The 1,153,433-nt window shown below is 45.2% G+C and overlaps 3 protein-coding genes, 2 long non-coding RNA genes and 1 other non-coding gene across 8 annotated transcripts in view; 3 read left to right on the top strand and 3 right to left on the bottom strand.

Annotated features, from left to right (window-relative positions):
• The window catches only part of NINL (ninein like), a 331,277-nt gene extending 152,379 nt beyond the window's left edge, over nt 1-178,898 (bottom strand). The window contains 9 exon segments of the mRNA XM_029594490.1: nt 7,566-7,702; nt 9,795-9,962; nt 28,055-28,207; nt 42,097-42,287; nt 45,180-45,246; nt 50,604-50,779; nt 51,472-51,568; nt 79,541-79,745; nt 178,637-178,898. Of these exon segments, the coding sequence (XP_029450350.1) occupies nt 7,566-7,702; nt 9,795-9,962; nt 28,055-28,207; nt 42,097-42,287; nt 45,180-45,246; nt 50,604-50,779; nt 51,472-51,568; nt 79,541-79,723 (1,172 nt within the window). The 5' untranslated portion in view covers nt 79,724-79,745; nt 178,637-178,898.
• A 38,312-nt stretch (nt 178,899-217,210) lies between these two features.
• On the top strand, nt 217,211-336,905 carry EIF4A3 (eukaryotic translation initiation factor 4A3). The gene is made up of 12 exons (XM_029594489.1): nt 217,211-217,537; nt 218,910-218,982; nt 243,661-243,727; nt 244,225-244,287; nt 254,020-254,152; nt 265,476-265,556; nt 287,760-287,901; nt 289,001-289,139; nt 298,952-299,067; nt 302,777-302,884; nt 319,015-319,142; nt 336,642-336,905. The coding sequence occupies exons 1-12, from the start codon at nt 217,375-217,377 to the stop codon at nt 336,656-336,658; spliced, it is 1,230 nt and encodes a 409-aa protein (XP_029450349.1). The 5' UTR covers nt 217,211-217,374; the 3' UTR covers nt 336,659-336,905.
• A 63,621-nt stretch (nt 336,906-400,526) lies between these two features.
• ATL2 (atlastin GTPase 2) lies at nt 400,527-877,471 on the bottom strand. The gene is given in 15 exon segments (XM_029594487.1): nt 400,527-401,827; nt 416,695-416,784; nt 432,454-432,885; nt 457,148-457,219; nt 457,908-457,964; nt 493,117-493,244; nt 527,657-527,729; nt 527,731-527,796; nt 550,699-550,791; nt 557,056-557,112; nt 558,546-558,596; nt 610,358-610,462; nt 619,849-619,983; nt 771,100-771,344; nt 877,350-877,471. Coding segments are annotated over 15 exon segments (1,800 nt in total). The 5' UTR covers nt 877,426-877,471; the 3' UTR covers nt 400,527-401,707.
• A 66-nt stretch (nt 877,472-877,537) lies between these two features.
• On the top strand, nt 877,538-982,060 carry LOC115087372. 2 transcript variants are annotated; one of them, XR_003855504.1, is made up of 3 exons: nt 877,538-877,616; nt 980,170-980,551; nt 981,849-982,060. It is a non-coding gene; the product is annotated as an uncharacterized LOC115087372 (long non-coding RNA). The 2 variants fall into 2 exon arrangements; XR_003855503.1 differs by lacking the exon at nt 877,538-877,616 and adding an exon at nt 936,954-937,019 and having other exon boundaries at nt 981,849-982,059.
• LOC115087373 lies at nt 973,350-1,028,895 on the bottom strand. 2 transcript variants are annotated; one of them, XR_003855506.1, is made up of 3 exons: nt 1,028,755-1,028,895; nt 1,004,709-1,004,849; nt 973,350-973,500 (listed from the first exon to the last, which is right to left on the bottom strand). It is a non-coding gene; the product is annotated as an uncharacterized LOC115087373 (long non-coding RNA). The 2 variants fall into 2 exon arrangements; XR_003855505.1 differs by lacking the exon at nt 973,350-973,500 and adding an exon at nt 1,004,556-1,004,629.
• Nucleotides 1,006,105-1,006,233, top strand: LOC115088907. Its single transcript, XR_003855981.1, has one exon. It is a non-coding gene; the product is annotated as a U6atac minor spliceosomal RNA (small nuclear RNA).
• Nucleotides 1,028,896-1,153,433: the final 124,538 nt, after the last annotated feature.

The raw sequence follows: 1,153,433 nt of genomic DNA, 5'->3' as shown, positions 1-1,153,433 counted from the left end.
TCTTATAATTTTTATCATCCGGCCTGATTGGTTTTTTGTTTATCAGCTGCGCCCAATCCGATAAACAAAAAACCCACCCTGACCCTTTAAAACTGACCCCTTAGCCTCCCCCACCCTTCCGACCCTCCCAAAAACATTTTAAAATTACCTGGTGGTCCAGTGGGGGCATGGGGAGCGATCTCCCGCTCTCGGGCCGTCGGCTGTGCTAATAAAAATGGCGCCGATGGCCCTTTGCCCTTACCATGTGACAGGGTATCCGTGCCATTGGCCGGCCCCTGTCACATGGTAGGAGCAAGTGGGGGTCGGGAGGGTGGGGGAGGCTAAGGGGTCAGTTTTAAAGGGTCGGGGGTGGGTTTATTTTTTATCGGGCCATCGGCACCATTTTTATTAGTGGCAGCCGACGGCCCGAGAGCGGGCGATCGGTCCCGGGGCTTCCACTGGACCACCAGGTGATTTTAAAATGTTTTGGGAGGGTTGGGGAGGGTTGGGGAAGGTAAGGGATTAGTTTTAAAGGGTTGGGGTGGGTTTAGGGGTTGTTTTGGTGTGCCGGTTTTCTCGCCCTCCCCCCAAATAACTCCCGTTAGTGGACACAAACCCGATTAACGATTTTTCACGATAAATCAGGGGAATTTCTATTGTATCGCACTCTTTAACGATTTTTGACGATTTAAAAAAATATCGGACGATATTTTAAATCGTCAAAAAACGATTCACATCCCTACTGAATATCCCTTGTAAGTTATCTGGATAGTCTTATCCAGCTAGCTTACTTAACTGGATATTTTTAAATATCTAGTTATCAAATTTAAAAACTGTAGGTATTCTAAGGGACCAATATTCAGCTGCAGAGTAACTAGTTAAGTTAGCCGGATATAGCTATCAAGTTAACTTAACAGTGGCATGGCTGAACCGCTGAATATACCCAGCTATCTTAAAGTTAGCCAGATAAGTATCTGGCTAACTTTAGGACTGCCCTATAGTACGACCAGAGTTAGCTGCATGAGTTAAGCAGCTAACTCCAAATAGCTTATGTGGCTAACTCTGGCCCACCCCAAAATGCCTCCTGCCCACCCTTCGATCACCCTTGATTTAGTCACATATGGCTTCTAATATTGCTGCTTTGCCATTTAGATGGATAACTTTTCTGTTATCCGTCTAAATGGCTTCAGAATATCGGCCCCCTAATAATTAAATTTAAAAACCCTAATCACATTTAACAACCCTTAAAATGAGATATATCTACTCCTTAAATCAGATTTTAGGACTTTTTCAAATCAACAAATTAAGATGCAGACAAAAGCTCAATAGCTAGATGTCTTTTGAAGCGAGGACTACACGTAAGATTTGGAGCAGCAAGGTCATTTGGCAGGAGACCATCACTTTAGCTAGGACCTGCCCTCCAGGTGATACTTTATCCTCTTGCACAGAGGATGTGTCTCCAGGGGTCCGTGACCAGGAGGGAAAGGATAGAATAGCCATTGTAATGGGTGATTCGATCACTGCGAAAGTAGACAGCTGGGTGGATGGTGGGCATGAAGATTTCTTAGTAACTTGCCTGCCTGGTGCGAAGGTGGTGGACCTCATGCACCACCTAGATAAGATTTTATAGAGTGCTGGGGAGAAGCCAGCTGTCATGGTATGAGTACCAAGTACATAGGAAGGTATAGCAGGGAGGTTCTGGAGACTAAATTTAGGCTTTTAGGGAAAAGACTGAAATCCAGCACCTCCAGGGTTGCATTCTCAGAAATGCTCCCTGTTCCATGCATAGGACCCCATAGGCATGCTGAGCTCCAGAATCTCAATATATAGATGAGACAATGGTGTAAGGAAGATGGTTTTAGGTTTGTTAGGAACTAGGGAACATTCTGGGGAAGGTTGCGCCTATTCCGAATGGAATGGGCTCTGCCTTAATCAGAGTGGAATCCAACTGCTGGCGTTAATTTTTAGAAAGGAGAGAAGCAATTTTTACTCTAGATCATGGGGGAAAGCTGACAGTCATTCAGCAGTGCATGGTTTGGAAGGAGGCATTTTTTCAAAGGATACTGGCAAACCAGGTAAGTTAGAGTATTTAAATACAGAGCATGCAGATAAAAATGACTCCAAACTGCCTGTAACATCTTGTAATAAGCAGGTTGTAGGTACGTATAAAAATAGAAATACAAATAAATCTACTTTAAAATGTCTATATGCAAAAACCGAAGTCTGAAAAATAAGACTGCAGAGTTAGAATGTATGGAAATAAAATAAGATAGTGTTACGTAAGGGGTGTTTTAGTGTGCCCATGGGCCTCAGCCCGACCCCAGACGGATCCAGGGCCGGACCGAGGGTTGACGGTGTGTTCCACCATGGCTGATGGTCTAACCCTCTGCCAGGCCGGCAAGCTCCCAAGGCCAACAACATGATGTTGGAATGTGAATGGTCCTCCGACCATTCCGAGCCCTTTCGGACCTGCTGCATGGAACAGCATGGAGCAGCAGGCCTGGCCTGAGGTCGAGGGCAGACGGGCCTTGACACGAAGACATGACAACAGGATCAATGCAACGGCATCGCGGACGAAGACTTGACACCAAAGCTGATGCGAAGACATTACGGACCAGTGGTCAATGCAATGGCAACCCAGACTAGGGTCGATGCGACGACATCAGGAACAAAACATGATACCAAGATGATGGAACGGCATCCAGGATGAGATGAGGAACTGACGAAGTCCAGACGAGACGAGAAGCTGGGCAGAAGGACATTGGCACTGTCTCTCAGGGCGCCCTACTCAGCCCACCCACGGGACTGAGTCGCGGACCACCCTGTCCCACTGCGCGCCCTACACAGCCTGAGGAGGCTGGTCACGGACCACGCTGGAAGCGGGACGAGCGCAGGGAAGGATCCAGTCGAAGCAGAACTCCAATGACGAAGCCGGTGTCGTCCGAAGCTCCACCAACGGCTGGCAGGACATGACGGCTCAGGAGCACAGGACACCAGTCTACCTGTAGGCTAGTCCACTCGGGCACAACATCATCCGAGGGACCCCCGGCCTACAGGTACCAGAAGGCTCAGGAGCGTTGACGAAACAGCAAAGGGCAGAACATCAAGGAACCTGGGACATCAGGAAGTAGAAGACCAAGACGAGACACCAGGACACCTGGACAGGGACCTCAGGCATGAACATGACTTGGCATGACAAGACGAAACAAGAACTCCATGGAGAAGACTAAGAAGACCTGATGGAGCTCTGGCAGGCAGGAGCCTCCAGAGTGAAGCAACTCCGATGCAAGGCCAAGATTGAATGACGGAGCAGCTCTTTTATAGGGCTGGGCAGGAAGTCCACTCCCTAGGTGGGGTCAGCCACACTTCCTGTGGCTGGCCCTTTAAATCTTGCAGAGAGGCACGCACCAGCACCTAAGGAGCAGGAAGTAGGGCTGTGCAGGACCGTGGACAGCGGCCTGCACAGCGTACAGCATCAGAAGCGCAGGGCTGGCCTGAGGAGCAGGCCCGATGACGGCAGCGGCTCCAGCCGCTGCAGGAGGCCCCGGAGGCGGCTCCAGCCGCTACTCGAGCCCAGGACTTGCGGCCTCCATGCCGCGAAGATCAGATGGCATCGGCGGCTGTCCTGGCCGCGCTGAAGAGGCAGAAAGTCCGCAACTCCGGCCGCGGTGAAGAGGATGAGTCCGGGCGGCCTCCGGGCCGCGTGAGCAAGGCGAGACCGCAGCTCCAGCCGTGTTGAGGGCCCGACGTCGGCGTCCATGCCGCGTCGGGTGAAGAAGCAGCGTGGGGTGAGTGAGCCTGCTCGCAGGGAAACCCGCAGGCAGAGGGATTCATAACAGATAGATCCAATATAGGCTTTTCAGATAGCTGGAGGAAGGGGGATAATCAATGGGACACTGTGATGCCAGGGTAAAAATTATATCAACATGATAGGGCAGATAAAATTAGTGGAGGGATGGCCCTATATGTTAAGGATGGCATAGTGTCAAACAGAACAAAAGTTTGGCAGTAAACAAACTGCACTCTGGAATACTTATGGATAGAAATTCCAAGGGTAAAAAGGAAGAGTATAGTAGTGGAGATATATTACCATCTGCCTGACTGGGATGATGAAACAGATTACAAAGTACTAACAGACATTAGAATGGCTTGAAAAACAAGCAACAGAATAATAATGGGAGATCACAATTACCTGAATTTTGCTTGAGAAAATGTCACATCAGTACATGAAAGGGACGTAAAGTTCTTGGATGCCATTAATTACTGCTTCATGCAGCATTTGGTCATGGAACCAACAAGAGAGGAAACTAAATTAGATCTAGTGATCAGTGGAAAGTGATAAAGGTGGTGGTGCCACTTGCCAACAGTGATCATAATGTAATAAAATTTGACATAATCACTGAAGATGAAAAACTACTGCAGTAGCAATTAACTATAGAAAGGAAGACTGGTAAAATGAGGAAATTTGTTAGTAGAAAATTGAAAGGAGCAATCCACAAGATTAAAAACTTACAGTAGGTATGAAGAGTGTTCAAAATTACCATCCATGAGGCCCAGACAAAATGTATGCCATGCATTTAAAATGGTCGAAAGAAAACCAAACAACTGCTGGTGTGGTTTAATAGTGAGGTGAAAGAGGTAATTGAAGCCAAAAAGGGCATCATTCAAAAAAATAGAAAGCAGACCCAAATAAGGAAAATAGGGAAGAGTATAAGCACTGAAAGTTGGATGTGAAAAAGTAATTAAGCAGGCTAAGAGAATTTGAAAAGAAGCTTGCCATAGAGGTAAAAACAAGTAAGAAAATATTTTCAAGTACATTTGAAGCAAAAAACCTGTGAGAGGGTAAGCTGGGCCACTAATAACAAAGAGGTAAAAGGGGTAGTCAGAGAGGACAAGGAAATAGCAGAAAAACTAAATGAATTATTTGCCTCTGTCTTTACTGAGAAGGATATTGGGGGTCATACCCACACCAAAACATTTTTTGATGGTGATGACTGAGTGACTACATGGAATCACTTTGAAACTGGAATATGTAATAACTCAGACTGACAGACTAAAGAATAACAAATCTCTGGGACTGGACAGTATTCACCCAAGCATTCTGAAGGAACTCAAAAATAAAATTTCAGACCTGTTTCTGCTAATTTGCAACCTATTATTTAAAACAGCCATGGTTTCAGAAGATTGGAGGGTGACCAGTTTTTAAAAAGGGCTCCGGGGTGATCCAGGAAAATACAGACCATGAGCCTGAGTTCAGTGCCAGGTAAAATGGTTGAAACCATTCTTAAACAAAATTATTGGCCACATAAATAGACATGGTTCAATGAGGGAGAGTCAACATGGGTTTTGTAAAGGGAAGTCTTGCCTTGCCAATTTACTAGAATTTTTTTGTGGGTGTAAATAAGCATGTGGACAAAGGAGAGCCGACTGATATAGCATATTTGGATTTTCAGAAGGCATTTAACAAAGTCCCTCAGGAGAGATGCCGCAGGAAACTGGGAGGTCAAAGGATCAGAGGTAGTGTCCTATTGTGGATTGGTAACTGGATAAAAGTCAGGAAATCGAGGGTAGGACTACATGGTCAGTTTTCCAAATGGGGAAAGGTTGTTGGTGGAGTATCCTCGGGGTCTGTATTGGGACCTGTGCTATTTAGCATATTTATAAATGATCTGGAGAGAGGAACGATAAAGTGAGGTAACCACATTTGCAAATGAAATAAAATGATACATTCTTTCAAATACCTGAAAGGAATTAATGATGCACAAAAATGAAATATTTTCCAATGGAAAGGAAGCTGTAAAACTAGGCATCATGACATGAAACTCCAAGGGGAAAACTCAGGAACAATGTCAGTAAACATTTCTTCGTGTAAAGGGTAAAGGATGCATGACATGCCTTCCCAGAAGAGGTGGTGAAGAGCAGTAATGAAATTCAAAACAGTGTGGGACAATCACAGATGATCCTTACTGGCTAGAAATTAGAAACGAAGAAATGAGGTAGCTTTTATATTACACCTGTAGTTTACATTACTCTTTATGGGTAGTCTGCATTGAGCAGTAGCTGTTACTAACCAAATAAATAAAAAAATATATATAAAACTTACTGGGCAGACTGGATGGACCTTTTTGGTCTTTATCATGAGTGGGGTGGTATGGGTAAATTGGGAATGGTTAATTTACCCTTTCAAATAACACTAGGACTAGGGGACACTCCATGAAACTAGCAACTGGCAGACTTAAAACAAATTGAAAGAAATATTTTTTCACTCAGTGCACAATCAAGCTATGGAATCTGTTTCCGGAGGATGTGGTCAAGGCAACTAACAGAGGGGTTCAAAAGTTTCTGAAGGAAAAGTCCATAAACAGTTATTAGCCAGACAGACTCGGGAAAGCCAATGCTTATCCCTGGGAGTGAGATACAAGAAACAGATCAACTGTTGGGGATCTGATGAGTACTCGTGATCTGGATTAGCCACTGTTGGAGACAGAATGCTAGGCTTAATGGACCTTGGTCTGAGCCAACATGATACTTCTTATCTTCTTATGGTGAATTTGTACCTAGTGAAACAGTTTGAATATTTTTGGTGCATTTTTGCTTTTCAGTTTCAGGAGGAAATTTGCCCATCCAGGAGGAGCTTTTTCTTCCCTGCTGTTGTTCTTGGAGCTTTCAGTCTGAAAGATCCCACTATACCATTTGCTTTTTCATTTGAGACCCCCCCATTTGGAGACTCTGGCCCTCTAGAAGAAGAGAGGACTATGAGAGTTGGGAAAAACATGAAGACCTCCGATATATTTGGGAAGTGAGAGCTAGCACACCTAGGAGACCCCCCCTGCCCATCCTGTGATCCGTACTTTCCATGCCTTGGAGGATGGGATACTGAGGGATGCATGCACAGGTAATAAGAAGCCTGTAGAATACACCTGGATATGGATGGAACAAAAAAACAAGTGTGTCTGGTGCCAGTTGATTACAGCTGAAGATCTGTTATAGTAAACTTTGAGTTTGTAACACCCATCCAGAGTGTCTAGCCTCCTCATTTGGCACTCACTAAACATCCATTCTGATCAACTGAGGTTTTCACCTATGCATTTTGGGCCCTGCAGGTCCACTTCCCCCCTTTCAGAGAATCCACCCCCAGGGCTGCAGAGACTATCAGGATTTAGCACCAGGACCAAGCATGACCCCTGCCTTCTCAAACAATTACCAGAAGAGGGGCTAAATGGGCAAGTTAATACTCACATGTTACGTCCTCCGAACAGCAGGTGTAGGTTTGTATATGTACCTAGGCACTTATGCACACAAGTTCACTATAAAAATCTGGGATAAAATCTGCCTGTTAAAAGCATGCACAGACTTTATCCCACTGCACAGTTATAAAATTACTCTCAAAATGTATTGTTAGTCCAATAAAAAGGTATCATTTTTAATATGTTTGTATTTCCCCACTCTCGCAATAAGGAGCAAACTGGCAGAGAAGTCAGCGAAAGTCCTGACATCAAGCTGCTTATCTGGTTTCTGGAATACATTTCATTTTCGAAAGTGGCAACCAACTAAACCAACCAAGAAAATGAAGATAAAATCCTTACTGCAGGTAGAGTAGTTCATGTCGGTAAGATGCTAAGGTGGCCTGGTGGATTGCATTTTTGGTAACTATCAGTTCGTTATCCAAGACCATAGTCAGCTCTGCTAGGTTCACGTGCTCTTCTGAACAGAAATCTAAAGTCTGCAGACAATGACAAACAAAAGTTATCACCGGTGAATAAAGTATTTTCAAAGTTTTACAGACAAGTATTCCACTTGTCTCACTTTTAAAACAAGCAGGGTGATGCAATATAGTGCGCTCGGCTGAATGCACGACTTTATACGTAAATTCATGTTGATGAGGCTATTAGCTATTACTCACCCCCCATCCCCACGATGCAGAAAAAACAATGTATTCCTGATGCGCACATTTTTACTCTCAAAAATTACGCCTGCCCCGGAGCAGGTTTTAATTCTTGAGGAACCCCAAAAGTTAACGGCAAAGCAGAAAATACTGCTTTTCTGTAGTTCCTCTGACATAATATTGTGACAATATTAAGTTGGAGGAAACAAAAATAAGGAGAACTGGAAAAAAAATAAATAAAGGAGGTTCCACTTTCCTAACTCGTAGCTCTGCACAAGTTAGGAAAATGGACACTTGTAAAATTGAGCATCCGTTTTCCTAGCCTGCACTGACAGTCACCTCTCCTGGGCACTCGATGCCGAGGAGGCACTAGGGATGCACAATTTTCCCTAGCGCCTCCTTTTTTTTTACTGAGGCACCCCATTTAAATATTAAATTGGGCACCCAGGAGAGGTGGATCAGCATGCGTTAAGAGAGCGGGCGCTCAATTATGAGTGGCCATTTTACGTGCACCAATATTGCAATCGGCCTGAAAGTCTAGCTCTACCCCTTTAAGAAAGCTGCTCTCCCTTTTCTTGAATGTCACAGAACCAAGCAGTGGAGCTAACAGAGCAGCAAAGGCGCTTTCACTGTTGCCTTTGTTTGCAAGACACCCTACTCCTGTCCACAGCAGCATTCCTAGTTGATGGCATTTTCCTACAGCCTAAGGCTGGTCCATGTCTTAATAATTTTTCTGTTTAATGCAAGTGTTCAGCAACTATCCCTGCAGTTTGCCTATATATATATTTTTTTTTTTGGTGGGATACCATGTCAAAGAAAATTTGGGACTACCCTGCCTGTTTCTTGATAAGTTCACGGCTGCCTCAGGAGTTGAATTCTGGAGCACTCATGAGGATAGAATTGATGGGGTGGTGTTCTATCACTTCTAAGAAGACTGTGAAGGTTAAAATGAAAGTTGTTTTTATGAATTTTTTAGGAGAATGAAGTAGGCCTCTTGCATGCTTCACTAGTGCTTAGGTGGTACATAGTTATTGTTACAGGCCTAAAAATCTCATATAGATGCTGCTCTCATCTACATCAATTCTCGACTGCAATGGCTTTTATAAAGGAAAAAAAAGTTATTCCATGGTAAAGTATGGATCCCTCAATGACACTTTCCCAAGGGGAGAAAATTAGTCATGTTATGAAACACCAGTGGGGCTCTTCTGCTTTCATCTAGACAGACTATTTGAAGCTTCTTTATAGAAGAAGCGATAAATATCATCTCTATCACAAGGACAGCTAAATCTTTTTTGTGCATCAGTTTAGATATCCTAACAATATCAGTCCCTGCTCTTTTGGGTACAGATCCAGCTCTCTTATCAGTTGTTCTCTGGCCTTTCCCATCTACTATATTTTCCTTTGTCAAGTAACTAAATCCATTCAACTGGCAGCAATAGGGAGTTTGCTGGTCAAATCTAGCTTCTGCTTTCTTGCCATAGGCTGTTTGAGACCTAGATTCATCATTTCACTATAAATTTCGCAAGAATAGCGCCTGTGATATACAAAGGGGTGTGGTTTAGGGTAATTTTCCAGATATCACAACGCATGCTGTTTTACTGCATCGCATAGGAATTTTAGCGCAACACACATTAAATTTATCGCACCCACAATAACACCCTAATGAGATTTGATAAATGACCCTGTTAGTTTTTAATATTATATTCCACTTTTTAGCACTTCAAAGTGGATTCCATTCAGGTACTGTAGATATCTCCCTATCCCCAGAGGGTTCACAATCTAAGTTTGTACCTGAGGCAATGGAGGGTGACGTGACTTGCCTAAGATCAAAAGGAGCAGCCGTGGGATTTGCACCCTGACTTCTCTGGCTAGATGAGAGGACTATTATTGAAGTGTGAAGTTACTTAAATAGGATAATGTTCTTCCAAACCTTCAAAATGTCTTTGCTGTCCTCAACTCCTTCTTCTTCCCATAAGGTAATTATTTTCTCAGGGTTCACGATGCCAGTACCATCATCAATACTTGAGAAGATGTGCCACCCTCCAGAGCTGGACAGCAATGATGGAGTGGCTGTTCTGCGCCCCGACTCATCAAATGCCTGCAGAGTTCAGATAGGGCACTACAGTAAGCCATGAATGCAACCATTAATTCTAAGCTTTGAATAGACCTAGAGATGAACCATATAAAGAAAGATGAAGTATTCAAATACAAAGGGCTGGGATTCTTTACAGCTACCTCACACCATCCAACAATCATGGGAGTGACTTAATATAATAAAAATGATACCCAGATAACGTAGTAGTGTATTAGGAACTGCTGGGTCAGTGCAGAGACCTTTCCAGGCATGCACAAGCTGATTTTAGCCATTCATGTCAAGTCTGTAGTAGCAGGTCAAATGTTAATATTTTTATTTTATATATTTATCTATCTTTCCCAGTTATAAAAAAAAAATTAACACACCCAAAACATTGTACAAAATTGCACAAAACTACAAAGATATTATTAAGGAAATAAAACAAATCCAAAACAGACAAAAATGAGTACATAAATAAGCAACAATAATATCCCAGTACCAATTGTCCTTTTAAGGTCCAGTTGGATGCTGTGAAATATATAAAGTAGGAAAATAGGAATTTGAAACACTGCTTTAGAAGTTAACTTATACTAAGTTCATTGTCGTGCCAGTGACATCAGCCTTAACAAATGTTATAGTTTATGGAATGGCCTAACGTCAAGGTTTCAAGGGTAAAAAAAAAAAAGGATACATGCAGTAGAAGCAGCATTTCTGTCTAACTCAGGCAATCTCTTCTTCTAGATCATAACAGAGAAAAGATTTGGAGGAGGGCGAAGAAAATGATCTAGTTATCTTAGAACAGAAAAACATCTTAGCTCCATTGTTACCAATTAGGGAAACTCAATTCTGAGACTCAGTAAAGGAACAGTAAAGGTAGGTCTCTTTGGCCGCAAGCCTCCTCTGCCTTTAAGTCACATACCCTTGAGGAGGTGCTTAAATGTAGCCAATTCAAGAGTCAAACTGATATGCTCCTTCCTCTCTGGATGTAGAGTGCTATAGTCAGGGCCGATGCAAAGGTCTGTAGCACCCTAGGCAGACCAATGTAACATCGCCCCTACACAACCCCACCGTGACTTGAATGTGCCCCTCTTACAGTGGTAGATATATAGAGTTATGATCTCCCTCCTACAGCTCTTTCTCTCATTCCTTGCAGAAACCTAGCGAGTGCTCCACGACTGCTGTTACCCTTCACATTTGAAAATGGTGCCCTCGTGTACCCAGCGTGGCACCCTACCCACTGACTCCTCCCTAGACGGCTGCCCAGTCCCGCCAAATGGTTTCACCGGTCCTGGCTATAATATAGGGACATATGACATCAAAAAGAAAAAAAAATTAAATGAAAAGCATTTCCTGCATTTCAATAATTCCATTTAGATGTGTGACAAAGGAATAAAAGGATTGTATCCAGATGCCCTCCAACCTATCTCCTTGCTGACCCCATCATGGAGCTGCTGCAGGGGCCTGCAGCCCTCCATGATGCTCAGTAGAGTGCTGGCACTGGATAGCAAACACATGCCAACCCCCAAATCACAGAATATTGTATTGAGGATTTTTAGCAGAGATAAAGGATGTTATATGTATTAAAGACTCCAGCAGAGTTAATAGGATTTTATTGTCTATGGTTTTATTGGGTTTTTTAAGAGCCAATGTTTGATTTTATATTGCTATGTTTTAACTATTTTGGATGTTTTATTGTAAATCACTTAGGAATTATGATAAGTGGTCTATACATTTTTAAATACATATATAATTTTCCTTTTTGGGAGTGTATAATGCCATACATCTGTTCGGGAAGGTCAAATTTAAACTCGGTTGACAGCCATTCTTGTAAGAGCTAAACTATAAACAGGTAATATTTCTGGCTTAAATTCAACTGCAGAGGGAGCGGCAGGAAGGAGAGAGAGGAGGATTCCTGAGCTCTGCAGGCGGCGGTAATTGTGATCTTACCCAGCTGGTGACCGCATGACATCACTGCCTGACCCGGGGCCTCAAAACCCCGCAAGACTGCGGCGTTATTCGGAGCGGCAGGAAGGAGAAAGAGGAGGATTCCTGAGCTCTGCAGGCGGCGGTAATTGTGATCTTACCCAGCTGGTGACCGCGTGACATCACTGCCTGACCCGGGGCCTCAAAACCCCGCGAGACTGCGGCGTTATTCGGAGCGGCAGGAAGGAGAAAGAGGAGGATTCCTGAGCTCTGCAGGCGGCGGTAATTGTGATCTTACCCAGCTGGTGACCGCATGACATCACTGCTGACCCGGGGCCTCAAAACCCCGTGAGACTGCGGCGCGGAGTCACCTAAGGCGCGCACGGCTTAGACCGGCTTTGACCACCTTTGCTGCCTGTTTGCCTGAAGTTTGTTGTTGATTTATGGGGCGTAAAAGGAAGGCTAAGGCCTATACATCCTCCCCGAATACTCCTATAACCGGACCGATGGACACCCATCTGAACAGGTTAAATATGCCACAAGTGGACAGTAACAGAGACTTGTTTTAAGTCTCGTTAAGTCCAGGCACGAGACCCACACCTACGCAGCCCCCAGGAGCAGCAACCGTGGACAATACCACTGGAAATGAGTCTGCAGATGTAAGTAGAGGGGAGGCACTACCGGAAGTGGTAGGTTCCAAGCGTCTACATCCTTTGTCTTTGATACATCTAGGAGGTGAGATTGGTATAATAAATCCATCTCATGAGAGCATACAATCAGTAGGATTGGATGCTTCCAAAGTGACAATGCGGGATCTGTGGAGGATGCTAGTTAAATTAGACACTAATGTTACCCAAATGAACTCTTCCCTTACATTGATGGTGAATAATAATAAAGCAATGTTAGCTGAACAATGGAAAAAGATGGTAGATATAGAAACTAGAGTGAATAAATTAACAACAGATGTTCAGAATATTCAAAGCATTGAGAGTATACGTGTGTCAGATAATGTGATCTTACATAATGATATAGAAAATTTGGAAAACATATTTCGAATTAAGAATTTGCGTTTTGTTAACTTTCCGTATACAAGATTAATGTCGCCGTTGGAAATGTTTGTTAAATACTTGAAGGAGATATTAGCTTATAAGGATGAGGAAATTCCTCTTATTTCAAAAATCTATTATTTTCCCCTAAGATTGGTTGATGGACCTGGTGGAATGAATGATATTCAATCCCCAGGGATATCAACATTTTTGGAAGATTCCCTGGATGTAATAAATAAGCGAACAACTTTATTTGTTTCATTTGTTCAAGAGAGGGATAAAGAGTCCATATTTGAGAAAGCCTTAAAAAACCGTGAATTTTTATTTTGTGGGCAGAAAGTATATATTTTCCCTGACGTATCTAAAACTACGCAGGGTCGTAGAAAGCAATTTCTTAAATTGAAAGACAAAACATTGGAATTAGGAGCAACCTTTTTCTTAAGGTTCCCTTGCAAATGTTTTGTGAACTATCAAGGAAATAAGTTTATTTTCACTATTCCTTCTCATATGGAGAATTTTTTAAGGGATAAAGAATTAGAAAAGTCTAATCAAGTAGCATTAATAACAAATGTGGGTAATGAATTATTTATTTATTTATTTAAAGGCTTTTATATACCGGAGTTCATGCACTAGTGCATACCACTTCGGTTTACACAGAACAAGGAACAGAAAATTACATCAAACAGATTGAACAATTAAACAAATATACAATTACATCCAACGATTGGGTATAAATAACATGGCTAACTTAGTAGGAACTTAGAGTTTGAGGTAAAGGAGAGAAATAGTACCAAGTGGTAACAGAACAATGTTAATAGCTAAATAATAAATATAAATAGTAAATACAAATTCTTATAATAAATACAGGTGCTTACAGATTACAGTCTTCATGAAAAGTTTACGTCTACAGAATAGGGTTAAGTAAATAAGAACTGGCGGTTATTTCTATAGGAGTGAAGACTTCAAAAACTGAGGTTACATCTGGATTAAGAGGTATTGGTGTAGCATGCTCAAATATTTAATGATTTGGAATTGTGAGACCAAGGATAAAAATTAGGAGTTGTTTGATATGATTATAAAAGCGAGAATGATTTCATAATAGAAATTAAATCCTCCCTCTTTCGAAAAAATTTATAATAAGGTTATGTTTAGACTGCTCCCTTTATTTGATAAAGGTGCTATAATTGGTTTATTATGTATTTTATGATTTCAATATGTTAGTACACTTTAATTGCCTTATATTGATTGTTTGAATAACATGATATCACTTGAATGTGAATTGGAAATTAATAAAGTATAAATTATAAAAAATTCAACTGCAGAGACCTTATTTTGAAAAGGATTTTTTAAAATAAATTGCTTTAGTTCTTTTTATTTTTTGAAAAAGGGAGTTTTTGCATTGCTTTTTTGTTTCATGGGCAAATTTTCTATTTAGGCTTAGAAAGAAAGAGTAGAAGGGATTCACTGCTTAAACAAACAATGGTGCAGTTTCTGGAATCCAATGGACTCCATATTCCAAGGCAGCATGGTTTTACTAGAGGTAAATCTTATCAGATGAATATGATAATTTCTTTGATTGGGTGACCAAAGAGATGGATCAAGAGACAATGCTAGACATAATGGGGCCGATGGAATAAACTCACTTAGAAAGTGGGTGCTGAACAGTCAGCGCCCGCTCTCTTAACGCGCCCCAGGCACCCCCAAGGTGGGCACCAAGCAATATTTAAATGAGGGGGTCGTGTTAGCAAGGATGTGCTAGGGTCGCACAAGTGACCCTTGCGCCTCCTTGCTAACACAAACCCAATCAATTTTCGTGACTGCCGTATGCCAGTCACGAAAATTGACACCAAGTTTATCAGCGTTGGCTTACCTTACCGGCAGACAGCCACGAAAACAGGCGCCAATAAACCTGGCGTTGGTTTTCGTGACTACCGTTCACCGCTAAAAACCAACACCAAGTTTATCGGTGTCGGTTTTAGTGGCTGTCCGCCGGTAAGGTAAACCGACGCCGATAAACTTGGCATCAGTTTTCATGATGGGTCCGACTGTCAAATTTTTTTTAGTTTTATTTCTTTTCTTTTTCATCTTTTTTTGATGTGCACAACTATTAACGCCTGCTCCAGGCAGGCGTTAATAGATGACAGTTAAATGTGTGTCCAAGACGCACATTTTTCTTTTTGTATTGGGAGTGAATGCCTAATAGCCTCATTCACGTGCATTTGCATGGGATGAGCGCTATTAGATTCACTCTGCATTGGACGCGTGTTGAATATGTGCTAATCCCCTTATTTCATTAGGGGATTGATTAGCACCTATTCTACTCGCATCCGACTGCAGGTTAACAGTGCACTCGGTTCAGAGCACCATATTGCATTGGCTCTAATGTACTTGGATTTCAGTAAAGCCTTTGACACGGTTCCGCACAGGAGACTTATAAATAAGTTGAGCGCCCTTTGTTTGAAACCTACAGTAACTGACTGGGTTAGAAACTGGTTAAGTGAGAAGCAACAAAGTGTAGTGGTAAATGGAGTTTATTCTGAGAAGTGGGAGGGCGCATTTCTAGTGGTGTGCCTCAGGCATCAGTCCTGGGATCGATGGATAAAGCAAAAGCTAAAGTCAGAAAGATGCTTGGCTGCATAGGGAGAGGAATGGTCAGTAGAAAAAGGGAGGTGATATTGCCACTGTAAGGTCCCTGGTGAGACTTCACTGAGAATACTGTGTACAATTCTGGAGACCACACCTTCAAAAGAATATAAACCAATTGAAGTCAGTCCAGAGGGTGGTTGCTACAATGATCAGTGGTTTTCGTTCTAAAGCATATGGGGATAGACAAAAATCTAAACATGTATATCCTAGAGGAAAGGCAAGATAAGGGATATAACAGAAATATTTAAATATCTCAAAGGTTTCCATGCACAGGAGACTAGACTCTTTCAATAGAAAAGAGGCTCCAGACGGGGGTCATTGGATGAGGGTGAAAGGAAGGATGTGCAATCACTGAGACCTGGCTAAAAAGCACAGATACCGCTATAATAAATCAGCTCCCTACAGATTCTTACAATATCTTCTCTGTCCCGAGACCTAAAAAGAAGGGAGGTGGTCTTCTTCTGGCGGCAAAAAAGAAATTCAATTTTACTCTACAACCCACTTTACCTCCTCATAAAATTGAGATTAGTCTCTTCAAATCAAAAGACTTACAAATTTGTTTAATCTATGCCCCCCTGGGCATATTGGAAAAAAAATCCATCACCACTTTCTGAATACATCACCAAACACATCAATATCAACATACCTGCCATCATACTTGGCGATCTTAACCTTCATTTTGATCGCTCACCTCTTACACCAGCATGTGATGCCACACTCTCTACGCTAAACGCACTTGGTTTTAAACAAATAGTCTCGGAACCCACACACAAGGCAGGACACATTCTGGATGTTATATTCACGAACTCACTAATATGCTCTGACCACCCCCAATGCACTCCTATACCTTGGTCAGACCACTATCGAGTTGATGCATGCTGCACTTTCAACTACAACCCCCACACGCCACTTCCTAAGAAAAGAACCATAAATTTCAGAAAAAAATGTAAAACTGAAGATATTATTGAGGCCCTTGCAGAGGATATCCACAAACTAGACCTCTCTGATGCTAACTCTGCCTGTTCTTCTTGGCATCAACTTACCAGTAACATTGCAAATTGACTCTGCCCTATTCTAACAAAAGAGATCTGCTCTGAGAAGAAAAACAAAAAACCCTGGTACACCACAGACCTGAGAACAATGAAACTCGATCTTCGTAAACTAGAAAAGAAATGGCGCAGAAACAAAGATCCAACACTACTTCAAAAGTACAAATCCCTACTCCACCAATACCGTAAAACCACCAATGAATCCAAGAAAAACTATTATACAGCAAGAATACACCAATACCAGTTCAACCCGCGTGCCCTCTTCCAATATGTATCTAGCATAATCACTCCTACCATACATACCTACCAAACCAATGAAAATGAAAACAAATGTGAGAAATTAGCTACCTACTTCTATGACAAAGTGGCTAATATCATGGCTCGCTTCTCTAATCCAGCTCCGCCAACAACCCTACTAACCTCCAACACCATGTGCACCTCTACTACGCTGTCAAATTTCGAAACGATAACTGTATCAGAAATTGAGGGGATCCTTAAAAAAATCAAACCTGCCATGCACCCAATCGATATCATGCCAACCAAAACACTCCTCTCTATTCCCACAAGGATTGCCACCCCCATCGCTAACATTATCAACAAATCAATTGCGACTGGAGTTTTTCCAATGCAACTCAAACATGATATAATAAAGCCTACACTCAAAAAAACTGATTTGGATCCGTCGGAACCGGCTAACTATCGTCCAGTATCCAACCTCCCATTCTTGTCTAAAATCTTAGAGAAAGTCATCAATAAACAACTCACTGACTTTCTTGATGATAATCTATTACTCTTCCCTTCACAATATGGGTTCCATAAGAACCATAGTACAGAAACTCTTCTGGTATCACTCTCAGACTCAATACTCAAAACCATTGATTCTGGTCATTCTTACTTACTGGCTCTCCTTGATATTTCTTCTGCATTTGACACGGTCAACCACAATACCCTCCTTTCCCGACTCGCACAAATTGGTATTACTGGCACTGCCCTATGCTGGCTCCAATCGTTTCTGAAGGACAGGACATACAGTGTAAAAGTTGACTGCTATGTTTCGAAACCTAGAAATCTAGCACAAGGTGTTCCACAAGGATCCTCGCTTTCATCTACCCTCTTTAATATATACCTAGCTCCACTCTGTCGTCTTCTGGTCAAACTAGGCCTTCCTCATTTCATATACGCAGATGATGTACAGATCCTCATCCCTATCAACGATTCATTATCTAATGCCCTTAAAACTTGGGATTCGGCCCTGATGGAAATAAAGAAATTTCTTACTGAAAACTTCCTAGCAATAAACACTTCCAAAACAGAGCTCCTCATCATTTCATCACACAATAATACCTCCTTCAACCCATCACTCATCTCACCCTCGGACTCACTCCATTTACAACAAGTCCGCAGCCTTGGCGTTATCGTCGATAATCATTTCTCCTTGAAGAAATTCATCACGGATACAATCAAAAATGGATTCTTCAAATTACATACACTAAAAAGAATTAAACCTCTGCTACATCCTTATGACTTCAGGACAGTGCTTCAAGCCACAATATTACCAAAACTGGACTACTGTAATGCTATACTTCTAGGTCTCCCTAAAAACACACTACAACCACTACAGATGTTACAAAACGCCGCTGCTCGCCTACTCACTAATACACACCGCCATGATCACATTACTCCAGCTCTCATGTTCCTTCATTGGCTTCCTGTAGCATCTAGGATTCTTTTCAAAGTTCTCACACTCATCCATAAGTCGATCTACAACCAAGATATGCAATGGTTCCACGACCACTTTACTTTCCACACTTCAAAGAGACCAATTAGAAAAATGCACCAAGCCAAACTTTCGTTATTTCCAATTAAACACATCAAACATGCAGCCACTAGAGAACGCTCATTCACGATAGCCGGCATTAACATTTGGAACAAAATGCCCACTGATCTACGCCTAGAACCCTGCCACAGGAAATTTAAGCAGAACCTCAAAACCTGGCTGTTTGAGCAAGCTTACACTCACTGACCATGTTTACTCCTGACTTTCCGATTTATCTATCCTGTATAACCCTTCTCCTACGATCCTCCACTGCTGACCCGTATAGATGTTCCTCGCTGCTATAAATTGACTTTACTGTCTCTGATCACATGGTTAACACTCGACTTACTATTTAACATTGAACTGTTCTTTGCATTCGTTCATTGGTTTATTGTACTTGTTTTAAATTCTTGTTAATAATTGAACCATTTTGTACACTGTATTTCCTGTTGAATGTAAAGCTTATTGCTGTGTTATTTTTATTGTAAACCGAGGTGATGTTTTTAACGTGCCGCGGTATATAAAAAAATCACTAAATAAATAAATAATCTTAGGAAATATTTATTTATGGAGAAAGTGAGCAGCAGCATGGGCTTGTCCCTTGCTGCTAGCTGTAACAAAGGGAAAGGCGCGCATAGGCACAGTTCCATGGAGGGGGGGAGGGTGGAACGAGCAGTAAAGCATTGGCCAATGGTAAGTTGCCAGCGATTTAAAATCCTTGCGTTTCTATTGGTCAATGCTGCTAACGGTCCTAGGTTCAGTCAGCGCAAGCATCGAGCGAGGGAAGGAGCACAATTTGAGCGGGGCTTTTTGGTTTCCCTCCCACCCTCCCCTATTGTGATTAAAACTGTACTGTTGTTCAATGCATGGTTTGATGTGGAATTTTGTCGCAGTTGATGCGGAAACCCGAGCCCAAAGCTTAATCTGTATATAAATTGTTTGTTAATTGGCATGGGGGGGGGGGGGGGGGGAGTCTCGTGCAGTTGGGGGGGCTGCTGCACGAGACGGTCAAAAGACCTAGGAGCTAAAGCTCATTGACCACGGCTTACCATCGCTGGGACGAGGCGTGGTAAGTAAAGGGGTGAATTGCTTACCACTGGGGCGTAGTGGTATGTAGCAAAAATGGAACTGGGAAAAGGGTGGGGGGGCAAGTTGGGCCGACATGTTGTTGGTTACATGTTTACTGTACGGGCTCGGGTTGTTGAAATAAACTGCGGCCTTTTTATAACGCCAACACTTGTCTGTATTTATTGAGGGGAGGAGGGAGCCTATGAGCGAAGCGCAGATCTGGATTCCTTTGTTAGTAGTGAATGCATGGAACAGTCTCCCAGCAGAGGTGGTGGAGACAAAAAAAGTATCTGAATTCAAGAAAGCATAGGATAAACACAGGATGTCAATATTCAAAAGCCAGTAGTTATCCATCTAAATGGTTTACACATCTAAATTTAGCCTTTATCTGACTAGAATTTAGCTGGATAAAAAAGGGGCGTTCCAGGGGTGGCCTTGAGGTGTTTTTGGGCTTTACTTATTTGGCTATCTCTGGTCGGTCCTTAGAGCTGTTCTAAAGTTAGCCAGATAGACATATACCCTGCTAGTTAGCTGGATATGTTTATCTGGCTAACTAGCCGAGCCACATAGCAACTGATCTCTGAGGGAGCAATAGGAATTGTAAGGCTAAATAAATTGAATGAATGTGCAGGCTAGATGGGCCATGGGTCTCTTTCTGCTGTCATGTTTCTATGACTGCATAGCACTTCTTGCTGGGATCAGAATGCATCTCTATCTAAAAGGTGTGGAGAGATGAGACACACATAGACTGGCACTACCATATATGCTGACAATGTGATGTTTGTCTCCTCCCCTCTCACGTTAGTTTCCCGCATCATTTATTTCTTTATTAAATTTTCTATACCTCCTAAATTAATCAACCATGAGGTGGTGCACAATTAAAATAATTATAAAAGGAAAAAAAGTCCCAACCATGCAGGGGCTTGAAGATTCGGGAGTATACTTTGCTTGTAAGACAACATTTGGAAAATCCTAAAAATTCTAGGCCAGTGGTTCTCAACCTTTCTAATGCCGTGACCCCGCAATACAGTTCCTCATGTTGCGGTGACCCCTCGCCCCGCCCTCGCCCTGTGAGGGTGGGGTGAGGGCGGGGCTTTGGTCATATGGGGGCGGGGTTATGGATGGGGTTGGATTTTAGTGCACAATTATCATTTAATTATGACATTTATAATGTGAATGTAACTCAACTCACCATAGGTTCTCACATGCATGGCACACTGACCCATGATCGTCACGGGGCTAGATGTAAAAGTACAGTTTGTATCCACAGGAACCCCCCTGACCCACAATAATGGATGTAAAGCAGAATTATGACATTCCCCATACAACTCACCCTACAAAAAAGATATTCTGGTTCTAGTGACATCTCAGTAACAGCAACTCAAACTCCTTCCATTTCCAGGCTCAATAGCCCTACTTATGAAAAGACAGCAGTTTACCACCAATGCATGTCCTCTGAGAAAACACAACAAATAAGACCGATACAAACGCTTACATGCTAGCAAAATATCTCATCTCGGTAACAGACACAGAACCGACCTAACATACTCCCAGGATCTGTAGTAATGCACATAAACTAATCCGCACACAGTTACACCTGTATTATGGAATACACTCAAACAGGAGCAACCCTATCTATGAAAAGGCAACACTACAAATATTAAATCAGGTCCTAAAAACCAATACACCTCTTATTAGGAAAACAGAACTAGCAAGCAGCTATAGATTCCCACACAGAAATAATTGTAAAACTATACTAATAAGCAGAATAAATGTTTCAAAACAGCTATGAACATCCAACAATTAAAAACTCATAAAAACTATTAAACATTCTCCAAACACCAATAAAATATTTCAAAAAAGCAGACATCACACAATTAAAATGGCAGTCAAGAAAATAAACTTAAAAAGCCACCTTTACTTACCCCCTCCAGCAGCTCTCCTACTCCCCTTCCCTGCAGGCCGTGGCACTCACCAGAAGCAGCAGTAGAAGCTAAGCTCTATACTTATGGTCCTTTTCCTTAGTGCCCATGTCTCTCACACACACACACCATACCAGTCATGCCCCCATGACCAGTTTCTGTCGTTCACACACCAATCATCTCCCAAACAGTCTTTGGCACACACACACCAGTCACCTTCCTGAACAGTTTCTCTCATGCCATACACACACACACACACACAGGCTTCCCACTCCCGTGTTCTACTTACATATACGGGCTTCTCACTCTCATAATCACTCTCACACACACACACACCAGTCACCTTCCTGAACAGTTTCTCTCATGCCATACACACACAGGCTTCCCACTCCCGTGTTCTACTTACATATATGGGCTTCTCACTCTCATAATCACTTTCTCTGTCTCTCTCTCTCTCTCTCACACACACACACTCACTCACTCACCAGTCTCTCACTCCCATGCTTGTTCTCTCCACATGCACAGGCTTTTCATTCCCATAATCACTTTCTCTCTGTTACACACACACCAGTCTCTCTCTCATTTCCATGCTCACTCTCCACGTGCACAGGCTTCTCATTCCCTGAATCACATTCTCTCATATTCACCCACACACACCAGTCTTTTTCTCTCACACGCACCATCACCTTACCAAGCAGTCTCTCTCTCTCATGCATGCACACTCACCCAGGTTTCTCACTCCCATGCTTTCTTTCACCCCCACAACACCAGGCTTCTTCCGCCCATGCTTTCTCACATACCCAGACTTCTCACTTCCATGCTTTTTCTCTCTCTCACACACACACATCAGTCACCTCCCTGACTAATGTCTCACACTCTCACATACACATCAGTCATCTCCCTGAGCAATCACTTTCATTGTCTCTCACATACACACACACACATCAGCTCTCTGACCAGTCAATCACACACAGGCTGGCTGGCTGCTTCTCTCTCTTTCTCTCACTCACTTCCTCTTCTCCCCCGAGCACAAATGGGAGCTGCAGCAGCCTCCGCTGGCCAAGAAAGAAGAATCCCATCGGCCGCGGGAGGCTCATGCTGCTGTCTCCTTTCTCCATTACCGGCTACTTCTATTGCTCGAGGACCGATGCTGCAGCCGCTGCTGCTACTTTTTCGCGCGGCTCTCTCTCCTTCCCGCGCACCGCGATTCACTTCCTGTTCCGGGTCACGGGAGGTGGGGGCAGGCGCAGGAAGAAGAAAAGGCCCAGCCACGGGTGCACAGCTTCTTCTAGCGCCGCTGCCGTTCCCGCTGGGTTTGAACGTGCTGACAGCCCGGCGGCAACAGCAGCGGGAGAGACCGGGAGCGCGCGACACACCTGCCGGTGCTTGGCGGCACCGCGGACCGGCAAAAAACTCCCACGGCCCAGTCCCGGTCCGCGGACCGGTGGTTGGGGACCCCTGCTTTAGGCGACCCCTGTGTTTTGGGCGTTCGACCCCCGCCGGGGTCGCAACCCACAGGTTGAGAACCGCTGGTCTAGGCGGTGCCGCTGGACTCTCTAAATACAAGTCTCCTTTTAAAGTTGTCAAACATTTAGCTCTGAATGTCAGAGCTCTAACAGAATTACCAGGCTAGCTAACCTCAAACACTATTATCAAACTACTCATGACTTAAATGGGATAATCCGGCCCATAGTTGGAGAAGGAGGCTGGTCATAATAATGTACTTCTGTGAATACTTTACTTGTTTATGAGGCTGCATGCCACAGTTATTAGAAAGCTTTTTCAAACAACTGAAGTGCTATGATATATGGCAGGGGAGGTGACTGCAAGTGGCATATAAATTGTTAACTATGCATAAGGCAGGGCTAACATTTTCCAGATTCTCATCTCTAGGATTGATGTGCTGGAATAAAATTGCCAATTTCAGGCTGTTGGAACGATATCAAAAGTGCTTGCGAGCAGGTCAAAGCTTTGCAAACAGTTTTTTTCAGGCACCCAAGTTTGTGCAGGGTTGCCACCGCTTCCATTTACTGAAATAATGTAGGGAAAATGATGAAAAACAAACTAAAGGGTCCCTTTTTCCATTGTTTTTGGTTATGTCCCATTATTCAAAAATTTGGGGTAGATGTTTTTGAGCACATTTCAATTTGGGTGGAGCGTCCAGTAACGGTGGATGTCAAACTATGTTTATTGGATGCTTTGGACGATTGCGAAATATCAGAGTCAAATTTGCTAGCATTTGTACGAAAAGCAAGTTGCATGATAAAAAAAAATGTATCTTGATACAATGGATATGAGGTGAGTCTCCTACCTTAGAAATGTGGCGTAACTGTATGCACAGTTTACTGCTTATGGAAAGATTAATTGTGCTTAAAAGTAATAGAAAACGACAAAAGAAGTTTCTAAAAATTTGGGATCCATACCTAAAATCACTCTCCTAGAATTTGTAGTATGATTGTAAGTGCATTTACGGCCGAATTTTAAAACGGCCTTGCGTGTAAAAATCGGCACTTACGCGTGTGGCCGGGCCCTGCGCGCGCCGTGCACATTTTCAAAAGTGCCTGGCCACGCACACAAGTGCAGGGCCCTGAAAAAGGGGCGGGCGGAGGCCGGCTGGGATAGCGGCCATTAGCCGCTGTCCTGGGGAAGCACGCACCGGCAGTCACCAATGAGCAAACTACTTTCACTCTGGGGGGGGGTAGTAAGTATTAAAACAAAAAAACCATAATAAGTAGTAAAATAAAATAACTATGCCGGTGTGCGCATGTTATAAAATCCGCACGCGCACCTTTTAAAATCTACCCCTAAGTATATAATGGCCATCTGGGGAGAGGAGGGAGGCTAGGGTGGGAAGCAGGGGGGGGTGAAAAGGGCTGAAGGTAACTTGAAATGTTCATTGGATGAAGTCTAGTTATGTTTAGTTGTTGTAGCTCTCGCTCTGTATTATAACAGAAATGTTTATAATTGGAGAGTTGTATTTGTTCATATGGTTTAAACTTTATAAAACCTTCTGCTCAATAAAACAGAATTTTCTTAAAAACAAATTAGATTTTGCTAATGGTATTTCCCTGTATATTGAAATTAAAAAGGTTCCACCCTTTAATAATCCCGAGAACTCCATGTCCATAACAGCTGCTGAGGGAAAGTATGTGTAAATTATGGGATTTCTCCCTCGGAGATAATTTTATAAGTATTCCCAGAAAGGTGGCCATGTTAGTCTGTAAAGAACAACAAGACAGACTGGTAGCATCTTGTAGGCCAATAGATTTACCGAGGCATGAGTTTTCGAGGACAACAGTACTTAAATGAATGATGGGCTCTTGTCCTAAAAAGCTTATGTATCACGCTGATAGTCCTTAAGATGCCACCAGCCTCTGTGTCATTTCAGAAGCTGCAATATTTTTATTCTCTGATAGGCTGCCTCCCAAAGAAGAAAAAAAAAAAAAAAGAATCCAGGGGCAGGATTCCAGTGTTGAAAAGATAATCCATTACCTTTTCCAAAGCAACTGTCTTTAATTTGGTTGTGGACTATACAAAATCATCCTGGGGATAAAATGGGCACTGGATGTATATGAGTGGCTGCAATCAGGAAGACTACATTTAAATTGCTATATAGAACTTATACCACCCCAGCTAAATTACATCTATTAAACCCACAATACATGGGTACTTGCTAAAAGGACTGCTGGCATACACGTACAGCGCAGATGCCCAAAGATTACTAATGCTACAATTTAAGATATAGATTATATTAAATGTTCAAATGCCCTTTATACCAGAGACATTGCTCTTAAAATTTATGGCCAGATGAACTTCAAAACAAATTCTCTGAAGGAATTGGCAATAAATTGTCTAGCATTGGCTTCAATGGGTTTGGTAAAATATTTGAAAAAGTCATTTATCTTCAGTGATTAAAAGGGCTCAAAGTAAGATCTGGGAGATTAGCAGCCGTAGAACTGCTGAGTGAAGTGTTTCATCAGTCTTATGATTAATATAGCAACGTCTGGGCAGCCTTTCTGGAATATATGGAATACAAAGATAACAAAGGGCATTCAGGACTTTATTCTTCTTTTTACTGACAGTTCATAAAGCAGAAAAGCGGAATCCGAGTAGTGCACACAGTAACAAGGCTTAACTGGTAAACAGATGCTTCCTACTGTCATGATGCCAATACAATTCAATGGCTCAGGGCGGTGTTTCCCAACCTTTGCAAGCTCAAGGCACACCTACATTGACAAAAACGTTGTGTAGTACAGCAGCCTGCACAGAGCAGGCAGTGTGGACATAGAGATGACTCATGGCAAAAAAAAAAAAAAAAAGCACTGAAAGCCCCACCAATGGACCAGTTTCTTTTATATACAAGAACAGGAGAAGGGAAAAACCAGTGTGGTGTGGGAAGCCAGATTAGTTAGATATCTTGGCTGCTGTACGTGACTGCCAGAGTTCCTCCATTGCTGCCATTCCCAACACTCACAGGCCGATACAGTAAAGTTCGCTGGCACAGGCCACTCTCCTGTGCGTGCGATTCACTAAAACAAATTATTCAAATTAGAGCCTGCTGTAAAAAGAGGCGCTAGGGACACTAGCGCGTCCCTAGCGCCTCTTTTGGGACAGGAGCGGCGGCTGTCAGCAAGTTTGACAGCCAACGCTCTATTTTGCCGGCGTTGGTTCTCAAACCCGCTGACAGCCACGGGTTCGGAAACCAGACGCTGGCAAAATTGAGCGTCCGGTTTTCAACCCGCGAGCCAATTTTAAATTTTTTTTAATTATTTTTAATTAATTTTTAACTTTTGAAACCTCCGACTTCATATCGCCATGATATGAAGTCGGAGGGTGTACAGAAAGGCAGTTTTTACTGCTTTTCTGTGCACTTTCCCAATGCTGGCAGACATTAACGCTTACCTTTGGGTAGGCGCTAATTTCTGAATGTAAAATGTATGGCTTGGCTGCACATTTTACTTAGTGAATCGTGCGGGAATAACTAATAGGGCCATCAACATGCATCTGCATGTTGCGGGCGCTATTTGTTTCAGAGGGGTTGGACATGCGTTTTCAACGCGCTATTACCCCTTACTGAATAAGGGGTAAAGCTAGCGTGTCGTAAACGCGCATGCAAACGCGGGTTAACAGTGCGCTCCGCCGGAGCACACTGTACTGTATTGGCCTGTCAGTGAGTCACATCCCGTGCTCTTTGCATACCTTCCCCATCTTACTCAGCCTGGGGATACAAAGACCCAAAGGAGGCAGCTCAAGAAGTGGAGGAAGAGGAGGTGCCGTGTGCAATATGTGGCTTGCTCACCATGGGGCATGACTATCCAAAGCCCTGCATGCTGCCCATTAATTCCTATGCTGTAGCTATTGAGCTGAGGCATGTGTGACTACACATGTTCTCAGAAAGGAGCTCCTGCAGGTTTAAGAGCCACCACTGGTTGGATCCTCTTGTTGCTGTGAGATGCTGAGGACAGAACCTAGATTCTGTTCTGATTTAAGCATCGGGCAGTGGTGACGTTTCTGTGGCACATCTGATCATATCTGATGGCACTCCAGCATAGTGTGGTATACTGGTTGGGAAACACCGGCATAGAGCTGGCTCATACACTGCATACTAGTGAAGGTGCTCATGCTTGTCCCTGGGGTCAGCAGGGTGATGAATGGTACCTGGGTCTCATCCACACCGTATGTTAAGAAGTACAACAACCAGTTTGGTCCTGACTTTTCTTCCCGTTGATGGGGGGTTTTTTTCTGTTTGTAATTATAAAATGTATGTAGACATGCTGGGCATTGTTTATTTATAGTTTGTTTATATTTCGGGTGCTGGCGATATCTTAAAGTTTCAAAAGAACAACTTAGGTCCAAAGTCAAGTTGAACGGTGATTTGAATGCTGATCTCGTGCAAAAGGAGTACTCACTGCGCACCATTCTCCTTCTTACAAGTACTTTAATTAATCAGTGCTACAATCCCAAGACTTCACTGCATTAAAATCTTTTACACACAATGGAAAACCCTAGGCTCCTATCCTGCACAACTACTGGAAAAGGGTAAATTTTGTCATGACACCAATCCAGAATGGATGCTCCCACTTTCCTGTGAAATTCTATCTCCAGCAACTGCACTTTTCTGATCTGATTTACAATTGTTAGATTGAAAGCTCTTAAGTAGTTTTGAAGTTCAGAATCACTCTTTTTTTTTTTTTTTCCAGTTTGGATACTAATCCCTTTTTCATTTTCTTGGAGACTGAGATCACATTCCTCAGTGTAAACACAAAACCTGCTGGACTAGAATCCTCTCCTTTAAAAAAAACAAAAGAAAGGTCACTACCGTGGAATTAAAAAGACCAATAATTTATTAAACAGAAATGGCATGGAGTTACGGAATTAAAAAACAGTAGCTCAATTTTAATTTTAAATTCAGGATATGGTTAAATGGAAATTATAATACTTTAATAGTAAGCTGTAAAAACAATGTAAAGATATTTTAAAATAATCTAAATGAATAAAAAAAGGCTGGCAATCGTCTAACATCTTTAATTCTAACTACATTTCTTGTAGAAAATTCTTGGCATAGTCTAAATGTTTTAAGTAACAACATTTTTGCAGCGTAAGACACAATGACAACAAAAACAAGGAAATATCTTACCAGACTCACCTGAAAAAATGCCCACTGCCTTTTCTGTTTGAGAGGAGTAGAAGAGATGGGCAAAGAAAAAGGGCCATGGCTGAACAGCCCAAACTGGAACTCTTTAAAACTTACTTTGCCATCTCCATCTTGATCGAGTTTCTTAAATAAATCTTCAAGCTCCTGAGGAAAGTTATTGGCACTCACCATTAAGAATATTCAACATCCGGACCATGTCATCATATATATTATCTAAAATGCCAATTTGACCGCTGGATTTATTAGGAATCTTGCATGCAAACCTTGAGAGTCGTACTAGCACATCAATAGTAAGTCAATCAATAGATGCAAAAGATCACATAGGACCTTCGGATATTTTGATACGTATGGGGGCCTCTAAATCAGCAAGTTTATTTCCTTTTCCCATTAGAAAGATAAAGTGATTGGCTAAAATAGGGATGCTAACTTCCAAAGCAGCTCATGGGCACACATTGACACATGTGCATCAGCGTGTGCTCAGGGATGCAGAAATTTTATATCGTGCATGCACATATGCGCACGTTATAAAATACATTGGATGCATGTACATATGCACCCAATTTTAAATGGGCATGTGACTAGGCAGCTAAATCCAAATTCTACCATGTAAGGGTATTTTATAACGGTCGCGTGGCCACACCATTGCCTGTTTCACCAGTTCACCCGGTTAAGAGCTAGAACCTCCAAACCCTCTTGGTTTAATGCCCTGTACAACCCCCAGTTACTCCAGACCCTTTACACCTGTTATAAATAGCTGGGATTTTTTTTTTTTTTTTTTTTAGCTACATCTCCTCCATAGCAGAAGTAAAGTTACATGGCACTGGACCTGGGTGTGTGCCGGGGCGCATAAGCATTTTTTTTGAAGGGGTTAATAAACATGTGGATAAAGGTGAACCGGTAGATGCAGTGTATTTGGATTTTCAGAAGGCGTTTGACCAAGTCCCTCTTGAGAGGCTTCTACGAAAACTAAAAAGGTCATGGGATAGGAGGCGATGTCCTTTCGTGGATTACAAACTGGTTAAAAGACAGGAAACAGAGAGTAGGATTAAATGGTTAATTTTCTCACTGGAAAAGGGTATACAGTGGAGTGCCTCAGGGATCTGTACTTGGACCGGTGCTTTTCAATATATATATAAATGATCTGGAAAGGAATACGACGAGTGAGGTTATCAAATTTGCGGATGATACAAAATTATTCAGAGTAGTTAAATCACAAGCAGACTGTGATACATTGCAGGAGGACCTTGCAAGACTGGAAGATTGGGCATCCAAATGGCAGATGAAATTTAATGTGGACAAGTGCAAGGTGTTGCATATAGGCAAAAATAACCTTTGCTGTAGTTACACGATGTTAGGTTCTATATTAGGAGCTACCATCCAGGAAAAAGATCTAGGCATCATAGTGGATAATACTTTAAAATCGTCGTCTCAGTGTGCTGCAGCAGTCAAACAAGCAAACAGAATGTTAGGAATTATTAGGAAGGGAATGGTTAATAAAACGGAAAATGTCATAATGCCTCTATATCGCTCCATTGTGAGACCGCACCTTGAATACTGTGTACAATTCTGGTCGCCGCATCTCAAAAAAAATATAGTTGCGATGGAGAAGGTACAGAGAAGGGCAACCAAAATGATAAAGGGGATGGAACAGCTCCCCTATGAGGAAAGGCTGAAGAGGTTGGGGCTGTTCAGCTTGGAGAAGAGACGGCTGGGGGGATATGATAGAGGTCTTTAAGATCATGAGAGGTCTTGAACAAGTAGATGTGACTCAGTTATTTACACTTTCGAATAATAGAAGGACTGGGGGACATTCCATGAAGTTAGCAAGTAGCACATTTAAGACTAATTGGAGAAAGTTCTTTTTCACTCAATGCACAATAAAGCTCTGGAATTTGTTGCCAGAGGATGTGGTTAGTGCAGTTAGTGTAGCTGGGTTCAAAAAAGGTTTGGATAAGTTCTTGGAGGAGAAGTCCATTAACGGCTATTAATCAAGTTTACTAGGGGGCGGATTTTAAAACAATCCGCGTGCTGGCGGATTTTAAAACAATACGTGGATTTTAAAACAATACACCAGATTTTATAAGATACGCGCGTATCTTATAAAATCCGGGGTCGGCGCGCGCATTGGGTGCACATTTGTGCAACCTGAGCGCGACGAGCCCAGTACGGCCTGCCTGTTCCCTCCGAGACCGCTCCAATTTAGGAGTGGCCTCGGAGGGAACTTTTCTTCGCCCTCCCCACACCTTCCCCTCCCTTCCCCTACCTAACCCACCCCCCCCCATGGCCCTATCTAAACCCCCCCCCTTACCTTTGTCGGCAAAGTTACGCCTGCTGAAAGTTACGCCCCCGAAACGCCACATCGTTTCGGGAACGCCCCGGACACGCCCCCTCCCTCCCCGTTTCGAAAGCCCCGGGACTTACGCACGTCCCGGGGCTTTACGCTCGCCGGCGGCCTTTGCAAATTAGGCACGCAGGGGTTTTAAAATCCGCCCCTTAGGGAATAGCCACTGCTATTAATTGCATCAGTAGCATGGGATCTTTTTAGTGTTTGGGTAATTGCCAGGTTCTTGTGGCCTGGTTTGGCCTCTGTTGGAAACTGGATGCTGGGCTTGATGGACCCTTGGTCTGACCCAGCATGGCAATTTCTTATGTATGTGCACATCTCTAGGTCCATGCCCCACCCAGACCATGCCCCATTTTGAAATATAGAGTGAGATATGCACACAGCAGGAGATAAGCTGTATCAGGTTGTTATAATTGTAAACCGGAGTGAAGGCTACTCTGCTCTACCTCGGTATATAAAAAATGCTAAATAAAATAAATAAATAAATAAGCGTGCATCTGGGCGACTTTTAAAATTTGATTCCACGGCACAACAGAATGGAGAACTACACAAGGTCCCAAATGCAAAAAACAACATCAATGAGCAGGTTAAAAATGCTCAGCTCGTTATACAAATTCATCCATCTGCACGAGGCAGCTTGATCAAACAATCACTGCTGGCAAAAAAGCACCTACTACTCATAAACAAACTTCAAAAATGATGTGAAAAGCCAAGTGAGAATTCTTTAACCTTTTTTATAAACATCAAAATGATCAAAATGAATGCTGCAAGTGACTTCAAATAATTATATGTTGAATATTAAATTAAATTCTCCCAAGTGTCTTTAAATATGTGCCTTTTTAATCATGAGTGGTCTCAGATGAAAGTTCTGACCTAGATTAAAAAGACTGTCATATTTGACATTTCATCTAATGAGCCATCTGATGAGAATGTGAACAGGGGAATTATTTTTTAAGGCAGGCTTCCCAAAGAACTGTCCATCAAACGATTATGAGATCTCGTCAGGTGCAAGATCAATCGCAGATGCAGAAACGAGACGCCCGATCAGGACGCTATCAATGGGGCAGAAGAATAATCCTGTGACAACAAAAGTAGGAATTAAAATGGGCTTCATTTTTCATTTGTCATTTCAGGTATTGTCTCAGGATGAAATAAATGTATTATAGAAAGAACTTTTGTTTGCACCCACAAGTCACTATGATTCATTCAAGATTAGTGCAGACATACATAAGTTTTTCAGGCAGTTAAAGCTTAAGCTGGTTCTATTTTTTGCTCATCAGCCTTCTATGCAAGGTACTAATGCAGAGGTAGATTTTAAAAGCCATTCGTGCGCAAAAATGGCCACCTACGCGTGTAAATGGGCCGCACGGGAGCTACATGAATTTTAAATAGCTGGGAAGGTGTACATCAATACATCAATATACGAGCACCCAGAAAATGGAGGCAGAAAAAGGGCAGGGCATGGGCATTCCAGAGATAGGGCCAACACTCACACGCATGACCCCTAATTTTCCTCAGCAGGTGCGCATATGTTAGGCGCACCACTTTGCTACAGCTCTTCAGTAGGCATAAGAGAGGAGAGAGCGAGCCTCTTTATAAGGCTCAGCCTAATGCTCTATATATAGACCATTGTAAGGGGGCTAGCTGCATTGTACAAACCAACTCCTTTTCATCACTTATAAGGTCTAAAATTCGTTAATGATGTCAATTTTACAATGGATACCTCTGAATGTGTCTGTAACACCACCCCCCCAAACCCCAACCCACCTCCCAAAAACTCACCCCGAATCAAAGTGCCCCCTTACAACGTTCCATATATAGAGGATCAGACTAAGCCTTATAAAAAGTCTCTCTCTCCTTCCCCTGCCCCCGGTGCGCTTAAGATATGTGCGCAGTTGTGTGTGGAGTATTTTATAACCTATGCGTATATCTTTGTGCACGGCAAGATATGCACGTTTATGGGCGCACGCGCAGACCTTTCAAAATCTTCCCAATGGTGAGTAAATTATCGAGATGGATATTTCCCAATGCAGGGCTCGAAAAGTTGGTTCTTAAGGACCTGGCCATACTGGAATCCTGTTAACATTGTCATTTCAGCAATCTCTCTAAAAGGGAGAGAATGGCCTGTACACAATTACAAGATTTGTCCATAATCATCTGCCCAGCAGATAAGGGTGGGAGAATAGTTGTGTAGGACAAGGGTAAATATATTTCAGAGACACTTCGACAATTATGTGTTAGTAATTTTTCTAAGGTATTGGAGGAGGACCCTACAATTATTATACAAGACATAATCTGCAAGATGGTGGATAAGGGATTGGTGCAGTGTTTCATTCAGATTAAAGAGTATGAATATCTCATGGAGAAACGTTGATTACATCTCTTTTTTTTTTTTATATTGTACCAAAATTACATAAGTTACTTAAAGATCCACCTGGCAGACCAATAGTGCCAAGCACTGGAACAGTCTTGGGGCTTCTTTCTAAATAGATAGACAAGTTTTTACAATTGTTGGTACCAAGAAGTCCCTTCTACATAATAGGATTCAGCACATTTCATTACTCTTTTAGATCAAAATGGTGGAGTCTGACCCATCTGGGTTTTAGTGGCACCAGACATAGCGGTCCTCTACACCAATAATCCACAAAAAGAAGCTATCCAGATAATTGTGTGACGGGGCACCAATCTCGTCACCAGTAAGACCTGGGAGAACCCTAAGTTTAGCTATAGAGAAAAGGTTAGAGTACTGGGAGGTAATATTCAAATACAGCTCCTCCTCTTGTAGAATCTGGAATGGCCATCACCCAAAGAGTCTATTTAGGAGCTCTCCAAACTGTGCTCAGGAGACAGTTCCTTTAGGTTTTCAGAGAGCGTAGAAGTGCTGAGAAGTTTAACTTTCTTTGTTTTGCCGGTCCCAGTCAGGTAAAGCAGGTTAACCCAGTCTGTGGATCCTGAGCAGGGTCGGGAGGGTATTCTCCTTCCAGCACACAACCTATCTGGTGGAGTTTTCCCTCTGGGGCTACTTTAAGGGATTTTTGAGATTTTTATTAGGAGCCTCACTGGACACCTGGACCTGTCTTGCACACAGGGATTGTGGAACCCCATGTATAGGCATCTCAGGGATAGGGAAGATACACCCCTGAAGTGGTAGTGACCTGCTATGCGGAAGGGACTCCCCTATTTTGATTCTGTTCCTTTTAGGGGAAAGAGGTTTTGTTAGAAGATCCAGGAGGAAGTTTGGCTTCCCCTTCTTTCCTATTTGAAGCAAGAGAACATCTGGTTTCCAAAAGGATCCTCATCAACGATCCTGCGTGAGAGTACTAAAGAGACTGTGTAAAAATTCAAGAAGATCCAAAGGTCTTCTAACTGTGAGTAAAGAAACATTTCACCAACTGGAAAGTCCCATCTGGTGCTTCACACCCTGCGGAGAGAAAGAGGATTCAACTCTCTGTGCCATAGACTGTTTTTGCAAGTTATTGGTTTAGAAAGGTGTTTTGCCCAGCTTAAAAGTCCCTGCCCATCTGGTTGCTCCACTTAATGCAAGAGAAATTAACATTTTTTCCTGGTTCCTTATACAAGTGAGTCCTGCACAGCTAGAGGGAAGAGATTGTACAGAAATTGAGAAGATTATTCTGTCGTGTTGCAGTTTGAGTTTTGTGCCTGATTCCATTCTGACTTTTCCACAAAGAGAAGTCCTCAGACATATCAACTAAGGATGAAAGAACAAGATCGGGAGACCACAATCAAATCTCCACCCATGGGACCGTGACTATTAAAACATTAATAAAATGTGGCATAATCCTAAAACAAATCAAGACAACAAATAGTAAAAACAAAGAAAAAAAATCCTCTTAACTCAGCTCACAATAAAATAGTGACTTAAGACAACTTAAACAGCTCTTTAATCAAAGGCTAATGTAAATAAATGAGCCTTTAGCTTTTTCCTGGACTGTAACAATTCAGACTCTGCTTTTAGCACATCAGGCAGCTCATTCCATAGTACTGGGCCTGCAACCTAAAACATGCGCTTTCTAAATTAGACTAATCGCACCTGTCACGAGGTCCCTGTACAAAACTTTAATATCATGAGCTATCCACGCCCTGCTCCCTGCAGTCGTTCCCACCTGGAGGGCTGTGGTTGGATGCCTCAATCCTATTTAGCCCAGCCATTTTATAACTCTTTGGCCTCAGTTTGAGGAAGCTTTGGAATAGTAAGGATGTTTAAGCTTGACACGCTGGTGAGGCCTGCCAGCTTCACCCAGAAGGAGTTTCAGCTAGAAGTGATTCCTCACCGTGCACTGCCTGCCAGAAGGTCCTTCTTTCACTAATTTACAGAAGAGACAGATTTTTACGCCAGATACTCTCTTGGGGCCAGAGAGCTCTGATCCAGGGTACTGATGACCTGTAAGTCCACTGTAAAACCTAGGTGGACAAGCATCAGTGACAGATCCTGCTGAGAGAGACAGTGATGGCTGAAGGTATATCCAGTTTTCCATTAGAAGAATTGTTTTGAATTTAAACAGTGTAGGGAGGTTTTTGGATTTCACCTCCCCCTCCCTAGGGATTGCAGTCACCCTGATATTGTCGAGGATTAGGAGGTTATCCTCTCTCTCTCACAAATACTCACATGTCCATTCTCTCTCACACATACACTGTCACATACATACACATTCATGCTCTTATACCCACCATAACTTCTCACTCTCACTGACACTGACACACTCTCAGGCTCTAAGACACTCCCCCTCCACACACACACACACCCCACACACAAACTCTTACTCCCTTGGATTTTCTCATAGACACTCATGCTCTCTCACACACACACACACACACACACACACACACTGACCCCCAGGCAGGCTCCCATTCATTTTCACACCACTCCCTCCCCATCCCCCAGGCATGCACACATTCATTCTCACACACACAGACCCCGAAGCAGGCACCTATGCATTCACACACATATATCCCCAGGCAAAGTCCCATTCATACACATGCACACACTAAAGGCAGACCCCCCCTCTCTTTCTTTTGCCAACAACCTCGGAACCTCTCTCATTCCTCTGCTGCCACTGTCACTGCTGCCACATGGCTATTGGGGAGGCGCCGATTGCTGCTACTGACACTGAAGCCCATTCTGCTGCCTCCTCTGTGCAGGCCCCGTGGGCTTCCACTTTCTCCATGCTGATCTCGTACATTGTGAGATCCGCATAGAGAAAGTGCTATTCTTGCATATTCCCAAAGATTACATGTGCCAATCACTAAAAAGTAATTTATTTTTTTTTACACCTTTGCTGGCTGATCTTAGTTTTCTAATCGGTTGGTCACAGGCTTTTTTTTTCCACCTTCCCTTTCCTATTTTCCTTTTATATTGTCTTTTTTTCTATTTTTTTTCTCTCCTTCTTCTTCCCTCACACACACACACTCAGGTTCTCATTCTCACATGCTTTCTCTCTCTCACTCTCACACACACACACACAGCCTCTCATTGTCACATGCTGTGTCTCATACAATCATTCATACACACAGGCTCTCACTCTCACATGCTCTCTCTCATACAATCATTCATACACACAGGCTCTCACATGCTCTCTCTCATATAATCATTCATACACACAGGCTCTCACTCTCACATGCTCTCTCTCATATAATCATTCATACACACAGGCTCTCACTCTCACATGCTCTCTCTCATATAATCATTCATACCCACAGTCTCTCACTCTCACATGCTCTCTCTCATATAATCATTCATACCCACAGTCTCTCACTGGCACATGCTGTCTGACTCTCACACACACAGGCTCTCTCTCACTCCCACATGCTGTCTTACACAAGCACAGGCTCTCACTGTCACATGCTCTCTCTCATGCAATCATTCATATACACACACAGGCTCTCACTCTCACATGCTGTCTCTCTCACACACACAGAGGCTCTCACATGCTGTCTCTGCAAACATTCAGATCCTCACTCCCACACACAATCTCTCAACTCATCTCATGCACGCACACACACACACTCTACAGACCCTCACAGCCTCTCTCTCACCTCTGTGCCTCCTCTTCGCGGGTCGCCACAGGATGGGCTCTGCAGCGGCCTTGATCTTCTCGGGCCGCGGCGACCCTGCTACCGGGCTTCTTCCTCTTCTCAGGCCACGGCGGCCCTGCTACCGGGCCTCTTCCTCTTCTCAGGCCGCTGCGACTTGGGATTCGCGGCGGCCCATAAGTGCTGCTCCTCTTCTGCACGCGCTGATGCTCCTCCTCCTTCCTGTCCACGCGGCTCCGACAACATTTACTTCTGGGGCCGCACAGGCAGGAAGGAGGAGGAGCATCAGCGCGTTTAAACGCAATCTTTTTCTTTGAGCCGTGGTGACGTGAGCCTCACCACGGCCCTGCCGATCTGCCTGTTATATATGTGTCGCTGCTCAGCAGCCGCATGAGCCTCCTTGCGCCCGGGGGCATTGGCTCCCTTCGGGATACCACTGCTCACGGCGCCCCTAATACTTTGGTTGGAATCTTTATAATACAAAAGAAAATCATGTGACAGGAGTGGCCGGCCCACCGGGGGAAGCCCGATCCCCCGATAGGTCAATCCGCCCCTGGCTGCATGTCCAGAAAGGTGATGGATTAAGGCAGGACTATTTTGCTGTGAAGTGGGGAACCCTCAAATAGGCTTCCCGGGAAGCCACTAGGTAAGCTTTGACCAGTAAAATCACCATGAGAGCTCCACCCAGATGTCTGAAGTGAAAGGACACCTACCTATAGAGAAATCATTCATGTATCACAGGCAGATGTAATTTCACTATTTATGACTAAATGGCTTTCATTTAATTATCAAATCAGTAAATCTTAAACACCCAAACCTGGCCTGTTGATTTGTTCAAGGGCGGACTGGCCCACTGGGGGATTGGGCATCACTCCAATCACATTTTTTTTTTCAGCTTCCTGACCTGAAGACAAGCCTGTGGGGCCACAGCAGAGCCCATCCTGCTGCAACCTGAAGAGAGGCTTTGAAATATTTATTCTTTTAATGAGTATGGTTTTACAATTATGATTGAAGGTTTGTATATTTGATTTTATCGTCTGATATTTAATGAGGAATGTTGATGTTTCTATTTTTCCATCGTTGCACTGCATACAGAATGTGTCTTGTTATGGTTTCCAATTCAGTTTTTGTTTGCATGTTTCAAACTTTGTCTCTTTATTCTGTATTTGGTGAGGGATTACATGTTCTGCATGTGTGACTGAGGTGAGGTATTCTGCTAGTGTGTATTTTCTGTGTAGGGATCTAACAGCTTGACTTGTTCTGTTAATTTCCGACCCATCGCCAACTTACCTTTCATAGCCAAGCTAATGGAAAAACTAGTAAACACTCGACTCACAGACTACCTCGACACCCACGACATTCTTTATCCTTCCCAATTCGGATTCAGAAAACGACGAAACACGGAATCCCTCCTACTCTCGTTAACCGACAACATCCTGATGGGACTTGACAAAGGAAAATCATACCTGCTAGCTCTGCTCGACATCTCCGCGGCCTTCGACACAGTTAACCACACTATCCTCATCAAACGCCTGATGGAAATAGGCATCTCAGGCTCTGCACTCCTCTGGCTAAAATCCTTCCTAAGCAACAGGCACTACAAAGTAAAAATATCGAATAAAGAATCCCCCCCCATACCATCTAAACAAGGAGTACCCCAAGGTTCCTCACTTTCCCCAACCATCTATCTACTCCCCCTTTGCCATTAACTCAATAACCTCAACCTTACCCACTTTATGTATGCCGACGATGTGCAGATCCTAATCCCCATCAAGGACTCCATCTCCAACAACCTAAATTTTTGGAACAGCTGCCTTCACGCTATCAATCTCCTTCTCACCAGTCTCGATCTGGTTCTCAATACGTCCAAAACCGAACTCCTGGTCTTATCCCCTAACGATTATAACCCCGTCGCCAGCACAGCTACTATACCACTAACAAACCAGGTGAGAGACCTAGAGACCACTCTGGACTCTAGATTGAACTTCAAAAAATTCATCAACGCCACCACTAAAGAAGGCTTCTTCAAGCTACAGGTTCTAAAACAGATCAGACCTGTCCTACACTTTCATGATTACCTCGCAGTCCTTCAAGCCATATTGTTCTCAAAGATCGATTACTGTAACGCGCTACTACTCGGTCTTCCTGCCTCCCACACTAAACCACTTCAGATGCTGCAAAACGCGGCAGCCAGGATCCTCACAAATACCCGTCGCAGAGACCACATCACTCCAATTTTAAAATCTCTACAGTGGCTACCCATCCACTGTAGAATTCTCTTCAAGACACTGATCATCATTCACAAAAACATTTATCAGCAATCATCTTTACAACTTACCATTCCTTTCGTTCTCCACTCTTCATCAAGGCCAATCAGATCCGCTTACAGAGACTCCCTCCAGATGCCCCCGAGCAAATCCTCTATACACAACTCAATTAAAAAACGAGCACTCTCCACAGCTGGACCGCATCACTGGAACTCACTCCCCCTTGATCTACGCCAGGAAAAATGCCAGCTCTCCTTCAGAAAAAAACTGAAAACATGGCTATTCACTCAAGCATATCGCTGAAGATAGCCTCTTCTTCCTGCCCCGCCCATCTCCCCCCCCCCCTAGTACCTCCCTCCCTGTCCCCCCCTCCCCCCCCCAACTTGACTTCCCAGTTTACCCCTGTCCCCCCCTCTATGGAACTGCCTTGCCAGAATCTGCTCATTCAACTATCCTCTTTGCCAGTAACTGATCATTTTGATATCTGAACCATGAAATGAATGTACATACGCTGTTATCTAATCAACGGCTCTCTGCTCTCTGTCACTGTTTTTACCTATCCCTCTTTTCCAATGACCAAGTTCTTCATTCCCTGTTTTATTGTAACTTTTTTTTTTTCGCCTGCTGTGTTAATTGGTTCTCCCCTAGTTCATTGTAAACCGGTACGATAAGACCTGTCTTGAGCATCGGTATATTAAAAGAAATTAAATAAATAAATAAATCCTAATATCGGGTATACTGGTGTTTTAGGGCCTAGTGTAATACTTGCAATGTTGCCTTTTCATAGGTAGGGTTGTTACTGTTTGAATGCTGGCAGTTAGTGCTGTTTTGTATGGAAGGTTTACTATATTGTAATTCAGTTTACTCAAAGTTTCTCAAGGTCAACATGCTTTACAATAATAATAATAATAATACCATATGGTTGCAGGTGTCTTTTTTGCAAAGTTGTGATATTTTTACCTTAGAACACTGAATGTTCTTTTTCATGTACAATGTTACTATAAATGCATAATTTTTAATTGTTTGTGGGAAGGAGGAGCCAGGAGTGTGTGCAAGGCTATAAGGTTTGCCTATGACACCTAATACCCTTGCATCAGGGCTGCTCTACAAGAGAAAGCAGAATTCCATGTGAAGCTGTAGTACTTTGGGTTAGTGGCTCTCCCCAGTCTCGGACAGGGCTTAATTTTCTCTTTTTATAAACCCAGGGAACAATATGGGTCACTTCTGTCGTTCCCCCCCTCCCCCCCAGAGTAGGTAGGCAAAGCAGAGCCTGAGGAACCATAAAAGTAGCAAACTGTATAGTATGTAGTTAATGGGAATGTACTACAGTGGTGGGAGGGTTGCAGAGAAGTGGAGGCAAGCTACAGGCAAGCCAGGAGGAGGTGCCTATGCAGGGTTGGGGAGTCTTCTGCCTGTACTGAGCTCTAAGAGAAGCAGCTGTCTGTGGAACCAGCGAGTCTCCTAGGGAACTGGATTGGGAAAGGAAGGGGGGCTCCTGAAAATAGGTAAGGGCTGGCAGCAAGCAAGAACGTTACATCATGATGCAGCAGTGCTGGAATGGGGGCACTGACTATGTGAGCACATAAGCAGCAGTACAATAGTAGCTTGCCAGCTCTGCACACTGCACTACAGGTACTGGCATGGGGGGCGGGTGGGGGGAACGTGGCTATGCGCTGTAGACAGGAGAGTTGATTTTGGAGACATTATACCATGAATGAGGTGAGGAGGGGACTATGTAAGCAGTTTGGAATATATATGACATATGGGCATAACGTTTGCTGGGTGTTTTGTTCTAAACTATGTTTGGGCTGTTTTCTTGACACATTCCAATGACTCCTAAAACACCATTCCTCTTGTATATAACATTTATTTTGTATACTATATTTAAATTGTATATTGTTTAACCATCTCTTTTCTCTCCTCTCTTCTTCCTTCTCCTAGTTCGGCTACCCTTGTTAAATGTAACTGTACCTTCGGACACCACAGTTCTAGTTTTTATATATAATGCACTCCTGTTCGATGTAAACCAGCAAGATATGTTTTTCATGATTGCCGGTATATAAAAACTCTAAATAAAATAAATAAATAAAATAAAATCTGTTCTAGCTAAACAGCTTACCTAGTTATAAATTAATTTAACTACAGTTTAATGTGTATGTATTAGTACATGCAACCACTTATAATCCTCTAGATGCATACATGCAGGCTCTGTGAAATGAGGGCTTCCATTGGGGTGGAGAGGAAATATTATTTTGAAGAATCTCTAATGGGGGAACAAAATACTTTAAAGCATGTGTCCTACAAATGAAAATGATACATACTTCTTTGTTGTTCCCAAGATCCTTTTTATTTACGCAGAGGTACATCGGTTATTTAAATGAACAAGCTTATTCGCAAGTTAGGTGGCATTTATAAGCACACTTCATTCTTTTCCTTCTGCATCTCTATATTAGAGGGGCCAACACTTATTAAAGTTTCAGTCCCTTGTTTCACCTCTGGCTCCAAAGCAACAGGAATACACCTCACTGCTGGAGGGAACACCGTCCATTTACTTCCAGCCCAAGTATTTAGATCTAATACATTGTCAATACCTGACCGCCACCCAAATACTTGAGCTTTCTCGTTCTCATCCCATAGCAGCAAGTAAACCAGTTACTCAAAGAAGCTGGTTTCCCACTGGAAGTTACTCACAGATCCCATGGCTTAGTGATCTAGAATTTTTGTGAGATTTATCCACACCCAGACTCCTCTTGTATATATCTAATAGGGCAGGGCTCCTTTACTCCTCTCTCCTAACCAGGGGAAAAGCTCTCAGGATCCTCTCTCATTTAGCCTGGAGAAAAAAAATACTCTAGTTCCTGTTCACATCATTCTGGATGGGCTCAGGAGCATTAGACTACACTCCCTGTTTATTTTATTTTGCTTTTTGGCACTTCCATGCAGATTACATTTAAGTACTGTAAGTATTTCCCTATCTATAGAGGGCTTTTAGGGGAATGCCTGTGTCTTATGGGTTACATGTACCTCGCTGAATCCTGGCGACCAGAAGAGATGGAAACTTCATGAGGATTACAATTATTTCCTTTACAGTCAGTATCCCAGGCATTAACATTGCACCCTGTAGGTTTCCCGAAACTCTGCTCTTGTCTATTTGGGACTGTGTCTCACCTTTTACTTACCATCACATTTGCATTTACCCAGCAAGACTGAATTATCATAATTTTAAGGTACTTCATGGGGTGCAGGTAGCTGCATTATTCAAGCTCCCTTGCGGTGCATTTTATCTTGAAATATTTAATGCAAGGCCAAAGGTTGTAAATAAGTAATTAGCCATACTTGTCATCATGCTATGTCAGTTAAGTTCACTTTACCTCGTTGTTGAGATCCTGGAGTCCGATGTTCTTACAGACTGTAGCAAGATCCTGCTTATTGAGGTAGTCATTGTTCCCTACACCTAATTCATCCCAGAAGTCCCTCAGTTGGTTATCAGTCACATCAGACTGAGGGCTAGAAGTCCTTCTTGGACTATCAAATATCTCGCCATTCCATATTCGCATTTGGCCTAAAAGTATGAAAGAATACACATCACCAGCAACAAATTAAAAACACACCATTTACAAATAAATGTTTATCTGGCTGTTTCAAAGAGTAGCACCAGTATGAACACACTACATTTGTAAATGTGAAGACTATTAAATTTACAGCTTTACAGCAATTCCAGTTAGAATGGTGTAGGTCACCTTTTAACAATCTATATCCTTTTCATAAGACTACCGTGCGTAGCACCTCAGTACAATGCACACTGTTAGGAAATTTTGAGGGTTAGGATATCTTTAATTGGATCAACAAAACACACTTGATTCCACATTTTTATTTAGTTTACAATTTTATACATGCAAAACAAAATCCTAAAAGGAAATGTCATTGAATACAAATTAAGCCATTAGAGAGAATAAGACAACAATAGAGGGACAAAAAAAAGAAGAAAAAGAGAAAATATTTAAATCGAAATTACCATATGGTGAATTCCAAAGAGTCTTTTATACATCCGGACCTACACTGGAGCTAGTTCTACCTTGAAGAAAACTATTAAGCTAATATGGCTCACAAAACACATATTTAGTACCATGCAATTTAATTTCACATTTACAGGGAAATCAAAGCAAAAAGGTGACCCATAAGACAACCACATCGTGCTTCTTGTTCAAAAAATGCTTTTGCCTCTGTTGAGTAATTTTAGAGAAGTCAGGAAACAGTGCTACTCTATGATCCAGAAACATACTCTGCTTAGCATGAAAAAACCTTGTTAGTCCAATTCTCAGCCAGCTCCAGAGCAAAAGCAACAGCACTTCTTCTGAAGTCACATCTCACTGAGAATCTTGCAGAAAGCCTGTTAGGTCCAGGCTATCAAGAAATTGCTCACATCTCCCAAGCCTATCCACACCATTCCCTTCTCTGGAGGTAGTAGGCAGGTAAAACACTTTAGCAATAGGTCTAAAGGGACTTTTCACAGTTTCTTGATACAATTTCTTTAACATATCTACAGATGACACCAAAGGAGATTTACAAAATGTAAAATTTGAAGACTGAACCTTATTTTGGTTCTCAGGATTCTCTAATTTATTAGAGAATCATGAGAATCTTGTTCATTGTAAGACATATGTTGTCATTGTTTTCTACTTGTTATAATGTAAACCAGAGTGATAAGTAATTCTGTTACCTGAACTTCGGTATAAAAAAAGTTATAAATAAATAAATAAAATAATTTACAATAAACTATATTCTTATCTTTGATTAGAGCAACCCTACAGTTCTTGAACTTGCTTCTCCAAATGACCTAACCTAGTCCCATATTCCCAAATTACCTGAGCCTGTCTATTCACCTGATTAGATAACATAAGAGATGTAGCCAATATATTGTCCATTCTAAGAGACAGGGCCATCTCCAATCTGACAATGCACATCACAGAGTCTAGTGTAACTACCAGGGGTTTTTGAGGGAAAGCTGGAGTCTTGAATACCCTGGTGTAAAAATACCAGAGTCTCCCCACCAAGGGAGGTAGAAGCAGCCACCCCCACATTAGAAGCTACACATGAGACCAGAGACTCTGTTAATGGTGGTCTCCCATCCAGCCTTGAATGAAAAGTAATGATTGTTGGGCCTTAGTGATACTTTGGTCCCACTAAAAGCAGCTGTTCCATTGCCAAGCTCAGTCCCTCCCAGGATTTCTCATTGGCTTAAAGGAATCACAAATTTGTCGAGGTCAATTGTACCAGATGAGGCGATATAGTGGACTCTGGTGGGCCAAGGCAAAGATACACTTTCCTCTTCTTACTCATAGCCAGAAACTAGCATACAACTTTCACAAGAATACTGCTACATAGTCCTCAGTGAAAGTTAAAGGGATTACAACCTACAAAAATGAGTCTTACAACTACTTCCTTGCTCCCTCAGTTCTCAAAGGGCATGGGCCCCTTTCACTTGCACAACCATAGCTTTTGTATACGGGATTTCCAGCTCGATGACACTGGCCGAAAGCCAGACCTAAAGACCCTCAGCCGCTGGAACGCGAATCAGCTGTAAGAAACCCAAACCAAATTGTAGGTTGCAGTACCAGTGGTCTTTCCTCAATGCCATATTTTACGCTGGAGTCCCCAAAGTCCTCTGTTGTAAACCACAGCCCATGTAGACGGGAATCCCAGCTCAATGACATCAGCCGGGGAGGGGGAGGGGTATGCACAGAGCCACAGCCCCCCTTGCCTGCCAACTGATGGAACATGAAGCTGTAAAGGGCCTGGATCAGAAGGAAGATTGCAACACTCTTAGTCTTTCCTCCTTGCTGCCCTTCACGCTACAGTCCCCAAACCCTCTTGCTACAAACCACTGACCCTGTAGAGGGACGTCCCAGTTCAATGATGACAGCCATGACGGCGGAGCCACAGCCCCCCAGACAGTCTCCTCTCTCTGCTGCCCTCCACACTGGAGTCCCAACAAAAAACAATTTTGATACATTTATTGTACAAGAGCTTATGGGACCTCATGTAACTTTTCTTCAGCTATCTAAGAGATCTATAAAGCACTAAAACACGTCCAATTATCTGCATGCGCAAAAATCATTTTGTTGGTCCAATAAGAGAACACAAAGTTCTTGTTCTCTAATGTAAGAGGACACTGAAGTCTTCCAAGGAATGTTTATAAACTGCCTCTCTTGTGCTTGGGAAGCAGTTATCTGTAAATTAAAGCTCACTAAGTTCATATTTAATAGTAAAAGGTTCAGTGTTAACCAGGTTCCCTATGGGGGGGGGGGGGGGGGGTTCTTGTCGTGTGTCTATTTAACCCACATCTGGTTCAGTCTGTCTACCCATGGTGCTTGTGAAATAGTATTTAATTATTATATGTAATGATCATTTTTAACACAAAAATGAAATAAAGTATCAAAAAGTTGTGTTTTACCTTGTGCCTCAAAAATTTCATTCTGAGGTTTTTTGGCATTCTCAGCTTCTTCATCAGACTTAAGACTCTGCAACACCAAAAAATGATGAAAAAAATATAAAAGGATTATAGAAAGTCCAGGGCTCTATAGACCTCATACTGGGCAAACTGGTTGTCTGTGACTGAAAGGACCATGCTCAAAGCAAAGAGGTAGCAGGGAAGCAGATAAAATATTAGTAAAATTTAGGAATACACATTAACCTTTCAAAATCTCTTGTGTTCCTCTATAGAAAATCCAGTCTATAAACTGTTATTAACCAAGTAAACTTGGGGAATAGCTAGCCACTGCTTATCACTGCGTGACAGTATAATGGGATCTATTTATTGTTTGGGATCCTGCCAGGTATTTGAGACCTGGATTGGCCACTGTTGGAAATAGGAAACTGGGCTTAATGGACCCTTGGTCTGACCCAGTATGGCAAGTTTTATGTTTATTTATTTATTTGTTAAAGTTTTATACTGCTATTCAGTCAAGCCGTCATAGCTGTTTACATCTTTTTAAAATAACAGAGTACATAAATAAATATAGCCTAAATGAAACAAGTAGAATAAAATACAGTGTCTTACATAAAAAATAGGGTAAAATATAGTATACTAAAATTATTCAAGGAAATTACAACAAATAAAATATAGTAAAAGGATAGAAGAAAAGAGTTCTCTGCCTATTTTCCTTCCAGATTCTTAAACGCAATACCAAACAGCCATGTTTTAAGGTTTTTTCTAAACAATTTTACATCTGCTTTTCATCGCAATTCCACTGGGAGTGAGTTCCAGAGTCTCGGGCCTGCTATCGAAACAGCTCTGTCCCTCACTTGACTTGAGTGAGCTGAATTTACAGATGGCACTGGAAGCAAACCCTTATGTTCTTAAGTTCTTTCTTCCCCCTCTCCTTTCCAGGCACCTCATTCTAATATCATGTACTCGTGTGCAAGGTCCTCTTAAGGACATATATGACAGTCTCACTGCAAAATGATGGATTCCAGTTGGTTAATACCTTCATCATGATCCACTTCTCATCTGTTAGGAAAGTGAGGAACAGAAGGAAAAGAGAAGGAAGGGCTAACACAAAATGGAGGGAAGGTGCATGGCTAGCCAAAGAGATTCTAATCATGTCTACAGTTTATATACAGGCCCAGGTAACTCCTGCCCTGAAGAGCTACAAACAGACCTTACATACACTTGACCCCAAACCTGATTAATTTGCACACTCTGATTATCCAGACCTGCTTGAGATTCTAAAGGTCTGCATGCGCCTAGCCCTGCAGGCATAGGATAAGCCATATGGCTAATTGTCCCAAAGAGCTTACAATCAGAATTTTAGCACAGGGAGGTTATTCAGTGAATGGTGAATAAGAAATTCATGGATTCCAGGTTTTGCCCTATGTAGTATGAGCTTCTGCTAGTCCTGAATTGTGAGCAGCGGGACTCCAGTATCTCCCCATGGCCATGTCTGTGGATGCCAGCCTTGTTTTGCAGTTGAATGTTTCCTCTGTCACTCGATTTGTGGCTGTCCTATCTTAAACCCTGGTGTGATCCCCTGGGAAAGAAATGGCTAGCATATCACCAATCAACCAGAGAGGACAATTTCCCAAAGCCATTTCTGCAGGTAGTAATTTCTGCACAAAGATTAACTATCTGACAACTGCCCACCCTCTATACGGCCGAAAGCATACATGTTCCCCAATGAACCACGTTTGGGGCAGGCGGTCTGAGCGGTGTGTTTGGGCAGGATCAAAAAACAACATGCATAGATTGTATTTTTAGTTCCTTGGGCATTCATTTCCCATGGAAAAAAAAATAGTCACACAAAAAGCAAGTATAAAAGTCTGCGAGTACTTGGCATCCATGGCGAGTTTCGAAGGCAAAGCAAGCTCATTCCTCTCTATTTAAAGCTTGGTGCAAAGTTAGTAGGTAAGAAAGACCTGCGGACTTTTTCCCAATGCAGACAGATGGAAAACTGCCACATCCAGCACTATAGGAAAACTTAGCCAAGAACGTTAATGGCCTGAGAAATAATACTAAGGAAACTATATCCTACTAAGATAAAATGAGGCTGGATTCTTCAGAAGAGAGCCATTTCAATCAGGTCACTAGAGGTCTGTGCAATTGATTTTTAAGTAACAAGTGTGCAAAACATCAATATTCATTTACGGTGTGCTACAAGAGGAGAACCTACAGGCATTGTGATCGGATGTCCTAGTACCTCTCGCCTCAGGATAGCAGAGTTTAATCTTTAAAACAGCAGCACAAAGTAGTTGACAGGAATGTGCTTGGCACACGATGGTACCTCACACTTTTCTAAGGGGTCGGGGCAAAGGAATATTTACGTATTCTCTTTTTTTACTGTGAGCTTTGCATGTGCCAAAACTCACAATTATTTTTCCAAAGAAACTCTCTGCCCTTTCCCCATCCACCTGAAGACCCTTACTCCCAGGACTATCAGTGGAGCTGCAAAGAAGATTCATGGGACAGCCAAGGGTGGATACACACGGAAGAAAAGGCACAATTTTGTAAGTTTATTTTCAGCATTGTTGTTTTTCCTCCTGCAAAGCATGGACAGCACTGTCTGGCAGTGATCTCCTGTACCTGATGCACAGCAGCAAAGCACAGAAGGCATCTTTGTTTCACTTTAAATTAGAGTTTTTTGGACTGACTGGCTAATTATTATCCAGCGCTTCCTGGAAAGACAGCCTTAGAAACATAGAAGATATTGATGGAAAACGACTATTTGGTCTATACACAGTTTGCTGTCATAGGTTTTCCTCGATCTGGGGTCTTCTCCCTCTCTCTGACACTACGATCCCTTTGTGTCTATCCCATGCATGCTTGATTCCTGCCACTATTTTCACTCCTATAACGTCTGCTGGATGTCCACCCTCTCTATGAGAGAGTTTTTTTCTCACAGATCTTTTGGCTTTCCTTCTCTTCAGTTTCACATGATGACCCTTTGTCCTTGAGCTTTTCGTTCTCTGGAAAATGCTACTTTTTGGTACTTTATTGAAGCTTGCTAGATATTTGAATGTTTGTATCTTATCTTCCATTTCTCTTCTTTCTTCTTTAGCTCCTTCAGTCTGTCTGTGTATGGCTTATAATGCACTTAGGGTATTTTTCAATAAGCAGGTTATAAATCTACTAATTGAATACATCCTTCATTAGTCATCCAAGCCACTTTGACAACTCTCAGACACTCTTAATTTTTTACCAGTTTGAAGCATTTCAGAGCCAGATTCCAGGCAAATAGCATCTTTTTTTTTTAATGGAAACTGAACAGCAAAAGACACATTTAAGATGCCCCTAATCATAATCTCTGTGACTTCATGTTTGGGGTTTTCTTTTTTTTTTTTTTTTTTTGCCAATCTCTTGAGTCAAGGGCTACAGAGTTTCATTTACAAAAGGGCAAAACAAGGCTGACAGGAGTTTTGCTATCCGAGCCATAAAACTTGCCAGTTTTTCTCCTCCTCTGGGTATTAGCTTGAAACTGGAAGAAATCCTCTCCCATTGCATGACTCAGTTTTGCACCACAAAAGGTGCGTATGTAAGGGGAAAGGTTATTCCCAAAAGGATTTTCTTGTATCTCTATTATAACCACTTGCATGTTTTTTGTATCAAGTTGATCAAATTTAAATAGAATATTCCAATAATTTATCCATTTTAAAGCAGCGCTACCAGAGAGGACTTGGCAGAATTGTTCATCACTGAAACGGCTCTGGATAACGTGGGCACCGATTTGAATACTGTGGCACCCAAGCTTCTATCTCTGCTGCTTCTTGCTGGCCTGCTGCCCCTCTGCTGAATCTCTGCACCAGCTCCAAGAGCATTTTCAAAACTTGCTGGCTGGCAGAAACTGATGAGCTCGTGCGCCGCGAGATTAGCATAGCCAAAAAGAACTAACCTGTGAGTTTTGAAAAACGTTCATTATGGCAGCACAGAGATCCAGCAGACCAGCAACATGGCAGCAAGAATGCTTGCAGCACCCCTAAATTCCCACGTATCTGGAGATATGACCTTATAAAAAAAAAAAGGGGGGGCACACCTTTTATTTAAAAAACGTTAATTCTATACAGGGCCCCACTCCATCTGCGCCACCACACACCTATGTGAGGCTGCTGAAATGGTTGTTTCCTATATCCACATAAACAGAGACCCGCAGAGGTACTGTGGATTTTTAAGTTGAAAGTTTAAGGGAGAAGTGTGTTTTCCTAGGCCCAATTCAGTGAGACATAGATAATATTCAGATTTCAGAGATTTTCTGATTGATTTTACCTTTTGAGGTTAAAGAAGATTCTCTATTTTAAGTCTTCAGTTTAAAGGAAGTTTGGAAAAATGTCCTCTCTCGGTTTTTTTTGTCTGGGAACTTGTTTCTTTTCCATCTGATTCTCTCAGCCCTGAAAAAGTCAGTGCCCACATGGCAGAAATCTTGGATAAGATAAGGATAGTCATTCAGAATCCAGAGGAAGTAGAAGAAAGGAAGAGATGGGGCACTCAGGTGCTGGCTCGTAGCTTATATCAATCCAGTATATGAAAGAGAGTCAAGGAAGTGCCTACCCGGTACACAATGAGAAACAGAGGTGGAAGTAAAGAAAAGGATCCAACTAGACTGTCAGCATTATTCTGGTGCCACTGCAAATTGGAGGATAAGCCTGTTATACAGTCCCTAAAGTCCAGCTGGAATAGTTGGTGGAGGCCTTAAATTTCAGAAAGGAATAAGGGGGACCCCACTAAGAGAAAGGAAAGACCATACAGTTGCTGACTGGGTTGTGGATTTATGAAAGGAAAAGCGTATTCTGTGTCAGATTCCTGTTACCTCATAAGTGCTTCTTAAAAAAATTTATGTTGGAACAGCAATCACATGTCTCTGTTTTGGTTTTTTTTTTAAATGCACTTGGTGATTGACACAACATACATCTTGGGCCCTGAGGATATCCTCTTACCCCTCGATCTGGTGGATCGTGACTGTGTATGTGACTTAGCCTCAATATCTTTTCTGTGACTGGCCTTGTGTGAATATTAAAAGTGTTCCACAGGTTCAGGGTTACATCTCTAAGCAACAAAATGAGAAAGGAGAACTCTGAAGAAGATTAATATACAAGGCACGAAAGCTAAAATCCACCTCAGGTTGCTTCTTTAAGTTCTTTGGTTCAAGGTGCACTTTTGCTGCAATCATTGGGAAGAAAATGTGTTACACACCATGAAAAATCCCATCTCTATGGGGTATAAAAGGAAATGCTGTACAAGGGTCCGAAGAAGAAATCCAAAATGTATCTAACCCATTAGCCCTTTATACCGTGAACAATGTCTTGGATTAAGTTCAGCTCCCAGCCTTACAGAAAGGCCCAGTTAAACAGAGTTGGCTGTTGAGAATAATGGGGAGATGACCACACCTACCTCCACGCTCTCCAGGGATGCTGAGCGTCTCAGCTGACTCTTCCTCGTGCCCTTAGCTTGGTGCTCTTGTAAAAACTTGGGGCTTTCCACTTCTGTGACCTGAAACTCGGGCCGGGAACGGCGGCCATAACGTTTAGCGCCTTTCACAAACTTGGGTTTCACTTCTTCTGGAACCACTGCATGAGCCAAAAAAACCCCAACAAAGATTAAAACAGGACTGCCCAGACCAGTGATTCTCAAAGTGAGGAGGCTTCATCCTTCTACGAGCGTTCGGCAAGCACCTCTCGCTCTCCCACATGGTCAGACTCTCTAAGGGAAGTGGAGCCAAGACGACACCACTGTAAGGAGGAAAATCACCCAAAGAGGCAGGAGGAGAAAAGTCCATAAAACTTTGGGGCTTTTTTTTTTTTTTTTTAATGACCCCAGCAGTTTTCTCCTGCTTCTTTGGATTTCTGGCTCAGAGCCAGCCTCGTTTGGGCTATGGTACCAAAAACATGTATAGGCCTGGCTGGGAACTTGAATCCAGGCTCTCCACACAGCAATGCAATGCCTTGGGCCAGCTCAATTTCGTTATTTTTAGTGATGCAGCAGCAGCAGTAATCTGAGCAATGCCAGAAAATCAGAACTGGGGAGATTTCGGTGGATTCCTAATGGACTGGAACTGGAAACAGAACAAAGCAGGATAACAACCTTAGGAAAAGGTAATTTGGAGCAACTCTCTAAATGCAGTCTGGAAAGCTCAGCTACATCACCCCCCTCAAATGATAATTGTATTGGACCAATAAAAGATATTGCAAATGGCAAAGAGTCCAACTAAAAAGGACTTTAAAGTTTTACAGGAGAAAAAATTAGACAAGAAGCTTCTCACCTGGTTCCAGATAGCTACTCTCCTCTTCGGATAGGCCAAATTCAATAGTAGTTGACAGTACTGCTACAAAACCTTCTTTGAACTCTTCGAAATTGACCTAGTGAAAACACAAAAAGCTCAAGTTCAGTGTCCCAGCCAAGTAACTGAATTTCCTGGTGTGGTAATCAGTGTTCATATTTGGCCGCCATTATAGAAATTGTATATCTGCATTCCCAAGCTCCCTGGTGATCCTCACACCACTTTCCTTTCCCCCTTCTTCAACAAAGAGAAACAAATTTACTCTGGATATACAGTAGTTAGATGTGTTTCAGCAAGAAACTCACAGCATCCTCATGCAATGTTAACACTTTAATGCTTAGGTACTGTTTTCCCCATTTATTAACATTTTTTAATAGTAAACACATCACCATTCCCATCCATCTTGACCTTATGACTGGGGAAAAAAAACCAGAAGAATTAGTAGACAGAAATCTATACAGACAGTAAACTCTGGCCAGATGGGCAAAACATGAGGTAGCCCATGCAATGGAAGCCACTGCTTTATGCTCCCTTCTTCCAGTCTGCCAGCAGAGTTCACCCTAAGAGGATTTGGGGTAGCCGAGGAGGAGGAGGAGGAGGAAGCAGCCTGAAGCGCTGCAATGCCTCGACCCTCTGACTCTTTAGGAACATGGAGGGTTGGTGAGGGGATCGCAGTAATGTTGAGGAGGGGGGCTACGTAAAAGGAGATAATCTGCTGTCCCACCTGCCACCAATGAGGCTTCTTTTCTTCCGTTGCTGTCAGAGATTTGGGGTCGAGCATGGCCCCAGCACTGCTCCCCCCCCCCCCCCCCCCCAGTCCATGACCTACAGTTGTACTGGGGTTAGAGTAAGTTTACCAGATGTCTGGTGGGTGAATATGGGACACTTGTTCACTGCAGTGCCAATTGTGATCAAGCAGTTCACGCGGCGGTGAATGTAGGGGTGGTTGTCTGGTGGACTCTCCCTATGAAAAGCTGTAGTATTATTCTCAAAATGCACCTAAGAACATAAGAAATTGCCATGCTGGGTCAGACCAAGGGTCCATCAAACCCAGCATCCTGTTTCCAACAGAGACCAAACCAGGCCACAAGAACCTGGCAATTACCCAAACACTAAGAAGATCCCATGCTACTGATGCAATTAATAGCAGTGGCTAGTCCCTAAGTAAACTTGATTAATAGCCATTAATGGACTTCTCCTCCAAGAACTTATCCAAACCTTTTTTTTAACCCAGCTACACTAACTGCACTCTGGTAACAAATTCCAGAGCTTTATTGTGCGTTGAGTGAAAAAGAATTTTCTCCGATTAGTCTTAAATGTGCTACTTGCTAACTTCATGGAATGCCCCCTAGTCCTTCTATTATTCAGACCTCTGCTATGCCTAACTACTCTAGGCTAAGAGAGGCGTCAATGACAGGCTTGGATCAGGGCCGGCGGCAGGCAATGTAGAATTCTGAACATGGAGAAGTCTATAGCGTAGTTAATCAAGGCAATGGTCTGATCACGGAGAAGTCAGGCGTAGTCAGGCGTAGCAGAGGTCCGGGTCTGGAGATAGACTGAAGCGTAGTCAAACAAAGCAAAGTCGATATCCATAGAGTGAGTCCAAAAGATAGACAGGGCAGGAACAATGAAGACAGAAACCGGGAACAACGAAGGTCAGGAACAAGGAATAGAGAGTATTCTCTATCAGCAACGAGTACTTGGAGTATGAGGAGACTTGTTGCAAAGGCAACGCTAGAGAGCGAGGCCTGAGCTTAAATACCCTGGAGAGTCTGACATCATCATCTGGGGCTGCAGCCAGGTTCCCGCCGCGGGCCTTTGGAAAGGATTAGCGATGCGTGCGCACGCGCCTAGGGTGGGGCACGGCGCGGGTGGCGGTGTCTCTCCGCGGACCACATGGAGCGGCCGGACGAGCAATGGCATCTTGACTGGCAACACTGGGGACCATGGCAGAGCCGGAGGCACCGGGGGCAGAGCCAGAGGCCCGAGGTCGGAACCGGTGGTCCACCGCCACTAGCAAGAAGGAACCAGGAGCTGGAGTCCGAGTAAGAAGGTGAGGGGGCTGCACTGCGGTCTGCTGCAGATGGCACACGTAACATTTAGGGGGGGAGATGCATTAATATTTAGGTATGTAATGTGGCTCTCAGAACATTTTGGTCAAAGAAAATTTAAAAATGACTCTTTGTTGAAAGGTTGCAGGCCTGTGTTCTAACCAATAGGCCACCCACTCTCTCCTTAAGTGGCTATAAATATTGTTTTAAAAAAAATAAACACATGTAAAGATCCTACCAGATCTCTACCAGAAACCATGGGGAATATTCCATCGTTATAGGGGAAAATAAGAAAAGTAGTGTGGGTGAAGGCTTCCCCCATGTGGAGCTCATAATGGTGTACACTTAAAAGGTGAATTTTAAAAGTCTAGCACGCGCCAAAACCGGGAGATACGTGCACAAGTTGGGCCGGCACTCACTGAGTGGATTTTAAAGGCCACAAATGAAAAGTTTAAAAAAAAAAAAAAAAAAGGGGCAGGACATGGACGTTCCTGGATTTTAACTTGAAATTTGCGGGTAAATACTTGTGTACAGACCCGCACCGGCATCCCCTGCTGTATAACTTTACTTCTGCTATTGATGAAGTATAGGTTATAAAAACAAAACATTCTAGGTAGATCAGCGAGGTTTTAAAGATCAGGGCTAACAGGGAAGCTATTAAACTGGGGGGGGGGGGGTTTGGAAGTCCTATCCCTTACCTGGGCAAAAAGTAACAAACTGGCGTCAGCACACATGTCTATTAAAAGCCCCCCCACTTATTCGGTAGAAGCGGCATTTCGTGCATAGGCGCACGTCTACTTAAAACTGCACGCGCATGTGCATGGGGACAGGAGCGTATGTTATAAAATGGCCATGTCCCTGGATGCAGGCCGACGAACGTGTGCATATGTGCACCCGCACGCCTGTTTGAAAGTTACCGTCTTGGAGTGTATAAACCCCTACCGCCATTTTAGGGAGTGGAGTCTTACGTTTACCCTTCCAGGGACAGCACGGCCATGGCTGCTCCCTGGTTTTGTTTATTTCTACGGAGGAAGGCTTCTGAGGTATCTAGAAATGAGACTTGGGATAAGAGAGGAAACCGAGAGCCTTTGCTCAGTTAAGGATCATGTTTTGGAACCCTTTTTGTTCCGTGCTAAGAGGAGGTTTTTTCCCACCCTCCTCGTCTCATGTTTCGGTTTCTCCTTTTTGAATCTTTCATTTTATAACATGCACGAGTACTCAACCAGAGAGAGGCTCAGTGTATGTATAACAAAGGAGCGGTGTTTCTCAGCTAGCGAACCCAGGAGGACTGTGAGCAGTTCTGAATAGGAGTTGGGTTTTCATCCAGTTCCGGATGAAGAAGAGAAGGGAGCAGATTCCTCATCATCTCAAGGAGATTCAAAGAGAAGAGGAGAAAGAGGTGATTTCAAGTACCGTGACATAGTAGGCTGGAGAAGGAAGAACTTCCAGAAAGGTAGGAGTTTTCTGGATTATGTCTATATCATCAATTTAACTAAAAGGACTCTCCCTTATTAACTGGGAGGGACAAATTGCCATAATATTGATTGGAGAGGAAACGGATTTATTAATTGGACTTTAAATTGAACCATCAATATAAATGTATGAAAAAGAAATCTGCTTAAAGAACTAAATTTGTAACATACATGGAAACAACTAAAGCTGTAAAAAAAAAACCTTTCAGAAATGTCATCATTCATCAGTAAAAGTTATGTTGGAACATCCCTGCTTCCAGTGTGATTACTGCTACTGTGATTGCCAGTGCTGTTTAACTACCGTTAACTCAGGACTTACTAAATGTAATGCACAGGGCCTAGAAGAAAATTCTTCCCCGCATCGCCCAGGGAATTACGAAAACTCCAAAAACATCATAGCTTGGGAAGACTTTAACTGAAAGAAAGACTTATGCTTGAGGTGTGGTTCCTGGGACCTTTATCCAGCACTGTCAGCCCCGGGATTACATACACACCAGTCAACTCCTTTGTTCAATGAGATTAAGGCAGAATTCACTTTGTTCAATTTAGCATGTCTTTAACATTAAAGACCAGGGTTCAAGTCCCACTGTCGCTCCTTGTGACCTTGGTCAAGTCGCTTTACCCTCCATTGCCTCAGGTACAAACTTACGGGCTGATATAGTAAAGTCCGCAGGAGAGAAGGCGAACACCCGTTCTCCCGGCGTGCTCACAGGCCACTCTCCTCTGCGCGCGATTCAGTATTCAAATTAGGGTCGGCAGTAAAAATAGGTAAAAAAAGGCGCTAGGGACACTAGCACATCCCTAGCTCCTCTTTTAGGACAGGAGCTGCATCTGTCAGCGGGTTTGACAGCCGACGCTCAATTTTGCCGGCATTGGTTCTCAAACCCGTTGACAGCCACGGGTTCGGAAACCGGACGCCGGCAAAATTGAGCGTCCGATTTTTAACCCGCGAGCCGCAGGCCGACTTCAATTTTTTTTTTTTTTTTTGTAACTTTCGGGATCTCCGACTTAATATCTCCATGATATTAAGTCGGAGGGTGCACAGAAATGCAGTTTTTACTGCTTTTCTGTGCACTTTCCCGGTGCCCGGAGAAATTAGCGCCTACCTTTGGGTAGGCGCTAATTTCTGAAAGTAAAATGTACAGCTTGGCTGCACATTTTCCTTTCTGAATCATGCGGGAATACCTAATAGGGCCATCAACATGCATTTGCATGTTGCGGGTGCTATTAGGTTCGGGGGGATTGGATGCGCGTTTTCGACCCCTTACTGAATAAGGGGGTAACGCTAGCGCTTCGAAAACACGCGTCCAATCGCGGGTTAACAGTGCACTGTACTGTATCGGCCTGTTAGATTGTAAGCCCTCTGGGGATAGGGAAATACCTACAGTACCTCAATGTAATCCGCTTTGACGTGCTGAAAAAAAAAAGTGTGAAAAACGGAATATAAATCTAAATAAATAAATAAATTGCAGAAATGAATTTTAAGTAATTAAAAAAATGTAGCAAGTTAAAATGATTCTACTCAGAAGGAGAAACAATTCATTGTACAGACAGAAAGCAAACACAGAACGTAAACTGCCTATTTGGAAATGTTTATCCTACTAAAGCAGTGTAATACCCTTTCAATTAGCAATATGCAATCTGTAGATTAAAGAGACGAACAAAAAGGGTTTGTTCTCTTAAACCAAGCACTTGTCAATAAAAAAAAAAAAGGAAAGCAGAAAGTTCTGCAGTCATATTTAGTCTATATTGTTCTCTGCTGCCAACTGAAAACTACTTCTATCCATAGATTTTATTTGCAGTGCATGCAGAGCTGTCCTAGTGGGGAGGGAGGGCAAATCAAGACAACCACTTCAGGGACCTGCATGGTGGATGCCCTGTCCCCTGGCACAATCATTTTCAATTGGCAGCGCCTGACATCACTTCCTTCCAGTGGCATCCCTAGACAGAAGTAGTTGGGGAGGCAATGGAGAGGGGCCGGCAGAAATCAGACATTTCCATACCACACCTACCCCCACACTCCCACAGCATGGCCCCCTGCCTTTAAACTGGCTAAAAAAAAGACACAAGAAGAGAAAGTCCCAGGGTCCTTTGGTGCAATTTTTTAAAAACTTGGCCAGTCTCAACCTCTCAGTATAACTATCATTACAGCTGTTTGAAAGAATCATTCAACCAACTTCTACCAAGTACTAGTCTGAAGGAGATGAATACTTATGCAAGCAGCATTTTTCAGTTTTTAATTTTATTTTACAAAAAGCGCAGAGAAATAATGAATTGTGACTTTGAAAATTTAAGAGAATACTGGTTTGCAATAAACATACTTTCTGGGGCAATCTGTGTAAGGGTCAATTGTAATCCACACAAATCTGACTTTTTAGGGAGTCGAATACTATTGCAAGCCACTGTATATTCAAATTGTGTTGTCACCTCAGTAACAGCAACACAAACACTTTCCACTACCAGGCACTTTGTGAAGTAACTCAATACTCTGCAAAAAAAAAAAAAAAAAAAACATTCAGAACCTATATAGCAAACCTATCATATCATAACAGCGCTATCTCCAAGGACTCAAATAACAAATCTGCCCTAAAATACCAATACACCATCTTCTGGGAGAAACAAAACAAGATGGATAGCTACAGATCCCTACCCAGGAACTACACATTAGCAGAATCCCTCACCTTGGTCAGACATGCAGAACATGGATAGGCCCACAAATTAGAATCTGAGACAAGCAGGCAAAAATTGAAATGGAAAACCCAAGAACTCTGTGAGCCAAGCAATGCTGAAGAAAGAGAAATAGAAATACATTTTGTCCTGTACTTTACAAAATAGGGAGGATATGATAGAAGTGTTTAAAATCATGAGAGGTCTAGAACGGGTAGATGTGAATCGGTTATTTACTCTTTCGGATAATAGAAACACTAGGGGGCACTCCATGAAGTTAGCAAGTAGCACATTTAAAACTAATCGGAGAAAGTTCTTTTTCACTCAACGTACAATTAAACTCTGGAATTTGTTGCCAGGGGATGTGGTTAGTGCAGTTAGTGTAGCTGGGTTTAAAAAAGGATTGGATACATTCTTGGAGGAGAATTCCATTATCTACTATTAATTAAGTTGACTTAGAAAATAGCCACTGCTATTACTAGCAACAGTAGAATGGAATAGACTTAGTTTTTGGAACTTGCCAGGTTCTTATGGCTTGGATTGGCCACTGTTGGAAACAGGATGCTGGGCTTGGTCTGATCCAGTATGGCATGTTCTTAATATGCCCATTTCTCAAAACAGATATATTCCAACCTCTAAAAAATTGAAAATGGGAATTTTTTCTAATTGGGTTGGTCATGGTCTCTCTTTTCAACCTGATAGATTTCCCCTGTTCTTTTTTTATAGGATTTCCTATCCATTTAATTTTAATTCTTCCCTTCTTTCTCTACATCTGTCTCTCAGATTGATCCTTCCCTTTATCGTTTTCTCCTTTTCACTCTTCCCTGCCTCTCTATCCACTCATAGCTAGATTTTATCCCTTTCTCCCCTTCTCTCATCCTCCAATCTGTAGTGTCTATCTCCCACTCTCACCTCCTCTGTCTCTCCTTCCCCCGCCTGCTATACCCCCCCTCTGTCTCTCACCTACTCTATTTCCACTCTCTTTACTCACCCATCCTCATCCCTCATCTACTTTCCACTGACTCATTTCCTCACAGCGTCATCTCCTTTACTGTCACTTATCCCCTCCTGATATCTAGCCTCTATTCTTCTCTCTTACTCCCTATCTCCTCCTTTCACCTCCATCCCAGTCCCATTTCCACACCCTTACCCTCCTTCACAGGCTTGTCCTGTTTCTCTCTCTCACCACCTCCACAGTTCTGTCTCTTTACACTGCCTCTCAATCCCTTCCCAGCCCCTCCAGGTCCTTTACACCATCTCTCCATCCCTCCAGACGCTCTTCCCCTCTCACTCACTCCTTCCCTCCTGCCAGATGCTCTTCTCTCCTTCTCATGTCCTGTCTCCAAAGGTTCTACCCCCTTCTCGCTCCCTCCAGAACCTCCTCTACATTTCTCTCTCACCCCAGATGCGCTTATCCTCTTCCCTCCCTCCATAGGTTCTTCCCTCCTTCCCCCTCTCCATTCTCACCTCCTTTTCACCCCTTCCCTCCCAATGTTTTTTCCTTGCCTCATCCCTCTCTCCTGATCCTTTTCCTCCCCAGCCCCATCAGTCCCCCCAGTTTCTCTCATCTCCCTCCACCATTCACATGAATCTGCCACCAGATTTTCTCCTTCCCCCTCCACACTCCCCCACCAGTTTTTCTCATCACCTTTCTCCAGGCCCAGCAATCTCCCACCAGTTTCTCTTATTTCTTCCTCTCCCAATCCCCCACCTACCCTATCAGTTTCTCTCTTCCTCACCTTACTGCTAAATTCCTCTAACTGGACTTCCGCTCTTCCGCCAGACTGTGTGGCTGTCCCCACTACTCCTCTCAGTCTGTGCCAGCCAGACGAATGTGTTCCAAACTTGTTCAAAACTGTAGGCTGATCTCATTCATCGCCAGAACAGCTTACAGGTCATTCCTACCAGCGATTTTTTAACAAACTTGCACAGCCAGCACAGACCGAAAATGGGTAGTGGGGACAGCAGTACAGGTTCCCACTGCTTCTCTTGCTGGGTCCTGGATACACAGCTGTGCACTTTAGAAGGAACAGCTGCTGGCAGCGTTTAAGTGCTTTGCATGTGGGCTTGCCACCCTCAACTCTCAGGCCTTCGCAGCTTCTACAAAACACCAACACTAGGTGAACTGAAGGCAAGAAACGCAGTGATCACAGCACCCCTGTGTTGTGCAAGCTTCAGTGGTTACCGGTTCAATTCAGGATCCATTTCAGAGTCCTTCTAACTGTTAAAGGCAATGTTGTTTCCCTGGATCAATGCACTACTTCAAATTTACCAACTCACAAGATTTTTAAGATCCTCTTAGCATGGTCTGCTCGATGTCCCCTCCATAAAACAGACTCTGTTAGCCGAGACCAGGGACTGTGCATTCTTGGTGGCGGCCCCTCAACTTTGGAACACTCTCCCTTTAATTCTACAGCAGACTGAATGCTTTAAAACCATAAAATCTGTGTTGAAGGCTTTCTTTTAAAACAGGCATTTGAATGAACTTATATGCTTTCAGGTAGTAATGTCCTCCTGTTGCTGCTCTGGCTGAGCTACCAGTAACCACAGACGTTTGTTTTTGTTATTGTTTCTGTTTTGAATTTTTTTTATACTTTTATTAGGAATGTATGTATATGTTTTGTAAAATCATCTTGGGCTCAGACAGTCAATACTTTTTAACAAATCAAAAATCACCTCATCTCCTGCTGCCATGGGAGCAGTGCAGCCTTGCAGCTCCTAAAGCAAAATTAGCCCCACAGCTGCAGGAGATTGACGTTTGCTTACACGTTATTCTTGCTCGGGGTGTGGGGTAATGATATCACAATTCCACCGTGCACAGTAGCACATGGCACGGGGTGGGGGTTTGGGTTACCCATGCCTGATTTCAATGTCTGAAACCTAGCTTGCCACCCCTTTGCCAGCCATCTTTTGAGGTGGCACTTGCCACCCGTGAAGCGGCGCCCAGGCTTCCTTCCTCCTGCTGACCTGCAACTGCTGTTGGTGTCCGTGAGCACTGGCAGGTCAGGAGCTGCCGCACGCTGCGCAACAGCGGCAGAGGTTAGCAGGCTGCCTCCCCCTCCCCTTGCCCCTTCCACTCCTCAGCTCTTCAGTCTCAGGGGGACCCCTTGCCCTCAGCTCTTCAGTCTCTGCAGGAGGGCCCCCATTCCTGCCGATTCACCCGATGCTCCCCTAGGGTCGGCCCTGAGCGCACGCTCCCTCCCATTGCTTACCAGAACAAAAAAAATGGCTGCCAAACCTCGACATGAAAACTAAGGGGGTAATTTTCAAAGGAGTTTCATGCGTAAATGTTGCACACTATCGTAGCAATTTTCAAAAGCCATTTTACTCAAATAAAGTGCATTTACTCGAGTAACACCTAGTTTTCCTTCAGTAAATGCTTTTTAAAATCAAGCCCTTAAGTGTTTTTAATGTCAAGTGCAGTGCTGATTTTCTGAAAGTCACTGATCCTAAACCTCGCTGAACTGCAGAAAATTACTTCTTTTCCTCTACTGCAGCTGGTGGAGCCCGCCATGACAGCATCCATGTCATTTCTCAGTCTGCTACAATCCATACACATCAAGCTTGGCTCTGATCCAGTACCTTATTTTTTTTTTTTTTATAACATCACCACTGGTCATATAAATGAAGGCACAAATTAGTTTGCAGTATGATGTTGTGACATCATAGTGTGTCATGATTGGATCACTATCGGGCCGATACAGTAAAGTCCACAGGAGAGCGGGCGAACACCCGCTCTCCTGTGCACGCGATTCAGTATGCAAATTAGGCCCGGCGGTAAAAGACAGGTAAAAGGAGGCACTAGGGACCCTAGCGCATCCCTAGCACCTCCTTTTGGACCGGAGTGGCGGCTGTCAGCGGGTTTGACAGCCGATGCTCAATTTTGCCGGCATCGGTTCTCAAGCCCGCTGACAGCCACAGGTTCGGAAACCGGATGCCGGCAAAATTGAGCGTCCGGTTTTCGACCCACCAGCCACGGGCCCATTTTAAATTTTATTTTTTTAAATTTTAAATTTTTACTTTTGGTAACTTTCAGGACCTCCAACTTAATGTTGCCATGATTTACTGCTTTTCTGTGCACTTTCCCGGTGCCCGAAGAAATTAGCGCCTACCTTTGGGTAGGCGCTAATTTCTGAAAGTAAAATGCGCCGCTTGGCTGCACATTTTCCTTTCTGAATAGCACGGGAATACCTAATAGGGCCATCAACATGCATCTGCAGGCGCTATTAGATTCGGGGGGGTGGGACACGCGTTTTCGGCCCCTTACTGAATAAGAGGTAACGCTAGCGTGTCGAAAACGCGCGTCCAATCAAGGGTTAACAGTGCGCTCCTTCGAAGCACACTGTACTGTATCAGCCCGTATATATGCAGCACTGTCTACGAAAGCACGATGCATGGTGTGATACATCTCTTTGCAGACCGGGTAAAACAGGTTGCTTCAGTATCCCAAAAAGCAGTGCAGCAAGGCCTGTTAGCATAAGTAGAGCCAGGCCTGAGGAACGGTTCAGAGATCATTTCTGAGATGTGGCAATTATAACATTTCTGAGATGTGGCAATTATATACCAATTATATACCACATATAACTGACCCTGGACAACTGTAGCAGAAAACGATAAGCTTCATTTCCAGCTGCTCTGCGGCTCAGCTAATTAGCCGGATAAACTTATCTGGCTAACTAGCAGGGTATATTCAGCGGCACAGTTGTACCACTGAATTAACCCAGCTAACTTTAAGACATGTCAGCGATATGACCTGCCACCCACCCCCGGATCACCCCTAACTTATCCAGCTAAATGTAACTTATCCAGTTGAATATAAGATGTTTATTTGAGAATAAAAACACTGCTCACTAGAAGAAAGCATATTTGGCTCAGTTAATGAACAAGCATAGATAAGGTGCTAAAAATGACCATGAATATTGTTGGCTAGCAAGGCACACACTTTGCAGGCTGACTGTAAGTATAGATGCTTTGCCATCTGTAATCAAGACTCTTTCCTCTCCATCAAGAAGATAAATGTGTCAGATTGTGCATCTGATAAACCCACTATATCAAGCAAGAGTGGCTACCTCCAGTCCTCAAGAGCCAAAAACAAGCCTGGTGTTTAGCATATCCACAATGAATATAAATGAGATAGATCTGCATACAATGGAGGCAGATCTATCTCATGCATATCCATTATGAGTATCCTGAAAACCAGTCCTGGTTTGTGGCTCTTAAATACTAGAGTTGGCTACCCCCTACACTATATGAAAGCTTGTCTGGCTGCCTCTGGGAGCTGAATCCAGGACCAGACACTGAAACCCTGATTCACATTTGAGCCAGAGACAGGGAAGTCTGACTATTTCCAGGGGCCGGGATTCTGACAGCTGCTTTGCCTCCCACTTAGGGTACTCAGGTGGATTCCTTATGGTATCGGCAGTGGGGAAATTGCACTGGCCAGCTGTTGGCTAGTACCTAGCACCCACATGGCCATCCAGAGGCACTGCCCCAGCAGGATTGGCCTCAGTAGTACAGTGAGGCTGTATGTTGCTTGACATGGTCCGCTGGCTCGTTTGTGCTGAGCACAGCATGCTTTGTGACCTTGTGCTGCTGCCTGACGTCCTCTGGCACACTATGCTGTAGTCCATGCACTCTCGATATCTGGCTCTTTAAGGATGTGAGCTTGTGTGTGAGAGCCGGGGTTTGCGTGATGGTTCCAGAGCATGAGACACAGTAAGACTGGAAAAAGGATTTATTTTATTTTGGCTGCAGTTTACTCCCCTCCATGCCAATTAATTTAGCTTGGCTTATGATTGTCTTTTAAAACCAAGTCAAACTCTTTGGCTCAACTCTGAAGGTTTGTGGCTTGCCCATATTCTGGTAGCCCACAGAGGAAAGCGAAAGCTCCCCAAAAGTTCATTATTAACCGATGCCAATAATTCAGAGGTTTGGGAGCACAGTGGAGGTTTATAATTATACAGTCCAAGTTATCCCAAATGAACACTGGATTAAACCACAACTGGACTGCAACTGTTTCTCTCCTAATGGGTATTTTTCTCAGTCCTAGCTGTTTTATGTTACACTTGGTTCTCTAGCCTAGCCAGCCCTACACTCATTCAGCTGTTGTGTACTCTGTTTGATAACATTCAGCAGTATGCACACAGCATCTCTGCACTAAATGCACTAACAGATGGTTCCTCTCTGAATATACACGATTATTCCTGACAGAGCGCTAAGCGAGCTTGGCCACCACCATTCTGTTTGTTTACATTTTACTTTCCAGCTATAAATGTCTCCGTTAGCATGAACCAGGTCTGCATGCTCTTTAGCATCAATCATGCAGGGAAAATCTAACAGCAACAAAGCAAAATGTACTACTTCAGGAGAACTGCAAATACAGGAAACAAATATATTCCAAACATCTCATAACTGGACAATTTGATTGAAAACCTGTGATTGTAGTAGAGATCATTCTGCTGGGAGAATATTCTTGTGGCTCAGCCATTCTGCAGTAGCATTCACATTTCCTACATTGTGAATAGCCTTAAGGGACAAAACATGAAATGTCACCCCTTATAAAGGAACTTCTTGCATTAGGGGATCTTTCTGCGTCTCTCAGGTGATTTATGTGTAGGGTCCTATTGGGGTCCCTCCTAAGGAGTGTGTGGCCTAATGGCAGATCCACAAGGTTTCAATCGGTAGCCCTAAAAGGCAGGAAACTGCAGAGGAGCCACAAGAGATACAAAGGCAAGGGACATTTACCCTCTGGTTGCCAAGTAGTTACACATGCCCTCGGAAGGTCTATAAAAACAGGTCTATAAAAAGGGTCACAGAGGCACACCTTTGTTGGGACAATAGACTCCTGGGATGTATCCTCTGGAAGCTCTGCTCATCGGGCCTACTTTCTGCGCTTCATCCAGCTCTGCAGTACCGCTCCAGAGATACAGCTACATACCTACAGCCTTCCAAGTTAGGCCTGATTCTTCACTAAACCTTCATCCAAGTCTTCCAGCCTCTTCAGGTATGCTTTTTCCTAATATATCATTTGCTAACGAATGGACATACCCCAACACCTAGTAGCAAGGCCATGCTGGATGGTGTAGATTAGAGTAGTGTTTCCCAACTCTCTCCTGGAGGCACACCTATCCAGTTGGGTTTTCAGGATATCTGTAATGAATATGTATGCGATATATTAGCATACATTCGATTTGCATATGCTGGGTCTCTATCTCATAAATATTCATTGTGGCAATCCTGAAAACCCGATTGGATAGGCGTGCCTCCAGGAGAGGGTGAGGAAACACTAGATCAGAGGAATGAACTGTCTTTGCCGCAGCACCCACATTGGAGGCTGCTGCAGTGGTCCACTCTAGATTCCATATTATTGAGTGAACCCTAGTGGCTAGCATGGAATTCTGTGTGTCAGAGTTGAAAGAACAGAAGCTTTCTTATCTTCTGTACCACTGCAAGAAATCTTCAAGCCCAAAGCCTTGGTAAGGAGCCTTTGCACTGAAAAAACAGATTTGCTACTAGTTCATACTTACAAGTAAATTTAGAAAGACCCGCGTGTGCAAATACCGCGTGTGCGTAAACTCCGGTATGCGCACAAGTGCCGGGCCTCTCCAAAGGGGCTGGCTGGGGAGGGCCGGGCCAGCATGCTGCCGGTGCATGCAGATTACTTCTGCTCCAGAGGAGCACTAAGTATTGAAATAAAGATCTTGGGATTAGTTAGGATAGGTTTAGGGGGTGGGGAGGAAGAGGGAGGAAGGGTAGGTAGTGGGGTAGGGAACTGGAAAAGGCTCGATTGCGTCACCATGCATATTTACCAAAAATTCCCTCCCCCCACCCTGCGCACTGCCTGCCCAGGCACGTGCGGATTTTAAAATCTGGCGCATGGCCATGGATTTTATAACATGCGCGCACTGGGAACCACACACACATGAACAGCCGCGCGCTGCTTTTAAAATCGATCCCTTAGTGATCAGTCAGCCATTTCATTGTTTTGTGATTTTAATGGGAAGGAAATTTTTCAACTGCGTCTCTTGCCCAGGAGGGAGGTTGCCCAAGTCTTGGATGAAAACTTCTGGCCCTCTGGGGCTCTAGTCCATTGCAGTACAAAGGAGTTTTATTTTTATGGCTCGAGGCTCTCTCTTTGATTTTTGGTAACTTTAAGGATACCCATCTGGTACCATACTGGAGTGGAGAATTAAAGAAGCACTACCAATCTGGTGCTCGCCTAGAGAGGAGGTGCCAGCCTGGTACAAAGAGGAGAGGAGAGAGGAAGAAAAAATAAGATCAAACAGAGAATCCCAGGGATTCTTTAGAAGATTAGGAGGAAGCTATTCACAGTTCCCAGAGATAGCCCTAAAGGTCTAAAAGGGAACAGAGGGGACTTTAGGAAATAATTCAAGGAACTACAGACACAGATTGAAGAATTATATATCTGTAAAATAAATATGGCAAGAAGAAAATGTACATGGTGCCAAATATTTATCATCTAACCAGTCATTCAGTAAGATTTATGTTGGAACACCATTCTGGAGTTCCGACTGCTATAGGCATTTAAAAAACTAAAGCATATATAATGCCATGGGCCTTGGAGATTTATAGTCTCTCTCCTCCCCCCCCCCCCCTACACCCCAAACAGAGGATCTACATTTGAGAGGCAGATATAGTGAGAATGACAAGGACTTAGTCCCAGTATCAAGTGTGAACCCCATTCACCTAAAAGATAACCTGAGTAGGGATTTTAAAAGTCCTTTCTACTATTAACCACTGTTGGACAGAGGACTTGGAAGCCAAATTGCTTGAAATTGGGGATTAGAACTTTAGAACATCAACCTGAGCTGGCCTAGTTGCTCTGTTAGTAAATACTGTGCACTGCCATGCAGAAGATTTGCGGTTCAATCCCCAGGTTGGGTCTTCCACTCCCTGAGTTGGTTGGGGAGGCAGTGTTTACAGCTCCTGGGAGAGGGGGAGATGGTCATGTTTATTGCCCAAAGGAGACACCTAATGGCCAGATTCAGTGTCCATGATTGCAGATCCTGCAAGGAGCCCTGGTGCATGGCCCCTGGCCTGAGACCATCACTGCAACAACTGAGCTAAAGTTTGGGGGTAGTTAGAAAATAGAGAAAAAAAATCCATGTGTAGTTCTGAATGAAGGATCATATTTGCCAGATCCCAGTCCTGGTTCTGATGGAGCTAGAAATACTAAAGGAGCAGAAGAAATGACTGGGTCAAAAAACCCCAAAGAAACCACCACCTGAAGTGGTCTTAGACAAAAAGAACTAGACAGATTCAAGAAGAAATGAGTACTATTGGGCTCGTTACCTCGTAGGAGGTTGATCTTGCCATGTACTTTTTATTAACCATTAAATCCAACTCTACAAAGAAAAGAAGAGAACTAGACCGCACCTGAATGGATTCTACATAAAAAGAAAAAAGAGAACAAAACTAAACTGATATCAATTAGTAATACTTCTTGATATACGGTAGAATCTGGCTACCAGCACCCAGAAATCAGGATGAAAAAAGTAGAAACACACATGCACAAAAAAAAAAGACCCATTCCCAACTCTCGCACCAATATAGTAACATAGAAAAAGATGACAGAAGACGACCCAAGTAGTCTATCCAATCTGACCAGCAAGTTGCTATACTGCCGCTCTGTGCAGGTTACTCCTGGGCCTTCTGTTAAGAGTAATAAATGCAGCTCAGAGGAGACAACTCCATGTAGAAAATGTCACACCTAAAAACTCTGATTACCCTGTTTCTTCATTTCTATCCTTTAACCACTAGGTATCCACTATGATTATCACATGCTCTTTTGAATTCCATTACCATTCTAGTCTTCACTACCTCTTCCTGGAGGGCATTCCATGCATCCACCACCCTTTCTGCGAAAAAATATTTCCTTGCATTGTTCCTGTGTCTGCTTACTTTGAGTTTCATATCATGATCTCTAGTTGTAAAGTTTTCTTTCCAATGGAAAAGGTTCAATTATTGTTTATCACCAATACCTTTCAAGTATTTTAAAGTCTATATCATATCTCTCTGCTGTCTTCTCCTCTAGGGTATACATATTTAGGCCCTTTAGTCACAGTAAATCTTTTGGTGCAGATCCAACACCATTTTGGTTGCTTTTTTTTGGACTACTTCCATCCGGTCTCCATCGTTTTTGAGATACGGTCTCCAGAACTGAACACGGTACAGCAACTTAAGCAATAATACATTAACGAGCTTATTCAGAAACACCAACGCCACAAGTCAAAGGGGTATAGCTAAATTTCTCTCTCCAATAAATCCCTTGACAAGGAAACTCAAGAAAAAAAACATGAAATATACTAGGAGTCTAGGAAAGGAGCCAGCTCACTGATCAATGTGATTTAGAAAGGGATCCCAAATACCGAAACATTTGTCTCTTAATTCCCAAGTCAGTTTTTCCATATTCACTATTTCCCATACATTCTGTATCCATTCCAGTTTGATAGGGGTGGGGGTGGAGATCTTTTTTATTATCTAGCTATGACACTTCTAGCAGTTAACTAAAAGCCCTTCACTAAACCTCTAGCTGTGTATTAACCAAGTTAACAGGATAGAGCACTTAAAAGTATGTTGCCACATTGATGGTCAAAAAAGTTAGAAATTTGTCTCTTAAATCCTTTCAAAGCCTGGAAAAGTAGCACCCGATGTTTATTATTGGTCATAAGTGAATAATTCACTGTGTTGGGAGCAGATCACTTTTCTCACAAAACACTGCCCATGACTAAGACTATAGACAGCTACTTTTAAAGTGATTTACACCAATACAAAGCATTTGTGATGAGGGAGAGGTACAATCCTCCTCCCCAAAACTGAAATAGGGCTCATGCAAAGCCCAGATACACTGCAGCACAGAAATAAAGCACACTGGACTACATTTGCCAGTTTCCCTAGTGAGAACCAGGAACCATGGGGCTCTGAGGGGGAAGCTCGTGAGATGAAGGTGGGAAGAGGTTCCTAACTCACCAAGCACACAGGTGTCTTTGCCCAAGGGAATGAAAATAGAGGAAGCTGTACAGAGAACATGGAGGTAGTGATGAAGAGATAGGAATCACAGGTCCATATGGACATGGAGATGGAGTGAAGGTAACACTAATGTCACTGTTGGTTAGAGACCGCCCTCTCTTAATATTTGAAAGACTTTATGGTTACAGAACACTGATGCAGCTAGTAAAACTTAGCATCTATGTCACTGTGGGGAGGAGAGATGAGAAAAGCAGAGCAACTGCAAAGGTTTGCCGATTGAACTGTTACTGCTACCTTATTGACACAGAATGCCGCAATCGTTCATTAGACTTGGTGTCTGAGTCACTGCAGGCCACCGTGAGGGTAGGGTTTACCTATGGCACATCTCTGTTCAACCCTTCAAGGGGCAAGAAAGTAGTAGTTGTGTTGCAGTGGATTAAACTTTATTGTTGAGAAACCCTACAGGGACTGGGTGCAAGAGAGGGAAGAGATTGCTTGACTAATGGACCCTCCGCCAGGAGCTGCTTCTGGGCCTCCACACATTGCAGCTGTCTGAGTGCTGCCCTCCCTCAATATGGTTAAACGTCCACGCACTGTTCCAGGGCACAGGTATCTTTGCCATACTGAGAGGAATTGTTCCAAGGGAATGTTTAGGTTGGGAGAGGAATAGTAAACACACAGACTGCATTTTCCAATCTTCACAACATACGTTTCCACAAAAATCTACCTGCAGAAAAAGTTGGGGGCCATGACCACATGTACTTTTGACCCTGTGGCAACTTTCACAGAGAAAGTACATACATGTATTTCCTTGAAAAACTGGTGCAACATCATCTGAAGAAATTTTAATTTTAATTTCCTTAAAACAGTGGCTCCCAAACCTGTCCTCAGGACCCTGCAGTCCACTGAATTTTCAGAATCTTTATATGCATAAGACATATCTGCATATTCTAGAGACCCCAGTGTACTCTATACAAATCTTTCTCATACATATGCATGAAAAATATTCCGACTGGATGTGAGGTCCCCAGGACAGGTTTGGGAACCACTGCTTTAGAATTTGATTTGAGAAGCTAGTTCTTTAAATATTGCTTTGGAAATATCTTTATTTTGTCTTAGACATGTGGCCACAACTTCGGAAAATGTTATTGGGCTATAGCCAACTACATATTGAAAATATTGACCTGAAACCAACACCAGAGAAACTGCTATGAATTGGAAATTGAAGTGGTGCCTCTTAACTCTGTAACCCCTTGGTCTCTTTATAGGATTGTCCAACTCCAGTCCTCTCCTCAAGGGCCACAAACTGGTCTGGTTTTCAGAATATCCCTAATGAATATGTATGTGATCCATTTTCATGTACTGCCTTGGTATCAAAAACACAGCCTTGAAATGATTTCAGTCATTCCTAATAAACCAAACAAAACAAGACTCCTCCTGCTCAGTTTAAACCCCTGTCCTGCTGCGTACCACAGGGATCAAATCTTTCTCCAATTATGTTTAACATCTCTCTCAGGTCACAGACTGTTATGATTTGTGGGTTTGTGGACCCTTGGCCCGAGGCGCGAGTTGTTACAGCCTGTGGGGAGGAGCCCCACAGGTCCATGACGTTAGGAAGCAGGTTATCGGCACAGCGATAGAGAGATCCCAGGAACCAGTAGCTAACCCCCGCAGGATGGTAGACGGAAGAAGGTTCTCCGGGAGGTTAATTCCAAGGGGGCGCAGCTGCAACATGGTGGACATAGGAGGAAATGCAGACCACCTACAGGTGGAGAGTCCGGTCTCGGTCTCAGCTGCTTGGTGTAGATAGGAACCTGGAGAGTGGAGGTGATGCCAGAGACAAAGCAGTAGCTGACCCGAGGAGCGGGACAGTTGCCAGACAAGGACAAGCTGGGATCCAGCCCCGAGGAGCGGGGCAGGACAAGGTAGATCTCTGGAGTAACGGTGCGGCCCGAGGAGCAGGCAAGCTTTGTCAGTCTCAGACAAGGATACAGGCACAGCCTCGAGGAGCGAGGAGGCCAGGGGAAGAATTCACTGATACTGCGATGATCCAGAAGAGACAAGTAGCTGGAGCCAAGGTAGAGTTGGACCCAAGAGGCGCAGAGCCAGCCCAAGGAGCGGGGTAGGCCAGGGAAGCAAGTCCGCAACAAAACGCACACTGACCCCCTCGAGGAGCAGGTGCCAGACAAGGTCCAAGGAGGGGCAGCAGGCGAGGTCTCAGGGATCCACAGGAGCTCAGTGCAGGATGGAATTTGTTGCCAAGTCAGTTTGCTGGGGGCGACGGTGGAGCTTATGAATGAGAGGCCGATGACATCATCACAGCGGGACGCCCCCGAGGTTCCCGCCGAAGAGGCTTCAAAGACGGGGCCTGTGACACGCGTGCCTAGGAAGGCCCAGCGTCGGAGCAGGGAGCAGCGGCATCCATGCCGCCGAGGAGAGTCCCATGGAATGCAGCGATGCAGAGAAGCCCGCACAGCGAGCAGCCCCAGGGAGAGCAGAGAAGTGCAGGAAGTGAGTACTCGAGGTCGCAGCCATCTGCGACAGACAGGCATAAAACCAACTGATGTGATTGAAATCCAAGCTCCGATGCTTCTTCTAATATGTCTACAGTCAGCGCAGAATGCTGCAGCATGGATGCTGTCTGACTGCAGCTACCAAAACCACATTAGCCCAAGTCTTCCAGAACCAAGTCTACAAGGCTCAGTTTAAAGCCCTCTCCCATTGCCTTCAAATAACTAAATGTCCAGGGCCCAATTTATCTGAAGGCTCACCCATCTGCCTATAAACTCTCCTGTAGTCTAAAGAGCCAAAAGAGAGGCACTCCTACAACTGCCTGTCCCTAAAAGCTCCAGGCAGGCCCGGACCAGTAAGTACACCTTCTCATCTCTCATCCCCGGGATCTCGAATTCTCTCTGACAGCCGCCAGCAGGGTTGGCAATGCTCCAGGTTTGCCATCTCTGGCTCCAACTCCAGGCTGGTTCCAGAGCATAGAGACCCCTCCGCTCCAGGAACTCCTGCCTCCCCAGCCATGGTGGAAAGAATGTAAAAGAAAACTATGATACTGTATCAAGCTTAATAACATTTCCTTCAAACAGAGAAGAAAAAGGGACAGAGGGAATCAGGTCCAAAAGAGTGACTGTCCCTCCAAAAGAGAAACAGTAGGGAGTTATGCAATAGTATATATTGAGAAATTAGAGTAGATAGAAAAAAAATTAAAATGACTGAGACATGTCACATACCAATGTAGTTACCTGAATGCAGGTGATCAAGATGCAATTCCAAAAAAATCTTTCAGCTGAAGCTATTTTTTTTTTTGGTTGTTCTTCATCCTTTAGTATTTTTTTTGGTAAATTTTTGAGTGATGTTTCTCTAGATATGTCTTCTAATTGAATGACTGCATTGTGCTTTACCAGGACGTAAACTTTCAAAACAGCTAGCAACATCTGTATAACTTTCTTCATTTTGCTTTTGCCATTCCTGTGCCTCAGCCATAATGTCGTAAGGCAGATAAATAAATAAATGTTGTGGTGAAATGTCAAACTAAAGATGAGCACTGGTTCAACCACACTAAGCAGTGTCTACTCCAGACAAAGAGAAACTAACCTTTTGCCTCTGGTGCTTTTTTCCCCCATACATCCTTTGACCTGACCTTCTCCCAATCCTCCACACATGCTTAGGAATTCAAACAGATTACATAATCAACTCTAGAACCAAGAAAACAAAGGCATTAAAAGATTACATTAATAAAAATGTTCTTTTCCAAATAGTTGGAATGAGATGTGATTGTTTTACTCTTATGAAATGAGTTACATACTACACTTGTTTCTTTCCCTATACTTTATCAGTATTTTAAGGTAGCAGAGAGGGAAGTAATTCAAGATCCTCAGCTCCAGTTCCAAACTCTGGAACCCAGCTTCAGCAATCCTAGCTCCAACTCCACAAAATAGCTAAAAAAAACTGACAGCTTAGCTCCGTCTTCAGGTCTTAGAGCTGCTTTGAGCTCCAGAGTCAGAGCCCTGGCCATTCTTAGAAGCCAGACTGGCCAGGAACATACTGAGTCAGTCAGTCAATGAAGACCTGTCTCTTCTGCCAAACTTACCCACCTTAGTCAGCAGCATCCATTTGGTGGCTCTAGTATGCAAAAACACTATCTCATACATCTTACCCCTCACCCCAACACTCTGGCCTTCAACTCTACTGTTTCTTTACCACCCATCTTTGTGTGGTATGTATTTGTTATGTTTATGTATTTTTATCTACTTTTATTATTACGTATGTAATGTATTATGTAATCTTGTACCTCACGCTGAATACTCCATAGGAGAGCAAGTAACAATCCTTGTAATAAACAAAAAACTATATCTCAAATTATTTATTTATTTTATTTATTTATATTTATTTATTTTTATTTTTTCTATACCGATGTTCCTGTATACAATACATATCGCACCAGTTTACATGGAACTGAACTGTCGCCTCAGGGGCGGAATACATTATAACATTATAACATGTTGACATAGAACTTAAGGGAGAACGTTCATGAACAAGGTAAACTGAGGCAGGGTGTAAAAAACTATGTACATTATACCTTTTTTTATACCGAAGTTCAGGTAACAGAATTACTTATCACTCCAGTTTACATTATAACAAGTAGAAAACAATGACAACATATGTCTTACAATGAACAAGGGAGTGAACAACTTGGATAATATAACATAACATAACTAGGAACAGTAGCAGTATGCACTATTAGAGCGAAACTAGCGCATGGGGAGGGAGGTTTGCTAATGGGGGGGAGGGGGAAGGAAGGTTGTTCGTGGAGGGGGGGAGGAGGGGGAAATTTCTTATTCATGAGTAAAAACATGAGCATAGGTTCTGGACGTCAACAGTATGAAAACAGTCTATGGGAGCTCTGGAAGACTAAGTAAGTTAAGGGAATGCTTGACCGAATAGCCATGTCTTGAGTCTTTTTTTGAACGTGTTGGGGCAATGTATCAGCCTTAGCTCTGGAGGAAGCAGATTCCACTGTTTGGGGCCTGCTGTGGATAGAGCTCTTTTACTTAAAGATGTTTTCATGGGAGGTGCATGTAGAGTTCCTCTTTGTGCTAATCTTAGCGGTCGGGAAGAGGTGTGAAGCTGAAGAGGGATTCTGAGGTCCAGTGGAGTGTTGTTGAATATGGCTTTGTGGGTGATTGATAGAAGTTTAAACAGGCTTCGAGATTTGACTGGGAGCCAGTAGAGCTTCTTTAGAATTGGTGTTATATGATCTCTTTTGTTGGATTTAGTGAGACACCTTGCTGTAGCGTTCTGTAACAGTTGAAGAGGCTTTAGGGTGTAGACTGAGAGACCGTGAAGCAGTGAATTACAGTAGTCCATTTTCGAGAAGATGATGGATTGTAACACTGACCTGAAATCGTGAAAATGAAGGAGGGGTCGAAGCCTTTTTAGAACTTGGAGTTTGTAGTAGCACTCTTTAACCGTAGTGTTGATGAAATCAGAAAAGCTCAGATGGTTATCCATGACCACCCCAATGTTTCTGACCCGTGGGGAGAGAACTGGGAGCGGCGTAAGGTGAGAGCTATTCAATGGAAGGTGAGAGCTATTCAATGGAAGGGTGCCATCTTGAGTGATCAGGAGGAATTCTGTCTTGTCAGTGTTTAGTATCAGGTTAAGGATAGACAGGAGTTTGTTAATGGAGAGGAGGCAGGAGTTCCAAAAATGTACGGTCTTTTGAAGTGATTCGGTGATAGGAATAAGGATTTGGACGTCATCTGCATATAAGTAATGGGTTAACTTTAGATTGGAAAGGAGATGACAAAGCGGGAGAAGATAGATATTGAATAACGTAGGGGATAGCGAAGAGCCTTGAGGGACCCCTAATGTGGAACTGAACGGTGGTGACTCTTTGCTATTGATGTTAACTTTGTAGTATCTGTTCTGGAGGAAAGATTTGAACCAGTTTAGAGCTTTGTTTTTGATGCCGATCTTGGATAGTCTTTCGATGAGATAATCATGGCTGACCATGTCAAAGGCGGCCAAAAGATCAAGGAGGATGAGCAAGCAGGGATGTTTGTTTTCTAGATTCATGAGAATGTTGTCTGACAGAGATAAAAAAAGAGTTTCGGTACTGCGGGATTTGCGAAAGCCTAATTGAGCTGGGGAGACAAAAACCAGACCAGTTTGCAATCCTCAAGGACTGGAGCTGGATACCCTCGGTTTCAGGGCAGGTACAAGAGTATTAGGCACCCTAGGTGAACCTTAGAGCCTTGTGCCCCCCTCCCCATAGACATCCCAACACACAATTAAAACGTATGCATTTATAGTAGATTTTACATGAAGGATGCTCAGGTAAAAGTAATTGTAACATATATAATATATTTATCTGCACTACTGCAGTGCCAACCAGAAAACCCTAGAAAAGAGACGTTTGGAACTCATATGGTAATAGGGCTATTATAACATGCATTGGATATGTGTTTGATCCTTAGAAATCCATAAATAAACTGAATTATAATATACCAAAAGAGCATTAACTGCCGGCACTCAAACATAACAACTCTACTTATGAAAAGGCAATACTGCAAATATTATACCAGGCCCTAAATCACCAATATACCTCCTATTAGGAAAACAGAAAAAGCCAGGATGTTATAGATCTCTACCCAGGAAGTAAACACTAGCAGAATACTCATCTTGGTCACATGTGCAAAACACAGTCAGACCCTCACCAGATACAGAATAAAGAAACCATAAAACATAAATAGAAACATATAGACAAAATCTGAACTAGAAACAGCAACAAGCCAGACTCTGTATGCAGTGAAACAATGGAAAAACAGAATCACCGTCATGCCGCAAACATCAAAAAATATAAAAAATTCATAACAATAAAACCATACCAGTAAAAAAATATTTCAAAACAGCTAATGAACAGAAAAAGAAGAAAGGCGGGATAAATAAAATTTCAAAATAGCAGATACAATAAGCAACCACCAATAAATTAAGGATTTTTAAAAATCCCCTGCATTCCATACCTGAGAACTTTTGATTTCTAGTCACTTTCAGATTGTTGTTCATTGGTGAAGCGTGAGAGCTGGTCACAAACTTTCTTTCTCTCTCTCATACACACTCACATTCATGCTCTACTCTCTCTCTCTCTCTCTCTCCCTCCTCTCTCCCGGAACACATAAACAAGAGCAGCAGCAGTAGCAGCCTCCTTGGGCAGGCCCCACGGTTCTGTTGTCTCCTCTCTCCTGTTTGCAGCTGCACAGGCCCAGCCAAACTACTCCTGCTCAGTGCTCCTCTCTTCCCGCTGCTGCCACATGGGCCCAGCCAGTGCCAATCCTCTCTTGGGGCTGCACGGTCAGCCTATGTTGTTCCAGCTCAGTGCTCCTCTTTCCTCACTGCTCTTTTTGGTTGTGCAGGCTGGTTGACACTGCTCTGCCTCCAGAGTTCTTTCTTCCGGACTGCGGGGCCAATGTGCTTCCTGCTCCTTAGTGCCACTGATTGGCCTTCCTTCTTCCTATCCACACAGCCCAAACACAGCTTCCTTTTCCAGCCACAGGAGTAGGGAGGGCAGGAAAAAGGAGATCCAATTACCAAAGTCCTGCCAGCAGCCAAGAGTCCCAAGGTTCGATGCTGCTTAAAGGTGACATCACAGTAGGTGTCAGTAGAACTTAAGTACTAAGTGGCTGCCCTCAAATTTGTGGTGCTCTAGGCGGCCGTTTAATTTGCCTAGTGCTTCCATGGCCCTGCTTGATTTATCTCATCACCCATCTTGCCAAGCTTTTCTATTGGGCGCTCTGATTGAGGTAAATTCCTGTGATTAGGTGGTAATACAGAGTTCTGAGAGACAACCAGTCCAGCAGCAATTTATGGCCTGCCTGACTCCCCACAATCTCTATTTTTCTTGTACTTTTTTGTCCTGGCTCTGACTCTTTTGATACCCAACTCTGTCATGGCAACTGCTGCCCCCAAGGTTCATTGCTCAAAAATGGAGAAACTGTTCATATCAGGGAGCTCAGGAGTGTCTTCCTGGAGTATGCTGTGATAGTGACGACTAGTGCTACACCTGCACCCATCAGACCATGGGATTTAATCATCCTAAGTCACTCAGGGTGCTTGTTTGTATACCAGTGAATTTACTGCCTGTGGAAAAGTGGACCCATGATCACAGGATTCCACGAGGCATCTCTGGTGCTCGGCCACTGGCAGAGGACTGCCGCTCCAATAAATGGGCTAAGTGAATTAGGAAGTTGATATGAAACAGGGGGCAAACCCAACAGAGGCAGGATCCCATTAAGCTGAAAGTCCAAAGGAGTAGGCGGAAACTGTGAGGCAAAAACAAAACATAAACAGCTGCTGTAGTTTCAATAGTCTAAGAATATTTAAATTTTAAGAGCCAAGGACTCTTAGAACCACAAAGCAAGGGAAGACACTTTTTAAGGCAGGCAGAATTAGCTGTCAAACGTTCTCAGGAAGCTGGCACAGAATCAACAACAACTTCGCTCTGGGGACTGCCAATTATTTTTAATCAGTTCTATTATATCTAGATGCATTTGACGGGTGTGAGCATGGTTCACTGAAAACAATCTCTTGATTTCTTGATCGTATTTTTATTTTTTGGAAAGAGCATATTTAGGGTTGTATGTACCAGTTGAGTAATAAAACTACTATATTCATATGGCAGAACTGTTTTCAACCCTGCCCCCATCTTGCTCCTGTTTAGAATAATTAGAAATGCCACCCTCCTTGGAAGGGCAGTAATCAATCACAGAAGAGCATGCATCTGTCATAAAAGGTAACTAAGAAAATATTGAAATATGTCAACAGCTCTCTTGAAATGAATTTATCCAGATTCTCAAACATCACAGATTGTGGAAGATCAAGTTTGTTGGACTTTCTAGAATAAATGGAACAATTCCACCAGCACTGATGATGGGGAGGGGGTACACGGGGGAGCCTCTGTCTAGGGAACATGATCTAGTGATTAGAGCTAAGGATTGAGAACCAGCAGCTCATGAATTCAAACCCCTCTCTCCTGCTGACTATTTGACCATGAGCAAGTTACCTTACATGCCTGAGTCTCAGTTTAGCCATCTATAGTCAAGTAACAACAACACAGTTCTGTTTTCCCCTTGCTTTTCAAAGCTCCTGTACAGTGTCCATGTGAAGAAGAAGTTATGTTTCATGAGAGGTTCTTATAATCTAAAGGTGGTTTAAAGCTAAGAGCTTTGAAGGAACACTTCTGGCTGAAGTGGCCCTTTTCACAGATACAGCTGTTTCACATCTTTGGATGTTGCTACCCCGTAATAAATTTAGAAAGAGCTCTCGCACCAAAGTACTGTATCTATGAAGAGGGATGCTTACATGTAAAGTGCCCCTTTAATATTTCTACAATTTCCCATGGGAAAACTTAACATCCTACTTACACATCAACAGCCAGATGAACTAAAGGTTTGTTTTCCCATATTGTGTCTATGGGAAAACGTTTAGTACATCAGGTCCTAAATTTCAGTCTTAAATTTGATAATTCTGCTGCAGTTCTATTGGCTCTCTTAAAATTTATTTTCTTTATCCCAACCTTTGGTCACATTGGAAGGTGAGCAGCTCATCTTTACCATTCCAGAATAAGGCGACAAGCTTGAAATCATCCCCACTAGTGTGTAGTGATCAAATATAGCACTATATGCCCTAATGTAAAGAATCAGTTCAGGCTGAAAGGCTCTTTAAAGAGTATACATTCACTTATATTCATATTAAAATTTTTCTTCTAACTGGTCTACTTCCATCTATTTCTGTTATGGTAATAACCATTACAATTTTAGAACCAAAATGCTTTACAACAAATCCAGCACAATATGATCCAGTTGACATTAGGTAAATAAGACAAAAGTCAATCTTGGAAAACTAGGGTGAAGCAGTGAGCTTTTTGTAGTGGTTTTAAATTCCCAAGGGAAGCAGCAAAATTTTATTCCAGAGGCAGGGATCCAGATGGGAGTAGGAGGAGAAGTGGGAGGAAGCATAGAAAATTCATGAAGGAAGAAAAGCAAGGAGAAAAAGACACTGGGAACCCAGTCGTCTAACAGAAACATAAAGATATGAAGGTGCAAAATGAGACAGCTCAGTTTGGCTGGGGTCCATGAAGGTGGGACTAATAGCCCCAACATTAAAACTGAAAGTGATAATGGCTAGTAGCCAGTCAAGAAGCGCCAGCTGAGATGGATACAGGCTTCCAAGAAGGCTGGGATGACCTACATGGGGGAGAGGGACAATGATTAATACCCAAATTTTAATGAACATGGTGATGCTGGATCTTTCCTATTTTTAACCAGAGCATCACTAACTTTGATGGCTGTGAGATTTATTACAGACATGGTAATAAGGCAGAAAGGGGTCTTGGTATTGGCTCAAGTTTGGTTTTGTAAAAAGCAAAGTTGATGACAAGACCTGAAAGGGCCTACTAGCAGATATGGTAGAGGCCATCAGTGTGGTGGAATTTGGGTTTGCTTGGGGCAAATGTGGAGGGCAGTGGTAGGAAAAGGTTAAGAGGACAGTGAAGACAGGATTGAGCTGGAGCTGGTGTGGGGTTGTATATGGGAATTTATATTTTAATATACACAAAGAGGATGAGCCTCAACTGGGCAGTCTAAATGGTTCAATTTGGTCTTTATCTACCTTCGTTTACTATGTTGCTATGTAAAACAGGGAAAGATAGAAAAGCAGAGCTTGAACTGAATGGGAAAGAGAAAGGAAGTCAACATAGAAAATAGAGAAGATGAGAACTATCTGAGTCAGATTCAGGACGAGATGAGTGGCTACAATTTGTAAGACTTTCACATGCATAGTGCACTGCCTCGTGGAGTCACTTACCCTAGCGAAGTGGTCACTCCCCAGCAGGGTCTGTAAAAGCATGGGCAATTGTGCGTCCAGATGAAGCTTGTGGCATAGCTCTGTCAGCTCTTCTTTGTCCAGATATCCAGTGCCAGTGGTGTCACAGCTACTGAAAACTTCTTTGAGCTGGGACACATACTTGTTCTCATCCACTTTATCCATCCCATAGCATACTGCAGCTGACCTGTGTTGGAGCAATCGGGAAAACATCATCAGACTTGAAAATGGTTACATGCCTAAAATGAAAGAAAACTATTAGGTATTAACAAGTAATAATTGCATTGTTAGAAATTTTGCACCATAGGCCCTTCAATGCTACATCCAGGCCAGTCTTTTTATTTACAATGTTTTTATGTTTTTGTAATCTTTGAGTTTTTATTTATCATGCATGTATTTCTATTGTAAACCACCTTGAATCTCTGACTAGTCAGTATAAAAATTATTTTAAATAAATTATAAAACTTTAGGTCTAAATATATACCAATACCAAGAGGGATAATTTTAGTGTTAGATTAGAACTCATTGTCAAATTAAAAAAAAAAAACCCCACACAACTGCCATACACTCTACAAAGAGAGAAACCACTGAGCAAAAACCTTCTGCAACAGTGGTATCGTAGAACTCCCCTCAATCAAAAATATATATTTAATGGGGTAGTTTTTCAGTAAGCCACTTAGCAGAGAGATTACTTGTGTAATTTTAGGTTAACTTTATACGTACACCTGCTATTTCTGTGGATGGACTTGTATAAGAAAATCTACAGATGTATATTTGGAATTTCAAACATGCTCTCAAAAATGACTGCTTTTTATATGGCAAAAACTACACATGGAGTAGAACACACATATAGGGGTGTCCATATTCAGTAGCATTTAGCTGGATAACTTGTGAAATATCCAGTTAAATTCTGACTTTTGAATACTTGCACCACAAATCTGGCTAAAGTTTAGCTGGATAACTCATTATTTGGCTAATATTTAACCGGATAATGGAGGGGTGTCCATGGGTTTTCTGGGGCAGAGTTAACTGGTGAACTCCAATATGCAGCCATAGAGTTAAAGTTAACTAGATAAACTTGTCCGGCTAACTTTAAGATGGTCGGGTATATTCAGTAGTGCGGCTGCATTGTTGAATATATCTGGCTAAATTCTGAAAGCTGGCTGAATATTACCCTCATATTTTTCAGCCTCCCTGTGGGGGATACATATTCAGGAGGTTGGGTCTAGCCACCTAACTCCACAAGCTGGGCGATTAGAACCATTTGAAATTCACCCCAATATCAGTAACTATATATAAGCAAAAGAAAAAAAGACCATATTGGGCCTCTAAAGGTTTTTAGGACCTGCAAAATAATTTGGGGACAGTATGAGATCCAGAGTGGCGATATTAAATGTGGTAATGATGTTCAGTCTTTTTGAATGAGGAGTTCTATGAGACTTATGCTGAACATAAGAACATAAGAAATTGCCATGCTGGGACAGACCAAGGGTCCATCAAGCCCAGCATCCTGTTTCCAACAGAGGCCAAAAACCAGGCCACAAGAACCTGGCAATTACCCAAACACTAAGAAGAACCCATGCTACTGATGCAATTAATAGCAGGGGCTATTCCCTAAGTATAATTCATTAATAGCCATTAATGGACTACTGCTCCAAGAACTTATCCAAATCTTTTTTGAACCCAGCTACACTAACTGCACTAACTACCTTCTCTGGCAACAAATTCCAGAGCTTAATTGTGCTGAAATGTTTTCGCTGAATCAGAAGGTTTCTGCGGCATATCCTTGCTCACTGCTGCTGACCCAGGAGATTTTTCCATGTGTATACTCTACCATTAATGATTAAAGACTGACTTCTACAATATGGGCCGGATTTTAAAAGCTTTACGCGCGTAGGAGGGGTTACGCGCACCGGGCCTATTTTAAAAAGGCCCGGCGACGAGTGTAAGTCCCAGGGCTTGCAAAAAGGGGTGGTCCGGGGGTGGAGTGTGGGCAGGGCAGGGCCATTTGCTGCTGGGTCGAAGGATCGCGTGCCGGCAAAGTAAAAGGCAGGTGCAAAAGATAAGACAAAGGTCAGGGGGGGTTAGAGTAGGCTGGGGGGGGGAAGGTTAGGGGAAGGGGTGGGAAGGTCAGGCTAGGGGGGAAGGAACGGGGGAAGGCAACTGTGCAACCCCTTGCGCACGCCAACCCCCGATTTTATAACATGAGCGCGCATGTTATAAAATCGGGTGTACATGTGTGCACGCCGGGTGATTGAATTCTCCTGTTTTGGTTGTGGCTATAATATATTGGTGTTCCCAATAGGATTGAGTGGCAGGGTGTTAGCCCCTCATATTGATAAGGTTCTCAGTCTTTGTCAAAATGCCAAGAAGGAACTATCCTCAGTTCATGGCTCAGGCCTTGTGTTTATTCTTAGCCAAAAAGCGTCTGAGAAGTCATCACTGGAAAGTGCTACCAGGTCTAGAGGTATACAAGCACTTCTAAATCTCTCCCAACACATACACACAGCATTATCCATATTACAATTGTCCTGCATTTGCACCAAGAACATATTATTGAGAATACATTTTATGAGTACAGGTGAGAACATGCAGAGGATTTACAATTGTTCATCACTGTTCCATAATTCTACTTTTGTGAAAAAGCAGGACAAGCTTGAAAGCTGTTGGATTAACATATCCACTACAAGACTTGGTATAAGTTTTAAAGGATGATTGAAGGATGATTTTTCTACAAAATTCCTTTGGAGACAGTTTTATATGAAACAGAATGGGTTGAGGGTGATATTTTCATATATGAACATAAAAGTGAAGAGTGCAATATTTAACTCTGCACTTTTGAAAATAAAATTTGCTGTAGGTTTGAATGATGAAATGTATGCAAGCACAGCTCTTTTCACTCTCTTTTATATACTCTATTTTTTGTGAATCTTTTTTACTTTTACTTTGTGCTAATCAGTAGTTTGTATTATTTTTATCTTATTTATTTTGCAATAGGGTAACCTGAAGCATTCCTTATACTGTTTGTAAGTGTGAGGAAAGGAACATGTCTTTCGATCAAGATGTGGACAATCACAACCCCCTACAAACCTGTTTACCAACTGAAATGTAAATATCCTCAGAAACTCCTTAAGAGTTGCAGCTAAAAAACCCAGCTCATTCTAATCCAAGAAAGCTTTAAGTGACTGTAAAATTCACTCTCACTCTAAAGAAACTTATTTTTAGCATGTCTTATAAAATAAAATACACTTAGGGGCGGATCTTCAAAACTCCGCGAATAGCTTACTTTTGTTTGCGCTCCAGGCGCAAACAAAAGTAAGCTGGATTTTAGTAGATACGCGCGGAGCCGCGCGTATCTACTAAAAAACCTGGGTCGGCGCGTGCAAGGCTATCAATTTTGTATAGCCGGCGCGCGCCGAGCCGCGCGGCCTACCCCCATTCCCTCCGAGGCCGCTCCGAAATCGGAGCGGCCTCGGAGGGAATCCTCTAACACCCTCCCCTAACCTTCCCCTCCCTTCCTCTACCTAATCCCCCCCCTTACCTTTGTTGGGGGATTTACGCCTCCCTCCGGGAGGCGTAAATCCCCGCGCGCCAGCGGGCCTCCTCCGCGCCGGGCCGTGACCTGGGGGCGGGTACGGAGGGTGCGGCCACGCCCCCGGACCGCCCAGGGCCGTAGCCACGCCCCCCGTACCCGCCCCCAAAACGCTGCCGACACGCCCCCAAAACGGCGCGCTGACAGGGACCGCCCCCCGACACGCCCCCCTCTGCGCGCGCCGCTGGGCCTATGTAAAATAGGCGCACCGGCGCGCAGGGCCCTGCTCGCGTAAATCCGGGCGGATTTACGCGAGCAGGGCTCTGAAAATCCGCCCCTTATAGTTTTGCTCTGTCTGGTCAACCTTGACACTGATATTGTTACCTCCTCCACTGGCGTTGGTGTTTCTTCCTGATGCTGGTAGCGTGGTTCCGTGCGAATCGGGGCTTGGCCACGCCCCCTGTGACGTCAGACGCCGACGGGATTCAGGTTTGCGCGGGAGATTCGCCTTTTTATTGAGAGTCTTGTCGCTTGTTTCCTGTTTCGGCCACAAGTGCGTTTGGGAGTCTTTCTGCTGGTTTATTTCTCTGCTGCTTGCTGCCTGCTTGACCTGGACTGCCCCTGGATTACCCTGCCTGCCGTCTGCCTTTGGATTATCGCTTTGGTTCCTGTTGTCTGCTGCCTGCCCTGACCTGGACTGTCTCTGGATTACCCTGCCTGCCGTCTGCCTTTGGATTATCGCTTTGGTTCCTGTTGTCTGCTGCCTGCCCTGACCTGGACTGTCTCTGGATTACCCTGTCTGCCGCCTGCCACTGCTACTGGTTCTCTGCATAACCTGGACATCCTACCTGGCGTCCCACTGCAAGTTTCCAGTCCTTTTGGTGCCTCATCTACTCAAGGTAAGCGGTCACTGACATTGGTTCCACTCACCCGGTATAACAGATATCACAAGATATCACTGCAGGGGTTCCGGGGCAGAGGTTACTGTGACTGGTGGAATGAGGAGACAGGACAATGCCAGTGCCAATGGTACTTGCCTACGGGGACGTCATAATTCCAGAGCCCGCTGCTGAAGATGGCAATCAATCCTTCTGGCGAGGTCAATAAGGGCATCAAGGGACTCGGGGAGTCCCCTTGCCGCAAGTTCATCTTTTATCCATGAGGACAGTCCTTAAAGAAAAATACTGCGCAGGCTGTCCTCCCACCAGTTCAGCTCAGTGGCCATGGTGTGGAATTCAATGGCATAATCAGTCAATGGTCATGAGCCCCGTCGAAGGTGCAGCAGATCAGAGCCAAGGGTGGCCACCCAGCCGGATTCATCAAATACTTGCTTAAAAGCCTGGATGAATTGTTGTACATCTTGGAGCAGCACGTCTCCACTTTCCCAAAGAGGGGTAGCCCAGTCCAGGGTTTTGCCAACCAATAAAGAGATAATGAATGTGGTTTTAATGGCACTAGTCAGGAACTGTGCAGGTTGAAGCGAGAAGTGCATCAAGCACTGGTTCAGGAATCCTTGACAGCTTTTATGGTCCCCTGCATACAGAGGTGATACTGGCAGGTGTGCTGTGGAAGCGGGTGCTGCGGGAGTTGGAACAATTGATGTTGGGGTGCTAATCATGGTGGCGAGGGCATCAAGACGGGCACTAAGTCGATCCAGGGTGCCTGCTACTACTTCCAAACATTGCTGTTGCTGCTGAATCTTCTGTGCTAGGCCAGGTATAGCCTGAAGGCTGGAGAGATCTGCCGGGTCCATGGCCTCAGCAAACTGTTACACTAGTGGACCCTTAAGCCGAGAGAGGTTGACCCCACCTGGAGGGTGGATCTGGCTGGAGCAGAGATCCAATGGGACCTTCACCAATACCAGCCCTCGATCCCTGCAGGCTGGACTTAGGTGTGGATCTGTGGATGGCAAAGAATCTGAAGAAGGCTAGAGGTCATCAGGAAAAGCAGTCGGCACAGGCTAAAGGTTCAGTAGATGGCAGGCAGTGTCAAGACGCACCAGAAGTTGGGGCAGGCAACAAGCTGCAAGGTAGAAGACAGGCCAGAGGTCAGGGCAGGCAGAAGACGGGCGAAGTCCATAAGAGGTCCAGCCAGGAGTCGATCCAAGAGGAGGGTGAGAAGTCAGGAGCCGCACGAGTCAGGAGCCCAGAAGAATGACCTGTTGCTGAGGCATCTGCTGTTGGCCAGGTCCAGGTTTAAATACCCATTCCCCGCTGATGTCATCGGAGGGCGCCAGAGGTTTTCCCACCGCAGGCCCTTTAAATCAGCCTGAGATGCGTGTGCACCTAAGACCACACCCTGCTTGAAGTGGTGTCTTCAGTGTGACTTGGCTCGCACAGCAATTTGCTGGGTCTTCACCATGGTGTCAGGAAACCCAGCCAGGAGAGGTAAGGCCGGCCGTCCATGGGGCAAGCCCGCAGCCAGCCGAATGCAACACCAATGCAAGCACATAATCATGAACAGGCATCACCTGCCCTCCTCCTCCTCCTTCCCTTCCCATGCCCCGGTTTCAGATTTTAAAATTGTATATTTATATAGGCATTGAGAACATTGTGTGTGGGGGGAGGAGAAATGGGCGTAAGAATGGGAGGACAGCAGCACATACAATGCTTTACAACCCCATCTAACCTCTTTTACAGTGCATCTGTGTGGTTCCCAGTCTCAAGTCATGGTATGAACCCTGCAGTGCCCTATCAGGCATCTGCCAGCATCGTGCAGTTCATACAGCATGCAAGACAGCAATCATGTGGACATGCAATGGAGGAGACTACACAGGTAACACAGCACAGCTGACCTCCTGTCAGCGTTCAGCGGGGAAAAAAAAACAGTAAGGCCCAGTCCAGGGACCAAGCTGGGCAGGGAAGGAGGAAAAAGGACCAGGGATCAAGCTGGGAAGCGGGAAGAAGGGAGAAGGGAGAGAGAAAGGTCAGGGGATTAAGTTGAGGTCTGGAGACTGCTCTGGGCAGGGGGAGGAAGGATTGGAGATCAATCTACGGGGACATGGAGAGATGACTATGGATCAAGCTGGTGAGAGAAGACCAGGTATCAACCAACTAAGTGGATGCCCTCTGTAGCATACATGCTGCAGCCCAGCCTAGTCTAGCATGCATCTGCAGGCCTAAGAGGAACCGCAACACCTTCATGTGTTTATATTTATTTTGCAACAAGCTAATCACCATTTCAAAACTACATAAAAGGACAAACAATATTAGAAAAAAATTTCATTTCCCTTTCATATTAGTAAACAAGGGGTTACCACTAACCCTGTGCATCAGTCAAGAATTCAGTCAATAAAAACAGTACAAAGACTCTTCCATAGAGCAAACAAAAACTCAGGTTTTAACTTGCCCTGCAATTTATAGAGCTGAACATTCCAGGCATCCTAGCCAGACACTCCTCTCCCATTTCTGAAGGGCCATGAAGGAGGAAACATTTCCAGCTGTCAAAGAAGTGATGAAAATTAGACAGTGTCCTTTGCACTAGCACACAATAGAGTTGTTCGTAAGGGATCCATACTTCCATTCCTAGCTTTCTAGAACTGAATATATGGGTAAAACACAGCAGTGATACTAAACCACAAGAATGGCCTGCATTCAAAATCTCATCCATTAAAAAGGAAGATTCCACACACATCCCTCTCTCATGGGTTGAACAAGCTATGCCCAGTGTATTTAGTCGTGCTTAAATGTCTCACTCCTTGCATCATGCTAGCCCAGCCTCAGTTAAGGCACTATTTATTATGCATTTTTCCCCCAAAGACAAATGGGAGAAAATATTTGGTAATTAGGTCCACTTAATCTTTCCCCCTATTCTCAGCATGGTGGCCACCAACACATCCCAAGAATGCTGGATATTCTCTTGGTTAAAGTCTTACCAAACAGTACCATGTTTAAAAGGCTGACCTCCCTTCACTTCCCCTCCTCTCTGGCAGTCAGATCAGCAGCAGTGACAGTAGGCAAGCAGGGTGGGGTCAAAGCACACAATCCAATCTTAGTGACTGCCTCATGGAATGCCCTCCTGGAAAAAGTGAATACAAGACTGGTACTGGAATTCAAAAGAGCACAGGACAAACACAGAAGATCTCTGCTGGCTTGAGAATGGAAATGAAGAAATAGGGTAACTTTTCTATTACACTTATAGTTTACATTTAGACTTGGGTGGCCTGCACAGAGCAGCAGTTGCTACTATTTTTAACAGAAGGTTTGGGTGAATTGTCAGAGCAACAGTTGCTACTACCCTAAAATTAAACTAAAAAAAAAAACCAAACAAAAAAAACAAAACCCCGAGATAGATAAATAAATAAAAATTTACTGGGTTGACTGGATAGACCACTTTGGTCCCTATCTGCTGTCATTCACTATGTTTCTATTATAACAAAAGCACGCACCATACGGAAAGAGAAGTCAAAGGGACAGGGAGCACACATTCACTGTGTCCTCATCCTTCTGGCAGGACACCATACTGTCCCATAGTACTGAAACCGCGAGGAACCTGAAAGAAAGGGAGGAGTATTGTGAGGTTCTATGGAGCAGATCTTGCCTTCCACCAGCAGAGGTCCTTGGTAGTCCTTTTGGACTGTCTGTTTAGTCCTACAAGCTCTCCGGCCCACACTTCCTGCTGGTGGCCATCTTATTCTATTTGGACACAATTATATTACATTCCAGACTTACAGTCTGCACTTTGTCAGAGCTTGGTCCTTGACATGGTCCCTCGTTTTGTGGTCCTGTTTCCTCCTAGATTGCTTCATATATCCAGGGTCCATTTGGTCCTAGTTTTTTGTGTTTTGTTGTTTTTTTCGTGTATCCAGTCCTCCCTACAGTGATCCTACATTGCTTCTGTGAATGTCTTCATGTCTCCAGGATTTTCCTGCAGTGATCCTATCCTGCTTGTGTGGGCACCTCCATGATTCTAGGTTCAGGTTCTACCTCATCTTAGTGTGTGCCTTGTGTTTCCTGTTGTTTTTGCCAAAGTTCTGCTGTCCACCAGCACCTGAGAGCTCAACTCAAGGGTAGAGTGGCCGCCACAGACAGAAAGTATCCTGCCCCTGCTCCACTTAGAATTCGCCAGTCTTGCTGCCTGTATGTGCACTGCACACTCTTAGCTTTGGTGGGGGTCACACCTCCAGCTAATTATGCCATCACAGGTAGGGGATGGTGAGAGAAGGAATCTGAGAAAAAAAGAGGATATGGAGAGGAGCCCAAGGGAAAGGAGGTAAGCGTTAAAGCAATCCAAGTGTAGGAGGAAATGATGACGACCTTGGCAGGGAGAGGAAAAGATGCAGATGTTCTAAGGCAGCACTGGGGTAACTTGCATGGAGCAGCAGCTATGGACCTTAACAGACATACCAAGACTATAGCTAGTTTCCAAGAACAAAATGGAGTATCCTGCATGGAACGGCAATTACGACCCTAACAACGGTGGTGTAGCTGCATTATGCTTCGAAGAAGGCTGGGATAATCTGCATGAATTCTTGTAAGAATCCAAAGGATGAGGGTAAGGACTGAAACCGCCTACCAGTGGAGATAGTGAAAGCCAGTATATTAACAGATTCTGTGCATGTTAAGGACTGATAGGGAGGCCAGTGGTAGCATCGTGTAAAAGGCATGGAGGTGGGGAGGAACTGATATTTGGTTGGCTGTAAGTGTTGCATGCTTATCCAACCAATCTGTAGCAATCTCAACTGGGCAAATTGGATGGGCCAATTTGGTCCTTTTCTTTCAATCACAAGGTTACTGCTCCAGAGAGAACTGAAGCATATGACCCCGGCAAAGGATTGTTACCACAATAGTTGGAATAAACAGGAGAGGTATTAAAAATGGGGTAAAAAAAATCCCAGGGAGCAGTGAATGAAGGCTGATGGTGTTGTAGCCCCCAAATAGGTCATTTCTGATTGAACTGGAAGCCCAAAGAAGCATGAGGAAAATGCTACATCTCATTTCCTTCTCTGTACTCTACCAGCCTCTTAAATTAGGATTTCTGATGTTATCTTGTTGTTTGCAGTAATTTATGGCACTTAAGTCTGTATTTATTGTTTTTTATGTTGCTATTTAAGTTATTGCATACTGTTGTGTTTTATTATATATTATGTTTTTGAGTGCTTATGGTTTTATCCTGTTGTAATCTGCTTTGATAAGGTGAGAAAGGCAGCATAAAGAGAAAGTACTTATCTCGTACTACTACCACAGAAGGAGAGGCGCATCAAGCATCTGGATTCATGGATTTCAGGTATAAAAGGGTTGTTGCCCCCTCAAGAGTTAAGGAATCATTAGAGCTAGAACCCACTACCTGTGTTAAAAGCATGGGATCCTAAGAAAGCGTAGAGTAACCCTGAACGTTTGAGAATATATGGATCCATCTGTGCATCGTGTCACCTCAGCATCACACAACAAGTTCTGCTTCAGCGCACTTATTTGCTGGAATACCAGCTCATGTGAAGGCTGATTTTCAGGTGGCTTCAGTCCTGTCCTTAAGGGCTTCCCTCTCCATAGTGAGGACGCGGGGAGGGGGTTACATCATAATCTAAGCTTTAGCAAACCACTCAGCCCTCAACTCTGCTGCTCAGATGGCAACAGTTTATCCTGCTCCACAGAGCTGCTTTCAGATGAGTACCTCTCAGCTGTCTTAATTGTTCCAAAGTTAAGAAAAAGCTTTCTTCATATTAAGCCTCCCCCATAAGAGTCAATATTATAACATAAGAAAAATCGACTGCAAATCAAGCAGATTTCCCCATAATGCAACAGGGCTGCTGCATTTCACCTGCCAGCCCAGCCATACATTTTATAAGCAAACCTTTCAAATGGGCCGTGAGCACTGATCAGCACTATAAAGAAAACAAGCTCGGAAAAGTGCATTCCACGGAGTACGCAAACATTTCTAGAAGAGTTCTTTATCTCCAGAATTTACTGACCAGAGACAAAAAGCACTCACCATGCATTTCCACTGGCCCTTCTCCCCCAATAATTTCTTTTGAGGAAGGTGAATGGCAGACGGGCATGTGATGCATTTATATCCTGGTGTGTGTGCACAAACCCCACCCTACTCCCATTCTGCTCTCTCCTCCTCTACTTATCCCACAACCCTGGGGCAGGTCTCTCTCCCATTCTTCCCTCACATACTTGGCCCTCCCACTCTGATCCTGGACTCCAGCCCCTTACTGCCGTGCTTTTTCTCCTCTGGCCCTGTATGGGAAGGAAAGAGGGGGACTGGGGCAGGGAATAGCAATTGTCTTTGGCAGGCGGGGACAACAAACCCTGCTGCTTTAGCCACCAGTTCCTACCTTCAGTCTTTGCCTGGCAGACCCTGGGGAACCATGCCACTGGCTTCTCCTGCTGTCCTCCGTTTGCATAAGCACAAATGAAAAATGGCACAGATGGAGAATAGTCAAGCACATAAAAGCCATTCCATGGTATACATATTATAAAGAACACCTTTAGTTAACCGGCTCCCCAGGACACCATTATCTTAAAAGGAAATAAAAGCCAAGGTCAATGTTAAAGGAGGCAACCATTGCAAATAACTAGGACCCTAATGCCACAAGAAGCCACATCAGTTTCATTGCTGGTCCAGAGATGGAGGCACAGCCTTCTCTAGGGCCATATAAAAGTCAGGAAGCAGCTGTCCCAGGTCAAATATTCAGGTAGGAGAAGTCATACATAGAAACAAAAGGCCAATGAGCCAGTGTGCCCATACAGGCCCTATGGCAGAACCTCCTTGCATAGAGGTTTCCTTAGTAGCAAGAAGCTTGGACAAGAGAGTGTGGGCCACCAAAAGGCAGTGAATGCAGACCGGATCATAGGCCTTGCCTTGATTTTGTGTCTTGACTGTACCACCTGCCATCCTCCCCAAAGTCAGCTACTGGGTCCAGTACTGGCAAGATGAGGTGAGGGGGAGGAAGTTAAAATAAAATTGGAGGATCACCAGGAGAAGAAGAGACAAAAGGTTTTTAATGTGCCTCGGGGCACAAAAATTATTGGTCCAGATCTGGTCCTCTCTCTCTTTTTCCTTACCTCCTGACCCCGTATAGAGGGGTAGAAATAGGAGAGGAAGGACATGCATTGGATGGTAAGGATCCCAAGGAAGAGGTATGGGGGGAAGGGACAGGAGGAAGAGGAGGGATAGTAGGGTGGAGGTGAAAAGGTAGGATTGCAAGGAGGCAGCAAGAGATGCTCAGATGGAAACAGTCTATCCTGCTCCACTGAGCTGCTTTCATACGAGTACCCCTCAGCTGTCTTAATTGGGATGGTTAAGTGGATGGAGAGGGAGAGGCAGGTAAAGGAGAGGTACCCAAGAACGTAGAGGGAGGGGGGAATAAGACCCAGGATCAGGGAGAGAGCAAGGGAAAGGAAAGGATCTGGGATCAATGGGGGGGGGGGGGGGGCTAATGCCTTAAGTTTCTGCCCTGGGCATAAGCAAGTCCTTGATAAAAGCCCCAACAGATGAGAGCCACTAAGACACTCGATTCACAAAGGCTTTTCTCCCATTCCATGTCTATGGGAAAAGACCTCGACAAATCAGAATGAGTGCCAATCGGTGACCATTTTACTGCAGGCCATGTAACAAGTCACATTAACATGGTTACATTGTGCTTACAAGTCACGTCCACAACCATTTAAAAGGAAGAGTATCCCCCATGGAGCTATTTTGTTGGTGTAACTTGCAGAATGAATAGAGTTGATACACCTTTTCTGGCAGGTTACAGTTTTATTTTGCTTCCTATACTTTATTAGGAATTCTTTATGCAAAACACATACGGAATGCATTTGGAGAGGTCAAGTCCATCTTTCTGGGGGCACGCAAATCGGTTCACATATGTCTGTTGGCACAGTGAAGGAATGGCTCGGGCAGACAGACAAAGGAGAGTGTGGGCCACATAAGTGAGAGTTCTGGCAGATAAAGAAGAGCACAGATGCATGGGGGATGGGACGGATGAACAGAGTCGTGCATGTAGGTACATCAAGCACTTGCAGGCAAAGGATGTGATGTTCCAAGGACAAAGGTCTCAGATGATAGAATAGGCCAATCTCAAAAAAATAAAATAAAATAAAATGAAAAAAACAATTGCATTTGGATCTTCAGGGTACTTGTAAAATGTAGTATGCCTCTCCAAACTTGTTAAAAATATATACTGCATATGCATCATTATTTGTATGATTTTTTATTGACATTTCCCGCTGTGTGCGGTCCACTGGAGACGAGGGTCTATAAAACTGAGATAATAAATAAAAAGATATTCGTATACTGAGCATATCTCCAGTTTACAGGAATAATTTATTCTGTTGTATGCCAGTCTCCCACAGTGGCTTCCCAGTTACCTTGTTAATTGACAAAACTGTGTGCATTTTATGGCAGGCATTTCAAGATATGAATAACTGTCTTCAGACTATAGTACAAAAAACAGCTCTGTTTTCCTCCCACACACTGTACCAGTTACATATTGTCCTAACAGTAACTGCTGTGGTCTGTCCTGAGAAGCCTCCCCTTCCCTGTCCCGACCCAGGAGAATTGCTCAGAGCATCTCAGCAGGACGTGGCGGCCCACGGCTTACCGGCACAGCCACGGTGATTTCATCTTTGTGACTGAAAGATGTAAGTCTTCATGCCTTCTGCTTTTACTTTTCATTTGATGGAATTGGGCCGTGCAGCTTCTGTTCACTCTCTGCCTCCAGCTGTTTCCAAGGGCTACCATCAGGTGTTCCCACTCAAAACCTCCATCAGCAAGGTGAATGAGGTCCCCCTAATCTCATCTCTGCTTCAGCCCATAACTGGGGGCAAGCTTGGTCCTACTGCAGGATTTAACTACAAAAATGCTAATTTATCAATCTAGTGCAAATTATCTAAACCAGCATGCATGTGCCTTACAGAGGTGCAAGGGGGGTTTTTTTGGGTGTAGCTTCAGCCAAAAAAAATGTTTAATGTCTGGATTCAATATTAATGGCAGACTTTTTGAAACCATCATTTTATGTCTGGCAGTAAATTTCCACACTGGACTCTTGGAGATGTGCCACACAAAATATAACAGCTGGTGAACAGTCGGGGCCTACAAAGTCTTGTTGCACTCTGGGAAGGAAATCCAAGCCAAAAGGGCCTCAGCAGCCACAGGCGAGGACGATGCTAGTCCTCTTAACTTCTCTGGGGAGGATTATTATAATAATGATTGGTACAGTGCATACCAAATGTATGCTGCACAGTACAATAACACATAATAGACAGTTCCTACTCACTTGGGCTTACAATCTAGTCTAGGCAGACAAACAAGAAACACAACCATGAAAAAAAAAATAATAATAAGAGAGGCCACAATTTGGAAAAAAATAAACTGGGTGGGATTATAGGTGCAATTAATTGAGGAAGGAGCAGATTTGGTTGAGTAAAACTGTAAAGAATTAGGCCTTTTAGGAGTTTATATAAGAAAAGCAATCTGCGGGGAGGCTAGGAGGAACACTAAATCGCACCCTAAATTTGCATAATAGAGGCAGGATTCCTGCACCTAGCATAAAGACCAATACCCCAAAAAGCAGATAAGTGGAACCAACAGTAACAAAGAAAACCAGTGAACTCCACCATTAAACCAGTTAGCAAGATGTTAACTAGACAAATTCAACTGTGGCAGTTCCTTCATCTGCTGTACTGCCACCCTCTGCTGGCAGATTTGGAGATTTGTGGTCCTTGTACTAAAGAGTGTTAAAATTGTCCATTAACAGAACGATTTTAATGCACGTGTTAGTAGTGCAGATCTTCCCAATGTGCTAAAAAGGAGTAACAATTTTTTATAGAAAGACGTTTGTCATTCATTGGGGATTCTCACTGAAACATGAAAGTAAAAAAAAGACAGTATGACACATCCAGTTGCCCATCCGTCCAATTAATTTAGCATGATAATTCTCATCACTTCCTTAGAGATCTCCTGGACGTATCCCATGCTTTCTTGAATTCAGATAATAGTTTTTGTCTCCACCACCTCCACTGGGAGGCTGTTCCATGCATCCACCACCCTTCTCTGTAAAGAAATATTTCCTAATATTACTCCTGAATCTACCCCTTGTTATGTTTTTCTATGGATGTGAACCCTGGGTCGAGATGAGAGATGTCTCTGCCCTCAGGGAGGAGCCCTATGGGCCTCACCGTCGATGGGCGTAGTCTCAGCAGTGTGTGTGTGTGTGAGAGAGAGAGAGAGAGAGAGACTGGGCAGGAAGGTAACTGGGGTGCGTGTGAGAGACAGAGACTGGGCAGGGAGATGACTGGGGTGCGTGTGAGAGAGAAACTGGACCACAGAAGTGACTGGGGTGTGTGTGAGACACAGAGACTGGTTAGGGAGGTCACTGGGGTGTGTGTGTGTGAGAGAGAGAGGGAGATAAGACTAGGCAGGGAGGTGACTGGTGTCTTTGTATGAGACAGAGACTGGTCGTAGGGTTTAATTGGGGTATGTGTGTGTGTGTGTGTGTGTGTGTGTGTGTGTGTGTGTGTGTGACTTGTGGGCCCTAAAGACTAGGACCGTGAGGACAGAGCTTCAGCAGCCGCTGCTGCTCCTGGTATGTGCTTTCAAGGGAAAGGAGTAGGAAAGTTGCTGGAGATGGTAAGTAAAGGTGGCATTTTAAGTTTATTTTTCTTGATTGACTGCCATTTTAATTATTGAGTATTATGTGATGTGTCTGCTGTTTTAAAATATTTTATTGATATTTGGACAATTTTTAATAATTTTTATGAGTTTTAATTGTTTGACCTTATTCTGTTCATCAGCTGTTTTTAAACATTTATTAATATAGTTTTACAATTATTTCTGTGTGGGGATCTATAGCAGCTTGGCTTGTTCTGTTTTCCTAATAGGAGGTGAATTAGTGTTTCGGACCTGATTTAATATTTGCAGTGTTGCCTTTTCATAGATAGTGTTGTTATGTGTTCCATAATGCAAGTGTAACTTTGTGCAGATTAGTTTGTGTGCATTATTGCAGATCCTGGGACTGTGTTAGGTGCTATATTTCTCTTTCCATTTCTCCAGGTTTGCACTGCATGCAGAGTGGCTTTTTTTGGTTTTCCATTCCAGTTTCTGTCTCTATATTTATAATTTGTGGTCTTTCTGTCCTTGGTGAAGGTCAGCTTTGTGTGTGACCGAGGTGAGGTATTTTACTAGCATGTAGGCATTTGTATCAATCTTATTTGTTGTGTTTTCACAATAGGATATGCATTAGTGGTAAATTATTGCCTTTTCATAAGGAAGGCTATTGTGCCTGGTAGAAAAGGGAGTTTGTTTTGCTTTTACTGAGATGTCATCAGAACCAGAATATCTTTTTTTCTATGGTGAGTTGTACAGGTAATGCCCTAGTTCTGCTCTGCACCCATTGTTGGGGGTCGAGGAGGTTCCTGAGGATGCAGAATGTATAGTTACATTTAGCCCCGTGATGGTCACATGTGATGAACCACTGCTCTAGAGAATACATGTTTAGAACTTTAAGTCTGTCCCCCTGTGTTTTAGAACACAGACTGCTGACCATTTTAGTAGCCATCCTCTGGACCAACTTCATCCTGTTTATATCCTTTTGAAGGTGCGGTCTCCAGACTTGTACACAATATTCTAAATCAGGGCTCACTAGGGACCTTTACAGGAGCAATATTACCTCCCTTTTCCTGCTGACCATCCCTCTCCCTATTCAGCCAAGCTTCTTTCTGGCTTTTACTGTCACTTTATCCACTTGTTTGGCCACCTTAAGATCATCAGATACAATTACCCCTAGATCCCGCTCTTTGTGCTTAGAAGAATTTTGCCTCTAATACTGTACTTTTCACTTGGGATTTTGCATCCTAAAAGCATTACTCTGTATTTTATGTTTAAATCTTTTTATTGTGAAAGTAAAAACAGTCTGACAAGCAGAGGCAGAGGGGTGTGGACTCTGCAACATGTCGGCTATCTATAACAAAAGATACAGTTCAATTGCGGTACAATACAAATTTTTCCCCCCAGTGTTCTCTATCCCTCCCCATCCTCCCTCCCCCGCACCCTCGGCATACATTAAGATAATCCTTGAGGTCGAATCACTAACTTAGCTGATAGTGTCTACCGATTGTGGTTGCGTAATATCATTTAGAATTAAACTATGTGCTCTAACAGATATATGTTGCATATAAAGGTCCCAGATTTGCAGGAACATCCGATGTTTGAGACATTTCCAAACGCTCTATACATTTTTCCATAAGGCAGATTTGAAATAACATGTTCTTTAAGTGTCCAATGGTTGGAGGGTCTTCACTTGTCCAGTGTTAGAGAATACATTTCTTAGCTAGCAAAAGAGCTTTACGACACCATAATTTGATATATCGATTACAAAATGTACAAGAATGCAGGTCATCAAATAGGAACACTTGTACTTCTAAAGGTGTGTACACATATTCCTGTACCCCTTTCCAAAATAATTGGAGAGCAGTACATGTCCAAAAACTATGTCCTAGTGTCCTCAGTATCCTCTTTGCATTTCAAGCAGATTACAGAGGACGTTAAATGACTCTTGAATGCCTGGGACTGAGAGCAAAAAGCCCGAAGCAAAAATTTGAATTGAGTCTCTCGAAGGGCAGCATGAGTAGTTGTAGTGCGTCCTCTGGACAAACACATACATAGAGACTTCTCCGTGAGATCTGTATGTAATTCTCTATTCCAGGCATTCACCGCCACCCCAGGACCAGGTCCTCTGTAAGGATTCCCTAACATTTTGCACTAGAAAGAAATGGAAGTAGCGCGCCGGATCCTCCCCATCAAAAAGCTCTAACATTATTTCCCGCTGATCGCCACCCAGGGCGGTAAGATCCAACGAGCACAGATAGTGGGGTAGCTGGATATATGCAAACTGATGCTTATCTGATAGCGCATACATAGTGCAAAGCTCTGTGAAGGGCCTTAATGAGCCCTCGTCCGTAAGCACCTACTGTATAGTATGGATACCCTTCCGTGTCCATTCGCGAAAGGACTGGGAAGAAGAATCTGGGCTGAAATCCGCATTCCCCAGGATGGGTACAAAAATGGGATATACTATAGTCAGTTTTAACCAGTCTGCAATACCAATGCCATGTTCTATAATGGGGATTATAAAAACATTGCCCTGTATATGAGATGGCAGGCTACTCTGCATTTTTTAACATTAAATCTTAGCTGCCAGACCTTAGACCATTCCCCGAGCTTTGCTAGTACCCTCTTCATTTTTCCCATTCCATCCTGGCTGTCCATCCACCCTGTTACAGATTTTGGTATCATCGGCAAAAAGACAAAACTTTCCCAACAACCCTTCTATTATGTCACTCACAAAAATGTTGAAAAGAACTGGTCCAGGTACCAATCCCTGAGGCACACCACTAGTAACACCCTTCTCACAGAAAACACCATTTACTACTACCCTTTGTCACTCCCCACTGAGCCAGTTTTTAACCTAGTCTAAGATCCATACCAAGGGTGCACAATTTATTTATAAGTCTTCTGTGTGAAACTATGTCAAAGGTCTTGCTGAAATCAAAGTACACTACATCTAGCCCTCTCCCTTGATCCAACTCTGGTCACCCAAAGAAATTGATCAAATTCATCTGACAAGATTTACATCTGGTAAAACCATGCTGCCTCGAATCTTGCAATCCATTGGATTCCAAAAATTGCACTATCCTCTGTTTTAGCAGTGATTCCATTAGTTTTCTCACTTTAGAGGTCAAAGTAACTGGTCTGTGGTTCCCAGTCTCCTCCTTACTTCCACTTTTATAAATAGGAACCATATCCACCTTTTTCCAGTCCTTCATAACTACTCCAGACTCTAAGGAAGCATTGAAAAGATCAGCCTGCGGAGCTGCCAGGACATCACTAAGTTGCCTTAGTACCCTGGACATATCCCATCTGGCCAATTCGCCTTATCTACTTTAAATTTAGTTAGCTCCTCATGAACACACCGTTCTGAAAATTGATTGAGGTTTACCTCTTCCAATTTTATTTGTGTTTGTTTTATGTGGTCCTATTCCAGGCACTTCCACAGTGAACAAAGAACAGAAATATTTGTTAAACAATTGTGCTTTCTCCTCAGCCTCTACATATTCCTCCCCTTCACTTTTGAGTTTCACAATGCCACTTTTGCATTTCCTTCTATCACAAACATATCTAAAAAATGTCTTGTTCCTCTGTTTTACAGTATTTGCTATTTTTTCTTCTATTTGAATTTTTGCATTCCTGACTATTTTCCCAACTTCTCTTAATTTTTCCAGATTATTGCCGCCTGTCTTCCTCTTTCTGCGATCTCTTGTAGTTTCTGAATGGTAACCTTTTCTCCCTTATCTTTACAGCTACTTCTTTAGAAAACCATACTGGCCTCTCTTTCTTCTTCCCTTTATTTACATTCCTAACAAAAAGATTAGTTGTCCTTACGATATCTCCTTTTATTTTTGCCTTTGCCCTTCTATTTCCCCTAGATTTTCCCATCCAGCTAACTACTCCTTCCCCAGCTGCTTGTGACAGTATCCTGCTTAGTTCAACAAGCCATTTATGCCCTGAGATGCAGAGAATGAAGCAGCCTGAGGAACCACCAGTTAGTTCACTGCCTCCTTTTGCCATCCCAGACAAATAGTGGTGAGAGAGAAGGTATCAGCAGAGGACTGGGAAGAATGGCCAATCTATAGTCTTAGGCTCTAGTGGACCACATTAGGGGGTAGTGGGTGTGTCCACAGGTGATTGCACTCTTCAGTCCCCCACATGCACATCCCCCTGAGCTCCCAATATGAATGATTTCCCATACACAAGCTATTCCCCAGTTCCTCCCCCCAAATACATATTATTCCTCACATTTAACACTTTCCCAATACAGTATACACACACACTCTACAGTGTGCAATGCGTGCATAGAAACATCACCCACAGCCCTCTTACCTCCCCCCTCAGTTGCTTATGTCAACCAAATAGGCTGATCGAGTTCTGGTTTTGCCACATTGGTGTCATGGCTTTGCGGCTCTAAAATCTATGGGACAATCAAAAACAGAACACCATGCATCTGAATCAGCAACTTTGGTCAACCTGGGATGGGCTGGAAACCCTATGCTTCCCCAGCCCCTCTGCACAATACAATCCCCTCCAGTGGTCCTTGAGGCCCCCCCCCCCCCCCCAAACCCCAGTAGTCACCAGTAGAGAATTAGGAGTCATCTATACTTACCTTCCAGCAACTTTCTTCTTGGGGACGCAACTTGCCTGCTGCAACTGTGCACTCCTGGCAGTAGAGGGGCCAAGGGGAAAGTGGCGGAGAATCAATCCAAATTACCAGTTCTCTGCTAGGCTGCCCCATTCCAGTTCAGTAGTGGCTAGCCTTAGTCTTAGAGGGCCCAGACAGATCATCCCGCCCTGCGCTCCTCTTCTCTGGAATGGGCCTGCAGGGTAAATTGATGCAGCTGCTCTCTCTGTGGCCTGGAATCTGGCTCTGCCTGTGTGGCTCCTCTCTCCTGTGGTCCAGGATCAACCTGGGAGAGTTCTTTTCCTGATCCATGGTAATGGATATTGAACTGACCCACACCCATTGTTCCTGTGGGGCCCAGATCAGACTGGCCTGTCTGTAGGGGAGGGGTGAAAAGATTCAGCCCAGATTGGCCTTTAGGGTAGTGCTGTCTTCTGACCGTGGAAGTGGGGGTGTGGGGTGGGTGGGAGGGAATGGCTTGCTTAGACTCCTCCTGAGTTGAGTCCCTCTGACAGCAGCCAAATGGAGCATTTGCAGCTCCTGCAAGGCCCCCAGTCTAGTGCAGCAGCAGCCTGCGGCATACAAGATGAACCTCTGGTTGGGGGACACATGGCTGCAGACAGCATAGAAACATAGAAAATCACAACAAAGACCATATTGCTCATCCAGTCAGCCCATCCATAGCCCACCCTTGAAAAATAGATCAGCCCATCCATAGCTCCTGTTCAGCTCATAGCCCCTTTCTCTCTCTGAGCTCCTCTGTATTTGTCCCATGTTGTCTTCAATTCTTATATCATCCTTGTTTCCACCACATCCAAAGGAAGCTGTTCCTTTCATCCACCATGCTTTCCTAGGGGCACTGGGTGCCCATTGGTTGCTTGTTGCCCAGGCTGGGTGAGGAAGTGAAAAGCTGGTCTTTGTTCTGCAGGAGGCTGCCTGCTGTAGGCCAGGTGTGTTTTTGTTTAGGACTTTGTTCTAAGGCTTTTCCCTGTGGCAGGAGCAGAGGCAGAATCAGGCCAACAGAAGAGGAGGGCAGGGGGCATTTAAAAGAGCCTCCACAGTCATTGGAGAACTGTAGAAGCCCTGTTAAGAACATAAGAAATTGCCATGCTGGGTCAGACCAAGAGTCCATCAAGCCCAGCATCCTGTATCCAACAGAGGCCAAAACCAGCCACAAGAACCTGGCAATTACCCAAACACTAAGAAGATCCCATGCTACTGATGCAATTAATAGCAGTGGCTATTCCCTAAGTAAAATTGATTAATAGCCATTAATGGACTTCTCCTCCAAGAACTTATCCAAACCTTTTTTGAACCCAGCTACACTAACTGCACTAACCACATCCTCTGGCAACAAATTCCAGAGCTTTATTGTGCGTTGAGTGAAAAAGAATTTTCTCCAATTAGTCTTAAATGTGTTACTTGCTAACTTCATGGAATGCCCCCTAGTCCTTCTATTATTCGAAAGTGTAAATAACAGAGTCACATCTACTTGTTCAAGACCTCTCATGATCTTAAAGACCTCTATCATATCCCCCCTCAGCCGTCTCTTCTCCAAGCTGAACAGCCCTAACCTCTTAAGGGAGCTGTTCCATCCCCTTTATCATTTTGGTAGCCCTTCTCCATCGCAACTATCTCTTTCTTGAGATGCGGCGACCTGAATTGTACACAGTATTCAAGGAGCGGTCTCACCATGGAGCAATACAGAGCTTAGCTCTTAGCTTGATCCCGCACCTGTGCCAAGTGCTGGGAAATCAACTTCAAGGTGGTAGGGTCAAAGAAGGAGTCAGCATGGGCTTCTCTTCCAGGGTCTGATCCTGCCAACCAGGATGGGGACCATCAGAGGGCCTGGAAGAAGCATGAGCATGCCCTACTGCCTTGAGAAGTGATTTTGCTGCAGCCGCTGACACGGTCGGTCTTGGAACAGTTCCTCGATTAAAAGATTTAAAAAGTATGCTGCGGGTGCTCAGGAAAAAGAGAGGTAGTGGGGGGTCCTGGCCAGTCTGGAGGACAACAGTTAGCAGAAAACCGGCTTTCTGGTCTGCCAGCCGGCAATCTCCCTTTAAGAAAGCTAGCCAGGCTAGCCAAATACCGGCCAGTTGGCAACCCTAGCCCAACCTGGCATGTGCTGCCCTACCTCCCATGCATCAGCACCAATTACTCTCACATGCACCAGTCCCTTCAAATGGCAAAACCTCTCCAGTGTCTCTCCCCCACACTGCAAACTCACACAGCTGTCTTGGCCGGTTTATAACTCAGTTGTCTTAACTTCTCTCATCTCATGTTAAGTCCTTCGGACTCCGCAGTCTCAGTATTACTTCCCTTAAGCAAATCTTCCATGGCCTTACCTTAGTGTTGCCCCCACTTCTGGAAGTCTCAGGTTGCAGCTAGTTACATACTCTCCTTCAGCTTCTCCTCTGCAGTCAAGGGAGGAAACCACACTTCCTTCCTCCCTTTTATTACAGCACCTGTGTTTGTGAGGTTCGGATCTAGGCCCGCCTATCTCTCTGAGTTCCCACCCCAAGCTCCCTTGGCTTCCCAGTCGCTAGGTATGATGGGAATTGTAGTTCCTTCCACCTCCATTTCCACTGATTTGAGGGTTTCTTATCCTCGCCTGCTCCAGTTTGGTGTCCTCTTTAGCTCACCTGGGGTAAGCATGGTGATATGTCCAACACCCATACACAGAAAAATATAGAATATGATGGCAGATAAGGATTTTCGGGCCCATTTAATCAACCTATTTTCATTCTTGGTGCACAGCTAGAGACCCCAAGTTGATCTCTGGCTTTATCTTCATTTCCTTGCCAAAAGCAAAAAAGGATTAGAGAAAGGAGAAGTGAAAATTTGATGTCCCAGTGCCAGCAAAAGAAGAAAAAAATACTTTATATAATTTAGTTGGCAGTTAAATAAATGACTGAAAAATCATTTTTCATTCAGATTTTTATTACATTCTGTTAACTTTTAGAAACTCCTCCTGCATGCCTACTCTCACCAATCTGAGTATAGTGGGGTAGTGCTGGGCCAAACCTCATCAGAAGCACCATGCATGGACACAGACTATGAATATTCCACATTAAAAAGGATCATTTTTAAAAACAGGAGTGGACACAATAGAAAAATACATTCCCTTTAATTACTAAAAAGTGTAAACACATGAGAAATTAGATACATATATGGGAAGAAAAAGGAAGGGAGACCTAGGAATAAAACTAAAAAAGCAACAAAGCCAAGAAAGAGGCAGATTGCTGTTTTAAAGAATTTGGCAAGTGCTATTAATGTAAAAGAACCGCCATGGATTTTTTTTTAAACAATATTACTAGAAATTAAAACTGCAATCACAACTTGAGATTGTGATTTTGGATGCAGCATCTGTTTTGAAAACCAGCCTTCCACTACAGTTTTAATTTAGTATGCTTATTGGGGACTAGCTGTTAATATTACTGCAGGCCAGCAATCACTGCAGTAACCCCCAGTGCAGCTCTATATACAGAGCCAGAGCTGCATTCCTTCCATGACCATCAGCGCAGTTCTGTACACTCAGCCGCATTCCCACAATGTCGTTAACAGACCAGGTCTAAATAATATCACAGTACCACTGGAATCAATTACAAGAATCAAGTTAAAAATACCAATGCTGTTTCCAAAATGACAGTCTCTTAGGGTGAGTAATTACCAGGTTAATTTATAGGAATACCTGGAGCAAAATAAAGTGTACCGTAAGTCCCCCATTAAGAGAGGTGAAAAGCTGGAGATCCATGAACCCTGGTGGATAAACCTCAGCCCTTCCAGCTCACACAGGGGGATTAACCTGAGGAAAGAGGCTTATATCCCCTAATATCTCTTACAGCAGATGCAAGCAGCTAGGAAAGGCCAATGGCTGGATAAGCAGAGGAACAGAAAGTAAACACACCATAAAAATGTGTCCTGACCTGGAAATCGGATCCTAAAATAATATAGATTCTTTGTAAGTAGACAGAACTGTGTTTTACTCTGAGCCAGCAGATTTAAAAAACACGCAGCTACACCCCCTAGGAAAAATAATTTAAAATGAAGGGACCACCCACAACTACCAACCCTGTGCTTTGCGGCGCCAGCCTGACCAGAAATGAGTTGAGGCATGCGATACAGCTCCTCCTCTATCCTATCCCTGGCATTATTCAAAATAATCCACTCTGGATGTGCATGTAGAAAACTGCTCAGGAAATCTTCTTTTTTTTTTTTTGTATTAAACATTTTTATTGGATAATGTATAATATACAGGCTAAATAAGACATCATACAGCTTAGTCTAAGTAAGACCATCCCATCATCCAACAGTTTCCCGTTTATTCCCCAAACTGTAAGTCCCTATCCCTCCCCCCTCCCCCCGCAATACAATCCAATACAACAATTCTGTAGCAGGTGAACAACCAGTACAAAAATAGGCAAAGACCTTAGCCATAACAGTATGTAAAGGAATATCAGCATTCTTATTATCAACAGTGTTCATACTAGAACAACAGTCAGTTCTATAAACTCCCAGAAGAGGGATATCCTGGGAGGGACCGAAAATACAGCTATTATCCACAGCATCCCAGCGTCCCCAAGGATATTATCTACAGCCCTATACCATAGAATTGCAATTGGAATCCCGATCCTGGAACCATTTAGCTACCGGGTTCCAAATCTTCTCAAAAGCAATTAGTTGATCTCGGCGAGAAGCAGAGATCTTTTCCATAGTCCTGATGCTCAACAACTTAGTTAACACCAAACTTTGAGGAGGTACCGCCGGCTTTTTCCACCATTGAGCCACCACCATTCAGGCTGCGATGATAATATAGCGTAATAAACGCCTGTGAGGGACACTATAATCCTCAATACCTACCCCTAACAACCACAGCCCTGGTAGTAATGGCGGCGTAATTCCCGTCATCTCCTTGTAGACCTCCTGAATTTGTAGCCAAAAAGTGCTGATATGCGGACAGGTCCACCACATGTGTATAAATGAACCCCCACTCTGAGCACACCTCCAACAAGTATCCTTCAATTGGGGGTACCAGCGAGCCAGTTTATCTGGGCTAAGGTACCACCGATAAAGCATTTTATATTCATTTTCCATCATAGCAGTAGACATCGAGTGTCTCCCCAGACAGTGAAAACACCCGTCCCATTTCTCCTCATCCCACCGTCCCCCTATATCCTGTTCCCAATGTTTAAGGTGGGCCGCATTATAAATTCCTCTCCCATCTAAAAGTTTATAAATTTTCGACATTAATTTTGGTGGTCTCTTAGCCGCCAAACAAAAGCCTTCCATTAAGGATATGCCTTTCTGGAGATCTTGACGGACCATCCCCTTAAGTAAGAGGTGATGTAATTGAGCGAATGCTAAAAAATCTGTCCGGTGAACTGCATATTCTTCTAGCAAAGTAGAGAAGGGTTTCATAGCCCCCGCCATCCAGACATGATGTACCTGGGTAATCCCTCTGTCCGCCCAGTCCCTAAAGACTCTCGAATCCTTGCCCACTGGGAAGTCTGATAACGCTCTCAGACGTGCCGGGAAGAAGTAATTTTGTTTCCCCGTCAAACCCTCTCTCCATTTGTACCATAGTACTACTGTACATCGCAGGGAAGGTAATATATGCCCTCCTTTCAGGTCTGGCTGTTTCTTTTCCCAAAATATTGTATCCAGAGACCCTTTGCCAAAGCACGTTTGTTCTATCACCATCCACTGCTTAGGATTACTAGGGAGATGACTATCTACCACCGCCTGCAACTGAGAGGCTATATAATATTTCTTCAGATTTGGGACGCCCGACCCTCCTTTATTCCTATGGCGATATAACACCTGTCTATTTACCCGCGGAGGGCGTCTCCTCCAAATATAGGAGAAAAACCTCCGCTCCAATAAGCGGAACCACTCATCCGAAATCAGGCATGGTAAAACTTGAAACAAATAGCTAAGTCTGGGAAACAGATTCATTTTCACTATAGAAATTCTGCCTATCCAGGATATATTATAACGGTCCCATTTCTGCATATCCCGATATAAGCATTGAAGCAGAGGATCATAATTTACTTTAAATAGATCATTTTGTTTGATAGTTAAATTGACCCCCAAATATCGAATCGGACCCTTAGTCCATCTATAGGGATATAATTGTTGCAATGTAGATTGGTGCTCCATAGGAAGGTTAAGGGGCAGAATCTCAGATTTATCCATATTAACCCGAAAGCCTGACACCCCCCCATAGCGCTCTAGCACCCCCGACATAGCCTTCAGCGAAATATCAGGTCTGGTAAGAGTAAAGATAATATCGTCCGCATATAAAGAGATCTTATACTGATCTTTATTTACCTGCACCCCATGCATATCTCTCGCTCTCCGCACCATTTCAGCTAATGGTTCAACACTGAGTGCAAAAAGCAAGGGGGAGAGGGGACATCCTTGTCTTGTGCCCCGGTGTATAGGAAAGGTATCAGTGTACCCCCCATTAATCTTGATACATGCCTGTGGATCTCGGTATAATTCCTTCACCCACCCCAGAAAGTGTCCACCTACCCCCATCCTTTCCATAACAGCAAACAGGAATGGCCAGTGAACCCTGTCAAAAGCCTTTTCGGCATCTATAGTCACAAGAACTGATGGGGTGGCCGTCCTCTGAACCACTGATATAAGATCCAATATCTTACGGACATTATCCAAAGTAGATCTCCCCGGCATGAATCCAGCTTGATCCGCTTTAACCAGGTCCAGAATTACTGATCGCAAGCGATTGGCCAATATCTTAGCCAATAGCTTAAGATCTATATTGATCAGAGAGATGGGGCGATATGACCCGCATAAGGTATTATCTTTCCCAGGTTTTGGCAGGACTGTGATCCCTGCTGTATTACCATTTGGAAGCAAATGGTCACCCTCACGAAGAGCATTAAACATGTCCCTTAAGGGGTTCACCAAGACATCCAGGAACTTTTTATAAAATAAAGGAGTATATCCGTCCAGTCCTGGTGCCTTTCCTACTTTTAGGGACTTGATGGCCTCTTGGACTTCCATAGCTGTTATTGGCAATCCCAATGCATCTTGCCGGTCCTGCGTGAGAGAAGGTAACTCTATAGTACGAAGAAAGGTTTGAATATCATCTGGTCCCACCACATGATCTGTAGAATATAGATCTTCATAAAACCTAGCAAAACAGGTTTTTATCGTAGAAGTCCTGAGACACAGGTGTCCCGTAGAATCTTTTATTTGATGAATATAAGATTGTACCCGCTGCCCTTTTAATTTATGAGCCAATAGTTTACTAGGTTTATCCCCGTGTTCATAATATTCTTGCTTAACTAAATCGAGCTGATGCGCTATTTGATCAGTGTCTAAGTCTTTCAGTCTATGTCTAGCCGCATCTAGCTCTTGAAGTTTAATTCTGCTCTGATCACATTTATGTGCCCGCTCTAACTCAGCGATTTGCTGAAGCAGCTGATTTCTCTGTGCCGCTTTCTGTTTTTTGTGATAGGTGCCTAAACTGATCAAATGACCCCTCATGGTGGCTTTTAAACCTTCCCAGATAGATACGGGGGATACTTCTGGTACAGCATTAAATAGGAGATATTCTTCTAATTGAGCTTTTAACTTAGGAATATACTCTTTACATTTTAATAGGCTATCATTCATTTTCCACCTTCTACGCCCCAAGTCTGGATTAGGACACTGCATTTCCCACCATACAGGCGAGTGATCGGACCAGGTGATGCATTCTATGTCTGTACTTTTAGTATGGTCAACTAATGTTTTATCAATTAGAAAATAATCTATTCTGGAATACGTGTTATGAGGTCTGGAATAAAAAGAATAATTCCTACTATGAGGATAAAACATTCGCCATACGTCCACTAATTGCCAGTCCGAGATAAGTCTGTTAAGAGACCTCCTATCTCTTTGTGTAGTGCCTCCCTTCCCAGAGGATGTATCCTTACCCACCATAGGAGCCATATTAAAATCGCCACCTATGACCAAATGTCCCCCCTCCACCTGATGCAGTTTCTGATTAACTTCGTCTAATAGCACTCTCTGATCAGTATTCGGACAATAGACATTGACCAATATATATTTGCAATTATTGATCTCAACCACTAAAATTATATATCTGCCATGAGATCCTGTAACACTGTCAACAACCTTCGCTCCCAAAGAATTAGCAAGTAAAATACCCACTCCGCTGTACTTATGTTTAGGGCTACAGGCAGAAAAATATTTTTGGCTGAATAATTGTGGTCTTAATAAATGTTCATGCTTTCTCTTAAGGTGTGTTTCCTGAATGAAAACCACTGTAGCTTGCAAGCGGGATATCTCATTACATAACTGTTTCCTCTTCAGAGGGGTATTTAGGCCCTTTACATTAAGGGACATAAATTTAATAGTAGACATCTTACATTTTGAGTTCCCCCTCTCCCAAACAACTTAAACTGGTTAGGTAACAGCACAACATGAAAAACAGCGCTACAGATGGACTTTCCCTTCCCCCCCTCCCCCTTTCGCCCTCCCCCACTACCCCGCATACCAAACTGGTCGCCTCCCATGAGGTCGACTCCTAACGGAGGAAGAACCTCTTTGCCTCCTCTCTCCCCCACAGCAATTGCAAAATGAAAACAATATTAATACTCCCCGTGCACAGGCTTTTGAGAATAACAAGTAAAAGCGCCTCTCATGTCCAGAAGAGCTCTGCCTCCATTACCTGCATCGGCATATCAGCTAACCCGAGCCGAGCAAGATAAGGCAGACACAGAAGAAATAAAACAAAAATATGGAACCAACTACTCAAGTTGCTATACTGTCCGTTTTCTCGTTCAGGGATTTCGATGGGCCCTCTCCGCCGTGTCCCGATGTTCGCTTCAGACGTCGATCGCCTTTCCCTGCCCTCTGCCATCTTGCCGGCTCCACGATCGGTACAGCTGGCGTTAGAGTGGGTGCTGTATAGTCAACATCCACTCCTTGTGCTTTTAAGAGATCCACCGCTTCCGCTACCGACTTGGCGCGCGAGGACACTCCTTTAATAGTGAAGGCTATGCCACTTGGGTAGAGCCATCTGTAACGATGTTGATCCCTTCGGAGGGCTGCAGTAACCGGTTGGAAATCTCGTCGACGTTTTAACGTGGCTGGAGAAAGATCATTATAGATTGTAAGCACATGTCCCTCCCAAGAAAAAGCATCCATCTTTCTCGCAGCTGACATTACCGCTTCCTTAGTTGAGAAATCATGCATACACAAAATAATGTCTCTAGGCACGTTTCTAGGTGCCATTCCCAAAGCTCTATGAGCCCGATCAATCCTGATATCGTCGGAGGAAGAGATATCAGCCACTTCTACCTCAGCTGTAGTGAGTAGCGCGCTACAAATCCGCCGGACCGTTGCTTTACAGTCTGAATACTCCGGCTCTTCCGGGAGCCCCCTAATTCGAATATTATTTCGGCGCGTGCGATTTTCTAAATCTTCAAGTTTTAACTCTAAATCCTCTTGAGCAGTATGCATACCCGCGACCTCCGTCTTGAGAGCGGTTATCCGAGAGCTATGTGTGTCCAGCTGCGTTTCACTTTCCGCCACTCGATGACCCAAAGCGCTGACATCCGTTCGGATAGAAGCCATCGCCTCTCGAAACTCGTCCGAAAATTGTTTAATATCATTTTTCAGGTCAGTGAACCAGTTTTGAAGCTCAGCTTTATTAATTGTCCCGTCGCCACTATCAGCCATCGGCACTGCTGAGCCGCGGGTACCTTCTAAATCCAGTGCGTCAGCGTCCCCCGTGGCCCCACTCAGGGCCGCAAATCTGGATCCACCAGCATCAAATGAGAATTGTTGCAGGTCCACGGTTTTTTTGCGGTTCGCCATATTCCTGGATAGTTAAGCTACACAAAGGGATAAAGTTGACACGGTTTGTGCGCTGCGATCGGGAGATTTTAACTTTGCTGAGTGAGAGATTGTCGGAGGAAAGATTTAGGCAGCCATCTTATTCAGATGACGTCACTTCCCCCTCAGGAAATCTTCTATAGTAAGTTTCAATTTACTTGCACTTTTGCATATGTCAGAGCAAACAAGGAATTGGTAACATTTTGTTTCCTTTATTTTACTGTTGAAAATTTGCTAATAATTCATTTGTACCAGGTCCTGAGTAGTTTGGGTTGTTTTGGTTTTTTTTTTGGGGGGGGGGGGGGTTGCAGTTCAATCCAATGAAAACAGTATCACCAACAAGCTGCCAAAATCACTGTCCCCGGAACCAAAAGCTTGATCCAAGAGAAACAGTCTTATAGTACATGGCCCAGCACAATCAGGGGCCTAGAATGGAACTTCATCTTTGAAGGAGGAGAACGTACTCAGCTCTTTGCAGGCTGTGATACCTAATCTTGCACTGACCTACATAATACAGATGATGAGGATGCCCATGAGATTTTGGAGATCATGCTGACACCCTTCTTCAGATAACGGTCTCAAAAGTTCACGTGCAACACCATTCTTATGGATCCTGTAAAAGTTATCACAACCTGCAGAGACTCAAGTTCTCTTCAAGACCTATACAGCTGGTAGAGCTCTGTTCTGGTTTCAGATACAGAACACAAGGATTGCAGAGATCTATTTGTAACCCAGTTTTCTTTAAAAGATTCTCCCCCACGCAATACATATGGATGTACCTTCTACTGAAGTGCAAATGGCAAATAGGTGCACGTAGGTATCTTCTGAGAGGGGACTCTAACAATATTTTCTATACATCTTTCAAACTTCAAAAAATAAAATATAGGTGTACACTTCATTCCAGGTACATGATAGGAGAATATATTTTTATGGTATTATCCCAGCCCTGTTAACTCCTATTTTAGTCACTTTTCTTTCTACATTTTTGTCTACCTAGTATGTAGTTCCCTCACTATGATGCTTTGTGGCCTGAATGGCAAAGCTGGGCCACCCCAGAGTTTCAAATCAACATGACTTTCTGAACACCTCAGAAAGAGCAGTGCCAATCTATTACAAATGAAGAGATAATGCTGCCAGCTGGTGCGTCTTACTGGTTCATACTATCACTGTGTGCTGATCTAACCTGTGCTCAGTTACCATATTATACCACAAGCCCAGGGGATGCGTTTTGGGTGCCCTCAGGTTCAAAGAAAGCAGGGCTGGTTATTCTGGTCCACAAAACCTTGACATTTCAAATTCAGGAGCAAATCAAGGATCCAAGAGGCAGATATTTAATTATTCGGAGTTCTTTGAATGGGGAGTCTATAGTGCTATGTAATGTTTAAGCTCCAAATGTTTATGATAAAAACTTCTTCACTGGAGATTTTCAAAAAATTACAGGCTCTGAGTGGGGGCCCTATATTGTTGGAAGGTGATTTGCATATGGTTTGCGATCCTAACCTAGATAAGTCTCATTGCTCTATTGGGGAACATTTGGTAAAACACAAAGGGATCTTGTGGCAATATGAATGTTTAGACCTCTTAGAATCATGGAGGACTTTACATCCTACCAAACAAGATTACACGCACGTTTCTTGTGCGCATGCTAAGCAATCTTGGATCGATTATCTACTGACTTTGACGTCAATGTTTTCCCGGGTCACGCAGGCGGTCATTGGGCCAGTCATTGGGCCTCTCGAAATCTCTGACCACACCATTATTTGGGTGGACTTACATTAGGGGAAACATTTGAGAGGAACAGGGAGATGGCAGTTTCCCACTCAGCTACATGGGGATCAAGGTTTTCAAATGTTCTTGCGACAGAAATGGAAAGACTTTCATAAACACAATAAGGGACATGTTAATGACCCTGTTTTCTACTGGGAAACAGCGAAGGTTGTGTTGCGGGGGGATATCATTGCTTACCTGAGCTGGCAATGTAAAATGAAAGATAAAAGAATTCTTACATTGGAGAAGTTGACAAAGCGAGATAAATTGTTTGCTGCTTCTCCCACCCTTAAATTAGCCTATGTATCTTCCCAAACAGCTTTCAATTCTCTACTACATCAAAGGGCTCAAAAATTGATGTTTTATTATAAGTATCTACTGTTTAAGTTTGGCAATAAGTCTGGCAAAATGTTAGCATCTTTAGACAAGAGTAGAGAGGGGACCAGACATATTGCGGCAATTAAGGATAAAAGGGATAAGGTGGTAAATTCTACTGAGGGACACTGCAAACATTTTTGGGAGTTCTTTAGCTCTCTGTATGCTAAAGATAAAGTAGAGGTAAGGAAGAGAGCAGATATCTTTGCAAACCTTTTTTTACCCTAGTTAACAACTGCTCGACTAGAGGCCTTAAACACGCCGATATCTGTTATAGAAATACAAGTGCAAATAGACCAAACTTCTCTTTATAAAGCTCCAGGGCCAGACGGGAATACTATAAGAACTTGAAAGATATGATCACACGACCTCTGCAAGCTATGTTTTCTCAGCTGATTGTGGGAAAACAGTTTCCTTTTAACTTAAATATGGCATTGATTATGATTCTTCCTAAAAAGAGGAAGGATATAATGGTCACAGAATCCTATCGCCCAATTTCATTACTTAATTACAACCTCAAATTATTGACCAAGATCTTTGCAGATCGTTTAGCTATTCATTTGCCTGCTCTTATAGAATATCAGGTAGACTTTGTATGGGGGCATTATTCAGCTCATAATGTTTGGAAAGTGCTGGTATCCATATCCCAGGGAATATAGTCAAATGTCCTGTCTCTCCTTGTCAGCTTTGATGCTGAAAAAGCATTCGATAAGGTGGCTTGGGAAAATTTATTTTTTGTGTCAGAGAAATTTGAGTTCTTAGGGCTTTTCTGTGATGTGGTGAAGCTGATATATTCTACTCTGAGAGCGCAAATTTTGGTTAATGGACACCTGATGTAGAAATTTGAGATACAATGTGGAACACATCAGGGTTGCCTTTGTCCCCACTACTTTTTCTCTTGACTTTGGAACCTCTTTTGAGATCAATTCAGATGAATGAGAGGATAATAGGAGTCCTTGTTGGAGAGCAAGTATTTAAAATTATAGCTTTTGCAGATGATTTGTTGGTCCATGTCTCTGAGCTGCAAGGGTCTTTGACTGAGCTACTTAGAGTGATTTCTGTCTATGACTCTTTTTTGGGTTTTAAGCTTAATATGGGTAAGTCGGACGCCTTGCATCATCCCAGCAAGTAAAGTCTATGTGAGGGGCAGATTTCCCTTTGGGGTGAGCAGATGGTTCTTTTCGGTACTTGGGTATAATGCTTTCTTTGAATTTGTCTCAATTCTATGACCTTAATGTTATACTCCTGCTGAAAAATATGAAAGACAAATTTATATTACAAAATTATTTGTCATTGTCATTAAGTAGTCATATTAACCTTTTTCAAATGATGTTATGGCTGAAATGGCTCTACATGTTGTAGGTATTACCAATTTATTTACAAAGAATGGACCTGTGATTGAGGTATGCCATGCTTCAAAGTTCCTTTGGCAAGGAAGACTGGCTTGAATCCTCATCAGTCATTTAATGAAGGGCTGGCGGGAAGATGGTCTGGAGGTTCCTAGAATTGAACAATATAATGTGGCTTGCATATTACAGCATGTGAAGGATTGGATTTTTGAGATCTGTATATACACCCCTCCGCACGTGGGAAGAGAGCTAGATATCACCTTTAGCATTTTGATTTGTCTTGCATGCAGACAACTCAGCCTTACCAGCTTACTTTAAGAAACATTCAGGCCAATGGAGTATCGGCACATAGAAAGTAGGTGCTCAACGCTGAGCGCCTGTTTTCTTAACACATGCCCAACCACCTCTCCCGGGGACCTGCCGCACTAAAAAGGACGTGCTAGGGAAAAATGTGTGACCCTAGAGCCTCGGGTGCCTAGGAGATATGGCGGGGTGCCTCTGTCTGACCTGCCCTAAGCTCCCTTCCCCCAAGATCTGGCCTTCGATTGGTCTTTTTCACTGACATTTGTTAATGAAAGGACCAATCCATTTCAGGACAACCTTTAATATTGATTTATTCACTCCTTCACTTATTGCTGATTGGTCCCTTCACTGTCACATGTCAGTGAAAGGACCAATCACCTTTCAGAAGGCAGTCCTGAAAGGGGATTGGTCCTTTCACTAACAAATGTCCATGGAAAGGATCAATTGGGAACAGCCCTGGAAGTACAGAAAAGCAGTATTTACTGCTTTTCTGTACACTTTTTTTGGCCACTCAGAAATTAATGCCAGCGCTGGGATGGCATTAATTTCTGAGTGTACAAATGTGCGGATTGGGCGCACATTTCTTTTCTGCATTGAGGGGGATACATAATAGCATGCATATAATGAATTTACATGTGATGAGCGCTATTATCTACATGAGCGGTTGAGTGCGCGTTTTGGACACGCTGCTATAATCCCCGATGCAAAATGGGGGTTAGAGCATCCAAAACGCGCACTCAACTAGCAGGGACGTTTACTCATTCTATTTCTGATGTTATTTTCTTTTCCTTTTCTTCTTTGCCTTATTGATTGGCTTCTGTGGGGTGTGTGGGTTGGGGATTTTGGGTGTTATGAACCTGTCCGCGGACCCCATCCCATGGACAGGCTCTCACCTTCCTCTTCCCAGCTGGCGGACGCGGCCGCTTTCCTTCATGGCCTTGTTGCCGCTGCCAGTGCTCCTCCAAGTGGCCCGATGCCGCTCTCCTCTTCGTGGCTGGAAGCCACCAGCCTGCCTCATTTCCTCTTCGCGGCAGGAACCTCGGAGGCCTCGACTCTGCTCACCAGGCCTCCGAGGTTCCCCTAAGTGTGGGCGCGCACCTCTCTTCAGGTTTTAAAGGGCCAGAAGCAGGAAGAACCCTTTGGCCCTCCTCCTGACATCCTTAGGGCACTTCCTGGACCTGCCTTCATTCCTTCAGGGCCTTCGGATCGGATGTCATCTCCGATTCACATCTCTCTTGGGTCTGCTCCAGCTTCCAAGGATTCCATCTTCTGTTCCTGTCCAGATAACATTTTGTTCTTCGCATTCTTAATGTCTCCATCCGATGTCCTGGGTCTCGTCCCTCGTCAAATCTCTTTCGTGGTATATTCCGGTTCCTGGCTTCCCTTCCTGAAGCCTTGGAGTTCCTTGTCCATGTCCAGATGTTCCTCGTCACGTCCAGACATCCCTCCATCTCTAGATGTCCAGATGCTTTAGATGTTCAGATGTCCTGATGTCCCGAGGTACCGGTGTCCCTTTGTATCTGATGTCCCATGTTTCAGTCCTGAGGCTCCGAGTCCTATCCTGAAGCACTGCTAGTCCTCTAGCTCCGGGTTCAGCCTGCTCGCTCTGATCCTCATCTCCAGCTGACCTTCCTTGGGAGTAAATCTGTCCTATCCGGTGTCTATTCCTGGTGGCTGGAATTCTCTTCTGGCAGGATTGTCTTCGAGCACTGCCCGGACTCTTCCCAGTTCCTGAGCCTCTGTCTTCATCTGCTTATCCTGAGTCCTTGTCTTTGTTCCTTCCAAGTTCCAAGAGGTCCTATCCAAGTTACAAGAATCCTTGTCTCGTCCCATCCGAGTTCCAAGTTCCAAGTCTTCGTGTGAGCCTTTCCAAGCCCTCGTCCAAGTCTTTCCAAGTGTCCTTGTCTGAATAATCGGAATCCTCTCCTCAGTTTATGTTTGATTTCCATCCACGTCAAAGCATCTTCCATCCAAGCGTCCTCATCTGTCTGAGTTCCACGATCCAAGTTCCCAGCATCTTCATCTCATCTGAATTCCAAGTCACCTCATGTCCTCATCTTATCTGAGTTCCAAGCTATCCCATGTCTTCATCATGTCTGAGTTCCGAGTTTCAAGCTCCAAGTTTCCTTATGTCCTTGTCTAGCCTGAGTTTCAAGTTCCCTCAAGTCTCCAAGAGTCTCCAAGAGTCTCGTCTCGTCCAAGTCTCCAAGAGTCTCATCTTGTCTATGTACTCTGACTCTTTTCTTGTTCCAGGATCCAGAGTCTCCAGTTCCAGTTCCTGGTCTCATTTCCAGCCCTCTTCCTCTGTCTGATTTCACTGGGATGTGTAGCTCACCAGGGGGCTGATCCTCTTCGTCTCAGTTCCAAAACGTGCTCCACTCCTCTCTGCACTCACTCACCTCCCTTGGGGCATGCCTCGGGGCTCCTCCCTGAGTTGCCTCATGGGCCAAGGGCTCACTCTCTCCTGGAGTAGACGACCGCGCCTTTGTGTCCCTCCTCAGGGCCCGCAGGGTGCAATCGCAACATTGGGTGCATACAGGAGGGGGTAAAAAAAAACATGCAAATGTAAGCTGTATTTATTCTTTACTGTTGTCAGATTCCCATATACACCAGTCTGTTTGTTTATGCTTACAATAAAATTATTTCAAGCCCCACTAGGCACAGTACCTAGTCACTTATTATAAGGCACCTACAAATTATTCCTGTGGTCTGAGTGGAACCCAATTGCCATTCTCCTACATGTGACAAAACTGTGCCAGAAATTCATGGTGGGGGGGAGGGGGGAGGTTTGGAGTTATCAGCCAATTATATTATCTGATTGGCTGATACCTCCTTCTGCTTTATAATGTTTCATGACAACTGTCAAACCCAAACCTGAGAACAGTATTGTTACAATAAATTTGTACATAAAACTTTTCCTATAATTTCTTATGTCTGTTGTCAGCTTTTGTCAAATGCAATGGGGCTAATTCACTGTATTTGTTGGTTGGCACATATAATGTCCATTGCTTTATCATCAGGATGTGCAGCTTGTTTGATTTGTCTCTGTCTTGACTCAACTGTGCTGAATACACCTTATAGCAGTGTATGTATATATGTATATATATATACATATATATATATATATATATATATATACACACACTGCTATAAGGTATATTCACCTTATAGCAGTATATATATGTATATATATATATGTATATATATATATATATACATATATATATATATATATGCAAATATAGAACACACACGAAATGCTTATATAGGTCAAGATATTAAAACATTTATTTTAATCAAATGCACAAATAAGTACAAACAACTATTTTAGGTGACTTAGGGGTCATTTTCTAAAGCTAGCGCATGCGTGCGATAGCTAGCTCGGGGCGGAGTCGGCCCCAGAAGAGGAGGAGTCATAGCAGCACCGGGGCCGACTCTGCGTAGATTTCCCTGACAGCGAAAGGTACGCATGCCTTTCGCTGTCATTTTCGCACCAAATAACTACACCTTTTAAGGTGTAGTTATTTGGGGTGATGCCAGTAACGATCGCACTGCCACAGTGCGATCGCTGCCAGCTAGCGCAGGATCGCCCCCCGTCTCGCGCCCCCCGTAACCGCGGGATTCACTATGCCTTGCAGCATTAGTGAATCCAGCCCTTAGTAAATAAAGGAATATATTATTCCTCATTGTTTAAAATACAGACATCAAATCCCAAATTGACAATAACAGGTTTTTTTGTATAACTCTCAATTGTCAAACAGATGTAGATTCTAGAGTAATATTTAGCTAATTGGGCCAGATGCCTCAAAGAACTAAACATCAAGTCTAAATGTATATTTGAGCTACAACTGAGTTCTAAGTGTGTCAAAATAACTTGACCGATGCAGAAGGTGGGAAGAGTGCCTCGTTCCCCTGACAAAGGGCCATCCCTTTCGCCAATAATGGCTTCCTCAGGGAGAGAGACTGTAGACGTGTCAAGGACTAGTACATTTATAAATGCATTTTCAACTTGAACTCTGACAGATGATTGTGTCGTTATCTGAGATAATAGCTGGTGCGAGCACCACAGAAAAGTTCTCCAAACAAAGCCTTCCTTCATTCGTTTTTACCGGCGAGAAACCCAGAATGTTTAGTTGTATATATTACCCCTCTGGGACTGAGTGCAACTACAAAATTACACAGAACCTCTGAAACAGGCCATGCACTATATATTCTCAGTTTAACACTAGAACAAATCTATTTTTCTTTGCTAGAATAAATGTTCTGTAGTCATATTATCTCACGTAACCAAGCTCTTTTCCTGCCACAACTATGCATAAAATGCATAGCAGTGGTTTCTCTGCCCGGCTCCAAAAAAGAGACACACCATGGATTCACTTTACTTCAGATTCTGATCTGAATATACATTCCCTGCAACAAGGAGCTTTACATGGCAGAAGAGCCAGGTCAACCACCTAGATTAGCCACTTCATTCTTTCCTAGCAATTAAATCTCCCTAAATGGGCTAGGGCAAAGGCCATTTATGATTTTGCCTGTAGCCTAGAACAGGAGAGAGATGTTCTCACTAAGTACGTTTTCCACAATCATCAGGTTAGGGAACAGCTAATTCCTGACTCTTAATGTTCCGTGATATCTAGCCATCATGCGCCTGGGCTCTGCCCATAATACCATTCCCCGAGTTCGCTTGGTTATACAGTTCCTGCATCCTCTCATTAACTGTGTCAAGCTCAAGGCATGAGCATGCAAAAACCCAGTGAACCAGAGAGGAAGGCTCATCCCACAGAGAAACACCAGAAGGAGACAGATAAGCTTGTTCTTTGGAGAGTGTTTGAGAAGGATAATCTCCTCATAGTGCAATGTATTCTTCTCGGCATTACCTGAGTGTCCCAATTTATTGCTCATACTGCCCAATGACATGGCAATACCACCTCGATTTAATGCCTAAAGAACAGGGGAGGCAGTCCTGGATTTCAGCTGCTGCTTCATAGCCCTATAGGAGCACCTCAGGAAGAAAAACTTAGAAAGGGTGTCAGCTTAAATGTTCTTTAGGTGTTTGTTAGAAAGTAGAAACATGAGATCCCCTTAGCTTGGCATTCATTTCACATTTAGGGTATCACAAAAAAACTATGGTGACGTAATTTCATTTAATAAATTTATATTCTGCTGTGGACAATGCTGCCCAAGACAAAGTACAATCACAAAAGTTACATAAATCACAGCATAAAATACTTGAAACAGGCAGAACAATGAAAACAATATGTCAAACCAAACAGTATCTAAACCCAACATGCAACAGACCATAAACAAATCACCAGTAAATCAAAATAAGCATAAAGTCAGCAGAGCAACCTAAATATCAAAAGAATTCATAAAACACCTGAAGAGAGAGTCAAACAAGAAAGTTGTTGCTAAAATTATAAAAAACTGGATTACAACATAGTTCAAGCATGCTGTCTAACACAAATTTATTTGCTTTTTTTTTTTTTAACATATTGCCGCCCAAGAATGGGAACAGCAGGGCCAGGAAACTGAATTCTATGCTCCTGGGCTGGCCAAAATCTGATATGCAACAGGACCACACAAAAGGTATACAGAATATAACTAACTTAGGGCTGGATTCACTAATGCCGCAAGGCATAGTGAATCCCGCAGCAAAGAGGGGCAGTCCTGCGATAGCCGGCAGCGATTGCACCGCAGCAGTGCGATTGCTGCTGGCGTCGCGCTAAATAACTACACTATAAAAGGTGTAGTTATTCGGCGCGAAAATGACAGCGAAAAGGATGCGTACCTTTCACTGTCTGAAAGGTCTTCGCAGAGTCAGCCCCGGTGCCGCTCCGACTCCTCCTCTTCCAAGGCCGACTCTGCCCCGAGCTAGCTATCGCACGCGTGCGATAGTTTTAGAAAATAACCCCCTTAGGGATTTTCTTTTTACTGCATCATATTCCCTGCTGAATCCACTGCTTTGTGCAGAATTGTTTAAGCATGGCCTAACATGAAATAATATCAAATATTAATATACTGTGCCTTGTAAAAGGAGTCTTCACACCCATGTACATTTTTCACATTCTAAAAAATATAAATCAAAATGCATTACAGTAGGTTTGTTTCATTGATCTACACAACACACTCTACACTTCCATTGTGAAAGAACAATTATCAAAATGTTCCAAAAATAATGAAGAATACATTTTAGAAAAACCATGATTGCATACGTCTTCATACACCTTGCATCAATGCTTGGTGGAAGCTCTTTTTGCAGCAGTTGTTTTGGATGTTATGTTATATTACAGTTATATACCGCCTTCTTGAACAAAGTTCACCCCAAAGCATTTTTGAACAAAGTATCAAAATTTAAGGGTCTACCAACTTTGCACAGCAAGATGGTTCATGGCCATACAGCAGCCAGTTGCGATAATGCTAACTTAAAGCAAAGGACTAAGCAGCAACCTTGCAGTCAGACCCCCTTGTTGTTGTGCTCCGCAGCCGCACCCGAAGCGGCGGGCCGCCACGGCAGCATCAGGGAGGTCACGGGAGGCTGGGGCCTGTCGTTCCCGCACGCCGGCGCGGGTCTCTGCGAAGGACACCGGGCTTGGGAGCCATCCCTGCTCCTCCCTCACGGCATCTGGTGGTTTCCTCCGCGGCCGGGAATCCAAGATGGCCACCGTCATCTTAGGCGCGAGGCCGCGCCCCCTTTCTGAATTTAAAGGGACCTCGTCCCTTTAATTGCCTACACCTGTTTCCTATGACCCAGACCTGGGGAAGTATATAAGGGAACTTCCATGCTCATTCCTTGTCCTGGCAACGTCTGTGGTTGTTAGAGTCTGCTTGCTTCAGTGAGTCTTCTTGTACCTTGGACCTTTGCTTCCTGTCTCGTCTTAGTGTTTCCTGGTATCTGACTTCGGATTGTCAAGCGGTGATTCCCGGTGTGTGACTTCGGACTGGCAAGTGGCGATCCCTCAGTGTGCGACTTCGGACTGGTAAGTGACGACCCTCTGGCACTCGACCTTGGACTTCCTCCGGACCATCGTCTCCAAGGGCCCACCTAAGTCCCAGCAGCCCAGGTCCCTATGGGCCCCTCCCGGCGGGACCCCGGGCTTCCAGTGGCGAAGCTCCAGTTGGCCCTTGCACCGACCTCACGACTCCTCGACCTCTCAAAGGTCCACCTAAGTTCCAGTGGCCCGGGACCCTATGGGCTCCTCCCAGGGGGACCGTGGGCTTCCAGTGGTAAAGAACCAGTTGACTTCTCCAACGTCTCGACTCTTCGCTTTCTCCACGGTCGCCTCAGTCTTCAGTGCCGAGGGTCAGCCGGTCACATCTTCTGTTCCGCCCCGCCATCCGACGGGGGAACCTAAGGATCCACCTCCAAAGGTATACCATCCCCCTGTCAGTCCAAGGGTTCACAAGCCTGATCATAACACTTGTTTCCTAAATATTTTCACCTCCCTTCTCCCTTGTCTTTTAATTTGTGTTAAAAACCTTTTTATTATTTAACTTATTTTTGAAAATCTTTTTATTATTTTACTTAGTTTTCTACAGAACGTTAGTTTAAATCTAATTTGTATTCATTTTATTAATTTTAATATGTCTGTATTTACTATATTTTAAATATAAGTACCTTTAATTTAATTTTATTTATATTTTGGAATGGAGGGATCTAAATTGCTTTTGCACTTGTTTTTTAATTATATTGTATTTTGAATTTTGTATTTATTTACTGTACACCATCTAGATTGTTCACAGACTGACGGTATATAAAACATATAAATAAATAAATAAATAAAATTTTGCCCATTCTTTTTGGGAGACAAGCTCAAGCTCTTTCAAGTTGGCTAGGGATCGCCTGTGGACTGCAAGCTTCCAAGTCTTGCCACAGATTTTCTAGCAGATTCAGGTCTGGGCTTAAACTGGGCCACTCGAGGGCATGCACTTTCTTCTTGCTAAGCCACTCTGTCATCGCTTGTGCTTCATGCTTAGCCTTATTGTCCTACAAAAAAGGCAAATCTTCTCTCAGTCCCAGGTCTATGGCACACTGGAATAGGTTTTCTTCCAAGATCTGCCTTTACTTTGTACCATCCACCTTTCCCTCGCTGCACAACATAATGCTGCCCTCACCATATTTTCTTGGAGGAATGGTGTTAGCAGGGTGATATTCTGTGTTTGTGCAGAGCTGATCTTAGGGGGGTGCGGAGCGTGAGGGAAAATTAACAGAAGCGGGGCCCTGGAACACTGAATTTATAGTGTTGGAGATGCAGCTACTATGGCAGAGCAGGGCTCCTCCCCCGCCCAAAATGCAGGACGCAGGGCCCTGGTTTTATGCCATACGTATTGCTTAGCAATAAAACCAAAAAGTACCTCAAACCTTTCTCCCATGTGTGTGCTGTGTCCCCTGTTTATTTGTAAATACTATGTGGCACAGGACACGATTTTCCTTCAGCATAGGCTTCCTTCTTGCCACCCTTCCATAGAGACCATGTTTGTGAAGTAATCTTGAAATTGAAACTGAACAGTCAATATTTTCCTCAGTCTCAGCCAGAGACCTCTGTAGTTCTTTTAAAGTAATCTTAGGCTCACAGGGATCTTCTGCAGCAGTTTCCTTAACCCAGAGATACTGACTTTGGCGGGTCAGCCTGATAGTGGCAGTATCTTCATGGAGCCAGTCTGTTTCCACTTTACATTGACTCCAGCACACACCCTCACCCACACACACAAGCTCATCTCCCCTACGCAAGCCCTTTCATGAAACTTTTATCCCCTCCTATAACCTGTTTATCTCCACAGTTACAAAAATTATAGTTACATGTTCCTTTTTTGTGTTTTCTTGTGTTCCTGCCACCTTTCGCACTTTAAACTCTACAGTTGTTCAAATTGTTAAGATGTAATTTTCTTTCATATTTCAATTTGTTTTACTGTAAACAGATGTGATGTGCAAACGAATGGCGGTATATAAAAGCGTTAAATAATAATAAATAAATTGATGGACAGACAGTACCCCAAGGGATATTAAAACACATTGAAAATTTCTTATAGCTTTCCCCCCTGTGTTAATGATAAGGAAGACATTTGTGAAAGACATTTCAATGTAGTATGGGAAAAGCTTAATTTAGCCATTTATGAGCGAGAAATACAATTATGTTGATTCACAGTTAAAGGATGCAGCCGCATGGGAGTTCTCTGTGAAAACTTACTGTCGGGCCGATTCAGTAAAGTCCGTGGGAGAGCGGACGAACGCCAGCTCTCCCGGCGCACGCACAGGCCACTTGCCTGTGCATGCGATACAGTATTTAAATTAGGTGGTGAGGTAGAAACGGGCAAAAGGAGGCGCTAGGGACACTAGCGCGTCCCTAGCGCCTCCTTTTAGCCCAGAGCAGCGGCTGTCAGTGGGTTTGACAGCCGACGCTCAATTTTACCGGCGTCGGTTCTCGAGCCCGCTGACAGCCACGGGCTTGGAAACCGGATGCCGGCAAAATTGAGCGTCCGGTTTTCGGCCCTACAGCTGCCTGCCCATTTTAAATTCTTTTTTTTAACTTTTTTTACTCTTCGGGACCTCCGACTTAATATCGCCATGATATTAAGTCGGAGGGTGCACAGAAAAGCAGTTTTTACTGCTTTTCTGTGCACTTTCCCGGTGCCGGCAGAAACTAGCACCTACCTTTGGGTAGGCGCTAATTTCTTATAATAAAATGTGCGGCTTGGCTGAACATTTTACTTTATCGCGCGTGCATACCTAATAGGGCCATCAACATGCATTTGCATGTTGAGGGCGCTACTAGGTGCTGCGGGTTGGACGCGCATTTTCCTCCCCTTAGGGGCGGATTTTAAAAGGAGCGCGAATAGCCTACTTTTGTTTGCGCTCCAGGCGCAAACAAAAGTACGCTGGATTTTAGTAGATACACGCAAAAGCCGCGCGTATCTGCTAAAAACCTGGATCGGCGCGCGCAAGGCTATCGATTTTGTATAGCCAGCGCGCGCCGAGCCGCACAATCTACCCCCGTTCCCTCCGAGGCCGCTCCGAAATCGGAGCGGCCTCGGAGGGAACTTCCTTTTGCCCTCCCCTCACCTTCCCCTCCCTTCCCCTACCTAACCCACCCACCCGGCACTGTCTAAGCCCCCCCTTACCTTTGTCGGGGGATTTACGCCTCCCGGAGGGAGGCATAAATCCCCGCGCGTCAGCGGGCCTCCTGCGCGCCGGGACGTGACCTGGGGGCGGGTCCGGAGGGCGCGGCCACGCCCCCGGGCCCGCTCCCGACACGCCCCGAAAACGCCGCGCGGTTCGGGCCTGCTCCCGACACGCCCCCCCGACACGCCCCCTCCAAAAACCCCGGGACTTACGCGAGTCCCGGGGCTCTGCGCGCGCCGGTAGGCCTATGTAAAATAGGCTTACCGGCGCGCAGGGCCCTGCTCGCCTAAATCCGCCCGGTTTTGGGCAGATTTAGGCGAGCAGGGCTCTGAAAATCCGCCCCACACTGAATAAGGGGTAAGGGAAAACACGCGTCCAAGGGCAGGTTATCAGCCTGTGTGTTAGGGAGCCCTCCCTTCCTCCTAGTCTGATAAGAAAGCAGCTTGAAAAACTTCAAGGACAAAGACAAAGAAATACAAAATACGAGATGGAAGCATGGCCTAATCAGAGAATAGAACACCTCTTAGATGTGAAAGCAAACAAGCTAGCAGTTAGGGAGTTAAAATTTTGTGCTCAGTGACGTAAAGCAACAGCAGCATCTCTTGTGATAAGGGGGAGGTGAGGGCTGGAAAACACCTGTCTGCCCAGATTTAGTTTGCAGACAAAGTATAAGACTAAAAAGAACCAAGAAAACTATACAGAACCAACCAAAAGAAATAAGACCCTAAGAGCCGGCAGGAGACATGGACTTTTGCTGAGCTCTGACACAAGACAAGCTTGCATGACTTGGGGTCCCTAGCCGTCCAGTCCTCACAGAGATTACCACTTGCTGTCATTGCTCAGAAAGTTAGAGGATGCTAACTGAAGGAAGTGACTTGCAATTAGCACCTGCTTGCATTATAGCTGATGTGTTCATTATTATCACTGCTATTTTCTCTCTGTCCTGTGTATGTTACATGTACTCATTCTCATAAGTGAGCACTAGGGTTTTAAATTTGTTTTAGAAAGTTGTTTGTAGCACAGTATAAATTTGCACACATATATTTCTTAGTAAAATATATTTTGCATATATAGTGTATATATATTTCACAATACTTGTATATCAGATTATTCACATCAGTCATTGGCTCCCGTGGTTTGTTTGTCTGCTCTGTTTTCTCAGAGACTTCTCACCCGCAGGAACCCACAATACATTGTCTTTGGGAAGGAGAAATAAACTCCTTCTGCCTTAACCTGATAATCCCACTTTTCGTTTCCATCTATCACATCCCCAATTTGTACCTTTGCATGATGATATCCTGGAGTTCTTTTAGCAGCTTCTTGTTTGGCATGTTATGACCTTTGCTTCAAATTTACTTCATACAACAGAAACAGTTTGTTTCTTTATCCAGGAGTATTCAAATCAGATCAACTACTGTGAGTGGACACAGGTAGCAGAGCCGTAGCATGCCTATGGCCAATATGGCCACGGCCACAGGCACCACTACCAAAAGGCGCCGCTACCACTGCTATGTGCCAAGGAGAGCAGTGCGGCCGGCGGGTTCACAGCAAAAGAAAAGGCAGCGCAGCTCTGTCAAAATTGACGGCGTGGTAAGCACGGCCTTAGTAAGTGAAAAAGCAGCGTGGCCCCACTGGCAACGCTGCTGATTGTGGTGAGGCCACGCTGCTTTTCCACTTACTAAAGCCATGCTAACCATGCCGTTGATTTCGGCGGGGCAGTGCCGCTGAGGAAAAGGAGGAGGAGGAGTGCACCCTGCTGGAAGTAATCCAATGCAGCGCTTCTCAACCGGTGTGTCGCGTGCTCCCAGTCTCTCCCGCTGCTCTTCTTTCCCTGCTGCCGTTGCCACTGAGCTATCAGTATGTTCAAGCCCAGTGGGAACGGCAGCGGTGGTAAAAGCAGTGTGGCACCAGCGACTGGCCTTTCCTTCTTCCCGCGCCCCCCACCCCCATGACCCGGAACAGGAAGTGATACGCGGTGCGCGGGGAAGGAGAAAGAGCCTTGCCGTGTGGAAAAATAGCAGCGGCAGCAGCAGCAGCGGCCCCCAAGCAATCCAAGCAGCCGGTAATCGGGAAAGGAGACAGCAGCATGAGCCTCCCGCGGCCGATGGGATTCTTCTTTCTTGGCCTGCGGGGGCTGGAGGAGGAGGCTGCTGCAGCTAACATTTGTGCTCAGCAGGGGGGGGGAGGAAGTGAGTGAGAGAGAGAGAAGCAGCCAGCCAGCCTGTGTGTGATTGAGAGCATGTGTGTGATTGAGGGAAACTGGTCAGAGAGCTGATGTGTGTGTATATGTGAGAGACAATGAAAGTGACTGCTCAGGGACATGACTGATGTGTATGTGAGTGTGTGAGACATTAGTCAGGGAGGTGACTGATGTGTGTGTGTGAGAGAGAAAAAGCATGGAAGTGAGAAGTCTGGGGTATGTGAGAAAGCATGGGCGTAAGAAGCCTGGTGTTTGGGTGGGGGGGTGTGAAAGAAAGCATGGGAGTGAGAAGCCTGATTATGTGAGAGAGAGCATGGAGTGGGAAGCCTGTGTGTGTGTGTATGCATGAGAGAGGCCAGGTGACTGGTGTGTGTGTGAGAGAGAAAGAAAGTGATTATGGGAATGAGAAGCCTGTGCATGTGGAGAGAACAAGCATGGGAGTGAGAGACTGGTGAGTGTGTGTGTGAGACAGAGAAAGTGATTATGAGAGTGAGAAGCCCATATATGTAAGTAGAATACGGGAGTGGGAAGCCTGTGTGTGTGTGTATGGTATGAGAGAAACTGTTCAGGAAGGTGACTGGTGTGTGTGTGTGACAAAGACTTTGGGAGATGATTGGTGTGTGAGAGACAGAAACTGGCCATGGCGGTATGACTGGTATGGTGTGTGTGTGTGAGAGACATGGGCACTAAGGAAGAGGACCATGAGTATAGAGCTTAGCTTCTACTGCTGCTTCTGGTGTGTGCCACGGCCTGCATGGAAGGGGAATAGGGAGAGCTGCTGGAGGGGGTAAGTAAAGGTGGCGTTTTAAGTTTATTTTTCTTGATTGATTGCCATTTTAATTATTTAATATTATGTGATGTCTGCTTTTTTGAAATATTTTATTGGTGTTTGGAGAATGTTTAATAGTTTTATGAGTTTTTAATTGTTGGATATTATTCTGTTCATAGCTGTTGTGAAACGTTTATTCTGCTTATTAGTATAGTTTTACATTTATTTCTGTGTGGGGGATCTATAGCTGTGTGAGGATCTATTTCTGTGTGGGGATCTATAAGAGATGTATTGGTTTTTTAGGGCCTGATTTAATATTTGTAGTGTTGCCTTTTCATAGATAGGGTTTGCTTCTGTTTGTGTATTCCATAATACAGGTGTAACTGTGTGCAGATTAGTTTATGTGCATTACTACAGATCCTGGGAGTATGTTAGGTCGGTTCTGTGTCTGTTACCGAGATGAGATATTTTACTAGCATGTAAGTGTTTGTATCAGTCTTATTTGTTGTGTTTTCTCAAGAGGACATGCATTGGTGATAAACTGCTGTCTTTTCATAAGGAGGGCTATTGAGCCTGGAAGTAGAAGGAGTTTGAGTTGCTGTTACTGAGATGACTCCAGAACCAGAATATCTTTTTTGTAGGGTGAGTTGTATGGGGAATGTCATAATTTTGCTTTACATCAATTATTGTGGGTCAGGGGGGTTCCCGTGGATGCAAACTGCACTTTTACATCTAGCCCCGTGACGATCATGGGTCAGTGTGTCATGCATGTGAGAACCATCTGTCAGGTGTGTCCCGACAGAAAAAAGGTTGAGAACCACTGGTCCAATGCACCGTGGCCAGAAGTCGTTCCCTTGGCCACAAGGGGTGAAGAAGGAGACTGCTGCTACCTGCTAACTCAAGGAGGAAGTGAGTGAGAGAGAGAGAGTGAGAGAGCATGTGTGTGTATGAGAGGGAGCTTGTATGTGCACAACTACCCCAGTTACACTCTGCCTGCAAAATTCATGACAATTTCAGGGCATCTGGAAATCAGAAGTTCCAAGGTATGGATAACAGGGAATTTTTTAAAATCCTTATTTTAATTGTTGGGTGTTATTTGATGTGTCTTTTGAAAAATTTTATTGATGTTAAGAAGATTTTTACATGAGTTTTTAATTATTGAATGTTATTCTATTCATTAATTGTTTTGAAGTATTCTTTTTATTGGTATGGTTTTATTAATTTTGTTTTAAGAGGAAGGGTAATGTTTCTGTTTTTACATTGTTGCAGTGCATATAGAATTTGGCTTGTTGCGGTTTCCAGTTCAGTTTTTGTCTATATATTTCTATTTATACTGTAGAGTCTCTTTATTCTGAATTTGAGAGTCTATCTGTGTTTTACATGTGTGACTGAAGTGAGGTATTCCAATAGTGTGTAGTTTCTATGTAGGAATCTATAGCAGCTTGGATTGTTGTGTTTTCCTAATAGGGGGTTTATTACTATTTTAGGCCTGGTGTAATTTTTATAGTATTAACTTTCACAGGTAGGGTTGTTGCTGTTTGAATGGCTCTCCGATGGTCATGCCCATGCCCAAGATGCATTACATTAGGTCTAATACCATACAGGTTCCAAGTATCTCTTGCATTTTTACAGGGTTTTCTGGTTGGCACCTCGGCAGTGCATGTAAATATAATATACATAACAGAAGTGATTTTTTTACCTCAGAAAACTGTGCTTTGAATGTTCTCTCTCATGTAAAATCTATTATTATAAATGCATAATTTTTAATTGAGTGTTAGGAAGGTGTGATGGGGTGGGGGTATAAGGCTGTAAAGTTTTCCTAGGGCACCTTGAATTGGCCATGGGCATTGCTGTACAAACACTGAACAGAATTTCCCAACTCGTGGTCTCATGTATTGTGTAATGGATGAGGGCACAGTTTTTCACTTGGCCCTAGACACCAAATTGCCTGGCTACAGCTCTGACAAGTGGGTTCTAGTTAACGTATTATGGGCCTTGTTAAGGACATTTTTGAAACTGGAGCTAATTTTGGACAAGGATGTGAAGACTTATTCCATTTTTTTTATTTACAGTAATTACTTTTGGAATATTTCTATAATTGCTTTTTCATGATGAACATGTAGAGTATGTTGTGTAGATCAGTGAAACAAGCTGAGTTTGATTTTTTAGACCAGTACTTCCAACCCTCTCCTGGAGGCACACCTAACCATTCAGGTTTTCAGGATATCCAAAATTAATATATATGAGACAGATTTGTATATATTGGAGATCTAGCGCATGCAAATCTGTCTCATGCACATTTATTGTGGCACGCCTGAAAATCCATGTGGCTAGGTGTACCTCCAGGAGAGGGTTGGGAGACACAGTTTTAGACAGCACACTATATCAAGACATTGCAGACCCCATTTTCAACTGCTTTGCTCCCACTCAGCACCTACAAGAAAACACTTCAGAAAATTTGGCCCAGTACCTCTTCCTGGACCATGGGATGATGTTTCAAGGACTGAAGAGTACAGATGGGCTGCAGCATCTTCCAACATAGTCTGGCAAACCTACTGAGAAGGGCTTTCAACTAGAATAATTGGGGATTTGTGACAAAACCCTAAAGTAAGTAAAAATTGAAATACTTGTAAAGAAATGGGAAAAAAGGGCAATATAGGAAAGCTATGTACAGTAATACTCATAGTATGGAAAATAAAACCCTGGATCTAGAGACAGTCATAGAAGAAGCTGATTTAGATGTAATGGCATTTATGGAGACCTAGTACACAGAAAACCGTGACTGGGAAACAGATATACCAGACTATAATTTATTCAGGAAGGACGGGAGGAAGCATGGCATTAAATATAAAAATAATATTACAGCAAAAGAAATGCAGGGCTTGTGAGATAAGGAAGAAGCACTGTGGGTTAATGTGGAAAGAGAGAATGGAACATCTATTTATATTGGTGTAATATACAGACCTCCATACAGACAGAGGAAATGGACAGAGATTTAACGCAGGATCTTAACACAATTGCAATGAAAGGGGAGGTGCTATTGTTAGGGGATTTTAATCTGCCAGATATTGTTTGGGACATCCCAGCTGCGGTGTCTTCTAGAAACAAAGAGATCCTGGCTTCTCTGCAAAGAGAACTGTTCTGTCAACTGGTAATGGAACCTACAGCGGAGGGGACGATACTGGACCTGGTGCTTACCAATGGGGATAGTATCTCTGAAGCTGTAGTTGGGATCTAGTGATTACCGGATGGCGTGGTTCAGTATTAGAGCACAAGAGATGAACTTTCATTCAAAGACAAAGTTCCTGGACTTAAGGAAAACTAATTTTGTTAAAATGGGGGAGCACCTCAAGGAGTTGTTAGCTGGTAGGAAAAATCTGGGGGAAGCAGAAGAGCAGTGGGTACAACTAAAAGGAGATATTATATGGGCAACCAGGGCTTAATTTATAGACAAAAAGGAAGTGTAGCTATAGAAGGAGGGTGAGATGGGTGGGGCCAGAACAGGTGTGATCTGTGCAAAGGAGCGGGGCCAGGGCCAAGTGTGCTCGCTCTCTCTCTCACTCACACACACACAGAGAAATCAAAGCTGTGTAACTGCCCTTGTTTTGGGGTAAGCAACCCCAAAATTCTTTTATCTTCTCTGCTTCCCCCAAGGGCTGGGGGGCCACGAAGGATCCATTCAACTACTGGCTCTGTTCTGTTTCCTCAAGGCAGCCAAAACTGATACACATTGCCAGCTCTGCTCTACTTTCTTGGGTCCTAGAAAAACAGTGGCAGAACGCTGTTCTGAGTTGCTCTACCAAAACTTAAGCCCTCGGTAATGGACACAAAAAGGGGTTGAATTAGCACAAGTTTAAAAGTTATGAGTAAATGTGGACTTGATAAGAATTTCTTGTGTTATGGGATCTTTAATGTGTATTTTGTTTTCTTATATTCCTTGGTTTTGATTCATGTAAATGATTTAAAACTCAATAAAAAATAAATTAAAAAAAATGTTGTGAGCAGTAGTGCCATTCATCAAGGCTAGGGTTGAAGCCTTGACAACTGGAACTACTGCTCACAAGCTTCAGACTTGTGCTAATTCAAGCCCTTTTTGTGTCTGTTTGCTCTGCAGTGCCTTCAGTATAACCCTTTCACCTTCTGTTCCCTGCAATATATGAGGAGAGGTTGGGGGAAGGGGAAACAAGAGGGGAGGGGCTGGATTAGGGAGCAGAATAGAGATATGCTTCGGGTTTCCATATTGTCGGACTTTGTTTCAGGCCCCCGCCCCGCGGAAATTTCGTTTTTCCCGTGGTTTGGGGATTTTTTTTTTCAGGGGCCCAAAATGAATTTTTTTCCGAAATTTCGGAAAAAATTCAGTCGTTTTTTGGTTCTCCTGAACCATTCCGAATTAGGCAATTTCATCGGGAAAAATGATTGCACATCCCTAGAGCAGAGTGCCTGTTCTCATCTGTGAGCTGCAGGTTCATCTCTTCCCTGCACATCTGCTTGGAGGGGAGAGGTTGAAGCAGAATACCCTTTCTGCTCTGCTTCTTAACTCTGGAAAGAAGTGCTGGAATGGTGTTCCAGGTCATTCCTCCACAAATTAAGCCCTGAGGACAACTAACATTTTTGTTAGGAAATTAAATAAAGGAAAGAGGAAAGAGAGGCCAGTATGGTTTTCTAAAGAAGTAGCTGTAAAGGTACAGGAGAAAAGGTTAGCATTCATAAACTGTAAGAGATTGCAGAAAGAGGAAGTCAGGCAACATTATCTAGAAAAGCTAAGAGAAGCTGGGAAAGTAGTCAGGAATGCAAACATTCAAATGGAAGAAAAAAAGGCAAATATGATATAATGGAGGGAAAATACTTTTTTAGATATGTTAGTGATAGAAGGAAGTGCAAAAGTGGCATTCTGAGGTGAAGAGGAGGAATATGTAGAAGCTGATGAGGAAAAGTAAAATTGCTTAACAAATATTTCTGTTTGGTGTAGAAGGGCCTGGAACAGGACCACATAAAACAAACACAAATAAGATGAGAAGTGAAGTGAAGTAAAACGTAATCGATTTTCAGAGTAGTGTTCATGAGGAGCTAACTAAACTTAAAGTAGAAAGGTAATGGGGCCAGATGAGATACATCCAAGGATATTGAGGGAACTTAGAAAAGTCCTGGCAGCTCCACCAGCTAACTTTTTCAATACTTCTTTAGAGTTGTGAGTAGTTCCGGAGGACTGGAGAAGGGCAGATGTGGTTCTTATTTATAAAAGAAGAAGTAAGGAGAAGACTGGAAACCACAGGCCAGTTAGTCTGACCTCTGTGGTGAGAAAACTAACAGAATCGCTACTAAAACGAAGGATGGTGCAGTTTCTGGCGTCTAATGGATTGCATGATCCGAGGCAGCATGGTTTTATAAGAGGTAAATCTTGTCAGACAAATCTAATCAATTATTTGATGGGTGACCAGAGACAGTGCCAGTGCAAGAGTATTTGGCACTCTAGGCAAAACTTTAGTCATGCATCCCCCCTCCCCAACTTATTTCATTTTATTTTCAATATTTCTATACCGCCTATCGAAATGTCTAGGCAGTCTACAATTAAAAAATACATCTATAAATACAATAAATATTCAATAAAACAAACAAAAATAGATAAACATTCTAATACCAGTACTACAAAATCATCAGGAAGGCTGCTCACCTCATAGAAGTGGTACTAGCAGTAATTTTGGTATGGGTTTGAGAGTTGCTTGGTTTTGAATGTAAATATTACTTCCCTTAAGGCTTGGGGGTAACCTTCATGGAGCGGCAGCTACTACCATAAGAAACTTTCTGAACAGACTGGATGGACCTTACCACAACTACTAACGCCCCCCCTCCTCAGAGTAAACTCCATTTACCACTACTCTTTATGTCCCACTCAGCCAGTTTCTCACTCAGTCTAGGATCCATACCAAGGGTGCTCAATGTATTTCTAAGACTTCTATGCAGATCCATGTCAAAGGCACAGCACTCCCTCCTACTGGCAGCAGTGGCTCCAGAACAGTGCTTCCTTTTTGGCTGTATTAGCTCTGGCACAGTATCCCTCTGGGCCTCGTGCTGGAAGAAGTTTGCTGCACCCAAAACTTTGGTGCTCTAGACAACCGCCTAGTTTACCTAACAGAAGCAGTAGCCCTGACCAGAGAGTTGGATCAGGGGAGAACACTAGATGTAGTGTACTTGCATTTCAGTAAGGCCTTTGACATGGATCTGCATAGAAGTCTTAGAAATACATTGAGCGCCCTTGGTATGGATCCTAGACTGAGTTAGAAACTGGCTGAGTGGGACATAAAGAGTAGTGGTTAATGGAGTTTACTCTGAGGAGGGGGGGGGCGTTAGTAGTTGTGTGCCTCAGAGATTAGTCCTGAGACAGGTTCTTTTCAACATTTTCATTTTTGAACTTTCTATACCGACATTCATGTGGCAAGATACATATCATATCGGTTTACAGTGTAACACAAAATTGCAACAGGCATTACATGGAACCGGGTTGCATAGAACTGGGAAAAACAGAAATACAACTGGGGGAAGAATTGGCAACTGTTAACAAGTGAGGCATTTAGAGAACGAAGAATCGATTAGGCAGAGGACTGTAGATCTCATAAGCAATATAAGAACATGCCGTACTGGGTCAGACCAAGGGTCCATCAAGCCCAGCATCCTGTTTCCAACAGTGGCCAATCCAGGCCATAAGAACCTGGCAAGTACCCAAAAACTAAGTCTATTCCATGTTACTGTTGCTAGTAATAGCAGTGGCTATTTTCTATGTCAACTCAATTAATAACAGATAATGGACTTCTCCTCCAAGAACTTATCCAATCCTTTTTTAAACACAGCTATACTAACTGCACTAACCACATCCTCTGGCAACAAATTCCAGAGTTTAATTGTGCGTTGAGTGAAAAAGAACTTTCTCCGATTAGTTTTAAATGTGCCCCATGCTAACTTCATGGAGTGCCCCCTAGTCTTTCTATTATCCGAAAGAGTAAATAACTGATTCACATCTACCCATTCTACACCTCTATCATATCCCCCCTCAGCCGTCTCTTCTCCAAGCAGAACAGTCCTAACCTCTTTAGTTTTTCCTCATAGGGGAGCAGTTCCATTCCCCTTATCATTTTGGTTGCCCTTCTCTGTACCTTCTCCATCACAATTATATCTTTTTTGAGATTCGGCGACCAGAATTGTACACAGTATTCAAGGTGCGGTCTCACCATGGAGCGATACAGAGGCATTATGACATTTTCCGTTTTATTCACCATTCCCTTTCTAATAATTTGTTGGGAAAGGTCTGTCTTTTTGCTGATGATACCAAAATATGCAACAGGGTAGACAGCCAGGAAGGTGCGGGCCCCCCATAGGGTCTTGAATAATCTTCAAGAGGGGCACATTGGCCGCCAAATCGGGGAAGGAAAATATGGCCATGATGTCAAGTCTTGGTGCTGTGCAGGTGCTGTAAGCTCAGGAAGGAAGGAACTCCCAGAGCCCAGTGACCATTGTAAGCAAGCCACAGCTTCACCAAGAATCTTTGGATGGGCCAGGGAGAGGAGCAGCTTCAGCTGGGGCAGGTCCAGGTTGGGAGCTGTAAAACTGGACATGGGAACAGCCACTGCAGTGTTCCACAGTACAGAAAGAGCTGCCACCCCGAGGCCTGGGAAGAGGTCCTGCTGATGCTGGATCCCTACACAGAGAGAGAGATCATGGCTATTACCCGCCAGGGGAAAAGATGTGGTACGGTTAGGGAGGGGAATGGACAAAGAGGCCAGACAGAATAAGGAAGTGGAGGGGAGAGGAGGAGGAGGTGGGGAAGGGAGAATAAAGGAAAAAAAGTGTAAAATCAATACGCAAATGAAAATACGAGACAATAAAGATGAGCCAACTAAGAATAATACAAAAATAGAGAGAAAATAGGAAAAGGAGTGAAAGCAGTAAAAAAACAGTCATCAAAACGTTGGGCAGAGTGGGATGGAGTTTTCTCATCTCATACAAAAATATGACTGGTCGTTAAGATTGTGTGAAACATTTTCCAGCACTTATCATTGTGGAGGTTGTGTAGAATGTGTCTGTGTTTGTCAGGTGTACTGGGGTCTGTATGTGTGGTCTATGACTCTGTCTGTCTGCGTCTCTTTCTGTTCTGCCTGCGTTTGTCTGTCTGGGTGTGATGCCACTCTCTATGTCTGTCTGTGGTGTATCTGTATGTCTTCTGTCTGTGGGTGGTGTGCTTGTGAGGTTTTTTTGTCTCTGTGCCTGTCTGGATGAGCTGCTGTCTCTTTGTGGGTGTATGTCTGTGTGTCGGGTTTGTCTCTTTTTCTGTCCGGGTATGGGGTAACTCTGTCTGTCTGTGGGTGTGGCCTCTGTGTCTCTATTTCTTTCTGGGTATCTGTTTCACTTTGTGTCAGTGTACGAGGTATCTATTTCTCTCTGTGTCTGTCTGGTACTGGGTGTCTGCCTCTCTCTGCCTGTATGTGTGAGATTCCTCCTTTCAGCAACTTGAAGATAAAAGGGGGCTTTTAGCTTTTTGTTGGCAGTGTGGTTGCCTGGTGAATACCCTTCACATATGTGTATGCATATATACCACACAGGAGTACATGATGAAGGCCGAACAGATGGAGAAGATGTTTTTGGATCGAGGGTATCCCCGGAGAATTGTTCTCCGTGCTTATAAAAAAAAAAGAGGTCTTTTTGCTAATCGGGAGTTATTATTGACTAAGCAGACCCGTTGTGAAACTCAAACAATTGGTATGCACATTACCTTTTTCAAATTTTCTGATCAAATACAAAATATTATTAGAGATCATTGGCATATTCTACAAATATATGAAGGTTTTGAATCATATCCGATTTTTGCAAAACTCAGGGAGCGAATCTACGGGATAAACTTATAATGACAATGCCATGGAAAGAATGACTGATGAACAGAATCCAGGACAGTTTAAATGCGGCCACTGTATAGTATGTCAGAATGCATTACAAATAAAAGTTTTTTACCATTCACAATTAAGAATAAAAGATTTTCTGAGAGCACATTATGATTGCAACAGTACTCATGTGGCGTACGCGATTATGTCCTTGTTTGAAGATTTATATTAGACAAACTAGACTTGCAATCAGAACTAGATTATCCAGCATAAAAGTTGTATTCAGACTAAACGTTTAGAATCACCATTAGTGAAACACTGGCTTGCTCACAATCATGCTGTTGAAGATGTATGGTTTTTTATTATTCAGCGGATTACTTTACCAAGAGGGGGGAACATCTCCTTAATGCTCCGACGGATGGAACAAAGATTTATATATAACTGATGTACAGCTAGTCCAGCAGGCTTGAATTTATCAATAGAATGGGACGCTTTTTTCTAGAAATTAGAAATGTATTAGGGGAAGAGAGTTTTTAACATGCTTAGAAGAAAATGATTCTATGAGGGGTTTAGGGATATATGAGGTTTGAAAAAGATTTTTGAATATTTGAAAAAGATCCCTGCCCCCCAGTAACACTCCCTCCGTTAATTTTCTCTATGTAAATGAACTTTCTTTTGTCAAGTTATCTTATAAGTTAATAACTATTACACCAGACCCCTTGACTCCTTATATCATCGATCGTTATTCTCCTAGTTGATTTTATACTTTGTTTATCGTTTTATCAGATTATCTGTTGTACTGTAAAGCGCTTTGCTGAGTTATTGTTATCTGTAAACCGAGGTGATGTGCCACACGTATATAAAAATCTTTAAATAAATAAATATTGAGAATATGGGAACATTAGCATGAGGGATGAGGTTTGACCAGTAGTAGAGAAGTAGAGAACAGCAGAAAAAGTATCATAACTTGTTAAAACATTAGAAAAGGAGGTGAAGATCATGAAATGAAAGGAGGTAGAATTTAAGCTGTAGGGAATGTTGCTACTTTGTGCAGTACTTAGAGGCTTAGAGAAGAAGGATCTTTTATGGGGTTGGGAAATATGATGTTTAAACGGGCCAGCAGTTTAGAAGAAGAATATGGGAATAGCATTGTGGAAAGATGCACTTGACCCAACAGTGAGATAGTATGATCAAATATTTAAATATCGAGAAATGATTGGGAGGGATGGTATAATTATTTGAAATGTATCGTGGATGGAGGTGTGCACTGATGTGTGGGGAGTTTTTTTTTTTATCCCGGGTTAGATATACGATGGATCATGACGTTTAGGACCCGGGTGTTTTTGGGAGTGGTCACGTTTAAGGATGCACGAGGACGTGCACCACCCGAATGATTTTGGGAGGGGTTATAATACAAGGCGCAGCCGCAACGTCTGTGCCTTCTTTTTGAACAATTGAAGCAGCCAGTAATGGCATTTGTAGCTTGAGTGAAGGCGAGTCTTTTGGGGAAAGCAAAGGTAAGCTCTGTGCAAAATTGATCTCTTTCTCTTTGATAAATTGCTGTAAGATAGGACAGGATTAAGGTATCTATGCTATATGTTTTCTGAACTCTTAGAGTCATTGAATCACACCTGGAATATGAAAATGGAAGGTAAAACTGAACAGAGCCAAAAGTTTAAATGAGATACTTTTTATGTGAGTATGAGATTTTATTTTTAGGAATACATGGGAGATGTGGGAAAATGTAACATGGTTCTGAATATATGTACGTTTCTGTTTTCAAGATGAGATGAAAATTGTTAAAATTCCCCCTGATGAAGCCGTTTGGTTTTGTAAAACAATCGAGGGCCTTTATGTTGGGGTATGTGAACCTATGGAAATACGATTGTGAAGTACCATCTGTGAATACTTCTTGTGTGTCCGAACCTTTGAAACACGCCTGTGAACACATCTGTGAATATGGTACATCTGTGAAAATGGTGCAATCATAAAGAAAAAGAAAACAAGGATGATACAATTTGATTAAGCTTGATTGGGTGTGAAAGATAAATACAGTTTCCAGAATGGTGGGCTCTTTTGAGAAACAATAATGTTTGTAATGATTTTAGAGTGGATTTATATGTTTTAGCAAAAAGTTATTCTGCTACTCGGATGTTTTTGATAAAACTTTGTGTGGAAAAATATGAAGAAATAAAAAGGTTAAAAATAGAATGGGATGTGTTTGATGTATCCTCATATATGATTATATAGTTAATTAAGGTGAGGATTTGCTAATGAATAAGTGATCTGTCTTTTTGATTATACTATATATACACACACACACACACACATGTATATATATATATATATTTATTTTTTTTATTTATTTAATAGTTTTTATATACCAACATTCATCAATGATATCACATCAGTTAACAGTAAAACAATAAACTACGCTTAAGATGCATTTGACAAGAAACAGGAGAACAAAAAAATATTAATGCAAAGAACAATATATATGTCAAAAAGATTATCTATAGATGTATACTAAGGGGAAGATTATCAATTACTTGCAAGGTTGCTTACGATCTGCTTACAATATGCTGAGGGGTTAGGACTATTGAACGGGTATAAATGAAAAGGTATCAAGGATATGTATGGGAGAATTGAATATGTATCAAGGAAATAGTATGAAGGAGATGAATCAGGGAAATAGGGATGCCTCAAAAAGATTAGACATCAGAGGAAGGGAGGAACAGAGGTGGAAACGGGAGCATAAGGTGTAGTGTGACTAGACTGGTTAGTGTTAGGTGTAGGCTCGTGCAAACAGCCACGTCTTTAGTTTTTGCTTGAACATTTTATGGCAGTCCTCCTCTCGTAGACCTATTGGCATTGTGTTCCATAAGGTGGGGCCGGCTATGGAGAGCGCACGTGCTCTTGTGGAAGCCACGTTGGTGTTTTTGGGGGAGGGTGTACGAATGGTAGCGAGGTATTGGTTTCTGGTTGGTTTAGTTGACTCATGGAGTATCAATGAGTCGCTGAACCAATTCATCTCAGGATTGTGAAGGGCCTTTTGTATGATAGAGAGGGTCTTATATTGGATTCAGGATGCAATTGGGAGCCAGTGTAATTCCTTTAGTACGGGTGTTATATGTTCATTTCTGCGAGTGTTAGTAAGGATCCGGGCAGCTGTGTTTTGTAATATTTGGAGTGGGTGGATGGAGTTTTTTGGGTAAGCCTAGGAGCAGTGAATTACAATAATCAATTTAGAAAATAATGTAGTTTGAAGTACTGTACGAAAATCAGAAAGGTGTAGTAAAGGTTTTAATTTCTTAAGGGTGTGCAATTTATGGAAACACTCTTTTCAATGTGGTGTTAATAAATTTCTTTAGGTTGATTGATTATCAAGGATGACCCCTAGATCTCGTACCTGTTGAGAGAATGAGATTGGTGGTCATAGGGAGTGAAGCAGGGGAAGGGTGTTAGGGTGACTCTGAGGTGAAATAAGCATGATTTCAGTTTTTGTCGTGTTAAGTGCCAGGTGAATGTTGGTTAAGATATATATATATATATATATATATATAGTAAACTATCGGGAGGACCCCAACCAATTGCATGAATGAAGGTGGGGACCACGGCTCAAAATGTTTGCTCACCCCTGGTCTAGAGCAGGGGTTCCCAATCTTTTTGGCAGCGTGAACTCCTTTTTAAGTTCCAAAGTGTTCACAGACCCTCACATGCTTCACTTTCATTTTTACCTGCAGTTATGTGCCATATATAGAAAAGTTATTAATATAAAAACAAAGAAATAATTATATGCATACCAGACATTCATAATATAAGAACATAAGAAATTGCCATGCTGGGTCAAACCAAGGGTCCATCAAGCCCAGCATCCTGCTTCCAACAGAGGCCAAACCAGGCCACAGGAACCTGGCAATTACCCAAACACCAAGAAGATCCCATGCTACTGATGCAATTAGTAGCAGTGGCTATTCCCTAAGTAAACTTGATTAATAGCACTTAATGGACTTCTCCTCCAAGAAATTATCCAAACCTTTTTTGAACCCAGCTACACTAACTGCCCTAACCACATCCTCTGGCAACAAATTCCAGAGCTTTATTGTGCGTTGAGCGAAAAAGAATTTTCTCCGATTAGTCTTAAATGTGCTACTTGCTAACTTCATGGAATGCCCCCTAGTCCTTCTATTATTCGAAAGTGTAAATAACCGATTCACATCTACTCGTTCAAGACCTCTCATGATCTTAAAGACCTCTATCATATCCCCCCTCAGCCGTCTCTTCTACAAGCTGAACAGCCCTAACCTCTTCAGCCTTTCCTCATAGGGGGAGCTGTTCCATCCCCTTTATCATTTTGGTTGCCCTTCTCTGTACCTTCACCATCGCAACTATATCTTTTTTGAGATGCGGCGACCAGAATTGTACACAGAATTCAAGGTGTGGTCTCACCATGGAGCGATATAGAGGCATTATGACATTTTCTGTTTTATTAACCATTCCCTTCCTAATAATTCCTAACATTCTGTTTGCTTTTTTGATTGCTGCAGCACACTGAGCCGACGATTTTAAAGTATTATCCACTATGATGCCCAGATCATTTTCTTGGGTGGTAGCTCCTAATATGGAACCTAACATCGTGTAACTACAGCAAGGATTATTTTTCCTTGCACTTGGCCACATTAAATTTCATCTGCCATTTGGATGCCCAATCTTCCAGTCTTGCAAGGTCCTCCTGTAATGTATCACAATCCACTTGTGATTTAACTACTCTGAATAATTTTGTATCGTCCGCAAATCTGATAACCTCACTCATCATATTCCTTTCTAGATCATAATAAATGAAGCTTGACCGACGTGCCACAAATGCGCAGTAGAGAGCAGCTCTACTGCGCATGTGCGGGCGAGCACGTCGGTCAAGCGGAGCGTCAGCTGTTAAAAAACATGACAGCGGTGAGGAGCACTATCGGCGGTGAGGAGCGGCGGTGGCGACAGCGAGGAGCGGCGGCGAACTCGGTGGTGAGGGGAGGGGGGCGGCGAGGAGCAGCAAACTCAGTGGTGAGGGAGGGAGGGTGAGAGTGAGGGGGGCGGGGGGGGGAGGAGCTGTGAACTCGGTGGTGAGAGTTAGGGAGGGTGAGGGGGAGGGAGGTGAGGAGGAGAGGGACGGTGAGAGTGGGAGAGGGAGGTGAGTGAGGAGAGAGGAGGGAGGGGAGAGGAGGTGGGGGGGGGGGGGGGGGAGGGGAGAGGGGCTGTGTTTGAAACTGGACTGAAAAAAATGTAATGTAGCCCGTTTTAACGGGCTTAACGGCTTGTATATATATATATATTGAAAAGCACCGGTCTAAGTACAGATCCCTGAGGTACTCCACTGTTTCCCCTTTTTCCACTGAAAAATTGACCATTTAATCCTACTCTGTTTCCTGTCTTTTAACCCAGTTTGTAACTCAACGTAAGGCAATTGCCTCCTATCCAATGACTTTTTAGTTTTCTTAGAAGCCTATCATGAGGAACTTTGTCAAACGCCTTCTGCTGAAAATCCAAATACACTACATCTACCAGTTCACCTTTATCCACATGTTTATTAACCCCTTCATAAAAATGAAGTAGATTTGTTAGGCAAGACTTCCCTTGTGCAAATCCATGTTGACTATGTTCCATTAAACCATGTCTTTCTATATGCTCTATGATTTTGATCTTGAGAATAGTTTTCACTATTTTTCCAAGCACTGAAGTCAAGCTCACTGGTCTATAGTTACCCAGATCACCCTGGAGCCTTTTTTAAATATTGGGGTTACATTGGCCACCCTCCAGTCTTCAGGTACAATGGATGATTTTAATGATAGGTTACAAATTTTAACTAATAGATCAGAAATTTCATTTTTGAGTTCAGTACCCTAGGATGCATACTATCAGGTCCAGGTAATTTGCTACTTTTTAGTTTGTCAATCTGGCCTACTACATCTTCCAGGTTGACAGTGATTTTGTTCAGTTCGTCTGACTCATCACCCCTGAAAACCATCTCCGGAACTTGTATCTCCCCCAACATCCTCATTAGTAAACACGGAAGCAAAGAATTCATTTAGTTTTTCTGCAATGGCCTTATCTTTCCTAAGAGCCCCTTTAACCCCTCGGTCATCTAATGGTCCAACCGACTCCCTCACAGGTTTCTTGCTTCGGATATATTTTTAAAAGTTTTTATTATGAGTTTTTGCCTCTATGGCCAACTTCATTTCAAATTCCCTCTTCACCTGTCTTATCAATGTTTTACACTTAACTTGACAATGCTTATGTTTTATCCTATTTTCTTCAGATGGATCATTCTTCCAATTTTTGAAGGATTTTTTTTTGGCTAAAATAGCCTCTTTTCACCTCACCTTTTAACCATGAAGGTAATTGTTTTGCCTTCCTTCCACCTTTCTTAATTTGTGGAATACATATGGACTGCGCCTCTTGGATTGTATTTTTAAACAATGTCCATGCCTATTGAACACTTTTAATCTTTGCAGCTGCACCTTTCAGTTTTTTCTATTTTCCTCATTTTATCAAAGTTTCCTTTTGAAAGTTAGTGTTAGAGCTGCAGATTTACTTATTGTCCCCCTTCCAGTTATTAGTTTAAATTTGATCATGTTATGATCACTGTTGCCAAGTGGCCCCACCACCATTACCTCTGTCACCAAATCCTGCGTTCCACTAAGAATTAAATCTAAAATAGCTCCCTCTCTTGTTGGTTCCTGAACCAATTGCTCCATGAAGCAGTCATTTATTACATTCAGGAACTTTATGTCTCTAGCAAGTCCTGATGTTACATTTATCCAGTCAATATTGGGGTAATTGAAATCTCCCATTATTATTGCACTTCCAAATTGGTTAGCTTCCCTGATTTCTCTTAGCATTTCATCATCTGTCTGACCATTTTGTCCAGGTGGACGGTAGTATACTCCTATCACTATACTCTTACCCAACACAAATGAGATTTCCTACCTAAATAGATTCTACTGAGGCCTTTAGTCTCTTGTATGATCTTTATCCTGTTGGACTCTATACCCTCCCGACATAAAGTGCCACAGCCCCACCAAGTTGATCCTCCCTATCATTGCGATATAATTTGTACCCTGATATAGCACTGTCCCATTGGTTATCCTCCTTCCACCATGTCTCTGTGATGCCAATTATCCTTTGCTGCTATACACTAACTCTCCCATCTTACTTCTTAGACTTCTGGCATAGGCATACAGACATCTCAAAGTGTGTTTTTTGTTTGTATTAACAACCTGCTTTTCAGTTGTTAGGGATAATTCGGAAATCATTAGCTTCTTGATTTTTTTATATATAGGCACATGGACTATGTTTGCTTTTATTGGAACCTCTCTGTTGGGATGCCCTAACTCTCCTGTTTCATTAGGATACATTTCTCAGAACCATGCACTGCTGAGCGACTGTCTGCTTTCCCCCTTGTTCTAGTTTAAAAGCTGCTCCATCTCCTTTTTGAAAGTTAGTGCCAGCAGCTTGGTTCCACTCTGGTTAAGGTGGAGCCCATCCTTTCGGAAAAGTCTCCCTCTTCCCCAAAAGTTTCCCCAGTTCCTTACAAAATTGAATCCCTCTTCCCTGCACCATCGTCTCATCCACACATTGAAACTCTGGAGCTCTGCCTGCCTCTGGGGACCTGCACGTGGAACAGGAAGCATTTCAAAGAATGCCACCCTGGAGGATACTGGATTTCAGCTTCCTACCTAAAGTCCTAAATTTGGCTTCCAGAACCTCTCTCCCACATTTCCCTATGTCGTTGGTGCCCACATGTACCACGACAGCTAGCTCCTCCCCAGCACTGTCTATAATCTATAAAACTTATTAAATAATGCTTATCTGATATAAATGGAATACAAATAATTATAATCAGCAGTAAATGTGGAAGAATGTACTCATATTCAGTAGCTTATGTAATAATTACAGGTACCCATCGAGTTGGATTTGGAGCAACTGGGGGGAATGGACTGGTGGAGGAGGATAGAGAGAGAGATAGTAATTGGCAGGGTGGAAGAGACAGACTGGCTGAGATGGACTAGTGGAGGGAGAGAGAGGTAGACTGGTAAGGGAGAGAGTGTGGAGGGAAGGAGAGACAGATTGGAGGGGAATGAACTGGTGGGAGAGAAACAGAGCAACTAGCAGGGGCTGGACTGTTGGAAAGAGAGAGAGACAGAGCACCTGGCAGGGCTGGACTTGTGGTGAGAAAGAGAGTGAAATGTGGAGATGGACTAGTGGAGGGGCGAGAGGGGGCCTGGTTGGGATGGGACTGTGGATTAAAGACAGAGAGTGAGAGACTGATTGGGAAGGGCAATGGAGGGATGTTTCAGACAGGCCCACATACTAAAGGGGGATGTGGAGAGAGGTTGGGTGTACATATTTCCCTCCCAGCTTCCAACATAGTATTTTTTGAAAATTATTATTGCTATTTTTAAAGAAAATCACTTGTGACAGGGAAATCACCCTGTTAGTTTGATCTTGACAGGCGTCCAATGACTCTCTCCACACCTGCCTGTTACCAAATTCCATATATGCAGAGACAGGACACCCAGGGCTGGTGCAAGGGTATTAGGTACCCTAGGCTCCCTGAGCTTCCCACACACAATTAAAAATTATGCATTTATAATAAAAGTTTTTACATAGAAAAGGACATTGAGATAAAAATATCACAACATGCGTGTTATATTTACATGCACTACTATGGTGCCAAGAAGAAAACCCTTTCAAAACAAGACACTTGGAACCATATGGATTTAGATCTATTGTAACACATATTGGGTGTGGTCTTGACCCCCAGAAAGCATAAGTAAACTGAATTACAATTACAATATAGTAAACTCCCAAAACAGCACCAATTACCAGCACTCAAACAGTAACAACCCAACCTATGAAAAGAAAACACTGCAACTATTACACCAGGCTCTAAAACACCAATACACCTCCTATCAGAAAAACAGAACAAGTCAGGCTGCTATTGATCCTTACACAGAAATTACATGCTAACAGAATACTTCACCTCGGTCACACATGCGGAACACAGACTGACCCTCACACAATACAGAATAAAGAGACCATAATAAAGTATAAACAGAAACTTGTAGACAAAACCTCAACTCAGAACAACAAGCTAGACTCTGATGCAGTGCAACATTGGAAAACAGAGCCACCATGCCTCATAAAACCTCAATCATAACAGTAACACCATAAAATAATAAATAAAAATTTCAAAACAGCTAACAAAAAGAATAAAATCCAATAATTAAACTCAAATACAAATATTGTAAAATATTTCAAAACAGCAGACATCAAATAACACTCAATAATTAAAACAAATAAGGATTTAAAGACTCCATATCTGGGAACTTTGATTTCCAGTCATGCTGAGATTGTCATGGATTAGTTAGCAGCGGCAGGATGGGGGTACACAATCTTTCTCCTCTCTTTACCTCACATATTCTCTGTTCCCTCCCCACACACATATACACATGTTCTCATACAAACACATGCTCTCTATACTCCTCACACAGACATATACTGTCTGTCCCCATGTCCCCCCTACATATGCGCTGCCTGTCCCCCATGCCATTCCTTCCACACTCTGTGTCCCCATCTCCACCCCAACACACCCTCTGTCCCCTGGCCCCCAACACACCTGCTCTCAAATACACACATACAGATGGTCTTACCCCCAGTACATACATATGTTCTTACATCCATGTTCTCTGTCCTCCCCCGACCCCACACACAGACATGCATTCTGTTCCCCTCACACAAACATACACGATCTGAAGCACCACATATGCATTATTTCCTCGGATATTGCAAGCAGCAGCCTCCTCTCTCTATTATTTGTGGAATAGACAATTTTTTTCAGTCGCATAGGCCCTGCTGCTTCCCGATCCTCTCTTCAGCCGCGCGGGGCCCTACCACACCCAATCCCTTCTTCAGCCACACGGGCCCGGCTACAGCCACTCCCGATCCTCTCCTCTGATACTAGTACTTTCTTCTAGCCCCATAGAGCCCCTGCTTCCACTCTCAGATTGAGCCTCCTTCTTCTCGCCTGCACAGGCCTACTTCCTCTTCCAGACCACGTGCGGAAAGGAAGCCCAATCCCACAATCCTGCTCTAAAGTCCAAGCTGAAGAGAGTCGGTGACTGACTGGCTTTTGTGCATTGTGAAGGGTTCAGTTTCCTTTCTTCAGTGTTTGGCAGTATTGGCGCATACTGGGGCAGATTTTCAAAGGATTACATGCGTAACCCCGAAAACCTGCTCCTGCGCGCGCCGAGCCTATTTTGCATAGGCTTGGCGGCACGCAAGCCTATGCAAATGTACACCTGATTATAAAATCAGGTGTACATTTGTGCATGCCAGGTAGCGTGCACAGGTTAGAAAATCTGCCCCACTATGCGTGTATATGATTCTTTTGGTGGTGCGAATTGAAGTTGTGTTTGTTTTATGCCATTCTTCGGCAGGAATAAGTTTCATTATTGAGTGTTTGAATTTATGCGCGATGTAGTGATAATACAAGTTCGCAATTGTAGAGCATGGCTGTCAGTTCTCCCTGATGAAGCTCTGTAGAGCGAAACAAGGGTCCCTTGTTGGAGTCTTGGTAGTATGAAGGAAAGGAGTTCTACCAGTGTGGTGGTATCACCCCAGTTTGGATATACCTTCAGCATTGAATTTTTGTAAAGTAGAAGTCTTCTATGACTGAATATATTTTTCAACGTGGAGAAGTTATCTATAGTCATCTATAGTCACCTATAGAGCCATTTTTTGTAATTTGTAGGAGTTGAGCTCCTTTTGTATAAAGTAGTTATCATCAGGATTGTTTCCACGGGTAGGGTATTTTTAGAGATGAATATGTATGGTGAGCGTGCGTGTGTGAGTTTTTCGAGTGGTGAATGATTTGGAGTATGATTTTATGGATTATGGGTTGTTATGTGTAGTATTTTTTAATTCATTAGCTTAATGATATTGTATACAAATAATTTATGTATGAATTTTTGTACTAAGGATGTATATTGTATATGAGTCATAGCACATATTATATTTCTATTGTAATAAATATATTCATGTAATACATTTTTTCATTTTGTATATAGAGTTTTCACTTGTTATATAGACTCTCTCAGCTTATACACATTTAATAACATATAAATTATTTTTAAATTTCCCAAACAACAATAAAATATTTCAAAACATCAGACACATAGATTACATTCTCATTCTCTTAGATATATCCGCGCCTTTGATACCCTAGATCACAACATCCTCTGCAACAATCTTAAAAACATAGGTATCAATGGCAAGGTACTTGTCTGGTTCACATCCTATTTACATCATCATCCGCAACAAATTCATTTTAAACATTACTGCTCTGATTGGTATTTCATCATTTCTAGAGTTCCTCAGGGATCTGCCCTCTCCGCAATTCTATCTTCTTCCGCTATGTCACCTATCTAGCCTCAATATAAAGTACAAAATATAGGCAGGCGATATCCAATTCATCCTCCCATAAAGCAAATCTTGGAATCAAACCTTTTCCCTAGCAACCTTCTACTTACAGACTACTAATACATGGTTAACCCATAACTGTGTTGCGCCCGGTCGCAGGCAGCTGCGACCTCTGTTGCTAACCTCTTTTCTCTCCATTGCTTCTAGTCTGGGGAAGAAAGCCGTCTCCGCTTCTCTACACCAACCCTCATCGCGTTCCCGGGATGGCGTGGGCGCTCCTGGCAGCCATCTTACTTGCGGGGTAACCTAGGGCACGCGCGCACGTGCCTGGCCCCTTCTTGAGCATGTCATGGCGGGAACCTCGGGGGCGTCCTCACCACATGACATCACCTGCTTCTACTACTTAAGCTCAGCTGACCTTCAGTACGACGAGTTAGCAAGGATTCCATTCCTGCTTATTCCGCCATTCTGCGACTCTGGTTGCTGTTCCTGTCTGAGTATTCTCGGTACCCGCTCCTCGGGAGCCTCGCTCACACTCAGAGCTATCCGCTCCTCGGAGGGCCTCTCTCACTGCCTCTGCTCTTTTTCAGTGGGTCCTGCATCGTTCCTTGGACGAACTGACCCTGCTCCTGTTCCAGGTCTTCTTGGTGTCTACGCTTCAATCTACTTCTTCAGTGCCGGGTGAGTACAGTGCCTGCTCTCCACCTGCCTCTACCTTCACTGTGTGGATTCTCAGGTTACCCCGCTCTGCGGACCACTACCGGATCCATACCATCTTGTGCAACTTGCCATCGGCGTCCGGCCTACTCCGCATTGCGGACCACTACCGGATATCGCCTGCACAGACACCAGCAAGAGAAGGTATTCTTCAGGGCACCCCGCGCTGCGGGTTACCACCGGCTATCTTCTACCTTGTGCATATCCATCTAGTATCTCCGGCCTATCCTGCTCTATGGGCCTCTACCAGAGTTATCCTACACAAGCACTACTGAGAGGAAGTATTTCCAGGACCATCCCGCGCTGCGGGCTATCATCGGAAAAGACCTGCTTGCGGGTCCTACATCTTGGACTAAGTTCATACCTGTTCCTTGGGTTACCATTGCAGTATAATAAAGTTATTTCTCTGTTGTCCATCATCACTGAGACTCCGCCAGTCGTGGTGAGTCACCACAGGGTTCCTCCCTGTGGGTGGAGTCTACACTTACCACGACCCAGGAGCACACTGTCGAACTCTAGGCACACCGAACATAACTATCTCACCTTAAATGCAGCTAAAACTGAAATCGTACATCTATCTACCATACCAAACTCTGTGTGCCCCACCCCCAGTATTCATTTTTGACAATCATATCATACTGTTACACAACTATGCTTGCAATGTAGGTATTATTATTGATTCAAAACTCTCCATGTCATCTCACATCTCAGCTGTCACAAAATCTGCATTCTATAAAATTTGTCTATTAAAAAATCTCAACCCTTACTTTTCCCCAATGATTTCCGTTCAGTACTACAGTCATTAATTCTGACATGCATCGATTACTGTAACTTACTATATATCGGTCTCCCAGAATATTCAATTCAACCCCTTCAATTAATTCAAAACTGTGCCGGCAGATTCCTTACGAATACTGCTCGCAAGGCCCATATCACTCCCGTTCTTAAACAACTTCACTGGCTACCAATTCGACAGTATTGACAATAATCCATTCTCTACTTCATAATACTTCTTCCATATGTTTATGCTCCACTCTCCATCTATACCAACCTCCACACCACCTCCATTCATCCGAAAAAAATTACCTCAAAGTACCCACTGTGAAAACAGTTCATTTAGACCTTACTAGAAACCGTGCCTTCTTTGTCGCCAGTCCTAAATTATGGAACTCCATACCAAACTGTGTTCGTCAACTTACTGCCAAGCATGATTTAAAAAAAGCAATAAAAATATACCTATTCTCTATGGCATTTCCAAATTCCCAGAGTTAATTTCTCATATTTTACCTTTAAGTTATTTTGTATTTTTGTTATTCTTTCCTTTGTTTTATTTTTTATCTATTTTAATTGATTTTATGTGTGTTCATTGCAAACCGCCTAGATCCACCTCTGTATGTATATGCAGTATATAAGAATCTTTTAAATAAATAAATAAATCAAATAACAGCCAATAATTAAAACTAATAAAGATTTAAAATGTTCCCATTCTCCATACCTGGGAACTTTTGATTTCCAGTTACCCTGAGATTAATAGGGATGGGAGGGAAGGTTCACAAACTTTCTCCTCTCTCTCATTCACACACACACACACATACACACATGCTCCCTCTCTCTTATATACACATGCTCTCAGTCTCTCATACACACATTTTTTCATTTACATGCTCCCTCTCACACCCACACATACACTCCCTCTCACACAAATATGCTTACACACACACAAATGCTCTCTTTCTCTCAAACTCATGCTCCCTCTCTCTTATACACACATGTTCTCTCTCTCATTCACATACTCCCTCTCTCATACACAACTGTTCTCATACATACACACTCTCTATCATACATACATGCTCTCACACACAGACATGCTTCCTTTATCATGCACATATGCTCACACACAAATACTCCCTCTCTCTCAAACATACATGATCTCTCTCTCATTCACACACATACAAGCTCCCACTCTCTCATTCACAATAGGCTCTCTCTCACACCCTCTATGTCACCAGTCCTCTCCATATATTTTTCCTAGAGTCTGTGGGAGGATAAAGGGTCCTGTGGCCTGCTCCTCACTCAGGCTGCTAGGAGCCCGGCGACCTCCTTCACACTTCGGCTGTCGGCGATATGGGGTGTGCCTGCAGCCCCACAGCCTTCTTCATGCTTCAGCTGCCAGTGAGATGGGTATGCCGGCAGCTCTGCGGCCTCATTCACTCTTCAGCCACCAGCGGGAGAGTGCGCCAGCAACTTTTCAGGCATCCTCTTTCACAGCTGCCACAGCAACCTGTTGGGCCTCTTCTTTGTGCAGGCTTTTTTTCTTCTTCCACACTCGCAGATCCCTTATTTTGGTCTGGTGGACTGTAGGGGTCCACGGACCACAGGTTGGGAACCACTGATTTAGCAGTTCTTTTTAGTTATTCGTCACAAGGGTACTACCATCAGTTAAGCCAGTTCTGGATTGAGCTAAAGGATGGAGCCAAGGTTTGGTAAACGTTTAGGGGTACAATGGGCATTGACAGAGAAAAGAAACCTGTATGGGGTGATGGTTTCCACCTAGATGTGTTGGCTCTATAGTAAAAAATGGGGGCATAACAGTTTAGTAGGTACATTTCAATTCTGGTTTGTGCAAACATTTTCAGCTTTATGGCCTTTGAAACTAAAAACAATGATATAGAGTTCCACGCTCCAGCACATGTCACAGCTCTTTAGAGATGGGATATTTTGTTCATGGGGTGAGTTCAATGAGAAATTTGCCCTTCTAAATTTTTCGTATGTTTTTTTTTTTCCAGTTGCGGGTGTTTGTTCTGACAAGAGAGAATAAAGGGAGAATACTGAAGCCGCCCACTTGGGCAAATGGTATATGGTGAAGGCACTTCAAAGGAGCAGATAAGCTGCATTTATAAGGCTATTAAAGGAACGTTTGTAGTCTTCCAGTTATTTGGGAAATGGAAATGGATATAGATTGGGGAGAAATATTTGAATGGGTGTGAAAATGCTCCATTTCTGTGACAATCATAGATCAGCAGTACAGGATCCTTCAGAGAGCTCATCTAACTCCCACCAGGCTACAAGCGATAAAGTATAGCTATTCCGAGCGCTGTTGGCGAGAATGTGAAGGAGTCTGACATCTTACCCACATTTTATACAAATGCTCTGTTTTATCTGCTTTTTGGAGTGATGTACAGGGGTCGCTGACGTTATGAAGATTCAAATTCCTGAGGACCCACGAAGTTATATTTTTGTATTTGTTCCAGACACGATTCAGGATGGTAATATCAGAAATCTTATTTAAAAATTGTTTATGGTGGGTAGAAGAGTTATTTTGAGTAAGTTGAAATGTAAGATACCTCTGTCTATTAGGGAATGGTATGCAGCAGCAATAGGAGTAATGCTGGAACTGGAAATATTGATGGAAAAAGTTTGGGGAAAATCTGAAAAAGAAGTTAAGGGAGCCTGTTATGACTTTTAGATAATATCTCTTTTTGCTATGCACAGTGTGTTAGATTTGTGCTTCTCGTTTCCCTGTTATGCTAAAGGGATTGGGGTACAGCTGAGGAAGGGGAGAAGAGAAACTGGGGAATTGGGTCAATAGAAGAGGGATAGTTGGAGGGTGGGAGTAGAATCGGGAGGAGTTGTGTTTGTGTCGCATTGTTGTAAGCAAAAGTTGATGTATGGCTATGTCTGAATGGAACAAGTTAGGTTTTAAAGTTATCCAGCTTTGTGTGGCCAATAACTTGCCACTTACCCAGATATCTTCAAAAGAACAGTCAGTTCAACCCAAGAAACACAGAGAGTAGGTAAGAAAATATTTCGCCTCTGACAGGGTATCTAAAAATCTGGGAAAGCAGTGCCAAGGTCCAGGGCGGGGGAGGCAGCAGGGGGCCATTGGCTTCAAAGAGGCTGAGTGTATTTAGAGGGTGGGAAAGGGGGCAGGAGAAAGCCAGATTAAAAAATAAACACAAGCAAAAAAGAAAGGCCTGACCTGCGGCCCCACAACACTGATTTTAGGTACATAGAAAGGAGGGAGGGGTTGTGAATGGGGGAGGGCCTTGGTCCAACAGGGCTATTTATTTAATATTTGAGGAGAGGAGAAAAATCAGTCTTCAAGCCCACACAAACTTTTTTTTTCTTTTTTTTAACAATGCCTTTTAACTAGATATCTTTTGAAGATAGCCAGTTAAGTGACACTTTATCCAGCCACACAAGAGCACAAGACCTGCTCCAGAGCATGGATACAGTTAGCCAAAAAACTTATCTGGCTAACTCTTAATACTGCAGTTAGCTGGATAAGTTATCCAACTAGCTCATCCCCACTGTAGAATGCCCATTACTTATCTGGCTAACTCTTAGCCAGATAACAACTTGTCAGGCTATAAGTTAGCGAGAAAAGTGCCCCAATATTTAAAAGTTTGCCCTTTCGTCACATAAATTGTGCATTATCCAGCTAAATGGCTTTCAATATTGACCTCAAAATGTATTTATTTTATTTATTTAAGAACTTATAGCCTGTCAATCCACAGTTCTCAGTGAGTTATACCCACATATCCATAATCTACAAAAAATATAAGCATAAAACAAATAAAAAACTAATGCATACACAATAAAATTATGACTCACATAAAAACCACTTTAGTCATTCTAACACTGTCCTATGCTCCTTGGTACCATAAACAATGCCACCTGCTCAATAGTGGCCCAACCTTAACATGGATGGCTAATGCATAAGTAATACAATTATATAAACTCCATACAACATAACAGCATCTACTTCATTGTAAAAAGCCAACAGCCTAAAACCTAGATAGGACAGTCATTAAAAGTAAAAGAACTAAAAAGGTGTTTTAAATAACTTCTTAAACTGAGGAAGTCATTCCAAAACACTGAGCCAGGCACTCTGAACATTCACTCATGGGATTCACCTAGTCCCTTCAAAGAAGGAACATTCAGCAGATTCTGAAAAGAAGATCAGAGAGAACACGTGGGCTGGTACATTTTTTTAAAACCACGTTAAAACAGCAAGGCCATTAACAGCTTTGAAAATCAAAGTTAAAATCTTATATAATTGTATTATTTATGCATTAGCCATCCATGTTAAGGTTGGGCCACTATTGAGCAGGTGGCATTGATCATTTCACCAAGGAGCGTAAGATAGTGTTAGAATGACTGAAGTGGTTTTTATGTGATTCATAATTTTATTGTGTATGCATTCGTTTTTTGTTTTATGCTTATACTTTTTGTAGATTATGGATATGTGGGAGTTTGATCCTTACTCTCCAAGCCACTAGGAGCCAGTACAAGCTAATTAAAACTGGTGGAACGTGTTCACATAAAGTGGATCCAGTCACTAAATGAATGAAAGAATTCTGGATTAGTTGTAATGCCCTAATGGATGACATGAACAATGCATGAATAACTGTATGAAAGTCTTGAGCAGACAGAAACGGTTTTAAAGTACATAAAAGATGCAGCTTAAAGAAGGAACTTTTGACTACAGATTTAATGTGAGGATGCAATGATAGTGATGAATCAAGCAAAACACCTAAATTCTGAACTTGATAGCTAATAGGAATCAAGAGACCATTGAACAAGAGACTAGATGGGGCATGAGGAACAGGAAAACAAGAAAGTAGAATAAATATCAATCTTTTTACATTCAGGACAAGTTTATTGTTAATTTGTCCTTAATGAGTGCTAGACACCAAGAAATCTTAACTACTGCATCACTGATGGCAGAAGAGATAGGAAAAAAGAAATGAATACCATCAGCATACAACTTGTAGCTGACTTCTAGATTAACTAGTACTTGGCAAAGTGGAAATATATATTATGTACCTTGAAAGACATAGCAGACCATGAAGATCCTTGAGGAATTTCCGAGTGCAAAAGGAAAAGAAGAGAACAAGAGTCACCCTGTGAAAAATGGTTGTGAAAAAAAAGAAGTGAACCATGCCAGCACAAAAAGAAATACCTAGAGCTTCAAGGTAACCTTATAAGACGGTATGATTTAGTGTATCAAATGCAAAGGAAATATCAAGAAGAACTAAGAAAAAGATGGTGTCTGAATCAAAACCACAACAGATGCCATCAAAACTGGATAGAAGTAGAGTTTCTGTGTTATGTGACAGGCAGAAACTGATTTGAGAATCATCCAAGAAATTGTTGTCTTCAATATATTGTAAATTGATTCAATACTATCTTCAACAACTTTGGCTAGTAAAGGTAATGAGGAAATTGGACAATATCTGGAAAATTCAGATTTCTTTAATAGTGGGCGAACAGAAGCTATTTGAAATGGATTGGGTAAATGACCTTTGCATGGTGAAGCATTCACTATCTTAGCAATGGCATCATACATCAGTTCAGATAGCTTTCAGCACAGAGCAGGAATTATATAAGCAGAAGTTATCCTTCATCTTGCTCACTATGGTGTTAATGTCTAAAGTAGATGTAAGTTCAAATATTTCCCAGTTAGCACCATTGTGCAGATGGTGAAAGGGAAAGGTTGGTGAGGTGAAAGAAAAAAAAATTTACTAATTGGAGAATCTTTTCATGAAAAACTTGAGCAAACCTATTACAGGTATGCATGCCACATTAGCTGAAGGTAGTCTCTGAAATTGCTGGCTGTGCCAAACTAATTGCTACTGGAACCTCAGTAACAGTGACACAAACTCTCTCCATTACCAGGCAAATTGTGATGTAACATAAAACTCTGCAAAAAAAAAAAAAAGTAGTTCACAATCCATACAGCAACCTTACCATACTAACAGGCCGATTCAGTACAGTGCGCTCCAGTGGAGCTCCAGTGGAGCGCACTGTAAACCTGCGTTTGGACGCGCGTTTTCGACGGCTAGCTTTACCCCTTATTCAGTAAGGGGTAATAGCGCATCAAAAACGTGCGGCCAACCCCCCCCCCCCCCCCGAAACTAATAGCGCCCACAACATGCAAATGCATGTTGATGGTCCTATTAGTTATTCCCAGGCGATTCAGTAAGTAAACTGTGCAGCCAAGCCGCACATTTTACTTTCAGAAATTAGCACCTACCCAAAGGTAGGCGTTAATTTCTGCCAGCACCAGGAACTGCTTTTCTGTACACCCTCCAACTGCAGGCACCGGGAACTGCTTTTCTGTACACCCTCCAACTTAATATCATGGCGATATTAAGTCGGAGGACCCAAATGTAAAAAATAATTAAAAATTTAAAAAAAAATAATTTTAAATCAGCCCGTGGCTTGCAGGTTAAAACCGTACGCTCAATTTTGCCGGGGTCCAGTTTCCGAAACCGTGGCTGTCAGTGGGTTTGAGAACCGACGCCGGCAAAATTGAGCATCAGCTGTCAAACTCGCTGACAGCCGCCGCTCCTGTCAAAAAAGAGGCGCTAGGAACGCGCTAGTGTCCTTAGCACCTCTTTTTACCGCGGGCCCTCATTTGAATACTGAATCGCGCGCACAGGAGTGGCCTCTGTGCGCGCCGGGAGAGCAGGCACTCGCCCGCTCTCCTGCTACTTTTACTGTATCGGCCTGTTAAACAGCAAAAACCCACATGAAAAGGTACTAATGCAAATATTACACTAGGATGTAGAATTACTATGCTTCTCAGCAGGGAAAGAGAAGCAGCCTAGTAGTTAGAGCAATGGGCTAAGAATAAGGGAAACCACTTCCCCTACATCTTGTGACCTTGAGCAAGCTGCTTTATCTTCTGTTGCCTCGGGTACCCACAGAGTTTATAAACTATTTTTGGCAGGGACTTATTGTACCTGAATTCTAAAAATGCTGAAAGCCACCTTGCACATTATTTGGAAAGCCCAACTAAAAATCTAAAATTATTATTAGCAATACAACTCCTGTGGGGAAAACAAAACAAGCTAGAGTACACTAAAACTATAGGTTCTACAGGTTAGCAGAATACCTATTGCTGGTCACACACATACACCATAGAAAAATCCTCACCAAACAGAGAATAAGCAACCACAAAATTATAAATAGAAATATAAGACAAAAACTTAACTTATTTATTTATTCACTTTTTTATACTGGTATTTAAAGGATATCATATCAGTGTACATGGTAAAAACATTCACATCCAACATAAAACAATATAATAACATTTCTAAAAACCTATAAAAACAAATACAAATAAAAAGTCAATAAAATACCTAAAAAAATGATCAATATATTGCTACAATAAAACTTCCTATTAGCAACTACAACTAGGCGGAAAGGAAAGGGAAATGCTCTTAATTAGCAAAGGCCTGCTCAAACAGCCAGGTTTTCAGGTTTTTCTTTAAAGTATTAGGCTGGGATTCCTGTCTTAACTCCGTTGGTAAAGCATTCCAAATTTTTGGACCTGCCAGTGACAGTGCTCGGTCCGAACTGAATTTAAGTGTGCCAAGTTTGGGTGATGGTATAGATAATAAGGCTTTACCTGCCGGGCGTAAATTGAGCTGTGGTGTATGGATGTGTAGAATTGAATTTAACCATTCTATTTTTTCTCAGTTATAAAGATTTGTGAATGATGGATAAACATTTAAACTGGATTCTGTAGAAGATTGGGAGCCAATGAAGTTCTTTTAGAATGGGCGTGATATGGTCTTGTTTCTTACGTCTGGTTAAAAGATGAGCCGCAGCATTTTGCAAAAGCTACAAAGCACGGTGTATCCTCACCCTCTCCCTTGTTGGTCCCTTGGGGCAGGAGGGAAGGGGGAAACAGGAAGGGAGGGGGCTTGATTAAGGAGCAAAGTGGCTATTCTTTGCTCCAGGCTCATCCCCGCCCCTCCTGTTACTGAATATTAATAGTAGAGGGGCTGGATTAAGCAGATTAGCTCTACTTTGCTCTACTCCAGGGCTTCCCATGATCTCCATGATATGCAAATTTATCTCATGCACCTTCATTGTGGATTTACTAAAAAACTGATTGGCTGTGGGATCCCCAGGACAGGTTTGGGAAGCCCTGCTCTACTCTGTGTTCTGTCTGCTCCAGAATCACCCCTCCTTTTCTATTTCCTTCATATTGCCTGGGAAGGGAGAGGCTGGAGCAGAAAGCGGATGGCTGTCATCTGCTACCTGAGATTGGGGCACTGGCCAATAGAGTCATTAGGGCAGAGCCTTCAGTGCTCATGCACAGCAAAGCCCCTAGTATTGGCCACCAAACTGCTGCACTCTAGGCAATTGCCCCGGATGCATCCCACCAAATAGGGCAAAACCCCCACAACGTCAACGTGAAAGGACGCTCAGAAACATAGCCCCGCCTCCACCCCCCTGCCTGTGGTAGTTGAGCCAGGCTGAGCAGAACCTCAAGACAGTGTCCATGTTGGTGGCGGGGGGGGGGGGATCGGAATCAGGAAGCAATAAAGCACTGGCAGGTACAGAGAGGGGTCTGAGCCAGGTCTCGCAGATGAGTGCACAAAATGTGCCAATGGAGAGGTTTGTTCCTCACTCGATGGCAGAGACATGTAGGTAGCTGGCGAATTGTCTCAGGAGGGGCTGTTAGCCAACCCCCTCCATCAGTGAATAATGCTTAGCTAGCAATTTAAGATCGTGGTCTCTCAGAGTTTCTGGGGAAATGATGGACAACCGGGTGAGGGTAACGAAGACAGGTCTGATTTGAAATCAGCTGTATCATGGCCTATATTATTAGTGTTGCAACCAGTTATTCCTTTGAATGGGGAGCAGGTGAAATGAGAATATAACCAATCACCGTCTGGAGATTGTCCTACCATAAGAGAAAAAATAAATTTAAGGACCTAGTCTTTTGCTGTCTAAAGTCCGGAGGCAAAATAGAGATAAAAGATCGATGATGCAGAAAAAGAAAAATGTGGAAGCAGTGGAAAATAATGAAAAAGAAATCAAAGGGGGTAATTTTCAAAAGGATTTACACATGTAAATGTAACCACTATTGTAGCAATTTTCATAAGTTATTTACTCGCGTAAAGTGCACTTACGCGAGCAAATCCTAAGGACAATTCAATGGCATATATTGTAGCAATTTTCAAAGCCCATTTACATGGGTCAAGTGCATTAACTCGTGTAAAACCTATTTTTAAGTGGGTAAATGCTTTTGAAAATCAGGCCCAATATGTGTAAAAGGGATTTAGAGAGGATAAAGCAGACCAATTAATTGAAGAAACAGGTGGTGGTCTTTTGGAGTTTAAAAAAGATCTTTTACAAAGTCAGGATAAACCTCTTCTTAATAAGCCTAGAGCAAAAAATGTTTACAATATTGGGCTACCGGAAAAAGCCGAGATGGAATTTATGTACTTAACATAGGAAAGGATTTCTATTTATTTGTGTTTATATACCGCTTTTACAACACACATTAGTCAAAACAGTTTTCAACTGTTAATATACATAATAAAATAACGTAAAAAAGATACACCATAAAACATTAAGAACAAATTATAGGGGATAAAGGGATTGTAATCACAATCTAGAGCCTTGTGAAGCTTGATGGTGTAGACATGTGAGTAAATCTGTGAGCAGAGTGCTAAAGGTGAGCAATGAAACCTAACAGGAAATGGAAAGTGATCTAAAGGCTAGAGAAAATAAATATGTCTTTAGATTCTTTTTGAATTCCTGGTGTGATGTTATCTGCCTTAAGTGTTCGGGGATGGAATTCCAGAGTGAAGGACTGGTAACTGAGAAGATGCATCTTCTGGTGATGTCAAGCCTAGCAAGATGAACAGCAGGTATTTCTAAAAGGGTTTTATGTAAAGAACGTAGTTGCCTGATGAGTTGGTAAATGCAAAGTAGTGTACAAAACCAAGTAGAAGAATCTTTGTTGTTGTGTATGATGGAAAGAACTTTGTATTATATTCTGTAGTGAACAGGAAGCCAATGTAACAATATAAAAATTGGAATAATGGGCCGGATTTTAAAAGCCCTGCATGCGTAAATCCAGCCGGATTTATGCGTGCTGGCGTGCCTATTTTGCATAGGCCGCCGGCGTGCGCATAGCCCCGGGATGCGCGTAAGTCCCGGGGCTTCGTAAAAGGGGCGGGAGGGGGCGGTTCGGGGTGGGACCGGGGCGTGGCGCCGGCCCGGGGCGTGGTTGAGGCCTCCGGACCAGCTCCCGGGTTGTGTGATGGTGCGCCAGCAGCCCGCTGGCGTGCACAGATTTACACCTGCTTTCGGCAGGCGTAAATCTGCCAACAAAGGTGGGGGGGGGGTTTAGATAGGGCCAGGGGGGTGGGTTAGGTAGGGGAAGGGAGGGGAAGGTGAGGGGAGGTGGAAGGAAAGTTCCCTCCGAGGCCGCTCCGATCTCAGAGCGGCCTTGGAGGGAATAGGCAGCGTGCGCCGGGCTTGGCGCATGCAGGTTGCACAAATGTGCACCCCCTTGCGCGCGCCAACCCCGGATTTTATAAGATACGCGCGTATCTTATAAAATCCAGCGTACTTTTGTTCGCGCCTGGTGCACGAACAAAAGTACGCGCGCGCGTAAATTTATAAAATCTACCCCAATATTATCCTGCCGAGAAATACCAGTTATGATACGTGCTGCAGAATTTGAATTAGTTGTAGACGGTGAAGAGCATTATCATGAAGACCAAGGTAGAGAGCATTACAATAGTTTATACTTGTGAAAATGAGGGATTGTAATACAGTGTGGAAATCGTCAGCAAATAGCAGGGGGCGAAGGCGTTTTAACATGTGGAGTTTAAAGAAAGAGTTTCTAGCAATAGTAGAGATGTGATGAGACATGGATAGGCTTGAGTATAGGATTACCCCAAGATTTCATGCCTTATAGACAATAAGAATGGATAGTTCATCTAGAAACAGATGGGAAGGAGGGCTACAAGCAGAATGGCGAATAATGGAAGGTGAAGAATTTCTGTTTTGGATGTGTTTAGACTGAGGCGGTTATGAGATAGCCATGTGTTGATGGTTTTAATATATAAACATACAGTAGAGAGTGTAGTGGAACAGAATGAAGAATAAGCTATGAAAAACTGGATGTCGTCAGCGTAAATCTTAAATTGAATACTGAGGCTGATGAGTGGATGGCATAGTGGTATTAAGTAGATGTTAAACAAAATGGCAGAGAGTGAGGACCCTTGAGGGATACCGGAAGAAGGGGTGTACCAATCTGAAGAGTAGGGACCGATATTGATCTGATGAGGACGGTTGGATAAGTATGAGCAAAACCAGTTTAAAATGGTGTCTGCCAAGCCAATAGACTGTAGCTGAGAAAGAAGAATTTGGTGGTCTAATGTAACAAAAGCAGCTAAAATATCTAGTAGCACTAGAATGTAGATAGACAGTGTTGGCATCGAAACCTCTAATTAACGTGTCAAAGGAGGATAGTAGTAAGGTTGCTGTGCTGTGGCCTTTACAAAATCCATGTTGATTTGGGTGAAGGAGAGCGTTTTCAGATAGTCAGTGAGTTGATATAGGACTGCTAGCCAAGATTCTGGGAGAAGCATTTTACAATGTCAACCCTTCTAGGCTGAAGAGTGGGAACCTGACAGGTCTACACAGAAGGAGAGAGATGTTCCCTCAGGCCACCAATCTTCGGAGTCACAGCAATCCCTAACTCTCCTTAGCAACATTTTCTTATTCCATTGGCTTCTATGCATTTAACTTGGGTATTTGTTTTTTTTAGTTATTATCCATTTATATACTGTTACATTATATTGTATATTTATTGCAAGCTGCCCTGCACTGTGTGCGATATCAAAGCCAAATAATTATTGCAGGTTCTATTGCCCAGAGCTTGGGCAAAAACGAGGCTGAAATTCAGCATGCTTTGATAAAGAGGAAGGGGGGAATTTTATAATGTAATTCTATGCTGAATCTAGTTAAAAAAATAAAAACCTTTAATGCCTAATAGTCACAGGCACATAGAGCTTTCCAAATGGATCCAGGATGACCTGAGGTAGAAAAGATTTACTTTTTTTTTTTTTAATCATTTATTAATTTTCATAATACAAATATATTTGGCATTAACCATTAACATCCTTACAGGCTGTATAAAATTACACCATATCCAAATATGCCAATATCAAATATACAAATTCTCTCTCCTTCCCCTCCCTACCCTTCCCATCCCAAAGCTCTACACATCCTCTCTCAGATTATTATCTATACATTATAGATTTTAGAAGACTAAACTCCGAGGTAGTGCTATTCTACCCTGCAAAGTTCAGAGTCATTTTAGATGGTTTAAACAGAAATTTTCTATGATTTTTGACGAAGCAGCATCTTTGCTGGAGAAAGAAGAAATACAATTTAACAATGGAAACTAACTCGGTTACTCTTAGTGAGCCTGTTTCTGATAAGTTAGTGCCAGGAAAAGTGATGAGAATACTTTGCTTCCCTAACTCCTGGTGCATGTTCGTCAATAGTTAGTTCAGTGGGAAGTTTGTGGATTTGCCTTTTCCCTGGTGCTGCTTAAAAGGCTAAAATTGGCTAAAACTACTTTTCATTCTGGTCTAGATACAGTTCCACTCCTCAGGTGTATTATACAGTAATTCTCATTCACTGTTCTACCCACAAACTTAAGTGTAATTGTTCTTTTTTAATCTAAATTACTCTGAACAATATTTTAATATGAACATGTATACATTGCCCTTTATAAATTTTGATATTAATTTGTAACCCATCAATAAAAAAAAGAAAAGCAGTAAAATGGATGCATTGTTTATTAGGGCCACACACCCGTGATGAAACCTTCTTTCTATGGGTCACTAAAGCTGTTTATGCTGTGTTCATTCTTGATTTTTTTTTTTTTTGTGGAGGGGAAGGGGAGAAGGTGGCAATTTCTGCCTGCTCCTATGGGCTTCTTGCTCAATCACCATGCAGGCTGGGATCTGCAAGTACGAGCCTTCTCTTGCAACTACCTAGTGCTACTTCCCCTGCCCACTTGGCACTGCAGCAACAGTCCATGGTTGGGGACCAGGCCCCAGGGCTCTTTCTGGAATCCTGCCATCGTGGGCCCTAAATCCAGCCTCTACCGGTAGCTGTCACACTTGCACAATGACCATGACTCCTTCCCCTCTCCCAGAGGCTGTGAGCGCTGCCTCTGCAGCATTCCCAGTGGAAGCTCGCCTGGGGAGCGGAAGACTGACCACCCTCCTTTTTTGTGAATATCAGAGTGACTTTGGCCCAAGTTTCTGCTGGCCAAATACAAAGACATTTTTGATTGTCTTAGTTCAGAAACATGATAGCTGCTAGAGCCATTTTCAAAGACTTCAAGCACTTATTTTACCTCCTGAATTAAATCAGCATCTCACCCACAGATGAAGTACAGGCAGCGTGTTGCTGTTGAATCGAACCCTCCCTCTCTCCAATCTTCTCTACTCCTTCCCCCTCCCCCAAATTAACCAGGCTCAAGGCAGAGGAGGAAGAGGCTGAACTGAGGGGTGCCGGAGGGTTTTTAATTGCCTGCTGGCTGTCCCTCCCCTGTTGGCGGTGTTGGGCGCTCCCCCTGGGCCAATCAGGTGGCCTGGCATCAGGGCGTGTCTTGATGACATCACCGCTCCCGACAATCTGGGGGAATCGACATCATCAGCGGTGCCATCGCGCTGAGGAACCCCGCAGCACCAGCAGGATGAAGCCGGCGCCATTATGGACCCATACAGTGGAGGGAGTCTGACCCCCCTAAAGCAGAGTTAAGACACCGGCATGGTGGGGGTAGCCACCCACACGGGTGCATCAGGCGCCCGGTTGTTCCCGGCGCCCACACATCCATGCTGGAGGGCCACCCATAAGCAGGCAAACCCCTGTCCATGATCTTGCCTTAGCCTTGGACAGACTGTATTTATTTATTTATAATTTGCTCACACTTTTTCATTGGTAGCTCAAGGCAGGTTACATTCAAGTAGGAAGACACAAGCCTGTCAGCTTGCTCAAACAACTTGGGTACCAGAATCACTGCCTTCCTTTCCTGTGAGCCTGCTTTTAATCAGACTACACAAAACACATCTAGCTCACCTGTTAATTAACAGGCAGCAAGAAGCTAAAATTAACCCTTTATGATTCCTGAGGGCACATCACTTCCTTATACAATCACCCAGCAGTGTCAGTCAGGCACTGAGAGTACATAAGAAATAGAATTTGGCAAGTACCTGCTTTTTTGCCTGGAAGTGTGAGTGCGAGTGCTGTGTCTATCTAATCTGATCCTGAATTGCATGTTTCAAATTCCAGATTTAAGATAACAGCTTTGTGGCTATGTAAAGAAGCAACAGAAACTTTCAGTCTTACAAATCAAGTTCACTATCTAAAATGGCTCTCACCATTCTCCACCTTATCCCCCTCCCCTCCCCCAGTGCTAGTCTGTTTTACAGTCTCCTAAACCACCTCCTCCTTTAGGGCAGATTGTGTATTGTCCCTCAAGGTAATTAGGACTGTCTCTGATGAAATGATCTGCTCCAATTCATCCTGGGATTTCTTCCACTCTGTACCTATGGAAACATACTCTAAGGCAGGCAGAAGCAGTCATCACTGTCACCACCAGCGGCAGACAGGAGCTTTGTACAGTACCACAATATTTATCAATTTTGCATATTGCACACATCCATTGCCATGGTACTGTATCAGATACCGCACCAAAACTATCAGTTTCTCCAAAACTCTCTCCTCTCGTGCCGGACATTCAAAATATACCGCACCACACTCTGTGCAGTGACATCATCGGAGTTTCGGGGTCTTCTTCTCTTCTCCCCTTGCATAACTTTTCATATTTTACGCTGATTAACAAAATCCATGTTGATTTGGGTGAAGGAGAGCGTTTTCAGATAGTCGGTAAGTTGATGTAGGACTGCTAGCCAAGATTCTGGGAGAAGCATTTAGCAATGTCAACCCTTCTAGGCTGAAGAGTGGGAACCTGACAGGTCTACACAGAAGGAGAGAGGTGCTCCCTCAGGCCACCAATAGCCTGAGGGAGCACCTACAACAGAGACTAAGGAATTTTGTTGTTAAACTGTGAAGTATGTGTGATGACCTCTTATGAAAACAAGGATTAGATATTAAACAGTTCCCCTGTCTTCCAGCTCCAAGTCAGGGCATTCGAATATGAGTTAATACAGGTTAGTTATTCTAACCAGCAAAACCAATGGAGAATGAAATGTTCAGGAATGTGCTGATGTTGACTATCCATGCTGAGATCAGAACCTGGTTATTTCATCTGGAAACCAGTGAAAATTTCCAGCTCAGCCAAGTCATGCAAAAACAATCCATGCTATGCAGGACCAAACACAGGAATTCCATTTGGCTCAGCTAAATTGAGATGTAACCAAATACAATGCAGAGGTGATGGGCTTAGCCCTCGGGGGTGGAAAGGAATGGCAGTTAATCAGGATTTCTCCTCACAGGGCCATATGAAACAAACTGAAAAAAACTGTAAGACCTTAATTCCTCTATTTGAAAACTGTATAACCCGCAACTCTATGGCATTCTAGGCAGAGCACAACCATAATCTAAAAACAAAAAAAAAATCATACTTACTATTTTTGACTCTTAGCCCAATGATGTTTACATAAGGGACAATCCAAGATTTATCCAAATTATATTCCAAACTGAGAAACTCTCACTTTGCAGGGATCAGATTACAAAATTCTATTTTATCTTCTAAATTCCAACTAGCGCCTTAACTCATTTTTCTGAAAATGTGATCAAAGAAAAAAAGCCTTTCCTGCATAGCGATATGGAGACCTCGAATTTCAATGCACCCGCAAGAGAATGCCATAACTAGCTGGGGACCAGCAGCCATAAAAGCTCTGACTCAAGATTCAGCCAGCCGAAATCTGTCGTACAGAAAGAATATCTAACATTTTGGCTAGCAGACCTGCGTAAATGAGATGGTCTGCGGATTTTTAAAGCTGCACCGAGATGTATGGGGGAATCACCATTCAAAGCATTGTGAATCAATACCAAGATCTTGAATTCAATGTGTCATGGAGTGCTGGAGAAGGATACTGGGGATAAGTTCTTAAGAACAATGAACACTCCAAACAAAAACAAGTCACTAGGCCAGAGATAACTAGGGTACTGAAACCAATAAGTGGAGACCCACCTCCACTTAGTTCAACTGGGGCGCCCCTCACCCCTTGTTCTAATTAGAGGGGATATTACTTTTCTAAAGTTTCTGAAAGCTCACAACCTCATTATGCATACAAGTGAATCCGGATGATGCTGGTCCTTATTAGACCCCCATGGCAGCATCAACACCGATAACATGCAAAGTTAGACTTCAGCACAAAGAGCTGAAGAGCAAGCTCAGGGATGGAGATTTTTTAAAATGGGACATGACTACAATAAAATGTGTATACATTTAGCACTAAAAGGAGCCCTGTAATGTATAATTCATTGTGTGGACTAAAAGAAAGAAGCCTAGGAATCAGATCAAAAGAGGAAAGAAAAACAGAGCCAAGGAAATAGACAAGTAGTTGGTATTTTGAAGAATCTAGCTAGTAGGTACTGCTGCCTTAAATTATGGAAAACCCAAAATAAATTGTACATTTTGATTACATCAAAACAAAAGGGAATAAATGTAACCATAGCCATCAGACAAGAAAAATAAATCACTAGATAATAAACCAGAAGTAGATAGAACCAGTGATTGCTAAGATTTTGGCTACTAAAAGGACAACATACTAGGGGCTTCATGAAGAAAGTATAATAAATTAAATCCCTCCCCCCTCACCAAAAAGCTTAACTACTTCATAATTCTTTTTTTATATTCCACTCTTTTGGCACTTCAAAGTAAATTGTATTCAGATACTGTAGGGGTTTCCTTATCCCCAAAGGGCTTACAATCTCATTTTGTACCTGAGGCAATGGAGGATAAAGTAATTTGTGCAAGGTCACAAGGAGTGATAGTGGGATTTGAATCCAGATTTCCCTGGTTCGTAGCCCACCACTCTAACCATTAGGCTACTCCTCCACTCCGTTCTTAACACATTACAAAATTAATATGCTGAATAGCTTTGTAATAGATTTTCTCAAACATGCCTAAAGCACACAGGGCTTTAGACATGCCCAAAAATTATGTCTATTTCACGGGGAAGTTATTTATCATTAACACCAAATTTATTCACTTTTTTCCCTACAGGAAAAAATCTCCATTCTTCATCCAGGACTATAATAGCTCCAACTCTGGCACAGGAAGACACCAAAGACAAAAATCCATGATTTTTGCACCCCACAACACCATCAACTACCATTTTGGTTACAAATGAAATGGACTATAATCACCAAATTTGAAAAATCACTTCAAAATGAAATAAAAATGCAGTGTAAACAAAATGTTTTTCATAGTTCATTTTCTTATTTTGCTACAGAAAACAAAAACATCCCAAGGTGGTGTATTATTAGATAGTGATAAACAGAAAATGGCATTAAAAAATGTTGCCACTTGATCTCAAGCAACCAAAGTTTGAAGGTGAGTTAGCACCCAGAAGAACGTGATTGGAATTATCATATGACGCAAAACAACCAATGGCTGTAAGATTTGTTACAAAATCCAATCAGATCCAGTTTTGTGAGTATCAAAGAACATAACATCGCATACCAATTACAACCTGCCTTTATGACAGGGCCAGTGTTTCCATTAGGAACATAGACTGTCGCCTAGAGTGCCAAAAGTTTGGGGGTGGCAAAAATACCACTAGCATGGGGTCCAGAGGGGAGCTGTGCCAGAGTCAATGCCACCAAAGGAGGCAGCATTGCGCTGAAGGTAAGTTGAAGGAAAGGGGTTCATGACCAAAGGTTCATCTAGGATACCAAATACTCTTGCACCTGCCCTGATTTTTAAACATGTATCTCAAGCCTGAAATAAAAACAAAAAACCAGGCAAGTCTAAATCTCCAGCAAGGCCATCTGATTTCTCAGTATTAAGATGATGTGTCATGTATCAAAAAAACACCCAGCTCACCAACTACCTGTCCAAATCATGCCCATTCACCCACACTGACACATCCAGTCTCTTTTCAAAACTGGAAAACATCTATCATCTAGTGTAGGCCTAGCATGAAGGAAATTCTCAGCCAAAGATATTGCCACTCAATACTTTACACTACTCTTGCATTCCAAAATTCTAATCCTCAAAATACATTTCCTTTATTCCCCCAGCAGTGGCAATAATCAAATAGATAGCAATTGGAGTACAACTACAATTGGTAAAAAAAAAAGTCTTCAAAATGATGTTGGGTATTTAATGTTGAATGAGTAAAAAAAAGGTCATTCCCATATCTAATGAATTAATGGCAAATCTGCACGGATGATGTCAAACAAATGGGAAGGGAGGGGCAGCGGAAGGGAGATTTCATTGATGGATAAAATCTAAGACAAAGTAGATCTCATAACAGTATCCCTAATTTCTACTCATGAAAACACTATTTATGGCTTGTCTTTTAACATTGCATATTAAGAAAACACCTCCCAGGGTTGTGATGTATTCTATCTGATCTGATTACTCCATGGTGAATAAAGGAGACAAACAAACATGTTGAGTGCACTGGGTCTATGTAAGCAATGCCTCACAGTATGCACGGCTTTCCCTTTCATATTTTTGCTTAAGACACTTCATTGCATAACCCATTCTCTAAATCTATTCACTGGTTCCTTTCTTTGGATATTTTCTTATCACTACATGCATGCTTAACCCTCATTATCTGGCCAACAGGAAGTTTCTGCCATAGAGACCTAGAATAGAATGAATCAGATCTCACAACAGGCTCTCTGTGTGGGTTTTCTATCAAATATGTAATTTCTTCTCTGTAATAAGTGATTTTAAACTGCAAATGGAAATCACAGCTATTCAGCTAGGCTCCCTGTCACGAAATAAAAACATGAGGCCAAATATTTCTTATACAAAAAAAATAAAAATACCAAATCAGTACTTTAACATCCAGAACACAAAAATCCAAAAACAATTTTTCAAAAGTTCTCTTTACCAAATATTCTAAAAATAAATGCCCTCAAATGCTAAATGCATCATAACCAATTTTGAATCAATTTATTATATTTAACATACCTGATACCAAAATATCAGCTACTATTCTACTCCAGTTGCCTAAACTATAGGATACATTTAAAAATATAGAATTCTTATTCACACAAATCCATACCAATTGTACAAAAACATTCATACCATTCATTCAATCACTAAAAGGCTATTTCTAATCTACAGTGTGTGTAAAAAATTATAAGCATATTACAGACTGCATGTATTTCTTGTCCAAAAAAGTGTTTTTTTTAAATATTGTACACATTTCAACAATGACACCAAATATTCAATACAGATTAACAAATCTGATCAAACATTTTAACAACTGCAATAACAATTTCTCTTAAATAGAAAAACCCCGATAAGGTCTTTGTTTCACCAACTGGTGGCTTCTTCGGGGGTGGGATCTTCACTCTGATGTATCATTAATCTTTAAACCAGGGATGGCAAACTCCAGTCCTCGAGTGCCACAAACAGGCCAGGTTTTCAGGATATCCACAAGGAATATGCATGAGACAGATTTGCATACAATGGAGGCAGTAGAGTTCGCCATCCCTGCTTTAAACCATGTTGAATAAAGGGGACCTTAGTCAAAAGATGCCATAAAAATTATCTGTAATCAGTAGATTAGACAATGAGAATATGGACAAAAACATCTTTCTCGCAATTATTTATTTGAATTGCAATTCTGTTGGTTCACATATAGTCATTATTCAAATGAATACTCCTTTAAATAAAACCAAAATATATTTTACTCAAACTATAATCCTAGCTTTCGCTGGAGCAGACATTCTTTTAAAACTACAACACAACTTTCAACATTTCTAATCCATAAAACTTAATATAAAAATTTACAGAAATCACTGTCGCACAGACTTGCTTACCAACCAGCCAAAATGATGTTTCATAAATTGAAATGTTCATTTCTCAAAAGTCTACAAAAAAAAAAAAAGGGAGAGGAACATTAAAGTTTTATCGCTATCATTATAGAATTTAACATGAACTTCCAAACCAGAAAATTCAAGCTCTTAAACACCTAATCTCCTTACCAAGCCGAGAGCCTCTCTGAACCACATGACAAGGCATTGACTGAGAAACCTTCAAGAAGAAATGGCAGTTCTTTATCTTTAATTCAAAAGGAGGGGGAACCTCCCACTCAGTTTAAACTAAACTACCAAATCACACTCAGGAGGGTTATAGACTATCTTTATATTATAGCATTGAGGCCACCAGGCAATCATTATATGCTACTCAGAAAAATGTATCCCACTTGATTGCTTCATTCAATCCACGTAGGTTAAAGTATTCCAATTAAAAATATACTCTTGCTCCCTCTGTTGTAATGTATAATATTTTATTAAACACATCCTCAGATGGTCAAAATAATCACATCGAACATATCTTTGTTCAAAGATGGACAGCCTCAAATTTTGACCATCCAAAACAGAACTGGATATAAATAGTGTGGTAGCTATGTTAGTCCACTCAGAACCTTATTCTTGCTCCTCCTCGAATGTATATTATTGAATGCAGAAAACATGAAGAGGGATGCTACAGTGGTGAAACAGGCCAGAAGCTAAAGACAAGATGAAACTTTCACAGACCCGGCCAGTGCTTCCATTAGCTGAACTAGGCGGTTGCCTAGAGTGCCAACCCTTAGGGGGCAGAAAATCACCAGTGCAAGCCCCTGGCTGTTGGCTGAAGACACAGAGGAGAAAAGGTGAGTGTGGGCTGTGGGTAAAGCCCATCCTGCTAAAGCTGAAGATTAGTGAAAGACCTGGTGGGCCGGCGAGTGAAGCCCATCCTACTTGCAGCCGAAGACTAGAGAGTGTGTGGACCTCATTCTGCCCGTGGACCAAGAAAAAAAAAAGAGATCCATGCGGCACAGAGAACCATAGGAGGAGACCATCCCATCCGCACCAAAGACACAAGAGAGAGAGGCCTGGGAAAGCCACAGGTGGAGCTCATTCTACCTGCAGAAGACAGGGAGACCCAGGATCAGGAGCAAGAGAGCGCCTGTAAGCCAGAGAGAGGACGTGTTTGTGGTTGTGAGTGAGAGTGAGAGACAGATTATGTGTGTGCGAATGAGAAAGTGGCCTATGTTAGGGTAAGGCTGCATGTGTGAGTGAGAGAGAGCGAGCAGCCTGATTGGGAGCCTGTGAGGGTGTGTGAGGGAGACAGTGAGAGAGAGTGAAAGAGCATATGTGTATGGTCTGTAACAGAACATGCATGTGTGGGAGAGAGGGGAATAGTTTGTAAGCATCAACCCCCCCTCCCCCTAATTTGCTAATACAGAAGCAAATCCAGTTGGATGCAATTTTCTCTTCAGCACACAAATTCTGCCAAAAGCTTTCCACAGCATTTGGGAGAGTGCTAGGCACTTTGGGGGTGGAGTGGGGCGGGGATAAAATAATAAGAACAGACAATTTGACTGCAGCCAGTATAGACCAACTTGGTTCTGGATCAGCGCTGCCAAATCAGTGACCAACCATGGACAGATGTGGTTCTTCCTTTTCTGAACGCCATCCAGCAGAGTGCTCGGGGAGGGATTCATGAGGTTTTCACCAGTGCTCCTTGTATAAGCAAGAAATCCTTTGGTGGGGTTGGTATACGGCAAGAGAAGAGTCAACCACAGGTACTGAGGAAGATGATTAGAGAGAAATATCAGGGCTTAGACTCCTGATGCTTCTTCAGTCAGTGCCTCAGTTTCTGACAACACTTCCTTCTCTATCAGCAGCAATACAGCAGAGGAGCAGCAGAAGTGGGAAGCAGAGAACACAATGATATATAAGCTGGCCCAGCTCAGGGGTTGTTTAAGTTCCCCCCAATATCAGATGGCTATCTGACCTGCCTCCTACATCACCTCAATTTCTCCTCTCAAATGTCACAGAGTCCTGGACACCGAAGAGATAAAGTGGGAGGCAGATCTTTTTTTTTTTTTTTTTTTAATTCTTTATTTTAATTTTCTCCATTAATTATAACAAGCAAAATACTTCTTAATACAAAGTATCCAATATTAACAAGTTAAATCTTAAATTTTACCCTTATAATCAAGTACAGTTGGATACAGAATCAATATGAGCGAAGAAAAAAGGTAAATATGATAAATCATTTAAACTAGGCAACTAGAGATAACAACCTTATCTATTTCACAGCTCTCAAACATTTTCTGCACTTTGGGGGTGTGAGTCGAGGAATGCCTGTAGTGCCACAACTTCAAAAAAACACATACTTTTGATCTTTATACCACACTTCACATTTGCATGGATATCTCAAAAGAAATCTGGCTCCCCTAGATGGTACCAGATCTCAACTTGAGAAACTCCTGTCTCCTTATTTGTGTAGCCCTAGACAGATCGGGATAAATCCAGATCTGTTGGCCATGGTAATTTAACAATCTATTGCGTAAAAATAAACGCAAGATTGTGTCTCTTTCTTGAGGAAACATAAAGGAGACAAACAGAGTTTCTCTCGATGTTATCACTGTATCCAAAGTTGTTTCCAAAACATCAGATAAATCAATAGATTGCCCCGGCTGCTCTGCTCTTACAGTAGATTTTTTCAAAATGTAATAAGTCTTTACCAGAGCAGGGAAAGCCTGTTCTGGTAATTTTAATATATGTAGAAGATATTCTTTAAACATATCCTTAGGACGGTGAAATCATTCTCAAATATGGGAAATTCAATATTCTTATATTTGAGTATCTTAAATTATTTTCCATTAATTCCAATTTCCTCATGTTTAGGTCTCACTTTTTACCAAATTATATTGAACAGTTTCTATCTTATTCAATCGTTGTTCTTGCAATTCCAATTTATCCTGATGTACTATAGTTATTCTTTCTACTTCTACTATTTTTTTCTGAACTTCTACATGAGTATTGGTCAACTTTAATATTGCCACTTCTAGTGACTTAATTGCAGCCCAGATCATATCCATTGTTATCACTGAAGTAGGTGGGATTAAACTTATACTCTCTTCAGGTTTTCCCCTCTCTCCTCCCCCTGCATCAATGTTTCCCATCCCCAGTCCTTCTTCAAGTGGTTTCATTTTAGAAGATTCTGCAACGCCAGATTCCTGTAGGACTAATGGAGGGGTAGGGACATTGGGAGCTCCGGGGCTTAACGAGATGGCTTCAGCCAAAGAAGCAGACTCTCGCTCCAAGTCCACCTCTAATGCGGCTCTGTCCACCGGATTATCAGTTGTTGTAGACAGAAAGAAGGATGGAATATTGGATTGAACTTGGCCCGGTACAGGAGAGGATATTAAAACCTCCCTTATACGAGCCTTCCTTTTAGTATGCGGCATTCCAATTGTATATCCAGAAACAACCCACTTCTCCTGTATATTATCTCTATTTAATTCCTTAAGTCCAACAGTTTGCTGGTGGGGGCCAAGAGAGAGAGATTAATCCAAATTTACTCACGTTTGTTGACTTCCAGGGATAAATACAGTTCAAGCAAAAGTTAATCAAACGTGTACTTGGAAAAAACTAAGCCGTGCGCACCCCTTTGGCGCGCGTGGCTTCGGCAACGCGCCGCAGGGGGGGCCGGTTTTAGCCTTACCGGTCCCTCCCCTTGATGACGTCAGCGGCGCGACAGCGGGAGGAAATAGAGGTGACCATGCTAGCAGGCCTCCGAAGGTAATTGTCAGCAAATGTCCAAAGTAAGAGCCGAGGTGCCTTCTCCCCTCTCAACCAGCTCCGCTCTCTCTCTCACCCCGTCTGCGCGCCGCAGGGGGGGCCGGTTTTAGCCTTACCGGTCCCTCTCCTTGATGACGTCAGCAGCGCGACAGCGGGAGGAAATAGAGGTGACCATGCTAGCAGGCCTCCGAAGGTAATTGTCAGCAAATGTCCAAGGTAAGAGCCAAGGTGCCTTCTCCCCTCTCAACCAGCTCCGCTCTCTCTCTCACCCCCCCGTGGGAGGCAGATCTGATACTGAGGATGCTCTAATACCTACTGTACCCATAGAGCTGGCACCCGATATCATGCTAGAGAGGAGGAAGCAAAGAGTAATGGCATGGATCTTGTCAGGGATTAAATCTGGCCCAGCTGTAGGAAGAAAGTGAGAAAAAACCTAATTGTGAAGATAAATCGTTGTATAATGTGTGTTTGTATTTGCTTTTATCATGTTTTGTGTAAAACCTTAGCAAGCATGTGTAATTATGCATTTCTGGTGTACCAGTAATTGCATGGTTTCATAATGCACCTAACAATCCACCAATATGCTGGCATAACAATCCACCAAGCAGCATTAATTAGGGTTTTAGAATTCACCAAAACACATACGTTCGGTGTTTGACATTTTTGTGTGGCATGTCACCAGAGCTGTCTCAGTACCCTGGCGTGTTCCTGAGTCCTTGCTCCACAAGTGGGAGGAGGAAGCTATTTGAACTTCATGCATCAGACCATCTTGCAACTTCCTACCCTTAAACTGAGCACTTCTTCAAGAAAAAGAATACCAAGTAAGGTTTTCCATTAATGGCAAATGCAGGTCAGATGAACATACCCACCAGTCACATCGTAGATGATGAGAGAATAGCATTTACCACAGCTATTCCCTATATTAGGGACCTATTTATTAAAAGTTTTCTCCCATTTTGTGTCTATGGAGTACAATGCTTTGGTTGCTTTTGATTTTTTTTTTTTTTTTGTGAATAGCTAAGATATGTACCATGGTGGGATCCAAGAAGAGGACGAAGATGCTGACAATGTATGATTCTTGCAACATTGTGATTTTAGCTCCAATCCGTACGACTGCATCCCAGCTACTTAAAAAAAACCATCCCTCCCCTCCCCCCAGTACTCCTGGCAATCACATCCATCTAATCCTCTATTAGGCGGAATATCAAATGTTTGCAAATAAATATTTTAACTGCCCAATTCCTTAAGGGTTTGCATTCTTCCTCCCCAGCCTTTTTCAGATCCAAGCATGAGGTAAGTGCACGCCGTACCCTCCGCCAGGAGGTGCACCAAGGGTCCCCGGCGCCTGGGGCAGCCAATGCATCTGTGTTGTCTTCCCAGTCATCCTCCTTTTAGAAATGCTGAAGGTCACAGAAAGTCAGACCAATTCCAACCCCAGAAAAGAAATGAACTGACAAGACGGTTGTGAACTGCCTATGGGGGCAAAAGCTTCCCCTGCCTGCAGCCAGGCCGCTAATAAGAGTTTCCTTTGCCCTCCTTCCCTCTATAGAACTGCAAGCAAACAAAAACGGCCTCTGATAAAGAATGAATGAACATTTTCCAGTTTTTTCCACTTCTAACCATCGGGGGGGGGGGGAAGAAAAAAACATTTCAAATGTGTCCTTTTTTTCCCCAGAGCTGTGCACATATCACTGGAGCCTCATTACAACCCACCGTTGAGAAAGATATATACTGATGTAGGGGAGCAGTGAATCCACACAGTGCAACAGCTCAGAGTAGTGAAAAGTTTCCCAGAAGACATCAGGATTATATTCAGCCCGGATCAATGCGCCAAGGCAACTTTCTGAAAAGGAGAATTAAGCAAAACTGCACATCGGAAGATTGTAGAATAAGAGCTCGAGCAGGAAAGCATATACAATTATGTAGGAGTCGATGAAGGTGCACAAAAGAGAAAAGACCAGTAGAGAATACTGAAAGAGAGAGTGAAACTGATTTTGAAAAGTACTTTAAACAACATGAAATAAATGGTTAGTGCAGCAGGCTGAGAACCAGAGAAGCCAAGGTTCAAATGCTGCTTATGACCTTGGACAAGTCACTTCACCCTCCATTGCCTCAGGTACAAACTTAGGGCCGGATTTACTAAGGCTTTTCTCCCATTCTGTATCTATCGGAAAAATACTTAGTAAATGAGGCCCTTAAGATTGTGAGACCTCCGGAGACAGGGGAGTATCTGCAGTACCTGAATATAATCCCCTCTGAATTGCCAAAAAGCAGAATATAAAGCAAATAAATACATAATTCGCTAAATCAATCAACTCGCAATTTCCACACTCTCCTATAGCTTTGGGAAAAGCCGACCGGCCCAATAAAGATCTTAAACAGGTGCATGTAAGAACAAGAAATCTTCTCCATGCCCATCAAGAAATCTTAAATAAAATTTAAGCAAAAACTCAAAACATGGCTATTCCTTAAAGCTTATACATAATGTACACACTTTCTTCTTACCAGCATGCCCGCAACTGTTTCTCTATGGAATATTCATAAGATCCCCACTGCTCTAGAAACTCTCTCACATTTATTCATTCGAGTTCCACTGTATGGCAATTTGCTTTGTATCTCTATTTGCCTTTGTATTATTCAATTATTTATCACAGTTCCACTATATGGCATTTTGCTTTGTATCGCTATTCACTTAAAGTATTTTACAACTATTTATCTATGTCCCTCTATATAGCATTATTCCTTGTATCTCTATTCACTTATTGTATCTGTTTGCACCTTCCCCCCCCCCCCCTTTACTTGGTTTATTCATTATTTGTAATGCACTAGTGCTAACCTCCTGTTATTTAGCACTGCTGCAATTTTTTGTTGACTGTAAACCGATGTGAGGTTACTAAACAAATGTCGGTATATAAAAACTGCAAATAAAATAAAATAAAAATAAATCTATAAGAAACCATGTTTACCAAGCTTGTGCATTCCAGGAGCTGAAGGCAGTATGGGCTTTGTACATATGGCACTGCTGGTGTAGGCCTTCATGCATATCCAATAGCACCAATAGATCCCAATATTCAAAAAGCATTTAAGTACAAAAACAGCCAAAACTGATCTCCATCCTTAAGCTTGGAGAGTAAGTGGAAGGAATAAATGAGAACTTATCACACGCATGATGGGAAAGAGTTCAGGCAACGGAGTTTGCAAAACAAGTGGAAAAAAACACTCTTTAAAAGAATCTGACCAGCAGGCAAGCAAAATCAATTGGAAAAAGCATAAATAATAGTGGGAAATACAGGAAGTTACTTCAGAAACCCCAGCTGGAATGACAGGAATGATTAAGAAGTGAGCTTAAACTGCTGCAGAGCCGGATACAGAAACTATATGCTACCAGAACTCCTCACCTCGGTCCCACGTGCAAAACACAAACAGAACCTCACCAAATATAGAATTATTGATCCCAAATTAGAAGAAGAAACATGGAGCCGAAAGCTGAACTGGAAACCCCCAAAACCCAGATTTTGCCTGCAGTAAAACACCAGATAAATAAACAAATAGCATTTTCTCTATACTATAAAAAAAATAGAAATATTCGGACGCACATTTTCCAAAAATAACTCAGAAAAAATCAAATTCTTCCTGCATCCCATCTCAGAGAAACAAAAGCAACAGCAGTCTCACTCTGCTCCCTGCCTGGTCTGCAGCAGTCTTGCTCCTCATCCCTCTCTCCCCTCCCCAAGTCTTGCACCCCAGTCTCTTTTCCCTCCCAGCCTGACCCCTATGCAGCGCAATAATGCAAAAACAGAAATATCACCTGTCCCATAAAACAAAAGTAAGAAAAATCCATCTTAATTGTAAACTATATTAATAAAAACAGATGATGAATGGAGCATCTAATATATAAGGAGAATAAGAATTAAAACGTGTAAACATTTCCCAAAATATTTCAAAAAAGCAGACCTCTCAAACAACATCCAATAATGAGTACAATGAGTACAATGCTTTGGTTGCTTTTGCTTTTTTTTTGTAACAGAAGATTGTGAATAGCTAAGATATGTACCATGGTGGTATCCAAGAAGAGGACGAAGAATTAAAACTAGTAAGGATAAAATCCCCCCCTCACCATTCATGAGAAGTCTCAGGGTGATTTTCAGTCAACCTGAGATTGTCATGGATTAGTGAAGGGGAAAGGGGGGGGAGAGAGAGAATACACAAACTTTCTCCTCTCTCTCATACACATGCATGTTTATTTACACACATGCACACACACTCGCACACTTCTCACTCCCGTCTTCAACTTCCTCACTCCCCTTTCACCCTTTCCTTCCCTCTCACAAAGTCACTCTCTCTCCTTCCCTCACTCTCCCTCCCTTACCTCCTCACTCCCACTCATCTTCTTCCCTGCCCTCTCAGTCACTCCCCACCCTTACCCCCTTCCCTCTCCCACTTCTCTTTCTTTCTCTCACTCATACCCTTTCCCTTCCCTCTCAGTCATCCCTCTCCCCACCCCCCGGCCTGGTGGTTCTCTTCTTTTTCTTCCTGCCAGCATGTTACCATCTGGCCCATTACTAAGCATCAAGTGCCACTGCACGGGGTCTCTTCTCAGTGGCGGGGGAGGGGGGAACCCCACCAGCACATCACCATAGAGCGCTGCCATGTGTAACCTCTTCTTGCTTACTACCCGCAGCTGAAAAAATATTTTAAAAAATAAAGTTTGAGGCCCTGACCGCATGCCACTGTTCCATTCAGCAGCCAGCCTGTCCCTTAGTCCTGTCCTGGTTATGTGCAGTGCTGATCAGCCATCAGCACGTCCCTATAGCCTGGCACCCAGGGGCCTTGCCTCCCTTGCTGCACCACTGCTCTCCACTTTATAGATTTTTTAGACGACTGAATTATGAATATATAAAAAGATGCAACCATGTATAGCAGCTATAGTTGAAATCTTAATAACTGATGCTATTGCTCCCAAGTTTCAAACTTGTGCTGATTCCTTGATTTGCCTGGACACAAAAAAAAGGGGTTGAACATTACAACACTAAAAGTACTTCCACATACATTTATCTGGTCTGTGAACAACACTGATCTGATTTGCAACACTGCAATTCCAAAAAGTTCATGTCTTCAGTTAAAAAAAAAAAGTACTTTGCGAGCTGTATCCTCAGTGCATGAAGAGTGGTATAGATCCAGATGCATAATTTCAAAGCCAGTGATTTCCGTCCATAGATTTGCCTTTAATACTAAGCACGGATAACCATACCTGGGAACTATCAGGATTTCCCTTTGCATCAATTGCCGGGTCTTAGGGGAAACATTAAAAAGCTCCAGGCTTCTCTGTTTACTGCTCCAGCCACTCCCCTTCAGTAAACCTGTAGGTAGAGGAGGAGTAAGTCTGGAGCACACACACTGCAGGCAGCAGGTGGGGAGAAACTGCAGCTCTGATTCCAGGACTCTGGACTCAGCTGATGGTACAGTAAGCGTGTACATGTTTGTGAGCTGCAACTTATAAGGGGATGGGTTCAAGGCCAGTGCTGGGGTAGGGAGTGAAAGAGTGCTGGGGTCATCCTTGAAGGGGAGAAAAAGTGGTAGTGGTGATGGCAGAGAGAGAGAGTGTGGATTAGCAGGGAAGGGATGAAACCGAGAAAGTTGATGGGATGAGCATGAAAGGGGATAGACTCAGGCGTAATCTTAGGAAAAATTTCTTTTACAAAAAGGGTAGTGATGCATGGAATGGCTCCCAGTTGAGATGGTAGAGACAAGGACAGTATCTGAATTTAAGAACGCACTGGATAAGCACAGAGGAACTGTGAGAGAATGGGTAGGGACTATAAAGTGAGCAGCTGGTGTGGATGGCCAGATTTGATAAGCCATCACATTTGTATGTTACACATTATTCCCCCCCCCCAACCCCCACTCTGGTTAATCAATAGCAATCTCAGGGTGACCGCAACTGAAAATTTCCCCAGGTATGCTGATAACATAACAGCTTCACAACTGGGGAGTTTATTTACTTTTACAGGGGATTTCCTCAGCCACATGTTAAGCACCATTGAGCAAAACAAGACAAATAATAATCCCAAGAAAGGTAATTTTTAAAAAAACAAGCAAACATCAAATAAAGCGATTTAGCTTGTGAACGGCCGGGCTCTCTGCAAGCCTCATCAGCCTTCTGTCAAAACATTACAAGAAACATAAATAACCCAGGGCTTTGCTCTGCACTGGCTATATGTACATAGGTGTACTCTTCTCACTGCTCTCTCTTGTGTTTTGTCAGCAGAATTTAATAAAGAATTCCAAAGCATTTCCTATGAGCTGGTTCCTCGTTCCCCCGTCCCTCCCCCCCCCCCCCCCAAAAGATTTTGGGCTACAGCCATAGGTTTTATGGAAAACCGTTATTACGGCTTTTAGACTTGTATAATGATCTACTTCTTATCCTGAAAAATGTTCTGTAGGTAGAATGATTCGGGAGATAATGATCACACACAAAAAAACAGAAGCAACTTTTTTTTTTTTTTTGCCAAAAGCACTAAAACCCCCCCCCCCCCCACTTCAAATTGCAGACTGCAAGCTAATACGTCTCTGTAGTTAACTTGCTTGAAAGCTGCCCTTAGAGGCGATGCTGCGAAGGGGGCTCCTGGAGACGGGAACGGAACAGAGGACCTGAGCCTTCTGCCCCCAAAATCGCGCCGCCTCCCAGAGTTTTAAGGCACTCTTCAAAAAAAAAACCCAAAACAAAAAGAAACTGGCGAAGCGATCGTCCCAAGCCTCGTGCGACATTGCCCAGACCTCACCACCGGCTTCAGCAGAGAAAGGAGGGCGAACAAGAGCTAGAAACCTGCCCATAAATCACCGGGCGCGAGAGAAACGAGGAGCCTCGCGCCCCCCAGCAGAGAGAGAGAGGGCGCGCGCAGCCCCTGGAAAGAAGCTCCTTCTCGAAAGCCTCCCCGCGCCCCCAGAGCCCGGACACAGCGCGAGTCCCCCCTCCATCACCTTCGCTCCTCAGTCGCTGGCCGCCGCCGGGGCGCTGCACACGGGGCTCTCCATGGACGCGGGCGGCCGCTCTCCCGGGCCCGCTCCCTGCCTGCTGCTCCTTCTCGCGGACGGACAGTGAAAGCCGCTGTTGCGAGGAGGCGCGGCCGGAGCCCGGCTTTGTTCCCGTCCCTCCTAATCCGAACTCCCCGCCTCCAAACCTCCCCGAAGCCGCTTCTGCCCTCGCCGGCACCGCGTGATGCGCTGGCATCCTCTGCCGGCTGGAAGGAGGCAGGGCTGGCTCAGGTGAAGCCCGGGCGCCGGCCTGCTCAGCAGGGGACTCCCAGCCCTGGTCCTAATCAGCTTTTCCGGACGTGCACGGGGCTTAGGGGAGGCTTTTTGGTAGGGCTGGGTTGGGGGAAGCCACGAGCAACCCAATTAAACTTCACCCCCTGCTTTCATGTATTTAATTTGTATTCCGCTGTATTTCCAAAATATCGTTCAAGGCAGCCTACATAATTAATAATCATAAAATACATCAATTCACAATCAAAATATTTATTTATTTAGATTTTTTTTTATATACCGATAATCGTTTGGAACATCTAATCGGTTTACAGAAAATGTAATGTAGCCAGTGGCTTTACAATAAAATCGAAACTTGGATAATAATATGAATGAGGGAAGCAAAAGCACAGGGGGAGGAATTAACTACAGGATGAAATCAACATTAACTATAGGATGGGATCAAAATCAATAATAACCAGTGGGATAACATCAAAATTAACTATAGGGTAGGGCCAATTCAACATGATATGTACAGAGGCTATAGGTCGAAGTAAAATATACATGACATGACATATGTACAGAGGCTATAGACGACTTTTTCAATATAATCAAATGGAGGGTGCAATAAGAGAGGAGGGGGAGAAAGGAAGGAGGGAGCTGGAGGGGGGGAAGGAGTAGTGGGACAAGGGCAAAGTGGGTCAGATGGGAAGGAGTGGTGGGACAAGGGCTAGGGGGGGTCAGAATTGGGAGGGGGAGAGTTGGCAGGGGTTTATTTAAAACATTTAAAAGGTGTAAACAGACAGTAAAACATATAAAACAGTCATCCAAATTTAAATTACTAAAAGCTTCAGTGAAAAACAGTTTTTAGCCCTTCCTAAAAGTTTTCACTAAGAATTTCTTACTTTACCTTTACAATTAGGAATTTTTTACATATTCTTCATGTAAAGCATATAGGGATGATGTAATAAAACTCATGTCAAAACCAGAGCAAATTTTTAGCGCCAGTGATCAACACCATGCATGCTCAAAACACCTGACTCTCCGCTCGATTCGGTATTCAAATTAGATGCAAATCCAAGTGGCGTCCAAAGCGCATCAATGAAACGGTAGGCGTGCGCAATCCATCTTACTGTATACAGTGGTATACAGCACCTATACAGTATCCTGGGTGCGCTGGTACCTGTCATTTGAAATGTCATTCCACCAGGTAAGTGGATGGTTCTTTCCTACAGACCCCGCTGCCTTGAGCGCCCGGCTGGACATCCAAGCTGGACGTCTGAGATCGCGGCTTGGACGTCCAGCCGGGCGCTCAAGGCAGGGGGAAGGCCCATGAATGTCTGTCCGCACTGAAGCAATTACCACATACTAGTTACTCACCAAAATACTCTTTCTTCATGTGCAGCTCCAGCTCCTTCTCCAGTTCCAGGGACTGGCCACGCAGGCTGGAGCGTGGACTGGCCCGCGGCGGGCCGGCGCCATCAGCCTTAGGGTTGCCCGGGGCCCCGTAGTGTGAGTCCGAGTAACTGGAGCGGGGGCTGACGTGCCGCTGATCGTAGCCCATGCTGATGCCGCTGTTCCGGTTGCTGCTGGGCTTGCTGTCGTAGTCGGTCGGTCGCGGCATGCATTCATGGACCTTCCCGCTGCCTTGAGCGCCCAGCTGGACGTCCAAGCCGGATGTCCGAGGTCGCGGCTTGGACGTCCAGCTGGGCGCTCAAGGCAGCGGGAAGGTCCATGAACGCACGCCGCAACCTCGGACTTCCAGCTGGGCGCTCAGGGGAAAACAGCGCAAGACATGTCTGCAGGGGCTTCTGCTCAGGTAGGAGTTTGCAGGAAGTGAGCCTGGGAACAGGAAACGTACTGAAGAGCTTCCCCTGACAATCAGTTTTGCTTGGCAGTTTCTGAGTTGTTTCACAGAAATGTTTCATAAGTGATTGTTAGCTAATAACAGCATTAAAAACAATGATCAAACGTATCTCTGAGCAGCGGGAAGGTCCATGAACGCACGCCGCAACCTGAGCGCCTGGCTGGACGTCCGAGGTCACGGCGTAGGGTGTGTAGGGGTAGGGCCTGATACAGGAGCTCGTGCCCACTGCAAGTCAGCGGCGACAAGGAGCCCAGACCCACGAGAAGGCCAGAGGAGTCCCCGGAAATGGTGTCCGTTCTTCCGTACAGAAACTAAACACTACGGAACCCAAGTACTCTGAAGTTAAGCGCAGTGGTGCCAGGTTGGGTTACTTTTTTCCCCCTTGTGCGAGAAGCATTTTTTCTGTGGATTGGGTTGGTTTGGGACTGGGCGGCTAAGTTCTAGCAGTCCTCTTTGTTGCTGGCATGTGGTGCTTTTTTTTTCTTTGCTGCGGGCAACTCAACCAGTAGTCAGCGATGACTCTTCGAGCGGTGGCATAAACTGCAGCTCGACAGAACGGATTCAGATTCAGAGAACTGCTGCTGGGCTTCAGCTGGGCGCTCAAGGCAGCGGGAAGCTGACTGAACACCACACTAACACCAGGGTCAGGGTAGGCGGTAAATATGCAGGTTAAAGACGCAGCAAATAAGCTGGTTAAAAAGGCGATAATCTGGGCGCACGTTACTGTATTGGAGGGAATAGCTAAATCGATCATTAACATATCATATACATGCGACGGGCGGAGACAGATACGCGTCCATTTCGGCAAGCGATAAGGACGCGTAAAACCGGATACTGAATCGCAGGTTCGCCTTACGCGTCCAAATTGTGCGTCCAAAGCGGGTTAAAAACAGGGTAACCGCGGCCGCACTTTACTGTATCGGCCTGTCAGTGTGATGCTATAAACTAATGGTACGAAAATCAAACCAGCACTAAAAATCCATGGTAAGCCCAAAAAGCACACCAAAACTGGCATTAAAACTGACATGCAGAAACTTAGTAAAACCCGGGGAAAGTCTGCAAAATGCTGCAGTGTTCCTTATTACATAGTAACAGTCGGCAAAAGAAGACAAATGATCCATCCAGTCTCCCAGCAAGCTTCATGTGGTGGCAACTTCCACTCTGTGCAGAACACCCATAAGTCTTCTGACAAGGGGAGCAACTGCTGCTCCGTGCAGGTTACCCCTTCTTTGAAATGTTGTACCTACATTTAATATAGGTTACCCTATTTCTTCATTTCTGTCTTCTAACCTCTAAGGAACTGCAATGCTTACCCCATGCCATTTTGAATTCTATTATCATTCTCATCTTCACCACCTCTTCTTGGCAGGCATTCCAGGCATCCACCAGCCTCTCTATGAAGAAACATTTTCTGATGTTGATTCTCAGTCGACCCCCCCTTAGAGTTTCATATTGTGACCCCTAGTTATATGGTTTTCAGGCCAATGGAAAAGATTTGATGTCTGCATCATTAATGCCTTTCAGATAGGTATCTGAAGGTCTGTATCATATCTCTCCTGCACCTCCTCTCCTCCAGGTTATATATTTAGATCCTTCAGTCTCTCCTCATAGATCTTTCCAATACATAGAAATGATGGCAGAAAAAGACCAAATGGTCCATCCAGTCTGTCCAGTAAGCTTATGGTAGTTTGTGCAATGCCGTCTAGGTTACCCCATGCTTATTGGTTTCCCAGACCATAAAAGTTAGGGCCCTCGTTGGTTGCTGTTTGAATCCAATTCCCTGTTATGCCTTGCTGTTGCAGCAGAGAGCAATGTTTGAGATGCATCAAAATATCAGTCTTATTGCTTAAGGGTAGTAACCACCACACCATCAGTTTCCTGTCGATAGCAGGATGAATTAGCCATGCTGTCTGGGACGTCCCTCTGGGCGGCCTCAAGGTGGAGCTTTATGTAGCTTTTATAGAGCTTTGCTCTGTGCGGCTGTGCGCATCTTCTCACGCGTTTAAGTGCCCTCTGTCTCCTCAGTCTGCTTTTTCCTTGCTGTCGATCACACGTGGAGCTTTTCTCCTCACCCTTTTATCCAGCAAGGAAAGGAAAAATAAAACAAAAGCACTTTTCAGTGCTAACATGGGGCCGAGACCGCCTGGCTTTAAGTGCTGCCAGTGCGGTAAGGTGATATCTGTCACCAACGGCCACAATTACTGCTGCTTCAGCCTGGGCCCGGATCACGACCAATCGTCCTGCTGCAACTGCGGTCGGATGTCCACCCCGGGCCCAGCAACAGCATGCAGAAAAGATGGCCCGACTCTGAGAGGACTACGGGGGCTCCTAAGCCCCGCCATCGGAGTCCCATTCCTCGCTGGGGCACAGCCTGAAAAGAAGAAAAGGGCATCCTCTCTTGGGCCTCAAGGTAAGGCCAAGCGGATCAAGATCCCCACGGCCAAAGACCCCGGCCCCTCGGGTCAGCCACCATGGTCCAGGAGTCCGGCCCATGCGTCAACAGTATGGGAGTGGGACTGCCATCTGCCTGACGCAACGCAAAAACTGACGCAGGAGCCCAAATATGTCGAACTAACTCAGTCTCTGATTCACGACCATCCCACGCATGCGACACCCAGCGACACACAGTGCACAACCTCATCTCCGACGCACGATGAAGTGCACAACGCACCGATGCGGACCCAACTGATTGGGTTTAGGATCAAGCTGCTCAGCGCCATAAGGACTCCACAAAGCACCAATCACACAAACACCAGCGAGATCCACAGGGGAAAGATATAGTGTCGTTGTCTGAATACCCCAACTTGGAGGCTTCCTCGTCCTCATTGCTGAGAGTGTACTCGAACATATCATCTGTCTCCAAGCAGAGGAGGAGATCGCCACAGCTACAGGAGCCACTGGTGGATCGTCCCTGCCTTCCGCTGGTGGTTCTCCTTCTGGCACATTGACCCTGGGTCTCGGAGTCTGACATTCTACTCAACACCATCCCTGGTCCTTCACAAACCCATACCACCCCCTCCAAGGGGAGAAGGAAACACCCAGCACTGCAACCCGCTTCAGCCCCCAGCAAGAAAGCTCTAGCAAACAGGCCATCTCCCAGATCTCGGCTGTTCTCTTGGGGCTTTTTGCGTCCCTGGAGCCAGGCGACCATACACCACCTCCAGTTAGTCCGTCGTCTGGCAAAGACCTTCTCAAGAAGAACACACAATGGGCCAAGGGGAGGCCGCTGAAGGGGGCACATTCCCCTTCTCCCGCTTCTCCCCCCAACCAAATTCACCTTCTCGAGGTTTGCCAACCTCATCACCAGAGTCATCTACAAGAGTGCCATCAGACCTGCTTGAGGAGCCACCCAAGCCCTCCTCCCTGCTGGAAGACCTCTCCTATTCGAAATTTATTGAGAAGGTGGGAGTAAGGCTCAACATTGAGACCAAGAAAATCCTGGACCCAAGGACGGAGGTCATAGGCATTCTCAAGATCTTTGAGGTGTCCTCCAAGCCGATGGCTCTTCCCTCCCAGAATGTCCTCGATACAGTGTTGGAAAAGTCCTGGCAGTCACCATTCTCCTCTGTGCTGATTTCCAGAAAAACAGACCTGAGGTTCTGGATAAGATAGTCCCCATACTACTCCTCTCCGCAATTGCCACATGCTTCCATCGTCGTAGAATCTTCCATGAAGCGCACCAAGAAGACGAGGCTGCACTCAAATGCACCGCCAGAAAAGGATAACCGCTACCTGGATGAGTTTGGTAGGCGGTCCTTCCAGTCTGCCATGCTGGGTGCTAAAATACAACAACACTCTTCTTCGGCAATGACCCATCACCTGCAGGGCTCCCGCAATCGGTCCTAGACACGGAGGAAGGATTACGCCACCTCCTCTGTACTATCTATGAGTCCTTCAAAACATCATCGAGAGTGTCCGCCTCAGCCATAGCAGCCCATCGCCTGGCTTGACTGAGAGCCAGTGCAATTAGGGAGGGCATACATGAGAAGCTGGTGGTTCTTCCCTACAACGGTGACAACCTGTTTGGGGACAAACAGTCTCATTGCTAAAAGAGCAGAATGTGGCGGTCCTATCACTGGCTTCCCTGGGAGAGCCTTATACCAGCGTGAAATGCTACTATTTGGCGTACCGCAAACCCAGCTTCCAGAGGCGAGCATTCCACTCCTACCCACTGTACAAGGGACCGGCTTTCCAGCTGCCGCACCAACCCCCCAGCAAGCCCAACAGTGGGTCAGATTCAGGGGCCAACTTCAGCAACGCTGCCGTCAACTCCCACCCCAAGTCCTCTGCAAAGATTTTGAGTCATGCAGGGCCGTCACCATCAATGCCAGTGGGGGCAGGGTAGCACAGTTCTTTCCCACTTGGTCTGTGATCACTTCCAACCATTGGGTCTTGGACATCATTCACGAAGGTTACCGACTGAACTTCAAGCATGCTCCCATGCTCCCCTGGAAAGCGGTCTCTCTCAGGACCCCCCCATCACCATGGATCCTTTGGGATGAACTGTCTTTGCTTCTCACCCAGCAGACCATCCAGGTGATTCCGCCGTGCTGACGGGAGCAAGGCTTCTAATCCCCATACTTCCTCATACCCAAGAGGTCAGAAGGCCTTCGCCCCATCTTGGATCTTCAAGACTTGAACAAATTCCTCCTCAAGGAGAAGTTCAAGATGACATCCTTGAATATGATCCTACCTTTCCTTCAGCCCAATGACTGAATGTGCTCGTTGGATCTCAAGGACAGCTATTCCCACATTCCCATGCACCGCTCCTCATGGTGGTACCTGTGCTTCTAGTCCAGTGGGCAACACTACCAATACAAAGTGCTGCCCTTTGGGCTTTCGTCTGCCCCTAGGGTCTTCACCAAATGTCTAGCAGTGGTGGTGGCCCACCTCCATCGGAAAAGGATTCAACTATTCCCATACCTCGCTGTTTGTAGCCCTGAATGCCACAACACTGGGACTACACCTACAAGTATCAATAGAGTGCCTTCAAAGCCTGGGCCTGGTGATAAATTATGAAAAATCCAGTCTCCAGCCAACCCAAGTCTTGCAGTTCATAGGAGCAAGAATTGACACGCTGTCCCAGACGGCGTTCTTGCCCATCGACCGCGCAGATGTTTTACGCAGCTTAGCCAAGCGGTTGTGGTCCACCCGCAGCACGTCGACTCATCAAATCCTCACACTTCTTGGCCACATGGAAATATCTATCTACGTGGTTCCTCACACCAGGCTATACATGCGCCACTTACAGTGGGGACTCTAGGCTCAGTGGACTCAATATCGGCAACCATTGTCGGACACAATCCGCCTGACCCACTCCATGCACAAGGATATAGCTTGGTGGCTGTGCCCACTATCACTCACGAGGGGTGCATTGTTCCGGCCACCTACCCATGAAGTCATCCTAACCACAGACGCTTCGCAGATGGTATGGGGAGCCCACATTGGCCATCTGCGGACTCAGGGCCTATGGTCGCCATTGGAGAGGGCTCAACAGTTAAACCTCTTGGAGCTTCAAGCAATCTGGAATGCCCTGCTCACCTTCGTGGATCTGGTCCAAGGGAAGGTAGTCATGGTCCACACAGACAATCAGGTGGCCATGTTTTACATCAACAAAGAAGGAGGGTCCAGTTCTTGGAAGCTCTGCAGGAAAGCGATAGCTTCTCTGGAATGGGCTGCCCAGCACTCCATCAGCTTACAGGCCACGTTCCTCCCTGGATTAGCAAACGCCTGCGTGGACCGCCTGAGCAGGATATTTCACCCACACAAGTGGTCACTGAGCTAGAGGGTAGCATGCTCAGTGGAGTGCTTCAATCATTAATTTCTTTGCAACGGTACACAACAGAAAGGTACGCAAGGTTTCCAAGCCCACTCAGGTCGGTGCAGGATGCTCTTCCTCATCCCGTGGTCGGGGTTTCTCTTCTACGCCTACCCTCCCATCCCTCTGCTATCCTGCACTGTGCAGAAGTGCATGGAGGACGTTGCCGACTTAATTCTGATTGGCCTGGCCACGGCAACCGTGATATGCTTACCTCATCCGACTGTCAATAGCTCCACCAATTCCCCTAGGTCACAGAGGAGACCTCCTTTCACAGGAAGGGGGGGCCCTGCAACACCCGATGCAGTCCTCTCTGCATCTTACAGCCTGGAGATTGAAAGGATACTACTAACAGAGCAGAGGTATCTTATGAAGCCCAAAACATCCTCATCAACTCACATAAACAATCCACGAGGAGAAACTATCATCTGAAATGGAAGAAGTACTTCGCCTGGTGCCGGCGACTCCCAATAGACGCGTTCACCTGCTCATCTGAAACCCTTCTAGATAACCAACTCACTCTCTACCAATCGGGTCTGGCGACAGCTTCAGTGAGAGTGTGTCAGTGCAATAGCAGCCTATCACCGCCCGCTCAATGGCCAATCAATTGTTATACTCACACCCCGGGCCGGGCCCTCCTCCTGCGCAGTTCCCCCGAGGCTGGAGGGCCTCCGTCGCAGCTAATGCTGGCGCCGCTCCCGGCTGACTCCCTGCCTTAGGTGAGCATGCGTGCCTTCTGGGGAGATTTAAAGGGCCTGCAGCAGGAAGATGCCACCGGCCCTTCCCCTTGACGTCAGGGCTCTGCCCTTTAAATACTCAGTCCTGACGTTCCTCCAGCGACTTGGCAACAGGTCTGCTTTGGCTGTGTTTCCGGCGCCATGCTTGTTCCTTCGTTCCTGTCTCCTGTATTCCTGGCCCTGTCTCCCGAGTTCCTGTTCCAGTCTTCCTTGTGCCTGCTCCTGCCTCCTCGTCCAGTTCCCGCTCCTTCTCCTTTCCCTCGGACAGATCCTCCTGGCTTTGACTTCGGACTGGACTTCACGCCTCTTACTCGCCACCTGCACTGGACTTCAGATCGGACCTCATGCCTTTTGCTTGCTGCCAGCCCTGGACTTCGGATTGGACCTCACGCCTCTCGCTCACCACCTGCCCTGGACTCCGGATCGGACCTCACGCCTCTTGTTTGCTGCCAGCCCAGGACTTCGGATCATCGCTTGTCGGAGCTTCATTACAGGGGCCCACCTAAGTCCAGCTGGCCCCCAGAACCCAAGGGCTCAACCTGTGGGGAACAGGGTTGTAGTGGTGAAGCATCTGCCATTGGCCCCTGTAGTCTGTCAGCCTCGCCTCATGACATTGGGAACCTGTGGTTGGTCTTTCTCCCAGGTAGCAACAATCCCAACTCAGGTCAAGGGTCCACAACCCACGTCATTGTTCATAACACCAATCTTGTCACACCCATTTATCTCCCACTTCATAAGAGGCCTCCTACACCTCAGGCCCCCGGTGACAAAACCTCCTGTGCCCTGGAACCTGAACCTGGTTGTCGAACAATTAATGGACAGTTGTCACATCAAGTATTTGACCTGGAAGGTGGTTTTTCCAGTAGCTTTGACGTCGGCCAGAAGAGTCAGCAAATTACAAGCGCTGGTCCACTATCCTCCTACTTACAGTTCCACCATAATAAGGTGACCCTTCGAACTCACCCTTCATTCTTACCCAAAGTGGTCTCAGTATTCCACCTCAATCAGACCATCACTCTTCCCACCTTCTTCCCAAAGCCGCATGTTAACGCCAGAGTACGTCTGTTGCATACCCTGGACTGCAAGAGGGCACTGGCCTTCCTCAAACGTAGGACCCAAGTGGATCACAGGGCTTCGCAATTGTTTCCTTCAACTCGAATGTGCCAGGTCTGCCGGTGCAAATCACACCATCACAAGCTGGATTTCACAATGCATCCAATTCTGCTACTCCAAGCACTCCCACTCACTCCTGACCAGAGTAAAAGCACATCAAGTCAGTGCAGTAGCTACATCAATCGCTCACCTAGGCAATGTGCCACTAATGCACAACTGCAAGGCTGACATGTGGTCAACATTGCACACCTTCACTGCCCATTACTGTCTGGACCAGCAGTTGTTGACAGACGCAGCGCTGGGAACGGTGGTGTTGGCTCACTTCATGTGAGAGAACCCCCCACGGCTGTCCACAGTAAGACAGTTTGGGCTTGCAGCATGGATCCTATATTACGGACGGTTGCCCGTGTGCTGAATGAGGCACAACCCGGGAGCTAGGGACTCTGCACTTCTTGGCATTGAATCTCAGCTCCCATATCTTTGACCACTCTTCCAGCTTCCTTAAATCCCGTCTCATTCTCTCCACTCCTTCCGACGTGTCCACTCTATTGCAGATCTTAGTGTCATCTGCAAAAAGACAAACCTTCTATCCCTTCCGCAATGTCGCTTACGAAGATATTGAACAGGACCGGTCCCAACACCAACTCCTGCGGCACTCCGCTCAACACCGCTCTCTCTTCAGAGTAAGTTCCATTTACCATCACACATTGTCTTCTGTCCGTCAACCAGTTTGCAATCCAGGCCACCACCTTGGCACTCACTCCTAAGCTTCTTATTTTATTCACCAGTCTCCTGTGCAGGACCGTATCAAAAGCCTTGCTGAAGTCCAAGTAGATGACATCGAGTGATCTTCCTTGATCCATTTCCTTGGTTACCCAGTCAAAAAAGTCAATCAGACTTGTCTGACAGGATCTTCCCCTGGTGAATCCATGCTGCCTCTGGTCCAGCAATTCTTCCGACTGTAGATAGTTCACTATTCCTTCATTTAACAGCGACTCCATTACTTTTCCCACCACCGAGGTGAGGCTAACCGGTCTGTAGTTTTCAGCCTCCTCTCTGTTTCCACTCTTGTGAAGCGGGATCACCACCGCACTTCTCCAATCACTTGGCACCATTCCCGTTTCTAGGGATCTATTGAACAGGTCACACAGCGGACCCGCCAGCACATCTCTGAGCTCCCTCAGTATCCTGGGATGAACCTCATCAGGCCCCATGGCTTTGTCTACTTTCAGTTTCCCCAGCTCTTCCCATTCATTCTCTACTGTAAATGGAGTTACATCTACTCCATTCCCCTCTATTTTCTTGTTAACTAGCGACGGTCCTTCTCCAGGGTCTTCTTTAGTGAACACCGAACTGAAGTATTTGTTTAATAATTCTGCCATTTCTTTATCTATCTCCACCCATTGATCCTTTTCACCTTTCAATTTCAGTATTCCACTTTGGACTTTTCTCCTTTCACTGATGTATCTGAAAAATGTTTTGTCACCTTGCTTTACCTCTTTGGCGATTCTTCCGCTTGAATTTTCGCTTTCTTGATTGCTTTCTTTGTCTCCCTCTGTTCCACTAGATATTCTTCCTTGTGTTCTTCTCTTTGGGATTCTTTATATTTCTTGAACGCTGTTCTTTTAGCTTTTATTTTGTCAGCCACCTCCTTTGAGAACCAGATAGGTCTCATTTTTCTCTTGCTTTTCTTTACTTTTCTAACATATATATTAGTTGCCTTGGTGATTGCTCCTTTTAGTTTGGTCCACTATTGTTCCACATTTCTCTCGTTCTCCCAGCCTTCTAGTTCTTCCTCCAGGTACTTCCCCATTTCATCAAAGTCCGTGTTTTTGAACTGCAAAACTCGAGTCTTCGTGCTACTTCTCCGTATCCTATTTGTGATATGAAACCATACTGTATGATGATCACTGGTGCTGAGGTGGGCACCCACCTGGACGTTAGAGATATTATCTCCATTAGTGAGAACTACGTCGAGTATAGCTCCCTCCCTCTCATATCACTAAGATACAAGATACTTCAGGGGCCTTATTATATACAGCGGAGGAAATTAGCACCAGATTTACTAGCTTTTATACTGAACTTTATGCGGCCGAACAGTTGGTGGACTCCTCTACTATAGATGATTATTTACAGGGGGTTGAGCTTCCAACACTCCCGGCAGACATGCAAGGCCTTCTTAATGCCGAGATTACACATGCAGAGTTATACCAGGCCATACAAGGGTTAAAGGTGGGTAAATCTCCTGGGCTCGATGGCTTCACAGCTAAATTCTTCAAAGTGTTTCATGTAGAGGTGATCCCGCCCTTGTTGAATATGTTTAACTCCTTGAGAGAGGAAAGTTCGATATCACCTGATTCAAACCTGGCGGGAATAATGATTTTGGCCAAGGGTGGGTGGGATCCCATGCAGTGTGGTTCATACCGCCCCATATCTTTGATCAATGTTGATCTCAAACTCCTGGCCAAAATTTTAGCCACAAGGCTAGCATTGGTAGCCTTGACTGATTCATGAGGACCAGTCCAGGTTCGTTCCAGGCTGTCTAGCTTCAGACAATGTGAGGAGGGTTCTGGAGATAATTTGGCAAGCAAAACAGGTGAAAGTACTGATTGTCCTGGTAGGGGTTGATGCGGAGAAGGCCTTCGATAGGGTGCACTGGCCATAGCTGTTTAAGGTTCTTGATAAATTCCAGCTAGGTGCCCATTTTGTTAAATGGATTTAGCATTTATATGAAAACCCACAGGGGAGACTGAAGGTAAATGGTGAATATGTAGCTCCATTTCCAGTACAGAGAGGAACCAGACAAGGGAGCCTCCTGTCACCGTTTCTATTTGCTCTGTACCTTGAACCATTTGCTGCTAGGGTGAGGGCAAATCCAGGAGTTCGGGGTCTAATGAAGGGATCTTGTGACTATAAGATTTCCATATTTGTGGATGACCTCTTATTCACAATCACTAAACCCGCAGAATCTCTGCCTCTTTTATTGCAGGCCCTGAGAGACTTTGGAGGAGTCTCAGGCTTTAAAGTAAATGAAGACAAATCAGAGCTCCTTAATTTCTCAGTACAATCCGCCCACTTTGATGACATTGCTCGTAATCTCCCATTTCAGGTTGTGAGAGAATGGGTGAAATATCTTGGCGTTAAGATTGGGCCAGAATATGGGGACCTCTTCAAACTAAATTATGACCCACTGTTTTGCGCTATCCATAATGATTTGAATCGCTGGGATAGGGGATTGTTTTCCTGGTTTGGGAGAATAGCCATAGTGAAGATGAATGTTTTACCTCGTCTCAGCTATCTTTTTCAAATCCTCCCGATACCAGTGCCTGATACCACACTGATACAATGGCAACGCAAGCGACTTCATTTTATTTGGAAGCAGAGACTTCCCAGAGTAGGACATGCCACTCTCTTATTTATTTATTTATTTATTTAGAGTTTTTATATACCGACATTCTTGAAAAAAATATCAAATCATATCGGTTTCCATTGAAACAGAACAATCGCGGTTATGGCGTTACATTAAAACAGCGGTTCTCAACCTGTGGGTCGCGACCCCGGTGGGGGTCGAACGACCAAAACACAGGGGTCGCCTGTGTTTTGGTCGAACGACCTGTGTTTTGGTCGTTCGACCAAAACACAGGTCGTTCGACCAAAACTGACCCCAACGGTCCGGTCCGCAGACCAGTACCGGGCCGTTGGGGTTTTTTGCCGGTCCACGGCGCTGCGGCTACTGCGGGGAGGCGGGGCAAAGCTGGAGACCTGCCTCCTCCAACCCCAAAAGGGAGCGCGTCGCGGTGCTCCTCCTACTTACTTCCTGCCCGCCCTGCCCCGGAAGACAAATGTTGCCGGAGCCGCACGGGCAGGAAGGAGGAGGCGCGTCAGCCGCGTGCAGAAGAGGAGCAGCGCGGCCCGAGAAGAACAGGGCTGCTGCAGAGCCCATCCTGTGGCGACCCGTAAAGAAGAGGCCCAGAGGTGAGAGAGAGGTGTGTGCGAGTATGAGATGAGTTGAGAGATTGTGTGTGAGAGTGAATTGAGAGACTGTGTGTGTTTGCAGAGACAGCATGTGAGAGCCTCTGTGTGTGTGTGAAAGAGACAGCATGTGACAGTGAGAGCCTGTGCATGAGCAAGGCAGCATGTGGGGGTGTGAGAGAGCCTGTGTGTGAGACTCAGACAGCCTGAGCCAGTGAGAGACTGTGTGTATGAATGATTGCATGACAGAAAGAGCATGTGACAGTGAGATCCTGTGTGTGTATGTGTGTTTGAGAGAGAAATGCATGTGAGAATGAGAACCTGACTGTGTGTTTGAGGGAAGAAGACAGGTGGAGAGAAAAGAAACAGAAAAAAAGGCAATATAAAAGGAAATGGCAAAAAAATAAAGGGAAGCAGATGTAAAAAAAAATAAATTACTTTTTACTGATTGGTACATGTAATCTTTGGGAATGTGCAAGAGTAGCACTTTCTCTATGGCGGATCTCACAATGTACGAGATCAACATGGAGGAAGTGGAAACCCACGGGGCCTGCACAGAGGAGGCAGCAGAATGGGCTTCAGTGCCAATAGCAGCAATCAGCGCCTCCCCAATAGCCACGTGGCAGCAGTGGCAGTAATTAGATTAATTGTTTGACTCAGCTGGAGGTGACAAAGTATGAAGTGGGATGTGAAATCAGCTTGATCTGGTGGAGAATTAGGATTGATGTTACCCATGAACTGTATTTGGCAAACATAAAGGGAGCCAGGATAATCAATTGAAGCCTGCAGCTGAGGACTGATTCATTATGACTCATGTAGAAATGAGTGCATTTTCCAGATTAGTCTGCATAACACAATTCTCAACATTCAGCATTATTTCTGCTGCATAGAGTTTTATCTGAGAGGCTCTGAGGTTGTGAGGGAGCCAGTAAGAGTGAGAGCATGAGTGTGTATGAGAAAATTCAGGGGAGTAAGAGTGTGTGTGAGTGGGGGGGGGGGGGAAGAGAGTGTCTTACACCCTGAGAGTGTGTCAGTGTCTGTGAGAGTGAGAGGTTATGGTGGGTATAAGAGCATGAATGTGTAAGTATGTGACAGTGTATGTGTGAGAGAGAATGGACATGTGAGAGTATGTGTGAGAGAGAGAGGATAACCTCCTAATCCTCGACAATATCAGGGTGACTGGAAATCAAGAGCTCCCATGTATGGACAGCAGGGGCTTTTTAAAATCCTTATTAGTTTTAATTATTGTGTGTTATTTGATATATGTGCTGTTTTGAAATATTATTGGTGTTTGGGAAATTATAAAAATGTATATGATTTTAATTAATAGAAATTCTATTTATCAGTAATTTTAAAATATTCTTTTATTAGTATGGTTTTACTATTATAACTGATGCTTTATGTTTCTTAATTTTATTGTTTTATGAGGAATGGTGGTTCTGTTTATAAATGTCATAAATAAGTATGCACTAAAATCCAACCCCATCCATAACCCCGCCCCCATATGACCAAAGCCCCGCCCTCGCCCCGCGAGGGCGGGGCAAGGGGTCACCGCAACATGAGGAACTGTATTACGGGGTCACGGCATTAGAAAGGTTGAGAACCACTGCATTAAAACAAGTCGTCAAATAACAAGTATAGATAACAGGTATAACTAGAACAGCAAATATAAATAACAAATATAAATAACAATATAAAACCAAATATAAATAACAAGTATAAATAGAACAGCAAACAGTGGTAATAGGTCGCAAGTCGACAAATAACGAAAATAAATAGAACCGCAAAATAGTGGTGATAGGCGTTGCATGAAATAAGACGTCAAGAGGGTATCACTATGAACCTGAGAATTAAATAGGGCGTAAGCGGGGGCCCTAAAGGATAGCGGGTGGCAGTAAGGAGAGAGGGAAAGGAGGAGAGGGATGTAGAACAGAGGGAAGGAAGAGGGAAGGAGCGGGTGGCATTAAGTCATGCTAAGGGGAACATGCTGAGAAGGTAGGGGACAAATATGAGTCTCCTTAATGTTCTGTTATGACCTTTGACCAGTGTCCGAGTGTTCTTGAGACTCCGGGAAAGCTTGTCTGAAGAGCCATGTTTTAAGATGTTTCTTGAATGTTTGGAGACATGGTTCTTGTCGAAGCTTCAGAGGCAGCGAATTCCAAAGGGTGGGCCCTGCTGTAGAAATTGCGCGTTTTCTTAAAGTGGTTTTGACCGGTGGTGCGCATAGTGATCCTTTATAGGCGTTTCTGATTGGTCTGTCGGATGTGTGTGGGCGGAGTGGAGAGCTTAGTTTGAGATGTGCGATGCCTTGAATGTCCTTGTGAATCATCGTTAAAACTTTGAAGGTGATCCTGGATTTTATGGGAAGCCAATGAAGGCCGTGTAGGATGGGTGTAATGTGAGCTCTTTTATTTGAGTTGGTGAGTATCCTAGCCGCAGCATTTTGGACCATCTGTAGGGGTTTGGTAGTTATCGCAGGGAGGCCTAGGAGAAGAGAATTGCAGGGAAACCACAAGGAGGGCTCCAGGTGCCCAACTTAATATGGTATTTTGGGCCCTTCCAGCTAAGTGCATTCCTTCAGTGCCAATCAGGGGATCCACTCAAACTTAAACCATGGGTATGGATTGCCTCTCCAGTAAGCCATCAGCCTCCCCTTCATGTTAGGGCCTGGCAGAAAGGTCGCAGTGAGTCTAAGGATCTCTCCCCCTTCCTGCAGCTGTTTTTCAACCAACATTTAAGCTTTATTCATCACATAGCTATATTATTAAAATTATGTTACCGTTCCATGTTGGCACATGTATAACTTGTAATCTATACCAATTAACCTTGAATATCCTTTGGTGCCTTTATGTAAACCGTTGTGATGGTGAAATAACTTAAGGACGGTATAGAAAAGTTTTTAAATAAATAAATATTTCAAATTTGGGAAAAGTGGAAACAGACTGGTAGGAGAATAACCATTGCACTATTTAACATCTTTTTTATATGATAAATCATTTCCACCAGGTACTGAACCAAGTGTAGTTACCAGATGGGGAACTCTAGACCTCTATAAATGGGATGGGCAGAAACTTATACCCTTTACTGACTTTCAGCGCTTATACAACTTGCCGACTATGGACTACTATGAGTATAATCAGGTTTTACATTATTTTACTACAACCCGTATAAGTTTGGAATTGGGCAAGAGCAAGTCTCTGTTTGAAAACCTATGCTCCCAATCTCCCAGGGTTGCAAAGCCCATCACAAGAATACTTATGATTATTAGGGGGTCGTACCAGAATAAAGCATCGTTCCAGCGAGCGTGGGAACGATATTTGGGGGGGGGCCCTGGAGGATGAGGAATGGGATCAGGTCTTTTCTGTCATCAGTAAAAGTTCAGTGTCCACTACCATAAAAAAAAATGGTTATAAGATACTATACCGCTGGTATCTTACACCAGAAAAAATCAGAAAAATTTATGGCAGAATAGACGGCTCTTGCTGGAAAGGGTGCGGACAAATTGGGACTTTCTTGCACATGTGGTGGGGTGTCCGAAGGTGTCCACGTTGTGGGAGGGTGTCCAAGACTTTATTTACAAGGCGGCAGGAGTAACTATACCTACAGATCCAAAAGTATGGTTATTTCGTGCATCGTTCAAGGCGGGCTACAAATATGTATTATGTTGGATACATCATGTCCTTTCTGCAGCCACCTGCGAAATTGCTTAATGGTGGCGCAAAGCTGATGTGCCATCTATAACCCACTTTCTGTCCCAGTTGGAAACAGTATTTTATATGGTGAAGTTAACAGCTATTAGGTGTGACCACTTCCATAGTTTTGAACACGTATGGCAGCCTTACCTAACCTGGAGAGAGAGGGGCAAGTCAACCACCGTGGGCTAGGTATACATTGCATACCTTACCTCACTGCTCACTAAATCTCTCTGTTCTCGGTTACTTGGGACTTTATCTTTGGGGAAGAAGGGTCTTTGCACATTCAGTCTGGGTTACAGCTTTCTGATGTGTCTAGATACAGCACAGCTCTTATAATTATTATTCCTGTGCCCAACTTTTGAAGCAGGGTTTGCAGTTTAATGGGGGGGAGGAGAGAGGGTGGATTGGGGAAGGGGGGAAGAAATAGGGGGAAAATATGTGTTTGAACACAGATTATTGATTATTTGAAAAATTGACACAACATTCCTTTTTGAATACATGTTAGTTTTAGTAATATACTTCCACATTGTTGTAATGTATTGTACATTTTGAAATCAATGTTATTCTTTGGTTACACATGTTCCCAACCAGGTTTACATGAAAGGCATGTATTACGTTAATACTATTTGCTTATAATATCATGTTGTGTTATCAATAAACTTTAAATTATATTAAAAAAAAAAGAATACCAGGGGTTTCAGCAAGGAAATATGGAATATATTGTGTATTCTTAAAGAAGCCAGGAGCTTGAGCTGATAGGTCACCGGTCCCATCTGTTGTAAGCCCGGAAATGGCCCAATAAATCTGGGTACCAAACAGAGTTAGAGGGCGCTCTGAGACGGTAAGTTCTATGTGCTCAACCACACTAACTCCCCACTTGGAGTTGTGGAGCCAGTCTATGTGTTTTATATCCGGTGTTTTTCTTCACCTGGGCTGCTGCCTGGAGAACAGGGAATTGGTTGTGTAGCCACAGATCCTGGGGTTTTTGGGCTGTGAGACGAGAAAGCCACTGAGCGAAGAAGGTGGCAAGGGACCCATGGGGTGCTTGCTTTAAACAATATGAAATGGGGATGAGCAGTGGCATGACTAAGTGACTGCTGAGCAAAAACTCAGTCCACTGTAAGAGAATGCCCAATTATCTTGTCTTCATTGACGTATAGGTGGAGGAAGTTCTTGAGGACCTGGTTAATTCTCTGTTTGGCTGTTGCTTTGAAGATGGTAGGCTGTGATAAAGTCCAGAGTAATTCCACATTTTTTTACACAGGCCCTTCCAATAACAGGCCGTGAACGGACAACCTCTATCAGACAAGATATAGGAGGGAAGTCCATGTAACTTGAATTTTGCCCACTTCTTCATTGCTGGACGAAGAGGCATGCCAATTCAGGGGCAGAACATAGAAATTGCAATGCAGGATCCATGCTATAGAGGTGGGTGTGATGAAGAAATGTCATTTTGGCTTCCCCCCCCCCCCAAATAAAATTCTTCTGTCTAGAGATGTCACTGATTTTCTGTGACCTTAAGCATTAGTAAAAGAAGGATTAAGGAGGGGATGCTGGAGAGGCACACAAATGCATTATCCCCCAGGCGCTGGAGACCCTTAGTACACCACTAGGTGCGAACTATATGGGGCTGCAAGCGGCAGAAAAGAGGAGTGGAGATTTTGCGGGCCGCGAGCAGTGCCCAACCTGCTCGCGACCCAGAAAACCACACAGTCGATGGGCATGATCGAGAACGATGTAGGAGTCGGGGGGGGGGGGGGGGGGGTGGGGGGGGGGGGGGGGGGGGGGAGCGCAAGGGAGAAGGCTTGCCTAGGGCACCTAATCCCCTTGCACCAGACCTGGTCCCAGCATACGCAGGATCCCTCCTGCTCTGCAAGCCTTCTAGCCTTTTTGGTCATCCAGGGTTTCCTAGGCAAGGGTATCTCTGCCACTAGCTCCTTCCTGGTTAAATAAGCCTTATGAAGGAGAAGCACAAACCCTGTGGAAAAAGCCCTCGGGTACGAGAAGGAAGAGTCCTGATCAGCTTCTTCACGAGACCCTCCCTGTTCCTGCCACCAGCTGGGTCCTTTCCACAGGCAAAAGTGTGGGGGGAGTATCCCAGGGCTCAGATATGGCAGCCTGACACCCCACCCCCGGAGTCATCCCAGCCGCTTGCACCTTCGTGCTATTCCCCGGGGGTCGAAACAAGGTCCCGGTCCCCACCCAAGGCACATTCGTTGCAAAAGGAGGCCGCATCGAGGCGAGCTTGCCTCAAACTGCAGCCACGGCAAAGACCCAAGACCCCTGGCTATCTACTCCCCCTGTCAAGAAGGGCTGAGTCTGGACAGGGATTACCAAGTCCCTGCTCCACCCGAGGGACAGCCCAGGAAGGAACCTAACACCTCGGGGAGCCAAACTCTCTTCTTATCTTTTTTTTTTTTTTAAACAATTCCAGACTGCAGGTTTGCACCTCTATCATCTGCTGGAGACAGAGAAATACAAGTCAATACTGAAAGAATGCAGGTGGCACTCTCATTTATGTAGCAGTGCCTCAAAATTTTGTTCTCTGCCTCCATCTGCTGGTAGGAATGCATAAACCCTCTCGTCTGGACTGATCTGGGGTACAAACAGGAACCTATTTCCTTAAAAGATGAAATGAAATGCCTAATGTCTCTTTTGCCCTGTATGTTTGTCTTGATTATATTGTAAGCTCTACTGAGTAAGGACTGTCTCTTATATGTTTTGGTAGAGTGCAATGTACATTGAGTAGCACTATGGGAATGATAATTAGTAGTAGTAACTGGTTTGTACCTTTAGGAATCACTGTCCCATGAGTCTATGTCATCACTAAGAACATAAGAAATTCCCATACTGGGTCAGACCAAGGGTCCATCAAGCCCAGCATCCTGTTTCCAACAGTAACCAAACCCAGCATTCCTGTTTCCTGTTTCCAACAGTACCCAAACACTAAGTAGATCCCACATTTTACTTTCAGAAATTAGCGCTAATTTCTCCGGCAGAGCCGAACCTAATAGTACAAATAATAATAATAATAATAATAATGCAAATGCATGTTGATGGCCCTATTAGGTATTCCCGCGTGATACAGAAAGCAAAATGTGCAGCCAAGCCGCACATTTTACTTTCAGAAATTAGCGCCTACCCAATCTGACCCTGAGACCACAAGGCGTGGTGACAGTGGGATTTAAACCCTGGCTTCCAGCCCACTGCTCTAATCCCTAGTCTTTTACAGCCAGCGAGCAGAGGTGTTTCAGAGATGGAGCTGAGGCAGAGCTGGAGGGACGGAGTCAGCAGAATTTAAAATGTCCCTCCGGTACAGTACAAAAGTCGAGCCACGCACTTGGAAAATTATTCTTGGTGATGAGCAGGAGTTTTAATTATTTGCCTGATATATTGAGAGAAGGTTTTTTTTTATTCAGATGATCTTCAGCCGGTCAGCAGGTGGCAGCATAAGAGCGCAGTGTTCCACTGGCACCAGAGCTGGAGCTGAGGGGATGAATCCCAGGACCGATGTCTTAACCCTGCTGCTAAGGTTCTGAGAGAGAGAGACTGAACACTGAGAGAGAGATGCTCGTTTCAGCAGCAGATATTGCACTGCTGCTGAGGATCTGTTAGAGAGATAGAATGGGCTGAGAGAATGACAGTTGGAATTAGCAGAAAGAGAGAGAGAGAGACCTGTTTCAGCTGGGAAGTACAGCTGTGGGTTGACAGGAAAAGGTTGCACAGAGCCCTCATATCTGACTGGGAAGGAAGCAGCATTTCACTCTGCAAACTGTTAAGTACCAGCAGTTACTGTTCCTTTTCTTTCCTTTTTGCTGTTTCCAGTTTTTCAAGCCTTTTGAGTTAACTGTAAATCCTTTTCTTATATATAATAAACAATAAGAACATAAGAAAATGCCATACTGGGTCAGACCAAGGGTCCATCAAGCCCAGCATCCTGTTTCCAACAGTGGCCAATCCAGGCCATAAGAACCTGGCAAGTACCCAAAAACTAAGTCTATTCCATGTAACCATTGCTAATGGCAGTGGCTATTCTCTATGGGGTAGATTTTCAGACGAGCGCGAACAGCCTACTTTTGTTTGCGCTCCAGGCGCAAACAAAAGTACGCTGGATTTTAGTAGATACGCGCGTAGTCGCGCGTATCGGCTAAAATCCTGGATCGGCGCGCCGCAAGGCTATCGATTTCGTATAGCCTGCGCGCGCCGAGCCGCACAGCCTACCCCCGTTCCCACCTAGGCCGCTCCGAAATCGGAGCGGCCTAGAAGGGAACTTTCCTTTGCCCTCCCCTCACCTTCCCTACCTAACCCACCCGCCCGGCCCTGTCTAAAACCCCCCATCCTACCTTTGTCGGGGGATTTACGCCTCCCAGAGGGAGGCGTAAATCCCCGCGCGCCAGCGGGCCTCCTGCGCGCCGGGCCGCAACCTGGGGGCGGGTACGGAGGGCGCAGCCACGCCCCCGTACCCGCCCCCAAAACGCTGCCGACAACGCCCCCGCAACGCCGCGCGCTCCGGCCCCGCCCCCGACACGCCTCCCGACACGCCCACTCCGAAAACCCTGGGACTTACGCGAGTCCCGGGGTTCTGCGCGCGCCGGTGAGCCTATGTAAAATAGGCTCACCGGCGCGCAGGGCCCTGCTCGCGTAAATCGCCCGGTTTTGGGCGGATTTACGCGAGCAGGGCTCTGAAAATCCGCCCCTAAGTGAACTTAATAGCAGGTAATGGACTTCTCCTCCAAGAACTTATCCAATCCTTTTTTAAACACAGCTATACTAACTGCACGAACCACATTCTCTGGCAACAAATTCCAGAGTTTAATTGTGCGTTGAGTAAAAAAGAACTTTCTCCGATTAGTTTTAAATGTGCCCCTTGCTAACTTCATGGAGTGTCCCCTAGTCCTTCTACTATCCGAAAGAGTAAATAACCGATTCACATCTACCCGTTCTAGACCTCTCATGATTTTAAACACCTCTATCATATCCCCCCTCTATCATATCCCCCCTCATTTATTAGCACTGTTTCTGTGAATGATTAGTGACAGGTAAGTTAGTGCTGGGTATCAGCAGGGTCCAGCACCAAGTCTCACACAGTTCTTTCAGGTTTTTGTGTCAAGTAGAGCTGGAGTAACCAACCAGCATCTGATTGTGCTAATAAATAAACATTTGACTGCTATTTAGTGATTCCTCAATTGTTATATTTATTGTTTTATCTTTTCTGGGTCCCTTTTCTAAGGTCTAAGCACCTCCCAGAGGAGGACCTAGTTTAGGGTAGTGAGTGGACTAAACCATTTGCTATGGCTCACTGGAGTAACTATTAGGGATGTGAATCGTTTTAGGACGATTAAAATTATCGTCCGATAATTTTAATATCGTCTTAAACCGTTATGGAACACAATACAATAGAGATTCTAACGATTTATCGTTATAAATCGTTAGAATCGTGAGCCGGCACACTAAAACCCCCTAAAACCCACCCCCGACCCTTTAAATTAAATCCCCCACCCTCCCGAACCCCCCCCAAATGAGTTAAATAACCTGCGGGTCCAGCGGCGGTCCGGAACGGCAGCGGTCCGGAACGGGCTCCTGCTCCTGAATCTTGTTGTCTTCAGCCGGCGCCATTTTCCAAAATGGCGGCGGCCATAGACGAACACGATTGGACGGCAGGAGGTCCTTCCGGACCCCGCTGGACTTTTGGCAAGTCTCGTGGGGTCAGGAGGCCCCCCACAAGCTGGCCAAAAGTTCCTGGAGGTCCAGCGGGGGTCAGGGAGCGATTTCCCGCCGCGAATCGTTTCGTACGGAAAATGGCGCCGGCAGGAGATCGACTGCAGGAGGTTGTTCAGCGAGGCGCCAGAACCCTCGCTGAACGACCTCCTGCAGTCGATCTCCTGCCGGCGCCATTTTCCGTACGAAAACGATTCGCGGCGGGAAATCGCTCCCTGACCCCCGCTGGACCTCCAGGAACTTTTGGCCAGCTTGTGGGGGCCTCCTGACCCCCACGAGACTTGCCAAAAGTCCAGCGGGGGTCCGGAAGGACCTCCTGCCGTCCAATCGTGTTCGTCTATGGCCGCCGCCATTTTTCGGCGCCATTTTGGAAATGGCGCCGGCTGAAGACAACAAGATTCAGGAGCAGGAGCCCGTTCCGGACCGCTGCCGTTCCGGACCGCCGCTGGACCCGCAGGTTATTTAACTCATTTGGGGGGGGTTCGGGAGGGTGGGGGGATTTAATTTAAAGGGTCGGGGGTGGGTTTTAGGGGGTTTTAATGTGCCGGTTTTGCGATTTTTAGATTTTTAGATTTTCATCATTCACGATTTTTTCACGATATTTTACCCCCCCAAACGGCAACAATACGATTCCCTCCCCCTCCCAGCCGAAATCGATCGTTAAGACGATCGAGGACACGATTCACATCCCTAGTAACTATAGAGGACAGACAGTTCCCTGTGATCTGAGGGACTCCTCGTCTCTGATAAATCACTGATTAGCACTGTGAAATCCCTGAATACCAACAAAATGTTTCTTCATTTATATTTATAAACTAATAAGTCCATGCAGCGGTGCTGAGAGCAGGAAGTTAGCTGGATTTACCCAGGTACGAGCTCCCGCTGGATAGACCCAAAGACAGTGGAGTAAGTTTATCTAGCTAACTTCAGGGCTGTTACTCAACTAAACATAAGCCCCACACCTGGTCATCTCTTTTTATCCAGGTAAGTTAACCATTCATTGGCCCACAATTTTAACACTTTGCGGTTTGTCCAGTTAAATTCCAAACTCAGCCGGACAAATCCGTGACCAAGGACCTTTAAAAGTATTACAGGGCACAAAGCGATGTTTGCAAAGACTCCTTTCCATTTTTTTTCTTCGTAGCGCATGCACTGCAATCAGACCAAACACACATGGGATGTCAAAGACAAGTATGGGAAAGGAAAAGGGGAAGCAAAAACAAGACAGAGAAAGGGGAGGAAAAGTAGAGAACAGCAAAGGCAGGTGGGCAGAGAGGAAGGAGAAGGGAGATATAGAGAAGGGAGGCATGGGCTAGGGTAGAGGAGGGAGAGCAGGAGCATTGGAAGGAGGGGTGGGAGGGGTTGATACAATAACAGGAAGGAGCAAAGGACAAAAAGATAGAAGGGTGAGAAGGAGATAAGGCAGGGAGATTGAGGGGAGATAGGGAGGGGGAGGCATGGGGTAGGGGAGAGGAGGGAGAGCAGAGGGAGCAGTGGAGAGGTGGGAGTAGTTGCACCAGTGCTGAAGTTTGCAGGACGAGCGGAACCGGAAAGAGAAAGAAAAGAGATATGTGAGCATTTCCTGATGTCCTACTTTCCATCTGAGGTACAGGCATTGATCTTGGTTATCACAAAGTTAATTGTGCCCATTTCGGTATACAAAGTAAGGGGTAAGTTTTCAGAAGAGCTGCTGAGTGACCACAAGAGTTGATTACGTTTATTGGATACATTTTCAATTACAGCATGGCGGCTGGCAGGCTTGTGTTCTTCTGATGCCAACAGCTGTTCAAAAAGGGCTGCGGGCAGGTGGCTATGAGCCTGAATGGTGCAACCCAGGGTCTCAGTAGGGGGAGGGGGCTTAGGAGGGGGAGGGGGAGGGGGAAAGGGGAGGGAAGGGTAGTGTGTGGTGGTGTGAATGGTGTGTGGTGTGCATGAGGCAAAGTGAGATGCAAATGTTAGTATGAGGGGAACTGGTATGGGGAGAAAATAGAAAAACCAGATGGGCTGGAGACATGAGGGAGGTCTCTGTTGTTGTCAGTTTGTTTAAACAACTTGCGTTGTATTGGATGTTCAGTATATTGGTTGTACCTGCTGAGTGCGGGATTCACTTGCCTGTTCATGTTTCCTCCCAATAAAAATTATTTTGAAATAAAAGGAAAAGGGTAAACAGTGGAGTGCATCAGGGATCTGTACTTGGACCGGTGCTTTTCAATATATTTATAAATGATCTGGAAATGAATATGAGTGAGGTTATCAAATTTGCAGATGATACAAAATTATTCAGAGTAGTTAAATCACAAGTGGATTGTGATACATTGCAGGAGGACCTTGCGAGACTGGAAAACTGGGCATCCAAATGGAAGATGAAATTTAATGGGAAATAAACATTCCTGTAGTTACAGATGTTAGGTTCCATATTCGGAGTTACCATGCAGGAAAAAGATCTAGGCATCATAGTGGGTAATATACTGAAATCATCGGCTCAGTGTGCTGCGGCAGTCAAAAAAAGCACACAGAATATTAGAAATTATTAGGAAGGGATGGTCAATAAAACAGAACATGTCATAATGCATCTGTATCGCTCCATGGTGAGACCGCACCTTGAGTACTGTGTACAATTCCGGTCGCCGCATCCCAAAAAAGGTATAGTTGCATTGGAAAAGGTACAGAGAAGGGTGATCAAAATGAAAAAGGGGATGGAACAGCTCCCCTATGAGGAAAGGCTGAAGAGGTTAGGGCTGTTCAGTTTAAGGTAGAGACAGCTGAGGGGGGGATATGATAGAGGTCTTTAAAATCATGAGGGATCTTGAACAGGTAGATGTGAATCGGTTATTTACACTTCCGTTTAATAGAAGGACTAGGGGGCACACCATGAATTTAGCAAATAGCACATTAAGACTAATCAGAAAAGTTCTTTTTCACTCAACGTAAGCTCTGGAATTTGTTGCCAGAGGATGTGGTTAGTGCAGTTAGTGTAGGTGGGTTTAAAAAAGGTTTGGATAAGTCTATTAACTGCTGACTTAGGGAATAGCCTCTCTAATCCTGGCATCAGTAGTATGGGATCTACTTAGTGTTTGGGTACTGTTGGAAACAGGAATGCTGGTTTTGGTCACTGTTGGAAACAGGATGCTGAGCTTGATGGACCCTTGGTCTGACCCAGTATGGCAATTTCTTATTTTCTTAGTGACGACATGGACCCATGGGACAGTGATTCCTAAAGGTACAAACCAGTTACTACTACTAATTATCATTCCCATAGTGCAACTCGATGTACATAGTACTCTACCAAAACATATAAGAGACAGTCCCTACTCAGTAGCCCTTACAATATAATCAAGACAAACATACAGGGCAAAAGAGACATTAGGCATTTCATTTCATCTTTTAAGGAAATAGGTTCCTGTTTGTACCCGAGATCAGTCCAGACGAGAGGGATTATGCATCCCTACCAGCAGGGCCTAGGGCGCCGAGTATTAGGGGGCACCGCAAGCAGTGGTATCCCGAGGGAAGCCAATGCCCCCAGGCGCAGGGAGGCTCATATGGCCGCCGGTGGACCTCATCCCACTGGCAGCTGAGTAGCGACACATGGCAGGCAGATCGGCAGGGTCATGGTGGAGCTCACGTCACCACGGCCCGAAGAAAAAAGTCATGTTTAAACGTGAAGAAAATGTTGCCGGAGCCGAGCGGGCAGGAAGGAGGAGGAGCATCAGCGCGTGCAGAAGAGGAGCAACGCTTATGGGCCTCCATGAATCCCAAGTCGCAGCGGCCCGAGAAGAGGAAGAGGCCTGGTAACAGGGGCCCGCCGCGGATCCCACATTGCGGCGGGGTGGCACGAGAAGATCAGGGCCGCTGCAGAGCCCACCTGCGGCGACTCATGAAGAGGAGCCCAGAGGTGAGAGAGAGGCTGAGGGTCTGTAGAGTGTGTGAGATGAGATTGTATATGAGAGTGAGTTGAGAGACTGTGTGTGGGAGTGAGGACCTGAATGTTTGCAGAGACAGCATGTGAGGAGCCTCTGTGTGTGTGAGAGAGACAGCATGTGAGAGCCTGTGCTTGAGAAAGACAGCATGTGGGAGTGAGAGAGAGCTTTTGTGTGTGAGACTCGGAGAGCATGTGCCAGTGAGAGCCTGTATGTATGAATGATTGTATGAGAGAGAGCATTGACAGAGAGAGCCGTGTGTGTGTGTGTGTATGTGAGAGAGAGAGAGACAGCATGTGACAGTGAGAGCCTGTGCTTGAGAAAGACAGCATGTGGGAGTGAGAGAGAGCTTTTGTGTGTGAGACTCGGAGAGCATGTGCCAGTGAGAGATTGTATGTATGAATGATTGTATGAGAGAGAGCATTGACAGTGAGAGCCTGTGTGTGTGTGTGTGTGAGAGAGAAAGCATGTGAGAATGAGAACCTGTCTGTGTGTTTGAGGGAAGAAGATGGAGAGAAAAGAAATAGAAAAAAAGACCATATAAAAGGAATTGGCAAAAAAATAAGAAAGGGAAGGTGGAAAAAGAAGCCTGTGACCAACCGATTAGAAAACTAAGATCAGGCAGCAAAGGTAAAAAAAAAAGACTTTTTATTGATTGGCACATGTAATCTTTGGGAATGTGCAAGAGTAGCACTTTCTCTATGCAGATCTCACAATGTACGAGATCAGCATGGAGGAAGTGGAAGCCCACTGGGCCTGCACAGAGGAGGCAGCAGAATGGGCTTCAGTTCCAGTAGCAGCAATCGGCGCCTCCCCAATAACCATGCGGCAGCAGTGACAATGGCAGCAGAGGAATGAGAGAGGTTCCGAGGTTACTGGCAAAAGAAAGAGAGGAGGGTCTGCCTTTAGTGTGTGCATGTGTATGAATGGGACTCTGCTTGGGGTGTATGTGTGTGACTGCATGGGTGCCTGCCTGGGGGTCTGTGTGTGTGTGTGAGAGTGAATGTGTGCATGTCTGGGGGTCAGTGTGTGTGTGTGTCTGTGTGCGTGAGAATGACTGGGAGCTTGCCTGGGTGTGTGTGTTTGTATGTGAGGGAGCCAGTGAGTGTGAGAGCATGAGTGTGTATGAGAAAATCCAGGGGAGTAAGAGTTTGTGTGGGGGGAGAGAGTGTCTTAGAGCCTGAGAGTGTGTCAGTGTCTGTGAGAGCGAGAGGTTATGGTGGGTATAAGAGCATGAATGTGTATGTATGTGACAGTGTATGTGTGTGAAAGAGAATGGACATGTGAGTATGTATGAGAGAGAGAGAGGATAACCTCCTAATCCTCGACAATATCAGAGGGACTGGAAATCAAGAGCTCCCACAGAAGGGGACAGGTGGGGCTTTTTAAAATCCTTATTAGTTTTAATTATTGGATGTTATTTGATATATGTGCTGATTTGAAATATTTTATTGGTGTTTGGGAAATTGTAAAAAATGTATATGATTTTACTTAATAGAAATTCTATTTATCAGTAGTTTTAAAATATTCTTTTATTATGGTTTTACTATTATAACTGATGCTTTATGTTTCTTGATTTTATTTGTTTTATGAGGAATGGTGGTTCTGTTTTTCCATTGTTAATACACAGAGTCTGGCTTCTTGGAGTTTCCATTTCAGTTTTTGTCTAATTTGTGCTCCTTTATTTTGTATTCTGTATTTGGTGAGAGTCTGTCTCTGCTCTGTGTGTGTGACCGTGATGAGAGATTCTGCTAGCATTTGGTATCTGTATAGGGATCTATAGCAATCGGGTTTGTTTTGTTTCCTCAGTAGGTGGTGTATTGGTATTCTAGGACCCAGTGTAATATTTACCCTTGCTTTTTCACAGGTAGGGTTATTGTTGTTTGAGTCCTTGGTGTTATTACTGTTATGTTATGATGGGATTGCAGTATAGATTTTGAGTGTCTTTTTTGCGGGGTTTTGTGTTAGTTCACTATGTACCTGGCAGTGGAAGGTGTTTGTGCTGCTGTTACTGTGAGGTGACACCAGAATTTGAAAATATCTTTTAGTATGATGGCTGTAGGGGAAACATCCAAGCTCCATTGTTTGGGGGAATTTCAGTGGATGCACAGAGTTAGAGAACTGGAGGTGCAGGATTTATATTGACATTCTGTTCCTTCCTATATATTCCAGACTTCTCTCTCATAGCCAAATAGAATTAGTTGAATGAGGCTATCAAATAATTTTATAGTAGTTTTACTAGAAGGGTAAAACTGGCCAGCTTTTCAAAATTACGCAGAAGACCCTTTGGGCTTTTTTATTAACACTTTTTTTTTTGTAACCAATTTTAAAGCAGGATCCATGCTATAGAGGTGGGTGTGATGAAGAAATGTAATTTTGGCTCCCCCCCCTCCCAAAAAAAATTCTTCTGACTAGAGATGCCACTGATTTTCTGTGACCTTAAGCATTAGTACAAGAAGGATTAAGGAGGGGATGCTGGAGAGGCACACAAATGCATTAGCCCCCAGGCGCCGGAGACCCTTGGTACGCCACTGGGTGCGAACCATAAGGGGCCGCATGAGGCAGCAAAGAGGAGTGGAGATTTGGCGGGCTGCGAGCAGTGCCCAACCTGCTCGTGATCCAGAAAAACCACACAATCGGTGGGCGTGATCAAGAACGATATAGGAGTCAGAGCCGAGACCGGGGGGAGCACAAGGGAGAAGGCTCGCCTAGGGCGCCTAATCCCCTTGCACTGGCCCTGCCTCCAGGGGTTCTGATTCCTCATCTGAGTTGTCCGTGTCCCAGAAGGTGGGGCTTCTGGGTGGTGGAATCACTTCCCTGAGCATAGAGGGTCCCAGGATGTTGAGGTCCTCTGGTGGAGGTTGTGGCCGTATTATCGGAGGCTCCGGTTGCATGTGGACGAAGGTAAGCAGGCCTTTGAAGAATTCCACCCAGGAGATAGATGCTGGGTCTAAATTAAGAGGCGCTGTGTACCCGGGAAACCCCGTTTGCGGGAGGGTCCCGCTGGGAGACGCTAGGTCCGGCGTACTGTTTGAGGAGCTGGAACCCGGTACCGGCTTGGGAGGGCCATGGGCTGGATCCCCCAGGGCCTCCTCGCCCTGTATATACAGGGAGGCCTCCTCATGCTGTGCAGCTCTAATGTGGCATTCTGGGCAGAGGCCCTGAGCCTTGAGCTTCTTTTCCGGTGGTGCCATGGCTTTATGCGCGTAAAGGAAAATTGGTTCTTACCTGCTAATTTTCATTCCTGTAGTACCAAGGATCAGTTCAGACCACTGGGTTGTGTCTCCCTTCCAGCAGAGGGAGTCAGAGAAAAAAAAACTGAAAAGGCACCCCTCTTAACCTGGTGTGCCACCTGCAATCCCTCAGTATTTATTTATTTATTTATTTAACATTTTTTTCTATACCGAACTTCAAGACAAGCTTCATATCAGGCCGGTTTACATCGAACTTAGGGGTTAACTGAACAAAACCATATAACAGGAAGGCCGAGGCGCAGATACAAATAACAGGGAGCAAGAACTTGGGGGCTAGAGTAGCCAGGAAATAAAGGACAGAAAAACTGGAGCATGAGAACTTATGAATATATATAGTGGCTGGGTCGGTCATTTAGTCTATTGGGCAAAATGAACGAACTGTTGTAGTGTTTGGCTTATGGGAAGGCTTGGATGAAAAGCCTTCCCATAAGCCTTCCCATATATACGATATCAAAGCAGAATAACTAATAAAGGAGAACAAATCCCCAAACATAACAACCAGTGGCTACAACAATACGCGCGGTAAAAGAAACAAACCGTACCACCACATAACACATCAATCAAGAAGATTCCTTCCCATGCCTGTAAAGAACTCTGCCGAGGTAAGAAGAAGGAAGAAAACATACAGAAAAAACGGACTCTCCAAAAAACCCAAGGGCGGGTGTCTGGACTGATCCTTGGTACTACATGAACGAAAATTAGCAGGTAAGAACCAATTTTCCTTTCCCTGTACGTACCAGGATCAGTCCAGACCGCTGGGATGTACCAGAGCTGCCTTAATTGGGGTGGGATCTGGAGAGTCCCGCACGAAGAACACTGCTGCCAAAACAGTCGATCTCTGGATCCCGGATGTCCACATGATAATGTTTCGTAGAAGTATGCAAGGATTTCCAACTGGTTGCTCTACAAATCTCCTGCGGAGAGACCGACTGGCTCTCCGCCCAAGAGGCCGCTTGAGACCTGGTAGAGTGCGCTTTCAAGCCTTCTGGTATGGCCCACCCAGCGCAAAGATAAGTGGAGGAAATGGCCTCCTTCAACCACCTAGCAACCGTAGCTTTGGATGCCTTGTGTCCCCGTCTAGGACCAGTCAATAAGACAATCGAAAAGCATTGGTCACATCTAGATACCGAAGGAGAACCTGGCGCACATCCAGCTTATGCAGATCCTTATCCATCGCAGAAGTCGGATCCAAATTCGGGAAGGCCGGTAACTCTACCATCTGATTGACATGAAAAGCCGATACCACCTTGGGCAGGAATGAGGGAACGGTCCGCAGAGAAACTCCAGAATCCAAAATACGAAGATACAGATCCCGACACGACAAAGCTTGAAGCTCTGAAATTCGGCATGTGGAGGTAATGGCTACAAAAAAAAGTCTTGAGTGTCAAATCCTTCAACGTAGCCCGCCGGAGGGGCTCAAAAGGAAGACCACGTAAGCCTTTAAGAACTAAATTCAAGCTCCAGGCAGGACAAATTTGTCATACCGGCGGGCGCAAATGCTTGGCCCCCTTCAAAAAACGGGACACATCTGGATGAGCTGCCAGCGAAAAGCCATCAATTTTGCCCTGCAGGCAACCCAGTGCTGCGACCTGCACCCAGAGAGAACTGCAAGCTAGACCTTTCTTCAGTCCCTCCTGCAGGAAGGATAGGATGTGTGCCACTGAAGCCAGACGCGGGGGGACGTTCAAACCTTGGCACCAAGAGTCGAAAACTCTCCAAACACGAATATAGGCCAATGATGTGGACGATTTCAGTGCTTGCAAGAGGGTAGAAATAACCGAATCCGAATATCCCCTCTTCCTCAATTGCCTTCTCTCATAAGCCAGGCCGCTAGACAAAAGCGATCCGCTCGATCTAAAAATACTGGACCTTGTCGAAGAAGATTCGGAAGGTGAGTGAGATGCACCAGACCGATCGCCAACGAGATCAGATCCGCAAACCACGGCCTTCGAGGCCACTCTGGGGCTACCAGAATGACAGACCCCATGTGGTTCTCTATCCGACGCACGATCTTGCCCACTAGTGGCCAAGGCGGAAACACATACAGTAGTACGCTGCAAGGCCACGGAAGAACAAGAGCATCCACTCCTTCCGACCCTTGGTCTCTCCGACGACTGAAAAACCGGGGCACCTTTGCATTTGTCCGAGTTGCCATCAGGTCTAGGTGTGGAAACCCCCAACGACAAGTGATCAGCCAGAAAGCTGCGTCGGACAATTCCCACTCGCCAGGATCTAGATGCTGGCGGCTGAGAAAGTCTGCCTGCACATTGTCCACCCTGGCTATGTGCGAGGCCGCCAACCGGACTAGATGTTGCTCTGCCCACGTCATGAGCCTTTCGGCCTCCCAGGCAACCGACCAGCTCCTGGTTCCCCCTTGGCAGTTGATGTAGGCTACCATCGTCGCGTTGTCTGACAAGACTCGCACCGCACACTGAGCTACCAGAGGGAGAAAAACACGTAACGCCAGGCGTACCGCCCTGGTTTCCAATCGATTGATTGACTATGTCGCCTGATAACTTGTCCAACGACCCTGAGTGGATTGTGACTGGCAAACTGCTCCCCAACCAGTGAGGCTGGCATCTGTCGTGACTATTACCCACTGCGGCTCCTCCAGGTCCATCCCCTGTAACAAGTGGGCCGGAATCAACCACCAATCGAGACTGGACCTAGCTGGTTCCATCGGTAGCAAAGGCAGGCAAAACTCCTCCATTTTGGATCCCACCGAGAAAGAAATGCGCGTTGTAATGGTCTCATGTGCGCCCACGCCCAGGGAACCACCTCCAGAGTAGACGCCATGGAACCAAGTACCTGGAAATAATCCCATACTATGGGCAGGGGTAAGGACATGAGCCGATGGATCTGTGCCACTAACTTGAGCCTCCTCTCCCGAGTGAGGAAGACCTTGCCTACCGAGGTATCGAAGCATGCTTCCAGGAAGTTGAGAACCTGAGATGGTACCAATTGGCTCTTGGCAAAGTTGACCACCCAACCAAGGGACTGGAGCTGGAGTAGAACCTTGCTCACTGCTTCCCAACAGAGGCTCTCCAATTTGGCCCGGATGAGCCAATCGTCCAGATATGGGTGAACCAAGATCCCCTTCCCTCCGGAGGGCCGCTGCTACGTCTACCATTACCTTGGTGAAGACCCGAGGCGCTGTCGCTAAGCCGAACGGAAGAGCTTGGAACTGATAATGCTCCCTCAGGACCATGAACCGGAGAAACCGCTGATGGCGCTTGCGTATCCCGATGTGAAGATACGCCTCAGTCAGGTCCAAAGAGGCCAAATATTCTCCTGAGTGGACGGCCGCAATGACCGACCGTAGAGTCTCCATGTGAAATCGGGGAACCCGAAGTGCTCGGTTGACTGCCTTGAGATCCAATATTGGCCAGAAGGACCCCTCCTTCTTCGGGACTACGAAATAGATGGAGTACATGCCGGCCCTGCGCTCCTCTGGAGGGACTGGAACAATAGCCCCCAGGGATTTCAAGCGACTCAGGGTTTGCCCGACTACCTCTTGCTTGGCCAGAGTGCTGGCGGGAGAAATCAGAAAAAGATCCCTTAACGGGCGGGCAAAATCCAACTCGTAACCGTGGGCGATGATATTGAGGACCCACTGGTCCAACGTGATCCTGACCCACTCCTCGAGAAACAGGGAGAGACGACCTCCCACCACTGGAACCGGGGAGAGGGTCGGAACACCTTCATTGGGACTGCTTTCTTCCGGTAGTCCCTTCAGAGCCTCCCTCCCGAAATGGCCTCCGACTGTCGGGCGGGAAAAGCAGGTGGCTGCGACTGCCGAAATCTGCGCTGTCCTCGGAAACAGTAATGCGCTGCCCCAAAGGGCCTGGAAGACTTAGGCTTGTCTTCTGGCAATTTATACACCTTATTCTCCCCAAGAGACTTAATAAGGGCATCAAGTTCCTCCCCAAACAACAATTTTCCCTGAAAAGGAAGATTGCCCAACTGAGTTTTGGAAGAAACATCTGCGGACCAGTTCCGGACCCAGAGAAGCTGTCTAGCCGAAACTGCAGTGGCCATGTTGCGTGAAGATGCTCGCAATAGATCATATAATGCATCCACTGTGTAAGCTACCGCAGACTCCATCCTATTCGCCTGATCCGCTTCCTCTGGCGGCAACACCTGTGATGTGAGCATTTGCTGGACCCATCCGAGGGTCTCTCGCTGCATGAGGCTACTGCAGACCGTCGCCCTAACACAGAGCGCTGACACCTCAAAAATGCACTTGAGGAGGACTTCTAGCCACCTATCCTGTAAGTCCTTAAGAGCCGTCGCTCCCGTAACAGGAATGGTGGTCCGCTTGGTGACCGCAGTAACCGTGTCCACCTTGGGAATCCTGAGGATATCCAAGGCTTACTCAAGTAAAGGGTAGAGTTTGTCCATTGTCCTTTCCACCTGCAGGGTCGCGTCCAGAGATTCCCACTCCCGAGTGACCAACTGCTTAAGCATTGGGTGGAAAGGAAATGTTTGGGGCAGGACACGCAACCCAGAGTACTGGTTTCCCCTTAACTGGCTCCGAACTGGGGACTAGTGCCTCCACGACGTAGGGGGATCAAGGGATCCAACTCGTCCCGGCGAAACAGCCGAGAATCCCCGGGGTCGTCCCCCTCTACTGGAGCGGACTCATCAACACCCCCATCTGGGTTTTGGAGGAGAGGATCCAGAAAAGATCCCAAGGGAGCAGGATCCGGAGCCCCTCCAAGGGCCGAAAGGGCATCCAGAGACGTGTCCTGCCACGCAATCTTCACTGGAGGGGGGCTGCTCATCCTGCTGATGAGCTTCCGCCTCCAAAAAAGCCTATGCATAATAGTAAAATAAATTTTGAAGAAAAAAACTGACTGCTCTTTAAGGGATCCGACAGGTGAGGGGGAGGAGGAGGGGGAGGAGGAAGGACCGGGCTCCCTGAAGGAGCGGGCCCCAGATCACGCAGGTCGAACGGGACTCAGACTGGGAGGAGAATCCGGAGAATCCTCTCCCCCAGTCCGGGCAGGCAGGGCCCTGACAAAATGGCCGCTGTTCCCGTGCGTGCCGGTGATGGACCCGGCCGCGATCGCCGTTCCTTGCCTCAAGGCAAAATGGGCCCAAAATCACCCCCGGACGAGCCCTCCCCTCCCCCCCCCCAGGGGAGGCAGCGGGCACAAACCCCGTCCTGCAAGAGGTGCAACCCCGCCTCCCCATATGCTGAGCATGATAGCCCTCGTGGCATCCCGGGGGGGGGGGGGGGGGTTCCAAACAGCGCGGTAGGAAAGAAAAAAAGAAGAACTTATTTATTTATTTTATTTATTTAAGTTTTTTATATACCAACATTCAAGACAATAGTCCCATCATGCTGGTTCACATGAAACAGGAGTGCAAAATAAACTTAAACTTGAACAATAGTGCGGAAATAGCAGTTACATGTAACAAGGAAAATTGAACTTGGAATGAGAAGGAAAAAGGAAAAAGGAAAACCAGCTAATTACATATAATTACATTGTAAGAGGTAGCTAATAGTGATGTTGATGGTGATGTGATGATTGTTAGGAGTTAAATGATATTGGAGTTAGGAAAAGCCTGCCTGAACAGCCAGGTCTTGAGTCTTTTCTTGAAGGTTGAGAGGCTGGGTTCCATTCTAAGATCTGGGGGGATAGAGTTCCATAAGGTAGGACCGGCTGTGGAGAAGGCCCGATTTCTTAGCGTAATGTGTCTGGTAGTTTTGGCTGGGGGGACTTGAAGTGATCCTTTGTAAGCATCTCTTGTCGGTCTTGTTGAAGTGTGTAATCGGAGGGGGAAATGAAGGTCAATTGGGGCTAGTTGATGAATGTGTTTGTATATGGTGAGAATGGCCTTGTATATTATTCTGAAGTGGATGGGTAGCCAGTGGAGGCCCATTAGGATAGGGGTTATATGGTCTCTTCTCCTGGTATTAGTGAGTATACGGGCACAGGCATTTTGAACCATTTGCAGTGGTTTGGTGTGTAGAGAGGGGAGACCAAGCAAGATGGTGTTACAATAGTCCAGCTTTGCGAACTTAAAATACCCTGCCGACTCGCGGCCTTCCGGAGCTCTGGGAACGCTGCAGCACCCGAGGAAACTCGTCTTGGGGCGCCGAGGGGAGGGACCGGCCCACCGGTTAATCCCCCTCCAGAGATAGACGGCCCTCCGGGAACAAGGCTTTTAGAGCTGCCAACCCCTGCCTTACCTCTACCGCTGCTGAGTGAAAAGCTTGGGAAAATAAAACCGCACTGAACCTTTTTTTTTTTTTTATACAACCAACTAGCTGTAGCAAAGGTGTTAACTAAATCATCCAGAGCCTTAGAACTCTGTAAAAAAAAAAAGATGTAACTAAATTTAAAGAAATTGAAAAATCAGGACCGCAGGTTCTGTCAACCCTTCTGCTGAGAGTCAGAGAAAATACTGAGGGATCGCAGGTGGCACACCAGGTTAAGAGTGGTGCCTTTTCAGTTTTTTTTTCTCTGACTCCCTCTGCTGGAAGGGAGACACAACCCAGCGGTCTGATCCTGGTACGTACAGGGAAAATACAGTTATGCGCTCCGGTGCGTCGAAGTTGTGCGCATAGGATTAGTACGCGCTCAGGGAGGTGAGCGTGCTGTTGTGCACCCAGATCGAAGGTATGCGCCCGGCACAGTAAGTGCGCGGCTGTGCGCATCGCTTGTGTGCACAGTACTTGGGCTCGCAACGATGTGCGCACAAGGTATTTGTGCACGCAACTCTGTGCGCATAAGGTATTTGTGCGCGTGGCTCGCCTCTGTGCGCACAGGTCGGAACGGCGGACAGGGTGGCGAACAGATTAAAATGGCAACAGCGACCCTGCAGACAATATGGCGACCACCTTGGAGGATCTCCATGTGGGAGGACCCTCGGATCTGACCGGGATCTAGCCCTGCTAGGGCAGATCAACCTGGTGGCACTGGTCCCGGCTGGCGATCTGTGCGACTCCTCGAGCTTCGGAGACTTTTAAATAGATTTCATCTTACCGTGTCTTGGCGCTTCCCCAGTCTCGTTCCAGGTGGTCTCTGGCTGCGGGGGGAGAGGGAAAATACCTTCACCGCTGCGCTCGAAGTGGCACCCGCTGACTCTCAGCCTCACCCAGTGTCAGAGGCTAGGTCCCCGCCGAGGGTCGGCCGCCGGTCCGAGGCTTACCTCCGAGGGATCGCGAAAATCACCTCGGGAATTCTCAACTGGGGGAGGGACCCAATGGGTGTCACCGCAGGAGAGCGGGGCTTGTCTGTAGAGGTAAGATTTCTTCTTGTTTTGGGTTTTCTTTGTAAAATTTACTCTAACGCTGTGGTAGCGTGCATAGATTCCTGAACAGCTATGGAGACGGAAAATACTGAAGAGCTGTACTTCCTGCAGGGGTATATGTACTAGGGCTGACATCAGGTTCAAATTTGATCTGTCTCCAACTGCTATCAGAAGTACACTATACTCATTGGTCCTGAGTCCATCTGCTACACGCTGGAAATAATTTATCCAGATATCTGGCAGCGGGGAGCTGCTGCCATTTAGTCAGATAAGTCAATACTTATCTGACACGGTTCACAGATAGTTAGCCAGTTAAGTATTTATCTGGTTAACTAGCGCTAGATTGTCGGATAAATGGTAGTGACGCTGTCAGGGATCGCTCCCCACCACCACCGATTTAAAATGCGCATTCAGCCTGTGCCAAATGCACATTTTATACAGAATATGCTTTTTTTTTTAAACTACCGATGTATTAATACAGCATTCGTTTACTGCATCAAGCGTTTAAAAAAATTATTACATCGGCCTATCACTGTGGCCATAGCCCATTGCACGGGCCCTTATCGCAGATCAATCCAGCCAACTCACAGCCTTACTAGCGAAGCAGAGAACTTTCCTGTCTTCCGCGAGCACAGCAAAAAAAAAAAAAAAATGTACTGAGGATAAACATACTCTTTTGTCTCTACTGCTAAGAGGTAAAAGATGATAATAAAGTTGCTGCAGCTCTTGTTTTTTTTTTTGGTTTGTTGGCTGTAATGTGTTCTTTCTCCTTCCAGCAGAGAGAGCTTGCTATTTGTTATATAATACAATTATAACCCCGCTTTCTCGATTTTAAAACAAGTCGTTCAAATACAAACATTATAAAACAAAAACCATTCTCATCAGTATACACATAAAATTGGCCACATCTCATCAGATTCCCAGAGAACCTGCACAGTTTGTTCGGCAGAGTGAGAGCATCACGTGAGCAGAGAGATTCCTCTGCTGCGGCTTCACGTTTCCTGCGGATATTGCGTCCGATGACGTACGGGCACCCGACACGCGTTGCCTGTGCGGCCTGGTTGCTCTGTCCTAGCCCGGCACTCAAGTTGTTCTTTACCGGGTGGTGTGTGCAGCAGTCATGGCGGCGGTAGCTGGGGCGGGTAGCGCAGTGCGGAAGCGCTTGCTGAAGGAGGAGGACATGACCAAGGTGGAGTTCGAGACCAGCGAGGAGGTGGATGTGACGCCGACGTTCGACACCATGGGCCTGCGCGAGGACCTGCTACGCGGTATCTACGCCTACGGTGAGCCCGGTGGGCGGTGACTGGGGCGGCCGGGAAGAGGTGCTCCGTCGGAGGACAGAGATCGAGGGGGGTCATTAGTTCGAAGTGGTGTGGTATGGCTGGTGCGCCCTACTACAACCTTCCTGGTCCATTTCGGCCTTGGTGAGAGGAGGGAGAGCTCTGTAAAAAGGAAAAAATTGCAATTGCAAGAGATCAAACAGAAGATCAAGAGGATTCATGGGGTTGGGGCAGTACGGTCGAGATTGTGGGTTAGAGAAGAATGTATGTGTGGGGGTTCGTAGGAGAGAGATGAGGGGATAGAGTGTGATAGGACAGAAACACTCGGAAGAATCCTACCAAGCTAGCACTAACAGTCGGACCTCAAACTACTGCAACCCATTCTATGAAAAAATTGGCAGTGCAGATATTGCAGCATGGTCTAGAACACCAGTACACCGCATATTGGGGCAGATGCAAAAAGTGAAAAAATGAAAAAAATCAATTGACAAGACTACAATGTTAAAAAAAAAAAAAGGGGGGGGGGGAAGTAATTGATTTTTTTTCACTTTTTGGTATTATTTAAAAATTTGGAAAAGCATTAAAAAAAAAAAAGTATGGACCGATGATTAAATGAAATTCAATTTTGTGCATCATAATGAGCAAAGAATCCGCATTTCCAAAACCAGTGTGGCTCCTGGAACTTTGCAAATTATTCATGTAGCAGGAGACCATTAATGCTGTCCTGGTCTTCTAAAAGGATATAAATCTTTATTTTATTTTAAAATAATTTATCAACCACTACACTCCAAAGATCATGGCAGCTTATAATAAAATGTGCATGATCAAGTTATAAAAATCTAAAACACAAAATCAAAGGGCAGTTACTAAAATAGTCAACAGTCTTTATCATAAAACATATGTGGGCAGACTTAAAAATGTAAACATATATATACCATGGAGGAAAGGAGAGATATGTCTGAGACATTTAAATACCTCCAAGGAATAAATGCATAGGAATTGAGCCTCTTTCAGTGGAAAAGAAGCTTTGGGATGAGGGTGAAAGGGGGTAGACTCAGACGTAATCGGGGAATTAATTTTTTTTATAAAGGGTGGTAGATGCATGGAACAGCCTCCCTTTGATGGTTGTGGAGATGAGGCTGTATCAGCATTAAAGAAATAATGAGACAAGCTCAGAGGATCTCCGAGGGAGAGGCAGGGACTATTAAGCTGAGCAGGAGATGTGGATGGGCAGACTGGTGGTCTGTTGTCATGTTTTATTTATATGGAAGTTATGTTGCTGTGGTATAAGGAAATAAAGGCAGGGCTCTCTGATCTGCCCAAGAATAATATGCATGCAGTTGAACATCTGAATTTATCCTTTATTTTCCCCCAGGATTTGAGAAGCCATCAGCTATCCAACAGAGAGCTATTAAGCAGATCATCAAAGGAAGAGATGTGATTGCACAGTAAGTGTAATTTTAAACCAAGAGAAAATTGTAGGAGCCACAGCTCAGTTTGAGGAACTAATTAAAAGTTATCCTTCCTTTGTCAATTTCTGCCTGTAGACACTGTCTTATTACAATATTAAAATTATGTGGGAGGTCCCATAGAGAGTTGATGGCAGAAAAAGACTGCATGGCCTATACAGTCTACCCAATTAATTTAGCTTTACAACTTCCACTACTCCCTCAGAGATTCCCTATATTTTTCCCATGCTTTTTGAATGCAAATACTGTTTTGTTTCTACCACTTCCACTGGGAGGAAGTTCTATGCATCCCTTATCCTCTCTATAATTCTATAAGTTCTTAAGTGTACATGCATCCTTAACATCCTGATGCATACCTATTCCTAACATGGATAATCTTCATCCAGTTCGTTTTACAAAGTTGTATCCCTGCTCGTTGACGCTCTCTATCCTTGTTCCTAGTTCATTGTAATATCGTTGACTCTCTCTATCCTCGTTCATTGTAATTTCCTTTCTCAGTTAATTGTGAACCGACATGATGTGTCCTACGAATGCCGGTATATAAAAATTGTTAAATAAATAAATAAATAAATATAATGTTTCCTAGGATTACACCTTAGTCTAACCCCTTTCACCCTTATCCCATGACCCCTCGTTCTAGAGCCTCCTCTCCGTTCAAACATACTTGCTCCTGTTTATGGAAACTTTTGAGATATTTAAATGTCTGTTATGTTTCCCTATCTCACCTTTCCTCTAGGGCAGACCTGGGCAAGGGGCGGCCCGCGGGCTGAATCCGGCCCGCCTACGGTCTGAATCCGGCCCGCCCACTGCTGAGAGCAGACGGGGAATGAGGCACTGCTGCCTTCCCTTGCAGAGGGAAGGCAGCAGTGCCTCATTCCCCGTCTGAATGAACTGCTGCCTTCCCTTGCAGAGGGAAGGCAGCAGTTCATTCTCCGCTCCCTCACTCCCCGATTGGCCGGCCAATCGGGGGAGCGGAGAATGAACTGGTTTTTTTTTTACAGCGTCCGGGGGGGGAGGAGGGAGTGACTCGAGCGAAGGCACGCTGTCCGATTGGCCGGTGCTGGGGCAAGCCTTGCCCAGTACCGGCCAATCGGACAGCGTGCCTTCGCTCGAGTTTCTTTCCTACATATGTCACGGAGTTTTTTTGCCGGTCCGCGGCGCGCGCTCCCGGTCTCTCCCGCTTCCGTTGCCGCTGGGCTGTCTCACGTTCAAGCCCAGTGGAAACGGCAGCGTGTTGGAAGAAGCTATAGGCACCCCGCGGCTGGCCTTTTCTTCTTCCCGCGCCTGCCCCTCCCGTGACCCGAAACAGGAAGTGATACAGGGAGCGGTGCGCGGGAAGGAGAAAGAGCCGTGCCGCGTCGGCTGCAGCATCGGCCCCCGAGCAATTGAACCAGCCGGCAATCGAGAAGAGTCAGCAGCATGAGCCTTCCCGCGGCCGAAGGGATTCTTCTTTCTTGGCCTGCGGGGGCTCATGCTGCTGACTCTCTTCTCGATTGCCGGCTGGTTCAATTGCTCGGGGGCCGATGCTGCAGCCGACGCGGCACGGCTCTTTCTCCTTCCCGCGCACCGCTCCCTGTATCACTTCCTGTTTCGGGTCACGGGAGGGGCAGGCGCGGGAAGAAGAAAAGGCCAGCCGCGGGTGCCATAGCTTCTTCCAACACCGCTGCCGTTCCCACTGGGCTTGAACGTGCTGACAGCCCAGCGGCAACGGCAGCGGGAGAGACCGGGAGCGCGCGCCGCGGACCGGCAAAAAACTCCGTGACATATGTAGGGGGAAGAGGAAGTGAGTAAGAGAGAGTGAGAAGCAGTCAGCCAGCCTGTGTGTGATTGAGTGGTCAGAGAGCTGATGTGTGTGTGTATGTGAGAGACAATGAAAGTGATTGCTCAGGGAGATGACTGATGTGTATGTGAGAGTGTGAGGCATTAGTCAGGGAGGTGACTGATGTGTGTGTGTGTGTGTGTGAGAAAAAGCATGGAAGTGAGAAGTCTGGGTATGTGGGAAAGCATGAGCATAAGAAGCCTGGAGTTGTGGGAGTGAGAAACCTGGGTGAGTGTGCATGCATGAGAGAGAGAGACTGCTTGGTAAGGTGACTGTGTGTGTGAGAGAAAAAGACTGGTGTGTGTGAATGTGAGAGAATGTGATTCAGGGAATGAGAAGCCTGTGCACGGGGAGAGTGAGCATGGACATGAGAGAGACTGGTGTGTGTGTAACAGAGAGAAAGTGATTATGGGAATGAGAAGCCTGTGCATGTGAAGAGAGTGAGCATGAGAGTGAGAAACCTGGGTGTGTGTGAGACACAGCATGGGAGGGAGAAGCCTGTATATCTGAAAGAGAACTTGGGAGTGGGAAGCCTGTGTGTGTGTGTATGCATGAGTGAGATCAGGTGACTGGTGTGTGTGTGTGTGTGTGTGTGTGAGAGAGAGAGAGAGAAAAAGTGATTATGGGAATGAGAAGCCTGTGCATGTAAAGAGTGAGCATGGGAGTGAGAAACCTGGGTGTGTGTGAGACACATCATGGGAGGGAGAAGCCGGTATATCTGAAAGAGAACATGGGAGTGAGAGACTGGTGTGTGTGTGTGTGTGTGAGAGAGAAAGAAAGTGATTTTGGGAATGAGAAGCCTGTGCATGTGGAGAGAACAAGCATGGGAGTGAGAGACTGGTGAGTGTGTGTGTGTGTGAGAGAGAGAGACAGAGAAAGTGATTATGAGAGTGAGAAGACCATATATGCAAGTTGAACACGGGAGTGGGAAGCCTGTGTGTGTGTATGGCATGAGAGAAACTGTTCAGGAAGGTGACTGGTGTGTGTGTGCCAAAGACTGTTTGGGAGATGATTGGTGTGTGAGAGACAGAAACTGGTCATGGGGGCATGATTGGTATGGTGTGTGTGTGTGAGAGACATGGGCACTAAGGAAGAGGACCATAAGTATAGAGCTTAGCTTCTACTGCTGCTTCTGATGTGTGCCATGGCCTGCAGGGAAGGGGAGTAGGAGAGCTGCTGGAGGGGGTAAGTAAAGGTGGCTTTAAGTTTATTTTTCTTGACTGCCATTTTAATTGTATGATGTCTGCTTTTTTGAAATATTTTATTGGTGTTTGGAGAATGTTTAATAGTTTTTATGAGTTTTTAATTGTTGGATGTTATTCTGTTCATAGCTGTTTAGAAACATTTATTCTGCTTATTAGTATAGTTTTACAATTATTTCTGTTTGGGGATCTATAGCTGCTTGTTAGTTCTGTTTTTCCTAATAAGAGGTGTATTGGTGTTTAGGGTCTGATGTAATATTTGTAGTGTTGCCTTTTCATAGATAGGGTTGCTCCTGTTTGAGTGTATTCCATAATACAGGTGTAACTGTGTGCAGATTAGTTTATGTGCATTACTACAGATCCTGGGAGTATGTTAGGTCGGTTCTGTGTCTGTTACCGAGATGAGATATTTTGCTAGCATGTAAGCGTTTGTATCGGTCTTATTTGTTGTGTTTTCTCAGAGGACATACATTGGTGGTAAACTGCTGTCTTTTCATAAGGAGGACTATTGAGAACTGAGTTAATTATATTAGTCCGGCCCTCTAAAACCATCCCAATTTCTCATGTGGCCCCATGGGAAAATTAATTGCCCACCCCTGCTCTAGGGTGTACATTTTACATCTTGAAGTCTGTCCCCATATGCTTTAGAATGAAGACCACTGACCATTTTAATAGCCACTCTCTGGACTGGCTCCAACCAATTTGGGGAAGGTTTTGAGGTTTGTTTTGAAAAGTTTATAATTTCTCTGGAGTCTTATATCGAAGGAAATAGTGTTCCATAATATGGGACCAGCCAGAGATAGTGCACGTTCCCTAACCTCGGTTAGACTTGCTGTTTTTACAGATAGAATGGTTAAGAGAGCTTTGTTTGCTGATCTTAAATTTCTGTGTGGTACGTGTACTCGAAGTGCTGTGTTCAGCCATTCTGCTTTTTTGTCGTGAATCAATTTGTGTATTGTGCAAAGTGCTTTGAACTGAACTCTTTGTTCGATGGGTAGCCATGCAGTTTGGAAAGTGTATCTGTGATGTGATCTTTTTTTCTTTTTCCAGTAAGAATTCTTGCTGCGGAGTTTTGTAATATTTGCAGTGGTCTTATCGTAGTGTAAGGTAAACCAAGCAGTAGTGCGTTACAGTAGTCAGTGCTTGCAAATATTAGTGATTGAAGCACAGTGCGAACGTTTGGCAGAGACAGTAATAGTTTTAGCTTTCTAAGTACCATAAGTTTAGCATACCCTTCTTTAACCTTTAGTGATATGTGCTGTTTGAGGTTTAGCTCTGTATCAATTATAACGCCGAGGTTGCGTACCTTCTCGGCTAAATCGATTTTTTGGTTGCTGTCGAGTATTATTGGAGTTTGCGTAATGTTTATATTCTTTTTTTCTAGGTGTAAGAATTCAGTTTTATCGATGTTATTTATTTATTTATTATTTATTATTTAAAGGTATTTATATACCGTTTTTTAAAATAAAATTTTATCAAAACGGTTTACAACATGTTAAAAATAAAATAAAAATAAAATATAACTAAAATAAACTTAAATACATAAATTTGACTAAATAGCTAGATGATAACTAGCTAAAAACAAATTATTAATTAAAATTAGAATAAAATAAAGGTAGCGTGCCTTGAGCAAGGAGGGCAGGGAGGGTAAAAGGGGAACGAGAAGGGACGAATTGTAATATCCTTAAAGAACACTGATGGGATGATAGGGGAAGGGAGAAGTTAAAGTGACATGTAACTGATGAGAGAAATTTGGGAGATGAAGCTTCATTTATGATCAGGGGGTTGCTTAGTGGAAGTATTAAATGCTTGTTGAAAGAGGAATGTTTTTAGAGCTTTTTTGAAATGATGAGGATTTGATATTAAGTGGAGAGGGTTGGGTAGTGAGTTCCAGAGTGATGGTCCTGCTACTGAAAAAGCTCTTTTCCTGGTGATGTCTAGTCTGGCCTGTCGTGGTGATGGAATGTCTAAGCGATTTTGAGTAAGTGATCTTAAGTGTCGGGTGGGTTTGTAAATACGGAGTAAGGTGCAAAGCCAGGTGGATGAGGAATTATTAATTAGACTGTGAATGATTGAGATTACTTTATATTTTATCCTGTACTTTATGGGTAGCCAGTGAAGAGAATGTAGGATGGGTGTAATATGATTGCGAATGGAGGTACCGGATAATAAGCGAGCAGCACTATTTTGAACTAGTTGTAGCGGATGAATTGATGAATCAGATAGACCTAGATAGAGAGCATTACAATAGTCTAGACCAGAGAAAATGAGAGATTGAAGGACAGTCCTGAAATCACGATAGAAAAGAAGAGGACGAAGACGTTTCAGAAGCTGTAATTTATAGAATGATTTCTTTGTTAGGGAGGAAATTTGTTGTTTCATGGATAAATCTGTATTTATGATTACTCCTAGATTTATGGCGTGACAATTAATTGGGATGGTTGAACCATTGAATGTGAAATGGGATGGCGGACCTATAGAGGAATCTGTAATGGATGTTAAATGAACCAATTCAGTTTTTTGATGGATTTAATTTTAAACGATTATGAGATAGCCAAGAATTAATGGTAGATAGGTAGAGTGAAACTAATGATAGGGTGTCAGACCAGGAAGTTTTATAGGGTACCAGAAATTGAATGTCATCTGCATAAATTTTGAATTGTAAATTGAGTGAAGATAAGATGTGGCAAAGTGGAAGAAGATATATATTGAATAATATGGGAGACAATGAAGATCCTTGGGGAACGCCAGAGGGAATTGTGTAGGGAGTGGTTTAGTAGTTGTTTTATTATGCCAAGATACATAATGGCTAAACTTATTGTTTTTTCAATGGTGTCCTCTATTGGTAGGATTAATTGAATGTCATCGGTGTAAATGTAATGTGTGATTCCTAGCCCTGCAAGGAGATGGCATAGTGGAAGTAGATATGTTAGAGTGTCGCTGAAAATGCCGATCCCTGTGGAACTCCTGTTTTTAGGGTTATTTTTTCATAGTGTTATTAATTTGTACTTGAAATATTCTGTTGGTTAGATATGACCTGAACCATGTGATTGTGATACCGTGTAGTCCTATTTCTTCAAGTCTTTTGATTAGTTTTTCATGATTCTTTGTGTCAAATGCTGCTGATAAATCCAGTAATACCAGAATGTATTGTTTTCTACTGTCGAATCCTCTTACTATATTATCTGTTAGTGCAAGTAAAAGAGTTTCAATGTTGTAGTGCTTACGGAAACCATGTTGTGATGGGTATAGGGTATTGTTATTTTCTAAGTGTTCAGATAGTTGTTTTTGAACTGTTTTTTCAATTAATTTTGCAATTAGTGGTAGGTTGGAGACTGGCCTATAGTTCGCTGGTGTTAGGGGGTCCATGTTTTTTTTTTCTTTAATATTTGTTTGATTGCTCCTTTTAGTATATCAGGCATGTAACCTTCTTCTAGGGAAGAGTTTATAATATTCGCAAGAGTAGGGGCGGTGATGTCAGGAAACCTTTTTAGTTTTTATTTTATGTGGGGCGGGGTTTAGTTGTCTGAGCATGTTCTCGACCTCAAGGTTTGATATCTCATCAAATTTAGACCATTGTGTCACATCTCTTTCACACATTTTAATCTCTTGTTTGGGTGTCCTTGGTATTTTGGTTCATAGGTTCTCGATTTTGTCACTAAAAAATCGAGCACTTTCATTGCTTCTATTTTCAGGTAAGTTATCTAGGGAGTTCGTAGTATCTTTGGTTAGATTATTGACTATTTTGAATAGGGTTCTTGAGTTATTCATGTATTTTTCTATCTTTGTGCTAAAGTAACTCTTTTTAGCTTCGAGAATTGATTTTTTTGTAGTATGCTAATTCGGTATTGAGTCAGGTATTCAGCTGTTTTATTGTTTTTCCAATCTTTTACTTTTTTCCTAAGTTTTTGTTTCATTTCCTTTGTGTTCGGTATACCAGGGGTTTTTTTGTTTCGATTCCTTTGAGAGTATGGCTTTTTGGGGGTTTATGTTATCTGCTAATTTATTTGTCAGGTTGATCCAGGCTGTTGTTGCTGTATTGCTGTCAGGGTAATTAAATGATTTAAGTTCATCTTGTATCTTGTTTTTCAGATTTTCGGTATTAAATGGGGGGCAGTATGTAATGACCATAGGTGAATCCTAGGATTTGTCTAAAAATTAATGGGGGCTACTCATTGACCTTTGAGGTTAAAAGAGATACTGGACAGGGTTGCCCTCCTTTTGCCATTATTTGCACTTTATTTAGAACCATTTGTGGAGAAGGTGAGATATAATGTTCAAATTCAGAGGGTGTTAGAGTCTGTAAAACTGTTCTGTTCTGGATAAAATGAGAGGGGGTCTGCAGTGCGTTTTTACATTGGCATAAGGTTGGTGAGCTGAAACCTTGGGCCTGTCTAGCATTGCAGGGGGCTGGAGATCCTCCGCTACATATTAGAGCTTAGCAAAAGGGAGGATTTAATCTTTCTGATTTTATCACCTTTTTCTAGATTAATTTATAATGTTTGGGGGAAGAGGAAACCCATATTAGTGGGTGTTAAACAGGCCTATCGCTTAACTTCTTTTCTCTTTGATAGCACCTTCCCTCCAGGGGCCAAACAGGGGGATAGAACACTGGAGGGGAAAGGGTTTGTTTAAATGGGAGCAATTGTGGGATGGTCAGAAGCTGTTGCCGTTTAACGAACTGCGGCATTTTTATCCAGTCTCAGATTGGGACCTTTTTGCTTATAACCAGATTATTCATTTTTTTCACTTCAACAAACGTGGGTCAGGAGCCTAAGAAGGGCAGGTCTCTCTTTTGAAAATTATTGCACTCAAGCTGATAAACTTACTAAACCTATCTCCAAAATGTTTTCCTTACTAAATCACGATCCCCAAAGGAAAATTGCATATCAAGTTGCTTGGGAACAAGACCTGGCTGGTATTTTGCAGGACAAAGAATGAGATCAATGCTTCTTAGCAGTCAGCAGGAGTTCAGTCTCATCATTAATTAAGGAAAATGGATATAAAGTGGTATTTAACACTGGTTCGACTGAGGAAGATGTATACTGGTTCTGATGACAAGTGTTGGAAAGGTTGTGGAGCTAGGAGAATGTTTATACACCTGTGGTGGGAATGTCTGGAAATTGGGAGACTATGGGATGCGGTGCTTGATTTCATTTACTCATTGGGAGGTGTCTAGGTACCTAAAGATCCCAAAGTGTGTTTACTGTGTATACCAATAGCTGTGGGGATGGAGTATTTTCAGCCATGGGTCCAGCAGGTGGTCACAGCAGCTAGGTGTGAAATTGCTTATTGATGGCGCAAGCCTACTGTTCCTTCATTAAGAGATGTATGTGGCAGGCTTGATAGGGTGTTTTATATGGGAAAACTAACTACTATGCTCTGCAATAGGATGGTGAGATTTGAGAAAATCTGGCATCCCTACATACAATGGAACATAAGAACATAAGAAAATGCCATACTGGGTCAGACCAAGGGTCCATCAAGCCCAGCATCCTGTTTACAACAGTGGCCAATCCAGGCCATAAGAACCTGGCAAGTACCCAAAAACTGTCTATTCCATGTAACCATTGATAATGGCAGTGGCTATTCTCTAAGTGAACTTAATAGCAGGTAATGGACTTCTCCTCCAAGAACCTATCCAATACTTTTTTAAACACAGCTATACTAACTGCACTAACCACGTCCTCTGGCAACAAATTCCAGAGTTTAATTGTGCGTTGAGTAAAAAAGAACTTTCTCCGATTAGTTTTAAATGTGCCCCATGCTAACTTCATGGAGTGCCCCCTAGTCTTTCTACTATCCGAAAGAGGAAATAACTGATTCACATCTACCCGTTCTAGACCTCTCATGATTTTAAACACCTCTATCATATCCCCCCTCAGTCGTCTCTTCTCCAAGCTGAAAAGTCCTAACCTCTTTAGTCTTTCCTCATAGGGGAGTTGTTCCATTCCCCTTATCATTTTGGTAACCCTTCTTTGTACCTTCTCCATCGCAATTATATCTTTTTTGAGATGTGGCGACCAGAATTGTACACAATATTCAAGGTACGGTCTCACCATGGAGCGATACAGAGGCATTATGACATTTTCCGTTTTATTCACCATTCCCTTTCTAATAATTCCCAACATTCTGTTTGCTTTTTTAACTGCCACAGCACACTGTACCGACGATTTCAATGTGTTATCCACTATGACACCTAGATCTCTTTCTTGGGTTGTAGCTTTCCATGTGATTGTTTAATTTGGGCTGTTGCTTTGGGGTGGGATGGTCCCGGGGTAATGTTGCAATGGTCCTATCTTGGTTGTGGCTCTTCCTGGGAATTTTAAGACTGGGGTGAAGGGAGGATTGATGGTAGTACAGGGTGGCCCATGGAAAAGTAGCCCGCCTCTAATACCAGTTATTGGAGGCGGGCTAGTTTACTAGAGTGTTTTATTCTCACTTATTACTTTCTTTTGGGGTCCGTATGCTTTGTATCGGTTCAGTTCTTCTTGGGTATTCGTCTTTGTCAGCACATATATATATATATGTACCTATATACACACACACACATGTTCTGTATAGATACCCTGATCACCACAGGGAGTCTGGGCGGTGGGGGGTATAATAATGAAAGTCAGCAGCATTTGAATATTTTTATTTTATTGTAGCATGTTAATGGCAATGTCTTACAGAAGTATATGGTTTCACGGCACTGTATGTCCTCATTGTGCTATGGTTCATCTGTTTCGTTTAATAAACATTAAATTACAAAAAAAAAAGTTCAGCCAGCATTGCTGTTAGGACTGTAATTCCCTTAGTACCCTTGGATGTATCCAATCCAGCTGAATTGCCTTATCTATACTAAGCTTAGTTAGCTCCTCAGCGACATACTTTTTGGAAAATCGATTGAGGTTTATAAGAACATAAGAAATTACCATGCTGGGTCAGACCAAGGGTCCATCAAGTCCAGCATCCTGTTTCCAACAGAGGCCAAAACCAGGCCACAAGAACCTGACAATTACCCAAACACTAAGAAGATCCCATGCTACTGATGCAATTAATAGCAGTGGCTATTCCCTAAGTAAAATTGATTAATAGCCATTAATGGACTTCTCCTCCAAGAACTTATCCAAACCTTTTTTGAACCCAGCTACACTAACTGCACTAACCACATCCTCTGGCAACAAATTCCAGAGCTTTATTGTGCGTTGAGTAAAAAAGAACTTTCTCCGATTAGTTTTAAATGTGCCCCATGCTAACTTCATGGAATGCTCCCTAGTCCTTCTATTATTCGAAAGTGAAAATAACCGAGTCACATCTACTCGTTCAAGACCTCTCATGATCTTAAAGACCTCTATCATATCCCCCCTCAGCCGTCTCTTCTCCAAGCTGAACAGCCCTAACCTCTTCAAGCCTTTCCTCATAGGGAAGCTGTTCCATCCCCTTTATCATTTTGGTTGCCCTTCTCTGTACCTTCTCCATCGCAACTATATCTTTTTGAGACTTCTAGTCTTATAATTGTTTGTTTTATGTGGTTGTGCTCCTGGTCCTTCTACAGTCAATTTCAAACAAATATTTGTTATGCAGTTTTTCTCTTTTGCACTTCCTTCTATTACTAACATATGTACAAAAAAAAAATACTTGTTCCCTCTGTTTTACCATATTTGCTCTTTTTTCTTCCCTTTTAATTTTTGCATTCCTGACTACTTTCCTAACTTCTCTTAGCTTTTGCAGGTATTGTCTTCCTCTTCCTGTGATCTCTTGTAGTATAGGAACACTAGCCTTTTCTCCCTTATCTTTTTAGCTGCTTCTTTGGAAAACCATAGGAGCCTCTTTTTCCTCTTTCCTTTATTTACTTTCCTAACAACAAGCTAATTTGCTCTTATAATATCTCCTTTTAGTTTTGCCTGCTTTTCTTCTATTTCCTCTAGATCAGGAGTGGCCAACTCTGGTCCTCAAGAGCTACAAGCAGACCAGATTTTTAGGATATCCAAAGTAAAGAATCCACTGCCAACATTGTATGCAAATTCATCTCATGTGGATATTCTGAGAACCTGGCCTGCTGAAGCCCTCAAGGCTCGGAGTTGGCCACCACTGCCTTAGATTTTCCCATCTAGTTGATGACTCCTGGAGGCACTCTCCCATTTTAACAAAGTTAGTTTTCCTGAAATCTAGGACTCTTGCCTTTGAGTGAACCTTCACCTCCTGCACTCTAATACTGAACCACACCGTCCAGTGATCGCTGGGTCCCAGATGATCATCCACTGCAACATCAGAGATACTGTCCCTGTTGGTAAACACCAGGTCCAGTATCGTGCCCCCCCCCCCCCCCCCCCCCCGTGTAGATTTGTTACCAGCTGACAGAACAGTTCTTCTTGTAGAGAATCCATGATCTTCCTGCTTCTAAAAGATATTGCAACAGGGATGTTCCAATCAACATCCACCAGATTGAAATCCCCTAGCAATAGCACCTCTCCTTTCATACCAATTTCCAGTACATCTTTGTCCATTTCTTCTGTCTAAGATGGAGGTATGGCTATTACCAAGTTTTATAGAACTTGCCACATAATAAACCATAAATCCCCAGTGTGCTGTGTATCCACAAATCAGAACAGAAACATAAAATACAACACACTTTTTATTAGGATAGCAAAAACATTCAATTAAAACATTATATCAGCATCCCCCACACATATCCATCCCATTCATTCCATACCATATTAAAAAAAAATACATATTACTAACATATCAGATTAAACTAAATATTCCTAAGGAAGCAGCATTAAGGAAGTTATTGGGCTATGGTGATTTTTTTTAAATGTCTGCTGATATCTTCAGGAAGTTATATTTCCCCTGAGGAAGCCACAATAAGTATCGAGAAAAAAGAAGCCCTTGTAGGGATCGCGATATGGAATAATTGCGTTGAGTTGATATTGTGAATTTCATGAGACCGTGCAATGTTTTATTGCATTATTTATGTATTTTAAAAAAAAAGTATTTATTTCCCACACCCTCCAAAGTTCAGGGCGGGTTACAATAAAACATTCATAGTAAAATACATAATAAAAAAATAATATATTGACTTAACATAAATAGAGGTTAAAACAATAGATAAAATAATGTATGTGGGGAGGGTGATCATTTTACGGGAATATTGGTGCATTAGGAATATTTAGTTTAATCTATTAGCTTAGTGATTGTGTATTGCTGGATTAATTATCTGTTATGTTTTAGATATTTTATGTTACTATTTATTGTTTATTGTTTGTTTTACATTTTGTACTACTGCTTGGGTAACGTGTTTTACAAGTGAGTTATAAAGTGTGTTAAATTAAATGAAAAAAATACACTGGGGGTGGGGGTATTTATAGAATTGTAGTAGTGTTGTTTGATGGCTAAGGGAGAGAGATGGAGGGATTTCCTATCATTTTATTATTTTTTTTTTTGTGATGAGCTGGGTGGTGAGAGAAGGGTATTTTTTTCTTTTTTTTTAAATGCCTGTTGCTGGATGAGAGCTAGTTAAGATGTTTTAAATTAGTACAATAAAACTCCAATAAAAAGGTATTATGCTATATATATATACATACAGTTGTGCTCATAAGTTTACATATCCCTGGCAGAATTTGTAAGATGTGTAAAATTTTAAGAAAACATGAGTGATCAGACAAAACATGTTACTTTTAATAGTTTTAATTTGAAACAAATTATGCATCATAGCATAGCACAGTCATTAAACCATAGCAATAATGGAAATAATAGAATGCTTCTGTTCAAAAGTTTACATACCCTTGGATATTTGAGCTGATAATAAGCACTCAAATTGCCACACACAGGTTTGGATAGCAATGAAGGGTGCCTTGTTTGATTGTAATTAGTGTCTTTGTAAAAATAGTCAGAGAGCTTCTTAGCTCCAGAGAAACCCTTGTGAATTTCATCTGGGGCTGCACTGACTTTGGTTACTGAAGCATAGGGAAAGCAAAAGAATTGTCAAATGATCTGTGAGCAAAAGTAGTTCAACTTTATAAATCAGGAAAAGGATATAAAAAGATATGTAAAGATTTGAAAATGCCAGTCTGTACTGTTCAAACTCTGATCAAGAAGTGGAAAATTACAGGTTCTGTTAATACCAAGGTAGACCAAGAAATATTTCAGACACAAGTGCAAGGAAAATTTGTCGAGATGCAAAGAAAAACAAGCAACTTTAATTGAAATACAGGCTTCTCCGAAACTGGTGAGGGTGTTTCAGAAAGCACAATAAGGAGATACTTGAACAAAAATAAGCTGCGTGGTAGAGTTGCCAGAAAAAAGCCATTGCTGCACCAACGCCACAAAACAGCCCACTTAAAATACGCCAGACAGCACCTAGAAAAGCCTCAAAGCTTCTGGAATAAACTAATTTAGAGTGATGAGAGCAAAATTGAACTTTATGGTCACAACCACAAATGCTGTGTTTGGAGAGGAGTTAACAAGGCCTGTGAAGAGAAGCACATTAACCCTACCTTGAAGCATGAAGGGTGATCTCTGCTGCTTTTGGGGGTTGAGAGCTCCAGCGGAACAGGGAATTTAGTCAAAATTGGTGGCAGGATGAATGCAGCATCTTATCAGAAAATATTGGAGGAGAATTTGCATTCATCAGCCAGGACATGGGGTACTCGTGGATTTTCCAGCATGACAATGATCCGAAACATAAGGCCAAGTTGACCCTTCAGTGGCTAGAACAGAAGAAAGTGAAGAGTCTGGAAATGCCATCAGTCTTCAACATCATTGAGACACTTTGGGGAGAACTCAGACATTCAATTCATGCTAGAAAATCAAAGAATTTACAGGATCTGGAGTCTTTTTGCCAAGAGGAATGGGCAGCTTTAGTGCATGAGAAAATAAAGGGTCTCATTCACAAATATCACAAAAGACTGCATGCTGTCATTGATGCTAAAGGGGGCAGTACATGATATCAAGTACAAAGGGTATGCAACTTTTGAACAGGACTATTTTATTATTTCCCTTATGGCTAAGGTTTGTTTAATGATTGTGCTTTTCAAATACTTTTAATGCTACAAATTAAACTAACAGATGTGTTTCATCTGGTCACTCATGTTTTCTTAATATGCTATACATCTTACAAATTCTGCCAGAGGTATGTAAAAGCAAGTTTGCTTACCGTAAACGATGTTTCCGTAGATAGCAGGATGAATTAGCCATGCTGTCATGGGATCTGTCAATTAGCCCTGGGAGGCGGAGCTTGTCAAAGCAGAGAACAGAGCTTTGTTCTCTGCGGCTGCGCGTGTGTTCCCGCGCAGGAAAGTAATGGAATCTCCTCAGTCTGTGATTAAGCATCATTGTAGTCGAAGACTTGGTGACTGCCAGGGAGGAGGGTGGGTCAGTATGGCTAATTCATCCTGCTATCTACAGAAACATCGTTTACGGTAAGCAAACTTGCTTTTTTCCGTCGATAGCAGGGCTGAATTAGCCATGCTGTCATGGGAGTCCCAAGCTCCCGATCACGTCATTTATGATATGTGTTTGCACGTGATCTTTGACAGTGTGGCAGTCACCGTGGACTGGAGGATAGAGATTGCAGTATTGCTTGCCCTATTTTCGCATCAGTGGTTGCTTGTTGGTCAAGGCAGTAGTGAGATATGAAGGTATGAAGCGATGACCATGTAGCTGCCTTGCAAATGTCTATGGGTTGTACATTCTTCAGGTGTGCCCAGGAGGCTGCTACTGCTCTGACTTGGTGAGCTTTAGGAGTAGAATGTAATTGTAAATTCTGTTTATCATAGCAGAATTTGATGCACTATACTATCCAGCTGGAGATGGTGCGTCTAGCCACTGGTAATCCAGGTGCCTTCAGGTCGAAGGAGACAAAGAGTTGAGAAACTCGGGAGTCCGAGTTTGTCCTTTCTTTGTAGTGTGTTAAAACTCTTTTATAATCTAGTGTGTGCAGTAGTTTTTCCATATCGTTTGTGTGCGGTTTAGGGAAAAAAGTTGGTAATTCCATGGTTTGATTGAGATGGAATTGGGTAACTACTTTCGGTAGGATGGATGGGTGAGTTCGGAGAACTACCTTCTGGTGATGAAATTGCAAATATGGAGGATAATGGAACAAGGCCTGTAACTCACTAACTCTTCGTGCTGATGTTACTGCAACCAGGAATACCACTTTCCATGTGAGGTATTTAATGTGTGCCGAGTCCATGGGTTCAAATGGGAACAGCATGAGCTGTTCCAAGACTGTTGAGGTTTCATGGAACTGGAGGTTTAGATACCGGAGGACGAATGTGAGTTAACCCCTTCATGAAATGAGTCAGTAATGGGTGATTGGATATAGGAATATCATTGATTGGTCTATGATAGGCGCCTATGGCGCTGAGGTGAACTCTGGATGATGTTGCTAGACCAGCTACATATAGTGTATGAAGATAATCAATGAGCAACTCCGGTGAGCAGTCCAATGGTGGTATACCTTTGGAAGTGCACCAGGCAGAGTAACGTTTCCATTTATAGCTATAATTTTTCCTGGTTGAGAGTTTCGTGGATTCTAACAAAATGAATTGTGCTGAAGTGGAAACTCCTTGTTCTGTCAGAAGGAGCCTTTCAATCTCCAAGCTGTCAAGTGTAGAGATGAGTGTAGCGGGTGTAGAAGTGTCCCTTGATTTTGACAGAGAAGATCTTGTCGATTTGGTAATCGAATTGGATCCCTGATGGATAGTCTAAGCAGGAAACTGTACCATGGTTGCCTCGGCCAGGCCAGGGCTTTGAGTATCAGTTGAGCTTTGTCCGCTATGCACTTCTCTTTTTTTTTTTTTTTAATTATTATTTATTTATGCATTTCAAGTATACAATTAGTAATTATTCTTTACAGAAAAGAAATACAATTTATACAGCAATAACCATTTGCAGTCACATTTGATTCTGTATATAGTAAGTATAATCATCCACAAGGAAAGTGAAGAAATCTTGAGCGGTTAAAGGAAAATCAATGAAAATCACTGAGAACAACTGAAAAATTAAGGCTGTACCCACTCTCTATTTATTTTGCCTCACTACCCAAGGCTAAGGATTCATGGGCTAGAGAATCCAAATACACTCTTAACTGTGAAACTTCATAAAAGATATATCTCTGGTTATTACGCAATATCTCACATCTACATGGGAATTTTATAATCATTTTTCCCTCATTTTTTTCTATCTCTGATTTCAGAGCTAGAAATTTTTTCCTTCTCATCTGTGTTTCTCGTGAAAAATCAGGGTATATCCATATTGGAGCCCCATGAAATTTCTCCATTCTTTTTCTCATATAGATACGAAATACAGCATCCCTATCTGATGCAAAAACAAATGATACATGCAATATCGACCTATTCACAATAACTGTTTCTGTAGTTGCTTCTATTATTTCAGACAAATCTAACTGTGGTTCTATTGATTTAACATTTGATATTACATCAGTCTCTTTTTTTTTTTTTGCCACATAGTAAATTTTTGATATGGGGGGTATAGATTCCTGGGGCATATGTAATACACCAGTAAGATATTCTTTAAACATATCTAAAGGTGAAATCATATCATGTCTTGGAAAATTTAAAACCCTTAGATTTAAGTATTTTAGAGAATTTTCAATGGACTCAAGCCTTTTATCATAAAGAATCTCAACCTTTGTGAATCTCTGATAACAACCATGCAAGTTATTCAATCTCTCATCTACTACATGTTGACTTTCCTCCAACTTTGAAATTTCAGTCTCAATTCTTATAAAGCGTTGGTTCGATGACTCTGTTGCCTTGGTTAAATTAAGAATAGCCTGTTCTAGTGATTTTATAGCTAACCATATAGAGTCCATTGTAATCTCTTCGGGCTTTAAATCTTGCAATAAATTTCCTTTCAGAGTGGTTGGTTCACTTTGGCCCTCCTTAGCTTGGTTTCCTTCTCCTGGTGGAGGAGGAGTGTTAGGGGCCCCGGGACTCAAAGATGCCTCGGCCAGAGGATCTGGGATCCGCTCTATTCCAGATTCCTCAATGGCCTTATTCACCGGGTTATTGGTGGGTGCTGGTAGAAAATAAGCTGGAATTTGTGATTGTGAAGGTTCGGATATTGGAGATGAAGTTGTCATCTCCCTGATCCTTGCCTTCCTTTTGGTATGAGGCATAAGTTTTCAATATCCCACAGGCTTCAACCTACAAGTCCAGCGAACTTATCCACAAACCTTAATAATAAGCCAACTTTCCCTTGTGTTAAAGAAGATTTGAAGGCTTTGGAGCGGAGATCGAAAAATAATAAAGAATATTTTACTCACGAGTTCTGATTGTTCTGTTTCTTCCGTTTTAGAGGAGCGAGTAATTAAAAACAACCTTCCAAGATTTTTGTCCCTTTTCCAGCAAAGCCGCGCACCCCTTTGGCGCGCGCGGCTTCGGCGACGCGCCGGTGGCGTCGATGCGCCGCAGGGGGCTGGCTTTTAAACTTTAGCCAGTCGCCCCTGGATGACGTCAGTGCTGCCGGGAAATCAGGAAACAACAGCTGTAGAGCTCAGGGAGGGCTGGGTTCCCACCTCACCTTCCTCGTCCAGCAGCGAAATCATCAGGTAATTAAAGCAGGTGATTCCTCCGCTCCTCTGCCTCGGAGATGTGCCGCAGGGGGCTGGCTTTTAAACTTTAGCCAGTCGCCCCTGGATGACGTCAGCGCTGCCGGGAAATCAGGAAACAACAGCTGTAGAGCTCAGGGAGGGCTGGGTTCCCACCTCACCTTCCTCGTCCAGCAGCGAAATCGTCAGGTAATTAAAGCAGGTGATTCCTCCGCTCCTCTGCCCGCTATGCACTTCTGAATTGTTCTTGTTATGAGTGGTATGGGAGGAAAGGCGTACAGAAGGCCTGTCGTCCATGGAATGAGGAAGGCATCTTGAGTGATCCTGAATTGGCTTGGTCTTATCGAGCAGAATTTGGGAACTTGAGCATTGATCTCTGTTGCATAGAGATCTATCGAAGGTGTCCCCCACTACATAAATATGTCTTGGGCCATTCGTGGGGGAGAAAGATGCGGCTTAGTCTGTCCGCTCTTGTGTTTGCAACCCCTGGTAGGTAAGTTGCTTGGAGATGTATGGAATTTCGGTGAGCGTGTTCGAAAATTATCAGGGTCTCCTTGCAAAGGGACCATGAACCAGACCCTCCTTGTTTGTTGATGTAAAACATCGCCACTTGATTGTCCGTGTAGATCATGACCCTGTGTCCTTTCAGGTGGACTTGGAATACTCGTAATGCATTGCGAATCTCTCTGAGCTCCAGTAAATTTATTTGCAGGTTCTGTTCCGAGATTGTCCATAACCCTTGTGTTTCGTAAATCTCGAGGTATGCACCCCAGCCCTTGTGAGACGCATCTGTGGTTAGGACTGCATTGTGAGGAGGGGGACTGAACAACGCTCCTTTGGACAGGGTGGAGTCTAGGAGCCACCATGTTATCTCTTTTTTTTTTCATTTCGGCGGTCAGCGATACCTTCTGCATCAATGGTTGTGAATGTTGTTTCCATTGGCGTTTTAGTCCCCATTGCAGGTGCCTCATGTGTAGCCTGGTGTTGGTAACCGTGAAAATCGCCGCCGCCATGTGGCCCAGGACTACCAAGACCTGTCTCGCTGATGGTCTCTGAGTATGGTTCAAGGTATGTAGAAGGTGACGGAAGTGTGATATTCTGTGCCCTGTTGCACGTAGTGTCCAGGCATGCACCTATGAACTGCAACTGCTGTGTTGGTTGCAGGTGTGATTTCTGAAAATTGATCACTAATCCTAGTTCCTGTACACAGTGTATCACCCGATGGAGGTGATCTAGTAAGATGTTGGGAGTTGGGCCGATTATGAGCCAATCGTCCAAATATGGAAAGATGGTTATGCCTTGTTTCCTGAGATGAGCCGCCACCCCTATCATGCATTTGGTGAACACTCTGGGTGCAGCCGACAGTCCAAAGGGAAGAGCTTTGTACTGGTAGAGTTGATGTCTGTAGCGAAAGCATAGGTAACGCCACGAGGATGGATGGATTGGAATGTGTGTGTAAGCATCCTTCAGGTCGATGGAACACATCCAATCGTTGGTTTGAATGAAAGGAAGAATTGACTTCAACGACACCAGTTTGAATTTCTCCTTGGTGAGAAATTTGTTCAATTCCCTTAGGTCTAGTATAGGGCGAAGGCTCCCCGACTTCTTGGGTATGAGGAAGTATGGGGAATAAAATGCTGCTGATTTGGAGCGTGGGTGAATTTGTCGAATTGCTTGTTTGCGAAGCAAAGCAATTTCCTCCCCCAGTTGTGGATGGGGGTTGTGAATCTTGAATGTGGAAAGATGAGGCAATATGGGTTTTGTGGCAAATTGGAGTTGGTAACCGTGACGTACTATCCCCAAAACCCATTGATCCGATGTTATTCTTTCCCAGGCTTCCAGGCAAGAACGAATTCTGCCTGGTGGAGCTTGATGTTGTGGTGGCGGCTGAGTTACTAAAAAGATGAAGTCACTTTTGCTGCGGTAGTCGGCTTTGTGCCTGCTGTCTCTGGTTGCGTGGTTTACCTCTATGTTGGTTTGAGTATTGTGTTGTGGAGCAGGACGCTGGTAGGAAGGGTATGGTTGGGTACGAAAAGACTGATAAGATCTATAGGGTCTCCTGGCATATGATTGCCTATGAGTAGATCCGATATAACAACGTGTGGTCGAATAAGTAGGATGTGATGTTAATGATTGTACTGCTAGAGCTTCTTCCTTCAATTTACCTACTGTGTCCTGGAATCTTTCTCCGAACAGGTTATCTCCTATACATGGGAGGTTTGTTAGTTTCTCGTGCAAGTCTTCACGTATCGAGCTTGAACGTAACCATGCTAGTCTGCGGGCTGCAATGGCTGTTGCTGATGCCCTGGATGATGTTTCATGTGCTTCGTAGATTGATCTCAAAAGGTGTCGAGAACACTCTTCCATGTCATGAAGAGGCGGAGGTATCTGATCCGCCGTTGAGGAAAGCATACCCTTCATAGCTTGCATGCACTCATATAGGTATTGTACCATGTAGAATTGATGGTGCATAATTCGGGCAGTCAACATCGAGTTATGGTATATTTTCCTGCTAAACTCATCTAAATATTTGTTGTCTTTCCCTGGTGGGTATGAGGAATGCGACTTTGTTTTCTTAAATCTTTGCATCGCCGATTCTACTACAATTGAAGCGTGAGGTAATTGTGGTAGAGTGTATGGTGATGTTTTTCTCATACGAAATTTTATGTCTGTTTTCCTGGAAACTGCTGCAATTGCGTAAGGCGCATCCCAGGACTTCTGTAAGACTGAATGCAGGAGCTCTTGTGGTGGAAGAGATGTTGGTTCATTTCATTTCATTTTTCATTTAGAAAATTTATTAAACGCCTAACACAAAAAGGTCTAGGCGATATACATAAAAACATACATAATAATAAACAAACATTGCACATATAAATGTAAATATAAAATTCCATAGGAACCATGTCATGTTATACCAAACAAGTATAATTCACTAAATCAAATTTTACAGCGGAACTAGCAGAGTGATCAAACAACTCACATGTCCATGAAAATACAATAAGTATTGTAAAACAGACAGGTTCCCCTGGAGTATCAAAAATCTTTAGGAGACCAAGGGTTTCTGCTCTAGGGTCTGCTTCTTTTTGGACCTCTAGATGCAGTATTGTACCCAATTTTTCTAGGAATTTTGGGTATGTAAGGTCTTCCAGAGGGGAGTACGGTTCCTGAGGTTGTTCCTGCGGATCCGACGGGAATCCCGTAGATGATGGGGATGTTTGTATTGAAGGAGAATCAAAAGATGTATCCTGTGTATGAGTTGGCAAGGCTGGTCGATTTATTATGGTAGTAGGCTGTGCTTTGTGTTCCGGAGAACTGTCATCAGCAATATTAGTCATTTTGAATGATGACTGAAGCGTTTCATAAAAACCTGCTAAAGATTGCGACAATTGATAAAATGCCTCTTTTGTATGAGAGGGCATTGTCATACGACCATCTGGTTCTCGTGAGACACCTGCTTTAGGGTGCATTGAGTTACTCTGAGGTGAAGTATTAGGTACCTTTCTGTCGTTTTGTATTTTATTGATTGATATGTTCCTCGAATCTTCTGAATCTGTAGAAGTGTTAGAGGAAACAATCTGTATTGCCTCTCTTTGTGAGAAGGTATTGGAAGGCGGTCTATGAGATGATTTAGAAGTCGAAGGGCTTATTTCCATGTAGCACTCCTCTTTGCCAATTTTTATGGTGAGAGTGTCATGAGTGCTTATGATAATAGTTAGACGACGAGTCTGTATGACTTCTACGTGAAGAAGGTGATGATTTCCTACGTTTTTTTGTAAATTCTATGGTATCAGCTCCAGAAGAAAAGGAAATACGTGAACGAGATGACGTTATTGGTGAAGAGGCTGAAGAAGAGCTTCGTGAAGGGTAACGTCGTCGTTCCAACTCATTCTGTAATATCTGAAATGAGTAATGCCTTGTCTGACCCAGTATGCCTTGTCTGACCCAGTATGGCATTTTCTTATGTTCTTATGTATGCGCAGATGTAGATTTATGCGCGGATGTAGATTTGTACGCGTATCTTATTTCTGTGCGCACAAGGGTTATTGGCGCCGATGTCTTCGGCGCCGTGCGCATAGATCTCAATGGAGTTGGAGCCGTACGCGCAGATTTCGATGGCGCCGTGCGTGTATTTGGTCTGCTCGGTAGCTTCTTCTGCTCCGTGTGCGCCTGTTTGTTCGAATTGTGCGCCAATCCCTCTCCCGGCGCTGAAGTAATGTGCGCCGATACTTTTTCGTGCGCATATGGCCCCTTACGCGCAGAAGGTGTCGGCGCAGAGGTTTCTGGCGCCGATATGGTACGTTGCGGCTCTACAGGCTCTGTGGAATTCTTAGAATCCATTGGCCTTTGTCGTTTTGCGTTCTCCTTACCTCCAAGAGTGGAGGATTGAGGATCCGACGAAAATGTTCTCTTTTTTGATGGAGCCAATGAAGTCGGTGGGCCGGGCGATGAATGAGCCTCCGGGTCCTTTGAGGCAAAAAGTTCCTGAAGCCTGTAGGCCCTTTGTTTTAGTGCTCTAGGTGACATCCTAGAGCAAAATTCACAATCTTCCCGCTTGTGATCTGGTCCTAGGCATCTGTAACATCTGTCGTGTCCGTCCGTGACCGACATTACTTTGCCACAACGACAGGGTTTCCGCGTGCGATCCCGCTCGCGGAAAAAACAGACTGAGGAGATTCCGTTACTTTCCTGCGCGGGAACACAAGCGCAGCCGCAGAGAGCAAAGCTCTGTTCTCTGCTTTGACAAGCTCCGCCTCCTGGGCCTGATTGACAGATCCCATGACAGCATGGCTAATTCAGCCCTGCTATCAATGGGAAAAATTATGAACACAACTGTGTGTGTATGTGTGTATAGGGGGTTTTTGCTGAAGCAAAAAAGCACTGCGTCAGCAGTGCTTTTCAAACCGGACTGCCATTTTGTCCTAATTCATTATGTATATGGGGTTCCTCTGAAGAATTGTTCATTTGAAGCTGCGAGTCAGCACTGCTTTTTAAACCAGACGGTCACTTTTTCTAGTGTATTGCTTATGTTTGTCAGACTTACAACATTGGCTTTACTTTGTTTGATCTTCTGCTAAGCTTAGCCACTTAGAGGTTTGTGTTCTTGAATTAGAGGCTTTAATTCAGACCTCAGAATGACATATATGAAACTTTCAAACATTTTGTTGTAGAAATATTTTTTGTGATTACATCTCTTTATTGCATTGGAACAGTTTCTTCATGTATACTGGTCAGTAACCAGTTTAAAAAAAAAAGAGAATAATTCTTTAGTATAAATAATAATAAAATGTTTTATTGGATGTTCTATAATACTGTTTCATTAGTGTTCATTTGTTGGTATAAAAATACACACGTGGAATGACACACACGTGGAATAACACACACGTGTAATGACAAAACATGAGCGCTCATGTAAAGATTTTAACTTAGATTAAATTGAACTTCAAACTTAACATACAAAAAATGTTATTGTTGCAATAATCTACTGTTACATTACAACACAGTGCAAAACATAAAAACCTGCTGTAACTTTAATTTTTTATTATTAATCATTATATAGTCCTCCGATGAGTCACAGAGTGACAGACCTTAAAGCTATCAGTGATCCAATGCAGAACTAAGAGCTCTTGATATTCTTTATATCCACGCAAACAGCATTGCCCTTCTAGAAGCTGTGAGTAACAACTCTTCATAAACAGTGGTTTATACCCCTCAGCGAAATCTACGTTCAGCGGGTAAAGGACTCCTTACGATTCCTTCTATCGCTACTGCCAGACTTACTTCTGTCAGGGAAAGGGCTGTTTCATTGGCTGGTCCAGGCTTATGGAACTCATTACCCACTGAATTAAGGCTCCAGAGAAATTTAAAAGAATTTAAGAAAGCACTAAAAACATGGTTGTATGTACAAGCATTTCAAGTAGAAGCCAGTTAGTAATTTGTTGTGTTTTTATTTTATTTTGACTCTTGTTTTTATAGTTAGTATTTTAATTTATGTATTTTTATTTTATTTTAAGTATTTATATGATAGATGGTTTCTTTGATTGGTTTAAATTTTATTGTATTTTTGTTTTATTCTGAAAAATTGTATTTTATGCTTTAAGAAACACTGTAAACCGGTGTGAAGATATACACCAAGATCAGTATAGAAAATCAAGTAAATAAATAAAAATGTCTCTCTACTCCTTGTTCGTCATTGCTGCAGTTGGTCTACATAAATTAAGGAAGGTAGTTAACTAGTTCCTGTCATGCCAAAGGTTGGGAAACACTGCTCTAGAGGTTTCCAGTCCTAACACACCTGGATACCAAGCCACCCCTGATGAGAAAGCTGTAGCTGATTTCAGTGCATGGACCACATAGAATAGCCACCCTTAAGAATCTTGGGCTTTAATAGCTTTGCAGGCCGGAGGGAGATCCACCACAGCTGCTGTCCACACGCTAGGAAATGCAGAATTTCACTATAAAAACCTACAACTGTCCTGTGGTGCAGAGAAAGTATTATCATGGAGAAGGGGAGAGGAGGCTGGAAGGGATAGGAGGAAGTGGCCAGGGAAAGGGTATGAGGCCAGAAACAGGAAGGGCAAGAAGCTGGAGTGAGGGGAGGAAAGAAAAACAAGTGAAAAGAAAATGAGCTGTAGAGGGGTTACGGGAGGTAGGCTGCTGTACAATAACTATACAGGTTGAACCATCACTACCAAGTTTTGGTGGAATTTTGGAAGGTTCTATAATAGCTTTGGGAGGGTGGATGTAGGCTACAAAGAGTAGTGATGATATCCAGATACATTAAGGTGTGATGAGACTTGGGGAGATATACTGACTTACCCAGGGCGTCTCATACTGATTTTTAGGCACCAGGTGCCGAATTTTGAGCAATCTGGTATCTGTGATTGTCCATGTTGTTTGTCATCTCTAGTGTTACCCATCCAGCTGTAAACCCCACCCCCAGAATGAGGCAAAGCTATAATTTCATCATAGGGACTTGCATATGATGTCTTTTTTTTATTTTTTCTCTCATGTACTGTTGATTTCTTAGCAGTGTACCAAACCCCACTAACTCAAAACACTGTCCCGTCTTCTTCAAGGTCCCAGTCTGGTACCGGCAAAACAGCAACATTTTGTATTTCTGTGCTCCAGTGTTTGGACGTTCAGGTAAATGAATTTGTTTCTTTTTGTTTGTACTTCTGATGGTTAAGTTTCTAGTGTTGCTGTAAAGCGTTTGCTAGGGAGTTGGTTGTATTTATTTGTAGGTTAAAGAAAAATTGAAATAACCAGACTTTTCAAATGGGGTACAGAATAATCCTTTATTATGAGCTTATCCTGTGAAATTACATTCGAGTACATTTTAAGGTTAGTAAAGCAAAGGTAGTTGAAGAGTAAGAAATTTTTCTTAATCATATATTGCCTGATCAACAGTCTTTTGTAATTTAAATGATGTAATCCTTAGAAGACAGATTGAATGTTAAAGACTATTTAAAAAAAAAAAAAAAAAAGAAGACATCTTGAATAATAACCCTTGTCCAAAGCACCAATGTTTTGTGTATTATAAATCATAGGTTAAACAAATTTTAGTTTTGGACTTTTCAAGGAAGTTTAATAAACACAGCTGGTAGCCTGGTTCTTTAATTCTTCTCTTTGTTATTACACAGGTTCGTGAAACGCAAGCATTGATCCTGGCACCAACCAGAGAACTGGCAGGGCAGATCCAGAAGGCAAGTTCACCGAGATAGAGCAAACACAACCATTCTGTTATCTGCTTTTTGAAACCTTGCTATCTGTACAGTTGTAGGTTTTTATAGTGAAATTCTGCATTTCCTAGCGTGTGGACAAATGGACTCAGGACCAATGGATTATGCTCCCCTGCCAGCAGATGGGGACAGAGTCAGATTGCAAAGCTGACGTCACAGTACATATACTCCTGCATGACCTCAGCTCTCCAGTATTCTCCTTCTCCAGCAGATGGTGGACGTATCTCTCCCTATGGGGATTGTTGTACTTTTTGGAAGGAAAGATTCTGCATTTTAAATTGTAGACTGGTGTGGACTTTGCTGCTTAGGCAGCTGAAAGGCAGCAGGTGCAGGAAACTGAGTGTGGTGGTGATGGCCAAAGCCCTCTCCCCCGCAGCCGGAGACCGTCTCTGTACTCAGCCAGTAAGCGCTGAGCCATATAAGTTTAAAAAAAAAACAAAAAAAAAAAACTAAAGAAGATTTACCTTCAGATTCAGAGATGATTTTTAGTAGGACTTTCCCCGGTCTCTGTGCTCGGCGCGCAGTACAGACATTGTTCCCGCTCCTGTTGGGGTAAGGGGAATTGGATTTCCAAGCGGGTTGAGCAGTCCCCAATGGGCTAGGTCCCGCTATATATAGGCTTGGTCAGCACACCATGCAGTAGGCCACTGTGGCGCTATCTTGCGCATGCCGTATTGCCCTCCTTAGGACGACAGTGCATCAGCTCTGTGCACATGCTGTGCACATAATGTCGGGTGCGTCCCTGCGCGCACAACTTCGAAAGCAAGCGATACAGGAAGGCTATGTGCAGGGACTGTGCATGCACCTCGCCACATCTAGATACTTGTAAATTGTGCGCATAAATTTTAAGCGCGAGCCGATTGAACGCACAGCCACCGCTGCCAATGGTGCCAGCAACATAAGAAACCTAAGCGCCTTGCTCTCTGCATCGCTTGTCATATTAGGGCTTAACAGCCTGACCTGGACGTCAACTTATATCAGCACTGTGAGGAAGCCCAAGGAAAGCTGGCCTCCTTGGATTTTGCTAAGCCAGGCTCCTCCCATTCAGATGATGGGTTGATCACAGCCTTAACTGGCAGTACGCTGGACCTAAGTACGCCCTTGACTGGGTTATTCATGGGAGAGGGAAATTCAGCTGGGCCCAGACCTAGTACCTCCTGGATTAGGCATGGATCCAGCTGCCTTCTCTTGGGTGGAGTTTATCCAGGGGCTACAAGCCTTCGTACAGGTGCAATCTGCTGCCTCTCTGACCTGTCTGGACAGACCCTCACTTGGTGACCCCCCTCCGTCTCCCATTCCTACTGGCAGACCCAAGGCATGCCTCACCTTATCAAGGGTATTCCTGGTAAGGACCCGGATGGCAAGGACAAAGAGGAGGACCCCCAGATTCCTTGGAAGATGGGGAAATCCCCCCTGGGTTGGAACCATATCGGACCATGTTATGGTTCTTTCACAGAGACGAATCGCTGGCCCTGGTTTCCCAGACCTTGAAGACGCTGGGAGTTCCTGGGGCGGATTCTATGACTGAACCAAGGAAGAATCCAATTCTGATCCCCCTGCGGAAAGCTTCTTGCTACTTTCCAGTGATGGACGCCATATAGGAGTTGATTGATCCTGGAATGGGATGCTCCAGAAGCAAGTTTTAAAGGGGGACGAGCATTGGAAGCTCTATATCCTCTGGATCCGGCAGTAAGAGAATGTTTGCGTTTCCCTAAAGTGGAATCACTTGTCTGTGCCGTCTCAAAGCGAACAACTATCCCAGTAGAGGGAGGAGCGGCCTTAAAGGATGCACACGATAGATGGATGGAGTCTGTCCTTAAACAAGCCTTTTGACGCTGTAGCAATGACCTTACAGATTGCTTCTTGTTGCGCTCTGGTGTCTTGTTCGTGTCTACTTTTTTTTCAGGAGGTGAATGTCTCAGGGGTGAACTTCAGAGCGGTTATGGAAACTGCTACCGCCTTTTTAGCAGATGCAGGCTCTGATTTAGTCCATACTTCAGCCAGAGGAGTGGCCTCAGTGGTGGCAACCAGACGACAGCTATGGCTGCAGAATTGGTCAGCTGATGCAACCTCCAAAGCTAATCTTACAAAGATGCCCTTTAAAGGATCACTCCTATTCAGGAGTGAGTTGTAAAAGCTGGCCAGTAAATGTGGCAAATCTCCAGTTCCCTGGTTACCGGAAGATAAGAGGAAGCAGTTACAGCGCCCCTTGCCTTTGAGGGGTTGTTCCAGGGGTTCCCAGCATTTTTGCCCCTACAGAAATTCGACATTTCAGAGGTCGCGACCTCTTGGGAGGTCTCAGTCCTTTCTTACCCAGCAGCCCAAGAGAGGGGCAGGTTCAGGCTCGTACCGACCCACCTTCGGGATGAGGAGATAGGGGGTTGTCTGTCTCTCTTTTACCAACAGTGGGTCGAGATCACTTCCGACAAATCGGCTTACGGTCTGGCCCTTGAGAGGGCTCGCCTGATGCAGCAGGGATATTCTGCGGTGGTAATTGTCACCTTAGTCTGCACTCTAAAATTCTCCATGTCCCTAGCGTATGTACGGGTCTGGAGAGAATTTGAAGCCTGGTGTCCTCTCTCAGATGGTCAAAATCCCTCTTCTGGAATTTTTGCAGGACGGCTTGAATAAAGGTTTGGCCCTTAACTCCTTGAAGGTACACTTAGCGGCTCTCTCCTGTTTCAGGGGTGAGGTGAATGGGGCCTCCCTGTCAGCTCATCCTGACGCAACCTGTTTTCTGAAGGGAGTGAAGCACCTTCGACCTCCCTTACGGTTGCCAGTTTCCTTGTGGAATCTTAATTTAGTATTGGATTTTTTGGCAGGTTCTTTCTTTCGACCGCTGTGCAGTCTTTCCTTGCGGTTATTTATTTATTTTATTTATTTTTAATTTTTATATACCGGAATTCCTGTATGCAATACAAATCAATCCGGTTTACATGTAACAAAAAGGTTGCCCTGGTCTGGGAGGTTAGACCGGGGTTTTTTACATAGAACATTGAACAATAACAATCAACCAATGAACATTAACATTAACATTATTACAAGGAACAATGAGAGTATCAATAATATTTAACAAATAGTAAATAACCTTGTTCGTGTTTTGAATGGTATGTGTGTGTTCCCCTTTTTACAATGGACTTTAGTAGCGTATATCGACTGCAGTAAACGGTTATATAATATGTCCTCTATTAAATGACTGTTAAATAGGCATTGCGACTAAGCAAGTACATGTAAGAAATTACGTGTAAGAAATTAAGTGTCAAGCAATTCGTGACACCCTACAATGGTTGGATCTGAAAGTCAGGAGGAGGTGCTTATTTACACTCTGGGAATTGGAATGCTTGCCTGAAGAGCCAGGTTTTTAACCTTTTTTTGAATTCTGGTAGATTGGGTTCGAGTCGTAGGTCTGGTGGGAGCGCATTCCATTGGTGTGGTCCTGCAGTGGAGAGAGCTCTTTTTCTTAGTGTTGATTTGGCAGGAGCTGCGACTAATGTGCCTTTGTAGGCGTTTCTGATGGGTCTAGAAGATAAGTGTGGCCTAAGTTGAATTTGTAGAGATATAGGTGCGTCGTTATGGATTGCTTTGTGAATGATGGTTAAGGTTTTATAAAGGATTCTCTGTTTAATGGGTAGCCAGTGGAGGTTGCTCAAGATGGGGGTAATATGGTTTCTTCTGTTAGTGTTAGTTAGGATTCTGGCTGCGGCATTTTGTACCATCTGTAGGGGTTTGATGCTGTTAGAGGGGAGGCCAAGTAAGATTGAGTTGCAGTAATCAAGTTTCGAAAAAATAATGGATTGAAGAACGAGGCGAAAGTCATTGAAGTGAAGGAGTGGCTTTAGTTTCTTTAGGACCTGTAGTTTAAAGAAGCAATCCCTGGTGGTTGTGTTAATGAATTTTTTTAGGTTAAGTTGGTTATCAAGCCATGCTCCTAGATTCCTGACGTCTGCAGAGAGCTCCATGTTTTGTGCCAGGCTGGGTACGTGGGTGTTTGGTTTGTGGGAAATCAGTAGCAACTCTGTTTTGCTGGAGTTTAGAATCAGGTTCAGGCTGGAGAGTAGATGTTTAATTGGTTGAAGACAATTCTCCCAGTAGTCGAAGGTTTTTTGAATTGATTCTGTGATGGGGATGATGATCTGGATGTCATCTGCATAGAGGTAATGAGTAAGCTTGAGTTGTGATAGGAGATGGCAGAGTGGGAGGAGGTAAATGTTGAACAGGGTGGGAGAGAGGGATGAACCTTGTGGTACACCTTGGTCTGATAGGATGGGGTCAGATTCCTTGTTGTTAATTCTGACCTTGTAAAACCTGTTTGATAGGAACGATTTGAACCAACTGAGAGCTGTGCCTTTGATTCCTATGTTTGATAATTGTTCTAGTAGTTGTGAGTGATTTACCGTGTCGAACGCTGATGATAGGTCTAACAGGACCAGTAAGAATGACTGTTTTTTCTCCAGGTTCAAAAGTAAATTATCAGTGAGAGAAAGCAAAAGGGACTCTGTGCTTAGTGATTTCCGAAAACCGTATTGTGCAGGGGAAAGAATGTTGTGCTCCTCGAGATATTCGGAAAGTTGTTTATTTACGGCTTTTTCCATGAGTTTGGAGATCAGGGGCAGGTTTGCAATGGGTCTGAAGTTGGCTGGGTCCGTGGGTGATGCAGTTGGTTTTTTCAGTAGGGGTTTGAGGATTGCAAGTTTTAGTTGATTAGGAACTGTGCCCATGACTAGAGAGGTATTGATGATTTCCGCAATAGGTTTTGCGACGGTGCTAGGGATGGCGGTGAGCAGATTAGTAGGGAGTGGGTCCGAGGGATGTGAAGATGGTTTAATTTTTTTAAGTAGATTTTCGATCTCCATGGCTGATGTGGGCTCGAATGTCTCTAGACTAGAATTCAGCGTGGGTAGGTATGTGCTGTGAGGTGTTGGAAGGGTTTGATGGGTTGTAAGTGAGCTAGTAAGGTTTGAGATTTTTGTCTTGAAGTAAGTGGCTAATTCGTTGGCTTTGCTGAGTGCTAGTTGGTCTGGAATGGAAGGTGGCGTTGGTTTGGTGAGGGATGAAATGTAAGAGAATAAAGCTTTAGAGTCGAAGATGAAGTTATGAATTCTTTTTGCATAGAAGTCCTTTTTTGTTTTGTGTATGGCGTTTCTGTAGGTGTTGAGGGTGGCTTTGTAGTCCAGTCTGGATTTGGGTGAGGGGTTGTTTCTCCAGCTTTGTTCTTTGTTTCGTAGTTTTTGTTTTAGGGCTTTGAGTTCCGGGGTGAACCACGGTTTTCTGTTGTCTCTTGCCGGTTGGATTGTTTTTGAGGAGGTTGGGCAGAGCTGGTCCGCTATTTTGTTCGTGAGTTTGATCCATGAAGAGGTGGCTGTGTTGGCGTCTGAGAGGTCTATTTGTTTGAGATCTTTAGAGCATTGTTCGGTGAGTAACTCCAGTGAGCATGGTTTCCTGAAATGAATGATGGTTTTGGAGATGTTTGTAGGTGGTGTGTTTTTCATTTTGAGGGTTGTGTCTATGATCTGGTGGTCTGACCAGGGGATTGGCGTGCAGGTGGGATTGGTATGGATGGACCAGCTCTCGTTGATAAAAATGAGGTCTAATGTATGACCTGCTTTGTGAGTGGGCCCGTTGATTATTTGTGAGAATCCAAGGTGACTGAGGGAGGTGAGGAAGGTTTCGCAGTTAGTGGATTGAGGGATGGAGTCCACGTGAATGTTGAAGTCTCCCAATATGATGGTTGGTTTGTCTGAATTTAAGTGTTTGGCTATCATCTCTATTAGAGGGGAGGGGTTAGCCTCTAGAGTTCCTGGTGTGGCGTAGATGAGGAATATTTGTAGATGTTGAGATTTGAATATGGAGCATTCTAGTTTTGAAGTGGAGTATGATAGTTGTAGGGTTATGCCCAATTGTTTTTTTGCAGCAAGTAGAATTCCTCCTCCTTTCTTTTTCGGTCTAGGTATTGAGAAAAGGTCGAAGGATTGTGTTGGAAGTTGGTTTATTAATGATATGTCAGTGGGTTTTAACCAGGTTTCTGTTATTGCACATATGTCGGGGTTGTTGTCAATAAGGTAATCATTGAGAAGGTGCATTTTTTTGGAAAGTGACTGTGCATTGAATAAGGTTAAAGTGAATAATGAGAGGCCTAGAAGTTGTGTAATGGGAGATGTCATGATGTTGATGAGTCTTTGTTGTCTGGGTGTCTGAATGGGGTCTGGTGGAGAGTTATTTCTGGGTTTTCTTTTGAGTATGGGGATGGAGTAGCTGTGTATCATTGTATGTTGATTTGCTAGGGTTATGAATAGGGTACGTCTGTAACTGGGTACGTACCCGGTCGCCGGATAACACTGGGTACGTTCAGAGTCTGCTAGGATGGATGCTGGAACTGCTGGAGTGGATGCTGGAACTGCTGGAGTGGATGCTGGAAATGCTGGAGTGGATGCTGTGAGGGCTGGATTGAATTCTGATTTGTTTTTGATGGACGCTGGGGGTTAGTAAAGGGTGCTGTATTGTGGCTGGAATGGATTAGTTGAGGTGATTGGCAGGGGTTGGTGCGTGATGGCTTTGTCCGGTCCGGAAACTCCGTTTGTCCATAGCCGTTGGCTAGTTATAGAGTCATCTGTGGACAAGGATCGTGTATTCCTTGGGGCTGAGCCGAAGGGGCGAGACAAAGGGGCCTTTGTCTCGCCCCTTCGGCGCGTGACGCTCGGCGCGTGACGCCTAGCTTGGTGTGTTTTTTTTAAAGCCGAGCGAGGGCTGCCTTGATAGGCCGTCTGTCCCGGCTGTCCCTTCGTGCGATTGGTCGGGGTCCGGTGGAGGCGGGGCGAAGGCCCGAAGAGGACGGCGATCCGGCTGCGGGCGAGGTCGTAAGGCCCGGCTGGCCTCGTGGTCGGCGAGAGGACCTGCTTGGGGTAGGAGTGCAAATTGCTAGACCTTACCCCGGTGGGTCCTCGGCGCCGATCGCGCAGGCCCTCCCTCCTATCTCACGGTCGCCGGGAAGGAAAGAGGCAGTGTCGTGTTCGCGGGCGTTTTAAAGCCCAGCGAGGGCTGCCTTGATAGGCCGTCTGTCCCGGCTGTCCCTTCGTGCGATTGGTCGGGGTCCGGTGGAGGCGGGGCGAAGGCCCGAAGAGGACGGCGATCCGGCTGCGGGCGAGGTCGTAAGGCCCGGCTTTGAAAATAGTGTTCTTGGTGCCTATATGCTTGGCATGTCGCATCTCTGAACTGCAGGCATTGTCGTGCTGAGAACCGTTCCTCCAGATGACTCCAGGGGCGGTACAGCTATGTACTGTTCCATCCTTCTTGCCCAAGGTAGTATCAGAGTTTCATTTCAATCAGTCCATTTCATTGCCATCCCTAGATAAACTGAAGGACGCAGAGGAATATCATCTCCTCAGTCATTTGGATGTAAAGAGACTTTTATTGCAGTATCTGGAAGTCTCGGAACTGATCCGAAAGACAGACCGCCTGTTTGTTCTTCACGGTGGAAGGAAGCAGGGCGAACCAGCTTCGCGGGCTATCATAGCTCCCTGGATTAGGGAGGTGGTCACGGGAGTCTATGTGGAGGGCTGGAAAGCCATTGCCTTCTCAGGTTAGGGCCCATTCCACTAAGGCTCAGGCGATCTCATGGGCGGAAGTTAGACTGCTGTCTCCCGTCGACATCTGCCGAGCTATGATGTGGTCCTCTTTGCACACCTTCTCCAGGTTTTATCGGCTGGACATACAGGCCCGAGAGGACACAGCCTTTGCACAGGCAGGACCAGACCACGGGCAGCCTCCCGCCCTGATCAGGAGTAACTTTTGTACTTCCCATTGGTCCTGAGTCCATCTGGCTACACGCTAGGAAATGGAGAACTTACTTACCTGATAATTTCGTTTTCCTTAGTGTAGACAGATGGACTCAGCATCCCGCCCTTGGCTGCCCAAGAACTGCGCCACGGGCCCTCCTGTGGAGTGGACCTCAAGTCCTAGGGATCACGGGTAAGTTTTCATTCAGTCCCTATATTTGAGGTACCTATATTCTTACTGAAGTTCAGTGTTTGGTTGAGTACAGTTACGGTTATCCATTTTTAATCTTATTTTTAACCTTATTTTTAATCGTCCTTTCATTAGTATGTCCACAGTAGCTTTTATTTATTTATTGTTTTTGTTATACCGAGTTTCATGTCAGGCATCACATCAACCCGGTTTACAAATAACAAAGTGTGTAAAGCATAACGTAACGTAAAAAACAATATTTTCAATAAGAACCTTGAACTTTAAATACAGTGAATCAGATAAAGGATGTGAGAAAGTTACAATAAAACAGGGAAAAATAACTTGGAACTGGAAGAGGGGAGAGATTGAACAGAGCACTATTTACATTTCAGCCTATTAATGTAATAGAATAGCAAAGTGTATAAATAAATGAATAGATATGACACAGATGTGAATGGTAATGGTATGATAAAAACTCAGCAGGTATTGATGAGTGTAGGTTTAAGGTTGATATTGGTTGATTCGTATTTAGATCCAGTTATTGCATATGAGTTTGTGCTATTGAGTGGAGGTTTTATTCAAGGCTTGGAAATGCTTTTTTGAAAAGCCAAGTTTTTAGTCTTTTTCCTAAATGTTAGAGAGCATGGCTCCTGTCTCAAATCTGGCTTTTGAAGAGAATACTAGAGAGCTGAGGTCTCTGCAAGGGTATATGTACTGAGACGTCAGCTTTGCAACTTGACTCCATCTCTGCTGGCAGGGGAGCATAACTCATTGATACTGAGTCCATCTGTCTACACTAAGGAAAACGAAATTATCAGGTAAGTAAGTTCTGCTTTTGGACTGTCTAGTGCTAAGGTGTGAACTAAATGCAAGATAACACCGCCTTATATATATCTTATGACTGTCATATAGCGATGCTGAAAGAACTCATTTATAGAGTCAATAAAATCTTTTTAAAAAACTGTCTTTATTATAATCATAGGTCACATGATTTATTTTGTTAGATGATTTTTCAAATGCAAATTAAAAATCACTTAGCTATTCATTGATTTTGCATGTCTTCACAAGAGAACACTGCCTGACACTGTGCCAGTGTTTCATTTCCTTAGACGTGCTGCGTCTCAGGCAGTGTTCTCTTGTGGAGACATGCAAAATCAATGAATAAGCTAAGTGCTTTTTAATTTGCATTTGAAAAATCATCTTAAAAAAAAAACATTGTGTGACCTATGATTATAACAAACAAGTAACACAGTAAATATGAAAATTCTAAAGACAGTTCATTGCCATGTATATGTAATGCTGAGAGTAGCTATTCTTCTCTGGAGGTTTTAGTCTCTAAAGCAGTGGTATTCTATTCTGTGAATGCTGCATATAGGTTGGTTTTCAGGCTACCCCAATGAAATTTCATGGTAGGTTTGCATGCACACTGGCTAAGCAAACCTATCTCATGAATATTCATTAGGACTATCCTGAAAACCTGACCCATTTGCGGCCCTCCAGGATTGGTAGTGAATAACCACTGCTTTGAACAATTACAGCAGAGATGAGACTATAGCACAGCAGTTTGTCATAATCTACTGTTGGCTACCTATAACTTCTATTTTCAGAGGTGAGTAAATGCCTGCGAAACAGACTAGCTAGTCGCAGAATCTGCAGCTATTGTGTATCTAGGCATTGTGTCACAGGGAAAGCTCTTGCTCTAGTGTGTAAATAATTTTGTTCTCATTTGCACAGGTCCTCCTTGCTCTGGGTGACTACATGAATGTTCAATGCCACTCATGTATCGGAGGGACGAATGTTGGAGAAGATATTAGAAAGCTGGACTATGGTCAGCACGTTGTAGCTGGCACTCCGGGACGTGTGTTTGGTAAGCGTGTCAGTTTGAATGTTCACTCGCAGCAGCAGCTGAAGCAAACAAGTTCTTTTTACTTTTCTTACAATGCCTGGTTATAAGTTCAGGCATTGCAAGGTTGAAATACTAATGTGTCCGTTTGCAGAAGGCCAGTTGGACTTAGTTGCTTTCTGTAATTTGGTGGTTTTGTTACTTTTTCCCCACAGATAAGCAGGCTGAATTAGCCATGCTGTCCAGGGATGTCTTCTGAGATGGCCGAAGCGGAGCTTCACTAGCTGAGAGAATTTTGCTCTGTGTGAGGCTGCGCGTCCTTTCTCATGCGGTTCCATCTTCCTCCCAGTCATCTTCTGCGCTGCAGGCTGCACGTGGAGCTTTTCACTCCTCTCGTCGTAGTTCTTCTTTCTTCAGTGAACATCAGATTTTGGTCCCGAGCATGACTCCATGGCCACCAGGATTCAAATTTTGCAGTGTGGCAAAATTATGTCTGCTACAGATGGGCACAATTACTGTTATTTGTGTCTCGGCCCGGAGCACGACATGTCTAACTGCTGGGACTGCGGCCTCATATCCCCCCGGGTCCAGTGGGAGCGCACCGCCAAAATAGCGAGGCTCAAAGAGGATAACTCCAGCTCATATGCCTCCGTCTTGGAGCACCTGTTGGCCCACTCCTCCCCAGGGCCCAGACTGGACCGACCTAAACAGTCCAAAAGAGCCTCTTCCATGGGACTCCTGGTGCAGCCACGAGGCGCAAAGAACGGCGGGAGATGCGCTGGGTGCCAGCCGGCAGGGGACAACTGGCTCACTCAACTGATGCATCATGCCATCAAGATGAGTCACTGGGGACCAAGCGCAAACGACATGTCACACATGCATTGGAGCCAAAGCATAAGACAGGATCGGTGCAGGTGGAGATATCAGCCCAGACCATCGATCCAGCAGTCCAGCCCCGGGTCACTTTCCTTCTCCACCTTAGTCTCCCAGTTCCTTGGGGTACCCATCAGACCCTCCAGAGAGGCATCCGGTACCTCCCCCCCCCCCCCCCCCCCCATGAGATCTTTCATATTCCAAGTTTGTGGAGAAAGTGGGGGACAGACTAAACTTAGAGACACAGAAAGGGACGGACCCCTGTGCGGAGGTCTTAGGAATTTAAAAAATCTTGGACATGCCCACTGAGCTGACAGCTCTGCCATCGCACGCTGTTTTGGACGTAGTGATGACCAAGAACTTGGAGTCCCCTTTCTCGGGATTACCGACCTCCAGGAAGATTAATTTCAAATTCCAAATGAGGCAATCCCTTTCTTTTTTTGTGTTTAAAACATTTTATTAATTTTGCATAACCAGCATAAGAACCAACTGTGACTAGAACATGTACACCAGAATAAACAGAATACCACATCAATATATGGATCTTGAATTATTACAGTTGTTCGCATATGAAGTCATAAAACAACGTTCATCACCCCCCACCCCTCCCCCCTACCCGGCATTTAGTACCCTCCAAAAGGAATACCAGGGAGACATGATAAGGACTATTGAACTTCGGATATGCAGTGGGGCAGATATCAGTAAGAAACACTTCTCAGGAGTAAGCAATATAAACATAGAGGAAGGATAGGAAACTAAGCGTCCACTCAGGTGCAGTGGAGGACAGGCCACCCGCTGGCGACTACTGATGGCTAGCTCTGACTGAGGGACCATCTGAGCGAAGGAACACTTATAAGGTGAAGGAACACTAGTAATGTGAAGTCACCCGCCCACCCGGGAACTGCGATGAGGACCAAAGTAGGCACTCATGAGAGGCACTTATGAGGCAGGGAGGAAGGTCCAGGTCCTCCGGTGAGAGTCAAGTCGCTTGTGACGAAGGGCCGTGAGATAATCCAACCGCTTGTGATGTCGTACAAGGCCTGTGACCTCTGCCACCGTGGGTAAGCGATCGCTCTTCCAGTATTTGGCTATCAAAAGTCTCGCTGCAATCCAAACTTGACTGCCAAACTTCCGCTGGTCTCTATCCAACCCCACAATCTGACCATCCAAAAGCACCGCCTTAGCAGTCAGAGTGACAGGTACATGTAAAAGGTCAGCAAACCAATGCTGCAGGTCCGACCAGAAGCGGGCTACGTGGGGGCAGGCCCACCAGGTGTGCCAAAAGGTACCCTCGAACCCGCAGTTGCGCCAGCAGAGGGGAGAGTATTTAGCCGAGATGGTGTGCAGACGTTGTGGTGTTAAGTGCCACCGAAAAAGCAGCTTGAAGCAGTTTTCCTGGAGCCTCGCCGATATGGAGCAACGGCTAGCCAGCGCAAAAATGGAGCCCCATTCTCTTGGGTCCAGAGATTCTCCCAAGTCTTTTTCCCACTGGCGAAGATGGGGTGGGAGAGCTAGGGGCACTGTGTTCAGAAGACCATAAATCTTGGAAGCGACCTTAGTGAGCTTGTCTGCTCCTGCGCAGAAATGCTCAAAGAGCGAGCGAGTGGGTCTAAGTTCCCGTCGACGTGTGAGATGGAGTAGAAAGTGCCGTAGCTGCGCGTAGGGTAGATAATTCTCCGTCGGGATATTATACTGTAGGCAGACTTGTGGGAAAGATAACAGTTGGCCTCCCTGATAGACATGCCCAAGCGTCAGCACACCAGCCTGGGACCAGGCGCAAAAGGCGGTCAAAGTAAAACCCGCTGGAAACTGTGTCGTGGTGAATAGAGATGATTGATAGTAATAGAGAAAAGAGCCAACTAGTTTGGTCTTCCACGTGCTCCAGACCAGCAGAGTCGTCTGAAGCGCCCACGGCATGCAGGTGACCGGACGCCACGTTCGGCGAGGTTGCCAAAACAGAGCACTGATGGACATTGTACCCAGCATGGCTTGCTCTGCACGCACCCATTGTTTAGCCTCCAAGGTCTTATGAATATCCACGATGGCTTTCAGTTGGGCCGCTGCGTAATAAGCAGTAAGGTTCGGGACCCCCAGGCCTCCATCCTTTTTTGATAAACACAAAATGCGACGCGCCACGCGGGGGGGCCGCTTCCTCCAGATAAAATCAAAAATTTTTTTCTCTAACTTCTTCAGTAGTGTGGCAGACAGGTAGAGAGGGAGGGTAGAGAAGAGGTAGAATAGCCTAGGTAGAATATTCATCTTCGTGATAGCTATCCGTCCGAGCCAGGAGAAAGGCCGTTGATACCAGCGAAGGAGATCACGATCAATCGCCTTAAAGAGCACTTCATAGTTGAGTTTGTATAGGTCTTCCAGAGAGGCACTGAGGTGAATCCCCAGATATTTCAAGGTGCCCGTTGCCCATTTATAGGGAAACGTTGCCTTGATAGCGTTGATATCCGCCTGGGGAAGATTGATATTAAGGATCTCAGATTTGTCGGAGTTAACCTTGAACCCAGAGACACTACTGAATGCAGTGAATTCCCTTTGCACGGCCGCCAGAGATTGGACAGGATCAGCTAGGGTGAACAGAATGTCGTCCGCAAACAGGGAAATGGTGTACTGATGACCCTGAAGTGCAATCCCTTGGATGTGCGTAGCGTGTCGGACTCGGGAGGCCAGAGGTTCCAGGAAGATGGCAAAAAGCAAAGGTGACAGGGGGCAGCCCTGCCTAGTGCCGCGCCCGATAGTAAAACATGGCCCATATGTCCCATTCACTTTTACTGTCGCTTTCGGGGCCGCGTAGAGCTGGTGTAACCATTGCAAAAAGGAGTTCCCAAAATTCATGGCTCATAACGTCTGGAATAAGAACGGCCAATGTACAAGGTCAAAGGCCTTTTCCGCATCTATGGCTAGGAGGACAGCAGGTATATTTTCCTTCTTTACCCACCAAATGAGGTCTATAATTTTGCGGACATTGTCAGCTGCCATGCGTTGGGGAATGAATCCTACTTGGTCGGAGCTGACAAGGCCAGGCAAGTACAGATTGAGTTGTAAGGCGAGTACTCGAGCTAAGATCTTTAAATCTTGATTAATAAGAGAGATGGGGCGGTAGGAACCACAAATAGTGGGATCCCGGCCTGGTTTGGCAATGATGGTGATGCCAGCTATGTTGGCGTGCTCGTGAAAGGAGCCCCCATTGCGGATGTAATTAAATAGGGAGACCATGGGGCCGGCTAGTTCACTGGAGAGTTCACGATAGTATTCACTAGAAAGGCCATCTAATCCGGGAGATTTTCCATTTTTTAAATTTTTGATTACATCCCGAACTTCCGCCTCTGTGATTGGAGAGTCAAGGTATGTTTGCTGTTCTGCAGAGAGGGAAGGGAGTGGTACTGATTCCAGGTAAGACAAGATATCAGTAAGGGAGATCGTCTCATCCCCCCTGTATAGGTGAGCATAGAAGTCGACGAAGCTCTTCCGGATCTCTTCCTGATCCGTAGTAATATTACCAGAAGGGGTTCGTATCTTGGAAATCATACTTCGCATGACCCGTTCCTTCAATTGGCGGGCTAGGAGCCGACCGGCTTTATCGCTGCCCTCGAAGTACGTTTGTTTGAGGCGCTCTAAATGGAAAGAGGTCCGTTCGGCATGTAACTGCAGGAGTTGTTGACGTGCAGCCGTTAATTTGCTATAGGTGTTGGGCGAGAGATTGGACATGTGTAACTTTGCCAGGCGGTCAATCTCCATCCTTAACAATGTATCTTTAGCTTCTCGGTCCTTTTTAAGAGCTACTGCTCTTGCTATGCATAAGCCGCGGACTACCGCTTTCGAGCACTCCCAGACGGTGCTTACAGAGACCTCCCGGCCCATATTGAGCTGAAAATACTCTCGAACATGCGTCAGGAGCTTTTCCTTAAAAGAGTCGTTTTTCAGAAGAGAAGCATTCAACTTCCAGTAAGCCTGACCGCCGATTGCTCTATTGTCCAAGAGGTCCACCGTGACCGCACCGTGATCGGACCAGGAAATCGCATGGATATCCGCTTCTTTAAGTCTGGGCAGCAGACCTTGATCCAGCAAGAAGAGATCAATCCGCGAGTAGGTTTTATGCGGGTTGGAATAAAAGGTGTACATTCTGGCTGTTGGATAGCGGTGCCTCCAAACATCCAGTAAGTTCCAACGACGGGAGATGGAGCCAATAATGGATCGTACTTTTCGAGTAATCCGTCGAGAAAGGATATTGGTACAGTGGGAGTTGTCTTTCTCTGGGCACAACGTGAGGTTGAAGTCACCGCCAATGATTAAAAAACCTTCTGTCTCATCATTCAGCAGGGTTTGTATTTGCTTCCAAAAGATAGCCTGCTCCTTGTGGGGAGCGTAGATAGAAAGCAGAGTGTATATGAGAGAACCCACTTTAAGCTTAAGTAGGACATACCTCCCCTGTGGGTCAGGCCGCCATGCCAGACATTCAAAGGTTACAGAAGTGGAGATTAAGATACCAGTGCCTGCATACCTAGAGGTTTTGTTTGCCGCCGCCAGGAAAGCGTGGGGGTAGTCCTTCGATCTCAGCAAGTGTTCGTGCCTTTTGCGAATATGCGTTTCTTGCAGGAACACAATGGTGGCTTTGCTGCTATTCAACTCCCTGAAGAGCAGATCTCGTTTCGCACGGGTGTTCAGGCCCTTCACATTAAGAGTGAGAAATCGAGTCATAATGGTCCTCTATATAGAATCGTGACAGCCTAATCTCCTGACAGTGTAAGGGTGAACGTGTGCCAAAAGGCGCTTGAGGCTCCCCGCCCCCAGACCAAACCATGTGTCCCAGCGTAGAGGTGTATAGGGTCAGTAGGGTACCAAAGGGCCAGGTATAAATCCCCCTATTTCCGGATCCGCACATTCAGTTGTGCAGAGTCCCTGCTGGGGTTGTGGGGCCTACCCTCCAAGAGGCCACCCATCCCCCAGCCTCCCCCTATGCGATTAGTCCAACCCATCATAAGCAGCAGCAATAAACATCAATGAAAAGCAATACAATGCGCATTTAAGAAAGCGAATTAGTAAGAACAAAAGATAGCTAAGCTGCAAAAACATGAAAACATGTAGAACATGAAAACATGTGAAAACAGTCCCCCAACCAGAGTAATAAGACAGTGTATACACCCAGACCGTCCATGTCACCCTTGATCCGAGAGTGCTTCAGCATCGGGAGCCGTTTTGGCGCGGTTCCTGCGCCTAGATTTCCCAGCCGTTTGCCAATGCGATTTAGGATCTCTAGGAGGGGACTTCCTCGCTTGGGGAGGTTGAGAAAGACGGAGTTCCAGCCCAATTTGAGCAAAAACCTTTACTGCCTCCTCCGTCGTCTTCAGGCGGTGGGTGATTCCCTGATGCTGAAAAGTTAAAGCAAATGGGAACTGCCACCTGTACCGGACGTCTGCACTGCGTAGCGCCTGGGTGACTTCTCTCAATTCGTATCTCTTCCGCAAAGTGCTGGGAGCAAGGTCTTGAAAGAGAGCTATCTCCAGGTTTCTCCACCCCCAAAGCCTTTTGCTCCTGGCGATCAACATGATTTTCTCCTTCTGGGAGAAACTCTGGAGATTGATAATCAGGTCCCGTGGCCCAGTAGCTCGTCGAGGCCCAAGAGACCGGTGTGCTCGTTCTATGGCGATGCGTGGGCCCTCAGGGTTAGAAACCGAGCCTTCAGTGAGGGGGTCCTGGGTCAGGATAAATTGGCAAATTTCCTGGGCTATAGCATGGCAGTCTACATAGTCAGGTGACTCTGGAATCCCTCTTATTCTGATATTGGACCTTCTGCTGCGGTTTTCTAAGTCCTCTAGTTTTTCATTAAGAGCAGCGATCTCTGTCTGTACCTCAGTTTTGGCCTGGGATAGATCCCGGATCGCCATAGCCTGCCCCTCCACCATGACGTCGATATTGTCCACGCGCTGCCCCAGGGCTCTCATTTCCTCCCGCGTTTCAGCAAAGGACTGCAAAAGTTCATTTTTGTGCTGTTTCATCTCGGTCCTAAGCTCTATAAACCAGTCCCGGAGCACAGCTTTTGTGGGTAGGTCCGCGTCGCTTGCAGCCTTGTCGGGGACGTGGGGAGGGGAGAGGATCGGGGCCTCCAGCTCGGGGCGCTCCGCTGCGTCCGCCATGTTGTCTGGTCCCGAGGGCCCGGAGTCCTGCATCTCCTGCGCGGCCTTCACGAAAGAAAAGCGCTGAAGTTTGCTTGTTTTTTCTTTGGCCGCCATCAAAAGCTGAATCCGACGCCTGCTGCAGCTTAGCGGGGATGAAACGAGGGTTGGAGTCCCGTTTTTGAGCTATCGGGAGGAGGCTGGGAGCGGAGCTCTAAAAGCGTGCGGCCATCCTAGATCGCGGCGAAACCACGCCCCCCGAGGCAATCCCTTTCTACAGCACATTACAGTTACCCCACGCATCCATGGTAGTAGAGTCGGCTATGAAGAGAGCCAAGAAATAACGTCTCCATTCAAATACCCCTCTGGGGTGTGACTCAAAATATCTCGACAACTTCAGCCAACGGGCATTCCAGGTGGGGATGCTGAATGCCAAAATTCAACATTAATTTTACATTCCGCAATATTTATGAGTGCCTACAGTCCCTTAAGCCCTTCATCACCACCACCTCACAACCGGACACGATGCCACAGCAGTTCCCTGACCTAGAGAAAGGTCTGCGACATCTCCTGCGTATGATCTACAAGGCGTTTGAAACATCGGCTTGCACCATGGCGGGGGGCATCGCCGCTTGGAGGTTGGCATGGCTCAGAGCTAGCGCCATCCGTGAGGATGTCCATGAGAAGTTGGTGGACCTCCCCTGTCTCCCAGATAACCTCTTCGGGGACAAGCTCTGGGAGATGGTGGCACAGCTGAAGGAGCAGAACATTGCACTGCTGTCTTTAGCGTCCCTGTTGGAACAGTCCGCATCAAAGAAGTACTACCCAATGACAGGAAAGCCTATTTTCAGTGGCGCCCTTTTCGGCCCTATTCTGCATACCCCCGCCGGCCTACCCCCCAGCAAGGCCACCGCAGCCAGCACAACAACAGCCCCATGGTTGTCAGCGGAGCCAGAGGCAGCAGCGTCTGCCGCCGACCAACAACAATTCAAAGCCCTAGCAGGGTTTTTAGAGGCACAAGGGCCACTTCACTGCTACGCACAGGGGGAGGATTTCCCATTTCTACGCAGCTTGGGAAGCCATCACCACCTCCATAATCAAAGAAGGCTATGCACAATGCTTGAAGACGGCGCCCATTCTTCCCCATTCAGTGAGTTAGTATCATTTTACCTTGGGGAATCGCAGCTACTTGCAGGAAGGGGTCTCTAAACTGCTACGGCAACACACTATCCAGTGGATCACCAAATCCCGGCTAAGTCAGGGATTCTACTCCCAATACTTGCTTGTACCCAAGAAATTGGGAGGTTTGTGCCCCATCTTTGACCTCAGAGCCCTCAACAGATTTCTTGTCAAAGAAATTCAAGATGACATCTCTCAAATCCATCCTGCCCTTTCTTCAACCCAACGATTGGATGTGCTCGCTAGACCTCAAGGATGCTTAATCGCATATCCCCATGCACCCTTCCTCATGGCGCTACCTGTGTTTTCAGGTCAACAGTCACCTCAGGAAACAGGGAATACAGTTATTCCCCTACCTCGACTATTAGTTGCTGGTGCACCCCAACCCAGCACGTTGCGGAACAATCTGCTCACAACGATTCAATGTCTAGAAGGCCTGGGATTAATAATTAATTACGAGAAATCCAGCCTTCAACCTGCACAGAACCTCCAATTCATCGGCACCCGTATCAGCACTGCTCAGGGTCAGGCGTTCCTACCAGTGGACAGAGCCCATGCATTACACACCCTAGCCTTGCAGATAAGGGACTTGGCTCACACATCAGCCCGACAGCTCCTGACCTTGCTCGGTCACATGGTGGCAACCATCTACGTTGTGCCTCATGCTGGCACATCCAGTGGTTACAGTGGGGCCTCGAATCTCAGTGGACACAATTCTCCCAACCGCTGTCTTGCCAAATTCGACTTACTCCCAGCATGAAATCTGACTTGTACTGGTGGCTCCACCCTGCGACCCTCTCAATAGGAGTGTTGCTGCGCCCCCTGGCTCATCAGCTGATTTTCACCATGGATGCCTCAAACACAGGTTGGGGGGCCCACTTAGGTCACATTCGCACACAGGGTCTCTGGTCCCGCTGGGAAAGGACTCAGCAGATAAACCTCCTGGAGCTCCGAGTGATTGGCAACGCATTATGCACGTTCGAAGGATTCCTTGGAGGGAGAGTCTTCATGATCCACACAGACAATAAGGTCACAATTTTCTACATAAACAAGGAAGGAGGGTCAGGTTCCTGGATGTTGTGCAGGGAAGCGGTGTGCAACCTGGAATGGGCAGAGGAATGCTCAGTTATCCTGCAGGCAACCTACCTTCCCGGGTGGAGAACACCACTGCAGACAAGCAGACTCTTCCACCCGCATGAGTGGGAATTGCGCCAGGATGTGGCGGAGTCCATCTTCCAGATCTGGGGCCTGCCACGCACAGACCTCTTCGCGACAGAGAACAGAAAGGTGAAAGCGTTCTGATCGGTGTACCCCAGCTGGGATCACCTGGCACCAGACGCGTTCCTCATACCATGGACGGGAGGGCTACTATACGCATACCCCCTTTACCACTCTTCTCAAGGACTGTACAGAAGTGCATGCTAAACTTAGCAGATCTCATCTTGATCGCACCAGCGTGGCCCAGACAACCATGGTATGCCCATCTTGTTAGTCTCTCCACAGAACCTCCCATTCCGCTGGGCCACAGCGCAACCCTGCTGTTGCAAGACGGAGGCACCCTGCTTCACCCGTTGCACTCCTCCCTTCAGCTCATGGTGTGGAGATTGAAAGGACAGTGTTAAATCACCTGAGGCTACCCGCCGAGGTCTAGGATGTTATAATATAGTCTCAAAAGTTCTCCACCAGGCACAACTATCAGGGAAAATGGCTGAGGTATGCGGCTTGATGCGGCACTAGGGGAATAGACCCTTTCTCGTGCTCCCCTGAGCCCCTCTTGGAGTATCTCCACTCTCTAGTTTAGTAGGGGCTGGTGATGACGTCGGTGATGGTTCACGTCAGCGCGATTGTGGCTTATCACCACCCCTACCAAGGACTGCCAATTTCTAACCATCCCCTGGTCCCTCACTTCATGAGGGGTATTCTGCGCCTTCGACCGCCATTCCACAAGCCCATGGGATCTCAATGTCGTTCTGGAGCAGCTGATGCTACTGCGCTTTGAACCCTTGGATTCAGCACATCCGAGATACCTCTCCTGGAAGGTACTATTCTTTGTCGCCCTAACTTCCGCAAGAAGAGTCAGTGAGCTACAGGTGCTTGTCCACTATTCACCATACCTAGAGTTCCATCAACCTGACGATCACCCTGCCAAACTTCTACCCAAAACCACATAAAAATGAGGGGGAGAGGTGGCTGAATATGCTGGACTGCAAGCGAGCCTTGATGTACTATAAGCAGAGAACACACTCCAAAACCAGAGCCTCCCAGCTGTTCATCTCCTTCAACCCGAATGCTATTGGACAGCCAGATACCAGGAAAACCCTCTCTGCTTGGATTTCTCAATGCATTCAATACTATTATGCCAAAAGATCAGAGACTCTAGCCAGTTCGCCAAAAGAACATCAAGTCAGGGCGATGGCAGCATCCGTAGCCCACCTATAGGAGATCCCAATCCAGGTCATTTGCAAGGCAGCCACGTGGATTTCCGTGCATATGTTCACAGCTCAGTACTGCATAGACCAGCAAGCTACGGCGGATGCAGTGATGGGAAGAGCCATACTCCAGTCATCAAACAGGGAGACTGTCCGCTGTCGTGATCGGGAGTGAGCGCAGCTCATTGGACTTAGACTTCTTGCAGCCGTCCAGCTATCCATGAGTACCTCTTCTGGCTGTGCTCTCAGCTTTTCAGCTAGGGACTCCCAGACAGCATGGCTAATTCAGCCTGCTTATCTGCAGGGGAAAAAGCAAGTTTGCTTACTATAAACGGTGTTTTCTGTAGATAGCAGGATGTATTAGCCGTGCTGGCCCATCTGCCTCTTCCGGGATGGCCGAGGCGGAGCTTCAGTAGCTGACAGAGCTTTGCTCTGTGTGAGGCTGTGCGTCCTTTCTCGCAATGCGCCATCTTCCTCTCAGTCTATTTTAAAGCAGATCTGCGAAGTACGAGGTGGAGACTGTCCGGGGAGGCTGGTGGGCCAGCATGGCTAATTCATCCTGCTATCTACAGAAAACACTGTTTATGGTAAGCAAACTTGCTTTTCCTTGTGGTACTGGGCTTCCTGTTCCCTGGCTCATGCCTGCTGATGGATGTCTCAGCAAGTTTCAATTTGGTGTGCTGACACTTATTTCTGCCCCCATATAAATCACTCTGTAACTTGTACCTATTTTGTATTTCACAGATATGATACGTCGCAGAAGCTTGAGAACACGTGCCATCAAAATGCTGGTTTTGGATGAAGCTGATGAGATGCTCAATAAAGGTACAAAGACATCTTTTATTCAATTTTCATGAACTCCGTTTGTTTTCTTTTTTTTTTTTAATCACTGTTCATCTGTTTGCTGCAAAAGTATAATATATGTGTGTGTATATATATTTTTCCTAGCATTTTCTGCCCTCTGAATGAAGGAGTTATGTCACTCGGACCTGTGTTGATGAATTGTGTGGTTTAGAATACACATAAATAAAATAGTACTGTCCAAGGGCCATTGACAATGCCCCTTCCACAGGAGCAGACTGACCACTGTAATTGTTGAATGAAATTATGGAGCCTGTATTCATGTTTTGGTTTTTTTTCCATCGATAAGCAGAATTAGTCATTGCATGTGGGTGATGTCATCTGGCATCACCAAATGGACTTGTCTCTCCAAAGTTTGAGCTTTGAGCTCTACTGAGCATATGCAGGAGTTCCGTGCAGGCATTCCCATGTGAGTCTCAATCATTTTTTTGTCTGAGCACAGTAAGGATGTGAGCTCTCTCTCCTATATTTCTTTCTGTAAAAATCCTTAAAACTTTGACGATAATTTTTTATTTACTTTCTTCTTAAGTTGCCTCGCTACCTCTGCAACCCCACAACAGCACTTTTCAGTGCTACAAAAAAAAAAAAAAAAAGCAGCATCATAATGACAAAGTGTAGCCTTCTCTTCCTACTATGTAGAGCCAGAAGAAGAAATCGACTACAGTGAGCAGTTTCAAAGTTGTATCTATGTAAAGATTATGTCCCTGACCTATGGCCACGAATTATGCTCCCTGTACATACCCAGCTCAGTCAAGACTCCTGGGTTTTGCCCACTGCCAGCAGATGGAGACAGAGAGAGTTTCACGGACACCTGTAGTCCCTCGGTAGTTCTGTCTCCAGCAGATGAAGATGGTGTAAAACCTGCAGTTTGGAAAGAGAGAAATTGAAAGACAAGAAAAATTCTGGATCCTCCTGAGGATTGTGAGGTCCTGGTAGGGCCACCCCCCCTGGTTTGAGGCCGTGGGTGACCCTTCTGATAGCTCGGACCAGAGGTCCGTGGGGTGGACATCTGATGGTGCAGATCCCTCATCCCCCACGATTTAGCAGTAGAACATGTTGGCAGTTCTGCACTGCAAGCCCAGTGGAGCAGAGAAGTATCTCTTTTATATGTTTTGTCCGGGGCTGGGTTGCTAAAGATTGGTGAAGGGGACAGATTTAAACAGTGATCTGGCTCTTTTCTGATCTGCCTGCACTCCTGGGACAGGAACCTCTGCACCAAAGTAAAGGTTTCTATGTATCTTTATTTGTTCTCAGAGTTAAAAAAAAAAAAAAAAAAAAAAAGGAACTAGTTAAAGGAATCTGTGCAGCATTGGGGGGGGGGGGGGGAGGGAGCTCAGCAATGGGGGTTTTCTGCAGTTTCTCTACTTGTCAAGGCGACCGGATGTTGGCTCCGGGGTGCTGAGGGACTGTTCCCCTGGCATCAGTAGCATGGGATATACTTAGTTTTTGGGTACTTGCCTGGTACTTATAGCCTGGATTGGCCACTTTTGGAAACAGATGCTGGGCTTGATGGACCCTTGGTCTGACCCAGTATGGCATGTTCTTATGAGGAACAGTGCAATAGCAGCATGATGTTCCGGGGTCTGTGTTGAGCTGAGTTTGTCGGAGGCAGCAATGTGTCTCATTAACAGAAGATGGGGGTATCCCTACTAAAGAGAACACTAAAGCATCACGGTTTTACAGCCATTGAACAGAACACAGTTCAGAATGAATGGGAGCTCTGGTGTTGCCATAGACTTGAGGGATTCTTCTTTGTCTTCCCTCGGTGGTCTCTGGTGGACAAGGTATTATGGCGGATAGGGAAGCATTTGGGCAACGTGATCCTGGTAGCTCCAGACTGGCCACATTGTCTATGCTACCCAAATCTGATCGACATGGCCATAGATGGGCCCCCTGAGTTTCAGATATCTGTCAACTCTTTTCCACTAGGGCCTAATATTTTCGGTTCAGGCGGCTCACTTCTGTCTCATGGCTTTGCTTTTGAGAGGAGACGACCTAGATGGAGGGGATATTCCAAAGCGATTATTTCCACTTTATTGCAGGCTAGGTGACCTTCTACATCCTTCACGTATGTGCAAATTTGGAGGATCTTTGACTCCTGGACTGCTATTGATGGAGTGCAGCCTCAGCCTGTTCAGGCTATGGTGTCGCATATTTTGGCTTTTCTGTAGAAAGGTACTGGTCAAGGGACTGACCTTTAACTCTCTGAGAGTCCAGGTAGTGATATTAGGTTGTCTCTGGGGTACGTTGAAGAGAATCTTCTGTCTGCACATCCGGATGTTATACTGTTCCTTCGGGGAGCAAAGAACTTGCGTCCTCAGGAGCGGAACATTTCTCTGTCTTGGAATGTGAATCTAGTCTTTAGAGGATTGTATGAGGCTTTGTTTGAACTACTGAAGAGAGCTACAGTTAAGTCTTGACTCTTAAAGTGGTTTTCTTAGTGGCTATTTGTGCAGCCAGGAGAATTTTGGATCTCTAAGCTCTGTCGTGTTGAGATCTCTTGCTACAGATGTCTGAGACGGGGATATCTTTAGGCATGGTGCCTTCTTTTCTACCTGAGGTAGTCTCGGCATTCTGTCTTAGTTAAACAGTGGAGCTTCTGGCTTTTCTGGATTTGGATTCTTCTATGCCTCACACAGGGGAACCTAGACTCTTAGATGGGAGGTGTGCATTATTCAGGTATCTAAAGGTCACTTATGATTTCCGTAGTTTGGATCACCTCTTTGTAATGTCGAGTGGTCCAAAGAAGGGAAATAAAGCATCTAAGACTACAATTGTGCAGTGGCTGAACGCAGCGATTGAGTCAACTTATTCTAAAGGATGCCTGCTGCCAGTGGGCGCACCTGACGTGTTCTTAGTTGACTTCCTGGGCTGAGTCACAGCAGGTGTCTCCGCATGACATTTGGTGGGCAGCTACTAGGAAATCTTTGCACACTTTTGCTAGGCATTATCGCTTGGATGTCAAGGCTTCGGCTTCCATGTGCTTTGGTGAGAGTGTTCTACGAGCAGAACTCTCCAGGGCCCACCTGAGTTAAGGGGAGCTTAGGTACATCCCAGGAGTCTGGACTGATCTGGGCACACACAGGGAAAGAAAAATTGGTTCTTACCTGCTAATTTTCATTCCTGTAGTACCACAGATCAGTCCAGAGACCTGCCCATTTAATTGGGGGGGGGGGGGGGAAGAGTCCACTGCTCGTACTGTTGCTTTGTATATAGTGCGGAATTGTTGGAGGTTTTAAATGCTGACCGCTTATGTTTACATTATCTTTTTGGGCAACTTCATCTCTTCTGACTCGGAGGGGAGTGGGGTTTGCTTAGAAATTTCTGATTGTTGCTGTTGTCTTGGCTTGAGTACAGGTCAATACTGAGGGACTGCAGGGGGCACAATGGGTTATATACAGTGTCAGTGAAATTTTCTCGGTCTCCATCTGCTGGCAGGGAGGCAAAACCTTGGAGTCTGGACTGATCTGTGGTACTACAGGAACGAAAATTAGCAGGCAAGAACCAGTTTTCCTTTATCAATGCTTCAGACTGGAGCCCAACCAGAAAAACTGTTATGATCATAAATGGATAACCCTCACACTCCCAGAGGTCCAGGGTGCTTTGCATAGAGGAACTGCGTTAATTTCTCTAGAGTTGAGGTAGATCCTTCTCCTGCAGTGCATCCTCATCTATCTTGCCAGGAAAAGAGTTGAGCAGGAGCTCCTTAAAAAAAAATAAAAAAATTCTGTCCGTTCAGGCTTAAGCCACAGCAAAGTGGCATCAATCACTGGAGCCCTCAAAGCCTGTGTCGATGGGGCACAAATGTTCTAAGAGGGGTTCATTGGCACTGTAGACTCGGTCATTGTTGGTGCCAACAGCATCGGCTACTCACAATGCACCGACTCACATGATGCATCTTCCACCAATGCAATCAATGCACGGAACATCGAAGCACTCAATGCAGAACATGTCGAGGTGCTTGATGCATGGAATTCAGAAATGCTCTCAATGCACAATGCTCCACTGCCACGAAAGCATGCGGCTTCGATGCATACCGACACATCTATTCTGCGGTCATATCATGCTTGGGATCCTATATCTCACAATTCCACAATGCACAGTGCAAGGCTCCATGGCGCGATCCTGATGTAACTGACAATATCGTCGCTGGATTCCTTGACATCTGTATCAAAGGACCCGTTAACACTTACCAAGATGTCCGAACACTCTACCCCATCAGAGTTACTGATGGGATCCACCTCAGACTTCGATTTATCAGGCTTCTTTGTCAACACTGCCTTACACAGCCCATCAGATATTTCAGATACTTCAATAGGTCCACCATCACACTTATCAATAAACAATACCACCATACCCATAACACGTCAAGCTACAAACCTAGGTATACTCATAAACTCTGATCTTTCTATGAAGCAACATATCTCTTCACTTACCAAAAAGTCATTTTACAAACTACGACTCCTAAAACATCTTCGACCACTGCTATTCTATCGTGACTATCGAACTATTCTTCAATCCCTAGTCTTCTCCGGTCTCGATTATTGTAATGCTCTTTACCTAGGACTACCAGACTCTTCAGTATACCCCCTTCAATTAATTCAAAACAGTGCGGCCCGAATTCTAACAAGAACACCTTTACATCATCATATCACTCCTATTCTTCAATCTTTACATTGGCTCCCCATAAAATTCAGGATAAAATATAAAATTCTTTCCACTATTCATAGCCTAATCCATAACCCAACTTCCACCTGGCTCTGCTCATTACTACGGATTTACAAACCAACAAGACACTTAAGATCACTTACCCAAAATCTCTTAGACATTCCCTCACCTAAACAAGCCAGATTAGACGTCACCAGAAAGAGAGCTTTCTCAGTAGCCGGTCCCATCCTTTGGAATTCACTCCCAAACCCACTCCGATCTATATCAAATCCGTTTCATTTCAAAAAATCACTCAAAACACATTTGTTCCAACTCGCATTTCAAACATCCACTCAAGAACAAGTTTAATGCTCATCCATCTATTTCCACAATTACCAGATTCATCTCCTTCCCTTCCTTCCCCTGATATGAAATCCATGGCAACATATTTTTATTACTTTGTTTTTAAGTAATTAATTTGATTTATTTTTTAAGCTAATTTCTTAGCTATTGACTAATTTTTGTATATTTTAACTTATTTTTAATTTGACTTTCTTTGATTAATTTTATTTCCATTATGTAAACCGTTTTGACAAAAATCTCTTTTTATAAAACGGTATATAAAATTTTTTAAATAAATAAATAAATAAATAAATCCTAGATTTGCGGGAGAAGAGATCAGGTTGCCCTTGCCGACACATAACCAGGGCACTCACCCCATCTAAACTAGTGGCAGAAGCAAATCACTTTGAGAACGCAGAACCAGTGACCTCTATAGTACCACTTACAACAGGCCACCTATTCTCATGCAGGAGCCTATCCTGGGTCCTTCAACTTGTGCAGTCTGAGTACTGGTTGTATTTCTCCCTGTCGCAATCCCTCCCATGTTGTTCGGTGCTCCATCTGGATCCTGCCTTATATACAGAACGACAAATGAATGTTTGCGTTGGATCTAAAGGATGCATTCGCTCATATACCCTTTTACTGGTACTACCTTTACGTTCAGGTGGATACATCTCGCAATATAGAGTACTTTCATTTGGCCTCTCGTCAGCCCCGAAAGTCTTTATGAAATGACTTTTGGAAGTGGCAGCTTATCTCTGTCACCAGGGAATACAGATCTTCTTGAACCTGGATGATTGGCTTTTCACAGTGCCCCACTCTCTGAGCTTGAATATAGCTTTTCTACAACGCTTCAGTTTTCTGATCAGCTTTAAGAAATCGAACATGGAGTCCACTCAGTTTAAAATTCATCGGGACTTGGATAAACTGGATACAGAGAGAGCATTTCTTCTTCCTGACAGAGCAAACACCATGATGTCACTTATCTGCAATCTTCTCCACACTTTTCCACCAGTTGGCTGTTAGTAGTCCTGGGTCACATAGCAGCGGCCACAACCAGTAATTGGGAGAAAAGAAATCAAGCTGCTCTCAGGCCACCTCTGCTGGGCATCTCCAACACACTAGCAGATTGACTCAACAGAGTATTTCAACCACACAAGTGGTCTGTGCAGCAATCAGTGACTGATGAACTCTTCAGCTTATGGGGTCTACCATCAGTAGACCTGTTCGCATTGCAGCAGAACACAAAACTAAATCAATTGTGCTCTGTTCTACCAAGTGATCACAGGCTAGCTCAAGACACTTTCCTCCTAGACTAGGGATAAAGCTTCATGTATGCTTTTCCACTGTTACTGCCAGAACAATGTAGACAGAATTTCAGGACCATGCTCGTCTAATCTTCATAGCTCCGGCATAGCCCAGACAGGTCTGGTATGAATATCTTGTACAAATTTCCAGCAGTCCTCCCATACATCTGGGAACAGACACTGCACTGTTGTCTCAGGAAGAAAGGACCATTGTACCATGCCAGTCTTTCAGCCCTTAACAACACAGCTTGGCTGTTGAGTGCTCAGTGATCGAGAATCTCCAGTTGCCTACAGAGATTGTGGATATATTGGTCTCATCTAGAAAACTTTATAGAAGAAATTATGCCTTCAAATGGCATAGGTACTCCAAATGATGTCATCAAAATGCTTTGGACTCATTGTCATGTGAGCATAAGCATCTGCAAAATATTTGCTTCACCTTTCTGACTTGGGCCTCACCATCTCTTCCTTATACCTTGGTGCTATAGTGACTTACCTAGTCAGGTAGACAGCAAAACTCTCTACTCATCTGCTGATATCTCGTATCATGAAAGGTCTCTGGCATGTCTTTCCCCCCTACCCCTTGATATATATGGGCAGCCTAATGTGAAGACTTTGGCTCAGACTTTGGTTCACTCAGCTTATCCAGAGACCTTTGCTGTCACTGACCTAACTGAAACATCTGGCATACAAGGAACTCAGACTGACCCGAGCTTGAATGGCTTCTGGGAGACATCCGGAATGAATTCAGACCTATTCAGATATGATGGAGGGTCATGAGGTCACAACGAACACATGGCCCAGGCCATGTTCTCACAGAATACTGTCTCGATTTGAGGGGCCCAGTGTAACTGGAGATCCCCATGAGATCAAGAATCTGATCAAAAGACTGGAAGGACTGACAGAACAAAGGACGACCGAAACTAATCATCAGACACGTGGGTATCCGCTAGGCCTAATTGGATCTCAATATGGGAGGCGGGACCAGGGTTTCTTAGCCATAGGTTGTCTGATTTGGACACAGGACACGTGGTACACCTGATACTCTATGAAGTCCTTTTAGGGATCATTGTATGTTTTACCTATAAAAAGGCAGCACTCACTGACAAACGCTAAGACACGCAGGGAGAGCCTTTTAAAAACATGAGGCCCTCACTCTGAGTCTTCCAGAGGTCTCGTATGATTGGCTTTCAATGTTAAACAATAAACTTAAATTTGTTTGTATGTTCTTGGGGCAGCACCTTGAAGCTGAGCTTTAAAGTTTCAACTCCCTCCCTCCCACTTCAGTGCAAAAGCCACCTATTCCATGGGACCTGAATGTAGTCCTTTCCTCTGTGCATGCAGTTCTTCCACACGAAAGCGTTGCTTCATACTCCCCCAAAGCTTTTCCTAAATGTTGTTTTGGCCTTCCATATTAATCAGTCCATCATACTGCCTATCTTCTTTCCTAGGCCCCATGCACATGAAGGACTGGAATATTACAAGCTCAGCCGCATTGTAAAACCTCCCAACTGTTCTTCTCATATAATTCCAACAGACTAGGAGTAGTGGTTGGCTGGTTGAATGCATTAACCACTGCAACACTTTAGCAGGACTGCAAATCACAGACTCTGTGAAGGCTCATCAAGTAAGAGCCATGACTGCTTCTGTTGTGCATGGTTGAAAAATGTCTATTGAAGATATCTGCAAAGCTATAACTTGGTCTTCTGTTCATACCTTTATGTCCCACTACAGTCTTGATAACTGACAGTAAATTTAGACAAACAGTTTTGCAAAATCTGGTCTTGCTGTATTCCATGGTGAAGGCGAGGTTGCTTACTATGGCTTTCCTACCTGCCCCCCTAGAGTGTCGACTAAATAGCTAGATTAGCTCTGGTATAGCTGAGGAGGCTTACGAGACAACTTCTGCATGGGAACACTTGCACATGCTCAGTAGAGCTCAAAGCTTTATTAGCTTGGAGAGACGAGTCTGTTTGATTCCTCCAGATGATGTCACCCACATATATTGCCTAATTCATCATACTGTCTGTCTATGGAATACACAATTTCTCATACTATATCTACGGAAAAAAAAATGTATGATAAGCAAATTTGCTGTCTAGCATTATTTGGGCTAATTTGCAACTTCTGCTGTCATGGATGCCAGGTTGTCTCAAAACCTGGCCTTAAGTATATTTTGGAAGTTGTAATTTGAAAAGGTTTTTCCTTGCTCTGAAATGGCTCACTGAGAGCCAGATTGTATTGTCTGCATCTCTAGACATTTCTGTTTGAGTACTAATAGGTAACAGAGTATTAGTGCTAGTGCTGTGACACACTGTAATAGCAATAAAGAAAAAGAGAGGCTGGAAGACTTTTTTATAAAATGTATTTTTTCTTCCAAATTGTTCTTCAATGCAGAATTACACTTCCCTGCTTAGGTCCTGTCCCCTCCAATTTGTCCACACACCATGGTTTCAGAGTTTTTTATTCTTTCAAAGTAGCAGTCTGTATTGAGACTTTCAAACTGAAATAGAGAGTATTCCTTGGAAAACTGTAGATTTGAATCTTACGACTTAGTTGCCTTCTCAGTCTAGAGCTGGAGAAGATGTCATAATTCCCTTAAACAGTTTTGTTTCAGCAACCTGATCTGGACCTCTAAGGGTTGAAATATGTGTTATGAATTCTTTTCCTCGCTCTAGCCAGTTGGACTCAGGACCAATGGGTTATGCTCCCCTGCCAGCAGATGGAGACAGAGTCAGACTTCAAAGCTGACGTCACCCTAGATACACCCCTGCAATGACCTCAACCCTTCAGTATTTGTCTGTCCCCAGCAGATAGTGGACATACCTCTCCCTATGGGGATTGCTGTACTTTTTGGAAGGAGAAAGTCTACATTTAAACTGGAGAAAAAAATTGAGCCCCGCTCTCCTGTGGTGATAATTAAAGGTCCCTCCCTCAGTTGAGAATTCCGAGATCCCTCAGAGGTGTGCTTTGGTCTGGTAGCTGGTTCCTGGCGTGGACTTTGCTGCCTAAGCAGCTGAAAGGCAGCTGGTGCAGGAAGACGAGCACGGCGGTGATGGTCAGAGCCCTCTTCTCCCGCAGCCGGAGACTGTCTCTATGCTCAGCCAGTAAGTGCTGAGCCCAGGTAAGTTTAAAAAAAAAAAAAATTAACTTCCTCGATTCAGACATTTGTAGGGGTTTCTGTAAGACTTCCTCCGTCTTCTTGCTCGGCACGCTGTACCAATGTCGTTCCTGATCCCGTTGGGGTAAGGGGAAGTGGGCTTCTGAGCGGGGTTGAACGGCACCCCAGTAGGCTATGCCCCGCTTTAGGCTTGGTCGGCATACTGTGTGGCAGGCCGCAGCAGCGCCATCTTGCGTGTGGGTCTGTGCATGCTGTATTGCGCTCCATAGAACGTTGGTATGCGCAGTGCGTTGGCTTTGCGCACGTGGCGTGCGCATAACATCACACACATACATAAGCACACAACCTACTAAGCGCAGAATACACGTAAAACCGGGTACACAGGCTGTGCGTGCTGCCTTGTCGCATCCCCCCTAGGTGCCCGAAATCTGTGAGCATAAAATTTTAAGCGCAAGCCGACAGAACACACAATTACCGTCGCTATAGCTCCGGCAGCCAACAGACATAAGTGCCTTTCTCTCTGCGTTGCTTGTCATTAGGGTTCCACAGTCTGACTTGGATTCCAACTTATGGCAGCACTGTGAGGAAGCTCAGGCAGAATTGGCTTCCCTGGACTTTGCTAAGCCCAGCTCTTCCCATTCAGAGGATGGATTAAACACAGCCTTAACTGGAGGTATTCTGGATCTGAGTACCCCTGTGCCTGGGTCATCCATGGGAGAGGGAAATTCAGCAGTACCTACCCCAGTATCTCCTGGGCTAGGCATGGACCCGGCTACCTTCTCTTAAGTAGAATTTTTCCAGGGCCTTCAAACTTTTGTATAGGCACAGTCTGCTACCTCACTTGTCCCTGTCTGGACGGAACCTCAGCCGGTAAGCCCTCCCTCTCCCAGTCCTAACAGCAGACCTCGAGGCATGCCTCACCTCACCAAAGGTATCCCTGGCAGGGACCTGGACAGCAAGGATGAAGAGGAGAATACACATTCCTTGGAAAATGGAGAAATTCCCCCTGATTTAGAACCATATTGGACCATGCTACAGTTTTTCCATAGAGACGAATTGCCAGCCCTGGTTTCCCAGATCCTGAGATTGCTGGGAGTTCCTGGGGCAGAGACTGACGGAACCAAAGAAGAATCCCATTCTGATTTCCCTACGGAAAGCCTGCTAAGGAAGTCATCCAGGAGTTGATTGACCTGGATTGGGATGCCCCAGAAGCAAGTCTTAAAGGGGGATGAGCATTAGAAGCTCTATACCCACTGGATCCGGCAATGAGAGAGCGTTTGCATTTCCTTAAAGTGGATGTGCTGGTCTGTGCCATCTCTAAGCAAACAACTATCCCAGTAGAGGAAGGAGCGTCCTTAAAGGATGCACACGATAAATGGATGGAGTCCATCCAAACAGGCCTTGGATGCAGTAGTAATGACCTTACAGATTGCTTCTTCTGCCCTGATAGCTTGTTCGTGCCCACTCCTCTCTCAGAAGGTGGGTGACTTGGGGGCGAATTCCAGAGCAGTTATGGAACCTGCCGCTGCCTTTTTAGCTGACGTGGGCTTGGATCTAGTCCGGCCAGAGGAGTGGCCTCGGTGGTGGTGGCAAGAAGACAGGTATGGCTGTGGAATTGGTCAGCAGATGCAACCTCCAAGGCAAATCTTACAAAGATGCCCTTTAAAGGATCACTCCTTTTCTGAAATGAATTGGAAAAGCTGGCCAGTAAATGGGGCGAATCTCCAGAAGATAAGAGAAAGCAGTTACAATGCCCCTTGCCTATGAGGGGTCGATCCAGGGGCTCCCAACGCTTTCGCCCTTGCAGAAACTCGACATTTCAGAAGTTTCGGCCCTTTGGGAGGTCTCAGTCCTTTCGTAGTTGACAGCCCAAGAGAGGGGCAGGCTCGGGTTCAGGTTCGTCCCGAACCTCCTCAATGAAATTTTGCTGACCCACTCTCGGAACAAGGAGATAGGGGGTCGACTGTCCCTCTTCTACCAGAGGTGGGTTGAGATCACGTTGGACAAATGGATACTGGAGGTCATACGAGAAGGATATGCGCTGGAATTTCACAACACTCCTCAGGATATATTCATGATGTCTCCTTGCCACTCCCAGAACAAGAAGCAGAAAATGGAGGCTACTCTTTTAAGGCTCCTCAGGATGAGGGCTATAATCCCAATACTTGCAGCCCAGGAAAATACGGGACTTTATTCCATCTACTTCATCGTACCCAAGAAGGAAGGTTCCTTTCGCCCCCATCCTGAACCTCAAGAGCGTCAACCAACATATACGAGTGAATCATTTCTGCATGGAAACCCTACACTCTGTGATAATGGCCATACAATCGAGAAAGTTCTTAACCTCTCTGGACCTATCCAAGGCCTATCTACATATTCCAATCCGTCAAATGCAACGTTTCCTATGCTTTGTGGTACTGGGTTGCCATTATCAGTTCCGGGCACTGCACTTTGGCCTAGCCACCACTCCTAGAACATTTTCCAAGATTATGGTGGTCGTGGCCGCAGCATTGAGAAAAGAAGGACTTCTGGTACATCCGTACTTGGACGACTGGTTGATCCGGGCCAAGTCCGTGGAAAAGAGTCTCCGGGTGACCAACAGAGTGACCTCCTTGCTTCAGGAACTCGGTTGGATCATAAACCTGGATAAAAGCAGTTTCAAGCCCTCCCAGTCCTTGGAATAGCTGGGAGTCCGGTTCGACACCAAGTAGTGCAAGGTCTTTTTTCCGACCACACGGATAAGGAAGTTGATGTCCCAAGTGCGTCAGTTGATGAGCACGATATGCCCAACAGTGTGGAGTTATCGCCAAGTTCTTGGTTTGATGGCAGCAACCCTGGAGGCAATACCATGGGCAAGGGCACACATTCGACCTCTTCAGCGCTCATTACTTTCACATCGGAACCCGCAATCTAAAGACTTTTCGATTTACCTCCACTTACCGATGGGAGTATGCTCTCAGCTCCAGTGGAGGCTGCAGGAAGCTCATGTGAACAGGGATGTACCGATATCTTCTCCGAACTGGCTGGTCCTTGCACAGAAGCGAGTCTCTGGGGCTGGGGAACTCACGGTCAGGAACCTGATGGCCCAGGGACGTTGGACCAAGGAAGAAGCTCTCTAGAACATCAACTGCCTGGAAGCCTGGGCGGTCAGATTGGCGTGTCTACAATTCAGCCTCAGACTCCAGGGTCAAGCGGTCCATGTAATGTCAGACACCGCAACGACGGTAGCCTGTATCAACTGCCAGGTTGGAACCAAGAGCCAGCAAGTGTCACAGGAGATCGATCTCCTTATGGAATGAGTGGAAATACATCTACAGATGATCTCAGCCTCCCACATCGCAGGAAAAGACAAAGTAAGAGCAGACTTTCTAAGCAAGAAGATTCTGGATCCAGGAGAGTGCGTTGTCGGCCAAAGCCTTTCAGCTGATAGTAGATTGCTGGGGTCTCCCGTCCATCGACCTGCTGGCCGCATCTCACAATGCGAAGGTTCCCCGATTCTTCAGTCGCAGAAGTGATCAGTGGTCAGGGTCATTCACAGATTAGTCCTACTAGTAGCTCCAGATTGGTCCAGGTGTCTGTGGTATGCGGGCATGTGAAGATTCCTGGTGGAGAAACACCCCCCCCCCCCCCCCCCCCCCCACTATGCTTCCCACTGCACAGGGGACAGGTCCTTCACGAGGATCCAACTCAATTCTGGCTTATGGTCTGGCCCTTGAGAGAGCTCACCTGATGAAGCAAGGATATTCTGCGGCAGTAAATTGCCACCTTTCTCCATGTGAAGTTCTCTACGTCCCTAGTGTATGCGTGGGACTGGAGAGTATTTGAGGCCTGGTGTGAGGAACGCGGTGTCCCCCCCACGGGCGCTCAAAATCCCCCTAATTCTGGAATTTTTGCAGGATGGCTTGAATAAAGCTTTGTCCCTTAACTCCTTGAAGGTCCAGGTAGCGGTTCTCTCCTGTTTCAGGGGCAAGGTGAACAGAACTTGCCTATCTGCTCATCCAGACATGGCCTGTTTTTTCTGAACAGAGTGAAGCACCTCCAGCCAATCCTACAGTGGCCCGTTCCCTTGTGGAATCTTAATCTAATATTAACATTTTTGACAGGGCCCTCCTTTTGGCTGCTGCGCAGTCTTTCCTTGTATTTTTTTAACCTTGAAAACTGTGTTTCTAGTGGCTATGTGCTCAGCACGTCGCATCTCTGAACCACAGGCATTGTCATGTCAGGAACCGTTCCTCCGAATGACTCTAGGAGCGTTACAGCTTTGTACCATTCCATCCTTCTTGCCCAAGGTAGTCTCGGAGTTTCATTTCATTTCATTTCATTTGAATCAGTCCATTTCAAGGTTCCGGAGTGGTGGCTAGAAGAACAAGGATGCAGAAGAATACCGCCTCCTTCATTTGAATGTCAGTAAACTTTTGATGCGGTATCTGGAATTTTCAGAACTGGTCCGAAAGATGGACCATCTATTTATCCTTCATGGTGGAAGGAAGTGGGACGAACCAGCTTCACAGGCTACCATAGCACACTGGATTAAGGAGATGGTCACGGGAGCCTATGTGGAGTTAGGACAGCCATTACCTTCTCAGGTTAAAGCTCATTCCACTAGGGCTCAGGCAGTCTCATGGGCAGAAGCTAGACTGCTGTTTCCTGTCGATATCTGTCGAGCAGCAACGTGGTCCTCCTTGCACACCTTCTCCAGGTTCTATCGCCTGAAAGTCCTGGCCTGAGAGGTTTCAGCCTTTGCAAGGGCAGTGTTAACCAGACCATTGGAAGCGTCTCGCCCCAATTGGGAGTAGCTTTTGTTCATCCCATTCGTCCTGAGTTCATCTGGCTACACGCTAGGAAAAGGAGAAATTACTTACCTGATAATTTCGTTTTCCTTAGTGTAGACAGATGGACTCAGCATTCTGCCCATGGCTGCCCAAGAACGGTGCCAAAGATTTGCCCCTGGAGTGGATATTGATTCCAAGCGATTACAGGTAAGGTATCATCCAATCCCTAGATTGGATGGTATTCTTACTGGGGTTCAGTGTTTGATTAGTTGAGTACAGTTACCTGTTTTTAATTATATTTTTAATCATGTTTTTTTCAATAGTATGTCCATAGTGTCTTTTGAAGAGAATACTGAAGGGCTGAAGTCACTGTAGGGGTTCATGTAGGGTCACTTCAGCTTTGAAATCTTTCTCTGTCTCCATCTGCTGGTAGGGGAGCTTAATCCATTGTCCTGAGTTCATCTGTCTACACTAAGGAAAACAAAATTATCAGGTAACTAATTTCTCCATTATCTTTAGGACCGAGTACTGTAATTAGGGACCAGTGTCTGTTCAGAATATCATACTCGTAAAATACTACTCCGGAGACCCATAGTAAGTCACATGCTCATTTCTACCTTCCATTTCGTCCTGCTACACCAGTCCAGCCCTGACAAGTAGATTATTCCCCCTACCAAGGACCAACTCCTAGCTCCTGTTGGGGTGTTAGGTTGAGCTTGACCTGGGAGCAGCAGAAAGGAAAAAAAAAAAAAGGCCGCAGTGGAGAAAGTGCCTATTCTGTTTGGCCTGCGTTCAGACGAGCAAGGTACCAGGAACCTTGCCAATGGAAAGATTAGCTCCCTCTTCACTGCCTACTGATTTTTTTTTTTTGGGTAAGAACTCTGGAAGGGCTCTAACATGCAGTCTACCACACGGGCTCCAGAGTTGGCAGCCATTTTGAATTCGCCCGCACGAGCAGGCTTGGATGTCAGCAAGGCAGAGGGGGCGGCCGAAGGGGAGGTCGGTTAGCCTCTTTTGCTGGTTCCCATGGGGAGCCGGGGGGGGGGGGGGGGGGTGGAATAGGATCCCAATGGAAAGTGCTTCTGGACTGCCCCGGGACCCAAGGGAGAATTTTGCTCGAAGGGTTTTTTTTGGAGGTGGTTTTTTTTTGTTTGTTTGTTTGTTTTTTTCATTTTCTACACCAAGCCTTCTGTTCCTTTTCCAGGACTTGGTAGGACCAGGTGCTGGGGACCCTTGCCCCAGATACCAGCCAAGAGGCCACAACCGGCTCTTGAAGCTTCATGGGAGGATCCCAAGAATACTGATAGCTTGGCATCCATGGAAGAAGGGGAGATTCCCCCTGGTCTTCAGAATAATTCCGTGATCAGTCTCTTTCACTGGGACGAGAATAGCTACCTTGAGAATAACTACCTTATTGATCAAGTAGTTTCCTGTCTCTGGTTGGAGGAGTCCAAGCCCCAGGACCCTTCAGTGTGGGTCCCGATCATTAAAGGGAAGCAAAAAACTATGATTGCCTTCCTGCTCCACCCGGAGATGGAAGAAATGATGTTGGCCAAGTGGGAGTCCCTGGAGTCCGGCTTTGGGGGGGGGGGGGGGGCGGGGTTTAACCTCCTGCAACGCCAGTTCCTGCTCCCTCTGTCTTCGATGCAGAAGTTTTTCAAGGTTCCGGAGTGGTGGCTAGAAGAACCACCTCCCTGAGGATTCACTCCATCCTGACTTCTGTCAGTGGAAGTCCACGGGAGTTCTTGAGGCAGTGGACACACACAATGTTTGACCAGTGGGTGTGGGAGATTGGGCACTTAGGTTACGCTCTGGACTGAATTGCCTCTGGTATGTCCCTGTTCCACTCCGGCCAAGCAGTGGTACCGGTGCCCTCCTTTGGGGCGGGGCCACTGTCATTATTCCATATACGTCGTGGTGCCCATTCTGGATCTCAAGGGCATAAACCCAGTTTGCATGTGCTGCATTTTCGTATGGAGATATTGTGGTCCGTACTCACCACAGTTCATCAGGTGGAGTACTTCTATTCATTGGACCTTCATATTCCCATTCAGATTTTGGATCAAACGTATCTACATTTTTGTGTGTTGTAGGAGTACTTCCAGTTTTGAGCATTACTATTCGGTCTGGCAATCACACCACACGTCTTTACCAAGGTGATGGTCATAGTAGCGATGGCCCCTAGACACGAGGGAATCCCCATCCACCAGTAAAAGTACATTACTGTCCCTGGAGTATCTGGGAGCGCGGTTTGACACAGGTGTGGGACGAGAGGATGCGCAAGATTCTCAGTCTGGTCCAGGTGTTTCTGGACTCAACAATACCATTCACCTGGGATTGTCTACAGGTACTCAGTCTGATGGCGGAGACTCTGGATTTAGTGCCATGGGCCAGAGCCCACATGCATCCCTCCAGAAGTCACTTCTTTTTTTTTTTTTTTTAATTTACTCTTTATTAAAGTTTTATAACATTGCTTACAATGAAATAATCAAGAAATTAAAGAAACAATTATTACAAAGAAAAGAATTCTTTCCCATTTGTTCCACATTTGTATTAATACAGTCCACATCTAGAGAAAAGGAGGAGAGCCCTAACCACAGTTGCATCTATTTTCTTTAATGCAGCCTATTAACCTTCATAACAATCCTGCATTACTATGTGCTAGTTTTATCTCAATTAAATTGCACTAGGTGTAGTGGATCAAAAAAGACAAACTTGTTATTATTATACGTGAGTAAACATTTACAGGGATATTTTAGAAAGTAGCTGGCACCTATATCCAGAACTCTTTGCTTGTATTCTAAAAAACGTTTCCTTCGAGCTTGTGTAGCTCTGGAAACATCAGGAAAAATTTGGACTTTCTGTCCACAGAAATTTAAATGCTTATTCTGAAAGTATTTACGGAACACATTTTCTAGAAGTCACTTCTAATGCATTGGTCTCCACAGTCAGAGGATTACGGAGTTTGACTGCCTTTGCATCAGTCAGTGTGTCACTCACTTCGCTGGTGAATGGTTCCCTCAAATTTGTTGAGAGAGTCAGCATAGTCACTCCATCCTGGACTTTGGTCATGACTGACATAGGCCTTTCAGGCTGGGGGACTCATTGCTAGGATCAGGTGGCCCAGGGATTTGGTCTTCGGAGGAGAGCTTATGCTCCATCAACCAGTTGAAAACTAGGGCCATTCGCCTGACTCTTCTTCAGGTCCTTCCACTGATCCAGGGGAGGGCTGTAAGGGTCCTCTCAGATAATGCCACCGGGGTGGTGTATATAAGTCATCAGGGAGGAACCAGGAGTCACAGGGTGTCAACAGAGCTGTTGAGTCGGTTCCCTTGGGCAGAAAGAAATCTCCAGTTACTCTCAGCGGCACACATCATGGGCCAAGACAATGTGCAGGCCGACTTCCTCAGCTGAAATTGGCTAGAACCTGGAGAATGGGAGCTGAGTGCAGATGCTTTCCGCAGCATTTGCCGTCTGTGGGGTTATCCTCAGGTAGACTTGATGGTGATACAAAGAAATGTGAAGGCAGACTGCTTCTTCAGCTGCCGGAGGGAGCAGGGGTCGATGGGAATTGATGCCCTTGTGCAGCTCTGGCAGGAGGGGAGAGCTCCTGTACCCATTTCCTCCATGGACGCTCGTAGGCAGACTCCTATGGCCTACAGAACTGGCAAGCACATGAACTGTTCTGATTGCACTGGACTGGCTGCATAGGCCTTGGTACATTGATCTTCTCCAGTTCCATGTGGACCAGCCCTTATGCCTCCTCAAGACACAGGGTCTCTGGCTCAGGGGTCCATGGTCAAGGAGGATCCAGACCCATTCTGTCTTTTAGCTTGGCTCTTGATCAGAGACATTTCTGTAAGAAAGGGTATATTTCTGTGGTAATCGCTACACTGTTAAGTCCATGAATTGGTCCACTTCCCTGGCTTACATTTGGGTCTGGCATCTGTTTGAGCACTTCTGCAAGGCCAGATCGGTATCTCCCTGGTGGACAAATGTTTCCTGTATCTTGGCTTTTCTTCAAGGCAGTCTGGATAAAGAGTTGACGCTGAATTCCTTAAAGGTGCAGGTGGCATCTATTTCTTGTTACTGGGAGCCCATAGCGAGTAGCTCTATAGCTGCTCATCCTGATGCATCCTGCTTCTTCAAAGGTGTAAAGAGATTGCGGCCACCCTTCCGGCCTATTGTTCCTCTGTGGGACCTTAATCTAGTGCTGAAACCCCCTCATGGGGGGCCCCCTTAGAGGCTTTTATTATTTTTTTAATTCTTTATTTTCATAATTTCCAAAATTCAAGCCATACAATGACATACATAGAATGGTGAACGATCCATAAGAAAAAAATGGAACAATACAGGAAAAAAATATTTAAAGCAAGTTATCGTCCTCATAAGACCTCAATTTTAACAAAATATCAATGAAAAGAAAATTACCAGAAAAATACATTTTCCGCTTTATCTTGGACTTTATCTTAGAAAGTTAAGAAGAATTAAACGGGGGGTGTCTCCCTATTCTGCAATAAACTTTCCAGATGATCTGGATCGAAAAAAATATATTTAACAGTACCTAGTTTAACAACAGAAGTACACAGAAATTGAAGAAGAATTGAAGTGCCTATATCTAACACTAGTTTCTTTTGCAAAAAAATTTTCCTTCTCAGTTGGGTGGTTTTAGCTACATCAGGAAATATAGTAAGTTGTTGGCCAAAAAACTCTTGTCTGAGGCATGAAAAAACATATAATGGTCCAAATTCTATCAGGTTCCAGGGCAAATACCACCAATAAAGTGGCAAAGCCCTCAATATAGACCTGAGAGTCCTGGAGCATGGCTGTTAAATTATCTAATACATTGGGTTGTATAGAAAAATTGCTCAGTGGGATAGCAGGAGGTCTAAAAGAAACATAAAAAGCTTGGTGCTTTAAGTATCTCCACATAAAATTAAGAAACATAAGAACATGCCATACTGGGTCAGACCAAGGATCCATCAAGCCCAGCATCCTGTCTCCAACAGTGGCCAATCCAGGCCATAAGAACCTGGCAAGTTCCCAAAAACTAAGCCTATCCCAGCAGGTAATGGACTTCTCCTCCAAGAACTTATCCAAACCATTTTTAAACCCAGCTACACTAACTGCACTAACCACATCCTCTGGCAACAAATTCCAGAGTTTAATTGTGCATTGAATGAAAAAGAACTTTCTCCAATTAGTTTTAAATGTGCCACATGCTTACTTCATGGAGTGCCCCCTGGTCCTGTTATCCAAATTTCCTAAGGATTTCATTGGGAGAGATAGTATTAGACTTAGGAAAATTAAGAATTCTCAAATTTGTAGTTGTACTTTATGATCTATAAAGATACTTTGTAATCGTACTTTATGATCTATAATCCCTTTTTTACCTAATTTTATTCGCATTGTTCTTTGTTTCACTGTAAAGCTCTTGTAGCTGATTTTTTGTTTAATGTGAACCGATGAGATGTTCCCAACGTTCATCGGTATATAAAACTAATAAATAAATAAATAAATAAATAGATTCGACCTCCTTGAATTATTTTCTAAGGCTTTTAACCTTCATTGATTAAATTCTTGCCCTTTAATCAATGCAGTATTACATTTACTTAATGGTTCACATTGCTTTTCCAAATGAGAAATACGATCCGAATTATACTTAATTGTATCATGCCCCTGAACCTGAGATTGAATTGGACCAACAACAGTAGAAATATTCTCAATTTTAGTTATGAGAGAAATTTACAGTCCCTTGATAGCAGTCCATAGTGTTTCCATGGTAATCTGTGCAGGACTCTCAGGAAGATTAAGAGAAACTCTTGAAGAAAATACCTCTGGGGTATTAGAAGTAAGAGGTAAAGCCTGAGGATCCAATGAAGCAGGTTTCCCCACAACAAGAGATGCTTGTGAAGCACCTATAGGCTGAGACAAGTTCTCCTGTAAATCTGATACAAGCACAGAGTCCAATCTAGGTGGTAGGCGGATATCAGGGCTAAGGGAGGTGGAATTCCCTGACAAAGAAGCGGCAGGACCAGCTATGCCAAGCTGGGATAGTCCGGATGGAGTACTGGTACTCAATGGCTGCAAAAACCCATCAGTGGTCGGTTGGGACACCAAAGGAGGAGGAACAGTGGGGTTGGGGGGGAAAACACAAACAGTCCCCTTCTTCTTCTTCCCCATATGGCCAGACAGATGAATGCAAAAGAAGAAATAACAGAGAGGAGAGAGGAACTTACTTGAGGGAGTCTTCATAGTGGGAAACCACAAGAGATTTCCAAAGAATTCCACAACTGGACAAAGCCACGGCAGCTGTGTGCCACTGTGGGTCCGATTTTAAAGGCCCCTCCCAGCGTAAAGCAGTGATGATATCAGGACACCTTGGGCTCACCAGGAACCATAGCCCCGACAGAGGAAGGTGGAACAGGACTCCCGAGAAACACAGGGCAGCTCTCCCTCACCGACCAAGACCTTCTCCCCTCTCTGGAGTCCCGATCTATGCACCGTGCAGGCCCGATTTTAAAGACTCCTCCCAGCGTCGAGCAGTGATGACAGGACGCCTTGGCCTCACCAGGAGCCGGAGCCCTGATGGAAGAAGGTGGAATGGCACTCCAGGAAAACACAGGGCAACGCTCCCTCGCCAACCGAGACCTCACCTCTTACCTCTTTCCCCTCTCTGGAGTCCCCTAGAGTCTTTTAAACCGAGTTCCTTGAAGAATTTGTCACTGAAGATGGCTTTCCTGGTTATGGTGTGCTCCGTTCGGAGGTTCTCCGAGCTTCAGACCTTATCTTACCGGGATCCCTTTTTGGTGATTTCAGTGGAGGCGGCGGTTTTTTGATCAGTGCTGTCTTTTCTTCCTAAGTGAATTCCACTTTTCATATCAATCAGCTGATTTCACTTCTGTCTTTTTCTAGGGAGGAGAGCGGACCCGAGTACTCAGATATTTGGACATGCGGAGACTTATCTTGAGGTAGTTGGAGGTCACTAATGTCTTCTGTAAGTCGGACTAGTTGTTTATCGTGTTTGGAGGCCAAAGTCAAGGAGAGGTGGTCTCTAAGGCCATGATGGCTCGCTGAATAAAGATGATCAATTTGGCTTACTTACCGAAGGGCAAAAAGCCTCTGGAATTGTATGTGCACACTCCTTCAGGGCTCAGTTGGCATCTTGGGTAGAGGTGCATGTTCTTGCACCGCAGACATTTGCAGCACTTGGTTATCCTTGCATACTTTTGTGAAGCATTATCTGCTGGACGTGATGGCGCAGGAGGATACAGCTTACAGTACGGGGAGTCCTTCAAGTGGCTCTTGCTTCCTCCCACCTAGGTAGATGAAGCTTTGGTACTTCCCATTTGTTGGGGCTGTACTGGTATAGCAGGATGAAATGGAAGGAGAAATTTTCCTTTCCTATTCATTTATTTTCCATTAGTCCAGCTACATTAGTCCAGCACCCACCTGGGAAACGAGTCTGTATTCTTACTGAATGTCCTTATTTTGCATCTGTTTGGGGTCTCTGGCCCTTCTTTTCCTCATCTTTCAGTTTCTTCTTTTGCTTTACAGTAGGTTGCAGGGAATCTTCTTACCAGTTTTCTGGTTGAAATTAGATTTGAGATTATATAGTGATTGTGACCCAAAGCTTTGTCAGAAGGATACTGGATTCTCACTGCTAGTATCACCTCATAAGTAGTGGCTGTGATATCACAGGAGAAATCAGTGTTGTCTTCCTCCATCTTCTGATAGGGGGAAATAAACCACTTGTCAGGGCTGGACTGGTGTATCAGGTCTAATGGAAAAGAAATTAACAGGTTAGGAAAATTTCTTAGTTATACTGTCAGCAGTCTGACTGCTGTCAGTATATGAGTCTGCTTTATAGAATATACCAAATGTGTATGCTATGTATTTTTGGTCAGCAGGAAAGTTTATCAAATGTTCAGAATTTCGTAACACATTCATATCAGAGATGTGTGTATTCCCTTGGCAGGTTTTAAGGAGCAGATTTATGATGTGTACAGATACCTGCCGCCTGCTACCCAGGTGTGTCTGATCAGTGCCACCTTGCCTCATGAGATCCTGGAGATGACCAACAAGTTCATGACGGACCCCATCCGCATCCTGGTGAAACGGTGAGGAGCAGCTCCCTGGCCTCTCCTCAGCAGCCTGCACCCTGGGCCGCTCTAGGGATCCCTGTACATTCTGCTAACAAAGAGGGGGAAGGCACATGTCAGCTGTTGTTTATTAGGTGGAATAAAGCTGCACAGTTTCTCTTTCAATAGCTATACAGAAACAGCAGCTCATAAGTTTTTTGTTTCTCTTAGTAAAATACAGGCGAGGTAACCATTTCCTGATCTCTTTTTACCCCATGTAGGAACTTTACACAGATAGTAAGTAGGAGGGGATGCATCTTATGGTCCTATGGGCTTGCTTTAAAATTTTTATTTTTCAGTTTAATCACTTAGTTTACATGCATAGTTTACAGTTGTTAGTTTACTTGGCAGAAGTTAATGTACAGCCACGTGAGTATACAGCAACAATTTCTCTTGGTGGTGATATGTACAGTCAGCTGTTGTACATGCTTTTTGCTGGATGTTGAGTGGTTTGGTTAAAGTGTGAATGTATTATAGAATTTAAAAAAAAAATCTCAACTTTTAACATACAAAGGTAACTTGCAATGAATGCTTTCCTTATTGGCAAGCAGCTTATGCAGCACTTTGCTGAAGCGCATTGTGGAAGTTTAAAACAGTGTCTGGGCATAGCTGTAAATTTGTTGAGCTGCTCTAGCTACTGCTAGTAGGATAGTTTGTAGTGCTAAGATGTGCCGCTGTTTTTGTAAAGCAGCAGTGAGGATACTTCAGCATCATATCCTTATCTACTTCTGTTGTAGAATGACCTAACAAACACAAGAGAGCAGCAGCCTGGGGCAGGATTTATAAAATATGTTGATATGCTCTTTTTAGTTCTCTCTTGGATTTAGCTTTTGATTAGAGGATTGGGCTGTTTGTTAGTATGATACTAACCAATTAATGTGAAAAACTGCTTTAAGTTAATGTATTGAAATGTTTTGCTTGGCTTTGGTTTTCTGGATACAAGTAGAGAAATCTGATTGGCTAATAACAATCATCTGGGACTCTTAAGTGTAGCCCGAAGGAAATCTGGCCCTGTGCTGATATATAGTTGTGCAGGGATCCTCTTGTTAACTGTGTCCTCTTCCTGTTTCTCCTCTAGTGATGAGTTGACTCTGGAAGGAATCAAACAGTTCTTTGTGGCTGTTGAGAGGGAGGAGTGGAAGTTTGATACCTTGTGCGATCTTTATGACACGTTGACAATCACTCAGGCAGTCATCTTCTGTAACACCAAGAGAAAGGTATGTTGGAAAATATTCTAGCATTTTGCCCTTGTAAACTACAATATAGTAATAGATATAGTGTATCTTTCTGTAGACATAATATTATAATGACTGAAACTAGAGCAAAATATTTTCAACAAATATTGCAAACTGGTGTACTTACTACCAAAATTGAAAAGCTGAAAAAAAATATTCTAACTTTGCTGTATATGTTTTGATAACATGAGTTCTTTTGACACATCCTTGTGATACCCAGCAAAGCTCTGGTTTACACTATGTGCTATCATGTGGTACTTATTTACTCAGATTTGGTCCATGGCAGCGTTTCTAACCCTTGGAAGTAATGAAAGGCCATTTGCGAAGCCCAGCAGGCCCTGGAAACTGGAAACATTCCACCCAGGAGGAGGAGGATGGATCTATACTGGAGCCCGTAGGCACAACCTTGCTCTCTCCAACCTCTCTCTCTTGGGAATCTTCTGCCCTCAGGAACAACGGGAGGAGGAGAAACTGACCGTTGCCTCACCTCCCACTCCATTCCCCTCCAGAGACACCATAGGCCAAGGGGATGTCCTAACATAGACAAAAGCTGTAGTAGTCAGATTGCCAGATCCATTCAACATCCGGCACCAAAAATCATCGAAAGCCTGAAGAGCTGAAAAAAGGGCCAAGAATCCACGGAAACTGGGGCTCTTAGATGGGAGGCATGCATTAATATATGTAACAGTCATTTATGATTTCCGAAGGTTGGATCACCTCTTTGTACTGTGGAGTGATCCAAAGAAGGAGGAAGTAAGGCTTCTAAAAGTACAATGGTGAGGTGGCTGAAGGAAGTGATCGAGTCTACTTACATTTCTAAAGGGCACCCGCTTTCAGGGGGAGGGGGTTTAGGGGCGCATGCAGCGAGTTCTCAGGCGACTTCCTGGGCTGAGTCACAACAGGTGTCTCCGCATGAAATGTGCTGGGAAATTGTTGCACACTTTTGGTAGACATTATCGCTTGGATGTTGGGGCTCCGGCTTCCTTGTGCTGTGCTGAGAGTGTTCTACGAGCGGAACTCTCCAGGTCCCACCCTAGTTAAGGAGAGCTTAGGTACATCCCAGGAATCTGGACTGATCTGGGAACGTACAGGGAAAGGAAAATCAGTTCTTACCTGCTAATTTTCATTTCTGTAATACCACAGATCGGTCCAGTGCCATGCCAGTTTACTGGGTGGGGAGGGGGCGGGAGTTTGCCGCACATAATGTTGCTTATTTTAAATTTAGAAAGCAAATTTTCCATTGTCTTTTTGGGCAACTTCACCACCTTCCAGCTCATTGGAGGGGAGGGAGTTTGCTTAGAGTTTGCTTAGAAATTTCTGGTTGTTGCTGTCATCTTGCCTTGGGTACAGGTCAATACTGAGGGACTGCAGGTGGCACACTGGGTTATGTATAGTGTCAGTGAAACTTTCTCTGTCTCCATATGCTGGCAGGGAGGCCAAACCCAGGAGTCTGAATTGATCTGTTGTACTTCAGGACTGAAAATTAGCAGATGATAACCAATTTTCCTATAACATCTTCTATGGTACGTGAAAATTGGAGAGTTGCCAATGTAACACCAATTTTTAAAAAGGGATCAAAGGGTGTTCCAGGAAACTACAGACCAGTAAGTGTGACATCTGTGCCAGGAAAATGGTAGAAATTATCATAAAGAACAAAATTGCTGAGCATATAGATAGGCATAGTTTAATGGGACAAAGCCAATTTGGATTTAGCCAAGGGAAGTCTTGCTTCACCAATCTGCTACATTTTTTTGAGGACATAATAAACGTGGATACAGATGAGCCATTTGATATAGTGTATCTGGATTTTCAGAAAGCATTTGATAAAGTCCCTCATGAGAGACATTTTAGGAAACTAAAATGTCATGGGATGGGAGGCAATGTCCTATTGTGGATTTCCAACTGGTTAAAAGGTAGAAAAAAGAGGGTAGGGCTAAATGGTAATTCCTGTTCATACCACAGATCAATCCAGACAAGTGGGTTTATTTACTCCTATCAGCAGATGGAGGCAGAGAACAAAACTTTGAGGCACTGCTACATAACAGAGTGTGACGCCTGCAGTCCCTCAGTATTTCTCTGTTCCCGAGGTCTTTAGGTTCCTTTGTGGGTCATCCCTCGGGTAGAGCAGGGTGGGTAGGGGGTTTGGAGATCCCTGGTTTGGCTCAGCCCTCGTCGTCAGGGGGGGGTGGGGGTGGGGGTGAAAACCAGGGGTCCTGGTTCCCTCACCCCCTCTGGGTCTCTGGCACCCTCAGCACTCGGCCTCCTTCAGAAGCAGGGAAGCATTTAAGTTTTTTTCCCTTCCCTGACCCTGTGTGTCTTTATTTTAAGTTTATTGGGGGGGAAAAAAGACAGAGGAGCAGGGCTGAAGCAGTGTGAGCGGCTGGAGTTCTCTGCCGGGATGCGGGGGGGGGGGGGGGGAAATGGGCAGAGGACCCGGTGGCCATTTTGTCTACACGTGCTGGGAGCCAGGCTGCTGTTTCAAAGCCTCAGGACTCCCCTCCCACGCTGTTTCCCGCTGAACAAGACCCTGCTGGTGGCAGAGGAAAGAATCAGGCACAGAGGGACGTGGACCTGGACCCTTCGGATTTTGTCATTCTGCTCCATAAGGTCTATTTGGCCAGGAAGGGAGCAGGGACCAAGAGGCCTATACCCAGGAAGTCCCATGTGGCCAAGAAGCCTAGGCAGGAGGAGTCCGAAGGGATCCTGTAGGGTTTGGGTCTCAAGAGGTCCGCAGTGGAAGAAGACATGACAGATGAGAACGATTATCCGGATCAGATGCAGGGGAGGGTTGGTGGATCCGGGCAGGGACCTTAGCACGTTGATGGATCCGAGGTAGGATTACTGTGTTGGGGGACCCAATGCTGGACCCGAACAAAGTCCTGATCGCGGGATAGTGACAATCCTCTGGTCCACCTGTTCCACAGGGATGTTGGGCCTGCTAATTCCCTAAGTTCTGGAGGTACTAGAGATTACGGTTACTCAGGAAGATTCAGATAATGAGGGGGTAAACCCATTCCTGGAGGGATTATGAGGGCCTCCTAAGGCTTTTCTGTTGCCTAAGATGGTGAATAAGTTGATGGATCGGGAATGGGAATCTCCCGAAGCAGGCTTGAAGGTAGCCAGGGCTATGGCTAAATTATATTCCTTGCCAGATCAGCTAGAGTCGTGAAAGATTCCCAGGGTGGATGCTGCAGTTTTTGCAGTTACCAAAAAGACAACCATCCCGATGGCAGGTGCTGCTGCTTTGAAGGATATCCAGGATTGGAAACTGGAAATCCTCCTTAAGAGGCTGAGGTTTCGGCTCTGAGCCTGTGGTCTGCGGAACTCTGATGCAGAGAGCCTGCTTGTGCTGGGTGCAGAAGGCGCATGATAAGTGATCGGGAATGGCTGTTGAGGCGGCTCAGGCTGCCCGCTTGGAAACGGGGAGTGGCCTATTTGGCGGATGCTCTGTATGACATAATCTGGACTTCCGCCAGAAGTATGGTCTCTGCAGTAGCGGCGAGGAGGCTCCTATGGCTACGAAATTGGTCGGATATGTGGTCTAAAGCCCAGCTGTCTAACCTCCCCTTTAAGGGAAAGCTGCTGTTTGGTGAGGATTTGGAGCAGTTCATGAAGCAATTAGGGGAGTCGAAGGGGAATAAGTTGCCTGAGGACAAGAAAACCCCAAAAGGGTTTTTTTCCTCCATGAGCTTGATTCTGAGAAGCGAGAACGTTTTTGCACTGGCAGGAGCCCTGCGCCGGTGGCGGCACAAAAACAAGGTTTGGGCAGACAGCTGTCCTTTCGAGCTCAACGCAGGCCTCCAAGGGACGGTAGCCCCCAAGGGAGAGGTGGAAGTAAAATTGGTTCACTCCTCTCCAGCGGCTATTGGAGGAAGGCTGTCCCTCTTTTACGAGGAGTGGACTAAGATCATGTTGGACCAGTGGGTCCTAGAGATGGTGAGAGACAGCTATACCTTCGAATTTTCTCATTCGCTCAAGGACACCTTTGTAGTGTCCCGCTGTGTCTCGGGGCAAGCAAGAGGCGGTGCGGGAGATGTTGCAACGATTACAGCTCCTACGTGCCATTGTTCCAGTGCCTCCTCTGAAGAGGGAGCAGGGTCAGTACTCCATGTACTTTGTGGTACCAAAAAAGGAGAGGACCTTTTGGCTCATTCTCAGTCTGCAGAGGGTCAATGCTTCCCGCCCAGTGCCATAGTTTCGGATGGAGACATTGTGTACGGTGATAGCGGCAGTGTGCAAAGGGGGGTTTCTGGTGTCATTGGACTTAACTGAAGCCTATCTCCATATTCACATTTGGGCCAAGCACCGGAGGTTCGTGGTCCTGGGTGAGCATTTCCAGTTTTGGGCCCTGCCTTTTCGTCTAGCGACAGCACCATACATATTCACAAAGGTAATGGTGGTGGTGGCAGTGGTGGCACTCAGGAAGGGAACATATTCTGGTGCACCCATACCTGGATGATTGGCTTGTATGGGCGAAATCGGAAATGGTGTGTTGGTGCTCAGTTCAGCAAGTCATGCAACTCCTGGGTTCGTTAGGCTGGGTGACGAATCTGGCAAAGATTCATTTGAAGCCGGCCCAGTTGTTGGAATATCTAGGGACGTGCTTCAAAACCTGGCATGGGAAGGTGTTTCTGAGCTTGGAAAGGGTAGTCAAACTGCAGAGTCAGGTGCTTTGGCTGCTGTGGCTGTCTGTTCCCACGGTCTGGGATTATTTACAGGTACTGGATTCCATGGCTTCTTTGCTGGAATTAGTTCCTTGGGCCTTTGCTCACATGCATCCTCTGCAGAGGGCTCTGTTGTCCCAGTGGAATCTGCTTTCGGAGGAATTTCAACTTTTTGTCATTGCCGGAGGAGGCCAGGTCCAGTCTCTCGTGGTGGCTCTCGGCACAATTTGGTGAAATGAATGGACTTCGAAGTTCCCGACTGGATGTTGGTGACCACGAATGCCAGTTTCTCGGGCTGGGGTGCGATTTGTCAAGGGAAATTAGCCCAGGGTCAGTGGTTGTCGGAAGAGGCGACCTGGTCCATCAATTGACTGGAAACCAGGGCAACGCGCGAAGGCTTACTGGTGTTTTTCCCTCTCATTCAGGGCAAGTCGGTACGTGAATTCTCAGTCAGTGCAATGACAGTGTCATATATCAACCGTCAGGGAGGAACGAAGAGTCGTCTAGTAGCGCTGGAGAAGCAAGAACTATTTGGATGGAGAAACATCTAGTAAGGATAGCAGCTTCCCACGTGGCCAGAGTGGACAATGTGCAGGCAGCCTTCCACAGCAGACAGTGTCTGTAACTGGGGAAGTGGTAGTTGGTGGAGGCCTTCGCCTTGATTCAGGTCAGGTGGGGCAGACTAGCGGTAGACCTCATGACGACTCCAGGAAATGCGACGATGGATCTGTTTTTAAGTCACAGAAGAGAGTTCGGATCGGAGGGTATCGACGCTCTCGTTCAACCATGGCCAACACACCTGTTGCTGTACATGTTTCCGCCTTGGCCTCTCGTAGGTCAAGTGCTGCGACGCATCGAGCTTCATCCGGGCAGGGTGATTCTGGTGGCACCCGAGTGGCTGCGCTGGCCGGGGTTTGTGGACCTTCTTCGTCTAGCGGTGGATGGTCCCTTTCGCTTGGCTCATCTTTCGGAGGAGTTGTGGCAGAGACCCGTATTTTCAGACTGGATGGCTTCTGTCTAGCGGCTTGGCTTTTGAGAGGCGACGGCTCCACTTGAAAGGTTATTCAGAGCCTGTGATTGTGACTTTGCTTCAGGCAAGGAGGCCTTCCATGTCTTTGCCTCATGTCCGAGTGTGGAGAGTCTTTAAATCCTGGTGTTTACAGAGCAAGGTGAAGCCTTTGAAGATGGACATTACACAGATTCTAGCCTTTTTGATTAAGGTTTTGGCCTATAATTCCCTTCGGGTTCAAGTGTCAGCCTTAGGTTACCTTCGAGGTAGGATTCAATTAAGACCGTTGGCGTCTCATCCAGATGTGGTTTGTTTTCTCAAGGGGGCAAAACATCTGCGTCCTCCAGTTCGGAAGATTAGACCAGCATGGAATCTGAATTTAGTTCTTCGGGTGCTGTCTGGTCCTTCCTGTGAGCCAGTTAGGAGAGCCTCTCTAAAGGACTTAACCGTGAAGGCTGTTTTCCTGATGGCTATTTGTTCAGCTAGAAGGATTTCCAAGCTGCAAGCTTTATCATGTAGGGAGCCTTTCCTGTGTTTTTCGGAGGAGGGTGTTTTTTGACATACGATTCCTTCCTTTTTGCCTAAGGGTGGATTTCTCCTTTCACCTTAACTAGGTGGAGTTACTGGTCTTTCCGAATTTGTCTGCAGATGCTCCTATGGCGAGAGAGCTTCACTTGTTGGATGTATGCAGATTTCCTTTACGATATCTTAAGGTGACAAATGCCTTTCGGAGATCTGATCATCTGTTTGTTCTGTGCAATGGCGCTAAGAAGGGAAAAAGGCTTCCAAGGGCACTATTGTACGATAGCTGAAAGAGACAAAAGCTTCAGCTTACATCTGTAAGGGCCGGTCAGTGCCGGAGGGGTTGAGAGTGCATTCCACTAGGGCGCTGGCGACCTCGTGGATGGAGTGTCAACTGCTTTCTCGCAGGAGATTTGTCGTGCGGCGATGTGGTCTTCTCTTCACACCTTTACCAAACATTACCTCTTGGATGTCAGAGCGCTAGGGGAGGCATCTTTTGGGGAAGGTGAATGCGCATGGGTCTTTCGAGTTCCCACCCAAAATAGAGGGGCTTTGATACATCCCACTTGTCTGGACTGATCCAGGGTATGAACAAGAAAGGAAAATTGGTTCTTACATGCTAATTTTTGTTCCTGAAGTACCTCGGATCAGTCCAGAGACCCGTCCCCATCTTTTGAAAGACTTCCTTGCTTCTGGATGTTGGTGAGCTGATATATGATATATTCAGAGTAATAAGAAGTGTACCTAGTTTGAGATATGCGTTCTGTTTGGTTAAGAGGGCCTAGTTTTCAGGGGGCTTCAACCTTTAAGTCTCTATTCGCCCCAAGTTTATTGGGGGTTGTTAAGGTAGACATCTTGGCTTGGGTACAGGTCAGTACTGAGGGACTGCAGGTGTCACTCTCTGTTATGTAGCAGTGCCTCAAAGTTTTGTTCTCTGCCTCCATCTGCTGTCTGGATTGATCCGTAGTACTTCAGGAACGAAAATTAGCAGGTAAGAACCTATTTTCCCAATGGAGAAATGTGAATAGGGGAATTCCCCAGGGATCTATTCTGGGACCACTGCTTTTTAATATATTTATAAATGACCTGGAAATGGGAACAACAAATAAAGTGATCAAATTTGCCAATGACACATAATTATGCAAAGTTGTTAAATCACAGGAGGATCCTGAGAAATTGCAAGAGCACCTTGCAAAACTGGGAGGCTGAGCATGCTAATGGCAAATTAAATTTAATGTGGACAATTGCAAAGTGATGTGCTTAGGAAAGAATAACCCAAATTATAGCTACACAATGTACGTTTCCACATTAGGAGTCACCATTCAGGAAAAGAATCTAGGCGTCATCATTGATAATATGTTGACATCTGCTCAGTGTGCAATAGCAGCCAATAAAGCAAATAGAATACTAGGGATTATTAGGAAAGGAAAGAAGAATAAAACAGAGAATATCATAATACCTCTGTATCACTCCATGGTGCAACTTCATCTTGAGTATTGTGTGCAGTTCTGGTCACCACATCTCAAAAAAAGATAGAAAAGGTACAGAGAAGGACAGGCAAAATGATAAAGGGGTTGGAACAATTCCCCTATGAGGAAAGGCTAAAGAGGTTAGGACTCTTTAGCTTGGAGAAGAGACGGCTGAGGGGAGATATGATAAAGGTTTTGAATGGAATAGAACGAGTAAATGTTAATCAGTTTACTCTTTCAAAAAGTACAAAGACTAGAGGACACATAATGAAGTTAGTAATAAGAGAAGATATGTTTTTAGTCCATGCATAATTAAGCTCTGGAATTCATTGCCAGATGATGTGGTGAAAGCTATTAGTGTAGCTGCATTTAAAAATGGTTTGGACAAGTTCCTGGAGGAAAACTCTATAAACCATTATTAAGGTTGAGTTGCAGAAATCCACTTCTTATCCCCTGGGATAAGCAGCCTGGAAACTATTTACCACTTAGAATCCTGCCAGATACTTGTGAACTGGATTGGCCACTATTGGAAACAGGATATTGGGCTTGATGGACCCTTGGTCTGCCCCAGTATGGCAAGTCTTATGATTTCATTAGTTCACAATTTTTTTTCCTCATTCCAGTCAATGTGGCAGGCATCGGTTATGGCCAGTGTGGACCTGGGTTAAACATAGAAACATAGAAATGACGGCAGAAGAAGACCAAACGGCCCATCCAGTCTGCCCAGCAAGCTTCGCACTTTTTTTTCTCTCATACTTATCTGTTTCTCTTGGCTCTTAGTAACCTTTTGGTTCTATTTCCCTACCACCCCCACCATTAATGTAGAGAGCAGTGTTGGAACTGCATCTAAGTGAAATATCTAGCTTAATTAGTTAGGGGTAGTAACTGCCGCAATAAGCAAGCTACACCCATGCTTATTTGTTTACCCAGACTATGTAATTCTGTCCTTGTTGATTGTTGTCTGTATATAGATCCACTTTTCTTCATTCCCCCTGCCGTTGAAGCAGAGAGCTATGCTGGATATGCGTGAAGTAGCGGTCTTTCTCCCCTGCCGTTGACTGTTTTTAATCAGTAGGTCATCACATGACCATCAAACTTTAGCAGGATTTTTGCCACTTTGATAAAGGACGACCTTCCTATATTTTCCATGGGTCTCCCAAAGGTAGAAATGGGAAAGTTTTCAGGCATTGTATTTCAAATTCCAGTGACAAAACAAGGAAAAGAGTATTTCTGGCACTAAAGTGTTCGGAATTATTTTTCTCGTTCTCATCTTTTAATCCTTTCTGGGTTCTGTTGAAGTGCTTGTGAGTGTTTTCATGAAGTATCTGATAAGAGGAGTCAGGAGTGCAGTAGTCAAAACTTTCCAGAAACGCAGAAGTGATGTTTAAGGTAGTTTAACTCTGAAGGGTTGTCATGTTTGTCAGTCGCATCTTCATGACAAGGTATAAGCGACCCCCCCCCCGACTAATCGTGACAATATCAATGTATGCTAAAGTAAATATATGAGCACCTGGCAGGAAACTGTCACCTTGAAAATCTGTTCTCTTCCTCAATAAACAGTGCTCATGTTTCTACAATGAGCTTCTGCTTGCTGAAGAGGAGGTGTTCTACTATCAGGTGCTTAGCATGTTGCAGAAATACGTCAGCATAATCGTTGTATTAGTGGCAGTGTGGAGCCACTCCTGCTAGTGCCCTGATCACAGAGATCTGCTGAAAAGGTTTAAAATGTTTGCCTCTTAAGCAGAACTTCGGTGACAAATCAGGTATCTGGTAATATAAAGCCTAATCAGCTCCACCTGCTCTTCAGTTAGCAATGTGGTTGCTTGTGGAAATGTCATCATGGTTCAAGTTTGTGAACAGATAATAATGATGGCTGTCTTGAAGGTAAGCGGGCTTGTTACCAGTCTACCATAACTTAGACTGACTTTCCTTTTTGAGCCAATTCCAATTTTTTTTATTGTACTACAGTAGAAGGTAAAAGCAGAGAAGTGGCAATATTCTAATATGCAGAGCCTATAGGAACTTTCCATTTTCACACTAAAATGCAATATTAAAAACTCTAGAGGTGGAAGTTGCCCTTTGGCTTGTACATGATATTACTTTGTAATTACTTTGTACAAATGTCCATAGGTTGACTGGCTAACGGAAAAAATGAGAGAAGCCAATTTCACAGTTTCATCAATGCATGGTGACATGCCACAGAAGGAGAGGGAATCCATCATGAAAGAATTCCGATCTGGAGCAAGGCAAGTATTACTGAATGTCCTCTGTGCTGCGTGACATGCTGTCCCAGAGGAGTCGTGGGAAGCATAACTGACACACTGGATAGTTCACTTCATACCTTTCATTGTATATTTTACTGCATTCAAGATTGGGTCTTGTGAGAGTACCCTAATATCTTGGGGAGCGAGGTGCACAATTTGTTGTTACAAAGCTCACTCTCCCCAGCTGTCTACTGTTTACTGTATGCAGTTCAAAACAACAGAGTAGGTATGAGACTGGTAATACATGATCACTTGTGACTCCATTTCTCAGCTGTTTTGTAGTGTTTTCTATGACTTGTTTCAAAGGATGAGGAAGAAGGCTTAATTGTATCAACGTTAATAAAGCTGCAGGTACACGTAGCATTCGTCTAAGAATTTGTTAACTAACTGAGCCCTTGGAAGACCATTATATTTAACTCCCTCAGTTAGTTAAGTTGCCAGAGCACTGATTTAAATCTGATGTGGTGCCTGTTTACTTAAAAGGTTTGAAATCAGTGTTCATTAACTAGAAACTTAGGTTCCATTCTGAGAGAGATACTAGAGGCTATTAAGGAAGAATGGTGAAGCACTTCGGAGGTTAGAGAATTGGCAATACATTCTGGAGCAGTTGAGCCTGTCTGCCAGCCTGTTGAGTTCCATTATCAAGAAATTTGTTTACATTGTTATAAACAAGTGAGAGAGAGTACTGCATGTAAGGCTGTTGGCCAAAATGAACACAATAGTGATTGGGGACTCCAGCTGGGTTTAGTCAAACATTGGCTAGAAGATAGGTATCACCGCCTAGGGTGGCTGGACACCCTTGCACTGGCCCTAGGGATTAGAATGTTGTCTGATCATAGTAAATGGTCCTGGTTAGACCACAGCTGGAACAGAGGGTCGAGAGGAAGCTGGGTGACTTTTTGGAAGACACAAATCAATGGGTGCGATGAGCTGCTTTTGTTACAGGAGCTGATGAAGGCATTTTCTTCTACTGAACTAAACTTGGCTGTGATGAACAGTGGTATGTTTTAGAGATGTGAATCGGAACCAGAATCGGGTCGGATTTCAGTTCCGATTCACATCTCTAGTATGTTTGCCTTTTCCTGGATCACCGGTTGAAAGATGGCAAAAAGGCAGTTGAAAACGAAGGACTTTTGGTCCCCATTAACCGCAACAGACTATGTTACTATGGTATTAGAACTGTGAATGCCACAAAAGCAGACTGGAATGAAATTTAGAAAGATCATGAGGATATGTAATCATCTGAGAGAGAATCTAGCAAAAGTTGAATTAGTCTAAAAACCGTCAAATCAAATGTATAAACTAATGTATGAAAATCAGAATGAATGAAGGTTCATCATACTTATGTTTCACACTAATAGATCTTTGGGTCATATTTGGGGGGGGGGGAAGAAACCAGTCCTATCCAGAGTTTTCTGCAAATGCACAAAATGCCATTCTGTCAGATAGTTGCCCCAGAGCATTCAAAAAAGTTTAAACATTTTCTGTAAGCAGGGCCCCAGTTTCCTGTGATGCTACGACTGTAGAATCACTAGAAATGTTTGCTGCTACCACCACTCACCCAGCAGTCAGCTCAGCAAGAAGACATAAGGCTCACTGTTTCCCATTTAAGAGACGCAGTGCAGGTTTTACTTCTGAGTTACTGCCAGCACTGTGCGTCTTGCAGAGAAAATGCAGACGCGTGGTACTGGCATATCATAAGAACGGGGAATGTGGCCTGAAGAGAGAAGAGGTAGGAGAGCATGGGCGGGTGAGTGGGAAAGGAGAGCAAGGAGATTGAATTAATGGGGAGATAAAATGGATGGGAAAGAAGAAAGCAGATCTGAAGGAGAAGAGAGTTATACTGAGGAGGGTAAAAGGCATTATTTAAAAAAAAAAAAAATGAAAAAGAGAAAACAAGAAGACATCCATAAAGTTAGGAATATATATATTTTTTTTAAATTAGAAATTTAGTTGAAAAATTTACAATTCAAAATTTATGCCAAGTAACTTTATGTATATGTGCCATATATACACATTGAAGCAATAGATTTAAAAACTGCCACAGAATGTACCCCTGAACTGCTACACAAAACCAGTGACTTATAGAAAATTTATGCTAGTGAGCTTGCCATTTAAAATCTGCAACAAACTAAAAATTCACAAACAGCAAAATAAGGGAAAAAACAGCCAGAACCCCAAGGGACCCAAAGAGCCACTTCAGTCACCAGTTCAAATGTGTTTTGCCTCAGAAGAGGGTACATCTCAAGGACCCACGTGAATTTCAAAGGGGCATGGGATAAACACTGTGGATCCCTAAAAGGCTAGAAGATGAGAATAAATAAAAAAGCTTAACCGGCACGGAGTAACAGTTACTATCTTGGGAAGCTTGCTGGGCAGACTAGATGGGCCATTTTGGTCTTTTTCTGCCATAATTACTATGTTACTGTGTAAACCAGAGCATAAAAAGGAAACCAAACTGAATATGTTCAGATGAGAATAGATAAAGCCGTCTTGCTCATTAGCTCCCACAAAATCCATTAGTCTTGTTGAAGGATTGGCAGGGACTTGAATGGTTCCTCATTGAATCAATGGTCTATGCCTACACCCAGTTCTCTTTGGGTTTCCGCAGCCCATGTTTGTTAATGTGTAAAATAAACTAAACGAGAGAACATAAGATTCTCAAAACAACCCTGTATCTAAGAATTGAAAACTCATTTCATTTTAATTTTCCATACTTATTGCCTTAAGTACTAGATCAATTGTAAGAACATAAGAAATTGCCATACTGGGTCAGACCAAGGGTCCATCAAGCCCAGCATCCTGTTTCCAACAGTGGCCAATTCAGACTACAAGTACCCAAAAACTAAGTATATCCCATGCTACTGATGCTAGTAATAGTAGTGGCTATTGTCTAAGTCAGTTTGATTAATAGCAGGTAATGGACTTCTCCTCTAAGAACTTATCCAATCCTTTTTTAAACACAGCTACACTAACTGCACTAACCACATCCTCTGGCAACAAATTCTAGAGCTTAATTGTGCATTGAGTGAAAGAATTTTCTCCGATTAGTTTTAAATGTGCTACATGCTAACTTCATGGAGTGCCCCCTAGTCCTTCTATTATCCGAAAGAGTAAATAACAGATTCACATTTACCCGTTCTAGACCTCTCATGATTTTAAACACCTCTATTATATCCCCCTCAGCCATCTCTTCTCCAAGCTGAACAGCCCTAACCTCTTTAATCTTTCCTCATAGGGGAGCTGATTCATCCCCTTAATCATTTTGGTCACCCTTCTCTGTACCTTCTCTATCACAACTATATCTTTTTTGAGATTTTTCGACCAGAATTGTACACAGAATTCAAGGTGCGATCTCGCCATGGAGCGATACAGAGGCATTATTACATTTTCCGTTTTATTCACCATTCCCTTCCTAATAATTCCTAACATTTTGTTTGCTTTTTTTGACTGCCGCAGCACACTGAGCCAACTATGTACTAGATAATTTCACTTGATTATAGATATTAATGCCGGTCTATGAATACCACCCCTGTAACCAATCATTGTTTGAGTTATAACTATGAATGTCACTTTGTAAACTGTTATGATCTATACATGGAACGATGGTATATAAAATGTTTAAATAAATAAATGTGAATGATGTAATGCAGTGTAACTGGAGGGAAATAACTTTGCGTTCTTTTCACAGTCGAGTGCTCATTTCTACAGATGTTTGGGCTAGAGGTTTGGATGTCCCTCAGGTATCCCTGATCATAAACTATGACTTGCCCAACAACAGAGAACTGTATATTCACAGGTATATTTTCATTTATATTTAACATTATTACTGAGGATGATATTCAGCACCATTTGACTGGCTAAGTTTTGATTTAGCTGGACAAATAACAGGATTTAAATAAAGTCACTATGTTAACCAGACCCGAGATAGCAGGATAACTATCTGGCTAGCCTAGGGGCAGGGATGCTCCAGGGTGGAGCCGGTTATCTATCTAAGTGAACTGGATTAATACCTATTTTCAGCATTAACCGGATAACTTTAGGCCAGCCGAAGAGCAGTCCTAAAGTTAGCTGACTAAACTTATTCGGCTAATTTTAAGATAGGTATATTCAGCAGTGCACCAGCACTTCCAAATATATTGGCCATTTTAGCCAAATAAGGGTAACTGGCTAGCATTTAAAAAAATGGACCTTATAGTATATTGTGGAAGGTTTAGAATGTTACTCTGACTGGATTTCAGTTGTCACTTTGCAAAATGCATACTTTCCTAGAGTGTAGCCAGATGGACTCAGGACCAATGGGTTATGTGCTCCCCCGCTAGCAGATGGAGATGGAGTCAGGTTTCAAAGCTGATGTCACCTTAGATATACTTCTGCAGTGACCTCAGCCATTCAGTATCTCTCCGTCTCCTAGCAGATGTGGATGTGCTATCCCTACACCAGCATTGGTGGTTTAGCTGGATAGCAGTACTAATTAGAAGAAGATTTACCTTTAAATTGGAGAAAGCTAGAGTCCCGCTCTCCTGCAGTGATACCTAAAGGTCCCTCCCCCAGTTGAGAATTCCTGAGGCGATTTCCGAGATCCCTCAGAGGTGTGCCTTAATCCGGTAGCTGGTTCCCGGCATGGACTTTGCTGCTGAAGCAGCTGAAAGGCAGCAAGTGCAGGAAGACTAGCGCGGTGGTGACGGCCAAAGCTTGCATTAAACTTGCTGAAGGTGCAGAGAGCAGCATCGATGTTTTTTTGGGGCCAGGTAAAAGAAGCTCAGTAAATTCTCATCTTGATGTAACATGTTTCCTTAAGGTGGTAAAACATGTGTACCCCCTTATCCAACACTTAGTACTGAGGGCCTAACGAAAGCATCAATTAAAAATTTGACACTGAAGACGGTTTTCTTGGTTGCAGTCTCCTTGGTCAGAAGGAAGTCTGAAATCCAATCACTGGCATGCCGACATCCATACTTGATGGTTCATGAAATTGAGGTCACAATTCACCCAGTTCCTTCCTTTCTTCCCAGAGTAGTGTCAGAATTCCATATGAACTATCAGATATCTTTATCCGCCCTTAGAAAGGCAGAGTGTGGGATCAAAGAGCAACCTTCACCAGTTGGATTTCAGGAGGGCTTTGTTAAGATACCTTAAGTTCATGAATGACTTCAAGATGTCTGACAGAATATTTGTACTATTTGGGGGTCAGAGGAGGGTTCATGTGGCACCCAAAGCATCTATTATGAGATGGATCAAGGAACTGATCATGGCACCTTACATTGGAGCAGGCAGAAAAGTGCCACCCAAGCTAAATGCTCATTTAATGAGAGCCCAAACCTCCTTGTAAACGGAATATAAATTGGTTTTCCCAAAAGATATGTCAGCAGCATGGTTTTCATTACGCTCATTTGTAAAGCATTATAAATTGGATTTACATGCAAGAGAGGTCTCAGAATTTGGTAGGTGAATACTAGGGTCTATTGAAGCCTCATCTTATCTGGGGCATGTCCCAGTTGTCTGGACTGGTCTGTTAGGACCAGACTTTCACTCTCTCCTCTGCTAATCTTAAAAAAAAAATGGGGGAAGAATACACACAGTTAATTTAGCTCCTATAGGGTGAGGGGGATCCCAGGAGAGGAACAGAAGAACCTGTTCATGGAATAAGTACATAAAATGATTTATTTTCCTCTCTCTTATCTACTTGTCCTTGTATAGAAGGACAACAAAAATAGGGGCCAGCTAGTTTCCAATTCGAATCTGCACAAATTAACTAACTGTGAACAATGCCACAAATCATGTCTGGAAAAATTATAAAAACCAACTTTATTTATAGATTCACTTTTTAAAACATTTTTTTGATATTATAATTTAGTTTGTTTTATAATTTTTTTGTTTTTTTGAGAGACAGAAACCTCAGCACTGGTAAAACAGGTTAATTAACCAAGTTTGTTTGAAAACCAGTAATTTCAATCACGGGTTTCTATTTGTCTCTCTATTTTAGAAATTTTATTTAAAAAACATTTTTTTAATTCCTGTTGCAGTGTGTCATAAAGAACTACCACATTATATTGCTTTTAATGGTAGAGAACATCTGATTTTCATTGCTGAGAAGGCAATGAGTTTTCACTGGTGCGGCAAAAATCAACCGCTAACCGACTGCCTATGGAATTTCTCAGCAGCAAAAAAATTTTTTTAAGCCGCTGACCCACACACTGCTTATAATGATTTTGTCCAGAAACAATCTGTTGGTTTGAAGCCCATCATTACTTGTTTTAATCAAAGGACAAGACTATATTTCAAAATCTTTGTCCTGAGAATGATTGCACTTATCTTGTAGACTCGTGGCCGTTTTCTTATTATGCCTGAAACGAGTCTGTGCCAAAAGTCCCCGCCAACGTTAACGTTTCGCTTAACGCTTCCTCAGGGCGAGTTCTGTAAAATGCAAAAATATTGAATCAATATTTTATCAGCGTGTTTTTACGCTATCTTTGCAAAATATCATACTCACAGAACTGTCTGTGAACAAACGCTTACGGGCTTCTTACTGCCGATTAACACGGCTATACACAATTTATAGTACTCTCAAGTTTTAAAATGTGACCAATGGAATTCGACGTTTTCAACGTGCTATACGTGTTAACGTGACTAGGTTTTCAGTTCTATAACAGCTTGACAGCTTCTGCGTATAGTGCGTTCTGACGTCATGATTTAAAGGGAAGATCACTTATTATCTAATGAGGGTATTCCATTCTATTTTGCTGTTTAATCCTGTAGGTTCCTCTGAACCTAACTTGAAGATCCATTCTTGTTCTCTTTTATATAGTATTTTTTCTCTATTTCCTCCTCTTGCATCTGCAATAATATGATCGATTGCAAACCAGCGAAGATCCTGAATGCCATGATTTTTAAGTAAACAATGCTCCACTATTGGTGCTGTTATTCTTTTGTTTCTCAAACAGCTTTTATGCTCACTTATACGAATATTAAATTTCTGCTTGTTGGTCCAACATAAATCTTCTGCATGGACACAAAATTATGTAGATAATAAAGTTTGTCTGACAAGTTGTAAATGATGTAACTTATAAATATATCCGGTCAAGGCACATTTATATTCCTTCAATTCCAAGGTCTGGCTGCAAATTTTGCAATGTCCACATTTAAAATGACCTTTCAAAACAGTACCTTCCAATGTTGTGGGACTGACAGATTTGTCTTTCAATGTAGAGGGACACAAAATTTCTTTTAAGTTTCTTCCTCTTGAGAAAGCGGCTCTGAATTCGAGATTTTCTAATCCAGGAATTAATTGAATAAGGTGCCAATGCTTCCGCATATTTTGAATGATATTCTTGGACATCGGTGAGTATTTGGTTACACACGTTATCATATTGATATCTTCCTCTTTAACAGTTGGAGTTAATAGGGCTTCTCTGTCATAAAACAAAGCTCTTTTAAATCCTGTAGAAATACTTTTTTTGGATACCCTCTTGTCTTCAAATCTTTACATAATTGTGTTGCTTGAGTCTTATAAATAGCTGTTTCTGAACAATTTCGCCTGTACCTCAAAAACTGTGAGAACGGTAAAGCTGGTTTTTAAAGGTACGGGATGTGCGCTTTGATAGTGTAGCATCGTATTTCTATCAGTGCTTTTTTTATAAACACTTGTCACCAGAGAGCCACTTTGAGTCTTTTCTAACTGAACATCCAAAAAAGATATTTTATTGTAATGATAAGTTAAAGTGAACTGGATTTTGTCATCACAGGTATTCAACCATTTGAAAAAAGATTTTAGCTCTGTTTCGTTTCCGCTCCATAAGATGAAAATATCATCGATATATCTTTTGTATAAATGGATTTTTGTAAAAATGGCGAATGTTGAATCCAATCTTGTTCGAATTCGGCCATAAAAAGATTGGCCAGCGAGGGAGCCATGGTGGCTCCCATCGCGGTTCCTGAGATTTGTTCATAATATTTGTGTTGAAACATAAAAAAATTTTTGGTTAGCGCAATTTGTGGCAAGCGTTACAAGAAACTCACTGGGAATCCTGTGTGGCCGATTCCTTTTGTCCAGATAGATTTTAATAATTCTTAAGGCTTCATCTTGTGGTATTGACGTGTAAAGCGATTTAATGTCTAGAGTGACCAGCCATTTGTCAGCAATCTCTTCTTTAACTTCTTCAAGTATTTTAAGAAAATGGCTGGTATCTTTAATATATGATTGAATTGAAGGAACTAAGTCCTTCAGAAAACAGTCGACAAATCTGGACAAAGGCTCCAATAAGGAGTCGTTCGAGGAAATAATCGGTCGTCCAGGAGGGTTCTCCAATGTTTTATGTACTTTTGGGAGGGCATATATTGTGGGAACTTTCGGATGTTTTGGATTTAGGAAATTATACTCTTTCATTGTTAGAAACCCAACTTCTTTAGCATGCTCTGTATGTTTCTTAATCATTTTTTGTAATTCTTCAGTTGGATTCTTAGTTAACTTACGATAAGTGGTGGGATCTTCAATCTGTCGGTAGATCTCTTTGATATAGTCTTCCTTATTCATAATGACAATCGAACTGCCTTTGTCAGCCGGTTTTATGATATGAGTAGAATTATTAGACAACTTTCTAAGAATGGAACGAGAATGGGGATTCAAATTGTCTATATATTTTTCATTTTTATCTTCCAATATTTTGATTTCTTTAAGAACTAGTTTGTGAAAGGAATCTGAGGATTGATAGGACACGGTGGAACCCACGATGACGGATTGCTGATGATACTTGCATCTTTTGTGCTGAAATCTGTTTGAAAATGGTTCTTTAATATTAATTTCCTGATGAAACGTTGCAAATCTATTCTGAACTGAAAAGGGTTATGTCTTTCTGTGGGCACAAATGAAAGACCCAAACTGAGGATTTTAGTTTCATCTTGAGTAAGTGAATTATCAGATAAATTAATTATCACTTCCTCTTCCCTCTGGCTGGTCCCCTGGATCTCGTCCAAACATTCGTGGTAGGATTTTTCTGATCTTTCCATCCCGGTTTTCCTTTTTTTGAATTTTTGTTGCTGTTTCCTAAAAAATTGAGGTTTTCAGCAGAGCTCTTCATGTCCTCTTCTTCCGATGAGCTACTGGATGAGGTGTTAAAAGCCACTTTCTTTTTCTTATCTTTGGGCTGCATCCAGTTATAAATGCTCCCCTGTTTATAATCTTGTTCATCTCTGATGAGTTTAGAAAGCTTGTATTCTTGCAAATCTTTTTAAAATTTGTCCATATTTTTTTGTAATTCCGACAAATTCACATCAAAAGATTCTGCTTCCATTTCGGCTTTTGCTGTTACTAATTTTTCATCTAGTTGTTGCCGAAGGGAATTGCAATTGCAAGAATACAAGCTTTCTAAACTCATCAGAGATGAACAAGATTATAAACAGGGGAGCATTTATAACTGGATGCAGCCCAAAGATAAGAAAAAGAAAGTGGCTTTTAACACCTCATCCAGTAGCTCATCGGAAGAAGAGGACATGGGGAGCTCTGCTGAAAACCTCAATTTTTTAGGAAACAGCAACAAAAATTCAAAAAAAGGAAAACCAGGATGGAAAGATCAGAAAAATCCTACCACGAATGTTTGGACGAGATCCAGGAGACCAGCCAGAGGGAAGAGGAAGTGATAATTAATTTATCTGATAATTCACTTACTCAAGATGAAACTAAAATCCTCAGTTTGGGTCTTTCATTTGTGCCCACAGAAAGACATAACCCTTTTCAGTTCAGAATAGATTTGCAACGTTTCATCAGGAAATTAATATTAAAGAACCATTTTCAAACAGATTTCAGCACAAAAGATGCAAGTATCATCAGCAATCCGTCATCGTGGGTTCCACCGTGTCCTATCAATCCTCAGATTCCTTTCACAAACTAGTTCTTAAAGAAATCAAAATATTGGAAGATAAAAATGAAAAATATATAGACAATTTGAATCACCATTCTCGTTCCATTCTTAGAAAGTTGTCTAATAATTCTACTCATATCATAAAACCGGCTGACAAAGGCGGTTCGATTGTCATTATGAATAAGGAAGACTATATCAAAGAGATCTACCGACAGATTGAAGATCCCACCACTTATCGTAAGTTAACTAAGAATCCAACTGAAGAATTACAAAAAATGATTAAGAAACATACAGAGCATGCTAAAGAAGTTGAGTTTCTAACAATGAAAGAGTATAATTTCCTAAATCCAAAACATCCGAAAGTTCCCACAATATATGCCCTCCCAAAAGTACATAAAACATTGGAGAACCCTCCTGGACGACCGATTATTTCCTCGAACGACTCCTTATTGGAGCCTTTGTCCAGATTTGTCGACTGTTTTCTTAAGGACTTAGTTCCTTCAATTCAATCATATATTAAAGATACCAGCCATTTTCTTAAAATTCTTGAAGAAGTTAAAGAAGAGATTGCTGACAAATGGCTGGTCACTCTAGACATTAAATCGCTTTACACGTCAATACCACAAGATGAAGCCTTAAGAATTATTAAAATCTATCTGGACAAAAGGAATCGGCCACACAGGATTCCCAGTGAGTTTCTTGTAACGCTTGCCACAATTGCGCTAACCAAAAATTTTTTTATGTTTCAACACAAATATTATGAACAAATCTCAGGAACCGCGATGGGAGCCACCATGGCTCCCTCGCTGGCCAATCTTTTTATGGCCGAATTTGAACAAGATTGGATTCAACATTCGCCATTTTTTACAAAAATCCATTTATACAAAAGATATATCGATGATATTTTCATCTTATGGAGCGGAAACGAAACAGAGCTAAAATCTTTTTTCAAATGGTTGAATACCTGTGATGACAAAATCCAGTTCACTTTAACTTATCATTACAATAAAATATCTTTTTTGGATGTTCAGTTAGAAAAGACTCAAAGTGGCTCTCTGGTGACAAGTGTTTATAAAAAAAGCACTGATAGAAATACGATGCTACACTATCAAAGCGCACATCCCGTACCTTTAAAAACCAGCTTACCGTTCTCACAGTTTTTGAGGTACAGGCGAAATTGTTCAGAAACAGCTATTTATAAGACTCAAGCAACACAATTATGTAAAAATTTGAAGACAAGAGGGTATCCAAAAAAAAGTATTTCTACAGGATTTAAAAGAGCTTTGTTTTATGACAGAGAAGCCCTATTAACTCCAACTGTTAAAGAGGAAGATATCAATATGATAACGTGTGTAACCAAATACTCACCGATGTCCAAGAATATCATTCAAAATATGCGGAAGCATTGGCACCTTATTCAATTAATTCCTGGATTAGAAAATCTCGAATTCAGAGCCGCTTTCTCAAGAGGAAGAAACTTAAAAGAAATTTTGTGTCCCTCTACATTGAAAGACAAATCTGTCAGTCCCACAACATTGGAAGGTACTGTTTTGAAAGGTCATTTTAAATGTGGACATTGCAAAATTTGCAGCCAGACCTTGGAATTGAAGGAATATAAATGTGCCTTGACCGGATATATTTATAAGTTACATCATTTTACAACTTGTCAGACAAACTTTATTATCTACATAATTTTGTGTCCATGCAAGAAGATTTATGTTGGACAAACAAGCAGAAATTTAAATATTCGTATAAGTGAGCATAAAAGCTGTTTGAGAAACAAAAGAATAACAGCACCAATAGTGGAGCATTGTTTACTTAAAAATCATGGCATTCAGGATCTTCGCTGGTTTGCAATCGATCATATTATTGCAGATGCAAGAGGAGGAAATAGAGAAAAAATACTATATAAAAGAGAACAAGAATGGATCTTCAAGTTAGGTTCAGAGGAACCTACAGGATTAAACAGCAAAATAGAATGGAATACCCTCATTAGATAATAAGTGATCTTCCCTTTAAATCATGACGTCAGAACGCACTATACGCAGAAGCTGTCAAGCTGTTATAGAACTGAAAACCTAGTCACGTTAACACGTATAGCACGTTGAAAACGTCGAATTCCATTGGTCACATTTTAAAACTTGAGAGTACTATAAATTGTGTATAGCCGTGTTAATCGGCAGTAAGAAGCCCGTAAGCGTTTGTTCACAGACAGTTCCGTGAGTATGATATTTTGCAAAGATAGCGTAAAAACACGCTGATAAAATATTGATTCAATATTTTTGCATTTTACAGAACTCGCCCTGAGGAAGCGTTAAGCGAAACGTTAACGTTGGCGGGGACTTTTGGCACAGACTCGTTTCAGGCATAATAAGAAAACGGCCACGAGTCTACAAGATAAGTGCAATCATTCTCAGGACAAAGATTTTGAAATATAGTCTTGTCCTTTTGATAAAACAAGTAATGATGGGCTTCAAACCAACAGATTGTTTCTGGACAAAATCATTATAAGCAGTGTGTGGGTCAGCGGCTTAAAAAAATTTTTTTGCTGCTGAGAAATTCCATAGGCAGTCGGTTAGCGGTTGATTTTTGCCGCACCAGTGAAAACTCATTGCCTTCTCAGCAATGAAAATCAGATGTTCTCTACCATTAAAAGCAATATAATGTGGTAGTTCTTTATGACACACTGCAACAGGAATTAAAAAAATGTTTTTTAAATAAAATTTCTAAAATAGAGAGACAAATAGAAACCCGTGATTGAAATTACTGGTTTTCAAACAAACTTGGTTAATTAACCTGTTTTACCAGTGCTGAGGTTTCTGTCTCTCAAAAAACAAAAAAATTATAAAACAAACTAAATTATAATATCAAAAAAATGTTTTAAAAAGTGAATCTATAAATAAAGTTGGTTTTTATAATTTTTCCAGACATGATTTGTGGCATTGTTCACAGTTAATTTGTGCAGACTTGTATAGAAGGAGACAAAGTAGAATCAATAAAGGGAGTAGCTAGGGCAAGAGGCTACTGGCATCAGATAACTTCAGAAAAGGAAGTTGTGTTTTTGCCTCCACCTGCTGGTGCAAGAGTGTAACCCATTTGTCTAGACTGGTCTTTCAGGACTCATGGAAAGGAAATTAATAGATACATTTAAATTTTACTGTTCCCTATACGTACCAGGATCAGTCCAGACAGTGGGTTATCTCCCCCTTCCAGCAGATGGAGTCAATTGGAACTTTGAAGGATGCTTCCTTTATAAGGTAGTGCACCCTCTACTAATCCTCAGTATTCTCTTGACTCCAGCAGATGACAGTGGTGGCTTTCGTTCCCCACTGAGATGACTAGAAAGCTATTTTAGGAATTTTCTCTATTCTCCTCAGCTTTCCTTTCTTTTGGATGGATCGAGTCTAATTAAAAAAATTTTTTTTTTTAATTTTGAATTTCTGAGGGAATTATTTGAAGAGCTCTCCTATGACCTCCGCTCCTGTTTTAGTGGGAGCATTCTATTGCTTGCAGGCAGTACTATTTGCAGCTCTCCCCACCCCTCCCAACTCTGTTGTTGGGGTAAGTTTGTTTTTATTTCCTTTTGACAGGTTATTTCCTCTCTCCGGGGTGCAAGTCGGTGGTGCCGACCTCTCCCCCTGTGGCTGCTGTCCGACCCGCTGCCCCTGAGACGCCATTTTCCTCGGGGCAGCCGGCACAGAGAGGTGTTATTCCTCTGTGCCTCTATCTGTGGGTCACTGAGGGATAGAGAGAGAGCAGGACTGAAGCGGAGGCTATTACCCATTTCTTATAGCCACGAACCTGGTGAGCGTGAGGAAGAACAGGCTGAAGCGGAGATTTTTCCCGCTTCCTGCAGCTTTAAACCTTGCCTGTTTCTCGCTGTAAGAATAGCTGGTTCCCTCGCGGCTCCATCGGGGTTCCCCATGCCCCATTCGTCCAGGTGCTGTGCTTGTGGAGAGCCCGAGTCGAGGCTCTCCTGCGAGGGGATTTGCACAGCTTGCCTCCCTGGTGGGGAGGGACCCTCTCAACCGACGGGCCGATCTGGTTCTCATCTTCTGGCGAGCCTCAACACTCAGGGACCGGCCCCGATCCCGCTGACTGCGGGAACGGCGGCCATTTTGTCTCCAGGCTCTGCTGCTCCTGCGCTAACAGGAGAAGAGCAGGACGCTCCTTTTTCATCTCAGCCGCCGGTTTTGACACCCGTTCCACCTCTGGAGCCTTTTCCTCCGTCAGGGGATCTTCCCACTCTTCCTCCATCGGGGCCACCTCCGTTTTCCATGGATTTTGTTCTCCTGCTTCACAATGCTTACCTGGCCAGAATGGGCCAGCACCAGGAATTTTTGGCGAGACCTCCTCCTCCTCCCAAGGTACCCAGAATGGCTGATTCCACTGAGGTCTTGGGAAATGCCCAGACCGTGGGGAGTGCCCAAGGGCCAGCGGTCCCAGGACCAAGGGTACCTCTGACCACCTCAAGTGCTCCGAGGGTCCGTTTGGTACATCCCTCTGTGGGGGGGGGGGGGGGGGGGGGTCTGTTCCTCAGCAGGATCCGGATGAACCTTCAACTACAGCTCAATTGGAAGGGGATGATCCTAGAGTCCTGCGGATCTTCCAGAGGGATGAGCTGGACCCCCTCATTCCACATATCCTACAGGAATTAGACATTGAGGCCCCCTGAGCCTAATCCACCAGCGAAGAAAGGGGACCCCCTTCTGGCTGGTGTAGGTCCTTTCCTTCCCATCCCACATTCCTTCAACTGTTATCCAGGGAATGGGATTCTCCGGAGACCTCCCTCAAGGTCGGCAGAGCCATGGATAAGCTATATCCTCTCCCAGATGATTTCCTGGAGCTTCTTAAGGTTCCCAAAGTAGATTCTGCAGTCTCAGCGGTGACGAAAAGAACTACCATTCCAGTAATGGGTGGTTCAGCCTTGTGAGATCTTCAAGATCGAAAGCTGGAAGTTTATCTTAAGAGAGTTTTCTAGGTGTCCGCCCTGGGGGTCCGGGCGGCCATTTGTAGTTCCTTCGCTTAGCGTGCAGGCCTCCGCTGGCTTCAACAGCTGTTCAGCTCCCAGGAGTTGCCTCCTGAGGAAGCACTTCAGGCAGACCACCTGGAGGCCATCATAGCATATGGAGCAGACGCTCTATATGACATTCTGAGAGTATTGGCCAGATCTATGGTTTCTGCAGTCTCGGCTAGACGCCTCCTCTGGCTTCGCAACTGGTCGGTGGATTCTTCTTCCAAGTTGCAGCTGGAATCCCTACCCTTCAAGGGCAAGCTACTATTTGGGGAGGATCTGGACCAGATTATCAAGTCCCTCGGAGAGAATAAGGTACACAAATTGCCAGAGGATCGCCCTCGTTCTTCTAGGTCTTTTAATTTTACTAGAAGCCGATTCAGGAATCAACGTCGTTTCCGCCAGGCAAAGAGTGCAGCTCCTTGTCAGCCGTCCTCTCGATCTCAATCCTGGACTCAGTCCTTTCGTGCCCGAAGACAGCCCTGCTCTGGTCCGGCCCAGGGGACGTCCTCCAAATCTTCACAATGAAGCTATGCCGGCCCACTCCCCGATCCCCAGGATAGGGGGATGTCTCTCTACGAGGAGTGGGTCAATATCACGTCAGATCAGTGGGTCCTGGATATTCTAAGACATGGCTACGCGTTAGAATTTGCTCGGCCGCTAAGAGACAGGTTCCTCTTCTCTCCATGTGACCCAGTCCAGAAACAACTCATAGTCCAGCAGACACTCGACAGGCTTCTGGCTCTCGGAGCGATTCGTCCAGTCCCCCCCCTGGAAGTAGGCCGGGGACATTATTCGGTATACTTCGTAGTCCCCAAGAAGGAAGGTTCCTTCCGCCCTATCTTGTATCTCAAGATGGTCAACAGGGCCCTCAAGATTCCCCACTTTCGGATGGAAACCTTGCACTCCGTGATAGTGGCGGTACACTCCGGAGAATGTTTGGCCTCCCTGGATCTAATGGAAGCTTATCTACGCATTCCCATCCTCCAAGCGCACCAGCGTTTTCTGAGATTCAAGATTCTGGGACAGCATTTTCAGTTCCAGGCTCTACCCTTTGGTCTTGCGACCGCTCCTCGAACCTTCACGAAGGTGATGATAGTAGCTGCCACTCTCCGGAGGGAGGGAGTCTTGGTGCACCCATACCTAGACGACTGGCTCATTTGGGCAAAGTCAACAGCCCAGTGCCACTGGGCGGTCGACAAGGTGTTGACGCTTCTTCACTCCCTCGGTTGGGTGGTCAACTTCGCCAAGAGCAGCCTTTCTCCATCTCAGTCTCTGGGCTTCCTGGGGGCGCATTTTGACACAGCGCTGGGCAAGGTGTCTCTGCCCCTGGACAGGACTCATACATTCATAGCTCAGATACAGCGATTCAACGGCGTGGGATTACCTCCATGTCCTGGTATCCATGGCTTCCACCATCGATCTGGTCCCCTGGGCATTTGCACATATGCGTCCCTTACAGCGTGCCTTGCTCTCCTGCTAGAAGCCGGTGTCTCGGGACTTCCAAGCCATCCTTCCTCTCCCGTAGGGAGCCAAGGACAGTCTCTCGTGGTGGTTCAACCTGTCTCATCTTCTCCAGTGTGTTCCTTTGGACATCCCAAAATGGGTAATCGTCACGACGGACGCCAGTCTCTCTGGCTGGGGAGATGTGTGTCAGATGAGTTCTGCGCAAGGGAAGTGGACGCCGTCCCAAGCAACTAGGCCGATCAATCGCTTGGAGACCAGAGCAGTGCGTCTGGCATTGAAACGCTTCCTACCTCTCGTCCATCATCGCGCAGTCCGAATACTCTCAGACAATGCGACCACTGTGGCCTACATCAATCGCCAAGGGGGCACGAGGAGCCGGCATGTCTCTCGGGAGTCAGACAGGTTGATGGCATGGGCGGAGACTCATCTCTCCCGCCTAGCAGCTTCCCACATCGCAGGCGTAGACAACGTTCAAGCCGACTTTCTCAGTCGTCAACATCTAGAATCCCGGAGAGTGGGAACTCTCAGAGGAGGCGGTGAATCTCCTGTTCCACAGATGGGGGACCCGCTATCTGGATCTAATGGCAACCTCCCGGAATGCCAAGGCAGCTCGGTTCTTCAGTCGCAGAAGAGAGTACTGCGCAGAGGGAGTGGATGCCTTAGTCTTCCCCTGGCCCTGTCACGTTCTCCTCTGTTTCCCCCTTGGCCTCTGGTAGGCAAGGTGCTCCGGAGAATAGTCCCACCAGAGTATGGTAATGCTGGTGGCACCGGAATGGCCCCGTCGTCCGTGGTTTGCAGACTTGATCAACCTCGCAGTGGACCGACCTCTTCGTCTGGGTCACCTTCCACGCTTGCTGCATCAGGGTCCGGTATCTTTCACCCAGGCCGATCGCTTCTGTCTTGCGGCCTGGCTTTTGAGAGGCACTGGCTGAGACGGCGTGGATACCCAGAGGCCGTTATCTAGACTCTCTTCAAGGCTAGAGACGTCTATCTCCATCTCCTATATCAGGGTATGGAAAGTTTTTGAGAACTGGTGTGCCTCCATACCTGTGTCGCCACGGACCGCCTCAGTGGCTCAGATCCTATCTTTTCTTCAACAGGGACTGGACAAGGGTCTGGCCTACAACTCGCTGAGAGTGCAAGTTTTTGCCCTAGGTTATTTCCTCTCTCCGGGGTGCAAGTCGGTGGTGCAAGTCATCAACGAGAGGGAACTTCCCTCTCCTCTCACCCGGATATCATCCGATTCCTCAGGGGGGTGAAGCACGTGAAACCCCCGGTCCACGCTCTTTATCTTTCGTGGAGTCTCAGTCTCGTTCTCTGAATCTTGGTCGGTCAACCCTTTGAACCCATGCGTTCCGTGACTCTCAAGGATATCACTCTCAAGACGGTTTTCCTGGTAGCTATCTGTTCTGCCCGCAGAATCGCGGAGCTTCAAGCACTCGTGTGCAGAGAGCCCTACCTTCCTTTTACGGATTCGGGAGTTTCCTTGAACACTGTGCCTGCTTTTCTGCCCAAGGTGGTTTCCGAGCTCCACTTGAATCAGAAGGTAGAGCTTCCATCCTTCTCAGCGGACGCATCTGCGGATCTACACAAGCTAGATGTCAAGCGTATCCTCATTTTCTATCTGGAAGTCACTAATGATTATCGCTTGTCGGACCATCTTTTTGTTCTCTGACATGGTCCGAGGAAGGGGGCCAAGGTGTCGAAAACTACCATTGCTCGCTGGCTGAAGGAGGCAATCTTGGTGGCCTACATTGGAGCGGGTCGACAACCTCCTGCAAGTGTCAAGGCCCATTCTCTTCGAGCTCAGGCTGCTTCCTGGGCGGAGATGCAATCGGTCTCGTTCCAGGAGATTTGTCGAGCGGCAACTTGGAAATCGTTACATACCTTTCCTCGTCATTATCGTCTACACATACAGTCACCTACTTTTGGCTCCTTTGGCTCTAGGGTCATTTAAGCAGGGCTTTCCGGGGCCCACCCTATGTAGAGAAGCTTTGGTACATCCCACTGTCTGGACTGATCCTGGTATGTACAGGGAAAAGAAAATTATTCCTTACCTGCTAATTTTTGTTCCTGTAGTACCAAGGATCAGTCCAGATGCCCTCCCTGACTGTTTAATTGGGTTTGGGATTGCCTCTCTGCTCAAATTGTTCTTCAGTGCCTTTTTTTCCTTTGGCTGGTTAATGGTTCATTCTGCAAGTTTGTTGTTTGGTACTGTTTTGTGCCTTTTGCACACTGTTATTTGTTACTTAATTCTATTGTTCTTGATCCATCCTGATTTTCCTCTTTGCTTTGATATACTCCATACTGAGGATTAGTAGAGGGTGCACTACCTTATAAGGAAGCATCCTTCAAAGTTCTAATTGACTCCATCTGCTGGAAGGGGGAGATAACCCACTGTCTGGACTGATCCTTGGTACTACAGGAACGAAAATTAGCAGGTAAGAAATAATTTTCTTTTTCCTTGAAAGATTTATGGCGTTTGTAGGAAGCTAGAGATGTTAACCTGCCTGTTACTGTTACAATCCTAATGATTTTGCAGTTCTAGTCATATTTGGCTAATCTATGTGTAATCACTTGATGTCTGTGTAGCATCACTTCTGATTATCCAGGGCAGGCAACTCTGGTCCTGGAGTACTACAAACAGGTCTGTTTTTCAAGTATATCCACAGGGGCGGATTTTCAGCGCCCTGCTCGCCTAAATCCGCCCAAAACCGGGCGGATTTAGGCGAGCAGGGCCCTGCGCGCCGGTAAGCCTATTTTACATAGGCCTACCGGCGCGCGCAGACCCCGGGACTCGCGTACGTCCCGGGGTTTTCGAAGGGGGCGTGTCGGGGGCGTGTCGGGGGGCGGGCCCGGTCGACGCGGCTTTTCGGGGGCGTGTCGGCCGCGTTTTGGGGGCGGGTATGGGGCGTGGCTATGGCCCGGGGGCGTGGCCGCGCCCTCCGTACCCGCCCCCAGGTCGCGGCCCGGCGCGCAGCAGGCCCGCTGGCGCGCGGGGATTTACGTCTCCCTCCGGGAGGCGTAAATCCCCCGACAACGGTAAGGGGGGGGTGTAGACAGGGCCGGGTGGGTGGGTTAGGTAGGGGAAGGGAGGGTAAGGTGAGGGGAGGGCAAAGGAAAGTTCCCTCCGAGGCCGCTCCGATTTCGGAGCGGCCTTGGAGGGAACGGGGGGAGGCAGCGCGGCTCGGCGCGCGCAGGCTATACAAAATCGATAGCCTTGCGCGCGCCGATCCAGGATTTTAGTGGATACGCGCGGCTCCGCGCGTATCTACTAAAATCCAGCGTACTTTTGCTTGAGTCTGATGCGCAAGCAAAAGTAGGCTGATCGCGCTTCTTTTAAAATCTACCCCTCAATGAATATGTATGCGATATATTTATATGCACTGCCTATTTTGTTTGCAAATATTCATGCATATTCATTGTAGATACTCTGAAAACCAGACCGTTTTGTGGCACTCCAGGACTGGAGTTATGTTGCTGTGATAACCAGGTTCCTAGCAGAAATGTAGCATTGTGTGTAAATGGAATTGTCTGGATGAGTCTGGCATCACTGCACATACACATTTTGTGGTATTTCCTTGTTAACAGAATTGGCAGATCAGGTCGTTATGGCCGGAAAGGTGTTGCCATCAACTTTGTAAAGAATGATGACATCCGTATCCTCCGAGATATTGAGCAGTACTATTCCACACAGATTGATGAAATGCCCATGAATGGTAAGTACTGCCCCAACAAAGTCTTTCTGGTATTTTCATTTTCTGGTCACCTAAAACATCACAATGCATAAAATTATCATGTGAACCTGTCACTTGAGCTCCATATACTGACTTTAACCATACTTAGTGTCACTGTTTTAGTTTGATAAGGAGTAATTCACAGACACCAATTTAATAATAATTTTTAATAAGCAAATTGGTAAAATTTGATTTGCTATATCCTTTTTAATGTTTCTTTAATATACACTTAGAATATACAATGAAGTATATACTTCCTTATCCTATTATCTCTTTCTCTAGGAATCTTTTCAGAGATAATGAAATAAATGCAGAGTATCCCCAGATTTCTATACTTGATTAATATTGTATCAAATACTTACGATGTCAGTTGTAGCTGGCCAGGCTATTGATAGTCACAGTGGGGAGTGTACACTGTGATAAAGGATGTTATCTTGCTTCTGGGCATGCGTCTCTCTGCTTGTCTCCAAAGCGATGATAATGTTGTACCCTGTTTTATACTTTCCCAAGTGAAATCCAGGACAAATGTTCTTTTCTGATTGGTCACAAATTGAAGCTCTTTTCCTCAAATATGGTTTTGTACCAGAATAACCAAGTTCTCTTTGTCATATATGGTTTTGTGCCAGAATAGCCCCAGCCAACTAAGAATCACTTATTAGCATGGCTATTCTATATAGAAACAGTTGTTCTATTCTATATAGAAACAGTTGTTCTTTTGGAGTTATTTCTGACCAACCAATCAGTGACTACAGCAATGACTGTATCTATGGCTTCAGCCATGCTTGATAGACAGACTCCAAATGTAGGCTATTTTAACTCACTCCAAAAGTTGTTGTCAATCTTCCAAACTTTCCAATGTCCAGCATCTCTGGGCAAAATGCAGAGACTGCAGATCTTCAGCCTTTCTCGTTCACTAGTAAGTTTTAGCTGGTTTACTAGTTAAATCCACTGTATCAAATACAATATTAATTCAAATAAGGAAATCAAAGAAATAATCTCCCCATCATCCCACATTAGAAGAGTACACATGACACTTACTGATAGTCTGTAAATATTACAGATTGGTCAGAGATTTGTGCTTTCATGTGTAACCAGGCATAAAAAAAAAGTTCATGGTTCTTATAGGACCTTTGGTAGATACAGTGAGATTTAGGGCTTTTGTTTAAGATGCTGTCTGAAAGTAAACTTCATTTTCCTAGCGTGTAGCCAGATGGACTCAGGACCAGTGGGTTATGTGCTCTTCTGCTAGCAGATGGGAGACTGAGTCAGATTTCAAAGCTGATGTCACCCTAGATATACCCCTGCAGTGACCTCAGCTCTTCAGTATCTCTCCGTCTCCTAGCAGATGCAGACACTATCCCACACACTAGCACAGTGTTAAGAAATTACAGCAAGAAGACAACATTTAAGAGGAGCCCCGCTGTCCTGCAGTGATACCTAAGGGTCCCTCCCCCAGTTGAGAATTCCTGAGGTGATTTCAATATCCCTCAAGAGGTGAGCCTTGGTCCGGTAGCCGGTAACCCTGGCGTGGACTTAGCCCCTAGAACGGCTGAAAGGCAGCTGGTACACATCCAAGTGCGGCGGTGAAGGTAAAGCCCTCTTCCCCCGCAGCTGGAGACCATTCCGGCACGCGATCGACAAGCGCCGAGACCAGTAAGAGGAAAACTTTAAACTAAGGTCTCCAATTTCCGGGGCTCGGAGTGCCGTCCTGATTACGAATTTCACCCGGCAAGGTAAAAAGAGAGCATGGATCGGGTTGAGCAGCCTTGGTTGGGCTAGGTCCGGTGCTGGGGTCCGAACACGTGGAAACCCTTGGGGACGTCAGCGCCATCTTCCCTTCTCGTCCGGCGGTATGTGCGGGGCAGGCCGGTCGGTCGGTCAATGCACCCAACTTGTGCGCCTTTAACTTAGATGCGCGCACAACCGCGCGCATAACTACATGCACAGACGAGCTTACAGCAACACGCGCGCATTGTGCTCACGCGCATAACTACACGCACTTTGAAGCACATTACTTGTGTGCCTAGACATAGAGGCAATGGCACCGGCGTCCAAGAAGCCCAGAAGTTACTCTCTTTGCACAGCCTGTCACATCAGCGCCACACAGCCTGAACTGGAGTCCTGCCTGTGTCATCACTGCAAAGAAGCCCGGGGGGACCAAAGCCTGGTCCCTCACTATCTAAGGATGGGTCCGGAGCCACTACATACGATAGCATCCCGGATCTATGCAACTCTGAAATGGCTTCTCCACAAGATGGCACCTCAGTGGTCCCTACTCAGACTCCCCCTGGGAATAACATGGACCTAAGGACCTTCTCCTGGTTAGAATTTTTCCAAGGGCTGCAAGCCTTCGTTCAGGCGCAATCAGCCCCGGCTGCGACCTGGGCTCAACCCCCGCCGGAAGCATAAGATTCTCTCAGCCCTGCTCGGATGCCTCGAGACATGCCTTGCCTAACCAAGAATTTCCCTGACAGGAAACCGGACACCTCAGATGATGATGGGGGCTCCCTGGAAGAAGGAGAAATCCCTCCAGGCCTGGAACCATACAGAACCATGCTTCGCTTCTTCCACAGGGATGGATTACCAGCCCTTGTTTCCCAAACTCTGAAGACTCTGGGTATTCCAGGCACGGATCCTATGGCAGAAGCAAAGAAGAACCCCATCTTGGTGTCCCTTCGTAAGACCTCATGTTATTTCCCAATGATGGAAGCCATCCAGGAACTGATTGACCTGGAGTGGGATGCCCCGGAGGCCAGCTTTAAAGGAGGTCGGGCCTTGGAAGCCTTATACTCTCTGGAACCAGTGACCAAGGAATGCCTGCGTTTTCTGAAAGTGGACGCCATGGCCTGTGCCATCTCAAAACGAACAACCATTCCCATTGTGGGAGGGGCTGCATTGAAGAATACTTAGGATAGACGATTAGAATCCATCCTTAAGCAGGCCTTCGACGCAACAGCAATGACACTACAGGTTGCTTCCTGCTGCGCACTGGTGGCACGTTTCTGTTTGCTCCTCGAGAGAGAGGCAAACAACTCAGGAACATATTACCAGTGAAATGATTGAACGTGCAGCAGCCTTTCTGACGGACACATACTCAGCCAGAGGAGTAGCCTTGGAAGTGACGGCTAGAAGACAGTTATGGCTGCGGAATTGGTCTGCTAACTCGACCTATAAAGTGAATCTCACAAGGATGCTCTTTAAAGGATCTCTTATTTGGAAGCAAATTGGAGAAATTAGCCAGCAAGTGGGGTGAATCTCCAATGCCTCGGCTACCGGAGAACAGGGGTAAAAGATCCCAGTGCCCTGCTCCCAGAAGAACTAGGGGCATAGGCTCTCAACGCTTTCGCCCCTACAGGAACTCGCAATTCCAGGCACCTCATCCCTCAGGAAGATCTCAGCCCTTTCGGAACCGACAAATCAAGAGAGGAACAGGCCCGGGGGCAGGCTCCGGCTGTACTCCCCAATGAGAATGGGACGACCCATCCACAGGAAGAGGAAATAGGGGGTCGACTTTCTCTCTTTATCAATGATGGTTCGAGATCACGTCCGACAAGTGGGTACTAAACATCATTCGAGTAGGTTACTCTCTGGAGTTCTGCAGCATCTCTCAGGACAAATTTATGATGTCACCCTGCTACTCCCACACCAAGAGGCTGGCAGTGGAACATAAGAACATAAGAAAATGCCATACTGGGTCAGACCAAGGGTCCATCAAGCCCAGCATCCTGTTTCCAACAGTGGCCAATCCAGGCCATAAGAACCTGGCAAGTACCCAAAAACTGTCTATTAGTACCCAAAAACTACTAAGCCACTTTGACAAGACTACTCAATTTGAAGGCAATAACTCCGGTTCCTACACCCCAACAAAATACGGGGTGCTATTCCATCTATTTTATCGTCCCCAAGAAAGAAGGATCATTCCGACCCATCTTGGATCTCAAGAACATCAACCGTCATCTGCGGATAACACACTTCGCATGGAGACTCTTCGCTCCGTAATAATGGCAGTACAACCAGGAGAGTTCCTAACCTCCCTGGACCTCTCCGAAGCCTACCTTCACATTCCAGTCCATCAAGATCACCAGCGTTTTCTATGCTTTGCGATAGTGGGTCATCATTACCAATTCTGAGTGCTACCCTTCGGCTTAGCAACCGCCTCCAGAACATTTTCCAAAATTATGGTGGTCATGGCGTCAACACTGAAGAAGGAAGGGATCTTGGTACACCCTTACTTGGATGACTGACAGCAAAGTCAAGAACCTACTGCAGGATCTCGGTTGGGTCGTGAACACTGTCAAGAGCAGTCTGCAGCCCTCTCAGTCTCTAGAGTATCTTGGGGCCTGTTTCGACACCAAACAGAACAAAGACTTCCTTCCTCCCCAGAGGAGAAGGAAGCTGATGGAACAATTACGACGATTGATGATCAATGCAAGCCCCAAGGTATGGGACTATCTTCAAGTCCTCGGCCTCATGGCATCAACCCTGGAGGTCGTCCCATGGGCAAGGACTCACATGCGACCACTCCAGTGCTCCTTACTGTCATGCTGGAACCCACTGTCCCAGGATTACTTAATTTGCTTCCAACTACCAGCAGAGGTACGTTCTCAGCTTCAGTGGTGGCTACAGGAAGACCACCTAAGCAGAGGAGTAAGCGTATCCCCACTAAACTGGATCATGCTCACCACAGATGTGAGCCTACGAGGGTGAAGAGCCCACTGTTAGGAACCGACGGCCCAGGGACAATGGAGCAAGGAAGAGGCGGGATGGAACATAAACCGCCTGGAAGCTTGAGCAGTCAGACTAGCATGCCAGCGATTCAGCCACAGGCTCTAAGGCAAAGCGATTTGAGTAATGTCAGACAATGGTTGCTTACATCAACCGCCAGGGAGGAACCAGGAGCCAACAGATGTCTCTGGAGATAGACTCTCTCATGGCATGGGCAGAGATAAACCCACAAGGGATCTCAGCCTCCCACATTGCAGGAAAAGACAATGTCTCAGATTTCCTCAGCAGAGAGAGCCTGGACCCCAGGGGAATGGACGCTGTCGGCCACAGCCTTCCAACTGATAGTATATTGCTGGGGCCTCCCAGCCATGGATCTACTGGCCACCTACCTCCGTGCCCAAGTCCCCAGGTTCTTCAGCCGCAGATGAGAGCCACACTCCCAAGGGATCGAAGCTCTCATCCAGACCTGGCCAGAGGAAGACTTACTGTACGCCTTCCCCCCCATGGCCACTACTGGGCAAGGTCATCCGCAAAATAGAATACCACAGGTGACTAGTTCTACTAGTGGCCCCGGATTGGCCAAGACGCCCATGTTATGCAGACATGCAAAGACTCCTTGCGGGGAGCCCTCTGTGCCTATCTCCACACAGGGACCTTCTCCAGCAAGGCCTGATTCTTCACAAAGATCTATCTCTATTCTCTCTTACAGTCTAGCCCTTGAGAGGACTCATCTGAAGAAGCGCGGTTACTCAAAGGCCATGATTGACAGCCTGCTCCGCACACGCAAGTTCTCAACATCTCCGGCATACGTACGGATATGGAGAATATTCGAAGCCTGTTGTGAGGACCGCAGGATACTCCCGCAGTCGGCCAAGATCCCCATGATTCTGGAGTTCTTATAGGACAGTATGAAAAAGGGGTTGTCACTCAACTCCCTCAAGATCCAAGTAGCATCCCTCTCCTGCTTCAGAGCCGAAGTGAATGGAATCCGTCTATCAGCTCATCCTGATTTGACCCGTTTCCTAAAAGGGGTTAAGCAACTTCGGCCAATCCTAAGGAACTTCAATCTGGTATTAGACTTCCTAGTGGGGGCTTCCTTCAGACCAACGCGCAGTCTGTCACTACACCTCTTAACATTGAAGATGGTATTCCTGGTGGCAATATGTTCAGCTCGTCGCATCTCCGAACTACAGGTACTATCCTTTCTGGAACCGTTCCTTAGGTTCACTCCTGGAACCATACAGCTGTGCACCATTCCGTCCTTCCTACTGAAAGTGGTTTCAGAGTTTCATTTGAACCAAGCCATCTCCCTACCATCTCCGTATGAACATAAGGACTCGGAAGACTCACACCTTCGCCATCTAAATATCGGCAGACTCCTGGTGCGATACCTGGAAAGATCGGAACCGGTGCGCAAAACGGATCGCTTGTTCCACAGCGGGAAGAATCAAGGAGAAGCGGCCTCAGGGGCGACCATAGCTTGCTGGATCAAGGAAGTAATCAAGGTGGCCTAACTAGAGGCAGGAAAGCCCTTATCCCTACAGGTTAAGGCTCATTCTAATAGGGCCCAGGCAGTATCTTGGGCAGAAACCAAGCTGCTGTCGCCTGTCGAGATCTGTTGGGCGGCGACGTGGTCCTCCCTACATACCTTCTCCAGGTTCTACCGCCTAGATGTTCAAGCCCGAGAAGACGCAGCCTTTGAAAGTGCAGTACTAAGTGGGCCACGGGCAGCCTCCCACCCTGACCATGAGTAGGTTTTGTACATCCCACTGGTCCTGAGTCTATCTGGCTACACGCTAGGAAATGGAGAAATTACTTACCTGATAATTTAGTTTTCCTTAGTGTAGACAGATGGACTCAGCAGACTGCCCACGGCTGCCCCAGAGAAGGAGAACCTCAGGAAGCGAACCTTGAGATTAAGCAAATATGGGTAAGCTGTTGCCTACCCCTATTTCAAGACACCCGCAGTTTTTCCGGTGTCGGCGTTAATTGGTTGAGTGCACTGGCAGTCTCCAGTTTTTTGAAATCAGTTGAATCAGTTCAATCAAGTTTAATCAGTTTTAATCAAGTTATTTAAGCAAAGATATATCCACAATGGCTTTTCGAAGAGAATACTGAAGAGCTGAGCTCACTGCAGGGGTATATCTAGAGTGATGTCAGCTTTGAAATCTGACTCCGTCTCTCATCTGCTAGCAGAAGAGCACATAACCCACTGGGGTCCTGAGTCCATCTGTCTACACTAAGGAAAACGAAATTATCATGTAAGTAATTTCTCCGATATTGTTTACATAAAAAGGCATCTGCAAGTTATGGGCTGCTTGGTGTAATTTAACTTGTGTTTAATATACCAACCAAAAGTTATTTTCACCTTTTTCAAAGGAATTTTCAGATTTCCTATAAAAGTTACAGAAATGTCATCATTTTCCCTTTCCTCTCCCCCACACCCTGGCATAATTATCATCATCTTCCCTCTCCCTCCACCTCTTGCCCCCACACCTTGATGATATCACCTCTTTCCTTCTCCCGCCACCCACTGGCATCATCACCTTCCCTCTACCTCCATCTCTCCTCCCCACCCATGCCTCATCATCATCACCTTCCCTCTCCCTACACCTCTTCTCCTCATTCCCCCCCCCCCCCCCCCCCCCCCGGTATCATCATCACTACCCCTCTCCCCCATCCCTTAGCATAATCATCATCTTCCCTCTCCCTCACCCCCCAGCATCATAACCTTCTCTTTCCTTCCCTCTTCCTTAACTACCCCAGCAATCACGTTATCTTCCCTTTTCTTCCACTCCTGGCATCACCTTCCCTCACCCCCTGCATCATCAGCAACTCTCTCTCTGAACCCCCCCCCCACCCTTGGCAATCACCTTCTCTCTCCTTCACTTCCTGGCATCATCATCATCCCTCTACCCCCCCCCCCCCCAACATAATTATCCTTTCTTCTCTTTCTCTTTACCTCCTGGCATCTCTTTCACTCCTTCACATGATTGTCACCTTCCCTCTCCCTCCACCCCTGGCATCATTAGCTTCTCTTCCCTTTCCCTTACTCCCTAGCATCATCACTTGCCCTGTCTTTCCACCCTGCCCCCCCCCCCCCCCCAAACCCGGCACCATCAACTTCCCTTCCTTCTAATCTCTCCCCCCCCCCCCCCCCAATGTCCTGGAATGGCAGACTTTTGTGAGCAGACAGGCTTACCTAGTGCTGCTTCTTCCTACTCTGCTGGTTTCTCTCTGCAATTGGAATTGCACAGGGCCAGCATTTTTAGCAAGACCATAGGGCCCCTTTGCTTTTTCTGTTGTAGATGAGAACCAGCAGAGGGGAAAGAAGGAGCAACTGCAGATAAGCATTGCTGTCCTTCCCCTGCTGGTGGGAGGACATTCTGCAAGCCAGAAGGGAAATAGAAAATGAGGACTACAGCCACAGCACACTCACACTTCAGCCATGGCACACTAATGTGCCGTGACAGACCAGTTGGGAAACACTGGTCTTAACAGCCTTGCTAGACAGCATTGTTAAAGCTGTCTTTTCATGAAAAGCTTCTCCCTGCAGGTCAGTGGCTGCCTGCTCAGAGTGGGTGTTGCTTTGGCTGTGTGGCCTCCTAGTCTTCTGTCCATAAGTATTATGGGGAAGTTTAGACTAGCCTTAGGGCAGCCAATGGACACGCTCTTTGACGGAGGAGCCAGTGTTGGAAAGGAGTTTCCACTAAATGCTTGGAGAACAGGCTGGCATTTATTGCTGGAGCGGAGTCTCTTGTCAGGGGATCCAGTGTAGCAAGGTCCTCTGTTCTCAAGCGGAGGAAAGCTTCCAGGCAGAAAATTCAGTGAACTCTGCTACTATGGCAGGCCAAATCTTGGTTGGAAAGGATGCAAGAGAATTTCCTCTGGTCATTGAACCTCTTAGAGGCTTTCCATAAGGGAAGATCACCAGCAGTATCTTCGTTTTGCATCCTATGGTGCATTTTCATTTTAAGGCCCTTCCTTCACACTTTCCATGGTGTCAAGAACATTTTCTAAAGTATTGGTAGTAGTTACAGCTTACATATGCACAAAGGTATCCTGGTACAGCTGTACACTGCCAGTTACTGGCAGTTAAGAGCCAGGTCATGATAGGAGAGCCACACAGTCTCAGCTAAGGTGGTCCCAGACCTGGAAGGCTGGGTAGTGATTTATGTGAAGAGCAATCTATTGCCTTCCAGTTGCTGGATTATCTAAAGGTTCACTTTGCTGCCACAGTATCCTTTGGTATTCTTGACTTGGGAAAGGATAGCCAAGTTGTTGATGCAGGTGCAGCCTTTTCCCAGAAAGCTACTGGGTTTTGGGATTATCTTTGGCTTCTAGGTTCAGTGGCTGCCACCTTGGAATTCGTCTTGTTAGCCAGATGCATGTCCATTCCCTACTCATGTCCATGTTAACCTTTTGGTTCCTGCATTTAGAGGATTATGGGATTCTTCTTTTCCTTCCTTCTTCTGTAAGAGCATCTTTTGTTCATCTTCTGTCATGTTTCTCTTAAAGGGGGTCGATTGAGAATCTTCAAGTTGGCTCTTGGGTCTCAAAACCTTCTGGGATAGACCAAGGTCCATCAAGCCCAGCATTCTGTCCCATGAAGTAGACCTAATTCCTGTTACTCGCTTTCTGGAATAGCAGTAGCTTTCTTTAGTCTACCTCGTTAATAATGTTTTATGTGCTATTCCTCCAGGAATTTATCCAAATCTCTTTGAAACCCCACTAAGCTAGTTGATTTTACAACATCCACTGGTAACAGATCGTACAGCTTGTGTGTGGAGTAAAAAAATAAAAAGTACTTTCTAAGATTAGCTTTAAATCTTCCATTCTTAGATTTATGTCCCCTTATTTTGGTATTATTTGAAAGGGTAAATAACAGTCCTTTATTTACCTGTTCTACCCTAGCCATGATTTTATAAACTTCTATCATATCCCCTCTGTCATCTCTTTTCTAAGCTGAAGAGACCTAACTTGTATAGTCTGTCATCATAGGGGAGCCATTTCATTTCCTTTATTATTTGTGTTGCCCTCCTTTGTACCTTTTCTAGTTTCTCAGTCTTTTTTGAGATGGGGCAACCAGAACTGAACAGAGTCCTCTGGGGGGGGTTGCACCACCGATCAATAAGCAAACCTGGTGGCCTGGGAAGCTCTCTGTTTGTCATGTGGCCAGGGAGCTATGGTCCAAGGAGGAAACCTTGTTGTCTTTAGACAGGTGGAAAATCAATACCATCAAATTGGTTCTGGTGCATATTCATCAAGTTTGCATACTATAAACAGTGCTTGCTGTAGATAGCAGGATGAATTGGCCATTATATGTGGATGATGTCCTCTGGTGGCACTGAATGAACTGATCTCTCCTCATTTATACTAGAACTAATCTAGCTATGTAGTTGACTCTCTAGGAAGGCAAACAGGTATTCCATGGTTAATTCATCCTGTCTACAGAAAACACCATTGACAGTAAGCATACCTTTTCTATTGATAACCAGGCTGAATTAGCCATTACATGTGGGGAATCCTAAGCTGAAGGCTGCAGTGGAGCATTTTCTTAGTAAGCAACCTGGCCCACATTATGGAGAATGCACCAACAGATTTTGCAAAACTACTTGTCCAAATTTACTGTCAGTCTTGAGGCTATCAAAACAGTGGAACGTAAAGGTATGAACAGAAGATCAAAACCTCTTATATTTAACTCTGTTACTCAAACCTGGAATTGCCCAAGAACATCAGGCAAAGCAGAGTTGTTTACTTGTAACTGATGTTCTCCAAGGACAGCAGCATGTCAGTCCATCATCTAATGGAGCCTGGCAGGGAAAACTTATGTCAAAGTTTGTTTAACTTTGACTGAGTCTCACTGAGCATGGCCATGCATACGTTATGCCATATAGCAACACAACATAAAATAAAATTAGACTAACAGCCATGAAGTGCAGACCCAACTCCAAGGGGAGTCACGTGGGTCTCATGAAGATTGTCATCCTGCTGTCCTTGAACACCTTTGTCACGGATGTGAACCCTTGGGCTATGGTGTGGTTGACACAGCCTAATAGACAAACCCATTAGGCCCACGCTGACAGCAGGTGGACTCGATCCTATAAGGATGGGTCTAGGACTTCATCTGTACCAACCCCATTACCCAAGGTTGAGCTCTTGGATTCCAGGGGCCGGTAGGGCTTAGGCAAGGGTACCGTAAAGCGTGATCAGATGTAGTCAAATAGCAGGCTGAGGTCAGGGTGGACAGTGAGCAAAACATTGTTGAGATCCAGGTTGAGGTTGGGGCAGGCAGCATCAAGGTTCAGGCTGAGGCAGGGCAGGCAGCAGTCCAAGGGGGCATAGTCAAGGTCCAAAGCTAGAGTCAAAACCCGGAGTCAGGAAGAGATGGACAGGGAAGCAAGACACGGGTGAAACAAGGTAAGGCAGGACAAGGCACAACAAGAACAGGTAAGGAGACAGCAAAGCACAACAAGGAAAATAGAGAGGCAAGGCAAGCACAAAACAGCAACATGCATTGCAGGAGCAGGAAGACCTGATGCTGAAGCATGGGCTCATAACATGGCGGGGGTTTAAATACTGTGTTATATGATGTCAAATGAGTGCGCCGATTGAGGGTTTTCCCGCTGTGGAGCCTTTAAGAGGTGCCACACCATGCGTGCAGTGCCTCTTAAAGTTGCCATGAAATATATGAATGTGCGGGGTAGAAATTTTATTAAATAAATAGGAGGCTCCAGCCTGACACAGTGGGATGGCATCGGCGCTGTGTGAGCCACAAATATGGGAGTGAATGCGGTTGGTCGCGGGACATCCCATGGCCGTCCAAAAGTTACAACCTGTTATAGGTAAGCAACTCTGCTTTCTCCAAGGACAAGCAGGCTGGCAGTCCTCACACTTGAGTGAATCCTTAACTACAGGTGACCCCCCCCTCAATAAAAAAAAATGGGATGACAAAAACTTTCCTGGGTGATTAACTCCTAAGATAGAACCTAACATTGTGTAACTACAGCAAGGGTTATTTTTCCCTATATGCATCACTTTGCACTTGTCCATGTTAAATTTCATCTGCCATTTGGAAGCCCAATCTTCCAGTCTCGCAAGATCCTCCTGCAATTCATCACAATCCGCTTGAGATTTTACTACTCTGCATAATTTGCATCATCCGCAAATTTCCTTAGGAAATTTCTTAGATTGTAAGCTGTATTGAGCAGGAACTCTCTTTTTGTATGTTTGTACAACACTGCATCTGTTGTATATCGCTATAGAAATGTTGAGAAGTAATAGTAGGATATCCAGAATTTTGTGTCTGGTATCTTCTTCCATCTCCAAAGTAAAAGGTATGGCCTCTGCCATCAACTGAACAAATCCCTGCAGAGTGGTCCTCCAGTAGGAATTTCCTTCTGTCAGGAGGAGGAGAGGGGTCGGAGGGGAGACCTTCCAATGCCTCATCATCCAAACCACCCTCAAGAGCTACCACATCCCCAGGAATACACAGATTCCTCCCCTCTGCGGCTAGTGGGGGAGGGATCCCTAGATGCTCAATCCTTAGCCAGTGGTGTGGGGCTTGGATCCCGAGGGAGCTTCCTCCTTCAAGGAATCTGGGATGAGCATTGGGATGGCTAGTACAGACTCAGATGCCCCTATGGGCGTTGACACTGTGGCAGAAATAGACACTGATGCCAGCATGAGTAGTGCACCGATGAGCGCTTGCAAGGAATCGATTAGCAGCTCTAGGAAAAGCGGTGCCATCAGTACTCCCACGCTGTCCCGCAGTGCCTGCTCCACGCCAGTCTGCAACCTTCACTCCCAACTTCTCTTCGAACACTGGCAATGCCAACACCAACTGGGAGTCAGGAGTGGTCGCATACTCTTCGGAACCGAGAGGAGGATCGGTGGCTGATACCAGGGCTGGTGGAGACTGTGGCGACCCCACAGGAATCTTGGAGCATGAGCTCTCCTCACTGCGGGGTCACTTTGGGGATACCTTGGCTGAAGCCGGGCCATCCCCGCGCTTGAAACCATGCATCAACTGGGATGGACGCTGATAATTCCTTAGCTTTTCTCAGTGCTTGGCTGGGTCTTCCCCGGTGCCGAGGCTGAAGAGGAACCTGAATCCTTCTTCGATCGGGAGGAACTGGGGGCTGGCTTGTCTCTGGGATCCTTATTGGTCACTGGCTCTGAGGGAACCGATGGCAAACCCCCCCCCCCCCCCCCCCCCCCCCCCCCACACATACACACACTGATCTCAACATCCCGATGTCCATCAGTGCAGCTCCATGGTCCTTCATTGAAACATATAGAAACATAGAAATGACGGCAGAAGAAGACCAAATGGCCCATCCAGTCTGCCCAGCAAGCTTCACACATTTTTTCTCTCATACTTATCGGTTTCTCTTAGCTCTTGGTTCTATTTCCCTTCCACCCCCACCTTTAATGTAGAGAGCAGTGATGGAGCTGCATCCAAGTGAAATATCTAGCTTGATTAGTTAGGGGTAGTAGCCGCCGCAATAAGCAAGCTACACCCATGCTTATTTGTTTTACCCAGACTAAGTTATACAGCCCTTATTGGTTGTTTTCTTCTCCCCTGCCGTTGAAGCAGGGAGCTATGCTGGATATGCGTGAAGTATCAGTTTTCTTTTTTTCTCCCCTGCTGTTGAAGCAGAGAGCTATGCTGGATATGCGTGAAGTATCAGTCTTCTCCCATGCTGTTGAAGCAGAGAGCCATGCTGGATATGCATCGAAAGTGAAGTATCAGGCACATTTGGTTTGGGGTAGTAACCGCCTTAACAAGCCAGCTACTCCCCGCTTTGTGAGTGCGAACCCTCTTTTCCTCTCCCCTGCCGTTGAAGCAGAGAGCTCTGCTGGAGGTGTGAAGTATCAGTTTTTCTTCTCCCCTGCCGTTGAAGCAGAGAACTATGCTGTATATGCATTGAAAGTGAAGTATCAGGCTTATTTGATTTGGGGTAGTAACCGCCGTAACAAGCCAGCTACTCCCCTCTTTGTGAGTGTGAATCCTTTTTTCCACATTTCCTCTTGCTGTTGAAGCTTAGAGCGATGTTGGAGTCACAGTAAGCATGTGTATGTTTATTTAATAAGGGTATTGTCTCCAGGCAGTAGCCATCATTCTGGCGAGTCACCCACTCTTCATTGGCGGCCTCTTGACTTTATGGATCCAGAGTGTTTATCCCACGCCCCTTTGAAGTCCTTCACAGTTCTGGTCTTCACCACATCCTCCGGAAGGGCATTCCAGGCATCCACCACCCTCTCCGTGAAGAAATACTTCCTGACATTGGTTCTGAATCTTCCTCCCTGATGCCGAAAGGACTGTTATATAAAACTAATTAAATAAAATAAATAAATGTAACGTCATTCGGAAACGTCAAAATAACGCCATCATAACGGTTTACATCATCTCAAGTTGGGCCCCGGCATCCTTTGGAGGTCATCTGTGTGCATTTGTGGCAACCCCTGAAGTCAAATGATGCCCCCAAGCAGACAACACATCTATCTTAGGGATCTGTGATAAGACATGGTCCTTGCACATCAAGGGTATTGCTGGAACCCGGTCAACATCCATGTGAAAAAAAGGACACTAAAACAAATTTGATGGTGGCGAGACCATCAAAGGCTAACAGCACTGAAGGCACCGCCACCTGGAGGGAACTGACCAAAATAAAAATGACTGAAAAACCTACTTAAGGATAACAACATGGGAAGCACTACAGTACCCTGGACAACCAGCCAAAGATTTTTCCGAAAAAAGAGACAAAACTCCATAGAAAAAGAGTGAGACTCAAGAGTCCCTGACCACTGGGCTCTGTGGAAAAAGAAAGACTGAAGGGACTCTGCTTGGCATAATGAATGCATGGGCATGCTCAGTGAGGCTCTGTCAAAGTTCTAGATACTTTGACATAAGTTTTCCATGCTGGGCTCCGTTGTATAATGTCACCCATTTGTGAAGACTGGTATCCTGCTTATCCTCTAGGACCTCCAAAGAGATGCCCCCAATAGCCTTCCAACTGAGACCAAATCTATGGAAACAGCTGTGATTTTTTTAAAATTTGGTGATTATGGTGAGATCTTGAAGTATCTTCAAACATAATGTTTATTGGGGGTTGCATCCAGTTTCCCATTGCTACATACCAGGATACCAAGGTGCTTGGCTCTTTCTTCATTTCTTTGATTTATAACATTTTCTCACAATGACTTCCAGCAGCTAACTGAGTACAATAAATAAATGCAATACATAAAAAAACCCAAAAAACAGTTCTTAATAAAACATCCCGTCAATCTGACGTCTCACTATCCTGACTATCCCCTCTATTTCACTGAGGGGGCTCTGCAGTCATTAATCCCAATTCCCGCTACTCTCCCATGCTCTGTCACTTCTGAAGGAACAGCGCCTTTTTGCTTGCCTCCTTTATTGGTTAACCACCCCTGAATTTGGGCTGGCTCTTCACCCTTCCTGAGGTTGCAGGCTTGGAGCCCTCACTGCAGCTGCTGTGCAGCTTTTTTCCATAACTTTTGCTTCATCCTGAGCCCCAGACTGAGCCTCGGGAAGTTCCAAATTGCCTGTTCCCATAAGTTGTTTAAAATTAGGATGATTCTCCCTCTTCCTATGATTACTTAGAGGCTGGTACTGTGTGGTCTTTGAAATGTTTAGATGGCAAAGCAATGCTAAATTCCAGGTTGCTCAGGGAGTGTTATTCTAGCAATAGGAGAAATATCTATGACTCATCCTATAAACTTGTTATTGGGCAATAGAAAGGTATTAATGTTTTTAAACTTCTGACTGCACTTAGTTTCTCTGATAGCCTGCCATGCTGTACCATTCTGTCCTGATGTTCCAATCTCTCTGACTTGAATGAGTTTAAAACATTAGTGTAACTTCATTTGGAGACCTATGACCTTGGCCTTCATGGAATGCTTTATTTCTTCACTGTTTTAAGGTCTGAAATGTATCCATTTTCTGCCACATAACTGAGTAAACATTCTCTATTGTCTTTCTAATTTTCTCATACAGCTGTCACCTTCTTCCAACAAATTAGGAAACCCTGTTGTTTATAATAATTTATGTAGTGCATGATGTGACAACACATCCAATTGTAAAACTAACAGCTCTATAAAATAACCAATATTAATGACAACAAATCTGAACTTGGGGGGTAATTATAACAAGACATTAAACCAAAACACACTTCTCCCTAACTGCAGTCTAATTAGCCTAAATAGTGATGACTGCACCTAAAGTTTCTTTGATGATGCACAGACTTTGAAGGTAAGTTTGTAGAGGAAGCCTCCCTCCTTTCTCCAGTGGAGAATCTAGTTTTTGTTGAGAACTTCAGCCTCCTCTTAAACCAGTGTTTTAGGTGATTGTTCCAGCTTTAGATGTTTGACCTCCTATGTGACTCTTGTGCATTGTGTAATTATGAATTGGATTCTCTATAGCCGTTTGTAACTATTCTGGTCAACAGTATGTTTGGAAAATGCTAATATGCCCTTTGAAGGAAATGTGGATTATCCTTTTCCCCCTAGAAACTGATAAGATTTCAGTATTGATGATAACAAACAGGCCAATTCAGTATGGTGCGCTCAGGCCGAGTGCACCGTTAGCCCCCATTTGGACGTTCGTTTTCAACGCGCTATTATTACCCCTTATACAGTAAGGGGTAATAACGTGTAGAAAAAGGGCGGCCAACCCCCCTGAAACAAATAGCGCGCATCACATGCAAATGCATGTTGATGAGCCTATTAGTCACGCTCGATACAGAAAGTAAAATGTGCAGCCAAACCGCACATATTACTCTCAGACATTAACTCCTGCCAGCACCAAGCAAGTGTACAGAAATGCAGAAAAAAACTGCTTTTCTGTACAACCTCTGACTTAATATCATAGCGACATTAAGTCAGAGGCCCCCCCAAAAAAAATCTGAAAATGGACGCTCAATTTTGCCGGCGTCTGTGTTCTGAACCCATGGCTGTCAGCAGGTTCAACAACCGACACCGGTAAAATTAAGTGTTGGCTGTCAAACCTGCTGACAGCCGCCGCTTCTGTCAATAAGGAGGCACTAGGGACGCACTAGTGTCCCTAGTGTCTCCTTATTAGCGTGGGCCCTCATTTGAATACTGAATTGCACGCCCAGGAGAGTGGGTGCTCGCCTTGGAGCCCCGGCTCTCCCGTGCAGTTTACTGAATCGGCCTGAAAGGTCTTAAAGCAGTGGAAAGAGCTGTAGTCTGTCCAATATAACTGTCTCCTTCTACAGGTATGGTCTTAGCCTCTCCTGGGCACATGTAGTGTTGTGATAGAGTGTGAGACAGTTTAGTGGGGTGGAAAGAAGTTTGTGATTTGACAGTATCGTGGGGCCTGTCAGAATCAGTTATGTCTGGATACTGTAAACATTCTGAAACCAATTACATTTTGTAATCATTTGACTAGCACAGAGATTTTGTTTAAAAGTTGACAGTTGGGTGCATCCTAGCTGACCTTCCATTTTACTGGTGTTTTTTGTAATGGGGCTTCATCTTGTGACTGGTGCCTTGCTTCCGAGTCCTGACCTAGAGATGGAATTGCTGCACTCAGAGACATCATTAAACTTGGTTTGCTTTAGCTTAGAGAGAGGATTTTATTCCAGTTCACAAATTGGAAGCCTAATGTCCCCTAAACATTTATTTTCTTACAAATCATGTTGTTTGTTCTAGCACTTTCTTACAGCATGTCATAATGTATTCGCTTACACTGCTTTTATTTTTGTTTAGTTGCTGATCTCATTTAAAGGATCTTCAAGCCGCAGTGGGAGAACAGTTGAAGAGGATTTTTTTCATCCATTGAACTATTTCTTTTTGTATATGTTTCCTTATGGAGCTGGGCTGTTCTAAACATTGCATAAAGTGAAAATGTGTCTTTTTTAATTTAAGAGTAAGTTGTGAACATAGACTATGCCATAGCTGAAGGAATAGTATCTCTGTAAATAACTCATTTGGTATAATTCTACCTTTTTAATAAAAAAAAAAAAAAAAATCTGAAAATTGTTTTGTGTGATCTGCTGTTTCTTGATTTATTTTTTTTTTCCCCAGAAAGTTGAAGAGATGTATCTTATGGTGCAGATGTTGCCACATCAGCATTAACAGGAGGAACAAGGTTGCCATTGCACCAGGTCAACCTGAAAGTTGAGCCTGTCCCGGTTTTGCCTCACTCAGTGCATGGATGGAAATATTTTACTTTCCATAGGGAAATGGGGTAAAACCAGGACTGGGTTGACCTGGGTGAGATGGCAACCCAAGTTAGGAGGAACAGAAGGGCAAGAAGACACTGACCCCCCCCCCCCCCTCCCGCAGCCTAACCCAACCCAGCTCTTCTACAAAACACATGTGGGTGGGTTCCACACCTCTCCTTCTGTTAGTACCGGCTGTAATAAAGTTGGAACTCTCTTACCTGCTCTTTCTTTTGTGGGTGGTAAACAAGCCCACCCTCTTAAACTGGGTGGGGGGATTAAAAAATGACATGTAAGACTTTACAAGAAAACTCTATCCTTTATCTACTGTGCAATATTCGTGAGGTGCAAAGAGCAAGCAGCAGTACTCCTCTAATTTTACTTATCTTTAACAGATTGTAAACATTGCCGTAAAAATGGACCAAAACAGTTTGGTTTTGGCACATTTCATGTTTTCATTTTAGTAATGGCTTTGAAAAAAAACTCCACCACCTTTGAAGGGCACCTTAGGGTGAAAGAGTGGAAAGCAACTACTTAAGTGCCTGAAAATCATTTACATACAGTTTTGTTGGGAACAAAAAGCATCCTGGCATGAAATCTAAGATGTAGATGAGGCAGTATTATATCTGGGCCCCCTCACTCAGATAGATGTAGGCAAAGCAGAAACCTTGATGGACAAGCTGCGTGAAGGAGTTTGGCTTAGTTCTAAGAACCAAATATAAGCTGCCCTGAACTAATTAAGGGGGCAAAAAGATAATGTCAACTGCTGTTAAATTGGAAAAGGCTGAGAGTAGGAAGTGGAACCTCGTTGAAGTGTAAAAGATATATTTAAATTATATCCCATCATGCACTATGTAACGTTAAGTCTCTCTAGAATAGAACTTCCCAATCCTGTCTTGGGGACCTCACAGCCAGTTGGGGTTTCAGGATATCCACAATGTCTACGCATGAGATAAGTTTACATACCACATAGATTCAATTTATCTCATGCTTGTTCATTGTGTGTATTCTAAAAACCTGACTGGCTCTGGGGTCCTCAGGACAGGTGTGGGCAGCCCTGGTCTAGAAAGTACTATACATCTTAGTTATGGCTTTCTTTATAAAGCACCATTTAGTCTGTGCATAAATCTGGGGCTTTCATCTCTAGTATTGTTAACTCGGCACCTTATCACCAACAATAAATAATTCATTAAAAGAAAACTTGTAAAAACAAATCCAAGACCTGGAAGGGGGGTCTTCTTTCTAGGGAGGTAATCACACTTGCTAGCAACACCCACCATTAGGTCTGCATTTTAATGGTTGTCCTGCTTAGCTTTCTGGGTTTTTTGTTTTGTTTTGTTTTTTAATTGAGGATTCCAGTGCAATTTTTGTCAGTAGATTGTGAGAAATGTATTTTAGAGAGATCATTAAAAATGTAATATCTTACCTGTAACATAGTGAGTGACTTTCTTACGTGTCTCTAGACTTCTATGCAAGGTCAGCCCTTGGTTGGTTCATTGATCAGTGGATCCTATATTTAAACTCTTAAGCATATGCTTCTAATATTAGAGAAAAGGCCATGTTAAGGAGGCTCTTTGATTTGGTTAGCAAAGTCAAAGGATGCCACCGTTCATGGATAATACCAAAATATAGCATTAAACACATTCAAATGGAACAAATAACTTTAGCCTTGGTGTGAATTTGTGTGTTCTCCTTGTACTGTATTAACTTCATGTCACCCATGTATTCTTTCTTGTCTTTGTGTAGTGCCCTGATAGATTCTGCTGGGGAGAGATATGGTCTCAGGTGCTATACACTCAGAAGAACATAGACTGTAGGGGAAGATAACTTTATTAAGAGCTACACAACTTTTATTCAAAAATAAAAATATTAAAATATAACAAAGTACAGTGAACAAAAGCAAGGAGATCTTGTCATAAAGCCCAAAGAGGTAGCACCAGAGCCTATAAGCCAGTTTAGTATGCTGGGACTCTTGGTCATCCTGCCCACCTGAACAGTTCACTCACATTTATACAATTTAAAACTTCCTTTCATAAATAAAGTGTACATTCATTTTTTTAATTCATAAAGTGAAAAGATATACCAAACAGATGAATATATACAAATATTGCTGGCATAGCAATTGGCACTTGTGAGTTTTTTAGTTTTGTAACTTGCTTGTTCACATGCATCTCCCCACACCAATCCTATGCAGTTAATCTTTCCCATTTCCACCATTGCTTGCCTCGCCTTGCCTCATCCTCCTCTCTGTGGTGACATGTCTACTTGCTTGAGGGTATGACTGTTTCTTCCTTCTGAGCCATTCTGGGACTGGGAGAGAGGGAAAGCGGCTCTCTCCAGAAAAAGGTGAGGTGACAAGCTGCTCTGATGGGAAAGAAGAGAGGAGACAGCCTGCTGAGAGGGATAGAAAGGTGAGAGAGACTTGGGGAGGGAAAAACTAGAAAGCAACATAGGGGATGGGGCATGGCAGAGAAGAGGACATGGAAAGACAGGTTTAGAGAGAGATTGCAGGGCCCATGCAATGGCAGAGTGAGAGTTGAGAGACCATAGAATACAGAGAAGAGAGGATGCAAGGCAAATGAAATAGAGCACAGGTGTTTTGCTGGAGCACTGCTGACTCTACTGGAGTCTGAGGAAAAATGACAAAACCTGAAAAATGAGACTCAGAAGCTATGGGATGGGAGAAATCCATGCCAAGATCACATTCTGTCATGACTTTCATGATCTACAGGATGCCAGTCTCCTGTTTACAGCAGACAGAAAAACAATGCTGGACTGTCCCATGTAACTACAAGCCCAGTGCTAGGCTGGAGGTGGCTCAAACTGTCTTTTGGGTTGTACGTACTTGAAACCATTGTTTGTGTATGCTAAGACTGTTTGCTGTATAGCCAGTAATAATAAAATGGGTAATAACTATTTTGTAACTTAAAGTCACTTGCCAAACCCAATGACGTACCAGTAAAAGTCCTGCAGTGCTCTCACAACCTCTGCCCAAGCAGTGTTGTCAATAAGAAGCAGCTCCTGTGTGTGTGAGAGGGTGTAGCTTAATTGCTGCTGGTAAGGAGCACCCCTGCTTGCCTGAATCTGTATCAAAGAGTTTAGTCAGAGAGGAGACTTCCCTTTTAATCTTTAGGAAGAAAGGTAGACCCATTGCTTCTGGCATAGTCACCCTTAAGTATTACATGATAGCTCCAGGAAGAAAGTAACAAGGGGGAAGGATTGAATTACTTTTGAGGTTTTCACTACTGTGCATATTGCAGCATATCTGTTTAGCTATTTTCAGTGTTTAACCCCTGTAATTTTAATGTATTAAGTTTTGAAATTCCCTAAGATTCATTCCAGTAATTTCCCTCAACCGAGAGAAGCATTTTTCAAAATTGTCACAGGTTATAAGTACACAGAATACAAATTGATTTGAATTGTAACAGCATTTGTGACATTATACACAACATGGCCTACAACTGAAGCTGTGAGAAAAGTGGTAATGCTGTTTTTAACATTAAAGAGTAACATGCTCCTACAATTAACTTGCCACAAGTGACAGAAATAGCAGAGGCAAAGTAAAGCTGGAAAAAGGACATCCATATTGTGGCATAAGAACAGATGCAGAAGAGTTTCAACTGTGTTTCACACACTTCTCCATGATTCTTCAGGAGCCAATGATAAAGATTTTCTTGCAGTATGGTATAAATGCATCCACTCCAAATAAAAAAAAAAAAAAAATTGTATTGCTAACCACGTTAAACTCGAACTAAGATTTTGATTCCAATAAAAGATTCTTTAGCAGCCACGCTAAAACTATGGGACATTTACTTTAAGTCGATAAAACAGCTGCTGACACATATGTCCCTAGCATTAAACAACTCAAAAACAGAAATTCTATTTATCTCTAATAAAGTTACTGAAAAAATAAAAGTAGATATTTCTACTCTTCCATCGATTCACAAGATTCTTTACGATGTTAGAGATTTGGGCCTTATTCTGGATTCTGAACTTAACATGAAAGCATCAATAAAGGCAATTATAAAGGATGGCTTCTATAAATTAAGAGTGCTAAGAAAATTGAAGCCATTATTACATATAAATGATTTTAGAACTGTGTTACAGGCCTTGATACTACCAAAAATAGATTACTGCAATGTGTTGTTCCTTGGAGTTCCATTATCTACTATTCGCCCACTGCAATTACTGCAGAATGCTGCAGCCCGTCTTTTGTCTGATACAAATAGATGCGATCATGTCTCTCCCGAGCTGATGAAGCTACATTGGCTTCCCGTACAGTATTGTATCCAATACAAGTGTTTTACACTAATCCATAAAGCCATTTATGGCTCCAATTCTGAATGGTTGAATGCCTCCTTACGTATACATGTGCCAGCCCGGAATCTGAGATCACTGGGGCAAGCATTACTAACAATTCCATCTCCCAAATTAGCGCATCTGGGTTCAGTGAGAGAGAGAGGTCTCTCTCTCTGGCTGGTCCCAGATTATGGAATTCCCTCCCAGTTGATATTCGCCTAGAGGACAACATCAATAGCTTTAAGAAACAGATAAAGACCTGGTTATTTCAGCAGGCGTTTAGTCAAACTAATTGATCTGTTATTAGGATATGTTAGTGGAAGAAGTGGAGCTATTAATTTTAACACTGAAATGAGGAACAGAGACATGGGAACATTGGGTAATGTTATTTAAGGGAACGTTGGTTGACGGGTTCATTTATTATAGAATTACTTCTAAATGTATTAGTTTTTAAAGTGTTTTTATTGTTTTAACTTTAATATAATTTTAACTTAATGCTATTGAAAGAATGTAAAATTTAGATAAGTTGTTTATTTTATTTTATTTTTTCATTTTATTTTGAATTTGCTACTGCAAATTCCATGTTTGTAAACCGCCTTGACATGTATTTGAAAGCCGGTATATGAAGTTGAACAAATAAATAAATAAATAAATAAATAAGATGAGAGAACCAACATTCAAATGCACGTACTACTTATATAAAATTAAATGCATTCCATGAAAGAAAACTTCCAAGTTCATAGCACAGGGTTTCAAACATTCCATTATTGGTATCCTGTGCAGAACCTGTTCAGATAAGTAAGCCTTGCTACTTCTGTTTGCTTTGGGATTTTAACATGTTTCTATTTCTGGGTTTCAGTTTGGTCCAAGGTGGATGGCTTCTATGTGATTTTAGCATACAAAGGAAGTCATTTACTAAAGGTTTTCTCCCATTCTATATCCAGGGGAAAAATGAGGCCCTAAAATAGGACAAATTTGCATAACTTAGAATCCCACCTCATTTATTTTGTTTTCCATCTTTTGGACATTTCAAAACGGATTACATTCAGGTACGGTATGTCCCTATCACCAGAGGGTTTACAATCTAAAGGGTCTAATTCATTAAAGTTGTATCCTATAGAAACAGAATGGGAGAAAAGCTTTAGTGAATCAGGGCCTAGGTTTGGAGGTTGAAGTAACTCGCAAGGAGCAGCAGCAGGATTTGAACGCTGGCTTTGCAGGCCACTACTCTAATCACTAGGCTACTCCTCCACTCCCTTCTTGTTTGTTACTGGAGCCAAGGCTTGATTTCCTGTAACTTCTCTGGTAAATTGGTCCCTGTTCCTATTAATTCACCTGTTGAGACTGACTTAAAAACCTGGTTCCTCCAGACAAACATGCATTTGTCTTCTCACGCTGGACTAGATTGTAAGCTGCCCAGGGAAGGGACTGTCTATCATGTCTATAGTGCTGTGCACACTTTGTAGCACTATATAAATGTTTAATTGCAATAGTATAAAGTACAGTAGCTGTTCAACGAAGGTTTCCAGTTTTTCACCCCCACCCAGCTACCATTACATAGTAAATGATGGCATAAAAAGACCCAAGTGGTCCATCGCTTATGGTCAGCTTTTATTTTTATTTCTTATGGGTAGTTATTGCTGCTCTGTGCAGGTTACTGCCTGTACCTTCTGTTAATGGTAGAAATTGCCGCTCTGTACCCATTACTTCTGAACATCCTAACTCCCAATCGAACTTTCATCCAAAAACAGCAAAATAACTTCTCTCTAACCAGAACAAACAAACCCACCTCCTCCCACCTAATGATACTTTCTGGATATGAAATGTTTAACCTGTTTAATATGCATATTGTTCTATGTTTTCCACATTTGTTAAGAGAGTTGCAATTTAAATTTTGTAAACTGTTATGATGGCTTTACCGAATGACAGTATATAAAACTCAACAAATACATAAATAACCTCCCTCTTCATCTCCATCCTTTAGCCATTAGGAATGCTCTATGTTTAGCTCATCTCCTTTTGAATTTGATTACCATTCTTGTCTTCATTACCTCTTCTGAGAGGGCATTCTACAAAGAAATATTTCCTTGGAGCTTTGTATTATGACCCATAGTTCTACAGCTTTCCTTCCACTGGAAGAGTCTCAATTCCCATGCATCACTGATACCCTTCAGGTATTTACAAATCTATATTTCTCCTTTGTCCCTCTTCTCCCCCAGCTTATACAGATTTAGTTCCTTCATTTTGGTTACCTTTCTCTGGACCGCTTCCATCTTGTGTCTGTCCTTTTGGAGATACCGAATACCCAATTGAGGTCTCACCATGGACTTCTGCAGGGGCATTATCACCTTTTCTTTCCCTGCTGGTTATGTCTCTCTCTATGCAGCCCAGCATCTCCCTGCCCTTTAGCCACATAGTTGGCACATTGCTTTCCTACCTTGAGATCATCAGACCATGTCACAGCAAGGTCTCTTGCCTGGTCCATGCACCTCAATCTTTCGCTCCCCCACCTCCCTTCACCTATACAGGACCTTTGTACTTCTTGGCATTCAATCCCAGCTACTAAACCTTCAACTACTTCTCTACCTTTCTTGGATCACATTTTGTTTTCTCCATTCCTTCAGGTGTGTTTGCTCTATCGAAGATCTTAATATCATCTGAACTTTTCCTTCTAAATCTTGCCCTTGACTCTCACAAAGCCATTGAGCATAACTGACCCCAACACTTCTCCTTGAAGCTCTCAATTTATCACTCTTCTCTCCTCAGAGTGGGTTCTATTTATCCCCACTCACTGTCATCTGTCAGTCAAGCAATTTATTTTGGGACCCCTTTCCCAGGCTTTTCAGTTTGTTCATGTGCCTCCTATACAGGACAGTGTCAAAAGTTTTGCTGAAATCCAGATAAATCACAAGTACTCAGCCTTGTGCTAATTCTGTAGTCACCCACTTAAAAAGTAAATCACATTCAGTGGCGGATTGGTCTATTGGAGAATCAGGCATCGCCCAGTGGGCCTGTTACAGTGGTCACATGGTCCTCAGCTCCTGCTGAGGGACTGCTGCAGAACAAGTTTTTTTGCAGGGTCATAACACCCCACACAGCCTGAAGGAGGTGTGAGCAGGGCCACGATGGAACCCAACTTGACACGGCCCGCCGAAAGGCCTACAGGCTTGGCACAAGGACGCATCTGCAGTCCCAGACGAAAGGAGGAACTCAGAGGTGTGTGTGTATGAGAGAGAGAGCCTGAATATGTGCTTGAGCATCTGCATGTATACACATGCAGATGCTCAAGCACATAAGAGAGTACACCTACATGTCTGTATGAGGACCTGCATGTGTGCATGAGAGTGAGAGCCTGCTTGTCTGTACAAGCGCACCTGCATATGTGCATGAGTGCCTATGTGTGTGAATGAGAGAGAGGATAACGATTCTTCACTCAAGTCCACAACAATCTCTGGAAAATCAAAAGATGCCAGGTATTTATTAAATGGGATAGAGAGCTGGAGCTTTTTTAATTAATTTGTTATTTTAAATTTTGGGGTGTTATTTCACATGTCTGCTGTTTTGAAATATTTTATTGGTGTTTGGGAAATATTAGAACAAATTTATGTGACTTTTTAAATCATTAGGGGCCCAATATTGAAAGATGGCCATTTAAGTAACTTGGCCGGATATAACTCATCCGGCTAAATTACATGGTACATTCAGCAGCACAGCTATGTTGCTGAATACACATATATATTTGTACTTAGCCGTATCAGTTATAATCATCTGAAATAGCTCGTAAACATATGTGGCTAAGACCGAATATTGCCACTTAGTTGCATCAGTTATGCGGTTAAGTCACTCCACCCCCTGCCTGTCCACAACTTATGCAGCTAACATTTGAGCCATATACGGGTCTTATATGGCTAAGCAGCAGCCACTAAATGTAAGTACAGATTCAGCAGCCGCTACTTAACCACTGAAGTCCTACTTATACATATAAGTAGCACTGAATGCGCTTTGAATATTGGGCCCCTGATGATTGATATATTCGTTTGATATATTCATTCTTTTCAGGGTTTTAATATTATAAATGATGTCATATCTCTTGATTGTATTGCTTGATATTTTGTGAGGAGTGATTATATTTGTTTTTCCATTGTTGCACTGCATAATACAGCATGTTTGTAAGTGAGAGAGAACGAGTGAGCCAATGAGTATATGTTTCAGCAAGAGGACTATAGGTCAGTAGGCCTGTGTAAAAGAATAAAAGAGAGCAACTGAGTCAGTGAGCATGTCTGTGAACAAGAGCGTGAGTGTGGGTCAGTGAGCATATCAGAGAGAGCATATACGAGAGACAGCATGTGATGTTGTGAGTGTGCGTGTGAGAGTTTGTGTAAGAATGAACGTGTGTTAGAGAAGAAAGTTGTGCATATCTCCCATCCCTTACTAATCCATGACAGTCTCAGGGTGACTGGAATCTAAAACGTACCCAGATCAGTCCAAAGTCCTGCGTTTTGCCTCCCTGCCAGCAGATGGAGACAAAGAAAGTGTTGCTGACACTGCCACATAGCCAGAGGTGCCATCTGCAGTCCTTCAGTAGTTCTGTCTCCAGTAGATGGTGGAGGTGCAAAACCTACAGTCTGAGACTAGTTTAAAAAAAAAAAAAAAAGAGAAAAAGGGAGAGAAGTTTGGACTCTCCAAGATTGTCTCTCAGGGGGTTGGTAGATTCTGGTGGGGCCATCACCCCTGGTTTTTGAGGTGGAAGAGCAGGAGGTTGGGGACCCTTTCTTGCTCAATCCCTTATTGCTGGGGACAGAAAGCTGGTGGTTCCAGTTCCCTCGCCCTCATGCGGATGTACAGAGCTTGCTGCCACTCTTCAGTGTGCAGGGAAGTTTTTTTTTGTTCTTTGTATTCGCTCTAGTAAAGTTAAAAAAAAAAGAGCAGCAGTTTTATTGCATGCTTTCCTGTTTCATCAGCAGCGGAGCTTCAGCCTCTTAAGGGGGTCACGTTGCTCTTTCTTGTAGTGATCTTCAGGTGGCTGCCTGCTTCCACAGTCCCGGTGCCCCGACAGCATGCCGCGAGGCTCCATCTGCACGGCCTGTGGCAACGTGCATGTATGGCTTTCTTGCAACAGATGTTGTTCCCAGTGTCTCTCTGGAGGAGAGGGCAGCTTGGGGATGGATCATGATGGTGTCAGGGAAACAGCACAGGCTTGGGAGGTTCTCTGGGGCATTGGTGGAAGCAGCGGACCCCTTCCCAGTTAGCATGGAAATGACGGCTATTTTGTCTACCTTCATGGCTGCTTTGCGGGCCGTGGGTGGGAAGGGGATTTCTCTCCGCCACTGTCCCCACCTGATAAGGACCCTGTGGGAGACTGGGAGGCTCAGGGGTTTTATTTATAGAGGAAGAAGAAGTCCTGGGGAAGGCTTCTGGCGATTCCTCTACTTTTTCCCTCTGATTTTGTCCTGTTGCTGTACAGAGCTTATTTGGCCAGAAAGACAGCAGGAAGGCACAGGGCCAAGCAGGGGACGTTGGTAGGACGGTGGCTAGGAAAGAGAGCCAGACCCTCACAGGCTGTGGGGGCTACAAGGGTTCAATGAGTCCTAGAGATACCTGCCCCAGCGAGCACGGCCGATAACTTCGCTGAGGCTTCAGAAGATGAGGATCTGCAGGTGCAGGACTCTCAGGCCCAGGACCAGGACCTAGAAGAAAGGCTAGTTCATTTTTTCCACAGGGCAGAGTTGAGGCCCCTGATTCCCCACATTGTGGAGGAATTGGGGATAAGGGTTCCACGTAAGGAGTCAGAGCAGGACGACGTAGATCCGATCATGGATGGCCTACTGCCTCCAGGAAAGGCTTTTCCTTTCCATAAGTCAGTCAAAAAATTGATGCTCAGGGAGTGGGAGTGGGATATTCCTGATACTGGCTTGAAGGTTGGCAAAGTGATAGATAAATTCTATTCTTTGGCTGAGGATTCGCTTGAGCTCCTGAAGGTCCCGAAGGTGGATGCCTCGGTGTTAGCTGTTACTAAGATGACAACCATTCCGGTGGCCAGTTATGCAGGGCTAAAGGACTTTCAGGATAGGAAGCTTGAAGTTCACCTCAAGAATATTTTTAAGGTATCTACCCTAGGCATATGTGCCACAGTTTATGCTGAGGGCTGGTCTGCGATGGGTGCAGCAGTTGCAGGCACACAAATCCATCTCTGACTCAGAGGTGAAGCAGGCAGAGCGGTTGAAAGCTGTGGTTGCGTATGAGGCTGACCTCATTAGGACTTCTTCAAGCATGATGATGATGATGATGATGTGGGTGCTATCAGCCAGGAGACTCCTTTGGTTGAGAAACTGGTTGGTGGATGTTTCATCCAAGTCTCAGTTTGCAGCATTACCTTTTAAAAGGAAGCTGCTCTTTGGGCAGGACTTGGAGGAGCTAATCAAACATCTAGGGGAGAATAAAGGTCATATATTGCTTGAGGATAAACTGAAAGGAGGAAAAGGGTTCGTTCCTTTGCACTCTTGTTTCAGAGGGAACATACATTTTCGGCCGAACAGGGCTTCAGGTGGTGTCTAGCGTCAGTCCTGGAACCAGTCCTTTCATAGGTGAAAGCCAAACAGAGATGGGCTCTGGCCAGGGTGGTGGAGCCAAATCTGCCCAATGAAGCTAAGCTGGTCCACTCCTTGGTTCCAGCCATATGATTTGGGGGGGGGGGGGGGGGGGGTAGCAGTTGACTTATTTTTGAGGAGTTGGCCAAGATCATGTCAAAGCAGTGGTTCTTAAGCATGATAAGACAAAATTACACTTTAGAATGTGCTTGGCCGCTAAGAGACTTATTCATGGTCTCCCTGTGCGCTTACACGTTATAAAAGGTGGGTGGTACAACAAACCATCACTTGCCTACAGATGTTGTAAGCTATTGTTCCTGTCCTCCTGGAGGAACAGGGGACAGGCTGCTATTCCATTTATATCATTCCCACTTTTGGACTTGAAGAGAGTAAACATGGCTCTTAAAGTTTCTTGTTTTCAAATGGAGACCCTGCATTCTGTAGGTGTGGTGGTGCGGAAGGTGGAGTTCTTAGCGTCCCTAGATTTAACAGAGGCACACTTGCACATAGGAATGTGGCCCGATCATCAAAGATATCTCAGATTCATGGGCCTGGGAATGCATTTTCAATTTTGCACCTTTCCGTTCTGTCTGGCGACAGCTCCCAGGACTTTCACCCAGGTGATGGTCATAGTGGCAGCAGCAGCAACCCAGAGGGAGGGCATCCTGGTTCACCCATATCTGGACAACTAGCTGATTCATGCAAAGTCAAAGGTCCTTTGTAGACAGGCAGTGGACTTAGTACTCCAGGGCTTGAGATCGCTGGCGTGGATAGTCAAATCAGGCTAAGAGTCATCTTTTATCTATTCAGATCTTGGAATTTCTGGGGGCGCATTGCGATAGGAAAGTGGGGAAGGTTTTTTTCACAGAGAAGCATGTTACAAAATTGCATGCGCAAGTTTGCAGATTGTTGGAGAAGCAGGTGCCCAGGTTGTGGGATTACTTGCAGGTTCTTGGTTCCATGGCATCCACTTTGGAGCTGGTTGCTTGGGCGTTTGGTCATATGCAGCCTCTGCAGTTGGCATTGCTTTCGTACTGGGACCCGTTAACTTCTGCTACCTCTTACAAAGTTAGCCAGGTCCAGTTTCTGGTGGTGGCTTGGTCAGGACCAGTTGAGGCGAGGAGTGGACTTGAAGGTCCAGACTGGATGATTGTTACCACCGATGCCAGTCTCTCTGGGTGGGGAGTGGTATGCCAATTCCAGTCCATACAGGGCCAGTGGTCGGCTTTGTGGTCCATTAATCACTTAGAGACAAGAGCGAGGCAATTGGCGCTGGGTGCATTCTACCTCTGTTGCGGGAAAAGCCAGTAAGATCTTGTCAGACATGCGATGATGGTGGCTTACATCAACCGACAGGGTGGTTTACAAAGCCCAGGAATTAATCCACTGGGCAGAGCAGCTTCTAGCACTGTAAGCGGCCTCTCACATCACTGGCACGGACAATGTACAAGCAGATTTTCTCAGTCGGCAACAGCTGGATCCCAGAGAGTAGGAGTTGTTGGAGTAAGCAATGCACCTCATCAGTCGCCGATGGAGCAAGCTGCACATGTATCTAATGGCAACTTAGCAAAATGCCAAAGCCCCACATTACTTCAGTCAAAGAAGGGAACAAGGAGCAGAAGGGGTCACTGCCTTAGTTCTGCTTTGGCCGAGAGGCCTTCTTCTGTATGGGTTTCCACCTTGGCTGCTGGTGGGCAACATCTTACAACATAGAGATCCATCCAGGTGAAGTGATTCTAGTAGCATTGGAATGGCTGAGGCAGCCTTGGTTTGCAGATCTGATCAACCTAGTGGTGGACTATCCATTAAGAAATTGCCATACTGGGTCAGACCAAGGGTCTATCAAGCCCAGCATCCTGTTTCCAACGGTGGTCAATCCAGGCTATAAGTACTTGACAAGTACCCAAAAACTAAGTCTATCCCATGGTACTGATGCTAGTAAGAGCAGTGGCTATTTTCTAAGTCAGCTTGATTAATAGCAGGTAATGGACATCTCCTCCAAGAATTTATCCAAACCCTTTTTAAACCCAGCTACACTAAGGGCCGGATTTTAAAAAGGTTACGCGCACTGGGCTCGCTCATCTGCCAAGCTTCTGCATCAAGGCTCCATATTTTCTAATTAGGCAGCTCGCTTCTGTCTTGCGGCTTTTGAGAGAAATGCTTAAGGGAGAGAGGATATTCGGAGGATGTCATTTCTACTGTATTAAAAGCTAGAACAACTTCCACCTCCTTGGTGTATGTGAGGGTCTGGAGAGTTTTTGAGATTTGGTGAACAGAGCAGGGAGTTGATCCTACTTGGGCATCTGTCCTGCTTGCAGAGAGAGTTGGTGAAAGGTTTGGCCTTAACTCCCTCAGAGTTTGAGTGGCAGCCTTGGGCTGTCTTTGAGGCAAGGTGCAGGGGGTTTGCCCTAGCTGTATATTGGGATGTGGAACATTTTCTCCAGGGCACAAAGCATTTATGTCCTCAAGTTCGGAAGTTGTATCCCTCTTGGAACCTGAACTTGGTCCTTAGGGGTATGTGTGCAGTCCCATTTGAGTCTCTTAGAAGGGCTACTATGAAAGATCTCACTTTGAAGTGGTTTTCTTGGTGGCCATTTGCTCTGTGAGGCGGATTTCGGAACTTCAGGCCTTGTCTTGTTGAGACCCATTTTTATGGATTCAGGAGTCTCCTTGAGGATGGTTCCTTCCTTCCTCCCGAAATTGGTGGCATCATTTCATTTAAGCCAATCCGTCGACCTCCTGGCCTTTCCAAGTTTGGATACTTCAGTGCCTCACTTGAGAGTTGCGACTTTTGGATGTAAAGCAGGTGGTGTTGCGCAACCTGTTGTGCTTGGAGGTGGACCCTTATCCTGGAGCAGTGAAGAACGGCTCCCTGGTAGGGATCAGGAAGCACCTGCCCCCAGAGGGCGGAGCACAGGAGGAGACAGAGGCTAGGATGAGCTTCATCACTGGAAGCCCACGGTCCCCCCCCGGGTGGAGCCTGTAGGGACCCGGGCCGCTTGGACTGAGGTGGGCCTTGCAGGGTCTCCCAGAGAGGCATGCCCATGAACAGCAAGGGAGCACAGTCGGACTCTAGGCTGTAGGTCTGGAGGCGCAAGGAAGGCCAGTACAGCGTAGGCGAAGACGAGGCAAGGGACAGAGCCAGAATCAGGAGATGAGGTCAATGGCAACAATTTGTTTTGTAAATTCCACCCAAACACTCTCTTCTGTAAATGGGGTTGTGTCTATCCCACTGCCATTTTCACACTTGCTAACTAGCAATTGTCCTTCTCCAGTGAACACTAAAGTATTTGTTTAATATTTCTGTTTTTTCTTTATCGTGCTCCACATAATGATGCTTATCTCCTTTCAATCTTACAATATCACCTTTGGCTGCCTCCTTTCCTTGATATATCTGAAAATATTTTGTCACCTTGCTTTACACTTCTTTGGTGCCCCTTTCTTCCACTCAAGCTTTTGCTATCATTATTATCTCTTTCAGTTTCACCAGCTATCATCCCTGTCTGTCTTTTTAGTTCCTTTGTACTTTTTAAATGCTGCTCTTTTTGCCTTTATTTTTTCAGCCACTGCTTTGGAGACCCCCTATCAGTTTCCTTTGTATCTTTTATTTACTTTTCTTACATAAAGATGTGTTGCCTTAATAGCTCCTTTTAATTTGGTCCACTGTTGATCCATTCACCTAATTTCATCCTATCTTCTAGCTCCTAATCAAGGTACCACCCCATTTTAACAAAGACTGTATTTTTTAAATCCAGGACTTTGATCTTTGTGTGACTTCTCTCCAACTTGGATGCTATATCAAACCATACTGTCTGATGATCACTGGTGCTCAGGTGGGCACCTATCCAGATACTACCTCCCATTTAGGAGCATGAGGTCCAGTAGCATGCCTCATCTCAGGGCCACTACAATCTCTTTACTTCTTACAGATTCTGCAGCAGGGATACTCCAATCCACATCCAGAAATTAAAATCTCCAATGAGCAACATTTTCCCTTTCTTCTTATCTTTTGAATGTTTTCAACCAGATCCCTATCCAGTTCTGATGTTGGATTCAGAGGCCTATAGCCCATACCACTATAAATGGAAGTGCTTAGGGTTTTTTTTAAATTTATTATTTATTTTTTAAGACAGTCCACAGTAATTCCTTCTTGCCCAACATCCTTGCATTTCAGTTACCAGGATATTGTTTTTGACTTAAGGAGCAACTCCTCCCCCTTTTCTGTCCTCTATCCTTCCTCAACAGGTTAGAAGCTGGGATGACTATATCACATTCACAAGATTCACTGCACCTGTAATAGCAACAATATCCAAGTCTGTCTCCACATTAAGGGCTGCAGCTGAGACTAGGAGTGGTGCAGATAACTTTCCAGTTTTTCCTCTCTTGCCTTCCTACTATTCCAGGGCACCGTTTCTTCTATTAGGTTTAAGAGTGGACCAATGTTGTTCTTTTCTCCACTTATGTTCTGTATTTGTATGTGGTGCAGGTGACATTCCAAGTCCATTGACTTTGCCACCCCTGTTCTCTAGTTTAAATGTCTGATGACTATTTTCTGAGTTTCTTATTTAGGATCCTTGTGTCGGCCACAGACAGATGTAGGCCATCTTTACTTATTTTTACATGGCCCCAGCCCCCACTATATCCAAATCCTCCACCTTTCACCAGGTATGAGGCATTGACCTTCTCTAGCCCAAAAACATCTAAAATATAAAAAATTACTTGAATGCAGTTTATCCAAATGTTTGGCAACAGTATTTTCACTATATCCTTTACAAATTGTAGATCAATGAAAAATACAGATGTTCCATTTTCTAAAAGTAGTACACAGCACCATAATTACATAGAATTGCAAATATATTGATGAATTTTGAGGCTTTTCAAAAATATATAATGGCACTTGATGCAGATATAGATTTGTATGTACTAAGAGCAGTCTAGGCCTGCTCTACTCTCCGTTCCAGTCTTTCCTGGAGAGTTCCGGATATTCATTAAGGGGTAGATTTAAAAAAACTACTCCCGCGCGTACTTTTGTTTGCGCGACTGGCACAAACAAAAGTTCGCTGGATTTTAATAGATACGCGCGTAGCCGCGTGCATCTTTTAAAATCTGGGGTCGGCGCGCGCAAGGCTGCGCAAAATCGGCAGCCTGTGCACGCTGAGCCGCGCAGCCTGCCTCCATTCCTTCCACCCTCGCCTGAACCTTCCCCTCCCTAACCCACCCCCCAGCCCTATCTAAACCCTCCCTATCTTTATTCGAAAAGTTACGCCTGCCTAAGGCAGGCATAACTCATGCGCGATTCCCCAGCCCGGGAGCGGTTGTTTCGGAGGCCTCGGCCACACCCCCGAAATGCCCCCGGGGCCAGAACCACACCCACGGCCCCGCCCCTGGATGCCGCGCTGCCGCGACATGTCCCCGACACGCCCCCCAGGAAAGCCCCGGGACTTGCGCGCGTCACTGAGCCTATTCAACATAGGCTCAGCGGGCGCAGGGAGAGCTTGGGGCAGGTTTTTCGGGGGGTATGCACGTATCTTACGTGCATACCCCCCGAAATGATTAGTCTGATAGTGCCATCTGGAACATCAGTCATCTAACCTACAGCTGCAGTCTTAGAGTGCTACTATGAAGATCACACCTTAACATTCTTGATTTATTCTAAGGTTGACAGGTTTTCAATGGAATTTTCACTTTTTCTCATTTGATATTAATTACACTTGGGGTTCTTCTTTATACCTACTTAAAAATGAAACATTTTGCAGAAGCAGAAGCAAAACAGACACAGCAGAGGACAGGAAAAGCAACAAATAGGTCATCAAGCTACTCTTCCCCAACAGAACGACCTGCATCTTTTGTGGACAGACCTGTCAAAGATTGAATGCCTAAGTCATCTCAAAACCCATCAACAGACTATGGTAGAGATCATCCTTGAATTAAAGGCTTGCCTATACGTAGATTAATATGTAGCTATAGCCCTACAGTAACTGCAGGCATAGGGCCAGATAAAGCAGCTGCTAGACCACCACAATTCTGGAGTAGCAGAGCCTAGAAGAGGGAGTAGAGTGGAGGAGTAGCCTAGTGATTAGAGCAGCTGGCTGAGAAGCAGGGTTCAAATCCTACCTACCGCCACTTCATCCTCTATGCCTCAGATCCAAGCTTTGGACCTGATTACTAAGGCTTTTCTCCCATTCTGTTTCTATAGGAAAAAACAGTAAATGAAACCCTTAGATTATTAACCCTCTAGGGACAGGAAATACTTATTACTGTATGAGTTATCACTGAAAAGGTATGAGATAAATGTTAAAGGAAAAAAAAAGTACAGTGAAGGCCTCAGAGTGGGGAGAAGGAAAAGAAATGTAGTTGCCTTCAGCAGCAGGAGGAGCAGCATGGCCCTACTGCAGGAAACCGCAACCTTGTCCCTATATGGCAGTAAGGAGCAGCATAGTCCAGGACCAGAAGCAGCAGCATTGGCCAGGTGGCAGGTAGTAGTAGGAAGAGGAGCAGCGTGTCCCCTGTGGTCCAAATGAGGAGCAATATTGGCTGTGGGCAGGGCCGGTGCAAGGGTATTAGGCACCCTAGGCAAACCTTACAGTCTGGCGCCCCCTCCCCATACACAATTTTAAATTATGCATTTATAACATATTTTACATGAAAAATGACATTCTGAGGTAAAATTGATATACAAGTTGTTGTGATAATTTCATGCACTGTTGTGATACCAACAAGAAAACTTTGCATCTTGGAATTCATATGGCATCATACCTATTGTGATATATTTCGGCATGAGTCCTCCCGTATCAAACACAATATTATCTGCCAACACTCAAAGAATAACAACCCTACCTATGAAAAAGAATACCACAAATATTACACCAGAATTTAAATATCATACACCTCCTGTCAGGAAAACAGAACAGGCCAAGCTACTACAGATCCCTACAGAGAAACCACATGCTAAAAGAATGCTTCATCTCAGTCTTTGCAATGCAGAACACAAACCCTCACCAAATACAGAATAAAGCTACATAAAGTATAAATAAAAAGTGCAGACAAAAACTGAAACTGTAAACGCATCACGCCAGACTCCTATACAGTGTAACAATGGAAAAAACAAAAATTTCACCATTCCTCGTGAACAAATCAATAAAATAAAGATATATAAATCATAAACATAATTATAAAAGCATGACAATAAAATAATTTCAAAACAGCTGATGAATAGAATATCCAATAATTAAAGACTCATGTCAAATTTTAAAGCTTTACAAACACCCAATAAAATATTTCAAACAGCAGACACATCACATACTACCCAGCATAATGAAAATGATAGTCAAATCAAGAAAAATGGAAACTTAAAAAGCCACCTTTACGTACCCTCTCCAGCAGTTCTTCCTACTCTCCGTTTCCCTTGCAAGGCCATACCAGAAGCAGCAGTAGCTGCTTGAAGCTTTCCTCACAGACCTCTTCCTTAGGGAACCAACAACCAGTCTCTCCCTCGCTATCTTCTCTCTCTCTCACACACAAAAACACCACACACAAACACATCCACACAACACACAGTCACACACCCCTCAGACCAGTTTCTGTCTCTCACACACCAATCTGCTCCCCAACCAGTCGCTCTCCTCTCACACCCAGTTCATCTCCTGATCAGTCTCTCTCATACATACACACGTCACCTCTCTGGCCAGTCTCTTCTCAAATCACATACATGCTCTCGCTCTCTCTCTTTCGTAACAACGACAGACTTTCAATCACCACACATGCTCCCTCTCCACAGCCATAAGCCAGCCAAAACATGCTCCATCTCTCTTGCGCACCAAACATTGACGCACAGAAGCAACCTCCCTGACTCACATATACCACCAAACACTACAGAAGCACCTTCCCTGTCTCACATACATAGTACACTCTCACAGAAGCACCTTGCTTTCAGACTGCAGCATTTTTTACACTTTTACTAAAAGTGAAAGTAATGCTCCCACCATTAAATAAGAAACCACATTCTTATCAAAAGGTGAAATGACACCCTTCTTCAGGTTCTGTCTCCCAAGGGACAGCCACCCACACAGTACAGCTTCTCTTGTTTTACGCTCCCAGGCAATAAAGCAAGTGTCCTTGCTCAAACTATCAGTCGTATGATTATTCGTGGGAGATATGAAACAGAAAGACATCCTTGTCGGCTTCCCTTTTAAATGGGAAGATTCCAGTCTTAAAAATATACATTTTCTAAAGGCTTTAAAAAAAAAAAAAAAAAGCAGAACCATTTCAGATTCTATTCTAGTCTTCATGCTTAATTATTGCTTAAAAAAAAACAAAAAACCAAACCCCACCTGGCATCAGTATCTTAAATTTGTGATTTTGCTGAGAGAACATTTGAAATACTTTAATTTTTTTGCTTTAGTATTTGTCTCATACCCACTTTAAGTTAAATTTTATTTTCCAGAAGAGGGATGCTTAAAATTTAGTAATTTTATCTTTCAATCCAACTTTTCAAAAGTTCAGGTATATGCATTATCATATTTCATTTTTTTAAACTGGCAGATTTCCGTTCTCACATACACACACACTCACAGAAAGAAGATCGGCGCCGGTTACCTTCAGCCCGAAGGCAGGCAAGCTCCTGACTCGCCCTGCCTCCTCCCCGAGTGCCACCCTCCCGACACCCCCTTAGTGGTCCAGTGGAGGTCCCAGGAGCGATCTGCCATTCCCGGGGCCTCGGCTGCCACTAAGCAAAAATGGCGCCGGTTACCTTCATCCCCTATCATGTGACAGGGGGGCTGAAGGTAACCGGCGCCAATTTTTGCTTAGTGGCTGCCACTAAGCAGTCTGTCACATGATAGGCATGATGCCACTAAGCAGGCTGTCACATGATAGGCAGCCCCCTATCATGTGACAGCCCCCCTGTCACATGATAGGGGCTGAAGGTAACTGGCGCCATTTTGCTTAGTGGCAGCCGAGGCCCCGGGAACGGCAGATCGCTCCCGGGACCTCCGCTGGACCACTAGGGGGGGTTCGGGAGGGTGGCACTCGGGGGGAGGCAGGGCGAGTCGGGAGCTGCCTGCCTGCCGCGGCGCCCCCTAAATCTCGGCGCTTGGTCTCCATCTAGGTGAGTTGAAGGCTGGCAGAATTTTGAAAGGGCACTTCTTGCCCCTTCAAAATTCTGCTGCCTGCCGCGGCGCCCCCTAAGTCTCTGCGCCCTAGGCACAGGCCTAGCTCGCCTAGTGGTTCTGCCGGCCCTGGCTGTGGGCCATCAGCAGAGGAGGCAGTAGTAGCATCAGCCACTGTAGCCTGAAGAAAAGGAAAGCCTCATTAGCTGTAGGAGCTGAAGGCAGAGGCTGCTGCAGTGTCGCGCATTTGTGCTTCTGGGGGATGGGAGGAAATAAGAGTGAGAGAGTGTGAATGAGAGCATGGGTGAGGGACTATGAGAGCATGTTCCTGTGATGGAGCATGTGTGGTATATGAGAAAGAGAGGAGAATGTTTGTGAGCAAAAACCTCCTATTCTCTCCTGCTAATCTATGACAAGCTATGGGCTTCTGGGAATCAAAGGTTCCCAGGTATGGAGAGCAAAGGATTTTGTTAATCTTTATTAGTTTTAAATATTGGAGAGTGGTTTGTGTGTCTGATGTTTTGAAAGGAGAAATTACCTGATAATTTCCTTTCTTTTAGTGAGGATAGGTCTGCCAGGAGCTGAAAGGCCTCATTCACCAGTTCCCAGTCTCCTGGGTCCAAGCTTCTCCTGCTGAGGAGAACTGACTTTGATATTGTCCTTTGTGGCACAGTGAAAGGTGGATATGCTTAGGAGATGCTGCTCCACCCATACCATGAGTACATCTTCGGCACCTGTCAACTTTTGGTTCCAAGCTGATGATTGTTGTAAGCCAACCGTGTCACATTGTCGGACATTATCCGACTGCCCAAGCCTTCTAGCCACTCGGCTAACCACAGGCCCACCAACTGAACCGCTCGTGTCTCCAGTCTGTTGCCTGTTCCACTGCATTCCAGTGCCCTGCACCACCCAACTCCTGCCCATGAGCTCCCCGGCACTGGATGCTCACATCTGTTGTGAGTACCAACCAATCCAGCATCATCAGGGAAATTCCCTTCCTGAGATGGGTCGTGGTAACACCAGTCCAACCGGGATTTCACCTCTACTGGAAGGAGCAGCCTCACCGTATAGTTCTCTGGGACAGCGGACTCCATCGGGAAGTGCAGGGCCTGCTGAATAGCCCATATGTGCCATTGCCCAGGGAAACCACTGCCAATGTGGCACTATCAACTCCAGGTCCCTATAGATAAGCCCCATGGTCGGAACGAACAGAGTTTGCGCAAGGATCGCACTCAGCATCATTGGGTGGATCCAAGAATCCGGTAGAACCACTCTGCCCTTCCTCACTGTCAAATAGAATCCCTAAATAGTCCAGGCTCAGCTGCAAATAGAACCCCTAGATAGTCAGGCAGCTGCAAATTGCTCAAAGCCAGATTCACCACCCCAGCCTGGTGTGTGTAGTAAGGAAAGCACCCTGCGCGAAACCAAAAGACTCTCTTCCAATGGCTCGAATCACTCGTTGTCCCGGTAGCAGTGAACTAGAATTGCCTTCCTTGTGAAGGATCACCATTATCACTTACCCTATGACCTGGAAGAGGTCCTGGGCTCCGTGGCTAGTCGTAAAGCAAGCCTGAACTGGTTAGTGATGATACAGGATGGCAATTCAGAGAACCGCTGATGTTCCTGCCGGATAGGAACATCGAAGATCTGCCTCCATCAGATCCAGAGACGTGCTGTACCCATGCAGATGTGCCTCCATCAGTCCAGAGACGTGAGGTATTCCTCTGTTAAACCGCCAATATGACAGAGAGCGCAACTTTTCCAGCCTGAAATGCATGACTCATAGATGACTATTGATGCCCTTGAGATCCAGAATGGGCCTAAACGACCCTTCTTGAGCATAACAAAATAAAAGTAATAGCGGTCCCTATTTCGCTGCGACTCAGGAATGGGAATCAACACTTTCAGAGTCAACAGCCGTTGAAATGTCACTTTCGCTTCTACCCTCTTCTGAGAGTTGCATGGAGAGACCATGAAGGCATCCAGAGGAATGAGAAGAAATTCTAGAGCATAGCCATTCTGAAACACATTGAAGACCCATTGATCAGAAGTAATCTGGGTCCATCTGTGATAAAACTGGGATAGACATCCACCTATCTCTCGTATCATCAGGTAAGCCCACAAACCTTCACTGGGAAGACCTAGGGGCTCCCCCTCTGGAGCCCATATTCTTTTGAGGGCGAAAGGACTGAGATCTGTGGAAGTGACCTGATCTTTGGGAAGAACCTCCCCTTTAAGGTCGAAAATGCCAGTAGTCTTGAGAGTGGCCACTCACCCACACTGTCCAGGAAATTGGCTTATCATCCGGCAAATGTAAGACTTGACCTCTCCCCATTTACTTGCTATTTTTTTCCAATTCACTGCCAAAAGCGAGCCTTTGAAAGGCAGCTTAGTCAGATTGGACTTTGAAATAGAATCTGCAGATCAGTTGGGCAACTACAGCTGTCACCTGGCCACAATAACAGAAGCTGCTCCTCTGGTGGCTGTGCGTACTAAGTCCCAGCCCATATCAGCCAAGAAGGCAGCCCCTGGTTCTATCATAGGCCCTAAATTGGATCCAATGCCACCAGACTCTTTACAAAGCCATGAGGTAGCCTGAGCTACCAAGGTGCAACAAGAAGCAATTTGCAAGTTTATTGTCACTGCCTCAAAGACTTGCTTCAGTATAACCTCAATCTTCCGATCCTGAGCATCCTTCAGAGCCTCACCTCCCTCTACTGGGATGGTGGTTGCCAGAGGATATGGTTAGTGCAGTTAGTGTAGCTGGGTTCAAAAAAGGTTTGGATAAGTTCTTGGAGTAGAAGTCCATTAACAACTATTAATCAAATTTACTTAGGGAATAGCCACTGTAGTAATTACATCAGTGGCATGGGATCTTCTTAGTGTTTGGGGTAATTGCTAGGTTCTTGTGGCCTGGTTTGGCCTCTGTTGGAAACAGGATGCTGGGCTTGATGGACCCTTGGTCTGACCCAGCATGGCAATTTCTTATGTTCTTATGTGGTACTTTTGAGACAGAACACACAAAGGCATCCACCTTAGGAAAATGCAACTTCTCTCTGGCCTGCGGATCCAAGGGGTGTAAACCCACTAAGACACATCCTCCTTGGATGCTTCAGGCACATTCCATTCCAGATCAATCAACTCCTGGATTGCATCCAAAAGGAGAAAGAAAGAAAAGCCTTGAGCAGTGTGACCAAAATAGGATCCTTCTTCTGTGTCCACAAGGAGTTCGGTCAGCCACTCCAAGAGTCTTCCGAGGATGAGATATCAGACCCAGCAACTCATCTCTCTGAAATAAAAGTAGAAGAGTTCTATATGGTTTCAGATCTAGGAAAATATGTTCTTCTCACACCATCATTGGTATCATCCTGATCCACCTGCATTCAAGCTCTGTAAGACCGCACTGTGCTACGGCACTTCACTGTGGAGACAGGAAGAGAAGCGCTCGGCATGCCTGGACCTACCTACCTTAGTAGGAACTGCCGCTTCAGCAGACCAGCCCTGTAAAATTGACTGCAATCCTTGGAAAAATTCCACCAAAGAAAAGTAGGCCGGGTCATTCCAGGCCCCACAGGCCTGAACCTGACGTCCTGCAAGCCAGTGTCCCCTGAGGACTCAACCCACAGACCAAGCAGAAGTAGACACCCCTGCAGTGTCTCTCTCGGGCCCACTCCCCTCAGACTAAGGAAATAGATGGACCATCGTTGAGAAAATCGGAAGGAGGCAAATATCCCTGAGCATCCAGGCAGTGCTGACAGAGGCTTAAAGAAAGCTCCAGCTGAATGTGGTTCTGATGTGGTAGCTTAGGTTTCTTCGCCACAAGCCAATGAAGGCTCACACCTAGCTTTCCCACATGTAAAAGTGCGTCTAATATGGATGCACAAAAAATGTGCTTCCAAGCCCACACACCTAGGCCCGCTCATTCCACTGAACATCCAAACTGGATGTCCAGGATAGACGCCTAATCTGGGCGCATGTGTGCTCAGAAGGAAGAACTCCCAAATGCGCACACAAAAAAGAATGAGCGTACCGTGTGCCAAAATGGAAGAAGCCTGGAAGCAGGGCCTAGCCAAACGGTTGCTCAATCTGCCGTGCCTGCACTCTTTCAACACCTCATAGAATTCCCCAGAGATGTGAACAGGAGAGCCGAACGCAGAGCAAACAAACCCTATCATTGCCTTTTTACAAAAAAAAAAAAAGGTTAAAAACTTTTACCTGAGCTCAGCCCTTCCTGGCTGAGAGCAGGAACAGGTCCCAGGGGGAGAGGACTAAAGCCTTCACACTACTGAGCCTGTCTTGGACTGCAACCACTAATTGGTATTTAGGTCCTCGCCAGACAATGCTACCAGACCTAGGCACTCTACTGAGGGAGGGATTGCACAGTATCACCTCAGAAGACAAGCGATGCTAGACAGACATCTTTCCAACTTTTCTTCTTTTTTCTTTTTTTTTTCTCACAGGCAATCCCCTGAAGGAAAATGCATGTCCACCATCTGCTGGAGACAGAGAATACTCGCAGGCTCATGGGGCGGGTCTATATAGCCATGACATCAGTTTTTGCTCCATCTCCATTTGCCAGCAGAGATGCATAGCCCACTCATTGGGATTGACCTACCCGACCACTAAGGAATATTTTATTGGTGTTTGGAAAATTTGTAATTATTGGTTGTTATTTTATTCTTCAGCTGTTTTGAAATATTTATTTTTATTAGTAGGGCTTTACTACTATTGATGATTTATATTTCTTGATTTTGTTTGATGTTTTTCCATTGTTGCACTGCATATATAGTCTGTCTTTTTGCAGTTTCCAGTTCAGGTTTTTGTCTACACATTTCTATTTATAGTTTATAATCTTTTTATTCTGTATTTGGTGAGGCTCTGTCTTCTGCATGTCAGTTATTCTACTAGTGTGTAGTTTCTGTGTAGGGATCTATAGCTTTTCTGTTTCCTAATAGGAGGTGTATTGGTGTTTTAGGGCTGGTGTAATAGTTACAGTGTAGCCTTTTCATAAGTAGGTTTGTTGCTGTTTGCGTGTTGGCATTTAGTACTGTTTTGATATGGGAAGGGTACTAATGGCTTTCTGAGGGTTAAACCCACACCCAATATACATTACAATAGGCCAAATACCATATGGGTTTCAAGTGTCTTTTACATTTTTGCAGGTTTTCTGCTTGGTAGCACAGAAAAATAAATTGAATATACATGGTGTGATATTTTTACCTCAGAAAACAATGTTCTTTTTCATGTAAAATATATTATAAATTATTAATTATTAATTGTGTATGGGGAGGGCAAGACCAGGGAGGAGCAGGGGAAGGTTTACCTAAGGCGCCTAATCCTCTTGCACCAGCCTGTGAAGACTTTCAAAAATTAAATCTATTTCCTCAAAGAACTTCGCTGTGGATTGATATTAAGATACTGTCCTACAAAATCCAATATATATTCCTGTTGTAATCTCTGGTGAATTTCTAATAATAGATCTCAAAACTAGATTGAAAATAAAGGTTTTGGTTTTTGTTTTTTTTTTTAAATCTTGGTTGATTTTTATTTAGTAAGACTATCATATGTAGCAATAAATCTAAAAGACCAGGATTTACTCATTTTACTTTTTCCTTGTGTCTAACATTTTAGTTCTATTAGGTGCCTTTTTATATGACAACTATTTATTTTGAGTTTTTCTATACCGGCATTCGCGATGAGAATCGCATCATGCCAGTTTACAATTAACAAGAGGTGAAGGAAGATAACAAATAATAAGAAACTTTAACAGGTGCTCAAAAAAGATTGCAGTTACAATAAAACAAGGGAATTACACAACTTGGAGCAGTGAAAAGGAGATAGGAATTTAACAGGGAGAATAAATTTACCAATTAATGGTGTGAACCAAGTTATGGAGTTTGCAGAGTTATTGAATTACCATGTTATTATTAACTATTATTATTGCCCCTAATCTAGTGCTTCCCAAACCTGTCCTAAGGATCCTACAACCAGTTGGTTTTATTCATGCTATCTCCATGAGATAGCAAATGTTGCTTACCTGTAACAGGTGTTCTCACAGGACAGCAGGATGTTAGTCCTCACAGATGGGTGACATCACAGGATGGAGCCCAATCACGGAACACTTTTGTCAAAGTTTCTAGAACTTTGACTGGCACCTACCGGGCATGCCCAGAATGGCACTAAACCTGCAGCCAACAGGGGTCCCTCTTCAGTCTTGTTTAAAGCTACAGGAAGTGCCGAAAAATAAAATAAAACAAAGAACCCAACACCGCGGGGCGGCGGGCGGGTTTCGTGAGGACTAACATCCTGCTGTCCTGTGAGAACACCTGTTACAGGTAAGCAACATTTGCTTTCTCACAGGACAAGCAGGATGGTAGTCCTCACATATAGGTGAACACCGAGCTGAGGATGTCCGAGAAATGCACCAAATGTACCCAAGATGTGCAATAGGCACAGGTATTGGGGAGGAATTTGTTAGAGGGCATCCTGAACCCTAACGGACAGGCGGAAGGGTGTTGGTACATTAAGTTGTAAAAAGGTTTCACAAGACAGACTGGCTGAAGATGGAATCTTGTCTTCCCAGCCTTGTCTAAGCAATAATGGGCTGTAAAGGTATGGAGAGAACGCCAGGTAGCAGCCCTGCAAATGTCAGGAAACGGTACCGAGTGTAGGTGTGCTACTGAAGTCGCCATGGCCCTCACAGAGTGTGCCTTAACATGGTCTTGAAGTGGAATGCCTGCTTGCTGATAGCAAAAGGATATGCAGTCCGCTAACCAGGAGGAGAGAGAGTCTGCTTACCCACAGGCTGCCCCAATTTGGTGGAATGGAAAGAGACAAACAATTGAGTGCTTTTCCTGTGGACAGCTGTACGGTCTAGATAGAAGGCTAGAGCCCGTTTACAGTCAAGGGTATGCAGAGCCTGTTCTCCTGGATTGCAGTGAGGCCTGGGAAAGAAGGTAGGTAGTATAATGGATTGATTAATGTGAAACTCCAATACTAGCTTAGGTAAGAACTTAGGGTGAGTGCGGAGTACTGCCCGGTCCTGCAGAAATTTAGTGTAAGGCGGATAGGTAACTAGGGCCTGTAACTCACTAACTCTGCGAGCAGATGTGATTGCCAAAAGAAAAATCACTTTCCATGTGAGATAGCGAAGATCACAGGATTGGAGAGGCTCGAATGGTGGTTTCATGAGCTGACCCAAAACTAGATTGAGGTCCCAAGAAGGGGCTGGAGGGTGTAGTGGAGGCTTGAGGTGAAGCAAACCTATCAGAAAACGTGTTACAAGGGGTTGTACTGAATTAGGAACATCCCCAACATCTTTATGGAAGGCGGCCACTGCACTGACATGCATTCTGATGGAGGAGGTTTTTAGACCTGATTCTGACAAGTGGCAGAGATAGTCTAGAAACTTCATGGTGGAACAGGTAAAGGGATCAAGGTATTGAGAAAAACACCATGACTTAAACCTGTTCCATTTGTAGAGGTAAGACTTTCTCCTGGAAGGCTTCCGTGAAGCAATCAGGACACGGGAAACTGGATCCGAAAGGTTAAGTGGGTGAAGAATTAACTTTCAACATCCAGGCCGTCAGGGGCAAAGCTTGAAGATTGGGGTGGCATAGGCACCCGCCATTCTGGGTGATCAGAAGCGGGTCCATGGAGAGGACCCGCTTCTGATCCAATACTTTAGGATCTCTCCATTCTGCGAATGGAGAGATCCTAAAGTATTGGATACCACACTTGGCGAGGCCAGTGAGGTGCTATCAGGATCATGCGTCCCTTGTCCTGACGTAACTTCACGAGAGTCTTCGAGAGAAGTGGAAGTGGAGGGAAGGTATATAAGAGACCAGTTGCCCATGAGAGGAAGAACACATCTCTTGGCTGTGAGTGTTGGCTACGAGGTGACGCAAAGAGGTCTATGCAAGGATGACACCAACGTTGGAATATTGTGTCTGCTACTGAGGGGTTGAGGGACCACTCGTGCGGATGGAAAGCGCGACTTAGGTTGTGCGCCAACACATTGTCCACTCCCGGCAAATAGGTGGCCCTGAGGTACATCGAGTGGGAGAGGGCCTCCATCCATATCTGCGCAGTTTCCTGACACAGTAGGAAGGAGCCCGTCCCTCCCTGCTTGTTGATGTACCACATGGCCACCCGGTTGTCTGTCTGAATCAGGATGACCTGATTGGAAAGGTGATCCTGAAATACCCTGAGGGCATATCTGATTGCTCGAAGCGTCAGGAAATTGATTTGGTGTTTGGCTTCCTCTGGAGACCAAGTTCCTTGAGTTTGCAAATCGGCCACATGGGCTCCCCAGCCGAGGTTGGAAGCATTGGTGGTGAGAATTATTTGAGGGTCTGGAGCCTGGAAGGGCAGGCCTTGGAGGAGATTGATCTGATTTTTCCACCAGGCTAGAGACTGACGGAGTGAATCGGTGATGTGGACAGTGGTAGATAGAGGTTGGATGGACTGAGTCCATTGTGACCTTAGAGTCCACTGCATGACTCTCATGGCTAAGCGGGCCATTGGGGTAACCTATACCGAGGACGCCATGTGTCCCAGTAGGATGAGGAAGTGGCGTGCAGTCATGGGTTGCTGAGACTGTAGCTGGTGTGCGAGAGAGATGAGAGTGAAAGCTCGCTGTCAAGGCAGAAATGCCTTTGTCTGCAAGGTGTTCAAGTCTGCCCCTATGAATGATAAAGTTTGAGATGGGACTAAGCAGGATTTTGCGTAGTTGACGAGAAATCCTAGCGAAATCAGATTGTGTAAAGTAAGACGTAAGGACGACAGAGCAGCTTGCTGAGTGGGAGCCCTGATCAACCAATCCTCTAGATAGGGGTACATGTAAACACCTTGAGTCCTGAGAAAGGCTGCTACTACTACGAGGAACTTGGTGAAGACTCGTGGTGCAGATGCCAGGCCGAATGGGAGTACTCTGTATTGATGGTGCTTGGGGCCTACTAGAAATCTCAGGAACCTGCGATGAGATGGATTTATCACAATGTGCGTGTATGCATCTTGGAGATAGAGAGAGCAGACCCAGTCTCCTCTTTGCAGAAGAGGAAGGCGAGAACCCAAGTTACCATCTTGAACTTTTCTCGTTGGAGGTACTTGTTGAGGGCATGTAGGTCCAGAATTGGACAAACGCCTCCCGATTTTTTGGGGATTAGAAAGTACCGGGAATAGAATCCTAGGCCATGTTGAGAGTAAGGTACTGGTTCTATTGCTCTGGACTGGAGGAGAAGGGAGACCTCCTGCTCCAGGAGTAGTGAGTGGTCGGATGTTCCCTACGCCGATAGAGGTGGGGAGTCCGGTGGAATGGAGAGAAAGTTCAGGCGATAACCTTGAGAGATTATGGTAAGGACCCACTGGTCTGAGGTGATTGTGCCTTTTCAAGAACAGGTGGCACACAATCGACCTCCCACTGGTATCTGAGGCAGTGGAAACTGGCTGCTGCTCGCTATGCAGGAGTCAAAAACCGGAAGCAGGGCCCGGCTGAGGAGCTGCTTGCGGCTTTTGTTTACGAGGTTGACGAGACTGGGCCTTTTGGAAGGTCTCATGGAATGAGTCCTAGACTGTGGTGGATAGGTCCTTCTTTGGACGGAAGAATGACTTTTTAGTATCCTTCCTGAAAGGCTGTTTGGAGGAATACTCAGAGGGCATCAGAGAGAGCTGGCGAAGGGTCTCATGATGCTCCTTGTGTTCCACCACCGTCCACTGAATCTGTTCCCCAAACAGATTGTCTCCTATGCAGAGCAGATCAGATAATCTGTCTTGTACTTCAGGGTGCAAGTTCGAAGACTTAAGCCAGGCTCATCTTCTTGCCGAAACAGGAGTTGCAGATACCCTGGAAGCGGTGTCAAAGATGATATAAGAAGATCTTATTTCATGCTTCCCTGCCTCAAAACCCTTGTGCACTAGGGTTAGAAGTTGTTCTTGGAATTGCTGAGGCAGGGACTCTGCAAAGTCCTGTATCTGCTTGAATAAGACCCTGTTGTACTGGGTCATATATAGCTGGTAGGAGGCGATCTGAGAGATAAGCATCAGGAATTTCTGTTCCTTACCTGGGGGAAAGGAAGAGTGGGGTTTTGATCTTTTTGCCCTTTTTTGGGCAGATTCTACAACCACAGATTGGTGATCCAGCTGAGGTTTCTGGAAACCTGGGGCTGACTAGACCAAATAAGTATCAGCTTTTCTGTTGACTGGAGCAACAGAACCAGGGTGTTCCCAGTTCTCTTTGAGGAGATCTAAAAGAAACTGGTGAATAGGGATGGAGGTTATTTCCTTGGGATCATCCAGGAATTGTAACAGCTCCATCATTTGATGTATGTCATCTTGTTCAGTCTGTAATTGGAAGGGAACCAATTCAGACATTTCCTTCACAAAGTTTATGAAAGATAGGTCCCTCTGGAGGAGAACGCCTCCTGCTTTCAGTAGAAGAAGGTGGTGATGGCAAGTCATCGGTGTCTTGAGAAGAATAGTTGTTCCAGGTGTCATATGGATCAGAACCTGCCCCTCTAGGAGCCTGAGAAGGACGGGAAGATGGTATTCCTGAAGGTCCCGATCTAGGCTCCAAAGGCATCGAGGGCACCAGTGCAGGCATCGAGGGCATTGATGGACAGATCGGTGGCGCTGATGGGCGCATCAGCATCGATGGTTGCAGCATTGGTAGGACTCCCGGAGGAATGCGGAACGGTGTTTCCCCTCCCGATGACAGGGTAAGCGGGGAGGGCACTGGAGCCATCGGTGACCCAGGATCCATCGGTGGAAAAGTGGCTATAAGCGCTTCCATCTTTGAGAGCAGCAGTGCCAGTGCTGCAGGAATTGGATTGGTGGTCGGTTCCACAATTGGCACAGTGTCGGAGGAACTTGGAGTCTGTGCATCGCCTTATCGATGGCCTCCTGAACCATCCGGTCCAGTTCTTCACGGAGACCTGGAGCAAGCAGCCCCGGCTCCAGAAGGGAGGAAGGAGGGTAGAGGCATAGCCGGAGTGACCACCGTTAAAGGCGGAGTCACGGCTCCCGAATACCCGTCTGGGTGAGGGTGGCCTCGGTGACCCGGTCGCAGAAAGGGTCGGTGTCCTTTTTCTGGATGGGGTTTCTTCGATGGTGAGGTAGAAGATTTCCTTCCTCGATAGTCCAAGACTTGCAGTGTCGATGCCGATGCTTCTCTCTACGATCCCCTCGGTCCTGAGGAGGAGCAGAGGAAGGCAGAGAAGTCATCGACGCTGGACGGTCACCAGCCGGTGGCAGATACTGGTGCGAAGTGGACGGTGCCAGTTCAGACGACGTCAATGCAATAGATGGAGTTGGAATTTGAGAACGGAAGAGAAGTTCCATTTTCTCCATTCTGGCCTTGCAACCTTTTGGTGTCATTAAGGCACATTTGGTGCAAGTCAGGACATCATGCTCGCACCCGAGATACATTACATAGACTTTATGCGGGTCTGTAATGGACATGGTGAGAGTACAGTCCGGACACCAATGGACCCAGACGCCATGGACTTTGAAAAATTTAGCCGCGGTGCGGTCGACGGCCAGTAGGCTGCGAGGGCCAAACAACGGGAATATATCGAAACCGGGTAAAAAACTTACCGGAGTACCGTGGTGTCAAAAATTCGAAGGAGGGACCCCTGTGGGGTATGAAAGTTTTTAGTAATTCCGTGAGGAAAATTCCTGTCAGAAATCTCTGTGGAGCTCCTTAACCCGCGTGGCTACTGCTGCGCGGAAAAAAGAAGACTGAAGAGGGACCCCTGCTGGGCATGCCCAGTAGGTGCCAGTCAAAGTTTTAGAAACTTTGACAAAAGTGTTCCGTGATTGGGCTCCATCCTGTGATGTCACCCATATGTGAGGACTACCATCCTGCTTGTCCTGTGAGAAATATTTTTGCAGGCATGGTAAACCCAGTATATGCAAATTTTCCATGCATATTAATTGTGGATATCCTGAAAGCCTAACTGTCTGTGGGGTCCCCTGAACAGGTCTGGGAAAGTCCTGCCTTAACCAGAAACTTCCTTGATGAATCTACAGCAGCATCCTCAAAATCTTTTCTGTTTCTTCTCAACCTGATAAACTGTTCTATTGGAATATTGCTTAAGAGACCTGGGTGACATGTCTGACTGTAAAAGTGAATTACAAAGTACTTCTTTACAGAAAATATTAGTGTCAGTGTTCTTCATAACCACTAATAGTAATGTCCAAAAGAGATTGTCATATTGCAAAGAAAAAGACAGCTTATAATTGTGGGAGGCAGCATATGTTGAAAAAATGTAAATGCACAGTTCCACCCTTCTAAATATGTAATTATGTAAATAATTATATCATCTACATAGTTCTTCCAGAGCATGATATTATCAGGTAATGATATGGCATGAACATATTGACACTTTTCAGATAGGTAGTTGCTCTCCTGATATCACCATCTGGAATAGCATAGAGAAACCAAACTGAGCATGCTCAAAGTGATATTAATATAAAGGCAAGCAGTCAAAAATACTTAACCACACTTTTAGTCACCTCAATACATTATTTAAATATCCGCTGAAACAGATATACCCTTATTTTGTAAGGATCAATGGGAGTTGGGCTAAAGGAGAAGTATAAGGAAAAAACATGAATATGTTGACTTGGAAATCAACTAATATATTTGCAATAAATTTTAAATAAAATGTTCTACATTCATTATGAAAATGGTCACGTATCTTGCAAAAAATTATGTACCAAATGAAACATTTTTCCACACTTAACTTCTCCTCAACATAACATGTTGCAAGAACCTGTAGAACACAACTCTTTAACATCACTACTCCCTCATGAGCATGTAATCATATCTTTGCACTATATAACACATATCAAATAATCCCAAACAAAGGAAGGGTACAGGGTATGGTAAAGAGGAATGGGGAAGTTACTATTTCTAAGGAATAACATAAGATCACTAAAATATATAAATTTTGTTTTTTGTCATCCAAGCAGCTTTTCATCTGTTCTCTCTTATAAACAGTAAAGGGATTTACTTGCTAAACAGAGATAAACTTTCTCAAATACCCACCAGAAATTACAAACTGCCAGTGATGGAGCAATAATCATTTGTGCCTTGGTGCATGTTTTCTTATAGGCCCCTGACTTCATACAGAAGCACACATGTTCAGATGCCATTACTCTCACTTCTCCCCATCCTAGGTCCTACCACTCTCTAAATGTTCTCCCTCCTACCAAGCTGAATACCACTATCCTCTATTTCTTTCTTTCCCACAACACTGCTGCTCTTTTGCTCCATCCCTCCTCAAGCAGTGTTTCCCCCCTCTTTGTCAAGCTAAACTGCTCTATGTTCTCTCTTTTCCCTAAGCTGAACTCCATCACATTCTCTCTATTCCCTCCTCTCTGCCCAAGGTATTTCAAAAGCCACATGCCTAAAATTCTGGGGAAGAGTTCCCGTTGTCAGTTGTAGCAGTTGATTTGGGTCAATGGCAGTGAGTAGAGTTATCTGGCAGAGGCAGTGCTGGCTGCATCAGCCCACCTCAGTTATTTGGCAGGGATACACAGTAGTTACAGAACAGAGCAAAGTGTTCAGTAGAGCCAGACAAAGCCACTCTGTTGGTGTTCAGGCAGCAGGATGGCCACATGGCAGCTATGATAGCTCCATGGTGGCAGCTGAAAGGGGAGGCAACCTATACTGTAGAGGTGAGCGGAGTTGTGATGGAGAAATCCTGACTTTAGTTACATTGGTTATAGTTGTGGAGCACCCTGATATGCTAGATTCCCCCAGTCCATCAGTTTCTCAAGGAGGAACACTGCTTTCTGTCAAGACGTGTGAAAGACAGCAACCTGTTTTTGTACCAAAATGGCTTCTACATTTAGTGTCACATATGCAAACATTCATGATTTTTTTTTTTTATTACACTTTGGCAAAGAATCACTTGAAAGATTATAAAAGCCTGGTCAAACATGGTATGCACACATTATAAATTAAGGCTACATACAGTGGTTTGCAAAAAAATTCAACTCTCTAAAAAAAAGTCAGCAGCTGTGTGTGGATTACAAATGACACTTACAGATTGTTCCAGACAGTATGTCTATTGCAAACTAGTATGCTCTTAAACAGGCCAATGCAATACCATGCATCTATAACCCTTGATGCAAAATGTTGAGATTACTTACCTGATAATCTCCTTTTCCTTAGTGTAGACAGATGGACTCAGAACAAGCGGGTATAGTGTGCTCGTGCTAGCAGTTGGAGACGGATCTGACGTCAGCACGGGTACATATACCCCCACAGGAAGTGAAGCAACTCAGTAATCATAGAAACATAGAAACATAGAAACATAGAAATGACGGCAGAAGAAGACCAAATGGCCCATCCAGTCTGCCCAGCAAGCTTCCCTCATTTCTTCTCCCATACTTATCTGTTTCTCTTAGCTCTTGGTTCTAATTCCCTTCCACCCCCGCCATTAATGTAGAGAGCGGTGGAGGAGCTGCATCCAAGTGAAATATCTAGCTTGATTAGTTAGAGGTAGTAGGAGTAGTAACCGCCGCAATAAGCAAGCTACACCCATGCTTATTTGTTTTTACCCAGATTATGTTATACCGCCCTTATTGGTTGTTTATCTTCTCCCCTGCTGTTGAAGCAGAGAGCTATGCTGGATATGCATCGAAAGTGAAGTATCAGGCACATTTGGTTTGGGGTAGTAACCGCCGTGACAAGCCAGCTACTCCCCGCTTTGTGAGTGTGAATCCTTTTTCTTCTCCCCTGCCGTTGAAGTTATGCTGGATATGCCGTGAAGTATCAGTTTTTCTTTTCCCCTGCCGTTGAAGCAGAGAGCTATGCTGGAAATTCGTGATGTATCAGTCTTTCTCCGATGCCGTTGAAGTAGAGAGCCATGCTGGATATGCGTCGAGAGTGAAGTATCAGGTACATTTGGTTTGGGGTAGTAACCGCCGTAACAAGCCAGCTACTCCCCGCTTTGTGAGTGCGAACCCTTTTTTCTTCTCCCCTGCCGTTTAAGCAGAGAGCTCTGCTGGATGTGTGAAGTAACAGTTTTTCTTTTCCCCTGCTGTTGAAGCAGAGAACTATGCTGGATATGCATTGAAAGTGAAGTATAAGAATGGAGTGATCAAGCTAGTTGAAAGGCATCAGGAATAGAGGAAGGTGGAGGTAGTAATCTGGATATTTGGTTTGGGGTAGTAACCGCCGTAACAAGCCAGCTACTCCCGTCATTGTGAGTGCAAATCCTTTTTTCCACATTTCCTCATGCTGTTGAATCTTAGAGTGATGTTGGAGTCACAGTAACCATGTGTATGTTTATTGACTAAGGGTATTGTCTCCAGGCAGTAGCCATCATTCTGGCGAGTCACCACTCTTCATTGGCGGCCTCTTGACTTTATGGATCCACAGTGTTTATCCCACGCCCCTTTGAAGTCCTTCACAGTTCTGGTCTCACCACTTCCTCCGGAAGGGCATTCCAGGCATCCACCACCCTCTTCGTGAAGAAATACTTCCTGACATTGGTTCTGAATCTTCCTCCCTGGAGCTTCAAATCGTGACCCCTGGTTCTGCTGATTTTTTTCTTATGGTAAAGGTTTGTCGTTGCCTTTGGATCATTAAAACCTTTCAAGTATCTGAAAGTCTGTATCATATCACCTCTGCTCCTCCTTTCCTCCAGGGTGTACATATTTAGATTCTTCAATCTCTCCTCGTACGTCATGCGATGAAGATCCTCAACCTTCCTGGTCGCCCTTCTCTGTACCGCTGTCCATCTTGTCTTTGTCTTTTTGTAGATACGGTCTCCAGAACTGAACACAGTACTCCAGGTGAGGCCTCACCAAGGACCTGTACAGGGAATAATCACTTCCCTTTTCTTACTCGATATTCCTCTCTCTATGCAGCCCAGCATTCTTCTGGCTTTTGCTATCGCCTTGTCGCATTGTTTCGCAGACTTCATATCATTAGACACTATCACCCCAAGGTCCCTCTCCTGCTCCGTGCACGTCAGCCTTTCCCCCCCCATCGAATACAGTTCATTCGGATTTCCGCTCCCCATATGCATGACTTTGCACTTCTTGGCATTGAATCTCAGCATGCCATATCTTCGACCACTCTTCCAGTTTCCTTAGATCCCGTCTCATTCTCTCCACTCCTTCCGGCGTGGTCCACTCTGTTGCAGATCTTAGTGTCATCCGCAAAAAGACAAACCTTACCTTCTATCCCGTCCGCAATGTCGCTCACAAAGATATTGAACAGGACCGGTCCCAACACCGATCCTTGCGGTACACCGCTAAAACCGCTCTCTCTTCAGAGAAGGTTCCGTTTACCATCACACATTGTCTTCTGTCCGTCAACCAATTTGCAATCCAGGTCACCACCTTGTCACTCACTCCCAAGCTTCTCGTTTATTCACCAGTCTCCTGTGCGGAACCGTATCAAAAAGCTTTGCTGAAATCCAGTATATGACATCGAGCGCTCTTCCTTGGTCCAATTCCTTGGTTTACCCAGTCAAAAAAGTCAATCAGATTTGTCTGACAGGATCTTCCCCTGGTGAATCCATGTTGCCTCTGGTCCATCAATTCTCCGGACTGTAGATAGTTTCACTATTCTCTCTTTCAGCAGAGACTCCATTACTTTTCCCCACCACCGAAGTGAGGCTAACCGGCCTGTAGTTGCCAGCCTCCTCCCTGTTCCCACTCTTGTGAAGCGGGACCACCACCGCTCTTCTCCAGTCTCTCGGCACCACTCCGTTTCTAGGGATCTATTGAACAGGTCACACAGCGGACCCGCCAGAACATCTCTGAGCTCCCTCAATATCCTTGGATGAATCCCATCAGGCCCCATGGCTTTGTCCACTTTCAGGTTCTTTAGCTCTTCCCACACATTTTCTACTGTAAAAGGATTTTCATCTATTCCACTTCCCTCCAGTTTCTTGTTGTGTAGAGATGGTCCTTCTCCAGGGTCTTCTTTAGTGAACACAGAGCTGAAGTATTCGTTTAATATTTCTGCCATTTCTTCGTCTGTCTCCGCACATTGATCATTACCACCTTTCAATTTCACTATACCACTTTGGACCTTTCTCTTTTCGCTGATGTATCTGAAAAATGTTTTGTCACCATTTTTTATCTCCTTGGCAATCCTCTCTTCTGCTTGATTTTTTGCCAACTTGATTGTTTTCTTCGTCTCCCTCAGTTGATACAAATATTCTTCTTTGTGCTCCTCCCTTTGGGATCCTTTATATTTCTTGAATGCTGTTCTTTTAGCTTTAATTTTGTCAGCCACCTCCTTTGAGAACCAGATAGGTTTCAATTTTCTTTTGCTTTTCTTTATGTTTCTAACATATAGAGCAGTTGCCTTGGTGATTGCTCCTTTTAGATTGGTCCACTGCTGATCCACATCTCTCTCGTTCTCCCATCCTTTAAGTTCTTCCTCCAGGTACTTTCCCATTTCCTCAAAGTCTGTGTTTTTGAACTGTAAAACTCGGGTCTTTGTGGTTCTTTTCCCTATTCTATTAGTGATATTAAACCATACCGTTCGATGATCACTGCTGCTGAGGTGGGCGCCCACCTGGACATCTGAGACATTATCTGCATTATTGAGCAATAAGTCGAGTATAGCACCTTCTCTCGTGGGTTCCAACACCATTTGTTTGAACAAAGATACTTGCATGGCATCCATTATTGCTCTACTATTTTTAGTTTCTGCAGAGGGGATTTTCCAGTCTACATCTGGCATATTAAAGTCACCCACGATCACCACTTCTCCCTTCTTACCTATCTTATGGATGTCTTCAATCAGATCTCTGTCCAGCTCTTCCTTTTGGTTTGGAGGCCTGTAAACCACTCCAATATAAATGGACACTCCGTCATCTTTTTTTAGGTCGACCCATAGAGCTTCTTCTTTACCCCAACTTCCTTGTAGCTCAGATGCTTGGATGTTGTTTCTGACATAAAGAGCCACACCTCCCCCTTTTCTATCCTCTCTGTCCTTCCTTAACAAGTTATAGCCTGGTATTGTTGTATCCCATTCATGAGATTCTGTGAACCATGTTTCTGTGATAGCAACAATGTCCAATTCTGCCTCAGCCATTAGGGCCTGCAGATCTGGGATTTTATTTCCCAAACTATGAGCATTTGTGGTCATAGCCTTCCAGGTACTCTCTTTAAGGTTATTGCTTTTCCTGGACTCCTTATGAGATATTAGTTGAGATTTGTTATTCACTTTACTCTTTCTGTTTGTAGTTGTGCCACTGTTGACAGAGTTATCCATCTCAATTAGATTTTTCTTTTGGTTATGGATCTTGAAATACTGCATGCATTGTGTTTTTTCTCTCTTTTCTGGTAATACTGCAATGTTTTTTTCAAGAACTTCCTCAGTTTTTAATATAGAGAGGGCTTGTTCTTTTTGCATTTGGTACATTGTGTGTCTCCTTATCACAGGTCTAATTCTACCAGAGCCCACTGTAATCCTGGATTGTAAAGAATTTCTTAATGACCTGTTTGAGTGGGAGGGGTGTACCTGTTGGCTGCTCATCTGTCAAGAATGGATGACTTTGGGTCCTACCTGAGCGTAATGGATCTCCTTTTCTTGACTCCTGGTTTTTCCGTGATATTGGGGAATTATTATCTGTGTAATGCAATGTGGGTGTAATACTTTTAATTGAAGCTAATTGAGCTTTTATCTCAGTCAGCTCCATTTTCAAGGAAGAGAGTTGTGCACAAGTGCAAAAGCTGTTATAGATATATGTGTACTGACGATCAATGAATTAGTGAAACAGGATTCCCCTGACTGATTGATAGTAGCTGGAGACCGCCAGCGCTTCCAACCAGAAGGTGTCGACACCTGGTAGAGTGGACGCTCTTATGTAAGAAAATGACATGGCTTACCTTGAATCGGTGAAACCCATGTACACCGGCAGCCGGGCGGGATGCCGAGTCCATCTGGCTACACTAAGGAAAAGGAGATTATCAGGTAAGTAATCTCAACATTTCCTGGCGTGTAGCCAGATGGACTCAGAACAAGTGGGATGTACAAAAGCTTTACTCCCGGACTGGGCGGGAGGCTGCCTGAGGACCGCAAAGGACTGCCCTCGCAAATGCTGTGTCCTCCCTGGCCTGGACATCCAGACGGTAAAATCTGGAAAAGGTATGGAGGGAGGACCATGTCGCTGCCTTACATATTTCTGCGGGCGATAGCATCCTAGATTCTGCCCAAGATGCTGCTTGCGCTCTGGTAGAATGAGCCTTGACCTGTAGAGGTGGTGACTTTCCGGCCTCTACATAGGCCGCTCTGATAACTTCTTTGATCCAGTGGGCTATGATGGGCCGAGAGGCCGCTTCCCCTTGCTTCTTCCCGCTGTGAAGGACGAACAGATGGTCTGTCTTTCGTACTGCTTCTGTCTTTTCCAGGTATCTGGGTAGCAATCTGCCGATGTCGAGATGGCGTAGCAAACGCCCTTCTTCTGATTTCTTCAAACCCGCCGTGGTTGGCAAAGAAATGGTTTGGTTGAGGTGAAATTGTGAGACTACTTTAGGTAAGAAAGAGGGAACTGTGCGAAGATGGATAGCCTCTGGAGTGATTCTGAGAAAGGGATCACGGCAGGACAGCACTTGTAGCTCTGAGATGCGGCGTGCGGAACACACTGCCAGCAAGAACACCATCTTCAAAGTTAGGGAACGGAGAGACAGGCCCCGGAGGGGTCTGAAGGTGGATCCCGTGAGGAAATCCAAAACTATGTTGAGGTTCCACAGGAGCACTGGCCACTTCAGTGGCGGACGAATGTGCTTGACTCCTTTCAGGAAGCGGGAAACATCTGGGTGCGTGGCAATGGTCCTGCCATCCCTCCTGGGACCGTAGCAAGACAGCGCAGCCACCTGAACCTTGATGGAGCTTAGGGAGAGACCCTCGGATGGATCGGCTGATTCTCATTGTGGGGTGCGGCCGGGACCCGAACCCGAGCCGGCTCCCCTCTTGTGCTGCTTGGTCCGAAAGGACTGGTTCCTGGCCTGAGGACGAGGTGCCTGGTAGCGACTCCTATAGGGAGTGAAGCGTTGGGAGCTTCTACCTCTGGAGGGCCTCGGAAAGGTGTGCTGGTTCCTCTTGGACCTGTCTTCCGGCAGTCGAGGTACTGGAGAGGCGCCCCATGTGCTGGCCAGTTTATCTAGGTCGCTGCCGAACAGAAGAGACCCCTTGAACGGCATTCTAGTGAGACGTGTCTTAGAAGGGGCGTCGGCTGACCAGTTCCGTATCAGGAGCTGCCTCCTGGCTGCTAATGAGGATGAGACCCCCCTTGGCTGTCGTACGGACTAGGTCGGAGGCGGCATCCATAAGGAACGAGAGAGCTGACTCATGTCAGCTGCTGGAGCATTGTTCCTGACCTGTGACAAACAGGAACGCGTTACCACTGTGCAGCAGGTTGCGATTCGCAAAGTCAGAGCTGCTACCTAAAAGGTTTGTTTCAGGATGGCGTTCAGGCGTCGGTCATGAGCCTCCTTGAGGGCCACCCCCCCCTCCACTGGAATGGTAGTGCGCTTGACCACAGCGCTAACCAAGGCGTCCACCTGAGGGCACGCCAGCATATCCTTGATTACCGGGTCCAGGGGGTACATGCCGGACAGGGCCCGGCCCCCTTTGAATGAGGCCTCCGGCGCATTCCACTCCAAATCGATCAGCTGTTGTGCCGCTTGCAGGAAGGGGAAATGGCGGGCTGTGGGACGAAGACCCTCCAGCAGGGGGTTCTGCGTGGATGCCTCCATGGTACTGGGGCCTGGAATAGCCAACTCCGTCAGGCACTGAGAAACCAGGTCGGAGAGATCTTCCTTGGGAAAGAACCGCCTCATAGTTTGGTATGGCTCTATCCCCGAGGGAAGTTCCCCCTCCTCGGGGGGTTCGGACTCGTCCTCCGAGACATCAGGGTCCGCATGAGCAGGACTGCCTGGAGGCGGGTGCCCGCGATAAGGGCGAGAAGGTCCAGGGGCAGGGTCCGCTGGAGCGGCAGCAGGGCCTGGACGGGAAGCTGACTGCATCTGTACAAAGGCATGGATCCCCTTAAATAAATCCACCCAGGAAATGGAAGTGGTCTCTAGCCGTCGGGGTACCAGGTCCCCCGGGATTCCTGGCTGGTCGAGACGGCCTGCTAGATCCGGGGTGGCCCCTGGGGAACTGTCAGTAAACCTCGGTTGAGACTGGTCCTGGCTCGAGGCTCCCAAGGCCTCCTCACATTGGGCACAAAGGGAGTCTGGCTCCTTGCTCTGCGTGGCTCTAAGCTGGCACGCTGAGCAGAGGCCGAGAGCTTTCACGCCGGAAGCAGGAGGTGCCGTCTCTGGAGACGCCAGGGCGTTTAAATGTTCCATCGCGTCTTGCGAATGCAGAGCGTCGGCGCTTATGCTACCAATAATATGCGCTTAATAATATGCCTTCAGCAATATGCGCTCAACAATAATATGCGGTCAGCAATATACAATATGCGCTCAATAATATGCGGTCAGCAATATGCGCTCAATAATATACAATATGCGCTCAATAATATGCGGTCAGCAATATGCGCTCAATAATATACAATATGCGTACAGCTAATATACAACATGAACATACGCTTTAGCAATATATATATATATGCTGCGTTGTGTGCCCATCAACAGGCGCCTAACATGGGCGCTCAATACCTGAACAAGGCAGCAAAATGGCGACCTCCACGGCGTGCCACATGCAGGCAACGCCGCCGATCCTCGTACCTCGGAGACCAAAAAGTAAGAGATGTACGCCTTACCTGAACCTCGGCGCTTCCCGGCTGTAACCCGAGCGGTCTCCGGCTGCGGGGGGAGAGGGGAATACCTTCACCGCCGCGCTTGAGGAAATGCACCCGCTGACTCTAAGCCGCCGAACTCATCTCGCTCGGGGCTAAGTCCACGCCGGGACCGAGGCGCCTCTCAGCCAGGCCCGAGCCCTTCTCGCTCGGGGGCTAGATCCCTGCCGCGATTCGGCCACCGGACCGAGGCGTAGACCTCCGAGGGATCGCGGAAATCACCCCGGGAAACTCAACTGGGGGAGGGACCCGAGGGTATCACCGCAGGAGTGCGGGGCTCGTCTTCTGAGAAATTTGGAAAGTAGAAAGTAGATTTGGAAAACACGCTCAGCGAGCGTGCAGGCGCTCCAAACTGCTTTGGAGAGGAAATTACTGAGTTGCTTCACTTCCTGTGGGGGTATATGTACCCGTGCTGACGTCAGATCCGTCTCCAACTGCTAGCACGAGCACACTATACCTGCTTGTTCTGAGTCCATCTGGCTACACGCCAGGAAACAAGGGATAGCACGTCCAAAATGCACATCCAACTAAGCACATAACTAATAGCACTCATCACATGTAAATCGTTGTTGTTGAGGCTATTAGCTATTTTCGCCCCTGCTGCAAAAAAAGAAAAAAAAAAAAAAAAAAAAAAAAAGTGAGCCCAACCTGCACATTTTTACACTCAAAAATTAATGCTTGCCCCGCTGCAGGCATTAATTCTTGAGCTTATAAAGATTACAGAAAAGCAGAAAATACTGTTTTGTAGTTCATCTGACTTAATATCATGGCGATATTAAGGTAGAGGAATTGAAAAAGAATATCCCTTAAAAAAAGAAAAAAAAAGTACTGGCAGTCAGGTAAGGAAAAGAGGTGCTCAATTAACGAGCATCCATTTTCCTAATTTTTGGCTGTGCACAAGTTATGAAAACACGCTCGTAAAATTGAGTGTTCCTTTTCTTAACCCGGAGGACAGCTACCTTTCCTGGGCACCCGCTGTGAGGCAGCATAGAGATGCACAATTTTCCCTAGCGCCTCCTTTTTACTGCGGCAGCCATTTAAATATAACATCGGGCTTCCCAGAGATGTACATTGGCACTCATTAGGAGAGCGGGTGCTCAATCATGAGCACCCATTTTCCACAGGCCGATATTGCATCGGCCTGAAAGTAAATTTTCATTATTTCTCTGCATTTTTTGTAAAATAAAATTTCCTAGCATGTAGCCAGATGGACTCAGGACCAATGGGTTATGTGCTTCCCTGCTAGCAGATGGACATGGAGTCATTTCAAAGCTGTCACCCTAGATATACTCCTGAGGTGACCTCAGCCATTCAGTATCTCTCAGTCTCCTAGCAGATGTGGACACTATCCCCCCACCAGCAGCAGTGTTTAGCGGGATTGCAGCACTAGTTCGAAGGAGAAATTTACCTTTAAATTGAGAAAAAGATCAAGCCCCGCTCTCATGCAGTGATACCTAAGGATACCTCCCCAGTTGAGAACTCCCGAGGTGATTTCAGAGATCCCTCAGAGGCGTGCCTTAGTCCGGTAGCCGGCTCCTGGCATGGTCTTTGCTGCTGAAGCAGCTGAAAGGCAGCAGGTGCAGGAAGCTGAGCACAGCGGTGATTGCCTAAGCCTGCTCTCCCCACAGCTGGAGACAGTCTCTGTACTCAGCCGGTAAGTACTGAGACCAGGTAAGTAGAGAACTCCTCCGATCCATAGACGGGAAAGGGCTTCGGTAAGTCTTTTCTCTGGTCTCCTTGCTCGGTGTGCCGTACCGACGTCGTTCCCGATCCCATTAGGGCGAGGGAAGGGGATTTCCAAGAGGATTGAGCAGCCTCCATTGGGCTAGGCCCTGCTTCAGGCTCGGTGGACATTCCACGTGGCAGGCCATGGTGGCGCAATCTTCCTCCCTTCACCCGTTGGTATGAGCAGCTGGGCTTTGTGCGCTTAAATACGTGCATAACCGTGCACAAACTTTAGCGCACACCCAGTTGCTTAGATTTATGCACACCAAGGCAAGTCTGTGCGCGCTCGAGAGGCACGAGTCGGCTGAATGCACAAGCTACAGAGTAATATGGTCCCGGCAGCAAAGAAGCTCAAGCGACACTCCCTTTGTATTGCCTGCCATAGTAGGGCTGCACAGTATGACTTGGAATCCTTCTTGTGCCAGCACTATGAGGAGACCCAGGGAGAGCTGCACTCTCAGAATTTTTCCAAGTCTGGTTTCTCCCAGTCGGAGGACAGGTCAGACATGACCTTATCTGGTAGCACCCCGGACCTGTGAAATTCTGGGACTGCGTCCTCCCTGGGAGAGGGCAATTCAGCGGCCCTACCCCAGTTCTTCCTGGGCTAAATATGGACCCAGCAGCCTTTTCCTGGTTAGAATTCTTTCAGGGCCTACAAGCCTTTGGTTCAGGCGCAGTCAGCTACTGCCCCTGCCCTGGCTGAGCCCCAGCTGGGAAGGCTTCGCCCTCCCAACCCTATCAGCAACCCCTGGGACATGCCTCGCCTCTCCAAGGATATCTCTGACAGGGACCCAGACACCACATATGATGATAGGGATGCAGATTCATTGGAGGACGGGGAAATCCCTCTAGGCCTGGAGCCATACTGGACCATGCTTTGATTCTTCCACAGAGATGAATTACCAGCCCTAGTCTCCCAGACCCTGAATACTCTGGGAGTTACGGGCATGGACCCTATATCAGAACCAAAGAAGAACTCCATCCTGGTGTCTCTACGGAAAGCCTCTTGCTATTTCCCAATGCTGGAAGCCATCCAGGAGTTGATTGACCTGGAATGGGATGCCCCGGAAATAATTTTTAAAGGAGGTCGGGCCTTGGAGGCCTTGTACCCCAGCGGTCAATGAATGCCTGCATTTCCTGAAATGGATGCCCTGGTCTGCACCGTCTTGAAGTGAATAATTATCCCAGTAGAGGGAGGAGTGGCTTTTAAGGATGCTCACGATAGGTGGTTGGAATCCATCCTTAAGCAAGCCTTTGACACGACAGCAATGACACTGCAGATCACTTTCTGTTGTGTCCTGATGACTCGTTCGTGTCTGCTTCTCTTGAGAGAGGCAGATAGCTCAGGGGCACATTCCAGAGAGGCGGTCGAGCCCACCGAGGCCTTCCTAGTGGATGCAAACTTGGACCTAGTGCATAACTCGGCCAGAGGAGTAGCCTCAGTGGTGGCGGCCAGAAGACAGCTATAGCTGCGAAATTGTCAGTGGACGCAACTTCTAAGGTGAACCTCACAAAGATGCCCTTTAAGTGATCCTTCCTATTCGGAAGCGAATTGGATAAGCTAGCCAGTAAGTTGGGTGAATCTCCAGTGCCCCAGCTACCAGAAGATAAGAAAGAGGTTGCAGCCCCCCCTCACCTATGAGGGGTCGGGCCAGGGGTTCCCAGTGCTTCTGGCCCTAAAGAACCTCATCATTTCAGACATCTCGGTCCTCAGGAAGGTCTCAGTCCTTTCGGAACCAACAACCAAAAAGAGGAACAGTTTGGGCTCAGGTTTAACTCGAACTTCCCAATGAAGTTTGGCCGACCCATCCACGGGAGGAGGAGATAGGGGGCCCGACTATCCCTCTTCTATCAACGGTGGGTCGAGATCATGTCAGACAAATGGGTTCTGGACATGATATGAGAAGGATACGCTCTGGAATTGTGCAGCATTCCTTGGGACATGTTCATAAAGTCACCTTGTCAATCCCAGCACAAAAAACTGGCAGTGGAATCCACGCTGATAAAGCTCCTTAGACTGAGGGCTAAAACTCCAGATCCTACACCCCAAGTAAATATGGGGCATTATTCCATCTATTTCATTGTACCCAAGAAAGAGGGTCCATTCCAACCCAGCCTGAATCTCAAGAGCGTCAACCGTCATTTTCCGCCTGTAAACTCTTCACTATCATGACGACTGTGCAACCTGGCGAGTTCTTAACCTCTTTGAACCTCTCGGAGGCCTACCTTCATATTCCAATCCATCAAGACCACCAGCGTTTCTTACGCGTTGTGGTACTGGGCCGCCATTACCAGTTCTGGGAGGTGCCCTTCGGCCTGGCAACCACCCCAGAACATTCTCCAAAATTATGGTGGTCGTGGCTACGGCACTTGGACGACTGGCTGATCTGGGCTAAGTCTTTGGAAGAGAGCCTCTGGGTGACCAGCAGGGTCAGGTCCTTCCTACAGGAACTTGGTTGGGTCGTGAACATGGACAAGATCAGTCTCAAGCCCTCCCAGTCAGTCCTTAGAGTATCTGGGAGTCCGGTTTGACACCAAGCAGGACAAGGTCTTCCTTCCTCCCTCGAGGGGAAGGCAACTGATGGACCAAGTGCGTCGGCTGATGAACGCAATGTGCCCCAGGGTGTGGAGCTATCTCTAGGTCCTCGGGTCTCATGGCATCAACCCTGGAAGTAGTACCGTGGATGAGGGCACACATGCGGTCTTCTCCAATGCTCCCTGCTGTCACCTTGGAACCCACAGTCTCAAGACTACTCAATTTGCCTCCGCCTACCAATGGAAGTATGTTCTCGGCTCCAGTGGTGACTACAGCAAGTTCACTTGAGCAAGGATGTAAGCCTGTCCCCACCGAACTGGATTGTCCTCATGATGGACGCAAGCCTCTGAGAATGGGGAGTTCACTGTCAGGAATTAACAACCCAGGGGCGATGGACCAATGAAGAGGCGAGCTGGAACATAGACCGCCTGGAAGCATGAGCGGTCAGATTAGCATGCCTGCAATTCTGCTCAGGCTCCAGGGACAGGCAAACTGCATGATGTTGGACAACGCAACAACGGTTGCCTACATCAGGAAGAACCAAAAGCCACCAAGTGTCTCTGGAGATAGACCTGCTTATGGAATGGGCAGAGCTAAACCTACAAGGGATCTCGACCTTTCACTTTGCAGGAAAAAGACAACATCAGAGCAGACTCTCTCACCAGGGAGAGCCTGGACCTGGGGGAATGGATGTTGTTGACCAGAGCCTTCCAGCTCCTAGTAGATCACTGGGGCCTCCCATCCACCTACCTTCTGGCTACAACTCACAATGCGAAGGTTTCCTGATTCTTCAGTCGCAGATGAGATCAGTGCTCCCAAGGGATCGACCCCCTCGTCCAGTCCTGGAGGACTTACTGTACGCCTTCCCTCCGTGGCCTCTACTGGGCAAGATCATCCGCAAGATCGAATACCACAGAGGATTAGTCCTTCTGGTGGCCCCGGATTGGTCCAGACATCCGTGGTATGCAGACATGTGGAGGCTTCTCTTGGAGAGTTCCCTTTGCCTCCCCCCACACAAGGACCTTCTCCAGCAAAGTCCGATTCTTCACCAAAACCCAACTCTATTCTCTCTTATGGTCTGGCCCTTGAGAGGGCTTGTCTGACAAAGCGGGGATATTCGGCGGCCATGATCACTACCTTGCTCCACGCACAGAGGTTCTCAACATCCCTGGCATACGTATGGATCTGGAGAATATTTGAGGCCTGGTGCGAAGAATGCAGGGTGCCCCCTCGAACAACCAAGATCCCCATGATTGTGGAATTTTTACAGGACAGCCTGAAGAAAGGATTGTCCCTCAACTCCTCGAAGGTCCAGCTGGCAGCCCTCTCCTGCTTCAGGGCTGAGGTGAACTGAACGCGCCTGAAAGCGCATCCAGACTTGGCCCGTTTCTTAAAAGGGGTTAAACACCTCCGCCCACCCTTAAAGTGGCCGGTCCCCATATGTAACCTCAATCTAGTATTGGACTTTCTAGCAGGGCCTTCCTGTAGACCACTGTGCAGACTGTCACTATCCCTGTCAACAATAAAGACTATTCTTGGTAGTGATATGCTCGGCTCATCGCATCTCTGAACTACAGGCGCTGTCATGACAGGTAGTTTCTTCGGTTTACGCCAGGAACAGTACAGCTTTGCACTATGCCCTCCTTCTTACCAAAGGTGGTCTCGGAGTTTCACCTGAACCAATCCATTTCCTTACCGCCCCCGGATAGACGTGAGGACATGGAACACTACCACCTTCTTTGTCATCTGAACAGCGATATACTTTTAGTGTGGTATCCGGAACGTTCAGAACTGGAGCACAAGATAGATAGCTTGTTTGTTCTTCTGGAAGAGCTGAGGCAGACAGATGTATATAGAGGAGGCCTTCAGGGACAGGGAAGCCAAGTCCCAACTCCAGTTCGATAATCCCTGTGCTGCTCTGGATGAACAAGACCACCTGGTTAGACAGCATTACTCTGTTGTAGCAGGAAGTTATCCTGTAGCAAGGTCCTGCTCTCTAGGTGATGCATTATCCTCTCAAACTGAGGATGAGTCTCCAAGTACTAATACCCAGGAGGGAAGGGTAAGATCGGCCATCATAGTTGGTAATTCGAGTATTAGAAATGAAAATAGCTGTGTAGCTGGTGGATGTGTGGATTGCTTGGTAACTTGCCTGTCTGGAGCAAAAGTGTTAGACCTCATGTGTCACCTAAAAATTTTAGATTGCTGGGGAGGAGCTGGCTGTCATGGTTGATGTGGGCGCCAACATAGGAAGGTGTGGGAGGGAGGTTCTGAAAGCCAAGTTTAGGCTCTTAGGTAGAAAATTGAAATCTGAAGATTTCAGAAATGATCCCTGTTTCACACACGTCCTGCCAGAGGCAGGTAAAGCTCCAGCATCTCAATATGTGGATGAAACAATTGTGCAGGGAAGAAGGCTTTAGTTTTATTAGGAACTGGGCAACGTTTTGGGGAAGAGAAGCCTACTGTGAAGGGATGAATCCACCTTAACAAGGGTGGAATTGAAATGAGGCTGCTGGCACTAATCTACAAATAGGAGCAGCTTTTAAACTAGAACATAGAGAAAAGCAGACAGTTGCTCAGCAGCGCATGGTTCGGAGTGATAGGTTGATAGGTTCCAATAAAAGCAATAGTAGCCCACCTGCCTGTAAGTAAAGAACCACCTGAATTAAAAGATACCAAAATTCCCCCATCAAATTATAAGCAGGTTGTTAATACAAACAAAAAACATACTTTGAAATGTCCACATGCCAATGCCAAAAATCTGAAAAGTAAGATGGAAGAGTTAGAATGTATAGAAGGATAACCAATGACACACTGCTATACCAGGGTACAGATTATATTGTAAACATAGGGTGGGATCAAAGTTGTGGGGATGGGGTGCTTTGTTAGGAATGGCAGAAAGCAACAGGAGATGATGTAGAAGAACTGAAAAAATCACTGTAAAGCTGGAAAATGTAATAAGGCAAATTGACATATCAATGAGTGGCAAATTGCCTTAACCAGCTGGTATACACCCCAGATTTCTGAAAGATCTGTTATTGTAATTTAGGATTTGGATCATACGCCATGCCTGAAGACTAGAAGATGGCCAATGTAACTTTGATCTTTAAAAACAGCTCCAGGGGTGATCTGGGAAACTATAGACTGGCAAGTCTGACTTCAGTGCTGGGAAAAATCATGGAAACTATTCTAAAGAACAGAAGTACAGAATATATAGAAAGTCATGGTTTAACAGGACACAGCCAGCATGGATTTACACAAGGGAAATGTTGCTTCACCCTTTTTTTTTTTTGAAGGCGTTAAACTTGTGACCGCTTCTTGGCATTGAATCTCAGCTGCCATATCTTCGACCACTCTTCCAGCTTAGCGCATAGTTAAGCTCTGGAATTCATTGCCAGAGGATGTGGTTACAGCAGTTGGTGTAACTGGGTTTAAAAAAGGTTTGGATAAGTTCCTAGAGGATAAATCCATAAATTGCTATGGCAGTAATTAATAAGCAATAGTAGCTTGTGATTTATCTAATGTTTGGGTACTTGCCAGTTACTTGTGACTTGAATTGGCCACTGTTGGAAACAGAATACTGGGCTTGATGGACCCTTGGTCTGACCCAGTATGGCATATCTTATGTTCTTATGGTGAGCCAAAGAATGTAGTGTATTTGAGTTTTAAAAAAGAAGTTTGACAAAGTGCCCCATGAGAGACTCCTGAGAAAATCAAAGAGTTATAGGATAGGAGGCAATGTCCTATTGTGTATTGCAAACTGGAAGATATGAAGCAGAGAGTAGGACTAAATGGTCAGTTTAACATTGGCAGCTCACACAAACTCTGCACCCCCATCCAGCCATTAGTGCAGATCCCTGTAAACACAGGAATAGAAACAGGGAACCTGTGCTGGGAAAATCAGGCTGCAGTTTTATTAAATAGTGACAGACAGCTCCCCAAGTACCTGAACCACCCATATTACTGTTGCCATCAGGCATCAAAACGCTGTTCGCCTTGACAAAGAAAGCAACTGCCCAACAACCTCCTGCTGAGATTCCAAACAAGGGGGCCTCAACATCTGGGTTAAATATGCTCTACTGGCACTGCCAGTGCCACCCTGAAGAACAAGTTCTCCCAAATCCTTGGCACCCACCCCCAAGGTGGGTGCCAAGGATTTGCCTGAGACAAGTGGTGCACTGTCCCACAGGCCTGGAACAGTGCACCACTTATCTCAGGCCCCCCACTCACTAATTACTGCAGCCCAAAAACACCCTCGGTCCCCCAAACTCCCTCCAATGCATCCTGCAGAGCATTATTAAAGAAGCCCTGTCCAATGTCGGACAAGTGTACCTTGTCCAGCTTGTACACCTCTCACATATCTCATTCGCCCACTTGTGCCTAAGCTGGTGCCCCCCAGCTTTTTCACCCAGACCCCCACCTGCCTTTTCAACTTCTTCCAGCCCCTACCTCATAGTTTCTGGTCCCCTCATTTAATGTGAAGCATAATATCGGATCAGACCAATTGTACCGGATGGGCCAATGTCACCATCTCAGCTTTGTCTCCTTAATCATCGCAATTGTTTTCACAAATATTGCCCCAGGTCATTACCTCTCAGGTGCACTAAATATCATCACTTCTAGCCAGCACTTCCAGCTTGCAACATAAGACTGGTAGCAACTGCTTACATAGCATCCTGTGTCTTCCCATTCACAAAACATGCACACCAAATGGGGCCAAATCCAGATATGTGTTTTAAGGCCTCTCCTGCACTCTCCTAGCCACCCAATGGATTAAGCAGTGTCCCAAAATCCAGACTGTCCTTTGGCCCTCGGGCAGACCTGTAACAAATGTCAACAATTAATTCCTGCATTGCACAATTTAGGCCTAATGTACAGATTGACAGCAGATGACCTCCAATGCTCTATCCTTTGAATGGTAGCGATATTTAAGCTTTCCAGCGCTGATCCTAAATGAATGTGTACCATATTCAGTTGGGTCCAAGCTCAATCACACCAGAACCCTCTGGAAAAGTGAAGAAAATTGGAATTTGATTAAAGGTACCCCCATCCGCGTGCACTAGCAAATTCACCCCTTTCCCCTACCAGCCTTACAAGTAATCATTCAGGTTACATAACGGGTATAACATTTATGTCTGCGACCAATGGAGACACACCTCTGCCCCTTCACCCCTTTGATCCGTTTTGGACCTGTGGACTACAATGCGGGCAATCCAACCTTGCATCCACATGTTCTTTATGAGGATACCCCGACACCCACATCCGTTTTGGATGCAGCCACCAATTTGCTCACCCGCAATGTACTGAAGGAGGCTAAGGAAAAGGCAGCCCTAAACACAACAATTTCAAACTCTGACTCGCAAATGTCACACAAGGCGGACCTCACGCGTCACCTAGATAGGATTTTAGACAGTGCTGGGGAGGAGCCGGCTGTCGTGGTACACGTGGGCACCAACGACATAGGAAAATGTGGGAGGGAGGTTCTGGAAGCCAAATTTAGGCTCTTAGGTAGAAAGATTAAATCCAGAACCTCCAGGGTAGCATTCTCTGAAATGCTCCCTGTTCCACGCGCAGGTCACCAGAGGCAGGCAGAGCTCCGGAGTCTCAATGCGTGGATGAGACGATGGTGCAAGGAAGAGGGATTCAGTTTTGTTAGGAACTGGGGAACCTTTTGGGGAAGGGGGAGTCTCTTCCGAAGGGATGGGCTCCACCTTAACCAGGGTGGAACCAGACTGCTGGCGCAAACCTTTAAAAAGGAGATAGAGCAGCTTTTAAACTAGAACAAAGGGGAAAGCCGACAGTCGCTCAGCAGCGCATGGTTCGGAGCGATGTATCTTTAAAGGATACTAATGATGCATTAGAATTAGGGCATCCCGACAGTGAGGTTCCAATAATTAGAAAAGTAGTCCAAGTGCCTGTAACTAAAAACTCACCTGAGCTAAAAAATTGTAACTTATCCCTATCAATTAAAAAGCAGAATAAAAATACAATCAAAAAACAAACTTTGAAATGTTTGTATGCTAATGCCAGAAGTCTAAGAAGTAAGATGGGAGAACTAGAATGTATAGCAGTAAATGATGACATAGACTTAATTGGCATCTCAGAGACATGGTGGAAAGAGGACAACCAATGGGACAGTGCTATACCGGGGTACAAATTATATCGCAATGACAGAGAGGAGCAGTCGGGAGGAGGTGTGGCGCTTTATGTCCGGGATGGCATAGAGTCCAACAGGATAAACATCCTGCATGAGACTAAATACAAAATTGAATCTTTATGGGTAGAAATCCCTTGTGTATCAGGGAAGACTACAGTGATAGGGGTATACTACCGTCCACCTGGTCAAGATGGTGAGATGGACAGTGAAATGCTAAGAGAAATTAGGGAAGCTAACCAAATTGGTAGTGCAGTAATAATGGGAGACTTCAATTACCCCAATATAGACTGGGTAAATGTATCATCGGGTCACGCTAGAGAAATAACGTTCCTGGATGGAATAAATGATAGCTTTATGGAGCAATTGGTTCAGGAACCGACAAGAGAGGGAGCAATTTTAGATCTAATTCTCAGTGGAGCACAGGACTTGGTGAGAGAGGTAACGGTGGTGGGGCCACTTGGCAATAGTGATCATAATATGATCAAATTTGATTTAATGACTGGAAAAGGAACAGTGTGCAAATCCAAGGCTCTCGTGCTAAACTTTCAAAAGGGAAACTTTGATAAAATGAGAAAAATTGTTAGAAAAAAACTGAAAGGAGCAGCTACAAAAGTAAAAAATGTCCAAGAGGCGTGGTCATTGTTAAAAAATACCATTCTAGAAGCACAGTCCAGATGTATTCCACACATTAAGAAAGGTGGAAAGAAGGCAAAACGATTACCGGCATGGTTAAAAGGGGAGGTGAAAGAAGCTATTTTAGCCAAAAGATCTTCATTCAAAAATTGGAAGAAGGATCCAACAGAAGAAAATAGGATAAAGCATAAACATTGGCAAGTTAAATGTAAGACATTGATAAGACAGGCTAAGAGAGAATTTGAAAAGAAGTTGGCTGTAGAGGCAAAAACTCACAGTAAAAACTTTTTTAAATATATCCGAAGCAGAAAGCCTGTGAGGGAGTCAGTTGGACCGTTAGATGATCGAGGGGTTAAAGGGGCACTTAGAGAAGATAAGGCCATCGCGGAAAGATTAAATGATTTCTTTGCTTCGGTGTTTACTGAAGAGGATGTTGGGGAGGTACCCGTAATGGAGAAGGTTTCATGGGTAATGATTCAGATGGACTGAATCAAATCACGGTGAACCTAGAAGATGTGGTAGGCCTGATTGACAAACTGAAGAGTAGTAAATCACCTGGACCGGATGGTATACACCCCAGAGTTCTGAAGGAACTAAAAAATGAAATTTCAGACCTATTAGTAAAAATTTGTAACTTATCATTAAAATCATCCATTGTACCTGAAGACTGGAGGATAGCAAATGTAACCCCAATATTTAAAAAGGGCTCCAGGGGCGATCCGGGAAACTACAGACCGGTTAGCCTGACTTCAGTGCCAGGAAAAATAGTGGAAAGTGTTATAAACATCAAAATCACAGAACATATAGAAAGACATGGTTTAATGGAACAAAGTCAGCATGGCTTTACCCAGGGCAAGTCTTGCCTCACAAATCTGCTTCACTTTTTTGAAGGAGTTAATAAACATGTGGATAAAGGTGAACCGGTAGATATAGTATACTTGGATTTTCAGAAGGCGTTTGACAAAGTTCCTCATGAGAGGCTTCTAGGAAAAGTAAAAAGTCATGGGATAGGTGGCGATGTCCTTTCGTGGATTGCAAACTGGCTAAAAGACAGGAAACAGAGAGTAGGATTAAATGGGCAATTTTCTCAGTGGAAGGGAGTGGACAGTGGAGTACCTCAGGGTTCTGTGTTGGGACCCTTACTGTTCAATATATTTATAAATGATCTGGAAAGAAATACGACGAGTGAGATAATCAAATTTGCAGATGACACAAAATTGTGCAGAGTAGTTAAATCACAAGCAGATTGTGATAAATTGCAGGAAGACCTTGTGAGACTGGAAAATTGGGCATCCAAATGGCAGATGAAATTTAATGTGGATAAGTGCAAGGTGATGCATATAGGGAAAAATAACCCATGCTATAATTACATGATGTTGGGTTCCATATTAGGTGCTACAACCCAAGAAAGAGATCTAGGTGTCATAGTGGATAACACATTGAAATCGTCGGTTCAGTGTGCTGCGGCAGTCAAAAAAGCAAACAGAATGTTGGGAATTATTAGAAAAGGAATGATGAATAAAACGGAAAATGTCATAATGCCTCTGTATCACTCCATGGTGAGACCGCACCTTGAATACTGTGTACAATTCTGGTCGCCGCATCTCAAAAAAGATATAATTGCGATGGAGAAGGTACAGAGAAGGGCTACCAAAATGATAAGGGGAATGGAACAACTCCCCTATGAGGAAAGACTAAAGAGGTTAGGACTTTTCAGCTTGGAGAAGAGACGACTGAGGGGGGATATGATAGAGGTGTTTAAAATCATGAGAGGTCTAGAACGGGTAGATGTGAATCGGTTATTTACTCTTTCGGATAGTAGAAGGACTAGGGGACACTCCATGAAGTTAGCATGGGGCACATTTAAAACTAATCGGAGAAAGTTCTTTTTTACTCAACGCACAATTAAACTCTGGAATTTGTTGCCAGAGAATGTGGTTCGTGCAGTTAGTATAGCTGTGTTTAAAAAAGGATTGGATAAGTTCTTGGAGGAGAAGTCCATTACCTGCTATTAAGTTCACTTAGAGAATAGCCACTGCCATTAGCAATGGTTACATGGAATAGACTTAGTTTTTGGGTACTTGCCAGGTTCTTATGGCCTGGATTGGCCACTGTTGGAAACAGGATGCTGGGCTTGATGGACCCTTGGTCTGACCCAGTATGGCATTTTCTTATGTTCTTATGTTCTTATAAACAAATGAGCAGTTCGTGTATTACTGGGCACTGCCTCCACTCTCCTTCTCCACCCAGCCTGCATTTGACCATAAAATCACTAATGGGGTTCCCCCAGTCCTTCACCTTAATAAAAAAAAAAAAAAAAAAAAAAAGCAAAACCTGCCAACCATTTGACTCTCACTTCTGTGTCCTTAGCCCAAGAGATGAACTTTACAATATACTTACTTAGGACAGCACTACCAAACCAGCCCAACACCTTCAGAAAATCCTGCACCCTCTTGTAACCCCTGCAGTATGCAGCTCATGTTGCCAAAGCCACTGATCCCTTCAGCAATTCCCACTCTGTTGCACTCCAATCTACCATAACTGCTCTGGGACTCCTTCGACTGCCTCTGGGACTTGCAGCTGAAACAAAGCCCATTTAGCTTGGGACAGAGAGTCTGCTATACTATTGCTGACACCTGGAACCCGTCTTGCCTTTATGGTCATGTTTAAACGTAAGCACTGCAGTACAACCTCCCTCAGTAATGTCGCTACGAGTCGACTGTTTTTTGATCATAGGACTATGGCCCGATTGTTGCATCAGACTACCACCATCTCTCAGCCCCACACACCATATGACTAAGTCCACTAAAATAGGGAATAATTCCAAGGAGGTAATATTCCTTGTCAAATTGTTCTCAGCTCAGCAACTAGGCCATGGTGTGGCGCACCAGGCTCCCTGACAGAAAGCCCTGAACCCCCGGTCGCCAGAGGTGTATGTTGAGGTCCCAACTCAATACCGGGACTTCTTGCCACATGGAATCATTGAATTCTTTCAGAAAAGTAACCCACACCAACATGACTTCCTTCACATGCCTGGACATTCGGATGTAATGGTGTGATTGTGAGACTCCGAAGGTAGCATCAGCTAACCATCTCAGGAATGCCCTCCAAGGGAAATCACCCATCATGCGAAGTTCAAGCTGCTGATTACTGACTGCAGAGTGACCAATGTGAGCTTCTTAACTGACAAGGCCCGCTGGAGTATATCCAGCAACTTATGCAGTTTGTCCTGGGGTAATCTGGACACTATTGCACCTGAATCAAGCTCTATGCACAAAAAGGAGATTATAGTCGACAGACCTTGTTTTATCCTGTGCGACCAGAATGCCAAACTCATCGGACACAGACTGGAATGTACACAGCATGCATGCACAAGAATCCAAGCCACTGGGACTCACGAAGAGAAAAATCGAGATAATGCACTGTTGGGAATCTGAAACCTACTCTACCATCCAATGTAGAAAGGTACTGAAAAAGCTCAAAGTAGACACATAAACAGAGCACCCCACGGGCATACACTTGTCAAAATAGTATAAACCTCAAAACTGAAGACCCAGGAGTGGGAAACTACTCAGGTGCACTGGTAATCAGAAAGCAGATTTAATGTCTGTCTTCGTCATTAATGCCCCCTTCCCACAATATCTCAGCAAGGCTATCGTGCTATCAAAGGATGCACATTGGACTGCGCACTCTTCAGATGGAAAGGGGTCATTCACCAACTCTCCACATGGGTAAGACAAGTTTTGAATGAGGCAAAACACATGTTTTTTTTCTTGGGAACTACCGCCAAAGGTGAGAGCATCATTACCTCAAATGGGGGATCAGTGAAAGGACCCATCATCCACCCCAATGCTACCTCCACCTCTATTTTCTGCTGTACAATCTCTGCATGATGGGCTGCTGAAGGTGCATTGCCAAAAGAATTATTGCTGAGCTGGCCCTGGAAAGGGATAAAAATTCCTCCGAAAACTCTCATTTTTTGAGCGTCCCTGTGCCTAGGATGAAGAGATAGCCATGCTTCCATGCTGGATAAGCATATAGGTGATGGGGCCTTACCAGCATAGGATCATTTTGCATCACCAGAGCTCCCCTCCTTTGCCCTCTGTACCTTTCTTATCACATCTAGTGGCTGGGTGCAACGCAAAGCAAATTGAACATACGTTCCTAAATTTACAATATCGGAAGATTTGCTAAAATGCAAGCATGCATTTCTGTTATTAGCTGCCCGGGTCAGCTGACACCCCCCCCCCCCCCAGTGCAAATGGAGCCCGGCCATTCTTATGCCCAGACTTGCCCACTGCACCTGTGTTACTGGCCTTGTTGGTCATTTGCCTGAGCCATAACCCAACATTCTGCATCCCCAAGATATGTAATGATTTTCTTCTATTTTATCCCTAAACTGTTCATCATAATTTAACAAGGCCCAACCCTCGTACTCCCTTCAGGTCTCCAAGGTAGTATCTGCATAACTCTACATTGGACTGTATTGCAAGGGATTATCCTGCCCGACCACTCTAAACATTCTGAAGAATTCCTATGTCCAACTAATTATATTCCTGGGGTTCTTTCACCACTTCCCATCTTGACCTCTTCTTCCCTTTTTCATTCTCCTGCCCTCCAGTACTCTGAATACATCAATGTAAGGCTTCTTCTTGATTTTCCTACATGGTGACTTAGGGACGCTCTCCCACAGTTGAGACATTAGTAAGGGCTGGTGGTGCCCTACTTGCCTCCAATGAATCAGCGACATGCCAGGTTGGGCTATTGTCAGAAGAGGAACCTGAATCCAAGGTGTCCTCTGACATCAGGAGCAGGAACCTGACCTGCTCTTCCGCCCCTTCCTTCTTCATCCCCTTTACCACAGCCCTCAGCACCACCATTCTGTGAAACATTCCCAAGATCCCCAACCAACTCACCCTTCAAGACAGCTTCACTTGACACCTCCGTGCATGCATGCATGTTCACTACTGAGTGTCAGTGTCTTGCAGTATCCATCACTTGGCGACCTTGGGAATGCACTGCCTCAAGTCTGCTCGGCAGCAACCTCCAACTGCGCCTGTGCTATGGGTCCTTCGGCTGCTGGTTGATGCCAAACACTCTGGGTCACGTTTTGAGCCAAGGGCCGACCATGCATTGACTCTGGTCCTTGATTCTGCTGCTCCGATCTCATGCTTCCCTGGGACTTGGGTCGATCTCTCCTTGGTGCAGTTGCAATAGTTGCTCGATGGCTTTCATTTCCACTAGAGGTGGTCAATAAGAACAAGAGCACAAATTGTGCGACTGACCGGCGTTGGCCATTACCACTTGCACGACTGGTACTGAATGCAGCCGCCCAGCGCAATGAAATTGTTCTTATAGCCTGGGGTTTCCACTCACCAAACAGATTGTTCTACTGCTGAACACCCACTGTGACACCTGCTGCCTCCTCTCAGCATGACTCTGCAAGGGTGGTATCAATCCTGCACTGCTACTGATGTTCTGGAGAGTCTAAGGCCAGAGAACCTCCCCCCCTGCAATTGTGAAATGCGTGCCAGCTGCCCATGCCTCAACACACTCAGACCGTCACCCAAACCTCTGCTTTAGAGCCTCATCTGGGGGGGGGGGGGGGTTAGGGGTGTCATCACCTCCTTCTCCTGTCCTACAGTGGATCGCCATTCACCAGGCCCAAGTTAGCCAACTTGTACAGTGTGCAGAATTCCTGGCTTAACATGAACCAGCCTCTCCTTTGTCACACTGCAGTTCTGGAGGATCAATCTCTGCAGCATACAGTCAGACCCAGTCTCTATGACTTCTTGCACCAATTGCTTCTCCATCTGCTGCCTCCATTCAAAAATTGCAAGCAGGCAGCTATTTGTGAAGAATCGCCAACCAACGTGACAAACCCGACAAATATGGTACTTGCTGCCATAACACCATTTAAATTGTCTCACACGCGGGCCAACTCTTGCAATACCCTCCTAATGCGTTATGGGTGTGATCCCCCTCCTCTCCACTGGCCACATCATTGGGAAGTGCCAGTGCCCAATGGAAATCCTGATGCAGAGGTTGACAGGCTGATGGAGGAGGGGTGCCTGAGATCTTGCACCATGTTAAAATTGGTCTCCGTGCAAGTTGCACGGGACCTCCATTTCTCAGAGCAGAAGGGTAAAAAATGGCTTGCCTTAGGGATCTGTACTGGGACTGGTGCTTTTTAATATATTTATAAATGATCTGGAAAAGGGAAGTAATCAAATTTGCAGATACATTAGTCACAGTTGTTAAATCACAAGAGGATCTTGTGTAACTGAGCTTTAAATGGCAGATGAAATTTAATGTGAACAAGAATAAAGTGATGCACATCATGGAAAGACTAAATGCATTTTCTGCTTCTATGTTTACTGATGAGGATGTTGGGGAGATAGCTGTGCTGAAAGCTGTATTTTAGTATTTATTTATTCTCTACATTTTCAGGTACTTCAAAGCAGATTATATTCAGATACTAAAAGGGTTTCCCTATCCCCAGAAGGCTTACAATCTACGTTTATACCCGAGGCAATTGAGGTTGAAGTGACTCACCCAAAGACACAAAGAGCAGCTGCAGCTACTTCTGCCTTTATTGGAACCTCGATCAGGATGCTTTAACTCTCCTGTTTTGTTAGTATCCTTTGTAGATACCTCCCTATGAACCATGCATTGCTGAGTGCTGAGTTTTTCCTCATGTTCTAGTTTATAAATGCTCTATCTCCTTTTTAAATATTAGCACCAGCAGCCTGGTTAAGGTTAAGAAGTAAGATGGGAGAATTAGAATGTATAGCAGTAAATGATGACATAGACTTAATTGGCATCTCAGAGACATGGTGGAAAGAGGATAACCAATGGGACAGTGCTATACCGGGGTACAAATTATATCGCAATGACAGAGAGGAGCAGTCGGGAGGAGGTGTGGCGCTTTATGTCCGGGATGGCATAGAGTCCAACAGGATAAACATCCTGCATGAGACTAAATACAAAATTGAATCTTTATGGGTAGAAATCCCTTGTGTGTCAGGGAAGACTACAGTGATAGGGGTATACTACCGTCCACCTGGTCAAGATGGTGAGATGGACAGTGAAATGCTAAGAGAAATTAGGGAAGCTAACCAAATTGGTAGTGCAGTAATAATGGGAGACTTCAATTACCCCAATATAGACTAGGTAAATGTATCATCGGGACACACTAGAGAGATAACGTTCCTGGATGGAATAAATGATAGCTTTATGGAGCAATTGGTTCAGGAACCGACGAGAGAGGGAGCAATTTTAGATCTAATTCTCAGTGGAGCACAGGACTTGGTGAGAGAGGTAACGGTGGTGGGGCCGCTTGGCAATAGTGATCATAATATGATCAAATTTGATTTAATGACTGGAAAAGGAACAGTGTGCAAATCCAAGGCTCTCGTGCTAAACTTTCAAAAGGGAAACTTTGATAAAATGAGAAAAATTGTTAGAAAAAAACTGAAAGGAGCAGCTACAAAAGTAAAAAATGTCCAAGAGGCGTGGTCATTGTTAAAAAATACCATTCTAGAAGCACAGTCCAGATGTATTCCACACATTAAGAAAGGTGGAAAGAAGGCAAAACGATTACCGGGATGGTTAAAAGGGGAGGTGAAAGAAGCTATTTTAGCCAAAAGATCTTCATTCAAAAATTGGAAGAAGGATCCAACAGAAGAAAATAGGATAAAGCATAAACATTGGCAAGTTAAATGTAAGACATTGATAAGACAGGCTAAGAGAGAATTTGAAAAGAAGTTGGCTGTAGAGGCAAAAACTCACAGTAAAAACGTTTTTAAATATATCCGAAGCAGAAAGCCTGTGAGGGAGTCAGTTGGACCGTTAGATGATCGAGGAGTTAAAGGGGCACTTAGAGAAGATAAGGCCATCGCGGAAAGATTAAATGATTTCTTTGCTTCGGTGTTTACTGAAGAGGATGTTGGGGAGGTACCCGTAATGGAGAAGGTTTTCATGGGTAATGATTCAGATGGACTGAATCAAATCACGGTGAACCTAGAAGATGTGGTAGGCCTGATTGACAAACTGAAGAGTAGTAAATCACCTGGACCGGATGGTATACACCCCAGAGTTCTGAAGGAACTAAAAAATGAAATTTCAGACCTATTAGTAAAAATTTGTAACTTATCATTAAAATCATCCATTGTACCTGAAGACTGGAGGATAGCAAATGTAACCCCAATATTTAAAAAGGGCTCCAGGGGCAATCCGGGAAACTACAGACCGGTTAGCCTGACTTCAGTGCCAGGAAAAATAGTGGAAAGTGTTCTAAACATCAAAATCACAGAACATATAGAAAGACATGGTTTAATGGAACAAAGTCAGCATGGCTTTACCCAGGGCAAGTCTTGCCTCACAAATCTGCTTCACTTTTTTGAAGGAGTTAATAAACATGTGGATAAAGGTGAACCGGTAGATATAGTATACTTGGATTTTCAGAAGGCGTTTGACAAAGTTCCTCATGAGAGGCTTCTAGGAAAAGTAAAAAGTCATTGTATACGTGGCGATGTCCTTTCGTGAATTACAAACTGGCTAAAAGACAGGAAACAGAGAGTAGGATTGAATGGGCAATTTTCTCAGTGGAAGGGAGTGGACAGTGGAGTGCCTCAGGGATCTGTATTGGGACCCTTACTGTTCAATATATTTATAAATGATCTGGAAAGAAATACAATGAGTGAGATAATCAAATTTGCAGATGACACAAAATTGTTCAGAGTAGTTAAATCACAAGCAAATTGTGATAAATTGCAGGAAGACCTTGTGAGACTGGAAAATTGGGCATCCAAATGGCAGATGAAATTTAATGTGGATAAGTGCAAGGTGATGCATATAGGGAAAAATAACCCATGCTATAATTACACAATGTTGGGTTCCATATTAGGTGCTACAACCCAAGAAAGAGATCTAGGTGTCATAGTGGATAACACATTGAAATCATCGGTGCAGTGTGCTGCGGCAGTCAAAAAAGCAAACAGAATGTTGGGAATTATTAGAAAAGGAATGATGAATAAAACGGAAAATGTCATAATGCCTCTGTATCGCTCCATGGTGAGACCGTACCTTGAATACTGTGTACAATTCTGGTCGCCGCATCTCAAAAAAGATATAATTGCGATGGAGAAGGTACAGAGAAGGGCTACCAAAATGATAAGGGGAATGGAACAACTCCCCTATGAGGAAAGACTAAAGAGGTTAGGACTTTTCAGCTTGGAGAAGAGACGACTGAGGGGGGATATGATAGAGGTGTTTAAAATCATGAGAGGTCTAGAACGGGTAGATGTGAATCGGTTATTTACTCTTTCGGATAGTAGAAAGACTAGGGGGCACTCCATGAAGTTAGCATGGGGCACATTTAAAACTAATCGGAGAAAGTGCTACCTTGGAGGAGAAGTCCATTACCTGCTATTAAGTTCACTTAGAGAATAGCCACTGCCATTAGCAATGGTTACATGGAATAGACTTAGTTTTTGGGTACTTGCCAGGTTCTTGTGGCCTGGATTGGCCACTGTTGGAAACAGGATGCTGGGCTTGATGGACCCTTGGTCTGACCCAGTATGGCATTTTCTTATGTTCTTAGGTGGAGGCCAGCCTTTTGGAATAGGCTCCACCTTCCCCAAAATGTTGCCCAGTTTCTAACAAAACTAAAACCCTCTTCCCTGAACCATCATTTCATCCATGTATTTAGATTCTGGCATTCTGCCTGCCTCTGGGGTCCTGCATTTGGAATGGGAAGTATTTCAGAGAATGCTATCGTGAAGGTTCTGGATTTCAACTTTCTACCTAAAAGCCTAAATTTGGCTTCCAGAAACTCCATGACACATATTCCTATGTTGTTGGTACTCACATGTACAACAGCCAACTCCTCCCCAGCATAATCTATAATCCTATCTAGGTGACACATGAGGTCTACCACCTTCTCACCAACAGGTGAGATCAAACAATCCTCCGATCAACCAGCCACCCAGCTATCTGCATCCCTACTGATCAGCTATGATGCCATCCTAACTCTTCCTTCCAGGGAGACGCATCCTTGGTGCAAGAGAATACTGCACAACAGGTCCTAGCTACAGGATCACTTCCTGCTACACTATATGATGCTCTCCCTTCCTGGTGACCTTGCTCCTCCAAGGTAGCACAGGGGCTGCCAGACTGGAGTTGGGTCTTGATTATTATGTCCCTGAAGGTCTCCTCTATATACCTTTCTGCCTCAGCTCCTCCAGGTCTGCCCAAGCCTCATCATTCGAAATAATTGTAGTGTGCAATGACAAAATGAGATTGCATAAACATCTTTGAAAGAAAAGTTAGGTATAAAAGTATTATGCATATGGATATGTACATGTGTATATTATATAACACCTTTAAATGAGCTGAAACAGTGAGAAAGCAATAAATATGTAAATAAAATGAAGTGTAGGGGAAATTCATTCACATAATTCTTAAAGATATAAAACATTTTTAATTATTGGTCATGAGGCTAAGGTGCAATTATTCTCTTTTCATAACTAAGAATGTACGAATTAGCACATAGAATTTAGGGAGGCGGCAACACTTTGTTCCCTGAAGAAATCACATGATTTCATATGTACAACTGATTTTAATTATGTACTGAAAATAAGTTACAGAAGAAATTTAAAATTTAATAGCAAACCAAAAGCTTCACAACAAACATTTCCATTGTTTTCTTATGGGGAGGGGCAAGACTGCAGTGCTCAAGGAAGGTTAATTTCACAAATATCAAAAACTGCAAGTTGCATATGCATTCACAGTTACATGAGCCACAAACATTCCTTTACAGGGACCGTACTTAGCCTATCACAGAGCCAGATTTTGCCATAAACTACAAAACTTCCCATACAAAATTTGTATTTATATATTTATATTTCATATACATGCCCTAAGCTGTGATTTCATAGAAAAGAAAATAAAGGCGCTGTACAAACAATCCTAACTCAGCTGTAGGCAATTTTTTGGATGTAATTTCTCCCCCAATAAAAATTAAAGGTGTCTTATGTACACAAAGGCTAAACTGCAGAAAATGACAGTTCTGTATTTTTCAATTTGAATCTCTGTAAGAGCAAGTTTGTGAATTAAAAAAAAAACAAAAAAGGCAAGATGTACACTGTCTATCATGTCCCCAGCTGGAACAGTTACCTGTATTTGTTTTTGACAGGAACTGTTACATGCAATTGTGTAATACTGGTATAAAAAGGCAGTAAAGCAACAATATATAATTTCAATGTACTGGTAATGGCTGAATTATGAATTCACTAATGCCAATTATCACTGACAATCCAATCTGAATCTTTATTATAAAGTCTAAATATACCAAAATCAAACAAATATTTGAGTCTGGGTTTCCTTAGTTCTCTTCTAAAAAGAAAAGCCATCACTTCCTTGAAATACCTTTTTACACAGGACAAACTCTCCTTTTATAAGAGCAAAAAATTGTTAACCATAAAACGAACATGGCACAGAAATGTGCAAAATCAGTCAGTACTGTATTTAATAAAAACAACTCATCTGCTAGTTTTTTCTCCATGGCACTAGTTTGTGTCATAAGCACACATGGGGGGAAAAAATGCTTGTAGACAGACAAGCAGCTTCTTCACACCTGGTAGCAGCATCTTGTGAAGCCAGTGTCACTATAACTACATCTACAGTTCTGATTGTAAACTTTGGTTTATCTTTATTCAGTTCTCATTGTACAGCACGCAAGTCTGGGAAAGAAGGGCAGAGGTGAAGAGGAGATGACTGGTCAGTCTGTCTTTAATCTGGCATGCTGGGACACCTGCTCAGTCAGACCTGCTTTAATGGAGTTTCTCACAGTTTGTCTTATGTTATCCTCCATCAAATTATCACTCAAGGGCTTCAATACCTGCAATATGAAAACGTGCAAAACAAAACAAATATGATAAGGTAAACAAAACATACAAAAAAAATATTTTGAAAAAAATGCATGAAAACCAATGAAAAATCTCAAACTAGAAAATAAATTTACAGTAAAAAATGAAGTTATAAAAAAAATTGTGCTGCTACAATATTATGGGATTAGTCCTTCACAGTGGATGGATGAATATGATTCCCTTCTAAAATGGTCTCTGAATTCAAACCTCTTTATAGGTCCTAAAATATGTGCAATTCCAAAACCTATAGACACAGTCTTCTAGGTTTACAGCATTTATGCAGCTCTGTCTACTCATTGTCTGCTTAATGTCCTATAAGCATGAACACGCCAGATACAGAAGAGAACAATGAACAAATACTAATTTTTCTTCTTGTTATTGTTGGAGGATAGTCTCTGCCTCTGCACTGATGCAACAGCACGGCGTGTCATCCGACGTCTACAAACGTCAAACAGTTTGGAAAACACCTAAAACATGGAGCGATTTGTTAGAGAGCACCCAGACTTGCAGAAAAAGAGAATTTGAAAAGGAAGCAGATTGATAAAGGGATATTTAATTTCTGGCAGTGCCTCACCTTCCTGGGACTCCGCTGTGCAGCAAAAGGAAAGAAAGAGAAATTAACTCAAAGTTTCCCTAACCATGTGGTTTACATCTCTCTCTTTTTTTGCTAACATTTACGTTTACAAGCAAAGGGAAAAGGGGCACATCTGCAAGATTTTTCTCAAAATTTATGAGAAAGATTGTGTTCTGTAAAACTGATCCCATAAACCCGTACCAAAATATTAGCAAAGATAAGAAGCAACTGTACCCAGTTTGACTGAAAAGTCTTAAAACTACCATTTAATTAGACAGATTAAAATGATCCTCAAATATACATTAAACAAGCACATAAATTCAGTGTTTAAGAGTCATCATAATGCAGGAAATGAAATAATCCAGTGAAAGGTCAATTGGATAGTCAAAATACAACCCCAGCAGGAAAAAGCTAGGTTCTCAGTTTAAAAAGGATACACGTCTTTACCAGGTACCTGTATTAGACCAAGTATGCCATGAACTTTCCTCCCTCTTCAGGAAGGTTTCCAACATTTGGCTATTTCCCCCCCCCCATAACCGAACAGACAAAAAGCATTTAATATATATGGATGGATGCTTCTGCTTTCTTCATAGCATAAATTACATACAGATGTTTTGTAATTTTCTCAGAAGTCAGCCTAAACCATGAGCTCTGTAACTGGCTTTTCAAGCAATATATTAAAAATCAATGAACACAACTTTAAAAGTGCAAGAAACCACATAAATGTTAATATCCAGGCAGATTTGACTAAGGGCATGTCAAAGCTTAGTATCAGAGCCATGGCAGCGTCCGTACCCACCAGAGATTGTACTCCATGGAAGAGATCTGTTAAGCTGTGAGATAATTCTGTGCACAAATTGTATGCCATTACTGTTTGAATAAGGACAATTGACATTATGGGTTTGGTCAGTATGCCCTCCATTCCATTCTAATTGGGGTTTAGAATTAAACTCCATTCCAGATCAGTCAACTCCTGGATTACATTCAAGAGGGGAAACAAACATGAAGCCTTGGGCAGGGTGACCAAAATAGGATCCATCTTCTGCATCCACAAGGAGTCAGGCCTAGCCACTCTGAGGGTCTTCAGGGTCTGAGATATCAGACCCGGCAACTCATCTCTCTGAAAGAAATGGAGAAGAGTTCTATATGGCTCCATATCTAGGGGAATATTCCCTTCCTCACTGGGAGAACCCCATCATCATCAGAATCATCCTGATCCACCTGCATTTGAAGTCTGTCAGACTGCACTGCGCTACAGCACTTGACCATAGAGACAAGCAGAGGAGCACTCTGAGCACCCGGACCTACCATAGTAGGAACTGCCACTTCAGCAGACTGGTCCTGTAGAAATGTCTGCAATCCCTGGAAGAATTCCACCCAGGAAAAGGGGGCTGCGTTCATTTCCACTTAGCATGTTTCATTGTTATAAGCAGAATATAAACACAAATTCCAGGCCCCTTAGGCTCAAACCTGAAGTCCTGTGAGCCAGTGTCCTCTGAGAACTCAACCCATGGACCAATCAGGGAAGGAGGCATCCCTGCAGTGTCTCCCTCAATCCCACTCCCCTCAGACTGAGGAGATGGACCATTGTCGGCAAAATTAGAAGGAGCAAATCTCCCCGAGCATCCAGGCAGTGCTGACACAGGCTTAAAGAAAGCTCCGGCTGAATGGCCCTGATGTGGTAGGTAGCACATATAGATAGCACTTAGATTTCTTTACTATAGGCACCATGCTGTAAGTGTACAGCCTGATGAAGCTCATGCCTAACTTTCCCGTGTATAAGCATTCCTAAAATGGCTGCATAAAAAATGTGCGTTCAAGCCCACACACTTAGGCCACTCATGTCCACCATCTGCTGGAGATGGAGAATACTGGTGGGCTGATGTCAGGATGACACTATGATGTCAGATTTTGCTCTGTTTTCATCTGCTGGCAGAGTTGCATAACCCACTCATTGGGACTGACCTACCTGAACACTAAGGAAGTTGTCATTGCCTGCCTAAAACCTTTTCCTTGAAAAACAGCCCAGCTCCACATTCTGACAGACTCCTAGCACAGGAGGTATGATCAAGTTCCTAACTGCTCATTTACATAATACATAATTGCTTGGTTGCCATCCAATATTTCAAAGCTTTAAGAGCATTCCAGATTGCCCTTAGATCTAACAAGTTCACGTGATGAAAATTTTCCTGAGCAGACCACATTCTTGGAGTGTGGAGCACATCTACACAGGCACCTCAGCCCAGGCTTGACATGTCCATTGTTACAGTAATTTGGGCAGGAGGAACTTGGAAGATCACCCTAGCCAAATTTTAATGTTTCAGCCACCAAGAAAGTCCCTGAGCTGTTGGGCGATTTGAATACTGTCTCACAGATCTTGAGTGGCATGTGTCTTAAGGTCCATTGGGCTTGCCTCATATTGAGATATGCCAAGAGAGAAATATGAACTGTCAATGTCATTAGGCTTAATATCCTCAACATATTCCATACTGACCTGCTGACTCCTATTTCCATTTCCTCTGCAATAGATAGCAAAATGGTGATCTTTTCTTGTGGAAGGAACATGTTTGCCTCACTTGTATCCAGCAGAGCTCCTACAAACTCCAATTAAGATGACAGGCTCAAGCGGGACTTTGGGTAATTTGACAAAACTAGTGTCACTAATGCCCAGATGGTTTTACTCACTGATTCTACAGCACCTTCGAGAGATGCTCTTGATCAACTAATCATCCAGATAGGGAAACACATACCCTCAATTTGGTGCTCAGTCACTACTGCTAGACATTTTGTGAGCATGCACAGTGCTAAACGCTAGGCCAAAGGTTAGTACATAATATTGGAGGTGATGTTTCCCTATTATAAATTTGAGATAAATCCTGTGACCTGGACATCTCTATGTGGGTGTAAGCATCTTTTAAATCCAGGGAGCATAGTCAGTCTTTTTCTCATATAAGGGAATAAGAGGCCTCAGGGAACTATCTTTAACTTTTCCTTTACCAGGAATTTGAGGCTCATAAGATAGGAAAGAGACCTACTATTTTCTTTGGAATCAGGAAATATTTGGAATAATATCCCCACCCTCTTTTCCCTGGTGGAATGGGTTTGACCACCTTGGCCTCTAAGAAGAAGAGTTCCTACAGTAGTAGTGCCTGATGTTGAGATGTAGACCAAAAGACTTCCAGGGGGCAATTTGGCAGGGTCTCACAGGAGAATTCTATATCCACTCCAAACTATGCTGTGAGCCCAGCTGTCTAAGGTTACTCTGGGCTACTGGTTTATATAAAAGCTTTGTCTTCCACCTACAGCTAGATTTCTTGGATACAGTAAAAACTCTGTGCTAGGTTTTGACAGGGGGAGCTGTTTGTGGCTTGCTCTGTATGGGGCAACAGCAAAGCCCCTGCTGTCGAGGGGTCAAAGGTGTGGAGAATAACTCCTTTGAGAATAGGCATGCCTCCTTGGTGCCCACTCAGATACCTTCTAGTTCAGGGGTGGCTATGGCTCTCTAGAACCACAAAAGCAGGCTTGATTTTCAATATATTCACAAAGAATATGCACGAGATAGATTTGCATGCACTGCCTGCACTGTATGCAAATATCTCATCATATTCATTGTGTTTATGCAGTTTGTGGCTCTTGAGGAGATGGCGACTCTGCCCTAAGACAGCTGAAACACACAGTCATGAGAATCTGTGTGCTTTGCTCTTGATACAGTCTCAAAAACATAAGTTGACCTGACAATGTTTTCCACAATTCTGATCCTTGTCCACAAGTGATTCTAGCTCATTACATTTCTTCTGAGGGAAAGCACTTGACATGGTCTTCACGTTTTGCAGAATGTTTCACATGCACTGGTCCACAAAGAGTTATGGGAAGACAGCACAACATTTTGATGAAACTTCCTCCCAACAAGATTAAGGGTGCAGGTACCAAGCAGTGAATTCTCATCCTCCTGGCCTTTTTGAGAGCAGATTCTATTAGAACAGCAACAGCCAGCCTTCTGGACACAATACATAAGATTCCACATTCCTATTAATTGGAGATACAGAGAAGGGAGATTTTCCAATTCTTATCTGTATCTCAAGGATGATATGAATGGGTACTACCAGAACAATCTTCAGGTGTTCAGGATCTGGAAGATGTCCAACATGTGTGCCCTGTGCTCAGCTTCCTTTTCCAACTCAAAATGGAATGGCCATAGCCATTTCCTTGACAAACAGTGCAGGAAGAAGCAAGAGATCTGAGGGAAGACCTGTAGACTCCATATTCTCAGATGCATAATCAAGAATACTCAGATTCTGAGTTAGAATAAGGTGTCAAGGTTCTCAGAGTCTGCACCTTGCCTCTCTCTGAGGATTCCCTTTGACTATTGGGGCCTAGACTCTGATGAATTCCTGTGTTTAGGTGGAGCTTCCTCCACCAATGCATTGGAGGTTGACATCAGTGTGCTGAAAATCGAAGCAGACAGGTGCCACAAATGTTTCTAGAAATGGACGACTCTCAGCCTGCATGGACATTAATATCAATGTCCCAATGTTAGCTAGGTGATTATTCATCCTTCTAGTCAACTCATCCTCAAAATTTCAGAAGACAAAACAGCACACAGAACACAAGTGGTCAAATCTTCTTGTGTCACCCTGGTATGTCAGTGACTGCAGCATGAGCCCCTAGAAACTATTGCAAACTCCTAGAGTATGTTGAAAGCAAGCAGCCCTATCCATGGGAATGCTTGAGAGGATGTACAGCTCCTGGCATGATGCATCAATGGGAACAATGGCCATGTTTCTTCAACCTCACTTGATACGTCGATGTCAAATTTCCAGTGTCAGTACCAATGAAGTGGATGGGAGGAGTTGGAGGATGGTCTGTGCTAGACTTTAATGAAGGTTAATACTTCATTGATATGCCAGTGTATGCCTATGTGCAATTCTGGTCGCCACATCTCAAAAAAGATATAGTTGTACTGGAGAAAGGGCAACCAAAATGATAAAGGGCATGGAATAGCTCCCCTATGAGGAAAAGCTAAAGAGGTTAGGGCTGTTCAGCTGAGGGGGGATATGATAGAGGTCTACAAAATCATAAAAGGACTTGAATGGGTAAATGTGAAATAGCTATTTACTCTTTTGGATAATACAACACTCCATGAAGTTAGCAAGTAGTACATTTAAAACAAATCTCAGAACATTCTTTTTTACTCAATGCACAATTAAGCTCTAGAATTCACTGCCAAAGTACATGGTTAAGGAAGCTAGTGTAGCTGGGTTTAAAAAAGGTTTGGATACGTTTCTGGAGAAGTCCATAAACTATTAATCAATAAGGAATGCTGCTTGCTGCCGGAATTAGTAGCATGGGATCTATTTAATATTTGGGTACTTGTCAGGTACTTGTGACGTGGGTTGGCTGCTGTTGGAGACAGGATACTGGGCTTGATGGACCTTTGGTCTGACCCAGTATGACGAAGCTTGTGTTATGTTATGCTTGGGAGGGCAAATTGCTAAAACCATAATCTCCCTGCTCTCAGACCAGACTGTTGCTCCCTTGATGACCAAGGAATTGTCAGCAGTTGATGCAATTCCCGATTCTTTTGGAACTGATGATTTTAGACACACTTTTCTGCTTGTTGGAGAACATGTCCACATCTAAGCAGCTGTGAAAACCAAAACTTAGTATTTTAGACAAAACTTTTCATCCCTTTCTAACACAAGGTTTCCCAAATGTGTCTTGGGAACTCCATAGCCAGTCAGATTTTCCAGATATTCCCAATGAATATGCACGAGAACTTTGGATCTGTGCAGGCTATAAATTGTTTTAAATAAAATAAAATAAGAAATCTGCATGCATTGGGGACCCAGGATATGCAAATTTTTGTCATGTAAGTTATGCCTATCCTGAAAACCCAACTGGCTGTAAGATTCCCAGGACAGGTTTGGGAAGCCCTGTACTAATGGCATCAGAGAGAAGAGAAACAGGTTATGGTGGGAAGATGAACAGACATGGGGTTGAGAGTTCTTGCACTACTCCCTGCCTTTCAGCTTCCTTAGGACATCCTTGAAACTCCATTTAAAATATTCCGCGACAGGTCAGTGTTGGCAAAAGTGATCGAGCAAACAGCATTTCTGTGCATGAGTGCCAGGATGAGAGCACCAAATGCTATGTGTTATTCAAGAGAAATCAAAAGGCAGTGGTAGCATCATGTATATAGGGCCAACCGCTATCAGCAAGGCAAGTTTACTGGGAGTATCTGGCAAAATGATTGCATAGGTATCAAAAAACATAGTGGCTGCAATTGATGAGAAGTTTATTAAACTCCAGGTTACAACAGAAGATATTAAGGAAAGTCTCGAGGGGCATTCAAGGCGATTAGAAGCTATAGAATTAAGGATCTCTGTACAGGAAGATGGTTCTTTGCAGCTTGAAAGACAGATTGCAGATTTACAAGCACAAAATGCAAAGCTCACAGCTAGGGTAAAAAGACCAAGAAAACAGACAATGAAGAAATCTTTGCATAGCTGGTATCCCTGAGTGGGTGAAAGATGCTTATCTGCTCAAAATTGTAGAGAACTGGGGGAAGGACCCAAGAAGGTGGCCTGAGGCAGACTCGGTTCACTTCAGCTCCGGTTTACCTGATTTCTTTGTTGGATTTCTACAATAAATTATGCCCCATAAGAGGAAGGGTAAAGTGAAGGTCTTTCCCTCTGAATCCTCACTTCCCTCAGATCAACGCGTCATCACGGACTTCGTCGCCTCTACCCCAGAAACTTCGTGGGTAAACGTTGCTGGCGGAACGGAGAAAGGAGGAGTGCCATTCTTGCTTGGAGAAGTCTGTTACGCCGCTGCATCCTAAGACATTGCTAACTGCTTCCCTGTGTGGGGCAGACGCCCTGGGAAAACTGGATGCTTATGTCGATTGTCCCCAGTCTGAGGGAGACAACGGCTCATTGCAGGCCATAGGGTCTTATGGAATCTCACCACGGGAAGTCATACCCATGGTGGTGAAGTTACTTTAGGATATGTATCAACTGGCGACCGATTTGTACTCAGACCCTCTACAGCTATTACCTAAAGTAGTAACTTTAGACTCACTTTGGGACATGATTGTGGGTCTCTCACAGGTCTTCTAGGATCAGTCCCAGTGTCTGGACAATGTTTCATCAAAATTGGATTCTGTAGCTCGAGATCATCAGCATATTCTACAGGAACACTGTCTATTCAATCGATGGGAAATGATATTAAGAATTTGCAATCTGTGAATGCCTCTCTGATACGTGAACATATTTCCACTCTTAGGAGGATGGAATCACTGGAAAATTATTCTTGGCATTTGAATCTGAGGCTTATTAATTTCCCCAAAGTTTCTGGAGAACTTTTAATTGCTACATTGAGGAAATATTTTTTGGATATATTACAAATTCCATTTGAAAAAGTTCCAGCTTTAACTAAATATATGTTTCTTCCATATCAGCAGAAGATAGATCAATTCTTTGCTTCTTCTAATCTTACTGTTTTTTTGGAAAATTCACTGGAAGAAGTGACAGAAATCAAGTGTGTGGATCTATCTTTCTATTCTCAACAGGATCTGAACCTAGTCATGAAACATTTTCAGCATCTTAATGTTTGTTTTCATGGGGACCTAGTACAGATTTTTCATGACCTGGCTAAACTTACTCAAGAGTGGGGTAAAGCTTTTTTGAATATGCAAAAAGATGCTTTGGCTATTGACGTAAATTTTCTTCTTTGATATCCATGTAAATGTGTTCAAGATAAATGCTAATACTTTCATTTTCTTTAGCCCAGATCAGTTACAGTACTTCCTAGAGGCCAAGAAGAATGCCCGCTTAATCACCCAAGAATCCTTTTAGGCTGTAATATTATGGTGTTTTAATTTGCCGCCTTTACTTTTGTGAATTATTATATTAAAATTCTCCTTATATTGTTTCTAATCCTTGCCCCCTTCCCCACCCCCCTTGGATTAGCATTTCCATCCCGGAGATTATCATGTTTCCCGATTGTAAAACTATGCTACTTTTTATTTTCTTATTTTTCTTTTTTTTTTTCTCCAATGTTGCTGTACAAAGATTACCCACTTTGTATTATCTTTAAAATGCATAAATAAAAAAAAAAATTGTAGAGAACTGGGTCCCAAAACAACTACATCTAAATGCAACAGAGATTAGACTGAAATGTGAGTGAGTGTACAGAATTGGGCAGAGAACAGACAATGATAATGGGCCACGGCCAGTGATGGTGAGAATTTTGAATTGGGTTCACAAAATGCAAATTTTAAAGGCATTCAGAAATACCGAAGTGATTAAATGAGGACATAAGATTTTGCTTTTCAATGACTATTCGTCATTGAAGCACGCTGCTTTTCCCTGCCAAAATCAGAGTGCACTATTCAAGGGAAAACGAGATACCTCAGCACTAAACATGAAACAAGATTTTGTGGCTGCCCTACCAAGCCTTTCCCTTCATCCAGCTTTGAGTTTACTAGAGGAATATGTTGAGAGTGGAGATGCAGCTGACCATGAAGCAGTTTGGGATGTGAAAATGGAGTGGTGCACACATGGGCCATGTTTTCATTAAACGTTCTTGTTTTTTTCAAAAGAACAATACACGGAGGAAAGAATGGTGTGAAACATTGCTGGGTTATTTGATTTCTCATTGCACACCATATGTTTTGTAAGTTATATTAAAAGCACTATATAGGTAGGTGCTTGTATAATTTTTCATTTATTTCTGCAATATTTTGAATTCTTATAAATTATGTGACCTGGTTTGTGCGAGGGAAGGATCTCTCTGGGTTGTCTGAGCATACAAAAGGTTTTTCATTGCATTCTTCAGACAGGGAGATTGCCAGGGTACATCTCAGTGCCAATAAATAGGCGGTGGGATGATGGTCCCTTGGAGAGAAAGGGGAAATTTTTGGGCAGGAGGAGAAGGGCATGTAGTTGGAATGTGTGGGTGCTTTATGCGAGTGTGAGAATTAATGTGCTTGAGGTTGTATCACAAAGATGGAAACTCCTTGATATGCAACAAAAGGAGAAAAAGTCCTAGATGACTAGGCTGGAACGTGTTCAGGATTACAAAAGTGTATCAAACTAGGCCTCTACCAAGTTGGTGGGGGCAATGTAGAAAAGGCAACCCTGAGAATGATGGTCTGGGTTAATATGATGACCTTGAATGAGGACAGAATTAATTTCCCCATAAAAAGGAAAAAAACGGCTAGGCATGCTCAAAAGAATGAAAGCCCATAGCTTTCCTACAGGACACACATGGAAGATGAACACAGGAAATTAAAGCAGGACTGGGTGGGTCAATATTTTTCAACCTCCTATACATGTTAAGGAGGGGTAGCAATTCCATTTCATAAGCAGCTCTCCTTTTTCCTAGAAGAACAAATTCAAGACTAGAAAGGAAGGTATCTTATCTTGTTGGGCTCACTGTCTGGTCTCAAATTAGCTTTCTGTAATTTATACTCCCCAAACACATATACTCACTCTTTTTTCAAGAGGTAGTTATGAGATTGCTGGAATTTCCCGATTATTTAGTCATTATGGGCAGAAACTTCAATGTCGTTACAAATACAGAGTTAGACTGTAAGCCACCAAAATGGAAAAAGCACAAGGAATCAACACAGGGGATTAGTTTCATGTGCAAGGAGTTAGGACTGCTAGACATATGGCGAGGTTTTCATCCAGTGGAGGTTCTACTCCCACCCCATATAATATATACTATAGACTATATTACATTCTTTTTGGCAGAAATTTGTTTGCTAAAGTGTTAAGTACAGGGATAAGAACCATGTCTATAGGAACTGGAAACAGGAGACCCTAACCCAAGACATTTACCTGGTGAATAAATCCAGATTTGTATAGGGATGAAAATGTTCACAAATACCTACAGGAATCATAGAACGTATATCTGAAGCATGATACCCCTCAGATATCAAAATTACTTTGGGAAGCAGTTAAGGTGGTTATGAGGGGAAATATAGCAGCTCATACAGCCAAGAAAAATAGAGTTAGAGCAAATTAGATTTTTGCGGTTAGCAAAGCTTTTGCAAGAGACCCTCAAACAAATTAAATCTTTCTCGAGAAAGCAAGCAATAAATTAAAAACATGTTACACAATCTTACAACAGCACACTGCCAAATCTCTGCAGTTTTTCCAAAACAAGCTTTACAGATATGGCAACAGGGCAAGCAAGATGTTGGCCAACTTAGTAAAAATAAAGAATAAAAAATCAATAACAAACTAATGATAAACAAGGGAAGGTGCATTTTGATTTAGAGCAGATAGCAAGATGTTTTATACATTATGAAACCCTATACAGTACTTAAAATCTGGATGAAGGGAAGCGAGATCAGTTTTTTTAGGAACCTCTGATGGCCACAGGTCACAGACAGAGAAAGGGATGAAATGAATCAGCCTATCAAGTGATAGGCTGATTCAGTTTATCCAAGGTTTCAAGTCAGGGAAGGCAGCCGATCTAGATGGCTTGGGAAAGAAATACTGTAAAATTTTAAAGTTCCCTTATGCCCTTCAATGATCAAATTTTATAATGACATTAACTTAGTTGCATTGCCTTCCAGTATGAACAGGTTGGTCATTGTGGTACTACCAAAGAAGGGGGAAGACCCATAAGAAACTAGTTCTTAACACCCCATCCCTAATAAATGCGGATCTAAATATTTGGGCTATATTAGCAAACAGGATCAATAAAATCCTGCCAAATTTGGTACACTGCCCTTCACAGACTGGCTTTGTGAAGGGCAGGCATGGAGTAAAAAATGTTAGACGTTTGATAGCCACAGAGCGAAAATCGGGAAGCTTTGATTTTTAGCTTAGATGCTGAGAAAGCTTTTGACTCTATATCCTGGGAACATATGTTCTTGGTACTTGGCAAGTATAGCTTCCAAGGAGAAATGGTGAGATGGCTCAGACAACTATCGCAATCCTATGGCGTGTCTTATAAATGAGAACAGCTAGTTTCAACTTGGGAAGGGGGGGGGGGTGCGCCAAGGCTGTTAGCTATTGAACCATTGGCAATTAAATTAAGAGCTCTGCAGGCATACAAATAGGCAAGCTTCAACTAAAGATTTCTCTGTTTGTGAATGATATATTGTTCGTAGAAATCCCAAAAAATATATGGTAGAGATTCAGATGATTGAATGTTTCTGGTCCTTTTCAAGGCTGAAGATTAATTTCAACTAATCAGAAGCTCTGCCATTAGAGGCCAGATTGATGGAGGAATGGCTAGGCACTTTCCCTTTAAAGTGGGAACTGGAAACAAAGTACCTGGGGGGGTCTGGATTCCAAAAGAAGAGAAATATATTTATCTGTTAAATATTGGTGAGACACTCAAAAATGAACAAGCAAGCTGAATACATGGAAAGATTTACCAATATCCTTTATGGGACACTGTGCACTTCTGAAAATGATTATTCTCCCAAAAATATTATCTACTCCACGTGCTTACATGCTGGTTGAAAAGGAAAGACTTAGCGGCCATAAAATCTATGCTTGTTATGTTTATTTGGCGATGGAAAAGGGCAAAAATTAATTTTGAGAAACTCTTACATATGAAGGAAGAGGGCAGATTAAATCTTCCAAATATGAAATTCTATAATGTGGCTTTTCAACTTACGTTCATTGGTGAATGGGTAATGGGGAAATATAAATTTTGTAAAAAAGGTCTATTAGATAATATGCTTGCTCCATGGTCTTCTTTATTCCTGATGCATGGGAGAGAGGTGGGGGTGAGAAAAATGGCCAGGCAGAAATCTTGATGAAGTCTTGTATGGATGTGTGGAGTTAGATGAAAAACTGGTGGGGGGTAGAAATACATGGCTGCTACTCCTACCCTTGAGGGGAAATATTGATTTTACCTCAGGTGTTTAGTGCACACAATTTTTTCAGAGATGGGAAGCATCAGGTATAAAATGCATTATACACTGTATGAGGAGGAGAAGGTGACGCCCCACTTCAGACAGTTCTTGCCCTACCAGTGACTTTTTTGCCTACCTAGAGCATGCCACTATGCGAACTCAAAGCATTGGAGGCCTGAAGAACTAGAGAAAGACTGGATCTTGGCGAATGAAATACTTATTAGCGAAGGGAAAAATTCTATAGCTCAATGGCATTTGCTCTGCAAACTTTATCAGAGACATAACTGGTTTCTCTGGCAAACTTTGAGCCCTACTCTTCAGCTAGCTATTCAAAAAACAAGCATCCAAAGATGCTGTATGTTGCTCCACACAATCCCCACAGAAATGAAGCTGTGTGAAATGGCATATCAGTTACTTCATCTTTCATACACTGATGTGAAATGGTATCAGATGAAATTTATCAACATGCTATATTGAGGCAGATGCAAACGGGAAAATGGTACAATCTTACATAAATTACAGTGTTCCTTAGTGCAACAATTCTGGAATTAACTAACCTCTGTACTGTTTCAGTGCATGGGCAAATTATTAAAGATGAATGGAGAGAAGATGCTATTATGGACTTCTACTGATAAAGACAGCTTAGATGGTACAGAAAGATTTTATTTTCAGGCATTACTGGTGCGGGGTAGATTTCACATGTGCAGCTGGATTTAGCCTTCGGTGCTGGATTTTAATATATGGGAAAATATGATAGACTACATGCAAATGGAATGGATGCATGTTAAAATACAAAAAAAGTGGTCTCAAGAGTATGTAAGAGCCTGGTAATTCTACTCTACCTTGTCAACGTGACAGCGCAGTCTTAAAGAAATGGGTTACTCCATGGACTAGATAGCTACAGGTCAGATTCATAAAAGCTTCAAATGTTTTAAGAAGTAATTTTAATTGTAATGAGATATTATATTGATTCTCTTGGTGCTCAAGTCACACAAATAGATATCTGTTGGTTTACAATCTTCTATATCGACCTGGGGGGTTGAGAGGTATGCGTTCATATGTGTATGTGTGAGTACATTAGGGAACCAAAATTTAATTCTGATAGGGGAAAAGAATATGTGGGTACAGAAGGGTCAAGGGAAAGGGGGGATATTTCACAAGAACTCCAGGGGGGGGGGGGGGTAACAGTAATGTCACATATAAACATCTTTGTTATCTATCTTTGTGTATAAGATACATGCATGATTATGTATATTTGTATTTGGAGCTTTGTTGGTCCTGCATAAGTTTGAAACATGGAATTAGGGGTGTAGTCACTGGTTACCTATTTGGAATAAAAATTACTTGGGGGGGGGGGGGGGAAAGCAAACCAGCTGAGGCTTAATCACAAAACAGTTTTGCGACAGAACACGTTCTACCATGGGAGAATGCATTAGACTGTCATGTGGACAGAGACTAATGGGCTCCACAAGACAGATGTGCAAGAATTCCCACGCATGCCCCGAAGCACCTTTCCAGAGGCCTTGAAATGCTTTGTGCCGGTGTTGTTCGATGACATTGCTTACATTTGTGGCTGGTCATCTTGCTTGCTCTTGGAGAAAGTTGTTTCTCCAGAAACAGTATATTTGCTAGAATGCTGCACTAAAAATGCTCTAAGAAATGTATGACTTCATAACTAGTTTGGTAACTAATCCAGATTCTCTAGCTAATACACAATGGACTCCATTTTTTTCCTCCAAAGAGTGTCTTCAATTTTATGTCTGAAGCAAAACCTTTTAGAAGATGGGCCCTATTAAAATGTAAAATCACATTTTGTTATGAAACTGGTCCACTCAGACACCTTTTTCTTCCATTTGCACAAAACTCAGTCTACAGTCTGAAGAGGTATGAAAAGTGCTCAGTCTGATTTCTTGTGAAATGGTCAGCCGAACTATTTTGTGAAAGTGAACCATACATTTTCTCATAACTATTTTACTGAAACTATGTTCTTATACATTTACCCAGGAAATAGTTTACCAATTAAAACAAATATTTACTACATAAAATCAGAAGCAGTAATACTCATATCACACTGTGATTGTTTAAACTATTAGAATTTAGCAAAAATCTGAAAAAAAAGGCTGTGGGGGTGGGAAGTGGCAGAAATACTCAATTCACTGGAGAACTTGCTCCCCTATATTGTCTTATTCATGTGCTTAGTCCCTGTTCTGAAGAAATCATTGATTAAGGTGGACCAGATATAGAGCTTGCACTATGTCGTTTTATTCTTTGCCTTCACTGTCGAGTCAATTCATGCCTATAGTGTTTCAGTGATATGAGAACAGGAATCACTAGCTCATTTAGAGGTCACTACTTCAACACAGTATAGTGAAGGTGCTTACCTGTAACGTGTTTTCTGTGGACAACAGAACAGCAAGCCACATAGTGGGTGATGTCATCAAAAGGTGCTGAGTCAGAAATTGCTCTAAGCTCTGAAAGGCAAAAAAGACCTTTCTGAGCATTTGCAAGAATTCCTGTGTGGCTGTCGCTGAATGCATCCCTCAGTTTATTCCTCAGCTGACAGACTGTATGGGGAGGAGGAAGAAAATGTGTGACTGCTTGTTCTGCTGTTCAAGGAGCAACTTTGCTTTCTCTGTGGACATGCCGAAACAATATAGCCAAACGAGTGGGGAATCCCATACTTGAGGGCTGGAAGGAAAGTATTTTTTTGTATTTGGTCCACGTGTAATCCATACCAAAAATGCAGGAAGCTGAAGCTTTTATTTAAACATTTTTCAATACAGCTTGGCCAAAGTTACTGTCTGTACACAAGCCCTATTCCAAACAACATTTGGTAAAAGTTGTATGGTCAACCAAGTAACTGCCTTGCAGATATTCTGTATGGAAGCTAAGATGTACCATCTTTATTGCAACTGCTGTAACTTGGTGAGCTTTTATGGAGACAGACATTTGGAGAGTCTCACAAGACTGGTAAGTCTTTTCTATTGTATCATAAGATAGAAACAATTGATTTTCTGTACAACTATGTCCTATTCAAGTAGAACAGAACAGTTCTTCTACAGTCAAATGTATGGAGAACTTGCTCTGCTAGCAAACAACCTTTTTGGAAAGACAACTGGCAGCACTATCGATTGATTCGGATGAAACATACTATTTTGGGCAGGAATTTTCGATGGTTCTTACTACTACTCTATTCTTGAAGATTTGGGTATAGAGTGAGTAATTTATTTATTTTATTTAACACTTTTCTATACCGACCTTCATGGTTAAAAGACCATACCATTATGTACCAGCGCTTGAAATTCACTGACTTTGTGTGCTGAGGTAACTGCCATAAGAAAAATTTCAAGTTACAAATTTTATATCTGCTGTATCTATTGGTTCATATGGAGACCATAACCTGAGCAAGAACCACATTTAGGTCCCATTGAGTTGAAGGCACCTTTATTGGAGGCTGCAAATTACATTATCCTTTGATAAAGCTGGATACCAAGGGGTCTTGAGCAATCGAGAGGCCTTCCTAACATTGATAGTAAGCCGCTTTAGCAGCTACATACCCTTAACAGAATTTGATTTTAATCTTGAATCAGAGAGATGGAGGAGTATGTGCAAAATTAAGGGAACTAAATGTGATTGGATCTGATTTATGAGATCAGAAGGAAAATCTTTTTCACCTGAAATTATAGAACCGCCTTTGACAGGGTACATTGCCCTTTTCATTTCAAGGTGATGAAGAAGATGGGAGTGGAGTCATTTCTTAGGGTGCATTTGCATGCTATAGAAAAGGTCCTGAAGCATGTATAAAAATTGAGGGTTATTCTGAATTTCCCCAGAGAGACAGGCACCAGGCAGGGGTATCCACTGTCTCCATTGTTCGCCTAAGTATTGAGCCATTTGAGGAATGGATTAAGAAAGAAAATATAGAAGGCATTAGGATTAAAAAGGAACATCACAAAATCTCTATATGCGGAAGATATGTTTACCTTGTGTAAGCCAGCCACATCTCTAATAGTACTGATATCAGAAACAGAAAATTTCGGGAGGCGGGGGGGGAGGCTCGTGCTTCAAAGTAAACAGGGCCAAGACAAATTCTTAAATCTTTCTCTCCTGATAGGCCATCAATTGAAACCCGGTTCCCATTTAAATGGGTGAAAGATCATCTGCATTACCTGGGAGTAAAAGTGGGAGCTGACTTCAATGATTTATTCCAAACCAATTATAAGCCTTTGCCACAGATCAATACAAAAGACCTAAATAGCTAGGAAAGGCATATTCTGTCCTGGATGAGAAAGGTGGTTGCCATAAAAATGAACACATTGACTGAACTGTTTTTTTTTTTAAAAACTATGCCCTGTCCAGTCTTGGATAAGGTACTTAAAGCATGTTTAAAAAAAAGTTTTTTATTTTATTTGGAAACACTTAAGACCACCAAGAGTGGCAAAATCTATGCTATATCAATCTAAAATGGATGGGTCTCTGGGGGTTTCAAACATTAAGAAATATTACCTAGCTTCTCAGCTTAAAGCAGTTATTGTCATAAGGCTATAGAGGGCAAACAATGGGTACAGACTGAAGAGGCTGTATTGGAGACGGTTCCTCTCAAAGTATTGTTTTGGTTACCCAGTAAATCAAGCTGGGGGAAATCGCTTCACTGTCTGTTTACATCACTAACACTGTGGCTATGGGACAGATGGAAGGATTTCCTAATGAACTCTAGGTGGTATTTTTATAAGACACCTATTACATAAAACACAGACTTCCCAGTGGGGAATAAATGTTTTGAGTGTGAGAAGATTTGGACTTGTACTGTCTGGAACAATTTTGAAGCAACCAGAAATTACTTAGTTTTGAGGAGTTTATAGAGAAATAACACCTTCAAACACAAGACTATTGTGCGTATGCATAATTAATGCACTTCATAAACTCACACAAGTGAAGGTGGTTTTACTGCAAGGAAAAACCTTACTAGAAGGATACTGTGACAAGGTTAATACTCTCAAGGGTACCATCTCCAAACTATATGCTAAGTTAAATGAAGCTTTATTGACTAAACCTAAGCATTTGGAGGTGTAGGAAGCAGATCTGGGGGCAGAACTGGAGGAGGGGATGTGGGACAAATGCTTTTGATCAGTTGGTCGAAGTTCAATATCCTCGGCACTGATGGAAAATGGATACAAACTTCTCTAAAGATGGTGCTTGATGCCAGATTGTAAAGAAAATGTATCCGAATATGAGTGGGATGTTCTGGCATGGTTGTGGGGCTCATGGAATATTTTTTTTCCACATTTGGTGGCTTTGCCCCTCTGTTCAAAAGTTTTGGGACTGCATTATTTCTTTTGTTGCTGATATCCTGAAGTTACAGTTTTCCAAAAGAACCAAAGTTGTTCTTCTAAATATTTCCATGTCAGACTTTTCATCCTCTGGCCAACAATTGGTTAAGCATACTATAATTGCAGCAAGATGTACTCTTGCGGCCTCGTGGAAGAAACCAGATACTCTAAATTTATCTGGGAACCTTTTTCCATTGGTTGTAAAAACAAAAAACCTAGTACATGGTAGTGCTACCCTTTCTGATTTAATTTTGGATTATCACTACACTTATGCTAACTGTGCTGGAAGCTTATGGATTGGGCCTACAGGTGGGAAAGGGAGAGGAGTGGGTATGGGTGGATTTAGAGATGGGTGGGAGTGTGGAATGGAAATCAGGATACTATATATGGAAAAAAAATCACATTACTGTACTAAAAATTGGAGTTTATATACTTGTCTGTTGAATAAAGAATTATTTAAAAAAATTATAGAACCATCTGGAAGAAGATCTCCTTGCTACTAACAGTACTTGTTTGAACTCTGTGAATGCGAGAGACTGAATATTGGGGGTGAAGAACAGAGTCCTCAAACTGAGTTAGGAAATTTGGATGTGTTGGAACTAGCTTCAGTTTGTGCAACTACTGAAGGAAGAACCAATGGAAAGCTACTAGGATATTTCCAGTATATTTCCTTAGCTTGCATATTGTTTTGGAAATTAAAGGATTGGGAACACACACCTATGTCAATTCTTTGTTCCATGGAATTACAAATGCATCTAATGCTAGTGTCCTGTAATGGTCTTTTGGAACAACAACACGGCAGTTTGTGATTGAATGCTGAATGTTGCTGCACAAAGATTTATGGATGGTGTTCCCCAGAATTGTACTATGCCTGTGTGGAGAGACCATTTGTACAGCTGAAGATGATGACTCAGTATATCTGCTAGAACACTGTCCTAACCAGGAAGATAAAAAGTCACTGGAAGCTGGATGATTCTTTTTACTACCCAATTCCATATCTTCATTGCCTTTTTGCAAAGTTGTGCTGAAGTTGAATCCTGTTTACATAAAACATCACTTCTTGATTGACTGTTCAAATTTGAACTGTGTTGCTTAACCATGGCTCGAAGAGCTCTGAATATAACCTTTAGCTCTAGTAGGCTAATGTGAAAGTTGGCTTCTTGAGAACGGAAGCAGATGCATAGAAGGTTCTTCTTTATCCCATTATAGAGATAAAAAAGATGATTGGCAATACTTATCCTGTACATTAGAGGCTGAAAGGGCTGAGTCGAGCAATGTTTGAGATACGAGCTGATCTCATTTATACAAGCAAAAGGAGTGAGTGGTCAACATGTGACCTAACATCTTCATAAAAGATCTTGCAGTCATCCATTTGCAATTGCATGGAGTATCACCTGTGTTAAGGTGAACCAAAAGAAATGTTTTTCCTTTTAGCTGTTAAGAAGTGCCCCTAAACTCCAGTCAATGAGAGGGTGTCAACTGGGACTTGAAGTTTATTATGAACCCCTTAATCTGCAGGATTTGGAGAGTAAAGTGTATCCATCATTGCACATTTAAAAGTTGTTTGATATTAGTCAGCCATCTAAGTAAGGAAAGACATTACTTTATCTGATGAAGAGGCTACTACTGCTAAACACTTTCTGAACATTCCGGGCACTGCTGCAAGTCTGAATGGGAAGGCCTTGTATTGGAAATGTATCTCTAGTGGGATTCATTTGATACAAGTGCATACACATCCTTGAAGTCCAAGGTGGTGAGTCAATCTCCAAGGAACAGAAGAAAAGGTCCTAAGGAATTCACTTAGGATTTTCCTTTTGAGAAATACATTTAATTCTCTTAAATCTAATATTGGATGAAGATCTCCTGATTCCTCTGGGATTACAAAGTATCTTGAATAAAAACATTTTCCTTTCTGTGAAAGGGAACTGTTTCCATTGTTCCTGATTGTAGAAAGTTTTCTAGCTTTTGTGTCAGAAGAATTAGCTGATGCAAGGAATAGTATTGACAGCATGGAGGTTTCTGAGATAGTAGAGACGGAAAATTTAAGCAGTGACTTCCAGCTATTTTGAGCATCCATTTGTCCCTGATGATAAGATTCTATTGTAAATAAAATTACTGAAGCCTGACACCCTGCCCCCCCACTTGAAGATTCAGATATAGATTATGCTGCTTGGTTACATGGAAATAAAAAGCCTGGAGCATGCTGCTGGAATTACCTCTGCTGAGGTTTCTCTCTAGCTTGAGACCTAGTGTGCTGTTGCAACGGCTGGTGGTTCTGCTGCAAAGTCACCAGCATTGACTATAATATGAATATGGATTGTATCTTCTTGAGAAAAATTAACATTGTTTCCTAAAAGAAAAATATCTTTGGGAAGCCTGGTCCATTTGCATTGAAGCAAGAGTCAAGAGCTGTGTTCTTTTCCTTTATAAATTTCTATTGCCTCTTTCACCTTGTCATCAAATTGTCTCTGGTACATTGTGCATCTACCAAATTTTTCATGTATGTCTTCCCTCAATGAACCATGTTAATTTCCCAGCTGCAATGCCAACATTTTTGCAGCTGTATTAAATTAATCATATATAGATCGTGTCCTATGTTTCTTACAGTCTTTGGCATATTGAAGCAGACTATTGAAATCTAACAGGTCTGTAAGAGTCAATTGTTACATAGAAACATAGAAATGACGGCAGAAGACGACCAAATGGCCCATCCAGTCTGCCCAGCAAGCTTCACACATTTCTTCTCATACTTATCTGTTTCTCTTAGCTCTTTGGTTCTATTTCCCTTCCACCCCCACCATTAATGTAGAGAGCAGTGATGGAGCTGCATCCAAGTGAAATATCAAGCTTGATTAGTTAGGGGTAGTAGGGGAAGTAACCGCCGCAATAAGCAAGCTACACCCATGCTTATTTGTTTTACCCAGACTATGTTATTCAGCCCTTATTGGTTGTTTTTCTTCTCCCCTGCCGTTGAAGCAGGGAGCTATGCTGGATATGCGTGAAGTATCAGTTTTTCTTCTCCCCTGCCGTTGAAGCAGAGAGCTATGCTGGATATGCGTGAAGTATCAGTTTTTCTTCTCCCCTGCTGTTGAAGCAGAGAGCTATGCTGGATATGCGTGAAGTATCAGTTTTTCTTCTCCCCTGCCGTTAAAGCAGAGAGCTATGCTGGAAATGCATTGAAAGTGAAGTATCAGGCTTATTTGGTTTGGGGTAGTAACCGCCGTAACAAGCCAGCTACTGTTGGCTTGTTGGGAGATATCTCATTGTTTGTAGTGTATTGTATAAATATAGCACCATTTGTAGCTGATGGTGAAGGGGGTCTGAACGCTTCAACCTGACAAAGGACTTCATGTACCAGAACTCCCTGCTTCATGACGGGTTTACTTACAGTCTGCAATACAGCTGTAATTAGGACATTGAGAAACTCTGTCAGCACATTGCACATTTTCATTTTTTTGGCTTCACTGTTCTTATTCTCTGATAAGCTTTCACTGCTGTAACCTAGATTAGAACAATGGATGTATTATGTGATGGGCTGCATTACTGCAGACTCGCGAATTCCTTTCCAGAACTGCAAGTCCCAGCAGCCTCTCCTGCAGAACATGGGAGAAGTTTCACGAAAGTTCCAGGGTGTCTAGGGAGGGGGTCAGTAGCCCCTTCAGCCGGAATATGCTTGCTCAGCAATGCTTAGAACGCATGTGTAAAAGATAAGAACTGTAAAGTGCATAAGAGTCTGCTCCTGGAGGGGAGGGGCATGCAGTTGTACTAAGCCTTTGTCTTAGCTGCATCTTGCTGGCAATAAAAGTCTATCTTTACGGATCAGTTGTCTGGACCTCCTTACTGACTTTTAGAGACGGTTACATTTGGCGAGCCAGCCAGGAGGTACCGGGGACGCTATTTTAGCCCCCCAGTTGGTCCAGGGGATTTTGTGGCGGAGTGATCCCCCAGACTTGCCTGGTGAGTGGCCACCGCTGAGTTCAGTGATCAGGTATCTGAGGGGGTCATTCCACGGAGATCCTCTGAGACCTTTGGGCTGGTGATCCGGGAAGAAGGCTTTCATGACGATCGGAAGACCCCTGCAGGCGAGTATTATGGGAACAGTAGAAGAAGTGAAGAATAGATAAAGAGTAGCCGGTCCATCCCCGAGCGGACCGAGGGGGCTTTGATCACACCCCGCGCAGTGTTTCAGTAGGAATTCTGTTCCGAAGGCCACGCGCATAAGAGAAAAATATTATAAGTGAAGTGTACAATAGCGGGAAAAGGTTTCTTGTTGTGTGAAAGAGAATGAATGGCCTCACAGTTCTAGGCCGGGCTGACCGTGTCCTAGTCGGGGCGATTGTGACCCTTTTGTGTCTGACGGGTACGGACCCCTTACCTATCCGTCTTCCCTTCCCTCCTTTGTCTGTGATTCTATCCTAATGGGAGGGGGCTATTCAACTCCCCTAAAAGCCATGACGGAGCACTATAGTGAAGTGTTTGATAGACATAAATGTACAAAACCCGGAATGATTCAACGATGCACCCATAGGTGGCCCAGTTTGTGTGTAAATTGGCCTCCGGTAGGAACTTTCGATTTCCAAACGGCCACAAGGGTCCAGAATATAGTTATACGAGAAGGGAATCCGGGTTGCCCTGAAGATATACCGTACATAACTGCTTGGATTGCAGTCATTGAGAATCCTCCATCATGGGCAAAGAAGTTAGTGGAGGGAGCCGCCCTCGTAATGGTGGCTCAGGCGCACAAAATGTGGAACCGGAAGTCCCCATTATTAATTAAGGATTGTAATGTATGTAACTGCTATCTGTGAATTGCAAGCATTATTGAAAGTTAGTTGATGGTGTGCGTATGTGAATAAAGATAGAATTGTGGTATGTTATTCCTTAGCATTTATAGGCTGTTTCACAGAAGTTGAAGTTTTTTTTAGCTCAGAGTTTCTGCTGATTAAATTTATTCTCCAAGGTCCTTGCTAAAACTGTCTGTAATCTGACAAAGGATTGCTACTTGCAAAGAAATACCAGAACCAAGGGTCCCTTACAAATCATTTAGTGCCTTATGATGCAGGCTATTTTTAAGACATTTTATAGCAGCAAATTCATTGTTACAGTACAAAAATGTAATTGTGGAATGGTGGTGCGTCCCACTGCGTGTCAGTACGTAGTGCGTAGGCATTCAATATGGCTGTGCGTTTCAATGCTGGCGTTGTTAATCAGAAGTTTTTAGTTTTCTCATATCTTCTATCCCAGTGTCCTCCCTATGCTTATCTTTCTATTCTCTAATATCATGTTAATTATTGTTCTTACTTGTCTCCTATATATTATCTGTTATTTAAAAGTTACATTGGAACGCATGCAGTTTATTTTGAAGCTGTCTCTGGGAAAATTAGAGGAGAAATGATTAAGAATGGGACCTTTGTTAAAGCTTTGTTAAATATGCAGGGCATAGCAAGCGGCAAGATAAGACAGCTGCAGTTCTGACTGTGGGAATTACAGGATGCAGTTTGTAAAAAAAAAAAAAAAAACCCACACAGAGAAAACAAAGACTTAATATTAAAAATTTTGATTCAGTGGCATGCGCAAGATAAGGATTATTGGAAGTTGTGGGCAAGAGAAAGGGCCACTATGCAAGATTAGGAACAAGAGCAAAAATGAGTCGGCCCAAATGATAAAGTAGTGGCCCACACACACACACATATATATATATATATTGCAATTATGTTCTTTTACCACTAGTGGGGGCTGGGCTCTGGCTATTACCATATGTTCTTAGTGTTTGCAATGTAATTGATACAAGGCTTCCAAGGGTTTGATCATCACTCCTGCACACCTAAAGTGCCCCCCCTGGATCCTTGCCTGCAGATCCAGGTTGACTTTATTGAATTAACCCAATGCCAAACTTACAAGTATGAAGGAAGCAATGTTTTGCAGCTTCTCAGCCTCGACAGAACTGATTTGCCTCCAGGCGCAGGTCACCTATTCAATTTCCAGATGGACTGTGATCTTTTCATCGTATTTTGAGATGTATGGGAACAGGGATCAGGAAGAGAAGAAAAGGGCCCGTCCCTGCAACCAGGAACTTAATAATAGAGACCCGACATCCGAAAGAAGCTGCAGAAGGCCGAAGGCTTTGAGGGCATGAGCCTCAGCCAGTTAAAAGCTATAGCAGACCAAGTATGTGGAAATAGAGAAGTGGAAGAGAAAAGAGAGAAGCAAGTAGAGACATGAAGGAGAAAGTGACTGTTAGCCGCCGCTCTCGAGGACACTCGGACGGGAAGGAGCCAAGACAATGGCAGACCGCGAAGAGGAGGGGGAACAAGACCCCCCTTTGGGAAAGAATCAGTGTGCGTACTGCAAAAATGAAGGCCATTGGAAGAGAGACTGTGAAGAATGGCAAAAGAAATACGGGAGCCCTGCAGTGAATACTAACGACAAAAATGGACCTGCACCGACACAAAGGGGCCGAGGAGGAAGGAGATCGGACAACCCCCACTGGCAGATGGCGGGGGAGGCGACAAGGAGCATACAGCCTGAAGAGACCGGGAGGGAAGAATCCCCACTGACCCTCTGGTGGAGATCCACGAGGTAACACAACAAAAATCAGGGGCCTGTTGGACTCAGAGGCCAACGATCTGTCATGTCTGCACCAATCGGCCCCCCCGACGAAAGAGACTGTTTCTATAGTGGGTGCCTCAGGTCAGGTACTCACTGCCCCTCTGCAGAAAGAATGAACTATACAAGTAGGCGGGACCATGGTATCCCTTATCGGACGGGACCTGCTGTGTAAGCCTCAGACCACATTGAGATTTCAACCAAGAGGGGAAGTTAAAGCCTCCTTCGGGGACCATCCAGTGATACTCATCTGTCCCCTCCAAGAAGAATGGAGACTACATCTTCCCATAGTCGAACGAACCATCGAACATCGATATGAAAACAACACCCCCCTCAACGAAAAACGAAGACAACTGATGGATAGTGTACCCCAAGTATGGTCCGAACAGAACCCGGGAGGAATAGCTATCGACGCTACCCCCATATGGATAGAGATGAAACAGAATGCACAGGTGATTAATCAACCTCAATACCCCATTCCATATATGGCCAGGCAAGGAATCCAGATACATCTGCAGAGACTGTATGATTTGGGCATTCTCCGACGAATCCGATCTGCTTGGAACACCCCTTTGTTGCCCGTAAAGAAACCTGGTTCTACTGATTACCGACCGGTACAGGATTTATGGAAGGTGAATAATCAAGTAGCAGATCTAGTAGCCCTCGTACCAAATCCATATTCAATCTTGGCTCAAGTCTCTCCTGCGTCAAAGTGGTACAGTGTCATTGATCTCAAAGATGCTTTCTTCTCCGTTCCGGTAGCGGAGGAATGTCAGAAGATTTTTGCCTTCACATGGGAAAATGCGCACACTGGAATAAAGCAGCAGTACACATGGACTCGCTTGCCTCAAGGGTTCAAGCACTCACCTACGTTGTTTGGTGAGCAACTGGCAAAAGACTTGAAGATGTACCAAGTCATGTATGGGCCAGTGATACAGTATGTGGACGACCTTCTGTTGTTTCGAGAAACGTATCTTGAATGTGCAGTAGCCACCCTCCACTTGCTAAAGACGTTGTACTCCAAAGGATACCGTGCAAGTAAAAAGAAGGCGTAAATTTGTGAATTGGAAGTGGAATATTTGGGCTTCCAAATCCGTGAAGGCACTCGTTGTCTTGGAATTTCTCGTACTAGTTCAATACGAGGTCAACCTGTACCCACTTGCAAGAAAGAGCTCCGAGCGTTCCTTGGAGCTGCAGGATACTGTAGACTGTGGATTGCTAACTATGCAGTTATTGCCCAACCCCTGTACGACAAGTTACGAGGAAAAGAATCGGAATCTCATCCCTTCCAATGGGAAGGACACGAGCTAGCAAGCTTACATCAACTGAAAGACGCCTTGATTGAACCCCCTGCTCTAGGGTTGCCTGATGTAATGAAACCATTTCATCTGTTCGTCGATGAAAAGAAAGGAATGGCCATTGGGGTATTGACTCAAACTTTTGAATCATAGGAACGACCTGTTGCATATCTGTCAAAAGGAAAGGACAATGTTGCAAAAGGATGGCCTGGTTGCCTTCAAAGCATTGCTGCTGCATGCTTACTGATACCCGAAGCTGTTAAGCTAACATTTGGACAGACTTTACAAGTAACAACTCCTCATACTATTCAAGGATTACTAGAGACTCATGGACCAAAATGGATGACTAATTCACGTCTCGTCAAGTATTAAGCCTTACTGTGTGAAACACCTGAACTTCAAATACAAGACAGCAAAAACTTGAACCCGGCCACTCTTATGCCGGCACCTGAACCAGTTGCCCATGATTGTGAAGAAGTCATGACTACAATACATTCCAGTAGACCAGACCTGAGGGATCACTCCTGGCAAGGAGCTTGGACTTTATTCACTGATGGGAGCAGCCAAATCATTCATGAGATACGTTCTGCTGGATATGCTGTTGTATCCGAAGATGAAATCATTGAGGCTCAACCTCTTCCCCCAGGAACATCTGCACAAAAAGCTGAACTAATTGCCCTTACTCGAGCTCTGCAGTTGGCAGAAGGAAAACTGTAAATATCTATACAGACTCTAAATATGCCTTTCTTACAATTCAAGTGCATGGAGCATTATAGAGGGAAAACAACTGAACAATCAGGCTTCAGGCAGTCCTGGAGCTCATCACCAACGACTGCTTTCGCTCTTAAACTCTGGGCAAAACAAAATACCAAAATTATGACTGCATTGTACCAGAATAGATTGGTTTTAGATTACCCTCTGGCCCAGGAAGGAGGGTTTGTGGAACATTTAACCTCTCCAATTGTTGTTTACAGGTAGATGACCAAAACAAGGTTATCCAAGACATCACTGATCGCATGGTCAAGATGGCACACGTCCCTGTCCAGCAATGGAATAGTGCTTGGGACTGGACCAATGGATTCCGTGGTTGGTTTTCCATGATCGGAGGATTTAAGAGCTTGTTTGTTATCCCAGCCAGTTTAATTCTGTTTTGTCTTTTAGGACCCTGAATTATTCCTTTCTTGCTCAAACTGCCTTCGTCGGGTGATGAAGGACATTGCGGAACGCAAAACAGCCACGCAGCTCCTGTCACTGTACATGTATTCCTCTGAACCTATAGAACCTGTTTAACCATCCTCATGTTTTATCCTGGGCCATCTTCCCATACATGACAAGTTCGGGCTACAAAGGGGGGTGGAGCCATTAGGGCCCATCCGTCTCAAACCCGTGAAGAAACCAACGGACTGTTTGGGAAATTAGGGCCCCCTGAGAACTCAAATTGCTAATTTTTCTTGTTTCTGTTTCTTTCAGCTCCACAGCTGCGTTGTGATGGTGTGATACTTTTCATAAAGAATGATAAGTATCAAAGGGGGGAATGAAGGGGGTCTGAACGCTTCAACCTGACAAAGGACTTCATGTACCAGAATTCCCTGCTTCATGACGGGTTTACTTACAGTCTGCAATACAGCTGTAATTAGGACATTGAGAAACTCTCTGTCAGCACATTGCACATTTTCATTGTTTTGGCTTCGCTGTTCTTATTCTCTGATAAGCTTTCACTGCTGTAACCTAGATTAGAACAATGGATGTATTATGTGATGGGCTGCATTACTGCAGACTCGCGAATTCCTTTCCAGAACTGCAAGTCCCAGCAGCCTCTCCTGCAGAACATGGGAGAAGTTTCACGAAAGTTCCAGGGTGTCTAGGGAGGGGGTCAGTAGCCCCTTCAGCCGGAATATGCTTGCTCAGCAATGCTTAGAACGCATGTGTAAAAGATAAGAACTGTAAAGTGCATAAGAGTCTGCTCCTGGAGGGGAGGGGCATGCAGTTGTACTAAGCCTTTGTCTTAGCTGCATCTTGCTGGCAATAAAAGTCTATCTTTACGGATCAGTTGTCTGGACCTCCTTACTGACTTTTAGAGACGGTTACAATGGGACCCAATCCTGGATTGTAAAATTGCTGCTTGGAATATTCTTTTGCCTGTAGTATCTCAGATCTTTCGCAGAGGGGAGCTAGAAATTGTTTTGGATTACTTTACTGTCTTCAGACTACATTAAGGAATCCTGGGGCAGCTGCACCTTGGTATGGCCTGAGCAATTCTGTACTCTGCATTTTAGGTCTATGTTTTTTTTTTTTCCACAGGTTGAATGGAAAAAAGTATTTTCCACATCTTAGTCTGGATTTCCAATACAGCTTTGTAAATTGGAACAGTTTTGTCTGTTTTGGTGGCTGAATAAATTTCAGGATGTCTCGATATTCTTTCACTTCAAAAGCATCTTTTTGCAAATTAAATGGAATAGATTTAGATTTTTTCTGTAAAAATGCAGCTTGGAGCCATCCTTAGGTGGTAGTAAACTTCTGGCTAGCTCCAGTGATGATTTGAATGGCAATTCAGAAGAGTGAACCATGGAGCCCTGATCAGAGGAATCATAAGAGCTCTGATTGAGATAGTACCACTTGGGGCAGATTTTAAATGCCCTGTGCGCGTAAATCCGGCTGGATTTACGCGCGCAGGGCCCTCACGCGCCTATTTTGCATAGGCCGCCGGCGCGTGCAGAGCCCCGGGACGCACGTAAGTCCCGGGGCTTCGTAAAAGGGGCGTTTCGGAATGACACAGCGTTTCGGGGGCATGATGCGGCGTTTCGGGGGCAGGCCCGGGGGCGTGGCGCTGGCCTGGTCGAGGCCTCTGGACCAGCCCCCAGGTCGGGTGATGGCGCACCAGCAGTCGTAAATCTGCCAACAAAGGTAAGGGGGGGGGGGGGGTTTAGATAGGGCCGGGGGAGTGGGTGAAGGAAAGTTCCCTCTGAGGCCGCTCCGAAATCGGAGCGGCCTCGGAGGGAACAGGCAGCGTGCGCTGGGCTCGGCGCGCGCAGGTTGCACAAATGTGCACCCCCCTCGCGCGTGCCGACCCCGGATTTTATAAGATACGCGTGTATCTTATAAAATCCAGCGTACGCGCGCACGAATGTTTTTAAGATCTACCCCCTTGTGAGAAGTCTTGCTTTCCAATGATATGAAAAGAAGAAAACTAACTTTCTTTTGCTTTTGGTAAGGTGTTCTAATATAGGTAACAGGCTGCATTTCTATAGCTAATCTCTCCAATACAGGTTGGTCACCGTGTCCTGTTGAAGTTGATGGCATCTCCATCATATATGACAAAGTCAGACCATAGCTTTTGGAAGGAGGAGATACTCTGGCAATGGAGGAAATGGTATCTGGTCCTGTGTTTTTCTTCAGGAGGAATCTGACTCTGGCAGCAGTATAGTAGGTGACATCTGAAGCCTGGTGAAAAAAATTCATGCCTGAGTTATTCTTTATCTTTGGTGCTGAGGACTCTTGGCGCTGAATGAGACATCCAATCGCATTGTCAAAAGTGGCACAAACATAGCTCCATAGCACGATTGTGCCATTCTCTTTTCAGAGTGGTAATATTTACCAGCATATTGTTTTGTGCCATGTTTGGTGCTGAAGCGTACTTTTGTTGCTTTGGTGCCATCTTTTTGTCTTCTGTGCAGTGTTTGGTGCCAATCTCTCGAGAGAAGGAGATTTGCTTCTTTTTATTGCTTGGTGGGAAGGCAAATTCTCATCCTTAGGTTTTGAAGTTCATGTTTTCATTCAAACCTGACCTTCCTTTACCGATGACAACAATAGTGAATTCCTCAACTTCATGTCCCTAAGGGAGTGGGCCCTGGGGGATATTTTTCCACAAAGGCCACAGTTGGATATGTCATGGTCAGGATCCAAGCATCTCAAAGATTGTGGATGTCCCTGTTGGCCATATTATAGTGGCATTTTGTATAGAGTTTAAAAGCTTTCTTGACTGCTTTGATTCCTCCAACATGGCCACAAGAAGAGAAAGTGAAAAAAAAAAGTTTTTCTAAGAAATTATGAAGAAAAATAACAAATAACATACTGAAAAAAGTATGAAAAATTATGCAGCGACCACAGAGAGAACAAACAGACTATTCATAAAGTGAACAAAAAAAAAAAAGAAGGACAGGGATGCAAGCGATGACAGCAGCGCAGGAACTCCCACACATGCTCAGAAGTCTTTTTGCCTGAACTTGGAGCCAGCTGGCTCCGATTTGGTGCTTTTGGATGACATCACTCACTTGTGGGGCTGTATTGCTTGTTCATGGAGAAAATTTTCATTATATAGCAGATCTCTAAAATTGGCAAAATGCTCTTACATATTTTTCATAGCCCTTATTAGCTTTGCCACCATCACTAGAGTAAACATATCACTTCCATAACTTCATTCTTGTGGGCATCCCTTAAAAAACCAAAGTGGCCCCAACTTAGGTGAAGTTAGGCCAACCTGTGAAAATTTCAACTTGTGAAGGCTTAGAGGCAGAAGGGATGTAGGAGCGCCCTAGGCCAATTGCACAGTGTCATTTATGCACCATTTGCATCTCTTTCATACCCCTGTTTCCAGGTAGCAGCAACATACATGTACCCTTCTCTATTCAAATGTCAAGAAAATAAAACCTCTCCATTCAAATGTTGCCTTGATCGGTAACCATTACGTACAGCACACAACTTACTGCTGAGGCTCCCAGAACTGGCTCATATTGTTCCTAAACTCAATTCTCTCATATGGAACTCAGAGTTGGACCATAGTGAGTCATCTGCTAGCCTTCATATTTTTACCTCTGTCATCCACAAAGAGGTTCTGATTCAAAAACAAATAAGGTTTAAGAAAAGTACAGGAGAAGTGAGGGAAAAAAAACATTTGAAGGATACCAACCTGTTCCCATAGTGTTTCAGCTACTTGATCAATGATTGTTCCAATTTCTCTGAACTCCCCTGAATATTTGACATATGCCCATGTACAGAAGGATAATAGTGCTACCCCCATTATGAGGTTACACAGGGAAGCTATTGAGTTCAGGCCAATGAAACCAGTCAGCCCTGAGATTATGTACATGGCAAACATAACAGCAAATAGCGTAGCAGGGGTACGAGCAGCATAGAAGATGTTTTTGCCATCATTGTGCTTTAAAAAGTTTGCATAGATTTCTTCTATCTCTGCTTCCAACTGGTTCTGATAGCGACGGCAGAACTCCTCTCCTCCCATCTTTTTCACAGATCGGAACTGCTTGATAGAAGACTCCTTCAGATCCTGATGCTTTCGTTCTAGGTCTGAAGGTGCAATATAAGGCTTATCTCCACCACATATCTGTTGAAACAATGGCAACTTTTATGAGAAATAGCATAGTTGGTCACTGTGCTCAAAATGAATAGAAAAAAAATGTGTATTACTGTCATAAATTTACACACTTCAAGATTTGATTCAGTCTATAGTTCACACTACACTTAAGGGCAAAATAGATCCCCTGCTGGAAGTGGATAAATATAACAAAGTATAAATATTTATTCCAATTAGAAAAAGAAAATTAATAACAGTTATACAATTAATCTAAACTAAATTGTTCCCTCCCTTAAGTTTTATTTCAAAAAATAGTAAAAGCATTAATATAAAAACTATAAAACTAAAATTCCCTTTCCCTCCTGTACCCCACCCCTATTCTCCAAAAAGAAATAAAAGGGTAACATCTCAGATTTTTTGTCAATTCTTAATAATGTAAATGCTAATCATTATCATAAATAAGAATTTAGAAAGTTTAGTCTATTTAAATATAAACTCACTATTAATGATTTAAATAAAAAAAATTATTTTTCATTGGATAACTATTAAAAGATCATATTGCGAGTTTTGGCTGGTAGACTTAATATAGGATTGCCATAATTTCAGAAATTTTTCTCAGTTCTGTGGTTCACCATCTTGTCCAGGCAAATGTTCCATTACCATCATCTGATGTAGTTGAATTCTCCACATTGTTTGATTAGGTTCTGTATCATTGCCATTTGCACAATATGCATTTCCTAGCTATTAGAAGACATTTCTGAAGGAAAACATTATCATTTTTCCTTAGGAAAATGTTTCTCTGGTATTCTCAATATACAGAGTTGTAATGATTCAATGAGTGTAAACTTAACAATGGTACTTAACTCATGCATACTGTGGACCCAAAACATCTATCTTAGTACACATCCCAATACAATTGATATAATTATCCTTATTTATTAAACATTTGGGGCATTTATCAAAATTAAGCCTGATTTAAATGCTTGAATAGGTGATATATATATATATATATCTTCTGTGCATCATCTTAAATTGTCTCTCTCAAGGCTATATTCTCAGTCAAAATTTTAATTTATGAAAATCCCCAGTCTAAAGTATGGGCCACTTCCTCAGTACCTGAATCTACCTTCCACTTAACTGCATGTTTATCCAAAGCATTTACTGATTAAATATCTTATAAACTGTAGAAACTGTCAATCCTTTCAAACAATGGAGCATTTTTGTTAATCCCCAAAATTGAATTTAAATGTCTAACCTGCAGAAAGGCAAACCCCCCCCCCAAAAGTAAACCAAGTTTACTTTTCAGATCTTGAAATGTACAAATAATTTGTCCATTAGCATATCAGTCCATGCTTTTTCCATTTACTAAATATTTTGTTAGAAAGGCCTGGTTGAAATTCAGCATTACCTTGTACAGGCAAGAAAACTGAATAGATAGGAAGTAGTACCAATATTTTCTGTGCTGAAAACCAAGCCTGACAGACTTAAATTTTTTTTTAAATTAAATCCGGAAAATATTTGACTTTTGCATGTATAACATAGATAAGAGAAAAAGGACTATTTGACATTCAATATTTGTGGCACTATATTATTGATGTTCCCAAAATCCAATCTCTAGCAGGTCTCAGACATGCTATATTTTCTGATATTAGGAACAGATAGGCAATATTAAAGTTTTCATTGGAAGCCTACATTTTTTTCCTTTTCAAATAAACTTAGATACAGCTTTATTAATTCTTTGTATATCAATAATACCAATCGTAACATAAAACCATTTAGGTAACACCACCATTTTAATTAGCAGTATTCGCCCTATCAGTGATACCCACAGATTTTGCCAATTTGTTAAAAGTGTTCAAGTTCATAATAGCAGGATGAATATTAAGACCATAAATTGCTCCCAAGTCATTTGAAATGTTAACTCCAAAATATTTAATATATCCTTTAGCCCACTGAAATGGAAAATAATTTCTCCATCCTTTTTCCAGTGTCCAGTTAAATCCACAGCAATTGATTATCTATATTTACTTTAAAACCAGAAAATTTGTCAAAGTTCTTCAATATTGTCATAACCACTTGAAGATAATTTTTAGGGTTAGAAATAAATAAAAGCATATCAACTTGAAAAAGAGTCAATTTAATCTCCTTACCTATAAGAATACCTTGAAACTCAATTGAACTAAGCAATTTCCTCACCAAGGGTTCTAAAATTAAAATAAAAAGCAAAGGAATACGTGGAAAACCTTGCCTTGTTCCTCCAGACATAGGGAATTCCTCTATTAAACCATTTACTAGAATTGCAGCCTTGGGATTATTAGAAAGTATTTTAATTCTGTCCATTATTTGACCTGATATACCAAATTTGTCCAGTGCACATGTCAAGTAGTTCCATGAGACTCTTAAAAGCCTTTTCGGCATCTATGCTAATCAGCAAATTTTTACTTTTGGTTGTCTGCGAAGATCCTATAGCCACCAGAACTTTCCTTATATTCATCACTGAATGTCTACCCTGGACAAATCCAACCTGATTTTCAGATACAAGCAAGGGTATAATTTGTTTAAATATATTCGTAATAATCTTTGCTTTCAATTTAACATCTTGATCAAGAAGAGAAATGGGGTGATAAGAGCTTGGCTGTTCAGGGTCTTTTTTTAGGTTTTGGAATTAGTGTGATTCAGGCAACCTACCAATTAATACTGCTTTATTAAATGCATTCATAAGAGAAGGCATTATAAATTTACCTAACACCTTATAAAGTTCAACACTAAAGACATCTGGGAATTTAAAGTTTTTAAGCTCGCTAATTGCAAATTGCATTTCATGTATAGTGAAAGAAACATTTAAATTTTGTAATTCTCTTGCTGTAATTTGAGTGAGAGATCTTTTTTTTAAAATTGCTCTCTAGATTCTATATTATCCAATTCTGAGGAATATAATTTCTGATGGTTCGGAGAGAGGTATCTTTAAAGGATACTAATGAGGCATTAGAATTAGGGCATCCCGACAGTGAGGTTCCAATAATTAGAGAAGTAGTCCAAGTGCCTGTAACTAAAAACTCACCTGAGCTAAAAAATTCTAACTTATCCCTATCAATTAAAAAGCAGAATAAAAATACAAACAAAAAACAAACTTTGAAATGTTTGTATGCTAATGCCAGAAGTCTAAGAAGTAAGATGGGAGAATTAGAATGTATAGCAGTAAATGATGACATAGACTTAATTGGCATCTCAGAGACATGGTGGAAAGAGGATAACCAATGGGACAGTGCTATACCGGGGTACAAATTATATCGCAATGACAGAGAGGAGCACTCGGGAGGAGGTGTGGCGCTTTATGTCCGGGATGGCATAGAGTTCAACAGGATAAACATCCTGCTTGAGACTAAATACAAAATTGAATCTTTATGGGTAGAAATCCCTTGTGTGTCAGGGAAGACTACAGTGATAGGGGTATACTACCGTCCACCTGGTCAAGATGGTGAGATGGACAGTGAAATGCTAAGAGAAATTAGGGAAGCTAACCAAATTGGTAGTGCAGTAATAATGGGAGACTTCAATTACCCCAATATAGACTAGGTAAATGTATCATCGGGACACACTAGAGAGATAACGTTCCTGGATGGAATAAATGATAGCTTTATGGAGCAATTGGTTCAGGAACCGACGAGAGAGGGAGCAATTTTAGATCTAATTCTCAGTGGAGCACAGGACTTGGTGAGAGAGGTAACGGTGGTGGGGCCGCTTGGCAATAGTGATCATAATATGATCAAATTTGATTTAATGACTGGAAAAGGAACAGTGTGCAAATCCAAGGCTCTCGTGCTAAACTTTCAAAAGGGAAACTTTGATAAAATGAGAAAAATTGTTTGAAAAAAACTGAAAGGAGCAGCTACAAAAGTAAAAAATGTCCAACAGGCGTTGTCATTGTTAAAAAATACCATTCTAGAAGCACAGTCCAGATGTATTCCACACATTAAGAAAGGTGGAAAGAAGGCAAAACGATTACCGGGATGGTTAAAAGGGGAGGTGAAAGAAGCTATTTTAGCCAAAAGATCTTCATTCAAAAATTGGAAGAAGGATCCAACAGAAGAAAATAGGATAAAGCATAAACATTGGCAAGTTAAATTTAATCACCAAACAAACAAGGAAAAAGAAAAAACAAATATCACTAGGCTGTGCTCTAAAGGTTATATTCAAAAAAATTTGTTCAAAGAAAAATGTTTTTTTAAATTTTTTGAAATAAGACTGACCGTATCGGCAAGCCTGGCGACAAGTCCCTGGAATTTTTCGACAGGGGTTGTCCGGACTTCTCATCATTTACAGTCAACCTTAAATATACTATTTTTTACTGCCTTAAATACATTATTTTATACTGTACTTTGTTTTAATTTTTTGGTTATTTTTTGAATTTTTCAAGGTATTTTCAATAAAATTTATAAATCCAGAGCAATTTGTAAATATTTTTTAACGCAGTCCAAGAAATTATTTCCTATGTCAAAGGACAAGAAAATAGAATAGCCTCGACACCCGGCCGATGTTTCGCTGCTGCTTCATCAGGAGCGCTAATTTTCTTCAGGTATCTCCCGTCGGTATTTATTTCACCGGGAGCATACTGACATCCTTCTTGCCCAGATAGTATTTCAAAAGTTGAGATTAACTTATGGTGTCTCCCGCCAATATTTATTTCTCAGGGAGATATCCGCTACAATTCAAAAGCGGTTGAAATCTCCTACACCCGCCAGATTTTTGGCGGTGTCTCCTCATATAATTGCCCGGAAGCATCCTATAGGATGCTTCCGGGCATCCTATAGGATGCTTCCGGGCATCCTATAGGATCCTATAAGACAGGCTAAGAGAGAATTTGAAAAGAAGTTGGCTGTAGAGGCAAAAACTCACAGTAAAAACTTTAAATATTCTTATATTAATATTCTTATATTAAATATTCTTAATTATTCTTATATTAAATATTCTTATATTAAATATTTAATTAATTGTTATCTTGTTACAATGTAAAATAGGGCAGTTCTCGCCCTATTCAACCTGTTACCTGGAAACCGATGTGATATTTCGATCGAATGTCGGTATACAAAATAAATAAATAAATAAATAAATAAATAAATAAATATATCCGAAGCAGAAAGCCTGTGAGGGAGTCAGTTGGACCGTTAGATGATCGAGGAGTTAAAGGGGCACTTAGAGAAGATAAGGCCATCGCGGAAAGATTAAATGATTTCTTTACTTCGGTGTTTACTGAAGAGGATGTTGGGGAGGTACCCGTAATGGAGAAGGTTTTCATGGGTAATGATTCAGATGGACTGAATCAAATCACGGTGAACCTAGAAGATGTGGTAGGCCTGATTGACAAACTGAAGAGTAGGAAATCACCTGGACCAGATGGTATACACCCCAGAGTTCTGAAGGAACTAAAAAATGAAATTTCAGACCTATTAGTAAAAATTTGTAACTTATCATTAAAATCATCCATTGTACCTGAAGACTGGAGGATAGCAAATGTAACCCCAATATTTAAAAAGGGCTCCAGGGGCGATCCGGGAAACTACAGACTGGTTAGCCTGACTTCAGTGCCAGGAAAAATAGTGGAAAGTGTTCTAAACATCAAAATCACAGAACATATAGAAAGACATGGTTTAATGGAACAAAGTCAGCATGGCTTTACCCAGGGCAAGTCTAGCCTCACACTTTTTTGAAGGAGTTAATAAACATGTGGATAAAGGTGAACCGGTAGATATAGTATACTTGGATTTTCAGAAGGCGTTTGACAAAGTTCCTCATGAGAGGCTTCTAGGAAAAGTAAAAAGTCATGGGATAGGTGGCAATGTCCTTTCATGGATTGCAAACTGGCTAAAAGACAGGAAACAGAGAGTAGGATTAAATGGGCAATTTTCTCAGTGGAAGGGAGTGGACAGTGGAGTGCCTCAGGGATCTATATTGGGACCCTTACTGTTCAATAAATGATTGGAAAGAAATACGACGAGTGAGATAATCAAATTTGCAGATGACACAAAATTGTTCAGAGTAGTTACATCACAAGCAGATTGTGATAAATTGCAGGAAGACCTTGTGAGACTGGAAAATTGGGCATCCAAATGGCAGATGAAATTTAATGCAAGGTGATGCATATAGGGAAAAATAACCCATGCTATAATTACAAAATGTTGGGTTCCATATTAGGTGCTACAACCCAAGAAAGATCTAGGTGTCATAGTGGATAACACATTGACATCGTCGGTGCAGTGTGCTGCAGCAGTCAAAAAAGCAAACAGAATGTTGGGAATTATTGGAAAAGGAATGGTGAATAAAACGGAAAATGTCATAGTGCCTCTGTATCGCTCCATGGTGAGACCGCACCTTGAATACTGTGTACAATTCTGGTCGCCGCATCTCAAAAAAGATATAATTGCGATGGAGAAGGTACAGAGAAGGGCTACCAAAATGATAAGGGGAATGGAACAACTCCCCTTTGAGGAAAGACTAAAGAGGTTAGGACTTTTCAGCTTGGAGAAGAGACGACTGAGGGGGGATATGATAGAGGTGTTTAAAATCATGAGAGGTCTAGAACGGGTAGATGTGAATCGGTTATTTACTCTTTCGGATAGTAGAAAGACTAGGGGGCACTCCATGAAGTTAGCATGGGGCACATTTAAAACTAATCGGAGAAAGTTCTTTTTTACTCAACGCACAATTAAACTCTGGAATTTGTTGCCAGAGAATGTGGTTAGTGCAGTTAGTATAGCTGTGTTTAAAAAAGGACTGGATAAGTTCTTGGAGGAGAAGTCCATTACCTGCTATTAAGTTCACTTAGAGAAAGCAAATGTTGCTTACCTGATGTAACAGGTGTTCTCACAGGACAGCAGGATGTTAGTCCTCACAAATGGGTGACATCGAGGATGGAGCCCAACCACGGAAAACTTCTGTCAAAGTTTCAGGAACTTTGACTGGCCCCTACTGGGCATGCCCAGCACGGCACTAACCCTGCAGCCAGCAGGGGTCTCCCTTCAGTCTTGTTTCAAAGCTACAGGCAGTGCCGAAAGATAAAAGAAAAATGAACCCAACACCACGGGGTGGCGGGCGGGTTTCGTGAGGACTAACATCCTGCTGTCCTGTGAGAACACCTGTTACATCAGGTAAGCAACATTTGCTTTCTCACAGGACAAGCAGGATGGTTGTCCTCACAAATGGGTGAGTACCGAGCTGAGGATGTCCTGACCTACACCAAATGTACCCAACGGTGTGCAACAGGCACAACAACTGGGGTGGAATTTGGGGACGGGCATCCGCACCCTACCGGGAAGGTGGAAGGGTGTTGGTACATCATGTTGGAAAAAGGTTACGCAAGACAGATTGGCCGAAGATGGAATCTTGTCTTCCAGCTTTTTCCAAACAATAGTGGGCTGCAAATGCATGGAGTGAACTCCAGGTGGCAGCCTTGCAGATGTCAGGAAGCGGCACTGATCGAAGGTGTGCTACTGAAGTCGCCATGGCCCTCACAGAGTGTGCTTTGACACGGTCTTGGAAAGGAATGCCAGCTTGCTGATAGCAAAAGGAAATGCAGTCCGCCAACCAGGAGGAAAGAGCCTGCTTACCCACAGGTTGTCCCAACTTGTTAGGATGGAAAGAGACGAATAATTGAGTGCTCTTCCTGTGAGAAACTGTACGGTCTAGGTAAAAGGCTAGAGCCCGTTTACAGTCTAGGGTATGCAGAGTCTGTTCCCCGGAGTTGGAGTGGGGCCTGGGAAAAAAGATAGGTAGTATGATGGATTGATTGATGTGAAACTCCGAAACTACCTTAGGTAAAAATTTAGGGTGAGTGCGGAGTACTGCCCGGTCCTGCAGGAGTTTAGTGTAAGGCGGATAGGTGACTAGGGCCTGTAATTCACTAACCCTGCGAGCTGAAGTGATAGCCAAAAGGAATAACACTTTCCATGTGAGATATTTTAGGTCACAGGAGTGCAGAGGTTCGAAAGGTGGCTTCATAAGGCGACCAAGAACCAGATTAAGGTCCCAAGATGGGGCCGGAGGACGAAAAGGTGGCATCAAATGGAGCAAGCCTTTAAGAAAGCGTGTTACAAGGGGTTGTACTGATATAGGAACACCCCCTATACCTTTATGGAAGGCGGCTACCGCACTGACATGCATTCTTATGGAAGAGGTCTTTAGGCCTGATTCCGATAGATGCCATAAATAGTCCAAGAAGCTAGAGATTGGACAGGAAAGGGGATCAAGGGACTGAGAAGTGCACCATGATGTGTACCTTTTCCATTTGTAGGAGTACGATTTTCTTGTGGAAGGCTTTCGTGAAGCTATCAGGACACGAGAAACTGAATCTGAAAGGTTAAATGGCTGAAGGAATAACCTTTCAACATCCATGCCGTCAGGGACAAGGCTTGGAGGTTGGGATGGAGGAGGCATCCGTCGTTTTGAGTGAGCAGATGTGGGTCCTTTCCCAGAGGAATGTGCCTGCGGATGGAGAGATCCTGGAGTATGGGAAACCACACTTGGCGGGGCCAGTGCGGTGCTATCAGGATCATAGTTCCCTTGTCCTGACGCAGCTTCACGAGAGTCTTTGACACAAGAGGAAGTGGAGGGAATGCATAGAGCAGACCGGTTGTCCACTTGAGGGAGAACGCATCTCTCGGTCGAGAGTGCTGGCTCCGAATGAGAGAGCAATAATTGTCCACTTTGTGGTTCTGAGGGGACGCAAAGAGGTCTATGTGGGGAGAACCCCACTTGTGAAACAGAGAGGTCGCTACCAGAGGATTGAGTGACCACTCGTGTGGTTGGAAGACACGGCTTAGCTGGTCTGCCAATACATTGTCTACTCCCGGCGGGTAGGTGGCCCTGAGGTACATGGAGTGGGAGAGGACTTCTGCCCAAATCTGCGCAGCTTCCTGACACAAAAGGAAGGAGCCTGTGCCTCCCTGCTTGTTTATGTACCACATAGCCACCTGGTTGTCTGTCTGAATTAAAATTGCATGGTTTGACAGGCAAGTTTGAAAAGTCCTGAGAGCATAGCGAATGGCTCGCAGCTCCAGGAAACTGATCTGGTGTTTGGCTTCCTCTAGTGACCAGAGTCTTTGAGTTTGCAGATTGTTTACATGGGCTCCCCAACCGATGTTGGAAGCGTCGGTGGTGAGGATTAATTGGGGATCTGGTGGAAGAAAAGGCAAGCCCTGTAGGAGGTTGCACTGATTCGCCCACCAGGCAAGAGATAGACGGAGCATGTTTGTGATGCGAACAATGGAGGACAGAGGCTGAACAGCTTGGGTCCATTGTGATCGTAGAGTCCATTGTGCGACTCTCATGGCCAGACGAGCCATGGGAGTCACATGAACTGAGGAAGCCATGTGTCCCAGTAGAACTAGGAATTGGCGAGCTGTTGCTGTGTGTTGAGACTGCAGCTGGCAAGCTAGGGACACAAGGGCTTGAGCTCGTTGATGAGGAAGGAAGGCTTTTGCCTGTAAGGTGTCCAAGTCTGCCCCAATGAAGGATAAGATTTGACATGGGACTAAGTAGGATTTCTCGTAATTGACAAGAAACCCTAGAGATAGCAAAGTTTGAATGGTTAGGGTCAGGGAGGACCGAGCAATCTGCTGGGTTGGGACCCTGACTAACCAATCGTCCAGGTAGGGGTAGACGTGGACACCTTCCTTCCTGAGGAACCCTGAAACCACCACAAGGCATTTGGTGAAGACCCGTGGCGCGGATGCCAGGCCGAAAGGTAGCACTCGATATTGGTAGTGATTTCGGCCTACTAGAAAACGCAGGTATTTGCGATGAGATTGCGTGATTGCAATGTGGGTATATGCGTCTTTCAGGTCTAGAGAGCATAGCCAGTCCCCTCTCTGCAGCAGAGGAAGAAGCGAGCCCAGGGTTACCATCTTGAATTTCTCCTTGCAAAGGTACTTGTTGAGGGCCCGGAGGTCGAGGATCAGACGAAGTCCCCCTGACTTTTTTGGGATCAAGAAGTACCTGGAATAGAACCCTAGGCCTTGTTGTAAGGGCGGAATGGGTTCTATAGCGTGTGACTGTAGGAGAAGAGAAACTTCCTGCTCTAAAAGAACAGAATGATCTGTGTGACTCCACGCCTGTAGAGGTGGGGAGTCGGAAGGAAGAGTCAGGAAGTTGAGATGGTAACCTCGTGCAATTATTGTTATCACCCACTGATCGGTGGTGATGTAATGCCACCTTTCCAGAAAGTGGCACAAACGACCTCCCACTGGAATGGCTGGAAGAGGGGTTTGGCAAGTGCTCTCCAGGCAAACGTCAAAAACCAGCAGCAGGGCCAGGTTGTGGAGCTGCTGTAGGCTTTGGTTTACGAGTCTGGCGAGGTTGAGTTTTAAGATAAGATCTCGCTGGCCTAGCCTTAGCTGATGGGGGATAATACTTTCGTTGCCTGAAGAAAGACTTTTTGGAGTCTTTCCTAGATGGCTGTTTAGGAGGCAAGTCAGGAGGGATAGATGAGAGCTGTTTTAGTGTCTCATGATGATCCTTTAGTTCAGCAACGATTTGCTGAATCTCGGTGGCGAGGGACGACAAGGCACCAAAGGGGGAATCCGATACGGTGTTTCTCCATCCGATGACATCGGTGACCCGGGTAGTACCGGTGGAAGGGCTTTAGTAAGCGCTTCCATACGGGCGAGCAGCAGTGCCAGCGCTGCTGGAATCGGGTCGGTGACCGGTTCCGTCGGTGCCGGAGTCGGTGCCGAAGGAGGCTGGAACCGTAGCATTGCCTTGTCGATGGCCTCCTGGACCAGCCGGTCCAGTTCTGCCCGGAGACCTGGGGTAACAAGACCCGGCTCGACGGGAGAGGGAGGCTGAGGCTGAGCCGGAGGGACCACCGTCACCGGTGGAATCGCGGCTCCCAAACCCCGAGGGGGTGAGGGTTGCCTCGGTGTCTGCGAGACAGGAGTGGACGGTGCCGCTTCTGCTCTAGAATTTTTTGGCGGTGGCTCGGCCGGTGCGGAGGTCGATGACGTTGATTCCTCGACGGGCCGAGACTTATGACGTCGATGGCGATGTTTCTCCTTCCGATCCCCTCGAGCATCAGGGGAAGGGACGGGAGTCGATGGCCGTGAAGACATCGATGGCGGACGGTCACCGGAGGGCTGTCGATGATGATGAGACCTCGACGGTGCCGGTTCCGATGACGTCGATGCAATCGATGGCGTTGGGGTGCGAGCATGGAAGAGGAGCCCCATCTTCTCCATTCTGGCTTTGCGACCTTTTGGTGTCATTAGGGCACATTTGGTGCAAGTCAGGACATCATGCTCACTTCCTAAACACAAAACACAGACTCTGTGGGGGTCCGTGATTGACATAGTTCGGGTACAGTCCGGACACAGATGGAACCCCGACGCCTTGGGCCAAAAATTTAGCCGCGGGACTATCGACTGCCAACAGGCCTCGAGGGCCAAACTCGACGTAAGTCGACCAAACGACCGCAAAAACTCACCGAAGTTCCGCGGACCAAAAATTTGAAGAAGGGAGACCCCTGAGGGGCAAATTTTCTTCAGAATAACGAATTCCAAATTCCTGTCAGGAACATGGTTAAGAGCTCTTCTACCTCGTGGCTACTGCTGCGCGGAAAAAAGAAGACTGAAGGGAGACCCCTGCTGGCTGCAGGGTTAGTGCCATGCTAGGCATGCCCAGTAGGGGCCAGTCAAAGTTCCTGAAACTTTGACAGAAGTTTTCCGTGGTTGGGCTCCATCCTCGATGTCACCCATTTGTGAGGACAACCATCCTGCTTGTCCTGTGAGAATAGCCACTGCCATTAGCAATGGTTACATGGAATAGACTTAGTTTTTGGGTACTTGCCAGGTTCTTGTGGCCTGGATTGGCCACTGTTGGAAACAGGATGCTGGGCTTGATGGACCCTTGGTCTGACCCAGCATGGCATTTTCTTATGTTCTTATGATAAAAATTACGCAGCACATTACTTATTTCTTTACAGGAGTGATGAGGTACCCCATCTTTATCTTTAATTTTTGTTATATATTTAATATTTCTTTGCCCCCTAATTAGACGAGACCAGACTTTTTACCAAATCTATATAATTTATGCTTATAATATAACAGTGAAGACCGTGCTCTTTGCTGCAATAAAGAATTCATGGTAGTTTGAATTGCTATAAATTCCTCCTTTGTCCTTAGGATTATTTGCTAAATTGCCCTTAGTCTTATGTAATTGTTTTTCCAAATCCAAAATCTTTTTATCACTATGTTTTTATCTATCTATAAAGGCAATAATTTCCCCTCGCATTACTGCTTTACCAGTTTCCCAGAATAGAATAGGATCTGCAGTATGTGCTGCATTAAATTCTACAAATTCTTTCCATTTGGTAACTAAAAAGTCCTTAAAGACTGGATCTGAATGAAGATAATAGGGAAGTCTCCAAAATTTTTTTTTTTAATCTCTGCATGATAGATCAATCAACATTGGAGCATGATCACAGATAGCTAAAGGCCAATTTCAGCATTAGTCATTCTGGAAAATAAAACTGTGGAAACAAAAATGTAATCTATTTTAGACTGCATCGTGTGTGCCCTAGAAAGATATGTAAAATCTCTTTCGAAGGATGTAGAACTCAAGTATTGACCATTTGTAAGTTTTCACATAAAAATGGAATACCTTTACTATCATTGATACCATTTGAATGTGTTTAACTTAATCTATCCATTGTCTGGTCTGCTACACAGTTAAAATCCCCTCCCATCACCAATGGAATATCTTCTTTTAAAGTTGCTTGTTCCAATAAATTAGAAAAAAATTTGTAATTATTAGGAATATAAACACCATACAATATCAGCTTTTCTCCAAAACATTTCCTAATTACAATAATATATCTCCCAGAAGCATCCTTAATTACCTTCTCAACTTCTAAAGGAATTGATTTGTGGAACAGGATGGTCGCACCTGCCTTTTTGGTCCCCGAAGAAGCAGAATAACTACCCCCCAATCCCTTTTAAGTTTAGCATATTCTCTCTCATTTAAATGGGTTTCTTGAAACATAGCAATCATGGCCTTTTGTCTATTAAGAGCTTTTAGAATTTTTTTCCTTTTGACTGGGGACTTCAATCTGATACATTCCTATGGTATTACCCTAGGACTATTCATTTGACCAATCAGAATTTAGCTTGTTCAAAAATAAGTGCTAAGGGGTAGATTTTAAAAGAAGCGCGATCAGCCTACTTTTGCTTGCGCATCAGACTCAAGCAAAAGTACGCTGGATTTTAGTAGATACGCGCGGAGCCGCGCGTATCCACTAAAATCCTGGATCGGCGCGCGCAAGGCTATCGATTTTGTATAGCCTGCGCGCGCCGAGCCGCGCTGCCTCCCCCCGTTCCCTCCAAGGCCGCGCCGAAATCGGAGCGGCCTCGGAGGGAACTTTCCTTTGCCCTCCCCTCACCTTCCCCTCCCTTCCCCTACCTAACCCACCCGCCCGGCCCTGTCTACACCCCCCCCTTACCTTTGTCGGGGGATTTACGCCTCCCGGAGGGAGACGTAAATCCCCGCGCGCCAGCGGGCCTGCTGCGCGCCGGGCCGCGACCTGGGGGCGGGGACGGAGGGCGCGGCCACGCCCCCGGGCCGTAGCCACGCCCCGTACCCGCCCCCAAAACGCTGCCGACACGCCCCCGGAACGCCGCGACGACCGGGCCCGCCCCCCGACACGCCCCCGACACGCCCCCCTCCGAGAACCCCGGGACTTACGCGAGTCCCGGGGCTCTGCGCGCGCCGGGAGGCCTATGTAAAATAGGCTTCCCGGCGCGCAGGGCCCTGCTCGCCTAAATCCGCCCGGTTTTGGGCGGATTTAGGCGAGCAGGGCTCTGAAAATCTACCCCTAAATTTTTACCTAGGCAATAATTATCTGGAGTCTTGTCATTGACAATGTTCTCAATGTTACCCAAAAAATATGATATATAGTTACTATAATTAATATTTACCATAAACAAATATCAGCATTAAATATATCTTTCTCCTTCCCAAACTCCCAACACCCCCCCAAATCCCCTAGTCCAGAGCTTTCCAAACTGTGTGTCGGGACACGTTAGTGTGTCGCCTGCAGTGTGCAGGTGTGTCGCGCAAGCCCGGTCAACTCTGATGCGAGTTTGGGCTTTTTTTTTTCTAGAGATTCACTTTTTTTTTTCAGTTTATGGGTTGCTTATTATTGGGTGATTTTTGCTGTCAATCGCGTTTTTTTGGGGGGCTTGGTGGGTGGAACGAGCCCAGCCATCCTTGCATTGGCTGCTGCTGCCGATGAGGCCTGGCCATGAGGAGTACTGACTGCAAGCAGCAGTGTCTGGTGATCATGGAAGGGAGTGAAGCACTTAACTGGCAACAATCAAAAAGACGAGGTACATGAGTGTGGGGGCCAGACATGTGCTGGGGGGAGAGAGATGAGTGAGTGGGGGGCAAACGTGCTGGGGGGACAGACATGTGCTTGAGGGGGAGAGATATGAGTGTGTGGGGGCCAGACATGTGCTGGGGGGAGGAGAGAGAGGAGTGTGTGGGGGACAGACAATTTGTTTTATTATTGTTTCTCATAAATTATAACAATAACATGAATCTTGGAATATATATTTTTAATATAAATTTAAGGTTTTCATGATAGGTTGTGTCGTGAAACATTTTATTTATGTATATATTTAAGGAAACATACATAAATTGTCGAAATATGTTTCGTTCGTTTAACCTTTAACCTCTGGTTTACTAGTAGACTGAATTACCGTGTCGTGAAATTATGTTTGTCTAAAAAGTGTGTCACCAACATGAAAAGTTTGGAAAGCTCTGCCCTAGTCATTGGTCCAATCCCAAAGTTATTGTTGCAAAATCAGGCAAACTAGGAATGCACTCATCTGGGACTAATCAAACACACAAACATTTGAAATAGCCTAAATAATTTAAATAAACTTATGGAACTATAACTTTTCTTCAAATATTTTTCCTCCTTTATAAACTTCTCTCTTATAATTATACATACTGTGGAAAAAAAACAATTAAAAATATACATACATATGTATATAGACAAAAAGAAAAGAAAGAACATACATTCACACAAAGAATACAAAAAGAAAAAAATTCAAAGAAAAACAAAACACCAAACAGTCTTCTGTATTTATTTCATATCAATTAGTCAGAACTTGTGTAATAAAGAACTCTCAGCCTGTATGGTCTCGTGGCAGGAATTCCAATTCTGTAGGTTTTTCAACAATTCCTACATTAGATGACTCTTTTTCTGCCTGGAGTTTTCCTGACATTTAGGCAACATTTCAGTCCAGTTGTCTCTAGCAGAGGAATGCTTGCTTGTGGGTTTTTTATTTGAAGACATCATATCTTCTAAAAAGCAAAATTGCTTACCTTGTAATAGGTGTTATCCCAGGACAGCAGGATGTAGTCCTCACATATGGGTGACGTCAGCAACGGAGCCCTAGTGCGGGAAAACTTTCTGTCAAAGTTTCTAGAAACGTTTGACTGGCCCAGTGAGGCCACTGAGCATGCCCAGCATGCCATGATATTCTCTGCCACAGGTGTCTCTCTTCAGTCTCTTATGTAGCAATGAGCTTTAGCAAAAATAAAATAATAATAATAAAAGGTATTAGACCCAACTCCGCGGGGTGGCGGGTGGGTTCTATGAGGACTACATCCTGCTGTCCTGGGATAACACCTATTACAAGGTAAGCAATTTTGCTTTATCCCAGGACAAGCAGGATGCTAGTCCTCACATATGGGTGATTAGCAAGCTATAGGCTGAGTCATTTCGTAGTGAAGCAACACTGAAGTATTGTTGTTGAAAATGAGGCAGCCGAAGATCACAGCAGGTTGGTTGTAGGAGTTGGAATTAAATTGGAAACAAGTTCTTTAATACAGATTGTCCATAGGTTGAATCTTGTCGTCCTTGTTTATCCAAACAGTAATGAGCTGCAAAGGTGTGAAGAGAACTCCATGTTGCTGCTTTACAAATGTCAAGAATCGGTACTGAGCGATAGTGTGCTACTGAGGATGACATTGCTCTTACTGAACGTGCTTTTACTCGCCCTTGGAGAGGAAGGCCTGCCTTTTCATAACAAAATTGTATGCAATCTGCTAGCCAGTTGGATAGAGTATGTTTTCCCACTGCTTTACCCGGTTTGTTTGGGTCATAGGAAACAGAGTTGATTGGATTTCCTGTGGACTGCAGTGCGGTTTAAGTAAAAAGATAGTGCATGCTTACAATCCAAGGTATGTAAGGCCCTTTCTCCTTGATGAGAATGAGGCCTTGGAAAGAATGTGGGTAAAACTATGGATTGGTTCAAGTGGAATTCCGTAACTACCTTGGGAAGGAATTTTGGATGTGTATGGAGGACTACTCTGTCATGTAGAACATTTGTATAGGGTGAGTACGTGACAAGTGCTTGTAACTCATTTACCCTTCTAGCTGATGTAATGGCTATGAGGAAGATAGTCTTCCATGTGAGAAATTCAAGATCACAGGAATCTATGGGTTCGAAAGGAGAACGCATGAGCCTTGATAATACCAAATTTAGATCCCATTGTGACTGGAGGTCTAATTGGTGGTTTGAGTTTATTTATTTATTTAGCATTTTTTTATATACCGAGGTATAGCAGAGTTGCCTTCACTCCGGTTTACATACAGAACAACGTGTTACATTGAACGATGTTTGAAATTTAAAAATATCAAAAATTAACAATGATGAGCAAAGACATAACAAGGAGAATGAGTATAACAGGATAACACAGGGTGGAAACCCTGAGTAGGTGAACAGAGATATCTGGGAACAATGAAAAACAGAGGACATCTGCATCATGAAACAGGGAGATTGATTGAAGGAGATTTTGAAAGATAGCAGGCTATGTTAATGTACTATAAGTTCATTGAGTGCAGTCTTTAAAAGATTGGCTGAGTAGCCAGGATTTTAGGTCTTTTTTTGAATGATTTTAAGTTTTCTTGATTGGTGAGGAAATGAGGTAATGAATTCCAAAGTTTAGGGCCAATAATGGAAAGGGCTCTGTTTCTGGTGGAGGATAATTTGGCCTGTGGGAGTGAGGGAATCACAAGTTGGATTTTACTAGTCGTTCTTGTTGTTCGTTGAGAGCAATGTAAGTGAATGATGTCATCAAAGGTGGAGTAATCGGCTTTGTATATAGCATTGTGAAGAATAGAGAGAACTTTGAATTCTACTCTTTTTTCAATAGGGAGCCATTGTAATTGATTGAGAACAGGTGTAATGTGATCGGTTTTTCTTTTACCTGTTAGTACTCTGGCTGCAGCATTCTGAAGGAGCTGTAGGGGTCTCAAAGAAGATTTAGGAAGGCCAATCAAAAGGGAGTTGCAGTAATCCAGACTGGAAAATAATTTGAATGAGTTGAGTTAACCCTCTCATAAACCTGTTGACGAGAGGTTGAGTAGAGATTGGTGCACCTGCTATCTTGTTATGGTAAGCAGAAATTGCACTTAAATGTACCCGTACAGATGTCTGGAGACCAGATTCTGAAAGATGGTACAAGTAGTCTAGTAAAGAAGTTGTAGGGCAAGTGAAAATATCGACGTTGTTTTGCTTGCACCACAAAGTAAATCTCTTCCATTTGGAAGCGTAGTTCTTTCGTTTGGAAGGTTTACGTGAAGCTATAAGCACTTGAGATATATGGGTTGAAAGATTGAGTGGTTGTAATATCAAGTTTTCAACATCCATGCTGTCAGAGATAGGGATTGAAGGTTAGGATGGCGCAACCGACCCTGATCCTGAGTTATGAGAGTGGGAGCTACTCCCAGACGAATGGGATCCCTGACTGAGAGGTCTAGAAGTGTGGGAAACCATACTTGTCGAGGCCAATACGGGGCTATGAATATCATGGACCCCTTGTCGTGTTGTAGTTTCACTAGAGTTTTTGTTATGAGCGGTATCGGAAGATACGCGTATAGTAGGCCTGAGTTCCAAGGGCGAGCAAAGGCGTCCTTGGCTGGTTAGTTCTTCTGTCTTTGTAAAGAACAGAATTTGTCCACTTTATGATTCAGATGTGATGCAAAGAGGTCTATTGTCGGTTGACCCCAACATTAAAAGATCCTGGTCGCTACCGAGGGATCCAGAGACCATTCGTGTGGTTGGAATTGACGACTGAGTCGATCCGCTAGTACATTTTGAATGCCAGCCAGATAAGTGGCCCGGAGAAATATTGAGTGTTAGGGCCCAGGCCCAAATCTGTGTGGCTTCTTGACAAAGGAGATACGAGCCCGTGCCTCCCTGTTTGTTGATGTACCACATAGCAACTGTGTTGGCCGTTTGTATCAAAACTGTCTTGTGGGAAAGGCAGTCCTTGAACGCATGCAGTGCATAACATATAGCTCAAAGTTCCAGGAAGTTTATTTGAAACGTTGCTTCGAGTTTTGTCCAAGTGCCTTGGGTTTGGAGATTGTCTATGTGAGCTCCCCAACCCAACGTGGATGCATCTGTGGTTAAAGTTATCTGTGGGACTGGTTGTTGGAAGGGTAGGCCCTTGCACAAATTGTCCCTGTTCGCCCACCAAAGTAGAGATGATCTTAGTTGGTGGGTCACTTGAATTGGAGAATGCAGTGGTTGAATGGCTTGAATCCATTGTGACCTTAAAGTCCATTGAGTTACTCTCATGGCTAATCGTGCCGTAGGAGTGACGTGAACTGTGGAGGCCATGTGGCCTAATAAAGTTAGAAACTGATGAGCTGTCGCTTGTTTCTTTGAGTAAATGGACTTTGCTAGAAGGGAAAGTGTCTCTGCTTGATTGTCAGGTAGAAAAGCCCTTGATAGTGTTGTGTTCAAGTCTGCTCCTATGAATTGAAGTAGGTGAGACGGAGTAAGGTGGGATTTTTGATAGTTGATGAGAAAACCCATGGAGTGAAGGAGAGCAATTGTCCGATTTAGAGACGTAAGAGCTCCCTGTTGAGATTGACTTCTGATGAGCCAGTCGTCCAGATATGGGAACACATGGACACTTTCCTTGTGTAAGTGTGCTGCTAATACTGCTAGACATTTTGTAAATACTCTGGGAGCGGAGGCTAGTCCGAATGGTAGAACTCTGTATTGGAAATGTTGATGGCCTACCATGAAGCGCAGGTACTTGCGATGAGGAGGGAATATTGGAATGTGAGTGTAAGCGTCTTGAATATCCAGAGAACAAAGCCAATCTCCTGTTTGCAGAAGTGGGAGCATGGTGTCTAGAGAAATCATCCTGAATTTCTCCTTTTTTAGAAATTTGTTGAGATTTCTGAGGTCTAGGATGGGACGTAGGCCTCCGGTTTTCTTTGGAATGAGGAAATATCTGGAGTAGAATCCTCTGCCCTGCTGTGTCCGGGGCACTGGTTGTATGGCCCTGGCTCTCAGAAGGGTGGATAATTCTATTTGTAATTGAATTAGTTGAGAATTTTGTTGTGGGCAGGAAGTTGGTGGAAATTCTGGGGGAATTGAGAGGAAATTTAGTTTGTAGCCTCGAGACACTATGGAGAGTACCTATTGGTCTGTTATATTTGCCCAATTTGAGTGGAAATAGAATAGTCTGCCCCCTACTGGCAGGTCTGGTCGGGGATTCAGGAGGTGGGTCTGTTCTCTGGTCTAATCTTCAAAAACCCGCTGCTGGACCAGTCTGTGGAGGAGGTTGAGTGCGGGTTGTTCTGGGCTGTCTAGATTGTGAACGTTGCTGAGGCCTAGAAGGCCTGGTTCTAGCAGGTTGGGTGTAGTACCTCCTTGGTCTGTAATAAGAACGCCTAGGGTCCCTGCGAGGAAGGCGCCGAGAGGGCTGTGTTGATGTCTCCTATGGTAGTTGGGACAATTGTCGTAGGGTCTCTGTGTGGTCCTTAAGCTGTTGAACAGCATCCTGGACCTTTTCTCCAAACAAATTGTCTCCGAGACATGGTAAGTCTACCAGCTTTTCCTGTACCTCAGGCCTGAGGTCTGAGGCTTTTAACCACGCCCACCCGCATGCAGTGATTCCTGCTGCTGCTGTTCTTGAGGCAGTGTCAAAATTGTCATAAGCCGCTCTTACCTCATGCTTCCCTGCTTCTAGGCCTTTGGTGACTGTGGCCTGTGCTGCTTCCTGAAATTGTGCAGGTAGAGAATTTGTGAATTCTTCCATTTGTTTCCAGAGATCTCTCTGATACTGTGTCATATACAGCTGATAGGCATTGATTCTGGAAGTTAGGATTGCACCTTGGTAAATTTTCCTGCCAAGGGAGTCGAGGAAGCGATGATCTTTCCCAGGAGGAGTTGGAGTGTGGACGGACACGCTTTGATTTTTTCTGGGCAGATTCTACTACCACAGACTGGTGTGGTAGTTGTGTTTTCTGAAATCCTGGTGCTGATTGTACTAGGTAGGTTGTGTCCACACGTTTGTTCACTGCAGAAACAGTACATGGGTGCTCCCAAATACGGTGCTGCAGATCTAAGAGCACATCATGGATGGGAATCGCCAATACTTGTTTGGGCGGGTCCACAAACTGCAGAACTTCTAGTGTGTGTTGCCTAGAATCTTGTTCTGATGAAAGTTTGAAAGGTATTGTGTCCGCCATGTCTTGGATATAACTGGAAAAAGATAAGTCCTCTGGTGGGGACCTTTTTCTTGATTCTGGAGGCGAAAGGTCTTACATAAAGTCCTCAGAAGAGGCGTCCGTCCCTTGATCATCCCAAGTATCTTCATCATCATCTTTGTAGGGAGTCTTTGGGGTTGACCTGGGTGGCTGGTGAATACCTGATGGTCCAGGTAATGGGTCATCGATATATATTGATGGAGGAACTTGTTCCGTGGGTTTTTGTGGTATTGTATTGATGACTTTATGATATTTTTGTAGGAGACGTTGGAGGAGAGCTAGATCTTGAGGCTTAGTCTCCTCTGTCGATGGTTCCATCGATGAAATAATAGGTGGCATTGATGCTAGTGTGGAGAATGGTCTTCTCGGCATCGACACTGTCGATGGCGGTAACATGGTCATCGGCACCGATGAAGTGGATGGTATCTGTGCATAGATCGAAGTCGATGCCGTAATAATTCTGGGTGTCGACATCAATTCTCCTCCTGTTGGTGTCAAGATCGACCCCGGCATCGGTGGTACCACCAGCATCGGCAGATTTGCCGGCATCGATGCTGTAAGCATTGGCATCAACATACACGTCGGTACTGAAAGCTGGTTCCTCAAAGCCTGTGAAACCGCTTGTCTGATTAAATCGGACAATTCCGGCCACACAACCAATGGAGTCGGAGCGGTTGTGGGCGGTGGTGGAGGCTGAGACATGAGATCCTGCGCAGTGCCCTGTGGAGGATCTGGAATGGGTACCTGTATCGGAGTAGGCCGAGGCGTTGAAAGCTCCGGGGTTTTCTGATGCTTAGGCCGCTTCGCCATCGATCCGTCCTGGGAAGCAGAGTCTGACATCGAAGGGCTTCGATGTCTGTGTTTGGACTTAATTTGATCGGTGGATTTCGTCGACGTCGAAGACGATGAAGGAGACTAATGATCCCACCCGATGGTCCCGGGCGAGGTGTTTTAAGAATTAACCGCTTAGTCGCTCCAGCCGGAGACTACTTCGATGACTGTGAGGGGGATGGTATAAGTTGCAGGCTGAACAGATGTTCCATCTTTTCTAGCCTGGCCTTCCGGCCCTTCGGCGTCATCTCCGCGCATTGTGAACAGTTATTTACCTCATGTTTGTCACAGAGACATAATACACATTCAGTGTGTGGGTCGGTGACAGACATCTTTTAAAACCTGTTGCCATTTTTCTTCTTTTTTTCGATCGACAGCCGAAGAACGAATGAGATGAGAAAATTTTTTTTTTTTTTTTACTAAAAAAGTAAAAAATTAGACTGGGGTACTTAGCAGCCGGTAAGAAAAAAGAACCCGAGAGATTTTGAGAGAGAGAATATCAATTGTTTGACTTATAAGCCAAAAAATGAATGTTGAGAGAATCTCAACGGCTCCTGTCCCGCGATGCTACAGCAGTGCAGAAAAACGAAGACTGAAGAGAGACACCTGTGGCAGAGAATATCATGGCATGCTGGGCATGCTCAGTGGCCTCACTGGGCCAGTCAAAAGTTTCTAGAAACTTTGACAAAGTTTTCCCGCACTAGGGCTCCGTTGCCGACGTCACCCATATGTGAGGACTAGCATCCTGCTTGTCCTGGGATAAATTCTATTCCTTCAACAGCAGTGCAAGAATATTTTTCCCTTCAAATTGAAAATGAAGGGAAAAGAGGCATCCCCCATCTATATCTAATATCTTTCTCTTAAAACCATTAAGGGTTTAAAACTACATCTCGAGTGTGTATTGAGATAAATATAAAAATATTCTAATTTAATAACCTTTAAAATTAACAAAGTCTTTGCCTCTTATTTTGTTCATGAGCTTTTGTTTATCATGAAAGGCATGAAAGCATGCAATAATCACTCTTGATGTCCTGCCACCAGTTCCTTCTTTTCTGTATGTTCTGTGGGCGCTTTGCAATTTAAGCACGAGTTCCTTTATTACCCATTATGTAATATATTTAACAAAGTTAAATATGTCCTCCTGCTCTTTAGATTCAGGTACCCCCAAAATGTGAATATTTGAGTGATGTTGCCTGTTTTCCAAATCATCTTGCTTCTCTTAAATCAGCAGTCATTTTTTCCAAAGTATTCATCTTTCTGTAAAAGCAAGCCATTGAGTCTATTTGTTCACCTATACAAATCTCACTCTGTCATATGTTTTTAAAGATTTTATCTCACCATTGAAATCTGATATTACTTTAGCAATATCCGACCTTTGTAGCTTCACTTCTGACATAAGAGCAATAATGTCAAGCTTTGGTCACTGGAACATCTGCATCATGCGGAAGAGTGCTGGTTTCTTGAACCACAAGAGCCTCAGCCATGCTCGACTATTTTTCCTTTTTATTATTTATAATTTTTAATGCCTTATTAGTGTAAAGGCACATACAGGTTTCTTCTGGTCACTAGATCACACTCAGTAACACATACATCCAGGTTTTTAGCAGGACTGTATAATTTTGATAGCATCAGCTGACACCAGTCCTGCTGTTTCTCTGCCTCTGGTTATATTTTCACTGTAATTCGTTTCCACAGGCACAATTTTAAAATTATGACATAATACAAAAACTTTGGGCTGGATTTTTAATCACTTACGTGCGTAAAACCCATGTTATAAAATCGCGCATTCATGTTTTAAAACCTACCCCTTTATATAAACATTTCTTTTTCATATAAGATGAAATAAAGCAAACTATGTTCAAAAAATTCCAAAAAAATCAGTGAAAAGCATTCAGACTGTAGCTGAGCAAGATAACTTTCTTTTCACAGTTTTTCATTTCCTCACAGCTGCATTTTCCCCGCCACATTTACATGCACCTGCTCTGAGGTAACAGACAAGTCCCATTTTCCAAGAAAAAAAGAAAACCTTTCAATATGAGACTCAGACAACTCCTTAATAGATAAAAAGTAAAAAAAAAAACCCCAAAGAAAAGACCCCACTTTTAAGTACACCTTTGGAAACACAAATCAGTCACACAGTCTTCCAAAAAAATCCCTTGCACCATACATAGCAGTCTTGTCCTTCAGAAAATGGCACAGTCTCAAACAAAAAAGATAAAAAATGTCCATGACAAAGAAAAAAAAAAAAAAAAAAAAAAGACCAAGCTTTTGTAGTTTAGGTAATATATCTATTTACAATCATCTCTAGCCATTAAATATAAAGGTACTACATATATACCTCGATGACTTTAAACAGTTTTCCTTTGCTTTCCTGTTTACTCTTCCTGTAGCTTTCCTCAGTTTGACAGAACTTCAAAAATTAAATTTCTACTTATCTGCTCTATATTCTTCAAAGATTCTATAGTTCTGAATCATTTCTGTAACTGTTTCTAGTAAAAGGAACTATTTTACAATTCATTATTACATTTCTTAATGAAAAAACGACCGAGACATGGGAGCTGAGACTAAGCAGCCATTTCCTTGGCTGCTCCGCCCCCCACTTGGCAATTAAAAAAAAAAAAAAACAAACAAAACACTCAGGTGGCTAATCATCTTCCTTTACAAGCAAGAAAATACTTTGGAGTGTCACTCCACACAAAATACTTAAGCTACATTCAATCTCTATGACCCTTAGGAATGTTTGTCTGTCACAATGTTTTAAATGGCATATAGCAAAAACACACACCCACATTTTAATCTTAACAGAAAAAAACAGTAGACTGATTTTTGATGACTACTTGTAGCTAAGCAATCACTATGACAGAGCACCAAGTTATACAGTTTTGCACTTACCTGCTCCATGCTCTTGCTGTAAGTGTCTTTTGATCCTGCTACTGCAGCAAGATTGTTGGCTTCAGCTGTTGCCTAAAAATAATTATATATACACATGACAGTTAACATCTTTAAAATTTCATGCTTTCATGAAAGTTTTAAAAACACAGAAATTGCAGGATTTTTATTCTTTTTGTTTTCTTTTTAGCCTGAATGTTCCTCCTTTCTCATTTTGCTTCTAGTTCAATCAGAAGCAGTGCTGGGATTCTGATGCCATGAGCCTTCATTTCTAACTGCCTTGGAAATTTTCCTCTATTTTAAATAGAACCTCCCTTTCAATGTTCCAAATTTGGTGATTGCAGCAATGATTCTTACGCTGGGAGTCACAGCATCAAGGCTCTTTCTGAACCCCATATAATGGACTCTAAATAGCAGTTACTAAGTATTGCCCTTAAGGACTACCATGACCAGGTCGAGGAAGATCTGATATGAGTATCAAACTAGGGACCCTCCATGTGGCAGCACATAACACTGTGCCACCAAGTTGGCTCCTGATTTTTGGATTTCAACTAGCAGGTTAAAAATAGCAGCTAGATGGACAAAAGGGAACAAAAATACCATCAAATGCATTAAACATACTTAGTCACAATTTTATAAGTAAATGGAATTCAATTCTACTAAACCTTCACATCAACCAAATAGTTTGAAAAAATGAAATTAAACTAAGGTTTCAGGAATATTGGCAAAAAACCCCCAAAAAACTGTTGCACAGAAGAAATACCTGAAGCATTGACTTTGGATGTGGTAGCTCCTCCCCTTGATAGATTTTGATGTAGGCCTTAAAATGAAAAAATACTCTTAAAATTCTGTTTAAAACTGTAAACAAGATTACTTTAATAAGGCTACAATTTGAAAAACATTCAAATCATTCTGAACACTGCATTCTATGTTCAGTTCACAAATCATAAATATGATAAGAATTTCAAGATATCCACAATATCATCTGTCATATTCCAACAAAAGATGCACCAATTCTTTCAGAAAGCTCTGGAAAATTCCACTGTGCTAACAAAACAGTCATATAACCCTTGTGTGTGGTTTTATCACACCTGCACTAGAGAGAAAGAAAATGCTTTTCCAAAGATAATTTTGGATGAGATTCAAAGTAAGCAGCTGCTTCAAATGAAAAACTGAATTTATCTTCAGAACAAAACTGGAAAGAATCCTCAACCTTACTTGAGAAGAAATGCTAAAAATATATTTAAGAAAATGTTTAAAGCTTGTTAACCCTTCTAACTCAGGAGATAGCTAATAAAAATCTATTACTTCTTAAAATATGATGCTTAAAATTAAAGTACAAAAGGAGGATTCAACAAAACGTTTAATGGTAAGTTCAAGCTAACTGGGTCACAGAAGGCAAACGTTTGATCTACTCAATGTTACTGCCTTTGAAGACCTAAATGTTCACAAAAGAATTGAGAATTTTACTTTCAGAAATTCTCAAGAGTACTTGCTATCCTATACCTAATCCATTATCCACATATTCCAATATAACCTTCAACGATACTTTGGGTTCTGAAAGCAGAGTTGCTTATCTGTAGCATGTGTTCTCCTAGGACAGCAGGATGTTAGTCCTCACACGTGGGTGACATCATCAGATGGAGCTTGGCATGGAAAACTTCTGTCAAAGTTTCTAGAACTTTGACTCGACACTGAGCATGCCCAGCATGCCACTATCCACGTATCCACACAGGGTTTCTCTTCAGTCTTGTAATATAGAATTACTAACAAAAATAAAATAAACATAGGAGAAATCCATCTCCGCAGGGTGGCAGGCAGTTTTCCTGAGGACTAACATCCTGCTGTCCAAGGAGAACACCTGTTACAAGTGAGCGATTCTGCTTTCTCCTAGGACAAGCACAATGGTAGTCCTCACATGTGGGTGAATACCTAGCTACAGGCTGCTCCCTTGTACACATGGGACACACAGCACTTAACTAGGTGTGAATGGGCACAAACTAGTGCTGGTGGCAACAGTGGGAGTCAGCCTGAAACAAACAAGGGGCCTGAGGCAGGAAGAGTTGGGTTTAATTACTGAAAAGGTTTCTCAGGACCGACTGACCGAAAAGGCTGTCATGTCGACCTTCCCTGTTCAAGCAGTAGTGTGAAGGGAACTCTGTCGCAGCTTTGCACATCTCATCCCTAGGGACCGCTCATAAGTGGGCCACTGAGGCTGCCAAGGCTCGAATGGAATGCGCCTTGAAATGGCCTCCCAGCTGTAGACCTGCCTGCATGTAGCAGAAAGATATGCAGTCTGCTAGGCAGTTGGACAAGGTTTGCTTGAATACAGCAGCTCCCAATCTATTTTTGTCGAAAGAAATGAAGAGTTGATTGGATTGTCTGTGGCCTGCTGCTCGCTGCAGGTAGAAGGCTAAGGCCCTTTTGCAATCCAGGCTGTGCAGAGTCCGTTCACCTTGGTGTGAATGAGGCTTAAGAAAGAAGGTTGGCAGGACGATTGAGTCATTTAAGGTGGAAATCAGTCACCAGCTTCGGTAGGAGGATGTGTGCATAGGACAACCCGGTCGTGAAAAAAACTTCATATGTAGGATGGATAGGCCACCAGAGCATGAAGTTCACTGACTCTGCATGCCAAGGTGACCACTATCAGGAAATTGACCTTCCAGATCAGGTACTTCAGGTCACACATGAGTGCAGATGTTCAAGGGGAGAATTAATAAGATGGGCCAACACCATGATGAGGTCCCAGGAAACTGCAGAGGGGCTAAGGGGAGGCTTCAGCTGGAGAAGACCCCGCATGAAACAGCCCACAATGGGCTGTACCGAAATGGGTAAACCATCCACTCCCTGGTGGTAGGTCCCAATTGCACCCAGATGTACTCTCACAGAGGTGGTCTTCAAGCCAGCCTCTGAGAGGTGCAGCAGGTAATCCAACAGTTTAGAGGTGGAACACAAGAATAGGTTCAACCCGTCACTCAAAACTGAGAATTTCCTCCACTTTAGGCCATAAGACTTCCTAGTGGAAGGCTTCCTGGACTCTAGCAGGACCAGGGACACGCCCTCCGAGAGATTCAGGGGCTGCAGGTCACCCTTTCAACATCCAACCCATGAGGGTTAAGGCCCAGAGGTTGGGATGGCGCAGTCTTCCTTGATCCTGTGTTATGAGGTCCGAGGACATCCCCAAATGGATCGGCTCCTGTAGTGAGAGATCTTGCAGGAGTGGAAACCAGACCTGCAGAGACCAATAAGTTGTGATGGAATCATGGTCCCCAGGTCCTGCTGGAGCTTTAGGAGAGTCTTTGACACCAAGGGAAGCAGAGGATAGGCATACAAGAGGCCCCTGCCCCAGTGTTGGGCAAAGGCATCTGATGCCATCCTGCTGCCACCCCCCCCCCCCCCAAGGTTAGGGAACAGAACTGACCTTTCTTGTTGCAGGGGGAAGCAAACAGGTCCATGTCCGGTATTCCCCAAAGATGGAAAATCCGGTTAGTTATCTCCTGCTTCAGGGACTTGTGCAGTTGGAAGGAACGACTTAGCTCATCTGCCAGCAAATATGCCTGTCCCAGCAGGTACCTGGCTCAGAGAAGGATGTCCTGGGACAGAGCCCACGACCAGATCTGGACAGCCTCCTGACAAAGAAGGAACGATCCCATGCCTCCCTGCTTGTTTAGGTATCACATCCCTACCTGACTGTCGGTCTGGATGAGCACAACCTTGCCGGCCAGTTGATCTCGAAACACCCTAAGGGTGTACTGAATCACCCGTAGCTCCAGGAAGTTGATCTGGCACAGTTTCTCCTGAGCTGACCAGTGACCCTGGGTGCAAAGATCCCCAACATGGGCCCCCCCAGACCAGGTGGGAGGCATCCGTAGTGAGTACAACTTGAGTGGGGGAAGCCTAAAACTGAACCCCCAACTTTAAGTTGGGAAGATCCACCCACCACGATAGGGAGTCCCGAAGTGGAGGAGTGACTCTGATGCACGCCCGAAGGTCTTCAGTGGCCTGGTGCCATGGGGACCGCAGGGGTCCACTGCGCCCTGCTCATGTGCAGGCAAGCAAAGTGCATGACACGGACACAAAATTGTTCAGAGTAGTTAAATCACAAGCAGATTGTGATAAATTGCAGGAAGACCTTGTGAGACTGGAAAATTGGGCATCCAAATGGCAGATGAAATTTAATGTGGATAAGTGCAAGGTGATGCATATAGGGAAAAATAACCCATGCTATAATTACACAATGTTGGGTTCCATATTAGGTGCTACAACCCAAGAAAGATCTAGGTGTCATAGTGGATAACACATTGAAATTGTCGGTTCAGTGTGCTGCGGCAGTCAAAAAAGCAAACAGAATGTTGGGAATTATTAGAAAGGGAATGGTGAATAAAACGGAAAATGTCATAATGCCTCTGTATCGCTCCATGGTGAGACCGCACCTTGAATACTGTGTACAATTCTGGTCGCTGCATCTCAAAAAAGATATAATTGCGATGGAGAAGGTACAGAGAAGGGCTACCAAAATGATAAGGGGAATGGAACAACTCCCCTATGAGGAAAGACTAAAGAGGTTAGGACTTTTCAGCTTGGAGAAGAGACGACTGAGGGGGTATATGATAGAGGTGTTTAAAATCATGAGAGGTCTAGAACGGGTAGTTGTGAATCTGTTATTTACTCTTTCGGATAGTAGAAAGACTAGGGGGCACTCCATGAAGTTAGCATGGGGCACATTTAAAACTAATCGGAGAAAGTTCTTTTTTACTCAACGCACAATTAAACTCTGGAATTTGTTGCCAGAGGATGTGGTTAGTGCAGTTAGTATAGCTGTGTTTAAAAAAGGATTGGATAAATTCTTGGAGGAGAAGTCCATTACCTGCTATTAAGTTCACCTAGAGAATAGTCACTGCCATTAGCAATGGTAACATGGAATAGACTTAGTTTTTGGGTACTTGCCAGGTTCTTGTGGCCTGGATAGGCCACTGTTGGAAGCAGGATGCTGGGCTTGATGGACCCTTGGTCTGACCCAGTATGGCATTTTCTTATGTTCTTAAGTGTAACATGCTGTGCACAGAGATCTGGCAACTCTGAGAGATCGCTCCTGCCAGAGAAGCTAAGCTGAGTGCCTGACCCCTGGGTAAGAATGCACGAGCCTGAGCAGTGTTGAACCTAGCACAGATGAAGCTCATGTATGGGGAGATGGTCAGCTGGGACTTGGGGTAATTGATTAGAAAACCCAATATCTATATATGGAAGGATGGTCATATTCTCCCCTTCACGGAGCTGAGAACTCATAGCCACATTCCCAATACAGAATTCCTAGCTTATCGGCAACTCTGCCACTTTTATGGCAGCACTAACTTTCAGGAGGCTTTCAAAGCCACTAGGCTCTTTGTTTGAGGGATACTGTTCTAAGCCACAGTTAGTCAAGGGCCTCACCTCCAAAATTTATCAACTGTTGAACGCTAAGTTAGACACTAAACCCGCTCATATACGGGCATGGGAAAGGGATTGGCCGGACATTTCAGATGAACGAGTTTGGTTGGAGATATTTGGTAATATAGCAAAAACCTCAATCTCTGCAGCATTGGTGGAGAATAGTTATAAACTCCTGTTCAGGTGATATCTTTCCCCGGATAGACTTCATAAATTTAAATCCGGGAATAGTGATAAGTGCTGGAGAGGATGTCTGATCAAAGGTATGTTTATTCTTATGTGGTGGACAGGGGCGTGTATTGTGCCAGTGGGGCAGGGGATTGAGAAACTGGTTTCTCAAATACTCCACATACCAATCTGCCTTTGTTTAGATGCTGCACTTCTCAATCAGCATCTCCCTGACCTCTCACGATGTACCCAAATATTTATTATTCAGGTATGCGTGGCTACAAGAATGGTAATTGCTAAACATTGGGGAGATAGTACAGCACCTTCTTTGTCCCAGATACTGAACAAATTAGACTATATATGTACTATGAGTAAACTCACAGCAGACCGTTTGAATTCCAACAAAAAATTTCAGGATATCTGGGGAATGTATCTAACATGGCAGAATTTACATGATTAACAAATTGACAGGACTCATTTTAGCCACTGTAAAGATAATTTTATTAGGTAGTTAATCTGGCTCACATTCTTGCAGTCAGGAGGAGTTACCTATGCTTTATTATGACATTACCTCATATTACCTTTGGAATACAGTCAATTTATATACTTCATACGGATACCCTTGTGAGCATTGTGCTAACCATCCAGTTTGGTGACTGTTGTGCAGCGAGGAGAGGGTGGGGAGGGTGGGATAACACTAACATGATGTAACATTGCTCATTACTGGCTTGTTTAATGCCTGTTGTATTTTTGTAAGCTGCGTACATCAATAAAATATTATTTAAAAAAAAAAAAAGAAAAGAAAACCCAATACCTCCAAGACCCCGATGCTGATGTGTAAGGACTGAAAATGCTCCCTGCCTGGAGGCGCTCTTGATGAGTCAGTCGTCCAGGTAGAGAAAGACCTGCACTTTAGCCTACTCAGATATGCTGCCACCACTGCAAGGCACTTCGTAAAAACGTGGGATGCAGAAGCCAGACCGAATGGCAGGACCCTATACTGAAAATGGTGTCCACCCACCACAAACTGGAGGTACTGCCGGTGGATGCGGGCAATCCCTATATGGGCATCAAGGGAGCAAAGCCAGTCTCTCCTGCACAGGAGAGGAATAAGGGCACCCAGCGAGACCATCTTGAACTTCTCCCAAATAAGGAATTTGTTCAAGGCCCTCAAGTCCAAAATCAGACGAAGGCCTCCTGTTCTCTTTGGTATGAGGAAATATCTGGAGTAGAAGCTGCTTCCCCACTGACCGGGAAGGACGGGTTCGACCGCCCTGGCCATTGTGAGGGCAGAGAGCTCCTTGAGCAGTATTTCCTGATCCGCTGAGGACCCCCAAGAGGGACACGGGGGAGAGTCTGGAGGGACCTCCTGGAAATTTAATCTGTACCTGGACAATGGAGAGGACCCATTGATCCAAGGTGATGGCTGTCCAATGGTCTTGCAGAGGACTGCAGCCAACCTCAGATCGGAGGGTCCATAGCCAGCTGCATGGTAACTGGCTTAAACTCCCTCGTAGCCAGTCAAAAATCAGTACCAGGAATCTGCTGAAGCACTGGCTAAGTTCTAGGGACATGCTGTTGTCTAGGGTGAGAACTCTATCCAGCCTGTTGAGATTGTGCCCTACTTGCCGGAGAGCAGTATCTTCTCGGGCGGTAGAATGGGCATCAAGGCCCTTGCCTTGAGAATTTTTTGCTCGAGGACTGTGGGTCCAAGGTGCTGCAGGGTCTCATGATGATCTTTCAGCTGTGCTACTGCCTCCTTAATCTGGTCTCCCAAGAGATTCTCCCCAGTACAAGGTAAGTCAGCAAAACGGTCTTGTACTTCTGGTAAGAGATTGGAAAGCTCGTAGCCAGGCCATTCGATGAGCACAGATGTTTGCTGCAGCTACTCTTGCTGCTGTCTCAAAGACATCATTATACAGACCTAACTATGTTTTTCACATTCCAATCCCTGCCGCACAGCCTTCAGGAAGTCCTCCTGGATTTAAGGGAGGTGGTCAACCAATTTTTGGACCTGTTTCCAGAGGTTTCTGGAATACATATATAATTGGTAGTAGGCAATGCGGGCTGCCAACATAGAGCCTCGGAAAACCTTGAGGCCCAGGGCATCTAGGGCCTTGTGTGCTCATGGCCTGAAGGAGCTGATGCATGGGTACAGGACCTCTTCACTTTCTTGAATGTGGCCTCCACCACCACCGATTGGTGCGGGAGGTGGCATTGCTCAAACTCCATAGTTGGCTGCACAAGATACACTGCATTGGTCTTCCGGTTTACTAGAGGAACCGAGACTGGGTGCTCCCAGAGATGGAAAACCAAGTCGTTGAATATATTATGGACTGGGACTGTAACCATTTCCTTAGGAGTGTCCACAATCTGAAGGATCTCCAGCATCTTGTGTCTGGAGTCTTCCTCAGTCAGAAGCTGGAAGAGCACAGACTCCGCCATGGCTCGTACAAAGCCTGTGAATGTCAAGCCCTCTGGAGGGGAGCGGTACGTTTCCTCTGGAGGACAGGGTTCAGAAGGCAGGTCTGCGGAGTCCTCTGAGGAAGAGACTGAAGGCTGCTCATTGTCTCTCAGATTGCCTGGCAACACCAGTGGGGGGAGTCCAAAGTGCGGTCTTGAGCCGGGGTGCCGGGCACCAGGGGCATTGATGGTAGATGGACCCAGTGGCCACGGAATCAGCCATGGAAGAACCACCATCGGCCCCAACGGTACTCCTTTTTCCGAGCAATCAGTGATGGGATGGTCTCCGATCGCGGGTTCACAGTGTTTCGTAGCAGCAAGGGCTCCTGGGGCATCGGCACAGGTTGTGTCAGTAGTGCACAGAGAAGCAGATCCATCCTTTCAGTAATGGTGCTAGCATGGATGGTTGAGGCTCCAGTGGCAGTGGTGGCTCCCAGGAGGCCAGCGCCTTGATGCCTTGAGGGTTCATCCTACTGCTAACCACACTCTGCGCTCCAACTTCTCCTTGAATGCTGTCGATGACAGTATAGCTTGAGGAGGCGTTGGTGGCGTAACCTGGTCTCCCTCGGAGCTTCCTTGACTTTCCCCGATGCTCAGCCTGGTCTTTCCCCAGCACCGAGGACGACAGCGACGATCCAGACTTAGAGAGCGAAGAAACAGAAACAGGCCGATCCCCAGCACCTAATGCAAGATAAGGAACTAGCGAAGGAGAGGACAGAATGGAACCAGTACTTACAGGGTCCTCCTTGCCCCAAGGTGTCGATGCCCCCGATACTGACATCGAGGGATCAGACTTTCCAGGCCCAAACAACTTGTCCATCTTATCCAGATGCGCTCGGTGACCCTTGGGGGTCATCTGAATACAAAAAGAACAGCAGCGCATGTCGTGCAATGCCCCCAGGCACAATATACAAACCTCGAGGAGATCTGTGATGGACATAGTTCGGGGGGCATTGGAGGCAGCGGTTGAATCCAGATGATGCCATGAAAAAAAGCAACAGAGTGGTCGACGTCTGGCGGCCACTGGGTGATGCCGTTTGTAATAGACTGCAAAGAATGAGGTACTTACTGCAACGCCTCTAATCTAGGGCTGGGAAAGGATCGAGGGACTCTGAGAAGAGAACGCGAAACAGTTTTCCGAAAAGTAAAGTAAGCTCCACATCTGCGAGATGAACGCTCCGTGGAAAAAGAGACTGAAGAGGGATCCCGCGTGGAATGCTGGGCATGCTCAGTGTGCTTAGTCAAAGTTCTAGAAACTGTGACAGAAGTTTTCCATGCCGGACTCCATCTGATGATGTTACCCACATGTGAGGACTACCATCCTGCTTGTCCTAGTAGAAATATATTGACATGAAGTTCAAATTTTTCTCAAATATTTATTTATTTATGTATTATTTTGCTATACCGGCTTTCATGACAGGAATCACATCAAACCGGTTTACATTTAACAATGTGTGTAAGGTAGAGAGAACTCAAACCACAGTAACAAGAGCATGGTTAGGAGAGTGAAACAGTTACAATAAAAACAGGGAAGTAAATAACTGGGATCTGGAAAAGAAAAAAGGGAGAGAGAACTGAACAGCACAATATTTACAGGGTAGCAAAATCGATTCCAATATAATATTTACAGGGTAGCAAAATCGATTCCAATATAGTACAATTGTATAGCAAATGACATTAATAACACGGTAATGGAGATGACGGGGAAGTTGGTGGTTTCTTATTTAAATCCATTTTTTGATAAAGTGTTTGTGATGTTGGGTGAGGTTCTCAATCGAGGCCTGGGAAGGCTTTTTTAAAAAGCCAAGTTTTCAGCCTTTTCCTGAACATTAGTAGGCAGGGTTCCTGTCTCAGGTCAGCTGGAATGGAGTTCCATAAAGGTGGGCCTGCTGTTGAGAACGCTCTGACACAGAGATTTGTATTGGTAAGTTTTGGCATGTGGTACCTGAAGCGATTCTTTGTAAGATTCCCTGATGGGTCTGGCGGACATGTGTTTTTTGAAGGGAATTTGTAAGTTGAGCTGTGTATGTTGATGGATGACCTTGTAGATGGTAGTGATGGATTTGTACATGATTCTGTAGTGAATCGGTAACCAGTGAAGGTCTGAGGATTGGGGAGATGTGGTCGATTCTCCTGGAGTTTGTAAGGATTCTGGCTGCTGTATTCTGCACCATTTGTAGAGGTTTGGTATGCGAAGCCGGGAGGCCCAGTAGTAGTGAGTTACAATAATCTAGCTTGGAGAAGATTATTGCTTGCAGAATTGTTCTGAAGTCCTGAGTGTGGAAGAGCGGCTTTATTCTTTTAAGGATATGTAATTTATGAAAGCAATCTTTGGTAGTTTGGTTGATGAATGATTTAAGGTTGAGACGGTTGTCTAAGATGGCTCCTAGGTCTCTTACGTGGGAGGTTTGAAGGAGGGCTGGTGGCTTTGAGGATGTATTGTTTTCTGGGGATATAAGCAGGTATTCCGTTTTCGAAGCATTGAGTATTAAGTTTAGGCTGGTGAGGAGGTGTTTGATTTCTATTATTTATTTATTTAAAAACTTTTATATACCGGTATTAGTATGCATACATCATACCGGTTTACAATGTAACTTTAAAGGTAGAAATTACAATGAACAGGGAGGGCGAACAAGGAGGAGTATACAAAGAGCAGGAGGTGGAGGAATTTAAGCAATAAATAAAAACTGCAACGGACTATTTACAGGAATATACAAGGCGTAGGCGAGATACTTGCAGAAGTCGGTGTACTTAATCAGGGTAGGCTTGTCGGAAGAGCCATGTTTTAAGTTTTTTTCTGAACTTGGCGTAACATGGCTCTAGCCTGAGAGTGGTAGGGAGGGCGTTCCATTGTTTAGGGCCTGCAATGGATAGTGCACGGTCCCTAGTAGAGGAGAGGTGGGCTTTTTTCAAAGGGGGAATGGAGAGGGTGCCTTTGTTGACAGTGCGAGTGGGTCGTTCAGTGCGTATAGGATGAAAGGGTTCATCCAACCAATTGGAATTGTGCGAGTGGATGGACTTGTGCACTATGGTTAGAATTTTGAAGAGAATTCGGGATGCGATGGGGAGCCAGTGGAGTTCTTTGAGTATTGGGGTAATGTGATCAGCTTTCCTTGAGTTGGTGATGACCCTGGCGATGGCATTCTGGAGCATTTGTAAGGGCTTGGTGGTGGAGGAGGGTAGGCCAAGGAAGAGGGCATTACAGTAGTCCAGCTTTGAGGAAAGGGTGGCTTGGATGACGGTGCGGAAGTCATGATAGGGAGGAGGGGTCTGAGTTTCTTCAGGATGTGAAGCTTGAAGAAACCTTCTTTATTAGGCAACTATCCCAGTATTCTAATGTTTTCGTAATGGATTCTTTTACAGGGATCACGATCTGAACATCGTCTGCAAAGAGGAAGTGTTTCAGGTTTAGTTTCGTGAGCAGTTGGCAGAGTGTGAGCAGGTAGACATTAAAAAGCGTGGGTGAAAGAGAGGAACCCTGCGGAACCCCTAGGGAGGATGGAAAGTAGTGGGATTCGTTATTATGAATTTTTACCTTGTATCCTCTGTTCTCCAGGAAAGTTTTAAACCAATTCAGTGCTGAGCCTGTCACTCCTATATTTGCCAGCTGTTTTAGCAGGAGGTGGTGGTTGACTGTATCGAAGGCAGCCGAAAGGTCAAGGAGGATTAATAAGAACGCTAGACCTTTATCGATGCCGGAGAGGAGGAAGTCCGTGAGGGAGAGAAGTAGCGTTTCTGTGCTTGCAGCTTTGCGAAAACCAAATTGGTTTGGGGACAGAATATTGTGATCCTCTAGGTAATTAGATAATTGAGTGTTCACTAATTTTTCCATAACTTTAGCTATAAATGGGAGGTTGGAAATAGGGCGGAAATTGTTAGGATCGCTGGCATTTAGGTTTGGTTTTTTTTTAGGAGTGGTTTGATTGAGGTTGTTTTAAGGTTGTCTGGATAGATACCCTGGGACAGGGAACAATTTATGATGTCGGCTAGGGTTTTTGATATAATAGCATTTTGGAAGGGATTTGATCAAAAGGGTGTGATGATGGTTTCATTTTCTTCAGCACCGATTGTACCTCTGAGATGGTGATGAGTTCGAAGGAGTTGAGCTGAATGTCTGTTTGGGAGAGAAATATTTTGGGAGGGAAATATAGTAATATTTTAAAAAATAAATAAAAATATAGTATATAGAAATATATATATAAATATATATATAGAATATATATATTAAAATATATATAGAAATATAGTAATATTTAAAAAAAATAAAAAAATATTTAAAAAAATAAATATAAATAAAAAAATATTTTGGGAGAGAAATGTTTGGGAGAGAAATATAGTAAGCTTTATTTGTATAGATGACATATGACAAAGCAAAATATCTTTCCTAATGCTGACCAAATAACTAAGCCTCTCTCTCAATTTCCAAGCTGTTAAATGCAGAGATTTTTGTTTTTCAGTGTAGACCTGATCTTCTACTAAATTATATCCTCTACCAAGTTTGAGGGGCTCTGAGAGACATTTCTATAAGTTCCAGGAACAAAGGTCACTCTGGCTAATTAGGAGCAATTAGAATTCTGTTAAAGTAAAGAATAAAATTCCATTCATCTTACTGACCTTAAAAAATTTCCATTTAAGTGAGCTAGCATTCATGACAGTACATGAATCCCTGAACTCCCTGAAGAATCTAGTAATGTTGTTGAATTTCAACACTATCAAACGACGACTGGATTTGGACTGGTTGAAGAATATTTGCTCAACCGGTTCATCTACAACCACAGATAGGATGAACACAGTAAGCTTTGCCCTTGAAAATACTTTCATGGTCTCAACCATGACATTATGTACAGTCAAAAATTGCCAGACTAGTCTCTGTGATTTCCTGAAATCCAGGCCTGTTTGTGGCACTCCAGGACCAGAGAGTTCTAACCCTGCTCTGATTGACATTTTCTACCCATTAAAGGCTAGTAATGCATTCCAAACTGCCCTCATTCTTTGTCCATTCTTGGGGGAAAGCAAGTGTGCTTAATTACACAGGATTCTCTGTAGACAGCAGGATGAATTAGCCATGACACATGGGCGATATCATCCAATGGCACCAAGCAGATCCATCTCTCAAGCTCAGTATTACTACCAAGCACACGTGGGAGACCTGTTAATTGTAGAGCTTAGCTTTAGCTAGGTAGTTGACTCCTGGGAGGCAGGCAAGTGTTAAGATGGCTAATTCATCCTGCTATCTACAGAGAATCCTGTTTAAGGTAAGCAAACTTGCTTTCTCTGTTGAGAAGCAGGTTTTAATTAGCTATGACATTTGGAGTCCCCCAAGCTAAGGGTTATGTAGCAGAGCAACAAGCAATGCAAATCCCCTCATTCCAGAGAGTGGATTACTGGGTGAACAAGCTGTGCAAAGCTTCTTGTCCAAAAGTTACTGTCACTTCTTGAGAGATTGTCCAGACAGTGGTGGGGCGTATGGTGTGTACAGATGATAGAGTTGCAGCTTTTCAATGGAAACGGCACTTAGGTGTACAAATGAAGTAGTCATGGCTCTCACTTAATGAGCCTTGCTAATTTGAAAGCCGGCCAATGCATACTATGCTATTCAGTCCACTAGTCAGGTGGATAAAGTAATGTTTGGAAACTGTCACAACTAGTCTGTTGGTATAGGAGGATAGGAATAGTTAAAAAGCCCGATGATGAGATTGGGTTCTTCTCAGGTAACAGGCCAAGCCCTCATACAGTCCAGCAAATAGAGCACATTCTTTCCTTTGTGGGCATGTGGTCATGGAAAGAACTTGGGCAAAAACAATAACGAACTCAAATGAAAAATTATTTTAGGCAGAAGAATAGGATGGGTGCAGAGCACCACCCTGTTATGAAAAAAACTGCAGGTGTGGAATCTGTAATTTGCTGATTCTTCTAGTCAACATAATAGTGACAAAGAATGCCACCTTCAGAATAAGAAACCTCAAAGAGACAGACTCCACTAGCTCATATGGTTTCATCAATTGTAGTAGGACGTCATTGAGATCCCATGGCACAAGAGGCTTTGCAAATCAAGGTTTTGTATACTACAAGCTCTTCATACTAAAGGATGAAGAGAAATTGATTTTCCTTGGTGCAGGGATGGGACTTAAGGTGCCTTTTCACGGATGAAGTACTGAGACCGAATGAAGAGAGGAAGAACAAGTGAAAAAATACTTGTTTTAAATCTGCCAGTTGCTAGTTTCATGATATGCCCCCTAGTCCTAATGTTGTTTGAAAAGGTAAATAATTCCCTATTTACCTGTTCCACTCCACTCATGATTTTATAAATTTCAATCATATTTCCTCTCAGTCATCCCTTTTCCAAGCTAAAGAGCCCTAATCTATTTAGCCTTTTTCCATAATGGAGCTTTTCTATTCTATCCTCTTTAACAATTTTGCCATCTTTCAGTGTATCTTTACTATGTCCATTATATCTTTTTTGAGTTGGGGTAATTAGAACTGCATACAATACTCAAGGTGCAGTTGCACAATGGATCTATACCAAAGGCATTATGATATTCTCAGTTTTGTTCTCTATTCCTTTCCAAATAATTCCTAATAATTTGCCTTTTTGACTGCTGCTGCACACAGAATTTCAAGGCACTATCCACAAGAACTCAGGAGGTCCTTTTCCTGGGTGATGACTCCTTACACAGAACCCTTCATTGTGTACCTTATTTGAGATTGTTTTCCTACGTGCATTACTTTGCATTTGTCCACATTAAATTGCATTTACCATTTAGAAGCCCAGTTTCCTAACCTCACAAGATATTTCTGCAGTTTTTCACAATCTGCTGCCATTATTAAGTGCCATTATTAAGTGTTATTCTTTTGTTATCCCGAAGATTAAGATACTTAAAATATAAAAAAAAATATTGTTACCCTGAAGTTGCTAATGTTAATCAATGTTTTAGTTGCCCCCCCTGTTTTCATTGTATATTGTTGTTATAAATGTAAACGGAGTGAAGGCCAACACCAATACTTCGGTATATAAAAAAAAAACAACTTACAAATAAATACAAATAAATAAATTTTAATGACTCAAAACAATTCTCTCATCTGCAAATCTGGTCACCTCACTAGTCACTCCTTTATCTAGAATATTTATGGATATGCTAAATAGCATAGGTCCCAAAACAGACCCTGGAGCACTCCACTAATGACCTTCCTTTATTTGGAAAGCTAGCCATTTAGTCATACCCTCTTGTTTTCTATCTTATCTAGCTACCAATCCACAATAGAACACTGCCTCTGATCTCATGAGGTCCCAATCTTCTGAGATCTCTCATGAGGGACTTTGACAAATCCAACTGGCTAATCCTTGTCCACATGTTTACTACACAAAAAAATTCTGGTAAATTTGGAAGGCAAGCCTTCCCTCTACAAAAGCCATGTTGACTCTTCCCCATTAAACCATGTCCACATGGTCAACCATTAGTGTATTCAACCAACAGGAAACACAGAACTCAGGTAATGAATGTATGCACCCCAATCTAGGGACTGGATGAACACTTACCAGTAAACCCCTGGAACACACAGCCCCACAGGACCATCATTAAACCAACCATGCGGCAGCCAAGGGCTGGAAGCTGAGTCCATCTGTCTATACTAAGGAAAACCAAATTATCAGGTAAGTAGTAATTTCTCCTTTCTTAGCGAGTAGACAGATGGACTCGGCACCAGTGTGATGAACCCAAACTACTCCCGACTAGGGTAGGAGGCTGCCCACAGTCCAGTCAACACCGAATGTGCAAAGACGGTGTCCTCCCGGGCCTGCACATCCAGACAATACCCTTTGGAAAAAGTGTGTAAGGAGGACCACGTAAGCAGCTCAGCAACTATAGATGGGAGACACTATTTAACCTCCGTTGGATCTCTGCTGCGATGGTCGTCAATGTGTCAGCTCTCTGGCGAGGCAGAAAGGCCTTGGCCTGAGCCGTGTCTAGCAGGGCTCCTATGAAGTCCACTTGACATGATGGACTGAGATGGGACTTTGGGTAGTTGAGAATGAACCTTAGTGAGTCCAATACCTGGATGGTCAAGTGCATAGACCTGTTGGCCCCTGCCTGGGATATGCTCTTGACAACCCAATCATCTAGATATGTGAAAACATGTATTCCCAGCCTATGAAGGTGCGCTACCACCACAGCTAGGCAGTTTGTCAAGGCCCGTGGGGGCTGACGTGAGCCTGAACGGCAACACCTGGTACTGGAAGTGCTGTTTTCCCACAACAAATCGGAGATACTTTCTGTAACCAGGAAAGATTTCGATATGGGCGCAGGTCCAACGTAACTGGGTGTGCATACCATGCATTTGGCGGCACTTCCGTGGGAGGCAGCGAGCCGGTGGCAGCAGGAGAGGCTGAGGAACTGCCAGCAGCTGAAGGAGAGAAGCTGCAAGCCGCCAGCGCAGCCATGTGCTGTTTGCGTGTGCACTCTTCCTTCTCACCCCAATCATGAAGGCCTACGTAGTCGTGGTGGAGCTCATCCTGCCATGGCCAGAAGATGTCAAACATTATTTTGATAATGCAGAAAGCATAGCAGGAGAAGAAGGGCAGTGATTTCAAATGGGGCCACCTTCCAGATAATTCCAAATGGAGGGTAGATGTAAAGAAGGTCCAATTGGAATTCCTACAGGGGATGTAAGGTCTCCCTGGCTTCTCCCCAGGAGACTAAAGTGATCTGCCAGAGTCAGGGGGAGACATGAGAAGGGAAGAAGGGGATGGAAAGTATACAGCTATATGGCTGTTTAGAAAGGAAGAGTTATAACTCCTTACGTTCAATCTCACTTTTAAAATCTTATCTTTATTTTCATTTTATTCTTATTGAATATGTTAATTTAATTGCTTTCTAAACATTTCTGATGTAAGATTTTTAACTTACATAGAAACGATGGCAGAAGAAGACCAAACGGCCCATCCAGTCTGCCCAGCAAGGTTCGCACTTTTTTTTTTCTCATACTTATCTGTTTCTCTTGGCTCTTATTAACCTTTTGGTTCTATTTCTCTTCCACCCCCATCATTAATGTAGAGAGCAGTGTTGGAACTGCATCTAAGTGAAATATCTAGCTTAATTAGTTAGGGGTAGTAACCGCCACAATAAGCAAGCTACACCCATGCTTATTTGTTTACCCAGACTATGTTATTCAGTCCTTATTGGTTGTCTGTATATAGATCCACTTTTCTTCATTCCCCCTGCCGTTGAAGCAGAGAGCTATGCTGGATGTGTATGAAGTATCGGTCTTTCTCCCCTGCCGTTGTAGCAGAGCTATGCTTCATATTTTATTGTAAATCGATGTGAAGTTCTAACGAACTTCGGTATAGAAAAGCAAATAAATAAATAAATAATTCAGCAAGTGGTGCAGTCCCTGGACTTGGGTAAAGAAGAGAATACCGCTAGGAGAAGGAGGGATCCCATACTAACAGGCATAAAGAAGCTGGCTAGGGCTGTCCCCTTGCATCAGGACGTGAAGGATATGATGGTAGAATGGGACACCCCTGACCTAGGGTTAAGATCCAAACATGCTATGTGCTGCTTGTATTCACTACAGCAGGATGAAGTGGAGCAATTTTTCAAAGGTGGATGCCCAGGTAGAAAGCAGAGACTAAGAAAACCATTTTGGTGGAAGAGGGCTCAGCTCTTAAGGATGCACAGGAATATAAGATTGAGTCCTTACTGAAAAGGTCATTTGAAGTGACAAGCCTCTCCCTACAAGTGGGAATTTGTAGCAGTTACATGGCCAGGGTGCTGATAAGATGGATTCAGAGGTGGTGTGAAAAACAGCAGGAGTAGTGGAGGATAGCACTTCCGAAACAGTCTAGATAGAGGTAGGGGCATTCTTGTTGGCAGATACTCTGTATCAGCCTGTCAGGTCCTCCACCAAACAGGTGGTGACAGGTTATGGCCAGAAGGTCGCTATGGTTGAGATACTGGGCAGCAGATACTTTGTCAAAGCCTGCTTAGGCAAGTTGCCCTTTAGAGGGCACTTGCTATTTGGTTAAGTGTTGGAGAAGCTAATAAAAAATTTAGAAGAATCTAAGACCCAGAGGCTGCTGGAAGACTGTAACAGAGGAGCATTTAGAGGTCCTAGGTGGAGATCAGGAGAATTCAAGCAATATAGAGCTCTGAGGCCCTATATGCAAGGGGGAAGAACCCAGGTAAAATGCCCCTTTCGTAGTAACCAAAAAGGGGCTAGAGATAGGCCCTCCAAGGAGACAGGAGGCCAAGAGGCAGCAAGTGATGGTGTAAGGGGCAACTGATCACCGGGGGGGGGGGGGGGGGGGCACCTAGCAAAATTTTATGAAGAGTAGATCCAGTTTATTAAAGACAAGTGGCTCCTAAAAATCACTCAGAAGGGTTATGCCCTCATATTGGCCATCCCTGTCCTAGATTCATACATGGTATCCCCAGGTGAGGAACAGGTAAAGAAGGAAGCTCATCCCACCACGGCCCAAAAACAGGAGGCCATGTATGTAATAGCATGTGTATCTGTGAGAGCCTGTGTGAGCCTGTGTGTCACATATAGGCTCTCACAGGTGCCACACACACAGAGTATCTGTGAGGAAGAGGGAGCCTGAGTATGTTAGAGAGAGGGAGTGTATGAGAGAATTAATGTTGAGATTACTTACCTGATAATCTCCTTTTCCTTAGTGTAGACAGATGGACTCAGAACAAATGGGTATAGTGTGCTCGTGCTAGCAGTTGGAGACGGATCTGACGTCAGCACGGGTACATATACCCCCACAGGAAGTGTAGCAACTCAGTAATCTTCCTTGCAAAAGCTGTTATGGATGTATATGTCCTGACGATCAATGAAATAGTGAAACAGGATTCCCCTGACCGATTGATAGGAGCTGGAGACCACCAGCATTCACAACCGGAAGGCGTCGACACCTGGCAAAGGGGACGCTCTTATGTAAGAAAATGACATGGCCTACCTTGAATCGGTGAAACCCATGTATACCGGCAGCCGGGCGGGATGCTGAGTCCATCTGTCTACACTAAGGAAAAGGAGATTATCAGGTAAGTAATCTCAACATTTCCTAGCGTGTAGCCAGATGGACTCAGAACAAATGGGATGTACAAAAGCTTTACTCCCAGCCTGGGCGGGAGGCTGCTTGAGGACCGCGTAGGACTGCCCTCGCAAATGCTGTGTCCTCCCTGGCCTGGACATCCAGACGGTAGAACCTGGAGAAGGTATGGAGGGAGGACCATGTCACCGCTTTACATATTCCTGCAGGCGACAGCATCCTGGATTCTGCCCAAGATGCTGCTTGGGCTCTGGTAGAATGAGCCTTGACTTGTAGAGGCGGTAACTTCCCGGCCTCTACGTAAGCTGCTCTGATAACTTCTTTAATCCAGCAGGCGATGGTAGGCCAAGAGGCCGCTTCTCCTTGTTTCTTCCCGCTGTGCAGGACGAACAGATGGTCCGTCTTTCGTACTTCTTCTGTCATTTCCAGATATCTGGGCAGCAATCTGCCGATGTCGAGATGGCGTAGTAAACGCCCTTCTTCTGATTTCTTCAAACCCGCCGTGGTAGGCAAGGATATGGTTTGGTTGAGGTGAAATTGTGAGACTACTTTAAGTAGAAAGAGGGAACAATGCGAAGATGGATAGCCTCAGGAGTGATTCGCAGAAAGGGATCACGGCAGGACAGTGCTTGTAGCTCTGAGATGCGGCGTGCTGAACACACCGCCAGCAAGAACACCATCTTCAAAGTTAGAGAACGGAGAGACAGGCCCCGAAGGGGTCTGAAGGTGGATCCCGCGAGGAAATCCAAAACTAGGTTGAGGTTCCACAGGGGCACTGGCCACTTCAGTGGCGGACGAATGTGCTTGACTCCTTTCAGGAAGCGAGAAACATCTGGGTGCGTGGCAATGATCTTGCCATCCCTCCTGGGACCGTAGCAAGACAGCGCAGCCACCTGAACCTTGATGGAGCTTAGGGAGAGACCCTTCTGAAGCCCATCCTGCAGGAAATCCAGAATAGGGATTGTGGTCGCATGTGGATTGGTGCCGTGTCGCACCAGGCTTCAAATACTCTCCAGATCCTAATATAAGTAAGGGATGTGGAAAACCTGCGCGCTTGGAGGAGTGTATCTATCACCGGCTCCGAGTAACCTCTCTTCTTTAGTCTAGCCCTCTCAATGGCCAGACCGTAAGAGAGAATTGAGCCGGATCCTCGTGGAGGATGGGACCTTGATGAAGTAGGTCCCTGAGAGGAGGCAGGGGAAGGGGCTCCCCTGCCAGTAGTCTTCTCATGTCTGCGTACCAGGGTCTTCTTGGCCAGTCTGGTGCCACTAGAAGAACCAGGCCCCGGTGCTTCTGAATCTTGTGGATAAGGGCGCCCAGCAGAGGCCACGGAGGAAAAGTGTATAGCAGGGTCCCGGGAGGCCATGGCTGAACCAGGGCGTCGATCCCGTGAGCGAACGGATCTCGCTTGCGGCTGAAGTATCTGGGTATTGGAGCTGTCCGCTAGTAAGTCCATGTCCGGAATCCCCCAATGATCCACAATCATCTGGAAGGCTGTGGGCAACAGCTGCCATTCCCCTGGATTTAGGCTTTCTCTGCTGAGGAAGTCTGCCGTGGTGTTGTCCTTCCTGGCAATGTGGACGGCGGAGATGTCCTGAAGATTCGCCTCTGCCCAAGCCATCAGCGGGGCTATCTCTAGGGACACCTGTCGGCTTCTGGTTCCGCCCTGACGGTTGATGTATGCCACCGTGGTGGCGTTGTCGGACATCACTCTGACTGCCCGGTTCTGCAGTCTGTGAGCAAATTGCAGGCAGGCTAACCGGACTGCCCGTGCCTCTAGACGGTTGATGTTCCACCCTGACTCTTCTCTGTCCCACCGCCCTTGTGCGGTGAGTTCTTCGCAGTGTGCTCCCCATCCACTCAGGCTGGCATCTGTGGTGAGCAGAATCCACGTGGGGGAGGACATCTTCGACCCCCTGCTCGTGTGGTTGGACTGCAACCACCACCGTAACTGGGTCCGCACTCTGGCTGGCAGAGGTAGATGCACGGAATAATTCCGGAAGCGGGGGCTCCAGCGAGAGAGCAGGGAGCGTTGTAGAGGTCTCATATGGGCCCTTGCCCAGGGTACCACTTCCAGGGTGGATGCCATGAGGCCAAGAACCTGCAGATAATCCCAAGCTATGAGCCGGCTGGCTCCCATCAAGGACCAGAGACGCGTCTGAAGTTTTAACCTTCTCTTGGTGGTGAGACTGACTGTCTGCCTGGGTGTCGAACTGGACTCCCAGGTATTCCAGTGATTGGGAAGGCTGTAGGCAACTCTTGTTGAGGTTGACTACCCATCCCAGGCTTTCCAGAAGGGCGATCACTCTGTTGGTTGCCCGATGGCTCTCCTCTCGTGATTTCGCCCTGATCAGCCAGTCGTCTAGGTAGGGATGGACAAGGATTCCTTCCCGTCTGAGCGCCGCTACCACTACAACCATCTTGGTGAAGGTCCGCGGTGCCGTGGCTAACCCGAAGGGCAGAGCCCGGAATTGGAAGTGGCGTCCCAGAACCTTGAAGCGTAGGTAGCGCTGCTGATGATCTGGATGGATCGGGATATGCAGGTAGGCTTCTGACAAGTCTAAGGCCGTGAGGAATTCTCCTGGCTGTACTGTGGTCTTGATTGAGCGCAGAGTTTCCATGCGAAAAACCATCGGGACCCTTAAGTATCAATTGACTGACTTGAGGTCCAATACGGGCCGGAAAGAGCCCTCTTTCTTTGGGTACCATGAAATAAATGGAATAGTGACCAGAATTCATTTCCCAGGCAGGGTACTGGGGATGATGGCTTTCAAGGACAGGAGCCTCACCAAGGTAGCTTCCAATGCTGCCTTCTTGTGTATGGGACACGAAGATTCCACAAACTTGTCCGGAGGGAGATGATGAAAGTCCAGATAATACCCCTCTCGGATGATGGCGAGGACCCACTGGTCCGACGTAATCTCGACCCATCTGGGGTAGAAGAGGGTTAACCTGCCCCCTATGGCTCCGTCCCCCGGATGGATCGGCTGATTCTCATTGTGAGGCGCGGCCGGGACCTGAACCCGAGCCGGCTCCCCTCTTGCGCTGCTTGGTCCGAAAGGTCTGGTTCCTGGCCTGAGGACGAGGCGCCTGGTAGCGACTACTATAGAGAGTGAAGCGCTGGGAGCTTCTACCTCTGGAGGGCCTTGGAAAGGCGCGCTGGTTCCTTCTGAACCGATCTTCCGGCAGTCGAGGTACTGGAGAGGCGCCCCATGTGCTGGCCAGTTATCAAGGTCGCTGCCAAACAGGAAAGAACCCCTAAAGGGCATTCTGGTGAGGCGTGTCTTCGAAGGAGCATCGGCTGACCAATTCCATATCCAGAGCTGCCTCCTGGCGGCTACGGAGGATGAGACCCCCTTGGCTGTTGTACGGACTAGGTCTGATGCAGCATCCGTGAGGAACGAGAGAGCTGACTCCATGTCTGCTGCCGGAGCATTGTTCCTGACCTGTGACAAACAGGAACGCGTCACCACTGTGCAGCAGGTTGCGATCTGCAAAGATAGAGCTGCCACCTCAAAGGTCTGTTTCAGAATGGCGTCCAGTTGCCGGTCATGAGGCTCCTGGAGGGCCGCCCCCCCTTCAACTGGAATGGTAGTGCGCTTGACCACAGCGCTAACCAAGGCGTCCACCTGAGGGCACGCCAACATCTCCTTGATTGCTGGTTCCAGGGGGTACATGCCCGTCAGAGCCCGACCCCCTTTGAATGAGGCCGCTGGTGCAGCCCATTCCAAATCTATCAGTTGCTGTGCTGCTTGCAAGAAAGGAAAATGGCGGGCTGTAGGATGAAGACCTTCCAGCAGGGGGTTCTGCGCAGAGGGCACCGTAGTGCTGGGACCTGTAATAGCAAACTCCGCCAGGCACTGAGATACCAGGTCAGAGAGATCCTCCTTAGGGAAGAACCGCCTCATGGTTCGATATGGCTCAATCCCTGAGGGACGTTCCCCCTCCTCCGGGGGTTTGGACTCATCCTCCGAGACATCAGGGTCCGCCTGAACCGGACTGCTCGGAGGCGGGTGCCCATGATAAGGGCGCGAAGGTCCAGGGGCAGGATTAGATGGAGTAACAACAGCAGCGGCCGCAGCAGCAGGGCCTGGACGGGAAGCTGATTTCATCTGTACAAAGGCATGGATCCCCTTAAAGAGATCCCACCCAGGAAATGGAAGCGGTCTCTAGTCGTCGGGGTACCAGGTCCCCCGGGATTCCAGGTTTGTTCGAGACTGCCCACTAGATCCGGGGGTGGCCCTGGGGAACTGTCAGCAAACCTCGGTTGAGACTGGTCCTGGCCCGAGGCTCCCACTGCCTCCTCACATTGGGCACAAAGGGAGTCTGGCTCCTCGCTATGCGTGGCTCTAAGCTGGCATGCTGAGCAGAGGCCGAGGGCTTTAATGCCGGAATCAGGAGGCGCCGCCGCTGAAGACGCTGAGGTGTTCTGTTCCATCGCGGCTTGATACAATATGCACTCAATAATATGCGGCAGCAATATGCGCTTAATACAACAGGCGCTCAATAATATGCGGCAGCAATATGCGCTTAATACAACAGGCGCTTAACAATATGCGGTAGCAATATATGCTTAATACAACAGGCGCTCATTAATATGCGGTCAGCAATATACGCTCAATGATATCCAATATGCGCTCATTAGCAATATACAATATGCGCTTAGTCATAGACAGGCGCCTATCATGGGCGCTCAATACCTGAACAAGGCCAACAAAATGGCGCCCTCCACGGCGTGCCGCCTACAGGCCACGCCGCCGATCCTCATCCCTCGGAGACCAAAAAGTAAGAGATGTACGCCTTACCTGATCCTCGGCGCTTCCCGGCTGTAACCCGGGCGGTCTCCGGCTGCGGGGGGAGAGGGCAAGTACCTTCACCGCTGCGCTTGAGGAATTTCACCCGCTGCCTCTGAGCCGCCGAACTCGTCTCGCTCGGGGCTAAGTCCACGCCGGGACCGAGGCGCCTCTCAGCCCGACCTGAGCCCTTCACGCTCGGGGGCTAGATTCCTGCCGCGATTCGGCCACCGGACCGAGGCATCACGGAAATCACCCCGAGAAACTCAACTGGGGGAGGGACCTTAGGGTATCACCGCAGGAGTGCGGGGCTCGATGTTCCTGGAGAAAATTTAGTAAGTAGAATATAGAAAGTAGAAAATAGAAAGTAGTATTGGAAAACACGCTCAGCGAGCATGCAGGCTCTCCAAACTGCTTTGGAGACGGAAATTACTGAGTTGCTACGCTTCCTGTGGGGGTATATATACCCGTGCTGACGTCAGATCCGTCTCCAACTGCTAGCACGAGCATACTATATCCATTCGTTCTGAGTCCATCTGGCTACACGCTAGAAATGCATTTTTTATTTATCAGATGTCTGGGAAATTTTGTATGTTCTATCATTAACTGTTTGAAATATTTATTCTTTTTATGAATATAATTTTACTATTATGATTGATGTTTTATAGTTCTTGATTTTATTATTTAATGTTTTATGAACAATGGTAATGTTGTATTTCCATTGTTCTGCATGTAGAGGCTGGCTTGTTGTGGGATCCAGTTCAGTTTTTCTCAGCATGTTTCTGTTTAATACTTCTGATCTCTTTATTCTGTATTTGGTGAGGGTCTGTCTATGTTCTTGCATATATGATCAGGTGAAGTATTTGTTGGCATGTAATTTCTGTGAAAGATCTATAGCAGCCTGGTTTCCTAATAAGAGTTTTATTGGCGTTTTAGGGCATGGTGAAATGTGTGCAGTGTTGCCTTTTGGTAGATAAGGTTGTTGGGGTTGTTTTGGTATGGGAGGTTTACTATATTTAATGGTACTTCTGTTCGTTCATGGCTTTCTGAGGGCCAAGCTCACACCCAATACTCATTATAAAAAGTAATTCCATAGGAGTTCCAAGTGTCTTTTTTTGCAGTTTTCCTGGCTGCACCCACAGGAGTGCATGTAAATATAATATGCATGTTCTAAGAATTATTTTTGCCTCAGCAGACTGTACTTTTGAATGTTCTTTTTCATGCAAAATTTATTATAAATGCATAATTTTAATAGTGTGGTCTGTAAAGGATGCCGGGGGGGGGGGGGGTGGCATGTCTGCAAGGCTGTAAGGTTTGTCTAGGGTACCTAATACCCTTCCGTATCCATGGGTTCTGGGGTGGAGGGGGTGGGGGAAGCATGTCAGTTTTTAAAAATATAGATTGCAGGATGGAGCAGGGCTTTATATTTGATGGGCCCGGGACAGACACTGAATATGAAACTGGCAGGGAGTTGCCAGCACAGTAATCTTTTGCACAGGGCAGCAAAAAAGCTAGCACCAGCTCTGTTTGGGTGTATGCATCCTTTAGGTCGAGGGCGAATAGCCAGTCCCCTTTTGCAAGAGAGGGATCAAAGTACCCAGGGAACCATCTTAAACTTTCTCTTTTTAGAAACTTGTTCAAGAGCTTTAGGTCTAGGATGGGGACACAGTCGTTCTGTTCTCTTTGGAATAGGAAGTACCTGGAGTAGAATCCCCCACCCTGTTTGCCCCTGGTGGTATGGGCCCGACCACTCTGGGCTGTTATGAGGGAGGAGAGCTCTCCCAGTAGTATCTCCTAATGTGTTACCTGCCCCCAAAATGCACGGAGGGCATTTGGCAGGATACTCAAGAAGTTCAATTGGTACCCCCTGACGGACGATGGACAGAATCCATTGGGCAGAGGTTATACTGAGCCCATCAGTTTGTAAAGAGCTGCAGCCTTCCCCCGTCCAGAAGGTCCATTGTCCCCCGGGTATTGACGATTGGCTTATGCTCCCTACGACCCAATCAAAACACCGCCCTGGGAGTGACTAAGAAGACGGCTGGGGCTTGGGGGCTTTCTGCTGACTGGGCCGGCAGCGGGAGCCCTGATGGTGTTGACGGAAGTGAGAAAGCGGAAGACAGTATTTCCTTTGACAAAAGAAAGACTTCCTTGGCCCAGGTCTCACCAGCTTCCTAGATGAGGATGGTGGGTTTGGAGTACTGGCAGAGAGTTGTTGGAGGGTCTTGTGGTGGTCCCGAAGTTGGGCCACAATATCCCTCACCCTATCTCCAAAGAGATTCTCTCCAGTACATGGCAAGTCATTCTTGAACCTCTGCTCTGAGATCTGAGCTCCACAGCTATGCCATTCTGTGGGCGCTGATTCCCACTTCAAGACTCTTGATGCCATCTCGAAAACATTGTAGGTCACACGGATCTCGTGTTTTCTACACTGCAGGCCCTTTTGCACCAGCAACATGAGGGTATCCTGCTGCTGTTGAGAAAGCTGCTCAGTCACCTCCTACACCTCCTTCCAGATGTCCCATGAGTACTGGGCTCATGTAGAGCTGGTAGGCAGCAATGTGGGTAATAAGCATGGTGCCTTGAAATACTTTCCTCCCAAGAGCATCCATTGCTCTATGGTCCTTTCCCAGGGGCGCCAAGGAATGAGTCCATGCGTGCTTGGCCCTCTTGAGAGCGGATTCGACCACCAACTGGTGGGGCAGCTGACGCTTATCGAATCTGGCAGCCTTGTGGACGAGGTAAACCTCATATGCCTTCTTATTGATGGGAGGCACTGTGAGGGAGTGTTCCCATATTCTTAGCCTCAACTTCTTAAGAATCTCATGTTTGGGACCACAACGATCTCTTTAGGAGGCTCCAAGAACTAGAGGATCTCAAGCATTTTTTGCTTGTCATCCTCCTCCATCAATAACAGAAAATTGATGACTTCCACCATCATCCTCACAAACCCTGCAAAGGTCAAGTCCTCAAGCGTAGACTTCCTTCACTCCTCTGGAGAAAAAAAGTGTCTGAAGGAAGACCCACAGAGAAGGATTCCGAAATGTTATCTCCCAGTAGTCACAGGGTTCCTCATCCTCACAGATGGTGGCAGGGGATGGATCTCTAGGTGATCAGCCTACATTCAGAGTTGCAGGTACCAGTAGAACTGGACGGAGGGTGGCAGGCCTCGGCATCTCTGCCAGCCTCTGTGGAGTTTCCTCCTCGAAGAGCCAGCAATGACCACCATATTGGTAGGGGAGGCCTCACTGTCCCAGAAACAGATGCCAATTGGGTCGATAATGCACTTCTCCAGAAGAGGTATGAGGATGGGTGGCATTGGGTCCGGTGCTTTGCTGTCAGTCCACAGGACCAAACCCTGCAGCACCCGGTCCATTGCTAACTGGCCTTAATGCTTCTAGATCCTCCTCGAACAGTGCTGATGCCAAGACTGACTGGGAGGAAGGAGGGGTAGCCAGATCTTCCTCAGACCCTCGAGGTGGATCGGTGACTGGCATCTGGACCATGCATCTATGGGGGATCAGTGCTGATGCTTCTTTGGCTTCCCTCAATGCTCGGCCTGGTCCTTCCCCAGTGCAGAGGCTGATGAGGAATCAGACGTCCTCTGCCTGGACGAGACTGACAATGGTCGGTCTCTGGCACCTTTATCTGCCGGCAACATTGATGGACCAGAAGGTCCCACCGATGTCTATGGCTCAGTGTCCACTGGTGCGGCTCCTTGGTCTTTCAGTGCCTATGCCGCTGAAGCTGACAGCTTGGACTTCTTCGACCCGAAGAGTTGCTTCGAGTTGAAGTCAATGTCCCTTCGGGGTTATCTGGGCACATAAGCAGCAACCCCGAATGTCATGTGATGCCCCTAGGCAAAGGACACTTTTCACCTGTGGATCTGTAATAGACATGGGTCCTCAGAGGCACTGAAGGCATAGCAGAAAACCAGACCTGGCCATGATGGACGAAACAAAAGGGCACTAACGGAAGACGACAGCGGCAGGTTGTCGATGGCAGATGGGCACTGATGCACCACTGCCACATGGAAATCGGTCGCAAAAGGAAACTTACCTAAATTGCCAAAAACCCTGACTAGGAGACACTACAGGAAGGCACTGAGAGGGACCTGGCAATGTAACAAGAAAAAACCCACAAAAATGTTAGAAAAATGAAGTTTTCTACAAGGTCAAAAAAAACAGCCACTGAGCTAACTCACATTGCAATGCTTACAGCTCCATGGAAAAAGAGACTGGAGAAGGACTCCAAGTGGATGCATGGTATACAGCATGCTGGGCATGCTCAGTGTGCAGAGTGAAAGTTCTAGAAACTGACATGAGTTTTCCGCATTGGGGCTCCATCTGATGTTACCCATTTGTGAGGACTACTATCCTGCTTGTCCTCTGAGAATATAGCCATCTGGTATGGCATTCCTGCAGAGGCGACCAGAATCTAGAGGAAGATTCCATGTATGGCAATGATTCTGAATGTTATTTCTGTTTTTTGTGGTTTTATTGTTTGACTATATTTTGCTATTGTACACCACTCTGAGCAATTTTAAATCAGGAAAGCAGTCTATAAATTTTATTACATAAATTGCTTAAGAACATAAGAAATTGCCATGCTGGGGGGCGCTGTTTGCCGCGCATGAGAGTGGACGTGGTGACGGCTCTGCTCCGGGCTCCCCTCCCGCCAAGAGACCTCTTATTTCGCCGATTGCGGCTCCAAAACCCGGAGGATTTTCTTACTAAAAGTGAGTGTGACAACCCAGGCTTCCAGGCGTGATGGCCCACAAACGTAAAACTACGGATCTGAAGCAGTTCTCGTATGAGAAGTTGTCGGGCGATGCAGGGCAAGATGGCGGCGGGACCGCGAGCTGTGAATCGCGCGATCCGGGTGGGGAGACGGAGCAGCTTGCAGACACAGGCCCGGCGAGTACCCCTCTTGATTCATCTGAGATACTTACCCGTTCAGAGGCCAGAAGCTGGTTTTTAGAGATCCGGGCCGACTTAATACAGCATCGAGATGCTTTAATGGCGACCATGGCCGACCTGAAAGAAGATCTGGCTGCCTTAGGAAACAGGGTAGATGACGCAGAGAACAGGCTGGATGGACAAGGGGACTCTATAAATTCTCTAATATCACAGCAAGCCCTTTGCTCCTCCGAGTTGCTCACTCTGCAAAATAAAGTAGAGGATCTTGAAAATCGCAGCCGGCGCAACAATTTGCGTATACGGGGTGTGCCAGAACTCCCAGAGTACGCTGAGGCAGCGGAGACGGCGGCAAAAATTTGCTCCTTCATTCTCCAGCAAGCGCTGGAGGGGGAGGCGCAGGAATCCACAAGTGGCATTAATATACAGTTTGAGAGGGCACACAGAGCGCTGGGACCCAGGTCTGATCAGAGACCCAGGGATATTGTGCTGTGCTTTTCCAGCTTCCCTCTCAAGGATAAGCTCTACAATATTGCCCGGAATCTTAAAGAACTTAAATGGCAAAACCATCAATTATCCATTTATCAAGATCTGTTGCCAGTCACCCTGAAGAAAAGATTCGAGCTGCGGGACGTCACGGCGCAGCTGCGCGAGCAGAACATTCGCTATCGATGGACCTACCCCTTTGGGCTCTCCTTTCAGGTCCAGGGTGTGGGGTATAAGATTACCTCCATGGAAAGAGGCGCCAGGAGTGTTCTCCAAAGCCTCAGCTGCCGGTTCGCTTTCAGCTGCCACTTGTACAGAAGCCATTGCCTAGGAGAGACGAGGTTCCCAGATGGCATCGGGCGGAGAAAGGAGGAAAGCGTCTGAGGAGGCAGCCTGGAGTACGCAATACAGCTGCCTCGGACAAGGGATGACTTTTATCTCACATTTGCCTCTAGCAGGAAGAACTGATTCTTTACAATAGAGGCAGAGTGGCTCTTACTCTTCTAGCTGTGCTCTCAGGTTGGGTTAGACTTGGGGGCGGTTACAGGGGCCCAGTTATTTTCACGATTCTGGAACGTGAGCCGTTCTTCTAAAGATGAGTTTGGTTACATATAGGTTCTCTAATGTGTTTTTTCATACTGTTCATGGTTCGCACTGGCGGGGGGGGAGGGGAGGTTGTAGGGAGCGGGGGTCGTCAATCGCGCGCACTACAACAGGCCTCCAGAAGGTAGAGTATCCCTCCATGTGGGAGTGGGATGCTATAGAATTCATACGGGGTTACACTGGTAGTTGTGGGATACTGGAGGGGCGGGTATTGTTATTTTGTTGGACGAGGTGGGTGATGGCCTGGGGCCGAGGATGGAAGCCACGGTATGGCTACATGCGGTGATGCTACTTGGTTACTGGTGCGGGGAGCTGAGGTGTGGGACTATGATAATTAGTCATGGCGACCAAGATATTATCTCTTAATGTGAAGGGGATCAATACACCGCGCAAGCGCACCCTATTACAGCAGGAGTTATCCAGGCAGGGGGCGGGCATTGTCTTTTTACAAGAAAGGCACGTTAGGAAACACCATCAACGGCTATTGCACTTCGCGCAGTACCCCACGGCACACTGGGCTGCCAGCACTAAAACTTCTAAGTATGCCGGCGTGGGGATACTCTTTGCCTCCACGTATGCTCATGAGGAGTTGTTCCATCTTTCTGATCCCCTCGGCCGCTATGTGCTGGTTCGGATACATGTAGGCAAACAGGTCTTCACTTTGGTTAATGTGTATTTCCCTACTACTAATAAGACCCATTTTATTCGGGAGTTACGGGGTCTGTTGACACAGCATGTGGAGGGGGAACTTATTCTTGGGGGGGACTTTAATTTTGTGCAGGTCCCATTGCTCGACTCCAGCTCTGGGAAAGTTGCGGACCCTCAAACTAGAAATATGTGGAATGCAATTTTGGAGGACTGGAGTTTGGCGGACGTTTGGAGGGCTAGATACCCGAAATCTAGGGCCTACACTTTTTACTCACATGTCCATGGCACATATACTAGAATAGATTGCTTTTTTATGTCTCGGTCCTTATTAAATTCAGTTACCCGAACTGATATTGATAATATTACCTGGTCTGACCACGCTCCTATTTGGCTCCTGTGTCATTTTAGAGACTTGAATAAGGGGTATCGCCCATGGCGTCTTAATGACTGTCTGCTTAAAGACGCACCCTTCATAGATTAGCTGGTTAAAACATTGAAAGACTACTTTCTCACTAATCAGACTGACGGTATGTCCCCCATGGTCGTCTGGGAGTGCTCCAAGGCGGTGATACGGGGGGAGTGTATAGCAAGGGCTGCATTCTGTAATCGAGAAAGGGAGGGCCAGCGGTGCGCTTGGCTAACGGAGCTGACTACACTAACTCAGGCTCATAGTCGTACCCAATCTGGAGCTACTTATCAGAAAATATTACTCCTTAAAGACAAATTGCGAGCTTTGGAGGACACGGCTGTTAGCCACCAATTAATGCTTCTTAAGCAACAGTTCTTTGAAGGTGGGAATAAGGCCGGGAAGTATTTGGCCAGACAGCTAAAGGCGGCCCAAGCTAGAACGCTCATCTCCAAGATTCAGAATACCCAAGGTGCTGTGCTCACTGTGTCGGAGGACATCCGACAGGCTTTTACTGATTTTTATGCCACCCTGTACACTCGCGATTCACACACCAGGGAGGTGGACATAGAGCAGTATTTAAGCTCGGTTCAGTTACCTGTACTTAGTGAGCGATGGCAATTTTTCTTAGATAAACCCATAGAAGTGGATGAAGTGCAGGCGGCCATTAAGCAGCTTAAGCCTGGTAAGGCACCCGGCTTGGATGGCTTCACGGGAGCTTATTATCGCAAATTTGCCTCCCAATTAGCTGGACCACTCACTGAAGCTTTTAATTCCCTCCTTGTGGGACGGACCCTGACGAGTGAATCCAACACAGCTGGGATCTCTGTTCTGGCTAAACCAGGGAGGGATCCCGTTAAATGTAACTCCTATCGCCCTATTTCATTAATCAACATTGATTTGAAAATCTTGGCCAGGGTATTGGCCGCCCGACTTAATGGGGTTCTGCCCGACCTGATTCATAATGATCAGGTGGGTTTTGTTCCAGGGCGATTAGCAGCCGACAATGTGCGACGAATTGTTAACATAGTTGATTTGGTCCACCAACAGGGAATCCCAGCTGTACTCTTAGCTCTCGACGCAGAAAAAGCGTTCGACCTTGTCCACTGGGAATTCTTGTTTCAAGTTTTGGGCAAAATGGGTTTTGGGTCTGCTTTTACGAGGTGGATACGGACACTGTATGACCATCCCATGGCTTGGGTAAAGGGTAATGGCGGTTATGGTCCCCTCTTTAACATACAGAGAGGAACGCGGCAGGGATGTCCCCTCTCTCCCCTGCTTTTTGCTCTGTTCCTGGAACCTTTTGCTACCAGGGTTAGGAAAGCCGGGACTATTCAAGGGATTTGGGGTGGCAGGGTTCACTCCAAAATTTCTCTTTTCGCAGATGACGTCATGTTGACGTTATCTAATCCTGAGGCATCTTTACAAGGGGTAATGGCTGAATTGCGCAGCTTCTCAGCCGTTTCCGGTATGCGAATCAATTATGACAAGTCAGAAATTCTTAACCTGACTCTTCCGGATGCTGTCGCACAAGCTCTTAAGCCCAGATTTCCCTTTTTATGGGCTCCCTCTTATCTGAAATATTTAGGGGTTAAAATTGGTTCTCAAGTTAGCCAACTGTTTAAACTTAACTATTGCCCTTTGGTGACTAATATTAAGGAGAATTTGCGACGTTGGGATCACCAGGTATTTTCGTGGTTGGGTCGTCTGGCTATTATCAAAATGAACGTTTTGCCACGATTCCTATATTTCTTCACTACTATTCCCATTAGTCTCCCTGCTCTTTTGCTTAAACAATGGCAGCAATTACTGTGTGGATTTATTTGGAGGAGACGTCCCCCTAGGGTGGCGAGGTCTATTCTCTATATGCCTAAGAACAGGGAGGTCTACATTTGCCTAATTTATTGTGGTACTATTATGCTGCTCAGCTCAGGGCCCTGGTGGCTCTTCATGGCTCCCGGGACATCCCCCAGTGGGTGCGGTTTGAACAAGGGCTGGTGGGGACTTTTCCTCTTCAGGCACTCCCTTGGCAGCCCAGGGCCACGTGGGGTGAGTTTGGCTATTATCCTTTCGCCCTGCGAACCACGTTGCATATATGGCATCGGTGGCAAAAGGTTTTAGTGGGCCCTGAACAGTACTCTTTACTGACCCATTTATTTACAAATACTGTCGTACCATGCAATGAAAGTCCTTTGGGTCTTAAAGCTTGGCGACTGTCTGGGATCCTATGTATGGGTAATGTGATGCAGCAGGGTGCGGTGCTCTCTAGAACGCAAATTAATGACCTGCACCCCGGTGGCAATTTGGATTTTCTATTATATGCCCGGATAACCTCCTTCATCCACGCCGGAATGAGGCGTGGTACCTTACGGACCACAAACACTTTATTTGAAACCTTATGTCAACACGCCTCGGCTATGAAGGGGATCATATCCAAAATTTATGCTCTGTTTAACAATCAATCGTTGGTGACTCAGATATAAAGTACTTTGGGATTTAGATTTCCCGGGCTCCCTAGATGACCACGACTGGGACACCATTTATTCTATAGTTGGCAAATGTTCCATTTCAGCGGGGTTGCAGGAGAATTCATATAAATTGCTTTATAGGTGGCATTATACTCCCGTTGTACTCCATAGGTTCTACCCCCATATCCCAGATTGCTGTTGGCGATCATGTGGGGCCCAGGGTACATACCTACATCTTTGGTGGTCTTGCCCCCGAATTCAGGGTTATTGGCAAGAGGTGATTCAGTGGCTATCTAAGTTACTTCATGTCCCATGTGTGGTGCGACCCTGGCATGTTCTCTTGGGTGTGCCTATGACAGAACATACGCCCACACACCAGAAATTGCTTTTGCAATCTTTTATTGCGGCACGAACGGAGCTGGCTCTGCATTGGAAACAGGTCCAGATTCCAACGCTTGCTGCAGTACAACATCGTCTATTTTCATTATACCAATTGGGCAGACTTACTGCCGTTCATCAGAACCGTCTCCCCTCTTTTCAGGCTGTCTGGGGTCCATATCAAACCTGGCTAGATGCTTCCACATCCACGTAGGATTTGGTGTCCTAACAAAGGCATGATCATCACCCTGAAGGGATTTTTGTCCGTGTTTTTCCAGTATCACTTACATGTTCACTTGACATATTACCAACCAGTGTGTGGGGGGGGGGGGGGGGGTTGGGAGGTTCATACGATCTACTTGCTATCATATTCATTTTGTAATTGTGTGTTTGCAGTTTGCTTTACAAGTATAGTGTGCTCTTTCAGGGGCTGTTTTTGTTGGTTATCTTGCTACTGCCTGTTATACATTATGCTATGTCTTCTCTTCTGATGTGCTGGCAGCCTACTGTTCACTGTTTATTGCATGTTGCTGCTTTTCTTATTGTGATCTGCAAACCAAATAAAAATAGATTATATACAAAAAAAAAAAGAAATTGCCATGCTGGGTCAGACCAAGGGTCCATCAAGCCCAGCATCCTGTTTCCAAAAGAGGCCATACCAGGCCACAAGAACCTGGCAAGTACCCAAACACCAAGATCATCCCATGCTACTGATGCAATTAATAGCAGTGGCTATTCCGTAAGTAAACTTGATTAATAGCAGTTAATGGACTTCTCCTCCAAGAACTTATCCAAACCTTTTTTAAACTCAGCTACACTAACTGCACTAACCACATCCTCTGGCAGCAAATTCCAGAGCTTAATTGAGTGAAAAAAGAATTTTCTCCGATTAGTCTTAAATGTGCTACTTGCTTAGAAGTCTCCCCCCTCATTTATTTACAAAAAAAAAAAAATCATCAACGTTCCTCAGAGGATGGAGAGAAGCAGTGGGGAGAGAGAATAAATAGCCCAGGAAGGAATGAAAATGGATGGGGGGGGGGGGGGGGCACGATAAAATAAGTAATAAAAGTTAAAAGCAGAAGGCTCAGCCAAGAGTACCCCCAATCCAGGTATACCTCAATGTCTCTGAAAGCTCCCGATCCTAGACTTTGCTCAAGAGGGTGGATCAGCCCCAAGGACTGTGGTCCCAAAAGCAGCCAATCTTTTTCTCAGTTTCTCTTCACTCAGCCTAGGCCAAGTTCCAGCTCTCAGCCCAGGATGTGTACCTACCATGTGATGGAGATACTGGCAGGCTAAGGTCAGCATGGGACCCTATAAGGGGTGACATCAGCAAGCCTCTGTCTCCATTTGCAGGTAAGGGACCATAAACCCATGCATCTGGACTGGTCTGGCTGAAGAGGAAATATTCTTACTGCTTTAATCAGCTGTTTTTTTCAGTTGAAGAAACTTTTTTTTTTTTTTTAAATACACCCAGGCAGGCTAACTCTTTACCTCAAATGATTGCCTATGTGAAACATGTGTTTGCTGAACTGTAGGTAATCTTGCAGAATATGCAGTATCAGGCTTTTTCTTGAGGTAATCATTTTCCAGGGACTAGCCAAGCTGGTTAGGTTGTATCAGAGGTTATTTATTTATTTTTAGTCCATTAAGCCAGTAATTTTTATTGTTATTACAGAGCTGTATGCATTTTAGTTACTTTTATTTTACTCTATTTTTATCAGGCTAATAGTTTTAAGTTATGTCAAATTCTGTGTTATACTTATAAGCATTTATGTATGTTATTTTGGTTTTATGTTATGTTATTTTGGTTTTATGTTATTTATTATTATGCTTGTTTCATTATGTACATTGCTTAGTACATTCTTAGGTGATTAAGAAATGATATAGATAAAACCAGAAAGTTTATCCAAAGTTCAACAGGCCACCACAGGGCTTTGATTTGCAGCAGACTTGCCCAGCAACACATACCCCTCAAAGTGCAGTTGCTAGCCAGCCAATGGCTCTTTGTTAAAGAGCCAAATGTATATAGTAGGAGCTTCAGGTTGCAGACCCTTAGCGTAGGAAATTAGTTGTTGCCTGGCTCACATCGCCCAAGAAAATGCAGAAACTGCATCATTTCTAGGCCTAAATATTTACATTCAGCATAGCAGTGCAAATATAGCTTACCTTAAAGTACTCTACTAGATCTCTGCAAGTCACTTTGGATCCACCTATCTCTTTTTCCACCAACCTTCCTGGAGCAAGCAGTAATGGAACCAGGTTTTGCAGTTCCTTTTTGAAATCCTCATCAATATCTGATGAAGAAAGAAAAGATCTTAATGTAAAAAGCAGGAATATAACATTTTTTCCGACTGTTCAGAAAAACATTTTGTAATTTAAAATGTTATTGTGATGTATGCCAAACAAATCCAACAACTCAACAAGACAATAAGGGTAGGATATCATAAAACAATTTATTTGCATTTCCATATCTGCCCTCACAACCTCACCCCCCTCACATCTGGAGTTTCGAGTAGATCAGGTAAATCACAGATAGGGAAGCAAGTATACAGAATATGAGGTATACAGAATATAAGGCCTACACATATGGATATATGTACAATGATAATGACTACATCTGTGAGTAACAAGAGGAGAACATGTCTTATCAAATTTAGATAAAAGTATTTTTCTGTAGACAGAAAAGCTTATGGTCATGTCTTAAGCTTCAAACTTTTTCAATGCACATTTTCCCAGATTCCTAACATTCTCAGTAACTACAGTAAGTTCCTTGTACTTTTTCTTTCTTCAAGAAATAGCAAATGTTGCTTACCTGATGTAACAGGTGTTCTCACAGGACAGCAGGATATTAGTCCTCACGAATGGGTGACATCGAGGATGGAGCCCACCACGGAAAACTTCTGTCAAAGTTTAAACAGAACTTTGACTGGCCCCTACTGGGCATGCCCAGTAAGGCACTGACCCTGCAGCCAGCAGGGGTCTCCCTTCAGTCTGATTTTCAAAGCTACAGGCAGTGCCTAGAAAGTAAAATAAAACGAACCCAACACCGCGGGGAGGCCGGGCGGGTTTCGTGAGGACTAACATCCTGCTGTCCTGTGAGAACACCTGTTACATCAGGTAAGCAACATTTGCTTTCTCACAGGACAAGCAGGATGGTTGTCCTCACAAATGGGTGAGTACCGAGCTGAGGATGTCCCGACCTGCACCAAATGTACCCAACGGTGTGCAGCAGGCACAACAACTGAGGAGAAATTTGGGGAAAGGGCATCCGCACCCTACCGGGAGGTGGAAGGGTGTTGGTACATCAGGTTGGAAAAGGTTACGCAAGACAGACTGGCCGAAGATGGAGTCCTGTCTTCCAGCCTTGTCCAAAACAATAATGGGCTGCAAAAGTATGGAGAGAACTCCAGGTTGCAGCTTTGCAGATGTCAGGAAGCGGCACCGATCGAAGGTGTGCCACTGACGTCGCCATGGCCCTCACAGAGTGTGCTTTAACACGGTCTTGAAAAGGAATGCCAGCTTGCTCATAGCAAAAAGAAATGCAGTCCGCCAACCGGGAGGAAAGAGCCTGCTTACCCACAGGTTGTTCCTAACTTGTTAGGATGGGAAAGAGACGAATAATTGAGTGCTCTTCCTGTGAGAAACTGTACGGTCTAGGTAAAAAGCTAGAGCCCGTTTACAGTCTAGGGTATGCAGGGTCTGCTCTCCAGAGTTGGAGTGGGGCCTGGGAAAAAAGATAGGTAGTACGATAGATTGATTGATATGAAACTCCGAAACTACCTTAGGTAAAAATTTAGGGTGAGTGCGGAGTACCGCCCGGTCCTGCAGGAGCTTAGTGTAAGGCGGATAGGTAACTAGGGCCTGCAATTCACTAACCCTGCGAGCTGAAGTAACAGCCAAAAGGAATAACACTTTCCAAGTGAGATATTTCAAGTCACAGGAGTGCAGAGGTTCGAAAGGAGGTTTCATTAGACGACCAAGAACCAGGTTAAGGTCCCAGGATGGGGCCAGAGGACGCAAGGGTGGCTTTAGATGGAGTAAGCCCTTAAGAAAGCGTGTTACTAGGGGTTGCACTGAAATAGGATTACCCCCAATACCCTTATGGAAGGCGGCTACCGCACTGACATGCATTCTGATAGAAGAGGTTTTAAGACCTGATTCAGAGAGATGCCATAAATAGTCCAAGAATTTGGAGATTGGACAGGAAAGGGGATCAAGGGACTGAGAAGTGCACCATGATGTGTACCTTTTCCATTTGTATGAGTAAGACTTTCTTGTGGAAGGCTTCGTGAAGCTATCAGGACCCGAGAAACGGAATCTGAAAGGTTAAATGGTTTGAAGGACTAACCTTTCAACATCCATGCCGTCAGGGACAAGGCTTGGAGGTTGGGATGGAGGAGGCATCCGTCGTTTTGAGTGAGCAGATGCGGGTCCTTTCCCAGAGGAATGTGCCTGCGGATGGAGAGATCCTGGAGTATTGGAAACCATACTTGGCGTGGCCAGTAAGGTGCTATCAGGATCATGGTTCCTCCGTCCTGGCGTAGCTTCACGAGAGTCTTTGACACAAGAGGGAGTGGAGGGAATGCATAGAGCAGACCGGTTGTCCACTTGAGGGAGAATGCATCCCTCGGCCGAGAGTGCTGGCTCCGAATGAGAGAGCAGTAATCGTCCACTTTGTGGTTCTGAGGGGACGCAAAGAGGTCTATGCGGGGAGAACCCCACTTGTGAAACAGAGAGGTCGCTACCAGAGGATCGAGTGACCACTTGTGGGGTGGAAGACACGGCTCAGCTGGTCTGCCAATACATTGTCTACTCCCGGCAGGTAAGTGGCCCTGAGGTACATGGAGTGGGAGAGGGCTTCCGCCCAGATCTGCGCAGCTTCCTGACACAGAAGGAAGGAGCCTGTGCCTCCCTGCTTGTTTATGTACCACATGGCCACTTGGTTGTCCGTCTGGATTAAGATTATCTGATGAAAGAGATGATCTTGAAAGTGCGGAGCGCATAGCGGATTGCTCGAAGTTCCAGGAAATTGATCTGGTGTTCGGCTTCCTCTTTGGACCATAACCCTTGGTTTGAAAGTCGTCCACATGGGCTCCCCCAACCGATGTGAGAAGCGTCGGTGGTTAGGATTACTTGCGGATCCGGTGGAAGAAAAGGTAAGCCCCTGAAGGAGGTTGACCTGAGTCGTCCACCAGGTTAAGGATAGGCGTAGCGCTTGTGTGACTGTGACTATGGAGGACAGAGGCTGAAAAGCTTGAATCCATTGGTGTCGTAGAGTCCATTGTGTTACTCTCATGGCTAGTCGGGTCATGGGAGTGACTTGAACCGAGGATGCCATGTGTCCTAGGAGAATGAGGAACTGGCGAGCCGTGGCAGTGTTCTGAGACTGGAGCTGGCGAGCCAGGGACATTAGGGTGTGGACCCTCTGAAGAGGAAGGTAAGCCTTTGCCTGTAAGGTGTCCAAGTCTGCTCCAATGAAGAATAAGGTTTGAGACGGGACTAAGCAAGATTTCTCGTAATTGACAAGAAACCCTAAGGAAAGGAGTGTTTGAATTGTCAATTTTAGGGAGGATTGAGCTATCTGTTGGGTGGAGGCCCTGATTAGCCAATCGTCTAGGTAGGGGTAGACGTGGACACCTTCCTTCCTTAAGAATGCTGCTACCACTACGAGACATTTGGTAAAGACTCGTGGGGCAGAGCCAGACCGAAAGGTAGGACACGGTATTGATAATGGTCGTGGCCTTACGAGAATCCGCAGATATTTGCGATGGGATTGTGTAGATCGCAATGTGGGTATAAGCGTCCTTGAGGTCGAGAGAGCACAGCCAATCCCCTCTTTGTAGCAGAGGGAGCAAGCGCGCCTAGGGTTACCATTTTGAACTTCTCTTTTTGAAGGGTATTTGTTGAGGGCTCGAAGGTCCAAAATGGGACGTAGTCCCCCTGATTTCTTTGGTATTAGGAAGTATCTGGAATAGAATCCCTTGCCTCGTTGAGAGGGAGGAACGGGTTCTATAGCATTTGATTGCAGAAGAAGAGACACTTCCTGTTGTAATTGAGCCAAATGGGTGGATAGACTCCACGCTTGAAGAGGCGGGGAGTCTGCCGGAAGAGTTTATGAAGTTGAGGTGGTAACCCTGTGCGATAATTGTTAGCACCCACTGATCTGAGGTGATCTGCAACCAAGGTTGTAGAAAATGGTACAGTCGACCTCCTACAGGAATGTCTGGAAGAGGGGTTTGGCATGTGTTCCCTACAGGGGAGTCAAAGGCCAACACGCAGGGCCCAGGAGGAGGGGCTACAGTAGGCCTTTGTTTCCTAGGCTGACGCGGCTGAGGCCTAGTAGAGGATCGAGCTGGACGAAGCCTGGCCGATGGAGGGCAGTAACGGCGTGGCCGAAAGAACGACTTCTTAGAGTCCTTCTTAAGTGGTTGTTTGGAGGAAACCTCAGACGGAACAGAAGAAAGTTGTTTCAACGTTCATCGTCTCGTGTGATCTTTCAATTCAGCTACTATTTGCTGAATTTTGTTCTCCAAACAATTGTCCCCCTAAGCAGGGTAAATCCGCTAAACGATCCTGGACCTCTGGGCGAAGGTTGGATGACTTTAACCAAGCCCAACGTCTGGCCGAGATGGCAGTAGCTGAAACCTTTGTGGAGGCATCGAAGATGTCATAAGCCGTTCTGATCTCGTGCTTCCCCGCTTCAAACCCTTTGTTAAGAAGGGCCTGAAGCTGTGGCTGGTATTGGTCAGGTAATGTGTCAGCAAAATCTTGCATCTGTTTAAGGATGGCTCTGTTATATTGCGTCATGTAGAGTTGATATGAGGCTATGCGAGAAATCAGCATAGCTCCATGGTACACTTTCCGTCCCACACTGTCAAGGAATTTATTGTCCTTGACCGGCGGAGTGGAGGAGTGTGGCTTGAGACGCTTGGCTTTCCTTTGTGCGGACTCCACCACAACAGAGCGATGATCCAGTTGAGGCTTTTGAAAGCCTGGTGCTGACTGGACGAGGTATGTGGAGTCAGCCTTCTTGTTAACTGGTGATACAGATGAAGGAGATTCCCAGTTTTTCTTTAAGAGATCGAGAAACACCTGGTGAATGGGGATGGAAGCGATGATTTTTGGATGTGTCCAAAAATTGAAGCAGTTCCATCATCTGGTGTCTGTCATCGGTCTCAGATTGCAGCTGAAAAGGTACAATTTCGGACATCTCCTTTACAAAATAATAAAGGAGAGATCCTCTGGAGGAGATCTTTTCTACTCTCTGTAGGAGAAGGCGGTGATGGTAAATCTGTGTCAGAAGATGTATCATCACCCCAGATATCATAGGGATCACTTGGGGGTTGAAGCCCCGATGGACCTGGTTGAGGATCCGAAGGCATCGAAGGAAACCTTGGAGGAACCGGTGGTACAATCGGTACTGGGAACGGCATCGAGGGTTTCGGTTGCTGCCGATGGAGTCGGTGCCGATCTTGGAAACCGATGGAGCCAAAGGATAAATCGGTGGAGATATACGAGAAGACACCGATGGGACCACCCCGGAAGGGGGAATCAGGAACGGTGTTTCTCCCGCCGATGAAAATCCAGTCGGAGACGATGGCGCTGTCGGTGCTACTGGACTTATCGATGGGAGGGCATGTACAAGTGCCTCCATACGTTGTAGTAGCGGTGCCAAGACGCTTTCCACCAAGGTTCGGTGGTCGGTTCCTTCCTCGGTGGCGGAGTCGGTGCCGGGGTCGATGCCGGTGGCGGAATCGGTGCCGGAGACGGTGCCAATGGAGGTTGGAATCTTTGCATCGCTTTCTCGATGGCCTCCTGGACCAGCCGGTCCAGTTCTGCCCGGAGACCAGGGGTAACAATACCCGGCTCGACGGGAGAGGGAGGCTGAGGCAGAGCCGGAGGGACCACCGTAACCGGTGGGATCACAGCTCCCACACCCCGAGAGGGTGAGGGTTTCCTCGATGCCTGCGAACGAGACGTGGACGGTGCCAAGTCTGAACGAGGCCTCTTAGTCGGTGGCTCGGCTTGTTCAGAGGTCGATGACTGTGGATCCTCGACAGGCCGAGACTTGTGCCGTCGATGACGATGCTTGTCCTTCCGGTCTCCTCGCCCATCCGGGGAGGGGACAGGAGTCGACGGCCGAGAAGTCATCGATGGTGGACGGTCACCGGAGAGTTGACGATGGTGGTGCAACTTCGACGGTGCCGGTTCCGATGACGTCGATGCTATCGATGGCGTTGGGGTGGGTGCATGGAAGAGGAGCCCCATCTTCTCCATCCTGGCTTTGCGACCCTTAGGTGTCATTAGGGCACATTTGGTGCAAGTCAGGACATCATGCTCACTACCCAAACACAAAACACAAACCCTATGGGGGTCTGTGATTGACATAGTCCGGGTACAATCCGGGCATCGACGGAACCCCGTCGCCATGGCTTAAGGCCAAATTTAGTCGCGGGCTCAGTAATTGCCAACAGGCCTCGAGGGCCAAATTCGACGGTAGTCGAAGAAAAAAGGCAAAAAACTTACCGGTTTCCGCGGAGGTGACAAAAATTTGTCGAAGGGAGACCCCTGAGGGGCAAATTTTCTTCGGAAAGAAAAATACCGAATTCCTGTCAGGAACGTGGTAAGAGAGCTCCTTTCACCGCGTGGCAACTGCTGCGCGGAAAAAAGAAGACTGAAGGGAGACCCCTGCTGGCTGCAGGGTCAGTGCCTTACTGGGCATGCCCAGTAGGGGCCAGTCAAAGTTCTGTTTAAACTTTGACAGAAGTTTTCCGTGGTGGGCTCCATCCTCGATGTCACCCATTTGTGAGGACAACCATCCTGCTTGTCCTGTGAGAAATCTAAATTTCCTCTCTTCTTGATATGCTATTGTGGCAGTACCAGATTTGGATACCAATGTCACATGTTCTGTGCTCCTGCATCCTTATCCACATAGGAAGCAAATTTTCAGTTTACATTAGATCAGGGGTGTCCAACTCAGATTCTCAAGAGCTACAAACTAATCTATTTTTCAAAATATCCACAATGAATATGCAAGAGAGATCCATATACACTGCCTTTATTGTATTCATGCATATTCACATTATGGTTATCCTGAAAACCAGGCATGTTTGTGGCTCTTGAGGAATGGAGTTGGCCACCCTTGCCACAGACCTCTCTCATGTAAATTAAAAGAAATGCTTAAGGATCTTATTGCCTCTAGAATTCTGCTGGTTTACGACTTATTATCCAAAATAAGTGTTTAGATAGCCAAAATAAGAGAACTTCCTCCCCACAAATCCTTTCTACCTCCTCCCCCCCCCCCCCAAAAAAAAAGCAAAAAAAAAAAAGCAAGTTTGTTTATCTGTAAACAATTCTCCACAGACAGCAGGATGAATTAGCCATGATACATGGGTGACACCATTCAATAGCACTGAATGGATCAGAGTAGTTAAATCACAAGTGGATAGTGATAAACTGCAGGAGGACCTTGCAAGACTGGGCATTAATGTGGATAAATGCAAGGTGATACATATAGGGAAAAATAACCCATGCTGTAGTTACATGATGTTAGGTTCCATATTAGGAGCTACCACCCAGGAAAAAGATCTAGGTGTCATAGTGGATAATACATTGATATTGTTGGCTCAGTGTGCTGCAGCAGTCAAAACAGCAAACAGAATGTTAGGAATTATTAGGAAGGGAATGGTGAATAAAATGGAAAATGTCAATGCCTCTGTATCGCTCCATGGGGAGATCGCACCTTGAGTACTGTGTACAATTTTAGTTGCCACATCTCAAAAAAGATATAGTTGAACTAAAGAAGGTACAGAGAAGGGTGACCACAATGATAAAGGGGGAAAAGCTAAAGAGGTTAGGGCTATTCAGCTTGGAGAAGACACAGCTGAGGGGGGATATGACAGAGGTCTATAAATTCATGAGAGCTCTATTATGGGTAAATATGAATCTGTTATTTTGTCTTTCGGATAACAGAAGGTCTAGGGGGCACTCCATGAAGTTAGCAAGTAGCATATTTAAAACTAATTGGAGAAATTTCTTTTTCACTCAATGCACAGTTAAGCTCTGGAATTTGTTGCTAGAGGATGTGGTTAGGGCAGTTAGTGTAGCTAGGTTTAAAAAAGGTTTGGATAAGTTCTTGGAAGAGAAGTCCATTAACTGCTATTAATCAAGCTGTCTTAGGGCATAGCCACTGCTATTAATTGCATCAGTAGCATGGGATTTTCTTGGTCTTTGGGTACTTGCCAGGTTCTTGTAGCCTGGTTTGGCCTCTGTTGGAAACAGGATGCTGGGCTTGATGGACCCTTGGTCTGACCCAGCATGGCAATTTCTTATGTTCTTATGTAAAGGCATCACCATTGTGACTGGCAATAGGCCAACCTTATATAATCAGATTTCCCTACCCTCCAAGGCAGCCTGACCAGTAATAGGCTGTAGGAGGGAATGGATTTGGGTTCCCTTCCTCGAAAGGATTCTATAGGACAGGAATTCAGATTTGCAACAGGAGCCGCTGCAAAAGCAGTAGTGCATCAGAAAACAGTGGCGAAAATCCCACTTCATAGATCTGAAGTGGCGCAGTCAGAGCTCTTGCACAGTGAGCTATGTCATACTCCACTAGACCCAGGTCGGCCTGGGTAAAAGAATGGAGAAATTACTTACCTGATAATTTTGCTTTCCTTAGTGTAGACAGATGGACTCAGGACCAGTGGGTTTATGCTCCCCTGCCAGCAGATGGAGATGGAGCAAGCTGACAAACAGTTGTGATGGTGAATAACTTAATGACGGTATATAAAAACTCTTAAATAAATAAATAAATAAAATATATATAACCCTGCAGTGACCCCAGCCTGTCAGTATTCTCTTCAAAAGCAACTGTGGACAGACTAGCAAAAACTTTGATTAAAAACATGATTAAAAACAGGTAACCAGAACTGTACTCAACCAACCATAAACACTGAACTCACATAAGATTCTAGGTACCCCAAGCTAGGGACTGGATGAACTATTACCAGTAACCCCTTGGGATCCAGAGCCCCTCAGAAGGACTATTGACAATCATACGGCAGACAAGGGCAGGAAGCTGAGTCCATCTGTCTACATTAAGGAAAACAAAATTATCAGGTAAGTAATTTCTCCATTTCCTAACGTGTAGACAGATGGACTCAGGACCAGTGGGATGTTCCAAAGCTACTCCCCAACAGGGTGGGATGTTTCCTGCGGTCCAGTCAACACCACATGTGCAAGGGCTGCATCTTCCCGGGCCTGCACATCCAGACGATAAAACCTGGAAAAAGTGTGTAAGGAGGATGACTTCACAGCTTGGCAGATATCGACAGGAGACAACAGACTAACCTCCACACATGACATTGCCTGAGCCTTAGTGGAATGAGTCCTAACCTTAGTAGGCAACTGCTTTCCAGCATCCAGCGCCCTGCTTACTCTCACCATGGAGAACAAACAGGCGATCAGTCTTTCAAAAAGACTCAGAGACCTCCAGATACCTCACGGCAAGATGCTTAACATCCAAGGAGCATAAAAGGTGAAACTCCTTCACATTCCTGACCTTATCCAAGGATGGCAAGGAGATGGACTGATTCAAATGAAAGTCCGAGACTACCTTGGGCAAGAAGGATGGAACAGTACACAGCTGTAATGCCCCCTGAATCATCTGAAGGAACACAAGACAATGCCTGCAGCTCAGAAATCTTATGCACAGAACATATAGCCACCAGGAAGAGCCTTCAAAAAACCGTAAGGAAAGGCTATGCAGTGATCGGAACAGAGGGCTCGCCAAAAAGTCCAGCACCAAATTAAGACTTCACAATGGTAACCTCAAGGGAGGCCTAAGGTGCTTCACACTCCTGTCAAAAAATGGGCCACATCAGGATAAGATGACAAGGAAACACCATTCACTAGGCCTCTGAAACAGGCAACAGCTGCAGCCTTCACTTTCAAGGAATTAAGGGCCAAGCCTTTATTCAATCCATCCGGCAAAAAAATCCAGAAGAGGGATCTTAACTGAATGAGGAAAAACATCCCGCTCCTCACACCAGGCCTCAAAAACTCTCCAAGCACACACATAAGCCAAGGAAGTAGAGAATTTGCGAGCACAGAGTAAAGGGGCAATCATTGCAGAGGAGTAACCATGCTTTAACAGACGAGCCTTCTCAAGGGCCATATAAGATAGAATAGAGTTGGATCCTCGTGAAGAAACGGTCCCTGCTGAAGCAGATCCATGTGTGCCGGAAGACGAAGGGAGGCCTCCACCAAGAGTCATCACAAATCTGCATACCATGGACACCTGGGCCAGTTCGGCGCCACCAGAAGTACTAGCCCCCTGTGGATTTCATTCTTGTGAATTATCCTGTCCAGTAAGGACCATGGAAGAAAGGCATAAAGCAATCTGTCTTCTGGCCAGACCTGTACGAGAGCATCTAATCCCAGGGACCACAGATCTCTCCTGTGACTGCAAAAGCGAGGAACCTTCACATTTCGAGAAATCACCTGCAGGTCTAGGAATGGAAGGCCCCAGTGATCCACAATCAGCTGAAATGCCTCGGCTGATAACATCCACTCTCCTGGACCTAGACTCTCCCTGCTGAGAAAGTCCATTCTTACGTAGTCTTTTCCTGCAATGTGAGGCCGAGATCTGCAGATGACCTTCCGCCCATTCCATCAGCTGGTTTATTTCCTGCGACACTTGCTGGCTCTTGGTTCCTCCCTGGTGATTGATATAGGCCACCATCGTCACGTTGTTCAACATCACACGAACCGCTTGATTCCACAGCCTGTGGCTGAACTGCAAGCATGTTAGCTGTACTACCCGGGCCTCCAGGCGATTGATGTTCCAGCGTGACTCTTTGGCATTCTCTTACATGGCCATTAACTCCAGACAGTGAGCCCCCTTACCATGGAGACTCGCATCTGTCGTGAGTACCAACCAGGCCAGAGAGGAAAAGGAAACTTCCTTTGTAAAATGATCCTTCTGCAACCGCTAGGACAGTGCTGGAACTAGAGCCGTGCGCCACTGACTGGTGGCGATGCTTGCGGAATCTCCCACTGTGTTTGGCCTAGTCTTTTCCCGGTGCTGAGGAGCTGGAGAATCCCAATGTCCAGGACACCAGTGAGATCATAGAGGATCTGTCATCGTCCCTGCGATCCTTTGAAGAAGTGGAGAGAGGAATAGCAAGAAGGAGTGTATCCAGGGGCTCCCTGCGGCCTCTCGGTGTCGAGAGTTCCGACACAGGTGTGGATGGAGCAGATATGGAAGAACCGAAAAGCTTCTCCATCTTATCAAGACGTGCTCGACAGACTGGGGGTCATCTGATCACACAGACGACACCCATGGACATCATGTGAGGCCCCCAGGCAGAGGATACAGACCGCATGCAGATCCATTTCTCTCCCCCTTTTGGTAGTTTGCTTTATTTCAGTCTTTTTTTATTTTTTTCAACACTTTCTTCTGTTGGCTGCATGGTGCACTGGCCTAGTGGTCAGAGTTTTATTTTAATATTTTTAATAAAAATATGCTGCCAAGCAACTTATGAGTTTATTCCTTTTTTTGTCTGTCTTTTGCTTCAAGGGACCGATAGTTTACAAGGTTCCTGTGTGGTTGGGTTAGGCTTGCCTGAGTTTTTAGTCAGGCAGGAGCTCCATGTAACTTAGTCCAATGTGGAGCATTGACAGATCCAGGACAGCCAGTTCATCCTTCCCACACTCCCAGGAACCACATTAGTATCCATGGACCCAGGCTAATTATCACCTCTGGTGCCTTGGATGATGCAGCCTCCGATCCTGCCTGTCAGCATGCTTGGCAGAGCAGTCAGTCTTCAGGGACATGGGAAAGAGTGGGCAGTTAACAGTAGTCAGCACTGTTAATGCCGTGCCCTGATGCTGGAAGCCCATACATATCCATGTGCCAGAGCACCGATGGGATTCATCACTGGGTCACATCATCAAATGATATGGAGCCCAAAAGGTGCTGGATGCCATCAGGTGTGGGTGCCACATACCATATGCTGTGATAGCCATTGAACTCAGCACCATTACCACCTAGTTTCAGGAGTTTCAAGCACTGGAAGTGCCATCGACACTGTAGAGCACTGTCAGGTGCCATTGGCTCTGTCAGAAACCTGTCTTGCTGCTGGTGCTGCTGCCGAGCACTATAGGTGCTGTGTGCAACTTAGTGTATGCCACTGATGCTGTCTGCCATCATAGAGTGTCATCGATGCTGCTGTCTTCGTCATCAGGCTTGTTAATACTGCTGAGTGCATCATTGATGATGGTGGGTGCCATCAATGCCGCTGTGTTCAATGGGTGCTATTAATGCCATTGTGCGCCATTAATACAGTATGCTATACAGTGCTGTAGGTGCCAGCAACACCATCAAGCGCCATGGGAGCTGGCCAAACCATTGTGTGCCATTAGCATGCCATGGGACCTCAGGTACCATTGAATGCCATCAGTGGGGTGCTGTATAGGCACCATTGAGCATCATGCAGTGTTGGTTGGGTGTCACAGATCAGGTGTCAGTTGCCATTGACTGTGTTGGCTAGGGGTGCCACCAGGAGCTATACAGGAGCTTCAGGTGGCAGGCACTGAAGGATGCCAGTGCTGATGGTCTCAGCACTAACAAACACTCATGGCTCCTGCTATGGATGATGGACCGGGCCATGGCATGGGCCTGGGTGGTAATGCTGACAGTGAGTTAGCGTCGGATGTACCTGTGCCAACAGCAAGCATGTGTTCCACCTCAAAAATTAGTACAGACATCATGTGATGATTGAGCCCTGCTGTTCCACTGACAATTTGTGTCATATCAGTGTCAAGTGCCATATGTTATTTAGTGTGAGGGGGCATCAGGTGCTGCTACCCTGAATTCACCACCGCACTGAGATGTATCTGAGCTGGGGTGGTAGATCTCCTTCCAGGCGCTCTGCATACATGAGTGAGTTTCCTGCTCCTTCCTGGTTACACTACCCAGTTGAGATGGGTGCTAGGAGAGGAGAGGCAGGAATTTCTACCCTAATTCTCTACCCGCAGGGGAGGAGGTAAAATGCCTCCACAAAGGATCCCTCCCCTTTGGTGGCATGTGACCTGGATCCCATGATACTCGGGAGCTTCCAGAGCTATGCCCAGTCATGGTACAACCTTCTATGAATAATGGGATTTGAGCAGCTCCTTATAGATCTCCTAATTGGAGCTACGGAATGGACAAGTAGGATCATCTTGGCCACTCTTCAGTATCATTCCCTATACTAATGAGCTATTTTGTGTTGATGGTGTGACATACTGTAGGTCACCAGCTGCTTGATTTCTTGATTAGTGTGAGGAGGGCCCTCCTCTTCCTTTTCAGTGGCTGTTCCTCACCTGAGTACAGGGACACTGGATCCAGAGGCTCATTGCCCAGATTCCTGTATTGCTGTCATGTTACCATCCCATTATTTGGAGGGATGAGAGTTTGTTCAATGATTTCAGCAGAGTATCCTTACTCAATATTCTTCCCATTTGCTTGGTGGGAAATGGTTTATCAGTGTATCAGTGACACCTCACAGGAAGAGAAATACAGTCACATTTCTGTTGCTGACCTGATAGTTCTGAATATGGTCTTCTGGAAGTGTGTTAAGTCTAAGGGGAACTTTAAAATTCCCCCCACTTCTCCTTATTTCCTTCTCAGGGAAAGGGTGCTCTCGTTCTCCCTTCAACTATATGCTCTACAAATATATCAGTGTATCACTTGGCATCCATTCTGGATAAGTCAGCATCGCAGTTAGGTTGTACACTGACCCCTAAAAGGTGGATGGTTCCATCTATGTCATAAGCAACATCTGCAGCATTCAGCTGTAAGAGCCTGTCCTGGTGGCTGACTTTTCCTCAAGTTGTCTAGGGCAACATACCCTAACCAAGGCTGCATGCATCCTGGGTTTGGAAGTTGGGTCTCTTAGGGACTCTCACTTTCCTCCTTTAGTGGAGGACAGTCACTGTACGCCGGAAACTTGTGGCAGTTCATTTGCATAACAAAGTGTCAGTATCTGTCCGGATATTAGACGTTTGGATGTATTAGCAGACAAGGTCTGCTAATACATCCAAACGTCAACCCTGGTATAATGATGAACTACGAAAACTCAAACAATTACTTCGGCAAAAAGAAAGAAAATGGCGCAAAGCCCCTTCACCAGCCTCACTCTCTGATTACAAACGATCACTCCATCTTTACAAAAGTACCATGTTGAAAATCAAAAGAGACTACTATGCCCGAAAGGTTCATCATCTCAGCTTTGACTCAAAAGCTCTATTCGCCTTCGTTTCCAGCCTCACTAAACCTATCACTCCAGATATACCACCCGAACAAGCCCAGACTAAAGCAGACGAATTGGCTCTTCATTTTAACAAAAAAATATCGGATCTCCTTAATCAGCTGATTCCAAACACTACGTCTCCAGATAACACATATCTTCCCCAAAATAAAGACATCCAGCTTAATGCCTTTGAACCCATCACAATCACAGAGATACAAAATGTATTAAAAAAGAATGAAACCGTCATCACACCCATTTGATCAAATCCCTACCAAAATGCTTCTTCTTATCCCGGACACAATAGCAAAAACCCTAGCAGATATTATAAACTGCTCCTTATCACATGGCATCTACCCAGATGACCTAAAAACTGCCTCAATCAAGCCACTGCTAAAAAAACCAAATCTAAATGCATGTGATCCCAACAACTTCCGCCCTATTTCCAACCTACCATTTATAGCTAAAATCATGGAAAAACTGGTAAACACCCAACTATCCAACTACCTAGAGGACCACAGTATTCTGTCCCCAAACCAATATGGTTTTCGCAAAGCCACAAGCACCGAAACGCTACTAATTTCACTCATGGACTACCTACTCTCTGGTATTGATAAAGGCCAAGCATATTTTCTAATCCTCCTTGACTTCTCGGCGGCCTTTGACACCGTCAACCACGCCCTTCTTCTAAAACAGCTGGCAAACATTGGTTTAACAGGTGCCACACTAAACTGGTTCAAAACATTTCTAGAAAACAGAGGATACAGAGTCAAAATTCATAATAAAGAATCCCAATACCACCCTTCTAATAGAGGAGTGCCGCAAGGATCATCACTTTCACCCACCCTTTTCAATGTCTACCTGCTACCACTCTGCCAACTACTAACAAAATTAAGCCTGAAACATTTCCTTTTTGCAGACGACGTACAGATCGTAATCCCTATAAAAGAATCAATCTCAAAAACAATGGAATACTGGGACAGTTGCCTATTAGAAATTAAACTTCTCCTCAACAGTCTAAACCTTGTACTCAATGCTTCGAAAACAGAATTCCTGCTCATATCACCGGAAAACAATAACACACTTCCTAAACCACCCACACTCCTTCAAACAACCCACGTAAGAGACTTAGGAGCCATCCTAGACAATCGTCTCAACCTCAAAACATTCATTAACCAAACCAGCAAAGATTGCTTCTACAAATTACATATCCTGAAAAGAATAAAACCGCTGTTTCACACTCAGGACTTCAGAACAATCTTGCAAGCAATAATCTTTTCCAAACTAGATTATTGCAACTCATTACTATTAGGCCTCCCAGCTTCTTACACCAAACCTTTACAAATGGTTCAGAACTCTGCAGCCAGAGTCCTTACAAATTCCAGGAAAATTGACCACATTTCACCTATTCTCAAAAACCTCCATTGGCTTCCGATCCACTATAGAATCATGTACAAAACCATTAACATCATATACAAAACTATCAACCAACACACGCAACTTGACCTACAAATACCACTTAAAAAATTCACCTCCGCCAGGCCTATCAGGGAACACTACAAAGAGTCACTCCAAATTCCAAAGGCCAAAACCTACCAACATAAATCCTTGAGTCTCAGAGCCTTCTCATCAGCAGGTCCAGCTCTCTGGAACTCGATCCCACCTGATTTGAGACAAGAGCCATGCTCTTTAACATTTAGGAAAAGACTAAAAACTTGGCTTTTCAAAAAAGCATTTCCAAGCCTTGAATAAAACCTCCTCTCACTAGCACTAACTCGTATGCAATAATGGAATGTAAACACGAATCAACCAACCTCAAACCCTCTCTCACTAATTCCTGCTGAATATTTATCATACTATTACCATTCACAACTGTCATATTTATTCATTTGATTACCTATGTACCGTTTCATAGTCTTATTTTTTCACTTGCTATTCTAATGTATCAATAGGCTGAAATGTAAAAATTGTGCTGTTCAATTTCTCCCCTTCCATCCCAAGTTTATTTTCCTTGTTTTTTGTAACTTTCCCTCTCCCTTTTTCTGATTCACTGTATTTAAAGTTCAAGGTTCTTATTGAAAATATTGTTTTTTACGTTACGTTATGCTTTACACTCCTTGTTATTTGTAAACCGGGTTGATGTGATGCCTATCATGAAACTCGGTATAACAAAAACAATAAATAAATAAATAAATAAATAAATAAATTATTTCTACTTCGTGGTAACAGAAATCTGTTCTCTAGCTGAATGAGGCTATCTTTTGCAATAGGACTTAGTTATGCTACGTAGGCAAGAGGTCTGTCCTGATGGTCTGTCTAGAACCCTCACTGAACCCTGGTCAGAGGAGGAAGATTTCCACAGGTGCAAAATCCTGTGGCAATACTTATTTTCTGTCTCTTGACAGAGGTTCTAGGACTTCTGCCTCAGGATATCCTTACCCTAGACCACTGTTTCTCAACCCAGTCTTCGGGGCACACCTAACCAGTCAGGTTTTCAGGATATCCACATGAGGTAGACTTGTATACAGTGGAAGCAGTGCATGCAAATCTATCATGCATATTCATTCTGGATATCCTGAAAACCTAACTGGTTAGGTGTGCCCCAAGGACTGGCTTGAGAAATACTGGCTTAGATTAGTGTCTAGGGGTTTTGCTAATTTTTTTTTTTTTACTCCCTCAGTTTACATGACATTATGTAAGATTGCAACAGATTTAGTGGAAGCTTCCCGAGTTAATATTCTTCAAGGAGCTGATAGGTTGGCAAATGATCCACTGATGATCTCTACAGTTTGAGAGGTTGTTTCTCTATCACAGCCCTTGTATCTGTTTAGTAGTATGTCTCCTATTCCTCCTGTTTCCAACAGGAATTTCAGGAGAAAAGTCAGGGTATAGATATCACTGTTGCAATTGTTTCATTAGAGTGAAATTGACGTTTCTTCTTATATTGTGTAGGTAATTCCGTCAAAGGCAGCTTTGATTATTCTTATCTTTGGCTGACTTCAGTCAAAGCCCACTGCCTCGTGGGTTCTCAGCATGGTATTTGCCAAGCAGGTAGTCTCTCATGCCTCTGCACTCTTGTTAGCATATCATCTGCCCTAGGAGGTCATGTTTTTTTTTTCTCAGTGTCACTCAGCAGTGGGAGGGAGGTGTCTGCCTCAGACTGTGGTGCATTCCCCATCTTTGAAGTTCTTCTAAAAAATTGTTGATATGCACATTTTTAGTCGCTGACTGATATGCATAAATCTGTACATCTGTTCCTCTTCAGATAGAGGTAATCTGCCTTTTTTGTCTGGAGACCTCTACATCTCCAGATAGTCTACCCAGTTTTGTTGTCATGAGGAAACCTGTGTTATCCATGGCCAAGAGATCTATTTTCTCTAGGATAGTGAATTATGCCCTTTTCCTAGCATGTAGACAGATGGACTCAGGACCAGTGGGTTTATGCTCCCATGCCAGCAAATGGAGCCGGAGCAAGCTGACGTCACAGTATACATAACCCTGCAGTGACCCCAGCCTGTCAGTATTCTCCATCTCCAGCAGATACATGTGCATCTCCCTATGTGGATTGCTTTGAGCTTTTTGAAAGGAGAAATTTGAAATTCTAAATTCGGGAAAAGAAAGCCCCGCTCTCCTGCGGTGATACCTAAAGTTCCCTCCTCCAGTTGAGAATTCCTGAGGCGATTTCTGTTGTCCCTCAGAAGTGTGCCTTGGTACAGTAGCTGAGTTTTCCGGTGTGGACTTAGCTGCTAGTTCAACTGAAAGGCAGTGGGTGCAGGAGGCAGAGTGTGGTGGTGACAGCAGATGCCCTCTCCCCGCAGCCAGAGACCATCTCTGTACTCAGCCGGTAAGCACAAACTTTTATGTGCTTAACTTGGTGCACAGGTTGTGCATGTGCCTTGCCGTGCTTTCTTCTAGGAGCTTATTTTTTGGGCACATTTCATTTTTGAGCACGAGCTGTTCCGATGCACGTTTACCACAGTGATGTTGCCAGTAAGCAAGAAGCCTAAGTGCCTTCCTATTTGTATTACCGCCATTTTAGGGCTTCTCTGCCTGACCTGGCTTCTAAGCGGTGTTAGCGCTGCTCAGCCGCTCAGAGTTGTCTTCCTCAGATTTTGCTAAGCCTAGCTCTTCCCATTCTGATGAAGGGTTGGTCATGACTGACTTGGGGGATGCCAGATCTTGGTTCTCCCTTGACTGGCTCCATTGGCGAGGGCAGTTCTGTGGGATCAGCTCCAGTTCCTTCTGGGCTTGGTCTGGACCTGGCTGCTTTTTCTTGGGTGGAATTTTTTCAAGGCTTACAAGCCTGTCTTCAAGTGCAATCCTCCTCTTCCCCCATTTCTGTCTGGTCGGAACCTCAGCTGGTGGCTCCTTCATTTTCCAGTCCTATGCTTAAGTGCTGGGGCTCGCCCTGGCTCCCTGCGGGTGTTCCTGACAGGAATCTGGATGGTACTGTTGATGTTGATCCAAGTTCCCTGGAAGATGGGGAAATTCCTCCAGGACTGGAACCATATCGAACCATGTTGAGGTTGTTTCATAAAGATGAACTGTCAGCCCTGATTTCCCAGACCTTGAAAGGTCTGGAAAGGAATACAACGAGTGAGGTTATCAAATTTGCGGATGATACAAAATTATTCAGAGTAGTTAAATCACAGGCAGACTGTGATACATTACAGGAGGACCTTGCAAGACTGGAAGATTGGGCATCCAAATGGCAGATGAAATTTAATGTGGACAAGTGCAAGGTGATGCACATAGGGAAAAATAATCCTTGCTGTAGTTACACGATGTTAGGTTCCATGTTAGGAGCTACCACCCAGGAAAAAGATCTAAGCATCATAGTGGATAATACTTTAAAATCGTCGGCTCAGTGTGCTGCAGCAGTCAAAAAAGCAAATAGAATGTTAGGAATTATTAGGAAGGGAATGGTTAATAGAACGGAAAATGTCATAATGCCTCTGTATCGCTCCATGGTGAGACCGCACCTTGAATACTGTGTACAATTCTGGTCGCCGCATCTCAAAAAAGATATAGTTGCGATGGAGAAGGACAAGGGCAACCAAAATGATAAAGGGGATGGAACAGCTCCCCTATGAGGAAAGGCTGAAGAGGTTAGGGCTGTTCAGCTTGGAGAAGAGACGGCTGAGGGGGGATATGATAGAGATCTTTAAGATCATGAGAGGTCTTGAACGAGTAGATGTGACTCGGTTATTTACACTTTCGAATAAGAACATAAGCACAGGGGGCATTCCATGAAGTTAGCAAGTAACACATTTAAGACTAAACGGAGAAAATTCTTTTTCACTCAACGCACAATAAAGCTCTGGAATTTGTTGCCAGAGAAGGTAGTTAGTGCAGTTAGTGTAGCTGGGTTCAAAAAAGGTTTGGATAAGTTCTTGGAGGAGAAGTCCATTAATGGCTATTAATCAATTATACTTAGGGAATAGCCACTGCTATTAATTGCATCAGTAGCATGGGTTCTTCATAGTGTTTGGGTAATTGCCAGGTTCTTGTGGCCTGGTTTTTGGCCTCTGTTGGAAACAGGATGCTGGGCTTGATGGACCCTTGGTCTGACCCAGCATGGCAATTTCTTATGTTCTTAACTAGGTGTTTCTAGTTCGGATGCTATGTCAGAGCCGAGGAAGAATCCCATTTTGGTTTCCTTACATAAAAGCCTCTTGTTTTTTTTCTAGTGATGGATGCCGTCCAGGAATTGAATGATCTGGAATGGGATGCCCAGAAGCAAATTTTAAAGGGGGTCAGACATTGGAAGGCCTGTACTTCCTAGACCAGCTATGAGAGAGCATTTGCATTTTCTAGACCACTATCCCCTTAGAGGGAGGAGCAGGCCTGAAGGATGTATATGATAGGATTGAGGCTATTCTTAAGCAATCCTTTGAGGCAGTGGCGATGAATTTACAGATTGCCTCCTGTTGTGCCCTAGGGTGAAATCTTGTCTGCTTCTCTTTGAGGAGGTTGTTGAGTCTAGAGGGAATTCCAGAGCGGTTACGGAGCCTGCTGCCGCCTTTTTAGCAGATGCAGGCTGTGATTTGGTCTGGACTTCGGCCAGAGAACTGGCTTCGGTGATAGTGGTCAAGTCTCAACTCTGGTGGCGAAACTGGTCAGCTGACACAGCTTCCAAAGTTAATCTTACCAAGATGCTGTTTAAAGGCTAGTTCTTGTTTGGGAGCGAGTTGGAGAAACTGGCCAGTAAGTGGGGAGGGTCTCCGGTGCCTCAGTTGCCGGAGGATAAGAAACAGTTACAGCGCCCCTTTGGTATGAGGGGTTGCTTCCGGGGTTCCAAGTATTTTTGTCTCTACAGAGGGACGACCTTTCAGCAAACTCTATCTTTTGGGTAGGTCTCAGTCCTTTCGTCCACAGCAGCCCAAGAGAGGAGCAGGCTCGGGTGGTGGACCTTCCCGAGCTTCCCACCTTCCGGAACAGGAAAAAGGGGGAAGTATCTCTTATCGGAGGTGGGTTGAGATCATGTCGGACCAGTGGATCCTGGAGGTGATACGTGAAGGGTATGCACTGGACTGTTGCGGCCATGTGACCCAACATCCTTAACATGTGCCAGGCCAACACCTGACTGTTCTGTTGTGTTGTAATGACTGCCAGAGCGATGGCCCTCTGGGCAAGGCAAAAAGGCCTCGGCTTGAGCAGTGTCTAGCAGGGCTCCGATGAAGTCCAATTGAGGTGACGGACTGAGATGAGACTTTGGTAATTTGAGAACAAACCCTAGTGACTCCAACAATCGAATGGTCAAGCGCATGGATCATATGGCCCCGAGACATGCTCTTGACCAGTCAATCATTCAGATACAGGAAAACATGCACTCCCAGTCTGTGGATATGTGCCGCCGCCACCACGGCCAGGCATTTTGCGAAGACTCGTAGGGCAGACACAAGCCCAAATAGCAACACCTGGTACTGGAAGTGCAGTTTGCCCCCACAAATCTGAGATACTTCCTGTGACCAGGGAAGATCTCAATATACGTGTATGCATCATTTAGGTCGAGGGAGCATAGCCAATCCCTTTTTTTTTTTTTTTTTTTTTTTGCAAGAAGGGGATCAAAGTGCCCATGGAAACCATTTTGAACTTTTTTCTTAGAAACTTGTTCAAGGCCCTCAGGTCTAGGATGGAATGGAGTCGTCTTGCTCTCTTTGGAATCAGGAAGCACCTGAAGTAGAATCCCCGCCCTCTTTTCCCTGGTGGAACAGGCTCAACGTGGCCGTTAAGAGGAAGGAGAGCTCCATTTGTAGCACCTCCCGATGCGCTACTGGCGCATAAGATTTCTGTATCGGGGTCCATCTGATGTCACCCATGAGTGAGAATTACCATCCTGCTTGTCCTTGGGAGAAATATTAATTGCTTTGGAATGAAATGCTAGAAACTTTTTTTTTTTAATTTTATTTTTTATTAAGTTTCAAATTTTACAGACAGCAATAGCATGTCACAGAAAACACAGGAATAATATGGAGATTTAGAAATATTGTCAGTTACAGAAAAAACAAGGCAATGAAAACTCCACTTCCTGAACTACAATGAAGTAAAGGGGAGAACCATAGCAAACAGAGCAATATACAATATTCCATACAGACGAAAAGGAAAGAGGGGGGGGGGGGAATGCAAATTAATTTTAATTTGATCAGCGGCTGAGACTTGGCTAGTTTCACCAGAAGGCCGGTAGGAGTCCCAAAAAAACCCTCAGAAGGTTCAAAAAATATGTATCTAGTATTATTGATTTTCATTACACATTTACAAGGAAATTGTAGAACTATCTGAGCGCCCAACTGTCATGCACAAGGACATAGAGCAAGAAACTTTTTCCAATGCTGTTGTGTTGTTCTGGAAATATCCAGATACTTCCAAACTTTTTGGCCCAGATATAGGGAATTTCTATTTCGGAGAAACATTCTGAGAATTATCTCGATCAGACAAAACAAAATGAACAAATAAAGTTCCCCTTTTTTCTATCTGAGTCTCTGCAGATGTTTCCAAAAACTCAAAAATTTAAAGATGGGGGTGCAGGTACAACAGAAGTAACAGAATGGAGAAATTACTTACCTGATAATTTTGTTTTCCTTAGTGTAGACAGATGGACTCAGGACCAGTGGGTTATGTGCTCTTCTACTAGCAGATGGGAGACTGAGTCAGATTTCAAAGCTGACGTCACCCTAGATATACCCCTGCAGTGACCTCAGCTCCTCAGAATCCTCCTTGAAAAGCCATTGTGGATATATATCTTTGCATAAACAACTTGATTAAACTGGTTTCAAAAACTGTAGACCGCCAGTGCACTCAACTAAGTTAACGCCGACACCAGACTAACTGCGGGTGTCTTGAACTAGGGGTAGGCAACGGCTTACCCGTATTTGTTTAGTCTCGAGGTTCGCTTTCCAGGGTCCTCCTTCTCTGGGGCAGCCGTGGGCAGGATGCTAAGTCCATCTGTCTACACTAAGGAAAATGAAATTATCAGGTAAGTAATTTCTCCATTTCCTAGCATGAGGCCAGATGGACTCAGGTCCAGTGGGATGTATAAAAGCTACTCCCGGACAGGGCGGGAGGCTCCCCATGGCCCACTTAGTACTGCCCTTGCAAAGGCTGCGTCTTCTTGGGTCTGAACATCCAGGCGGTAGAACCTGGAGAAGGTGTGTAGGGAGGACCATGTCACTGCCCGACAGATCTTGGCGGGATATAGCAGCTTGGTTTCAGCCCAAGATACTGCCTGGGCCCTACTAGAATGAGCCTTAACCTGCAGTGTAAAGGCTTTCCTGTCTCAATGTAGGCTGCATTGATTACTTCCTTGATCCAGCGGGCTATGGTTGCCCACAAGGCTGCTTCTCCTTGTTTCTTCCCGCTGTGAAGAACGAACAGGTGATCTGTTTTGCGCACCGGTTCAGATCTTTCCAGGTATCCCACCAGGAGTCTGCCGATATTTAGATGGCCAAGGCGGCAGGAGTCTTCAGAGTCCTTATGTTCATCCAGAGATGGCCTGGTTCAAATGAAACTCTGAAATCACTTTCGGTAGGAAGGAGGGGACGGTGCGCAGCTGTATGGTGTATTTACTCTTTCGGATAACAGAAAGACTAAGGAGCGCTCCATGAAGTTAGCAAGTGGCACATTTAAAATTAAACTAATCGGAGAAAATTCTTTTTCACTCAACACACAATTAAACTCTGGAATTTGTTGCCAGAGGATGTGGTTAGTGCAGTTAGTGTAGCTGTGTTTAAAAAAGGATTGGATAAGTTCTTGGAGGAGAAGTCCATTACCTGCTATTAAGTTGACTTAGAAAATAGCCACTGCTATTACTAGCAACAGTAACACCCACTGATTCAAGGGAAAACCTTGCTCGGTAATCGTTTTTGTACGGTGGCTCTGTTCAAGGATAACCACTTTTTAGTTATCCCTCTCACTTGCCCCCGTGTATTGCTCTTTATTATTCACACTTTATATTCATCTTTTTCCTTTTTACTTATAATATCCCTTCTCCCTGGCTGCTTATCGGACACACTCATCCGTTTTTATTCTCATATACTTATCAAGGCTGCCGCCCTCATGACTTCCTATGGGTTCGGATTCGCCTGCCCGACATTGGCCATGTTTTGGCACTGTGTGCCTGCTTCAGGGACTGCGGGAGAGAAATCCACTGTGTCCGATCCGGGTTCACAGTGTCAACATATCTTAAACACCTAAAATCAAAGTACAATGTTTTTATAACCAACTTCCAGCAAAATGCAATTCCTACCGCCTCTAAGGTATTTAATACTTACTTTTTTCTCTTGTGCTGCGTGTGTAGTGTGAACGACTCCTTTACTTTGTAAAGGGAAAGAGGTTAGTTGGTGCATAGTGATTATTAGCAACAGTAGCATGGAATACACTTAGTTTCTGGGTACTTGCCAGGTTCTTATGGTCTGGATTGGCCACTGTTGGAAACAGGATGCTGGGCTTGATGGACCCTTGGTCTGATCCAGTATGGCATGTTCTTATGGTTCCAGGGGGGAACCTAAGGAATGGTTCCCGACAGGATAGTGCTTGTAGTTCGGAGATACGACGAGCTGAACATATTGCCACCAGGAATACAGTCTTCAATGTTAAGAGGCATAGTGACAGACCATGCGTTGGTCTGAATGAAGCCCCTGCTAGGAAGTCTAAAACCAGATTGAGTTTCCCATAGGGGCACCGGCCACTTTAGGGGTGGCCGAAGTTGCTCAACCCCTTTTAGAAAACAGGTCAAATCCATATGAGCCGATAGACTGATATCGTTCACTTCGGCTCTGAAGCAGGAGAGGGCAGCTACTTGGATCTTGAGGGATTTGAGTGACAACCCCTTCGTCACACTGTACCGTAAAAACTCCAGAATCATGGGGATCTTTACCGTCTGCGTATTTCGCGGTCCTCACGCCAGGCTTCGAATATTCTCCAGATCCGTATGTATACCAGGGATGTTGAGAACTTGCGTGCTCGGAGCAGGGTGTCAATCACAGGGTTCGAGTAACTGCGCTTCTTCAGGCGAGTCCTCTCAAGGGCCAGACCATAAGAGAGAATCGAGATGGATCTTCGTGAATAATTGGGCCCTGCTGGAGAAGGTCCCTGTGTGGAGAGGATTCCCCGCAAGGAGTCTTTGCATGTCTGCGTACCATGGGTGACTTGGCCAATCCGGGGCCACTAGTAGAACTAGTCCCCTGTGGTGTTCTATCTTGTGGATGACCTTGCCCAGTAGTAGCCATGGGGGGCGGGGGAGGCATACAAGTCTTCCACTGGACAGGTCTGGAAGAGAGCATTGATCCCTTGGGAGTGTGGCTCTTGTCTGTGGCTGAAGAACCTGGGGACTTGGGTATGGAGGTAGGTGGCCATGGATGGGAGGCCCCAGTGATTTACTATCAGTTGGAAGGCTGTGGTCCACGGTGTCCATTCCCCCGGGTCCAGGATCTCTCTGCTGAGACGCTGTCTTTTCCTGCGATGTAGGAGGCAGAGATCCCTTCTAGGTTTATCTCCGCCCATGCCATGAGAGGATCTATCTCCAGAGACACCTGCTGGCTCCTGGTTCCTCCATGGTGGTTGATGTAGGCAACCGTTGTAGCGTTGTCAGACATTACTCGAATCGCTTTGCCTCAGAGTCTGTGGCTTAATCGCAGGCACGCTAGTCTGACTATTCAAGCTTCCAGGTGGTCTATGTTCCATCCCACCTCTTCCTTGCTCCATTGTACCTGGGCCATCAGTTCCTGACAGTGGGCTCCCCACCCTCGCAGGCTCGCATCTGTGGTGAGCAAGATCCACTTTGGTGGGGATAGGCTTACTCCTTTGCTTAGGTGATCTTCCTGTAGCCACCAGTGAAGCTGAGACTGTCTCTGCTGGTAGTTGGAGGCGAATTGAGTAGTCCTGGGATAGTGGGTTCCAGCGTGACAGTAAGGAGCGCTGGAGCGGTCGCATGTGGGTCCTTGCCCACAGGACGACCTCCAGGGTTGATGCCATGAGGCCGAGGACTTGAAGATAGTCCCATACCTTGGGGCGTGCATTGGTCATCAGTCGTCGTAATTGTTCCATCAGCTTCCTTCTCCTCAGGGGAGGGAGGAAGACCTTTGTTCAGTTTGGTGTCGAAACGAACTCCCAGGTACTCTAGACACTGAGAGGATTGCAGAGTGCTCCTGACCGTGTTCACGACCCAACCAAGCTCCTGCAGTAGGTTCTTGACTCTGCTGTTCTCCTCCTGGCTCTCTTCCGAAGACTTTGCCCTGATCAGCTAGTCGTCCAGGTAAGGGTGTACCAAGATCCCTTCCTTCCTCAGTGTTGCCGCCACGACCACCATAATTTGAGAATGTTCTGGGGGCGGTTGCTATCCCGAAGGGTAGCGCTTGGAACTGGTAATGGTGACCTAGTATCGCAAAGCATAGCAAACACTGGTGATCTTGATGAACTGGAATGTGAAGGTAGGCTTCAGAGAGGTCTAGGTAAGTTAGGAACTCTCCTGGTTGTACTGCCTTTATTACGGAGCGAAGAGTCTCCATGCGGAAGTGTAGTATCTGCAGCAGAAGTGTAGTATCTGCAGAGGACGGTTGACGTTTTTGAGATCCAAGATGAGTCTGAATGATCCTTCCTTCTTGGGAACGATAAAATAGATGGAACAGCACCCTGTATTTTGTTGGGGCGTAGGAACTGGGGTTATTGCCTTCAGACTGACTAGTCTTGTCAGAATGGCTTGCACTGCCAGTCTCTTGGTGTGGGAGTGGCAGGGTGACATTATAAATTTGTCCCAAGGGATGCTGTGGAATTCCAGAGAGTAACCTTCTCGAATGATGTTTAGTACCCATTTGTCAGACGTGATCTTGTCCCATCTTTGGTAGAAGAGGGAAAGTCGACCCCCTATTTTCTCTTCCTGTGGATGGGTCGACCCATTCTCATTGGGGAGCATGGCTGGAGCCTGCCCCCGGGCCTGTTCCCCTCTTGGTCTGTCTGTTCCGAAAGGGCTGGGACCTTCTGGAGAGACGAGGTGCCTGGAACTGCGAGTTCCTGTAGGATCTAAAGCGTTGCGAGCCTCTGCCCCTGGTTCTTCTGGGGGAGGGGCGCTGGGACCTTTTTTACCCCTGTCTTCCGGTAGTCGAGGCACTGGAGATTCGCCCCACTTGCAGGCTAACTTCTCCAATTCGCTTCCGAATAAGAGAGATCCTTTAAAGGGCATTCTTGTGAGATTCGCTTTAGAGGTCGTGTCAGCAGACCAATTCCATAGCAATAGTTGTCTTTTGGCTGCTACTACCGAGGCTACTTCTCTGGCTGAGGAATGCACCAGATCTGATCTTGCATCCGTCAGGAAGGCTGCTGCAGGTTCCATCGTCTTGCTGGTATATGTTCCGGAGTTATTTGCCTCTCTCTCGAGGAGCAAGCAGGAAAGTGCCACCAGTGCGCAGCAGGAATCAATCTGCGGTGTCATTTCTGTTGCATCGAAGGTCTGCTTAAGAATGGATTCCAATAGTCTATCTTGAGTATCCTTCAATGCAGCCCCTCCCTCAACGGGAACAGTTGTTCGCTTTGTAACGGTACAGACCATGGCATCCACTTTCGGAAAATGCAGGCGTTCTTTGGTCACTGGTTCCAGAGGGTATAAGGCTTCCAAGGCCCGACCTCCTTTAAAGCTGGCCTCCGGGGCATCCCATTCCAGGTCAATCAGTTCCTGGACAGCTTCCATCATTGGGAAGTAGCTTTAGGCTTTACGAAGGGACACCAAGATGGGGTTCTTCTTTGGTTCTGCCATAGGGTGCATGCCTGGAATACCCAGAGTCTTCAGAGTATGGGAAACAAGGGTTGGTAACTCATCCCTGTGGAAGAAGCGAAGCATGGTTCGGTATGGTTCCAGGCCTTGAGGTGATTTCTCTTTCTTCCAGGGAGCTGCCATCCATCATCATCTGAGGTGTCCAAGTCCCTGTCAGGGAAATTCTTGGTTAGGCGAGGCATCCAAGTAGGACTAGGATCTTGTGCTTCATGCAGGGGTTTGAGCCCAGGACCACAGCCAAGGCTGACTGCATCTGTACGAAGGCTTGCAGCCTTTGGAAAAATTGTAACCAGGAGAAGGTTCCTGGGTCCATGTTAATCCCAGGGGGAGCCAGAGTAGGAGCCCCTGAGGTGTCCTCTTGTGGAGAAGCCATCTCGGAGTTGCATAGATACGGGAAGCTATGTAGTGGTCCCGGACCCATCCTCACAGACAGTGAGGGACCGGGCTTTGGTCCCCCCTGGGATTCTTCACAATGCTGACACAGGCAGGATTCCAGTTCAGGCTGAGCGGCTCTTATGTGGCAGGCTGTGCAAAGAGAATGCCTTCTGGACTCCTTGGATGCTGATGCCATTGTCTTCATGTCTAGGCGCACAGGTAATGAGCTTCAATGCGTGCGTGTAGTTGTAAGCGAGGCTGTGCGTATAGTTGTGTGCACGTCTCTGTTACGCACGCAGCTGGGCGAACGTCTGTATTGGACGCGAACAAGTTAGGCGCATCAGCTGCCTGGCCTGCTCCGCACGTACCGCCAGTTAAGAAGGGAAGATGGCGCCCCCCCGAGGGTCTCCACATATGTGGACCCTTGCACCGGATCGTGGCCTAGCCCAACCAAGGCTGCTCAACTTGATCGGTGCTCCCCTTTTTACCTCACCGGAAGAAAGGTGAAATCGGTACAACAGTCCGAGCTCTGGAGACCGGAGACCTGAATTTAAAGTTTTCTGCTTACCTGGTCTCACCGCTTACTGATCGTGTGCTGGACGATCTCCAGCTGCGGGGGGACAGGGATTTTACCTTCACTGCTGCGCTCGGTTATGCACCCGCTACCTTTCAGCCACTCTGGAGGCTAAGTCCATGCCGGGAACCAGCTACCAGATCAAGGAACACCTCTGAGGGATATCGGAAATCACCTCAGGAATTCTCAACTGGGGGAGGGGCCCTTAGGTATCACTGCAGGAGAGCGGGGCTCGATCTTCTTTAAGGTAATTTTGTCTTCTTGTTGTAATTTTCCTAAACACTGTTCTAGTGTGTAGTGTCCGCATCTGCTAGAAGACGGAGAGATACTGAGGAGCTGAGGTCACTGCAGGGGTATATCTAGGGTGACGTCAGCTTTGAAATCTGACTCAGTCTCCCATCTGCTAGCAGAAGAGCACATAACCCACTGGTCCTGAGTCCATCTGGCTACACGCTAGGAAAGTAGGAATTTCACCTTCTTGCTTAGTTTCCATGAGGAAATAAACCTTAGATATAGATGGTGTAATGAGTGGAATGGCATGCAACCTTCCTGGAGGTTGGGAGAAACCAGCATTAGTAAAAAGAAGAAGCCCAATCTCAGGTTTGAACAGCAGGAGGCGCCCAGGTACCAAAGGAGAACTACAACTCCCAGGATTCAAGAGCAGCAGAGGGAAGCCAAAGTCCAGAGAGAGGCTGAGGCAGCAGCTGAATCTGAGGGTTGTCAATCTGATTCAGCTGAGATAATGCTGTGGGAGGAGGAGGAGGAGGGTGTGCCCGAGTGGAAAAGAAACTATGAGGAGAGATGCTCGTCAGAGACAGAGGAGGAGGATGGAGCTGGGAGCTTGCTAACAGAGGACTCTTTCTTCTCCAGCATGGAAACTGAGTGAGTGTTGGAGGAGTGAAAGAGAGAGTAGAATGTAAATGTATTTGGGAAGGTTTTTTCCTGCTATTGAAAGGCACTAGTGAAAAGAAAGTGCTGGCTGTTATTTGGGCTGAGGGCAGACCGTTACCTGTGGCACAACTAGAGGGGGGGAAGGGGGAGAGTTGTGCTGGATCCCCAACAGGACTGTTATAGGCATAGTACAAGCCTAACAGCAGACATTTCTATACAGGAGAGTTTTGGGTTGCATTTGGTTTTTTTTCTCAACCCTGAGAGGGACTAATTGCACAGCGCTGGGAAATAGAAAATGACTTGAACGCTTATTGAACTGTTTTCCTTCTGACCATTTTCCTTGTTTTCTTGTGTTCCTGACTGGGGAGCATTTGGGGAGGTTTTGATAACATGGCAAGCCACGCTGGGGGACAGAGTCCAGAGTTTGAGGACTCCCAAGGAACTGTGAAAATAACTGCCCTGGTGAAAGTCAAGGCTACCAGGACTACAACTTGCTCCAGCGGTTTCAGCGCAGCTGCTGGCGACTGATTGAGGCCAAAGTGTCAGTGGAGGACATTGATCACGGCAGTGGACCCAGCAGAGGAGGTTTGCGACAATGGTAATGCATCCATTGAAAAATGTAATATCTCATGTAGGTAGTTTCTAAATTGTTCCCTCAGAGAGATCAATTTACATTTTGGAAAGTTTAAAACCCTCAATTTTAAATATCTTGATGAATTCTCCAAGTTTTCCACTCTATTAGTTATGGCAAATTCCCCCTGGATTAAGCCACTCTGCACAGATTGTATTTGAGAAATTTTAGAATCCAATTCTTAAATTTGGGATGAATGTAAAGCAATAATTGTGATGGAGAAGGTACAGAGAAGGGCTACCAAAATGATAAGGGGAATGGAACAACTCCCCTATGAGGAAAGACTAAAGAGGTTAGGACTTTTCAGCTTGGAGAAGAGACGACTGAGGGGGGATATGATAGAGGTGTTTAAAATCATGAGAGGTCTAGAACGGGTAGATGTGAATCGGTTATTTACTCTTTCGGATAGTAGAAAGACTAGGGGGCACTCCATGAAGTTAGCATGGGGCACATTTAAAACTAATCGGAGAGGGTTCTTTTTTACTCAACGCACAATTAAACTCTGGAATTTGTTGCCAGAGAATGTGGTTCGTGCAGTTAGTATAGCTGTGTTTAAAAAAGGATTGGATAAGTTCTTGGAGGAGAAGTCCATTACCTGCTATTAAGTTCACTTAGAGAATAGCCACTGCCATTAGCAATGGTTACATGGAATAGACTTAGTTTTTGGGTACTTGCCAGGTTCTTGTGGCCTGGATTGGCCACTGTTGGAAGCAGGATGCTGGGCTTGATGGACCCTTGGTCTGACCCAGTATGGCATTTTCTTATGTTCTTAACAGGATTTAAGGTGTTAAATTGGACTTGAGTGTCCTTTAAAACTGTAGTGAAAGATATAATAGAGCTTTCTAGCAGTGAAATAGCGTTCCAAAGAGTCCAAGGTTATAACATTGGGTTTAACAAAAAAAAAAAAAAAAAGACTTGGAAGTAAACGTTACCAGTGAGGTTGATTGAGGATTTCCAGCACAGCTCTGGGCAGCTTCCACAATCTCTCTCCCAACTAAGGTGGTTTGCTCTACAGGCAGGCCACTTTGAACGATCATTAAACCAGGAGATATCAGGAGATATTCCTTCCATCTGCAGGGTAGAGGTCCAAATTCTACCACTGGTAACAGGCATCGCTGAATTAGCTGTGCGAAATGCCTCGATAGCTGCTACCTCTGAAGGCGCTGTCCATCCAGGGCGCATGCTCGGTCTCTCAGCTACAGCGTGTAATGGTGGGGAAGGAGTCATCGGGGCTCTGGGGCTTAAGGAAGTTTCTCTCAAGAGCGATGGAGTTTGCTCTGCTCCCAACGCTACAGCAGGGCCTTGCAGAGTCATGGAATCCACTGCGGAGCAGCAGCCCGCGACACTTGTCTGCACCAAGGTTGATCTAAGGGGGGCCGAGGCTTCCTCCCTTACCCAGCCTTTTCTCTTAGTATGCAGCATTGAAGAAATAATTTACAAAAATGAGCTGCTCGGGAGCTACAGCCTCCGCGTCCACCCCTGATGGCGCCATCTTGATTCTCCCTCCAAAATGCTAGAAACGTACCTGATACTTTTACTACAAGGTAAACGCCTTTCCATTTGAGGCTGCTTGGGAGAATGCACAGCTACTACTAGTTCTTCCCTATTTATTTATTTATTTAGAATTTTTATATACCGACATTCTTGACAAAAAATATCAAATCATGTCGGTTTCCATATTAACTGAACAATCGCGGCTAAGGCGTTACATTGAAAACAAGTCGTCAGATAACAAATAGTGTGTTAAGGCGTTACATTAGAACAATTTGATAGATAACGAATAACATTGTAAGTAGAACAGTCTTCAAAAAAACGAACAAATGGCAAATGTCTTCAAAAAGACAAACAAATAGCAAATATAAATAGGTCTTCAAAGAGACAAACAAATAGCAAATATTGATAAGAAAAAAATGGCGAATATAAATAGGGCAGCAAAGTAGTGGTAATAGGCAATGCATAATTAAGACGTCTAAGGATGATGGGGAGTAGCGGGAGGAGGAAGGATAGATGGCATTAACTCAAGTTAAAATGAGCATTCAAAGGTGTTTGAGGACGATAAGATGTCTCCCTGATATCCAGTTAAGTCCTTTGACCGTAAGGACGATAAGATGTCTCCCTGATGTCCGGTTAAGTCCTTTGACCAGTGTCTGAGTGGTCTTGATTCTCCGGGAAGGCTTGTCTGAAAAGCCATGTTTTGAGGTGTTTCTTGAATGTTTGGAGACAGGGTTCTTGGCGGAGCTCCGGGGGTAGGGAGTTCCATAGGGTGGGCCCAGCTGTGGAAATAGCGCGTTTTCTTAATGAAGTTTTGACCGGCGGTGCGTAAAGGGAACCTTTATAAGCGTATCTGATTGGTCTGTTAGAAGTGTGTGTGCGGAGTTGAGAGCTTAGATTGAGATGGGCGATGCCGTGGATATCCTTGTGAATCATCATCAATATTTTGAAAGTGATCCTGGATTTTATAGGAAGCCAATGAAGGTCTTGTAGTATGGGTGTGATGTGAGCTCTTTTGTTTGAATTAGTAAGTAACCTGGCCGCGGCATTCTGGACCATCTGTAAGGGTTTCGTAGTTATCGCAGGGAGGCCTAGGAGAAGAGCATTGCAGTAGTCTAATTTTGTGAGGATGATAGACTGGACTACTAGCCAGAAGTCGCTGAAATGCAGGAGCGGTTTAAGATTTTTGAGAACTTGAAGTTTAAAGAAACATTCTTTCGTTGTGTTGTGGACGAACGATTTAAGGTTAAAGAGGTTATCGAGCCGAACCCCTAGATCTCGGACGGATGAGGAGTGGTTGATGAAAGTTTTAGCGAATTGGGATGCGCTTTGTGAGTTGAGGAGATTGTGGTTGTCATCTGGGGAGATGATGAGGATTTCGGAGTCTTATTAGAATTGAGGATTAGGTTTCAGGCTGGTAAGCAGGCTATTAATGGATTGTAGACAGCAGTTTCCAATGTTCCCATGTTTTTTGCAGGGATTCGGTGATTGGAAGAAGAATTTGAACGTAGTCAGCGAAGATGTAGAATTTTTAATTTGAGGTTGGAAAGATGGCAGAGAGGTAGCAGATAAATGTTGAAAAGCGTGGGGGAGAGAGATGAACCTTGTGGGACTCCCAGGTTGGATTTAATTGGGAGTGATTCTTTATTATTAATTCTAACCTTTGTAGAATCTGTTCTCAAGGAATGATTTAAACCAACCATGTGCTTCACCTTGGATGCCGATCTCTGATAGGCGCTCAAGTAAAATGGCATGATTGACCGTATCGAAATGCGGCAGATCAAGAAGGGCGAGAGAATGAAAGGTTGTTTTCTTCCAGGTTGAGTTAGGATGGTGTCTGATAGAGAAGAGAGTAAAGCTTCCGTATTTGAGATTTCTGAATCCGAACTGGAAGGAGGAGAGTATGTTGTTCTCCTCAAGGTAATCTGACAGTTGTTTGTTTACTATTCTTTCCATTACTCTGGAGATCAGGGGAATATTGGCTATTGGACGGAAGTTGGCTGGGTCGGACGTCGGACAGGTTGGGTTTTTTAGTAAGGGTTTTAGAATGGCTAGTTTAATTGTTCTGGAACCTTTCCTTGAGATAACAAGCAGTTGATATTCCCATCAATGACTACTTTGAAGCTTTTACTCAATGCTAATGTCAATGCTAACACCCTGTATGCATCAAATAGGAGGAGAGGGAAGGCTCCCTTCTTTCTAGATCTATCTTTGGAGATAGACTTCAGGATGGTACCATGATTTCTTGATATCAAGGCATGCCAGCAATCAATGCAGCTCCTGCATCCTTCAAAACCTCTGCTTTCTATACCAAACAGAAAACTTGATCTACATGACCTTTTCATTGTCTTCTGGAACATGAAGGCATTCTGAAAAATGCCACAACCAGGAAGGTCATGATCTATGATGAGGTATTGCATGCAACAGCTACAGAGGTCAATGATGATCATCTGATTGCATCAAGGACACTTCTTGAAGCCAATGGCTCTTCTCTGCCATGCTAAGAAAAATCATTGAAATGATGCAATCTTCGAATAGGACAAACACCTGAACGAAGCTAACAGACCTCACTGAGGCAACAACATACAAAAAAACAAAAAAAACTCAGGACAGTGTGGTGTGTCAAAACAGGAAAGAAATTTAAAATGCCAAAAACCCTGACTAGAGGTAGCTATAGAGAAAGGAGTCAGGATTTTTGATACACTCTGAAGGGACATAAGAAACAATTAAAGTGTGATGCTTTAGAAATGTGTCTGACAGGAACTGTGGATGACGAAAAACTGAAGGGACTTAGTATGATGTCCATGCAGAACATTTTACGCATGCTCAGCAAATGCATTTTTATAGCTTTATATGGCTTCTCTAAGCCTCCAACGCAGGTTGCGATCAATGACGTCACCCAATTGTGAGGACTGTCATCCTGTTTGTCATCTGAGAACAGGCATTCATAAGCGATAATACTTTATTTTGCCATATGTATATTAAGAGTTTGTTCTGAGTCCTAACACTTTATTGTAACCTCTTCCTATCCCCAGCCATTGCCCCTTCTTTCCCCGGTAACATTAAAGCTTGAAAACAAAGCACAGAAAGGTGAAAATTATGAAACAAATGAGGCGGCAAAGAAACAGTTCAGAGAAGGCAAACATTAAAAATTTAAAAAGAAAAAAGTAAAGCAATAGGTTTCCTACCGATCAACCTCCCATCAAAACTTGGATTGGTTGCAACTTTAAGGCCAGGGTGTGGCAACAGGAAACAACCAAGGGTTAGAAAAACAGGAGTGAATATGCTTCCGTACATTCTGGAGCTCTTCATGTTGGTTTTGCTTTACCTAAGAAAGGAGAAGACTTATAAATACCTTCTCTGCTGTAAACAAATAAACCTGCATTACCAAGAGTTTCCACAACTTGGGCTGGGAATGTGAAGACTACTTTTTAGCATTGATGAGTCTAATAGTTAATAGTCATGATAAAGTTCAAAATTTCTCTGATGCAGAAGAGCTAATTTCCTTAAAAACCTGTTGCCATTTGTCTATGCAATAACTATGTGATTTATGAATACTTTTACATAAAAGCCTTTTGATTTTCACCAGCTTTTTTGGATTTCCAGTTTAACTGGAACAGGCTTTTGTTGTGCTACAGCACCATAAGCCTTTATTTGCAACTGCATGAGATTTTTCCCTGGTTCTCATAAGAATTCCCAACTTATTCCATGACCAGGAGTCTGTGGTATTGCAGAACCTGAACCTGTACTTAGGTGTCACTTCTGAGCAATGGATGGGATTCCCTCTGCTCCCTCAGGCTGTGAATACTGCCCATATTCTAGTTCCTATTACTCATGAATTTTTACATTTCATACCATCTCAGGTTGCATTATGACCTTCAAAGACATGATAGGATAGATTGATACTGTACAAAATTTAGCCACTAGAAAATATTTTCCATTTAGTCCTAAATAAACCCGATTTGAACCAATACTAAAACAATCTCACAATATTTGCAAATCAGAGAAAGTTATTATTCTACTAGGATCCTGAAAATTACATTTATATTAACCGAAGGCAAATTCTTCAGCTATAAAATAAGTAAAAACATTTTAAGCTTAAAATTTACAAGCATAACCTACTCATGTAAATTCTCATTTTATTGTGGTAAAGTTACATAAGAAAAGTAGTCAGTTTGATTTAAATGAAATACATGGACACCTGGAAAAATAAAAGCATATGGCTTAAGACAGATATGAATCTACTGTAATCAGATTTCATGAAGGGTGTTTATGAAGACTAGGCTTTTACACTCAGAATTGACCCATTCTAAGATTTGCACCAAAACATTGCAAAGAATTTTAACACAAAATGAGAAGTTTCCAGTTTTACATTTAGAAAAGTACAAACATCCTAATCATTAGAGATGCAAAGCAAAATATTTTCATTAAAGCCATTTCATTTGATCATCAATAAAGAAGCTTTCTATAGGTTGGCACTGCTTGACAATTTTAAATCTATAAGCAGCTTAGACAAAATATAAACCCTTCCTTTTTAAACTGTGCCAGTTTTAAAAACTGGGGGAGTTCAGAACTGGGGGGAAAATTTTCGAACGGCGATGTATTGCCTCCCTAAAGCCTGCATTAAGGTCAACGGCTCATATTCCAATACCTTTGAGCTGGGTAGAAGACACTCGGCAGGGTTTGTCCACTTTCGCCCCTACTCTTTGCCCTGTTTATGGAACCATCGGCAACCATGATAAGAACTAATGAAGACATCAAGGGGATTCGAATAGGTGATTCCTAATTTAAAATATCCTTATTTGCGGATGATATCCTGTTCTCGGTAGCAGACCCGCTGTTGACTCTGCTCATATTAATGCAGGAGCTCGAGAGATTTAGTGCTATTTCGGGCTTTAAAGTAAACATGTCTAAATCAGAAATCCTAAATGTTTATCTGAGGAACAGGCTCATAGATTACAGGCACATCTCCCCTTTAAATGGGCATCTCATAGTATTAGATATTTAGGAATCCAGTTGGGGGCAGATTGGACAAAGTTATTTAAATTAAATTATCTGCCATTATTTTCACAGACTTCTAAAGACTTGGATATTTGGGCCCCCTATACTTTTTCCTGGCTAGGACGGGTGGCATTTATTAAGATGAATGTACTCTACCTTTTTCAGACACTTCCAATACAGGTACCAGCTAAATTTCTGAAATCCTTGCCTACAAAGGTCTTTCATTCATGTGGCTAGAAGGGCTCTATTTCGACCTAAGCAATTGAGGGGTTTGGCAGTCCCCATCTTCTCACAATACTACAAAGCGGCCCAAATGAGAGTGTATAGGATTGGTCTTCACGATCCTACCAGAAACAATGGATATACATTGAGAAAGTAGAAGTTTAGGAAGAGTCTCTGTGTGCTAGACTTTGGGGGCTAACTTCGAAAAGGGGCTTTAGCCCGTTTCTCAATCCCTTTACTGGCTTGACCTTAAAACTTTGGAAAGCAATGTTGCTTACCTGATGTAACAGGTGTTCTCACAGGACACGCAGGATGTTAGTCCTCACAAATGGGTGACATCGAGGGATGGAGCCCACCACGGAAAACTTCTGTCAAAGTTTAAACAGAACTTTGACTGGCCCCTACTGGGCATGCCCAGCAAGGCACTGACCCTGCAGCCAGCAGGGTCTCCCTTCAGTCTGATTTTCAAAGCTACAGGCAGTGCCTAGAAAGTAAAATAAAACGAACCCAACAACCGCGGGGAGGCGGGCGGGTTTCGTGAGGACTAACATCCTGCTGTCCTGTGAGAACACCTGTTACATCAGGTAAGCACATTTGCTTTCTCACAGGACAAGCAGGATGGTTTGTCCTCACAATGGGTGAGTACCGAGCTGAGGATGTCCCGACTTGCACCAAATGTACCCAAAGGTGTGCAGCAGGCACAACAACTGAGGAGAAATTTGGGAAAGGGCATCCGCACCCTACCGGTAGGTGGAAGGGTGTTGGGACATCAGGTGGAAAAAGGTTACGCAAGACAGACTGGCCGAAGATGGAGTCCTGTCTTCCAGCCTTGTCCAAACAATTAATGGGCTGCAAAAGTATGGAGAGAACTCCAGGTTGCAGCTTTGCAGATGTCAGGAAGCTGGCACCGATCGAAGGTGTGCCACTGACGTCGCCATGGCCCTCACAGAGTGTGCTTAACACGGTCCTTGAAAAGGAATGCCAGCTTGCTCATAGCAAAAAGAAATGCAGTCCGCCAACCAGGAAGAAAGAGCCTGCTTACCCACAGGTTGTCCCAACTTATTAGGATGGAAAGAGACGAATAATTGAGTGCTCTTCCTGTGGGAAACTGTACGGTCTAGGTAAAAAAGCTAGAAGCCCGTTTACAGTCTAGGGTATGCAGGGTCTGCTCTCCAGAGTTGGAGTGGGGCCTGGGAAAAAAGATAGGTAGTACGATAGATTGATTGATATGAAACTCCGAAACTACCTTAGGTAAAAATTTAGGGTGAGTGCGGAAGTACCGCCCGGTCCTGCAGGAGCTTAGTGTAAGGCGGATAGGTAACTAGGGCCTGTAATTCACTAACCCTGCGAGCTGAAGTAACAGCCAAAAGGAATAACACTTTCCAAGTGAGATATTTCAAGTCACAGGAGTGCAGAGGTTCGAAAGGAGGTTTCATTAGACGACCAAGAACCAGGTTAAGGTCCCAGGATGGGGCCGGAGGACGCAAGGGGGGCTTTAGATGGAGTAAGCCCTTAAGAAAGCGTGTTACTAGGGGTTGTACTGAAATAGGATTACCCCCAATACCCTTATGGAAGGCGGCTACCGCACTGACATGCATTCTGATAGAAGAGGTTTTAAGACCTGATTCAGAGAGATGCCATAAATAGTCCAAGAATTTGGAGATTGGACAGGAAAGGGGATCAAGGGACTAAGAAGTGCACCATGGAAGTGTACCTTTTCCATTTGTATGAGTAAGATTTCTTGTGGAAGGCTTTCGTGAAGCTATCAGGACCCGAAAACGGAATCTGAAAGGTTAAATGGTTTGAAGACTAACCTTTCAAACATCCATGCCCGTCAGGGACAAGGCTTGGAGGTTGGGGATGGAGGAGGCATCCGTCGTTTTGAGTGAGCAGATGCGGGTCCTTTCCCAGAGGGAATGTGCCTGCGGATGGAGAGATCCTGGAGTACTGGAAACCATACTTGGCGTGGCCAGTAAGGTGCTATCAGGATCATGGTTCTCACGTCCTGGCGTAGCTTCACGAGAGTCTTTGACACAAGAGGGAGTGGAGGGAATGCATAGAGCAGACCTGTTGTCCACTTGAGGAGAATGCATCCCTCGGCCGAGAGTGCTGGCTCCGAATGAGAGAGCAGTAATCGTCCACTTGTGGTTCTGAGGGGACGCAAGAGGTCTATGCGGGAGAACCCCACTTGTGAAAGAGAGGTCGCTACCAGAGGATCGAGTGACCACTCGTGTGGTTGGAAGACACGGCTCAGCTGGTCTGCCAATACATTGTCTACTCCCGGCAGGTAAGTGGCTCTGAGGTACATGGAGTGGGAGAGGGCTTCCGCCCAGATCTGCGCAGCTTCCTGACACAGAAGGAAGGAGCCTGTGCCTCCCTGCTTGTTTATGTACCACATGGCCACTTGGTTGTCCGTCTGGATTAAGATTATCTGATGAAATAGATGATCTTTGAAAGTTCGGAGCGCATAGCGGATTGCTCGAAGTTCCAGGAAATTGATCTGGTGTTCGGCTTCCTGTTTGGACCATAACCCCTGGGTTTGAAAGTCGTCCACATGGGCTCCCCAACCGATGTGAGAAGCGTCGGTGGTTAGGATTACTTGCAGATCCGGTGGAAGAAAAGGTAAGCCCTGAAGGAGGTTGACCTGAGTCATCCACCAGGTTAAGGATAGGCGCAGCGCTTGTGTGACTGTGACTATGGAGGACAGAGGCTGAAAAGCTTGAATCCATTGGTGTCGTAGAGTCCATTGTGTTACTCTCATGGCTAGATGGGTCATGGGAGTGACTTGAACCGAGGATGCCATGTGTCCTAGGAGAATGAGGAACTGGCGAGCCGTGGCAGTGTTCTGAGACTGGAGCTGGCGAGCCAGGGATATTAGGGTGTGGACCCTCTGAAGAGGAAGGTAAGCCTTTGCCTGTAAGGTGTCCAAGTCTGCCCCAATGAAGGATAAGGTTTGAGACGGGACTAAGCAAGATTTCTCGTAATTGACAAGAAACCCTAAGGAAAGGAGTGTTTGAATTGTCAATTTTAGGGAGGATTGAGCTATCTGTTGGGTGGAGGCCCTGATTAGCCAATCGTCTAGGTAGGGGTAGACGTGGACACCTTCCTTCCTTAGGAATGCTGCTACCACTACGAGACATTTTGTAAAGACTCGTGGGGCAGAAGCCAGACCGAAAGGTAGGACACGGTATTGATAATGGTCGTGGCCTACTAGAAACCGCAGATATTTGCGATGGGAATGTGTGATCGCAATGTGGGTATAAGCGTCCTTGAGGTCGAGAGAGCACAGTCAATCCCCTCTTTGTAGCAGGGGGAGCAGCGTGCCTAGGGTTACCATTTTGAACTTCTCTTTTTGAAGGTATTTGTTGAGGGCTCGAAGGTCCAAAATGGGACGTAGTCCCCCTGATTTCTTTGGTATTAGGAAGTATCTGGAATAGAATCCCTTGCCTCGTTGAGAGGGAGGAACGGGTTCTATAGCATTTGATTGCAGAAGAAGAGATACTTCCTGTTGTAATTGAGCCAAATGGGTGGATAGACTCCACGCTTGAAGAGGCGGGGAGTCTGCCGGAAGAGTTATGAAGTTGAGGTGGTAACCCTGTGCGATAATTGTTAGCACCCACTGATCTGAGGTGATCTACAACCAAGGTTGTAGAAAATGGTACAGTCGACCTCCTACAGGAATGTCTGGAAGAGGGGTTTGGCATGTGTTCCCTACAGGGGAGTCAAAGGCCAGCCGCAGGCCCGGGAGGAGGGGCTACAGTAGGCCTTTGTTTCCTAGGCTGACGCGGCTGAGGCCTAGTAGAGGATCGAGCTGGACGAGGCCTGGCCGATGGAGGGTAGTAACAGCGTGGCCGAAAGAACGACTTCTTAGAGTCCTTCTTAAGTGGTTGTTTGGAGGAAACCTCAGACGGAACAGAAGAAAGTTGTTTCAACGTCTCGTGGTGATCTTTCAATTCAGCTACTATTTGCTGAATTTGTTCTCCAAACAAATTGTCCCCTAAGCAGGGTAAATCCGCCTAAACGATCCTGGACCTCTGGGCGAAGGTTGGATGACTTTAACCAAGCCCAACGTCTGGCCGAGATGGCAGTAGCTGAAACCTTTGTGGAGGCATCGAAGATGTCATAAGCCGTTCTGATCTCGTGCTTCCCCGCTTCAAACCCTTTGTTAAGAAGGGCCTGAAGCTGTGGCTGGTATTGGTCAGGTAATGTGTCAGCAAAATCTTGCATCTGTTTTAGGATGGCTCTGTTATATTGCGTCATGTAGAGTTGATATGAGGCTATGCGAGAAATCAGCATAGCTCCATGGTACACTTTCCGTCCCACACTGTCCAGGAATTTATTGTCCTTGACCGGTGGAGCGGAGGAGTGTGGCTTTAGACGCTTGGCCTTTCTTTGTGCGGACTCAACCACAACAGAGCGATGATCCAGTTGAGGCTTTTGAAAGCCTGGTGCTGACTGGACGAGGTATGTGGAGTCAGCCTTTTTGTTAACTGGTGATACAGATGAAGGAGATTCCCAGTTTTTCTTTAAGAGATCGAGAAACACCTGGTGAATGGGGATGGAAGCGATGATTTTTGGAGCATCCAAAAATTGAAGCAGTTCCATCATTTGGTGTCTGTCATCGGTCTCAGATTGCAGCTGAAAAGGTACAATTTCGGACATCTCCTTTACAAAATTAATAAAGGAGAGATCCTCTGGAGGAGATCTTTTTCTACTCTCTGTAGGAGAAGGCGGTGATGGTAAATCTGTGTCAGAAGATGTATCATCACCCCAGGTATCATAGGGATCACTTGGGGGTTGAAGCCCCGATGGACCTGGTTGAGGATCCAAAGGCATCGAAGGAAACCTTGGAGGAACCGGTGGTACAATCGGTACTGGGAACGGCATCGAGGGTTTCGGTGCTGCCGATGGAGTCGGTGCCGGTCTTGGAACCGATGGAGCCAAAGGATAAATCGGTGGAGATATTCGAGAAGGCACCGATGGGACCACCCCGGAAGGGGGAATCAGGAACGGTGTTTCTCCCGCCGATGAAAATCCAGTCGGAGACGATGGCGCTGTCGGTGCTACTGGAATCATCGATGGAAGGGCATGTACAAGTGCCTCCATACGTTGTAGTAGCGGTGCCAGCGCTTCCACCAAAGGTTCGGTGGTCGGTTTCCTTTCTCGGTGGCGGAGTCGGTGCCGGGGTCGATGCCGGTGGCGGTGCCGGAATCGGTGCCGGAGACGGTGCCAATGGAGGTTGGAATCTTTGCATCGCTTTCTCGATGGCCTCCTGGACCAGCCGGTCCAGTTCTGCCCGGAGACCAGGGGTAACAATACCCGGCTCGACGGGAGAGGGAGGCTGAGGCAGAGCCGGAGGGACCACCGTAACCGGTGGGATCACGGCTCCCACACCCCTAGAGGGTGAGGGTTTCCTCGATGCCTGCGAACGAGACGTGGACGGTGCCAAGTCTGATCGAGGCCTCTTAGTCGGTGGCTCGGCTTGTTCAGAGGTCGATGACTGTGGATCCTCGACAGGCCGAGACTTGTGCCGTCGATGGCGATGCTTGTCCTTCCGGTCTCCTCGCCCATCCGGGGAGGGGACAGGAGTCGACGGCCGAGAAGTCATCGATGGTGGACGGTCACCGGAGGGTTGACGATGGTGGTGCAACTTCGACGGTGCCGGTTCCGATGACGTCGATGCTATCGATGGCGTTGGGGTGGGTGCATGGAAGAGGAGCCCCATCTTCTCCATCCTGGCCTTGCGACCCTTAGGTGTCATTAGGGCACATTTGGTGCAAGTCAGGACATCATGCTCACTACCCAAACACAAAACACAAACCCTATGGGGGTCTGTGATTGACATAGTCCGGGTACAATCCGGGCATCGACGGAACCCCGTCGCCATGGCTTAAGGCCAAATTTAGTCGCGGGCTCGGTAATTGCCAACAGGCCTCAAGGGCCAAATTCGACGGTAGTCGAAGAAAAAGGCAAAAAACTTACCGGTTTCCGCGGAGGTGACAAAAATTTGTCGAAGGGAGACCCCTGAGGGGCAAATTTTCTTCGGAAAGAAAAATACCGAATTCCTGTCAGGAACGTGGTAAGAGAGCTCCTTCACCGCGTGGCAACTGCTGCGCGGAAAAAAGAAGACTGAAGGGAGACCCCTGCTGGCTGCAGGGTCAGTGCCTTGCTGGGCATGCCCAGTAGGGGCCAGTCAAAGTTCTGTTTAAACTTTGACAGAAGTTTTCCGTGGTGGGCTCCATCCTCGATGTCACCCATTTGTGAGGACAACCATCCTGCTTGTCCTGTGAGAAAGATGGAGACCTAGTTTGACGGGGCATGAATCTATATCTCCGCTGTTACCACTGGGGCTATATAAAAGAGTATATGGTGACCAATTTGGGAAATATATTCAAAAGATGGGCTCAAAGAGGAATCTGGTGCTGTGGGCAGCAATAGATAATTTAAAGATGCTTTATTTCTCGGATATACAATTGAAATATAATCTCCCTGACACTGAATACTTTCATTATCTCCAGTTACAATACTGTCTTACTGATGGGTCATTAAGTCATCAGGTGGCTAGAGAGTTGACTGAGTGAAGAAATGTGTTTTAATCACGCTGTAAGTAAAGGTTTTACTTCTAAGATTTATAATTGGTTGGGGTCAGCTAGCAGATCTCCTAGTCCACATCAGAGGAAGTGGGAGAGAGATTGGGGGCATACTTGGCTGAGCAACAATTGATCCGCTACTATATGAACATGGCTAAAAGTTCTATTTCAGCTAACATTATTAAAAGCAATTACAAGCTGATGTATCGCTGGTACCTTTTGCCAGCTAAACTAAGTAAGATTTATCCATCTCGTGACAGTAACTGATGGAACAATGCAATTTGGAGAGCATGTTTTTCCATGTGTGGTGGTCATGCCTAGGATTGCACTCTTATGAAGGTGGATTGAAGGAGTGCTCTCCCAGGTGTCAAATTTGAAAATCCCCTTTATCCCTGAAGTTTGTCTCCTGTCTACCTGCAATCGTGGCCGCCTGCTGGGAGGGAGTTAAATCATATATTAGGAACATAAATTTAAATAAAATAAATAAATATTATGTGTGGCTAGGCAGAAAGTTGCAGCTCATTGGCAGAAAGTAGCAACTCCTACCGAAACTATTTCTGAAAAAGATCTGGTCAGTGCATTACTGGTTTTATTTAACAGTTATACAGAAAGATGCTGTTGCTTTCCACACCCAAATCTGGGAAAGCAGAGTTGCTTACCTGTAACAGGTGTTCTCGGGCCAGCAGGATGTTAGTCCTCACAGATGGGTGACATCATCAGGATGGAGCCCATATGTTTCCAGAACATCCTATACCTTATATTATATAAACATGTACCGACACTGTAATGGCACTTTCATAGATATATTTAGTTTGATTACAAAAAGTATGTGCCTCTATGTAAACAGTTGTGATGGTGCATTACTAAACGACGGTATAGAAAAGATTTTAAATAAATAAAATCTGATCCAATTCCTCAAGGAAAGCAAATGTTGCTTACCTGTAACAGGTGTTCTCACAGGACAGCAGGATGTTAGTCCTCACATTTGGGTGACATTACAGGATGGAGCCCAAGCACGGAACACTTTTGTCAAAGTTTCTAGAACTTTGACTGGCACCTTCTGGGCATGCCCAGCATGGCACGAAACCTGCAACCAGCAGGAGTCCCGTTCAGTCTTATCTTATAGTAAAAGTACATGCAAAAATAAAATAATAAATCATAATCGAACCCAACACCAAGGGGTGGTGGGCGGGTTTCGTGAGGACTAACATCCTGCTATCCTGTGAGAACAAATGTTACAGGTAAGCAACATTTGCTTTCTCACAGGACAAGCAGGATGGTAGTCCTCACATATGGGTGAGTACCAAGCTGAGGATGTCAGAGAAATGCACCAAAAGTACCCAGATGTGCAATAGGCACTAGGACTGGGGTGAAATTTGGTAGAGGGCATCCTGAACCCTAACAGGCAGGTGAAAGGGTGTTGGTACGTCAAGTTGCAAAAAGGTTGCGCAAGACAGATTGCCCGAAGATGGAATCTTGTCTTCCAGCTTTGTCTAAGCAATAATGGGCTGTAAAGGTATGGAGAGAACTCCAGGTAGCAGCCCTGCAAATGTCAGGAAGCAGCACAGAGCGTAGGTGTGCTACTGAAGTCGCCATGGCCCTCACAGAGTGTGCTTTAACACGGTCTTGAAGTGGAATGCCTGCTTGCTGATAGCAAAAAGATATGCAGTCTGCTAACCAGGAGGAGAGAGTCTGCTTACCCACAGGCTGCCCCAATTTGATTGAATGGAACGAGACAAACAATTGAGTGCTTTCCCTGTGGGCAGCTGTACGTTCTAGACAGAATGCTAGAGCCCGTTTACAGTCAAGGGTATGCAGAGCTTGTTCTCCTGGATTGGAGTGGGGCCTGGGAAAGAAGGTAGGTAGTATAATGGATTGATTGATGTGAAGTCAGATACTACCCTGGTAAGAACTTACGGAGAGTGCGGAGTACTGCCCGGTCCTGCAGACGTTTAGTGTAAGGCGGATAGGTAACTAGGGCCTGTAACTCACTAACTCTGCAAGCAGATGTTATTGCCAAAAGAAAGATCATTTTCCATGTGAGATAGCGAAGATCACAGGATTGGAGAGGCTTGAATGGTGGTTTCATGAGCCGACCCAAAACCAGATTGAGGTCCCAAGAAGGAGCCAGAGGGCGCAGAGGAGGCTTGAGGTCAAGCAAGCCCTTCAGAAAACTGTTACGAGGGGTTGTACTGAAATAGAAACATCCCAGACACCTCTATGAAAGGCGGCTACCGTTAGGGCAACTCTTCTCGTCCAATTTGCTTTCTCTACTGACAGTCCCTGTCAGTAGAGAAAGCAAATGAGAACCTTCTTTCGTAATAGGTCTTTAACATTTTATGGCCAAAAAATTTGGATATATCCGGATTTAATAAGATCTACACAGATAAGGAGGAAAAATTTTTTGCAGTATAGAAAGGGAGTAATAGAAAAGGGTGGATACTTTAGTTTAAGATATCCTTGCAAATGTATAGTAAAGCTAGATGGCAAGAATTATTCCTTTTTAGACCCAGACGATCTCAAGAATCTTCTCTGAGAAAAAGAGCCAGTTAATGAATGAAAATTGAGTCTTAATTGTGTATTTTCCTTATATGATATTTAATAAGAACCGTTCCAATATTTGAGGAATTAGCTTAATATTGCCTTAAGCACTATTTTCTTTGACATGATTTGTAAATGTTAAATTTCCTGGATTGAAAGATATTTCCTTTGTGATTATAGATGATCTGTCAAAGATAATGTACCTTGTATATCTTTAGTTATTGTAATATGCAAAAGTTATAAATAAAGAATTCAAAAAAAAGGCGGCTACCGCACTGTCAAGCATTCTGACGGAGGAGGTTTTTAGACCTGATTCTGACAAGTGCCAGAGAGAGTCTAGAAACTTCGTGGTGGAACAGGTAAAGGGATTAAGGGATTGAGAAAAACACCATGATTTAAACGGATTCTATTTGTAGAGGTAAGACTTTCTCCTGGAAGGCTTCCGTGAAGCAATCAGGACACGGGAAACTGGCTCCAAAAGGTTAAGTGGCTGAAGAATTAACCTTTCAATATCCAGGCCATCACAGACAAGGCCTGAAGATTGGGGTGGAGTAGGCACCAGTCGTTCTGAGTGATCAGAAGTGGGTCCTTTCCCAAAGGAATGTGCCTGTGAATGGAGAGGTCCTGAAGTATTGGAAACCACACTTGGCGAGGCCAGTGAGGTGCTATCAGGATCATGCGTCCCTTGTCCTGACGTAACTTCACAAGAGTCTTCGAGAGAAGTGGAGGGAATGCACACAGGAGACCTGTTGCCTATGAGAGGGAGAATGCATCTCTTGGCTGAGAGCGTTGGCTGCGAGTGAGAGAGCAAAGGTTCTCTACTTTGCAGTTCTGAGGTGACGCAAAGAGATCTATGTGGGGGTAACCCCAACGTTGGAATATTGAGTCTGCTACAGTGGGGTTGAGGGACCACTCATGCGGTTGAAAGGCGCGACTCAGCTTGTCCGCCAACACATTGTCCACTCCCGGTAAGTAGGTGGCCCTGAGGTACATCGACTGGGAGAGGGCCTCTGCCCATATCTGTCCAGCCTCCTGACACAGTAGGTAGGAGCCCGTCCCCTCCCTGTTTGTTGATGTACCACATGGCCACCTGGTTGTCCATCTGAATGAGGATGACCTGGTTGGAAAGTTGATCCTGAAATACCCTGAGGGCATATCTGATGGCTCGCAGCTCCAGGAAATTGATTTGGTGTTTGGCTTCCTCTGGAGACCAAGTTCCTTGTGTCTGCAAATCGGCCACATGGGCTCCCCAGCCGAGGTTGGAAGCATCGGTGGTGAGAATTATTTGAGGGTCTGGAGCCTGGAAGGGCAGGCCTTGGAGGAGATTGATCTGATTTTGCCACCAGGCTAGAGACTGACGAAGTGAGTTGGTGATGTGGACAATGGTCGATAGAGATTGGACGGACTGAGTCCATTGTGACCTTAGAGTCTACTGCATGACTCTCATGGCCTGTACTGAGGACGCCATGTGTCCTAGCAGGATGAGGAAGTGGTGTGCAGTCGTGCGGTGCTGAGATTGTAGCTGGTGTGCGAGAGAGATGAGAGTGAGAGCTCGCTGTCGAGGCAGAAATGCCTTTGCCTGCAAGATGTCCAAGTCTGCCCCTATGAATGATAACTTTTGAGATGGGACTAAGCAGGATTTCGCGTAGTTGAGAAATCCTAGCGAAAACAGAGTGTGTAAAGTAAGACGTAAGGACGACAGAGCAGCATGCTGAGTGGGAGCCCTGATCAACCAATCGTCTAGATAGGGGTAGACGTGAACACCTTGAGTCCTGAGGAAGGATGCTACTACTACGAGGCCCTTGCTGAAGACTCGTGGTGCAGATGCCAGGCCGAATGGTAGCACTCAGTACCGATAGTGCTTGGGGCCTACCAGAAATCTCAGGAACCTGCGATGAGATGGATTTATCGCAATGTGTGTGTATGCGTCGTGGAGATCGAGAGAGCAGAGCCAGTCTCCTTTTTGCAGAAAAGGAAGGAGGGAACCCAAGGTCACCATCTTGAACTTTTCTCAGTGGAGGTACTTGTTGAGGGCGCATAGGTCCAGAATTGGACGAACGCCACCTGATTTTTTGGGGATTAGAAAGTACAGGGAATAGAATCCTAGGCGAATTCTGGTGCGAAGTGGACGGTGCCGGTTCAGACGACGTTGATGCAATAGACGGTGTCAGAGTTTGAGAACGGAAGAGAAGTTCCACTCTCTCCATTCTGGCCTTGCGACCTTTTGGTGTCATTAAGGCACATTTGGTGCAAGTCAGGACATCATGCTCGCACCCGAGACACATTACACAGACTTTATGCGGGTCTGTTATGGACATGGTGCGAGTACATTCCGGGCACAGACTGAACGCTGACGCCATGACGTTTGAAAAATTTAACCACGGTACGGTCAACGGCCAGTAGACCGCGAGGGCCAAACTCAACAGAATCGACCGAAAACGGGTAAAAACTTACCGGAGTACCGCGGAGTAAAAAATTCAAAGGAGGGACCCCTGTGGGGTATGAAAGTTTTTAGTAATTCCGTGAGGAAAATTCCTGTCAGGAATCTCTGTGGAGCTCCTTAACCCGCGTGGCTACAGCTGCGTGGAAAAAAGAAGACTGAAGGGGTACCCCTGCTGGCTGCAGGTTCAGTGCCATGCTGGGCATGCCCAGTAGGTGCCAGTCAAAGTTCTAGAAACTTTGACAAAAGTGTTCTGTGATTGGGGTCCATCCTGTGATGTCACCCATGTGTGAGGACTACCATCCTGCTTGTCCTGTGAGAAACCTGGGGCATGGATACCTGGTTCCGGAGTAGAAGGCAGCACTGGCGTAGCCGGAGGGTCCACCGGTGAAGGTGGGAATTGCAGATCCCAGCACCTGTCCAGGTGGGGAATGCCTCGGTGACCCAGAGACAGAAGAGGATGATGCCCTTTCTGTTCAGGACTTCTTTGTCGGTGGCTCAGATGACGTCTATGCCAAGGGCTTGCCTGTATCGGTGGCCTGAGCTTTCCGATCGCGGGGTATGTTTTTCTCGATGTTCTCCTCGGTCTTTCTCCTGAGGAGGAACAGAGGTGGGTCGATACCCGCGGAGTCTAAGCCGGTCTGGCAGCAGCGGTTTCCCGGTGCTGGCGCGATGTAGACTGCACTGGTTCAGATGATGTTGAAGCTATCTATGCAGTCAGGGTTTTTGGCCGAAAGAGGAGTCCCATCTTCTCCAGCCGAGCCTTGCGACCCTTTGGTGTCATTTGGGCACATGCAAGTAAGGACATCATGGTTTGACTCCAAACACATCACACAGACTGTGTGAGGGTCAGTGATGGACATCGTTTGAGTGCAGTCAGGGCATTGACGGAAACCAGACACCATGGCCTCGACAAAATTTAGCTGCGGTGCGGACAATGGCCAGTAGGCCATGAGGGAAAAACTTGACGGGAATCGACCGCAAGCAGGTAAAAAAAACAAAAAAAAACCTTATCGTTCAACCGTGGAGCAAAGATATCGATAAGGGGACCCCTGTGGGGTAAAGTGTTTGACAGTTTTTGAAGAAGTTCCGTGAGGAAACATTCCTGTCAGGAATCTCTGAAGAATTCCTTAACCCGCATGGCTACTGCTGCGCAGAAAAAAGAAGACTGAAGGGGGACCCCTGCTGGATGCAGGATTGGTACTATGTTGGCCATGCCCAGTAGGTGCCAGTCAAAGTTCTAGAAGCTTTGACAAAAGTGTTCAGTGATTGGGCTCCATCCTGATGATGTCACCCATATGTGAGGACTAACATCCTGCTCGTCCTGTGAGAAAAATGGAGAAATTACTTACCTGATAATTTCATTTTCCTTAGTGTAGACAGATGGACTCAGGACCAATGGTTATAGTGTACTCCTGATAGCAGTTGGAGACAGATCAGATTTCAATCTGACGTCAGCCCTAGTACATATACCCCTGCAGGAAGTGCAGCTCTTCAGTATTCTCCTCGAATAACATTGTGGATATATGTGTGACTGACTAATTTGAATAACTTGTGTAACTTCATAACTTGAATAAATTGATTAACTTGAATCGGTTGAATTGGCTATAGCTGGAGACTGCCAATGCCCTCAACTGGGAAATGTCGACACCCGGTAGGGTGGGTGCCCTAGATGAAGGAAAGCATGGCTTATCCTTGATTCCCTTGCTCTCGGAGCTGTCCCCCCCCCCCCCCCCGAGGCTTTCATGAGTAACGGCAGCCGTGGGTGGGATGCTGAGTCCATCTGTCTACACTAAGGAAAATGAAATTATCAGGTAAGTAATTTCTCTATTTCCTAGCATGTAGCAGATGGACTCAGGACCAATGGGATGTATAAAAGCTACTCCCGAACCGGGTGGGAGGCTGCCCGTGACCCACTTAGTATTGTTCTTGCGAATGTTGTGTCCTCCCGAGCCTGAGCATCCAGGCGGTAAAACCTGGAAAAGGTGTGGATGGAGGACCATGTCGCCGCCCTGCAGATCTCGGTGGGTGACAGCATTTTGGTTTCTGCCCAAGACACTGCCTGGGCCCTAGTAGAATGGGCCTTGATTTGTAGAGGCGGCGGCTTGCCTGCTTCTATGTAGGCCGCCTCGATGACTTCCTTGAACCAGAGGGCTATGGTTGCTCGTGAGGCCGCTTCCCCTTGCTTCTTCCCGCTGTGAAGGACGAACAGGTGGTCTGTCTTTCATATGGATTCAGACAACTCCAGATATCTGGCCAGGAGTCTGCCGATGTTGAGGTGGTGTAGACTTTTGGCCTCTTCCGAATTCTTATGTTCATCTGGCGATGGTAGCGAGATGGTTTGGTTAAGGTGGAAGTGAGACACCTCTTTGGGGAGGAACGAGGGAACCGTGTGCAACTGGATAGTTCTGCGGGTGAGCCTGAGGAACGGCTCACACTGGCCACTTTAGGGGTGGTCAGATGTGTTTAACTCCTTTCAGGAAGCGGGAGACATCCGGGTGAGAGGCTATGCTGCCACCCTCGCTCTTGGCGCCTTAGCATGATAATGCGGCCACCTGTACCTTGATGGAGTTGAGGGACAATCCCTTCCGTAGCCATTCTGTAGGAATTTCAAGACTGCGGGGATTTTGACTGAGCGAGGTATGATGTGGTCCTCACAACAGGCTTCGAATACTCTCCATACATTAGAGTGTGGAGAATTTGTTTGCTCAGAGTAGGGTGTCGATTACAGCTCCCGAGTATCCGCTCTCTCTCAGGCGAGCCCTCTCAATGGCCAGACCATAAGAGAGAATAGAGTAGGGTCCTCGTGGAGGATAGCTCCCTGTTGGAGCAGGTCTCTGTGTGGGGGTAGTGCAGGGGGTTTCCTGTCAGTAATCTCCGCATGTCTGCGTACCATGGTCTTCTTGGCCATTCTGGGGCCACAAGAAGTACCTGTCCCCTGTGAAGACTTATCTTGTGAATGATCGCGACTAGTAGGGGCCACAGTGGGAAGGCATATAGCAGAGTCTCCCTGTGGCCATGTCTAAACCAGAGTTATCGATGCCTTGGGACTGAGGTTCCCGTCTGCAGCTGAACTGGGTACTTGGGCGTTGGACCGGTTTGCCAGAAGGTCCATGGTTGGTGTTCCCCAACGGTTCACTATCAGTTGGAATGCTGTGGTCAACAGCTTCCATTCTCCTGGATCTAGACTTTCTCTGCTGAGGTAATCTGCCGTGATGTTGTCTTTCTTGGCGATGTGGACGGCAGAGATCTCCTGGAGATTCCCTTCCGCCCATGACATTAGGGGGTCTATTTCCAGGGACACCTGTTGGCTTCTGGTTCCTCCCTGATGGTTGATGTATGCCACTGTTGTGGCGTTGTCCAACATTACCCTGACCGCTTTGTCTCAGAGTCTGTTACCGAACCGTAGGCAGGCTAGTCTGACTGCCTTGGATTCTAGGCGATGGATGTTCCACCCTGACTCTTCTGCGTTCCACTGCCCTTGGGCGGTTAGCTCTTCGCAGTGTGCTCCCCACCCTCGTAAGCTGGCATCCGTGGTGAGCAGGATCCAGGTCGGTGAGGATAGTCTTGTTCCCTGGCTCAGGTGGCTGTCTTGTAGCCACCACCGTAGTTGGGTTTGAACTTTGCCCGGGAGCGGTAGATGTACGGTGTAGTTCTGAGACAGTGGCCTCCATCGCGATAGATGTGAGCGCTGTAGGGGCCTCATATGAGCTCGTGCCCATGGTACTACTTCCAGCGTGGATGCCATGAGATAGAGGACTTGTAGGTAATCCCATGCTGTGGGGCGATGTTCGCTCAGCACGGTTCGTAACTGGCTCATCAGTTTTAATCTCCTCGCTGGTGTCAGGATGACCTTGTCTTCCCTGGTTTCGAATCGGACTCCTAAGTATTCAAGGGTCTGTGAGGGTTGCAGACAGCTCTTGTTTGTGTTTACCACACATCCGAGACTCTCCAGTAGGGTCTGGACTCTGCTGGTTGCCTGGCGACTTTCCTCTGGGGATTTCGCCCTGATCAACCAGTCTAGGTAAGGGTGTAAGAGGATTCCTTCCTTCCTTCCTCAGTGTTGCCACCACCACCACTATTATCTTGGTGAACATCCGGGGTGCTGTGGCTAACCCGCAGGGTAATGCCCGGAACTGGTAGTGACGGTCCAGGATTTTGAAGCGAAGGAAGCGTTGATGTTCTTGATGGATCGGAATGTGTAGGTAGGCTTCCGACAGATCCAGGGATGTGAGGAATTCTCCCGGTTGTATCGCCCTTATTACAGAGTGTAGGGTTTCCATGCGGAAGCGGGGGATCCTCAGGTGGCGGTTGACTGACTTGAGGTCCAGGATGGGCCTGAACGTTCCCTCTTTCTTGGGGACGATAAAATAGATGGAATAGTGGTCCAGTATTTATTTGTGGCGGAGGCACTGGAGTTATGGCCTCTAGGGCCAGGAATCTGGTTAGTTGCCTCCACTGCCACCCTCTTGGAGGGGTCGTGGCAGGGGGATTCCACGAACTTGTCCGGAGGGGTTCGGAGGAAATCCAGGTAGTACCCCCTCTGGAATGATGGTTAGGACCCACTTGTCCGAAGTTATCTCGACCCATCTTTGGTAGAATAGGGTAAGTCTGCCCCCTATGGCTTCTTCCTTTGGATGGGTCAGCCGAATCTCATTGTGGGGTGTGGCTGGGGCCGGGGCCCGAGCTGGTTCCCCTTTTGTTGTGCTTGTTCCAAAAGGACTGGTTCCTGCCTGTAGGACGAGGCGCGTGATAAGAGTTTCTGTATGGATTGAAGCGCTGCGAACCTCTGCCCCTGGAAGATCGGGGGAAGGGGCGTTGGTGTTTTATTCCTGTCCTTCGGTAGTCGCGGCAATGGGGACTCTCCCAATTTGTTAGCCAGTTTCTCTGGTTCGCTGCCGAACAGGAGGGATCCCTTGAAGGGCATTCTTGTGAGTTGCATTTTGGATGATGCATCGGCTGACCAGCTTCGGAGCCAGAGTTGCCTACTGGCTGCCACAGCTGATGACACTCAACTAGCCGCTGTGCGCACCAGATTGGAAGCAGCATCCACAAGGAATGATACTGCTGGTTCCATGGCTTCCCCAGGGGTTTGCTCCTGGTCTGTGATAGGCAGGCACGTGTCACCATGGCGCAGCAGGCCGCTATTTGTAGGGACATAGCGGCGACAAAGGATTGTTTGAGGATGGATTCCAGACATAGGTCATGAGCACCTCTGAGTGCTGCACCTCCCTCCACTGGGATGGTGGTGCGCTTTGAGACCACTCAGACCATGGCATCCACTTTTAGGCATGTCAGAAGGTCTTTGGCCACCGGGCCCAGAGGGTACATGGCTGCCATAGCCCGTCCTCCTTTGAATGAGGACTCTGGAGCACTCCATTCCAGGTCAATTAGCTGCTGAACGGCTTGTAACAGAGGGAAATGGCGGGAAGTCTGGTGGAGTCCCTCTAGCAGGGGATTAGTCTTAGGTTCCTCTGAAGCGCTTGTGCCCGGGATAGCAAGCTCCTTCAGGCTGTGCGTGACCAGGTCTGGGAGCTCATCCTTGGTGAAGAAGCGTCTCATGGTCCAGAGAGGCTCTGTCCCCGGGGAGAGTTCCCCCTCTTCTAGGGGCTCTGATTCCTCTTCAGAGTTATCAGTGTCCCCGTAGGTGGGACTTCTGGGCGGTTGAAACATTTGTCTGAGCCTAGAGGGGCCTGGGACATGAAGGTCTTCTGGTGGAGGCTGTGGCTGTTTTGCCGGAGGCTCCATCTGCATTTGAATGAAGGTGTCTAGGCCTTTGAAGAATTCCACCCATGAGATGGATGCTGGGTCCAAGCTAGGGGGCGCCGAGTCCCTGGGGATCCCAGTTTGAGGGGGAGTCCCGCTGGAATTTGCTGGGTCCGGGGTACTCATCGAGGAGCTAGTACTCAGCCCTGGGTGGGACTGGCCCTGGGCTGGATCTCCCAGGGCCTCCTCGCACTGGACGCACAGGGCATTGGCCTCTTTGTTTTGTGCGGCTCTGATATGGCATGCTGGGCAGAGGCCTTGAGCCTTGATCTCCGTTTCCAGTGGTGCCACGGATATAGGTGCGTAAATCTTTATGCGCTTAAGTGCGAAGATGTGCATGCGGGTTGTGTGCGCAGGTGTGCGCCTAAGCCGCAGTTATGCGCCCGGCCTAGTGAGCGCGTGCTGCGCGCGGAGCTTATGCGCACGGCACTTGTGCATGTAACCTTATGTGCATGGCACTTGTGCGTGTACCTTATGCGCACATGTACGTTTGTGTACCTAGCGAGCCTTGTGCGCCCGGGTGGAGGCGACGGACAGAGTGGTGAATAGGGCCAAAATGGAGACAGCGACCACGCAGGCAATATGGCGACCACCTCGGAGGGTCTCCACGAGGGAGGACCCTTGAATCTAACCGGGGCCTGGCCCTGCTAGGGTGGATCAACTCGGTGGCACTGGTCTCAGCCGGCGACCTGTGAGACTCCTTGAACCTCGGAGACCGGAGTCTTAGGAGAAGATTTCTACCTTACCTTGTCTTCGGCGCTTCCCGGTTTCGTTCCGGGCGGTCTCCGGCTGCGGGGGGAGAGGGCAAATACCTTCACCGCCGTGCTCGAGGATGCACCCGCTGCCTCTCAGCTGCGCCTGAAGTCAGGGGCTAGGTCCCTGCCGAGGATCGGCCGCCGGATCGAGGCTTACCTCAGAGGGACCACAGAAATCACCTCGGAAATTCTCAACTGGGGGAGGGACCAGAGGGTATCACCGCAGAAGAGCGAGGCTTGTCTGTAGAGGTAAGTTTTCTTCTGAATTTAGGATTTTTTTCTCCGCTGAATTTGCTCTAATGCTGTAAGAGCGTGCAGGTAGTCCCTAACTGCTATGGAGACGGAAAATACTGAAGAGCTGCACTTCCTGCAGGGGTATATGTACTAGGGCTGACATCAGATTGAAATCTGATCCGTCTCCAACTGCTATCAGGAGTATACTATACCCATTGGTCCTGAGTCCATCTGCTACACGCTAGGAAATTTAAATTTAAAAAAAAAAAAAAAAAAGAAAGAAAGAAAAGATCAGCTTGTATAGATAAAATGGGAAAAAAGGCATAACACTTGTTCCAGACATTTAGGCGGGTTTCCAACTCTATACTACAGTTAAATAAGCTTGCCATGTTCTGCATGCACAACTAATGTGCCACAGCATTGCCAGAAGCCTCTGTGGTTACTTTGTCAAACACCAATAAGAGCACAAATGCTCAAGCAGGGCAATTTTTTGTGCTATTGGTTATGAAGCTGTCCATTCATCTAGTTCAGGAGTAGGCAACTTTGATCCTAGAGTGCCAGAAGCACATCTGGTTTTCAGAATATCACAATAAATGTGTGTTCCTACCTGGACAAAGATTACCTTTGCACTTTATGATAAATCTGTTTTTATTTTTTAAAAAACATACAATAATGAACATTACAATATATATATCTGATTACATACAGCATATTTTTGTAAAACTCTTATGTTCATTTTTCTCTTCCTAGTCCATTTAACTCCCATCCCTTCTCTCAAAACCCCAAACCACCCCTACATTCTATTCCTCCCTCCAAAGCCCAAAACCACCCCTCCATTATATTCCTCCCTCCCTCCACTTTAATACAGACACTTGTCACAACATGCACGGACTACTATAACTTTGTTAGTTGCTCTTCCTAAATATCAAATTCACAGACTTCAGATGATCCAAAATACAGCTTCCTGCCTGCCAACATTAAGATCTATGATACTGGTTGCTTTTTCACAGAAGTGAATTCAAGTTAGAATGTCCCATTGACTGTGCCCCATAATACCTAGAAGATGTTATATCCTATTATCAGCCTAGCTGGGTCCTTTGTTCCTCATAGGTTTTACTCAAGATTTAAGTGCTGGATCTATTTGAGGAAGACTGTGCTTTGACTCTTAGACCAGCTGATTATTTCACATTCTGAAAGCCAAAGTAAAACTTAGCTTCTCTCAAAAGCCATTAAGTAATTTTATTGAATGTTTTGTTGCTGTTTTAAGTGTTTTTGTATTGTTCACACTTTGTAGCATCATAGGGAAGAGGCAATTTATGAATCTGAAAATAAAAATAGATGTATCTCTGCATCATTGCCTCTATTGTGTGTATCACTTCTCATGCATTTTCACGGTGGATTATCCTGAACACAAGACCTATTTATGGACACCTTAGGACCGGAGTTGCCCACTCCTGATCTATTTAGAACTATACTAAATGCTGTACAGGCAGCCTTCACAGACTCTAGGGTGAGTGGCTGTGGAGGAATCTGTCTTTGCACAACACTGACACGTAGTTGCTGGACTGCAAGGCTCTAGCAGGAGCCCTGGCACATGGCCCTCAGCCAAAACCTGTGGTTGCGATGACTGGGATAAGCGAATTGAAAAAGATATGAAATAGGGGAAATCTCACCTCTCGGTAGTTGCAAATGAATGATCATAGCAACATAGCCCGAAGTCCAAAAAGGTACAGGAGGAATTTGCCAAGCCCTGCTTCCCCCCCACAAATTATGATAAATGTCCAGTTAACCAATCACATTTGATACTTCTCAGACAACTTTATGAAAAAGCAAAAACACCCTCACAGTCCACTAAGAGATCCAGCACTGCTATACTGTTTTCAATAGTGTTTTTTGGTTTATGGACATCTTTTAAACAGAGGTTAGGGCTGTTCAGTTTGCAGAAGAGACTACTGAGGGGGGATATGATAGAGGTCTACAAAATCATGAAAGGAACAGGTTAATGTAAATCAGTTATTTACTCTCTCAGATAACAAAAGCACTAGGGGGTACTCCATGAAGTTAGCAAGTAGCTCATTTAAAACAAATAGAAGAAAATTCTCTCTCACTCAGCACATAGTTAAGCTCTGGAATTCACTGCCAGAGGATGTGGTTATGGAAGTTAGTGTAACTGGGTTTAAAAAAGGTTTGGATAAGTTCCTAGAGGATTAATCCATAAACTGCTATACATCAATAAGGAATAGTAGCTTGAGATCTATTTAATGCTTGGGTACTTGCCAGGTACTTTTGACTTGGATTGGCCACTGTTGGAAACAGGATGCTGGGCTTGATGGACTCATGGTCTGACCCAGTATGAAATTTCTTATGTTCTAACAAAATCACTCAGAAGCCATTGAAATAGGGGAATTATGCAATATCTGTACAATATCTATAGAAAGCTAACACCCTTCCTCACAATAAAACTTTTCTATCTGCTCAGAGGTCAAGTTCCAGTTTCTCCATTTGAAATTTCCTGCTGTATAGTAACTTCCTCTTACTTTATAATTAGTTACTGCCAAATCCATAACTTGAACAAGTAAGGCTCAGTTCATTATTCCTGAAATGCATATGGCAATACACTTACTATATACCACACCAAAAGTTACATATTAGTGTGTACAAGGTTCTTTTAACTCAAGTACCTGCAACCTCTTTTCTAGAAACTTTCTTCCCCCTTCCAAACCATACGAATGTTCATAAGGATAACTCCAGTCTCTAATTAAGAACATTAGGGTCTATACAGAGGGAAAAAAACACAAAAGAAACACAAAGTTAATATCAAGGTTTGTTAGTTACTGCATATTATGTTCACGGTTGTAAGAACAAGTTACAATTCTAAACCAAAATACAAACTGACTCGTGACCAAGTATTCAATAATATTTTGCAGGTTTGATCACCCGTCAGAAAGCACCTCTCCAATGGTTTGGCTTCCCAACTACATTCAATAAATCTTGAAGTCTGGAGAGAGCATGGTTAGTAAAATGGAATGTATGAAATTGTATTCTACTTATGGGTCCCACTTTTCAGGCAAATGGCAGAGTAAGACATCCTTCTAGCAAGCACTACAACACCAGGAGTATTGCTGTTGATGCAATTAATATTCTTCCTTCTATTGAATATCATAACCATATCTAAAAAAAAAAGAATAAGACATCACTGACTAGTTCAGATCAAGAAGCCTGCTTTTATAAAGGAATAAGTTGGAATTGCACATCAAATACAGAGAGTTCATGAAGTCTGGCACTGAAAAGTGGTGGACTCTTAAGAGGAATTTTGTAAGTTGTCCTGTTTAGGATAACTGTTTACACAAGTATAGAGATGGCAAATTTTTGAGCTTCAATATTATGACACACAAAGCATCTAAAAGAGTTACTAGGCTAGAATGTGCGATTTGTGGGAATTCTCTTTATTTTGGAGTTCTCTCAAGTGCCACCTTATGCATGCTTGGTTGAGATCACCTCCATCAATGCAACAGGTCAAGATTTGAATACTGATGAGAACACTGAAAGCTAGACTCCAATTCAAACTTTTTTGATGCCATATTCCTAGCTAAAATGGTATTAACACATTTCTATTAACGTAATTAATTTGTTCTAGAAACAAAATTAGTATAAGGCAGGGGAGAAGGGTCCACCTTGCCGAAATTAATATGGTGACGGGTGGGAATTCCCTACTTAATTTTATGATTTTTCTCAGGGAGTCAGGAGGTGGTGGGTGGGGGGGTAGGTTTTTGAAAAAGGCAGGGTGTCAGGATTGGTAGATTCAGGGCAAGGGCTGCTGGGAGTGAAGGGGGGTAGAGGGTGGTGAACCTTTTTGGCTTACCTGGGACTGTTGAGGGAGCTCCTTGTGAGGTCTCTCGACAGTGGGCACATTGGGGGTGCGGGTTTTCTCCTCATTGGGGGTGATTTTTCTCCTGTTTTCTCTTTTTGTGCTTGTTTTATTTTTTCTTCCCTTTTTTCGTGTTTTTTGTGTCTGAGACCTGTCTGGTTTTGGCATGGGAAGCTGAGCTGGTTTGTGGATGGTGGTGTCTTTGCAGGCCAGTTTCCCTTGTGATTTTTCCACGTCGGGGTGTCATCGACATGGAGAAGAGGCTTTCGGGAGCAAAGTTGCTGGCGTAATGGGAGGCTGGCGCCATCGAATGTGATGGTAGTGGTGAGGTGACGGGGAAATAATGGTGGGTAGCAGGAGCTTTTCTCCAAATGCATTTTTGGAGGAGCCTTTTCCCCAAGCTTTTTCTGCTGTCCTCAGTCATGAAGTGCCGGGGCCTGTGGGGGAGCGAGGTGGGATTGTTCCGGTGGCCTTCCCTGATTCCCGTTCGGGTAGGGCCACTGCTGCAGGTATTATCGCCAGTGTGGTTGGTCTGGAGGTCCCGTGTTTTGCACATATGAGCGAGGTGGTCTCCATCAGGGGCAGCTGGGGGGGGGGGGTAAAAAGGTGTTTCCAAGGGAGGGCCTGGGGGTAGTAAGGGAAAAGGCTGGACTTCGAGACCAGCTGCTTCTGTTTCAGGAGTGGGGGTATCTGCGGCGGTTCCTAATAGGGGGTTGCTTCAGGCAGGCAGGCAGTCTGGGCCTGCAATTGGCTCAGGTGGTTGTTCTGGAGTGGCTGGGGAGGGGCTATGGATGGGCAATTTTCCACAGTTTCTGGGGTTTTGGGATTTCCAGATGCTAGTGTGGGGTGTGGATGTTTTGGAGGATTGAGGGTAGGGTGTCACCTATAGAGGTTTTCAGTTGGGGAGGCAGGCAACGGGGGAAGGAAGGGGGAGATGGCAGGGATGGATGTGTGGGGCCGTGGAATGGGCAGACTGGGGTTGGTGATCTTAGTCTGTGTCAGGCTGTGGGTGGGAGGTCGGAGGTGGGTGGGAGAGTTGAGGGGAGGATAGGGGGTGCTGGTCCCAGTGTATGCCCTGGATTTATGGTTGCAGGTGTGGCTGTGCCTGATGATTGTCCAGGGACATCTCAGCGGGAGGCTTGTAGACAGCAGTCAGTGGATGGAAGAGCAGAGCTATCTCAGGAGGTGATTGACTGGGAAGAGAGTACAGAGGTGGCAACAGCAGCAGGAGGATCTGGACAGAGTGTGCACAGGCCTTTGGAGGGTAAAGGGGATGCTGGGGAGGATCAGGGGCGGAAGGGGAAGATGTCTAAAGAGGATAGGTTCTTCGTCGTTTTCTTCGGAGTGTGAGTCCCACTGAGTAGTAGGGGAGTTGGTTAAGGGGGCCCAGGGCAGATGTGAGGTGTGCAGTGGGGGCTCTTATGGAGTTGTGGGAGGGTGTTCAGAGAAGGTTTTGGAAAAAAAATTAGGAGGCACAGTTATACTGATATAGTTAAGCTTTTGGGGTTTAAGAAGGAAAAGTAGAAAGGGAAAAAGAAGGATAAGAGGAATGAGCGGTCTAAGAAGGTTCCTAAGAATATAGTCAATTGGATTTGGTGTTTTTTGCGTTTGGCTAGTGTGGTAGGGCACTGATTCATCTCAATATGGAGCTTTATTGGTTTATGCTGATAGTATTTTGGGAAAAACAGGATTGTGAGAAAGCATCTAGATAGGCACCTCATATGGTGCCTAGATAGGATAATGGTGCCTATCTAGGCACCATATGAGGTGCCTATCTAGGCATGGTGGGAGAGCCAAAGGGAGTGGAAGCAGGGCAGTCTGGTTTCTTTCACGAGTCAGAAACTGGGGAAAAGGGAGGGGGTAGGGTTAAATTTCAAGCAGGTGGTTCGGGTGTCTGTTGGCATTAAAAAAAAAAAAAAAAAAAGTCTTGTCTCTTTCTCAAATTTAAGTTCAGGCATGCGTGCTCAAGTATGTGTGTGTGTGTGGGGGGGGGCGGCACACAGCAAGTGTGTTAAGCAGTCTGGTGGTGGTGTGGGAGCAGGAACTAAACTGTGTGGTGTTTGAGGTGGCCTTGATGCCAGTTCATTTGGCGTCAATGTTGGACTGGTTGGTACATTATCCGAATTTGTTAACGATGGATAGATTGAGGGATGGATTTGGGGGGAGAGATTTCGGATTCCTTATGAGGGGCCAGTAAAAGGAGGATTTAGTGAAGAATGAGAGGTCTGCAAATCTTTGGCGAAGGTGGTGTATGATAATTTGGAGGGTGAATTGAGTTTGGGACACAGTTTCACCGCCATTTGGAAATATGCATTTGTCTCCATTGGTGATGGTTCCAAAGAAGGAGGTAGCAAATTTAAGAAAATTATGAATTTATCTTTTACATTTGGGAATTCTATTAATGATTTTATTTCTAAGGTAAGGTGTTTGGTGCACTAAGCATCATTTGATGACACAGTATAATTGGTAATAAGTGTGAATGGGGGGGCTCTCATGGCAAAGGCAGACAGTTGGCTTTTTGTTTCTTGCTGATTCATCCAAGTTGTATTCCTGTTGGGTTTTACTTTTCAGGGTAGGTATTTTATGGATCGTTGTTTACCGATGGGATGTGCAATGTCTTCTGCATTATTTGAGTCATTCAGTACATTTATGCATTGGGTGACAGGGCAGTCCATGGATATCTCATCCATATTGCATTACCTGGATGATTTTTTGTTTGTGGGTCCCTGCGTAGTAGACTGTTGTGCTGATTTGCTACGTGGGTTTTTGGAGGTGTCCAGTGCATTCGGGATTCCCATTGCTAAGGAGAAAACGGAGGGTTCCGGTGGAGAGACTTACCTTTTTGCGGATTGAACTGGACTCTGAAAGCATGGTATCGAGGTTAGCAGTTGAAAAGGTGCAGAGATTGCGGGAGTCAGTACGTTTAAGTGGGTTCTGCTAAGAAAGTGACATTGAAGTTGATGTAGTCTAACTGGGTCTTTGAATTTTGCGTGCAGGGTGATCTCGATGGGACAGGCTTTTATAAGGTGACTGGTCCTGAGGCAGCATCATTTCATTCAGGTTTCTAGGAGGGTTAAGGAGGATTTGAGGGTTTGGAAGACATTGTGGGAATCCTTTAATCGAGTATGCATTATGCAGGAGGAGCTGGTATCCAATAGGGATTTGGAATTTTATTCAGAAGCATCGGGGTGAATGGTTTCGGGGTGTATTGGCAGTTGGCCTCAACTGTGGGTGGAGAACAGTGTTAGAAGGAAGGAACATAACTTTCTTGGAGTTGTTTCCCATTGTGGTAGCTTTGGCTTTGTGGGGTCACCGTCTTAGGGACAGGAAGGTTGTGTTTTGGTGTGACAATCGTAGGGTGGTGGAAGTTACAAATTGTCAGTAAGCAAAATGTCACAGGGTATCAGTGCTGTTGTGGGAGTTGGTGTTATGTTTGAGTTAGAATGTTTCAGCCTCTGCCAGGCATGTTTCTAGAGTAGACAACTCAATAGTGGATGCTCTCTCTCATTTTAAGTGGGATTTCTTTTGGAGATTGGCCCCTTAAGCAGATGCAATTGGAGATGTCCCAGAATATCTTTGGAAGCTTGGTCTGAAGGAGCATAGGACATGATTCGGACTTCAGTTGCATCAAGAGCATGGGCATCGTACATAAGGGGCAGAGGTGCTGTGTCCTGTTTTTGCATGTGGGTGGGTTTTGGGGGCCTGTTCCTGAATCTGCATTGTTACACTATATTTTGTGGGTAAAACAGGTGGGGTATTCGTTGGAGAGGGTGCAGCTGGTGTTTTGTTTTTTTTTTTTAAGATTTTGGGTTGGCGTAATCCTATGGGTAGTTTTGCAGTCAGGCGTATGTTAAGGGGTGGGGTACAGTGGTGGTGAAGGATAGGTGTAGGCAGATTTGTTACAAGGAATTGCTGGTTATTTTGCAGCATTTGTTGGAGGTCTACTAGTCAAATTACAAAGTGGTTTTGTTTGGAGTTGCGTTTTCAATCGCCTTTATTGGGGCTTTGGTGTGTGGGAGAGCTGGTGGCTGAATCTGGGGTGCGGCCAGGGACTGGGAATTGCTGTGCGGAAATGCATCTGTTTTTGAGGATTGTGGCTGTTCAGGGAGGCAAGGGTCACACTATTACTTTGAGACATGAAATTCACTGCTTGGTGTGTCCTGTCATGTGTGCGCAGTCTTTTTTGCATATCAGACCATCAGTGGAAGGGCAATTTTTGGTGAATGTAGATGGGTCTCCAGTGTCACACATTATCTGTTTGCAAGTATATTGAGATTGGCGATAGCTCATGTGGGGTGGGATGTGAGTGTGATTAGATGCATTCATTTAGAATTGGTGTGGTACTATTGCCGCAGAGGCGGGTCTGTCGGATGATCAGATTTGTGATATTGGGAGGTGAAGTTCTAAGGTTTTTGTATCATACATGAGACAAATTTTAGGAAATGCACTGTTGAAATGGATATGAGGATTTGGGGTGGCTTTTTAATATTTTTTTTTATGTTTTTCAGAGCTGCAGGAGAGATGGAACCCATTACAGGTGTGCCTGGGTCATGGGCCACTCGTTTGTTCATTGGGCATACTACAGGGTTATGCAGCGGATCTGGGATTAGTAGCATTAGAAAAGCAGTGCAATGGTTTGGGGAGCATGGGATGCGTTGGGATCGGATGGTGCCAATGTTGCCGAGACTGCTGAAGATATATCAGGCACTGGAAGTTTTGGTTTTTCATCTTGGGGGGAATGATTTGGGGGGAGTGGACATATAGGGAATTTGTGGGTACTGCTAGGAAGGATTCAAGTGTTATGAATGTTATGCCAGCTACTTGATTTGGGTGGTCGGACATAATTTGCATTTTCAGTTGAGGGAGCAGCCTCTTTGGACGAGGCTGATTGGGGGGGGTTGGGTGGAAAAGCATGGAGGATTTAAGATTAAGCACGATTGGGCGGGGATAGTTGTTCTGGCCTGTATTAGTCAGTTAAATGCACCCTATCAGATATTAGGATTGTTCTCTTTAACAACTCTATCCAGGCGGCTTTGGAGAGGTTTTTTGTTTAGAGAGTGGCCGCAGGGGGGTGGGGGAAGGAGGGGAATGACCATGGTCCTGCCTTCTCCATGTTAAATATAGGTAGATTTGTAATGAATAATTCTTGAGGTTAGGAAAGTTGTATTACCTGAAATGGCTTTTGGTAAATTTCTTCCATTGCCAATCTTCCATATTCTGTAAATAACTGTTAAGTAAAAAAGTTAAGAACATGTACTACCAATAGATGTGTCACTAAAATTAATTTTATTTAAAATTGCTTTGCTGTTATCTCCACAGTTACCAGTATAGGAGAAAGCAGAGTTGCTTACCTATAGCAGGTGTTCTGCTAAGACAGCAGGATGTTAGTCCTCACACATGAGTGACATCATCGGATGGAGCCTGGCATGGTACTTTGACCTCAAAGAATTGTAGAGCTTTCAAACATGCGCTACTGAGCATGTGCAGCTGTAGTTATCACCCTGCCCCCTAGGCAGAGTTCCTCAGTCCAGGATATAGCTAATAAATGGAGAAAACTCCCAGGGGAGGTGGGTGGGTTTCGTGAGAACTAACATCCTGCTGTCCTTGGAAAACACTTGTTACAGGTAAGCAACTCTGCTTTCTCAGAGGACAAGTAGGATGGTAATCCTCACACATGGTTGAATCCCCAGCTAAAGGTTGCCCAAGCAGGACAGTGTGTCAGATCATCAGTGCACTGTCAAGGATGTGCACAGGCAAGAGATACCGGGCATGGCACCAAAGGTGAAGCAGCAACGCCACTTATCCAGGTTTTTGCTCATCTTCTCTCACAAGGAGACTGCACTGCTATCAAAGGCAAACAGGAGGGGAGGCTATGTCATCCAGGGCTTCCGCCTGTGGAGACTAGTTCCTTAGAATGTGGGGAGGATGAGCTCTCTCTCTCCCCCCCCCCCCCCCCCCCCCCCCCAAAGAACAGTGCAGTCCTCGATACCTTCATTGTCTGCACTTCCACTGATGCCAATCAGTGAAATGACAAGGAACTCCAGTCTAGGTAGAACCCAGGCAAGTCCCCAGGCTCAGTGGCTTACACAGAACACCGATGGACTGCAGTCTATCAGTCCTGTTAGCACCAGACAAATGCACCAAAAACAGACAGTGTAAGGAAAGGATACAGAAACTAAAATGCAGATGTATTTATTCATTAAGAAATAGAAGCAGACTCTGCCAAGCTGCACAGAGACCAAGGCCTGCCATGCAGCTGGCAGAAAGTTGAAAGGTAGAGAAAATGTAACACAAAAACTACAGTAAGGAAAGGAAAAACTGCTGCTGCATCAGAAAAAAAAATCACAATTAAACTTGAGGAGAGAGCAAAGCTGAATACCATGACCACTCAGCTCTGCAGAAAAAAAAAGGGGACAGAGGGACTCTGCCAAGGGGGCAGGGTGATAAATACAGCTGCATTTGCTCAGTAGGGCATGTTTGAAAGCACTAGAATTCAAGATCAAAGTTCTATGCCGGGCTTCATCCAATAATGTCACCCATATATGAGGACTACCATCCTGCTTGTTCTTGGAGAATATAATATACCAAAGATGGTTTTCTCAAAATTATAGAAAAGCAAATTAGGAAAGCAATTACTAGAAAACTCCAGCATTTATTTACCTGTAAATGTTGAAGATCATCTTCTTGAATATTCTGAGACAAATTGTATACCTAAAAGAAGAACAGTTTGGGTTATTCTTTTTTTTAGTTTACTGTTTAACACTAACATTTGCAAACCTTTATGTAGGGGCTTTTGAAGAACAGATGTTGAAAGATTGCCCCTATAAGACTAATATTGTGTTGTGGAAACGTTACACTGATATTCTTTTGTGGTTGGAGAGAGATATGAATTGGATGTTTTTCTGATCTGGCTGAATGTGCAATATGTTAACCTGCAGTTTTCATATAAACATCAGTGCAACACAATCAGTTCTTGGATATAGCAATAGACTACGATGGCAATGGTTTTCATTTCTAGATTTATATGAAAGAGACTATAATATGCTCTTGCATTATACTAGTTGCCATCCTGAGAAGCTCAGACAAAATTTACTGGTGGGTCAGTTTTTGAGACTGAGGAAATTATGATCTACGGAGGAGTATGAACATAGAACTCAAGAAATGTATTATAAATTCAGAGAGCGAGGGTATCCATCTAAAATTTAGAAGAAGTTTTATAAGAGGGGGGCATTTGGTTTGTGTTCTCCCATTTTCTCCAAACACTTAGGTCGCATTGGAACATATTGAGTTTGCACTCTGTGTTCCGAGATAGCCCCAATTTTGTATTAACATGGGCCCGTAATTTGAGAGATAGATTGGTACAGTCCAGCTATGTACAATCTAGCATTGTGGAAACATATGATCAAAAGGGGCATTTTGCTTGTGGATGATGTATTGTGTATCCTTATTCTTTTAATGGCGAGTTTTTTTTTGTCTAACAGTCTCATCTGTTTTCATATACGTCCTGTGAGTCCATGGGGGTTATTTGCTATGGTGCCCCTGTGATCTGGCCTATATTGGAAAAACCAACAGGACAGTGAAAGTTAGGATTCAGGAACATTTGAATTGTATTAGGCAAGGGAGGTAGAGGGGCCTCTTGTTACACATTGGAATGAACAAGGACATAAGATCGAGGATTTGAGATTTGTAGTCTTAAAAAAAAAAGGTCTTGAAACGTGGGAGGGGTGGTGATTTTGGCAAGTTGCTGATTCAAAAAGAATATTTTTAAATGGAATATGGTGGCCCCGAGGGGATTGAACAAGGAGGTTGAGTGGAGTACCTTTTTCTAGTCTGACAGATATCCATATAGTTCTCTATAATGTCCGTAATCAGATGAGTGTTTCATATAAAAAACCGTGGGAGGGGTGGTGATTTCGGTAGGTTGCTGATCCAAAAAGAACAGTCAAATATACTCATATTTTTAAGTGGAATATGATACCCCAAGGAGACTGAACAAGGTGGTTTGATGGCGTACCTTTTTCCAGCTGGACAGATTTCCATACAGTTCTCTATTACGTCCATAGTTTGATGAGTGTTTCTATATAAAGAGAGGGAGTGCCTCATGTGTTCTGGTACGTCTGAGAAACGTATCTTGCTATTGGAGAATTTACATTTAAATACGGTGATTCTCAGGTATGAGAAGGATATGCATCACCATTTTGTCAGGGTGTTGGTTGCTGAGATGGCTGGTAAAGTGCTGTAGGATTTATAGGAAAAATATTTTTAGAATGTAACTGTTGATGGGAGGGGTGTTCTAAATGCTGTTTATATTTTGTTTTAGAATAAGAGATATTGCCCCTGATGCAGGCACATATGAATGCCGAAATGCTGCAGCGTTGGGAGAACCTTTATCGGGTGAATTTTCATTGATGAGGCCTTTTGGAGGCACCTAGCACCAATAAAGTTGGGAGAATATTTATCAGGCAATACCAGCGATATCAGGAGAAATGGGGTTATAATAAAACCAGGCTGTGAGCTTTAATGCCATCATTTGAAAAATTCAGCATATCCGGGAGAGATGTGCTTAGAAGAAAGCCAGACAATGTCTTAAAGCCATCATTGGAGGAATTTAGTAAATTTTGAGATGATAGTTTTCCTTTATATCGAGGTGAGACTTGTGCGTAATTAATATTTTTGATTCGTCTGGATGGATCTCCATAAGTTAAGTACAAGCCCGTGCTCGTTACTTTTGATTAACTCTGAAGAACATAGAAAGAGTTGGTGGTGTTTGTGTCAACAACAATATATGAGATTTTTCACATTTCTGGTGATTGAGAATTTCAACAGAGCATTTGGATTTTTGTATTTTGAAGCTAAGAAAATTGGAAAGATTAGATTTAGAGAATTAGAGATAGGTTTGGAGATACATTGGATTTAATGAATGTGGTAAATGGTTTGTGTGAATGTTGGGAAGTATGTAAGATTGTGCATTTGAGAGAGGTGGTTGAGAAGGTTTTTAGATATGCTGTGTTTTATGAATATTTTCTCAGTAATGTATAATGTATTAAGGGTACTGTGAAAAAAACATGGTTAAAGAGATACATTGAAAACTGATAATGCAATAGTCATAAATCTGAACAAATGATACTGATGTTTATGATGCTGTTCTGGTTTGCATTTTGTTTTCATTTTTGTAAGAACAGTTGGGGAGGTTTGTGTTATTTTACAGGAAAAAAAAAAGAACCAAATGTAATAGTATAATAGAAATTGACAACTAAATGGTATTTTCTTCTGTGCTGGGCTTACTAGTGTTTAAAAATGTCATTGTAAAACAACAAAACTAGCAATTTTACCTCTTATCACCTTCCCCAAAGGGAAGAATATATTCCAAGGCTGTGACCAATTTCAAAAGCAACTGCATACATGTCAAATTTTACAAAGTCCTGATATGACCTTCGCTACTTTTTCACAGACAAGTGCTGTATGTATGCATCAATGTGTCAACATTTTATTTGTTGTTCTTTAGTAAACTCTTACCTTTACAGATAAGCTTTATATTTTTGATCAGCACATGTCACAAGACATTTCAAATTCCTTTACCCAAAAATAAAGCGAGCAAAAAGATACTATGAAACAGCTCATAAGTTACATGGAAGAAATGTTTTCTTCATCAGACAGACTAAAAAAGAAACTATATAAGTAGTCATTCAAATTACATGAATCCTGGGTCAGACCATTGCAGCGCTTTGTATTTGCCATGCGGGACCTTGATTTGATTCCCAGCTCAAGTCTTGAGCTGGGAATCAAATCAAGGTCCCGCATGGCAAATACAAAGCGCTGCAATGGTCTGACCCAGGATTCATGTAATTTGAATGACTACTTATATAGTTTCTTTTTTAGTCTGTCTGATGAAGAAAACATTTCTTCCATGTAACTTATGAGCTGTTTCATAGTATCTTTTTGCTCGCTTTATTTTTGGGTAAAGGAATTTGAAATGTCTTGTGACATGTGCTGATCAAAAATATAAAGCTTATCTGTAAAGGTAAGAGTCAACCTGGGCTTGGGTCAACCTGGGCTTGGGTCAACCTGGGCTTGGGATACGCACAATCCTGGGTCAGGGGGATACCTGTTATGTAATGCCAACGCCTAGTGTCTGGATTTAAGATCCATAATAGCAGAATTATGAAGAGAGTCATGTAAATGGCCCATGGTGGAGAACTGTTGCTGCAATGACAGGACTACATTATATAGGAGGGGATATAAAATAGGAAGAAAATCCCTAAATAGCTGCAAATGAAGGCTGATAGTGCTCCAACCAAGCTGATATAGATGTAGTAAAAAACTAAATCCAAATTTATTTAGATGGTCTTAAATTTTGTACAGACCAGATTAGGCAAATGAAAAGATTTAAACAGCCTCATTAAGACTACATACAAATTATCAGGTGCCTTTTGCTTTTAAGGTTTATATTTCATGTACATATGATAGATAGATAGATTATAGTTTTCATACACACATACATGACTGATCAAAATGTCCATTTCCCTGACTGGCCAAGCCTAGGAGTGAAGATGTTTCTGAAGCATAAAGTTTTAGTGACACTGGTATAATAGAAAGGTTCATCTCTGCCCAGGATCCAGAATACTCCAAGATGCATCCACCATTGGGAAGAAGAAATAATTCTATAACATATTCCCATGGCCCTTAATTTTTTTGTTTAAAAAATTTATACAAAAGTGAGAAATTACTACTTACCTGAATTTCCTTTTCTGTAGGGTAGTCAGATGAATCCAGAACAAGTGGGTTATGTACCTCTACCAGCAGATGGAGACTGAGCAAACTGACATCACAGTATATATATATCTGCAGTGACATCAGCCTGCCAGTATTCTTTTGAAAAGCAACTGTGGACAGACTAGCAAAAAACTTGATTAAAAACAGATAACCATTTCAATACTGGGCCAACAGGCAACATTGAGCTCAGATAAAAATGTAATAACATTAGTCTAAGGACTGGAATGACACTTATCCAATAATCCCTGTAACACAGTCACACTCAGGAGGGCCATCAGCATCCAAGGGAGGAAAGCTGGATTCATCTGACTGTCCTAACAAAAAGGAAATTATCAGGTAAGTAGTAATTTCTCATTTCTTAGCATCCAGTCAGATGAATCCAGAACAAGTGGGATGTACCTATGCACTCCCGAATAGGGCAGGAGGGTTGCCAGCAGTCCAGTCAAAACTGCATATGCAAAGGCTGCGTCCTCCCAGGCCTGCACATCCAGACGATAAAACTTGGAAAAGGGTGTAAGGAGGACCACATCGCCACATTTCAATGGGAGACAGCAACCTAACATCCACCCATGCCACTGCCTGAGCCTTAGTGGAATGAGCCCTAACTTGACTAGGTAACAGCTTGCCAGCATCAACATATGCTGCGTGACTACTTCCTTAATCCAACAGTGCTATTGTAGTCTGCGAGGCCAGTTCTCCTTGTTTAGTACCACCATGAAGAACAAACAGACTGCAAAATCTCAGTAACCTCCAGATACCAGATATGTCTCTTGATATCCAAAGGTCGCAACAGATAATACTCTTTCTACATCTCTCTCTCTCTGTCCAGAGATGGCAGGGAGATGGACAGATTCAAGTGAAATTCAGTGACCACCTTCAGTAAAAAAACAAACAAAAAAAAAAAAAAAAACAAAACAGTTCGCAGCTGTAACACCCCTTGACTCACGGCTCCCGGCAAGACAAGGCCTGCAGCTTGGAAACTCTCCGACAAATTGACACAAGAAACACAGTTTTCAAGATCAGTAACCACAAGGACAGGCTTACGCATCGGTCTAAATGTAGGACCCACTAAGAAATCAAAGACCAAATTTAGATCCAAAAGGGTCCTGGAAACCACAAGGGAAGACGAAGATGTTTTACTCTTTTCAGGAAATGGGCCACATCAGGATGAGCCAACAAGGAACCAGTCACCTTACCCATGGAACATGCAAGAGCCGCTACTTGTAGCTTCAAGGAATTAAGGGCCAAACCTTTATTCAAGCCATCTTGCAAAAATTCCAAAATGAGCGGAATCTTGACTGAATGAGGACGAGAACCTTGATCCTAACACACCAGGCCTCAAACAAACACTCGCCAAACTCGCACATAGGCCAAGGAAGTGGAGAAATTTCTAGCCCTAAAGAAAGTGGAAATCACTGCCACTGAGTACCCAACGTTTCAGCAATCAAGCCCCCTCAAGGGCCATACCATAAGACAAAACAGAATTGGATCTTCGTGAAGAACTGGATCCTGACTTAGCAGGTTCTTGTGTGCCAGAAGTCAAAGGGAAGAGCTCCCAGGAACTGCTGCAAATCCGCATACCACGGCCTCCTGGGACAATCCAGAGCAACCAAGAGCACCATCCCTTTGTGGCGCTCAATCTTTCGGATCAATCTGCCCAACATGGGCCATGGGGGAAAGGCATACAGCAGCTTGTCTTCCGTATATTCCTACACTAGGGCATCAATCCCCAATGACTTTGGGTTTCTCCTGCGACTGAAGGATCGCAGAACTTTCATATTGCAAGAAGTCACTAGGAAGTCTAGGAACGGGGGACCCCAGCGATCCAGAATCAGCTGAAATGCCTCATCTGACAAGACCCATTCTCCTAGGTCCAGACTCTCCCTGCTGAGAAAATCTGCTTTTAAATTGTCTTGTCCTGCTATGTGAGAGTGAAATCAACTGGCCATTCCAATAAGCTGACCTATTTCCTGCGACACTTGCTGGCCCTTGGTTCCTCTCTGCCGAACGATGTAAGCCACAGTCTGACATTATCCGGACTGATTAACAGTTCAGCCTGTTGCTGAATTGCAAACATGGCAACTAGAACACCCTGGCTTCCAAATGACTGATGCTTCAGAGAGTATCCTCTGTATTCCAGCGCCCTTGTGCAGTCAGCTCCCCAACCAGGGGGGCTCATATCTGTTAGTACAAACCAGTTCTGTGGTGTGAGGGAAATTCCCTTTCTTAGATGATGTGCCTGCAGCCAACACTGCAGTTGGGAGGAGGCTTCCATCGGCAGGAAGAGCTGAATCGAATAGTCCTGAGACTGCGGGTTCCACTAAGAAAGTAGGGAGCGCATTATGTGCTCATGCCCACGGGCCCACTTCCAGGGTCACCACCATTAAGCCAAATACTTGCAGGTAGGACCATACGGTTGGGCACAGTGTTTAACAGATGGAGTTGTGTCATTAACTTCTGAATGCGCACTTCCGGCAGGAAATTTTGACCTGCCTCGTGTCGAACCAAACTATGAGGTATTCCAATAACTGAGCAGGCTGAGGACTACTCTTGGTCAGGTTCACTACCTACCAAGCACCTGCAACAGGGAGATCACCTTGTAGGTCACTCTGTAGCTCTCTTCCAGCTACTTGGCTCGATTCAGCCAGTCGTCCAAATACGGGTGTACAAGGATCCCATCTTTTCTCAATTCTCCCACCACTACCTCGGAAAAGGTCCTTGGGCAGTAGCCAGACCAAAGAGCAGGGCCAGAAACTGATAATGGCATCCCAGAACTGTGAGCCACAGAAAGCATTGATGCTCAAGGTCGGATGGTAATATATAGGTATGCCTCTGACAGATCCAAGGAGGCCAGAAACTCCCCCATTATGGCCATTGTGCTTGGCAATAATGGCCATTGCATGGCCATTATTGCCAAGCACAATGTTTCCATGCGAAAATGTGTTACCCACAGATCACATTTGACACCTTTTGAGATTCAGGATGGGACGAAAGGAGCCCTCCTTCTTGGGCACAATGAAATAAATGGAATAATGACCCATATTTTCTTGAGACTTGGGCAGTGGAACCACAGACCTCAGACTGAGGAGCCTTGCTAATGTAGTTTCCACCTCCTTCTTCCGTGGAGAGTGGCAGGGAGAGACACATGAACACGTCCCAAGTAACACTGTGAAACAACAGTGCATATCCTTCTGGTATCACCTCCAGGACTCATTGATCCAATGTGATCTTGACCTACCTCTGATAAAAGATAGGTGCCCCCCTATCTCCTGTTCCGGGGGTGAGTCGGCAAACCATTAGGAGGGTTAGGATATTCCACTAACCGAACGTGTGCCCTTTTTTGGCTGTCTGTGTCAAAAGGACTGAGACCTACCAAAGGTTGAGTTCTCTGAAGGGTCGTTCCTCTATAGGGAAAAACACACCTAGAATGACCTCTCATGTTAAAGGAGTGTGGTGTCTGCTTCTTATCCTCTGGCAAATGAGGAATCGGGGATTCGCCCTACTTACTGGCCAATTTTTCCAATTCGTTCCTAAATAAAAGCGAGCCTTTAAAGGGCAATTTGGTAAGGTAAGCCTTGGAGGTCGCATTGGCTAGCCAATTTCTCAGCCATAATTGACGCCTGGCTGCTCCAATGGAAGCCACTCCTCTGGCCAAAGAACAGACCAAAATCACAGCCCGCACCTGCCAAAAATGCAGCAGTTGGCTCCATAACTGCCCTACAGTTCACCCAAGCCATCGATCTCCTGAGAGAGAAATAAACTTGTACACCAGGGCACAACAAGAAGCGATCTGCAAGGTCACTGCCCCCCGATCAAATGCTTGCTTAAGGTAGTTTCAATCCTATCACAAGCATCCTTCAAGGCCACTCCTCCTTCCACGGGAACAGTAGTCCGCTTGGAGACTGTACACACAAGTGCATCTACCTTTGGAAAACATAAACCTCTCTTGCCAATGGATCCAAAGCGTACAAGCCTTCCAAAACCTGACCCCCCCTTTGAGATTAGCCTCTGGGCGCCCCATTCAAGATCAATTAGTTTTTGAATGGCATCCATCATGGGGGGAGGGGGGACACACAAGAGTCCTTACGCAAGGAAACCAAAATGGGATTTTTCTTTGGCTCAGTCACAGCATTTGCCCTAGGAATTCCAAGCATTTTCAAGATCTGAGAAATCAGAGCTGGCAGCACATCTTTAAGAAAGAACCATAGCATAGTTCTATATGATTCTAATCCTGGAGGAATCTCACCATCCTCAAGGGAGTCTGGATTGGCATCATCATGCATGCCATCCATACCACCATCATGAAGTCCCGGTGCCGCACTAGCAGTACTCCAGCATTTAACAGTAGGCCCCAGTAAGGTTCCTTCTGGTGATTCTGCTCTGGGAGTATTAAATAGGGCTGAAGATTGCGCCTGGAGAAAGGATCGCAATCCTTGGAAATCTCTAACCACAAAAAGGTAGAAGCATCCAATCCAGGAGATAATTAAGGCATACACAATAGGCTACCATCCCCTGCTGAGGAACCAGTTAGGGGAGTTCCAAAATCAGGAGCCCCACCTGAGCAGTCTGTACCCAGGCCTATATGCAGCTGGGAAGAACCAGGCTTGGTGAAATAAGAAGGCGGCAATTCTCCCTGAGCCTCCAAACAGTGCTGGAACAAGTTAGCGGGCACTCCAGGCTGAGATGCCTGAATATGACAGGCAGTGCAAAGAGAAAAGCACTTGTTTCTTAGGCATAGGTGACATTATGGCAGACCATGCACTTAAGCAGCGGCCAGAGGTGTTCATCTAGCTGGTTTTTTTTTTTTTTGGTACATACAAACACACTAGGCATCCAACCCAGGCATCCAAAATAAGCATCCAACACTTAGTTCTCACACCAGGCGTCCCAAACTAAGCACTGTAAAAAAAAAAAAAATGTAAGCACACAATGAAACCTGGGTGAACAAGTAAGCATGCAGCCACTTCAGGCGCTGCTTAACTTAGATGCATGGAATACAAGGCTCAACTAAGCGTTCAAAACTGGATGCACAACCGAGATGCCACAGCTAGACGCACATTGCTGAACAGACAATCCTGTAGAGGGCAGCCTAAGCACAGCATGTGAAATGTCATTGTGGCCTACCACGCGGCGTGGCACAAATAAAGCTTCAGAGCAGGGCCAAGCCTACAGAGGCTGTTCAATCCGCCAGGCGACCCTCGTCCCTTGACCTCCCATGGAGTCCATGTCGGAATGGTGTGCCGAGCGACAAGACCAGGGGAAAAAAAAAAAAGGAGGAAGTTCTACGCTACAAAAGCCTTCTTTTACGACTCTGTATGTATGTGCATATATGTATATATATTTTTTTTAACCTACCTGAACTCATCCCCTACCTGGCTGAATACAGAGACGGTCTCCAGCTGTGTGGGGGGATGCATATGCCATCACCACCGTGCTCAGCTTCCTGCACCTGCTACTTTTCAGCCACTCAAGCAGCTAAGTCCATGCCAGCTGAAAAACCAGCTACCGGATCAAGGTACTCATCTGAGGGACCACAGAATTCTCAACTGGGGGAAGGGTCGTTTTGGTATCACCACAGGAGAGCGGAGCAATGTAATATCCTTAATTCTCCTTTTACAAAATGAAGCAATTCCCAGTAGGAAGATGCATGTCCATCTACTGGAGACTGAGATACTGGCAGGCTGTCGTCACTGCAGAGGTATATATATATACTGGTATGTCAGTTTTCTCCATTTCCATCTGCTGGTAGAGGTGCATAACCCACTTGTTCTGGATTTATCTGACTGGATGCAAAGAAGTGATTTTAAAAAATTCAGTTTTTTTACTGCATTTCATCCTAACAGACACTGTGATTTTTAAATCAAATAACTAACGAGCAATATAAAATTGATTCTTATTCCAGTTTGCAACAGAGGGATGGAGGAATATTACTTATTAGTAAGAAAAGCTAAATTTAAAAAGAATCTATTTGAACCACCTGTAAAACATGAAATTGCTATTTTCGAATCCCCGAATTTACAGATATGTTTGTTATACTGTCCTCTGGGTCTTTTAGAATTTAATATATCACAAATTATTGAATGCTTTGCAACGATTGTCAATCCTATAAGCCTTCCATTTTACTAGGCAATTTTAATTTGCATATGGATAGCATACTACTTTCCCCAGGAGCTAAGACGTTGATAGAAGCTCTTCAAGCAATAGGATATGAACTCTAAACTACAAACGCTACCCACCAAGCAGGTCATGCTTTGGATCTGATATTCACAAACTCTAAATTATTACAAGGCATCAAATATTTCAGATAAATCCAGTGCCATGGTCAGATCACTGCTTAATACATGCAGATATTGCATTTCCTAAACAAGTTGACCAGAAATTAGAAGACACAGTCCGTTTTCAGTATAGGCCACCCTTTAACTTAGAAGTACCGCAGAAAGAATTATTAGACCAACTGCCAAAAATTAAAAGCAAATACAAGTTAGAAGCCACTGAAGAATGGTATAAAATGTCTCAGGACATAGTAGAGAAAGTTAATCCTTTAAAAACTAAACATATTAATGAGACAAAAAAAACAAAATCCATGGTATAACACCACATTAAGACAAACCAAAAAAGCACTTAGAATGAAAGAATGGCAGAAACAAAATCCAGGTTATCATTGACTATTACCGTATTTATATGGCTTATTAGAGAAAACTCATAAATAAAACAAAGAAAGAATATTATGACTCCAAAATAAAAAGATTCTCCCATAACCCAAAAGTATTATTTGACACTATTAGTAAATTAATTAGTGACCCCCACATCAGTTACATAAACATTATCAGAAACCCGCTGTAATGAAATGGCATAGTTCTTTAAGAATAAAGTAGATATGCTAACAGAGACCTTGAAACATAGTCCTAAACAAACTATAGCATTGACAAAAAAAGATATACCACCGTCCTCATACTTTGAGGATACTACAGAGATGGAAATAGAAAATCTTTTTAGTAAACTAAACCAGCCAACCACCCTATTGATCTAATTAATACATCAGCATTAAAAAGTTGCATGAATATTATCAGTCCTGTATAATTTCACTAATAAATTAATTATTCAAGGAAGGTTATTATCCATGAGATGTTAAAAAATGAAATTGTAAGACCAATTTTAAAACAAAAAGATTTAGATCCAGCTAATCTGAAAAATTTCAGACCCGTTTCAAATCTGCCATTTATAGCCAAATTAATGGAAAAGGTAGTAAATAAACAGTTGACTGAACATTTAGAAATGAACAATATACTGTATCCTGCGCAACAGGAGTTCAAGAAATATTTTAGTACTGAGACATTGCTGTTATCATTAACTGATAACCATACCGAGAGGGCTTGATGGGGGCCAACGTTTTCTCTTAGTGCTCCTGGATCTTTTGGCCACTTTTGATACTGTGGATCAACGAAATTTTAATTACTAGATTACAAGAAATCGGCCCTTACAGATGGAACATTAAAATGGTTCACCTCATTTTTAAATAGAACTGTTACAGTAAGAATGGGAATAAAACTTCTGATAAAGTAAATCTTACCACAGGGGTACCACAAGGTTTATCAGTGTCAACTACACTTTTTAATATTTATTTGCTCCCTCTGTGCCATGTATTAACTGGCCTTGGACTGAAATATTTTATTTATGCAGACATTCAGTTTTTAATTCCAATCGTGAATAGTCTTCATGAAACTTATAAATTAGCAGAGATGTACCTGAATATAATTAGCCAACTATTAACACAAATGAAGCTTGTCTTAAATATAGAGAAATCAGTTTTTATTATATTAGAAAGAAAAACATGAGCTCAGAACAGAGTAACTATTTTTAACAATAATCTAAATTTTAAAATAGCATTTACAACCAGGAATTTAGACCTCTTTTTATATACTGAACTTAACATGAAAGTTAAAGAAGGATTCAAAAATTAATGATGCTAAAGCGGCTAAAATCGTTCATATCTATGGAGAACTTTAGAATGATATTAGAAGCCATGTTGTTTACTAGCCTGGATTACTGTAACTCCACATTGTTGAGATTACTACCTGATAATCTTCTTTTCCTTAGTGTAGACAGATGGACTCAGTACAATGGGGATAGTATCCGCGTGCTAGCAGTTGGAGACTGATCTGACGTCAGCACGGGGTATATAGCCCCACAGGAAGCGTAGCTATTCAGTAATCTTCCTTGCAAAAGCTGTTATAGATGTGTGTACTGACGCTCAGAGAAAAAAGTGAAACAGGATTCCCCTGACCGATTGATAGAGCTGGAGACCGCCAGGCAGACCGAACCGGAAGGCGTTGATACCTGGTATAGTGCATCCTCGTATAGCAAGAGAGGACCTGGCTTACCTTGCATCGGGGGAAACCCATTATGCAGGCAGCTGGGCGGGATGCTGAGTCCATCTGTCTACACTAAGGAAAAGGAGATTATCAGGTAGTAATCTCAACATTTCTGCGGTGTAGCCAGATGGACTCAGTACAAATGGGATTGTACCAAAGCTTTTACTCCCCACCTGGGTGGGAGGCTGCCTGAGGGAGAGTGTAATACCGCCCTGGCAAATGCGGAGTCCTCCCTGGCCTGGACATCCAGACGGTAGAATCTGTCGCTGCTTTACATATTTCCGCAGGCGATAGCATCTTGGATTCCGCCCAGGATGCCGCTTGAGCTCTGGTAGAATGAGCCTTGACTTGTATTTATTTATTTATTTAAAGGCTTTTATATACCGGAGTTCATGCACTTGTGCATACCACTTCGGTTTACACAGAACAAGGAACAGAAAATTACATCAAACAGATTGAACAATTAAACAAATATACAATTACATCCAACAATTGGGTATAAATAACATGGCTAACTTAGTAGGAACTTAGAGTTTGAGGTAAGGAGAGAAAATAGTACCAAGTGGTAACAGAACAATGTAAATGGCTAAATAATAAATATAAATAGTAAATACAAATTCTTATAATAAATACAGGTGTTTACAGATTACAGTCTTCATGAAAAGTTTACGTCTACAGAATAGGGTTAAGTAAATAAGAACTGGCGGTTATTTCTATAGGAGTGAAGACTTCAAAAACTGAGGTTACATCTGGATTAAGAGGTATTGGTGTAGCATGCTCAAATATTTAATGATTTGGAATTGTGAGACCAGGATAAAATTAGGAGGAGTTTGATATGATTATAAAAGCGAGAATGATTCAAGTTCTGGGATGTGGTTCTGAGCTAGACCTTTAAGTGTAGGCTTTTGTAAAGAGCCAGGTCTTGAGTTTCTTTTTGAATGATCGAGTACACGTTTCGAGGCGAATGTCCGTGGGGAGGGCATTCCAATGAAGGGGGCTGGCAGTCGAGAATGCACGTTTCTTGAGTGAGGACTTGGCTGAAGGTACGTGTAAGGTGCCTAAGTATCTGTTTCTGATTGGTCTTGAAGACTCGTGTAGGCGAAGTGGAAGGCTTAGATCTAGCGACGTTTGTGAATGGATGTTCTTGTGTGTTATAGTTAGCACTTTGAAGATGATTCTGGATCTGATGGGGAGCCAGTGTAAGTGTTTTAGTATGGGTGTTATGTGTTCACTTCTGCTGGTGTTAGTAAGAATCCTTGCGGCGGAGTTCTGTAACATTTGTAGAGGTTTTGTGGTTATGGTTGGAAGGTCTATAAGCAGAGAGTTGCAGTAATCGATCTTGGAAAATAGTATTGTTTGGAGGACTGTTCTGAAGTCCTGAAAATGCAGGAGAGGTTTCAGCTTTTTCAGAATATGTAGTTTATAATAGCATTCTTTTGTTGTGTTCTTGACAAATTCTTTGAGGTTCAGCCTTTTGTCTAAGGTTGACCCCCAGGTCTCTTACTTGAGTGGAATTGATCATTGGTGGTGAGGTTAGGTTGTTGGTAGGCTGAAGGTTCTCATCTGGAGTGATAAGCAAAAGTTCTGTTTTTGACGTATTAAGTACTAGGTTAAGGCTAGATAGGAGTGAGTTTATGGACTGTAGACAATTGTTCCAGAAGTTGATGGTGCTGGAGATGGAGTCAGTGATTGGCAGCAGAATCTGAACATCGTCTGCGTATATGAAGTGTGTGACCTTAAGACTTGAGAGTAGATGACATAGGGGAGAAGATAGATGTTAAAGAGGGTGGGGGAGAGAGGCGGAGACTTCCCCGCCTCCACGTAAGCTGCTCGGATAACTTCTTTAATCCAGCGGGCGATGGTGGCCGAGAGGCTGCTTCACCTTGTCTCTTACCGCTGTGCAAGACGAACAGATGGTCCGTCTTTCGTAACTCTTGTGTCACTTCCAGATATCTGGGCAGCAATCTGCCAATGTCAAGATGGCGTAATAAACGCCCTTCTTCAGATTTCTTCAAACCCGCCGTGGTAGGCAAGGAAATGGTTTGGTTAAGATGAAACTGTGAAACCACCTTAGGTAGAAAGGAGGGAACCGTACGAAGATGGATAGCCTCCGGAGTGATTCTGAGAAAGGGATCACGGCAGGACAGTGCTTGTAGCTCTGAAACACGGCGTGCTGAACAGATAGCCAGCAAGAACGCCAACTTCAATGTGAGCGACCGGAGAGACAGGCCCCGAAGGGGTAGGAAGGTGGATCCCGCAAGGAAATCCAATACGAGGTTGAGGTTCCATAAGGGCACAGGCCACTTCAGTGGCGGCCGAATATGCTTGACTCCTTGCAGGAAGCGAGCAACATCTGGTGCCTGGCAATGGTCTTGCCATCCCTCCTGGGACCATAGCACGACAGTGCAGCCACCTGAACCTTAATGGAGCTGAGGGAGAGACCCTTCTGAAGTCCTTCTTGCAAGAAATCCAACACCATAGGAATTGTAGGCGTGTGTGGATTGGTGCCATGAGTGTCGCACCATGCTTCAAATATTCTCCAGATCCGGATATATGTGAGGGATGTGGAAAACTTGCGAGCTCAGAGGAGGGTATCAATCACTGGGTCCGAGTAACCCCTTTTCTTCAATCTAGCCCTCTCAAGGGCCATACCGTAAGAGAGAATTGAGCCGGATCCTCGTGAAGAATGGGACCTTGACGTAGCAGGTCCCGGAGAGGAGGCAGGGGAAGAGGCTCCCCTGCCAGTAGTCTTCTCATGTCCGCGTACCAGGGTCTTCTTGGCCAGTCTGGCGCCACTAGAAGAACTAGGCCCCGGTGTCTCTGAATCTTGCGTATGACAGCGCCTAGCAGAGGCCACGGAGGAAAGGAGTACAGTAGAGTCCCTGGAGGCCATGGCTGAACCAGGGCATCGATTCCGTGTGAGAACGGGTCGCGCTTGCGGCTGAAGTATCTGGGTACTTGCGTGTTGGACTTGTCCGCCAGTAAATCCATGTCCGGAATCCCCCAATGACCCACAATCATCTGGAAGGCCGTGGGCGACAGCTGCCACTCTCCCGGATTTAGGCTTTCTCTGCTGAGGAAGTCCGCTGTGGTATTGTCTTTCCCGGCAATGTGGATGGCGGAGATGTCCTGAAGATTCACCTCTGCCCAAGTCATCAGAGGGGCGATCTCCAGAGATACCTGTTGGCTTCTGGTTCCGCCCTGACGGTTGATGTATGCCACCGTGGTGGCGTTGTCGGACATCACTCTGACTGCTCTGTTCTTCAGTCTGTGAGCAAATTGAAGGCATGCCAATCGGACTGCCCGGGCCTCTAGACGGTTGATGTTCCACGCTGACTCTTCTCTGTTCCACCGCCCTTGTGCGGTGAGTTCTTCGCAGTGTGCTCCCCAGCCGCTCAGGCTGGCATCTGTGGTGAGCAAGATCCACGTGGGTGAGGACATCTTCGACCCCCTGCTCATGTGGTTGGACTGCAACCACCACCGCAAACTGGGTCCGCACTCTGGCTGGCAGAGGTAGGTGCGTGGAATAGTTCCGTAGACGGGGGCTCCAGCGAGAGAGCAGGGCGTGTTGTAGAGGTCTCATATGAGCCCTCGCCCAAGGTACCACTTCCAGGGTGGATGCCATGAGACCAAGAACCTGCAGATAATCCCAGGCTATGGCCGACTGGCTGCCATCAAATACTGGATACGCTGCTGAAGTTTCATCTCTCTCTTGGTTGTGAGACTGACTGTGTCTGCCCGGGTGTCGAACTCTACTCCCAGGTATTCCAGTGACTGGGAAGGCTGTAGGCAGCTCTTGCTGAGGTTGATTACCCAGCCCAAGCTTTCCAGAAGGGCGATCACCCTGTCGGTTGTCCGAAGGCTCTCTCGTGATTTTGCCCTGATCAGCCAGAATTCCTTCCCGCCTGAGTGCCGCCGCTACCACTACTACCACCTTGGTAAATGTCCGTGGCGACGTTGCCAACCCGAAGGGCAGAGCCCGAAACTGGAAGTGGCGGCCTAGAACCTTGAAGCGTAGGTAGCGCTGATGATCCGGATGGATCGGGATATGCAGGTATGCCCCTGACAGGTCTAATGCCGTGAGGAATTCTCCGGGCTGTACTGCTGCCTTGACGGAGCGTAGAGTTTCCATGCGAAACCTCGGTATCCGTAAGTATTGATTGACTGACTTGAGGTCCAGGACAGGTCGAAAGGTACCCCCTTTTCTTGGGTACCATGAAATAAATGGAATAGTGTCCAGAATTCATTTCCCAGGCAGGTACTGGGATGATGGCTTTCAAGGACAGGAGCCTCGCCAAGGTAGCTTCCAATGCTGCCTTCTTGTGTATGGGACATGAAGATTCCACAAACTTGCCCGGAGGGAGATGAAAGTCCAGAAAATATCCTTCCCTGATAACGGCGAGGACCCACTGGTCAGACGTGATCTCGACCCATCTGGGGTAGAAGAGGGTCAACCTGCCCCCTATGGCTCCATCCCCCGAATGAATCGGCGAATTCTCATTGTGGGGCGCGGCCGGGCCCCGAGCCCGGACCAGCCCCCCTCTTGTGCTGCCTGGATCGAAAGGACTGATTCCTGACCTGAGAACGTGGTGCCTGATATCGACCCCTGTAAGGAACAAAGCGCTGTGAACTCCTGCCCCTGGAGGGCCTTGGAAAGGTGCGCTGGCCCCTTCTGGACCGATCTTCCGGCAGTCTAGGCACAGGGGAGGCACCCCAAGTACTGGCCAGTCTATCAAGGTCACTGCCAAACAGCAAGGAGCCCTTAAAGGGCAATCTGGTGAGGCGTGTCTTGGAAGGCGCATCAGCTGACCATTTCCGGATCCATAGCTGCCTCCTGGCGGCTACGGAGGACGAAATCCCCTTAGCTGTGGTCCTGACCAAATCTGATGCTGCATCCGTGAGGAATGAATAGGCTTTCAGCAATATGCAGCCAGCAATATACGCTCAATGGCATGTAATAGGCTTTCAGCAATATGCAATTAGCAATATACGCTCAATGGCCTTCAATAGGCTTTCAGTAATATGCAGTCAGCAATATACGCTCAATGGCCTTCAATAGGCTCTCAGCAATATGCGGCTAGCGATATACGCTCAGTGGCATCCACAGTAACCAAGGAGGAAGAAAGCCGCGCCTATCACGGGCGCGGAATACCTGAACAAGGCCCCAAAATGGCGTCCTCCACGGCGTGCCACGCCGCCAATCCTCTGCGCTTCGGAGACCCGTAGGAAGAGATGTACACCGTACCAGCTTCGGCGCTTCCCGGTTGGAACGCAGGCGGTCTCCGGCCGCGGGGGGAGGGACCTCCTCACCGCCGCAATTGAGGATATGCACCCGCTACCTCGTCCACGCCGGGACAGAGGGCCTCGTATGCCGCACCCGAACCTTGCCCGGGGGCTGTGTCACTGCCGCGCTTTGGCAGGACCGAGGACTTCCACCGCCGGGGGAGCACGGCAATCACCCCGGGAGCTCAACTGGAGGAGGAACCCTCGGGTATCTACCGCAGGAGCGCGGGGCTCTAAGGTTGAAGAGAGGAAAAACAACGTAGAATCTAGAACGATAAGAAAAGAGAAAAATTAAAGTAGTCTTGGAAAGCACGCTCAACTAGCGTGCAGGCACTCCAAACTGCTTTGGAGACTGAAATTACTGAATAGCTACGCTTCCTGTGGGGCTATATACCCCGTGCTGACGTCAGATCCGTCTCCAACTGCTAGCATGCGGACACTATCCCCATTTGTACTGAGTCCATCTGGCTACATGCCAGGAAATGTTGGGTTTACCCAATTCAACACTGCGTCCACTTCAAGTTTTACAAAATACGGCGGCACGTATTTTAACGAACACAAGAAAGAGATCACATTATCCCTGTGTTAGAAGAGTTACACTGGTTACCTAGTGAGCAGCGAATAATATATAAGACATTATGTATTATTATTATTATTTAAGGTTTCTTATATACCGAGGCACGTTTGAAAAACATCACCTCGGTTCACAATATAACATAACTTAGCAACCAGCTTTACAATATTAACATTAACAGGAAGAGGGTTAACAGGGGCAGGAGAAGATAATACAGGAATAATATACATATGTACATGTTAGTTTTAACAAGGGAGTTAAAACAAGGCAGTGAAGATAATTAGCAAAGGGAAGTAATAGATGGAGGGGAGGAGGAGGAGAATACCTACAGGGGTGGGGGAAGGGAGAGGAAAGGAGAGGTCGCGGATCAGTCAGGCGGTCAAGACGTATCTTTGGAGAGAGTATTATTCATAAAGTTTTATATGGTGAAATGACGAATAGTTAAACACAATTAGATTGCATGTCCCACAACGAGAACTAAGATCAGCAAAGCAAGCTCTGTTAATAGTACCTAATATAAGATCAGTACATTTGAGTGAGGTGAGAAATCGCTCTTTGTCAGTCGCAGAACCAAGTCTATGGAATCAGTTACCACCAGAATTGAGGTTACAGCAAGACAGAAAGAGGCTCAGGAAAGAATTAAAAACATGGCTGTTTTGTCAGGAATACGAGTGACACTAAATAAGGAAGCTGAGATCCACGTATTTTAGTCTGATATGTTATTTTAATTTCTTGCTTTAGGAGTAATTTAAAGATTTTAATAACAGTTTGTAGTATTTATTTATTTATTTATAGGTTTTTATACACCGAATTATTGGTGAAGGCCTTCACTCCGGTTTACATTTCTAAACAACGAGATACAGAAAACAATCAAATGATAACTTTAACATAACATTAAAGGAGGGGTATTTACAGGTAGCATATGTGAGAAGTGTTAATAGACAAGTATAGTCATTTTAATATGAAGAGGGCTGAATTGGAGAAATACATTGATATCGTAGTGTCAACAAGGGGGGAGTTGGGGATGGGCTGGAAGGGAACAAGAGGAGGAGATAGAAGAATGTACTAAGGTGTGGCAGGAGAGGGGGCAAGGGGTGGGATTGGAGGAGAGGGGAGGGGGTAGGGGACCTGCTGTGGTTGTCGAACATGTTGGTTTATCCAATCCCACCTTCATATGCTCGTTTGAAGAGCCATGTTTTGAGTAATTTTTTGAACATAGATGTGTTTTGTGTCCGGAGGTTGGGTGGGAGGGAGTTCCAGAGGTGGGGTCCGGCTATTGAAAATGCTCTATTCCTGGTGGTGGTTAGTTTGGCTGCGTTGACTGGTGGGATTTCGAGTTGGGATTTGTTGGTTGATCTTGTGTATCGTTAAGATTGGTGAGTTTGGATTAGGGATTCAAAGCAATCAGGATTGCGTTGTGAATGATTGTCAGGGTTTTGTACTCTATCCTTTTTTCAATGGGGAGCCAGTGTAGGTCCTTCAGTACAGGTGAGATATGGTCTGTTCTTTTGAGGCCGGTGAGAATTCGAGCAGTGGAGTTTTGTAGAATTTGCAGTGGGTGTATGGTTGATTTTGGTAGACCTATCAAGAGGGAGTTGCAGTAGTCGATACCTGAGAATATCAAGGTTTGGAGAATGATTCTGAAGTCGGAGTGGTTGAGTAAGGGTTTGAGGTGTTTGAGGATGGAAAGTTTGTGGAAGCCTTCATTTGTTTTAGTGGTGATGTGTTTCTTGAGGTTGAGTTGGGGGGGTCGATCCAAAATCCTAGGTCTTTGACAAATTCTTTTAGTTTGATGGGGGTGTCATCGATGAGGATGTGGTGGGTCAAGTGGTCACCAGAGATGTTTCTTTCGATCAACATACATTCAGTTTTGTCGGTGTTGATGCAGAGCTTAAGTTGGTTTAGTAGGAGTTTGATTCGGTTGATGGTTGAGGCGGCGATTTTTAGAGTGTTTTCAAGGGAGGCTGAGACAGGGATGATTAGCTGGATGTCGTCAGCATATAGGAAGTGGGTGATGGAGAGGCTAGATAGAAGTTGGCAGAGTGGTAGTAAGTAGATGTTGAAAAGGATGGCGGATAGTAAGGAACCTTGGGGTACACCAGTTTCAAGAGGGATGGCGTCAGAGATGTGGTTGTTTAGGTTGACCTTGTAGGTTCTGTTTTGGAGGAAGGAAGAGAACCATTTTAGTGTTTTTCCAGATAGACCTATTTTGGAGAGCCTGGTGATTAGGCTACTGTGCTCGACTGTGTCGAATGCGGCGGAAAGGTCGAGTAGGATGAGAATGTACCGTTGACCGTGGTCGAAGCCTCTTAAAATTGTGTTGGTTAGGTTGGTGAGCAGTGTTTCTGTACTATGATTTTTTCTGAAGCCGTGTTTGAGATGGGGTACAGGATGTTGTTTGTGCCAAGGTAATTAAGTTAATTTTAATAATATGACATGAGTTTTTAGTATTTTTTGTAATTTTATGTTTCATGTAAACCGTAACGATGGAATTTTACTGTGCAATGGTATAAAAAAAATTGTATAAATAAAATAATTTGGTTTTGGTTCTACAGAATTCGTGACAGGCCTGAAGTCCTTTTTCAACTGTGGTACAGTCAATCCACTTGCACAGCCCAGTACAATCCCCAGTCCTCATCTCCATCATGGCACAGGAGAGATTGAGCTTCATGCTTCTTTCAGCTAAAATAAACCCCGATAATTACCCATACAAAAAAAAGTTTTTACAGTAATAAAAAAATTCCCAGGAAAAAGTAAAAACTGAAAATGAAAAGCCTTGCCTATGCCACAGCATGCAACTTTGCCGGAAGAGCAACTCAAAAGTTCTCATTTAAGAACATGCAAATAAGCAAAACTGATCCTTGATACTTCTCTAATCCCAGAGGAGTTCACTTTTACATCCTGTTTCCTATGCTTCACCTAATATTTTAAACTATCTTAACTGTATGAATTTTGTTCTACATATCAAATGCTTCCATGAAACTGATAGTTATAAACATTTTATCTTTAACAAATTGCCAGTTCAAAGAATTGCAAATTCAAAAATTTGTTATAGGACAGCTTCCATGCAGACTACCTCTTGCTGAACTATGCTCTGACATCTCTATAGTTAAGGGTGCAACCCTTTCCTCCCACAATGGAGGTCAAGCTTGCAAGTGAATTTCTCCAAAGTCCTACAAGTCACTACTTGACTCAGTTTGTCTGCTGCAGAAAGCTGTAGTTTTAATCAACATAGGCTGAAAATGGAAAGGAATCCATAACCACCGGATTTGAATATTTCATCAACTGCATATTAGGCGCTTATTTGTTGAAAAGTTGAACTGGGCAGTCCAGTGCTTTCTGGTGAATAAACACCCTATATGCAATTTTATGCTGGCTTTATAAACATGTTAAAATCAGACTCTAGATATCTAAACTATACTACACTCCAGTTCTCTAAAACTGCTACCTTTAGTGAAAAACACTTGTCAAAGCATTTTCCATTTCATTTGGAATTCTGGGGGAGAAATTCTGTCAACTGGTATTCTGTTACATTCTAATAAGTCTGAATAGTATGACGTGCCTAATCTCTATCACAACAGTTTAATATTAAGAATGGAATTATATTTAATCACCAGGTCCAATATCCTTGTTGACTCAAGCATGTTGAACTAAAGTAACCTTACACCAGATCTGCTCAAAATGGATTACAGCATTTTGTTCTAATGCAATCAAGAGGGTAGTTCTCATCAATTCTCTTTTCCCTATTACAATGTAAGCTTTGAATTAAGCATCTCAGAGGGAGTTACATTAGTAAGCTGCCTTTAGCATGCAAACATCTAAACTAACATTTCCAGTTTTTTTGTTTTTTTTGAAAGAGCCATCACGAGAGAAGTTAAACTATAGCTATCAGGATTTACAAATTCTACTTCGTAAGTATCCTAGCTCTATATGCAATGTACTTGACTCATGCACACACCATGTCATCTGTGCTTTCTCAGAGGGTCATATAAAAAATTGAGAACCAATGTTTTAGACAATGTTTGAATATTCATCAGATATAGAGTGAATATTCTAAACACTTGTTTGTAGCTGTTGAGAACAAAAGTTGCCACTCCTTGCTTTAAATCATAGGGACACTTGTATGCTAAGAGGCACAATATTAACTTCATATTATATCACAGAATAGTTGTTTCCCTTTTATCTTTAACCTAGGGCCTACAATTGTGTGGCAAGTGCTGCAAATCCCAGTCCTTGCCACTGTATTTCCAATGCAATTTTGGGAATCACAGGGGCTTGGTTGAAGTGGCAGCGGCAGCAACACCAGAAGCCCACACACCTCCTTATCCTCACACTAATCCAGGCTTGGCAATAGGATAGCCATGGTATGGTACCTTGAGCCTTGTCCTCTTCACCCGGGGCTGGAGTATTCTATTCTATTGACAGGCTTCTACACTACCCTTTTCACTAGGGAAACTCAGTGGCTTACAACATTTAAATACAATATTGAATTCAAAAAATACAGCAACAACATTTTACAAAACTACAATCAACTTAAGAGCACAAAAAAAAAATATCAATCTATTGCAGTTCAGGGATACACCAGCTTGGACATGGGCCGGGAATAGGAAGATGTTGCATGTGTGTAACTTTCACACAGAGAATCAGTTGTGTACAAAAGTTAGGAACCCAGGTCAAAATGTATGTTTCAATGCATTTTCATGGATGGAATGGAAGCAGACAACTTCTCCGTAGTACAAAGTTGAAAGTGACATCGTTCTGCAAATGTTTTATGCATAATTACTATTTGCAGTCTTTTACAGATTCAAAATAAGAACACAGTGAATATGGTACATGCAATAGTTTGGATACCCTTTCTGTCAGAGCTTTCTAACACTTCCTTTTGCAGAAATAACAGCGCCTAAACATTTCCTGTAGCTAACTAATTTTTTCTATTCTTGCTTTTGGAATTTTTTCCCCAGTCTTCCAGCTCAGAAATATTTTTTACTTTCTTTGCATGTACTGCATGTTTGAGACTGCCCCACAGTTTTTCAATTATATTCAAGTCTGGGGACTGTGAAGGTAATTCCAAATCCTTCCATCTTTCTGTTCCATAAGTAAGAACATAAGAAAATGCCATACTGGGTCAGACCAAGGGTCCATCCAGCCCAGCATTCTGTTTCCAACAGTGGCCAATCCAGGCCATAAGAACCTGGCAAGTACCCAAAAACTAAGTCTATTCCATGTTACCATTGCTAATGGCAGTGGCTATTCTCTAAGTGAACTTAATAGCAGGTAATGGACTTCTCCTCCAAGAACTTATCCAATCCTTTTTTAAACACAGCTATACTAACTGCACTAACCACATCCTCTGGCAACAAATTCCAGAGTTTAATTGTGCGTTGAGTAAAAAAGAACTTTCTCCGATTAGTTTTAAATGTGCCCCATGCTAACTTCATGGAGTGCCCCCTAGTTTTTCTACTATCCGAAAGAGTAAATAACAGATTCACATCTACCAGTTCTAGACCTCTCATGATTTTAAACACCTCTATCATATCCCCCCTCAGTCGTCTCTTCTCCAAGCTGAAAAGTCCTAACCTCTTTAGTCTTTCCTCATAGGGGAGTTGTTCCATTCCCCTTATTTTGGTAGCCCTTCTCTGTACCTGCTCCATCACAATTATATCTTTTTTGAGATGCGGCGACCAGAACTGTACACAGTATTCAAGGTGCGGTCTCACCATGGAGCGATACAGAGGCATTATGACATTTTCCGTTTTATTCACCATTCTCTTTCTAATAATTCCCAACATTCTGTTTGCTTTTTTGCTAAGATATTCTTTTCTTCAAAAATGCTTAACCTTTTTTTCTCCAAATGTATCTTGTGTGGCTGTAGCTGAACATATTTCAATTTTAGTTTCATTAGTCCAAAGCACTGTGTTACAAAAAGATTCAAGCTTATCAAGGCTTTGTTTTACATACTTTAGACCAGTGGTTCTCAACCTTTTTTCTATCAGGACATACCTGAGAAATGATGCTCACATGCATGACAAACTGATCACATGACCATCATGGGAGTAAATATAAACATATGCCCTACATCCAGTAGGAGATATATATATATATATATAGTTACTGCTTTGTTCGATGTAAACAGAGTTGATTTGATTTGTATCAAGAAAGTCTGTATATAAAAGCCTTTAATAAATAAATAATAAATAAATAATCCACAGGAATCCCCCGCTTCCCTAAAAATGCGTGCAGAGCAGAACTAAGACATTTCCCTGTATAACTCAACATACAAAAAAAAAAGAATGAAAAGATATTCTGGTGTCATCTCAAAAACAGCATCAAAAACTTCCTCTACTTCCAGATGTATTGTAAAATACAAAACCTGGAAAAAAACCCCAAACCCCTACTCTGTACATGTCTATCAAACCTGCCATACTGCAGCAGTACTACCTCCAAGAAATGAAACAGCAGTAGCCCTACCTATGAAAAGGCAGTTCACCACCAATGCAATATAATATTGAGAAAATACAACAAATATGGCTGATACAAATCCCCACGTACTAGTAAAGTACCTCATCTCAGTCACATACACAAAACACAGACAGACCTGCCTTTACCAAATATAGAATAAAAGATCACAAATTACAGAAGTTTTTGGGCACTTCTGTCAGATTTTCTTTGGTCTTCCAGATCTTGCCCTGACCTCAACAATTCATGTAACTTCCATTTCTCAAGAATGTTTGCTAGCTGGAAGCATTTAGAAAGCTCTTTATAGTCTCCCTTGCTTTGTAATTTAATTATCTTCATTTTCAAATGCTCAGATAGCTGCTTTGAGAAGCCTATAGTTGTTGAAAGTAGACAGATCAGTCACAGTGTGTGTTAAACCATGGAATTGCCTTGACCTAATTGAGGCTTAATGAGAATATGTTGGGCCTTGCCAACTTAAAAAAAAATAGTGAAGAATCAATTAGAAGGGTGATCCAAACATTTGCACATGCCATATTCACTTTATTTTCAATCTGTTAAAATCAGCAATGGAGAAATTACTTACCTGATAATTTCGTTTTCCTTAGTGTAGACAGATGGACTCAGGACCAATGGATATTGTGCTCTCCTGATAGCAGATGGGAAGACTGAGTCAGATTTCAAAGCTGACGTCACCCTACTTATACCTGTGCAGTAAGCTTAGCTCTTCAGTATTCTCTTCGAAAAGCCAGTGTGGATACAAGTTGCTTAATACTTGATAAACCTTGAAAATATTTTTTTTTTAACTGGAGACCGCCAGTGCAATCAAACGATAAACGCCCGACACCAGACAAAACTGTGGGTGTCTTGAACTAGGGGTAGGCCGTGGCATATCCACATTTGCTTAGTCTTGAGATTTCTGGAGCAGCCATGGGCAGGATGCTGAGTCCATCTGTCTACACTAAGGAAAACGAAATTATCAGGTAAGTAATTTCTCCATTTCCTAGCGTGTAGCCAGATAGACTCAGGGTGGGAGACTGCCCTTGGCCCATTTAGTACTGCCCTTGCGAAGGTTGTATCCTGAACATCCAGGCGGTAGATAGAACCTGGAGAAGGGGTTGTAGGGAGGACCATGTCGCTGCCCGACAGATCTCAGCTGGCGACAGCAGCTTGGTTTCAGCCTAGGAGTCTGCCTGGGCCCTTGTAGAAAGAGCCTTGACCTGTAGAGTTAATAGCTTTCCTGCCTCTATGTAGGCTGCCTTGATTACTTCTTTAATTCAGCAGGCTATGGTTGCCCGTGATGCCGCTTCCCCTTATTTCTTCCCGCTGTGAAGAACGTATAGGTGATCTGTTTTGCGCAAGGGTTCCGAACTTTTCAAGTATCTGAATAGGATTCTGCAGACATTCAGGTAGCAAAGGAGGCGTGAGCCTTCAGAGTCCTTGTGCTCATTTGGAGATGGTAAATATATGGTTTGGTTTGTGTGGAACTAGGAAACCACTTTCAGTAGGAAGGGTGGTATAGTACGCAGCTGAATGGTGCCCAGGGTGAACCTGAGGAACGGTTCCTGGCAGGATAGTGCTTGAAGTTCGGAGATGCGCCGAGCTGAACATATTGCGACCAAGAATGCGGTCTTTAAGGTCAGGAGATGTAGTGACAGACCGCATGTTGGTCTGAAGGAATCCCCTGCTAGGAAGTCTAGTACTAGGTTGAGGTTCCTTTTTTTCACTTCCGGCTCTCCCTGCTTGCTGCAACCCAGGTCGGCCCTCCCCGCGCTCTCGGCGCTGACCCGTCTGGGTCAGGGGAGGTGGACCTGAGGCAGGGAGAGCAGCTACTCCGCGCCAGAATCCCCGAGCAGGCAGGAACTGCGACTAAATAAAAAGAAAGAAATTGCCGCGGTAAGCCCGCCCCCAAGCCGACGTCAGCCAGGCTCCCGGAGCCCTTTAAAGGGCTCGACTGGGAGAGACTCGCCCTTTTCGCTTCTGGCTCTCCCTGCTCGCTGCAACCCCAGGTTGGCCCTCCCCGCGCTCTCGGCGCTGACCCGTCGGGGTCAGGGGAGGTGGACCTGAGGCAGGGGAGCAGCTACTCCGCGCCGGAATCCCCGAGCAGGGCTCGACGGTGTTAGGCATCGCGCGCCTAAGGAGCGCGACAAAGGGGCCTGCCCCTTTGTGCGCCCCTTCGTGCGCACTGGAGCAACACCAAACAAAGCACCCACCTTTTTCAACCGGCAGCACAGTCTTACACCCAGACTTAGCCACCCCTCAACTCACCATCAATCAACCACTCCACCTTCATTCAGCCTCGCTCCTTCTCTCAGCTGAGCAATATCTAGCAGACTCTCTCAACGGACTCACCCCACAGACCAGCACCCATCGGACTCACAGACCAGCACTCAACGGACTCACCCCACAGACCAGCACTCAACGGACCACCCCACCAGCTCAAACCCCATTCAATCACATCAGACAGACAAACAAACAAACTCTCATCAACTACCCCTAATAACTCTTTATACATAAGAAATTTCTAGCTCTCTCATCCCAGCACCAACAATCATCTCTGAGAACAACTCAATACAGGAGTATCAAAAACCACTATCTTCATCTCTCCCTCACAACAACCTTCATTTCCTACATCATCTGCGGAGTCAATATGCTAACCTACCCCATCCCAGTCATTCATCGTCACCACTCACAAACTGAGACTTCTACAACGACCCTTGAGCCACACCAAGAGATCACTCATCCCCATCATGATCTCACCTCTCACCCAGCTATTAGGACTCACATTATTTTCTCTGACACTCTTCAACGCCCAATCCCTCACAAAGAAAACCCACATCCTCAATGACTACCTACTAGATTCCAAACCAGACGTCTGTGCTATCACAGAAACCTGGTTAAAAAGCTCTGACACTCCCCTGAAACCAACTACCGATACACCTCTACGACTTCTTCTCAATCCCAAGACACAAAAAAAAAGGAGGGCGGCTTCTACTAGCCACCAAGAAAGAACTCCATCTCACACAGCAACCAGTCAAGACCCCCACAAAAAAACTGGAACTAGGTCTGTTCAAGTCAAAACATATCCAAATTCTTCTGGTTTACGCTCCACCAGGTATACTCGACACCGAAGCCTCCCTCTCATAGTAAACTATCGCCAAATACATCAATACAGACTCACCGGCTATGATATTGGGGGGATTTCAATCTTCATGTTGATGCCTCACCACTCTCTCTAATTGTGAATCCTTCCTCTCCACTCTCAGAGCCATTGGTTTTGACCCAATCATCAATAAACCAACCCACAAAGCAGGACACACGCTTGATCTCATTTCATTAACTCAAACCTGTCTTACAATAATTCCCCAGACTGCACCCCTGTACCTTGGTCGGACCACTCCCTGATATCAACTACTCTCTCTACTAAAGTAAATCCTATTGAATCTCAACCTCACTCTACCATCCACTTCCGGAAAGTATGTCCCTCCGACACTCTTAGTGAACATCTAACTAAAGATCTTCCTAATTGGATATCTCCAACCCCAACTCGGCCCTTCTCTCTTGGAGCAGTATCACGGAATCAATAGCCAATAAACTCTAACCCTAAAATGACGAAAACCATCAATTGGTCACAAAAAAAGAAACAACCCTGGTTCTCCCCAGAACTTAACCGGATGAAGCTAGACCTCAGACACAAAGAAGGCTTATGGCGTAATAACCCCAACACCACAACACTATCGGATTACAAACGTACCCTCCATCTCTACAAGATCTCTCTTCTACAAACAAAAAAAGAATTCTATGCAAGCAGAATCCACGATATACAATATGATGCCAGGCCTGTTTTCCTTCGTATCCCAACTCACAAAACCCTCTGCCCCACCATCCCTGATGAACAGGCTCAATCAAAAGCCAATGAACTAGCACGCTTCTTTCAGGATAAAATTACAAACACACTTGCACGTCTCCCCACTAACCCAATGCCCCCAGCCCTAGACTCTAATCCCAACCATCACCCTAGAGCCACCCTTGACTCCTTCGAACCCACTACCACCCTGGAGATAGAATCAACCCTTAAGAAAATGAAACCTTCCAGCCATCCGACGGACCACATCCCTACCAAACTTCTGCTCCTCATCCCCAGCACCATCTCTAGAGCACTGACTAACTTCATAAACTGTTCCCTAGCTCAAGGAATCTACCCAGATGAGCTAAAAACTGCATCTCTCAAACCCCTCTTGAAGAAAACCAACCTGGATACAAAATAACTCTCCAATTTCAGACCCATATCCAACCTTCCGTTTCTAGCGAAGCTCACAGAGAAAGTTGTGAACACACAACTCTCTGACTACCTTGAGGAACATAAAATACTATACCCCTCACAGTACGGTTTCCGGAAATCCTCCAGTACAGAAACCATTCTCATCTCCCTATCAGACCACATCCTCTTGGGTCTTGACAAAGGGATTTCATACTTACTGGTCCTCCTAGATATCTCAGCGGCTTTCGATACGGTAAACCATGCCATTCTGCTAAACCGTCTATCAGACATTGGAATCGCTGGACTCTCCCTCAGATGGTTCAACTCTTTCCTCAACAATAGAAGCTACAAGGTTAAGAGTCAACAACAGAGAATCACCAAGTTATAAAGCAACGCTAGGCGTCCCACAAGGCTCTTCTTTATCCCCGACCCTCTTCAATATCTACTTACTGCCCCTCTGCCATCTGCTCACAAACCTAAAATTAACACACTACCTCTATGCAGATGATGTTCAGATATTGATCCCCATAAAAGAATCCCTGCCAAAACGCTTGACTACTGGAAGATTGCCTGAAGTCCATAAAAAGCCTCCTCTCTAGCCTGAACCTGGTTCTAAACGCATCCAAGACTGAAATCCTTCTTATCACCCCTGAACACTCAACCAACACCGATATTACAGCTCTGGACCCACAGATTTCTCAAACAAGAGATTTAGGAGTTATACTAGACAATCATCTGAATTTAAAGAAATCAATTAATATCACCAAGGACTGTTTCTATAAGCTTCAAGTTCTAAAAAGAATCAAACCCCTTTTCCACTTCCAGAACTTCAGAACCATCCTTCAATCCACGTTATTCTCGAAAACTGACTACTGTAATGCTTTACTCCTGGGGCTCCCCATCTCAGCCACAAAACCTCTACAAATGCTCCAGAACGCAGCAGCCAGAATCTTAACCAACACCAACAGACGTGCTCACATCACCCCCATCCTCCGAAACCTACATTGGCTGCCAATAAAATACAGAATTCTACATAAAGCACTCACTATAATCCACAAATAGCTCACACTAGACCTTCAGACCCCTTTCAAACAACGCTCTTCGGAAAGACCCATCAGAGAAGCATATAAAGGAACCCTTCAAGTCCCACCTACTAAATCCACCCGTCTAAAATCCACTAAAGAACGTTCCTTCTCCACAGCAGGCCCTGTCCTCTGGAACAGACTACAAACTGACCTAAGACTGGAACCCTGCCTTCATACCTTTCGAAGAAAACTTAAGACGTGGCTTTTCCTCCAAGCCTTCCCCTAAGTCAAAATGTCACGTCGGACTCAGCCCAAGGAATGGGATGTTTACTAATCTCTTAACCCATCATATATTATTTATATGTTGTTAATTCCGCTCTGCCTACTTCCTGGCTACTATAGCCCCCAAGTTCAATGCCCTTGTATATGTAACTTTGCTTGTTTCGGCCTTCTTGTTTGGTTACACTTGTTAATCCCCTAAGTTCTATGTAAACCGGACTGATGTGAATTCCATTCATGAAGTCCGGTATAGAAATATATATTAAATAAATAAATAAAATAAAGGAACTGGCCACTTTAGGGGTGGTCGGAGTTGCTTAACCCCTTTCAGGAAGCGAGACACATCTGGATGATTTGATAGTCTGGTCCCATCCACTTCGGATCTGAAGCAGGTCAGTACTGCAACTTGGACCTTGAGGGAGTTGAGAGAACCCCTTCTTCATGCCATCCTGCAGGAATTTCAGGATCGTGGGAATCTTGACTGTCCGTGGGAGGAGACTGCGGTCTTCACACCAGGCTTCAAATACTCTCCAGATTCGTATGTAAGACAGATGTGGAGAACTTGCGTGCTCAGAGCAAGGTGTCAATCACGGCCTTCGAGTAGCCGCGCTTCTTCAGGCTTGACCTCTCAAGGGCCATACCTTAAGAGAGAATCAAGCTGGAACTTCAAGGAATATCGGTCCCTGCTGAAGAAGGTCCCTGTGTGGAGATAGACTCAGAGGGTCCCCTGCAAGTAGTCTTTGCATGTCTGTGTACCATGGTCATCTTGGCCAGTCCGGGGAGACTAGTAGAACAAGCCCCCTGTGGTGCTCTATCTTGTGGATGATCCTGCCCAGTAGTGGCCAGGGTGGGAAGGCATCTAGGAGGTCTTCCTCTGGCCAGTTCTGGACGAGAGCGGCGATTCCCTGGGATTGTGGTTCTCGTCTGTGACTGAAGAACCTGGGAACTTGGGCATTGAGACAGGTTGCCAGTAGATCCATGACTGGGAGACCCCAGTGATTTACTATCAGCTGGAAGGCTCTGTCTGCCAGCGACCACTCCCCCGGGTCTAGGCTCTCCCTGCTGAGGGTAGTCAGCTGAGACGTTTTTTCCCAAGATGTGGGAGGCCAAAATCCCTTGCAGGTTTATTCTGCCCACGCCATGAGGGGGTCTATCTCCAGAGACACCTGCTGGCTCTTGGTTCCTCCCTGGCGGTTGATGTAAGCAATGGTTGTCGTGTTGTCTGACATGACTCGCCCTGGAATCTGTGGCTGAATCGTAGGCAGGCCAGTCTGACAGCTGGAGCTTCCAGGTGGTTTATGTTCCATGCCGCCTCTTCCTTGTTCCATTGTCCCTGGGCAGTCAGTTCCTGACAGTGGGTTCCCCACCCTTGCAGGCTCACATCGGTGAGCAAGATCCAGTTTGGTGGGGATAGGTTTACTCCTCTGCTTAGGTGTTCTTCCTGTAGTCACCACTGGAGCTGCTCCCAAACCTCTGCTGGTAGTTGGAAATGAATTGAGTAGTTTGGGATGCTGGGTTCCAACGTGACAGAAGGGAATGCTGTAGTGGTCGCATATGGGCCCTTGCCCACGGAACGACTTCCAGAGTTGACGTCATGAGGCCGAGGACTGGAAGGTAGTCCCATACCTTGGGGCGAGCAAAGGTCAACAGTTTTCGCAAACTGATCCATCAGTTTCCTTCTCCATGGAGGGGGGAGGAAGACCTTTTTCTGTTTGATGTCGAACCGGACTCCCAGGTACTCTAGTGACTGGGAGGGCTGTAGGCAGCAGCTCTTGGCTGTGTTCACAACCCACCCGAGCTCCTGCAGTAGATTCTTGACTCTGGTGGTCACTTGTCGACTCTCCTCCGGAGACTTTGCCCTGATCAGCCAATCGTCCAAGTAAGGATGCACCAGGACTCCTCCTTCCTTTAGTGTCGCCTCCACTACCACCATAATTTTGGTGAAGGTTCTGGGGGCGGTAGCTAGACCGAAGGGTAGCGCTCGGAACTGGTAATGATGACCCAGTATCACAAAACGTAGGAAGAGCTGGTGGTCCCAATGGACCTGGATGTGAAGGTAGGCTTCGGATAGGTCCAGAGAGGTTAAGAATTCTCCCGTTGTACTGCCATAACGGAGCGTAGGGTTTCCATGCAGAAGTGTGATACTCTCAGGTAACTGTTGACTGCTTTGAGGTCCAGGATGGGCCGGAATGCCCCTTTTTTCTTGGGGATGATAAAATAGTGGAATAGTGGCCAGTATTTTGTTGGGTTGCAGGCACCGGGGCTATTGCCTTCAAGGCTGAGTAGTCTTGCTAGTATGGTTTCTACTGCCAGCCTCTTGGAGTGGCAGGGTGATCTCAAATTTGTCTCAAGGGATGCTGTGGAATTCCAGAGAGTACCCTTCTCGAATGATAGTTAGGACCCACTTGTCCGATGTTATCTCGACCCATCTTTGGTAGAAGAGGACAAGTCTGCCCCCTATGTCTTCTTGTTGATGGGGCTGCATCTTCTCATTGAGGGGTACGGCCGGAGCCTGCTCCCCCCTGGTGTGTCTGTTGCTAAAGGACTGAGACCTTCCTGAGGGGCGAGGTGTTTGGGGCTGTGTGTTCTTGTAAGGTCTAAAATGCTGCGATCCTCTGCCTTGGTTCTTCTTGGGGAGGAGAGTCAAATTCTTTTGTTCCTATCTTCCGGTAGCTGGGGTACTGGAGATTTGCCCCATTTGTTGGCTAACTTCTCCAATTCGCTTCCGAATAAGAGAGATCCTTTAAAAGGCATTCTTGTGAGGTTGGCTTTGGATGGTCGCATCAGCCGACCAATTCCGGAGCCATAGTTGTCTTCTGGGCTGCCACTGCCGAGGCGACGTTCCTGGCTGAGGTGCGCACGAGGTCTGAGGTAGCATCAGTGAGGAAAGAGACCGCAGGTGCCATCGTTTCTCCAGACATAGCTGTGTCTCTGGAGAGGACCAAACAGGAACGTGCCACCAATGCACAGCAGGAAGCAATCTGCAGTGTCATTGCTGATGTATCAAAGGACTGCTTATGGATGGATTCCAGTTGTCTGTCCTGGGTATCCTTCAGTGCCGCTCCTCCCTCAACGGGGACCGTTGTGCGCTTTGAGACTGCACAGACCATAGCGACCACTTTTGGGAAACATAGGCGTTTCTTGGCCGTGGGTTCCAGATGATATAGGGCTTCTAGGGTCCACCCCCCCTTTGATGCTGGCCTCTGGGGCATTACATTCCAGGTCAATCAGTTCCTGGATGGCCTACAACATAGGAAACTAGCATGAGGCCTTACGCAGGGGACACCAAGATGGGGTTCTTCTTTGGTTCCGCTATAGAGTCAGTGCCTGGAATGCCCAGCATCTTCAGAGTCTGGGATACGAGGGCTGGTAATTCGTCCTTGTGGAAGAATCGAAGTATGGTTCGGTATGGCTCCATCCCTGGAGGGATTTCTCCTTCTTCCAGGGAGTCAATCTAGTCATCTAAGGTGTCTGGATCCCTATTAGGGAGGCTCTTGGTTAGGAAAGGCATGTCACGAGGAACCCGGGAGGTGCCGGGAAGGTCCTGTGCTTCTGGCAGGGGTTGAGTCTGGTGTGCAGCGGGAGCTGGTTGTGCCTGGACAAAGGTTTGCAGCCCTTTAAAAAATTCCACACAGGAGAAGGTCCTTGGGTCCATGTTGATCCCAGGAGGGGTTGTAGTAGAAGACCCAGAGATGCCTTCCTGTGGGGGCGCTGAGTTGGAAATACATAGGTCCGGGGTACAATCATCAGTGGTTCCGGACCCCTCTCCTGGCTGAAGGGGGTCTTGCTTTGGTTCCCCCTGGGCCTCTTCGCACTGCTGGCATAGGAAGAATTCCAATTCAGGTTGCGCGGCTCTTAAGTGGTAGGCTGGGCAGAGGGAGTGTCCCTTGGCCTTCTTGGATAGCGGTGCCATTGTTTGTGCACGTGGAGAGTTTCAAACGCGGCTGTGCGTGTAGGTATGCATGCAGATGCGCTCAGTTGTGCGCCGAGGTTATGCGCATGGGCTACGGACTTTGAGAGCCCTACTCAGATGTGCGCGCTGCTGTGCGCACGGCTCAGTTGTGCATAAAGCTGTGCGCGTGCCTCTATGGATGCGCTCAAGTTAGGCCTGCCCCGTGCGTACTGCCGGTTGGGGGGGGGGGGGGGAAATGGTGCTTACGACCCCGATGGCAAGATGGCGGCCCCCTGAAAGGTCTCTACGTGTGTGGACCCTTGCGCTGAATCAGGGCCTAGGCCCAACCCAATCGATGCCCTTTAAACCTCGCCGGGAGGATGATCGGTACAGTCTATTCAAGCCTTGGAGACCGGAGACTTAAATGTAAAGGTTTCTACCTTACCTGGTCTCGGAACTTACCGGTCGCGTGCCGGGCGGTCTCCAGCTGCGGGGGAGAGGGAAAATAGCTTCACCGCTGTGCTCAAATCTGCATCCGCTGCCTTTCAGCTACCCCGGGGGCTAAGTCCACACCGGGAACCGGCTGCCGGACCAAGGCTCACCTCTGAGGGATATCAAAAATCACCTCAGGAACTCTTGACTGTGGGAGGGACCCTTAGGTTTCACTGCAGGAGAAGCGGGGCTCTTCTTAAAAGGTAAATTTTCTCTCTTTCTTGTTGTAAATGTTACATTATTCTCATGTGGATAGTGTCCGCATCTGCTATGGTAACTGAGAAATACTGAAGAGCTAAGCCTACTGCACGGGTTATATGTAGGGTGACGTCAGCTTTGAAATCTGACTCAGTCTCCCATCTGCTATTAGGAGAGCACAATACCCATTGGTCCTGAGTCCATCTGGCTACACGCTAGGAAAATAGTAATCTTGCATTTAAACATGGAGAAAGATGTGTTTAACAATGTATATCTCAATGAATATGAGTAACAGAAGCTGACAATCTCTAGAAATATAATTTGATGAGATGTGTCTAAACTTTTGCATACCATGTATATAAGTGCATAGCTCAGAGGGGATGTGAGCGATTCAAAACAGTGATCAGAGAAAAGGGATTAGTGTTGGAAGGAAGGGTATAAGAGAAGGTATCCCTTCCTTCCTTCTCAACCCCCCTTCCCTCTCTTCTTGCAATCATCCCTCTGCTCCCCCATTCTCTCTTCTCTGCTCCTGTCCTCCCTCTCCATCCCATCCCTCTACCCCTCCCCCAAAATATCCTTTCCTTTTTTTAAAAATTGTTTTCTTTATTAGCATTTTCAAAACATTGCATTACACTTTTTTTTTTTTAAATTATATACAAGATGTAAAATCCTTCCCCTGTTCCCTAGTTAAGTCTAGATGGGTCCATTGAAACTCCTGAATGAACAAGTCCATGACCCCTATCCCAACTATGAAAGTCTGCTCATGTGTGGATAAAAGCCAGGATAGTGTGTGTGTGTGTCTTCTGATTTCCATTAACCTTTCCATTTGATATATGCTGCAAAGTCTCTTGTATAAACACACAATCGTGGGTGGCTCTATCCTCTTCCAATGTGCTGCCAACTTGCAACATGCTAGCAAAAAGATCAGAGTTATAAACTTAGTAGAAAGAGAGGCCTCCTTCTCCAACGCATTCAAAAGATATATATAGTAGGATCCCAATTTATCTGGATCAGAGTAATCTGCTTTATTAGATCTTGGATCATTCCCTAATATCAGGCAATTTTTGTACATGACCACCATATATGGGCCATATTGCCCACATTAACACATGCCTTCTAACATTTATCAGATATGTTTCTATACATTGCTGTAATCGATAAGGCATGTAAATACCATCTAAAATAGACCTTATAAAAGAGTTCTCTGCTATTGGGCAGAGATTGATGTTTTGGCCACTCGTGCCGAATTGTTTCCCAGTTGTCCTCCAAGAAACACAAATTTCCCCAGTCCCTTTCATGTTTTAATTTACCATTGCTTTTGGAACTTAGATCATTATGTAAGAGATGAATCACTTAATATTGAAGAAATTTTGTAGTGCTTCCCTACAGCTTGAGATAAGTTTACTAAAATAAGTTACTCCAAAATTCCCCATCATTTAATACCTAACTTGTAGATAAGCATGGTACCCCCCTTATCTGGATAGCTATATTTCTCCTTTAATGCTTCAAAAGTTGTCAAATCTTGTGCATGTATGAACTAACCCAGCTGCATTAATCCTAATTGTTCCCATCTTTTGAAACACCCCTCCTTCCTGTCCTGATGGGAAATCTCCATTATGTCAGATAGGTATAAGTATCCCCCACCCCATGAGATCAATTTATCGAGTTCCAAACTCTTATTGTGTGTTTTGTAAAAGGACTGTTCACTTGTTTGAGGCATCTCCTTTCTTTCAAAACCCAGGGATATGTTGCCAGTGATGTAGCCCTCAGGAATAACTTCTCAAGTGCAATCCAGATCTGTCCCTTAGGTCCCCTTTGCCATTCCAACAGAGCTGTAATTCATGCAGCTTTATACTACTTCCCTACATTAGGGATTCTCAGACCCCCTCGACCCTTTAGAAGAAACAATAGATTTGGCCACTCTAGAAGGCCTCTGCTACCAAATCTCAAAAATTTCCTTTATACTTGGTTGAGCCACAAACAGGGTACTTCCAAGGAAAGCATCTGAAAGAGGTAACAGACAAGGCAAAGCATTCATTTTTATGACTGCTATTCTCTCAAGCCAAGATCTCTTAGATTCTATCCATCCCTGCAGATCCAACTCAATCACTTTTATTAGAGACTATATGTCTGAACTAGTGATTTTTTGCCCAGATTTTATATATTCTCTAAACCACTTAAATGGAAATTTCCCCTGAATAATGTTAGCCACACTATCGTTGAGATTAATATTCATAATTTCGGATTTGCTCATATTCACTTTAAATCCGGCTACCTTCCCATAGGCTTGTATTTCGGAAATCATAATTGGTAGAGAAGTCACAGGGTTTGACAGTAAACAGCACATCTTCCACAAATAATGAGGTCTTGTATTCATCCTGTCCAATAATAATGCTTTGGTTAACAGGATTCTGCCTAATCCTTTTGGCAAAGAATTCAATCACTAAAGCAAATAGGGGGCAACCCTGTCTAGTTCCGCTTTCGAGATTAAACATCTTAGAGTATCCCCCATTAATTTTAATACAGGCTTGAGGGGAGTCATAATATCTGTACCCAAGAGCAAAAGTTAGTTCCTAACCTCACTTTTCTTAGCACCCTAAATATAACGATCCAATGAACTCAAATCGAATACTTTCTCTGTATCTATCACTAACAGCATTAAAGGACACAGATTCTCAGCAAATATCGTCAAAGGTCCTCCTTCCCATAATAAACCCAGATTGTATAAGGGATGGCATCAGCTTAACTAGCCTATCAGCAGGTATCTTGGCCAAAATTTTTACATCTATATTTAAAAGGAAGATAAGCTTATATGACCCGTAGAGGGCTTTCTCACTATCTTTTGGTAGCACAGAAATGCCTGTCACTAGTAATGAAGGCAGGAGATTTCCTTATCTCAACAGATACAATTTCTTTCAAGTGCCGAAGTATGTGGTGCTCAAACTGCTTGTAGAACCAGGCTGTAAACCCATCCAGCCCTGGAGATTTATCCACCTTCAGCTCCTTAATGGGGAGATCTCTCATATATCCATAGATCTCGTTGTTCTTGAGTTAGAGAGGGAAGTTGAACTTCCCCCAGAAATTTCTCACTCTCTCTATAACAATGCCATCCTTGGTAGTATTCTGCAAAGTTCTGTAATATCTGAACTAATATTTATGCGCCCAATAAAGATCAAGTTCAATTCTTTGATATTCCAGGTAGTATTATGTCATCGAAGGCTGAAGGACATTTTGTGATTAGTGGAGACTTCAACTTAGTTTGGAGTTGCTCATTGCCTCTAACATCTCACTTGAAAGATTTGATTTTGGGCCTTTTTTTTTTTTTTTTTTTTTTAAGTTTTAGTGACAAAAGCATAGAAGCTTTACCATTATGTTCATAAGCAGCTTGATTTACCATCTGCATCCGTCTATTTGGTCCAAGGTTAATGTTTTCAATCCTGCCCTGCCCTTGTCATATCTGTCTCAGAGTTTTCGCAGACCCAGTTATGTCTGTGGATTCTTTCTAGATTTGCAACTGAGTTCTGGAGTGTTCTGCTCTTTTCCTTGTGATGCAATGCCACAAGCTGCACTCTCAAAACCACCTTCAAACTATCCCATACATATGAAGGGGTTACCTTGCCTATGTTCAGCTGCAAATAATCTTTTACAGCCTTTACAATCTTATCATTAATGTTGGCATTCTGTAGTATAGAATCATTAAGTCTCCAATATTTCTGCTGGGCAGGCTTGGAGAATACTAGGTTCCACCCATATAGGGGCATGACCCATCCATACTCAATTTTCAATGTTTGCCTAGACCATTTGACCCATTAAAGAGGCATACACCATCATATCGATCTGAGAATACATCTTGTGGGGCGGAGTAATCTCTCAGAATAGGGTGTAGCATTCTTCACATATCCACCACTCCTATGGTTGTTTTTCTTTTCAAATCAAAATTATTGAAGACACTTCCTGCATAAACCATGAATGATGAGGTATACAGTAACAGTGCAATACAATAATCAGTTGCAATTTAAATGTAAAGCAAAATTGCTTACCTTGTAATAGGTGTTCTCAGGACAGCAGGATGTAATCCTCACATATGGGTGATGTCACTGACTGAGCCCTATCACGGAAAACTTTCTGTCAAAGTTTCTAGAAACTTTTGACTGGCACCCTGAGCCCACTGAGCATGCCATGATATTCTCAGCCACAGGGTTCTCCCTTCAGTCTCGTATGTAGCAATAAGCGTTAGCAAAAATAAAAACGTATTAGATCCAACTCCGCAGGGTGGCGGGTGGGTTTCGTGAGGACTACATCCTGCTGTCCTGGGATAACACCTATTACAAGGTAAGCAATTTTGTTTTATCCCAGGACAAGCAGGATGCAAGTCCTCACATATGGGTGATTAGCAAGCTATAGGCTGAATCAGTTTGTAATGGACCAACAGTGAAGAATTGTTGGAAAAATTGAGGCAGCCTGAAATCACAGCAGGTTGGTTGTCGAAGGAGTTTGGATTATACTGGAAACAAGTTCTTTAAGACAGATTGTCCGTAGGCTGAATCTTGTCGTCCTTTGTCCAAACAGTAATGAGCTGCAAAGGTGTGAAGAGAACTCCATGTTGCCGCTTTGCATATGTCAAGAACTGGTATTGAACAATAGTGAGCTACTGGAGGTTGACATTGCTCTTACTGAATGAGCCTTTACTTGCCCTTGGAGAGGAAGGCCTGCTTTTTCGTAACAGAACTCTATACAATCTGCTAGCCAGTTGGAGAGAGTGTGTCTGCCCACTGGATTACCCAGTTTGTTTGGATCAAAAGAAACAAAGAGTTGAGTGGATTTCCTGTGGACTGCAGTGCGGTCTAAGTAGTATGCTAGTGCACGCTTACAGTCCAAGATATGTAAAGCTCTCTCACCTTGGTGAGAATGAGGTCTTGGGAAGAAATTTTGGGTGTGTACGTAGTACCACCCGGTCATGTAGGAATTTTGTATAGGGCGAGTATGTGACAAGTGCTTGTAACTCACTAACCCTTCTAGCAGATGTAATGGCTATGAGGAAGATAGTCTTCCATGTGAGAAATTTAAAATCACAGGAATTCATGGGTTCAAAAGGAGAATGCATGAGCCTTAACACCAAATTAAGGTCCCATTCTGTGACTGGTGGCCGTATTGGTGGTTTAAGGTGAGTTAGACCTCAAATCTACTGACAAGAGGTTGTATGGATATTGGTCCATCTCCCATCTTATTATAGTAAGCCGAGTTTGCACTTAAGTGTATTCTTACAGATGAGGTCTGGAGACCAAGTCTGAAAGATGACAAATAGTCTAGCAAAGGTGGTGTGGGGCAGGAGAAAGGGTCAATGTCCTTTTGCATTCCCCACAAAGTAAATCTTTTCCATTTCGAAGAATAGTTCTTCCGTGTGGAAGGTTTACGTGAAGCTATAAGCACTTGAGAGACATTAGTGGAAATATTGAGTGGTTGTAAGATCAAGCTTTCAACATCCATGCTGTTAGAGATAGGGATTGAAGGTTGGGATGGCGCAACCTGCCCTGATCTTGAGTTATGAGAGTAGGAGCTACACCCAGGCGAACTGGCTCTGAGATCGAGAGGTCGAGAAGTATGGGAAACCATATTTGTCGAGGCCAATGTGGGGCTATGAGTATCATGGATCCCTTGTCTTGTTGTAGCTTCACTAGAGGTTTGGTTATTAGCGGTATCGGAGGATGTGTGTATAGAAGACCTGAGTTCCAAGGGCGAGCAAAGGCATCCTTGGCTGGCTGGTGTTTCTGTTTGTGCAGAGAGCAGAACCTGTCTACCTTGTGATTCAGGTCTGATGCAAAGAGGTCTATTGTTGGTTGTCCCAACGTTGAAATATCCTGGTCGCTACTAAGGGATCCAGGGACCATTCTTGAGGTTGGAACTGACGACTGAGGCGATCTGCAACTACGTTGTGGATGCCCGCTATATAAGTGGCCCGGAGAAACATGGACTGTGTCAGGGCCCAGTCCCAAATCTGTGCTGCTTCTTGACAAAGGAGATATGAGCCCGTACCTCCCTGTTTGTTCAGGTACCACATGGCTACTGTGTTGTCCCATTTGAATTAGAACAGTCTTGTGTGAAAGGCAGTCCTTGAACGCATGTAGAGCATAACGTATAGCTCAAAGTTCCAGGAAATTGACTTGAAATGTTGCTTCGAGTTTTGTCCAAGTACCCTGGGTTTGGAGATTGTCTATGTGAGCTCCCCAACCTAAGGTGGATGCATCTGTAGTGAAAGGCAGTCCTTGAACGCATGAAGAGCATAACGTATAGCTCAAAGTTCCAGGAAATTGACTTGAAATGTTGCTTTGAGTTTTGTCCAAGTACCCTGGGTTTGGAGATTGTCTGTGAGCTCCCCAACCTAAGGTGGATGCATCTGTAGTTAAAGTTATCTGCGAGATTGGTTGTTGGAAGGGTAGGCCCTTGCACAAGTTTGTCCACCAAAGGAGAGATGAACGTAGCTGGTGGGTTACTTGAATTGGAGAGGACAGTGGTTGAATGGCTTGTATCCATTGTGATCTTAAGGTCCATTGGGTTATTCTCATGGCTAATCTGACCATAGGTATGATATGAACTATGGAGGCCATGTGACCTAGTAAAGTGAGAAACTGATGAGCTGTCGCTTGTTTTTGCGAGCATAGCGAGTTTGCTAATGAGGAGAGTGTTTCTGTCCAATCTTTGGGTAGGAAAGCTCTTGATAGGATGATGTTCAATTCTGCTCCGATGAATTGAAGCAGGTGAGACGGGATGAGATGGGACTTTTGGTAATTGATGAGAAAACCCATCGAGTGTAGCAGAATGATTGTTCGTCTGAGAGAAACAAGAGCTCCTTGTTGAGATTGACTTCTGATGAGCCAGTCGTCCAGGTATGGGAAAACGTGTACACTTTCTTTGTGTAAGTGAATTGCTACTACTGCCAGGCATTTCGTGAATACTCTGGGTGCTGAGGCAAGCCCGAATGGTAGTACCCTGTATTGGAAATGCTGTTGACCCACCAGGAAACGCAGATATTTGCAATGAGGAGGGAATATTGGAATGTGAGCATAAGCATCTTGTAGATCCAGAGAACAAAGCCAATCTCCTGTCTGAAGAAGGGGAAGCATGGTGTCTAGAGAGACCATCCTGAACATTTCTTTCCATAGAAATTTGTTGAGATTTCTGAGGTCTAGGATGGGACGTAGGCCTCCTGCTTTCTTTGGAATGAGGAAATAACGGGAATAGAATCCTCTGCCCTGCTGAGTCCGGGGTACTGGTTCTATGGCTCTGGTTCTCAGAAGGGTGGATAATTCTGCTCGCAGATGAATGATGTGATTTTCGTTTAGCGAAAGAGGCTTTGGAGGAGAGTCTTTTGGAATTGATAGGAAATTGAGTTGATAACCTTGTGATATTATTGAGAGTACCCATTGGTCTGTTGTCAACTGAAACCAATGGTTGTAGTAGAAAGACTTAACCTCCTACTGGTAAGTTTGGATTGGGATTGTGGAGATGGCTTTTGCTCTCTGGCGCCTGTCTCAAAAACCTGCAGCTGGTCCTGTCTGCGCTGGTGGTTGAGGCCTAGTGGTTCTAGGCTGCCTGGGCTGAGATCTTTGCTGTGGTCGATAAGATCTATCCCTAGGTGCCGGTGGATAATACTTTCTCGGCCTATAATACGGCTTTCTGGTATCCTTTCTTGGTGGACAGCGGGATGCTGAAGAGGAAGAGTCTTGCGGGACCGCAGATAATTGACGCAGTGTCTCTGTGTGCTTTTTAAGTTGGGCCACTGCGTCCTGAACCTTGGACCCAAAAAAGGTTTGTTGCCCACGCAGGGCAAGTCTACCAATTTGTCCTGTACCTCAGGCCTGAAGTCAGAGGCTTTTAACCAGGCCGAATGGCGTGCACTGATCCCCGAACTGCAAACCTTGAAGAGGTTTTGAAGCTGTCGTATGCAGCCCTGACCTCATGTTTTCCAGCTTCTAGTCCTTTATGGATTATTGTTTGAGCTGCATCTTGGTATTGCTGAGGTAGGGAATCAGTGAGCTCCTGCATTTGCTTCCAGAGATTCCTCTGGTATTGCGTTATATGGAGTTGGTAAGATGCTATCCTGGAGTTAAGCATAGCTCCTTGGAATACTTTTCTTCCTAGAGAGTCCAGGAATCGATGATCCTTCCCTGGTGGTGCAGACAAATAAGGTCGTACTCTTAGATTTTTTCTGAGCCGACTCAATTACTACAGACTGGTGTAGTAGTTGTGACTTTTGGTAACCAGGGACATGCTGTACAAGATATGTAGTGTCCACTCTCCTACTGACTGGCGGAACGGAACATGGATGTTCCCAAAGCCTATGTTGCAACTTCAGGAGGACCTCGTGGATAGGAATGGCTAGGACTTCCTTGGGTGGATCCACGAATTGTAGGACTTCTAAAATCTGCTGCCTTGTATCTTCCTCAGACACTAAATTAAAAGGGATTGTGTCTGCCATATCTTTAATGAAGGTAGTGAAGGACAAGTCTTCTGATGAGGACTTTTTCCTTCCTTCAGGAGGAGATCCCTTAGACATGAAGCTTTCAGATGAAGAATCTGTATTTTTCTCCTCCCAGGAGTCGTATGGTACATGGTTGGAAGGAGAGGTAGGAGAAGACCTCTGTGGAATTCATGGAACCACTGGTCTGAATAGTCCTGAAGGTCCTGGTTGAGGTTCATCAAGTGGGCATTGACCAGAAACATCTCCTACTCCTGCAGGCTTAGTAGGAAGAGGTTGTGATGGGATGGCACCGATGAGGGCATAGAGTCTATCCATGAGCAGTTGAAAAATTGAGATGTCAGATTGCCCTGGAGTCCTGGGCGTGGGTACTGGCATCGGGAACGTCATCTGGATCAGCATCGGTGCTGGTCCCGGCATCGGCGGATGCACCGGCATAGACAATGGTGTCGGCATCTGTGTCGATGGTCTATGTTCTTAGAGCACTTCTTGCACCGCCTGGCGGATGAACCCGCTCAGTTCCTCCGTAATAGCTGATGCAGGCATAGCAGCTATACGTGGTGGCAGTGGGGGCGTCATCAGCTCTACCACAGGGCCCTGCGGTGGCTCGATATCCGGCACATCGAGGGATGGGGAACGCCTCTGTGTCGAAGATCTCTGTGTCGAAGATCTCTGTGTCTCTTGCAGATGAGGTTGCTTAGCTCCCGGTTTTTCCGGGGATAGCAAGGCTTCTGGAATTGAAGAATGTCGATGTCAATGTTTCGAATGTTGCTCCGTGGCTTTTTCAAGGCCCGACATTGACTTTGTCGATGCCACAGACGGGGGTCTGTGAAGACGCTTTTTAAGAATTATCCTTTTAGACACTCCGGCCGGAGACAAATGGGTGGACGTCGATGTGGAAGGTAACAGTTGGATGTGGAACAGGTGTTCCATCTTTTCCTGCCGTGCTTTTCGACCTTTAGCAGTCATTTCCGCACATTTTGGGCACGATGAGACATCATGGGACTGACCCAAACAAAGAACACACAAGGTGTGGATCAGTAATCAACATCGTTCGATTACATTTGGGGCATTTTTTAAAACCTGTAGCCATGATCACCACGACAGCCATCGATGGATGTCGACTAAAAGTTTTGTAAACTCGATAAGAGTTGGAAGAAAAATTCTACTCACCAGCCAGTGGTTGAAGAGAGACCCCGATGTGGGAATGAGAGAAATTGAAATTTTAATCTGATTTTTAGACAGAATTGTGTGAAGAAATTCACACAGGGCTCCTGCTCAGAGATGCTGAAAAACAGCACAGAAAAACGAAGACTGAAGGGAGACCCCTGTGGCTGAGAATATCATGGCATGCTGGGCATGCTCAGTGGGCTCAGGGTGCCAGTCAAAAGTTTCTAGAAACTTTGACAAAATTTTCCGTGATAGGGCTCAGTCAGTGACATCACCCATTTGTGAGGACTAGCATCCTGCTTGTCCTGGGATAACACAACATATCACAGAGATATTACTAACAACCTTTCCCAGATCCTTGTATCCCTTAACCCTACCCCATGCTTGAGTGAAATGTACTCATCAAAACCTAATATAAAAATAAAATATATAATAGTATTATAATAAAATAATGAAAGAGATAAAACTCAGCAAGTATACAAGCAGAATATAAAAATGAAAAGAACATAAAAGTTACACTGGGAATGTACAATACAAATGGAATATTGCCAGAAGTATCAACTTACTATAGTCTGCCAACAAACAATTATACATGTGTGAAAGTGGGCAAAATGATGGTAGAAAAATAAATTGCAGATTTTAAATCAGACAACCACTGTCAAGAGAATGTAAAATAATGCAAGATGATTATACGATAGTAATGATTCCCATTATACAATATTAGATGGTTTAGAACAAACCAATTAGTGGCTAATCAATGAAAATTTTATGTGGCTTAGCTTCCCAATGTACATAGACTCCCCTTGTCGATTCAAATTTATGTAAAATATGCCTAATTATAGCAGTTAGATTGTTCAGCTTTGAAATACGATCTAATTGTTGTACCACAGCCGAAATGAGTGAAGCATAAGATTTTTTCCAAAAAAGAGCAATTTTACATTGTGCTGCTAAGAAAATTTGCTGCACCAACAGTTGAATGGATTTCTTACAGTTTTCATTAGGTAAGTTTAGTAACATCTTGTCTGCCACAATCTCCCCAGTAACATCTGATCAATTTAGACATCTTTCCGAAATTTAATCATTCCACACTCCCATCAAATATGAAAAAAGGTTCCCACTTGAAGACAACCTCTCTAACACTTATTATCCACGAATGGATAGAACTTATGTAGCTTTTCTGGGGTGAGATACCACGTCAATAAGACTTTATAACTATTCTCTAAGAGTGAAACAGATATAGATTTGCTTGAATGTAAGAAAAATTTCACTCATCCTCTGATAATGCTTTGCCCAAATCTCTTTCCCAGGCTTTAATATACAAAGAAGGGTCTAGAAAATCATGATTCAAAGAAGCAAATAGTTTACAAATAATAACCCTTGCCCTATTAGCATTCTGCCATAAACATTCTAAATATGATTTACCTGAGGATAAGTGCGCCATAATCTTGCTAGATTTCAAAAAAATGGTCGATTTGTAAATATACAAAGTATTCTCCTCTAAATAAGTTAAAAATTTTTTATTAACACAACAAACTATTGCTGGTGGCAACAGAGGGAGCCAGCCTGAACCCGAACAAGGGGCATAAGGTCGGAAAAGTTGGGTTTAATTGCTGAAAAGGTTCCGCCGGACCGACTGACCAAAATGGCTGTCACATCAACATTCTCTGTCCAAGCAGTAGTGTGAAGTGAAGGTGTGGAGAGAGCTCCAGATTGCAGCCTTGCATATTTAGTTCACGGTGGCCACACGCAAGTGGGCCACTGAAGCCGCCATGACTCGAATAGAATGAGCTTTCAAATGGCCACCCAGCTGTAGACCCACCTACGCGTAGCAGAAAGATGCAATCTGCAAGCCAGTTAGACAAGGTCTGCTTGGAATCAGCAACTCCAAATCTGTTTTTGTCAAAAGAGTTGCGTAGATTGTCTGGCCTGCTGTTCGTTCTAGATAGAATAATAAGGCCCTTTTTGCAATATATGCTGTGCAGAGTTTGCTCACCCCGATGCGAATGAGGCTTAGGAAAGAAGGTTGGTAGGATGATGGACTGTAAAGTGGAAATCAGTCACCACCTTCAGCAGGATCTTAGGGTGAGTGTGGCGAACCACCCAATCGTGGAAGAACTTCATGTAGGGTGGATATGACACCAGCACCAGAAGTTCACTGTCCCCGCGCGCCGAGGTGACCGCTACCAAGAAAATGAGCTTCCAGGTCAGGTACTTCAGGTAGCAAGAGCGCAAAGGCTCAAAGGAAGCCTTCATCAAGTGGGCCAAGACCACATTGAGGTCCCAGGAAACCGCAGGGGGCCTGAGGGGAGGTTTCAGCTGGAGTAGACTGCACATTTTATTTTTATTTTATTTATTTAGAGATTTTTATATACCGCGGCACGTTCAGAACATCACCTCGGTTTACATTAAACAGTAATGCAGCAACAGGCTTTACAATTAAAATATTGAATATTAAATAAAAGGTATTAAACAAAAGTATTAAACAACAAAAATGATACATTCAACAGGCTTTATAGACAATTTGGAACTGGAATCATTTTTCAAATTATATCAATAAAAACGACCCACAACAGGCTGCATTGAGAAAAGCAATCCAGCCACTCCTTGGTGGTAGGCTCCAATTGCACTGAGATGCTCTTTCACCAAGGTGGTCTTTTTGCCTGAGAGGTACTCTAACAGCTTGGAGGTGGAACACGAGAACGGATTCAACCCCTGGCTGTCATGCTACACCGAAAATCTCTTCCTCGTCAGGCCGTAATACTTCGAGTGGAAAGCTTCATATACTCCAGCAGGACCTGACACACCCCTCAGAGATTCAGGGGCTGCAAGGTCACCCTTTCAACATCCAAGTTGTAAGAGAAAAGGCCTGGAGGTTGGGATAGCGCAGCCTCCCCTGATCTTGCATTATGAAGTCCGGAGACATTCTCAGATGGATCGGGTCCCGGAGGGAAAGATCCTACAGGAGCAGGAACCAGATCTGCTGGGGTCAATAAGATATGATTAAAATCATGGTCTCCTGGTCCTGCTTGAGTTTAAGGAGAATTTTGGAGACCAGAGGATAGGAGTACAAGAGTCCCCTGCCCCAATGGAGGGTAAAGGCGTCAGACGCTGTCCTGTCCTTCTCCCCGGTCAGGGAGCAGAACTGGTCCACTTTTTTGCTGCAAGGGGAAGCGAAGAGGTCCACATCCTGAGTCCCCCAAAGATGGAAGCCGCTACTTCCTTCTTCAGGAACCACTTGTGCAGTTGGAAGGAACGACTTAGGCCATCTGCCAGCATATTCTCCCATCCCGGCAATTATCTGGCTCAGAGATTTGGACTGTTTCCTGACAAAGGAGGATCAATCCGTTCCTCCCTGTTTGTTGAGGTACCACATGGCTACCTGATTGTCGGTCTGGATGAGCACAACCTTGCCGGACAGTTGATCCTGAAACGCTCAGAGGGCATAACGAATCGCTTGCAGCTCCAGGAAATTGATCTGGCACCTCAGCTCCTGAGCACACCAGCAACCCTGGGTATAAAAATTCCCCACTTGAGCTCCCAAACCCAAGTGGCAGGCATCTATGGTGAGCACAACCTGAATGGGGAAAGCTTGGAACAGAACCCTAACTTCCAAATTGGGAAGAGTCATTCACCACGACAGGGAGTCTTAGAACAGTGCACTGACCTAAATGTGCGCCCGAAGGTCCTGAGTGGCTTGGTGCCACTGAGACCGCAGGATCCACTGTGCCCTGCGCATATGAAGGTGAAAAAGGTGGTGACATGGACAGTTGCTGCCATGTGCCACAGATAGCGCACCATGGTGTGAGCCGAGATCTGGTGACGTCGTGAGATCGTACCCGTCAAAGCCAAGCTGATCGCTCTATCCGTGGGCAAAAACGCCCGGACTTGAGCAGAGTCGAACTTGGCACCTATGAAGTTCAGATGCGGGGACGGGACCAACTGGGACTTGGGGTAATTGATGAAAAACCCCAAGTTCTCCAAGATTAGAATGGTGGCCTGTAGGGACTGCAGCGCCCCCTGCCTGGAGGCGCCCTTGATCAGCCAGTCATCCAGATAGGGAAAGACTTGCACTTGCTGACTTCGCAGATGCGCAGCCACCACTGTAAGGCATTTTGTGAAAATGTGGGGCGCAGACGCAAGTCCGAAGTGCAGCACCCTGTACTGAAAATGGTGCTCACCCACCACAAACCAGAGATATCGCATGGTGGGTGTGGGCAACCCCTACATGAGCATAGGCATGTTCTTCCTAAGGAAGAACAAATATATTTGAAATGGCAGCATTTTACACAAAAGAATTATTTTTATCTATTTATTTAGATTTTTATTTTCCGCTTTTCGCACTTTTTTCAGCACTTCATAAGAACTGCCATATTGGGTCTGACCAAGAGTCCATCAAATCCAGTATTGTTTCCAAAAGTGGCCAATCCAGATCACAAGTACCTGCAGGATCCCAGATAGACTCCATGCGGCTTAAACCCAGGGATAAGCAGTGGCTTTCTTCAAGTCTACTTGGTTAATAATTGGTTTATGGACTTTTCCTCCAAGAACTTGTCCAAACCTTTTTTAAACCCAGCTATGCTAAGTGCCTTTACCACATCCTCTGGTAATTAATTCCAAAGCTTATTTGTGCATTGAATGAAAATATATTTTCTCACATTTGTTTTAAGTGTGCTACTTAGAAATTCATGGAGCATCACCTAGTCTTTGCAATTTTGGAAAAAGAACAAACTACCAATTCATGTTTAACCATTCCACTTCACGCATGATTTTATTTACCTCTATCATATCTCCCCTTCAGCCGTCTTCTCCAAGTTAAAGAGACCTAATTTCTCTACTTTACCCATAGGGGAGATATTATATCCACTTAATCATTTTAGTTGCCATTCTCTGTACCTTTCCTAAATCTGCTCTAAGTTGTGGCAACCAGAACTGCACAAGTACTGTAAGGGAAGTCGCACCATAGAGTGATACAGAGATAGGATATTCTCCATTCCTTGCCTAATAATTCCTAGTATTCTGTGCATATTGCCCACAATGCCATCTAGATTATTTTCCTGGGTGGCGATTTAGTAAGGAACCTAACATCGTGTAACTACAGTTTGCATTATTTTTCCCCATGTGCATCATTTTGCACTTGTCCACATTAAATTTCATTTACCATTTGGATGCTCAGTCTCAAGATCCCTTTCCAATTTCTCATAATCTACCTGTGATTTAACTACTAGGAATAATTATGCATCCTCTGCAAATTTGATCACCTCACTCTTTCCCTTTTCCAGATCATGTGTGTGTTAAAAAGCATTGGTGCAGTATAAGTCTAGCATGTACTGTATGGTGCCACCCTACAGTGCAGGCCAGATTTATCGATTACGTTGGATAGGGTCATTACATGCCACACTTTGACCAGTCTTGGCCATGGAAGCTTATAGCTCTTTCAAAGTTGCCAATTGTCTCTTGGTTGCCTACCTGATCAGTCTTCTCCTTGCTCGGTCATCCAGTTTTGGAGAGAGACATGATCTAGGCAGCATCTTGGTGGTGCCATACACCTTCCAGTTCTCAATATGTGTCTTAACTGCACTCCAAGAAACATTCAAGGACTTTGTAGTTCTTTTATACCCATCCCGAGATCTGTGCCTTTATTCCGAAGGTCTTTTGATACTCATGGTGTGATCTTTGCTTTAAAATATACTACCCAGCAATAAGAAGCAACATGAACTTTTGAATTTATCCTGAATTATCAATCAGTACAATTTAACCCAGGTTGGCCCAATTCAATTTTTGTGTGTTTGAAGTTGATTGATTACACCAGAGCTTTAAGTATTTAGGATTGCTATAGAAGTACAAGGTAGGTGGACATATCCAACCAAGTTATTCCATTGTTTTACTTCTACTTCATTTTTAAGGAATTCTAGAATATATTTTTCATTTGGCAGTTGTAGGATAAGATATGTGGCTACATGCGATAAAATACGGATACAATGGAGCTGATGCAATAAGCTGTGGTAGACCTGCTGTGGGTTTTTGCATGTGGTATTACATGTGTATGTAATAACAATTTAGTACAGAAAAAAAGCACACAAACTCACTCAAAAAGCCACAGCTGGTTTATTGCGAGTCCATGCTAATACCATGCAAAGGAGGCAATAATCTATTCATGGGCAATGTAGAGAGCCATGTTGGCATTATAGCAAGTTTTTTTAAAGCGGGTTTTTAGTGCCTGGGTCAGGGCAGGAGTTACTGTCTAGAGGTTGAAAAATTAAGCAGCACAAGCCAGAAGAGGTTGGAGAGGGAACAAGCACCTGTTAAATGCTGACTGCTTTTGTAGCCCCTTCTAAATCTCTGCTGCATTTTACCGGCTCACCGGCATCTGCCATTATAGCTCCCACGCGGTTGGTAATGGATAATGAAGGGGTAACAATCACACAAACACAATGCCCAAAGAAACTATTCTTAATCCAGTGTCTCCAAAAATGTAATCCACACATCAAACTAGAATAAGCCACTGGTATATATTTATCAAAAGATTTTTAAATTGTTGAACCACACACACACCAATAAAGCACTGCTTAAAAAATCATATATTTGTAGGACCTCTGATCTACATGAGAATGTTGAGTATACAAACTCACTTGTAGTATACAGGTCCAAATTTGATTTATTTATAGGAAAAACGTTTTTTGTATGTTTTTTAATTTGTTGAACGTTCTCAGTGTCCCTGGGACACTGAGGACGTTCAAAAGATGAGTATACCTCTGGGATGTGTTACTGCAGCAAATTTGTTAAATATGATTTAAAGATCAACTAAACAATTGCTTGATTTGAAAGAGTTGTTCAGCTTTCATACATGTGATGGTGATGCACCCAATTAAGCTGAAAAGTTAGGGTCTTGTTATGTTTTTAAACAAATTAAAAAACATACAAAAATTTTTTTCCTATAAATAAATCAAATTTGGACCTGTATACTACAAGTGAGTTTTGGAACATTTTGGAAGGGAATATAGACTTTTTATAGCCTCTCTGTACGTAGATATAAGAAAGGTTGATACTAGCGACTATGTTATGATGTAAAAACTGTATGATATGGTAATGTCATTTAATAATGAAAAAATACTAAAGGAAATTATGAAAATATAAGAAAAGGTAGGAGGACTGATAAGGGAGAGGCGAGCTGAATCAAGTCTATTAGATAATATAAACATAAAAGAATTTCAGAAGAATTTTCACCTGGACAGAACTTGTCATAGTGCTCAATGCAAATACTGTTGCACAGTCTTTGATCGTTGACTGGCTATCAAATGCTCCTTGGGTATCCATTAGCAATACAGCCACCTAAAATTAAACACAAAAATTTTAAATGGCCCAACTACAACAGAAAAAAAAGAATGTCTATACAAGCAATCATGAAATTTAAAAAGATGCAACATTTTAACACTATAATTAACTGAGATAGGTCAGTGTCCTATCACATTTTCTTCCCTCACTCCTTCCGTTTCATTCTGTACAATGTACTGGCAATCACCAGTGATTTAATACCTCAATAACCCAGTGTTCATGGGCAAGTACTTGCATACAGAAAGCTTTGTCATTACCTCATCCTTACTTCTGCAAAAATTGGCAAGGCAATATCTCCCTGGGAGATGTAGTTTTGGCACTTTGCCAAAAACTAGCCAACCACTGGACTAGGGGAACAAACCTAAAGCAAAATTGCTTACCTTGTAATAGGTGTTATCCCAGGACAGCAGGATGTAGTCCTCACATATGGGTGATGTCACCGACAGAGCCCAGAGCGGGAAATCTGTCAAAGTTTCTAGAAACTTTTGACTGGCCCTGTGAGGCCACTGAGCATGCCCAGCATGCCATGATATTCTCTGCCACAGGTGTCTCTCTTCAGTCTCGTATGTAGCAATAAGGTTTAGCAAAAATAAAATAATAAACGGAATGAGACCCAACTCCGCGGGGTGGCGGGTGGGTTCTGTGAGGACTACATCCTGCTGTCCTGGGATAACACCTATTACAAGGTAAGCAATTTGCTTTATCCCAGAACAAGCAGGATGCTAGTCCTCACATATGGGTGATTAGCAAGCTAGAGGCTGAGTCATTTTGTATTGAGGCAACAGTGAAGTATTGTTGTTGAAATGAGTCAACCGTGGATTACAGCAGGTTGGATGTAGAAGGAGTTGGGATTATGCTGGAAATAAGTTCTTCAAGACAGATTGTCCATAGGCTGAATCTTGTCGTCCTTGTTTGTCCAAACAGTAATGAGCTGCAAAGGTGTGAAGAGAACTCCATGTTGCTGCTTTACATATGTCAAGAATTGGCACTGAACGATAGTGTGCTACTGAGGTTGACATTGCTTGTACTGAATGGGCCTTTACCCGCCCTTGGAGAGGAAGGCCTGCTTTTTCATAGCAAAACTGTATGCAATCTGCTAGCCAATTGGATATAGTATGTTTACCCACCGGTTTCCCTGGTTTGTTTGGATCATAAGATACAAACAAATGTATGGCTTTTCTGTGGACTGCAGTGCGGTTGATATAGAATGCTAGTGCACGTTTACAGTCCAAGGAATGTAAGGCTGTTTCTCCTGGATGAGAATGATGCCTTGGGAAGAATGTGGGTAAAACTATGGATTGGTTCAAGTGGAATTCCGTAACCACTTTGGGAAAGAATTTTGGATGTGTACGGAGGACCACTCTGTCATGTAGGAACTTTGTATAGGGTGCGTACGTGACAAGTGCTTGTAACTCACTAACCCTTCTAGCTGATGTAATGGCTATGAGGAAGATAGTCTTCCATGTGAGATATTTAAGGTCACAAGAATCTAAGGGTTCAAAAGAAGAACACATTAGTCTTGTTAAAACCAGATTCAGGTCCCATTGTATGACTGGTGGCCGAATTGGTGGTTTAAGATTAGTTTTACCCACATTCTTTCCAAGGCACCTCTCAGAAATCTACTTACAAGAGGGTTGTGTGGAAATAGGTGCATCTCCAATCTTGTTATGGTAAGCTGAGATTGCACTTAGATGTACTCTTACAGAAGAAGTCTGGAGACCAGATTCTGACAGATGGTATAAGTAGTCTAATAGAGAAGTAGTGGGGCAGGTGAAAGGATAGATATCCTTTTGCCTGCACCACAATGTAAACCGTTTCCATTTTGAAGAATAGTTCTTTCGTGTGGAAGGTTTAAGTGAAGCTATAAGCACTTGAGATATACTTTTTGAAAGATTGAGAGGTTGCAGGATCAAGCTTTCAACATCCATGCTGTCAGGGATAGGGATTGAAGGTTGGGATGGCGCAACCGACCCTGATCCTGAGCTATGAGAGTGGGAGCCACTCCGAGACAAATGGGATCCCTGACTGAGAGGTCTAGAAGTGTGGGAAACCATACTTGTCGATGCCAATACGGGGCTATGAGTATCATGGACCCCTTGTCCTGTTGTAGCTTCACTAGAGTTTTGGTTATGAGCGGTATTGGAGGATACGCGTATAGTAGGCCTGAGTTCCAAGGGCGAGCAAAGGCGCCCTTGGCTGGCTGATTCTGTCGGTTGTGTAGAGAACAGAATTTGTCTACTTTGTGATTCAGATGTGACTGAAAGAGGTCTATTGTCGGTTGGCCCCAACGCTGAAAGATCCTGGTCACTACTGAGGGATCCAGGGACCATTCGTGTGGCTGGAATTGACGACTGAGGCGATCCGCCACTAGATTGTGAATGCCTGCTAGATAAGTGGCCTGGAGGAACATTGAGAGTGTTAGTGCCCAGGCCCAATCTGTGCAGCTTCTTGACAAAGGAGATACGAGCCCGTACCTCCTTGCTTGTTGATGTACCACATGGCTACTGTGTTGTCCATTTGGATGAGAACAGTCTTGTGTGAAAGGCAGTCCTTGAACGCATGCAGCGCATAACGTATAGCTCGGAGCTCTATTTATTTATTTATTTATTCGTTTTTATATACCGTCATTCGGTTTAGCCATCACAACTGTTTACAGAATCAAAACAATCAGATAAATTATACATGGTTGCAAAAGAAGAAAACTAACAATAGTGAAATGATAGGTAGAGGAGGATCGTGGGGTGAAAGAGGGGGAGAAGGGAAAGATGTAAAAAAAGGAAAGTAACAAAAATAGTATTAATTCATCTTAAAGGAGGGCTTTATATTAAATTTCTGAAATTGTAATACTTAAGGTTGATGCCAGTTGTAGTTATGTTTTTTCTTGTTTGGGTTTGAATGGTTGAATTGATTGTAGAAGGATTGTTAAAAATGATCATTGAATTAGACTGTATGGAAGAGGAAAGTTTTTAGGTCCTTCTTGAACTTTTTGTGTTAGATTGAGTTCTTAAATAAGGCGGTAGAGAGATCCATTTTTTTGGGGAAGCAATGGAGAATGCTCTGTTTCTAGTAGCTGATAGTCGAGCATCTTTAATGGGAGGAATTTTTAGACAAGAAGTGTTGTTAGATCGAAGATTTGTTCTGGTAATTTGTGGAGGGATTTTTAAACCAGTGTGTTTATGATGATCGGCATGTATTAATTTGTGAGTGATGATCAGGATCTTATAATCTACTCGAGATTTAATAGGAAGCCAATGAAGCGACATTAGTATTGGGGTGATATGAACATATTTTTTTGTTCCTGTTAAAATTCTAGCTGCTGAATTCTGAAGAATCTGCAGAGGTTTAATGCTTGTTGATGGGAGACCAATCAGAAGAGAATTACAATAGTCTATTGTTGAGAAAAATATAAGTTGCAAGACTGTTCTGAAGTCCGTTGAATTTAAAAAAGGTTTTAAATGTCTGAGAACTAGGAGCTTATGATATCCTTCTCTGAAGTTTGTTTGAAATGTTGCTTCGAGGTTTGTCCAAGTGCCTTGTGTTTGGAGATTGTTTATGTGAGCTCCCCAACCCAAGGTGGATGCATTTGTAGTTAAAGTTATTTGTGGGACTGGTTGCTGAAAAGGTAGGCCTTTGCGCAAGTTGTCCACATGTTTGTCCACCAAAGTAGAGATGATCTTAGTTGGTGGGTCACTTGAATTGGATAATGTAGTGGTTGAATGGCTTGGATCCATTGTGATCGTGAAGGCCATTGGGTAACTCTCATGGCGAGCCGTGCCATAGGAGTGACATGAACTGTGGAGGTCATGTGGCCTAGTAAAGTTAGAAACTGATGAGCTGTCGTTTGGTTTTGTAAGTAAATGGATCTTGCTAGTACAGTGAGTGTCTCTGCTCGATCTACAGGTAGAATGGCCTTTGCTAGATTGGTGTTCAATTCTGCTCCTATGAATTGAAGCAGGTGAGTTGGAGTGAGATAGGATTTTTGATAATTGATGAGAAATCCCATGGAGTGAAGTAGGGCAATTGTCCAAGTCAGAGAAGCGAGAGCTCCCTGCTGAGATGGACTCTTGATGAGCCAGTCGTCCAGATATGGGAAAACATGGACACTTTCTTTGTGCAAGTGTTCTGCTATTACTGCCAGACATTTGGTAAAGACTTTGGGAGCAGATGCCAGTCCGAATGGTAGAACTCTGTATTGGAAATGTTGATGGCCCACCATGAAGCGCAGGTACTTGCGATGAGGAGGGAATATGGGAATGTGAGCGTAAGCATCTTGAAGATCCAGAGAACAAAGCCAATCTCCTGTTTGAAGTAGTGGAAGCATGGTGCCTAGAGAAACCATCCTGAATTTTTCTTTTTTCAGATATTTGTTGAGATTTCTGAGGTCTAGGATGGGACGTAGGCCTCCGGTTTTCTTTGGAATGAGGAAATACCGGGAATAGAAGCCTCTGCCCTGCTGAGTCCGGGACACTGGTTGTACAGCCCTGGCTCTGAGAAGGATGGATAATTCTACTTGTAATTGAATTAGTTGCGAATTTTGTTGTGGGAAGAAGCTTGGTGGAGATTCTGGAGGAATTGAGAGGAAATTTAGTTTGTAACCTCGAGAGACTATGGAGAGTACCCATTGGTCTGATGTTATGTGCAGCCAATGTGTGTGAAAATAGGATACGCTTCCCCCCACTGGCAGGTCTGGTCGAGGATTTAGGGGATGGACTTGTTCTCTGGCCTGTATTTCAAAAGCCCGCCGCTGGGCCTGTCTGTGCAGGAGGTTGCGGACGGGTAGGCCTAGGCTGTCTGGCCTGGGACCATTGTTGTGGCCTGGTTGACCTACCCCTAGAAGTTTGGGGGTAGTATCTCCGAGGCCTATAGTAAGAGCATCTGGGTTCTCTTCGGGGAAGGAGACGAGAAGATTGTATAGAGGGCTCTTGTGGGATTTGAGACAGTTGATGTAGAGTCTCTGTATGGTCCTTAAGCTGCTGTACTGCTTCTTGGACCTTTTCTCCAAATAAATTGTCATAGACACATGGCAGGTCCACAAGTTTTTCTTGAACCTCAGGCCTGAGGTCTGATGCCTTGAGCCATGCCCATCTACGGGCGGTGATTCCAGCTGCTGCTGCTCTGGAAGCAGTCTCAAAGTTGTCGTATACTGCCCTCACCTCATGTTTCCCGGCTTCTAGGCCTTTGTTGAAGATGGCCTGTGCTGGTTCCTGGAATTGTGGAGGCAAAGAGGTAATAAATTCCTCCATCTGCTTCCATAGGTTCCTCTGATATTGTGTGTTGTATAATTGGTAAGCAGAGATTTTTGTGTTTAAGATGGCATTCTGATACACTTTCCTGCCTAATGAGTCGAGGAACCTATGGTCTTTACCAGGTGGAGTTGAAGAGTGTGGTCACACATATCTCTACTTTTTCTGTGCAGACTCTACTACAACAGACTGGTGTGGTAACTGTTTTTGATATCCTGGAGCTGTCTGCACTATATAGGTTGTGTCCACACGCTTGTTCACTGCGGGGACAGTAGATGGATGCTCCCAGATACGGCGTTGAAGATCCAAGAGAACCTCATGGATTGGGACAGCCAGCACTTGTTTAGGTGGGTCTACAAACTGCAGAACTTCAAGAGTTTGTTGTCTGGTATCTTCCTCTGCTGTTAGTTTGAAGGGAATGGAATCAGCCATGTCTTGAACGAATGTTGAGAATGATAAATCCTCTCTGGAGGTGATTTTTTTCTCTGATCTGGAGGAGAAGGTTCAGACATGAATCCCTCAGAAGATGTTACAGACTGCTGGTCATCCCAAGAGTCATCTGGGTCATCTCTATGGGGAGATTTTGGCGATGACCTGGGAGGGAAGTGAAGGCCTGAAGGGCCTGGCTGTGGATCATCGGAGGAAAACAGAGGTGAGGTCTCTTGAGGCTTTGTTGATGGTAGGTTATCGATGACATTTTGATATCTTTGCAAAAGACGTCGATAAAATGCGAGATCTTGTACTTCAGGAGGCTCAGATGAGGGTTGCCTTGATGATACAGTGGTTGTCATCGATGTCGTAGTCTGTGGAAGTGTTTTGGAAGACTTCGACGTTGATGGAATCGAGAACGGCATCGAAGAGCCTGATGGAATCTGGGCGAAGATGGACGTTGATGATGTAATGAGTCTCTGTGTCGTAGTGATAGAGTCCATTGGTGTCCTCGGCGCCAACAAGGGCACCGGCATCTATGGGCCCACCGGCATTGGTATTACTATAGGCATCGATGCTGGTGGCATCGGCGGGATCGCCGGAAGTGTTTGATCTTTTAGAGCCTGGATGACCACTTGCCTGATGAGATCAGACAATTCCGGCTGTACAACTGGTGGAATCAGAGCAGTTGTAAGTGGTGGCGGAGGCTGCGACGGAGGATCCTGTGCGGAAGTCTGTGGAGGATCCAGAATAGATGGAGGTAAAGGCCCAGGCGTCGAAGAGACCGGTATTTCCTGGTCCCGTGGCCGCTTTGCCATCGATTCCTCCTGGGACGTCGATGCAGATGATGACGGTCGACGATGTCGATGACTATGTTTTAGCTCGAGATGGTCTGCCGACTTCATCAATACTATGGATGATGGCGAAGACGGACGATCACCGGATCCGTCCGGGTGCAGTTTTTTAAGCAAGGCTCTTTTAGTCGCTCCAGCCGGAGACGATTTCGACGATTTGGAAGGGGAAGGAATTAGTTGCAGCTGGAACAAATGTTCCATTTTTTCCTGCCTAGCCTTTCGCCCCTTTGCCGTCATCTCAGCGCATTTAGGACTTGTACTTACATCATGTTTTTCACAGAGGCAGAGGACACATTCTAAATGTGGGTCTGTGATCGACATGGTTCTGTTGTAGATAGGGCATTTTTTGAAGCCCGTAGCCATTTTGTTATCGACGGCCGAAGGATGTGAAATCGTGAGAAGAGAATTTTTCCAAAAATTGAGAAATCAACACAGAGGTACTCACCAGCCGGTGAAAGGGAACCCCGAGAGAGACTTCTATGAGAGAGAATATCGGTAAAAGTATGACTTTTCAGTCAGCAAAAAGCGAAGAAAATGCAACGGCTCCTGTCCCGCGATGCGTGAAGCAGCGGGGAAAAGCGAAGACTCCTGTGGCAGAGAATATCATGGCATGTTGGGCATGCTCAGTGGCCTCACAGGGCCAGTCAAAAGTTTCTAGAAACTTTGACAGAAAGATTTCCCGTGCTGGGCTCTGGTGACGTCACCCACATGTGAGGACTAGCATCCTGCTTGTCCTGGTATAAATGAAAATTTGTATTTCTTCAATACATAATGTACTCAAGTAATTGGTCATGCAAACCCAATAGTTTACTAGACAAGAGGCAAGCATAGCATTCTAGTACACTGACTTCTCAACAAAGTCCAGAAACAGACACATGGCTGGTGGCACAGTAATGTGTCTGGCTTCTTGAACCTTGAGCTGATACAGGAGCTAGATGTCAAATCTGGGAGTTGCTTGGACATGGTACTTTATGTTTTCCTCATTACTTACAGGCAGCAGGGAGTGTGAATATTCCTATTACTCTGTCATTGTTTGCTATAAAATAGAGGGTTAATGGGCTCTGCCACCAACTCCTTTGGGGATTCAGAGTATTTCACAAAGCCAAAGTGGTATATTAAGCTCTCCTGAAATCTGCAACTCTAAAAGAATGGCCACGCCAATCTTCTAAACAAAATTACAAAAAAATATTCTCTGAAGGGGAATAATTTCTGCAGGCTGTAGAGATGGCTCAGAGTGAGGTCCAAAGAATAGCTCTTTACAGAGATATCTAGTTAGAGTCCATGGACTCCTATTTCCTACTCCTCAACCTGGAAAAGAAACATCTGAGATGGAGCCAGTGGTTCTAAGGGAAAGCCTAATATAGGTTTAATTTGTTTATTTTTAGCATTTATATAGCACTACTACACCAGGGTGTTTCAAAACATGGTTACACACAAAATAAAATCCCTTTGCAAAAGAGCTTACAATCCAAGTAGGTATTTGAGGCAATGGAAAATAAAAGATCACAAAGAGTATCAGTAGGACAATCTAGATTTGAACCCTGATCACCAACCTATTAATACAAATCCCTAGGCCTCTCTCCCTCTAATGTAATCACAAACCTTCTCTAGATCAATGTTGTAATGGTTATCAATGCGTCTACTTGTACATAGAAGACTGACCCAGGACTTGACAAGTCTGTGATGGCATGGGTGGTAAACATGTGTCAACATTAGCATACCCAGCACCAAGTGAAGTCAGAGACAGGTTGATCAACACAGAAGCCAAGGAGCTCCAAGAAGTGTCTCAGTCCCTTTGAGGCTTCAAACATCTATATAACCAGTCTTGTCCAACTCTGATCGAATATCTTGAGATAAAAATTGAGGCAGGCCTTGTAGGAGCTGAATATCCATGAAGGCTGTGCAGAAGAACTCACTGAAGCTTGGGTATTGGTCTTTGGCAAGACTTATGTGGATATGCCTCCTAACAAAAGGCTATGTTGTTCTCCAGTTGTAGCTGCTTCTGAATGTGGAATAACCATATCCAAGCTCTCAAGCTGCCCGCAGATTGGCTGCATCAAGCCTTTGGAACATCTCCTTGATAATCCACACTCATCTTTGTTGGTAATAACAAGTCCTTAGAGCTCTAATGAGCATATGACTTGAGCTGGTTTTATCCATACTCTGAGGTTTATCTTCAGTGAGTGAGCAAAGAAGCTAAGTGGCAGAGAACTATTGTTTTTTTTTTTATTTTATCTTTATGAGAGAACTACTTCTAAAAGGTCTGACTATCAGTACCACAGCTATCTGCTCATTGAGCCTTTTCACTGGCCTACAGGACCAGCCTGAAGCTAGCTTTACTTGTCCTGGACAGGCAGGCTTGAACCACTCGTGACATCTTGGCACAGAAGCCACGAGATAGATGAGGTCTTTGCCCAAACATGTTTTATTCCATCAAGACCATCTGCAAGAGACTTCTTCTGGGAGCAGTTAAGCAGCTCTTGAAGCTGCTGATTTGCTTCTCAGCTGTGCTCCAGAAAACAGTCAACACAAATTTAAAAAAAATTTATTTATTTTTTTTAATTCCAGCTCAACCAGCAAACAGAAGGGTGACCTGAAACAGCATGTCATCTCCTGATTGAGGCTAAAACTAGAGAAGCAGTTTTACAGTACAAGCCTCTAGCACATGTCAAAAGATTTTCAAGAAAGTTCGGGAAAGGTCCTCCACCCACTGTATGTGATGCAGGCCATATGATCTGTATACATGGATTTTTGTTCACGTTTGGTATCAGAAGATAATTTGAATTGTTCAACATTAAAATTACCAGGAGTTTTGGGGGGGAAGGAGCCAGAGTCTTAGACAGGACAAGGACTTTACCTTGGTTGCATCAGGCTTCTCAACTACAAATACTTCACTCCATATCTGTATGCCAGTTGTTTCTCTTTCACAGCCACCTCGCCATGTGAAGCCAGTGAGAGGCTCATTGATCCCACCTATCCAAGCAGAGGAATTCTGCAAAAGAAAGAACACAAAATGAAATACAAAAGTAAGGATGTAAAAATGTCTGGGCGTATAATGTTTCAAGGTTGTCTAATTTTCATTTTTTTCCAACTAACATAATACAAGTTAAGTAGTAAACAAATCATGACATTTGAACTTAATTTGCAGCACTCTGTATTTTTCCTCCAAGTCAAATTTCTATATTATGCTGTTTAGGCAGATGAAAAAATGTGAAATAGTAGAGCTACTAAAACACTAAATGTATTTTCAGACTGTGCTGCTTGCATGACTGTCAGGCCACATATTAAGTTTCTGTAGCATGGCAAACAAACACTTATTGCTATAATTTTTCTGCAATGATAAAGACATTTTAGTAGAATATTATTAATGACAACAGTATAAAGATAGAATACTAATACATGAAAAAAACTGTTTGTAACTTGATACTTGCATGATACTTAGCTTCAAGTAGCAAATACATTCAAGAACCAAGCAATTATCTTCACTCTAAGACTGCTTTTAAAATTGTTGAAACAAAGAAAAAAGCTGTTTATAAAGTTTAATGAATGATTGACATCTACATGTGTCCAAACACTAGATAGCTAAATACAGCTAAAACAGACCAGCAATATACTGAAGATTGATAGCAACAACAGGAAGAGAACAAACTATCAGAAATGATGAACTTTATTACATTGTTACAAATGACTAAAATTTGGCAAGCATTCAAATAGATGCTAAAATTCAGTCTACATAATATGGCAAGCATATTAAAGTCTATACATAGCAATGTTTAAAATAAAGGATCTAATGATTAGATAGCCATGAATAGCCAAGCATTTTAATGCATTCTTATGCATCTTCTTTCTATATACGAAAGCTACCAAGGTTTTGTGGACAGAGATATAAAAAAGGAAGAAAAAAAAAACATCTTGAAGGTGCTAGACGTATGTCTGAAGATCTTCTTGCCAATAACTATCCAAATAGCAGAAGCTGTGATATCAGACATCTTTTGGGTAGATTGAGTATTGAGAAATTACTACTCACCTGATAATTTCCTTTTCTTTAGGACAGTCAGATGAATCCAGAACAAGTGGGATTATGCTCCCCTACTAGCAGATGGAGACAGAGCAAACTGATGTCACAGCATATAAACCTCTTCTAGTGACATCATCCTGCCAGTCCGTATTCTCTTCAAAAGCAAGTGCGGACAGACTAGCAAAAACCTTGATTAAAAAAAAAAACAAAAACAGATAACCATTTCAATACTCAGCCAACAAGCACACTGAGCTTTGACAAGAATGTAATAATGCTGGTTTAGAGACTGGACTAACATTTATCAGTAATCCCTGTAACCACTCAGAAGGACTATAATACAAATCATCTGGCAGCCAAGGGAGGGAAGCTGGATTCATCTGACTGCCCTAAAGAAAAGGAAATCATCAGGTAAGTAGTAATTTCTCATTTCTTAGTGCCCAGTCTGATAAATCCAAAGAAGTGGGATGTACTCAAGTTATTCCCTCATAGGGCAGGAGGCTGCCCATGGTCCAGTCAAACCGCACATACAAAGGCCACGTCCTCCTAGGCCTGCACATCCAGACGATAATACCTGAAAAAGGTGTGTACGGAAGACCACATCGCAGCTCTGCAAATGTCGTTGTGAGGCAACAATCTAACTTCCGCCCATGACACTGCTTGTGCCCTAGTGGATTAAGCCCTAACTTAACAACGTAACTACTTCTTGGCATCCACGTTTGCAGCAGTGACTACCTTCTTAATCCAGCAAGCTATTGTAGCCTGCAAGGCTGGCTCTCCCTGTCTAGTACCGCCGTGAAGGGCAAAGACGGGCCATCTTCCGCAAGGGTTCAGTAACCCTGAGATATCTGACAATATGCTCCTGGCATCCAAGGGTCACAACAAACGATATTCCTCTACATCTCGCTCTGTCTACGGACGGCAGGGAAATGGACTAATTCAAGTGAACCTAAGTGACCACCTTCAGTAAAAAGGAGGGAACAGTACACAGCTGTACTATCCTGGAGTCACCTGGAAAAATGGTTCCCTGCAAGACAAGGCCTGCAGTTCAGAAACCCTACATGCAGAACAAATTGCCACCAGAAATGCAGTCTTCAAGGTCAACTGCAAGGAGAGTACACGCAGCAGTCCAAACGCAGGGCCCACCAAGTTGTCCAATACCCAATTAAGACTCCACAAGGGCACTGGAAACCACAAGGGAGGTCGAAGATGTTTCACGCCTCTCAGAAAATGGGACATAATATGATGAGTCGACAAGGATCCACCATTTACCTGACTCCTAAAACAGGAGAGTCGCTACCTGTACCTTCAAGGAATTGAAAGCTGAGCCTTTATGCAAGTCAGTCCGCAAAAATTCCAAGATGAGCGGAATCTTGACCAAGGAAGGAAGAGAACCTCGATCCTCACACCAGGCCTCAAACACTCTCCAGACCTGCACATAGGCCAAGGAAGTGGAGAACTTTCTTGCTCTTAGTAAGGTGGAAATCACTGCCGCGGAATAGCCTCATTTCAGCAAGCGAACCCTTTCAAGAGCCAAACTAAGACAAAATTGATTTGGATCTTCATGAAGAACAGGTCCCTGCGAAACAGGTCCCTTTGTGCTGGAAATTGAAGATGCGAGTCCATCAGAAGCCTCTGCAGATCTGCATACCATGGTCTCTTGGGCCAATCTGGAGCGACCAAGAGCACCATTCCTCTGTGGCGCTCGATCCTTCAAATCAATCTGCTCAACATGGGCCATGGAGGAAAGGCATACAGCAACTCATCTTCCAGCCACTTTGTACTAGGGCATCAATCCCCAAGGACTTCAGATCTCTTCTGTTACTGAAGAAGTGAGGAACCTTCGCATTGTGCAAGGTCACCAATAGGTTGAAGAACAGAAGACCCCCAGCAATCCCGAATCAGTTGAAACACCTCATCTGACAATGCCCACTCTCCTGGGTCCAGATTCTCCCTGCTGAGAGTCTGCTCTTCTCCAGTGCATCTATATCTTTTTGAGATGTGGTAACCAGAACTGAACACAGTAGTCAAGGTATGGAGCGATACAGAGGCATTAAGCAGAAGTTGCTTACTGTAACAGGTGTTCTCACAGGACAGCAGGATGTTAGTCCTCACATATCAGTGACATCACAGGATGGAGCCCAATCACGGAACACTTGTCAAAATTTCTAGAACTTTGACTGGCACCTACTGGGCATGCCCAGGATGGCACTAAACCTACAACCAGCAGAGGTCCCCCTTCAGTCTTATTTAAAAGTTAAAGTGCCAAAAAATAAAATAAGAAAACGCAACGAACCCAACACTGCGGTGTGGCGGGCGGGTTTCGTGAGGACTAACATCCTGCTGTCCTATGAGAACACCTGTTACAGGTAAGCAAAATTTGCTTTCTCACAGGACAAGCAGGATGGTAGTCCTCACATATGGGTGAGTACCGAGCTGAGGATGTCCAAGAAATGCACCAAATGTAACCAAGATGTGCAAGAGGCACAAGGACTGGGGTGGAATTTGGAAGAGGGCATCCTGATCCCTAACGGGTAGGTGGTAGGGTGTTGGTACATCAAGTTGCAAATAGGTTGCACAAGACAGACTGGCCGAAAATGGAATCTTGTCTGCCAGCCTTGTCTAAACAATAATGGGCTGTAAATGTATGGAGAGAACTCCAGGTAGCAGCCCTACAAATATCAGGAAGCTGCACAGAGTGTAGGTGCACTACTGAAGTTGCCATGGCCCTGACAGAGTATGCTTTAACATGGTCTTGAAGTAGAATGCCTGCTTGCTGATAGCAAAAGGATATGCAGTCTGCTAACCAGGAGGAGAGAGTCTGCTTACACACAGGTTGACCCAATCTGATGGAATGGAATGAAACAAACAGTTGGGTGGATTTTCTGTGGGCAGCTGTACGGTCTAGATAGAATGCTAGAGCCCATTTACAGTCAAGAGTATGCAGAGTCTGTTCTCCTGGATTGGAATGGGGCTTGGGAAAGAATGTGGGTAGTATAATGGATTGATTAATGTGAAACTCCAATACTACCTTAGGTAAGAACTTAGGGTGAGTGCGGAGTACTACCCGGTCGTGCAGAAGTTTAGGCGGGTAGGTAACTAGGGCCTGTAGCTCACTAAACTCTGCAAGCGGATGAGATTGCCAAAAGAAAAATCACTTTCCATGTGAGATAGCGAAGATCACAGGATTGGAGAGGCTCAAATGGTGGTTTCATGAGCTGACCCAAAACGAGATTGAGGTCCCAAGAAGGAGCCGGGGGCCGGCAGTGGAGGTTTCAGGTGGAGCAAGCCCTTCAGAAAACATGTTACAAGGGGTTATACTGAAATGGGAACATCCCCAACACCTTTATGGAAGGCAGCTACCGCACTGACATGCACCCTGATAGAAGTTTTTAGACCTGATTCTGACAGGTCTAAAAACTGTCAGAATCAGAGATAGTCTAGAAATTTTGTGGTGGAACAAGTGAAAGGATCAAGGGACAGGGAAGAACACCATAACTTAAACCTGTTCCATTTGTAATAAGATTTTCTCTTGAAGACATTCGTGAAGCAATCAAGACACGGGAAACTGGCTCCGAAAGGTTGAGTGGCTGAAGAATTAACCTTTCAACATCCAGGCAGTCAGGGACAAGGCCTGAAGATTGGGGTGGTGTAGGCACCCATCGTTCTGAGCGATCAGAAGCGGGTCCTTCCCCAGGGGAATGTACCTGCAAATGGAGAGGTCCTGAAGAATCGGAAACCACACTTGGCGAGGCCAGTGAGGGGCTATCAGGATCATGCTTCCCTTGTCCTGACGTAACTTCATGAAAGTCTTTGAGAGAAGTGGAAGTGGAGGGAATGCATATTGGAGACCGGTGGCCCATGAGAGGGAGAACGCATCTCTTGGTAGTGCGTGTTGGCTGCGAGTGAGAGAGCAAATGTTCTCTACTTTGAGGTTTTGAGGTGACTCAAAGAGGTCTATGTAAGGGTAACCCCCAACGTTGGAATATTGAGTCGGCTACTGTGGGGTTGAGGGACCACTCGTGCGGCTGAAAGGTGCGACTCAGCTTGTCTTCCAACACATTGTCCACTCCCAGCAAGTAGGTGGCCTTGAGGTACATCGAGTGGGAAAGGGCCTCCGCCCATATCTGTGCAGCTTCCTGACACAGGAGGTAGGAGCCCGTTCCTCCTCGTTTGTTGATGTACCACATGGCCACCTGGTTGTCTGTCTGAATCAGAATGACCTGGTTGGAAAGGCAATCCTGAAACACCCTGAGAGCATATCTAATTGCTCATAGTTCCAAGAAATTTATTTGGTGTTTGGCTTCCTCTGAAGACCAAGTCCCTTGAGTTTGTAGACTGGCAAGATGTGCTCCCCAGCTGAAGTTGGAGACATCGGTTGTAAGGGTTATTTGGGGATCTGGAGCCTGGAAAGGAAGGCCTTTGAGGAGATTGGACTGACTTTTCCACCAAGCAAGAGACAGGCGAAGTGGGTTAGTGATGTGGACAACGGCCGACAGTGGTTGAGATGATTAAGGTCACAGTGGATTCAGAGTTCACTGCATGACTCTCATGGCAAGGCGAGCCATTGGAGTGATATGTACATAGGACGCCATGTGTCCCAGCAAAACTAGGAATTTACGTGCAGTTTAGCGTTGTCGAGACTGCAGTTGATGGGCAAGAGAAGTGAGAGTGAGCTCGTTCGAGGAAGAAATGCTTTTGCTTTGAAGGTGTCCCAAGTCTGCTCCTATGAACGACAGGGTTTGTGATGGGACTAGGCTGGATTTTGGGTAATTGATGATCTTGGGTAATTGCATACCCTGATCTCCCTTGGGAGATCAGGGTATGCAAAGTGAGACGTATGGACGTCAAAGCAGCTTGCTGGGTGGGAGCCCTGATCAACCAATCGTCGAGGTAGGGGTAGACGTGGACACATTGAGACCTGAGGAATGCTGCTACTACTACGAGGGACTTGGTGAAGACTTGTGGTGCAGATGCCAGGCCGAATGGTAGCACTCAGTATTGATAGTGCTTTGGGCCTACTAGGAATCGCAGAAATTTGCGATGAGACTGAGTTATTGCGATGGATGTGTAAGTGTCCTGGAGGTCTAGAGAGCAGAACCAGTCTTCCCTTTGCAGAAAGGGAAGGAGGGAAACCAAGGTTACCATCTTGAACTTTTCTCTTTGTAGGTACTTGTTTAAGGCGCAAAGGTCCAGAATCGGGCGAACGCCACATAACTTTTTTGGGATTAGAAAGTACCGAGAATAGAATCCTAGGCCCTATTAGGAGTAGGGCACTGGTTCGATTGCTCTGGATCGCAGGAGGAGGGAGACTTCCTGATCCAGAAGTGGTGAGTGATTGGATGTTCCCCACGTCAGCCGAGGTGGGAGTAAGGCGGAATGAAGAGAAAAGTTGAGGTGATAACCTTGAGTAACTATAGTAAGGACCCACTGGTATGAGGTGATTGTGTGCCAGATGTTGCTGAAGTGGCCCAATCGACCTCTCACTGGTACATGGAATAGTGGAGGCTGAATACTGCTCTCTAAGAGAGTCAAAAACCAGATGCTGGACCTGGCTGAGGGGTTGTCTGTTTTTTGCCTACAAGGTTGCCTGGACTGGCCTTTCTGGTAAGGCTTAGTAGAGCGACCTTTGGACGGTGGAGGATATGATTTCTTTGGCGGTAGAAAGACTTTTTGGAATCCTGATTGTTTGCTTAGCAGGATATTCAGAAGGCAACAAGGAGAGTTGGTGAAGAGTCTCATGGTGATCTTTGAGCTGTCACACAAAAATCTATCCTCCGTAGAACATAATTTTTCTTTTAAACAGGTAAAGTTTGTAGGACCTTTATGACTTCACAGTTTGCAATCAATCATCACAAACTGTACAGACCTCTGGTCCACTTTATTCTTTAATATTTTCCAGACACACTTCAAAATAATTTTTATGCAAGATTTTTTGATTTTTTTCTAAAAAGTCATAAAAGTCCTCGGGGGCAAATAGATCTTTTCCTATTTAATTCATACGGGAAGAGAGCTTTCACTATCAAACACTTAGCTTCAATGTCCGATCTGTACATCACCCCGACATGGCCATGTTTCGATGGTTCTCTGCCTCAGGGGGTCTTCACATCCAAATTAGAATTGCTTACAGTCACTGCATCTGCATCTTTAACATCCAGATCTATCCCCGATAGTTTTACCTATAACTCTTAACCTCTATATATAAAAAACTTCTAAAATGGCGTCAAACTCGTTTTCATTCATGACGTGGAAACTGACGTCAAGTCACTTAAATCAAGGTATACCAATTGATTACTTCATTTAAGCCCTTCGGCGCAATCACATCCAAAGAAAATATCCAGAACTGCTCTCTTCTATTTAGCTATGTTCCATCTCCCCCGCGTGGTGAAATGTTGACTTTTTCCACAATAAACCATCTCAAATCACCAAATTGATGATTCTTCTCAATACAATGAGCCGTCAATGGTGCAGACAATTTGAGTTTTAATGCAGCTCTTATGTTCAATCAAACGTGTCCGTATTTTCCGTTTGGTGCGGCCCACATACAACATATTACAAGGACACTGTATTATGTAGATAACATTAGAAGAATTGCAATCAGTATTGTGATTAAAAAAAATTTCCTCAGATTTCAAATAGATCTGGGCTTTGTTTTTTTGATCTTTGAGCTGTGTCACTGCTTGCTGTATCTGTTCACCAAAAAGGCTGTCACCAGTGCAAGGCAAGTTGGATAGTCTGTCCTGGACCTCAGGTCGTAGGTCCGAAGACTTTAGCCAAGCCTACCTCCTCGCAGAAATAGCTGCTGCTGATACCCTGGAAGCAGTGTCAAAAATGTCATACGATGATCTGATTTCATATTTGCCCGCTCCTAATCCTTTTTGAGCCAGGGAATGTAATTGCTCTTGAAATTGCTGAGAAAGGGATTAGGCAAAGACCTGCATTTGCTTAAAGAGGACCCTATTGTACTGGGTCATATAGAGTTGGTAAGAGGCAGTGCAGGATATAAGCATTGACCCGTGAAAGACACGCCGACCTATGGTATCCAGGAACTTTTCTTCTTTCCCAGGAGAGAAAGAAGAGTGAGGCTTGAAGCGTCGGGCCTTCTTTTGGGCTGACTCAACCACCACTGAATGGTGATCCAATTGAGTTTTCTGGAAACCTGGAGTTGACTGGACTAGGTATGTGGTGTCTGCTTTTCGGTTGACTGGTGCCACTTAAACCAGGGTGCACCCAATTCCTCTTTAAAAGATCCAAGAGGACATCATGGATAGGGAGAGAGGTGATTTCTTTAGGAGCATCCAGAAATTGCAGAAGTTCCATCATCTGGTGTCTATCATCCTGTTCTGTCTGAAGTTGGAATGGAACCAATTCAGACATTTCCTTCACAAAATTAATGAAGGACAAGCCCTCTGGAGGAGAACGCTTCCTGCTTTCAGCAGGAGAGGGTGGTGATGGTAAGTCATCAGTATCCTGGGACGAGTCATCTGTCCATGGATCATAGGTTTCATCACCAGCACCCCTAGGATACTCAGATGGACGGAATGTTGGTATTTCTGAAGGTCCTGGTTTAGGCACCGAGGAAGTCACCGGAGGCATCAATGGCGGCACAGAGGGCATCGATGGACGGATCAGAGGCACCGATGGTAGCAAAGACGCTACTGGTGACATCGATGGCTGAGGCATCGGTAAGACTCCTGATGGAGGAAGGAATAACTGTTTCTCCTTCTTCAGTCGATGAGAGGAATTGGGGAGGAGGGCACCGGGCCCATCGGTGCCCCCAGATGCATCAGAGGAAAAGCGGCGAGTAGCGCTTCCATCCTAGTCAGAAGCAGTGCCAGTGCTGCAGGAATTGGATCGGTAGCTGGTTCAGGAATCGGCACCGGCAGAGGAATCTTGAAGCCTTGCATCGCTCTGCTGATGGCCTCTTGAATCATCTGATCCAATTCCTCTCGGACACTTGGAGCATGCAGCCCCAGTACCGGAGGCGGAGGCGTAGCCGGAGGGACCACCGTTGGAGATGGAATTGCGGCTCCTATCACCTGTCCAGGTGAGGTTTGCCTCGGTGACCCGGACACAGATAGGGACGGTGCCGTTTCTGGACGGGCTTTCTTCGGCGGCGGTGGCTCAGACGATGGCGATGTCGAGGGCTGGCCTGCGTCGATGGTCTGAGACCTACGGTGTTTATGCTTTTCTTGATGATCTCCTCGATCCTTTTCCTGAGGAGGAACAGAGGGGGTCGACTGTCGCGGAGTCGTCGATGCTGGTCAGTGCACGATACTTGTGTGTCGGCTCAGACGACGTCGATGCTATGGATGGAGTCGGGGTTTGTGACCGAAAGAGAAGATCCATCTTCTCCATTCTAGCCTTGCAACCTTTTGGTGTCATTAAGGCACATTTGGTGCAAGTTAGGACATCATGCTCGCTTCCTAAGCACATTACACAGACCTTGTGAGGGTCTGTAATGGACATTGTGCGAGTGCAGTCGGGGCATCAATGGAACCCAGACGCCATGGCCTCTCAAAAAATGGAGCCGTGGTGCGGTCGACTGCCAGTAGGCTGCGAGGGCAGAACCTGACGGGAATCGACCGGAACCGGGTAAAAAAAAAAAAAAAAACCAAAAAAAAAAACAACTTACTGGACCACCGCGGAAGTGAAAGTTTAATAGGGGGCCCCCTGTGGGGTTTTAAATTATGAAGTAATTCCATGAGGAAAATTCCTGTCAGGAATCTCTGTAGAGCTCCTTAACCCTGCGTGGCTACTGCTGTGCGGAAAAAAGAAGATTGAAGAGGGACCCCTGCTGGTTGCAGGGTTAGTGCCATCCTGGGCACGCCCAGTAGGTGCCAGTCAAAGTTCTAGAAACTTTGACAAAAGTGTTCCGTGATTGGGCTCCATCCTGTGATGTCACCCATATATGAAGACTACCATCCTGCTTGTCCAATGAGAATGACATTCTCCATTTTATTCATCCCAATCTTTTAAAGGGCTCCAGGGGTGATTTGGGAAAGTATAGACTGGTGAGTCTGACTTCAGTCTTTAAAAATCGTGAAAACTATTCTAAAGAACAAAATCACAGAAAATAGAAACATAGTTTAATAGGGCACAGCCAGCAAGGAGTTACATAAGGGAAATTTTGCCTCACTGATCTGCTACATTTTTTCTTGAAGGGGTTAATAAACATGTGGATAATGGTGAGCTGGAGGATGTAGTGTATTTGGATTTTCAGAAGGCATTTGACAAAGTACCCCTTTGCAGACTCCTGAGAAAATTAAAAAGTCACAGGACAGGAGGCCATATCCTATTGTGGATTACAGACTGGTTAAAAGATAAGTAACAGAGAGGAGGACTAAATGGTCAATTTTCTCAGTGGAGGCGGGTAAATAGTGGAATGCCTAAGGGATCTTTACTGGGACTGGTGCTTTTTAATATATTTATAAATGATCTAGAAAAGGGAATGAGTGAAGAGATCAAATCTGCAGACAATACAAAGTTATTCTAAGTTATTAAATCAAACAGGTTGTGAAAAATTGGAGGAGCTCGTGAAACAGGAAAACTAAGCATTTAAATAGCAGATGGCAAGTGGACAAGTGAAAAGTGAGGCACCTAGGCAAAAGTAACCTTCACTGTAATTACATATTAGGGTCCATATTAGGAGTTACCGCCAAGGAAAAGGACCTAGGTGTCACAGTGACAATAATTTGAAAACCATGGTTCAGAGTGCGGCAGCAATGATAAAAGTAAACAATGTTAGGAATAATTAGGAAAGGAATTGAAAATAAAACAGTGAATGTCATAATGCCCCTGTACTGCTTCAATATTTGCATTAGAAAAGGTACAGAGAAGGGCAACCAAAATAATAGAGAGGATGGAATCGCTCCTCTACAAGGAAAGGCTAAAAAAAAAGGTTGGGTCTGTTCTCTTTGGAGAAGAGACATCCAAGGAGAGACATAAGGCCTATAAAATCATAAGTGATATATGAGTCAATATAAATTGATATAATCTTTCAAAAAATACAAAGACTAAGTTAGTAAGTAGCACCTTCAAAACAAATTGAGAAAAATTTTTTCCACTCAGAGCATGATTAAACTCTGGAATTCATTACAGAGGATTTGGTTAAGGTAGTTAGCGTAGCTGGGTTTAAGAAAAGTTTAGACAAATTCTTGGAGAAGTCAAACTATTAACCAAGTAGACTTAAGAAATAGCCACTAATCACTCACAACAGCAGCATGGGATCAATTTAATGTTTGGGATCTTGCCAGGTATTGTACTTGTGACCTGGATTGGCTACTGTTGGAAACAGGATACTGTGCTTGATAGATTCTTAGTCTGACCCAATATAGCAAGTCTTATGTTCTAATACAGAACCCCAATGTACCCTTTCAAACCCCCCCCCCCCCACAAAATTATCATTAAATCTTATCTCAACGGGATACAAATATTTTTTATATTTATCTCCACTCAAGGGGTTGTCCCACTTTGCACTACAATGTACTCATTCAACCCCCCCTTGAGATAAGATTTAATGATAATTTTGTGAGGGGGTTGAATGGGTACATTGTAGTGCAAAGTGGGACAACCCCTTGAGTGGAGATTAACTAATACAGAACCCAGCATCATATAGGATTATTTTTCCCTATGTGCATCACTTTGCACTTTTCCATATTCAATTTCATCTGCCATTCAGTTGATCAGTCTCCTAGTCTCACAAGGTTCTTCTGCAGTTCCTTGCAATTTGCTGCTGTTTAACAACTTTGAATAATTTTGTGTCATCTGCTAATTACCTCGCTCATTCCCTTTTTCAAATAATTTATGAATATGTTATAAAGCATAGGTCCCAGGCAGATCCTTATGGTACTCCACTATCTTTCTTCTGCCTTCTGTTTCTAGCCTCCATCAGTAGGACCCGCCCTACCCAATCTCGGAGCGTCATGATGTTACAGTTCCAGTGCCTAGTATTTTAACACTGGAAGAAAAAACAACCCAGCACAAATGGAGACTGATCCCCAGTATTTAAGAGAGGCATAAAGCCTGCAGGGTTTTTGTGCTGGGAAAGCATTTAGAAACATTTTATTTTGTAACAAAAATTGTAACTAAAGAAGACTTAACCGCATGTAAGGACTATTAAGCTCTAAACTAAAAACAGAAATATACTAAAGTGTGTCTAGTTCAAAAACCAGACCTCTGTGTGCATAAGCTATAAACTTTCTGGTCCTCAAATAGCAAACACTAAAATTACCAACAGTTTATCTACCTGCACTATGAGTAGTTAAATTCACAGAAGTTAATCCTGGGTAAACACCATTCCCTGAATGAAAACCAGTCCCTTAAATCAAACAACTGGTACACAGTCAGGATGACTTTTCAAATTCATTTTCTGACTAGATCAGAAGTAATGTGGGGAAAGTACTATAGTTAAGGTTATGAGCTCAAACCAATGTATATAACTGCTTTGTTATTACAAACAGAATCCGCTGCTGCCTAGACTACTATATAAAAAGTTCAAGTTTCATACAAGATCTTAACTGTGGAAGTTTCAATGTACATTTTTTTCGGTAAAGTTAAAGAAAATTTCTTCATGAACTTTGAGATACCACTTGAAATTGGGACATAAATACCCTATATAACTGAGGAGACAGCTCAGGCAAAATGATTAAACTACAGGCTTGTTGCAATTAAATTAAAGCACTGATATAGCAATAAATGTCCTTATACAATAGTCAACTTAACTATTTTTGGGTCCTAGAATGTATGCAACAAGACATTTAAGGTGGATATTTTTGCATTCATATCATTAATTACAAATATTTTCAAGTTTTCCAAAATTTACCCAAACTGACAACTTCACTCTAGGTACAGCTTCTGTTATTCCCTCCCAGTCTCCCCTCCCCCCTTTGGTTAGTGCTGTATTGTACTCCACCCTCACCCTAACACAGACCTGGGCAAGGGGCGGCCCGCGGGCTGAATCCGGCCCGCCTACGGTCTGTGACCGGCCCGCCCACTGCTGAGAGCAGACGGAGAATGAGGCACGCTGCCTTCCCTCGCAAGGGAAGGCAGCGTGCCTCATTCTCCACTCCCTCGCTCCCTGATTGGCCGGCCAATCGGGGAGCGAGGGAGCGGAGAATGAACTGGTTTTTTTACAGCGTTCGGTGGGGGGGGAGGGAGTGACTCGAGCGAAGACACGCTGCCCGATTGGCCGGTGCTGGGCAAGGCTTGCCCAGCACCGGCCAATCGGGTAGCGTGTCTTCGCTCGAGTTTCTTTCCTACCTACCTACCAGTTCCGCCTTTCGTGGTCTTTTTCAGGGGTCCCCAACCACCGGTCCGCGGGAGTTTTTTGCCGGTCCGCGGCGCGCGCTCCCGGTCTCTCCCGCTGCCGCTGGGCTGTCAGCACGTTCAAGCCCAGTGGGAACGGCAGCGGTGTTAGAAGCTGTGGTACCCGCGGCTGGCCTTTTCTTCTTCCTGCGCCTGCACCCCCCCCTCCCGTGACCCGGAACAGGAAGTGATACACGGAGCGGTGCGCGGGAAGGAGAAAGAGCCGTGCCGCGTCGGCTGCAGCGTCGGTCCCCGAGCAATTGAAGCAGCCAGTAATCGAGAAAGGAGTCAGCAGCATGAGCCTCCCGCGGCCGATGGGATTCTTCTTTCTTGGCCTTCGGGGGCTGCTACAGCTCCCATTTGTGCTGGGGGGGGGGGGGGGAAGAGGAAGTGAGTAAGAGAGAGTGAGAAGCAGCCAGCCAGCCTGTGTGTGATTGACTGGTCAGAGAGCTGATGTGTGTGTGTGTGTATGTGAGAGACAATGAAAGTGATTGCTCAGGGAGATGACTGATGTGTATGTGAGACATTAGTCAGGGAGATGACTGATGTGTGTGTGTGTGTGAGAGAAAAAGCATGGAAGTGAGAAGTCTGGGTATGTGGGAAAGCATGAGCGTAAGAAGCCTGGTGTTGTGGGAGTGAGAAAACTGGGTGAGTGTGCATGCATGAGAGAGAGAGACTGCTTGGTAAGGTGACGGTGTGTGTGAGAGAAAAAGACTGGTGTGTGTGAATGTGAGAGAATGTGATTCAGGGAATGAGAAGCCTGTGCACGTGGAGAGTGAGCATGGAAATGAGAGAGACTGGTGTGTGTGTAACAGAGAAAGTGATTATGGGAATGAAAACCCTGTGCATGTGAAGAGAGTGAGCATGAGAGTGAGAAACCTGGGTGTGTGAGACAGCATGGGAGTGGGAAGCCTGTGTGTGTGTGTGTGTGCATGCATGAGAGCGAGAGACTGGTTGGTAAGGTGACTGTGTGTGTGAGAGAAAGAGACTGGTGTGTGTGAATGTGAGAGAAAGAATGTGATTCAGAGAATGAGAAGTCTGTGCAGTGGAGAGCGAGCATGGAAATGAGAGAGAGACTGGTGTGTGTGTGTAACAGAGAGAAAGTGATTATGGGAATGAGAAGCCTGTGCATGTGAAGAGAGTGAGCATGAGAGTGAGAAACCTGGGTGTGTGTGAGACAGCATGGGAGGGAGAAGCCTGTATATCTGAAAGAGAACTTGGGAGTGGGAAGCCTGTGTGTGTGTGTATGCCTGAGTGAGATCAGGTGACTGGTGTGTGTGTGTGTGTGAGAGAGAGAGAGAGAGAGAGAGAGAAATAAAGTGATTATGGGAATGAGAAGCCTGTGCATGGGAAGAGTGAGCATGGGAGTGAGAAACCTGGGTGTGTGTGTGAGACATCATGGGAGGGAGAAGCCTGTATATCTGAAAGAGAACATGGGAGTGAGAGACTGGTGAGTGAGTGTGTGGGTGTGTGTGTGTGAGAGAGAGAGAGAGACAGAGAAAGTGATTATGAGAGTGAGAAGCCCATATATGTAAGAAGAACACGGGAGTGGGAAGCCTGTGTGTGTGTGTGTATGGCATGAGAGAAACTGTTCAGGAAGGTGACTGGTGTGTGTGCCAAAGACTGGGAGATGATTGGTGTGTGAGAGACAGAAACTGGTCATGGGGGCATGACTGGTATGGTGTGTGTGTGAGAGACATGGGCACTAAGGAAGAGGACCATAAGTATAGAGCTTAGCTTCTACTGCTGCTTCTGGTGTGTGCCACGGCCTGCAGGGAAGGGGAGTAGGAGAGCTGCTGGAGGGGGTAAGTAAAGATGGCTTTAAGTTTATTTTTCTTGACTGCCATTTTAATTGTGTGATGTCTGCTTTTTTGAAATATTTTATTGGTGTTTGGAGAATGTTTAATAGTTTTTATGAGTTTTTAATTGTTGGATGTTATTCTGTTCATAGCTGTTTTGAAACATTTCTGCTTATTAGTATAGTTTTACAATTATTTCTGTGTGGGGATCTATAGCTGCTTGCTATTCTGTTTTCCTAATAAGAGGTGTATTGGTTTTTAGGACCTGATTTAATATTTGTGGTGTTGCCTTTTCATAGATAGGGTTGCTCCTGTTTTGTATTCCATAATACAGGTGTAACTGTGTGTGGATTAGTTTATGTGCATTACTACAGATCCTGGGAGTATGTTAGGTCAGTTCTGTGTCTGTTACCGAGATGAGATATTTTGCTAGCATGTAAGCGTTTGTATCGGTCTTATTTGTTGTGTTTTCTCAGAGGACATGCATTGGTGGTAAACTGCTGTCTTTTCATAAGTAGGGCTATTGAGAACTGAGTTAATTATATTAGTCCGGCCCTCTAAAACCATCCCAATTTCTCATGCGGCCCCATGGGAAAATTAATTGCCCACCCCTGCCCTAACATTATCTACAAGGAAGAAATGAAAAGGAACTGTGCTGCCTCAGCAGCCAAGTGCTCTTACTTGGCTTTAGCAGAGGAGCCCTAGAGCAGTTTTCTTGCTCTGGTGCCATACAGGGACAACACAGAAAACAGACTCCTCAGACGGAGGAGTCGAGACATGGGCAGCACATAAAAGCTTCCTCCTTGCAATGTGTTGCCATGTATGGGGAGAAGAAGTAGGGTCCAAGAGCGAGGTTCCTCAGTTGTAGCTAATAGCTTTTTTCCTTCTTGCTTTCCACTATTTCTTGACCCCTAAGTTAAAGATACAATGTATTCAAACTGGCTTGGCTAAGGCAATTAAAAATGACCTGTTTTACATATTACTAAGAAAACTCTTATTTTTTAAAGCAAGCCTTTAGTGAACTTATGTAACTTCAGTTGCATAATATTTACAATTAATTTTTATCTGTCTACATGGTATATTTGTCATTGGTTTTCTGTTTTTGATGTTTTTATGTCCCAGTTCCCCCCCCTACTTAAATGTGATTTTTAAAATTCGGTATGCTTGTAAATTACGAGTATTTTTGTTACCCGCAGAGATCTGTGGATTATGCAGGCTACAAATGATGAAAAACAAAATAAAGGGAATTTTTAAAAAAAGACTTATTTTCCATTGAACAGAAAAGGTGTGTTAGAATGCTTTCTGAATTTTCCTGGAGCAGAAGACTCAGGATTGTGAAACTGATCCATTCTAGGTGGTCCCCCACTCAAAAATCCTATTTGTTGCATTTTGATTCAGGGACTACTTTTAGGGAGTCCAGCCTATTGACAAGGTCTGCCTCGATGTTTTCCTTTCCTGACAAACACATGGACAGAGTTATCACATAAGAGAACCTCACCCTAGAGTCAATGCAATAAAATGAGCTTGGCAGAACTCAGTTTAATCCAGTGTTTCCCAACCTTTACAAACCTAAGACACACATTAATAAAACTGCTGTATGATATAGCAACCTATGCAGAGCAAGTAGTGTAGACATGGAGCAGACTCATTATGGCAAAAAAGAGTTGGGCAAGCACTGAAAGTCTCAGTCTCTTTCCCAATCTTTTTAAACAAAAGGAGAAAGGAGGTGGAGATACACAAACATCAAAGTGGATCAGCTCCCTCTATATAAATACTCAGGAAAAGGGAGAAGGAAGATGTCCACATTATGTAGGCAGTTGGCTTGGTTAATTTGACTCCCACATGTGACTGCCAGATTTCCTCCACTGCTGCTGCTCCCAAAACTCAGAATGAGTCACATCCAATGCTCTCCCCATCTCACTCAGCCTGGAGATAAAACAGAGGCTGGAAACTCAGAGGATGTTCAAAAAGCGGAAGATGAGAAGGTGATGCTGTATGCAGTGTGCTGCTGCATGTGGGGTCCGACTATCCACGCCCTGCATGCAGCCTATTAATTATTACACTCTGGGGCTTATGCTGTAACTAGGAAAAGGAAGCATGAATGATTATACATGTTCTCAAAAAGGAAGTTCCTACATGTAGGAACAGCCTCTCCTGTTGCTTCACATTGCTGAGGGCAGAGCTTAGGTACACATCTAGATCTGAGAATCCAGACTTCCATGACATACCTGTTCACATTTGAAGGCACACTGGTTGGGAAACTGATTTAACAGTAGGCATGCACCCATTTTTTGAGCATAAACTTTACTGCTAACACAGTAAGGAATTTTGCATTCCAAAATTTGTGCTCACAACACTACATTTAAATTAGCACCCTCACATGAAAATTCCATGCAAATGAAGGCATTAGGTATTGTCTCCCAATGAAGAGAGGTGCACTGGCTTAACTAACATTTTCTTAGTGCTGGAAATGTTAATCCTAGTTTTTCCTCCAGCACTAGTTAAGCCTCCTTAAAGTGTTTTTGGGGTTTCCCCTTCCCCATGTAATAAAATGCAAATAAAAGGAATAAGCTGATGTATTTTAATTTGAGCTAGTACCTGCATACATGTTTGGCTCCCCACAGCTACTGCCTCACAGGCAGGGCCACACCTGCACTCAATTAGCAGCCATGCTATTGTCTTACATTCTAGCCCAGTCACTGTTGTAGTAAGCAGCATGAACATCTACATCCACAAGAAACAGAATTTCACTAATCCTTCCCTGCACTGCGGGCATCCAGCATGAAGCCTTATGGTTATTTGCAGCCTAAAGCAAAGCTCTGCATGCGCCCATCCACCTTAAGAAGAGCTCTAGCCATGCTGCTTCCTCCCTCCATCCCCCATTACAGCCTCTTGGTAGTCAACTATTCTGCTCTGGTACAAAAAATGTTTCTCCTGCATATGTTTTATTTGCACAAAACATGTTTCTACACATAAATCATGTCTGAGAGACTCCCCCTGTTCCTCCAAGTTACACACAGGCGTTTGGCTGCGTGTTTTTGACGTGCTATTTTTATCCCTTATAATAGCACGTTGAAAACGCGTGGCCAACCCCCCCCCCCCCCCCCCCCCCCCCCGAAACTAATAGTGCTCACAACATGCAAATGCATGTTGATGGCCCTATTAGTTATTCCCGCGCGATACAGAAAGTAAAATGTGCAGCCAAGCCGCACATTTTACTTTCAGAAATTAACACCTGCCAAAGGCTGGCGTTAATTTCGGCAGGCACCAGGAAAGTGTAGAGAAAAGCAGTAAAAACTGCTTTTCTGTACACCCTTTGACTTAATATCATAGCAATATTAAGTCGGAAGCCCCAAAAGTTAAAAAAAAAAAAAAAAAGTAAAAATTAAAAATTTTTTTTTAAATCTGCTCACGGCCCGGAAGACTGACGCTCAAATTTTGCCGGCGTCCGTTTTCCGAACCCGTAGCTGTCAACTGTTTCGAGACAGACACCAGTAAAATTGAGTGTTGGCTGTCAAACCAGATGACAGCCGCCGCTTCTGTCAAAAAGGAGGCGCTAGGGATGCGCTAGTGTCCCTAGCGCCTCCTTTTACTGCGGACCCTCATTTAAATATTTTTTTCTGTATCGCGCCCAGTAGAGTGGCCTGGGCGCGTGCCGGGAGAGCGGGCGCTCGCCGGCTCTCCCCGTGGATTTTTCTGTATCGGCCCAAATGTGCATTCAGCCTGTGCTTAGCACATATTAATTAGGGTTTTGCAGTCAACACCTTTTTCCCTTTAAATTCCTAAAGCATTAACATATCATTAGATTTTTACTGCATCAGGAGTTTAAAAAAAAAATTCAGAGCACAGTTTTAATGCTCAGCTTTTTGCATCAGCTTCACTTTTGCTACTTTCCAACATGGAAAATTAGAAATCTGCTTGTTCAGGTAACATAACTAGCCAACTGGTAGTCTAACAGGACAATTCTTTTGATCACTCACTTTCAAAAGTACTTTGGAGCATTCAGTAATAGGGATGTGCATTTGTTTGAAAAAAATTGGTAAAATGTGACAAAAGAGACCATTTTTATTTCATTTGTGGCCCCTGAAACAAATGGAGGATGTCCAAGAAAATAAATGAAAATGTTGTTTCCCATTCATTTAGGTTTCCCATTAGAGTCTATGGACCACGTAAAATTGCATCAGGTAGATTGTTTTTATTTGCCTGAAGGTAACTACAGCAACCAAGCAATGCCAATTAGGTCATAGCCCGGCCAAAGTAGGAGAAGCAAGCAAGAAGACAATGGCAGAACAATAAAGGTAAAGCATTATTTTTAACCAGTCTATAGCCAGTGCCCCCAGTTCCCTGTTTGAGATGTTTCAAGATTTTGCAGCAATTATATGGCAAATGTGCATAACGTTCCATAGACTTGCAATTAAAATCATGTAATGTTATTTCACTTTTTAAAAATAGTCATTTTCTGACATTTGTGTCCAGTTAATTTGGTTGTTACAGGAAAAGGGATCCTAGTGATTGGGCTGGAGAGGAAGGGATCTGGGAAGAGGAAGAGAAAGGAAATCTCAGAGGAGGGAAATAAAGGAGTCTTAGAAAAGAAGGGCAAGCATAAGGGATAGAGGAGAACAGGCAAAGAGGAAGATGGAGGAGAGGATAAAGAAAGGAAATGGGAGGGAAGAGGAGGAAGGATCAGGAATGAGGAGGTGGGAAGAAAGGAGTATTGTGGATGGGATGGAATGGAAGAAGAGGGAAGATTGGGATGAAAACAAGGAGGAAAGAGGGAGGACTAGGGATGGGGGGAAGAATGAAGGAAGCTACACCTCATCACACTCCCATCCCTTTTCCTTTACCCCCCTTCCAAAGTCCATTGATCTCCTCGCACCCCAGTGCACCCTGTCCAATCCTCTCACTCATATCCTACCACTTCCTTCCAGTCTCCTCACTTCACTTGCACTCATGAGGATCCCCTCATTCATGTCCCCACACCAATCTCCTTTCCTCACTTTCACAATGGAACTCTCTCCTGTCCCATCATCTCAGTCACTTTTCTCCCCACCTCCTCTCAATGTCCAGCTAGTCTCTCCCATCTTCCTATATTCGCTCATGCATGTTCTCCTCTCATTCTTTCCCCTTTGAGTTCCCCTCACAAACCCAGTTCACTCCGTGCCCAACCCATGAATTCCTTACAAACCCCAGTTCACTCACTCCCTTCTCCGATCTCCGCTAACTCCACAATCCCCGATTCACTCTCTTCCCCCAACCTCCTCATTCATCCTTCCTGTTAAGAAATAGGACAACGATGACAGTGGCCTTGAAGCACCTCAGGTGTGTCCTCTTCCTCCCTGCCGGGGCCAGATTGTCACGCTTTGAACCACATGGTATGGGCGCTGCAAGGCTGCCATCGTGCTGTTTCCCTACAGGAGAGTGAATGAGGGGGATCCAGGGGCTGGGAAGATGCTATCCCACTGCCACCAATTAGCTTTTCTTCCAGGGATGGAGAGAGGCTGGAAGAACAATGCACTGTCCCCATTGTGCTTCTCCAATTTTGGACCTGGCTCCTGGTCTCTCGTGAAAATTTGGTCAGAATTTTGCAGCCCTTACTATGGCCACGGAGTCGCAGGAGATGGGGGGCGGGGGTTTTGTCTATAGTTAGCACCTGTATCTAGTGATGCCGACTTCTTCCCACTGAAAAGTCTAAGCATGTGAAAAGAAACTCAATTTTCTCTGTTAGATTTCACAAGGGGAAGGCTGTCTTTTCAGAAGCCCTGTGAGTGAAAGAAAAGATGTAAAAGTTCTTGAAAAGGAGAGAAAGTTTGGGAAAAGACTTTTGGTTATTTTTACTGCTGCAGTGTTCTCACTGAGAGACAGAAGCACTGTATTCTATCTGCACACTGGGGCAGGAAAGAAATGACAGAGAAGCAGTCAGGAGCAGTGATTTTTGGTGTCTGACTCTGCAGTGAAGAGCAGTCTTGTCAGTTTCTTCTCTGTCTTGACAGTTTCTGTATGTGCAAAAGGAGTCAGTCAGCAGTGAGCACATATACACACACACACAGTGTGTATATAAGGGAGAGGCATTTTTGCATACACTGAGGGATAGCAAGCCAGCAGAGAGTTTGTGCCATTAACAAGCTGCTAACTCAGCACTGAAGTGCAGTGTGTGTTGTGTGGTACAGAAGATGATTAAAATATTGCGACATCAAAAACCCCAGTAGATACTTCTAATTCTAGGATGCTAGTGCAAGGAAGGGGAAAAGGAGGGAATGGCAGGGGCAAAGGATTGGGTATTCCTGCAGAACTAGCCCAGCTGGTCAGAAGCACAAGCAGTAGTAGCAGTGAGAAAAGGGCATCATGTCCTTAAGCTAAAGAGAGAATTTTTTAACTGGCGAAAAACAGAAGTGCCACTGCCACCTGTTCCTCTCTCTTGTTTTGGAGCAGGAGGGAAGAGCAGCAGAGCTATCAGAGGCTAACATTATCAGGGCAGGGCCAAGGACAGGGCTGCAGAAGTGCAACACTCAAAACCTGTAGTGCACTTCTCCATTACTGCTTCTAATGTAATGGGGGCTATATTTCCAAAAACTGATTCCAAGGAACATGTCTTGGATTTCCTGAATTGGAGGATATTGAAGAGTTAGTAGCTGAAGATAATCTGGAACCTCTAGTCAATAGCATCTTATCCTCCAGTGATGAAGTACAGGGTGTAGATATTGCCAGGGCTAAGAACAGGCAGAGAGCATGAGAAATGCCTCTGGCATTTTACCCTTTTACCTCATGGTCCACCCAGTGCCAGCAGCGCACCCCTCCCCAAGGATCCAGAGAGACAAGGATCGCAGCAGCAGCCCCCCCCCCCCCCCAAAGGATCCAACGAGACACAGATCACCGAAAACATCCGTATTGTGAAGGTACATCAAAGTGAGGAAGATCACGCGTTTTACTCTGTGCATTCACAGTAGTAAGGCCATCAGTTGAGGAAAGGTACTGGGGCATGCGACAAATGCTACATCTCCTACAGAACCATCACCAACTGGCACTAACATCAGAGAGAGCAGCAGTACTAGTCTGGGGAGCCCCTCTGCCATTTAAAGCAAAAGGAGTAGCAAAAAAGGTTAAAAAGGAGAAGACTTTTTTCCAAGCTGACACCATGGCCTCTTCTACCAATCAAGTGGCAGTCCAGAAGCCCCCAGCCACAAATCAGAAGCAGCAAGTCACCACAGAGCAGATGAAGTCGTGGTCTATCATTGTTGTAGCGCAAGAGATAGGCACATCAAAAGTAATTATGAGATGCAGCAAGAAAATGGATTGTTCTGGGTGACCTACCCATGTAGAGTGGAGAACTGGGCTTTAAATATCTGCTGCAGCTCTTAGCCCGCAATTACAAAATGCCTTCCATGATTATATTCAGAAGACAAGTTATCCTCACCCTGTACAGACCGTGTCAGTCAAATGCAGGAACAGCTGGCCAAATCAAAGGGGACTAGAGTGCATTTTACCAGTGACATATGCCTACCTCTCCATGACAGCATACTGGTAGGAGTCGGATGAGGCAGAGGCAGGCAACAGCTCTAGTGGGGACAGATCAGCAGGGTGCAGGTGGGCTGTGCTGCACAACCAAGTGATGGATACCATCCATACATTGTGCAATATCCTAACAGCAATAATAAAGAAGCTGGATGGCTGGCCGCTAGACCAAAGAGGCAGGAGTGTTCTTGTTGATTTTTCTGTGACAGACACTGGTGTAAATATAAGGGAGTGGAAGATGGGGGGGGGGGGGGGGGGCGCTGCTATCAGGGGAAATGTTGCTTTGCACATTTGCTGCACTTTTGGGATAAGTAATTCCCTGAGGCTGGAGCCCACAGGAACACAGGATTCCAGTCCTGAAGGATCAGAGAGATACTGGAAAACAGTCCTTGACATTCATTTATTTTTTTATATGCCGACATTCGATCAGAGATATCACATCGGTTTACATTCAGGTACTGAGGTATTTTCCTATCCCCAGAGGGCTTACAATCTAAGCTTTGTACCTGGCACCCAAGTTGTTGGAAAAGATGGTCTTCTTGAAAATCAACTTCCTTTATTGGGTTTCCTATAATTTCCAAGTGAGTGACCGGAGGACAGAGAGCACCTTGAGGGACTTGCTGCCATAGCCCTGACACTACAGGTTGGAGGTCTTGCTGCCTCTGTGCTGCTTGCCTATTGGCAACTGACCTGGTTCTCCTACTCTACATAAAATCATAAGAACATGCCATACTGAGTCAGACTCTTATTTATACAGAGATGTTCTGTTCCCAAAAAGAAATAAAATTAACAAAAAATTACAAGTTTCTCCTCTCACTTTACCTATTCTCTGGCTCTGTACTTTGCTAAGTCTGCCATTGTTACTGTCCGGCCTGCTTTAGTGTGCCTTGGGGTAATCATGCCACGGCTGGTATTGCCTTTGCTGATCTTTTGGTGCCTTGGGCTATTCAGACTTGTTAGCTCCCTTTCCTCCTTCCCCCCCCTAATGATGTTTTGAGGGCTTTGATTCCTCCATGCTACTTGTGATAATCACACAAACTATGCCTTCAGGTTTTAATGCCTCAATGTTTGTGATAAGACACTCCCTCTTCAGGGTTTTCATACCTCTGTGCTGCTTGCAACACAGCCTGTATTCTATGTCTTGGGGATTCTGAGGCCTCTATACTGCTTGCCATAACACACTGCTTTACCCAGGATGCTATACCCTAAGGGTTTTCTGCCATTCTGTCTTACTCTTTGCACTGCAATCTAGTCTTCTAATCTGCAGCTACCATTAGCTCCAGAGACAGATTTGCAGGGAGCACTAGCCTGAGTTTTGCTCTGTCTCAGTTGTTGAGAGAGACTTTCACACACAGCTAGCTACTGGGTGTACTATTATACTTTGTAACCATAGAACACTACAAAGGCATAGCCAGCCAGTAGTTAGTGTATGCCACTGCTGAGCATTCTGTTTGTTGTTAAGCAGTGCCACTCTTCTTGTATTGCTCTTCAACTACCATTGTGATTTTAAACACCAGCACTGCTGTTGCTCCAAGCCTCGTCTGATGCCTTAGGGCGATTGTACCTCTGCTCTGGCTGCCGGAGGTTCTTTTCAGATTCCCTTCACTAACGGTACTTGCAGTCTCAGTCTTGCCATGGCAATCTGATGCTTTACGCAGATCTTACCCAGTTACCTTTAAAGGTTTCATGCCTTATTTAACTTTCTCTTCAAAACACTTCCCTTACGGTTCTTAATGATTACAGGTCTCAGGAAGAGGCAGCAGTAATTTCAACAAGTGATTCAGAAAAAGATTCATGTCCTGGATTCTCTGATAGGATATATTTAACAGCTAGTGCGTGGTTTCTAGTCAGCAGTATCAGTAAGAAGTTGGGGGAGGCAGATGATAGAGCTGAGATTATACCACAGCAAAGGGAAAGACCAACTTCCAAGCCTGAACCTTCAGCACCTTCCCCCTAAATCAGGGCTTCTCAACCGGTGTGTCGCGACACACTAGTGTGTCGCCAAACACCGGCAGGTGTGTCGCGTCTCCCGGTGTCCCACTGCCCCATTGTACTTTCCTTCTCCCTTTTTCCAGCCCCCGCGGTCCAATTGAAAGCCTCCTTTCTTCCTACCCCCCACTGCCCAATGGGAAGCCTCCTTCATTTTGCCTTCCCCCGCGCAGGCCAATCGGAAGCCTCCTCCCTGCCACCTGCCAGTGGGAGTAGGAAGAAGGGAGGAAGCCTTTGATTGGCCGGTGAGGCAGGCATGGCACTGCCCGGGAGTGGGGTGGGAGGAATAGCAGTGTAGAACCCCGACGAAGCAAGGCCGCTACGGGAGCCCATCCCCGTAGCGCTGAAGAGGAAAACCCGACCCCGACGGTGCAAGGCCGCTACGGGAGCCCAACCCCGTAGCGGTGAAGAGAAAACCCGACCCTGACGGTGCAAGGCCGCTACGGGAGCCCAACCCCGTAGCGGTGAAGAGAAAACCCGACCCCGACGGTGCAAGGCCGCTACGGGAGCCCAACCCCGTAGCGGTGAAGAGAAAACCCGACCCCGACGGTGCAAGGCCGCTACGGGAGCCCAGCCCCGTAGCGGTGAAGAGAAAACCCGACCCCGACGGTGCAAGGCCGCTATGGGAGCCGATCCCCGTAGCGGTGAAGAGAAAACCCGACCCCGACGGTGCAAGGCCGCTACGGGAGCCCAACCCCGTAGCGGTGAAGAGAAAACCCGACCCCGACGGTGCAAGGCCGCTACGGGAGCCCAGCCCCGTAGCGGTGAAGAGAAAACCCGACCCCCGACGGTGCAAGGGCCGCTACGGGAGCCCAGCCCCGTAGCGGTGAAGAGAAAACCCGACCCCGACGGTGCAAGGCCGCTACGGGAGCCCAAACCCGTAGCGGTGAAGAGAAAACCCGACCCCCGACGGTGCAAGGCCGCTACGGGAGCCCAAACCCGTAGCGGTGAAGAGGAAAACCCGACCTCTGACTGAGGCGCCCATCCCTGTGGCGCCGAAAAAAGAAGGCCCGCCGGATTAAAGCAACGGCGGAACCGGAGCCCATCCCTGCAATGAAGGAAGAAGTTATTTTTTGGTGAGAGCTGGTGTGTCTGTGTGTGAATGGGGGCCTGGGTGAGAGCTTTTGTGTGAATGGGGGCCTGGGTGAGAGCTTGTGTCTGAGGGTGTGAATGAATGCCTGGGTGAGAGCTTGTGTCTTTGGGTGTGAATGGATGCCTGGGTGAGAGCTTGTGTCTGAGGGTGTGAATGGGTGCCTGGGTGAGAGCTTGTGTCGGAGGGTGTGAATGGGTGCCTGGGTGAGAGCTTGTGTCAGAGGGTGTGAATGGGTGCCTGGGGGAGAGCTTGTGTCTGTGGGTGTGAATGGGTGCCTGGGGAGAGCTTGTGTCTGTGGGTGTGAATGGGTACCTGGGTGAGAGCTTGTGTCCTTGGGTGTGAATGGGTGCTTGGGTGAGAGCTTGTGTGTAGGGGTGTGAATGGAAGCCTGGGTGAGAGCTGGTGTGAATAGGTGTAAGAGCTTTTGTGTGTGATTGAGAGCTTGTATATAAGAGAACATGAGTGTGATTGAGAGAGCGAGACTGGTCAGGGAGGTGATGTGTGAGAGAGAGAAACTGGTCAGGAAGATGACTGGAGTGAAAGAGACCGAGACTGGTCGTGGGGTCTAATTGGGGGTGGTGTGTGTTGTGAGTGACTGGTTTGTGGGTGCTAAGGAAGAAGATTGAGAACAGAGCTTTCAGCAGCCCTTGCTGCTTCTGGTTAGTGCTATTGGCCTGGAAGGGAAAGGAGTAGGAGAGTTGCTGGAGAAGGGTAAGTAAAGGTGGCTTTTTAAATTTATTTTTCTGATTGACTGCCATTTTAATTATTGGGTATTATGCGATGTCTGCTGTTTTGAAATATTTTATTGATATTGGACATGTTTAATAATTTTTATGAGTATTTAATTGAATATTATTTTGTTCAGCAGCTGCTTTGTAACATTTTTGGTATAACTTTACAATGATTTCAGTGTGGGGCTCTGTAGCAGCTTGGCTTATTCTGTTTTCCCAATAGGAAATGTTTTAGTGTTTAGGGCCTGGTTTAATAGTGTATTTCTTAGATAGGGTTGTTACTGTTTGCGTGTGTTCCGTAATACAGGTGTAACTTTGTGCAGGTTAGTTTGTGTGCATTATTGCAAATCCTGAGTCTGTTAGGTGCTATATTTCTCTTTCCATTTCTCCAGGTTCGCACTGTATGCAGAGTGGCTTTTTTGGTTTTCCGTTCCAGTTTCTGTCTCCATATTTATAATTTGTGTTTTTTCTGTACTTGGTGAAGGTCAGTTCTGGGTGTGTGACCGAGGTGAGGTATTTTACTAGCATGTAGGCATTTGTATCAATCTTATTTGATGTGTTTTCTCAATTGGATATGCATTAGTGGTAAATTACTGTCTTTTCATAAGGAAGGCTATTGTGCCTGGTAGTAAAGGGAGTTTGTTTGCTTTTACTGAGATGTCATCAGAACCAGAATATCTTTTTTTTGTATGGTGAGTTGTACGGGTTATGCCTTAGATCTGCTCTGCACTCATTGCTGAGGGTTGAGGAGATTCCTGTGGATGCAGAGTGCATGTTTACACTTAGCCCCGTGATGGTCACATGTTCAGTGTGTCACGCATATGAGAACCATTGGTCAGGTGTGTCCCGGCCAAAAAAAGGTTGAGAACCACTGCCCTAAATGATACTATCAAGAAACAGCATCAGGCCTCCTGCAGGGATTTCCTCTGGTTTCTCCCTTCCCAGGGATAGTAAGTTCCTCATCTCCTATTTGGGTCGATTAATCTTTTGCTCTATGTAGACACAGGTCAGAGGTTCAATTCGCATATCAAGACAAATATACGCCTCCTCCAAGATTTTCTTCCGGTTTCTCCATACCTAGGGCTTTGAACCAATTTGATTGGGGTCCTTTGCTCATTTGTATCTTAGGGATTTTCTTGATACGAAGAGTAGATGCTTTACATCTCATGGTACTTTTGGGGTCTTCATGCCGTTGTTTGTGCTGCTTTGACCTCTATCAATGCCTAGTGGGTTCTTCCTGCCTCTTTCGGTACTTTGTTCCCCTTTCATAGTGCCTGGGGTTTTTCATGCCATTCTTGGTGCCACTTTTCCTCTCATACTGCCCAGTGTGTTTGTGTTAGGGCGTGGGGTGTTTATGCTACTGTTGGTGCCCTTTCCCCTATTTTGAAGCTTTGGGGTGTTCTGGCCACTCTTGCTGCTGCTTTGATTGTCTCACAGTACCTTGGAAACTCCTGCCATTGCTGGTACTGTTATGCTCCTTTACTTTGGGTTATTCATGCCATATTAGGTGCCACGTTGACACAGTCTTGGTGCGCTGGAGTTATTTTCACCCTTCTGAGGATGTCTACCTACATGTTTCAGTAAAATTGATTAGAAAACCCCAATTTGGGAGGTACAATGCTTCCCCATTCACTGATGGAAAATGAACAGTAACTTTTTTTTTTGGTCAGAAATGACCCAAAAGAATGATGGTAATCTAAGAAACTAATAAACGAACCAAAACAAAATGTTTACCTCCGCACATCCCTATTCAGTATAGCCTTCTGATCTGACATCTCCTTTCTTGGCAAGAACAGGGGCTCATGAGGAACATCTGCATGCACCTGAGGCAACTCTTGAAGCTGCTGGCTTTCTTCTTTGAAATCTCAGAAAATAAAAGACAAAAACGTTTTTCAACAGAAAAGTGTGCTAAGAAGGGGGGGGGGGGGGGGGGGAATCCAGACACATTGCATGTATCAAATATAGTTTAGTGGAGTCAAAGATACTAACATGCAACAAGCTGAGGCAGCAATAAAGAAACAAAAAGCACAAAAAATCTTGACTAAAAGGAGTTTAGAGGGAAAACAAGGCCAGCACCATCACCAAGGTCAAAAACGTTTAAGACTTTGAAATGGCAATGATGGCGGCAGCAGTTAAATGTTTGAAAACTCAGGTGGGTGACAGAAGATCTGGGATTTCTAAGACAGGTCTTCTGCTCCTTGGGCCAGCTGGTGTTAGGAAAACATTTTAGGTCCTAGGGAAGAGTTGCATTACACAATGATTACAAATAGTGGCCAAACTTATGGATCCTGTCAGCCCCTGGCTGAGAGTTATTGCTGCAATGGCTGGGCTAATTTTGGAAGACAGGGAAGGGATATAAACACACAGAAATAAAACACTTTTGGTAGTTGTGAAAGAAGGCTCATGGTGCAATAGCCCAAGAGAGGTCAAGTCTAATTGAATTGTAAACCCAAAACAAAATATTGCCAGGCCAATTTCTACAAACCCCACTCCCCCAAAAAAAAGTGATGGGAAGGTCTGGGGGCATGCAGGAAACATCCAGCAAATGTCCAAATTTTTCCTAGAAAACTCTGAAATTGATTCAATATACAGCACAGGTCACGTAACCCAGTGTGAATTGTTCCTGCTTGCTATCATAAGAGCAGTGTACCTTAGTATCATATCTATTCACTTTTTCATGTAATAAAAAAAAGGAAGATATGAGAAATTCTACAAGCCTCTCCCTCTCCCTATGAAGGCACAACACAATGCTTTAAGTAACAGTGCACAAATAGTGTAGTGAGTATTAACTCATTACATGTACCCCTTCAACACAAGCCAATAGTACTGCTTCACCTGTCTCCAAGCTTGAAAAATATGAATTTAGACCATACACATCTGATTCAGCAAAAATATCACTTGACAAAATAGAGTGCCATGAGAAGAGATTTATTTTGGCATTATAAAATTAAAGCAGCCCTTAAGAGTTAAAATTGAGAAAGAGCTCCACAGTGCAGAAAGCATCAAGTGTACTTATACAAAATTTATCCACATATAAAAGTTCTAGAAAATTTCAACACTGCACAATCCTTAATTCTTGCCTAAAATCTTAATCTAAATATATACAAAAGAAAATCCCCATAGTCTATCCAGTGAAGATCACAGAACATTAATGCCATGCTGGGTCAGACCAAGATCCATTGAGCCCAGCATCCTCTTTCCAATGTGATCTGTCCAGGTCACAAGTACCCCAGCAGAACCCAAAAAGTAGATCTATTTCTGGCTACTTACTCCATCAGCCTACCTAGCTAATAAGATTTTATGGACTCTTACTCCAGGAACTTGTCCAAACTTATTTTAAACACTGCTCTGCTAGTCGCCTTGACCACATCCTCTGACAGATTCCACAGCTTGATTGTGAGCTGAATGAAGACGTACTTATTACTAATTGCTTTAAATCTATTGATTGTTTCACAGAGCATCCCTTTGCTTCAGTATTATTTGAAAGGGTAAATATAAAATCATGAGTAAATAAAGGATAGTTAAACCTGCATCATGTCTTCTCTCAGCCCTCTCTTCCATAGTAATACAGTGGGCCCTTGGGTTACGAACGGCTCTGGTTACGATCAAATCGGGTTACGACCAACATTCAAGGTTTCGGGTTGTGTACAAATTTTGAGTTATGAATACAGTTTTCGGTTTTGAGTTACGACCAGATTTCGGGTTACGACCCATGTGCCGCGTGCGTGCAGTTTTGTTTTTTTCTGGATTAGTTGTAATTGGCCTGTTGTTGCTGCCTATTGCATTTCTTTGGTCTTGGAAGGCGGGGTTAATCAGAGATTGGATGGCTAGTGTTGCACGTGGGCAGACCCGGCACGGAAATGCAAACAGCATCGGGGGCGGCATCAGTGAACAGCAGCGGGGGCAGCATCGGTGAACAGCAGCACTCAGTTGGCAAGGTACAGAACAGTTTCTGGAGGCCATAGATGTTGTTATAAACATTGGTAGGAAGGGGGAAAAGAGTGTCTGGGGTTGGTGTTTTTGGTTATACTGTACACCTTTCTAGATTTCTTTTTTCTTTTATTTCTTCTCCCTGCAGAATACCAAAGAAGTGTTAAAATGGCCCCAAAGATAAAGAAATCGATAACTATTGAAAAGAAGGAAATTGTGCAGAAATTTGAGAGTGGCGTTCGAGTGACCGATCTCACTCTCTTATACAGCATGTCAAAAGCCATTTCCACAATCTTACAAAGAAAAGATTTGTACAAGGAAGTTAGTGTGGCTAGAGGTGTCACTCAAATTACCAAGCAACGATCAACAGTGATAGATGAGGAAGAAAGCCTATTGCTAGTATGGATAAATGAAAGGCAGATGGCAGGTGATTGCCTATCTGAATGTCTAATCTGTGAAAAAGCTAGGGCTATAAATGCAGATATCGTAAAGGATAAGCCATTACCAAGTGAACACGGTGAAATATTTCGTGCCAGTAAGGGGTGGTTTCACAATTTTAAAGCGTAACTAGGCATGGTGAAGCTGCCAGTTCAGATAAAAAGGCTGCTGAAAACTACATACCCCACTTCGAAGCAATGACACAGAGAAATGGCTTTTCCTGTCAGCAAGTTTTCAACTGTGATGAAACTGGACTATTCTGGAAGAAAATGCCCAAGAGAACATACATTACCCAGGAAGAAAAGAAAATACCAGGCCAAAAGCCAATGAAGGATAGGCTAGCCTTATTGCTATGTGCCAGTGCAAGTGGTGACCTCAAGATAAAGCCTCTCTTGGTTTATCATTCTGAGACCCCTAGAGTGTTCAGAAAACAGAATGTCATGAAGAAAAGGTTAGGGGTCATGTGGAGATCGAACAGAAAAGCCTGGGTGACAAAAGTCCTTTTTCTTGAGTGGATAAGGGAGGTTTTCTGTCCTACTGTGCAAAAATATCTGGAGGACAAAGGCTTACCACTCAAGGCTCCCCTCATCACGGACAATGCTCCAGCTCACCCACGAGACTTGGAAGACGATCTGGCTGAAGAATTCCCATGGCTCACAGTAGAGTTCCTCCTACCCAATACAACTCCTCTACTGCAGCCTATGGACCAGCAGGTCATAGCTAATTTTAAGAAGCTATACACCAAGGAACTGTTCCAGAAGTGCTTCCAGATGGTTTCAGATACGGATTTAACCCTTAAAAAATTCTGGAAGGAACACTACAGCATCCTTTCATGTGTGGGGTTAATAGAGAAATCCTGGGCCAATGTCTCTCAAAGGATATTGAGATCTGCGTGGAAGAAAGCGTGGCCTAAAATTATAGAACAGCAAGACATCGAAGGACAGGAGCCTGAACCTGCAATTGACCCTGTGGTCAATGACATTGTCACTATAGCAGAATCCATAGGATTGCAGGTAGACAGTGCTGATGTTGAGAAACTGGTGGAGGAACACTCAGAGGAATTGTCTACAGAGGAACTTCAGCAACTTCTGGCTGAGCAACAGAGAATGGCAGTTGAGGAGCTTTCTGAAGAGGAGGAGGAGGAGCAACAATCAGTGCAGCAAATTTCCTCTTCTAGAATCAAGGAAATCCTAAAAAAATGGACAGAGCTACAAACATTTGTAGAGAAGACGCACCCAGACAGAGGAAAAGCCAATCATTGCATTCACTTGCTTAATGATAATGTCATGTCATACTACAGGACAGTGTTGAAAAAAAGCAAAATTGCTTACCTTGTAATAGGTGTTATCCCAGGACAGCAGGATGTAGTCCTCACAAATGGGTGACATCAGTAATGGAGCCCTATGTACGGAAAAACTTCTTTCAAAGTTTCCCTGAAACTTTTGACTGGCACCGGAGTGCCTACTGAGCATGCCCAGCATGCCATGATATTCCCTGCCACAGGGGTCTCCCTTCAGTCTGTTTTGTAGCAATTAGCGTTAGCCAAAAATAAAATAATAAAACGTATCGGACCCAACTCCGCGGGGTGGCAGGTGGGTTTCGTGAGGACTACATCCTGCTGTCCTGGGATAACACCTATTACAAGGTAAGCAATTTTGCTTTATCCCAGGACAAGCAGGATGCTAGTCCTCACATATGGGTGATTAGCAAGCTAGAGGCTGAGTCATTTGGGATTGAGGCAACAGTGAAGTGTTGTTGTTGAAATGAATCAGCCGAAGATCACAACAGGTTGGATGTAGAAGGAGTTGGGATTACACTGGAAACAAGTTCTTTAAGACAGATTGTCCATAGGCTGAATCTTGTCTTCCTTCTTTGTCTAAACAATAGTGAGCTGCAAAGGTGTGAAGAGAACTCCTTGTTGCTGCTTTACAAATGTCCAGAATAGGTACAGAGCGAAGGTGTGCTACGGAGGTTGACATCGCTCTGACTGAATGTGCTTTTACTCTCCCTTGAAGAGTAAGGCCTGCTTTTTCATAACAAAACTGTATGCAATCTGCTAGCCAGTTTGACAAAGTATGTTTTCCCACCGCTTTACCTGGTTTGTTTGGATCATAAGATACAAACAGTTGATTGGATTTCCTTTGGACTGTAGTGCGGTTTAAGTAGAAAGACAGTGCACGCTTACAGTCCAAGGTATGTAAGGCTCTTTCTCCCTGGTGAGAATGAGGCCTTGGAAAGAATGTTGGTAAAACTATAGATTGGTTCAGGTGGAATTCCGTAACTACTTTAGGAAGGAATTTTGGATGAGTACGGAGGATCACCCTGTCATGTAGGAACTTTGTAAAAGGTTCGTATGTGACAAGTGCTTGTAGTTCACTGACTCTTCTAGCTGATGTAATGGCTATGAGGAATACAGTTTTCCATGTAAGATATTTAAGGTCACAGGTATCTATGGGTTCGAATGGAGAAGGCATGAGCCTGGCTAAGACTACGTTCAGATCCCATTGTATGCTTGGGGAATGAAGTGGAGGTTTAAGGTGAGTTAAACCTTTCATAAATTTACTGATGAGAGGCTGTGTAGAGATAGGTGTGTCTCCCAGCTTGTTATGGTAAGCTGAGATCGCACTCAAATGTACTCTTACAGATTAAGTCAAGACCAGAGTCTGAAAGATGGTATAGGTAATCTAGTAGTGAGGTAGTGGGGCAAGTGAAAGGATCTAAAGACTTCTGAGTGCACCACAAAGTAAACAGTTTCCATTTGTAGGAATAATTCTTTCTAGTGGAAAGTTTACGTGAAGCTATCAGCACTTGAGATAGAGGTTGGAAGGTTGAGTGGTTGTAAGATCAAGCTTTCAACATCCATGCTGTCAGGGATAGGGATTGAAGGTTGGGATGGCGCAACAGACCCTGATCCTGAGTTATGAGAGTGGGAACTACTCCCAGACGAATGGGATCCCGGACTGAGAGGTCTAGCAGTGTGGGAAACCATACTTGTCGAGGCCAGTATGGGGCTATGAGTATCATGGTCCCTTTGTCCTGTTGTAGCTTCACTAGAGTTTTGGTTATAAGTGGTATCGGTGGATACGCATATAACAGGCTTGGGTTCCAATGGCGAGCAAAGGCGTCCTTTGGTAGGTTGTTCTCCTGTTGCAACAGGGAGCAGTAATTGTTCTTTGTAGTTCAGATGGGATGCAAAGAGATCTATTGTTGGTTGACCCCAGCGCTGGAAGATCTTGGTTGCTATCGTTGGATCCAAGGACCATTCGTGTGGTTGGAACTGATGACTGAGGCGATCGGCTATTATATTGCGGATGCCTGCTAGGTAAGTGGCTCGTAGAAGAATGGAGTGTGCTAGAGCCCAGTCAGAAATCTGAGCTGCTTCTTGGCAAAGGAGGTAGGAACCTGTTCCTCCTTGTTTGTTGATGTACCACATGGCTACTGTGTTGTCCATTTGAATCAGCACAGTCTTGTGTGAAAGGCAGTCCTTGAACGCATGTAGCGCATAACGTATAGCTCGAAGCTCTAGGAAGTTTATTTGAAAAGAGGCTTCGAGTTTTGTCCACGTCCCTTGTGTCTTCAGATGACCAATGTGTGCTCCCCAGCCTAAGGTGGACGCATCTGTAGTTAAAGTCACTTGGGGAACTGGTTGCTGAAAAGGTAGACCTTTGAGCAAGTTGTTCATTGATGTCCACCAGAGGAGGGAAGAACGCAGTTCCTGCGTTATCTGAATGTGAGTGGATAGTGGTTGAATGGCCTGAATCCACTGAGTTTTGAGTGTCCATTACATTAGTCGCATGGTCAGTCTGGCCATGGGAGTGACGTGAACTGTGGAGGCCATGTGTCCGAGGAGGGTAAGGCACTGATGTGCTGTAACTTGAGATTGAGTCCGGAAAGAGTGTGCCAGGAGAACGAGTGTTTGAGCACGGTCTCTTGGAAGAAAAGCTTTTGCTATGATGGTGTTTAGATCTGCACCTATGAATTATAACAGGTGAGATGTTGCGAAATGGGATTTCTGGTCGTTGATGAGAAATCCCAAGGAGTGAAGTAAGTTGACTGTGAGCTTGAGGGAACTGAGAGCTCCTTCCTTTGTTCGACTCCTGATGAGCCAATCGTCCAAATAAGGGAATACATGCACCTTTTGTTTGTGAAGATGTGCCACTGCTACTGCTAGACACTTTGTGAACACTCGAGGTGCTGAGGCTAGGCCGAATGGGAGCACTCTGTATTGAAAGTGTTGTCCTTCGACCAGAAATCGCAAGTACTGGCGATGAGGAGGAAAGATGGGAATGTGAGCGTAGGCGTCTTGAAGATCCAGAGAGCAGAGCCAATCCCCTTTTTGAAGAAGAGGTAGCATGGTGCCTAACGATACCATCCTGAATTTTTCTTTTTTGAGAAATTTGTTGAGATTTCTGAGATCCAGGATTGGATGTAGGCCTCCGGTTTTTTTTGGAATAAGGAAATAGCGGGAGTAGAATCCTCTGCCCTGCTGAGGCCTGGGAACTGGTTCTATGGCCCTGGCTCTCAGAAGGGTGGATAATTCTGTTTTTAGGATTTTGGAGTGGTGGTTCACTGTCCAAGATTTGATTGGTGGAGTTTCTTTTGGTACAGTGAGAAAATCCAGTCGGTACCCTTGAGCTGTAATTGAAAGTACCCATTGGTCTGTTGTTATGGAGGTCCAGGTATGATGGAAATAGGTTATGCGACCTCCCACTGGTAATTCTGGAAGTGGTTTGTGAAAGGGGGTTCTGCTCTCTGTTTGTATTTCAAAAGCCTGATGTTGATGCAGACTGAGCAGGTGGTTGAGGCCTAGCAGGCCTTTGCCGAGACTGAGGACGCTGAGTTGGATGAGCTTGTCTTGACCGGCTTGTTGGGGGGTAGAAGCGTCATTGGCGGTAGTAAGGCATCCTGATATCTCTTCTAGGAAGCCTCCTAGAAGGTGGTTGTGACTCTTGAGGGATTAGTGATAGTTGCTTGAGAGTCTCAGTGTGGTCCTTTATGGTGGGCCACTGCTTCCTTAACCTTGTCTCCAAACAGGTTATCACCCAAACAAGGAAGGTCGGCTAATCTCTCTTGTACCTCTGGTCTTAACTCAGAAGCCTTCAGCCAAGCCCATCTACGAGCCGTAATTCCTGAGGCAGACAGTCTCAAAGCAGTCGTATGTAGCCCTGACGTCATGCTTGCCTGCTTCTAGGCCCTTATGCACGAGTTGTGAGAATACCTCTTGGTATTGTTCTGGGAGATCATGAGTAAGGCCTTTGACCTGCTTCCAGAGGTTGCGTTGATATTGGTTCATGAATAACTGGTAAGAATTTATTCTTGAAACCAACATAGCACCCTGAAAGATTTTTCTGCCTAGAATATCCAGGAATTGACTTTCCTTTCCTGGTGGCGTGGAAGCATGTGTCTTGAGTCTTTTCGCCTTTTTCTGGGCCGACTCAACTACCACCGACTGGTGAGGTAGTTGAGACTTTTGAAATCCAGGGATTGGCTGGACGAGGTATGTAGCATCTGCTTGTTTATTAACTGATGCTACTGATCCAGGATGCTCCCACAATCTGTACATGAGCTCCTGCAGAACCTCATGTACTGGTATAGCCAGTATTTCCTTGGGTGGATCTACAAACTGTAGCACCTCTAATGTCTTCTGTCTGGTGTCAAGTTCAGAGAGAAGTTGAAAAGGTATAGTCTCAGACATGTCTTTTACAAAATTGGAGAAAGAGAGAATTCCGGAGGTGACTTTCTCCTATCTTCTGGAGATGAAGGCTGAGACAACATGTCCTCGTCTGTAGAGACATCTGTGTCAGAATCAGTTGCAGTGTCTCTTGGATGACCTGATGGTCTGAAAGGCATCGATGGAATGGAAGGAAACCCTGGAGATTGTGGCCTCAGAGGTGGAACAATACCAGGACGACCAGGTAATGGTTCAGGAATCGTGCCTTCATCTATATCTTGGGGCTTCTTGGATACAGCCTGGATTAGGGTGTCCAACTTTTCCATCAGAGGTTGAAAAATAGAGACCTCTGGAATCGGCATCGATGGTTTCATCGGTGCTGGCGGTGGAATCGGCATCGATGGCAACGACACCATCGGTGTCGGAACGGCCGGAATCGGCATCGGTGCCGGAATGGCCGGTGACATCGGTATCGAGGACAAAATATCCGTCTGTCCCGGAATCGGCGTCTATGGCATCGCTGGTGTCGATGGTTGTGGCCTCGGTATCGCTTCGAGGAATGCATCTCGTACCGCTTGACGAATATAAACATCAAGTTCCGCCCGCATGGATGGTGAGATCAGAGCAGCCATGGGGGGGAGGCGGTAGTGGCGATGCCGGTACCTCAGAGCCCTGAGGAGGTACGATTCCCTGCACCGGTATCGGCGGGGATCGCCCTGGTATCGAAGGCTCCGGAGCCTGCACGTCCAACAGAGGTTTCTTGGCCATTGATTCCGTCTCCGATGGCACCACAGGTATCGGATTGGTGGTCGACGTGTGCGGCCTTTGATGCCGATGCCCTTGACGATGGAGAGGGGGAGGAAATAAAAGCGTCTCCCGACTCACCTGGGACTCGTTTAACACCACCTTACGAATCGATCCAGCCGGAGACGATTGCGTTGAGGATGATGCCGCAGGTAAAAGCTGAATTTTGAAGAGCTGTTCCATCTTCTCCATCCGGAGTAGACGTCCCTTCGAAGTCATGGTGGCACACAAGGGGCAGGCCCTAACATCGTGGTTCTCACCAAGGCAAAGAACGCAGTCTTGGTGGGGGTCTGTAATAGACATATTCCTAGTGCACTTAGGGCACTTTTTGAATCCCGAAGCCATTTTTACGTCGGACAGCCGTCCACAACAGATGACCGGGAAAAACCGGTGAAAAATTCGGAACGGAACCACGAAGTAATGAAAAACTTACCGCGATGGTATTCTAAAGGGAGACCCTTGCGGCTGAAGTTTTTCTAACTTTTTCTGAAAGTGAATTTGTGGAGAAAACTCCTACTAACCGCGAGGCTAACAGCTCCGCGGAAAAAAGAAGACTGAAGGGAGACCCCTGTGGCAGGGAATATCATGGCATGCTGGGCATGCTCAGTAGGCACTCTGGTGCCAGTCAAAAGTTTCAGGGAAACTTTGAAAGAAGTTTTTCCGTACATAGGGCTCCATTACTGATGTCACCCATATGTGAGGACTAGCATCCTGCTTGTCCTGGGATAAAGACAGAAACAGACAACCTTAGACCAGTTTTTAATTGAGAAAAGGTTGAAACCAAGTGAGCCAGAAGCAGGTTTTAGTGAGCTACAGACTCCCCCAAGGAAAGAAAGGACATCAGAGAGCCAGATTCCAGATGTTCTTATGGAATGGGACTCTCCTTCTGAACAATAACCACCTTCCATTTCGTCCCCCGATGCTGTTTGGTTTCCCTTCCTCGCTTCCTGCAAACCAAAGATGTCAACCTTTAAATAAATAAATAGAAAAATAAACTTGAATTGTTGTTTCTGGTAGGCTAAGCACATTTTATAACCTTTTGGTGAGTGCACTAGGGAAGTATTGGTGTTTCTGGTAATTAACGACCTTATACAACCATTTTTTAGGATAGAAATGTTTAGGCAAAGGGTGCTTTTCGAAGGTTCAGAACACATTATTGGTTTTCCCATTGTTTCCTACAGAAAAAATAGTCTTGACTTACAACCAACTTGGGTTACAACCAGCCCTCTGGAACCAATTAAGTTCGTAACCCAAGGGCCCACTGTATAGTAAACATAGTAATGATGGCCAAAAAAAAAAAAAAAAGGTCCATTCAGTCTGTCCAGCAAAGCATCTTAAGGTAGTAACTGCTGCTCTGTGCAGTCATCTCCAAGCCTTATGATAACCCATAAAAAATTGGAGGTGGTAACATTTTACTGGGTGATGAGCTTTCTTGAAAATTCAAACAGTGCTGCTTGATGTGCTTTGCTAATGGACTTGGCCATAGAAGCAGTCCTGTGCTTTTTCCCTTGTCTGTACATCAGTATCCCAGACCGTAAAAGTCAAGGCCCTCTTGGTTGCTGTTTGAATCCAATTCCCCCTGACATCGAAGCAAGGAGCAATGTTGCAGTTGCATTAAAAGCATCAAGGCATATTAGTTAAAGGTAATAATCTCCATGCCTTCTGCTTAGAATAGTAACTGCCGTATCAGCAAACACACTTTTCTTCATTTCCATCTTCTAGCCTTTAGAGATTCACAGTGTTTATCCCCATGCCCCTTTGAACTCTGTTTTCATCTTCACCACCTCCTACGCAAGGGTATTCCAGGCATCCACTGTCCTCTCCGTGAAGAAATATTTCCTGACGTTGGTTCTGAGTTGCCCCACTAAAGTTTCATTTTGTGACTCCTAGTCCTGATTTTTTTTCCAACTGAAAAGGTTCGAGGTTTGTGCATAATTAAAACCTTTCAGGTATCTGAAAGTCTGCATCATATCTTCCCCTGCAACTCCTCTCTTCCAGGGTATACATATTCAGATCCTTCAGCCTCTCATAAGTCTTCAGATACAGACCCCAAGCCATTCTGATCACCCTTCTCCAAGTCGCTTTCATCCTGTCTCTATCCATTTTGAGATACGAGCTCCAAAACTGAACACAGTATTCCAGGTGAGGCCATTCCAAGGCATCATCACTGCCTTTTTCTTTCTGGTTATTCTTCTCTCTATGCAGCCCAACATTCTTCTGGCTTTAGTTTTGCTCCCTCAACCATCAACCAACCATCAACCAATCCATCAACCATCAACCATCCATCAACCAACCATCAACCATCAACCAATCCATCAACCAACCATCAACCAATCCATCAACCAACTCACGCATCTCGATCTTCAAATACCATTTAAAAAATACACTTCCGCCAGACCTATCAGGGAATACTACAAAGAGTCACTCCAAATTCCAAATGCCAAAACCTATCACATAAATCTTTGAGTCTCAGAGCCTTCTCTACAGCAGGTCCAGTTCTGTGGAACTCTATACCACCTGATCTAAGACAAGAGCCATGTGCTCTAACATTTAGGAAAAGACTAAAAACTTGGATTTTCCAAAAAAGCATTTCCAAGCCTTGAATAAAACGCACTCAGCAACACAAACTCCTATGTAAACACCTGGACCCAAATAAGAATCCTCCCATCACAAACTTCTCACTATTACCCTTTTGAGTTTTATCATATCATCACCATTCACTACAATGTCATATTTATTCACATTATTTATATTATCGCTCATATTTATGTACCGTCACATTCTCTCAAATAGGCTTATTTACTTACTCTGATACACTATCACTTGAATTGTATTAAATGTAAATATTGCATTGTTTAACCTCTCTCTCCTCCCCTCTTCCAGTTCCAAGTTTATTTCCCTGTTTCATTGTAACTTTCTCACACCTTCAATTGATTCTCTGTATTTAAAGTTCAATTTTATTGGAAATTTGTATTACGTTACGCTATACTTTGCCCACATTGTTATTTGTAAACCGGGTTATGTGATCCCTATCATGAAACTCGGTATAACAAAAATAATAAATAAATAAATAAATAAATAGTTATCACCTTGTTCAAAGCTTCACCATCTTTTAGCTCACCAGATACTATTACACCAACATCTCTCTTGGTCTATTCACATCATTCTTCACCCCCCCCCCCCCCCCCATTGCATACACCTCTTTTGGATTCTGCACCCACGAGTGACTCTGCACTTCTTGCCATGAATCCCAGCTGGCAAAACCTTCAATCACTCTTCAAGTTCTCTTAAATCACTTTAATCCTCTCTACTCCTTCAGGTGAGTCTAATCTGTTGCAGATCTTAGTATCATCCACAAAAAGAAACTTTACATTCTATACCTACTGCAATGTCACTCACAAAGATAGTGAACAGACCAGTCCCAATACAAATGCCAGTGCCACTCCACTTAACCCTGATCTCTCTTCTGAATAAGTTTCATTTACCATTACAACGCTGACTCAGTCAACCAGTTTGTAATCCATGCCACCAGCTTGACACTCACTCCCGTTTATCATTTTGTTCACTAACCGTCCAATGCAGGACGCATATTAAAGCTTTCTGAAATCTAAGTAGATCACATTGAGCACTCTTCCCAGTCACCCAATCAAAAAAAAAAAAATCATTTGTTTAACAGGACCTTCCCTTGGTGAATCCATTCTGCCTCGGGTCCAGGACCCACTGGATATGTAGATAGAAAATTTAAGGAAAGAATAGTAAACTATCTACTGAGGTGAGGCTATTCGAGCTTTATTTTGCAGCCTCCTCTGCTGCTACCACTCTTGTGATGCAGGACCACCACCGCTCTTCTCCAATCCTGACAGCACCACTCCCCGTTTTCCAGGGATCTACTGAATAGGCCCTAAGCAGACCCACCAGCACATCCTCTGAGCTCTCCCTCAGTATGCTGGGATGTATCATCATCCAGCCCCATGGCCTTGTCCACTTTGTTTGCTTAGTTCTTACCATACATTCTCTTCTGTAAACAAAATTGGTCTGTCCCATAGCCCATCTACAGTCTTGTCAAACAGGGTCTCCTTTAGTAGACACAGAACTGAAGTATTTGTTTATTCTGCCATTTCTCATTTCTTTCCACATACTGCTCAACACCTTTCAATTTGACTAAACTATTTCTGGCTTCCATTCTCTCTGATATCTGAAAAATGTTTGTCACCTCACTTACCTCTGACAATTTCTTCTACCAATTAACTACCGCTTGACCTTTGTTTTCCTTATTCTTTCTTCATTTCCTTCACTTTTAACAGATATTTTTCTATTAGGTTCCCTTTTTGGGATCCTTTATACTTCTTGAGTGCTGTTTCTTTTGGCTTTGTTTCGGCCCAACCTCCTAAGAGTACCATATCAGTTTCCTTTTCTTCTAACTCTTGTTTATTTTTATAACATATAGATTTTAGCCTTTTCTGCCTTTAACAACTCCTTTTAATTTGGTCATTATTATTCCACTTCACCCATTTCTCTCAGTCTTTCAGTTCTTCTTCCAGGTACAACCCCATTTTGACAAAGTCCCATATTTGAAATTCAAAACTTGGGTCTTTGGTGGCCTTTTCTGTATTCTATTTGCAAATTAAACTATACCATCTGGTGACCACTGGTGTTCAGGTGAGTCTCTACCAGAACATTAGACAAATTATCACCATTAGTGAGCATAAGCTTGAGTATCACACCCTCCCTTCGTGGGTTTCCATTACCATTTGTTTGAGTAGAGCCCCTTGAAGGTGCATCCACTATTTCTCCAATTCTTGAAGATTCCACAGAAGAGATAATTCCAAGCTGAAGAACCCTAATCTAGATAACTCATAAGCAAGCAGTGTCATCCCCTTCATCATTTATGTTTGCCCTCCCTCTGCACCTTTTCTAGTTCCCACTGTCTTTTTTTGAGATGGAGCAACCAAGAACTGCATACAATACTCAAGGTAACAGCTGCACCATGGATTGAAATAGAGGCAATATGATGTTCCCTGCTTTATACTCCCATTCCTTTTCGATCATTCCTATCATTCTACCTGCATTTTTGACTGCTACCACACACAACAAGGATTTAGATAGAATTGCTCACCTGTAACAGGTGTTTTTCCAAGGACAGCAGGATGTTAACCCTCACACATGGGTGACATAATCGGATGGAGCCCCAGCATGGAAATCTTTTGTCAAAGTTTCTAGAAACTTTGACAAGCACACTGAGCATAGCCACTAACCACGCTTGCACACTGCGTCCCTCTTCAGTCTTATAACAGAGTTCAAGAAAAATAAAACAAAACCAAAAAGAAAAAAAATTCAACTCTGCTTGGAGGTAGCAGGTTTGTGAGGACTAATATCCTCTGTCCTGAGAGACACCTGTTACAGGTAAGCAACTATGCTTTCCAAGGACAAGCGGATGGTAGACCTCACACATGGGTGAATAAGTAGCTCCAAGCCGCTCCAGATGTCTGCAGCAGGGATTACGTGCAGGCATGTAACAACCAGCACTGCAGCAACCCCAGGAGCAGGCCTGCACCTAAGGATAGGGCCCACGGAGGGAGAGTTGGCTTTTTATGGCTGGAAGACATTATGGGAGGGGCAGACTGTCCAAAACTACAGTCTTGCAGGCCATCCTTGTACAGGCATTAATGAGAGGCAAAAGTGTGGAGGGAACTCCAGGTCGCCTTGCTCTGCAAGATCTTGTGGAGTGGAACAGCCACCGGAGCCACCAAGACCAATTCGGCCCAGACAGGACTGAGCTTTGATGTGACCAATCAAGTTGTAAACTCACCTGCGAAGAAGGCAATGCAACCCGCTAGCCAGTGGGATAGTATCTGCTTGGAGACAGTGACTCCTAAGGCTGTTCATGTCAAAAGCACAATGGACTGGTTGAAATGGAACTCTGAAACACCTTGGATAGAATTTGGGGTGTGTCCGTAGGACCACCCTGTCATGACAAAACTTCGTATAAGGTGGATACAACACTAGCGCTTGCAGCTCACCTACCCTGCGAGCCAATGTGACCACAAACAAGATCACCACTTTTCATGAGGTACTTGAGATCACAAGAACGCAACGGTTCAAACAGAGATTTAATGAGTTGCGAGAGGACCACATTGAGGTTCCAGGAAACTGCCGGGCAACAAGTGGGAGGCTTCAATTGAAGCAAGCCCCTCATGAACTGGCCCACTAAGCGGATGGCAAGAAATTGCGGAACAATCCGAACCCAGATGGTATGCCCCTATGGCACTGAGGTGAACCCTCACTGATGTGGTCTGCAGAACGGACTCAGAGAGGGACAGCAGGTAGTCCAAAAGTGCAGAAGGGGAGCAAGAGAAGAGATCCAAACTGCAAACCCTCACACCAGGAAGAGAACTGTTTCCACTTCAGATTAAAGCCTTCAGATGGAAGACTTTGTGGATTCCAGAACGACGCGGGATACCCCCTCCGATAGTCCGAGGGCCTCTACAGTCATCCGGTCAACATCCAAGCTGTGAGGGCCAGGGTCCGCACATTGGGGTGATGGAGTCTACCCTGGTCCTGGGTGATGAGGTCCGAAGCCGTTCCCAAACGGATTGGCGGGTAAGCAGTTAGGTCCTGAAAGGTCGGGAACCATACCTGACGGGACCAACAGGGAGCGATCAGGATCATGGAGCCTCGATCCTGCTGCAACTTCAGGACTGTCTTGGATATGAGCGGAAGCAGCGGGTAGGTGGAAAGCAAGTCCATTCCCCAGTGGATCGAGAAGGCATCTGCCATCGATCCTTTGCCCCTCTTGCCGAGGGAGCAAAACCAGTGAACTTTTCTGATTTCCACGGAGGTAAGCAAGTCTATGTCCAGGGTCCCCCCCCAACAGCAGAAGATGTGGTTCACTACCTCCTGATTGAGGGACCATTCGTGGAGCCTGAATGTCCAACTCAAGGTATTGTCCAGGATGTTGTCCACTCCCGAAGGTACACTGCCAGGTGAGCGATATCATTCTCATTGGCCTATGTCCAGACCTGGTCTGCCTCCTGGCAGAGGGGAAACGACACAGTTCCTCCCTACTTGATCAGGTGCCACATGGCCATCTGATTGTCGGTCTGAACTAGAACTACCCTGTTCACAAGAAGCTTTCGAAACACCTGCAGGGCATAGTGGACCACTCTTGGCTCTAAGAGGTTGATCTGGAGCTGTGCCTCCTGAACAGACCAGAACCCTTGGATGCGGTAACCCAGAACACGCACTCCCCACCCCATCTGAGAAGCATCGGTGGCGAGTGTGGCCCGAGACTGAGCATTCCAAAAGGGACAACCCCGCTCTAGGTTTGCGAGGATTGTCCACCACAGAAGGGATTGCCACAACCTTTCCGTGACTGATGTGGGCATGCAGGTCCTGCAATGCCCGATTACCACTGAGCATGCAGCATCCATTGCGCACGGTGCATGTGTAGCCAAGCAAACGGGATGACATGCACCATCACTGCCATATGGCCCAGCAGCTGGGGAAACAGACTAGCAGAAACATGTGGGTAGCTGGAGACATGTTGTGCAAGAGCTGCTAAAGTCTCTGCCCTGTCCCGAGGTAGGCAGGCCCTCTCCTGAACAGTGTCCAGGCACGCCCCAATGAATGCATTGCTGGCTAAAGGTGGGACTTGGGATAGTTGATCAAGAATCCCAGGGGCTCCAGAGTTTCGATCATGAGGCGCATAACATTCTGAGCCCCTTGACGAGAGTTGCCTTTGATGAGCCAATTGTCAAGGTAGGGAAACACATGAATTCCATGCCTTCGAAGATGGGTACAGACAACTGCCAAACATTTGGTGAAAACTCGGGGCGCAGATACCAGGCCAAAGGGCAAAACTCTATAGTGGTGTCCATAGACGAGAAATTTTAGGTTCTGCCGATCCGCCTGAAAAATGGGGATATGGGTATAAGTGTCTTGTAGATCAAGGGAGCAGAACCAGTCCCCCGCGCCCTGAGAAGGGGGAGATCAGGGTGCCCAACAAGACCATTTTGAACTTTTCCTTTATCAAGAAGCAGTTTAAAGCTCTCGGGTTCAATACGGGTAGGCGGCCACCTGTTTTCTTGGGAATTAGGAAATACTTGGAGTAGAATCCTCTGCCCCGTTGGCTGGTCGGAATAGTTTTGACTGCTTGAGCAGAAACTAGGGCAGAGAACTCTACCCGAAGCATTTGAATGTCCCCTGCTGCTCTCCACTTGGGAGACGGAGGGGAGCAAGGTGGAAGTCACTGGAAATGCAGCCAGTTACCCTGGTGAATGATGGATAGGACCCAGAGGTCCAATGTGATCAAGATCCATTGACCTGCGAAAAGTTGGAGACTAGCTCCAACCAGTGAGGCCAGGGTCCCGCAGGAAAGGATAAGAACATAAGAACATGATTTAATACTCCCTCACAGCCTGTCAAAATCCCATGGCAGGGGGTCTGTGGCGGAGCCATAGGCACCTGAGGTAGCCTAGGCTGCCTCTGTCTGGCCTTGAAGACAGGCCTCTGAGCCCTGGACCTCAGTAAAGGCAGGTAATACGAAGCCGACAGAAAGGCCGATTTGGATATTGCTGTGAGGGCTTCCTGGTAAGCTGTGTATTGGAAGTGCTAGTCCACAATTACTGAAGGGTCTCTTGGTAATCCTTCAGCTGAGCTACAGCCTCCTTAATCCTGTCCCCAAACAGGTTCTCCCCCCCCCCCAATACAAGGCAAGTCAGCGAGATGGTCCTGTACCTCAGGGCGCAAGTTGGAGGTTTGTAGCCAAGCCGTCCAGGCCTCAATACTCGCTGCAATAGATCTCATGGCTGTCGCGAAAACATCATAAGCTTAGCGGGCCTCGTGTTTATCACACTCCAGGCTCTGCTGGATGATTGCCTCAACAATTCCAGGAGGATTTTCAGGCAGACGCTCACTGAATTCCAGGGCCTGCTTCCACAGATTATGGGAATATTGCCCCATGTAAGGCTGGTAAGCAAGCTATGTGGGCAATACGCCTGGCAAACACTCTGCATCCCAATGCATCAAGGGCTTTATGTTGGCGCCCTAGTGGAGCCGAGGCATTGTTACAAACCCTCAGCCTTTTTCATGGCTGATTCCACCACCACCAAATGGTGGGGGATTTGATGGCGGTTGAACCCAGTAAATGGCTGGACTAGGTACATCATATCTGTCTTTTTATTAACCGGTGGCACCAAAATGGGATGCTCCCACACGCAGGTTACTAGTTCCTTGAAAATGTTATGGACTGGTACTGCCACCACCTCCTTCAGGCCATCCATGAATTGCAGGATCTCAAGCAATTTGTGCCTGGAGTCCTGTTCTGTCAATAATTGGAAGGGCACCAACTCGGCCATGGCTTTGACGACCCCGCAAAAGAGAGGTCCTGGGGGGGGGGGGCGGGGGAGATCGCAGTCGTTCCTCTAGGGTAGAAGGCAGATCCTCAGATTCCTCCTCCAAGGAGGATATGGACACCTCACCCCTTCCAGGGGTCATAGGAGGCCTCACCCTCGCTATGACCCTCCAGGGATGCGGGGGGGGCCAAAGGTCCATTGGTGTGCGCGGTCTGGTCCTCGAAGGCACCAAGAGAGCCACAGGAACATCTCACGACCGGGAGGGAGGTGAGGGATCCAAAGGTGTTAGCAGGATCGGGGGTACCAAAGGAATCGAACCCAAGGGCCCTAGGAGAGCTGGATGGTGAGGCGGCACCGCATGTCTGTCTTCGCCTGCCATCGAGCCCGATGACCCTTCCTCCTCAGAGGAGTCACTCACCAGTATGGGGGCTGGTGGCGATGGCAGCAGTGCACCCAGGGGCCACTGAGGGGCTTGGGGCACCGGAGCTGGCTGCATGGGTAGCATACTGAGCAGCATGATGAGCCACTCCAAAGGTGCAAGCACTGGTGGAGCAGGCTCTTGTGGCAAAGGCGGTACCCAGGGAACCGGAGGATTGAGGCCCTGCATGGCCCAGCTGACCGCCAGCCACACATGCCTCTCCTTCAAAAGTCGGTGAGGATAAAACGGGCTGAGGAGGAGCCAGCGGAATCTGTGCATCCCCTGGCTGAAGGGGATCCGATCCCTCTACTGGTATCTGTGAAGGCCTCCTGGAGGCATCGTTGGGGATCGGAGAGAATGGACTCAAGACTGCTTCGTGGGAGGCACCAAGGTTGATGCCTTCTCATGGTCTGGTTTGGAGGATGAAGATGATAGATGGCAGTGCTTGTTTGACTTCTCTTGATCACCGCGGTCCTTGCCTGATGCAGATAGCAACGTCGAGGAAACAGACTGGGAATGGGACAACAAGGACAGGGGTCGGTCCACTGCGCTGAGCTTGGGACCCAGCAAGGCAGGGGGAGGAGAACCCGAAGGAAGGGCAAAAAACTTACCGATCGCAGACCACAGAGGGTGAGGGACCCTATGCGATGTGTGGGAAGTAAATAGAATCCATTTGCAGTGCTAATTATCAAAAAAGAAGCACAAGCTTCAAAACTGCGAGGCGACAGCTCCACGGAAAAGAAGAGACTGAAGAGGGTCCCCACGTGGACATGTGGTTAGCGGCATGCTGAGCATGGACAGTGTGCCTGTCAAAGTTTCTAGAAAGTTTTGACAAAACTTTTCCATGCCGGGCTCCATCCGATGTCACCCATGTGCGAGGACTACCATCCTGCTTGTCCTTGGAGAAATATTGTTCACAAAGACTCTAAGCTCCTTTTCCTGGATGGTGACTCCAATACATAACCCAGCACCTGTACCTGCAGCTGAGATTAATTTTTCCCTATATGCATCAGTTTGCATGTTTCTAAATTAAATGTCATCTGTAATTCAGATACTCAGGTTTAGAGTCTCACAGGGTCCTTCTGCAGTTCCTCACAATCTGCTGTTTTAACAACTTAGAATAATTGTGTCATCTGCAAATTTAATTACCTCACTTGTTCCCTTTTCCAGATCATTTATAAATGTTAAAACAGCAAAGATCCCAGTCGATCCCTGTGGGACTCTACAAATCACCTTTCTCTATTTGGAATGACCATTTAGTCTTACTCTTCGTGTTTTAGCCAGTTATCAATCCACAACAGAACAATGCCTCATATTCCATGACTTTTTAACTTCCTGAGGAAGTCACATGGGGACTTGGTCAAATGCCTTCTAAAAATAAAATTACCACACCCCCAAGCCCCGCATCCTGTTTCCAACAATGGCCACTCCAAGTAAACAAGTTCCTGTCAAGTACCCAACAGTAAATAATTCTTATGCTACTAACACTGGTATAAAGTAGTAGCTATTCTCTAAGTCTGCTTGATTAATAACAGTCAATGGACTTCTTCAGAAATTTGTCCAAAAGTTTTGTTAAACCCAGTTACACTGTGGGGTAGATTTTCAAAGGGGTACGCGCGTACCCCCCTGAAAACCTACCCTAAACCCCCCCCCCCTGCGCGCGCCAAGCCTATTTTGCATAGGCTCGGCGGCGCGCGCAAGCCCCGGGACGCACATAAGTCCCGGGGCTTGCACGGAGGGGCGTGTCGGGGGCGTGCCAGGAGTGACGTGGCGTTTCGGGAGTGGCGCCACGGGCGTGGTTTCGGCCCGGGGGCGTGGCTGTGGCCTCTGGACCGGAACATGGAGAGTGGCAGCCGGCCCAGCGCGCGCAAAGTTACGCCTGCTGGAAGCAGGCGTAACTTTGCCGACAAAGGTGAAAGGGGGGGGGGTTTAGATGGGGCCAGGGGGTGGAAGGAAAGTTCCCTCCGAGGCTGCTCCGAGTTCGGAGCGGCCTCGGAAGGAACGGAGGCAGGCTGTGCGGCTCGGCGCGCGCAGGCTGCCGATTTTGGGCAGCTTTGCGCGCACTGACCCAGATTTTAATGGATACGCGCGTATCTATTGAAATCCCGCATACTCTTGTTTGCACCTGGTGCGCGAACAAAAGTACGCGTGTGCACAGATTTATAAAATCTGCCCCTAACTGCCTTAACCATATTCTCTGGCAATAAATTCCACAGCCTAACTGAGCATTGTGTGAAAAAGAATTTTCTTAGATTTGTTTCAAATGTGTTACTTGCTAAATTCATAAAGTGCCCCCTAGTCCTATTATCTAAAAGAATCAGAGTAAACAACAGATTAACATTTACCCATTCTATTCCACTCATGGTTTTATAAACCTCTATCTTATCCCCTTTCAGCCGTCTCTTCTCCAAGCTAAACAGAACTAACCTTAGTCTTCCCTCATAGGGGAGCCATTCCATCCACTTTTAATCATTTTGGTCACCTTTCTCTGTACTTTTTCCAGAAACTATATCTTTTGTGAGATGCAGCAACCAGAATTGCATGCAGTGCTCAATGTGCAGATTCACCAAGCAGCGATACAGAGGTATGACATTCCTCATTTTATTCTCCAGTCCTTTCCTAATAATCCCCTAGCATTGTTTACTTTTTTGACTGTCACCACACACTGAACTGAGGATTTCAGTGTATTGTCCACTAAGATGCCTACATTTTTTCCTGTGTGGTAACTCCTAATATGTAACCTCCAGTAAGGCCGCGGTAGAAACAGTGCGGCAGTGTCAGGCGCACCCTTCCTCCCCGCACGCACAGTTCTCTTCACTAACTCCCCGATACTCTCCTCTAATCGCATGCAAATGCATGCCGCGGCTTTAAAGCGGTAGGGAGGGGTTATGGCCGCGTAACCCATTTTACTGTATAGGCGCTTAATACAGCGCCTATACAGTAACCAGGGTGCGACGGTACCTGTCATTTCAAATGTCATTTCAAATGGCATTTGGAATGACAGGTACCAGGAAGTGTAAAAAAACACGAAAAGTCTTTGTTGCTTCGTCGCTGTGTCTCTCCTCCCGGAGCAGGGCGCGAAAGCAGCCTTGCTCCGGGAGGAGGTGAGGCACAGCGGCGAAGACAGACGGGAGAGGAGAAAAAGCAGAGCCGAGCAAAGCGAAAGCGTGCAGCAAGCCGGCGAAATAGACCTGCGAGCAGAGGCAATAGCAACGGTTCGGTAAGCCTGGCACCCTCCTTGATGTAGTACGTCCCGGATGCCCCCCCCTCCCCAGCGCGCCCGCCACTACCCCCTTTCATCAGCTGCATCCACTGCGACCCGGCAGTCCCGTGAGGCCTACAAAAAAAAAAAAATCCCCGGCCCCCGCGCTGGCCCGCCGACTCTCCCCCCCCCCCCCCCCCTCCTCCCGATCGGGCAGGTAGGCGGCGGCGACGACGAAAACCAAAGCAATTTTTTTTTTTTTCAAAAAGCAACATCACACATTGCATAAAATAATTTCTCCAGCCTTAAAGCGACTTACTTTTGGGATCTGTCAAGTAAGTCGCAAAAGTAACTTACTTTTCTGAAGCCATCACGATCGTAGCTCAAGACGAAGATGGCCGCCTTCACGGGGGAAAGCGTGCAATTGGCAGCTGAAGACGTGACGTCACGTCTTCAGCTGCCAATTGCACGCTTTCCCCCGTGCAGGCGGCCATCTTCGTCTTCGTCCGGAGGAGCTAAGATCATGTTCCTGATGGCTTCAGAAAAGTAAGTTACTTTTGCGACTTACTTTTGGGATCTTGACAGATCCCAAAAGTAAGTCGCTTTAAGGCTGGAGAAATTATTTTATGCAATGTGTGATGTCGCTTTTTGAAAAAAAAAAAAAATTGCTTTGGTTTTCGTCGCCGCCGCCTACCTGCCCGATCGGGAGGAGGGGGGGGGGGGGGGGGGTAGAGTCGGCGGGCCAGCGCGGGAGCCGGGGATTTTTTTTTTTTGTAGGCCTCACGGGACTGCCGGGTCGCAGTGGATGCAGCTGATGAAAGGGGTAGTGGCGGGCGCGCTGGGGAGGGGGGGGGGGGCATCCGGGACGTACTACATCAAGGAGGGTGCCAGGCTTACCGAACCGCTGCTATTGCCTCTGCTCGCAGGTCTATTTCGCCGGCTTGCTGCACGCTTTTGCTTTGCTCGGCTCTGCTTTTTCTCCTCTCCCGTCTGTCTTCGCCGCTGTGCCTCACCTCCTCCGGGTCGCAGTGGTAGCATGGCGCTGTGAGGGGGGCGAAAGGGTATATACCCATGAACAGATTTGAGTGGGAGCGCTCTGTGAAGCGGGACATGCCCGTGAGGGGCATAATGGGTGGATGCAGCTGATGAAAGGGGTAGTGGCGGGCGCGCTGGGGAGGGGGGGGGGGCATCCGGGACGTACTACATCAAGGAAGGTGCCAGGCTTATTGTTTTATTGTGTTTGAGTATCTTAAGCGGTGTCGATGGATTTGTTACACAGTCCTAACTCCTACTAGGGGGAGGCGGTAAACTAACAGGTTAAGGCCGCGGCAAAACAGCGCGTTCCTAAGGAGATAATATCAGCGCTCGTTACAGTATCGGAGGGGAATAGCTAATTCCTTCATTATACAGCTTTTTCGTTCATTTACATGCTGGGTGCGGAAAGGGTTAGGTGTTTATTTTAGGAAGTGCTAAGGACGCGTGAAACTGGAGACTGTATGGCCTTACTCGTCTGTATTGTGCGCTCCCAGCACGTTACAGACGGGCAATCTTTAACTGCACGTTACTGTATCGACCTGATTAATTGTTGCCCAGGTGCCTCGCTTTGCACTTGTCTATATTAAATTTAATTTGACATTTGGATGCCCTGTCTTCCAGTCACGTACGGTCCATCTGCATTTTATCACATTCTGTTTGCGATTTAAGAACGCTCAATTTTGTGTCATCTGCAAATTTGATCATCTCACTCTAACTTTTCCAGATTATTTATAAATATATTAAAAAGTAACTATCCCAATACAGATCCCTGAGGCACTCCACTGTGTAACTTTTTCCACCATGAAAACAGACCATTTAATCCTACTCCATTTCTTGTCTTTTAAACCAGTTGGCAATCCACAAAAGAACAGTCTCCTATCCCATGATTTTTAGTTTCTTAAAAGCCTCTCGAGGGACTTTGTCAAACACTTTCTAAAAATCCAAATACACCACATCTACCGGTTTACCTTTATCCACATGCTTATTCACCCCTTCAAAAAAGGAAAAACATAGCAGATTTGTGAGGTAAGACTTCCCTTGGGCCTTTAAATCATGTCTATCTATATGTTCTATGATTTTCTTCTTCATAAATTGTTTCCACGATTTTTCCCGGCACTAAAGTCAGGCTCACCAGACTACAGCTTCCCGGATCATATCTGGAGCCTTTTTAAAATAAATATTGGGGTTTATTGGTCACCTTCCAGTCTTCAGGTACAACTAATGATTTTAATAATAGGTTACAAATTACATGCAATAAGTCTGAAATTTCATTTTTTAGTTCTTTCAGAACCTTGGGATGTATACCATCCGGTTCAGGTGATTTCCCACTCTTCAGTTTGTCAATCTGGCCTACTACATCTTCCAGGTTACCATGATTTGGTCAGTTCATTTGAATCACCCCCCTTGAAAACAGTCTCTGGAATGGGTATCTCCCCAAAATGCTCAGCAGAAAACATCGAAGCTAAGAATTTGTTTAGTCTTTCCGTGATGGCCTTATCTTCCCTAAGTGTCTCTTTAACCCTTCAATCATCTAACGGTCCAACAGACTCCCTTGCAGCGTTCCTGCTTTGGATATATTTTTTTAAAGTTTTTAATAATTTTTGCCTCTACAGCCAACTTCTTTTCAAATTCTCTTACCTTTTGTTATCAATGTTTTACATTTAACTTACTTTTCCCTATTTTCATCAGATGGATCTTCCAGTTTTTGAAGGAAGATCTTTTGACTAAAATAAAAGGTGAAGTAAAAGAGGTTAACTATACTGGCAATCATGTAGCCTTCCTTCATGCATGGAATACATCTGGAATATGCTTCTAAAGAAGGTGGGTTTTTTTTTTAAAAACAATGTATAAATCTATTGTTCACAATTAATCTTTGTAGCTGCACCTTTCAGTTTTTTTTCTATTCTTCTCATTTTATCAAAGTTTCCCTTTTAAAAGTTTAGTGCTAGAGCCGTGGATTTACTTATTGTCACCCTTCCAGTCACTAATTCAAATATGATCATGTTATGAACACTATTGCCAAGCAGCCCCACCACTTACCTCTCTCACCAAATCCTGCACTCCACTAAGAATTAGATCTAAAATAGTTCCCCCTCTCAATTGATCCATAAAGTTGTCATTTATTCCATCTAATATGTCCTAATGTTACATTTACTCAGTCAATATTATGGTAATTGAAAATTCCCATTACTGCACTACCAATTTGGTTAGCTTCCCTAATTTCTCATAGCATTTCATCATCCATCTCACCATTTTGGCCAGGTGGATGGTATTATACTTTTATTGCTATAGTCTTCCCAGACATATATGGGATTTCTACCCATAAAGATTCTATTGTACATTTAGTCTCTTGCCAGATCTGTATCCTGTTGGATTCTATACTATCCTGGGCATAAAGCGCCACCCCGCCACCACCCAAGTAGTTCCTCCCTATTATTGCAATATAGTTGTACCCTGGTACGCCACTATCCCATTGATTATCCACCTTCCACCATGTCTCTGAGATGCCAGTTAAATCTCTCTCATCATTCGCTCTCTCCCATCTTGTTTCTTAGACTTCTGGCATTTGCATAAAAACCACACTTTGAAATGTTTGTATTTATATTAACAGCTTGCTTTTCAGTTGACAGGGATAATATAAGAACATAAGAAATTGCCATGCTGGGTCAGACCAAGGGTCCATGAAGCCCAGCATCCTGTTTCCAACAGAGGCCAAACCAGGCCACAAGAACCTGGCAGTTACCCAAACACCAAGAAGATCCCATGCTACTGATGCAATTAATTCTTCAACATTCGCCGATTCAAGGGAAACCTTGTTCAGTGGTATATCTTTTGTACGGTGGCTCTGTTCAAGAATAACCAATTTGTGGTTATCCTTTTCATTTGCCCCGTATATTACTCTTTTTTATTCACATTTTAGTGTTTGTTTTCTTTATTTTATTTTCTCTTTTTAATTTGTGCTTATAAAATCCCTTCTCCCTGACTGTTTATCCGACCCACTTGTATGCTCTTATGGTCATATACTTATCAAGGCCGCCGCCTCTGTCTCTTCTCATGGGGTCGGATCCGCCTGCCCGCCTTCTCATGGGGTCAGATGGATCCGACCCCATGAGAAGAGACAGAGGCGGCGACCTTGATAAGTATATGACCATAAGAGCATACAAGTGGGTCGGATAAACAGTCAGGGAGAAGGGATTTTATAAGCACAAATTAAAAAGAGAAAATAAAATAAAGAAAACAAATACTAAAATGTGAATAAAAAAGAGTAATATACGGGGCAAATGAAAAGGATAACCACAAATTGGTTATTCTTGAACAGAGCCACCGTACAAAAGATATACCACTGAACAAGGTTTCCCTTGAATCGGCGAATGTTGAAGAATTATTAGCAAAGGGAAAGAGATTGGTTGGTGCATACTGATGCAATTAATAGCAGTGGTTATTCCCTAAGTAAACTTGATTACTAGCAGTTAATGGACTTCTCCAAGAACTTCTCCAAACCTTTTTTGAACCCAGCTACACTAACTGCACTAACCACATCCTCTAGCAACAAATTCCAGAGCTTTATTGTGCGTTCAGTGAAAAGAATTTTCTCCAATTAGTCTTAAAATGTGCTTCTTGCTAACTTCATGGAATGCCCCCTAGTCCTATTATATGAAAGTGTAAATAACCGCTTCACATCTACTCGTTCAAGACCTCTCGTGATCTTAAAGACCTTTATCATATCCCCCATCAGCCGTCTCTTCTCCAAGCTGAACAGCTCTAACCTCTTCAGCCTTTCCTCATAGGGGAGCTGTTCCATCCCCTTTATCATTTTGGTTGCCCTTCTCTGTACCTTCTCTATTGCAACTATATCTTTTTTGAGATGCGGTGACCAGAATTGTACACAGTATTCAAGGTGCGGTGTCATGGAGAATTGGAAACCAGACCTGGCGTGGCCAATGAGGGGCTATGAGAATCATTAGTCCCTTGTCCCTTCGCAACTTCATGAGAGTCTTTGAGAGAAGTAGAAATGGAGGGTATGCATAAAGGAGACCGCTGGCCCACAAGAGGGACAAAGCGTCTCTTGGTTGAAGGTGTTGGCTGCGAGTGAGAGAGCAGAAGTTCCCTACTTTGCAGTTGTGAATTGACACAAAGAGGTCTATGTGAGGGTAACCCCAATGTTGGAATATTGAGTCTGCTACAGTGGGGTTGAGGGACCACTCGTGCGGTTGAAAAGTGCAACTCAGTGTGTCTACTCCCGGCAAGTAGGTGGCCCTAAGGTACATCGAGTGGGAAAGGGCTTCCTCCCATATCTGTGCAGCTTCCTGACACAGGAGCTAGGAGCCTGTTCCCCCTTGCTTGTTGATGTACCACATGGCCAGCTGGTTGTCTGTCTGAATTCAGGGTGACCTGGTTAGAAAGGTGATACTGGGGGGCGCTGTTCGCATCCGATGTGAGAGGACGTGCATTGGCTCTGCTCCGTCCCCTCCGGGCCTGCCTACCCTCGAAATAAGCTTTACTTACTAAGATTTTTTGGCGAAAAGTACCACTCGGCATAATTGCTAGGCTATACTCTCTTTCGCAATGACCAGCAAGAGAAAAACGACGGATCTCAAGCAGTATTCGTATGGGAAACTATCCCCTGATCCAGGCCAAGATGGCGCCGAGAGTGAGGCTGCGGATCAGACTTGCATAGGGGAGCTGGCGGGTGGACTGAAAGACCCCACGGATAAAGCGCCGGACCCTGCCACCACCGCACTCTCTAGAGAGGAAGCCCGATGTTGGTTCCTGGAATTACGGGCTGATATGAAGCAGTACCAGCAGGATATCATTGCGTCGGTGGCAGACCTTAAAGAGGATTTGGCTGCCCTGGGGAATCGGGTCGACGAGACGGAAACCCGTATCGACTGTCACGGCGATGCCATTAATAATTTGCTTACCAGGCAAGAAAAAACCTCCGTGGACTTACAGGTTCTGTACGATAAGATTGAGGACTTGGATAACCGTGGTAGACGGAACAATATGCGGATTCGGGGGGTTCCAGAAACTGCCGAGTATGCCGATGCGCGTCAGGTAGCCGCCCAAATTTGCACCCACATCCTCAGCAAGGGAGCAGAAGGTCAGTCGGGCAGCATGGCCATACCTCCTGAAATCGGCTTTGAACGTGCCCATCGGGCGTTGGGGCCTCGGAGGGATCAACAACCGCGAGACATAGTCCTCTGCTTTACCAGCTTCCCTTTAAAGGACAGAATTCTTAGAGAAGCAAGACAACTGAAGACCGTACAGTGGAACAATTGCCACATTTCTCTCTTCCAAGATTTGGCGCCAATAACGTTAAAAAAGCGCTACGATATGAGAGAAGTGACTCAGGCCTTGAGGGACCGGGACATAAGATATAGATGGACATACCCTTTTGGCCTGACTTTCCAGCACCAGGGCACTACCTATCGTGTCGCCTCCTTAGAGGAGGCATCAGCAGTTTTTCAAAAAGCACAGCTGCCGGTATCGTTCTCTTCTTCTAAAATGGCGGCTCATCCGCCATCTCATGATTCGGCACCACGATGGCAAAGGGCAGGAAAGGGAGGCAAGCGGCTGCGTCGGCAGTCTGGCGACTCCAGATCCCGCACCTCCGAACCCGATTGAGGGAGAGTGGGACTGCTTCTAGCTATACATCCTTTTGGAAAGCGTTCCCCAGCTTGGGGTTTCTGCGTGAGGACTTATGAGACAGGTTTGGAGCCTGCAGTAAATATGACTGTTTGAATATGGTTAAGTTGGTTCTACACCTTGCATAGCACTTGCTATACATGTGAGAAATGTGTCAGCAGCGTTCGAGGGTTGTTGTTTCTGTTAACATTCTTGATCACAGGCGGGGATACCGGGGGGGGGGGGGCGGGGGGTGTTATGTTTTTCTCTCTGGTTGGATGGCGGCAGGCCCTCCAAATTCGGCGTCCCAGACGACGACTTGGGATGCAGCAGGACGTATAGTGCTCATGGCCATACACACAGGCTCTAACGCTTACAGGCGAGAGGGGCAGATGCAGGGTGGCAACCACAGAATAGCTTTGGTGACAACTTGGGGGGGGAGACCTGGATTGTATACATTTGGGAGGGCAGTGCAGGCTCTGGTGAATGTTTTTTTTATCATGATGGCGACTAAATTAGTATCTATCAATGTCAAAGGCCTTAACTCTCCTCAGAAAAGGCAATTGCTTAAACGAGAACTAACCAGACAGGCAGCTGATATCATTTTTATACAGGAAACGCATATGAAGAAATCCCATGAGCAGCTGCTAAAGTTTCCGAGGTTCTCTACCTCTCTGTGGGCCGCTTGCACTCCTGAACATAGGTATGCAGGGGTGGGTATTTTGTATTCCTCCTCATTTGTTCATGAACAGATCCTGGTAGTTGTAGACCCGCACGGTAGATTTATATTGAATAAGATCAAAATTGATAAAAAGATTTTCACCATCCTTAATGTGTATTTCCCACACCAGCATCAGGTGCCATTTATAAAGCGATTGTGCACATTATTGCAACAACATGCGGAGGGGGAGGTAATTGTGGGGGGAGACTTTAATTTTGTATTGGACCCCCTTAAGGATTCCAGTTCAGGCATATCATCCCATACGGTGGCAAGGCGACATTGGTTGGAAGCTCTAGCTAAATGGGGGTTGATAGATATATGGCGGACTAGACATGAGCACTCCCGCTCGTATACGTTCTATTCCAACCCCCACTCTACCTACACCCGCATTGATTATATTTTTGTGTCTGCTTCTATGCAGCCTCGTATACAGAAAATAGACATTGACAACATTACATGGTCTGACCATGCCCCAGTCTGGATGGTTTGCGCACTGGGAGATTCTGGGGGTGGCCTCCGCACATGGAGACTCAACGATAATTTGTTTAAGGATCCCACCTTTGCTGCCTCTACCGCACAACAACTTCTCGAGTACTTTCGGGAGAACCAGACGGAGGGTATGTCTCCCCTCACAGTCTGGGAGTGCTCTAAAGCGGTAATTCGGGGTTCCTGCATTTCTAGGGCGACCTACTGTAATAAGGAGAGAGAGGCCAAATGGGTACTACTTATTCAGGAACTCACCGACTTAACCACACGGCATAGTAGTTCCCAATCAGGACGACTGTACCAAAAAATTCTGGCAGTCCGAGCTCAGATTCGGACGTTGGAAGACTCCGCTATTAGCCACTCTCTGACTCTTCTTAAACAACAATATTTTGAGGGGGGTAATAAGGCGGGTAAGCTGCTGGCTAGACAGTTGCGAGTTGCCCAAGCCCAAACAGTTATATCTAAGATACAGGATGCCGGAGGGCGGGTTGTCACTTCCACTGAGGACATACGACAATCATTCACAGACTTCTACTCTAAATTATACTCCTGCGATACGCCTATTGCCCCTGATGTAATTACTGATTACTTATCATCGATTGATTTGCCCCAGCTTACTCCCCTGCAGAGAGAGGTACTAGATAAGCCGATATCACAAATGGAAGTGTTGGCGGCTATTAAACTACTGAAAGCTGGAAAAGCGCCAGGGTTGGACGGCTACACTGGTAGCTACTATCGTAAATTTGCCCATATACTCGCTGGTCCCATGACGTTGGCATTTAACTCGCTGCTGGAAGGAGCGGAATTCACTTCTGACGCCAACACTGCAGGTATCACGGTATTGGCCAAACCGGGTAGAGACCCCGTTCACTGTAGCTCCTACCGGCCGATTTCGCTAATCAATATTGATTTAAAGATCTTGGCTAGAGTTTTAGCGGCCCGGTTGAATGGAGTTCTGCCGGGGCTTATACATAATGACCAGGTGGGGTTTGTGCCCGGGAGGTTAGCTGCGGACAACGTCCGTCGGATAGTGGACATCATTGATCTGGTGCAACGGGAAGGCCTTCCGGCTGTCCTCCTGGCGCTGGACGCTGAAAAGGCCTTTGACCTTGTTAACTGGGATTTTCTCTTTTCTACGTTACAGGTTATGGGATTTGGGACATCCTTTATTGCTTGGCTACGCAAAATGTACGACCACCCTGCGGCCAGGGTTAAGGTCAACGGGAGATATGGTCCTCAGTTTTCGATTCACAGAGGGACAAGACAGGGGTGCCCCCTTTCCCCTTTATTGTTTGCCATATTTTTAGAACCCTTTGCTAGTCGTATACGGGGCAACGTGGGTGTGCGGGGCATTTCCAAAGGAACTGACCACTTTAAAATTTCCCTGTTTGCAGACGATGTCTTGTTTACCCTTACTGACCCGGCGCTATCTTTGAGGGGAGTTATGGATGAATTGGGGGAATTTACGAGGCGCTCAGGGATGAAAATTAACTTCGATAAGTCAGAAATATTGAACCTCACCTTGCCATCTGAAGTAGTTCAGGAGCTACGGGAGACGTTTCCCTTTAAATGGGCCACTACTTCGTTAAAATATTTGGGAGTTCACTTGGGGACGCATACTGACTCTCTCTATGACTTGAATTATCGGCCATTACTTGTAAAGCTGCAAGGCGACTTGGATAGGTGGGGGGATCATGCACACTCCTGGTTGGGTAGGATAGCCATTTTAAAAATGAACGTGTTGCCTCGATTCTTGTACTTTTTTACCACCATTCCTATCTACCTCCCAGATAGTTTACTTCGTAATTGGCAACAAATTCTTGGGCATTTTATTTGGAGGCGTAGGCCCCCCAGGATAGCAAGGGCCACTCTATATCAAACAAGAGTACGAGGGGGTCTCCAGGTGCCCAACCTCATCTGGTATTATAGTGCGGCGCAATTAAGGGCGTTAGTTGCTTTACATGCTACAAGGGAAATACCACAATGGGTTAAGTTGGAACAAGCTTCCCTGGGTCGCTTTCCTATAGATGCCCTTCCTTGGCAGCCCCGATCTCTCTGGGGTGACACTTTTTTTTTACCCTTTGCCTTACGCACTACCATGCGGATATGGTATAGATGGAAGAAGGTTTTGGTGGGGCCCGAGCGTTTTTCTCTGATGACTCATTTATTTTCCAATACAGTTATTCCATTGAGAGATAGATCGAAAGCCCCTCTGCAGTGGACTAAGTCCAGGGGGTTTTCAGGTTGGGACATGTTTATCAACAGGATGCCATGCTCTCGCCAGAGCGACTGCGAGATGTGTCTGGGTTGTTGTCAGTTGACTTTTTATTGTATGCCAAAGTACGTCACTTTACTCTTAAAGGGATTCGAGAGGGATTGATTCGAACTCAGGGCACATTATTTGAAATGTTTTGTAAAAATGCTTCTACCCTTAAAGGAGTGATCTCCAAAATCTATGGACTTTTGAACGCCAGGAGCACGCCTCCACTTCGGCATCGCACTCTTTGGGAAAAGGACTTTCAGCTAGCTTTGGATGATGAGGACTGGGCACAAATTTATGCCGCTGCACATAAATGCTCTATATCCACAGGGCTTCAAGAAAACTGCTATAAATTGCTCTATCGCTGGCACTACACGCCGGTTGCCCTTCATAAATTTGCGCCAGACATACCAGATACGTGTTGGAGAGGATGTCACGCCAAGGGTACTTACTATCATCTTTGGTGGCAATGCCCTATCGTTGTTCAATGTTGGAATGCGGTGTTTACCTGGCTCTCCCAGCTTGTACACGCCCCGCTTAAGATTGAGCCTTGGCACGCGTTATTGGGATTACCAATCTCGGATACTTCACCTCCTGTGCGAAAATTGGCTCTTCAAGTATTTATTGCCACACGAGCAGAAATTGCCCTTTATTGGAAGCAAAAGCTTCCACCATCTTTAGCCACCATTCAGCAGCGCTTGCATTCCTACTACCAGCTGAATAGGCTCACTGCCTTGCATCAGGATCGTCTTGCTGCATTCCAAGGTATATGGCATCCATGCTCAGCTTGGCTGGAGACTCAGAAGGATTGATTGGAGGGATAGCTTGGAGAGTACTGCGGGCCAGGACAAAACCCTGACCAAGGACTGTTGCCACTCGAAATATGAGCCCTCATTGTTTTCTTCTCTATTGTTTTCCTCTCTCTTGGTTTTTTACCAATTTTATCGCTTGCTCTAGTTAGCCATCCTGCCTGATACTTGCTGCCGTGTGTTATGGTCATGGGGAACAGGGGGGGAGGGGGATTTTCTAGGGGAAGCTTCACTTTGGCAACTGCAACATGGCACCTTACGGCCATTACGCATTCCTGCTTTTCACGTGCAATGTTTGTATTTGGTGTCTTGCATAGTGGACATGTTATTCTGGTATTCTTTATTGTTGGCTGTATATTTTGCATACTGTTATTTCCATATTGCTTACCAATAATAAAAACGTTTAAATATAAAAAAAAAAAAAAGAAAGGTGATACTGAAAAGCCCTGAGAGCATATCTGATTGCACGAAGCTCCAGGAAATTTATTTGGTGTTTGGCTTCCTCTGGAGACCAAATGCCCTGAGTTTGCAGGTTTGCAACATGTGCACCCCAGCCGAGGTTGGAGGCATCTGTTAAAGTTATTTGAGGTTCTGGAGCCTGAAATGGAAGGCCTTGAAGCAGATTGGATTGGTTTATCCACCAAGCCAGCGATAAGCGGAGCTGGTTGGTGATGTGGACAATGGTGGACATTGTCTGAGAAGACTGAATCCACTGCAATTTTAGAGTCCACTGCATTACTTTCATGGCCAGGCGGGCCATGGGAGTGACATGCACAGAGGAGGTCATATGACCCAGTAAGATCAGAAAGTGATGTGCAGTTGAGTGCTGTCGAGACTGCAGTCGATGGGCCAGAGAGGTGAGAGTGAAAGCTCGATCCTGAGGTAGGAAGGCTTTCACTTTTAGAGTGTCCAAGTCGGCCCCTATGAACGATAGGGTTTGAGAGGGAACTAGCCTGGAATTTGGATAGTTTATGAGAAACCAGAAGGAGATCAGGGTATGGCACATGAGACGTAGAGATGTCAGTGCAGCTTGCTGAGTAGGAGCCCTGATCAACCAATCGTTGAGATAGGGGTAGACGTGAACACTGACTCCTGAGAAAGGCAGCTACCACCTCGAGGCACTTGGTGAAGACTCGTGGGGCAGATGCTAGGCCGAATGGTAACACTCAATATTGGAAGTGTTTTGGGCCTACTAGGAACCGCAGGAATCTGCGATGTGACTGAGTAATTGAAATGTGTGTAGGCATCCTGGAGGTCTAGAGAGCAGAGCCAATCTTCCCTTTGGAAAAGGGGAAGAAGAGAACCCAAGGTCACCATCTTGAACTTTTCTCTTTGTAGGTAATTTGTTTAAGGTGCGAAGGTCCAGTATTGGGTGACCACCACCTGACTTTTTTGGTATCAGGAAATACCAGGAATAGAAACCCTGCCCCTGTTGGGAGAGGGGCACTGGTTCTATTGCTCGGGACTGGAGGAGGAGGGAGACCTCCAGCTCCAGGAGCGGTGAGTGGTCTGATGTTCCCCACATCAGCCGAGGTGGGGAATCCAGAGGAACAGAGATAAAGTTGAGGTGGTAACCTTGGGTTATTACAGCGAGTACCCACTGATCTGTGGTGACTGTGTGCCATGGTTTGGAGAAGTGGCACAACCGGCCTCCGATGGGAATAGCCGGAAGTGGAGGCTGGGTACTGCTCTCTAGGAAAGAGTCAAAAGCCAGATGCTGGACCTGGCTGGGGGGGTTGGCTGTGACTTCTGAACTCGAGGTTGCTTGGATTGGCCTTTTTGGTAAGGCTTAGAAGCTTGAGCCCTGGACACCGGGGGATAGAATCTCCTTTGCCAGTAGAATTCTCTTGGAGTCTCTTCTAAAAGATAGTTTGGAAGAGGAAGAGAGATCAAAAGGCAGTAAGGAGAACTGGCGCAGAGTCTCTTGGTGGTCCTTGAGCTGCGCCACTGCTTCTTGAATCTTTTCTCCAAAGAGATTATCCCCAGCACAGGGATAGTCAGCTAACCTGTCCTGTACTTCTGGTCTGAGGTCTGAAGACTTTAGCCAGGCCCATCTTCTCGCACTAATTCCTGCCGCCGAAACTCTGGAGGTGGTGTCTAAGATGTCATATGCCGAACGTACTTCATGTTTGACAGCGTCTAGACCCTTTTGTGCTAGGGCATGAAGTTGGTCCTCGAATTGCAGAGGTAAGGCTTCAGCAAATTCCTGAATCTTCATAAACAGGGCACTATTGTACTGGGTCATGTATAATTGATAAGAAGCAATGCGAGAGATTAGCATTGACCCATGAAATACTCTTCTTTCAAATGCATCCAGAAATTTCTGTTCCTTTCCTGGGGGAATGGAAGAGGTGGGTTTAGAGCATCGTGCCCTCTTCTAGGCTGACTCTACAACAACTGAATAATGAACTAGTTGAGCTCTCTGGAAGCCAGGGGCTGGCTGAACTAGATAGGTGGCATCTGCCTTACTGTTGACAGGTGCCACAGAGCCAGGGTGCTCCCAATTTCTCTTTAAAAGGCCCCAGGGGATGTCATAAATAGGGATAGACATGATTTCCTTAGGAGCATCGAGAAATTGGAGAAGTTGAAACATCTGATGCCTAGAGTCCTCTTCGGTCTGAAACTGGAATGGAACTGTTTCAGACATTTTTTTTTTTTTTAACAAAGTTGATACAGGACAAGTCCTCTGGAGGAGAACGCTTCCTTTCATCAGGAGGAGAGGGCTGTGAAGGCAAATCATCTGAATCCTGAGACGAATCATCGATCCAGGGATTGTATGGCTCATCACCAGCTCCCATATGTTCATCAGAAGGGAGTAACGGTGTTATTCCAAAGGTCCGGGCCTAGGCATCGATGGCCTTGGAGGTGGAACCAAAGACATCAATGAAAATTGGTGACATCGATGATGTGTCTGTGGTAGCACGAGGGCGGAATGGAGATCGGTGATTCTTCTTCCGATGACAAGGGTATCCAGTGAGGAAGGAATCTGAGCCATCGGTTCCCTCGGATGCACCGGAAGGGCACAGATTAACTTATCCATTGTTGCCAATAGTGGTGCAAACGCCATGGGTATGGGATCGGTGGCCAGAGCAGGAATCTGCACCAGCATCGATGGAGGTTTGGGCCCCTGGAGTGCTTTACCGATGGCCTCTTGGATCATCCGATCCAATTCCTCACGGAAACCTGGGGCATGGATACCCGGGGTTCCGGAGTAGGAGGCAGCACTGGCATAGCCGGAGGGTCCACTAGTGAAGGTGGAATAGTGGATCCCGGCACCTGTCCAGGTGGAGGATCGCCTCGGTGACCCAAAGACAGAAGAGGATGGGGCCTTTCTGTTCAGGACTTTTGTCGGTGGCTCAGATAACGTCGATGCAGAGGGCTTGCCTGAATCAGTGTCCTGAGCTTTGATGGCGGTGTCGATGTTTTTCTCGATGTTCTCCTCACTCTTTCTCCTGAGGAGGAACAGAGGGGGTCAACACCCGCGGAGTCAAAGCCAGTCGGACAACAGCGGTTTCCCAGTGCTGGCACGAAGTAGACTGCATTGGTTCAGACGACGTCGAAGCTATCTAAGGAGTCGGGGGTTTTGGCCGAAAGAGAAGTCCCATCTTCTCCAGCCTAGTCTTGCGACCCTTTGGTGTTATTTGGGCACATTTGGTGCAAGCAAGGACATCATGGTCAGACCCCAAACATCACACAGACCGTGTGAGGGTCAGTGATTGACATCGTTCGAGTGCAGTCAGAGCACAGATGAAAACCTGATGCCAGGGCCTAGACAAAATTTAGCCATGGTGTGGTCAATGGCCGGTAGGCCGCGAGGGAAAAACTCGACGGGAATCGACCGCAAGCAGGTAAAAAAACAAAAAAAACACCAAAACAAAAAACTTACCGTTCGACCGCAGAGCAAAGATATCGATACAGAGACCCCTGTGGGGTAAATTTTTGTTGAAAATATTGATGAATTTCCGTGAGGAAAAACTCCTGTCAGAGTTCCTTAACTCGCGTGGCTACTGCTACACGGAAAAAAGAAGACTGAAGGGGGACCCCTGCTGGCTGCAGGGTTGGTGCTATGGTGGGCATGCCCAGTAGGTGCCAGTCAAAGTTCTGGAAACTTTGACAAAAGTGTTCCGTGATTGGGCTCCATCCTGATGTCGTCACCCATATGTGAGGACTACTATCCTGCTTGTCCTGTGAGAATACTCTTTGGATCGTGGGGAGATTATAAGCTCAGGCTTGGGTAGCCTGAGCCTTCTCTAAGCACAGGTGGGACACCTCTCCAGCTTTTTTTTTTTTTTTTAGCCAATCCTGCACTCTGATAATATTGTCCACGAGGTTCTGCCCAGGGTTTCCTTCATTTTCTCGAGTTTCCCAAGCTATGTCCAGAACTCCTGCCTCATCTCATATAGTACTTCAAAAAGAAAAAACCCCATCGAGCTCTGGCCTACTTTGCAGGCTGCAAGGAGTCCCAGTTCTTGCCATCTTCATCCAGCATTTTCCTCAACATTTGCTTGCATGTCTGGTTGAACTCAATGAAGCCATCAGTCTGCAGGTGATATACTGAGGTAAGCAGAGTCTACCTTAAGCAAGGTACAGAGTTGTTTCATTATCTTACACATGAATGGGGGTCCCCTGATCTGTCAGGATCTCCTTGAGCAGCCCAAGTTGTGAAAAACCTTCCATTAGGGTGGGTTGCCACCATCTGGGTCTTCATGTTCCATAGCGGTACTGCCTCTGGACATCTTGCGGCATAGTTCAGAACGATGAGGATGTACTTATTTCCTCGAGTAGATATCTCTAGTGGCCCCAGAAGGTCCATCCCCACCCTTTCAAAAGGGTTGTCAATTAGAGGCATTGGTATAAGGGGTGCCACCCGTACACTGGCAGCAGGGGAGGCTCAAGGCAATCTGCTGCCTGAGGCGAAGGATGAAATGGCACCCCCCAAAATGGCCTAGTGTAGGTGAAATCACCAAGGGCCAGGGCAGGGGGGAAGGCAATGGAAGGTGAATTGACTTGCCCAAGATCACAAGGAATGACAACAGGAGTTGAACCCTGGCTTCTCTTGTTTGCAGTTCACTGTTCTAATCACTCAGTTTTTGGGCCTGTTATTTTTTTTTGTTCTCAGTCTTCAGTATCCACGCTAGGAGGTGCTGGAGAAATGTTTAATGGGGCGAGGTGACCAAAGGCCACCCCACCTCCTGGGTCTAGAAATAAGACTCCTCCATTTCCTTTTGCCTGCCTCCCACCCTTCTCCGGTGTGGGTGTGTGGTGTGTGTGAGACATGCTCTCTCTTAGGGATGATACCAAGGGTATTAGATGTCCTAGATAAACCTTAAAGCCTTTCATTCCTCCTCTCTCCTCACCACAATTAAAAAACTTATGCATTCTTTTCCATTTAAAAATGTATTAACTTCCCCAACCTAAAAAGGCAGATTGCATATGGAAAATAGACATTCAAAGTACAATCTTCTGAAGTAAAAATATCACTTACAACATATATTATATAGGTATATACTGAAAAAAACAAAACAAAACACACATTTTCAATAATAGACTTAATAAACTACTATTAGGCCTATGGCCAAGTGCACTGGGTGTGGACTTGGCCCACAGAAAGCCAGGAATAAACTGAACTACAATTCCAATATAGTAAGCCTTCCATATCATAACTGCCAGCACTCAGCCTATGAAAAAGCCACAATGCAAATATTACATCAGGCCCTAAACATCAATACTCCTCCTATTAGGAAAACAGATTAAAGCCAGGTTGTTTTAAATCCCTACACAGAAACTACATGCTAGCAGAATAACTAAAGCCTCAGTCACATAAGCAGAACACAGATAGACTCTCCCCAAATACAGAATAAAGAGATAGCAAATGTTGCTTACCTGATGTAACAGGTGTTCTCACAGGACAGCAGGATGTTAGTCCTCACAAATGGGTGACATCGAGGATGGAGCCCACCACGGAAAACTTCTGTCAAAGTTTAAGAGAACTTTGACTGGCCCCTACTGGGCATGCCCAGCACGGCACTGACCCTGCAGCCAGCAGGGGTCTCCCTTCAGTCTGATTTTCAAAGCTGCAGGCAGTGCCTAAAAAGGAAAAATAAAACGAACCCAACACCGCGGGGTGGCGGGCGGGTTTCGTGAGGACTAACATCCTGCTGTCCTGTGAGAACACCTGTTACATCAGGTAAGCAACATTTGCTTTCTCACAGGACAAGCAGGATGGTTGTCCTCACAAATGGGTGAGTACCGAGCTGAGGATGTCCTGACTTGCACCAAAGGCACCCAACGGCGTGCAAGAGGCACAACAACTGGGGTAGAATTTGGGAAAGGACATCCGCACCCTACCGGGCAGGTGGAAGGCTGTTGGTACATCATGTTGGAAAAGGTTACGCAAGACAGATTGGCCGAAGATGGAGTCCTGCCTTCCAGCTTTGTCCAAACAATAGTGGGCTGCAAAGGTATAGAGGGAACTCCAGGTTGCAGCTCTGCAGATGTCAGGAAGCGGCACCGATCGAAGGTGTGCTACCGAAGTCGCCATGGCCCTCACAGAGTGTGCTTTAACACGGTCTTGAAAAGGAATGCCAGCTTGCTGATAGCAAAAAGAAATGCAGTCCGCCAACCATGAGGAAAGAGCCTGCTTACCCACAGGTTGTCCTAACTTGTTAGGATGGAAAGAGACAAATAATTGAGTGCTCTTTCTGTGAGAAGCTGTACGGTCTAGATAAAAAGCTAGAGCCCGTTTACAGTCTAGGGTATGCAGAGTCTGTTCCCCGGAGTTGGAGTGGGGCCTGGGAAAGAAGATAGGTAGTATGATGGATTGATTAATATGAAACTCTGAAACTACCTTAGGTAAAAATTTAGGGTGAGTGCGGAGTACCGCCCGGTCCTGCAAGAGTTTAGTGTAAGGCGGATAGGTAACTAGGGCCTGCAATTCACTAACCCTGCGAGCTGAAGTAACAGCCAAAAGGAATAACACCTTCCATGTGAGATATTTTAAGTCACAGGAGTACAGAGGTTCGAAAGGTGGTTTCATTAGACGACCAAGAACCAGATTAAGGTCCCAAGATGGGGCTGGAGGACGTAAGGGTGGCTTCAGATGGAGCAAGCCCTTAAGAAAGCGTGTTACCAGGGGTTGTACTGAAACAGGGACACCCTCGATACCTTTATGGAAAGCGGCTACCGCACTGACATGCATCCTTATAGAAGAGGTTTTAAGACCTGATTCCGATAGATGCCATAAATAGTCCAAGAATTTCGAGATTGGACAGGAAAGGGGATCAAGGGACTGAGAAGTGCACCATGATGTGTACCTTTTCCATTTGTATGAATAGGACCTTCTGGTGGAGGGCTTTCGTGAAGCTATCAGGACACGAGAAACGGAATCCGAAAGGTTAAAAGGTTGAAGGACTAACCTTTCAACATCCATGCTGTCAGGGACAAGGCTTGGAGTTTGGGATGGAGGAGGCATCCGTCGTTTTGAGTGAGGAGATGCGGGTCCTTTCCCAAGGGAATGTGCCTGCAGATGGAGAGATCCTGGAGTATGGGGAACCATACTTGGCGTGGCCAGTAAGGTGCTATCAGGATCATGGTTCCTCCGTCCTGGCGTAGCTTCACGAGAGTCCTCGACAGAAGAGGAAGTGGAGGGAATGCATAAAGCAGACCGGCTGCCCACTTGAGGGAGAAGGCATCCCTGGGCCGAGAGTGTTGGCTCCGAATGAGAGAGCAGTAATTGTCCACTTTGTGGTTCTGAGGGGACGCAAAGAGGTCTATTGAAGGATAACCCCACTTGTGAAATAGAGAGGTCGCTACCAAGGGATTGAGTGACCACTCGTGCGGTTGGAAGACACGGCTCAGTTGGTCTGCCAATACATTGTCCACTCCCGGCAGGTAGGTGGCCCTGAGGTACATAGAGTGGGAGAGAGCTTCCGCCCAAATCTGCGCAGCTTCCTGACACAGAAGGAAGGAGCCTGTGCCTCCCTGCTTGTTTATGTACCACATGGCCACCTGGTTGTCCGTTTGGATCAAGATTATCTGATTCGATAGGTGAGCTTGGAAAGTTCTGAGTGCGTAGCGGATTGCTCGCAGTTCCAAGAAATTTATCTGGTGTTCGGCTTCCTCTCGAGACCAGAGTCCTTGAGTTTGGAGATCGTCCACATGGGCTCCCCAACCGATGTGGGAAGCATCGGTAGTTAGGATTATTTGGGGATCTGGTGGAAGAAAAGGTAAGCCCTGAAGGAGGTTGACTTGAGTCGTCCACCAGGTTAAAGATAGACGTAGCGCTTGTGTAATTGTGACAATGGAGGACAGGGGCTGAAGAGCTTGAATCCATTGATGTCGCAGAGTCCATTGGGTAAGTCTCATGGCTAGTCGGGTCATGGGAGTGACTTGAACCGAGGATGCCATGTGTCCTAGGAGAATGAGGAATTGGCGAGCCGTGGCAGTGTTTTGAGACTGGAGCTGGCGAGCTAGGGACATGAGAATTTGGACCCTTTGAAGCGGAAGGTAGGCCTTTGCCTGTAAGGTGTCCAAGTCTGCCCCAATGAAGGATAAGGTTTGAGATGGGACTAAGCAAGATTTCTCATAATTGACAAGAAACCCTAAGGAAAGGAGTGTGTGAATTGTCAATTTTAGGGAGGATTGAGCAATCTGAGGAGTGGAGGCCCTGATTAGCCCATCGTCCAGGTAGGGGTAGACGTGGACACCTTCCTTCCTGAGGAATGCTGCTACCACGACGAGACATTTGGTAAAGACTCGTGGAGCAGACGCCAGACCGAAAGGTAGTACCCGGTACTGATAATGGTTTCGGCCCACCAGAAAACGCAGATACTTGCGATGGGATTGTGTTATCGCAATGTGGGTATAAGCGTCTTTGAGGTCGAGAGAGCACAGCCAATCCCCCCTTTGCAGCAGAGGGAGAAGCGAGCCCAGGGTTACCATCTTGAACTTTTCCTTTTGAAGGTACTTGTTGAGGGCTCGAAGGTCCAAAATAGGACGGAGCCCCCCTGATTTCTTTGGTATTAGGAAGTACCTGGAGTAGAATCCCTTCCCTCGTTGAGAGGGAGGGACGGGTTCTATAGCATTTGATTGCAGAAGAAGGGATACTTCCTGTTGTAATTGAGTCAAATGGTTGGTTAGACTCCATGCTTGAAGAGGCGGAGAGTCTGTCGGAAGAGTCATAAAGTTGAGGTGGTAACCCTGTGCGATAATTGCTAGCACCCACTGATCTGAGGTGATCTGTATCCAGCGTTGTAAAAAGTGGTACAGTCAACCCCCTACAGGGATGTCTGGAAGAGGGATCTGGCATGTGCTCCCTACAGGGAAGTCAAAGGCCCGCCGCAGGCCCAGGAGGTGGGGCTACAGTAGGTCTTTGCTTCCGAGGCTAGCGTGGCTGAGCTCTGTTGGAGGACCGTGCAGGTCGAGGCCTAGCCGATGGAGGATAGTAACGACGTGGCCGAAAGAACGACTTTTTAGAGTCCTTCTTAGGTGGTTGTTTGGAGGACACCTCAGATGGAATGGATGAGAGTTGTTTCAACGTCTCGTGGTGATCTTTTAATTCAGCTACAATTTGCTGAATTTGTTCTCCAAACAAATTGTCCCCTAAGCAGGGTAAATCAGCTAGACGATCCTGGACCTCTGGGCGAAGGTTGGATGACTTTAACCAAGCCCAACGTCTGGCTGAGATGGCTGTGGCTGAAACTTTTGTGGAAGCATCGAAGATGTCATAGGCCGTTCTAATTTCGTGCTTCCCTGCCTCAAATCCTTTGTGAAGAAGGGCTTGAAGCTGTGGTTTGTATTGTTCCGGCAAGGTGTCAGCGTAGTCTTGCATCTGTTTAAGGATGGCTCTGTTATATTGAGTCATGTAAAGTTGATATGAAGCTATGCGTGAAATCAACATAGCTCCATGATACACTTTCCGTCCCACACTATCCAGGAATTTGTTGTCCTTGGTAGGTGGAGTGGAAGAGTGTGGCTTTAGACGCTTGGCCTTCTTTTGCGCGGACTCAACCACAACAGAGCGATGATCCAGTTGAGGCTTCTGAAATCCTGGTGCTGACTGGACAAGATATGTGGAGTCAGCTTTCTTGTTAACTGGTGAAACAGATGAAGGAGATTCCCAGTTTTTCTTTAAAAGATCCAGAAACACCTGGTGAATCGGGATGGAAGCGATGATTTTAGGAGCATCCAGAAATTGGAGCAGTTCCATCATCTGGTGTCTGTCATCGGTTTCAGATTGTAGCTAAAGGGTACAATTTCCGACATCTCCTTCACAAAATTAATAAAAGAGAGATCCTCAGGAGGAGATCGTTTTCTACTCTCTGTAGGAGATGGTGGTGAAGGTAAATCTGTGTCAGAAGATGTATCATCACCCCAGGTATCGTAGGGATCATGTGGGGCTTGAAGCCCTGAAGGACCTGGTTGAGGATCCGAGGGCATCGAGTGAAATCTTGATGGCATCGGTGCTGCTGGTGGAACTGGGAATGGCATCGAGGGCTTCGGCGCTGCCGATGGAATCGGTGCCGGTCTTGGAATCAATGGAGCCGAAGGATAAATCGGTGGAGAGATACGAGAAGGCACCGATGGGACCACCCCGGAAGGGGGAATCAGGAACGGTGTTTCTCCTGCCGATGAGAATCCTGTCGGAGACGGTGGTGTTGTCGGTGCTACTGGAATCACCGATGGAAGGGCCGTCATAAGTGCCTCCATGCGGCGCAGTAGCGGTGCTAGAGCTTCCACCAGAGGCTCGGTGGTCGGTTCCCTCCTCGGTGCCGGAGTCGGTGCCGGAGACGGTGCCGGTGGAGGTTGGAACTTCTGCATCGCTTTCTCGATGGCCTCCTGGACCAGCCGGTCCAGTTCTGCCCGGAGACCAGGGGTAACGATACCCGGCTCGATGGGAGAGGGAGGCTGAGGCTGAGCCGGAGGGACCACCGTAACCGGTGGGATCACGGCTCCCACACCCCGAGAGGGTGAGGGGTTTCCTCGGTGCCTGCGAACGAGACGTGGACGGTGCCAGGTCTGACCGAGGCTTTTTAGTCGGTGGCTCGGCCTGTGCGGAGGTCGCTGGCTCTGGATCCTCGACGGGCCGAGACTTGTGCCGTCGATGGCGATGTTTGTCTTTCCGATCTCCTCGCCCATCCGGGGAGGAGACAGGAGTCGACGGCCGAGAAGTCATCGATGGTGGACGGTCACCGGAGGGTTGACTGTGATGGTGCAACTTCGACGGTGCCGGTTTCCGATGACGTCGATGCTATCGATGGCGTTGGGGTGGGAGCATGGAAGAGGAGCCCCATCTTCTCCATCCTGGCTTTGCGACCTTTGGGTGTCATTAAGGCACATTTGGTGCAAGTCAGGACATCATGCTCACTACCTAAACACAAAACCCAAACCCTATGGGGGTCTGTGATTGACATAGTCCGGGTGCAATCCGGACATCGACGGAACCCCGTCGCCATGGCCTTGGGCCAAAATTTAGCCGCGGGCTCGGTAATTGCCAACAGGCCTCGAGGGCCAAAATCGACGGAAGTCGATGAAAATCGGCAAAAAACTTACCGGAGTCCGCGAAGTTGAAAAAAATTTGTCGAAGGGAGACCCTGAGGGGCAAATTTTCTCCGGAAAGAAAAAAACCGAAGAAAGAGCTCCTTTCGCCGCGTGGCAACTGCTGCGCGGAAAAAGAAGACTGAAGGGAGACCCCTGCTGGCTGCAGGGTCAGTGCCGTGCTGGGCATGCCCAGTAGGGGCCAGTCAAAGTTCTCTTAAACTTTGACAGAAGTTTTCCGTGGTGGGCTCCATCCTCGATGTCACCCATTTGTGAGGACAACCATTCTGCTTGTCTTGTGAGAAAGCAAATGTTGCTTACCTGATGTAACAGGTGTTCTCACAGGACAGCAGGATGTTAGTCCTCACAAATGGGTGACATCGAGGATAGAGCCCACCACGGAAAACTTCTGTCAAAGTTTAAACAGAACTTTGACTGGCCCCTACTGGGCATGCCCAGCAAGGCACTGACCCTGCAGCCAGCAGGGGTCTCCCTTCAGTCTGATGTTCAAAGCTACAGGCAGTGCCTAGAAAGTAAAAACAAAACAAACCCAACACCGCGGGGTGGCGGGCGGGTTTCGTGAGGACTAACATCCTGCTGTCCTGTGAGAACACTGTTACATCAGGTAAGCAACATTTGCTTTCTCACAGGACAAGCAGGATGGTTGTCCTCACAAATGGGTGAGTACCGAGCTGAGGATGTCCTGACTTGCACCAAATGCACCCAACGACGTGCAACAGGCACTACAACTGGGTGGAATTTGGTAAAGGGCATCCGCACCCTACCGGGAAGGTGGAAGGGTGTTGGTACATCACGTTGGAAAAAGGTTACGCAAGACAGATTGGCCGAAGATGGAGTCCTGTCTTCCAGCTTTGTCCAAACAATAGTGGGCTGCAAAGGTATGGAGAGAACTCCAGGTTGCAGCCTTGCAGATGTCAGGAAGCGGCACCGATCGAAGGTGTGCCACTGACGTAGCCATGGCCCTCACAGAGTGTGCTTTGACACGGTCTTGAAAAGGGATGCCCGCTTGCTCATAGCAGAAAGCAATGCAGTCCGCCAACCAGGAGGAAAGAGCCTGCTTACCCACAGGTTGTCCTAACTTGTTAGGATGGAAAGAGACGAATAATTGAGTGGTCTTCCTGTGAGAAACTGTACGGTCTAGGTAAAGGCTAGAGCCCGTTTACAGTCTAGGGTATGCAGGGTCTGTTCTCCAGAGTTGGAGTGGGGCCTGGGAAAAAAGATAGGTAGTATGATGGATTGATTAATATGAAACTCAGAAACTACCTTAGGTAAAAATTTAGGGTGAGTGCGGAGTACCGCCCGGTCCTGCAGGAGCTTAGTGTAAGGCGGATAGGTAACTAGGGCCTGTAATTCACTAACCCTGCGAGCTGAAGTGATAGCCAAAAGGAATAACACTTTCCATGTGAGATACTTTAACTCACAGGAGTGCAGAGGTTCGAAAGGAGGTTTCATTAGACGACCAAGAACCAGATTAAGGTCCCAGGATGGGGCCGGAGGCCGTAAGGGTGGCTTCAGATGGAGCAAGCCTTTAAGAAAACGTGTTACTAGGGGTTGTACTGAAATAGGGACACCCTGTACACCTTTATGGAAGGCGGCTACCGCACTGACATGCATCCTAATGGAAGAGGTTTTAAGACCTGATTCAGAGAGATGCCATAAATAGTCCCAAGAATTTGGAGATTGGACAGGAAAGGGGATCAAGGGACTGAGAAGTGCACCATGATGTGTACCTTTTCCATTTGTATGAGTAAGACTTTCTTGTGGAAGGCTTTCGTGAAGCTATCAGGACTCGAGAAACGGAATCTGAAAGGTTGAAAGGCTGAAGGACTAACCTTTCAACATCCATGCCGTCAGGGACAAGGCTTGGAGGTTGGGATGGAGGAGGCATCCGTCGTTTTGAGTGAGCAGATGCGGGTCCTTTCCCAGAGGAATGTGCCTGCGGATGGAGAGATCCTGGAGTATTGGAAACCATACTTGGCGTGGCCAGTAAGGTGCTATCAGGATCATGGTTCCTCCGTCCTGGCGTAGCTTCACGAGAGTCTTTGACACAAGAGGAAGTGGAGGGAATGCGTAGAGCAGACCGGTTGTCCACTTGAGGGAGAATGCATCCCTCGGCCGAGAGTGCTGGCTCCGAATGAGAGAGCAGTAATCGTCCACTTTGTGGTTCTGAGGGGACGCAAAGAGGTCTATGCGGGGAGAACCCCACTTGTGAAACAGAGAGGTCGCTATCAGAGGATCGAGTGACCACTCGTGCGGTCGGAAGACACGGCTCAGCCGGTCTGCCAATACATTGTCTACTCCCGGCAGGTAAGTGGCCCTGAGGTACATGGAGTGGGAGAGGGCTTCCGCCCAGATCTGCGCAGCTTCCTGACACAGAAGGAAGGAGCCTGTGCCTCCCTGCTTGTTTATGTACCACATGGCCACTTGGTTGTCCGTCTGGATTAAGATTATCTGATGAAAGAGATGATCTTTGAAAGTGCGGAGCGCATAGCGGATTGCTCGAAGTTCCAGGAAATTGATCTGGTGTTCGGTTTCCTCGTTGGACCATAACCCTTGGGTTTGAAAGTTGTCCACATGGGCTCCCCAACCGATGTGAGAAGCGTCGGTGGTTAGGATTACTTGCGGATCCGGTGGAAGAAAGGGTAAGCCCTGAAGGAGGTTGACCTGAGTCGTCCACCAGGTTAAGGATAGGCGCAGCGCTTGTGTGACTGTGACTATGGAGGACAGAGGCTGAAAAGCTTGAATCCATTGGTGTCGTAGAGTCCATTGTGTTACTCTCATGGCTAGTCGGGTCATGGGAGTGACTTGAACCGAGGATGCCATGTGTCCTAGGAGAATGAGGAACTGGCGAGCCGTGGCCGTGTCTTGAGACTGAAGCTGGTGAGCTAGGGACATGAGAGTTTGGACCCGTTGAAGCGGAAGGTAGGCCTTTGCCTGTAAGGTGTCCAAGTCTGCCCCAATGAAAGATAAGGTTTGAGATGGGACGAAGCAAGATTTCTCGTAATTGACAAGAAACCCTAAGGAAAGGAGTGTGTTGATTGTCAATTGTAGGGAGGACCGGGCAATCTGAGGGGTGGAGGCCCTGATTAGCCAATCGTCCAGATAGGGGTATACGTGGACACCTTCCTTCCTGAGGAATGCTGCTACAACTACGAGGCATTTGGTGAAGACTCGTGGAGCAGATGCCAGACCGAAAGGTAGTACTCGGTATTGATAATGGTCGCGGCCTACTAGAAACCGCAGATATTTGCGATGGGATTGTGTTATCGCAATATGGGTATAAGCGTCCTTGAGGTCGAGGGAGCATAGCCAATCCCCTTTTTGCAGCAGAGGGAGTAACGTGCCCAGGGTTACCATCTTGAACTTTTCTTTTTGAAGGTACTTGTTGAGGGCCCGAAGGTCCAAAATTGGACGTAGCCCTCCTGACTTTTTTGGAATTAGGAAGTACCTGGAGTAAAATCCCTTGCCTCGTTGAGAGGGAGGGACAGGTTCTATAGCATTTGATTGCAAAAGAAGGGATACTTCCTGTTGTAATTGAGTCAAGTGGCTGGATAGACTCCATGCTTGAAGAGGCGGGGAGTCTGTCGGAAGAGTTATGAAATTGAGGTGGTAACCCTGTGCGATAATTGCCAGCACCCACTGGTCTGAGGTAATCCGTATCCAATGCTGTAAAAAGTGGCACAGACGACCCCCTACAGGGATGTGGGGGAGTGGGATATGGCATGTGCTCCGTATCGGGAAGTCAAAGGCCTGCCGCAGGCCCAGGAGGTGGGCTACAGCAGGTCTTTGTTTCGAGGTGGCGTAGCTGAGGTCTGGTGGAGGATCGAGCCGGACGAGGCCTAGTCGACGGAGGGTAATAACGACGTGGCCGAAAGAATGACTTTTTAGAGTCCTTCTTAGGTGGTGGTTTGGAGGGATACCTCAGATGGAACAGACGAAAGTGTTTCAAACGTCTCGTGGTGATCCTTCAATTCCGCCACAATCTGTTGAATCTGTTCTCCGAACAGATTGTCCCCCAAGCAGGGTAAATCGGCTAGACGATCCTGGACCTCTGGGCGAAGGTTGGATGATTTTAACCAAGCCCAACGTCTGGCTGAGATGGCAGTAGCTGAGACTTTCGTGGAAGCATCGAAGATATCGTAGGCCGTTCTGATCTCGTGCTTCCCAGCTTTCAAATCCTTTGTGAAGGAGGGCTTGAAGCTGTGGCTGGTATTGGTCCGGTAATGTGTCAGCGTAGTCCTGCATCTGTTTAAGGATAGCTCTGTTGTATTGAGTCATATAAAGTTGGTATGAAGCTATGCGAGATATCAACATAGCCCCATGATACACTTTCCTTCCCACACTATCAAGGAATTTGTTGTCCTTGATAGGGGGAGTGGAAGAGTGTGGTTTTAGGCGCTTGGCCTTCTTTTGCGCAGACTCAACTACAACAGAGCGATGATCCAGTTGAGACTTCTGAAATCCTGGTGCTGACTGAACGAGGTATGTTGAGTCAGCTTTTTTATTAACTGGTGACACAGATGAAGGTGATTCCCAGTTTTTCTTTAAAAGATCCAGAAATACCTGGTGAATGGGGATGGAAGCGATGATTTTTGGGGCATCCAGAAATTGGAGCAGCTCCATCATTTGGTGCCTGTCATCGGTCTCAGATTGCAGCTGAAAAGGCACAATTTCTGACATCTCCTTTACAAAATTTATAAAGGAGAGATCTTCAGGAGGAGATCGTTTTCTACTCTCTGTAGGAGATGGTGGGGATGGTAAATCTGTATCTGAAGATGTATCATCACCCCAGGTATCATAAGGATCATGTAGGGCTTGCAGTCCTGAAGGACCTGGTAGAGGATCCAAAGGCATCGATGGAATCGGTGCTGCAAGCGGAACTGTGAACGGCATCGAGGGCTTCGGGGGTACGATGGAATCTGTGCGATCTTGGAATCGATGGAGCGAAGGATAAATCGGTGGAAAGGTATGTGAAGGCACCGATGGAACGACACCGGACGGGGGAATCCGGAACGGTGTTTCTCCTGTCGATGAATGTCCTTCCGGAGATGATGGTGTAGTCGGTGCTACTGGAATCACCGATGGAAGGGCGCGCATGAGTGCCTCCATACGATTTAGTATCGGTGCCAACGCTTCCAATAGAGGCTCGGTGGTCGGTTCCCTCCTCGGTGGCAGAGTCGGTGCTGAGGTCGGTGCCTGAGGCGGTGCCGGAGGCGGTGCCGGTGGAGGCTGGAATCTTCGCATCGCATTCTCGATGGCCTCCTGGACCAGCCGGTCCAGTTCTGCCCGGAGACCAGGGGTAACCATACCCGGCTCGACGGGAGAGGGAGGCTGAGGCAGGGCCGGAAGTACCACCGTAACCGGTGGGATCACGGCCCCCGCACCCCGGGAGGGTGAGGGTTTCCTCGGTGCCTGCGAACGAGACGTGGACGGTGCCAGGTCTGACCGAGGCTTTTTCGTCGGTGGCTCGGCCTGTTCAGAGGTCGATGGTTGTGGATCCTCGACGGGCCGAGACTTGTGCCGTCGATGGCGATGCTTATCCTTCCGATCTCCTCGCCCATCCGGGGAGGGGACAGGAGTCGACGGCCGAGAAGTCATCGGTGGAGGACGGTCACCGGAGGGTTGACCATGGTGGTACAACTTCGACGGTGCCGGTTCCGATGACGTCGATGCTATCGATGGCGTTGGGGTGGGTGCATGGAAGAGGAGCCCCATCTTCTCCATCCAGGCTTTACGACCCTTAGGTGTCATTAGGGCACATTTAGTGCAAGTCAGGACATCATGCTCACTTCCCAAACATAGAACACAGACCCGATGGGGATCTGTGATTGACATAGTCCGGGTGCAATCCGGACAACGACGGAACCCCATCGCCATGGCCTAGGGCCAAATTTAGCCGCGGGATTGGTAAGTGCCAACAGGCCTCTAGGGCCAAAATCGACGGCAGTCGATGAAAATCGGCAAAAAACTTACCGGCTTTCGCGGAGGTGACAAAAATTTGTCGAAGGGAGACCCCTGAGGGGCAAATTTTCTTCGGAAAGAAAAAAACCGAATTCCTGTCAGGAACGTGGTAAGAGAGCTCCTTTCACCGCGTGGCAACTGCTGCGCGGAAAAAAGAAGACTGAAGGGAGACCCCTGCTGGCTGCAGGGTCAGTGCCTTGCTGGGCATGCCCAGTAGGGGCCAGTCAAAGTTCTGTTTAAACTTTGACAGAAGTTTTCCGTGGTGGGCTCCATCCTCGATGTCACCCATTTGTGAGGACAACCATCCTGCTTGTCCTGTGAGAACACAAAATATAAATTGAGGTGTGCAGACAAAAATTGAACTGGAAATCACAAGAAACCAAACTCTAAGCAATGCAAACACAATCAAGAAATATAAAACATTAAACATAACAATAAAAAGAATTGTAAAATCTGCTGATAAAGTCAGCCATTTAAAACAAGTATAAAAATTTCCAGTCCTCCTGACTGTCATATTTTGGAGGAGGGTGAACAAACTTTAGCCTCTCACACACACACATATACAGTTACTCACACAGCACACACAAGCAGGCTGCCTTACACACAACACACAAATTGTGCCTTTTCCCATTCTTCTGCCGCCACCATCCTGGGCTCTGGCAGCAGCCCGTGGCCTCCTTTACCTGTTCTTTGACTGCCACTAGCTTGTGTTCTGGCGGCAGCTCACAGCCTCTTTTTCTCTTGGCCGTCACTCTACCAGATTCCAGTGGCAACACTTGGGCTTCTCTTCCATTTCTTCAGCCAGAGCTCTAGCAAGGCAATTTGGTGCCTCTGGCCAAGTGAAAATCTACGCCCTCCCCCTTTACATAAGACATGACACCACGAATTTGGAAATTCTGTTAAATGTTTGTACAGCAATGCCCATGGCCAGTGCAAGGGTATTAGAGGCCCTAGGAAAACTTTATAGCCTTGCACCCCCCACCCCATCACACTCTCCTCACACACAATTAAAAATTATGCATTTATAATACAGATTTTACATGAAAAAACATTCAAAGCACTACCTTCTGAGGAAAAATATCACTTACAATATGTATATTATATTCACATGCACTGCTGAGGTGCCAACCAGAAAACCCTGCAAAAAAGCAAGAGATGCTTGGAATCTATATGGTATTAAGCCTACTGTGATAAGCCTTGGGCATGACCCTCAGAGCCATGAGAAAAACATTTCTATATAAAAATAGTACTAAAATGCCAGCACTTAAACAGCAACAACCCTACCTATGAAAGTTAATACTACAAATATTATACCAGGCCAAAAATAGTAATACACCCCCTATTAGGAAAACAGAACAAGCCAAGCTGTAATAGATCCCTACATAGAAACTACACACTAATGGAATAACTCACTTCAGTCACACATGCAAAACACAGATCCTCAAATACAGAATAAAGAGACCATACAGTATAAACAAATATACAGACAAAAATTGAACTGGAAACTGCAACAATCCAAATTCTGTATGCACTACAACAAAGTAAAAAAACAGAAACATTACCATTCCTCATAAAACAAAATTAGTAAAAACATACCAATAAAAAGAATAATTCACAACAATTAATGAATAGAATATTCAATAATTTAAAACTTATATAAAAATCTTCCAAATATCAATAAAATATTTCAAACACACACATCAAACACCCAACAATTAAAATACAGATTTTTAAAAATTCCCTGTTATCCATACCTTGGAAATTTTGATTTCCAGATGCCCTGAAAATGTCATGGATTAGCAGGCAGTGTAACTGGGGTAGATGTGCACACACACACACACTCTCTCTCTCACTTTCTCCTTGACCTAGCAGACAGAAGCAATCTCCTTCAGCCCTCTTGGCCAAGGAAACAACTTCTGGACACAGGGCCGCGCCAGCATTGGACTACTTCCGGCAGGGGCGCTCCTCCTTCTCTGAAGCAGCGCGGCCCCATGGAAAGTGTTGGTGTGAAAAGCGCTGCCTTAGTAAATGGAAAAGCAGTGCGTCCCCACCAGAATCAGCAGTGCAGGGCGGCGCTGCTTTTCCACTTACTAAAGCCAACCTCCAGTCTTCAGATATTGTAGCTGTTTTAAATGACAGATTAGTAGTAACATGTTTGCAATTTCATATTTGCGTTTTTAGGACTGAGGAGGATGCCATCCATTCCTAGTTATTTGTTACTCTAGTTTGTCAATTTTATCTAGTACATTCTCCATTATCACAGAGATTTGTTTAGCTGATCTGAATTAAATGTTTCAGGTGTGGTTATATTCTCAACATCCTCTTCAGAAAAGACCACAGAAAATAATTCAGTTTTTTTTGCTACTTCCATATCCTCTTAAGCACCACTTTTATTCCTTTGGTCATCTATCAACCCACTGACGTCCCCACAGGAGTTTGCTCTAAAAGCTTGTGATTACTTAATGAATACCATTTTAGGAATCTATATTATGTTTCCCCATAAGGATGCATTTTTAACTCACTCAGGAATCTATCAAAGTTCTTTAATTGCCTTATTGTTAACTGTGAGTTAAGCTCTCTACACCATTTGGCTAGAAAATCCTCAATGTCACAATTAAATTCCAAATGACAGATTTATGTGAAGCTGCGAATAAGACTTTCTCCATCTCCTCAATTTTAAAAAACATCACTAACATCTCAAAGCAGGCAAATTATTTTCCTCTGGTTGCTCACATAGTGTTAATATGCATAATAAGCATAAAAATCTGAGAGATCTCATGACTGTTTCAACTTCTGAAACTGTAACATATGTAGCAAGCTACTATAGACCATTGTCCTTTCCCTATGAGCTTTCATGTTGGAGCCTTACAATGTGGACTGAGCTGTGCCTGGATCTGAGTGATGGGTTTTGAATCTGACAAAAAAAATTTTGCAACCCTGCAAGATGCCGCAGCCAAGGTAAAGGAATATAAAAATACGTCAAAACTTGTGTGCTCTCCTGTGAATGAGAAATTCTTCAAGAACCAGCATCCAGCACTCACAGTGTTACGTTAGGAAAAGGGCTGTACTGTTTATCCTGCCTAGAGAACAGCACTATAAAGCTAGCAGAGGAGGAAGCCAAAGGAATGCTGGGAGACCATTTAAGGAAGAAAAGGTTCAATTTGGCTGGCTCTTGTCTGTGTGTGAGGGGCAGGGATGGCCAGGAGTTAGTCAGGATCCAGGAAGAGAGGAGTTCTGGCAGCTCTGCAATCAATTCTTCACCTGAAGAACTAGTTATCAAGAGGGAGAGATAGAAGTCTGTGCTCTGAGGAAGTGAGAGAAACAACTGTTCTTCCTTTATATCCGAGCTACATGTAAAATGCCAACAATGGACAAAGGAGCCAGGAGCTGAGAGACAGAGAATAAAAGACTTCCTTTCCAGAGATATCCAGGCCCAAGAGCACATGGCTGGATCATCATCCTAAGAGAATGAGTTAGTAATTCTAAACTTTGTACAGAAAATATCTTATCAGAGGAGGTTTATTTTCTTGTCTTTTGTCACAAATTCAGTATCTCACCTTAAGAGCTTTAGCCTTTAGGCTGACATCAAGCATAAACCCTTGCCACAGCCATGTGAGATAGAGTAGGGAGAGAGGAGCTGATGGACCATGGTCTTTCCATGAGAGACTGAAACCAGGCCTGTTTTCTGTTTAGTGCCAAGTAAACCATTTGGGGGAAGCTCCTCAGAAGAGAGACCTTCCATACGCTGCAGTGCTCATCTATTTGGCTTGTCATCTAACCAGCTCCACCATCAAGAGGGACTCCATTTTCTTGATTTTTTTTTTCACACACCTTTTACATCTGGTGACACTGGGGTGGATCTGTTCCCCCCTCCCTTTTTGAGTACTCGGTAGTAAAGAATTTCTGAAAGTTGTGCATTTCATTGCTTCCCCCCAACCTCTATTAGCAGGTTTTTTGTTTTTACACTATCCATAAGTATGTTGGTTGCCCTAGCTAACAGGCCATACCCAGTGTTATTTTTGCATTTCTTGATTTAAAATAAAGCTGCAAGTTTATATTATTCTTCACAACTGTACTTTTCCCATTTAATGTTCTGGTTGGATTTAGTGTCTATTTACATAATACTAGTAAAAGGGTTAATTACCATTTTATTCTGGTGTGATGATTTTATCTGGTTCTTGGAGCTACAAGTGAAAGGTTGTTTGGGAAGGGCACAAAATTGTGGTATCAGGGTGACCAGGATCCTGTTTCATCCCCCACTCCGGTTACAAACCCAAAGATTTATTTATTTAACACTTTTCTATACAGTCGTTTAGCAGTGCACCATAAAGATAAATCACATTAGTAAATATAATTTCTCATGTGGTACTCCCCACCCCAAGGAAAGGGATAAGTTATAGTCCAGACCAAGGTGGGGGGGCCCACACAATGCCTTCCTTGTTGATGATCTGCACAATTATCTGCAATACTTTATTGCACCATGCTGTAAAAATTCGAATTCCCCTGAATAGGCAAAAACAAGAAAGCTTCAGAACTAAACTACAGCTTCTTGCATCTACAAACATATGGCAAAGGGGCAATCAAAATACTAACCTTAACCTATAAATGTAGTATCTCCAGTCTAGCGTAAATAAAATGGTTAGGTAATAGTCAACCCTGTCCTTGTTCAAATATTAATGGGTTATAAACTTCTGAATCAAATAACCGATCTCTAAGATGTCACAGCAAACAAGCCAAATTATGGGCTCCAATAGCCAACATACCTAACCCTCCATTATTCCCATTCTCTAATAAATGATAAAACCTTACTTTGCTTTCTCTTCCACCACAGAAATCTAGAAACCATTCGGCACAATGCATACAATTTTTTTAAATTTTCTTAAAAGGTAGGGTTTGCAAAACATATAGCCACCTGGGGAACTTCAGGCCCTTCATTGGCTTCCAATTTTTTGTGTTGGATTAAGATCAAAGTTCTTTATCTGACGTTCCACTCTTTACATTATGGCTATCCACTTTATCTGTCAAAACTATTGTCCCATATTGTCCTTCTAGGACTTTACGATTTTCTCAAAAGAGTGGTCTTCATTTTTCCCCTCCCTCTTTCAGACAGGAATAGACAAGAGAAAGTACTTTGTCGTATCAAGGACCTCTGCTTTGGAATGCTTTACCAATGGTCATAAGAGCAGAATCTAATTATTTAAAATTTTGGAAAGCAATAAAGGCCTGGCTATTCCCACAGGCTTTTGACGGTTAACATCTGTACCATAAGAATATGGAGTTAGCTCTGATACCACCACTGAGAAGTCAGTAATGTAGAGGGTTGTGGATGTCTGGAACACCCTTCCGGAAGAAGTGGTGAGGACCAAAACTGTGAAGGGTTTCAAAAGGGAATGGGATAAACACTGTGGATCCATAAAGTCTTGAGGATGTGAATGAAATGAAGAGAAGAGGCATGGGGGGTGACTTACAGGAAAGACGGCTACTACCCTTATTCAATAAACATACACACGGTTAATGCGACTCCAACATTGCTCTATGCTTCAACAGCAAGAAGAAATGTGGGAAAAAGGATCTGCATTCACAAATAAGCGTGGGAGTAGCGTGCTTGTTACGGCAGTTACTACCCTAAACCAAATTAGCCTGATACTTCACTTTCAATGCATATCCAGATAAGCTCTCTGCTTCAACGGCAGGGGGGAATGAAGAAATGTTTAGATTACTTACCTGATAATCTTCTTTTCCTTAGTGTAGACAGATGGACTCAGTACGAATGGGATAGTATCCGCGTCTAGCAGTTGGAGACGGATCTGACGTCAGTAATGGGGCGTATATAGCCCCACAGGAAGCACAGCGACTCAGTAATCTTCCTTGCAAAAGCTGTTATGGATGTGTGTACTGACGCTCAGTGAAAAGTGAAAACAGGATTCCCCTGACCGATTGACAGTGGCTGGAGACCGCCAGCATTCCCAACCGGAAAGCGTTGACACCTGGTAAAGTGCACGCTCTCATGTAAACAAAGCCATGGCTTACCTGGAACCGGTGAAACTCATGCACACAGGCAGCGGGGTGGGATGCTGAGTCCATCTGTCTACACTAAGGAAAAGAAGATTACCAGGTAAGTAATCTAAACATTTCCTGGCGTGTAGCCAGATGGACTCAGTACGAATGGGATGTACAAAAGCTTTACCTCCCACCTGGGTGGGAGGCTGCCTGAGGACCATGCAAAACCACCCTCGCAAAAGCTGAGTCCTCCCTGGCCTGGACGTCCAGACGGTAGAACCTGGAAAAGGTATGAAGGGAGGACCACGTCGCTGCTTTACAGATGTCTGCCGGAGACAGCATCCGTGATTCAGCCCAAGATGCTGCTTGGGCCCTGGTAGAATGAGCCTTGACCTGTAGAGGCGGAGCCTTCCCAGCCTCCACGTAGGTGGCTCGAACGACTTCTTTAATCCAGCGGGCGATGGTGGGCCGCGAGGCCGCTTCACCTTGCTTCTTCCCGCTGCACAGGATGAACAGATGGTCTGTCTTTCGTAGGTCTTGTGTAAGTTCCAGATACCTGGGCAGCACTCTGCCAATGTCGAGATGGCGTAATAAACGACCTTCTTCAGATTTCTGCAAACCCGCCGTGGTAGGCAAGGATATGGTTTGATTAAGATGAAACTGTGAAACCACCTTAGGCAGAAAGGAGGGAACCGTACGAAGGTGGATAGCCTCTGGAGTGATCCTAAGAAAGGGATCACGGCAGGACAGTGCCTGTAACTCGGAGATGCGGCGTGCTGAACACACCGCCAGCAAGAATACCATCTTCAAGGTGAGAGAACGAAGAGGAGACAGGCCCGAAGGGGTCGGAAGGTGGATCCGGCGAGGAAATCCAAAACGAGGTTGAGGTTCCACAAAGGCACAGGCCACTTCAGTGGCGGACGAATATGCTTGACTCCTTGCAGGAAGCGAGAAACATCCTGGTGCCTGGCGATGGTCTTGCCATCCCTCCTGGGACCATAGCAAGACAACGCAACCACCTGAACTGTGATGGAGCTGAGGGACAGACCCTTCTGAAGCCCATCCTGCAGGAAATCCAACACAATAGGGATTGTGGTTGCATGTGGATTGGTGCCATGAGTGTCGCACCATGCTTCAAATACTCTCCAGATCCGGATGTATGTGAGGGATGTGGAAAACTTGCGAGCCCGGAGGAGGGTATCAATCACGGGCTCCGAGTAACCCTTCTTCTTCAATCGAGCCCTCTCAAGGGCCATACCGTAAGAGAGAATTGAGCCGGATCCTTGTGAAGAATGGGACCTTGACGTAGAAGGTCCCGGAGAGGAGGCAGGGAAGGGGGCTCCCCTGCCAGTAGCCTTCTCATGTCCGCATACCAGGGTCTTCTTGGCCAGTCCGGCGCCACGAGAAGAACTAGGCCCCGGTGTCTCTGAATCTTGCGGATGACAGCGCCTAGCAGAGGCCACGGAGGAAAGGCGTACAGTACAGTAGAGTCCCTGGGGGCCATGGCTGGACCAGGGCATCGATGCCGTACGAGAACGGGTTGCGCCTGCGGCTGAAGTATCTGGGTACTTGAGCATTGGACTTGTTCACCAGTAAATCCATGGCCGGAATCCCCCAATGATCGACAATCATCTGGAAAGCTGTGGGGGACAGCTGCCATTCTCCTGGATTCAGGCTTTCTCTGCTGAGGAAGTCTGCTGTGGTATTGTCCTTCCCGGCAATGTGGACGGCGGAGATGTCTTGCAGATTCGCCTCTGCCCAAACCATCAGCGGGGCGATCTCCAGAGATACTTGTCGGCTTCTGGTTCCGCCCTGCCGGTTGATGTAGGCCACGGTGGTGGCGTTGTCGGACATCACTCTGACCGCTCTGTGCCGTAGTCTGTGAGCGAATCGAAGGCATGCCAAGCGGACTGCCCGGGCCTCCAGGCGATTGATGTTCCACGTTGACTTCTCTCTGCTCCATCACCCTTGTGCGGTGAGTTCTTCGCAATGTGCTCCCCAGCCGCTCAGGCTGGCATCCGTGGTGAGCAAGGTCCACGTGGGCGAGGACATCTTTGACCCCCTGCTCAGGTGGTTGGACTGCAACCACCACCGCAGCTGGGTCCGAACTCTGGCCGGTAGAGGAAGGTGCATGGAATAGTCCCGTCGACGGGGGCTCCAGCGGGAGAGCAGGGAATGCTGTAGAGGTCTCATATGGGCCCGCGCCCAGGGCACCATTTCCAGGGTGGATGCCATGAGACCCAGGACCTGCATGTAATCCCAAGCCATGGGCCGACTGCTCCCATCAGATACTGGAGACGTTGCCGAAGCTTCAACTGTCTCTTGGTCGTAAGACTGACAGTGTTCGCCAGGGTGTCGAACTGTACTCCCAGATACTCTATGGACTGGGAAGGCTGCAGACAGCTCTTGCTGAGGTTGATCACCCAGCCCAAGCTTTCCAGAAGGGCGATCACTCTGTCGGTAGTCTGCAGACTCTCCTCTCGTGATTTCGCCCTGATCAGCCAGTCGTCTAGGTAGGGATGGACTAGAATCCCTTCCCGTCTGAGTGCCGCCGCTACCACTGTGGTGAATGTCTGTGGCGACATTGCCAACCCGAAGGGCAGAGCCCGAAACTGGAAGTGGCGGCCTAGGACCTTGAAGCGTAGGTAGCGCTGATGATCCGGATGGATCGGGATATGCAGGTATGCCTCTGACAGGTCCAATGCCGTGAGGAATTCCCCTGGTTGTACTGCGGCCTTGACAGAGCGTAGAGTTTCCATGCGAAACCGCGGGACGCGTAAGTAGTGATTGACGGACTTGAGGTCCAGGACAGGCCGAAAAGTACCCCCATTCTTGGGTACCATGAAATAGATGGAATAATGACCAGAATTCACTTCCCAGGCAGGTACTGGGATGATGGCTTTCAAGGACAGGAGCCTCGCCAGTGTAGCTTCCAATGCTGCCTTCTTGTGCGTGGGACAGGACGATTCCACAAATTTGTCCGGGGGGAGACGATGAAAATCCAGGTAATATCCCTCCCGGATCACGGCGAGGACCCACTGGTCCGACGTAATCTCGACCCACCTGGGGTAGAAGAGGGCTAACCTGCCCCCTATGGCTTCTTCCCCCAGATGAGTCTGCGCATCCTCATTGGGAGGCGCGGCCGGGACCCGAGCCCGGGCCTGCTCCCCTCCGACGCTGCTTGGCCCGAAAGGACTGATTCCTGGCTGGAGGACGTGGCGCCTGGTAGCGACCCCTGTAAGGAACAAAGCGCTGTGAACCCCTGCCCCTGGAGGGCCTTGGAAAGGCGCACTGGCCCCTTCGGAACCGATCTTCCGGCAATCTGGGCACTGGAGAGGTGCCCCATGCACTGGCCAGTTTGTCAAGGTCGCTGCCAAAGAGAAAGGAGCCTTTAAAGGGCAATCTAGTGAGGCGTGTTTTGGAAGGCGCATCCGCTGACCATTTTCGGATCCAGAGCTGCCTCCTGGCGGCCACGGAGGATGAAATCCCTTTAGCTGTTGTGCGGACCAAGTCTGATGCCGCATCTGTAAGAAAGGAAAGAGCGGGTTCCATGTCCGCCGCTGGAGCGTTGTTCCGAACCTGTGACAAACAGGCACGTGTCACCACCGTGCAGCAGGTGGCGATCCGCAAAGATAAAGCTGCCACCTCAAAGGTCTGTCGCAGAATGGCATCCAGTCGCCTGTCATGAGGCTCCCTGAGGGCTGTCCCCCCTTCCACAGAAATGGTAGTGTGGTTGACCACAGCGCTAATCAAGGCGTCCACCTGAGGGCACACCAGCAGCTCCTGTATAGCCGGTGCCAATGGGTACATGCCCCTCAGCGCCTGACCCCCTTTGAAGGCAGCCGCTGGTGCCGCCCATTCCAAATCGATCAGTTGTTGTGCCGCATGTAAGAAAGGAAAATGGCGGGCTGTAGGACGAAGACCTTCCAAGCAGGGGGTTCTGCGCCGGGGGCACCGAAGCACTGGGACCTGTAATATCCAATTCCGCCAGGCACCGAGACACCAGGTCGGAGAGATCCTCTTTAGGGAAGAACCGCCCCATGGTTCTATATGGCTCAGTCCCTGGAGGAAGGTCCCCCTCGTCCGGGAGCTCGGATTCGTCCGGCGAGACCTCCTGGTCCGACTGATCCGGACTGTCCAGCGGCGGGAAGGCCCGCTCGCGATACGGGCGTGATGACCCAGGAACCAGATCTGCAGGAACCACCACTGCAGCAGGCGCCGCAGGCGCAGCCACCGCAGGAATGACAGGAACAGCCGGAACCGCCAGGCCAGGCTGGGCAGCCGTTTGCATCTGTACAAAAGCATGAATTCCCTTTAAAGAGATCCACCCAGGAAATCGAAGCAGCCTCTAATCGCCGGGGGACAAGCTGCCCCGGGATTCCGGATTGGTCGAGACTGCCCCCTAACTCCGGGGTAGCCCCTGGGGAACTGTCCACAAACCGTGGCTGGTCCAGACCCGAGGGTCGCACGGCCTCCTCACATTGGGCACAAAGCGAGTCTGGCTCATCACTGCGCGTGGCCCGAAGCTGGCATGCAGAGCAGAGGCCAAGGGCTGCAATGCCCGAGGTAGGGGGCGCCGGCGCCGCAGACTCCGCTGCGTCCCGCTCCATCGAGTGATAGGCGCTCAATAAGAAAAAGCGGCAGCAAGCGGCGCTCAATAATCCTATGCGGCAGCAAAAGGCGCTTAATACAACAGGCGCTCAATAAACCTATGCGGCAGCAAAAGGCGCTTAATACAACAGGCGCTCAATAATAACATGCGGCAGCAAAAGGCGCTTAATACAACAGGCGCACAATAAACCTATGCGGCAGCAAAAGGTGCTTAATACAACAGGCGCTCAATAATAACATGCGGCAGCAAGAGGCGCTTAATACAACAGGCGCACAATAAACCTATGCGGCAGCAAAAGGCGCTTAATACAACAGGCACTCAATAATAATATGCGGTTAGCGCTAGACGCACAGTGTGCGGGCAATAGGCTCTCAGTCATAGGCGGGCAGCCATACACGCTCGATATGCATTCAAGAGGCGTTCAGCAATAGGCGGTCAGCAGTATACGCTCAATATGCATTCAATAAGCTTTCAGCAATAGGCGGCCAGCAATATATGCTCAATATGCATTCAATAGGCTGTCAGCAATAGGCGGCCAGCAATATACGCTCAATATGCATTCAATAGGCTTTCAGCAATAGGCGGTCAGCAGTATACGCTCAATATGCATTCAATAGGCTTTCAGCAATAGGCGGCTAGCGTTATACGCCAGTGGCATGCAATAGGCACACAATAAGCCAGAAACTCAAAAGGAGGAGGAAAAGCCGCGCCTATTACGGGCACGGAGTACCTGAACCAGGCCCAAGATGGCGTCCTCCACAGCGTGCCACGCCGCCGATCCTCTGTGCTTCGGAGACCCGTAGGAAGAGCGGTGCACCTTACCAGCATCGGCGCTTCTCGGCTGGAACACAAGCGGTCTCCGGCTGCGGGGGAAGGGAGCACCTCGCCACCGCGATTGAGGATATGCACCCGCTACCTCATCCACGCCGGGACCGAGGGCCTCGTAGGCTACACCCGAACGTCGTCCGGGGGCTATGTCACTGCCGCGGCTCGGCAGGACCGAGGACTTTCCCACCGGGGGAGCTCGGCAATCACCCCGGGAGCTCGCTGGGGGAGGAACCCGAGGGTATCTACCGCAGGAGCGCGGGGCTCTAAGCCTGAATAGGCAACAAACAACAAGTAGAATCTGAAATGAGAAGAAAGAGAAAAAAAAATCAAAGTAATCTTGGAAAGCACGCTCGACTAGCGTGCAGGCACTCCAAACTGCTTTGGAGACGGAAATTACTGAGTTGCTGCGCTTCCTGTGGGGCTATATACGCCCCCGTACTGACGTCAGATCCGTCTCCAACTGCTAGCACGCGGATACTATCCCATTTGTACTGAGTCCATCTGGCTACACGCCAGGAAAAGAGGATTTATATTCAAATCCCCAACAAGGACTAAATTGTACAGGCTGGGAAAACAAATAATTGTGGGAGTAGCTTGCTTATTACCCCTAACCAATTAGGCTTGATACTTCACATTGATGCAGCTCCAGCACTGCTCTCTACATCAATTGGCGGGGCTGGAAGGAAATTAGAACCAATAAGGGACCAGTCAGAGTATGAGAAAAATAAGTATGAAAGCTTGCTGGGCAGACTAGATGGGCCATTTGGTCTTTTCTGCCATAATTTCTATGTTTCTATGTCTGTATTTTAGTATTTTTTATGGATGCAGGTTGTAATTGTTTTGATATTTTAATGTTATGCTTACCATTTTAAACCTGCCAGTTTGTTTTTGTATTTGACTACTATGTATGTTATTTTCTAAACCAACTAGGTAACTGGCTTGACAAGCAGTATAGAAGGTTCAATAAATGAAATGAAATCTTAAACAGGTTTATCTGGCCAATTAAGAGCAGAGGCAAGGAATACCACTGTTGAAGCTTAAATTTCTAGTTGGCACAGCTGCAATGTTTCTGTTAATTGTGAACCGATGTGAGGTTACTAAACAAATGTCGATATATAAAAACTGCAAATAAATAAATTTGCCCTGTTATATCAATACAATTTATACCCTGGTATCAGTGTTCAATTAGTGGTGTTTTTTTCACCACATTTCAGAAATGCCTATTATGTTTATATCCTTATATAATGCCATACAGTATCATTTTCCAATTTTACTATTCAGAGTTCCAGCATTCACAGACATTTTAAAACAGGACTTCCCAAACCTGTCCTGGTGATCGCAGTCAGTTGGGTTTTTAGGATATCCAGAATGAATGTGCATGTGATAAATCTGGATATACAGAGACTATTCTATACAAAATTCTCATGCATATTCACTATGTATATACAGAAAATCTGACGGGCTCTGACTAGCTATGGGGTCCCCAGTACAAGTTTGGGAAGCCCTGTTTTAAAAGTATACTTATTTGTATTTTTATTTCTATTCACAACCTGGTTATTAGCAGAAGACACAGGCAGTGCTTTTACACCTGTATGTTTTACATCCATCTGGGCTAGGGCTACTTCAGCTTTAACCTAAACCTCTAATGGGATTTTCTAACTTCCCTGTTTTTTTCAATATGCTTGGAAGATACCTCTTCGAACCATATTCTAGTTTAAAAGCTAGTCTATCTCCTTTGTAAATGATAGTGTCAGCAGATAAGTTCCACCTTGGTTAAATCTAAAGACCTCTTCCATGCATCATCTCATTCACACATTGAGACTAGAGCTTGGCCTGTCTCTGGGGTCCTACATATAGAATGGATAATATTTGAGAATGTAACACTGGAGGTTCTGGATTTCTATATCTTACCTAAAAGTCAAACGTTTAGCCTCCAGAACTTCCCTCTTACACCTTCCCAGATAAGTGGTACACACATGTACGAAACCTTGGGACCGTGAGATCCAGAATATGACAAAAATGAACTTTCTTGTTTTGGGACCATGAAATAAATGGTGTCCCAACCCCGACCCAGGGCTACCGCTTCTTATTGAATTAACCTGTGAGACTGCTCCTTGGCTACAAAATAGGTGACAAAGGGAGATCATAACTGTTTTAAAGCAGTAAAGCCCATTCCCAGGTATACCCATTCCCCATAATGTCCAAGACCACAGTTTCAAGATGATGCAGCTTCAATCAAAAGCCCGGTAAGCTGACTGCCCACCAGAATTACCCTGGATGGGTCCTGCAGACCATCACTGTGCAGCGTAGACTCTGCCCAAGGTGATGGCTGCATCATTACGAGGCCCTTTTCTTCCTCCATGAAATAACTGACTCCTACCTATCTCCTTTTGAGGAGAGTAAGACCTATGTTAAAGAGAACTCCTGTTCGACCACTGCTGAAAAAAATCATTACATCATACTAAATTTAGAAACCATCATCCCATTTATTCTGTCTCTTCTTTCAAAGTTCTTCGTATTGGTGGTGCTGCAGCAATTGAATGATTTCACACAAGAACATTCTATCCTTAACCAGTATCAGCTTGGTTTATGGAAGATCTTAAGCACGAAAACACTATTATTAAGTACTAAATTTTTAAGAGAGGCTTTGACCTGTAGGCACAGAGTTGGATATGCAGAAGTCCGGGGTGCTATCATTAGTGGAACCGGATCCTTCTATTGGCCATGGAGGGCCTTGCCTAGGTTCCCCCTGAGCCTCTTCGCACTGCTGGCATAGGGCGGAGGCCACTTCAGGTTGCGCAGCTCTCAGGTGGCAGGCTGGGCAGAGGGCTTCTCCCTTGGCTTTCTTGGCCGGCGGTGCCATGATTTGTGCGCATGGAGTGACTCAAAACTCGTCTGTGCACGATGGTATGCGCGCTGGGAGGCTTAGTTATGCGCTCCGGGTGCGCAGACGATGCGAGTGCAGGATGCGCAAGATATGCATGCAGTCAACAACTTTGTGCGCCTGGCTGAGATGTGCGCCCAGCGGTATGTGTGCGCTCAGGCCGTTTGTGCGGGCTGCTATGCGCCTGGCACCGTTAAGCGTGTTGTGATGCACGGCACAGATGTGCGCACAAGTCTGTTGTGTGCGCCGCTGTGCGCCCGATACGGCAGTCAAGGGTGAGGAAATGGCACAGATGACCATGCGGGCAAGATGGCAACCTCCCCGAAGGTCTCCACATGTGTGGACCCTCGCACCAGATCGGGGTCTAGCTCGGATGGAGCTGCTCAACCAGATTTAACAGACGCCGGAAGGGACGATCTGTGCGGCTATTCGAGCCACAGAGGCCGGAGACTTAGAAGAAGTTTCTACCTTACCTGGTCTTGGCGTTTCCTGGTCTCGTGCCGGGCGGTCTCCGGCTGCAGGGAGAGAGGGAATTACCTTCACCGCCGTGCTCGATTCTGCATCCGCTGCCTCTCAGCCACTCTGGGGGCTAAGTCCACACCAGGAGCCGGCTACCAGACTGAGGCTTACCTCTGAGGGATCTCTGAAATCACCTCAGGAATTCTCGACTGGGGGAGGGAACCTTTGGTATCACCGCAGGAGAGCAGGGCTCATCTTCTTGAGGTAAATTTTCTCTCTTCTTTGTTTTAAAACTGCTAACACTATTTTAGTGTGTGGAAGTGTCCGTATCTGCTTTAGGAGAGAGAGAAATACTGAAGCGCTAAGCATGCTGCACGGGTATATGTAGGCTGACGTCAGCTTTGAAATCTGACTGTCTCCCATCTGCTATCAGGAGTACACTATACCCATTGGTCCTGAGTCCATCTGCTACACGCTAGGAAATGGTATTTTCCGTAGATAGCAGACGAATTAGCCATGCTGATCTGCCCACCTCCCCGGACAGTTCCTCAGTTACATCTCATCTTGCTTGAATACGGACTGAGGAGACTTGGAGGAACGGAGGAGGATACAGGAAGGATCACCTCACAAAAGACTTTGGTGATCTTTGAGAGCTCCGCCACCTAGTGGCACAGAGGACGTACCCAGACAGCATGGCTAATTCATCTATCTACGGAAAACACGATTTACAGTAAGCAAACTTGCTCTTTTCCCCATAGTTAAGCAGCATGAATTATTCATGCTGTCTGGGAGTCCACAGCTGCACTATTGAGCCTTCTTTGCTAATGTGTTGTACTTAGAGTAATGCGCTCAATATGGTAAGGAAAAAAAACATAGGCGGATAGTTCTTAATGGCTTTTGTGATGAGAAGTAGAGGTGCTTCCCTGGAGGATAGTCCGTCCCACCTGTGCGTCATCCGCAGTCCATTTGTCTAAACAGAAGTGAGATGTAAAGGTATGCAGTGAGGAACAAGTGGCTGCTTTACAAATGTCCAAGATAGGCAACTGAAGCAGCCATAGCATGTACCTGATGCGCCCTGGGTGAAGCAGGTAGAGTCTCTGAACATTGTTGGTAACAAAAGTGAAAGCTGTTAGATATCCAAGACAAAAGGGTTCTTTTGGAAACGGGGAGTCCTGGTGCATTCGAGTTAAAGGATAAAAAAAGCTGAGAGGGTCTCTGAGCGGAATGTGTGCGTTGTTTATAATAGGCGAGGGCTCGTTTACAGTCTAATGAATGAAGTCGTCACTCGCTATCGTTTGACTTTCCTGTTGCATTCTGTCGCGAAAGATAGATCCGGGGGTGACCCCAAGTGGAGAAAATCCAATTGGCTACCTCTTGCTGGAGTTCCCATTCGTGAGGGTGAAAAATTCTGCTGAGTTTGTCTGCTCTGGAGTTGTTGATTCCCGGTAGGTATGTGGTCTGTAGGGAGATTTCCCTCTTGTGAGCCCATTCTAGGATTCCTACTGCTTCTTCGCAAAGGTTCCATGAACCTGACCTTCCTTCTTTGTTGATGTAGAACACTGCCACTTGATTGTCTGTGTGGATCATGACGATCTGGTTGCGAAGACTGTGCTTGAAGGTCCGGAGGGTGTATCGAATGGCTCGGAGTTCTAGAAGATTTATGTGTTGGGTTTGCTCCTGTTTGGACCACAGTCCCTGAGTTTGTATGTGTGTGAGATGGGTTCCTCAGCCTGAGGGAGATGCATCTGTGATGAGTATTGCTTGAAGGCAAAGGGGGCGTAGAAACAAGCTGGTTGTTGGTGCTGGTGGTGTTACCCAACAGTGAAGATCCCGCTTCATGCTGGTTGTTATGGCAACCTTTGTGGAGAGGGGACTGCAAAATTGGTCCCATTGTGTTTTCAGACCCCATTGCAAACGATGTATATGAAAACGTGTGAGTGGAACCACATAGGTAGCTGCCGCTATATATCCTAGGATAGTGAACTTGACTGGCTGGAGCAACTGTACTATGCAGAAGTTGATGGGCGATTGCTGTTAGAGTGATCGCCCAAGGTGGTGGCAGGATCGCTTTGTCTTGAATGGTGTCGATGTGGGCACAGATGAATTGAAGGCATTGAGTGGGTGGTAGGTTCCATTTCTTGTAATTTATGAGAAGGCCTAGATGGTCTAGGCAAGCTATCGTGCGGAGTAGATTGCTTCGCAGGGTTGACTGAGTGAGGGCTACTATAAGCCAATCGTCCAGGTAAGGAAAAATCCGTATTCCTTGTCATTTAAAAAACGCCACCACTACCGCTAGGCATTTCGTGAAGACTCTCGGGGCAGAGGAGAGTCCAAACGGTAATACCTTGTACTGGAAGTGTCTACCGTTCATGGTGAAGCAGAGGTATCGCCAAGAGTTGGGATGCATCGGTATGTGTGCATACGCATCTTTCAGATCTAGTGAGCAAATCCAATCTTTGGGTTGTAGGAAGGGTAAGATGGATTTTAGGGATGTCATCTTGAATTTCTCTCTTTTCAGGTACTTGAGAGACCGTAGGTCTAGGATGGTCGTAGACCTCCCGATTTCTTGGGAACGAGGACGTATTGTGAATAAAATCCTTGTTGGATTTGTGGTGATGGTAGTTCTTGGATACATTTCTGTAGGTGATTTATCTCCTGGTACATCCTCTGAAAGTTTTGGACAACTGGATGTGGGAGAGGAGGGCAGGTTTTGAAATTTAGGGAATAACCTCTTTCTATGATGTTGAGGACCCAAAGGTCGGATGTCATACTGCTCTAGGCTGGTAGAAATTGTGAGAGTCTGCCCCCAAAAGTGTGGCTCAGTAGCGTTGGTACTCTTAAAAACCTTACTGGTTTTTGGCTGGATGAGATTCTGATAACTGCTTTTGCTGTCTTGCTCCCGATTGCTCGTAAGGTTGTTGACGGCTAGGTTGGTAAGGCTGTGGCCATGAGGAGTAGGGTCTATAGGTGCAATGAGGGAAGTTGGACTTCCTAAAGGATGGGAAGTGATGTCATGGGCCTTCTGGTGGGCCAGTTAAGGATTGCACTGCTACTTTCTGTTCCTTTAGTTTGGCTACCATCTCCGTTAACCTGTCGCCGAAAAGGTTATCTGGATGACATGGAAGATCTGTAAGCTTCTCATGGACTTCATCCCTGATCGCACTTGATCTGAGCCAGGCCATGCGTTGTGAAGCAATGGCAGTTGCCGTAATTGCGCGGATGTTTCAAATCCCTCGTAAATAAAGCGAAGAAGGTGCCGAAGTCTTTCATGTCAAAAATTTCCTGAGGAAGGCATGCATCTGACGAGGCATCCAGCAAGATAGGTTTTATAGATTGGAGGCACTCAAATAAATACTGAGTAACATAAAATTGATTTTGGATTTTAACATTTAACATGCCTGATTGATAAAATTTTCTTCCAAAATCGTCCAAATATTTATGGTCCCTTCCCGGTGGATTATTAGCATGAAGCTTAGACTTTCTTGCCCGTTGCATTGCTGATTCAACAACTATGGAATTGTGTGGAAGCTGCACCGTATTGAAATAAGGTGAATCCCTCATTCAATAATTTAGGTCTGTCTTCCATGAAGTTGGTGGCAAGGTCAAAGGAGTTTCCCACGCTCTCTGCATCAGTGATTTGAGAACTGAAATGTGCAGGAAGTGCTGTCTGCTCCGATGGGGTATCAAAAGTCTTTAGGATACCCATTTTCCTGTCTTGGATCGGAATCTTTTTTGTTTGTATATTGAGCCGTCGACACACCTTCTCTAAAAATTGCTAGTAGGTAAGGTCTTCTGGTGGTGACACCAGTTCCGGCAGAATCTCTGCTGGATCAGATGAGTAACCTGAAAAGGTATCAGACGAGAGATTGAGGAGGGGAATGTTCCCTCGGGGGAGATGAAATGGGAGGCTGGTGCTCGGGCGTAGGGACCAGAGTTCGGGGCCCTTGAGGGGGCAGCGGAGCCTCAGGTCTGTCCGGTGATGGCTGATGATGATGTTCTACCGATTTTAGGAATTGAGATAGAATCAATGATATTTGTGAAATTGCCTGGGAAGCCATTCCCAATGAATGGGGTAGTGGTGACTGTACCGGCCTACCCGTAGGGGAAAGTGCTGCCAGTAATATGTCCAAATCTACTGATTTGGGCTTCACTGTTTCGACTAGAGGATGAACTAGCTTTTCATACAGAGGATCCTGATGGCTGGAACCCGTGCGTCGTCTGGATGCCGTGGACAGTCCTGAAAAGACTTCAGATAAGGATGAAGCTGTATCCGAGTGATGTGGGGAAGATGGACCCTCTTCTGATTCAATATTTATCAAGGGAGAAGGCTCCCTGGGTCTCTTGTGACCTGAAGTATGCTTTTTGCAAGGCCTAGTAACAGGTTGCATCGATGTTTCCGAGTGTCAGCATTGCCGTGCTTCGATGCAGGCCTGTGCTTTGAAACGGCCGACGCAGCCGCACCACCGAGAGTTGATTTTTTATGGGTTTTTTTGGCGCCAAATCCACAGGTCCCGGAGGGTCTGCTGAAGCTAACCTGCGATGAGAGGGAGCTTTTGACCACCGATGAGGGCCCAGGGAGGATTTTGCAGAGGCCTCCGATGGGGCATAAGATCCAGATGACCAGAATCTCTGCTCAATCCTGGCAGCTCTTTGCCTCTGAGCTCTTGGGGACATGGAGCCTCAGACGTGGCAGTTAGCCTGGTCATGGTTTGGACCTAAGCATATATAGCAAACCTGATGCCTGCCAGTGACAGACATTTTCCCCACAGTGGCAGAATTTAAAGCCTGGTGGACGAGGCATGATGAAATTGTCTGCCAATCCTGAGTTTTTTTTTCTGTTGAAGAAAATTCTCACAGAGAGAAGAGAGCTCCGCATGTTCTCTGTCGTGTGGAAAAGTTTGGACTGAGGAGACTTGGAGAAACGGAGGAGGATACAGGAGGGATCACCTCACAAAAGACTTTGGTGATCTTTGAGAGCTCTGCCACCTAGTGGCATGGAGGACGTACCTAGGCAGCATGGCTAATTCATGCTGCTTATCTACAGGAAAAAGACACTCCATTATGGAGAGTGGAATAAGATGAACATTGTAGTCCTGCGATTGTAAGGACTAGTAGAGCAAGAGGGAGGCCTGGAGCAAGTTCTGGTCCAAGGAACCAAATCCAATGTGGGCTGCCATGGAAATCGGAAGCTGGAGATAATCCTAAGTCCTGACAGACTTCCAAGTAACTTAGCTATTATCTTCTCTCTCATTAAGACTCAGCCAACACTGGTATCAAAGCAAGCACCTAGCATGGAAAGTAATCAAAACTGCTCTTCATCAAATTCACTACCCAGCCCAAATCTTCTAGGACTTGAATCATTCTGATACATCTTGGCCCTTATCAACCATGATACCTTCTACTCACAAGAAGGATGTGTCCACCACCATCAACTTTGGTGAAGGTCCATGGCACTCAGTCCAAATTTTTCCCGACGCCGACCGCAGGACCCTCTTTTCAGCCCTCCCCTCACCTTGCCTGTAGCCTCCCCGTGCAGATCGGCACGCGACCCGCCGGGGTCCAGGAAAGCCCCTTCAACCCACACGACCGGCCGGAACTAAGGTGACCGCCTCTGAACCTGCCCACTTGTGTCGTTATCCTCGGGGCTGGAGACCTTTTAAAAACCCGACGCCGACCGCAGGCGTCGTGCGCCTAAGGAGCACGACCAAGGGGCAGGCCCCTTGGTGCGCCCCTTTCCTCTTCCCTCCACCATTGCATTATATTAGTCCCCACCCTGCTTAGAATCTCTGCGGTGCCATACTCCCTCCCACCCTTGAACTACCTTACCAGCCTCTCCTCACTGCACCCTGCTACTCGTACAGCTTCCCGTGCAGTATGTGTCTACATTCTTTCGCAGTCTCCACCTGTCTAGATACTGTTCCCCCTCTCTAATTCTATGACAGCCTCCAACATGGCAACCTACCCTATCCCTCGTATCCATCACCCTCTCCCCAGACCCCCTGCAAAATTAGCCCTCTATCACATACCCCCACGCAGATCCCTAATCCCCATCCTCCCCTCACTGCTGACAATTCCTAGGCCTCACCACTCTCTCCCTAATTCTATTCAACGCACAATCCCTTAACAAAAAGACACCAATCCTCAATGACTTGCTAACTAACTGCAAGCCTGATATCTGTGCGGTCACTGAAACTTGGTTTAAAGAAACTGACGTGGTTGTCATCAACCAACTCCCCACATCGTCTTATGATCTCTTTTCAATCCCAAGGCCCAAAAAAAAGAGGAGGCCTCCTCCTCGTTGCCAAAAAATTCTTAAACCTCAAACCTGTACACACACCCACTCCCCCGAAGCTTGAGATAGGCTTATTCAAATCCTCCGAACTACAAGTATGTCTGGTCTACTCACCTCCATCCCTGCTTGAAACTAACCCATCTCCCTTGATCAAATTCATTGCTGATACATTAAGGCTGACATCCCCACCATTATCCTTGGAGACTTTAACCTCCATGTAGACACCCCACTCCTTTCCTCATCATGCGAAGCCCTCCTCAACTCCCTCCAAGCAATAGGATTTCAACAAATCATTACCTCCCCTACACATAAAGCCGGCCACACCCTTGACCTAATTTTTATCAACTCTGGTATCCATGCCCCCACCTCCCCTTCATGCACCCCTGTACCGTGGTCTGACCATCACCTCATAAAAAGCCTCCTCAACATTAACATCATCCCCTAGCACGAAGGCTCCCCACACCACTATAATCTCCAGAAAATCCTGCCTTAGCAAAGAGCTTATCGCCACACTAACTACCTCTCTCCACAACTTAGACTGTCCCGACCCCGACTCTGCGCTAGCATGGAACAACCTCACTACGGATATAGCCAACAAACTTTGCCCCATTTCTAAATGCACCATAAATACTGCCTCCAAGCACATGAACCCATGGTACACCCCTGAGCTAAAAGCAATGAAAAATAAACTCCGCCAAAAAGAAAGAACCTGGCGTAAAGACCCCACCCCACAGCACTCCGCCAGCTATAAAACAATCCTTCACTGCTACAGAATTACCACCCTGAAGCACAAACATGATTTATATGCAGCCAAGATTCATGACTATAGATACAATCCTAAAGCACTTTTCTCTTACGTCGCAGGGCTTACGAAACCAACCCCCCCTACCATACCTGACTCCGAAGCTTCCGCCAAATGTGAGGAACTTGCACTCTACTTTCACAATAAAATAACGAAGCTCCTCACAAGATTCCCCAACTCCTCACACCCCCCCCCCCTTCAAGCACAGCTCCTATCATCCCCGCGCTCTGTCTCCTTGATCCCACCTCCTCCAAAGAGATAGAATCCATCCTCAAAAAACTCAAACCCGCTTCCCACCCCAATGACACCATCCCTCCGAAGGCACTCCTAGCTATCCCCAGCTCTATAGCTAGAGCCATAGCTGTTATCAACTGTTCCCTCTCCTCAGGTCTTGTCCCAGATACACTCAAGCATGCTGTGGTCAAACCCCTCTTGAAAAAACCCTCCCCTTGATCCAAAAGACCCTTCCAACTTCCGCCCCATCTCAAACCTCCCCTTCATTGCCAAGATAATGGAAAGAGTAGTCAACACCCAACTGATGGACTACCTTGAAAACCACAAGATCCTTCACACCGTTCAATTTGGTTTCCGGAAACACTTCAATATGGAATCTCTATTACTCACCCTATCTGACATCTCCTCAGAGGTATTGGACAAGGTCACAGCTACCTCCTTGCCCTCCTAGATATTTCCACAGCGTTTGACACCATATGCCACACCCGCCTACTTGCCTGCCTTGAAGAGATTGGCATATCGGGTCTTGCCCTACTATGGTTTAAATCATACCTATGCGACAGAAAATTCTCTGTTAAAATAGGCAACGCTATTTCTGATCCCCACCCCCTTTCACAAGGAGTCCCACAAGGCTCCTCCCTCTCCTCCACACTCTTCAATATTTATCTTACTCCGCTCTGCCACCTACTCTCTGATCTTAATCTTAAGTTCTATCTCTACGCTGATGTGCAAATCATCATCCCCATCCACACCTCTATCTCTGATGCACTGAAACACTGGGAAGCTTGCCTTACATCGATCAACTCCCTCCTCACCAACCTCCACCTCGCCCTAAATACCAATAAAACTGAGCTCCTACTCATCTCACCACATTCCTCTCCCAATCCCTCCCTCCCTCTCTTCTGATCCAGCCTTCAAGGCCATTGCCGCACAACCCTTTGTAAAAGACTTAGGAATTTTCCTCGACCAACAATTGACCATGAAGAAATACGTGAGCTCTATTCTTAAGGAAGGTTTCTACAAACTCCATGTCCTAAAAAAACTTAAACCCCTACTACACACCCAAGATTTCCGTACTGTGATTCAAGCCACCCTAGCTTCGAAGCTGGATTACCGCAACTCACTCCTCCTAGGACTCCCATACTCCACGATTAGACCGCTGCAAATGCTCCAAAATGCGACAGCTAGAATCATCTCTAACACCCGCAAAACAGACCACATCACCCCCATTCTTAAAGACCTACACTGGCTCCCCATCCCGTCCAGAATACTCTACAAAACATTAACTATCATTCACAAAGCCATCTACTCCCACAATTCCAACTGGCTTGACATCCCCTTCAGTGTGGTGCAGTCCAACCGACCTACGAGAATAGCTAATAAAGGAACCCTGCTTGTCCCTTCCCTAAAAATAGCACACCTTTCCTCCACCAGAGACTGTGCTCTCTCAATTGCTGGCCCCTCACGCTGGAACTCCCTACCTTCCAATCTCCGCTTAGAGCCATGCCTCTTAAGTTTCTTTTTGAAATTGGAAACATGGTTATTTAGACAAGCCTTCCCAGACTAACCCTTCCCTCTCCCCCCCCTAACCTTTCAATCCCGTCTTCCCTCCCCCTTGCTCTACCTACAGCCATGACTCTACTCTGATTTTGTATATATAACCTGTATACACTGTATTTTTGACTTGTATATTTATGACAGTTTTTACTTTGACTTTTGTCACCCCTCTTAACTAAGTTATTTACTCGTCATGTTGCACTTGCGCTGTATTTCCTCGCTTTCTTGGTTTGATCCCCCCGTTATGCAGCCCCTGTTATGTATTTTCTCAAACCTTTTGTTTTATGTAAACCGGTATGATGTCCACACTAATACCGGTATAAAAAAGGCCTTAAATAAATAAATACAGAGAGTCTGAAGGGAAAAGCTCAAATGGAAGTGCTTTGCTAGAATTCAAAAACAGAGAAACATCTAGTGATCCTTTCTGATGTGATCATGAAAGCAGATATCTGAAAAATCCAGGAGATGAGAAATTCCCCTTGCCTCACCACAATGATGAAGCAAAGTTTTTCCATATGAAAGCAAAAAAACCCAGACACATCTGTGACCCTTTTTGATCAAGAATTGGCTAGAAAGACCCATCTTTCTCTGGAACCATGAAATATTTGAAGTACAGATCTAGAGAACTGGAACCATTGCTTCCAGTCAATGAAGCCTCTCCAAAGTGGTATTTACTGCCACTCTTTACATAAGAACATAAGATGCACCATACTGTCAGACCAAGGGTCCATCAAGCCCAGTATCCTGTTTCCAACACTAGCCAATCCAAGTCACAAGTACCCTGCAAGTACCCAAACATTAGATAGATCACAAGCTACTATTGCTTATTAATTACCATCATAGCAGTTTATGGATTTATCCTCTAGGAACTTATCCAAATCTTTTGTAAAACCAGTTCACTAACTGCTGTAACCACATCCTCTGGCAATGAATTCGAGCTCAACTATGCAGTGAATGAAAGGATTTTCTTCGATTTGTTTTAAATGAGCTACTTGCTAACTTCATGGAGTGCCCCCTGGTAGTCCTATTATCTGAGAGAGTAAATAGCTGATTTACATTAACCTTTTCAAGTTCTTTCATGATTTTGTAGACCATCATATCCCACCTCAGTCTTCTTCTCCAAACTAAACAGCCCTAACTTGTTTAGCCTTTCCTCATAGGGTAGCCGTTCCATGCCCCTTATTTTGGTTGCCCTTCTCTGCACTCTCTCCAGTGCAGCTATATCCTTTTTGAGATGCTGTGACCAGAACTGCACAAAGTATTCAAGATGCGGTCTCACCATGGAGCGATACAGAGGCATTATGACATCTTCCATTTTATTTTCCATTCCTTTCTTAATTCCTAACATTGTTTCCTTTTTTGATTGCCACAGCACACTGGGCCGAAGATTTCAATGTATTATCCACTATGATGCTCAGATCTCTTTCCTGGGTGGCAACTCCTAAGATAGAACCTAACATTGTGCAACTACAGCAAGGGTTATTTTTCCCTATATGCATCACTTTGCACTTGTCCACATTACGTTTTATATGACACTTGGAAGCCCAAATTTCCAGTTTCACAAGGTCCTCCTGCAATTTATCACAATCCACTTGAGATTTAACTACTTTGCATAATTTTGTGTCATCCGCAAATCTGATCACCTCACTCGTTGTACCCCTTTCCAGATCATTTATAAATATATTAAAAAGCACTGGTCCAAGTACAGATCCCTGAGGCACTCCACTGTTTATCTTTTTCCACTGTGAAAACTGACCATTTAATCCTACTCTGTTTTGTATCTTTTAACCAACTTGCAATCCACAAAGTGACATCACCTCCTATCCCATGACTTTTTAGTTTTCTTAGAAGACTCATGCGGTACTTTGTCAAACGCCTTCTGAAAATTCAGATATACCACATCTACCGATTCACCTTTGTCCACATGTTTATTTACCCCTGTCAAAAAATGTAGGATATTTGTGAGGCAAGAATTCTCCTGGATAAATCCATGCTGGCTGTGTCCCATCAAACCATGTCTATCTAAATGTTTTGTGATTTTATTCTTTATAACAGTTTCCATTATTTTTCCTGGCACTGAAGTCAGGCTCACTGGTCTATAGTTTCCCGGATCACCCCTAGATCCCTTTTTTAATATTGGGATTACATTGGCCATCTTCCAATCTTCAGGTACACTGGATAATTTTAATGATAGGTTACAAATTTTTACTAATAGGTCTGAAATTTCATTTTTTACTTCTTTCAGAACCCTGGGGTGTATATCATCCGGTCCAGGTGATTTATCTCTTTTCAGTTTGTCAAATCAGGCCTACCACAACCACATCTTCCAGGTTCATCGTGATTTGGTTCAGTTGATCTGAATCATCACCCATAAAAACCTTCTCCGGAATGGGTCTCTCCAACATCCGCTTCAGTAAACACTGAAGCAAAGAAATAGTTTAATCTTTCCACAATGGCCTTTTCTTCTAAGTGCCCCTTTAACGCCTTGATCATCCAATGGTCCAACCGATTCCCTTGCAGATTTTCTACTTCGGACATATTTTAAAAAGTTTTTATTGTAAGTTTTTACCTCTATGGCCAACTTCTTTTCACATTTTCTCTTTGCCTGTCTTATCAATATCTTACATTTAACTTGCCAATGCTTATTTTCTTCTGATGGATCCTCCAATTTTTGAACGAAGATCCTTTGGCTAAAATAGCCTCTTTCACTTCACCGGTAATCATTTTGCCTTCCCTCCACCTTTCTTAATACGTGGAATACATCTGGTCTGTACTTGTAGGAATTTTTTTTGTTTTGTTTTTAAACAATGTCCACGCCTATTACACACTTTTTACCTTTGTAGCTGCACCTTTCAGCTTTTTTCTATTTTTCTTGATTTATCAAAAAAGGAACTTTGCTTACCGTAAACTGTGTTTCCATGGATAGCAGGATGAATTAGCCATGCTGACTGGGAGCGTCTCGCGACCGGTCAGTAGGCGGAGTTTTCTCAGTTAGTACAGAGTTTTGAATTCTGTACGGCTGCGCGGTGAGCTTCCCGCACGATTGCCTTGTTACCTCAGTCTCTTGTAGTCAAGCAAGATGTACGTGGAAAACGTTTTTTGGTAGAATCTGTAGACTGTCTAGGGAGATGGGAAGGGATCGCATGGCTAATTCATCCTGCTATCTACGGAAACACCGTTTACGGTAAGCAAACTTGCTTTTTCCCCGTTGATAGCAGGGCTGAATTAGCCATGCTGTCTGGGAATCCCAAGCTCCCGGGTTGTGTCCATATAGTAAGTTTTATGAGTTGAGGACACTACCCTTCAATAAAGATAGACAGACAGTCTTATTCTGTATTTAGGGTTGACAGAACTGCATCGGAAGATGCTTGCTGTCCAATACAGTAATGAGATGTAAAGGTATGAAGAGAAGACCAAGTTGCCGCTTTGCAGATGTCCAGTAGCAGAACTCTTTTTAAATGTGCAACAGATGCTGCTGTTGCTCGTATCTGGTGTGCTTTTGGTTTGTTGCTCAAAACAATAGAACGTTTATTGTAGCAGAATTCAATGCATTGGGATAACGAACTAGCAATGGTTCTTTTGGAGACAGGCTGGTTTGGATTATTAGGGTTAAAGGAGAGGAAGAATTGAGATGGTTTTCCTGAGATTGAGTCCTTTGTTTGTAAAAAGCTAACGCTCTTTTACAGTCTAAAGAGTGCAGAAGCTTGTCTCGGTCATTATGATGAGGTTTATGTTTGAAGATTGGCAATGTAATTGACTGGTTTATGTGGAAAGCCGATACTACTTTAGGAAGAAAAGTAAGTTGAGGCCAAAGAGTGACCTTATGGTAAAATTCTAAATAAGGAGAATAGTGAACCAAGGCTTGTAGCTCATTTACTCTCCGTGCTGATGTGACGGCCACTAGAAATACCGTTTTCCATGTTAGGTATTTAAAGTGGCATGAATCTAATGGCTCGAAAGGAGGCAGCATTAGTTGTTCAAGGACTATATTGAGACTCCATGGTACAGGTGGCTTTGACACCAGTGGCCATAGACGTAGCATGCCCCGCATGAATCTGGAGATCAATGGATGGTTGGAAATGGGAAGTCCATTATGAGAGTGGTGGAAAGCTGCAATAGCGCTAACATGCACACGAACGGAAGCCAACACTAAACCAGCAAGGTAGAGTGTATGGAGATACTCCAGGAGTTGCGTGGCTGTTGATGAGAAAGCGTCTAGTTGTCATGGCTCGCACCATTCTGTGTAACGATGCCACTTTCCTGCATAGTTACGTCTGGTTGAAGGTTTCCTGGATGCAATGAGAATGTCTTCAAGTTGAGATGACAGTCCCAGGTGGCTTAATAAATGCCTTTCAACCTCCAAGTTGTCAGGTAGAGGGAACGATGCATTGGATGAAGGAGGGACCCCCCTTCCTGAGTCAACAGACGTGGATGGTTCTCCAATGGAAATAGTGGGCGAATGGAGAGTCTAATGAGATACAGATACCAGGGCTGCCTTGGCCATGCTGGAGTTATGAGGATCATATCCGCTGTGTCTCGGATGCATTTTTGAATTGTCCTTGATATTAACGGAATGGGAGGGTAAGCGTAGAGCAAGCCCTCCGTCCATGGGATGAGAAAGGCATCTGGAGCATGACGAAGTTTGCTCGGGTAAATGGAGCAAAATGTTTGCGTCTGACAGTTGTTCTCTGTGGCAAAGAGATCCATTATCGAGTTGCCCCAGCGTTGAAAGACTCTTGTAGCTACTTCGATTCAAAGTCCATTCGTGTGGATGACAAAATCTGCTGAGGCGATCCACCGTGACGTTGTCTAAACCTGGGAGGTAAGTGGCTTGCATTGAAACTTTGTTTGCTATTGCCCACATCCGTATTCAAAGTGTTTCTCGACAGAGGATCCATGAACCTGACCCCCCCCCCTTCCTTGTTTATGTAGAACATGGCAACTTGGTTTTCTGTGTATACCATGAGATGCTTGCCCCAAACTTGAGGGGAGAAGGTTTGAAGCGCTTTCCAAATGGCTCGAAGTTCCAGGAGGTTGATCTGTTGTGTGCTCTCCTGAGGAGACCAGAGACCTTGAGTCTTTAGGTTGCTCAGATGGGCTCCCCAACCCTCCTGGATGTATCTGTTGTGAGTGTAAGTTGATGGGGAGGTAACCAGAAAGGTGCTCCCGAGGTCAGGTTGTTGGTGTTTTACCACCATCGAATGTTTATGCACATTTGAGTTGTAAGTTGTATCCTGGTTGAGAGGGGTTGAAAGTATTGAGACCATTGATCCTTTAGTCCCCATTGTAGGCGGTGCATGTGTAGTCTCGTGTACGGAACTACATTGATAGTTGCCGCCATATGAACCAGTAGCTGGAGGACTTGATGTGCCGAAATATGTGATCGATTGCATAGACGTCTAGCTAGTGAGGATAGAGTTTGAATCCTGTCCTGTGGAAGGTATGCTCTCTGTTGTGTTGTATCGATGAGCGTTCCAATGAACTGTAGTGTGAGAGTCTGTTGCAGGTTGGACTTCTCGTAATTTATTATGTAGCCCAATGCCTGAAGGCAATTGTTTGTTTGGAACGTGTGATTCCGTAGAGTAACCTGATCCGAGGCTACTAAAAGCCAGTCATCCAGATAGGGAAAAATCTGGATAGACAGTTGTCTGAGATGAGCCACCACCATCGCTAAACATTTTGTGAACACTCTTGGGGCCGAAGATGGGTCAAAGGGTAGAACTTTGTATCAATAGTGGCTGTTCTGAGCTTGAAAGCAAAGGTATTGCCAGGAAGAAGGGTGCAAGGGTATATGGGAGTACGCATCCTTCAAGTCTAGTCTATGGAACATAGCCAGTCGTTGGCTATGTTCCATAGCCAACGACAGACGACTGGCTATGGAACATAGCCAGTCGTCTGTAGGAGGGAAAGAATAGTCTTGAGAGACGTCATCTTGAATTTTTCTTTTTGGATGTGTTTGTTGGGATTCCGTAAGTCTAAGATGGGTCGAAGACCTCCAGACGTTTTTGGAATGAAAAAATAATGGGAGTAGAAACCCTGATTTTCCTGTGACATTGGAATTCTTTGAATGGATTTTTGGCTTTGTAGATTTTGTAACTGTTCTTGAAGGTACAGTGAGTGGGTTGATGTATTTCGGGGGAAGGGAATATGATGGAGGCATGGGAGTGTTACAAAATTTATCTGGTAGCCTTCCCTTATGATGTTCAGCACCTAACAATCCGAGGTAATTGTCTCCCAATTGACATAAAATAGCTGGAGGGGGCCTCCTATGTATGGTGGTGGAGGTGGCTCGGGATAGCTCAAAAAGATGAAGTCTGTTTTTGAGGAGGTGCTGGCTTTTGTGGTAGTTGATGAGGTTGTCCACGGGATTGATGAGTCTGAGACTGGTATCTCTGGTGGGAATAGGTATTGTATTTATTTATTTATTTATTTATTTAGAGTTTTTATATACCGGCAATCATGAAAACATATCTTGCTGGTTTACATCGAACAGGAGTGCATTATAAACAAAAACTAGAACTGTGGTGTCCGAAAGTACAGTTACATTTAACAAGGGTAGCCGAACTTGGAGAAGGAAGAAGAGAGGAGAGAAAAGAGATGGTTAAACAATATACAATTTAAATATAGTATACAGAATAAATGTTATATACAAGAGGAGTGGTGTTTTAGGAGTCATTGGAATGTGTCATTGGGTTGTGTCCGGAAATGCTTGTTTGAATAACCAAGTCTTAAGTTTTTTCCTAAAAGTTGGGAGGCAGGGCTCCTGTCTGAGGTCTGTAGGAATGGAATTCCACAAAAGAGGGCCAGCTGTGGAGGTGGCGCGATCTCTTATGGTGATGTGTCTGGTCGTTTTCGCTGGGGGAACTTGGAGGGAGCCTCTATAAGCATCTCTAGTAGGTCTGGTAGAATTATGTGTTTGGAGAGGGAATTGAAGATCGAGAGTGGTAAGTTGATGTATAGTTTTGTAGGTGATGGTTATGGCTTTGTACATGATGCGGAAGTAGACTGGTAACCAGTGAAGCTCTTTCAGGACGGGGGATATGTGGTCTCTTTTCCTTGCGCCTGTCAAGATTCGGGCTGCTGAATTTTGAACCATCTGTAGGGGTTTGGAGTATGATGATGGTAGACCTAGCAATAGGGAATTGCAATAGTCTAGTTTCGAAAAAATGACTGCTTGCATGATCGTTCTGAAGTCTTGAGCGTGGAAAAGAGGTCTTATCCTTTTCAGGACCTGAAGTTTATAGAAGCAGTCTTTGGTTGTTTTGTTGATGTGTGCCTTGAAGTTTAGCCGGTTGTCTATTATTACTCCTAGGTCTCTAGCTTGTGTGGTAGGCAGATTGGTAGGAAGAGAACTGTTGGAGGTGTTGTTCTCAGGAGAGATGAGTAGGATTTCAGTCTTAGAGGAATTTAAGATGAGGTGTAGGCTGTTGAGTAGTTGTTTGATTTTTTTGTGGCATGATTCCCAGTAGTCAAGAGTATTAGAGTATGTGTCTTTGATAGGGATGATGATTTGAATATCATCTGCGTATAGGAAAAACTTTAGATTGAGGTCGGTGAGAAGTTGGCAGAGAGGAAGAAGGTAAATATTGAATAGAGTCGGAGATAAAGACGAACCTTGTGGGACTCCTATGGCAGAGTTGAATCTTGAGGATTCCTTGTTTTGGAGTTTAACTTTGTAACCTCTATTGTTGAGAAAGGTTTTAAACCAGGAAAGGACGGTGCCGCTGATTCCTATGGATGACAACTGGTTAAAGAGGATAGCGTGGTTGACCGTGTCGAACGCTGCGGACAGGTCCAGCAAGATCAATAGGTATGAATTTCCTTTGTCAAGGCCCAGTAGGATATGGTCTGTCAAAGAGATAAGGAGGGATTCTGTGCCTCGATTTTTTCGGAATCCGTGTTGTGGGGCGAAGAGAAGATTGTTGTCTTCCATGTAGTTTGAAAGTTGAGAGTTGACTAGTCTTTCCATGATCTTGGCGATGAATGGAAGGTTAGCTATGGGGCGGAAGTTGTTAGGGTCCTTCGGATCAAGGTTGGGTTTCTTTAGGAGTGGTGAGATTGAAGCCATTTTGAGATAATCTGGGAAGGATCCTTGGGCTAGAGAGCAGTTAATGATGTTTGTCAATGATGTGGCTATTGTGTCTGGAATAGATAGAAGTAGTTTGGTAGGGATGTGGTCTGCGGGGTGAGACGAAGGTTTCATTCTTCTCAAGATGGCATGTATCTCAGTGGAAGAGACGGGCTCAAAAGTGTTTAGGCTGGAGTTTTTGAAGGTTGGGTGTTGATATAATGGAAAGGCGTCAGCGGTATTGGAAGGCAGTTGAGTTAAAAGATTGTTGATTTTATTTTGGAAAAACTGAGCGAGTTCGTCAGCTTTAGACTGTGCCATGTCGCAGGGGATTTCTCGCGGTATGGTTTGAGTGAGGCTGGAGACATAAGCGAAGAGAGCTTTAGCATCAAAGACCAGGTTGTGAATCTTAGATGCAAAATAATCTTTTTTTGATTTTGAGGTGAGGGCTTTGTACTGATATAGTGTGGATTTGTATGAAGAAATGGTGCTGTCACAAGGGGTTTTACGCCAAGTCGCTTCTTTCTTTCTTAAGCTTTGTTTTAGTTTTCTAAGTTCATTGGTGAACCAAGGCTGTCTGTTGGAGGCGTTGGTGTGAGATTTTTTTATAGTTGAAGGGCAGAGCTTGTTAGCTATGTGTTCTGTTATGTTGTTCCAGGAAAGAATGGCAGTGTTCGGGTCGGTGAAATCTAATAGAGGGAGCTGTGAATCCAGCTGGTTGTGAAGGTCTTCTGGGGGGCATCGCCTCCTGTATTGGAATGAAGGTGAGCGGATATTAGGAGAGTTGGTTTCTTTCAGAGCGAAAGAGGTAGAGATGAGAGTGTGATCCGACCATGGGACCTTTATGTTCTTCAAATTGGATGTAGTAGTAATGCCTTTGTTGATGAAAATCAAGTCCAGAGTGTGACCCGCTTTGTGTGTGGGTTCGTTGACTAATTGTTGGAATCCCATTGCTGACAGGGCTGTGAGGAGGTTGTATGGTTTAAAGGGTGCCTTTGAATAGGATTTCTTCCTGAATGAAGGGTAAAATTTTCTGGACGAGGTAGGAGATGTGAGTGACAGTAACGTGGTACTCTGTTCTTTAAGAAGAGTAAGGGGGACGACTTCCGGCGATGACGTCAGCTGGGTGGCAGCGTTAAGCTGCAGCGTTAAGCTCGAGCTCCGCAGCCTCTCCCCCCCACGTGACCAAAAACTATGTAATCGGCGGCGGAAAACTTACCCCACCCCGACCGGAGGGATAGTGAACTCGGGGGGCTGCAGGGGGACCCGTCCATCAGGGGTGAGAAGTGCAGTTGGAACCGCACTGAAGCAGAGGCAGACGGGGCCTGCACGGAGCTTGCCACACGGTCAGTGCCGCGGCGAAACTGACGGCGAAACCGGCAGGCGGGCCGTGTGAGCGGTGGCGGCGGCACTTTCTTGCCTTAAGGGTCCCCCTTGGCTGCCGGGACTAGGGCAACCGCAATTCATGGGGTCCCGGGCGGGGGATGCGCCAGCGCAGCCAGAGGACCGCGGTAGCTCTGCGCCCCCGTGTTTCCAAGATGGCCACCGCTGTGGAGGGCCCCAAAGTGCAGGCCACCATCTCTGAGGACGTAATCAGACAAATTACTGGTAGTGTGACAGCGGCGCTGGAGGTGAGCCTTCTGAAAATCCAAACTTCCATGGATGGGATCCGGGAAACCTTGGAGGGGCAAACTAGGCGTTTGGAGGGTGCTGAACAAGTGCTATCTGATCAGGGCGACCGGCTGGCGGAGGCGGAGAGGCGTGTGGTGGAACTGCAGGCTCAGCAGGCTACCTTGATGGCCAAACTTGAAGATCAAGAAGACAGGAGCCGCAGAAATAACTTAAAGATTATTGGCCTGCCTGAATCCCTCAGAGAGGACGAACTGGTTAAATTTGTGGAGGGCTGGCTCCCGGAACACCTGGGGGTGGAGATGTCGGGGGATCAGCTCCGCTGCGAACAAATCCACCGTATTGGTCCCGCCAGGGCGCCTCAGGAGAGGCCTAGACCAGTGATGGCTCGACTCTTAAATTGGACACATAAGATGCTGCTGCTGTGGGCTTATCGCAAGGTGGCCTCTGTGGAATACCGGGGGCACAGGGTGTTGCTGTTCAACGATTTTTCTGCAGCTACTTCTGCTCTCCGGAAAGAGATGACTCCCTCCTGCACAGAGCTGCACAAACTGGGAATCAGATTTGCCCTGCTTTACCCGGCGAAAATACGAGTGCAACATGATAATAAGGTGCTTTTTCTCCACATGAGAGCGGAGGCGACGGCATTTTTGGCCATGCTACAGCAAGAGAATGCGGCTTGAGGCGGCCCCCCTGGCCCCCAATGTTTGGTACCGGAAATCTCTTCCCCGTGGGAGCTGACATTTGTCATTGTGTCCCTGTGGGGGGGGGGGGGGGGGGGCGGCTCATGGAACCTGAGGCTGTTCCTTTTTCGAGGGGGCTTGGATTGCTTGATGTATCTGCAGTCTCCCACCACAATATTGATGTTATGTTGATGCTTAATTCGGGTGGGTGAACGGGGTCTCAATAAGGGGGTGATGTACGTTATTACTGTACTTGGTTGCAATCTGATGTTGACTATAGTTGGTTGATGGTCGGGGTGGGGGGGGGGGGGGGGGCTGGAGAGAAGGGGGCCCTGGTCCGTCTAGGCAGTGGGTGAGGGACGGCGAGGGGCCCCGTGCTTCTTGGAGCATGAAGGCATGTATGGGGTTGTGTGGATGTTGGTATGGCTGTGGAGATGGGGGGGGGGGACGGATGGGGGTAGGGGGGGCGGGCGCCTGTTTGGGGGCTTTCAGGGGGGGACCAAGGATATGACAGTTTGTTTACAGGTAAAGGAGGTTTCGGGGTCCTGGCTGGGAGGCCCCGGAACCAAGAGCGGCAGGGCTTTTGAAGCCCCTCGTGGGGCTTTGCAACTGCTCCCTTGTAATAATAGACATGGAGAGGGTTAAAATTACCTCCCTAAATGTAGACTGGATTCACTCACCTATTAAGAGGAAAAAACTGCTGACTATGTTCCAGAGGGCTAAGTCGCAGGTGGTATTCCTACAGGAAACGCACCTTGATGATGTGGAACATGGGAAGCTGAAACGGGGGTGGGTGGGCCAGTGTTGGTTCTCTTCCTATACCACGCTCGCTATTTTAATGCATAAACAGCTTGGCTTTCAACTTATTCGTTCTTACTGTGATCCGGAAGGGAGATATGTGGTGGTAACTGGTACCCTTAACCAACAGCGGATAGCGTTTTGCAATATTTATGCGCCAAATACGTACTCTCATGCCTTTTTCACTCAGCTCGTGAAGCTGCTGAGCTCCCTGTCCGGGTACACCTTAATACTGGGTGGGGATTTTAACGTAGTAGCGGATAAACAGATTGATTGTAGTCCGGCTAAACGGGCCACTGCGCTGGATGAGACTCAGGGGATCTCTTTTTTGAGTCACGAGCTCCAGCTGCTTGATGTCTGAAGGATCTTGCATCCCACAGAGAGAGATTACACATTTTTTTCTAACCCACACCAATCGTATTCGCGGTTGGACTACTTGTTGATATCTGATGCACTGTTCCCGGCGGTGGAGGCGGCAACTATTGGAACCATCGATGTGTCTGATCATGCGCCGATCCATGTGCAGTTGGCTCTTGGTGAGAGACAGCGAGGGTTATTTTCTTGGCGCATGCGTCCTGACCTATATCTAGCTTCGGCCTTTCATGCACGCCTCCAGGCGTGCTGGAAGGAATATGTGGAATTTAATGATGTCTCTGATACGTCCCCGGCGATGCTTTGGGAGGCGGGGAAGGCGGTCATGAGAGGACATATAATAGCCTACACGGCCTGGGTGAATCGACAACGCAACGCGGAAATTTTACGCCTTACGGAGGAATTAAAAAATGCTCAGAGGAGACATATGACTGATTTGTCCCCAGCCAGTAAAGAACAGGTTGATACATTGCGGGAGGCCCTCAATACCTGCCTCCACCAACGGGCCTCCAAGTCCCTGCGCTATTATAAGTATCAGCTTTATAAGCAAGGGAATCGGCCTAGTAAAATGCTGGCCCACTTGATTCGGCCTAGGCACCAGAAGACAATGATTGTGGGGCTTCGAGATCGGGGGGGGGGCAATATGTGTCTACACAGGCCGCGATTGAACACAGGTTTTTGGAGTATTACCAGGAATTATATGGGCAGAAAGGGCAGAACCTAGATATTACTACCCAATTTTTTCAAGCGTTACCCTGGCCCCGACTGTCTGCGGAGCAGCAGGAGTCGTTAAACAGACCCATTAATGATCAGGAGGTATATGCGATAATTCAAAGCTCGACGCAGGGTAAGGCTGCGGGACCTGACGGGCTCGGGGCGGAGTATTATAAGATCCTAAAGTTCCACCTTTTATCCCCGATGGCGAAATTTTATAACGATTTGGTGGACACTCTGGCCTTGCCCCCTGGGACAAATCAGTCAGTTATCGTAGTTCTCCCTAAAAAGGATAAGGACCCAGCGGAGGTAGGCTCCTATCGGCCGATTTCCCTGCTCAACGTGGACATAAAAATTTTAGCGGTGGTGTTGGCGGCCCGGCTCAATAACATTTTACCCACGATCATTGGCGGGAACCAAACTGGTTTCGTGCGGGGGGGCGCCAGGGGGTGCGAAATATATGGCGCCTCATAGCAGCCCTGAGCTATCATTCATTAAGCGAGGCCATGATCCTGAGTTTGGGTGCCAAAAAGGCGTTCGACTCAGTATCCTGGGAGTACATGTTCTGGATGCTGGGTCAGTACGGCTTCACCGGGGCGTTCGTGGCGTGGATCAAGGTGTTGTATAACTCCCCGTGCGCGCGTCTTTTACTCAATGGGGCTGTCACGGAACCTTTTACGCTTCACTGCGGGGTGCGGCAGGGGTGCCCTTTATCGCCACTCCTCTTTGTGCTCGCGGTCGAACCCCTAGCTATTCGGTTACGGGGGGAGAGGGATTTCGTAGGGCTTAGCCTGAGTGGTCATCCGGTGAAGGTAGCGCACTTTGCGGATGACATTTTATTGTTTATTGGCCACCCAAGTCGCAGTGTGCCGGTAATCATTCACCTTTTTGATCAGTTCAGAGACATCGCGGGGCTAAAAATTAATTACTCTAAATCTGAAGCATTGGCTCTCTCTCCGGGGCTCCAGCACAGTTGGCCGACAGCTTTTCCTTTTAAATGGGCACCCAGGAAGCTTCGGTATCTGGGGATTTGGGTCCCGAGGGACCTACGACTCCTGTATGGCCTTAACATCACCGCTAAAATTGACACTATTTTATCACAACTGATGGCCTGGAACCTTCTTCCGCTAAGTTTTTTCGGGAGATGTGCGCTGCTTAAAATGATCCTTCTCCCAAAGCTCTTATACTTGCTCCACATGCTACCCTGCTGGTTAACGGTTGGGGACGTGCAGCGGCTCTGCAGAGGGTGGTCTCGTTTCTTATGGAGGGGGAAACGGGCGAGGATAAAATATAGTACTTTGGAATATGCACGTGAGGAGGGGGGATATGGTCTGCCAGACTTCCGGTTGTATAATGTGGCTTGCCAATTGCGGTTTGTGGGGGAGTGGTTAACAGGGAAATATTGTTATTGTGAAGAAGGACTTCTACCTGCTATGTCTGCTCCTTGGTTGCCGCTCGCCCTTCTCCAGGTGGATGCCAGGAGGTTACAGGCCTTGGTGTACCCAAGATGCTTGCTGCAGCCCTGTATCAAGGCCTGGCGGTGGCTGCGCCAGTTGAGTGGGTTGCGGGGCCTTTCATCGTTGCTCACACCGTTGCTGGGCAACTTAGATTTCAGACCGGGGCGCAACTGCCGTGGCAGCTTTCAGCTGTGGGCCTCCCATGGGGTGGAGTACTTGTATCATCTGTTAGACATGGACACGCACGAGCTTTTGGACTTCCAAACTCTGCGCAGAATTTACCAGTTGCCGACCAAACACTTCTTTGGTTACTTACAGGCGAGACATTATATCCAGGCGATTCACTGGTCCAAGGAAGAAGTGGCTGCGGAACACTTATTTGCTACTAAATTGGTGGACGCTATCAGCATCGCTAATTCCATTTCGCGCTGGAAACGGTTCTGTGTGGAATACAAACAATTGGATTATCTTGGTGTGTTAGCCTCTCGATGGTCGACTACTTTGCAGAGGGAGGTGACAGCGGAACAGCTGCGGCGCTGGTTCCATTCTCTGCATGCTCAAAACCCGGACATGAGCCTTCAGGAGCTACAATATCGAATCTTACACTTTTCCTACTATGATGATGTTCGGCGGTTTCGTATGGGATTTACTGATACTCCGCTATGTATAAAATGTGGCAAGGAGGAGGGTACCCTGCTCCACCGGCTCCTCTTCTGAGCGACAGTTTCTTCCTTTTGGATTACAGTGCAAAGCAGCATCGCTCAATGTACGGGCCTTCAGGCCCGCTGCGGGGGACTTGAACTACTCACTCACCCGCTGCACGAGTCGTGCCCCTGCCCCTTGGCCAAGGCTAAATTTGCCTGCATCGCAATGTTGCTGGCTTGTAAGACCATTTTGTCCGGGTGGGTGGAACCGCAAGGCGGGCCCGCGGAGGCGGCCTGGTCTACCCGGATGATGTTGGAACTACAAATGGAACGTATGGACTGCATCTTGGGGCATCGTAAAAGAGACAAACAATACGAGGCATGTTGGCAGGCCTTCTTTGACGGCCTCCCTGGAGGGATGCAAGCAACCTTACTTACTGCAGGATATACCAATGACTGGACTTAAGTTCTATCCTTGGGTTGGGTGGGGGGATTGGGAGGGGGGGGGGTAGTGCATGTGGTTGTGTGAGGGTGGTCGCCGAGGGTGAAGAACCACACCCTGGGCGGCGGAAGCTGGTAGGGCCGGTAGGGGGGGGGGGGCGAGGTTTTTTGGGGGTGGGGCCTGCGGAGGGGAAAAAAAATGAAAATAGAGGTTAAGGGTGGAAGTCCGGCAGGCCGCCTTGTTCTACGTTCAGATATTGAGAGTTTGACGTGTTTCTATTGTTGTTCATACTGTCTTCACATGAATGCTGAGTTGTGGTGACACGCTGTTTGCTTGTTTGAGTTGTTTCATAACCCTTGACTTAATAAAAAGTATTTTGCAAAAAAAAAAAAAAGAAGAAGAAGAAGAGTAAGGGTTTCCCCAAACTTCTCACAAAAAGATTGTCTCCTAGACAACGCAATATTCATTGGACTCCCAAAAACCACACTGAAACCCCTACAATTACTGCAAAATGCTGCAGCACGTGTTCTCACTGGCAAGAAGAAATTTGATCACATCTCTCCAACCCTGATGAATCTACATTGGCTACCTATCACCCAAAGAATCAAATACAAGACATTAACTATTCTTCATAATGAAATATTCAAAGATAACATCGCTTCCCTTGATTGCATGATTAAACTTCACAAACCACCACGATCAACAAGAATCTCAAACAAATTGCAGCTAATCATACCCCCCCTCTCAGATGAGAGACTATCTATCACCAGGAATCGAGCTCTCTCTATAGCCGGTCCAAAAGAATGGAACTCTTTACCAACATATTTAAGCTCAATAAGGGATACCAAATCCTTCAAAAAAGAACTTAAAACTTGGCTATTTAGACAAGCATTCACAGTCTGAACTCGATATCCACTCTCAGCTCTTTGAAACTCACCCCATGTTAGAACCTTAACCCTCTCCTCCTCTCCATCCTTCCAATCCGCTTAAAAATTATTCCCTCCTCTTTTTCCGCCCCTCTTTATTTTCTCCCCATTCTTACCTTGAATCTTCTCTTCCTTTTTACTCACCCAGCCCTTACTCTAATAATTTGATCTCTCACCCCTCCACAATACTAATCTGACATTTACTTCCACTTTAATATCTCCCATTATACTTCAGAAAACTCAATTATAAGATGCTTTCTTTAATTATGTTCTTTTCTATATTACTCTGCTTTAGCAGAGATGTTAATTGTGATACTAATGTTTATATGTTACAAAAATGTTTTCATGTATGAAGTTGTTCAATTGTAAACCGGAGTGAAGGCTTCCCGCTATACTTCGGTATAAAAAAGAATCTAAATAAATAAATAAATAAATAAATAAATAAATGTCCACTAACTTATCATGAACGTCCTCTCTAATTGCACTCGCTCTCAACCATTCCATTCGTCTTGCTGCTATAGCCGAAGACCTTGCGGAAGACTCAAAGGACTCATATACAGACCGAAGTAGATGGCGAAGCCCTTCTTCCATGTCTGTAAATGGCTGTGGTAGGGTGCTATCAGAGGTTAAACATAAGGGACGTAATCTCTGAAGACATTCAAATAAATACTGGATTACGTAAAACTGATGGTGTTGAAATTTTGTTGCTAGCATGGACGAATGGTATACCTTACGGCCGAAGTCATCCATAGACTTATGGTCCTTCCCTGGTGGTGAATTGGCATGAAGCTTTGATCTTTTCACCTTTGATAGTGCAGATTCCACTACTATTGAGTTGTGTGGCAATTGTGTGGAATCGTAAATTGTTGAATTACACCTACGGTCTTTTAAGTCAGTTTTTCTCGATGTGGCCGTGGAGGTAAAAGGTTTCTCCCACATGTTACGAAGAACACTACCAAGTGTATCCAGCACTGTATGTGGTGGTAGAGCTGTTGGCTCTGGAGGCATTTCGAATATTTTCAGTATTCCAAGAACCTTCGACCTAGGATCAGGAATCTTTCCCGTCTCGATATTTAATAGAGAGCCTACTTTCTCGATGAACTTTGCGTAGGACAAGTCTTTGGGAGGGAAATAAGGTTCCAGGAGACCTTCTGGAGGGTCAGATGGGAATCCTGTAGATGAACCAAGGGATGATGTCCTTGGCAAGTCTGGAGAGTCTGGTTGATCAGCGATTGGAGATGGTGCTGACGGCTGAGACGGAAGGAGTGGAGTTGGTGATGCAGATGGTGAAGGCTGAGAAGGCGCAAATGAAGACTGAGAATGTGCCGGTGTTTAGATCTTGGAAAAAAAGTATTTAATGCCTGCGAAATTTGTAACATCGCTTTAGATGCGAGAGGTTGTGCTGGTCCTGGAAATGGATCTGGTCCTGGAGGCATTGCTGCTATCAGCGAGTCTTGAGGAGGCAGGCCTGACTTATGGAGAAGACGAGGGGATTGTGGTCTACTAACAGAAGACCCATCAGAATCAGAACCCTCGCTAGAGGTGTCAAGGACAGAGAATAGTTCCACATGCTGGTCAGAATCTGTCGCACTAGGTTTTGAAGATGTTAGATGCTTAGTTTTTTGTGACTTTAAGATATTCCTGACTTAGCAGTGTAGGCTGCGTCAAGACTGGTGTCATGTGCGTCCGAATTCGAGGTTGAATCAATAGCTTCACACGTTTCGAGTCATGATGCTTCGCTATGTCATGTGGCATACACGCTGTACGCTTAGATGTGCCTTTGTGCGCGTCGTTGTGCACCGATGTGATGTGCGCATCGCTGTGCGCAGATACAGGAAACCACGACTTCTGCCAACCCAGGAGATCGAATGGTCTCTGTCCTCTGGGAGCTTTGAGGACTCTTAGACCCTCCCAGACCCTTAACTAACTTTTCCAGATGCTCCTCAAACAATAACTTTCCTTTAAAAGGAAGTTTGCTGAGAAGGGGCTTAGATGCTATATTTGCCACCCAAATATGCAGCCATAAAAGCCTGAAACAACCACCCAAGAAGAAAACCTAATACTATCAAACACTACGCATCTTCCAAAGAGGTAACACAGGAGTCGGAGCTGCTGTACCCAGCACTGTAAGGTACTAGCCATATAGCCCAAACAAATGGGAGACTGGATGGCCACAGCTGCAGCAGAAAGACTGCTTTAAGGGATTCAATCTATCCATCTTGTGGCTCATGTCCAAAACTGAAGCATCAACATGGAAAACTCTAAACAATCCTTTTTCGGCAGAGCACAGGAAAGATTTAGCTTATTCAAGGTCTTCCTCCCTTTCAGACCCCCTCTGGGGAATTCCTATTCCAACAAGATCATGCACATCACTGCCTTGTGGAGAGGAAAAGCCTTAAACAGTTTCCTAACATCCTTGATGATGGGGTAACTCAGGAGACTCCTCATTCGAATATGACATCTGGAGAACAAACAACCTAGGAGATAAACAGAAATGAGTGCCTCCTTCCTATACAGCCTAATGACAGTGGATTCCTCACCCTTGGACAAGAGTTCCCTGCCCTCCAAACAGAGACTATCCACATCCATCTCCCCCTTAACTCCCCCTAAGCCAAGGGAAGACCACAAAGGAGTAGGACCTTCAAACATGCCAATAACCTCTCACTAGAGTATTTGGGCACTACATCCCCACAAGGGATAGACAAGTCACTGGCTTGCAGACCTTGCGGTACCTGCCCCTCCCCTTTTCATCTACCACACTTCTGCACAGCACGGAAGGCTTGGTGCACCATCAAAACAAATTTAGAGAGAAATGCTCACTGGGAGGGAGGTAGATCCTTGATGAGGCTCCTGGGGCTCTTCCCTTCTAACGCTAACATGAGAGGGTGCTTGGGTTTCAGGCTGGGAAATCAGTAACAAAAGAGAGAAAGCCTGGGACGCCTGCAGAATAAAAAATGGAGACTGTTCTTGCCAGTCCACTACCAGAAACAGGGGAAAGCAAACTCACACTGCCCTGCAGCTTTCCTGCACACAGAGGAGCCAAAGTTTTGCACCATTGGTTTCCCTGAAAAAACCCCAAGACACCATCACACACAAGACAAAAGGGGCAAGCCACGTTAAGACACACTGGTATCCACACCTCCGCATTAGTAGTCACTCTCTACCATGAAACTGCAAGAACGTTTTGTTCTGTCCAGACCCTACCAGGGTGAGCAAAGTAATATAATGGCATCCAGCCATCCCAAGAGTCGACTGAAGTCACTCCCTACACCAATAAAAGCTTGCCTGACTGACTGAAGAATGCACTAGCCCCCTTCGATACCCACCATGCAGCACTTCAGTCACAGCAGTCAGGAAGCTCTCTTCTGTTTTTTGTTTTTTTATTTTACCAACACTGACAACAAGGTGGGGGGGGGGGGGGGGGGAGAAGACACCTGCCCAGGGGACCCCTCTCTCCCAATGATCCCAAGCTCAACCAGGCTTAACTGGAACCTGGCAAAAGAAAATTAGTTCTTACCTGTTAATTTTCATTCCTGTAGTACCACGGATCAGTCCAGACTGTGGGTTGAGCCTCCTTTCCAGCAGGTGGAGACAGAATAAAACTGAAAGGATATCCTATATGAGGACAGAGCCTATCCTGTAACCCTTCAGTATAACCATTATCAAAGCAGAAAATAACAAAACCAGAATAGGATCAAGCAAGTAACCATAAAGCTCAATGGAGCAACTGTAGAACAATGTAAGAAACATGGTATAACTATACGCTCTTGCATATACTTGGTATTCAAAAACGACCAAGGCTTCCGGTGTAATCGCTCAGTATTCTTGCACAAAAATGAAGTATTAGGGGCGTGGCTAACGCAGCCGATGGAAGCAGACGCATAGCTCTTGAGCTCCGCTCCCCCACGAGCCCGCCGCCCGCTAAAAAGGCAGCGAATCGGGTAGATTTTTTTTTACAATTGCCCGGGAGACTTGCCCTCAGGGTCAGCATACCTTTTTTGATGGCTTCCAAACGCAAACCAGCCGATCTTCGGCAATTTTCTTACAATAAACTACCGCCGGATCCGGAGCAAGATGGCGCCTCTGACGGCGATTTCAGCGCGGGGGACAGTGAAGAGGCCGAGGAGACGCGCGCGACGGCGCCCGGCGGGGCTGCTACCTAGACAGCTGATTTCCTCACACGAACAGAGGTACGGCAATGGTTTATGGACCTCAGAAAGGATATGAAACAGCATAAACAGGACATTATGGCGTCTGTAGCAGATTTAAAAGAAGACTTGGCAGCTCTGGGGACCAGGGTAGATGACGTGGAGACCCGGGTTGATTCTCATGGTGAGGCCCTCAACTCGCTACAAACTCAGGGTGCCCACTATCAAACTGATATCTTAGAGCTGCAGGAGAAAATTGAAGACCTGGAAAATAGAAACAGGAGGGCTAACCTTCGTATAAGGGGCGTACCTGAAACTCCTGAATTCTCTGACGCGGCGCTTGTTGCTACCCAAATTTGCCAGCATTTGCTTTTTGGAGGCCTGGATGGCACAACTACCTCACAGGCCGACCTCCCAGAGGTGCGCTTGGAGCGGGTGCACCGTGCGCTGGGTCAGCGCAGGGACCAGAAGCCCCGTGACTTAGTCATCTGCTTCCATAGCTTTCTGATAAAGGAGAGGGTGTATGCTGCTTCTCGCTCCCAGAAGGAAATACAATGGCGCAACCTGCCCATCTCAGTCTTTCAAGATCTTGCGCCCGCTACACTCCAGAAAAGGTATGCCTTGCGAGAGGCCACAGCCGCTTTGCGCTCCAAGGATATAAAGTATCGCTGGACTTTCCCTTTTGGACTGCTTTTTCAAGCTCAAGGAGTTACCTATAAGATTAAAACATTGGCGGACGCAGCAGAAGCCTTTCAAAAAGCACAAATTCCAGCCACTTTTCAGGTACCCAAGATGGCGGCGCCCCTGGGTAAGCTGGATGCAGCCCCTCGCTGGCAGCGAGCAGATAAGGGGGGGAAAAGACTGAGGAGGCAGTCGGATGTTCGTCGCTCCCCACAGAAGGATCTAGGGTGACCTCTCCTTTGGACCAGTTTCTTCTACGCTTGCGGGCCTAACTTCTGTGTTGCTGCCTTATAACAGATGTGTGGACTTGGTACTGTTCACGGATTGACTTTCTTCCAGGGACCTTTTTTTTTTTTTTTTTTGATATGCTGTGCTGAGTGTGTGGTTTCCTTTGGCACACTACATTTTTGGTATGCATGTGGGTTTATTGTTCAGGTTTTTTTGTGCTTGCATTAGGATGCGGGCTGGGGGGAGGGAGGGTTTTGGGGGTTTGTGACTGCTATATATCGGGAGGCCATGGCTCCCATTTTCTGTGTATCCCTGGGGCGGATGATGGGATCCGGTGTAACTACGGGGACACACACAAGGGCATTTGTTCTTTTTCTTCTATTCTGGATGGTGAAGGATTGGATGGGGGTACATTCTCTTTTTCTTTGGTATGTGCAATGGGTTGGGGAACTCATTATTTTTCTTGGTTCGCTGTTTCCCTATGACTAATGGCTACTAAGATTCTCTCACTTAATGTGAAAGGGCTGAACACCCCTCGAAAGCGCTCGTTACTTGCTAGGGAGCTCCAGCGTCAGAAGGTGGGAGTAGCTTTTCTGCAGGAGACTCATGTGCGCAAGCATCATGAGCGGCTGCTGACATTTCCCAACTTTTCCACTGCCTGTTGGGCAGCTAGCTCAAAGGATCATAAGTATGTAGGAGTGAGGATACTGATTTCTCATACCTGTGTGCATGAAGTCCTGCTTACCATTACCGACCCTCAGGGCAGGTATATTTTTCTACAGATTAGGGTGGGTACCAGTGTTCTTTCTCTCCTTAACGTTTATTTTCCCAGTACTGGTCAGGTGGCGTTTCTAAGCACACTTGACCATCTTTTACAACAACATTTAGAGGGGGACCTTGTCCTGGGTGGCGATTTCAACGCCACCTTGTTTCCTAAGTTGGACCATAGTACTGGTGTGGGGCCAGCCACTAGATTTCGAACCAGATGGTGTCGCTTCCTGAACAAATGGTGCGTTGTTGATATTTGGCGGCAACGCTATCCTCATTCTAGGTCCTACACCTTTTACTCTAATCCCCATGGCAGCTATACCAGAATCGACTATTTATTTGTTTCGGTGCAGACTCAGGCCCGAGTGCTCCAGACGGGGATAGACCCCATCACTTGGTCTGATCATGCTCCCATATGGATTGAGGTTGCCCTCCAAGACTTAGATCTAGGGTACCGGCCGTGGCGACTCAACGAGAGTCTCCTTAAAGATCAGGGGTTTCTTACTAAAATGGAATCCCATCTGCAACATTACTTCCAGGAGAATGCTATTGAGGGCACTAGTCCATTGATTCTATGGGAGTGTTCTAAGGCTGTTATGAGGGGACACTTTTTGTCTCAGGCTGCCCATTGTAATAAAACTAGGGCCCTTTCCAGGCTTACTTTACTGGCTGACCTGGAAACCTTGACTAAACAACATATTGCCACCTCCTCCCAATCAATCTATCGCTGCATATTACAAATTAAGAGTCAGTCACCGTCTCCTTTTATTAAAGCAACAGTTTTTTGAAGGGGGTAGCAAGGCGGGGCGCTATCTTGCACATAGGCTGCGTGCAGCTCGGGCCAAGACGACTATTGAGAAACTAGATTTAGGGACTGGGCCGCCCACCACCACCTCGGAAGGTATCCGGCAAGCTTTTACTAAATTCTATGCCCAGTTGTATGCCCCTGACGGCACGGTGACTGACGCTGCTATCGATGACTATCTCCGTTCGGTCCAGTTACCCACTCTCACGGACTCACAGAGGGAGTATTTAGACAAACCCATTGACCAGGACGAGGTCCTCCAGGCTATCAAACACTTAAAGCCAGGCAAGGCCCCAGGCCTCGACGGATTCACGGGCACTTACTATCGCAAATTTGCGCATATATTGGTGGGTCCCTTAACAGACTCCTTTAACTCTCTACTACAAGGTGCCACTCTCGGTAGTGATTCCAATACAGCAGGTATAACAGTGCTTCCCAAGCCGGGTCGAGATCCCACTAAATGCAGCTCTTACAGACCCATTTCGCTAATTAACATAGATCTTAAATTGTTGGCCAGAGTATTAGCTGTACGGCTTAATGGGGTCTTGCCTAACTTAGTGCACAATGACCAAGTGGGTTTCGTGCCAGGCCGCCTGGCGGCGGACAATGTTAGGAGGATAGTAGACATCATTGATTTGGTGCACGTTCATCGACAGCCGGCGGTCCTCCTCTCACTCGACGCCGAGAAGGCTTTTGATTTGGTTCACTGGCCCTTCTTATTTAAAACCTTGCAGTCCATGGCGTTTGGCTCCTCATTTATGTCTTGGCTGGCGAAATTGTATGACCACCCCTCTGCTCGGGTTAAGGCAAATGGGGGTTATGGTACACCCTTTTCTATTCAACGGGGAACTAGACAGGGGTGCCCACTGTCCCCTCTCTTGTTCGCTCTGTTCCTAGAACCTTTTACAACGACAGTTCGGGAATCCAGGGACATAGTGGGGATACAGAAGGGCGATCGTCATTTTAAAATCTCCCTTTTTGCGGATGATGTGATGTTCACCCTTACTGATCCGGAAACATCACTTAGGGGTGTTATGGCAGAGTTGGGTCGGTTCACTGCAGTCTCCAGCATGAAAGTGAACTATGACAAATCAGAACTTCTTAATTTAACCCTATTACCTTCAGAGGTACATCTGATAGAACAGTCATTTCCGTTTAAATGGGCCAAGCCTGCACTGAAATACTTGGGGGTTCGTTTGGGATCTTCAAACAGTCAGTTATTCTCCCTGAATTATGATCCTCTCATAAAAAAACATACTAAAGGATTTACATAGATGGCAGAACCAAATGCATTCCTGGTTGGGCCGCCTGGCTGTCATTAAGATGAATGTTCTCCCCAGATTTTTATACTTCTTTACAACTCTTCCCATTTACTTACCCAACAGTGTACTCAAACAATGGCAACGAATTTTGTGTAGCTATATTTGGCGCAAACGTCCCCCGAGGGTGGCGCGGACCACGTTGTATCGACCAAAACTACGGGGGGGGGGTGTTAACTTACTGAATTTATTATGGTATTACTCAGCTGCGCAATTGCGAGCTCTGGTTGCTCTACATCACACTAGTGACATACCACAGTGGGTGCATTTAGAACAATCGCTTCTAGGGGATTTTCCCATCTCTGCGCTGCCCTGGCAACCTAAAGTAACATGGGGACCACTCCTTTATCTCCCATTTGCGCTCCGCACGACTCTTCGTGTTTGGCACACTTGGAAGCTCGCGCTTGTGGGTCCTGAGAAATACACTATAATGACCCATATGCGCTCTAACAGTATATTCTACCCAGGATAGCTTGGCGGCCTTGACTCAGTGGGCATCTAGGGGCATTATTCGTCTGGTACATGTCCAACAACAAGGGTCTCTTATGACCCGAGACCAGCTTTGCTCAACGTACACTTTGCATGAGATAGATTTTTTACATTATGCTAAGTTGTACTATTTTGTCCAGCGGGGACTTCGTGGGAGTAACTTAAAATTAAAGGGTACCCTCTTTGAAACCTATTGCAAGAATGCGTCCACCATACGAGGTGTTATCTCTAAAGTGTATAGCATTCTTAATGGAGTAGCAAGGGAACCTCCCCGACATCGTGGTTTGTGGGATCGGGACTTTCAGTGTCAGTTGGACGATCAGGGCTGGGACGCTATATATACTATTGCTCATAAATGCTCAGTGTCGGTGGGTCTACAAGAAAACTGTTATAAACTTATATATAGGTGGCATTATACTCCGGTCCAATTACATAAATATCGTACATCCCTATCAGACTGTTGTTGGAGGGGGTGTGGGACTACAGGCACCTATTATCATCTCTGGTGGGAATGCCAGAAGATTGTTCTAGTCTGGCGGGAGGTGTTTGAATGGTTGTCCACGTTTGTTCCGGATCCGATAGCAGCTGAGCCTTGGCATGTGCTCTTAGGCCTTCCAGTTTCCGGACACAATAAACACACCCAGAGGTTTTTGACACACGTTTTTATTGCAGCTCGATCTGAAATTGCACTACATTGGAAAGGGGCCACCGTGCCGAGCTTGGCTAAAATACAACATAGGTTACACACATTTTATCAACTCAGTAGACTTACTGCTGTTCTTAGAGATCGCATGGGTATTTTTGAGAAAATATGGGTTCATTACGTTCAACGGCTTGGCTCTCAGGCACTTCCATCTCCCCATGTCCCTTGCCCTTGAACATCATTGTGGCTCCCTGGTGTTTACTGGTGTTTCTTGGACTCTTGTATTTCCGTGTCTTTTCTTATGTAACTAAGTGATCATTTAGTTCGGAGTACCACACACTGGATATACTGAGGAACTTTTCCTCTACCCGTTGTCCTAATTACCCTTGATCTTCTCTAATCCTTCTACTTTTATTTTTCCTCTTTTGCCCAACTATATCTCTATGTTCCGATGTGTGTGGGAGGGTGGGGGGTGGGTCTTGGGGATGGGATATACTTATACACTGTATAAAATTGGTCAATTGAGGTTTTGTTTCCTTGTGCGTGGAAAACCACGATTTCATTATTATTCGGGTTCTGATACATGTTCAGGGTTTTTGTTCTGTTTTTCTACTGTCTTGCAGCTTTGATTGACAATAAAACTTTTATATACAAAAAAAAAAAATGAAGTATTAGAATCTGTGAATCTGCAAGAAACAAGCTTCGAGAGGACAGAAATAAAGACAGACAGGGAAGGGAGTCTGGACTGATCCGTGGTACTACAGGAACGAAAATTAACAGGTAAGAACTAATTTTCCTTTCCCTGTACGTACCCGGATCAGTCCAGACTGTGGGATGTACCAAAGCTTCCCTAAACCGGGTGGGACCGAGACAGTCCTGCTCGAAGCACTTGCCGCCCAAAAGAACCAAAAACCGGAGCTTGCACATCCAGACAGTAGTGTTTAGCAAAAGTATGCAAGGACGTCCAAGTGGCGGCCCTGCAAATCTCCTGCGGAGAGACAGATTGACTCTCCACCCAGGAAGTAGCTTGAGAGCGCAATGAATGAGCCTTAAGGCCCTCGGGAACCGCCCAACTGTGGCAAAGATAGGCCGAGGAGATTGCTTCCTTCAACCACCACGCAATAGTGGTCTTAGAAGCTGGCTTACCCCAATTGGGCCCACTCCAAAGGACAAAAAGATGATCTGAGACCCGAAAGTCATTGGTGACCTGGAGATAGCAAAGTAGAACTCATTTGACATCTAGCTTATGGAGATCGCCCCCAGCCGTACCCGCAATCTCCTCTGGGGAAAACGCAGGGAGTTCCACCAACTGGTTGACATGGAAGTTAGAAACAACCTTTGGTAAGAAGGAAGGGACAGTCTTGAGGGATACCCCGGAATCGGAAAAACACAAAAAGGGTTCCCGACTGGACAACGCTTGGATCTTAGAGATCCGGCGAGCGGAGGAGATAAGAGACAAGGAAGATAGTCTTGAGCGTAAGATCCTTTAACGTAGCACAACAGAGAGGTTCAAACAGAGCCGCACAGAGGGCCCGGAGGACCAGGTTAAGACTCCACGACAGGTAAGTGGACCGGGAAAGGTGGATGTAGGTGCTTGATGCCCTTCAAGAACCGAATCACGTCCGGGTGTCCCGCTAAGGAATGGCCTTCTACCTGACCCAGGAGAGAGCAGAGAGCTGAGACTTGTACGCACAGAGAGCTAAAAGAAAGCCCCTTGGAAAGCCCTGTCTGGAGAAAAGAAAGAAAGGACCAACAAGACCTGGGCGGAGCGCGCTGAGGTCCCCGACTCCGCACAAACAGATTCAAAAACCTTCCAGATACGCACGTAAGCCAGAGAAGTAGACTGCTTTCGGGCCCGCAGCAAGGTAGAGATGACCTCTTCCTTGTAGCCCATACGCCTCAGGCGTCGCTGTTCAAAAGCCAGGCCGCCAAACAGAAGCTATCGGCCTGGTCGAAAAATATGGGCCCCTGCTGGAGAAGCCGAGGAAGGTGGCCTAGCCGCAGAGGTCCGTACGTCGCCAGGTTGACAAGATCCGCGAAACACGGCCTGCGCGGCCACTCAGGTGCCACCAGAACCACGGGTCCCCGATGGAGTTCTATTCTTCTGAGAACTTTCCCCACCAGGGGCCATGGGGGGGGGGGGGGGGTGCGGGACACGTACAGAAGGACATCTACTGGCCAGGGGAGAGATAGAGTATCCATGCCCTCCGAGCCGTGCTCCCTCCAGCGGCTGAAGAACCGATTTGCCTTGGCATTGCGGAGGGTTGCCATGAGGTCCAGGTGAGGGGGACCCCACCTGTTGACGATCAGAACCATGGCCGCGGCCGAGAGCTCCCACTCCCCTGGATCGAGCGACCGATGACTGAGAAAGTCGGCCTGAACATTCTCCTTGCCCGCGATGTGGGAGGCTGCCAGGTACTGTAGATGTTGCTTGGCCCAGGCCACCAGAGGACTGCGGGTGCCTCCTTGACGACTGATGTAAGCCACGGTGGTGGAGTTGTCGGACAGAACCCTTACCACTTTGCCATGGATGAGGAGGAGAAACTCCTGAAGGGCCAAGAGCACCTCTCGAGTCTCCAATCGATTGATATGCCAGAGAGACTGAGCTGTCTACCAGATCCCCTGGGTGGACTGGGAAAGACAGACCGCATCCCAGCCCAAGAGACTGGAGTCCGTGGTTACTATCGTCCACTGTGGGGCTTGGAGAGGCATTCCCTGTAGGAGATGAAGGGAAAGTCACCACTGCAAGTCTGTGACTGCAGAGTCCAAGAATGGGAGGACTATGTGAAACTGTTAGACACCGGCTGCCAACGGGATAGCAAAACTTTCTGTAAAGGTCGCATATGAGCAAAAGCCCGGGGGACTAGGACGATGGTGGACACGAGGCCGTCTGAAGAGGTAGCCAGATCAGATTCAGAATCTGGTTGATCAACTTGAGAGTCCTCACACGCGGCAAGACGACCTTGCCCACCCAGGTGTCGAAGTGGGCTCCCAGGAACTCTAACTCCTGGGAGGGCTGAAGGTTGCTCTTGGAGAAATTCACTATCCACCCAAGAGACGCGAGGAGAGCCAACACGCGATCCACCGCCTGCCGACAAAGAGCCTCCGACTTGGCCCGCACGAGCCAGTCATCCAGGTAGGGGTGAACAAGAATTCCTTCCCTGCGGAGAGCCGCCGCCACCATCACCATGACCTTGGTGAAGTTGCAAGGCGCGGTCGCGAGGCCGAAGGGGAGCACCTGAAACTGGAAATCCCGATTGAGGACATGGAAGCGAAGATACTTCTGGTAATCGCGGTAAATCGGAATATGGAAATACGCCTCTGTCAGGTCGAGCGAGGCAAGGAACTCTCCGGGGCGAACCACCACGATAACCGCTCGCAGGGATTCCTAGTGGAAATGCAGGATCTTGAGGGCCCGGTTGACTCTTGAGGTCTAAGATCAGACGAAAAGACCCGTCCTTCTTGGGGACGATGAAGTAAGTAGAATACTGGCCTGCGCCAAGCTCCTTCTCCGGAACCGGGAGCACTGCGCCCAAACTCAGGAGCCTGGCAAGGGTTTGCTCCACCGCTTCCCGCTTGGACCGCCCGCATGGGGAAAAAAGAAAAAGATCCAGTAGGTCGCGAACAATTTCGAAGGCGTACCCGTCTCTGATAATGTCAAGGACCCACTGGTCTGACGTGATCTTGACCCATTCCTCGAAAAACAGGGAGAGGCGGCCACCTAGGAAGGGGACTGAGGAATGAGCCAAGTGAATTTCATTGGGTGGCCGGCTTGGGGGGGGAGCGTGCGGGCTGGCCCTCGTGAAAGGGACGACACCCACAAAAGGGCTGCGACCAAGACTGAGAGCAAGAAGAACAACCCCTCGAGGAGCCATCCCGGCCGTGTGGGGTATACCGTCTCTGACCCCAGAAGAGAGGACGAGAGGGTGTAAAGGAGCGGGATAGCATCGGACAGTCCTCCGGGAGCTTATGGACCTTATTGTCCCCCAAGGAATCCATAAGCTTCGAAGTCCTCACCAAAAAGGAGCTTACCTTTGGAAGGAACATGCTCAGCCAGGCCTTGGAGGACGGATCGGCCGAACAATTGCGCAGTCAGAGGAGTCGTCTGGCGGAGACCGCCGAGACCACTGCCTTACACTGAACGCGAATGAGGTCGTAGAGCACATCAGCCCCATAAGCGACTATGGCTTCAAGACACTCAGCTTGTTCTGCCTCTGCCGACATGAGGTCCTGGTTGCAGAGTAACTGTTGAACCCACCTGAGACCTGCCCATAGCATGAGACTGCTGCAAAAAGTCTCATGAACCCCCAGCGCCAAGACATCAAAAATGCGCTTTATATGTGCCTCGAGCTTGCGGTCCTGAGCATCTTTCAGGGCCGTCGATCCCTCCACAGGAATGGTGGTATGTTTGGTGACCGCAGAGACGGAGGAGTCCATGGAGGGATTTTTTTAAATCTCCAAACACTCCTCCGGGAGGGGGTAGAGCTTATCCATGGCCCGCGCCACCCGGAGGCCCGCTTCGGGAGCCTCCCATTCCCGCAGGAGCAACAGCTTGTGCATGGGATGAAAAGAGAAGACTGTAGCCGGAGCCCTGAATCCCGCCAGGACCGGGTCCATATCTTTAGGCAAAGAGGCCTTAAGGGTGTCCGCGGGGGGCCCCTCCAACCCCAATTCCTGGAGGACAAAAGGGATGAGGGGTTCCAGCTCCTCCTTGCGGAACATCCGTAGAACCCTGGGGTCGTCCCCCTCCAGGGAAGGATGGGTACCCTCCGCATCAAGGGAGGCGTCAGGATCCGGGAGTACCGGGTCCACCAGGGGGCACCCCCGGGACCACCCACATCCGAATAGGCCCCGGGGGCTCTGCAGCCGGGCCAACAGTCAACGGCGTACAGCGGGGAATTTTTGCCGGGGGGAGGGGGGTGTCAAGGGGGGGACCTTCCTCCGCCTCCTGCAGGCTGGCTAAATAGGATTTAAGCAGGAGGAGGACAAATTCCGTTGAAAAATGGGCCCTAGATTTCCTGGGTGGGGGAGGAGGAGGGGAGGCGAGGGGGGGGGTCAGGGAATTAATCCTGGGGGCCCGCAGGGCTCAAATCGGGGGGGGGGGGGGAGACTGAGAAAAATAAAGTGGCCCCCCCCCCCAGCCCCAGGCAGCTTCGAAAACAGAGCCACTGAAAACTCGGCCTGGCCATGCTGTGGGGACTCGATCCCCGGACTAAATTTGCCTGCCCTGCCGAGGAAGGACCTTCCCCACCCGGCAGGCAAGCAGAACAGAGGCCCTCTCGTGAAAATCGCGACGAGGGCTGACCACAGGAGAGGCAGGCTGCCTGCCTCGGCATAAAGAGAGCTGCTCTGACGAAAAAAACTGCAGAAAAAAAAGTTTGATTGGCAGCTTGCAGGCCCGGAGTGAAGCAAGGGGGAATCCTGCTGACTCCTGCCTTTCTGGCTGCCGGTTGAAGCCCTTTGAAGACCAAAATGAAAAACAAAATGGGTCTATAGCTGTAAGGTAAGTTAAAAAGCACTTTGAATACTTTTAACTGGTTTTTTTTTGTTTTGTTTTTTTTTATAAAGACTGAGCACAGCAGTAGGAACTAAGCCCCTTCGGCAGCCAGAGGAGGGGGAGACGAGACCTGGACCACCAGACTCTGTCCCCACACCTGGAAGCGGCTACGGACTCAGGCTATGCAGTCCAGCAAGAGCCAGGAGACGGGACAGTCTCCTGCACCAAAGAAAAACTACAATGCCCTGTCAGAGTTTTGTTTTGGTTTTTGTTTTTTTGTTTTTTTACAGGAAGAAGATCACACTAGATCCCTAAGGAATAAGTACTTGCTTGATCCATGAAGAAAAGAAAAGGCTGGCTAACCTAGAGCAGGAGACCAAAGGGTGAGCTGCTACACCTGCTGGAGACAGACGAATACTGAAGAGTTACAGGATAGGCTCTGTCCTCATATAGGATATCCTTTCAGTTTTAGTCTGTCTCCACCTGCTGGAAAGGAAGCTCAACCCACAGTCTGGACTGATCCGGGTACATACAGGGAACCACCGTTTGGGACATGTTCAAAAAGGGACTACACATAGGGAGCCAAGACCAGAGGCCTGTTCTACCCAAAGAATAATCACACATATAGATATGGATACCAGACTTGCTGTGGCCAAGCTGGTGCTATAAGGATTATTCTTTACTTGTCCCGGCGATTAAGGAAATCAGTAAATACATGTTCCAATCTAGCACAAAAGCATTTGGAGCTAATCTTTAACTGCTCAAATGCATGGTGCAGAACTTTGACTTTTCTGATTTAAAGCTTTTATATACCGACATTCATATACATATCACGTCAGTTTACAATTAACAAGGGGAGTAATACCTTTAAATGAGAAAGGGAAAAATAGTTACATTTAACAGGGATATCAAAGGAACAAGGGGAGAGTGAGAAAATAAAGGCTCAGGGTGAGAACACACAAAACTAAATTACAAAACCTTATAGGTCTGATGTGAGCAGGTTGATCACCAGCTTTACCATGTGATAGAACAAGTCATCCAGGATTCCTTTATCTAAGGATCACTCACATCACTATAACACTGTTGAAGCAATCCGCCAATGTATTCTGGATTCCTAGGAGGTAGGTTACCTGGAGATGGACATTCTGATGTCTTGTCCATAACCAGATTTGGAGGACCTCCTGGCAAGGGCTGTAAGTCCCTAATTGTTTATATAGAACATGGACACTTGGTTGTCCATGGGGGATCAAGATTCTTTTTCCCAAAAGAAATTGAAAGACCTTACAGTACAGTGGATGACAACTCCAGGTGGTTGATTTGCAGATGACTCCACTGGGAATCACAATGGATACACGCCACATCTGTATGTGGCTCCTACCCCTTGGTGTAGGCCTCTGTATACAGAGTCCTTCAATATGGTGAATGTGCAACAAGAGGCTCACCCTTCAGAACTTCAGGATTCATTCACTTCTGAAGAGTGGTTCTCAACCCAAGTGTCATGGAAATTTGGTGGGATAAGGACAGACAAAGCTCATTCCATGCAGACAAGTCAGAGGAACCACATTCATTGCAGCAGCCATGCATCTGAGAAAGACCAAGAAGGACCTTACTGATGATCAGGCCTGTTGAAGGAAAGACCTTACTGGGCCCTTCAGGAAGTGGTTCTTTCGACTGAGGATAACACTTTCATGCAGTGAGTTTATCCAGGCTCCTATGAACTGACTTCTTTTAAATGGAACCAGGTTTTAACCAGGAACCCAGGGACCAGAGGAACTAAACTGTCTTTGAGCGATTCCACAACTCCTGACAGAGATGGACCCATCACCAATAGTACAGGAAACAAAACAGACTCACTGCCAAAGAAACTGTGCTACCATCACTGCAACAGATTTTGTGAACACACTTGGGGCTGCTGAGAATCCAAAATGGAAGCATTTTGTATTAATACTGCATGTCCTTCACCACAAACCTGATGAATTTTCAATTCATGAGATGTATGGGAATGTGTGCATAAGCAAATTTCAGATCCAGAGCTCACATCCAACCCCTTGGATGATTGAAAGAAGAACAGTCTGGAGGGAGTTCATCTTGAAACTCTCCCAAATTAACAACTTCTTCATTCTCTACAAATCCAGAATAGGCATTAATTCCCCTGACTTTCTACGAGATTAGGAAATAGAATCTCTGACCACATGCCTGACAAGGGACAGATCTGACTACCTTCTGCTGAAGGAGAAACTCCACTTTTAATTGCAAATGGACAAATTTAGAAGGGTCAGAGCAGAAGACTGAAATCCATTGGGTCAGAGGGCAACAAAGTAAACAGTAGCTATACACCACAGTTTTGAAAAACCATCAGTCCTTGGTGACATGGAGTCATCCTGGGAGGAAGGATTGTACCCTCCCCACTATTGGAAGAGATAGGTGTTAACATTATTAAACTGTTCCCAGGCTTAGGCTGCATTTGCAGCTGAGCCTTTGACCTCTATTGGTGCTGAACAGTGGGAAAAGTTCAAAGATGCCAAGGAGCAGAAGGGATGTCTTTGGAAAAATGGACACTTGTAGGAAAAATGTTAGCATTTGGCCAGAGCCAGTTGGCCCTCCGGAGAGGCTGATGATTATGATGCATTGATGCTCCTTAATCAGAGCCACCATCTCTTTCTCACTTGTACAAGGTACATCTGGAAAAAAAATGCCAACTTTGCCCCACCTCCTCAAATCCCTCACCAACTTTCAAAAGTAAAGTCGTCAAATATCCCACTCCCCCTCAAGGACTTACCTCCATTAAGTTCACTTAGAGAATAGCCACTGCCATTAGCAATGGTAACATGGAATAGACTTAGTTTTTGGGTACTTGCCACATTCTTATGGCCTGGATTAGCCACTGTTGGAAACAGGATGCTGGGCTTGATGGACCCTTGGTCTGACCCAGTATGGCATTTTCTTATGTTCATATAAAGTTTACCCATTCCAGGGCATGAAGACAAACATTTTGCCATCTAGTAAGTCTCTGCTCCATTGAGCTGAGACAAAAAATGTATTTTGCTCAAAATGACAGTGTGGTCTGGGTGATACAGTAATGAGCAACTTAAATTTTGAAGGTAATAGCAATATGTTACAATCTGATAAACATTTTATTTGAGCAAAGTAAACTGCCAATTCTAAGCATAAAGATCAATTGTATCTTTACTAGAACCAATCACAACAGGCAAGCAATCAATTCTGGAAACTCAAAATTTGTCATTTCTCCATACAGTAGTTTTTTAAAAAAAATAAAAACAAAATTAGTATAAATTTGTTGTGAAAAGGTGTTAGACTGAAAACTAGAAAATATCCTACCAAAGACCAAGTTAAAATCTTGATACAAGAAAATCAGACATTGTGGTAAAGGAGAAAAGCACAAACTACATTGCTGACAGAAGTGTCAGTACAAAATGACATTCTGTGAATTATATGGAGCAAGAAGATCCTCAAGAATCAAATGATGAAATCAGAGACCAAGAAAATATGGCAGAAACAAATTGTTCCAATTGTATTGGATGCCATTGGCTTGAATAACAAAACTTTCAGGCATATTGCATGTTCCTTGTGTATATAACTATGAATTCCAGAAAAAACCGCTCTTTGCCACAAGACAAGTATTAAGGACAGGGGCAGTAAATTTGAGTCTGGAATTGGACTGAAATGTATCCTGGCATTCATTCTTGTCAAGACATGCACAAAAGTAATCCATTTGGAAACTAGTATATCTCATAGGCAGCAGCAGTACAAGCTCCCTTGCCAACATGCCTCAACAATGTGCTGGAACAGTTTAAGGGCACATCAGTAATTAAGTCTGCCTACAATGCAATCTTTGGTTTCTTTTGAAACTACCAACAAGGGTGCCAATTAGTGCCAAACTGATAGCCCATTCTTAGTGAGATATTCATTCACAAGGAACTAGATTAAGAAAAACTCATTTCAGATAGACCAAATGTTATGTTCTTATGTTCTTAAACAGCTTACAAAGAGAAACTACTACTTACCTGATCATTTCCTTTCCTTTCTTAAGGACAGGTCAATCCTCACGAGTGGGTTATGCACCTTTGCCAGCAAATGGAGACTGAGCAAAAGATGACGTCATGGCTATATAGTACCGCCCCAACATCAGCCTGCCATTATTCTCTGGAAACGCCAAACTTTGGACAAACCAATTATACTTGAACATTACCATCAATAGTCAACCATTTATGTTTCTCAACAAAAGGAACACTCAGCTGTGAGGGGGTCTATATTCCAGCCTGGGGAGGTAGAACAAAGTCCCAGGAACAAAAACTCCCTGGAACCAAAAATCCAGGGGGGGGGGGGGGGGGGGGGGGGGAGAAGAGAAAAACCCAGCAACACAAAGTCAAGGAAGCACCCTGGTTCTTTCCCCCTGTAACCACAGAGAAAGAGAAACCACAGGTGTGGGAAAGAGGGTGGAGATCCAGAGGCCAATCCCTGGCTACAGGGGGACGGCAAAACAGAGGGTGGGGCCCTAGGAGCCAATCCCTTGCTACTGGAGGAGGAGTCAACATGATATAAAAAGGAGTCCCTAGCAGAGCAGTCTCAGTCTCCTGCTGGGGTCTGAGGAGGACAGAGCAGGACCTTGCTACCGTGTGCTCTGGGAGACTTTCCCCCTGGATGTTGCCTCTACAGTGCGAGGAAGGACAGCAGTGATTCCAAGGAAAGCTGAATCTTGTCATCCCTGTTTGTCCAAACAGTAATGAGCTGCAAAGGTGTGAAGAGAACTCGCCCTTGGATAGGAAGGCCTGCTTTTTCATAGCAAAACTGTATGCAATCTGCTAACCAGTTGGATAGAGTATGTTTACCCTCTGCTTTACCAGTTTGTTTGGATCATAAGATACAAAAAGAGTTGAGTGGATTTCCTGTGGACTGCAGTGTGGTATAAGTAGAATGCTAGCGCACGTTTACAGTCCAAGGTATGTAAGGCTCGTTCTCCTTGGTGAGAATGAGGCCTTGGAAAGAATGTGGGTAAAACTATGGATTGGTTAAAGTGGAATTCCGTAACTACTTTGGGAAGGAATTTTGGATGTGTACGGAGAACCACTCTGTCATGCAGGAATTTTGTATAGGGTGAGTACGTGACAAGTGCTTGTAACTCACTAACCCTTTTAGCTGATGTAATGGCTATGAGGAAGATAGTCTTCCATGTGAGAAATTTAACATCACAGGAATTCATGGGTTCGAAAAGGAGAACGCATGAGTCTTGTTAAGACCAGATTCAGGTCCCATTCTGTGTCTGATGGCCGAATTGGTGGTTTAAGTTGAGTTAAACTTCTCAAACCTGCTGACAAGAGGTTGTATGGATATTGGTGCATCTCCCATCTTATGGTAAGCTCAGATTGCACTTAAATGTACTCTAACAGATGAAGTCTGGAGACCAGAATCTGAAAGATGGCATAAGTAGTCCAGCAGAGAAGTTGTGGGGCAGGGGAAAGGATCAGCTCTTTTGCATGCATCACAAGGCAAACCTTTTCCATTTCTAAGAATAATTCTTCCTTGTTGAAGGTTTACGTGAAGCTATAAGCACTTGAGACACATTGGTTGAAAGATTGAGTGGTTGTAAAATCAAGCTTTCAACATCCATGCTGTCAGGGACAGGGATTGAAGGTTGGGATGGCGCAACAGACCCTGATCCTGAGTTATGAGAGAGGGAGCTACACCCAGGCGAATTGGATCCCTGATCGAGAGGTCTAGAAGTGTGGGAAACCATACTTGTCGAGGCCAATACGGGGCTATGAGTATCATGGATCCCTTGTCCTGTTGTAGCTTCACTAGAGTTTTGGTTATTAGTGGTATCGGAGGATAAGCGTACAGAAGGCCTGAGTTCCAAGGGCGAGCAAAGGCGTCCTTGGCTAGTTGGTGATTCTGTCTGTATAGAGTGCAGAATGTGTCCACTTTGTGATTCAGGCAGGACGCAAAGAGGTCTATTGTTTGTTGTCCCCAACGTTGAAATATCCTGGTCGCTACTAAGGGATCCAGGGACCATTCGTGTGGCTGGAACTGACGACTGAGTCGATCCGCCACTACATTGTGAATGCCTGCCAGATAAGTGGCCCGGAGAAACTGAGTGTGTCAGGGCCCAGTCCCAAATCTGTGCAGCTTCTTGACAAAGGAGATACTAACCCGTACCTCCCTGTTTGTTGTTGTACCACATGGCTACTTGTTGTCCGTTTGGATCAGAACAGTCTTGTGTGAAAGTCAGTCTTTGAACGCATGCAGCGCATAACGTATAGCTCGAAGCTCCAGGAAATTGATTTGAAATGTTGCTTCGAGTTTTGCCCAAGTACCTTGGGTTTGGAGATTGTTTGTGAGCTCCCCAACCCAAGGTGGATGCATCTGTAGTTAGTAATCTGTGGGACTGGTTGTTGGAAGGGTAGGCCCTTGCGCAAATTGTCCTTGTTTGCCCACCAAAGTAGAGAGGAACGTAGCTGGTGGGTTACTTGAATTGGAGAGGACAGTGGTTGAATGGCTTGGATCCATTGTGTTACCCTCATGGCTAACCTTGCCATAGGAGCGACATGAACTGTGAATGCCATGTGGCCTAGTAAGGTTAGAAACTGATGAGGTGTTGCTTGTTTGAGTGAATAGAGTTTGCCAGTAGGGAAAGTGTTTCTGCCCAATCCTCGGGTAGAAAAGCTTTTGAGAGGATGGTGTTCAATTCTGCTCCTATGAATTGAAGCAGGTGAGATGGGACTTTTGATAATTGATGAGAAAGCCCATGGAGTGAAGTAGAGTAATTGTTTGACTGAGGGAAGCCAGAGCTCCTTGTTGAGATTGACTTCTGTACTGGAAATACTTGCTATGAGGAGGGAAGATTGGAATATGAGCGTAAGCGTCTTGAAGATCCAGAGAACAAAGCCAATCTCCTGTTTGAAGAAGTAGAAGGATGGTGCCTACAGAAACCATCCTGAACTTTTTTCTTCAGAAATTTGTTGAGATTTGAGGTCTAGGATGGGACATAGGCCTCCGGTTTTCTTTGGAATGAGGAAATAACAGGAGTAGAATCCTCTGCCCTGCTGAGCCCGGGGCACCGGCTCTACAGCCCTGGCTCTCAGAAGAGTGGATAATTCTACTTGCAATTGGATTATGTGATTTTCAGTTAGAGGAAGAGGTCTAAGGAGAATCTCTCGGAATTGAGAGGAAATTGAGTTGGTAACCTAGAGATATTATTGCAAGCACCCATTGGTCTGTTATTTGTAACCAATGGTTGTAGAAGGAGGACACTGCCTCCTACCGGAAGATGTGGTTGAGGATTGAAGAGATGGCCTTGTTCTCTGGGGAAAAACCTCAAAAGCCTGCAGCCGGTCCCGTCTGCGGTGGAGGTTGAGGCCTAGCCGCCCTAGGTTGTCTGGACTGAGCTCTTTGCTGCGGCCTAGTAGATCTGCCTCTTGTTGCTGGAGGGTAATGACGCCTCTGTCGATAGAAGGGTAGTCTAGATTCTTTTCTGGGAAGCCGATGAGATGACTGGGCAGCAGAATCCTATGGAATTGATGAAAGTTGGCGCAGGGTTTCTGTGTTCTTTTAATTGTGCAACTGCAACTTGCACCTTGGAACCAAAGAGGTTGTCACCTAGACATGGCAAGTCAACCAATTTCTCCTGGACTTCAGGCCTGAGGTCAGAGGCTTTTAGCCATGCCTGTCTTGCACTTATCCCAGAGGCCGCTACTCTGGAGGCTGTTTCAAATCCATCATAAGCAGCTTGGACTCATGCTTGCCAGTTTCAAGTCCTTTGTGAATAATTGCTTGGGCTGCTTGTTGATATTGCTGTGGTAATGTTGTAAAGTCTTGCATGTTTCCACAGATTTCTTTGATATTGAGTCATGTATAACTGATAAGATGAAATTCTGGTATTTAACATGGCTCCTTGGTAAATCTTTCTTACCAGAGAATCTAAGAATCTATGATCCTTTCCTGGGGGAGTGGAGGAATGCGGCCTTGGCCTTATCCTTTTTGATTTCTTTTGTGCGGATTCCACAACCACTGATTGGTGTGGAAGCTGTGCCTTTTGGTAGCCAGGAACAGACTGTACCAAATAAATAGTGTCCATTCTTTTATTGACAGCAGGTACTGAGCATGGGTGCTCCCAAAGTCGATGCTGTAAGTCCAGGAGGACTTGATGAATAGGTATGGCTACTACTGGTTTTGGAGGATCCACAAATTGGAGACCCTCCAATGTTTGTTGCCTAGAATCCTCCTCCGTCACCAAGGTGAAGGGTATGGTGTCTGCCATATCCTGGACAAAATTAGTAAGAGATAAATCCTCTGGTGGAGTTTTTTTCCTTTGGTCTGGAGCTGAAGGATCCTACAGACTTCAGAGGAAGTGTCTGCATGTCCCTCATCCCAAGTATCATACAGATCATCTTTCTTGATGGGGAGATATGGGAGAGAATCTTGGTGGACAAGGAACTCCTGAGGGACTTGGTTGCGGGTCATCGAAGGGAATCCGTCCAAGAACCTCTTGTGGTATGGATGGAAGAGCACAGACTACTTCATCAAATCTTTTCATGAGAAGTTGGTACAGCACCAGCTCAGGATGTCCTGGAACCCCAGGTAACATCAGCATCGATGGTATCGGGTCTAGTATCGATGATGGAATCAGCATTGGCATCGATGGTAGTCTCGGCATCGGTGCAGGCACCAGCTTCGGTACAGGTACTGGCATCGGTTCGGGAACCGGTGTCTGCACCAGCATCTGTTCTTTTAAGGCCTGGAGCACCGCTTGACGGATGAAATCAGACAATTCCTGCAGAATAGCTGGTGCAGGCAGAGCAACTGTACGCGGTGGCGGTGTAGGTGTTGATGGAACCTCCACAGAGCTCTGTGGAGGTTAGACTACTGGTGCGATTCATGGGGTGAAGGCCCCGGCGAAGATACCGGTGTTTCCTGAACTCTTGGCCATTTCGCGGTTGGTTCTTCTGGGGAAAGAAGCGCCGCAGGCATCGATGTGTCGATGACGGTGCTTTGAGCGGTGTTCCATCACAGACTTCGTCGATGCTATCTGACGTCTGCGATGGATGGTCCCCCGACCCTTCCGGATGACCTTTTTTCAAAATTATTCTTTTTGAGACTCCGGCCGGAGAGGATTTAGTCGAGGTAGAGGGAGATGGCAAAAGTTGTAGATGGAATAGATGCTCCATCTTCTCTTGGCGGGCTTTTTGTCCCTTCGGAGTCATTTCTGCACATTTAGTGCAGGTTGTGACATGTTTTCCCCCAAACATAGAACACTCATGGTTGGGTCTGTAATGGACATTGTCCAATTTCAGATGGGACATTTTTTAAATTCCGTAGCCATTTTAATGTTGACAGCCGTCGATGAGAAGAAAGTGTGAGAAAAAAATTTTTTACTCTGAGTGTAAAACGAGAAAGATTACTCACCAGCCGGTAGAAACCTGAGAGATCCCGTGTGGGAGAATATATTTGAGAAAGTGACTTAGTCAGCAAAACACTGACAATCTCACAAGGCTCCTGCTCCGCGATGCCTACAGCAGCGCAGAATAACGAAGACTGAAGAGAGACCCCTGTGGCAGAGAATATCATGGCATGCTGGGCATGCTCAGTGGCCTCACAGGGCCAGTCAAAAGTTTCTAGAAACTTTGACAGTTTTCCACAATAGGGCTCCATTAATGATGTCACCCATATGTGAGGACTAGCATCCTGCTTGTCCTGGGATAAAGGAAATTATCAGGTAAGAAGTAATTTCTCCTTCCTCAATCCTATCCTAAGCATCCTTCACTGCCACACCTCCCTCTACCGGGATGGTGATATGTTTCGTGACAGAATACACCAAGGCATCCACCTTAAGGAAACGCAACTGCTCTCTTGCCTGCAGACACTTCTGGCGCACTCCATTCCAGATCAAATCAATGTCTGGATTATGTCCAGGAGTGGAAAGAAAGAAGCCTGGCACAGGCTGACCAAAATAGGATCCTTCTTTTGAGTCCCCAAGGAGTCATGCCCAGTCACTCAGAGGATTTTCAAGGTCTGAGATATCAAACTTGGAAACTCATTTATCTGAAAGAAATGGAGAAGAGGAGTTCTCTTGTTCCAAATCTGGGGGATATGTCCCTTCCTCACCAGGAGAACCACCCCCATTCATCAGTATAAGAAAATTATTCCTTACCTGCTAATTTTCGTTCCTGTAGTACCATGGATCATTCCAGACTGTGGGTTATGTTCCCTGTCCAGCAGATGGAGTTAGAACCAAAAATTCCCAGGGGAGGACCTATATAGCCACGCCTCCCTCGCCTCAATCCTCAGTACTGGACTAGCAAAGCCAAGACGAGAAGAGACAGAACCAGAGGAATCAATTAATCTCAAAAATATAGAAAAAAAATAACAGCTGTAAGTGACAGCAACTAACTTGTACTCAAAAAACTGTAACTGAGAACTTGCAAACAGCACTGTGTTCAAAGACACAGCTCGCAATAACTAGAGATACAGAGTGAAAATATTGTGAAGACAGGAAAACAGGGATGGCCCACAAAGAACCCCCAAAACCAGGGAGGGGTCTGGAATGATCCATGGTACTACAGGAACAAAAATTAGCAGGTAAGGAATAATTTTCTTTTCCCTGTACGTACCAGGATCATTCCAGACTGTGGGATGTACCAAAGCTTCCCCATCATGGGTGGGTCGCGGACAGCCCTGCCCGTATGACCCTGTCTCCAAGCTGACCGTGAGACGGCGCGCGAATGTCTAGACGATAATGTCTTGCGAAAGTGTGGAGAGACTTCCATGTGGCCGCCCTACAGATTTCCTGAGAAGAAACTGCAGAACTTTCCGCCTACGACGTCGCTTGAGCGCGTAGAGAATGCGCCTTAACAGCTAAAGGTGGAGACTTACCCACTCAGATGTATGCGGCTATAATCGCTCCTTTCAGCCAGCGAGCGACTGATTGTTTGGATGCCATGCAACCCTTCCTGGGTCCAGACCAAAGGACAAACAAATGATCGGAGAGTCGAAATTCATTAGTGACCTCCAAATAATGTATCAAAGAACGTCGGACATCCAACAGACGCAGGTCAGAAGAATCAGAGGATAAAAATGACGGAAGCTCTATCGATTGGTTGAGATGGAAAGTCGAGACCACCTTCGGCAGAAAAGATGGAACTGTCCGCAGGGATACTCCCCCTGGCATGAAACGAAGGTATGGCTCCCTACATGATAGAGCTTGTAGTTCAGAGATCCGACGTGCTGAGCTGATCACCACCAGGAAGATGGTCTTAAGGGTGACATCCTTGAGTGTGGCCGAAGTCAGAGGCTCAAAAGGCGGTGCACATAGAGCCCGGAGTACCAAATTGAGATTCCAAGAAGGACAAGGTGGTCTAATTGGAGGCTTCAAGTGTTTTACCCCCTTTAGAAAACGTATGATATCTGGATGTGAGGCCAGGAGCTCCCTGTCATTACTACGTAGGAAGGCTCCCAACGCCGCCACCTGCACATGAAGAGAATTATAGGCAAGGCCCAAATCCAGACCAGCCTGTAGGAAGGAAAGCACATGTGTCACTGAGGCCTGCGTTGGTAGAATCGATTTTGACTCGCACCATTCCTCAAAAACCTTCCATATTCTGACATAAGTAACAGACGTGGATGTCTTCCTAGCTTTCAGGAGCGTGGAGATGACAGATTCTGGATATCCGCGCCATCTCAATTGACGCCTCTCAAAAGCCAAGCCGCAAGACAGAAGCGATCTGCCTCCTTGAAAAATATTGGTCCTTGGCGAAGACGACGTGGCAGATGACTGAGCCGAAGAGGGCCGTCTACTGCCAGATTGAGAAGATCTGCAAACCATGGTCGACGAGGCCACTCTGGTGCAACTAGGATCACCGGATCTTGATGTGTCTCTATCCGTCGGATAACCTTGCCCACTAGAGGCCACGGAGGAAAGACATACAGGAGACACTGTCTAGGCCAGGGAAGAACCAGCGCGTCGACTCCTTCCGCGCCACGCTCTTGCCTGCGGCTGAAGAACTGGGTGGCCTTTGCATTTGTCGCGGTTGCCATTAGATCCACATGGGGTCTCCCCCAACGTTGTACTATCCTTCGCATTGCGTCCTCCGAGAGTTCCCACTCTCCGGGATCCAGGTGTTGTCGACTGAGAAAATCTGCCTGAACGTTGTCCACGCCCGCTATGTGCGAAGCCGCTAGCCGCTGTAAGTGTAGCTCCGCCCATGTCATCAACTCGGTCTCCAACGAGACTAGATGGCTTCTGGTGCCCCCCTGGCGATTGATGTACGCCACTGTGGTTGCATTGTCCGAAAGAATCCGAACCGCTCGACTGCGTACCAGTGGGTAGAACCCCTGCAGCGCTAGACGGACTGCTCTGGTCTCCAGCCGATTGATGGGCCAAGTGGACTGTTCCATCGGCCTTGGAGAGACCTGTCCTGACAGACCGCCCCCCAGCTGGTGAGACTGGCATCCGTGGTGACGACCACCCAATCCGGGTTCTGTAGAGACACTCCCTGAGCTAATTGTTGAGGGTCCAGCCACCACTGTAAGCTGAGCAAGACAACATCCGGGATGGGCAGTACTGCTTGAAAATCTCTCGACACTGGGTTCCATCGCGAAAGCAGAGACCTCTGGAGAGGCCTGAGATGAGCGAAGGCCCACGGAACCAAATCGATTGTTGAGGCCATGGTTCCCAGTACCTGGAGATAATCCCACGCCATGGGAGCAACTAGTGCCATGAACCGTGTTACCTGAGCACGCAGAGCCTGAGCTCTGTCCGGGTGCAGAAATACCTTGGCTCGGCTGGTGTCGAAGTGTGCTCCCAGAAAATCCAGCGATTGGGACGGTATCAGTTTGCTCTTTGAGAAATTGACGATCTATCCCAGAGACTGAAGAAGCTGTGCTACCCTGTCTACAGCACGGTAACCCTGCGTCCTCGACTTCGCCCGAATGAGCCAGTCGTCTAAATAGGGATGTACAAGGATACCCTCCTTGCGGAGCGCCGCCGCCACCACTACCATGATCTTGGTGAAGACACGCGGAGCCGTCGCCAGACCAAAAGGGAGAGCACGAAACTGAAAATGCTGTCCCAAAATCTTGAAGCGTAAGAAGCGCTGATGATGGTGATGGATCGGGATGTGAAGGTATGCCTCTGTAAGGTCCAAAGAGGCCAAGAATTCTCCCGGATGCACGGCTGCTAACACTGAACGGAGCGTTTCCATACGAAAACGAGGAACTCTGAGACACTTGTTGACAGACTTGAGATCCAGGATAGGTCGAAAAGTGCCCTCTTTCTTGGGAACCACGAAGTAGATTGAATAATGACCTTTTCCCAGTTCGGAGGCCACTACCGGTACTATCGCCCCCAGCTGTAGCAGACGATCGAGAGTCTGTCGGACTGCTAATTGTTTGAGATGGGAACCGCAAGGAGAAAACAGAAAACGATCTCAGGGTTCATGTACAAAATCTAATACGTAGCCTTGTCTTAAGATGTCCAACACCCATTGATCTGACATAATGTGGGCCCACTCCTTATAAAAGAGTAAGGCGACCCCCCAGGTGGGGGATCCCCTCTTGCGTCCTTCTGGCATCATTGTGAAGCCTTCGAGGAAGGACCTGCCCCTTGAGTATCCTTACCGTGGCGGCGCCCTCGAAAGGACCGGTTCCAGGTGCGTGATCATGTAGAAGGAGCCCGAGGTGTCTGCTGTCTAGTAGGACGCGACCTCCGTTGATTCCGGTACCTATTTCTGGAGGAATAAAAAGATCTAGAAGAACGTGGGCGATCTTCTGGTAGCTTGTGCACCGCATTCTCATTAAGAGATTTGATGATCTGATCCAAATCTTCCCCAAATAGGCACCTACCCTTGAAAGGAAGGGAACTCAGGCGCGTCTTAGACGAAGCATCTGCCGCCCAGTTGCGTAGCCACAAAAGACGACGAGCGGACCCCGCCGCCACCATGGAACGAGCGAGGACCCTTAACAGATCATAAAAAGCATCAGCTCCATAGGCAACCACCGCTTCAAGTCTATCAGCCTGAATAGTCTCTGCCTGTGGCAAAGATTGGGAAGTGAGAAGCTGTTGTACCCAACGCAGAGCTGCTTGCTGTGCTAGGGAACTGCAGATAGCAGCCCTCATCCCCAACGCTGAGACTTCAAAGATACGCTTGAGGTAAACCTCGAGCTTGCGATCCTGGACATCCTTCAATGCCGTCCCGCCCGTGACCGGGATGGTAGTATGTTTCGTGACCGCCGATACCGCTGAATCAACAGCAGGAACCTTAAGAATCTCCAAGAAATCAGTGGGGAGAGGGTATAACTTTTCCATGGCTCGACAGACTCGAAGATTGGCCTCAGGAGTATCCCACTCCCTTGAAATCAATTGCAAGATGTTGTGATGCGTGGGAAAAGCTTTCGCTAGAGATCGTAAACCCGCTAGGAGAGGATCCCCTTTCTTAATCTTCGGATCCTGAGCCACAGGATCCGGAGGAGGGTCAATGTCCACTTCCTGGAGGATGTGGGGGATGAGATCATCCAATTCCGCTGCTTGAAAAATACGGAGGACCCTCGGGTCGTCACTTTCTACCTGGGCCGCCAGGGAGGGATCATCCGCATCTGGATCTTGCCATGGATCCCCTGACGGTTGTTGCAGCAGTATAGGAACCACGGGGGGGGGGGGGGGGGGGCTGAGTGGACCCCGCACCCCCTGTGGGCAAAGAAGCCCTCCCTAAGGGAGGGTCTGCCGTCGAAAGCTGTGTCAAGCAGGTCAGTTTGGGGGGAGGGGGACCCCAAATTCCAAGATTCGGATCCCTGCTCTGTAAAAATGCCTTGTGCATTAAAACAATGAATTCTGGCGAAAAAGCGGGAAGTGCTGATGAGGGGCCCCCCGAGACGTCGTCCCCTTGCCTGCCCTGGTCCGTTGCGCTCCGAAACTCCATACTGTTAGAGGAAACCTGGAGAGGAGCGTCGACGTCCTCCTCAGAGAGCTGCCTCAGAGTCAGCTGAGAAAATGGCCGCCGTTCCCGCGCTGAGGGGAAACGGGGCATGTCGCTTCCTGCCAGCGCGGTCCAACTCTCCTCCAAGCTGCCTACCAGGTAAGCCATACTCCCCCTCAGGAAAAGCTGAAGAAAATCCCTCTGAGGTCTGCTGAAGCCCGTGCCGAGCTCCGGAGCCGTTCGGCGATTTTTGCATCGCGGCGGGAGGGAGGGGGAGGGGCGGCTGCGGCGCGCGGCAACAACTGAAGTGGCGAATTAATAAAACTCTTCGGCCTCCGGACCCCTCACCGTCCCCAAGAGACCGTCGGGGAAAAAAGCCGTCCCGACGGTGAGCAGCTCCGGGGAATGGGTCGTCGCAGAGCTGCAGGGCGGGAACTCCAATCACTCCCTGAAAGGGAGGAGGGGAAAAGGAAAACTCCGGGGCTAGGGGGAGCGGTCGGCACTACAGACTTTCACCCCTCAAATTCCTGTTCCTACCAACGAATGTAAATGAAATAAAAATAACACTTACCACACTCTAGCCAGGCAAGGAAGAGGAAAAAACAAAGAGGAAGAGAGAAATAAAGTGACAGGCAAAAAACACAGCCTGTCAGCAAGTTCCTGACTGGAAAACAGTGTCTCTCTTTGAACGGAGTGGTCCTGTCAGAACACTACAGAACCTATCCCTTAGAAGAAAACCTTTATCTAATATTATTTAATTGATTCCTCAAAGAGAAAATAAAACTAGAAAAGTGCTGGGGACCACAGTGTCCCCTGCTCAATCTGCTGGAGTTAGAACTATACTGAGGATTGAGGCGAGGGAGGCGTGGCTATATAGGTCCTCCCCTGGGAATTTTTGGTTCTAACTCCATCTGCTGGACAGGGAACATAACCCACAGTCTGGAATGATCCTGGTACGTACAGGGAACATGATGATCCACCTGCATTCAAGCTCTGACTGACCACAGTGTGCCACAGCGCTTGACCATGGAGCACTCAGAGCACATGGAACTACCTTAATAAGTACTGCTGCTTCAGAAGACCAGCCCTGTAAAAATGTCTGCAATCTCTGGAAGAATTCTACCCAGGAAAAAGGACGGGTCCATTCCAGGCCCTTGAGTGCCAGTGTCCCCTGAGGACTTGACACATGGATCAATCAAGGAAGGACACACTCCTGCCATGTCTCCCTCAGTCCCACTCCCCTCAGACTGAGGAAATGGACCTTTGACGGCAAAATCAGGATGTAGTAAATCTGAGCATCCAGACAGCGCTGAGACAGGCTTAAAGAAAGTTCTGGCTGAATGGCCCTGATGTGGCATACAGCACAAATAGATAGGCACTTAGGCTTCTTAGCAGGTGCTATGGCTGTAAGCATACAGACCGATAAAAGGCTCGCACCTAGATTACCCGTGCGAATAAGTCACGCTCAACATGGATGCATAAAAAATGGGTCGCTTGTATGCCCAAATTGGACTCCCAGTACTGATGCCTAAGCTGGGACACCCAAGATGTGCGTCCAGAAGGAAGAACTCCCAAACTGGACACACAGACGAGAATGGACGCATAGGCATACACCAACAGCTTACAGCAAAAATTGCACCAAGCTACCTGTGGTTTACCACGCGTCAATAAGGGAGAAGCCTGGGAGCAGGGCCTAGCCAAATGAGTGCAGGCACGGCAGGTTGAGCAGCATCTCCTCACCTCACAGAACTTCCTAGAGACATGAGCGGGACAGCTGAATGCCAAAACAGTCCCTTCTCCTGCTTGCTTCCTTTTCACTTTTTTTTTTTTTTTTGTTTGTTTTTAAATTTACCTGAGCTCAGCCCTCCCTGACTGAGAGCAGGAACAGGTCCCAGCTATGGAGGCAGAGGGCTAAAACCTTTACTACTGAGCCTCTCTCAGCCTACAAAAGCCAATTCGAATTTAGGTCCACGCCACTCAAGGCTACCAGACTGAAGGCATTCTACTGAGGGAGGGAACCACACAGTACCGCCTCAGGAGGCAAGCAGTACTACACAGAGATCTTGTCTTTCTGATATCTCCTTTCCAACTTTTTTTTTTTTAAACTCGTAGGCAATCCCCTGAAGGGAAATGCATGACCTTCACCTGCTGGAGACAATACTAGCAGGCTGATGACAGGACTATATAGCTGTGACATCAGCTCTTGCTCTGTCTCCATCTGCTGGCAGAGATGCATAACCCACTCATGGGGATTGACCTGCCAGAACACTGAGGATGGGAGCAAATAAAAATTGTTTCTTTTTGTTTCTTTTTGGGGGGGGGGGGGGGGGAGGGGGTTCCCTGCAAATTTCATTTTGTTTATTTCATTAAAACAAACAATGCAAAAAGGTCTACTTAACCTGTAAATGAGACTGAGGCCCAGACTAGGCATGAAGCTAGGCTTAGTCCAGAGGCTGAGGCCCAGGCGTCTGAGGTCCTCGGCACACGTCTTGTCCTTCTTCTTGAAATGATGCACCAGTTAATTTACTCCAGCACATATAGTCATTTCAATTAGAAAGAAATAAGACGTATAACAAGGACCTCAGAGGTCTGGGCCTGACCTTGGGCTGAGACCCCAGTGTCGGAACCCATTCTCCAGACTGGACCCCAGCCTAGGCCAAGGCCCAGGCATCAGTAACCAGCCTACAGGTCAGGCCCCAGCCCAGGCATAAGGACCTGATCTTGGCCTGGGTACAGTCAGAGGCTCAGGCATCAGGACCAGGCCTCCAGACTGGGTAGGAACAACTGATCAAGTAAGTGAAAAAATATCTGTGGCCTTGGCTTTTGCTTGGTCTCAGCCAAGGACCCGGGCGTTAGGCCAGGGCCCAGGCAGAGACCCCAGCATTGCATTTGGGCAAAAGCCATGACCTATGCCTAGACAAGCCCTAGGCTAAGATACCAGACTTGCATTCCAGATTAAGCTGGGGCCCCTGTTTTGGGTCTCAGCCTATTCCCTAGGTGAGGTCCCAGCTTCGTGCCTAGGCCAATTTTCAAAACGGAACAAGATTCCAACTAAATTTAATCGGAATTTAAATCATTACATTTTGAAAATAACCAGAAACAAAATAGGAAATTTTCTCATTTACTATTTCGTTTCTCCTGCATGCCCATCCCTATTATTTACTTTATCATAACCAACTTGAACTAGATTTCAGCCAGAGGTAAAAATCTCTATACCTGTGCTGTCAATTCAAGATGTACTGAGTCAAACAGTGGTTTTTTCAAGAAGAAAACTTGAACTAACTGCACAGAAATATTTGACATAACATAAAAGATTAGCCCAATACAACAGTGCCTTTACAATTAATTAGGGCAAGCAATCAAACAGTTATACAATAAATGCTTGATAGACTGTCAAGAGAACTGGTTCAATTTGGAATCCTTGCCTACCTACATTTTGTTCAAGTACTTTAAGGGCTATAGGGTTAAAAAAAAAAAACAGGGGTTAGTTTTACCTTGCTGTACATATATCGAAGCATGAAATCCAGAAGAAATGATTTGCCTTTTCGGAAGGCTCCAGCCACAGAAACCACAACTATGTTGAGATCTCGTATGTGCTCCTGTAGTAAAATCTGCTCCAAGGCCTTTTCATCAAGTTCAAAGTCATGGTCATCTTCATGGGCAAGAACTATCTGTACTGGACGTGGCTCATCCATAAATAGCTCAGAGTTAACAAGTACATCGTCCATCTGTTCCTCTCCTGCAAAACATTTTTTGAAAAGTTAAGGTGGCTAGAGGTTTTAGCATTAACATTTGTCAGTAGATCCTGTTAGTTTACATACTTCATATAAAGCTAACAGATGCAAGTTTAATGAAATGGAGATCAGTGTACAATCAATCTGCAGACTAATGACTTTACAAGTAAAGAAGGCTGCCCTTGCCAGTACTAAAATAAAATGTTCTCTATTTCATACTGCATCATCATTGCAACAGTGAGCAAGATCAAACTCTTCAAGGACTATAATATATATATATATATATATATACACACACATACATATACACTCTTGAAATCTGCTTTCTGTCTCAAAATAGGCAGAAGTTTAAGAATGAATTTTAAGAAAGGAAAACAGCTAGAGAACCCTGAAAAACTAAGGCTGAAAAACAATTTTCTAGAATTGTATGCCTCTTAAATAAGGTGTCAACTAATTTATCATATTTGTCACCAATGTAAGTAAATTACTTTAAACCCTTTGAGAAGGAAGTAAATGATAACTGGCAATTTATCTGCATGCAACTGTTCTCCGCATATAGTATGTTTATAAAGGACATTGAATTTGTGTTCTATACAGCCTTAAGTTTTTCTAGAGTATTTTACGCTACATGGTGATATAAGAAACCAGAGACTATCCGTTCCTTTCAATGCAGCATTAAGGAGAGGAAAAATAGTTCTGAAAGTGGGGGAAGGAAATAATTTGAAGGTCTTTCCCTTTTAAATTCAAAGTAGATACACCAAGATAACCAATTACCTTAATAAATTTCTTGGGCGAAAAGGAAAAGAAATACAGATTAGGTAAGGGTCCTATGTACTAATTTTGTCTCTTAAGGCTCTATTTACTAAGCATTTTTCCCATAATGTTCTTTATCAGAGACCCAACAGGGCACCAAAACCTCGTTGTCAAAGGATCAACATAAGAATTATGGCACAACAAAATTTAGACAAGTGCTTTCTGGATATGTGGACTGAAGGGATGCAAATACTGTGTTTAAAGTATATGTTTAAAACTATTGCAATTCTAATGATTAACTGTTTAAATATTAACAAAAGCCAACCAGTGCCTATCACCTTTGAGCCACAATCATGGGGAGTTATGGGAGAATACAAACACAAAAGGGTCATGAGCCTTGTGATGCCACCAGCCCACAACTTCTTGCTCGCTACCTGACCAAATGGTGGAAATGGGGGAGAGAGGAAAGAGAAAATGTAGAAGGCCATGCCACGCACATGGCAGGCTATAGCATAGCAACCTGTTCCCAAGCTTCAATGTAGGAACCATGAAGCTGAAGCATGAAAAAATCCAACACACAAAGCAAACATACAAGACAATTTTCTAACGGGCCGATACAGTAAAAAACACGGGAGAGCGCACAGGACACACTCCTGTGCATGCGATACAGTAAATAAATTTATTTAAATTAGGCCCGGCAGTAAAAAGAGGCGCTAGGGACACTAGCGCGTCCCTAGCGCCTCTTTTCGGACAGGAGCGGCGGCTGTCAGCGCGTTTGACAGCAGACGCTCAATTTTGCCGGCGTCTGTTCTCGAGCCCGCTGACAGCCACGGGTTCGGAAACCGGACGCCGGCAAAATTGAGCATCCTGTTTTCAACCCGTGAGCCGCGGGCCTATTTCAAATTTTTTTTTTTTTTTTTTTACTTAAACTTTCGGGACCTCCGACTTAATATCGTCATGATATTAACTCTGAGGGTGCACAGAAAAGTAGTTTTTACTGCTTTCTGTGCACTTTCCCGGTGCCTGGAGAAATTAAAATGTGTGGCTTGGCTGCACATTTTACTTACTGAATCGCGCGGGAATACCTAATAGGGCCATCAACATACATTTGCATTGTGCGGGCGCTATTGGGGGGGGGGGGGGTTTGGATGTTACCCCTTACTGAATAAGGGGTAAAGCTAGTGAGTCAAACGCGCGTCCAAAAGCCGGCTAACAGTGCGCTCCATCAGCCTGTAAGTGAGCTGTGAAGCTGTAGAAAAGGAGAATGAAGTGCCTTTCTGGTATCGAGGTAAAAAAGTACTGCTTATACCACTAGATGGCATGTGTCAGGTGATGTGACCAATATTCAAGTATACATAAACCTTATCGTTGGATGAAAGTATATAGCATTTACTGTAATTCAAAGAATCCAAAACAAATACAAAATGTTAAGTGTCATTTTAGAAAACAAAATAAATTTCTACTGAAACCTTTAAACTAAACCTTACAAAAATGGTAAGTGCATTTAAAAATATTAAGATTGTATATCTTGCACAAAAGAGTCTGAAGTTCATTCAAAAAGGCTAGCATAACATTTCTACATGCTTGCATACAGAACAAAAAAAAGTGTACATTCTGTTATTGTTTTCCATTTATTACAGTACTGAAAATAAGACTGCACTTACTTCCCTTCTGGCTAAGTAAGCAAATCATAACAAGAAACCCTACATTGAAATAATGCACAGCAGAGTTGCTTACCTGTAATAGGTGTTCTCCAAGGACAGCAGGATGTCAGTCCTCACAAATAGGAGACATCATCCGATGGAGCCCAGCACAGAAGTCATATAAACTAAACACAAAACAAACAGGAGCCAAAATCCATCACTGCCTACTAACCGAAAGCTTACAGCAGCCAGATTAGTCCCATAGATCAACCACCACTTTAAACAAGAAGGTTTTCAAGGCCTTCTTGAAAGTTTTAACAGCCTGAATTTCTAATAGTAACAGGGAGAGAGTTTCAATGTACTGGACCAGCAAAGACAAATGCCCTTTCACACATCTCAGCTAGACACGCTAGCCTAAGTGCCAGGATATCCACTAACCCCTGAATCAAATACCTAAAGGGGAATATATTTTGTGTTGACTTTATCCATGGGGAACCAACAGTCCTCAACAGATTAAGAATCAATACAGCCACTCTGCACTGTTCTCACCATGACAAAGGTAGCCAAAGTAGTAGTGATTGAAGGACTGGTGTAATAAGATCATATGAGCTGCAGTGTTTTGTATCAGCTGCAGAGGGCAAATTGTATTAGCAGGCAGGCAGCCCAATGTACAAAGAATTGCAATCGTCCAAACTAGAAAATAATCACACCACTAGACAAACCTTCTCCATTTTGACACATAGGACTTCCCTGTGGAGGCCTTCCTGGAAGCCAGAAGTCCATGAGACATCCTCAAAAAGAGCCAGAGGTTGTAGAGCTACCTTCTCACTATCTAGGCTATGAGGGCCAAGGACCTGATGGTGGGTTGGCACAACAATCTCTGATCTTGAGTGATGAATTGCAGAATTTCCCAGCCTGACTGGATTTCTGATGGGCATCTGCTAAAGGAATGAAAACACAATCTGTCAGTCAAAAGGGTGCTATGAGAATCAGTCCCCTGGTCTCTAAGTTTCAGTAAGGTCTTTGCAATGAGTGGAATTGGAAGGTACATGTACAGTAGAGCCTGGTCCCAACTCAGGGAAAAGGCATCTGAGGCTACTTTGCCTCAAATCCCCTACTCTGAAGAGAAACAGATCCACCACAGGAGTGCCCCACTTACGGAATAACTGGTTTGCCATTCCCCCAGTCCAGGGACCATTTGTAAGGTTCCAGGATCTGCAGCCTGTCCACCAGGGAATTCCAATGCCAGCTAGTTATGTGGCTCTAAGACCCATTCCCTGAGAAATGGCTCAGTCCCACATCTGGAGTATCTCCAGACACAAAAGGCACAATTCCATACATAAGAACATAAGAAATTGCCATACTGGGTCAGACCAAGGGTCCATCAAGTCCAGCATCCTGTTTCCAACAGAGGCCAAACCAGGCCACAAGAATCTGGCAATTACCCAAACACTAAGAAGATCCCATGCTACAGATGCAATTAATAGCAGTGGCTATTCCCTAAGTAAACTTGATTAATAGCAGTTAATGGACTTCTCCTCCAAGAACATATCCAACCCTTTTTTTGAACCCACCTACACTAACTGCACTAACCACATCCTCTGGCAACAAATTCCAGAGCTTAATTGTGCGTTGAGTGAAAAAGAATTTTCTCCGATTAGTCTTAAATGTGCTTCTTGCTAGCTTCATGGAATGCCCCCTAGTCCTATTATCAGAAAGTGTAAACAACAGATTCACACCTACTCATTCAAGACCTCTCATGATCTTAAAGACCTCTATCATATCCCCCCTCAGCCGTCTCTTCTCCAAGCTGAACAGCCCTAACCTCTTCAAGCCTTTCCTCATAGGGGAGATGTTCCATCCCCTTTATCATTTTGGTTGCCCTTCTCTGTACCTTCTCCATTGCAACTATATCTTTTTTGAGATGCGGGGCCCAGAATTGTACACAGTATTCAAGGTGCGGTCTTCACCATGGAGCGGTACAGAGGCATTATGACATTTTCCATTTTAGCAACCATTCCCTTCCTAATAATTCCTAACATTGTTTGCTTTTTTCACTGCTGTAGCACACTGAGTCGACGATTTTAAAGTATTATCCACTATGATGCCTAGATCTTTTTCCTGGGTGGTAGTTCCTAATATGGAACCTAACAGTGTAACTACAGCAAGGGATATTTTTCCCTATGTGCAACACCTTGCACTTATCCACATTAAATTTCATCTGCCATTTGGATGCCCAATCTTCCAGTCTTGCAAGGTCCTCCTGTAATGTATCACAATCCGCTTGTGATTTAACTACTCTGAATAATTTTGTATCATCCGCAAATTTGATAACCTCACTTGTTCATGACTGCGTGTGAATGAGGATAATTTTATTGGCCAACTGATCTCAAAGCATTCAGAGTGTATCAAAGTATCCTTAGCTCTAGGAAGTTTATCTGATGAAGCTTTTCCTTAACAGACCAGAAGCCCCAGATGCAGAGCCCCACTACTTTCCAGGTTGGACACGTCTGTGGTTAGAACAATTTGAATTGGAGGAATTTGGAAGGATATACCCCTGGCCACACTGCAATGGATTAGCCACCAGGATAGGGGGGAGTACTTCCAAATCTGGATGACTCAGATGCTTCCCGAAGATCTTAAGTGGCCTGATCCCACTACAATCTGAGGGTCCATTAAGCTCTTCTAACGTGAAGGCTTGCCAAGGAAGTAACATGGATTGATACCATGAAGCCCAACATATTGCAAGCCCTCTGGGGATAGGGAAATACCTACAGTACCTGAATGTAATCCACTTTGAAGCGCTGAAAAGTGTGAGAAGCAGAATATAAGTCTAAATAAAAAATAAAAACATGTCCCAAACTGATGTCCGTGATTCCTTATCCTCTCCACTGTGAATATCAATGCAATAATTCTCTCCTGTGGGAGTAAGGTTCTTGCCCAAGCAGCATCTAGCAACACTCCTATAAATTCCATTAAAGATCGTGGGCTCAAGTGGAACTTTGGATAGTTTATTATAAACCCTAGTAACTCCAACACCTGCATGGTTTTGCTCATTGATTCTGTGGTACTGCCATAAGATGTGCTCTTGCCTAACATCTTTCAGGAAGGGGAACATATGCACCCCCAACGTAGACAGATATGCCATCACTGTCCGACAGTTTGTGAATACACATGGTGCTGATGCCTTGTCAAAGGGAGTGTGGGATATTGGAGGTGGTGTTTCCCCCCTACCACAAAGCCAAATTTTTCTGTGACCTAGAAATCTATGTGGGAGCGCATAGCCAGTTCCCTTTTTCAAGAAAGGGAATCAAGGTGCCCAAAGAAACCATCTTGAATTTTTCCCTTTTGAATAACTTGTTCAATACCCTTATGTTTAGGATGGATCAGAGTCCACCAAAGACTGTTCTTAGCTGCAACATCATGGGGGCTGCAGCAAGTATCCCCCGAAATCCCCCTATGCAGCCACCTCTTATTTTAAATGCTAACACCAGAGGGGTTCCCACACCCCACTGGCACAGAATGATGTACTGGTGGGGTTCCTACTCCCTCCAGCAATAAAAAGATCCCGTAGCAGCAGGTATTGCAGGATGACATCCTAGTCACAGCGAGACGAGGGCGACTCGGAGCGGTGCCAGGCCTGCGCGATCGGCGCCGGAGACCCGCCGGGGTAAGGCCTGCTTAACTGCACACTTACCCACGACCGCCTCCGACCCCGACCACGAGGCAGCCCCTGCCTTCCGCCGCTGTCTCGCCATCCTGCCGACCTTCCTCCGCCGCCGAGGGAACACGCTGCACGCTGCCGACGTCCAGCCAATCAGGGGACAGCCCTGATTGGCCTTTAAAGCTGAGAACCTCCCGATCGAAGTCCCTTCCTCCGGACGCCACAGCGAGACGAGGGCGACTCGGAGCGGTGCCAGGCCTGCGCGATCGGCGCCGGAGACCCGCCGGGGTAAGGCCTGCTTAACTGCACACTTACCCACGACCGCCTCCGACCCCGACCACGAGGCAGCCCCTGCCTTCCGCCGCTGTCTCGCCATCCTGCCGACCTTCCTCCGCCGCCGAGGGAACACGCTGCACGCTGCCGACGTCCAGCCAATCAGGGGACAGCCCTGATTGGCCTTTAAAGCTGAGAACCTCCCGATCGAAGTCCCTTCCTCCGGACGCCACAGCGAGACGAGGGCGACTCGGAGCGGTGCCAGGCCTGCGCGATCGGCGCCGGAGACCCGCCGGGGTAAGGCCTGCTTAACTGCACACTTACCCACGACCGCCTCCGACCCCGACCACGAGGCAGCCCCTGCCTTCCGCCGCTGTCTCGCCATCCTGCCGACCTTCCTCCGCCGCCGAGGGAACACGCTGCACGCTGCCGACGTCCAGCCAATCAGGGGACAGCCCTGATTGGCCTTTAAAGCTGAAAACCTTTAAAGCTGAGAACCTCCCAGGCGCCGCGCGCCGAGCGTCGCGCGCCGAAGGAGCGCGACAAAGGAGCCTGCTCCTTTGTGCGCTCCTTCGTGCACTCCCTATGTGTACTCCCGCATACTTTTCTATTTCCACAACCCTCCCCACCAATCCCTCCACAACCCACCACAACCCTCAGCAACCTTCCAATCCCCTATACTTGCCTCCCAGCACTCAACCCATGAATCTTCTAAAAGCAATCTCACAACTCACAACAATATAACCCCTCACACAAAAAACACACACAATGGCCTTAGCCCAATACATCCCCAAACTACCTCATCGCTACAACCACCACCACACTCCTAAAGCCACACCCATCACTAGACGCCTCACCAAAATCCACACCAACCCTAACATACCCTATACCACAATCACACTCATTACACTACTCCTCATCAATGCACAATCGATCACCAAAAAAATGCCAATCATCCATGACATACTCACAGACGACCAACCAGACATATTCTGCATAACCGAATCCTGGCTGAAACACTCCGACACTGTCCTACTCAATCAACTACCCAGAAATACATACAACATATTCTCCATTCCCAGAAACAAAAGAAAAGGAGGTGGCCTACTATTCCTAGCTCACAAAAAACTTAAATTCTCCTCCCAATCCCTTAACTTACCACCTCCACTCGAAACCAACCTATTCAAATCTAAACATCTCCAAATCCTCCTCCTCTACGCCCCACCTGGATGCCTACAGCACAATCTCTCTCCCCTAATCGAATCCATCACAACCCACATCAACTTACAAGAGCCAGCCATTATACTAGGAGACTTCAATCTCCATATCGACTCCCATCCACTTTCTCCAACCAGTGAACTACTCCTATCCACCATGTCTGCCATTGGATTCACCCAAATCATCAACACGCCCACACAAAAAGCGGGCCACACCCTGGACCTAATCTTCCTAAACAACAAAATATCCGCAACTGGACCACCCTCCACAACCCCCATCCCATGGTCCGACCACAGCCTCATACAAGCCAAGCTTCAACTCCAATCAAACCCACAAAAAACAGACAACCGAATCATCGAATTCACCAAACCATGCTCCAGTGAAGATATCGCCGAACTGTTACCGGAGGCACTAAAAACAATCAACCTAAATGACGCCAACACCGCCACAAACTCCTGGATATCCATCAACGCAGACATAGCCAACACATTATGTCCCACGATTAAAAAAGGAAATCAAACAATCTACAAAGCAAAAAGCCCCATGGTACACCCAAGAACTGAAAACCTCAAAGCGAACACTGAGACAAACTGAAAAACAATGGAGACGAACCCCCACCTCAAACCTGAAAGACAAATACAGAACGCTACTACACAACTATACAACAGATCTCAACACAGCAAAGCGCAATTTCTACACGTCAAGAATTCATGATTACCAATTTAACCCAAGGACCCTCTTCGCCTATGTCAAAGATTTAACCAACCCCATCCAAAATGACACAACGCCTAACTCCAGCAACATCTCCAGCGAAAAACTAGCTCAATTCTTCAAGGACAAAGTCGACAACATTATTGCCAAGATTCCACAAACCCACAACGACCCCACTGCCATCCACCCCCCCCATCCACATATGGTCACAATTCGCACCTGTTGCTTCTACAGAAATCGAACCCATCATCAAAAAAACCAACCCTGCATCCCACCCATTAGACCCCATTCCCGTCAAAACCCTAAAACTCATCAGAGAGATCATTGTCAAACCAATAACCTACATCATCAACTTATCCCTCGAACAAGGAATCTTCCCAGAAAAACTCAAAAATGCCATCATCAAACCAATCATCAAAAAACCTCAACTCGACAAATCAGACCCAGCAAACTACAGACCAGTCTCTAACCTCCCATTCCTAGCAAAAATCATAGAAAAAAACAGTCAACAACCAACTCACAGACCACCTTGAAACCCATAATGTTCTTCAGCCAGCACAGCACGGTTCAGAAATTCCCTCAGCACTGAAACCTCCTCCTCTCCCTTACTGATACCATCCTCAGAGGCCCGTGACAAAGGCAAATCGTTCCTCCTGATACTCCTTGACATATCAGCCGCCTTGACACCATCAATCACAGAACACTCCTCGCCAGACTTAAAGAAATTGGTCTTCAAGACACCACAATCAAATGGTTCAAATCCTACCTCTCAAACAGATCCTACATCGTCAAGACAAACTCATCCGAATCCTCTCAAGTGCCCCTCACACATGGGGTCCCACAGGGTTCTTCCCTTTCCTCAACCCTCTTTAACATTTACCTCCTCCCACTATGCAAATACCTTTCAGATGCAAACCTCACCTACTTCGTCTATGCAGACGACATACAAATACTTCTCCCCATAAACAAGTCCATCCAACTCACCATGGAAAAATGGAACAACCTCAGCTCAAATCTGTCCCAATACTATCCCAACTATCACTATGCCTCAACCAAGCCAAAACAGAAATTCTTCACATCCACGATGACCGTCCCTCTTATCCCCTCAAGTGCACCCCCCTCCAACCACCCAGGAACCTCAATCAACACGGGAGTGCCACAGATCTCACAAATCTCACTCACTCCATCCACAAGAAACCTAGGAGTAACAATTGACAGCCAACTCAACTTTCAACGACACATCTCCAATACAATTAAGGATGGATTCTTCAAACTCCAAACCCTGAAAAAACTTAAACCCCTCTCCAAGCGCACGACTTTCGAACAGTCCTTCAATCAATTATCCTCTCAAAACTCGACTACTGCAACTCCCTTCTCATCGGCCTACCAGAAATCCACATCAGACCCCTCCAAGTTCTACAAAATGCCGCCGCCAGAATCATCACCAACAACAAAAAATCCTCCCACATCACACCTACCCTCAAAGAACTCCACTGGCTACCCATCACACAAAGAATCCATTACAAAACACTCACCCTCATGCACAAAAAAATACACAACAACAAAATGAACTGGCTAAACAACGCAATACATCCACACCCCACACAAAGAACCCTCAGATCCACCAACACTGGCCTCCTAGCCATCCCCAATCTCAAATCTGCACACCTCAACGCAACCCGCAAACGAGCCATAACAATAGCGGGACCCACCCTATGGAACACCCTCCCCACCTGTCTCAGAAATGAACCATCACTGCAACCCTTCAAAAAACACCTAAAAACATGGCTGTTTTTAAAAGCTTTCCCACCCGACCCTTAACCTGCCCGAACGCAACCCACTCCATCCCATACTCAAGTCTTCTCACCCCCCTGAATCCCTCACTCCGCTACTTCCTCCCACCCCACCTTCCCCCCCCCCTTCCCTCATCCCTCCCCACCTCTATTCCTTAATTACCTACCCACAAGTCCCTTATCCCATTTCTATTTTATCAACAACACATTCATGTACATATGTTATTTTCTATAACCTTTTGTTATATCCTATAACCTTTTGTTCCATGTACCACTGTTATAATATGTTATAATTGTTTTTTGTAAAATAGGGCCGACTACGCCCTATTCCCTTGGTTATCTGGAAACCGATGTGATATCTCGATTGAATGTCGGTATATAAAAGAAATAAATAATAATAATAATAGTGGGGTTCCCACTGCCTGCCAGGAATGAGAGCACTACAAGATGATTTGCAGGGGTTTCTACTCCCCACCAGCAATGAGGGCACCACAGGATAATGTATTGGTGGGGCTCCAACTCCCAGCCAGCAATAAAATGACCTTGCAGTTACAACATACTGGCAGAGTTTTCACTCCCCTCCAGCAATAAGAGGAACCTGCGGCATCAACATGACCCAGGGAGGGGATCAGTGGAAAGGAAAGATGAATGAATCCATGAGAGGGAAAAGAAAGGGAGAGGAAAGGGGATTGAATGGAAAGGGTGTGAGTGTGAGAGGGAAAGCAGTATGAATGATGTGAAATAATACTGAAAGGTAATGAGGTGAAACGGTCAGAAGTAGAAAGGGAGCAGGACTGCATGGAGGCTGTGAGTGGGAAAGGGCAGGACTAGTGGAAGCACTAAGTTGCACCCTAGAGCACTACAGTTTTGGGACCATTAAAACAGTTACAGGACGACAGAAATTGCACCTCATTCTTCCTGCTTGCGTAGGCCCAGAAGTTGCATTATGTGGGCCTATGTGGGTTATAAGCACTGCTAAATAAATAAAATGGGAAGGAGGCAGCGCAATCACTGCAGCCAGGAGAAGCAGCATTGGCCCAGGAAGAAAGGAGCAAGAAGTGTCTGCATACGTCCCCAAGAGAAAAATGGTAAAGTCTCACTGGGCTGAGGTGGAGGTTGCTGTCACTTGTATATTCTGGAAGGGGAGGCACGGAATTTTTTTTTATCCTTATGTTGCTTGTTATTTGATGTCTCTGGCATTTTAAAATATTGTATTGAGTTTTTGGAAATTTATTTACAAATGTTTTATATGTGTTTAATTATTGGATGTTATTCTATTCATCAGGTTCGAAATATTCTTTTTATTAGTATTGTGTACTATTATGATTGCTGTTTTATATTTCTTGATTTTGTTTTATGAGGAATGGTGATTTTTTTTCCATTGTTACAATGGCTTGCGGCAGGTTCCAATTCAGTTTCCATTTATACTTATCTCTTTATTCTGTATTTGGTGAGGTCTATCTGAATTCTGCATGTTTAACAAAGGTGAGATATTCTGCTAGCGTGTAGTTTTAGTGTAAGGATCTAAAGCAGCCTGGTTTGTTCTGTACTCCTAATGGGAAATGTACTAATGTTTTAGGGCAGTGTTTCTTTTTCAAAGATAGGATTATTACTGCTTGAGTGCTGACATTATGGTATGGAAGGTTTATTATATTATAATTGTACCTCTATTTAATCATGGCTTTCTGTGGGTCATGCCATACCCAATATACTTTACTATAGGCCCAATACCATGTGGGTTCAAAATAAGACATTGATAAGACAGGCTAAGAGAGAATTTGAAAAGAAGTTGGCTGTAGAGGCAAAAACTCACAGTAAAAACTTTTTTAAATATATCCGAAGCAGAAAGCCTGTGAGGGAGTCAGTTGGACCGTTAGAGAAGATAAGGCCATCGCGGAAAGATTAAATGATTTCTTTGCTTCGGTGTTTACTGAAGAGGATGTTGGGGAGGTACCCGTAATGGAAAAGGTTTTCATGGGTAATGATTCAGATGGACTGAATCAAATCAGGGTGAACCTAGAAGATGTGGTAGACCTGATTGACAAACTGAAGAGTAGTAAATCACCTGGACCGGATGGTATACACCCCAGAGTTCTGAAGGAACTAAAAAATGAAATTTCAGACCTATTAGTAAAAATTTGTAACCTATCATTAAAATCATCATTTGTGCCTGAAGACTGGAGGATAGCAAATGTAACCCCAATATTTAAAAAGGGCTCCAGGGGCGATCCGGGAAACTACAGACCGGTTAGCCTGACTTCAGTGCCAGGAAAAATAGTGGAAAGTGTTCTAAACATCAAAATCACAGAACATATAGAAAGACATGGTTTAATGGAACAAAGTCAGCATGGCTTTACCCAAGGCAAGTCTTGCCTCACAAATCTGCTTCACTTTTTTGAAGGAGTTAATAAACATGTGGATAAAGGTGAACCGGTAGATGTAGTTTACTTCGATTTTCAGAAGGCATTTGACAAAGTTCCTCATGAGAGGCTTCTAGGAAAAGTAAAAAGTCATGGGATAGATGGCGATGTCCTTTCGTGGATTGCAAACTGGCTAAAAGACAGGAAACAGAGAGTAGGATTAAATGGACAATTTTCTCAGTGGAAGGGAGTGGACAGTGGAGTGCCTCAGGGATATGTATTGGGACCCTTACTTTTCAATATATTTATAAATGATCTGGAAAGAAATACGACGAGTGAGATAATAAAATTTGCAGATGACACAAAATTGTTCAGAGAAGTTAAATCACAAGCGGATTGTGATAAATTGCAGGAAGACCTTGTGAGACTGGAAAATTGGGCATCAAAATGGCAGATGAAATTTAATGTGGATAAGTGCAAGGTGATGCATATAAGGAAAAATAACCCATGCTATAATTATACAATGTTGGGTTCCATATTAGGTGCTACAACCCAAGAAAGATCTAGGTGTCATAGTGGATAACACATTGAAATAGTCGGTTCAGTGTGCTGCGGCAGTCAAAAAAGCAAACAGAATGCTGGGAATTATTAGAAAGGGAATGGTGAACAAAACGGAAAATGTCATAATGCCTCTGTATCACTCCATGGTGAGACTGCACCTTGAATACTGTGTACAATTCTGGTCGCCGCATCTCAAAAAAGATATAATTACGATGGAGAAGGTACAGAGAAGGGCTACCAAAATGATAAGGGGAATGGAACAGCTCCCCTATGAGGAAAGACTAAAGAGGTTAGGACTTTTAAGCTTGGAGAAGAGACGGCTGAGGGGGGATATGATAGAGATGTTTAAAATTATGAGAGGTCTAGAACGGGTAGATGTGAATCAGTTATTTACTCTTTCGGATAATAGAAAGACTAGGGGGCACTCCATGAAGTTAGCATGGGGCACATTTAAAACTAATCTGAGAAAGTTCTTTTTTACCCAACGCACAATTAAACTCTGGATTTTTTTGCCAGAGGATGTGGTTAGTGCAGTTAGTATAGCTGTGTTTAAAAAAGGATTGGATAAGTTCTTGGAGGAGAAGTCCATTACCTGCTATTAAGTTCACTTAGAGAATAGCCACTGCCATTAGCAATGGTAACAAGGAATAGACTTAGTTTTTTAGTACTTGCCAGGTTCTTATGGCCTGGATTGGCCACTGTTGGAAACAGGATGCTGGGCTTTATGAACCCTTGGTCTGACCCAGTATGGCATTTTCTTATGTCTTCTTATGTCTTGTAACATGTAAATGTAATATACATGTTACAGGTTCAGGAGCTGGTGGAGAACCTGCCTCAACAGCAACAGGAGTAACTAGAGGCATTAGTTCAGAAGGGCCTGGAAGCCGGAAAGCATGAGGTGTGGACAACTTATGACATCTCTGAGATGTGAGCTGCGGGCATTAGCGCCCAATGCATGGCCTGGCTTTGAGCCTCTGACCTTCGTCAGGAGATTGGCGGATCTGCCCTGTACAGGAGAAAATCTCTTCGGTGACAAGATCAGGGGCTCTGTAGCTCAGCTCAAGGACCACCATGAAAGCTTGCAGCAACTCCTTGCCTGCTGGTCGGTGGCCAGCTGTGTCTGTTTGCAGACCACTGACCCCCATCACCACCGACCAATGTGTTATGGCCATTGTGAAACATGGGTACCCGCCTGAACTTCAAAACAGTACCGGAGGACTCCCCGCCGCTCGTAACAGTGGACCCCTTGAGACATCAGGCAATCCTCTAGTCCAAACTCTCGGCCTTGTTAAAAGTCAGTGCGGTCAAACCTGTGCCCCGCTCTCAGTAGGGTCGGGGTTTCTACAAGGTATTTTCTGATACCAAAGAAAACAGGCTGCCCCTCACCCATTCTCGATCTCAGAGCCTTAAACAGGTTCTTGCATTGAGAATGCTTCAAGATGGTATCCTTGGGCACCCTCATCCTCTCTCTTTTGCAAAGGAGACTGGCTCTACTCTCTCGATCTGAAGGATGCTTATGCTCACATAGCCATATTCCCGCCTCACAGGAAGTATCTCCACTTCCTAGTAGGCCACAGCACTTCCAATATCAGGTGTTATCTTTCATCCTTGCCTATGCCCAGAGGATCTTTACAGAATACCTGGCTGTAGTGGGTGCACACCTGCACAGTGTGGGGTGCACGTGTTCCCCTACCTGGACGACTGGCTCATTAGGAGCACCATGTAGGAGGGTGCTCAATGCTCCTTCTTCCTCATAGCCAAATTGCTGCAGTCACTGGGGTTTGTAATCAGTTTCCCCAAATCTCATCTCAGCCCGTCCCAGCAGCTGGCATTTATTGGAGCTCTGCTGGATAGGACCCTTGTCAGAGCATTTTTCTACCGGGACTGAGCCCAGGCCCTGGCGTCACTAGTGCACTCTACCAGAGTTGGAAGGTCTGTGCCAGGGTGCTACTCCACTTGCTGGGGCACATAGCAGCCTCTGAGCACGTCACCCCACTTGCCCAACTAGGCATGCGCTGTCAGTGGCTCCAAGCCACCCAGGCCCTTTCAGCGCCGCTGCAAGTTACCTCACCGCTCCGGGCCTCCCTCTCTTGGTGGGTGAGGCTGCCCAACTTGGAAAGAGGCTTTCCCTTCCAAGCACCATCTCCCCCAAGTGATACTGACCACCGATACCTCCATCTTTGGCTGGGGAGCACATGTGGGCAGTCTCCGCACACAGGGCTTGTATTGTAGTCGGAACAGGAAGCGTGTTGTCAAACTTCCTGGAGCTGCGAGCGATCCAGTATGCGTTCTCGGCATTCCAGAATCGCTTGGCCCACAAGGTAGTCTTGATCCAGACAGACAACCAGTTTGCAATGTGGTACATAAACAAGCAGGGTGGGATGGGCTCCTTCCTGCTTTGCCAGGAGGCGGTGTAGTTGTGGGCCTGGACCCTGTCCAAGGGCATGCTCTTACGAGCAGTTTACCTTGCAGGGACAAACAATATAGTGGTGGACCGCCTGAGCTGGGCACTCGACCTGACAGCTGCGGACAGGCTCTTCCACCTGTGGGGCAATCCAGACGTGGATCTTTTTGCCGCCTCCCGGAATTACAAAGTATGCCATTTCTGCTCCCTGTACAGGGAGGACCGGGAACCAGCCTCTGGAGCAATATATTTGGTGGGCAAGGTGACTCATCTGGGACAGACTGACTTGGGTCCTGGAACTCGTCAAATAGTCCTTGGATAGAGTAGTAGAGATCAGGTATTGTGCGAATGGAGCACACCTGTGGTAACTGCTTGCATCTTATCTGAACAGAGGTTCCCAATCTTCTATTACAAGAGAGGAGCGTGCAACAATTAGCCTTAAATGCCATCAACCTAGATTGGAGTTGGGGCCTTCTGAAGCATATCTTCCAATTCCTCTGGTCATAGGACCTTATGGAAACAGACACCAGGAAGCTATGATCCTCAACTTCCTATTGGTTGAGATGAATTTGGCTCCTGTTCCTTCAGGAAATGTCCATCAGGGATCCATTTAGGTTGGGAAATTCCCCAATGCTAAACCCTCAGGATGAGGATGTTGCTACATCACCCCAGCATTGGGTTTCTGGCTCTCTCAGCCTGGATAATGAAGGGGTAGCCCTACAGCCCCTGGATCTGTCCAGCAATATCTTATATTCATCAGGCTTCCAAGAGGAAATCGTATGGTTTGGAGTAGAGGTCTTTTGCTATGTGATGTGAGGAGGAAGGATTTGGATCATTTACCCGATTCACACACACACACTGTTAGAGTACCTTCCTCATCTCTCGGAGTTGGGTTTTCGGACCAGCTCAGTTAAGGTTTTCCTAAGTTCAGTTAGTTCTTATCACCACCTTGTAAAGGTAAAGCTATATCTATATAGCTTTTTAGTTGTCCAGTTTATACGGGGCTTGCTTCAGTCGAAGCTTCCCTTCAGGCCTTCTGCTGTCTTGGGACTTTCATATGTTACTTGCCCAGTTGATGAAAGCTGCTTTCAAGCCTTCGGACTCTTGTGAGCAGAAGTAGCGGACCTCGAAGATCATATTTTGGGTGACTGTCATTCTGATATGCAAAGCTGGTCAGCTCCAGGCCCTAGTGACTCATCTACCTTTATACAGTTTTTTGCAATTCGTGGTCCTATGCATACTTCCTAAGTCTCTGCATACTGTTCTGTAAGGAGACAAAAAAGTAAATGGGTGTTGAAGTTTAGGGTGCAAGGTGATCATGGCCTATCTGGAGAAGACTGAAGACCTCAGATAGTCTGCTAAAATGTTTGTTTTATTGATACCAATAAACCTGGAACTGCCACAGCCAAGTGCTGTATTTTTTTGGGTAATAGACTGCAACTCCTGTTATGCCCAGGCAGGCTGGGATCTGGTGGGCCATGTCGAGGCTCAGAGCTGTGACTGTGTTGGTAGCCAACCTGAGATCTGCCTCCATTGCAGAGATCTGTAAAACTGCAACATGGCATGTTCTCCACACATTTACAGATCACTACATATTTTTTTTTTTTTACAGGGGCTTCCAAAGTGACAGTAGTTTTGGCCAGTCAGTCCTTTGGAGGTTCTTTGGTATGTAGAAATCAACGTCAGTCCTCCTAGGGCCTGTTTTAGTTCTAGACTGCCAAAAAGAAAAAGGTTGGGGCTGGACTGTTGCCACAAAACATCATGCTGGTTGGCACTGTTTTGGGGTTTGGTTTTTTTCCTTTGTTTTGTTATGGCAGCCTGTATGAGGCTTGCCATCCTGCTTGTCCCTGGATAAAACTGCTTCTAGAAGCTTTGGTATCAAAGTTCTGTTCTGTGCTGGGCTTCATCTGATGTCACCCATATGTGAGAACTGATATCCTGCTTTCCTCAGAATGCACCTGCTACAGATAAGTAACTTATCAGGGAGGTTCTGGAATAGAAGATGCAGAGTATCTGTGCACCAGCATTGACTGCATCATTGACCTTGCAGATGGATGACAAGCCAATACTGGAATCCCTTCTGGTTCTTGGTGGTCCAGAGGAGAAGCAACATCAGTTAATACTGTAACACTGGTGATGCCCTACATATCGTGAGAGGAAAATTCTCAGCGGTGCAGGACTTCATCCAGCTCTAGAGCCCAGCAGACAAGTGCTTCCCCCTCTGATACCTTGTTTGCTACATAGAAAAATAGAAATGACGGCAGAAGAAGACCAAACGGCCCCCATCCAGTCTGCCCAGCAAGCTTTGCACATTTTTTTTTCTCATACTTATGTTACTCTTGGCTCTTAGTAACCTTTTGGTTCTATTTCCCTTCCACCCCCACCATTAATGCAGAGAGCAGTGTTGTAACTGCATCTATGTGAAATATTTAGCTTAGTTAGGGGTAGTAACCGCCGCAATAAGCAAGCTACCCCCATGCTTATTTGTTTTCCCAGACTATGTAATTCAGTCCTTTTTGGTTGTTGTCTTTATATAGTTCCTCTTTTCTTCATTCCCCCTGCCGTTGAAGCAGAGCGCCATGCTGGATATGCATTGAAAGTGAAGTATCAGGCTTATTTGGTTTGGGGTAGTAACCGCCGTAACAAGCAAGCTACTCCCTGCTTTTTTGTGAATGCAAATCCTTTTTTCCACATTCACTCACATCCTCTAGACTTTATGGATCCACAGTGTTTATCCCACGCCCCTTTGAAGTCCTTCACAGTTCTGGTCTTCACCACTTCCTCCGGAAGGGCATTCCAAGCATCCACCACCCTCTGTGAAGAAATACTTCCTGACATTGGTTCTGAGTCTTCCTCCCTGGAGCTTCAAATCGTGACCCCTGGGTTCTGCTGATTTTTTTCTGACGGAAAAAGGTTTGTCGTTGTCTTTGGATCATTAAAACCTTTCAAGTATCTGAAAGTCTGTATCATATCACCTCTGCTGCTCCTTTCCTCCAGGGTGTACATATTTAGATTCTTCAATCTCTCCTCATAAGTCATTCGATGAAGACCTTCTACCTAGTTAGGCAAGATCCAGGTTCATACCCCCAACCTACCAGTCGGGCTCAGAATATTGTTGGGGGTATGGCTGAGGACTTCTCTGATCAGGAGGGGACAACAGGTCTCTCCTTTAATACCAGTCTTCCATAGGAAAGGAAAGTCTCCTCCAAAGGACTTCTGCTGTGCCAGCTTTATTCAGAAAATGGCAGATGCCATGGACAGTGCGTTTTTACCGACCCTCCTTTGTAGCCGCTTTTAACATTAATTGTTTATTATACAATTTTAAATATTGTTTGTACAATCAAGGTCCGTTTAAATGAAAAAATAGATAGAGCACATTTAAGAATGATTTTATGGTCTAAAGCAAGTGTTCATCAATTCCATATATAATTTGATCTTTTCATGGGGTCATTCAGCAAACTAACTGTATTTTGTATGTACATTTTTTCTCTGGATTCTGGAGCTTTTTCATTCAAAAATGAGAAATCCCAATGGTGGATAAATATAGACCAATTGCATAGTCATTTGGATATTGTGAATATGAAGGCTTATTAATCATCTGTAAGGTAATTACTTTGTCACTTCCCATTATATTTGATTTTTTATTAATAGGTTTTATATTAATATTTAATTTTTTATTGAAGTCCGCCCATGAACCTCCATGGATAGAGCACATCTATGAATATGCCATTTTAGTCTAAAATAAGGTATGACCATTTGGCATTTTTATTTTGTCATCTATTTTTTTAATATATGAAGAGTTTGTAAGAATTTGTTTTTCCATATGATATGATCAATTTTATTTGGGGTTTTCCTTGGCTGTAATCGTGTTAGTTTTCTTCTGTTCTCTCCCTTTGTTTTTTAATATACACATAATTCTAATTAATAGTGTGTGTATATATATAAATTAGTTTTACATTTTTTATGATCAGTTCTTCTGTAAATTTCTTGGGTTGAGCTGGTTTGACGTCTGTTTTTAATTATTTAATGTAAATTAATTTGTATTTATTTATTTTATAGCCCCTGAAGCAGCCCTTTGTTGGGTGAAACTCAGGCCTAGAGTCGGGCAACTAATAAACGGATTTTTTAAAGGACTCTGGCTATTCCTTGCATTGATTCCTCACGGCTTTCTTAGACCGTCTTCCTCTGTGTTTTTTGAGTTCGTAGAAGGACCTTGTGGTGGTAAAATTGGAAATACGGGCTATAAAGTACCAATGCCTGCAACTCACTTACACGTCGGGCTGACGTAACCGCTGTTAAGAATACTACTTTCCAAATGAGGTATTTAATATGTGCAGAGTCCATTGGCTCAAATGGTGGTAACATTAATTGTTCCAGAACCAAATTGAGATTCCAGGGTACTGGCGGTCAAAGATGGAGACCTCGCATGAATCTAGAAACGGACGGGTGTAAGGAAATCTGTTGACCGTCCAAGAGTCTATGGAAGGCAGCAATGGCACTTGGGTGAAGCCGGACTGAGGCAGTGACAAAACCTGCAGTGTACAAGGTGTATAAATAGTCTAATAACTTGTCAGGCGCACAGGTGAGCGGGTCTAAACCTTTGGAGCTGCACCATGTCGCATATCTCTGCCACTTGAATTGATAACTGCATCTGGTGGATGGTTTCCGGGATTCTAACATTATGTCCTGGACTGTGATGGAGAAACCTTGCTCAGAGAAAAAGACCCGTTCAACCTCCAAGCTGTTAGATGCAGGGACAAGTGAAGCGGGTGGAGCAGGGTTCCCTGCTCTTGGGACAGGAGGTCTTCGCGTTGTGGTAGCCACAGCGGTGCGTCTGCTGATAGTTGCAGCAGGTGTGTGTACCATGGCTGTCGAGGCCATGCAGGTGCCACCAGAATTAGTTGAGCCCCGTCCTGCATGCACGTTTGTAGAGTATGTGTGATGAGCGGAATCTGTGGAAACGCATACATCAGCGGTTCTGTCCATGGTATGAGAAAGGCATCTTGGGCGTTCCTGCAGGGACTGGGCCACACTAAGCAAAAGCGGGCTGCCTTCCGGTTGAATTCAGTGGCGAAGAGGTCTATTGAGGGTCTTCCCCACTTGTGGAAGAGGGTTTCCGCCACCTCGTGATGGAGGGACCATTCGTGTGGATGAAACACTTGACTCAATTTTTCCGCTTGAGTGTTGGCAATGCCGGGTAGATAAGTTGCTTGTAAGTGAATGGAGTGACTGTTGGCCCAGTTGAAGATGGTGAGAGCCTCTTTGCATAGGATCCAAGAGCCCGATTCTCCTTGTTTGTTGATGTAGAACATGGCTACTTGACTGTCCGTATACACCATTACCCGATGACCAACAAAGGTTCTGAGGGCGCATTGTATCGCTCATTAGTGTCAGGAAGTTGATTTGGTAGGACTGCTCCTGTCTGGTCCATTGACCTTGAGTTTGTGGGTGGTTGAGATGCGCTCCCCATCCCTTGCGGGAGGCATCTGTGGTGAGTACCGCATTGTGCAGGAGCAGGATAAATGGGGCGCCCCCGGTGTGTGGTGAGCATTGTAGCCACCAGTCTAGTTCTTGGAGTATGCCCTTCCTTAAGCGTAGTTTGTATGTTAACGGCTGTGAATGTTTCCATTGTCTCTTGAGATCCCACTGAATCTGCCACATATGGAGACGTGTATTGGACACTGTGTGAATCGATGCCACCATATGCCCCAGTATGGTTAACACCTGACGGGCGGATGGGAATGGGGTTAGCTTGAGACGTCGAAAAAGGTGGCACATGGTGGACCGTCTGTCCTGTGGCAGGAATACTCTGTGTTTGACAGTGTCCAGGCAGGCCCTTATGAATTGAAGTCATTGAGACAGTTGCAGGTGGGATTTCTGGTATTTGACTACTAGACCCAATTTGGTGAGGCAAGTGATTGTGTCATGGAGGTGTTGGCGGAGTATGCTTTGGGTGGAAGCCACAATTAGCCAATCGTCGAGATAAGGGAATATTATTATGTCCTGCTTTCTGAGAAACGCCACCACCACTGCCATGCACTTGGTGAACACACGAGGTGCTGTTGAGAGACCAAAGGGGAGTACCTTGTATTGGAAGTGCTGGCTGTTGACTTAAAAAGATAGGTATTGCCAGGAGGAAGGATGCATTGGAATATGAGTGCATGCATCTTTGAGGTCTATCGAACACATCCATGCATTGGGTTGGATCAGAGGTAAGATGGCCTTTAGTGATATCATCTTGAACTTTTCTTTGGCAATGTATTTGTTGAGGTCCCGGAGATCCCCCGATTTCTTGGGTATGAGGAAATAGGGGGAGTAGAACCCTGTGTTCTGATGAGATTGAGGAATGCATTGAATAGCCTTGTGCTGTAACAAGGTGGAAACTTCTCTTTCCAAGAGGGTAAGATTCGTCTTGGTCCCTCTGAATGACAAGTGAGGGAGCTGAGGTAGAGAGGGAAAGGGGATTTGGTAGCCAAGACGAACAATGTCCAGTACCCACTGATCCGTCGTGATGGCCCGCCAATGTTGGATGTGAGTCTGTATGCCCCCTGCTATCACCTTCTCTGATGGTGGCGTGGGTGTAGTTAAAAAGACTGGGCCGGTTTATTGGAGGTTGTCGGTCGTTGAGCCTGTTGGTGTTGTGGGCGGGGCGACCCCATCGAATTTGTGAAGTCTGGTTCTGTGGCCTAACCTGAGGTTGGTAAGGAGGAGGTCTGTACAACGCATACAGGCGGTATGCTCTCCTTTAGAAAGTCTGCCTCCTGGGGGGGGGGGGGGGGGGGGGAAAGCATAAAATCTGCGTGACGAGGAGTACGGATATGGGGCGGTGAGCGATTGGACTGCCACTGACTGTTCTTTAAGTTGGGCTACGATCTCCTGGAATCTGGTACCAAACAAAATGTCTCCCTTATAGGGTAAGTTAGCCAATTTGTCATGTACGTCGTCCCTAATGGAACTTGCTTGAAGCCAGGCCATACGTCGTGCTGTGATAGACACTGCAGAGGTACGCAAGGAGGCCTCAAATCCCTCAAACTGTCCGCAAGAGATGCCTGGTGGCCTCCTCCATGTAATCGGATTAGGTCCGGGGTTTCAGAAGTGGGTTCCGAAACTTGGGACATGCCCTTTACACGTTGGATCAACTCAGATGTACTGTACTATATAAAATTGATGGTTGATCCTGGCTGCCAGCATTGAAGACTGAAAAGCTCGCTTTGCAAAGTCATCCAAGGATCTCAAGTCCCTTCCCGGCAGTGCTGCAGAGTGAAGTTTGGATTTTTTGGCCTTCGTCATGGCGGACTCCACGACGCTGGAAGCATACGGTAATTGAGGGGTAGCATAATACAGAGACGGTTGCATCTTATATTTGAAGTCAGTCTTTCGCGACACGGCAGGAAGCGTGAAGGGTGTCTCCCAGGAGTTTTCTAGAACCGAACTGAGTACCTCATGTGTGAGTAGCGCAGTGGATTCTGATGGTAGGTCAAAAATCTTTAAGAGGCCAAGGGTGTCCGCCCTCGGGTCCGGCATCTTTTGGATTTGTATGTTTAGTGCCTTACCCATCTTATCCAAAAACTTTGGATATGTTAAGTCCTCCGGTGGGGAGTAAGGTTCCGCAGGTCCCTCTCCCGGATCGGAGGGGTATCCCGTGGAGGAATCAGAGGACATCATAGGGACCACCGGAGAGACTGGTCAAATAATGGGTTCTGGTGCGGGTGGTACCCCTGGTGACGGCGGGGATTGGGCCCGCGGAGACGGCGACCTGGATCTTGAGGGCAACTTGTGAGTGGAGGGATGTGGAGATTGTCCATCCCTGCTTGGCGAGGAACCCGGCATATAGAAGGAAGCTTGCATGATCTCACAGAAGCCTGAGAGCGCCATGGACAAATTAAAGAAGGCCTCTCTTGTTTGAGGAGGCATCGGAGGACGAGGCGAAGCCAAGGGGTGTCCCAGTGGTACCGCCGCTTCAAGGATGTCAGAGTCTGGCGGTAGTGAGAGATTACATGTCACCCGGGCGGTCTTTGATAATTTTCGTTTTTCCAAGAGGGGCTCCTGTAGCACATCCCCTGTGGACCTGTGGTGTGACACAGAGGAGAGGTCTGAGAAAACTTGCAGGGATGGCGAGGAAGATCCCGAGGAGACAGATGTAACAGTGCCTCGCTCTCAGATGGGGACGACGACCCGGAGCAGATTGGATGTGCACTAGTTGGCGTCCCCTGTAGTTTTTCTGTGGGTTGTGTCTTTCTGTAAGCAGCTTTCATTCCCGGCATCGATGCTTGCGTCGCTGGCACCAGGAGCAGACGTACGAGAGACATCCTGTGTGCTTTCAGGTGCTCCTGCGTCGATATGCGCCGCAGGTGCGTCGATCTTTTCACCGGTGTCTACGCATGCTTCCTTTTCTCGTGCATCTTCGTGGCGGGCGCCGCCTTCGAGGGTCGCTTCTGCGTCGAGCGTCACTAGACTAGATGCGCCGTGCGTCAGCGTCAATGCGGTAGCACACTGCGTTGGCACAGATGAAGATGCACTATGTCTCGGCGCCAATGAGGGTGGGCCTTGCGTCTGCGCCGATGTGGATGCGCCGTGCGTCTTCACCAATGAGGCGTTTCGCGATGCAGGCGTGCCGTGTGGCTTGATCGAAGCCTCGGTTTGTGGCGTGGTTTTTTTGGCTGTCCAGCTCACCGACACCCTTGACGCGTCGCGACCATGATGGTTGGCGCGTTTTTGTTCTCGGCCTAGAGGCCTGTCGTGTTTGGGCTTCTTCCTGTGCCCGACCAGGATGTCGCTGGTTCCAAGGACAACACTAGATGCATTTGTGGGGGAGTCGGGGCAGCCGGTCCCGGTGAAGATCGGGCCTCCGAGGGTGGAGCGTAAGAGCCTTGTCTAAGGTCTGTCAGCGCTGTCATCTTTTTGTGCTGCTGACGACGCGCCCTGGGGGACATTTTGCCACACAGCGGGCAGGTCTGCATCGGATGGTTTGGGCCCAGACACCAATAGCAGCGGTCATGTCCATCCGTGATGGACATGACTTAGCCGCAAGGGCATGATTTAAAGCCCGATGGCCGTCCTCCCTCTCTCCTACTGTGTTCTTTCATTTTTGGACGATTTTTGTCATTTTTTGAAGTTTTCTACTCTTCAGAGCTGAGGAGGTCTGAAGCTCCGCGTGCGATCCCACGCGCGGAAAAAAGGACTGAGGAGAGTCTATTCCAGTGCGGGAACTCACGCATAGTCTCAGAGGTTCATTCCAGGATACTGAGGGAGCTCAGATGTGCTGACAGGTCCGCTGCATGACCTGGTCAATAGACCCCCTGGAAATGGGAGTGGTACAGAGTAATTGGAGAAGAGTGGTGTTGGTCCCGCTTCACAAGAGTGGGAACAGAGAGGAGGCTGTAAGCTACAGGCATGTTAGCCTCATCTCTGAGGTAGGAAAATTAATGGACTGCTGAAGGGAAAGGCCCAACGCAGACATTAACTAAAAATCTTGACAACCTGAAGAGGGTGGAGATTCAGCCATAGACTGTACATATTACAAATCACACAATACTAAGAATTAAAATTGTTCACAGAAATCAAGGTTTTAACAGGTGAAAAATAGTGCATCAAAAAAAAATCAGGAAGAACACAGTATAAACAAATACTGCATAAAACAGAAGTCAGTAATATCTCAGAGTGATTCATTTGAAGCTTAATCTGCTTTAGAGGCATCTTAAAGGCAATTAATATTTCCACCCGTTCTGTTGCCTGAAGGAGACAAATGTCTAAAACAGACTGACTTTCAAACGAATCACTAATAAGATGTTATTACTGACTTCTTTTATGCTGTATTTGTTTCTGCTATGTTCCATCCATCTTTGATGCACTATTTTTCACCTATTAAAATCCTGGTTTCTGCTAACAATTTAAGTTCTTAGGGGTAGATTTTTAAAGACATGCGCATGTCCATGAGCGTGCGGGACCCAGTGCGTGCACATGGACTGCGGATTTTGTAACCCGCGCACACATGTGTGTTTGGTGTGCAAGAGAGGGTAGATAATTGCAGACTTAAAATTTTCCAATGAATGCAAGATGGCGCCGGAAGCAAGTATTTTACAAAGAGGGCGGTAGATAGTGGTAAATTAAATCTGGCAGCAGAACAACGGAACGCAGCACCTTTTTCCGCTCAATAAGCATGTTTTTGGGGGTTTTTTTATTAAGCAAAACATACATTCTGATAGTTAGATATACAATTGAAACGGAGTAATGTAGAAAAAGGACAAGATCTTTAACTTTTTGCAAAATAGTTACCGGACTTCAAATGGCACCTTCTAGAGAAAGTTAAGTTATACATTTTTCATAAATGTATATATGTGCCTCTATGTAAACCGTTGTGATTGTATACTACTTGATGTTATAGAAAAGATTTTAAATAAATAAATAAGCGTGACTGATCTGAGCATCCTGCTTACCACTGAATTTTTCCACCGGAAATGCCTCATTCTGCCTGCAAGAGAAGGGCCAAGGAGCGTCAGGCCTCGGATGCGATGGAGGTTGTTCCAATCATGGGTCCGATGGACGCTCATCTCCATCCTAGGACGGAGGTTGGGACAGAGAGCTCGCTGAGCGACAGGGGGAGGGGGGGGGGGGGGGGGAAGAGGAGCCCTCCTTCGCTCCAGAGCTGACGACATCACGCTCCCCTGGGGAGAGATCGCCACTGGTAAACCCAGCAGTTAGGCTCTTGCAGGAGCGAGGAGACCCTAAGGCTGTCTGAGGACGTCAGCCCGACTGAAACCTGCAGAAAGTTGTTGCAGCTCAGCAATCCAATCTAGGACCCGGCGAATTATCCACCAGAGTGGCAGGGATCGGGGCCTGGAGAGAGCTCTGCTGACTTTTCTTCTCTGCAACTCAAAACTCTGCTAAGACCACAAACTTTCACAGTGGAGCTTATCTGGGAAGCAATTAATGATCTAAATAAGATTATGGTGACACAAATGGAAGTTTTGTTAAACTCAGTGAAAGAAACAAAAATTAGAGTTGATAAAATTGAAGACGACCTGGGAAAAGTAAATGATCTACAATATGCCTTAGTTAAGGAAAACTAGATGTTACAACTTAAAATTGAGAACTTGGAAAATACCTCAAGGAGTAAAAATATTTGTTGAATCAATTTTCTTAAGCTTCTAATGTCAACACCAACTCGGCTATGGCGGAGATATTTAATGGAAGTGCTTAAACTACCAGAGGCTACACTACCTATTATTTCCAAGATATATTACCTCCCAACAATGAAAAAAGCCACCAGGGGAAACAATAATGAAAATATTCCAATGCAGGAATTACAACCAGTACAAGCACCAAGTATTGATGTTTCAGCGATATTAGAAGATTCTGAAAGTAACCTGGCGAGACCATCAACACTGCTCGTGACTTTTATGTTAGAGTCTGATAAAGACTGGGTATTTAGAAAGTATTTCCTAAATAGATCAGAGGAGTTCCTGGGTTTATATATTTAGATTTATATTCCACTTTTTTGTCAAAATCATTTTTATTTCCAGGACATGCAAGTCAGTACACCAAAGTGAGCAGAACAACAATAAGTGTGAGGCATCACCCAACACTCAGGAGTCCAACCCGCATGCCCTCTCCTTTTCTTCAGTTAAAGCTCTACCTCACACATCCTCTAGTCCAGAGCTTTCCAAAGTGTGTGTCGGGACACGTTAGTGTGTCGCCTGCAGTGTGCAGGTGTGTCGCGCAAGCCTGGTCAACTCTGATGCGAGTTTGGGCTTTTTTTTTTCTAGAGATTCACTTTTTTTTTCAGTTTATGGGTTGCTTATTATTGGGTGATTTTTGCTGTCAATCGCGTTTTTTTGGGGGGCTTGGTGGGTGGAACGAGCCTAGCCATCCTTGCATTGGCTGCTGCTGCCGATGAGGCCTGGCCATGAGGAGTACTGACTGCAAGCAGCAGTGTCTGGTGATCATGGAAGGGAGTGAAGCCCTTAACTGGCAACAATCAAAAAGACGAGGTACATGAGTGTGGGGGCCAGACATGTGCTGGGGGGGAGAGAGATGAGTGAGTGGGGGGGCAAACGTGCTGGGGGGACAGATATGAGTGTGTGGGGGGACAGACATGTGCTTGAGGGGGAGGAGAGAGATGAGTGTGTGGGGGACAGACAATTTGTTTTATTATTGTTTCTCATAAATTATAACAACAACATGAATCTTGGAATATATATTTTTAATATAAATTTAAGGTTTTCATGAGATAGGTTGTGTCGTGAAACATTTTATTTATGTATATATTTAAGGAAACATACATAAATTGTCGAAATATGTTTCGTTCGTTTAACCTTTAACCTCTGGTTTACTAGTAGACTGAATTACTGTGTCCCGAAATTATGTTTGTCTAAAAAGTGTGTCACCAACATGAAAAGTTTGGAAAGCTCTGCTCTAGTCTAATCCCTAATTAATCCCTCTCCCCCCCCCCCCCCCTTCTCGGGAGTCCAAGTAGTAGAGACCCGACGGCCTCAGAGAAAAAACGCACCAGAAGTGTCCACATTATTGCCACTGAAGAGGCGAGTAGCGTCGCTATTTAAAGTTAGCGCCAGGCTGTTTGATATCCAGTTGCTGTTAATCCAGTTTGTACATCTTGAGGTATTAAAAAGAAGCAGGCGACCAATAATCATAGTAAGATTTATCAAACTGGCGTGAGTGTGTAATGACAGCAAGCCTCTCCATTTGCATAGCCGAAGGTACCAGGCATGAAGTGCAGGACATGCAGCAGGTTCTATCCACGTAACTAATATCGTGCAGCAGGCTAGAAGGATAGCAGTGCGCCCAAACCTATCCATCGCCCCCATCTGTCGCAACCACGCTTCCCCTATATTCCGCTTTTTGCAGTTTTTTCAGTGCTTCAAAGTGGATTACATTCAGGTACGGTAGGTATTTCCCTATCCCCAGCGGGCTTACAATCTAACAGGCCGATACAGTACAGTGTGCTCCGGCGGAGCTCACTGTTATCCCGCGTTTGGACACGCTAGCTTTACCCCTTATTCAGTAAGGGGTAATAGCGCGTCAAACGCGCATCCAACCTCCCCCCCCCCCCCCCCCCAAAACTAATAGCGCCCGCAACATGCAAATGCATACTGATGGCCCTATTAGTTATTCCCGCGCGATTCACTAAGTAAAACGTGCAGCCAAGCCGCACATTTTACTTTCAGAAATTAGCACCTACCCAAAGGTAGTCTGAGGTCCCAAAAGTTAAAAATAAAAAAATAAAACACAAAAAAAAATAAAACACCACACAAATTTAACATCAGCCCGCGGGTTGAAAACCCGACGCTCAATTTTGCCGGCGTCCAGTTTCTGAACCCGTGGCTGTCAGCGGGTTTGAGAACAGATGCCTGCAAAATTGAGCGTCTGCTGTCAAACTCGCTGACAGCCACCGCTCCTGTCGTGTCCCTAGCGCCTCTTTTGTCGTGTCCCTAGCGCCTCTTTTGTCGTGTCCCTAGCGCCTCTTTTGTCGTGTCCCTAGCGCCTCTTTTGTCGTGTCCCTAGCGCCTCTTTTTACCGTGGGCCCTAATTTAAATATTTTGCTTTAGTGAATCGCGCGCACAGGAGAGTGGGCCCTCTCCCGCAAACTTTACTGTATTGGCCTGTTAAGTTTGTACCTGAGGCAATTGAGGGTAAAGTGACTTGCCCAAGGTCACAAAGAGCGACAGCAGGACTCGAACCCTGGTCTCCTGGTTGTAGCCCACTGCTCTAACCACTAGGCTACTCCTCGTAGAGTTCAGATGTTTCCGGATTTGTCCAGGCAATCCCAAAAACAGACAATTTTTATTGTTAAAACCTCAAGTAGTGCAATTAGGCATGTTCTTTATATTAAAATTCCCATGTAAATGCTTAAAGCATAGAGGTAATTCATATATATTTTCTCAACCATCTCAGTTAACAGAATTCTTAGTAAATAAAGGTAGACCATTGCTTAGCTCCTCACCAGGCCTTGAATAAGGGCACTCATATGGTGGAAATTAGATCTCTCAGAAAAGTAATCTGTCCTACAGCTAAATTACTTCGTAGTATATTATATTTCCTGAAGTTGTGTATCTTGGATATAATTGAGGGCTTGTTAGACAGGTATGAAATTTAGTAATTTCCTGTAATATGTTTTCTTGAAAAATTTTGTGTCTTTGTTCTACCTGTATTTCCACTCAAGTAATTTTTGCTTGATGAATATGCTTGTAAAAAGGTATAAACAGATTAAAAAAAAAATTTCCAATGAAAAAGGTAAAATGTGCATAAAGGTTCCATACTGGAGGCATGGCCAGATTGATTATGATCAGCTTAAAGAACTAGTTTTGCCTAATTTTTAGATCTCATCACAATGTGAAGCTGAAGTATTAGTTCATAACTGGCATGAATCTATAGCCTCTGCAGTTGATCTTTTGGCTCTACTTCTCTTTTGGTCACACTTCTATTGCTCCTCGGTTTAACGATGAAACTAAAGCAAGTAAAGCAAGAGTTACACAGAGCAGAGAGATGTTGGCGAAAGTTTCATACCCCTACTGATAGGTCAATCTACTTAGACAGTTTTAGTTCTTATAAAAAAATGTACTGATACAGCAAAGAAAGCTTACTATAATAAGATACAGGCTGCTAGCAATTCATCAAGGCCATTTAATACAGTTCGACACCTTACAAGAAGCTCTGACTCTTCTTACTTAAACACCCACAAAATGCCCTCCATTAATTGTGAGGCATTTGCTCAGACTCTCTCTGTTGATAACCAAAATTCTAACATTTAAATCCCCATTTATTGGGAAGATTTTGAATACGTCTCTAAATCAGTTAGTTGGAATAATTAACTCCTTAAACAATTCATCATGTGCACTCAACACAACACACATGCCTGTTAAAGATAAACAATTACATTGATTTTGTATCTTAATTGTTAAATTCTTCCCTGACTGAAGACCTTCTTCCTAATTCTCTGGGGTGGGTGGGGGGTAAACTATAGTAACTCAAATCATAAAAAAAAGTAAAAACTATATTAAGAGCAATCTCATCAGTAGTTCCTCTCCAAGCTCAGTAAAAATCACTTTAACCATAGTAGTTCCTCGATGACTATGATATATTTGATCCCAATCAATTTGGATTTCATCCTAATAGTACTGAATTTTGCTGTTAAAAACGTTGGATGTATTCAGGCCTGATCTGAGATGTCCACCAAGTACTTGCTTGTCTTTCTGGACATATCAGCCGCATTCGACACTTTAAACCATCAGTTACTATTCTCTCATTTAAAGGATATTGGGATATCACATTGTGTACTAAGATGGTTTGAATCATTTCTTACTAACCTTTAAATCAAGTGAAGGTTGGTACCCAAAATTCAGAGAGGTACCCAATGATCATGGAGACCCTCAAGGTCGGCTCTTTCCGTCCTTTTAACATTTATCTTCACCCGGTTTATAACCTATTTGCCAATCTGGGATGAGCTACAGAATTTACGCAGATGACATTTTTCATCCCTGTTATATTTATGTCCAATGCTCTACATTTTGTAGGCTGCCGTTTAAGTTCCATTCATCAATGGATATATACTAATAATTTAGCTCTTAATATTGGCAAAATCAATTTAATTATTCTCAGTATTATTCCATCTGAAGATTTTCAGATAGTTTAAATCTGAGGATTGGTCATTAAAAATCTCACCTTCAGTAAGATATTTAGGATTACAGTTAAAACCTAACTTGTCTTTAAGAGCAGATAAAAAGTGCTGCATCTAGTGCATTTACAGGCTGATGCAATATGGGCATGTGAAAAATGGGACTCTCATAATTGAGCACCCACTGTCCTAATGCGCACCCATCCACCCCTTGGGCGCGCGATGCAGTGTGCTAATGATCTGTTTCCCTGACCCGTGCATAGCCACATGTTAGGAAAATTATCGCTTGTAAACTGAGCATCCGTTTTCCTGACCTGACCGCTGTCAAGACTTTTTTTCCATGTTGCTGCTTTCGTGGTTCTTCCAACTTAATATCACAACAATATTAAGTCTGAACCACAGAAAAGCAGTATTTTCTGCTTTTCTGTTAAACTTAAGAACATAAGAACATAAGAAAATGCCATACTGGGTCAGACCAAGGGTCCATCAAGCCCAGCATCCTGTTTCCAACAGTGGCCAATCCAGGCCATAAGAACCTGGCAAGTACCCCAAAAACTAAGTCTATTCCATGTAACCATTGCTAATGGCAGTGGCTATTCTCTAAGTGAACCTAATAGCAGGTAATGGACTTCTCCTCCAAGAACTTATCCAATCCTTTTTAAACACAGCTATACTACCTGCACGAACCACATTCTCTGGCAACAAATTCCAGAGTTTAATTGTGCGTTGAGTAAAAAAGAACTTTCTCCGATTAGTTTTAAATGTGCCCCATGCTAACTTCATGGAGTGTCCCCTAGTCCTTCTACTATCTGAAAGAGTAAATAACCGATTCACATCTACCCGTTCTAGACCTCTCATGATTTTAAACACCTCTATCATATCCCCCCCTCAGTCGTCTCTTCTCCAAGCTGAAAAGTCCTAATCTCTTTAGTCTTTCCTCATAGGGGAGTTGTTCCATTCCCCTTATCATTTTGGTAGCCCTTCTCTGTACCTTCTCCATCGCAATTATATCTTTTTTGAGATGCGGCGACCAGAATTGTACACAGTATTCAAGGTGCGGTCTCACCATGGAGCGATACAGAGGCATTATGACATTTTCCGTTTTTATTCATCATTCCTTTTCTAATAATTCCCAACATTCTGTTTGCTTTTTTTACTGCTGCAGCACACTGAACCGACGATTTCAATGTGTTATCCACTATGACACCTAGATCTCTTTCTTGGGTTGTAGCACCTAATATGGAACCCAACATCGTGTAATTATAGCATGGGTTATTTTTCCCTATATGCATCACCTTGCACTTTTCCACATTAAATTTCATCTGCCATTTGGATGCCCAATTTTCCAGTCTCACAAGGTCTTCCTGCAATTTATCACAATCTGCTTGTGATTTAACTACTCTGCACAATTTTGTGTCATCTGCAAATTTGATTATCTCACTCGTCGTATTTCTTTCCAGATCATTTATAAATATATTGAACAGTAAGGGTCCCAATACAGATCCCTGAGGCACTCCACTGTCCACTCCCTTCCACTGAGAAAATTGCCCATTTAATCCTACTCTCTGTTTCCTGTCTTTTAGCCAGTTTGCAATCCACGAAAGGACATCGCCACCTATCCCATGACTTTTTACTTTTCCTAGAAGCCTCTCATGAGGAACTTTGTCAAACGCCTTCTGAAAATCCAAGTATACTATATCTACCGGTTCACCTTTATCCACATGTTTATTAACTCCTTCAAAAAAGTGAAGCAGATTTGTGAGGCAAGACTTGCCCTGGGTAAAGCCATGCTGACTTTGTTCCATTAAACCATGTTTTTCTATATGTTCTGTGATTTTGATGTTTAGAACACTTTCCACTATTTTTCCTGGCACTGAAGTCAGGCTAACCGGTCTGTAGTTTCCCGGATCGCCCCTGGAGCCCTTTTTAAATATTGGGGTTACATTTGCTATCCTCCAGTCTTCAGGTACAATGGATGATTTTAATGATAAGTTACAAATTTTTACTAATAGGTCTGAAATTTCATTTTTTAGTTCCTTCAGAACTCTGGGGTGTATACCATCCGGTCCAGGTGATTTACTACTCTTCAGTTTGTCAATCAGGCCTACCACATCTTCTAGGTTCACCGTGATTTGATTCAGTCAAATCACGGCTTCTCAAGACTTAACGCCAGCTCTGAGGCTGGTGTTAATTTTTGAGAGTTAAAATGTGCACGTCGGGTGCACAGTTATGTTTTATATCGGGAGTACTAGCTAATAGCCTTGTCAACATGGCATTTACATGTGATGAGCGCTATTGGCTATGTGGATGCGCATTTTGGACGCATTGATCCTCTTACTGAATCAGGCATTATGGGCGCATGTCCAATCATGGGTTAACCTGTGGCTAGCCTGAGCACACTGTATTGCATCGGCTTGTTAATAAACTTCATGCACTAGGTGCCCTTAAGCCTTTGCCAAATATCAAGAATGTTCATACCATAATTCAAACAATTGTCTAACCAAATTAGATTTTTTAAATTCACTGTATATGGGGCTTCCAGCATATATGTTAAAACGCTTACAAGCCATTCAGAATTCAGCTGCTAGATTACAGGTGCCAAATCATCAGATTACATCACTCCCATTTTGTGCTCAATGCACTAATTCCCTATAAAGTAGAGAATACAATTTAAGATTGTTTCATTGGCAATGATAAGCCATTGCGTGTTAACACTTTTCTCAAAATTTAAAAGCCATAACAGGCATTAAGATTGGCAGGACAATCTCTTGGATGTTCCATCTTTCCAACTTGAATGATAGGGAAAGGACATTCTATGTAGTAGGACCTACATTCTGGAATAACTTGCCTGTTGAAATTCATATGATCCAATGTTATTCCACATTTAGAAAACAAGTGAAGGTATTTTATTTCTCGCAGGCGTTTGCTCATAATGTATGGTAGAGCTATCACAGTGCTTATGGGCTCTCTGACATTATCTGGATGAAGATATGCCTTTTTTTGTTTAGTTTATTTTTTTTGTTTTAGTTACTTATATAATAATTTGAGTTTAATATTATATTAGTTTATATAATGCATGTTTATTGTAACCCAAGTGCTTTGGATTGCCTAGGCTATAAATCAGTTAAATAAAATGTTGAGAATATAATTATGTGATTCTGAGCATGGGGGGGGGGGGGGGGGTTTGTTTCAGCCAAGCTATGGAATCTGTTATAGGAGGATGTGTCAAGGCAACTAGCAGAGAGGGGTTTAAAAAAGGTTTTGACAAGCTCCTGGAAGAAAAATCCATAACACAATAGCCAGGTAAGCTACAGAAAGCTATAGCTAAATCTGAGAGTAACAAAAAATAGATTTACTTTTTGAGATCTACTGGGTATTTGAGTCCCAGGCTAGCTATTGTCGGAGAAAGGATGCTGGGCTCAATGTACCTTGGTCTGATCCAGTATGGCATTTCTTATGCGCCTATGTTCTTAGGAGTTAAATAATAATAATAATATTACCATGTTAGTTTTCATAGGGTCTGATTCACTAAGCTTTTTGCCTACAAGACAAAAAGGGAGAAATGCCTTAGTGAATCAGGCCAATAGTGTCAGTCACCCTCAAATGAAGAGGGGGGGGGGAAAGAGTTCTCAGATTTTAGGAATCTGCTTTACATTTGCCGGCACACTTACCCAGCATCGCCACCTTCCTCTTGGCGGAAGGACACCGCCGCCATCGACTGCCAGAGCTCCCCCTAGGCGCATACACACACAGTATGCACCAATCTAAGAAGGCCCCATGGCAGGAACAGTACTTGCCAGCGCCTTCGGACGATATCACAAGGCCAGGAATTTAATGTATACGGTTTTTTATTATTTCACAATAAGAATACACTCAAAGGAACCAGGTATTGGAGGTGTTACTCTGAACCTCCAGCACCGCAACTATTACAATATATACATTCATCATGACCACTCCCCCCAACTGTCCCTCCCCCCCCCCCAACAAATGAACCCAGTAATCATGCTGCGAGAGAGAGATAAAAAATACTACTAAACTATGCACCAAAAGTACAAGTCACATTGTCCACTGTCCAAGTCAATCATTTAAAATTAGACTCCTAGAGCAGTGTGGCAGTGCCTGGAGATAAGCATCCCAAACTTCCAGAAATAGTCTGCGTTTCTGCGGTGTTGTGCGGGATCTGAGGTACTCCATGCGTAATAGATAATGTAGATGATTTCTCCAAGTCCAAAACGAAGGAGGGTCAGTACTCCTCCATTGCAACAAAATCACCTTTTTCCCCACCAAGCATGCCTTCAGAAAGAATAACCCAATCCCTCTTTTTCTCACTGGTAATTTTGGTAAGCAGCCAAACAAAAATGTCATGGGTGTTATGGACAAAATAAGAGTTAATAATGTCATGAGATAGTGAGCAATGCACCCCCAAAACCGTCGAATAAGGGGGCAGGCCCAAAAAGAATGAGATAGCGTGCCTACTGCACTATTACATCTCGTACAAAGATCAGAAAGGATAAGTTTGGATTGATAGGCTACTTGTACAGTGACATAAGCCCTGCGGAGAAATTTATACTGCATATCTCTATAGTACATATTATCTGTAATGTGGGAAATTCGACGAAAGCATGCTCTGAGTATTGATAGCGATACCACAAATAACCCATCTTTGTTCCAATGGTCTACCAAAATTTGGCAGGTATCCAATTCAGAATGCTTAACCAAAAGTTTATAATATCTTGACATCGAAGGTACATTACTACTTTCTAACATAAATAGATCTACTAAGGAGTGAAATGCACTAGGACTCAAAGAATCGGAAGGCAGGGATCTTACATAATGTTGCGCTTGCAAGTAGGGGAGAATCTGTGTTACTCACATGATATATGGACTGTAGCTCCAAGAAGGATAGTAATTCCCCTTCGCCATTGAATAAATGACCTAGGCGTGTTACACCTTTCTGTCTCCAGAGAAGAAAACCTGCTGTTTGGGACCCAAGGGAAAAATCCAAATTACCCTGTAGTGGTAAAAGGTATGCACAGACCCGAGGGACCTTGGTAAGTTTAGTCACCGCCATCCAAGTCTGTCTAATAGGTGCAATAGATGGGGATTGAACCAGAAAAGTAGGCAAGGAATGGAAGGGAGCTTGCAAGACAGTTTAAATCTAAGGGGGCCACCAAAGCTTTTTCAGCAGGAACTTGCACAAAGGAGGACTGGTCAAGAAGTCAATCTCGTATTAGTCGGAGGTTACCTGCCAAGTTATACAACCCAATATCTGGGACACCCAATCCTCCCTCTCCCCAACGAGCCCGCAGAGTTCTTAACGGGACACGAGATTTACCCCCCCGCCAAAGAAAAAGCCTAAGCTCTTTATCCAATAAGGTCAAGTCCTTGCGTTTAAGGTATACTGGCAAAATGGAGAGAACATAAAGCCACTTTGGCAATAGGACCATCTTAAACATGTTAATGCGCCCACTTAATGACAATGGCATTCCTTTCCATGTACGCATTTTCTCTATGGTATAAGTCAACAGGGGGGGAATATTAACCCTATAAAGATTATTAGGAGACGGGGGGAATATATACCCCTAGATATCTAATCGGCTCTGTCGTCCATTGCAGTGAAAAGGAGCCCGCCCAAGTCTCCTTAAGAGTGTCCGGAAATGATAGAGCCACCGACTTCTCAGTGTTTAGGCGTAACCCCGCAAAACCACCAAAATCTTCAACCAAGTGCAAAAGAACTGGAAGGGAACGCTCAGGAGCAGTGAGAAACACCGCTATGTCGTCAGCAAAGGCTGCATATTTAAATATTTCCATGTGCATCCATATTCCTCGTATTGCCGGAGTGTGCTGAATCGCTAATAAAAGAGGCTCTAGTTGTAACAAAAACAGAGGGGAAAGAGGGCACCCCTGTCTCATTCCCCTAGCCACTGGAAAGGGTTCTGACTGGGAACCATTCCCTATTATTAGGGCCATGGGGTTATTGTACAACAGATGTATAGTATCCAGAAAAAAAACCATTGAATCCCATGTCCTGTAAGACATAAAAAAGGTATCCCCACTCCACCCTATCAAATGCTTTTTCAGCGTCAAAACTAACCATTAAATAGGGGGACTTCACCTGCTGACTCACAGTCATTGCAGCCAAGAGTTTCCTAACATTAGTTAAGGCATATCTCCTCCTAGCAAACCCCACCTGGCCCTGTCCAATTAAAAACAGGATCACCTGTGCCAGTCGTTCAGCCATAATCCTGGCTAATAATTTCTGATCAGCATTTAACAATGAGATCGAGCGATACGCAGCCAGGGATTGTGGGTCCTTACCCGGCTTGGGAATTAAAGTTATGTGAGCCACATTTGTATGGGCCGGGTATTCCCCAGATCGAACCAATGCCGAAAAAGTACAGGCCAGCACAGGTCCCACTTGGTCAGCAAGGCATTTATAAAATTCGGATGTAAATCCGTCGGGGCCAGGAGCTTTAAAGCGTTTCGCCTGGTGGATGGCCACACTAACTTCCTCAACTTCCAAAGGCCTATTTAGCCATTCCCTTTGTTCTAATTGGAGCCGGGGCATCACTATATTATCACAAAATTGAGCACAGGCCTCCGGATGCCACCCCTCCGACGTGTAAAGTATCTGATAATGTTTAAATTGGGCTAGAATACTCTCCGTGTCAGTAATCATATGTCCCGTATTAGCCTTAACTGCCGCAATGTGACGGGATTTACGAGTAGTCCGAATCAGATTAGCCATGTGTTTCCCCGATTTGTTACCATATTTGTAAAGCTGAAATTTATAGTATAGGATACTCTTTTTTGCTTACTGATGTAGGAGAGTATTCAAAGCCCCCTGTATGGCAAGGTACTCCTTTCTAGTTAAACAATCATGAACATGGATCAACCTATTTCTGGCTTGTCTCAATTGGGAACTGAGAGTGAGGATTCGCTTATCTAGAGTTTTCCGGCGATGTACTGCATAAGCTATAATATCTCCCCTAAGTACCGCTTTAGCAGTATACCAAAATAAGACTGGATCATTGGAATGAGAAGAATTCAAGTGTGCATATTCCTCCCATTTAGCTAAAAGATAACTTTTAAAGTGGGAATCATCTGCTAAATAGCATGGGAATCTCCAGAGACGTGAGGGAAATTGTTTTACAGTTAACTGTAGATCTATCCAAATCTGAGCATGGTCAGAAATCAATATATCCCCAATGCCGGCATCATTCACATTAGGAAACAACCGGCTACCCACCAATAGATAATCCAGTCAGGACCAGGTGGAATGAGCACGGGATAAATGAGTAAAATCTTTTTCCATTGGATGTAAGGTGCGCCAAACATCCATTAACTGGAGTGATTTTTCTATATGGTGGAAGCTTTGACTATTCCTCACATCATTTGTGGTACACTGGGATTTGTCAATTTGAGGATCTCGTACCACATTACAAGGCCAGGAATTTAAACCCTAGCTGTACAATGCAGCATCATGACCTCAGCCTGAAGTGCTAGCTGCTGCCATGTCTCATCCCTCCAGCCTGCCTTCAATGCCCCAGCTTCACCTTAGCTACCACATCTCTACCATCGGACGGATTACTGGTATTGACCTCAGCTTGGACTGTTACCCTTGCCTGCCACTGACCACAGCCTGGACTCTCGTTATCCTTGCCTGCAGCCTGCCTCTTCCTTTCTGCCTGTGCCACAGAAACTGCCTCCTAGGACCTGCCAGGCCCTGAAACACAAAGGCTCAACCCGAGGGGAAAAGGGTTGGTACAGTAGAAGCTCCAGTTCAGTCTCTGCACAGTCTGCTCTGCCAGTTGGCGGTAAGGACCTACAGGGCCAACTCTATAGGTTGCATTAACCTCACCCCAGCATAAGGGTCCACAATCCTACCAGGTTACTGAGGCCATGGACTCTGTGGCCCTGACCTTGCTCCAAGCGATACTTGGCCTGGCTCAACAACTGCAGAAACAGCAGCTGGTGTTAAAACCAGGTTACCGCAGCCCTGGAAAGATTGACAGTCAGGATGGACTCCCTGAAGCTAGCCCCAGCACCGGTGCCAGTGGCTCCCTCTCCACCAGTGCTACCCATGCCCACCAGACCAGTGCCATTGCTCCTGGCATCCCTGCATTATATGGGGGACCCCAAACAGTGCCTGGGTTTCATTAAACTTTGTAGGATGCACTTACAACTGCAAGCCGGACTCTTCCCGGATGATTACCCTAAGGTCACCTACATCCTCTCTCTTGGGTGAAACTGCACCGGCTTGGGCCTCTCCACTTTGGAAGTGTGATGATCCCATCCTCCAGAATCTCTCTAGCTTTTTACTTAATTCTGCCTTGTATTCAATGAATCAGGAAGGGACACCTCCCTAGCAGCAAAGATATTATAAATTTGCCAGGGCTCCCGAACTCTCACTGAATACACCATAGACTTCCGAATACTTGCCTCAGAGTTGAAATGGAATGAGGATAGCCTCATCGCCTTCTTCCTCCAGGGCCTTGTAGACCGATCAAGGATGAGCTTGCAATATGGGAGGGTTCATCCTCTGGATAAACTTATCACCTTAGCAGGGTGTATCGACTGAAGTTTCCAGGACAGATCCAGAAAACAAAGCTTGGTGGCCTATCCTTCTAGCACTTCGCTTCCAGCATCCACTCTGTCCAAACTACGCTCTGAGCTCCTAAGGTTAAGTACCCAGAGGAACCCATGCAGCTGGGCTGCAGTCTCTTGCCCCCTCAGGAGAAGTTGCGCAGAAGGCAGATGGGCCTCTGCATGCACTGTGCAAGTCATGGGCACCTTGTTGTCAACTGTCCCGAGAAATAGGGAAACTTCTATGCCAAGGGTTGACCGGGGAGGCAACCCTAAGCTGGCCATCCTCCACTCCCCAAATCATTGTTCCTGTGTCCATAACCGTGGGCCAAACCCACTTATTCTCAGAAGTGTACTTTGATTCCGGCACAGGGGGAAACTTCATCGACCAAGAGTTGGTTCTGTTTCACAAGCCAACCTCTCCCTCTCAGTCTATGGAGATTCCCTCCCAAGGCAGCTCATGGAAAATACAATTCCTCTGACTTTCCACACAGGACTTCTGCACTCCAAAACAATCACCTTATACATCATCTTTCGAGCCGTCAACCCTATAATTCTGGGACTTCCCTGGCTTCAAACACACCAGCCCACCATCAACTGGTCTTGGCCCAGTGGGAGCCTTCCTGTACTATCACCTGCTTTGCCACTCTCATGCTGGGTTCAAAAAAGGTTTGGATAAGTTCTTGGAGAAGTCCATTAACGGCTATTAATCAAGTTTACTTAGGGAATAGCCACTGCTATTAATTGCATCAGTAGTGTGGGATCTTCTTAGTGTTTGGGTAATTGCCAGGTTCTTGTGGCCTGGTTTGGCCTCTGTTGGAAACAGGATGCTGGGCTTGATGGACCCTTGGTCTGACCCAGCATGGCAATTTCTTATGTTCTTATGCCTCCAGCCCGTTTGACACTTGCAGGGATTTCCTCCTCAATATGCAAGTTATCAGGACATGTTTTCCAAGTAAAAGGCAGAAACATTACCAATTACCATTCCTATGATTTGTGGTCTCCTCTGTGGTAAAGAACCTGCTCGAGGAAGGTTATACCCCCTCTCGGAGCCAGAGACCAGGCAATGAACGACTATATTCTGGAAAATCTTGCAAGACGCTTCATCCTCTCTTCTCTAACCAGAGCGGGCTGCTTCTTTGTGGCAAAAAAAAATATGGAACACCCCGCCCCTGTATCAACTAGAGAGGCCTAAATGCCATTACTAAAAAGGATAGCTACCCTCTATCTCATATCTGAATTGTCTGACTGCCTTCAAGGTGCCAAGATTTTTACTAAACTTGACCTCAGAGGGGCATACAATCTCATCCACACTAAATAAGGTAACGAATGGAAGACCGCTTTAATATCAGAGACAGGCACTACAAATACTTGGTAATGCCCTTTGGGCTTTGCAATGCCCAGCAAACTTGGAAAAAATGAACATCTTTCGGGACCTTATACACACCTCTGCTGTAGTCTATTTGGACAACATTCTTCTATTCTCCAATTCTCTGAAATCACACAGAGAGCATGTAAAACAGATACTCCAACATCTGCATGAGCACCACCTGTACGCTAAGTTAGAAAAATGCCTCTCCAAGCAAGAACAACTACTCTTCCTGGGGTATACCATTTCTAGTACTAGCCTACTTATGAATCCAATGAAACAGAAAGCTATCTTGGCCCCAAGCCTGTCAGCTTTTGAGCCCTGCTATGATTTGAGCTTTGCCAATTATTGTCAATTTACCCCCGAGTACTCCACCCTTGCCACATTACTCACCACCTTAACACATGAAAGGGTGCAGTCACCAGATATTGAACTCCAGAGTCAGTCTATGCATTCCAGACATTGAAGCAAGCCTTCTTACAAGGGCTATGTCTACTACATGTGAATCCCCACTTGTTCCTTTGAGCTCTAGGTAGATGACTCTTCCCTCAAGACTGGGGTTGTCCTATATCAACATAGCACAGAAGGGACACTTCTCATGTTCATTCTTCACCAAGAAATTTTCCCCTGCAGAGAGGATTTATACGATTGAGGACAGAGAACTCCTGGCAGTCAAGTTGACCCTTGAGGAGTGGCAGCACCTCCTTGAGGAGACCCAACATAAGATCACCATCTATACTGACCATAAGAACCTACACTACTTTCAGGAAGCTCAATAAACTCAACCCCAGACAGACTTGCAGATCCCTTTTCCTTTCTCAATTTGAATTTAGTTATCGACTGGCTGAAACAATAAGTCTACGGGGAGATGCATTATCTCGTTCCTTCTTAACTGAAGATGTAACAGGGGGCCCCTCAACATATTGATCCTGCAAAGATCATCCTTGTTTCTGCCACTGCTGTTCCTCCTGGTAGACTGTCGTCCCCAAGAGGCTCCCGGAAAAAAATGTTGAGGTGGGCACACGTCTTCCGCCTGGCAGGACATCCTGGACGATCCTGAATGCTTGACCTCCAACACCACTATTGATAGCCCTTAACACCTTTCTTGACCTGTGGCCATGTGGATTCCTGCCCAACCTATGTATGGAATAAAGCTGTTCATGCCAGATCCTGGGAGTTGTTACAGCCATTGCCATGCCCAAGGGGATCCTGGACCCACATTATCCACAGACATCATTGTGGATCTCCTTCAGTCATATGGCTCCACTGTGATATGAGTCATAGGGAAATATTACTACTTATCTGATAATTTCCTTAGTACACATATGTGAACCCAAAACCCAGTGTTAGTCTCCATCTGCTGGTAGAGATGCATAAGCAAAGCTGACATCACAGTATATATATACCTTTATAGTGACATCAGCCCACCAGTATTCTCTGCAAAATCAGACTGTGGACGAACTAGCAATAAACTTGATTAACAGATAACCATTCCAGCACTGAGCAAACAGAAAAACACTGAGCTCAGACAGAGTGTAAGAACACTGGATTGACACTTACCAGTACTCTCTGGAACATACCGCAATGGAGGAGGACCATAGCACAACATTAGGTAGCCAAGGATGAGAAGTTGGATTCACCTATCTGTACTAAGGAAAAGAAAGTTAACAGGTAAGTAGTAATTTCTCCTCCATTAACATACAGACAAGTGAATCTAAAACCAGTGGGATGAACCAAAGCGTCTCTCGAACAGGACAGGAGGCTGCCTGCAGTCCAGTCAAAACTGCATGTGCAAAGGCTGTGTCCTCCCGGGCCTGCACATTCAGGCGATAATGCCTGGAAACGGTGTGTAAGGAGGACCATGTCACAGCTCCGCAAATGTCGACAGGAGACAACAATCTAACTTCCACCCATGACATTGCCTGAGCCCTAGTGGCACAAGCCCTAACCTGACGACAATGACTGCTCAGCATCCATATACATGGCCCTAACTACCTCCTTAATCCAGCGGGCTATTATAGCCCACAACACTGGCTCACCCTGTTTACTCCCACTATGGAGAATAAACATCCAGTTCATCCTTTTGAGAGGTTCAGAAAACTAAATACCTCAAGATATGCCTTTTGACATCCAAGGGCCGCAACAGGCAATATCCCTCCGCATCTCTTGCCCTGTCCAGAGATGGCAGGGAAATAGACTGATTCAAGTAAAAATCTGAAACTACTTTTGGCAAAAAAGGAAGGACCCCTGGAGTCACTCGTAGAAACCGCTCCTGGCAAGACAAGGCCTATAGTTATGATACCCAACGTACAGAACAAATTATAACAAGAAACAGTTTTTAAGATCAGTAACCACAGGGAAAGGTTACGCATCGGTTGAAAAGTAGGGCCTGCCAAAACATCCAAAACTAGATTAAGACTCCACAAGAGCACCGGTAACTGCAAGGGAGGAAAAAGATGCTTCACTCCTTTCAAGAAACGGGCCACATCTGGATGAGCTGACAAAGGCACACCATTCACCTGACCATGGAAACGGGCAAGAGCCACCACCTGTACCTTTAAGGAATTAAGGGCCAATTCTTTACTCAATCCATCCTGCAAAAATTAAAAAATGAGCAGAATCTTAACCAAATGAGAAAGAACCCCGCAATCTTCACACCAAGCCTGAAACACTGGCCAAACCTGCACATAGGCTAAGGAAGCAGAGAACTTTCTCGCCTGTAGCAAGGACCATACCATAAGAAAATAGATTTGAATCTTTGTGAAAAACAGGCCCCTCCCATAGCAGATTCCTGTGTGCTAGAAACCGGAGGGGAGAGTCCATCAAAAGCCTTTGTAGATCTGCATACCAAGGGCTTCTGTGCCAATCTGGTGCCACCAGAAGCACCATGCCCCTGTGGTTCAGGAGGGTCTAGATTCACTCTGCCCATCGTGGGAAGATGAAAAAAGCATACAGCAGTTTGCACTCCAGCCACTCCTGCACGAGGGCATCGATGCTCAAGGTCTTTGGATCTCTCCTGCGACAAAAGAATCGAGGAACCTTCACACTGTGAGAAGTTGCCAGCAGGTCCAGAATGGAAGGACCCAGTAAACCACTATTAGCTGAAATGCTTCGTTTGACAACTCCCATTCTCCTGGATCCAGACACTGTCTGCTGAACAGCCCTAACCTCTTTAGCCTTTCCTCATAGGGGAGCCGTTCCATCCTCTATTAGTTTGGTCGCTCTTCTCTGAACTTTCTCCAGTGCAACTATATCTTTTTTGAGATGTGGCGACCAGAACTGCACACAGTATTCAAGGTGTGGTCTCACCATGGAGCGATACAGGGGCATTGACATCCACCATTTTGTTCGCCATCCCATTTCTAATAATTCCTAACATTGTTTGCATTTCTGACTGCCACAGCACACTGAGCTGATGATTTCAATGTATTATCCATGACGCCTAGATCTCTTTCCTGGGTGGTAACTCCCAATGTGGAACCTAACATCCTGTAACCACAACAAGGGTTATTTTTCTCTATATGCATCCCCTTGCATTTGTCCACATTATATTTCATCTGCCATATGGACACCCAATCTTCCAGTCTCACAAAGTCCTCCTGCAATTTATCACAATCCACTTGAGGTTTAACTACTCTGAATAATTTTGTGTCATCTGGAAATTTGATCACCTTGCTCATTGTACCCCTTTCCAGATTTATAAATATATTTTAAAAAGCACTGGTCCAAGTACAGATCCCTGAGGCATGCCGCTGTTTACCTTTTTCCACTATGAAAACAGATCATTTAATCCTATTCTGTTTCCTGTCTTTTAACCAGTTTGCAATCTACAAAAGGCCATCTCCTCTTACCCCATGACTTTTTAGTTTTCTTAGAAGTCTCTCATGAGGGATGTTGTCATACGCCTTCTGAAAATCCAAATATACCACATCTACCGGTTCACTTTTATCCACGTTTATTCACCCCTTCTAAAGAATGTAGATTTGTGAGCCAAGACTTCCCTTGGGTAAATCCATGCTGGCTGTCTCCCATTAAATTATGTCTGTCTATATAAGGCATGTTGGCAGGAAATGAGACAGTGGGAGGCTTCTGTTCATCAGAATAAATTTTGATATTCTCCCAGAAAAATGATGAATTTTTTTCCCACCGATTTTCTCCTGCATTTGTTTGTCAAAATAAATCCTGATAAATTCCCAGGAAAAAAAAAAAGATAAAACCCAAATATGAAGGTCCCTATTTATCACTGGTGGTTGAAGTGACTTAAAGGATTACACCTGAAGAAACTAGTACAGACATAACAGGATGAGAAGACTGGCATATCCGTAATTAAGGAAATGTTTACAACATGTTTTCATGTCACACTCTCCAGAACTGACACAGCAAGAGGTAGGAGGAAGGTCCAAGAGAAGAGCCTTCCAGCTTTGGCACCATTACCAACAGCTTGGACTCCTTAAATAGTTGAACCTTCTACACTGGATTTTTGACAGCGTGCAGACTGATGTCTGTGCAGTTGTAACATTGATTGTACAGATGACTGCATGGATGAAAATGACTACGCCATCATGTTGGTCCGAGCTGACTTCTGTGCAGATATCTGTTTGTACAGAGCACTACTATGACAACTTTGCACACTGAAGAGCTCTGAAGGCTGAGAAGCCATGAAACCCAAATGCTGCACTAATGGCAACTGTTGGCATGTGGCCTGGAGACCGCACCATAGAAAGGATTAACAGGATGGAGCCAGTCCAGAGGGTGGTTACTAAAATAGTGATCTTCACTGTAAAGCATATGTGAACAGACAGAGATCTAAATGTGTATACCCTAGAGCAGACCTGGGCAAGGGGCGGCCCGCGGGCTGAATCCGGCCCGCCTAAAGTCTGTGACCGGCCCGCCCACTGCTGAGAGCAGACGGGGAATGAGGGAAGGCAGCAGTTCATTCTCCGCTCCCTCGCCGGAGAATGAACTGGTTGTTTTTTTTTTTTGTTTTTTTACAGCATCCGGTGGGGGGGGAGGGAGTGACTCGAGCAAAGGCACGCTGCCCGATTGGCCGGTGCTGGGCAAGGCTTGCCCAGCACCGGCCAATCGGACAGCGTGCCTTCGCTCGAGTTTCTTTCCTACATACCGGTATGTCACAGTTCCGCCTTTCGTGGTCTTTTTTCAGGGGTCCCCAACCACCGGTCCGTGGACCGGGCCGTGGGAGTTTTTTGCCGGTCCGCGGCGCGCACTCCCGGTCTCTCCCGCTGCCGTTGCCGCTGGGCTGTCAGCACGTTCAAGCCCAGTGGTAACGGCAGCGGTGTTAGAAGCTGTGGCACCCACGGCTGGCCTTTTCTTCTTCCCGCGCCTGCACCCCCCCTCCCGTGACCCGGAACAGGAAGTGATACACGGAGCGGTGCGCGGGAAGGAGAAAGAGCCGTGCTGCGTCGGCTGCAGCGTCGGTCCCCGAGCAATTGAAGCAGCCGGTAATCGAGAAAGGAGTCAGCAGCATGAGCCTCCCGCGGCCGATGGGATTCTTCTTTCTTGGCCTGCGGGGGCTGCTGCAGCTCCCATTTGTGCTCGGGGGGGGGGGGGGAAGGAAGTGAGTAAGAGAAAGAGTGAGAAGCAGCCAGCCAGCCTGTGTGTGATTGACTGGTCAGAGAGCTGATGTGTGTGTGTGTATGTGAGAGACAATGAAAGTGATTGCTCAGGGAGATGACTGATGTGTATGTGAGAGTGTGAGACATTAGTCAGGGAGGTGACTGATGTGTGTGTGTGTGTGAGAGAGAAAAAGCATGGAAGTGAGAAGTCTGGGTATGTGGGAAAGCATGAGCGTAAGAAGCCTGGAGTTGTGGGAGTGAGAAACCTGGGTGAGTGTGCATGCATGAGAGAGAGAGACTGCTTGGTAAGGTGACTGTGTGTGAGAGAAAAAGACTGGTGTGTGTGAATGTGATTCAGGGAATGAGAAGCCTGTGCACGTGGAGAGTGAGCATGGAAATGAGAGAGACTGGTGTGTGTGTGTAACAGAGAGAAAGTGATTATGGGAATGAGAAGCCTGTGCATGTGAAGACAGTGAGCATGAGAGTGAGAAACCTGGGTGTGTGTGAGACACAGCATGGGAGGGAGAAGCCTGTATATCTGAAAGAGAACTTGGGAGTGGGAAGCCTGTGTGTGTGTGTATGCATGAGTGAGATCAGGTGACTGGTGTGTGTGTGAGAGAGAGAGAGAAATAAAGTGATTATGGGAATGAGAAGCCTGTGCATGTGAAGAGTGAGCATGGGAGTGAGAAACCTGGGTGTGTGTGAGACACATCATGGGAGGGAGAAGCCTGTATATCTGAAAGAGAACATGGGAGTGAGAGACTGGTGTGTGTGTGTGTGTGTGTGTGTGTGTGTGTGAGAGAGAGAGAAAGAAAGTGATTATGGGAATGAGAAGCCTGTGCATGTGGAGAGAACAAGCATGGGAGTGAGAGACTGGTGAGTGAGTGAGTGTGTGTGTGTGTGAGAGAGAGAGAGACAGAGAAAGTGATTATGAGAGTGAGAAGACCATATATGTAAGTAGAACATGGGAGTGGGAAGCCTGTGTGTGTGTGTGTGTGTGTGTGTATGGCATGAGAGAAACTGTTCAGGAAGGTGACTGGTGTGTGTGTGCCAAAGACTGTTTGGGAGATGATTGGTGTGTGAGAGACAGAAACTGGTCATGGGGGCATGACTGGTATGGTGTGTGTGTGAGAGACATGGGACTAAGGAACAGGACCATAAGTATAGAGCTTAGCTTCTACTGCTGCTTCTGGTGTGTGCCATGGCCTGCAGGGAAGGGGAGTAGGAGAGCTGCTGGAGGGGGTAAGTAAAGGTGGCTTTAAGTTTATTTTTCTTGACTGCCATTTTAATTGTGTGATGTCTGCTTTTTTGAAATATTTTATTGGTGTTTGGAGAATGTTTAATAGTTTTTATGAGTTTTTAATTGTTGGATGTTATTCTGTTCATAGCTGTTTTGAAACATTTATTCTGCTTATTAGTATAGTTTTACAATTATTTCTGTGTGGGGATCTATAGTGCTTGCTAGTTCTGTTTTCCTAATAAGAGGTGTATTGGTTTTTAGGACCTGATTTAATATTTGTAGTGTTGCCTTTACATAGATAGGGTTACTCCTGTTTGAGTGTATTCCATAATACAGGTGTAACTGTGTGCGGATTAGTTTATGTGCATTACTACAGATCCTGGGAGTATGTTAGGTCGGTTCTGTGTCTGTTACCGAGATGAGATATTTTGCTAGCATGTAAGCGTTTGTATCGGTCTTATTTGTTGTGTTTTCTCAGAGGACATGCATTGGTGGTAAACTGCTGTCTTTTCATAAGTAGGGCTATTGAGAACTGAGTTAATTATATTAGTCCGGCCCTCTAAAACCATCCCAATTTCTCATGCGGCCCCATGGGAAAATTAATTGCCCACCCCTGCCCTAGAGGAAAGGTGAGATAAGATAGAAACATTTAAATACCCCAGAGGTGCACAGGAGGTAGGCCTCTCAATGTAAAGAAGACTCTGGAATAAGGGATCATGGGATAAGGGTGAAAGGGGGCAGACTGAATAGTAATCTAAGGAAAAGTTTCTTTATAGAGGGTGATGAATGCTAGGAACAGCCTCCCAGTAGAGATGACTGAGACAAGGACAGTATCTAAATTAAAGAAATCATGGGACAAGCACAGGGGATCTCAGAATGTGGTAGGGGTTGTAGAGCTGAACAGGTTGTGTGGATGGGCATACTACATCAGCTGTATCATCGTTTTTCTGCATGTTTCAAAGTTAAAACTCTTGCATATGAAGCAAGTGTACCCACGGTCCTGGATAAGGGTGGCAACTGGTGCCAATTACTAATTAAAAAAGGGTGAGAACTGAACCCTGAGGGGTTCCGCATATTATAGGCTTTTGCTCTGATAATTTGGCCTTCCAGTAAACTTACAGGTCAATACAGTAAAGTGGGGCCGCGGTTACCCTGCTCCTAACCCGCTTTCTACTCACTTTCCGGCCGCGTTAGCCCTTCCTGCGCTACACAATCCCCTTTAACAGATTCTTACCGCCTCTTTAAATCACCAGGTAACCCCTTCCGCATGCATGTATATTAAATGTAAATGATCGAATTAGCTATTCCCTCCCATACAGTAACGCGCGCCCTGATTATCGCTATTTTACCCTGCCGTTTTTCCGCGCGTTTAGCCTGCTAACTTACCGCCTACCCTTACCCCTGTGTTAGAGGCAGGGGTAATGGTAGACTGCAAACTTTCCCCCAAAAGGAAACCTCTAAAAACCTAAAATCCCCTCCTCCCCTCCCGAAGAGACTCAACTTTACTTTTTGTTGCTTTCTTATTTTGTCAGCCACCTCCTTTGAGAACCAGATAGGTTTCAGTTTCCTTTTGCTTTTCTTTACATTTCTAACATATAGAGCAGTTGCCTTGGTGATTGCTCCTTTTAGATTGGTCCACTGCTGATCCACATCTCCTGCCACTTGGGGTCAGAGCCGCCATAACCCCAGCAGTATCTACCTTGTTGTTTCGAGTAGCAGTGAGGTGTACAAAATGATAAGAGGCATACAAATGATGAATAACCATCGAGACCAAAGGTACTTCAGTTCACCAGTTGAGACCTGGCTGCTATAAAAATTTGACAATACAAATGTTGTGCATATTTATCTAAACCAGGTGTAGGAATACTTAACACATAGCATGGATCTCTAATCACTGATAGCCCTACAGACTGAGTTACCCATTGAATAAGGTAATCCCAAAAAGAAACAACCACCCCACAGTGCCACTATAAATGAAAAAAAAGTGCCAATGTGACCGCAGTTCCTCCAGCATGAATCTGACAAAGAACCATACATGCGATGTAGCTTTTCAGGGGTTACATACCTGTAGAGAAACAGAGGCAGAACATTTTCCAGCAGAGATGAAAACTAGATCCCATTCTTTAACACTTAGAGGGCCTCTTAAGTCTACCTCCCAAGCTCTAATATGCTTCAGGGACTCAGATAACTGAACAATAAAAATATGTTTTTTATATCAGCCTGATCACAGAAATTATCACACAAGATCTTACTCTGGGTTAATATGCCTTTACGCATTATGGAATCTAAAAAATGCCTAAGTTGAGCATAAGCCAAGAAATTTCCAGCTAGTATATTATACTTATCCCGGGGCTCATTAAACTGAAGGAAAGAGCCCCGGAATAAACAATGATCGATGCATGAAGCTGATCAGCTTTTATAGACTGAAGATTGAAACCTAGGATGGAATGTAGTGTTATGAAAAAGGTGGGTGAGAAAAAAAGTAGAGATTCTAGTGCCAACTAATTTTAGTTTCCACTGGGACCAAATTCTCATGGTGTTATGCAATGCAAAGGGAAAACAGTTGAACTGGCGTCAGGAAATTTTGGCTGCCAGGGAAGAGCAAATAAAGGCATAATCCCTACCAGCGCTTGTTCAAGAAGAACCCACTGCGGGATAGACTTCTTTCTATGCATATCAATCAGAGGGCGGAGTTGGGAAGCAGCAAAGTACCACACCAACTGGCCTATACAGTGCCTCCTTTTAGCACCGGGCCTCATTTGATTACAGAATTGCACACCCAGGAGATGTGCCTGGTCACATGTCGGGGCAGCAGGTGCTCAACTTGGAGCTCTGACTCTCCTGCACCTTTTATTAAATCGGCCTGAAAGTTGGGAACCCCTAACCCTCCCCATGACTTAGGTTGAAAAAGAGTTAGCCCTGCCACCCCTTGGAGGGTGTTTGAGCCAAATAAAATTAAAAAATCTTGCCACGATCGCAAGATTGCAGTGGTAAGGAAAACAGGGAGAATAGAAAATAAAGAAAACAAGGTAATACATTCATTTTGATAAGGGCTATGTGGCCTAGCCATGAAAAGGTATTCTTTTGCCACTTGTCTGATTCCATAGTCTGCAATAAAGGAATGTAATTGAAAGCAAATAAATCTTTTATATGGGACTAATACGAACTCCAAAATACTTAAGTGAGCAAGTGGCCCAGCGAAAATGAAAATGTTTTTGATGGCACCAACCTCATCATCACTCAGATTAATATTAAGTAGCTCAGATTTATCAAAATTAACTTTGAAGTGTGATACCCTACTAAAGGACCTTAACTCTTCCACAATGCTCATCAGAGAAGAACTAGGATCGGTCACTGTAAACATGACATCATCTTCAAATAACTTAATCCTACTCTGTTTCCTGTCTTTTAACCCATTTGTAATCCACGAAAGGACATCGCCTCTTATCCTTTGACTTTTTAGTTTTCGTAGAAGCCTCTCATGAGGGACTTTGTCAAACGCCTTCTGAAAATCTAAATACACTATATCTAGTGTTAATAAACATGTGGATTAAGGTTCCCCTTAATCCACATGTTTATTAACCCCTTCAAAAAAATGAAGCAGATCTGTTAGGCAAGACTTCCCTTGGGTAAATCCATGTTGACTGTGTTCCATTAAATCATGTCTTTCTATATGCTCTACGATTTTGATCTTGAGAATAGTTTCCACTATTTTTCCCGGCATTGAAGTTAGGCTCACTGGTCTATAGTTACCTGGATCGCCCCTGGAGCCTTTTTTAAATATTAGGGTTACATTGGCCACCCTCCAGTCTTCAGGTACAATGGATGATTTTAATGATAGGTTACAAATTTGAACTAACAGATCAGAAATTTCATTTTTGAGTTCCTTCAGTACCCTAGGATGCATACCATCCGGGCCAGGTGATTTGCTACTCTTTAGTTTAGTAATCTGGCCTACTACATCTTCCAGGTTCACAGTGATTTCGTTCAGTTCATCTGACTCATCATCCCTGAAAACCATCTCCGGAACTGGTATCTCCCCAACATCTTCATTAATAAACACGGAAGCAAAAAATTCATTTATTTTTTCTGCAATGGCCTTATCTTACGCCTTGAACCTTGCCCGTCAATATTAAAAAAAAAAAAACTTAACACTTGGCTTCTCAGCCTAGCCTTCTCAGACAAGCCCTATTTGGAAAGATAACACCCCCAGATGCCGTCCCTGGCAAGGTCACTCCACTCCCACGACAGAGTCTCTTCAGATCTTATCTTAGGGGCTCTTCCCTAGAGAGCACCTACCCAACGGCTCCAAGCCCGTTACATCCATCTGCCCACTAGCATGGCCCGTCTTACCTTTTCGGACCAATTCAACCTTATTGGATTTTAATCCTTCAACTAACCTGTAACTCAGCTGATCTCAAATGCACTCTAATGCAAATTTTCTCAAATGTATTCCAATGCACTCCTCTAACTTGTTCTTAAGGTTGTGAACATTTTAACATGGCAGTCAATTGTTTCGCATGTTCTCTGTAGTTATTGAAAGTATTCATAGTCAACCTGAAGTGAAGGTATTTATATTTATTTAACATTCCCTTGTTTGTGTTTACTTGTATTCGCACGTTACTTGTATCGCCCCCAGGCGTCTTTTCAGTTTCTATGTAAACCGGTGTGATTTGTATTTTATACAGGAATGTCGATATAAAAAAATTATACATAAATAAATAAATCTTCCCTAAGAGCCTCTTTAACCCCTCTGTCATCTAATGGTCCAACCAACTCCCTCACAGGTTTCTTGCTTTGGATATATTTAAAAAGGTTTTTATTATGAGTTTTTGCCTCTATGGCCAACTTCATTTCAAATTCTCTCTTGTATATCCTGAAATCACACATGCTGACGCCTTCATTAAGCACCTCATGTTTCTGGGCCAGTGTTTTGCCTTCAGTCAAATCTGCAAACACAGTACATTTAATTGCAACATGCTCACAATCTGTACATCAACTCAAGCTTTTCCAATGATCTGCCTTGCTTGCCCTAGATACAATGAAAGAACAAAACTCAATCAAAAAATTATGACTGCATGCTTTCAAACCATACAAAACTGAAGATAGAATTGCCAACACTCATCCCGCCTCCAGACAACATGCTGAAAGAACAAACTCAAAATTCAAAAAAGAACTGGCTGGCAAACAAAACATCCACTACCTCAGTCCCATTCCTTTGTCCCAACTGCCCCATGTTCCACACCCCCACCAATACCCAAAATCATTGCAGTACAAAATGAACTGTAAAATCCCAAACCAAAGGTTATAAACTGCAATCCATTAAATCTATGCATACAGCCTCGATTAAGTCAATGCCCTCAGGGTTACACCTAAACAAAAATCTTTTTGCATATTAAGTGTGAGCACATCTCTCCCGCTACTACCCTAATCCAAAGTAGCCAAGTCTCTAGAAAAAAGAAAATAGCAAGACTTAGACATTACAGTCACTCTGCGCAGCATGCTCACAGTAAGTTCTCAAGCCAAAATTTATAGTCTTGGGGCTGCTTGCTTCAAATTATTCCACCTATTATGGAGCTGAAAACCTCTCTATGTAACAAGATACAGGAAAGCATACTGAACATTTTATCTTCATTATATTCTTGATGCTTCTGTTACAATTCTGTCAAAGCCCTGAAAAATAGAGTTCTAGAAAACTCTCCCATCTTGCGTGTAGTTTTCAGGATTCAGACTATGCTTCAATTATGTATACAGGATGATCATTGCCCTAGACCTCTCAATACAGACTGCCATGGGAGCAAGGGCTTACAGAACCCAGTTAATTTTGGTATGTCTGTTCGCCATGGAGACATTCAGAATGGTGCAGAGCTATTCAGAGAATAACTGGACTAGGTCTATTTTCTCAAGCAGCTCAACTATCCTCATATTGTTGCATCAACTGTAGTTCTCTAAGTCATTGTTTTTCACCACCAGCATCTTCTGCACCTGCTCCAAAGATGATAGTCTGTTCCTCAGCCTCCTCCACAACGACCTCCAATGAAGAGAAATTATGTATTGATGAGTTCAGACAATAGACCTGGGTCCACTGTAGTTTCTTCCTCATCCGAAGATTACTCCTTGCAAGTGATCTTCTCTGGAACACTTTCTTCCTACTCTTGTTTCACAGCTTGATCAGACCACATTACTGATTAAGAATGTTTTATTTCTTTAGACCAGGGGCCTCCAACTTAGAAAATGACCACACTGGACTTTTCAAATCACCAAGAGGCATCAGTAGAATGGAATAGACTTAGTTTTTGGGTACTTGCCAGGTTTGGCCACTGTTGGAAACAGGATGCTGGGCTTGATGGACCCTTGGTCTGACCCAGTATGGCATGTTCTTAAGTGTATTGCTTATGTGGCTTGTATAAGTTAAGAGGGAAGCATTTATTTTACAGTTATTTCATGACATTCAGAAACAGCATGTTCATTCTACGCAAAAATAAGATAAATTACAGGAAGCAAGGAAGAATCCTAGTAGTTTATTGGCACAAAAAGCAAAATGTATAATCAATGTTTTTTTAATCCAAGCTTCATAGGTTTGACAATAAAAGCAGGGAAGCTTTTGGCATGATTGATAAATAATGAAAAATGTAGATATTTCCACAATTAAATCCTAGAACACACAAGCTACCAGAGATCTCCCAAGTGTTTAGATTTTTTTCCAAAACTTTCTACTCTACATAGCCTAGTTCCCATGATTCTTTACTCATTTTTTTCAAAGATAAAGATTGCTCAGTTGTCATAAGAACATGCCATATTGGGTCAGACCAAGGGTCCATCAAGCCCAGAATCCTGTTTCCAACAGTGGCCAATCCAGGCTATAAGTACCTGGAAAGTACCCAAAAACTAAGTCTATCCCAGGCTACTGATGCTAGTAGTAGCAGTAGCTATTTTCTAAGTCAACTTGATTAATAGCAGGTAATGGACTTCTCCACCAAGAACTTATCCAAACCTTTTTTAAACCCAGCTACACTAACTGCACTAACCACATCCCCTGGCTACAAATTCCAGAGTTTAATTGTGCGTTGAGTGAAAAAGCAAGTTTGCTTATCATAAATGATGTTTCCGTAGATAGCAGGATGAATTAGCCATGCTGTTAATCAGGGCACAGGAGGCGGGGCTTCCAAAGTAGATTTCAGCGTTTTGCTCTGTGCGGCTGCGAGTGCCTTCCCGCGCAGAAAAACAATCTCCTCAGTCTTTATATAAGCAGTTGTCGACTATCCAGGGAGGTGGGTGGGTCAGCTGAATTACCCATGCTGTCATGGGCGTCCTAAGCTCCCGATCACACTATGTTATGTCCATGTGTCACGCGTGATAGTCCTGTTGGATAGTCGATTATGTAATTACGTTGATACAGATGGATCGTCCCAACTTGGCATCATCAGATGTCTTCAGATTTAAGCAGTAGTGGGACATAAATGAATGAATGGATGACCATGTAGCCGCCTTGCATTTGTGCAAGGGCTGCACGTGCCATACATGTGCTATTGAGGTCATGACCACTTACTTGATGCATGTTTGGATGAGAAGACAAAGTTAAATTCTTTTTGTGGTAGCAGAATTGAATGCATTGTGTAATCCAGCTGGAGATGGTTCGTGTGGGTTGAACAATACGAATAACTGCGAAGTTCGTGATTCTGACTGTGTCCTCTTCTTGTAATAGACTAACGCCCTTTTACAGTCCAACGTGTGTAACAATCTTTCCTTGTCATTCTGATGAGGCTTGGGAAAAAAATGTTGGCAATTCTATAGATTGATTTAAGTGGAATTGAGAAACTACCTTCGGGAGGATTGATGGATGAGTCTGAAGTACAGCTTTGTGATGGTAAAATTGTAGATATGGGCTATAATGTACTAATGCTTAGAGTTCACTGACTACGTGCCGACGTCAGTGCCACCAAGAAGACTACCTTCCATGTAAGGTATTTGATGTGGGCAGAGTCTATCTGTTCAAACTGAGACAGCATCAGTTCTTCCAAGACTAAATTGAGATTCCACAGGACCGGGGGTTTGGAGATTGGTGGTCTTGGGTGTGATAGGCCCTTAAGAAAACGAGATATCATTGAATGTTATGATATGGGTTGGCTGCGATGTGGTCTATGATACGCCGCTATAGCGCTGAGATGGACTCTGATCGAAGATGTTGCTAGGCCTGCCATATAACATGTGTAGGTTATCTAGCAAGAATTCCAGAGTACAATCTAAGGGATGTAGGCCTTTGGATGTGCACCAGGCAGAATATAGTTTCCATTTAAATCCATAATTCCTTCTTGTAGACTGTTTCCTGGATTCTACCATTATCTCCTGGGCTGAAACTGAGATGCCCTGTTCTGTCAGGAGGATCTGCTCAACCTCCACTCTGTTAAGTGAAGGGAGGAATTCACTGGGTGTAGAAGGGTTCCTCCTTCCTGTGATAAGAGGTCTGTTCAGTTTGGCAATGTGATTGGTTCTTAGATGGAGAGATGTAGAAAGTAAGTGTACCACAGCTGTCGGGGCCAAGCCGGTGCAATTAGTATTAGTTGAGCTGCGTCTCATATGCACTTCTGTATAGCTCTCGTACTGAGAGGTATTGGAGGGAATGCATACATGAGGCTCTCTGTCCAAGGAATTAGGAAGGCGTCTTGCGCCGTCCGATGGCTGACCCACACAGAGCAGAAAACGAGGAAATTTTGCGTTTTCTTCTGTGGCAAAGAGGTCCATCGTCAGTACTCCCCACTTGGCGAAGATCTCTAGAGCCACTTGTTGGTTCAGTGACCATTTGTGAGGGTAGAAAATTCTGTTTAACCTGTCCGCACGAGTATTGATGACTCCTGGGAGATAGTCACTCCATCCACCTTCAAGCAACCTATGTGCGTGATCCAAAATTTGCAATGTTTCCTTGCAAAGGGACCATGAACCTGACCATCCTTGCTTGTTTATGTAATACATTGCTACCTGGTTGTCTGTATATACCATGACCAGACAACCCTGGAGCTGGGGAAGGAAAATTCGTAACGCATGCTATACTGCTCTGAGCTCCAGGAGATTGATCTGCAGATTCTGTTCCTGTGGAGGCCATTGCCCTTGTGTCTGTAGTGGTCCAAATGTGCTCCCCAGCCCTTGCAAGAGGCGTCTGTGGTAAGTACTGTGTTGTGTGGGGGAGTACTGAGTAAGGCACCTTTGGTTAGTGTCGTCCCGTTGAGCCACCACTCTATATCCTGTGTCATTTCTGACGTTAGAACAACTCTTTGTGAGTGTTGCTTCCATTGACGCTTCAACCCCCACTGTAAACGCAGGTGTAACCTTGTGTTGGGTACGGTGTGAATGGCCACAGCCACGTGCCCCAGTACTGTGAGTATCTGACGTGCTGAAAGATGTTTCATAAGTCTGAGAGAATGCAAGCGACACTCCATTTCTAATTTCTTTTCCCGTGGTAGGAAGGCTCTGGTTCGTGTAGTGTCCAAACGAGCTCCTATGAATTGGTGAATTTGTGTTGGGTTTAAAGTGGATTTTTGGTAGTTTACTACCAGCCCCAAGCAGTCCAAGCACTGGATCATTTGGTGAAGATGGCTGTTGAGCGTTTTGGGATTCGAAGCTACCAGAAGCCAATCGTCGAGGTATGGAAATATTCATAGAAACATAGAAATGATGTCAGAAGACGACCAATCGGCCCATCTAGTCTGCTCAGCAAGTTTCGCACTTTTTTTTTTCTCTCTCATACTTATCTGTTACTCTTGGCTCTTAGTAACCTTTTGGTTCTATTTCCCTTCCACCCCCACCATTAATGTAGAGAGCAGTGTTGAAACTGCATCTAAGTGAAATATCTAGCTTAATTAGTTAGGGGTAGTAACCGCCACAATAAGCAAGCTACACCCATGCTTGTTTACCCAGACTAAATAATTCAGTCCTTGTTGGTTGTTGTCTGTATATAGATCCACTTTTCTTCCTTCCCCCTGCCGTTGAAGCAGAGAGCTATGCTGGATATGCATTGAAAGTGAAGTATCAGGCTTATTTGGTTTGGGGTAGTAACCGCCATAACAAGCAAGCTACTCCCCACTTTTTTGTGAATGCAAATCCTTTTTTCCACATTTCATAGGCCTTGGTGGCACACCTTCACCAACACCACTGCCATGCACTTCATGAAGACTCTGGGGGCTGCTGATAGGCCAAATGGAAGGACCTTGTATTGGTAGTGCTTGTCCTGGAACTGAAAGGACAGGTAACGCCACGAAGGATTGGTTGATAGGTATATGGATATACGCATCCTTCAAATCTATCGAGCACATCCAATCGTTGTGCTCCCATCCAATCGTTGTACTCCCACTTAAGGTCCCCACCTTACCTTTCCCTTATTCCCTGGTACACTACTTTCCCTCCCTGAATCCAATTTGGTACTCCACGAACCACGACTCCCTAGTTAAGATATCAGTGTATCGCCTGTACAAAGTTTCCCCCCCCCCCCCCCCCCCATTTCTCTGCCTTTTGCCCTCCTAGCCCGCCAAATATCTGATGCATAATGCCCTGTTGTATTTATTTCCCTTTTTGAATTAATTCTTTGTTTTGTTATCTACGATTTGGTTTTGTTCTCTACTTTTATTTCCCATTTGAATTACTTCTTTGTTTTATCTACGATTTGGGTTTTTTTCTCTGTATTTCCTCTTATCAGTTCATTGTAAGCCGGCATGATGTGCCTTACGAATGTCGGCATAGAAAAGCCTTTAAATAAATAAATAAAATACATGTCTTTCATGGACTGTAAGCATTCATACAAATACTGTACAATGTAAAATTGATGCTGCTGTATTCTGGCTGAAAGGATCACAGCTTAAAATGCCTTCTTAGCGAAATCATCCAGATAACGGTGTTCATTACCCGGGGGTGTTGATGCATGTAATCTGGACTTTTTTTGCTCGTTGCATGGCCGACTCCACCACAATTGATGAATGTGGGAGCTATGGAAGCGAGTAGAAAGGTGACTGCTTCATTTTGAATTTTAGATCTGCCTTTCTTGAGACTGGGGGTATAGTGAAAGGTGTCTCCCATGACTTTTCTAGAACTGAATCTAGTACTTTATGTGAAGGCAACGAGGTGGGTTCAGCTGGCAAGTCAAAGATTCTTAGCAAGCCCAACTTTCTGCCCTCTGATCTGGAACCTTCTGTATTTCTAAGTGTAGGACAGATCCCATCTTCTCCAAGAACTTAGGATAAGACAAATCCTCCAGCGGAGAATATGGTTCGGGCAGATCCGATGGGTACCCTATAGATGTGTCCCGGAGATGTCTGAGGAGAGTTGGGATCTAATGGTAGAGGAGACTCTCGCACAGGGTGTTGAGACTCCAATGGTTGGGGTGAAGGGTCCCTCAGTGAAAACGAGAGTGGGCATTCTGGGGACGACAGTCTCGTCTGTGATTCTGGTGCACTAGTTGTAGGCAAGGGTGACAGAGTAAAGGTAGACTGTAGAGTCTCAAAAAATCCTGAGTGCGCTACAGATAATTGAGAGAATGCTCAAGTCTGAGGCGGCATGTGTGGTTTGGACTGATGCTTAGGACCCGCTGCTGGTAGTGCCGCCAACAGTATATCTGAGTCTGGAGCCCCAGACTGTCTTTTCTGTGGGCGCAAGTCTCCTGTGACCTCTCTTCTTTGTCAACGGCTCTTGGAGAGTATAGTCCACATCTCTGTGCCTAGAGCTCGAAGAAAGATCAGACAAAAAACTTGCATTGGTGAAGACTAGGAAGAGGAGTGTGATGTTATGTGAACATATTCTTCCTCTGAATGCCCAAGAGATCCCGGCGTCTCTTGTCCCACTGTCGATGTTGAATACCTAGAAAGGTGTGGGCTTAATAAGGGATCGAGTTCTCGTCCTGAATCAGTTGTAGATTGTTATACTGTCTCCATTGGCACATATCTGAATAACTGGCTTGTGAATTCAACCCCCTTGTGTCCTTTGTCTAGGTTAGACACAGGTTTAGATGCCTTGGTGGTAGTCGACTGTTTGTGCTTCGTGTGCTTCTACTTTCTTGAAGGTTGCGTCAAATGGGATGACTTCCGGGGGTTATGCATCGATTCTTGACTCAGCGGCTTCCGAGCTTGCGTCGAGACCTGTGCCGCATGCGTCTGCTTCTGTCAACTTTTCTCATCAGCGCATTTTACATTGGCGATGCTTGGTGCGCCGATCTGGTGGTAGAATGAGTCGACTGCGGCACCTTTAATACAGGCAGTCGATGCTTCAACGCCGATGCAGTTTGATGGGGCCCACGGCGATCGACGTACCAACTCTGCTTTGCTCCGATGGGCCTTAGGCTTCGAGCTATGGGGATATCGTTCCCTCCGAGTGTCTTTGAGCCCTTTAGTACCTCCAAGCCTGGAGGTCTGTGGCTCCATGGACGCGGCTCGTCTTACCTTTGGAGCGTGTGGCTTTAGACGGCCCCGGAGATGAGTGGCACATAAGAGCCCCCGGAGGTGTTTTTTAGCTCCTGGATCTTCTGAGCCTGCTGCCGCTGGGCTCTGGGAGATATGCGGCCACAGTGCTTGCATGTGCCCTGGTCATGGTGAGGCCCTAAGGATCGGTAACAGCGGTCATGTCCATCTGTGATGGACATGATCTTGCTGCATTCACAGGGTTAAATCCCGATGGCCTCGGATCTGGTTTCTTTGCCATTTTTTAATCAAATTTCTCAAATTTACACCACAAAAACTGAGAAGAAGCTCCGCGTGTGTTTCTCTGCACGGGAAGGCACGCGCAGCCGCACAGAGCAAAGATCTGAAATCTACTTTGGAAGCTCCACCTCCTGGGCCCTGATTGACAGTTCTCATGACAGCATGGCTAATTCAGCCCTGCTATCAACAGGAAAAAGAACTTTCTCCGATTAGTTTTAAATGTGCTACAGGCTAACTTCATAGAGTGCCCCCTAGTCCTATTATCTGAAAGAGTAAATAACAGATTCATCTTTACTCATTCTAGACCTCTCATGATTTTAAACACCTCTATCATATCCCCCCCCTCAGCAGTCTTCTCCAAGCAGAACAGTCCAAACCTTTTTAGTCTTTCCTCATAGGGGAGCTGTTCTATCCCCTTTATCTTTTTGGTTGCCCTTCTCTGTATCTTCTCCATCGCAACTATATCATTTTTGAGATGCGACGACCAGAATTATAAACAGTATTCAAGGTATGGTCTCACCATGGAGCAAATCAGAGGCATTGACATTTTCTGTTTTATTAATAATTCCTAATATTGTTTGCTTTTTTTTTTTTTTTTTTTTTTTTTTTGACTGCCACAGCACACTAAGCAGAGAATTTCAATGTATTATCCACATGACACCTAGATCTCTTTCCTGGGTGGTAGCTCCTAATATGAAACATAGAAATGACAGCAGAAGACAACCAGACTTCTGCTGTCTGCCCAGCAAGCTTTCACACTTACTTTTTTTCTCTCATACTTATCCATTACTCTTGGCCCTTATTAGTAACTTTTTTGTTCTAGTTACCTTCCACCCCCGCTATTGACGTAGCGAGCAGTGCTGGAGCTGCATCTAAGTGATCTAGCTTAATTGGTTAGGGGTAGTAACTGCCGCAATAAGCAAGCTACTCCTACGCTTATTTGTTTACCCAGCCTGTGCAATTCAGTCCTTGATGGTTGTTGCCTGAATATAAATCCTCTTTCCTCTCTGCCGTTGAAGCAGAGAGCTATGCATTGAAAGTGAAGTATCAGTCTTATTTGGCTTGGGGTATTAACCGCCGCCAACAAGCAAGCTACTCCCCCACTTTTTTGTGAATGCAAATCCTTTTTTCCACATTTCCTCTTGCCGTTGAAGCATAGAACAATGTTGAGTCGCATTAACAGTGAGTATGTTTGTTGAATAAGGGTATTAATCTCCAGGTAGTAGCTGTCATTCCCGCAAGCCATCCCCATGCCTCTTCTCTTCATTCACATCCTCTAGACTTTATGGATCCACAGTATTTATCCCACGCCCCTTTGAAATCCTTCACAGTTTTGGTCTTCACCACTTCCTCGGGAAGGGCGTTCCAGGCATCCACTACCCTCTCTGTGAAGAAATACTTCCTGACATTGGTTCTGAGTCTTCCTCCCTGGAGCTTCAAATTGTGACCCCTGGTTCTGCTGATTTTTTTTTTTTTTTTTTTTTTTTTTTAACTATAGCATGGGTTATTTTTCGCTATATGCATCACCTTGCACTTATCCACATTAAATTTCGTCTGCCATTTAGATGCCCAATTTTCCAATCTCACAAGGTCCTCCTGCAATTTATCACAATCTGCTTTATTTAATTACTCTGAATAATTTTGTATCTGCAAATTTGATTACATCACTTTTCATATTCCTTTCCAATGGGCCGAACTCTTAAATGGAAGTTCAATCACAAGTTAAATTATTGAAACTGTTTAAGACACCAGGGCCTGATGGTCTAAAGCAACAAATTTAATGCTGGTACTATTAAATGTCCCAGAATTTACGTCACATTTGAAGTGCTGCGGAAGCTAAGCAATTCTGTGAAGATCTGAATTATGCATAGGATTATTATTTTGTTGAAGAAAAGAAAGGTCTCAAATGCCCAAATCTTTTCAACCCATATCACTGCTTAACTCAGATTTAAAATGTTTTGCTTCCATTTTGACAAATCGGCTCAGCTATGTAATTCCTTGTCTGGTTTCTTCTGACCAAATGGGATTTCAAAGAAATACTCTATTGCCAATGTGGCTAAAGATCTTATGCTTGAAACTAAAAGGGGCTCTCCTTTTGGGATTGGATACTGAGATGGTATTCAACAAAGTTGATTGGACATATCTATTCAGGCTGTTACCTAAATATGGTGTTTGTGATTTTTTTATTATTTTTTTTAATGGCTTGATGGCATGAGTCACCTAGTGCTCTGATTTTGATCAATGGTCAGGTATGCAGAAATGGCCAAGGAGCTGTCTTGCATGTGTCTAGAATCGGTGCATCTTTTAAGGTGAGCTATGGAGGTTGCCGTGGCTCTGAGTTGATGCGCTTTTACTCCATCCAGGAGTAGATCCTGGTGCGATGAGTAACAGAAGATAATACACTGGAATAGGTAATTCACCAATGTACATTTAGAGACTGGTAAGCCCGGCATATTTGGGTTGAACAAGACAAACAGTTGAGATCTACGCTGTCGGGATTGGGTTCTCTGAACATAAATATACCAAAGCTCTTTTACAGTCCAAGGCATGAAGGGATCTTCTCTCTATGGCTTGTGGTCTTGGGAAGAAAGTCAGTAAGGCGATTGTCCAAGTCAAGTGAAATCACTTTAGGGAGAGAAGCTGAGCTGGTTCATAGAGTGACTGTCATGGTAGAACTGCAAGTAAGGGGAGTAGTGAACAAAGACTGCAGTTTGCAGATTTGTCTCACTGACGTGATGGACCCTAGGAACAAATGGCGGATACATGAGCTTCTCTAACACTAAGGGGTAGATTTTAAAAGAAGCGCGATCAGCCTACTTTTGCTTGCGCATCAGACTCAAGCAAAAGTACGCTGGATTTTAGTAGATACGCGCGGAGCCGCGCGTATCCACTAAAATCCCGGATCGGCGCGCGCAAGGCTATCGATTTTGTATAGCCTGCGCGCGCCGAGCCACGCTGCCTCCCCCCGTTCCCTCCAAGGCCGCTCCGAAATCAGTGCGGCCTCGGAGGGAACTTTCCTTTGCCCTCCCCTCACCTTACCCTCCCTTCCCCTACCTAACCCACCCACCCGGCCCTGTCTACACCCCCCCCTTACCTTTGTCGGGGGATTTACGCCTCCCGGAGGGAGACGTAAATCCCCGCGCGCCAGCGGGCCTGCTGCGCGCCGGGCCGCGACCTGGGGGCGAGTACGGAGGGCGCGGCCACGCCCCCGGGCCATAGCCACGCCCCCGTACCCGCCCCCAAAACGCTGCCGACACGCCCCCGGAACGCCGCGACGACCGGGCCCGCCCCCCGACACGCCCCCTCCGAGAACCCCGGGACTTACGCGAGTCCCGGGGCTCTGCGCGCACCGGGAGGCCTATGTAAAATAGGCTTCCCGGCGCGCAGGGCCCTGCTCGCGTAAATCCGCCCGGTTTTGGGCGGATTTACGCAAGCAGGGCTCTGAAAATCCGCCCCTAAGTTAATGTCCCAGGGAACCACCAATTTGATAATCGGGGGTCAGAGTCTAATAGCACCCCTCATGAAGTGAGATACTAAGGGATGCTTAGAGATGGATTACCCATGAGTAGACTGGTGATATGTTGCAATGGTACTGAGGTGTACTCTAATAGATGACACCGCTAGTCCAGAGAAGTATAGCAGATGGAGATACTGAAGAATTTGCTCTGGAGAACTTGTGAGCAGGTCTATTGTCACTGTGGCATGAACAGTTTAAATATGATCAAATTTGGGGCATATACCTTGATTACTGTCGGTCTCAGGGGAGTGTTTGAAGAATTAGTTCTTGTTCCAGAGGCAGCTGTCTAGCTGGTAGCAGAAGCAATGAACAGATTGGGTCTGGTGTAGACTAGGGGGCATTCCATGAAGTTAGCAAGTAGCACATTTAAGACTAATTGGAGAAAATTATTTTTCACTCAATGCACAATTAAGCTCTGGAATTTGTTGCCAGAGGATGTGGTAAGTGAAATTAGTATAGCTGGGTTCAAAAAAGGTTTGGATAAGTTCTTGGAGACGTCCATTAACTGCTATCAATCAAGTTTACTTAGGGAATAGCCACTGCTATTAATTGCATCAGTAGCATGGGATCCTCTTAGTGTTTGGGTAATTGCCAGGTTCGGCCTCTGTTGGAAACAGGATGCTGGGCTTGCTGGACCCTTGGTCTGACCCAACATGGCAATTTCTTATGTTATGCTATAAGATGAGAGACTGCTACTGTCACTGATATTGGAAGCAGCAGTTGCAGTCTGGTTTCATAGAAGCTTTGAACCCTAGCTGTATATTTTTGTGCTAGTACTTGTGGGTCTTATGTTCTGGTCCTCGAGTCGTGGCTTTCTCCCTTTTCCTGAGTATTCTGATGATTTCGCCAGCACCTCATGTCTATGTTTTGGAGTCTGCATTGTATGTTGGAGTGCGTTGGGCGTTCCGATGTGCAGACTGCTCTGATGTACCGTGTACCAGTCATATCTTCTTGGCTTTACATGCACTGTGCTTAGCAATCTGCTTTGGCTTCTTCGAGGCACTAGCTGTTATCGTCTCTCTGTGAAGCCTTCAGTGATGGAGTGGTGCTTTTTTGGCATTTTTGTTTTTTTATAGCCTATGTGTGAAGAGACTTGTGGTCAGATCTCCTGTTACCTTTATTGACTGAGTTTCCCATGATTTACTAGCTGACCTTTTAGCTGAGGAAAATTGTGTTCGATCTCTAGAAGCATGAGGATCTTCTTTGGACCTAAGTCCTGATATTTTTGCAGCTCTCTGACATGGGACCCTCTGACATCCTGCCACATTCTGAGCAGTTGGGTTGGTCTTGGTCTGGGCTTAAACACAAGTAGCAGTAGTTATGGCCATCTGTAATGGACAATCTGTCCAAAGGAGCAGTATTTGAAGAGGCAAGGCTTTTTAGAAGCCATGATAGCACTTAAAAGTGATTTTGTGGGTCACAGAAGTAAAAAGATTTAGACAATTTTCCTGTGGAGAGATAGGTATAGCCACCCGTGCAAAGCGTGGACATAAAACAGGCAACATCTGTGCGAGAACTCATGCACATGCTGAGTAGAGCTCAAAGCTCTAACTTGGAAAGATAGCTCCATTCAGTGCCATGGGATGACATTACCCACAGAGCATGGCTAATTCAGCCCTGCTTATTGATAAAAACCACCATGGTCTCTGTTGCCCTAGGAATCCTTGTGGCTTAGCTTCCGCTAAATTGACAGATATTTTTTCAAATTTCCAAACAATAACTTCCCTCTAAAAGGAAGTATACTAAGCCAGGCTTTGGACATAAGAGTCTGCATTGCAACAGACCTTGAGAAAATCCTGATACGGTCTTATAAGGCAACTGCAAAAGGCAGTCGTCGTTCCCCCCCCAACTCCAAATGGGTTGCATCCCAGCTTTCTGGGAGCTGTTGCATCCAGCACAGAGTCTGAGCCATATATCCCCATAAATAGAAATCTGAACAGCTAGATTTTCATAGTCTTGAAACCCATAAAGCCCACTTTCAGGGGGTCTCCCATTCCACAAGGAGCATATGAAGGGGAAGAGACCTTGATTGCTTAAGGACGCTGGAGAATGGGATCTCCCATAAGAGCCTCCTCTGGCTTGGAATTACACATCTGGAGGAAGTACCACCTCGGAGATGAGAAAGGAAACTATATTCTTATGGAATACGCAAACGAGAGAAGAGTTCTCACCCTCAGAGCACAATCCCCTTCCTCCACAGATTCTAAGCGGCCATCCTATCCAGCTCTTCCTCTGCCTTGAAATCAGGGGGAAAACTGCAAAGAGGCACACCACTTTCTTCGCTAGCCTGGAATTTGCTGCCAAACCCCCTTGAGAAGAGGCAGGGAAGAACCCTTCCACACAATTCCTCTACAGCACAGAATGCCTGGTGCAAACGAAAACATTTTGGCAAAGAGAGAACCTTAAGGGGGAAGACAGGGTCTCTGAAGGGATTCTAGTCCTGCATCCTGCACAGCAACAGAGGGCCACATGGCCTATAATCAGCAACTTCAAGAGGCCCCACAAGCAAGAAAAGATGAAGGGAAAATTCAAAATGGCAGCTAGTCCCCTGAGCTTCAGACAGAGGAGAGGGAAGGTCCTGTACAGTCCTCAACTGAGAATGGAGCCAGGTTCATACTCCAAGCCACTGCAGAGGGACATCTAGTTGATTCCTCCAAAGAATTCTCATCCTTACCACAGATAGGGCAATAGGAGTCAGCCATGCCAGCTCCTTTAGCCCCCACATCACCAGACCTGCTCAGATATGTCCCGTGGGCCTGCCTACCCTTAATCATGCAAGGAAATGAGCAGAAGACACTGGTGAAAGGTCACAACTGCACCCAGAGAAGGCCTCCCCAAGTCTACCATCAACCCTATGATGATCAAAAAACTCAAGCAGGCTGTGACCCACTTGATCGCACACACTGGATTGCAGAGCTATATATCCCACCTGAAGTCTGTTTGCTCCTCTGGCCATGGTTGCAAAGAACCTCTCTCCTGTTTTTTGGGGGGGAAAAGATTTCTTAAAAAAAAAAAAAAAAAAGGTATATGCAGACCAGTGTCACGTGGTGCAATGTGCCCAGAGTAGGACATAATATGCTCTTCTTTGGGCTCCCACTCTCTTAATACTACATCTGCAATCTTAAGGCTTTGTTAGCATCTATCATCCGAGGAAAGGCTGCATGAATATGAGATAAGACTGTAAATTGGCAATGTCCTCCAGAACTACAAAAAAAGCAAAATGAAAGGAAAAAGAGAAAGCAAAGCCAGGGGAGCTTAAAATAGCAGCTGACATGGTTGGAGCTGGTCCTACTCTCTCTCCAGCAAAACATATGCCGGTTTAAATCAGTTAAAACCTGAAGTTTAGCCTCGCAACTGGAGATGATGGAAAGAAGCTTGATGAAACATGGAGAGGAAGCATGACAAAGAAGCTCTGAAAAACACCAAACAGATAATTTAATACCTGGCAGATGTGACCTTGGCTTTCACCGGTTTGGAATATATTATTGTTTTGCCAGTATCCACAATGCAACTCCGGCAAATGCCTTGACAAGTTACTAGCGGTTTAAGTTTATTTAGTAGACTTCCATACAGATCTCTTGTTTAAAAAAGTTTGTGGTTTTTCTTCGGTTGAGCTTTATTGCATGCAGGATGGGTTACTTCGATAGCGATTCTTCAAACCATTTATTTAAAAATGAATGCAGGTGGAACAGATATATAATACAGCTGCATCTAGGGCATACAAATACTGATAATAGTACTTGACAATAATGCTCAGAGTAATATTTAAAAAAATGTGGATGGGCATTCTACATAGTTAAATGACCATACAGGACCCGTCAACTACATATACTGCTTCTGGAATCTTCCTACATACCACCTGATTAAGAAGTATCTTGAGTATCTGGTTCCATGGGATCATAAGGATTAATGGAGAAATTACTTACCTGATAATTTCGTTTTCCTTAGTGTAGATAGATGGACTCAGGACCAATGGGTATAGTGTATTCCTGTTAGCAGTTTGAGACTGATCAGATTTCAATCTGACGTCAGCCCCTAGTACAGGACGTGCAGCTCCTCAGTATTCTTCCTTGCAAAGCATTGTGTGACTGACTAACTTAATATGGTTAACTTAGATAACTTTTGTTAGAACGTTAAAAACTTGATTAACTTGATTAACTTGAACTGGTTGGTTGGCTATAGCTGGAGACCGCCAGTGTGCTCAACCGGAAAGCGTCGACACCTGGCAGGGTGGATGCCCTAGGTGAAAGAAAGCATGGCTTACTCTTGATTCGTTGAAGGACCATGTATAACGGCAGCCGAGGGTGGGCTGCTGAGTCCATCTGTCTACACTAAGGAAAACGAAATTATCAGGTAAGTAATTTCTCCATTTCCTAGCGTGTAGCAGATGGACTCAGGACCAATGGGATGTATAAAAGCTACTCCCGAACTGGGTGGGAGGCTGCCTGTGGTCCACTTAGGATTGCCCTTGCAAATGCTGTGTCCTCCTGAGCCTGAACATCCAGACTGTAGAATCTGGAGAAGGTATGGATGGAGGACCACATTGCCGCCCTGCAGATCTCGGCAGGTGACAGCATTCTAATTTCTGCCCAGGAAACCGCCTGGGCTTTGGTAGAATGTGCCTTGACCTGTAGAGGTGGTGGTTTTCCCGCTTCTACGGAGGCCGCCGTGATGACTTCCTTGATCCAGCGAGCAATGGTTGCCCACGAGGCCGCTTCCCCTTGCCTCTTCCCGCTGTGAAGGACGAAAAGGTGGTCCATCTTTCGTACTGGTTCCGACATCTCCAGATATCTGGATAGAAGTCTGCCGATGTCGAGATGGCGCAGACTACGGGCTTCTTCTGACTTCTTCAAGCCGTCCATCGTAGGTAGTGAGATTGTTTTGGTTAAGGTGGAAGTGTGAGACCTCTTTGGGGAGAAAGGAGGGAACCGTACGCAGCTGAATGGTCCCCGGGGTGAGTGAGGAGTGGCTCACGGCAGGACAGTGCCTGTAGCTCAGATGCGGCGGGCCGAGCACACGGCCAGCAAGAACACAGTATTCAAGGTTAACAGACGGAGGGACAGGCCTCGGAGGGGTCTGAAGGCGGATCCCTCTAGGAATTCCAAGACTAGGTTGAGGTTCCACAGGGGTACTGGCCACTTTAGTGGTGGGCGAATGTGTTTGACTCCTTTCAGGAAGCGTGATACATCTGGGTGTGAGGCTATGCTGTTGTCCTCGCTCCTGGAGCCGTAGCATGACAATGCGGCCACCTGTACCTTGATGGAGTTGAGGGACAGACCCTTCTGTAGTCCCTTCTGTAAGAATTCCAGGATCACGGGAACTTTAGAGGAGCGTGGTTTGACATTGTGGTCTTCGCACCAGGCCTCAAAGACTCTCCAGATCCTTATGTATGTTAGAGATGTGGAGAACTTGCGTGCTCGGAGGAGAGTATCTATTACCGCCCCCGAGTATACCCTCTTTCTCAGGCAGGCCCTCTCAATGGCCAGACCGTAAGAGAGAATTGAGCTGGATCCTCGTGGAGGATGGGACCTTGTTGCAGCAGGTCTCTGTGTGGAGGCAGGGGTAGAGGATTCCCTGCCAGTAGTCTTCTCATGTCTGCGTACCAGGGTATTCTTGGCCAGTCCGGGGCCACCAGAACTAGCCCCCTGTGCCGCTGAATCTTGTGAATGATTGCACCCAGCAAGGACCACGGCGGGAAGGCGTATAGCAGGGTCCCCGGTGGCCAGGCCTGTACCAGGGCGTCGATCCCCTGTGGATCTCGCCTGCGGCTGAAGTATCTGGGTACTTCAGCGTTGGATCTGTTCGCTAGAAGATCCATGTCTGGAGTCCCCCACCGATTCACTATCATCTTGAAGGCTGTGGGTGACAGCTTCCATTCTCCTGGGTTTAGACTTTCCCTGCTGAGGAAGTCTGCCATAGTGTTATCCTTCCTGGCGATGTGGACGGCGGAGATGTCCTGGAGATTTGCTTCTGCCCAGGCCAGAGGATCTATTTCTAAGGAGACCTGTTGGCTTCTGGATCCGCCCTGCCAGTTGATGTAGGCCACCGTCGTGGCGTTGTCAAACATCACTCTGACCGCTTTGTCTCGAAGTCTGTGGGCGAACCGCAGGCAGGCTAATCTTACCGCCCGTGCTTCTAGGCGGTTGATGTTCCACCTTGCCTCTTCTTCGTTCCACCGCCCTTGGGCGGTTAGCTCTTCGCAGTGTGCTCCCCACCTGTGTAGACTGGCATCTGTGGTGAGCAGGGTCCAGGTTGGGGAGGATAGTCTTGATCCCCGGCTCATGTGGCTGGTCTGTAGCCACCACTGTAGCTGGGTCTGGACTGTGGCCGGTAGTGGTAGGCGTGCGGTGTAGTTCTGGGATCGTGGACTCCACCGTGATAGAAGTGAGCGCTGCAGGGGCCTCGTGTGGGCTCGCGCCCATGGCACCACTTCCAGTGTGGATGCCATTAGACTGAGGACTTGCAGGTAATCCCATGCTGTGGGACAGGAGGCGCTCAGTAAGGTCTGGAGCCAGTTCCACAGCTTTGATCTCCTTGTGTGGGTCAGGCTGACCTTGTCTTCCTTGGTGTCGAATCGGACTCCTAGGTATTCCAGCGACTGCGAGGGCTGAAGGGAGCTCTTGTTTGTGTTGACTACCCATCCTAGGCTTTCTAGTAGAGTTATGACTGATTAGCCAATCGTCCAGGTAGGGATGAATGAGGATTCCTTCCTTCCTGAGTGTTGCCGCCACCACTACGATTACCTTGGTGAACGTCCGGGGGGCAGTGGCTAACCCAAAGGGTAGTGCCCGGAACTGGTAGTGTTGATTCAGGACCTTGAAGCGTAGGTAGCGCTGGTGTTCCTGATGAATTGGGATGTGTAAGTAGGCCTCCGACAGATCCAGGGATGTGAGGAACTCTCCTGGTTGTATTGCACGTATGACCGCACGTAGGGTTTCCATGCGGAAGCGTGGGATCCTTAGGTGTTGGTTGACGACTTGAGGTCCAGGATGGGCCTGAATGTACCCTCTTTCTTGGGAACGATAAAGTAAATGGAGTAATGTCCAGTATTTATTTCCCGTGTGGGTACCAGGGTTATGGCCTAGAGGGCCAGCAGTCTGGTCAGTGTAGCTTCCACCGCCGCCCTCTTGCGGGGGTCGTGGCAGGGAGATTCCACGAACTTGTCCGGAGGGGTTCAAAAGAAGTCCAGGTAGTACCCCTCTCGGATGATGGCTAGGACCCACTTGTCCGAAGTTCTCGACCCATCTGCGGTAGAATAGGGTTAAGCCTGCCCCTTATGCCTTCTTCCCTTGGATGGGTCGGCTGAATCTCATTGTGGAGTGCGGCTGGGGCCTGGACCCGAGCTGGTTCCCCTCTTGTTGTGCTTGTTCCGAAAGGTCTGTTGCCTGCCCATAGGGCGGGGCGCTTGATAGTTCTTGTAAGGGTTGAAGCGCTGTGAGCTTCTGCCTCTGGTGGACCTGGGGAAGGGACACTGGTTTCTCTTCGCCTTGTCCTCCGGCAGGCGAGGTAATGTGGAGTCGCCCCATTTGTTGGCCAGTTTCTCTAGTTCGCTGCCGAAGAGGAGGGATCCTTTGAAGGGCATTCTCGTGAGGCGTGTCTTGGAGAAGGCGTCAGCAGACCAATTTCGAAGCCAGAGTTGATCCTGGCTGCCACTGTGGATGACACTCCTCTGGCTGCTGTGCGCACTAAATCGGAGGCCGCATCGGTGAGGAATGATTGTGCTGATTCCATGTCTTCTCCCGGGGTGTTGTTCGGATAGTAGAAAGGCTAGGGGGCACTCCATGAAGTTAGCATGGGGCACATTTAAAACTAATCGGAGAAAGTTCTTTTTTACTCAACGCACAATTAGACTCTGGAATTTGTTGCCGGAGGATGTGGTTAGTGCAGTTAATATAGCTGTGTTTAAAAAAGGATTGGATAAGTTCTTGAAGGAGAAGTCCATTACCTGCTATTAAGTTCACTTAGAGAATAGCCACTGCCATTAGCAATGGTTACATGGAATAGACTTAGTTTTTGGGTACTTGCCAGGATCTTATGGCCTGGATTGGCCACTGTTGGAAACAGGATGCTGGGCTTGATGGACCCTTGGTCTGACCCAGTATGGCATTTTCTTATGTTCTTGGCTTGGGATAAACAGGAATGTGTCACCACGGTGCAGCAGGCTGCAATCTGCAGGGACATGGCTGCCACCTCAAATGATTGTTTCAGTATGGCTTCCAGGCGTTGGTCGTGTGCATCCTTGAGCACTGCTCCTCCCTCCACTGGGATGGTAGTGCGCTTAGTGACCGCGCAGACTATGGAGTCCACTTTAGGGCACGCCAGAAGCTCCTTGGTCGCTGGGTCCAGGGGGTACATGGCCGATAAGGCTCGGCCCCCTTTGAATGAGGACTCCGGTGCATTCCACTCCAGGTCAATTAGCTGTTGTACCACCTGTAAGAGAGGAAAATGGCGAGACGTCTGTTGCAGGCCCTCCAGCAGGGGGTTCATTCTAGGTTCCCCCGAGGTGCCTTGGCTCGGTATAGCAAGTTCCGATAGGCATTGGGATACAAGGTCCAGGAACTCATCCTTTGAGAAGAAGCGTTTCATGGTTCGGTGTGGCTCTGTCCCCGAGAGAAGTTCCCCCTCCTCAAGGGGCTCGACTTCTTCGGAGAAGTCCGTGTCCCCATAGGTGGGGCTTCTGGGTGGTGGGAGCCTGTGCCTAGGCCTCGAGGGTCCTGGGGTGTGAGGGTCTTCCGGAGGTGCATATGGCTGGTCCGCCTGGGGTTCAAGTTTGCATCTTGACAAAAGGTGTGAATCCCCTTAAACAACTCTACCCAAGAGATCGACGCTGAGTTTAAGTTGAGGGGCACTGGTTCCCTGGGAGACCCCGTTTGTGGGGTGGACTCACTGGGGCCTGCTAGGTCCGGGGTGCCCCCTGAGGAGCTAGCACTGGGCCCTGGATGGGACTGGCCCTGACCTGGATCTCCCAGGGCCTCCTCACAGTGTGCGCATAGGGCATCGGCTTCCTCGCTCTGTGCGGCTCTGATGTGGCATGCTGGGCAGAGGCCTTGAGCTTTTATTCCTGTTTCTGGAGGTGCCATTTCTGTGGGCGCGTATGTTCTTATGCGCGCGCAGATGTGCGTCTAGCCGTAGATGAGCGCCTTGAAATGTGCGCGTAACTTATGCGCGTAATGTTTTATGTGCGCCTAAGATTATGCGCACAAATAATTTTTGTGCGCTTAGCTTAAATTTGTGCGCTCGGATCGGGCGGCGAACAAGGCCAAGATGGCGACGGCGAGCGTGCAGACAATATGGCGACCTCCTCGGAGGGTCTCCACGTGGGCAGATCCTGGAACAGCCGGGGCCTAGCCCTGCTAGAGCGAATCATACCGGTGGCACAGATTCCGATTGCCGACCTGTGCTCTTCCTCGATCTTCGGAGACCGGATTAAGTAGAAGATTTCCACCTTACCTTGTCTTCAGCGCTTCCCGGTTTCGCTCCGGGCGGTCTCTGGCTGCGGGGGGGAGAGGGCAAATACCTTCACCGCCGCGCTAGAGGGGGTGCACCCGCTGCCTCTCAGCCGCGCCCGAGATCAGAGGCTAAGTCCTCGCCGCGATTCGGCCGCCGGACCGAGGCTGCCTCTACGCTGCGCCCGAGGGTTCGGGGGCTAGGTCCCTGCCGCGAATCGGCCACCGGACCGAGGCTCACCTCCGAGGGACCACGGAAATCACCTCGGAAAACTCAACTGGGGGAGGGACCCGAGGGTATCACCGCAGGAGTGCGGGGCTAGTCTTCAGGTGGGTTTCTTCTTTAAATTTCTTTAATTTTCTTAAATTTTGGTCTAACGCTCTGAGAGCGTGCAGATAGTCCCTAATTGCTATGGAGACGGAAAATACTGAGGAGCTGCACTTCCTGCAGGGTATATGTACTAGGGGCTGATGTCAGATTGAAATCTGATCCGTCTCCAACTGCTAACAGGAGTACACTATACCCATTGGTCCTGAATCCATCTGCTACACACTAGGAAATGTGACTTTTCATTATACTAATATTTTTTTTTTTAATTTCAGCAATAATCTTGTTGCAGACTGACCATTAGTGAAAGAAGTTAAGCATTATAAACTACAACTATTTCTTGTAGATTTGTTGGCTGGTTATGGGATAGGGTAGAGGGGAGTACCTATACACAAAGTCGTGATGTGTTTCCTTTTATAGAAGTAAGGTTAAGAGGGGATGGGGATATCTACCAAGGGAGCAGGGGTACAGGCTACACTGGCAATTTGATGATATGGCTATTCAGGGCTATCACATTGAAGGGGGACCATTGCAAGCACCTAAGCTGTGGGGACTCTTGCCTTAACATATTACCGTTCATTTTGTACTTAACTGATGAACATCATATATTCCGGAATTAAACTGCTTTACTGAAACATAGCAGGCATGTACTCTGCTATTAAAAAAACTCCTAAACTCATTGAAGAAACATGCTGCTATAGTGTTTCTACAAGAGACCCAACCTGAGTGATGAGGAACACAAGCAGCTGAAGCATTGGTGGGTGGGTGGGTATGGTATTGGAAGCCACTGTGATATTTTTGTGAGTGGTGGTATAGAAGTGTTTTAAATAAATAAATAAATAAAGGTTGATTTTGTATCAGCAACCACCCATTCAGCAGGCATTGCCATTCTAAATCTACCTTTAATCGCTGAACAGGAAATCAAAGAACCAGGGAGAAGGTTTTTGGTGTTATAAGCAGTTACATAATCAATTTTGTGTAATGTTTACGGCCCAAATGTTTATGATCATTCATTTTTTTAGTCTCTCTAAACATTTGCTTTATGTTAATGATTGTTTGATGGTTGGAGGGGATTTTAATGGTATTGTAGACACTTTCTTGGATAGATCTAATAACGGTCTGCTGGAAAGGTACTGACTTTATGGGTAAAAGTTTGCAATAGTGGATACTTTGAGTCTTACCCCTTTCTTGAAAGGGACTTCATACATTTATTAAGGGCATATTCAACAATTTCTAGAATTGATTATATTTTGATGTCCAGACAATTATTTTCAAATGCAGTAGAAAACAAAGACATAATTATGATTTCAGATCATTCACCACTGCAGATACGGTTGTCAAATTTTAGTAGGCCCAATCGAACTGTATTTGTGTTTTTCACGGCCTAGTCTCATAGGTATAGCCAGAATATATTATGCTGCTTTGTATTTGCTCTGACTGGTAGTGGCCCTTAGAAATGAATAAGAGGGAGATAAGCTTCAGCTAGTTACAGCCAGTTCAGAGTGGATACTGTTTCTCACTTAGAAACAATAGTTTTTGCTAGAAATAGATAGTAATGTAGATAGAAATTATAAGAATATAAAAATACAACTTGCCATACTGGGTCAGACCAAAGGTCCATCAAGCCCAGTATCCTGTTTCCAACAGTGGCCAATTGAGGTCACAAATACCTGGCAGGACCCCAAGGAGTAATTAGATTCCATGATGATTATCTCAAAGATAAGCTGTGGATTTCTGCAACTTCACCTTAATGGTTTATGGACTTTTCCTCCAGGAACTTGTCCAAACTTAAAAAAAAAAAAAACGCAGCTACACTAATAGCTTTCACCACATCTGGCAATGAATTCCACAATTTAATTGTGTTGAATAAAAAAAAGGTTTTGTTTTTTGTTTTATATGTTTCATCTAGTAACTTCATTGTGTGTCCCCAGGTCTTTGTACTTTTTGAAAGACTAAACAACTGATAAATGTTTACTCATTCCATTTCACTCATATCTTCCCTGAGCTGTCTCTTCTCCAAGGTGAAGAATCCTAACCTCTTTAGCCTTTCTTAAGGGAATTGTTTCATCCCCTTTATCATTTTAGTCGTCATCCTCTGTACCTTTCTAATTCTGCTATATATTTTTTGAGATGTAGTAACCGGAACTGCACACATTGGTGGCATTATGATATTCTCTGTTTTATTCTCCATTCCTTTCCTAATAATCCCTAGCATTATATATTATATTCTTGGCTGCTGCTGCACACTGAGCAGAAGATTTCAACGCATTTTCAAAGTTGACACCTAGATCCTTTTCCTGAGTGGTGACTCCTAATGTGAAACATGGCATTGTGTAGGCATAATTTCAATTACTCTTTAAGTGCATCACTTTGCATTGTCTACATTAAATTTCATTTCCCATTTTCATGCCCAGTCTCCCAATTCTGCAATGTCTTCTTGCAATTTCTCACAATCCTTTTGTGATTTAACAACTTTGAATAATTTTGTGTGATTGGCAAATTTGATCACCTCACATGTTCCCATTTCCAGGTCACTTAAAAATATATTAAAAAACAGTGGTCCCAGAACAAATCCCTGGACACTCCACTATACTATTTAGCCCTGTTTTCTATCTATCTTTTAAGCAGTTGCAGTTCACAACAGGACACTGCCCCCTATCCCATGACATTTTAATTTCCTAAGAAGTCTCATGAGGGACCTTGTCAAATGCTTTCTGGAAATCAAGATACACTATATCAACTGGCTCACTTTTAGCTACATTTACACCCTCAAAAAAAATGTAGCAAGTTTGCGAGGCAAGAATTTCCTGTTGGCTTTGACCCATTAAACTATGCTTACCTATATGTTCAACAATTTTGTTCTTTATGATAATTTATATCATTTTGTCTGGCACAGATGTCAGATTCAATGGTCTGTAGTTTCCTGGAATACCCCTTGATCCCTTTTTAAAAACTGGTATTACACTGGCAACCATCCAGTCTTCAGATACCATAGATAAATGTTATTGATAGTTTACAAATTTCCAATAGAAGGTCCACAATTTTATTCCTCAGTTCTTTCAGCACTCTAGGATGATCAAATTTGAATGACAGGAAGTGGGATAGTAAATAAAATCCATGGCACTAAACTTTCAAAAGGGAACGTTTGACAAAATGAGGAAAACAGTTAAAAAAAAACAAAACAAAAAAAAAAAAAAAACCAACCACACATAACTGAAAGGTGAAGCTACAAAAGTAACGAGTGTGCATCAGGCGTGGGCATTATTTAAAAATACCATCCTAGAAGCACAGTCCAGATGTATTCCACGCATTAAGAAAGATGGAAGTCATCTTTCTTAATGCGTGGCAATCGTTTGGGTAGGCCAAACGATTGCCAGCATATTTAAAAAGCTAGGTGGAAAGAGGCTATTTTAGCCTAAAGATTTTCTTTCAAAAATTGGAAGAAGGATCCATTAGAGGAAAATAGGATTCACATAAGCATGGAAAATTAAATGTAAGACACTAATAAGACAGGCTAAAAGAGAATTTGAAAAGATGGCTGCAGAGGCAAAAAACTCATAATAAAAACTTTTAATTATATCCAAAGAAGAATCCTGAGAGGGAGGGGTTAAAGGGGCACTTAGGGAAGATAATACCATTGCGGAAAGATACATGAATTCTTTGCTTTGGTGTTTACTGACAAGGATGCTGGGGAGATAGCCATTCCGGATACAGTTTAAGGGTAATGATTCAGATGAACCAAACCAAATTATGGTGAATCTGGAAAATGCAGTAGGCCAGACTGTCAAACATAAGAGTAATAAATTATCTGGTAAACACCCCAGGGTTCTGAAAGAACTCAAAAATGAAAATTCAGACCTATTAGTAAAAATTTGTAACCTATCATTAAAATAGTCTATTGTACCTGAAGACTGGAGGGAGGACAATGTAACCCCGATATTTAAAAAGGACTCCAAGGGAGATCCAGGAAAGTATGGACAGGTGAGCCTGATTTCAGTGCCGGGAAAAATCGTGGAAACTATTATAAAGAATAAAATCACAAACACATTTAGATAGGCATGGTTTAATGGGACACAGCCAGCATGGATTTACCCAAGGAAGTCTTGCTTCACAAATCTCCTACATTTTTATGAAGGAGTGAATAAACAGGTGGACAAAGGTGAACTGGTAGATGTGTATTTGGATTTTCGGAAGGCATTTAACAAAGTTCCTCATGAGCTTCTAAGAAAACTAAAAAGTCACGGGATAGGAGGCAATGTCCTTTTTTGGATTACAAACTGGTTAAAAAACAGGAAACAGAGTAGGATAAATGGTCTGTTTTCACAGTGGAAAAAAGGTAAACAGTGGAGTGTCTCTGGTATCTGTTCTAGGACTGGTGCTTTTTAACATATTTATAACTGATCTGGAAAGGGGACACAAAAGGATGCAGAGTAGTTGATCCTCAAGTGGATTGTGATAAATTGCAGGAGGATCTTGTGAGACTGGCATGCAAATGGCAGATCAAATTTAATGTGGACAAGTACAAGGTGATGTATATAGGAGTTACCATTCAGCAAAGAGATCTAGACGTCATAATAAATACATTGAAATCGTTGGCTCAGTGTGTTGTGGCAGTCAAAAAAAGCAAACAATGTTAGGAATTATTAGGAAGGGAATAGCGAATAAAATGGCAGATGTCATAATGCCTCTATCGCTCCATGGTGAGACCGCACCTTGAATATTGTGGGTAGTTCTGGTCACCGCATCTCAAAAAAGATATAGTTGCACTGGAGAAAGTTCAGCGAAGGGTGACCAAAATGATAAAGGGGATGGAACAGCTCCCCTATGAGGAAAGGCTAAAGAGGTTAGAGCTGTTCAGCTTGGAGAAGAGACAGCTGAGGAGGGATATGATAGAGGTCTACAAAATCATGAAAGGACTTGAATGGGTAAATATGAATCTATTATTTACTCTTTCCAATAATACAAGGACTAGAGGGCACTCCATGAAATTAGCAATTAGTTCATTTAAAGCAAATCTGAGAAAATTCTTTCACTCAACATATAATTAAGCTCTGGAATTCATTGCCAGAAGATGTGGTTACGGCAGTTAATGTAACTGGGTATAAAAAAGGTTTGGATAAGTTCCTAGAGCAGAAGTCCATAAACTATCAATCAATAAGGCTTAGTAGCTTGGGATCTATTCATTTATTTATTTAGAGCTTTTCTATACCGGCATTCATGATACAATCACATCATGCTCGTTTACAGTTAACGGGGGGGGGGGGGGGGGGGTGTAAGAAACCTTGAACAATTAACAAGTGAAGAGGAGCAAGAAAGTTACAATAAAACAAGGGAGCCGAAACTGGGGGAAGAGGAAAACCAAGCTAGAGTAATTTAACAGTAATGCTAAATAATGCTAATGCTAATTAATATTAAAGTCAATATAAAGTCAAAATTATAATCAAAATTAAACATTAATTAACGTTAATTAATGTTTGGGTACTTGCCAAGTACTTGTGGTTGGCTACTGTTGGGGACAGAATACCGGGCTTAATGGATCCTTGGTCTGACCAAGTACGGCATATCTTATATTCAGATGGGTTTAATGCAGAATTTTTCAAGAATTTTGATGGAAAAGGTAGTGGACCCATTACATGTGACATATTTTAATTGACAGAGATGGCTTCTATTTACAACTAGTACCTAATCGTCATTCCAAGCCAGGAAAGGATTCCACATAGCAGAGTCTTACTGTCCCTTCTCCTTGCTGAATTTTGACCTTAAATTACTTGCAAAGATTATGGCAGATGAGAGTAAATTCACTAACCTATTATCATTTCATGACAGGTTGACTTTGTAAGTTACATCATGTATCAATAAATATGAACTCCATGTTGGCAAGATCTATGTGAGAAGCAAAATATACCTGCACTGTTAATTAGTTTCAATGCAGAAAAAGTATTTGATCGGGTTACATGGCAATATATATGTTTTTACTTTTGGAATACATGGGACTGGAGGGGAATTTTCTTTGGGTTATTAAAATTACTTTATATTGAGCTTGGTGCCAAAGTTTCAACAAATGGGATCTGCTTCTAGGTGTTTCAGACTGTGAGGGGAACTAGGCAAGGCTGCCCTTTACGGCTATTATTCTTGCTTATAGAACCCCTTACTGAAGTACATATAGCTGGAGGTAGAGAAAGGCAGCATGCATACTGGCCCTCAACATTTTAAGATTCCAATATTTGCCAATGATCTGCTGGTATTGTTGACAAACCCTCAAACCTCCTTTAATAGACTGACAAGTTTTGACATTTTTGGAGACAATTCGGGGTATCATTTAAATAAAGACAAGTCAGAAACACTGGCACTGCCCGTGTCAGTACAAAATAGTTAGAGGGAGCACGTTCCTTTAAAAAAGATTTTTGGCAACCTTAAATATTTTGGCTTTTGGATTAGCTATATGCCTTTGTCCATCATTTACTAGAGATCATTAGAACAAAATTTCAGTTATGGTAATCTTTCCCATTACCGCTGACTGGATGAATGTGTATAAGATAGTGGTATTTCCAAAATGGTTCTACGTTATCCAGTCCCTGCCTATCAGAACCTTGAAGAGAGACATTCAGAAACTGGACAGACTATTGTTGCACTTTTTATGCCAAGGCAAAAAACTGTGGATTCCCTTAAGATAGTTGAAAAAGGGTTATGGAGGGATAGTTCTTCTGGATTTAGAGTGATATGATAAAGCTAGTTTAATGCAAATTTTCAGAGAATGGATCTATAATACTTCCTATTATAATTTGGAACTGAAGCAAGGCTTAATGACTACTGCTGAAGTACTGCATATTTAAACGCTAGAACAATCAGATACCAGTTACTATTTGGAAAAGCATGCTCCTTGCTCCAATTAGTTGGGACTGGCACCAATTAATTAAGTACTTAGATGGAAATACCAGTCTTCCTATTATCTATTCAAGATAATGCTGATTTTCAACCTGGGGCCCTGATACACAGTTTTAGGCAATGGGTGAGGAAAGGTATTACAGTTACAAGATGTTAGGGGATGATGGTTGAATTCTCCCCTTCCAACAATTAAAGGAGCAATTTCAGCTTAGAGATACTGTTTATTTTTCATATTTGAAAATAAGACACTGTTTAGTCGTTAAGAGAGTTTATCAACTAATTTTCTGGCTGAGTTAGATATGTTTTTTTGTATTGAAGAGGCTGAGGGGATCTCTATTTCAATGCTGCACAAAACCCTGCAATCAGTCTCTCAGGATGACATACATAGTATCCTATTATGTTATTGGAGGGAAGTAAATTTTCCCTTAACATTGGATATGCTTTAAAGGTGGTTTAAATAATTAAAAGAATTGTCTGGTAATATGTATCTAAGAGATGCAACTTAAGCTTTTAAATAGGGCTTATAAATCACACAAATATGTGCATTTTGAGCCCAGTTGTCACAATCCAATAGGTATGAAGCGCCATAATACATCCTGGAATGTTTATATATTCCTTTTGCACGTGCTCTTTTTGGCGGAAAATAATGGATTATCTTAGTAACTTATTGGATCATATCCATTTCATGCTCAGCAGAACGGATGCTTTTTGACAACTTATCTTCTTTACCCCTTCAAAGAGGCCTTTTCATTAGAAAAAAATTCTATACTCTTAAGTTGGCAGGGAGAGATCTCACCTTCCTTTACTGTGGCCCAATTCGCTCCATAGTATGATACAGATGGAAAACGTGGCTTCCAAAGACATTTTTTGCATAGTCCCTCCTTTTGTTCTATTTGGGAATATTTACAAAGCTTCTTTCCCTGGGCTCGTAGTTTAATTTTAAATTAAGTCAATTAAGTTATTAATCAAATGTGGTTGAGCTGAGCTGGGTTGAGGCAAGGGAAGGGAGATATGATTGGGAGACAATTACTCTACTTTGATACATTCTTCATTTGCTTAAGGAACAAGGTTGCATAAAGGTTTATTCCAGGTAATATTTGCATTTGGCAAAGGTGGGTAAGGGTTAGGAATTAATTTATTAAAATTCAACAAAATATGTATATGTTGAGATTTGTGTTCTTCAATGTAAAGCAAAATTGCTTACCTTGTAATAGGTGTTATCCCAGGACAGCAGGATGTAGTCCTCACATATGGGTGACGTCAGTGACTGAGACCTAATGCGGGAAAAACTTCTGTCAAAGTTTCTAGAAAGCTTTGACTGGCAGCCTGAGGCTACTGAGCATGCCCGGCATGCCATGATATTCTCTGCCACAGGGGTCTCACTCCAGTCTCGTATTAGCAATAACTTTTAGCAAAAATTAAAAATAATAAAAGGCATAAGACCCAACTCCGCGGGGTGGCGGGTGGGTTTCGTGAGGACTACATCCTGCTGTCCTGGGATAACACCTATTACAAGGTAAGCAATTTTGCTTTATCCCAGGACAAGCAGGATGCTAGTCCTCACATATGGGTGATTAGCAAGCTAGAGGCTGATTCATTGTGTAGCGAAGCAACAGTGAAGTATTGTTTTTGAAATGAATCAGCCGAAGATTTCAGCAGGTTGGAAGCAGAAGGAGTTGGGATTACACTGGAAACAAGTTCTTTAAGACAGATTGTCCATAGGCTGAATCTTGTTGTCCTTCCTTGTCTAAACAGTAATGAGCTGCAAAGGTGTGAAGGGAACTCCATGTTGCTGCTTTACATATGTCAATGATTGGCACTGTAACCGTCTGATTAGTGTGCTACTGAGGTTGACACTGCTCTTACTGAATGTGCCTTTACTCGCCCTTGGAGAAGAAGGCCTGCTTTTTCATAGCAAAACTGTATGCAATCTGCCAACCAGTTGGATAGAGTATGTTTACCCACTGCTTTACCCGGTTTGTTTGGGTCATAAAAGACAAAACAGTTGATTGGATTTCCTGTGGACTGCAGTGCAGTTTAAGTAAAAATATAGTGCATGTTTACAGTCCAGGGTATGTAAGGCCCGTTCTCCTTGGTGAGCATGAGGCCTTGGGAAGAATGTGGGAAAAACTATGGATTGGTTTAAGTGGAATTCCGTAACTACCTTGGGAAGGAATTTTGGATGTGTACGGAGAACCACTCTGTCATGTAGGAACTTTGTATAAGGTTCATATATGACAAGTGCTTGTAGCTCACTAACCCTCCTAGCTGATGTAATGGCTATGAGGAAGATAGTCTTCCATGTGAGAAATTTAAGATCACAGGAATCTATGGGTTCGAAAGGAGAACGCATGAGTCGTGTTAAGACCATATTCAGGTCCCATTGTGTGACTGGTGGCCGAATTGGTGGCTTAAGTTGAGTCAAACCTCCCATAAATCTACTGATAAGAGGTTGTGCTGATATAGGTGCATCTGCCATCTTATTATGGTAAGCCGAGATGGCACTTAAATGCACTCTTACAGATGAAGTCTGCAGACCAGAGTCTGACAGGTGACATAAATAGTCTAGTAGAGAGGAGGTGGAGCAGGAAAAAGGGTCAATATTGCTTTGCCTGCACCACAAAGTAAACCTTTTCCATTTTGATGAATAATTTTTCCGAGTTGAAGGTTTACATGTCGCTATAAGCACTTGAGATACTTTTGTTGAAAGGTTTAGTGGTTTTAAAATTAAGCTTTCAACATCCATGCTGTCAGGGAGAGGGATTGAAGGTTGGGATGGCGCAACAGACCCTGATCCTGAGTTAGAGTGGGAGCTACTCCCAGGCGAATTGGATAGCTGATCGAGAGGTCTAGAAGTGTGGGAAACCAGACTTGTCGAGGCCAATACGGGGCTATGAGTATCATGGACCCCTTGTCCTGTTGTAGCTTCACTAGAGTTTTGGTTATGAGCGGTATCGGAGGATACGCGTATAGTAGGCCTGAGTTCCAAGGGCGAGCAAAGGCATCCTTGGCTGGCTGACTGTTCTGTTTGTGTAGTGAACAGAAAATGTCCACTTTGTGATTCAGATGTGATGCAAAGAGGTCTATTGTCAGCTGGCCCAATGCTGAAAGATTCTGGTCGCTACTGAGGGATCCAGAGACCACTTGTGTGGTTGGAATCGACGACTGAGTTGATCTGCTACTGTGCTGTGTATGCCTGGCAAATAAGTTGCCCGAAGAAACACCGAGTGTGTTAGGGCCCAGCCCCAAATCTGTGCAGCTTCTTGACAAAGGAGATACGAGCCCATACCTCCCCGTTTGTTGATGTACCACACGGCTGTGTTGTCCGTTTGGATCAAAACAGTCTTGTTGGAAAGGCAGTCTTTGAAGGCATGTAGCGCATAGCGTATAGCTCGAAGCAATTGATTTGAAAGGTTGCTTCGAGTTTCGTCCAAGTACCCTGGGTGCGGAGATTGTCTATGTGAGCTCCCCAACCCAAAGTGGATGCATCTGTAGTTAAAGTTATTTGTGGAACTGTTTGCTGGAAGGTTTGGCCCTTGCGCAAATTGTCCTTGTTTATCCACCAAAGCAGAGATGAGCGTCGCTTGGGTGTGATCTGAATTAGAGCATGAAGTGGTTGAATGGCTTGGATCCATTGAGTTATTCACATGGCTAGTCTTGCTAGAGGAGTAACATGAACTGTGGAGGCCATGTGGCCTAATAAGGTTAGAAGCTGACTAGCTGTAGCTGTGATTCTTGAAGAAATAAAGTTTGCCAGGCAAGAAAGTGTTTCTGCGCGATCCTCGGGAAGAAATGCTTTTGCGAGGATGGTATTTAAGTCTGCTCCTATGAATTGAAGGAGCTGGGATGGAGTCAGATGGGATTTTTGATAATTGATGAGAAATCCCATGTTGTGAAGGAGAGTAATTGTGTACTTCAAAGAAGTTAGAGTTCCTTCTTGAGACTGACTTCTGATGGGCCAGTCGTCAAGATACGGAAAAACATGGACACCTTGTTTGTGCAAGTGTGCTGATATTACTGCCATGCATTTGGTGAACACTCTGGGGGCAGAGGCGAGACCGAATGGCAGAACTCTGTACTGGAAATGCTAATGGCCTACTATGAAGCGTAGGTACTTGCGATGAGGAGGAAAAATTGGAATGTGAGTGTAAGCATCTTGAAGATCCAGAGAACAAAGCCAATCCCCTTTTTGAAGAAGTAAATGAAACCATTCTGAACTTTTCCTTCTTTAGAAATTTGTTGAGATTTCTGAGGTCTAGGATAGGTCGAAGACCTCCTGTTTTCTTTGGAATGAAGAAATACCGGGAATAGAAGCTTCTGCCGAGTCCAGGGGACCTGCTCGATGGCTCTGGATGTCAGAAGGGTGGATAATTCTATTTGAAGTTGATGAATGTGATTTTTGTCGAGGTGAGAATTGCTTGGTGGAAATTCTGTAGGGGGTGAAATGAAGTTGAGTTGGTATCCTCAACGTATAATGGAGAGGTCCCACTGGTCCGATGTTATTGTTGTCCAATTGATGTAGAATTTGGACAATCTGCCTCCTACCGGAATGTTTGAGTGAGGATTGATATGAAGGCCTTGTTCTCTGGGTACACTTTCAAAAACTGGTAGTAGGGCCAGTTTGTGAAGGTGGTGGTGCTCTTGCCGCTCTCTGCTGCCTTTGTTGAGGTCTCTGCTGAGACCTAGGCTGTCGTGGTCTAGAGGCAGGGGGGATAGTACTTTCTCTGCCTGTAGAAAGGACGTCTGGATTCTCTTTGTGGAGGTCGTCTCATGGTATGCGTAGCAGATTCACGGGGCAATGCGGAGAGTTGACGTAACGTTTCCGTATGATCACGGAGCTGAGAAACTGCGTCCTGTACCTTGGACCCAAATAGATTGTCACCAAGGCAGGGTAAATCTACTAGCTTGTCTTGGACTTCTGGGCGTAGATCAGACGCCTTAAGCCAGGCCCATCGTCTTGCAGCTATGCCAGATGCAGCTACTCGGGAAGCTGTGTCATAACTGTCATAGGCCGCTCTCACCTCGTGCTTTCCTGCATCTAATCCCTTGCCAATTATAGCAGATGCAGCTTCCTGATACTGAGTGGGCAGTGAAGGGATAAAATCTTCCATCTGTTTCCAGAGGTTCTTCTGGTACTGTGTCATGTACAAATGGTACGCTGAGATCTTTGAGTTCAGCATTGCTCCCTGGAAGATTTTGCGGCCTAGCTGGTCTAGAAATCTGTTGTCTTTTCCAGGAGGGGCCGAAGAATGGATTCTTGTCCTTCTGGATCTTTTTTGTGCTGACTCTACCACTACAGAGTGGTGGGGGTAGTTGAGTTTTCTCATAACCAGTCAGCTGTACCAGATATGTTAATTCCATCCTCTTATTAACTGCAGGAATGGTACATGGGTGTTCCCAAAGCCTTTGTTGCAGTTGGAGGAGAATGTCATGAACTGGAATGGCCATAGTGTGTTTCAGCGGGTCCACGAATCGAAGGACCTCTAAGGTCTGCTGCTGTACATCCTGTTCAAGTCTGTATCTGAAAAGGGATAGAATCTGCCATTTCTTGGACAAAAAGTGGAAAAGACAGATCCTCTGGCGGTGATTGTTTTGCAGCAGGGGGTGGAGATGGGTCTGACATGAAGTCCTCTGAGGAGGGATCTGAATCTGTGTCAGACCAGGTGTCATATTGAGGTATCTGTTGTGGAGGTACGACCTTGGGAGGAGGAACTACTCCAGAGGGTCCTGGAATGGGTTCGTCCTGTGAAGAATCCTCCACTTGTTCTTCTGGACCACATGGTAAAGAGGATATCAAATCCTGATACCTCTTAGTCAAGATGTCATGCAATTGCTTCTCTTGTGAAGATGGAAGTTTAGGTTGTTGAGGCATCGACAATTTTTGTTTAATCGATGACTTAAACCTCTATTTCTAATGCAGTGATATAGAAGGTGCCGCTGTATAGAGAGAGTGACATCGACTGTGACGTCGATGGAACGGTCGATTCCTGATGAAAAATGGGAGTCGAGAAAATCGGCCTCGATGACAAAGAAAAAATTTGCATCGATGGTATGACGGCAGGCATAGAGAACGATGGATGCGGCATCGCTGAAGTCATCGAGGGCTGCAGTGGCATCGGTATCGATGTATCCTTCAATGCCACATGCTCAAAAGTCTCCGTTGAGGTAACTGGAGATATCGGCAGTAGTGGCCGCGGCACAGCCGCCGGCATTGGAGATGACACCGGCATCGGCACTGGTGCCAGTAGTTGTTTTTGGATGGCATCCATAACTAGATGGCATAATAACTCTCAAAAAACACTCCTCCTCCAGACCCATTAGAGAAGCTTACAGTACCAAGTACCACACGCCAAAGCCACCCAACATATAACATTGCGAGATCGGGCCTTCTCCACAGCAGGACCCCCACTATGGAACTCCATACCCGTAGAATTACGATAGGAACCTTGCCTTCTCACCTTCAGAAAAAGACTTAAAACATGGTTGTTCAAGCAAGCCTTTCCGGACCCTTACTGATTTGTCCTCCTTCAAACTACACTAGTTACTGCAACCTTCTACTACCTATGTTAAACTGCTATCATCTTCTTCTTCTACTCCCAGTTTGAATCATCCCTGTTTTATTGTAACTTCATCTTTTCTTTGCACTTGTTATAGTTTTGTACTGTATATGCTCATGTTATAGTTTTGTATGTTATACTATTATTGTTCACACCTTGTTCAATGTAAACCGGCATGATACGACCAATCGTGAATGCCGGTATAGAAAAGCACAAAATAAATAAACAAACTAGTTTTTGGATTAGATCAGTTAAGTCCGGCGTGGCGGAGACAGGTACCGATGCCGATATCGATGACTGTGCAGTAATCGAGGTTGGCACCGTATCAGCAATTTTTTTAAGCTTTTGCCGTCGATGACAGAACCGATGAAGATTCCGAAGGTCGACGATGTAAATGCTTGTGTTTTATTCTGGGTTCAATCACTGACCTTGTCGATGACATAGATGGGGGGGGAGGGGTGTCGGTGAATTGGCATCCCCGGAACCTTCGATATGTTTCTTCTTTAGGAGAAGCTTTTTAGTTCCACCCACTGGTGTGGATTTCGTCAATGTAGATGGTGAGAGGACTAGCTGAAAAATACTAGCCATTTTTTCACGTCTAAGCTTTCGACCCTTTGGGGTCATTTCTTGGCATTGAGGGCATGAAGCGATGTCATGCTTCTCCCCCAAACAGATCACGCATTCTAGATGCGGATCTGTAACCGACATGGTCCGGTTACAAGAAGGGCATTTCTTGAACCCGGAGGCCATGATGGAATCGACTGCCGTCGATGAAAGTATTCGGAAAAAAGTTTCCAATTTGAAAAAATGGAATGTTATTCCTGACACCGTCCGGTGGGAAATGAAAAGTGAGACCAGATATGGGAGAAAACTGAAATTTTTGAGTCAAAAAAAATGTAAGGGAATCTCACAGGGCTCCGGTAACTGCGATGCTTATGGCAGCGCGGAAAAACGAAGACTGGAGTGAGACCCCTGTGGCAGAGAATATCATGGCATGCCGGGCATGCTCAGTAGCCTCAGGCTGCCAGTCAAAGCTTTCTAGAAACTTTGACAGAAGTTTTTTCCGCGTTAGGGCTCAGTCACCCATATGTGAGGACAAGCATCCTGCTTGTCCTGGGATAAAGGATATGTCTATGATGAATCTTGTTTGCACTATTACTGACTTTTTTTTTTTTTTTTTAATAATAAAAAGTGAACATAAATAAATACAGACCAGCACAAAGAGGAGAAAGGGTTGGGAGAAGGGGGGCCCCCAGAGAGAAGCCCTTAGAGAAGAATCTCCAGGAGCTAGTACATTATCCTTTGGCCCCAAAGAAATCAGCTGGCAGAGTTTGTTCAACCTAGATGCTGGACTCTGGGAACCTGGCCCAGCACCTGCTCAACTAGGGAAGAAGCTAGGCTGATGACCTGGGAGATAAGATGCATAAACACGTCACTAGGAGAGGCCTTCAGTAGAGACTGGGGGCTGAAATCCAACTTCACCAGAACTATCATCTGCTGGAGATAGAACAACTGGCCTTTGATTGCATTATTATATATTACTATATATTAGTAGTGATGTCATAGAAAAAAAGGTGTCTCTTCTGTCTCCATCTGCTAGTAGGTGGTGATAACCCACACATCTGAACTTGCAAATTAAAATAAGAAATTTTGATTGACAGTCACATGAAATTAAACCAAACCAGAAAGCATACCCTCACTAATTCATGAACAAAAATCTCTCTTTAAAGAAATACTATAGATCTGAGATAAAAGCCAAAAGGGTAGTGAAATTTAAGGATCAATATATACAAGGTTTACTCCATTTTATAAATATAGAAAAGAGACCAACCTAACCCTAAAAATTTTAATGATGAAAAGTTTGGAATTCGGTCCATTGGCAATTATAGTATATCACCAGATGATGCAAATATACCTTACATTCAGAGATTTTAGATTTTAAAAATGTACAATTTTGAGTAATTTTTTAGAAACCAGACAGCACGATATTTAAAATCAGTTACACAGCAACAAATTTTTAGAAACCCAAACCTTTCAATATGTAATTTACATTGATGAAAGCAAATGATATTCCAGGGAGCACGGCAGAATTTGCACAGAATTCTCTCTAGTGCAGAATCTACAAGGTGCCATCTCCTGGAAGAGCAGCAATGCAATGAGCCAGCTCTGGGAGTTGGATGAACTAACAATTCAGCCTGCACCAAGAGCAACACTTTGCAAGCCCACAGGAGGAAGAGCCAGAGACAATGCAATTTTCCTCCTTCACTGTGCAGCTCTCAGCACTGGGGCACAATACCCTGAATTTCACGTTATTCGAGAGACTAATAGCAGCACAGGAGTCTAGGAACTGCACATCTCACACAAAGCAGGAAGGAGACTGTTTTGGGATGAGCATAAATCAAGTGATGAGGCAGGAGAGGGAGGCACATGGGTATCAGTTAGTAGAAGCTTGTGAAGGCTGACACCTAGCAAAGGCAGATAGTGGGAGGACTTACAGGGGAAAATGTACATATGTATGAGTTTGTTAGTGGGAGGAGAGGAAAATGGGGCAGAGTGTCTTATTTTAAAAATTTGGTAATCCATGGCATCCAAGAGGAGCTGCAGACAGCACCAACTTTTTTCAACTGCTGTCATTTGTAGCAACCACCACAGACACTGCTGTGTTGCTACAAGTATGGATAACTGCAAGAAATCAATACTGCCTGCATGAAGCTTGGAGCTCACCTTGGACTTTGTGGATTACCACCACCAAAAGTCAAAACCCCTAGTTACTATTCCATTAGGGGAATTCTTGGAGGGAAAAAAAAAATCTTACAAATTTTGCATCTTTAAGTAAGAACATTTTTCTATTTTGAATTTTTAAGCAGACAGTAATTATATTGCAGTATTTTGATAAATTCAGTATGCAAAATTTTAATATTGTGCACAGAATTTTTTTAATTGAATTTCCCAAGGAGTAAAGTGACAACACCCTCTTTACTCTTGGGGCCTCTCTCTGCCCCCTGCTGGTAGGAAAGCAGTGCTGCTCACAAGCACCAGTTTTTAAATGCTGCCACAGCTCTGCTAGCTCTATCAGGCAGATACAAAACGGTGCGGTCGGCCGAGCACACCGTTTAGCCCCATTTGACCGCGCGCACAGCGAACCACCCCCAAACTAATACCGCTCATCACATGCAAATGCATGTTGATGAGCCTATTAGTTATACCCACAGGATACTAAAAGTAAACTGTGTGGCCAAGCCGAACATTTTACTTTCAGAAATTAACGCCTGCCAAAAGGCAGGTGTTAATCAGGGACAACACTGGGAAAGTGTACAGAAAAGCAGAAAAAAATGCTTTTCTGTACACCCTCCAACTTAATATCATGGCAATATGTCAGAGGTCCCAAAAATTAAAAAAAAAAAAAAAAAACCTGTCCTCTGGCCTGCGGGTTAGAAAACGGATGCTCAATTTTGACAGCATCCGTTTTCCGAACCCATGGCTGTCAACGGGTTTGATAACTGATGCCGGTAAAATTAAACGTCGACTGTCAGACCTGCTGACAGTCGCTGCTTCCGCCAATAAGGAGGCGCTAAGGATGCTCTAGTGTCCCTAGCGCCTCCTTATTAGCATGGGCCCTAATATAAATATAGAATCGCGCGCCCAAGAGAGCAGGCACTCGCTTCGGAGCACCAGCTCTCCCGCAGAGTTTTTTTGAATCGGCCTGTCTGTAAGTTAAGTTTACCTTGTGGTACCCTGGAATATCAAATCATGCTGGCACCATATAGCAAATGTTGCTTACCTGATGTAACAGGTGTTCTCACAGGACAGCAGGATATTAGTCCTCACAAATGGGTGACATCGAGGATGGAGCCCACCACGGAAAACTTCTGTCAAAGTTTAAACAGAACTTTGACTGGCCCCTACTGGGCATGCCCAGCAAGGCACTGACCCTGCAGCCAGCAGGGGTCTCCCTTCAGTCTGATTTTCAAAGCTACAGGCAGTGCCTAGAAAGTAAAAATAAAACGAACCCAACACCGCGGGGAGGCGGGCGGGTTTCGTGAGGACTAACATCCTGCTGTCCTGTGAGAACACCTGTTACATCAGGTAAGCAACATTTGCTTTCTCACAGGACAAGCAGGATGGTTGTCCTCACAAATGGGTGAGTACCGAGCTGAGGATGTCCCGACTTGCACCAAATGTACCCAACGGTGTGCAGCAAGCACAATAAGTGAGGAGAAATTTGGGAAAGGGCATCCGCACCCAACCGGGTAGGTGGAAGGGTGTTGGTACATCAGGTTGGAAAAAGGTTACGCAAGACAGACTGGCCGAAGATGGAGTCCTGTCTTCCAGCTTTGTCCAAACAATAATGGGCTGCAAAGGTATGGAAAGAACTCCAGGTTGCAGCTTTGCAGATGTCAGGAAGCGGCACCGATCGAAGGTGTGCCACTGACGTCGCCATGGCCCTCACAGAGTGTGCTTTAACACGGTCTTGAAAAGGAATGCCAGCTTGCTGATAGCAAAAAGAAATGCAGTCCGCCAACCAGGAAGAAAGAGCCTGCTTACCCACAGGTTGTCCCAGCTTATTAGGATGGAAAGAGACGAATAATTGAGTGCTCTTCCTATGGGAAACTGTACGGTCTAGGTAAAAAGCTAGAGCTCGGTTACAGTCTAGGGTATGCAGGGTCTGCTCTCCAGAGTTGGAGTGGGGCCTGGGAAAAAAGATAGGTAGTATGATGGATTGATTGATATGAAACTCAGAAACTACCTTAGGTAAAAATTTAGGATGAGTGCGGAGTACTGCCCGGTCCTGCAGGAGCTTAGTGTAAGGCGGATAGGTAACTAGGGCCTGCAATTCACTAACCCTGCGAGCTGAAGTGATAGCCAAGAGGAATAACACTTTCCATGTGAGATACTTTAACTCACAGGAGTGCAGAGGTTCGAAAGGAGGTTTCATTAGACGACCAAGAACCAGGTTAAGGTCCCAAGATGGGGCCGGAGGACGTAAGGGTGGCTTCAGATGGAGCAAGCCTTTAAGAAAACGGGTTACTAGGGGTTGTACTGAAATAGGGACACCCTGTACACCTTTATGGAAGGCGGCTACCGCACTGACATGCATTCTGATAGAAGAGGTTTTAAGACCTGATTCAGAGAGATGCCATAAATAGTCCAAGAATTTGGAGATTGGACAGGAAAGGGGATCAAGGGACTGAGAAGTGCACCATGATGTGTACCTTTTCCATTTGTATGAGTAAGACTTTCTTGTGGAAGGCTTTCGTGAAGCTATCAGGACCCGAGAAACGGAATCTGAAAGGTTGAAAGGCTGAAGGACTAACCTTTCAACATCCATGCCGTCAGGGACAAGGCTTGGAGGTTGGGATGGAGGAGGCATCCGTCGTTTTGAGTGAGTAGATGCGGGTCCTTTCCCAGAGGAATGTGCCTGCGGATGGAGAGATCCTGGAGTATTGGAAACCATACTTGGCGTGGCCAGTAGGGTGCTATTAGGATCATGGTTCCCCCGTCGTGGCGTAGCTTCACGAGAGTCTTTGACACAAGAGGAAGTGGAGGGAATGCATAGAGCAGACCGGTTGTCCACTTGAGGGAGAATGCATCCCTCGGCCGAGAGTGCTGGCTCCGAATGAGAGAGCAGTAATCGTCCACTTTGTGGTTCTGAGGGGACGCAAAGAGGTCTATGCGGGGAGAACCCCACTTGTGAAACAGAGAGGTCGTTACCAGAGGATCGAGTGACCACTCGTGTGGTTGGAAGACACGGCTCAGCTGGTCTGCCAATACATTGTCTACTCCCGGCAGGTAAGTGGCCCTGAGGTACATGGAGTGGGAGAGGGCTTCCGCCCAGATCTGCGCAGCTTCCTGACACAGAAGGAAGGAGCCTGTGCCTCCCTGCTTGTTTATGTACCACATGGCCACTTGGTTGTCCGTCTGGATTAAGATTATCTGATGAAAGAGATGATCTTTGAAAGTGCGGAGCGCATAGCGGATTGCTCGAAGTTCCAGGAAATTGATCTGGTGTTCGGCTTCCTCTTTGGACCATAACCCTTGGGTTTGAAAGTCGTCCACATGGGCTCCCCAACCGATGTGAGAAGCGTCGGTGGTTAGGATTACTTGCGGTTCCGGTGGAAGAAAGGGTAAGCCCTGAAGGAGGTTGACCTGAGTCGTCCACCAGGTTAAGGATAGGCGCAGCGCTTGTGTGACTGTGACTATGGAGGACAGAGGCTGAAAAGCTTGAATCCATTGGTGTCGTAGAGTCCATTGTGTTACTCTCATGGCTAGTCGGGTCATGGGAGTGACTTGAACCGAGGATGCCATGTGCCCTAGGAGAATGAGGAACTGGCGAGCCGTGGCAGTGTTCTGAGACTGGAGCTGGCGAGCCAGGGACATTAGGGTGTGGACCCTCTGAAGAGGAAGGTAAGCCTTTGCCTGTAAGGTGTCCAAGTCTGCCCCAATGAAGGATAAGGTTTGAGACGGGACTAAGCAAGATTTCTCGTAATTGACGAGAAACCCTAAGGAAAGGAGTGTTTGAATTGTCAATTTTAGGGAGGATTGAGCTATCTGCTGGGTGGAGGCCCTGATTAGCCAATCGTCCAGGTATGGGTAGACGTGGACACCTTCCTTCCTTAGGAATGCTGCTACCACTACGAGACATTTGGTAAAGACTCGTGGGGCAGAAGCTAGACCGAAAGGTAGGACACGGTATTGATAATGGTCGTGGCCTACTAGAAACCGCAGATATTTGCGATGGGATTGTGTGATCGCAATGTGGGTATAAGCGTCCTTGAGGTCGAGAGAGCACAGCCAATCCCCTCTTTGTAGCAGAGGGAGCAGCGCGCCTAGGGTTACCATTTTGAATTTCTCTTTTTGAAGGTATTTGTTGAGGGCTCGAAGGTCCAAAATGGGACGTAGTCCCCCTGATTTCTTTGGTATTAGGAAGTATCTGGAATAGAATCCCGTGCCTCGTTGAGAGGGAGGAACGGGTTCTATAGCATTTGATTGCAGAAGAAGGGATACTTCCTGTTGTAATTGAGCCAAATGGGTGGATAGACTCCACGCTTGAAGAGGCGGGGAGTCTGCCGGAAGAGATATGAAGTTGAGGTGGTAACCCTGTGCGATAATTGTTAGCACCCACTGATCTGAGGTGATCTGCAACCAAGGTTGTAAAAAATGGTACAGTCGACCTCCTACAGGGATGTCCGGAAGAGGGGTTTGGCATGTGTTCCCTACAGGGGAGTCAAAGTCCAGCCGCAGGCCCAGGAGGAGGGGCTACAGTAGGCCTTTGTTTCCTAGGCTGACGCGGCTGAGGCCTAGTAGAGGATCGAGCTGGACGAGGCCTGGCCGATGGAGGATAATAACGGCGTGGTCGAAAGAATGACTTCTTAGAGTCTTTCTTTTGCGGTTGCTTGGAGGTCAGCTCAGGTGGGACAGATGAGAGTTGTTTCAACGTCTCATGGTGGTCTTTCAACTCCGCCACAATCTGCTGAATTTGCTCTCCAAACAAATTATCGCCTAAGCAGGGTAAATCAGCAAGACGATCCTGAACCTCTGGGCGAAGGTTGGATGATTTTAACCAAGCCCAACGTCTGGCTGAGATGGCTGTGGCTGAAACTTTTGTGGAAGCATCGAATATGTCGTAGGCAGTCCTAATCTCGTGCTTCCCTGCCTCAAATCCCTTGTGAAGAAGGGCTTGAAGCTGCGGTTGGTATTGGTCTGGTAACGTGTCAGCATAGTCTTGCATCTGCTTAAGGATGGCTCTGTTGTACTGAGTCATATAAAGTTGATATGAAGCTATGCGTGAAATCAACATAGCTCCATGATAGACTTTCCGTCCAACACTATCTAGGAACTTGTTGTCCCTGGTAGGCGGGGTAGAAGAGTGTGGCTTAAGACGCTTGGCCTTCTTCTGCGCGGACTCAACCACAACAGAGCGATGATCCAGTTGAGGTTTTTGGAAACCTGGTGCTGACTGGACAAGGTAGGTGGAGTCAGCTTTTTTGTTAACTGGGGACACTGATGAAGGAGATTCCCAGTTTTTCTTGAGCAGATCCAAAAACACCTGGTGTATAGGGATGGAAGCAATGATTTTTGGAGCATCCAGAAATTGAAGGAGTTCCATCATCTGGTGTCTGTCATCAGCTTCAGATTGTAGTTGAAAAGGTACAACTTCTGACATCTCTTTCACAAAATTAATGAAAGAGAGATCCTCAGGAGGAGATCTTTTTCTACTCTCTGTAGGAGATGGTGGCGAAGGCAAATCTGTGTCAGAAGAGGTATCATCATCATCACCCCAGGTATCGTAGGGATCATGTGGGGCTTGTAGCCCTGATGGACCTGGCTGAGGCTCTGAAGGCATCGATGGAAACCGAGGTGGAATCGGTGCCGTAGGTGGAACCAGAAATGGCATCGATGGCTTCGGTGCTGTCGATGGAATCGGTGCCTGGCGTGGAATGGATGGAACCAAAGGATATATCGGTGGAGATATACCAGAAGGCACCGATGGAACCACCCCGGAAGGAGGAATCCGGAACGGTGTTTCTCCTGCCGATGAAAATCCAGTCGGAGACGGTGGTGTTGTCGAAGGCACTGGAATCACCGATGGAAGGGCCGTCATGAGCGCCTCCATGCGGCTCAGTAGCGGTGCTAGCGCTTGTATCAACGGCTCGGTGGTCGGTTCCCTCCTCGGTGGCGAAGCCGGTGCCGGTGTCGGTGCCGGGGGCGGCACTGGAACCGGTGCCGGAGACGGTGCCGATGGAGGTTGCAATTTCTTCATCGCTTTCTCGATGGCCTCCTGGACCAGCCGGTCCAGTTCTGCCCGGAGACCAGGGGTAACCATACCCGGCTCGACGGGAGAGGGAGGCTGAGGCAGGGCCGGAGGGACCACCGTAACCGGTGGGATCACGGCCCCCGCACCCCGGGAGGGTGAGGGTTTCCTCGATGCCTGCGAACGAGACGTGGAGGGTGTCCGGTCTGTTCGCGGCTTCTTTGTCGGTGGCTCGGCTTGAGCAGAGGTCGATGGCTGTGGATCCTCGACAGGCCGAGATTTGTGCCGTCGATAGCGGTGCTTTTCCTTCCGATCCCCTCGCCCATCCGGGGAAGGGACGGGAGTCGACGGCCGAGAAGCGATCGATGGCGGACGGTCACCGGAGGGTTGACGATGATGGTACAACTTTGACGGTGCCGGTTCCGATGACGTCGATGCTATCGATGGTGTTGGGGTGGGTGCATGGAAGAGGAGCCCCATCTTCTCCATCCTGGCTTTGCGACCCTTGGGTGTCATTAAGGCACATGTGGTGCAAGTCAGGACATCATGCTCACTACCCAAACACATCACACAAACCCTGTGGGGGTCTGTGATGGACATAGTCCGGGTACAATCCGGACAACGGCGGAACCCCGTTGCCATGGCCTGAAGCCAAAATTTAGGCTGGGGATCGGTAAGTGCCAACAGGCCTCAAGGGCCAAATTCGACGGTAGTCGATGGAAAAAGGCAAAAAACTTACCGGGTTCCGTAAGATGACTAAAAATTTGTCGAAGGGAGACCCCTGAGGGGCAAATTTTCTTAGGAAATTAATTTCCAAATTCCTGTCAGGAACGTGGTTAGAGAGCTCCTTTCACCGCGTGGCAACTGCTGCGCGGAAAAAAGAAGACTGAAGGGAGACCCCTGCTGGCTGCAGGGTCAGTGCCTTGCTGGGCATGCCCAGTAGGGCCAGTCAAAGTTCTGTTTAAACTTTGACAGAAGTTTTCCGTGGTGGGCTCCATCCTCGATGTCACCCATTTGTGAGGACAACCATCCTGCTTGTCCTGTGAGAAACCTCAGTGACGTGGTTCCAAAATCTCTCCCCACAGCCAGTTGGGTTTTCAGGATATCTACAATGAATATGTATGAGGGATGTTTGTAAATACTAGAGACCCATTAAATGCAAGTTTATCATATGTATGTTCATTATGGCTATCTAAAAATTTAACTGGCTGTGGTGTCACAAGGACAGATTTCAGAAGCGTCTAAGTCAGTGGAGCTGGGAGGCAGAGGAAGGATAAAGGAGAAAAGTAGATGGTTTATTTTAAGTACCAAGAGAGATCACCAGCTATATTGTTCAACTCAGCTTAAAATTCACAAACCTAGAAACCCTGGCAGAGTAATCATATCCCATATTAGTTTGCTCAAAAAATATGTGGATTGATGGAGGGAAATCTTAAAACCTTAGTACAAAATATAAAACTGCTTCATAGACAACACAAAACCCATAACAATTTCCTCAAAATAAGGTTTTATTGAATTGAATGTTCTAGCTTTAACAATCTACAGTGTAACATCCTAGCTTTCTAAAGTCGACAGAATCAATACCTTAGTAATACTGTACCATTATGAATATTAACTCATCACTATTTATGTCCATTAAACTCTCTACAGCAATTTGCCACTAAGAACATAAAAACTACATGGAATGCTTCTGCTGTATATAGTTGCATCAGCATGGGCATGCTAAAAAAGATGGATTTGATGCACATACCCAGAAGCCCAAGTATCAATGTGATGCATTTTCCTAGTAGATCACCACCACATATGCATGAAGCAGCTCATTGGCAATACATTATCACTATGAATCCCATCTGTATCAATCTCCACGGCAATACCATACATGCACTATCCTGAGCATGCCTTAGTTTTATTGCACTGTCTCCCAATTGAATGAGTTCAATTTAAATTTCACTTTTGTTTTAAAATGTCTCCATTCTAAGAAACCAAAGCATCTAGAAGATGTGCTCCATTATCCAAGAATTTGCATTCATCTCAAAAAGCACTTTTAGAATTGTTGCATTACATGAATGTGAGAATGGTAAAAACCATAAGTTTTCAATGCTTCATCCCTACTTTATAGACTCTTACCATAAAATATCCAGATAAATTTCAAATTTTTCATAAAGACTCGAGAATATTCTTGGATGTTAAATAGACATGAAGAAAGATGGCCTATTCCAGAAATGGGCAATTCCGGTCCTCGAGGGCCGCAAACCAGTAGGATTTTCAGGATATCCCTAATGAATATGCATGAGAGAGAGATGAATGCACACTGCCTCAGTTGTATCTACCTTATAAATGGGCTCTGACCGACGGCCCGCAAATGCGCAGTAGAGCACAGCTCTACTGCGCATATGCGGGCAAGGACGTCGGTCTTAGCCAGCGTAAAAAAACAAAAAACATGGCGGCGGCGGGTGGCAGCGGCAGCGACGGAGGGAGTGGGAGGGAGGGACTGAGGGAGAGGGAGGGAGGAACTGAGCGAGGGGGAGGGACTGAGGGGGAGGGAGGGACTGAGTGGGAGGGAGGGAGGGAGGGAGGGGTGAGAGACAGGGATGTGAGTAAGTGGAAGGGTAAGAAGTTGTGGAGCAGAGAAAAAGGGAGTGGAGGAGGGCTGAGGGAGAGGGGATGGGATTGAGACAGGGTGGGGAGTGACTAAGGGAAGGGGAGAGAGGTGGGAGTGAGGGGAAGGAGGCAGTGGGAGACAGAGAGTGAGTAAGACTGAGGGGTGGGAAGGGGGTGAGTGACGGAGGGGAAGGGGGAATGAGGGAGAAAAAGTGTAGGAGGGTGCTGTTTTCGAAAATGGACCGAAAACAAAAATGTAATGTAGCCTGTTGTGACGGGCTTAACGGCTTGTACAAATCTATTTCATGCATATTCATTAGGGATAATCCTGAAAACCCGACTGGTTTGTGGCCCTCGAGGACCGGAATTGCCCACCCCTGGCCTATTCTGAAGGATGGGGGGGGGGGGGGGGGGGGGAGGGAAGTAGGGATTTGAACTTTATTTTGTGTTTGCTTGTATTTTAATTATAATCTTTGTGGTTCATTCTGAATTAAAGACATAGAATCAAGTTTAGATAAATATTGCACATGCAAATACAGCAAATTTTAAACCCAAATTTGTCAAACACCCAAGCTCATTTTGCACTGAACTAATGAAAAGGCAAAACTCTTGAAAAATAATTACAAATTTATTAAGTTAGTCCAGTAAAAAGATAGCTACAATTTCTTTATTGGCCTTTATTTCAAGGCACCCAAAATCTAAACTTTCAACAGCATATTAAATTTAGGATTTAAATCCAAAAATAATTTTCTGAGGTAAATGTGCACTAGAAAATCCACAAAACTGAGTTTTAACCTTTTTTGAGCTTGCCCATCTCAAATATGCTGAATCAGTTTCTCACATACTTGACAAAGTGGGACTGGAACCCACACCATTAAAAAATTTTCAGAAAAATAAAACGGAAATATTCTCAGCAAACCAACATGAAAATGGAAATTTACTATATTAGTGCTGTAAGACTATTTAGCTTATTAATTTAGTTGCTAAGTAAACAATGGTAGTAATAAATAAATAACTTTTCACTGCTAGTTTTAATACAGATGACCAGACTACTAAAGGTCTTCAGAGATTTCTGCTTCTCTGGAATCACTTAAGGAAAATTTCAATGATGCTATTTCCTTACAGCAACCATGCATTTGTTTCAATCAAAAAAGGGCAACTTACTTCAACATCAAGTGTTGCATTAAAATTCTGGGTTCTTTGTCTTTTAAAGATTAACAGAAAATCAGACAGAAAAGACTTTCCTCCACAGAAAAGCATTAGCATAATCAAAATGTGAAAGTCTGTCAAGAGTAGACAGATAGAATATTGAAGAGAGACTGGGTTAACATGTAATTTGGGGATTCAACATAGAATCTGGGTATCAAATATAGTTTTTTGGAGTACTAGATACCATTGTGAATACTGGACTGTTTGGAGGTATCCACCATGGAACTCAGAGTTCAAGGATGCTACCTACTATGCTGGAAACTAGAACAAATGATTCTCTAGTTTTAGCACTTTATCCAGTCCCCTAAAAACCAAAAATTTCATTGTAAGAAATCCATAGTTCAATGAAACTAAACAGAAAAAAAACCAAACAGATGTGTCCAAGGCTAATAATGCCACACACAAGACAAGGTATTCATAAGCAACCTTTCATCTACTGTACACAAACAGATGCTTGAACTGCCAGTCTGACCAATCTCCAACCTTTTTATTTTATTTAAAAGTTCTTGAACAATGGTAGCGTGTGGGCCCAGTGCACCACCAGCTACAAAGAGAAAAGTACTATACGAAAAAAACTTTTAAAAAGAATAAATTCCACTTTATTTAAACGATTTATCAACCACAAACCATCCAAACCTTTGTGGCGGCTTACAATAAAATATTCATAATTAGTAAAGCAAACTAAAACAGACAAATCAACCACACAATCTTAAATAAAAAAATTCAACAGATAAATCTAAAATAAATTCCACATAACTCTTTAAGAAGGAATCCAGTTCTTAATAATCCCTTATATATCTTCTGGTACTTAAATCAAAAGAAAGAAATAAGGTCGTGGGCAGAGACTAACCTGCAGCATCAATACTTGTCTAAAAAGCCAAGTCTTAAGATCTTTCTTAAATAAGACTAACATTCAGGCCGATGCTATATTTTGGACTGAGCCTAGTGTACAGGCTAATGAGTACTTGGATACCCTAGGCTTACTTCCGATGCAATAAGGAGATTAGCTTGTCCAAAACGTGCGTCCAAACCAACACATAGCTAATAGCATTCATCACATGTAAATGCATGTAGATGAGGCTATTAGCTATTCCCCCCCCCCCCCCCCAATGCAAAAAAAATCACCATCTGCCCGATGCGCAAGTTATAACACTGAAAACAATGCCAGCACAAGGGCTGGTGTTAAGCGTTTACGCACTCTGAGCAATCTAAAAAAAAAAAAAACACCCCAAAGCCGCAAAAAAAAGCACAAAACACTGCTTTTCTGTAGTTCCTCCTACTTACGGCTCGATACTGTAAGGCCGCGGTAGAAACAGTGCGGCAGTGTCAGGCGCACCCTTCCTCCCCGCACGCACAGTTCTCTTGACCTAGCGCCTGATACGCTCTTCTAATTGCATGCAAATGCATGCCGCGGCTGTGAAGCGTTAGGGAAGGGTTATGCCCACGCAACCCATTTTACTGTATAGGCGCTTAATACAGCGCCTATACAGTAGGCGCTTAATACAGCGCCTATACAGTAGGCGCTTAATACAGCGCCTATACAGTAGGCGCTTAATACAGCGCCTATACAGCCCCGGATCCCGCCGGCCGCCTGGACCCACGCGGCCCTCCGACAGGTATTTAAAAATTTTTTTTTTTTTTTCTGTCAGGTTTTATGTGTCCCACAGCATTACATTTTCTCGATCATCTCTGTATCGCTTTTTTTTTTATTGTGTTTTATTGTTTTTGAGTATCTTAAGCGGTGTCGATGGATTTGTTACTAGACTCACAGTCCTAACACCTACTACGGGGAGGCGGTAAACTAACACGTTAAGGCCGCGGCAAAACAGCGGGTTACTAAGGAGATATCAGCGCCCGTTACAGTATCGGAGGGGAATAGCTAATTCCTTCATTATACAGCTAATTCGTTCATTTACACATCATATACATGCTGCGTGCGGAAAGGGTTATGTGTCTATTTTATGAAGCGCTAAGGACGCGTGAAACTGGAGACTGTATCGCTGGATCGCCTTACTTGTCTGTATTGTGCGCTCCCAGCACGTTACAGACGGGAAATCTTTAACCGCACGTTACTGTATCGACCTGTTAGTAGGATACTAAGTAGGAGGAAACTCAGGAAGTAGCATGGAAAAAAAAAACTTCACAATTTTGCCGCGGTCAGGTTAGGGAAACGAACACCCATTAATTGAGCATCTGTTTCCTAACCAGAGGCTGTAAATAGGTTAGGAAAGTGGATGCTCGTTAATTGAACAGCCACTTCTCCTGGGCGCCCAATGCCATGGATGCACTAGGGACGCACAATTTATCCCTAGCACATTTAAATAATGCATCGCGTGCCCAGAAGTGGCTGGGCGCACATTAGGAGAGCGAGCATTCAATCATGAATGCCCGTTTTACGCGAGCCACTATTGCATCAGCCTGACTGTGCGCTATTTTTCAGGCACAGAGTTCCACAGGATATGTGTTTCCCTGCGACTGAGAAAGTGTGGTTTCTTGTTTCAATCAGATGAACCAGCCAAGAAGGGATTTCTCATAGTCTTGTTTACTGATCCTATGGTGCATGACAGTTATAAATTTTAAAGCGTGATATTTGTTATGATTTCTCTCAAATTTAGTCAGAATGTTTTGCTTTGGACAGGTAATGGAAGATACATGTAATGACTTATGCCTCAAATAAATACTCAAGTAATAGCTGGTTACATTACAAAAAATTAGCTCTGAATGTTGCTAAAACAAGATTTTGAGTAGGTAGCCCTTTTCTGATGCATTACTTACATTTTAATTTGAAGGACATACTTTATCGATCACATCTTATGACCAGAATCTTGGAGTTTTTAAACTCAACTTGTCAATGAACACACACATAAAAATCAATAATACCAATTATATTACATTTTTCAGAAGACATTTCAATAAAATGCACTTTCTAAGCAAACTGTTCAAATTAGAACTTATTAAAGCAGGAGCAAGATGGCCGCTGCGTGAGGCAGATTGGAGGAACGCTCTCGCTCTGGAAAAAAAATTTCCTCGAAGATGCCTGCAAAAAGAAAGGGTAAAGTGCGCCTGTACCCTTCCGAAGCCACTATGCCCTCAAACCAGAGATTGATAACTGCTTACCGATCTCTTCCGAACCAAGAAGAGGAGGGTGAAATCCCCCGCTGCGACTGTCCTCGAGGGAATCGCCTGGGGAGGTAACCTTGAGCCCTCCGTGCCTTCAACCACCTCAGGCCCCGGGATTGTCTCTCCCTCGCCCGGGGCACCGAAAGATGACGTCGGTCGAGCGACCCCGGATGGTGGGGGCCAGAGAGAGGACTTGCCTGGTTCAGGCAGTGTACCGCCGTGCTTGGAGGAGCTGAATGGAGTTGGAGCGGGCTGGTTTACTGACCTCGACACCGGACGGTGAATCTGAAACACTGGCGGGGACTGCGGGAACTTCTGGGAAGGCAACGGAGAGAGAGGACTTTGCCCAAATGGAAATGGGTGAGTCTCTTCACATTCCAGCTAGACCTGAGGTGGTAATGCTTGAAGCGTTGTGGGACTTAATGGTTGGCTTAGGCCAATGCCATAAGAAGCAAGGGGCAGAGTTAAAACATCTAAAAGAAAAAGTGGATTTACTGGAGGAAAAGGTGGAGAAACAACCTATTGAATTGAAACTACAGCTTGGGAAAGTGGAATCTTCGTTAGTTAAAAACTCTGACTATGTTTCGAAAATTATAAAGGACTATAATTATATGAATAGGAGAATAGAACAACTTGAGAATTATAATAGGAGATTGAATTTACAAATGCTAAATTTCCCCAAAGTCTTAGGCCAGGATTTTCTTATGACTTTGAAAAAATATATGCTGGAAATATTAAAGTTTGAAGAACAAAATATTCCTGTGGTAAATAAGTTGAACTTTTTACCTACATTGATAAATTCAAGGAATAACCAAATCCAGTCAGAGGCCTTAGAAAATTTAACGCAATTCCTAGAAAATTCTACTGAAGTTCTCGAACGTGGAACCCTGTTAGTAACCTTCTTTAATGAGGCTGATCTAAGCCTAATAATGCAGAGATATTTTAAAAATATCTCAGCTAGTTTCTTTTCTCAGCAAGTCAGGATTTATCCTGACTTTACTCGAGTTACTCAGGAGAGACGTCGTGAATTCCTAAAGTTAAAATCACAAGTAATATCTCTAGGCTATATTTTTCTATTGAGATATCCATGTAAGTATATGGTTAGATCGAAGGATGAATCGTTAATTTTTTTCATTCCAGAACAATTAAAATCCTTTATAAATGCTAGGAATATAACCACCCCTTCTGTAATTACTATCTAGTCTTGAAGGTACATTGTTAGTAAGGCTTGGACACGCAGCCTATGTTATATTGTTATTGTTTATGCACTCCCATTGTATTTTCCTTTGTCTCACCCTTTATTTCCTTATTACCTTTATTGTGGGGGCACATAGATATAATTACCACAAGAAAGAGCGAAAAATGTATATGTTATTCCTTGATATTGTTTTTCTTGTTTTCTTTGTACCTGTTAAAGATATATACTATGTGAATCTCAGTTTTTTCTGGAAGTAAGAATGATTACTTAAATGTAGTTGAAATTGAATAGAAATAAAATAAAAAAAAAAGAACTTATTAAAGCAATTCAAATCTTGTAAAACTTACTGGTTTATCTGCTGGTTTATCTGCTCTCAAACAATTAGAAAAACTAGTAATTTCATAATAAATCAATTAGTCCCACAAATGGGAATTCAAAGAACATTTTTCTATTAATACTTTAGGACCTTAATTTTCAGTTTTTATTTTATTTTCTCCAGGAATTTATTTGTAATTATCAATATGAAAAACAGGAGAAAAATCTGTGGAAAAAAATGACAAGTATTCCACAGATTTCTCTCCCTTTTTTTGTTATAATAAACACTAAAAACAAAAGGCCCCTACAATACTGTACACCACTTCCCTATCCCCCTCCTCCCCAGGTATTTGTTTTTACAGTTGCCCCTTTTATGAGTATAACCTAACCTCTAGCTAGACAACTAGCTCGTGTTGTATACAGGATATCTAGCACCCTGCCAAGTGAATTTCACCAAAGCAAGCTCAGACCGCAGGAGAAATCTGTAGATTTAAAAAAGTGACCCAAGCCTCAGCAACTCTTTTCTCCTAAAATCTGAAAGCGCTTCCTCCTCATTATTGTACAATTTTAGATTCCAGTGTCAGGTTACCTCAGTATTTTTACCGCAATGTCAATGCACACAAGTGGTAGTGTAGCTTATAAACTTGTATATTGAAAGAATGCCACTCCGTAATTTCTGTGGCGGGGCGCTTTTAAAAGCACGTCAGAATGCACGAGGAACCTCCTCCGAGTTACTACACAAAATAAGCATGTTGTATTTATATACACGACGTCTCAAGGGAGGTCTGCGCCCTGCGGTATCCAGTCCGCAAAATACCATCAACTAAATGCAAGGAACACCATCGTCTCCTGCACAGGAGGCTCATGTTTGTCATGGTAGGCGCAAAAGTAACCAATTTGGAAGCATTAACCCCGTGAGAAACCTAACAGGCTTCCCGCTGTTTATGGAGCAGCCAAAGGTTTCTGGTTATTTCTGCTACACATCCCTGTGAATTTTTTCCCCAAAAGAGAACAAGACTTCAGCACAAAAATAATAGAAACATGTGTTCCAAATAATTGCGTTTCACAAGCCAACACTACGGACGGGCTCTTTCTCCGCAGGGGGGAAACAGCACCCGAAGCAGTTCGCATCTGAGCTGCTCCGAGGAGTCCCCTTTGCAAAGCGCGAGCGGGCAGCGCAAGTCTAGAGAGCGCGCGCAAGAGATGACAGTGTCAGCCGGATGCGGGCAGCACGGGCGGGAAGAGCGCTTCAAACGCAAAAGCCTGTAAGAGATGACCGTGCAAGCTCGGAACCGTGCGCAGAAAACACTTAAGGAAGCCATAGCATAGGAAACACAGCAAGCGCGCGTAAGGAGAGGAACTCAAGCGCACGCGCGGTACAGTGACAGGTAAGAGACAGGGGCGCGTGGCTACAGACCCGGCGGTCCCCTGGTCAGAGCAATAATGACCGTTTAATACTTCTGTCACCTCAACAGCTTCAACCCACCGAATGCCATCCTTTCTTTCTCTTCAGACCGAATGTCTGCCTTTAGATACTACCGCAAGATTCCCTACTCCTCATAAGCATACATCCGCCCACAGAATCACTCGTCCTTCACAGATGCTTCCATTCAGCGGCAAATTTACCTTCAGAGTAAATGTGTTTTATTTCTTTACAGCTGTTAAACTGCAACCGAGTGCTCCGCGCGCTCGCCTCCGCCATCTTGTTCTGTTTTAAAATTAACTACCTGCTGACGTCAAACGCCGCGGCTTCTTCAGCAGCCTGCTGCGCTGCCGCCGCTCTAGGTCCTAGCGCCTCACGCGAGCTTTCTTGACCCTGACCGGAACTCGCCCCGACGGTGGCCTGAGCGGGATATTCCTAGCTGCGCCTGGGGGGTCTACCCTTTTCTGGTGGTGAGAATTTGTTTAGTCGTGTTCCTCTGAGACATATCGTGGAGCTGCTGTGTTAGAGTGACAACCCTGTGGGCTTAGCCCTGCGTAACGGGCTGGCTTAATAAAGCCGCCCATAGTTCTAGCAAGTTTAATCGTCTTCTAATTGCTTATACTCTTTCTGACCCTTTATCGAGAGCAAGGTGAAAAAAAATCACTTTAGCTTGTTTGTTAGCTCCCCAAGTTTCCTTACTGTTTCATTCCCCAGCTTAGCAAGATAAAGTTACTCCCGGGTGCAGTCGGCAAAGAAAATGTTATGGAGTGTTAAAGCAGAAAGGTGATGCTTAAAAGGAACATTAGTTTGTTAGATGCGTGTTTCTCCAATGACGGAGGGAAGCACGAAAAGAGTAATCCTTGGGGTAGTATCTATAATGTTTATGCTATCCTTTTTCAGGGGGTAGATTAAGCTTACTTCCTGAACTCTGAGATCAGTATAAGAGTTGAAAGTTACCATCTCAGAGGGCTGACAGAGGTTTGGGGCTGCCCTTAGGCAGTTTGGCCAAAATGGCCTATGGGTATGGGCTATGTCTAGATATTGGAGGGGGAGGAGTTCTTTGGAACTTCAGACTGCATAGTGTTGGAAGTTGAATGCACACATAAGGCAATCCCTCAAGCCTCGGAAAACAGGAATGACCAGTTTCCCCTTTTTCAGGGGTTCGTATTTTATGAGGGTCTGATTCATAACAATATAAGATTTGCCATACTGGGTCAGACTAAAGATCCAACAAGCCCAGTATCCTGTTTCCAGTAGTGGCCAATCCAGGTCATAAGTACCTGGTAGAATCCAAAACAGTTAAATAGAGTCCATGCTGATTATCCCAGGGATAAGCAGTAGAGTTCCCCAACACCACATTCCAGGAACTTGTCCACATTTTTTTTAAATCCAGCAATACTAACAGCTTTCACCATATCCTCTGACAACAAATGCCAGAACTTAATTAGGTGTGAATAAAAAAATATTTTATCCTATGTTTTAAATGTTCTACTTAGTAACTTCATTGCATGTCCTCTAGTCTTTGTACTTTTTTAAAGACTAAACAACAAATTTGTGTTTACCTGTTTCATGCCACTCATTATTTTATAGAACTCTATCATAGCTTCCCTCAGTGGTCTCTTCTCCATATTAAACAGCCCTGACTTCATTAGCCTTTCCTCATAAGGGAATCATTCCATCCATCTTATCTTGGGACTTTGTTAAACGCTTTCTGGAAATCCAGATACTCTTTATCAACTGGCTCACATTTCATCCATAGATTTGTTTACACCTTCAAAATATAGTAACAGACTGGTGAGGCAAGCCTTCTCTTGGCTAAACGCATGTTGGCTTTGTCCCATTAAATTATGACTATCTACATGTTCAATAATTTTGTTCTTTATGATAGATTTTACCATTTTTACTCCTGGGGGAATTCTGTGCACAAAAACTTAAAATTCTGCAAACTTTATATTGGTCAAAAAAACACAATTTACAGTCATTAAGTAATTGCATTTTAAATTAATACAGAAAAAGTTATTACTTAGAGATGCAGAATTTTAAATATTTTGAGCAGAATTTGCCTAGAAATTCAGTTAGTGTCCCTTCCACTCGCTCTCCCTACTCCCCTGGCCCCTTTGCCCTCTCAGGCCCCCAACTCCTCCACCTGCCAGTATCTCTCCCCTCCACCCCTAGGCTCAACCCCTTCCACTCTATTGTTGATCCCAGAGTTTGATCCCATTCTCACTACTGCCCCTCACACAGGCTCCCTCTGTCCCTCCCTCTCTCACACACATGCTCCCTTTCTCTAGTACACATACACACACTCTCATACAGACTCTCTCACTCACACACACGCACATCCCCTCATACAGGGTCCCTCTTTTGCATACACACCCACACAAGCTTCCTTTCTCTCTCACACAGGCTACCTGTCTCTCTCTCATGCACCCCTTCATACATGCTCTGTCTCACATGTACACAATCCCTTCACACAAGCTAGCACCCTCACATACACACAATCCCTTTTTCATACACACAAGCTCCCAGTCTCTCACACACACACACTCCTTCACAATCTCCTTATATAGGCTCCCTCTCTCTGGCACCCACACTCAAGCATCCCCCCTCCTGCTCTCTCACCTCCCATGTTCTCTCACACCCCCTCCCCTCTCCTCTCTCACACCCCTTCCTCTCTCCTCTCTCACACCCCTCTCCCTCTCTTCTCTCACACCCCTCTCCCTCTCTTCTCTCACACCCCTCTCCCTCTCTTCTCACACACACACATTCACTCTCACAGGGGCCTTCATCATCGCCGCGAGCGGAGCACATTCCACGGAACAGGGGTACCTTCATCTTCACTGCGAACGGCACGCCAGGGCCTTCATCTTCAGGAATGGAGCGCATCCCATGGCACACGGGGGCCTTCAACCTCTCCGCGAACAGCACACCGGCGCCTTCATCTTCATGCGCTTTGTTTGATGCATACCAGGTTCTCCCTCTGCCATTTTCTGCACAGAATTTGGCATTTCTGAGCAGAAAGTGACAATTCGCAGGGAGGGAATTCTGCGCTCTGCAGTAGCACAGAATTCCCCAGGACTACATTTTGCCCAGCCCTGACAAGGCTTACTGGTCTGTAATTTTCTGGATCACCCCTGGAACCCTTTTTAAAAATTGGTGTTAGGTTGGCAAACTCCAATCTTAAAGTACCATAGATGATTCTAAAGATAGTTTACAAATTGCTAATAGTATGTCTACAATTTTATTTTTCAGTTTTTTCAACACTCTGGGATGTATACCATATGGTGCAGGTGATTTGCTACTCTTTAGTTTGTCAATTTGCCCTATTACATCTGCCATGTTCACTGAGACTTGTTTCAGTTCCTCTGAATCATCACCTTTAAATATTTCTGGCTTGGGTATCTCCCTTGTATCTTCCTCAATAAAGTTTGAAGCAAAGAATTCATTTCTGCTTCTCCTTATAATGTAATCAGTTAATATGCTCTGTTTAATGTATTCTGTTATCACTGTAAACCCTGGTGAAGGCTTGCTCCAAACTACCGTATATAAAAACCGTCAAATAAATAAATACATTTAGTCTAGTGCTATGGCCTTGTCTTCCTTCAGTGCCCCTTTTTACCCCTTGATCATTTAATCGTCCAGCTGACTCCTGTGCAGGCATTTTGCTGCAAATGTACCTGAAAAAGATTTTATTATGAGTTTTTGTTTCCATAGCAAGCTTTTATCCTCCCTTTTTTTTTCTTTCTTATTAATGCTTTGCATATAACTTGCCAGTGCTTATGCTGTTTCCTTCATTCAAATCCTTTTTTCATTTTTTTAAAGATATTCTTTAACCATACCGGTAGTCATTTAGCCTTCTTTCCCCCCTTTTGTAATGTATGGAGTATATTTGATGGTATTTTTAAACAGTCTCTGCCTGCTGTAAAATGGTAATCTTGACCACTGCTTCTTTCAGTTTTTTCCCTACCCATTTTCTTCATTTTAGCATAGTCCCCCCTTTTGAAAGTTAAATGCTATTGCGGTAGATTTTTTTTTAGGGTCCTCCCTCCTGTTATGAAGTCAAATTTGATCATGTTATGATAACTATTGCCAAGTGGCCCCAACACTGTTACTGATTCTTGTGCCACCTGCTCCATGGAGCAGTCATTTATTTCATATAGGAATTTCAACTCATAGCATGCCCTGATGTGACATTTACCCAGGAAATACTGGGGTAATTGAAGTCATCCATTATTACTGAGTTGCTAATTTTGTTAGCTTTCCTAATTTCTGTTAGCATTTCATCATCTGTGTGTTCATTTTGGCCAAGCAGATGGTAATACAACCCCAATGCTATTTTATCCCCCTTTTCTTGTGGAATTTCTAACCATTAGGATTCTAAAGTGAATTTTGTTTCTGGCAGAACTTTTATCCTTTGACTCAATCCCCTCTTTAATATATAATGCTACTCCTCCACCAATTTGATTCATCCTGTCATTTTGATATAATATGTCCCCTGTATCAGTGTCCCATTCAGTGCTATACACTCTAACTCTTCCATTTTATTTTTCAGACTTCTAGCAATTGTATACAGACATTTCAAAGTACATGTATTTTTGTTTGAATTAACAACCTGCGTATCAGTTGGCAGGGGTGATTTACATAATTACATAACATAGTAATGATTCAGAAAAAACCAAATGCTCTATTCAGTCTGCCCAGCAAGTATCTTAGGATAGTAACTGCTGATCCATGCAGGTTACCCCCATGTAGCAACTACCACTCCAGTCTTATGATAAGGGTAGCAATATTTACAATCAAATCAGGCATCAAACCCATAACCAAATTACTGCTAGTAACACTTTTACAGGGTGAGCAGCCTTCTTGATAATTCAGACAATTCTGCTTGATCATGCTTTGTTTTTGGGTTTGGCCAAAGAAGCAGTCCTGTGCTTTTTACTTAATGTATGCGGTTCAGTATTCCCGACTGTAAAAGTTGGGCCCAGCATTGGCTATCATCTAAATATAATTCCCCTTTTCCCTCCCATTGTTGCAGTTGTGTCAAAAGTATTGAGGATAATTGGTTATGGGTAGTAATCCCCATGTCTTCTGTTAGTAACGGCCGCTTCATGCACGTTATCTCTGTGCACCTTTTTCTTCATTTCCAACCTCTAGTCTTTAAAGATCCAGTGTTTATACCATGTCCTTTTCAATTTTTTTTTACTGTTTTCATCCTCAACACTTCTTCCAGAAGGGCATTCCAGGCATCCACCATCTGTAAGGAAGGTGGACCCTTGGTGCTGTGGGGTAGTTGGCACAGCCTAAGGAGCAAACCCCACACCAACAGCGAGCGTACCCTAGGACTGGACTGGATCTGGAGCTTCACCTTTACCAGCCTCTTTTTTCCCCACAGGTTCTTTGGTTTCCAGAGGCCTGCAGGACTTAGGTGAGGGGCCCATAGGGCAAGGAAACAGATCTGGGGCCAGGCTAGGTCAAGGAAGGCAGCACACAATAGTAGTCAGGCAAGGGTCAACGGTAGGCGGCAAGAAAGAATGGTTTAGGTCCATGCAATGGTCAATCCAGTGAGTCAGTCTGAGGCAAGGAGGACTGACAAGGCTGGATGAGATAAGGTAAGGCAGGGCAGGCTGGACAAGATGAGGCAAGGCAGGAACACTGAGGCAACACATACTGCAGTTAATGCAGGAGAGCCATTGCTGAGGCAAATACCCAGCTGCACAACTTATTCAGAAGGCACCTGCAGAGTGGATTCCAGCTGCAGGGCCTATAAGAGGTGCCTAAGGAGGTAGCGAGGGAGTGGCAGCGATAGGTGGGTGGGATGAGTGCAGCTGGTCGCAGGAGCCTGCTGTGACTGGCAAACATAACACCACCCTTTCCATGAAAAAATATTTCCTGATGTTGGTTCTGAGTCATCCCCCCTGGAGTTTCATTTCGTGACCCCTAGCTCTGGTCCTTTTCCAATGGAAAAGGTTCATAGTTCATGCATCATTAAAACCTTTATCGGAAGGTCTGTATCATATCTCCCCTGTACCTCCTCTCTTCCAGGGTATACATATTTAGAATCGTTTAGCTCTATCTGGCTCATTACTTAACAGCACCTGGGCTATTTTTTGATTTATTGCAACCTCTTTATTGGAAGCCCTAACTTCCTTGCTTTGTTAGAATCCTTCAAAGATACATCATTCCGAACCATGCACTCTTGAGCAACTGTTGGCTTTCCCCCATCATCTAGTTTAAAAACTGCTCTATCTCCTTTTTAAAGGTTAGTGCCAGCAGCCTGGTTCCACCCTAGATAAGGTGGTGCTCATCCATTTGGAGAAGACACCCCCTTCCCAGCTTTAGAGTCTGGTGATAGTTGTCATCCCCCTCCCCCAGCTGAGCATAAATCATTATGGCAGGTTACAAAATGGTTTATATGGGCAGAGTGTCCACTGGCCTGGCTATTTTAAAAGGGTCAGGACAACACCAGTATATGAGGTTCTGTATGCTAAAAATGCCCTCAACATCAGCTGTAAGTCATGCTGCTAGTTACACAGAAAGATGATGTGCACATATAGGCCTGATTATCAAAAGCATTTACATGCTTAAAAATGGGATTTATATGTGTAAATGCATTTTACACATGTAAATGGGCTTTTGAAATTTGCTGCAATATATACCATTGAATTGTCCATACGATTTACTCACGTAACTGCACTATACATGGGTAAATGTAGCAATTTTTAAAAGACACGTGTAAATCCTTTTGAAAATTACCCCTGGTGGTAACTCGAGCGGTAGTGTCTTGGAACAGCCAGAGGAAAAAAAAGGAGGCACTTTATTTACAGTGAAAACAAACAAAAGTGCAGCTCACCTTTGCTTCAGGTATCTCACAAACAAAGGATAGTGCAAAGCAAAACAATCACTTGGAGGTAGCTCACCTTGACTTCAGGCAAGTCCCAAACTTAAACACAAGTAGGTCTTAACAATGTCAGTCTCAAACCTTAAACATAGCAGGTTTCGGAGTCTCCTTACTCAAATTGTCCTAACCATGGATGCATCTGCCCTGGGGGGGGGGGGGGGAAGCTCACGGAGATGGGCTTGGTACCCAGGATCTCTGGTCCACTCACGAATATTCTTGTCATATAGTCTTTCTGGAGCTTCGGACAATCAAGTACATGCTGTGGGCTTTAAGAGATCAGCTGACAAACAAAGTTGTCCTGATCCAGACATAAGAACATAAGAAATTGCCATGCTGGGTCAGACCAAGGGTCCATCAAGCCAAGCATCCTGTTTCCAACAGAGGCCAAACCAGGCCACAAGAACCTGGCAATTATCCAAACACTAAGAAGATCCCATGCTACTGATGCAATTAATAGAAGTGGTTATTCCCTAAGTAAACTTGATTAATAGCCGTTAATGGACTTCTCCTCCAAGAACTTATCCAAACCTTTTTTGAACCCAGCTACACTAACTGCACTAACCACATCCTCTGGCAACAAATTCCAGAGCTTTATTGTACATTGAGTTAAAAAGAATTTTCTCCGATTAGTCTTAAATGTGCTACTTGCTAACTTCATGGAATGCCCCCTGGTCCTTCTATTATTCGAAAGTGTAAATAACCAAGTCACATCTACTCGTTCAAGACCTCTCATGATCTTAAAGACCGCTATCATATCTGACAACAAGGTAGCCATGTGGTATGTCAACAAGCAGAGAGGCATGGGATTGTACCTCCTGTGTCAGGAAGCAATCCAGATGTGGTCATGGACCCTATTTCACAGGATGGTGCTCTGCCATGTACCTGGCCAGGACAGAAAACATGGTAGTGGACAGGCTGAATCGAGCCTTCACACCCCACCTGGACCAGGGGCTAGCGAATCGGATATTCCACCTCTGGGGGAGCCCAGACGTAGATCTGTTTACGTCCCCCTGCAACAGGAAGGTGCCTCTGTTCTGCTCCTTGTACAGGTCAGACAGCAAACCTGTCTCTAATGCCCTTGCCCGTCATTGGGGCAGGGGTCTTCTGTACGTGTAGTTTCTGATACCCTTAGTGGCAAAGACTCTCTTGAAGATTTGCAAGGACAAAGGGACTATAACCCCTCTGGCTGAGACAGGTCTGGTTTCCACTCCTATGGGAGTTGTCCATCCAGATACTGATCAGTCTGGGGATTTCCCCAGATCTCATCACACAAGACCAAGTCAAGCTGCGGCATCCCAACCTCCAGGCTCTGTTGCTTTCAGTCTAGATGTTGAGAGGTTAATTCTACAGCCACTTGATCTTTCAGAGTATGTGTCTCGGGTCCTGGTGGCTTCTAGAAAGCCTTCTACTAGAAAGTCCTATGGCTAGCCCCTTGGCTGAAACATCACTGAGTCCCGGCGCGCCTAAAACTCCGGATCCCCCGCTTGGAAATCTAGTGGAGTTTGAGCCCCTGACGGAGGCCACATTGGAAATAAGATCTGCTGTGGCTGAGGCAGATATCCAGAGAAGGGACGGGGAAGTTACACCGTTACCTTCGGAGAGCCCACTATCTGAGGGCTCCAGGGATTTTAATATCAAGGCACAGCTACAAGCAAGTGACAGTCAAACCCGTGGAGGTAGGAGGTGAGAGACGCGATATACAAATAGTTTGTAATCCACCTTTGTTAAAATCTACCAAGATTACTTTAGAAGAGATATGGCGGGTTTTGTCATCCATGGAAAAATCAATAAGTTCTTTGACAACTTTAGTTAAAGAAAGTATGTCTAAAACCCAAAATCTGAAAAAAAAAAACTGAGAACATGGAAATATCTATGAGAAAAATGGAACAGAAAATAGTAGAGGTAGAAAAAATACAAGGAATGGTTAAATCTGAGAATATCCTGATGAATAAAATGGAGAATACTGAAAACCAGTTAAGAAGGAACAACTTGAGAATTTTGAATTTTCCCAAGATTAGACTATCACATCGTGAACTGCTTAAAAGTTATATGATAAATATTTTAAAAATTCCTGAGCAGTCAATTCCAGCTATAGTAAAAATGTACTACTTACCACAATATGGGAAAGGTGAAAATCAAGATCTGGCACAAGGCTCAAAATTAGATACCTCAATAAATCTGTCCTCAATTTTAGAAAAATCCCATGAAATGATAGTTGAAGAGAGAGCAACATTGTTTGTGCAATTCGCTTTTCCATTGGAGAGAGACATGGTATTAAGAATTTTTCATCGGAATCAAAAAGCTAATTTCTATGGATACCAGATAAGAATTTTTCCAGATATTATAAAATCCACACAGATAAAGAGGAAAAAATTTATTTCTATGAGAGAAGAAGTAGTTTCAAGGGGTGCAAAGTATATACTTCGCTTTCCATGTAAATGTATTGTTGTATTTCAAAACTCTAAATATGTTTTTGTTGAACCGGAACAACTAACGGCCGGATTTTAAATGCCCTGCGCGCGCCGGCGTGCCTATTTTGCATAGGCCGCCGACGCGCGCAGAGCCCCGGGACGCGCGTAAGTCCCGGGGCTTCGTAAAAGGGGCGGGGAGGGGGCGGGGGCTTTCCCAAAATGACGCGGCGTTTCGGGTGCAGGCCCGGGGGCGTGGCGCCGGCCCAGGGGCGTGGTCGAGGCCTCAGGACCAGCCCCCGGGTCGGGTGATGGCGCGCCAGCAGCCCACTGGCAACCGCAGATTTACGTCTGCTTTCAGCAGGCGTAAATCTGCCAACAAAGGTAAAGGGGGGTTTAGATAGGGCCGGGGGGTGGGTTAGGTAGGTGGGGGGAGGGCGAAGGAAAGTTCCCTCCGAGGCCGCTCCGATTTCGGAGCGGCCTCGGAGCGCAACCTGCGCTCGGTGCGCGCAGGTTGCAGAAATGTGCACCCCCTTGCGTGCGCCGACCCCGGATTTTATAAGATACGCGCGGCTACGCATGTATCTTATAAAATCCAGCGTACTTTTGTTCGTGCCTGGTGCGCGAACAAAAGTACGCGATCGCGCAAATTTATAAAATCTACCCCTAAGGGTGTATCTCGACTCACACTCCTAATACGTACACGGGAAGGAAGGCAAAATGTAATAGCATGGGTTAACTATCTGTCAATTGTATTGTTAGAAGAGTATAGATATTTCTTTGAGAATCTGCTATGGTGTGAATTTTTGGTCTCTAATTTCCTATTAATGATGACAGAAATATTTATAATTGGTGTTAATTTAAAAAACAATTGTCTTTAATTTTTCTTTCTGAATATTGATGTCAGCTATTTCTAAGAACAAATGTTCTTTGTATTTTTTGAAAATTCAATAAATAAAAAATTAAAATAAAAAAAAAAAGAAGAAAGTCCTATGGCTTGAAGTGGAGGTTTTCCATGTGTGAGCAGAAGGCCCTAGATCATTTTTCCTGCCCCACACAAACATTACTTGATTACCTTCCTCACCTATCAGAAGCTGGCTTAAAAACCAACTCCATTAGAGTTCATCTTAGTGCAATTGGCGCATACCACCAAGGTGTACATGTTACGCCCATCTCTGTACAACCTATAGTTGTATGTTTTATGCGGGCCCTGCTTCAATTGAAGCCTCCTCTAAGACCTCCTGCTCTGTCTTGGGATCTCAACATGATGTTAGTTCAGCTGATGAAAAGCTCTTTTCAAGCTGCTATGCACCTGTAACCTGAAATACCTGACCTGGAAGGTCATATTTTTGCTGGCGGTCACTTCAGCACGCAGGATCAGCAAGTTCCGAGCCTTAGTGTGTAGAACCTAACTCTCCCAACCTAGGGCCAGTTGTTTGGGTTCAAGCTGTCTCCCCCCTCTGTTGTCAACAGCACCGGTTTGCTGTGTCCGTTGGCACCTGGTTAGATGTCTGTTCCTCTTTTTTTGTTGGGGAGCAGCCTGTAGCTAGGAATTCACCCATGTGTGACAACTACCATCCTGCTTATGCTCAGAGAAAGCAGAGTTGCTTACCTGCAACAGGTGTTCTTAGAGGACAGCAGGATCTTAGTCCTCACGAAACCCGCCCGCCACTCTGCGGAGTTGGGTTTCTCCTATTTTTTATTTTAATCGTATTTCTGAGTAATAAGCCTGAAGAGGGACCCAGCGTGAATGCGTTGTATAGGGCATGCTCAGTGAGCCCAGTCAAAGTTCTAGAACCTTTAACATAAGTTTTCCATATCTGGGCTCTATCTGTCGTCACCCATGTGTGAGAACTAACATCCTGTTGTCCTCTGAGAACACCTGTTACAGGTAAGCAACTCTGTTCCTGTAAGGAATTTAAATTTCACCAACTGAGTAATACATATTTGCTAGTTTTTTCTTATTTTGACTATCTTCTGCCACCACGGGCCTGCACAGTACTCATCACTACATTGGGGTGATACAGACTAGGTGGGAGGATTTGGTAATTTCATGCTCCTTTCAGATCAGTTGGATAGAGTACGATCCTATGTCCAAGCTGAATAGTCAAGGCTCCTGACAAAGAGGGATGGACTTTCCATATTTGCTGCAAAGACTCTTTGTGTTTTCCTCCCATGAACAGGGCAAGGGGCCAGACAGGTCCCACTAGAAGTCGCTTTCTAGGAACTATTTCCTATTGTTATCATTTCTGGGTAACTGGTGTTCATGATTCTTGGACAGAAAGGTGATTCTCGGGGGCTCCAAATGCATTTGTTTCTTGCATACCTTGACAGGAATTAATGTCATTAAGCTAGGGTGTGACAATGTGGATGTAGGGGAAATAGCAGTTACTGAACTTAGTTTTAGTAAACCTGATTGGAGGATTAATATTGGAATGTTTACAGGCCAATATTCATGGGCAAAGCATGTAGCAGGAATTTGTAATGGTGCTCTTTGCAGAAAACTGGCACTGCATCAGATGAATGTGGAGCATCATCCTCAATGACCTGCAAAGTTTAGAGCACTAGCCTGGGGGTTATTATTTATTTTTATTTGATTTGATTGGCTTCCATTTAATTTATACATCATCATAGCTGTTGCCTAGCTCCAACAACAGGAAAAGAATACAACCACAGAGATACAGTGCAGGATGATCTAATGTCCCAGTCTCAATTAGACTGGGTGTTAACGAGGTTATTTAGGTCAGGGTTTACAGGGAAGCTTCAATTATTATTTTCAAAATTGCAGGAAGTGAATGATCCTACTCAGAGTTCCATAGCCAAAATATCATAGTTTGTTGCGGGATGAGATAAATTCCTGTAGGATATTCTGGTGGATCTATGATGCCCTGTGCCTTTAGTAGTAGTATCTCATTTCAAAAGTGCACTTTTCAGGATAGCCTCTTACATTGCCTGCTAGATTCATTGGTTGCCACATCAGTGATTGGAAGGGAAAGTAATTGAATTCTGTAGAATGTAGACCTGAAAGGTAAAAGTTCCTTCATTAACATTTCTAGCCTAACCAGTGTGGCAGAGGAGAGTTAGTTGTTAGCATTCTGTACTGGGCAGATTACCTAATGATTACCTGGAAATTGTTTGCCGAGAAGGGTTGGAGGGAGATATTTGAAATGCTGGTAAAGGGAGCAGAGTATCCAGGGATGTGGCAGAAATGTCAGTAATATTTCTCCAAAGTTAACAACCCTGCCACATCCCTAGCAACCTTGCCCCCTGCTTCTCTCCTGCCCCAATATCTGCTCATCTAAAGGGCAGGGAGGATGAATTAATGGCAGGATGGGGTGGAGGGTGTGCTTAAGAACATAAGAACATGCCATACTGGGTCAGACCAAGGGTCCATCAAGCCCAGCATCCTGTTTCCAACAGTGACCAATCCAGGCTATAAGTACCTGGCAAGTATCCAAAAACTAAGTCTATCCCATGCTACTGATGCTAGTAATAGCAGTGGCTATTTTCTAAATCAACTTGATTAATAGCAGGTAATGGACCTCCAAGAACTTATCCAAACCTTTTTTAAACCCAGCTACACTAACCACATCCCCTGGCTTCAAATTTCAGAGTTTAACTGTGTGTTGAGTGAAAAAGAACTTTCTCAGATTAGTTTTAAATGTGTTATATGCTAACTTCATGGCGTGCCCCCTAGTCCTATTATCCGAAAGAATAAATACCGATTCACATTTACCCATTCTAGACCTCTCATGATTTTAAACACCTCTATCATATCCCCCCCTCAGCCATCTCTTCTCCAAGCTGAACAGTCCTAACCTCTTTAGTCTTTCCTCATAGGGGAGTTCCATCCTCTTTATCATTTTGGTCGCCCTTCTCCATTGCAACTATATCTTTTTTGAGATGTGGCATTGTACACAGTATTCAAGGTGCGGTCTCACCATGGAGCGATACAGAGGCATTGTGACAATTTCTGATCTTCTTCACCATTCCCTTCCTAATAATTCCTAACATTGTTTGCTTTTTTGACTGCCGCAGCCCACTGAGCCGATGATTTCAATGTATTATCCACTATGACGCCTAGATCTCTTTCCTGGGTGGTGGCTCCTAATATGGAACCTAACATCGTGTAACTGTAACATGGGGTTATTTTCCCCTATATGCATCACCTTGCACTTATCCACAGTAAATTTCATCTGCCATTTGGATGCCCAATTTTCCAGTCTCACAAGGTCCTGCAATTTATCACAATCCGCTTGTGATTTAACTACTCTGAATAATTTTGTATCATCTGCAAATTTGATTACCTCACTTGTCATATTCCTTTCCATATCATTTATAAATATATTGAAAAGCAGGGGTTCCAGTACAGATCCCTGCATACTCCACTGCCCACCCCCCTTCCACTGAGAAAATTGTGCATTTAATCCTACTCTCTGTTTCCTGTCTTTTAACCAGTTTGTAATCCACGAAAGGACATTGCCACCTATCCCTTGACTTTTTACTTTTCCTAGAAGCCTCTCATGAGGAACTTTGTCAAATGCCTTCTGAAAATCCAAATACACTACATCTACCAGTTCACCTTTATCTACATGTTTATTATCCCCTTCAAAAAAATTAAGCACATTTGTGAGGCAAGATTTGCCTTGGGTAAAGCCATGCTGACTTTGTTCCATTAAACCATGCCTTTCTATATGTTCTGTGATTTTGATCTTTAGAACACTTTCCACTATTTTTCCTGGCACTGAAGTCAGGTTAATTGGTCTGTAGTTTCCTGGATCGCCCTAGAGCCCTTTTTAAATATTGGGGTTACATTAGCCACCCTCCAGCCTTCAGGTACAATGAATGATTTTAATGATAGGTTACAAATTTTTACTAATAGATGTGAAATTTCATTTTTTAATTCCTTCAGAACCCTGGGGTATATACCATCCAGTCCAGGTGATTTACTACTCTTTAGTTTGTCAGTCAGGCCTACCACATCTTCTAGGTTTACCGTGATTTGGTTCAGTCCATCTGAATCATTACCCATGAAAACCTTCTCCAGAACAGGTATCTCCCCAACATCCTCTTCAGTAAAAACTGAAGCAAAGAAATCGTTTAATCTTTCCGCGATGGCCTTATCTTCTCTAAGTGCCCCCTTAAACCCTCGATCATCTAACAGTCCAACTGACTCCCTCACAGGCTTTCTGCTTCAGATATATTTTTTAAAATTTTATTGTGAGTTTTTGCCTCTATGGCCAACTTCTTTTTAAGTTCTCTCTTGGCAAGTTCAATGTAAGATGTTGATAAAACAGGCTAACGCTTATGCTTTATTCTGTTTTCTTCTGTTGTATCCTTCTTACAATTTTTGAATGAAGATCTTTTGGCTAAAATAGCTTCTTTCACCTCAACTTTTAACCATGCCGATAATCGTTTTGCCTTCCTTCCACCTTTCTTAATGTGTGGAATACATCTGGACTGTGCTTCTAGGATGGTATTTTTTAACAATGTCCACTCCTCTTGCACACATTTTTCTCATTTTATCAGTTTCCCTTTTGAAAGTTTAGCAGTCATTAAACCACTTCTTAAAAAAATCAAATCTGGATCCATCCAATTCTTCTCATTATCGTCCAATCTCCTCTTTACCTTTTTCATCCAAAATTCTGGAATCGTGTGCTTCGACAGCTCACTACCTTTATAGAAGAAAACATTTTAGATCCCTACCAATTTGGGTTCAGACATTCTATGAATACTGAACTATTGTTAGTTTCTCTAGTAGATACCATCAAAAGAGGTTTAGATTCCGGTCAACAATTTCTATTGGCGTCATTAGACATCTAGTCAGCTTTTGACACCATTCACCATGAAATTCTATGTTTCCGATTTACATCAATGTGGCATTTCAGGAAATGTATTACAATAGTTCTCCTCTTACCTTAATAATCGGATGCAACAAGTCAAATATCACTTTCAAATGTCCACACAGTGCCACCTAAAATCTGGAGTCCTACAAGACTCTGCCTTGTCTGAAGTTCTTTTTAATATCTACTTGGCACTTATTACTAAATTACTTGCCACAATTACTGATGGATATAAAATCTATGCAGATGACATTCCGTTTTATATTCGTCTGCGAACTACATGGGATAAAACCATGGAACATCTTCATCTTTGCTTGACTTCAATTAAAAAATGGCTTCATCAAAACAAACTTGCTCTGTGAATATATCTAAGACTGAATTTCTTTTAGTCCACCGACTGCATTCAACCAGTGTTTCTCAAACTGTTTCTTTTGAAAATACAATATTCTCTACCAATTCTCCAATTAAAAGCCTGGGTGTTTGGCTGGATTCTACATTTTCATTTCATCCTCACATTAAATCAGTACTCAAAATTGGGTTTTACAAACTTCAGTTACTAGGTTTGCGACATCTTCGTCATTACCATAATTTTCTCACAATTGTACATACTATCATTTTCCCACAAATTGACTACTGTAACAGTCTTCTTTTTGGTTTACCTGCAAATTCACTTTATCCCCTTCAACTTCTGCTTAATTCTGCTGCTAGGCTTGTGACAAATACCAAACATGAGCATATTTCTCCTGTTCTCAAAAAATTGAACTGGCTTCCAATTGGCCAAAGAATTAATTACAACATTCTTATGACAACATTTAAACTGCTATCCTCACACTCTTGCTCTTGGTCCAATACTCTTCTAAAAATCTACAAACCTTCTAGAGAATTGAGATCCTCTCAACGAGGTTTCTTAGATGTCCCTTTTCCTCTGCATGCCCATTTGGTTGTAACACTTGAGTCTGTTTTTTCCTTTGCTGCACCAACACTTTGGAATACTTTACCAACTGAACTCCGGTTAGAAGACTCCTTGAAAAAATTTAGAACTTGTTTAGAAAAACTTCCTGCTAGAACAAGCCTTGCCTTGACTTATATAGACTTCATTAATACAGTCGATGTCTGAAACTTTTGATTTTCTCAATGCAATTATTGTCTGTCATTTAAGAGTCTGGTCTGTTTGTTTTGTTTTTTTTAATTTTTAATTTTCGATTTCAAAGTTAGACATCAGAAAAAAAAATGCCATTGGAATAAGTATCAATGATTACATACATTTATTACTAATTCAATTTCTTTAAACATATATTTTTTTTTTAATCATTATACCTACTGTTACTCATATACAACAGAGTGAGAAATAAGACTAAATATGAGCAGTTAAACATAATATTTCCATAGAAAAATTTGAGAGTAAGGCAGACTCTTAATTTATTTAATTGTTGATCTAATTATCCCCCTGGATCTAAAGTCCCATAGTGTGCTTCCAAAAATTCTTCACGTTGTTTCAGATCATAAAAGATGTTCTTAATGCCTTCTACTTTCATGACACATTTGCAAGGGAAACGTATCATTATCTGAGTTCCTCGTTGCCTAGCTAGGCTCAGGAACTTTTTTCTCCTCTGTTTCCTTAGCCACATCTGGGTAAACCCAGATTCTCTGACCCAAATAGAGGGAGCTTCGTTTTACAAGAAATTTTTTTCAGAATGTTGCCCCTATCCAGGGAGAACATAAAGTTAACAAGCAACGTGCCCCTTCCTGCTATTTGATGTTCAAACGATGTTTCTAATAATTCAGTTTTACAAAAAGAAACTTACATACCATCATTCATTGTTAACACAGATTTTCCAATGACCATCATATTTGGGCAAAATGTGTTTTGTGGATACACATTATTCAGTGTGCTCTGCACATCTACTCGTTGCCACAATATTTAATCATCGGTCATTTTTTAATTTTTTTAGTGATGCAATATTGAAATACTTGTGAGTGGTAATAAAATATTTTTCACAAAATTGTTCTGTATTCTTATTGATATTAGTATCCAGACTTAACTTGCATGTTGTCAACCCAAAGAACTGATTTGTCAAGTTCAAGATGTCTTTACCACAGAGATAAAGGCTCAAGGTCTCTGCCCAGCATGCCATATCAGAGCCGCACAAAGCAAGGAGACCAATGCCCTGTGCGCTCAGTGCGAGGAGGCCCTGGGAGATCCATCCCAGGGCCAGTCCCACTCAGGGCCAAGTAATAGCCCCTTAGTGGGTACCCCGGACCTTGCAAATCCCAGTGGGACCCCCAGGGACCCAACGCCCCTCAGCTTGGATCCAGCATCTATCTCATGGATGGAGTTCTTCAAAGGGCTACACACCTTTGTTCACATGCAAACGGAACCCCTGGCTGACCAGCCACATCCTCTGCCAGAAGACCTTTATGCCCCGGGCCCCTCGAGGCCTAGACAAAGATTTCCACCGCCCAGGAGCCCCACCTATGGGGACACTGACAACTCTGAAGAGGAAGCAGAGCCCCTAGAAGAGGGGGAACTCCCCCCGGGGACAGAGCCCCACCGAACCATGAGACGCTTTTTCACCAAGGACAAGCTCCCTGACCTGGTCACCCACAGGCTGAGGGAGCTCGCTATTCCGGGCCCAGATGCTTCGGGGGGGGGCCCAAGCCGAATCCCCTACTGGAGGGCCTCCGCCAGACCTCCCGCCATTTCCCACTGTTACAAGCCATGCAGCAGCTAATTGACCTGGAATGGAGCGCTCCAGAGTCCACATTCAAAGGGGGATGAGCTGTGGCAGCCATGTACCCCCTGGATCCCATGGCCAAAGATCTTCTCACATGCCCAAGAGTCGATGCCATGGTCTGCACGGAGGAGCAGCGCTCAAAGATGCACATGACCGGCGTCTGGAATCCATCCTTAAACAGTCTTTTGACGTAGCCACTATGGCCCTACAAATAGCGGCCTGCTGCACCATAGTGACACGTGCCTGCTTATCTCAGACCAGGAGCAACACCCCTGGAGAAGTCATGGAACCAGCAGTGTCATTCCTTGTGGACGCTGCTTCCGATCTGGTATGCACGGCGGCCAGAGGAGTGTTATCTGCGGTGGCTGCCAGGAGGCAACTCTGGCTCCGAAGCTGGTCTGCTGACACATCTTCCAAAAATCGCCTCACAAGGATGCCCTTCAAAGGATCCCACCTGTGCGGCAGCGAGCTAGAGAAACTGGCCAACAAATGGGGCGAGTCCCCATTGCCACGCCTACCAGAGGTCAGGACGAGGAGGAACCAGCGACCCTTCCCCTAGCCCTCCAGGGGCAGAAGTTCACAGTGCTTCAATCCATACAGAAACAACTATCATGCCCCCTGCCCTATGGGCAGGAACCAGTCCTTTCGGACCAAGCACAACAAGAGGAGAACCAGCTCAGGTACAGGCCCCAGCGAGGAGAACCAGCTCAGGTACAGGCCCCAGCCGTACCCCACAATGAGATTCAGCCGACCCGTCCAAGGGAAGAAGCCATAGGGGGCAGACTAGCCCTATTCTACCACAGATGGGTCGAGATAACTTCGGACAAGTGGGTCCTAGCCATCATTCGGGAGGGGTACTATCTGGATTTTCTACCAACCCCTCCGGACAAGTTCTTGGAGTCCCCCCTGCCACGACCTCGCCAAGAGGGTAGCAGTGGAAGCTACACTAACCAGACTACTGGCCCTCGAGGCCATAACCCCAGTGCCTCCACAAGAAATAAATACTGGGCATTATTCCATTTATTTTATTGTCCCCAAGAAAGAGGGGACATTCAGGCCCATCCTGGACCTCAAGTCGGTCATCTGCCACCTGAGGATTCCCCACTTCCGCATGGAAAACCCTACGCTCCGTAATAAGGGCACTACAACCGAGAGAGTTTCTCACATCCCTGGATCTTTCGGAGGCCTACCTGCACATCCCAATTCATCAGGAACACCAGCGCTATCTACGCTTCAAAATCCTGGACCGGGCACTACCCTTTGGGTTAGCCACAGCACCCCGGACATTCACCAAGATCATAGTGGTGGTGGCGGCGGCAACATTGAGGAAGGAAGGAATCCTCGTACATCCTTACCTAGACGATTGGCTGATCAGGGCGAAATCCCCAGAGGAAAGCTGCCAAGCAACCAAGAGAGTCAAAACTCTACTGGAGAGCCTAGGATGGGTGGTAGAATCGGACTCCTAGAGTACGTAGGAGTCCGATTCGACACCAAAGAAGACAAGGTCAGCCTGACTCCCACAAGGAGATCAAAACTGTGGAATAGGTTGCAAAGCCTGTTGAGCGAACCTCGCCCCACAGCATGGGATTACCTACAAGTCCTCGGTCTGATGGCATCCACACTGGAAGTAGTACCATGGGCGTGAGCTCACATGAGACCCCTGCAGCGCTCACTTCTATCTTGATGGAATCCGCTGTCTCAGAACTGCGCCATACGTCTATCACTCCCGGGCAGGGTTTGGACCCAGCTACAGTGGTGGCTACTGGCCAGCCACCTGAGCCAGAGAACAAGACTATCCTCCCCAAACTGGACCCTGCTCACCACAGACGCCAGCCTACGAGGATGGGGAGCTCACTGCGAGGAATTAACTGCCCAAAGACAGTGGAACGCAGAAGAGTCGGGATGGAACATCAACCGCCTAGAAGCCCAGGCAGTCAGACTAGCCTGCCTACACTTTGCCCACAGACTCCGAGACAAAGCGGTCAGAGTAATGTCAGACAATGCCACCACAGTGGCCTACATCAACCGGCAGGGGGGAACCAGAAGCCAACAGGTGTCTCTGGAAATAGACCCCCTCATGACGTGGGTGGAAGTAAATCTTGGCCGTCCACATCGCCGGGAAAGACAACATCACGGCGGACTACCTCAGCAGGGAAAGTCTAGACCCAGGAGAATGGAAGCTGTCGTCCGCAGCGTTCCAAATGATAGTGAACCGGTGGGGGACACCAGACATGGACCTTCTGGCAAACCGGTCCATCGCCCAAGTACCCAGGTACTTCAGCCGCAGGCGGGAAACTCAGTCCCAGAGGATCGATGCCCTGGTACAGACCTGGCCACAGGGGACCCTATTATACACTTTCCCACAGTGGCCCCTACTGGGCGCAATCATTCACAAGATACAGCTGCACAGGGGACTAGTTTTTCTGGTGGCCCCGGACTGGCCAAGAAGACCGTGGTACGCCAACATGAGAAGACTACTGGCAGGGAACCCCCTACCACTGCCTCCACACAGAGACCTCCTCCAACAAGGACCGATCCTCCATGAGGATCCAGCTCAATTCTCTCTTACGGCCTGGCCATTGAGAGGGCTCGCCTGAGAGAGCGGATACTCGGGGGCTGTAATAGACACCCTGCTCAGAGCACGCAAGTTCTCCACATCTCTAACGTACATAAGGATTTGGGGAGTTTTTGAAGCCTGGTCAACTAAAGTTCCCGTGATCCTGGAATTCTTACAGAACAGGCTACAGAAGGGTCTGTCCCTCAACTCTTTCAAGGTACAGGTGGCCGCATTGTCATGCTACGGCCCCAAGAGCGGGGGCGACAGCATAGCTTCTCACCCGGACGTGCCATATTTCCTGAAAGGAGTCAAACACATCCGCCCACCACTAAAGTGGCCGGTACCTCTGTGGAATCTCAACCTGGTCCTGGATTTCCTAGCAGGAACCTCCTTCAGACCCCTCCGAGGTCTATCCCTCTGTCTGTTAACTTTAAAGACAGCCTTTCTGCTGGCAGTTTGTTCAGCCCGTCGCATCTCAGAACTACAAGCACTGTCCTGCCGTGAGCCGTTCCTCAGGCTCACTCCGGGATCCATCCAGCTACGCATGGTCCATTCGTTTCTTCCCAGGGTGGTATCACACTTCCATCTTAACCAAACCATCTCGCTACCATCGCCGGATGACTTGAAGAATTCGGAAGAAGCTCGTAGTCTACGCCACCTCAATATAGGCAGACTCCTGTCCAGATACCTGGAAATGTCGGAACCCGTACGAAAAACGGACCACCTTTTCGTCCTTCACAGTGGGACGAGACAAGGGGAAGCGGCTTTGCGGGCAACCATAGCCCGCTGGATCAAGGAAGTCATCAAGGTGGCCTACGTAGAAGCAGGCAAGCCTCCGCCTCTACAGGTGAAGGCCCATTCTACCATAGCCCAAGCAGTATCCTGGGCAGAAACCAGAATGCTGTCACCCCCCGAGATCTGCAGGGTGGCGACATGGTCCTCCATCCACACCTTCTCCAGATTCTACTGTCTGGATGTTCAGGCTCGGGAGGACACGGCATTTGCAAGGGCAGTACTAAGTGGGTCACGGGCAGCCTCCCACCCGGTTCGGGAGTAGCTTTTATACATCCCATTGGTCCTGAGTCCATCTGCTACACGCTAGGAAATGGAGAAATTACTTACCTGATAATTTCGTTTTCCTTAGTGTAGACAGTTGGACTCAGCATCCCACTCTTGGCTGCCGTTTCGCATGGAATTTTGAATGATTCAAGGGTAAGCCATGTTTTCATTCATCTAGGGAACTCACCCTACCGGGTGTCAACGCTTTCCAGTTGAGTACACTGGCAGTTTCCAGCTATAGTCGTTCCAACCAGTTCAGGTTAATGAAGTTATTCAAGTTAATCAAATTAGTCAGTCACACATATATCCACAATGCTTTTCGAGGAGAATACCGAAGAGCTGCACTTCCTGCAGGGGTATATGTACTAGGGGCTGATGTCAGATTGAAATCTGATCTGTCTCCAACTGCTATCAGGAGTACACTATACCCATTTGTCCTGAGTCCATCTGTCTACACTAAGGAAAACAAAATTATCAGGTAAGTAACTTCTCCATTATAATATTCGGTTTAACCAATGGTGTTAGGGAGGGAAACTTTAGTGGTTGTAATATGATGTTTGGCTCCACTTGGGTTTCAGATCCACCTGGTGAAATGTTCTGAGTGACCCCAATACCACTACAGGGTCTGTCACCCACGCTGTTCAGCCCTCCCCTTGTCGGGATGGAAGTACTCGTTCCCCCCTCATTCACAATTCCTTCTATGACCCCAGCCCGATCCTACTCGGAGGTACTCACTCCTACAAACGGCATCCGGGTCAGCTGCAGCGGTGAATGCAGGAGGGGAGAGCGTCGACGGTACCCCGGGACTAAGTGTAGTTTCTCCCATGAGCAGCAGCGTCTGCTCCTCTGGTCTGTTTGTTTTAATTGTATTTATTTTTGTTTTTATATTGTGAATGTTATTTTTGTAAATCGCTTAGACCAAATATGTTAAGCAATTAATAAATTTTAATAAAATGAAATGATAGTTTGCATACAAAAGAATTTACAAAGTTGGAAAGTAGTAAGATAGGGTTCAAGTTTAAAATACTGTGCTGTTTTATAGTGCTACACACCTTTAGTAAGATAAATTTTAAATTGCTTTCAGCCATGACTGCACTGTAGCAGAAATTCTTTGTCTTCCTAGTGGCTCAGAAAACTGTATACTCAGAGCCTGTTTTACTAAAACTTTTTTTCATGTTGTGCTTATGGTGAAACAAAGCTTGGTAAATCAGGCTCTTCATGATATTTGATAGCAGTGAGGCCCCCAGAAGTTCCATTATGCTGTCATAGGATTTCAGCTTTATTTTTCTTCCTTGTTTTGTATAGCGTTATCCAGCCATGGAAAGCATTTCAACCTAACCAGATTTTGGCTATTGTGTATTGAAGAGCTGCTTTAAACAAAAAGTGTATGTCTCTCCATAGGTTGGCTCGATGACAAAGCGGCAATGCTGCATGTTGGGAAACCTGGATTTCATTTCTGACCTTTGTTTGTGCTTGTGGAGCCAGCTAAGGCTGAAAATGCTGTGAAGTCGGCTTTCACAATCCCCTGGGGGAAGGGAGGCCTAGCCATTATGCAATGGTGACACCTAATGAGCAGACTTATGGGATATGTGCATAGAGCTCAAAACAGAGCTGTGATCTGCGGCCTCTGACCAAAGCCTGTGAATTTAATGGCAAAGCTAGATGGAAAGGAGAAGGAGAAAAATGGAGAAAACCTGAGTAGTTGGAAATGAAAATAGGACACTAAGGGCTCAGGAAAAAGGCTTATATCTGAGTTAGAAGCCCAAAGGAGCAGGAAGAAACTAGTGGGCCCTCATTTAAAAAGTTATATACCTAGATATAAACAAAATATAGATGAATAAATGTAGCTTTGGAATTGAAATAGTTTTAATCATGCTAACGGATATTGGGTCTGCCTGTTAATGATGTTACAAAGAAAAAATACTTTCTTTTCTTTTTTTTTTTTAATATCTTTTTCCAAGAGAACATGCTTGGGTAATACAAGTTTCCTTGCTGTCCCAAAGTCATCTCTTTCAAGATTTACCAGCCAGTGCTATGCTTATACCCGCAAGGGGTTACTATAGTTGCAGCAGAGCTCACGCATATCACCTTTGCGACAGGTCCACATTGGGGCCATTTCAATAATATGTGGGTTAAAACTGTGCTGAAATTCGGCACATAATTTTTTAATGCACAGATTAAAAATGTTTTAAACTCCTGCTGCAGTAAGCTAATTATTTGCTAATTCATTAGGTGTAAAAAAGAAAATTGCAGTGACTGGAAAATGTGCACACAAACCCGAGTTAAAATGTGCACTTAGCACAGACTGAAAACGCATTTTAAATCATGGCTGAGACACTCCCCTGAGTTTATGTGCACAAAACATACTTTGTGTGCATAAAAGACCTTTGTGAACACACAAAATGATTTGTGTGCACAAATGCTTTCAGCTTATAAAGCATATTCCTCTGTACTCAGGCCAGTCCCCACAAGGGGGTTTTGAACCTCTACCAGCAGATGGAGATGGAGTAAATGCTGATGTCATGGATATATAGCCCTCCCCGGACATCAGCCTGCCAGTATTCTCTGTCTCCAGCAGATGGTGGACATGTATTTCCCTACTGGGGATTGCTTGTAGTAAAAAAAGAGGAAGATAAAGAAGAAAAGGGGAAATTTAATGCACTGCTTGTACTCCTGAGGTGATGCTAATGGGTCCCCCCTCCTCAGTTGACAACCCTTAGTCCAGCAGCCTTTTCAGTCATGGACTTAAAAAAAAAAAAAAAAAAAAAAAGGGTCAAGTGGTTGAAGGACAAGGGAGACTCGGAGGTGAAGGCTTTCGCCCTCTCCTCCCTGTAGCTGAAGACCTGGGTCGTACTCTCAGCCAAGGACGGCTGAGATCAGGTAAAAACAAACAAAAAAAAGCAGTAATTTCTCCTTTATGGACAGAAAACGTGCTTTTTGTGTGAAAAGCATGTTTTCTGCGCATAAATCCCAATTACAGATCCCTGTGTCAAAATTTCAGCTTCTGCCTGTACCCTGACACAAGCACTAAAAATTTTACTCCACCTGAAACAGAGTGGATGTTGGCAAAAAAAGACTCAAGTGGTCCATCCAGTCTTCACAGCAAGCTATTTATTTACTTATTATTCTATTCTTAGAATAATCACTGCTCTGCGCTAGCTTACCCCAGTTACCATGGGTTACACTTTTTCTTCATTTTGATCTTTTAGCTACTGGGATCCTCTGTGTTTATCACATGCCCTTTTGAAATCCTTTACCATCTTTTGTCATCACTAACTTTTCTGAGAGTAGAAGACAAGGAGTAAAATTTCCAACACTAAGAAAACCTGAGTTAAGCCAGCCCACCTCGCTGCATTGGAGAGAGAGTAGTTAATGCCTTAATTTGCATGGGATTTCCATGTTAAGCAGAACACACAGTTTTACATGCACATTTTTTTGTGAGCAAAACTTGCTGCAACAGGAGTAAAAAATGTGCATACAAGTGAGGGTAAAACTGTGTACCCATTATTAGCAAAGGTGAAAAATATTTAGAAAACTTTGGTACTACTCAAAAGTCAGGATCGAGGAGAAATAGAGGTTTTCAAATTATAATATACTCTATTTTTATGGGTTCTTTTTTTTTTTTTTTTTTTTTTTTTGATCTACGCTGTTTGTTCATATTTAGATGGAAGATTATTGCGTTTTTAGAGCATTTCTGCTTCCTTCACCATGGCTCCTTTCTTTTCCTTTTTCTCCCATTAACCTCATCCCAGCCTCTCCTCTCCCTCCACAGACAGTCACTAGCAATCAAGTTTAAGGACCAGTGCATCCAGATGTTTGGGATACTTCCTCTGTTAGACAAAAAAATCAGCAAAGAATGGGAGAGAGGGAGACTGTGACCATCTGTTCATTTGGCGCCCCCCCCCCCCCACACACACACACACACTGATGTTGCCTCTCTATACGGTCAGGACCTGCCTCGGAGAAAAAAACATGGTGCACAGGAAAGGAGTTGGGGGAGAGAGAGAGACTGTGACCATCTGCTCATTGGCCCTCCCCCTACTGATGCTGCCACATCGGAGCATAAAAAGCAGTGCACAGGAAAGGAAGTAGGAGAGAGACTGTGACCATCTGCTCATTTTGCTCTCCCCTCGCTGATGCTGCCTTCCCATACCATCGGGACCTGCCTTGGAACATAAAAAGTGGTGCACCGCCACTGGCACCCCTAAGGCACATGCCTCTGAGGAATTTTCCTTATGGCATCTTTCTCAATTTCTCTGGTCCTGGTATGGGGAAGAAAAAAGGAAACCTTGGCAACAGAAAAGGGTTGGAAGGCTCAACTGCATGGTAATCACAGTGCTTGACAATAAATTGGCGGGCATAGTAACACAACTACAAGATGTTAAAGAAGCAACCATGGAATTCCACCCCCATTTCGAACAAATTGAGGGACAAATCTCTGTTCTGGACGAAGACAACAGCAAACTCTGTAAAAATGGCTGCCTTGGAACAAACTATTGTCGAACAGGCCGACAAGCTCGATGACCTCGAATAGGTCTCGACAGTCCAACCTCAGACTTGTAGGGATCCCAGAAACAGTAAAAGAAAGAAATTTGGGTTCCTTTCTTGATTCGTGGATACCAGAAAGCCTAGGTCTCCCTGAACTGTGACCGGCCTTCTCTGTGGAGCGAGCGCACAGATTGGGCCCCGCATTAGGACTCTGATCCAAGGCCGCGGATTGTCATCACCAAAATTCTCAATTTCGCTCATAAGCAAATCAAACTGCAATCGTATCTGAAAATTTCAGAGCTTTCTTATAACGTTCAGAAGATATGTATTTTCCAAGATTATTCAGCGAAAGTGACCATCTTACGCAGAACTTTTTCACCTTTCTGCGACCAACTCTCAAAGCAGCAAGTCAAATTTGTGCTGCTGTTTCCAGCCAAGCTGAAGATCTGGAACGCCGGACAAGTTAAACTCTTTGACTCAGTACCCGAAGTGCAACAATTTATTGACACAATCTTACGCTGATCTGAGCAACTTTGGGAAAATTTACTTCAAAGTATAAATTGCTGCCTGGAGGGCTCCTGGAAAGAGAGTTTCTTTCCATAAAATCAGGCAATATGTACTTTCACAGTCACTAACGTCAAGGAAACTCGCTTATGCTGTCCTGGACGGGTCTATACCTGGATTTTAGTTCCTCTGAGGATTCTGCAACTCTTGGAAAACACGCCGCCAGTTATTGATGGAGGCCACTCGAAAGACCAACAGGGGGGGGGGGGGGGGGGACCAATTTCGTCTTGGCAACCTAGGGCTGCCAGCCTGAAGCAATGAGCAGCACTGGGCAACATCTCTGTGGAACCCCAGGACTCTGACGAGCCCCTATTTTTGTTTCTAAGGGTGCGGTACTGACTTACTGTCCAACAGGCTTCAACTCCTCTGAGAAGTCAATTCTACAGGCACCCGGCAGCCACTGGGACCTTTTGAAACATCTCTCAATAATAACCCGTATGTCTACATCAGTTATCTGGCCCTTTTTTAAAATGTAGAGTTGCCAGCAAGGGATGCCTTCTTCTTCTTACCCTCCTCTTACTACCTCTCTGTTCTATTCCATTATATTTCTTCTTCTCTTTTTTTCTCTCTCTTTCTTTCATTCTCCCCCCCCTGCTCGATCTCTTTTGCCTTTTTACTTCATGTTCCATCACTCTCAAATCTGTATACTGGGGGGTGGAGCACCCGCATGCATCTAACTCTACCCGGAATGCCCCAAAGAAATTAGGAAGTATCCTGGTTATTGGGGAAAGGGTGGGATAGGGTGGGTAATGGGAAGGGATGGAAGCAAACATTTTTAAGGGGGGTAATGTGTACTCCCCTGGGTCTTGATATCAATATTGTGGTGCTCATGCGAGGGAGATTTGATAGTCATGTATTTTGCTATATGGGGCTGTGAGAACTCTCTCCTAGATCAGGGTCCAAAATGGTTTATGCATGTAGAATTACTGTTTATTCAAGGTCTATACACTATGTGGGGCTGGCTGGGGGCCCCACATATTTCTTCGTTCAGGTATTCTTGGGTGCGGAGTTCACCCCTATGTCATTGGAAAGAAAACCTAATACTATCTCTATATGCAGAAAGACACATACGCATAACCTCATGGAATGTTAACGGGCTGGGCAATCCAATAAAAAGAAAGAAAGTATTACAGCACCTAAACAAATCTAAAGCCCACATTACATGCATTCAAGACACATACCTGTCTGACTCTGAATATAAGAAGCTACAAAGGGACTGGGTGGGAACATGCTTTTATGTGGAAGCAAAGGGGAAGAAGGGAGGGGTGGCTATCCTACTACACAAAACACTTCACTTTCAGTTGCATACTCTTCACAGAGATAATGAAGGCCGATTTCTGCTAATTACAGGTACTTAATGGCAAATTAATCTCTATTTGTAACATATATGCCCCCAATACCTACTCTCACCCCTTTTTCCAATATGTTTTCAACCAATTAGTTCTACACTTTCAAGGTACATTACTGGTTGCAGGCGACTTCAACAATGTGGCAGATCCTTCTTTGGACAAAAGCCCCCCCAAGGCCCTTTATTACATTCGAAACCTGAAAAAGGGGTAGTGTATTTATGCAAAGAACACAATTTTCTAGACACCTGGAGGGTCCTGCACCCTGTGGAAAGGGACTATAAGCACATTTCGCGGACCCACACAACCCTGTCCAGACTAGACTATCTCTTAATAAAAAAAGCGGATTTTCACAGAGTAACTCAAGCGGAAATCGGCTCCCAAGCCATCTCAGACCACTTACCAATTTGGCTCGATCTGCGCCTGGGATCCGCTCAACCAGAGAATCCATATGGAAATTCCCCAACTATCTAAAAAAAGGATGCTGATTTTAATGAATTCTTGCAGAAAAAAATGGGAAGAGTATGCTTCCTTTAATATAGAACATGTAGACTCCCCTCTTCTCTTCTGGGGGGGCAGGCAAAGCAGTGCTTCAGGTAACATCATAGTCTATGTTGTTAACCGAAATAAAAGAATAAACAAAGATATCTTTGACTTAGAAGCACGTCTGAAAGTGGCTAAAAGGGCTTTGGCAGATTTCCCTACACAAGAGAATAGTAAGTGTTATTTTAATATTCTGCAGTATCTAAATTTAAACCAAAGGGCCTATAAAGCAATACAAACCTCTCAACTTTAACTTTTTGTCAATATGGCAATAAGGCTGGGAAACATCTCGCTAACTTTGTACATTCCAAAAATCAAAAGACACGGATCACACACATGAAAACAGCTGACGGCAAGTCGGTCACAACTCAAGTAGATATCTGTGAGGTCTTTCGGCAGTTTTATAATAATCCTTACTCCGATGATGCCCATGGACAGCCCTCGGAGGAAGTGGACTTCTTCCAAAATATAACTCTACCAACTTTATCAGACCTCCAGCTTTCTCTATTAAACAAACCCATTCAAAACTGTGAAGTATCCAGAGTAATCAAGGATAGCAAATCAAACAAGACCCCTGGTCCAGACGGCTTTGCTTATGACTTTTATAAACTACTTGACCCCCACATAGTAGACACATTAGTCTCTTATTTTGTAGAAGCCTTGAAAATTGACTCTTTCCCACAGGAATTTAATCTGGCTCATTTAACCTGGGAAAGACCCTCAGCTTCCATCGTCCTATTGTCCTATTTCACTTCTCAATTGTGACTTAAAAATCTTGGCAAAAATTCTTGCAAATAGAATCAGCAGTGTGCTCCTTTCTCTAATTTCAGAACACCAAGTAGGATTTGTGAAAGGTCGAGCTGGCAACACACACATCATCAAATTAATTACGGCCATGTCTTATTGCCAACATTACAACATTCTGGCTTTGGCCATAGAATTAGCTCCGAGAAAGCATTTGACAGGGTCTCTTGGCCCTATCTTTTTTTCTGTACTCAATAGATATGGATTTCAAGGACCCATTGTCTCCTATATCTCATATCATAACCCAACATCTATAATTATAGCTAATGGCCATAAATAGAAGAAAGTTCATATAGGTAGAGGGGTGCGTCAAGGCTGCCCGTTTTCTCCTCTGTTATATATCCTAGCGATAGATCCCCTCCTAAGGAAAATAGAAAGTGACCCTGTCATTTTGGGCTTCTCCAGGGGCTCCCATACATTTTAACATAGCAGCATTCGCTGATGACATTTTAATATTTCTTACAAACCCCACGCGCTCTCTTGGTCCCCTGTTAGCTCTCCAAATGGCCTATGGCTGCTTTGCAGGCCTTAAAATCAATCAAGAGAAGTTGGAATTGCTAGACATCATCGGGAACTTACAACACGCTTGGCCTGGCTCATTCCCTTTAAAATGGGCCGCTCAAGACATGAAATATTTGGGGATAAAGATCCCCTGCAATCTACAATCTTTATACAAGGCAAATGTATGCCCAATTCTCATTTCCACTTCTAAATTTTTATCCCGCTGGCAATCTCTTCTGCTTTTCTTGTTGGGGAAAATTCAACTTGTAAAAATGATAATATTACCATGCTGGCTATACACCCTTCAGATGCTTCTCTTATGGATCAAAACCAAAGACCATAATGAGAAATTACTCAGACAATTCATATGGAATAGGAAAAAGGCCCGCCTGTCCCTTCAAACTCTCTATATACCAGTAGCAAAGGGTGGATTTGCCTGCCCCAGCTTAAAACACTATAATATTGCTTGCATGTCAAGATTGATCAGTGATTGGATATTAGAAACTTATTACACCCCACGACAGCTATTATTAAGCTGGTATGGACTCCCCACTCTTAACTACCTGTTGCAAATTGACAAAGATAGAATAGATTCCTTAATCTCCAATCAAATGATGGTAAATTCCTGTTGTAAAGCATGGACAGTCCTCTGTTCCATATTTCAAATAACTAACTCCCAGACTCCCCTGTTACCTATAGCAGACAATCCATTGTTCCTCCCAGGGTTGCAACGTATTCCTTTCCATAGATGGAAATCTCAGGGGCTCATCTTTATATTTCAATTACTCTCCCCCAACTCAGGAATAATACTATCATATCAAGAACTTCAAGGCCAATTTTCTCTCCCACCTTCCGATTTTTATGCTTATCTTCAAATCCAACATTTTGTTAATTCTCTAGTCCTATCTCCCCAAAATTTTAGAGCCTTTGAATCTTTACAAAATATGTTTTTTCCCCAAGCGGAACACTCGCCCATCTATATTGACTTTTATGAGGTACATAAATGAAATCAGATATAAAGATTGCCTACAATCACTCTATGATAAGTGGGACACCAGAGCCCTTTCTGGAATGCCCCCCTCCACCTTCTCAAAATGTTTAATTACTGTACCAAGAATTACAAACAACATCATGCTCAGAGAAACACAGCTCAAGTTTTTATGGCTCTTTTACCGCCCACCGACCAAAGCTTTTGCAGCTAAGCTAACCTCCTCCCCTACTTGTCCTAAATGCCAAGCCAGCCCAGGGGATTACTATCATTCCTTTTGGTCCTGCCCTGCTCTACAAACATATTGGACACAGATCAGACGCATATGCAATAAAGTCTTTCACACAATATTCCCTATGGACCAGACATTTTGGCTTCTGGGCACTTTCCAACACAGTATCCCCCACTACCACTAGTGCACAGTCTCTTCATCAGAAAAGCAGGACTCTTGGGGAAAAAAATCATACTCTTACACTGGATAGGTCCCACTATCCCGCAACATATACAATGGCTGCAACAGATGATCAAACTTCTTACATTTGAATATTTAGCAGCTAAAGAAAAGTCAAGTAAAAGCTACGGTAAATGGCGAGAGGTTTGGGGTAAATTCTGAAACCCACAATTTAGCAATCCGAAACCACATTGCTAGTTCCAATGTCTTGTGGGATTATCCTTGGACTAAACTAAGACCCAATAGGAGCAAAGAATAATTAAACACTAAGGTATCAGACCCCAACGGCCTACATCCTAAAGCCTACAATTAAAGGAGGGGTAGGGAGGGGGATTTCAGGGTTGAAAGAATCGTTATGTAAGAGTCTGTAGATCGACACTGGGGGGGGAAATGGGAAAAACTAAGGTGTTTCCTTCTATGCTCCCTGTTAATGAAGGTTTTATGTTACATGTTTTATGAGTACAGACACTGTTAAATATAAAGGAGTGGCCGCTGGCCCCTGTTTACTTCTTATCTCTGTCAATAGTATATGAGGATTATGTATTTTCAGATGTTTGTATATCGTTACTTCTGTATCTCAAAAGTGTCTGATATGGTTGTGAATGTAAGGGTGTAATTTTGGAAAACCTTAATAAAAATTATTATACTAAATTCTTAAGACAATTCTATCTTTCTCCACATGCGGCCTTCTTGGCAAAACTGACTGAGTCCCCAAATTGTCCAAAATGCACTCAATATATTGGCTCTTTCTTTCATGCATGTTGGTCTTGCCCAGTAGTTCAGATGTTTTGTAAACAAGTCAGTCAAACATGCAGTCAGATCCTTAACATAATGTTACCTACGGATCCTGCCCTATGGCTCTTTCGAATTTTACCCCACTCATCAGCAGCAGAGGACTCTCCCATCCAAAAGTTTTTACAGAAGGCTGGTCTCATGGGGGAAAAAGTTATCCTTTCCAATTGGGTGGGTACCTCTGTCCTCCAACAATACCATTGGTTTTGACTACTAGTGAAACTGTGCACCTTTTGAGTTCTCATCTGCCAAGCTTTCCACTCGTAAACGCTTCAATGATATGCAGGCTCAGTGGGACAAATTCCATATGTTCTTATCACCCAAAACTGGCTAAAGGGATATACCCTTCTTCAGCAAGGAAATGATTGATATAGGCCTGGAGCTTCTGAAGATAATAACTTAAACACTACAACAAAGTGATTGAGAACCCCTCCAACTGGTTCCCATAGGCAAAGCTGACCCAGGTACTGCATATCATATCATATACTGTTTGGGTAACCTCCTCTAGCAGCATATACCTACTTTCCTCCTCTCTCATGCTTCATTATTTTCTTCCCTAATGCACATACTCCTTGGAATAGCACTAGCCGGGGGGGGGGAGGGATTGGAAGGGGGGAGTTATAGAGGCTAGATGGTATAGATGAGCTAAATATCTTTCGATAGTCATTTACTTGCATAATCATTTTATATGGACAGTCAGCTGATGTGTATAATTTCTGTTTTAGCTGATGGAAATCTTCAGACGAGACATGTTGCATAACATTTGCTTACTGTTCAAGTATGACCTATTGGCTCTTGCTGTTCGTTGATACTATGTGCCGTATGTATTTGTTGATACTATGTATATGTCTGATCTCTCTCCTTGTTTATATTGGAAAATTAATAAACACAAGTTACAAAAAAAAAAGAACAAAATTGCTGAATATATAGATAAACATAGTTTAATGAGACAAAGCCAACAGGAATTTATCAAGGGAAATCTTACCTCACAAATTTGCTACAGTTTTTTGAGGGCATAAATAAACTATATCAACTGGCACACCTTTATGCATATGTTTTATCTGGATTTCCAGAAAGCATTTGACGAAGTCCCTCATGAGAAACTTCTTATCAAATTAAAAAGTCATGGGATATGGGGTAGTGACCTATTGTGATTGCCAACTGATTAAAAGATAGAAAACAGAGTAGGGTTAAATGGTAAATTTTCCCAGTGGAAAAATTTGCTTAGTGGACTGCCTCAGGGATCTGTTCTGGGACCACTGCTTTTTAATATATTAATAAACAACCTGGAAATGGTAACAAGTGAGGTTATCAAATTTGCTGATGACACAAAATTATTAAAAGTTGTTAAATCGCAAGAGGATTGTGAGAAATTGCAAGAGGACATTTCAAAACTGGGAGACTGGGCATGCAAATGGCACATACAATTTAATGTGGATAAGTGCAAAGTGATGCATTTAAGGAAGAGTAACCCAAATTATAGCTACATAATGCATGGTTCCACTTCAGGAGTCACCCCTCAGGAAGAGAATCTAAGTGTCATCGTTAAAAATGTGTTGAAATTTTCTACTCATTGTGCAACAGCAGCCAAGAAAGCAAATAGAACGCTAGGGATTATTAGGAAAGAAATAGAGAATAAAACTGATAATATCATAATGTCACTGTATAGTCCCATGTTGCACCCTCATCTTAAGTATTGTGTGCAGTTCTCGTCACCACATCTCAAAAAAGATATAGCAGAATCGGGGGCAGATTGAAGGAAAACAACCCAGGGGATTTTTTTCAGAACCAGCTTACTGATTATCTGACTTCCTCGTGCACTGTCCCTACAACATGTGTTTCAAGAGCTCCCAAAAACTCACCCCTTGAGAGGTTCCTCATGTGATCTGGAACCTGACAGAATTGAGCCAAAAAAGTTCTTACAGATTTTACATTTTTCCTAAAGAATTAAATAGTAGAGCATACCCTAGACCAGGAGAGAACAAACAGAGCTGGGTCCCCCTTCCATCCATGAAATTGATTTGGCTCCCCATAAATTGGGTTACATCTCTCATTCCTGGTCTGGTGTTAGTCGCTTGCCAACCAATCAGCTCCTGAATCAGTTGCCAAATAATGAGACAACCACATTGCCAGCCAGGTTCAGGCACTAGGGATGTGCAGAGCAAAATTTTATGTTCATATTTTTTATTTCCGAAAGGGGGTCCCACTTGCGGCCAATATGGACATAAAAAAAATCCAATGAGTTGGGTATATGTACATATGTGCAAAAAAAAAATTTAAACCCCCTCACCCTCCTTAATCCCCCCCCCAGACTTACCACAACTCCCTGGTGATCGAGCGAGGAGTGAGGACGTCATTTCTGCAATCCTTGGCGAGAAGCATGTGACGTCGGTGGCACGTCGAGTGATGCGACGTCACGTGATTCCCGGCAAGTTCGCGCCGGACGGCTCGTTCGGCCCAAAAAGAACTTTTGGCCAGCTTGGGGGGGCCTCCTGACCCCCCCAAGCTGGCCAAAAGTTCTTTTTGGGCCGAACGAGCCGTCCGGCGCGAACGAGCCGGGAATCACGTGACGCCGGCGTCACTCGACGTGCCACCGACGTCACATGCTTCTCGCCAAGGATTGCAGAAATGGCGTCCTCACTCCTCGCTCCATCACCAGGGAGTTGTGGTAAGTCGGGGGGGGGGGATTAAGGAGGGTGAGGGGGTTTATATTTTTATTTTGGCTCAACAATCGCGATTTCCCACATATCGAACATATCTATGTTCGATATGTGGGAAATCCGATCGTTTATGTCGAATCAATTTTTTAAGTAAAAAAAAAATATGAGTTGCGTTTTACTAATGCGGTCAATCCGAATGCACACCCCTATCAGGCACACACACACGCACACACATATATATACAAACACACTCTCTTACTCTTAAAAAGACACATTCTGTTGCTTTCTATATGTGGGTGTGTCTGTGTCTAAACAAGAGAAAGTATGTGTATCAGAAAGACTTACACCCACACATACACACTCTGACACAAAGTATGAGTGTGGATGGGGAGACCCACTGACGCAAAGCAGCACAGTTCCAGATGGAATCCTGCTTTCCCACATTGAGCCAGGGCTGGTGTAAGAGTATTAGGCACCATAGATGAACTTTACAGCCTTACCCCCCCCCCCCCCCCCCCCCCCCCCAGCCACACATTCCCCATACACAATTAACGTCAGATTTTAAAAGCCCTACGCGCGCCAAGCCTATTTTGCATAGGCCCGGCAAGACGTGTATGTCCCGGGGCTTGAGAAAAGGGGCGGGGCGAGGGCATGGCCAGAGGCCTCTGTAGGGCCACTCAGCTAGCGCGCACAACCTACACCTGCCCGGAGGCAGGCGAAACTTGCAAAACAAAGGTATGGGGGGGTTTAGGTAGGGCTGGGGGCGGGTCAGGGAGGGGAAGATGAGGGGGCGGAGGGAACAGGGAAAGCCATCGGGGCTCCCCTAGGGTTCGGCGTGCACCCCCTTGTGCATGCCAACCCCGGATTTTATAACATGCGCATGGCTGCGCGCGCATGTTATAAAATCGGGCGTAGATTTGTGCGTGCCAGGTTGCGCGCACAAATCTACGCCCTGCACGTACCTCTTAAAATCTGGCCCTTAATATTTAAGCATTTATAAATAATTTTAGATGGAGGACTGCCAAAGTACAGTCTTCAGAGAGTAAAAATATCACATTTATTATATTTACATGTGATGCTGTAATGCCAACTAGAAAACCCTGCCAAAAAAAAAAAAAAAGACATGGAACCCATATTTCTCCTCAATAAACTAAAAAGCCATGGGATAGGAGGTGTTGTCATGATGTGGATTGGTAACTTAAGATAGGAAACACAGTAGGACTAAATGGTCATTTCCTAGCACGTAGACAGATGGACTCGGCACCAGTGAGTTATGCTTCCCTGCCAGCAGATAGAGACAGAGCAAGCTGACGACACAGTATGTATACTCCTGCAGTGACCCCAGCCTGCCAGTATTCTCAGTCTCCAGTAGATGGTGGACGTGCATCTCCCTATGGGGATTGCTGTGAATTTTGAAAGGAGAATTTTAAATTGAGAAATGAAAGCTCCACTCTCCTGCAGTGATACCTAAAGATCCTTCCCCTAGTTGAGAATTCCTGAGGTGATTTCCTTGGTCCCTCAGAGGTGTGCCTTGGTCCGGTAGCCAGTTCCCGGCATGGACCTAGCTGCTTGTACAGCTGAAAGGCAGCAGGTGCGGGAGGGGAGCATAGCGGTGAAGGCAGATGCCGTCTCCCCCCGCAGCCAGGGTCTCTTTACTCAGCCGTTAAATGCTGAGCTCCGGTAAGTTAAAAATAAAAAAGAAGTTTTACCTACAGAGACAGAGGGTTTTTAGGCCTTTCTTCGGTCTCTGCGCTCTGTCCCGACGCCATTCCCGCTCCCATTGGGGTTAGGGGAACTGGGCAGCCTGGTGAGTTGAGCAGTCCCAGTGGGCTAGGCCCCGCAATAGGATTTTCTCCTGCGCACCACGTGGTAGGCTGTAGAGGCATTTTCACGCGTTCTTGTGCGTGCTTTACTGCCCTCCACAGGATGTCTGTGTGTGCAATGCATTGGCTCTGTGCATGCATTGTGCATGCCGCATTAGGCGCAACTTTCGCATGCATAACTTTTTTGAGCATGTTGATGTGCTCCAGTAGGGCACACTGGTAGTGCATGCGCCTTGCCGCACTTATTGCGGAGGTGCCTATAATTTGCACACGCAAATGTTTTAAGCATGAGCCATTTGAAGGCACAGTTATCACTGCTCATGTCGCTGGTAATCAAGAAGCCTAAGCACCTTTCTCTTTGTGTTGCCTGTCATAGTAGGGCTTCTCAACCTGACCTGTCTTCCAACATGCATCAGTGCTGTTCAGATGCTCAGGGAGAGTTGTCTTCCTCGGATTTTGCCAAGCCTGGATCCTCTCTTTCTGATAATGGTCTAGTTATGATTTTGGCTGGAAGTGCGTCAGATCTTGGTACTCCCTTGATTGGCTTCTCCATGGGAGTTGGCAGTTCAGTTGGGCCTACGCCAGTACCTTCTGGGCTTGGTCTGGATCTGGTTGCTTTTTCTTGGAGTTTTTTCAAGATTTACAAGCCTTTGTTTAGGCACAGTCCTCCACTTTGCCCAATCCGGTCAGGTCGGACCCTTAGCCAGTGGCCACTCCCTCTAAGCGCCGTGGCATGCCTCATTTCGTCACGGGTATTCCTGGTGTGGACCCAGATGGCAGGGTTGATGAGGCAGATCCTGATTCCTTGGAAGATGGTGAAATTCCTCTTGGTTTGGAACTTATCAAACTAGGTTGCGATTCTTTCATAGAGATGAATTACCGGCCCTGATTTCCCAGACATTGAAGATGCTGGGAGTGCCTGGAGCAGATTCTGTATCTGAGCTGAAGAATCCCATTTTGGTCTTCTTGCGAAAAGCCTCTTGCATGTTTCCTGTTATGGACACCATTCAAGAATTGATTGATCTTGAATGGAATGCCCCGGAGGCAAATTTCAAAAGGGGTCGGGAATTGGAAGACCTATACCCTCTGGATCCAGCTGTGAGAGAGCGTTGCATTTTCCCAAGGTGGATGCGCTTGTCTGTGCCATATCTAACCGGATGACTATCTCCGTGGAAGGAGGAGCAGCCTTGAAGGTTGTGCATGATAGGCAGATTGAATCTATCTTTAAGCAGGCCTTTGATGCAGTGGCGATGATCTTGCAGATTGCTTCCTGTTGCACTCTTGTGGCACGTTCTTGTCTCCTTCTCTCTCGGGAGATGGATGATTCCAGGGTGAATTCCAGAGCGGTTATGGAACTGCCTTTTTGGCAGACATGGGCTATGATTTGGTCTGTAGCTCGGCCAGAGAGTGACTTCAGTAGTGGGAGCCAGGTGACAGCTATGGTAGCAGAATTGGTCAGCTGACGCGGCCTCCAAGGCTAATCTTAACAAAAATGCCCTTTAAAGGCTCACTCTTGTTTGGGAGCGAGTTGGAAAATCTGGCCAGTAAGTGGGAAAATCTCCAGTTCCCCGGTTACCGGAGGATAAGAAGCAATTGCAGCGCCCCTTTTTTTATGAGGAGTTGTCTTAGGGGTTCCAAGCAGTTTCGTCCCTACATAAACCTGACCTTTCAGAGGACTCTGCCTTTTGGTAGGTCTCGGTCCTTTCATCCCCGACAGTCCAAGAGGAGCCGGCTCAGGTGGCAGACCATCCCAAGCTTCCCAATTAAGGTTTGCCAACCCACTGAGTCACCATTATCAGTTTCAGGTGCTGCCCTTTGGTCTGGCCACCACCCCGAGAACATTTTCCAAGGTTATGATGGTCGTGGTGGCTGTGTTGAGAGAAGGGATCCTGGTACATCCATACTTGGATGATTGGCTGATTTGGGCCAAGTCTTTGGCAGAGAGCAATCTGGTGATTTCCTTGCTGCAGGAGCTTGGTTGGGTGGTGAACCTGGCAAAGAGCAGTCTCCAGCCTTCTCAGTTGTTGGAATATCTGGGAGTTCATTTCGACACAAGGCTGGGCAAGGTTTTTCTGCCAGATGCACTGATCCAAAAGTTGTCTCAGGTGTATCAGTTGGTAAACATGATCCGTTAGATAGCGTGGAACTATCTACAGGTGCTTGCTTTGATGGCAGCAACACTGGAAGTGATGCCATGGGCAAGGGCACATATGTGTCCTCTTCAGCACTTGCTGCTGTCTCGTTGGAACCCACAGATTCAGGACTATTCACTTCGGCTCCACATGCCGATGGAAATCTGTTCTTGCCTCCAGTGGTGATTGCAGGAGGATGATCTGAGAAAGGGAATTTAGTTATCCTCCCTGAACTGATTGGTGCTCACGACTGATGCGAGTCTCCAGGGTTGGGGAGTTCACTGTCAGGAACTGATGGCCCAGGGGCATTGGATGGACAAAGAGGTTCTCTGGAAAATCAGTCGCCTGGAAGCTTGGGCGGTCAGGTTGTTGTGCTTGCGGTTCAGCCACAGGCTACTGGGTCGAGCGGTCTACGTGATGTCAGACAACACAATGACTGTGACCTACATCAGTCGGCATGGAGGAACCAAGAGCCAGCACATGTCACAGAAAGTAGACTAACTTATGGAATGAGCAGAAGGGCATCTTCAGATGATCTCGGCCTCTCACATCGCAGGAAAAGACAATGTATGAGCAGATTTTCTCAGCAAGGAAAGTCTGGACCCCCAGAGAATGGGTGTTGACCGCCGAGGCATTTCAGCTGATAGTGGATCGCTGGGGCCTTCCGTCTCTGGACCTGCTGGCGACTCCTCGCAATGCGAAGGTTCCTCAATTCTTTAGTCTCAGGAGAGATCCGTGGTCCCTGGGCATTGATGCTCTTGTACAGGTCTGGCCGGAAGACGAGTTGCTTTATTCCTTTCCTCCATGGCCCTTACTGGGCAGGGTCATTGCATAATCAAATTCCACAGGGGGCTAGTACTCCTGGTGGCTCAGATTGCCCAGGCGTCCGTGGTATGCAGATTTGCAGAGATACCTGGTGGAGGACCCCCCTTCGTCTTCCGCCGTTCATGGATGTGTCACAGCAAGGGCCAGTTCTTCACGAGAATCTGGCTCTGTTCTGTCTTACGGTTTGGCCCTTGAGAGGGCTCGCCTGTTGAACCATGGATATTCTTCTACGGTGATTGCTACCTTACTCCCGCGCTCAGAGGTTCTCCACTTCTCTAGCATATGTGTGGGTTTGGAGAGTGTTTGAGGCCTGGCGCGAGGAACTCTGTGTTCTCCCTTGTTCGGTTAAGATCCCGCTTATTCTGGATTTTTTGCAGGATGGGTTGAATAAAGGATTGGCCCTTAATTCCTTGAAGGTTCAGGTTGCAGCTCTTACCTGTTTCAGAGGCATGGTAAATGGTGTTACTTATTGTCCCATCCTGATGTGGCCCATTTCTTGAAGGGAGTGCAGCACCTTCGGCCTCCCTTGCAGTTACCGGTTCCCTTGTGGAGTCTTAATCTAGTGTTGAATTTTTTAGCGGGCCCTACCTTTCAACTGCTGCGCAGCCTTTCCTTGCAATTATTGACCCTGAAGACACTGTTCTTGGTGGCTATACGTTCTGTGCACCACATTTCCGAGTTGCTGGCCTTGTTTTGCTGGGAACCATTCCTTCGGGTTACTCCAGGGGCGTTGCAGTTGCATACTGTTCCATCCTTCTTGCCTAAAGTAGTTTTGGAGTTTCATTTGAATCAGTCCATTTCCTTGCTGTCCCTGGATAAGGTCAGGGACGCGGAGGAGTATCGCCTCCTGCATTCCTTGGATGTCAAGAGACTTGTCATGCAGTATCTGGAGGTTTCTGAACCTTTCCAAAAGTTGGATCATCTGTTTGTCCTTCATGGTAGAAGGAAATAGCTCGCAAAGCTGGTTCGTCCTATGATAGGTCATAACAACATAAGAACATGCCATATTGGGTCAGACCAAGGGTCCATCAAGCCCAGTATCCTGTTTCCAATAGTGGCCAATCCAGGCCATAAGAACCTGGCAAGTACCCAAAAACTAAGTCTATTTCATGTTACTGTTGCTAGTAATAGTAGTGGCTATTTTCTAAGTCAACTTAATTAATAGCAGGTAATGGACTTCTCCTTCAAGAATTTATCCAATCCTTTTTTAAACACAGCTATACTAACTGAACTAACCACGTCCTCTGGCAGCAAATTCCAGAGTTTAATTGTGCTTTGAGTGAAAAAGAACTTTCTCCGATTAGTTTTAAATGTGCCACATGCTAACTTCATGGAGTGCCCGCTAGTCTTTCTATTTATCTGAAAAAGTAAATAACAGATTCACATCTACCCGTTCTAGACCTCTCATGATTTTAAACACTTCTATCATTGGATTAAAGAGGAGGTCATGGCCGCGTCTGTGGATGTTGAGAAGCTGTTGCCTACTCAGGTTAGGGTCATTCCACTAGAGCTCAGGCAGTGTCATGGGCGGAGGTTTAGTTGTCTCCTGTCGACATTGCTGAGCTGCGACGTGGTCCTCCTTACACACCTTTCCCAGGTTTTATTGTCTGGATGTGCAGGCCTGGAAGGATGCAGCCTTTGCACGTGCAGTGTTGATTGGACTGCGGGCAGCCTCTCACCCTGTCTAGGAGTAGCTTTCATACATCTAACTGGTCCTGAGTCCATCTGTCTACATGCTAGGAAATGGAAACATTACTTACCTGATAATTTTGTTTTCCTTAGTGTAAACAGATGGATTCAGCTTCCCACCCTTGGCTGCCAAATGATTGTATCAATACTCCTCTGTGGAGATATGGATCCCAAAGGATACTGGTAAGTGTTCATACAGTCACTAGCTTGGGGTATGTATGTTCTTACTTGAGTTTGGTGTTTTATTGTTGGTTGAGTATAGTTATGGTTGCCCTTTTTTTTTTTTTTAATTCTTTATTTATAATTTTAACATGTAATACAAGAATTACATTGTCATCTAGACTTTACAGATAAATGCATCACAAATTAGTAAACCTAGAGAAACATAAAAAACTTATGAGCAATATTTCATTGAATTTAATTATAGGAAATGCAGGTTGCTATCCCCCCTTTTTTCTTTTCTAACATTCCTTCAATCACCAAGACGTGTTTTAAAATGTTCTGGTTCTGTGAATTGGTAATTATGTCCACCCAATTTAATTGCACATTTGCATGGATAACAATAAATTTACTACCCCTCTCAATTACTTTTGATCTTAACTCAAGAAACTGCTTCCTCCTGATTTGTGTAACCTTAACTAAATCGGGATAAATCCATAGTTTGTTCCCATAAAAGGCTTTTATGGTTGCCTGTTTTTTAATCAAGTTTTTTGTTAGTCTGTCCACAGTTGCTTTTGAAGAAAATATTGGCAAGCTAGGGTCACTGCAGTGTATATACTGTAACGTCAGCTTGGTTAGTCTCCATCTGCTGGCAGGGGAGCATAATCCACTGGTTCTGAGTACATATGTCTACACTAAGGCAAACAAAATTATCAGGTAAATAATTTCTCCAGTGTTCCTAGTGGAGAAAAGGTGAGTGCAGAAAGATCTGCCTGGGACCAGTGCTGTTCAACTTGTTCATTAAAGATTTAGAAAGGAGAGTGATGAGTAAAGTGAACAAATTTGCAGATTACACACAAATATTCAGGATAATTAAGACAGGCAGATTATAAGGAAATACAGAAGGACTTTACGAGGCTAGAGAATTTGGCATCTAAATGGCAGATGAAATTTAATATGGACAAATGCAAAGCAATGCACATAGGGAAAAATAACTCTGATTTTAGAAACACAATGATGGATTATGCATTATGAAAAACCACCCAGGAAACAGGTCTAGGAATCACTGTGTGGACAATACATTGTAATAGTAGTCAGAAAAACAAAGAGAATACTAGGAATAATTCAAAAAGGATTGGGGAATAAAATCGAAAACATCATAATGCATCTGTATAGAGCATTGATGTGGTGGCATCTTGAGTGTGCAAGTCTGGTCATTCTGGTATAGTGGCATTTAAAAATGGTATAGAGAAGGGTGACAAAAATAGTTAAGGGGTTGGAATAGCTCTGTTATGGAGAAAGACTAAACAGGTTAGGGCTCTTCAGCTTGGAGAATACTTTTCCCAATTTGTTTTAAATCTGCTACCGGTTAGTTTCAGTGAGTATTCCATAGTCCTAGTGTTGTTTGAAAGGGTGAATAGCTGTTCCTTATTTACCTGTTCTACTCCACTCACAATTTTGTAGAACTTAATCATATCCCGCCTCAGTTGTCTTTTTTTTCACTCAATACATAATCAAATTATGGAATTCACTGCCTGAGGTAGGGATCAAGACAGCTAGCATAACTGAATGTAAAAAGAGTTTGGACAAGTTCATGGAAGAAAAGTCCATAATTGTTAACCAGGAGATTCAGGGAGACCCACTACTTGTCACAGGGAGGTAGCAGCAAGAAATTGAATCTACTTTTAGGGACTGGCCACTATTGGATACACTATACTGGGCTTGATGGACCTTTGGTCTGAGCCAGCATGGTACTTCTTATGTTCTTATGGCATTAAACCTATTGTAATGCATGTTGGGTGTGGGCTGGACCTCAGAAAATCTTGAGTAAACTGAATTACAAAACAGTAAACCTCCACACCAAATCGGCACTAACTGCTAGCATACAAAGAGTTACAACTCTTCCTATAAAAAGGCAACATGGTAAATTACACCAGACTCTAAAACACCAATACACCTCCTATTGGGAAAAGAAAACAAGTCAGGCTGTTATGGATCCCTAAACAGAAACTACATGCTAGCAGAATACTTCACCTCTGTTACCTCTACAGAACACAAACAGACCCTCAAACACAGAATGAAAAGACCATAAGGTAGAAACAGAACATGCAAACAAAAAGTGAACTGGAAACCGCAACAAGCCAGTACAACAATGGAAAAACAGAATCACCATCTTTCCTCATAAAATATCAAACAGTAAAATAAAAAAATATAAAACGTCAATCATAATAGTAAAACCATGCTAAAGAAAGAATAAATATTTCAAAACACCTGAAAAATAGAACATCCAACAATTGGGAATCAAAATATTTTAAAACAGCAGACATTTAATAACATCTAATAATTTAAACTAATAAGGATTAAAAAATCCCACACTCTTTATACCTGGGAACTTTCGATTTCTATTACCCTGAGATTGTCATGGATCAAGCAGGCATAGGGGTGTACACACACTCTCATACATACTCTGTCATATGCACCCTCACAAACACATTCTCTCACTGACTCACATATGCTTGTACACATGCTCATTGACACACACTTACATGTGCTCACTGACTCACAAACACACTTTCATGCTGTCACACATGCTCACTCACATGATTCTCTAATATGCCCACTGACATGCACTCATACATGCTCAAAATTCATACTAGCTCATATGGGTACTCAGTGACTCACTGTCACTCTGCCTCTTAATAAAGTTAATAAAAAATCTTTTACTTACTTTTACATTGGTGGTCTGGGGTATTCAGGCAGGGCCCCAAAAGACTAGGGTCTGGGTAGGCGCCCTATTGCTGCTTCAGTAAGTAGCAATAATCTTATGGGTAGTTTTGGATGTTTTTTGTAGCTCTCGTGCCTGAGAGCAGCGGGAAGTGCTCAGCCCACAGAGAGGTAGCCCCAGGATATTCATGTGTTCATGTCTCCAGCAGAGGAGATGAGACCAGGCGAGGCAGGGAAAAGCAGGTGTGAAGGAGGCAGTGGGAGTATTTACTGTTGCCGCAGTGGTGGTAGGCGTAGAAAGAAGAATAAAAAGAGCAGGCCGATGGAGTTGCCTTACCATTGCCATCAAAGAGCTAAAAAAAATACATAAAACATCTACGGGGCCTGGTGGTGGCCTCAGTTGATCAGCTCCCATCTTCAGCTGTGGCAGCTCACAGCAACTATCTGTTATGGTTATTGGTGTTTGGATGGATCCTTGGACACTGTGGCAGCTGACCATGCCCACGGGGGACAGTCCCGTGAGGGACTACAGTGTCAGGCTAAACTCCGGACAGACAAACACAGAATGAATCTTTTATTAAACAGTATATAGAACCACCAGAGGTGGCAGTAGTGAGTAGTGGTTGTAGAGCCTGGCTGGGCGCATCTCTCACAGGACGCTGGAACAGTGGATCCTCTGTAGCAATGCTGTAGTGGAAAAGAGACAGAGTTATGAGCACACAATAGAATTAGCATTTAGAGTCTCAAGTAGAATAGCTCCGAGACGGGAAGAGCAGGCCTTCGAGGAGTGAGTACCTGATCCCTTAGAGCAGAGAGACTCAGAAGTGTTGTACTCACTAGCAGTAGCAGAGATTCCACTCGATGAGAGGTCTGGCACCGGAGCAGAGGGCAGGCCCTCGAGGATGCGAGTACCTGATTCCGGCGAAGCAGTACTGTAGAGAGATGTTTTCTGTACTCACAGATGGTGACTGGAGTTAGTTCTTCCAAGTAGAAGGTAGAGGTTGCAGGCAGTGACACAGGGAACATGGGCCCTCGAGGAGCGAGTACCAGTTTCCTGATAGCACCTGAAAGAAGCAGAGAGGCCCCCGAGAAGCGGGTACCCCATTAGTGACCCCAAAGGGTAGTAAGAGTTCCAGTAGAGAGCTGGAGTGGCAGAGTAGCTTAGGAACGGAGAACGAATCCCATCCGTACGAATTCCGTTGCTAACTGACAGCTCGATACTGTAAGGCCGCGGTAGAAACAGTGCGGCAGTGTCAGGCACACCCTTCCTCCCCGCACGCACAGTTCTCTTCACTTAGCGCCCGATACTCTCTTCTAATTGCATGCAAATGCATGCTGCGGCTGCGAAGCCTTAGGCAAGCGTTAGGACCGCGCAACCCATTTTACTGTATAGAGCGCCTATACAGTATCCTGGGTTCGTGGGCCTAACGCTTCACAGCCGCGCTGGTATCTGTTATTTCAAATGTCATTTCAAATGACATTTGAAATGACAGGTACCAGATGTTCCCCGATGCTCAGCAAACTTTCCCCCAGCCCCCGCTTACCTGCCCTGGCCTCGTCCGGTCTCCGGTCCAGCCCGTCCGGTCTCCGGTGCAGCCCGTCCGGTCTCTTCCTCCCGAAGCAAAAAAAAAAAAAAAAAACCGAAAAAGTAGCAAGGCTCGGGCCTGCTACGGTAGTCCCTTCTCCCTTCTCCTCTCCGTGCGATTCTCCTCCGTGCGATCCTCCCCTCCCCTCCCCTCCTCTCCGTGCGATCCTCCCCTCCCCTCCTCTCCGTGCGATCCTCCCCTCCCCTCCTCTCCGTGCGATTCTCCTTTCCGTGCGATTCTCCCCTCCGTCCCTTCTCCCCTCTCCTCTCCGTGCGATTTCAGCGCTCAAGGCAGTCACATGCCGTGACTGCCTTGAGCGCTGAAATCGCACGGCCATTCATCCAGGCAGAGGGAGCCAGCCTGCCTGGATGAATGCACGGCAGTGAAGGAATGGCCGTGCGATTTCAGCACTCAAGGCAGTGAGCGCTGAAATCGCACGGCCATTCATCCAGGCAGAGGGAGCCTCTGCCTGGTTGAATGCACGGCCCCCGCCGGAATGGATGCCCGTGCGATTTCGGTAGTCACGTGACTTGCTACAGTCACGTGACTACCGAAATCGCACGGGCATCCATTCCGGCGGGGGCGTGCATTCAACCAGGCAGAGGCTCCCTCTGCCTGGATGAATGGCCGTGCGATTTCAGCGCTCAAGGCAGTCACGGCATGTGACTGCCTTTGAGCGCAGAAATCGCACGGCCATTCCTTCACTGCCGTGCATTCATCCAGGCAGAGGGAGCCGGAGGCCGTTTTCGCCGCTGGCTCCCTCTGCCCGGATCCCGCCGCCCGTCTGAGACTATCGTGCGTCCACCCGCCCCCGCCGCCGCTTGGAACAGGCGCCCACCCGCCCGCGGCCTAGATTTTACATGCGACCACTCGCTCCCGCCGCCGCCCGCCTGGACCCACGCGGCCCTCCGACAGGTATTAAAAATTTTTATTTTTTTTCTGACAGGTTTTATGTGTCCCACAGCATTACATTTTCTCGATCATCTCTGTATCGCTTTTTGTTTTATTGTGTTTCAGTATTTTAAGTGGTGTCGATGGGTTTGCTACAAGACTCACAGTCCTAACACCTACTAGGGGGAGGCGGTAAACTAACATGTTAAGGCCGCGGCAAAACAGCGGGTTACTAAGGAGATAATATCAGCGCCCGTTACAGTATCGGAGGGGAATAGCTAATTCCTTCATTATACAGCTAATTCGGTCATTTACACATTATCTACATGCTGGGTGCGGAAAGGGTTATGTGTCTATTTTAGGAAGCGCTAAGGACGCGTGAAACTGGAGACTGTATCGCTGGATGGCCTTACTCGTCTGTATTGTGCGCTCCCAGCACGTTACAGACGGGAAATCTTCAACCGCACTTTACTGTATCGACCTGTCAACGAGCTAGCAAATGTAGTAGGCAGATATACCCTGGAGTCGTGATGTCAGAACAGGGGGGCGCCCCTGAAGTTCGCATCAACGTGGAAATAAAGATGAGGGCGGCGTGCGCGCGTGTGCCCTAGAGGTACCTTGAAGGAGAATGGCACCGGTACAGGGACACCGGAGAGGTCAGCAAGCAGACACCGCGGTGGCCATCAGTCCAAGGTGAGCGGGAGGAGCCGCAAGTAGAGAGAGGTAGGTGGGGTGAAGCCATCGAAGATCGGACGCAACACTATTTTCAGTCCTGCTGGTGGTCCACAGCAGAGCACGGCTGCAACAGCATGAAAGGCAGAGGAAGCGGCCAGAGTGTTTATGCTGTTGTGGTGCTGCATGGGGGAGGAGCACAGGGAGTGGGTCCCAGGCCCATGCTGCCTATCTACTGAAAATGAAAAGGCAACCTTGAGTAGAAAGAAGAGCTGCTGTGGGTGGTATTTGGTACAGTGACTCCGCAGGAATGGGGCCGCTGTGACCAACACCAACCATGTGATTGGGCTGACCGGCCAACAGGGCATGCCCAAAGCCCTGATAGGCCAATCCACCTCTGAGCAGAATTAGAAAAGGTACAGAGAAGGGCGACCAAATTGATAAAGGGGATGGAACAATTCCCCTATGAAGAAAGGCTAAAGAGGTTAGGACTCTTCAGCTTGGAGAAGAGACGGCTGAGGGGAGATATGATAGAAGTCTATAAAATAATGAGTAGAACGGAATGAGTAAACGTTAATCAGTTTACTCTTTCAAAAAGTACAAGGACCGGGGGACACACAATGAAGTTACTGGGTAATACATTTAAAACTAATAAGAGAAAATAAGTAAGCTCTGGAATTCATTGCCAGAGGATGTGGGGAAACTATTAGCATAACTGCATTTTGAAAAGTTTGGACAAGTTCCTGGAGGAAAAGTCCATTAACCATTATTAAGGTAGAGTTGCAGAAATCCACTTCTTATTCTTGGGTTAAGCATCTTTGAATTTATCTACCCCTTGGGATCCTGTCATGTACTTGAGATCTGGTTTGGCCATTGTTGGAAACAGAATACTAGGCTCGATGGACCTTTGGTCTGACCCAGTATGGCAATTGTTATGTTCTCATGTAACTTCCACTCTCTACCCTCTGTGTTGATGGCTCCTTCTCCTTCCCCACAGTTGCGTATTGATACTTTTTTCCAACCACAAGTAATGGGCACAGAAGGAATTGGAGCTTTTAGCTCCTTCCATGATGAGACTGGGGTTTCTCTGAGCCCAGCTAGACCTATACCCCCCCCCCCCCCCCCCCCCCCCCCCCCCCAGGCTTCTATGTTGGCTTCAGATGTCTCTATCAGCGAGTTTGGAATAATGACTGTACATACCTCCTCTCTCTCTCTCTCTCTCTGCAGATGGGGAGAAGCCCCCGTCAGGAGGTATACCTCTGCCAGAGTTGGCTTGTCATTCTCCAATGGAAAAACCTGATGAAATAACATTAGAAGTTTTTTGGTCTATCACTAATTGGGATCAGTCTTTCTTTCAAGATGGACTCCTTAGTTAAAGAAGTTCATGGTTATGGTTAAAGTTTATTTATATGTCATCCCTATCCGGGTGACTCACAACAAAACATACACAATAAATACGTAAATAAACATAATAAAACATATACAATAAATAGATAAATATAATAAAACATAAAATAACCATCATTAACATAGGTAAATATACATATTAAAACATCATAAAATAAGCATCACTAGCTATAGGGTGATAACTAACATCCAATCAATTCCATCTCATGACAACATCTGTACAACAGGTCAGAACCAAGCAGCACATTAAAATAAAGAAAGATATCCACAGTCTCTGGTGTGGCTGGTCAGAGAGCAAATAAAATGTATTAACAAAAGGCTTGTTCAAAATGGGAGGTGTTTAGTAATTTCTCAAACACTTTCAGACAGGTCACAGATCTCAGCCCATCTGGAAAACTATTCCAGAGGTCTGGACCTGCAACTGAAAATGCAATTATGGAATTTCTCTATCCTTAAATGAGCATTCTCAGACAATCCAAGACCATACTGAGAAATTAGATACGCTTAAAAATCGATGTACTAAATTACAAGAATGTGATGCTGCACTTATCAGGGATACTCAGCCTATTCCCCATAAATTGGAGAGGATTACCAATATTTTCCTAAGATTTAATTTGCATATCTTAAATTTTCCTAAATGTCCTTTCATTTCACCTAAGGAAATGTTAAGGAATTTCTATTTAGAATTCCTTAAGGACTCTAAATAAATGATTCTCTGTTTTACTACAGTAAGGAGTCCCTCCTTCTAATTTAATGTTATGGTTTGTGGGTATGTGGACCCTTGGACCGAGATGGGAGTTGTTACCACCTGTGGGGAGGAGCCCCCACAGGTCCACACCATCGGGAGATGAGGTCAGGCACAGCAGGGAGCTGTGGGTGAGGCTATGGAGAGGTCCCAAGGAGCCAGGAGAATTACCCCAGTAGGGAGACAGGCTGGAGATGATACCAGGGCAGAGACCCCGAAGGAGTAGGTGCCAGACAGGCCGCAGAGCAGGAGGCGCGAGACTGACCGTGTAGGAGGTATTCCGGAGAGGCAACTCCCAAGGGGCGGAGCTGCACAGCGTAGGAGGTGTTGATGTAATGACGTAACCCAACCCGCGGCGCAGGGAAGCCTGAGTCAGGTCTCCACTGACGACTTATGCACAACCCCGAGGAGCGGGAAGCTCTGACAGTCTCTGTATAGCACGTAGGCGTGACCCCGAGGAGCGGGAAGGCGCGGACAGTTGCAATGTAGCCGAGAGCACTGCCCCAAGGAGCAGGGAAGTACTGACAGTCTCTTGAGTAGCATGTAGGCGCAGCCCCGAGGAGCAGGGAGGCGCTGACAGTCTTGTACAGCACGTGGGCACAACACCGAGGAGCGGGGAAGCACTGAGGTAGAACTCCCGGAGAGGCAGAGGTGTTCCAGGGGCAGCCCTGAGGAGCGGGAGAGGCCAGGAGACCAAGTCCCTGTAGAGTGTGCACACTGGCCCTCGAGGAGCGGGTACCAGACAGAGTCCAAGTCCAAGGAGTCCGATAGCGTAGCCACAGGAACACGAAGGCAAGAGCTTGTAGAGACGAATGGAACTTGTTGCCAGTCTGCTAGCTGGGGGCGAAGGTGGAGCTTAAGTACCCAGGTCTGATGAAATCATCAATCAGGTACTGAGGTTTCCCTGTAAGTGCATTCTTAAATATCAAGGAATGCAACATTTGTTTTTGGACCCTATTCATTTGGAAAATTTGTTGCAAAACAGAACTGTTCCTACAGGTTTAATGAATGACCACTCATAAGCTTAGAAGGTTCTGCTATAATTAGGTGGCTTTTCTTTTCTTCTTATTACAACTAACTGCATTGTTTCTCCCCAGTTATGTGATCTGTTTTGGAGACAATTTATAGAATGATATATTTATTTTAAAAATGATTTCCTAATATTCCTTGTCTATAATTGTTCTCTGTTTTTCTTTGTATCAAGTTATCTTCATGTATATTATTTAGAAAATGTAAAAATAAAGGAAATAAATTAGCAAAGTACACGAAGCATCATATTCAGTTGTATATTTGCATCAGAGGCCAATATTAATAATAATCAGCACTTATGTTCTAACATCCTGGCCTCAGACTGATTTCAGACCAGCTATCCATCAATGCCAGTCTAAAATCAGCAGTAGCAGACTGAGAACTGGATGTTTATAAGTGTGTGTGTAGGTTTTGTTTCTTTCTAAATATTTATTATTGATTCAAGTGTACGTGACGGAAACATGATGCTTCAAGGCAAGTACTGCATTAATTTCTTTCAGACAAAAAATGTGTTCCCTGCTTTTGGTAGAAACAAGAGTCAACAAACAAGTTATAGGAAATACCTTTATATTGGATGCAGGCTAGCAAAGTAAGTACAATACTGTGCTTTGGTTGAAACAAAACAGATTTTGTTTCTCTGTGTGCACTTATGTATATGGATGCATACACAGGTAGCACTAAAGATTAAGCAATATGATAAGTAGAAAGCACACAATAAAATCCATGGAATTCATATCAACATTTTATTTCTTTAAGAAAAGGAGGAGCATTTGTGAATGTACTACAGTGGAAACCAAAAACTTTAACTGGTTCAGCCTCTTAAAGCTCCATTCAGATTTGAAACTTAACAGAATACAAATTAGGATCTTAACCTTTAGATTTATTATATTAGATCAATTTTTTCCAACCCTGTCCTGGAGGCACACCTAACTAGTCAGGTTTTCAGGCTATCCATAATGATTATACATGATAGATTTGCATACACTGGGACTCTGATTTATGCAAATCTATCTCATGCTTATTCATTGTGGCAATGCTGAAAACATGACTGGATAGGTGTATCTCTTGGAGAGGGTTGGGAGACAATATGGAGTAGATTTTAAAAGGTGCGCGCGCGCATCCATGTGCGCAGTTCCCGACGCGTGCACATGGATGCGCATATTTTATAATATGCGCGCGCCAACACACGCATGTTATACAAACCGTGGGCCACACGCGTGTACAAGCAGCGCACGCGGGGGGGGGGGGGGGGGCGAAATTTAGTAAATTATGCACGGCAATGCAATCGGGCCTTCCCTACCCCACTACCTAAACTCCCTTCCTCTTCCCATCCCCAGCAACTTACATTTTTTTTTGTTTTACGTAAATGCTGATAATTGCACAGGTGCCCGGCCCACCCCTTTTTCAGGGCCCGGAACCTGTGCACATATCGGCATTTACGCGCATGGCTGGGCGCTTTTGAAAATGCGCGCGGCGCACACAGGGTCCAGCCATGTGCATAGGTGCCGATTTTTAGGCATGCTTCCATTTTAAAATTCAACCTTTTTATATTGGATTGATCTCCTCAAGTAATTAATTTTACAGCAAGTGAGGAGTTCTCTCTATTCAATTAAAATGGTGGGCTTTGTGTTTTTACTGATTTGTTTATATATTTACTGATTTATAGTAATTTCATTATGTGATAACTATAATGAAAAATATAAATTTAAAAAAGAACTAGTTCATTCTGTCCCTGGGTGCAGACATAACTCTATTTACAACAGCAGTATTAGTTACAGACCTTGGCTCTGTGATGTTTTTATTCCAAGGCCACTTTTCAATTTTGTCTTCAGGTATTTCAATATATAGTTTTACATTTGCTCATAATGAAAAAGTGTGTATGGTCTATGAACACAATATGCATAAATTTCTTTATTTAATCATATAGAATGAAATGATGTAGTTTATAATACAATAAAGTGACAAGCAAACAACATTGCCAACTATAATGCCTAAAAACTCAATTCACCAAAAATATGTTGGCCTAGGAAGGGAAAATAGTAAGAGATTCTTTTTTTTTTTTTTTTTTTTTTTTTTTTTTTTTTTGCAAAATATCATCTGTCCTGGGATGGCAATGGTGGCTGAAGGAGAGGGAAAGAGATGGATGGTTTTAGGAAGGGTAATGATGAAGTGATATGAGGGGAGGAAGAGAACATTTGCAGAGAAATCAAAAGTCAGGTCCTTTGCCTCCTACCTGATCTAAAAATCTTTGGGAGGTTATACCTGAATATATGCAATATTTCATGTTTAGTCCACTGAACAAAGGGTGTTCCAGTTGGAAAACCCAGGAGCTAGGATTTAAAGCAAATATTTAAGAAAAACTACATCCCCTAAAACACTTACACTCTTCCTATTAGGAAAACAGAACAAGCCAAGCTGCTGTAGATCCCTACATACAAATTACACTTTAGTAGAATACCTCACTTCAGTCAACATGCAGAACACAAACAGACTCACAAAATACAGAATAAAGAGACCATTAAGTATAAATAGAAACTTTTTTAGCATTCAGACAGGTTAACCCACACCAGTGGGTTATGCACCTCTACCAGCAGATGGAGATGGAGCAAAGCAGACATCACAGTATAAATACTCCTGCAGTGACATCAGCCTGCCAATATTCTACGTCTCCAGCAGATGGTGAACATGTATCTCCCTACTGGGGATTACTTGAAAAAAAATATATAGATAGTTAATGAAGGAGAAATGAAGAAAAACATTGATTCACCCCGCTTTCCTGTGGTGATACCTTACGGCCCCCTCCCTGAATTGAGTTTTCCTGAGGTGATGTCTGCGGATCCCTCCCTCAGATAAGTGCATTGGTCTGGTAGCTGGTTTTCCAGTGTGGACTTAGCTGTTAAAAAAAACAAAAAAAACAGCTGAGAGGCTAGCGGATGCAGGAAGCCAAGTGCGGTGATGAAGGCCTTTGCCGTCTCCCCCTGCAGCTGGAGACCAACTCTATACTCAGCCGGGCTGAGTTCAGGTAAGGAGTATTAAAAAAAAAAAAAAAAAAAAAAAAAAAGGGAAGGCAGAGTGAGGGTTTCCATTCCTCTTTTGGTCTCCAAGCCTGAGCACACCGATCTGACAATCAATCCCGCCAACGAGGGAGCTGGGGGAGTCGTGGCAGCTTTGTGGGTTGAGCGGCCTTTTTGGCTAGGCCCCGCTCTCAGGCTTTGCTTAGATGCCGGGTGGAAGGTCGAGGTGCATTCGTGAGCTTTTCTGCTCTCAAGTCTGCTGCGAAACACGCGCTTGCACGCCCATGTATGTGCCTAGGTGTGGACGCTCAATTGGGCACTCTGGTGGGGCCTACCTGGACTGCATGTTGTGGCGCCTATAATATTTGGGCACTTATTGGACAGGCCTTGTTTTTGGCCACCCTGGCCACCTCGCTTGTGCAAGCGCACAGCTGGGCGCACAATGGTCAGATGCTTTGGGAAAGTGCTGCTAGCGGGTGTTTCCTTTTGTGCCATATTCAGGCATCTCAGCTTGGCGTCTCCCCCCCCCCCCCCCCCCCACGCCCCCAACTTGTATCAGCGCTACTTGGAGACTCAGGGAGAGTTTTCTCTGGCAGCCTTTTCTGAGCCCGCCTTTCCCAGCATGATACAGGAATGGCTCTGGAGGGGGATCAGTCAGAGGTATTGCCTGGTTTTTGGGCTCCCCTAACTGGATCTCAGCGGGGAAAGGCTTCTCAGTGGGTGCAAGTTTTGGTATGGGCCATGGCGGCAGTCGCACACTTTTCCATGCGCAAGTCTTCCACAAAACAGCTTGGCAGTTTGAGCAGCCATTTGGCTAGACTCCACTCGCAGGTTTTTGCTCATTCAACGACGTGATAGGCTTGAGTTCAGGATTGCAGTCTGCTGATCTCCGCACACCTGGTGCCTCATAAGCGTCAGAATATGTCTACACCTGCCTTGGGTCACGCTGATAGGGACCCAGGTGGCATGGATGGTGAAAGCGGCCCTTACTCCCTGGAGGATGGGAAATTCCTTCGGGGTTGAGATTGTATAGCACAATGTTGCGTTTCTTTCATAGAGATGGGTTGCTGGGTCAGATTGCTCAGGCACTGAAGATGCTGGGGGTGCCAGGTGCTGAAGGTGTTACGGGAACCAGCCGCAGAGGCCCATGACCGGCTCCCTTCACTTACCGGCACAGCCCCAGCTCACTGGCCCCGGAAGTCTCGCAGCAGCCGGGAACCGCCACAGACGCGCCCTACCACACGCCCTCCTCTCTGTCTCTCCCACATTGACGCCCGAGCCGACCAGGCCCCTGCCGGGACACCGCAAGTGGTTCTCCCAGATAACCCCCGGGCTCCTAGGCGCACTCATGCACAATGTGACCCCTTTTCAGGGTCACCCACGGGAGGGGCCTGGACTCCTCCTCCCAGGCCATTTAAGGCAGGGCCTGCTACTACTGGCTCTTGTTTTGTTCCTGGAAGCTTCACTTCGTGTTCCTGAGTTCCTGATTCGTCTGATGCCGCCTGCCAAGACCCTTGCCTGCCTGACTATAACCAGTACCCTGAGACCCCACGTAAGTCCAGCAGGCCCCGGTACCTGAGGGCTGGTATTGGTGAAGTCCCAGCAGGGTCTCAGGCTTCTCTGGCCTCGCCTGCCGACAGTGGGCATCCGTGGGGCTCCTCCCCACTGGTGGGACCAACTCCCCATCGGTCCAAGGATCCACGTTCCTAACAGATAGCCAAGGCCATGGATCCGGCAGAGGCTTCTGCTCTTCAGAAGATTCTGGGACTCGCACAAAAAATCCGTGAGTAACAGAGTCCTGGAATCCTTGGCAGTGTCTATGGAGCGCCTTAACGCTCGCCTGGACTCAGTGGCCTCCACCTTCGCGCAGGTGTCTCCTGCGCCTAGCTCTGCAGCGGCGGCCCCGGCACCTCGCCTGGTGATCCCCTTACCAGCTCCACTCCTCTATGCAGGCGATCCCCAGCAGTGCCTTGGGTTCCTCAACCAGTGTAATATGCACTTCTGCCTGCAATCTGCCCTCTTTCCGGATGACCTGACTACAATGAATTATACTCTGTCGCTGCTTGAAGGGAAAGCCCTGGCCTGGGCATCGCCCTTATGGGAGCACTCTGACTCCCTTCTGCTGAACCTCCTGGGGTTTCTGGAACATTTCCGGGCCGTGTTTGAGAGCTCTGGTCAGCAGACTCAAGCCAACACAGAGCTCCTGCACATCTGGCATGGCAGACACCCTCTGATGGATTACACCTTGGAGTTTCGAACGTTATCCACCGAGCTCCATTGGGAGGAGCCTTGCCTCCAATGCCATCTTTCTGGATGGCCTCTCGCCCAAAATTAAGGGCAAGCTAATGGCACGGGATCTCCCTGCATCCCTGGACGCAATGATTGATTTAGCGAGCAGGATCAACCGCTGACTCCGGAAAAGATCCCTCAAAATCGCTGGAGTCAAACGACGCTCCAACAGGCCCACTCGACCACGCACAGTCTTGCCTGGTTCTCGTTCACCCAGCTTTGTTGGAAGCATCTGCTGAAGGGGCGGGGGCCATTATCTCCGGAGGAACGCCAGCGACGTCGGCGGGTTGGACTTTGCCTATACTGCAGGGCCTCCGGGCACCTCCTGCTCCAATGTCCTGTGCGGCTGTCAAACTCCATGGCCTAGGGTTCACTGGAGGAGTGTCCCTAGGCCTAACTTCACCGGTTCCCCCACTGACCTTGCCAGTGACTCTCGTCATACAAGGCTGTGACTTTTCTACCCTGGCACTAGCCGATTCTGGGTCCGGAGAAAACTTCCTTATGTAAGAGATCGTCGACCAGCTGTTGATTCCCACTTGGCCTTGCCCCGTGCCACTTATAATTGTCTCGTTTCATGGAGATCCTCTTTTCGGGTGGATCACACATATGACAGTTACCCTAGAATGCCATATCGAACCGTGCCACCGGGAGCGAATTTCCTTTTACATCATCCGGAAGGCCATTCACCCAGTGGTCCTTGGTATCCCATGGCTGCAGCAACACAATCCTCATTTTGATTGGACCTCCCTGTGGCTCGACCAATGGGGTCCCTTCTGTCATCAGATTTGCATCCTTGCGACCACAGAAATCTCCAGCAGCAATGACTCAGACGATCCAGCGGGGCTTCCGCCACAGTACGCAGACATATTCTCGAAGAAGGCAGCCAACATTTTGCCTCCTCATCGGGAGTTTGACTGTGCAATTAACCTAACTCCAGGCACCACCCCTCCGCGTGGGAGGGCATACCCCTTATCCATGCCCGAAACGCAGGCCATGACCGACTACATCCAAGAGAACCTACAGAAGGGCTTCATCCGCTGCTCCAACTCCACAGCCGGAGTCGGCTTCTTCTTCGTGGGGAAGAAGGACAGCTCACTTTGCCCATGTATAGACTACCGGGGCCTCAATGCCATCACGGTGAAGGATCGGTATCCTCTGCCTCTGATAACCGAGCTATTCGACAGACTACAGGGAGCCCATGACTTCACTAAATTAGACCTCTGAGGGGCATACAGTCTTGTTTGAATTAAAGAGGGTGATGAGTGGAAGATGACATTCAACACCAGGGATGGCCATTATGAATACTTGGTCATGCCGTTTGGCCTCTGTAACGCACCCGCCGTCTTCCAAAACCTTATGAACAAGATTCTCTGAGACCTTCTGTACGTTTGTGTGGTCGTATACCTAGATGACATCCTGATCTACTCTAAAACTCTGCAAACCCATCACCAGGACATCTGTCGAATATTGCAACGCTTGCGAGAGAACAACCTGTATGCCAAGCAGGAGAAATGCCTCTTTGAGAAGACCTCCCTGCCCTTCCTGGGGTACATTGTTTCCAATCACGATTTCAGTATGGATCCTGCTAAACTCATGAGTATTCAAGGCTGGCCATAACCCACAACTTTACACGGTCTCCAACGGTTCTTGGGCTTTGCAATTACTATCGGAGCTTCATCAGGAATTACTCTCGACTGGCTGCTCCTCTGACCACCTTAACCCGCAAGGGGGCTCCCGAGAAAGTCTGGCCAATTGAAGCCCTGGATGCCTTTCAGGCTCTTAGTCACCTTCCTGTATCGGCCCTGTTTTTGCCACCTGGACCCTAGACTTCCTTTCATTATCAAGGTGGACGCTTCATCGGAAGGAGGAGGAGAGGTCATGAGTCAATTTGATCCAGCTTTTGCCCAGAGATCTTCAAAATCCCCTCAAAAGACTCCAACCCAAAACTCTTGTACTTGAGGGCAAGTCCACCACATTCGAATATATGACCCCCTTTGTCCACAGTTCCTCCAACAGAAAGCAGAATAGGAAGGATTAATTCTATGAAATAGCACAGGATATTGGGATGTTTGATGCAGAAGCCTGAATATAAGATCGGCCCTCTGTCTACAAATAGAGTTGCAGTCAGCCCCCTCCCACAAACTTTCTTGTCTAACTGTAAAAGTAATTCAGTATTCCATTTCTGGATCAAGAATCTCATCTTAGAATCTTTTATCAGAATTTCCACCAATCCCTGATATAATCCCAATATTGACTTAACCTTTCCTACAGGCCTGCAGAGAACATGTTCCATCGGGTTCAGAGGCCTAGAGATCCAACCACTCTTTTTCAGCTTTGCAAGGCACTGCAAGGGATCCTATACAGGTGATCGAAAAGTTTCATCTGGCTTGAGGCCCAAACCTGTCCAATAAATTTTAAGCCTCTGATAACTCAGGATCCCATGTTGTCAAAAAAAAAAAAAAAGTGTATAAAGACATAGTTGGATTATGACGAATAAGCAATAAGGGGGAAACGCTTTCCTTTCCAGCATCCAGTTTCCTTCAAAGCTACCACCAAATTAATAGAGTATGAGCTATGACTGGGCAGCCTTGACTGGGTTTTTGTACAGAAAATAGAATATATACGCACAAGCAGCATGTATTTGTATATATGCTATTTTATAAACATTAAAAGTATGCGTGTAATTTCGGTTTCATGCACATGTTTTACAGGTGCAAAAAGGAGCACTCTAAGGGGCATTCTAAGGTAAGGTCAAGAAGTAGGCGTGGAAGTTGCTATTTTATAAGAGACTTACGCATATAAATCAAACTTATTTGTACAATTTTATACCTGCTAATTGACTAGCACAAGTGAAATTGGACGTGTCTGCAATTTTTAAGTGGGAATTCTGAGTGGAACTTGTTGGACGCTCAGGGTGAAGTACCAGAAGGTGGAGGTGAACTGCTGATGGACTGGGTGAACAGGTGATTTCAAGTATCTGCAGAAGTATTTTTAAAATCTGCGTTGCTTGCGCAAAAATGCCCACATTTGGGCCACACACAAGCAACATGGATTTTAAAAAGCCACAAATTACGCACATATATACCTGTGCCTGTGTGAGTAATAAGGGGGCGGGAAAGGGGCAGGGCATGGGTGTTTTGGGGTGTGGCCAACACTTAGCGCGTGACTCCGTATTTTAAAACCGAAAACTGCAGTGCAAGTACACTAGATATCTGTGTAGCTTTACTAACGCTCCTGATGAGGAGAAGTCTATAGACCTTGAGATTTAGGACTTATAGGACAGGGTGAGGGGTCCACGTCAACTGGGCAGGATGAAGAACGAGAGGGATCTGAAAGACCACAATATTAACTGGACAAAAGTGGTGGACTAATTGGAAAAATAGGAATGTGCCTCACACAAGCATGTTTTAAAATCCACTTACAAACATGTGTAAAAGCCAACAAAATCCTATGGAAAACACACGCTCTAGCTGTGCTCGAGAAACCTCTTAAAATTAGGGGCATACTTGGTATATTTTAAAACCATAAGTGTGCAAATGCATGCACGATGTAAAATTCCAGCATATCTTCGCTCATGCACTCATTTTAAAATTACTGTCATAGTTTTTGAAATGCCTACCTCTACATATAAATCAGGGTTATTACATGTACATGGGTTATTTTTTTCTCCCATATAAAATATACATGCAGAGGTTTATAAAATATGTAGAGAAAGTAAAAGCTTTCTTGGATTAGAAATATTTGCATTCACTGAAACACATGCACATATTTTCAGTGCTGAACTGTGCAGTATTTTATAAACTGCTCAGTTCCCCCTGTGCAGTTTATAAAATACTAGAATAAATCTCTGATATCCACTTATGTGTCACAAATGCAGAACCGCAAATAGGTGTGAAAGCTAGGCCCTATATGTTTTTGGCTGTGGTAGTTTCTGATTTGTCATGGTTTTTGTCTGTAATCAGTACTTCTTCCAAGGACACTCGGTCTGTAGTTCAATGTTTCCCCAGCAACTTAGTTGCCTTGGTTAATAATGGTGGAAAAAGCTTGCGCAAAGCCCTGGAGTAAATTATTGCTTTTGTTAAATTTAAGTTAAAGCTAAAAGCACAGTAGAATATTTAAATCAGAGTAGTCAGGAATTAGCTGAACTTTGTATTATTTCCTCCTCATCCACACACAACTCCTGCACCATTATGAACCTTGCACTTATTGATTTATCTTGCAGCCTTGGTGGAAAGACTGGACTTTTGCCTAGTAAGTATGCTAGATAACATATTTATGAGGTCTTGTCTAGTATTCGTACAGAACTGAATAGTTTTTGTATCATGTTAGTTGAGTATCTAATAATCACAAATTCTGCTACAGAAAGCAAAAATGTATTTCCAACATTGCTTCAGCCTATTACCCACTCCCTGTATATCATTCCTAACACTTATCTTCCCTCCTTCAAGGATTCCCTTTACTGTCGTTCTAGATTACTTTAAGTTTCATACTATTCCTCCTTTTTGCCATTTCATTTTTCTACACCCCTGCACCGCCCCACTCATCCTCAACATATGTAATGCCCCAATAAGGACTACTCTTCACGTTTGAACACATTATTTTCTTCTAAGCTCTTATCTTAAAATACCTATTTATTTATTTGATTTATATTCTCCTTTTCAGATACTTCAAAACAGATTACATTCATGTACTTGTAGGTACCTTTAGCAACTGCATCTATTATTCTTGGACTTCACGATCATCCACTTAATCTATGCACACTTACCTGCAACTGCACCAACACATACATACATACTGATATTAGGTAATACAGTTAATAAATTCTTATATTATTTACAAAAACTTACATTATTTAAATTTATATTTTGTGGGGGAGTGGCAAAGATATAAGTGGAGTTGCTTCTGCTATCACTGCTTCTGGTATTCCTTCTGCTGCTCTTTTGCTTAGTCATGTGGACTTCTCATAGGGTTGATCCAGTCATACACTATAGTCCTTAGATGAGTGTGGAGGATCTTTCACACATTTTTCTGTGCCTTTGCAAGTCCCTTCATTAACATGAGCTATGCTGGGAAGTGCTGTTACACATTGAAAGAATGATAGATTGCACTGCCATTAGATTAGAAGTAGGAGAAATATGGTGTACAATCTCTCTGTTAACATATTAGAATATAGGTCCGCCCAGCACCACCGGTGTGCAAACTGTGCAATTGCACAGGGTGGCACACAGGGGTAGGGGTTGGGGGCCAAGTGGACTTGAAGAAGAGAGCAGAGAGAGAGATCCGTGCAGCTGTTGGTGGACCCGATCCCACTGGCAACAAAAGAAGTGAAAGGCCCATGCAGCTGCCGATGGACCGGCTCACATTCCGTGACTCAGTACATGCGCATGACCTGAGAACAGAAGGACATGGAGCCCAGTCTGCAGTTTGTCCTTGTGTGCCGGCCCTACAGTACTCAGTACTTGCGCTGTAACACTTTCTCTATGCTTATCTTGTGATGTGTAAGTGTTGAATACTATGGGGCTTGCAAGGAGGAGGAGCTGCAGAATGGGCTCCTACAGGCTGCAACCCTAGATCAACTCCTGCTCTCTTCCCCCAGTGAAGGAGGCACTAGGTGGCAGCAGGAGGAGTAAGAGGCCCTGTGGACCCTGCCTACCAGGATTGCATGTGTTTGTGAATGGGAGCCTGCTTAGGGAGTGTGGGTTTGTGTGTGTGAGAGAGAGAGTGAGTGAGCGTAAGAGAGAGAATGGGTGCTGCCTGGGATGATTATATGTGTGTGAGAGAAAGGGAGCCTGCCTGGTTTGTATGTGTATGCGAGAGAATAGGGCTGCAGATGGATTTCAACCTGCCAGCAGCCAAAGTGAAGTGGAGGGCGCAGGGCTGCTGGCGAATCCTAACCAAAGCAGAGCTGGAGATGCCCAGGTGTGTGTTAGAGAGGGAGCATATGTATGTAATTATGTGTGTGTGTGTGTGTGTGTGTGTGTGTGTGTGTGTGTGTGTGTGTCCCGCCAGCCATCAACCAGATGCCGAGTCAGGAAAGCATGCCACGCTTTGCGCTGTCCAGACAAGGCTGTGTGTGTCTTAGAGGAATTATCGATCTTGGGGTCCCAGGTCATATTGAAATCTCCCCCTAGTATGATATCCCCCTCTGCCTGACTAGTCAGCAACTGTTCCATCACTTGCAGAAAGGATGCTTGGTTCGCATTAGGGAAGTAAACATTAACCAAAGTCAGTATGCAACCACCAAGTCTCATTTTAAGCAGTAAATACCTGCCCAGCGGATCCAGAACTGTATGTAACATATCATGGACAAAAGTGTGAGAAATAAGAATCCCCACCCCTGCGTATCTGTAATTTTTGGTGCTGGCTGCCCAATAGGAACTGGGATAAGAAGGGAAACCAGTAATTTTTCATAATGCTTCCGCACATGCATTTCCTGCACAAAGGCTAAGGCGGTTTGGTGCAGCTGTAACTCTTTTTTGAGAAGCACTCTCTTTCTCGGGATATTCAGCCCCTTCTCATTTAGAGATATCAATTTAGAAGCCATTGTAAACCATGAAGGAATACTCTAGATGGTGTAAGCATGTGTGTTTGTGCCAAAGGATTACTAGACGCTGGATCCTCACCCACCCAGGTATACATGTGGTCGCCCAGCATAGACAATGTATGCCACTCAGTTGTCAGAGAAAGAAAGAGAAAAACCCTGTTGCCGTCCTCAGTTAGGATGATGTATTCCGCCATTCCCAGTGGAAGACAAGCCTACAGGAGGCCTCAACTAAACCCGGAACTCAGGGAGCCCGCAGCACCAGAACCGTCCCACCCCCTCTACGTAGATATAATATAATATAACAATAACATAGCAAAGTGCCATTGAATGCATAACCCCATGAAATGCAATAGTATTGATTAATTATCAACTCAAGAAACTGTAAAAGATTTTAAGTTCCCCAAAAGAAGGGGCATTGAAATATTGAAATCCAAGTCCCAACGCTGACTCTATGCAGAGAGTGATGAATAGAAAAACCAGGAAAGGTACCATCAGCTCAACTCTGATCTGACATGGAAGCGCTGGCATCTCCCTAGTGCTGTCGCAGTCGGCGTCCTCCCTTTCCTGCTCTGCGCCAGCGAGGCATGGTGTCTGGTTTAGTTTGGGCAATGGTTTGCCTGGGAACTTGAAACATGACTTGTAGCTGCGCCTGTTGAAATGCTTCCGCCACGTCCTGCAGAGTTTTAATATGGTATGTCACTCCTTGGACCTGAAATTGTAGGCCAAACGGAAAAGTCTATCTGTAGCATATTTCCCCAGTACGGAGGGCAGCTGTGGCTTCACGCAAGTCGTAATGGCGTTTAAGAGTCACTGGTGCTAGATCCTGATAGGTAATGATTGAGTGTGAGTTCCATAGAATGTCACATTGCTTTCTGGCCGCCTCATATACCTGGGATTTCTGTAAAAAACTGTGAAAGCAGATTATTATGTCCCTGGATCTCAGCTCGTTGTGCTGCCCCATGGCCCGGTGCGCTCGTTTGAGACTGATTTCAGGGGACTGTGCTGAATTATTATCCTTTTCTGAAAGCCCCATTTGCAGATTAGAAGAGCAAATTTGCTGAGCGACACTATGAGCATCTGCATACTCCGGCCTGTCCAGAACATCTCTGATCCAGAGATTGCATCTCCTGCTCCTGTTCTCTAAATCCTCCAGCTTGTCAGAAAGATCTGCTATGTCTTTATTGAACTGCTGCTGTTGGGCAGCCATTTTGTTCATGGCCTCCCCGTGCCCATCCACCCTGACTTCTACATCATCTACTCGGTGCCCTAAAGCAGCTAAGTCTTCCTTGATGTCAGCCTGTTGCGACCGTCACTTCCTGATGGCTTCACTCCGCCTACCTTTCCTTTTTTGCGGCTCCTCCTGCTCTTCACGGACACCTGGCTGCTGTGGCGTCCACCTGCAGTCCTCTCCGGCGTCCCCATACCGGCTTGGGCGCTGCCTCCCGCCATGTTCTACAGGTACCTTAGGGCGCACGCACCGTGCAGCCCTCATTCTTATTTCCTCATTGGCGCGTTCCTCATTGGCGCGTTCCTCAGCGTGACATCATCACAGGGGCGTCCTGTGATGATGTCACGCTGCCCGGATATTTAAGCCTACAGTTTAATGCTAGCCGTTGAGTTAGCAAGGGGAATTCTCACAGATGGGATTCGCTCTCCATACCCAGCTACTCTGCCTTTCCAACTTCCATTGGACTCTTTCTGCTAACGGGGTACTGGCTCCTCGGGGGGCCTCTTTTGCTTCTTTCAGGTCACTATCAGGTAACCGGTACTCGCTCCTCGAGGGCCCATGTTCCCTGACCCACTGCCCGAATCTATCTCGGACGATGTGCAAATCATAATCCCCATCTCGGACCCCATCTCCTCTATGCTAAATTTTTGGAACAACTGCCTACACGCCATCAACCTGCTTCTCTCGAGTCTCAACCTGGTCCTAAATACGTCCAAAACGGAACTCCTGGTTATCTCCCCTAGCGATAACTACCCCTTCACCAATAATGCAATTATCCCACTAGCAAGCCAGGTCAGAGACCTTGGGGCCACCCTTGACTCTAGAATGAATTTCAAAAAATTCATTAACGCTACAACCAAAGAATGCTTCTTCAAGCTACAGGTCCTGAAGCAATTAAGACCGCTCCTACACTTCCAGGATTTCCGTTCAGTGCTTCAAGCAATACTGTTTTCAAAGATCGACTATTGTAACGCTCTACTACTCGGTCTCCCCGCTTCCTCTACCAAACCTCTACAGATGCTGCAAAATGCAGCGGCCAGGATCCTTACAAACACACAGTGCAAGGACCATATCACTCCAATCCTAAAAATCTTACACTGGCTTCCCATTCAATATAGAATACTTTTCAAAGCTCTCACTATCATCCACAAATCCGTCTACCAACAATCCACACTCCAACTCACCTTCCCTCTCGAACTACATACTTCCGCAAGGCCGATCAGAACTGCCTACAAAAGTTTGCTCAAGGCCCCCCCCAACAAATCCTCAGTCCACAACTCTATTCACAAGCGAGCACTTTTGACAGCAGGTCCGCTACATTGGAATTCGCTTCCCCAAGACTTACGCCAAGAACAATGCCATCTAACATTCAGAAAGAAACTTAAAACCTGGCTGTTCGCACAAGCCTACCATTGAAGGAACCTCTTTCAACCAACACTGTCTCTCACCCTTCGACCTCTCCCTAATCCCTCCCCCCCACTCACCTCTCCTCCTCCCACTGGACATACCATGTTAATAACCGCCTAGGATAAATCTCTGTTTATGTATTACTAATTTATTGTTTTTGTTGATTATATTTATCATTCTTCAGTTGTTATAGTTTAAATTCTGCCCTGTTTACACTCCCTGTTTAATGTAACTTTACCTTCTACCTAGATGTTAATTGGTTTCCCCCTGTTCTATTGTAAACTGGTACGATAAGACCTGGTCTTGAGTATCGGTATAGTAAAAGAAGTTAAATAAATAAATATCTCCTCTTCTACTTGGAAGAATTCACTACAGACACCATCAGTGAGTCCTACTATCATCCACTCATCAGAGCTGTCTCCCTGGAACCAGGTACTCGCTCCTCGAGGGCCTGCCTCCTTTCCAGTGCCAGTGCCATCTCCTACGTGGAACCGCTGTGTGAGTACTTTGCCAATGAGTCTCTCTGCTCCCAGGGATCTGGTACTCGCTCCTCGAGGGCCAGTTCTCCCTATCTCGGGGCATCTCCATATTTGGGACTCTGTGAATGTTCTATTGTACTCATTTCTCAGTTCTCTCCACTACAGCACTGCTACTGGAGGAACCGCTGTTCCAGTGCCCTGGGGAATACTAGCCCAGCTGGGCTATATCTTCTGCTCACTACTGCCACCTCTGGTGGCTTCTCAAACTGTCTAAATAAAGAAATATCTGTGTTTGTGTGTCTAGAGCTGGGCCTGACCTGTGACCCCTCACGGGACTTCCCCCCCGTGGGCGTGGTCAGCTGCCACAGTGTCCAAGGGTCCACCCAAACCTCACTAATTATAACACAGCCATAGAAGTCAGTAATTCTTGTTTGTGCTGCTTCATATTGGCACACAGCTCCTGGAACCAATCTCTCAGCTCCTCCCTCGTCAGCACGTCTCCCGCGGCGGTAAGAGTCTGCTGGGGGGAGGGACTGGCCACTTCACCTGACGCTCCAGCAGCTTCAAAATTTAGGCTGGTCTGTTCAGTGCCTTCAGGCCCCTCATCGGCGCACAGTTTCCCGAAGGAAAATTGTTTGAGGTCAGTCTGCTTCCGTTTTGTCGCCATCGGAGCCAGCTCGGGGTGCAGGGCAGTTGCGGCGCAAATTGGCTGAAGAAAATCGGGGTTAGCGATGTTTTAAAAGGTATTTCTTGAGCGAGGGGGACGGAGCTCAGCACTCACACGTCCTCTCCCATCGGCCACGGGATAGCACCCCCTATAGGCACATTTCTATTCTGTTTTTGGTGAGGGTCTGCCTGTATTTTAAAGGTTCAGTTCTTGAGTAACTTTAATTCTTGCTGTGAAAATTATGGTACTTATCACTGGTTTTTAAGGCATTATGGTTATTTCTTCCTCATTTCTATTTTAAACAGAAGTTTGCTCTTTATTCATTTCATTTGCATACAGAAAGCAGTTTTGAATTTTCTTGCAGAAAATATTTTTTCATTCACATTTTATTGTAACTGCTGATAGTTGCTGTGAGTATAAATTTGATAGGCTTTTTTTGCATAAAAGAAAGTTGTGTAGGAGGGTGTAGTGTGTTCTAAGGCATAATTAGCAAATTTTCTGGTGTACCACCAACTTCAGCAGTCACCCTACGCCACTAGTAAACACTGAATACGAACAGCCAGTAAGAGAAAAATCTTTAGTCTTTTATTATAAGATAGTAGCAGTGCTTACCAAACAAAGCAGAGTAAACTACATTACCCAGTTTCCCCAGGGCTAATATCCAGTATTCTGAGCTGTTACACTTAAATATATCACTGCCTCTAACTTACACACCAATTGGTGATGTTGACTAAATAGCTAACATCTTTCTAATCAGTTGGCATTATGATGGTTAATGATTGTTAAATGGACCTATTCTTTAAAAACATGTCCAAAACTTTTTTAAAATCTGGGTATACTACTAGCCTTGCCCAACAAATTCCATGGTTTAATTTTGTATTGACTGAAAATTTGTTTTCTTAAATCAGCTTTAGTTAGTTTCATGGAGTGTCCCCTAGTTCTGATGCTAGTTCTAGTATTATTTGATAGTGTAAATACTATTCCCTGTTAACTCATCCCACAGCACACCCTTTATCACTTTTGTTGCCCTTCTCTGAACGTTTTCTAATTCTGCTATATTCTTTTCGAGATTTGGCAATCATAACAGTACACATAACTCAAGATGTGGTTGCACCATGGATCAATTCAGAGGCATTATTATAGTTACAGTTTTATTTTCTATCCCTTTCCTAAGAATTCCTAACATTCTATTTAGTTTTTGGCCACTGCTGCATACTGAGCTGATGATTTCATTGTATTGTCCACAATGATTCCAAAATCCTTTTCTGGTTAGTAACTCCTAAAATGGAAAGCAAGTTTGCTTACTGCAAATGGGGTTCTCCATAGATAGCAGGATAAATTAGCCAAGACATATGCGGTGTGACATCTGACTACGCTGACCGAACCCTTCTCTCCTAGCTCACAGGAATTTTGCTCTAAAGAGCATGCATAGGAGATCCCACAGGCACACTGCCTCATGAGCCCCTCAGTTGAATGTAGAGCTTAGTTTTAGCTTGGTAGTCAGTTCTCCAGAGAGGTGGGCAGTTATTAAGACTAATTTAATCTGCTATGTATGGAGATCCCCATGTATGGTAAGCAAACTTGCTTTTTCTGTTGACAAGCAGGGCACACTAGCCATGACACATGGTGAGTCCCAAGCTGAGGGTTGCAGAGGAACACTTTGAAAAAGCAACCCAAATCCCACCATGGAAAGTGGACTACTGGGTCAACAGGCTATTCAAAACTGCTTGTCCAGAATTACTGTCACTTCTTGATAGATTATCCAGACAGTAGTGGGACTGAAGGTGTGAACTGATTACTAAATTGCAGCTTTGCAAATGTCTTTGATAGGCATGGCTTGCAGATGAGACACTGAGGAAGTGATGGCTCTCACTTGATGAGCCTTAACTGTCAGAGAACATAAGAATATAAGAAAATGCCATACTGGGTCAGACCAAGGGTCCATCAAGCCCAGCATCCTGTTTCCAACAGTGGCCAATCCAGGCCATAAGAACCTGGCAAGTACCCAAAAACTAAGTCTATTCCATGTAACCATTGCTAATGGCAGTGGCTATTCTCTAAGTGAACTTAATAGCAGGTAATGGACTTCTCCTCCCAGAACTTATCCAATCCTTTTTTAAACACAGCTATACTAACTGCACTAACCACATCCTCTGGCAACAAATTCCAGAGTTTAATTGTGCGTTGAGTGAAAAAGAACTTTCTCGGATTAGTTTTAAATATGCCACATGCTAACTTCATGGAGTGCCCCCTAGTCTTTCTACTATCCGAAAGAGTAAATAACCGATTCACATCTACCCATTCTAGACCTCTCATGATTTTAAACACCTCTATCATATCCCCCCTCAGTCGTCTCTTCTCCAAGCTGAAAAGTCCTAACCTCTTTAGTCTTTCCTCATAGGGGAGTTGTTCCATTCCCCTTATCATTTTGGTAGCCCTTCTCTGTACCTTCTCCCTCGCTCCATTCCTCATAGGGGAGCTGTTCCATCCCCTTTATCATTTTGGTCGCCCTTCTCTGTACCTTCTCCATCGCAATTATATCTTTTTTGAGATGCGGCAACCAGAATTGTACACAGTATTCAAGGTGCGGTCTCACCAGGGAGCGATAGAGGCATTATGACATTTTCCGTTTTATTCACCATTCCCTTTCTAATAATTCCCAACATTCTGTTTGTTTTTTGACTGCCGCAGCACACTGAACCGACGATTTCAATGTGTTATCCTTGTATTCTTGGGTTGTAGCACCTAATATGGAACCCAACATTGTGTAATTATAGCATGGGTTATTTTTCCCTATATGCATCACCTTGCACTTATCCACATTAAATTTCATCTGCCATTTGGATGCCCAATTTTCCAGTCTCACAAGGTCTTCCTGCAATTTATCACAATCTGCTTGTGATTTAACTACTCTGAACAATTTTGTATCATATGCAAATTTGATTATCTCACTCGTTGTATTTCTTTCCAGATCATTTATAAATATATTGAAAAGTAAGGGTCCCAATACAGATCCCTGAGGCACTCCACTGTCCACTCCCTTCCACTGAGAAAATTGTCCATTTAATCCTACTCTCTGTTTCCTGTCTTTTAGCCAGTTTGCAATCCACGAAAGGACATCGCCACCTATCCCATGACTTTTTACTTTTCCTAGAAGCCTCTCATGAGGAACTTTGTCAAACGCCTTCTGAAAATCCAAGTATACTATATCTACCGGTTCACCTTTATCCACATGTTTATTAACTCCTTCAAAAAAGTGAAGCAGATTTGTGAGGCAAGACTTGCCCTGGGTAAAGCCATGCTGACTTTGTTCCATTAAACCATGTCTTTCTATATGTTCTGTGATTTTGATGTTTAGAACACTTTCCACTATTTTTCCTGGCACTGAAGTCAGGCTAACCGGTCTGTAGTTTCCCGGATCGCCCCTGGAGCCCTTTTTAAATATTGGGGTTACATTTGCTATCCTCCAGTCTTCAGATACCATGAGGATAGGCAAGGTGGCCAGCAGGAAGAGGATTCTTTCTTCCAGGATCTGCCCCTCCCCCAGCTCACCCCTGCACAAAAGACTTCTTAATTCGGCCTATTACAGAAGGGGAACTGCAGGGTGTGATCAAAACTAGTAAGGGAAATAAATCCCCCGGACCCGATGGCCTACCAGCTGAATATTACAAAATTCTATGCCCACAAATCCTGGAATCCTTGGTATCTTTCTATAACCATGCCTGGGATACAGGGGGATTCCCATCCACATTCAACAGTGCCAACATTTCGGTTTTACCTAAACCAGGGAAAGACCTGCTATAGGCTTCTTCTTACAGACCTATTTCACTGTTAAATTGTGATTTGAAATTCTATGCTAGGATTCTAGCTATTAGACTGGGAGCGGTTGTACCCACTATTATTTCTTCTCATCAGGCCTGGTTTGTCGGGGGACGGAATGCTGGAGCGCATGTCATCCGACTCATAACGGCCATTGAGGTCTCACACCGGCATAAATTGCAGTCGATGGCTGTAGGGTTTGATTCGGAGAAAGCCTTCGACCGAGTATCGTGGGACTATATGTTTTCGGTCATGCAGTGCTTTGGCTTCCCTGCTCCTATCATCCAGGCTATTTCTATTCTTTATAAAAACCCAGTCTCTTTTATAGTTACAAATGATTCCACTTCAAAAGAAATCCCTATCCAACGTGGAGTCCGTCAAGGCTGCCCATTATCCCCTATATTATATATCCTGTCCCTAGATCCGTTACTATGGAAATTGGCCCAAACTCCTGAAATTCAAGGCATTCGTTTTGGTAAGGGGACTTTTACAGTGGCTACATTTGCTGACAATATGTTGATATTTCTGTGTAATCCAGTCTTGGCATTACCCCATGTTTTGCTTGTCCAACAGACATTTGGTACATTTGCGGAGCTTAAGATAAATGTTGAGAAATCTGAGGCCTTAGATATTTCCAGTTCCTTGAAATCTCTCTGGCCCGGGACCTTTCCATTAAAGTGGGTGGCGGCGTCTCTTAAATATCTTGGGATCCATATTCCGGCTGATCTGAGACAACTATATACCCTGAACATTATGCCCTTAAAGCAGAAATTGCTGTGCAAATTGCAGAGTTGGAGAAACTTGCCTCTCTCCCTCTCTGGCAAGATTTTACTACTTTTTTTTGTGGAACAGAAACCTGTGTTTCTGAAATCTCAGAGTAAAGAAATAAAACCCCTCATTATTCAGATACTCTTCTGTGTGGACTTGTGAAGATTGAGAGGGGATAAACAGGCTGGCACAGCTGGGTGCTTAAGAGCAGCCCAAGTTCAGCTAGATCAGGGCTCCGAGAGTTAATCTAGGGACTTAACTGGGAGTAACCCAGTGCATCTACCACCCCCAACCCAAAGGGGGTACTGCAGCCACTAGAGGGAGCAGATATGGCCATAGTATTTACCCCAGGGAGGGGTGAGTTGTCTTGGTGTCCAGCCATAACCTAGATGCTTAAGCTACCAGTGAGAATCTTCATCTTTTATTTTGAACTGATACAGGGCAGCCTAAACCTGAGAGATAGACAGCACAGTTACGTAATAATAGAAACATAGAAATGACGGCAGAAAAGGACCAAATGGTCTATCCAGTCTGCCCAGCAAGCTTATGGTAGCATCAGCCATGCCATATAGGTCTCCCCCATAATGGTAGCATCTGCCCCGCCATATAAGTCACCCCCATACTTAGTTTTCCAAACCGTCAAAGTCAGGGTACTTGTTGGTTGCTGTCTGAGTCCAATTCCCTGTTACCTCTTACAGTTGAAGTAAAAAGCAATGTTGGAGTTGCATCACAAGTATAAGGCTTATTTGTTAAGGGTAGCAGCAGCCACACCAGCAAGTTCCCCCCATGCTTATTTGTTTTCCCAGACCATAAAATTCAATGTCCTTGTTGGTTGCTTTCTGAAACTAATTCCCCTTTTCCCCTGCTGTAAGAGCAGAGAGCAATAATAGAATTGCATCAACAGTATGAAGGCTTATTGGTTAAGGGTAGTAACCACCTAACCAGTAAGTTTCCCCCATGCACTCTTTTTCTTATTTCTATTCTCTAGCCTTTAGGGATCCACAGTGTTTATCTCATGCCCCTTTGAAATCTTTCATAGTTTTTGTCTTCACCACCACCTCCAGAAGGGCATTCCAGGCATTCACCACCCTCTCTGATAAGAAATATTTCCTGATACTGGTTCTGAGTCGTCCTCCCTGGAGTTTCATTTTGTGACCCCTAGTTCTACTGATTTCTTTCCAACAGAGAAGGCTTGTTGATTGTGCATCAGTAAAAACTTTCAGGTAGCTGAAGGTCTTATCATATCTCCCCTGTACCTCCTCTCCTCCAGGGTATACATATTTAGGTCCTTCAACCTCTCCTCATAAGTCATTTGATGGAGACCCCCCCACACACACCATTTTTGTCTCCCTTCTCTGGACCACCTCCATCCTGTCTCAGTATACCTCAACTCCCCAAGGCTCCCAGCATCGTTACAATTGGCCATGCTCCAATCTTCAGGTACTGTAATGGGTGGGATGCCTGTGAGCCCTTAGTGCTGTGGCATAATTGATACAGCCCCGTATGATGAACCTACAAGGCCTACACTGACAGCTGGCGAACGCACCCTGGAGCAGGACAGACTGGAGCTTCACCTATACCAGCCACCTCCCCCTGCAGGTTGAACCCTTGGGTTTTGGTAGCCAGCAGGACAGGTAGGTCCCTAGGGCGGTTGAGTAAGCAGAGTCCAATAACAAACCGAGGTTGAAGCAGACAGCAAGCAGGCTTTGTAAAGTCCGAGACAAAGGTCACTCCAGGCAGCAGGCAAGCGTAGTCAGGTCCAGTGCTAAGGTCAAGTCCAGGTGGCAGGCAAGCCTAATCAGGTTCAAGTCCAAAGCAGGCAATCAGTCCCAGGAGTTCAGGCCGAGCAGATGGCAAGGACAGACAAGAAAGGCTGGATGAGTCAAAGAATGCTGAGCAACACATACTGCGAAGGCAGGAGACCTGTTATGATGGCAGTGATAGAGCATGCAGCAGGGGCTGAAGTACCCTAACCACCCTTGTGTGTTTAAATGCCTACTATTCCCAGCTATTTGCATCCATGCTTAAAATTAGGAGCACACAAACATGCACAAGGCCTATTTTATAAGATGTGTACATACCTGCGCACAGGATATAAAATTTCAGCATATGTTGCTGCACGCCCATATACATGTATAGCAAGCTATTATAAACCAGGTTCTTGCCCCCATGAGCTTATGTGTTGGAGCCTTACAATGTGGACCAAGCTGTGACTGAATCTGAGTGATGTGATTTGGACCTGTCAAAAAGGGGTTTTCGACCTTGCAGAAACTGCAAGCCGATTATTTATTTATTTATTTATAGAATTTTATATACCAATGAACATTGGGAACATCTCATCGGTTTACAAGAAACAACGTGTAGCAAACTGCGCTTTACAGAGAAACTTGAACCAAATATACAATAAAGAACGAGAACATAATATTTCTAACAGATTCCTCAATTAAATTACAAATGTGCATCAGTTTAACAAAAGGAGGGGGAAATATGATACAATATAAAGGGAGAAGAAAGGAAGGAGATATTTATAAAAGAAAGGCATGGTTAGATAATTAGATAAAGAGTTAAATTACAATAAGTAGGATGCGTGAAGGGAATGCTGTTAAGCAAAGGCTTGCTTGAAGAGGCAGGTTTTTAGATTGTGTTTGAATTTTTTTGGGCAGGGTTCCTGCCGCAGATAAGGGGGGAGTTTGTTCCAAAGGGCAGGCCCAGCTAAAGATAGTGCCCAAGCTTTAGTGGAAGCAAGTGTGAATTGTCTGGGTGAGGGAGTAATGAGGGTAGCCCTGTGTTGTTGCCTTATCAGTCTGCTTGAATTGTGAAAGATGAGGTGATCGGAGAACCAGTGCATGTCTTGGTTGTGGAGGGCCTTATGGATCAGGGTGAGAGTTTTATAGGATATTCTTTCGGCGACAGGTAGCCAATGCAAGCCACAGCCAAGATGAAGAAATATAAAAAATACATCAAAAACGAACCGAAAAAAAAAAATTGTTCACATCCCTAAGTGTCTGGGGTAGTGAAAGATTTTTGAGATTACTTACCTGATAATCTCCTTTTCCTTAGTGTATGTAGATGGACTCAAAACAAGTGGGTATAGTGTGCTCGTGCTAGCAGTTGGAGACGGATCTGACGTCAGCACGGGGACATATACCCCCGCAGGAAGTGCAGCAATTCAGTAATCTTCCTTGCAAAAGCTGTAGCTGACCGATCGATTAAATGAACAGGATTACCCTGACCGATTGATAATAGCTGGAGACCGCCAGTGTTCTCAACCAGAAGGCGTCGACCCCGGCAGGGTGGATGGCCTATTATAAAAAAAACCATGGCTTACCGTGAGTCGGTGAATCCCCATGTATTCTGGCAGCCGGGTGGGATGCTGAGTCCATCTGCATAAACTAAGGAAAAGGAGATTATCAGGTAAGTAATCTCAACATTTCCTAGCGTGTAGCAGATGGACTCAAAACAAGTGGGATGTACAAAAGCTACTCCCGGACTGGGCGGGAGGCTGCCCGAGGTCCGTTTAGGATTGCCCTCGCAAATGCTGTGTCCTCCCTGGCCTGGACGTCCAGACGATAGAATTTGGAGAAGGTATGGAGGGAGGACCACGTCGCCGCTCTACATATCTCTGCAGGTGACAGCATCCTAGTTTCTGCCCAAGAGGCTGCTTGCGCTCTGGTAGAGTGAGCCTTGACCCGTAGAGGCGGTGGTTTCCCTGCTTCTATGTAGGCTGCCTTGATAACTTCTTTGATCCAGCGGGCGATGGTTGCCCGTGAGGCCGCTTCCCCTTGCTTCTTCCCGCTGTGAAGGACGAACAGGTGGTCCGTCTTTCGTACTGCTTCTGACATTTCCAGGTATCTTGACAGTAGCCTGCCGATGTCGAGATGGCGTAGTATTCGACCGTCTTCCAACTTCTTCAAACCTTCTGTGGTAGGCAAGGATATGGTTTGGTTGAGGTGTGAGACCACTTTGGGTAAGAAGGAAGGAACCGTGCGAAGATTGATAGCCTCTGGAGTGATTCTGAGAAACGGATCACGGCAGGACAGTGCTTGTAGCTCTGAGATGCGGCGTGCTGAGCATACAGCCAGCAGGAATACCATCTTCAAGGTTAACAAACGGAGGGACAGGCCTCGAAGGGGTCTGAAGGCGTGTCCCGCTAGAAATTCCAAAACTAGGTTGAGGTTCCACAGGGGTACTGGCCACTTCAGTGGCGGGCGAATGTGTTTGACTCCTTTCAGGAAACGTGAAATGCCTGGGTGTGTGGCAATGCTGTTGCCGTCACTCCGGGGACCGTAGCAGGATAGCGCTGCTACTTGGACCTTGATGGAATTGAGGGACAGACCCTTCTGAAGTCCATCTTGTAGGAAATCCAAAATGATAGGGATCTTCGCGGCATGTGGATTGGTGCTGTGAGTTTCGCACCAGGCTTCAAATACTCTCCAGATCCTTATATATGTTAGTGATATGGAGAACTTGCGTGCTCGGAGGAGTGTATCTATTACCGGCCCCGAGTATCCTCTTTTCTTCAGTCTAGCCCTCTCAATGGCCAGACCGTAAGAGAGAATTGAGCTGGATCCTCGTGGAGGATGGGACCTTGCTGTAGCAGGGTCCCTGTGTGGAGGCAGGGGAAATGGAGTCCCTGCCAGTAATCTTCTCATGTCTGCGTACCAGGGTCTTCTTGGCCAGTCCGGGGCCACTAGAAGAACTAGGCCTCTGTGCCGCTGAATCTTGTGTACGATGGCGCCCAGCATGGGCCATGGAGGAAAGGCATATAGCAGGATCCCCTGCGGCCATGGCTGCACCAGGGCATCGATCCCCTGGGATAGCGGATCCCGCCTGCGGCTGAAATATCTGGGTACTTGAGCGTTGGACCTGTCTGCTAGTAGGTCCATGCCCGGCGTCCCCCACTGATCCACAATCATCTGGAAAGCTGTGGGCGACAGCTGCCATTCCCCTGGATTTAGGCTATCTCTGCTGAGGAAGTCTGCCGTGGTGTTGTCCTTCCCGGCGATGTGAACGGCGGAGATGTCCTGGAGATTTGCTTCCGCCCAAGTCATCAGGGGGGCTATTTCTAGGGATACCTGTTGGCTTCTGGTTCCGCCCTGTCGGTTGATGTATGCCACCATGGTGGTGTTGTCCGACATCACTCTGACCGCTCTGTTTCTGTGGGCAAATCGCAGGCACGCTAGCCTGACTGCCCGTGCCTCTAGTCGGTTGATGTTCCACCCCGACTCTTCTCTGTTCCACCGCCCTTGGGAGGTGAGTTCTTCGCAGTGTGCTCCCCATCCGTTCAGGATGGCATCTGTAGTGAGCAGGATCCAGGCTGGGGAGGACATTCTTGACCCCCGGCTCATGTGGCCGGGCTGCAACCACCACCATATCTGATTCCGCACTCTGGCTGGTAGAGGTAGGTGTGTGGTGTAGTTCTGTGATCGAGGGCTCCACCGAGATAGGAGGGCGCGTTGTAACGGTCTCATATGAGCCCGCGCCCATGGTATCACCTCCAGAGTGGATGCCATAAGGCCGAGGACCTGTAAGTAATCCCAAGCCGTGGGCCGGGTGGCGCTCAGCAGGGCTTGCAGACGATTCCGGAGCTTTGCTCTTCTCTTGGAGGTCAAACTGACCTTGTCTTCCTGGGTGTCGAATCGGACTCCTAGGTATTCCAGCGACTGAGAAGGCTGTAGGGTACTCTTGTTCAGGTTTACTACCCATCCTAGGCTTTCCAGAAGAGATATAACTCTGTTGGTTGCCTGGTGGCTCTCCTCCAGGGACTTTGCCCTGATCAGCCAATCGTCCAGGTAGGGATGGACGAGAATTCCTTCCTTCCTGAGGGACGCTGCCACTACTACTATGACCTTGGTAAAGGTTCGCGGCGCGGTGGCTAACCCGAAGGGTAAAGCTCGGAACTGGAAGTGTCGATTCAGGACTTGGAAGCGTAAATAGCGCTGGTGATCCCGATGAATTGGGATATGCAAGTAGGCTTCCGACAGATCTAGGGAGGTGAGAAACTCCCCTGGCTGTACTGAATTTTTGACAGACCGCAGAGTTTCCATGCGAAAGCTGGGCGTCGGTTGACCGACTTGAGGTCAACCGACATAGTGCCCTCCTTCTTGGGCACTATGAAATAAATGGAATAATGCCCAGAATGTATCTCCCCTGTAGGCACTGGGATTATGGCCTTTAGGGACAGGAGCCTTTGCAAGGTAACTTCTAGTGCCGCCCTCTTGAGGGGTGAACAAGGAGATTCCACAAACTTGTCCGGTGGGAGTCGAAGAAAGTCCAGGTAGTACCCTTCTCGGATGATGGCGAAAACCCACTGGTCCGAGGTAATCTCGACCCACCTGTGGTAGAAGAGGGTTAGCCTGCCCCCTATGGCTGCTACCCCCGGATGGGTCGGCTGATTGTCATTGTGGGGTGCGGCCGGGACCCGAACCTGCACCGGTTCCCCTCTTGTTGCGCTTAGTCCGAAAGGACTGATTCCTGGCCTGTGGACGAGGTGCTTGGTAGCGAGTCCTGTATGGGTTGAAGCGCTGCGAGTTTCTACCTCTGGATGGTCTAGGAAACGGGCGCTGGCTCCTCCTTGGCCTGTCTTCTGGTAGACGGGGTAATGGAGAAGCACCCCATTTATTGGCCAGTTTCTCGAGGTCTCTGCCGAACAGGAGGGATCCCTTAAAGGGCATTTTCGTGAGACGTGTCTTGGAAGAGGAGTCGGCCGACCAATTACGTAGCCAGAGCTGCCTCCTGGCTGCCACTGCGGATGATACTCCCTTGGCTGCCATACGGACTAGATCGGAGGCTGCATCAGTGAGAAACGAGAGAGCTGATTCCATCTCTTCTCCCGGGGTGTTGTTCCTGGCCTGTGATAAACAGAAACGCGTCACCACGGTGCAGCAGGTCGCAATTCATAGGGACATGGCTGCCACCTCAAAGGCTTGTTTCAAAATGGCATCCATGCGCCGGTCATGTGTATCCTTGAGGGCCGTCCCCCCTTCCACCGGAATGGTGGTGCGCTTCACAATTGCGCTTACTATGGCATCCACCTGAGGGCACGCCAGTATTTCCTTAGCTGCTGGGTCTAAGGGGTACATGCCAGCCAAGGCCCGACCCCCTTTGAATGAGGCCTCCGGCGCATTCCATTCCAGATTGATTAACTGCTGTGCTGCTTGTAGGAGGGGAAAATGGTGAGTCATTTGACGCAGGCCCTCTAACAGGGGGTTCATTCTCGGTTCCCCTGGGGTGTCATGGCCCGGAAGGGCCAGTTCCGACAGGCATTGAGAAATCAGGCCTGGAAGATCCTCTTTCAGAAATAAACGCCTCATGATTCAGTATGGTTCGATCCCCGAGGGAAATTCTCCCTCCTCGGGGGGCTCTTCATCTTCTTCAGGGCAATCTGAATCCCCATAAGCGGGGCTTCCGGGTGGCGAACGGCCGTGCCTAGGCCTTGAGGGTCCAGGGGCTGGGTCGTCCGGTACATATGGACCCGTTCGGGGCGCAGCCTGCATTGTGACAAAGGCATGAATCCCCTTAAATAATTCCACCCAGGAAAGCGAGGCCGAATCTGGCCATAGGGGCACCAGGTCTCTCGGGTTCCCTGGCAGCTCCCCGCTGCCTGCTAGGTCCGGGGTGTTCCCTGAGGAACTGGCAAGTACGCTGGGTTGCGACTGGTGCTAGCCTGGAGCTCCCAAGGCCTCTTCACATTGGGCACATAGGGAGTCTGCTTCCTCGCTCTGTGTGGCTCTGAGGTTGCATGCAGAGCAGAGGCTTATGCCTGATACTGGAGGTGCCGGCTCCGCTGACGCATGGGCTCTCTTACGCTCCATCTCGTCTATTAACCCAGCTAGAGTCTGCGCTTTGTAATATGCGCGAAAGATGTGCGCCGAACAACGTGCGCCTATCCACGGGCGCTTATTATCAACGTGCGCTTATCAACGTGCGCTTATCAACGTGCGCCTATCAACTGGCGCCTATGAATGGGCGCTTATTATGAACGTGCGCCTAGCAACGTGCACGTAGCGACGTGCGCCTATCGACTTGCGCGTAGCAACGGGCACCTATCAACGTGCGCTTAGCAACTTGCGCCTATCAACGGGCGCTTAGCAACTTGTGCGTATCAACGTGCGTATGAACGTGCGCCTATCAACGTGCATCTCTCAACGTGCACTTAGCAACTGGCGCCTAAGCGCTTAGCGGCGGGCGCCTAACAGTATGCGCTTAGCAACTGGCGACTAATAGTATGCGCTTAGAAACATGCGCCTATCAACATGTGCTTATTACAAACCAAACCAGGCGAATGGCGACCTCTGTGGCGGGCTGCCACGTAGGCAGACTCTGCTACTCCTCGGTTCCTCGGAGACCAACAAGTAAAGATGTACGCCTTACCTTGTCTTCGGTGCTTCCCGGCTGCAACCCGGGCGGTCTCCGGCTGCAGGGGGAGAGGGTGATTACTGTCACCGCCGCGCTTGAGGAGGTGCACCCGCTGCCTCTAGGCCGCGCCCGAACTCGTCTCGCTCGGGGCCAAGTCCACGCCGGGACCGAGGCTGCCTCTAGGCCACGCCCGAGCCCTTCTCACTCGGGGGCTAGGTCCCTGCCGCGAACCGGCCACCTGACCGAGGCACTCACCTCCGAGGGACCACGGAAATCACCTCGGGAAACTCAACTGGGGGAGTGACCGAATGGTATCACCGCAGGAGTGCGGGGCTCGTCTTCAGGTAGGTTTCTGTTAAGAATTTAGAATTTGGAAAAAGAAACGCTCAGCGAGCGTGTGGTAGCTCCAAACTGCTTTGGAGACAGAAATTACTGAATTGCTGCACTTCCTGCGGGGGTGTATATACCCGTGCTGACGTCAGATCCGTCTCCAACTGCTAGCACGAGCACACTATACCCACTTGTTTTGAGTCCATCTGCTACACGCTTGGAAAATCGCAGTTGGGGTTATCAATTTGATTTAGGAGGACTTTGTCCATGTCTTTCAGCCATGTTTCAATCCCGCAGAAGACTGTGGGATTTAGTTCATCTAACACAGTGGTTCTCAACCGGTGTGTCGCCAAGAACACGCAGGTGTCGCCACACTTCCCGGTCCCCCGCTGACCCAGCTGCTCCCCGGTCCTCCTCTGCCCAGGCTTAAAATGCTGTCAGCCCAGCAGAACGCAGCAGAACAGCTGGAGTCAGCGGCACCGGCATGGTCTCTTGTTGCCGCCCCCCGCGGCCCGGAAGAGGAAGTGGTGAGCAGCGGGTGCGTGCGCGGGAAGAAGAGACCAGCATCAGCCCGAAGAACAGAAGAGAGGCGCGGCTGGAGGAATGAGCAGCACGGCTCAGAGAAAAATGAAGAAGAGCGTCAACCCCTGCGGCCGATGGGACTCCTCCTCCGCGAGGGCTGAAAATGAAGGAGGTTAGGGTTGGGAGGAGGCTGCTGCTGCCGCTAGTTCTGGGGAGGGAGGGAGGGAGAGAGAGTGAATGAGCAAGCAAGCATGTGTGTTTGAGATCCTGTGTGTGTATGTGTGTGAGTGAGATAGCATGTATGTGAATGATTGAGAGCCCGTATATGTGAAAGAGAGTGTGTCTGTAATTGAGAGCCTGCCTGTGAGAGAGAGAGCATGAATGTAAGTTTACAATTGGGAACCTATATGTGTAAATTTGTGATTGAAAACCTGTTTGTGTGAAAAAGTGTGTGTGTATGATTGAGATCCTTTGTGTGTGAGAGAGATAATGTGTATGTATGATTAAGAGCCTGGATGTATAAGTAAGAGAGAGAGCATGTGTGTCTGGGTGTGATTGAGACCTGGTTTAGGTGAGGGAGCATCTGAGTATGTGATTGAGAGCCTGTGTGTAAATGAGAGAAAGAGAGAGCATGTTTGTAAGCATGTGAAAGAGTCTGTGTGTGAGAGAAAAAGACAGCATGTATGTGTGTGATTGAAAGCCTGTGTGTGTAAGCGTGAAAAGATAGCATGTGTGTAAATGTGTAATTAAGAGCCTATATTAGTGAGAGAAAAAGCATGTGTATATGTGAGTAACTGAGAGCATGTGTGTATAGGTGTGTAATTGAGAGCCAGTGTAAGTGAGAGCGCTCATATGTGACTGAGAGGAGAAAGTTCCAAGCAAACCACCCCTCCTCCTGTTAATTCAAAACAATCTCAGGAGACCTGGATATCAAACATTCCCAGGTATACAGAGCAAAAAAATTTTTGTATCCTTATTTTTCATTACTTGGTCTTTGTGTCTGCTATTTTGAAATATTTTATTGGTATCTAGAAATTTTTTATATGAGTTTTTAATTATTGGATATTCCACTCATCAGCTGTTTTGAAATAATCTATTCTTTTTGTTAGTATGGTTTTACTACTACTGATTTTATATTTCTTGATTTGTTTTATAAGGATGGGTGATGTTTCTTTTTTCCTTTATTACACTGCATACAGAGACTCTGGCTTGTTGCAGTTTCCAATTCAGTTTTTTCTGCATGCTTCTAGTTATGCGTTTTGGTCTCTTTATTCCTTGTTAGGTGAGGGTCAGCACATGTGATTCAGGTGAGGTTTTCTGCTGGCGTGTAGTTTCTGTGTAGGGCTCTATAGCAGCCTGACTTGGTCCATTTTCCTAATAGGAGATGCATTGGTGTCTTAAGGCCTGGTGTAATATTTTCAGTGTTGCCTTTTCTTAGGTAACTGCTGGAAATTGGTGCTGTTTTGGTGTGGGATGTTTACTATTTATGCAATTTCTGTTCAGACAGAATACGTATCTTTTTTCCTTGTGTCATTTTAAACAATAAAAATAATTGCCGAACCTTTACTTTTTATTTCCACCGTAAATTGTAATGAGCAGTGTGTCACACATTTAAGCGAGGCCTGTCAGGTGTGTTACAATGGGAAAAAGGTTGAGAACCACTGATCTAACAGATCATTTATCAGTGGGATTGTTTTTTGCTAGCAATTGAACATTAGCAATAGGAGTGAAAACATTAGGCTGGAGGAGATTACTGGGGAGTAGTTACTTATCTTGGGATAGATGAGTAATTTTAAAGGTTCTCTGAAGATTTCTGTGACTTCTCATCCTGTGATGGTTTCAATGATGTGGGCTTGCTCCATTTCAGGGTTTCTTTGGAGAGATCTGTAATCACAATTTACTTATTTCTGGCATCACCTTAGGCACACACAGGGGCAGGCTCCTTTGTTGTGTTCCTTCATGCACGTGCCAAGGGCGCACACCTCCGGCGTCGCTGCATCTCGTATGAGGACATCAGTTTTGGTGGTGGGCGGGCTTCAGGCAGTGGGCAGGCCGAGGGAGGGATTGTCTTCCTGGTACTTGCCTTTTCTTTTGCTTCCTCCTCGCTCCATTGGGGGGGGGGGGGGGGAGCGCCTCCAGCACCTCCAGCACCTCACCTAGCACTCCCTCGGTGCCAGTGGAAGCAGCCAGGTAGGTTGCTCTCTCCCTCTCCAGCGGTGCTGCGCTTTTCTATGTGGATGCCGGTGTTGGTGGTGAGCAGGCGTCAGGCGGTGGGCGGGCTGGTGGAAGCAACCAGGTGGGCCGGTGAAAGCAGCTAGGTAAGCTGCTCTCTCCCTCTTAGTGTTGCTGCATCTATGTGGACACTGGTGTTGGTGGTGATATCTGTGCCTTTTAAACTGGAAGGCAGAACGAGACAAGGATGTCCCCTATCCCCCTTGCTATAAACGGTAGAACCCCTCGTAATTAAAATAAAGATTTCAATAGTTCTCACAGGACAAGCAGGATGGTAGTCCTCACAAATGGGTGACATCGAGGATGGAGCCCTGTACGGAAAACTTTTCTGTCAAAGTTTCAACAAGCTTTGACTGACACTGGCACACTGGGTGCACTGAGCATGCCCAGCCTGCAATTATCCCTGTGAGCCACAGGTGTCTCCCTCAGTCTTCTTTTTTCCGCTCTGCAGTCAGCATAGCGGTTGGAGCTCTGTGAGGATTTTTTAACTAATTACCTCATGGAAACACTTAACTTTTCACTTCAAAAAACACTTTTCCCTGCACAGGTCTCCCTCCGCGTACGTTTTTACGACGCTCGGTGAGTACTAATTCTTATTTTTCGGTCGGTTCCTGTCACTATCTTAAGGCTGTTAACTGACTGAAGCCTTCCCTTCCCCCATTTTTCAGTTAGCTTTAAACAGCTTGCGAGTATCTCTGTGACACTCTGCTTGCTTATGCTAGTGGGGTAGGGATTTTTTCCTTAACTTTAGGACCTCTGTAGCTTCAAGTCCTTCGTTCCCTGGTACCCTCACGCAGTCGATACCCTATCGCTACACCGGGACCCTCCCAAACCGCCCTGGGCTTTTATATGTCATCAGCGCCCCTCCCCCCACGGTGCCCTGATGCCTTTATCCATGTTTTTTGCTTTTCAGTGCTACCAGGCTTTTTCCTCCTACGCACTGTTTTTTTTCCTTGGGCTTCCTCGGTGCCGTCCCTACCCGGATGCATGCCATTGACGCACACGCTGTTAGTCACTGCCATGCATACTCGGGTCGCCGCCACCGCTGCCCGAGACACTTTTTAACGATCCCAGGGTCACTTCATCGATGCCACCCCCCCCCCTTTTGGGGATGCCATCGATGCCCCATCCTCCCCACCGATGTCCAGCCCTTTTCCATCGGTGGGCATCGGTGCCACATCGATTCGTCGGTGGGCATCGATGCCGGATGGTCCCCATCGGTGGACATCGGTGCCGGATGGTCCCCATCGATGGACATCGGTGCCGGATGGCTTGTCCGTCGATGGCATTGGTGCCGGATGGCCGTCCGTCGATGGCATCGGTGCCGGGTCCTTTTGCATCGATGGACACCGATGCCCAGGTGTTTCATCCATGGGCATCTATGTTAGAATGCATCCATCGAGGGCAGTCGATGCCAGGCTGCTCCCATCGGTGAAATTCGATGCCCAGGTGGGTCCCATCGGTGGGTATCCATGCCGGCTTGATTCCGTGGATGGGCGTTGATGCCAATGCCAGCCTTATGGCTGGCATCGATGCCCATGCCGATTCCAGGACTGGCGTTGATGCCGGGATGGAATTCATCGACTGGGAGATCCATGCCATCGATTCCATACGTGTCCATATCGATGCCACCGACACACGTGTCTGGGGCACCGATGCCATGTACACTTGGAAATCTGAGTCTGTCCAAATCGATACCGTCAACGTCTGTGGCCCTATAGTTGATGCCCGTGGCCATGCCACAAACGGCATAAATGCCCGCCTCCATGCATCGATGCCCTCGACACCTCCGTTTTCCTTCGGTGTCCTTGACGCCCTATTGATTCGACTTCGACTCAGTCGATGCCGGTATCTTTTTCAATAACGGCAATGTTTTTCGATTATTCGATTCCACATCGTTTCAAAGATACCTATGCCACTGCTGTCAGTGCCCGTCACTGTCATCATTCTCCTGGCCAGTCATCGACGATTTTTTATACCCATTTTGATGATATCCTCGAAGCCCCTTAGGTTGCCTTCAATATCGTCAATACCGACATAGCACCGCCACATAATACCCTCGCCTCCTCACATTGCTCCACGCTTTGGGTTCTTTTTTAAGCCCCGTATTAGCTTAAGACACTCCATTGTGTCAGGAGCAGAGCAGGCGTGCTGACAGTTCGTCATCGATCGCCTTCCAGGACGACGAGGGCTTCCATCTCGGCGCTGGGGAAAGACCGGGCCGAGCACCGTGGCACCCATCATTGCCGACATCGTGATCGTCCGCCGCTGACGCCATCCAGCACATCGGTGCCATCCTTCTCCAGGCTGGACAACGCTCGGGCAGAGCGACATCACCACTGCCATCAGCACTGTTCCTACAGTTTTGGCAGTCCTTGGTGATCCAGAACTTCCGGATCCAGGTCCGACAGCTTCTGCATTGGCATCACGACACATCGAGCCGCTGTGACGAGGGAAGGGAACATGAGTTCCATTAGGGCTCCTCTGTTCCTGGCGTGCCCCACCGTCAAGTGGTGTGGGACTATGGCCATCTGTTACACTTAGCAGTCTAAACGCCACTCACGCCTGGCCTGTCTCCTCTGTACCTGTGCCACCATACCGGGTTTCAGAGCGAGATGGACGTTTACGTCCCCGGCCTTACACTCGAGGACTCCGGAGACCGTCGGGGTCAACAATCTTCACCGGCTCGTCTTGCGGCGATCCACGTCGGATGGTAAGTACCCGCTTCGGCGGCATTCCCATAGAGTTGTGTTCTCCCATTCGGACCGTGGTTCGAAAAGTTCTGGGTCATGTGCCTTTTAGAACTGTATTAGTGTCACATATCACTATGTTAGCTATGTTAGCCACAATATCAGGAGAACCCCTCTATCTTCTTGGGATTGCAGCAGGGCTTCTTCTCTTGTCAGTAACAAGTCCCTGTGCCGACCAATGCTCTGACTCTTGGTTCCCTCCCAACCAAGGTCCAGCTGCATTGGATGATCTGCTAAACATGAGATTCAGCAACCATTGCCCCATGTACAAGTCCACCTTGAGGCCTGGCCACAGGTCTCAGTGTCTCCTTGTACAGCATACAGAAATGCGGGTACCACTTACCGCTCACACACCTGCAGGAGCCTACATGATATCCTCCATTGGGACACCTCCTGGTCTCCCATCTGGTCAGATATCAGAGCGGCCACCCCACCTTGTACCAAAGTCCCGGTACACTCCCCCAGGCGCTACGAAGTGCAGAGGGGAGAAGGGAGGGGGGTTGGGGAGTTTTAATTGCACTATTCTTTCTTTTAACAGAAAATAGTTACTCTCCGCACATCCTGGACCTAAGAAAATCCAACTTTCTTTAGACGTCACAGGTACAATGGTATCTTTGGTTACCATCACTCCATACTGCAGTAAGTACATTATTTTAATGTTTCTATGTGCTTTATGGTGAGTCAACATTACAACCCCAAGCTCTGCCGCTGGCACCAGCTTCGGTAAGTGAACTGTCTCTTGCATCACTGTTGGTGAATGCTGTTTTCTCTGTGGAGTGTAACATCATTCACTTTCCTTGCATAGACTACTGCTAACCACTTTCAGTACATGCAAGGAGCTCTCACTTTTTTCAGGACTCACTATACATTTACTAACTGGGATTACTGTCACTGCCATAAATCTCTTCTGTAACACTTCTGGACACCACAGTCTTAAGACCCTCTTGTCCAGCATGCGCACAGACATTCTGATACATTGTTATATGTCCCTGCGCATATTTTCCATAACCTCAGCCTTTCAACTTTTCATGGTTGGGCTATGGGGTTTCTTCCCACTATGCATTTTTCTCATAATTCAAAACTGCTATGGGTTATATTCAGTGACATTCTATACTCAATGGACCTAAGTGGTTTCATTGCTTTCGCCCCTGATTCTTATCCCAGTTCGAACTAGGACCTAGTCTCCTTCGACTCATGCTCGCAATTCTTTAGGGTTATAAAGTTTCTCCTGAAAGCTGTCAACCCATTATGCATCTATTGCACTCCAGCATAGTTTCTCATAAACGTCCTGGACGTTGCACCCATGAGTTATGCCCTTATGCCTTCCAATACTGCTTTTGCAACAATTCTTTGTGCATACAGACAGACAGCATAGGGACAATGTGCTTTCCAACTCATAAGCACGCACAACCTCTTAGCTGCTCTGCTAGACAGCTGCGCAGCTCTACCCTTGGCCCTTGTTCACTTCATGCGTCCTTGGGCCACATATCTAAGAGATTTAATGAACGCTCTATCTGACCTTCTCCACGTAGGTTCTATCCTCTCGAATGGTCTCAATTACATGTGTACAGGGCAAATCTTTTAACGCTGAGTTTAACTAAACTTTCCTCTGCGTCTGCATCATTCCATACGATGCACAGGTTCTGCTCCCTACACATGTTTCCTATGCGTTCCCTTAGATGCCTTTTCTTCCATCAAAGGCCTCTTCAATATATCTCTTCTGCTGCCTCTCGTAGCCAGCATTCTTCTAATGTTGAACTGGGATGGGGTTCAGTATTCTTTTCCCCACTCCCTGACTGAGATCAGTATGCTTCCCATACTTCTCAATCCATCATATCAGTAACCTTTTATTCCCTCACCAGTCAGTCCCAAATCATAGACTTACTGATGTTCTTAGGTTCTGGTAGCGTCACAAAACCTTCTAAACATAAATCTTGCCGTTTAATATGGCAGGCTTTACCTCCTGACGCTAAAAAAAAAAAAAAAAAAAAGAGGTATTACCCCTTTTACTTTTCCACCATTTTTTCTTACTCCCTCGGATTCTGTTCTCCAGACATCCTCCACATAGATACACCTTTCTCTTAGGAGGTGTATCGTTTTGGGAGTTGGGTTCCCGTTTTCGGTAATCCTCTCTGACTCGGCTTACCATGGATTATCCACTGATCAAGCTGCCTCTATTTCTCTAATCACGGAATGAACATATATATTCTCCTTATAAGTCTCATACATTCTACGTTTGAGCCTTTCCATTCCTCTCTTCCACAGTTTGGCAAGGGAACTTCTTTCCCTCTTAATGTCATTCCTGCCAGCAGGGTCCGTGAGTTATGCACTCTTTCCATACTCACCTGACTCCGTTCCTCTGCCACTGAGTAGTTCTACGCATTCAACTTTCTATCCTTTTCAGGTAGATGTTGTATCTCCTTTCCTCAGGAAATACTCTATTAATTTTTCCTAACCTCTCTCTCTCGCCCTAGGGAGAGACTGGGTTTTCCACATTCCTGGACAGTAATGCTGCGCTTACATTCTATCTACATTGCACTGCATTCCATGTGAATTCCACTTGACTCTTTCCTTCATGCAAGGGTCAAGCTGCTACTTCCAGTGGCCACACAGACCTAATCCTTCTGATTAAGTGGTCTATATTTCCTTTCCTACCAACAAGCAGACATTTCACTACAACACTGTGGGGTAGATTTTCAGAGCCCTGATCGCCTAAATCCGCCCAAAACCGGGCGGATTTAGGCGAGCAGGGCCCTGCGCGCCGGGAAGCCTATTTTACATAGGCCTCCCGGCGCGCGCAGAGCCCCGGGACTCGCGTAAGTCCCGGGGTTCTCGGAGGGGGGGCGTGTCGGGGGCGTGTCGGGGGGCGGGCCCGGTCGTCGCGGCGTTCCGGGGGCGTGTCGGCAGCGTTTTGGGGGCGGGTACGGGGCGGGGCTACGGCCCGGGGGCGTGGCCGCGCCCTCCGTACCCGCCCCCAGGTCGCGGCCCGGCGCGCAGCAGGCCCGCTGGCGCGCGGGGATTTACGTCTCCCTCCGGGAGGCGTAAATCCCCCGACAAAGGTAAGGGGGGGGTGTAGACAGGGCCGGGCGGGTGGGTTAGGTAGGGGAGGGGAGGGGAAGGTGAGGGGAGGGCAAAGGAAAGTTCCCTCCAAGGCCGCTCCGATTTCGGAGCGGCCTTGGAGGGAACGGGGGGAGGCAGCGCGGCTCGGCGCGCGCAGGCTATACAAAATCGATAGCCTTGCGCGCGCCGATCCAGGATTTTAGTGGATACGCGCGGCTCCGCGCGTATCTACTAAAATCCAGCGTACTTTTGCTTGAGTCTGATGCGCAAGCAAAAGTAGGCTGATCGCGCTTCTTTTAAAATCTACCCCATTGGGGTAGATTTTCAGACGAGCGCGAACAGCCTACTTTTGTTTGCGCTCCAGGCGCAAACAAAAGTACGCTGGATTTTAGTAGATACGCGCGTAGTCGCGCGTATCGGCTAAAATCCTGGATCGGCGCGCGCAAGGCTATCGATTTCGTATAGCCTGCGCGCGCCGAGCCGCGCAGCCTACCCCCGTTCCCTCCTAGGCCGCTCCGAAATCGGAGCGGCCTAGAAGGGAACTTTCCTTTGCCCTCCCCTCACCTTCCCCTCCCTTCCCCTACCTAACCCACCCGCCCGGCCCTGTCTAAACCCCCATCCTACCTTTGTCGGGGGATTTACGCCTCCCGGAGGGAGGCGTAAATCCCCGCGCGCCAGCGGGCCTCCTGCGCGCCGGGCCGCGACCTGGGGGCGGGTACGGAGGGCGCGGCCACGCCCCCGTACCCGCCCCCAAAACGCTGCCGACACGCCCCCGCAACGCCGCGCGCTCCGGCCCCGCCCCCCGACACGCCTCCCGACACGCCCACTCCGAAAACCCCGGGACTTACGCGAGTCCCGGGGTTCTGCGCGCGCCGGTGAGCCTATGTAAAATAGGCTCACCGGCGCGCAGGGCCCTGCTCGCGTAAATCCGCCCGGTTTTGGGCGGATTTACGCGAGCAGGGCTCTGAAAATCCGCCCCTGTGGGTATCCACATACTGTTGTGTCCGTCTTAGCCTTAACAGCTTCCCTTTGGTTACTGCTGCTTGTACTTTTTTATCAGGTTGCAGCCTGGAGTCCTCTCCATACCTTCGCAGCCTATTATTGCTTACATTTGACTAGCTGGCATGCTCCATGTTTGGCCAGTCCGCCTACTCTTACTTTTTTCAATTCACTACCCAACATCCTTCCACGAACCCATTATGGTGTTGCGGATGCCCTCCGTTCCCATTTCCACCTCAGTCGTTACGTCTTTGCGCATCTGCGGTGTATCTGGTGCATTCCCGGGCATCCTCAGCTCGGTACTCACCCATTTGTGAGGACTACCATCCTGCTTGTCCTGTGAGAAAGCAAATGTTGCTTACCTGATGTAACAGGTGTTCTCACAGGACAGCAGGATGTTAGTCCTCACGAAACCCGCCCGCCACCCCGCGGAGTTGGGTCTGTATACTTTTATTTTAGTTTCGCTTGCGCTTTTTAGCTATAAGACGAGACTGAGGGAGACACCTGTGGCTCACAGGGATAATTGCAGGCTGGGCATGCTCAGTGCACCCAGTGTGCCAGTGTCAGTCAAAGCTTGTTGAAACTTTGACAGAAAAGTTTTCCGTACAGGGCTCCATCCTCGATGTCACCCATTTGTGAGGACTAACATCCTGCTGTCCTGTGAGAACACCTGTTACATCAAGTAAGCAACATTTGCTATATCCAAGGGTTTTATTTGGGTGCTATACAATGTAAAATATATCTCTTTGCAGATGATGTTGTTGTTCCTTGGTAACCCAGTGAGATCTCTTCCTTTGACTCGCAGCTTAATAGAGCAGTTTGGAAGCTTTGCTGGCCTAAAAATTATTTTTTCTAAATCTGAAGCAATGCCTATCTCTAAACTAAAAACTTCTTGGCAAGGACCCTTTCCATTAATGTGGTCAAAAGGTTGTTTAAATACTTGGGCATATGGATTCCTTGAGATCTATCCTAGCTATATACACTTAATATTACAAACCCCATAGTTATGATCATGGAGCAATTAATAGCGTGACAAGATCTTCCTTTATCTTTACTGGGGCGATGTGCTTTATTTAAGATGGCTCTTTTGCCAAATGTTTTATATAAAGTTGCAGATGCTCCCTATATGGCTGAAACAATCAGATGTGGTTCAATTGTGTAAAATGAAACAAATTTTATATAGTGGGAAAAAAATCTAGATTTAGTTATAACATCCTTATGCGATCTAAATAATATGGAAGATTGAAGTTACTTCACTTTCGCTTTTATAACATAGCTTGTCAAATGCATTACTGTTAGGAATGATATAAAAATAATTTTAAGTTTGAGGTGCCAGGACTCATATCAGACATTTTGAGACCATATACATATGTTCCATGCTACAAATAAAAATCTTCCACAGGAGAGTCACGTGATGTGGTGATCTGGGATAGACGTGTCTAACCCGGCTCCAGGAGTTAGCCCCAGAATCTGCACTTTTTCTCCAACATCCGCGCTCATACTACCTCCAAAACTCACCTGTGAGTATCGCCTATGAATATCGACCGCTATATGAGTAAATCTCCGGTCGCCATGCCTGCTAAAATAGCAAAAAAGGACAAGGAAAAACCTAAATCCGGCGATGACAAAATGGCGACCAGTGGTGAAAAAACTACTGCAGGCCTCGTTGATGCAGCGACACTTACCGCTTTAACAAATGCGGTTACTTCGGCGGTGTCGGACAAATTGGATAAAATCTCGGAGCAGCTTACCTCGATGCAAGCTGCATTTGCGGAGCTTCCCCCGCGGATTGATGCCTTGGAATCCCGCGTCTCGGCAGCGGAGGACGAGGCATTGGCGACGGAGGGTAAACTCCACAAAATGGCGAAATTGCTCCAGGCGCAAGATGACCGTATTGACGACTTGGAGAATAGATCACGGCGCAACAATTTACGTTTTCTTGGATTACCTGAGTCCATCCCGGACAGTGATCTTAGTGAGCAATTGCTTCAGTGGCTGCCGTCGGCCTTGGGCATTTCGGAACAGCTTGGCTCCTTAAAAATTGAGCGCGCACATCGGCTGGGAAGTCGTGCGGGACCAAACCAGCGGGCCAGAGTAGTTATTGCTCGCATCCTTGATTATGCAGATCGGCAACGGATTTGGAGTGCCTCCCGGAAAATCTCGGCTCTTAAATATAACAATGAGCAGGTTCGCATTTTTCAAGACTTTTCAGCTCGAGTGGCAGCCAAACGAAAGGAATTTGGATCGGTGTGCTCCCAGCTCGCAAATAAGCAGGTGCGTTTCGCTCTCCAATTTCCTGCTAAGCTGCGCGTATGGCATGAGGGTCAATCGCAGGCTTTCGATTCGGCCCCTGAGGCCCTGAAATATGTGCAGAAAACCTTCGAAGAGGCGGCGGACGGCTGAAGGGCCTATTTTGAGAGATGTTGTATACAGCGGACGGTGTCTGCAGTACCACGCGGTTGCGTATCACAGGATTCCACGGTTTATCGGATCCTTATCTTCTGTTGAAGGGCTTACTTCGCTGGTTTCTATGGCTCATATGACTGCTGGACTCTATTTTTGCTGCACCAGCTCTTTTTCATTTTTGATTTTTCAGTAAAGTTCAGACCTACATCTTTACCCTCCTGCAACTTAATTTTATGTTCCCAGGGGGCTTTACAACGGTTCAATGATGTTGTTTCTTTATGTTTTGGTTTACTGGGGTCTAGCTCCTTACCACAGAATTTGGCTCCAGCTCTCGTTATTGAGAGAATTGGTAGAAGAATGGATGTATGGGGTTTGGGGTTGTATGATTGGGGTGGGGGATGGGAGGGGGGGGGGGGGGGGGGGGAAGGGGGGGGGGACGACACCTAACAGGTATGGGACTAATTTGTGGAGATATTGGGCACACTGCTGGATTGGGGGTGAACCGAGTGGTTCTGCTTGTATCAGAGTATGTATAGTATACCTTGCTTGTAATGGCCATGATCTATGTTTTTGTTATTCACCATGACTCCTAAAGTTAATTATATGAGTTGGAATGTGGCGGGGTTGGGGACTCCTATCAAGCGGGAGAAGGTTTTGGCTCACTGTCGCAGGTCCAAGGGAGACATTGTGTTTCTCCAAGAGACGCACATGCGTGACAAGGAACATCTTAAGCTGAAAAATAAAAAGGGTTATGCACAGGTTTTCTTTTCCTCTGGCACCAGTAAACGCAATGGAGTGGCTATCTTGATTCAGGGTTCCATTCCTTTCCAGTTGGACTCCCAGTGGTCTGTTAAAGAAGGTAGAAGCATTATCATTAAGGGCCTATTATATGGTAAACCTATTGTATTGGCCTCCATCTATGGCCCCAATCAGTACTCTCATCCCTTCTTTTCCAAATTGGTGTCTCAAGTTTCGATGATGGGCACTGATTCAGTCATTTTGGCTGGAGACTTTAATTGCATAGCTGATCATGTCCTTGACAAATGCTCTACTGTTCATACTCCGCCATTGGGAAAGGGGAAAGGTATAGCCTTTCTTTGCCATGCCCTGCAACTCCTTGATGTGTGGCGAGTGCTGCACCCGTTAGAGAGGGACTACTCCCACTATGCTAGGGCCCATCCAGCTAAATCTAGAATTGATTATATATTAATCTCCGAATCTCTTTTTACGGAGGTGGTGCAGGCGGACATCGGCACCCTGGTCATTTCCGATCATTGCCCTGTTTCTTGTCTCATTGGGGAAGCGACTAGACTCCCTTCATTGTTTCAATGGAGGATGCCGGAGTGGCTAGCTACAGATATTGAATTTGGGAAATATTTGGAGCAGAGGTGGTCCCAGTACGAGGAGTTCAATGGCCAACATATGGACGCCCCAGTCCTATATTGGGAAGCCGCCAAAGCGGTACTAAGAGGAGACATCCTTCAATACACAATCCGAAAAAAGAAACAACAAAATGCTCAAATATTAGATTTGGAACGTAAATTGCAATATTATAAGGGCCAATGGAACAGACAGAACTCCCAATTGTGGAAGGACAGGTTTCAACAGACTCAGATTCTGTTAAATGACCTTCTGCACCGTAAAGCCACCGGGAGTATGTTTTCATATAAACACAAGCTCTTTCTTCATGGCGATAAGCCAGGTAAACTCTTGGCTCGGCTCTCTAAGTCTTCAAACCCGACCAAATTCATCTCTCATATTAACAGGGCAGATGGCTCCAGGGCTGTGTCCACCTCTGAGATAGGGAAGGTTTTTCAACAGTTTTACGAAACTCTGTATACCTCTGAACCGCCGAATGAGACTAATCAGCAGTCATTCTTTCAGAACTTGCAGCTTCCTTCCTTAAATATTTCACAGCGCGAGGGATTAAATAGACCCATCACTGAAATTGAAGTTTCAAAGGTAATTTCAGACCTTAAATTACATAAATCCCCAGGGCCAGATGGAATGACGTCTTTATTCTATAAATTACTGAGAGAAAATGTGACACCGCACTTAACTACGCTTTTCAATCACATGATCACCAATGCCGTATTGCCTGACACCATGAAAGTAGCTGCCATTACTATTTTACCAAAACCTGGGAAGGACCCAGCACAACCAGGTTCATACCGCCCAATTTCACTCCTTAACCAAGATGTAAAAATTTATGCTAAAATCCTAGCCAATCGATTAAAGTTAATTCTCCCTAATCTTATCTCTCAGGAACAGACAGGCTTCGTTTATGGTAGACGGCCAGTTGCCAATATTCGATGACTGCTGGTGGCTCTGGAAACATGTCACCGGGCCACTGTAATAGATCCTTTGTTGGTGAGCTTTGACGCTGAAAAAGCGTTCGATAGAGTAGCGTGGGCCTATTTGTTTGACGCCCTGAGATGTTTTGGTTTTGCTGGCCCCTTCCTTACAGCACTTAAGATCCTATATGGGGACCCCAAAGCCTTTATTTGTATCAATGGCTCTACTTCCCCTTTATTTACGTTAAGTAGGGGAACTAGACAGGGCTGTCCCCTGTCTCCCCTCCTGTATATTCTTTCCTTGGAGCCATTAACCCAAAAAATCAAACAATCTCCCTTAATATCTGGCATTACTTCAAGGGGTATTGAGCAAAAAATGATGCTCTTTGCAGATGACATGCTGATGACAATTTCCAATGCTCGCAGCTCCCTACCAGAGCTTTTGAAGCTTATTCAGACCTTTGGCACTTTTTCAGGGCTGAAGTTGAATCTCACTAAATCTGAAGCGTTAGATATTACGGGATCTCTCAAGGATCTTTGGCCCGATTTTCCGTTACTGTGGGCGACTGATACGATCAAGTATCTTGGGATTAGAATACATGCACACCCTCAGAGCTGGTATCTTCACAATATCACCCCCTTAATAAAATTGTTTCAACAGAAGGTCAATAGTTGGGTGTCCCTACCATTATCTATTTCAGGCCGGATAGCTTTAGTTAATATGATTCTGCTCCCCAAATTACTATATATTATGCAAATGACTCCCTTCTACTTGAAACCTAAGGATGTGCGTATGTTGCATCGGATATTGAGTATCTTTTTTTGGAGCCCTAAGAAAGCCAGGATGTCCTTTTCTAAATTAATGGTGCCCAAACCAGACGGTGGCTTAGGAGTTGCTAATCTGCAGTATTATAATATTGCTTGTTTATTACCTACGTTACGGGAGTGGCTGGGCTATGGGAGCGAGTCTGAGGTCCTGCGACTCGAGAGGGCAGCCTTTTCCCCCTATCATTTGACGTTTATACTGCATACACCCCCCGGGGCGCTGCCACTTCCCATCGCCAGTAGTTTACTAGCTAGTGGTATGCGTAATTGCTGGAAATATATCCGGGTGTTTCTACATTTGGATTGGAAGCTATCTTACTGTCTCCCCTTAATTCATAATCCGATGCTTCCTGCTGGGATGCCCAGTCGACTATTGCAGAGACTTCAGGAGAGGGGTATTGTTAATATTCTTCCCTTTGTTGATTTGCAGTCCAACACACTCCGCTCCTTTGATTACTGCTGCCAAAACCTCAATTTACTCCCATCAGACTACTTTACTTATTTACAGATTCGTAGCTATATCCAGTCTTGTATAACTGGTTGTAAATGGGGGATGACGAATGGTCCCTTCCAGAGGCTGTTACATGTTAGTTCACTTAAATTAGTGAAACTGTCCATGTACTATAAATTTTTGCATGATAACTCTACGTACCACTTATACCGTACATGTGCCTGCACATGGTCAATAGATCTGGCATGTGACATTCCATTAAAGGCCTTACGAATGAGCTGTCAAGCAACCAACAAAGCCGCCATTGGTATATCTCTCAGAGAAACCCATTTGAAGGTTATTCATAAGTTGGTGTTTTGGCCTCGTAAAGCATTTCTAGCAGGAATAACTGCCTGTGGGGATTGTATCAAATGTTCTCACCCCAATGCTACTTTACTACATTGCCTGTGGGACTGTACGTGTATCCAGGTTTTTTGGTCCCAGGTTTTCCAATATTTTTCCAGTGAGTTTACGTTGGACTATGAATGGACTGCCAAGTTTTGTTTGTTGGGCGTTAAGAGTGGAAAGGGATCTATTCTTGGCTTGCCCTCACTTTTGCTTCACAAGACTCGATTGATTGCATTACGCATCATTCTCCGTCACTGGCTATCCGATCTCTCGCCAACTCTTCGCGAATGGAGGGATGCCATGCTTCATTTGTACCTACTGGAAAAGAAATCACTGGATACGACATCCCGCAAACAGCAGCTTCTATTTACAGCCTTATGGGATCCATTTATTAAATCGTTGCCCTCCTCTTTGGTAGTGGAGGCACCAACCTTATCCGCTTAAAGTACAGACTTATGTTTGTCACCCTGATACTTGGTACTGCTTTACTGCTTTATATCTCTAATCACTGGCCTTGTGATCTAGTCCCATTTCTGGTAGAAACATACCTGATGCTGATGTCGTTGGGGGGGGGGGGGGGGAAAGGCCGAGGTCATACTGAAATATGGGATACTCTCTTACTGCATATTCAGTACAATTTTCATTTTCATTATTGTTGTTGTGCTATTGCTATGCGCACTGTAGTGTTCATTTGTTAACCCTCAATAAAAATGATTACAAACAAAAAAAATCTTCCACAGAAACTAAAACTACACATACTGATTAGACTGGTGCTAATGGCCTGGCGTTTTTTCTGTGTGGAATGGGAGATTAATCCATATGCCATAAAACTACTTGGATTAGTAGATAATCCAGCCTTTCCCCCAGGTTTAGATAACTCAATACAGAGATACTGGGAACACAGATTTATCTTCAATAGAAAAGTTTTATTGTGTATTGCAAAATATTGTGTTTTCTGTTGAACAGTTACAAGTGCAATATGACTTACAACATCAACACTTTTTTATGTATTTAAAATCTAGACAATATGTACTTCAAATACTCTCACAGGCTCCTAACATGTTCGCATAAGAATCAATCATTGATTTAGTTATAAAAATTAAAGGCTTTAGTAAAAATATCTTTTTGGTATAGTCTTCATTTTAAGTACAGAGAACTCATTATATTCTTCTCTTGCACAATCCTGGACTTCGTCTCTGGGTAAACCTATAACAGAGAAAGCATTAATGGTCTATTTTGATTATGTCTTTACAGCAACTGTAGAAGTCAGGCTTCAGGAAATGCAATATAAATTGCTACACAAAATGTACATATATGGCGAGAGCTTGAAAATGAAAATTAAGGAATCAGAGTTTTGTATTAAGTGTCGCACTGAAAGGGGCATGTTAGTACAAAGTTTTCTCTGATGCCCAGTAGTAATTAAAATTGTCATTCAACAGAAACCACTCTTCTGTGGAGAATTTCTTTTGTTGGGATCTCTACATTGGTTATGAAATTTCTCTAAGTCAAGCTACGTTTCTTCACATATTGGTTTTACTGCTAAATTTTCTATCCTATTAAGAACATAAGAACATAAGAAAATGCCATACTGGGTCAGACCAAGGGTCCATCAAGCCCAGCATCCTGTTTCCAACAGTGGCCAATCCAGGCCATAAGAACCTGGCAAGTACCCAAAAACTAAGTCTATTCCATGTAACCATTGCTAATGGCAGTGGCTATTCTCTAAGTGAACTTAATAGCAGGTAATGGACTTCTCCTCCAAGAACTTATCCAATCCTTTTTTAAACACAGCTATACTAACTGCACGAACCACATTCTCTGGCAACAAATTCCAGAGTTTAATTGTGCGTTGAGTAAAAAAGAACTTTCTCCGATTAGTTTTAAATGTGCCCCATGCTAACTTCATGGAGTGTCCCCTAGTCTTTCTACTATCCGAAAGAGTAAATAACCGATTTACATCTACCTGTTCTAGACTTCTCATGATTTTAAACACCTCTATCATATCCCCCCTCAGTCGTCTCTTCTCCAAGCTGAAAAGTCCTAACCTCTTTAGTCTTTCCTCATAGGGGAGTTGTTCCATTCCCCTTATCATTTTGGTAGCCCTTCTCTGTACCTTCTCCATCGCAATTATATCTTTTTTGAGATGCGGCGACCAGAATTGTACACAGTATTCAAGGTGCGGTCTCACCATGGAGCGATACAGAGGCATTATGACATTTTCCGTTTTATTCATCATTCCTTTTCTAATAATTCCCAACATTCTGTTTGCTTTTTTGACTGCCGCAGCACACTGAACTGACGATTTCAATGTGTTATCCACTATGGCACCTAGATCTCTTTCTTGGGTTGTAGCACCTAATATAGAACCCAACATCGTGTAATTATAGCATGGGTTATTTTTCCCTATATGCATCACCTTGCACTTATCCACATTAAATTTCATCTGCCATTTGGATGCCCAATTTTCCAGTCTCACAAGGTCTTCCTGCAATTTATCACAATCTGCTTGTGATTTAACTACTCTGAACAATTTTGTGTCATCTGCAAATTTGATTATCTCACTCGTCGTATTTCTTTCCAGATCATTTATAAATATATTGAACAGTAAGGGTCCCAATACAGATCCCTGAGGCACTCCACTGTCCACTCCCTTCCACTGAGAAAATTGCCCATTTAATCCTACTCTCTGTTTCCTGTCTTTTAGCCAGTTTGCAATCCACGAAAGGACATCGCCACCTATCCCATGACTTTTTACTTTTCCTAGAAGCCTCTCATGAGGAACTTTGTCAAACGCCTTCTGAAAATCCAAGTATACTATATCTACCGGTTCACCTTTATCCACATGTTTATTAACTCCTTCAAAAAAGTGAAGCAGATTTGTGAGGCAAGACTTGCCCTGGGTAAAGCCATGCTGACTTTGTTCCATTAAACCATGTCTTTCTATATGTTCTGTGATTTTGATGTTTAGAACACTTTCCACTATTTTTCCTGGCACTGAAGTCAGGCTAACCGGTCTGTAGTTTCCCGGATCGCCCCTGGAGCCCTTTTTAAATATTGGGGTTACATTTGCTATCCTCCAGTCTTCAGGTACAATGGATGATTTTAATGATAAGTTACAAATTTTTACTAATAGGTCTGAAATTTCATTTTTTAGTTCCTTCAGAACTCTGGGGTGTATACCATCCGGTCCAGGTGATTTACTACTCTTCAGTTTGTCAATCAGGCCTACCACATCTTCTAGGTTCACCGTGATTTGATTCAGTCCATCTGAATCATTACCCATGAAAACCTTCTCCATTACGGGTACCTCCCCAATATCCTCTTCAGTAAACACCGAAGCAAAGAAATCATTTAATCTTTCCGCGATGGCCTTATCTTCTCTAAGTGCCCCTTTAACCCCTCGATCATCTAACGGTCCAACTGACTCCCTCACAGGCTTTCTGCTTCGGATATATTTAAAAAAGTTTTTACTGTGAGTTTTTGCCTCTACAGCCAACTTCTTTTCAAATTCTCTCTTAGCCTGTCTTATCAATGTCTTACATTTAACTTGCCAATGTTTATGCTTTATCCTATTTTCTTCTGTTGGATCCTTCTTCCAATTTTTGAATGAAGATCTTTTGGCTAAAATAGCTTCTTTCACCTCCCCTTTTAACCATGCCGGTAATCGTTTGCCTTCTTTCCACCTTTCTTAATGTGTGGAATACATCTGGACTGTGCTTCTAGAATGGTATTTTTTAACAATGACCACGCCTCTTGGACATTTTTTACTTTTGTAGCTGCTCCTTTCAGTTTTTTTCTAACAATTTTTCTCATTTTATCAAAGTTTCCCTTTTGAAAGTTTAGCACGAGAGCCTTGGATTTGCACACTGTTCCTTTTCCAGTCATTAAATCAAATTTGATCATATTGGGGCGGATTTTAAAAGCCTTGCTCGCCTAAATCCGCCCAAAACCGGGCGGATTTAGGCGAGCAGGGCCCTGCGTGCCGGTGAGCCTATTTTACATAGGCCTACCGGCGCGCGCAGAGCCCCAGGACTCGCGTAAGTCCTGGGGTTTTCGGAGGGGGGCGTGTCGGGGGCGTGTCGGGGGCGGGACCGAGTGCAGCGGTGTTTTCGGGGCGTGTTGGCAGCGTTTTGGGGTGGGTACGGGGGCGTGGCTACGGCCCGGGGCGGTCCGGGGCGTGGCCGCGCCCTCTGTACCCGCCCCCAGGTCGCGGCCCGGCGCACCAGAGGCCCTCTGGCGCGCGGGGATTTACGCCTCCCTCCGGGAGGCGTAAATCCCCCGACAAAGGTAAGGGGGGGCTTAGACAGGGCCGGGTGGGTGGGTTAGGTAGGGGAAGGGAGGGGAAGGTGAGGGGAGGGCAAAAGGAAGTTCCCTCCGAGGCCGCTCCGATTTCGGAGCGGCCTCAGAGGGAACGGGGGTAGGCTGCGCGGCTTGGCGCGCGCCGGCTATACAAAATCAATAGCCTTGCGCGTGCCGATCCAGGTTTTTAGCAGATACGCGCGTATCCGCGCGAATAGGCCTACTTTTGTTTGCGCCTGGAGCGCCAACAAAAGTAGGCCTATTCGCGGAGTTTGAAAATCTACCCCATTATGATCACTATTGCCAAGCGGCCCCACCACCGTTACCTCTCTCACCAAGTCCTGTGCTCCACTGAGAATTAGATCTAAAATTGCTCCCTCTCTCGTCGGTTCCTGAACCAATTGCTCCATAAAGCTATCATTTATTCCATCCAGGAACGTTATCTCTCTAGCGTGACCCGATGATACATTTACCCAGTCTATATTGGGGTAATTGAAGTCTCCCATTATTACTGCACTACCAATTTGGTTAGCTTCCCTAATTTCTCTTAGCATTTCACTGTCCATCTCACCATCTTGACCAGGTGGACGGTAGTATACCCCTATCACTGTAGTCTTCCCTGATACACAAGGGATTTCTACCCATAAAGATTCAATTTTGTATTTAGTCTCATGCAGGATGTTTATCCTGTTGGACTCTATGCCATCCCGGACATTCTAGTGGATCAAACCAACGAGTCCCACGCCATTGATGTGGCATCAAAAATTAGCAGATTGGATGCAAGTAGAAAGACTAGATGTCAAATTTGCATGGTGAAAAGTTCAAGAAGAATATATAAAATTGTGGGAACTCATGTTTAACCTTTTACCTGCAACACTTATCCAGTCATTATTGGCTAGTGGATACTCTTCAAAGTGATCAGGCCCAAGAGATACTTTCCTCCTGATGTATTTAAGATAGGGTATGAGGAAGCATGTGGGTATGATGAGTGCATGAGTATGAATGGTTGTTGCTGTGTGTTCTCTTGTCTCATGACTAAGAGAAATAAAAATTGTATGCATAATGGGTGCAAAGACAGTGCATTTTTTTGTCCATAGCAGTTCATTGACAAGATGTCTTCAGTGATATTTATTTATCGAGTTTTATATACTATTGTTCGGTTTTGCCATCACAACGGTTTACAATTTCACAGTATATTTGTTCATATTGAATTGTATATGTTAATTTCAAACTGTAGTCATACTTGTTTTTCACCCTTTATGCTTAAATAAAAGTTAAAAATTAAAAAAAAAGGCAGTAGATGGGGATGGAGTAGATGAAACTCCATTTACAGAAGAAAATGTAAGGGAGGAGTTAGGTAAAGTGGATAAGGCCATGGGGCCGGATGAGATACACCCCAGGATACTGAGAGAGCTCAGAGATGTGCTGGCGGGTCCACTGAAGGATTGGAGAAGAGCCCGCTTCACAAGAGTGGTAGCAGTGTTATGGTTAAGCGGTGTTTGGGTGGATTCTCGGGTACTGTGACAGATGACCATGCCCACAGGGAGGAGCCCCGTGGGGAGCCACAGTACTGGGCTAGACTCAGGATGTCCAAACACAGAATTAAAACTTTTCTTGTACAGCTTGTAGGGTACCACCAGAGGTGGCAGTAGTGAGGTAGTCTGGATGTAGCATTCTCGGGACCCTCGGCAGAGGGAACCCGTCTCACCCTGTTGGTATAGGGGAATTCCAGTGTAGGTTTCCCAGCAAGGCAATGCTGTAGATGAGACAGACTGAGATTACACACTAGATGGTAGCTGTAGATATGCGATTCCACCAGGTAGAAGTAGATGGTACTGGCACCGAGGCAGGGAGAGCAGGCCCTCGAGGAGCGAGTACCTGATCCCTGAAATCAGAGGGCCCTCGAGGAGCAGATACCCAGGTTAGTCAGTACCACGAAGGGCAGAGAGAAAGCTTCCAGTGGCAGCACGGAAGCGGCAGAGTAGCATTGACCGGCCGAGACCAATCGTTGCTAACTTGACGAGCTAGCAAGTAAGACTAGGCTAAATACCCGGATGGCATGATGTCACTTGAGGGGGACACCCCCGAGATTCGCGCCATAGCTGGAATAAAGATGAGGGTAGCGCGTGCACACCCTAGTAGAACCTTGGGAGGAGTATGGCGGGAGGCAGCACCATAGCCGTTCTGGGGACGCTGGAGAGGGCGGCTTGTAGACGCGGCAGTAGCCATTTTCCCAAGGTAAGCGGGAGGAGCCGTGAATTAAGGTGAGGCAAATGGGGCGAAGCAGTCTAGGACCGAAGGACGCAACAGCAGAGAGGAGGCCGGAAACTACAGACCAGTTAGACTCACCTCGGTGGTGAGAAAATTAATGGAGACTCTGCTGAAGGAAATGAAAGTGAACTATCTAATTTCCAGTGGGTTAATGGAACCAAGGCAGCATGAATTCACTAGGGAAAGGTCCTGTCAGACAAATCTGATTTTTTTGATTCGGTGACTAGAGAATTGGATTGAGGAAAGGTGCTTGCTAGGATCTACTTGGAGCTCAGCAAAACTTTTGATACAGTCCCGCATATGAGGCTTGTGAATAAAATGAGAAGCTTGGGAGTGAATGCCAAAGCAGTGGTGTGGATTACAAATAGAGATGTGAATCGGAACCGGAATCAGTTCGGATTCCGGTTCCGATTCACATGTGGGTTTTTTTCCATCGGGCCCGATCGCGTTTTGTTTATCGGCTGCGCCCCAGCCAATAAACAAAAAACCTACCCCGACCCTTTAAAAGTAACCCCTTAGCTTCCCCCACCCTCCCGACCCCCCCCCCCAAAAAACTTTTTACAGGTACCTAGTGGTCCAGTGGGGGTCCCGGGAGCGATCTCCCGCTCCGGGCCGTCCTCCCGCTGTCAGCTGTCCACCTGTGCTTTTTATATTGCTTTCGCTGCTCCCCCTCTCCCCGGGTAATGGCCAATAGAAAACTACAACTTGTTTCATTTTTCCTATTCATAAACATGCACATCACAGTGAAAAGAGGAGCCCCATAAGCAACAGATTACAATGATTCTCTTATCACTGTTTCAAAGAAAAGCAGTCCAATCAATTTCTGTATTAAGGCCATGTAGTGAGACAATATGTTTGTATAAAGGGCTTCAATGTCTATTGTGCCCAAAACAATGTCAGAAAGAGTGTCGGGGATGTTTTCCAGAATAGTGATGATGTCAGCCAAATCATGGGACAAAGGATCTTAGATATATTTTATGTCAATAAAGATGGACAATGGTTGAAGCAATGAATCTTTGGCTCTAATAATAGGTCTGCTCTACACAGAAAGTGGACAAGTGTCTTATGGATTTTGGATAGCGCATATATGACCAGAACTACATGGAATTCTACCCATAAATTATTTTTTAGTGATGTGGCCAGATACTTTTGCTATTAACAAAACTGAATCAATGCCTTGTTTAAAGTCTTTTCTTATAGAGTTTAAATATCTAACTATGGGTCACTTATGCTTCTTTTTTGTCAGTTTTTTTTGACAGTACTGCAAAACAGCAAAGATTCATTGCATATCCTATTTGTTCCCAGAATTCAAATTCAACAGATTTTAGCACAGCTGTGTAAACAGGAGGATGATCCTGGGGACTGACATGCAAATACATATATCACAATTATATACTTGAAAAGACAGACATGAAAGCCAAGCTACCAACTACAATATCTACCTCCTCAGACTTAAAATGGCCCTGACTACGTCCTGCCATGCACCCTGCTAGAAAAGTCCTGCCGGCTACCAGAACCTGTGGGCCCAATCCAAGGGGGAGGTGACTGAATTGGCAGAAGACCCTGCCATGCTCTGCTATAGAGCCCTGCACATCTCCTGCTGGGGGAATTCCTGAATCCAGTTTGCCTGACCATGACAGACCCATAATCCTGTGCTGTTTGAAAATGAAATAGCAAACGTGGCCAGGTAAGTCTGAACTTAAAATTTTAGAGGGCAATTTTCAAAAGACATTTACTCAAGTAAATGCTCGAGAGTTATTTTCTTCTTCACTGCTGTTCACCTCAGGGAAGGAAGGGAGTAATAGCTCCTGGAAGGTAGTCAAAATATGCACTAAGTTAATCCAATAAAAAGATATTACCTTATTTTTATATTAATATTTCCAGGCATTTAAATGAAATCACATGGCAACCATGCTACTTTTTTCAAATTTGCAAAGTTGCTCTCCTGATGTCACCGGTATCTGAAATAAGGTAGAGGAAGTACAAACAGCATTTTAAATTGTAATGTCAGTGTAAAGGAGTGGCCCTACAAACCCTCTTTAACCTGTGTGGGACTAGGCATCTAACCTGATCCACCTTAAAAGCCATAAAGATATAGCTCTGTGGGCAGGTTCCCTGGGAGGAGGAATAAGAATGTGAGTCCAGCTAGGAACGAGAGGCCCCATGTCTCCAGGAGAAGGCCTCTCCTGAAACACAACTGTCCTGAAGTGAAGCTGTGAGTAATACTGCTAGAGCTTAACATATTATGAATACTGGTGCTATATTAAAGTGGAATCTTTTAAGAAAGAAGGCTGGCGTTAGTATGATAAGTGCCTCCAGCCTAAGAAGTTACTTGGCTATCCCACAGTCAGCATGAACCAAGGGAAGAAGACTTATCCACACATCAGCCACCTCACTGCCTTATTTAAATATCCTTTCCAACACTGATGTGCTCCATAGAAAACAATGGGACCTATGTACTAAGCATTGTTCTCATAGACAGAAAACAGGAAAACATCTTAAGAGCATTTATTTATTCATATATTTATTTTGTGATCCGTGCCGGTTTGCACAAGAAAGGCAGAATATTGAGTCCAATGAAATAAATAAATAAATAAGCAGCCTCAGAAAAACTTTTTTTTTTTTTTTTTTTTGGGCTTCCAGCTCAGTCAGAACCAGGACTGGGATATGATGCTATAAGCCTTCCCTTGCAACCACCTGGAGAATTTTTTTTTCCCCCTATTTTATATTCCTATACAGCTTATTTAGTCCAGTCAGTGCAGCAACAGTCCTTGCCCAGGGGGCATGCTCCAAGGATCCTCCAACCTAAGACCACCACTGGCAACTAAAAGTATGCATGTTGTGAAGGGATGTGTGTACTTTTAGCCACTATGGGGCAGGCAGTTTTCATCCTGGGGGATCTAGTCGGTTAGGTCCCTTTAGAAATTGTCCTCCTAAATATGTGTTTAAATTGCTTATTGGTTGATGTGCCATTTCTTTTTCAGCTACACAACAGCATACTCCAGCAAGAGCTACTGGCCCCCAAAGCAGCAGCCTAGCAGGAGGCCAGAGGCAGGGACCCAGCCAGAACCCTCAGCATGACCCTTCCCGGCAGCCAGCTACAATTAAATGTTTAATCCTGTGCTTCTTTTTGTCACTAATTAATACTGATTACATTTAGCTGATTTATGGTGTTTGTTGTTACATCATGTCTGAGCTGGCTGGATAATCAGGGCTTAATTTGTGGGGGGGAAGGCAAGGAATGCAGTTCTGGTACTTCTTATCAGGTTTAAGAGGCAGAGCAGCAGGGGTGTTCTTCTGCAGGCAGCCTGCAGCGAAGAGGAGAGGGGGGTGATCCTGCAGCCCACAGAGGAGAGGAGAGAACAGCCACTCCTGCTCCCTAATCCAGCCCCTCTCCTCTTGATCCCTCCCCTTTTTCCTGTATTGTAAGGAACAGAAGGGGAAGGGCTGAACTGAGGCAGACTCTGAAGAGCAAAGAACAGACATAAAAAGGGTATAAATTAGCCCAAGTTTGAAACTTGTGAGCAGTGCTGCCAGTGGTCAAGGCTTCAACCCTGGCTTTGATCAATGGCACTACTGCTCACAACTTTCAAACTTGTACAAGTGTAACCCTTTTTTGTGTGCATTACCAAGGACTTAATTTCTGGCAGAACAATCTAGAACAGGGTTGCCAACTGAATCAGGACATGTCAATCCAGTCCTGGTTTTACTCCCAGCATGCAATGGGGTAAAACCAGGACTGGTCGATTTGTCTTGAAAATCTTGAGCCAGTTGGCAATCCTAACCCGGAATGCTGTTCTGCCACCTTTTTTCTGGGACCTGAGAAAACAGAGCAGAGCCGGCAGTGTATATAATTTCTGGCTCTCCTGAAACAGGTCAGTAGTTGCATAGATTATTTATTGCCCTGCAGCCCATGGAGGAAGCAGAGCAGAACCGAAAGTACTGGAGCTGATTATCCTGAAAGAAGGGCAGCCATTGTGCAGTTTTCCAGCACAATTTAGGAAGCTGTGAGGGACAACAGCAAAGGTAAATAAGCTGCAGGATTGAATGCCTGTCAGCCCCACTGCTTCTGCCACTCCTGGGTGTATTGACTTCCTGCTTATGTTGTCATCCCAGGTCCTGCTGCCCCTGCTGCAGGTGACCACACTGGTGAGGGTGAAAAGGGCAAGAGAATGAACGAGGGGATGGGGAGAGGGAAGTGACTGAAGAGATAGGAGGGAGGGGAAGGAGAGTGAGTGATGGGATGTGGGAGGGCAAAAGAGTGAGTGAAGGTATCAGAGAGACTGTGAGTTGTGTGGGGGAGGAAGGAAAGAGTGAGTTAGGGGTTCAAAAGTGCTGCAGGGTGTGAGGGGATCAGAGGGTTTATGAGATTTGAGTGAGATGATCAGAATCGGAGGCACAGTCTGTGAATGAAGTGACCAGAGGGAGTGGTGGGGAGGGAGAGAGGAGAGAGTAAATGAGGACAACATGTGGCATTGCTCCCTTCCTTCCACCCCTAAGGAGGCAGAGTAGGCCATACTTTTGGACTCCAAGCCTCACACTCCTGTCCAAGGAGACTGAGGACAGCAGACAGTGCACCCTAGCCTGCTCCTGCCCCCTACAGCAGAAGTGATCCAGCTGATTCTGGCTTGAAGAGGAGGCCTGTAATTTACTGGCTGAGGAAAGAGAGGAGGAGATTTGCTGGAGAGGGATATTTTCCAGGGAAAGATGCGGCTTGAGGATCACTGGGGAAAGGGGGGGGGGGGGTTAAACAAGGGCCTTAAGACCACTGGGGGGGGGGGGGGGAGACAAGGGCCACTGATGAATTTATGGAAAGCTGGGGTTGGAAGATCAGGATCACCAGGACAGAGAGGAGGAGGGGGTAAGAGCCCCCATTCTCTCTATCTGCCTTTTCCTCCTTACCCCAGTAGCCATGCATCCCCAACCCCAGCTGTCCTTTGCCTACCAGAGCCCATTGAGCATGTTAAAAGCGTGAAGAATGTGTTCAGGATTGTGTGTGTGTGTGTGTGAGAAAAAGTTGCAACTGGCCCTGGTCCCACCCCTTTATACAGGTCATAACTGGCCGTGGCCCCGCCCATCTCTCCATCCTCCACAGTTCCACTTCCTTTTTGTCTACAAATTAATCCCCGTGTAGAATAGTATGAATAGCGGATGTGATTCTGAGTGATTAGCAGTGAGTTGATGTATATATGTGCTCTTATGAAAGAAGGAACTCGAGTGAAGTGAAGCAGATTTATGCTGAGGTATGCACCTTGGGAAAAGAATTGTAGGTCTTCTGATCAGGGCCAAGCCATTTTGAAGAGATGAGTGCTGCAGTTTCCAGCAGGAAAAGTGGTGCTGTCTCTTTAATAATGGCTTTGCCATGGGAAAAGGCAGTCTTTGCAGATTTTCTCCTGATGGCATGTGACAAAGACAACAGCATGAGTTTGGTAGGTAGGTTACCTATTTTTCCATGCAAGGAAAAATGTGTCAAAATTGGTCCAATCCGATAATGGGATGCAGCCTGGAGATATTCCAACCTGAGACAGGAGTAAACATTAAGGATAAGCACACTGTTTTTCATCTTCATTTCAGTTTTTGGAGTATTTTTTGTTAGATTTTTGTTTTCGGGCGTACAATGTCCCGAAAACACAAAATGTACAAATGTATTTATTTTTTTATCTTTTGATTCATTTAAAACAAAATGAAATGGACACATTTGTCATGTTTCATACTTTCATTTCAAACGAATGCACATTCTAATAAACATATTTAGGTCTAAGGGTTTAGGTGAATAAAATGGCAACCAAAATGAAAAAGGGCATGGAATGGCTCTCCTATGAGGAAAGGCTAAAGAGGTTAGGGCTGTTCAGCATGGAGAAAAGACGGCTGAGGGGGAATATGATGGAGATCTACAAAATCATGAGAGGACTAGAATAGGTAAATGTGAATTCACAGTATATAATTAATGATCCAGATTATTAAATATTAACAGGATTTTGTGCTCTACCATTCAAAAATTCTCTTAAATGATCTGGATTGAAAAAAACATACATATTACCAGATAATTTTATTATACATCTGCAGGGATAGCATGATCAATTTTATATCGGTGCATGTATGTGTGCGTGGGTTCTGACTCGCATGCGCAAGGGAGGGTATTTTGTAACAAAAACATGCTCCAAAGTGATCGGATCTTTGCCCAGTTCCCTCCCAGTCTGCTTCCCTTAACTAACAATGAAGTTAGCATGTGGCACATTTAAAACTAATCGGAGCAAGTTCTTTTTCACTAAATGCACAATTAAACTTTGGAATTTGTTGCCAGAGGATTTGGTTAATACAGTTAGCATAGCTGTGTTTAAAAAAACGATCGGATAAGATCTTGGAGGAGAAGTCCATTACCCTGCTATAATTAAGTTGACTTAGAAAATAGCCACTGCTATTACTAGCAACAGTAACATGGAATAGACTTAGTTTTGGGGTATTTGCCAGGTTGTTATGGCCTGGATTGGCCATTGTTGGAAACAGGATGCTGGGCTTGATGGACCCTTGGTCTGACCCAGTATGGCATGTTCTTATGTTCTTAACCTTCTTCCCTTTTTACCTCTCCACCCCGACCCCTAAACCCACCCTAACTACCCTATTTTTTTTTTTTTTTTTTTAGAACTTACCTTCTCCTCCGAGCAGAGTAAGTTTTATGCGCTGGCTGGCAAAATAGTGCTGTCCAGCCGGCCCAGACCACGCCACCGGCCCTCCACTGGCCAACCCCTTTTTAAATGCCTGGCACTTCTGGCCATACTAGTAGATACTTGCATGGCCAGGCTGTTTCGAAAATGTGCTCGGTGCGCTTGCGGCCCGCCACAAGCATATCTCCCAGGATTTCCGTGTGCCAGGAATTTAAAATCTGGCCCTAAGCCTACTTGACCAATAGCAATTTATGGACTTCTCCTCCAGGAACTTGTCCAAACCTTTTTTAAACCCAGCTAAGTTAACTGCCTTAACCACATACTCTGGCAATGAATTCCAGAGCTTAATTGTGCATTGAGTGAAAGAATTTTCTCTGATTTGTTTTAAATGTGCTACTTGCTAACTTCATGGAGTGCCCTCTAAGCCTTGTATTATCTGAAAAAGTAAATAACTGATATAAACAGCTTAAATTTCTTTTTTTTTTTATCATCTTTTATTCGGATCAAGGCAAGATAAATGCAGACATACATGTCATGATTATCCAACTGTCCTACAAGCAACAAGATAACAAAACAACTTGAACAGGTCAACAGTTAACCAGACATAACGTGCCTACCAATCCAGGGTTTTTCACTTTTTTTCCTCCCATTATAATGCTACCCCCACCCGGTACCTCCCAGGCCTCCCCCCCTAACCCCCAAACACTCCCACACACAGTCATGCCACACACATCCCCAGGGCCCCCACACACACACAGGATCAGGAGAAATTACAGAAATTAAAGTGTACGTTCCCACAATCTGAAGTACCGTTGGAGAGCAATACGAGTTTTTGGATGAGGGATAGAATGCTGTCGCAGGAGTTCCATGTGGGCCGTTTGTTGCATTGCGCCCTTCCAAGCTTGTGTAGTAGGTGATAGATCCGAATTCCAAGTCAGTAGAATCTGCTTTTTTGCCAGGACAAGGGCTAAACTGACATACTGAAGATCTCCTCTAGGGAGCTTTTCAGCCTCCTACAATAAGTGTAGGTAAACAGTGTCCCAGACCAAGGGATCGAACATCTCAGGACCCGCTCCAACAAACCCCAGACTTGCGACCAAAAATGACTTAATTTTAGGCAACCAGAGAACATGTGACAAAGACTGCCGCATTTGAGACACATATCCGAAGACCATAGTCCTCTGGACACCCCCCTGGCACGGGAGAGGTATGTGCGATGAAGACATTTGAAATGAGTCTCTCAAAAGGCCGCTGAGGGTAACTGCCTCCCCATGCCTGAAAAGGCCCGCTTCAAAAGCTCAGCCGTAATGGGCTCCCCTAAGTCAGACTGCCACTTAGTCGCCAGTTGAGAAAGATGAATAGCAGGTAGGGCGGCTTTCAGCTGATACATTCCAAACTTTGATTTTGTTAAAACACGATCATAGAAAGAATCTTCCATGTCTGAAAGAGTAAGCTGGCTTGGATCTCCTTCACAGATTTGATGACAGTAATAGCGGGCCTGTAGATATGCGAAAAACTGTGTAGACGGGAGTTTCCACTGGGTCTGCAATTGCTGAAAAGAGTAAATAGTAGCACTGTCCTCATCCACCATCTGCCAAAGGAGTCGTAGACCCTTAACTGCCCACTGTTGAAAGACAGTTCCCTTGGCCAGGGAGAAAGTTAATATTGTCTACCAGCGATAAGAGGGGGGAAACATTACAGCTACGATGGATGGCCGTCCGCCACCACCGCCAAGCCTTACGGTGAGCCTTCATCCAAAAAGACGACGAAATACGAGGAGCAACTTTAAATATGTAGGAGATTAAGCGGAGAATGCGGTGCAGTCCATTCAGCCAACAGTTCCTCAGGATCGAACTTGGGGCGGCCCAAGGACCACTCCTGGATCTGACAAAGTAGGCAGGCAACATTGTAGAGTCGCAAGTCCGGTAGGGCCACGCCCTCCAGTTCCTTGTCCAGCCTCAAAGTATCATATTTGATGCATGCCCGTTCCCCCCCCCACCCCCCACCCCAAATAAAGCTGCTGACTATGGATTTAAAGCAACGCATCTCTTTTTCCCTCACCCACAATGGTATCATTTGGAGACAATAAAGAAACTTGGGTAAGATTGCCATTTTAACCATAGCGCACCTACCCAGGAGAGATAATGGGAGACCCCGCCAGTGGTCCAATTGGCATTTGGTTTGCTCCAGAATGGGCAAAATATTAGACTCATAGACCTTCTTGTTTTGTACGTCAAGATGAACACCCAAATATTTGAGAGACTAGGTTGCCCAACTCAGTGGAAAAGACCCCACGCAGCGCTGCAGGAGAGCTGCATCCAGCGGCAGGACCTCCGACTTAGTGAGATTGAGACGGAGGCCCGGAAAGGAGCCAAAATGGTCAATGACCTGTAAGATTTCCCCCAGAGTCTCTCCTGGGGTGCAAACAAATAGCATCATATCATCCGCATAGAGGCCCAATTTCACCTGTTTGTGGCCAATTTGAATGCCCTAAAACCTAGGTAACATGCGAAGTTTAATCACCAGGGGCTCCAGGGACAACACAAAAAGTAGTGGGGATAAAGGGCAACCCTGACGTGTTCCCCTCCCCAAAGCAAATGGCTGGGAGAGGACCCATTAACCTAAATTTGGGCCTGGGGAGCAGCATATAATAACCGCACCCAGGAGGTGAAATCCCCCCCCCCCCCCAGCCCAAATTGCCCCAAAATCCATTGTAGATATGGCCACTCCACGCAATCAAAGGATTTGGCCACATCCAGACTAATAAGTAATAGGGATGTGCAGAGGGATGCCATACGTTGTATTCGGGATTCGTATTCGTCGGGGGCAGATACGTTGCATTCGGCAAGGGGGGCCCCCCGACACGTACATGCGTTAATTCTTATTCATTTCCTGGCTAAAATTGAATTAAGTACAGCCCCCCACCCTCTTGACCCCCCCCCCCCAAGACTTACCAAAACTCCCTGGTGGTCCAGTGGGGGGTTCGGGAGACATCTCCTGCACTCACACCCTCTGCTGCCGGTATTCGAAATGGCGCCAATAGCCTTTGACCTTCTATGTCACAGGGGCTACCGGTGCCATTGGTCAGCCCCTGTCACATGGTAGGAGCAATAGATGGCCGGCGCCATCTTGTGCTCCTACTATGAGACAGGGGCTGACCAATGGCACTGGTAGCCCCTGTGACAGTGAGGGCAAAGGCTATTAGCACCATTTTAATTACTGACAGCTGACGGCCCGAGTGCAGGAGGTCGCTCCCGGACCACCAGGGACTTTTGACAAGTCTTGGGGGTCCCTCCTGACCATCAGCCCCTGTGGCAAGTCTTGGGGGTCCCTCCTGACCGTCAGCCCCTGTGACATAGTGAGGGCAAAGGCTATCGGCGCCATTTTGAATACCGGCAGCCGACAGCCCGAGTGCAGGAGGGCACTCCCGGACCCCCGCTGGACTTTTGGAAAGTCTTGGGGTTAGGAGGGTCCCCCAAGACTTGCCAAAAGTCCATGGTAGGAGCACAAGATGGCGCCAGCCATCCATTGCTCCTACCATGTGACAGGGGCTGACCAATGGCAATGGTAGCCCCTGTGACATAGTAGGTCAAAGGCTATTGGCGCCATTTTGAATACCAGCAGCCGAGGGTGTGAGTACAGGAGATGGCTCCCGGGCCCCACGTTGGACCACCAGGGAGTTTTGGTAAGTCTTGGGGGGGTCAAGAGGGTGGGGGGGGGGTTTGTTCAAATTGGCTACTTTAGATGGCCGAATAATTTGGCGAAGATTCATTGTATTCGTGGGGAATCGCGATACATTTCACTTCCCCACGAATACAACGAATATGGCCCTATACGTTGCGGATTACAAATACGTAGAAAATGAATGCATACCCCTAATAAGTACCCCGTCCAGATTCTGGCCCAATGGAGACTGCAACGCCAATTAAGGCCTTTAAGAGGTTACAGGTAGGAAGACGCCCCTTAACAAAACCTGTCTGGTCCCTATGCACAAGGTCAGGAAGCACCCCATTTAAGCAAGCCGCCAAGACTGCAGCCAAAATTTTGGTATCCTGATTAAGGAGGGAAATAGGTCGATACCCCTCAGGACTGTCCAGGGCCTTATCAGGTTTAGGAAGCAACACCATAGTAGCCATATTTTGTTCTGCATCCAATTGCCCCCTACTACGCGCTGCCTGGTACATGGCCACCATACAGGGAGCCACATGTGGCCCCAGGATATGGTAAAATTCAGGGCCTAGTCCATCCGGTCCCGGTGTTTTGGCAAGAGACAACTGCTTAATAGCCCATGTCACTTCCTCCGGTTTGAGAGGCGAATCCAACTTTTGTTTTGCAGCATCAGAGATCTGAGGGAGTGCCAAATCACGAAAAGAAGTCTCCCTATGCTCCAAAGTCGAAGGTTGAACCATGTAGATTTGACGATAATAATGAGTGAAGGCCTGCAGTATGTCTGCAGTCTTAGTAGCCAGGCCAGATTCGCCCCTCAAACATTTAATGAATCCCCAGGAACCCCGATTACCTTTAAGCAATTCAGCCAGTAATTTCCCCGGTTTATTTCCCCACTGATACAACCGAAATTTATAATATAGCAAATTGTGTTGGGCCTTGAGGGTAAGAAGCGCATTCAGTTCCTTATGGGCAAGCATTAACTCCTATTTTGTGCTGTCATTCAGAGTTTGAGTATGTACACGTTTCAAATTGATCACCTTTTTGGTAAGTTTCAATATTTTGGAGGTAAGTTTTCGCCTTTGGTTGACCTGATACACCAATATATGGCCCCGCAGAACCGCTTTAGCTGCATTCCAGAAAACTATATCATCTACTTCCCCCCCATCATTAAGATCACAATAATCCTTCCACTGAGCTTTCAAATAGGGCACAAATTTAGGGCCTTCATACAGCCAGGGAGGCATCCTCCAAATCCTGGACATGCCATCTCCCAATGACAAATTAAGATGACAAACCACTAAGTCATGGTCTGAGAGGGGGAAGGGTTCTATAGAGCTCCTGTCCACCTTAGCAAACAGTGACTCTGTCAGTAACACATAGTCCAGGCGCGTATATAGATTATGTGGATGAGAAAAGTGCGTAAATTCTGCGTCATCTAAATGCATAGCCCTCCAGATGTCTATGAGTTGCAAGTCCTTACATAAAAAAACAATCCCTATATCCTCCTGGTTCTTCAGCAGCATTTTCGCAGGTTTGCAATCAATGTGTGGATTATCTGTGATATTAAAATCGCCCCCATGAGAATACTATACCCCTCCCACTCCAAAAGCTTTGAGACCAGAAAGGTGAAAAATCGATGGGAATAACAGTTTGAGGCATAGACATTTACCAGCAGAACTTTCTGTCCCTGCAGCACTCCCCGTACAATCAGATACCTGCCCTCTGGATCCACCATAGAGCCCTCCTCCTGGAGAGACAGGGTTTTGGCAATTAATACTGCCACCCCACACTGACTAGTGGAGAACGAGGAGTAAAAGACTTGGCCCACCCATTCTCTTCTCAATTTTTGATGTTCGGCATCGGTCAAATGCGTCTCCTGTAAAAACGCAACAGTGACCCCTCTGTGTTTTAATTCTTGGAGCATTTTCTTTTGCTTTATATGTGAATGTAAACCCGCAATGTTTAAGGTACCCAGAACAATACTAACCATTCAGAAAAATCCATTCCCTACAAGTGCTGCGTTGGCCATTCCATACAGCAGGAAGAGCTCCCAGTAGAGGTCCCCCCTTTGCGCTGTAAGCTGTGCAATAGAAAAAAGTCCCCCGTAAAAAATGGGCCTGTTTTCAGCCAATGCTCCAAGAACTCGCCAACGTTCCCCCATGTATGGCACACCAACAGACACACACACATTCACACCTCACCATGCAAACCCCTCCCGTCCCATTCTCAATGTTACCCTCTATACCCAAAGCCCCAGGTCATCCCTACTTATCCGGTTTCTGCCACCCGTGTGCTGACGAGTGAACCGAGAGCTCCGGGGCACCAGAGAGTCCGCGACAGTTCAAAAGAGTCCGGAGTCCCCAAGAAGAAGTAGTGCGCTACATGACTTCGCCTGGAGGTTGTCCAAACATATACAACAGGCCCTATAGCCACCAAAGATAAAGTCCGCAACCGACTGCATCATTCACAGGCCTTCGACAAAGCCACGTGCATCCTCCTTGTTAGTGAAAGTTCGGGTTGCTCCTTGATGAAAAACCTGCAACTTGGCCGGGAAATTGAAGAGAGAAGCGAATTCCTTTCTGAAACAATTACGTACAATATGGCATCATTTCCCTGCGCGCTGCGAGAACACTAGCTGAAAAGTCCGGGAAGAGCAAAATCTTATGTCCTTCATAGAGGAGCTCCTTTTTTTTTTTTTTTGGTAGGCTTGAAGTATTCTAGTTTTGTCCATAAAGTTGAGATATCTGGCTATCGCTTGGCAGGGTCTTTGATTCAGCTCTGCTTGCGGGCCCGACTGGTGGGCCCTTTCCACCACGATGGGCCCACCCGCCCCCTCCACCTCAAGTGCGGTGGGCAACCATCTCTCAAACCATTGGTGTAATGTATCCGACTGAAGTGTCTCCTGAAGACCCACCACCCGAATGTTATTCTTCCTTGCTCGGTTCTCAAGTTTGTCCACCTTATCTTCCAGATCTTGAGTCTTAGTGCACAAAGCCGCCATTGGCTTGGTTAGTCTCCTCCAGTCTCATCTTGTTGATTTGCACGGGCTTCCACAGCCACCAATCGTGTCTGATCATTTGCCCACTTATCATGGAGTTAGTCTAGGGAAGACTGTAGTTTCTGCAACTGATCATGCAGTGCGGAGGAGACCGCTCGGGTGATTTCCCAGATTAGCATGTCTGAAACCCCGTCCGGGGGAAGCATGGCCTCCGCCGCCATCTTGTCCTCCACCCCTGCGCTTTTATCCGACGGGGGTTTTCGGAGCCAGCTCGCCATCCTGGGAGACTAGCTGCCCACTGCTTACTGTCAAAATGATCAGCCAGGGTTCCCTTTTCGATTCGTCTAGGAGGAAATTCAAGTTCAAGTCAGGGACTAAAGTAGAGATGTGAATCGTTTTCCATATCGTCTTAACGATAGAAATCGTGTGGCAGGAGAAGAAAATCGTGTTTGGCACGATTATTTCGTTGAAAAATCGTTAAAAATCGTTTTTTCCGATTAGTGCGCACTAACTCAAAATGATACAAATAGACACTTTCCAGGTCACTGAAGGTCAGTTAGGAATGAATATGTGTTCCTATTGGCTGGCAGCCCTCTTATCTATTGATGTTACCAAGGTTACCACTGAGGTGATGATTGGGGGGATGGGAAATGGAACTGGAAACTCATGAACACCAACAGAAAATGAAACAAAGTGTTCACACTTCCCAGGTCAGTAAAGGTCACTTAGGAATGAATATGTATTCCTATTGGCTGGCTGTGCTCTTATCTATTGATGTTACCAAGTTTACCACTGAGGTAATGGTTGGGGGGATGTGAAATGGAAACAGTTGGAAGCTTGACATGTGATGATCAGCACTCACGTGACTAGAACTTCTTTGTTTATTATTTTTGTTAGCAGACACGTGCATGTTGAATTTGCCAATCACTGTGCATTTTAGAAAGGTGGTCCTGGCTGGAACTGTACACAGTTCAAATATATGTAATTGATTGTTGGTAAGTGTATTTTTTAAGTAGCCACACTGGCACAAGTATGTTTACTTTTCCTCCTACTTAACTCACTAGCTCAGCTTTGTAAGAAGGGCTTCTCTGCTTGAGTGAGGGTCAGGCAGCTCCCCCCTGTCTGTGAAGCCAGCCTCTCACTAGTAATGCAGGGAGGGAGCTGTCTCAGACTTCACCATCCTCCCCCCCCCCCTCACCCACACACCATTCACTAGCTGGGACATGGGGGAAGTCAGGAGTGAGGGTCAGGCAGCTCCCCCCTGTCTGTGAAGCCAGCCTCTCACTAGTAATGCAGGGAGGGAGCTGTCTCAGACTTCACCATCCTCCCCCCCCCCCCCCTCACCCACACACCATTCACTAGCTGGGACATGGGGGAAGTCAGGAGTGAGGGTCAGGCAGCTCCCCCCTGTCTGTGAAGCCAGCCTCTCACTAGTAGTGCAGGGAGGGAGCTGTCTCAGACTTCACCATCCTCCCCCCCCCCCTCACCCACACACCATTCACTAGCTGGGACATGGGGGAAGTCAGGAGTGAGGGTCAGGCAGCTCCCCCCTGTCTGTGAAGCCAGCCTCTCACTAGTAATGCAGGGAGGGAGCTGTCTCAGACTTCACCACCCCCCCCCCCCCCCCCTCACCCACACACCATTCACTAGCTGGGACATGGGGGAAGTCAGGAGTGAGGGTCAGGCAGCTCCCCCCTGTCTGTGAAGCCAGCCTCTCACTAGTAATGCAGGGAGGGAGCTGTCTCAGACTTCACCATCCTCCTCCCCCCCCCTCACCCACACACCATTCACTAGCTGGGACATGGGGGAAGTCAAGAGTGAGGGTCAGGCAGCTCCCCCCTGTCTGTGAAGCCAGCCTCTCACTAGTAATGCAGGGAGGGAGCTGTCTCAGACTTCACCATCCTCCTCCCCCCCCCCCCCTCACCCACACACCATTCACTAGCTGGGACATGGGGGAAGTCAGGAGTGAGGGTCAGGCAGCTCCCCCCTGTCTGTGAAGCCAGCCTCTCACTAGTAATGCAGGGAGGGAGCTGTCTCAGACTTCACCATCCTCCCCCCCCCCCTCACCCACACACCATTCACTAGCTGGGACATGGGGGAAGTCAGGAGTGAGGGTCAGGCAGCTCCCCCCTGTCTGTGAAGCCAGCCTCTCACTAGTAATGCAGGGAGGGAGCTGTCTCAGACTTCACCATCCTCCTCCCCCCCCCCCCCCTCACCCACACACCATTCCCTAGCTGGGACATGGGGGAAGTCAGGAGTGAGGGTCAGGCAGCTCCCCCCTGTCTGTGAAGCCAGCCTCTCACTAGTAATGCAGGGAGGGAGCTGTCTCAGACTTCACCATCCTCCCCCCCCCCCCTCACCCACACACCATTCACTAGCTGGGACATGGGGGAAGTCAGGAGTGAGGGTCAGGCAGCTCCCCCCTGTCTGTGAAGCCAGCCTCTCACTAGTAATGCAGGGAGGGAGCTGTCTCAGACTTCACCATCCTCCCCCCCCCCCCCTCACCCACACACCATTCACTAGCTGGGACATGGGGGAAGTCAGGAGTGAGGGTCAGGCAGCTCCCCCCCTGTCTGTGAAGCCAGCCTCTCACTAGTAAGGCAGGGAGGGAGCTGTCTCAGACTTCACCACCCCCCCCCCCCCTCACCCACACACCATTCACTAGCTGGGACATGGGGGAAGTCAGGAGTGAGGGTCAGGCAGCTCCCCCCTGTCTGTGAAGCCAGCCTCTCGTTAGTAATGCAAGGAGGGAGCTGTCTCAGACTTCACCATCCTCCTCCCCCCCCCCCCTCACCCACACACCATTCACTAGCTGGGACATGGGGGAAGTCAGGAGTGAGGGTCAGGCAGCTCCCCCCTGTCTGTGAAGCCAGCCTCTCACTAGTAATGCAGGGAGGGAGCTGTCTCAGACTTCACCATCCTCCTCCCCCCCCCCTCACCCACACACCATTCACTAGCTGGGACATGGGGGAAGTCAGGAGTGAGGGTCAGGCAGCTCCCCCCTGTCTGTGAAGCCAGCCTCTCACTAGAATGCAGGGAGGGAGCTGTCTCAGACTTCACCATCCTCCCCCCCCCCCCCCTCACCCACACACCATTCACTAGCTGGGACATGGGGGAAGTCAGGAGTGAGGGTCAGGCAGCTCCCCCCTGTCTGTGAAGCCAGCCTCTCACTAGTAATGCAGGGAGGGAGCTGTCTCAGACTTCACCATCCTCCTCCCCCCCCCCCTCACCCACACACCATTCACTAGCTGGGACATGGGGGAAGTCAGGAGTGAGGGTCAGGCAGCTCCCCCCTGTCTGTGAAGCCAGCCTCTCACTAGTAATGCAGGGAGGGAGCTGTCTCAGACTTCACCATCCTCCCCCCCCCCCTCACCCACACACCATTCACTAGCTGGGACATGGGGAAGTCAGGAGTGAGGGTCAGGCAGCTCCCCCCTGTCTGTGAAGCCAGCCTCTCACTAGTAATGCAGGGAGGGAGCTGTCTCAGACTTCACCATCCTCCCCCCCCCCCCTCACCCACACACCATTCACTAGCTGGGACATGGGGGAAGTCAGGAGTGAGGGTCAGGCAGCTCCCCCCTGTCTGTGAAGCCAGCCTCTCACTAGTAATGCAGGGAGGGAGCTGTCTCAGACTTCACCATCCTCCCCCCCCCCTCACCCACACACCATTCACTACACTAGCTGGGACATGGGGGAAGTCAGGAGTGAGGGTCAGGCAGCTCCCCCCTGTCTGTGAAGCCAGCCTCTCACTAGTAATGCAGGGAGGGAGCTGTCTCAGACTTCACCATCCTCCTCCCCCCCCCCCCTCACCCACACACCATTCACTAGCTGGGACATGGGGGAAGTCAGGAGTGAGGGTCAGGCAGCTCCCCCCTGTCTGTGAAGCCAGCCTCTCACTAGTAATGCAGGGAGGGAGCTGTCTCAGACTTCACCATCCTCCTCCCCCCCCCCCCTCACCCACACACCATTCACTAGCTGGGACATGGGGGAAGTCAGGAGTGAGGGTCAGGCAGCTCCCCCCTGTCTGTGAAGCCAGCCTCTCACTAGTAATGCAGGGAGGGAGCTGTCTCAGACTTCACCATCCTCCCCCCCCCCTCACCCACACACCATTCACTAGCTGGGACATGGGGGAAGTCAGGAGTGAGGGTCAGGCAGCTCCCCCCTGTCTGTGAAGCCAGCCTCTCACTAGTAATGCAGGGAGGGAGCTGTCTCAGACTTCACCATCCTCCTCCCCCCCCCCCCTCACCCACACACCATTCACTAGCTGGGACATGGGGGAAGTCAGGAGTGAGGGTCAGGCAGCTCCCCCCTGTCTGTGAAGCCAGCCTCTCACTAGTAATGCAGGGAGGGAGCTGTCTCAGACTTCACCATCCTCCCCCCCCCCCCCACTCACCCACACACCATTCACTAGCTGGGACATGGGGGAAGTCAGGAGTGAGGGTCAGGCAGCTCCCCCCTGTCTGTGAAGCCAGCCTCTCACTAGTAATGCAGGGAGGGAGCTGTCTCAGACTTCACCATCCTCCCCCCCCCCCCCCCCTCACCCACACACCATTCACTAGCTGGGACATGGGGGAAGTCAGGAGTGAGGGTCAGGCAGCTCCCCCCTGTCTGTGAAGCCAGCCTCTCGTTAGTAATGCAGGGAGGGAGCTGTCTCAGACTTCACCATCCTCCTCCCCCCCCCCCCCTCACCCACACACCATTCACTAGCTGGGACATGGGGGAAGTCAGGAGTGAGGGTAAGGCAGCTCCCCCCTGTCTGTGAAGCCAGCCTCTCACTAGTAATGCAGGGAGGGAGCTGTCTCAGACTTCACCATCCTCCTCCCCCCCCCCCCCCTCACCCACACACCATTCACTAGCTGGGACATGGGGGAAGTCAGGAGTGAGGGTCAGGCAGCTCCCCCCTGTCTGTGAAGCCAGCCTCTCACTAGTAATGCAGGGAGGGAGCTGTCTCAGACTTCACCATCCTCCCCCCCCCCCCCTCACCCACACACCATTCACTAGCTGGGACATGGGGGAAGTCAGGAGTGAGGGTCAGGCAGCTCCCCCCTGTCTGTGAAGCCAGCCTCTCACTAGTAATGCAGGGAGGGAGCTGTCTCAGACTTCACCATCCTCCCCCCCCCCTCACCCACACACCATTCACTAGCTGGGACATGGGGGAAGTCAGGAGTGAGGGTCAGGCAGCTCCCCCCTGTCTGTGAAGCCAGCCTTTCACTAGTAATGCAGGGAGGGAGCTGTCTCAGACTGGTATCAGGGTTAGGGCACTGTGTGCAGGAAGATCACAACACTCCTGGTATTAATAGGGATAGGGCACTGTAAGAGATGTCTGTAGTAGATTGAATAAAGATCTGATGTTTCTGCTCTCCTCACCCCAAACAAAAACAACACACAAGCAGAGAAGCCCTTCTTACAAAGCTGAGCTAGTGAGTTAAGTAGGAGGAAAAGTAAACATACTTGTGCCAGTGTGGCTACTTAAAAAATACACTTACCAACAATCAATTACATATATTTGAACTGTGTACAGTTCCAGCCAGGACCACCTTTCTAAAATGCACAGTGATTGGCAAATTCAACATGCACTAGCATTTCAGGTGCCTGCTAACAAAAATAATAAACAAACAAGTTCTAGTCACGTGAGTGCTGATCATTACATTACTTTTTTTGTCAAGCTTCCAACTGTTTCCATTTCACATCCCCCCAACCATTACCTCAGTGTTAGCCTTGGTAACATCAATAGATAAGAGCACAGCCAGCCAATAGGAATACATACATACATATTCATTCCTAAGTGACCTTTACTGACCTGGGAAGTGTGAACACTTTGTTTCATTTTCTGTTGGTGTTCATTAGTTTCCAGTTCCATTTCCCATCCCCCCAACCATCACCTCAGTGGTAACCTTGGTAACATCAATAGATAAGAGGGCAGCCAGCCAATAGGAACACATATTCATTCCTAACTGACCTTCAGTGACCTGGAAAGTGTTTATTTGTATCATTTTCAGTTAGTGCGCACTAAATCCAGTTAGTGCGCACTAACGGGGAGTTAGTGCGCACTAACTCGATTTAGTGCGCACTAACACGATTTAACGATTTTTAACGATAAATCGTTAGAATTTCTATTGTATCGTGTTCTATAACGATTTAAGACGATATTAACATTATCGGACGATAATTTTAATCGTTGAAAAACGATTCACATCCCTAGACTAAAGTGATATCAGGAATTTCGTCTCGGACCCTCACGGAGCCCGGAGTTGGACCTCCACTCAGTCTGATGTCATTGCCAGAAGTCCTAAACAGCTTACATTTCTTTGTATAAGTTTATATTATAACTCCTCGGCCTTTATAGTAAAATTTCTCCCTCTCAAGTTTCTTGTTGAGAGTAAGAGAAACAATGATTTTTTCCTTTTTCTCTTTCATTGTTAAAAAATATTGAGATTTCCTGTTATTGTCTCTTAATGTTTCATTACAAAGTCTATCTTTGTTAAATATTTGTAAAAATGATTTAAAAAATTGGGCATGCATGTGTGCACGGGTAGCCGATTTCATAACATGCGTGCATGGTATGAAATTGGCAAGTTCCTTTTAAAATTTACCTTCACGGGAATAGTCACTGCTTATTACCAGCATTAGTAGCCTGGGCTCTGTTTAATGGAAACAGGATGCTGTTTAATGGAAACAGGATGCTGGGCTTGATGGACCCTCGGTCTGACCCAGTAAGGCAACTTCTTATGGTTCTTATTGTTCTTAAAAGTGCTTATATGCATAGGTAAATAGGTATTTGTGGGTAAGTCTGAATATCTATGCACTCTGAATATCTTTTTTCAGAAGCCGGTCTCCACGTTACAAATAGTTGGCTCCACAGTAATGTGACCTTTAAGGATGGGACAATGTGCAAATTAAATACCAGCACAAGTTAGGTACCTGTAACTATTTTAGAAACCCCCTGACACAGGCACTTTATCAAAATGTTGGCCTATATCAAGACTGAGCTATTTATGAGATATAATTTGGGGTTACAATGTGTGTGTATTGAGAAAATAAATATTTTTCTCCCCTTTGGGATAACTTGCTTGTTGGACCTAATGTGGAGATTTGGACTTATATTTTCAAGACTATCACTAGCACATGCATATTACTAATCAATGTAAACAGAGACATTGCTAGGTACTTAAAACATCAGTGAATCAGGCCCATAGGTCCTTTCTCCCCTTCTCCATCCCTAACCCACCCAACAATTAGATAATTGAACTGAAAAATCACAATCTACCCTCCTAAAACTCACTAGGAGAAGCCTAATGGTTAGAGCAGTCAGCTTTGACACAGGGAAGCCAGAGTTCAAATCCTCCTGCTACTCTATGTGACCTTGGGCAAGTCATTTTACCCTCCATTTCCTCAGGTACAAACAGATTGTGACTCCTCTGGGGACAGGGAAAGACATACAGTACCTGAATGTAATTCACTTTGAAGTGTCTGAAAGGTAGAGTATAAATACATTTAAAAAACTAAAACTTAACATTCATGTTATGTATAAGTCATTTAAGAGTTAATCAGGGGTTACAGCAATGGGCTGAAAATCAGAGAAACCATCATTTCAATGCCAATGACATCTCTTTGACTTTGGGCAAATCACTGTATGCCTCTTTGCCTCAGGTACCCACTTAAATTGTAAGCTGAGGCAGGGACTTGTCCTTCAGTTCTAAAACCAAAAACAGGCTGTGTCCTGCCTTGAACATTATTTGGAAAGACTAGCTAAAAATCCCAAAATGTAATTAAATATGATTTAATAAAGATCAGGTTGTTTCACTTACAATTTAATGTGATGGGTGGGTGGGTGTGGCCTCTTCTTAATCTTCCAATCTGGATCAAATGATGAAGTGCTCTCCATAACAGGTTTGTTGTTTTGCTCTCCATCCCACTCCCCCTCTCTCACTCATCTATCCAGTCCCCGTTAGTTGTTATCTCATACCCCACCTGCCCCCCCTTTCTCACGCTAACCACCTCAAACTCCTCTTGTGCTGACTCCCAGCCCCCTTGCTTGCATTCTTATCCCTCCTCACTTGCTTTCTCACCCCTCCTGCTATACCCACTTATCCTCCCTTACTCACTCACTCATGAAGACCTCTCGCTCTTACCCCTCTGCCCACCCTTGCTCTCATCCCCCAGACCCTTTGCCAGCTCTTCCTCACATCATTATTTGCTCCCCCAGCCTCAGTTTGCACTCTCTCCCCCCAATCTCTTTCTCCCTTCCTCCTCCTCCTCCCCTCCACACTTTCCCTTGGTTCTTGCTCTCCAGTGTGATCATCCCTGCATTGCCTGCCACTAGCAGGAAGATAAGAACCTAAGACTTGTCATACTGGGTCAGAGCAAGGGTCCATCAAGCCCAGTATACTGTTTCCAACATTGGCCAATCCAAATCTCAAGTACCTGGGCAAATACCCAAACATTAAATAGATCCCAAGCTACTAATGCTAGCAGCAAACAATGGCTATTCCCTAGTGATTAATAGCAGTTTATGGACTTCTGGCTATACCATGAAGTATGGCTGCATAGGGCTACGGTGCTCCATATGATTCCAATTTTATAGGCAAGAGAATGCGTCTGATCTCTGGAGGCTAGAGTGGCAGATCTGGAGGAGCTGAGGCAGACAGAGAGGTACACTGATGAGACCTACAGGGACATAGTAGTCAAGTCCCAAATTGAGTCTGGCAGCCCTGGTGCTGCCATGGATCGGAAAGGTCTCCTAGTTGGAGGTCATCACCCTGGTGTGGCAGGACATGATCCTGTAGCAAGGACTTGCTCTCCAGGTGATGCATTGCCCTCTTGCACTGAGGACAAGTCTCCCAGGGCTATTGCCCAGGACAGAAGAGTTAGGTCGGCCATCATAGTTGGTGATTCAATTATTAGAAATGTAGATAGCTGGATGGCTGTTGTAAGTGAGGACTGCCTGGTAACTTGCCTGCCTGGTGCTAAGGTGGCAGACCTCACGCATCACCTAGATAGGATTTTAGATAATGCTGGAGAGGAACCAGCTGTTGTGGTACATGTAGGCACCAATGACATAGGAAAATGTGGGAGGGAGGTTCTGGAAGCCAAATTTAGGATTTTAGGTAGAAACTGAAATCCAGAACCTCCAGAGTGGCATTCTCTGAAATGCTCCCTGGTCCATGTGCAGGTCCCCAGAGTCAGGCACTCCATGAAGTTAACAAGTAGTACATTTAAAACAAATCAGAGAAAATTCTTTTTCACTCAACGCACAATTAAGCTCTGGAATTTGTTGCCAGAGGATGTGGTTAGGACAGTTAGTGTAGCTGGATTTTAAAATGGTTTGGATAAGCTCCTGGAGGAGAAGTCCATTAACTGCTATTAATCAAGTTGACTTAGGGAATAGCCACTCCTATTATTTATTTTATTTATTTATTTATTTAGGATCTTTTTATATACCAATATTAGTAGGTACATCATATCGGTTTACATCAAACAATAGATAGAAAGTACAATGAACAGGGAGCGGGGAAAAGGGACAACAAAACTAACAAGGTGCAACAACAGTGCTGCAGATGGAGGAGGCTCTATTGGTGAGCCAGAAAGGGAGAGCTGAAAATGTAACATAATTAACATAACATAGTTAACATTATTAGCATAATTATCGTGATAGCTGGAACGGCATGGGGTTAACTATAGGAGAGAAGAAGAGATGTAGTAGGGTATCTGGATCTGGTCTATTGGGAGAGAGGAGAAGGCTTGATGGAGAAACCTAAATCTAGTCTGGATATGCCTGGTGGAAAAGCCAGGCCTTTAGCATTTTCTTGAATTTGTAGGGGCAAGGCTCAAGGCGGAGGTCTGTGGGTAGAACATTCCAGCGAGTAGGGCCAGCAATTGATAGGGCGCGGTCCCTTGTTGAAGTGAGACGAGCATTATTGAGGGATGGGATCTGTAGGGTACCTTTAAGGTTTGCTCTGATAGGGCAGGAGGAGTGTGTGAGTTGGAAGGGTTTGCTGAGCCAGGAGGAGTTGCTTATGTAGATAGATTTGTGCATGATGGTAAGGGTCTTAAATAGGATGCGTGATGGAATAGGGAGCCAGTGGAGGTCTTTAAGGAGCGGGGTAATGTGGTCGGATTTGCGTGCATTCATGATAGTTCTAGTGGTGGCGTTCTGTAGCATTTGTAGGGGTTTGATCGTGGAGTGCGGCAGGCCAAGATATAATGAAATGCAGTAGTCCAGTTTGGTGAAAGGGTTGCTTGGATGACTGTTCTGAGATCATGGGTGTGGAGTAGGGGTTTGAGTTTTTTTATGACGTTGAACTTATAGAAGCCTTTTAAGATGGAGTTGATGTGTTATTTTAGGTTAAGATGAGGATCAATTAGAACACCCAGGTTTCATACTGGGGGCTGTGAGGAGAAGGTGCTGGATGCTGGGTCATTGTCTGGGGAGAGCTTGGTGGTTGTGGATGAGGAGGAGTTCGGTTTTTGAGGAGTTGAGGGCAAGATGTAGGTTGGTGAGTAGGGAATTGATGATGTGAGGCATTTCTCCCAGAATTTTAACGTTATGGATACTGATTCTTGTATTGGTATAATGATTTGTACATCATCTGCGTAGATGTAGAATTTGAGGCCGAGTTCAGATAGTAGCTGGCAGAGGGGAAGGCGGTAGATGTTAAATAGGGTGGAGGATAGGGAGGATCCTTGGGGGACACCTTGGGAAAGAGAGAAGTGAGTGAATTCTGAGTTGCCTAGTTTAACATAGAATTGTCTGTTAGCCAGGTAAGATTTGAACCAGCTGAGGGCTACACACGAGATGCCAATGTCAGTTAGGCAGGAGATGAGGAGGTTGTGGCTTATCGTGTCAAAGGCTGAGGAGATGTCGAGGAAAGCAATGATGAAGGTATGGCCTCGGTCTAGGCCAGTGAGGAGGGTATCAGTGAGTAAGTAGTAGTGTTTCAGTGCTCAGGTTTTTATGAAAGCCAAATTGCGAGGGGTGAAGGATATTGTTGTCTTCAAGGTAGTCCATAAGTTGGGAATTCACCACCTTTTCCATAATTTTAGCGATGAGGGGAAGGTTTGAGATGGGACGGTAGTTGGCAGGATTTTTGGGGTCGATGGTTTCTTGAGCAGGGGTTTGACAACTGTGTATTTTAAGGAATCTGGGACTGTGCCAGTGGAGAGGGTTTGGCAACAGAGTTGAGAATGGCTAGGAGGGTTTTGGTGGGAAGCGGGTTTGATCTTTTTGAGAATAGACTCGATTTCCTTGGATGATGTAAGGTCAATCGAGTCTAATGTGGTGTTGTGAGTGGTGAGGTGGTTGGGGGACATAGGGGGGGCTGTGGGCGGAAATCAGAGGAGGATGTTTGTTATTTTATTATGGAAGAAGCAGGCGAGTTCCTCGCATTTAGTGCTGGCTTCATTGTCATCTATGGGTGGAGGGGCAGATTTGGTGAGGGCAGCCACATATGAAAACAGGGCTTTGGGATTGTACATGTATTCATGTATTTTGGCGGCGTAGTAGTCACGTTTAGTTTTTAGAATTGAAAGTCTGTAGGTGTGTAGGGTTGATTTGTAAGAGGAGGCGTTTGGTTGGGATGGGACTTTACGCCAGATTCTTTCTTTCAGTCTGAGGTTACATTTCATTTGATGTAATTCTGTGGTGTACCATGGTTTGTTGTTTGAATGTGCGGGTGTTGCTTGCGAATGGTGAGGGGACATAGTTTGTTGGCTATGTCGTGGGTGAGGTTGTTCCATGAGCTGAGGGCAGCTTCAGGGGAGGAGCAGTCTATTTTGGTCAGGGATTCGGCTAGTGCGGAGGTAAGGTCCTCAGAGGAGCAGGATTTTCTGAATGAGAAGGCGTTGTTGTGTGGATGGTTACAGGTGGAGGGGGCGTTTATAGTGAGGGGAGTTTTAATGAGTGAGTGGTCTGACCAGGGAACTGGGGTACAAGAAGCAGGGGATGGTGCGTGGATGCAGGAATTAATGAAAATGATGTCTAGGGTGTGGCCAGCTTTATGTGTAGGGGCGGAGATGATCTGGGTGAAGCCTATGGCCTTTTAGTAGCATGAGATCTACTTAAAGTTTGGGTACTTGCCAGGTACTGGCTACTGTTGGAAACAGGATGCTGGGCTTGATGGACCCTTGGTCTAACCCAGTATGGCAACTTCTTATATTCTTAGCCAGCAGAAGAGGATGCAGGCAGTCACAGATAAGTATTTCTGTTGCTTTCCTCCTGCCAGTAAGAGAATAATTGTGTTGTGAAGGGGAAGAGTAGTTCAGAATCTGCTTCAGCCATACCCTAGGTGTTTCAGCAGCTAGCACCTCATTTATTTATTTTTTTTTTTTTTTACCTGTTGGACCTGTTGATGTGGACTGTTCTTCCTGGAACCTTGTCAGGTTTCTTAGCCACAGGATATGAAACATATATTCTCATTTAGTGCAGGGTTTGTTCCTAACATAAAAGGTAATAGTTTTTGTTTACCTTCATTAACTTGAACATAACTATGTAACAACAGGTTCACAGTACTCACTGTCAATCCAGTCTGGATCAGAATATTCCAGTAGCATTCTGCCAACAGGTTCAGCAGGGTCTATTATTAACCTCAATGGGAGAGAACCCCAAATGAAAGCTTACATCTCCAGTTCTGCAAATTGTGTCCACAGAAACACTCCTAATAATGGATACAAAGCAGAATTAGGAAATGTCCCCATAATGCTCACTATGCAAAAAAGAATATTCAAAATCTGGTATCATCTCAATAACAGTGGCACAAACTCCCTCCACTACCTCTGTGAAGTAACATAAAAACCTGGAAAAAAACACTTAACACCTATGCAGCAAATCTACCCTACCAAGCTAGCACTACTACCCTGAACCCAGCATATGAAAAGATGGCAATGCACATATTGCAATGTGCTCTAGAACACCAATACATCTCCTATTGGGAGAAGCAAATTGGAAAACAGAACAAGTTGAACTGGTACAGATCCATACACAGAAGATTCACGCTAGAATACCTCACCTCAGTCACAAATGCAAAAAAACACGCAGACGCTCACCTAATACAGGAGAAGCAATCACAGACTAGAAATAGAAAGAAGCAGACAAAAACAAAACTGGAAACTCCAAGAACGCAGACTCTGTATGAAATGCAACACTGGAGAAACAGAAACAGAAATGCATTTCTTCCTGTGCTATGCAAAATAAAAAAGATATCAGAGCTGCAACTTTCCCTAAAGCTGACAGAAAAAAAATCTAAGACATCCCAGAAAAGAATGAGCAGGAAAAACTCTTTATATATAAGGGCTAGCGTTCATAAACACGCCCGCCCTTAACGGCGTGCCGCCGGGACAGCAAACTGACCATCCTCCGGCATGAAGCTGGAATTCCTGGGCACGTTGGGGGTGGGCCTCTTGCAAGAGTGCACCCCCTCGACGTGCCCATGACGTCATCGGGCTGCAACACGCTCCGAAGGTGCGTCGCAGCACCGATATAAGCCTGCCTCACCTCTGCCATCGCCCATTTTTCCTGCAGTGGTAAAGGCAGGCGAAACGGCAACCTAATCGGCCACCAAAACTGATTCCGTAACACAGAGAAATTCAAAAGAAGAGACCAACAGCACTATTTCAAGAAGGTCGTTCATACTACACCATGGTAGCCATCACGAAAGGACGCAGACAAAACAGCACCGGAAAACAAGAAAGCAATGGCCATGCCACGCACACGACAGAATGCCAGTAGACAAAAGCGCAAAAGAGTAGAATGCGAGTGCGTCAAACGCACTGAAGTTGCAAATAACTACAGAGATGGTACAACAACAGAGCAACAAAAGCCTGTGCCACAGGCACAAGAATTGGTCCAAGGGAAAAATCCTGACCGAACAGTCAGCAACGCAGAGTCTGACGGTGACACAGAAGCCCATTATCGAGTTGTATAAAAGAAGAGAAGGTTATCACTCCCCTTGATAAGGATGGAAGAGTACCTTGTGGCCTTTGCAACATGCATATGGTTAAGGCATTGCCAACTTACTTCGTGGCATCTAACCAAGTTGCCTGGAGATGCTAGGCAGTGAGGCAGTTGGGTCTCTGTAAGCCGAGGGCCATGAGTTTGAATCCCACTTACAGAGGGAGGTTGAAAGTGGGTACTAGTCAAGCTTTAACAGTAAATTCGGCCACGGCAACTTGAGTAGCTCAAATGTTAAAGCATGAGACTTATTCTCTGGCTCATGGGTTCACACCCCAGGTATGTAGAGAAAGATTTAATTTTGTTGCACATGGTGGCTCTTCGATAGCTATTAACGGATGGTGCCCTAGGCAAACACAGGCCTGGGTATTTCAAGTGGTAAAGCTTGAGATTTTTGGTCTCTGGCTCAGGGGTTCATAGAAACATAGAAATGACGGCAGAAGAAGACCAAATAGTTTGCTCAGCAAGCTTTCACACTTATTTTTCTCATACTTATCTATTACTCTTGGCTCTTATTAGTAATGTTTTGGTTCTAGTCACCTTCCACTCCCACCACTGATGTAGAGAGCAGTGCATACTCCATGTTGGGCAAGAAAGATTTATCGACTTCGCCTATGGTGAAGCAGTGGCCCAATTGCCAGAGGCTGGGCAGCTGGAACAAGGACAGTGTGTGGATCAACACACCCCTAAAATGGAACGGGCCACAGCAATCAAGCACTGAAGGTCCAAAAAATAGGAGAGAACCTGCAGGCAAAATAGTAGAGAGTACTCGGCTGCCACGCAACTCAGGAGGAGTCCTGGCAGGATGTCTGAGGGAGACCATGTGGAGGACGCAAGCCAAGTCTGGAAGGAGTCCCAAGAGGCAAGCATGGTGAATATGGAGGAAACCCAGGATGTAGCCAGATCTAGCATTGTGCAACTGGCCCGGGTGGGGCCCCCTTGCTTGGAAGTCAAGGCGGGGGGTCGGGCACACGTTGAACTGGTACAGAAAAAGTAGAATCCAAATTGATAATTGGCTGAATTTCCGGACCATTTCATTCTCCACCAAAAAGGAGCCAGGACAATATGATTTAATATAAATCAGTCTTTCACATGTGTGCAACTCTGTGCACGCTGTGAATACACCATTTCCGAGTTATGCAGGCGAAAAATCCGATAGGGCGACCGTGTTGGCCCGGGTAGGGGCCCCTTTTCTTGGAAATCATGACATGGGACCGGGCATAAGTGGTTTCCTTCCTAGGAAATACGGCTGGCAGCCCGGGAGTGGGCACCAGTTTGAAGTCAGAGATATGCTGGTGAACATGCCGGTAGGGTGAAGGCCCCTTTGCTTGGCAAACATGGCGTGGGGCCAGGCACAAGGGGCTGCATTCCTAGGAAACACGGCTGGCAGCCCAGGACTGGTGCAGTATGCATCATTGGACAGCTTCATCTCCATATTTTTAACAAGGTGTTGTTAAAGGAGCAAATAGACCAAGTCCGCATTCCGTATGCTTTCGGTCAATCCCAACAGTTTTCCCCTTTAAGGGGATTCATTTTCAAAAAAAAATAATAATAATTTGTTGTCATATCCATACGGCGACTCGGTCATTGATCATTTACCAAAAGGGGAATGCACAGTGCAATACACTTTTGACAGCATGACAACATACTGGCACAGATGCTAAAGAAATGCGCTAAGATGATAAGGCAGACCGACTCAGCATTCTAGCCCATCCCGTGTACATCCCGCCAGTTTCCTCTTATTGGGATTTTGCTACAAGGGAGAGTATTACTTCGACAAGCGCATGCCAATGGGGCGCGCACGCGCTTATGGGGTGCGCGGTCTCAGGTGAATTATTTGAAACATTCATTTCATTTCTCCATTGCACAAACTGGCAGCGCTGGACAGCATGGTGCATTACCTCAACTATTTCCTCTTCGAGGACCCCCAAGAACTCCGCTGCCTACTCTAGACTATTGTCTACATTCCACGAACTAGCATCCGAGTTCGGCGTCCACACTGCACATGACAAAACAGAAGGACCCTGCACTTCAATCAAACTCTGGGTATCGAACTCGACTCCAACAAGATGGAATCCAGATTAGCAAGGATTTCTGTGCAACATATGTGTGGGCAGGATCCCCCAACCCAAATCCGGACCTTGGTATCCACTCACAAGCATACAGAGGCCGGTGTTTCGGTATATGCTGGCAGGGCTCCTGGGCTACAGAAAAGTAGCCCCAGGTGGGGGTACAAGCTGCCTAACGTGCAATATCACTTTCCCCTGGATCTTTCCCATTCTGGTTGCGCTTGTTATCTGGGGAAATAAGTAGCATGTACTCAACAAATATTAGGCCAGGAGTACTGGAGAAATGACTATTTCTTTGATTGTCAAGTTGAGAAATGCAAGACTTTGGAGTCCCAATAGCACATGACATGACTGCATCAATCAAATTTCTGGAATAGAACTTGACTCCAACAAGATGAAGTCCGAATTACCCAAGAAAAGCTCAGAGACATTCACAACAGGCCGAAGCAAGCGATGACAGACAAAAAGATGATGTTGGGCGAAATGCAGTCACTGATAGGCAGCTTGAATTTCTCATGTTGCATTATTCCAGAGAGTTTTCCTGAGGAGGTTGATCTTAAGCACAATCAGAGTTTCACACCAAAACATCGCATTAGAGTTACTCAGGCGATGAGTAACTCTAATGAGATGCCTGGAATGCCCTTCCGGAGGAAGTGGTGAAGACCAGAACTTTGAAGGACTTCAAAGGGGTGTGGGATAAACACTGTGGATCCATAAAGTCTAGAGGATGTGAATGAAGAATGGGTGGCTCGCGGGAATGACGGCTACTGCCTGGAGATAATATCCTTATTCTATAAACATACACACGGTTAATGCGACTCCAACAATGCTCTAAGCTTCAACGGCAAGAGGAAATGTGGAAAAAGATTTGCATTCACAAAAAAGCAGGGAGTAGCTTGCTTGTTACAGCGGTTACTACCCCAAACCAAATAAGCCTGATACTTCACTTTCAATACATATCCAGCATAGCTCTCTGCTTCAACAGCAGGGGAGAAAGACCGATACTTAACGCATACCCAGCATAGCTCTCTGCTTCAATGGCAGGGGAGAATGACCGATAATTCACACATATCCAGCATAGCTCTCTGCTTCAACGGCAAGGGGAACGAAGAAAAGTGGATCTATATACAGACAACAACCAACAAGGACTGAATTACATAGTCTGGATTAACAAATAAGCATGGGTGTAGCTTGCTTATTGCGGCGGTTACAACCCCTAAGGGAAATAGAACCAAAAGGTTACTAAGAGCCAAGACTAACAGAAGTATGAGAAAAAAAAAATAAAAAGTGCAAAGCTTGCTGGGCAGACTGGATGGGCCGTTTGGTCTTCTTCTGCTGTCATTTCTATGTTTCTATGAAGGAAGTGTTGTACATATGGTCATCCTTCCTCAACAGTTCAATGGAACATCCATTGGCGCCTATGTCCTGGATGTCCATAATAGTGTTGCTGATGCATTATCCAGAGAGTTAAATGGAATTTGTTTCTCAAACAAGTTCTCGGAGCCAACAAAGTTACACAGCGGTACCCAAGAAATGGTAGAACATTGGGACAACACCACGAGAGACCTCCTTAAGAGATCAGTCACCCCTCCACATGGAGAGCGTACAGCAAGACCAGTTCAACAAGATCTAATGGTCAAATTTATTGTGAGCTCAAAAGAGGGTGGTATAGTGACGAGTCAGCGAGCTGGCTTCACCTTTTTCTCAAAGGCAAGAGGTTGTATAGGTGGTATATGATTGCAGAACATCACACTATCCAAACACGTCCAGCGGATCAAGCTGCTAGAGGAGCCAAATTGTATTTAAGGACCATCAAGAATGTGTCCACTTGTCCCGTTAAAAAAAAATCTTAAGACATTTATTTATTTATTAAAGGCTTTTATATACCGACTTTCTTGATACAAATCAAATCAATTCGGTTTACATCGAACTAAACAGTAACTATAACCAACTAATCAACAAGAGACAATTTAAAGGAGCATAAAGACAATACCTATCAGCTCGCCCAGCAGGCAGCACACAATTTCTGATTCATAACGATCATACCCCATTCACAAGATACCATTTCGTGGCAGCTCTCAGATTGACAATCCAACAAATAGGGCATAATCCTAAGGAATTCAGGACCCACTCCTTCAGGATAGGCGCAGCCACCAGTGCCGCGCAATCAGGGATAAACATTTCCACAATCAAAAAATTGAGAGATGGAAGTGACCACATAACTTTATTTGCTAACCCTTTTTTTTTACAGAGACACCACAATGGCAAAGGTCTGTCTGGGTTATCGACACTCCTTTGTTCACTGAGCAACCAAGAGGGCACAATTTCGCTCTTATGGGACTCACTTGAAAAGTTGAAGTTGTCTATTGCAAAGATCCCTAATGTAGTCAAGGAAGGACATATTCTTGAAGACAAAGGTCAAGACACTGCCATTCCATAGGGAGTACCAATGACGGATTGAATTACTACCCAACACCAAACCCCCCACAGGGCAGGATATATCCCTTGTTTCTCCCGGAGACCAAGGCGATGTCAGAATCCATCTATGAGAACTTAGACTGGGTTTCATTCAACGATTCTTGTCTCTGGCTGGTGCCGGCTTCTTCTTTGTCTCTAACAAAGATGGGCTGCTCCAAGCAAATGCTCTCTCATGCTTCTTCTCCAGACCACACCTCAAGCCTGCTGAATTCACAGCAGAAGAAAATACCCAATACAGGTTTGAAGAGATATTGGATTCCCAAAATGTCAGGAACAAAATCCAGTACCTCATCACATAGAAGAATTTTGGGCCTGAACAGAATTCCTGGGAGACAGCCTCTAACCTCCAAGCTCCATATTTGGTGCATGAATTCCATATCTGGTGCGCTAAGTTCCATGTAAACCGATATGATGTACCTACGAATACCGGTATATAAAAGCTTTTAAATAAATAAATTCCACAAGGGATTCCCCCAGAAGCCCAAGTCTAGAAGACTAGGGAGGGGGCTTTAAAGGAGGGGTGTTGTTACTATGCGTGGCTCACAGGAAGGCCCCATGAGCTGTCTCTCTTACCCCCAACAATGCCCAAGGCCTCCCATGGCCAGGTTGCCACTTCAGACTGGTGGGGCTGCTCCTCATGTCTGAGGGGCAAGAGGTGGGAGTACTTCCTGGCACCAGGAGGAACCACACAGGAGTCAGATGTGGCAGAGGTGGCTGCAGGTGCTCAGGGATGGAGGCGGCTGCCCACCGCCGCGAGTGAAGGTGAACCCTAGCTGGATTCCTGGGGTGAGTAGGCCCGGGCATGGGCCTACCATGGCAGTGACACGTAACAGTACCCCCCCCCTTTATGCCCCCCTCCTGGAGATCTGGGCTTGCCCAGATGGGTATGGTAGAACTGGAGGAGGAGACCCTTGTCCAGGATGTTACTGGCCAGTTCCCAAGAGTTTTCTTCTGGACTGTAGCCTTCCCACGAAAGAAGGTACTCCCAACAGCGACCTCTTCTCCGGACATCAAGAATTTCTTGAACCCAGTAAGTGGTATCGGTCTCGATGGAAACTGGAGATGGCGTAGGAGTTCTGTGTAATGGCCACGAAAGTATCACTGGTTTGAGCAGAGATACATGGAATGAGTTGTGTATACCCAACGTGGGTGGTAACCGAAGCTGGTAGTTAACTGGTCCAATACGCCGAGTCACAGGGAAGGGACCAATATACCTTGGAGAAAAACCTTTGAGACGGTAATTCAGCCGGATGTAACAGGTGCTCAACCGACCTTTTGGCCTAGCTGGAATTCTGGGGCTGGGTGACGGTGTAAGTCAGAGGCTTTCTTGGCTTGGGTAGCCGCTTGTCGAAGACGTTTATTCGTCTGGGACCAGAGTGTGTGCAGAGCATTGGCAGTGGCCTGAGCTGCTGGGGAAGGCACTGACAAAAGGACTGGTAATGGGAGCCGTGGTTGCTGCCATAGACTATGGAGAATGGTGAAGCCTTGGTAGCAGCTGCAACATAGGAATTATGTGAGAATTCTGCCCACGGTAAGAGCTCTGCCCAATTATCCTGTTGATCATTACAGTAGGATCGCAGGAAATTCTTTAGAGAGCGGTTGGTACACTTGGCCTGACCATTGGCTTGCGGATGGTATGCAGTCATCAGGCTGATGCTTATACCAAATTTCTTGCAGAGGGAGCACCAGTATTGAGAGACGAATTGAGGACCTCTGTCTGAGGCGATATCTGTTGGCAAGCCATGGAGATGAAACACATGTTGGAAAAAGATGTTCGAGCTCTGAGGCTGAGGGTAAAGCAGGCAGAGACACAAAATGAGCCATCTTGGAGAAGCAGTCTATGATGACCCAGATTACCGTATTCCCATTAGACGGTGGTAAGTCTACAACAAAATCTGTAGAGAGATGAGGCAACGGCTCTTCTGGTTCAGGCAATGGCTGGAGAAGGCCCCAGGGTCGGCCTACTAGAGGCTTCTGCTAGGCACAGGTGATGCATGAGTCCATGTAGGCACAGGTGTCAGAGACCATGGTGGGCCACCAGTAAAAGCTTTGAAGCAATCTTTAGGTCCGGGCACGTCCAGGGTGACCAGGAAGTTTGGAGTCGTGCGCCCAGCATAGGACCCTCTCTCGAAGCCGACGAGGCACGATGGTTTTCCCGACTGGGACCGTGACAGTGGTGGAAAGGCAGTTGCAAGCAGGGTCAATGATATGGCTGGGTTCTTCTTGAATACCATCAGGGTCAAACGAACGAGACAGGGCATCTACTCAGATTCTTCTCCGCCAGACAGTATCGGAACTCGAAGTCAAATCGAGAAACGAATAAAGCCCAGCGGGCCTGGCGAGCATTGAGATACTGGGCATGTCAAAGGTGTTCGAGATTCTTGTGGTCGGTGTAGACGGTAAATTTATGCTGAGCGCCCTCCAACCAGGCACGCCATTCCTCGAGGGTGAGCTTAATAGCCAATAATTCCAGGTCTCCTATACTATAGTTTTGTTCTGTATGGGAGAACTTATGGGAAAAGAAAGAGCAAGGAAGGAGAGTCCCTTGAGTAGAATGTTAATTTACAACTGCCCCGGCTCCGGTAGCCGAGGCATCCACCTCTACGACGAAGGGGCGGCTAGGATCCAGGTGGCGCAGACAAGGTCCAGAAAAGAAGGCATTCTTAAGGTCTTGAAAGGCAGCCAAAGCCTCAGGGGACCAGTTTCTTGTATCACTGCCAGTCCTAGTCATGGCCATGAGGGGTGTGGCCAACACAAAGTAATTTGCTATGAAATGATAACAGTAGTTGGTGAATCCAAGAAATCTTTGGAGTACCTGTAGGCCCACAGGTTGAGGCCAATCGCAGATATCCTTCAACTTGCTAGGGTCCATGGTAAATCCTCATTGGGATATGATATAGCCCAAGAAGGGCAAACTGGATCTTTCAAATAAACATTTATCCAATTTGGAAAACAGGTGGTTTTCATGAAGTCGCTGGAGGATCATGCGGACATCAGCCTAATGGGAATCCAAGTCCTTCGAGATGTTGAGGATATCATCCAGATACGCAACGACCTTGGTATATAAAAGGTCGCGAAAGATCTCGTTGATCATCCATTGAAATACTGTGGGGGCATTGCAGAGTCTGAAAGGCATGACGAGGTATTCATAATGACCATCTCTCGTGTTAAATGCTGTTTTCTAAACGTCCTCTGGACGAATACAGACTAAATTGTAGGCGCCCCGCAGATCCAACTTGGTAAAGATGGTAGTGCCCTGATGACAATCAAAATTCGGAGATCAAGGGTAACAGGTATCTGTTCTTGCGGGTGATTGCATTTAGGCCGCGGTAATCAATACAAGGTCTAATGACCCATCCTTCTTCATGGCAAAGAAAAAAACCTGCTCCTGCAGGCAAGATGGATGGTCGGATAAACCCCTTAGCTAGGTTTTCCTGGATGTATTCGATCATCACTCGGGTTTCAGTTTGTGACAAGGGATAAATCCTACCCCTGGGAGGGGTAATACCTAGTAACAGGTCAATCGGCAATCATATTTGCGCAAGAGTGGAAGAATATCCATTTTCTGCTTTGACAAGATATCCTCGAAGTCCCCATAGGGAGACGGAAGGCCAGAAATGGTTACTACGAGGGGAACCGCAGGTGAAGGCTCCACCTTCTTTAGGCATTGCTGGTGACAAGCAGAACTCCATTCTGTGAGCTGCAAAGCTCCCCAGTCAAACTGGGGAGAGTGATGTTGGAGCCACGGCAACCCCAAGACTATAGGATGAATGGATTTCTTTAATACCAGAAGTTCAATCTCCTCTTCATGGAGAGCACCAGTGAGTAACCGAACAGGTGCTGTTATCTGGGAGATCCGCCCAGGTAGCAGTTCACCATGAATAGAGGCGATCCGCAGAGGGACTTCAATGGCGTGAGTAGGTATGCCTAGGAGGTGTACCAAGTCTTTAAAGATAAAACTCCCAGCTGCTCCAGAGTCAACTAGAGCCATTGTTGGAAAGGAGTGGGAGTCTCAGGTTAGCGTAATTGGCAATGACAATTGAGGGACCGGAGTAGTAGTGCCCAAGTTCAGGATCCTGACTGAACATAGGCCCGGGAGTTTCCTGCACAGATAGGACAGGTCTGAGGGTGGTGGCTGGATGCCCTGCAATACAGGCACAAGCCAGAGTCCCTCTATCAAAGACGTTCCTCCGGAGGAGTAAGGCGCCCACGACCCAGCTGCATAGGCTCCTCCGACTTGGTGGTAGACTGAGACCCAGTACTAGCGGGCGTAGTGGAAGGAGGAGAGCGGGATCGTTCCACAGCAACACCTCGGGGTGTCCGAACTTCACGGTGACATTCCTGGAGGCGATGATCAATCCAGCCTGTCAAGTCAATTAGATCCTCGAGCGGATGGAAGTTCTTGGGTTGCAAGTTCGTCTTTCAATTGGGATGAAAGACCATCCAAATAAATGGCTCAAAGGCAATCTTCTTGCCACGCCAATTTAGTGGCTAGGGTCCGAAACTCTATGGTGTAATCATTGAGGGATCTCTGATCCTGTCGCAAGTGTAGGAGATGGGTACTGGGCACAGCCTGCCTGCCAGGATCATTGAAGGTCCAACCGAAGACAGTCACGAAGCATGACAGTTCTTGCAGAAGAGAGTCTGATCGCTCCCATAAGGGAGAGGCCCATGCCAAAGCCTTGCCTTGCCTTCCAAACGAGAAAGGATAAAAGTTACCTTTGTTAGTTCATCCTGAAAGATGGAAGGCTGCAGAGCAAACTGCATATAGCACTGGTTAATAAACCCTTTGCAGAGACTAGGGTCCCCGTTAAAATGGGGTGGAGCGGGTAGGGCCAGCAAAGCCCTAGTAGGTGAGGCTGCAGGCAGTGGGCTGACTAGTGCAGACGTTGAAGCTGTGGCACTTCCGTGGGTATGCAGCCGAGCGTGGAGAAATTAGACAGAAGAGGCCAATGCTTCTAGGAACTGCTGCTGTTCTTGTATCTTCAAGGCCAGGCCAGGAATGGACTGGAGGGTGGAAGGCTCCACCGAATCCATGGCCTTGGCAATCTGTTGCACTGATGGTAGACCCTTGGCTCGAGGTGGGGTTGAAGCTACCCACAGGGCAAGCCCTTTGGGTCCCCACCATCGGGAGGCGTAGCAGGCTAGAAGATGGAGGCCAACTGGAGCTTCGCCAGCACCAGCCCACATTCCCCTTAGGTTGAGCCCTTGGGAGCCAGGGCCGGCTGGACTTAGGCGGGCCTCCGTGTGATGATTCCCAGTTGATGTAGACAAGGGTGCACCAGAAACCTGCAGAGGTATTGGAGGACGGTCCGGACGAGGCAGGGTTCCAGAGACCCAGACACCAAGAGGAACAATGGAAGACAGGGGGTGTCCAGGCAAAGATAGGCCAAAGCCTGAGAGGCCAAGTCCGTAGATACAAGAGAGGAGTCCAAGGCAAGCTGGAGTCAGGGCAGGCGGCAAGAGGCAGAATACCAGAAGTGGAGCTGAGGTCAGAGCCAGGAGATCAGATCAAGCGTAGTCCAGGTGAAGCAGGGGTCAAAACCAGAGATTAGGTCCACGTGTAGTCCAGGCGAAGCAAGGGTCAATACCAGAGAATCAGTCCAGGGGTACAAGGAGCAGATGAGGAGACAAGCAGGAACAGGGTCAACGACAAGAACAGGAGGCAGGAACGACAACAGGAACAAGAACTAGCACACGAGTAATCGTGGAGACCTGCTGCCAAAGCAGGGAACAAATGGCTGGGCCCTGCCTTTTATACAGAGGCCCAGTGATATCATCTGGGGCCATGGGCTACTTTCCCACCACGGCCCCTTTAAGAGTGTGCGAGTCGTGCCTAAGCCAGGGCCCAGAAGAAGCAGGACTTCAGTGTCACTCCGCAACCCGCCGGGCGCCAGGAGGAACTGCACAGGAGTCAGAAGCGGCAGAGGTGGCTGCAGGCGCTTTGGGACGGAGGCGGCTGCCCACCACCACGAGCGAAGGTGAACCGGAGCTGGCAGCTGGATTCATGGCGTGAGTAGGCCTGAGCGTGGGCCTACCACTGCCAGGATGCGTAACATACCTCAATTGCTGGACCCCCACTGGTTCTCCCCGACACCAAGCCACTGGCCCCAAAATGCAGCAGGAAAACACGCCGCTCTCTGCTCCTGTGGCAGGAAGCCACCAACACCATGGGACCCTGCTTCCCTTAAAGCGTGCACATGCCGATTTCTGGAGATTTAAAGGGTCAGTGGCAGGAAGACTCTAGAGGCACTCTCTGATGACATTATCCACCTAGCCACATAAAAGCCTGCTGCAGATGCCTCTTCAGTGCCTTGGCAATAGGTCAACTACTCCGGTAGCAGTGCTTTGCCTCAGCATGTTCCTGTGTTCCTGTTGGTGATTCCTGTGTTCCTGATCATTGATCCTGAGTTCCTGATTTCTTCCTCTTGTATGCCTGGTTCCTGTAATGGCAGTCTGGTCTATGTTCAGAGTTCTTGTCCTTGCCTTCTTTGTGGTCAGACTTCAGTGTCTTCGTGCCCACCTGTGTTGCTCTTCGCCTCCCTGCCTACTTTTCCTATCCTTCCTTTCCCTTCGATGTATCTCTGGTTTGACTTCAGCTTGCTTACTTGACACCGATTGAACTCAGCCTGCCACTGACCACTGCCTGAACCATGACCCTGCTTGCTTGCTGCCAACTTTGTCTTTAGCCTGGGACCTATCTTCCGTGATGGAACTTCACCTCATCCGCAGAGGACCACGCCTAAGTCCTGCTGGCCTCGGCGCCTGATTGCTCAACCTAAGGAGAACGTGGGCTGGTATAGGTGAAGCTCCAATTGAGCCTCTCCCACTGACAGCTCCATCAGCCGACGGCAGGGGGGGGGGGGGGGAAGGACACATGCAGGTATCCCCTCTGCAGGTTGTGCCAACTCCACTTTGATCTAAGGGTCCACATCTGCAACATGCAGTTTTGGCCCAAAGAGATGCATGCACAAAAGTGTAATCCCTGTGATGCTTGTACCTCCTCCTCAAATTCCCCCTCACCCCCCAACTTATCTCTAGGGGCCCAGGCCTAACCACTGCCATCCTCCACTCCCTTGATCTCACCTCCTCCAAGGAAATTGAATCAATTCTTAAAAAGTTTAAACCTGCATCCCATCCGTCAGACACCATCCCCACGAAGGCTCTCCTAATGATTCCTGGCATTGTCCTAGACACACTCAAACATGCAGTGGTCAAACCCCTGCTCAAAAAACCATCTTTAGATCCTAAGGACCCTTCCAATTTCCGCCCTATCTCAAACCTCCCATTTATCTCTAAAATCATGGAAAAGGTAGTCAATTCCCAACTAATGGACTACCTCGAAGATAATATCCTTCATCCCTCATAATTCAGTTTTCGTAAGCATTTTAATACTGAAACCCTCCTACTCTCCCCTCTCTGATCACCTCATCAGGGGCATGGACCAAGGTCACTGCTACATCCTTGCCCTCCTCGACATTTCCTCTGCATTTGATACCATAAGCCACAATCACCTTCTTTCCCACCTATCTGACATAGGCATCTCAGGTTCTGCCCTTCTATGGTTTAAATCCTACCTGTCTAATAGACAGTTTTCAGTCAAAATAGGCAACGCTGAATCCATGCATTATATGCCCTCTCCCATGGTGTTCCTCAAGGTTCCTCCCTCTCCTCTACCCTATTCAATATTTACCTTACTCCCCTTTGCCAGCTTCTATCTGACCTCAGTCTCAAATTCTACCTTTAGGCCGATGATGTCCAAATCATCATACCTATTCATGACTCGCTATCCGAATCCCTAAAACTCTGGGAGAAATGCCTAACTGCCATTAATACCCTACTCACAAACCTCCACATTGCTTTAAACACCTCCAAAACTGAACTACTTCTCATATCCCAACACCAAACACCTAAACCCTCACTTGCAAATAACCCAGCATACAGTTCCATCTCTGACCAGCTTTATGTACATGACCTCGGTGTTCAGATTGACCAGCAACTGAACCTAAAAAAATACATCAACACTATCCTCAAGGAAGGTTTCTTTAAGCTCAAAGTCATGAAAAAACTAAAACCCTTACTCCATGCTAATGATTTCCGTACCATCATCCAGGCCACCCTCTCTTCAAAAATGGACTATTGTAACTCCCTTCTCCTAGGGCTCCCCTTTTCCACCATAAGACCACTTCAAATGCTACAGAATGCGGTAGCAAGGACCATCTCAAATGCCCGCAAATCTGATCATATTACTCCCATCCTTAAAGACCTTCACTGGCTCCCGATATCCTCACGCATCTACTATAAAACCCTTTCTATCATTCACAAATCTATCTTCAGACAATTCCAATTGGCTAGATGAGCCGTTCCTCCTCACACTCTCTAACCACCCCACCAGAGCAACCAATAAAGGTGCCCTCCACATGCCATCCCCCAAGAAGGCACACCTAACATCCACGAGGGATCAAGCCCTCTCCATTGCCAGTCCTACCCTCTGGAACTCACTACCCACGAAACTCCATCTTGAGCCGTACATCCAAATTAAAGACTTGGCTCTTTAAACAGACCTACCCCGAATAGACCCTCGCACTCTTATTCCTTGCTGCAACAATACTTGACCGGAGCCTATGTATAAAATTAGGCTACTCTGCTTACTTTGTTTATCAGGTTTTGCCACTTGTTACATTTTTTACATTGTTTACCTATTTTTTGCACTTGTTTGCTAGCTCCTAACTATCGCTCTTGTTCCTTCTAATCCCATACCCTTGCACCTGTTTAATGTAATTTCAACCTGCAGTTATGATGTAAACCGGCATGATGTAACTACTAATACCGGTATAAAAAAAGCTATAAATAAATAAATAATAGTCCCAAAGACCATATCTCAAGTTTCTATTTAGATGGACACTGTAGCTATTCCATTAGATTTATTTTTCAAGGTTTCCTCCGCAGAGGAAAGTTTCCTTTCAAGGCTCTCAAATTGCTCTTTACTTTTCCATAGTTAAGTCTCTTGCATATAGCACTGATAATCTCAGCATTGAGGATAATCAAGCCACTACTCAATAAAACAAATAAGAGTTGTTTGGTGGTTTCTAACATTTTACTTTACTGATAAGGTGCAATGCTGAGTTTACTGATAAGGTGCAATGCTGAGTTTTCTTTACTGATAAGGTGTAATGCTGATGGTACAGAATACAGTTAGTACATTTGTGACTTCTTAAAGTCTTTCTTAATGTCAGATGTTTATCCAAAATTAGTTAGTTACTTCAGATACATTATATCTTCCCTCCCATTGGATTACTGGGCAAGTTTCCCTCCCATGGTAGTTGATGTACCACAATATACTTTTTGTAGCACTGCCAAGGATTATGGACCCTTTGTGCTGTGGTGCAATTGGTGCTGCCTAGTGAGTGAACCCACCAGGCTTGTACCAACAGCTGGTGGAGAAGGCCTTGGGTGGAACCAGCTGAAACTTTACCTATACCAGCCACCTCACCTGCAACTTGAGCCTTTGGGGTCTGGTGGCCAGCAGCAGGTCTTAGTTGGGTCCCTGAGGCAATCCAAGAAGAGAGTCCAGGCAAGTGTGGGTCAAGCCAGGCAGCAGAATGGGTAATAAGCCAGAGGTCAGGGCAGGCAGCAGACAGGGTAACAAGCCAGAGGTCAGGTTAGGCAGCAGAAGGACGAAGGCCAGGCCAGGGTCCGGATCCAGGTAGTCAGTCTGAGACAAACAGGACAGACAAGACCAACAGGACAAGGAAGGGAGGGAAAAAGTAGGAACTGGACAAGGAACAGGGTACTAAAGAGTTAGGACAAGGCAAGGAACACACAACAAGGTACAAAGCAGGAACAAGACAATGAAAACAATACATCTGGAACACAAGGGCACCAGGAGACCTACTGCTGAGCGCTGGCTGGTAGTAAGAGACTTCCTTATATACTCCTGGAGGATGACATCATCAGCCAGGACCACAGGAATCCCTGGCTAGGGGACATACAAAGACAGCCCTGAGTTAGAGGAAATTATACCCCGGGTCCTTTGAACAGCATGTTGCTAGAGGCTATGCTGGAGTTGCTTCAGACCAGAGGTGAGGGGCATAACACTTTTAAAGTGTTTAGTCTTTTCTCCTACCTTCTTTTGTAGTATCAAGGGTGTACCTCGTTTCTCCTCATCCTCAGTAGACATTATTGGGCCATTGATGTGGTCCAACTCCTCTCTATCCTTCCTCTTTCTCTCAGGATGTCTGGAAGTCATCCTCTTCTTGGATTCTGGTATACTTAGGGTTCCACTTGCAGGAAGGGGACCTCTTCTATTTGTTAGAAGAGAAAATTCAAAACAGCTCTCTTTAGTCCAAAAAGGATTTGGAACTCCAAACTTAAATAAGTGGAATGAGAGGGTGGAAAGAAACTCTTATCCAAAACAAAAGTCTCCATGGAGCTTAAAGTTAAGATTTAGAAAAATGAGAGCACAGTTTAGGACATTCTGCCTCCTTGAAAGCAAAAAGGATCCAATAGGGTAAAATGGTTCTCTCTCTGGAAAGGGGACACTACCATTGCTAGCTGCCACATGGGGGAGCTGTAAACCCAACAAATACAAACCTGTCTCTCCCCATATCTAAATAGTATATACCTGATCCAGTATTAGGAGGGGACTAACAAGATCCCTACACAAAGAAAAATGTTTTCCATTTTCTAATAATGTGAAAGAGCCTTTGGTAGAAAGTCCACAGTCATATATATAATCCCCCCGCACCACCACACACACTTTGTGGGGTGCACTGAACAAAGGGAGTCACACAGATCCCTTGGCTGTCTACTACTGCCCAAGACCTCTCTTTCGCACAAACATAGCAGCTCCTGGGAATGCCAAGGTTCAACCAGCAAGGAGGTTTGACCTCCTGGACCCCTGATGTCATTGCAGATGACTTAGTCTCTGGCATTAAAACCTCACCCCACTCTCTTGCACTGTTCAGTATATATTCATAAGGCTGGTCTTCCCCCTAAGGACAAAACCACTCATAAATAAAGTGCAGAGTCCAGTGGGATATTCAACTGAAAAAAGGTTTATTTTAACTTAAAAAGAATGATCCAGGATAAGATAGCAAAAATAAATAATAGCAAAATGAAAATAAAGACACTAAAGCTGTCCATAGTGCAACCTTTGTTCCTTTTTTTTTTTTTTTTTAACTGAACCAGTGTCCTTTTCCAAAAAAATCTCTTCCCTTTGGAGGGTAGGGTAGTTCTCTTCAACAACCAGCATCCAGACATAGGTAGAATGGAAAAACTCCCTTTGTTAAAATAAATAAATATCTCCAAAATGTTATTCAAGAAGTCTTTTCTAAAAATAAGCAGCCTCATCTACTGTTCACTGGTCATGGGATAAAACAGCCAACTTCCAATTACTATAGTATAGTGATACTGGCATTACAGCAAAACTGGTCTCAAAAAATCTCCACTATCTTCCCTCCCAGAGCCTATGCCTTGCTGTTTACTGGGCGTAGGCAAAACCCCCAGATCAGATCCACTTCTTCTAGAAAGGGGGTAACTTGTCCTCCTATTATTATTATTTATTTATTTAATTTTATATACCGGCAACCGTTTGCACATCGTGCCGGTTTACAAGTAACTTACAATAAAAGATATATAGGCGTAGCCTTTACAGAGAACGGTGTATAACATAAACGCAGTAACAGAATAAATAACTAAATAACTAAGGGAGGGATGGAGGGGGGTAGTCGAGACAAATGGGGGGGCAGGGGGAGGGTGCAAACAGACACAAGGGATAAGATATGAATTGGGATTCGAGGGAGAAATATGTACACTTGTTATATACAAAAATTGTATGAATCATTGGAGGGGGAGGGTATTGGGTGTAGGACCTGAACGGGGGATGTTGGAGCGAGATGAGGGTTGGGCTAGCATGTTAGTTGGGGGAGCTGATGAGGAAAGGGGGTATGCTTGGAGGAAAAGCTGAGCATGGAGGAAAAGCTGAGCTTGGAGGAAAAGCTGAGCATGGACAAAAATATCTACAAAGACCTTCAAAAACTCCTTCTAAAAATTTCAAACTTCTCAACCATCTCCAGATCAATCCACCAGGGAGCAGAAAGACCTCTCGATCAATCCTCTGAAGCAGAGAAAAGAAGACCCTTTGCACATACTCAAGGGGCAATTTATACCGCTGTGACTCATCCCAAAAAGGGGATGGAAAAAAAGCAGGGGGAGGACCCAAAAAATGCAAAAACCCCAATAGCTGGAAACAGAGATATTATTAGTAGCAGGGGTATGGCCAGGCTATATATAATTGTCCTGCTAGTTTGTTAGATGGCCTTGCCTTCTTCAGCTTGGGATATCATAACATTTGACATGGCTATTATCTGTCCTTAAAACCCGCCACCATTTACTTTGCTATGTAAATAGAACATGGATATCATACAAGCCAGTTCTTACTTTGCATATTGATCACAGCACTGGTTGTATTAAAGCAAAGAAAACCTTAAAGCATGGACACTGTTAAAACTAATCAAATGGAAGGTATAACATGCAAAGAATAAAATTATTGATATACTGTGTATACATGCATGTATATGAATATAGATAGATAACTGTGATGTTAACTATGAAATGCTCATATGTGAAATTATTGGGGGCTTTAGGCTTTTAGAAAATGCATTACATTAAGCTTCAGTAAGCCGTGTTAGATAAGGGGAACCTGCTGGAAATTGAAATGGTCGGATGATCATGCCACTAGGGAAAACTGATGGTATAGTTCAGAAAAATTATGCAGAACAACCACTCAGTAGGAAAATTTGGGGGGAAGGAACATAATTTTAAAAGAGGGCTGCCTTGATAGCTCAGTAGCAGTGCTGTACACTGTCAGGCAAAAGACCTGCATTTGATTCCCAAGTTCATTCTCTGCTTCTAGACTAGGGCAGGGGAAGCTGCAGAGACAATGTTCAAAGCCTCTGGTAGGGAGGGAGGGGAGTGAGGGAATCTCAGCCATTGCACAAAGGTGACACTTACTGGCCAAACTTAGGGTACACTTGGACCGAGAACTAGAAGGAGCCACTATCTGCAGCCTCTGGCTATGAACTCTCACTGCAATAGCTTGACTAAACGGAAGTGAGGAGAGAGTTAAAAATAGGAGACAACCTGAGTAGCTGTGAATGAAGGCTTATGGCACCATAGCCCAGTAGTCAAAACAAAAACGTTTTACTGAGGAGAAGAAATAAGTAGGGAAATCACCTATTCATATTGGCCTGTACAAGTGGCTAAATGCCCCTTTATCCACTTCCACTAGTTTTATGAAAAATATTTTTATTATCAATCAAGAGAACAGCATAAGTCACTAACATATCATGATAATCTAGAAAATACATATGTACAGTTTCAAATACCATAAGAAAATGCCATACTGGGTCAGACCAAGGGTCCATCAAGCCCAGCATCCTGTTTCCAACGGTGGCCAATCCAGGCCATAAGAACCTGGCAAGTACCCAAAAACTAAGTCTATTCCATGTTACCGTTGCTAGTAATAGCAGTGGCTGTTTTCTAAGTGTTATTATTTGTGATAATTGTGGGTGGATCCTTGGGCCGGTGGCAGATGACCACGCCCACAGGGGAAGATCCCGAGAGGGACCACCGGTCAGGCTCAGAGTTGGGAGACAGACACACACTAGTTCTTTTATTAAACTGTTTTAAAGAACCACCAGAGGTGGCAGTAGTGAGCTGGAAGAGCCCGGCTGGGCTGTAGTCCCTCAGGCACTGGAACAGCGATCCTTAGAAGCCATAAAGGCATGGTTTGGAAAACATAGTAATTTAGGCAATATAGACAATTTTACCAGTTGTATCCGGCCAAACCACGAGAGTGGGAGATATTGCCAGCTATCCACTAATTGTTTGGTATACAATAAGGGCCTCACATTTGTTAGATATATGTTTGAAATATCTCTAGTTAGCTTTAGCCCTAAATAAGTAAAATCATCCCCTCTCCAACTTAATGAAAAATCTCCTTTCCAAGTCTCCTGAAACATCTAATGCAAGCGATTTCCCATATTTATTCGAAGCCCAGATAATAACGCAAAGTTACACAAAGTTACACAAAGTTACACAAAATCTTTACCCAGTCTGGGTAAAGATGTCTTAAGCTTGAGATATACTCACCAATAAATCATGTGCAAACCATGCTATTTTCAATACTTTGGTCCCACATTCTATTCCAACCAATTGATCAAAAATTATACATCTGGCCAAAGGTTCCATACTTAATATAAATAAAAAGGAAGAAAGGGGACACCCCTGTCTAGTACCCCTTGCCAGGTGAGAGGGTTCTGAAATAAAATCATTCACAGGTGAGCGATATAATATAGCGAAGATATAAGCCTTGAAATCCATATGTACGCGTCTATGAACATATATTCCCACGATAAATGGCCAAAAGCTTTTTCTATATCGAACCTTACCAAAAGTGAGTCCCTGCCTCTCTTCCACCCACTTAATAAGACTGGCTATAACTCTACGAATATTAATCGTGGCAGTACGTCCTGGCACAAATCCCACCTGTTCTGGTGATATAAGGTTTGGCAATATTTTTAAAAGCCATATATTTTAATATCTGTATTCAAAAGAGATATTGATCTATAAGATGCGGGTACTTCAGGATCTCATCTTTTCTTAGGAATAATAGTGATATGAGTCTCTTTCATGGTACAAGACAAATCCCTAACTGTCACCATCTGCTTGAAAAGACATTTCAGGGGAGAAAGGATTTGCAATCGAAGAATCTTATAGAACTCTGCTGAAAATCCATCTGGACTGGGAGTTTTATGGCACTTAAGATTCTGTATCACCTGTGAAATTTCTCCCTCAGAAATAGGTTGATTCAGGCTATTCAACTGTTCCTCAGTCACCATAGGTAAATTTATTCCCTCACAAAAAGATTCTAGATTATTAATGTCCGATGCCTCCCGGGAATACAAACGTCAAAAAAAAAAAAGCTGCAAAATGTCTAAAATCACTTTATTAGAGCTGTGTCTCACTCCCTGCTCATCCCTCATCACTGGAATAACCTCAACCCCTCTGTAGTCTTAATTAGTCTCGCCAGAAATTTCCCCATCTTGTTCCAAAATTGGAAAAAACAATGTTTTTGATAAGAGAGTATTCAAAGGAGTTGGTGAATCATAGTATTCACCTGTCTCTGTATAGCAAACATTTTTCCCCAGTTGTCTTCAGTCATATCTCTTGCCATAGCATGACGTGCTCTTTCCAGTGACCTAAGTCAAAGAAGCTCCTAGTCCCCTGCTTTGTCCTTATAGTTAGAGTAAAAAATGTCTCCTGTAACACGACTTTTGCTGTTTCCCAATACAGCTGGGGATTCATCTTGTGTGATGGGTATTATGTTGTGCAAACTTGTCTCACTTGTTGGTCAGAAATTTTTTGAAATTAGCAGCCATCTTGTAATAGATAGTATGGTATTCGCCAAGAATAAATCTTATTTCTTCTACCAAAAGAGAATCCCAAAGCTACCGGGGCATAATCAGAAATTTTGGGAAATCCTATTTCCATGGATTTTACTTTAGTCAAACAAGTTTCTGAAGTTATAATATAATCTAGCCTACTTTGATATTGGTGAGAAGTATGTGTGTATTCTTTGGCCCAGGATGCAAAGCCCTCCAAGAATGTACCAAACTCAAGAAATGACACAAAGGAAATCCCCTTCCTTTGGCCCAACACCAGGCCCCGAGTCATACTATCTCTATCAAGAGAAATGTCAGCTACACAATTGAAATCCCCCACCAATAAAGAGTGGCACATTCCCTATTTCCCCAAGAATCGTCACTAAGGGGGTCATTTTCTAAGCATTTTTCCCATAGACATAGAATGGGAGAAAACCTTTAGTAAATGACCCCCTAAGTCTGAGAAAAATTTATGATCATACAAATTGGGAGCATATATCATAGTATTCACCTCAGTGGAAAAGGGTAAACAGTGGAGTGCCTCAGGGATCTGTGCTTGGACCGGTGCTTTTCAATATATATATATAAATGACTGGGAAGGAATACGATGAGTGAGGTTATCAAATTTGCAGATGATACAAAATTATTCAGAATAGTTAAATCACAAGCGGATTGTGATATATTACAGGAGGACCTTGCAAGACTGGAAGATTGGGCATCCAAATGGCAGATGAAATTTAATGTGGACAAGTGCAAGGTGTTGCATATAGGGAAAAATAACCCTTGCTGTAGTTATACGATGTTAGGTTCCATATTAGGAGCTACCACCCAGGAAAAAGATCTAGGCATCATAGTGGATAATACTTTGAAATCATCGGCTCAGTGTGCTGCAGCAGTCAAAAAAGCAAACAGAATGTTAGGAATTATTAGGAAGGGAATGGTTAATAAAACGGAAAATGTCATAATGCCTTTATATCGCTCCATGGTGAGACCGCACCTTGAATACTGTGTACAATTCTGGTCGCCGCATCTCAAAAAAGATATAGTTGCGATGGAGAAGGTACAGAGAAGGGCAACCAAAATGATAAAGGGGATGGAACAGCTCCCCTATGAGGAAAGGCTGAAGAGGTTAGGGCTGTTCAGTTTGGAGAAGAGACGGCTGAGGGGGGATATGATAGAGGTCTTTAAGATCATGAGAGGTCTTGATCGAGTAGATGTGAATCGGTTATTTACACTTTCGAATAATAGAAGGACTAGGGGGCATTCCATGAAGTTAGCAAGTGGCACATTTAAGACTAATCGGAGAAAATTCTTTTTCACTCAATGCACAATAAAGCTCTGGAATTTGTTGCTAGAGGATTGGTTAGTGCAGTTAGTGAGGGTGGGTTCAAAAAAGGTTTGGATAAGTTCTTGGAGGAGAAGTCCATTATAGGCTATTAATCAAATTTACTTAGGGAATAGCCACTGCTACTAATTGCATCAGTGGCATGGGATCTTCTTAGTGTTTGGGTAATTGCCAGGTTCTTGTGGCCTGGTTTAGCCTCTGTTGGAAACAGGATGCTGGGCTTGATGGACCCTTGGTCTGAACCAGCATGGCAATTTCTTATGTTCTTATGTTTCCCCAAAATATGTCCTATCCAAATAACATAACTCCCCTGTGGATCCTTAATAGCTCCATTTTCCACTGCAGGTAATGATTTGTGAATCAACATAGCGACTCGTGCCTTTCTGGAAATCGGCTCAGAGGCCATATAACCATCCCACCCAATACCTCTTTATCTTATTGTGCTCAAAGTCTGACAAATGTCTCTTGTAATAGGGCAATACTCGCTTTCTGTCTACCTATGTCCTGTAATATCTTTTTCTGTTTAATAGGTGAACCCACACCTGCCACATTCCAAGTTATGATATTATCCTCCAGATCTCCTAATATAAACAAATTATTACAAAACTCTGAAAAGTTTATAGAGGGATGGCACTCTCCAGCTTAAGTGACCTCCCGTACAATCTTGAATACTGTGCAGTATATTATTCTCTCGTCCTTTAATGATTACCTCTCGAGCTACCCCTTCCCAACCTTCTTTAATCCCCAACTCCCTTATTATCTGTTCCCCTTCTAATAGAAGTATTCCAATCACCTTAAACAAAAGGTTTGCATACATACACCACACATTCATCACATACATCACATACATCACATACAATCAAATCATCAAGATGCATTAGGATGCCACCCCCATCCCCAAAATCTCAGACATACCGTACACTCATTGTCCCCATTCACCCTTTGCTTTAGAAATTCCTGAAAAGAAAAAATATGAAAAAACAAGACTGTCAGCATGTATATCATAGATATAACATCACCGTATCTGACAGAGTAGATTGGAAAGATCCTAATGGCATCATTAGCTGTAATTTATGGATTCATGATTTCCATCTTCTGGGTACAGATACAGTCATCTCACCATCCCTGCCATTCCCAGGTTGCCACATCTCCTCATTAAAATTTCAGCAGCAAGCTCACAGTGTTATATAGATCATAGTCAATAAAGTGCTCCTTTCCCATTGTTTGCTTTATGTAACACAACTGAAATTATGAGATTACACGCATCAGGCTTACCACTGAATGCAGGTCAAAGCATTGTCTTCAGCCCTTTCCAGGTGAGGTAATTTAAACCATTGTAACAAAAACACTGAGAATCAGATGAAATCAGACTTTCGATGGTAAAAAGAAGTACTCGAAGACGTCTCATCCTCTGACTTCAGCACCTCCCTAGTCGCCAACCAGCCGACGGCATGAAATAGTTCATAAAAAACAAAAGCGGTTATTATAGCCAATCATAAGATCTGTTTACCTTTCCTTTTGCAGCTGATCATCATGGAAAGGTAAATTAAACTGGCTGATACCGGAGTCACGTACCTTTAAAGCCAGAACTGCAACTGCAGAACAACAACTATCTTTAAACCAAAGAACTCAACAACCTGATTTCATTAAAATCAGAAGTTTTTTCATGGTGCCTTCCATGCAGGGTCACACTTATAAAAAGGCTTTCGCTGCCACTGGTGAATCAACTTTATGCTGTTGGCCTTCCCAATTTATGCATAGTATAGCAGGAAAAGCCAACAAGAATTTCACCTTCTTCTGCATCAGATATGCACAAAATGGCATCATCTCATGATGTTTCGCCACGACCGAAGCAGAGAAATCATTAAATATTAGGATTTTAACTTCGTCATATTGCAACTCAGCCAGCGACTTGAATGCTTTCAATATATTTTGTTTGTCACTGAAATTAAGAATCCATGCTATAATGGGTCTGGGTGTGGCTTTTATATCTCTGCATGCGCCCAAGTCTATGGACCCATTCAAACCTTATGGCTGGCTGTAGCTCATGTAAGTTTAATTCTTTCAAAAGCCATGTCTCAAACAGCTCCATCTTTTTAGATTCATGCACATTCTCCGATATTCTCAATACCTTGATATTATTTTGGCAGCTTTGATTTTCCAAATCTTCTAACTTAATGTGTGCCGCCTGCAGCATGTTCTCTAGGTCTCCCAAGGCCTGTAATTTAACTGCATTTGTATTTACACCCGTTTCTGAGCAAAGTCTTAGTTTAGAGTCCAATGCAAGCACTGAGGTGTTTATTTTGTTCAGCGTACCATCCATAGCTGAAATTATTCCCACAGTGACCTCTCTAATAATCTCTGCAGCTATTTTGAGGAGTAATCGCAGTCACCATTTTGGAGACAGAAGATTGAATTTTCCTTCATTCTCTCTCTTTTCTGATGAACTACTGGGCATACTAATATATCGGAACACTCGCACACCCTTCTCACATCAGCTGTGCTGTTTGAGATTACCTAAGAAAAAATTAAACGATAGTGAAAAATCCAAAAGACGGGGCTGTCAACCGGAGCTCTCAGGAAACATGAACTTTCATCTCACTGCGTCACATGAACCGAATCCACTAGTTTTAATGTGTACATTAGAAAGCAATTTAAAAAAAAGGGGAGGTTTCTGTTTTATGTATTTACCCTTGGCTCAGAAGACTTAACTACAGTCATAGTCAGTTTTCTGGCCTTAGGCCTTATAGTCTTACAGACACTTTATATGCATAGTTTAAAACAAAAAAACAAACAAAAAAAAAAACCATCTGTCAAAATTCATTTTTTGTAATCTGCAAAGGGAGTTGATGTATTGCCCAAAATCTTTAGGGGTCATAGTTTTAAATTAAAAATTCTGTATTTTCCCCTTCAAAATAATTTAACTCAAAATTTATATTTCTACACATTCAGAGGTGAATTTTAAAAGCCTGGCGTGCACCAAAATCGGGAGATGTGCATGCATGCATGGCCGGTGCTAGGTTTTTTGCTGCCCTGTGCGAACAATTACTGTGCTGCCCCCCATCCCTCCACCCAATATTCATTCAGTCTCTGTCCCAGCCCATCAAATAAAGCCCAGCTTCCTCCTGCAATCTATCAGGCCGATACAGTGAGGTGCGTTAGTGCCGGGCGCACCCGCGTTTGCCGCACGCACAGTCTGGATCACATACTGCTCGATACTGTATTTAAATGGCATGCAAATGTAAGCCGCGTCCAAAGCGCGTCCAAGAAGCGTCCATGAAGCGCAATCCATTTTACTGTATAAGCGCTATACAGCGCCTATACAGTATCCTGGGTGCACTGGTACCTGTCATTTCAAATGTCATTTCAAATGACAGGTACCAGGAAGTGGATCCCAACTTTAAGCAAAAGAAAACCTAAAAACCTAAAATCCACTCTTCAGATAGCGACTAATCCCATCCCCCAGCCCCCGCTCACCTGCCCTGGCCGCGTCCATGGGTGCCGGTCTCCGGGGCAGCCCCAGTCCTCTCTCCCATCCTGCCGGGGGCAGCCGGCGGCGAGAGCGAGAGCAGCCCGGGGCAGATCGCGAGGCGGCTTCCAGCAGCCCTCGCCGGCGATGGTGAATGGGCGCACGCCTTGACTTCTGACGTCCAGCCGGGCACTCAGGTCATGGTGTGTGTTCATGCACCCTCGCCGGCGGGGGCTGCTGGAAGCCGCCTCACGATCCGCCCTGGGCTGCTCTCGCTCTCACCGCCGGCTGCCCCCGGCAGGATGGGAGAGAGGACTGGGGCTGCCCCGGAGACCGGCACCCATGGACGCGGCCAGGGCAGGTGAGCGGGGACTGGGGGATGGTATTAGTCGCGATCTGAAGAGTGGCTTTCCTGGCACGTTGGATTTTAGGTTGGGCAGGCAAGAGTTTAGGTTAAGCTTGGAAACAACAGGTCCTTCCTTCCTGCTCCGGAGCTGTCAGCGCGCCCGCACGGGAGACCGGCACCATGGACGCGACCAGGGCAGGTGAGCAGGGGCTGGGGGAAAGTTTGCCCGATCCTGGCTCTTGTCCCGGGGGGAGAGGGGGTCGTTTGCCCGTGAAATTTTGTCTCTCTGACCTGACGCTCCACACTAATGCAGGGGTAAGGGTAGGCGGTAAATTAGCAGGTTAAACAGGCGGCAAAACTGCAGGTTAAAAAAGCGCACGTTACTGTATGGGAGGGAATAGCTAATCCGATCGTTTACATCTCATATACATGCCGCGGGCGGAAAGGGTTTCCCGTTGATTTAAAGAAGCAGTAAGGATGGGTAAAAAGGGATAGTGAATCGTGGTTGGACTAATGCGGCCAAATTGTGAGTAGAAAGCGGGTTAGAAGCAGGGTAATCGCGGCCGCACTTTACTGTATCGGCCTGTATATTTTTAAAAACTGACACATCCCCGCCTCCTCAGCTCGGTCACATATGCAGAACACAGAGAGACCCTCACCAAATACAGAATGAAGAGATCAGAAAGTATAAACAGAAATGTGCTGAGAAGAACTGAACTGGGACCCACAACAAGCCAGCCTCTGCATGCAGAGCAACAATGGAAAAACAGGAGCATTACCTAGGCTAGGCCATGGCTTCCGCTACCCTCTCAAAGGTGACCAGGAATGCTTCTGGGTCATCTTGGGGCCCCATCTTTGTCAGCCGGATTTTTAGTGTTGGCTCTGTTCCAAGCCTGTCTACTCCAGCGGCCCCTACCACTGGTGTCCTTAGTAGTAATTGGGCGTTAAGCTGTGCTTGGGCTTCCAGGTGTTGCTGCAATTGTACCTGTAGCTGCTGGTGCTGCGCATACTGAGTCTGAGCCACTGCCCGGAGCTGTTGCTATCCCTCCACCAGGGCTTGCAATAACTGCTCCATTTTCCAGGAAAATAAACAAAAGAAAAGCCTGTTTCTCCAGCTCTGACTCACTTCTCTTGTTCCCTCACTCCAGCGGAGCTTCTCTCCTTAGCCAGTACCAATAAACAAACCAAACTTCCCACAAAAAAAAAATCTTGTGTGGCTGCTGCTGCAGTCAGACCCCCCCCCCCCCAAAAAAAAACAAACTATTTTTTTCCCGCTAGGGTGGGTCCCTGTTTGTGCAAGCGCTTATAGCAGGTAATCCCACTTCTGACACCATATGTGATGCCCTTGGAGCAGTCTTGGATTGGAGTAGGCCGAAGAACAGACCAGGCTAGAGTCTGTTCTGATTTTCACCAGTTTATTTACAGATTTATGTAACAGAACAGAGGAAAATGGCTGCTTACCTCAGCAGACTGACAAGCAAAAGAAAACTTTCAAAACAGACACAGCACTTAATTACAGCTTCCTTCTTCTTCCTGGGGCTTCCTCCTCTCTCTCAGGGCCTCACTTTTTTATCCCTTACCTCAGGGAAATGCCTCCACCCGAGGATCCCCTTCCTGTCTGACGTAAGGTGGACCGGGCCAGATAGCTGGAGCCGGTCCCTTAAGGCAGTCTGAGGCTTTCTGTCATGTACTCTATCACAGATGGAAATGAGGAAAAGAGCACATGGGGTAACTTGCTGGTGTGACAGTTACTACCCTTAACTAACAAGCATTCATACTGTTGATTTAACTCACTATTGCTCTTTGCTTTAACAGCAGAGGGAAAAAAGGAAAAGGAGAATTAGTTTCAGACAGCAACCAACAAGGACAAGAATTCTACAGTCTGAGAAAGCAAATATGCATGGGGATAATTTGTTGCGGCTGTTACTACCTTAACCAATAAGCCATATACTTGTGATATATCTCAACATTGCTTTCTGTTACAAACAATAAGAGTTAATGGGGAATTGGACTCAGACAGGAACAAACAAGGAACCTGACTTTAACTGTTTAGGAAACCAAGTATTGGGGGTAACATATTATGGGGAGTCCTGTATGGCATGGCTGGTGCTAAGATAATCTTGCTGGACAGACTGGATGGACCATTTGGTCTTTTTCTGCCTTCATTTCTATGTTTCTATGTTGGAACATGTGTGTGGTCCAGTGCACCTTACCACATCAGGCTCAAAGTTAGATCTGATTCTGTCTTTCTGCAGGGAGTAACTATAATTATACAGACACACACCCACCTCTCCTCAACAGCTTCCAAAAGGCATGTTTGCCTATATTGTCTTTGCATAGGAAAATGTATTTCAGGGAAATAACTCACTGCAATTATGACTAAGGCTGCTGGGTTTCTATTTTTACTGGTGAAGACAGATAGCATTGCTATTTCATTTTCATCTGTGTGTTTACTGTTTTTACATGTTTTGCAAATGAAGAAAGCTATTGTGAGAACATGCATGTCTCCAACTGAAACCTAAAACCCCAGAATGTGAAAGATAAAGCAAAGCTATTTTTCTTATTTTAAGGGGTCATATGCATTAGGTATTGTGTACAAATGTTTAACCCCACAGAGTCAATACCCAGAAAAAGTAAGACAGTAACTTTCAAAGGGGCACATAGGCGCACGCACAGGGACACAGCTATTTTATAACATTTGTGCACATAAAATAGCCTGGGTACACTTACTGTATGTTTACACCCTACTTTGCAACTGGGCACATCCAGGAATGAGCCATGCAAGTGGAAGAATTTAATAACAGGAGTGTGTTCACGCCATGACAGATTCACCAGTTCATCCAGTGTAGAGCTAGGTCCTCCAAAACCCCCTGGTTTAATAGCCTGCATGCCCTTCAGTTACCCCAGACCCTTTAAATTCCTCAGGAATTACTGTTTTTTGTTTTGTTTTGTTTTATTTTTTAACTTGCACCTCCTCCATAGCAGAAGTAAAGTTATGCAGCACTGGACCTAGGTGCACACCCAGGCACGTAAGTATTTGCACGCACATCTCTTGACCCTGCCCTGGAACACCCATTCCCAACCCACACCACATCCACACCAGGCCCCTTTTTGAATTGGAGAGAGATATTCACGCATTGGGAGATGTGCGCGCATGTAGGTGGCTTTTAATATCCTCTCGGTGCGCACATGTCCTATATGCATGCAGGCCCGGCATGACTGGGTGTGTATACTAGGGATGTGCATTCATTTGCGCCGAAATAGCAATATAGATGATATTTCCTATTTCGTCGTGTTTCGGAAGGGTCACCGAAATGATCGGAAAACCCACGAAAATTTGTGTGGTTTTCTTGTCGTTTAAGGGGGGGAGGGAGAAAGGGCACATATCCCCCCCCCCAAATCCACCCCAACTCTTCAAATTTCATTAACTGCACCCCTGACCTCCCCCCCCCAAGACTTTTCGAAAGTCCCTGGTGGTCCAGCGGGGTCCCGGGAGTGATCTCCCCCTCTCGGGCCATTGGCTGCCACTAATTAAAATGGTGCCGATGGCCCTTTGCCCTTACCATGTGACAGGGGCTATCGGTGCCATTGGCCGGCCCCTGTCACATGGTAGGAGCTATGGATGGCGCCGGCGGCCTCTCTCCTCCTTCAGTCGCTGGCAGCCTGCGGCCTTTCTCCTTCCTCACCACAGGCGGATATCCCTAAATGGCCAAATGAAAGCAGTAGGCAGCCGCCTAGAGGAGCGGTGACGGCATGGCCGCTTCTCCTTTTCGTCCGCATGGCCGGAAGTGCTAGGACCGTGCGGCGGGAAGAAGCAGCAGAAAGTGTGGTGCGAACCCCACTGGGCTGTCGCAGGCAATGACAGCATCAGCTCTGCTCGCACAGCGTATGAATATAGGAGGAGGAAGCAGAGCAGCAGCAGCCCTCAAGGCCTCAATAAAGAGGAAGAATCGAGGCTGCCGCTGTGCTTCTGACAGGGAGGGAGCAGGAAGTGAGTGAGAGAGCATGCGTTGGTGTGTGTGTATGTGTGTGTATTTGTGTGTGTCTGAAATCATGCTTGTGTGTTTGTGTCTAGGTGTTGGAGCATGTCTGTAAGAATCTCTATGTATCTGTGAGAGCATGTATGTGTGTGTGTGTAATGCCAGCGGCAAGGAAGGAGAGAGGCTGCAGGTTGCCAGCAGCTAAAGAAGGAGAGAGGCCACCGGCGGAGCTCAACCCACCAGCGGCTGTAGAAGAAGAGAAGGCCACTGACGGCTGAAGGAGAAGCCCGTGTTTTTATGTGTACGTGCGCGTGATGGGAGTTCATCCCACCACGGCCTGATTAGTGAGAGCATGTGTGTGTGTGTCTGTAAGAGTATGTGTGTATGTGTCTTTGAGAGAGAGAGTGTGTGCTTGTGTGTGTGTTTGTGAATGTGTGCCTGTGAGAGCTTGTGTGTCACATATAGGTTCTCACAGGCACACATCTCCCAATCCACGATGATCTCAGTGTGACTGGAAATCAAAAGATCCCAGGTATGGAGAGCAGGAGATTTTTAAATCCTTATTAGTTTTAATTATTGGGTGTAATTTGATGTTTCTGCCCTTTTAAAATTTTTAATTTGGGGGGGGGGGATAGAACATTTTTAATTATTGGATTTTTTATTCATCTTTTTTTATTCATCTTATTCATTTTTTATTCATCAGAAAAGTAAGGGTCCCAATACAGATCCCTGAGGCACTCCACTGTCCACTCCCTTCCACTGAGAAAATTGTCCATTTAATCCTACTCTCTGTTTCCTGTCTTTTAGCCAGTTTGCAGTCCAAGAAAGGACATCGCCACCTATCCCATGACTTTTTACTTTTCCTAGAAACCTCTCATGAGGAACTTTGTCAAACGCCTTCTGAAAATCCAAGTATACTACATCTACCGGTTCACCTTTATCCACATGTTTATTAACTCCTTCAAAAAACTGAAGCAGATTTGTGAGGCAAGACTTGCCTTGGGTAAAGCCATGCTGACTTTGTTCCATTAAACCATGTCTTTCTATATGTTCTGTGATTTTGATGTTTAGAACACTTTCCACTATTTTACCTGGCACTGAAGTCAGGCTAACCGGTCTGTAGTTTCCCGGATCGCCCCTGGAGCCCTTTTTAAATATTGGGGTTACATTTGCTATCCTCCAGTCTTCAGGTACAATGGATGATTTTAATGATAGGTGACAAATTTTTACTAATAGGTCTGAAATTTCATTTTTTAGTTCCTTCAGAACTCTGGGGTGTATACCATCCGGGTACCTCCCCAACATCCTCTTCAGTAAACACAGAAGCAAAGAAATCATTTAATCTTTCCGCGATGGCCTTATCTTCTCTAAGTGCCCCTTTAACCCCTCGATCATCTAACAGTCCAACTGATTCCCTCACAGGCTTTCTGCTTCAGATATATTTTAAAAAGTTTTTACTGTGAGTTTTTGCCTCTACAGCCAACTTCTTTTCAAATTCTCTCTTAGCCTGTCTTATCAATGTCTTACATTTAACTTGCCAACATTTATGCTTTATCCTATTTTCTTCTGTTGGTTCCTTCTTCCAATTTTTGAATGAAGATCTTTTGGCTAAAATAGCTTCTTTCACCTCCCCTTTTAACCATGCCGGTAATCGTTTTGCCTTCTTTCCACCTTTCTTAATGTGTGGAATACATCTAGACTGTGCTTCGGAAGAGACTCCCCCTTCCTCAAAAGGTTCCCCAGTTCCTAACAAAACTGAATCCCTCTTCCTTGCACCATCGTCTCATCCACACATTGAGACTCCGGAGCTCTGCCTGCCTCTTTTTAAGTTCCTTCAGAACTCTGGGGTGTATACCATCCGGTCCAGGTGTATACCATCCGGTCCAGGTGATTTACTACTCTTAAGTTTGTCAGTCAGGTCTACCACATCTTCTAGGTTCACCGTGATTTGGTTCAGTCCATCTGAATCATTACCCCTCAGTCCTGCTCGTTTGTGGACATTCTCCGCTAGGGGGTTTGCAACCTTCATGGTTCCAGTGGAGCTAGATGGTGACCCAAACCAAGCCCTAGTAGACTAGGGAAGTGTAAAAACTCATTTGGCGGGAACTGGTTAAAAGAATACAGATTGATTATAAACAGACAGTGACCCTTGCTTGCACCTAGCTCCCCTAGTGCCCATGCCAATTATAGAGACACCTTTTGAGAGGGTCACTATGGACTTGGTAGGCCCCTTAGAAAGGTCTAGCTGTGGAAACAAATATATCCTGGTCATTCTCGACTATGCGACCAGGTATCCAGAAGCTATTCCCCTACGAGATATGAAGACTCAAACAATAGCCATGGCTTTGGTGGAGGTGATTTCCCGGGTTGGTTTACCCAAAGAGATATTAACCGACCAAGGGACCCCGTTTGTCTCTAAAGTGATGAAGCAAGTTTGTGCATTATTGCAGGTAAAAACCCTGTGAACATCAGTTTACCATCCACAAACTGATGGGCTCATGGAGCTTTTTAACAAAACTCTCAAGCAGATATTGAGGAAGTTCATCGCGGAAGATGGCAAGAATTGAGACTTACTCTTGCCTTATATATTGTTCGCCATTTGGGAAGTCCCTCAAAGTTCGACCGGGTTTTCCCCGTTCGAATTTTTGTATGGTAGAAGACCACAGGGAATCCTGGATATAGTAAGAGAGACCTGGGAGGAGGAACCCAACTCTGGATGGAATTTGGCCGACTATGTGATCAAGATGTAGTATCGAGAAGGGCGACCAGGAAGGTGGAGGGTCTTCATCGGATGACATACGAGGAGAGATTGAAGAATCTAAATATGTACTCCCTGGAGGAAAGGAGGAGCAGGGGTGATATGATTCAGACTTTCAGATACTTGAAAACTTTAATGATCCAAAGACAACGACAAACCTTTTCCGTCAGAAAAAAATCAGCAGAACCAGAGGTCACGAGCTGAGGCTTCAGGGAGGAAGACTAAGAACCAATGTCAGGAAGTATTTCTTCACGGAAAGGGTGGTGGATGCCTGGAATGCCCTTCCGGAGGAAGTGGTGAAGTCTAAAACTGTGGAGGACTTCAAAGGGGCGTGGGATAAACACTGTGGATCCATCAAGTCTAGAGGGCGTGAATAAAGAGGAGGCAGCAAAACACTGCACGGAGCGGCAGTAACCACAGAGGCATTCACGGAGCGGGATGCCAGTAGTTGGTGTTCCACCTTCACGGAGCGGAAGGATGGAGGGCTGCCATCTCCAAAAAAAAAACAAAACCAGGGGTGGGTAAGAGTATGGGGCAGGGGTGTGGCCTGCTTGTTGCAGCGGTTGCTGCCCCTAATTGAGCTGGATGTTCACTTGGATGCAGATACGGCACTGCTCTCTACATTGGTGGTGGGGTGGAGGGGAATTAGGGCTGGAGGGTACTGGAAGCCAATAGTAACAGGTGGAAGAGAGAAAAGGGAAGGGGAAAAAAAAAAAGGATAAAGTGCGTAGCTTGCTGGGCAGACTGGATGGGCCGTTTGGTCTTCTTCTGCCGTCATTTCTATGTTTCTATGACTGTGGAGGGCAGGGGAGGCTGCCTGACTATGCCTGGAGAAGGCCCAGGCTATCCAAGCCCGGCAATATAACCAGTCTGCTGTTTACTGGGTCTTCCAGCTGGGAGACTGCATACAAGTGTTCCTACCGTCTTCAGAAAGTAAATTGTTTCCCGTTGGCAACGGTCCGTATGAAGTACTGGAGAAGATGGGCCCGGTGGATTATAAAGTGGCCCAACCCGACAAGCAGAAGAAGGCCCAGATCTTCCACGTGAATTTACTAAAAAAAATGGGTTGCTCAGACTTGCAGTCTGGTCCAAGACAACAACTTTGGTCCAGATGTTTCACAAACTTCCAGGCCCCAGATGACCCCATATGGAGACCAACTCTCCACAATGCAGAAAGTGGACCTAGATAAACTGATGACTCGGAATAAAGATGTCTTTTCAACTATGCCCGGGAGAACTCACTTAGCTTGTCACGACATTATTACAACCCTAGGAGTTATAGTTAAACAACGGCCCTACCGGATTCCCGAAGCCAGGAGGCAGGTTGTAGAAACTGAGGTGAAAGAAATGCTTTGACTTGGGGTAATAGAGGAATCTAATAGCGATTGGTCCTCACCTATTGTACTGGTACTGAAACCGGATGGTAGTATCCAGTTCTGTATTGACTTCCGGAAGGTCAATGAGGCTTTGAAGCTGGACGCATACCCAATGCCCCGCGAGGATGAACTCATTGAACACTTGGGAACTGCCCAGTTCATCTCCACGCTTGATTTGACAAAGGGATACTGGCAAGTTCCCCTTACGCCAACTGCGAAGGAAAAGACGGCTTTCTCAACACCGGGAGGACACTTCCAGTTTACGGTCCTGCCGTTCGGGACTTCATGGGGCTCCAGCTACCTTCCAGCACTTGGTAGACCACTTGCTATGCCCACATCAGGGTTATGCAGTGGCCTATCTTGACGACATTGTCATTTACAGTGGAGACTGGGAGACACACCTAAGGCAAATACAGGCAAGTACTTACAAGTCTATGAAGGACTAGACTGACAGCAAACCCCATGAAATGTAAATTAGGGGGTCTAGAAGTACAATATCTGGGATACTCCTTTGGGAAAGGTTCACCCGCAGGCACGGAAAATAAAAGCAATTACCCAAGTACCAGTCCCACAGACAAAGAGTAAGGTGACAGCCTTTATAGGTCTCATCGGTTACTATCAACGGTTCATACCAAACTTTTCAGAAAAAGCGGAACCCTTCACATGTCTATTACGAAAGAGAGCCCCAGAGAAGGCTAGATGGTCTGCAGAGGCAGAGGAAGCCTTCCAGGGTTTAAAGAAAGCCATATGCTCGGAAGCTGTTCTGCTAAGCCTGGACTTTACTAAGCCCTTTATAGTATAGACAGACACATCAGAGGTGGGGCTAGGAGCCGTCCTCGCACAAGAGAAAGAAGACTAGGAATACCCAGTATCCTTCATTAGCAGGAACCTACTACCCCAAGAGATATGCTATTCTATGATAGAGGAAGAGGCCTTAGCTGTCAAATGGGCCTTGGAGGCTTTTCACTACTACCTACTGGGCCGCCAGTTCACGCTGGTAACAGATTACCAACCCCTTGTCTGGGTCGCTCAGAATAAGGAGTCCAATGGACATGTAATGAGGTGGTTTTCTGGCACTCCAACCATTTGACTTAAAGTCCAATACAGAGCAGGGAAAGCAAATGCAAATGCTGACTTCCTTTCTAGGGAAGTCTCCCTTGTACAGGCAGGTGCTCAACTAAAGAAGGTTGAGCTAAGGGGGAGAGAATGTGATAGAGTACATGACAGAAATCCTCAGACTGCCTTAAGGGACCGACTCCAGCTATCTGGCCCGGTCCACCATAAGACAGACAGGAAGGGGATCCTCGGGTGGAGGCATTTCCCTGAGGTAAGGGATAAAAAGCTGAGGCTCCAGGAAGAAGAAGGAAGCTGTAATTAAGTGCTGTGTCTGTTTTGGAAGTTTTCTTTTGCTTGTCAGTCTGCTGAGGTAAGCAGCCATTTTCTTCTGTTCTGTTACATAAATCTGTAAATAAACTGGTGAGAAGCAGAACAGCTCCAGCCTGGTCTGTTCTCTGGCCTACTCCAGTCCCAGACTGCTCCAAAGGGCATCACACCATCCTATAGCCTTTAGGGATCCACAGTGTTTATCCCATGCTCCTTTGAAATCTTTCACCATTTTTGTCTTCACCACCTTCTCCGGAAGGGCATTCCAGGCATTCACCACCCTCTCTGTGAAGAAATATTTCCTCACATTGGTTCTGAGTCATCCTCCCTGGAGTTTCATTTCGTGACCCCTAGTTCTACTGATTTCTTTCCAATGGAGAAGGTTTGTTGTTGATTGTGCATCATTAAAACCTTTCAGGCATCTGAAGTTCTGTAACATATTTCTCCTGCACCTCCTCTCCTCCAGAGTATACACGTTTAGGTCCTTAAACCTCTCCTCATAAGTTGTTTGATGGAGACCCCCTACCATTTTTGTTGCCCTGCTCTGGACCGCTTCTATCCTGTCTCTGTCCCTTTTGATATATGATTTCCAAAACTGAAACCAACACTGCAGGTTAGGCCTCATCAATAACCCATAAAAGATTATAAATATGGACACAATGGAATTAAGTTATTTGGTACTATAAACATCATCAACAATAATATTAATAATAATATCGACAAAATCAAGAGGAAGGATAGACATGGTGGCTGTGTGCACATTTTTGTGCAGAGCTTTAATCCCAATGTAACAAAGTTTTGCACACAGTAAAAATGTGTGCATAACCACTTGTCAAACAAATTAGCGCTCTTCCATGCACATCTCATGTTAATGATGGCATTAGCAGCACTCAAAATGCAATCTTGGTCAGTTCCTGTGGCCAATGTCAGTCTATGGGGGCTGAACCTGGAGTATTTAGAAATTATGCACAGAAAATTGGATTTATTTATTTATTTATTTATTTATTTACGGTTTTTTATACCGGCATTCATGAAGAGCTCACATCATGTCGGTTTACATAGAACAGGGGTGCAATGGATATAACAACAAACATAGATTAAACGTGATGAAGAGAAGCAGTTACAATTAACAAGGACTATTGAACTGGGTTGGAGGAATTAAAGAGAGATAGAGGAAGTTAATTATATACAAGTATACAATATATACATTAAACAATATATATAGCTGCTGTGTAGGATATTTGCTGGTGAGGCGTGTTAATTGGAGTTCGGGAAGGCATGCTTAAACAGCCATGTCTTTAGTCTTTTCCTAAAGGTAAGGAGGCATGGCTCATTTCTGAGATCAGGGGGGATGGAGTTCCATAAAGATGGGCCTGCTGTGGAGAAGGCTCTATCCCTTAAGGTGCTGTGGAAGGTGGCTTTATTAGGAGGAACATGGAGTGATCCTCTGTATGCTTCTCTGGTTGGTCTTGTGGATTTGTGTAAGCGGAGGGGAAGTTGTAGGTCAATTGTGGTAATTTGGTGAATAATTTTGTATATCAAGGTGATGGATTTGTAGATAACTCTGAATTGAATGGGTAACCAGTGAAGGTCTTTTATAACTGGAGATATATGTTCTTTTTTCCTGGTGTTTGTTAGTAGATGGGCTGCTGCGTTTTGTACCAATTGGAGTGGTTTGGTGTATGATGAAGGGAGACCAAGTAAGGTAGAGTTGCAGTAGTCTAACTTAGAGAAAATAATAGCTTGGAGGATGGTTCTGAAGTCTTTGGCATGGAAGAGGGGTCTTATCCTTTTTAAAACTTGAAGTTTGTAGAAGCAGTCTTTGGTTGATTTATTGATGAAGGCTTTGAAGTTCAGCTTATTGTCGATTATCACACCTAGATCTCTCACTTGTGTGGTTTGTGGGTTGGTTGGAGGAGAGGCGGTGAGATTGCTGTTCTCAGGAGTTATGAGTAATATTTCGGTTTTGGATGAGTTTAGTACTAGATTTAGGCTATTGAAGAGGCGTTTGATTTCTAGGTGACAGGATTCCCAGTAGTCGAGGGTTTTTGAGTAGGATTCTTTGATGGGGATCAGTATCTGAATGTCGTCTGCATAGAGGAAGTGTTTTAAGTTGAGGTTAGTGAGGAGTTGGCAAAGTGGTAGAAGGTAAATATTGAAGAGAGTAGGGGATAAAGAGGAGCCTTGTGGGACTCCAATGGATGAGTTGTGGCGTGATGATTCTTTGTTCTGGATTTTGACCTTATAACCTGTGTTGGTGAGAAACGATTTGAACCAGGAGAGAGCAGAGCCGGAAATTCCTATTGCAGCTAACTGGTTGATGAGTATGGTGTGATTGACGGTATCAAATGCTGCCGATAGGTCCAGAAGGACTAATAGAAAAGATTGACCTTTGTCGAGGCCTAGGATGAGGAGGTCGGTGAGGGAAGTAAGGAGGGATTCTGTGCCTAGATTTTTGCGGAATCCATGTTGTGATGCGGAGAGAAGTTTGTTATCTTCAATATAGTCCGATAGTTGAGAGTTCACAAGCCTTTCCATAATCTTAGCGATGAAGGGGAGATTGGCTATTGGGCGGTAATTGTTGGGGTCTTTTGGTTCCAAATTTGGTTTTTTTTAGGAGTGGTTTGAGTGAGGCCTGTTTGAGGTCTTCTGGGAAGGAACCAATATGCAGACAATATGCAGACAGCATGATTTGGGACAAATCATGCTGTCTGCATATCAGAAAACAGAATGTGCGTGCAGAAATGATGCTTTGTACACGAATAGGATTTTCTGTGCAGAAAACAGGATTTGCGCACAGAACACATTTTCTGTGCAGAAAACGTGGTTTATGCACACAAATATTGTTTTTTATGCTCGTTAAGCCTTTGTATACACATTATCAAGTTAGCACACTTTTTAAATTCCTAGTACATTAGCAATACCATTAGCTTACTGCGTGAGGAGGTTTTTTTTTTAGTAAAAAAAATGTGCCCTGGAGTTCAGAGCACAATTTTTACTCACGTCTTATTACCACGGCCCTTTTCTGAGCTGATCTAAGAGCTGTTAAGAAGAACTAAGAGGCATCTTCTTGTGAAATATCTATTTATTTATCCATTAGAGGGGTAGTTTTCAAACAGCCTCCATAAGAAAGTCAGCAAACGTATGCATAGGTTACATCAATTTTCAAAGCAGGCTTACATGCATAAGATCACATAAAAAATTATTATATCAAATCTACCCACACGTTATACTTGCTAAAATGTGTAGTCAAATTTGCCTTGAAAATATATATGCATAGGGGCGGATTTTAAGAGCCCTGCTCGCGTAAATCCGCCCGGATTTACGCGAGCAGGGCCCTGCGCACCGGTAAGCCTATTTTACATAGGCCTACCGGCGCGCGCAGACCCCGGGACTCGCGTACGTCCCGGGGTTTTCGGAGGGGGGCGTGTCGGGGGGCGGGCCCGGTCGTCGCGGCGTTTCGGGGGCGTGTCGGGAGCGTTTTGGGGGCAGGTACGGGGGCGTGGCTACGGCCCGGGGCGGTCCGGGGGCGTGGCCGCGCCCTCTGTACCCGCCCCCAGGTCGCGGCCCGGCGCGCAGGAGGCCCGCTGGCGCGCGGGGATTTACGTCTCCCTCCGGGAGGCGTAAATCCCCCGACAAAGGTAAGGGGGGGGGTTTAGACAGGGCCGGGCGGGTGGGTTAGGTAGGGGAAGGGAGGGGAAGGTGAGGGGAGGGCAAAGGAAAGTTCCCTCCGAGGCCGCTCCGATTTCGGAGCGGCCTTGGAGGGAACGGGTTAGGCAGCGCGGCTCGGCGCACGCCGGCTATACAAAATCAATAGCCTTGCGCGCGCCGATCCAGGGATTTTAGTGGATACGCGCGGCTCCGCGCGTATCTACTAAAATCCAGCGTACTTTTGCTTGAGTCTGATGCGCAAGCAAAAGTAGGCTGATCGCGCTTCTTTTAAAATCTACCCCATACTGTTTAAAATCCAAAAGTATGCGCTTAGGGGCGGATTTTCAGAGCCCTGCTCACGTAAATCCGCCCAAAACCGGGCGGATTTACGCGAGCAGGGCCCTGCGCGCCGGGAAGCCTATTTTACATAGGCCTCCCGGCGCGCGCAGAGCCCCGGGACTCGCGTAAGTCCCGGGGTTCTCGGAGGGGGGCGTGTCGGGGGCGGGCCCGGTCGTCGCGGCGTTTCGGGGGCGTGTCGGCAGCGTTTTGGGGGCGGGTACGGGGGCGTGGCTACGGCCCGGGGCGGTCCGGGGGCGTGGCCGCGCCCTCCGTACCCGCCCCCAGGTCGCGGGCCGGCGCGCAGGAGTCCCGCTCGCCCGCGGGGATTTACGCCTCCCTCTGGGAGGCGTAAATCCCCGACAAAGGTAGGATGGGGGTTTAGACAGGGCCGGGCGGGTGGGTTAGGTAGGGGAAGGGAGGGGAAGGTGAGGGGAGGGCAAAGGAAAGTTCCCTTCTAGGCCGCTCCGATTTCGGAGCGGCCTAGGAGGGAACGGGGGTAGGCTGCGCGGCTCGGCGCGCGCAGGCTATACGAAATCGATAGCCTTGCGCGCGCCGATCCAGGATTTTAGCCGATACGTGCGACTACGCGCGTATCTACTAAAATCCAGCGTACTTTTGTTTGCGCCTGGAGCGCAAACAAAAATAGGCTATTCACGCTCGTCTGAAAATCTACCCCTTAATTCCAAACTCCACCCTAAACCCATTCCGAGCAATGTCTCTGCTCAGTCCTTGTAAACCTGTGTGCAAACATGACCAATTCGCCTACATTCACATGCAGAATAGGTGGGCAATTTTGTAAAAAGCCACTTCCACATGAAAAATACAGAAGTCCCTTTGAAAATTATCCTGTCTGTGCTTAATATACATAAACCCAGAGTTATGTCAGCTAAATGTCCAATTATCATATACATTTCATTTGTTTTCTGAGAGTCAGTTGAACTGAGTCTATGTAGTTCAGATAAGTGCTCTAACCAACTAAAGAAGAGACAGCAAGGAAATGGGAGAATGGCAGTTAAATCATTGTATTACAAATGTACTGTCTTTTCTACTACTCTGCATTTCAAACTCCAGGTAGCTAATGGTAATACTCACCAGTATCTATTAAAATTTGTACTTTTAAATAGTTTATTTTCACTGTTCTCTTGCAATTTTCATGCACCTTTGGGAGCAGTCATGCTAACGAGAAACTCATAGATGACTTTATACACACTGGCGTTTGATCACTTCATTCAATGTGTGATGTAGCATCAATCCATTTATCTGACAATTATGTGTATGTACCCCTGATCTTCTTAAAGTCAAGACGCTGAAATCAGGGGTAAATACACATAATTCTCAGATAAATGGATACCTTTTGGGTACTGCTGAGTTATGGTCAACACTGTTGCAGTCCCAGGAGTTCCTCCAGATGAAGGGTGGAGGAAGGGAACTACCTACTCCGAGGCCAAGGAATCTGTATCACAGGCAATCAAAATAAGTCTCACATCAAAAAGCTGTTCCAATAAATAGATATGATTTTCTATAGTAAAGATGTTGTAGATAAAATTATTTTCTAGCAATTAGAGTAAAAAAGAAATAAAAATTTGTCAGGTACAAGTATCACTATAAAAAGTCAGCGCTTAGAACTCCTAAGGACTTGTTGGCTTTCCTTTCCTCTGCTCAAATTTCACTCTGGAATGATAGGAGCCATTGGGCATGTGTACTGCAGTGAGAGCTAGAGAGAAGGGGGAGATTCTCCCTGTCACTATGTACAGAATGAGAGAAAGCTTCCTGCCATGTCACAGCTAGTAACTTTTTAAAACAGCGGGACTACAGAAAAAACACCCTGCTTCCGGCTCTGTAATCGTTGACAGGGGACAATTCTGATGATGCTCTAAGGAGGACGCATTTTTAGGTGTGAGTTCTGTTTGTGTTGTACTTCCGGTGAGATCATCAAAAACAGCCAGAGTCCATTAATTCTGTCATCATTAAAAAGCGACAGGGCCCTTTTTGATGACATTATTATCAACCCCACCTAGAACATCATCAGAAAGGGCCCTGTCGCTTTTTAATGCATGCGTATCTGCAGTGAGAGCTCTCTAGCTCTCACTGCAGATACGCATGCCCAATGGCCCCTATCCTTCCAGAGTGTCTCCTTTCCTCCCAGAACTGCTCACCAGCTGAATTTCTGCCCTGCTGCTGCAAGGAAAAACAAGTCAGTCCTCTTTTTTTGTTGGGACATCTGTGTGGTCAGGTAGCTGGAGGGGAGCAGTGCAACCACAAAGATTTTCTTCTTTCCCTCAGTAATTGCTTGCTCCCATTTCTCGAGCAGGCTAAACCTCCCGTCCCCCACTCCCTGTTTCATTCTTTCCCTCCCAAATTTCCTCCTTAGGTTCTTTTATCTTCCTCAATTTCATTATAACAGGTTTTCCACAACACTAAGCTTTTCTCTTCCTCTCTCCCAACCAGTGGATTTTGTCCCTTCCCCTTCAGTCTAAGTATGTGTGTGTCTGTCTGTCTGTGTGTTTGTTTGTCAGGTGTCCTGCCCCTCCCTTCCCTCCCCTAGCATTCAGTGCCTGAGCACTCTCCCCAGAGCTGAATTAATGCTCACATACATTTTTTCTTTCACTCATTCCATCATACAAATACAGGAGGATTTCTTTTTTGTCTTTTTTCCCCCCATTAGCAGCTCCTTGCCTGCAAACTAAAGCAAGCTCAACAGCACATCCATTCAACTGCCCCTCCACCTCCAAGTACTGCGCGGGTTAAACAGATTTTCTCCCCCCTTCATTTGCAACTCCCTGGGCTGCAAGCCAAGGCAGGTCTCCCAGATTCCTTCTTGCTCTTCCCTCACCACTAGCCTCCTCCCTTACAATTTTTTTCTTTTTTCCCTGCCCACCCTCTGGAACTTTAAATTTATATAGGGTACGGAACCCTATCCGTTTGTTTAACATGATGCCACATAGGAGCAAAAAAGATAGTTTCCCTACTACCCCAATATAGGAGGTATTAAGGGTCAAGGGACATATCATACAGATCCCAGCAGCCTCAGTCAGTGACCAGGCTATGGCAAGGCCATACGTACAGCTGCTCCCTACCCTGACAACTCAAGGGAGCATCCAATATGCCACTACAGTAGTGAGAGATGTTACAGGAATCATAGACGTGGCACCAGCCACCCTTAAGCCCATTAGGCCTCTCCCAAACACAGTCAACACAACAATAGCAGATCTGGTGGAGAAGATCCCCAGTAGTGCCTTGGTTGCACCCACAATAACCTGCTCTACCAACCAAGTTTGTCTGTCTCCAGGGGCACCAAATATAGGATCATATCCACAAATGCCGCTTCGGTGATACCCCAAAACCACATCACCGAAGTTGCAGAGGGTATCCAGCTGGCACAGGCGCCAGCTGCCCAAATAAGCATTCCATTGGGCTAAATACCAAACCTTCCCTAAGAGGGACCCTGAGTGATCTACCCACCCTACGCAGGCCCGTGATTGCCACCATCAAGCACACCACCCTGGGAGAGAAGACAACCACCCTCCCTCAATCTTGTGCCATCTTAGAGAGGAACATGGTCACCTCAGCAGACATGGAAAGGACAGTCGCATTTACTCCAATTGCCATCTTGGCAAAGAAACAGGCCATCTTAGCTGCCTCAGGAGGGTGTGCTACCCTCCCCCATCTGTCAAGCCTGGGGGAGAATAAAAGCACTCCAATCTCAGCACTCAAGGAGGGACAGTGTTGTTTCAGCAGCCATGCACCGTCCTGAGCAGGAGCACCCCAACAACTGATGTCCCGGGAGGAGCAGTTATGAGTGCCACCTGAGGGGGGGGGGGGGATACCCCAACCACAGCTGCCCTGGAAGGGACAATTAGGAGCGCTAACCCTGGGAGGGAGTGCCCTGACTACATTCACTCTGGGAGGGATGTTTGCAAACATTGCTGTGGGTGGAAAGGCAATGACTGCTACTGCTTCAGGGGGGAATTACACCTCAACAAGGGCCGTCCCAGGAGAGGATACACTGTTCATGACCACTTTGAGCATGGTTCTCGTACCAGACCAGATGCTCACTTAGCCCATTGCCTCCATTCCCTCGAGTGAGACCCACCTCAATGAAGCCACCACTCAAGCAACCACCTTAATGAAAGCGTCGGGTGGCGGCAATGCGAATGCAAAGTCTTGCCTATAGTGGGAGAAGCCTTCAAAGATGGACGCAAAAGGAAAGAAAAACTGAAAAATCACATCATACCACCACAGGGAATGAGACTCCCCCTCCACGGATTGACCCAATACATCCCGCCCTGGCCCTGCCCAAATCAACTTATGTGTCTTGGCAGATGATGGCAGTTTAAACACTACTACACCCCCACTCATCAGGACCACCCCCACTGGTTTTCGACTGGGAATTGGGCGAAGACACGGGGTCCACTGCCCCGTGTCACCGGGCAAAGACCCGCAAGACTATGCCTCTGCCATGACGGAGCTGATAGGGCCGAGAAATGTCATTGCCTGTGGCAAGATGTACTGCAAGATGGTACTCTTCCTTGCAAATCTAGCTGCTATCCACCAAGCGCAGGAAAAGGGGCTGATGGTGAAGGGAGTTATCCTCCCCTAGCACCTTTGGATAGGCCATGGACAAAAATAATTCTTTCCAAATGTCTCACTCTTCCTCCCCTCCACCACCCTGGCAGAATGCTTAAGCCAACTGTGAGAATTAAAATTGCCTTTATCGGCGCTCCCAATGGGCTATAGAGACCGTAATCTACGCCATTATAGCATTGTACAGAAGGGAGGCACTGATCAAGTTACCAAGAGGTCAAGAGGAAACAGGGGAGTGGTTTGTCATCTCCCATGAGGGTTACCCCTACCACATCTACTACAGGATGGGAGAGGCGAGTAACTACACATGCAACTGAGTAAGGCACACTCACAAATGGTGCCTCCAGGCCAAGAAGGCTGCTCCTACCATGGCTACAGCGTCATGCACCTTAGCCATGACAACCCCTTGGCACCTCAAAAAAGAAGCCTCAGTCCCCTCCAGGTGCAATCTAGAAGAAAATGCTACTGCACAAACATCTGCGGATGGAGGGGAAGGACTCTAACCCCACCACCCAGGAAATCCCAGCCCTTGGAACAGCAACAGGTGCACAGCAGTAAAAAAGAAGGAAGGCCACCTCTACCGGCACCACCATCACAGAGGTAATAGTTGAGAACCCCTCCCCCTCTCATCCTATTAACCCCTCAACTGAAAAGCCAGGGTCTCAAACAACAGACCCCATGACCCAGGATGGGAAGGCCAAGAAGCCTGAGGAGAAAAAAAAAAAACAAAAAAGCAAATTACCCAAAACCCTGATAAGTGAAATAACCCTCCCCCTAACACAGATACTCTCCTAATTAACCAACCCAGTGAAAACACTCCAATGGAGAGCTCCCCCACCAGCAATGGGACATCAGCTGCCAAAGCAACATCACCACCCAGAGAAACCTAGACTGCCTTGAGAATTCAAGGGGAGGGATTGGAGGAACCAGCAGAGGTTAGAAAACCAGAAGACAGGAAATTCCTGCCAAAAGTCACAAAAGGACTCTAATCGCAAAGATCCCCACAGGTGAAAAATGTCTCCTGCTCCAGATCCTTCCAGCCCAAGAAAACCAGCCTCAGCAAGAGACAAAGGAAGGAGAAGAAGACAACTACGGCCAAAGTACCGAAGAGGAGTAGGCGACTATACCCTTACCACACTAGGCTGATTGTCGAGGAAGAGGGCACGGATGCCATTCCATCCACATCCACAGGAATTGAGCACATTGAGTGGGATGTTCTACTGTCCCCCATGGATGCTGTTCCCAGGGTGGGGTGACCAAGTGCCTTCAACTATACATTTTGGAGTCATCACGTCCCCACTGTGCCATGACATTGGAACCACAACCTCCCCATCTGAACTCTTGAGGGCTTTCTACCACCGGCTGCAGAGCAAGCTCTTATTGTGGTAGCCTGGGAGGTGGAGGGAACCACCTCAGAGGCAACACCCGGTAAAGGTGGGTGTTGCCCCAGGTCTCACTCCGGGACTTATCCCTGGAGACCCTGGCCTTAGCAGGGGGGGGGGAAGGTGGTCTAGCTCAGCTGGAAGAGGAGATGAGTGATTTGGAGGCCGAGAGGATAATGCTGGAATCAGAGGTAGCTGCCTAGACCCTCCCACTGATCATTCTAACATAACATCAGAGGAGCTGCCAGTTGAAATGTTAGTTCAGCTGAACCCAGGAGGGCGGCAAACAAGAAAGTGACTGCAGGCCACTAAGTGGTGAATCTGAACCCTCAGAGGGTAGATCTCCCCAAGGTACTCCTGCAGGGGGAGGGCTTCTCAGTCCCAGACAACCCATGAGGAGACACAGACACTCTGGGTTCCTTCCTCTCATAGTATCCTTCATGACCTGGATAGTTTTTTTGCAGGAATATGTGGGGCAGAACAATATAGAGTGGACAAGGCTCTTAAGAGGTAGCCCAACCTAGAGCGACTATGCACTACCACGAAAGCCCTGCTGGACCACCTCTAAAAGAAAGGACTGGCAAGCTCTAAGGACATAAAGAGAGCCCAAAGGTTCTATCTGCACCTGGAGACTCTCACTTGAGAGACCCCAGCACTGCAGTAAACCAATCTTGACAGAGGATGGCTCTGACTATTAGCACTTTGAACACCAGTGACTGCAGAGATAGTCTCCACAGAAGCTAGGTAATCTCCTTTCTTCAGAGAGAAGGGTACTCCATAATTCTCCTGCAGGAGACCCATTCCAACCCAGTGAGCGAAGCCAACTGGCTCTTGGAGTGGCATGGCAGAGTGTTTATCAGCCACTCTGGAAGTGCTGGGGGAGTGGAGACTCTGTTCATGGAGTTCCTGCAGGTCAACGTGCTGGGAGTTCGATCTGTCACGCCAGGCTGTATGCTACACTTGCGGATCTGTGTTGGGGTTGCACAATCAATGTGATCAATGTGTGTGTCCTAGACCAGGGAACCATCAGGGTGGTATTCTTTCACTGGTTGTTGACCCTATTGTAAACCTTGGATGCATCAGAGGAGGTGGTATTCATGAGTGACTAACTGCACCCTTGAGAGCCTCAATCGTAGTGGTAGAGGCGGCTGCACCACCCAGATGATTCCACCTCTGGTACGTTTATCTCGGTGCTGGAGGGATGAATCAGCCATCTTGAATTGCCCGGTTCGATGTCATGGCTATTTAATGTCACAGACCTTCTCGGACTAGCAACAGCCAATGGGAAGAGGAGGTGATGAGCGGTATACACAATTGGTAAAAACCACAATAACAAATGGTATAGCGCTAAAAATTCACAGATCCTTATACTAGATTAATCAAAAAAGTGACGTGAAAAAAAGATGTTAAATTCAGCATTTCCACTCCCACTAATCGATGGAAATTTCAGGGTGACTGTAAATCGGAAGTTCCCAGGTATGGATAGAATGAGCCTGTGATGTTTAGCCACCCCTGCAGCCCTGCATCATAGGGCTTCTCTTTTCGCTTCTTTCTACGCTGTTGTCCTGCTATGGAGGTCCCCTGCAGCCTTGCTGTTTTCATTGTCCAATCCCCTGTTACTCACCACTTCTGCAGGTTGCTTGTATAGGAGAGGCTGGAGGAGAACACCCTTGCTACTTTGCCTGTTAAGCTGATAAGGTGGAAGGCCATTCCAGGTGGTTCCCCATAAATTAAGGGTTTCAAAGAATAGATTTTTAACATCACATTTTAGCTCCTCCCTCCCAGGCTCTATTTGGGAAAACACTTCCTTTAAGTTTTAAACATATTTACTTGGACTCTGGTCTTTAGCATGTCTCATTCCATATGTAGCCTTTTGGCACACATGAAATTGGAATATTGCTCTTACTGGTTTTTCAGGTATTTCTGTTCCAGAGAACCTAAACTATGATAAGTAGTCTCTTTCAGATCTAGAACAAATTTCTGACAACTTTTGTCAAAGGTCTATGGAATCAGTTCCATGATATGTCATTCATCATAAACTCCTAAAGCATGAAAAACATTGTAGAGCTTTCTAAAGTGTTCATAGATATTGAGACTTTCATCTCTTCTGAAAGATGTTACTAAAGCTTTTAATTGTGTAAGCTCACTCTGGAGTCTGTGTCCTGCATGAGTGGAGTCATAAAAGTATTTGAAAGTTCTTTGGGGCAGGAACCCCGACTAGCCCGTTCCCCAGGGTGTGGAATAATTTGATTGTGGGGAAAGGTGTCCTTTCAGGGCCCAGTACAGGGGTGGCTGACTTCCTTCTAGGTATCCCTGGGAGAGGGGTAATCTCTGTTTACTCTGTGCTGAGTACCCAAATAAACATGCTGGAGCCACTGGATTAGTTTCCAAACTTAAAGTCTTTATTGTAAACACTGATTAAATAATGACACAATAATAAATATATGGAATACTAATAGTGAAACAATAAGATAATCCTCCTACCCTCAATTTCAAAAACTATATATATATATATATTTATTTTTTACAATAGATGCTGTAAATGACCTTCATAGTAGGCATCATCGATTTGTGCTGTCTTACTTATAACTCTGCCTTATATATATATAATTATTGGTCATATATCATTCACAGTTCATCCTGTATCTTGTATTTTTTACCTTCTTATATTTTTTATATTTTCTTTTACAATTAAAATATATAATTTCTTTTCATAATAATCCAACAAAAAAGCCACAGAAGTGAACTATTCTCAGTGTTCAAGGCTTGCAAAATACGCCGAAGGTTGCCATAACTAATTCCCACTGTAGATCACACCCAACGTGGGACCACGTTTCGAACTTCAATAGTTCTTTCTCAAGAGACAGTATTATACGTGAGTCTAAAGATAATAAAAAGGCATAAATAATACATCAGTACATCCATGACCACATAATGCATTAAAACAGCTTACTCACTTGGGTTAACGTTTCCAAACTCATACCGGTGGTTCAACAGAAAATGCCACATTTGCAAAAGTGTCACGGACGTCCTCTTAATAAACCAAGCAACATGTCAATCACTAAACGTCATGCCCTGCTCATCACTTAATATTTGTTGACAATATGATATTATCCATTGGAATATATCTACAATAATGAATACCAATCAATTTCATTACTCAGTCTGTGAGGACTAATGGAATTGAGGTAAAAAATCCATTGTGGGGCGTCACGTGATGTGTTGAGCTAGGGCAGACGGGTTTCCCTGAGCTCTGTGCATCATCCACCTTTCATCCAAAAGTTGCAAAGCCATCCTTGCACCAACAGACTCAACATGCAACCTATTTTACGATCTTATGTCAATTGATAAATACATATACAAATCTCCAGGATCCATGGTCCTAAAAAGTGGAAAAATAGGAGAAAGAAAAACTGAGGCCTACACAGGAAAAGATGCCTGTTTGTAAGAAACAGACAAAACCTTCTTGGAAGGTAAGCGAGTGAACACAAAAAGGTTTGGTGAAACAATATAATTTAGAGATGTGAATCGGAACCGGAATCGGTTTGGATTCCGGTTCCGATTCACATGTGGGTTTTTTTTTTTCATCGGGCCCGATCACGGTTTTGTTTATCGGCTGCGCCCAAGCCCTGAGCCAATAAACAAAAAACCCACCCCGACCCTTTAAAACTAATACCTTAGCTTCCCCCACCCTTCCGACCCCCCCAAAAACTTTTTACAGGTACCTGGTGGTCCAGTGGGGGTCTCTGGAGTGATCTCCCGCTTCCGGGCCGTCGGCTGCCACTAATCAAAATGGCACCGATGGCCCTTTGCCCTTACCATGTGACAGGGTATCCGTGCCATTGGCCGGACCCTGTCACATGGTAGGAGCACTGGATGGCCCGTGCCATCTTGTGCTCTTACCATGTGACAGGGGCTGACCAATGGCACCGGTAGCCCCTGTGACATAGTAAGGGCAAAGGCTATCGGTGCCATTTTGATTACTGGCAGCCGATGGCCCGAGTGCAGGAGATCGCTCCAGGACCCCCGCTGAACCACCAGGGGTTTTTGGCAAGTCTTGGGGGACCCTCCTGACCGCCACAAAACTTGCCAAAAGTCCAACGGGGGTCCGGGAGTGACCTCCTGCACTCGGACCGTCGGCTGCCAGTATTCAAAATGGCGCCGATAGCCTTTGCCCTTACTATGTCACAGGGGCTACCGGTGCCATTGGTCAGCCCCTGTCACTTATTAGGAGCACAAGATGGCGCCGGCCATCCAGTGCTCCTACCACGTGATAGGGTCCGGCCAATGGCACGGATACCCTGTCACATGGTAAGGGCAAAGGGCCATCAGCGCCATTTTGATTAGTGGCAGCCGACAGCGGGAGATCGCTCCAGGAACCCCCACTGGACCACCAGGTACCTGTAAAAAGTTTTTTTTGGGGGGGGGGAAGCTAAGGGATTAGTTTTAAAGGGTCGGGGTGGGTTTAGGGGTTATTTTTGTGTCCCTTTGGAGATACGGTCTCCAGAACTGAACAAAGTACTCCAGGTGAGGCCTCACCAAGGCCCTGTACAAGGGGATCATCACTTCCTTTCTCTTACTAGATATTCCTCTCTCTATGGAGCGCAGCATTCTTCCGGCTTTAGCTATTGCCTTGTCACATTGTTTCGCCGACTTCAGATCGTTAAACACTATCACCTCAAGGTCTCTCTCCTGCTCCATGCACATCAGCCCTTCACTCCCTATCAAATACAGTTATTTTGGATTTTCACACCCCATATGCTTGACTCTGCACTTCTTGGCATTGAATCTCAGCTGCCATATCTTCGACCACTCTTCCAGCTTCCTTAAATCCAGTCTCATTCTCTCCACTCCTTTCGATGTGTCCACTCTGTTGCAGATCTTAGTATCATCCGCAAAAAGACAAGCCTTACCTTCTATCCCATTCGCATTGTCACTCACAAAGATATTGAACAGCACCGGTCCCAACACTGATCTCTCTTCAGAGTAAGTTCCATTTACCATCACACATTGTCTTCTGTCCGTCAACCAGTTTGCAATCCAGGCCACCACCTTGGCACTCACTCCTAAGCTTCTCATTTTATTCACAAGCCTCCTGTGCGGGACATATCAAAAGCTTTGCTGAAATCCAAGTTGGTTTTTTTTTGTTTTTTTTTAAGTGTTTTTATATACCGTTGTTTGGAACTAGCCTTCATAATGGTTTACGAGAGAAACAACAGTACATAGAACAGCTAACAGGTGCATGAACGAATGTAAATAAGATGCAATTTGAGAACGAAGGTAAATAAGATACACTTTGTGATCAAAAACATGATGACATCATGTAGATGAAATTGAGTAGATGACATCGAGCGCTCTTCCTCTATCCAATTACCTAGTCACCCAATCAAAAAAGTCAATCAGATTTGTCTGACAGGACCTTCCCCTGGTGAATCCATGCTGCCTCTGTTCCAGCAATTCTTCTGACTGTAGATAGTTCACTATTCTTTCTTTCAGCAGTGACTCCATTACGTTTCCCACCACCAAGGTGACGCTAACTGGACTGTAGTTTCCAGCCTCCTTTCTGCTCCCACTTGTAAAGCGGGATCACTGCCGTTCTTCTCCAATCACTCGGCCCCACTCCCGTTTCTAGGGATCTATTGAATAGGTCACGCAGCAGACCCACCAGCACATCTCTGAGCTCCCTCAGTATCCTGGGTTGAATCTCATTAGGCCCTATGACTTTGTCCACTTTCAGTTTTCCTAGCTCTTCCCATACAAGCTCTTCTGTAAACGGAGTTTCATCTACTCCACTCTCCAGTTTCTTGTTAACTAGCAACTGTCCTTCTCCAAGGTCCTCTTTAGTGAACACTGAACTGAAGTATTCTTTTAATATTTCTGCCATTTCTTCCTCTCTCGCCACACATTGATCCTTTTCACCTTTCAATTTCACTATACCACTTTGGACTTTTCTCCTTTCTCTGATGTATCTGAAAAATGTTTGTTACCTCGCTTTACCTCTTTGGCAATCCTTTCTTCCGCTTGAATTTTTGCTTTCTTGATTACTTTCTTCATCTCCCTCAGTTCCACCAGTTATTCTTCTTTGTGATCCTCCCTTTGGGATCCTTTATATTTCTTAAACGCTGTTTTTAGCTTTTATTTTATCAGCCACCTCCTTTGAGAACCAGATAGGTTTCATTTTTCTCTTGCTTCTCTTTACTTTTCTAACATATAGATTAGTTGCCTTGGTAATTGCTCCTTTTAGTTTGGCCCACTGTTCCACATCTCTCATTTTCTTCCAGCCTTCTAATTCTTTCCTCCAGGTACTTCCCCATTTCAACAAAGTCCGTGTTTTTGAACTGCAAAACGTGGGTCTTCATGCGACTTCTCTGTATCCTATTTGTGATATGAAGCCATACCGTTTGATGATCACTGGTGCTGAGGTGGGCACCCACTCGGACATTAGAGACATTATCTCCATTAGTGAGCACTAAATCGAGTATAGCTCCCTCCCTTGTGGGTTCCATTACCATTTGTTTAAACAGAGCCTCTTGCAGGGCATCCACTATCTCTCTACTACTGTTAGATTCTGCAGAAGGGATTCTCCAATCTACTTCAGACAGATTAAATCAACAATCACCACTTCTCCCTTCTTTCCCATTTTTTAGATGTCTTCAACCAGTTCTCTGCCAAGTTCTTCCATTTGATTTGGAGGCCTGTAAATCACGCCAATAAAAATGGATGCCCCCTCATCTTTTTCAGGACAGTCCATAATGCTTCTTCTTTGCCCCATCTTCCTTGCAGCTCAGATGTTTGGATATTGTTTTTGACATAAAGAGCCAATCCTCCCCCTTTTCTGTCCTCTCTGTCCTTCCTTAACAAGTTATAGCCCGATATGGCCATATCCCAATCATGAGATTCCGTGAACCACATCTCCGTGACAGCAACAATGTCCAAGTCCGCCTCCACCATTAGGGCTTGCAGATCTGGGATTTTATTGCCAAACTATGAGCATTTGTACTCATAGCTTTCCAGCTTTTCTATTTCAGGTTACTGCTGTTCTTGGACTCCTTTTGTGACTTATTTAGCTGACTTTTGTTATCCACTTCACCCTTTTCCATTGCATTTGTATTTGGGGGGTGACATTCTAATTTCCTTCTGCTACCCCCGGTATCTAGTTTACATGCCTTATGACATAAGATTTGAATTTATCTCTTAGGATCCTTTTTCCTGTCACAGACGGATGTAAGCCATCTTTGACAAAGAGCTTTTTACTGATCCATACAAGGCCCCAGCCCCCAATATAGCCAAAACTTTGTTCCTTCCTGTTCAATTATATTTTACTAATATTTATATACAAAAACCCAATAAAAATAATATAACAAAAAAAAAATGTCCATTGTTGGATTCCCCCCCCCCCCCCCCAATGGGTTCAACTGAACCTTTTCAATGACCACCACTTCAGATCCTTAAAACTATGTGCCCGTTGAATGCAGTGTTGTACCACTTGTGCTTGCTCCTTCCGCATTGATATGCAACTCTGGTGTTCAATAAGTCGCTTACATATAGGATGTGTTGTTCTGCCCACATAGATTTTGAAATAGGACAAATAATAATATAAATGACATTGGAGGTAGTACAGTCTGAATAACCATGTTCTAGATATTGCTTATTGGTAACATCAGTCCACCCAGGACCAGCAATTGCTTGATCGCAAAAAGAACACCCATGGCATGGCCAATGTCCACTGGGTTTAATTTGTGTATTATCTCCTTGTGGCTCAATAGAGTGGACAATGAAATCTCTAATGTTTTTACCACGAGGATAAGCAATCACTGGTTTCTCTGAAAACACTGGATAAACTTGTAAAATCGGCCAATAGCGATACATGATGGAAACTATTGATGTAGATTTTGCAGAGTATTTCAGCACACATACTATGCGATTCATTTCATTGCTCGTGTCATTATCCAATAATAACCACTGTTTTTCCTTGTATTTTGCCTGTTTAAAGGCACGTTTTATAAGCTTGTATGGGTACCCCCATGTCAATAAACTCCTAAATAATTGTTGAGCCTGACAGCAGAATTCTTCTTTCGTAGAGCATAATCTCCGTAGATGTAGAAATTGGCCCACTGGCAGATTACTCTTTATACGATATGGATGAAAGCTGTTAAAATGAAGTGTGTTTCTATCACTGGGTTTTCTGTAAATACTTGTATTGAACGAATGGCCCTCCTTCCTAATCATGATGTCCAAAACATTAATGGCATGAAAATCATGTGTCATTGTGAAATGTACATTTTCGTTCAAAGTATTCAACCATGTAATAAACAAAAATAGGCTTGTTTAATCTGATCGCCATATAAAAAATACATCATCTATGTATCTTACCTATAAACATACATATTAAAAATTAGCTGTAGTATAAAAACCTCTCCAAGTTTTTCTATATACAAATTTGCCAGATCAGGGGCCACAGTAGCGCCTATGACGGTGCCATGGATCAGTTTATAAAACATACCATTGAAACAAAAATAATTTTCACACAGTGCCAAGGTAGCTAAAGTCACCAAATAATCTGTAGGAACATGATCTGGTATAGAGTACCTCTTGCATGACCTCTAGCACCTCCTCTTGGGGGATACTTGTGTACAACGCTCTTATATCAAGAGTAACCAAGAATGAATCTTGTGCATCAACAGCTGATTCTATAATCTGCAACATATGTTTTGTATCTTGCACATAAGAATGAGCTGCGGGTACGAAAGGTTGCAACAATCAGTCTACAAATTCTGATAATGGTTCTAAAATAGAACCAATAGCTGCCACAATAGGTCTGCCTGGAGGGCAGGAAATCTTTTTTGAATCTTAGGTACCATATATATGGTTGGGATCAGAGGATGTTGCATAATTTAAAATGTTGTTTCTTGTTGTGTGAGGAAGCCCTGAATTCGTCCCACCTCTACCTGCTCTGCTATTTTTTGTTGTAAAGAAGGGCAGGGGTCCATGTCAAGTACTACGTAGTTGGTATGATCTGCCAATTGTAGATACACTTCCTCTAAATATTTGGCTTTATCTTGTATTACAATGGTACCTCCTTTGCCTGCAGGTTTTATAACAAGTGTAGGGTGAAAGGCAATGGGGCGAAGAGCTATGTACTCAAATTTACTGATGTTATAGCATGGGACAGATCTCAAATTTTCCAACTTTTTAAATTCCTGTAATACCAGATTCATAGAAGTCTTGATGTGGGGATCCACTGGACCCGGAAGTAGCCATATTGATTTTGGGCGAACTATTGAAATATCAGGACTTGAGGGATGCAATGAAAAATATAGTGTGATCTGTAATTTTCTGAAAAATCAAAACAGGTCATGACTGGAAAAAAAAAAAAAGGATCATGATGTTGAAATAATACGATGGACCTTTCTCCAATACACTTACTTCTTCCTTTGTAAGTATCATGTCTGAGAGATTCACTACAATGGATTGTGTTGCATCTTCATCTGGGATCGGGTCTGAGGATGCCCTTCAGTTTCAGACCAAAGAGTTTCACGTGTTGTGCAGTATGTTTGCAGCCCTGAAAATATTCTGTGACCTCGAACGTTGCCTTGTCGATCCCCTAAAAAAGGGGGCTGTGAAATATCAGAAGCAGAGACTTCATCTGATCCCGAGGATGTATCTTCAGATGATAAATCAAATGGCACTTTTCTAACTTTCAGGCTGATACTGTAAGAATCTCAGGAAAGTGGGCGCTCTGTGTTGAGCGCCCGCTCTCCCTACGTGAGCCCAGCCACCTCTCTTGGATGTGCAATTCTGTATTTAAATGAGGGGGTCGCACTAATAAGGAGGCGCTAGGGACAACAGCATGTCCCTAGAGCAGGCTGTCAGTGGGTTCAGACAACCAACACTCAATTTTACGGTGTCTGTTTCCGAACCCACTGACAGCCAAGGGTTAGGAAAATGGATGCCAGTAAAATTGAGCTTCCATTTTTCTAACCTGCTGATAGGCAGATTTTTTTTATTTTTTTAATTTTTGGTTCCTCCCACTTAATATTGCACTGTATCGGCCTGTTTATTAGCATGGTGTCATTGCCACGGGTACATAAATCCTAATGCATAATCTCTCTCATCGCGCTTAAATTTGCGCGTCTTCCCCGTCTTAAATCATGTTTAAACTTCTCGATGAGTCATGAATATTATGTTCATAACTCTTGAGATTTTCATGATTTTGCAAGTAGCTTTTTGCCTCTTCACTTGATGTTTTTTTAGATTCCGAGAGTTTTGTAGTCTCTGCCAACAATAACAATGTCCAAAGAACACTTATTTTATTTATTTATTTATTTATTTATTTAAGGTTTTTTATACCGGCATTCAAGAACTCGTTCTCATCATGTCGGTTTACAGAAAACAGGGGTGCAAAAATATAACCAAAAACATAAATAAACGTGGAGAAGAGAAGCAGTTACAATTAACAAGGGTTCATGAACTGGGATTATAAGAAATAAAAGAGATAGAGGAGGATAATTATATACAAGTGTACAATGTAAATAAGGAGTCCTCTATATATACAAGAGAACAAAATAAATATGGAGTCCACTATATACAGCTACTTAGCATAGGAGTCATTGATGGATCTTGTTAGGTGGAGTTCGGGAAGGCTTGCCTGAAAAGCCATGTCTTAAGTCTTTTCCTAAACGTTAAGAGGCACGGTTCGTTTCTTAGATCTGGTGGGATAGAGTTCCATAGCGGAGGGCCTGCTGTTGAAAGGGCTCGGTCTCTCAAGGTTCTGTGATTAGTAGTTTTTACGGGTGGAACAAGGAGGCATCCTGTGTAGGCTTCCCTAGTCGGTCTTGTTGATTCGTGAACACGGGAAGGAATTTGTAGGTCGATTATGGTGTGTTGGTGAATGATTTTGTATAATAATGTGATGGATTTGTAAATTACTCTGAAGTGGATTGGTAACCAGTGGAGGGCTTGAAGGACTGGAGAGATGTGGTCTCTTTTTCTGGTGTTTGTTAGTAAACGTGCTGCTGCGTTTTGGACCATTTGGAGTGGTTTTGTATATGAGGAGGGGAGGCCAAGAAGAGTCGCGTTGCAGTAGTCTAATTTGGAGAAGATGAGGGCTTGGAGAATGGTTCTGAAATCTTTGGCGTGGAAGAGTGGTCTTATCCTTTTTAAGACTTGCAGTTTATAGAAGCAGTCTTTGGTTGTTTTGTTGATGTGGGCTTTGAAGTTCAATTTATTGTCGATTAGGACACCTAGATCCCTTACATGAGTGGTTTGTAGGTTGGTTGGAAGACAGACTGTGGGTTTGTTATCGGGAGTTATGAGTAGGACTTCAGTTTTAGATGAGTTTAGTACCAGATTAAGGCTGTTGAGGAGGCTTTTAATTTCTAGGTGGCAGGATTCCCAGAATTCGAGGGTTTTTGAGTATGATTCTTTGATAGGGATCAGGATCTGGATGTCGTCCGCATAGAGAAAGTGTATTAAGTTGAGGTTGGTGAGGAGTTGGCATAGTGGAAGGAGGTAAATATTAAAGAGTGTAGGGGATAAGGAGGAACCTTGTGGGACTCCAACGGTCGAGTCGTGGCGTGCTGATTCTTTGTTCTGTATTTTTACCTTGTAGCCTCTGTTGGTTAGAAATGATTTGAACCAGGAGAGCGCTAAGCCAGAGATTCCTATAGCAGCTAACTGTTTAATGAGGATCGCGTGGTTTACGGTATCGAAAGCTGCTGGAAGGTCTAGAAGGACCAGCAGAAATGATTGTCCTTTGTCTGTACCTAAGATGAGGAGGTCTGTTAGGGATGTAAGAAGGGATTCTGTGCCGCGATTTTTGCGGAATCCATGTTGTGAGGCGGAAAGCAGTTTGTTATCTTCAATGAAGTCCGATAGTTGGGAGTTAACAAGCTTTTCCATAATCTTGGCTATGATAGGTAGATTAGCTATTGGGCGGTAATTGTTGGGGTCTTTTAGGTCCAGTTTGGGTTTTTTTAAAAGTGGTTTGAGTGAGGCTTGTTTGAGGTCTTCTGGGAAGGAACCTTGTGAGAGCGAACAGTTGATTATGTCAGCCAATGTTTTGGAGATGGTTTCTGGTATTGTGAGGAGAAGTTTTGTTGGTATATGGTCCGCTGGGTGCGAAGATGGTTTCATTTTTCTAAGGATGGTTTGGATTTCGGAGGAGGAGGTAGGTTCAAACATTTCTAGGTGAGTGTTTTTGATGTGGGGCATTAGAGCTTGAGTTACTTGTTCAAAATAGAAATCCATTTATGAACAATTCCTCATCAGCAGCAAAAATGGATGGTTCAAGATGAATACGCAATCCCCGTGGAATCATCTTGCCTTTAATATATTGTAGAATTGTAGCAGTGTGCAACTCCAAGCGCATTAATTATTTGTGTAAAGATAAATTGGCCCATGATGCAGTGTCTGGCAAACCTGTCATTTCATCTAATAGTAGTGGTCCCTGTAATACTTGTGTCTCTTGTTGCGCAGAATAACTAAAACTTTTAGACCACATAATGCAAAAAGAGTGGACGTCTTAAGAAAAAATACTTTTAAATGGAAGAGGGTGAACTGTGAATGATATATGACCAATGATTATATATAAGGCAGAGTAATAAGTGTGACAGTACAAATCGATGATGCTTAGAATGAAGGTCATTTTACAGCATCTATTGTAAAAATTTAAAGGTGGATTTTTAAAATCGCGCCTACTTTATAACATGCTCGTGTCGCCATGTGCATGTTATAAAATTCAATACCCATGCACGTAGGTAGGTGCAGGTGGGTCACGACTCGTGCATGCAAGGGGGGGTGATTTAAAAAAAAAAACAACCCAAAAAACCCCCCGTGGTGACGTTAACGGCCCATTCCCAGTTCTCTAAACCCCTACCTACTCTGCCACCCTTTTCCCCTCTTCCCCAACCCCTAAAATCCATCTTCCTACCTTTTTTTTTTTTTAAACTTACTCACTCTGATGAGCTGCAGTAAGTTCCATGCGCAGGCTAGCTGCTGGCATATGCACTTCCCCGGGACAGGGCCTAATGGCCACTGTCCCAGCTGGCCCCTGCCCAGACCTCTCCCCTGGCTCGCCCCTTCAGCGCATACCAGGAGATATGTGCATGGCTGGGCCATTTTCAAATGCTCACGGCTCAGCCGCACTCGTATCTCCCTGATAGTTTTTTGAAATTGAGGGCTGGAGGATAGCAGAGTTGCTTACCTGTAACAGGTGTTCACCCAGGACAGCAGGATGTTAGTCCTCATATATGGGTGACATCATCGATGGAACCCTATCACAGAACACTTTTGTCAAAGTTTCTAGAACTTTAGTGGCATGCTGGGCATGCTCAGTGTGCCAGTCAACCATGCAGCCAGCAGGGGGTCACCCTTCAGTCTCATTTGTAGCAAAAGTACGAGCGAAAAATAAAATAAAATGTAAGCGAACCCAACTCCACAGGGTGGCAGGTGGGTTTCGTGAGGACTAACAGCCTGCTGTCATATGTATGACAGGCTGAGTCATACGTATGAGGCCAAGCAGCACCGAACATGTGCAACAGGCACAACTGAAGTGCTCTTGGCAAGGATGAGGCAGCCTGAAATTCACAGCGGGTCAAGGTAGGACGAGTTGGGTTCCTACACTGGAAACTAATTTTTTTAGGACAGTTTGGCCAAAGACGGAATCCTGTCATCTAGCCTTGTCCAGGCAGTAGTGAGCTGCGAAAGTGTGGAGAGCGCTCCATTTTGCAGCCCTGCAGATGTCAGCAATCAGTACTGAACAGTAGTGTGCTACTGATGTTGCCATTGCTCTGACTGAGTGTTACTTCACTCGTTCCTGTAGTGGAAGGCCTGCTTGCTGGTAACAGAATGCGATGCAGTCTGCCAACCAGTTTGACAGGGTTTGCTTGCCCACCACATTCCCACGTTTGGCCTTATCAAAAGAGACAAAAAGATTTGGGTGGACTTCCTGTGGGCTGTATACGGTCTAAGTAAAATGCAAGAGCACGCTTACAATCCAAGGTGTGGAGAGCTTGTTCAGGTGGGTGAGCGTGAGGTCTTGGAAAGAAAGTGGGCAACACTATGGACCGATTTAAATGGAAATCAGTTACCACCTTAGGAAGGAATTTAGGGTGAGTGCGGAGAACCACCCGGTCATGAAGGAACCTTGTGTAGGGTGAGTAGGTCACAAGGGCCTGTAACTCACTCACGCTGCAAGCAGATGTGATGGCTACTAGGAAAAGAACTTTCCATGTAAGGTATCAGAGTTCGCAGGAGTGCAAGAGCTCAAAAGGAGGTGTGCATGAGCCGTGCAAGTACGACATTGAGGTCCCATGCCACGACCAGTGGCTGTAGAGGAAGCTTAAGCTGTACTAAGCCTCTCATGAAGCGACTCTCCAGGGGTTGAGCCTTTATTGGGGCATCCCCTATTCCTTGATGGTAAGCAGAGATGGCACTAAGGTGCACTCGGATAGATGATGTCTGGAGACCAGATTCCGAAAAGTGCCAGAGATAATCCAACAGACTCGATGTGGGGCAAGAAAAAGGATCCAAGCCCTTTTGAGTGCACCATAAGGTAGATTTCTTCCATTTAGAGCGGTAGGATTTCCACGTGGAAGGCTTCCGTGAAACTACTAGGACTTGAGATACGTCACTTGAAAGGTTGAGTGGTTGTACTATCAGCCTTTCAACATCCAGGCTGTCAGAGAGAGGGCCTGGAGGTTAGGGTGGCGTAACTTGCCGTGATTCTGCGTTATGAGTTTGGGTGACGTGCCCAGACGAATGGGGTCCTGGACAGAAAGGTCGCGAAGTATGGGAAACCAAATTTGGCGTGGCCAATACGGGACTAGGAGAATCATTAAGCCCCGGTCCTGTTGTAACTTAGTGGAATTGGAGGATACGCATAAACTAGGCCTTTGTTCCAGGGACAGGGGAAGGCATCCTTAGCTGGTGCATGCTGGTACCTGTGCAGGGACCAGAAGCTTTCCACTTTGTGGTTCTGACTGGACGCAAAGAGGTCGATGATTGGATGACCCCACTGGTGGAAGATTCTGCTCGCAACCAAGGGATCGAGAGACCATTCGTGGGGCTGGAAACGTAGGCTGAGGCAGTCTGCCAGTGCATTCTGTGTGCCCGTTAGATAAGTGGCTTGCAGAAGAATGGAATGCGACAGGGCCCAGGCCCAAATCTGTGCCACCTCCTGGCAAAGCAGATAAGAGCCCATGCCCCCGTGTTTGTTCAGGTACCACATTGCAACCTGGTTGTCTGTTTGAATCAGGACAACTTTGTTGGAGAGGTAACCCTGAAATGCATAAATGGCGTATCGCATCGCTCGAAGCTCCAGAAAGTTGATTTGATGGGTCGCTTCAGCTTTTGTCCAAGTCCCTTGAGTTTGAAGGCCTTGAACATGGGCTCCCCACCCTAGGTTGGAGGCGTCCATAGTTAAGGTCACAAGAGGAGCCGGTTGCTGGAAAGGAAGACCCACTTGTAAGTTGGCTTTGTGTGTCCACAGGCAAGGGACAGATGAAGCTGGCTGTACCATGGACAACAGCGGCTGAGTAGCTTGTCGCCACTGGGATTTCAGAGTCCATTGGGTCACTCATGGCAAGAAGTGCCATAGGGGTGACATGGTCAGTTGATGCCATGTGGCCAAGCAACCTGAGTAGCTGGCCAGCTGAGGCTCTTTTTTGACGGCAGATAATGCTGGCATGGTTGGACAGTGTAATCGCACGGTCATAAGAACATAAGAAAATGCCATACTGGGTCAGTCCAAGGGTCCATCAAGCCCAGCATCTTGTTTCCAACAGTGGCCAATCCAGGCCATAAGAACCTGGCAAGTACCCAAAAACTAAGTCTATTCCATGTTACCATTGCTAATGGCAGTGGCTATTCTCTAAGTGAACTTAATAGCAGGTAATGGACTTCTCCTCCAAGAAATTATCCAATCCTTTTTTAAACACAGCTATACTAACTGCACTAACCACATCCTCTGGCATCAAATTCCAGAGTTTAATTGTGCGTTGAGTAAAAAAGAACTTTCTCCGATTAGTTTTAGATGTGCCCCATGCTAACTTCATGGAGTGCCCCCTAGTCTATTATCCGAAAGAGTAAATAACCGATTCACATCTACCCATTCTAGACCTCTCATGATTTTAAACATCTCTATCATATCCCCCCTCAGCCGTTTCTTCTCCAAGCTGAAAATTCCTACCCTCTTTAGTCTTTCCTCATAGGGGAGCTGTTCCATTCCCCTTATTTTGGTAGCCCTTCTCTGTACCTTCTCCATCGCAATGATATCTTTTTTGAGATGCGGCGACCAGAATTGCACACAGTATTCAAGGTGCAGTCTCATCATGGAGCGATACAGAGGCATTATTATATTTTCCGTTTTATTCACCATTCCCTTTCTAATAACTCCCAACATTCTGTTTGCTTTTTTGACTGCCGCAGCACACTGAACTGACCATTTCAATGTGTTATCCACTATGACGCCTAGATCTCTTTCTTGGATTGTAGCACCTAATATGGAACCCAACATTGTGTAATTATAGCATGGGTTATTTTTCCCTATATGCATCACCTTACACTTATCCACATTAAATTTCATCTGCCATTTGGATGCCCAATTTTCCAGTTTCACAAGGTCTTCCTGCAATTTATCACAATCTGCTTGTGATTTAACTACTCTGAACAATTTTGTGTCATCTGCAAATTTGATTTTCTCACTCGTCGTATTTCTTTCCAGATCATTTATAAATATATTGAAAAGTAAGGGTCCCAATACAGATCCCTGAGGCACTCCACTGTCTACTCCCTTCCACTGAGAAAATTGTCCATTTAATCCTACTCTCTGTTTCCTGTCTTTTAGCCAGTTTGCAATCCACGAAAGGACATCGCCACCTATCCCATAACTTTTTACTTTTCCTAGAAGCCTCTCATGAGGAACTTTGTCAAACGCCTTCTGAAAATCCAAGTATACTACATCTACCGGATCACCTTTATCCACATGTTTATTAACTCCTTCAAAAAAGTGAAGCAGATTTGTGAGGCAAGACTTGCCTTGGGTAAAGCCATGCTGACTTTGTTCCATTAAACCATGCCTTTCTATATGTTCTGTGATTTTGATGTTTAGAACACTTTCCACTATTTTTCCTGGCACTGAAGTCAGGGTAACCGGTCTGTAGTTTCCTGGATCGCCCCATGAGCCCTTTTTAAATATTGGGGTTACATTTGCTATCCTCCAGTCTTCAGGTACAATGGATGATTTTAATGATAGGTTACAAATTTGTACTAATAAGTCTGAAATTTCATTTTTTAGTTCCTTCAGAACTCTGGGGTGTATACCATCCGGTCCAGGTGATTTACTACTCTTCAGTTTGTCAATCAGGTCTACCACATCTTCTAGGTTCACCGTGATTTGATTCAGTCCATCCAGGAATGCTCTAGACAGTGTCATGTCTAGATCTTCTCCTATAAAGGAGAGAAGATGAGACGGTGCCAATTGGGATTTGGGGTACTTTATTAGAAATCCCAATGCGTTTAGAAGCCTTATGGTGAGACCAAGAGAGTCAAGGGCTCCTTGTTTTGTCTAGCTTTTTATGAACCAGTCGTCCAGGTATAGAAAACCATAGATGCCTCTGCTGTGTAACAGCAGTTGCGACTGCCAGGCACTTTGTAAAGACTTGAGGCGCCGAGGCTAGGCCAATGAGGAGGGGAGATTGCAATATGGGCGTATGCGTCTTGAAGGTCCAGAGAGCCGTGCCAAAACCCTTGTTGAAGTAGAGGCAGCATGGTACCCAAGGACACCATCCTGAACCATTCCTTGTGAAGAAATGTATTCAAGGCTCGGAGGTCCAGAATAGGCCGGAGGCTGCCGGTCTTTTTTGGAATAAGGAAATATCTGGAGTAGAACTCTTTTTCCTGCTGATTCAGTGGAACTTGTTCCATGGCTGTGACCGACAGAATGGTGGACAGCTCCGACGAGTTTTCCTGTGTGGTGGTCCCAACTCCAGGATGGATTGTGTGGGAAGTCCAGGGGTATTTTTGAAAAATTTAGATAGTAACCATGGATTATGATGGACAGTACCCACTGGTCCGTGGTGATTGGGATGCCAATTTGTTGCAAAGTGGCACAGGTGGCCCTGACTCTTGAAAACCTGGGGCTTGTTGAACCAGGTAGGTAGCATCTGTCTTTTTATTCACTGCAGGTACTTCATGTACCGGTATTACCATTATTTCTTTTGGAGCAACTACAAATTGTAAGACCTCCAAAATTTTATGGCAAGCATCTTCCTCCGTGACCAGTGTAAAATGTATAGTCTCAGACATCTCTTTGACAAAACTGGCAAAAGAGGTCTTCTGGAGGAGATCTTTGCCTTTCCTCCGGTGGTGAAGGCTCTGAGAGTAGGTCCTCAGATGTCCATGATGAATCATCTGAGAATGCATCGCCCCATGGATTTTAGGGACTTTTGCCTTCTCCCGGTGGAGCTCCCGATGGAGGAAGCATGCCAAAGCCAAGAAGGCAGGAAGGCATCGATGGATGTGGTCTTGACATTGATGGAATCGGCACCAGCATTGATGGCATCGGGGCAGATGAGGTCCGCTTGGGTACCGGTAGCTCCGATGGCCCTGGCATGTTCTCTGGCATAGACAGTTCCCGTGGCAGGACGTGCCCAGGAATCGATCCTTCCTTTTCCAAGGAACCCGGTACTGGAATCGGGACCTGCAGAGGCCTCAATGGATGACTCGATGCCAATGTGTCCGGTGGCAGAGGAGTCAATAAGGCACCGATGAGCGTATTGAGAAGCGGTGCCACCATCGAAGGAGTCGGTTCTGGGGCTGTTATGGGGGCTGGCGCCGATTGGAAGCCTTGTAAGGCTTTAAGCACTGCCTCTTCGACCATGCAGTCCAATTCTTCCTGGGAAGCCGGCATGGGTGGAATAGTGCTCGGAGTAGGAGGCAGGCTAGGCATCACCGGAGCCTCCACGGGGGGTCCATGGAGGCTCAGTGCCCGGCACAGGTATCAGTGGGGAATGCCTAGGGGTCCTGGGCCCAGAGGAGTATGGGGGGCTTCTCTCCCTGGGCCCTCTTCGCAAGCAGCTCGATGGAAATTGATGCCTCTGTGGTATCGGTGCCGGCACCAGTCGGGGACACCCATCTGTGCTGGTGTCTCCCTCAGTGCTCGGTCCAGTCTTTCCCCAGCACAGAGGACGATGACACCAATGTCCTCGATGAAGTTGGTGACAGATGGTCACCCTGTCCACGGTGATCCTGGCGAATTGTCTCTGGGGTTGATGGACTCTCCACGGTCGATGGCGCTTGAACTGGCGTCGATGGAGCAGTCTGTTTTGAAGCAAACAACTGCTCCATTTTGTCCAGGCAAGCGCGATGGCCTTTGGGGGTCATTTGTGCACAACTAGGGCATCGACGAACATCGTGCAAGGGGCCTAAGCACAAAACACATACTTCATGCGGGTCTGTTATGGTCATGGCCCTTGGACACTCGGGACATTTTCTAAACCTGGTCACCATGTTAAAATTTGGCGGGCACCGAAGCGGTAAGCCACCAGCAACTGACCGCAAGTACCAGAAAAAACACTTACCGAGCGGAGGGAACGGAGCACGATGGGGGACCCCGCTGAGGGATTTTTTGAGAAGATAAACTTCAAATAGTTCCGTGAGGAAAGTTGTGAGAAATTTCTCACAGATCTCCTAAACCGCGAGGCAACTGCTGCACGGAAAAAGAGAGACTGAAGGGGGACCCCTGCTGGCTGCAGGGTTATTGGCATGCTGGGCATGCTCAGTGTGCCAGCCAAAGTTCTAGAAACTTTGACAAAAGTGTTCCATGATAGGGCTCCATCGATGTCACCCATATGTGAGGACTACCATCCTGCTTGTCCTGGGAGAAAATCTTATTTCACAATAAATATGTTGCCAGCACCAGTCTTCCTGGTTCTTTTTCAATCCTTTGTCCTCTTATCTGTGCAGGAGTCTTAAGTAGGCGAGGGATCCATTCACCCTCCTGGATCAGGAAATGGTGGTCCCAGTGGGCAGGGTAACCCCTTTACTTGGTTGGTAAAACCCCTTCCATGATGGCCAAAAATCCATAAGAACAGATAGCAATTCCTCGCTCTCTTCCCAGGGGTGTCAAGACTCTGGATGGGTGTCCGCCAGATTGTAAATAGGATCTTACTCACACAGGCCGATACTGTAAAAAGTGCGGGAGAGCCGATGCTCCATATTGAGCACCCGTTCTCCCTATGCGCACCCAGGCACCTCTCCTGGGCACGCGATTCTCTATTTAAATGAGGTGTCGCACTAATAAGTAGGTGCTAGGGACAATAGCGCATCCCTAGCACCTCCTTATTAGTGGTAGAGGTGGCTGTCAACCGACAACCGACACTCAATTTTACCGGCATCCATTTTTCTAACCCGCTGACTGGCGGGTAGATTTTTTTTTTTTAATTTTGGTTCCTCTGATTTAATATCGCTAGGATATTAAGTCGGAGGGTGTACAGAAAAGCTTTTCTGTACACATTTCTGAGTTGGTTAGATTTTAACACCTGCCCTTGGGCAGATGTTAATTTCTGAGAGCCTCACATTTTATTTTCAGGATCCCGGGCAACTAACTAACAGGCTCATCAATATGCATTTGCATGTGTTGAGTGCTATTAGTGCTATTAGTTTTTGTGGGGTTCGCTGCGCATTTTCGACATGCTATTACGCGTGTCGAAAACGTGCGGCCAAATGGGTGCTAAACGGTGCGCTTGGCTGAGTGCACCGTACTGTGTCGCCTGACAATTAGTAGTTCCTTTCCTTTTAACTCAGTGGGATCCCTATTGGGAGGGATCCTAGATGGAATTGCAGCTTCACAGGTTCTGGATGGGTAGGAAGTAGGGCAGAAAACAATTCCTCCCAGATTTTCAAAAATAACTACTTCTGATTCCTTGGAAAGGAATCTGTGGGCATCCCAAACACAAGGTTTCCAATTCCCTGAATCCAGGAAAGACCCAGGTGTCCAGCAAGGCTCCTACCACGTAAAAGTGCAAAAGCCAAAATATTCCCAGGGCAACCACTCTGCACCTTGGGAGAAGACTACAGCAGTGGAGCTCTTGACCCGTCCCAAGAGATCCCAGGGCAGGATGGAGCCCAGATCCCCAGGTAAGCCAAAAATACAACTGAGGCAAAAACTAGAACCTTCCTCCTGAACTGCAGAGCTCTGCTATAAAACCTCTGATGTGGGTGTCCATTCTAGCACACTCAAGGGGGTGTGGCTGAACATGAATGAATCCTGCATTAATTATTTCTTTCACTAACTGCATTAGTAGTCTTTCCCAGCCCGACAGGATGATTGGGTTATATTTGTTTGACAATTTGCAAAAAAAACAGGAGGGTTTCGCTGTAGGGAGTTCCCTTGTCTCTCTATTCTGGGTGAAAAATCAGATATTCTTTGTTTCCTGGCTCCCTCTTTTGGCAGGAGATGGTAAATGCTATCAAACTCTGGTAGGCCTCTATCCTTGATAGTCTCTCTGGCTACACACACAAGAATTGAGAAAGATATTCTACTCTTTGGTGGGAGATCACTCCCATATTTAGAGGGAGATTGAAAATCCATAGTTGACTTCGGGATTAGAAAGTCTAAAGCAAGCAGAGATTTCATTCAAATCAGGAGAGCTGATTCTGTGTTCAGCACACTCTGCATGTGTTTTAAAACAAGTAATTCTTTACCAGACAATGCCTCAAAGACAATTTTAATGTCTGCGTCTAATATTTGTTCAAAAGATTGTTTTTGTGCTACGTCTCATGGATTTTGAACATGAGCTAGCGGGAAGCACTATTCCTCTATTTTTTTTCCAGCGCTAATACTCTCCCCTTTTACTATAAGGACTAGGAGACAAAAAATAAAAAAAAAACACCCAGTAGAAACACCGAGGTGCACACACTTGTCGCACACATGAAGGAACATGACAAAGGAGCATGCTCCTTTGTGTGCTCCTTTGTGCTGGACTTACTGCTGAACGGAGTACAAAGTTAAGGACGAAATTAGGAATGATCAAGGAGTTAAAGGGGTACTTAGAGAAAATAAGGCCATCGTGGAAAGATTAAGCGATTTCTTTGCTTCAGTGTTTACTCAAAAGGATGTTGGAGAGATACCAGTTCCAGAGAAGGTTTCATGGGTGATGATTCTGATCAACTGAACCAAATCACGGTGAACCTGGAAGATGTGGTAGGCCTGATTGACAAACTGAAGAGTAGTAAATCACCTGGACCAAAGGGTATAGACCAAAGGGTTATGAAAGAACTAAAAAATGAAATTTCAGAACTATTAGTAAAAATTTGTAACCTATCATTAAAATATTCCGATGTACCTGAAGATTAAAAGATGGCCAATGTAACCCCTATATTTAAAAAGGGATCCAGGGGTGATCTGGGAAACTATAGACCAGTGAACTTGACTTCAGTGCTGGGAAAAATCATGGAAACTGTTATAAAGAATAAAATCACAAAACATTTACATAGACATGGTTTGATGGGACACATCCAGCATGGATTTACCCAAGGAAAGTTTTGCCTCACAAATTTCCTACATTTTTTGAAGGGGTGAATAAATATGTGGACAAAGGTGAACTGGTAGATGTGGTGTATTTGGATTTCCAGAAGGCATTTGACAATGCCAAGTTAAAAAGTGCGCCCTCATCCTGACCACAACATATAACACCACGAGCTGGGAAACTATGTTAAATGCAGGGGGCTTTAATTTTTACCAAGCAGTTTCCCCCTGCTTCTTTGGGCTTCCAGCTCAAATGGAAGCAGTACAATCCTGGCAACATAAGCTTTCATTGAAAAACTGAACTGTAAACCTCGAGAAGCCAGATGTCGCATGTCATGCAACACCAGAGCAATTTATTTATGAAATACATTTCTATGAAATAGAAACAAATGTATTTCCTCCTGTATTGTGCAAAATAAAATATATTCCCAAAGTTGGAATATTCCATTCATTAAACTGAATATAACATTCTTTTTTTCTACCCTTGCTGGCTGGACGTTTATTTTTCTAATCACTTTGGTCTTATTTGGAAAACAGAACAAGCCAGGCTGCTTTAGATCCCTACACAGAAACTGCATGCTAGCAGAATACCTCACCTTCGTCAGACATATAGAATAGAAACAGACCCTCACCAAATTCAGAATAAAGACCATAAAGTAAAAACAGAAACCTGCAGACAAAAACTGAACTGCAACAAGCCACACTCTATGGGGCAGATTTTTAAAAAGTACGCTGGATTTTATAAGATACGCACGTATCTTATAAAATCCGGGGTTGGCGCGCGCAAGGGGGCGCACATTTGTGCAACCTGCTCGCACCGAGCCCAGCGCGAGCTGCATGTTCCCTCCGAGGCTGCTCCGATTTCGGAGCGGCCTTTGAGGGAACTTTTCTCCGCCCTCCCGCACCTCCCCCAGCCCTATCTAGACCCCCCCCTTACCTTTGCGTGCGTCGCCGGCAGCCCTGCTCCGTCCTCCGGTCCCGGGGGCTGGTCCGGAGGCCTCGACCACGCCCCCAGGCTGGCACCACGCCCCCGGGCCCGCCCCCGAAACGCCGGGGCACGCACCCTCCCTCCCCTTTTCGAAAGCCCCGGGACTTACGCTCGTCCCGGGGCTTTACGCGTGCCGGCGCGCGCGGCCTTTTAAAATCCGCCCCTATGAGTGCAACGATGGAAAAACAGAACTTTATAAAGAATCAAAAAATAAAATCAAGAAATATAAACCATCAATCATAATAGTTAACTATACTAATACAAAGAATAAATATTTCAAAACAGCTGACAAATGAAACATCCAATAATTAGAAACTCATCTAAAAATATTCCAAATGGAAATATTCAAAATCATTAGATACATCAAAAACCACCTAATACATTAAAATGAATTAAGATATTAAAAAAAAAAAAATCCTCCACTCTCCATACCTGGAACTTTTGATTTCCAGATGCCCTGAGATTGTTGTGGATTTTTAAGGGGGCAGAGATTGCTGCACACAAATGTTCTCCTCTATCTCAAATGCTCAATCATACATACACAGACACACAGGCTCCTTAGCTGCTGTCAAACCCCTGACGTCAAAGGGCACTGGCGGGGCAGGGCCACCGGGAATACAGGATTTGATCCACCCTTTGCTGACATCTCACTGCCTCCTAACAATTGAGGCTGTTCCTGCTTCTGCCTTGCCGCCAAATTCGCATCCTGTGAGGCCCAGGAACTACCACACTGTGTCTCCCTCAGCTGCTGTCGACCCCCCTGATATCAAAGGGCCCTGAGGGGGCAATAAGTGCGGCACAGGGCCACAGGCGTCATGCGCCGAAGGAGAGCGACAAAGGGGCTGCAATGGTAATTAATATTCTTTCAAACTTTTTAATTCCAGTATGCATGAATAATGGAAAATACAGCAAAAAGACCATCAAGCAAGAGGAGGATAAATTATCCTACAAGAGAAGGAACTGCAATAATCAAAATCTAATTAATATCCCCATCAATAATTTCTCTTTTATGAGTAACTGTCTTTTACTTTCTTTCTTCTTGATTAATGTGCAATCTCTTACAAAAAAGTCAGCTGTCATTTCTGATCTGCTACAAGACCACAGCCCAGACTTTGTCGCCATAACAGAAACTGTATAATTTCTCTGGACTCAAAGCTTTAGGGCAACAAGAACATTTCAAATCCACAAGAGGTTTTCAAATTTAGTTTATTTGGCTTCTTAAAAGTCAAATGTTCCTGTGAGATGCAATATAACTGCCCTCTATCTGTAATAACTTGCATCTCAGTGAATCTCTGACCTGCCCTGACTTATATAATCAAAATACAACATTCCCGAAGCTTCCAGAATGAATGACGTAACTGGCCAAAGACAAAATACCGTATACTGTTGTCATGACAATCTATCCTGTATAGGAAATGCTTGTGAGGACCTCCCTCAACTAAGAATTCTTCTAACCCTGTTTCTCCTCCCACTGTAAACAAGTTCCTGTATCATACTGGCTTTGATGCACTGTATTCTTCTTTTCTTCTGTTGTTCTTCTTTGTTTATGTAAATAAATTGCAGTCTGGGTTTTGAATAGAGCTAGACTTGGATTCCACTTCTTGGCACCAGGATTCATTCAAAACTATCACCTCACAAGATCTCCTTTTCAAATTGGTTTCAGGTCATTGAAACCAGCATCTGCAAGATAAAAGCTTGCATCCAAGACTCAGTTTCTCTGCATTGTAAAGCAAATGTTGTCATTGATGCCTTCCTGGCCTGTAATTATAGGCTTTGCAGAGCTTACAAGTTTCCCAAATCCTCTGCATCCTTCGAAACTGTGATAGTCAGAAAGTCTCTCAAAGTTCATTCACCTCTGACAGGCTAGTACAGCAGAGGCGTCTGGGTATTCTTAATCAGACATATTCTTCATTTCCCTCTATGGGACACCTTTAATGGACAGGTGTCACATCAATCAGTCTTCGATGCTAAGCCATGACAGAGGAACTTAAAAGTGTAACCTAACCCCTAACCTTGGTATTTATCAGGTGTAGTGCATAGGTGTATGTCCCTCTAGATTCCTAATTAATATGAATGATACTCCCACAAGCATTCACTAGTTAATTAAAAAATAACATCAAAACTAATTTTCACTAGGTAGCTATTAGCTCTATAATGGAGCTATACAGATACCTGCATTATAAAAAGGACCTACTTCATAACAACATGATCACATATGTTATCTTTCAGAATCAAGTAAGTACATAATAGTGGTATAACATGTAAAGATAAGTACACAGAGAGACTAGTATGACGGTACTGTGTTTCTCATATAATACTAGGTATACTGGGCAAATCTTTTCAATGAATACTGTTGTTGTGAACAACTACCCAGGATAATATTCATTAAAATGGCAACCAGGGATATAATCAATGCACCTTACCAGAAAAGTAAAGAAACCAATAACATAGAAGAAAACCAAGAATCTATAGAAAAACTCATACTGTGTTGTGCATACATGATGTAAAAGTGTTGCAAAGCATAAGACATATTCTAGTCATATGCTGTAGTGATGGAAGATCAAATACAAAAGCATATGCATGATAGGCAAAGGCATAGCAAAAGTCTAAAACATCATACTAATTCTGTAGGGTATGTATAGTGCTATCCAGTATTATGACAATAAACTGTAGCAGTGAAAGCACTCACTGTATGGACTGTCCTAATTCACTTATGGCAGTCATATGTCCAAGAGATAATACGGCTGTGTAGGGCAAGTATTAATTATTAAGGTAGATGATGGCTAGTAATACTGCTTCGTCTTCAGATACTTCTAGAGGAAATGGGGCTCATACCCTTCTCAAATGATGGTAAGTCTAAATATATTGGGGATAATCATAACAATAAATGAAAGCTAACTCTGTGAGAAAGTCTTTAACATATTATGTGAACTACTTTGCAGAATTGATAAACCATCAGTGTAAGATTTTACACAGGGAAGGAAGGAATGTCATATAAATAAAAAACAAAACTAAGGAAAATTATATCTTCCCCTTGGAATCCTAAATAGAAACCAACTAGCTTATAAGTCACAGATAGAGTTTATAGTGAAAGGGCCAAGATAAGAAGAAAAGAACAATGAGCAATTAATATGCCGAAAGATATAGTAATAAAATGTTGCAGATCCCTATAGCAGAGCTCCTCATGTGTAAGGTATGTATTTGTTTCAAGGAGAACAGTCTCATAATAAGCATCACAGGCTACACTAGTAAGAAATCTTTGTGAAAGAGAGTGAAACAGTCATTAGGCAAAATCTAGTAAATAGTGTCATACGAAAAGATATTCAAAGAAGGGTTCAGCGAAAACATTAGAATAAGAGATAGAATATTGAGATATTAAAGATCAGCAAAGTGATTATCCTAAGTGCAAGCTGCAAAGCAAAAGAATAGAAATAGCTTATAACTTAGGCTGGTGTGGAAGAGCAATATAAAGAGATCTCCCTCTTGAACCCTGAATTATCATATTTGAATCACAATGAAACACATCACCCTCTATGTGATCAAAGCAGCTTCCATAGATAAAGATAGAAAAACCTAGTACATACACATTTAACTGATTCAGCATATAAGTATTATAAAATCTAAGACTGGAAAATATTACTTAACTTGGAACATACAAACTAATAAAAACAGCATCACTTCAAATAATATTATTAACTTGAACACCTAAGTGCTGACAGAGAATGAAAGAACCTAAATTCTGCATAAAGTCATTCCCACAAAACATAGAAAAAAGCAAATATCAGGTATAAATTGTAAGCCTTGCAGTCCATATAATATGTAAGAAAGTCTGCGACCAAGAATTTCTGCATTCAGTGCGTATATAGTTCTTTTAGTAGGATTCAGTGATGATGTCAAGGCAGAATCTCTTAGCTCCTTAGATTAGATGCATGTGTATGAAGTCAAACCTAAATAAAAGTGCAACAAATCCGATTAAGTAGTAAGAAAATACTTTTATGTCACGTACTCCCTATATTTAAGTTGCCAAATAATCCCCACATTATTTCAAAACATCATGCAATGGTCCAGACCACAAACATAAATACTCAGACTGTACAGTAAAACATATATGTCACAACACTGACCACATAATGCATGCATTCATTCATTCCTCCTTGTACACATGTAACATAGAACAAACAACATGACAAACTTTTGAGCTCAAAAAGAAAAACGTATTTTAAAATATAAAAGAATTGGATCGATCCACAAAAGAAAACAAAAACTCAGGATTAAAAATAGAATAGATCTATTCAAAAATTGAAAAGGAATCAAACTGGAATAAACTGATCTTCATCTTCCATAGAACAGAGACAGATGCGCTTTGTGCTTTGGTACCCTGGAAAGAAATCTAATATATAACAGTTAATATAATGATTAAAATGAAATTTAAAAATGACATTACAGGTTCCTTAAAAGTCAAACTGCTATTATACCTTAATTCAGCAAAAAGCAGTCATAAAGCTACTTTCCTTTCTATGATAGTCCACCCCTAGGAGGCGCTGTCCCCTGTGATAAAAGCTACTTCCTTTTACAAATCTAAAACCTTTTTGTTTTCCTATGCTTGTAAACTCCTAACTCACCTTCTAAATGAAAAACTTAAAACAAACAACTTTGCACTTAATTAGAAGTCATTCTATTTCCATCCAATATGCATATGTTCCACAAAGTTCTTACTACCAAATCCTGTAAATACCCTAAATAGAAATACGAATCATTTCCAAAAGCACAGACCTATCAGCTAGGAGTCTGGAAGTCTGCAAAATAAAAGGATGGCACATACTAATATGCATTAACCAAAAGTTTTTCTTACTGGCACATAAATAGATAATAGACATTGCTGCTTATTTCTCTGCTGTTCACCATCTCACCATCTTTCTCCTTTACATATCATCTAACCAGTCCACAATACAAACATGTAATACCTGAACTCCCATCAAAATAAACCACCTAATTCATTCCCTTACATCTAAAAGTTAGCAGCTAGTGAGCTATAATCAAAACTGAGAACTAACGTACTTAACACATACTGCCATAGCACTTTACCTGCCTACACCAACATAAAAGAATTCTCTTCCCTCTTTAACATTACGTCATCTCTCATCACTAATATTCACTTTCCCCATACTTTCAACACAAATTTCTGTTTTCACATTAAACAGATCAATTCATTAGTCCCTCTTCTATCACCTGTGCACTCAGTCCTATAACATACTTAAACCTCAAACCTCTCAGCAGAACTGTAAAATCCATTTTAAAAAGTGACTCACTCCCAGATTTTTTTTTTTTCTTTCTTCTCAAACACATTCCTAAGGGGGGGTTCACCTCCTCTCCCACCAAACAACTGTTACACTCAATGAATAGGTTTGTTAAGTGATAAAACACTTAAACAGATCATTTCATTAAAATGGAGTCGCTCTCTTGTAGTATATCTATAGATTGTTTTCCTGTTCTATCTCTCTGCCTATACCCCTGAGCAAAGAAAAAACCATACATCCCTCTCCAATGATACATCAAATCTAATTATGAATGGCTTTAAATAAACACAGGTTCATGCTTTCGTTCTTACCAAATGAAATAACACACCCTTCACAATAAACTCTCGTTAAGCACACAATTCTAAAAACTTAGATGCAAAATATGAGCATCTCTGCATTAATGGTGGGAATTAAAACCAAAAACTAAGAGGAACAGATAAGTAAAATATGTAACACTACCTGGGCAAACTGGATGGACGACTTGTGCTCCTTCTGCCAGCATTGCTAAATCCTTGAAGCCAGCCAAGGCTGATGAAAAACAACATAGCACTGAAAGATTCCTTTCTCTGTTTAATGAACTGCAGCAATTAATTCAAATGTCCCTATATACCACACTGCCAGCAGTTCACTAATGTCCAGATTTAAGTTCAACTACAATCACTAAACTTTTCTTATAAGGAACCATTTTACACAAAATCTTAACTTATATAAATAGATGCACACAGACAAAAATAGGCTTCCTTGTTAAAGCTAATCAAAGAAGGAAAAGAAAGAAAGTAACCACATGTAACCTACAACCACCAAACTTTGGGGAATATTCCACGAAACAAAAACTCCTTCTTATACTAATTATAACTTTCAACTTACCAATTATAACTTATTCCCTCTTTCTCCTTCTGAATCTACAACTGCTCTACTCAGCCGTTCACCAGGTGTAAAGTGAAAGTGAAACTGCTGCCGAGACCAAGCCATGCGGTCTGAGGACAAAAGACCCCAGACTGACTAGTGCTGGCTACCCCTCTGTTTTTTCAACTGTTCAATCTGAAAATAGCAAAACTTAATTTAGATTTTAATCAAATCATCAACTCATATCCTGTCTCCCTAACATATATTAAAGAACATTTTGCAAAAAGTATTCTAACCCCGATGTAACACACAATCTATATACACTATACAACAAATAAAATAAAATAAAATAAAAACATTGATACTTACAGATTTTTCCTTTTTTTTTTTTTTTTTTTTTTTCTTGTTACATACTCACAAAATGGATCCAACTTCATTCCACATCTGCTCTGAACTCATAATTCTCCGGGATAAGCCTCCAGTCTACCTGGGTCACTCAATCTTTGAATGACCAGCCAATTAACCATTCAAGAACCTAGTATACTTTCGTCCGCCAAAAGTAATACTACAGCTTATTAATAATTAATAATTATAATAACAACAGCTATTAGAGTCCCATCTGGGGTGCCAAATGTATAATTTCTCTGGACTCAAAGCTTTAGGGCAACAAGAACATTTCAAATCCACAAGAGGTTTTCAAATTTAGTTTATTTGGCTTCTTAAAAGTCAAATGTTCCTGTGAGATGCAATATAACTGCCCTCTATCTGTAATAACTTGCATCTCAGTGAATCTCTGACCTGCCCTGACTTATATAATCAAAATACAACATTCCCGAAGCTTCCAGAATGAATGACGTAACTGGCCAAAGACAAAATACCGTATACTGTTGTCATGACAATCTATCCTGTATAGGAAATGCTTGTGAGGACCTCCCTCAACTAAGAATTCTTCTAACCCTGTTTCTCCTCCCACTGTAAACAAGTTCCTGTATCATACTGGCTTTGATGCACTGTATTCTTCTTTTCTTCTGTTGTTCTTCTTTGTTTATGTAAATAAATTGCAGTCTGGGTTTTGAATAGAGCTAGACTTGGATTCCACTTCTTGGCACCAGGATTCATTCAAAACTATCACCTCACAAGATCTCCTTTTCAAATTGGTTTCAGGTCATTGAAACCAGCATCTGCAAGATAAAAGCTTGCATCCAAGACTCAGTTTCTCTGCATTGTAAAGCAAATGTTGTCATTGATGCCTTCCTGGCCTGTAATTATAGGCTTTGCAGAGCTTACAAGTTTCCCAAATCCTCTGCATCCTTCGAAACTGTGATAGTCAGAAAGTCTCTCAAAGTTCATTCACCTCTGACAGGCTAGTACAGCAGAGGCGTCTGGGTATTCTTAATCAGACATATTCTTCAAAACATGGCTGAAAAACACAGACTCGGTAATCACGAACCAAATTGCTAATGGAAATAATGAAACCTTTTCCATACCCAGTCTCGTTATTCAATATAGCAAATGTTGTTTACCTGTAACAGGTGTTCTCACAGGACAGCAGGATGTTAGTCCTCACATATGGGTGACATCACAGGATGGAGCCCAATCACGGAACACTTTTGTCAAAGTTTCCAGAACTTTGACTGGCCCCTACTGGGCATGCCCAGCATGGCACTTACCCTGCAGCCAGCAGGGGTCCCCCTTCAGTCTTGTTTGAAAGCTACAGGCAGTGCCAAAAAATAAAATAATAAAATGTTACGAACCCAACACCATGGGGCAGGTTTCGTGAGGACTAACATCCTGCTGTCCTGTTTCTCACAGGACAAGCAGGATGGTAGTCCTCACATATGGGTGAGTACCGAACTGAGGATGTCCGAATATGCACCAAATGTACCCAAAGGCGTGCAACAGGCACAACAACTGGGATGGAATTTGGTACAGGGCATCCTCAACCCCACCGGGCAGGTGGAAGGATGTTGATACGTCACGTTGTAAACAGGTTACGAAGGACAGACTGGCCGAAGATGGAATCTTGTCTTCCGGCTTTTTCCAAGCAATAGTGGGCTGCAAAGGTATGGAGAGAACTCCAGGTGGCAGCCCTGCAGATGTCAGGAAGCGGCACCGATCGCAGGTGTGCTACTGAAGTCGCCATAGCCCTCACAGAGTGTGCTTTAACACGGTCTTGAAATGGAATGCCCGCTTGCTGATAGCAAAAGGATATGCAATCTGCCAACCAGGAGGAGAGAGTCTGCTTACCCACAGGCTGCCCTAATTTGTTAGGGTGGAAAGAGACGAACAATTGAGTGCTTTCCCTGCGGGCAGCTGTACTGTCTAGATAAAATGCTAGAGACCGTTTACAGTCAAGGGTATGCAGAGACTGCTCTCCTGGATTGGAATGGAGCCTAGGAAAAAAGGTAGGTAGTATGATGGATTGATTGAGGTGAAAATCCGAGACTACCTTAGGTAAGAATTTAGGGTGAGTGCGGAGTACCGCCCGGTCCTGCAGAAGTTTAGTGTAAGGTGGATAGGTAACTAGGGCCTGTAATTCACTAACTCTACGAGCTGAAGTGATTGCCAAAAGGAAAATCACTTTCCATGTGAGATATCGAAGTTCACAAGAGTGAAGAGGCTCGAATGGTAGTTTCATGAGCCAACCCAAAACCAGATTAAGGTCCCAAGAAGGGGCCGGAGGACGCAGTGGAGGCTTGAGGTGAAGCAAGCCCTTCAAGAAACGTGTTACAAGGGGTTGTACTGATATAGGAACATCCCCGAAACCTTTATGGAAGGTGGCTACTGCACTGACATGCATTCTGATGGAAGAAGTCTTTAGACTTGACTCTGATAAATGCCAGAGAGAGTCCAAAAACTTCATGATGGGACAGGAAAAGGGGTCAAGGGACTGAGAAGAGCACCATGACGTGAATCTTTTCCATTTGTAAGAGTAAGGTTTTCTCGTGGAAGGCTTCCGTGAAGCAATCAAGACACGGGAAACTGGTTCAGAAAGGTTAAGTGGCTGAAGGATTAACCTTTCAACATCCATGCCGTCAGGGACAAGGCGTGAAGATCAGGATGGCGGAGGCACCCGTCGTTTTGAGTGATCAGAAGCGGGTCCGTCCCTAGGGGAATGCGCCGGCGAATGGAGAGATCCTGCAGTATTGGAAACCACACTTGGCGTGGCCAGTGAGGTGCTATCAGGATCATAGTTCCCTTATCCTGACATAAATTCACGAGTCTTTGAGAGAAGAGGAAGTGGAGGGAATGCATAGAGCAGATCTGTTGTCCACGAGAGGGAGAATGCGTCTCTGGGTTGAGAGAGTTTGCTGTGAATGAGAAAGCAGACGTTCTCTACTTTGCGGTTTTGAGGAGACGCAAAGAGGTCTATCTGAGGATATCCCCATTGTTGGAAGATGGAGTTCAACACCGAGGGGTTGAGAGACCACGTGTGCAGTTGAAAGACGCAACTCAGCTTGTCTGCCAGCACGTTGTCCACTCCCGGCAACCAGGTGGCCCTGAGGCACATCGAATGGGAGAGAGCTTCTGCCGATATCTGTGCAGTTTCCTGACACAGAAGGAAGGAGCCCATGCCTCCCTGTTTGTTGATATACCACATGGCCAGCTGGTTGTCTGTCTGGATCAGGATGACTTGATTTGAGAGGCGATCCTGAAATGCCCTGAGGGCATATCTCATTGCTCAAAGCTCCAGGGAATTTATTTGGTGTTTGGCTTCCTCTGGAGACCAAGATCCTTGTGTCTGCAGATTGGCCACATGGGCTTCCTACCCGTGGTTGGAAGCATCGGTGGTGAGAGTTATTTGAGGGTCTGGATCCTGAAAGGGCAAGCCTTGGAGGAGATTGTTCTGATTTTTCCACCAGGCAAGAGACTGACGGAGTGAGTCGGTTATGTGGACAATGGTCGACAGGGGCTGAATGCTTTGAGTCCATTGAGACCTTAGAGTCCACTGCATGACTCATGGCCAAATGGGCCATTGGTGTGATCTGAACTGAGGATGGCATGTGTCCCAGGAGGATGAGAAAGTGGCGTGTAGTCGCGGAGTGCTGAGACTGCAGCTGGTGTGCAAGAGACACGAGAGTGAGAGCTCGTTGCCGAGGTAGAAAAGCCTTTACCTGCAAGGTGTCCAAGTCTGCCCCAATGAACGACAAGGTTTGAGATGGGACTAAGTAGGATTTGTCGTAGTTGACAAGAAATCCTAATGAAATTAGAGTGTGTAAGGTTAGATTGAGGGACGACAGAGCAGTTTGCTGAGTGGGAGCCCTGATTAACCAGTCGTCTAGATAGGGGTAGACGTGAACATATTGGGACCTGAGGAAGGCTGCAACGACTACGAGGCATTTTGTAAAGACTCGTGGCGCAGACGCTAGGCCAAATGGAAGCACTCGATATTGATAGTGCTTGGGGCCTACTAGAAATCTCAGGTATTTGCGATGAGATGAAGTTATCACAATATGAGTGTATGCTTCCTGGAGGTCCAGAGAGCAGAGCCAGTCTCCTCTTTCTAGAAGAGGAAGAAGTGAGCCTAAGGTTACCATCTTGAACTTCTCTCGCTGGAGGTACTTGTTGAGGGCCCGTAGGTCCAGGATAGGACAAACGCCTCCCGATTTTTTGGGGATTAGAAAGAACCGGGAATAGAACCCTAGGCCGTGCTGAGGGTAGGGTACGGGTTCTATTGCCTTGGACTGGAGAAGGAGGGAGACTTCTTGATCCAGAAGGATGGAGTGAGTTGATGTTCTCCACATTGGTAGAGGTGGGGAGTCTGGTGGCACGGAGAGAAAGTTCAGATGGTAATCCTGAGCAATTATCGCCAGTACCCATTGGTCTGAGGTGATTGAGTGCCATATGTTGTGGAAGTGGCACAATCAATCTCCCACTGGTATGTGAGGCAGTGGAATCTGGCTGCTGCTCTCTAGGTGGAAGTCAAAAACCTGAAGCAGGCCCTGGTTGAGGAGCTGCTTATGGCTTTTGTTTACGTTTTTGATGAGACTGTGCCTTTTGAAAAGGTCTCGTGGCATGGGATCTGTTTGGTGGTGGATAGGACTTCTTCGGGTGGAAGAATGACTTTTTAGAGTCCTTTCTGAAGGGCTGTTTAGAAGAATAGTCAGAAGGCATCAGAGAGAGCTGTCTTAGGGTCTCATGATGGTCCTTATGTTCTGCCACCGTTCGCTGAATCTGTTTGCCAAACAGATTGTCCCACACACAGGGCAGGTCAGATAGCCTGTCTTGTATTTCAGGGCGAAGGTCAAAAGACATGAGCCAGGCCCATCTTCTTGCCGAAATAGCGGCTGCAGATACCCTAGTGGCAGTGTCAAAGATATCATAAGATGATCTGATCTCATGCTTGCCTGCTTCAAAACCCTTGTTTACTAGGGTTTGAAGCTGATCTTGGAATTGTTGAGGCAGGGTATCTGTCAAATCTTGTATCTGCTTAAAAATGACCCTATTATATTGGGTCATATAGAGCTGATAGGCGGCAATCCGGGAGATGAGCATTGATCCTTGGAATACCCGGCGGCCAATGGCATCTAAAAACTTCTGATCCTTGCCCAGGGGAAAAGAGGTATGAGGCTTTGATCTCTTTGCTCTTTTTTCTGCAGATTCAACAACTACAGATTGGTGATCCAATTGAGTTTTCTGAAAGCCTGGAGCTGACTGCACCAAATAGGTAGTGTCAGCCTCTCTGTGCACTGGAGCAATGGAGCCAGGATGTTCCCAGTTCTTCTTGAGGAGGTCCAGAAGAACCTGGTGGATAAGGATGGAGGTTATTTCCTTGGGAGCATCCAGGAATTGGAGCAATTCCATCATCTGATGTCTGTCATCCTGTTCAGTCTAAATTGGAAGGGAACCAATTCAGACATTTCCTTCACAAAATTTATAAAGGAGAGGTCCTCTGGAGGAAAACGCTTCATACTTTCAATGGGTGAAGGTGGTGAAGGTAAATCATCGGTGTCTGGCAAGGAATCATCAGTCCAGGTATCATAAGGATCAACACCTGTCCCTCTAGGAACTAGAGGGGGACGGGGTGGTGGAATACCTGAAGGTCCTGGTCTAGGCTCCGAAGGAATCGGAGGAATTATCAGAGGCACCGATGAAGGCATCGATGGATGGCTCGGTGGTGCCGGACATATCGGCACCGATGGCTGAGGCAGGACTCCAGATGGAGGGATGCAGAATGATGTTTCTCCTCCTGATGACAGATTAAGTGGAGAGGGCACCGGAGCCATCAGTGACCCAGGGTCCATCGGTGGAAAAGCGGCAATGAGCGCTTCCATCCTGGATAGCAGCAGTGCCAACACTGCTGGAATCGGGTCGGTGCTCGATTCCACAATCGGTACCGGTGTCGGAGGAACCTGGAGTCGTTGCATCGCTTTGTCGATGGCCTCCTGAACCATCCGGTCCAGTTCTTCTCGGAGACCTGGAGCAAGCAGCCCCGGCTCCGGAACAGAAGGAGGCAGAGGCATAGCCGGAGGGACCACCGTTAAAGGCGGAGTTGCGGCTCCCGATCCCCTGTTGGGTGAGGGTTGCCTTGGTGACCTGGTCGCCGAAAAGGTCGGTGCCTTTTCTGGATGGGTTTTTTCGACAGTGGCTTGGATGATGGCGAGGTCGATCACTTTGCTCCCTCGATGGTCTGAGACTTACAATGTCGATGGCAATGTTTCTCTCTGCGATCCCCTCGGTCCTGAGGGAGAGTAGAAGTTGTCGAAGGCCGAGATGTCATTGATGCCGGACGGTCACCAGCCAGTGGTAGATACTGGCACGAAGTTGACTGTGCCGGTTCAGACGACGTTGATGCAATGGACTAAGTCAGGGTTTGAGCACAGAAGAGAAGCTCCATCTTCTCCATTCTGGCCTTGCAACCTTTTGGTATCATTAAGGCACATTTGGTGCAGGTTAGGACATTGTGCTCTCGTCCAAGACACATTACACAGACTTTATGAGTGTCTGTGATAGACATGGTGCAATTACAGTCTGGGCACCGATGGAACCCCGACACCATGGCCATGGAAAAATTGAGCCGCGGTACGGTCGACTGCCAGTAGGCCGCGAGGGCCAAACTCGACGGTAATTGATGGAAAATGGGTAAAAAATTACCAGAGTACCGCAGCCTGAAAAAAGTTAAAGGAGGGACCCCTGTGGGGCAAATAAACTTTTAGTAATTCCGTGAGGAAAATTCCTGTCAGGAATCTCTGCAGAGCTCCTTTACCGTGAGGCTACTGCTGTGCGGAAAAAAGAAGACTGAAGGGGGACCCCTGCTGGCTGCAGGGTTAGTGCCATGCTGGGCATGCCCAGTAGGGGCCAGTCAAAGTTCTGGAAACTTTGACAAAAGTGTTCCATGATTGGGTTCCATCCTGTGATGTCACCCATATGTGAGGACTACCATCCTGCTTGTCCTGTGAGAATATGTGTTACACATTATGTCACCTATTGACTGGATTTGGCCTAACTCACTACCTCTATGCTGACGATATCCAGATTTTACTACCAATACATGACACAACTGAAAAAGTGTATGAGCTCATGGCAATGTACCTGAAAGTCATCAAGCAATTGCTCACACAAATGAAGCTGGTACTAAATATTGACAAAACTGAAATCATTCTTTTAGAAAGAAAAAAGTTTCTTCCAGGAGTTCAAGATTGATAACACTACAAGATAATACCACTTTCACATTAGCTGAACATATACAAGACCTAGGAGTCATCATTATTGATCCAGAATTATTTTTTAAAAACATATCAACTAAAGTAAGGGAAGGTTATGCTAAACTAATGATGTTGAAGCGCCTGAAACCTTTATTATCGCAAAATGATTTCTGAACAGTCCCGCAAGCATTAATTTTTGCGAGCACGGACTATTGTAATTCTTTATTTCTAGGTCTCCCAGCCTCCTTCATCCGGCCTTTACAGGTCCTACAGAATGCAGTAGCAAGAGTCCTATCTGGCAGTAGAAAAAGGGATCACATTACCCCTATCCTGATAGCCCTACATTGGTTACCTATTGAATCACGGATTAAATTTAAAACACTCTGCACCTTGCACACATTGATACACGGTGAGCAAGTGGACTGGCTATGTGCAGCCATTAGGCTGCATGTGCCCCAAAGACATTTACGATCTGCCAATAAAGGACTACTGTCAATACCCACTGTATACTCCGCACATTTGAATCAAGTCAGAGAAAGAGCTGGGTCGCTAGCAGGGCTTAAACTATGGAACACACTATGAACGAATTTGAGACTAGAAACTGATTTTAAGAAGTTTAAGTAAGATTTAAAAACCTGGCTCTTCGACAAGGCATATACGGAGTGAAACTGAGATTGTTATTTTTACTACCTATTTCTTTTAGTCTCTTAACTTCAGTACTAATGCACATTTTTAGTTTTTCTATTTATTTATTCTCTTAGCATTTATTTTAGTTACCATTTATTATTATTATTTTATGTACTAAATGATTTTATTATTGTATGTTTTACCTTCTGTTTTCTTATAATTTGTAAACCATTGCAATGGCTCGTCTTAGCGATGGTATAGAAAACTTGATAAATAAATAAATACTATGTATGCAGTTGTTGACTGAAGAAAGGATCAAGTCGTAAGTCAATTTTGGTTTCTTTTTAGCTAAGTTATTTTACACAGCATGCCATGGACCAGTGCACTTGGATATGACATTTTTAGATGATATTTTAGTAATTGTATTATAGAAACATTTTATGACTATTCTCAAAAATTATTTGAAGATCTTTTACTGTCTGCAGAAACTAAGTGTATGTAGCTAATTACAGAGTATTTATATCTGATATTTCAGAGACCTGTGCATTCAATTTTTACTCTGAGTTCAAGCATAGATATTTTAATAGCTGCAGACCGACATGGAACTAATGGCCATATGTGGTTATTGAATGACATTTACAGAGATGAACATTTGTGAGCTATTTTCTACTATGCTTGAGAAAAGACAGTTCTTACTTCTAGTTATCTTGAATTTAATACATGAATTATTTAGTTTCCTGTTTTTTTTGCAAAGCTTCTGGTCTATTTTTAAGGAAAGTCTTGTTTCATTAATGTTCCTTGGTTTGGCACGGTTGTGCTTTTTGAGCTTGCAGAGGAGACAAGAGCACGATGAGATTGATTCTTGTTTGTTGCAGCATTTGAGTTGGGAGCACCCAGCTCCTTACTGTGCCTTCCTCTTCATGGACTGGCTCTAGAGCATAGCCTGGGAACCCAAAAGATCCCTACACTTGTATGCACACAACACAGTTCTCCTTGTATTAGTAAAGCTACATCAGTATTCTAAAGGAAAGGAAAAATCCACATACAGTACTTTATACACAAAGTACTACTCACCCCAAGCTCTTGTTCCTCCTTCCAAAAAAAAATAAAAATAAATGGACTGGTAATCAAATCTTTTAAGTAGCAATCCCATTCTCAATAAAAGCTCAAGTTTACAGGGTTTTCTGTAATTTTTAAAACTGTTTCTAACAGAATGGATGTAAATTAAACTAACAAATACTGTATATATGGCCTGATCCCAACTCAGATATAACCACCATAGAATCGTGATCTCTATTACTCAGATGAGTTTAATTCAATTTTCCCTTTTCTAAGGGAAGAATGAATAAATGAATCATAAAAACTAAGGAGAGTCCTTGGTAGGTCATGATACATTTTAAAAGGACCGACAAAAAAGATAGGATTTTCAGATCTCACAGGCCTCTTTTTAAAAACTTTGTTTGCATATTCATTTTTATTTAGTTTCATACATATAGAATAACCATCAGTAAATGTACTGTAATATTAGCACTTATACAACAAATACAAACTCTTACTGAGTATTATTCTATATCAGAGGTTCCCAAACTGTCCTGGGGAATCCTCTGCCAGTCAGGTTTTCAGGATATCGGCAATGAATATGTATGAGATAAATTTGCAGTATTGCCTCCATTGCTTGCAGATTTATCTCATACATATTAACTGTGGGTATCCTGGAAACCTGACTGGGGGTTTCCCGAGAACAGGTTTGGGAACCACTGCTGTATCTCACAATTCTCCCAGCTGAACAACATATCCAAACAATAGGTTATACCCAATCAAAATCGTTCCCACCACCACAACAAAGAAAGAGCAAAGGAGCGATATTGGAGTAAAATTAAACAGAGGGCAAGTAGTTGGATGCACAAAAAAATCATTGTTCGACACCCAGTGCTTCTTACATTAGTTAAGAGGATTCCAGATCTCTTCTGAGGCATGAAGGTCACCAGTGTTGTAAAGCAGCACCTTGTATGCTACTGCTATGGTCATCTGCTTCAGATGTGACTCAGTGTGAGGCCTATGAGATCTCAAAACCTCATGCATTACAACATTGTTGTTGCATCTTTAAAGGGTATCACAGCCTGAAAATATTCCAGGTTGCTTTTTCTAGGACCAATACAGCTACTATAACTGCATTCATAAAAGCTAATGGATTTATAATATCTCCACCTGAAAGGGAAACAAAATAGGATAAACTCACAAACAATATTGTCACTTGATGCTGGTGTTTTGAAACACAGGCTTTTCAGGTTGGGGGAGGTGGGAAAGGGGTTGGGTACAGGGTTGGATTGTAGGAAAATACCAGCCTGGGGTATTTTTTTTCAAAACCAGCCCACGGGGTACGACTCCCTTATGCACATGTCTGCAGCTCCTAAAAGCATGCCAAGTTGACCCTGGAATCTGGCAGAATGGAGGCAAAATCTCTCCAAAATAAATGTAATCTTTCCTAAATAACTATGAAATCTAGCGCATTCTAGACCAGGAGTGAACAGAGCTGCAGCCCTCATTCCATCCAAGTAATTCAATTGCCCCCCCCCCAAGTCTGCTTATCACTATTATAAAGATATATCCTACATCCTAGATACATGATTTGGCTAATCAGCTCTTGACTCAATTGTAAGTAATGAGATAACCAAACTGCCAGCCAGTGTCAGCCATACACATATGCTCAAACAGATTTTGAAACTGCAGAAACTATTGGCACATGCATACTGACAAACACAGACACAAACTCTGACATTTTCTCACAGACACACTCCCTCAGATAGACACACCCATAATATCAATCTGACACAGTCACACAAACACACTCTCTGATCCACTACTATTGTGATGCTGCTTATGTGTTCACACAATGAGGGTCCGCCTCTACTTGAGCACTGCTGCACCATGGGGTAAAGTTCTAGCTTGCCACCAGCCCTACCCCATTCTGCAGCAACCCTGTCCCTTTCCCAATCCCACTCTCTAGGAGACTTGCTGGTTCTACAGCCAGCTGCTCCTCTCAGAGCTCAGGCTAGTCATGTCAGACAGAAGTCTCCCCAACATTACACAGGCAGTTCCCTCCTGGCTTACCCACTTCCCTTCCTGTGACTTTAGCTTGCTTCCACTTTTCTTGCCATCCTCCCATCACCCAGTACATTCCCACCGATTGTGGGCTACAGTCTGCTGCTTCTATGATTCCCCAAGCTCGGCTCTGTCTATGTATTCTTGGGGAAGTGGGGGGGGGGGGGGGGGGAACCAGAAGTAGCCCATATTGTTCTCTGGGCTTCAAAAAAAAAAAAAAAGACAAAATTAAGCACTGACCAAAACTGGGGAGACAACAAAGCGAGCATCTACCTGATCCCCCCAATTGTGACACTAAACACCACTATGGGAATCATTAACTAGTAAACATCCTATTCCCAATTACATTAACAATATATCTCTACACTTTAAAATACATACACTCACAAAGACATTTTTTTGTATTTAACAATTAAAATACATTTTTTTAATTATATTGCACTTATCCCCACATACCACATACATATTGTACAATTGTTACATATCATACATCATTATAACATGTATCACAACATATCAATGATGATTCAAACTTTTTTAAAATTCTTTCCAACATATTTTTTAACTTGTTCAAATATTTTATCCCCCAGACATGCCAACCCCCAACACCCCTATAACAACAATAAATAGAATCACATTCACACCACATACATACACTATAAAAACACTCAACCCATAAAAAGATACAAATGCTCGCTCTATTTTTAAATTTTTTAAATATATGATTCTAATTCTCTACTCCATCCCATTGATTGATAGTTGCTTGTTCACTGTTGAAAAACTGTAGACCCCGACAAGGTTCCTTGTTTCACCTGATTAGGGTTTCCTCAGGGGAAAATATAACCACTTCTTGTCTTGTCACAAAGCAATCTTTCAAACCCGAGCATCTGAGAAATACAAAATAATCAATATCTCTCCAATTTAATATGCTAACTCACAGATTACAAGCCCCAATTATAGAATACTTACTTGCTCCAACAACATCACCAACATGTCCGGAGACTCCCATTAAACACCATTTCATACTGCTCACTATAAAAGCAATACATATGTTATCCCCAACTTATATCACAAATATTTAACCACATAAATTTATTATATGTTTCCAATTACCACACCAGCTATCACAGAACAACCACAACTACACACCGGATCTCAAATATCCTTGAATCCCAAACAACTTCAGATTCCAGACTTTAATGGCATGTCTAGGGGATAAAATATTTGAACAAGTTAAAAAATATATTGGAAAGAATTAAAAACAGTTTGAATCATCAATTGATATGTTGTGATACATGTTATAATGATGTATGATATTATTCAAAAGTATAAATAACAGAGTCACATCTACTCGTTCAAGACCTCTCATGATCTTAAAGACCTCTATCACATCCCCCCTCAGCCATCTCTTCTCCAAGCTGAACAGCCCTAACCTCTTCAGCCTTTCCTCATAGCCTTTCCATCCCCTTTATCATTTTGGTTGCCCTTCTCTGTACTTTCTCCATCGCAACTATCTCTTTTTTGGAATGCAGCAACCAGAATTGTACACAGTATTCAAGGTGCGGCCTCACCATGGAGTGATACAGAGGCATTATGACATTTTCTGTTCTATTAACCATTCCTTTCCTAATAATTCTTAACATTCTATTTGCTTTTATGACTGCTGCAGCACACTGAGCCGACGATTTTAAAGTATTATCCACTATGATGCCTAGATCTTTTTCCTGGGTGGTAGCTCCTAATATGGAACCTAACATAGAAACATAGAAACATAGAAATGACGGCAGAAGAAGACCAACCGGTCCATCCAGTCTGCCCAGCAAGCTTCACACATTTGTTCTCATACTTAACTGTTTCTCTTGGCTCTTAGTAACCTTATGTTCTAATTCCCTTTTCACCCCCACCATTAATGTAGAGAGCAGTGTTGGAGCTGCTTCCAAGTGAAATATTAAGTTTGATTAGTTGGGTAAGCGGCAGCATAGCTCTCTGCCATGAAGCAGAGGGCAATGCTGGAAATGTGTGAAGTATCAGTTTTTCTTTTCCCCTGTCATTGAAGCAAGGAGTCATGCCGGACATGCACCGAAAGTGAAGAATGCCTTGAAAGTCACATTAACTATCATCAAATATTGAAAAGCCTAATAATTGGTAATACCTATAAGCCCATGAACCCATCCCTGTTTTTTTTTCTTTTTTTTCTTTTCTTTTTTTAATTGGGAGATGGATGCCCTTCATCCTTCTACTCTGTGAAGGTGGACACCTACCACCGGCCACTGGCATCCCGCTCCGTTAATGCCTCTGTGGCTACTGCCGCTCCATGCAGTGTTTTACTACCTGCTCTTTATATGCGTCCTCTAGAACTGATGGATCCCATCCCTGGGTTTTTTCATTATTTATTTAATTGGGAGATGACAGCCCTCCATCCTTCCGCTCCATGAAGGTGGACACCTACCACTGGCCACTGGCATCCCGCTCCGTGAATGCCTCTGTGGCTACTGCCGCTCTGTGCAGTATTTTACTACCTGCTCTTTATATGGACACCTACCACTGGCCACTGGCATCCCGCTCCGTGAATGCCTCTGTGGCTACTGCCGCTCCGTGCAGTATTTTACTACCTGCTCTTTATATGTGTCCTCTAGACCTGATGGATCCCATCCCTGTTTTGTTTTTTGTTTTTGTTTTTTTATTTAATTGGGAGATGACAGCCCTACATCCTTCCGCTCCATGAAGGTGGACACCTACCACTGGCCACTGGCATCCCGCTCCGTGAATGCCTCTGTGGCTACTGCCGCTCCGTGCAGTATTTTACTACCTGCTCTTTATATGCGTCCTCTGGACCTGATGGATCCACAATATTTATCCCATGCCCCTTTGAAGTGCTTCACAGTTTTGGACTTCACCACTTCCTCCGGAAGGGCATTCCAGGCATCCACCACTCTCTCCGTGAAGAAATTCTTCCTGACATTGGTTCTTAGTCTTCCTCCTTGGAGCCTCAGCTCGTGACCTCTGGTTCTGCTGATTTTTTTCTGTTGGAAAAGGTTTGTCATTGTCTTTGGATCGTTAAAGTTTTTCAAGTATCTGAAAGTTTGAATCATATCACCCCTGCTCCTCCTTTCCTCCAGGGTGTACATATTTAGATTCTTCAATCTCTCCTCGTATGTCAACCGATGAAGACCCTCCACCTTCCTGGTCGCCCTTCTCTGTACCGCCTCCAACTTGTCCTTGTCTCTTTGTAGATACGGTCCTCCAGAACTGAACACAGTACTCCAGGTGAGGCCTCACCAAGGACCTGTACAAGGGGATTATCACTTCCCTTTTCTTACTCGATATTCCTCTCTCTATGCATCCCAGCATTCTTCTGGCTTTTGCAATCGCCTTGTCGCATTGTTTCGCCGACTTCATATCATTAGACACTATCACCCCAAGGTCTCTCTCCTGCTCCGTGCACATCAGCCTTTCCCCCCCCATCGAATACAGTTCATTCGGATTTCCACTCCCCAAATGCATGACTTTGCACTTCTTGGCATTGAATTTCAGCTGCCATATCTTCGACCACTCTTCCAGCTTCTTTAAATCCCGTCTCATTCTCTCCACTCCTTCCGGCGTGTCCACTCTGTTGCAGATCTTAGTGTCGTCCGCAAAAAGACAAACCTTACCTTCTATCCCGTCCGCAATGTCGCTCACAAAGATATTGAACAGGACCGGTCCCAACACCGATCCTTGCGGTACACCACTTAAAACCGCTCTCTCTTCAGAGAAAGTTCCATTTACCATCACGCATTGTCTTCTGTCCGTCAACCAGTTTGCAATCCAGGTCACCACTTCGGCACTCACTCCCAAGCTTTTTGTTTTATTCACCAGTCTCCTGTGCGGAACCGTATCAAAAGCTTTGCTGAAATCCAAGTAGATGACATCTAGCGCTCTTCCTTGATCCAATTCCTTGGTTACCCAGTCGAAAAAGTCAATCAGATTTGTCTGACAGGATCTTCCCCTGGTGAATCCATGCTGCCTCTGGTCCATCAATTCTCCGGACTGTAGATATTTCACTATTCTCTCTTTCAACAGTGACTCCATTACTTTTCCCACCACCGAAGTGAGGCTAACCGGTCTGTAGTTACCAGCCTCTTCTCTGTTCCCACTCTTGTGAAGCGGGACCACCACCGCTCTTCTCCAATCACTCGGCACCACTCCCGTTTCTAGGGATCTATTGAACAGGTCACACAGCGGACCCGCCAGCACATCTCTGAGCTCCCTCAGAATCCTTGGATGAATCCCATCAGGCCCCATGGCTTTGTCCACTTTCAGATTCTTTAGCTCTTCCCATACATTTTCTACTGTAAAATGATTTTCATCTATTCCACTACCCTCCAGCTTCTTCGTGTAACTACAGCAAGGGTTATTTTTCCCTATATGCAACACCTTGCACTTGTCCACATTAAATTTCATCTGCCATTTGGATGCCCAATCTTCCAGTCTTGCAAGGTCCTCCTGTAATGTATCACAGTCTGCTTGTGATTTAACTACTCTGAATAATTTTGTATCATCCGCAAATTTGATAACCTCACTCGTCATATTCCTTTCCAGATCATTTATATATATATTGAAAAGCACCCGTCCAAGTACATATCCTGAGGCACTCCACTGTTTACCCTTTTCCACTGAGAAAATTGACCATTTAATCCTACTCTGTTTCCTGTCTTTTAACCAGTTTGTAATCCCCCAACATACCATCATAGATAGGCTTTCACATATATGCTGTCCCATACACAGGATTTCTTGTTCTCACACATACAAACTTGCTCTGATGCACACGCAGGTTGTCATACACACATGGGCACTGTCTCACATACACACGTCCAGGCTCTCTCTTATTCACAAACAGCTTAGGACTCCCCTTTCTTCTGGCCTTGTCTAAAGCTGCTGTGGGATGGCCATGCTGCGCCTCATTGCCAGAGGGAAGATGAGAGGCGGCCACTGCTACTGGCACTGCTGCAGATGCACTGCTCCTGCAGGGAGAGGGTGGGGTGTGTCTCCTTGTGGCCTGCAAGCCTCTTTGGGCTGTGGCGGGATAGGTTCCGCCACTGCCCCTGCAGTCTCTCATCGGGTTGTGGCAAGATGGACTCCACTGCGGCCCCACCGAATCTTTCTTCAAGCCACAACAGTCGCTCTTCTTTTCTTTGGTCACAGTCTGGGAAGCTAAAGAAAAATCATGTGATCAGAGTGACACGCCCACTGGGGATGCCCAATTCCTTGACAGGTTAATCTACCTTTGTAGAGCTGCACAGATTTGATCTGTGCTTTGACCCGCTGCCTGGGCTGATATTACTGCTGAGGAAAGGGTTGTTTAAAAGAATAAGTTTGATATCTCCTCGAGTAGAAAGAGAAATTACTACTTACCCGATAATTTCCTTTCATCTAAGGAAGGTAGGCCAATCCACACCAGTGGGTTATGCACTCCTACCAGCAGATGAAGACAGAGTAAAGCTGACTCGCTGATGTCACTGACCTATAGCCGTGTCCCAACATCAGCCCGCCAGTATCTCTAGAAAAGTCAAATTTTGGACAAACTAATTATACTTGAATATGACTATTAATAGTCACCCACTCATGCTTCCAACCAACTGGAAAACACTGAGCTTAGCAACTAATCTTGGGGGCTGGTTATATCACTTATCAGTCCTTCAAACGAATAAACAAACATCACCCTTCATCATCCGCATATAAAGGACAAACTAAAAGCAAGTAGACAGCCCAGGGTGGATTGTGAATTGGCCTGCCTTCCTTAGAGGAAAGGAAATTTTTAGGTAAGCAAATTTCTCCTTCCTCTGCAATCAGGTAGGCCAATCCACACCAGTGATATGTACCAAAGCTACTCCTGAAAAAGGCAGGAGGCTGCCTGCGGTCCCGTCACACTGCACGCACGAAAGCCACATCCTCCTGAGCCCTAATGTCCAAGCTGTAATACTTGGAGAAAGTGTGTAAGGAGAACTAAGTCGCTGCTTGGCAAATCTTGATGGGAGGCAACAATCGAAGCTCCGCCCATGAAACTGCCTGAGCTCTAGTGGAATGCGCCTTGATCTGTCTAGGTAATAGGATATCTGCATCCAAATAAGCATCTGTGATGACTTCTTTCACCCAACGGGCTATAGTCACTCGAGTTGCTGGTTCTCCTTGTTTACCTCCACCATGAAGTACAAACAGTCAATCAGACTTGCTGAAAGAGCGAGTAATCTTCAAGTACCACATCAGATACCATTTGACATCCAAGGCATGCAATAGATGATAATCCCGCTCATCTCTATCCCTGTCCAGTATGGGCAATGAAACACACTGATTCAAATGAGACTCCAAAACCACTTTTGCAAAGAGGAAGGTACAATCCTAAGCTGTACCGCCCTGGAATCATTCACAAAAACGGTTCATGGCAAGAAAGAGCTTGCAGCTCGAAGACCCGTCATACCACACATATTGCTACCAGAAAAACTGATTTCAAGGTGAGGAGTTGTAAAGAGACCTTGCAGTGGCTGAAATGTAGGACCCACCAAAAATAACAAGACCAGATTAAGATCACAAAGAGGCACCAAGGGTGGACATAAATGCTTAACTCCCTTCAAAAACCTGGTCACATCTGGATGGGAAGACATGGATCCACCATTGACCCACCCCCTATAGCAAGTGAAAGCTGCTACCTGCACCATCAAAATGTTTAAGGCTAAGCCTTTAACCAAACCTTCCTGCAAAAAATTCAAATACTTGTAGAATTTCAACTTTAAGAGGGTGAGAACCTTGCTCTTCACACCAGCTCTTGAACACATTCCAAATCTTAACATAAGCTATAGAAATAGAAAATTTCCTGGCATGGAGCAAAGTGGAAATCACTGAAGAAGAATAATCATACTTAGCAATTGAGCCTTCTCAAGGGTCAAACTGTAAGACAAACCCAACCCAGAATGTCATGCATTATGGGCCACTGATACAATAGATCCTTCCTAAGTGGTAGTCTGAGAGAACTGTCCACCAGTAGTCTCTGAAGATTGATATATTATGACTTCCAGGGCTAATCCAGACTCGTCAGAAGTACAGTTTCGGTCTGACAATCTTCCAAATGATCCTGCCTATCATTGGCCATGACAGGAAGGCATATCACAACCTGCTCCACAGCCAAACCTGAATGAGAGCATCGACACCCAGCACTCTCAGATCCCTTCTCTGACTGAAAAACTGTGGAACCTTTGTGTTGTTGGAGCTCGCTGATAAATCCAGGTATGGGTGACCCCAGCGCATCACTATGAAATGAAAGGCCTCGTCTGCCAACTCCCACTCTCCTGGGTCCAAGACTTGCCTGCTGAGGAAATCAGCCCCTGCATTGTCCTTCCTGGCAATATGGGAGGCAGACATGTCCTAGAGATGATGTGCTGCCCACACCATGAGTGCATTTACCTCTACCAACATCTGTTGGCTTCTGGTTCCACCTTGATGATTGATGTAGTTCACAGTCATGGCATTGTCCAGCAGCATCCTTTCCGAGCGAGTTTCCAGCTGCTTGGCAAACTGCAAGCGTGCCAGTCGAACTGCACACGCTTCCATCCGATTGATGGTCCAATTGCCGCTCCTCGGTATTCCACCGACCTTGAGCCACTAACTATTGACAGTGAGCCTCCCAATCCAGAAGGCTTGCATCTGACGTGAGCACTAACAAGTCCTTGCCTCCAAGGAAACCCCTTTCCTGAGATGATCCACTTGTAACCATCATTGCAACTGGACACTCACCTCCAATGGCAAGTGGAGTCTCACTGTAGTCCCACGACTGCAGATTTCACCGGGAGAGCAATGCACACTGAAGGGTCCACATGTGTGCCCTCGCACAGGGAACTACGTCCATGTGGCTGCCACTGATCCCAGGACCTACAGGTAAGAACACACCATTGGGTGAATAGTCCATTTCAGGGCCTGAACTTGAGTGACTAACTTCTGAATGTGACTCTCCAGTAGAAACACTCTGCCCTGCTCCATATTGAATCACACAATGAGATACTCTAGCATCTGAGATAGCTGTAAACTGCTCTTGGCCAAGTTCACCACCCAGCCTAGCTCCTGAAGAAAGGAGATAAGCTTGCAAGATACCAAGTGACTCATCTGCACTTCTGGTTCGAATCAACCAGTTGTCCAGATACAGATGGACTAGAATGCCCCCTCCTTGCGCAGATACGCCACTACCACCATGGCGAAGCATAGGAAACTTTGTTCCTGGCAAATGGGAATATAGGCCTCAGTCAGATTGATAGATGTGAGAAATTCCCATTTGCACTGCCATTATTATAGAACACAGAGTTTCCATTCTGAAATGAGTCACATGCAAATGTCGATTGACTCCTTCAGATCCATGATGGGCCGAAAGGACCTTGGGACCGACAAAATTAATGGAATAGCAGCCTGGGAACAGGAATTACAGCCTTCAAATCCAACTGCCTCCTTAATGTAGCCCCCAATACCATTCTCTTCTGTAGAGAGTTGTAAAGAGTGACCATAAATGCATCCGGAGGAATTCAGAGAAATTCTAGAGCATAGTTGTCCCTTACCACTTCCAGGACCCACTGGTCTGTCATAATCTGGGGCCACCTTTGATAAAAGTGAGATAGACGCCCACTTATCTCCTGATCCAGTAGATTAATCCTCACACTTTCATTGTGAAGATCGAGGTGCTCCGGCCCCAGAGCCTGCATCCTTATGAGGCTTCTTAGGCTGAAAAGACATTTTCTGAAGGGAAGAGACCTTCGATTAGCTGCTCCTCTAAGAACAAAATAGACTAGAATCCCTGGAGCAGTCTTTCACTCCAAAAGGCCTTGATGCCGCCTTCTTGTCCTCTGGTAATAAAGGAACCTTGGAGTCGTGCCAGCTATTTGCCATCTCCTCCAACTCACTTCCACATAAAAGAGAACCCTTAAAGGATAATCTTGTGAAATTGAACTTGGCAATAATGTCTGATGACCAATTTTACAGCCACAACTGGCACCTAGCCACTGTCATGGAAGCCACCCCTCTAACGGTCATCCGGACCGAGTCACAGCCCAAATCGGCCAAGAATGTGGCTCCCGGTTCCATCAGTGATCCGCCATTGGATCCCGCTCCTTGCGCCTTTTGAGAGAGACAAACCAGCCTGAGCCACCAAGTAGCAGCAAGAAGCAATTTGCAAATTCATTGCTATGGCCTCAAAGACCTGTTTTAAGTATAGCCTCAGTCCTCCTATCCTGAGGATCTTTCAGAGCTTCCCCCTCCTTCCACCTGGATAGTGGTTCGCTTGGTAACACCGCATTCCAAGGCATCCACCTTTGGAATCACAACTTTTCCCTTGCCTTCGGATCCAAGGAGTACAACCCACTAAAGTGTGCCCCCACTCAAGAATGATTAACTCGATTTGGATCCAGGAGGGGAAAGAAACAGATCACTTTGAATAAAGTGACCAATATGGGATCCTTCTTTTGTAAGCCCGTAGCGTCACCGCTGTCCACAACGAGTGTCTTTAGGGTGTGAGTCAGGAGCGGTACAATGTTAGGTTCCATATTAGGAGCTACCACCCAAGAAAGGGATCTAGGCGTCATAGTGGATAACACATTGAAATCATCAGTTCAGTGTGTTACGGCAGTCAAAAAAGCAAACAATGTTGGGAATTATTAGAAAGGGAATGGTGAATAAAACAGAAAATGTCATAATGCCTCTGTATCGCTTCATGGTGAGACCGCACCTTGAATACTGTGTACAATTCTGGTCACCGCATCTAAAAAAAAAGATATAGTTGCAATGGAGAAGGTACAGAGGGCGACCAAAATGATAAAGGGAATGGAACAGCTCCCCTATGAGGAAAGACTAAAGAGGCTAGGACTTTTCAGCTTGGAGAAGAGACGGCTGAGGGGGGATATGATAGAGGTGTTTAAAATCATGAGAGGTCTAGAATGGGTTAAGGTGAATCAGTTATTTACTCTTTCGGATAATAGAAAGACTAGGGGGCACTCCATGAAGTTAGCATGGGGCACATTTAAATCTATTTGAAGAAAGTTTTTTCACAGCGCACAATTAAACACTGGAATTTGTTGCCAGAGGATGTGGTTAGTGCAGTTAGTGTAGCTGTGTTTAAAAAGGATTAGATAAGTTCTTGGAGGAGTCCATTACCTGATATTAAGTTGACTTAGAAAATAGCCACTGCTATTACTAGCTACAGTAGCATGGAATAGACTTAGATTTTGGGTACTTGCAGGTTCTTATGGCCTGGATTTGCATCACTTTGCACTCGTCCATCTTAAATTTCATCTGCCATTTGGAAGCTCAATCTTCCAGCCTTGCAAGGTCCTCCTGCAATTCATCACAATCTGCTTGAGATTGAACTACTCTGCATAGTTTTGTGTCATCTGCAAATCTGATCACGTCAGTCGTTGTACCCCTTTCCAGATAATTTATAAATATATTAAAAAGCACTGATCCAAGTAGAGATCCCTGAGGTAATCCACCGTTTACCTTTTTCCACTGTGAAAACTGATCATTTAGTTCAAAATATTTTTATTAAGAAGAAAAACAGCTTCCTCTACCTCTAAGACCCTCAAACAAAATCCCATCGTCGGAAAATGCTGGACAGGCATCTGTTAGCCTTAGGAGCTCAACTGCAACAGGCAAAAAGGGCCCTGATAAAAACCCATACCTGGGACAACCATGAGCGCTTTCTGTTTATCCAAACGGCACTGAACTCCCTCATTCATCAAAGAACAAAGAAAAGCATTATATATTACCAGTTTAAATTGTTCCAATATGGTAACAAATCAAGGAAGTTAATGGCCAATTTGATTCGAACTGTACGTAGCCCCAGGCACATAGCCACTTTGAGGACTCCATCAGGTCAGGTGGTGAACAATATCCCAGAGATATTAAATAGTTTTCGGGAATATTACTCCAATTTACACACTTCTGAGGGGAGGAATGCAAATTGTTTTGCCGAATTTAAATCTCATATCATTTTGCCACACCTTAGTGCAGACCAACACGCATGGCTGAACACGCCCTAAACGTCTCAAAGTCCCCGGGCCAGTCGGATTTGCTGCAGAATTTTATAAGAGCATTGGGGAACCGCTGAGCATGTCATTAGCGTCAGCATTTAACACTAAATTTCAACAGGGGATTACCTGCCCCATATGAACTCTGCTCATAACATGCTTATTCCCAAGCCGGAGAAGGACCCTCTATCCCCGCCTCTTATCGTCTTATCTCCTTTCTAAATTTTGACCAAAAATTGCTGGCAAATATATTGGCAGTTTCCTTTTTGAAAGTTTAGCGCTAGAGCTGTAGATTTACTTACTGTCCCCCTTCCTGTCATCAATTCAAATTTAATCATATTCTGATCACTATTGCCAATCAGCCCCACCACCATTACCATCTCTCACCAAATCCTACGTTCCACTAAGAATTAAATCTAAAATAGCTCCCTCTCTTGTTGGTTCCAGAACCAATTGCTCCATAAAACTGTCATTTATTCCATCCAGGAACTACTCTCTCTAGCATGTCCTGATGTTACATTTACACAGTCAATATTGGAGTAATTGAAATCTCCCATTATTACTGCACTACCAATTTGGCTAGTTTCCCTAATTTCTCTTAGCATTTCACTGTCCATCTCACCATCTTGGCCAGGTGGATGGTAGAATAGTCTTATTACTATAATTTTATGTATTCTACACATTAAAAAAGGTGGAAAGAAGGCAAAACGATTACCGGCATGGTGTTGTGCTCCGCGGCCATGGCGCCCCACGACCACGTCCCCCTACCTGACTCTCAGTGCCATGAAAGCCCCGGGGGAGGGCTCCAACTCGGGCCCCTGCTGCCCGCTGCAGGGGAAGTCGTCCTGCTTCCCCCAGCGGCGTCTCTCCTCCACCGGGGAGATCCAAGATGGCCACCGCCATGGGATCCAAGATGACCGCCGCCAACTCATTTACATTTAAAGGGACCTGGTCCCTTTAACTAGACTCACCTGCTTCCAATGATCCAGAGAAGAGGAAGTATATAGGGAGGCTTCCTCTGCTCATTCCTTGACTTGGCAACGTCTCTTGCGAGTGTTGTTTGAGTCTGCTTGCCTCGGTGAGTTCCTGCTTCTTGCTCCTGTTACGTCTTGGTGTTCCTGGTTCCTGACTTCGGATTGGCTTACGGTGATTCTCTGGTTCTTGACTTCGGATTGGCTTACGGTGATTCTCTGGTTCCTGACTTCGGATTGGCAAGCGGCGATTCTCTGGTGCACGACTTCGGACTGGTGAGCGACGTCCCTTTGGCACTCGACCTAGGACTCCTCCAAGACTCCATCTCCAAGGGCCCACCTAAGTCCCAGCAGCCCGGGTCCCTACGGGCTCCTCCTGGGGGGACCGCAGGCTTCCAGGGCGAAGCTCCAGTTGGCCTTTGCACCGTTGCTCTGACCTCCCTAGGTCCACCTAAATTCCAGCGGTCGGGTCCCTACGGGCTCCTCCCGGGGGGACCGCAGATCACCAGTGGTGAAGACTCAGCGCCTCATCTCGTCTCTTCGTTGCCTCCGTATTCGCCTCAAACTCCAGTGCCAAGGGTCAGCTGGTCCTGCCTCCTGTTCTGCCTCGCCACCCGACGAGAGAGCCTACGGACCCTCCGAAAGGTATACCATCCTCTTGTCGGCCAAGGGTCCACAAGCCTGAGCATAACAGTTTGCCAAGTCCATGGACCCGGGGGAGGCTTCCGCCCGCCAGGCCATTCCGGGAATGGCCCAGCGCCTAAAGGATCAGCAACAGACCCTCGATGCCTTAGTTTCGGCTGTGCAGAGCCTCACCCAACGCCTCGAGGCATTAGGGCCCATGAACCCTACGCTACCCTCTCCGCCTGGGGCTTAAGGAGGCCGCCCTATTCAGCCGCATGCTGTCCCAGACCCCAGGCCCGACCTGGGGCAAGGAGCCCCCATGCAACTCCTGGCACCCTCTCGATCCGCCGGAGAAGCAAAGTTGTGCCGGGGATTCCTCAGCCAGTGCCAGATCCGGTTTTCTTTGCTGCCTACGCAGTTTCCCAGCGACCGAGTCAAGACGAATTATATTATGTCTCTACTCGACGGGAAGCCCCTGATTTGGGCCTCTCATCTGTGGGAGAGAAGAGACCCTGTCTTTGAAGACTTGACTCTGTTTCTGTCCACCTTCCGACAGGTATTTGATGAGCCGATCCGTAAGCCCACTGCCGTTTCGGAATTACTTCGGTTGCGACAGGGAACTCGGACTGTGGCTGAATATGCAACCGAATTCCGCACCCTAGCCGCAGAGTTAAATTGGAGGAAAGATTGCCTCCATGGGATCTTCTTAGAGGGGCTATCCTCACGCCTACAGAATGAACTGGCCGCGAAAGAAATGCTGGACGACCTCGATGGCGTAATAGAACTAGCCAACCGCGTGGACCGTTGTATGCAGTTACGCCTTCCTGAGGTAAGGGCAGCGAGGAAGTTACCGACCCCTCCGAGGAGCGCCTCAACCGTTCCTCAAGCCCCCGCCGAGGAACCCATGGAATTGGGTCGCGGGAGAGTCTCTTCACAGGAGCGGCAACGCCGAAAGAGAGAAGGACTTTGCTTTTACTGCGGCAGGGCAGGCCATCGAATAGCTGCCTGTCCAGCACGTCCGGAAAACTCTCAGGCCTAGGACCTGAAGGAGGTCTCGTCCTGGGCCGTACTGCACCCGCACCTCCTCTGACGTTGCTGGTGGCGTTATCCTCGACAGACGGGGAGTTCCACATGCTGGCCTTGGTGGATTCCGGTGCCGGCGGGAATTTTATCATGAAAGGCCTGGTTGAACATTTAAAGATTTCTCAAGTTCCGCTGTCTCGTCCCTTGGTCATCTCCTCCATCCAAGGGAAGCCTCTCCTGGAACGGGTGACGCACGCCACTATTCCTGTCCAGCTGAAGGCCGGGGTCCTGCATCAGGAACAGGTGTCATTTTATGTCCTGGAGTACTCTATCCATCCCATTGTCCTAGGACTCCCGTGGCTCCAGGAGCACGAGCCCCAGTTCGATTGGAAGACCTTGCAGCTGGCTCGTTGGGGGCCGAATTGCCTCCAAGCTGTGGCTCCAGGGCCCTGCCCGATCGCCGCCAATCTCCCAGGTCTGCCAGCTCCCTATGCCTCATACACAGATGTGTTTTCTAAGCAGAAGGCGGAAGTACTTCCACCTCATTGACCATTCGATTGTGCCATAAATCTCCTCCCTGGCACTGAGCCTCCTCGAGGACACACCTACGCCCTCTCTCCTGCAGAGATGCAGGCTATGAATGAATATATTAGAGAGAACCTGGAGAGGGGCTTCATTCGGAAGTCAAAGTCCCCCGCAGGGGCTGGATTCTTCTTCGTCGGAAAGAAGGATGGAACGCTCCGCCCCTGCATTGACTACAGGGGCCTGAATGCCATAACGATCAAAGACTGTTATCCCCTGCCTCTCATCTCTGAGCTATTCGACCGGCTATAAGGTGCGAGGATCTTCTCCAAACTGGATCTCCGAGGGGCCTACAACCTTATTCGTATTAGGGAAGGTGACGAATGGAAGACGGCCTTCAATACCTGTGACGGTCACTATGAGTACTTGGTGATGCTGTTCGGGCTCTGTAATGCCCCCGCAGTATTTCAGAATACTATGAACGAGATACTCCGCGACCTCCTGTACCAATGCGTGGTAGTTTATTTGGACGATATCCTGATTTTTTCCGATATCTTGGCCGCTCACTGGCGGCACGTTGTTCAAGTGTTACAACGCCTCAGGGAACATAAGCTGTATGCAAAGCTCAAAAAGTGCCAGTTTGAGCAGGAGTCTCTTCCCTTCCTGGGATATATAGTCTCCAGTCAGGGATTCCGCATGGATCCACAAAAGCTAAGTGCCATTCGGGAATGGCCACAGCCGTCTGGGCTCAAGGCACTCCAAAGATTTCTAGGCTTTGCCAACTATTACCGCTCTTTCATTCCTCACTACGCGTCAATTGTTGCCCCGATGACAGCTCTGACCCGGAAAGGCGCGGACCCCAAAAAATGGCCTCCAGCAGCAGAGGCCACCTTTCGTCGTCTCAAGGAGGCATTCACGCATCAACGATGCCTTCGGCACCCGGATCCGCAAAAACCCTTCTTTATAGAGGTGGACGCATCCTCAGAGGGAGTAGGGGCCGTCCTGAGCCAGGTCTCCGAGGGCCATAAGCTACATCCGTGTGCCTTCCTCTCCCGCCAGTTCTCGCCTGCCGAGCGGAATTATGCCATCGGCGACAAGGAGCTCTTGGCCATCAAGGTGGCCTTGGAAGAATGGCGCCCATGGCTGGAAGGGGCACCGCACCAGTTTACGGTCTTCACGGACCATAAGAACTTAGAATACTTGCACCGGGCGCAACGGCTCAACCCTCGACAAGCCCGGTGGGCCCTGTTCTTCACCCGTTTTAATTTCGTTCTCTGGTACCGACCGGCTGGGAAGAACATCAAGGCCGATGCTCTATCTCGAGTATTTGATTCAACAGAAGGTTCTGAGGAACCTCAGTACATTATTGAGCCATCCCGCATCCTCCTGTCGGCTACCTCAATCATTCCGCCTGGGAAAACTCTGGTTCCGCCACGCTTACGGAAACAAGTGCTGGCATGGGCTCACGATTCCCGCTGCTCCGGCCACCCAGGGCAATCGCGCACATTGCAGACTCTGCGCCGATATTACTGGTGGCCAAAGGTAAATAAGGATGTCCGGGCCTATGTGGAGTCCTGCCAGACCTGTGCCCGCCACAAGAGAATCTTCGTGTCCACCCCAGGCTTACTTCAACCATTACCCGCGCCTTCTGAACCATGGAGCTACGTGGCAACGGACTTCGTGGTGGACCTGCCACTATCCAGTGGCAACACGGTAATTTGGGTGGTAGTCGATCGTTTTAGCAAGATGGCGCACTTCGTACCCTTGCCAGGATTGCCATCAGCACCCCAGCTGGCCCAGCTGTTCGTCCAGCACATCTTCAGGCTTCACGGCCTACCTAAAGGCATCTTGTCTGATCGAGGGCCTCATTTTACGGCCAACTTCTGGAGGGCTCTCTGCCAGAAGTTCGACGTCACGCTAGATTATACATCCGGCTACCATCCACAAACTAAAGGTCTCGCAGAGAGAACCAACCAGACCTTGAAGCAATTCCTTCGGTTATATGTGAATGAAAAACAGGATGACTGGGCTAGTCTGCTACCATGGGACGAATTCGCCCTGAATTCCCACATCTCCACGGCTACGGGGTCCTCACCATTTCAGATTGTTTATGGGAGACAGCCACGACCACCTATGCCTGTCCCTACTACGGTACTGTCTCCCGCAGCCCAGCTCTCGGCTGAAGAACTGCACCAGCTATGGATATCCATGCAGCACGCCCTGGTCAAGGCCGGCCAGGCAGCTAAGAAGTACGCGGATCAGCGCAGAAGACCGTATCCGCCTCTCCGCCCAGGCCAAAAGGTTTGGCTAAGTACACAATTTATCCGCTTGAAGTTGCCATCCTCACGCCTGGCTCCGTGATTCATCGGGCCATTCCCCATCATCCGGCAGGTGGGTGCAGTCTCTTACCAGCTTCGTCTCCCTCCGTCTCTTAAGATACATAATACCTTTCATGTCTCTCTCCTGAAACCTCTGGTATTGTCATGGCCCTCCAACACGCCTCCTACTTCCCAACCCGTCGCCTCCGAAGATGACCTCACCTATCAGGTCCGGGAGGTACTAGATGTGAGGAAGCATTGAAAGAAGTGGGAATACCTGTTAGCGTGGGAAGGCTTCGGTCCCGAGGAGAACTCCTGGGAGCCTCTGGCTAACATCCTGGATCGGAGTCTATTGGACCAATTCCACCGAGACCACCCGTCCAAACCCAGGCCTCCAGGGAGACGCCCTAAAGAGGGGGGTACTGTTGTGCTCCGCGGCCGTGGTGCCCCACGACCGCGTCCCCCTACCTGCCTCTCAGCGCCATGAAAGCCCCGAGGGAGGGCTCCGACTCGGGCCCGTGCTGCCCGCTGCAGGGGAAGTCGTCCTGCTTCCCCCAGCAGCGTCTCTCCTCCACCGGGGAGATCCAAGATGGCCACCGCCATGGGATCCAAGATGGCCGCCATCAACTCATTTGCATTTAAAGGGACCTGGTCCCTTTATTTAGACTCACCTGCTTCCAATGATCCAGAGAAGAGGAAGTATATAGGGGAGGCTTCCTCTGCTCATTCCTTGACTTGGCAACGTCTCTTGCGAGTGTTGTTTGAGTCTGCTTGCCTCGGTGAGTTCCTGCTTCTTGCTCCTGTTAAGTCTTGGTGTTCCTGGTTCCTGACTTCGGATTGGCTTACAGTGATTCTCTGGTTCCTGACTTCGGATTGGCAAGCGGCGATTCTCTGGTGCACGACTTCGGATTGGTGAGCGACGACCCTTTGGCACTCGACCTAGGACTCCTCCAAGACTCCGTCTCCAAGGGCCCACCTAAGTCCCAGCGGCCCGGGTCCCTACGGGCTCCTCCTGGGGGGACCGCGGGCTTCCAGGGCGAAGCTCCAGTTGGCCTTTGCACTGTTGCTCTGACCTCCCTAGGTCCACCTAAGTCCCAGCGGTCGGGTCCCTACGGGCTCCTCCCGGGGGGACCGCAGACCACCAGTGGTGAAGACTCAGCGCCTCATCTTGTCTCTTCGTTGCCTCCGTATTCGCCTCAAACTCCAGTGCCAAGGGTCAGCTGGTCCTGCCTCCTGTTCTGCCTCGCCACCTGACGAGAGAGCCTACGGACCCTCCAAAAGGTATACCATCCTCTTGTCGGCCAAGGGTCCACAAGCCTGAGCATAACACATGGTTAAAAGGGGAGGTGAAAGAAGCTATTTTAGCTAAAAGATCTTCATTCAAAAATTGGAAAAAGGATGCAACAGAAGAAAATAGGATAATGCATAAGCTTTGGCAAGTTAAATGTAAGACATTGATAAGACAGGCTAAGAGAGAATTTGAAAAGAAGTTGGCCGTAGAGGCAAAAACTCACAGTAAAAATTTTTTAAAACATATCCGAAGCAGAAAGTCTGTGAGGGAGTCAGTTGGACCGTTAGATGATCGAGGAGTTAAAGGGGCACTTAGAGAAGATAACGCTATCGCAGAAAGATTAAATGATTTCTTTGCTTCTGTGTTTACTGAAGAGGGTGTTGGGGAGGTACCCATACTGGTAAAGGTTTTCATGGATAATGATTCAGATGGACTGAACCAAATCATGGTGAACCTAGAAGATGTGGTAGACCTGATTGACAAACTGAAGAGTAGTAAAGCACCTGGACCAGATGGTATACACCCCAGAGTTCTGAAGGAACTAAAAAATGAAATTTCAGACCTATTAGGAAAGATTTGTAACCTATCATTAAAATCATCCATTGTACCTGAAGACTGGAGGATAGCTAATGTAACCCCAATATTTAAAAAGGGCTCCAGGGGCGATCCAGGAAACTACAGACCGGTTAGCCTGACTTCAGTGCCAGGAAAAATAGTGGAAAGTATTCTAAATATCAAAATCTCAGAACATATAGAAAGACATGGTTTAATGGAACAAAATCCAAGGCAAGTCTTGCCTCACAAATCTGCTTCACTTTTTTGAAGGAGTTAATAAACATGTGGATAAAGGAGAACCGGTAGATGTAGTGTACTTGGATTTTCAGAAGGCGTTTGACAAAGTTCCTCATGAGAGGCTTCTAGGAAAAGTAAAAAGTCATGGGATAGGTGATGTCCTTCCATGGATTACAAACTGGCTAAAAGGCAGGAAACAGAGTAGGATTAAATGGACAATTTTCTCAGTGGAAGGGAGTGGACAGTGGACTGCCTCAGGGATCTGTATTGCAGATGATACAAAATTGTTCAGAGTAGTTAAATCACAAGCAGATTGTGATAAATTGCAGGAAGACCTTGTGAGACTGGAAAATTGGGCATCGAAATGGCAGATGAAATTTAATGTGGATAAGGGCAAGGCGATGCATATAGGGAAAAATAACCCATGCTATAGTTACATAATGTTAGGTTCCATATTAGGAGCTACCACCCAAGAAAAAGATCTAGGCGTCATATTGGATAACACATTGAAATCGTCGGTTCAGTGTGCTGCGGCAGTCAAAAAAGCAAACAATGTCGGGAATTATTAGAAAGGGAATGGTGAATAAAATGGAAAATTCACCTTGAATACTTGAATACTGTGTACAATTCTGGTCGCCACATCTCAAAAAAGATATAATTGCGATGGAGAAGGTAGAGAAGGCCGACCAAAATGATAAGGGAAATGGAACAGCTCCCCTATGAGGAAAGACTAGAGGTTAGGACTTTTCAGCTTGGAGAAGAGATGGCTGAGGGGGATATGATGGAGGTGTTTAAAATCATGAGAGGTCTAGAACGGATAGATATGAATCTGTTATTTACTCTTTCAGATAATAGAAAGACTAGGGGGCACTCCATGAAGTTAGCTTGTGGCACACTTAAAACTAATTGGAGAGAGTTCTTTTTCACTCAACGCACAATTAAACTCTGGAATTTGTTGCCAGAGGACGTGGTTAGTGCAGTTAGTTTAGCTGTGTTTAAAAAGGGATTGGATAAGTTCTTGGAGGAGAAGTCCATTACCTGCTATTAATTGAGTTGACTTAGAAACTAGCCACTGCTATTACTAGCAACAGTAACATGGAATAGAGTTAGTTTTTGGGTACTTTCCAGGTTCTTGTGGCCTGGATTGGCCACTGTTGGAAACAGGATGCTGGGCTTGATGGACCCTTGGTCTGACCCAGTTCCAGCATCCCTGTTATAATCTAACTTTTTGTTTTTTGTTTCCTCTGCACTTGTTAAATAAAGTTATTGCACCTCCTGTTATCTGTAAACCGGCATGATATGATTGTATCATGAATGCCGGTATAGAAAAGCTCTAAATAAATAAATAAATAAATAAAGTTCAAATTTTTATTGGAAATTTGTATTACGTTACGCTATACTTTGCACACATTGTTATTTGTAAACCGGGTTGATGTGATCCCTATCATGAAACTCGGTATAACAAAAATAATAAATAAATAAATAAATAAATAAATAAATAAATGTTCTTATGTTTTCCCCAACACACAAGGTATTTCTACCCATAAAGATTTGATTGTGCATTTAGTCTCAAGCAAGATCTTTATCTTGTTGGTCTCTATGCCATCCCGGACATAAGGCGCCACCCCGCCTCCCAGATGCTCCTGTCATTGCGGTATAATTTGTACCCTGGTATAGCACTGTCCCATTGGTTATCCTCTTTCCACCATGTCTCTGAGATGCCAATTAATTCTGTCATCATTCACTGCTATATATTCTAATTCTCCCATCTTACTTCTTAGACTTCTGGTATTAGCATACAAACATTTCAAAGTGTGTTTTTTGTTTGTATTTTCATTCTGCTTTCTAATTGATAGGAATTAATTGGAATCTTTTAGCTCAGGTGAGTTTTTAAATTACAGGCACTTGGACTACTTTTCTTATTAATGGAACCTCGCTTTTGGGATGCCCTAATTTTAATGAATCATTAGTATCCTTTGAAGATACCTCCCTCCGAACCATGCACTGCTGAGTGACTGTCAGCTTTCCCCTTTGTTCTAGTTTAAAAGCTGCTCTCTCCTTTTTACAGGTTAGCACCTGCAGCTTATTTCCACCCTGGTTAAGGTGGATCCTATCCCTTCGGAAGACTCCCTCTTCCCCAAAAGGTTCCCCAGTTCTTTACAAAACTGAATCCCTCTTCCTTTCACTATCGTCTCATCCACACATTGAAATTCTGGAGCTCTGCCTGCCTCTGGGGACCTGCGTGTGGAACAAGGAGCATTTCAGAGAATGCTACCCTGGAGGTTCTGGATTTCAGCTTTCTACTCAAGAGCCTAAATTTGGCTTTCAGAATCTCCCTCCCACATTTTCCAATGTAGTCAGTGCCCACATGTACCACATCAGCCAGCTCCTGCCCAACATTGTCTAAAATCCTATCTAGGTGACACGTGAGGTCCGCCAGCTTCGCACCAGGTAGGCATGTTACCAGGCGATCCTAACACCCATCCATCTATATTCCTAATAATCGAATCACCAACTCCGACAGCCAACCTAACCCTTCCCTCCTGGGGGAGACATTCTCAGTGCGAGGACAATGCACCACCTGGAAAGCAGGTCCTTGCTACAGGATCCTTTTTCCTGCTGCACCAGGTTGATGCTCTCCAATCATGAGACTTTCTTTCTCCAAGGCAGCACCAGGGCTGCCAGTCTGAAGTTGGGACTTGGCTATGTCCCTGAAGGTCTCATCTATATAACTTCTCTGTCTGCCTCAGCTCCTCCAGAGATCTGGAGCTTTTTGCATTGGATGAACATGTACGTCTCATTGGCGGAAAAAAAAAATCATACATGTGGCACTTGATGCAAAAGACTGGGAGGCCCTCCTCTTGCTGCTGGATTGCTGTCTTCATCTCAAATTTTTCCAGTTCCTAATTAAGTTTTAGGCTGTTATGGGGATAGGAATGTGTCTTATTAGGGTCCTTTAAATATATTAGTGTATTCACTATATATCTGGTAGTGGCCTACAAGGGAATGATCAAACTCTCAATAAGGTGTGGGGAGTTCATAGTTATAGGGCTGATTTTTTTTTTGCTTTTGTTAAAGTGGCACCTGCCTATAAATTAAAGGTTGAGCTAGGGGTGAGTGAGAGAGGGGTGGGGAGGGTTGGGAAAACAAACTTTTTTTTTTTAAACAGTAAAGCAGCTAATAAACTATTTAAAAAAACCAAACTTGTTTTTAAACACTATTTAAAAAACAAACACTAACTTGTTTATAAGCTCTTACTATTTAAAAAACAAATACACAACACACTAATTAAGATAACAAATAGTTTACTTCTCCCCAATACTTTTAAAACATTTCCCAAGCAGAACTTACTGATTCCTTTCAGCCACCAGCAAGGTGATCCTCTCCTCTCAATGCTCCCACTGGTCTGAACAGACTCGATAACTCTTCTTTGTGAAAAAAAAACAGAGATCAATGTGACTCCAAATCAGGTGGAATTTCTCTCTCTTCTAAAGGGGAGAAAACCAAGTCCCCATTGGAGTCATCCGATGTATCATTATCCACATCCCCCTAAACATCTCCAGGGATAGCCTCCCACAGTGGCTGACAAGTGGGAGACCAGAGCATGTGATCCTTTCATAGTAGATTACTCTGCCTTGGCTGCTGCTGGAAGCCCCTGCAGAAAAGACTACAGGCCCTGGAAGAATTCCATTCAGGATGGATCCATAACATGGTCCATAGGCCCAAACCTGGGACTCTCCAGCCCCTCTCTTGGGGATGCCTCTGCCATTGGGAATAAGGGAGAGGGGAACTGTCCACTGTGCTATCTCCCACCCCACTCCTCTCCGAACCCACCATAGGCTGAGAGGATGTTCCAACATCGGCAAAATCTGTAGTAGTAAAATCACCTTGACCATCTAAACAGTGCCGACAGGTGTAGAGAGAACAATGGCTGAATTGCTCTTATATAGCGAGCCTCATAGATAGCAAAATGCTTAGACCTTTTGTCCCCAGCGCCATAGTATTCCTGCACTCTGCACTAGGCGGTCTCGTGTGCACACCAGCAGTGCCCAGCTGTACCTGCGCAAATATGCGCTCAAATTTAGGCCGCAGCCTTACATACACAAGTACGAGTGCACGCCATCAGAACACTGCCATGCAGTCGAGGATGCACGCACATGGCTAAGCATGTAAGAATAAAAAATACCATTCTACCATGGAGCTGACTGAACCGAGCCTGAGAAGCAGGGCCCAGCCGTCTCCACTCTACATAACTCCCCAGAGAATTGAGAAGAGAACGGGTTAAGAAACACAGAGGAAACATGCTGAGTGAAGTACCTGGTAAGGAAAAAGAGGGGGCCAAAAACGTCCCTACATTCTTTTTTTTTTTTTCTTAAATCTGAGCTCAACCCTCCCTGGCTGAGAGTACAGTCAGTTTACCTCTATAGGGGGAGAGGGCAAAAGCCTTCGCTGCTGAGCACTCCCTCATCCTCTTTTCCATTTTTTTTTGTTTGTTTTTTTAAGTCTACGACTGGTCAGGTTTCAAAACTTAAAGCATTCAACTGAAGAAGGGACCAAATGGGTGTCACCTCATGAGCTCAAGCTGTGCATCTACATCTTCTAATCTCTCTCTTCTTTTTTACCACAAGCAATCTCCACAAGGGAGATGTATGTTCACCATTTGCTGGAGACAGAATACTGGGCAGGCTGTCGGGGCAGGGCTATATATCAGTGACCTCAACAAAATATGAAAAAAATCACATATATTCAACGTGAACGTGAACTTATCAGAAAAGGTTCACCCTCATACATGAGCCACAGTACATTTACACTAAAACAGTGTTTTAACTCTTGTGCACTTATTACAAATGTGCTCGCTCACTTATATTAATCATGAGATGACCTTTTTTCCATCACTTTGAGATGTGCCGCTTTTATAAGCAGAAAACCTTTTTTTTTTTTTTTTTGGAAACAACTTTTTTTTGTATATATTAAAAAATGAAAAACAACCAGTGTTAAGGTTTAGAACTTTGACTCCAATCAAACAAGAATTTATCAATGGAATAGAAAACATATCTTTTCCAAAGAAACAGTCTAGAGCAGAAAGCTCGTCAGCTTGCTCTACCGAATCGGTAGTAGATTAGCCTGCCTGAGTGCAGAGGAAGTATTGAGCTTGGGGCTTTCTAGACATAGAAGGCGATTACATCATTGTTGCTGCTAAGGTAAGTAGAGCAGCACAATGATCTTTAATAAGAAGAAGATCCACTGTTTCTTTCACCTTTTCTCCAAAGAGATTGTCTCCTGTACATGAGGCACCAAAAAATGCTTCACCTTAGCTACTGAAATGGAAGCTTGAGACATGTGAGCACAGGCCACACAGTTACATTGTGAGAAGACTGGAGAAACCACACATTTTGGTCATGCTAATCTGAGTCATTTTAAAGACACAAGAGCTTAATCTGAACCCTGAATTGTTGTCTGGTATCTTAAAGAGGACAGATGCTAAATCAAACTCAATTTTGAAAAGAATAAAGAAACTTTAAGGACATTCAAATACAAAATAAAGAGGTCCAAATTCAAAGGCATGCCAGATAACAGTTATCTGGTTAAATGCCAACTTTTGAATATTTTGGGAACTTACTTATCTGGCTAAACATTAGCTGGATAACATAAGGGTATTCCAGGGGCAAGTAAGATTAGCCGAATAAATTATCCAGCTAATTTAGATATTGTTAGCCAAATAACATATCCTGCCGGTTATGCCATAGAGAACTCAAAGTTAGCTGTTAAACTTACCCAGCTGTCTTTAAGATAGCTGTTAATATTCAATGGTGTGGTTACACCACTCAGTATCCATCCAAAATTAGCCAAATAAGTTTATCCAGTAACTTTGCAATCTGGCCAATAACTGAATATTACCTCCAAACGAGAAAAAAAAAAAAAGAAAAACTCCCAAAGGAAAAAACTGACGAGTGGCTTTTAGACTGCTAAAAATGTTGTTCTTTTGTGTTAGTGGACTGAGAAAACTTGCACAGTGGGGGCTGTGTAGGAAGGTATGGACATGTTCAGAAAGACCACCTGTGTCTATGAGCACTTGTGTGGATGATCCTGAAGGGGTCTGAACGCTTCAACCTGACAAAGGACTTCATGTACCAGAATTCCCTGCTTCATGACGGGTTTACTTACAGTCTGCAATACAGCTGTAATTAGGACATTGAGAAACTCTCTGTCAGCACATTGCACATTTTCATTTTTTGGCTTCGCTGTTCTTATTCTCTGATAAGCTTTCACTGCTGTAACCTAGAATAGAACAATGGATGTATTATGTGAAGGGCTGTATTACTGCAGACTCGCGAATTCCTTTCCAGAACTGCAAGTCCCAGCAGCCTCTCCTGCAGAACATGGGAGAAGTTTCACGAAAGTTCCAGGGTGTCTAGGGAGGGGGTCAGTAGCCCCTTCAGCCGGAATATGCTTGCTCAGCAATGCTTAGAACGCATGTGTAAAAGATAAGAACTGTAAAGTGCATAAGAGTCTGCTCCTGGAGGGGAGGGGCATGCAGTTGTACTGAGCCTTTGTCTTAGCTGCATCTTGCTGGCAATAAAAGTCTATCTTTACGGATCAGTTGTCTGGACCTCCTTACTGACTAAAAAAGAGACGGTTACATTTGGCGAGCCTCAGCCAGGAGGTACCGGGGACGCTATTTTAGCCCCCCAGTTGGTCCAGGGGATTTTGTGGCGGAGTGATCCCCCAGACTTGCCTGGTGAGTGGCCACCGCTGAGTTCAGTGATCAGGTATCTGAGGGGGTCATTCCACGGAGATCCTCTGAGACCTTTGGGCTGGTGATCTGGGAAGAAGGCTTTCGTGACGATCGGAAGAACCCTGCAGGCGAGTATTATGGGAATGATGGGAAAAGTGAAGAATAGCTAAAAGAGTAGCAAATAACCGGTCCATCCGTGAGGGGACCGAGGGGGCTTTGATCACACCCCAAGCGGTGGTTTGGTAGGAATTGCATTCCGAAAGCCACGCGCATAAAAAGAGGAAAAAGAAGTAACGCATACGATAGTGGGAATAGGTTTCTTGTTGTGTGAAAGTGACCCTTTTGTGTCTGACGGATACGGACCCCTTACCTATCCGTCTTCCCTTCCCTCCTTTGTCTGTGAATTCTATCCTGATGGGAGGGGGCGGTTCTACTCCATTAAAAGTCATGACGGAACACTATAGGGAAGTGTTCGATAGACATAAATGTACAAAGCCCGGAATGATTCAACAATGTACCCATAGGTGGCCCAGTTTGTGTGTAAACTGGCCTCCGGTAGGGACTTTCGATTTCCAAACGGCCACAAGGGTCCAGAATATAGTTATACGAGAAGGGAATCCGGGTTGCCCTGAGGATTAACCGTACATAACTGCTTGGATTGCAGTTATTGAAAATCCTCCGTCGTGGGCAAAGAAGCTAGTAGAGGGAGCCGCCCTCGTAATGGTAACTCAAGTACGCAAAATGGGGAACCGGAAGTCCCCAGTGTCTGTCTGTCTGTAAGGTACCTGTAAAAAAAAAAAAAAAAAAAAAAAAAAAAATTCTACTGTGGTAGATCGGTTAGACAAATTTCTTTTTGTGATCAAATGCATTATTTCTTTTGATAACTGCTATCTGTGAATTGCAAGCACATGTACCAGGGATTTTTTTAATTGTTTTAAACCCTAATAAGAAGAGTTTTGGTTTACAGATGCTGCACAAGACTCCTATACAACTAATTAATTTACAGTGTTAAGTTAAAATACTGATTTGATTGCTGAAGAATGCATTTACTGGTGTTGAAGTTTAGAACTTGATGGCAGTTAAGGGTTAACGGCAGAGATAATTACAGGAGAGAGGAGGGGATCGAGCCAGAGAGAGAAGAAAAAAAAAAAAAAAAAAAAGGGGACATTGGGCTAGCCTGGGTGAATGAAGACAAAGAGAAAGAAAAATTGTTTCGTTTGTTTTAACAGAACATTATTGAAAGTTAGTTCATGGTGTGCGTATGTGAATAAAGATAGAATTGTGGTATGTTAATTAAAAGAAATTGTAGCTCCGAGTTTCTGCTGATTAAATTTATTCTCCAAGGTCCTTGCTAAAACTGTCTGTAATCTGACAAAGGATTGCTACTTGCAAAGAAATACCAGAACCAAGGGTCCCTTACAAATCATTTAGTGCCTTATGATGCAGGCTATTTTTAAGACATTTTATAGCAGCAAATTAATTGTTACAGTACAAAGTGGAATGGTGGTGCGTCCCACTGCGCGTCAGTACGTAGTGCGTAGGCATTCAATATGGCTGTGCGTTTCATGCTGGCATTGCTAATCAGAAGTTTTAGTTTTCTCATATCTTCTATCCCAGTGTCCTCCCTATGCTTATCTTTCTATTCTCTAATACCATGTTAATTATTGTTCTTACTTGTCTCCTATATATTATCTGTTATTTAAAAGTTACATTGGAACGCATGATAAAGTATGAACTCTCTTTTGCTGACGCAGTTTATTTTGAAGCTGTCTCTGGGAAATTTAGAGAAATGATTAAAAAAAAAAACCAGAGAAAACAAAGACTTAATATTAAAAATTTTGATTCAGTGGCAGGCGCAAGATAAGGATTATTGGAAGTTGTGGGCAAGAGAAGGGGCCACTATGCAAGATTAGGAACAAGAGCAAATATGAGTCGACCCAAATGATAAAGTGGTGGCCCCCCCCCCCCACATATATATATATATATTGCAATTATGTTCTTTTACCACTGGTGGGGGCTGGGCTCTGGCTATTACCATATGTTCTTAGTGTTTGCAATGTAATTGATACAAGGCTTCCAAGGGTTTGATCATCACTCCTGCACACCTAAAGCGCCCCCCCTTGGATCCTTGCCTGCAGATCCAGGTTTACTTTATTGAATTAACCCAATGCCAAACTTACAAGTAAGAAGGAAGCAATGTTTTGCAGCTTCTCAGCCTCGTCAGAACTGATTTGCCTCCAGGCGCAGGTCACCTATTCAATTTCCAGATGGACAGTGATCTTTTCATCGTATTTTGAGATGTATGGGAACAGGGATCAGGAAGAGAAGAAAAGGGCCCGTCCCTGCAACCAGGAACTTAATAATAGAAACCCGACATCCGAAAGAAGCTGCAGAAGGCCGAAGGCTTTGAGGGCATGAGCCTCAGCCAGTTAAAAGCTATAGCAGACCAGGTATGTGGAAATAGAGAAGTGGAAGAGAAAAGAGAGAAGCAAGTAGAGACATGAAGGAGAAAGTGACTGTTAGCCGCCGCTCTCGAGGACACGCGGACGGGAAGGAGCCAAGACAATGGCAGACCGCGAAGAGGAGGGGGAACAAGACCCCCTTTGGGAAAGAATCAGTGTGCGTACTGCAAAAATGAAGGCCATTGGAAGAGAGACTGTGAAGAATGGCAAAAGAAATACGGGAGCCCTGCAGTGAATACTAACGACAAAAATGGACCTGCACCGACACAAAGGGGCCGAGGAGGAAGGAGATCGGACAACCCCCACTGGCAGATGGCGGGGGAGGCGACAAGGAGCATACAGCCTGAAGAGACCGGGAGGGAAGAATCCCCACTGACCCTCTGGTGGAGATCCACGAGGTAACACAACAAAAATCAGGGGCCTGTTGGACTCAGAGGCCAACGATCTGTCATGACTGCACCAATCGGCCCCCCCGACGAGAGAGACTGTTTTTATAGTGGGCGCCTCAGGTCAGGTACTCACTGCCCCTCTGCAGAAAGAATGAACTATACAAGTAGGCGGGACCATGGTATCCCTTATCTGATGGAACCTGCTGTGTAAGCCTCAGACCACATTGAGATTTCAACCAACAGGGGAAGTTAAAGCCTCCTTCGGGGACCATCCAGTGATACTCATCTGTCCCCTCCAAGAAGAATGGAGACTACATCTTCCCATAGTCGAACGAACCATCGAACATCGATATGAAAACAACACCCCCCTCAACAAAAACGAAGACAACTGATGGATAGCGTGCCTAAAGTATGGTCCGAGCAGAACCCGGGAGGAATAGCTATCGACGCTACCCCCATATGGATAGAGATGAAACAGAATGCACAGGTGATTAATCAACCTCAATACCCCATTCCATATATGGCCAGACAAGGAATCCAGATACACCTGCAAAGACTGTATGATTTGGGCATTCTTCGGCGAATCCGATCTGCTTGGAACACCCCTTTGTTGCCAGTAAAGAAGCCTGGATCTAATGACTATCGACCAGTACAAGACTTAAGAAAAGTGAATAGTCAAGTAGAAGATCTAGTAGCCCTCGTGCCAAATCCATATTCAATCCTTGCCCAAGTCTCTCCTGCATCGAAGTGGTACAGTGTCATTGATCTCAAAGATGCCTTCTTCTCCGTCCCGGTGGCGGAGGAATGTCAAAAGATTGTTGCTTTCACATGGGAAAATGCAGATACTGGAGTAAAGCAGCAGTACACATGGACTCGGTTGCCTAAAGGGTTTAGGCACTCACCTACGCTGTTCGGTGAGCAACTGGCAAAAGACTTAAAGATGTATCAAGTAAAGTATGGGCCAGTCATACAATACGTGGATGACCTTCTGTTGTTTCGAGAGACGTACCTCGAATGTGCGGTATCCACTCTTCAGCTGCTAAAGATGTTGTACTCAAAAGGGTATCGTGCAAGTAAAAAGAAAGCTCAAATCTGTGAATTGGAAGTAGAGTATTTAGGCTTCCAAATACGTGGAGGAACCCGATGTCTGGGGATTTCTCGCACCAGTTCTATAAGAGATCAACCTGTACCCACTTGCAAGAAAGAGCTCCGGGCGTTCCTTGGAGCTGCAGGATACTGTAGGCTGTGGATTGCTAACTATGCTGTTATGGCCCAACCCCTATACGACAAGCTGCGGGGTAAAGAGGCAGAATCTCAACCCTTCCAATGGGAAGGAAACGAACTGGCAAGCTTACGTCAACTAAAAGAAGCCTTAATTGAACCACCTGCTTTAGGATTGCCAGATGTAATGAAACCATTCCATCTATTCGTCGATGAAAAGAAAGGAATGGCCATTGGGGTATTGACTCAAACTCTAGAATCATAGGAACGACCTGTTGCATATCTGTCAAAAGGAATGGACAATGTTGCAAAAGGATGGCCAGGTTGTCTTCGAAGCATTGCGGCTGCATGCTTACTAATTCCAGAAGCAGTCAAATTAACTTTTGGTCAAACTCTGAATGTAACAACTCCCCACACCATTCAAGGACTGCTAGAGACCCATGGACCAAAATGGATGACTAATTCACGTCTCGTCAAGTATTAAGCCTTACTATGTGAAACTCCTGAAATTCAAATACAAGACAGCAAAAACTTGAACCCGGCCACTCTTATGCCGGCACCTGAACCAGTTGCCCATGATTGTGAAGAAGTCATGGCTACAATACATTCCAGTAGACCAGACCTGAGGGATCAACCCTGGCAAGGAGCTTGGACTTTATTCACTGATGGGAGCAGCCAAATCATTCATGAGATACGTTCTGCTGGATATGCTGTTGTATCCGAAGATGAAATCGTTGAGGCTCAACCTCTTCCCCCAGGAACGTCTGCACAAAAAGCTGAACTAATTGCCCTTACTCGAGCTCTGCAGTTGGCAGAAGGACAAACTGTAAATATCTATACAGACTCTAAATATGCCTTCCTTACAATTCAAGTGCATGGAGCATTATAGAGGGAAAACAATTGAACAATGCATCAGAAGTACGTGAATTACTAGACGCAGTTTGGCTACCTCGCAAGGTGGCTGTAATGCATTACAAAGCACATACCAGGAAATCAAACCCTATTGTCAAGGAAATCAGAGAGCAGATGAAGCAGCAAAAAGGGGCAACTCGGGAACCCTTCCAAGCAGTATTAATTGCATCGAATCATCAGGCTTCAGGCAGTCCTGGAGCTCATCACCAACGACTGCTTTCGCTCTTAAACTCTGGGCAAAACAAAATACCAAAATTATGACTGCAGTGTACCAGAATAGATTGGTTTTAGATTACCCTCTGGCCCAGGAAGGAGGGTTTGTGGAACATTTAACCTCTCCAATTGTTGTTTACAGGTAGATGACCAAAACAAGGTTATCCAAGACATCACTGATCGCATGGTCAAGATGGCACACGTCCCTGTCCAGCAATGGAATAGTGCTTGGGACTGGACCAATGGATTCCGTGGTTGGTTTTCCATGATCGGTGGATTTAAGAGCTTGTTTGTTATCCCAGCCAGTTTAATTCTGTTTTGTTTTTTTAGGACCCTGAATTATTCCTTTCTTGCTCAAACCGCCTTCGTCGGGTGATGAAGGACATTGCTGAACGCAAAACAGCCACGCAGCTTCTGTCACTGTACATTAACCATCCTCATGTTTTATCCTGGGCCATCTTCCCATACATGACAAGTTCGGGCTACAAAGGGGGGTGGAGCCATTAGGGCCCATCCGTCTCAAACCCGTGAAGAAACCATCGGACTGTTTGGGAAATTAGGGCCCCCTGAGAACTCAAATTGCTAATTTTTCTTGTTTCTGTTTCTTTCAGCTCCACAGTTGCGTTGTGATGGTGTGATACTTTTCATAAAGAATGATAAGTATCAAAGGGGGGAATGAAGGGGTCTGAACGCTTCAACCTGACAAAGGACTTCATGTACCAGAATTCCCTGCTTCATGACGGGTTTACTTACAGTCTGCAATACAGCTGTAATTAGGACATTGAGAAACTCTCTGTCAGCACATTGCACATTTTCATTTTTTGGCTTCGCTGTTCTTATTCTCTGATAAGCTTTCACTGCTGTAACCTAGAATAGAACAATGGATGTATTATGTGAAGGGCTGTATTACTGCAGACTCGCGAATTCCTTTCCAGAACTGCAAGTCCCAGCAGCCTCTCCTGCAGAACATGGGAGAAGTTTCACGAAAGTTCCAGGGTGTCTAGGGAGGGGGTCAGTAGCCCCTTCAGCCGGAATATGCTTGCTCAGCAATGCTTAGAACGCATGTGTAAAAGATAAGAACTGTAAAGTGCATAAGAGTCTGCTCCTGGAGGGGAGGGGCATGCAGTTGTACTGAGCCTTTGTCTTAGCTGCATCTTGCTGGCAATAAAAGTCTATCTTTACGGATCAGTTGTCTGGACCTCCTTACTGACTAAAAAAGAGACGGTTACAATCCTTGCCCTGCTTGTCTATGTAAAAAGCCCCATGTCAAAGAGACAAACTGAGTTAGTCCTCATTTTAATTGACTGCATGCATGGAGATGTAGTTTTGATGTCCCTATTCAGTTCAATTATGAGCCTATTTTACAATATAATTACTTGTAATTATCCTTGCTCCTAACAGAAGCATAAGGAATAGAGCAGTACACATGGAGATTAGCTACCCAAAGTCCCCACCCCCCAGTATACCACTGAAGAACAAAGATAGAAAAGAACAAAACATTTTGTTTAAAACTTTTTTTTTAAATCACATCTTTAGTTCTAAAAAACAAGCAGGGGGTTGATGTTGGGTATTCATTCAGAAACAATCCTAAGAATACCAGCAAGCAAAGGTCAAAGCTCACTGTTAAATGATATTCAGACTGAGGTGTATAGTGAATGTGTACATTTAACTCCATGTTGCAGCTCTGCAAATCTTCTTAATGAAAGCTGAGTTGGTTAGTTACCAGATGACCCCACAGCTAGTTCACTTTTTAGGATATCAACAATGAATATGTACAAGAGAAAACTGCATAATCAGGTCTCCACTATATGCTAACTTATCTCATGCATATTCATCAAATATTCTGAAAACCCAATTGGTTGTGGAAGTCATCAGGACAGGTTTGGGAACCCTTTTCTTAACAGGGCTCTTAATTGTCTTTCCAGATTCATGCATGCCATAGCAACTACTTAATAAATTAAATTCTTGTGTTCACTAACAGACTGGGTTGATTCAAGTTAAAATAAATAAATACAGATGGACTTTCTAAAACATCCTGGCCACTGAACATACACGGCAAACAGAAGCAAGACAGACCAAATTAAAAACAAAATTAAAACAATAAATTGAAAACATTTTGCCTCCTCTCCATATTTTCGTTTTTCTGTTTGTTGCAATACATATGTATATATAATTCCTTTTCTTTCCATTTTACTATATATATTTTTATGTGCATATTTATGTTTTTATATGGATATTCATGTATTTAAATGTACGAGTATTTTATTCATTTATTTTTGCATTATTTATGTGACATCCTGTAGTCAGTTTTCAATTTATGTTATTTTAATTTTGTTTTTAATTTAGAATTAAGATTTTATTTGTGTTCCTATATTTTTATGTTTGGTTATTTATAGCCCCTGACACAGCCACTGTGTGAAACTCGGCCAGATTTGGGCTCGATTTAAATATATGTGTCAATAAATATCTTCAAGCTAAGGTGACGAGTCTGTCTTGCTTCTATTTGCCTTCTGGCTTCGACAGACCATCTTCCGGTCTGCTTTGTGGGACCACTGAACATACATGACATGAGCAATTTTTTTTACACTGTCTAGATTAGGATTTGTTGGATTTTGTATTGGTCTAAAATAAAATCTGGAAAATGGACAATATTTTAATAAAAGGTACAAACTTACAGGCCGATACAGTAAAAGATCGCGGGAGGCGTGCACAGGCCACTGCCCTGTGTGCACGATTCAGTAAACTAAAATATTTAAATTAGGGACGGTGGTAAAAAGAGGTGCTAGGGACACTAGCGCGTCCCTAGCACCTCTTTTTGGACAGGAGCGGCGGCTATCAGCGGGTTTGACAGCCGACGCTCAATTTTGCCGGCGTCAGTTCTCGAGCCTGCTGACAGCCATGGGTTCGGAAACCGGATGCTGGCAAAATTGAGCATCCGGTTTTCAACCCGCGAGCCGATTTCACTTTTTTTTTAACTTTTTTTTTTTTTTTTTAAACTTCCGGGATCTCCGACTTAATATCTCCATCTTTCCCGGTGCCGGCAGAAATTAGCGCCTACCTTTGGGTAGGCGCTAATTTCTGAAAGTAAAATGTGCGGCTTGGCTGCACATTTTACTTTCTGTATCGCGCGGGAATGACTAATAGGGCCATCAACATGCATTTGCATGTTGCGGGCGCTATTAGTCTCGGGGGGGTTGGATGTGCGTTTTCGACTCGCTATTACCCATTACTGAATAAGGGGTAAAGCTAGTGCATCCAAAATGCATGTCCAAATGCAGGTTAACAGTGCACTCCACCGGAGCGCACTGTACTGTATCAGCCTGTTAGATCGTAAGCCCTCTGGGGATAGGGAAATACCTAAAGTACCTGAATGTAATCCACTTTGAAGTGCTGAATATAGTGTGAAAAGTGGAATATAAAAAAATCTAAATAAATGGCCTTTTACTTTAAAGTCATTCTCCTTTACAAATCTTAAATAAACCCCTTACAGAATCCATTTACATCTAACCCCTACCTTCTCTGCAGCTGGAGACCTATGCATAGCTTACTGTGATCTCAAACAAGTTGCTCAACTTCTCATGCTCAAATTTAGGGGCTTATTTACTAAAGGTTTTCACCCACTGTAGTGTCTATGAGAAAAATGCTTAGTAAATAAGACATAATATTTGCCATACCGAGTCAGACCAAACCTCTTTCAATCCTCATACCCTGTTTCTGACTATTCAGTCCAGATCACAAGTACCTGGCAGGATTCCAAACGATAAATAGATTCCATGCTGCTTATCCCAGGGATAAGTAGTGGATTTCCCCAAACCAAACTTCCAGGTGGTTGTCCAAACCTTTTTTAAACCCAGCTACACTAACACCTTTCATCACATTCTCTGGCAATGAATTCTAGAACTTAAATTATGCGTTGAGTGAAAAAGCAGAGTTGCTTACCTGTAATAGGTGTTCTCACAGGACAAGCAGGATGGTAGTCCTCACATAGGGTGAGTACCAAGCTGAGGATGCCCGAGCAATACACCAAATGTACCCAAAGATGTGCAATAGGCAGAACAATAGGGGTGGAATTTGGTTAGGATGGCATCCTGAAACCCTGAATGGGTTTGGTGGAAGGATGTTGGGGAATTAAACAGTAAACAAATTGCGTAGAACAAACTGGCCAAAGATAGAATCCTGTGTGCCAGCCTTATCTAAGCAATAATGGGCTGCGAAGATATGGAGAGAACTCCAGGTAGCAGCCTTATAGATATTAGCAAGCGGCACTGAACGGAGGTGCGCTACTGATGTCGCCATGGCCCTGACCGAGTGTGCTTTTACACGGTCTTGTAGCAGAATGCCTGCTTGCTGGTAGCAAAAAGAAATGCATTCAGCCACCCAGGAGGAGAGGGTCTGCTTTCCCACAGGATTTCCCAATTTGATGGTGTCAAAAGAAACAAATAATTGAGTGGATTTCCTGTGAGCCGACTTGCGGTCCAGATAGAAAGCTAGAGCACGTTTGCAGTCCAAAGACTGCAGAGCCTGTTCTCCTGGGTTCGAATGGGGCCTGGGAAAAAAGGTAGGTAGGATAATAGATTGGTTAATATGGAATTCCGACACTACCTTTGGCAAAAATTTAGGGTGAGTGCAGAGCACTACCCTGTCATGCAGAATTTTAGTGTAAAGCGGGTAGGTAACTAAAGCTTGCAATTCACTAACTCTGCGAGCGGACATGATCGCCAGAAGAAAAACTACCTTCCAGGTGAAATAGCGGAGATCACAGGAGTGGAGAGGCTCAAACAGAGGTTTCATGAGCCATCCCAAAACTACATTAAGGTCCCAAGCAGGGGTAGGAGGGCGCAGTGGAGGTTTTAAATGGAGCAAGCCTCTTATGAACTGTGATACTAAGGGTTGTGTTGAAATGGAGACATTTCCTACACCCTTATGGTACGCAGATACTGCACTAACGTGCACCCTGAAAGAGGACATTTTTAGGCCTGACAGGTGCCAGAGGTAGTCCTGGAACCTTGCAGTAGAACAAGTGAACGGGTCTATGGACATGGAAGTACACCAGACTGTAAACCTCTTCCATTTAAAGTGATAAGACCTTCTAGTTAAAGGCTTTCATGAAGCCACCAGGACTCTGGATACAGACTCTGAAAGGTTAAGAGGTTGGAGTATTAACCTTTCAACATCCAGGCCGTCAGAGACAGAACTTGGAGGTTGGGGTGACGGAGATACCCTTCGTTCTGAGTGATTAGAAGGGGATCCTTCCCCAGAAGAATGTGTCGGCGTACTGATAGGTCTTGGAGGATTGGAAACCACACCTGCCATGGCCAATGAAGAGCTATCAGAATCATTAATCCTTTGCCGTAGCTTCACAAGAGTCTTTGAAATGAGAGGAAGTGGAGGATACGCATAAAGGAGACCGCTGGCCCAGGAGAGGGCGAAGGCATCACTTGGCTGCGAGTGGTGACTGTGAATAAGAGAGCAGAAGTTGTCTACTTGGTGGTTGTGTACCAACGCAAAGAGGTCTATGCGAAGGTAACCCCAACACTGGAATATCGCGTCTGCTACAGTGGGGTTGAGAGACCACTCGTGTGGATGGAAAGTGCGACTCAGCCTGTCCGCCAACACATTGTCCACTCCTGGCAAGTAGGTTGCTTCGAGGTACATTGAGCGGGAAAGGGCCCATGTCCATATCTGTGCAGCTTCCTGACACAGAAGGTAGGAGCCCGTTCCCTCTTGTTTAATGATGTACCACATCGCAACCTGATTGTCGGTTTGAATCAGGATAACTTTGTTTGATAGGCAATCCTGAAAGGCCTTGAGGGCATATCTGATTGCCCATAACTCCAGGAAATTTATCTGGTGTTGGGCTTCCTCTGGAGACCAGGTTCCCTGAGTCTGCAGGTCATTTATATGTGCACCCCACCCAAGGTTGGATGCATTTGTTAAGATGATTTGAGGATCTGGAGCCTGAAAAGGAAGGTCTTAAATGAGATTGGAGTGGTGCATCCACCAGGCTAGTGACAGATGGAGCTGTTTGGTAATCTGGATAATGCTGGACATGGGCTGACAAGCTTGAGTCCACTGGCATTTTAAGGTCCACTGCATTACTCTCATGGCTAAGCAAGCCATCAGAGTGACATGCACCAAGGATGCCATGTGACCCAACAGTATGAGGAAGTGACAAGCAGTTGAAGATACTTGAGACTGTAGCTGATGCACCAGAGATGTTATGGTGAAAGCACAATCCTGGGAGGAGGAAGCCTTTCACCAGTTTAATGTTTAGGTCAGCCCCTATAAAGGATAGGGTTTGGGATGGAACTATCTTGGATTTGGGATAATTGATTAGAAACCCTAAGGAGATCGGGGTGTTGATAGTGAGATGCAGGGAGGTTAGCGCACCCTGCTGAGTCGGAGCCCTTATCAACCAATCGTCGAGATAAGGGTAGACATGCACACTCTGATTCCTGAGGAAGGCTGCGAACACCACCAGGCACTTGGTGAATACTAGTGGAGCAGATGCCAGGCCAAATGGTAGTACATGGTACTGAAAATGACGGGGGCCGACCAGGAATCGCAGGAATTTGCGATGAGATGGTATGATTGAGATGTGGGTGTATGCGTCCTGGAGATCTAGAGAGCATAGTCAATCTCCTCTTTGCAGAAGAGGAAGTAGAGAGCCCAAGGTTATCATCTTGAATTTTTCTGTGCAGAAATTTTAGTGCACAGAAGTCTAGTATCGGGCGTACGGCACCTGACCTTTCTGGTATTAGAAAATACTGGGAATAAAATCCCTGCCCCTGCTGGGAGAGGGGTACCGGGTCTATTGCTCAGGACAGGAGGAGGGATGAGACCTCCTGTTCGAGCAAGAGAGAGTGGTTGGACTTCCCCCACATCAGCCGAGGTGGAGAGTCCACTGGAACAGTCAGGAAATTTAGGTGGTAACCTTGGGTGACTACTGCAAGTACTCACTGGTCGGTGGTGACTGTGTGCCAAGCGCTGTTGAAGTGACAGAGCCAACCGCCGCCTGGTATGGATGGAAGAGGAGGTTGGCTTACATTCTCTAGGAAGGAGTCAAAACCCTGCCGCTGGTCCAGGCTGAGAAGTTGGCTGAGACTTTTGAGGCCGAGTCTGCCTGGATTGACCTTTTTGGTAAGGTCTGGAAGGGCATCCTCTAGAAGCCGGAGGATAAAATTTCCTTGGCTTGTAGGTTGGCCACTTGGAGTCTCGTCTGAAAGTTCTCTTAGGGGCGGAAGGGAACTCAAGACGGCACAGAAGAAAGCTGGCGCAGCGTTTCATGGTGGTCCTTCAACTGCACCACAGTCTCTCGGATCTTTTCCCCAAAGAGATTATCACCCACACAGGGTAGATCTGCTAACCTGTCTTGGACTTCTGGTCTTAAATCCGAGGATTTGAGCCAGGCCCATCTTCTTGCACTAATCCCTGCTGCAGACACTCTAGAGGCAGTGTCAAAGATATCATATGCAGCACGGACTTCGTGCTTTCCAGCATCCAGACCTTTCTGAGCCAGAGTATGAAGTTGAGCCTGGAGTTGCTCTGGTAACGAATCAGAGAAGTCTTGGATCCTTTTAAAAAGGTCTCTGTTATACTGGGTCATGTATAACTGGTAAGAGGCAATGCGAGATATGAGCGTGGGGCCATGGAAGACACGCCTGCCAAAGGCATCCAGGGATTTTTGTTCCTTCCCTGGAGGTATGGAGGAATGAGGTTTTGAACGTCGTGCCTTCTTCTGGGCTGATTCAACAACCACAGAGTGATGATCCAACCGTGACTTCTGGAACCCAGGAGCTGACTGCACTAGATAGGTAGCATCTGTCTTGCGGCTGACAGATGGTACTGAACATAGGTGTTCCCAGTTTCTCTTCAGGAGATCAAGCAGGATTTATGAATAGGAATAGACATGATTTCCTTAGGAGCATCAAGAAAGCAAATGTTGCTTACCTGATGTAACAGGTGTTCTCACAGGACAGCAGGATGTTAGTCCTCACAAATGGGTGACATCGAGGATGGAGCCCAACCACGGAAAACTTCTGTCAAAGTTTCAGGAACTTTGACTGGCCCCTACTGGGCATGCCCAGCACAGCACTAACCCTGCAGCCAGCAGGGGTCTCCCTTCAGTCTTGTTTTTATAGCTACAGGCAGTGCCTAAAAAGTAAAATAAACGAACCCAACACCGCGGGGTGGCGGGCGGGTTTCGTGAGGACTAACATCCTGCTGTCCTGTGAGAACACCTGTTACATCAGGTAAGCAACATTTGCTTTCTCACAGGACAAGCAGGATGGTTGTCCTCACAAATGGGTGAGTACCGAGCTGAGGATGTCCTGACTTGCACCAAATGTACCCCACGGCGTGCAACTGGCACAACAACTGGGGTGTAATTTGGGAAAGGGCATCCGCACCTTACCGGGAAAGTGGAAGGGTGTTGGTATATCACGTAGGAAAAAGGTTACGCAAGACAGATTGGCCGAAGATGGAATCCTGTCTTCCAGCTTTATCCAAACAATAGTGGGCTGCAAAAGTATGGAGGGAACTCCAGGTTGCAGCCTTGCAGATGTCAGGAAGCGGCACCGATCGAAGGTGTGCTACTGAAGTCGCCATGGCCCTCACAGAGTGTGCCTTGACACGGTCTTGAAAAGGAATGCCAGCTTGCTGATAGCAAAACGAAATGCAGTCTGCCAACCAAGAGGAGAGAGCCTGCTTACCCACAGGTTGTCCTAATTTGTTAGGATGGAAAGAGACAAATAATTGAGTGCTCTTCCTGTGAGCAACTGTACGGTCTAGATAAAAAGCTAGAGCTCGTTTACAGTCTAGGGTATGCAGAGTCTGTTCCCCGGAGTTGGAGTGGGGCCTGGGAAAAAAGATAGGTAGTATGATGGATTGATTAATATGAAACTCCGAAACTACCTTAGGTAAGAATTTAGGGTGAGTGCGGAGTACTGCCCGGTCCTGCAGGAGTTTAGTGTAAGGCGGATAGGTAACTAGGGCCTGTAATTCACTAACCCTGCGAGCTGAAGTGATAGCCAAAAGGAATAACACTTTCCATGTGAGATATTTTAATTCACAGGAGTGCAGAGGTTCGAAAGGTGGTTTCATAAGGCGACCAAGAACCAGGTTAAGGTCCCAAGATGGGGCCGGCGGACGTAAAGGTGGCTTTAAATGGAGCAAGCCTTTAAGAAAGCGTGTTACAAGGGGTTGTACTGAAATACAATACCTTCATGGAAGGCGGCTACCGCCTGACATGCATTCTAATGGAAGAGGTCTTGAGACCGGATTCTGATAGATGCCACAAATAGTCCAAGAACTGAGAGATTGGACAGGAAAGGGGATCAAGGGACTGAGAAGTGCACCATGATGTGTACCTTTTCCATTTGTATGAGTAAGATTTTCTTGTAGAGGGCTTTCGTGAAGCTATCAGGACACGAGAAACTGAATCTGAAAGGTTAAAAGGCTGAAGGACTAACCTTTCAACATCCATGCCGTCAGGGACAAGGCTTGGAGGTTGGGATGAAGGAGGCATCCGTCGTTTTGAGTGAGCAGATGCGAGTCCTGTCCCAGAGGAATGTGCCTGCGGATGGAGAGATCCTGGAGTATGGGAAACCACACTTGGCGTGGCCAGTGCGGTGCTATCAGGATCATGGTTCCCCTGTCCTGGCGGAGCTTCACGAGGGTCCTCGACAGCAGAGGAAGATGAGGGAATGCACAGAGCAGACCGGTCGTCCACTTGAGGGAGAATGCATCCCTCGGCCGAGAGTGCTGGCTCCGAATGAGAGAGCAATAATTGTCCACTTTGTGGTTCTGAGGGATGCAAAGAGGTCTATGTAGGGGTAACCCCACTTGTGGAATAGAGAGGTTGCTACTACAGGATTGAGTGACCACTCGTGTGGTTGGAAGACCCGGATTAGCTGGTCTGCCAATACATTGTCTACTCCCGGCAGGTAGGTGGCCCTGAGGTACATGGAGTGGGAGAGGGCTTCTGCCGAAATCTGCGCAGCTTCCTGACACAACAGGAAGGAGCCTGTGCCTCCCTGCTTGTTTATGTACCACATGGCCACCTGGTTGTCTGTCTGGATTAAGATTGAATGGTGTGATAGGTAATCTTGAAAGGTCCTGAGAGCATAGCGGATTGCTCGGAGCTCCAGGAAATTTATCTGGTGTTTGGCTTCCTCTAGTGACCAGAACCCTTGAGTTTGTAAATCGTTTACATGGGCTCCCCAACCGATGTTGGAAGCATCGGTGGTGAGGATGACCTGAGGATCTGGTGGGAGAAAGGGCAAACCCTGTAGGAGGTTGAAGGGATTCGTCCACCAAGCAAGAGACAGGCGAAGTGCGTTGGAGACGCGTATTATAGAGGACAGAGGCTGAAGAGCTTGAGTCCACTGTAGTCTCAGAGTCCACTGTGTGACTCTCATGGCCAAGCAGGCCGTGGGAGTCACATAAACTGAGGAGGCCATGTGTCCCAGAAGAACGAGGAAGTGGCGAGCTGAAGCTGTGTGTTGGGACTGCAGCTGGCGAGCTAGGGACACTAGGGTTTGGACTCGTTGATGAGGAAGGAAGGCTTTTGCCTGTAAGGTGTCCAAGTCTGCCCCAATGAATGATAAGGTTTGAGATGGGACTAAGTAGGATTTCTCGTAATTTACCAGAAATCCTAGAAAAAGCAAAGTTCGAATTGTTAGGGTCAGGGAGGACCGAGCCAGTTGCTGGGTTGGGGCCCTGATCAACCAATCGTCTAAGTAGGGGTAGACGTGGACTCCTTCTTTCCTTAGAAACGCTGCAACCACTACGAGGCACTTGGTGAACACTTGTGGTGCGGACGCTAGGCCGAAAGGTAACACACGATATTGGTAGTGATTTCGGCCTACTAGAAACCGCAGGAATTTGCGATGAGATTGTGTTATTGCAATGTGGGTATATGCGTCTTTTAGGTCTAGAGAGCATAACCAGTCCCCTCTTTGCAGCAGAGGGAGTAGCGAGCCCAGGGTTACCATCTTGAACTTCTCCTTGTGAAGGTACTTGTTGAGGACCCTCAGGTCGAGGATGGGACGAAGTCCCCCTGACTTTTTTGGGATCAGGAAGTACCTGGAATAGAACCCTAGGCCTCGTTGCAAGGGAGGAACGGGTTCTATAGCGTTTAACTGTAGGAGAAGAGAAGCTTCCTGTTCTAAAAGAAGAGAATGATCGGTAAGACTCCACGCCTGCAAGGGTGGAATGGCTGGAAGAGGGGTCTGGCATGTGCTCTCTAAGTGGAAGTCAAAAACCCGCCGCAGGGCCAGGAGGTGGAGCTGCTGCAGGTTTTTGTTTACGAGCCTGGCGAGGCCGAGTCTTATGGTAGGACCGTGCAGGCCGAGGCTTGGTAGATGGGGGATAATACTTTCGTGGCCTAAAGAAAGACTTTTTGGAGTCCTTCCTAGACGGTTGTTTGGAAGGCAAGTCAGGAGGAATAGATGAGAGCTGCTTTAACGTCTCATGATGATCCTTCAATTCAGCAACAAGTTGCTGAATTTGCTCACCAAACAGATTATCCCCTAAGCAGGGCAAATCCGAAAGCCTGTCCTGAACTTCTGGGCGAAGGTCAGATGATTTGAGCCAAGCCCAACGTCTAGCAGAAATAGCTGTAGCAGAAATTCTAGTAGAAGCATCGAAGATGTCATAGGCAGTTCGGATTTCATGCTTTCCAGCTTCAAACCCTTTATTTAAAAGGGACTGAATCTGGGGCTGGAACTGCTCTGGCAAGGCGTCAGCGTATTCTTGCATTTGCTTGAAAATGGCTCTGTTATATTGAGTCATATAAAGTTGGTAAGAAGCTATTCTGGAAATCAGCATAGCTCCATGGTAAACTTTCCTACCTATACTATCTAGGAATTTATTGTCCTTAGTAGGAGGTATGGAAGAGTGTGGTTTTAGTCGTTTGGCTTTTTTCTGAGCTGACTCTACGACCACAGAATGATGATCCAACTGAGGTTTTTGAAAACCTGGCGCTGATTGTACAAGATATGTAGAATCAGCTTTTTTATTGACTGGGGACACAGAGCCAGGAGATTCCCAATTCTTTTTAAGAAGGTCTAGAAAAACCTGATGAATGGGAATAGAGGTGATGACTTTCGGGGCATCCAAAAATTGGAGCAATTCCATCATTTGGTGCCTATCATCCTGTTCAGATTGAAGTTGGAAAGGAACCAACTCTGACATTTCCTTCACAAAGTTTATGAAAGAGAGGTCCTCAGTAGAGGTATCATCAGCCCAAGTATCATAGGGATCAGGTTGATGACCTGGAGGCCCTCTAGGGGGCTGAACTCCTGAGGGCCCAGGTTGAGGCTCCGAAATATTGGCTGGAGTCACCAGGGGCATCGAGAAAATCCTCGATGGAATCTGTGTCGATATCGGTGCCGGTGTAGGCATTGAGGGAATCGGTGCCGGTCTCGATGGAATCGGTGCCGGCATCGGAAACCTCGGTGGAGCAGAGGTGCGTATCGCCTCTGAAGATAGTATCGGTGGCGAGGGACGACCTGACCTTGGTGGAACAATTCCCGAAGGGGGAATTCGATACGGTGTTTCTCCACCTGATGAAAAACCTGTCGGTGACAGCGGTCTTACCGGTGTCGGTGATACAGGTATCACCGGTGGAAGGGCTGTCATGAGCGCTTCCATCCGGTGTGCTTGCAACAGCGGTGCCAGTGCCGCTGCAATCGGCTCGGTGGCCGGTTCCGCTCTCGGTGCCGGAGTCGGTGCCGGAGGAGGCTGGGAACCGTTGCATCGCCTTATCGATGGCCTCCTGGACCAGCCGGTCCAGTTCTGCCCGGAGACCAGGGGTAACAAGACCCGGCTCGACGGGAGAGGGAGGCTGAGGCTGAGCCGGAGGGACCACCGTCACCGGTGGATCGCGGCTCCCAAACCCGGAAGGGGTGAGGGTTGCCTCGGTGCCTGCGAAACAGAAGTGGATGGTGCCAACTCTGATCGAGGGCTTTTTCTGCGGAGGCTCGGTCGGTACAGAGGTCGATGACGTCGATTCCTCGACGGGCCGAGACTTATGACGTCGATGGCGATGTTTCTCCTTCCTATCTCCTCGATGATCAGGGGAAGGGACAGGAGTCGATGGCCGAGAAGTCGTCGATGGCGGACGGTCACCGGAGGGCTGTCGATGGTAGTAAGACTTCGACGGTGCCGGTTCCGATGACGTCGATGCAATCGATGGCGTTGGGGTGCGAACATGGAAGAGGAGCCCCATCTTCTCCATTCTGGCTTTGCGACCTTTTGGTGTCATTAGGGCACATTTGGTGCAAGTCAGAACATTCATGCTCACTCCCTAGACATAAAACACAGACTCTATGAGGGTCTGTGATTGACATAGTTCGGGTACAGTCCGGGCACCGACGGAACCCCGACGCCATGGCTGAAGGCCAAAAATTTAGCCGTGGGACTGTCGACTGCCAGCGGGCCTCAAGGGCCAAAGTCGACGGAAGTCGATGAAACACGGCAAAGACTTACCGGAGTTCCGCGGACGAAAAAATTTACTGAAGGGAGACCCCTGAGGGGCAAATTTTCTTCAGAATAACGAATTCTAAATTCCTGTCAGGAACGTGGTTAAGAGCTCTTTCACCGCGTGGCTACTGCTGCGCGGAAAAAAGAAGACTGAAGGGAGACCCCTGCTGGCTGCAGGGTTAGTGCTGTGCTGGGCATGCCCAGTAGGGGCCAGTCAAAGTTCCTGAAACTTTGACAGAAGTTTTCCGTGGTTGGGCTCCATCCTCGGTCACCCATTTGTGAGGACAACCATCCTGCTTGTCCTGTGAGAAATTGGAGTACTTCCAACATCTTGTGCTTAGAGTCCTCTTCTGTTTGAAGTTGGAAAGGAATGGTTTCAGACATTTCTGTGATGAAATTAATAAAAGACAAGTATTCTGGTGGAGAACGTCGTCTTTCATCTGGGGGAGAGGGCTCTGATTGTAGATCATCTGTATCCTGGGATGAATCATCGGTCCAAGGATTATAGGGCTGATCTCCAGCACCTAGAGGGTCTCCAGCAGGGAGAAATGGAGCTAATCCTGAAGGACCAGGCCTAGGCATCGATGGTGGCACCGACGGCATCGAAGGAGGCACCGATGGCATTGATGGAGGCATCGAAGGGACCGGAGACATCGATGGAAGAGTCAGTGGTAAAATCCCAGACGATGGAATGGGAATCAGTGTTTCCTCATCATCCGATAATGGAATCTGTGTATAAGGCACTGGACCCACTGGTGCTCTTGGTTCCATCTGAGGCAGGGCACCTATCAACGCATCCAGTCGACCCAGTAGCGGTGCGAGCACTACGGGAATTGGATCGGTGGCCGGCTCGGGGACCGGTACCGGCGTCGATGGAAGTTAGAAGCCCTGAAGTGCTTTACCGAAGGCCTCTTGGATCATCCGATCCAATTCCTCACGGAAGACGGGCATGGAACCCCGGCTCCGGAGTAGGAGGCAGCACTGGCGTAGCTGGAGGGTCCACCGGTGAAGGTAGAATCGTGGATCCCAGCACCATTGAATGTGGGGAATGCCTCGGTGACCCAGACACAGAAGAGGATGGGGCTTTTTCTGGACGGGGCTTCTTCGGTGGCTCTGTCGACGACAATGCCGAGGACTTGCCTGGATCGACAGACTGAGCCTTCCAATGCCGATGTTGACGCTTTTCACGATGGTCTCCTCTGTCTTTTTCTTGAGGAGGCAAGGAGGCTATCGACACTTTTGGAATTGTCAATGTTGGTCGAACAGCAGTGGTGTCCCGGTGCTGGCGAGACATTGATGGCACCGGCTCGGACGACGTCGAAGCTATCAATGGAGTCGGGGTTTTTAACTGAAAGAGTCCATTTTCTCTAAACGAGCCTTACGGCCCTTCAGTGCCATTTGGGCACATTTGGTGCAAGTTAGGACATCGTGGTCGGACCCCAAACACATAACACAGACCCCCATGCGGGTCAGTGATGGACATTGTCCGAGTACAGTTGGGGCACCGATGAAAATGCGACACCATGGCTCCGACAAAAATTTAGCCGCGGTGCGGTCGACGGCCAGTAGGCCCCAAAGTGATAACTCGACGGAAATCGACTGCAACAAGAGTAAAACATTACCTTTCGACCGTGGAGTATGAATATTGATAGGGGGACCCCTATGGGGTAGAATTTTTTCAAAAATTTTGAAAGTTCCGTGAGGAAAATTACTGTCAGGAATCTGAGAGAGCTCCTTAACCCGGCATGGCTACTGCTGCACGGAAAAAAGAAGACTGAAGGGGCACCCCCTGCTGGATGCAGGGTCAGTGCATTGCTGGGCATGCCCAGTAGGTCCCAAAGATCTAGAAACTTTGACAAAAGTGTTCCTTGATTGGACTCCATCCTGATGTCACCCATATGTGAGGACTACCATCCTGCTTGTCCTGTGAGAAAATATTTTATATTTGTTTTAAATGCCCTTCTTAGTAACTTCATTGAATGTCCCCTAGTTAGTTTTATTGTTTTGATTTATATTATTTTAATTAATGTTAGCCATATTTCAATGTGCCTTTGCTGCTTCTTATGTTTATTTATTGTAAACAGATATGATGGAATTCCGATATGTCGGTATATAAAGAATAATAAACTATACTTTCACCCATTCAATTAACCTCATTTTATAAACCTCTGTCATATCTCCCGTCACCCGTCTTCTCAAAACTTTAGAGCCCTAACCTTTAGCTTTTACTCATAGGGGAATCACTCCATCCTTTTTTCATTTTGGTCACCCTTCTTTGTACCTTTTCTAATTCTGCTATATCTTTGAGATACAGTGACCAGAACTGCGAACAATACTCAAGGTGCAGTCACACCATAGAGCAATACAGAGGCATTAAGATATTGTTTTATTCTCTATTCCTTTCCTAATTATTCCTCGCATTCTATTTGCTTTCTTGGCTACCACTGTACACTAAGCAGAGGATTTCAACATATTATTCAAAATGACACCTAGATCTTTTTTCTGGGTGATGACTACTAGTGTGGAACTTTGCATTGTGTAGCTATAGTTTAGATTTTAAAATGTGTCAGGACGGGCTGTTTTAAACTCATGAATTATCTTGTGCAACACTATGTACACAGAAATTGCTATAAAATAGTTGTTCTGCACTTCCTTTCCAGCTCAATCTGCAGTTTCTTCTGCTACAGTATTTTGAGTTACGTTGGAGCTCAGAGGGTTTTATTTATTTATTTATAGGTTTTTATATACCGCAGTACGTAAAAAGATACATCACCGCGGTTTACAATTAACAAAAATTAGCAACAGGCTTTACAGATAACAGGTATATACGATAACGGCAGTACAGATTTGTGTACAGTACAGGTTTGTGCAAGATGCTAAAGACATGAAATTCAGAAGGATGAAAACTCTAGTAAGAACAGAGGTACGGGGCGGTGGGTGTCACATGATGTGATGAGCTAGGGCAAAAGTGTTTCCCTGAGCTCTGTGCACCATCCATCTTTCATCCAAAAATTGCAAAGCCATTCTTGCATCAACAGACTCATCATTCAACCCATTTTACCATCTTATATCAATTGACAAATAAATGTACAAATCTCCAGGATCCATAGTCCTAAAAAGTGGAAAAAAGGAGAAGGAAAAATTTGAGGCCTACACAGCAAAAGATGCCTCCCGAAAGAGGAAATTCAGAAATGCTTCTGCTTCCCCGATCTCTCTGGAGGTCCTTACCAAGAAAGTCACAGCTGCGGTGGTTGTTGCTTTAGATGGTAAGTTTACTAACCTTTCATCATAATTAGCAGCGCTCCAGAACCTACTAGCAGAAATACCCCCACAGCTGGATAACGTAGAAGGTAGGATCAATACTCTAGAAGATAACTCCACATCCAGGCAAATTTCTACTCTGGAAAAGCAGGTTAAAGCGCAGGCTGAAAAACTGGATGACTTAGAAAGCAGATCCCGTCGCAACAACTTCAGGATCACAGGCCTTCCAGAGTCAGTCAAACCAGGACAATAAACTTGCTGCCTTCCTAGAAAAATGGCTCCCAGAGGCACCATCTCATCTTCTCTAGAGATTGAAAGAGCCCATCGTTTGGGAACCAAAAGGAGCGAGGATACCAGACCTTCAACTGTGATTGCTAAAATCTTTAATTGGTCTCAAAAAGGATTTAATGAGGGTGTACAGATCACATCGAGACCTGAAATACCAAGAAGCAACCAGCCGATTATTCCAAGATTACTCAGCAAATGTTGTGCAGAGTCGCAAAACATTCACTCCGGTCTGCTCAGCTCTCACCTTGAAACAAATAAAATTTGCTCTACAATTTCCAGCTAAGTTGAAGATCTGGCACTTCAATCAAACCCATCTTTTTGATGACCCGGCCCAGGCTAAGGCATTTCTGGAGACCCTGAATTAAACCACCCTTCAAAAGATAACCTCAATCGGGTAAGTCGTTCTCTACCTTCAGCTTCCAAGAATACTGGCTTCCAAGTTATTTTTACCATCTTTTTTTCCCACTTACAAAACATCACTGAATTCCCGTGTTGTGTTCAGTAATTTCGGGTGGAATAAAGTTATGATTTTCACCATGCGAAACTTCGACATTGAGATCCCATGAGAACTGTTAGAATGTGTGTCATGACGTTAGCAAGATGTTGCAAAGCAAAATTGCTTACCTGTAATAGGTGTTATCCCAGGACAGCGGGATGTAGTCCTCACATATGGGTGATGTCACTGGATGGAGCCCTATCACCGAAAACTTTCTGCCAAAGTTTCTAGAAACTTTTGACCAGCATGCTATGATCCTTTGAGCCACAGGGGTCTCCCTTCAGTCTCATTTGTAGCAATAAGTGTTAGCAAAAAATAAAATAAAACGTTTCGGACCCAACTCTGCAGGGTGGCGGGTGGGTTTCATGATGACTACATCCTGCTGTCCTGGGATAACACCTATTACAGGTAAGCAATTTTGCTTTATCCCAGGACAAGCAGGATGATAGTCCTCACATATGGGTGATTAGCAAGCTACAGGCTGAGTCATCTGTGTTGGACCAACAGCATCCAACTTGTGCAATGGGCACAACAACTGGTGTACTGTTGGAAAAAATGAGGCAGCCTGAAATCACAGCAGGTTGGATGTGGAAGGAGTTGGGATTATACTGGAAATAAGTTCTTTAAGACAGATTGTCCAAAGGCTGAATCTTGTCGTCCTTCCTTGTCCAGGCAGTAATGAGCTGCAAATATATGAAGAGAGCTCCATGTTGCAGCCTTGCAGATGTCAGCAATCAGTACTGAGCGATAGCAAATGTTTCTTACCTGTAACAGGTGTTCTCTCAGGACAGCAGGATGTTAGTCCTCACATATGGGTGACATCATCAGGATGGAGGCCAATCACAGAAAACTTCTGTCAAAGTTTCCAGAACTTTGACTGGCTCCTACTGGGCATGCCCAGCATGACACTAACCCTGCAGCCAGCAGGGGTCCCCCCTCAGTCTTATTTAAAAGCTACAGGCAGTGCCGAAAAATAAAATAATAAAACGTTACAAACCCAACACTGCAGAGCGGCAGGCAGGTTTCGTGAGGACTAACATCCTGCTGTCCTGTGGGAACACCTGTTACAAGCAGGATCGTAGTCCTCACATATGGGCGAGTACCAAGCTGAGGATGTCCGAACATGCACCAAATGTACCCAAAGGCGTGCAACAGGCACAACAACTGGGGTGGAATTTGGTAGAGGGCATCCTGAACCCCACCGGGCAGGCGGAAGAGTGTTGGTACGTCACGTTGTAAAGAGGTTATTTATTTATTTATTTATTTATTTTTTTATTTTTTTATATACCGATCTTCTTGCATCAGATGCAAATCAAACCGGTTTACAGTGAAACAATTCAACTTGCCTAAGAGCATTACAAGGAACAAAGAACATGGAACAAATAAGAGTGCTTGAGAGCAATACATAAAAAAACGAGGAACAATTTAAAACAATTACAAAAAATTTAAACAATTTAAATAATGCATAGAAACGAGGAACATTTAAACATTTAGAAACCATTGATAACAGTTCTTATACTGAATGTGAGTAAATGTGCCATTAATGTTAAAATGAAATCAGACGAAAGATTGTCTGGATTGAGAAGGAATACTGAGACGGTAGAATGAGGGCAGACACGTGGGATGGAGGATAGGAAGGAGGGCGAAATAGAAAAGTAAGGTGTAAGATGGGAGGAATTAGGGGTGAATTAATAACATATAGAACCATATGTTATGAAGGACAGACTGGCCAAAGATGGAATCTTGTCTTCTGGCTTTGTCCAAGCATTAGTGGGCTGCAAAGGAGTGGAGAGAACTCCAGGTAGCAGCCCTGCAAATGTCAGGAAGCAGCACCGATCGTAGGTGTGCTACTGAAGTCGCCATGGCCCTCACAGAGTGTGCTTTAACACGGTCTTGAAATGGAATGCCCGCTTGCTGATAGCAGAAGGATATGCAGTCCACCAACCAGGAAGAGAGAGTCTGCTTACCCACAGGCTTCCCCAATTTGTTAGGGTGGAAAGAGAAGAACAATTGAGTGCTTTCCCTGTGGGCAGCTGTATGGTCTAGGTAGAATGCTAGAGCCTGTTTACAGTCAAGGGTATGCAGAGCCTGTTCTCCAGGATTGGCATGGGGCCTGTGAAAAAGGGTAGGTAGTATGATGGATTGATTGAGATGAAAATCCAAAACTACCTTAGGTAAGAATTTTGGGTGAGTGCGGAGTACCGCCCGGTCCTGCAGAAGTTTAGTGTAAGGCGGATAGGTAACTAGAGCCTGCAATTTATTTATTTATTTTTAATTTTTGTATACCGAGGTTCCTGCATGAAATACAAATCACTCCGGTTTACATAAAACAGTTGAATACGGAACATATAACAAGTGAATGAATACGGAACATATAGCCTTGGAATGAATACGGAACATATAGCCTTGGAATGGATACGGATCATATAACCAATGAGTAAAAAAACTTATAAAATGAACTCAACCTGAATATACTACAAAAAGAGTTGGTTCTGGAGTCTGCCTAAATGAAATTAAAAAGGGGAGAGAACCTGTCATAATGTGGGAACGGGAATAGTATAAGTGATAAGTGATGTAACCTTGTCTTCTGGCGTGAGAGAATACATTGAGTGAGATTGAGTGAAAGTCGGCCCGGGGGCGGCAAAGCTGATCAAGTGAAGCAATATTATCAATCTGACGAGATAGAAAATTGATTAAGACTGTCATAGCATCAAGGCTGCTTTAAGTGTCAGGGAAAGCTTGGATGAAGAGCCACGTTTTCAGCTTTTTTTTGAACTCCCGATGGCATGGTTCTAGTCGTAGATCTGGGGGGAGCGCATTCCATTGATGGGGGCCTGCTGTAGATAGTGCGCGCTTCCTTAATGATGTTTTAGCTGGCGGGGCATACAGTGTGCCTTTGTATGCACTTCTGATGGGTCTGGGTGAAATGTGCGGTCGGAGTTGTGTGCTTAACATTATGGTAGAGAGGTTGTGTGTTGCTTTGTGAATGTTTGTTAGATCTTTAAAGAGGATCCTGTATTTGATAGGCAGCCAGTGTAGGTTACGGAGGATGGGGGTGATGTGTTGTCTTTTGTTGGAGTTTGTTAGGATTCAATTCACTAACTCTGCGAGCTGAAGTGATTGCCAAAAGGAAAATCACTTTCCATGTGAGATATCAAAGTTCACAAGAGTGAAGAGGCTCGAATGGTGGTTTCATGAGCCGACCCAGAACCAGATTAAGGTCACAAGAAGGGGCCAGAAGACATAGCGGAGGCTTGATGTGGAGCAAGCCCTTCAAAAAACGTGTTACAAGGGGTTGTACTGATATAGGGACATCCCAGACACCTTTATGGAAGGTGGCTACCGCACTGACATGCATTCTGATGGAAGAAGTCTTAAGACCTGAGTGATAGATGCCAGAGATAGTCCAGAAACTTCAGGATTGGACAGGAAAAGGGGTCAAGGGACTGAGAAGAGCACCATGATGTGAACCTTTTCCATTTGTAAGAGTAAGCTTTTCTCGTGGAAGGCTTTCGTGAAGCAATCAAGACACTGGAAACAGGTTTAGAAAGGTTAAGTGGCTGAAGGATTAACCTTTCAACATCCATGCCGTCAGGGACAAGGCTTGAAGATTGGGATGGCGTAGGCACCCGTCGTTCTGAGTGATCAGAAGCAGGTCCTTTCCCAATGGTATGTGCCTGCGGATGGAGAGATCCTAAAGTATTGGAAACCACACTTGGCGTGGCCAGTGAGTTGCTATCAGGATCATGGTTCCCTTGTCCTGATGTAACTTCACGAGAGTCTTCGAGAGAAGAGGAAGTGGAGGGAATGCGTAGAGCAGACCGGTTGTCCATGAGAGGGAGAATGCATCTCTGGGTTGAGAGAGTTTGCTGCGAATGAGAGAGCAGTAGTTCTCCAATTTGTGGTTTTGGGGGGACGCAAAAATGTCTATCCGAGGATATCCCCATTGTTGGAAGATGGAGTTCGCCACCGAGGGGTTGAGAGACTACTCGTGCGGTTGAAAGACGCGACTCAGCTTGTCTGCCAGCACATTGTCCACTCCCGGCAACCAGGTGGCTTTGAGGTACATCGAATGGGAGAGAGCTTCCTTCCAAATCTGCGCAGCTTCTTGTCACAGAAGGAAGGAGCCCGTGCCTCCCTGCTTGTTGATGTACCACATGGCCACCTAGTTGTCCGTCTGAATCAGGATGACTTGATTTGAGAGGTGATCCTGAAAAGCCCTGAGAGCATATCTGATTGCTCGAAGTTCCAGGAAATTTATTTGGTGTTTGACTTCCTCTGGAGACTAAGATCCTTGTATCTGCAGATCAGCCACATGGGCTCCCCAACCGAGGTTGGAAGTGTCGGTGGTGAGTGTGATTTAAGGGTCTGGAGCCTGGAAGGGCAAGCCCTGGAGGAGATTGATCTGATTTTTCCACCAGGCGAGAGATGGACTGAGTGAGTCGGTGATGTGGACAACGGTCGACAGGGGCTGAATGGATTGAGTCCATTGATACCTCAGAATCCAGTGCATGAATCTCATGGCCAAGCGGGCCATTGGTGTGACATGGACTGAGGACGCCATGTGTCCCAGGACGACGAGAAATTGGCGTGCAGTCACGGAGTGCTGAGACTGCAGCTGGTGAGCAAGAGACGCAAGAGACCGTGCTCGTTGTCGAGGCAGGAAAGCCTTTGCCTGTAAGGTGTCCAAGTCTGCTCCAATGAACGACAAGGTTTGAGATGGGAATAAGTAGGATTTGTCGTAGTTGACGAGAAATCCTAATGAAATTAGAGTGTGTAAGGTTAGATTGAGGGACGACAGAGCAGCTTGCTGCATGGGAGCTCTGATTAACCAATCGTCCAGGTAGGGGTAGACATGAACACCTTGGGTTCTGAGGAAGGCTGCGACGACTACGAGGCATTTTGTAAAGACTCGTGGCGCAGACGCTAGGCCAAATGGAAGCACTCGATATTGATAGTGCTTGGGGCCTACTAGAAATCTCAGGTATTTGCAATGAGCTGGAGTTATCGCAATATGAGTGTATGCGTCCTGGAGGTCCAGAGAGCAGAGCCCGTTTCCTCTTTATAGAAGAGGTAGAAGCGAGCCCAAGGTGACCATCTTGAACGTTTCTCACTGGAGGTACTTGTTGAGGGCACGTAGGTCCAGAATAGGACAGACGCCTCCCGATTTTTTGGGGATTAGAAAGTACCGGGAATAGAACCCTAGGCCGTGCTGAGAGTATGGTACGGGTTCTATTGCTTTGGACTGGAGAAGGAGGGAGACCTCTTGAGCAAGAAGAATGGAGTGATCGGATGCTCTCCAGTTCGGTAGTCGTGGGGAATCCAGTGGTATGGAGAGAAAGTTCAGATGGTAACCCTGAGCAATTATTGCCAATACCCATTGGTCGGAGGTGATTGAGTGCCATATGTTGTGGAAGTGGCACAATCGACCTCCCACTAGTATGTGAGGCACAGGGATCTGGCTGCTGCTCTCTAGGTGAAAGTCAAAAACCTGAAGCAGGCCCTGGTTGAGGAGCTGCTTGTGGCTTTTGTTTACGTGTTTGACGAGACTGCGGTTTTTGATAAGGTCTTGTGGCACGGGATCTGGTTGGTGGCGGGTAGGACTTCTTTGAGTCCTTCCTGAAGGGCTGTTTTGAAGAAAAGTCGGAAGGCATCAGAGAGAGCTGTCTTAGAGTCTCATGATGGTCCTTCAGTTCTGCCACTGTCCGTTGAATCTGTTCGCCAAACAGATTATCTCCGACACAAGTCAGGTCGGATAACCTGTCTTGTACTTCCGGGCGAAGGTCAGAAGAGTTGAGCCAGGCCCACCGTCTCACCGAAATAGCAGCTGCAGATACTCTAGTAGAAGTATCAAAGATGTCATAAGATGTTCTGATCTCATGTTTGCCTGCCTCAAAACCCTTGTTTACTAGGGTTTGTAATTGTTCTTGAAATTGCGGAGGCAGGGAATCTGAGAAGTCCTGTATCTGCTTAAAAATGACCCTGTTATACTGGGTCATATAAAGCTGATAGGCGGCAATTCAGGAGATGAGCATTGACCCTTGGAAGACTCTGCGACCAATGCTATCTAGGAACTTCTGTTCCTTGCCAGGGGGAACAGAAGAGTGAGGCTTTGACCTCTTCGCTCTCTTCTGTGCAAAATCCACCACAACAGAGTGGTGATCCAGTTGTGATTTATGAAAACCTGGGGCTGACTGCACCAAATAGGTAGTGTCAGCTTTCCTGTGTACTGGAGCAATGGAGCCAGGATGTTCCCAGTTCTTCTTAAGGAGATCCAGAAGGACCTGATGGATGGGAATAGAGGTGATTACCTTGGGAGCATCCAGGAATTGGAGCAACTCCATCATCTGGTGCCTCTCATCCTGTTCAGTTTGTAATTGGAAGGGAACCAATTCAGACATTTCCTTCACAAAGTTTATAAAGGAGAGGTCCTCTGGAGGAGAACGCTTCCTACTCTCAGTGGGTGAAGATGGTGAAGGTAAATCGGTGTCTGTCGAGGAATCATCAGCCCAGGTATCATAAGGATCAGCATGTGTTCCTCTAGGAACTAGAGGGGGACAGGGTGGTGGAATACCTGAAGGTCCTGGTCTAGGCTCCGAAGGAATCAGAGGAATTATCACAGGCACCGATGACGTCATCGAAGGCACTGGCGGAGGCATAGAAGGCATCGATGGAGCCGATGGACATTATCAGCACCGATGGTTGGATCGGTGGCGAGGGACGTATCGGCATCGATGGCTGAGGCAGAACTCCCGATGGAGGAATGCGGAACTGTGTTTCACCTCCCAATGACACTAAGTGGGGAGGGCACCAGAGCCATCAGAGACCCAGGATCCATCGGTGGAAAAGCGGCCATAAGCGCTTCCATGCTAGACAGCAGTGGTGCCAGCGCTGCCAGAATCGGGTCGATGATCGGTTCTGCAAGCGGTGCTGGTGTTGGAGGAAACTGAAGTCGTTGCATCGCCTTATCGATGGCCCCCTGAACCATCTGGTCCAGTTCTTCTCGAAGACCTGGAGCAAGCAGCCCCAGCTCCGGAACAGAAGAGGGAGGCAGAGGCATAGCCGGAGGGACCACCGTTAAAGGCAAAGTTGCGGCTCCCAATCCCCTGTTGGGTGAGGGTTGCCTCGGTGACCTGGTTGCAGAAACGGTCAGTGCCGTTTCTGGACGGGGTTTCTTTGACAGCAGCTCAGATGATGGCGAGGTTGATGATTTCGCTCCCTCGATGGTCCAAGACTTACGGTGTTGATGGCGATGTTTGTCCCTGCGATCCCCTCGGTCCTGAGGGGGAGTAGAGGGTGTCAATGGCCGAGAAGTCGTCGATGCCGGGCGGTCACCGGCCGGTGGTCGATGCTGGCGCGAAGTTGACGGTGCCGGCTCTGACGACATCGATGCAATGGACGGAGTCTGTGTTTGAGCACGGAAGAGAAGTTCCATCTTCTCCATTCTGGCCTTGCGACCCTTTGGTGTCATTAGGGCACATTTGGTGCAGGTCAAGACATCGTGCTCACGTCCTAAACACATTACACAGACTTTATGGGGGTCTGTGATAGACATGGTGCAGGTACAGTCTGGGCACCGACAGAACCCCGATGCCATGGAAAAAAATTGAGCCGCGGTACGGTCGACAGCCAGTAGGCCGCGAGGGCCAAACTTGATGGCAATCGACGGAAAATGGGTAAAAACTTACCGGAGTACCGCGGTCTGAAAAAAGTTAGAGGAGGGACCCCTGTGGGGCAAATTAACTTTTAGTAATTCCGTGAGGAAAATTCCTGTCAGGAATCTATTCAGACCTCCTTTACCGCGAGGCTACTGCTGCGTGGAAAAAAGAAGACTGAGGAGGGACCCCTGCTGGCTGCAGGTTAGTGCCATGCTAGGCATGCCCAGTAGGGGCCAGTCAAAGTTCTGGAAACTTTGACCAAAGTTTTCCATGATTGGGCTCCATCCTGATGATGTCACCCATATGTGAGGACTACCATCCTGCTTGTCCTGTGAGAAAGTGTGCTACTGAGGTTGGCATTGCTCTGAGTGCGCCTTTACTCGTCTCTGGAGAGAAAGGCCTGCTTTTTCATAGCAGAAATCTATACAATCTGCTAGCCAGTTAGAGAGTGTTTGTTTGCCCACTGCTTTACCCGGTTTGTTTTTGTCAAAACAAAGAGTTGTGAAGAGTTCCTATAGACTTTAGTGCGTTCTAGATAATACGCTAGTGCGTGTTTACAGTCTAAGGTGTGTAAAACTCTTTCGCCTTGGTGCGAGTGAGGTCTTGGAAAGAATGTGGGCAAATTTATAGACGATTCAAGTGAAAGTCAGTAACCACCTTGGGAAGGAATTTAGGGTGAGTACAGAGTACCACTCAGTCATGTAGGAACCTGGTAGATGGTGATTATGTTACAAGTGCTTGTAAACTCACTAACTCTTCTAGCAGATATTATAGCTACTAGAAAGAGAACTTTCCATGTAAGAAATTTAACACTGCATGAATATATGGGCTCAAAAGGAGAACGCATGAGCCTTGTTAGTACTACATTAAGGTCCCATTCTGTGACTGGTGGCCGCAACGGGGGTTTAAGTTGAATTAAACCTCTCATAAACCTACTAACAAAGGTTGCGCTGATATCGGGGCATCCCCTACTCCCTTGTGGTAAGCTGAGATAGCACTGAGGTGTACTCTTACTGACGAAGTCTGTAAACCAGTCTGAAAGGTGCCAGAGATAGTCTAATAAAGATGATGTGGGGCAAGAAAAGGGATCAATACTTTTCTGCATGCACCTTGTGGGTGAATCTTTTCCATTTACAACGATAGGATTTCCATGTGGAAGGCTTTTGTGAAGCTACAAGCACTTGAGAGACATTAGTTGAAAGATTGGAGTGGTTGTAGGATCAAGCTTTCAACATCCAGGCTGTGAGGGGGATAGGGATTAAAGGTTAGAATGGCACAACCTGCCCTGATCCTGAGTTATGAGAGTGGGTGCTGTGCCCAGGCCAATTGGCTTTCTGATCGAGAAGTATGAGAAACCATAGTTATCGAGGCCAATACAGGGCTACGAGTATCATTGACCCTTTGTCCTGTTGTAGCTTAACTAGTGTTTTGGTTATTAGCGGTATTGGGGGATACGCGTATAGAAGAACTGAGTTCCAGGGGTGTGCAAAGGCATCCATGGCTAACCGGTTTCTCTGCTTGTACAGGGAGCAGAATCTGGCCACTTTGTGATTCAGTTCGGATGCAAAGAGGTCCATTGTTGGCTGGCCCCAACTTTGGAATATCCTTGTCACCACTAAAGGATCCAGGGACCACTCATGGGGCTGGAACTGACGACTGAGGCAATCTGCAACTACGTTGTGTATGCCTGCTAGATAAGTGGCCAGGAGAAACATGGAATGTGTCAAGGCCCAGTCCCAAATTTGTGCGGCTTTTTGGCAAAGGAGATAAGAGCCTGTACCCCCTTGTTTGTTCAGGTACCACCTGGCAACTATGTTGTCGATTTGTATTAGAACGGTCTTGTGTGAAAGGCAGTCCTTGAACACATAAAGCGCATAACGTATAGCTCGATGCTCCAGGAAGTTGATTTGAAATGTTGCTTCGAGTTTTGTCCAAGTACCTTGAGTCTGAAGATTGTCTACATGCACTCCCCAACCTAAGGTGGATGCATCTGTAGTTACAGTTACTTGTGGAACTGGTTGCTGGAAAGGTTGGCCTGTGAGCAAGTTGCTCGTGTTCGTCCACCAGAGGAGAAAGGAACGCAGCTGGTGTGTTATCTGAATTGGAGATGACAGTAGTTGAATGGCTTGGATCCACTGTGAGCTCAATGTCCACTGTGTTATTCTCATGACTACTCTGGCAATAGGAGTGATGTGGACTGTGGAAGCCATGTGGCCTAACAGAGTAAGGAACTGATGGGCTGTAGCTGTTTTCTTTGCGCGTAGCGATTTCAATAACTTGGAGAGCATGTCTGCGCGATCTTTTGTTAGGAAAGCTTTTGACACGGCGGTATTCAATTCCGCTCCAATGAATTGTAGAAGATGAGAGGGGTAGGAAGTGGGATTTTTGGTAATTGAGAAGAAATCCCAGCGAGTGAAGCAGATTGATTGTGAGCTTGAGAAAAGTGAGAGATCCTTGTCTTGATTGGCTTTTGATGAGCCAGTCATCCAGATAAGGAAAAACGTGTATGCTTTTTCTGCGTAAATGGGCCGCTACCACTGCCAGGCACTTTGTGAATACTCGAGGTGCCGAGGCAAGTCTGAATCACAGGACCCGGTATTGAAAGTGTTGATGGCCCACCAGGAAGCGCAGGAACTTGCGATGAGGAGGGAATATTGGGATGTAAGCATAAGCATCTTGAAGATCCAGAGAACAGAGCCAATCTCCTGTTTGAAGAAGAGGGAGCATGGTGCCTACGGATACCATCCTGAATTTGTCTTTTCATAGAAATTTGTACAGATTTCGGAAGTCTAAGATGGGACATAGGCCTCCTGTTTTCTTTGGAATGAGAAAATAGGAGTAGAATCCTCTGCCCTGCTGAGGTCGGGGAACTGGCTCCACGGCCCTGGCTCTCAGCAGGGTGGATAATTCTGTATGTAGAAGAGTGGTATGATCTCTGTGCATCCAAAGAGACTTTGGAGGAGAGTCTTTTGGCTGTGTGAGAAAATCCAGATGGCAACCATGTGCTATAATGGATAGAACCCATTGATCGTAGTTATGGCTGGACCAGTTGGGTAGAAAATAGGAAACCCAGCCTCCGACTGGCAAGTTTGGATTTGGGTTCATGGAGAGGCTGCTGTTTCCCTGGGATCACTTCAAAACCAGATGCCTGGCCTGTCTGAGGGGGAGGCTGAGGCCTGGATGTTTTGTCTTTTTGATTGACCCCTCTTTGTGACTGTCTGGATATTCTACCACGAGAAGGTGGTGGATAGTATCTACGTGGTCTGTAGAAAGGTTTTCCTTGTATCCTTTCTGGAAGGTCACCTTATAGAAGATGAAGTTTCCGCCGGTATCATGGAGAGTTGGTGTAAAGTCTCGCTGTGATCTTTCAGCTGTGCAACTGCTGCTTGAACCTTATCACCAAACAGGTTTTCACCTGTGTAGGGTAGATCTGCCAATTTTTCCTGAACCTCAGGCCTGAGGTTGGAAGCTTTTAAGCCATGCCCATCTACGAGCACTGATACCAGTTGATTGCCATTCTAGATGAGGTGTCAAATGAATCATAGGCGGCACAGACTTCATGCTTTCCAGCTTCTAGACCCTTATGAATGATGGACTTGAAAGAGTCCTGATGCTGTTGTGGAAGGGTTTTCTGAAAAGTCCAGCATTTGCTCCACAAATTCCGCTGGTATTGTGTCATATATAGTTGATATAAGGCAATACGAGATAAGAGAGAACCCTGGTTAATTTTTGCGACCCTAAGGTATCTAGGAATTTTGTTTCTTTCCAGGAGGCGTGCACGAATGTGGTTTAATTCTTTTTTACCTCTTCTGCGAAGATTCTACCACCACCAACTGATGTAGGAGCTGTGGCTTTTGAAATCCAGGGATATGCTGCACTAAATAGTGGTATCTGTTCTTTTATTTACAGGTGGCACTGTGCTTCTTTGGAGATCAACCAGAACCTCATATACAGGTATGGCAACAATCTCTTTAGGAGCTTCAACAAATTGAATGACTTCTAAGGTTTTATATCTAGTATCCTCTTCAGTGGCCAGCTGAAAAGGGATCATCTCAGACATCTCTTTTACAAAGTTAGAGAAGGAGAGATCTTCCGGAGGTGATTTCCTCCTTTCTTCTGGTGGTGACTGGTCCGACAAGTTGTCTTCAGTGGAGACATCGGAGTCTACATCCTCCCAGGTATCTGAGAACATGTGTGTATGTGACCAGCAGGAGGAATGGAAAATGGTCTCAATGGAGACTTAGGTTTTGACAGTTCCATCGATGATTTTGTTTTCTTTTTATGTGGCATCAATGGTAGTGAAATAGGCATCGATGGATTGATCCAGATAGGCCCGATGGTCCTGGAAGTGGCTGATCGGAATCGGCACCGGTGGATCCGGTTTTGCTTAATCGGTTTGTCTTCGGCCTCAATGGCACCAGTTGAGTTGGCAAGGCACAGAGTAAGGAATCAAGCAGAGACAGTAACAGCTGAAGCATCGATGCCTCTGGAGTCAGTGGAGGTATGGGAACCGGCACTGGTGGATGGAGGTCATGGAGGGCATAGACTACTGCCTGGCGGATGAATCCATCCAGTTCCTCCGATAGCTGATGCGGACAGAACGGCTATAGGGTGGTGGCAGGGGAGGCAAAACTGGCTGCACCACAGATTCCTGTGGGAGCTCAGTAACCAGCACCGATGTCAGAGGCGATTGCCTCTGTTCCCGGAATCGATGGCATCAAAGCTTCTTTGATCCTGGGGTTTTTAGCGGGGGGGTCGATAGGAACTGAACTCACCCCGGATCGGAATCGGCACCGGGCGGTTCCCGTCGATTGCCGATGACCGTGTTTTTCACAGTGCTCTCTTTTTTCAAGTACTGATGCAGACTTTGTCGATGCCTTCGATGGAGTTTGGGGATAGCGGGTCCCCACTACCCCCCTGCACCCGGTGGGTTTTAAGAATTACCTTTTTTGCAACTCCTGCCAGTGACGATGGAACGAGCTGTATATTGAAAGGTGTTTCATTTTATCTAGAGGGCCCGTCTACCTTTAGAAGTCATCTCGGCGCACTGTACACATGATGAAACTTTGCGTCCGGGGCAGAGGCATAGAACATACTCGATATGTGGATCGGTGATGGCTAACTGCAGCATGAAAAAAGAAGACTGAAGGAGACCCCTGTGGTTCGAGGGGATCATGGCATGCTGGGCATGCTCAGTGTGCCAGTCAAAAGTTTCTAGAAACTTTGGCAGAAAGTTTTTCTGTGATAGGGCTCCATCCAGTGACATCACCCATACGTGAGGACTATCATCCTGCTTGTCCTGGGATAAAGTTTTACGTCATTTGAAACGGTCAACCTACAAGGGCTATGGCGTCATAACAACCGTATGCGTATACATAGTATGTGAGGTCTGATTCAGAGAGGAACTTGCATAGGGGGAGAGATATATTATTGAAGATACTGAATGCCCTGCCAGTTGTGGTGGTACATTCTGGGATTGTGTCTCAGAAGTCAATACTTTCCTGAGACCACACTCCACCGAAGTCCAACACAGCTGGAACATTGGAAAGGCAGGTCAGGAATCAAGCCACTCAAGATCCCTCTCTTCAGCATAAGGAGCACCACAAAAACCTTCCTTGGGAAACAAAGGATTCTCTCTAACTGGGAGGCACGAGAGCAGAGCTGTTCCAGAGATGAGACTGAACCCACCTTTCCGCTAAGTTCCAGAAGGGACTCTTAGTACTACCTACCTCTTGACTGCCAAATCACAATGTCTGACTTCTGGTCTCCCTTTCCCTTTTATTTGTTGGGGCTTATCTCTTTCAAGACAGAGATTGTTAAGTAAGAATGGGATGGGTTCAACAATACAGAAGTGCTCTAATAGTAGCTACTTTGTGTATATATATATATATATGTACAAGTTGTTCTTGTTCAATGTACTTTACTAATGTTTGTATACAAAAATCCAATATAAA

This window comes from Rhinatrema bivittatum, chromosome 3, assembly GCF_901001135.1.
Source record: "Rhinatrema bivittatum chromosome 3, aRhiBiv1.1, whole genome shotgun sequence".
NCBI classification, from domain to species: domain Eukaryota; kingdom Metazoa; phylum Chordata; class Amphibia; order Gymnophiona; family Rhinatrematidae; genus Rhinatrema; species Rhinatrema bivittatum.
The sequence above is the reverse complement of the archived record's forward strand: the minus strand, read 5'-3'. Positions and strand labels throughout refer to the sequence as shown.

What these genes read in the sequence shown, in the direction of transcription:
- EIF4A3 (XM_029594489.1), top strand. Translation starts at nt 217,375, where the DNA reads ATGGCGGCGGTAGCTGGGGCGGGTAGCGCAGTGCGGAAGCGCTTGCTG. An exon ending in GGAAGAGATGTGATTGCACA is followed by an intron (nt 218,983 to 243,660) that starts GTAAGTGTAATT and finishes GTCTTCTTCAAG; the next exon opens with GTCCCAGTCTGGTACCGGCA. An exon ending in CACTCCGGGACGTGTGTTTG is followed by an intron (nt 254,153 to 265,475) that starts GTAAGCGTGTCA and finishes TGTATTTCACAG; the next exon opens with ATATGATACGTCGCAGAAGC.